The sequence below is a fragment of the Manis pentadactyla genome, chromosome Y, assembly GCF_030020395.1.
Source record: "Manis pentadactyla isolate mManPen7 chromosome Y, mManPen7.hap1, whole genome shotgun sequence".
Lineage (NCBI taxonomy): Eukaryota > Metazoa > Chordata > Mammalia > Pholidota > Manidae > Manis > Manis pentadactyla.
Window position 1 is genome coordinate 8,270,519 of NC_080039.1, and position 1,153,433 is coordinate 9,423,951.

General features: G+C 39.0%; 6 protein-coding genes, 2 non-coding genes and 4 pseudogenes across 8 annotated transcripts; 6 read left to right on the top strand and 6 right to left on the bottom strand.

Annotated features, from left to right (window-relative positions):
- The first annotated feature begins 8,697 nt into the window (after nt 1-8,697).
- On the top strand, nt 8,698-14,804 carry LOC130682154 (deleted in azoospermia-like). The gene is made up of 9 exons (XM_057496302.1): nt 8,698-8,826; nt 9,098-9,189; nt 9,746-9,797; nt 10,231-10,294; nt 10,384-10,523; nt 11,924-11,992; nt 12,723-12,776; nt 13,542-13,658; nt 14,751-14,804. The coding sequence occupies exons 1-9, from the start codon at nt 8,698-8,700 to the stop codon at nt 14,802-14,804; spliced, it is 771 nt and encodes a 256-aa protein (XP_057352285.1).
- Nucleotides 14,805-118,176: 103,372 nt separating this feature from the next.
- Nucleotides 118,177-118,283, top strand: LOC130682224 (U6 spliceosomal RNA). Its single transcript, XR_008995443.1, has one exon. It is a non-coding gene; the product is annotated as a U6 spliceosomal RNA (small nuclear RNA).
- A 20,228-nt stretch (nt 118,284-138,511) lies between these two features.
- Nucleotides 138,512-164,593, top strand: LOC130682149 (NF-kappa-B-activating protein-like; annotated as a pseudogene).
- A 26,190-nt stretch (nt 164,594-190,783) lies between these two features.
- On the bottom strand, nt 190,784-191,809 carry LOC130682151 (E3 ubiquitin-protein ligase RNF113A-like; annotated as a pseudogene).
- A 41,073-nt stretch (nt 191,810-232,882) lies between these two features.
- LOC130682147 (NF-kappa-B-activating protein-like) lies at nt 232,883-258,964 on the bottom strand (annotated as a pseudogene).
- A 20,233-nt stretch (nt 258,965-279,197) lies between these two features.
- Nucleotides 279,198-279,304, bottom strand: LOC130682225 (U6 spliceosomal RNA). The gene has a single exon (XR_008995444.1). It is a non-coding gene; the product is annotated as a U6 spliceosomal RNA (small nuclear RNA).
- A 103,340-nt stretch (nt 279,305-382,644) lies between these two features.
- LOC130682156 (deleted in azoospermia-like) lies at nt 382,645-388,751 on the bottom strand. Its single transcript, XM_057496304.1, has 9 exons — nt 388,623-388,751; nt 388,260-388,351; nt 387,652-387,703; nt 387,155-387,218; nt 386,926-387,065; nt 385,457-385,525; nt 384,673-384,726; nt 383,791-383,907; nt 382,645-382,698 (listed from the first exon to the last, which is right to left on the bottom strand). The coding sequence occupies exons 1-9, from the start codon at nt 388,749-388,751 to the stop codon at nt 382,645-382,647; spliced, it is 771 nt and encodes a 256-aa protein (XP_057352287.1).
- Nucleotides 388,752-465,321: 76,570 nt separating this feature from the next.
- On the bottom strand, nt 465,322-939,806 carry LOC130682203 (cullin-4B-like). Its single transcript, XM_057496334.1, has 9 exons — nt 939,651-939,806; nt 939,452-939,473; nt 936,856-936,963; nt 936,104-936,219; nt 925,369-925,472; nt 924,361-924,430; nt 921,593-921,666; nt 920,821-920,983; nt 465,322-465,369 (listed from the first exon to the last, which is right to left on the bottom strand). Exons 1-9 carry the CDS (start codon nt 939,804-939,806, stop codon nt 465,337-465,339), a joined length of 846 nt encoding a protein of 281 aa, XP_057352317.1. The 3' UTR covers nt 465,322-465,336.
- LOC130682163 (ATP-dependent RNA helicase DDX3X-like) lies at nt 630,288-642,220 on the bottom strand. Its single transcript, XM_057496312.1, has 14 exons — nt 641,976-642,220; nt 641,164-641,319; nt 640,987-641,086; nt 640,508-640,643; nt 639,355-639,440; nt 639,005-639,103; nt 638,764-638,924; nt 632,339-632,483; nt 632,064-632,208; nt 631,665-631,846; nt 631,476-631,593; nt 631,097-631,250; nt 630,690-630,826; nt 630,288-630,491 (listed from the first exon to the last, which is right to left on the bottom strand). Exons 1-14 carry the CDS (start codon nt 641,981-641,983, stop codon nt 630,412-630,414), a joined length of 1,707 nt encoding a protein of 568 aa, XP_057352295.1. The 5' UTR covers nt 641,984-642,220; the 3' UTR covers nt 630,288-630,411.
- LOC130682143 (regulator of nonsense transcripts 3B-like) lies at nt 655,601-704,520 on the top strand (annotated as a pseudogene).
- Nucleotides 776,464-787,483, top strand: LOC130682162 (ATP-dependent RNA helicase DDX3X-like). The gene is made up of 12 exons (XM_057496311.1): nt 776,464-776,783; nt 777,128-777,263; nt 778,331-778,416; nt 778,668-778,766; nt 778,847-779,007; nt 785,288-785,432; nt 785,563-785,707; nt 785,925-786,106; nt 786,178-786,295; nt 786,521-786,674; nt 786,945-787,081; nt 787,280-787,483. The coding sequence occupies exons 2-12, from the start codon at nt 777,143-777,145 to the stop codon at nt 787,357-787,359; spliced, it is 1,428 nt and encodes a 475-aa protein (XP_057352294.1). The 5' UTR covers nt 776,464-776,783; nt 777,128-777,142; the 3' UTR covers nt 787,360-787,483.
- A 116,986-nt stretch (nt 939,807-1,056,792) lies between the features above and the next one.
- Nucleotides 1,056,793-1,062,899, top strand: LOC130682155 (deleted in azoospermia-like). The gene is made up of 9 exons (XM_057496303.1): nt 1,056,793-1,056,921; nt 1,057,193-1,057,284; nt 1,057,841-1,057,892; nt 1,058,326-1,058,389; nt 1,058,479-1,058,618; nt 1,060,018-1,060,086; nt 1,060,817-1,060,870; nt 1,061,636-1,061,752; nt 1,062,846-1,062,899. The coding sequence occupies exons 1-9, from the start codon at nt 1,056,793-1,056,795 to the stop codon at nt 1,062,897-1,062,899; spliced, it is 771 nt and encodes a 256-aa protein (XP_057352286.1).
- The last annotated feature ends 90,534 nt before the right edge of the window (nt 1,062,900-1,153,433 follow it).

Sequence of the window (1,153,433 nt, forward strand, 5' to 3'; positions counted from 1 at the left end):
ACATACAGTTAGACAAATGAAGGAAATGAAGAAACATTTGTTAAATGCCCAAATATATTTTTGCCTCATTGCCACTTTTGAAATTATTTCTTTTCAGTTTCTGAAAGTGAGTCATGTCCTGTGTGGAAAATTGGAAGATTTAGGTTAGTGTGATGGTGACAGACCCATAGCACTACCTCTCAGAGATAACACAACGATTGTTTTTTATATTGGAGTATCTCTCTCTATTCCTTTCTCAACTGGCAAACCTTTTAAAGATTTTAAGTTCATCAAACCAGCAATCTGGAATTGCATTTTCTTACCTGATGGATAATATATCACTATATCTCTCCTTTTATCTACTTCTGGAACACTGAAAAATATTAAGAGTAAAACCATTCAACAAGTATTAATGGAGCTTGCCATACCTTCAGGTTTAATACCAGTTTAAGAACTTTGGGAAATAAATTACACAGTTCACTTCTGCCTTAAGTCATTAATGAATTTATAGCGTGTGTAAGGTGAGACTAACATGCATGGAGCTATTAAAAAACAAAGGACAGTAAATATCATAATAGTTATTATTTTAGCGATTATTGAGAACACTGAAATGAGTCTGTGGCTTAATCACGGCTCATCTGTTTCAGAAAACAGAAAAACCTGCTAAAAGAAGACTTTATTGGGAAGACGTTGCATAGCAGCAAGGCACTGGAATTAGGAATCACTGTGGACAAGGAAACATTGCTTCAGGGAAGGTAAGCAGCTTGCCCAAGGTCATTCAATGCCAGAGGAAGAGCAAACCCAATGCAAATTCAAAGACTCCCTATACTTCCTCTCCAGATTCTCAGGTGTCCCATCCCAAATTGTACCTTTGGGGACTGAAATGGCTAGCAGAGAGGAAGATAAAGGTGGAACAGACAGAGAATTTCACTGAGAAGGGGAAATTTGACTAGGTAGATCTTCAGGCCAAGGAAAAAAGTCTAGAAGGAACATCTGAGATATGCGAAGAAATGGTAAGCAAGTCAATTTTTACACATATGGGTGGGTCTAAAAAACACCGTGTATAATTTGTAGGAGGAAAACAGGATAAAATTATAGTAGTGAATAATAGCTTATGAATTGGGAGAGGGTGTGCAGTTAAAGCATCCTAATGCCTTAAAATTATGCAAGAGGAGAGTACAGATATTAGTTTTAGATTAAGTTTACAATTTTAAGTAGAATAATCACGTTAAAATAGACATGAAGTGGATTACTCCAAATAAATTGAGAGAAAAAGAAAAGACACACAATCTCCCAAAGAAGCTTCTTCTGTAAGTTTTGACATTTTGAGCTTTGTTGTCTGCCACTCTCACTCATGATAAATAGTACAAGCATTTTATAGTTTTTCACTGTGAGCTTATCTTTAAATCTTTAAAGGGTCCTTTTCTTAAGACAGTCCCTTCCAGCCTTTTATGGAAGCATCCCCCAGATTGGTTTTATATTTGTTTCTGCGAGCATTCAGAGATCTTTTGGGAAGAAGTAGGGAATCAATTTCTTGATCGTGATATTCCAGCAACACTTGTAAGTACTATAAATTTATACTCCAAACTCTTGTGAAATGAAGGTCTAGGGTTTCAAAACGTCATCATTGTTCATTTTCCTTTTCCTTTTCATCCAGAAATGGGACCAACTTCATTGCTTGCCCATTATTGGGTGTTTTATAGTTTCCTAGTCCACCCTTTTCCTGAGGATTATGTCTTTAAGACAATGGCTTTTCATAGTGTACTCAGTTCCAGCTTCCACCTTGAGCTGCTCCAAACCCTTGACCTCCTGCCCTTACACTTCCAGTTCTCAAGTTACAGAGACTAAGGACATCTTGCCCACACCTAGGATAACCAACTACAGTGGTTTGCCGGGAACCTCATTTCTTGGAATTTGTGGAGGGGGAGGGGTTCAGTCTTAAAATCAGTTAAGTCCGAGGCCAACTAGTTGACCTGTCACCCCCAGCGTGTATACCCATAGCCAGAGATGAATCGTTCAGCAAGACTTTGCTCTGGTTTTCAATTTACTTTTCTTTTTCTGGATTTGGGGATTTCTCTTCATTTCCTGTAAGTTTAGTCAAATACTTAAAATAAGGTTAGTTACTGTTTTATCTGTATGCTAGATGTTGGTAGTGAGACAGTTTCCAAGTTACAGAAGTCCACCACTTTGCCAGATCACAAAAGTACGATTTCATCAGTACAAAAGAGAAGTTTGAGAATAAAAGTCATAGCTAGTTATCCCTGTGGGTACAGGGTACTGGAGTGATTCTCGAAGTTGACTGATTTGCTCCACCACTGCCTAGGCCTTGCTTACCTTGCTCTAGGCCTTGTTTCTCTGACCTTGAGATTTTTCTAGAATTCTCCAGGCAGGCTTAGCTTCCTCCTGTAAGGCCTACAAACCAAACTTTCTCACCTTTCAATTCAAACTCCCGGGAGGGAGAAATTTGCCTGTTTGTTCACTCCTGCATCCGCACTACCTGGCACTGAATGAATCTTTCTTGAAATAATGCCCTGAACACCAAGCAGGCCTGCCTTGTCTGCTTCTTCCAATCCAAGTCCATCTACCTCAAACGTGACAGAAAGGCTCCAAGCCTCTGTATTCTCTATGCCGCCTGCCCTATTCGGCACACACCTGCTATTCTGTACTGCTACAGGCATTTGCCCGATTCAGGGGAAGGCGACACGGATGATGACCGTGATCCGGGTAACCCTGTACATTCAGCACGCCATTTTTAAGATAGAACCTAGGCACATTAAATGTTTTCTTTAATTTTAATGCATGTTTAAGGGTGCATACTTATTTCAAGTGTTTTCCAAAGGCACTTTCGGGGTGCTGTGTGTGTCCGTGAGCCTGTCAGTCGGCCTCAGGGCGTCGTTGCCCCAGGGGCATGCCGCCGGCCCACGCGCAGCCCCTGAGTTCCCCCTGCGTGCCCTCAGGCCGGGCGTAGACTTCCCGCCAGCACACACCCGCCCCGCAGGGGGAGGGGGCGCTGCCACCCATTGGCTGCGGCTGCCGTGTCGAGTCCCCACCAGCGCGGCGCCACCTCCGGGAGCCCGTCGCCCGCCTCAGTGTGCCCGCGCCCCTCGGCCTCGCCATCTTGCTCTCGGGGCTCCTCAGCTCACCGGCACCGTCGGGCCTCCTCTCACTTGATCGCTTGCCTTTCCTCCCCGGGCGGCGGGTACAACCAGACCTAACCAACAGCCGCCCCAAGGGTGCTGCCAGAAGCGCGGTCTCTGCTCCTCCAGGCCCGACGGCCAGAACTGCTTGCAGCCGCCATCATGGTGAGTTGAGAAGGCGGCCTGAGGGGTGCAAGCCCGGCGGGGACCTCCAGGATGGCCGAAGCTCCGTTTTGGGGGTGCGGGAGGACGCCATAAGTGGGGTCACCTGGCTTTCGGCCCTGGGTTCCGGCCCGGTGCTCCACTGCCAGAGCCTCACAGGGGCCAGGAGCAGGCCCACAAGGCACGACGGCCGGCCTGGAGGGCCAGGGTGTGGCGGAGGCGCGGCCCTGGGGACCCTTCCTGCAGGCGACTATGTGCAAGGCTGAAGCCTTCGCGCCCCCCTGCTGCCGCGGTTCGGCCTCGGCTGTGGAGGGGCGTTTGCTGACCGGGCGCCGTCGGGCCTGAGGGGCCTGAGGGGAAGGGCGCGCCGTCCCCCTCCCGCCCCTCCCTTCGCGCCTCCTCTCCCGCGCTCACCTGTAGGAGCGCGGCGGGCCTCCGCGAGATGGCGGCGGCCTCCGGCGGGCGAACGCACCCTGGCGCCATCTGCGGGGGGCCCCGTCCTAATGACGGGAGGGGTTGCCGCTGTCCGGGACCGGGCTGAGGCGCCGGGCGGCGGGGCGTTCGGAGCGTGTCCGCGAGCGGCGGGGCGGGGCGCCACGAAACGAGGCGGCCTGAGGGCGCGGCGGCGGGAAGCCGGGAGGCCGGGGCGAAGCCCGGCGGCGGGACGGCCCCCTCGTGTGGCGATCGCAGGCATAGGTCTCACCGGCGCCATCGTTTCTGCTCGAGGTGGGGGCGCGCAGACCTGAGACGGTGGACATTTTTCCTGTGGGAGCGCTTTTTTTCACTCTAGATAAACGGGGGACTTGAAGCAAAAATGTACGCACGCTACTACGTACTCTTTTGGTGTCTGTTTATGTGACTTTTGGTAATTTCGCAGTTGAGTCAAGATACAGCCCTGAACACTTTAGTCACAATTATATACAGTGTGTTTACTGATAGTATAATAATTATTCTCTCTACTTTTAGAAGGGAGCAAATTTACGTGCAACTTAGTACCTACAAAAATTAAAACAAAAATTAATAATAATTTGTAGTAATTTGTGTCTTATCTGTATTAAAATTATCTAATGATCAATATAGTTGCTATAAATTATTTACAATCTTTTTCTCCCCTATTCTGGAGGCAAGGGGAGGAAGTGCATATAGCTTGTTTTTTCTTCTGATTATAAACGAGCATATTAACTCATTTGAAAGTTATGTAAGAAAAGGTCCATCTTAGTGCTAACACCTATAACCAGTGTTCAAATTTTGATACATATATTCCCTTCCAGATTGTTTTTATGCGTGTATTGTGTATAGATAAATTTTATTTTACAGAAGTTGTGCCAAGCTGTGTAACACTGTTTTTTACAACCGGCATCTTTCACTTAATATAGTGGATAGCATTCCAAAGATAAATATATGATATTAGAGTATAAGATTGTACCATTACTTATTTTACTAAACTTCCTTATAATGAGTGATTTCTATATTAAATAAATCCTATAATGAGTGTCTTTTTGCAGATATTTTGGCATGCTTATTCAGTTAATTCCATGAGATAAATTGCCAGGAGTAGAATCACTTGGGTGGAAAGCTTTGCCCATTTTATAATAATTTTAAATTATGATATATCTTTCCAACTTACTCTTGATAAAGCTTGTACCAGTATATATTCCATTACCACTGACGATGTGTATGTAATCTTCTTTTCCACACTCTTTCCAATGAGAGTTTACTACGCTTCTTAAAGTTACTAATCTAATAGCTGGAAAATATTTTGCTGTGTTGATGTGTTTTTTTTTTTAAATCAGTGAAATTGAAGTTTGTTGTTAGCTTTTTATATTTCCTTTTTATGAATTCTTCATCCACCTGTTGCATATTTATCTTAATAACTTATAAAAACTTTATATTAATGTTAATGCTTTGTCATATATAAAGGAAAACCTTCATAGTGGTTATAAGGTGATGCCCTTATTCCTAATTTCAATGGAAATGACTATAATGTTTCTCTTTAAACCTGATGATAGTTTAGAACTAGATCGGTATAAAATAAGATCCTTCTAGTTCTATTTTAAAAGTTAGAATAAATTTTGTGTGTATAGATACTGGGTGGAGGGTGTGGGGTGCACCAAGACAGAAAAACCTTAAATTTTGATTTAAAAGTTAAAGAATGAATGGTGTATTTTATATCAACTACTTTTTCAGTGGTGAATTACAGTAACATTTCCTAAGAGTGAACCATCCTTGCAATTCCAATGTAAACTATACCTTTACTCTATGTTTTTATATACTGATGGAATTTTGCATCTCTGCGGGGGAGCAGGAGTAGACCATCTTAATCAGGTTTTACTACTTACGTGGTGCCAGTTTTGAAAAATAAATTGAGAATTATTTTTTTCTCTTTGAAAAATTGTAAAAAAGCATTTGAATTTTATTTCTCCTTTATTCCCTCTTCTACCTACTGTTGTTTCTGTCTTGGTGCACCCCACCCTCCACCGAATATCTACACACACAAAAATTATCTGTTTCTTTACAGTTTGAAAAACTTCCAGTGGAATTGAGCCCCAGTGGAGCTGAGACAGAAATCCAGTGTTCTGTCTTAAGATTTTTTTTTTAATTTATGTTTCTTTTTTAATTGAAATTGCTTTAAGGTGGCGTTTTCATCAAGATTTCCAAGTTTATTACCATGAAGTTTATCCATAGCATTCTCTTATAATCTGTAGTCATACAATTTTTTCATGGCTAATGTATATTTTTGCCTCCTGGCTTGTTTTTCATCTTTGCCTGTATTGTTTTTTTTTATTGTTTATATTTTTTCTCCCAGGAGTCTACTCTTGGTTTTACCTAAAAGGTTTTATTCTGATTTTCATTTCCTAGTTCTTTAATTCAGCTTTTCTATTTATTAGTGCCTTCCTTTGGTGAATATAAGTGATGACTACAAATTATAGACCTCTGTGCTGATCCTTATACATAGATATTTGTTTGCAAGTAGACATAGTAGTTGAATGAAGTCACATGGAACAGCTGACAACCGATGAGCTTGAGTAACAGTTTTTTTCAGCTTTTAGTTATCTTTGTTATTTGGTTATCCAAATATAACGGAATATATATTACTGCAAATAATGTGCTTAGTGGCCTACAAGTTCACCTCTCCCTAATATTCCAGCAGTACCCATTTCAAAACCCACCAACTTATTTGAAGATATAATTAAGAAAAGTATATCCTTCTTACATTTAATTTACTTGCAGTTTTATTGTCTTTTATACCTTTGATAGTTAAGATTAATACTTAAACACAAACGTTTTGCTTTAGCCTAAGCATTCATTTGTAGAGGATTTTTAGCAATAGTTTAAAAGTAACCTAAAGTTGCCTATTGGTTGTGGATTTTTTAATGTATTAATTGAAAATAATATACACAGAGAAGGAATTTAGTGTCTGCTGCTCAGACGTCTTAAAATGCAGTACTTTGCTTTGTTAGCTTTGAGTGCTACCTGCTGGCTGAGGACGGGGCCATGATGATGCCTTCTTGAGGCTATGAGGACACTGGTAAAATGATTTGGTGAATTATATACTTAACATTCCAATTAAACAGGCAGCCATCCAATTTGTGCAAACCAACCCGAAACCAAACTTCCTATGATATAAAATGGCTTTTTTTTCTGTTTCCCAAATTACTCTTTAGTTGCCTCAAGTATCCATTTCACTTCTGTAGGTACCATATGGACTGTGGACTCCCCTGTGTTATTCTGGTGATGCTATCCTAGGATTTCTCAACCATGACCCTCTTCAGATTTGGGGCCAGATGATTATTTGTTGTGGGGAGCTGTCATTTGCATTATAGGATTTTTTTTGTATACCTGGCCTCTACCCATTAGATACTAGGAACACTCCTCAGTTGTGACAACCAAAAATGCCCCTGGGCCACAACATCTCCCCTGGTTGAGAATCAATATATTATCATAAATCCTTATAATCTGGCAGTTTCTGACCTGATGTTAACAGCCCTAAATTAAAATGCCATCCACTGTGGTCACAGACAGATAATACTATAAACAGTTTATCAAATAAAAAGGTACCCAAAGTTCATCTACAAATTAAGGGAATATTGGGGAGAAAATAAGGTACAAAAATTTCAGAACTACTGTGCTGTTTTATTTGTGTTTTGTTTTCCTCAATAAGCAGAGGTATTATAGCTTTATCTCTTGCAGTCTTTTGTAATTAACCTCTTATAGTCAATAAGGTATAACATAATGAATTTCAGATGAGAGGATCACCATAGTTTATTAAAGTTCCAACTCTGGTTGTTCATTAATAAGGTTTCTACAAAATAAGTATCTAGTAAAAAGCAGGAAAGAAACTTTTTTAACCTATTGAAAATAAATTTAAGTGACAGCACACTAACTTACATTGACATACCACTTTATACTTTACAAGATGGAATTACACTTCAATGTAGTTTTTCAAGATAAAAGGCTGCCAAGTAAGTTGCTTATATATAACCTAGTTATGGACATGAAGCTAGATCTCCTGACTAAAACTAATTTTTTTTTCACTGTGCTATAGTGCTTTTACAACATACATTTGTCAGTAAATTCTGCTTCAGAAAAATTTACATTAACCTTAGTGTGGGAAGACTAAAGACGGTTCTGAACAGAATCCAGAAAAATAATGAGTTTCATGTGTGGGCCTCTTTATCTGAAAAAAAAGATTGTTTCATTTATATCTATTGACCTAGTGTGAAAATTAAACATCAGTAGGATTGATTTTGTGTTAATCAAGAAAAAAATGTTACTTTTAGCAGGAACTATGATATGTGAGCAAATGAGGTTTTCATCGTCCATTTCCAAAGTAAAATGGGCATACTAACAATATTATGATTATAAAATCCATGTTATTTTTGGTGAATAGAAAATGAGGCAAGATAAACTGGTTTAAAATGTTGATGTTTGTTTTCTTTTTAATGTAGCTTTAAATTTTCTTTTTATCTTTTAAAAATATATACCATGTTTTTTTAATAAGGTTTTTTAAAAAGTAAAATAAAAATTTGCTTACTGGCATAGAACAGGATGACTTTATTAACTTGATATTTTACAAATCTGAACTTTCCAGTCATTTTTTACCAGTTCCCATTAATTTTCACAGTTAATATAAAGTGAGTATTCTACCATGGAATTTTACAAGAGATGGTGATGGGTAACATTGGGCTTAAGAAAGTATGATACACTTTTGTTAAAATTTCATCATGATTACTCTAATTAATTTAAATCCTGAATTTGAACTAAGTTGTTTGATTATTAATTTATAATGAAGGTGATTCATATGAAAATGTTTTATACTTTAAATACAAAATTGATAGCACATCATGTATGGCTTAGCCTGTATATCTAGTGATGATATCTGCTTTCAAAATTGCAGTCTGCTGAAAATTCTGAAACTATGAACTCAACCACCATCTCCAAAGAGGCCAGCACCCAGTTCTCATCATCTACAACCAGCCAAGGCTATGTTTTACCAGAAGGCAAAATCATGCCAAACACCATTTTTGTTGGTGGAATTGATGTTAGGGTATTGTATCCGTATTTCATTTGTTTTAAAAAATACTTTGTGAATAATGAGATTTTGGACCTGTTGGAAACATAGGTATTTTTGTACTCATGCAAGTTTGGAATTGGTTTTATATTAACCAATAGGGACTAAAACTGTCTTTGACAAAGAGCTACAGGTAGTTAGGGGATACTTGAGGGAGATACTTCCACAACATTAAGTCTTCTTTATAGTATAAGAAAAGTTTTTGAATGCTAAGTTTTTACTCTTGAAGTCAAATTCTTCTTTATAGATGGATGAAACCAAAATTAGAAGTTTCTTTGCTAGATATGGTTCAATAAAAGAAGTGAAGATAATCACGGATCGAACTGGTGTGCCCAAAGGGTAAGTAAAACATGCTGAGTATAAATTATAAAAAGTGTGCTATGGCATCTATAGAGTATCAGAGTAGAGTTCAAAACTGATATTCTTACATTTGTATAAATGAAGTCTGGTGCTTTGTCAGGTTCCTTTATGTAGAGGATAAAAGTTTGTTGCCAGCTCTTCTATTTAATAATTTCTCTGATGTTTGTATTTAAATGTTCCCTGTCTTCATTTATTGCACATAAGTGGGTTAGTCAGTTTTATCAATTGTTTTCTTCACACATTTCACAGTATTTTAAATTTTAACCATCTTGATGTAGATAATAAATTCAGGGTCTTAGATACGAATTTTCTGTTAATGAATGAGGTTTCCATGCTACCTTACTTCTGACATAGATCAGGGTAAGAAAACAAAAAAATGTGGTAAGATTTATGCAGGATCCATTATGTACATTTTAAAAATACTTATCTCAGTATATTCTTCATCCTTTATCATGATTCTGTCAGTTATCTCATTGACTACTAGAAGTTTTAGGTCATACTTACAGCAGTGATTTTATACTTATCTGCCCTTTAGCTATGGATTTGTTTCATTTTATAATGACGTGGATGTCCAGAAGATAGTAGAAGTAAGTAATCTTATGGGAAAATCTCTTAATTACCTTATGTTTAATTAAGTTTAGGTTAGTTTTGTTTAGTATTGTTTCAGTCCTGAATTCTTGTATGGAATACTATAAATATATATACTTCATGTTTGAAATCCCAAACTTAATCTTACATAGCTTGTCAGAAATGATTTTTTATTGGGCATATCTGGCTTCATGAACTAGAGACAGGACTGGATGGATAGCATGTAAAAGTTTTTTATCAAGTTCATGACACCTCTGAACACTTTGACTAGAGTAGTGAGGGTAGATAAGATAGCTTCATGCAGATAGATTTTTATTTGGTGTGGTTGCAGTCTGATCTCTGACTGTGGGGATCTTAGAGAACTAGGTTACCAAAGTTTTAGAAGTAAAGGCTTCAAAACTGATCTGGTTTCGCTGCTGTTTTTATTTTCAGTCACAGATAAGTTTCCATGGTAAAAAGCTGAAACTGGGCCCTGCAATCAGGAAACAAAATTTCTGTGAGTAGAGAAAGGAATTGATGTTGACAGATGCATAGCTTTTCAGAGAAGTGAAAATAGGTTTTGTTTTCTTTTTATCCTTTGAAAAGGTGCTTATCATGTGCATCCACGTCCTTTGGTTTTTAATACACCACCACCACCACACTTTCAGTGTCTCTGGAGCAGTCACAACCCTGTAGGTTACATGCAGCCTCCAACCATGATGCATCCTATAAGTCTGTATGTGCAGGTGAGAATTCTCTACAGTCCTGGCTTTTTATTATAGTTTTGGAGATCTTATAGATGGGGCCTTTTAAAAGTAAGCCTATCTTATTTCTGATTTCTGTGAGATTATATCCATGATTTCCATAATAATTGATATATATATGTCCCTGTTTGAATACTTGGAGTGATGGAAACTTAACTGCATTTTTCAGCAACCTGTCATTCTTAGTGTTACTCCTTATACTAAGCTAAAATCTGCTTCCATATACTTGGTAAACTTTTATCTTAGAACAGACCCCTATGGCCACATAGCAAATATTTCTTCTTTTTTGCCTGTTGTGACAACTCCTTAAATATTTAAAAGCAGCTTTCCTTATGCGTGGTTTATTCTTTGTTAAGGTTAGCAGTTCTTCTCATTATTCTTTATATTTGCAATGATTTTTAGATGCCTCCTCGTACTGAGTGCTGGCATCCAGATGTATTCTGGTTCTAGAATGGATAGGTTCCTGATGACTTAGCTGTATTTGTAAGTCCTATGAGTTTCTGGCATATAATTTATCTGGTCCTGGTTAGTTTAATATTTGAAGTGGGATTTGGAGTATTTAATATCTCCTACTGATGATAACACTTGGTTCATTTTACTTTCTTCAGTTTAAAAGATGTTTGGAAGAAAAGAAAGACAAGATAATGTTAAATAGGTCTACATTGCCTTTCATTTGTTTACATTTTCCATCAACCAGAAGTATAGGATGGTATATATTTTATTTTTCCTGTTCTAAGCATGGCTAGAAGAAAACTCCTGTTTGCTCCTAGTACTTACTGTGAGCTATTACCTCTTCTGGCTGTACTCATGTATGCTACTATGGTCGATGTTTTGATTAAGTAAATATTTATTGAAAGATACAATACATAGTGCAGTCTCATTTCCAATTTTGGGTTATACACTACCCTTAACATTTAGAAGTAAAATACAGAAGGAGCCATAAAATCTATAGAAGGACTACAGATGGATTACACCTGACCCCAATAATATTGTCAAAAGAATAACAAACTGCCTGAAAGTGTTTATAGAAAGAAATAGCAGGTGTGTCAATATAACTTTAACATGGAAATCTGAACTAATAGAGCCTTATTACCAGTGTAAGAGAGAACTTTTAATTGGAGGTAAACAAGATAAACTTAGGTTGGCAAAATCAGTCACTTCCTCATTTATCTCTTTCTCCTCCCTACCCAAAAAGCTAACATTCAACAGAGAATGCTTTTTTCTTCACGAAGCCAGTCACTCAAATAGAATCCTGCATGGTATATAGAAAAATAATGAAGATTTATTTTCATATTTTTGTTATATTAGGAATAATATTTCTTCTTCCTTGTTTTTAAAAATTTACCTTGATATTACATTCTTTATGTAAATTTTATTTTCAGGCATATCCTTATCCAAGTTCACCAGTTCAGGTCATCACTGGTTATCAGCTGCCTGTATATACTTACCAGGTAATTTAAGAAGGAACAAAATGATTTACTTTGGAATATTAGTGAAGCCTTTATCTATGTAAATTTCCCCAGTAGATTGTTATTTAAACTAGTTGAGTAGGCTTACATACAAGAAAAAATAAGAATTTGTCTAGAATTATGGGCTGTATTACTTAAGAATAAGGGAATGATATTTTGACAGGAATATACTTAGCAGGTTTTCTTCTGTACTGTCAAGATTTGGTGTCCTCTCCTATAGTTCCACATGTCTTCCTCCATCCTTGTTGTCAAATAGCTGAAATAATGCAAGCGGAATATAAATTTGTATCAAATACAACTGGTATTTGATACCAATGCTCTGATCCAAATGCTCTGAGATTGGATTGAGCATTGAATTCCAGTTGTATTTGATAATACCAAGATAATAGTTCTCTGAATTTCTTCCCATGGAGAGGACCATATTTATGACCCAGGACCATATCTATGGTAATAGGTTCAAACAACTGCTATCTCTGAGTTTTCCTGAAAGCCAGCTACGGAAAACTGAGGAAAAGGTGGGGTTTATATATGAAAATAACAATAAAACCCTCAGGTACTGTAAACATAAAGTACATCTTACTTCCATTCTTTTTCTTTTATTGTAACAAGTTCAAGGAGCCAGCATGACAAATAAATACCTCAAAACTGTCTCCTCTCTGTGTGAAAATATATAAGAATATGTAAATAATAGTTACTTCCTTTTTTTTTAAAGATGCCACCACAGTGGTCTGATGGGGAACACAATAGTTATGTTATTCCGCCTCTGGTAAGGTGAATTAACCAAACATATACTTCCCTATTCATTATTTTAATATTTTCTTGTTTGACTTATATATCTTGACCTTTAGTCATATGTATGCCTAGAAATATTTTTAAATTCCCTTTTACATTATGTGTTAGGTTTTCTTAATTTCTCGCCAATGCAAATATATACTCCTGTGGTTGGAACTGTGCTGTTTCTCATTATTTTAGTGTGTGTAAATGATGGCTGCTCTCCATACAACATTACTCATGTGCTTGTTGATACATTGCATAATCCAAGAAAGGTAGTATTAATACCTATGCTAATTCTAATCTTAGGAATCTAGAATTGGTATTGAATCTGCCTCTTGGTTTCACACATAAAAAATCTGTTGAAGAGAAATTAAGAAAAACTTTGCTACTAAAAGCTATTGTATAAGAACAGGATAATAACAAAAGAGGGTGCTAACTCTTAAAACACTTGAGCCTTTGTTACCTTCTGTCTTTCATCAAGACTGGATCATTGAAGGATGTAATACGGGTTAAAATTCTTAGGCACTGGGAAATTCCTATTGCCTTGCTATATGTTGGAGTTTACCTTTTCTTTGACTCCTTCTAATTATAATCATGTTGAAGCTTAGAAGACATTTTAAAATAAAAGATTGCTTTACTGCCTTTCAATTAAGTCCACACTGATACTTTCAGTATCAGCTCAACATTTTGAAGAATAGATTGTTTAGAAATGTATCTAATGAATATCTCTTTACTCACACTTTTATTTTAAATGTAGACTTATACAGCTGTTAACTACTACCACTGTAATGAAGTTGACCCAGGAGCTGAAATTTTGACAAGTGAAAGCTCCATTCGTGAAGCAACTGCATCCTCTGGAAATGGCCCACAAAAGGCAAACATCTCATTTTACTTACTAATATTTATAGCCTCATATTTTTTTCAAGTTTTAATAATGGCTCTTTATGAAGCAAGCATGTTTGCCCAAATTTAAATATGGAAGCCATAAATTACAGAGCTTAACAGTTGATATTTCAGCAATTTATGTAAAAGTTGATGAAATCTCAGTACCTTGAAACTTTCATTGTATACATATAGTTTCTGATTCAGTAATCTTACCCTTTTCCATTGTCCTTCCATTCAGTAATCTTTCCATTTTCATTTTTTAACCATACTTTCATAAATACTGCATTAACATGATTTGGTAAGATGCAATAGGCAAGTTTCCTTAGGAATCCTACTCCACAAAAGTATGAATTATATCTGCCTTGTATTTTACCAATTCAAACATTTACAAGCTAAATTATAATACATAATTATGGTATTCTTATAACATTTGGTGGCTCTTAAGAGTGGTGGAGTCCTTAGTAATAACTGAAGTACTGAAATAGGCAGAGTTGTTTCTCTATTATCTTTAGATCAGATTCCTATAATAATGCTGTCACTCTTGAATTCTATTTTGAATGAGTAGGAATGTAGAAGTAGTTGATATGATGGGGAAATCACAACATAATGTTGAAGATTCCCATTGCAGTGTGTGAACTTCATCCATTTGTTTCTCAGGGGGAAAAATGCTGAGAACTATGAACTATAGGATGTTCAGAACTACTGAACAATTCCCTGATTTGATACATGAATTAAAATTTGAAAAAATATTAAAATAGTGTACAGAGGTTTTATCCTGGATATTTTTTTCTTGAAATGCTGAAGTTCATTGTTACTTACCTAAAGAAAAATTAAGGAACTGAAGAGAATATCTTAGGGTTTTACTAAATTGAGCTTTTTCAACCAGTGCTCTATCACTAAGACTAAGATTGCACACTGTTTCTTAAATATCAAAGAGAAGTTACATATGAAGTGACATATGGTAAGAATTACAAATTACATAAGAATTCTTTAGCAAGAAGTGTGTGCATTCCATAATCTATTTAAAAATGTTTAAGAGTAAAAGGAATAATCTTTAGATTACTGAAAACTTCTGTTTCAGAAATCTGTGGACCGAAGCATACAGACGGTGGTATCTTGTCTATGTAATCCATAGAACAGAGTGAGAAACTCACTTGTTACTCAAGATGACTACTTCAAGGTATGAAAGGAAAAGTATACATGATAAAATGCACATTTGTCAGTTATGAATCATCTTTTTTCCTGTAGTATATTTAGTTTGAGTTCATGTAGAGCTTTTAATTGAACTCTTGGCATTTGACTGTAACCCAGAAAACCATTGTGAGAGGGTTTTGCCTGGCAGTGTATTTTATGTTGCTCAAACTTCGATACAGTAGAGTTTGTCCTTGGGAAAGAAACCTTTAGCAGAAGCTGACAATTGAAAAGGTTCCTGAAAGAGGAGAGTTGAAAGAGAATATTGGCTTAACCAAATACAAAAATAAAATTTTAGATGACAGAAAGCAGAACTTAAGAGTACATGGATATTGGACTAAAGAGAATAAAAGAAATTGATCACTCAAATGACATACCTGAACAATGCTAGGAGAGAAGAGATCATGTGAAACAGTAAAAAGAGCTGAGTAGAAAGAAATGGAAGTTGATTCAGAGTTGGTAAAATGGAAGAGAATGTGGGTGTTTGAATTTAAGTTCTTCTTTCTGGTCCTGGTTCTACCACCTCAGACAAATCACTTAAATCTTACTAGGACTCCAGTTTTTAACAAGTCTAAGATAAGGAAACATAGGACTAAAGATTTTTAAGATCCCTTAGTTCTGAGGCTGTAAATATGGAAAGGAACTGACTGGACTCTCTATGGGGAAAACAGGATTTAAAAATATTTTTATACCTGGTTTATTGATACAAAATTCACATACTATACAGTTCACCCATTTAGAATGCACAATTCAATACTTTTAGTATATTCACACAGAGTTGTACACAATGGGTCACAATCAATTTTAGAATATTTAATCACCCCCCAAAACAAATCCCCTTCCCATTTTCAGTCACGCTACATTTTCCCCACAACTTTTCTGTCACACCTACTTTCTTCAGAGGAATCCCCTATTCTGGTTATTTCCTATAAATAGAATAATACAAAATGTGGCCTTTTATGACTGGATTCTTTCACTGGTATTATGTTTTCAAGGTTTATCTATGTTACAGCATGTTTCACTACTTCATTTCCTTTTCCTTATGGATATACCACATTTTGTTTATCCATTCTTCACTTGATAGACTTTTGGGTTGTTTCTTTTTTGCCTCTGATGAGTAATGCTATTAACGTTTTGAGGAACTGACGTAAGTTTTCCAAAATGACAGCACCATTTTCCATTCAAAGGTAAATTTTCAACCATTGCTGGGTGTCTTAAAGGAAAATAGCTTTTTTCCATCAATGAATTTACGTAGGATGAAGCTTACAGCCTTTTTAAAGGGCAGTGTAAGGATTTTATAAATGCAGAAGGGGAGAATTGTTAACAGGATCAAGTCCTCAACCATATTCACAACAGAGAGCATAAACTTACTCACTTAAAGTTGTCATTTGTTCTCTGGCTGTTTCATCCTGTATAGACAGTACAATTTAAAATGAAAGAACTGGGGATATATGACAGCTTACCTTGCCCAAAGTTTTCAAGGTTAAATATATAGTACTTAAATGATACAGTCTTTAAACTTGAGTTTTCACCTGGTATTAGACAAAAGTCTCCCTTTACACCTTCCACAATTTTCTGCTTCTCTGGGCTACGAGTCAGAAGTTCGTAGTTTGCAGATGTCTGGCATCTAGACCTATTTTGATAAGCTAAATATTGTTGTTTTCATTGAAATTGAATGCATTGAGGCAGGATATACATAGTAAATTCTACTCCTTCTAATTGTCCTAATTCCAGCTCCTTCAAAATCTTTGATATCTTTACCTGACCTCCGAAGGTATTTGAGTTTGTGACCAATTTTCTGGGATTTAACTCAAATAGGATATTACCCTGTTGCAGATGACATAATTTCCTGAAACCACCTTTCTTTATATGACAAACTGAATTAAATTCCTAGGAAAATGACTAAACACAGAGAGCTAAAAATGTAGCTGAGTAAGTAGAGAAGATAGTATTAGGTTATTACTAGTTTACTGAGCTCTATTCCTCTTTGTAATGCCTCACCTCCCTCCATCTGCCCATCTGCCAGCAGCGTAAAGTCCAGGCATATCCAGCGTAAATATCCAGGGTAAAACCTGTTAATTATGGATAGGACAGTTATGGATAGGTCGTTTATTTCTCTCTTTATTTCCTAAAGAATGATCGGTCTTCATCACAGGATAAGGATATGCCTTAAAGTATGCCCAAACTTCTATTTTTTAACCTAAAATCCTGGGATTTCAGTTTGAAGTGGAGTGCTATTCTCAAGCCATGGTTTCTACCTATGCACTTCTTTTAGTGAAAACAGTAATTTTAAAAATTAAGTTAAGGAATGCTTCCCAAAAAGGATCACTTTTCTCTCATTATTTATAGTTTTTAAAACTAAAATAAATGCTTTAAGTATTTTTGCAACTCTTAGGTCATAGTGATATTAGGAAATTTTCAATGAAGTATAAAGGACTGTTTCTGTCTTTTCTAGGATAAAAGAGTGCATTACTTTAGAAGAAGTCGGGCAGTGCTTAAATCTGATCGATTCTCTCTGCTAACTTTCTAGTCTCATTGGAAGTTGTTGGTTTTGAATATTAAAAGACTGAAAGTTGTTCACTATTATATAAATTTAATGCTGAATTTGTATAAATTGCACTCAGACTTTCTACATAAGTTATATTAGATGACCTAGTTTTACTTTACACTGAAACTGTTTTTCATTAGATGTTTATTTAGAAATGTTCTGTGTTGAATATATAGTTGAAAGTAAAAAATAATAAAGACCGAAAGGAGTAACTTAAGATAAATTTGTAAGGAATTTTTTAAACAGCAATTAACATTTTAAGAGTTTGAAAGTAAATGCTGATTTTCAAAAAATTGTTTTAAAAAACCGACTATTTTGAAAGGGCAGAATTTTGATAGTTTGAACACAGGCATTTCATTTCTCTAACAAGTAAACAGTTAACATTACGATATTTACAATGCTTAACAATTGTACTTTATTTTTGTCTAGAAATTTACCACAAAAGCAAAAGTTTTTAAAACTACATTTTTAATCAGTGGAACTCAACATATAGTTAACTTTATTGATGTCTTCCTTATCTAAACCCAGTAAGACAGATTCTAAACAAAACAGTCCAATCAGTGGGTCTTATGTTTATTCAAAATATTTATCTTTTATCTGGAATCCACACACAGATATGCTATTTGATTGGGATGGCAATTAGGATAACTAAAATTCTGGGCCTAATTTTTTTAAATCCAAGACAAACTAAATTTTACTAGGAACATAAGGTTCTCAGTGAGTTACCATTCTCCTTTTTTTTCTTTTTTCCTTGAAATGCTAAACTTGATGGCTGTATCTTAAATTGTACTAAATGTTAGTATTGAAGAATGCTGAAATTTTTTATGACACTTGGTAGTTAATCAGAGTATCTGAAAGGAATTTTTTTTAAAAAACATGAAAATATTAGTTACTTGTTAAAGAGCAAATAGATTTTTATTTTATTAGCCTATTATATTCCCTTTATTAAAGTAAAATATGTCCAGGAGAGTCAAAGTAATTTTGACATTTCTAAACAACAAAAGTTGTTTAGTAAGCATATCCCAAGAATGTGCTAGAGTCAACAATCCATTTCTAGATTAGCTAGTCTCCCTGTGGTTAGACATTGTATCTTGACAAGCAGCTAGAGCACCAGAGCCACGTTTGCTGGACCCACTGTCCAGCTTTTCCAGCCAGTACCCTGTTCTAGCAGAGGTGCCTAGAACAGGTGACGTGAAGAGGAGAAGTAGCAGTATGAGCAGTCTGAGGACTCAGCCCTGGAAAGGTGGCAGTAGGGTGGGTAATCCTTTCTAAGGGAAACCCTTGTATCACATCATATGACTTGCCGCAGACATGAGTTTAAAGTGGCTGCCTAGCCTTCTTTACATTGGCCCCTTTGCTACCACGTGGAGACACTATTTACCTTACTTAGCCTATTGCCGTTACTATAGGCCTTCTCATCAGGGCCTCTTGTTGTCTTAGTCTGAACAGTTTTCATTCTAAATATGAAGAGACTTTTAACTTAAGGATCCCCAAGAGGGCTTACTTAGGCCTCAGAATTTGAAAGTGCCCTGAAATTTGTCCTTTTAAGAATTCTCTGTTCTTTTTGTGTGTGTGTCTATCATTCTGTGATTAAATCTCTTGATTACTACAGATGATACCAAGGTCTAAAGAGCCAATTCAAATTATCCCAGTTTGCCCTTAAGGAAAGTAGGGGAATAAACTTTGTATTTGTCTGCTGTTTTGTTGGACTGAAGTATTTAAAAGAGTAAGGTAGAAAGACAACACAAAGTCCTGAACCTTTCAAAATGGAAAATTAATTTTAAAGTTAGAAGTAAGTTCATATTACCTATTACTGAAACTGTCTTTGCAAAAATGAATAAAAAGAAATAAACCTCTTTTTCCCAAAAGTGTTTTGGTCTTACTTATTCACCCATATCATATTACCTTAAGAAATGGCAAGTTGGGTGGGTAGTATGTGAACAGGGGTTTAGACACTTGAAATTCAAAAGTGTAAATATTGTTCAGTTTTTTTATCCTGGTAGATTTTGCTTGTAAATGCAAATTTTGGGACGTATTGCTTATGAAGAGAGATTTTCATAAGAAACCAACCCTTTTTTTGTTGAGTTGGAAATGATTATCTGTGACTTCCAGTGCTGTGCATCAACAGAGCAGTACCTACTAGGTATGCTGCAGCATCATATATGACTGTGGTCTCATGGCCGAGGCCCTCTCGTTTTGAACTCTATAAACTCCATTTTGTTTACTGCACACTTTGGGCCTAATCTCTGTGACCTTTTTACTTGAGGATATTGAAGTTGTCAATAATAGAGCAAAGATTTTTTCGTTTGTTTGCTTCAAATGAGGATGCATCCGGAAGATCATTACACACCACCTCTTCCTGTCCTAGTTGGAATATTTCCAGTTCCAGAAGCTGAAGCCATAGGAAATGCCCCCTTTGGATGCTCTTATACTCTATTTCATGAATGACTCATTACCAACAAATTTTGATTTTCAGGTTCTGCAAGATAAAAAAGAGTGCCTTCTGAATCATTAGAGATACATTTTGATGTTTATAATTGCTGAAGATTAGTAATCCTTGAATTTTGCATGAGTGTGTGTGTGTATATGCTCATACATATCTACTAATCCAGAAATTTTAATCCCTGACCATGCTAAATAAGGTTCTACCTGAGATGCTAAAACAGCCACATATATCTTAAAACAGTTGCTTTAAACCTATTCATATTTCAGGTATATTTTCTTTTGAGAATTACCACAAAATTCTCAACACAGAACCAGGTCTTCAGGATTGAAAAAATTTCAGCACGTTTTTTGTAAAAAATTTCACATTCGGTCAAAATCAAGTAACTCCAAAAAGGCTGGTAACCCTTGTAGGAAGTGTAACCTTCATGCCTTTTTTTTTTTGCCTAAGAACATGTTACCTTTGTCATGGTTAAATAATTATTCAATGTTGTTTAGCACCCTTAAACTGCAAGGAAGTAATTTCAAAAATAAAATATTCCACAGCAGTTCCCTATAGTTGTAAAGCCTGCTACCCTCATTTCTAAAATTCTCTTCATTGTTTTTAAAGGTAAACTCATAAAAATGGGCTGCCGCATTGCTTAATTGTCCTCCCTGCTTTCGTTGCTGCCGTTTGAGGGTAATAAAGAGCAGCAGCGATACAGAAGCATGCCACTCTGCTTCCACAAAGATGACAATAGAGAGGGTGGGGAACTCTAATGGGGAGAAAAGTGGCAGTGTTTTCCATTTGCAAGTCTTACAAATAGGCCCCGCTGTTGAGTATGATCGTTTGGAATCCCTGAAACACTTCTAGATGAGGATTGCTTCTGTACATATGTTGATAAGTGTGTGATCTAGCCTTTCCAATGTGATATGTGATATGTGTCTCTGTGTGTGACTGAATCTTTTTGAGCAGTTCTTCACCACCCATCATCAAAGACTGAGTTTCCCATCTGTAGATAGTACATTTGGTGGTAGAAGACAATAAACATAAGGAGTTCAAACTATTAACATGTAAGTTTGAATACTCATGCAAAATATTCAGTTGCATAGCAAATAAATGATAGGTAATTCCAAATCATATTTAGAGTTGAAAACATCTCTCCAATATAGCTGTAGCTGTGGGCCAATCCAAAGAAAATGAAAAAAAATGTCTTAATGCAGAAATTGAAACCCACTGTACAATTAAGCTGTACAGAAGCTATGTTTTATGATTTTAATTGGTCTGAAATAGAAAGTTTTCCAGTTGAGTCCGTAGTTTGTTTTCCCAATGCACATGAAGACTTTATATTATGTGCATCTACACTGAGGCTGTACCAGGAATATACCTCTTCCCACATTTAAAATTCTTGATGCCAATCAGTTCACTAGGTCGTTAACATTAGAACAAATGAGTGACTAGGATATTCGGGTCATGAAAACTCTCTACAAATTTGAAGCAATAGCAGTATTTCAAGCAGTTCAAGTTGGACGTTTTATAATCCTTATTTGTTTTACTATTTTAACAGAAAAATCTAGCAAAATACATTATGGTTCTATCTACATCTATTGTCTTTTCCCAAAATAAAATGAATAGAGACATATTCTTACCCAGTCGTGGATAAAACTGTTTACCAAAGAAGAAGGTAGGGCTGACAGTCAACTGATCTGCACTTGTACAGCCAGATTAGTGCTTCACAGAGGGCTTTTCCCCTCTGCTCTTGCACACTAGGTAAAAATACTTAACACTATTAATACTGCCAACTCTTCTGAGTGCCTTCCCCCATGTTCACACCACCCCGGCCCACAGCCACTGAATAAATCTTAGTGGACCAGTGGAAATGGAGAGCCAAAATTGAAACACAGAGGCCATTTTATCTTTGCTTTTATCTAAGCTGATCCCCTACTTAGTGCTGGACCTGCTCACAGTGTGAATAAATCTGAAACAGTATTTAACAGTACAATTGCTAAATGAGAAAAATTTATAACGCTGTACATTTTTTTTCTGAACTTGACTTGGTTGCTTCTCTCAATTCTGGATAGTGGTGTGTCCCTTCTTGACCAAATATATATACATATATGCTCACCAACCAAGGTTATATCCAGGATTGGATCAGCCCTGCATTGATAGGGCAAGTTTTAGTAATGGTACCAGCCCACAGAGAAACCTGAGAACAGCAGAACCATCATCTGGGGTGCTTTTAGAGGTGCAAATTCTTGGGCACCATTCTCAGTTTGCTCTTACTCTGTAGCCCTGGTGGACTCAGTAATCTCTGTTTTTAACAAGTCCCTCGGGGGATTCTGACCTGTTCAACACTTGTAAATACTGCACAAGATGGGGATCTCTCAGTTTATCATCTCAGGCTACCTCTTTTTCTGGGATAGCTGGATTTGGAGAAAAAGCCTGTTGGGCTCATTTTGACTCCTTCATAAGGGATTTCGTTGGCTTAACCCATCTTTCTCTGCCACGCTTGTATCCAGGAGTGCCAGATGTCCACAGGCAAGGGTAATGCATGAACAGGCTGAAAAATAGATGGAATGAAATCTGAAGGCCAAGATTTCTGGCCAAAAACAAATGGTACAAGGGAGTGACTGAAGAAGCAAAACTGGATTCTACGGCCAAGTGCAGGCAAGCCAAGGGTGAGGGATGAGGTTTGGCTGTGAGGAGGTTGAGTGAACGTGGTGGAAGTAGAGATACTGTACTTGCCTCCTGGAGGATAGAACTATGCCTCTGGCCCTCTTAGAAACATTTAATAAGAGGTATTACCTTTGGGTTTTAGAAAAGTGTGACCTGCCATCACTCCTTTTCCTGCCTTGGAATTAATTAATATGTCTCATCCTTATTAAGAATAATAATCAATATTGGAAATATGTTGAAAAATCAAATTCCAGAGATAATCTTGAACATACTGAGATCCATGTTGTGTTTGTATGTGTGTTGAGTTTTAAAATTGATGTAATTCACATAAAATATTAAAAGTAGGTATACTTTTAAAGAATAGTATATACCTAATTTAAGAAATTGGACATTCCACTAATTTACAAGTTTCTATGTGCCCTCTCTGATCACATACCCTCTTCCTCCTCAATAACATGTTACCATTAAATTGAATTTTGGTTTTATCATCCACCAAATGATTTGTTATTTCTTTTCACGTGTGTCTGTGTTTATGATTTTGCTTTTTAGAAGCATTTACTTAAAGACTATTTTCTTAGAGCAAATTCAGGTCCATAACAAAATGAGAGGAAAGAATTTTTCCATATGCCCCTGACCACATACATGCATAGCCTCCCCATTATCAATATCCCCCACCTGTATGGTATGTTTGTTACCACCGATGAACCTATCAAAATCATAATCACCCAAAACCCATAGTTTTCTTTAGGGTTCACCCCTGGTGGTGTGCATTGGACAATGGGTTTGGACAAATACATAATAACATGAATCCATCTTTATAGCATCATACAGAGTATTTTCACTGCCCTATAAATCCTGTGGACTCCGTTCAGTCATCATTTCAACTTCACCCCTGCCAGTTGGCAACCACTGATCTTTATACTGTCTCCAAGTTTTTCCTCTTCCAGAATGTCATGTGGTTAGAATTATAGCATGTAGCCTCTTTAGATTGGCTGCTTTTACTTAGTAATATGCATTTAGGTTTCCTCTGTGTTTTTATGGCTTGATCTATCATTTCCTTTTAGCACTGAGTACTATTCTGGTGTACCACAGTTTGTTTATTCATTCACTTATCAAAGGATATATTAGTTGCTTCCAAGTTTTAACAATTACGAATAAAACTGCTGTAAACATCTATGTGATATAAACATAGAGTGGACAGAAGTCTTTGGTTCATCTGTGTAAATGACGCAAAGTGTAATTGCTGGACTGTATGATAAGAGTATGTTTAGTATGTTTAGTTTTAGAAACCTCCAAACTGTCTTCTGAAGCAGCTGTACCATTTTGCAGTCTTACCAGCAATGAATGAGAGTGCCTGCTGCTCCATACCCTTGTCAAAATTAGGTGGTGTTAGTGTTGCAGATTCTGGTCATTCTATTAGTTGTCTAGTGGTATCTTATCATTGCTGTAGTTGGTATTTCCCCAGTGACATATGATGAGGAGCTTCTGTTCATATATGTCATCTGCATATCTTTGGTGAAGTGTCTGTTAAGGTTTTTGTCTTATGTTTTGATCCAGTTGTTTTCTTATTGTTGAGTTTAAAGAGTTCTTTGTGCACTTTGGATAACAGTTATTTATCAGATATGTCTTTTGCAAATATTTACTGTAAGTCTGTGGTTTGTGTTCTCATCTCTTAAAATTTGTCTTTTGTAGAGCAGAAGTTTTTCATTTTTAGCAAAGAAATATTATTTCTTTCATAGTTTGTGCCTTTAGTGTTGTATCTAAAAAAGTCATTGCCATACCCAAAGTCATACATATTTTCTCCCATGTTATCTTATAAGAGTTTATAGTCCTGCATTCTGTGTTGAGGTCTCTTATCCATTTTGAGTTAATTTTTATGGAGGGTGTAAATTATGTGCCAAGATTCAGCTTTTTGTATGTGAATATTCACTTGTTTCAGCACCATTTGTTGAAGATTCTCTTTGCTCCACTGTACTTCCTTAGATCCTTTGTAGAAGATCAGTGGACTGTATTTGTGTGAATCTGTTTCTGGGCTTTCCATTCTGTTCTGTTGATTGTCTGTTCCTTCACCCACACACTGTCCTGACTACTGTAGCTTTATACAGGAAGTCTTAAAGTCTGGTAGTATCAGTCCTCCATCTTTGTTCTTTTTCTTCAATATTACCTTGGCTATTCTGTGTCTTTTGACTTTCCATATAATCAATTTGTCAATATCCACAAAATAACTTGCTGGGATTCTGATTGGAATTGCATTAAATTTACAGATAAACTTGGGGATATCTTGGCAATATTGAGTCTTCCTTACATAAACATGGAATATTTCTCCATTTATTATGTCGTGGGATTTCATTCATCAGAGTTTTGTAGTTTTTCTTCTGTAGATATTAGATATATTTTGTTAGGTTTATACCCAAGTATTTCATTTTTGGAGATTTTGCTGTAAATGGTGTTGTGTTTTTAATTTCAAATTCCACTTGTGGCACATATATTGGAAAGCAGTTAACTTTCACATCTTAACCTTGTATCGTACAACCTTGCTATGTTTGTGTATTAGTTTCAAGAGTTATTTTTTGTTAGTTTCTTAGGATTTTCTATGGGGATGATCATGTCATCTGCAAACACAGTTTTATTTCTTCCTTCTCAATCTGTATGTCTTTTATTTCCTTTTCCTGTCTAGTTGCAAAAGAAAAACTTTCAGTACAGTTTTGAATTTGTACATGGTTTTGGCCCTTAAAAGAACTTGCACAGCAAATTGCTCTTGTGGCTGTACATTATGAGACTCATCCATGTTTACTTGGAGACTATTTATTTCCACTGCTCTTTTGTTATATCAGTTGAGTATCGCATGGTTTACTTACCCCTTTGTCTTGCTAAGAGACAATAGAATTTTATTTTTTATGTTTCAATTCTAAATATTTAAATATTGATTGGTTGACCACTATTCTAAGTCATGTACTGTCAACATTCTTAAACACCTTTATGCTTGTGATTACTTTAGAACCCATCTCAGGATAGGCACTAGGGTCCCATTAAAAGAACGTGATGCTCAGACCCTAGACCCAATACTTACTGAGTAACCTGGACAAGCTTCTCTCAGTCTGTTTCTTCCTCTATAAAATAATAATTCTGATACCTACTTTATAGGGTTGCAATGAGATTAAGTTTGACAAAGTATCGACATGGTTAGCTCCTTTCCACCACTCTATCCACCCACCTTCCACAGTAGTTCCCTCTTCTGAGGCCTTCTCCTGGTCCTTTCATTTAGTGTCAAGAACTTTGCAAGCATTCAATGTACAGAATGGTCATGCCATATAGGTGGGATGCTGTACACTGAGATTTAACATTTGTGCATCTTCTTTGGCAGCAGCAAGTAGCTCATTATTCTGGGGTATCCAGAATATATTCTAGAATGGTTCTTCTCTTTTTCTGAGAGGCCCTTGACTGAACAGAATGTCTAGTAAGTGTATGAATGTGTATGGGCCAACATTGCCTATTACAGTCTGATCCCTCATCTCCCCCTACAATGCTCAGAGAGGCAGGAAGGATTTGTCATCCGGCTTTCATCACAAAAATATTCCCTGGTATTTGTATGTATAGTGCTTCAGGATTTTCAGAGCTACTTCATGCATATGATCTCATTTGATCTTCACCAGCTCCATTGAAGCACTGGACATACCCAGGTTTTAGATATAATTTCCCTAAATGTACACACCTTGGGTTTGGAAAAATAAGAAACTAGGACTTTGCATAGCTGGGCCAGTGCTTTTTCTGCTATCTCATAGACAGTGTTCTCCCCAAATACAAAATATGGAAATATTTTTCCTTGTGCTCCATATTAACTATAACTAGGTCCAGAAAGTAAAACGGAAAGTTAGCATTCAATTGAGAAAAAATAAAGTCGCTTACTGTTAGAATAGACTAGCCAAAACTTACCATATGCCAGGCTCTGTGCTAATCTGCATTAGGTAGCTCCCCTCATTAAATCCTCACAACAACCTAATAAGGTTAGATAGGTACTGCCCCTACTTCTAGTGATGAAGAATCAAATGCTCATAAGTGTGAGTTTGCCTAATGTCACCGAGCTAGTTAGCTGCAGTCAGGAGTCTTAAGCCCTCAGGGTCAACCACTATCCTAAACTCTCTGATTGTCACTTAAACGTCAAGGCCGCCTCACACCACTCTCTTTCCTCACACTACAGTGGCTTACACAGAACAGATCTGGTGTTGAGTGTGGAAGAAGTGTCAAAAATGAATAAATTTTCTTCCTTGTAGAATCTTTTCTTTAGGAAACACTTTATGAGGTGAAATTCACATAAGAACATTATTCAAAAGTGAGTAATTTAATGACATTTAGTCCATTTACAATCTTATACAACCACCACCTATCTACCAAATATTTCCATCCCTCCAAAATAAAAACCATTATGCATTCAGCAGTTTCTCCCCGTCCTCCACCACTTCCAGCTTCCAGCATCCACCAACCTGTGGATTTATCCATTCCGGATATTTCACATAAATGGAATCATACAATATATGGCCTTTTGTCTTTCTGTCACTTTGCATGTTTTGTCTACTTAGCACCATACTGTAGCATTTGTTCCTTTTTATGGCTGAACAATATTACATTGTACGCAGTATACCACATTAATCCATTCACTTGCTAATGGGCACTTGAGCTGCCTTCCCATTTGGGCCACTGTGAATAGTGCTGCTACGAACATGAGTACATGTTTGAGTCCCCGTTTTTTGCTCTTTTGGGTATATACTTAGTGCAATTACAGGCTTCTATGATATTCTGTTCAGTCATTTCAGACCCACCAAACTGTTCTCCACAGTAGCTGAACCACATTACATACCCATCCACAATACACAAAGGTTCCAGTTCCTCCACATCCTGGTCAACACTCGTTTTTGTCTTTTAATTGTAGCTGTCCTCATGAAATAGTACCTCACTATGGTTTTGATTTTCATTTCCCTAGTGACTAATGATGGCGAGCATTTCTTGAGGTGTTTGTTGGCCATTTGTATTTCTTTGTAGAAATGTCTATTCAGTCCTTTTCCCACTTTTTAATTTGGTTATTTTACTATTGAGCTTAAGATGCAGATAGATAGATTCATTCACCTACATATATGTGTATATATATATATATATATATATATATATATATATATATTTTCTGGATACTAGACTCTGATCAAAGACATGATTTGCAGATATTTTCTCCCAGTCTGTAAGCTGGATTTTCACTTTCTTAATGTCCTTTGATGCACAGTTTGATTTTATATGAAGCTTAATTTATCAATAATTTGTTTCCTAGGCTTCAGCTATTATATCTAAGAATATATTGCAAGTCCAAAGACATGCAGACTTACCCCTGTATATTTTCTAAGAATTTTATAGTTTTAGCTTTTACATTTAGGTCATTGATCCATTTCAAATTAATTTTTTATATGGCATGAGGTAGGGGTCCACCTTCATTCTTTTGCATGTGATGTTCGGTTGTTTCAGCATCATTTATTGACAAGACTACTCTTTCCCATTGAAAGTTCTTGGTACTCCTTCCTTTGTATAATCCTACATGATTATACAGTTGTCTTCTAACAACTTGGGGTTAGGGGCACTGATGCCCTTGTAAAGTAAGGAAGTCTGCATATAACTTTGACTCTCTCAAAATTTAACTACTAATAGCCTATTGTTGACTGCAAACCTTACTGATAAACAGTCAATCAAAACATTTTGTATGTTATTTTTATTATATACTGGATTCTTAGAATAAAGTAAGCTAAAGAAAAGAAAATGTTTTTTGAATTGTTTTAAATCTCCAAAACATTTTCCAATATATTTGTTGAAAAAAATCCACATATAAGTAGACCTGGTTAGTTCAAATCCATGTTGTTCAAGGGCCAACTGTAATTGTATACAATAAAATGCACATATTTAAAATGTACAATGGATGAGTTTTGACATATACCCTCACAACAATCAAGGCAAGTAGCATTTCCATCACCTTTGTAATTAATTTCCCCCCAAAGAATCCACTTTTTCTCACTATAGATTAGTCTCTATTCTCTAACTTTTTCTATCAGTGGAATCATAATATATACTCTTGGGCCTGGCTTCTTTCACTCAGAGTAATTATTTTTACATTCGTCCATGTTGATGCATGTTTCAATAGCTGCTTCCTTTTTATTGCTGAGTAGTAAGTACTCCACAATACAGATTCATCGCAGTTTGTGCTCACCCATCCTGGTGAAGACATCTGAGTTGTCTCCAGGTTTTGGCTTTTGTAGGTAAAGCTGCTATGAACATTTGTGTACAAGTCTCTATGTGGATATATGCTTCCATTTCTTTTGAGTAAACACCTAGGAATTGAATGGCTGGGTCCCATGTTAGGTATATTTTAAGTTTTTAAAGAAATTTTTAGACTGTTTCCCAGAAACACACAATAATGAGGTAACATCGTATCTCCTGTCACCTTTGTGCAGCTATAGTACTTGGAAGTCCATATAAAAACTAAATGTGGGCATCTTTTTCACCTATGCCTCTGCTTACCTTCCTTTTGCTCCTTTAGTTCCTAAAATATTTACATAAGGTAGATGTTCAGTTTACTTTGGATTAATGAATATCAAGTAATGATTTATTTTAACAAATATGGTAGTGACTTGAGAACAAAAATGAGTGACAGAACAAAATTTGAGAGTTTGAGAGAAATAAAATAACACTGTATTTTCAAAAATACGCACGTAATTCATAATAGAAAATACAGACTAGTTTAAAGGAGGAAACAGAAGTCATCTGTGATGTTTCCTGAAACTTCTTTTTTAAAAATTGTGTGGTTCTGTTTCTGCCCAAAAATGCTGTTAAATTTAGGGCCAGTGGTCCTCAACTCTGGCTACACATAGGATCATCCAGGGAACTTGCAATGGGCTGAATGTTTGTGCCCCCAGAATTTGTATGTCGAAACCTAATCCCCAGTGTAATGGTCTTAGGAGGTGGGTCCTCTGGAGAGTGGTTAGATCATGACAGTGAAACCTTTATGAATGGGATTTGTGCTCTTATAAAGTGTCCCAGAGAGCCCCCTCTCCTTTCTGCCATTTGGGGACACAGCAAAAAGGTGGCCATGTAGGAAGTGGGATTACACCAGACACCAGAACTCCAGAACTGGGAAAGATATATCCATTGAGCAAAAGCCACCCAGTCTACAATATTTTGTTACAGCAGCCTGAATAGACTAAGATAGGGTGCTTTTTAATAGGTCTAATGTCTGAATTTTAGCCTGGAGGTCCTAATTTAATTGGCCTGAGGTGGGGTCTGTGTCAACACTTTTCCTTTCAATCAACTTTTTGGAGTTGTAACTTACATACAGTGAAATACATCTCTTTTAAGTGTACAGTGTTATGAATTGTTTAACAAGTACACGTGTACTTTCCCTATAAACAAAACCACAATTAAGTATACAACATTCCTGTCATCCCCAAATACCCCCCATTCAGTTCCCGGGTAATGGAGGATCTGATTTGTCATCATGGTTGTGACACTGTAAGCACTAGAATTTCACATAAATGGAATTGAGCACTTTGGCCTCTGTCATTCAGCAGTATGCTTATGAGAGTCACCACATTGCTGCATGTCCCATAGTTTATTATTTTTTACTGCTGGTTAGTATTCTGTTGTATAGGAGGACACATTCTGTTTATCCTTTCACTAGCTGATGGACATCTGGGCTGTTTCCTGCTATAGACAGGAATGATGCTTTTATGAACATTCATGTAAAAGGTTTTGTGGGGATATATGTTTTCATTGCTCTTGGGTGAACACCTAGGAGTAGAATTTCTGGGTCATATGGCACTTGTCTGTTTAACTTTACAAGAAACTTCCAAACTGTTTCCCAAAGTATAGCTGTATTATATTGCATTCCCACTAGCAATGTATGAGTATTAGGCTGCTCTACGTTTTTGCCACAACACTATCATCAGTCTTAAATTTTAATTCTCCTAGGAGGCAGCCATTTTGAAAAGCTCCTCAAGACATATGGACTTTTCTGTATATAATACATCAAGAAAAAGTTATGAAAAAACAACTCTCAGAGGGCGGAGCCAACATGGCGGCGCGAGTAGGACAGTGGGAATCTCCTCTCAAAAACATATATATTTTTGAAAATACAACAATTACAACTAATCCTAAAAGAGAGACCAGAAGACACAGCACAACAGCCTGACTACATCCACACGTGCGAGAGCCCAGCGCCTGGTGAAAGGGGTAAGATATAAGCCCTGGCCTGGTGGGACCCGAAGTCCCTCACCCCAGTTCCCGGCGGGAGGGAGAGGGAGCCCAGGACTGCTAAACACCCAGCCCCATCCACCCACACCAGAGCGCAGACACAGTGCATGTGTGGGGTGCTGGAAACTAGGGAAATAGGGCAGCAAGACCTCTGAGCGGGTGCCGAAGCTGATGCCCCTGTGACAAAGAAAACCGAGTGCTTTTTGAAAGTCTTAAAGGGACAGGGATTTAACAGCTACACGGAAACAACACAGGTCACAGCCCAGTGGCTGGGAATTACAGGGAAAACTGGGTGCACTAACCCCTGGGAAACATCTCTGAGACCCCTCACGGAGGTAAACAGCCAAACAGCCCCCCCGTCCATTACACCTCTGGGTGCTGTGAAAGCAGAGAAACAGCCTAAAGCAAAACACGAATACAGAAAGGAAAATTCCTACACATTGGCCAGGCATGACACAAAGACCCAGCCTACATGCAATTACACAACACAAGCCACTATGGGTCACAGTTGTCCCAGTAAAGAAAGGCCAGTAGCAAGTGAAAAGTATTTCCCTCCCAGCTGACAGTCAATAGCACCTGTCAACATGAAAAGGCAAAAAAATATGATCCAGACAAGACTAACCCAGACAGCTTCGGCATCTGCCACATCTTCCCCTGAGAGGGAACCTGGGGAGATAGATTTAGCCAGTCTTCCTGAAAAAGAATTCAAAACAAAAGTCATAACCATGCTGATGGACTTGCAGAGAAATATGCAAGAACTAAGGAAGGAGAATACAGAAATAAAACAAGCTCTGGAAGGACTTCAAAACAGAATGGATGAGATGCAAGAGACCATTAATGGACTAGAAAACAGAGAACAGGAATGCAGAGAAGCTGACGCAGAGAGAGATAAAAGGATCCCCAGGAATGAAAGAATTCTAAGGGAGCTGAGTGACCAATCTAAATGGAACAATATCCGCATAATAGGGGTACCAGAAGACGAAGAGAGAGAAAAAGGGATAGAAAGTGTATTTGAAGAAATAATTGCTGAAAACTTCCCCAAACTAGGGGAAGAAATGGCCTCTCAGACCACAGAGGTACACAGAACTCTCATGACAAGGGATCCAAGGAGGGCAACACCAAACACATAATAATTAAAATGGCAAAGATCAAAGACAAAGACAAAGTATTAAAGGCAGCCAGAGAGAGAAAAAAAATGGTTACCTACAAAGGAAAACCCATCAGGCTATCATCAGACTTCTCAACAGAAACCCTACAGGCCAGAAGAGAATGGCATAATATACTTAATGCAATGAAACAGAAGGGCCTCGAACCAAGACTACTGTATCCAGCACGAATATCATTTAAATATGAAGGAGGGATTAAACAATTCCCAGACAAGCAAATGTTGAGGGAATTTGCCTCCCACAAACCACCTCTTCAGGGCATCCTACAGGGACTGCTCTAGATGGGAGAACAAATAAAAAGAGCACAGAACAAAACACCCAATATATGAAGAAGGGAGGAGGAGGAATAAGAAGGGAGAGAAATAAAGAATCATCAGACCGCATTTATAATAGCTCAACAAGCGAGTTAAGTTAGACTGTAAGACAGTAAAGAAGCTAACCCTAAACCTTTGGTAACCACAAACTTAAAGCCTGCAATGGCAATAAGTTCATACCTTTCAATAATCATCCTAAATGTAAATGGACTGAATGCACCAATCAAAAGACACAGAGTAATAGAATGGATAAAAAAGCAAGACCCATCCATATGCTGCTTACAAGAGACTCAGCTCAAACCCAAAGACATGCACAGACTTAAAGTCAAGGGAGGGAAAAAGATATTTCAAGCAAACAACAGAGAGAAGAAAGCAGGTGTTGCAATTCTGGTATCAGACAAAACAGACTTCAAAATAAAGAAAGTAACAAAAGACAAAGAAGGACATTATGTAATGATAAATGGCTCAGTCCATCAAGAGGATATAACCGTTATAAATATATATGCACCCAATACAGGAGCACCAACATACCTGAAACAAATATTAACAGAACTAAAGGAGGAAATAGAATGCAATGCATTCATTCTGGGAGACTTCAACACACCACTCACTCCAAAGGACAGATCCACCAGACAGAAAATAAGTAAGGACACAGAGGCACTGAACAACACACTAGAACAGATGGACCTAATAGACATGTACAGAACTCTAAATCCAAAAGCAACAGGATACACATTCTTCTCAAGTGCACATGGAACATTCTCCAGAATAGACCAAATACTAGGCCACAAAAAGAGCCTCAGTACATTCGAAAAAACTGAAATCCTACCAACCAACTTTTCAGACCACAAAGGCATAAAACTAGAAATAAACTGTACAAATAAAGCAAAGAGGCCCACAAACACATGGAGGCTTAACAACACACTCCTAAATAATCAATGGATCAATGAACAAATCAAAATGGAGATCCAGCAATATATGGAAACAAATGACAACAACAACACTAAGCCCCAACTTCTGTGGGACACAGCAAAAGCAGTCTTAAGAGGAAAGTATATAGCAATCCAAGTTCATTTAAAAAAGGAAGAACAATCCCAAATGAATGGTCTAATGTCAGAATTATTGAAATTGGAAAAAGAAGAACAAATGAGGCCTGAGGTCAGCAGAAAGAGGGACATAATAAAGATCAGAGAAGAAATAAATAAAATTGAGAAGAATAAAACAATAGCAAAAATCAATGAAACCAAGAGCTGGTTCTTCGAGAAAATAAACAAAATAGATAAGCCTCTAGCCAGACTTATTAAGAGGATAAGAGAGTCAGCACAAATCAACAGTATCAGAAATAAGAAAGGAAAAATCATGATGGACCCCACAGTAATACAAAGAATTATTAGAGAATACTATGAAAACCTATATGCTAACAAGCTGGGAAACCTAGGAGAAATGGACAACTTCCTAGAAAAATAAAACCTTCCAAAACTGACCCAGAAAGAAACAGAAAATCTAAACAGACCAATTACCAGCAATGAAATTGAAGCAGTAATAAAAAAACTACCAAAGAACAAAACCCCCAGGCCAGATGGATTAACCTCAGAATTTATCAGACATACAGGGAAGACATAATACCCATTCTCCTTAAAGTTTTCCAAAAACTAGAAGAGGAGGGGATACTCCCAAACTCATTTTATGAAGCTAACATCACCCTAATACCAAAACCAGGCAAAGACCACACCAAAAAAGAAAACTACAGACCAATATCCCTGATGAACATAGATGCAAAAATACTGAACAAATATTAGCAAACCGAATTCAAAAATACATGAAAAGGATCAAACACCATGACCAAGTGGGATTCATCCCAGGGATGCAAGGATGGTACAACATTCGAAAGTCCATCAACATCACCCACCACATCAACAAAAAGAAAGACAAAAACCACATGATCATCTCCATAGATGCTGAAAAAGCATTTGACAATGTTCAACATCCATTCATGATAAAAACTCTCAGCAAAATGGGAATAGACGGCAAGGACCTCAACATAATAAAGGCCATCTATGAAAAGCCCACAGCCAACATTATATTGAACAGCGAGAAGCTGAAAGCATTTCCTCTGAGATCGGGAACTAGACAGGGATGCCCACTCTCCCCACTGTTATTTAACACAGTACTGGAGGTCCTAGCCACGGCAATCAGACAAAACAAAAAAATACAAGGAATCCCGATTGATAAAAAAGGAGTTAAATACTCACTATTTGCAGATGACATGATACTGTACATAAAAATCCCTAAAGACTCCACCCCAAAACTACTAGAACTGATATCGGAATACAGCAATGTTGCAGGATACAAAATCAACACACAGAAATCTGTGGCTTTCCTATATACTAACAATGAACCAACAGAAAGAGAAATCAGGAAAACAACTCCATTCACAATTACAACAACAAAAAAATACCTAGGAATAAAGCTAACCAAAGAAGTGAAAGACTTATACTCTGAAAACTACAAGTCACTATTAAGAGAAATTAAAGGGGACACTAACAGATGGAAACTCATCCCATGCTCGTGGCTAGGAAGAATTAATATCGTCAAAATGGCCATTCTGTCCAAAGCAATATACAGATTTGATGCAATCCCTATGAAACTACCAGCAACATTCTTCAATGAACTGAAACAAATAATTCAAAAATTCATATGGAAACACCAAAGACCCCGAATAGCCAAAGCAATCTTGAGAAAGAAGAATAAAGTAGGGGGGATCTCACTCCCCAACTTTAAGCTCTACTATAAAGCCATAGTAATCAAGACAATTTGGAACTGGCATAAGAACAGAGCCACAGACCAATGGAACAGACTAGAGAATCCAGATATTAACCCAGACATATATGGTCAGTTAATATTTGATAAAGGAGCCATGGACACACAATGGCGAAATGACAGTCTCTTCAACAGATGGTGCTGGCAAAACTAGACAGCTACATGTAGGAGAATGAAACAGGACTATTGTCTAACCCCATATACAAAAGTAAACTCAAAATTGATCAAAGACCTGAATGTAAGTCATGAAACCATTAAACTCGTGATAAAAAACATAGTTAAAAACCTCTTAGACATAAACATGAGTGACCTCTTCTTGAACATATCTCCCCGGGCAAGGAAAACAACAGCAAACATAAACAAGTGGGACTATATTAAGCTGAAAAGCTTCTGTACAGCAAAAGACACCATCAATAGAACAAAAAGGAACCCTACAGTATGGGAGGACATATTTGAAAATAACAGATCTGATAAATGCTTGACGTCCAGTATATATAAAGAACTCACACGACTCAACAAACATAAAACAAATAACCCAATTAAAAAATGGACAGAGGATCTGAGCAGACGGTTCCCAAAAAAGAAATACAGATGGCCAACAGACACATGAAAAGATTCTCCACATCGCTAATTATCAGAGAAATGTGAACTAAAACTACAATGAGATATCACCTCACACCAGTAAAGATGGCTGCCACCGAAAAGACAAACAACAACAAATGTTGGCGAGGCTGTGGAGAAAGGGGAACCCTCCTACACTGCTGGTGGGAATGTAAGTTAGTTCAACCATTGTGGAAAGCAGTATGGAGGTACATCAAAATGCTCAAAACAGACTTACCATTTGACCCAGGAATTCCACTCCTAGGAATTTACCCTAAGGATGCAGCAATCAAGTTTGAGAAAGACAGATGCACCCCTATGTTTATCGCAGCACTATTTACAGTAGCCAAGAATTGTAAGCGACCTAAATGTCCATCGATAGATGAATGGATAAAGAAGATGTGGTATATATACACAATGGAATATTACTCAGCCATAAGAAAAGGGCAAATCCTACCATTTGCAGCAACTTGGATGGAGCTGGAGGGTATTATGCCCAGTGAAACAAGCCAAGCGTAGAAAGAGAAATACCAAATGATTTCACTCATCTGTGGAATATAAGAACAAAGGAAAAAGTGAAGGAACCAAACAGCAGCAGAAACACAGAACTCAAGAATGGACTAACAGGTACCAAAGGGAAAGGGACTGGGGAGGATGGGTGGGTAGGTAGGGATAAGGGGTGGGTGAAAAAGGAGGGTATTAAGATTAGCATGCATGGGGGGGGTGGGAGAAATGGGAGGGCTGTACAACACAGAAAAGACAAGTAGTGATTCTACAACATTTTGCTATGCTGATGGACAGTGACTGTAAATAGGTATATAGGGGGGACCTGGTATAGGGGAGACCCTAGTAAACAAAATATTCGTCATGTAAGTGTACATTAATGATAAAAAAATAAAACAGTTCCTGTGTGGTGAACTCCAATGAGTTCTACACAATGGTATAAAGGGCATATAAAAGTGTAGGCAAAGGGTCTGTTTGTGTTTAAACAGAGGATCAAAGCCTAAATTGGCTACCCTGAAAATGAACTAAGATACGATCTGAAAAGACTTCCAACATCAGCACTCTCTGGAAGACTCATGCCAGAAGATGATCATCAAAAATCCCCAACAAAGATCCATGCACTGCTACAGCTGTAGATGCACTCATCCCACCAGCTCCTGGACTTGCCATGGGAATGAAGAAGGAGATATCTAAGCTGGCCTGTGCATACAGTAAAACAACAAATTAGACTGGATCTACCCTGTTGGAACTCAAACAAGAATTAGGAGAAGTGCAAATTGTAGCACTCCAAAATCTTACAACTACAGACTATTTACTGTTAAAAGAACGTATGGCATGTGAACAGTCCCTAGGAATGGGTTGTTTTTATTTGTCTGATTTCTCTTAGTCTGTTCAAGTTCAGTTGGACAATATCCACCATATCATAGATAAGTTTTCACAAATGCTCAAGGAGCCTAACTGGTTTTCTTGGTTTCACTGGAGATGGCTGGTAATTACAGATATGCTTTGGTTACATAACTGTACTCCTATTACGTTAATGTGTGTGCGCAATTTAAGTAGTAGTTTAAAACCTATACATGCTGAAGTTACTCTACAAGAAGATATGTCAAAGAAATAATCAATCTTCCCATGTTTTCTTCCGCCTGCTACTTCTATAGCTTTTCTTCTTCCTTCCAAATTACAACCCTTAAATAGAATTCATGCCTCATATCAAATTTACCTAGTATCATAATTCCTCCAAGTGGTAAAGATACCTCAAGACAAATGCTGGGCATAGAAGCCACAGGGCATATATATGCAAAGAAGTAGAAAGCTAACCTTTTCAAACAATAAGGCTTCTCTCTCACTTACCAACTTTACATTTCCCTGTATGGCCCCGGAAGATGACTGGTTAGCCAGAGACGGGTAAGATTCCTCAAGGGAGGAACAACCTAAGACAGGCACAGTCACAGGGGGGCCATCAGGTGAGAAATTGGGGATCAACAGAGGTGAGGCTTAGAACCTCACTCCCCCGTTCTGAGAGAACTCTTCTGCATACGTGGATGTTTTATTGCCCTTGTCTAGCTTGGATTAACACATAGTCTACAGGCACACACCTGATCATCTACATTTGCTCTCTTACAACACTAAACTATGTTTTCTACCTTTATCTTGTATCTACCTACCACTTCAGCATTTTATTTAAAATAATAATAATAAAGAGAGAAATGTGGTATCCACATATAAATCAAGTATAAAAATCAAATGAGTATTCATATTTGAACTGACTGTTTATAGTTCATAATGTATGAGCAAAACCGAAAGTTTCTGTGATGAGCCTGGCCTCCAGGAGGGCAGGACTGTGTGTCTGCTTGCTGCAGGTCGAGCACTGTGCACACCCCACTCCTGGCCCTTGGTAAGGGCTCATTTGGACAATCTTCCCTCAGTTATTTGAAGTACTTCAGTGTCCTTGAATCCTCCTTCCTGCTCAGCTAGCTTGAGTCAGGGGCTCGCCATTTCCAACTAAGACTTCTGCTTAACATAAGGCAGCCAAGCAACGTTAACACTTTTCCAACCTCTCTCCTGTACCAGAATCTTTTTTTTCCAGATAGATTGTTCTTCTTTTGTTTTATGACATCAAAATTTGTCAAATGTACAAATGAGGTACATAGAACTATTTACTTGCTGTTTCTTTTATTCAGGAAAACGTTTTAAGTTCAATAATGAGTTTCTTATTTCAAAGGCATGGTGTATTTTGGTAAAGAATAAATACGTATTCCCTAAAACTCCTTGTAATCTTCTGTAACTATTGGATGACGCTTTCTCCAGCTTAGCCCTAGGTAAACCACAGTTTAAAAAAAAAGAAATACATATGGCCCAAAGGGAGAGAGATAAAAGTGCCCACAATCTCCAATGGCCAGAGAAAAACATGGTTCATAGATTATTGTGTGGTTGTGAAGATGGTGTGATTTTTACAAAACGGTATTACACATATCATTTTAAAAACAGGTTTTTTTCACTGAATACATCTACATCTTTCCATGCCAGAAACATATTTCTGTAACACTATTTCAGTGGCTACATAATACTCCATTCTGTGGCTTTTAAAAAATTTATACTTGTTAAACATCATAAAAAGCTACAAGCTCTTTTTCCACCTCTGATTTTTTGTTATTTCCTTAAGGGAAATTCCCAAACATAGAATTTTTGGGTCAATACCCAGGCACATCTTGAACACTGTTGATGCACAATGTGAAATTGTCTTCCAGAAAGTTCATACCAAATTAGAGAACTTCAATGCCCATTTGCTTGCATTCTTGCTAAGTTGTTATAACTTTAAAAATATTTCCATTTGGAAAACTCGTTATAATTTGTATTTTTAATTGTTAATAAAATTATTAAACAAAGATTTTTTTCATATTCTGATGATTTTCTGTTCATTTGCTTGTTATATTTTTCTGTTGAGATATTACACTCTTACTGATTTATGAGAGCTCTTTTCATATATTGGAAACATCATTTATTTCACAAATGTTTTCCTCAATTTTTCATATACAGTTTTTTTTTTAAACTCTTACTTAGTCAAATGTATCCAGCAATCTTACACTTTGTAATTTCTGCTCTTGGACTTATGTTTACCTGGACTTTCTTCACCATGATATGACATAAATATTTACTCATATTTTCTCCTAGTTCTATTGTGGTTTCATCTTTCCATTTAAACACTTAATCCTCTTGGAATTAATTTTGGTATATTAATTTTTAGCCAATAGTTTCTAGACTATTTAATTAGTCTTCCCACCTCTTCCATTTGCTCACTTAGCATATGGTAAACTCGGTTTTATGGAGTTCTGGACCAGTGATCTATTTTTTATTCCAAGGATGGCAGCAAACTTCCTAAACTATAGTAGTTTGAAAATATGTTTTAGTATCTAGTAGCCTGTTCCTTTAATTTTCAACATTTATCTTTCTTTCATGAATATATTCTTTCAGTAGAATTTAAAAATCAATTTGTCAGGTTAAAGAAAGTAAAGTTTTATTCGATTTATCAGTTGGTTTGGAAATAACTGGTATCTTGAGAGCCCTGAGCCTTCTCATTCAGATGCATGAAGTTTCCCTGTTTTATTCAACTCTTCATTCTGTCCTTGGGACAACGTTCGTATTTCTGCTCTATTTGATCCAAAGTATTACATTATTTTTATTGCTTCTATGAATGGGATGTTTTCCACATGATATTTTTTTAATGCTTTAGGGCTGGATATAATTCTGGTGTTGTATATACCATCATTTATTTTTCCATTCATCTACTGATGAACTTTTGGGCTGATTTCACCTTTTGGCTACTGTGAATAGTGCTGCCATGAACGTTTGTGTACATGTACTTGTTTGAGTTCCTGTCCTCAGTTCTTTTTTTTTACCTTTTTAAAATTGAATAAAATTGTATTTGCTTCAGTTACATGCTAATTATGCATATTACTGGATTCTTGCCACAGTAAGTATAGTTCCTGTTACCATAGGGACATACCAAGACATTACTGTATTATGGTTATATTCTATACATTATGCTTCCATTCCTGTGACTAACTTATTTTACAATTTGCAGTTTGTACCTCATTATCCACTTCACCTACTTCACCTATCCCCCCACTGCCCTCCCTATGGTAACAACAGTCTGTTGTTCATATTTATGGGTCTATTTCTCTGTTCTTTGTTTATTTTGCTTCTTAGATTACACAGATAAGTAAAACCATATGGTATTTATCTTTCCCTGACTGACTTATTCACTTAGCATAATACCTTCTAGATCCATCCATGTTGTTGCAAATGACAGAGCTCCATCTTTTTCATGGCTGAGTATTATTCCATTGTATATATGTAGCACATCTTTATCCATTCATTTATTTAGATTGCTTTCATATCTTTGTAGTTATAAATAATGGTGCAATGAACACAGGTGTACATGTATCTTTTCTTATTAGTGATTTTGTTCTCTTCAGGTAAATTCTCAGAAGTGTAATGATTGCTGGGTTGTATGGTATTTCTATTTTTAGTTTTTGGAAGAAGCTCCACATTATTTTCACTGTGGCTGGACCAATTTACATTCCCACCAACAGTGTAGGAGGGTTCCCTTTCTCCACATCCTCACCAACACTTGTTACTTCTTTTGGATAGTATCCATTCTGACTGCTGTGAGGTGATACCTCATTGCAATTTTGATTTCTGTTTACCCGATGACTAGTGATGTTGAAAATCTTTGCATGTGTCTGTTGGCCATCTGTATGTCTCCTTCAGAAAAATGTCTATCATGTCCTCTGCCCATTTTTTTTGAAACCTCTTTACACTGATTTTATTGTAACCAATTTTCCTAGATACAAGAAAAAAAAATTTTTAGCTCTTGCTTTTTTTGGTATCATTAATCTAGAATTATATGAAGAACATTATGTTTACTAGGCTCCCCCCTTCACCAAGCCCCCCCCAAATACCCCTTCACAGTCAGTCACTGTCCATTTTAGGCTAGGAATTCTGGTACTTGGAATTCTAGTACTATGTTGAATAAAAACGGCGAGAATGGACATCCTTATCTTGTTCCTGATCTTAGAGGAAAAGCTTTCACTTTTTGCATTTGAGTATGATGTTTTTGTTGCATATGTACATGTGTGTTTGTTGTGTATGGCCTTTATTGTGTTGAGGTATGGTCCCTCTATATCTACTTTGTTGAAAGTTTTTATCACAATTAGATGTTGAATTTTGTCAAATTCTTTTTCAGCATCTATTGAGATGATGATATTGTTTTTATTCTTCCTTTTGTTAATGAGGTGTATCACATTGATTGATTTATGGATATTACACATTCTTGCATTCCTGGAATAAATACCACTTGATCATGATGACTGATTCTTTTCATGTATTTTTGAATGTGGTTTGCTACTATTTTCTTGAGGATTTTTACATCTATGTTCATCAGGGATATTGCTCTGTTTTCTTTTTTTGTAGTACTTTTGTCTGGTTTGGATATAAGAATGATACTGACCTCATAGAATGAGTTCGGAAGTATTCACCCCTCCTTTTTCGTTTGTTTAATACTTTAAGAAATTAGCTTATCTGAATGTTTGGTAGAATTCACACATGAAGGAATCTGATCTGGATCTTTCATTTTCTGGGAGTTTTCTTATTACCAGTTCAATTTTGATACTAGTTATTGGTCTGTTCATATTTTCTCTTTATTCCTGGGTCAGCCTTGAAATATTGTATGTTTCTATGAATTTGTCCATTTCTTCTAGGTTTTCCAATTTATTGGTTTATAATTCATCATATTCTCTTATAATTCCTTGAATTTCAATGATGTTCGTTGTAACTTCTTTTTCATTTCTGATTTTGCTTATTTGTGTCATCTTTCTTTTTTTTCCTAAAATGAGTGCATTGCTTTCTATTTCCTCCTTTATTTCTGTTAGTATTTGTTTCACATATGCTGGTGCTCCTGTGTTGGGTTCATATATATTTATAATGGTTATATCCTCTTGTTGGACTCACCACTTTATTATTATGTAATGTCCTTCTTTATCTCTTGTTACTTTCTTTGTTTTGAAGTCTATTTTGTCTGATACAAGTACTGCAACACCTGTTTCTTTCTACCTGTTGTTTGCATGAAATATCTTTTTCCAACCCTTGACTTTTAGTCTGCACATGTCTTTAGGTTTGAGGTGAGTCTCTTGTAAGCAGCATATTGATGGGTCTTGCTTTTTATCCATTCTATTACTCTGTGTCTTTTGATTGGTGCATTCAATCCATTTACATTTAGGTGATTATTGAAAGATATGTACTTATTGCCATTGCAGGCTTTAGATTCATGGTTACCAAAGATTCAAGGTTAGCCTCTTTCTATCTTACTATTGAACTTTACTTGCTTATTGAGCTATTATGAACACTGTCTGTTGCTTCCTTATTTCTCTCCCTTCTCATTCCTCCCCCTCTGTTCTTTATATGTTAGGTGTTTTATTCTGTGCTCTTTTGTGTTTCCTTTGACTGCTTTCATGAGTAGTTGATTTTAGTTTTTGCCTTTAGTTAGTATTTGGTTTGGTCTGCCTGCTTTGCTGTGATTTTATATTCTCTGCTGATATATATTTAGCCTTAGGAGTGCTCCCATCTAGAGCAGTCCCTCTAAAATACCCTGTAGAGGTGGTTTGTGGGAGGCAAATTCCCTCAACTTTTGCTTGTCTGGGAATTGTTTAATCCCTACTTCATATTTAAATAATAGTCGTGCTGGATACAGAATCCTTGGTTCAAGGCCCTTCTGTTTCATTGCATTAAATATATCATGCCATTCTCTTCTGGCCTGTAAGGTTTCTGTTGAGAAGTCTGATGATAGACTGATGGGTTTTCCTTTGTAGGTGACCTTTATTCTCTCTAGCTGCCTTTAATACTCTGTCCTTGTCCTTGATCTTCGCCATTTTAATTACTATGTGTCTTGGTGTTGTCCTCCTTCGGTCCCTTCTGTTGGGAGTTCTGTGTCCTTCTGTGGTCTTTGCAACCATTTTGTTCAGTACTTTGCAGAAATTGTCAGCAATTATTTCTTCAAATACACTTTCTATCCATTTTCCTCTCTCTTCTTCTTCTGGTACCCCTTTAATGTGGATATTTTCCTTTTGGATTGATCACCCAGTTCTCTTAATATTGTTTCATTCCTGGAGATCCTTTTATCTCTCTCTGTGTCAGCCTCTATGCTTTCCTGTTCTCTGGTTTCTACTCCATCAATGGCCACTTGCATCTCATCCGTTCTGCCTTTGAATCCTTCCAGAGATTATTTAATTTCTGTACTCTCCCTCCCTACTTTGTTGGTTTGGTCTTCCATTTTTCTCTGCAGCTCCATCAGCATAGTTATGACCTTTACTTAGAATTCTTTTTTGGGAAGATTGGTTAGGTCTATCTCCCCATGTTTCCTCTCAGGGGAGGATGTCTGTGTGATTCTGGTCTGGATCAAATTCTTCTGCCTTTTCATGGTGATAGAGGTAGTTGTGGGGAGTTGACACGTGTGTCGGCTGGGAGAACGTCCCTTCTTTCTAGTTTGTGGCCTTCCTCTCCTGGGAGAACAGCGACCCCTAACAGCTTGTGCTGGGCACCTACACACAGATGGGCTTTCTGATACTTGCCCGGCCGCTGTGGAGTAAGCTCCGTGCCATTGCTTTGGGTGTGTTCAGCCTCAGGCTGCTGCTCTGCTATTGCAGGGCCACTGGAGGGGGAATGGGCGGAAAAGGCTGCTTATCGCAATGAGGGGTCTCTGAGCTGTGCTGCCACACAGGAGGTTAGGGTGTCCGGAGTTCCCTGGGATTCCCAGCTGCTGGACAGTGTGCACCGGGACAGTTCTGTCCAGCTGTTAGGCCCCTGTCCCTTCAAGACTTTCAGAAATCACTCACTTTTCTTTTGTCCCAGGGGTGCCAGTTGCGGGGACCCGCTTGCAGGTTTTACTGTTCCATTTCCCTAGTATCTAGCACACCATTCACATGTGCCTGCACTCCTGGTGCAGATGGCTATGGCTAGATATTCAGCAGTCCTGGGATCCCCTCCCTCCCTGCTCTGACTCCTCTCCTCCCTCCAGGGAGCTGGGGTAGGGGTGTTGCTCAGGTCCCGCTGGGCCGAGGCTTGCATCTTACCCCCTTTGTGAGGTGCTGGGTTCTCACAGGTGTGGATGTAGTCTGTCTTCTGTACTGTATCTTCTGGTCTCTCTTTTAGGAATAGTTGTGTTTGTTGTATTTTCAAAAATACATATGGTTTTGGGAGGATATTTCCACTGACCTACTCACGCCACCAACTTGGCTCCTCTCTATTCAATCTTGATCTCTTTAAGTTATTATTAGGCTTAGTGTTAGGGCTTAGGTTTAAGGATAGATTTACTGGTAGGGTATGAGTTAGAGCTAGGATTACAGTGACGTGCGTAAGAGGGTAAGTGTAATGCTTTTGGGTAACTGTTAGGCTTAGCAATAGAATTAAGCATAGCTTTACAGTGAGGGGAATAAAATAATGTGGAAGACTATCTCCAAGCTAACTTATATGGTCCTCTCACTGAGATGAAAGTTCAGCATGAACTTGCCTCAAACATAGAAAACTGAGTGAATTGGGAAATAATACACATTTTGCTCTACAAATATTCAAGGACAAGTTTTTATGTGAGAATTTAATTGCTGGGGAAATGAATTTTAATATTATTGGTTTCAAAAACAGATGTGCTCTTACATTACAATTGGTCCTAAGCCTACAATGAGTGACAAGTGGCTCATTATCAAGAAGTCTGCTAGAAAGGTTCATTCTCAGTCATCCAGGCAGTAATACAGTTGATTATCATTCCCAATTCTAGGACCCAGCCATATTACTTGAATCTAGGAACCCCTACACCTTCACAGCTAGCAGGACGATATGGTGTAATATCTCCCTAACAGAAGATCTATATTGGTCTATTTTGTCCATTGTTTCTATTTGGCTGGAGAATTGTGAGGACACTAGTCCCACCTTGAAAATTATGGCAATTATTAAATAAAATGATGAGCCACTTAATACCACCTGCAATTTTGAACTCCATCTGGATTTTTGAGATGAGTTTGCAGTGGGTTTTCTCACCTCTGATACTGAATTTTTGGGACACAGTAGTTGATTATGTTGCTTGCTGCACTGTGCATTGTAGATATTGCACAGCATGCAGCTGACATTGCCAAATATCACCAGAGGCAAAATCATCCATATTTGTGATCTGCAGCCCCGTAGTTTGAGAACAGGATGCTTCTTGGCATAACTGCAAACAATTCTGGGTTGTTACCCAGAGGAGAACTCTTGATTTACGAGTCCACTGTCCAGACCCATTTTTGACATGGAAAATGGGCTTCCTTAGAGTACCAATATACATAATTCACATTTCTATAAATTCAATCCCATAATCCAGATCACATGAGAAGATGATTTGGTAGTGTGTAAACATTTTAAAGATGTGCCTCTTCAGGAAAAATCATTTGATGAAAGGGGACTAAAGGACAGACCCCAAATGATATAACACTGAAATGGCTATTTAGGCAAAAGGAACATAAAGCCTAAGGAGTGTTATACCCCACCTTTTGAAGAAATCAACAAAGTTTTCCACTTTGTTGACTACAGAAGAAGTAGGTTTCTGGGAGGACTCATGGTTGTGTGTCTACCATAAGTGAGTGTTTGGAGATTGCAAGAAGCCTAATGAACACAGGGTCCTCAGTCTGAGAGAACACTCACTCAGGATGCAGATCAGGTGTTGGCACTGAGACCTAGGCAAGGCAGGAGAAATGAGAGAAAGGAAGAAACAGAAACAAAACCCAAAATGACTCCATTCAACCAGCTTAGGGCCTAGTCTACTAGAAACAGAGATTTGGCAGGAAAAATTACGTTTCCATTTTTACCAGAATCCCACAAGGAAAGCATGTGTACATAAGAGTGAGATAACCGATAGAGTCATTCTCCCGAAGGGCATATCCAAGGAACTAAATAATGGTATTGATACAGCCCCTCAACATATGCTACTGGGCTCTGAAGAGGACAAGGCGGTTTCTTTTGATTCCTAAGTCTCCAGATGAGGAGTCTGGATGAGAGTCAACAGTTAGGCTTCCAGGTAAGGGGTAGAGTTCACAAAAGAGTAAAGGGTGCCCCTTCTATTTGAATGGTTCAGGTTATTATGAGGAACCAAAGTTTGTGATAGGGTTCGATTTCATGAGTTGAGTTTGTGTTTGGGTTCACAGTTTTTTGTTCAGGATCTCATTAATCTCTGGCATTCTGGTTCATAGGTCAGAGTTTGGGTTCATGTGTTTGGGATTTCATGGTCCAGCTTCCAGGTTAGGAAAATGGCTAATGTTGGGCTTAGAGTTAGGTATATGATGAAGATACCGTTATGGGTAGAGTTAGGATAATGGGATAGGTTTATATTAGCAGTTCTGTTTAGCTTTGATCAACAGTGATGTGTGGGTGAGGGTGAGGATGGGTATAGTGTTAAGGCTAGGTCTTAGATTAGATTTGCTTTATGGTGCACTGCAGGCAATGCACAGTTTTGGTTACATTTAAAGTAAGGGGTTAGGTTAATAGACCATTCGAGTTTGTCTTTTGGTTAACAGTTAAATGTCATTGAGAATGATGATAGCATTTAGGACTAGGGTTTAGGTTAAGTTAAAGGTTTTGTGTACAGTGAAGTTATGGCTTCAGTTAGCATAAAGGGTAAGGGTCAGTGTTCATTTCAGCTCCGGCCTAACAGTAAAATGTGGGTGATGCTGAGGTTGTTGGGTGATGGGAGAAGATAAGGTTGAGGGTGAGGGTGAGGTTTTGGCTGCACATAGTGCATTCCAGTCCCAAAATTGTGATGGGGAACACTTGGCTAAAGTGTTCCCATGTGCCCCTGCCTTTCAAATGGACGTGGCTATAGGACAACCCACAAGCAAGACCCACACTCACTCGGATGGGCACAGAACTGAATGCCTTTTTCCTTGAGATATATATATATGCCTTGTGTCTGGGATCTGTTTTCTCCACAGTGGCTAGGGTTAACAACTTCCACCTCACTGAGTACCGCACCTTCTGCTGAGGCCCTAGGCCCTGGAGGTGGAATCTGCTCTCCTTACAAGCCAGCATCTCTTTAAGCTACAGTCGATTCAGTCGCCACTGTGACATCATGGATCTGTGGGAACACTGGTACTCATGCAAGTCCTACACACAGTAAGTGCTTTCCACTGGACACATCTACTGCAGAGCCCAGAAAAACTAAAACATCTGAGACAGCAAACATCAGGGGTTCAGTCACATGTGTGGAGAGCTCTGCCTTGGCACAACAAAATGCATGAGCCAGAAGGACATGTTCCACAGCTACTGCATCCATGCAGCCACTTGGGGATCCATTCAGATGGGTCAAGGTCAGGCATCAAGGAGAGAGTCAAGGGTTAGCTCTCAGTGTTCCGGGTAGCTGGGTGTTCAGCTGTGAAGTTTGTTTCAGGGCTTAGTGTGGGGTTCATGTGTTGGTTACTAGCTTAGGTGTCAGAACTGGAGTTTGGTTAGGTTTTGAGTTTGTGTTCACGGGTTCAGATTTCAGAATCAGTTTTCTTGTTCAGGGCTTAGGGTTTTGGGGTTTGTGCATTCAGTGGTTATTGTCAGGGTGCTGGTAAGAGTTAAGATTGGTTGACATTTAGGGTTAGAGTTAGTATTCAGACTAAGGGTTAGGGTTAGCGTTCAGACTAAGGGTTAGGGTTAACGTTAGGCTTACTGTTAGAACTGAGATTTAGGATAAGATTAGGGTTCATTCTTGGGTTTGGGGTCAGGTTACAACTGCTGTTTGACTTAGGGTTATATTTATGGTTTTGGATAAGTTGTAGGCTTACGGATAGATTTAGAGCAAAGAAAATCAGTTAATGGGGAAGACTATCTCCAATCTAACTTACAGGAGATCTTCTCACCGAGACGAAATTTCAGAGTGAACTTTCTTTAAGCATAGGAAACTAAATGGTTGAATCTGGAAACAGACTTTCCATATCTGAGAAAAATATTCCTGTTTATATCTCTGAGTGAGAATGCAGTGCTTGGGTAACCAATTTTTATCTTCCTGGTTTCAAAACTATGTATGCTCTTACAATTTAGTAGGTCCTAAGCCTACAAAGAGTGACCATGTCCTCACATCAAGATGTCTGCTAGGCTGGGTTCCTTCTCCATCATCCATGGAAGAATTCACTTGCTTTAACATTCCAGCTCTAGAACCAGGCTACATGACTTGAATCATGGACACCTTATAATTACTGGCAGGAAAACATGATGAAATATCTCCCTAACTCCTGATCTGTTTTTGTCTATTTTGTTCATTTTTTTCCAATTAGGTGGGGAAATATGAGGATACTTGTCCTACCTAGAAACTTGTAACAGATCTTTGTAAATCAAACAATGAGCCATTTGACATCATCTGCCACAATGAAGCACACCCGGAAGCTTGAGCTGAGTTTGTCTGCAGGTGTTTTCTGAACTTCTGACACTGATTTTTGAGGCCATGATAGTCTTTTTTGTTTCTTGTTGCTGTTTGCATTGTATGTGCTGAGCAGCTTGTATTTCAACATTGAGAAATATCCTCAGAGGCAAAATAATCTGTGCTTGAGTTCCACCACCCGAGAGTTTTAGAACAGCAAGTATCCTGAAATATCTGCAAGCAATGCTCCATCCCTTACACTGATGAACTCTTGATTGGCAAGTCTACATTCCAGACCCAACTCACAGTAGGCACTTTTCAAAATGTTCTATCCCATATTGCGGATCATATGCAAACATCTGTTGCTAGAATGTAACACATTTCAAAGCTTTCCCTTGTCAGAAACAAAGATTTTATGAAGAGAGACTACAGGATAGCTCCCAACTGATATCCCATTGAAATGGCTGATTTGGTACAAAGGATTATTAATAGTAGGGAGTGTCACGCTCCCACCTTTGGTATAAAGCAACCTGTTTTCCCTTTTGTTGATGATAGGAAAAGTAAGTAGTTTCTAGAGTGACCAGTGTTTGTTTTTGTCTGGCCTAAATCAGTGTTTAAAGATTGCAAGAATACTTATGATATTACCTTTCTCAGTCTGAGAAAAGATTCGTTCATGATGAATATCAGTTGCTGGCAATTGAGACCTATAGAAGGCAGGAAAAGCAAGAGAATAGAAGAAACATGAAAACAAAAGCTAAAATGGTTCCTTTCAACTGTCTTAGAGCCAAGACTACTAGGAACAGAGATTCTCTGGAAACATTTCCTTCCTGCTTTTACTGGTATCCTGCAAAGGAGTCATGTATGCATAAAGACAGGACAACCAAGGGAGTCATTCACCTAAAGTGCAGATATAAATAACTGAACAATGTTATTTTTCATTGCTGCAGGCTTTCAGCATATGCATCTGGGGTCTCAATTAGCACTGCTGTGTATTTCAATTATAATGCTCCACCTGAGGGTTGATGGTGAGGGTCAAAGGTTAGGCATCCAGGGTAAGGTTTAGGAGTTAAAAAAAGTATCCAGGGTTCCAGTTCAGTTTGAGGAGTATGAGTTTACTGTGGGAGTAAGGAGTTACATTGTCGCTTGTGTTCAAGTTTTAGGTTTTGTGCTTGAGTATTTGATATGGGGCTCAGGTTTGGGTTGAACTCAGGCATGTTAGGGGTTAATCTTGGGGTTGGGTTTAGGGTTAAGTTTAAAGTGAGGAGATTGTTTTGTTAGAGTTAGGGTAATGGGTGAGTATTAGCATTAGGGTCCAGTTTAGCTTTTGACCAATTTTGTGGTGTTTATCAGGGTGAGAAAAAGGGTGAGAGTTAAGGTTAGTGCTACATCTAGAATTAAGATTAGGTTAAGCGTTACATTTATAGTGAAGGTATGGTTATGGTTAGAGTAAGAAGAAGGGGTCAAGTTAGGAGAAGAGCTAACTTTGTCTTTCAGTTAACAGTGAAGTTTGCATGAGAGTGAGGTTAGTGTTTATTGGAACAGTTAAGGTAATAATAGGATTAGGAGTAGAGTTAAGGTATGGCTGTATGGCTTCAGTTAGAGTTAGAATATCGGGATAAGGTTAGGGTCATTATTCAGTTTAGCTCCTGTTAACAGTGAGGTGCAGGTGAGGCTGAGGGTGAGGGGTGAGCAGTGAAGTTTAGGGCAAGGGTAAGGTGAGGTTTAGGCTACAGGTTGAACGTTACCATCTACATTTTGCCAAGGGGAATGCTGGCACCAGTTGGATTGCCTGGTGTTCATAGGAACCCTGCATTTTCTAAGAATGAGGCTTCAGGACAGCCCAGGAGTTGGATCCACCCTTGCTAGGGTCAGGGCAAAAAGAGAGTTGCTTTCTCTAGGAAGCATGTGGGTCAGCAGTTTCCAAAGTTCTAACAGGGCCCTTGGCTCTCTTTTCCATTTTTTCTAAAGCCAACAGGGTTTGCAGCCCTACCTTGCTGATGACCACACCTACAGCTGAGGCCCCAGGCCTGGAAGTGCTCTCCTGCTCTCCCCACTGGGCAGCCTCAATCTCTAGGATCCCATCATCATAGTCACCACTGTGATGTCACAGAACTATGGTAATGCTGACACTCATGCAAATCCTCCCTACCAAGATTGCTACCCTGTGGCTGCATCCTCTGCAGATCCCTGTGCAGCTGCATCATTTCCCACATTGAACTTCCGGTGTTCAATCACATGCATGGAGAGCTCTGCCATGGAACATTCCAGTGTGTTAATCCCCAACACAGTTCCACATCTCCTGCATTCATCCAGCCACACAGGCACTGATCTATCCGGTCCAGTAGGGATCAGGGTGAGAGTTAAGGGCTAGCCTCCGGGTTCTGGGTTTGCAGGCTTAGGCTTCAGATTGCGATTCAGTGTTTTACTGATTGGTTCAGGTGTCAGTGTCATGCTTACATTTTGGATTGGGGTTTGGGATCAGTAGCAATATTAGGTGTTGTGTATGTTTACAGGGTTTTGGGGCTCACAACTGACTTTCTGATTCTGAGATTACAGTGGAGCGTTGTGGTTCAGGGTTTCACAATGAGGGTTTCAATATCTACCTGCATTTAAGGGTTAAGGTTTTGCATTGAAGGTTAGAATTATGATTAGTGCTACACTTAGTGTTAGGACAGAGGTTTAAGGTTTGCATTTGATTTAGGTTTATGGGTTAGAGTTTGAGTTACAGTGAGATATGTGTCAGGGTTAGGGTTATAGTTTAGGGTAAATGTTAGACTTAGCCATGGAGTGAGGGATAGCCGTGGAGTGAGAGGAATCATAAATGGCAAAGACTATTTCTAAGCTAATTTTGAGATGATCTGAGATGAAATTTCAAGGTCCAATTCCTTTAACCATAGGAAACTAAATGACTGGATTTGAAACATTATATATATATAAATATATAATTTGAACAAACTATTCCAGGATAAATCTACTTGAGAGAATTCAGTTGCTGTGGTGACCAAATTTCATAGTCCTGGATTTCACACTCTATATATTGTTAGTTTAGTAAACCCTAAGCCTACAGTGAGCGACAATGGGCTCACATCAAGATTTCTTATAGGCTGGTTTCCTTCTCGATCATCCAGAAAAGAATTCAGTTTCTTTAACACTCAGAGATCTAGGACCAAGCTACATGACTTGAATCATGGACCCCTACACCTTCACAGCCAGCAGAAGAACATGATGGAATATCTCACTGATGGAATATCTCACTGACTGCAGATCTGTTTTGGTCTATTTTGACCATTCTTTCCACTTGGCAGGAGAATTTTGAGGACACCAGTACTTCCTTGAACAGCATGGCAAATCTTTAAACAAACAATGCACCAGCTGATACCGCCTGGTGCTTTGAATCCCAATTGGATGTTTGAGCTCAGTTTGCCTACATTAGGTTCTCTCAACTTCTCACAGTGAATTTTGGTGGCAGGATAGTCTTTTCTGTTCCTTGTTGCCCTGTGCTTTGTAGTTGGTGACCAGCATACATTTGGACATTGTCAAATATCAGCACATGCAAAATTATTTGTGCTGGAATTACACCACCCCAAAGTTGGAGAATAGGAGAAATCCTTATGTAACTTCAAGCTATGTCCCATCATTTACACAGATGAGATCTCTTGATGCAAAAGTACCCACTGCACACCCCCTTTTGATATGGAAAATGGATTCCCCCACAACAGCAACTCACAGAACGTACTTTTCTAACAATTCAGTTCTGTACTCAAGATCAGGTATGAAGCTCTGTTACTAGTGTGAAACACATTTTAAAGTTATCGCTTTTCAGGAACAAACATTTGATGAGGTGGGACTAAAGGACAGCTCCAAACTAATATCCCACTGAATTAGCTGTTTTCCCTAAAGGATCATGAAGCCCAGTAGTGTCATTGCCCCACTTTCAATACAAAGCAACAAAATTTTCCCATATATTGACAAGAGGAAATGTAGTTTTCTCTAATGACCAGTTGCTTGTCTGCCCAAGTCAGTGTTTGATTATTGCAAGAAGCCTAATCAACACAAATTTCTCAATCTGAGAAATATTCATTTCGGATGCACATCAGCTGCTGTCAGTTGAGATCTGTGCAAGATAGGAAATTCATTTTGTTTACCAGGATCCTGCAAGGAAATCTTGTGATCATAAAGGTGGTACAACCAAGAGAGACATGAACCAAAAGAGCAGATCCAAGGAAATAAATAATGGTTAGGTTGCAGTACCTCATAATACGAAACCATGCTCTGAAGTGGACATCGTTGTTTCTCATGATTCCTAAGGCCCCAGGTGAGGGGTAAAAGTGGATGGTTAGGATTTAGAGGTCAGGGTTAGGGTTTGGATAAATATCCGGAGTTCCCTGTCAGGTTTGGGGTTTTGGATACAGAGAGAGTGTTCAGGATTCAGTTTGAGGTTTGATTTCAGGGGTTCATCTTCATGTTTGTCTTCTCTGGGGTTCATTTTTTGGTTCCAATCTGGGATTCTGGTTCAGTGGTTAGAGTTTGAATTCTGGGGTTTGGGATTTCAGATCAGGAGTCCAGGTTGGAAGTAGTGATGGGTTAGATTTAGGGCTACTTTTACAATGAAGTTATCATTATGGTTTAATTCAGAGTAAGGCTTTAGTGTGGGAGTAAATGTTTGCTTTAGCTTTCAACCAAGAGCGATTCTTGGTCAGGGGGAGGGAAAGGATGAGTGTTAGCATTTGGGCTATGACTGTGATCAGGGTTAGTTTAAGGGTGAGCTTTAGGGGGAAGTCATGATTATAGTTAGGGTTAGGTTAAGATTCTAGGTTAGGAAAGCTTAAGTTTGCTTTTAGGCTAACACTGAACTGTGGGTGACTGTAAAGTTAAGGTTTTGAGTGTGGGTTACAGTTAAGTTTAAGGGTAGGTGTAAGGTGATGTTATGGCTTCACTTAGAGTTCACATGAGGGGTGAGTCTTAAGCTTAGGGTCAGCGTTCAGTTTAGCTCCAGGCTAACAGTGAGGTGTGGGTGAGGCTGAGGATGAGGGGAGAGGATTAGGTTGAGGGTAACTTAGGGGTTTCAGGCTCAGGATGACAATTATCATTCCAAATTTGCTGATGGGGATGCTGGACTCTGTGTTGGGTCACCTGGCATTCCTCCTGCACCCCTGTGTTTCTAAGAATGTGGATACAGAACAGCCCAGGAGCAAAACCCACACTTGCCAGTGATGAGCAGGAACTGAATGGCTCTCCCTGTGAACCATTTGGATCACCATGGCACAGAGCAAACCCAGGCGCCTTGGATATGGGTTCCATTTTCTCTATAGCCACCAATAGGATCAGCCTGCAGCTCACCAAGGACTGCATCCACACTTGAGGCCCCAGGGCCTAAAGAGGGAATCTTCCCTGTTCAACAAGAAACCTGTTTCTATGAAACCATCGTTACAGTCACCACTCTGATGTCATGGACCTATCATAACACTGCTGCTCATGCAAGTGTTCCATACCAGAAGTCCTTCTCCTTGGAGGCATCCACTGCTGAGCCCTGAGAACTGCATCATCTCAGATAGTGAACACCGGAGGGTCCTGCACATGTATGAAGATATTTTTGAAGGTACATCCAAATGCAAGAACCCCCAGCACATGTTCCTCACCTCCTGAATACATCCAGTCACACAGAGATACATACCCTTCAGTCCTTGTCAGGGATGATGGTGAGAGTCTAGTGGTAGCTGAAAGGGTTTGAGGACATGTAGGGTAAGAGTTTCCGCTTGGTTTCAGGAATATATGTTATATTTCATATGTCCTTTTCATGTTTCATAGTCAGACCTGGTGTTTGGGTTCTGTGGTAGCTGGTAAGTTTTGAGTTTGTGTTCAGGGATTCAGGGTACAGTTTTGTGGTTCTTCTTCAGGCCTTATGGTGGTGTTTGTGGCTTCAAGAGTTTGGAGTCATTTTGAGGGCAAGTTTTAAGGTTTAGGGTTGATGTTAGGGTTAGAGATAGTGTTTAGGATTAAAGTTAGTATTATTATTATGGTTAGGTAGGCGGTACATTGTTAGCTTTAGGGACAGGTTTACTGGCTAGGGTTATAGTTACTGTAATGTCTGTGTGAGGGTTTGTTTTTCGGTTAGTGTAGGTGTTAGGCTTAGGGATAGAATTAAGCATATCTTTAGAGCAAGTGGAATCGTCTACTGTGGAAAATTACCTCCAACTTAAATTATAAATGACCTCACTGAGATGAAATTTCAAAGTGAACTACCCTTAAACATAGAAAAGTAAATTACTGAACTTAGAAATAGAATATCCATGACTTCGGAAAAATTTTCTTGGAGAAATTTTGATGTGAGAATTAATTTTCTAATAAACAATTTACATAGTTCTGGAATTCAGAAGTATGTATGCTCTTAAAGTTTAGTAGGTCCTAAGCCTACAATTACTAACAGGTAACTAGCATCCAGGTTTCTGCTAGACTGTGTTCCTCCTTAATTATCCAGGCAATAATTAAATTGCTTTAACATTTCCATTTCTAAAACCAAGTACATGAATTTAATTATGGACACTTCCACCTCCACAGACAGCAGAAGAACATGGTGGAATATGTCCATCCTTCCAGATCTCATTTGATCTATTTTTCATATTCTTTCCACTTAAATGGAGAATTGTGAGGACACTGGTCTTGCCTGGAAAATAATGGCAAATCTTCTGAAATCAAATGATGAGTCACTTCAGCGATGGTAATGGGGTTCGTTGGGGGACTTGGTGTAGGGGAGAGCCTAGTAAACATAATATTCTTGTAGATTAATGATAACAAGAAAGGGGGGATTACTCCCTGATAGGATAAAATTAACTGCAAATCAATAATTAAGGCATACTTTACATATCCTTAATATGGATCTTTTAAAGGGTATCGGATGATCAGCAATGGAAGTACATTTTACTGATAATATTTCTTTCTCTTAAAAAAAAGCAGTTCATGTGTGATGATTTCTAATAGGTTCTTCACAATGGTATAAAGGTCGTACCAAAGTGTGGGTAAAGGGTTTGTTTCTGTTTATACAGAGGATCAAAGCCTAACATGGCTACCCAGAAAACGAATTAAGATACGATATGAAGAAGAACTTCCAACATCAACATCCTCTGGAAGAGTCATTCCAGAAGATGATCATCAAAAAACTTCAACAAAGATCCTGGTACTGTTGCAGTTGTAGCTGCATTCATCCCACCAGTTCCTGGACTTGCCATGGGAATAAAGAAGGAGATATCTAAGCTGGCCTGTGAATACAGTAAAACAACAAATTTGACTGGATCTATACTGTTGGACCTCAACCAAGAATTAGGAGAAGTGCAAGTCACAGTGTTCCAAAATCATGTGACTATAGACTATCTACTGTTAAAGAACATATGGAATGTGAACAGTTCCCAGGAATGTGTTGTTTTGATTTGTCTGATTTTTTTAAACTATTCAAATTCAGTTAGACAATATCCATCATATCATTGTTAAGTTTTCACAGATGCCTAGGGTACCTAACTGGTTTTCTTGGTTTCACTGGATATGGCTGGTAATTGTAGGTCTGCTTTTGTTATGTGTCTGTATTCCTATTCTGTTAATGTGTGTACACAATTTAATTAGTAGATTGTTAAAACCTATACATGCTGAAGTTACTCTACAAGAAGATATGTCAAAGAAAAAAATCAATCTTCCCATGTTTTCTTCCGTCTGCTACTTCTATAGCTTTTCTTCTTCCTTCCTAATCACAATCCTTTAGTAGAATTCGTGCCTCATATTGAAAATTACCAAGTATCATAATTCTTCAGTGATAAAGATACCTCAAGACAAATGCAGGGTATAGAAGCCACAAGGCATACAACTGAAAAGAAGTAAAAAGCAAACCTTTTCAAACAATAAGGCTTCTCTCTCACTTACCAACTTTACATTTCCCTGTATGGCCCCAGAAGACGACTGGTTAGCCAGAGACGGGTAAGATTCCTCAAGGGAGGAACAACCTAAGACAGGCACAGTCGCAGGGGGGCCATCAGGTGAGAAATTGGGGATCAACAGAGGTGAGGCTTAGAACCTCACCCCCCCTGTTCTGAGAGAAACCTTCTGCATCCGTGGATGTTTTTTTGCCCTTATCAAGGTTGGATTAATACTTAGCTATAGGCACACACCTGATCATCTACATTTGCTCTCTTACAGCACTAAATTATGTTTTCTACCTTTATTTTGCATCTACTTACCACTTCAGCATTTATTAAAAAATAATTATAATAAGGGAGAAATGTGGGATTCACATATAAATCAAGTATCAAAATCAAACAATCATAACTGACTTGATTGCTTATAGTTCATGATGCGTGATCAAAACTGAAAGTTCCTGTGATATGACTGCCTTTGCACTGTTCACCAGGTAAGAACTTATTCACTATGGAAGAACTTGTTCACCATGTAAGAACTTGTTTGTTATGCTTCAGAAGATTGGAGACTGTTGAGAATTAGGCTTGGGGTTGATTAATGATTGTGCATTGTGTCCTCTATACAGAAATTTATTGTTGTTAACAACCATTTGATCAATAAATATGAGAGATGCCCTCTCAAAAAAAATGATGAGTCGCTTGATACTGCCTTGCACAATAAACCCCACCTGTAAATTTCAGCTGTTTGTCTTCAGTTGGGTTTGTAACATTCTGACACTGAATTGTGGCGACTGAATACTCTTTCTGTGGCGTATTGCTCTGTAGTGCATATGGTGAACTACATGCATTCCCTCATTGCAAAATATACCCAGAGGCAAAATTAACCATGGTTGAGTTCCACAGTCCTGGAGTTGGAGATCAGAAGGCTTCCTGGCATAAGTGGAAGCAATGCTCTGTCACTTACTCAGATGACAACTCTTGATGGACAAATCCACCTTCTAGATCCCTTTCTTGCATGGAAATTGAGTATTTTATAGCTGCACTTCAAAGAGTGCACTTCTCTATCAGTTAAATCCATAGTCCAGTTTGGATTTGAATATCTGTTGCTCATGTGTAATACCTTTAAAGCTGTCCCTCATCAGAAACTAATATTTGATGAGTAGTGACTTCAAGAGAGTTCCCAAATGATATCCCACAAAAAAAAGCTGTTTTGGCAAAAGGATCGTGGATACTCAGGAGTGTCATGCCACCACACTGATAACAATGCAGAAAACTTTCTTTGATGACAGGAAAGCAGTTTTCTGAGACAACTGGTTGTTTGTGTCTCCTCCATCAATGTTTGAAGATTACAAGTAGCCTAATCAACACAGGTTTCTCAGTCTGAGAAAAGATTCACTCGAAATACAGATCAGGTCATGGCAATTGAGACCTATGCATGCAGGAGAAGCAGGATAAAAGAATAAATACATAAACAAACTCAAAATACCTCAATTCAGTTATCTGGAGCCCAGTCTAGTAAGAACAGAGATTTGACATAAAGTATTTCCTTTCTGTTTTAACCACTATCATGTTGCATAAAGGTGGGACTACAAAGAAAACCATGTACTTCAAGGGTAGATCCATGGAACCTAATAATCATTCTTCTGCAATCATTCAGTATACAAAACTTGAGTCTGCAGAGGACATGTTTGTTTGTTTCTATTCCTAATGTCCAAGTGAGGGGTGATGGTGAGAGTTGACTGCTATGAGACTGGGGTAAGGTTTCATAATGGGTCCAGGGTTCCACTTTGGTTTGCGGTCTTTGGCTTCACTGGGAGGGATCAGAGATCATGATAAAAGTTAGCCTTAGTGTCGGTGTTCAGGGTTTGGGGGACAGGGTCTGGTGTATATCTAGAGTTCTCATTTAGGAGTTAGAGTTCAGGTTCTGGAGTTCAGTATTTTGGGAATTGGTCGCAGCTTTGAGTTAAGAACTAGGTTTGTGTTTGTTAGGTTTATGGTGAAGATATCATCATGATTAGCATTAGGGTAAGGGTTTAGTGTGATGATAGGGGTCCGCACAGCTTTTGATGAACAGTGATGTGTGGGTGAGGGTGAGGCTGAGGATGTGTGTTAGAGTTTGGGCTGTGTCTAGAATTAGAATTACAGTAAGAGTTAGTTGTAGGATAAGTTATGGTTTTGTTTAGGGTTAGTGTTAGGTAATAGGCTAGTAGAAGTGCTGTCTGTCTTTCTTAGAACAGTGAATTGTGGGTGAGTGAGATTATGGTTTAGGGCCCAAGTAAAGGTTAGGTTTAAGGTTAGTTGTATTGTAAAGGCATGGCTTCTTTTAAACAGCATAAGTGGTTATGGTTACATTCAGCCTACAGGTTAGCTCCAGCCTAACAGTGAGGTGTGGGTGAAGGTGAGGAAGGAGGGTGAGGGCTTGGGGTTAGGATGAGTGTAAGGTACATGTTTAGGTTTCAGGTTGGGCATTCTCATCCTATTATGCAGCAAGGACCACTGGGCTCAGAGATGGGTCATCTGGAGTTCTTCTTGTGCCCCTGTTTTTCTAGCAATATATGTACAAGTCAGTCCAAGAGGAGAACAAACTCAGTATGTTCGGGTAATAACTGAGCTGCATCTCTATGGCCCATATAGGACACTAAGCAGGAGCCGGCTCCTTGGATTAGGGTTCCAGTTGCTCTACACTCAACAGCACTGTCACATACGCATTGCCAAGGACTGCACCCACAGGTGAGGCCCCAGGTCCTGAAGGCAGATCTAGTTATCCTCTCCAGCAACCTCAGTCTCTTAGGGCTCTGCAGTGGATGCTTACTTCTGGTATGGAGGACTTCCATGTGTAACAGTGTTGCCTTAAGTATAGGACATCAAAATGCCAGGTGTGACGACTGTTTCCTAGAGAGAAAGGCTGCCTGGTGAGTAGAGCATATTCCAACTTCCGAGCCTTCTACTTCAGTTGTAGGGAAGTCAGTGGTGAAGTGGGTGCTCCACACACTGGCAGCCATAGAGAAAATGTAAACCAGATCCAAGACATCTGTGTGTGCTTTGGGCTGTGGTGACCAATATGGCTCATAGAGAAAGCCATTCAGATCCTCCCCAGCCAACGTGAGTGCTGGTCTTTCTCCAGAACTGTCCTGCAGCCATGTTTCTGTTCCGACAAAAGGCAAGGTTGTGGGAGGAACAGCAGAAGACCCATCTGTGGGACCAGCATTCCCCCAAGAAAAATGGGGATAGGCATGCTCAATTTGTACCCTAATCCTCACCCTCACACTCACAGTCACAATACACCTCACCCCTCACACTCGCATTCACATCACTGTTAACCTTGTGGAAAACTGAATATTGACCCTAGCCCTAAACACTTATGTTTACTCTAACCAAAGCCATAACATCACCCTACACCTAACCTTAAACTTAATACTAACACAAGCGCAAAACCCTAACATCACGGTCACTCGCCCTTCTTTGTTAACTGGTAGACAATCTTAGCCCTTTTCCTAACTTAACCCCTTACCTTAACTCTTAAGAGAACCGTAAGTTCACTCTCAAAATAACCCTTAAGCTAACCCTAAACCCACGCATAGTGGTAACCAAACACTCATCCTCACCTTCACACAGATCCACACCTCAATGGTGGTTGGTAGCTAAGTGGAAGCCCTGTGTTAACCCTCACCTCTACTATAACTGCATTCATAATTATCTCTTCACTGTAAACCAAACCAAAGTCCAACCATACCCCTTTCCCCTAACATGGACACCAGATGCAATATCCCAAACTCAGAACATGAAATCTAACCCCAGAAACAGACCCCAGAGTTGAGCCTAAACCTCAACCTCAAAGTCTAACCCTTGAACATGAACCACAACCTGAACTGTGGCACCTCCCACTGAACACAAAGCTTTCAAACTGAACTGGAATCCATGACATTTATCAAAACACTAACCATTGCCGATGAAACCTAACCTTTGTCTCTCACCCTGACCCCTCACCTGGAGCCTTAGGAATTGAAAGAAACAACCATGGCCATTAAGGCTGTATCAGAAACATTATTTTGTTGCTTGGGTATGGCCTATAGGTACATGGCTGTCTTAGTAGTCTCACATTTATGCACACATAATTCCTTTCTTAGATGTGGGTAAAAACCAAAAGGCAAGGTTTCCCACGGAATACTTGTTCCTAGTATTTGGGGCTCTAACCAGATTCAAGGAGTCATTTTTGGTTTTGTTTTTGAGTGTCTTTCTTTTCTCTTGCTTCTGCTGCCTTGCACGGGTCACATATGCCAGCACCCGATATGCATCCTGGGTGAACCTTTCCTCAGATTGGGAACCTGTGTTGATTAGGCTTCTTGCCATCACCAACATAGACTTGGGGTAGGAAAAAAAAACCATTATTTCCAGAAAACTGCATTTCCTGTCATCAGTGAGGGGAGAATTTTGTTGCTTTGTACTGAAAGTGGAGCATGACATTTCTTAGACCTCATGATTAGACAAAAGAGCTGTTTTAGTGGGATATCAGTTGGGGTTGTCCTTTAACCTCCTTATCAAAAGCTTTTACCTGACAAGGGAAATCTTTAAAATATGTTACACACTAGCAACAGATCTTCACATCAGGTCTGGATTGTGACATTGAATATTTAGGAAAGGGCATTCTGTTAGATACTTCTTTGGAGAAACCCATTTTTTTGGCAAAAAGGGGGTCTCAAATGCTGGACTTGTCCATCAGTAATTCTCATCTAGGTAAGGGCTGTGGTATTGCTTGAAGTTATGCCAGAATGCCCCCTTTCTCAAAAACCATGGATGACTTTGTCTCTGGGGATATTCGGCAATGTCAGAATGGATTCAGCTCAGCATGAACAATGCAGAGGGCAACAAGCAACATAAAGGCAACCCTGCCTCCAATATTCAGTGTCACAAGGCGAGAAAATCCGTTGCAGACAAATACGACTCAAATCCCACGTGAGGTTCATGTGGCAGAAAGTAACAAGTGGGTCATCATTTGATTTAGAAGATTTGCCATGATTTTCTAGACATGACTAGCATCCTCAAAATTCACCAGCCAAATAGGAAGAATAAGGGAAATAGATTTAAATATATCAGGAGTTAGGTAGATATTCCACCATGTTTTCCTGCTGCTTGTGAAGGTGTAGGGGGGTCTATGGTTTGAGTCATAGAGCTTGGTACTAGAACTGTGAATGTTAAAGCACTATATTTTTGCCTGAATTATTGAGAAGAACCCAAAAATTTAAACATATTGATGTGGGCCCATTGCTACTCACCCTAGGTTCAGGTCTTACTAATCTGTAAGAGCATATATAGGTTTGAAGTCAAACTATGAAAATTGATTACCCCTTCAATTGAATTATCATATAGAGATTTACCCTGGAATGTTTTGTTCAAAGGTATGGGTATCCTGTTTTCCAATTCAGTCACTGATCTTTGTATGGTTAAGGGAAGTTTGAAATTTCACCTCTGTGAGATCACTTTAACTTCAACAGTAACACTAACCCTAACACCCAAAACTATGCCTTAACCCTTACCAGCACCGACATCAAAACCTTGAACACACTACCACTTACCCTAATACTTGAGAAAGATACTTGATCCTGAATCACTAAGCTCCAAACACAAAACAGGAACCTAAGCACTGCAATGAACCCAAAGAGAATATCTTACTCCTAAGGATGAAACCATCACCTGAAAACCACCCTAAACTCCTGAACCCAAATCTTTATCCTAACCCTGAACCCTCCAGAAACATGACAGATAACCCCTGACTTTCATTGTGATCCCTGACATGGGCCATGGGGATTGCATGCCTGTGTGGTTGCACTGTTCTCAAGGTTCACACATTTGGAACTGAAATTTTAGAGATCTCTATATATGATACTGGACCCATGTTGTTTTCTGTATGAGATGATGCAGTTTTCAGGGCTCTTCAGTGGATGCCTCCAGTGGGAAGGTTTTCTGGTATGGAGAACATTCATGAGCACCAGTGCTGCCCTGAATATATGATGTCACAGTGGCAAGTGTAATGACTATTTTCTAGAGAAAAATACTGCCTGGTGAGTACAGCATGATCCCTCTTCAGGGCTCGGAGCCTCAGCTGCAGAGTAGGCTCCTGGTGAGGTGGGGACTGAGCACCCTTGCAGCTGTATAGAAATGGGACCCAGATCCAAGTGCATGTTTGTGCTTTGGACTGTGGTGACCCATATGACTCACAAACAAAGCCATTAGGATTCTGTTCAGCCATAGTGAGTGTTAGTAGTTATCCAGGGCAGTCCTATATCCATGGTCTTACAAAAGACAGAGGCATGTGGAGGAACACCAGGTGACCCATTTCACAGACCAGCATTCCTCTTGATTAAATTGGGATGAGTAGCTCAACCTGCAGCATAAACCAAACCTTCCCCTCACACTCAAAATAAACCTCACCCCACACCTCACCCTCACCCACACATCACTGTTAGCCTGGAGATAAACTGAAAGTAACCCAAACCCATTATGCTAACTTTCAGTGAAGTCATAACTCCACCCTAAATTTACCTCTAAACCTAGAACAAAGCTCTAAACTAAGGTCACCCACACTTTACATTAACTGACAGACACACTTATCCCTGCTGTCTTAATTCCTTAACCTAACTCAAACCAAAGCCATAGCTTCACCTTAAAGTTAAACCTTAACCTACCCTAATCCTAGACATAGCTGAACACTGACATATCCTCACCATCACCTTAGCCCACTCCTCAGTGAATCTGTAATCTTATCCTAACCCAGACTGATTACCCTAAATGTAACAATAACCGTATCTTCACTGTAAACCTAGCCCAACCCTACCCTAAACCTTACCACTAACTTGGACACAGGATCCAAAATCCCAAACCCCAGAACTTGAAATGTAACCCCTGAACCAGAACCCCAGAGTTGAACATGGACCTAAACCACAAACCCTGTACCATAACACAAAGCCTAACAGTTGAACACAAACTTAAATCCAAACACAGACCCCTCCCACTGAACCCAAAGCCCTCACAATGAACTGGAACCATGAACCCTTACCCAAACCCTAACCCTTACCTGTGAAGCCTAACTGTCGACTTTCTCCCTGACATCTCACCGGGAGCCTAGGGAAAGGAAAGGAACAACCATGTCCTCTTCAGACTCCATTTGCATATGCTCAAAAACTGCAGCAGAACCATTGTTTAGGTCATTGGGTCTTCCCTTTAGGTGCATGACTTCCTTGGTAGTCACACCTTTATGTACACAAGATTTCCTTGCAGCATACTGGCAAAAACAGAAAGGAAATGTTTCCTGCTGAATCTCTGTTTCTTGTAGACTGGGCCTAAGCTCATTGAATGGAGTCTTTTGGGTTTTATTGTTTTTTGTCTTTCTTCACTTGCCTTGCATAGGACTCAAATACAAGCACCTGATCTTCATCCTGTGAATCTTTCCTCAGACTGAGACACCTGTGTTGTTTAGGTTTCTTGCAACCTTCTAACACTCACGTGGGGTGGACACACAACCAGTGGTCATTCCAGAATGCTAATTTTCCTATAAGCAATGACGTTGAAAAATTTGTTGCTCTATTTGGAAGCAGAGGTCTAAGACTCCTTAGACTTCATCTTCCTTTTGTCACAAGAGCCATTTCCTTATGATATCAGTTGGTAAATGTCCTTAAGTTCCTCTTCATCAAATATTTGTTTCTGAGAAGGCACAGCTTTTCAGATTGGTGCTGGCAATTGAAAACTATTAAAGGCAGGAGAAGCAAGAGAAAATAAGAAACATGAAAACGAATACCAAAATGCCTCCATTCAGCTGGCTTAGAGCACATTATATGAGTAAGAGAACTGTAGGAAACATTTCCTTTCTGATTTTACTAGAATTGCAGAAGGAAATCATGTGTGCATAAAAGTGGGACGACCAAGAGAGCCATGCACCGAAAGGGAAGATCCAAGGAACTAAACAATGGTTCCGCTGCAGTCCTTCAGCATATGCAACCAAAGTCTGAAGAGAACATGTTTGTTTGTTTCATTGCCTAAGGCTCCAGGTGAGGGGTGAAGGTGAGAGTCAACAGTAATGCTTCAGCAGGAAGTGTTAGGATTTGGATAAGTTTCCAGTGCAGCTTGACAGTTTCAGTCTCAGTTGTAGAGGTCAGGGTTCAAGTTTTAGTTCATCTTCAAGGCTAAGGCTTTGCATTAGGGTTAAGGATTTCAAGTTTAGGTTAGGGTTCACCTGTGGGTTCTGTTCCACTGGTTAGTGTTCAGCTTCATGGGTTTGACATTTCAAGCTCAGGTTAAGGTTAATGGTTAAGCTTGGCTTTAAGATTAGTATTACAAAAAGATACCATTATGTTAGAGTTATGGTACGTAGGTTGTTAGGTTAGGATAAGAGTTCAACTTTGATTTTGAGAACAGTGAGGTGCAATTGAGGGTTGGGGTGAGGATTTGTGATAGCGTTAGGCCTACATCTAAGGTTAGGGTTACATTAAGGGCTAGTTTAAGGGTGAAATTTTGGGTTATGGTTAGTCATAGGGTAAGGGGATATGTTAGGAGAAATGTTTAGTTGTCTTTAGGTTAACAGTGAAGTGTAGGTGTGTTGTCAGGTCAGGGGTCCTGGATACTGAGGATGGCGATGCCCCACAAAAGCAGGCACCAGTGACAAGGCTCGTGGCACAGGTCTAATTTAGTGAGGTGGGGTTACAGCTTATATAGTGGGCTCCTTCCCGGTTCTTGAAACTACACCACCCAGGCAGCCTCCAGTCACAGCAGCACTAGTTAACCACACTATGGGGGATTAAGGTAGGAGAGGGCAGGCCTCCATGCTCAGAGTCTGCTTTCTGGGTACACAGTGTGTTGTGACCTATTCTGGTGAGGTGGGTTTCCCAACCAGTGGCCTGAGGGCTGGAGAGCTCATTAGTCCTGGTCTCTACCCATGCCAGGTCCCACTGGTACCTTCACTGTTTTGGTCCAGGCATTGCTCTGTTCTCAGGCATCACCGAGGAAGGCTTTGAAGGCAGCTACAGCTGTTGTCTGCTCACATGGGTGAGGATGAGGTTAGGGTTTAGTACCACATTAGGGTTAGGGTTAGTATTATGTGAAGGGTGAAGTTATGGCTTCAGTAAGAGTTAGCTTAAGTGATTAGGGTTACTGTAGGGTTTCAGGTGACCTCCAGTCTAACAGTGAGGTGTGGGGGAGTCTGAGCATGAAGGGTGAAGTTTAAGATGAGGGTAAGGGTGAAATTTAGGCTGCAAGTTGAGCATACTCATCCACAATTTGCAGAGAGGAGTGCTGGGCTCACAGTTGGTTCACCTGGTGTTTCTCTTGTGCACCTGCCTTTTCTAGGAACATGGCTACAGAACAGCCCAGGAGCAGGATTCACACTCACTAGCATTAGGCAGGAATCAAGTGGCATTTCTATGATCCATATAGGTCAAAATGGCACCAAATATAAACATGGACCTTGGATTTGAACCCTGTTTCCTCTACAGCCACCTGGCCAATCAGCCCCAAACTTGCCGAGGACTGCTCCCAAATTTGAGGCCACAGGGACGGAAATGGGAATATTCCTAGGACAGAGTCATCACAGTTGCCACTGTCATGTCATATATCTATTGCAACACTGGTGCTCATGCAAGTGCTCCATACCAGTAGTTCTACCCTTAGGTACATTCCCTTTTGAGCCCTGAGAAGCTGCACCATCTCAGACAGTGAGCATCAGGTGTTAATCACATGTATGGAGAGCTCTGCCAAGGCACTTCCTAATGCATGAACTGCCAGCACACGTTCCATAACTCCTGCATCCGTCCGTCTACACTGGCATCCATTCTCCTTGATCTGGGTCAAGCTTCAGGATGAGAATCAAGAGATAGCTGTCAGGGTTCTGAGGAGCACAGGGTTAGTCTTTAGATTTGGATATAAGGATTGAGGCTGGAGATCAGATGTCAGTTTCATGCTTAGGAATCAGACCTGGAGTTTGGGGTTGCTTGCATTGCTTAGGATGTGGGATTGTTGTTCAGTCCTTAGGGTGGCGGTTTGTGTTTTCAGAAGTTTGGTATCAGGATGCAGATAAGGGTTAAGTTTTAGAGTTGATGGTTAGGATTTGAGTCAGTGATGAAATTTAGGGTTAAGGTTTGTGTTAGGCTTAGGTTTAAGGCTGCCACTTAGGATTATGATTAGTAGTTAGGGTTAGGGTTTTACACGGGGGTAGGAGATGGTTAAGGTAAGTGTTCAGTTTAGGCATAGAGTTACTCATAACTTGAGGGCACAGGGAATTGGCTTATTATAAGATTATCTTCAAGCTAACTTAAAGATGATCTCACTGAGATGAAATTTCCTAGTGAAATTCTATTAACCACAGGAATCTAAATGAATGAATTGGAAACAGAATATCCATAGCTTTGAACTAAATATTCCATGGTAAATATCTATTTGAATTAAATTTTTGGGGTAAAGAATTTTCAGTCCTACCTTGAAAACTATATATGCTCTTACAGTTTGTAGGTCAAATTCTCACAATGAGAGACAATGGGCTCACCTCAAGATGTTGGCTAGACTGGGTTCCTTCTTGACCATCCAGGCAAGAATTCAATTATTTAAACATTACAAGATCTAGGACAAAGATACATGACTTAAATCATGGGTCCCCTACACCTTCACAGCCAGCTGGAAAACATGGAACAATATATCCCTACCTCCAGATCTATTCGGTCCATTTTTCTCACTCTTTCCATTTGGAGAATTGTGATTAAACTATTTTTACCTGGAAAATCATGACATATTGCTTTTAATCAAAATATGAGCCATTTGGTACTATCTGCCACAATGAACCCCACGTATAAGACTTAGGTGAGCTTGTCTTCTTGGCTTTCCTCACCTTTGGACACTGAATTTTGGAGGCAGGATAATCTTTTCTCTTGCTTGTTGCCCCAGGCCTTGTTGGTTCTGAGCAGCATGCATTCCCACATTGCCGAATGTCTCCATTGGAATAATCATCCATCCTTGTGGTACACAACCCAGAGTAGGAGAACAGGAGGCATCCTGGCATAAATGCAAGCAATGCCCATCCATTACCCACAAGACCACTTTACACATCCCTTTTTGGCATGGAAAGTGGGTTTCCTCAGAAGAGAAACCCACATAAAGCCCTTTACTGAGAGTTCAATCTCATAATCCAGATCAGACCTGAAGATCTGTTGCTAGTGTTAAACACACTTGAAAGCTGTCCTTTATGATAGACAAACATCTGATAAGTAGTGACTACAAGATAGGTCCAACTGATGTCTAACTGAAATGATCATTTTGGCAGAAAGATTATGAAGCCTAAGTTGTGTCATGCCTCTGCTTTCTGTACAAAGCAATCAAGTTTTCCCCTTCATTGATGACAGTAAAAGTAGTTCCTGGAACTACCATTGGTTTTGTGTTTGATCCCAGTAAATGTTTGAAAATTTCGGAAGCCTAATCCACAGAGGATTTTGAGTCTGAGAAATGACTCACTCAGAATGCAGGTCAGGTCCTGGCAATTGAGACATATGCAAGGCAGGAGAATCAAGAGAAAAGAACAATCATGAAAACAAAAACCAAAATGACTCTGTCCACTGGGTTACAAAGAGCCCAGTCTATGAGGAACAGATTTGGGCAGGAAAATTTCCCCTCTGGTTTTACCAGGATCCCTTAAGGAAATCATCTATGCATAAAGGTGGGAGTACCAAGAGAACCATAAACCTAGAAGGAAGATCCAAGGAACTAAATAATGTTTCTATGGCAGTTTTTCAACATTTGCAACCAGGGTCTGAAGAGGACATTGTTGTCCCTTTCTATTCGTAATGCTCTTGGTGAGGGGTCAGGGTGAGATTGATAGGCTTCCCAGATAAGGATCCAAGGTTCCTGTTTGGTTTGAGGGCTTTAGTCTCTGGGACAGCTCAGTGCACAGACTGAGGTTTGTGTTTAGGATTTGATTTTGTGTTTGTCTTCAGGGTTTGGGGATTAGGTTTTGGTTCAGCTTTGGATTCTGATTCAAGTATTAGAGATAGGGCTCAGGGGTTCAGGTTTGGGGGGCATAGTGCTCAACTTAGGGGTGGGTGATAGGGCTGGGTTTGGGTTAGGTTTCTGGTGATGAAATCATTATGATTAGTGTTAGGGTAAGGGGGTAATGATTGGGTAAAAGTTACATTTAGCATTTGAACAACAGTGAGTTGCTGGTCAGTTTGAGGGTTGGGATGAGTGCTAGAGTTCAGGCTATATCAAGCTTTAAAGAGAGTTTTAAGTTTAGAATTAGGGGGAAGTAATGGATATGGTTAGAGTTAGGGTAAGATGGTAGGTTAGGGGAAGGTTTAAGTTTATCTAGAGCTAACAGTGAAGTGTTGGTGAAAGTGAAGTTAGAATGTAGAGCTAGGTTTAGGGTTAAGTTCACATTAGGTTTAGGGTGGATTATGGCTTTAGTTAGAGTTAGCATTATTGCTTAAGGTTAGGGTCAGTGTTTTTTGTCTCTGGGCTAATGTGAGGTGTATTTGAGACTAAAGTGAGAGGTGAAAAATGAGTAAGGATAGTATTGTCATTATGGAAAATATTATTCTTAAGAAAATCCATGGTGCCCCTAGAAATAAATGGGAATTTCCAAATATCTATTGATTTACACTTGAAAAAAAGTGTGGTGGAAGGAATAAAAGGATAAAGGGAAACTGTCTATGAGAAAGATCTGAAGGTTTAGTAACTTGAATTACTTAAATTGTGTAAACAACTGGAAGTGAAATAAATGGATATTTCAGTAAATAGAAAGAAGTTCTCCTTTCAGAAACTAATTAAGGAATAATCATTTCTGGTCCTGAGGCTTTGAGTCCTGAAATCATGGACACTGCATCCCCATAACATTTTGTGTTTCGACACCTTCCATCCAAAGGACTCTTTTCAGAGCCCCCTTAAGTCTTTGTTTCTCAGACTGTAGATGGTGGTGTTGAGCATGGGTGTGACCAAGGTGTGTAGCTCTGAGGCTGTTGCACTTGAATGTGAGCTGTATGTAGCAGCAGAGCTGAGGTATACTCCTAGGCTTGTACAATAATATAAGGAGGCAACAGAGAGATGAGATGAACAGGTGGAAAGTGCCTTATACTTCCCCGGAGCTGATGAGATTACACATAAGGCTGTAATGACATTCAAGTAAGAGTAAATCGCACCAGCTAGAGGAGCCCCAGAAAGTAGCATTGCTGCTATATACATCTCTGTGTCATTAAGGGAGGTGGTAGAACAGGCAAACTGGATCACCTGTTTGATTTCACAGAAGAAGTGGGGGAACTCCAAGTTTTGCAGAGGACAGTTGTTACACCATTAAGCTTTCTAACAAGGAATGCAGGGCACTTATGACCCAGCAGACCAGAACCAGCTGCCCACAGAGCAGGGGACTCATGATGACCGTGTAGTGAAGAGGGTGGGAGATGGCCACAAAGTGGTCATAGGCCCTCACAGTGAGAAGAAAATCATCTAACACTGCCAAGTGTACGTACAAGTACATATGTCTGATGCAGCCTGCAAAGATTATAACTTTGCATTCTTAATATATAGTGACTAGCATTTTGGGGATGGTTGTGGTGGTGAAACAGATGTCTACAAAGGACAGGTTGTAGAGGGAGAAGTACATAGGGTTTGGAGGTGGGAGTCTGTTATGACAGCGACGATGATGATTAGGTTTCCAAACACAGTGATCAGGTACATGGAGAGGAAAAGGCCAAATATGAGGGGCTGTATTTCTGGTTATTTTGACAATCCCAGAAGAATAAATTTTGAAATTTGTGTGACATTGCCTGCTCCCCTGTGGTGGTGCTTATAACTAGGAATGAAAAAATATTACAATTAATTTTCACACAAGTGCACATTCCTGACATTTGAAGTGCTACAATTTATTATATATTACAGTAAAATAATCAATATGCATTATTTATATGACTCTCAACATATTCAAGGATTCTTCTCTGACATTTCTGTTAGGAATTCCTGTCCCACTCTTAGCCTTTACCACAAGATGTCATGTATAACAGTGTTTTGTATATTTGTTTGTTCTCATTAATCTAAAATTACATGAATATTATGTTTACTAGGCTCCCTCTTTCACCAAGTTCCCCCCACAAACCCCAGTGCAGTCGCTGTCCATCACCGTAGTAAGATGCTGTAGACTCACTACTTATCTTCTCTGTGTTTCACAGCCCTCCCTGTGCCTCCCCTCCACATTATACATGCTAACTGTTATGCCCCCTTTCTTTTTCCCCGCCCTTATGCCTCCCCACCCATCCTCCCCAGTCCCTTTCACTTTGCTAACTTTTAGTCCATTCTTGGGTTCTGTGATGCTGCTGTTGTTCTGTTTATTCAGTTTTTCTTTGTTCTTATCCTCCACATATGAGTGAAATCGTTTGGTACTTGTCTTTCTCCACCTGGCTTATTTCACTGAGCATAATACCCTCTAGCTCCATCCATGTTGTTGCAAATGGTATGATTTGTTTTCTTCTTAAGGCTGAATAATATTCCATTGTGTATATGTGCCTCATCTTCTTTATCCATTCATCTACTAATGGACACTTAGATTGCTTCCATTTCTTGGCTACTGTAAATAGTGCTGCGATAAACATAGGGGTGCATCTGAATTTTTAAAATTTGGCTGCTGCATTCTTAGGGTAAATTCCTAGAAGTGGAAGTCCTGGGTCAATTGGTATTTCTATTTTAAGCTTTCTGAGGAACCTCCAAACTGCTTTCTACAATGGTTGAACTAATTTACAATCCACCAGTAGTATAGGAGGTTTCCCCTTTCCCCACACCCTCACCAACATTTAATGTTGTTTGCCTTTTGGATGGTGGTGATCCTTACTGGTGTGAGGTGACATCCATTGTGGTTTTAATTTGCATTTGTCTGATGACAAGTGATGTGGACCATCTTTTCATGTATCTGTTGGCCATCTGAATTTCTTCTTTGGAGAACTGTCTGTTCAGCTCCTTTGCCCATTTTTTAATGGGATTATTTGATTTTTGTTTGTTGAGATGTTTGAGCTCTTTATATATTTTGGATGTCAACCCTTTATCGGATCTGTCATTTATGAATATATTCTCCCATACCGTAGGGTACCTTTTTGTTCTATTGATGGTGTGCTTTGCTGTACAGAAACATTTCATCTTGATATAGTCCCACTTGTTCATTTTTGTTTTTGTTTCCCTTGCCTGGGGTGATATGTTCATGAAGAACTCACTCATGTTTATGTCCAAGAGATTTTTTCCTATGTTTCTTTTCTAAGAGTTTTATGGTTTCATGACTTACATTCATGTCTTTGATCCATTTTGAATTTACTTTTGTGTTTGGGGTTAGACAGTGATCCAGTTTCTTTCTCTTATATGTAGCTGTCCAGTTTTGCCAGCACCATCTGTTGAAGAGACTGTCATTTCCCCATTGTAAGTCCATGGCTCCTTTATCATATATTAATTAACCATATATGCTTGTTTTAATGTCTGGAGTCTTTTTCTGTTCCACTGGTCTGTGGCTCTCTTCCTGTGCCAGTAACAAATTGTCTTGATTACTGTGGCTTTGTAGGAGAGCTTGAAGTTGGGGAGGGAGATCCCTCCCGCTTTATTCTTCTTTCTCAGGATTGCATGGCTATTCAGAGTTTTGGTCGTTCCATATGAATTTTTGAACTCTTTGGTCCATTTCTTTGAAGAATGCTGTTGGTAACTGATAGTGATTGCATTGAATCTGTATATTGATTTAGGCAGGATGGCCATTTTGATGATATTAAATCTTCCTAGACAAGAGCATGGGATCAGTTTCCATCTGTTAGTGTCTTTTAAAATTTCTCTTAAGAGTGTTATAGCTTTCAGGGTATAGGTCTTTAAGTACCTTGGTTAGGTTTATTGCTAGATATTTAATTCTTTTGATGCAATTGTGAGTGAAAGTGTTTTCCTGATTTCTCTTTCTATTAGTTCATTGTTAGTGTACAGGAAAGTCACAGATTTCTGTGTGTGAATTTTGTATCCTGCAACCTTATTGTATTCTGATATCAGTTCTAGTAGTTTTGGATTGGAGTCTTTAGGGTTTTTTATGTACAATATCATGTCATCTGCAAATAGTGACAGTTTAACTTATTCTTTAACAATTTGGATTCATTGCATTTCTTTGCTTCTCTAAGTGATGGCTAGGACCTCCAGTACTATGTTGAATAACAGTGGGGATAGTGGGCATCCCTGTCTTGTACCCGATGTCAGAGGAAAATCTCTCAGCTTCTCGCTGTTCAGTACGATGCTGTCTGTGGGTTTATAATATATGGCCCTTATTATGTTGAGGTACTTGCTTTCTATGCCCATTTTGTTGAGAGTATTTTTCAAAAATGGATGTTGAATTTTGTCGAATGCTTTTTCAGAATATATGGAGATGAAATATCTTTTTTGTCCTTATTTTTTAATGTGGTGGGTGATGTTGATGGATTTTTTAATGTTGTACCATCCTTGCATCCCTGGGATGAATTCCACTTGGTATTCGTATATGATCTTTTACCTCGGATTTTTTCAGACATACAGAGAAGATATAAAAGCCATTCTCCTTAAAGTTTTCCAAAAAATAGAAGAGAAGGGAATACTCCCAAACTCCCTCTATGATGCCAACATCACCCTAATACCAAAACCAGGCAAAGACCTCAGAAAAAAGAAAATTACGGACCAATATCCCTGATGAACGTAGATGCAAAAATACACAACAAAATAACTAGCGAACCGAATTCAAAAATACATCAGAAAGATCATACACCGTGTATACCAGTTTTAATGAAGAGTGATTTCATGCATTTGAAGATTATATGGTAACTACTGACCATTTTCTAGTTAAAAGGCATAGGATGGTAACTAACAAAATCTCTGGAATAGAATCATGTTGAAAGAATATAAGCAAATAAATACATATCATGTGAGATGGTGAGTGTTGGTAAAGAAAAAGAGTATAAAATGTAGTGGATTGTGTGTTGCTTTTCACTGAGAGTTCAGGAAGACCTGCAAAGAAGGTGACATTTGAATAGAGACCTGAAGATTCATGGGGACACATGCAGTTATCTGGGGAAGTGTGCTCTGCAGAGAAAGAGCCAGTGCAAAGGCATGAGGAAGATATTTTCGATATATATGCAAGACTCAAAATGGACACAGTGTTATGAGAAGAAGGAGCAAGAGGGAGAATGAGAGGCCATAGTGCCAGAAGCTGCTGAGGAATGAGGTGGGTTCCCTGCCACTGAATCTTCAAGACACAAGCAATCCATTGTCTATTTGTTCTTGAACTTCATTAATTTTGCTTTCAAGCAACCTTTGAGTAGAATGGATCCCCTTCTTATTTATGTGTACTGATTAATGTTCTTTCATCTTTCTTTTATGGATCACTTGTAGGAATAAATGAGCTCAGCTACTCCTGCTTGGAGAACTGCTTGTTCCCCACAAAGCAGACACACACTCAGTGCACTACGACTCCCTGGGGCCATTTCCTTACCAAGATCTTCTCACCGCAGACATGTTATTTAGGAAAGGAATATTACTGTTCAAGCTGTTACATCAGGTGACCTATACCTAAAGAATACAGAAATAGCACCCAATTCCAGTGGTGGAGTATCCATGGTATATGAACATGGGGCTCCCTTGTAATATGACTATTCTGCATTTAATGAAACATTGAATATGATGGGGAAAAGGATTAAGTGACTCAGCTGGTCTCTGAGAGTTTGTGAAAAGTAATAGAGCAACTTTGGCCTTGGCAGCATACCAAATACACTTATATCCCTATAATGTCCAGAATAACTAATAACACAGCAAAAGACAATTTATCCTAAAGAAAAATGAGTCATTTATTTATGGTCAAGACAAATTACAGACTGAATATCCCTTTAGAAAAAGTTAAGCACATGGAAGGAACCCAACATTTACACTAGCAAACATACAACATATGATTGTAAGGGATTTTAAAAGATGAAATGGTGAAATACATGGAAATGATAGTAAATAAGAGATTTTGAAATCAGAAAACCAACTATTGCATCTATGATCCTACCACATGTTAGCTGTTTGAATGTGGAGAGCCTTTTAAACTATTTGCCAGGATAATATCCTCACCGAGTAAGTGGGTAGCAGTATCCATCCTCCTAAAGTGGTGGGCAGCTTTATTCAGTATACTTTCAAAGGAAAACATACAGTTCCTTCCTGTTAGTTCAAAGCACATTAGTTCTTACCTACCACTGGTGATGAGATAAGGGTGATTTTTTTCTTCTATCTCCCCAGTGCCTTCATTTATTTACCATCTGTCTGTCCTTTCTTCACAGCCTGATTTGAATTCCATGTTGCTTCTCTCATCTATCTCAGGCTGGTACTCTTCTAGCTAATATTTATATCAACTCAGACAGATATTTCTGTGTTCTGAGGGTAATCACCACCTTCCCTGATTTAAGCTGCCCCATTGAAAGTCTCCCTAGTAGAGAATGAAGCCCAAATTCTGTACCTTACAACATTAGGCTACACATCTGTGAATCTTCTGGGAGCTTCACCCTCACACTGTCCTATGTCTGCACTCATTGACCTCCCAAACACTGAACTTGACTTTCTTTCACCTGATGCTGCAACCTCAATGTTATCTCTGTATGCCTGCTTCCCCCTGCCTGGAGCCTTGCCCACAGGTCTCTTTGGATGTTTCCACAACATCCCCATCTTTGAATCTCCATTGCCTTTTACAGACTGCCTGTATCCTTTCTCCCCTTTACATTCCCGAGAAAAAGGACACTTCCTCACATAATGAGTTTAGATGTAGGGGCTATCATTTTGTGATTTTGCTTAATTCCAAATTTTTTCCTCCTAAACTGTAATTGAATTGAGGCATGGATCACTGTTATATATTCTTACCAACCCCGCCATTAACAGTGTTGACAGAGTTACTTAGGAAAAGTAGCTGAATCAATTATATGAATGAAGGAATGAGGGAACATTTTCGTATAGAATATAGAATATTCCAGTGATGAAAGTAAAGGTGCATAGAAATATGAACATGGGTATGGAGTACATGCAAGGGGAATGTACCCATTGGGGTGTCAGACTATAGGTTGTAAAATTTAAGTAAAATAGAATAAAAAAGGCACAAAATAAAATACCAGGGTGCATCATATATCATAAGGATACCTACCAAGTCATTTAATAATTCTCTGTGTTCATTTGCACACTTGTGTGTGTGTGCATGCATGTATTTGTATTTCTTGGTTTGTGTGAGTGCAAGCAAAGTTTGTTGCAATGGGAAATGTCTGTTTTACTCTGGAAACAGTAAAAAAAAGTCTGGAATCTACTGTAGTAAATGTAAGATTACAACGATTAACTCTTGTCTATTGAGGGAAAAGCGATATGAATGACAAGCCCAATCAGAGCCAGGGTCAGAGAGAACAGCAGTCAGGTTCTCTGTGGGTTCTTCTGTGACCCCTGACTCAAGGGACTATAATCTGACTGCTCCACTCACCTTATTATGATGTTAATGTCAGCCCCTGTTCTAACTGTGATTCCTGTTTATTGACCACACTTTTTTCAATGTGGCCCAACAGCAGATGTATTGGTGCTCCTCTCATTTTCTTTGAGGCATTGTTTCCTATGTTGTTTTGGGTTTGGGAATTTTATGTCATTTATAACATCCAATAGGTACACTCTAGCCATCATTCTGTTCTCCTCTAAAATGCAAAGCCCCTCCCCCCATATTTTATAGAAAATCCTGAACCTACATTCACAATTTATAATCTTTCTTCATATGATTTATCCCTGAGGAAATGATGTCAAACAATTATTTGGCTGTACTAGGACGTCTCCAATATCATAACATCCAGATGTGCAGGACCTCATGTTTCAGGTCATTGTTTATGGATTTCATGATTATGAATATTTGTATAGGGAAAAAGTATGGAAATGAGAATTCAAAAAGAAAAAGAATGGCAGTTAATGTAAACAAGGTTAAGAACAATGAACTTCAATAACTATATTCAATGAAATTGAATAGAAAGTTAGACAAGCTTCTGAAGAAAAAGATATAAAATAACAATAATTTAATCACACCATCATGGGACTCTAGTTATAGGTTAAATTGTCCAAGACTTGGAAATGAAAAATATAAAAAGTGCTCTTTTTAGAAAGCAGTGGAGGAAGCAGCATCTAAACTTCCAACTTCTACCTGTAGAAAAGTAAATGAAATAAAATATGTTTATGTAAAGAAAGATATTATTAGTTGAATATAAAGAATGTCTTCCACAAAGGAGTCATGATTATTGTTCTAAAAATATCTCTTACTACAAAATGCAAAGGGTAGAAATAAGGAAAACAGATGTACAATAACACATTATATATAAAGGTGATTTTTCAAAATGTTCAATAGAAATTTCTGTGTTAAAACACAATTGTAGAGTGGACCCAGTAAGACCCACTAATTGAAATATCACACAAAATTTTCATGCATCTTCCCCAATACATCTATGTAAGTAAAATAATTAAATGCTTAACAACAACATTAATGAAAAAACCTCCAATCTTTTCTCAAAAGTATGCAATCATAATAAAAACAGAATTGAAGAATTTGCAGTCAATCACCATAGACAAAGTGAAAGGCAAACAAACCCCAAAATAAATGTAGTAGCAAAAGTAATTAAATTGTCACAAAATGGAACATTTTGATATTCCTTTTTAGACTTATTACATAAATTTTAAGTGAATATCCAAAGTTAAAAAGTAATACTGTGAAATGTAAGTGTCGAAACTGCTGTTGAAATGTATTATCTATATCCATTAGACTGGATCTTTTTAATGAATTCAACGAATGCTCAGATATGCCATTAATTTTTTTAAATGTCCTCACCTCACTGCACACTCTTCCAGACCTAACACTCCATTTTCCTACTTCTAATTGCCTGGAAAGTTCTTGGATATTTTCTCATTTCACTGAGATCACTTCATGCTTCCTACTCATTCTACATTGTTATACAACTGGAATTCTCTGCACTTTACTTAATTCTCTACAATGACCCTTATGTTGTTGAGCCCAATGGGCCCCTCTCTATTTAACATATTAGATAAATTCATTATAAATTAGCCAGTTAACCAAGCAGAAAAGAAAACCTTGGCGATCTTTAATCTCTGGCTAGTATAGTAATTTTTACAGCAGTAATCGAAATGTAACACAGATATTTATCCTATGTTTTTTAGAGGAAACTGAATTTTAGTCTCTGAATTAATTATTTTAGCTTCTATTAAGTACATTTTGGGCAGTTTCTTAGGAAAACAGAATGGAGGTTCCTCAGAAAATAAAAATTAGGAGTGTCATATGACCCAGTAATTCAACTCATAGGAATTTACCCAAAGAATACAAGACATCTGATTTGTAAAGATACAGGCACTCCTATGTTTACTGTCATATTTTTTTATGATATACATGATATGGAAGCATATAAAAGTATCCATCAGTAGATAATGCATGAAGAATATATGGTATACATATACAGTGAAATATCATTTAGCCATAAAAATTAAATCCTGCTATTTACAACAACATGGATGGACCTAGAGGGTATTATGTTAAGTAAAATATGCCAGGCACAGAAAGACAAATGCCATATGATTTCACTCACTCGTGGAATCTAAAAACAAAACAAAATCAAAATAACGAAACAGCAATATACTCATTGATGCTGAGAAGTGACTGATTGTTACTATGGCAGAGGGTTTGGGGTGAGTGGTGAAATGGGTGAAGGGGATAAAGAGGCACAAAATCACAATCATATGAATTAGTCACCGGGGTAGATGCACAACATTGAGAATATGATCAACAGGTCTGTGACTTCTTTCTATGTTCACAGTAAATAGTACTTTGTGTGGAGATTTAATACTGTATATAACTTTAAAAACTGTGTTCTGTATATTTGAAACCAATATAATATTGCACACCAAGTATACTTCAATAAGAATTTAAAAAACAATGACTGGGTTGGAGGAATTAACATTGTTAAAATGTTCATAATAACCAAAGTGATTGACAGATGCAGTGCACTCCCCATAAAAATGCAAGCATCATTTTTAAAAAGAAAAAGAACATATATTCCTAAAAATTGTACAGAACCGCAAGTATCCAGAATAGCCAAAACAATCTTGAAAAAGAGAAGGCAAGGAGGAGTCATTATGATCCCTGATTGCAAACTGTATTTCAAAACTATGGCAACAAAACAATATGATATTGGCATAAGAAAATACATGAATCAACTGAAGAGAAGAGAGAACCCAGAAATAAAATGACACATATATGGTTAATTAAGTTTGACAAATGTGGCAAGAATATATAGCATGGAAGTGGTAGTCTGTTTAGTCAATGGCATTCGGAAACATGGATCATCATATGCAAAAGCATGAAATTGGACCGTTATACGACACACAAAAATTATCTCAAAATGGGGCAAATCCTACCATTTGCAGCAACATCGATGGAGCTGGAGGGTATTATGCTCAGTGAAATAAGCCAAGCAGAGAAAGAGAAATACCAAATGATTTCACTCATCTATGGAGTATAAGAACAAAGGAAAAACTGATGGAACAAAACAGCAGTGGAATCACAGAACTCAAGACTGGACTGACAGGTACCAAAGGGAAAGGGACTGGGGAGGATGGGTGGGAAGGGAGGGATAAGGGGGGGAGAAGTAGGGGGGTATTAAGATCAACATGCACAGGGGGGTGGGAGAAAGGGGAGGGCTGTACAACACAGAGAAGGCAAGTAGGGATTCTACAGCATTTTGCTATGCTGATGGACAGTGACTGTAAAGGGGTTTATAGCGGGGACCTGGTATAGGGGAGAGCCTAGTAAACATAATATTCTTCATGTAAGTGTAGATTAAAGATAACAAAATAAATAGAAAGAAAGAAAAGGGGGATTACTCCGTGATAGGATAAAACTAATTGTAAATCAATGAATAATGCATGCTTTAAATATCCTTAATTTTGATCATAAAGGGTGTCAGATGATCGGATATGGAGGTACAGTTTTCTGATAATATTCCTTTCTCTTAAAAAAAAAAAGCAGTTCCTGTGTGGTGACTTCCAATGAGTTCTACACAATGGTATAAAAGGCATATCAAAGTGTGGGCAAAGGGTCTGTTTGTGTTTAAACAGAGGATCAAAGCCTAATTGGGCTACCCAGAAAATGAACTAAGATACGATATAAAGAAAAACTTCCAACATCAGCACTACCTGGAAGAGTCATACCAGAAGATGCTCATCAAAAACCTCAACAAAGATCCACGTGCTGCTACAGCTGTAGATGCACTCATCCCACCTGTTCCTGGATTTGCCATGGGAATGAAGAAGGAGATATCTAAGCTGGCCTGTGCATACAGTAAAACAACAAATTTGACTGGATCTATACTGTTGGAACTCAACCAAGAATTAGGAGAAGTTCAAGTTGTAGTGCTCCAGAATCTTACAACTACAGACTATCTACTGTTAAAAGAACATATGGAATGTGAACAGTCCCCAGGAATGGGTTGTTTTAATTTGTCTGATTTCTCTCAGACTGTTCAAGTTCAGTTGGACAATATCCACCATATCATAGACAACTTTTCACAAATGTCTAGGGTGCCTAACTGGTTTTCTTGGCTTCACTGGAGATGGCTGGTAATTACAGATATGCTTTGGTTATGTAACTGTATTCCTATTATGTTAATGTGCACACACAATTTAATTAGTAGTTTAAAACCTATACATGCTCAAGTTACTCTACAAGAAGATATGTCAAAGAAATAATCAATCTTCCCATGTTTTCTTCCATCTTTTACCCTATAGCTTTTCTTCTTCCTTCCTAATTACAACCCTTAAACAGAATTCGTGCCTCATATTGAATTTACCGACTTTTATAATTCCTCCAAGTGGTAAAGATACCTCAAGACAAATGCTGGGCATAGAAGCCACAGGGCATAAATATGCAAAGAAGTAAAAAGCTAACCTTTTCAAACAATAAGGCTTCTCTGTCACTTACCAACTTTACATTTCCCTGTATGGCCCCGGAAGATGACTGGTTAGCCAGAGACGGGTAAGATTCCTCAAGGGAGGAACAACCTAAGACAGGCACAGTCGCAGGGGGGCCATCAGGTGAGAAATTGGGGATCAACAGAGGTGAGGCTTAGAACCTCACCCCCCCTGTTCTGAGAGAAATCTTCTGCATACGTGGATGTTTTATTGCCCTGGTCTAGCTTGGATTAACACATAGTCTACAGGCACACACCTGATCATCTACATGTGCTCTCTTACAACACTAAACTATGTTTTCTACCTTTATCTTGTATCTACCTACCACTTCAGCATTTTATTAAAAATGATAATAATAAAGAGAGAAATGTGGTATCCACATATAAATCAAGTATAAAAACCAAATGAGTATTCATATTTGAACTGACTGTTTATAGTTCATAATGCATGAGCAAAACCGAAAGTTTCTGTGATGACTGCCCTTGTACTGTTCACCATGTAACTTATTCACTATGTAAGAATTTGTTCTCCATGTAAGAATTTGTTCGTTATGCTTCGGAAGATTGGAGACTGACGAGAATTAGGCTTGGGGTGGATTAATGGTTGTGCGTTGAGCATTGACTCCCCTATACAGACTTCTATTGTTGTTAACAACCATTTGATCTATAAATATGAGAGATGCCCTCTCAAAAAAAAATTACCTCAAAATGGATTGAAGAATTGGAAGCAATCCCTAAAACCATTAAATTCCTTGAAGAAAAACAAGAAGTGCTTATCTCTTTGACATTGGTTTTGACAATGATTTTTAGGGTCTGAATACCAAAATAAAAGAAAGAAAAGCAAAAATCCAAAAAGACGTGTCTACATCTGTATAGCTAAGGAAACCATCAATGAATGGAAATGGAACCTACTAAATTGAAGACAACACTTACAAATTATGTATTTGATAATGGAAAACTAGCCTGAATATATAAAACACCTATATAACTCAACAGAAAAAAATCTCCAAGCAATCCAAACTTTAAAAAATGAGCAGAGGACCTGAACAGACATTATTCCAAAGAAATACAAATAGCCAACAGGAACACAAAGAGGTACTCAACATCACTAATCTCCAGGGAAATGAAAATAAAAACCACAATGATATATCACCCCACACCATTCAGAATGGCTGTTACTCAAAATACAAGAAATAACAAGTGTTGGAGAGGATGCAGAGAAAAGTGAAGTCATGCCTTATTGGTGGGAAAGTAAATTAGTATAGTCAGTATGTTCAATGGTATGGAAGTTCCTCAAAGAATTAAAAATAGAATTGCCATTAAATCCAGTAGTTCCACTTCAGAATATTTATATGAGAATGCAAGAACACAAATTTGAATGTGTAAAGACATATGCACACCCATGTTCACTGCAGCATTAGTTGTAATGATGAATAAATTGAAACAAAAAGTCCATTAGTTTCATATGCATTATGAAAATTTTGTATGTATGTATGTATATATGACTGTGTGTATGTATATATATTTGTGCGTGTGTATATATATATATAGAGAGAGAGACGTATGTATGGATATCTATCTATATCTATCTATATCTATCTATCATCTATCTATCTATCTATCTATCTATCTATCTATCTATCTATCTTTCTATCTATCTATCTATCATCTATCTAATGCAATGACATTTAGCCATAAAAGAGAAGGAAATTTTTGTTTCCTTCTCAACTTATCATTGCACACCACTAGAACAGGAGGCTTCCTTAAACCTGGTTGCCGGCACTATCACTGCATCACAAGGCATTTACTACGTTGTCCTCAAGGCAAAGTCTCTCCAGAGTCCCAGGCATAAAGAAGTAGGGCCTGAAAGCTTCCTTGGCTGTGGGGATGGAACTCAGCAGACGCTTTCCCCTCTTTGTCTCTTTTCTCTGGTGTTTAATTCATTCAAGGCATCCTCATCTCAGGCCGAGCAATTATTTCCCTCCTACTTCCAAATGAAGACCCCAATGATGACATGATGACTGCCCTACTTCTTAGACACCTGACATTTGCTGTATGGCTCTTCCTCATTCTGTCCTACTCCAAGTCCTCATTCCCCAAGCCCCATGCTCCTCTCTGCCCTGAAGGAACTTCATGGAGTTAAAATCATTTTCCCTGTACCCCAGGAGCACCATAGGTCATTGTTAGAGGACTAAGGTCAATAAAGTTTCCAATCATGCAGAAACATGTAAACTGTTTCAAGAACACAGTTTGCAGAGAATTAAACAGTTCTCTCCTATAGCTACTGCCTATGCTGGAGAGTGGACTGTGTGCTAGGCCTGCTTCCATGAAGAATGGTGAACTGTTTGACCCAAGGCCCCATATGCTGGAGAACCCAGGCCTTGTCCTCATGGACTTGGTCTTTGGTAGGCAGGACTATGGGAACTTTGAGAATCCCCATCATGCTATTGACTTCTGCTCTCAGTGCCATGAGAATGAGTTCCCTTAATGGCAGAGACATCTCCAACCTCTTTTCCTCTTTCACATATCACATACAATTATCTGCTTTTGCTTAACCACTCTCTCATGACCCCAACTGTGCAGTTTACATCTTCTTGTGCATGCCTATATGCTTCTGGTAAATACTGGGAGGAAAATAACTGAAATGGGAAAAGTTCAACAGTGTTTACTATAATCTCGGGTGCTCTCATCTCCAACACAACCTTAGTGGAATGGGCGGAACCCTGGCTTATAAAGCCCGCATCCTAACTTCTCCTCTGGACTCTTACCAGATACTGTTCTCTGGTGCAGTCCCTGCCTTTCTAGACCGCAGTTTTGCAACTCTATGGAGTTGCTGAACATAGAACTGCAGAAACGTGTGCACAGGGAGACATGTACTCAGGCATCATCAATCTTGGATGGGGTGTTGGCATGAGCAGTGTGGGAAGGCACAGGTGCACAGGCATTCTAACACATACAGATGCGGGCAGACATGGAGCAGGAGTGGCCAAGACTCCTGCTGAGGTGCCAGCATGCAGAAGATCCTGCACGCTGTTCTTAGGTTTTCAGTATTGTAAATTAATCTTACTTGCAGAAAGTAGTTTGGAGGAGAAATCTTAAAATTAAGAATAAAATCCTGAAAATTATCATGACAGTTTATAAATACAGGAAAATCTTAAGCTTCTGTAATAGAACAGCCATATCCAATATGTAATGTTGGGAACCATAACGGAATTAAACCTAAAATATGCTAAAGCACTGTTATCAATAAATTAGCATGATCTGCAATATTATGTGAAAGCTTATCCAAAAAGAGACTGAAATATCTGGAGAAAAAAGTACTGCTATTGGAGTGAGAATCTGAATATAATAAAGATGTTGATTCTTTCAAAATTTAATTATAACTTTTATGGAATATGTAATAAAATCCTTGGTACTTTTTTAGCAGCAAGCATAGATGATTCTAATTTTTAATTGGAAAAGTGAAACGGGCAACAGGAATGAAATTATTCCAGACATAAATAGTACTCAATGAGTTTACTAACTGTTTAGTATACAATGAAGATAAAGCATTTTAAAATATGACTCCAAAGATTTGACAGCATGCTCACTTGAATAACATAAAAATCATGACACTGATGATCATTTATAAGAATATAATGAGTAAATATAAGTACAGAATCAAGGGAAAATGTTAACTTTCAAAGCTGAGTAAAGATCAATTATGAATTGTTCTAAGATAAATTACATTTAATTGAAATAAATCAAAAGAGTATTACCATTAAGAACACACCTAAAGAAAATTAATGTCCAGAAATTGGCAAGTATTTAAAGACCCACTTCCATTTGGTGGAATAATTGGTCTGATAACAATTGGATAATATTTGAAAGTGTGAAGAGTCTGTATTTAGAATTCTATATTTAGAAGTTACAATTTTATTAAATTTACATAAGATAAAACAGAAACATAAAATACATGGTGAGTAATAGGCAGTGATAATATTTTTAGGAGAAGGAGCAACAAATTTCTAGATAAATTATATGTAGAAATGACAAAGACAATGAAAAAAAGTTCCCTTATGATTTTTATGTTTCTGGTTCAAAGCCCAGGCAAGTGGACAGAGGTTCTCCAAACTTTGTTTTAAGTGTATATTAGGTTAAATACACTTAAATATAGAGGGAACCTTCTCCTTCTGTGCTCTCCACAGGCCACATGTAAGGGAAGGAACTTGAAATTGCTTAAAAGACACACTGAGATGCATAACTACCATCAAGGGGCATGTCTTTCCAATCCAAGTCTATTTCCTTTTAGTCCTTACCTTCAAAAAGAGACAATCCTCAGATAATAGGATAACATTATATCAATTTATTTAATGAGGCACAATGAGAATTCAGTCCTGAAAGCCTCAGATATTGAAAGGGCTTTCTTTTATTGTACATCTATGGAAACTTGGTTCTACAAATAGCAGAGGAACCGAACTGCACTTTCCAGAGATCTCATGAGTGATTCTTTCTCCATTCCATTCCTGGGGTCAGAAATCCCAGTTCGGTTCTAACAGTTGTTCACAAGGGAAACAGAGCCAGCCAGCAAATATCATCTCTTTAATGATATCATGGCAAACCAGAGCATCCTTGCAAGTGGAGGAATGATAAGAAATGGAGGAGTGTCCCCTTTTTTTCAGAGGTAGAAAGTCAACATTACCATGTTATTCCAACACTAAGACTGTGGACTTGGGAAATGCAGCAATGTCTGTGGCTTATTGTTTCTTGATATGTTGTATCTTCTTTGGTTTTCAGTTCAACAATAAATACTGCCCCATTTTTGCCCCACTGTCTTCCTGTGTAACTTTCACAGCCATTTTAGACTTTCCTTTAGTTGCACTCTTTCTCCTTTCCTCCCCCAGTGTTTCCAGAAGTGGAAGCATATGAGTGTTTGCATTGTAGAGGGATCTCTCTGTGGCCAATGATGATTTTGCTGGAGGCATGCCAGGCTCCAGTGACTGCACAGAGAAATTATGAGAAACTGTGGGGATGAGACATACACAGTGGGAAATAATGTAAGTGGGAGATTTAATGCACCAGAAAAATCCAGCATTTACCTTAAATACCTTGTCACATTAGGGAAACCGGAATCAAAACCAGAGATGTCAGCATGGTTCCTATGATACACATTCAGCGGTCAGTGATGGACATGGATGAACATTGGCTAAGTAACTAAAGGTGTGTGTGAGTGTGTGTGAGAGTGTGTGTGTGTGTGTGTGTGTGTGTCTGTGTGTGTGCTCCAGCTTAAAGTCCACAAGTGTGATTCTTTACTATTTTCATTTACAAAGTCAGAGTGAATAGAGCATATTTAGTCACAGCATCGCTCCCACAAATCATGGATATTTTCCTAAAGGTTTTCTTTTCATTCTGCCAAGAACAGGTCTCCCTTCTAAAGGAATGCAGCCAGGGTATTTCTGAGTTTGGTTCAACTTTCTGTTCAACGATTTGGTGTATGAGGACAGATTTTATGTTGCATGTTATAAGACCTAACAGATAACCTTATATCTCAGTGTTTATTGTTCAAAATTTATAAAAAGATTTAAATCACAATTCCTCACAATTGTGTTGTTCGCACTTTGGGTGGATCATCCTTTGTTGCAGGGAGATTTCCTGAGCCTCTTACGGTGTTAACCAGCATCCCCGGATTGCCCATTCTAGTGATGACAAACAAAAATCTACACAGCCAAGTATCCTCTAGTAAAAACCATTGCTTGAAATTGCACCCAAAAGAATAAAATTACAGACCAAAACCCCAGATGGACATAGATGCAAAAATCCTCAACATATTTGGATACTGAATTTTAAAATACATCGAAAGAATAATCCATCACAATCAAATGGGATGTATTCCATGGATTCAAGGATGGAAAAATATTCACAAACTGTTCAGTGTGAAAGGCCCTGAAGGATAGGAATTATATGATCATCTAAATAGATGCTAAAAAAAACACCCAACTTGGTAAGGAAGATATAAATTGTCACTATTTTCTGGTGAGATGACACTATATACATATAACTTTTGAAACTCCACCAAAAACCATTAGAATTAATTAAATATTTGGCAAAGTCACAGGATACAAAATTAATACACAGAAATCAGTTACATTCCTACATTCCAACAGCAAACTAGCAGAAGGAGAAAACAAGAAAACAACTCAATTTATAATTGCACTAAAGTAATAAAACATGTAGGACTAAACCTATGAGATGAAAGATCTGTGCTATGAAACATGAGACAATGATGAAAGTGAAGACACAAACAAATGGAATTCTATTTCTTGTTTTTAAGAAAAACTAATATTACAAAATGACCATGCAACCTAAAGCAATTTAAAGATTCGATAAAACCCCCATGAAAAAAACTGATTTTTCAATGACGTACAGCAAAGAATCCTAAAATGAATATGAGTCCACAAAAGACCCTAAAGAGCCAAAGTTATCTTGGAAAGAAAAACAAAGCTGGGAATATCACAGTTCCTGAATTCAAGCTGCAATGATTAAAACAGTATGGCACATCCACAGGAGCAGACACATAACTCAATGGATCAGAATAGGGAGCCCAGAAATAAACTTATGCTTATCTGGTCAGTTATATTTGAAAAAAGAGGCAAGACTATACAATGGGGAAAAGATAGCCTCTTCTATAAGTGGTGTGTGGAAAACTGACAGTTACATGCAAGAAAATGAAATTGGATCACTGGCTTACAGAATACACAAATGCAAACTCAAAGTGGATTAAAGAGGTAAATTAAAGACATGAAGCCATAAAATACTTAGAACAAAAGTTTGGCAGGAATATCTTGAGCACCAAATGAGTAATTTGTTCCTGGGTATGTCTCCTACACATGGGAAAAGAAAAAATAATTGGATTGTATCAAAATGTAAAGCTATACAGCAAAGCAACAAACAAAAGAGAAGAGCATCCTCAGTAGAGGAGAAGTTATTCAGCTATGATATATGCAATAAAGGGCTAAAATTCGAAATATATAAAGAACCCCTATGACAATGCCAAAAAAAGCCAAATAACCCAATTGAAAAATGGGCAGAGATGGCAGAGTAGGAAGGCTATGTGTAAACCTCCTCCCAAAAACATAAAACATGAAAATACAGAAAATACAACTAATCCTGAAATGACCTGAAGATGGCAGACCTGACTACCTACATCTGGGGGGAAGAGAAGACCTCACAGAAAAGGGTAAAGCGGCAAAGCCAAGATCTGGCAGGACCTAAGCCCCACCCCCACCCCAGCCCACAGGCGGGAGGAAGAGGAACAGAGCGTGGAGGCTGTATGAGGCTAGTATCACTGAACACCTGACCTCCGGGAGCGGGAGCGCACATGGCATGGTGCTCTGGTGATTAGCGGGGCTAGACAACAAGGACGGGTGGAACATTCTGGACAGCTGAGATTCCCGCTGCTTGTGGAGAGCAGGCATGCTCTACCCGACCCCTGAGACAAATGCAGAGCAGGCAGTTTGAAAGACTTCCGTACAGTGGGAGCGGTACCAGAGAGGTGAGGGTTAGACAGAGCTCTCTGCTCAGGAGAAAGGGCAGACAAACAATGCCTCCTTATCCCAGCAGTTTGGGAACTACCAGAAGCTCCAGATCTCCCAACCTCCTCACGGACAACACTGCCTCATAACTCCTCCCTCACCTGTGGTCTATAGAAGGCACACTTGTCCCACCAGCGGTGTCAGACTTTGCTGCCAGGTATGCAGAAGGAGACCCTCCCAGATTTCTCAGCCCTGTGTGACACAGCTGAGGAAGTGCCTGTGAGAGCCATCCCCAGAAGCTCGTTCCTCCTGGCAAGCAGTGGCTCCTGCCTGCCTGTGGCCTCTGCCATTGCTGAAGTCCAGGGAGACGGCAAATCCAACCACAGCAACTGAAGTGTCACAGCCTGGAGGCTTCTCCCTGCACACATGACCAGCTGATGGCCCACGTGATCCAGCGTTGGTATCAGACTTTGTGGGAGGCAAATTCCCTCAACTTTTGCTTGTCTGGGAATTGTTTAATCCCTCTTTCATATTTAAATGACAATCGTGCTGGACAAGTATTCTTGGTTCAAGGCCCTTATGTTCCATTGCATTAAATATGTCATGCCATTCTCTTCTGGACTGTAAGGTTTCTGTCAAGAAGTCTGATGATAGCCTGATGGGTTTTCCTTTGTAGGTGACCACTTTCTCTCTAGTTGCCTTTAAAACTCTTTCCGTGTCCTTGATCTTTGCCATTTTAATTATTATGTGTCTTGGTGTTGTCCTCCTTGGGTCCTTTCTGTTGGGAGTTCTGTGTATTTCTGTGCTTTTTAGATTATTTCCTCCCCCAGTTTGGAGAAGTTTTCAGCAATTATTTCTTCAAAGACACTTTCTATCCCTTTTTCTCTCTCTTCTTCTTGTGGTACCCCTATAATACGGATATTTTTCCTTTAGGATTGGTCACCCAGTTCTCTTAATATTGTTTCATTCCTGGAGGTCCTTTTATCCCTCTCTGTGTCAGCTTCTATGCGTTCCTGTTCTCTGGTTTCTATTCCATCAATGGCCTCTTGCATCTTATCCATTCTGCTTATAAATCCTTCCAGAGTTTGTTTTATTTCTGTATTCTTCCTCCTTAGTTCTTGCAAAATTCTCTGCAAGTCCATCAGCATGGTTATGACTTCTGTTTTGAACTCTTTTTCTGGAAAACTAGTTAAATCTATCTCCCCAGGTTCCCTCTCAGGAGAAGATGTCAAAGATGTCTGGGTTAGTCTTGTGTGGATCAAATTTTTTTGCCTTTTCATGTTGATAGGCACAGTGGTTATGCTATTGACTCGACTGTCAGCTGGGAGAGCCAGGAATCTTTCCACTTGCTCCTGTCCTTTCTTTACTGAGACAACTGCGACCCCTAGTGGCTTGTGTTGGGAAATTGCGTGTAGGCTGGGTCTCTGTATCTTGCCCGGCCGGTATGGAGGAAGCTCCCTTGCTGAGGGTGTGACCAGCCTCAGGTGGCTGCTCTGCCATGGCGGGGCCTCGGAGGGGTAATGGACGTGGGTCTGTTTGGCTGTTTACCTCCGTGAGGGGTCTCCGAGCTGTTGCCCAGGGGCTTAGTGCGCCCGGAGTTCCCTCGTTTTTCTTTGTCCCTGGGGTGTCAGCTGCAGGACCCACTCACAGGTCTTACTGTCCTGCTTCCCTAGTTTCCAGCACCCCACGCATGCACTGTATGTCTGCACTGTGGTGTGGATGGCTGGGGCTGGGTGCGTAGCAGTCCTGGGCTCCCTCTCGCTCCCCACTCCAACACCTCTCCTCCCACCGGGAGCTGGGGTGAGGGGCCTCAGGTCCCGCCGGGCTGCGTCTTGCATCTTACCCCTTTCCCCAGGCGCTGGGCTCTCGCAGGTGTGATGTAGTCTGGCTGTTGTCCTGTGTCTTCTGGTCTCTCTTTTATGGATAGTTGTATTTGTTGTATTTTCAAAAATATATATATGTTTTGGGGAGGAGATTCCCACGGTCCTACTCACGCCGCCATCTTGGCTTCGCCTCACAAGTAAAGAATTTATTACAGAATTCTGACTAACTGTAATTTTGACATATCTGCGTGTGCGGAAGTTGGGGTTCCTATGACCAGGATCCTCACTGAATTTATACCACCTGATGATGTAACTGGCCCATTGCTAGGCTACTGCTTCCACACCTTTAGGCAATAAGCTTTTATTGTGCTATACAGAGAGCTTGGATGAGTGCTCTGGGCAGAGGCAGAGACGCTAGTGCTCGACCTAGCACTGGGATAACAAGCTGGGTAATAAACCCTTTCACCCCAAAGTACGTTTTGCTGTCGATTTCTTTAGTCACACTGAATTCATAGCGAACTTGCCCAGGGCTGAAATTCATTGGCAAGACAATTGGTGAAAGTTGGCAGGGTTCACTGCTGTCTAAGGAAAAAGACAAGCTGCCCTTAAGGGAGGGGTGCTTCAGTGGGCTGCCCCTGTGAATGGGGAAACAGTGGGTCATCCCCAATCCATATGTGGTCTGAGGTGGCTTGTCCATGGAGATCTGGGCCCCACCCCAGGACTGGACACAAGTGGAGGTGACACCTGAGACAGTAAGGTTGACCTTGGTATAGTAAATAGGACTTTGAAAGACAAAGTGCCCGGGAGGCATCAGGGACTGTGGGCTGGTTGCTTCTCACGGTCTTAAAAAGGTCTGCGGAAGAGACCCAAGAAATGGCGAAATGAGAGCACGAGCTGCAAACTTGGGTGGATTCCCTGAAGAAGGAAGTGGCTTTAATACTAGAGGAGGCAGCATGAGAGCACCGGCAGTGAGGTGCCATTGAAGGAATAAAAGATTCCTTACAGAAAGAGACGACAGTGCTGCCAGGTGCTCTGAACTAGGAAAAGGCCATCAAGGTAAATGATGAACTCCTGAGGGAAGCACAGGCAGAGGTGGCATGAGAAGGCCAGCTGCAAAGCATTGAGGTGAAGGTAAGAGAGGTGCTGAAAACTGAGCTAGCATTTTTGTAAGACATGGTAGACAAAGTAAGTGTTGAAGCAGATGGGGCACTAGGGGGAGGGAAGGGAAAGGGGCCATCCATCCTGGAAATGGAGAAGTTGGGAAGGATGAAGGAGTAGTGCTGGAGGCACTGACAACTCCTGTATTGAAGGCACACCCAGTGGTTGTAAAGAAAATAAATACCCAGCAGCTGAAAGTTCCCCAAGGAGAAAGGCAGCCCCCTCTCCATGTCGTGAACTACTCTATGCTCAGTCTCTATACTCGGGCTGAGCTGGTGGATTTAGGCTCCTGGCTTAGGCAGAAGGCCTCGGTGTCAATATCAGCTTGGGTGCTGCACAGTGGGACTTAGGGGTGAATGTAATTGTTCTGTCAGGATCAGAATTGGGAAAGCTGGCTTCCCTGAAGGCACAGTCTGCCTTGAGGCAGCAATTACAAAATGCACATCAGACCCCAGGGCATCACTGTCTCCTTGATTGGCTTACGGCTGCACTTTGTGCCATGGGGCCCAACCAGGGTTATCTACCATCCTCTCCTGTTAGATGGCATACATATTCTGAGGTCCACCAGGTGTCTCTAGAGCTAGCTATAAGGAATGCCATCTATAGTCTAGAGAAACATTGCCCAGATGAAGAGATTTTCACTCCTGGGATGAGAAATATTGTGCTTCAGATTGCTCCCACATACCCTTTGTTTCTGTAGTGGCCATTTTTCCCCTCACATAGGGCCACCCATAAGTGAGGTGGGACTTACATTAGCAGATGTAGGAGAGGCTGAAGCAGTAAGAACACGCAAAGAAGTAAGGTCTGCTACTCACAAGAATAATTTAAAGGGCCCTGTGAAGGTAACGAGGACCGGATGTGGGTCGATTTAATAAGGGCAGAAGCAGGTGGAAGGAAATTAAATGGGAAGTCAAATTGGATCTCACTACAGCTATGGCAACAGATGAACCACAGCAGCACTTCCAGCCATTAAGACCAAAGAGGCAGAGGTCAGAGACAGAGCCACAAGTCCAGCCTGTCTTCAGGACTTCCTGCTGGACAGCAAGTGAATCTCACTTGAGCCCTCACAGAAAGATGACTGGGGAACACGGTATGGCTGAGGGGAAGTTTGAGGTATCTGCCCTGAGGGATCAGGAGGTTCAGGAGGCCACCTGAAGTAGCTATTCATTTGTGCCCAGTGAACATGTTTCCTGGCTCTGTTGCACACAGGAGCTGAAACTTCACTGATTCATGGTAAACCTAAGAGGTTCCCTGGTACAGCCACTATCATAGATGGATGCGGGAGTAAGTCCATCAGAGTGAAACAAGCCCCAATTCCTTTTGGAATAGGGCAACTACCCCCAAAAGAGCATACTGTGTATATATCTCCTATTCCTGAGTATATTTTGGGTCTCGATATCCTGCAGGATCTTTCATTGCAGAACATTGCTGGTGAGTTCAGACTGAAAGTACATGCAGTGAAGGCAGTTCTCTGGGCATATGATAGGCACCGGCCCATAGCTTTGCGTGTGCCTCAGAGGGTAACTAATACCAACAACACAAACTACCTTGAAGATATAAAGAGATTGGATAAACTCTCCAGGAGGTGGAAAGTGTGGGTATTATAAAGCCAAACCACAGTCCTTTCAATTCCCCAGTTTGCCCAGTAAAAAACCAGATATCTTCTTGCATATGACTGTGGATTACAGAGAATGGAATAAATTCATACTCCTATGCCTGTCTCTGTGCCCTGTATTGCAGGACTGATCAATACCCTCAGCTATGAACCAAAAACATACCATTTTGTGGTAGATCTTGCTAATGCCTTCTTTTCCATTGACATTGAGCAGGAAAGTCAGGAAAAAGTTGTCTTCACGTGGCAAGGATGTCAATGGACTTTTACCATGCTTCCACAGGGATACCTCCACAGCCTCACCATCTGTCATGTAGCCCAGGACTTGGCTACATGGGAGAAAATAACAACAATGTGTCTGTACTGTTATATGGATGATGTCATGCTCACATCTGATTGTCTTTCAGATCTAGAAGATGCAAAACCTAGACTGTGGCAACATCTACAGGAGAAAGGATGGGCTGTGAACAGTACCAAGGATCAGGACTTGCTTTGTCTGTCCAGTTTTTGGAGATCGTCTGGTTGGTAAGACCAAAGTGATATAAGAAGCAGTTATTGATAAAGTCCAGGCCTTTCCTACCCCTACAACTGTAGCATTGCTACAGGTGTTTTTGGGTCTTCTAGGTTACTTGAGAATGTTTATCCCACACTTGGCACAAATTCTGAAGCCCTTATATACAGGTTGGTATGAAAGGGTGTCAGGTGGGATGGGGAACAGACATGTGCCTCTGCCTTTACTACAGCAAAATGGGCAGTCAAGGATGTACAGGCCTTGAGTGTGATAAACCCATTAAGACCCTGTGAGCCTGATGTTCATGTGACTGAAGATGGTTATGGCTGGGGTCTCTGGCAACAGCCTGAGCAAACTCACTAACCTTTTGTATTCTGCTCACAACTCTGGAAGGGGGCAGAGTGACAATACACTTTGATAGAAGAACTGGGTGCCATGTATCATGCCTTGCTAGCTACAGAATCCATCACCAGAATGGCCCCGAGATTGGTAATAACCACCAACCCGATCTTGGGGTGGGTACGAGACTGGACCCAAAAGCCAAGGTGTGGTATGGCACAAATGCCCACACTGGCCAAGTGGGGTGCTTACATACAGCAGTATAGTGCCCTCTGTAGTAGCCCCATAAGTGAATAACTCCAATGCTTGTTGTGGCCTGTAATATCTACTAGTGGAAAGCTAGAAGAACTTGCTTTTGAACCATTAGTAGCTGAGAGTCCCTATCAGGAGGGAAGAGCCCCTATACCCAAAGATGCATGGTACACAGATGGCTCCAGCCATGGGTAGCCCCCAAAAGGGAGGGCCATAGCTTTCCAACCTAAAAGTGAAACAATATGGATGGAAGATGGTGAGGGGAAGAGCAGCCAATGGGCAGATTTGCAGGTGTTATGGCTTGTGTTCAGCCAGGAGCCTTCCCCTATAGTTGTCTGCACTGACAGCTGAGCTGTCTCTCATGGCTTGTCCCTGTGGCTACCAACCTGGTACCATGCCAACTGGCTGGTTGGTCACTAACCCCTTGGGGGCAAGAATAGTGGCAGACTTATGGGCCTGTGGTCAGACTAAAATAATTACAGTATACCATGTGACAGGTCATTTGCCACTGGCAACCCCAGGAAATGAAGCTGGTAAGTTGGCCCAGATATGTTGGGTAGAAGGAAAGCCTGCCTTTGATGTAGCCCAGTGGTTACATCAGCATTTATTGCACGCAGGGTAGAAGACAATTTGGACTGCATCCCATAGGAGGGGCTTGTAGGGAAAAAGACAATTTGGACTGCAGCCCGTAGAGGGGCTTGTCTTTGACCTTCTGAGAAGTTAGTAGAGCCCAGCAGGAGTGTGTTGTGTGCAACAGAGGAGGCTTACACAGAGTTCCACAGCAACATGGGGTAATGACTAAGGGGCCTATACCCCTTGTAAGGGGCAGTTAGACGATATAGCACTTCTACCTTTGTCAGAAGGATATCGATATTCCATGACTCGTGTGGACACAGCTACTGGACTTCTGGTTGCTTTTACTATACACTGTGCAGACCAGCAGATGAGTAAAAGTGTCCTGGTATGTCTCTTTGTCACCTATGGCTGACCACAGGTATTGAGAGTGATCAGGGCACCAATTTTACTGGATATGTGCTGGAAGCATGGTACAACAGCTTGGAATCAAATGGAAGTTTCATGGGCTATACAATCCTACTAAAGCGGGCGTGCCAACGCACAATGGTTTGTTCAAATTTGGACTTAAGTCAGATACCTATAGTCTGCGGGAATGGTCAGTCCACTTATGAACAATGCTATGGCATTTGAATGAGAGACCCTGAAAGGGAGCCCTGAGGCCCCTAGAGATGTTAACACATATGGCTGCCTCCCCTATGCAACTGCAAATACAAACCAATGAAGAATCACTGAAGCTGAGGTTCAGCCACCAGAATAATATCTTGCTGCCAGCACTAACTGCAGTGAACCACGGAGACTCCATTGACTGGATGTGGCCTTGGACTTCTGGCCACATGGACCAATGATGGTTGGTTCTTCTGGCTCATTGGGGACAAGGCCTGGGAGCTGGCCTCCTGTGTTTTCTTGTAATAACAACAGATTGCCCGCCAAGTAGTATGCTTTTGCCATAAGGTAGGGGCACCTAACTGGGGAGTTTTGTTGTATCATTATGGCCAGTGCATGCACCTCCAGTAGCACTATATATAGACCCTTCAGCAACACCCATGAGAAAAGGAGTAAAAGTGTGGTATACTAGACCTGGAAGGGACCCTGTTCCTGTTACTGTCTTATCACAGGACCACTCTCTTGCATGCATCCTACCTGATGGACACGATTTGACTATGTTGGTGTTATTAAAACCTGTGTTTATGTCCCCTAAGGTCTTTGTGGATTGGGAACTTCCTCTGGCTTGAGGATTACTATAATTTTTGTTACCTGTATCTTAATTTTTGTTTTTATCTCTAAGTTGTTATCCTCTGTTGCAGTTGTGGAATCTGGTTACAGTGCTCCAGCTTTCTCACACACGGACCATTGCGGATGATTGAGAGCATGTAGATTGTAAGGCATGAATCCTAGAGGGATGACATGTGGGGAAGTTGGGATTCCTAGGTTCAGGATCCTCACTGAACTTAAACCACCTGATGATGTAACTGGCCTGTTGCTAGGCTACCACTTCCACACCTTCAGGCAATAAACTATTATTGCACTGTAGAGAGAGATCGGCCCAGAACTTAGGGTGAGGCAGAGAAGCTAGTGCTCGACCTACTGCCGGGATAACAAGCCAGGTAATAAACCCTTTCACCCCAAAGAACGTTTGCTGTTATTTTCTCTGGTCACATTGAATGCATAGCAGACTTGTCTGGTGCTGAAATCCATTGTCAAGACAGTTACTGTTGACACAATACATTAAAACAATTAAATCCCTTTAAAAATACCAACATCTATTGAACATATAATATATACCAAGCACTATTTGGTACTTCACTCATTAATGAAATCATCACAGTAACTTATAAAAGTAGAAATGATTATCTTCAGTGTAATAGTAGTAATGAATGGTAGTTTGGAACTTACTACATATCAGTACTATTCTTAATTTTTCATGCCTAATCAATCCCACTTAACATTCAAAACATACTGAGGTAGATATTATTATTATATCTACTTTAAAACATTGGGTAAAAGAGTATTAGAGTAATTAGAAAGAAGATGAGGAACTGTTAAAACTGAACATGCTGTGAAAGAGATTCATACTGCTGTACTTAAAGTTTACGCCAAAATTCAAATAAGCTTTATTATTATCCAGACTCTATAGTTAATTCTTCGTAGACCACCCGTTCTCAACACTGCTGGCATATCATTAGTAGTGGAGCTACAGCCAGACAGATGACTAGATCCCACCCTAGAATAAATGAATAAAAATCTCCATGGTTATAGTTTTACAGATGTCTTTTTTAAAAGGTCTTTGAGCACTAATCGAATTTTAGATTTTTCCAGATGAGTGTCATGGAAAGAAGAGTCTAGGAAATTAAGACAGATTTGGTTCAAATTATACAGGGCCAGTTTGAGAATTCTTTATCCCTTCTATTTATGATTCTTAATACTGGCTGCATTTTATAATCACCTGTGACATTAAAATACAGCAAACACCTGACTAATCCTAGCTCAGTGAAATAAAATATTAGAGTGGGGTACTAGTATCAATAATTTCTTAAACATTCTCCCAGGTGACTCTAAAGTGCAGTCAGTACAGGGAATCACTGACCTCCCACCTCTCTCAAACTCTCTTGCTCTAAACACTTAATTGCTCTCTACCATTATCTAAATTATCATAAACTACTCAGTACAACATTTTACCCTTCAAATTGAACCAATGTATTTTTGTACATTTCATCCAAACCCTAACCCCCAGCACCCCTTCCACTCTAGGCACTCTGCTTTCAAGTCAAATGACTTGCTTACTCTACCCCAAGTACACCTCGCAAATCTTTGCCTTAGTTAATTTACTTGTGCTGTTCATTCCTCTCCTTAGTGAAACCCTATACATCCTGAAAAGGCTGTTACGAAACCAACCAAACCTGGATCCACTTGCCCCATGAGCAGCAAGCCAAACACTGACACCAGGGCGTAGTGAGAGAAACTAGGCATTTGTTACAAGTCGTCAGGTATGGAGAACAGGGAGCTGCTGCTGTAAATCCCAAACTCCCTATTGGCTTACAAGCAGAGGTTTTTAAAGTGAAATTTATGAGTAAATGTCTCAGGACATATGATCAGCTCTTGAACATCTAACTAGTTGACCAATAGATATTTGGCAAAGCTCAATCATCAGTCTTCTGGATCTAACTAGTCTGGAGTCTGTGTGCTTGTGGTAAGCATGGGGTTCCACTGCTGGGGTCTCAGCTATGGTGGAACCCCTCAAGACCCTGGGACAAGACTTAATCTATAGCTCTTGAGGGGAAACAGAAGTCATGTGACCATGATTTACATCTTAGCTAACTATGATATGTCCTCTTCTGAGCCACCTTGAACTTGGTTTATACTATCTTATGCACTTATCCCACTTTTGTTTTTATCACATATGCTTGTGACCTTGTTTTCTTTTTGCTACAGGACAAAAAGATTCTCTTAGAATCTGTAGCATTCATTCTCTGCAGTTTGAAACTATATGTTCAATATTAGAATTTGGAATTAAAAATTAAGGAAATATAAAATACCTGCTCAAACAGATGAAAAGCTCCATAGAATCTTTTTTGTTGATGAAGATAAATGTGTGTTTAAGAAAAATTAAAACGGTATGGCTGATGTGCTTAATCTTATTGTTTTCTGGGTCTCTCAGTCACTGTCTTGCCAATGGGTTTCATCCCCGGGCAAGTTTGCTATGGATTCAATGTGACCAAAGAAAATGACAGCAAAACATTCTTGGGGTAAAAGGGTAAAACCCAACTTTATTTCCACGGTGGCAGGTTGTCTTGCCAATGGATTTCAATCCCAGGAAAGTTTGCTGTGAATTCAATGCGACCAAAGAAAATGACAACAAAATGTTCTTGGGGTGAAAGGGTTGTACCCAACTTTACTTCCAGGTGGCATATCAGTCACTAAAACCCTGTTCACTCATAGTGAGTCTGCATGCAGCAAGTCAGTCTCTGCCTCTAGTCCCCTCTGTCCTAACAGCTGAACTCTGGGCCCCTCTGACTGCACAACCACTCTGCACAGCTGTCCTCCGGGCCTCTCTGCACAACCACCCTGCACAGCCATCACTAGGTCTCTGTCCTCAGCACTGCCACCACTCCAGCATCTGCTCTGCTCTCCTTCAGCCTTGCAGCTCTGCCACCATGTCATGCCCAGAGCCCTGGGCAGAGCTCTTTATATAGAGCCAACAGCCATGTATTGACCACAGGTGTGCAGTGCGCTAGTCAACCAGGACCAGATGAGAATCCTGGCCACAGGAGCTCTCATTTTTCCCACAGTCACCCTATATCAGTATTAGCTGGTGGCTGGCTTCTTCAAGAGGAGTTCCCCAGTATTACAGCTTTTATATGATATTGAAAGGAATAAAGCAAAGGAAGGACAGCTATAAGGAAGTAGCAAAGCTTGAGAGAAGCATAATTTATCTTTTAAGGTCAGAATGACTAAATCAAACCTTTGACTCTCCCAAGTAAAACTATTCAGATGGTTTAAGACAGAAGGAGAACGTCTTTCCAGAGGCCATTTAAGACACAGAAGCAGAGACTCTGAGTGCTTAACCAAACTCCATGGCAACCTTGATACAAAATCCTATTAAATTTCTAGGGTCCAGTCTTGATTCCCCAGGAGTATATACTTCCAGTGTTCCATTTATGAAGGCAAAGATGTGTTGAGGCTCAATAAATTCAGTTCATCAAAGCACACAAACATCAACTTGTGACTAATTGCATCTCATAGTGTATTTCACAGGGTTATTCCAAGAAAGAGCTCACTCTGCAATAATAATTAAGTTCTGATTTTCCCTCTTATAGGGTCAGGAATACTTTATGTAAAATGGACAGTGAGGAAACAATTCAATTACTATAAGTAATATACAGTGAAATTCTTAAATTATTCCAGAAAGTACCTTTGCTCTTGTTTGAAAGATTTGCTATTCCATAGGAAATAGCTAGTATCAAGTCCATGAAAATGTAGACTATATATTGTTTGATATCTTCAGTACTGTGGAGTGTATCTTCGAATCATGTTGTTCATTATATACCTTAAGAAATTTTCAGTATGAATAAAAATAACAGCATATAGACATTTATTTCAATTTTTCAGTATAACAAATAAAAGATTAATCTGACCTAAAGAAAAATATTTTCCCCAGAGTACTATTTTCCTTGTAAGAAGTGGCTTTATATTTTCTCCCTTGTCTCAATCTAATGAGTTCTATTTTATACATGTCATTTGTGTTATTTTTTTATCATAGATGTGACAACTAATGTTATCAAAACCACCCTGGACTCATTAGAGGTTAGATGAAATGTGCAGCAGATTTTGATATTTGTCAATAGATAACATTGGTCCATCACAATGAGCTATTGACATCGTTTCAAACAGCATCTATGTTGAAACACTATCAAAATTTTAGGCTGAAGGGAATGCAGTATATTAAACCAAAAAGACTTCCTGTCTGTTGCAAGGCCAGAGAAAGAACATGGGGGTAACTAAAAGGAATAATGTGCAATTTCATTAATGGGAGGTATAGCTTTTCATCAATTTAGGCCAGGATTAGTAACTTTGTATTTCTAAAATCTTCTGTAGAATCTAGTTATCCATAAGTTTGAATAGACACTGACTTTGAGGGAATAACACACATGAAATAAGCTATTAAGTTTGCAACACATTTGTAGTTTATAATTATAGTTATCACTGGGCTCCTTTTAGTAGGTCTCATGAAAACATACAGTGAAAAGGCTGGTGTTGAACCCCTTGTGGTTTAAAATAGTTCTATCAGTAAATGATAGGCATTTATGGCTTCAAAGTTGATGACAGTTATATGTTTTAAAAATTGTGTTGTACGAAGCCTATTTGGAAAGTATCAAAGAGGTACTTTTGCACTCTTACAGTATAATTTATCTCTGGAAATAAGTTGCAAAATTGAAGCATGATTACATAGTGTCAAAAGCTTTGTTGTCTCCAGCATTATGGAGGATTTTTCCTGCATTTCAAATTAAAGAACTCATTTTATCATCTGTTTAACAGCTGTCTTCTTTAACTCAAAAAAATTCTAAGAACAAGACAAAAATACAACAGTTTGCTAAATATTCACCATAACATCTGAAGAGACAACCAAAATCCCAAAAGTTTAGAAAAAGCTAACTAAAATTCCGTTAAGAAACAAAGTGACGTCACAAAGATGGCAGAGTAGGAGACCTCCATCCTCTGTCCCTCTTTCCCAAAAATCAACACTTAGACAGCTATCCATGAGCAAAAACAACTCTTAAAGAACTATGAGGCCCACTAATGAAACTTCAGTAATACAGTGGAAGAAAAAGCCTTGAAAATAGCTGTACTAAAAGGAAAGGAAGAACAGGGTTATTTTGCCTCTCCCCAGCCAGCATAACCTTGCACTGAAAGGGAATTCTCAAACCACAAAGTGTTACCTTCACTGGAATAGGGAGAGCAGGGAGAGTGTCCACTTCTCCAGTTTTGGGGGGCACTCCACAAAGGACAAATTTTAATTTCACCTCACCAAGACACTGGCAAAGTAGAGACATAGAGAGACGGCTAGGAACAAGGAAAAAAATCAGGAGCTTTCAGTGCCAGACCCCATCGGAGGTGACCAGTTCCCAGTCATGTATTATGTGGACAACCCCAGAAATTTTCACCACTGAGACCACTGGCCAGCACAGCTGCTGTGGATGCCATGCAGATTTCATCTGTTCTTTTTCCATGGATATTTGTGTTTGCTGAAGCCAGCTTCCTGAGTTCCTGCACACTCCCTCCCTTCCCACCACCCACTGAAGCCCAAATACCCTTTCTGGAGCCTGCCAAGCTCTCTGCAGCTGGAGCAAGTGCAAGATAATAGCCTAGGTCCTCATGGCTAACTCCCCCACTATGCATGCTCTCAGGGCCGGCCCTTTCAGCTGTACACTTGCATGCCACCACCTGATGCCCATCCATGTCCATACCCGTAGCAAGATCATTCATCTAAGGATGTGTACACTGCTTGCTAAGTCTCCCAACCCCCCACCAAAGCTGCTGTGAACATGGGATAGGGCCTGTCTCCCATCACTGGCCTGCACAATTGGACTTATGCTCAACTAATTCCCCACATGTCCATCTGCGTGCCTCCAACTTCACTCCCATCACCCATCTATACTGCTGTATGTATACATAACTGTGGAGACACCTTGTAGCCACAGAAGTACATCGAAAGAGCCAAGGCTCATGGAAACCCTTGTGAGCCTGATTCCAGCCCTGTCTTGGGTTACTGGTCTGCACCAGTGGGCTCACCTGGAGCTTGCACCTCCATTGGTTTACCTCTAAACTCCTGGCTGAGCTTCCAACACTGGCCTCCACTCTTGTGTGCCCACAATGTAAACCAGCAATTCAGAAAGTGAGACCTCCAAAATTTGTTCTGTCTACCTAGGGTCTCTTGAGAATCCATATGAATTTAAGGATGAAATATTTCTTTCCACAAAAAAAATCTGCAGGATTTTGATGGGGATTGCATTGCATCATAGATTGATTTGAGTCATACTAACATTGAAGGGAAGCCTTCCAATACATAGACAGGCAGATCTTTCCATTTATTTCTGTTTTGTTTGATTTCTGTCAACATTCTGCAGTTTTCAATGTATAAATCCTTCATCTCTTTGGTTAAGTTTACACCTAAGTATTTTATTATTTTTGATTCTATTGTTAATGGATTTGTTTCTCAATTTCCTTTTTCAATCATTCATTGTTAATGTATAGACTTTGCATATTGATTTTGTATCCCTCATCTTTGCTGAATCTGTCTTAATTCTACCAGATTTATGGTATCTCTAGAGTTTTCTGCATATAATATTTTTATATCTGTGAACAAATTAATTTTCTTTCTTCCCAATTTGTATGACTTTTATTGATTTTCCTTGAATAATTGCTCTGGATATAATTTCCAGTACTTTGTTGAATAGAAGGGGAACTCTATAATTTTTAAAGTATTTTAAAGATCAAAGTCTTTAAGAGAGTTGAAGAGGAAGAGGATATGATGTTAAGAAGAAGAATAATAGAAGCAGAGCCAAAATGACAGCGTGAGTAGAGCAGTGGAAATATCCTCCCAAAACCACATATTTTTTTTGAAAATACAACAGACAACTCTTCCTAAAAGAAAAACCAGAAGACACAAGACAACATTCAGACCACATCCACACCTGCGGGAACCCAGCGCCTCACGAAGGGGGTAAGATACAAGCTACAGCCCCGTGGGAACAGAGTGCCCCACAACCCAGCTCGAGGTGGGAGGAGAGCAGTTGGAGCAGGGAGGGAGAGGGAGCCCAGGACTGCTGAACACCCAGCCCCAGCCATCCGCACCAGAGCGCAGACACAGTGCGTGCCCAGGGGGCCCTGGATACTAGGGAAACAGGACAGTACGACCTGTGAGTGGGTCCCCGCAGCCGGCGCCCCAGGGACAAAGAAAAGCGAGTGCTTTTTGGAAGTGTTAAAGGGACAGGGACCCCAGAGCCAGAAGGAAGCATCCTGGGACACAATCTATGAGCTGGGAATCTGGGGAACTCTGGGGACTCTAATCGCCTGGGCAGCAGGGAGCATGTAGGACAATCAAGGAGATAGTTTTCCAGCGATTCCCCTAAAACACGGCTACTCCATAGCGGAGCAGCAGCCCAAGGAAGGCCATGCCCACAGCAGCAGGGGACATAAACTCCATAGCAGCCGGGAAAGAATCAGAAGCCCTGTCTGCATGCAGCTTCCCAGCACAAGCCACCAGAGGCCGCTGTTCACCCAGGAGAGGAAGGCCACAAACCAACAAGAAGGGAAGTTCGTCCAGCCATCACTCATCCCAGCTCTGCAAACTATTCCTATCACCATGAAAAGACAAAATTACAGGCAAACCAAGATCACAGAGACACCAGAGAAGGAGACAGACCTAACCAGTCTTCCTGAAAAAGAATTCAAAATAAAAATCATAAACATGCTGACAGAGATGAAGAGAAATATACAAGAGCTAAGGGATGAAGTCTGGAGGGAGATTACAGATGTCCGGAATGAGATTACAGAAGCCTGGAAGGAGATAACAGAAGGGAAACAAACTCTGAAAGGATTTAAAAGCTGAATAGATAAGATGCAAGAGGCCATTGATGGAATAGAAACGAGAGCAGGAACGCATAGAGGTTGGCACAGAGAGAGATAAAAGGATCTACAGGAATGAAACAATATTAAGTGAACTGTTTGACCAAACGAAAAGGAACAATATCCATATTATAGAGGGACCAGAAGAAGAAGAAGAGAGAAAAAGGGATAGAAAGTGACTTTGAAGAAATAATTGCTGAAAACTTCCCCAAACTGGGGGAGGAAATAATAGAACAGACCACGGAAATATACAGAAATCGCAACAGGAGAACAACACCAAGACACATAATAATTAAAAAGACAAAGATCAAGGACAAGGAAAGGGTTTTAAAGGCAGCTAGAGAGAAAAGGTCACTTATAAAGGAAAACCCATCAGGCTTTCATCAAACTTCTCAACAGAAACCTTACAAGCCAGAAGAGAATGGCATGAATATTTAATGCAATGAAACAGAAGGGCCTTGAGCCAAGGATAATGGATCCGGCACGATTATCATTTAAATATGAAGGAGGGATTAAATGATTCCCAGACAAGGAAAAGATGAGGGAATTTGCCTCTCACAAACCACCTCTACGGGTATTTTAGAGGGACTGTTATAGATGGGAGAACTCTTAAGACTAAACAGAAGTCACCAGAGAAAATAAAATCACAGCAAAGAAAGCAGACCAAACAAAAACTAACTAAAGACAAAAAATAAGATAAACTACAAACTAAAAGCAGTTAAATGAAACACAAAAGAACACAGAATAAAACAACCAACATATAAGAATGGAGGAGGAGGAATAAGAAGGGAGAGAAGCAAAGAATCCTCAGACAGTATATAACAGCTCAATAAGCAAGCTAAGTTAGGCAGTAATATACTAAAGAGGGTAACCTTGAACCTTCGGTAACCATGAATCGAAAGCCTGCAATGGCAATAAGTACATATCTTTCAATAGTCACCCTAAGTGTAAATGGGAAGAATGCACAATCAAAAGACACAGAGTTATAGAATGGATTAAAAAGCAAGACCCACCTATATGCTGCTTACAAGAAAGTCACCACAAACCAAAAGGCATGCAGAGATTTAAAGTCAAGGGAAGGAAAAACATATTTCAGGCAAACAACAGAGAGAAGAAAGCAGGGGTTGCAGTACTAGTATAAGACAAAATAGACTTCAAACAAAGAATGTAACCAGATGTAATGAAGGAGATTACATAATGATAAAGGGCTCAGTCCAACAAGAGGATTACCATTCTAAATATATATGCCCAAACACTGGAGCACCAGCATATGTGAAACAAATACTAACAGAACTAAAGAGGGAAATAGAATGCAATGCATTCATTTTAGGAGACTTCAACACACCACTCACCCTGAAGGAGAGATCTACTGGGCAGAAAATAAGTAAGGACACGTAGGCACTGAACAACACACTAGAATAGATGGACCTAATAGACATCTATAGAACTCTACATCCAAAAGGAACAGGATATACATTCTTCTCAAGTGCACATGGAACATTCTGCAGAATAGACCACATACTAGCTCACAAAAAGAGCCTCAGTAAATTCCAGAATTTTGAAATTCTACCAACCAACTTTTCAGACCACAAAGGTATAAAACTAGAAATACATTCTACAAAGGAAACAAAAAGGCTCACAAACACATGGAGGCTTAACAACATGCACCTAAATAACCAATGGATCAATGAACAAATTAAAATAGAGATCAAGGAATATATGGAAACAAAAGACAACAACAACACAAAGCCCCATCTTCTGTGAGATGCAGCGAAAGCAGTATTAAGAGGAAAGAATATAGTGATCCAGGCACACTTAAAGAAGGAAGAACAATCCGAAATGAATAGTCTAACATCACAATTATTGAAACTTGGAAAAGAAGAACAAATGAGTCCTAAAGTCAGCAGAAGGAGGGACATAATAAATATCAGAGAAGAAATAAACAAAATTGAGAAGAATAAAACAATAGGACAACTCAATGAAACCAAGTGCTGGTTCTTTGAGAAAATAAAGAAAATAGATAAGCCTCCAGCCAAACTTATTAAGAGCAAAAGAGAATCAACACGCATCAACAGAATCAGAAACGAGAATGGAAAAATCACGACAGACTCCTCAGAAATACAAATATGATAACAAGCTGAAAAACATAGAAGAAATGAACAACTTCCTAGAAAAATACAACCTTCCAAGATTGACCAAGGAAGAAATCCACAAGTTAAACAAACCAATTATGAGCAAAGAAATTGAAACGGTAATCAAAAAACTACCCAAGAACAAAGACCATGGGCCACATAGATTCACCTCCGAATATTATCAGACATGCAGAGAAGACATAATACCAATTCTCCTTAAAGTTTTTTAAGAAATAGAAAAGGAGGGAATACTCTCAAACTAATTCTATGAAGCCAACATCACTCTAATACCAAAACCAGGCAAAGACCCCTCCGAAAAAGAAAATTACAGACCAATATCCTTGATGAATGAAGATGCAAAAATACTCAATAAAATACAAGCAAACCGAATTCAAAAATATATCAAAAGGATCACCCACCATGACAAAGTGGGATTCATCCCAGGGATGCAAGGATGGTACAACATTTGAAAGTCCATCAACTTCACCCACCACATCAACAAAAAGAAGGACAGAAACCACATGATCATCTCCATAGATGCTGAAAAAGCATTAGCCAAAATTCAACATCCATTCATGATAAAAACTCTCAGCAAAGTGGGTATAGAGGGCAAGTACCTCAACATAATAAAGGCCATATATGGTAAACCCACCGCCGACATCATACTGAACAGCGAAAAGCTGAAAGATTTTACTCTGAGATCGGGAACAAGACAGGGATGTCCACTCTCCCCACTGATATTTAACATAGGACTGGAGACCCTAGCCACGGCAATCAGATAAAACAAAGAAATACAAGGAATCCAGATTGGTAAAGAAGAAGTTAAACAGTCACTATTTGCAGATGACATGATATTGTACATAAAAAACCCAAAAGACTCCACTCCAAAACTACTAGAAATGATATCGCAATACAGCAAAGTTGCAGGATACAAAACTAACACACAGAAATCTGTGGCTTTCCCATACACTAACAATGAACCAATAGAAAGAGAAACTAGGAAAACAATTCCATTCACAATTGCATCAAAAAGAATAAAGTACCTAGGAATAACCCTAACCAAAGAAGTGAAAGACCTGATCCCTGAAAACTACAAGACACTCTTAAGACAAATTAAGAGGATAGAAGGAAATGGAAACCCATCCCATGCTCTTGGCTAGAAAGAATTAATATTGTCAAAATGGCCATCTTGCCCAAAGCAATATAGAGATTCGATGCAATCCCTATCAAATTACCAACAACATTCTTCAAAGAACTGGAACAAATAGCTCAAAAATTCATATGGAAACACCAAAGACCCCGAATAGCTAAAGTAATCCTGAGAAGGAAAAATAAAGTGGGGGGGGGGGATCTTGCTCCTCATCTTCAAGCTCTACTACAGAGTCACAGTAATTAAGATATTTTGTACTGGCATAAGAAAATTGTCACAGAACAGTGGAACAGAATAGAGACTCCAGACATTACACCAAACATATATGGTCAATTAATATAGAATAAAGGAGCCATGGACATACAATGGGGGAAATGACTGTCTCTTCAACAGATGGTGCTGGAAACACTGGACAACTATATGTAAGAGAATGAAACTGGACCATTGTCTAACCCCATACACAGAAGTAAATTTGAAATGGATCAAAGACCTGAATGTAAGTCATGAAACCATACAACTTAGAAAAAAATATAGGCAAAAATCTCTTAGATATAAACGTGAGTGACCTCTTCTTGAACATATCTCCCTGGGCAAGGGAAACAAAAACAAAAATGAACAAATGGACTATATCAAGCTAAAAGCTTCTGTACAACATAGGACACCATCAATAGAACAAAAAGGCACCTTCTGTAAGGGAGAATATATTTGTAAATGACACATCCGATAAAGGCTTGATATCTGAATTATATAAAGACATCACCCACCTCAACAAACAAAAGCAAATAATCCAATAAAAAATGGGCAGAGGAACTGTATAGACAGCTCTCCATAAAAGAAATTCAGATGGCCAACAGACACATAAAAGATGCTCCACATCACTAATTATCAGAGAAATGCAAATTAAAACCACAATGAGATATCATCTCACACCAGTAAGTATGGCTACCATCCAAAAGACAAACAACAACAAATCTTGGCGAGGCTGTGGAGAAAGGGGAACCTTCCTACACTCCTGGTGGGAATGTAAGTTAGTTCAACCACTGTGGAAAGCAGTATGAAGGTTCCTCCAAATGTCCAAAATAGACTTACCATTTGACCCAGGAATTCCACTCCTAGTAATTTACCCTAAGAATGAAGCACTCTAGTTTGAAAAACACAGATGCACCTCTATGTTTATTGCACCACTATTTACAATAGCCAAGAATTGGAAGCAACCTAAGTGTCCATCAGTACATGAGTGGATAAAGAAGATGTGGTACATATACACAATGGTATATTACTCAGCCATAAGAAGAAAACAAATCCTACCATTTACAACAACATGGGTGGATCTAGAGGGTATTATGCTCAGTGAAATAAACCAGGTGGAGAAAGACAAGTACCAAATTATTTAACTCATATGTGGAGGATAAGAACAAAGGAAAAACTGAGGGAACAAAACAGCAGCAGAATCACAGAACCCACGAATGAACTGAAAGTTACCAAAGGGAAAGGGACTGGGAACGATGGGTAGGTAGGGAGCGATAAAGAGGGGGAAGAAGAAAGGGAGTATTATGATGAGCATGAAAAATTTGGGGGTGGTAGAATGGGGATAGCTGTGCAACACAAACTTGACAAGTAGTGATACTACAACATTTTGCTATGCTGATGGACAGTGACTGTAATGGGGTTTGTGTGGGGCACTTGGAATAGGAGAGAGCCTAGTAAACATAATATTCTTCATGTAATTGTAGATTAATGATAACAAAAAAAGAGAAAGAAAAGGGGGATTACTCCCTGATAGGATAAAACTAACTGCAAATCAATGATTAATGCACACTTTACATATCCTTTATTTTTATCTTTTAAGGGGTGTCAGATGATCGGCTATGGAAGCAATTTTTCTAATAATATTCATTCCTCTTAAAAAAAAACAGTTCCTCTGTGGTGATCTCCAATAGGTTCTTCACAGAGGTATAAAGGTCATATCAACGTGTGAGCAAAGGGTTTGTTTGTGTTTATACAGAGGACCAAAGCCTAATTTGGCTACCCAGAAAACGAACTAAGATATGATATGAAGAAGAACTTGCAACATCAACATCCTCTGGAAGAGTCATTCCAGAAGATGATCATCAAAAATCTTCAATAAAGATCCTGGTGCTGTTGAAGTTGCAGCTGCATTTATCGCACCGGTTCCTGGACTTGCCATTGGCATGAAGATGGAGATATCTAAGCTGGCCTGTGCATGCAGTAAAACAACAAATTTGACTGGATCTGTACTGTCGGAACTCAACCAAGAATTAGGAGAAGTGAAAGTTGCAGTTCTCCAAAATTGTGCGACTATAGACTATATACTGTTCAAAGAACATATGAGATGTGAACGGTTCCCAGGAAGGTGCTGTTTTAATTCGTCTGATTTTTCTCAAACTATTCAAATTCAGTTAGACAATATCCATCATATCATTGATAAGTTTTCACAGATGCCTAGGGTACCTAACTGGTTTTCTTGATTTCACTGAATATGGCTGGTAATTGTAGGTCTGCTTTTGTTATGTAGCTGTATTCCTATTATGTTAATGTCTGTACACAATTTAATTAGTAGCTTAAAACCTATACATGCTGATGTTACTCTTCAAGAAGATATGTCAAAGAAATAATCAATCTTCCCATGTTTCCTCCCGTCTGCTACTTCTATAGCTTTTCTTCCTTCCTAATTACAACCCTTTAGAAGAATTCGTGCCTAATATCGAAAACTGCCGACTATCATAATTCTTCCAAGTGGTAAAGATACCTCAAGACAAACGCTGGGCGTAGAAGCCACAGGGCATAAATCTGCAAAGAAGTAAAAAGCTAACCTCTTCAAACAATATTGCTTCTCTCTCACTTACCAACTTTACATTTCCAAGCATGGCCCTGGAAGATGAATGGTTAGCCAGAGACAGGTAAGATTCCTCAAGGGAGGAACAACCTAAGACAGGCACAGTCACAGGGGGGGCCATCAGGTGAGAAATTGGGGACCAACAGAGGTGAGGCTTAGAACCCCAGCCCCCCTGTTTTGAGAGAAATCTTCTGCATCTGTGGATGTTTTGTTGCCCTTGTCTAGCTTGGATTAACACATAGGCTACAGGCACACACCTGATCATCTACATTTGCCTTCTTACAGCACTAAATCATGTTTTCTACCTTTATCTTGCATCTACCTACCACTTCATCACTTTATAAAAAAATAATAATAAAAAGGGTAAAATGTGGGATTCACATATAAATCAAGTATAAAAATCAAACGAATAATTATATCTGACTTGTTTATAGTTCATGATGCGTGATCAAAACTGAAAGTTCCTGTGATATGACTGCCCTTGCACTGTTCACCATGTAAGAACTTATTCACTATGTAAGAACTTGTTTGTTATGCTTCAGAAGATTGGAGACTGTTGAGAATTAGGCTTGGGGTTGATTAATGATTGTGCATTGAGTCCCCTATACAGAATTTTATTGTTAACAACTATTTTGTCAATAAATATGAGAGATGCCATCTCAAAAAATAAAAATAATAATAATAAACAGATTGTCCATATTCCCCCTCAACCATAGTTATATTATTTTGTACAAAGTTAAATATACTTTTTTGACTTTATGGTTTTAGCTGTTTCTTGTAGAATTTAACCAAAGAGTGTGGTTGAAAATGATTAATATCATACAAAAATTCAATGTAAATTTTTAAGTTTCCTTTATCTTGTGTATTAACATTGATTATTTTACAGTATCTCTATAGCACTAAAATACTAAATACTGCATCTTACACTGTACTTTCAAGATACTCTTCAGATCTATGTGAAAACTATGCCTTAGTTTATTGCCTGGCCCTTTAAATTTGTTTTCTGTATTCCTCTTCCTGAAAGTAAAAATTCCCTCTCCTTACTCCATGCATTTAGCTGTTTGTCCTAAATAGGCTCACTATGTTTAATGCCTTCATTTTAAAAGCCTCAAGTATTTGTTGCTAATATACTTATTTTTTAAGTCTTCTATGTTAAAGATTATAGTGTGCTTTATGAAGTAAAGTTAAAAATGAAACATTATCGAGCTGAGGCAGAGCAAAGATGGTGACATGAGTAGAGCTGCAGAAATCTCCTCCCAAATCCATATATATTTTTGGAAACTCAATAAATACAACTATCCCTAAAAGAGAGACCAGAAGATACAGGACAACAGCCAGGCTACATCTACACCTGTGAGAACACAGCACCTCACAAAAGGAGTACGATAAAAGCTGTGTCCTGGCGGGACCCTTGTGCCCCTCACCCCAGCTTCCGGTGGGAGGAGAGGAGTTGGAACAGGGAGGTAGAGGGAGCACAGTACTTCTAAACACCCAGCCCTAGAAATATGCACTGGAGGACAGACATACAATGTGTGGAGTGCTGGATACTAGGGGAATGGGACAGTATAACTTGAGAGTGGGTCCCTGCAGCCAGTGCCCCTGGGAAAAAAAGAAAAGCAAGTGCTTTTTGAAAGACTTAAAGGAACAGGGACCCCACAGGTGGACAGAAACATCATGGGACACTTAGCCTAGCAGCTGGGAATCCAGGGAACTCTGGGTGCCCAGCAGTGCAGCTCAGAGGCCCGAGCAGCCTCCCATCTGTTTCCCCTCTGATTCCACTCCACAATACAGGAGAAGCAGACTGAGGCAGCAGGGAAGAGCTTCTTTCACAACAGCTGGGCAAGAATTAGAAAGACTGTCTGCATGCAGCTGCCCAGCACAAGCCAATAGGGGTCACTGTTCTCCCAGGAAAAGAAGGACACAACTAGCAAGAAGAGATGTTCTCCCAGCCAACACATGCGCCAGTTCCCCACAACTATCTCTATCGCCATGAAAAGGCAGAAGCATTTGATACAGACGAGACTAACCCAGACATCCTCTCCTGAGAAGCAATCTGGGCAGATATACCTAACCAATATCCCTGAAAAAGAATTTGAAATAAAGGTCATAACCATGCTGTTGGAGCTGTAGAGAAATACACAAGAGCTAAGGGATGACGTCTGGAAGGAGATTACAGAAATGAAAAAACCTCTGGAAGGATCTATAAGCAGAATGGAATTAGAAGCAAGATACCATTGATGGAAGAATAGAAGCAAAAGAAAAGGAATGCATACAAGCTGATGCAGATACAGATCAAAGGATATCCAGGAATGAATCACTATTCAGAGAACAGTGTAACCAATCCACGCAGAAAAGTATTCACATTATAGGGGTACCAGAAGAAGAAGATAGAGAAAAAGGGATAGAAAGTGTCTTTGAAGAAATAATTGCTGAAAACTTCCCCAAATTGGGGGAGGAAATGATCATTCAGACCACAGAATTACACAGAACTCCCAACAGAAGGGACCCAAGCAGGACAACACCAAGACACATAATAATTAAATTTGCAAAGATCAAAGACAAGGACAGAGTTTTAAAGGCACCTACAGAGAGGAAAAACGTCACCTACAAAGGAAAACCCATCAGGTTATCAGCAGCTTTCTCAACAGAAACTCTCAGGTCAGAAGAGAATGGCATTATATATTTAATGCAATGAAACAGAAGGGCCTTGAACAAAGAACACTGTGTCCAGCACGATTATCATTTAAATATGAAGGAGGGATTAAACAATTCCCAGACAAGCAAAAGTTGAGGGAATTTGCCTCCCACAAATCACCTCTACAGGGAATTTTAGAGGGACTGCTCTAGATGGGAGCACTCCTAATGCTAAACAGATGCAACCAGAGAAAATAAAACCAAAGCAAAGAGAGCAGACCAACTAGATACTAAATAAAGGCAAAAGGGAGGCAGTGCCAAGAAGGCGGCATGAGTAGGACAGTGGAATCTCCTCCCAAAAACATATATATTCTCAAAAATACAATAAATACAACTATCCCTAAAAGAGAGACCAGAAGACACAGGACAACAGTCAGACTACATCCACACCTGTGAGAACCCCATGTCTGGTGAAAGGGGTAAGATACAATCCAAAGGCCAGCAGGACCCGAGGCCCCTCACCCCAGCTCCTGGTGGGAGGGGAGGAGTCAGGGCGTGAAGGGAGAGGGAGCCCAGGACTGCTAAACACGGCAAATGAAGATAACATTGAACATTTGGTAAACACGAATCTAAAACCTGCAATGGCAATAAGTACATATCTTTTAATAATTTCCCTAAATGAAATGGACTGAACGTACCAATCACAAGACACAGAGTAATAGAATGGATGAAGAGCAAGACCCATCTATATGCCGCTTACAAGAGACCGACCTCAAACTCAAAGACATGTGCAGAATAAAAGTCAAGGGATGGAAAAAGATATTTCATGCAAACAACGAGGAATAAAAGCAGGTGTTGCAGTACTAGTATTTGCAGACAAAACAGACTTCAAAACAATGAAAGCAAAAGTGATAAAGAATGACCATACATAATGATAATGGGTTCAGTCCAACAAGAGGATATAACCATTATAAACATATAAGCACCCAAAAGAGGAGCACCAATATATGTGAAACAAATATTAACATAATTAAAGGAGGAAATAGAATTCAGTGCAATCATTTTGGGAGACTTTAACACACCACTCACTCCAAAGGACAGATCTACCAGACACAAAATAAATAAGGACACAGAGGCACTGAACAACACACTAGAACAGATGGACCTAAAAGACATCTATAGAACTCTACATCCAAAAGCAACAGGATATACATTATTCTCAAGTGCACATGGAACATTCTCCAGAATAGACAACATACTGGGCTACAAAAAGAGCCTCAGTAAATTCAAAAAGATTGAAATTCTACCAACCAACTTTTCAGACCACAAAGGCAAAGAACTAGAAATAAATTGTACAAAGAATGTAAAAAGGCCCGCAAACACATGGAGGCTTAACAACGTGCTCCAATAAAATCAATGGATCAACCACCAGGTCAAAATAGAGATAAATCAATATATGGAAACAAATGACAAAAACAACACAAAGCCCCAATTTGTGTGGGATGCAGCGAAAGCAGTCTTAAGAGAAAAGTATATAGCAATCCAGGCATATTTAAAGAAGGAAAAAAATCCTAAGTGACTAGTCTAATGTAGCAATTATCAAAATTGAAAAAAGAAGAACAAATGAGGCTAAAAGTCAGCAGAAAGAGGGACACAATAAAGATCAGAGAAGAAATAAACAAAATTGAGAAGAATAAAACAATATAAAAAATCAATGAAACCAATAACTGGTTATTTGAGAATATCAACAAAATAGATAAGCCTCTAGCCAAACTTATTAAGAGAAAAAGAGAATCAATACACATAAACAGAATAAAAAATGAGAAAGAAAAATCACAATGAACCCAATAGAAATATAAATAATTATTAGAGAATACTATGAAAACCTATATGCTAAGAAGTTGGAAAACCTGGAAAAAATGGACAACTTCTTAGAAAAACAAAACCTTCCAAGACCTTCCAAGGAAGAAACACTAAATCTAAACAAACAAAATACCAGCAAAGAAATTGAAGCAGTAAACAAAAAACTACCCAGGAAAGAAAAAGCCTGGACCAGACGGATTTACTTCAGAATTTTATCAGACATACAGAGAAGACATAATACCCATTCTCCTTAGAGTTTTCCAAAAAACAGAAGAGGAGGGCCTACTCTCAAATTCATTCTATGAGCCAACATTACCCTAATAACAAAACCAGGCAAAGACCCCACCAGAAAAGAAAATTACAGACCAATATCCCTGATGAATATAGATGCAAAATTACTCAGCAAAATATTAGCAAACTGAGTACAAAAGTACATCAAAAAGATCATACATCATGAACAAGTGGGATTCACCCCAGGGATGCAAGGATGGTACAACATTCGAAAATCCATCAACATCATCCATCACATAAACAAAAAGAAAGACAAAAACTACATGATCATCTCCATAGATGCAGAAAAATCATTCAACTAAATTCAACATCCATTCATTATATAAACTCTAAGCAGAATGTAACAGGGCAAGTTACTCAACATAATAAAGGCCATATATGATTAACCCACAACCAACATCATACTGAACAGTGAGAAGCTGAAATCTTTCCCTCTGTGTTCAGGAAAAAGACAGAGATGCCCAATCTCCCCACTGTTACTCAACATAGTACTGGAGGTCCTAGCCATGTCAATTAGACAAAACAAAGAAATACAAGGAGTCCAGATTGGTAAAGTGGGAGTTAAATTGTCACTATTCACAGATGACATGATACTGTACATAAAAAACCCTAAAGACTCCACTCCAAAACTACTAGAACTGATATCGCAATACAGCAAAGTTGCAGGATACAAAATTAACACACAGAAATCTTTGGCTTTCCTATACACTAAAAATGAACCAATAGATAGAGAAATCAGGAAAACAATTCCATTCTCAATTGCATCAAAAAGAATAAAATACCTAGGAATAAACCTAACCAAGGAAGTGAAAGATCAATACCCTGAAAACTATAAGATGCTCTTAAGGGAAATTAAATAAGACACTAACAAAGGGAAACTCTCCCCATGCTCTTGGCTAGGAAGAATTAATATCGTCAAAATGGCCATCCTGCAAAAGCAATACAGATGTGATGCAGTCCGTATCAAATTACCAGCAACATTCTTCAACAAACTGGAACAAATAGTTCAAAAATTCATATGGAAACACCAAAGAACCCGAATAGGTAAAGCAAGCCTGAGAAGGAAGAATAAAGTGGGGGGGGAGGGATTTTGCTCCTCAATTTCAAGCTCTACTACAAAGTCACAGTAATAAGACAATTTGTACTGGCACAAGAACATTGGCACAGACCAGTGGAACAGAATAGAGACTCCGGACATTACACCAAACATATATGGTCAATTAATATAGAATAAAGGAGCCATGGACATACAATGGGGGAAATGACTGTCTCTTCAACAGATGGTGCTGACAAAACTGGACAGCTACATGTAAGAGAATGAAACTGGATCACTGTATAACCCCATACACAAAAGTAAATTTGAAATGGATCAAAGACCTGAATGTAAGTGATGAAAACATAAAATTCCTAGAAAAAAAACATAGGCAAAAATCTCTTGGACATAAACATTAGCGATTTCTTCACGAACTTATCTCCCCAGGCAAGGGAAACAAAAGCATAAAGTAGCCAAGTGGGGCTAAATCAAGCTGAAATTCTTCTGTACAGCAAAGGACACCATCAAAAGAACAAAACGGTACCCTACAGTATGGGAGAATACATTCCTAAATGACAGATCCGATGAAGGGTTGACATCCAAAAGATATAGAGAGCTCATGCACCTCAACAAACAAAAAGCATATAATCCAATAAAAAATGGGCAGAGGAGCTGAACAGTTTTCCAGCGAAGAAATTCAGATGGCCAGCAGACACATGAAAAGATGCTCCACATTGCTAGTCATCAGAGAAATGCAAATTAAAACCACAGTAATATATCACCTCACACCAGTAAGGATCGCCACCATCCAAAAGACAAACAACAACAAATGTTTGCAAGGATGTGGAGAAAGGGGAACCCTCCTACACTGCTGGTGGGAATGTAAATTAGTTCAACTATTGTGGAAAGCAGTGTGGAGGTTCCTCAGAAAGCTCAAAATAGACATACCATTTGACCCAGGAATTCCACTTCTAGGAACTTACCCTAAGAATGCAGCACTCAAGTTTGAAAAAGATAGATGCACCCCTATGTTTATCGCAGCACTATTTACAATAGCCAGGAAATGGCAGCAACTTAAGTGTCTATCAGTAGATGAATGGATAAAGAATATGTGGTACATATACACAATGGAATATTATTCATCCATAAGATGTAAACAAATCATAACATTTGCAACAGTATGGATGGAACAAGAGGGTATTATGGTCAGTGAAATAAGCCAGGCAGAGAAAGACAAGTATCAAATGATTCACTCATATGTGGAGTATAAGATTAAAGAAAAACTGAAGGAACAAAACAGCAGCCGTCTCACAGAATGCAAGAGTGAACTAACAGTTACCAAAGGGAAAGGGACTAGAGAGGATGGGTGGGAAGGGAGGGAGAAGGATGTGGAAAAAGAAAGGGGGTATTATGATTAGCATGTACAATTAGCATGTAGGGGGAGAATGGGGAGCTGTGCAACACAGTGAAGACAAGTAGTGATTCTATAGCATTTTACTATGCTGAAGGACAGTGACTGTAATGGTGTGTGTGTGGGGGGACCTGATGAAGAGGGAACCTAGTAAACATAATATTCTTCACGTAACTGTAGATTAATGATGACAAAGTAAAAATTTTTTAAAAAGGTAGCTGAAAGATGAAAAAAAGTCACATTATCATAATATCTTATTTCCAAAAGTATAGTTCCATTTTTGATGTGTTCTTTTAAAGTGGGGATCTTTTATAGAGGCCATTTTATTGGAAGTTATGGCAACTGATGGACCAGACCAATACTGACAACTTCACATTTGAAATATATAACAGCTAGCACTTTTCAGCCACAGTGTATAGGATGGTTAACTCTGTGCTATACGTATGCCATATTACTACAGTATGGCCCAGGTGAGGTCTTGTCACAGTCTACAGCTAAGCAGAAAAATCTACTAAGACATCATCTTAAACAAAGTACACCAAAGGGAAAAGCCACACTAGTGAGAGGACCAGCAATATTGAATGAAGACAAGGGGGCTGTTTGCTTTTGTTCACCAACTTAACTGAATATTTGTTCATTTCTTTTCAGTTTATTTCTATGTGAAATATAGCTAACAAAACAGATGAGTCCATTTCCAAAGCATCTCTTTACCCCTAAGAAAAAAGTAAATATTTATGTAATATGGATACAAATATTTCAAAAATAAAAAAAAATAATGTTTATTGTTTAGGCATTCTTTGAGCTGAATTTTTTTTCATCTGCTGGAGCTGCAACAACAAATTAACATAGACTAGGTGGCTTAAAGGACAAATATTTATTTCTCACAATTCTGGAGGCTGGAAAATCAGCAATCAAGGTGTCAATAGATTCACTATCTGTTAAGAAACCTCTTCCTGCTTTAAAGACTGTCTTCTTGCTATATCCTCACATTATGGAGAGACAGTGGATTCTGGTCTTTTTCTCTTCTTGTAAGGCCTCTAATCCCATTGTGGGGGTTCTATCATTATGATATCAGCTAATCTTAAATGTCTAATGAAGTTCCCACTTCTAAATGCCATTACATTGGGCTTCCACAAGAATTTTGAGGGGACACAAACATTCACTCCATAGCAATTAACAGTATTATCAAATCATTAACAGAGATATAAGATACATTTATAATGAATTATTATAATCAGATATATAATAGACTAATAAAATTTAAGCAAGTGAAGTGTTTAAGAAATTGTCCTATAATTAAAACTGGACAGGATAAATTCCCGGTGTCCTATGCACTACCTAGCAATTCATCTGGGCATTATTTTATTTAAAAGTTTTACAGAAATAGTGCTTGCTTCGGCAGCACATATACTAAATTGGAAGGATACAGAGAAGATTATCATGGCCCCTAAAAAAAAATAAAGAATAAAGTTTTACAGAAATAGATTCGTATACACGGAAAACAAGACTGGTGGTTGTCATAGTGAGATGGGTGGGGTGGTGGATGAAATAGGTGAAGGGTACAAAGAGATGCAAACTTCAAATCGTAAAATAAGTTAGTCAAAGGAATGAAAGTACAGAATAGGGAATATAGTCAGTAAAGTGTGATTTCTTTGTATGTTCACAAATGGTAACTACACTTAACATGGTGAGGATTTAATAATGAAGTGTAATTGTTGAAAAGCTATGTTTTATGTATGAAACCATTAAATATAGCATATTACCTATATTTCAACTAAAAAATTGAAAAAAGGATGAATTTAAAATTTGATAATTTTATATTCACTAGGTTATTTCCTATTTTGTAGAGGTAGAATTATGTGCTTTATGAAGTTGAAAACTGGTAGAAATACAGATGACTTTTTATCTAAGCTATGCAAGTGGATTATGTCCAGTAAATGTACATTTGATTGCCACTCAGAAGGAAAAATTAAGCCAACATACTACATTTCATTGTTTTACAAGATATAAACCCATTTTATACATATTGACAAATTTATGTCAGTATTTCTACCAACTGTCTTTCATTTAAGTTCTCCTTTGAACCAGTCTGATTATATTACTTGTCCTATCATTAGCTACTGTATTAAATACAATTTTTGACTAACGTTCATTTTATATTTGTGAGTTATGATTTCAAATTTCTGAAAATATACTTGAGCAGATATATAAAATACAGTGAATTAAAAGGTGTAACATATACTTCACTCACACACTGTTCTGTATTGGGTGCTGCTTTACTGGTCTGACCATTATTTCCATCAGAATCATCAGTGTAATTGTCAGTTGTGTCCTTTCAGTAGTGAAATTTATTTTAAAATGACTGATGTGATTCTTTTGCTTGTTGTATATATAAAATCCCAATATAATTGTAAAATAATGTATGAGCCCCATGCCCCAGGAACAAAAAAATGTATAAAATATACTTAGTAGTTAACTTACATATCTAACTATTACAGAATAAAATTAAAACATATATAATTTTGAGTCTTTTACCTATGGTTAAAGGAAATGGTTGTGCAATGGTCCTCTGTGGATCCTCCTTTCATTTTGAAATTCTTTCTGACTTTGTGGCGTTCACTTATCATCTTCTCTATCCCAATACATTCCAAGTTCCAAAATATTAAAATGAGCATGAACTTGGCAACTGGATTTTGCATTAATCACAGGGTGTTTTCAATATATCTGTGTACAGTTCCTTCAAGTTCAAAATTTATTACAGAGTTGTGACTAACTGTAACTTGGACATGTCTGGGTTAGATTTGGTGGGAGAAAAAACAAAATATCTAGGTAAGGTAATGAGCCGTGAAGGAATTTCAATGTAGGATGTGCTTAGGTAGGTTTGAAACACTCTGACAGGAAGGGGACTAAGGAAGTTTTCTTCAAACTGCCTTTGGAGGGCAAACTATTTCTATTGAGATTATTTATTTGGAACAACAATGGAAGGCCGGTGAGATGAGGAGAATGCCCCAAGCCAGTCTTTGGCAATGCTACTTAGTAACATCTACAGTGAGCCAACTTAGGCACACCTGTTAGTTTTCCAGATAAAAATTCTATACTAAAAAGAGCACCTGGTTTGTTCTTCTGGCTCAGCCCTCATTCTATTAGTGTCATGACCTAGGTTATATCAATTAACCTAAACCTTAGCTTCCTGAATCTGTAAAAGTGACTCAATTGCCTTTGCATCCTCTACAGCTTTAAGATCCACATATATGGGATCACTAGTCTGTCTCTAAAATTTTTCTATATAAAAGCAAATGCAGAAAATAGATGGGTCAGGTTGATAAATTATTTTAAAATATACAAGTGGAATATGTCTCCTCTTTTATAATTAGTAGAATAATGATAAAATTCAAATTTATTTGCCTTTAGTATTTGCTTGACTCTGGGTGAATTTTGTCGTGTAATTTGGCCTTAGGATCCATTCCCCCCAAAATAGAGGGCTTTGTCTTGCATCTCTTTTACTCTCCTTAAGGTCTTTGTTTTCAGAAATGAAAATAAAATCTCTCAGTGTGTTTAAAACAGCTTCAGAGACATTATTTTGCTATTCTCTATATTTAATGAAGGTGATTTCAATACAAGGTTTAGAGCCACTTCACCCTTTATCTCTCTTCTTTTTTATTCTTGATTGTGAACAAAAGTAATTTCCAGGTTGACAAGGAGGTAGAGGGAAAGGTAATTATGATAGCAGGTAAACCCACACTTAAGAGAGCAAGGCCCTTTTTTCTGATTTATATATGCTGCAATTATTTATACTCAGTAGTGAAGCATTAGGAAACTAAAATAAAGAATAGATTTTCATAAAGACAGGCTCTGAGCAAAACAGTATTGCCACATAGAGTGAATAACAATATAAGGTGCTAACTAAATTTGAATCTCAGATAATGCATATTTTTATCTCTTATTTTGAGGGGGCATCTCTCATATTTATTGATCAAATGCTTGTTAATAACAATAAAATTCTGTATAGGGGACTCAATGCACAAACATTAATCAACCCCAAGCCTAATTCTCAACAGTCTCCAAACTTCTGAAGCATAACGAACAAGTTCTTCCATAGTGAACAACCCACTGTTTAAAGTACAAATTTAATCTCCCGTATTTTGTGCAGTCACTTATCTGCAATTAGTGAGATAACGATTTTTCCAGATTGGGAAGATGTTAAACCCAACTTGGCCATAATTGGGTCTATCTTATGCCAATCAAATTTTACCGACCAATGAGAATAGCCTAGGACGAGAAACGAGCTGAAGGGGCATTTCTATCAGGCTCTTAACGGCCAAAAGGCAGTTCTGTCACTGGTAAGAGGGAAAGTAAAAATATTATAATTTATTGGTTTAATACAAAAATCCTTCCTCTCTTGGCAATAGTTGATGATATCGGGAGAAAGAACTGATACTTAATAAAGACTTAGAATGATTTTCACCACCTGCCTGATGTAAGTCCTAGGTAGGTCGGCGAAAACGAAGCTGCTGATCCACACTTAAGTTTCTGAGGAGACCGACGGGTGTAAAGATTTTTTTTTTTTGGAGAGGGCATCTCTTATATTTATTGATAAAATGGTTGTTAACAACAATAACATTCTGTATAGGGGACTCAAAGCACAATCATTAATCAACCCCAAGCCTAATTTTCGTCAGTCTCCAATCTTCTGAAGCATAACGAACAAGTTCTTACATGGTGAACAAATTCTTACACGGTGAATAAGTTCTTACATGGTGAACAGTGCAAGGGGCAGTCATCACAGAAACTTTCGGTTGGTTTGATCACGCATCATGAACTATAAACAATCAGGTCAGATATGATTATTCGTTTGATTTTTATACTTGATTTATATGTGAATCCAGCATTTCTCCACTATTATTATTATTATTTTTATTTTTAATAAAATTCTGAGATGGTAGGTAGCTGCAAGATAAAGGTAGAAAACATAATTTAGTGCTGTAAGAGGGCAAATGTAGATGATCAGGTCTGTGCCTATAGACTAAGTATCATTCCAAGCTAGACAAGGGCAACAAAACATCCACGGATGAAGAAGATTTCTCTCAAAACAGGGGGGGGTGAGGTTCTAAGCCTCACCTCTGTTGATCCCCATTTTCTCACCTGATGGCCCCCCTGCGACTGTGCCTGTCCTGTCTTAGGTTGTTCCTCCCTTGAGGAATCTTACCCGTCTCTGGCTAACGAGTCATCTTCCGGGCCGTACAGGGAAATGTAAAGTTGGTAAGTGAGAGAGAAGCAATATTCTTTGAAAAAGTTAGCTTTTTACTTCTTTGCAGATTTGTGCCCTGTGGCTTTTATGCCCAGCACCTGTCTTGAGGTATCTTTACCACTTGGAAGAATTAATGATACTCGGTAATTTTCTATATGAGGCACGAATTCTACTAAAGGGTTGTAATTAGGAAGGAAGAATAAAAGCTATAGAAGCAGCAGATGGAAGAAAATATGGGAAGATTGATGATTTCTTTGACATATCTTCTTGTAGAGTAACATAAGCATGTATAGGTTTTAAACTACTAATTAAACTGTGTACACACATTAACATAATAGGAATACAGCTACATAACAAAAGAAGACCTACAATTACCAGCCATATTCAGTGAAACCAAGAAAGCCAATTAGGCACCCTAGGCATTTGTGAAAACTTATCAATGATATGATGGATACTGTCTAACTGAATTTGAATAGTTTGAGAAAAATCAGACAAATTAAAACAACACATTCCCGGGAACTGTTCACATCCCATATGTTCTTTGAACAGTAGATTGTCTATAGTTGTGCAATTTTGGAGCGTTGCAACTTGCACATCTCCTAATTCTTGGTTGAGGTCCAACAGTATAGATCCAGTCAAATTTGTTGTTTTACTGTATGCACAGGCCAGCTTAGATATCTCCTTCTTCATTCCAATGGCAAGTAGGAACCAGTGGGATGAATGCAGCTCCAACTGCAACAGCGCCAGGATCTTTGTTGAGGTTTTTGATGATCGTCTTCTGGAATGACTCTTCCAGAGGATGCTGAGGTTGGAAGTTCTTCTTTGTATCGTATCTTAATTTGTTTTCTGGGTAGCCAAATTAGTCTTTGATCCTCTGTATAAACACAAACAAACCTTTTGCCCACACGTTGATATGACCTTTATACCATTGTGAAGAACTTATTGGAGATTGTCACACAGGAACTGCTTTTTTTTTAAGAGAAAGGAATATTATCAGAAAAATGTACTTCCATAGCTGATCATCTGACACCCTTTAAATGATCAAAATTAAGGATTTGTAAAGCATGTATTAGTCGTTGATTTGCAGTTAGTTTTATCCTATCAGGGAGTAATCCCCTTTTTCTTTCTCTTTTTCTTTTCTTTTTCTTTTCTTTTTGCTATCATTAACCTACAATCACATGAAGAATATTATGTTTACTATGTTCTCCACTATACCAGGTCCCCCCCACAAACCCCATTACAGTCACTGTCCATCAGCATAGCAAAATGTTGTAGATTCACTACTAGTCTTCTCTGTGTTGTACAGTCCTCCCCTTTCTCCAACACCCCCCTTTATGCCTGCTAATTATAATAACCCCTTTCTTCTTCCACCCCGCTTATCCATCCCTACCCACCCATCCTCCCCAGTCCCTTTCCCTTTGGTACCTGTTTGACCATTCTTGGGTTCTGTGATTCTGCTGCTGTTTTGTTCCTTCAGATTTCCTTTGTTCTTATACTGCACAGATGAGTAAAATCAAATGGTATTTCTCTTTCTCCACATGACTTATTTCACTGAGCATAATACCCTTTAGCTCCATCCATGTTGTTGCAAATGGTAGGATTTGTTTTCTTGTTATGGCTGAATAATATTCCATTGTGCATATGTACCACATATTCTTTATCCATTCATCTACTGATGGACACTTAGGTTGCTTCCAATTCTTGGCTATTGTAAACAGTGCTGCGATAAACATAGGGGTGCATCTGTCTTTTTCAATCTTGAGTGCTGCATACTTAGGGTAAATTCCTAGGAGTGGAATTCCTGGGTCAAATGGTAAGTCTATTTTGAGCATTTTGAGGAACCTCCATACTGCTTTCCACAACGGTTGAACTAATTTACATTCCCACCAGCAGTAGGAGGGTTCCCCTTTCTCCAAAACCTCGCCAAGATTTGTTGTTGTTTGTCTTTTGGATGGTATGCATTCTTACTCATGTAAGGTGATACCTCATTGTGGTTTAATTTGCATTTCTCTGATAATTAGCGATGTGGAGCATCTTTTCATGTGTCTGTTGGCCTTCTGAATTTCTTTTTTGGAGAACTGTCTGTTCAGTTCCTCTGCCCTTTTTAAAATTGGATTATTTACTTTTTGTTTGTTGAGGTGAGTGAGCTCTTTATATATTTTGGATGTCATACCTTTATCGGATGTGTCATTTACAAATATATTCTCCCATACTGTAGGGTACCTTTTTGTTCTATTGATGGTGTCTTTTGCTGTGCAGAATCTTTTCAGCTTAACATAGGCCAACTTGTTCATTTTTGCTTTTGTTTTCCTTGCCCGGGGAGATATGTTCAAGAAGAGGTCACTCATGTTTATGTCTAAGAGATTTTTGCCTATGTTTTTTTCTAAGAGTTTTATGTTTTCACAACTTACATTCAGGTCCTTGATCCATTTCAAATTTACTTTTGTGTATGGGGTTAGACAATGGTCCAATTTAATTCTCTTACATGTAGCTGTCCAGTTCTGCCAGCACCATCTGATGAAGAGACTGTCATTTCCCCATTGCATGTCCATGGCTCCTTTATCAAATATTAATTGACCATATATATTTGGGATAATGTCTGGAGTCTCTAATCTGTTCCACTGGTCTGTGGCTCTGTTCCTGTGCCAGTACCAAATTGTCTTGTTTTCAATGGCTTTGTAGTAGAGCTTGAAGTTCGGGAGTGAGATCCCTCCCCACTTTATTCTTCTTTCTCAGGATTGCTTTGACTATTCGGGGTCTTTGGTGTTTCCATATGAATTTTTGAACTATTTGTTCCAGTTCATTGAGGAATGTTGCTGATAATTTTGTAGGGATTGCATGAAATGTGTATATTGCTTTGGGTAGGATGGCCATTTTGATGATATTAATTCTTCCTACCCTCGAGCATGGGATGAAATTCCATTTGTTAGTGTCCCCTTTAATTTATTCTTAAGGGTGACTTGTAGTTTTCAGGGTATAGGTCTTTCACTTTTGTGTTTAGGTTTATTCCAAGGTATTTTATTCTTTTTGATGCAATTGTGAATGGAATTGTTTTCCTGTTTTCTCTTTCTATTGGTTCATTGTTAGTGTATAGGAAAGCCACAGATTTCTGTGTGTTAATTTTGTATCCTGCAACTTTGCTGTATTCAGATATCAGTTCTAGTAGTTTTGCAGTGGAGTCTTAAGGGTTTTTTATGTACAATATCATGTCATCTGCAAATAGTGACAGTTTAACTTCTCCTTTACCAATCTGGATTCCTTGTATTTCTTTGTTTTGTCTGATTGCTGTGGTTAGGACCCCCAGTACTATGTTAAATAACAGTGGGGAGAGTGGGCATCCCTGTCTTGTTCCCGATCTCAGAGGAAAATTTTTCACCTTTTCGCTGTTCAGTATGATATTGGCTGTGGGTTTATCATATATGGCCTTTATTATGTTGAGGTACTTGCCCTCTATACCCACTTTGCTGAGAGTTTTTATCATGAATAGATGTTGAATTTTGTTTAATGCTTTTTCAGCACCTATCGAGATGATCATGTGGTTTTTGTCCTTTTTGTTGATGTGGTAGATGATGTTGATGGATTTTCGAATGTTGTACCATTCTTGCTTCCCTGGGATGAATTCCTCTTGGACATGGTGTATGATCCTTTTGATATATTTTTGAATTCTGTTTGCTAGTATTTTGAGTATTTTTGCATCTACATTCATCAGGGATACTGGTCTGTAATTTTCTTTTTTGGTGGGGTCTTTGCCTGGTTTTGGTATTAGGGTGACGTTGGCTTCATAGAATGACTTTGGACGTATTCCCTCCTCTTCTATTTTTTGTAAAACTTTAAAGAGAATGGGTACTATGTCTTTTCTGTATGTCTGATAAAATTCCATCTGGCCTCGGGGTTTTGATCTTGGGTTGTTTTTTGATAACCGTTTCAATTTCTTTGCTCATAATTGGTTTGTTTACCTTTTGGGTTTCTTCCTTGGTTAGTCTTGGAAGGTTGTATTTTTCTAGGAAGTTGTACATTTATTCTAGGTTTTCCAGCTTGTTAGCATATACGTTTTCATAGTAGTCTTTAAAAATTCTTTGCATTTCTGTGGAGTCTGTTGTGATTTTTCCGTTCTCTTTCTGATTCTGTTGATGTGTATTGATTCTATTTTTGTTTTAATAAGTTTAGCTAGAGGCTTAACACATTTTCTTTATTTTCTCAAAGAACCAGCTCTTTGTTTCAGTCATTTTTTCTTTTGTTTTATTCTTCTCAATTTTGTTTATTTTTTCTCTGATCTTTATTATATCCCTCCTGCTGACTTTAGCCCTCATTTGTTCTTCTTATTCCAGTTTCGATAATTGTGATGTTAGACTATTCATTTGGGATTTTTCTTCCTTCTTGACATATGCCTGGATCGCTATATACTTTCCTCTTAATACTGCTTTTGCTGCGCCCCACAGAAGTTGGGGCTTTGTGTTGTTCTTGTCATTTGTTTCCATATATTCCTTGATCTCTATTTTAATTTGTTCGATAATCCATTGATTATTTAGGAGCATGTTGTTAAGCCTCCATGTGTTTGTGAGCCATTTTGTTTTCATTGTAGAATTTATTTCTAGTTTTATACCTTTGTTGTCTGAAAAGTTGGTTGGTAGAAATTTAGTATTTTGGAATTTACTGAGGCTCTTTTTGTGGGCTAGTATGTGGTCTATTCTGGAGAATATTCCTTCTGCACTTGAGGATAATGTATATCCTGTTGCTTTTGGATGTAGAGTTCTATAGCTGTCTATTAGGTCTATCTGTTCTAGTGTGTTACTCAGTGCCTCCTTGTCCTTACTTATTTTCTGCCCAGTGGATCTATCCTTTGGGGTGAGTGGATTGTTGAAGTGTCCTAAGATGAATGCATTGCATTCTATTTCCCCCTTTTGTTCTGTTAGTATTTGTTTCACATATGCTGGTGGTCCTGTGTTGGGTGCATATATATTTAGAATGGTTATATTCTCTTGTTGGACTGAGCCCTTTATTATTATGTAATGTCCTTCTTTATCTCTTGTTACTTTCTTTGTTTTGAAGTCTATTTTGTCTTATACTAGTAGTGCAACCCCTGCTTTCGTCTCTCTGTTGTTTGCCTGAAACATGTTTTTACGTCCCTTGACTTTTACTCTGTGCATGTCTTTGGGTTTGAGGTGAGTTTTTGTAAGCATTATATAGATGGGTCTTGCTTTTTTATCCATTCTATTACTCTGTGATTTAATTGGTGCATTCAGTCCATTTATATTTAGGGTGACTTTTGAAAGATATGTTCTTATTGCCATTGCAGGATTTAGATTCGTCGTTACCAAATTTTCAAGGTTAGCCTCTTTAGTACCTTACTGGTTAACTTAGCTTGCTTATTGAGCTGTTACATACGCTGTCTGCAGATTCTTTTCTTCTCTCTCTTCTTATTCCTCTTTCTCCATTCTTTATATGTTGGTTGTTTTATTCTATGCTCTTTCGTGTTTCCTTTAACTGCTTTTAGTGAGCAGTTGATTTTATTTTTTGCCTTTAGTTGGTATTTGGTTGGTCTGCTTTCTTTGCTGTGATTTTATTTTCTCTGGTGACACCTGTTTAGTCTTAGGAGTGCTCCCGTCTATAACAGTCCCTCTAAAATACCCTGTAGAGGTGGTTTGTGGGTGGCCAATTACCTCAACTTTTGCTTCTCTGGGAATTGTTTAATCCCTCCTTCATATTAAATGATAACCGTGCTGGATACAGTATTGTTGGTTCAAGGCCCTTCTGTTTCATTGCATTAAATATATCATGCCTTTCTCTTCTGGCCTGTAAGGTTTCTGTTGAGAAGTCTGACGATAGCCTGATGGGTTTTCCTTTATAGGTGAACTTTTTCTCTCTAGCTGCCTTTAAATCTCTGTCATTGTCCTTGATCTTTGGCATTTTAATTATTATGTGTCTTGGTATTGTCCCCCTTGGGTCTTTTCTGTTGGGAGTACTGTGTATTTCCATGGTCTGTTTGATTATTTTCTCCCCCAGTTTGGGGAAGTTTTCAGCAATTATTTCTTCAAAGACACTTTCTATCTCTTTTTCTCTCCCTTCTTCTTCTGGTTCCCCTATAATACGGATATTGTTCCTTTTGGATTGGTCACACATTTCTCTTAATGTTGTTTCATTCCTGGAGATCCTTTCGTCTCTCTGTGTGTCAGCTTGTATTCATTCCTGTTCTCTGGTTTCTATTCCATCAATAGCCTCTTGCATCTTATCCATCCTGCTTATAAATCCTTCCAGAGTTTGTTTCACTTCTGCAATCTCCTTCCAGACCTCTGTGATCTCCCTCCAGACTTCATCCCTTAGCTCTTGTATATTTCTCTTCATATCCGTCAGCATGTTTACGATTTTCATTTTGAATTCTTCTTCAGGAAGACTGGTTAGGTCTGTCTTCTTCTCAGGTGTTGACTCTGTTATCTTGGTCTGCCTGAAATTTTGCCTTTTGATGGCGATAATGATATTTTGCAGAGCTGGCATGATTGACGGCTGGAAGAACTTCCCTTCTTGTTGGTTTGTGGCCCTCCTCTACTGGGAGAACAGCGACCTCTAGTGGCTCATGCTGGGCAGCGGCGTGGAGACGGGGTTTCTGATTCCTGCCCAGCTGCTATGGAATTTATCTCCCCTGTTGCTCTGGGCATGGCGTGCTTCAGGCCGCTACTCTGATATGGTGGAGCCGTGTTGGAGGGGGAGCGGCCAGAAGGCTCTTTATCTCCGTGACGTGCCTCAATGCTTCCTGCTGCCCGGAGGGTTAGTGTGCCCAGAGTTACCCAGATTCCCTGCTGCTGGACTAAGTGTCCCAGGATGATTCCTTCCGGCTGTTGGGTCACTGTCCCTATAAGACTTCCAAAAAGCACTCACTTTTCTTTGTCCAAAGAGTGCCATCCTCAGGTACCCACTCACAGGTCGTACTGCCCTGTTTCCCTAGTATCCAGGACCCCACGCATGCACTGTGTCTGTGCTCTGGCCTCAATGGCTGGACCTGGGTGTTCAGCAGTCCTGGGATCCCTCCCCCTCCTTCTCCGTCTCCTCTTCTCCCGCCGGTAGTTGGGGGTTGGGGATCTCGGGTACCACCGGGCTAAGGCTTGTATCTTACCAGCTTCATGAGGCGCTGGGTTCTCTCAGGTGCGGATGTGGTCTGGATGTTGTCCTGTGTCCTCTGGTCTCTATTCTAGGAAGAGTTGTCTTTGTTATATTTTCATAAATCTATGTGGTTTTGGGAGATTTCCGCTGCTCTACTCATGCCGCAATCTTGGCTCCACCCCATAAAGCTTTTTGTAGAGGGTTACAGCAGTACACACAAAACCTGTTTGTGACATTCGTGGTTACGGAGAAATCTTGAGACAAATTTTTTTAAATTCACATAAGGTACACCTGGACAAGACAGACACCAAAGTCTGAGGAGAATTTTCCCAAAACTGAACCTAGAAGATGGGGAATTCATTACAGATAAAACTAAAACTCCTTGAGGCCAAAAAACTGCCTGTCTTGGTAGAAAAAATTAAAAGCACTTGATGATGAAAAACTATATCAAGCAAGAAATATGTAATTAAAGTTTATTACCAGTAATAAATAGTAATACATATCCTTCTGTTTTTGTTTTAGGTTTTTCAAATCAACATTTCGTATTTTTTCTTTGACTGGGTCAGTGGTTTTGATGTCCTTCAGTTACATAAACATATATTTTTCTTGGTTATTTGTGTTTACACTTACCTTTAAAACTAAGTTTCAGTAGGTGGGTAATTCAAATACTTTTCAAAAGTTCATATTCTCTTTAATTTACTAGCTCTGCAGGTATTCCCCAAAGAGAAAAATAAATGTCACAAATGTGTGACTGGGTTTTTGCTTCTTTGTTTTCTTTTACTTACCTTTAGTTTTTGTGTGGTTTCTTAGAAAAATTTCCCCAGAAAAATACTGATCTTAAGAATTTCTCGAAATCTCTAAAGTTAGCTTTTTAATGCCTGTAATAATTCCAGCAGGAATAAATGAGACCAGGAAGCAAATTACTTTGTTCTACCCTGAATCTCTTTATATATAGGATGATTTTGTATACCCAAAACTCCTTGGCCAAGATTATATTCTTAAAAATATATTTACACATATTGCTGTAAGTGGTGTCTGTGGGTGAATGATTGCATTTACTGTTCCCATAAATGTAGAAAATTAAATCTCTATTTGTATAAGATGAAATATATGCATGAGTCAAATTATAATGTTCATAATTGTTTGGTTTGTCTAAAGGTTTCCTTCACTTCAGTTAAAATACTTATAATTAAAATTCTCAACTGCAGATGTAAGTAAGCCTCTACAGCTGCTTGTGAGGTGTTTGCTTCTCTTTTTAACATCTATATAGTTAAGGTATTTGTGTTTCTTTTTAGATCATGAGATATTTTAATAACTTTCATATTTCTCCTGAGGCATTTTACTCTATACCATAATAAACAGAAGTGCAAATAACACGTCTCTGGCATGACCTTCAGAAGAACTGGGAGAAATTTGATTCCTTGACCCTGAAATAATGTCTTATCTTCTGTGCACAAGCTTGGCCTCAATACAAACTCTGTGATTAGAGAGGCTTGGTCCCTGAAACAAGTATGCAATATAATATGGTTATGCAGCTAAATATATTTTGCCACAAAGAAGGAAAACAGTCAAAATTCCCATGAACAACTACAATACAGGCCTAATTTTATAAAAATTTAAGGTTAATTGTGAACTCAATAAGTAGAATAGATTTTTACTAAAAAAATTCTGAATTTTAAACCAGACTCCCTGAGATGAAAGAAATTTATCTTCTGCAATATAGCCTGGCTTTAAATAACTGGTGCTAGAATTGTACCTGCATTTCCTTTCTGCCCCCTGGAAACACACAGTTCTTATCAGTACAGAGCCTTCATCAACCCTGTTCATCTGGGGCTGTCTAAACCTTAACCCAATTATAAAAACTGCTTGCCCTTAGAGGGCACTCTTGAAAACTTTGATACTTTTAACCAAATAAGCTAAAAAGAAGGGAATTAGATACTCGTAACTCAAATATTTATCAGTTTATGTGTCTGTATGTTTTTATGAAAAGTACTGCTAATTGTAGTCATTACATCTCAATCTGTATGTTTGTGTGTCTAATTGTGTAAATGAAAGATTTTTCTACCTCCAGATGGTATTAATAAAAATTGACTTAAAGACAAGCACTTGTGAAAATTGAGCATTCTAAAACTTCCAGAAAACTCCAATAAAAATATAAAGAATTAATGCTAATTTAAGTTGAACTGAAATGGACATGTACTTATGGTTATCAGCTGCCTGGTTACCTAAAGTCATTTAAGTTGATGTTACCTGTTAAATCTTTTAAGAAAAAATGTTTAGGATTGACTTTGTCTAGTGTTTGGTATAAAAGTTTTGTGAGTGATCTAGCATAGTTGTTAAAAATGAGTAAACGAAATAAGTGTAGCAAGTGAACATCTTAATTGTGTGTTACAGTGTGTATACCTACAAACCACCTGAGAATCTTTGTAGTAATCTAAAACCTTAAACTATTGCTAAGTAGACATATTATATGCTTAGAGATTTTGCTATAAAGCACACACTTCCAGAAATTATGAAAGGTGTCCATAAATTTGTTAATCTAAGAATGCTAGTGTAATAGTTTACAATAGCCACTTATCAGTGTTCACTGGAAATTAACGTTCCTAATGGTTTTAAGTTCTAAATAAAACTACTTAAAATAATAAAGAAAACATCTCTGCTTGCTAGAAAAGATGTGTGTTTTAATAAGAGAAGGTGTAAGGAATGGGAATTCATTTTGTTGATGATAAAAGAAGGTAACTGTTCTAAAGTCCAGCTGTTTATTTTAAGGGGGAAAACTCTGAATATGAAAAGAAAGTTGTAGAAAGTTTGTGGAAGAATTGACATAGTCATGCTGTGTGCAACTAAAGCAAATGAGTCTTGATATCAAGTACAAAGCAAAATTAGAATTTTGTTCTCAGTTAAAAAGACAATGTTTTCTTAAACTGTTAGTCTGCTCTTAATGTTGAAAGATTGCAAAGAGCTTTCTAAGTGCTTTATGAAAGCAGTTTCCCATGCTTAAAGTCTCAATGAGTTGTCTGAGTATTTAAGAAAATTAGACCCTACTATTAAAAGGACCAAAAGCTAAGGTTTGCTAACAACTGTGTAGCCTTCTATACTTGCTTTTAAAATATTTTATTGTCATTCTGGTTAAGTAGATAAGTATTATTTCATAGTGCCTTACTATTCTATTTAGACTATTTAGGCAAGTGCCTTAAAAACTTTCTGCCAGCTTCCCAAAATCAAATTCAAAAAAGGTGCTTTTACCTCTAATTAACCAATATTTTCCAGAGGGCCCCTGGAACATGTCAGAGGAATTTTTCCTCTACATCGGTGAAAATATTTGGCTAAATCGACTTACTTATCTGATATATATTTACCTGGAAAGCACTGTCAAAGATAATGATGATAAACTTTGTTACTGAATGTTTTATGTTACAAAAATATCCAAATTTCGTATGTCAATCATCCTATAGTAAGCGTCCATCAGCATTTTAAGCATTTCCATTTGTAAGTCTTGTCACTGTTTGATTACTCCTAAACTAGTAAAGAACGAGACTCTAACAGAGCAAGTATTAGTTACATAAGATTAAGTAAGCTAAGGAAAATAATTTTATGACTTTATTTCAAATGTTGCTGTCAAAGTGTTGTAAGTTTTTTCTCTTTAAGCTGACAACAATTTAGTAAAGGAAAATACCTTTAGAAGCAAAATTGAAACAATTGTATTTCTACATAATCCCTCCAGAATTTAAAAACTCTCGTGAACATTTTTTTATTTTATGGCAGTATGTTTATTTGCATAAGCTGAATAAGAATCTACTTTCCTTGTAACAAGAACAACTAAAAACACTGATTATATTACAAAGGCTTTGACTGGAATGTCACACCTGAGAGACACATGCTCAAACTCAGATATGAACACACAGCTGTAAGGAATTAAGGTTGATGTTCTAAAGCCAACAAAGCTCCTCGGAAGAACTGGCCTGGTACCTTGCTTACAGGGTTCCCAGCAGCCTTACCAGGTGAGTAAGTAAGGCCACTTCCTGGCAGGTGCAGGATCCTCAAAATGTCTTGGGGACCTCAAGAAGAGAGGAATTCATGAAAATCTACAGGTACTGCAGGCAAGACCTGATAGCAAGTGTCTCTGGCCCTGAGAGGCCTTTAAAAGTCCAATCTGAAATTCCTTACCAAAATTTCCAGCAGAGCACATTTAAAAGAGCATTTGTAATCAATTGCTCTTCTTGTACACTTAAGCAAATAATCAAGTCAAGTGTTATGTATTTTCTTAATCTGGTTACTTCTAATAAAATTGAGGGTAATTTTGGAGAAAAGAGTTGTTTCACTAAAGCAGCCTTATTTATACTGAGTCCCAATATGAATCATTGGGACATAGACTAGATCTAGAGTATTTTAGTTTCCCCAAGATAACTGGCTATGATGTTCAATTACAGCTTCCCTATTTCTAATTCTCATATTCAGCCATGCATTCTTAAACTCCTTGTCAAGTCTGTTCTTCCAGAATGGAAAATTCAACTTCAGATGTTGCTACTAAACCTAATAACATGATCTGTTCTGTCTTGCCTAAGAAGCCATAAGACTGCAAATAGTGATGGAAATGGAATGCAGGACGGAAGTGCCCATTTTCCAAAGCCCTCTTGACTGACCACTGGTGGAGACCTAACTGCACCCCTTCTCAGAATGAAGCAGCTATAGTGATCGTTGCCCCCTTTCCTCTAGAAGAAGCTATGGTCTCCAGCTGCTGAGGGGTAATGAGACCGGATTCATGGGCTTACACAGAGTAGGGTGAGGGCCTCTGGAAAGAAACAAAAGCAAGATAATCCATGTGACATTTGCTTTGGCCTCCTAAGGGGGCCCCACTTATTTTACCCAGGTGCTGCTTTTCTTCCTCCAGCCCCAAACAAATAATTTGTTGCAACTTAAGTAATGTAGCTAGCAAGCCCAAAACAACAGAGTAAAAACAGGAAGGTTTCTGTATTAAAACCCAATTAGTTAAAAAAGTTTCTTAGCCAGCATCACTCTAATACCAAAAGCAGGCAAAGACCCCATCAAAAAAGAAAATTACAGGCCAGTAACCCTGATGGACATAGATGCAAAAATAATTAACAAAATATTATCAAACTGAATTCAAAAATACATTAAAAAATCATCCAACATGATCAAGTGGAATTCATCCCAGGGATGCAAGGATGGTGCAACATTCGCAAATCCAGCAACATCATCCACCACATTAACAATAGGACAAAAAACCACACGATCATCTCCATAGATGCTGAAAAAGCATTTGACAAAATTCAATATCCACTCATGATAAAAACTCTCAATAAAATGGGTATACAGGGCAAGTATGTTGTCAACATAATAAAGGGCATAGATGACAAGCCCACAGCCAACATCATGCTTAATGGCAAGAAGCTAAAGCTTTTCAGCTAAGATCAGGAACAATACAGGGATGCCCACTCTCCCCACTGTTATTCAACATAGTACTGGAGGCCCTGGCCGTGGCAATCAGACAACACAAAAAATAAAAGGCATCCACTATGGTAAAGAGGAAGTCAAACTCTCCCTGTTTTCAGATGACATGATATTGTATATAAAAAACCCTAAAGACTCCTCTCCAAAACTACTAGAACTAATATCTGAACTCAGCAAAGTTGCAGGATACAAAATTAATACACACAAATCTGTGGCATTCCTATACACTAACAATGAACTAGCAGAAAGAGAAATCAGGAACACAATTCCATAAACAACTGGATTAAAAAGAATAAAATACCTGAAAACAAACCTGACCAAGGAAGTGAAAGACATCTATATCCTGAAAACTGCAAGACACTTTTAAGAGAAATTAAGGAGGACACTAACAAATGGAAATTCATTCCATGCTCTTGGCTAGGAAGAATTAATATTGTCAAAATGGTCATCCTGCCTAATGCCTTCTACAGATTCAATGCAAACACTATCAAAATACCAACAACATTCTTCAATGAACTGGAATAACTAGTTCTAAAATTCATATGGAACAACAAAGGACCCTGAATAGCCAAATAATCCTGAGAATGAAGAATAAAGCAGGGGGGATCTCGCTTCCCCACTTCAAACTCTACTACAAAGCCACCGTACTCAAGACAATCTGGTACTGCACAAGAATAGACCCGTAGACCAGTGGAACACAATAGGGACTCCAGATATTAAACCAAACATATATGGTCAAATAATATACAATAAAGGAGCCACTGACATACAATGGGGAAATGACAGCCTCTTCAACAGCTGGTGTTGGCAAAACTGGACAGCTACATGTAAGAGAATGAAACTGGATCACTGTCTAACCCCATACACAAAAGGAAATTCAAACTGGATCAAAGGCCTGAATGTAAGTCATGAAACCATAAAACTCCTTGAAAAAAACATAGGCAAAAATCTCTAGGACATAGACAGGAGTGATCCCTTCATGAACATATCTCCCTGGGCAAGGGAAACAAAAGTAAAAATGAACAAGTGGTAATATATCAAACTGAAAAGCTTCTGTACAGCAAAGGACACCATCAATAGGACAAAAAGGCATCCTACAGTATATATTCATATATACATATTCATAAATGACATATCCAATAACGGGTTGACATCCAAAATATATAAAGAGCTAACCCACCTCAACAAACAAAAAGCAAATAATCCAATTAAAAAATGGGTGCAGGATCTGAACAGACGATTTTCCAAAGAAGAAATTCAGATGGCCAACAGACACACAAAAAGATCCTCCACTTAGCTGGTCATCAGAGAAATGCAAATTAATACCACAATCCTGAGATATCACCTCACACCAGTAAGGATGGCTACCATCTAAAAGACAGCCAACAACAAATGTTGGCGAAGATGTGGAAAATGGGGAACACTCCTACCCTTCTTGTGGGAATGTAAATTAATTCAACCATTGTGGAAAGCAGTATGGAGGTTCCTCAAAAAACTCAAAGTGGAAATACCATTTGACCCAGGAATTCCAATCCTAGGAATTTACCCTACGAATGCAGCAGCCCAGCACTATTCATAAGAGCCAAGAAAAGGAAGCAACCTAAGTGTACATTAGTAGATGAATGGGTAAAGAAGATGTGGTACATATACACAATGGAATATTATTTAGCCATAAGAAGAAAACACATCCTACCATTTGCAACAACATGGATGGAGCTAGAGGGTATTATACTCACTGAAATAAGCCAGGTGGAGAAAGACAAGTATCAAATGATTTCACTCATATGTGCAGTATAAGAACAAAGCAAAATCTTAAGGAGCAAAACAGCAGCAGAATCACAGAACTCAAGAATGGACTAACAGTTACCAAAGGGAAAGGGACTCGGGAGGAGGGGTAGGAAGGGAGGTATAATCGGGGGAAGAAAGGGGGCATTATTATTAGCATGTATAATGTTGGGGGTGCTGTACAACACAGAGAAGACTAGTAGTGGCTGTACAACATCTTGATATGCTGATGGACAGTGACTGCAATGGGCTATGTGGTGGGAACTTGGTGATGGGGGGAGTCTAGTAAACATAATGTTTCTCATATGATTGGAGATTAATGATACGAAAACAAAAGTCATTACCATGTCCAATTTCATATACGTTTTATTCTATGTTATCATCTAGGAGTTTTACAGTTTTGCACTTAAAAAAAAAAAAGAAACACAAGTTGCTTCGAGGAAATGGAGCAAGAAGAATATCTTGCCAAACAGAAGTGCAGGGGTAGCGTTTTCCCTTTTTGAACTAAAGTGTGTGAACTTTAGTGCACATTATCCATTGGGCAGGTAGAGTGAACGCTGTTGAAGTATTGGCTTTTATAGGCAATTGGTGTGCATGTGAACCGTGTGGTGTCACAAAAGTTAGGTGTACACTTTCCATCGAAGACTCTCTTAGAAATTTCCTCTAGTCACATTACTTTGCTCATTCATTTCAGTTCTTGGTCCTCACCTCATATTCAATCGTTTTTACATGAAGATATCAAATAGTACCATTTAACATTTTTTCATACATATTTCTGTTAAGCTCCATAAAAGGAGATTTCCAATAGTCAATGGTATTAGTTTTCATGGTCTGGTAAGTTAGCTCTTAGGAGGAAAGGCCCAGAGGCCATCTAGCTATTAGTAGACTGGGTTTGGAATTTCCCAGCAAACTCATTGTGCCTTCAAAAATTAAAGTCACTAGTGTTCAAATGCTCTTTCATTTGAAAGCAATGTGAAATGAATAAAAATAATCACCATTAACTGTTTGCTGCTGAACTAGCCTATGATGGGGCTAATTAAAGAGGCTGGACAAGAAAGGGGTTACAAATTACTTTTGCTGGGGCACTCTGGTGGAGATGAGTGTCTTGGAGGATAAACACTCAGTTTTTCACTGGGCTGTGAATTTAACTGGAGTGTATCAAACTCAATTTATTAACCCAAAATTTGTACCCTGTAAGTTAACTGGGCAATATGGGGCCCGGACATCATAGCTCACTGCCAATTTCCATAAAGTCTATTTAGTTTGGTTGGTATTCTAAAGGAAAAAATTGTGTGTGTGTATACACATACCTCAGAGATAACTGTTAAGTTCAGTTCCAGACCATTCAATAAAGTATCTCAGTAGAGTGAATCAAATGAATGTTTTGGTTTCCCAGTGCACATAAATGTTGTTCACACTACACTCTACTGTTAAGCCTGCAATGAAATTTATGTATAAAAATACAATGTACAGACTTAATTAAAATTACTTTATTGCTAAAAAATGCCAACCATCATCTGAGCTTTCAGAGAGTCATAATCACTGATCACAGATCATCATAACTAATATAATAATAACGAAAAAGATTGAAACGTTACAAGCATTACTAAAACCTGACACAGAGACACACTGTGAGTAAATGCTGTTGAAGAAACTATGTAAGGTTGCCATAAAACTTCAATTTGTAAAAACGCATTATCTTCAAAGTAAAATAAAACGAGGTAAGCCTATATATACACTCCAACACACATACACATGTGACAGATATATGTATTACACTGGCTTTGTTGTTCATACCGATGCTCAGTGAAACGTGTTCTGGAATCAACCGTCCCTCCTCAGGGAGGTCAACCAGAGGCAGAAGAAAGAACGAGGTCTCCTGTGCAGTTTAGACGTGAGCACCTCACTAACCGGAACGATGGACGGATCCGCTGCTCCACCGGCCTCTTTATGCCGATACACACATCCTGTTCCTCTGGGGGACGGCCTAGGTCCGGGGGGGGGGGGGTTTGCGGAAGTACCCGGAACTGTTTGCAAGGTTCCGGCAGCCCGGCAGCTGAGAGCTCCTTCGGTTCCGTAAGCGCCCGTTTCTCCTGCTGTTTCGGAGAACGAGCGGCAGTGATGGCTCCGGTGTCTGGTTCGCGCAGCCCGGAGCGGGAGGCCGCAGGCTTCGGGTGGGGAACGCCGCAGTTCGTTGAAGAGCCCCAAGCCCAATAAAGCCACCCTCTCCCTGCGGCGCCGCCGCTCGCGCTCGCGTTCTTGCTCTCGGTCGGGAGACCGGAATAGCCACAGCCAAGGCTCCCGAAACCAGTCCTGTCGCTCCCGCTCGCGGTCACGCTCTCGAGAGCGGCCCTCTGCGCCACCGGGCACCCCCTTCGCTTCTGCCTCCTCGTCCGCCTATTACGGCGGCTACTCGCGCCCCTCCGGGGGCGACAAGCCGTGGCCTAGCCTTCTGGACAAGGAGAGGGAGGAGAGCCTGCGGCGGAAGTGAGTGACGCGAGCGCACCTTCGCTGTGAGGAGCCCACCTGCCTTCGGAGTCCGCCTCGTCTTTCATCTTTCTAACTGTTGGCATTTCGTGCTCGCTGCCTGCCTGTGTCCATTTTCTTCCCTTCCTTCAGTCTACCCGCGACAACACCTTATTCGCCCTTTTCTTCCCTTAGACTTTCACCCACCCGAGGGCCGCATCATTCAGTGCCCTGGTCTCTCCCTACCCTCTTGTCCGCCCCCCCCCCCTTATTGTAGCAGACATGGCCAAGAGCCAGACCTACGGGAATTGAAGCGTTTGCTTGGTTTTGCCATAATTCGCGATCATGTTTTTATGCCCCACAAGTTCATGGAAAGGAGGAGCACTACTTAACTGATCATAAAATTAGCAGTGCCAGGCAACTTGTTGAATGGTCAGACAGGTTTGAGATACCATGATATGTAAGTGGCAATATTTTTTTAGTGAGATGGGGAAGACTGAGATAAGGGGTTTAAATTGGAGGGTAGAAAAGCCTCTGAGAGAAGATGACTGAATGTAGAAAAACTGATCTTCTAAACTGTAGGTTAGCCTAAATTGAGAAAGGTCTTGTTGAGATCAGCCTTCATTGACAAAGACCTTGTCAGTCTTGACTATGAAAAGTGAGGTCAGGGTGTTCAGGTCTCCTATAAGGAGAGTGAGTACTGGAGTGGAAGAACGGATAAATTAAGAAGCAGAAAGGAAAAGGGTTATAACTTTCGCTGTGTAAGTGTTAATATCTAAAGCTTATATGAGTGTTAAATTATCAGGCACTGTAGTAAGTGCTTTTACATGTACTGTGTTTAAGAAAAAACAAGAAATATAAAAGTATTACAGGCATTGAGGGTCAGGTTAATGTCCAGTAGCTGGGAGATGTCTTCTTGAATCTTTTCCCTCCAGAAGTGGGAAGTAATAAGGCATAGTGATGAAGAGGAAAGGCTTCAGAATTAGATCGCCCAAGTTGATGGGAGAAGCAAAGTACGGTTGATAGCAGAACACATTTCACTGAGCATCAGTGCTTTACTAGGTAATAGTGTTAAGTTACTTAACCCCTGTGGGCTTAATTGCTTAACAACTTAAAAAGGGATAAAATTAGCACAAAGTCTCTCAGAGCTATGTGATGATTTAGGGCCTGGAACATAATAAATAGTCCTTAATTGTTAACTGTTAGGGTTTGGTGCATGGGGGCAGAAAAAGGAAAAAGAGGCCTGAGTTAAGTTTGGAGACATAACTCTCCAAATAACATTTTTCAGGAAGTTACCCCCACACTGTGTCAATCAAAAAGCAACCAGCTTCTTAAGGGACAATCCTCACCAAAGGATGTTTGGAACCTCTCACATGAAATTTGCATTTGTACATTTAATACATATAAGATAAATAATTTATCTAAGAGTACAGATAAAGCCAGGTGGCAGCAGGGATGAGACCTTGACTGCATACTCTTTCCTGCCTGTCAGGCATTCTTTCCCTGGTATGCATGTCCCAGTTTCAGGTTTTTAAGTGTGTCCCCTTATAGACTGTTTCCTCAAGGGGGTAAACTGAGTCTAACTGTGTGATTATACCACGTTTTCCCATGAATAAAGAAGTAAAAACTGGTTTATTCAATCAAACCAAAATAAATTACATTTACTTTGTAAAGGTGTTTTTTTAAAAAGAGTCACAAGCAGCTAAACTTTGTGGAATTGAGCCCTAGTTTTTTGTGTTTGTTTATTATGAGAGAGAGCAAAAATTAAGAGAAGAAATAAAAAATAAATGAGAAAAATTTCCCATGTCCTCCAAGAGCAGATAGAGAATATATTCCTTTTCTAAAAAGGAACTAGGGAAAACAGAGAAAACTAGCCCTGTATGCCACTGAGTACAATTTTTATTTAAAAGTTTGTTTCATTTTCAGTGCTCCTTTGATTTTCTACTTGTAATGCTTTATTTTTTAGCTATCTTCTTTAATTCCTGAGTTTCTTTGAATGGAATGTTTGACCAAATCACAAGAAGAGACTTCTCTTTACTCTCAAGAATGTGTATAAGCAAATGAAGTTACTCCCAAATGTAAAACTGTTTTCTGTCACATATTGCAGAAGATGAAATGGGCAATTAGGAGCTCTGCCGTCTTTCAGCAGAAGGGACACACTTGACAGCCTCCTAGCCTCTTTGTAGTCTATACCATTTGATAATACTATCAAAACATCAAATTCTCTGAGTTTACATTTACACAAAGTTTTCATTAATTTAAAGTTTAAAATGTAAAGGGAAAATAGGACTTAACTGGACTTCTTTGAATTTGATGATATATTTAGTAAACAGAACTTAGGCCATGGAGTTATAATTTACACACCTATATTTCTAGGAGATTAAGTGAGAAAGAGGGGATTGGAGAATTGGGAGCTCCTGAAGTATGGGAACTTTCTCCAAAGAATCCAGAACCAGAGTAAGTGATTGAAAGCTTTTTGTAATAAATTCCACTTAGTGATGATAAATGATCTTTTCAATGTATTTTTAAATTCAGTTTGCTGATATTTCTTGTTGAGGATTTTTGCATCTATGTTCACAAGGGATACTGGTCTGTCACTTTTTTGTAGTGTCTTTGTATGGTTTTGGTATTAAGGTGGTGTTGGCATCATAGGATGAATGTGGAAGCTTTCCTTCCTCAGTTTTTGGAATACTTTGAGGATAGGTATTAACTCTCTAATGTTTGGTAGAATTCTCCTATAAAGCCATCTGGTTCTTGAATTTGTTTCTTGGGAGTGTTTGATTACCAATTCAATTTTGTTACTAGTAATTGGTCTGTTCAGATTTTCTTTTTCAGACTTGGAAGATTGCATGTTTCTAGGATTTATCCATTCCTTCTTGACTGTCCAATTTGTTGGCATATAATTTTATAGTAATCTCTTATAAGCATTTGTACTTTTGTGGTGTCAGTTGTAACTTCTCTTCCTTCATTTCTGAATTTGAGTCCTCCTCTTTTCTTGATGAGCCTAACTAAAAGTTTACCCATTTTGTTTATCTTTTCAAAGAACCAGCTCTTCGTTTCATTAATTTTTTGGTGTTGTTTTCTTGTCTCTATTTCAATTATTTCTACTTTAATCTTTTTTTTTTCTTCCCATTACTCACTTTGGGTCATCTTTTTCTTTCTAATTCAGTTAGGTGTAAAGTTAGATTATTTATTTGAGATTTTTCTTGTTTCTTTAGGTAGGACTATATTGCTATTCCCTCTTAGAACTGTTATTTTTGCATCTCAAAAAATTTTGAACCATTGTGTTTCTATCTTCATTATTCTACAAGTATTTTTAAATTTCCTGTGATTTTTCTTTGACCTACTGGTTGTTTAGTAACATGCTGTTTAACTTCCATCTGTTGGTGTTTTTTCCAATTTTTTCCTTGTAATTTATTTCTAGTTTCATATCATCATGGTCAGAAAATTTTCAGTCTTCCTAAGTTTATTTAAGTGATTTCTATTTTTTAAAATTTATTGAGACTGGTTTTGTGGCCTAACATGTGATTTGTCCTGGAGACTGTTCCATGTGCATTTGAAAAGAATGTGTGTTCTGCTGGTTTTGGATGTAATGTTCTGTATATGTTAAGTCCATTTGGTCTAATGTGTTGTTCAAAGCCAGTGTTTCCGTACTGATTTTCTTTCTGGATGCTCTATCTATTGATGTAAATGGGGGTATTAAAGTCCCCTACTATTACTGTATTACTGTCAAATTCACCCTTTATGCCTGTCAATATTTATATATTTAGCTAGCCCTATGTTGGATTCCTAGGTATTTACAGTTATTATAACCTCTTCTTAGATTATCCCCCTTATCGTTATGTAATGCCCTTCTTTGTCTATTGTTACAGTCTTTGTTTCAAAGTCTATTTTGTCTGATGTAAGTATTGCTACCCCGGCTTTGCACATTCAGATAGAAAGTTCTACCACTTAAGCACCTTCACATTTAGTCTGTTTGTGTCTTTAGGTTTGAAGTGAGTCTCTTGTAAGGAACATATAGAGGGGTCTTGCTTTTTATCCATTCAGTCACCCTGTGTCTTTTGCTTGGAGCATGTAGCCCATTTACATTGGAAGTAATTACTTGTAGATGTGTACTAATTGTCATTTGATTCTTTGTTTTCTGGTTGTTTTTGTAGTTCTTCTTTCTTGTTTTCTTCTCTTGCTCTCTTCCCTTGTGATTTCATGGCTTTCTTTAGTGTTATGTTTGTTTTCCTCCTCTTCATTTTTGTTTATTTATTATAGGTATTTGGTTTGTTTTTACCATGAGGTTCATATATAACATCATATGTATAGAGTTGTCTTTTATAAGGTGATGGTCACTTAAGTTCCAACACATTCTAAATGCACTACATATTTACTTGCCTCACCCCACCCATGTTTTCTGTATTTGGTGTCATATTTTACATCTTATTATTTTGTGTATCTCTTAAGTAATTACTGTAGATATAATTAACTTAACTACTTTTGTCTTTTCACCTTCATACTAGCTTTGTAGGTCGTTGGTCCACTATTTTTACTACATGTTTACCTTTGCCATTGTGATTTTCCTTTCATGATTTTTCTGTTTCTAGGTATGGCCTTTTCTTTTCCATTACATAAGTCCCTTTAACATTTTTTAAAGGGCTGGTTTGGTGTTGATCAGCTCCTTTAGCTTTTGCTTTTCTGGGAAATTCCCTGTTTCTCCTTCAATACTGATTTAGAACCTTGCTGGGTAGAATAGTGTTGGTTGTAAATTTTTTTCAGTGCATCGAATGTATCATGCCACTCCTTTCTGGCCTGTAAAGTTTCTGCTGAAAATTCAGCTCATTCAAGAAATAACAATTATTGTGAGGATGTAGAGAAATGGGAAACCTCCTACACTGCTGGTGGGACTATAAATTGGTGCAGCCATTGTGGAAAGCAGTATGGAGGTTCCTAAAAAGACTAAAAATAGAAATACCATATGACTCAGTAATTGCACTTCTAGGAATTTACCTGAAAAATCACAATCTCTGATTCAAAAAGATATATGCGCCCCATGTTTGTTTCATGTTATTTACAATAGCCAAGATATGGAATTAACCAAAGTGTCTGTCAATAGTTGAATGAATAAAGAAGATATGGTACATATATACAATGAAATATTACTCGAAGCATAAAAAAGAAAGAAATTATTCCATTTGCCACAACAAGGATGGAATTAGAGGGTATTATGCTAAGTGAAATAAGCCAGGCAGAAAAAGATGCCATATGATTTCACTTGTATGTGGACTCTAAAAACCAAACAAACAAAACAATCGACTCTGAGACACTGAGCAGCGACTTGTGGTTACCATGGGGGAAAGTTTGGGGTGGGCGGATGAAATATGTGGTGTGGGATAAAGAGGCCCAAAATCAGGGATGAAAGTGTAGCATAGAGAATACAGTCAATTCTGTAACATTTCTGTGTCGACAGATAGTAATCACACTAGTTGGGGAGAGGATTTAATAATGTGTATAACTGTTGAATCACTGTATTGTATGCTTGAAACCATTGTGATATTGTATATCAACTATACAACAAAGTACTTCAATTTTTTAAAAATTAGTTCATAGTATTTTGGGGTACACTTACATGTAACTAGTTGTTTTTCTCTTACTGCTTTTAAGATTCTCTGTCTTCAAATATTTACATGTTGATTATAGTGTGTGGTGTGTGAATCACTTTTGGTTCATCTTATTTAGGACTCTCTTTGCTTCCTGGACTTGGATATCTCCTTCATCAAGTTTGGAAATCTTTTAGACATTATTTCTTCCAATCGGTTTTCTGTTTCTTTCATTCTTCTCCTGAAACTCTGATAATATGAATGTTAGTATGTTTGACATTCCACAGGTCCCTTAAGCTTAATATCCTCATTTATATTTTTTTGTCTTTTCCTGGTTCACTACTGTACCTTTCAGATCACTTCTGCATCATTTAATCTGCTGTTGATAACCCTATTACCCTCTTAATTAAAAAAAATATTTTTTATTGACATATAGTCAACATATTAGTTTCAGGTGTACAGAATAGTGATTTGACATTTATATACATTACAAAATGCTCACCATGGTAAGTGTTGTTACCTTCTGTCACCATAAAAATATATTACAATATTATTGGCTATATTCCCCATGATTTATTTATTTTTAACTGGAAATTTGTACTTCTTAATCCCCTTCATTTATTTCACTTTCCCCTTTCCCCACCCCTCTGACAGCCACCAGTTTGTTCTCTGTATGAGTCTGTTTCTAGGTTTGTTGTTTGTTTGTTTTTTAGATCCTGCGTGTAAGAGAAATCATATGGTATTTGTGTTTCTGTGTCTGACTTATTCCACCTAGCATAATACCCTCTAGGTCCATCCATCATGTCACAGATAGCAAGATTTCATTCTTTTTTATGGCTGAGTTATATTCCTTTGTGTGCATGTACCACATCTTTATTCATTCATCTATCGATGGACACTTAGGTGGGTTCCATATCTTGTCCATTGTAAATCATGTTGCAATAACCATATAGGCTCATGTACATTTTCAAATTAATATTTTCATTTTCCTCAGGTAAATACAGAAGTGGAATTACTGGATTGTATGATATTGCTGTTTTTAATTTTTTGAGTAATCTCCATATTGTTTTTCACAGTGGCTACACCATTTTGCATTCCCACCAACAGTGCACAAGAGTTCCCTTTCTTCCGCATCCTTGCCAACAGTTGCTGTTTCCTGTCTTTTGGATAGTGGCCATTCTGACAGGTGTGAGGCGATAGCTCAGTGTAGTTTTGATTTGCATTTCCCTGATGACTACTGATGTGGAGCATATTTTCATGTTTTGTTGGCCAACTAAATAGACAGATAAATGTGTATTCAGTTCCACCAATACATTGGATATTCACCCCTTATTGGATATATCAGTTGCAAATGTATTTTCCCATACAGCATTTATATGTGCTCTAATATAAATATCCTCTCTAATGTGTTTTCCATTTTAGTTACTTTTTAGCTCTGAATGTTTTTTTAAAATATTTTTTTATCTCTTCTTTAAAGTTCTCACTGTGTCCATCCATTCTCCTCCTGAGTTTGGTGAGCTTCTTTATGACCACTACTTTGAACTCTTTATCTGGTGGATTGCTTATCCTCTGTTTCATTCAGCTCTTTTTCTGATGTCTTTGGCTTACCTTCCCTTTGGAGTATACTGATTTCCTCATTTTGTCTGATTCTCTGTCTTTGTTTCTATGTATTAGGTAGATTAGGTATATTTCCTGGTCTTAAAGGAGCGGCTTAATGCAGAAGATGTCCTATGGGGCCTCCTAGTGCAGACCTCCCTGATCACTTGAGTCAGGTAACACAGGGGAGTCCTCTGTGTCAGCTGCATACACCCTCCTGTTCTGCCTGGGTCACAACTGGTGTAGACATGCTGATGCACAGGGCTGTACCCTGGTCCACTGTCTGCTAGGCCTGACTGTGAGTGCTACAACATGCTGGGGTGTGGGGCTGGCATCTGGCCCATCTGCAGTTGCTGCAGCCCACTGGTGGGCAGGGTTGGCCTTCAGTGCAACTGGCCATGAGGCCCATCTGCAACAGCTACTGGCACTGGTGTGTGGAGCAGGCCTCTGCTGTGTGGGTGGCTGTGAGGTCCAGCTGTGAATGTTGCAGGTGTTCTAGTGTGTAGGGCTGATAGTCTGGGGTGGGAACACTTAGCCACTTAGCGGCTGTACTGGTGCTGGCCAGGGTCATCCACCAGGTGTGGCAGGGTGAAGAGCTAATTGGGAGGAGTTCCAGGGCAGGCAGGTTAGTGAGACAAGTCTTCAGGGGAACACCAAGGACATGCAAGTGATTCCAGTCGATAGAGAGGTCATAAATGGCAGCACCAGGTCAGCCGGGTAGAACGGAATTGAAATAAAAATGGTGTCCATCGACATTTCCATCCCAAGGGAAAATTGCAATAGATCCCTGCCCTGCCTGCACATACACAAGATTAGTCAATAGGTCATGTTCATGTATAATCCAGGCACTTTTCAAAATGCTCCCTCTGCACTGAGCCTCAGAGCAAGGGATATTGTATGCACACCATTTAAGATTGGACTCAGTTTCTCTCTGCCCTCTGGGTATCACAGACATAAGTCCTATTGGTTTTCAAAGCCAGGTATTATTGGTGCTTATCTTCCCAGTGCAGGTCCACCAGGCTGTTGTGCTTGGACATCTTGTTTCTCAGAGAGGGTTTCTGTGGTCATGATATCCCTCCTCCTTGTGGGTCACAACCCCAGGGGTGTTCATTCTGACTAGACCATGTCTCTATTCCTCTTACCCGTCTCACTGTGGCTTTTTCTTTATGTCCTTAGTTGTGTAAGATCTGTTCTTCTAGTCTTCTGTTTTTTTTCTCAGCTATAATATCTCTATAGGTACTTGAAGATTTTGGTGTGTCCATGGAGGGAAATAAGCTCACAATATTCCTGTTATGCCATGTGGATCCCCTCTCCTATACAACATTTTCTTCATTCATTCATCCACCAGTGGACTCTTATGTTGTTTCCATATCTTAGCTATAATAAATAATGCTGCTGTGAACATGGGGGTGCATATATATTTTCAAGTTTGTGTTTTGTTTTCTTCAGATAAATACCTGGAAGTGGAATTGCTGGACTATATAGCAGTTGTATTTTTAATTTTTAAGGAACCTCCATACTGTTTTCCATAGCGGCTGTACCAATTTACATTCCCACCAACAGTGCATGAGGGTTCCCCTTTCTCCACATTCTCACCAACACTTGTTATTTCTTGGGTGTTTGGTAATAGCTATTCTAACAGGTGTGAGATGTTATCTGCATTTCCCTCATAATTACTGAAAATAAGCATCTTTTCATGTACCTATTTGCCATCTATATACCTTCTTTGGGAAATTTTCTATGCAGGTCCTCTGCTCATTTTTTAATTGGATTGCCTGGGTTTTTCCTTTTGCTATTTTTTCTTATTGAAGTGTAGTTGATATACAATAGTACATTGGTTTCAGGCATAAAACATAGTGATTCAAAAACTAAATTCATTAGTAAATGCTCACTCTGATAAACTGTCACACAAAGATACTACACTATTATTGACTCTATTCCCTATCCTGTACATTTATCCTCATGATTGGTTTATTTTTGTTTTTTATTGCTGAATTGTATGAGTACTTTATATATTTTGGATATTAACCCCTTACCAAATAACATGATTTATAAATAATTTCTCCCAATGTATATTCATTGTTGATGGTTGCCTTTGCTGTGAAGAAGTTTTTAGCTTGATACAGCCCCACTTGCTTATTTTTGCTTTCTTTGCTTATCTTTTGGTGTCAGATTTAAAATCATCTCCAAGACTATGTCAAGGAACTTCCATGGAAGAAAATAAGCTCAAGATATTCCTGTTTTGCCATGTTGATCCCCTCTCCTATACAACATTTTCTTCATTCATTCATCCACCAGTGGACACTTATGTTGTTTCCATATCTTAGCTATTGTAAATAATGCTGCTGTGAACATGGGGGTGCATATATCTTTTCAAGTGGTGTTTTCTTTTCTTCAGATAAATACCTGGAAGTGGACCTATGTTTCCTTCTGGGAGTTTTATGGTTTTAGGTCTTAAATTCAACTCTTTAATCCATTTTAAATAATGTTTGTGTATGGTGTGAGATAGTGTTCCATTTTTATTCTTTTGCACATGGCTGTCCAATTTTCCCAGTACCATTTATTGAAAAGATTGTCTTTCCCGATTATATATTTTTGCCTCCTTTGTTGTAAACTAATTGACCGTATATGAGTAGGTTTATTTCTGAGCTCTCTGTTCTATTCCCAGAGGCATTTTTAAAAATGAATATTCCAATATGGTTTTGTTCAGAAGATTTTCCTATATCAAATTATCTGAAGGCTTAATGCTTTCTTTTTTTCCTAACTTTTTCTCTCTTTGGTGCTATTGATAAGCTTCTTCCTCCCTGTCTTCCATTTCTGTGTCATCTTTAGGTTGAGTTGATACATTGAGTTTACAAGTAAACTTGTCATTTGTGACGGGGTGATAAAGCATTATTATCTAAAGTTATTCTTATAGATGCCTTTGGAAACACTCATAGAATCTGCACTCGAAAAATTAAGAGTTCGAAGGAACCCTAAGAATAATTTCTAGGCAATTCCTGAATTGTTCCGGATGTGATCTTCAGAGGAAAAGATTATATGATATAGAAATTCCCTTTTAAATTATTGTAGAATTTTAATAACGCCCATTTGCAGAATTTTTTGCAACAGAATGACATCTTCTGCTGTAGTTTGTCAGGTGCTTCATGCTCTGGGGAGACAGACAGGTGCTGCTCTGCCGTGTGGCCTTTGCACACAGAGAATAGAGTTAGGAAGTCCTCCCACAGCCTTCTTGACTACAGTTCTTTGAGTTTCCTTATGGTTCATGACCTTCACCCGGTGGTTTCTTTTGAAAATACTAATCTCATGTGCTGCTTTCACTCAGGAAATAGCACTTTGTAAACTCTAAGGCATTATGCAATGTAAACGATTATTATGTGATTATGAAGGTGGTAGATCCTTGAACTGTACAATTGTAAATGCAGTCCAGTGTTTGCTTTTAATGTTTCTCAATCAATTTGTTCCTGAAAATTTTCAAGCCTATACTTTTATACTCCATGGTCTATATTTCATCACTTTTCTGATGCTTATAACTGTTTTCCTTAAATTCACCTCTGATGAACATACACCAGTAGAGGACGAAGGGCCAAAGAAATGTACCACTTCGTCTTCTACCTGAGAAGGTATTCTTTAAATACAGAGCTTTTTTTATTGAGGAGTTACAAAACACATTTATATATAGTTGAATATTGGACGTCGCTTTTATTCAAATTGCCTGTCATATATTCCTTTTCAGTATTTCAAATATAATAAAATTGGTACTCAGAAATTCCTCTTTAGAAGTAAGTTTTTTATTTCTGCTTTATGTAGAAGAAAAGAAGAAGAAGAAATCTAGTCATTCAAAAGAAAGGTCCAAGAAAATGAGAAAGAAAAACTCATCTAAAAGAAAACATAAGAAGTATTCTGATGATAGTAACAGTGACTCTGATTCTGAAACAGACTCCAGTGGTAAGAAAGACAGCATCATTCTGCAAACCTAGCTTCCAACCAAGTTGTGGTTCTTAAAGCTTATTTTAGAGGAAGGTTTTTAAAACAACAATAAGGGACAAGAGTTTATGAACACTCACTCACTGTGCCAGCCACCCTGCTTAGTACTTGATATTCACTATTGCTGTTCAGTACACACAGTGGTAACTGTTGGATACATCTTAGAGATGGGAAATGGAGGCAATAGAGCAGTTTCCAAGTACCGCACTCAGGGACACACAGTTGGGATTCACACCTAAGCAGTATGGCTCCAGATTGGTTGTGTGTAATCGCACAAGGCATGTGGCATGGGAGCAAGTTGGGGTTGGGTTCTGAGACACGTGGTGCTGAACCAAACCATACAGGCTGTGTCTGCTCAGCAGAGCAGCTCTTCTGTGAAATTCTCACACTCAGTGGGCACCTTTGTGCAGTTTTCAAAAAGGCACATCGTAAAAGACCCCTTCCCGGCAGCTGATTGTGAAAGACACCTCCTGTAGGGTGGCACATCACAATAAGCCATCCTTTTGTGCCCTCTCCTGGCTGTTGCTGGACAGAGGGCGCCTCCACTGGGGACACATGACACAAAGGTGCTCCTTCCGCTGATGTCACCAGGGTTTCCTGGCCCCCCTTGTCACTTTCCTTCCTCACTGCCGGAAGACGGAACTTCTGTAAAGCACAAATCCTAGCAGGTCAGTCCCCTACTTAAAGTCCTTCAGTAGCTCTCCATAGCCGTCAGGGTGAAGTTGGGTCCTGACCGATGCCTCAGTAATCACATAGACCTGGGTCTCTCTCTTGCAGCATCCTGTAGCCTGAGAACTACTTTCTGTCTCCTCAGTATTCCATGGCCTTTCTCTTGATTCTGTTACTTGGCACAGAGAGTCTTATCTGCCCACGACACCAGACCCTCCCTCCATGTGGCTTGGCTTACTCATCTCAGCAATGGGTGTGCATTGCTTTTTTAAAAACCTGGTTTTTGAAAGAACTAGCTTAAGAATCACCTTCTCCTGGGCAACCATTCCTCAATTACCCTCCCCAAATCAGCCTGCTTTTGAGACTCCTCTATATGCCCAGAGCACCCAAGATTTTAACATTTGTTAGCATTTTGACATATTTGTTTAAAAAATGTGAGTTTTTGTGGAGATACTGAAAGTAAATTACAAATATCACTGTACCATCCTAAATATTTCTGTATACACCTCTAGAACACAAGGACATTTCCTACTTAATCACAATACTATTATCTCATACAGTAAAATTAATAACAACGTCCTGTATCACCTAATACTTTGTGTGACTTTAATTCTGTGTCCCCAATGCCTAGCACATTTTGTGATGAGTAGCAATAAATGTTTGAATTAATTTCTATGTTTCAGCAAATCGGGCAACAGGATATTTATCTACTCAAAAGTTTTGGGGTTTTAGAGTTTAATTTTTTTAACTATAATGTGGTTTAATTTGCAGATGATGATGCAAAAAGGAGAGCAAAGAAAGCCAATAAAACAGAGAAGAAGAAATGCAAATTGTCAGTTTTTTCCTTCAATTTTTATTTTGAAAAGTTCAAATATATATAAAGTTATGTAAGATATTAAGTAAAATAATATGATGATCCCCCATGTAACTATCACCCAGCTTGATAATTATCAACTCACAGGAAGTCTCCAGTGACCCCATTATTTTGAAACCAATCCAAGATATCATTTCATCCGTAAACCAGCATGTTTCTCTAAAAGATAGATGTTAGTTTTGTAAAAAAAACTGTAAGCACAATATTACTATCATGTCTGAAATATTTAACAGTAATTTGTCAGTTCTCAGTTTCTTGTCCAGTTTATTCAAATTGGGACCCAAAGTGCAATTGGTTGATATATCTTGTACATCTCTTTAAATCAATAGGTTCCCCTTTTTGTTCCTGCATTTTATTCATTGAAGAAATCAAATCATTTACCTTAGAATTTCCTGCAGTATGAATTTTGCTGATCATAGTCTTATAGTGTACTTTTAACATGTTCTCTGGCTTCTATGTTTCCTATAGATTGATAGTTAGGTCTAGAGACTTGATGAGGTTCAGATGTAAATTTTTGGCAGGAGTACTTTTTAGCTGGTATTGCATACTTCTATCAGGAGGAAAATAATGTCTGGTTGTCTCTCTTTGTCATACTAACAGCCATTGATGGTCATTGCCTAAGTGGGATTGCAAAATATTGATAGTCTAATTCTGGCCTACATTCTTCATTTATTAGGTAGATAATTCTATAAGAGAAGCCTACCCTCAGCTATTTGGTTACCATGAAATTTAGTTTATATAACAAGGGCACAATAATGGCTTACTTCAATTTTTTTTGTTTTATGACTTTTCAAAATAATGATTTGGTTTCACTTCCTTGATTATGAAAACAAATTTGATACGTATTTAAGCTATTACACTTTAAATTATTGATGCTCAAATTGGTAAAAGCTGTTTTTTAAACACTTTATTTCCATTATCTTTCCGTAACATGAAAATTGTATTTCATTTGTCTCTGAAGGGATCCTTTTTTATCTCACATTTTTTAATTTTGTTATCATTAACCTACAATTACACAAAGAACATTATGTTTACTAAGCTCCCCCTTCACCAAGTCTCCCCCACAAACCCCATTACAGTCACTGTCCATCAGTGCAGCAAGATGCTGTAGAATCATAACTTGTCTTCTCAATGTTGTACAGCATTCCACATTTACCCCCTCCACATTATACATGCTAATAGTAATGCCCCCTTTCTTTTTACCCACCCTTATCCCTCCCTTCTCAACCTTCCTCCCCAGTCCCTTTCCCTTTGGTAACTGTTAGTCCACTCTTGGATCCTGTGATTCTGCTGCTGTTTGGTTCCTTCCGTTTTTCTTTGTTCTTATACTCCACATATGAGTGAAATCATTTCGTACTTGTCTTTCTCCACCTGCCTTATTTCACTGAGCATAATACCCTCTAGCTCCATCCATGTTGTGGCAAATGGTAGGATTTGTTTTCTTCTTATGGCTGAATAATATTCCATTGTGTATATGTACCACATCTTCTTTATCCATTCATCTAATGACGGACACTTAGATTGCTTCCATTTCTTGGCTATTGTAAAGAGTGCTGCGATAAACATATGGGTGCATCTGTCTTTATCAAACTGGGCTGCTGCATTCTTAGGGTAAATTCCTAGAAGTGGAATTCCTGGGTCAAATGGTATTTCTATTTTGAGATTTTTGAGGAACCTCCATACTGCTTTCTACAATGGTTGAAATAATTTATATTCCCACCAGCAGTGTAGGAGGGTTCCCATTTCTGCACAACCTCACCAACATTTGTTGTTTGTCTTTTGGATGGTATCCATCCTTACTGGTGTGAAGTGATATCTCATTGTGGTTTTAATTTGCATTTCCCTGAAGACAAGTGATGTGGAACATCTTTTCATGTGTCTGTTGGCCATCTGAATTTCTCCTTTGGAGAACTGTCTGTTCAGATCCTGTGCCCATTTTTTCATTGGATTATTTACTTTTTGTTTGTTGACGTGTGTGAGCTCTTTATATATTTTGGATGTCAACCCTTTATTGGATCTGTCATTTATGGATGTATTCTCCCATCCTGTAGTGTACCTTTTTGTTGTATTGGTGGTGTCCTCTGCTGTGCAGAAGCTTTTCAGATTGATAATGTTCCACTTGTTTATTTTTGCTTTTGTTTCCCTTGCCCGGGGAGATATGTTTGGGAAGAAGCCACTCATGTTTATGTCCAAGAGATTTTTGCCTATGTTTTTTTCTAAGAGTTTTGTTTTCATTACTTACATTCACGTCTTTGATCCATTTTCAGTTTACATTTGTGTATGGGGTAGGACAGTGATCCAGTTTCATTCTCTTATGTGTAGCTGTCCAGTTTTGCCAGCACGATCTGTTGAAGAGACAGACATTTCCCCATTGTATGTCCATTGCTCCTTTATCGTATATTAGTTGACCATCTGTGTTTGGGTTAATGTTTGGAGTCTCTATTCTGTTCCACTGGTCTGTGGCTCTGTTCTTGTGCCAGTGCAAAATTGTCTTGATTACTATGGGTTTGTAGTAGAGCTTGAACTTGGGGAGTGAAATCTCCTCCCACTTTATTCTTCCTTCTCAGGACTGTTTTGGCTATTTGGTGTCTTTTGTTGTTCCATATGAATTTCGAACTATTTGTTCCTGTTCATTGAAGAATGCTTTTGATAATTTGATAGGCATTGCTTCAAATCCATATATTGCTTTGGGCAGGATGGCCATTTTGACAATATTAATTCTTCCTAGCCAAGAGAATGCAGTGAGTTTCCATTTTTTAGTGTCCTCTTTAATTTCTCTTAAGAATGTCTTACACTTTTCAGGGTATAGGTCTTTCACTTCCTTGATTAGGTTTATTCCCAGGTATTTTGTTCTTTTTGATGCAACTGTGAATGGAATTGTTTTCCTGATTTCTCTTTCTATTAGTTCATTGTTAGTCTGTAGGAAAGCCACAGATTTCTGTGTGTTAATTTTGTGTCCTGCAAATTTGCTGAATTCCAATATTAGTTCTACTAGTTTTGGAGTGGAGTCTTTAGAGTTTTTTGTGTACAATATCATGTCATCTGAAAATAGTGACAGTTTAACTTCTTCAGTACCAATCTGGATGCCTTGTATTTCTTTGCTTTGTTGAATTGCCATGTCTGGGACCTTCAGTACTATGTTGAATTACAGTGAGGAGAGGGGCCATCCCTGTCTTGTACCAGATCTCAGAGGTAAAGCTTTCAGCTTCTCACTGTTTAGTATGATGTTGACTGTGGGTTTATCATATATGGCCTTTTTATGTTGAGATACTTGCCCTCAATGCCCATTTTGTTGAGAGCTTTTTTCATGAATGGATGTTGAATTTTGTCAAATGCTTTTTCAGCATCTATGTATATGATCATGTGCTATTTGTCCTTTTTCTTAATGTGATGGATGATGTTGTTGGATTTTCAAATGTAATGTAACATACTTGCATCCATGGAATTTATCTCACTTGGTCATGGTGTATGATCCTTTTGATATATTTTTGAAATCAGTTTGCTACTTTTTTGTTGAGTATTTTTGCATCTACGTTCATCAGGGATATTGGTCTGTAATTTTCTTTTGTTGTGGGGTCTTTGCCTGGTTTTGGCATTAGGGTGATGTTGGCTTCATAGAAGAGTTTGGGAAATTCCCAAAGGTTCTGTTTTTTGGAAATCTTTAAGGAGAATGGGTATTATGTCTTCTCTGTATGTCTGATACATTTCTGAGGTAAATCCACCTGGCCCGAGGATTTTGTTCTTGGGTAGTTTTTTTGATTACTGATTCAGTTTCTCTGCTGGTAATTGGTTTGTTTAGATTTTCTGTTTCTTCCTTGGTCAGTCTTGGAAGATTGTATTTATCTCGGAAGTTTTCCATTTCTTCTAGGTTTTCCAGCTCTTAACATATAGGTCTTCATAGTAGTCTCTAATAATTCTTTGTATTTCTGTGGACCGCACTGTGATTTTTCCGTTCTCGTTTCTGATTCTGTTGATGTGTGTTGACTCTCTTTTTCTCTTAATAAGTCTGGCTAGAGGCTTGTCTATTTTGTTTATATTCTCAAAGAACCAACTCTTGGTTTCATTGATTTTTTTCTATTGTTTTATTCTTCTCAGCTTTATTTATTTCTTCTCTGATCTTCATTATTTCCCTCCTTCTGCTGACTTTAGGCCTCATTTGTTCATTCCTGGAGATAATTTATCTCTCTCTGCATCAGATTCTATGCATTCCTGTTCCCTGGTTTCTGTTCCATCTATGGCTTCTTGCCTCTCATCCATTCTGCTTTTAAATCCTTACAGAGATTATTTTATTTCTGTAGTCTCCCTCCCTACTTTGTCTGTTAGCTCTTGCATTTTTCTCTGCAGCTCCTTCTGTATGGTTATGACCTTTATTTTGCATTCTTTTTCAGGGACATTGGTTAGGTCTATCTCTCCATGCTCCTTCTCAGCGGTTGTTCTTTTTCCAATTTTGATCATTATGATGTTAGACTATTCATTTTGGATTTTTCTTCCTTCTTTAAATATGCCTGGATTGCTATATACTTTGCTCTTATGACTGCTTTTGCTGCATCCCACACAAGTTGAGGCTTTCTGTTGTTGTTGTCATTTGTTTCCATATATTGCTTGATCTCTATTTTAATTTGTTCATTTATCCATTGATTATTTAGAAGCATGTTGTTAAGCCTCCATGTGTTTGTGAGCCTTTTTGCTCTCTTTGTGCAATTTATTTCTAGTTTTATACCTTTGTAGTCTGTAAAGTTGGTTAGTAGGAGTTCAATCTTTTTGAATTTACTGTGGCTTCTTTTGTGGCTTAGTATGTGGTCTATTCTGAAGAATGTTCCATGTGCACTTGAGAAAAATGTGTATTCTCTTGCTTTTGGATGTAGAATTCTGTAGATGCCTTTTAGGTCCATCTGTTCTAGTGTGTTGTTCAGTGCCTCTGTATCCTTACTCATTTTCGGTCCGGTGGATCTATCCTTTGGAGTGAGTGGTATGTTGAAGACTCCTAAAATGTGTGCATTACATTCTGTTTCCTCCTTTAATTCTGTTAGTATTCGTTTCACATATGTTGGTGCTCCTGTGTTGGGTGTATATATATTTATAATGGTTACATCCTCTTGTTGGATGGAACCCTTTATCATTATGTAAAGTCCTTCTTTATCTCTTTTGCTTTCTTTGTTTTGAAGTCTATTTTATCTGCAAATACTAGTACTGCAACACCTGCTTTTTTCTCCTGGTTGTTTGCATGAAACATCTTTTCCCATCCCTTGACTTTTAGTCTGTGCATGTCTTTGAGTTTGAGGTCAGACTCTGGTAAACAGCATATAGAAGGGTCTTGCTTTTTTATCCATTCTATTACTCTGTGTCTTTTGATTGGTACATTCAGTCCATTTGCATTTAGGGTGATTATTGAAAGATATGTACTTATTGCCATTGCAGGCTTTAGATTCATAGCTACCAAAGTTTCAAGGGTAGCTTCTTTAGTATTTTACTGTCTAACTTAACTCGCTTAATGAGCTCTTATAAACACTGTCTGATGGTTCGTTGTTTCTCTCCCTTCTTATTCCTCCTCCTCCATTCTTTATATGTTGGGTGTTTTATTCTGTTCTCTTTTGTGTTTCCTTTGACTGCTTTTGTGGGTAGTTCATTTTATTTTTTGCCTTTATTTAGTATTTGGTTGTTCTGCTTTCTTTGCTGTGATTTTATTTTCTCTGTTGACATCTGTTTACCCTTCAGAGTGCTCCAATCTAGAGAAGTCCCTCTAAAGTACCCTACAGAGGTGGTTTGTGGGAGGCAAATTCTCTCACCTTTTGCCTGTCTGGGAATTGTTTAATCCCTCCTTCATATTTAAATGATAATCCTGCTGGACATAGTATTCTTGGTTCAAGGCCCTTCTGTTTCATTGCATTAAACATATCATGCCATTCTCCTCTGGCCCATAAGGTTTCTGTTGAGAAGTCTGATGATAGCCTGATGGGTTTCCCTTTGTAGATGACCTTTTCCCTCTCTCTCGCTGCCTTTAATACTCCGTCCTTGTCCTTGATCTTTGCCATTTTAATTATTATGTGTCTTGGTGTTGTCCTCCTTGTTTCCCTTCTGTTGGGAGTTCTCTGTACTTCTGTGGTCTGAGCGACTATTTCTTCCCCCAGTTTGGGGACGTTCTCAGCAATTATTTCTTCAAAGACACTTTCCATCCCTTTCCCTCTCTCTTCTTCTTCTGGTACCCCTATAATGCGGATATTGTTCCTTTAGGATTGGTCACCCAGCTCTCTTAATATTGTTTCATTCCTGGAGATCCTTTTATCTCTCTCTGCGTCAGCTTCTATGCGTTCCTGTTCTCTGGTTTCTATTCCATCAATGGCCTCTTGCATCTTAGCCATTCTGCTTTTAAATCCTTCCAGAGATTGTTTCATTTCTGTAGTTTCCCTTTCTACTTTGTCCGTTAGCTGTTGGATTTTTCTCTGCAGCCCCATCAGCATGGTATGACCTTTATTTTGAATTCTTTTTCAGGGAGATTGGTTAGTTCTATCTCTCCGCGCTCCTTTTCAGGGGTTGTCTCTGTGATTCTAGTCTGGATCAAATTATTCTGCCTTTTCATGGCGATAGAGGTAGTTGTGTGGAGCTGTCGCGTGTGTCGGCTGGGAGAACATCCCTTCTTGCTAGTTTGTGGCCTTCCTCTCCTGGGAGAATGGCGACCCCCAGCGGCCTCTGCTGGGCAGCTGCATGCAGATAGGGTCTCTGATTCCTGCCTGGCCACTGTAGATCTCCACAAGGTTGCTGTGTGTGTGGCCGCTCTCAGGCTGCTGCTCCGCTGCGGCAGAGACCCCCTCTTGGAGGGGGAATAGGCGGGAGGCTGTTTATCGCCATGAGGGACCTCAGAGCTGTGCTGCCGCCCGGGTGGTTAGGGTGCCTGGAGTTCCCTGAGATTCCCAGCTGCTGGGCTAAGTGTCCTGGGATGCTTCCGTCCAGCTGTGGGTACCCTGTTCCTTTAAGACTTTGAAAAACTACTTGCTTTTCTTTTGTCCCAGGGGCACTGGCTGCAGGGAGGCACTCACAGGTTACTGTCCTGTTTCCCTAATATCCAGCACCCCACGCACTGTGTGTCTGTGCTTCTTGTGCGGATGACTAGGGCTGGTTATTTAGCAGTCCTGAGCTTCCTCTCCCTCCCCACACTGATTCCTCTCCTCCCACTGGGAGCTGGGGTGAGGGGCGCTTGTGTACGGACAAGCCATACCTTGTACCTTACCCCCTTCATGAGGCGCTGGGTCCTTGCAGGTGTATATGTATCCTGGCTGTTATCCTGGATCTTCTGGTCTCTCTTTTAGGGATTGTTGTATTTGTTGTATTTTCAAAAATTTATATGGTTTTGGGAGATTTCCACTGCTCTGCTCACGCTGCCATCTTGGCTCTGCTCCCCTGTAGGAATCTTTTTAATAGGGAAACATGATTTAGTTAAATAAGTTAGAAAAAAAATTAATAAAAATCCTTTAACAAGTTTGAATAAGATGAGAATTTAAATCATTTTAATCAGTCTTTTCATTGCCTTGACAAAATGAGATGGCCTTTAACATGGGAATATTAAATCAATTTGTGTCAAATTATAATCATTACAGGAAGAAATTCAAGAAAAAGAAGTCAAAGAAGAGCAGAAAGATTCCAGTGATTCAAGCTCTAAAGCTTCTCAAGAAGAGTTTCTGGGGTACCCCTGGAATGATTGATTAAGTAGGTTGCTTCTGATAGACCCAGATTCAAAACCCAGGAAGCATACTAACCGAGTAGTCAAAGTGTGAGTATGTTTCTGAACGTCCTTCAAGCAGAGCCTGAAGGACTCTCAGATTTAGTCGGCCCAGAGGCTCCAAAAACACTTGTCTCTCAAGATGATAAACTTCTGAAGTAAGTAACAGTATATTTATAATATCTAAAGTACCTTCCCAAAAGTATGGCCCTAACTTACCTTTCTAAGCTTATCTCCTTCTACTCCTTTGTTTATACCCCAGGTTCCAACTGAGAAGAACTGAAACTTCCCTGTATTTACTGTTCACTTTCCGACTTTGTGCCTTGTTCACCTTATTTCTTCTCCCAACATGCCTTACCTTCTATTCCCAGCCCTGGTTTCTTTACTGCCTCCAATCTCGCCCTGTTAAAATCCTTACCTTCCGTCAAAGCCCTTTTCAAAAGGACGGGGCATGTGCAGATTCCCAGTACCTTTCCTCCATAGGTAGGTATGATTCCTATCCCTCTTTAATCCTGTAGTCTTCACAGCATTTTCTATTTCTTTTGTGCAGTGTATTGTATATCCTATTTTGTGTTGCTATTAATATCCTTATTAATATGTAAATTCCACAAGAGCAGATATTACTTTTATATTACAGGCTTTGAGTTTAATAGGTATTCAAGAAGTAGTCAGTGAATTAAATGAAGGGATGGTAGTTTTTAAAGTCCCATTGAATGAACATTATTACTTGTTATTATATAGCATTGTTATTGGTTATAAGTCTAAAAGGTATGCAAATTTGAGATACATTTTTTCTTTTTTTATTGAAGTATAGTTGATGGAGAAATTTATGTTGGTTTCAAGTATACAGCACAGTACTTCAGGAATTACACACATTATTAAATCCTCACCCCCAATGAGTGCAGTTACTATCTGTCAACATAGGAAGATGTTACAGAATCATTGACTATATTCTCCATGCTGCACTTCCATCCCCATGACCTATTTATATTATGATTGAGATTTTTGTACCCCTTTATCTCTCTCACCCTCCACACTCACCCACCCCAACCCTTCCCCCATGGTAACTACCAGTCACTTAGCTCTGTGTCTCTGAGTCTACAGCTGTTTTGTACATTCTGTTTTGTACTGTTTTTAGATACCATGAATAAGTCATATAGTATTTGTCTCTCTGCCTGGCTTATTTGTCAGTGTTGTCACAAATGGTCCGGTTTCTTTATTTTTTTAAGACTGAATAATGTTACATTGTCTATATGTATCACATCTTCTTTATTCATTCATCTGTTGATGGACACTTTGGTTGCTTCCAGAGATATATTATTTCTTTACTTTTTTTAATAGAAAAGGAATTCACTAGAGGCAGAAGCCATAAACTCAAGGTCTATGGGGATAATTTGATGGTTATAAATCTGTACTCAATACCATAGTTCTTTTGTTCTTCCAAAGTATGTCTGTATTTCTGGATAGTTATTTAGGACACAGTGCAATGTTCACTAACTCAAGAAAAGTAATACTGGGTTTCTCAACATGCTGCCACTCAGCAACAGTTATTCCTACTGTTTTGTGAGGGAAGGTGGTTTTTTTGTGCTTTCTTTAGAAGATCACCTTTTTGTAATGGACCTTTTTTGAATTCAGAATTACTTTGTAGCTATGATCATGCGCTGCTACCTGGTGAAGGTACAGCTATGACTGAACATGTAAAAGCTGGAAACATACCCCACAAAGAGGTGAAATTAGCTTGACAAGTGAAGAAATTGCATCATTTGAGCACTCAGGCTATGTAATGAGTGGCAGCAGATATGTTCTTTCCACTGAGGTCTGTTTCCATGATTAGATATTTTCCTCTTTCTTAGTTCCAGAATTATGTTTTGGTGATTGGTTTTCATTAAGTGACTTTTCCAAATGAAAAGTAGAACATAAATATTAGTTTAGTATTGGTTTTATTGTTACAAATGTGGTTGCCTAAAATTCCAAATATGTATGTACCTCTGCCTCAAACTCAGTTGTATCTCCAGCTTCAAAGAATCCATCTTTCCAGTGTCCTTTCCTAGTTTGTCTTTTAGTTTAGGCAGTTTATCCTCTGAGGATATAGTTAAATTCAGGTATTTATCACTGCCCTATGAGGAATGTGGCATTCTGGTAGTTAGGAAAGCATTTTCATAAGTCAGTGTTCCTGTTTTCTGAGTTTTTCTCCAGTTCTCTGTGGAGTCAGAGAATGTGGACCCTGTAGTTCTCTGTGAACACTGAGATTTGAGAGCAGAAAATGGTAATGACAGACATCAGATTCAGCATGGGAAAATGAATATAAAGTTATGGAAGATAAAGAAAAGTACCAGGAGGAAAAGGAATAATGAACTGATAGGGCATCAGGACCAAAACAAAACTGAATTTTGGATTTTTTTAACTTTTATGGGCTTTTAAAGTAGGTGCATATTTTAAAATGATGTTGGAGGCAAAAGTGTGCAGAACCCCTGGAGCACCTCCAGAATCTCGGAATTCTGAGGATCAACATTTGAAAATGTTATATCTGAGTTGTAGCACAGTATGAAAAGAAAAATAAATTAGAGGCATAAGAATTGGAAAGGAGGATGTAACTCATTTTTTGTGAATATGATTTTTTACATAGAAAAATGATTTTACATAAAAAATATGAATTTTTTCATAGACACATACTAAAGAATCTTCAGATGAATTATAAATAATAGAAGGGAGTAACAAATGGTTGGATGTAAGGTTATCCGGCACAAAAATCAGCTGCATTTTTGTGTACCAGGAAACAACTGGAAAACGTATTAAGTAAAAAGGAAACATTTATATTAAGTTCAGAGAATATGAAGGATTTAGGAATAAACCTTAAGAAAACACATCCAATGCCTCTGTAGGGAAAACTATAAAGCACTTTTAAGAGACATTAAAGAAGACCTAAATGAATGGAGAGGTACCTTGTCCCAGGATAGGAAGGCAACATTGTAAGTTTTTTCCAAGTTTATCTGTTCATTCAGTGCAGTTCTAATCAAAATCACAGAGTTTTTCATGAAACTTAATAAGATGGCTCTGAAATTGATGTGTCAGACGAGAGAGCCGAAAAGAATGGCCAGGTCACTTCTGAAGAAGAATAGGAAGATGAGATTTGCCCTACCAGACATGAGGATCTATTATGAAACATGGCACTTTACAAAGCATGGAGGGAACAAACGAGTTGTTCAGTGGGATGAAGTAAAGAGCCCAGAGGCAGAGCCATACATGTATGGACATCGTTTTATGAAAGAGATGGCATGTCAGATCAGTGGGGAAAGAAAGGTATATTCAGTAAATGGAGGAGGAAAAATGGTTATCCATATGGAAAATGAAGTAGAACCCTCACCAAAATCATACAGCTTAAGGACTTAAATGTCAAAACAACTTTAACCCTCCTTGTATAAAATATGAGCAGATATCTATTATATCTTAGGGTGGGAAAGCATTTCTTAAGGAAAACAATAAACATATACTAATCAAAATAAAATGACAAGTTCCAAGCTAGGATAACGTCTTGCAGTACACACAACTGATAAAGAGTTAGTACTGAGAATCTTTAAAGAATACCTGTAAATAACTCAAAAGAAGAATGAGAGAAAGACACAAGCAGGCATTTGATAGAAGAAGAAATATATGTGGCCTACACATATACAAAAATTACTCACTATCATGGGAACTGAAGATCAAAAGTGTACTGATGTACCATTTTACACCCATTTGATAGATAAAAATTCAAACAATGCCAAGCATTTGAGAGGATGTGGGTCTACAGGATCTCTTAAATATTGCTATTAGTGATATAAATTGGTACAGTCATTTTAGAAAACAGTCTGAGATTGTCTTGGGAAGTTGAGCATTCATATGCTTTCTGACCCAGCAACTCTATACCTAGAAACCCAGGAGAAAATCTTTCCCATTTACTAGGAGATGTGAGCATAGATGTTTATTTCAGCATCATTCACGTAGCACTTCTTTCAAATAAACAGCCCTGCTCACTGTACCCTGAGCAACCTAAGTGCATTGTCATCTCTTTGACTGTCCATCCTGCCACTCCCCAAGCTTCACACTAACTTAAAATGATTTTCCCCTCTTGCCCTTTCTTGGTTTTCTCTACTTTCCCAGACATAGGTAAAGCTTAATTTTGAACTGGTTTTGTGGGATTGAGTTACATACACAGTTGACCCTTGAACAATGCAGGAGTTGGGGTACCAATCCCCATGCAGTCCAAATTATATAACTTTTGGCTCCCTACAAACTTTATGAGTAGCCTACTGTTGTCCAGAAGCCTTACAGATAACATAAACACGTATTTTATATGTTATATGTATTATATACTGTTGTATGCTTAGAATAAAATCAGCTAAAGGAACAACAGTGTTTTTTCAAATTGTTACAAATCTACAAAAAACTTCTAAGTATATTTATTGAAAATAATCTGCATATAAGTGGACCCTCAAATCCATGTTGTTCAAGAGTCAACTGTGCATTAAAGAGGCAAGTTTTCATGAAATTTTCCCTCCAAACCAGTAGGCCTTTTGAAAGTAATGTAACGGTTTCCCTCTGCCTCTGCCCTTATACTTCCGTATTTGACCCTTGTGTTAAATCTCTATTTTCTGAGATACTACTGGATTCTAAGGAAGTTAAATTCATCCATAAAACTCACTAGAGACTCAACGATAGATTTAGACTTGGTTCATTTGGTTATATGATAAGTTAGAACCTTGAAGAATTTTGAGTTGATCATCAACTTAAATCTTTTCATCTGTCCTACTATTAATTCCACAAAGGCAAATGCTACATATCATATAGAAAGTTTAATAATTTTCCCGTTTCTGATTGTTCTACAGGAAACAACAGAAATAGACTTATGCCTGTAGTATCTGAAATTTAATACATTCCTGATGTTGACAGAGCCTCAGAAATCATTATTTGAATACTAGAAATGAACCAAAGGATGCATCAGTTGATAAAACAAGTGATCTTTTAAAAATTGAACCCATAAACCGTTCCTATTTGTCAGCTTTCAAAATAGAACACCCTTTGTTAAAAAATGATTAGTGTGGAAGTACCATGAGAAGAATTCCTGAGAAATTAAGCCAAAAATAAAATTATCTCCAGGCATCACCAAATGGAGGCTGTGCAACTGCAGAAAGAAAACCAGATCAATCATGCTGATGAGAAGAGAGCCCTGGCATCCTTTAACCAAGAAGAGAGGTGAAAGAGAGAAAATGAGATCCTGGCCAGTGTTTGAGAGATGGTATACAAAAAAAATTAAAGGGAAAGATGACAAATAAGTATTTCCTAATTGTTCAGCAGACATTTTTAACAACAAGAGAGAAAGTATAGGATACACACACACGCAAATATATACACAAAAAGATTACTATGATTTGAAATATTTCAGTGCTACTGTGCCTTCTATTTAATTCCTTCAGTCCTTCAGTTAGAAGCTGATCATTGGTAGAACTTTAGCATGTTCCTTGGGTTATTTTGGATTGTCCATAATAACTTTCTGGTTTAAATATCGAGATTATGAATGGAATCATACCGGGGGAGGTGAAATTGAGAGAAAGTGTCAGTGAGAGAGAAACTTTACTCTCACACCATGGGACAGTACTACTATTAGCTCCATGTGATTCCCCACCCTCACCCCCACCCCAAATGCACTCATGGGAAATTATTATTCATGTACATTGAATATGTTACAAATGGACTTGTAGAAACTCACAGGGGGCCACTTTTGTTAACAGAATGAAGGCATTGCTGAAAAAAGCAAATCTGGAATTTGGAAATTGACTTGTATAATACCATATATAGTCTGCTCTGGAAATTATGTATATTGGTTTTAGTCCCTACCTCCACCCCCAAACCAATAAACAAACCAAAAAGCAGACTAACCCATAGACTTATTGAGTTGAAAATGTGAACATTAGTTATTAAAATTCTTAATAGGTTACTTAAAAATGGTTTTCAAATATAAACTATTGGGTCTACTGTTGTTCCAATGTAAGTACCTTATTTCCATCTAAGCTGTGCTTAGGTCACTATTTGAATACTGGAAATGATTGACAGTGAACTATGATCACGTTTTGTAAGGATAAAGCTACAGTGATGTTGAACATATTTTAAGTCTGTCTGTTATGTAATAAGCACATTTCATTTTAAACATTATTAAACCTTTCAGTTTATTTTTTGTATCTGACATTTGGTTTAATCTTTTGCTTTCTATAGTACCCCCACACTTTATCACTTTTTTATGGCTGCTATTGACTTAAATTTGGGAGAAAGGAAAAATTCTGAAACTAGGAAGTTGTGGTCTGTTTCCATCCTTTGTTCAACTTCAGTTGGTAGATAACAAGTATGTTAAGGGAAGAGGACAGTGGAAGTTTTGGCTGTTTGTGTTAAGATTGTTTAGAGTTGTCTTATTACTTTGGGCCTAGGATAAATTTAAATAACCTGAGTGATGGGGAAATTTGGACACTGCTGTTACAAAATACCCTCCTTTTGTAATAGTTCAGTGTGGTTTTTTTCAAAGTTTTAAAATACAGCAGTCATATTTCAAAGTATAGGTCAAAAGTTTTACTGTTTGACATATGCTCTAGGAAAATGTCTACCTTTAATCCAGTTGGCATGTAATAACACTTAGGACCCCTGAATTTGAAGTTATTTCTGTTTATCATTGTTGCTGCCTAACCTAATAAATCTCTCATTTCCAAAAGTTAGGAGAAAACTAGGCCCCAAATTTGTGAATCGTAATCTATCTAGTTCCTGTGTAATAAAACCTAAATTTATAAACCCTACTTAAAAATTTTGTTCTCGAAGAACATAGTTTTTGGTAATGATTCCTGGAGACTGTAAGAGTTTGTTCTCTTACTTTAAATCAGCAAGGTAGTTTATATGCAGTAACTTCATGAAATATGAATATTGTGTATTTTCAGTGGATTCTCCTAAGTCTTCCACAGAGGAGATGCTTGTTGAGTGAATGAAAACATATTATTTCAGAACTTTAACCTTTCTTTCATCAGGTTTTGTTCAGCAAAGATCAGTCAAAGAATAACTTTGGGACCACATTCCTTGGGAAAGAGGAAGGAAGAGTAAAAGGGCTAACAGTATTTTCAGTTAGGAGAGTTACTGCTTGAAACTGTTCAGGCATCTGAGCCAGAAGTCAAATTAGGAGGGCTGTTGTATTTGAAATGTTTTTTGTTCTCCAAATAGACTTATCTTGTTTTCTACCCCCTCACCTGTTGCTTTAATAATATTTTCCCTACTTTTATATTTACCGTACAAATTTAATGGTTAGAAAAAACAAAGAATAATTACCCAGTCTTACCACAACAACTGTCTTTAGGATTCTGTGTTCCCTTCCAGTGCTGGTCTACATAAATACATATTCTGAGATGCCTGCAAGTAACTGCTTGTAATATAATCTTGTCTTTGGTGTTTTAAAACTTTGCAGCCAGGCAAGGCAGCCTCAGAGGGATGGTAGGAACAAGTGACGATCTGTGCGAAGATGGAAAGAAGACAAAAATAAGTAAGGGTGGTGATTGAACCTTCCCAGTTTCATTGCCTCCAATCCTCAAGTCACCTTGCTGCCATCACAGTGTGCTGCTATGGGGTGAGGCAGCATGGCCCACTTCAGGTTCAGAATATATTGAACAGTGAGGCTGAGCTTGCAATAAGTGGAAGGGGTCTGTGAGTAGGGAAACCCTTCAGACTGGTTGTATTAAGAGCTATAGAAATGTTGCCATTTTCCTTTCCCCAGCTATTGCTGTAAAGAGATGTGTCTGGGCTGGAGAATTAGGCTCAAATGGGAGAACAAGAAGCCAAGTACCATTTCAGTTTGGTCTGAGACGTAAATTTTAGTAACTGTGTAAACTCAGTTTCTGTTCTCTAAGGCTGAGTGATGATCAGTGATGGCGAAAACCTTTTAGAAGACAGAAAACAACTTACTGGTTACTCTGCTAATGTGATAGACGTTGCCAAATGCACAGTGAATGAATACAAAAAAACAGCTGGTTAATGTGCCACCAGTTGTATTATTCAATAAACATTCTGTGGTTTGATGTATTGTATTGAATTTTTAATACATCTGATTAGAAATGCAATCCTAAAACATTCTCTAAGAATCAGACACAATTGCATTAGAAGTCAATTGACTCCAATAGAATATTTTTGGACTTAGTAATGTTCTTCATCCATATTCCTTGAAAGTGAGTCATTCCTGGTCTCCAGAGGAAGAAAAACAAACACAGCAAAAGTTTTAAAAGTAAAACATAATATTGAGCCAGGCATTAATTCCCTATTTACTCTGTTACATTCTCTGTGAGCAGTAAGTCTTTTAGGGGTCAGAGGTGAAAGTTGTCTCAATATCTTAGGCTCAGTCGTGAAAAGGATTAGTGAGCATTTCTGTAAAGATTTTAAGATAGCTGCTCTGCAAATAAAAGGGATTATTATATAAGCTGATGCCATATGATTGTGAAGTTTCCCATAGAAACAGCATATGTGACTCATTTTTGCCCCACCCTGCTCCAAACAGCCAATCCTCAAGTTTCTAACCGTCAACAAAGGAGACATGAAAAAAATGCAGAATCCTTTCAACCATCCTAACGGGGAAGGTGGTCCAAAGAAGAGAGGTGACCGTGATGGGAGTTATCTCTGGCTGTAGGCCTGCTAGATTCCTGGAGTTTGATGACCATTTTCCAGCCACCTTTTTAAAATAAGTCTCCAAATGTCCATTACCTGTGAACTAATGAATAGTCCTCAAAGATGTAAGAGACTTCAATGGGTATATCCTATGAGAGAAAAGGACAACTGGCAACCTAGATCATACCGACTCGTAACTACCTCCATGCCTATACTTAGCAAACATACGTTTACTCTTACATTTCTGCAATTCGTTTTCCTTATAAATTAGTAGTCTCTAGATGGTAGTTCTTTGTCACTTCAAACTTCTGTTTCTGAAAATATCTTTTTGGCAACAGACACCTTAAAAGTCTTCACAAAATTAGAAACAAGTCAGGAGAGGCTTGTGCTCCTTGTTAATAGGAGTATAAGTTAGTCATTTACCTTCTTCCCGTGTTGCAGTTTGCTCAACTAACAGTGACTTCTTTATCTCTTAGGAATATCATAAGAATGAGATAATATAGATGAACAAGGTTCAAAAACACTTATAAAGAAGCATCAAGTGTAAGTTGTAACATTATCTCGGTGGTCCCCACCCATTCCCCCTTCAAAATTATACCTGCTGTTGTGAGCAAGAGCCCTTCTCCTAAGCCCTGTCTCTGTATGGTCTCTGGTCATGGTCTTGCTTACCTCCACCAACCTTACTTACTGATTTCTAACCCTGCCAGTTAGCAAGACAGCTGATGACAGGATATGTGATCAGGAGAAGTGAGAGCTCCACATATTTTACCTCTTTGTATTCCAGGCTCCAAACTCTGAATAGATAAGTTTCTACTAGGATGGGATGAATAAAGGGTGTAGTTGGCTCACTATGTGATCATATATAAATAAGGCCTTAGATTCAGGCAAAGCCTCAAATAACTTCTGTGAAAGAATATAAAGAACAGAGGGGAAATAAGATTTTTATGTCTGCTGTGTTCAAGGCATTATGCTTGGTACTGGCCCTGCTCCTCTGAGGACCCTGACGCAGGACTCATAGATGTTATTTTGTTTCCTTTCATATCAGCTATCAACGTACTTCATAATTTGGTCTATCTAGTAGCTACATTGGTCATTGCCTCAAGTATTTCTTGAGTGCCTGATTGCCAGGCCTTGTTTTACAGCAAGACAAAAATCCCTGCCTTTGTGGTGCTTAGTTTCTGGTTGAGGGAATGGACAGTAACAAGATAAAAATTATATTGAATACTGGAAGGTGATACAATGTTATGTAGAAAAACATGGGGTGAGAACAGAAAGTGTGATCTACGAGGTGGGGGACCAGGCCATGCACATACCTAGGGAGGTGTTCCAGTCAGCGGGAACAGCAAGTGCAAAGGCTCTGAGGCAGGACTATACCCGGATTATTACAGAGTAGCAAGATCAGAGTGGCTGGAGCAAAGTAAGTGAGGGAAGGGAGGGGGAGTGGGAAAGCGGGAATAACAAAGGCCAAATCACAGAAGGCCTTGTAGTTCTCACTACTCAAAGCTTAGTCAGTGGACCGGCAGCATCAGCATTGCCTCGGAGCTTCTTAGTAATGCAGAGGCTCAAGGCTCAGCCCAGACCTGCTGAAACAGAACCTTCCTTTTAACAAGATCACCAAGTAATGTGCATGCACTCTGAAGTTTGGGAAACATGTTGGAACGTGTTAAACAGAGGAGTGACATAAATTCATTTTATAAGGCTTACTCTGGCTTCCTACTGTATTGAAAAGACACGTGATGAGGGCAAAGAAAGGTGGAGGCAGAAAGATGGGTTAGAAGGCTACTGGAATAATATTGCTGAGAGATGTTGGTGTTTTCGACCAGGGTGGTAGAAGTGGAATGGAAATAAATTGTTAGATTCAGGACCTATTTTTGAAGGTAAGGCCAGCAGGATTTCCTAATGGATTGAATGAGGGATGTGAGAGAGTCAAGGATGTTGCCAAGGACTTTAGCCATCAGCTGAGGTGAGAAAGATGCAGGTAGGCCAGGTTTGGAAGGGAAAATCAGAAGTTCAGTTTTGGATACAGGAAGTGAGATGTTTGTCAAACATCCAAGCTCAGAGAGCTGTGCTGGAGATGCAAACTTGTGGATCATAACCTCAAGGTGGCATTTCAAGTCAGGAGACTAGATAAGATCATCAAGGAAGTAAGAGTCATCCTTGGAGGAGTCATCAAGGAAGGAGGAGGTGGTCCAAGGCCCGAGTGTTGGGACATTCCAACATGAAGAGGTTAATAGGAGGAGGAGGAGAAATGAGTAGAGACTGAAAAGCAATGGTGAGGCAGAAGGAAAACCGGGAGAGTATGTTGCTCTACAAGCAAAATGGAATGTGTCGTGGAGGAGTGAGTAATCAGCTATGGCAAGTGCTGCAGATAAGCCAAGCAAGATGAGGAGAGGAATATGACTGAAGTCTTACAAAGAAGGGGTCATCAGTGGCCTCAGCAGAAGTCTCCATTCTCACTGGAGGCTCACCAAAGGGGAGAGCGCAGGAAAGGAGCACATCCTGGTTTGCTTTCGAAGACCTTGATGGTGAGGAAGGCAGCAGCACCAACTTGTGTCATGGGTCTTGGAGCGGTTGGAATGCTCCAACATACACAGTAGATGTAGTGGAAGCTGTGAATCAAATATTTCCTCTCTATAACTTCTGTGTACTGCACCCAGTTGTCTTGAGGCTGCCAAGTCTGTTTCGTAGAAAAAAGAAAGTATACAGAGAAACCAAGGCAGACTTACATTCATATCCTCAAGATAAAGGCAGTGCACAACAGCAGGAGTTACAGCCTTGCTTCTGGAGTCCATTTCTAACATTTTTTATTGGGATTCAAATGGAGGGACATCCTAATTATTTCCACAAATGAAGGAGATAAAAGGTGGAGCGAAAATGAAATGAGTAATGCAGACATGACTAAATATTGGGCTTTGAATGCAGAGGTGCGCACTCAGGTGCGTATGTGTACATACACACCGCACACACACTGACCTTTTGGACCCTTACTTGGGAGGCAAGGGAGACCTACCGGTGTGACTAGAAAGTCATAAGGCTGATTTCACTAGCTGTTTTTGAAAGTCAGACTCACTTTTTTGCAGCCATAGGTGGCTGATCAAATAAGGTCAGAAAAGCAGTGAGTCAGGCAATGGGATCACCTACCATCGAGGTACAGAAGATGGTGCTGCTTCCAATTTCCTATTAGATACTGATAATGTCCAGTTTCCATTCCTTAGTTTTCCCATCCCCAAATATCACAATGAATATTTTGTTGTCTTAGAAATCTTAATTCAAGTCCTTCCTTTCTAAGGAATGTGACTGAGAGAAAAAGCGTGTCGTGGTGAAGTGGGGTCCTGGATGGATGGCTTGTAAGAGCATAAAGGTGGGTATAATCTGGATTTTTACCTGTGTATAAATGCTCCCTGTGTGTCACAGATACTCTTCAGAACCCTTTGGCGTAAATGCTGTGTATGGGAGACGTTCCGGAAAGGAGCTTCAGTTTATTTGAAAGTAAGCAAAGCTGTGATGAATATAAGAATTGAACTTATTTGTCAGATCACATTTGTGTATCACTTAATTAATGAAAGTACTTTAATGCAGTCTCTCTTTTGGGAATCTGCACTACTTAAAAATACAGCCCAGTGAAAGGTGGGGCAGGGACAGTGGGAGAATAAAGTTGGACTGGTAGCTAGTACCAGAGCAGGGTATGGGCAATGGTCCTTGCTCTCTTTGAAGTACCTACAGGTAACCCCCTCCTTCCATGGGTGATTGAAATAGTGTGTACTGTGCTGTGTAGATAATAGCCACCAGGCTTCGTGTGGCTGTTAAGCACTTTAAATGTGGCTGTATTGGCCACCACTGTAAAAGCCACTGTATTGGCCATCACAGTTCCAAATTGGCAGAATGAATCTGTAAAGGGCAAAAACCTAGTATTTTATAATCCATTGTCTGAAAGTGTCTGTTCTTGCAAACAGCTAAGCACAACCTCTTAATCTATGTACCCATTATTCCAACTTGTTTGAGAATTCCTCAGTGACTAGCCCAGAGCTTGGCATATAATAAGCACTTAATAAATAAGCCCAGAGAAGTATGAAAAGGGAGACTGGGGCTAAAGCCTGGAATCTTGAATCCAAGCTGAGGAGTTTTGACTGTATTCTGTTGGTAATGAGGAGACAGCAAAAGTCTGGGGAGGCGAACACAAACACTTCCTTCTTTATGTTACTGTATGCACTGCAGGGAGATGGAAGACAGGGCGGCCTGTTAAATCAAATGATTAGTTATTTTTTAACAATCTGATGAATTTGGGCTGATCCCAGGAAACAGATGCAATAAATTGTGAGTTAGTGTGAATCAAAAACTCACTTTTGCAACACATTTGATAACAAGGTATAAAGTACATTAGGGATACATGAAACACAGGAGAAGCCTACTGGGAAAAGATCTTAAAATATCATGAGAAGTGGCATTTAAGAGGTAAGACAAAGAAACAGTCAAAGAAGATACAGGACTGAGGGCACTGCAGACGCAGATGGAGAAACAGGAGCATACACAGCCATATATATGCTATATATGTTAAACATATGCAAATGTTTGCAAATGGACATTGTTTGGATCTGGAACATTCAGCAGGTTCTTAGAAGGGGTCATAACTGCACAACAACACATGAATTGATAGTATGCTCAGAATATTTTTTATGTTTCCAAGTTTACGATTAATTAAAGGTGCAACTTAGTATTTTTTACTTGTCACTGATACAATCTTATACTAGTTTCAGGTACACAACACAGTGCTTCAACATTTACGCATATTATATCCCCACCCCCACTAGTACAGCTATTATCTGTTAACATAGGTAGAAGGGTAAATGAGGAAAGTGATCTAAAGGTCATTGAAAGAAATTTGGCAATGAGCAGCAAAATAATCATACAAATGTCATATTTTTACTGTTCCTCAGAATTTATACTTAGAAGTTATTCAAAGTAGAGTAAAGCTTCATGGGAAAAGATACACATTGACTTGTAATCTATTATATAACTAAGCTGAGGGAAAACATCCAGGAGAAAACAAAGAGGAAAGAGAAAGAATGCTGCTGCTGAAGAAGCTCTAGAAGCTAATGCGAGGGGATGGGGTTAAAGGCATAAATCAAGAAGTTAGTCATAAAGAGCTGAGAGAAGAGAACATGACATTTGCCTGCTATTCCACATGTCTCATACCTGCCTGAATTTTAAGAGTGTGCAAATGTTTGCAAATGGGCATCGCTGGGATCTGGAACATTCAGCACATTCTTAGAAGGGATCATAACTGCACAACAACACATGAATTGATAGTGTGCTCAGAATCTTTTTCATGTTTCCAAGTTTATGATTACATTTTTTAAGTCAGAACTATTTTTATCACCTTGAATTAAAGGGTGCAACTTAGTATTTTTTACTTGTCACTGATACAATCTTACACTAGTTTCAGGTACACAACACAGTGCTTCAACAGTTACGCATATTATATCCCCCGCCCCCATAGTACAGCTATTATCTGTTAACATAGGTAGATGTTACAGAATCATTTGCTATATTCTCCAAGCTGTGCTCCTATCCCCGTGACCAACCTACTTTATGATTGTGAATTTTTGTGCCCCTTTATTCTTCTCAACCACACCCACCCACCCCCTCCCCTGTGGTAACCACCCGTCCCTTCTCAGTGTCTGTGAGTCAAGTGCTGTTTTGTTCATTTAGTTTTGATTTGCATTTATACTCCACAAATAAGTGAAATCATATGGTACTTGTCCTTTTCCACCTGGCTTATTTTACTGAAAATAATACCGTCTAGAGCCATCCATGTTGCTGTAAATGACAGGTGCAACTTCATTTCATAGGTAGAAAGTAGTTTTTCTTACAAATCAAAAAATATCTATGAAAAATAGTATGCCAGCAGAAATGAGATTGCAGCTGGATTCTGAAGGAGCCAACCAAATCTGGGAGGTCAGAGGCAGCTCCTGTTAGGAATGACCCTCTAACTGAGACCTGTTAGAAAGGGGACTGGGAGAAAGAGTATCCCAGGCAGAGGTGTAAGTATATACTAAGGCCCTAAGTAGAGTGAGACTGGCTTCAGCTAAGAACTCAAAGCAGTCCAGGATGGCTGGAGGAAAACAAGGTGGCCAGGTCATTAGGGCCAAAGAGAAGACACCTTGCAAGTCATGTTACAGAATTTGCATTTATGTGGAAGGCAAAGGAATTCCATCAAAGGGTTTTCATTTTAAAAATGAACATGAGATGGTGAGATTTGAAATTTAAAAAGATCTTTCTGCAGTCTGGGAAATGAGTTGATGGAACCAACCCTGACACAGGGACATCAGGTAGGAGGTTGTTACCCTAGTCCAGGTGATATGATGGTGGACTGGACTAGACTGGAGGCTCTGGACATTCATTTATAAATAGTTTCTGAGCACCCACTATATGACAGACATTGATTGAAGCACTGGAGATACAGCTCTAACAAAAGTGCCCAAGTCCCTGCTCGCATAGAACTTATGTAAGAGACAGTAACAGATGTATACCTACTTAAACATACTATCAGACTAAGATAAGTACTAGGAAGAACAGTTAAGTAATGTGAGGGGATAAGAGTGCAGTGTTGTGGGGGAACGTTATTTTATATAGGGATGATCAGGGAGGGTGTCTCTTGATAAGGTGACATTTGAGCAGAGACCTGAATGAAGCACATATCTAGGAGAACAGCATTCCAGAGAGAACACCAAGAGCAACAGCCCTACAGCAGGCAAGTGCCTGCCATGTCTGAGGAACAGAGAGGAAGAAATGTAATTGAGTGGACTCAAAGAGGAAGAAAAAACTCGTAAGAATGATTAAGAGAAGTAATAGAGGGAGCAGGCAGATTGTGTACCACTTTTAAGCCATTGTAAGGATTTCAGCCTTTATACTCTGATGGACAGCTGCTGGGAGGTTCTGAGCAGAGGAGTGAGTGACATGATCTGACACTGGCTTTAAAAATGACCCTTCTGAAAGTTGGGGATAATGGAAATGTTATACTTCTTAATTGTTGTGTTTGTCACACAGGTGTCCATCTGTCCAAACTCTTTGGAATATACACTTTTGCCCATTTAATTATATGTGATTGTATCTCATTAAGAAATATCTTCACAACAAATGGAAAAAAAAATGGTTGCTAGGTAAAGAATATACCTGGACAGGAGGGTCAAGGGATGAAGCAGGGAGATCAGTTAGGTCATGACTACCATTGTCCACGTGAGAGATGACAGTGGCTCAAGCCAGGTAGTGGTAAGAAGGAGCCAGACTCTGGATGTATTTTATAGATTAAACTGTCAAGGCTCCCTGGTGGGTTTATATGAGTGTAAGATAAAGAGAACAGTCAAGGTGAGTCCACGATTTTTGACCTGAACAACCAGGTAGAAGATGGTACCACATACTGAGATGGAGGGGTGCACATACAGAAAAATGTATAAAACACAGCTCTGCAGAGTAACAAGTGACCATATAAGAACCCCTGCATAACCGTCACTCAGAGCAAGAAATAACAAAGCTGGCCACACTCAAGCAGTCCTCATCAAATACAGAGCTGACAGCACTCAAGGGGCCTCTCCATATAACTTCCCCCTTCACCCTAACACATGCAGGTGACCTCTATGCTGGGTTTTATGATAATCACACCCTTGCTTTTTGACCCAGTCTTCCTCTTTAGCTATTTATATTTCCCTCCCTCTCACCAAACCAATAATGTATGCTTAATGCCTCTCCTTTCTCATCTCCCATTTACTTTTTTCTAACAGCTTTATTGAGATATAATTCACATATAATTCACCATTTCAAAGTATATACTTGAGTGACTTGTAGTATATTCATATGTGTAGTCATCACCACTATTTAATTCAGGAACATTTTCAACACCTCCCAAAGGAAACCCATACCCTTTAGCAGGCACTCTCCGTCATGTCCCCCATACCCCAACTGCATCCCTCTTCCCCCACCAAGGGCAAGCACTAATTTCCTTTATCTTTATTTCTCTTTTCTGGATAATTGATATCCATGGAATCATATAATATATGGTCTTTTAAGGCTGCTGGCTTTTACTTTGCATGTTTTTAGGTTCATCCATGTTGTACATATATCATTATATTCTTTGATATGGCTGGATAATATTGCATTGAACTACATTTTGTTTATTCATCAGTTGATGCACATTGGGTTGTTTCCACATTTTGGCTATTATGATGATGATGCCATGAACATTTGTGTATACATTTTTGTGTGGACATGTGTTTTCATTTCACTGGGAGAAATACCTAAGAGTGGAAATGCTAAGTCAAATATGGTAACTATTTAACCTTCTTTAAAACACTTTTTTACTGAAGTGAAAATCGATAACATAAAATTAGCCATTTTAAAGTGAACAATTCAGTGGCATTTAATACATTCATGATGTTGTGAAAGTGCCCTCCTCTATACAATTCCAAAACATTTTCATCATCCCAGAGGAAAACCCTGTACCCCTTAAGCAAAATACTCCTCATTCTCTCCTCTCTGCACCTCCTGGTAACCATTAATCTGCATTCTGTTTCTATAAACTTAGCTCTTCTACATATTGCATATAAATAACATTAACTTAACATGTTTTCAGAGTTCTTCCACATTATAAAATGTATCAGATCTTCTGTTTTGAGTTTGAATATTCCATTGTATGTATAGATCACAATTTATTATCCATTCATCTGTTGATGGACATTTGTACATTTTCCACCTTTTGGCTAATGTGTACATATATTTACTATAGTCTCCCCATATACATGGTTTCACTTTCTGGGGTTTCAGTTACCCACTATCAACTGTAGGCAGATGATCCTCAATAGTAGCCTAACACTATGTCACAGTGCCTACATCATTCACCTCATTTCATTTCATCACATAGGCATTTTATTATCTCACATAATCACAACAAGATTGAATACAGTACAATAAGAGATTTTGAGAGACCACATTCCCATATTTATTATAGTCTATTATTACGATTATCCTATGTATTATTAATTATTGCTAATCTCTTATTGTGCCTAATTTGTACATTAAATTTTGTCATAGGTAAGCATATGTAGGAAAAATCATTGTCTATAAAGGGTTCAGTACTGTCTGCAGTTTCAGGCATCCAGTTGGGGAATGTTGGAATGTATCCTCCCCAGATAAGAGGGTACTACTGTATTGGGTGCCTGTTTCCAATTCTTTTGAGTATTCCCATAGGAGTGAAATTTCTGGGTCATATGGTAATGTTTAACTTAGTAATAATGTTATGTTTAACTTGTTGCAGAACTGGCAAACTGTTTTCCACAGCAGCTGTACCATTTTATATTATGAGCAGCAATGTAAAAACATTCCAACTTCTTCACATGCTTACCAGCACATGTTATTTTCCTTTTTTAAAAATAGTCATTCAAGTAGGTGTGAAGTATCTCATTGTGGTTTGGATTTGTACTACCCAAATGACGAGTGACACAGAACATCTTTTTATGTGCTTTTTACCTATTTGTGTATCAACTTTGTAGAAATGTCTATTCACCTCCTTTATTCATTTTCTAATTGGGTTGTTTGTCTTCTGGTTGTTCCGTTGTAGGGGTTCCTCACATATTCTGGATACTAGACCCTTATCAAATATATAATTTGCAAATTTTTTTCTCCCATTCGGTGTGTTGTCTTTTTACGTTCTTGTGGGTTGGTTTTCTTTGAAGCACAAATGTTTTAATTTTGATGAAGTACAATTTATTCATTCTTTGTTATTCATGCCTTTGGTGTCATATCTAAGAATATATTGATAAATCCAAGGTCAGAGAGATTTACATTTCCAAGAATTTTATAGTTTTAGCTCTTACATTTAGGTCTTTGGTCTATTTTGAGTTAATTTTTGTACATAGCACAAGGTAAGGATTCAAATTTTTTATTTTGCCTGTGGCTATACAGTGACCTATCCCCATTTGTTGAAAAGGCTATTTACTGTTCTTGGTACTCTTGTAAAACGTTAGTTGGACTTTCAATTCTTTTCAACTTATCTATATGTCTACCTTACACGAATATCACAAAGTCTTGATTACTGTTGTTTTGTGCTAAGTTTTGAAATCTGGAAGTGTGAGCCCTCCTATTGTTTTGGATATTCTGGATTTCTTGCAATTCTTTATGAAATTTTGAATCTTATCATCAAATTATACAAATAAATCAGTGGGATTCCGACTGAATTGAACTGAATCTGTAGATCAGTTTAGAGAGCATTGCCATCTTAACTATATTAATTCACACTAATCTTCTAATGGATGAACACAGGATGTTTTTCCATTAATTCGAATCTTTAATTTCTTTTAAAAATGTTTTTTAGTTTTCAGATTATAAGTATTGAACTTCTCTGGTTAGCTTTATTCTTATTTTATTACTTTGGATGGCATTGTAAATACTTTTCTTAATTTCATTTTCAGCTTATTCTTTGCAGATGTATAGAAATACAATTGATGTTTTATATTGATATCATACAGCATCACCACGGTGATTTAGGATTTTCTGTATACATGATCATGTGATCCATAAAGATAGATTTACTTCTTCCTTTCCAATCTGGATGCCTTTTATTTCATTGTCTTGACCGATTGCCATGGCCAAACCCTCTGGTACAATGTTGAATAGAAGTGGTGAGAGCAGACATCCTTGGCTTGTTCCTGATCTTAGGAGGAAAGCATCCAGTCTCACACCACAAGGTATGTTGTTAGCAGTGAGTTTTTTGTAGATGATCTTTCTTAGATTAAGGAAAATCCCTTCTATGCTTAGTTTGTTGAATGTTTTTTAAAAGGTATTAGATTTTTTAAATAAGATATTATTGATATAAAATCTTATGAAGGTTTCACATGAGCAACATTGTGGTTACTACATTCACCCATATTATCAAGTCCCCCCCACATTCTATTGCAGTCCATCAGTGTAGGAAGATGCTATAGAGTCATTACTTGTCTTCTCCATGCTATACTCCCTTCCCTTTGACCTACCTATATTGTGAGTGCTTAGTATAATGTCCCTTAATCCCCTTCTCCCTCTCCCCATTTACCCTCCCCTAACCCCCTCCATTTGGTAACCACTAGTCTCAGCGGTATTGGATTTTTATAACATGCTTTTTCTATGTCTACTGAGATGATTATATGAGTTTTGTTTTTATTCTACTAATATGGCATAATATTATTTGATTTTTGGATGTAAAATCAACTTTGAATTGCTGGGATAAATTCCACTTAGTTTTGGTGTACAATTACTTTCATATGTTGTAGATTCAGATTGCTAGTATGTTGTCAAAGATTTTTGCATCCATATTCGTAAGAGAAATTACTCTGTAGTTTTCTTTTATTATGATGTGTTTGATTTTGATATCAGGGCAGTACTGACTTTACAGAAGAATTGGAAAATTTTCCATTACCTTCAATTTTTTGGACAAGTTTGTGATATGTTGGTACCAATTTCTCCTTTAATATTGGTAGAATTTAGCACAGAAGCCATCTGAGTGGGGGCTCTTCTGGTGAAGAATTTTTTATTACTAATTCACTTTCCTTACGTGTTATAGATCTATTCAGATTGTGTATTTCTTCTCATGTTAGCTTCCATAGTTTGCGTGTTCCTATAAATTTGTCATTTCATCTAAGTTATCTGATGTATTAGCATACAGTTGTTCATGGTATTCATTTATAAACCTTTTTATTTATGTAAGATCAGCAGTAATGTTCCCCTTTTCATTTCTGATTCTAGAAATTTGGATCTACTCTTTCACATTTTTGGTCAATCTAGCTAAAGGTTTGCCAATTTTATTGATCTTTTCAAAGAAACAGCTTTTGGTTGCATTGATATTTGGTATAGTTATTCTACTCTCTATTTCATTAAATTCCACTATAATCTTGATTATTTCTGCTTGCTATAAGTTTAGTTGGAAAATATTCTTCCAGTATCTCAAAATGGAAGGTTAGGTTATTAATATGATTCTTTTATTTTTTTTGAGTGCATACACATGCAGCAATAATTTGCCACTTTATTTAGTCTTTTATCAATACAAAGCTACATTATAGTTATGATATAATTATATATGACACTTTATATATATATACATAAAACTTCTTCTCTTAAAGTCTACTTTACTTAATATTATATTTATACAAGCTTTCCCTGTTAGTTATTACATTGAATATCCTTCTCTTATATTTAATTATCAGTGACTTTTAATGAAGAATATAATTTATAAAAAGCATATTTTTGAGGTATCTTTGTTTGCCCATTCTGACAAGCTTTTTCATTTAATTATACTAACACATGATTTATAGGGTATTATTTTCAGTAAAATAAGCCAGGTGGAGAAAGACAAATACCATGATTTCACTTATTTGTGGAGTATAAACACAAATCAAAACTAAATGAACAAAACAGCAGTTGACTCACAGACACTGAGAAGGGACGGATGGTTACCATAGGGGAGAGGGTGGGTGGGTGTGGTTGAGGGGAATAAAGGGGCACAAAAATTCACAATCATAAAGTAGTTGGTCACGGGGATAGGAGCACAGCTTGGAGAATATAGCAAATGATTCTGTAACATCTACCTATGTTAACAGATAATAGCAGTACTAGTGGGGGTGGGGATATAATATGCGTAACTGTTGAAGCACTGTGTTGTGTACCTGAAACTAGTGTAAGATTGTATCAGTGACAAGTAAAAATACTAAGTTGCACCCTTTAATTCAAGGTGATAAAAATAGTTCTGACTTAAAAAATGTAATCATAAACTTGGAAACATGAAAAAGATTCTGAGCACACTATCAATTCATGTGTTGTTGTGCAGTTATGATCCCTTCTAAGAATGTGCTGAATGTTCCAGATCCCAGCGATGCCCATTTGCAAACATTTGCACACTCTTAAAATTCAGGCAGGTATGAGACATGTGGAATAGCAGGCAAATGTCATGTTCTCTTCTCTCAGCTCTTTATGACTAACTTCTTGATTTATGCCTTTAACCCCATCCCCTTGCAGTTGCAGCTGCCTTCTAGAGCTTCTTCAGCAGCAGCATTCTTTCTCTTTCCTCTTTGTTTTCTCCTGGATTTTTTCCCTCAGCTTAGTTACATAATAGATTACAAGTCAATGTGTATCTTTTCCCATGAAGCTTTACTCTACTTTGAATAACTTCTAAGTATAAATTCTGAGGAACAGTAAAAATATGACATTTTTATGATTATTTTGCTGCTCATTGCCATATTTCTTTTTTTTTTTCATAGTTGTCTGCTGCTTTTATTTATATCATAGTGACAGTCCATGACATGCTGAGACTTCCATCGTCAGTCGTTTATATTTTTTTGCAAGGCTAAAAGGACATTTCAACATGATTTAAGAATGAATGAGTAGGTTTAACTTTTTCGGCCATGATTAATTTCAGAAACATTTGAAATTTCCATCCTTCACATTTGAACCTTGCAACTTAATTATGCTTATTTAGTGGTTAAGACTCTAACACATTTTCCACTCTACTTTTATTTTTATTTATTTATTATTTTTGTGTGTGTGAGGGCATCTCTCATATTTATTGATCAAATGGTTGTTAACAAAAATAAAATTCTGTATAGGGGAGTCAATGCTCAATGCACAATCATTAACCCACCCCAAGCTTAATTTTCATCAGTCTCCAATCTTCTGAGGCATAACAAACAAGTTCTTACATGGAGAACAAATTCTTACATAATGAATAAGTTACATAGTGAACAGTACAAGGGCAGTCATCACAGAAACTTTCGGTTTTGCTCATGCATTATGAACTATATACAGTCAGTTCAAATATGAATACTCATTCGGTTTTTATACTTGATTTACATGTGGATACTACATTTCTCTCTTTATTATTATTATTTTTAATAAAATGCTGAAGTGGTAGGTAGATACAAGATAAAGGTAGAAAACATAGTTTAGTGTTGTAAGAGAGCAAATGTAGATGATCAGGTGTGTGCCTGTAGACTATGTGTTAATCCAAGCTAGACCAGGGCAATAAAACATCCATGTATGCAGAAGATTTCTCTCAGAACGGGGGGGTGAGGTTCTAAGCCTCACCTCTGTTGATCCCCAATTTCTCACCTGATGACCCCCCTGCGACTGTGCCTGTCTTAGGTTGTTCCTCCCTTGAGGAATCTTACTCATCTCTGGCTAACCAGTCATCTTCCGGGGCCATACAGGGAAATGTAAAGTTGGTAAGTGAGAGAGAAGCCTTATTGTTTGAAAAGGTTAGCTTTTTACTTCTTTGCATATTTATGCCCTATAGCTTCTATGCCCAGCATTTGTCTTGAGGTATCTTTACCACTAGGAAGAATTATGATACTCGGTAAATTTGATATGAGGCACGAATTCTATTTAAGGATTGTAATTAGGAAGGAAGAAGAAAAGCTATAGAAGTAGCAGGCGGAAGAAAACGTGGTAAGATTGATTATTTCTTTGACATATCTTCTTGTAGAGTAACTTCAGCATGTATAGGTTTTAAGCTACTACTTTAATTGCACACACACATTAACATAATAGGAGTATAGTTACATAACCAAAGCATACCTGTAATTACCAGCCATCTCCAGTGAAACCAAGAAAACCAGTTAGGCTTCCTTGGCATTTGTGAAAAATTATCTATGATATGATGGATATTGTCCAACTGAACTTGAACAGTCTGAGAGAAATCAGACAAGTTAAAACAACCCATTCCTGGGGAATGTTCACATCCCTTATGTTCTTTTAACATTAAATAGTCTCTAGTTGTAAGATTTTGGAGCGCTACAATTTGCACTTCTCCTAATTCTTGGTTGAGTTCCAACAGTATAGATCCAGTCAAATTTGTTGTTCTACTGTATGCACAGGCCAGCTTAGATATCTCCTTCCTCATTCCCATGGCAAGTCCAGGAGCTGGTGGGATGAGTGCATCTACAGCTGTAGCAGTGCGTGGATCTTTGTTGGGGTTTTTTGATGATCATCTTCTGGCATGAGTCTTCCAGAGAGTGCTGATGTTGGAAGTTCTCTTTCATATCATATCTTAGTTCATTTTCGGGGTAGCCCAATTAGGCTTTGATCTTCTGTATAAATGCAAACAGACCCTTTGCCTACACTTTCATATGCCCTTTATACCCTTGTGTAGAACTCATTGGAGGTTACCACACAGGAACAGCCCTTTTTTTGTTTTGTTTTGTTTTGTTTTGTTTTTGGTATCACTAATCTACACTTACATGATGAATATTATGTTTACTAGGCTCTCCCCTATACCAGGTCTCCCCTATAAAACCCTTTACAGTCACTGACGATCAGCATAGCAAAATGTTGTAGAATCACTACTTGCCTTCTCTGTGTTGTACAGCCCTTCCATTTCTCCTACCCCCCATGCATGTTAATCTTAATACCCCCCTACTTCTCCACCCCCTTATCTCTCCCTACCCACCCATCCTCCCCAGTCCCTTTCCCTTTGGTACCTGTTAGTCCATTCTTGAGTTCTGTGATTATGGTGCTGTTTTGTTCCTTCAGTTTTTCCTTTGTTCTTATATTCCACAGGTAAGTGAAATCATTTGGTATTTCTCTTTCTCCGTTGGCTTGTTTTACTGAGCATAATACCCTCCAGCTCCATCCATGTTGCTGCAAATGGTGGGATTTACCCTTTTCTTATGGCTGAGTAGTATTCCATTGTGAATATGTACCACATCTTCTTTATCCATTCATCTATCGATGGACATTTAGGTTGCTTCCAATTCTTGGCTATTGTAAATAGTGCTGTGATAAACATAGGGGTGCACTGATCTTTCTCATACTTGATTGCTGCATTCTTAGGGTAAATTCCTAGGAGTGCAATTCCTGGGTCAAATGGTAGGTCTGTTTTGAGCATTTTGACTATACCTCCATACTGCTTTCCACAATGGGTGAACTAACTTACATTCCCACCAGCAGTGTAGGAGGGTTCCCCTTTCTCCACAGCCTCGCCAACATTTGTTGTTGTTTGTCTTTTGGATGACAGCCATCCTTACTGGTGTGAGGTGATACCTCATTGTAGTTTTAATTTGCATTTCTCTGATAATTAGCGATGTGGAGCATCTTTTCATGTGTCTGTTGGCCTTCTGTATTTCTTTTTTGTAGAACCGTCTGTTCAGTTTGTCTACCCATTTTTTAATTGGGTTATTTTTTTCTTGTTTGTTGAGGTGTGTGAGCCCTTTATATATTCTGGACGTCAAGCCTTTATCGGATGTGTCATTTTCAAATATATTCTCCCATACTGTAGGGATCCTTCTTGTTCTATTGATGGTGTCTTTTGCTGTACAGAAGCTTTTCAGCTTAATATAGTTCCACTTGTTTATTTTTGCTGTTGTTTTCCTTGCCCGGGGAGATATGTTCAAGAAGAGGTCACTCATGTTTATGTCTAAGAGGTTTTTGCCTATGTTTTCTTCCAAGAGTTTAACGGTTTCATGGCTTACATTCAGGTCTTTGATCCATTTTGAGTTTACTTTTGTATATGGGGTTAGACAATGGTCCAGTTTCATTCTCCTACATGTAGCTGTCCAGTTTTGCCAGCACCACCTGTTGAAGAGACTGTCATTTCGCCATTGTATGTCCATGGCTCCTTTATCAAATATTAATTGACCATATATGTCTGGGTTAATGTCTGGATTCTCTAGTCTGTTCCATTGGTCTGTGGCTCTGCTCTTGTGCCAGTACCAAATTGTCTTGATTACTATGGCTTTATAGTAGAGCTTGAAGTTGGGGAGTGAGATCCCCCCTACTTTATTCTTCTTTCTCAGGATTGCTTTGGCTATTCGGGGTCTTTGGTGTTTCCATATGAATTTTTGAATTATTTGTTCCAGTTCATTGAAGAATGTTGCTGGTAGTTTCATAGGGATTGCATCAAATCTGTATATTGCTTTGGGCAGGATGGCCATTTTAACGATATTAATTCTTCCTAGCCACGAGCATGGGATGAGTTTCCATCTGTTAGTGTCCCCTTTTATTTCTCTTAAGAGTGACTTGTAGTTTTCAGAGTATAAGTCTTTCACTTCTTTGGTTAGGTTTATTCCTAGGTATTTTATTTTTTTTGATGCAATTGTGAATGGAGTTGTTTTCCTGATTTCTCTTTCTGTTGGTTCATTGTTAGTGTATAGGAAAGCCAAAGATTTCTGTGTGTTGATTTTGTATCCTGCAACTTTGCTGTATTCCAATATCAGTTCTAGTAGTTTTGGGGTAGAGTCTTTAGGGTTTTTTATGTACAGTATCATGTCATCTGCAAATAGTGACAGTTTAACTTCTTCTTTACCAATCTGGATTCCTTGTATTTCTTTATTTTGTCTGATTGCCGTGGCTAGGACCTCCAGTACTATGTTAAATAACAGTGGAGAGAGTGGGCATCCCTGTCTAGTTTCTGATCTCAGAGGAAATGCTTTCAGCTTCTAGCTGTTCAATATAATGTTGGCTGTGGGTTTATCATAGATGGCCTTTATTATGTTGAGGTACTTGCCCTCTATTCCCATTTTGCTGAGAGTTTTTAACATGAATGGATGTTGAACTTTGTCAAATGCTTTTTCAGCATCTATGGAGATGATCATGTGGTTTTTGTCTTTCTTTTTGTTGATGTGGTGGATGATGTTGATGGACGTTCGAATGTTGTACCATCCTTGCATCCCTGGAATGAATCCCACTTGGTCGTGGTGTATGATCCTTTTGATGTATTTTTGAATTCGGTTTGCTAATATTTTGTTGAGTATTTTTGCATCTACGTTCATCAGGGATATTGGTCTGTAGTTTTCTTTTTTGGTGGGGTCGTTAGCTGTTTTTGGTATTAGGATGATGTTAGCTTCATAGAATGAGTTTGGGAGTATCCCCTCCTCCTCTATTTTTTGGAAAACTTTAAGGAGAATGGGTATTATGTCTTCCCTGTATGTCTGATAAAATTCCGAGGTAAATCCGTCTGGCCCCGGCGTTTTGTTCTTTGGTAGTTTTTTGATTTCCGCTTCAATTTCGTTGATGGTAATTGGTCTGTTTAGATTTTCTGTTTCTTTCTGGATCAATCTTGGAAGGTTGTATTTTTCTAGGAAGTTGTCCATTTCTCCTATGTTTCCCAGCTTGTTAGCATATAGGTTTTCATAGGATTCTCTAATAATTCTTTGTATTTCTGTGGGGTCCGTCGTGATTTTTCCTTTCTCATTTCTGATACTGTTGATTTGTGTTGACTCTCTTTTCTTCTTAATAAGTCTGGCTAGAGGCTTATCTATTTTGTTTATTTTCTCGAAGAACCAGCTCTTGGTTTCATTGATTTTTGCTATTGTTTTATTCTTCTCAATTTTATTTATTTCTTCTCTGATCTTTATTATGTCCCTCCTTCTGCTGACCTTAGGCCTCATCTGTTCTTCTTTTTCCAATTTCGATAATTGTGACATTAGACCATTCATTTGGGATTGCTCTTCCTTTTTTAAATATGCTTAGATTGCTATATACTTTCCTCTTAAGACTGCTTTTGCTGTGTCCCATAGAAGTTGGGGCTTCGTGTTGTTGTTGTCATTTGTTTCCATATATTGCTGGATCTCCATTTCGATTTGGTCATTGATCTATTGATTATTTAGGAGCATGTTGTTAAGCCTCCATGTGTTTGTGAGTCTCTTTGCTTTCTTTGTGCAGTTTATTTCTAGTTTTATGCCTTTGTGGTCTGAAAAGTTGGTTGGTAGGATTTCAATCTTTTGAAATTTTCTGAGGCTCTTTTTGTGGCCTAGTATGTGGTCTATTCTGGAGAATGTTCCATGAGCACTTGTGAAGAATGTGTATCCTGTTGCTTTTGGATGTAGAGTTCTATAGATGTCTATTAGGTCCATTTGCTCTACTGTGTTGTTCAGTGGTTCCGTGTCCTTGCTTATTTTCTGCCCAGTGGACCTATCCTTTGGAGTGAGTGGTGTGTTGAATTCTCCTAGAATGAATGCATTGCAGTCTATATCCCCCTTTAGTTCTGTTTGTATTTGTTTCACATATGCTGGTGCTCCTGTGTTGGGTGCATATATATTTAGAATGGTTATATCCTCTTGTTTGACTGAGCCTTTTATCATTATATAGTGTCCTTCTTTATCTCTTGTTACTTTCTTTGTTTTGAAGTCTATTTCGTCTGATATTAGTACTGCAACCCCTGCTTTCTTCTCACTGTTGTTTGCTTGAAATATGTTTTTCCGTCCCTTGACTTTTAGTCTGTACATGTCTTTGGGTTTGAGGTGAGTTTCTTGTAAGCACCATTAAAATGGGTCTTGCATTTTTATCCACTCTGTTACTCTGTATCTTTTGATTGCTGCATTCAACCCATTAACATTTAGGGTGACTATTGAAAGATATGTACTTATTGCCATTGCAGGCTTTAAATTCGTGGTTACCAAACGTTCAAGGTTAGCCTCTTTAGTATCTTACTGCCTAACTTATCTCGCTTATTGAGCTGTTATATACACTGTCTGGAGATTCTTTTCTTCTCTCCCTTCTTTTTCCTCCTCCTCGATTCTTCATATGTTGGGTGTTTTGTGCTGTGCTCTTTCTAGGAGTGCTCCCATCTAGAGCAGTCCCTGTAAGATGTTCTGTAGAGGTGGTTTGTGGAAAGCAAATTCCCTCAGCTTTTGTTTGTCTGGGAATTGTTTAATCCCACCGTCATATTTGAATGATAGTCGTGCTGGATACAGTATCCTTGGTTCAAGGCCCTTCTGTTTCATTGTATTAAATATATCATGCCATTCTCTTCTGGCCTGTAGGGTTTCTGTTGAGAAATCTGATGTTAGCCTGATGGGTTTCTCTTTATAGGTGACCTTTTTCTCTCTAGATGCCTTTAACACTTTCCTTGTCCTTGATGTTTGCCATTTTAATTATTATGTGTCTTGGTGTTGTCCTTCTTGGATCCTTTCTGTTGGGGGTTCTGTGTATTTCCGTGGTCTCTTCGATTATTTCCTCCCCCAGTTTGGGGAATTTTTCAGTAATTATTTCTTCTAAGATACTTTCCGTCTCTTTTCCTCTCTCTTCTTCTTCTGGGACCCCTATAATACGGATATTGTTCCTTTTGGATTGGTCACACAGTTCTCTCAATATTGTTTCATTCCTGGAGATCCTTTTGTCTCTCTCTATGTCAGCTTCTATGCGTTCCTGTTCTCTTGTTTCAATTCCATCAATGGCCTCTTGCATTCTATCCATTCTGCTTATAAACCCTTCCAGAGTTTGTTTCATTTCTGTGATCTCCTTTCTGGCATCTGTGGTCTCCCTCCGGACTTCATCCCATTTCTCTTGCGTATTTCTCTGCATCTCTGTCAGCATGTTTATGATTCTTATTTTGAATTCTTTGTCAGGAAGACTGGTTAGGTCTGTCTCCTTCTCTGGTGTTGTCTCTGTGATCTTTGTCTGCCTGTAGCTTTGCCTTTTCATGGTGATAGGAATAGTCTGCAGAGCTGGGACGAGTGACGGCTGGAAGGACTTCCTTTCTTGTTGGTTTGTGGCCCTCCTCTCCTGGGAGAACAGCGACCTCTAGTGGCTTGTGCTGGGCAGCTGCGCGCAGACAGGGTTCCTGCTTCCTGCCCGGCTGCTATGGAGTTTATCTCCGCTGTTGCTGTGGGCGTGGCCTGGCTCGGGCAGCTGCTCCAAAATGGTGGAGTCGCGTTGGAGCAGGAGCGGCTGGGAGGCTATTTATCTGTCTAAGGGTCCTCCCTGCTCCCTGCAGCCCAGGGATTAGGGTGCCCAGAGATACCCGGATTCCCTACCTCTGGGTTAAGTGTTCCGCCCTGCCCCTTTAAGACTTCCAAAAAGCACCCGCCAAAACAAAACAACGACCACCAAAAAAAAAGAAAAAAGAAAAAAAATTTTAAATTAAATAAAAAATAATAAAAATTTTAATTAAAAAAAAAGTGGTCGCTCGTCTTTCTTTATTCTCCAGTGCCAGCCTCAGGACTCTGCTCACCGGTCTTGCTGCCCTGTTTCCCTAGTCTTGGGCTCCCTATCCCTTTAAGACTGCCAAAAAGCTCTCGCCAAAACAAAACAGCAAAAAAGCAAAAAAAAAAAAAATGGTCACTTGCTTTTCTTATCTTTTCCGGCGCCCGGCCTCCGGTGCCCGCTCACTGTTCTTGATGCCCTGTTTTCCCAGTATCGAGGGCCCTGCACTCTGGCCCGGATGGCTGGGGCTGGGTGTTTGGCAGCCCTGGGCTCCGTCTCCCTCCCACTCTGCCTGCTCTTCTCCCGCCAGGAGCTGGGGGGAGGGGCGCTCGGCTCCCGCGGGGCCGGGGCTTGTATCTTACCCCCTTCGCGAGGCGCTGGGTTCTCTCAGGTGTGGATGTGGTCTGGATATTGTCCTGTGTCCTCTGGTCTTTATTCTAGGAAGGGTTGTCTTTCTTATATTTTCATAGATATATGTTGTTTTGGGAGGAGATTTCCACTGCTCTACTCACGCTGCCATCTTCTGCCCCTCTTTTTCATATTTCTTTCAATGACCTTTAGATCACTTTCCTCATTTGCCCTTCATGGCTGTGTATGCGCCTGTTTCTCCATCTGCATCTGCAGTGCCCTCAGTCCTGTATCTTCTTTGACTGTTTCTTTGTCTTACCTCTTAAATGCCACTTCTCATGATATTTTAAGCTCTTTTCCCAGTAGGCTTCTCCTGTGTTTCATGTATCCCTAATGTACTTTATACCTTGTTATCAAATGTGTTGCAAAAGTGAGTTTTTGATTCACACTAACTCACAATTTATTGCATCTGTTTCCTGGGATCAGCCCAAATTCATCAGATTGTTAAAAATTAACTAATCATTTGATTTAACAGGCCACGCTGTCTTCCATCTCCCTGCAGTGTATACAGTAACATAAAGAAGGAAGTGTTTGTGTTCGCCTCCCCAGACTTTTGCTGTCTCCTCATTACCAACAGAATACAGTCAAAACTCCTCAGCTTGGATTCAAGATTCCAGGCTTTAGCCCCAGTCTCCCTTTTCATACTTCTCTGGGCTTATTTATTAAGTGCTTATTATATGCCAAGCTCTGGGCTAGTCACTGAGGAATTCTCAAACTAGTTGGAATGATTGCTACATAAATTAGAGGTTGTGATCAGCTGTTTGTAAGAACAGACACTTTCAGACAATGGATTATAAAATACTAGTTTTCTGCCCTTTACAGATTCATTCTGCCAATTTGGAACTGTGATGGCCAATACAGTGGCTTTTACAGTGGTGGCCAATACAGCCACATTTAAAGTGCTTAACAGCCACACGAAGCCTGGTGGCTATTATACTAGACAGCACAGTACACACTATTTCAAACACCCATGGAAGGAGGGGGTTACCTGTAGGACTTCAAAGAGAGCAAGGACCATTGCCCATACCCTGCTCTGGTACTAGCTACCAGTCCAACTTTATTCTCCCACTGTCCCTGCCCCACCTTTCACTGGGCTGTATTTTTAAGTAGTGCAGACTCCCAAAAGAGAGACTGCATTAAAGTACTTTCATAAATTATTAAGTGATACAGAAATGTGATCTGACAGATAAGTTCAATTCTTGCATTCATCACAGCTTTGGTTACTTTCAAATAAATTCTAGCTCCTTTCTGGAACTTCTCCCATACCCAGCATTTATGCCAAAGGGTTCTGAAAAGTATCTTTTACACACAGGAAGCATTTATACAACGGTAAAAATCCTGATTATACCTACCTTTATGCTCTTACAAGCCATCCATCCAGGACCCCACTTCACCACCACACTCCTTTTCCTCTCAGTCACATTCCTTAGAAAGGAAGGACTTGCATTAAGATTTATAAGACAACAAAATATTTATTTTGAGATTTGGGGATGAGAAAACTAAGAAATATTAATTGGACCATTATCAGTATCTAATGGGAAATTGGAAGCAACACCATCTTCTATAGCTCAATGCTTCTCCAGTTTAACAATCAGTTCTTCTGCTGGAAAAAAGATGCCATTGGTCTGCTGGTCACAGACATAGCAGCGCAGAGAGGTGTGGAAATGCTGCAATGCACAGCTCTCACAGAAATAATGCCTGCACTTGGTGACAACCGGGTTTTGGTTGGTGTGGCGACAGATCAAACTCTTCAATGGTATTTTCTCCTCTTCCCTTTCCACTTCATGTTTTCCATCCTCATAGACACCATAGTGACATTCATCAAGCTCACGTTCAATCTGCCACCCATGCTTGTAATCTGAACAATCATGGAGGAATTTGCAGCTGTCTCCAAGGCCGCAAAAACCATTGTCCTTGTAGTCTTTGCAAATGTCAGGCTGGTATTCCCAGCGCATGGTGCACGTAGATGCTCGGGAGCTCCAATGGGGCCCTTCCTCATCATCCCAGAGGAAGCACTGCCCAGTGATGTATCTTTGGGCTTTGTGTATTTCTGATAATTATTGATTCCCCGGTAGATCTTGTCATCTTCCTTGCCTCTCAGCTCCTCCTGGATCTTCTGGCTGCACTCAAAGATGGCTTGTGCATAACGCTCCTTCTCTCTGTCTAGCTCGTAGACAACAGTCGCCCCCATATCTTCTGGCCCCACAGGTTTTGCCAAGCGGGTGGACTTGTAGACCACGCTGACACTCTCTAGATGGCTCTCTTCCTCCTCCTCGCTATTCAAGTCATTGTAAGGCACCTTGTGTTTACCACTGCCACAGGTCTTGTTTATCATTGGAATGTGGGCCGTGTGCTTCTGTTTTGGGTGGATCACAGTGATACCTTCAAACTACTGCCAGTGCTGCAGTCATCGGGCTCTTGGTTGCAGGGGTGCAGCCTGCAGCCCCTTTTTGCCCACCGAACTTTCTGAAGAGAAAGGTGCACACCTGACTTGCCACCCTTGCTGGAGAACGTTCCTCTGCCATTTTAAAGTCCAGAGTTCCGAAACAGGTATGGCGGACTTGGTTGCGCGAGAGCTGTTCACATACCTGCGCGTCGTAGTTGACTTTGAGTCTTGCCCTACCCCGTCGCTTCCTTTGAAGGCGCACGTGGTCCCGCCCCACTGGCGGGCTGTTGCAGAGCTTACGGGAAAGGGGCCAGAGTGGGTCACCTTTAGGAATCCTGGAGGCAAGTGCTTGCCCTGAGTAGCTCCGTAGCACTGTAGTTGGAGATTCTTCCCGGGATCACTATCATGGTCATGTGCTTGGTCATCTCTGGAGAGGCCACTGCGCACATCCACAGGTTCAGTAACAGGGGCAAGGTAGGGTGGCTTTTGCGGCCCCACATCCGCCTTCTCAAACTGGCATTAACAAAATGGACCGTGGCTTGGGCAGGCCTTAAGGAGCTGGTGTCTCTCTGAGATGGGAAGCCCCAAGGTCAGCCCTCCCCTTTCCTCCTTGAGTAACAGTGGAGACTTGCCGAATTTAACCTGGAGGAAACCACATTCTACTCTAGCAAGAAACAGCTCTTTGCTGGGTGAAGAAGAGTGGGCAAGAGGGCAAAGTAGAGATTCTGGGGCAGGGAAGATAGGCGATGGGAAGAGGTAGGTCCCAAATCCTAGGCAGAAGTGAGGTTTCAGTGAGTTTTGGCTTTTAATTTCCTCTTTTGCTGGGTCATAATTTCTCACATACACATCTTGGGAGCCTCTCATCTTTTACGTCTTCCCTACTCCTAGTTTTTTATCTTGACATTTTTTATTCCTCTATCTCTTGCAAACCTTTAGGAATTTACCACAACATCCTGGTTTTCACATGAAGATTGTGATTTTCCTCTCTTCCAGGACCTTCACATCATCTCTTACAGTACAGCATATATAGATGTATTTGCTTTCTGGCTTTGTGATTGTCCTACACGTGTGATGTCTGTAAGATAAATCCTAGCTGAAATAAGCAGGCGAAGAGAGGCAACTAAGGGTCAGGTAGTTTATTTGAATGCAAATTCCTGGGTGATGTTCTGTGGTCTGGCTATCACAGGCTGGGGAAGTCACACTCAGCAGGGCAGCAGCAAGGTTTTAAAGAAGGTAGGGGGAGGCAGAGTTTAGATTTACAGCAGAGTGAGGATTGGGTAGCTTAGGGCACATTTTTCAGGTTGGAAGGGGAAGCATCTGGGGGCTTTGGCACGTCATCAGTGCCTGACATACTCCCCCCTCCCCCCAGTGTCTTCAACCTTACATTCCAGCCTTTTTGTCGTAATGGACAACAATGTGATCTGGATACTTCTGGCTGACAAGGGGCATCATGGGGGGATTTCATAGCATGTAGTTACATTGCTCTGACTGCAAATATCTTGCCTTGCTTTCTCCAGAGGCTCTCACTTTATTCTGTCTAAGCTTATGATCTCTTTCTCATTTTATCCTCTACAGATAGAGACTCTAGATGCTGCCAGACAACCGCTCCAGCTGCTTCATGCTGAGAAGGGGTGCAGTAAAGGGTGCAGCTGGGTTTTGATCACTGGTCAGTTGACAGGGCCTCAGAAGTTTGGCGCTTCTATTCTGGAAGGACAAACTTGATGAGATTAAGAATGCATGGCTGAATATGAGAACTAGAAATATGAGGAGTCTGAGAATCATAGCTAGGTATCATAGGGAAACTAAAATTCTGGATTGAGTTTACATCTCAATGACTAGTATTAGGATTTAGTATAGATAAGACTGCATTATTGAAACAATACTTTTCTCCAAAATCACCCTTATTTTTTAGAAGTAGCCAGATTAATAAAATAATTATCAGTTGACTTGATTATTTGCATAAGTGCAGCAAGAAGAGCAATTGATTACATAGGCTCTTTTAAATGTGCTTTGCTGGACCTTTCTTTAAGGAATTTCAGATTGAACATTGAAAGACCTCTTGAGGCCAGAAAGCTAAGCCAGACTTGCCATCAGGTTTTGCCGGCAGTACCTGTAGATTTGGGTGAATTCCTCTTCTTGAGGTCTCCAAGATATCCTGAGGTTCCTGCACCTGCCAGGAAGTGACCTTCCTTACTCACCTGTAAGGATGCTGGGAACCCTTTAAGCAAGGTACCATGCCAGTTCTTCCAAAGGGCTTTGTTGGCTTTATAAAGTCAATCTTAGTTTTTTAAAGTTGTCTGTTCATATCTGAGTTTACACACAGGTATGATGTTCCAGTTTAAGCTTTGGTAATATAACTAGTGTTTCTAATTGGTTTTCTTACAAAGAAAGCAAATTCTTACTGAACTTGTGCAAATAAACATACTGCCATGAAATATAAAAATAGTCACTGAGAGATTTTTTTAATTCTGGAGGGATCTGGTAGAGAGAAAGATAAAGTTTCAATTCTGCATATAAAGGCAGCCATTTACTAAACTGTTGTCATCTTAACAGAAAAAGCTTAAAACACTGTATCAGCAACATTTGAAACAAAAAGCCACAAAATCATCTTCTTTAGTTTACCTAATCTTATGTAACTAATACTTGTTCTGCTGAAATCTAGTTATTTATTAGCTTAAAAATAATTTAAAAAACAGTGATTGTATATAATAAAATACTTAAAAATGACAATGGTGGAAGATCTGATGAGAGCTTACTGTGAGACAGTTTACATAAGGAAATTCTGGTATTTCTGTAACACAAAACATTCAGTAACAAAGTTTAGCATTATTCTTTTTGACAGTTCTTTCTAAGTAATGTAGCAGGCAATTATATATCAGATAAATAAGCTAAGTTAGCCAAATACTTTCTTCAATGAGAAAAAGTTCTTCTGACATGTTCCTGGGGCCCTCTGGAAAATATAAGAATTAACTAGAGGTAAAAGTACCTTTTTGAATTTGATTTTGGGAAGCTGTTAAAAGTTTTAAGGTACTTGCTTAAATAGGATTATAGGTTGCTATGAACCAATACTTATTTAATGAGAATGACAACAAAATACCTCAAAGGCAAATAAAGGTTACACTGTTGTTAGCAAACTTTAGCTTTTAGTCCTTTTAATATTAAGATCTCACTTTCTTAAATATTCCAACAACTCATTGAGAATTTAAGCATGAGAAACTTCTTTGATAAAACAATTAGAGAACTTTTTGTAATTTTTCAATATTAAGAGCAGACTAACAGTTAATAAAACTTTGTCTTTTTAACTGAAAACAAAATTCTAATTTTCCTGTGTACTTTATACCAAGACTCATTTGCTTTAATTTTATATAGCATGACCATATTAAATTCTTCCACAAACTTTATACAACTTTTTTACATTTAGATTTCTCCCTCTAAATAAAGAGCTGTAGTTTAGAACAAAGTTACTTTCTTTAATCAAAAGACACATTCTTTAGCATGCAGAAATATTTTCTTTATTATTTTAAGTAGTTTTAATTAGAAGTTAAAATTATTAGGTACCTTAACTTTTGGTGAACACTGAGAAGTATGCTATTATAAACTGTTACACTAGCATTCTTTGGATTGACAAATTTATGAACATTTAATAATTTCTGTTAACTATGAGCTTTACAACACAATCTCTCACTAAGCACAAAGTATATCTTTTTAACTCGCAAAATTTTAAGGTTTTAGGTTACTATAAAGATTTCTAGGCTGTAGATAGGTATACACACTGTAACACACAATTAAAAAGGTGTTCACTTGACACACTTATTTAGTTCACTCATTCATAACAACTATGCTAGATTACTTACAAGACCTTTACTGAATATTAGACAAATCTAAGCCTTTAAGCATTTTATTCTTAAAAGATTTAGCAGGGAACATCAACATAAATGACCTTAGGTAAATTTATGCAGCTGGTAACTACAAGGACATGCTCGCCTCAGCCAAACCCAAATTAGCATTAATGCTTAAAATTTTTTATCAGATTATCTGGAAGTTTTGGAATGCTTAATTTTCACAAGCGCTTGTTTTTCAATCAAGTTTTATCAATACCATCCAAAGGTAGGAAAATATTTTTCATCCATACACCTAGACACACAAACATACAAACTGAGATACATTGACTACAGTCAGCAACACTCCCCACACAAAAACATATCCACAGACAGACAAACCAATATAAAGACTTGAGTCACTGATATCCAGTTGCCTTCCCTCTCCTCAGTTTCCTGTCTGTGGCTTCCGGAACCAGAGGGTGGGAGGAGCATGTTCTTGGGGGGAAGAGGGCGGTGAAGGCGGAGGGAGAGGGGGAGGGGGTGATGCAGCCACTGGAAGAGAAGAGCAGGACAATGGCATGGTTGAGAATGTAGGACTTTAAGATGGTGCGACACGTGTGAAGACAAAGGATTTAAAGATGGTGGTGGAGAGAGGAGGGGGGATGGTGAGACAGGAAACCGAGGAGAGGGAAGGCAACTGGATATCAGTGACTCAAGTCTTTATATTGGTTTGTCTGTCTGTGGATATGTTTGTGTGGGGAGTGTTGCTGACTGTAGTCATTGTATCTCAGTTTGTATGTTTGTGTGTCTAGGTGTATGGCTGAAGGAGGCAGGTGACAGGTCTTCTGGCAGATCTGAAAAGGAAGGACTGGGTAGAGTAAGAGGCTGACAATCTTTAACTGGAGATCGGCCCAGGAGAACCTGGGTCATTGAACACTTAACATAAATGTCTGGAGGGGAGCACAAAGTCCAAAAAGCCTGCACATATGGGATTTCACTCTACACTCCAGTGGCAATAATTAATCAGGTCTGTGAGAAGGCCAAAATTGAAAGTTCCCTCAGGGGGCCAGTGAGATTGGTTGTCCAAGGGATACTGAGGCCCGGCCTGAGAGCAAAGGAAGACTAGCTTCCATTTGAGAACGTCCCGGGACAAATATAGAGTAGCCAGATTAGAAATGAGACACTGCAGTGGGGTCTGAGCCTCTGCTTTTGAGGGCTGGTTGCCCATGTCTGTGCCACTTTCCAACTAATCCTGCTGAGAGGAGCGCCCAGCGTCCCAAGCACACCAAGTCAGGGGAGACGTCCTGGGAGCCTGGGTGAGGGACATCTCCCACACTGCAAGGCCAGGGGGTAAGTATCCCGGATACCCACAATGGATGGGCTGGATTTCCAAACCTGGATGTATATACGATTTCAGACAGACCAGGTGAAATGGAGTTAGGAAGGGAAACAGAACATGGGAAACTGAGGGACTCACCAGAAAATAGTCCACACAGCGCAGAGCAGGCTGAGGTCCTGAGTCAAGGAAGGAGGGGGTGGGGCCACTGGTGGCCAATCAGGGCCCCACACTCATGCTCCTTCCTGGGATTTTGGCACCAAATGTAAGATAAATTCTAGCCAAAATAATAAGGCAAAGAGAGGCAACAAAGGGCCAGGTAGTTTGATAGCAAATTCCTGGGTGATGTTCCTCAGTCTTGCTGTCATAGGCTGGGGTAGTCACAGTCAGCAGGGCAGGCAGCAAGTTTTTAAAGAAGGTACTGGAAGGCAGAGCTTAGATTTACAGCGGTGCAAGGATGGGCTAGGTTATGGCACGTTTTTCAGGTTGGAAGGGGCAGCAGCTGTGAACTTTAGCACATCATTAGTGACTGATGTGCTCCCCCCTCCCCCCAGTGCCTTCAACCTTACAATGGCCTGATATTATTTCTTATTAGGGTCCCCAAAGAGAATTATGATATGCCTTTTGAACAACAACAAAAGACAGGTTTAAAAAAGTGTACGAACTCATGCTTACCATCTTACTTCTAAAGTCTAGTGGTCCATTTTTATTTAAGACTCTAGTCTTACGTTCAACTGGCTTAATTTCAATGATGATTATATTTTTCTAGAATATCACGTACTATTCCTCTGTTGTGTCCATAGCTTCATAAGCTGCAATAATAATTTCTTTTAATTGTAAGAAAAAAAGGACTGCCTGTTATCCATATCAGTGGACGTTGATGGAAAGAGATAACTGCATCTCTGGAGTTAATCATTACTATGTTTCACAGGTAAGATGGGTCTGATACTAGCCATCTGTCAGAGTTGAGGTGGGTTCTATTGTTCTTCTGCCAAAGATCTTATTGTTAATGTAATTTGTTGTTGTCTACTAGTGAGACTGGACAGCCTTTTACATATTTAATGATTGTATTTCTGATTCTGGATCATTTGTCTAAATCCTTTGCTTGTTTTCTTTTAAATTTATAGGGGTTCTTTTTATGTTATGACTGTTGATTGTCTATTTTATATGTTAAATATATTTTTCCCAGTCTGCTTGTTGTCTTTTTCAATTTATGATGTCTTTCATCAGACAATAGTTTTTAATTTTGATGTTCAGCTTATTGTATTTATATTTTATCATTCTGGATCTTGCGTTTCTTAAAAATTATTAAGATATCATTGATATACACTCTTAAGAATGTTTCACATGAAAAACAATGTGGATAGTACATTCTCCCATATTATCAAGTCCCCACCCATACCCCATTGCAGTCACTGTATGTCAGTGTAGTAAGATGCCTGAGTCAGTATTTGCCTTCTCTGTGCTGTCTTCCCCATAACCCCCCACACCACGTGTACTAAACATAATACCCCTCAATCCCCTTCTCACTCCCTATGCACCCACCCTCCCTCATCCCTCTGCTTTGGTAACCATTAGTCCCTTCTTCGTGTCTTTGAGTCTGTGGCTATTTTGTTCCTTCAGTTTTGCTTAATTGTTATACTCCACAAATGAGGGAAATCATTTGGCATTTGTCTTTCACTTCCTGTCTTATTCACTGAGCATAATATCCTCCAGCTCCATCCATGTTGTGGCAAATGGTAGGATTTGTTTCTTTCTTAAGGCTGAATAGTATTTCAATGTATAAATATGTACCACATCTTTTTTATCTATTCATCTACTGATGGACACTTAAGTTGCTTCTATATCTTGGATATTGTAAATAGTGCTGCAATAAACATAGGTGTGAATATGTCTTTTTGAATGTGAGAACTTGCATTTGCTTAAATTCCTAGGAGTGAGATACCCAGGTCAAATGGTATTTCTATTTTTAGTTTTCAAGGACCTCCATATTGCTTTCAACAATGGTTGAACTTGCTTACATTCCCACCATCAGTGTAGGAGGGTACCCTTTTCTCCGCATCCTCACCAGCACATGTTGTTCTTAGTTTTTTCAATGCTGGCCATCCTTACTGCTGTTAGGTGATATCTCATTGTGGTTTTAATTTGCATTTCCCTGATGATTAGTGATGTGGATCATTTTTTCATGTGTCTGTTGGCCATCTGAATTTTTTCATTGAAGAACTGTCTCTTCATATCCTCTGCCCATTTGTTAATCAGGTTATTTGCTTTTTGGGTGTTAAGGCGTGTAAATTGTTTATATATTTTGGATGTTAACCCCTTATCTGATATGTCATTTACAAATATTTTCTCCCATACTGTAGGATGCCTTTTTGTTTTGTTGATAATGTCCTTTGCTGTACAGAATTTTTTTAGTTTGATGTAGTCACATGAGTTCATTTTTGCTTTTGTTTCCCTTTCTCAAGAAGATGGGTTAAGGAAGAAGTTGCTCATGCTTAGATTCAGGAGGTCCTAGCCATGGCAATCAGACAAAACAAAGAAATACAAGGAATCCAGATTGGTAAAGAAGAGGCCAAACTGTCACTATTTGCAGATGACATGATATTGTACATAAAAAACTCTAAAGACTCCACTGCAAAACTACTAGAACTAATACGAGAATTAAGCAAAGTTGCAGGATACTAAATTAACACACAGAAATCTGTAGCTTTCCTATACACTAACAATGAACTAATAGAAAGAGAAATCAGGAAAACGATTCCATTCACAATAGCATCAAAAAGAATAAAATACCTAGGAATAATCCTAACCAAGGAAGTGAAAGACCTATACCCTGAAAACTACAAGACACTCTTAAGAGAAATTAAAGAGGTCACTAACAAATGGAAACTCATCCCATGCTCCAGGCTAGGAAGAATTAATATTGTCAAAATGGCCATACTGCCCAAAGCAATATACAGATTCGTTGCAATTCCTATCAAATTACCAACAGCATTTTCAATTAACTGGAACAAATAGTTCAAAAATTCATATGGAACCGTCAAAGACCCCAAATAGTCAAAGCAACCCTGAGAAGGAAGAATAACGTGGGGGGGGATCTCGCTCTCCAACTTCAAGCTCTTCTAAAAAGCCATAGTAATCAAGACAATTTGGTACTGGCACAAGAACAGAGCCACAGAACAGTGGAACAGAATAGAGACTCCAGACATTAACCCAAACATATATGGCCAATTAATATACGATAAAGGAGCCATGGACATACAATGGGGAAATGACAGTCTCTTCAACAGATGGTGCTGGCAAAACTGGACAGCTACACGTAAGAGAATGAAACTGGATCACTGTCTAACCCCATGCACATAAGTAAACTCCAAATGGATCAAAGACCTGAATGTAAGTCATGAAACCATAAAACTCTTAGAAAAAAATCATAGGCAAAAATCTCATGGGCATAAACATGAGTGACTTCTTCATGAACATATCTCCCAGGGCAAGGGAAACAAAGGCTAAAATGAACAAGTGGGACTATATCAAGCTAAAAAGCTTCTGTACAGCAAAGGACACCATCAATAGAACAAAAAGGTATCCTACAGTATGGGTGAACATATTCATAAATGACAGATCTGATAAAGGATTGACATCTTAAACATATATAGAGCTCACATGCCTCAACAAACAAAAAGCAAATAATCCAATTAAAAATGGGCAGAGGAGCTGAATAGACAGTTCTCTAAAGAAGAAATCCAGATGACCAACAGGCATATGAAAAGATGCTCCACATCGCTAACCATCAGAGAAATGTAAATTAAACCACAGTGAGATATCACCTCACACCAGTAAGGATCACCACCATCCGAAAGACAAACAGCAACAAATGTTCGTGAGGGTGTGGAGAAAGGGGAACCCTCCTACACTGCTGGTGGGAATGTAAATTAGTTCAACCATTGTGGAAAGCAGTATGGAGGTTCCTCAGAATGCTCAAAATAGAAAAACCATTTGACCCAGGAATTCCACTTCTACGAATTTACCCTAAGAATGCAGCACTCCACTTTGAAATAGAAAGATGCATCCCTATGTTTATGGCAGCACCATTTAAAATAGCCAAGATATGGAAGCAACCTAAGTGTTTATCAGTAGATGAATGGATAAAGAAGAGGTGGTACATATACACAATGGAATATTACTCAGCCATAAGAAAAAAACAGATCCTATGATTCGCAACAACATGAATGGAGCTAGAGGGTATTATGCTCAGTGAAATAAGCCAGGCAGAGAAAGACAAGTACGAAATGATTTCACTCATATGTGGAGTGTAAGAACAAAGGAAAAACTGAAGGAACAAAATTGCAGCAGAATCACAGAACTCAAGAATGGAATAACAGTTACCAAAGGGAAAGGGACTGGGGAGGATGGGTGGGAAGGGAGGGATGAGGGTGTGGAAAAAGAAAGAGGGCCTTACGATTAGCATGTATAGTGTGGGGGGAGCACGGGGAGGGCTGCGCAACACAGAGAAGACAAGTATTGATTTTACAGCATCTTACTACACTGATGGACAGTGACTGTGAAGGGGTATGTGGGGGGGACTTGGTGAAGTGGGGAGCCTAGTAAACATAATGTTCTTCATGTAATTGTAGATTAATGATACCAAAATAAAATAAAATACATAAATAAATACATAGATAGATAGATTGATAGATTGATTGATAGAATTAAATATGATTGATAGAATAAAATAAAATAAAATAAAAATAAATAAATAAAATAAAATGAAATAAAAAAGAAGGACCTGGAATGTCTCCAGGCTTTTGGACTTTCTCCTGAGGGTAATCAGGAGACTCTGCTGAGCAGGAAGCAGGAGAGGGAGGTGATGACTTCCATACCTCTGCCCAGCTGAAGGATTGAAAGCAGTGGGTCTCAAACAGGGTGAGTTTGCCCCCAACTCTGGGAGCACGTTTGAAAAGTCTGGAGACATTTTTTCATTGTTACATGGAGGGTTGGGAAAGGCACTACTGACATCTAGTGGATAAATGCCAGCAATGCTTTTCAATGTCATAAAATGCACAGCACAGTCCCTTCCAGGACAGTTTATTTTCTGAAGAGTTGATATGCGATGTGGAGACTTGGAGTGTGGGGAGGACCATCATGTCAGGAGGCTCCATCACCTGTCAGCTGTGTGACCTTAGGCAAGTCACTTCACTGCTCTGCGTCTCAGGTCTCCCATCGTTCAAGTAAGGATAGTATGTGGCTCTGCATATGTCCCTGGGTGTCTGAGACTCATGAAGTCACGTATGCAAAGTGGTCTGTAACTGTACCACCCTGTGCGTGTGGAAGGGATCATTGCTAAGCACCCCCTGAACAGCTGTCCAGTCCACCCCCAGGCCCCCCAAAGGCATATACCCAAATGTGATGTCTGGAGGAGCGTCAGGCCCAGTGAAAAACCAAATAGGTGACAGCAGCCATCTTAGGTCCCCTCTTAGAAAATGATCATGCCTAAGGTTATTAACAGAGCACGGCAAACAAAACACAACAGACAATACTAATCTCCATAAAGATGCCAATTGCTCTGAAGGTATTTTCTGAGAGAAGAGAGGATAATCCATCTTAGAGCCACTGTGAGAACCTAGAGCTTGGTTATCTGTCTCAGCAGTTGCCACTTGTCCTCTTCTGAAGGAACACAAGTGGATCAGACTGAAACCAGTTACCTTCAACAGGAGGCTTCTAGATGAGGGTAGATAGTAGGGGGTGAGAACTTACCAAGAGTTCCCTGACACTTTTGTGATACTCGAATTATTCTAGTGTGAGACAAGACACATGGGACAGTTCCAGAATTTTTTCTCTCCCAAGTATGCTGAGGCAGATCTTAGGTATCTAGCGAGACTGGCATTCAGCAAAAAACTGTACTTCCAAAGGGAGGAGAAAATAGGTAGGGAAGACAATAAAACACTGAGCATTACTGCCTTAAGAAACTAAAAGTCCTTCTCATGTGTTCAAATTTCTCTGGTATACCCTGCCACCTACACATGGCTGGCCTTGTCTGTTTCACTCAGCAGGTAGATTTTTTCCTTCTAGGCCAAATACCCTTTGTTTCTAGAAGTCAGAAAACAGCACAGCCCCCAGAAGCCCACTGTCTTAAGAGCCTAGTCGTTGGGGTGGGTGGTTTAGGTCCCTAGGGCAATCCTGAGTTTTCATCCAGGGCCTGCAAGAGCAGCCCACTGTAGTTATGACTGTGGACCCGAATCCTTAAGGCATCACCATCAAACGTCCAGCCATTCCACAACTCTGCCATAGTGCTTTTGTTCTGAGCAAAAAAGACACTGTTCAGTGAGGTACTCACCCTATGGCAGATGCACAGTAAGCAGGGGCCCTGGCCTTTACTGTTGGAGGATGGGCCTCAGCTGGGGAAATGACCTGAGCTCCTACTGCCTCCTCCCCCTTCCTGGGATAGTCTGGTGCCCTTTTAGACTTAAAGCAAGGTTACTCAGCCCCACTTGCTTAGAACCTACCTAAATCCAACATGCCTTGCTGCCTCTGACTTGCTAGTTACCTTTTCACGCGAGCACGCCTTATCTTCCCAACTTGATTGTAAGTGCCTTGAGGGTGGGGCCTTGTCTTACATTCAGCTTCATTTCTGCACAGCGCCTGCCACCTGTACATTGGCAGCTACTTGAATGATAAGTACTAGCTGACTTGGGTTCACTTGACGAAAAGGTCAGAATTTAGCCAGAGCTTCATTGCTGAGAGCTGACAGCCTTGCTAGGCACAGGCAGGGAGGAGGAAAGAGGAGGGAGAAGGAGAAAGAGAAAGAAGAAAAATAAGGAAAGGGGGTGACAGGGTGAGCATGAGGGTACAAGGGGAGAAGGTGGTAGAAACTGAGAGGGAATGGAATGACTTAAGCGACACAGGTAGGAAAGAGTATCATTCAAAGTCCAGAGTGTGGAGTCCTCAAGAGAGGGCCCCTGACCTTAGCCCTGGCCCCTCTTCTTGTGCTCTGATGTCTAACCGAGCTGCCCACAACTTAGGAAGAAGCTAACAGCTAGCTACCTTCCAGGTCACTAAAGCAACTCTCTGGTGAGCACCATATCCTCGTTACAAATTTCCTCCCACTTGCCACATGCAGGGCAAATGAGGCACCGGTCACTCACTCTTCCCTGGCAGCCTCAGGAAGCCCAGGTGGGCAGGCATCCAACCAGTCCTGCCTGTCGGTCTTTCTGGTAGCAGATGCCAGGCATACTCACCATCAAGCGGCCATCAGGAAGGGGCTTCCTCAGTGTGGTTTGGAAGGAACCTAGCAGCATGTCTTTGTGCACACGTTGCATGCTCCCTCAGGTGAGTTCCAGAGCACTGCAGGACCATGTGCCAGCATCTCAGCCAGGAGCAAGGGCTTGGAGCTCCAAGGAGGTAGGGCGCCCAATGTGAGGAGTGGTTCATGGTGAGGTAGGGGTGGGGTTTTGGGGGAGCACAGTAGATACTTGGGCTGAGGGCTTCCCAGATTTCCATTTCCTTCCTGGGGAGGGAGGGGCTGGGCTTGGCAAGCCTGTGGCCAGCCCCTTCCCCTGTGGCACCTACTCCTCTTACCTGCCACTTCCATCTTGGTACTTTCAAGCGCCTTCTGCACACTGACCTGTATGGGAAGAGCACAAGCATCCTACGGCATGCTTTGATGGAAGGAACATGTTCTCAGTGCTGCCTGAGAATTCAAAATTCTCTATCTGTGCAGCAAAGAGGCCAGAACTGTTTCCTTGATGAGGGGTTTGGTTGAGGAAAGGTCATGTTCTGGCTCATGAAATTCAAGCTCCTTTCTAACCCAGTGGGCAATGTCTCCCAGCTCCCTAAGGAAGACATTTTGCCTACAAGGAGTTTCTCCTTCTTGCCACATGTTTCTTCCATCTATGTAATTAATATTCTTCCTGCCCATCCTCACAGGCCAGGTGCTCACCCCAGGCCTCTCACCAGTGGCCCCAGGGCTTCTTAGGAAAGTTTCTGCTGCCCTGTCCACAAAACCTTGACACAAAGAAAGCTGAAGCTCTGCTCTTTTGGATGCAGCTACCGTGGGGTCTTGTGTTTCCACCTTCCCCACTCCCCACAGAGAATCAAGGAGGAGAGCAGGGTGTGGATGGGAGCATGCTCTGGTGCCAGAAGGTTCACAGCAGTTGGTCTGATGGGCTGTGTGGGAGTCAGACCAGTGACTAGGAGGCCAGTCATCATTAACAGCATTGTAGATCTGGAACCTGAAGACTCACCAATGACAGTGACCACAGAAGTCCTGGCTTTGCTGCTGGGCATTGGGCCTAAACAGTGAGAGCTCTAGACACACCTGCTTCCCTGGAATTTGTCCCAGGCAAAGACTCCCAGCTTTGGGGAAGTCATGGCTCTTTCTGACTCCTTTAGTTTTTTTCATTAAAGTATGGTTGATATGCAATCTTATGTTGGTTTCAAATACACAACACAGTGGCTCAACAGTTACCCATATTACTAAAACCTTACCCCCTCTAGTGCAGTCACTATCAACGTAGTAAGATTTACAGAATCACTAACTATATTCTCCATGCTGTGTTACTGTCTCGGTGACTAACTTTTATTGTGATTGTGCCCCTTTATCTCCTTCACCCTCTCCCCGCAACTCACTCCAACCCCTCCTCTTTGGTAACCAAAAGTCCCTTTTTAGTGTCTGAGTCTACAGCTGTTTTGTTCCTTCTGTTTTTCACAAATAAGTGAAATCATCTGGTACTTGTCTTTCTCCACCTGGTTTATTTCACTTACTATAATATCCCTACATCCACTATCACACATAGCAGGACTTCTTTCTTTTCTAAGGCTGAATAATATTCCATTGGGTATATGTACCACATCCTCTTTATCCATTCATCTATTTATGGGCACTTAGGTTGCTTCCATATCTTGGCTATTGCAAATACTCACTCTTCTACTTTTGATTCTGTCTGTTGTGGTTAGTCTCTTCATCCTGACGGTGGTAATTATTGTGTATTGAGCACTTACAAGTGTGCCTGTCCTTGTTTTGAGTGCTCTATATGAATCACTTCATTTCACCTATTATCAACCTTAAGAAGTAACTCCTTTTAAGATTCCCATTCTACACATGGAGCTAGACAGGTACAATCACCTGCCTACAGTCACAGAGCCAGTACATGGCAGAGCTGGGCCTGAAAACCCTCTGCCTGTGGTTGGAGTCTGAGTTTCTCTGACCATGTTGCACTACCTTCCACCCTTTTCCCTCCCAGACACCCTTCCTGGCCCAGGCTCACTGAGTCACCTCAGGAGCAGGCTCTCTATGCATGGGATGTCTTTTAGGCAGGGAGTTCAGCATTTCATTCTGGATAAAGAGGACACTTAGCAAATCACCTTCCTCTCTTGATTGGGACTGAGACCCACTGTCTTTGGGTGAGAAGCCAACCACTCTATATGCAAAGCAAGGTGGGTACAGGCAGGGGTTCTGAGATTAGGGATTTGTGGCTTAATAGAATTATAAATTAAAACTAGATCCTAACATAGGGCCAACAACTTTTGATTTCACCTCTTAAAAACATTTTATAATACTCCTATTAATAACAATATGAGAATGAAAACCTAACCATTATAAAGAGAACTTATGATAGACCAGGCATTGTTATGTCTTTCATGAATTTATTTGATTCTCATAAAAATCCCTATTCTGTAGGCACTATTATCCCCATTTTATACACAAGGAAACTCCTTATGCTAAGTAAATTGTTCCTGGGTCTATACTGATAACTAGTGTAATATAAGCGCATTTTTGAAAACAAGCACACAAGGCAGGTCCTAACCTCAAAATTTGGGAATAAATGAATGAGAAGCCCCATCAGTGAAGCTGGATGGCTCTGATTTTGAGTTTTAGGACACTTATTTAACATTCACTGTGCCTCAGTTTGTTCACCTGTAATGAAAATAAGAATACCCACCCCATGGACTGTTGGGCAGAATGAATTTCACACGTGCTCCTCAGAAAGGGCCCCTTGCACAGCGACTTGACAGTGATAAGGACCTAGTGTGTTCCAGCCACGGGGCTCATCACTGCTATTCCTCTGGCAGGGCCCTGCAAGCTTACCTCTTGCTAGGAAGAAGCTGGGTGTGGATACCACAGCATGGCTCTACTTTGGGGGTCAGGTGGTTGCTGGGACTGACTGTCCACTCCTTCACTAACAAAAGAGGCAAAAACATTTGGGCTTTGCTTCCCATCGGCTGAAATGGGTGTTGCCATGACAGCACTTGTCAACATTCAGTCTGGGAATCCTGGGGAAAAGCTGCAGAGAGGCTCTTTCTGAGGCTTCCCAGGCTACTATGGTTCCAAACAAGGATATGCTCACACAGGTATCGGATATTGATAATGGTTGGAGGGCTTCACAAAAAGGCTCTGCACTGGTTCTCCCCAGGCATCACCCAGAATCCAAACTTGACCACACCCTGACCCTTTTCACCCATTATGCCCATATAACTTCTCATTAGGAACAGAAAGGACAAAAAGAATGAGAGGTCAGTAGGAAGGACACTGAAGAATGATTTGTAGCCACAGATGTGTGAGGTCAAGATATGAGCTGCTTCCAGAGCCCTTCTCTGCACCTTCCCTTTCCTCTTGGAGCACAGGGCTCCCCAGGGAGGCCTTAAGGAGGTCCTTCCATGGGTGAAGGCCCCACTTCATTTCCTTGGTGTTGAAGGTCAAAGATTTGGCTCCCAGGCAATTTACCAAGAGGCAATTTGCTGAATGCCAAGTCACTGACTGACCAAGTCACCAAACACGCCAGTCTTTGAAGTATCAAGTTGCTGTATGGTTAACTCACCAGAGACTAGTGAATTTACCAATTTACCAAAAAGCTCTGCAATTGTCTTTAACAACAGAACTTATAGCAAATCATTTCAGTGAAATTGGCAAAGCCATCAGGCTGGGGAGAGCCAGTGCTGCAGGGCTTAGGGATATCAGACTCCCTCATCCCCCACCTTTCAGTCTTCTCATTCTGGGATGGGCAGCTTGGGAAGATAAGGTTTTCCCCAAGCAAATGACCCTGACCACCCCTGCTTGCAGCAACAGGAAAATGAGGCAGATGCAAACTGAGCTTCATGCTAATATGAGTAATCAGCATTATTACTGAATGTTTAAAGGCTGTTCAAACCATTCCTGGACTGATGGCCACAGGGACCCGTATTGCCTTGTGCAGCACCTGCCACACCTGGTAACCCACAGTGACATCAAGAAAGGAAACAAGGGTGACTGTTTCATTGAAAGAGGCTCACAGAAACAGAGTGAGCACACTCTGGACTACAGAAGGAAACATGAGACAGGGCCCCACAACACTTTGTGAGTCTTAGAGGGAGGAGGGCAGGGTAGTTAAGAGTATGGACTGCGGAGGCAGACAGTTGGTGTGAGCTTGGCTTCCTCATTTCACATAGTAACAAGAGGCCCTCTTTATGTGACTGAGAGTCCCAGCAGGAAACTGCTGGCCCACTGAGGTAGGACAGGTAGGGAAGGGTTAAGTGGAGAGAATGTTTACAAAGGTGTGGGAAGACAATAGGGAAACAGGTGCGGCTCCCTTGGGGTAGTACTGGGCCACAGGGCTGAGGGGAGAGAATGGCTGCCCTTACCAGCCTGAGAAGTTGTGAGAAGCTTCCCTGGGAGAGGTGGGGGCACCCTCCATTCAGCCAGCCACAGGGACCTCAAGCACAGAGCCCCTGGGGAATATATACCTTGCCCTCACTGTCCTCCCTTCAGCTAGATCTTCCCATTGTGTGGAACCTCCTGGAAGCCAGAAGGCACTGAAGAGACCACTGCTGTGGTCTGGTCAGGTCAGTCCTCCAGGGCAGAGAGCAGGGAAGGTGTGGCAGACTGGATCTGGAAGGGCAAGTGAGGTCTCATAGGGTGGTGCGGAGTTCACTAAAATGAGCCCACTGAATAGCCCACAACTGCTACTTAGAGAAAAAGAAGAAGCTCCCTTTGGAGAGAGATCCACTTTCCTGCAACACTCCAATGCAAGGAGTATCTGTGAGCAGTTTTTAACTCTGCCACAAGTGACATAAGGGACTTAAGCAATGAAAATAAGAGAATTCAAGACTCAAGCAAAAAGATGGAAAATATACAAAACTCCTAGCTCTGGGATGTACCTTTGCTTATAGCTCTGATAACTAATTTTCACAATCTCAACAGATGTTAAAGGCATTGGGAAATTTTTAGCTATCACTTGTGATAAACATCTTACTAAACTAGGAGCAAATAATTATTTTCTTGATGAGATCAATCTCAAGCCATCAACCAGCATCATTCTGAATGGTGTTAACACCAGAAAACATGCCCATTGAAGTCAGGCACAAAAGGATGCTCATTATCTCTACTTTTACTTGACATTTTTCTGGAAGTGTTAACCTAAATTAATACTTATGAAATATATATTTCAGGAAAGAAGATGGTAAAAAAAAATGAGTCTCTGGCAGATGATACAATTATATACTAGAAAATCCAAGAGAAAAAAATGAAAACCCAACCCCTCCTATGCTGTATTGCCTCTAAAGATTTTAATTCACTTCACTTTTCAAGAGCTGTGTGCCCTCACCTAAATCAGGGATTGAGGTTCTATTATAAAGACTCAACTAGAAATCAATAATGTTAGAACTCCAAAGAAGTTAGGAATCATTATACTACACCTTTATTTAAGTCTTCATGGTTTAAGAATCTGAAAATCCTAAGAAGTGTGGAAAAGTAGACCTCAGAGGCCAGGCACAATGGTAAAACAGTGAGGCCTCACTCCTACCCCAACACTTAAGCCCGTCCGTAGATGGAACAACCATTTCCTGTGTCTTGTGATTCCTCCATAGATTGTCTGTACTTATACGAGTGCATACACACACATGCACACAAAAGATAACTTCCTGAATTATTTTCCAGGCAGAAGAAAATGGATGTGACTAAAGTGTCAAAACTCAGATGAAAATAGATGTGGATAAAAGTCCTACAAGCCAGATGACAGCCACAGACGACTACAGCAACCTGACGGAAACAGCTCTGGCTTCAGTTAACAGGGCCGTCACTGATGCTGTTAAGTCTGTAGAAGTTAGGAATCCTGTTTGGGCACCTAGAGGATTGCCTAATATAATGAATGCCTCATGACCAGGCAACTAACAAATTCACACCTGTTTGCAGCTGAAAACCCTATCAAAACCATCAACTGGATCACACACAGTGAATTCACAGAAAAAAGAGGCTGTGAACAAATAGAAGAGTTCATTTTGTAATGTTAGTTGACTAACTACAGCTTGGCATACAAGGGGGAAGAACAATTAAAAAGGCTCTTGTTAGGTGAAAAGTTTGAAGTCCAGAAACCCTAGGAGACAATATCAAAGGGGATGAGAATAAGTAACACTGCCCTCACCTGGGTTCCAAAATCAAACTCTAATAGTCTTTGAAGGTGAAAAGAACAGTCATATTTTCCAGTGTTTGTCCATCTCTCTAGGAAAATCTGATATTCCCAGTTAAGCAAATTTTCCATGCTGGTACTCTACACAGGGACCTAGTTGTCTAAGTAGGATGCCGCTCTCCCAAAACAGGAGCTGTCCATCACTGGCATATAAACAGAGGGGATGTGGATGGATCAAAACTCTTTTTTCAGCTTTGGAAGGAACTGCCCACACATGAAGATGTAAATGCCTATGAATTCCTTTTCCTTTTCCTCCTGTGCCTGGCTTTGACACATCTGTCTGGCTTATCCTGGCAACTTTGGTGAAAAGGCTCTGGGTGGCTTTGCAAAACAGGCAAGGTGGGGGAAGAAGTATAATTTGAAATCCCTACTCATTATATTTTCTCAGAAGAGAGACCAGTTGAAATTGGCAGAGGCAAACTCCTGACCCCTGGAGAAGATTCCTGCTGACTGTTTTCCGGCTAGCCCCTCAAAGCCCTAAGGACCCTACACTCTAGGAAGCCCAAGTCATTGGGAAAGAGGAAAAGTCACCGATTTCTGGTTTCACACCCTCTATGAGTACTTTGCACTACTCACACACAAACACACTGCACAACTCACCATTCCCATTACAAGGGGTCTCTAGTGAAGTGAGTAGTGCAAAGTACTCATTACTTCTGGGCTGTCTTGCTCTGGGGCATGTCTACTAGAGCAAACCTCTAGTTTGAGGTTGGGAAAAAGCCCCTGCCCACTGCACACAGGGTTTGTGAATCAGATTGGAATGGGACACAGAATGACAGGAAAAATTTCCCCTGAAAATCTCACTGGTTATTCTGACTAAAAGGCAAAAGTTAAGTCCTGACACTGGCCTACAAGGCTGGACATGGTCTGAGTCCCTTTCTCTCTCCTAACTTACAGCTTAGACTCCATGACCTGCTGCTACTTTCTCCCCTTTCACCTTCCTCACTCCAGCCACACTTGCCTTCTTGCTGTTCAGCTGCCAGGGCAAGGCCTTTGTTCTTGTGATTCTGTCTGCCTGGAACCCTCTCCCATGAGATCTTTTCTCATGGCTCAGGACTTACCTCTCTTCATATCTTTGTTAAGATGCCACCTGCTCATTCACTCTGAGAACGACCTGAAAACTAGCAGAACAGCTGTTCCATTACTAAAGACAAAGATAAAGTCACATTGAGACGGGTAGGAGGGGTAAAGAATAGTTAGGAATAAAACCCCTGGCATGGTGACCCACAAGGAGGCATATTATATGCATGGAGGTCCTCCTTGTGGAGGGAGGGCTTCAAGCCCCACATTGGGCATTCCCCTCTTGGGGATCTGTACCAGGAGATGAGCCCCCATAATGTCTGGCCTTGAAAATCAGCAGGGCTTAACCTAGGGAGCTTTGAAAATCAGTGAGGCTTAACTTTAGGAGAGCTACAGGGTTATAGAAACCATCTCTGCTCTTAAAGAGCCAGCATACAGTATCACTCTCTGAGACCTAGCTCAGAGGCAGCAAGTTGAAAAGAAACTGGGCTATATGTGAAGGAAATACACTGACTCATTTTTGGGTGTGTACCATTTTTCTTTCCCTCCTTCTCCCTATCTGGCTTGAGGCTGGTGGAATGCAAGTTCTGACGCTCTCCAGTACCTTGCTAGTACTGCTCACCTTGGCCCAGGGTTCCCCTGTGCACCTACCCTGCCCCAGAAGGCACCCTTTTAGAGCAGCTCTGTCCTGCCAATGGGTTTCAGCCCCAGGAAAGTTCACTCTTTATTTGGTGAGACAAAAAAATGATACTGGAACATTCTTGGGGTGAAAGGGTTTATACCCAACTTTATTCCCATGGTGGAAGGTCAGTCACTAGAATCCCATCCACCTCAGAGCAAGTCTGCATGCAACAAGCTGGTCTCTGCCTCCAGGCCTCTCTGAGCCCCCAGTCATCTCAGTCTCTGTCCTCAGTGCTGCCACCACTCCAGCCTCTGCTCTCCTGCAGCTGTGCAGCCCAGAGCACTGGGCAGAGCTCTTTAGAGTCAATAATAGAATATATCCCACATGTGTGCAGTGAGCAAGCTGACCAGGTGTGGGTGAGAATACAGGTTGCCCATAGGAACTTTCATTTTCTCTACACTCCACCACTCCAGGATTCTCGCCTCTCAATTTATGCACCCTCAATCTTCTGCAATAGTCCCTGTGTGAGAGAGCTGGAACATTGCAACCAAATTCCACAATAAAAACAGAGGCTATGGCAATATACAAATAAGAAAAATTATGATACAGATAAAAGAAATTGTAAAAACCCTGAAGCCTGAGGAGATCCATTGCCATCAAGTGGTCTTCCAGCTGTATTCAAACCAGTTCTACTCAAAGTTAACCAAAAGGACCATGGGTGACCCTTACAATACCCACCTTCTACAACCCCTAGGGAGCTCACCAAGCTCTCCAGCAGACACAGAAGCCAGTCTTGTTGCTTTGTCTCTGGCTTCCATTTCTTGGCCCTCACTTCAGTCAACTGCTGAAAACTGTGCTCCAGCTTCAGTTGTTGTCACAATTCTAGTAAGAGTTTATTTGACTTCCCTTCTAATTTCTGTCTGCACCTGCCTCTATTAAATCAACGCACATCTGGGTCCTTGTGACCTTCATGGGCTCTTTAAATTCTTTCTCCGAGTGTGGACCGTATTTCTTTCCATGCTCTCACTGCTTTGGCCTCTCCCCAGTCTGCTCTGCTACTACTGTAAGGGAAATCTCACTTATGGGTCTCCATAAGTGAGGGGCAAGAATGGCTACTAGGGACCCAAACAAGGATGTGGGTGCCATCTGAAGCACCACATTTCTCATCCCCACAGTAAAAGTGTACTCATCTGGGCCATAATTCTCTGGACTATAAACGGCATCTTTCATGCCTACCTCCCCAAACACCTGTGGAGCTCAGCATACATCTGCCATTTAGAGGGAAAGGAAGGCAAATCAGCGTAATTGGGCCGTACATTGTGACAAGTGGCCATAATTCAATCAAGGTAGGAGCGATTTTCTAGTGTCTAAAGTACATTTTGCAATTGTTGCCTCAAGGCAGCGTAAGTCATCAGGGAAGCCAGTTTTCCCGTTTCTAAACCCGGCAGACTAATTCCATCAACAACTACATCCTGTAGATGCAGGAGCCAAGCTGATACCGACTCAGAGGACTTCTCCCTAAAGTGGAAGCCCAAATACACCAACTCAGCCTGAGTGGAGTGGAAGAGCATACAGTGCTCCATGACCTGCGGAGGGTGCTGCACCTCTCCTGGAGGAACCCATGGCTGCTGCATCTTTATTTGCTTTTCTACAACCAGTGGAGGGGAGGGTTCTCCACCAGCTCTAACCGGGTTGGCACTTTCAACAGGGGAGGGGCTGATGCCCCCACCTGTTTGTAAAACCTCGGCTCCTCCTTCATTTCTGGTCCTGAAGGCTCCACTATATCCTTCATCTCTCCCACAGCCATTCACACTCTCATGCTGCTACTTCTTGTGCTGCCATGACCTCCTTTACCATTTCCATAGCCCCCTGTAGTGAGGCCATTTCAGTTATCAACAATTTTCTTACCTCCTCTACAGCACCTCACAGCTCATGTTCTTGTGCTGCCTCTTCTCATGCTTCTTGCAGGAGGATATCTTTCTCCCTTATGGCCTTTCCTAACAGTGTGAAAAAAAGGCCAATCCAGTTTCCGCTGCCTCATGGGCACTGTTTAAGGAATTCCCTATTTTGCTGAGGGCCAAAACTCTACTGCCTCAGGTGTCACCTCCAACTCTCCCGAGTCTTGGCGTGGGACCCTGTCCTCTAGGAGGCAAGCTACGTCAGACTGTATGTCCTTTGGGAGACACTCAAATGTCTCCCCATCCAAAGATTCAGCCCGCTAAAGCACTCTTCCCATGAGGGCAGCCTGTTTCATTCTTTGGTCTGCAGTGAATCCTGCCAACATCACCAATTGTCTCACCAGTGGGTTTCAGCCCTGAACAAGTTCACTATGGATTCAGTGGGCTGAAAAAATGACAGTGGAACATTCCTGGGGTGAAAGGGTTTATACCCAACTTTATTCCCATGGTGGCAGGTCAATCACTAGAATCCCATCCACTCAGAGAGTGGGCCTCTCTACCACCCACAGCTGTCTCAGTCTCTGTCCTCAGTGCTGCAACCTCTCCAGCCTCTGCTCTCCTGCAGCCATGCAGCTCAGAGCACTGGGCAGAGCTCTTTATATAGTTATTAATAATGTATTGCCCACACATGTGCACTGAGCAAGGCAACCAGGGTCAGGTGAGAATCTTGGTCATAGGAACCTTCATTTTCTCTACAAGCTCCCACCCTGTAGCCGGGTCTCTCAGCCAGTGGCACCTGGGCCCAATCCTGCCCACCTATGCACCTGCAGCGATTGGGGCTCAGTCACAATAGGATGGCATGGGCAGCCCACACAGGGGACACTTGTGGACTGCTTGATTCTGGTGACCAGGCATGATTGTGTTACGGGGTCCCACAGGATGCCTTCTACAAAAAACCACTACTTTCAAGACCAGGAGATGCAGCTGACTAACCTGATGAATAAAAACAAACACAGAGAGTCAGACAAAATTAAGGGACAGAGGACTGTATTCCAAAATACAGAAGACTAAACCTCAGAAAAAGAACTAAATGGAGATAAAGAATCTACCAGATAAAAAGTTTAAAATAATTGTCATAAAGACTCTTACCAAGTTGGAAGAACTCAGAACTTCCAACAAAAGAAAACATAGGGAAGAATCAGAGCTGAAGAATACAGTAATTAAATTAAAAATACATGAGAGGGAATAAATAACAGATTAGAGGTACAGAAGAACAGATAAGTGATCTAGAAGACAGGATAGAGGAGCTCATTCAAGCTGCAAAGAAAACAATGAGAATAGTTTAATGGACCTTAAGGACGTCACAGGAATTCTTGTGTACTGCTGGTGGGAATGTAAATTGGTGCAGTTACTATGAAAAGTTCCTAAAAAAATTAAAAACAGAAATATCATACAACCCAGCAATTCTGCTTCTGGTTATTTATCCAAGGAAAATAAGAATACTAATTTGAAAATGTATATGAACCCTGTATGTTTACTGCAACATTATTTACAACAGCAAAGATATGGAAGCAACCTGAGTGTCCACTGTTAAACGGATAAGGAAGATATATTTGTACATACACTCACACACAAACACACATACACATGAATATTATTCAGCCATAAAAAGAATGACATTTTGCCATTTGCAACAGCATGTATGTACCTACAGGATATTATGCTAAGTAAAGTAAGTTAGAGAAAGACAATAGCATGTGATTTCATTTTCATGTGGAACCTAAAAAGCAAAAATAACAAACACAGAAACAGACTCATAAATATAGGGAACTGGTAGTTGCCAGAGGGGAAAGGATTGGGGGAATAGGTGAAATAGGTGAAGGGGATTAAGAAGTACAAATATCCTGTTAAAAAATAAATGTCATAGATATGAAAAGTACAGCAGAGGGAGTATAGCCACTAATACTGTAATACCTTTGTATGGTGACAGATGGTAAGTACACTTATTGTAGTAAGCATTTAGCAATGTATATAAACATCAAATCACTGTTGTGTACCTAAAACTAATATATATATTTCAACTACAGTTCAATTAAAAATAAATATACATTTTTAAATGTGCCATCTGTTCATTAAGGCCTTTCCTGGTCACCTCACCTAAAACTGCAACCCTCTCTCCTTCCCTTGATTTTTTTATCCCTTAGCACTTAGCTCTACCTAAGATATTAGATTTTACTTACTGACACTATTGCCTTTCTTCCATGACTAGATCATATGGTCCATGATGCAAAGACTTTTTTTTTCATTTCTCTGTTTCCAGTCCCTAGAAAGGTCAGGTATACACAGAGATTCTCTATAAATGTGTTAAGTACATGAACAGATGTATTCTCTCCATACCACTCTGTCTTCACAGATGAAAAGCTTATCTTCTTTTGGAGGGCTGTTCTTGAGGACAGAGGTGATTAGAAAGTAGGTGACTGATAAGCTAAAAGCTCACTATATAACCATAACTCCTCACATAAAATCACCTCATTCCTAGCCCTACTAATGAAGCAAGCCCTTGAAGTGAAGTCTGCCATCTAGGTGCTAGGCATTTCTGATAAAAAGTTTTTTTGAGCTTATTGCAGATTTCCCAAAGTCCACCATACACCAGGGGATGGCAAATTAGGAGTTACAATTTACAAAGCATTGTGATGTGCCAAGCACTGCTAAGCATTTTACATGCATTATCTCATTTAATCTTTACAAGAAATGTCTGTGTAGGTACATCAGCATACCAGTTTTGTAGATGAGGAATCTTGAGGTTCAGAGGGGTTTGACAATTTGTCCAAAGTCTTTCTGATTAAGCAGCAAAATTAAGTTGTGATCATAGGTTTGTCTTATACACTTTTTCTACCATAGTAGGAAGAAGACTTATGTGTTTCTGGGGAGGAAATGGGCACATTTATACATTTGCCAGGGGGGCAAAATAATTGGTTTATTCTCCTTAGGAATGAAACCTGGTAACAAGAATAAACAATAAGGTCTTTATGAGGAAAAAATCAGAAAACCCCCAATGCCTAACAAAGTTAAAATTATTTTTATAATAAATATAAGAAATCATATTTAAAAAAAAAACCCAGTGAGCAAAAATACACAAACTACAAAATGAAAGTTCCCCTGCCACCACCACAGTACCCAGTTCTACACCCTCAAAGGTCACTTACAATTGACAACAGTTTTGTGCATATAATTCCAGGCACCTGTTGATTTTGAGTGTTCAATAATAGGTAATTGCCTAAGCCATCAATGGTAGAGTAGCACAATGAGATACTGTTTCCTGGAAGTGAGTGTATGAAGCAATGTTACGTAAAAAATTACAAAACACAAGGACTAAGACACATTCACTGAAGCTACATAAGTTGGCTGCCTGCACAGTGGTAAAAATGGGAATATAGGCCTGATGGAGATTGTTGAGTTTAATGTATCTAAGGCTGCCTTAGTTAAATGGGGAAAAAACATTTCACTAAGACACCAAGTTGAGAGGATGAAAATCTTGGAATTGAGAATTCTGTGGGGGTGGTGAGAGAGCCTCTAACTAGGTGCTTGGGAGCCCTGGGTCCCAGTCCCAGCTGTTGTTTTGGACTGTCCCTTCCCATGCTAGGCCCTAATATCCTCATCTGCAAAGTAAGGGCCTTCGTTATATGATCTCTAGGGACCATTCCAATGCTACAAAATCTGTGATTGTGTGACAGATTAAACACTAGAGCTGAAAAAATATGCTGAGTCATATAGAAAGGATGTAAGAAAGACATGCTCCAATGGGCCTCAAGGGTCTGACTATCAGACTCCATCATTAAAAGGAATAATGATTTACATAAGCCGTAGTCCCTGATCTCAAGGAATCTTGAGTCTGGTGCTCTACTCTGGCTGACTGAAACAGCCAACTGGGTGTTGTGTGAAATAGAGTAAGCTGAGGCAGAAGACCAATCTTTGTTTTTAAGAGGGCCAGAAAACTTTTTACCATCTCCTCCCACTCTCCTTCTTCATATCACTGGAATTGTTAAGACAATCCTACTTCCATATGTGAACCTTCATCTTCCAGATATTTCTTTTAATTTTAATTTTGTTACTTTTAATGGACAATTGTATGAAGAACATTATGTTTACTAGACTCTCCTCTTCACCTCATTCCCCCACAAACCTCATTAGAGTCATTGTCCATCAGCGTAGTGAGATATTGTAGAATCACTACTTGTCTTCTCTGTGTTGCACAGCCCTCCCCTGTCCCCCACTCCCCACATTATACATGCTAATCATAGTATCTCCTTTCTTCTTCTCTGCTCTTATCCCTCCCTACCCTCCCATTCTCCCGTGTCCTTTTCCCTCTGGTAACTCTTAGTCCCTTCTTGGGTTCTGTGATTCTGCTGCTGTTTTGTTCCTTCGGTTTTACTTTGTTCTTATTATATTCCACATACGAGTGAAATCATTTGGTATTTGTCTATCTCTGCCTGGCTTATTTCACTGAACATAATACCCTCTAGCTCCATCCATACTGTTGCAAATGGTAGGATTTGTTTTCTTCTTAAGACTGAATAATATTCCATTGTGTATATGTACCACATATTCTTTATCCATTCATCTACTGATGGACACTTAGGTTGCTTCCATTTCTTGGCTATTGTAAATAGTGCTGTGATAAACATAGGGGTGCGTCTGTCTTTTTCAAACTGGGCTCCTGCATTCTTAGGGTAAATTCCTAGAAGTGGAATTCCTGGGTCAAATGGTACTTCTGTTTTCAGCATTTTGAGGAACCTCCATACTGCTTTCCATAATAGTTGAACTAATTTACATTCCCACCAGCAGTGTAGAAGGGTTCCCATTTCTCTACAACCTCGCCAACATTTGTTGTTGTTTGTCTTTTGGATGGTATCAATCCTTACTGGTATGAGGTGATATCTCATTGTGGTTTTAATTTGCATTTCTCTAATAACTAGCAATGTGGAGCATCTTTTCATGTGTCTGTTGGCCATCTCGAATTTCTTCTTTGGAGAACTGTCTGTTCAGATCCTCTGCCCATTTTTTAATTGGATTCTTTGCTTTTTGTTTGTTGAGGTGGGTGAGCTCTTTATATATTTTGGACGTCAAGACTTTATTAGATCTGTCATTTATGAATATATTCTCCCACACTTAGGGTATCTTTTTGTTCTATTGATGGAGTCCTTTGCTGTAGAGAAGCTTTTTGGCTTGATATAGTCCCACTTGTTCATTTTTGCTTTTGTTTTCCTTGCCCAGGGATATATGTTCATGAAGAAGTCACTCATCTTTATTTCCAAGGGATTTCTGCCTATGTTTTTTTCTAAGAGTTTTATGGTTTTATGATTTATATTCAGGTCTTTTATCCATTTTGAATTTACTCTTGTGTATGGGATTAGACAGCCTTATGCAGTTTCATTTTCTTACATGTAGCTGTCCAGTTTTGCCAGCACCATCTTTTGAAGAGACTGTCATTTCCCCATTGTATGTCCATGGCTCCTTTATCATATATTAATTGACCATTGATGTTTAGATTAATGTCTGGAGTCTCTAATATGCTCAACTGGTCTATGGCTCTGTTCTTGTGCCAGTACCAAATTGTCTTGATTACTATGGCTTTGTAGTAGAGCTTGAAGTTGGGGAGTGAGGTCCCCCACCACTTTATTGTTCTTTCTCAGGATTGCTTTGGCTATTCTAGGTCTTTGGTATTTCTATATGAATTTTTGAACTATTTGTTCCAATTCATTGAAGAATGCTGTTGGTAATTTGATAGGGATTGCATCAAATCTGTATATTGCTTTAGGCAGGATGGCCATTTTGACGATATTAATTCTTCCTAGTCAAAAGCATGGGATGAGTTTCCATTTGTTAGTGCCTTCTTTAATTTCTCTTAAGAGTGTCTTATAGTTTTCAGTGTATAGGCCTTTCACTTCTATGGTTAGGTTTATTCCTAGGTATTATATTCTTTTTGGTGCAATTGTGAATGGAATTATTTTCCTGATTTCTCTTTCTATTGGTTCATTATTAATGTATAGGGAAGCCACAGATTTCTGTGTTAATTGTTTTAATTCACTTTATTATCATTGATTTAAATTGCATGAAGAACATATGGTTACTAGACTCCCCCCTTCACCGAGTACCCCCCATTAATCCAAACATAGTCGCTGTCCATCAGTGTAGTAAGATGCTGTAGACTCAATACTTGTCTTCTCTCTGTTGCACATCTCTCCCTATGCCACCCCAACATTGTACATGCTAATCGTAAGGCCCCCTTTCTTTTTCCCTGCCCTTGTCCCTCCCTTCCCACCCATCCTGCCCAGTCTCTTTTCCTTTGTCAACCATTAGTCCCTTCTTGGGTTCTGTGATTCTGCTGCTGTTTTGTTCCTTAGTTTTTCTTTGTTCTTATACTACACAAATGAACGAAATCATTTGGTACTTGTCTTTCTCCACCTGGCTTATTTCACTGAGCATAATACCCTCTAGCTCCATCCACGTTGTTCCAAATGGTAGGACTTGTTTTTTTTTGTTATGGCTGAATAATATTCCATTGTGTATATGTACCACATCTTCTTTATCCATTCATCTACTGATGGACACTTAGGTTGCTTCCATTTCTTGGCTACTGTAAAGAGTGCTGTGATAAACATAGGGGTGCATCTTTTTCAAACTGGGATGCTGCACTCTTAGGATAAATTCCTAGAAGTGGAATTCCTGGGTCAAATGAAGTGGTAATCAAAAAACTACCCAAGAACAAAACCCCCAGGCCAGATGGATTTACCTCGGAAATTTATCAGACATACAGAGAAGACATAATACCCATTCTCCTTAAGGTTTTCCAAAAAATAAGAGGAGGGAATACTCCCAAACTCATTCTATGAAGCCAACATCACCCTAATAACAAAACCAGGCAAAGACCCCACCAAAAAAGAAAATTAAGGACCAATATCCTGAGCTCATAATTTCTATTATGAGCTTTTGAGGAACCTCCATACTTCTTTCCACAATGGTTGAACTAATTTACATTCCCACCAGAAGTGTAGGAGGGTTCCCCTTTCTCCACAACCTCACCAACATTTGTTGTTGTTTGTCTTTTGGATGGTGGTGATCCTTACTGGTGTCAGGTGATATCTCATTGTGGGTATAATTTCCATTATTCTGATAACTAGCAATGTGGAGCATCTTCTCATGTGTCTGTAGGCTATCTGAATTTCTTCTTCAGAGAACTGTCCATTCATATCCTCTACCCATATTTTAATTGGATTATTTGCTTTTTGATTGTTGAGATGGGTGATCTCTTTATATATTTTGGATGTCAAGACTTTATCAGATCTGTCATTTATGAATATATTCTCCCACACTGTAGGGTATCTTTTTGTTCTATTGATGGTGTCTTTTGCTGTAGAGAAGCTTTTCAGCTTGATATAGTCCTACTTGTTCATTTTTGCTTTTGTTTCCCTTGGCCAGGGAGATACGTTCATGAAGAAGTTGCTCATGTTATGTCCAAGAGATGTTTGCTTATGGTTTTTTTTAAGAGTTTTATGGTTTCATGACTTACATCCAGGTCTTTGATCCATTTCGAATTGACTTTCGTGTACGGGGATAGACAGTGATCCAGTTTCATTCTCTTACATGTAGCTGTCCAGTTTTGACAGCACCATCTTTTGAAGAGACTGTCATTTCCCCATTGTATGTCCATGGCTCCTTTATCATATATTAATTGACCATATATGTTTGGGTTAATATCTGGGGTCTCTATTCTGTTCCACTGGTCTGTGGCTCTGTTCTTGTTGCAAGTACCAAACTGTCTTGATTACTGTGGCTTTGTAGTAGTTGGGGAGCAAGATCCCCCCACTTTACTCCTCCTTCTCAGGATTGCTTTGGCTATTCGGGGTCTTTGGTGGTCCCATATGAATTTTTGAACTATTTTTTCCAGTTCATTGAAGAATGTTGTTGGTAATTTGATAGGGATTTCATCAAATCTGTATATTGCTTTGGCAAGATGGCCATTTTGAAGATATTAATTCTTCCTAGTCAAGAGCATGGGATGAGTCTCCATTTGTTAGTGTCCCCTTTTATTTCTCTTAAGGGTGTTTATAGTTTTCAGGGGATAGTACTTTCACTTCCTTCGTAAGGTTTATTCTTAAGTATTTTATTCTTTTTGATGCAATTGTGAATGGAATTGTTTCCCTGATTTCTCTATTAGTTCATTGTTAGTGTATAGGAAAGCCACAGATTACTGTGTGTTAATTTTGTATCCTGCAACTTTGCTGTGTTGTGATATCAGTTCTAGTAGTTTTGGAGTGGAGTCTTTAGTGTTTTTTATGTACAATATCATGTCATCTGCAAATAGTGACAGTTTAACTTCTTCTTTAACAATTTGGATTCCTTGTATTTTTTTGTTTTGTCTAATTGCCCTGGTTAGGACTTCCAGTACTATGTTGAATAACAGTGGGGAAAGTGGGCATCCCTGTCTTTTTCCTGATCTCAGAGGAGAAGCTTTCACCTTTACACTGTTCACTATGATGTTGGCTGTGGGTTTATCATATGTGGCCTTTATTGAGTTACTTGCCCTGTATACCCATTTTGTCGAAAGGTTTTATCATGAATGGATGTTGAATTTTGTCAAATGCTTTCTAAGAATCTATGGAGATTATCATGTGTTTTTTTTCCTTCTTTTTGTTTATGTGGTGGATGATGCTAATGGATTTTCAAATATTGTACCATCCTTGCATAGCTGAGATGAATCCCACTTGGTCGTGGTGTATGATCCTTTTGATATATTTTTGAATTCAGTTTGCTAATATTTTTTGAGTATTTTTGCTTCTACATTCATCAGGGATATTGGTCTGTAATTTTCTTTTTTGGTGGGGTCTTTGCCTGGTTTTGTTATTAGGGTGATGTTGGCTTCATAGAATGAGTTTGGGAGTATTCCCTCCTCTTCTATTTTTTGGAAAACCTTAAGGAGAATGGGTATTATGTCTTCTCTGTATGTCTGATAAATTTCCAAGGTAAATCCATCTGGCCTGGGGGTTTTGTTCTTGGGTCGTTTTTTGATTACTACTACAATTTCTTTGCTCATAATTGGTTTGTTTAACTATTGTGTTTCTTCCTTGGTCAGTCTTGGATTGTTGTATTTTTCTAGGAAGATGTCCATTTCTTCTAGGTTTTCCAGCTTGTTAACATATAGGTTTTCTTAGTAGTATTTAATAATTCTTTGTATTTTTCTGGAGTCTTTATGATTTTTTCATTCTCATTTGTGATTCTTTTGGTGTGTGCTGATTTTACATTTCTCTTAATAAGTTTGGCTATAGGCTTATCTATTTTGTTTATTATCTCAAAGAAAATGTTCTTCGTTTCATTGATTTTTTTCTATCATTTTACTCTTTTCAATTTTGTTGATTTCTTCTCTGAACTTTGTTATGTCCATAGTTCTGCTGACTTGAGGCATCATTTGTTCTTTTTCCAATTTCGATAATTGTGACATTAGACTATTCATTTGGGATTGTTATTCCTTCTTTAACTATGCCTGGATTGCTATATACTTTCCTCTTAAGACTGCTTTCGCTGAGTCTCACAGAAGTTGGGGCTTTGTGTTATTGTTGTCATCTGTTTCCATATATTCTTTTATTTGTATTTAATTTGTTCATTGATCCATTGATTATTAAGGAGCATGTTGTTCAGCCTCCATGTGTTTGTCAGCTTTCTGCTTTCTTTGTACAAGTTATTTCTAGTTTTATACCTTTGTAGTCTGAAAAGTTGGCTGGTAGAATTTCAGTCTTTTGGAATTTACTGAGGCTCTTTTTGTGCCCAGGAATGTGGTATATTCTGGAGAATGTTCCATGCACACTTGAGAAGAATGTGTATCCTGTTGCTTTTGGATGTAGAGTTCTCTAGATGTCTTTTAGGTCCATCTTTTCAAGTATGTTGTTCAGTGCCTCTGTGTCTTTACTTATTTTCTGTCCAGTGAATCTATTATTTGGAGTGAGTGGCATGCTGAAGTTTTCTAAAGTGAATGCATTTTAGTATTTGTTTCACATATGCTGGTGTTCTTGTGTTGGGTGCATATATATTTATAATGGTTATATCCTCTTGATGGACTGAGCCCTTTATCATTATATAATGTCCTTCTTTATCTCTTGTTACTTTCTTTGTTTGAAGTCTAATTTGTCTGATACTAGTACTGCAACACCTGCTTTTTTTTCGCTGTTGTTTCCATGAAATATCTCTTTCCATCCCTTGACTTTTAATCAATGTATGTCTTTGGGTTTGAGGTGAGTGTCTTGTAAGCAGCATATAGTTGAGTCTTGCTTTTTTTTAATCCATTCTATTACTCTGTGTCTTTTGATTGGTGCATTCAGTCCATTTACATTTAGGGTGACTATTGAAATATATGTACTTATTGCAGTTGAGGCTTTAGATTCGTGGTTATCAAAGGCTTAAGGTTACCTTCTTTAGTATCTTACTGTCTAACTTAACTCACTTATTGAGCTTTTCTAAACACTGTCTGGTGATTCTTTCTCACCCTTCTTATTCGCTCCCCCTCCATTCTTTGTACGTTGGGTGTTTTATTCTGTGATCTTGTGTTTCCTTTAACTGCTTTGTGCATAGTTGATTATATTTTTTGCCTTTGGTTAATGTTTGGTTGGTCTGCTTTCTTTGCTGTGATTTTATTTTCTCTGGTGACATCTATTTACCCTTAGGAGTGCTCCCATCTAGAACAGTCCCTCTAAAATACTCTGTAGAGGCAGTTTTTGGGAGGCAAAGTCCCTAAACTTTTGCTTTTCAGGAAATTGTTTAATCCCTCCTTCATATTTAAATGATATTCATGCTGGATACAGCATCCTTGGTTCAAGGCCCTTCTGTTTCATTGCATTAAATATATCATGCCATTCTCCTCTGGCCTGTAGGGTTTCTGTTAAGTCTGATGATAGCCTGATGGGTTTTCCATTGTAGGTGACTATTTTCCTCTCTCTAGCAGTCTTTAAATTTGTCATTGTCCTTGATCTTTGCCATTTTAATCACTATGTGTCTTGGTGTTGTCCTCCTTGGGTCCCTTCTGTTGGGAGTTCTGTGTACTTCCATGAGCTGATTGTAATTTCCACTCCACCCCACCCCAGTTTGGGAAAGTTTTCAGCAATTATTTCTTCAAAGATACTTTCTATCCCTTTTTCTCTCTTCTTCTTCTTCTGGTACCCCTATAATGCGGATATTTTTCCTTTTACATTGGTCACATAGTTCTCTTAATATTGTTTCATTCCTGGAGATCCTTTTATCTCTCTCTGCATCAGCTTGTATGCTTTACTATTCTCTGGTTTCTATTCCGTCAATGACCTCTTGCATCTTATCCATTCTGCTAATAAATCCTTCCAGACATTGTTTCATTTCTGTAACCTCCTTCCACACATCATCCCTTAGCTCTTGTATATTTCTCTGCAGCTCTGTCAGCATGGTTATGGCCTTTATTTTGAATTCTTTTCAGGAAGACTGGTTAGGTCTATCTCCTTTTCAGGGGTTGGCTCTGTGATCTTGGTCTGTATCAAATTCTTCTCCCTTTCATGGCGATAGAGATAGTTTGTGTAGCTGGCGTGTGTGACGGCTGGGAGAACATCCCTTTTGCTGGTTTGTGGCCTTCTTTCCAGGGAGAACAGCGACCTCTAGCGGCTTGTGCTGTGCAGCTGTGTGCATATGGGGCTTCTAATTCTTGTCGGGTAGCTATGGAGTTAAGCTCTGTGGTTGCTATGGGTGTGGCCTGACTCAGGCAGCTGCTCCGATATGGCGGAGCCACATTGGAGGGGAAACGGCTGAGAGGCTGTTTATCTCCATTAGGGGCCTCTGAGCTGCACTGCTACCCAGGGAATTAGAGCACCTGGAGGTTGCCGAGATTCCTACTAGGCTAAGTCTCCCTGGAAAGTTCTGTCCAGCTGTGGGGTCACTGTCCTTTCAAGACTTTATAGGAGCACTCACTTTTTTTTGTCCCAGGGTTTCCAGCTGTGGGGACCCACTCACAGGTCTTACTGTCCTGTTTCCCTAGTTTCCAACACCCCATGCATGCACTCTGTGTCTGCACCCCAGTGTGCATGGCTAGGGCTGGGTGTTTAGCAGTCCTGGGCTCCCTCTCCCTCACAGCTCTGACTCCTCTCCTTCCACCAGGAGATGGGGTGAGGGGCTCTTGGGTCCCGCTGGGCTATGGCTTGTATCATACCCCCTTTGCAAGGTGAGGGGTACTTGCAGGTGTGGATGTAGCTTGGCTGTTGTCCTATGTCTTCTGGTCTCTCTATTGGGAAGAGCTCTATTTATTGTATTTTCAAAAATATATATGGTTTTGGGAGGAGATTTCCACTGCTCTAGTCGTGTTGCCATCATCTCTTCGGATATTATTTGATTTGGATACTTCCTGTGCTCCAATATCCAGCCCAAGGGGGTTCAGTTGAACTGAACTTGTTGAGTACCTACAGTATTCAAGCCGTGTGCTAAAAAGCAGGGCTGCATTATGACTTCTGTGAGACCCAGATGCTAGCAAGATTGTGCCTTACAAGGGTAGGTTTCTCCAGGGTGGAGACACAGGTGTGAGGGATCTAGGTGATGTATTGCCTGACTCACTCCTTTTCTGAACTTATTTGATCAGCCACCTATGGCTTCAATATAGTGAGTCTGATTTTCAAAAACAGCTGGTGAAATCAGCCTTATGACTTTCTAGTCACACCGGTAGGTCTCCCTTGCCTCCCAAGTAAGGGTCCAAAAGGTCAGTGTGTGTGCGGTGTGTATGTACACATATGCACCTGAGTGCGCACCTCTGCATTCAAAGCCCAATATTTAGTCATGTCTGCATTACTAATTTCATTTTCGCTCCACCTTTTATCTCCTTCATTTGTGGAAATAATTAGGATGTCCCTCCATTTGAATCCCAATAAAAAATGTTAGAAATGGACTCCAGAAGCAAGGCTGTAACTCCTGCTGTTGTGCACTGCCTTTATCTTGAGGATATGAATGTAAGTCTGCCTTGGTTTCTCTGTATACTTTCTTTTTTCTACAAAACAGACTTGGCAGCCTCAAGACAACTGGGTGCAGTACACAGAAGTTATAGAGAGGAAATATTTGATTCACAGCTTCCACTACATCTACTGTGTATGTTGGAGCATTCCAACCGCTCCAAGACCCATGACACAAGTTGGTGCTGCTGCCTTCCTCACCATCAAGGTCTTCGAAAGCAAACCAGGATGTGCTCCTTTCCTGCGCTCTCCCCTTTGGTGAGCCTCCAGTGAGAATGGAGACTTCTGCTGAGGCCACTGATGACCCCTTCTTTGTAAGACTTCAGTCATATTCCTCTCCTCATCTTGCTTGGCTTATCTGCAGCACTTGCCATAGCTGATTACTCACTCCTCCACGACACATTCCATTTTGCTTGTAGAGCAACATACTCTCCCGGTTTTCCTTCTGCCTCACCATTGCTTTTCAGTCTCTACTGGTTTCTCCTCCTCCTCCTATTAACCTCTTCATGTTGGAATGTCCCAACACTCGGGCCTTGGACCACCTCCTCCTTCCTTGATGACTCCTCCAAGGATGACTCTTACTTCCTTGATGATCTTATCTAGTCTCCTGACTTGAAATGCCACCTTGAGGTTATGATCCACAAGTTTGCATCTCCAGCACAGTTCTCTGAGCTTGGATGTTTGACAAACATCTCACTTCCTGTATCCAAAACTGAACTTCTGATTTTCCCTTCCAAACCTGGCCTACCTGCATCTTTCTCACCTCAGCTGATGGCTAAAGTCCTTGGCAACATCCTTGACTCTCTCACATCCCTCATTCAATCCATTAGGAAATCCTGCTGGCCTTACCTTCAAAAATAGGTCCTGAATCTAACAATTTATTTCCATTCCACTTCTACCACCCTGGTCGAAAACACCAACATCTCTCACCAATATTATTCCAGTAGCCTTCTAACCCATCTTTCTGCCTCCACCTTTCTTTGCCCTCATCACGTGTCTTTTCAATACAGTAGGAAGCCAGAGTAAGCCTTATAAAATGAATTTATGTCACTCCTTTGTTTAACACGTTCCAACATGTTTCCCAAACTTCAGAGTGCATACACATTACTTGGTGATCTTGTTAAAAGGAAGGTTCTGTTTCAGCAGGTCTGGGCTGAGCCTTGAGCCTCTGCATTACTAAGAAGCTCCGAGGCAATGCTGATGCTGCCGGTCCACTGACTAAGCTTTGAGTAGTGAGAACTACAAGGCCTTCTGTGATTTGGCCTTTGTTATTCCCGCTTTCCCACTCCCCCTCCCTTCCCTCACTTACTTTGCTCCAGCCACTCTGATCTTGCTACTCTGTAATAATCCGGGTATAGTCCTGCCTCAGAGCCTTTGCACTTGCTGTTCCCGCTGACCGGAACACGCCCCTAGGTATGTGCATGGCCTGGTCCCCCACCTCGTAGATCACACTTTCTGTTCTCACCCCATGTTTTTCTACATAACATTGTATCACCTTCCAGTATTCAATATAATTTTTATCTTGTTACTGTCCATTCCCTCAACCAGAAACTAAGCACCACAAAGGCAGGGATTTTTGTCTTGCTGTAAAACAAGGCCTGGCAATCAGGCACTCAAGAAATACTTGAGGCAATGACCAATGTAGCTACTAGATAGACCAAATTATGAAGTACGTTGATAGCTGATATGAAAGGAAACAAAATAACATCTATGAGTCCTGCGTCAGGGTCCTCAGAGGAGCAGGGCCAGTACCAAGCATAATGCCTTGAACACAGCAGACATAAAAATCTTATTTCCCCTCTGTTCTTTATATTCTTTCACAGAAGTTATTTGAGGCTTTGCCTGAATCTAAGGCCTTATTTATATATGATCACATAGTGAGCCAACTACACCCTTTATTCATCCCATCCTAGTAGAAACTTATCTATTCAGAGTTTGGAGCCTGGAATACAAAGAGGTAAAATATGTGGAGCTCTCACTTCTCCTGATCACATATCCTGTCATCAGCTGTCTTGCTAACTGGCAGGGTTAGAAATCAGTAAGTAAGGTTGGTGGAGGTAAGCAAGACCATGACCAGAGACCATACAGAGACAGGGCTTAGGAGAAGGGCTCTTGCTCACAACAGCAAGTATAATTTTGAAGGGGGAATGGGTGGGGACCACCGAGATAATGTTACAACTTACACTTGATGCTTCTTTATAAGTGTTTTTGAACCTTGTTCATCTATATTATCTCATTCTTATGATATTCCTAAGAGATAAAGAAGTCACTGTTAGTTGAGCAAACTGCAACACGGGAAGAAGGTAAATGACTAACTTATACTCCTATTAACAAGGAGCACAAGCCTCTCCTGACTTGTTTCTAATTTTGTGAAGACTTTTAAGGTGTCTGTTGCCAAAAAGATATTTTCAGAAACAGAAGTTTGAAGTGACAAAGAACTACCATCTAGAGACTACTAATTTATAAGGAAAACGAATTGCAGAAATGTAAGAGTAAACGTATGTTTGCTAAGTATAGGCATGGAGGTAGTTACGAGTCGGTATGATCTAGGTTGCCAGTTGTCCTTTTCTCTCATAGGATATACCCATTGAAGTCTCTTACATCTTTGAGGACTATTCATTAGTTCACAGGTAATGGACATTTGGAGACTTATTTTAAAAAGGTGGCTGGAAAATGGTCATCAAACTCCAGGAATCTAGCAGGCCTACAGCCAGAGATAACTCCCATCACGGTCACCTCTCTTCTTTGGACCACCTTCCCCGTTAGGATGGTTGAAAGGATTCTGCATTTTTTTCATGTCTCCTTTGTTGACGGTTAGAAACTTGAGGATTGGCTGTTTGGAGCAGGGTGGGGCAAAAATGAGTCACATATGCTGTTTCTATGGGAAACTTCACAATCATATGGCATCAGCTTATATAATAATCCCTTTTATTTGCAGAGCAGCTATCTTAAAATCTTTACAGAAATGCTCACTAATCCTTTTCACGACTGAGCCTAAGATATTGAGACAACTTTCACCTCTGACCCCTAAAAGACTTACTGCTCACAGAGAATGTAACAGAGTAAATAGGGAATTAATGCCTGGCTCAATATTATGTTTTACTTTTAAAACTTTTGCTGTGTTTGTTTTTCTTCCTCTGGAGACCAGGAATGACTCACTTTCAAGGAATATGGATGAAGAACATTACTAAGTCCAAAAATATTCTATTGGAGTCAATTGACTTCTAATGCAATTGTGTCTGATTCTTAGAGAATGTTTTAGGATTGCATTTCTAATCAGATGTATTAAAAATTCAATACAATACATCAAACCACAGAATGTTTATTGAATAATACAACTGGTGGCACATTAACCAGCTGTTTTTTTGTATTCATTCACTGTGCATTTGGCAACGTCTATCACATTAGCAGAGTAACCAGTAAGTTGTTTTCTGTCTTCTAAAAGGTTTTCGCCATCACTGATCATCACTCAGCCTTAGAGAACAGAAACTGAGTTTACACAGTTACTAAAATTTACGTCTCAGACCAAACTGAAATGGTACTTGGCTTCTTGTTCTCCCATTTGAGCCTAATTCTCCAGCCCAGACACATCTCTTTACAGCAATAGCTGGGGAAAGGAAAATGGCAACATTTCTATAGCTCTTAATACAACCAGTCTGAAGGGTTTCCCTACTCACAGACCCCTTCCACTTATTGCAAGCTCAGCCTCACTGTTCAATATATTCTGAACCTGAAGTGGGCCATGCTGCCTCACCCCATAGCAGCACACTGTGATGGCAGCAAGGTGACTTGAGGATTGGAGGCAATGAAACTGGGAAGGTTCAATCACCACCCTTACTTATTTTTGTCTTCTTTCCATCTTCGCACAGATCGTCACTTGTTCCTACCATCCCTCTGAGGCTGCCTTGCCTGGCTGCAAAGTTTTAAAACACCAAAGACAAGATTATATTACAAGCAGTTACTTGCAGGCATCTCAGAATATGTATTTATGTAGACCAGCACTGGAAGGGAACACAGAATCCTAAAGACAGTTGTTGTGGTAAGACTGGGTAATTATTCTTTGTTTTTTCTAACCATTAAATTTGTACGGTAAATATAAAAGTAGGGAAAATATTATTAAAGCAACAGGTGAGGGGGTAGAAAACAAGATAAGTCTATTTGGAGAACAAAAAACATTTCAAATACAACAGCCCTCCTAATTTGACTTCTGGCTCAGATGCCTGAACAGTTTCAAGCAGTAACTCTCCTAACTGAAAATACTGTTAGCCCTTTTACTCTTCCTTCCTCTTTCCCAAGGAATGTGGTCCCAAAGTTATTCTTTGACTGATCTTTGCTGAACAAAACCTGATGAAAGAAAGGTTAAAGTTCTGAAATAATATGTTTTCATTCACTCAACAAGCATCTCCTCTGTGGAAGACTTAGGAGAATCCACTGAAAATACACAATATTCATATTTCATGAAGTTACTGCATATAAACTACCTTGCTGATTTAAAGTAAGAGAACAAACTCTTACAGTCTCCAGGAATCATTACCAAAAACTATGTTCTTCGAGAACAAAATTTTTAAGTAGGGTTTATAAATTTAGGTTTTATTACACAGGAACTAGATAGATTACGATTCACAAATTTGGGGCCTAGTTTTCTCCTAACTTTTGGAAATGAGAGATTTATTAGGTTAGGCAGCAACAATGATAAACAGAAATAACTTCAAATTCAGGGGTCCTAAGTGTTATTACATGCCAACTGGATTAAAGGTAGACATTTTCCTAGAGCATATGTCAAACAGTAAAACTTTTGACCTATACTTTGAAATATGACTGCTGTATTTTAAAACTTTGAAAAAAACCACACTGAACTATTACAAAAGGAGGGTATTTTGTAACAGCAGTGTCCAAATTTCCCCATCACTCAGGTTATTTAAATTTATCCTAGGCCCAAAGTAATAAGACAACTCTAAACAATCTTAACACAAACAGCCAAAACTTCCACTGTCCTCTTCCCTTAACATACTTGTTATCTACCAACTGAAGTTGAACAAAGGATGGAAACAGACCACAACTTCCTAGTTTCAGAATTTTTCCTTTCTCCCAAATTTAAGTCAATAGCAGCCATAAAAAAGTGATAAAGTGTGGGGGTACTATAGAAAGCAAAAGATTAAACCAAATGTCAGATACAAAAAATAAACTGAAAGGTTTAATAATGTTTAAAATGAAATGTGCTTATTACATAACAGACAGACTTAAAATATGTTCAACATCACTGTAGCTTTATCCTTACAAAACGTGATCATAGTTCACTGTCAATCATTTCCAGTATTCAAATAGTGACCTAAGCACAGCTTAGATGGAAATAAGGTACTTACATTGGAACAACAGTAGACCCAATAGTTTATATTTGAAAACCATTTTTAAGTAACCTATTAAGAATTTTAATAACTAATGTTCACATTTTCAACTCAATAAGTCTATGGGTTAGTCTGCTTTTTGGTTTGTTTATTGGTTTGGGGGTGGAGGTAGGGACTAAAACCAATATACATAATTTCCAGAGCAGACTATATATGGTATTATACAAGTCAATTTCCAAATTCCAGATTTGCTTTTTTCAGCAATGCCTTCATTCTGTTAACAAAAGTGGCCCCCTGTGAGTTTCTACAAGTCCATTTGTAACATATTCAATGTACATGAATAATAATTTCCCATGAGTGCATTTGGGGTGGGGGTGAGGGTGGGGAATCACATGGAGCTAATAGTAGTACTGTCCCATGGTGTGAGAGTAAAGTTTCTCTCTCACTGACACTTTCTCTCAATTTCACCTCCCCCGGTATGATTCCATTCATAATCTCGATATTTAAACCAGAAAGTTATTATGGACAATCCAAAATAACCCAAGGAACATGCTAAAGTTCTACCAATGATCAGCTTCTAACTGAAGGACTGAAGGAATTAAATAGAAGGCACAGTAGCACTGAAATATTTCAAATCATAGTAATCTTTTTGTGTATATATTTGCGTGTGTGTGTATCCTATACTTTCTCTCTTGTTGTTAAAAATGTCTGCTGAACAATTAGGAAATACTTATTTGTCATCTTTCCCTTTAATTTTTTTTGTATACCATCTCTCAAACACTGGCCAGGATCTCATTTTCTCTCTTTCACCTCTCTTCTTGGTTAAAGGATGCCAGGGCTCTCTTCTCATCAGCATGATTGATCTGGTTTTCTTTCTGCAGTTGCACAGCCTCCATTTGGTGATGCCTGGAGATAATTTTATTTTTGGCTTAATTTCTCAGGAATTCTTCTCATGGTACTTCCACACTAATCATTTTTTAACAAAGGGTGTTCTATTTTGAAAGCTGACAAATAGGAACGGTTTATGGGTTCAATTTTTAAAAGATCACTTGTTTTATCAACTGATGCATCCTTTGGTTCATTTCTAGTATTCAAATAATGATTTCTGAGGCTCTGTCAACATCAGGAATGTATTAAATTTCAGATACTACAGGCATAAGTCTATTTCTGTTGTTTCCTGTAGAACAATCAGAAACGGGAAAATTATTAAACTTTCTATATGATATGTAGCATTTGCCTTTGTGGAATTAATAGTAGGACAGATGAAAAGATTTAAGTTGATGATCAACTCAAAATTCTTCAAGGTTCTAACTTATCATATAACCAAATGAACCAAGTCTAAATCTATCGTTGAGTCTCTAGTGAGTTTTATGGATGAATTTAACTTCCTTAGAATCCAGTAGTATCTCAGAAAATAGAGATTTAACACAAGGGTCAAATACGGAAGTATAAGGGCAGAGGCAGAGGGAAACCGTTACATTACTTTCAAAAGGCCTACTGGTTTGGAGGGAAAATTTCATGAAAACTTGCCTCTTTAATGCACAGTTGACTCTTGAACAACATGGATTTGAGGGTCCACTTATATGCAGATTATTTTCAATAAATATACTTAGAAGTTTTTTGTAGATTTGTAACAATTTGAAAAAACACTGTTGTTCCTTTAGCTGATTTTATTCTAAGCATACAACAGTATATAATACATATAACATATAAAATACGTGTTTATGTTATCTGTAAGGCTTCTGGACAACAGTAGGCTACTCATAAAGTTTGTAGGGAGCCAAAAGTTATATAATTTGGACTGCATGGGGATTGGTACCCCAACTCCTGCATTGTTCAAGGGTCAACTGTGTATGTAACTCAATCCCACAAAACCAGTTCAAAATTAAGCTTTACCTATGTCTGGGAAATTAGAGAAAACCAAGAAAGGGCAAGAGGGGAAAATCAGTTTAAGTTAGTGTGAAGCTTGGGGAGTGGCAGGATGGACAGTCAAAGAGATGACAATGCACTTAGGTTGCTCAGGGTACAGTGAGCAGGGCTGTTTATTTGAAAGAAGTGCTACGTGAATGATGCTGAAATAAACATCTATGCTCACATCTCCTAGTAAATGGGAAAGATTTTCTCCTGGGTTTCTAGGTATAGAGTTGCTGGGTCAGAAAGCATATGAATGCTCAACTTCCCAAGACAATCTCAGACTGTTTTCTAAAATGACTGTACCAATTTATATCACTAATAGCAATATTTAAGAGATCCTGTAGACCCACATCCTCTCAAATGCTTGGCATTGTTTGAATTTTTATCTATCAAATGGGTGTAAAATGGTACATCAGTACACTTTTGATCTTCAGTTCCCATGATAGTGAGTAATTTTTGTATATGTGTAGGCCACATATATTTCTTCTTCTATCAAATGCCTGCTTGTGTCTTTCTCTCATTCTTCTTTTGAGTTATTTACAGGTATTCTTTAAAGATTCTCAGTACTAACTCTTTATCAGTTGTGTGTACTGCAAGACGTTATCCTAGCTTGGAACTTGTCATTTTATTTTGATTAGTATATGTTTATTGTTTTCCTTAAGAAATGCTTTCCCACCCTAAGATATAATAGATATCTGCTCATATTTTATACAAGGAGGGTTAAAGTTGTTTTGACATTTAAGTCCTTAAGCTGTATGATTTTGGTGAGGGTTCTACTTCATTTTCCATATGGATAACCATTTTTCCTCCTCCATTTACTGAATATACCTTTCTTTCCCCACTGATCTGACATGCCATCTCTTTCATAAAACGATGTCCATACATGTATGGCTCTGCCTCTGGGCTCTTTACTTCATCCCACTGAACAACTCGTTTGTTCCCTCCATGCTTTGTAAAGTGCCATGTTTCATAATAGATCCTCATGTCTGGTAGGGCAAATCTCATCTTCCTATTCTTCTTCAGAAGTGACCTGGCCATTCTTTCCGGCTCTCTCGTCTGACACATCAATTTCAGAGCCATCTTATTAAGTTTCATGAAAAACTCTGTGATTTTGATTAGAACTGCACTGAATGAACAGATAAACTTGGAAAAAACTTACAATGTTGCCTTCCTATCCTGGGACAAGGTACCTCTCCATTCATTTAGGTCTTCTTTAATGTCTCTTAAAAGTGCTTTATAGTTTTCCCTACAGAGGCATTGGATGTGTTTTCTTAAGGTTTATTCCTAAATCCTTCATATTCTCTGAACTTAATATAAATGTTTCCTTTTTACTTAATACGTTTTCCAGTTGTTTCCTGGTACACAAAAATGCAGCTGATTTTTGTGCCGGATAACCTTACATCCAACCATTTGTTACTCCCTTCTATTATTTATAATTCATCTGAAGATTCTTTAGTATGTGTCTATGAAAAAATTCATATTTTTTATGTAAAATCATTTTTCTATGTAAAAAATCATATTCACAAAAAATGAGTTACATCCTCCTTTCCAATTCTTATGCCTCTAATTTATTTTTCTTTTCATACTGTGCTACAACTCAGATATAACATTTTCAAATGTTGATCCTCAGAATTCCGAGATTCTGGAGGTGCTCCAGGGGTTCTGCACACTTTTGCCTCCAACATCATTTTAAAATATGCACCTACTTTAAAAGCCCATAAAAGTTAAAAAAATCCAAAATTCAGTTTTGTTTTGGTCCTGATGCCCTATCAGTTCATTATTCCTTTTCCTCCTGGTACTTTTCTTTATCTTCCATAACTTTATATTCATTTTCCCATGCTGAATCTGATGTCTGTCATTACCATTTTCTGCTCTCAAATCTCAGTGTTCACAGAGAACTACAGGGTCCACATTCTCTGACTCCACAGAGAACTGGAGAAAAACTCAGAAAACAGGAACACTGACTTATGAAAATGCTTTCCTAACTACCAGAATGCCACATTCCTCATAGGGCAGTGATAAATACCTGAATTTAACTATATCCTCAGAGGATAAACTGCCTAAACTAAAAGACAAACTAGGAAAGGACACTGGAAAGATGGATTCTTTGAAGCTGGAGATACAACTGAGTTTGAGGCAGAGGTACATACATATTTGGAATTTTAGGCAACCACATTTGTAACAATAAAACCAATACTAAACTAATATTTATGTTCTACTTTTCATTTGGAAAAGTCACTTAATGAAAACCAATCACCAAAACATAATTCTGGAACTAAGAAAGAGGAAAATATCTAATCATGGAAACAGACCTCAGTGGAAAGAACATATCTGCTGCCACTCATTACATAGCCTGAGTGCTCAAATGATGCAATTTCTTCACTTGTCAAGCTAATTTCACCTCTTTGTGGGGTATGTTTCCAGCTTTTACATGTTCAGTCATAGCTGTACCTTCACCAGGTAGCAGCGCATGATCATAGCTACAAAGTAATTCTGAATTCAAAAAAGGTCCATTACAAAAAGGTGATCTTCTAAAGAAAGCACAAAAAAACCACCTTCCCTCACAAAACAGTAGGAATAACTGTTGCTGAGTGGCAGCATGTTGAGAAACCCAGTATTACTTTTCTTGAGTTAGTGAACATTGCACTGTGTCCTAAATAACTATCCAGAAATACAGACATACTTTGGAAGAACAAAAGAACTATGGTATTGAGTACAGATTTATAACCATCAACTTATCCCCATAGATCTTGAGTTTATGGCTTCTGCCTCTAGTGAATTCCTTTTCTATTAAAAAAAGTAAAGAAATAATATATCTCTGGAAGCAACCAAAGTGTCCATCAACAGATGAATGAATAAAGAAGATGTGATACATATAGACAATGTAACATTATTCAGTCTTAAAAAAATAAAGAAACCGGACCATTTGTGACAACACTGACAAATAAGCCAGGCAGAGAGACAAATACTATATGACTTATTCATGGTATCTAAAAACAGTACAAAACAGAATGTACAAAACAGCTGTAGACTCAGAGACACAGAGCTAAGTGACTGGTAGTTACCATGGGGGAAGGGTTGGGGTGGGTGAGTGTGGAGGGTGAGAGAGATAAAGGGGTACAAAAATCTCAATCATAATATAAATAGGTCATGGGGATGGAAGTGCAGCATGGAGAATATAGTCAATGATTCTGTAACATCTTCCTATGTTGACAGATAGTAACTGCACTCATTGGGGGTGAGGATTTAATAATGTGTGTAATTCCTGAAGTACTGTGCTGTATACTTGAAACCAACATAAATTTCTCCATCAACTATACTTCAATAAAAAAAGAAAAAATGTATCTCAAATTTGCATACCTTTTAGACTTATAACCAATAACAATGCTATATAATAACAAGTAATAATGTTCATTCAATGGGACTTTAAAAACTACCATCCCTTCATTTAATTCACTGACTACTTCTTGAATACCTATTAAACTCAAAGCCTGTAATATAAAAGTAATATCTGCTCTTGTGGAATTTACATATTAATAAGGATATTAATAGCAACACAAAATAGGATATACAATACACTGCACAAAAGAAATAGAAAATGCTGTGAAGACTACAGGATTAAAGAGGGATAGGAATCATACCTACCTATGGAGGAAAGGTACTGGGAATCTGCACATGCCCCGTCCTTTTGAAAAGGGCTTTGACGGAAGGTAAGGATTTTAACAGGGCGAGATTGGAGGCAGTAAAGAAACCAGGGCTGGGAATAGAAGGTAAGGCATGTTGGGAGAAGAAATAAGGTGAACAAGGCACAAAGTCGGAAAGTGAACAGTAAATACAGGGAAGTTTCAGTTCTTCTCAGTTGGAACCTGGGGTATAAACAAAGGAGTAGAAGGAGATAAGCTTAGAAAGGTAAGTTAGGGCCATACTTTTGGGAAGGTACTTTAGATATTATAAATATACTGTTACTTACTTCAGAAGTTTATCATCTTGAGAGACAAGTGTTTTTGGAGCCTCTGGGCCGACTAAATCTGAGAGTCCTTCAGGCTCTGCTTGAAGGACGTTCAGAAACATACTCACACTTTGACTACTCGGTTAGTATGCTTCCTGGGTTTTGAATCTGGGTCTATCAGAAGCAACCTACTTAATCAATCATTCCAGGGGTACCCCAGAAACTCTTCTTGAGAAGCTTTAGAGCTTGAATCACTGGAATCTTTCTGCTCTTCTTTGACTTCTTTTTCTTGAATTTCTTCCTGTAATGATTATAATTTGACACAAATTGATTTAATATTCCCATGTTAAAGGCCATCTCATTTTGTCAAGGCAATGAAAAGACTGATTAAAATGATTTAAATTCTCATCTTATTCAAACTTGTTAAAGGATTTTTATTAATTTTTTTTCTAACTTATTTAACTAAATCATGTTTCCCTATTAAAAAGATTCCTACAGGGGAGCAGAGCCAAGATGGCAGCGTGAGCAGAGCAGTGGAAATCTCCCAAAACCATATAAATTTTTGAAAATACAACAAATACAACAATCCCTAAAAGAGAGACCAGAAGATCCAGGATAACAGCCAGGATACATATACACCTGCAAGGACCCAGCGCCTCATGAAGGGGGTAAGGTACAAGGTATGGCTTGTCCGTACACAAGCGCCCCTCACCCCAGCTCCCAGTGGGAGGAGAGGAATCAGTGTGGGGAGGGAGAGGAAGCTCAGGACTGCTAAATAACCAGCCCTAGTCATCCGCACAAGAAGCACAGACACACAGTGCGTGGGGTGCTGGATATTAGGGAAACAGGACAGTAACCTGTGAGTGCCTCCCTGCAGCCAGTGCCCCTGGGACAAAAGAAAAGCAAGTAGTTTTTCAAAGTCTTAAAGGAACAGGGTACCCACAGCTGGACGGAAGCATCCCAGGACACTTAGCCCAGCAGCTGGGAATCTCAGGGAACTCCAGGCACCCTAACCACCCGGGCGGCAGCACAGCTCTGAGGTCCCTCATGGCGATAAACAGCCTCCCGCCTATTCCCCCTCCAAGAGGGGGTCTCTGCCGCAGCGGAGCAGCAGCCTGAGAGCGGCCACACACACAGCAACCTTGTGGAGATCTACAGTGGCCAGGCAGGAATCAGAGACCCTATCTGCATGCAGCTGCCCAGCAGAGGCCGCTGGGGGTCGCCATTCTCCCAGGAGAGGAAGGCCACAAACTAGCAAGAAGGGATGTTCTCCCAGCCGACACACGCGACAGCTCCACACAACTACCTCTATCGCCATGAAAAGGCAGAATAATTTGATCCAGACTAGAATCACAGAGACAACCCCTGAAAAGGAGCGCGGAGAGATAGAACTAACCAATCTCCCTGAAAAAGAATTCAAAATAAAGGTCATACCATGCTGATGGGGCTGCAGAGAAAAATCCAACAGCTAACGGACAAAGTAGAAAGGGAAACTACAGAAATGAAACAATCTCTGGAAGGATTTAAAAGCAGAATGGCTAAGATGCAAGAGGCCATTGATGGAATAGAAACCAGAGAACAGGAACGCATAGAAGCTGACGCAGAGAGAGATAAAAGGATCTCCAGGAATGAAACAATATTAAGAGAGCTGGGTGACCAATCCTAAAGGAACAATATCCGCATTATAGGGGTACCAGAAGAAGAAGAGAGAGGGAAAGGGATGGAAAGTGTCTTTGAAGAAATAATTGCTGAGAACGTCCCCAAACTGGGGGAAGAAATAGTCGCTCAGACCACAGAAGTACAGAGAACTCCCAACAGAAGGGAAACAAGGAGGACAACACCAAGACACATAATAATTAAAATGGCAAAGATCAAGGACAAGGACGGAGTATTAAAGGCAGCGAGAGAGAGGGAAAAGGTCATCTACAAAGGGAAACCCATCAGGCTATCATCAGACTTCTCACCAGAAACCTTATGGGCCAGAGGAGAATGGCATGATATGTTTAATGCAATGAAACAGAAGGGCCTTGAACCAAGAATACTATGTCCAGCAGGATTATCATTTAAATATGAAGGAGGGATTAAACAATTCCCAGACAGGCAAAAGGTGAGAGAATTTGCCTCCCACAAACCACCTCTGTAGGGTACTTTAGAGGGACTTCTCTAGATTGGAGCACTCTGAAGGGTAAACAGATGTCAACAGAGAAAATAAAATCACAGCAAAGAAAGCAGAACAACCAAATACTAAATAAAGGCAAAAAATAAAATGAACTACCCACAAAAGCAGTCAAAGGAAACACAAAAGAGAACAGAATAAAACACCCAACATATAAAGAATGGAGGAGGAGGAATAAGAAGGGAGAGAAACAACGAACCATCAGACAGTGTTTATAAGAGCTCATTAAGCGAGTTAAGTTAGACAGTAAAATACTAAAGAAGCTACCCTTGAAACTTTGGTAGCTATGAATCTAAAGCCTGCAATGGCAATAAGTACATATCTTTCAATAATCACCCTAAATGCAAATGGACTGAATGTACCAATCAAAAGACACAGAGTAATAGAATGGATAAAAAAGCAAGACCCTTCTATATGCTGTTTACCAGAGTCTGACCTCAAACTCAAAGACATGCACAGACTAAAAGTCAAGGGATGGGAAAAGATGTTTCATGCAAACAACCAGGAGAAAAAAGCAGGTGTTGCAGTACTAGTATTTGCAGATAAAATAGACTTCAAAACAAAGAAAGCAAAAGAGATAAAGAAGGACTTTACATAATGATAAAGGGTTCCATCCAACAAGAGGATGTAACCATTATAAATATATATACACCCAACACAGGAGCACCAACATATGTGAAACGAATACTAACAGAATTAAAGGAGGAAACAGAATGTAATGCACACATTTTAGGAGTCTTCAACATACCACTCACTCCAAAGGATAGATCCACCGGACCGAAAATGAGTAAGGATACAGAGGCACTGAACAACACACTAGAACAGATGGACCTAAAAGGCATCTACAGAATTCTACATCCAAAAGCAAGAGAATACACATTTTTCTCAAGTGCACATGGAACATTCTTCAGAATAGACCACATACTAAGCCACAAAAGAAGCCACAGTAAATTCAAAAAGATTGAACTCCTACTAACCAACTTTACAGACTACAAAGGTATAAAACTAGAAATAAATTGCACAAAGAGAGCAAAAAGGCTCACAAACACATGGAGGCTTAACAACATGCTTCTAAATAATCAATGGATAAATGAACAAATTAAAATAGAGATCAAGCAATATATGGAAACAAATGACAACAACAACAGAAAGCCTCAACTTGTGTGGGATGCAGCAAAAGCAGTCATAAGAGCAAAGTATATAGCAATCCAGGCATATTTAAAGAAGGAAGAAAAATCCAAAATGAATAGTCTAACATCATAATGATCAAAATTGGAAAAAGAACAACCGCTGAGAAGGAGCATGGAGAGATAGACCTAACCAATGTCCCTGAAAAAGAATGCAAAATAAAGGTCATAACCATACAGAAGGAGCTGCAGAGAAAAATGCAAGAGCTAACAGACAAAGTAGGGAGGGAGACTACAGAAATAAAATAATCTCTGTAAGGATTTAAAAGCAGAATGGATGAGAGGCAAGAAGCCATAGATGGAACAGAAACCAGGGAACAGGAATGCATAGAATCTGATGCAGAGAGAGATAAATTATCTCCAGGAATGAACAAATGAGGCCTAAAGTCAGCAGAAGGAGGGAAATAATGAAGATCAGAGAAGAAATAAATAAAGCTGAGAAGAATAAAACAATAGAAAAAAATCAATGAAACCAAGAGTTGGTTCTTTGAGAATATAAACAAAATAGACAAGCCTCTAGCCAGACTTATTAAGAGAAAAAGAGAGTCAACACACATCAACAGAATCAGAAACGAGAACGGAAAAATCACAGTGCGGTCCACAGAAATACAAAGAATTATTAGAGACTACTATGAAGACCTATATGTTAAGAGCTGGAAAACCTAGAAGAAATGGAAAACTTCCGAGATAAATACAATCTTCCAAGACTGACCAAGGAAGAAACAGAAAATCTAAACAAACCAATTACCAGCAGAGAAACTGAATCAGTAATCAAAAAAACTACCCAAGAACAAAATCCTCGGGCCAGGTGGATTTACCTCAGAAATGTATCAGACATACAGAGAAGACATAATACCCATTCTCCTTAAAGATTTCCAAAAAACAGAACCTTTGGGAATTTCCCAAACTCTTCTATGAAGCCAACATCACCCTAATGCCAAAACCAGGCAAAGACCCCACAACAAAAGAAAATTACAGACCAATATCCCTGATGAACGTAGATGCAAAAATACTCAACAAAAAAGTAGCAAACTGATTTCAAAAATATATCAAAAGGATCATACACCATGACCAAGTGAGATAAATTCCATGGATGCAAGTATGTTACATTACATTTGAAAATCCAACAACATCATCCATCACATTAAGAAAAAGGACAAATAGCACATGATCATATACATAGATGCTGAAAAAGCATTTGACAAAATTCAACATCCATTCATGAAAAAAGCTCTCAACAAAATGGGCATTGAGGGCAAGTATCTCAACATAAAAAGGCCATATATGATAAACCCACAGTCAACATCATACTAAACAGTGAGAAGCTGAAAGCTTTACCTCTGAGATCTGGTACAAGACAGGGATGGCCCCTCTCCTCACTGTAATTCAACATAGTACTGAAGGTCCCAGACATGGCAATTCAACAAAGCAAAGAAATACAAGGCATCCAGATTGGTACTGAAGAAGTTAAACTGTCACTATTTTCAGATGACATGATATTGTACACAAAAAACTCTAAAGACTCCACTCCAAAACTAGTAGAACTAATATTGGAATTCAGCAAATTTGCAGGACACAAAATTAACACACAGAAATCTGTGGCTTTCCTACAGACTAACAATGAACTAATAGAAAGAGAAATCAGGAAAACAATTCCATTCACAGTTGCATCAAAAAGAACAAAATACCTGGGAATAAACCTAATCAAGGAAGTGAAAGACCTATACCCTGAAAAGTGTAAGACATTCTTAAGAGAAATTAAAGAGGACACTAAAAAATGGAAACTCACTGCATTCTCTTGGCTAGGAAGAATTAATATTGTCAAAATGGCCATCCTGCCCAAAGCAATATATGGATTTGAAGCAATGCCTATCAAATTATCAAAAGCATTCTTCAATGAACAGGAACAAATAGTTCGAAATTCATATGGAACAACAAAAGACACCAAATAGCCAAAACAGTCCTGAGAAGGAAGAATAAAGTGGGAGGAGATTTCACTCCCCAAGTTCAAGCTCTACTACAAACCCATAGTAATCAAGACAATTTTGCACTGGCACAAGAACAGAGCCACAGACCAGTGGAACAGAATAGAGACTCCAAACATTAACCCAAACACAGATGGTCAACTAATATACGATAAAGGAGCAATGGACATACAATGGGGAAATGTCTGTCTCTTCAACAGATCGTGCTGGCAAAACTGGACAGCTACACATAAGAGAATGAAACTGGATCACTGTCCTACCCCATACACAAATGTAAACTGAAAATGGATCAAAGACGTGAATGTAAGTAATGAAAACAAAACTCTTAGAAAAAAACATAGGCAAAAATCTCTTGGACATAAACATGAGTGGCTTCTTCCCAAACATATCTCCCCGGGCAAGGGAAACAAAAGCAAAAATAAACAAGTGGAACATTATCAATCTGAAAAGCTTCTGCACAGCAGAGGACACCACCAATACAACAAAAAGGTACACTACAGGATGGGAGAATACATCCATAAATGACAGATCCAATAAAGGGTTGACATCCAAAATATATAAAGAGCTCACACACGTCAACAAACAAAAAGTAAATAATCCAATGAAAAAATGGGCACAGGATCTGAACAGACAGTTCTCCAAAGGAGAAATTCAGATGGCCAACAGACACATGAAAAGATGTTCCACATCACTTGTCTTCAGGGAAATGCAAATTAAAACCACAATGAGATATCACTTCACACCAGTAAGGATGGATACCATCCAAAAGACAAACAACAAATGTTGGTGAGGTTGTGCAGAAATGGGAACCCTCCTACACTGCTGGTGGGAATATAAATTATTTCAACCATTGTAGAAAGCAGTATGGAGGTTCCTCAAAAATCTCAAAATAGAAATACCATTTGACCCAGGAATTCCACTTCTAGGAATTTACCCTAAGAATGCAGCAGCCCAGTTTGATAAAGACAGATGCACCCATATGTTTATCGCAGCACTCTTTACAATAGCCAAGAAATGGAAGCAATCTAAGTGTCCGTCATTAGATGAATGGATAAAGAAGATGTGGTACATATACACAATGGAATATTATTCAGCCATAAGAAGAAAACAAATCCTACCATTTGCCACAACATGGATGGAGCTAGAGGGTATTATGCTCAGTGAAATAAGGCAGGTGGAGAAAGACAAGTACGAAATGATTTCACTCATATGTGGAGTATAAGAACAAAGAAAAACGGAAGGAACCAAACAGCAGCAGAATCACAGGATCCAAGAGTGGACTAACAGTTACCAAAGGGAAAGGGACTGGGGAGGAAGGTTGAGAAGGGAGGGATAAGGGTGGGTAAAAAGAAAGGGGGCATTACTATTAGCATGTATAATGTGGAGGGGGTAAATGTGGAATGCTGTACAACATTGAGAAGACAAGTTATGATTCTACAGCATCTTGCTGCACTGATGGACAGTGACTGTAATGGGGTTTGTGGGGGAGACTTGGTGAAGGGGGAGCTTAGTAAACATAATGTTCTTTGTGTAATTGTAGGTTAATGATAACAAAATTAAAAAATGTGAGATAAAAAAGGATCCCTTCAGAGACAAATGAAATACAATTTTCATGTTACGGAAAGATAATGGAAATAAAGTGTTTAAAAAACAGCTTTTACCAATTTGAGCATCAATAATTTAAAGTGTAATAGCTTAAATACGTATCAAATTTGTTTTCATAATCAAGGAAGTGAAACCAAATCATTATTTTGAAAAGTCATAAAACAAAAAAAATTGAAGTAAGCCATTATTGTGCCCTTGTTATATAAACTAAATTTCATGGTAACCAAATAGCTGAGGGTAGGCTTCTCTTATAGAATTATCTACCTAATAAATGAAGAATGTAGGCCAGAATTAGACTATCAATATTTTGCAATCCCACTTAGGCAATGACCATCAATGGCTGTTAGTATGACAAAGAGAGACAACCAGACATTATTTTCCTCCTGATAGAAGTATGCAATACCAGCTAAAAAGTACTCCTGCCAAAAATTTACATCTGAACCTCATCAAGTCTCTAGACCTAACTATCAATCTATAGGAAACATAGAAGCCAGAGAACATGTTAAAAGTACACTATAAGACTATGATCAGCAAAATTCATACTGCAGGAAATTCTAAGGTAAATGATTTGATTTCTTCAATGAATAAAATGCAGGAACAAAAAGGGGAACCTATTGATTTAAAGAGATGTACAAGATATATCAACCAATTGCACTTTGGGTCCCAATTTGAATAAACTGGACAAGAAACTGAGAACTGACAAATTACTGTTAAATATTTCAGACATGATAGTAATATTGTGCTTACAGTTTTTTTTACAAAACTAACATCTATCTTTTAGAGAAACATGCTGGTTTACGGATGAAATGATATCTTGGATTGGTTTCAAAATAATGGGGTCACTGGAGACTTCCTGTGAGTTGATAATTATCAAGCTGGGTGATAGTTACATGGGGGATCATCATATTATTTTACTTAATATCTTACATAACTTTATATATATTTGAACTTTTCAAAATAAAAATTGAAGGAAAAAACTGACAATTTGCATTTCTTCTTTTCTGTTTTATTGGCTTTCTTTGCTCTCCTTTTTGCATCATCATCTGCAAATTAAACCACATTATAGTTAAAAAAATTAAACTCTAAAACCCCAAAACTTTTGAGTAGATAAATATCCTGTTGCCCGATTTGCTGAAACATAGAAATTAATTCAAACATTTATTGCTACTCATCACAAAATGTGCTAGGCATTGGGGACACAGAATTAAAGTCACACAAAGTATTAGGTGATACAGGACGTTGTTATTAATTTTACTGTATGAGATAATAGTATTGTGATTAAGTAGGAAATGTCCTTGTGTTCTAGAGGTGTATACAGAAATATTTAGGATGGTACAGTGATATTTGTAATTTACTTTCAGTATCTCCACAAAAACTCACATTTTTTAAACAAATATGTCAAAATGCTAACAAATGTTAAAATCTTGGGTGCTCTGGGCATATAGAGGAGTCTCAAAAGCAGGCTGATTTGGGGAGGGTAATTGAGGAATGGTTGCCCAGGAGAAGGTGATTCTTAAGCTAGTTCTTTCAAAAACCAGGTTTTTAAAAAAGCAATGCACACCCATTGCTGAGATGAGTAAGCCAAGCCACATGGAGGGAGGGTCTGGTGTCGTGGGCAGATAAGACTCTCTGTGCCAAGTAACAGAATCAAGAGAAAGGCCATGGAATACTGAGGAGACAGAAAGTAGTTCTCAGGCTACAGGATGCTGCAAGAGAGAGACCCAGGTCTATGTGATTACTGAGGCATCGGTCAGGACCCAACTTCACCCTGACGGCTATGGAGAGCTACTGAAGGACTTTAAGTAGGGGACTGACCTGCTAGGATTTGTGCTTTACAGAAGTTCCATCTTCCGGCAGTGAGGAAGGAAAGTGACAAGGGGGGCCAGGAAACCCTGGTGACATCAGCGGAAGGAGCACCTTTGTGTCATGTGTCCCCAGTGGAGGCGCCCTCTGTCCAGCAACAGCCAGGAGAGGGCACAAAAGGATGGCTTATTGTGATGTGCCACCCTACAGGAGGTGTCTTTCACAATCAGCTGCCGGGAAGGGGTCTTTTACGATGTGCCTTTTTGAAAACTGCACAAAGGTGCCCACTGAGTGTGAGAATTTCACAGAAGAGCTGCTCTGCTGAGCAGACACAGCCTGTATGGTTTGGTTCAGCACCACGTGTCTCAGAACCCAACCCCAACTTGCTCCCATGCCACATGCCTTGTGCGATTACACACAACCAATCTGGAGCCATACTGCTTAGGTGTGAATCCCAACTGTGTGTCCCTGAGTGCGGTACTTGGAAACTGCTCTATTGCCTCCATTTCCCATCTCTAAGATGTATCCAACAGTTACCACTGTGTGTACTGAACAGCAATAGTGAATATCAAGTACTAAGCAGGGTGGCTGGCACAGTGAGTGAGTGTTCATAAACTCTTGTCCCTTATTGTTGTTTTAAAAACCTTCCTCTAAAATAAGCTTTAAGAACCACAACTTGGTTGGAAGCTAGGTTTGCAGAATGATGCTGTCTTTCTTACCACTGGAGTCTGTTTCAGAATCAGAGTCACTGTTACTATCATCAGAATACTTCTTATGTTTTCTTTTAGATGAGTTTTTCTTTCTCATTTTCTTGGACCTTTCTTTTGAATGACTAGATTTCTTCTTCTTCTTTTCTTCTACATAAAGCAGAAATAAAAAACTTACTTCTAAAGAGGAATTTCTGAGTACCAATTTTATTATATTTGAAATACTGAAAAGGAATATATGACAGGCAATTTGAATAAAAGCGACGTCCAATATTCAACTATATATAAATGTGTTTTGTAACTCCTCAATAAAAAAAGCTCTGTATTTAAAGAATACCTTCTCAGGTAGAAGACGAAGTGGTACATTTCTTTGGCCCTTCGTCCTCTACTGGTGTATGTTCATCAGAGGTGAATTTAAGGAAAACAGTTATAAGCATCAGAAAAGTGATGAAATATAGACCATGGAGTATAAAAGTATAGGCTTGAAAATTTTCAGGAACAAATTGATTGAGAAACATTAAAAGCAAACACTGGACTGCATTTACAATTGTACAGTTCAAGGATCTACCACCTTCATAATCACATAATAATCGTTTACATTGCATAATGCCTTAGAGTTTACAAAGTGCTATTTCCTGAGTGAAAGCAGCACATGAGATTAGTATTTTCAAAAGAAACCACCGGGTGAAGGTCATGAACCATAAGGAAACTCAAAGAACTGTAGTCAAGAAGGCTGTGGGAGGACTTCCTAACTCTATTCTCTGTGTGCAAAGGCCACACGGCAGAGCAGCACCTGTCTGTCTCCCCAGAGCATGAAGCACCTGACAAACTACAGCAGAAGATATCATTCTGTTGCAAAAAATTCTGCAAATGGGCGTTATTAAAATTCTACAATAATTTAAAAGGGAATTTCTATATCATATAATCTTTTCCTCTGAAGATCACATCCGGAACAATTCAGGAATTGCCTAGAAATTATTCTTAGGGTTCCTTCGAACTCTTAATTTTTCGAGTGCAGATTCTATGAGTGTTTCCAAAGGCATCTATAAGAATAACTTTAGATAATAATGCTTTATCACCCCGTCACAAATGACAAGTTTACTTGTAAACTCAATGTATCAACTCAACCTAAAGATGACACAGAAATGGAAGACAGGGAGGAAGAAGCTTATCAATAGCACCAAAGAGAGAAAAAGTTAGGAAAAAAAGAAAGCATTAAGCCTTCAGATAATTTGATATAGGAAAATCTTCTGAACAAAACCATATTGGAATATTCATTTTTAAAAATGCCTCTGGGAATAGAACAGAGAGCTCAGAAATAAACCTACTCATATACGGTCAATTAGTTTACAACAAAGGAGGCAAAAATATATAATCGGGAAAGACAATCTTTTCAATAAATGGTACTGGGAAAATTGGACAGCCATGTGCAAAAGAATAAAAATGGAACACTATCTCACACCATACACAAACATTATTTAAAATGGATTAAAGAGTTGAATTTAAGACCTAAAACCATAAAACTCCCAGAAGGAAACATAGGTCCACTTCCAGGTATTTATCTGAAGAAAAGAAAACACCACTTGAAAAGATATATGCACCCCCATGTTCACAGCAGCATTATTTACAATAGCTAAGATATGGAAACAACATAAGTGTCCACTGGTGGATGAATGAATGAAGAAAATGTTGTATAGGAGAGGGGATCAACATGGCAAAACAGGAATATCTTGAGCTTATTTTCTTCCATGGAAGTTCCTTGACATAGTCTTGGAGATGATTTTAAATCTGACACCAAAAGATAAGCAAAGAAAGCAAAAATAAGCAAGTGGGGCTGTATCAAGCTAAAAACTTCTTCACAGCAAAGGCAACCATCAACAATGAATATACATTGGGAGAAATTATTTATAAATCATGTTATTTGGTAAGGGGTTAATATCCAAAATATATAAAGTACTCATACAATTCAGCAATAAAAAACAAAAATAAACCAATCATGAGGATAAATGTACAGGATAGGGAATAGAGTCAATAATAGTGTAGTATCTTTGTGTGACAGTTTATCAGAGTGAGCATTTACTAATGAATTTAGTTTTTGAATCACTATGTTTTATGCCTGAAACCAATGTACTATTGTATATCAACTACACTTCAATAAGAAAAAATAGCAAAAGGAAAAACCCAGGCAATCCAATTAAAAAATGAGCAGAGGACCTGCATAGAAAATTTCCCAAAGAAGGTATATAGATGGCAAATAGGTACATGAAAAGATGCTTATTTTCAGTAATTATGAGGGAAATGCAGATAACATCTCACACCTGTTAGAATAGCTATTACCAAACACCCAAGAAATAACAAGTGTTGGTGAGAATGTGGAGAAAGGGGAACCCTCATGCACTGTTGGTGGGAATGTAAATTGGTACAGCCGCTATGGAAAACAGTATGGAGGTTCCTTAAAAATTAAAAATACAACTGCTATATAGTCCAGCAATTCCACTTCCAGGTATTTATCTGAAGAAAACAAAACACAAACTTGAAAATATATATGCACCCCCATGTTCACAGCAGCATTATTTATTATAGCTAAGATATGGAAACAACATAAGAGTCCACTGGTGGATGAATGAATGAAGAAAATGTTGTATAGGAGAGGGGATCCACATGGCATAACAGGAATATTGTGAGCTTATTTCCCTCCATGGACACACCAAAATCTTCAAGTACCTATAGAGATATTATAGCTGAGAAAAAAAACAGAAGACTAGAAGAACAGATCTTACACAACTAAGGACATAAAGAAAAAGCCACAGTGAGACGGGTAAGAGGAATAGAGACATGGTCTAGTCAGAATGAACACCCCTGGGGTTGTGACCCACAAGGAGGAGGGATATCATGACCACAGAAACCCTCTCTGAGAAACAAGATGTCCAAGCACAACAGCCTGGTGGACCTGCACTGGGAAGATAAGCACCAATAATACCTGGCTTTGAAAACCAATAGGACTTATGTCTGTGATACCCAGAGGGCAGAGAGAAACTGAGTCCAATCTTAAATGGTGTGCATACAATATCCCTTGCTCTGAGGCTCAGTGCAGAGGGAGCATTTTGAAAAGTGCCTGGATTATACATGAACATGACCTATTGACTAATCTTGTGTATGTGCAGGCAGGGCAGGGATCTATTGCAATTTTCCCTTGGGATGGAAATGTCGATGGACACCATTTTTATTTCAATTCCGTTCTACCCGGCTGACCTGGTGCTGCCATTTATGACCTCTCTATCGACTGGAATCACTTGCATGTCCTTGGTGTTCCCCTGAAGACTTGTCTCACTAACCTGCCTGCCCTGGAACTCCTCCCAATTAGCTCTTCACCCTGCCACACCTGGTGGATGACCCTGGCCAGCACCAGTACAGCCGCTAAGTGGCTAAGTGTTCCCACCCCAGACTATCAGCCCTACACACTAGAACACCTGCAACATTCACAGCTGGACCTCACAGCCACCCACACAGCAGAGGCCTGCTCCACACACCAGTGCCAGTAGCTGTTGCAGATGGGCCTCATGGCCAGTTGCACTGAAGGCCAACCCTGCCCACCAGTGGGCTGCAGCAACTGCAGATGGGCCAGATGCCAGCCCCACACCCCAGCATGTTGTAGCACTCACAGTCAGGCCTAGCAGACAGTGGACCAGGGTACAGCCCTGTGCATCAGCATGTCTACACCAGTTGTGACCCAGGCAGAACAGGAGGGTGTATGCAGCTGACACAGAGGACTCCCCTGTGTTACCTGACTCAAGTGATCAGGGAGGTCTGCACTAGGAGGCCCCATAGGACATCTTCTGCATTAAGCCGCTCCTTTAAGACCAGGAAATATACCTAATCTACCTAATACATAGAAACAAAGACAGAGAATCAGACAAAATGAGGAAATCAGTATACTCCAAAGGGAAGGTAAGCCAAAGACATCAGAAAAAGAGCTGAATGAAACAGAGGATAAGCAATCCACCAGATAAAGAGTTCAAAGTAGTGGTCATAAAGAAGCTCACCAAACTCAGGAGGAGAATGGATGGACACAGTGAGAACTTTAAAGAAGAGATAAAAAAATATTTTAAAAAAACATTCAGAGCTAAAAAGTAACTAAAATGGAAAACACATTAGAGAGGATATTTATATTAGAGCACATATAAATGCTGTATGGGAAAATACATTTGCAACTGATATATCCAATAAGGGGTGAATATCCAATGTATTGGTGGAACTGAATACACATTTATCTGTCTATTTAGTTGGCCAACAAAACATGAAAATATGCTCCACATCAGTAGTCATCAGGGAAATGCAAATCAAAACTACACTGAGCTATCGCCTCACACCTGTCAGAATGGCCACTATCCAAAAGACAGGAAACAGCAACTGTTGGCAAGGATGCGGAAGAAAGGGAACTCTTGTGCACTGTTGGTGGGAATGCAAAATGGTGTAGCCACTGTGAAAAACAATATGGAGATTACTCAAAAAATTAAAAACAGCAATATCATACAATCCAGTAATTCCACTTCTGTATTTACCTGAGGAAAATGAAAATATTAATTTGAAAATGTACATGAGCCTATATGGTTATTGCAACATGATTTACAATGGACAAGATATGGAACCCACCTAAGTGTCCATCGATAGATGAATGAATAAAGATGTGGTACATGCACACAAAGGAATATAACTCAGCCATAAAAAAGAATGAAATCTTGCTATCTGTGACATGATGGATGGACCTAGAGGGTATTATGCTAGGTGGAATAAGTCAGACACAGAAACACAAATACCATATGATTTCTCTTACACGCAGGATCTAAAAAACAAACAAACAACAAACCTAGAAACAGACTCATACAGAGAACAAACTGGTGGCTGTCAGAGGGGTGGGGAAAGGGGAAAGTGAAATAAATGAAGGGGATTAAGAAGTACAAATTTCCAGTTAAAAATAAATAAATCATGGGGAATATAGCCAATAATATTGTAATATATTTTTATGGTGACAGAAGGTAACAACACTTACCATGGTGAGCATTTTGTAATGTATATAAATGTCAAATCACTATTCTGTACACCTGAAACTAATATGTTGACTATATGTCAATAAAAAATATTTTTTTTAATTAAGAGGGTAATAGGGTTATCAACAGCAGATTAAATGATGCAGAAGTGATCTGAAAGGTACAGTAGTGAACCAGGAAAAGACAAAAAAATATAAATGAGGATATTAAGCTTAAGGGACCTGTGGAATGTCAAACATACTAACATTCATATTATCAGAGTTTCAGGAGAAGAATGAAAGAAACAGAAAACCGATTGGAAGAAATAATGTCTAAAAGATTTCCAAACTTGATGAAGGAGATATCCAAGTCCAGGAAGCAAAGAGAGTCCTAAATAAGATGAACCAAAAGTGATTCACACACCACACACTATAATCAACATGTAAATATTTGAAGACAGAGAATCTTAAAAGCAGTAAGAGAAAAACAACTAGTTACATGTAAGTGTACCCCAAAATACTATGAACTAATTTTTAAAAAATTGAAGTACTTTGTTGTATAGTTGATATACAATATCACAATGGTTTCAAGCATACAATACAGTGATTCAACAGTTATACACATTATTAAATCCTCTCCCCAACTAGTGTGATTACTATCTGTCGACACAGAAATGTTACAGAATTGACTGTATTCTCTATGCTACACTTTCATCCCTGATTTTGGGCCTCTTTATCCCACACCACATATTTCATCCGCCCACCCCAAACTTTCCCCCATGGTAACCACAAGTCGCTGCTCAGTGTCTCAGAGTCGATTGTTTTGTTTGTTTGGTTTTTAGAGTCCACATACAAGTGAAATCATATGGCATCTTTTTCTGCCTGGCTTATTTCACTTAGCATAATACCCTCTAATTCCATCCTTGTTGTGGCAAATGGAATAATTTCTTTCTTTTTTATGCTTCGAGTAATATTTCATTGTATATATGTACCATATCTTCTTTATTCATTCAACTATTGACAGACACTTTGGTTAATTCCATATCTTGGCTATTGTAAATAACATGAAACAAACATGGGGCGCATATATCTTTTTGAATCAGAGATTGTGATTTTTCAGGTAAATTCCTAGAAGTGCAATTACTGAGTCATATGGTATTTCTATTTTTAGTCTTTTTAGGAACCTCCATACTGCTTTCCACAATGGCTGCACCAATTTATAGTCCCACCAGCAGTGTAGGAGGTTTCCCATTTCTCTACATCCTCACAATAATTGTTATTTCTTGAATGAGCTGAATTTTCAGCAGAAACTTTACAGGCCAGAAAGGAGTGGCATGATACATTCGATGCACTGAAAAAAATTTACAACCAACACTATTCTACCCAGCAAGGTTCTAAATCAGTATTGAAGGAGAAACAGGGAATTTCCCAGAAAAGCAAAAGCTAAAGGAGCTGATCAACACCAAACCAGCCCTTTAAAAAATGTTAAAGGGACTTATGTAATGGAAAAGAAAAGGCCATACCTAGAAACAGAAAAATCATGAAAGGAAAATCACAATGGCAAAGGTAAACATGTAGTAAAAATAGTGGACCAACGACCTACAAAGCTAGTATGAAGGTGAAAAGACAAAAGTAGTTAAGTTAATTATATCTACAGTAATTACTTAAGAGATACACAAAATAATAAGATGTAAAATATGACACCAAATACAGAAAACATGGGTGGGGTGAGGCAAGTAAATATGTAGTGCATTTAGAATGTGTTGGAACTTAAGTGACCATCACCTTATAAAAGACAACTCTATACATATGATGTTATATATGAACCTCATGGTAAAAACAAACCAAATACCTATAATAAATAAACAAAAATGAAGAGGAGGAAAACAAACATAACACTAAAGAAAGCCATGAAATCACAAGGGAAGAGAGCAAGAGAAGAAAACAAGAAAGAAGAACTACAAAAACAACCAGAAAACAAAGAATCAAATGACAATTAGTACACATCTACAAGTAATTACTTCCAATGTAAATGGGCTACATGCTCCAAGCAAAAGACACAGGGTGACTGAATGGATAAAAAGCAAGACCCCTCTATATGTTCCTTACAAGAGACTCACTTCAAACCTAAAGACACAAACAGACTAAATGTGAAGGTGCTTAAGTGGTAGAACTTTCTATCTGAATGTGCAAAGCCGGGGTAGCAATACTTACATCAGACAAAATAGACTTTGAAACAAAGACTGTAACAATAGACAAAGAAGGGCATTACATAACGATAAGGGGGATAATCTAAGAAGAGGTTATAATAACTGTAAATACCTAGGAATCCAACATAGGGCTAGCTAAATATATAAATATTGACAGGCATAAAGGGTGAATTTGACAGTAATACAGTAATAGTAGGGGACTTTAATACCCCCATTTACATCAATAGATAGAGCATCCAGAAAGAAAATCAGTACGGAAACACTGGCTTTGAACAACACATTAGACCAAATGGACTTAACATATACAGAACATTACATCCAAAACCAGCAGAACACACATTCTTTTCAAATGCACATGGAACAGTCTCCAGGACAAATCACATGTTAGGCCACAAAACCAGTCTCAATAAATTTTAAAAAATAGAAATCACTTAAATAAACTTAGGAAGACTGAAAATTTTCTGACCATGATGATATGAAACTAGAAATAAATTACAAGGAAAAAATTGGAAAAAACACCAACAGATGGAAGTTAAACAGCATGTTACTAAACAACCAGTAGGTCAAAGAAAAATCACAGGAAATTTAAAAATACTTGTAGAATAATGAAGATAGAAACACAATGGTTCAAAATTTTTTGAGATGCAAAAATAACAGTTCTAAGAGGGAATAGCAATATAGTCCTACCTAAAGAAACAAGAAAAATCTCAAATAAATAATCTAACTTTACACCTAACTGAATTAGAAAGAAAAAGATGACCCAAAGTGAGTAATGGGAAGAAAAAAAAAAGATTAAAGTAGAAATAATTGAAATAGAGACAAGAAAACAACACCAAAAAATTAATGAAACGAAGAGCTGGTTCTTTGAAAAGATAAACAAAATGGGTAAACTTTTAGTTAGGCTCATCAAGAAAAGAGGAGGACTCAAATTCAGAAATGAAGGAAGAGAAGTTACAACTGACACCACAAAAGTACAAATGCTTATAAGAGATTACTATAAAATTATATGCCAACAAATTGGACAGTCAAGAAGGAATGGATAAATCCTAGAAACATGCAATCTTCCAAGTCTGAAAAAGAAAATCTGAACAGACCAATTACTAGTAACAAAATTGAATTGGTAATCAAACACTCCCAAGAAACAAATTCAAGAACCAGATGGCTTTATAGGAGAATTCTACCAAACATTAGAGAGTTAATACCTATCCTCAAAGTATTCCAAAAACTGAGGAAGGAAAGCTTCCACATTCATCCTATGATGCCAACACCACCTTAATACCAAAACCATACAAAGACACTACAAAAAAGTGACAGACCAGTATCCCTTGTGAACATAGATGCAAAAATCCTCAACAAGAAATATCAGCAAACTGAATTTAAAAATACATTGAAAAGATCATTTATCATCACTAAGTGGAATTTATTACAAAAAGCTTTCAATCACTTACTCTGGTTCTGGATTCTTTGGAGAAAGTTCCCATACTTCAGGAGCTCCCAATTCTCCAATCCCCTCTTTCTCACTTAATCTCCTAGAAATATAGGTGTGTAAATTATAACTCCATGGCCTAAGTTCTGTTTACTAAATATATCATCAAATTCAAAGAAGTCCAGTTAAGTCCTATTTTCCCTTTACATTTTAAACTTTAAATTAATGAAAACTTTGTGTAAATGTAAACTCAGAGAATTTGATGTTTTGATAGTATTATCAAATGGTATAGACTACAAAGAGGCTAGGAGGCTGTCAAGTGTGTCCCTTCTGCTGAAAGACGGCAGAGCTCCTAATTGCCCATTTCATCTTCTGCAATATGTGACAGAAAACAGTTTTACATTTGGGAGTAACTTCATTTGCTTATACACATTCTTGAGAGTAAAGAGAAGTCTCTTCTTGTGATTTGGTCAAACATTCCATTCAAAGAAACTCAGGAATTAAAGAAGATAGCTAAAAAATAAAGCATTACAAGTAGAAAATCAAAGGAGCACTGAAAATGAAACAAACTTTTAAATAAAAATTGTACTCAGTGGCATACAGGGCTAGTTTTCTCTGTTTTCCCTAGTTCCTTTTTAGAAAAGGAATATATTCTCTATCTGCTCTTGGAGGACATGGGAAATTTTTCTCATTTATTTTTTATTTCTTCTCTTAATTTTTGCTCTCTCTCATAATAAACAAACACAAAAAACTAGGGCTCAATTCCACAAAGTTTAGCTGCTTGTGACTCTTTTTAAAAAAACACCTTTACAAAGTAAATGTAATTTATTTTGGTTTGATTGAATAAACCAGTTTTTACTTCTTTATTCATGGGAAAACGTGGTATAATCACACAGTTAGACTCAGTTTACCCCCTTGAGGAAACAGTCTATAAGGGGACACACTTAAAAACCTGAAACTGGGACATGCATACCGGGGAAAGAATGCCTGACAGGCAGGAAAGAGTATGCAGTCAAGGTCTCATCCCTGCTGCCACCTGGCTTTATCTGTACTCTTAGATAAATTATTTATCTTATATGTATTAAATGTACAAATGCAAATTTCATGTGAGAGGTTCCAAACATCCTTTGGTGAGGATTGTCCCTTAAGAAGCTGGTTGCTTTTTGATTGACACAGTGTGGGGGTAACTTCCTGAAAAATGTTATTTGGAGAGTTATGTCTCCAAACTTAACTCAGGCCTCTTTTTCCTTTTTCTGCCCCCATGCACCAAACCCTAACAGTTAACAATTAAGGACTATTTATTATGTTCCAGGCCCTAAATCATCACATAGCTCTGAGAGACTTTGTGCTAATTTTATCCCTTTTTAAGTTGTTAAGCAATTAAGCCCACAGGGGTTAAGTAACTTAACACTATTACCTAGTAAAGCACTGATGCTCAGTGAAATGTGTTCTGCTATCAACCGTACTTTGCTTCTCCCATCAACTTGGGCGATCTAATTCTGAAGCCTTTCCTCTTCATCACTATGCCTTATTACTTCCCACTTCTGGAGGGAAAAGATTCAAGAAGACATCTCCCAGCTACTGGACATTAACCTGACCCTCAATGCCTGTAATACTTTTATATTTCTTGTTTTTTCTTAAACACAGTACATGTAAAAGCACTTACTACAGTGCCTGATAATTTAACACTCATATAAGCTTCAGATATTAACACTTACACAGCGAAAGTTATAACCCTTTTCCTTTCTGCTTCTTAATTTATCCGTTCTTCCACTCCAGTACTCACTCTCCTTATAGGAGACCTGAACACCCTGACCTCACTTTTCATAGTCAAGACTGACAAGGTCTTTGTCAATGAAGGCTGATCTCAACAAGACCTTTCTCAATTTAGGCTAACCTACAGTTTAGAAGATCAGTTTTTCTACATTCAGTCATCTTCTCTCAGAGGCTTTTCTACCCTCCAATTTAAACCCCTTATCTCAGTCTTCCCCATCTCACTAAAAAAATATTGCCACTTACATATCATGGTATCTCAAACCTGTCTGACCATTCAACAAGTTGCCTGGCACTGCTAATTTTATGATCAGTTAAGTAGTGCTCCTCCTTTCCATGAACTTGTGGGGCATAAAAACATGATCGCGAATTATGGCAAAACCAAGCAAACGCTTCAATTCCCGTAGGTCTGGCTCTTGGCCATGTCTGCTACAATAAGGGGGGGGGGGCGGACAAGAGGGTAGGGAGAGACCAGGGCACTGAATGATGCGGCCCTCGGGTGGGTGAAAGTCTAAGGGAAGAAAAGGGCGAATAAGGTGTTGTCGCGGGTAGACTGAAGGAAGGGAAGAAAATGGACACAGGCAGGCAGCGAGCACGAAATGCCAACAGTTAGAAAGATGAAAGACGAGGCGGACTCCGAAGGCAGGTGGGCTCCTCACAGCGAAGGTGCGCTCGCGTCACTCACTTCCGCCGCAGGCTCTCCTCCCTCTCCTTGTCCAGAAGGCTAGGCCACGGCTTGTCGCCCCCGGAGGGGCGCGAGTAGCCGCCGTAATAGGCGGACGAGGAGGCAGAAGCGAAGGGGGTGCCCGGTGGCGCAGAGGGCCGCTCTCGAGAGCGTGACCGCGAGCGGGAGCGACAGGACTGGTTTCGGGAGCCTTGGCTGTGGCTATTCCGGTCTCCCGACCGAGAGCAAGAACGCGAGCGCGAGCGGCGGCGCCGCAGGGAGAGGGTGGCTTTATTGGGCTTGGGGCTCTTCAACGAACTGCGGCGTTCCCCACCCGAAGCCTGCGGCCTCCCGCTCCGGGCTGCGCGAACCAGACACCGGAGCCATCACTGCCGCTCGTTCTCCGAAACAGCAGGAGAAACGGGCGCTTACGGAACCGAAGGAGCTCTCAGCTGCCGGGCTGCCGGAACCTTGCAAACAGTTCCGGGTACTTCCGCAAACCACCCCCCCCCCCCCCCGGACCTAGGCCGTCCCCCAGAGGAACAGGATGTGTGTATCGGCATAAAGAGGCCGGTGGAGCAGCGGATCCGTCCATCGTTCCGGTTAGTGAGGTGCTCACGTCTAAACTGCACAGGAGACCTCGTTCTTTCTTCTGCCTCTGGTTGACCTCCCTGAGGAGGGACGGTTGATTCCAGAACACGTTTCACTGAGCATCGGTATGAACAACAAAGCCAGTGTAATACATATATCTGTCACATGTGTATGTGTGTTGGAGTGTATATATAGGCTTACCTCGTTTTATTTTACTTTGAAGATAATGCGTTTTTACAAATTGAAGTTTTATGGCAACCTTACATAGTTTCTTCAACAGCATTTACTCACAGTGTGTCTCTGTGTCAGGTTTTAGTAATGCTTGTAACGTTTCAATCTTTTTCGTTATTATTATATTAGTTATGATGATCTGTGATCAGTGATTATGACTCTCTGAAAGCTCAGATGATGGTTGGCATTTTTTAGCAATAAAGTAATTTTAATTAAGTCTGTACATTGTATTTTTATACATAAATTTCATTGCAGGCTTAACAGTAGAGTGTAGTGTGAACAACATTTATGTGCACTGGGAAACCAAAACATTCATTTGATTCACTCTACTGAGATACTTTATTGAATGGTCTGGAACTGAACTTAACAGTTATCTCTGAGGTATGTGTATACACACACACAATTTTTTCCTTTAGAATACCAACCAAACTAAATAGACTTTATGGAAATTGGCAGTGAGCTATGATGTCCGGGCCCCATATTGCCCAGTTAACTTACAGGGTACAAATTTTGGGTTAATAAATTGAGCTTGATACACTCCAGTTAAATTCACAGCCCAGTGAAAAACTGAGTGTTTATCCTCCAAGACACTCATCTCCACCAGAGTGCCCCAGCAAAAGTAATTTGTAACCCCTTTCTTGTCCAGCCTCTTTAATTAGCCCCATCATAGGCTAGTTCAGCAGCAAACAGTTAATGGTGATTATTTTTATTCATTTCACATTGCTTTCAAATGAAAGAGCATTTGAACACTAGTGACTTTAATTTTTGAAGGCACAATGAGTTTGCTGGGAAATTCCAAACCCAGTCTACTAATAGCTAGATGGCCTCTGGGCCTTTCCTCCTAAGAGCTAACTTACCAGACCATGAAAACTAATACCATTGACTATTGGAAATCTCCTTTTATGGAGCTTAACAGAAATATGTATGAAAAAATGTTAAATGGTACTATTTGATATCTTCATGTAAAAACGATTGAATATGAGGTGAGGACCAAGAACTGAAATGAATGAGCAAAGTAATGTGACTAGAGGAAATTTCTAAGAGAGTCTTCGATGGAAAGTGTACACCTAACTTTTGTGACACCACACGGTTCACATGCACACCAATTGCCTATAAAAGCCAATACTTCAACAGCGTTCACTCTACCTGCCCAATGGATAATGTGCACTAAAGTTCACACACTTTAGTTCAAAAAGGGAAAACGCTACCCCTGCACTTCTGTTTGGCAAGATATTCTTCTTGCTCCATTTCCTCGAAGCAACTTGTGTTTCTTTTTTTTTTTTTAAGTGCAAAACTGTAAAACTCCTAGATGATAACATAGAATAAAACGTATATGAAATTGGACATGGTAATGACTTTTGTTTTCGTATCATTAATCTCCAATCATATGAGAAACATTATGTTTACTAGACTCCCCCCATCACCAAGTTCCCACCACATAGCCCATTGCAGTCACTGTCCATCAGCATAGCAAGATGTTGTACAGCCACTACTAGTCTTCTCTGTGTTGTACAGCACCCCCAACATTATACATGCTAATAATAATGCCCCCTTTCTTCCCCCGATTATACCTCCCTTCCTACCCCTCCTCCCGAGTCCCTTTCCCTTTGGTAACTGTTAGTCCATTCTTGAGTTCTGTGATTCTGCTGCTGTTTTGCTCCTTAAGATTTTGCTTTGTTCTTATACTGCACATATGAGTGAAATCATTTGATACTTGTCTTTCTCCACCTGGCTTATTTCAGTGAGTATAATACCCTCTAGCTCCATCCATGTTGTTGCAAATGGTAGGATGTGTTTTCTTCTTATGGCTAAATAATATTCCATTGTGTATATGTACCACATCTTCTTTACCCATTCATCTACTAATGTACACTTAGGTTGCTTCCTTTTCTTGGCTCTTATGAATAGTGCTGGGCTGCTGCATTCGTAGGGTAAATTCCTAGGATTGGAATTCCTGGGTCAAATGGTATTTCCACTTTGAGTTTTTTGAGGAACCTCCATACTGCTTTCCACAATGGTTGAATTAATTTACATTCCCACAAGAAGGGTAGGAGTGTTCCCCATTTTCCACATCTTCGCCAACATTTGTTGTTGGCTGTCTTTTAGATGGTAGCCATCCTTACTGGTGTGAGGTGATATCTCAGGATTGTGGTATTAATTTGCATTTCTCTGATGACCAGCTAAGTGGAGGATCTTTTTGTGTGTCTGTTGGCCATCTGAATTTCTTCTTTGGAAAATCGTCTGTTCAGATCCTGCACCCATTTTTTAATTGGATTATTTGCTTTTTGTTTGTTGAGGTGGGTTAGCTCTTTATATATTTTGGATGTCAACCCGTTATTGGATATGTCATTTATGAATATGTATATATGAATATATACTGTAGGATGCCTTTTTGTCCTATTGATGGTGTCCTTTGCTGTACAGAAGCTTTTCAGTTTGATATATTACCACTTGTTCATTTTTACTTTTGTTTCCCTTGCCCAGGGAGATATGTTCATGAAGGGATCACTCCTGTCTATGTCCTAGAGATTTTTGCCTATGTTTTTTTCAAGGAGTTTTATGGTTTCATGACTTACATTCAGGCCTTTGATCCAGTTTGAATTTCCTTTTGTGTATGGGGTTAGACAGTGATCCAGTTTCATTCTCTTACATGTAGCTGTCCAGTTTTGCCAACACCAGCTGTTGAAGAGGCTGTCATTTCCCCATTGTATGTCAGTGGCTCCTTTATTGTATATTATTTGACCATATATGTTTGGGTTAATATCTGGAGTCCCTATTGTGTTCCACTGGTCTACGGGTCTATTCTTGTGCAGTACCAGATTGTCTTGAGTACGGTGGCTTTGTAGTAGAGTTTGAAGTGGGGAAGCGAGATCCCCCCTGCTTTATTCTTCATTCTCAGGATTATTTGGCTATTCAGGGTCCTTTGTTGTTCCATATGAATTTTAGAACTAGTTATTCCAGTTCATTGAAGAATGTTGTTGGTATTTTGATAGTGTTTGCATTGAATCTGTAGAAGGCATTAGGCAGGATGACCATTTTGACAATATTAATTCTTCCTAGCCAAGAGCATGGAATGAATTTCCATTTGTTAGTGTCCTCCTTAATTTCTCTTAAAAGTGTCTTGCAGTTTTCAGGATATAGATGTCTTTCACTTCCTTGGTCAGGTTTGTTTTCAGGTATTTTATTCTTTTTAATCCAGTTGTTTATGGAATTGTGTTCCTGATTTCTCTTTCTGCTAGTTCATTGTTAGTGTATAGGAATGCCACAGATTTGTGTGTATTAATTTTGTATCCTGCAACTTTGCTGAGTTCAGATATTAGTTCTAGTAGTTTTGGAGAGGAGTCTTTAGGGTTTTTTATATACAATATCATGTCATCTGAAAACAGGGAGAGTTTGACTTCCTCTTTACCATAGTGGATGCCTTTTATTTTTTGTGTTGTCTGATTGCCACGGCCAGGGCCTCCAGTACTATGTTGAATAACAGTGGGGAGAGTGGGCATCCCTGTATTGTTCCTGATCTTAGCTGAAAAGCTTTAGCTTCTTGCCATTAAGCATGATGTTGGCTGTGGGCTTGTCATCTATGCCCTTTATTATGTTGACAACATACTTGCCCTGTATACCCATTTTATTGAGAGTTTTTATCATGAGTGGATATTGAATTTTGTCAAATGCTTTTTCAGCATCTATGGAGATGATCGTGTGGTTTTTTGTCCTATTGTTAATGTGGTGGATGATGTTGCTGGATTTGCGAATGTTGCACCATCCTTGCATCCCTGGGATGAATTCCACTTGATCATGTTGGATGATTTTTTAATGTATTTTTGAATTCAGTTTGATAATATTTTGTTAATTATTTTTGCATCTATGTCCATCAGGGTTACTGGCCTGTAATTTTCTTTTTTGATGGGGTCTTTGCCTGCTTTTGGTATTAGAGTGATGCTGGCTAAGAAACTTTTTTAACTAATTGGGTTTTAATACAGAAACCTTCCTGTTTTTACTCTGTTGTTTTGGGCTTGCTAGCTACATTACTTAAGTTGCAACAAATTATTTGTTTGGGGCTGGAGGAAGAAAAGCAGCACCTGGGTAAAATAAGTGGGGCCCCCTTAGGAGGCCAAAGCAAATGTCACATGGATTATCTTGCTTTTGTTTCTTTCCAGAGGCCCTCACCCTACTCTGTGTAAGCCCATGAATCCGGTCTCATTACCCCTCAGCAGCTGGAGACCATAGCTTCTTCTAGAGGAAAGGGGGCAACGATCACTATAGCTGCTTCATTCTGAGAAGGGGTGCAGTTAGGTCTCCACCAGTGGTCAGTCAAGAGGGCTTTGGAAAATGGGCACTTCCGTCCTGCATTCCATTTCCATCACTATTTGCAGTCTTATGGCTTCTTAGGCAAGACAGAACAGATCATGTTATTAGGTTTAGTAGCAACATCTGAAGTTGAATTTTCCATTCTGGAAGAACAGACTTGACAAGGAGTTTAAGAATGCATGGCTGAATATGAGAATTAGAAATAGGGAAGCTGTAATTGAACATCATAGCCAGTTATCTTGGGGAAACTAAAATACTCTAGATCTAGTCTATGTCCCAATGATTCATATTGGGACTCAGTATAAATAAGGCTGCTTTAGTGAAACAACTCTTTTCTCCAAAATTACCCTCAATTTTATTAGAAGTAACCAGATTAAGAAAATACTTAACACTTGACTTGATTATTTGCTTAAGTGTACAAGAAGAGCAATTGATTACAAATGCTCTTTTAAATGTGCTCTGCTGGAAATTTTGGTAAGGAATTTCAGATTGGACTTTTAAAGGCCTCTCAGGGCCAGAGACACTTGCTATCAGGTCTTGCCTGCAGTACCTGTAGATTTTCATGAATTCCTCTCTTCTTGAGGTCCCCAAGACATTTTGAGGATCCTGCACCTGCCAGGAAGTGGCCTTACTTACTCACCTGGTAAGGCTGCTGGGAACCCTGTAAGCAAGGTACCAGGCCAGTTCTTCCGAGGAGCTTTGTTGGCTTTAGAACATCAACCTTAATTCCTTACAGCTGTGTGTTCATATCTGAGTTTGAGCATGTGTCTCTCAGGTGTGACATTCCAGTCAAAGCCTTTGTAATATAACCAGTGTTTTTAGTTGTTCTTGTTACAAGGAAAGTAGATTCTTATTCAGCTTATGCAAATAAACATACTGCCATAAAATAAAAAAATGTTCACGAGAGTTTTTAAATTCTGGAGGGATTATGTAGAAATACAATTGTTTCAATTTTGCTTCTAAAGGTATTTTCCTTTACTAAATTGTTGTCAGCTTAAAGAGAAAAAACTTACAACACTTTGACAGCAACATTTGAAATAAAGTCATAAAATTATTTTCCTTAGCTTACTTAATCTTATGTAACTAATACTTGCTCTGTTAGAGTCTCGTTCTTTACTAGTTTAGGAGTAATCAAACAGTGACAAGACTTACAAATGGAAATGCTTAAAATGCTGATGGACGCTTACTATAGGATGATTGACATACGAAATTTGGATATTTTTGTAACATAAAACATTCAGTAACAAAGTTTATCATCATTATCTTTGACAGTGCTTTCCAGGTAAATATATATCAGATAAGTAAGTCGATTTAGCCAAATATTTTCACCGATGTAGAGGAAAAATTCCTCTGACATGTTCCAGGGGCCCTCTGGAAAATATTGGTTAATTAGAGGTAAAAGCACCTTTTTTGAATTTGATTTTGGGAAGCTGGCAGAAAGTTTTTAAGGCACTTGCCTAAATAGTCTAAATAGAATAGTAAGTCACTATGAAATAATACTTATCTACTTAACCAGAATGACAATAAAATATTTTAAAAGCAAGTATAGAAGGCTACACAGTTGTTAGCAAACCTTAGCTTTTGGTCCTTTTAATAGTAGGGTCTAATTTTCTTAAATACTCAGACAACTCATTGAGACTTTAAGCATGGGAAACTGCTTTCATAAAGCACTTAGAAAGCTCTTTGCAATCTTTCAACATTAAGAGCAGACTAACAGTTTAAGAAAACTTTGTCTTTTTAACTGAGAACAAAATTCTAATTTTGCTTTGTACTTGATATCAAGACTCATTTGCTTTAGTTGCACACAGCATGACTATGTCAATTCTTCCACAAACTTTCTACAACTTTCTTTTCATATTCAGAGTTTTCCCCCTTAAAATAAACAGCTGGACTTTAGAACAGTTACCTTCTTTTATCATCAACAAAATGAATTCCCATTCCTTACACCTTCTCTTATTAAAACACACATCTTTTCTAGCAAGCAGAGATGTTTTCTTTATTATTTTAAGTAGTTTTATTTAGAACTTAAAACCATTAGGAACGTTAATTTCCAGTGAACACTGATAAGTGGCTATTGTAAACTATTACACTAGCATTCTTAGATTAACAAATTTATGGACACCTTTCATAATTTCTGGAAGTGTGTGCTTTATAGCAAAATCTCTAAGCATATAATATGTCTACTTAGCAATAGTTTAAGGTTTTAGATTACTACAAAGATTCTCAGGTGGTTTGTAGGTATACACACTGTAACACACAATTAAGATGTTCACTTGCTACACTTATTTCGTTTACTCATTTTTAACAACTATGCTAGATCACTCACAAAACTTTTATACCAAACACTAGACAAAGTCAATCCTAAACATTTTTTCTTAAAAGATTTAACAGGTAACATCAACTTAAATGACTTTAGGTAACCAGGCAGCTGATAACCATAAGTACATGTCCATTTCAGTTCAACTTAAATTAGCATTAATTCTTTATATTTTTATTGGAGTTTTCTGGAAGTTTTAGAATGCTCAATTTTCACAAGTGCTTGTCTTTAAGTCAATTTTTATTAATACCATCTGGAGGTAGAAAAATCTTTCATTTACACAATTAGACACACAAACATACAGATTGAGATGTAATGACTACAATTAGCAGTACTTTTCATAAAAACATACAGACACATAAACTGATAAATATTTGAGTTACGAGTATCTAATTCCCTTCTTTTTAGCTTATTTGGTTAAAAGTATCAAAGTTTTCAAGAGTGCCCTCTAAGGGCAAGCAGTTTTTATAATTGGGTTAAGGTTTAGACAGCCCCAGATGAACAGGGTTGATGAAGGCTCTGTACTGATAAGAACTGTGTGTTTCCAGGGGGCAGAAAGGAAATGCAGGTACAATTCTAGCACCAGTTATTTAAAGCCAGGCTATATTGCAGAAGATAAATTTCTTTCATCTCAGGGAGTCTGGTTTAAAATTCAGAATTTTTTTAGTAAAAATCTATTCTACTTATTGAGTTCACAATTAACCTTAAATTTTTATAAAATTAGGCCTGTATTGTAGTTGTTCATGGGAATTTTGACTGTTTTCCTTCTTTGTGGCAAAATATATTTAGCTGCATAACCATATTATATTGCATACTTGTTTCAGGGACCAAGCCTCTCTAATCACAGAGTTTGTATTGAGGCCAAGCTTGTGCACAGAAGATAAGACATTATTTCAGGGTCAAGGAATCAAATTTCTCCCAGTTCTTCTGAAGGTCATGCCAGAGACGTGTTATTTGCACTTCTGTTTATTATGGTATAGAGTAAAATGCCTCAGGAGAAATATGAAAGTTATTAAAATATCTCATGATCTAAAAAGAAACACAAATACCTTAACTATATAGATGTTAAAAAGAGAAGCAAACACCTCACAAGCAGCTGTAGAGGCTTACTTACATCTGCAGTTGAGAATTTTAATTATAAGTATTTTAACTGAAGTGAAGGAAACCTTTAGACAAACCAAACAATTATGAACATTATAATTTGACTCATGCATATATTTCATCTTATACAAATAGAGATTTAATTTTCTACATTTATGGGAACAGTAAATGCAATCATTCACCCACAGACACCACTTACAGCAATATGTGTAAAAATATTTTTAAGAATATAATCTTGGCCAAGGAGTTTTGGGTATACAAAATCATCCTATATATAAAGAGATTCAGGGTAGAACAAAGTAATTTGCTTCCTGGTCTCATTTATTCCTGCTGGAATTATTACAGGCATTAAAAAGCTAACTTTAGAGATTTCGAGAAATTCTTAAGATCAGTATTTTTCTGGGGAAATTTTTCTAAGAAACCACACAAAAACTAAAGGTAAGTAAAAGAAAACAAAGAAGCAAAAACCCAGTCACACATTTGTGACATTTATTTTTCTCTTTGGGGAATACCTGCAGATCTAGTAAATTAAAGAGAATATGAACTTTTGAAAAGTATTTGAATTACCCACCTACTGAAACTTAGTTTTAAAGGTAAGTGTAAACACAAATAACCAAGAAAAATATATGTTTATGTAACTGAAGGACATCAAAACCACTGACCCAGTCAAAGAAAAAATACGAAATGTTGATTTGAAAAACCTAAAACAAAAACAGAAGGATATGTATTACTATTTATTACTGGTAATAAACTTTAATTACATATTTCTTGCTTGATATAGTTTTTCATCATCAAGTGCTTTTAATTTTTTCTACCAAGACAGGCAGTTTTTTGGCCTCAAGGAGTTTTAGTTTTATCTGTAATGAATTCCCCATCTTCTAGGTTCAGTTTTGGGAAAATTCTCCTCAGACTTTGGTGTCTGTCTTGTCCAGGTGTACCTTATGTGAATTTAAAAAAATTTGTCTCAAGATTTCTCCGTAACCACGAATGTCACAAACAGGTTTTGTGTGTACTGCTGTAACCCTCTACAAAAAGCTTTATGGGGTGGAGCCAAGATTGCGGCATGAGTAGAGCAGCGGAAATATCCCAAAACCACATAGATTTATGAAAATATAACAAAGACAACTCTTCCTAGAATAGAGACCAGAGGACACAGGACAACATCCAGACCACATCCACACCTGCGAGAACCCAGCACCTCATGAAGGGGGTAAGATACAAGCCTTAGCCCGGTGGTACCCGAGATCCCCAACCCCCAACTACCGGTGGGAGAAGAGGAGACGGAGAAGGAGGGGGAGGGATCCCAGGACTGCTGAACACCCAGGTCCAGCCATTGAGGCCAGAGCACAGACACAGTGCATGCGTGGGGTCCTGGATACTAGGGAAACAGGGCAGTACGACCTGTGAGTGGGTACCTGAGGATGGCACTCTTTGGACAAAGAAAAGTGAGTGCTTTTTGGAAGTCTTATAGGGACAGTGACCCAACAGCCGGAAGGAATCATCCTGGGACACTTAGTCCAGCAGCAGGGAATCTGGGTAACTCTGGGCACACTAACCCTCCGGGCAGCAGGAAGCATTGAGGCACGTCACGGAGATAAAGAGCCTTCTGGCCGCTCCCCCTCCAACACGGCTCCACCATATCAGAGTAGCGGCCTGAAGCACGCCATGCCCAGAGCAACAGGGGAGATAAATTCCATAGCAGCTGGGCAGGAATCAGAAACCCCGTCTCCACGCCGCTGCCCAGCATGAGCCACTAGAGGTCGCTGTTCTCCCAGTAGAGGAGGGCCACAAACCAACAAGAAGGGAAGTTCTTCCAGCCGTCAATCATGCCAGCTCTGCAAAATATCATTATCGCCATCAAAAGGCAAAATTTCAGGCAGACCAAGATAACAGAGTCAACACCTGAGAAGAAGACAGACCTAACCAGTCTTCCTGAAGAAGAATTCAAAATGAAAATCGTAAACATGCTGACGGATATGAAGAGAAATATACAAGAGCTAAGGGATGAAGTCTGGAGGGAGATCACAGAGGTCTGGAAGGAGATTGCAGAAGTGAAACAAACTCTGGAAGGATTTATAAGCAGGATGGATAAGATGCAAGAGGCTATTGATGGAATAGAAACCAGAGAACAGGAATGAATACAAGCTGACACACAGAGAGACAAAAGGATCTCCAGGAATGAAACAACATTAAGAGAAATGTGTGACCAATCCAAAAGGAACAATATCCGTATTATAGGGGAACCAGAAGAAGAAGGGAGAGAAAAAGAGATAGAAAGTGTCTTTGAAGAAATAATTGCTGAAAACTTCCCCAAACTGGGGGAGAAAATAATCAAACAGACCATGGAAATACACAGTACTCCCAACAGAAAAGACCCAAGGGGGACAATACCAAGACACATAATAATTAAAATGCCAAAGATCAAGGACAATGACAGAGATTTAAAGGCAGCTAGAGAGAAAAAGTTCACCTATAAAGGAAAACCCATCAGGCTATCGTCAGACTTCTCAACAGAAACCCTACAGGCCAGAAGAGAAAGGCATGATATATTTAATGCAATGAAACAGAAGGGCCTTGAACCAACAATACTGTATCCAGCACGGTTATCATTTAATATGAAGGAGGGATTAAACAATTCCCAGAGAAGCAAAAGTTGAGGTAATTGGCCACCCACAAACCACCTCTACAGGGTATTTTAGAGGGACTGTTATAGACGGGAGCACTCCTAAGACTAAACAGGTGTCACCAGAGAAAATAAAATCACAGCAAAGAAAGCAGACCAACCAAATACCAACTAAAGGCAAAAAATAAAATCAACTGCTCACTAAAAGCAGTTAAAGGAAACACGAAAGAGCATAGAATAAAACAACCAACATATAAAGAATGGAGAAAGAGGAATAAGAAGAGAGAGAAGAAAAGAATCTGCAGACAGCGTATGTAACAGCTCAATAAGCAAGCTAAGTTAACCAGTAAGGTACTAAAGAGGCTAACCTTGAAAATTTGGTAACGACGAATCTAAATCCTGCAATGGCAATAAGAACATATCTTTCAAAAGTCACCCTAAATATAAATGGACTGAATGCACCAATTAAATCACAGAGTAATAGAATGGATAAAAAAGCAAGACCCATCTATATAATGCTTACAAAAACTCACCTCAAACCCAAAGACATGCACAGAGTAAAAGTCAAGGGATGTAAAAACATGTTTCAGGCAAACAACAGAGAGACGAAAGCAGGGGTTGCACTACTAGTATAAGACAAAATAGACTTCAAAACAAAGAAAGTAACAAGAGATAAAGAAGGACATTACATAATAATAAAGGGCTCAGTCCAACAAGAGAATATAACCATTCTAAATATATATGCACCCAACACAGGACCACCAGCATATGTGAAACAAATACTAACAGAACAAAAGGGGGAAATAGAATGCAATGCATTCATCTTAGGACACTTCAACAATCCACTCACCCCAAAGGATAGATCCACTGGGCAGAAAATAAGTAAGGACAAGGAGGCACTGAGTAACACACTAGAACAGATAGACCTAATAGACAGCTATAGAACTCTACATCCAAAAGCAACAGGATATACATTATCCTCAAGTGCAGAAGGAATATTCTCCAGAATAGACCACATACTAGCCCACAAAAAGAGCCTCAGTAAATTCCAAAATACTAAATTTCTACCAACCAACTTTTCAGACAACAAAGGTATAAAACTAGAAATAAATTCTACAATGAAAACAAAATGGCTCACAAACACATGGAGGCTTAACAACATGCTCCTAAATAATCAATGGATTATCGAACAAATTAAAATAGAGATCAAGGAATATATGGAAACAAATGACAAGAACAACACAAAGCCCCAACTTCTGTGGGGCGCAGCAAAAGCAGTATTAAGAGGAAAGTATATAGCGATCCAGGCATATGTCAAGAAGGAAGAAAAATCCCAAATGAATAGTCTAACATCACAATTATCGAAACTGGAATAAGAAGAACAAATGAGGGCTAAAGTCAGCAGGAGGGATATAATAAAGATCAGAGAAAAAATAAACAAAATTGAGAAGAATAAAACAAAAGAAAAAATGACTGAAACAAAGAGCTGGTTCTTTGAGAAAATAAAGAAAATGTGTTAAGCCTCTAGCTAAACTTATTAAAACAAAAATAGAATCAATACACATCAACAGAATCAGAAAGAGAACGGAAAAATCACAACAGACTCCACAGAAATGCAAAGAATTTTTAAAGACTACTATGAAAACGTATATGCTAACAAGCTGGAAAACCTAGAATAAATGTACAACTTCCTAGAAAAATACAACCTTCCAAGACTAACCAAGGAAGAAACCCAAAAGGTAAACAAACCAATTATGAGCAAAGAAATTGAAACGGTTATCAAAAAACAACCCAAGATCAAAACCCCGAGGCCAGATGGAATTTTATCAGACATACAGAAAAGACATAATACCCATTCTCTTTAAAGTTTTACAAAAAATAGAAGAGGAGGGAATACGTCCAAACTCATTCTATGAAGCCAACGTCACCCTAATACCAAAACCATGCAAAGACCCCACCAAAAAAGAAAATTACAGACCAGTATCCCTGATGAATGTAGATGCAAAAATACTCAAAATACTAGCAAACAGAATTCAAAAATATATCAAAAGGATCATACACCATGTCCAAGAGGAATTCATCCCAGGGAAGCAAGAATGGTACAACATTCGAAAATCCATCAACATCATCTACCACATCAACAAAAAGGACAAAAACCACATGATCATCTCGATAGGTGCTGAAAAAGCATTAAACAAAATTCAACATCTATTCATGATAAAAACTCTCAGCAAAGTGGGTATAGAGGGCAAGTACCTCAACATAATAAAGGCCATATATGATAAACCCACAGCCAATATCATACTGAACAGCGAAAAGGTGAAAAATTTTCCTCTGAGATCGGGAACAAGACAGGGATGCCCACTCTCCCCACTGTTATTTAACATAGTACTGGGGGTCCTAACCACAGCAATCAGACAAAACAAAGAAATACAAGGAATCCAGATTGGTAAAGGAGAAGTTAAACTGTCACAATTTGCAGATGACATGATATTGTACATAAAAAACCCTTAAGACTCCACTGCAAAACTACTAGAACTGATATCTGAATACAGCAAAGTTGCAGGATACAAAATTAACACACAGAAATCTGTGGCTTTCCTATACACTAACAATGAACCAATAGAAAGAGAAAACAGGAAAACAATTCCATTCACAATTGCATCAAAAAGAGTAAAATACCTTGGAATAAACCTAAACACAAAAGTGAAAGACCTATACCCTGAAAACTACAAGTCACCCTTAAGAATAAATTAAAGGGGACACTAACAAATGGAATTTCATCCCATGCTCGAGGGTAGGAAGAATTAATATCATCAAAATGGCCATCCTACCCAAAGCAATATACACATTTCATGCAATCCCTACAAAATTATCAGCAACATTCCTCAATGAACTGGAACAAATAGTTCAAAAATTCATATGGAAACACCAAAGACCCCGAATAGTCAAAGCAATCCTGAGAAAGAAGAATAAAGTGGGGAGGGATCTCACTCCCGAACTTCAAGCTCTACTACAAAGCCATTGAAAACAAGACAATTTGGTACTGGCACAGGAACAGAGCCACAGACCAGTGGAACAGATTAGAGACTCCAGACATTATCCCAAATATATATGGTCAATTAATATTTGATAAAGGAGCCATGGACATGCAATGGGGAAATGACAGTCTCTTCATCAGATGGTGCTGGCAGAACTGGACAGCTACATGTAAGAGAATTAAATTGGACCATTGTCTAACCCCATACACAAAAGTAAATTTGAAATGGATCAAGGACCTGAATGTAAGTTGTGAAAACATAAAACTCTTAGAGAAAAACATAGGCAAAAATCTCTTAGACATAAACATGAGTGACCTCTTCTTGAACATATCTCCCCGGGCAAGGAAAACAAAAGCAAAAATGAACAAGTTGGCCTATGTTAAGCTGAAAAGATTCTGCACAGCAAAAGACACCATCAATAGAACAAAAAGGTACCCTACAGTATGGGAGAATATATTTGTAAATGACACATCCGATAAAGGTATGACATCCAAAATATATAAAGAGCTCACTCACCTCAACAAACAAAAAGTAAATAATCCAATTTTAAAAAGGGCAGAGGAACTGAACAGACAGTTCTCCAAAAAAGAAATTCAGAAGGCCAACAGACACATGAAAAGATGCTCCACATCGCTAATTATCAGAGAAATGCAAATTAAACCACAATGAGGTATCACCTTACATGAGTAAGAATGCATACCATCCAAAAGACAAACAACAACAAATCTTGGCGAGGTTTTGGAGAAAGGGGAACCCTCCTACTGCTGGTGGGAATGTAAATTAGTTCAACCGTTGTGGAAAGCAGTATGGAGGTTCCTCAAAATGCTCAAAATAGACTTACCATTTGACCCAGGAATTCCACTCCTAGGAATTTACCCTAAGTATGCAGCACTCAAGATTGAAAAAGACAGATGCACCCCTATGTTTATCGCAGCACTGTTTACAATAGCCAAGAATTGGAAGCAACCTAAGTGTCCATCAGTAGATGAATGGATAAAGAATATGTGGTACATATGCACAATGGAATATTATTCAGCCATAACAAGAAAACAAATCCTACCATTTGCAACAACATGGATGGAGCTAAAGGGTATTATGCTCAGTGAAATAAGTCATGTGGAGAAAGAGAAATACCATTTGATTTTACTCATCTGTGCAGTATAAGAACAAAGGAAATCTGAAGGAACAAAACAGCAGCAGAATCACAGAACCCAAGAATGGTCAAACAGGTACCAAAGGGAAAGGGACTGGGGAGGATGGGTGGGTAGGGATGGATAAGCGGGGTGGAAGAAGAAAGGGGTTATTATAATTAGCAGGCATAAAGGGGGGTGTTGGAGAAAGGGGAGGACTGTACAACACAGAGAAGACAAGTAGTGAATCTACAACATTTTGCTATGCTGATGGACAGTGACTGTAATGGGGTTTGTGGGGGGGACCTGGTATAGTGGAGAACATAGTAAACATAATATTCTTCATGTGATTGTAGGTTAATGATAGCAAAAAGAAAAGAAAAAGAAAAGAAAAAGAGAAAGAAAAAGGGGATTACTCCCTGATAGGATAAAACTAACTGCAAATCAATGACTAATACATGCTTTACAAATCCTTAATTTTGATCATTTAAAGGGTGTCAGATGATCAGCTATGGAAGTACATTTTTCTGATAATATTCCTTTCTCTTAAAAAAAAAGCAGTTCCTGTGTGACAATCTCCAATAAGTTCTTCACAATGGTATAAAGGTCATATCAACGTGTGGGCAAAAGGTTTGTTTGTGTTTATACAGAGGATCAAAGACTAATTTGGCTACCCAGAAAACAAATTAAGATACGATACAAAGAAGAACTTCCAACCTCAGCATCCTCTGGAAGAGTCATTCCAGAAGACGATCATCAAAAACCTCAACAAAGATCCTGGCGCTGTTGCAGTTGGAGCTGCATTCATCCCACTGGTTCCTACTTGCCATTGGAATGAAGAAGGAGATATCTAAGCTGGCCTGTGCATACAGTAAAACAACAAATTTGACTGGATCTATACTGTTGGACCTCAACCAAGAATTAGGAGATGTGCAAGTTGCAACGCTCCAAAATTGCACAACTATAGACAATCTACTGTTCAAAGAACATATGGGATGTGAACAGTTCCCGGGAATGTGTTGTTTTAATTTGTCTGATTTTTCTCAAACTATTCAAATTCAGTTAGACAGTATCCATCATATCATTGATAAGTTTTCACAAATGCCTAGGGTGCCTAATTGGTTTTCTTGGTTTCACTGAATATGGCTGGTAATTGTAGGTCTTCTTTTGTTATGTAGCTGTATTCCTATTATGTTAATGTGTGTACACAGTTTAATTAGTAGTTTAAAACCTATACATGCTTATGTTACTCTACAAGAAGATATGTCAAAGAAATCATCAATCTTCCCATATTTTCTTCCATCTGCTGCTTCTATAGCTTTTATTCTTCCTTCCTAATTACAACCCTTTAGTAGAATTCGTGCCTCATATAGAAAATTACCGAGTATCATTAATTCTTCCAAGTGGTAAAGATACCTCAAGACAGGTGCTGGGCATAAAAGCCACAGGGCACAAATCTGCAAAGAAGTAAAAAGCTAACTTTTTCAAAGAATATTGCTTCTCTCTCACTTACCAACTTTACATTTCCCTGTACGGCCCGGAAGATGACTGGTTAGCCAGAGACAGGTAAGATTCCTCAAGGGAGGAACAACCTAAGACAGGACAGGCACAGTCGCAGGGGGGCCATCAGGTGAGAAAATGGGGATCAACAGAGGTGAGGCTTAGAACCTCACCCCCCCCTGTTTTGAGAGAAATCTTCTTCATCCGTGGATGTTTTGTTGCCCTTGTCTAGCTTGGAATGATACTTAGTCTATAGGCACAGACCTGATCATCTACATTTGCCCTCTTACAGCACTAAATTATGTTTTCTACCTTTATCTTGCAGCTACCTACCATCTCAGAATTTTATTAAAAATAAAAATAATAATAATAATAGTGGAGAAATGCTGGATTCACATATAAATCAAGTATAAAAATCAAACGAATAATCATATCTGACCTGATTGTTTATAGTTCATGATGCGTGATCAAACCAACCGAAAGTTTCTGTGATGACTGCCCCTTGCACTGTTCACCATGTAAGAACTTATTCACCGTGTAAGAATTTGTTCACCATGTAAGAACTTGTTCGTTATGCTTCAGAAGATTGGAGACTGACGAAAATTAGGCTTGGGGTTGATTAATGATTGTGCTTTGAGTCCCCTATACAGAATGTTATTGTTGTTAACAACCATTTTATCAATAAATATAAGAGATGCCCTCTCCAAAAAAAAAAAATCTTTACACCCGTCGGTCTCCTCAGAAACTTAAGTGTGGATCAGCAGCTTCGTTTTCGCCGACCTACCTAGGACTTACATCAGGCAGGTGGTGAAAATCATTCTAAGTCTTTATTAAGTATCAGTTCTTTCTCCCGATATCATCAACTATTGCCAAGAGAGGAAGGATTTTTGTATTAAACCAATAAATTATAATATTTTTACTTTCCCTCTTACCAGTGACAGAACTGCCTTTTGGCCGTTAAGAGCCTGATAGAAATGCCCCTTCAGCTCGTTTCTCGTCCTAGGCTATTCTCATTGGTCGGTAAAATTTGATTGGCATAAGATAGACCCAATTATGGCCAAGTTGGGTTTAACATCTTCCCAATCTGGAAAAATCGTTATCTCACTAATTGCAGATAAGTGACTGCACAAAATACGGGAGATTAAATTTGTACTTTAAACAGTGGGTTGTTCACTATGGAAGAACTTGTTCGTTATGCTTCAGAAGTTTGGAGACTGTTGAGAATTAGGCTTGGGGTTGATTAATGATTGTGCATTGAGTCCCCTATACAGAATTTTATTGTTATTAACAAGCATTTGATCAATAAATATGAGAGATGCCCCCTCAAAATAAGAGATAAAAATATGCATTATCTGAGATTCAAATTTAGTTAGCACCTTATATTGTTATTCACTCTATGTGGCAATACTGTTTTGCTCAGAGCCTGTCTTTATGAAAATCTATTCTTTATTTTAGTTTCCTAATGCTTCACTACTGAGTATAAATAATTGCAGCATATATAAATCAGAAAAAAGGGCCTTGCTCTCTTAAGTGTGGGTTTACCTGCTATCATAATTACCTTTCCCTCTACCTCCTTGTCAACCTGGAAATTACTTTTGTTCACAATCAAGAATAAAAAAGAAGAGAGATAAAGGGTGAAGTGGCTCTAAACCTTGTATTGAAATCACCTTCATTAAATATAGAGAATAGCAAAATAATGTCTCTGAAGCTGTTTTAAACACACTGAGAGATTTTATTTTCATTTCTGAAAACAAAGACCTTAAGGAGAGTAAAAGAGATGCAAGACAAAGCCCTCTATTTTGGGGGGAATGGATCCTAAGGCCAAATTACACGACAAAATTCACCCAGAGTCAAGCAAATACTAAAGGCAAATAAATTTGAATTTTATCATTATTCTACTAATTATAAAAGAGGAGACATATTCCACTTGTATATTTTAAAATAATTTATCAACCTGACCCATCTATTTTCTGCATTTGCTTTTATATAGAAAAATTTTAGAGACAGACTAGTGATCCCATATATGTGGATCTTAAAGCTGTAGAGGATGCAAAGGCAATTGAGTCACTTTTACAGATTCAGGAAGCTAAGGTTTAGGTTAATTGATATAACCTAGGTCATGACACTAATAGAATGAGGGCTGAGCCAGAAGAACAAACCAGGTGCTCTTTTTAGTATAGAATTTTTATCTTGAAAACTAACAGGTGTGCCTAAGTTGGCTCACTGTAGATGTTACTAAGTAGCATTGCCAAAGACTGGCTTGGGGCATTCTACTCATCTCACCGGCCTTCCATTGTTGTTCCAAATAAATAATCTCAATAGAAATAGTTTGCCCTCCAAAGGCAGTTTGAAGAAAACTTCCTTAGTCCCCTTCCTGTCAGAGTGTTTCAAACCTACCTAAGCACATCCTACATTGAAATTCCTTCACGGCTCATTACCTTACCTAGATATTTTGTTTTTTCTCCCACCAAATCTAACCCAGACATGTCCAAGTTACAGTTAGTCACAACTCTGTAATAAATTTTGAACTTGAAGGAACTGTACACAGATATATTGAAAACACCCTGTGATTAATGCAAAATCCAGTTGCCAAGTTCATGCTCATTTTAATATTTTGGAACTTGGAATGTATTGGGATAGAGAAGATGATAAGTGAACACCACAAAGTCAGAAAGAATTTCAAAATGAAAGGAGGATCCACAGAGGACCATTGCACAACCATTTCCTTTAACCATAGGTAAAAGACTCAAAATTATATATGTTTTAATTTTATTCTGTAATAGTTAGATATGTAAGTTAACTACTAAGTATATTTTATACATTTTTTTGTCCTGGGGCATGGGGCTCATACATTATTTTACAATTATATTGGGATTTTATATATACAACAAGCAAAAGAATCACATCAGTCATTTTAAAATAAATTTCACTACTGAAAGGACACAACTGACAATTACACTGATGATTCTGATGGAAATAATGGTCAGACCAGTAAAGCAGCACCCAATACAGAACAGTGTGTGAGTGAAGTATATGTTACACCTTTTAATTCACTGTATTTTATATATCTGCTCAAGTATATTTTCAGAAATTTGAAATCATAACTCACAAATATAAAATGAACGTTAGTCAAAAATTGTATTTAATACAGTAGCTAATGATAGGACAAGTAATATAATCAGACTGGTTCAAAGGAGAACTTAAATGAAAGACAGTTGGTAGAAATACTGACATAAATTTGTCAATATGTATAAAATGGGTTTATATCTTGTAAAACAATGAAATGTAGTATGTTGGCTTAATTTTTCCTTCTGAGTGGCAATCAAATGTACATTTACTGGACATAATCCACTTGCATAGCTTAGATAAAAAGTCATCTGTATTTCTACCAGTTTTCAACTTCATAAAGCACATAATTCTACCTCTACAAAATAGGAAATAACCTAGTGAATATAAAATTATCAAATTTTAAATTCATCCTTTTTTCAATTTTTTAGTTGAAATATAGGTAATATGCTATATTTAATGGTTTCATACATAAAACATAGCTTTTCAACAATTACACTTCATTATTAAATCCTCACCATGTTAAGTGTAGTTACCATTTGTGAACATACAAAGAAATCACACTTTACTGACTATATTCCCTATTCTGTACTTTCATTCCTGTGACTAACTTATTTTACGATTTGAAGTTTGCATCTCTTTGTACCCTTCACCTATTTCATCCACCACCCCACCCATCTCACTATGACAACCACCAGTCTTGTTTTCCGTGTATACGAATCTATTTCTGTAAAACTTTATTCTTTATTTTTTTTTAGGGGCCATGATAATCTTCTCTGTATCCTTCCAATTTAGTATATGTGCTGCCGAAGCAAGCACTATTTCTGTAAAACTTTTAAATAAAATAATGCCCAGATGAATTGCTAGGTAGTGCATAGGACACCGGGAATTTATCCTGTCCAGTTTTAATTATAGGACAATTTCTTAAACACTTCACTTGCTTAAATTTTATTAGTCTATTATATATCTGATTATAATAATTCATTATAAATGTATCTTATATCTCTGTTAATGATTTGATAATACTGTTAATTGCTATGGAGTGAATGTTTGTGTCCCCTCAAAATTCTTGTGGAAGCCCAATGTAATGGCATTTAGAAGTGGGAACTTCATTAGACATTTAAGATTAGCTGATATCATAATGATAGAACCCCCACAATGGGATTAGAGGCCTTACAAGAAGAGAAAAAGACCAGAATCCACTGTCTCTCCATAATGTGAGGATATAGCAAGAAGACAGTCTTTAAAGCAGGAAGAGGTTTCTTAACAGATAGTGAATCTATTGACACCTTGATTGCTGATTTTCCAGCCTCCAGAATTGTGAGAAATAAATATTTGTCCTTTAAGCCACCTAGTCTATGTTAATTTGTTGTTGCAGCTCCAGCAGATGAAAAAAAATTCAGCTCAAAGAATGCCTAAACAATAAACATTATTTTTTTTTATTTTTGAAATATTTGTATCCATATTACATAAATATTTACTTTTTTCTTAGGGGTAAAGAGATGCTTTGGAAATGGACTCATCTGTTTTGTTAGCTATATTTCACATAGAAATAAACTGAAAAGAAATGAACAAATATTCAGTTAAGTTGGTGAACAAAAGCAAACAGCCCCCTTGTCTTCATTCAATATTGCTGGTCCTCTCACTAGTGTGGCTTTTCCCTTTGGTGTACTTTGTTTAAGATGATGTCTTAGTAGATTTTTCTGCTTAGCTGTAGACTGTGACAAGACCTCACCTGGGCCATACTGTAGTAATATGGCATACGTATAGCACAGAGTTAACCATCCTATACACTGTGGCTGAAAAGTGCTAGCTGTTATATATTTCAAATGTGAAGTTGTCAGTATTGGTCTGGTCCATCAGTTGCCATAACTTCCAATAAAATGGCCTCTATAAAAGATCCCCACTTTAAAAGAACACATCAAAAATGGAACTATACTTTTGGAAATAAGATATTATGATAATGTGACTTTTTTTCATCTTTCAGCTACCTTTTTAAAAAATTTTTACTTTGTCATCATTAATCTACAGTTACGTGAAGAATATTATGTTTACTAGGTTCCCTCTTCATCAGGTCCCCCCCCACACACACCATTACTGTCACTGTCCTTCAGCATAGTAAAATGCTATAGAATCACTACTTGTCTTCACTGTGTTGCACAGCTCCCCATTCTCCCCCTACATGCTAATTGTACATGCTAATCATAATACCCCCTTTCTTTTTCCACATCCTTCTCCCTCCCTTCCCACCCATCCTCTCTAGTCCCTTTCCCTTTGGTAACTGTTAGTTCACTCTTGCATTCTGTGAGACGGCTGCTGTTTTGTTCCTTCAGTTTTTCTTTAATCTTATACTCCACATATGAGTGAATCATTTGATACTTGTCTTTCTCTGCCTGGCTTATTTCACTGACCATAATACCCTCTTGTTCCATCCATACTGTTGCAAATGTTATGGTTTGTTTACATCTTATGGATGAATAATATTCCATTGTGTATATGTACCACATATTCTTTATCCATTCATCTACTGATAGACACTTAAGTTGCTGCCATTTCCTGGCTATTGTAAATAGTGCTGCGATAAACATAGGGGTGCATCTATCTTTTTCAAACTTGAGTGCTGCATTCTTAGGGTAAGTTCCTAGAAGTGGAATTCCTGGGTCAAATGGTATGTCTATTTTGAGCTTTCTGAGGAACCTCCACACTGCTTTCCACAATAGTTGAACTAATTTACATTCCCACCAGCAGTGTAGGAGGGTTCCCCTTTCTCCACATCCTTGCAAACATTTGTTGTTGTTTGTCTTTTGGATGGTGGCGATCCTTACTGGTGTGAGGTGATATATTACTGTGGTTTTAATTTGCATTTCTCTGATGACTAGCAATGTGGAGCATCTTTTCATGTGTCTGCTGGCCATCTGAATTTCTTCGCTGGAAAACTGTTCAGCTCCTCTGCCCATTTTTTATTGGATTATATGCTTTTTGTTTGTTGAGGTGCATGAGCTCTCTATATCTTTTGGATGTCAACCCTTCATCGGATCTGTCATTTAGGAATGTATTCTCCCATACTGTAGGGTACCATTTTGTTCTTTTGATGGTGTCCTTTGCTGTACAGAAGAATTTCAGCTTGATTTAGCCCCACTTGGCTACTTTATGCTTTTGTTTCCCTTGCCTGGGGAGATAAGTTCGTGAAGAAATCGCTAATGTTTATGTCCAAGAGATTTTTGCCTATGTTTTTTTTCTAGGAATTTTATGTTTTCATCACTTACATTCAGGTCTTTGATCCATTTCAAATTTACTTTTGTGTATGGGGTTATACAGTGATCCAGTTTCATTCTCTTACATGTAGCTGTCCAGTTTTGTCAGCACCATCTGTTGAAGAGACAGTCATTTCCCCCATTGTATGTCCATGGCTCCTTTATTCTATATTAATTGACCATATATGTTTGGTGTAATGTCCGGAGTCTCTATTCTGTTCCACTGGTCTGTGCCAATGTTCTTGTGCCAGTACAAATTGTCTTATTACTGTGACTTTGTAGTAGAGCTTGAAATTGAGGAGCAAAATCCCTCCCCCCCCACTTTATTCTTCCTTCTCAGGCTTGCTTTACCTATTCGGGTTCTTTGGTGTTTCCATATGAATTTTTGAACTATTTGTTCCAGTTTGTTGAAGAATGTTGCTGGTAATTTGATACGGACTGCATCACATCTGTATTGCTTTTGCAGGATGGCCATTTTGACGATATTAATTCTTCCTAGCCAAGAGCATGGGGAGAGTTTCCCTTTGTTAGTGTCTTATTTAATTTCCCTTAAGAGCATCTTATAGTTTTCAGGGTATTGATCTTTCACTTCCTTGGTTAGGTTTATTCCTAGGTATTTTATTCTTTTTGATGCAATTGAGAATGGAATTGTTTTCCTGATTTCTCTATCTATTGGTTCATTTTTAGTGTATAGGAAAGCCAAAGATTTCTGTGTGTTAATTTTGTATCCTGCAACTTTGCTGTATTGCGATATCAGTTCTAGTAGTTTTGGAGTGGAGTCTTTAGGGTTTTTTATGTACAGTATCATGTCATCTGTGAATAGTGACAATTTAACTCCCACTTTACCAATCTGGACTCCTTGTATTTCTTTGTTTTGTCTAATTGACATGGCTAGGACCTCCAGTACTATGTTGAGTAACAGTGGGGAGATTGGGCATCTCTGTCTTTTTCCTGAACACAGAGGGAAAGATTTCAGCTGCTCACTGTTCAGTATGATGTTGGTTGTGGGTTAATCATATATGGCCTTTATTATGTTGAGTAACTTGCCCTGTTACATTCTGCTTAGAGTTTATATAATGAATGGATGTTGAATTTAGTTGAATGATTTTTCTGCATCTATGGAGATGATCATGTAGTTTTTGTCTTTCTTTTTGTTTATGTGATGGATGATGTTGATGGATTTTCGAATGTTGTACCATCCTTGCATCCCTGGGGTGAATCCCACTTGGTCATGATGTATGATCTTTTTGATGTACTTTTGTACTCAGTTTGCTAATATTTTGCTGAGTAATTTTGCATCTATATTCATCAGGGATATTGGTCTGTAATTTTCTTTTCTGGTGGGGTCTTTGCCTGGTTTTGTTATTAGGGTAATGTTGGCTCATAGAATGAATTTGAGAGTAGGCCCTCCTCTTCTGTTTTTTGGAAAACTCTAAGGAGAATGGGTATTATGTCTTCTCTGTATGTCTGATAAAATTCTGAAGTAAATCCGTCTGGTCCAGGCTTTTTCTTTCCTGGGTAGTTTTTTGTTTACTGCTTCAATTTCTTTGCTGGTATTTTGTTTGTTTAGATTTAGTGTTTCTTCCTTGGAAGGTCTTGGAAGGTTTTGTTTTTCTAAGAAGTTGTCCATTTTTTCCAGGTTTTCCAACTTCTTAGCATATAGGTTTTCATAGTATTCTCTAATAATTATTTATATTTCTATTGGGTTCATTGTGATTTTTCTTTCTCATTTTTTATTCTGTTTATGTGTATTGATTCTCTTTTTCTCTTAATAAGTTTGGCTAGAGGCTTATCTATTTTGTTGATATTCTCAAATAACCAGTTATTGGTTTCATTGATTTTTTATATTGTTTTATTCTTCTCAATTTTGTTTATTTCTTCTCTGATCTTTATTGTGTCCCTCTTTCTGCTGACTTTTAGCCTCATTTGTTCTTCTTTTTTCAATTTTGATAATTGCTACATTAGACTAGTCACTTAGGATTTTTTTCCTTCTTTAAATATGCCTGGATTGCTATATACTTTTCTCTTAAGACTGCTTTCGCTGCATCCCACACAAATTGGGGCTTTGTGTTGTTTTTGTCATTTGTTTCCATATATTGATTTATCTCTATTTTGACCTGGTGGTTGATCCATTGATTTTATTGGAGCACGTTGTTAAGCCTCCATGTGTTTGCGGGCCTTTTTACATTCTTTGTACAATTTATTTCTAGTTCTTTGCCTTTGTGGTCTGAAAAGTTGGTTGGTAGAATTTCAATCTTTTTGAATTTACTGAGGCTCTTTTTGTAGCCCAGTATGTTGTCTATTCTGGAGAATGTTCCATGTGCACTTGAGAATAATGTATATCCTGTTGCTTTTGGATGTAGAGTTCTATAGATGTCTTTTAGGTCCATCTGTTCTAGTGTGTTGTTCAGTGCCTCTGTGTCCTTATTTATTTTGTGTCTGGTAGATCTGTCCTTTGGAGTGAGTGGTGTGTTAAAGTCTCCCAAAATGATTGCACTGAATTCTATTTCCTCCTTTAATTATGTTAATATTTGTTTCACATATATTGGTGCTCCTCTTTTGGGTGCTTATATGTTTATAATGGTTATATCCTCTTGTTGGACTGAACCCATTATCATTATGTATGGTCATTCTTTATCACTTTTGCTTTCATTGTTTTGAAGTCTGTTTTGTCTGCAAATACTAGTACTGCAACACCTGCTTTTATTCCTCGTTGTTTGCATGAAATATCTTTTTCCATCCCTTGACTTTTATTCTGCACATGTCTTTGAGTTTGAGGTCGGTCTCTTGTAAGCGGCATATAGATGGGTCTTGCTTTTCATCCATTCTATTACTCTGTGTCTTGTGATTGGTACGTTCAGTCCATTTCATTTAGGGAAATTATTAAAAGATATGTACTTATTGCCATTGCAGGTTTTAGATTCGTGTTTACCAAATGTTCAATGTTATCTTCATTTGCCGTGTTTAGCAGTCCTGGGCTCCCTCTCCCTTCACGCCCTGACTCCTCCCCTCCCACCAGGAGCTGGGGTGAGGGGCCTCGGGTCCTGCTGGCCTTTGGATTGTATCTTACCCCTTTCACCAGACATGGGGTTCTCACAGGTGTGGATGTAGTCTGACTGTTGTCCTGTGTCTTCTGGTCTCTCTTTTAGGGATAGTTGTATTTATTGTATTTTTGAGAATATATATGTTTTTGGGAGGAGATTCCACTGTCCTACTCATGCCGCCTTCTTGGCACTGCCTCCCTTTTGCCTTTATTTAGTATCTAGTTGGTCTGCTCTCTTTGCTTTGGTTTTATTTTCTCTGGTTGCATCTGTTTAGCATTAGGAGTGCTCCCATCTAGAGCAGTCCCTCTAAAATTCCCTGTAGAGGTGATTTGTGGGAGGCAAATTCCCTCAACTTTTGCTTGTCTGGGAATTGTTTAATCCCTCCTTCATATTTAAATGATAATCGTGCTGGACACAGTGTTCTTTGTTCAAGGCCCTTCTGTTTCATTGCATTAAATATATAATGCCATTCTCTTCTGACCTGAGAGTTTCTGTTGAGAAAGCTGCTGATAACCTGATGGGTTTTCCTTTGTAGGTGACGTTTTTCCTCTCTGTAGGTGCCTTTAAAACTCTGTCCTTGTCTTTGATCTTTGCAAATTTAATTATTATGTGTCTTGGTGTTGTCCTGCTTGGGTCCCTTCTGTTGGGAGTTCTGTGTAATTCTGTGGTCTGAATGATCATTTCCTCCCCCAATTTGGGGAAGTTTTCAGCAATTATTTCTTCAAAGACACTTTCTATCCCTTTTTCTCTATCTTCTTCTTCTGGTACCCCTATAATGTGAATACTTTTCTGCGTGGATTGGTTACACTGTTCTCTGAATAGTGATTCATTCCTGGATATCCTTTGATCTGTATCTGCATCAGCTTGTATGCATTCCTTTTCTTTTGCTTCTATTCTTCCATCAATGGTATCTTGCTTCTAATTCCATTCTGCTTATAGATCCTTCCAGAGGTTTTTTCATTTCTGTAATCTCCTTCCAGACGTCATCCCTTAGCTCTTGTGTATTTCTCTACAGCTCCAACAGCATGGTTATGACCTTTATTTCAAATTCTTTTTCAGGGATATTGGTTAGGTATATCTGCCCAGATTGCTTCTCAGGAGAGGATGTCTGGGTTAGTCTCGTCTGTATCAAATGCTTCTGCCTTTTCATGGCGATAGAGATAGTTGTGGGGAACTGGCGCATGTGTTGGCTGGGAGAACATCTCTTCTTGCTAGTTGTGTCCTTCTTTTCCTGGGAGAACAGTGACCCCTATTGGCTTGTGCTGGGCAGCTGCATGCAGACAGTCTTTCTAATTCTTGCCCAGCTGTTGTGAAAGAAGCTCTTCCCTGCTGCCTCAGTCTGCTTCTCCTGTATTGTGGAGTGGAATCAGAGGGGAAACAGATGGGAGGCTGCTCGGGCCTCTGAGCTGCACTGCTGGGCACCCAGAGTTCCCTGGATTCCCAGCTGCTAGGCTAAGTGTCCCATGATGTTTCTGTCCACCTGTGGGGTCCCTGTTCCTTTAAGTCTTTCAAAAAGCACTTGCTTTTCTTTTTTTCCCAGGGGCACTGGCTGCAGGGACCCACTCTCAAGTTCTACTGTCCCATTCCCCTAGTATCCAGCACTCCACACATTGTATGTCTGTCCTCCAGTGCATATTTCTAGGGCTGGGTGTTTAGAAGTACTGTGCTCCCTCTACCTCCCTGTTCCAACTCCTCTCCTCCCACCGGAAGCTGGGGTGAGGGGCACAAGGGTCCCGCCAGGACACAGCTTTTATCGTACTCCTTTTGTGAGGTGCTGTGTTCTCACAGGTGTAGATGTAGCCTGGCTGTTGTCCTGTATCTTCTGGTCTCTCTTTTAGGGATAGTTGTATTTATTGAGTTTCCAAAAATATATATGGATTTGGGAGGAGATTTCTGCAGCTCTACTCATGTCACCATCTTTGCTCTGCCTCAGCTCGATAATGTTTCATTTTTAACTTTACTTCATAAAGCACACTATAATCTTTAACATAGAAGACTTAAAAAATAAGTATATTAGCAACAAATACTTGAGGCTTTTAAAATGAAGGCATTAAACATAGTGAGCCTATTTAGGACAAACAGCTAAATGCATGGAGTAAGGAGAGGGAATTTTTACTTTCAGGAAGAGGAATACAGAAAACAAATTTAAAGGGCCAGGCAATAAACTAAGGCATAGTTTTCACATAGATCTGAAGAGTATCTTGAAAGTACAGTGTAAGATGCAGTATTTAGTATTTTAGTGCTATAGAGATACTGTAAAATAATCAATGTTAATACACAAGATAAAGGAAACTTAAAAATTTACATTGAATTTTTGTATGATATTAATCATTTTCAACCACACTCTTTGGTTAAATTCTACAAGAAACAGCTAAAACCATAAAGTCAAAAAAGTATATTTAACTTTGTACAAAATAATATAACTATGGTTGAGGGGGAATATGGACAATCTGTTTATTATTATTATTTTTATTTTTTGAGATGGCATCTCTCATATTTATTGACAAAATAGTTGTTAACAATAAAATTCTGTATAGGGGACTCAATGCACAATCATTAATCAACCCCAAGCCTAATTCTCAACAGTCTCCAATCTTCTGAAGCATAACAAACAAGTTCTTACATAGTGAATAAGTTCTTACATGGTGAACAGTGCAAGGGCAGTCATATCACAGGAACTTTCAGTTTTGATCACGCATCATGAACTATAAACAAGTCAGATATAATTATTCGTTTGATTTTTATACTTGATTTATATGTGAATCCCACATTTTACCCTTTTTATTATTATTTTTTTATAAAGTGATGAAGTGGTAGGTAGATGCAAGATAAAGGTAGAAAACATGATTTAGTGCTGTAAGAAGGCAAATGTAGATGATCAGGTGTGTGCCTGTAGCCTATGTGTTAATCCAAGCTAGACAAGGGCAACAAAACATCCACAGATGCAGAAGATTTCTCTCAAAACAGGGGGGCTGGGGTTCTAAGCCTCACCTCTGTTGGTCCCCAATTTCTCACCTGATGGCCCCCCCTGTGACTGTGCCTGTCTTAGGTTGTTCCTCCCTTGAGGAATCTTACCTGTCTCTGGCTAACCATTCATCTTCCAGGGCCATGCTTGGAAATGTAAAGTTGGTAAGTGAGAGAGAAGCAATATTGTTTGAAGAGGTTGGCTTTTTACTTCTTTGCAGATTTATGCCCTGTGGCTTCTATGCCCAGCGTTTGTCTTGAGGTATCTTTACCACTTGGAAGAATTATGATAGTCGGCAGTTTTCGATATTAGGCACGAATTCTTCTAAAGGGTTGTAATTAGGAAGGAAGAAAAGCTATAGAAGTAGCAGACGGGAGAAAACATGGGAAGATTGATTATTTCTTTGACATATCTTCTTGAAGAGTAACATCAGCATGTATAGGTTTTAAGCTACTAATTAAATTGTGTACAGACATTAACATAATAGGAATACAGCTACATAACAAAAGCAGACCTACAATTACCAGCCATATTCAGTGAAATCAAGAAAACCAGTTAGGTACCCTAGGCATCTGTGAAAACTTATCAATGATATGATGGATATTGTCTAACTGAATTTGAATAGTTTGAGAAAAATCAGACGAATTAAAACAGCACCTTCCTGGGAACCGTTCACATCTCATATGTTCTTTGAACAGTATATAGTCTATAGTCGCACAATTTTGGAGAACTGCAACTTTCACTTCTCCTAATTCTTGGTTGAGTTCCGACAGTACAGATCCAGTCAAATTTGTTGTTTTACTGCATGCACAGGCCAGCTTAGATATCTCCATCTTCATGCCAATGGCAAGTCCAGGAACCGGTGCGATAAATGCAGCTGCAACTTCAACAGCACCAGGATCTTTATTGAAGATTTTTGATGATCATCTTCTGGAATGACTCTTCCAGAGGATGTTGATGTTGCAAGTTCTTCTTCATATCATATCTTAGTTCGTTTTCTGGGTAGCCAAATTAGGCTTTGGTCCTCTGTATAAACACAAACAAACCCTTTGCTCACACGTTGATATGACCTTTATACCTCTGTGAAGAACCTATTGGAGATCACCACAGAGGAACTGTTTTTTTTTTAAGAGGAATGAATATTATTAGAAAAATTGCTTCCATAGCCGATCATCTGACACCCCTTAAAAGATAAAAATAAAGGATATGTAAAGTGTGCATTAATCATTGATTTGCAGTTAGTTTTATCCTATCAGGGAGTAATCCCCCTTTTCTTTCTCTTTTTTTGTTATCATTAATCTACAATTACATGAAGAATATTATGTTTACTAGGCTCTCTCCTATTCCAAGTGCCCCACACAAACCCCATTACAGTCACTGTCCATCAGCATAGCAAAATGTTGTAGTATCACTACTTGTCAAGTTTGTGTTGCACAGCTATCCCCATTCTACCACCCCCAAATTTTTCATAATACTCCCTTTCTTCTTCCCCCTCTTTATCGCTCCCTACCTACCCATCGTTCCCAGTCCCTTTCCCTTTGGTAACTTTCAGTTCATTCGTGGGTTCTGTGATTCTGCTGCTGTTTTGTTCCCTCAGTTTTTCCTTTGTTCTTATCCTCCACATATGAGTTAAATAATTTGGTACTTATCTTTCTCCACCTGGTTTATTTCACTGAGCATAATACCCTCTAGCTCCACCCATGTTGTTGTAAATGGTAGGATTTGTTTTCTTCTTATGGCTGAGTAATATACCATTGTGTATATGTACCACATCTTCTTTATCCACTCATGTACTGATGGACACTTAGGTTGCTTCCAATTCTTGGCTATTGTAAATAGTGGTGCAATAAACATAGAGGTGCATCTGTGTTTTTCAAACTAGAGTGCTTCATTCTTAGGGTAAATTACTAGGAGTGGAATTCCTGGGTCAAATGGTAAGTCTATTTTGGACATTTGGAGGAACCTTCATACTGCTTTCCACAGTGGTTGAACTAACTTACATTCCCACCAGGAGTGTAGGAAGGTTCCCCTTTCTCCACAGCCTCGCCAAGATTTGTTGTTGTTTGTCTTTTGGATGGTAGCCATACTTACTGGTGTGAGATGATATCTCATTGTGGTTTTAATTTGCATTTCTCTGATAATTAGTGATGTGGAGCATCTTTTATGTGTCTGTTGGCCATCTGAATTTCTTTTATGGAGAGCTGTCTATACAGTTCCTCTGCCCATTTTTTATTGGATTATTTGCTTTTGTTTGTTGAGGTGGGTGATGTCTTTATATAATTCAGATATCAAGCCTTTATCGGATGTGTCATTTACAAATATATTCTCCCTTACAGAAGGTGCCTTTTTGTTCTATTGATGGTGTCCTATGTTGTACAGAAGCTTTTAGCTTGATATAGTCCATTTGTTCATTTTTGTTTTTGTTTCCCTTGCCCAGGGAGATATGTTCAAGAAGAGGTCACTCACGTTTATATCTAAGAGATTTTTGCCTATATTTTTTTCTAAGTTGTATGGTTTCATGACTTACATTCAGGTCTTTGATCCATTTCAAATTTACTTCTGTGTATGGGGTTAGACAATGGTCCAGTTTCATTCTCTTACATATAGTTGTCCAGTGTTTCCAGCACCATCTGTTGAAGAGACAGTCATTTCCCCCATTGTATGTCCATGGCTCCTTTATTCTATATTAATTGACCATATATGTTTGGTGTAATGTCTGGAGTCTCTATTCTGTTCCACTGTTCTGTGACAATTTTCTTATGCCAGTACAAAATATCTTAATTACTGTGACTCTGTAGTAGAGCTTGAAGATGAGGAGCAAGATCCCCCCCCCACTTTATTTTTCCTTCTCAGGATTACTTTAGCTATTCGGGGTCTTTGGTGTTTCCATATGAATTTTTGAGCTATTTGTTCCAGTTCTTTGAAGAATGTTGTTGGTAATTTGATAGGGATTGCATCGAATCTCTATATTGCTTTGGGCAAGATGGCCATTTTGACAATATTAATTCTTTCTAGCCAAGAGCATGGGATGGGTTTCCATTTCCTTCTATCCTCTTAATTTGTCTTAAGAGTGTCTTGTAGTTTTCAGGGATCAGGTCTTTCACTTCTTTGGTTAGGGTTATTCCTAGGTACTTTATTCTTTTTGATGCAATTGTGAATGGAATTGTTTTCCTAGTTTCTCTTTCTATTGGTTCATTGTTAGTGTATGGGAAAGCCACAGATTTCTGTGTGTTAGTTTTGTATCCTGCAACTTTGCTGTATTGCGATATCATTTCTAGTAGTTTTGGAGTGGAGTCTTTTGGGTTTTTTATGTACAATATCATGTCATCTGCAAATAGTGACTGTTTAACTTCTTCTTTACCAATCTGGATTCCTTGTATTTCTTTGTTTTATCTGATTGCCGTGGCTAGGGTCTCCAGTCCTATGTTAAATATCAGTGGGGAGAGTGGACATCCCTGTCTTGTTCCCGATCTCAGAGTAAAATCTTTCAGCTTTTCGCTGTTCAGTATGATGTCGGCGGTGGGTTTACCATATATGGCCTTTATTATGTTGAGGTACTTGCCCTCTATACCCATTTTGCTCAGAGTTTTTATCATGAATGGATGTTGAATTTTGGCTAATGCTTTTTCAGCATCTATGGAGATGATCATGTGGTTTCTGTCCTTCTTTTTGTTGATGTGGTGGGTGAAGTTGATGGACTTTCAAATGTTGTACCATCCTTGCATCCCTGGGATGAATCCCACTTTGTCATGGTGGGTGATCCTTTTGATATATTTTTGAATTCGGTTTGCTTGTATTTTATTGAGTATTTTTGCATCTTCATTCATCAAGGATATTGGTCTGTAATTTTCTTTTTCGGAGGGGTCTTTGCCTGGTTTTGGTATTAGAGTGATGTTGGCTTCATAGAATTAGTTTGAGAGTATTCCCTCCTTTTCTATTTCTTAAAAAACTTTAAGGAGAATTGGTATTATGTCTTCTCTGCATGTCTGATAATATTCGGAGGTGAATCTATGTGGCCCATGGTCTTTGTTCTTGGGTAGTTTTTTGATTACCATTTCAATTTCTTTGCTCATAATTGGTTTGTTTAACTTGTGGATTTCTTCCTTGGTCAGTCTTGGAAGGTTGTATTTTTCTAGGAAGTTGTTCATTTCTTCTATGTTTTTCAGCTTGTTATCATATTTGTATTTCTGAGGAGTCTGTCGTGATTTTTCCATTCTCGTTTCTGATTCTGTTGATGCGTGTTGATTCTCTTTTGCTCTTAATAAGTTTGGCTGGAGGCTTATCTATTTTCTTTATTTTCTCAAAGAACCAGCACTTGGTTTCATTGAGTTGTCCTATTGTTTTATTCTTCTCAATTTTGTTTATTTCTTCTCTGATATTTATTATGTCCCTCCTTCTGCTGACTTTAGGACTCATTTGTTCTTCTTTTCCAAGTTTCAATAATTGTGATGTTAGACTATTCATTTCGGATTGTTCTTCCTTCTTTAAGTGTGCCTGGATCGCTATATTCTTTCCTCTTAATACTGCTTTCGCTGCATCTCACAGAAGATGGGGCTTTGTGTTGTTGTTGTCTTTTGTTTCCATATATTCCTTGATCTCTATTTTAATTTGTTCATTGATCCATTGGTTATTTAGGTGCATGTTGTTAAGCCTCCATGTGTTTGTGAGCCTTTTTGTTTCCTTTGTAGAATGTATTTCTAGTTTTATACCTTTGTGGTCTGAAAAGTTGGTTGGTAGAATTTCAAAATTCTGGAATTTACTGAGGCTCTTTTTGTGAGCTAGTATGTGGTCTATTCTGCAGAATGTTCCATGTGCACTTGAGAAGAATGTATATCCTGTTCCTTTTGGATGTAGAGTTCTATAGATGTCTATTAGGTCCATCTATTCTAGTGTGTTGTTCAGTGCCTACGTGTCCTTACTTATTTTCTGCCCAGTAGATCTCTCCTTCAGGGTGAGTGGTGTGTTGAAGTCTCCTAAAATGAATGCATTGCATTCTATTTCCCTCTTTAGTTCTGTTAGTATTTGTTTCACATATGCTGGTGCTCCAGTGTTTGGGCATATATATTTAGAATGGTAATCCTCTTGTTGGACTGAGCCCTTTATCATTATGTAATCTCCTTCATTACATCTGGTTACATTCTTTGTTTGAAGTCTATTTTGTCTTATACTAGTACTGCAACCCCTGCTTTCTTCTCTCTGTTGTTTGCCTGAAATATGTTTTTCCTTCCCTTGACTTTAAATCTCTGCATGCCTTTTGGTTTGTGGTGACTTTCTTGTAAGCAGCATATAGGTGGGTCTTGCTTTTTAATCCATTCTATAACTCTGTGTCTTTTGATTGTGCATTCTGCCCATTTACACTTAGGGTGACTATTGAAAGATATGTACTTATTGCCATTGCAGGCTTTCGATTCATGGTTACCGAAGGTTCAAGGTTACCCTCTTTAGTATATTACTGCCTAACTTAGCTTGCTTATTGAGCTGTTATATACTGTCTGAGGATTCTTTGCTTCTCTCCCTTCTTATTCCTCCTCCTCCATTCTTATATGTTGGTTGTTTTATTCTGTGTTCTTTTGTGTTTCATTTAACTGCTTTTAGTTTGTAGTTTATCTTATTTTTTGTCTTTAGTTAGTTTTTGTTTGGTCTGCTTTCTTTGCTGTGATTTTATTTTCTCTGGTGACTTCTGTTTAGTCTTAAGAGTTCTCCCGTCTATAACAGTCCCTCTAAAATACCCGTAGAGGTGGTTTGTGAGAGGCAAATTCCCTCATCTTTTCCTTGTCTGGGAATCATTTAATCCCTCCTTCATATTTAAATGATAATCGTGCCGGATCCATTATCCTTGGCTCAAGGCCCTTCTGTTTCATTGCATTAAATATTCATGCCATTCTCTTCTGGCTTGTAAGGTTTCTGTTGAGAAGTTTGATGAAAGCCTGATGGGTTTTCCTTTATAAGTGACCTTTTCTCTCTAGCTGCCTTTAAAACCCTTTCCTTGTCCTTGATCTTTGTCTTTTTAATTATTATGTGTCTTGGTGTTGTTCTCCTGTTGCGATTTCTGTATATTTCCGTGGTCTGTTCTATTATTTCCTCCCCCAGTTTGGGGAAGTTTTCAGCAATTATTTCTTCAAAGTCACTTTCTATCCCTTTTTCTCTCTTCTTCTTCTTCTGGTCCCTCTATAATATGGATATTGTTCCTTTTCGTTTGGTCAAACAGTTCACTTAATATTGTTTCATTCCTGTAGATCCTTTTATCTCTCTCTGTGCCAACCTCTATGCGTTCCTGCTCTCGTTTCTATTCCATCAATGGCCTCTTGCATCTTATCCATTCAGCTTTTAAATCCTTTCAGAGTTTGTTTCCCTTCTGTTATCTCCTTCCAGGCTTCTGTAATCTCATTCCGGACATCTGTAATCTCCCTCCAGACTTCATCCCTTAGCTCTTGTATATTTCTCTTCATCTCTGTCAGCATGTTTATGATTTTTATTTTGAATTCTTTTTCAGGAAGACTGGTTAGGTCTGTCTCCTTCTCTGGTGTCTCTGTGATCTTGGTTTGCCTGTAATTTTGTCTTTTCATGGTGATAGGAATAGTTTGCAGAGCTGGGATGAGTGATGGCTGGACGAACTTCCCTTCTTGTTGGTTTGTGGCCTTCCTCTCCTGGGTGAACAGCGGCCTCTGGTGGCTTGTGCTGGGAAGCTGCATGCAGACAGGGCTTCTGATTCTTTCCCGGCTGCTATGGAGTTTATGTCCCCTGCTGCTGTGGGCATGGCCTTCCTTGGGCTGCTGCTCCGCTATGGAGTAGCCGTGTTTTAGGGGAATCGCTGGAAAACTATCTCCTTGATTGTCCTACATGCTCCCTGCTGCCCAGGCGATTAGAGTCCCCAGAGTTCCCCAGATTCCCAGCTCATAGATTGTGTCCCAGGATGCTTCCTTCTGGCTCTGGGGTCCCTGTCCCTTTAACACTTCCAAAAAGCACTCGCTTTTCTTTGTCCCTGGGGCGCCGGCTGCGGGGACCCACTCACAGGTCGTACTGTCCTGTTTCCCTAGTATCCAGGGCCCCCTGGGCACGCACTGTGTCTGCGCTCTGGTGCGGATGGCTGGGGCTGGGTGTTCAGCAGTCCTGGGCTCCCTCTCCCTCCCTGCTCCAACTGCTCTCCTCCCACCTCGAGCTGGGTTGTGGGGCACTCTGTTCCCACGGGGCTGTAGCTTGTATCTTACCCCCTTCGTGAGGCGCTGGGTTCCCGCAGGTGTGGATGTGGTCTGAATGTTGTCTTGTGTCTTCTGGTTTTTCTTTTAGGAAGAGTTGTCTGTTGTATTTTCAAAAAAAATATGTGGTTTTGGGAGGATATTTCCACTGCTCTACTCACGCTGTCATTTTGGCTCTGCTTCTATTATTCTTCTTCTTAACATCATATCCTCTTCCTCTTCAACTCTCTTAAAGACTTTGATCTTTAAAATACTTTAAAAATTATAGAGTTCCCCTTCTATTCAACAAAGTACTGGAAATTATATCCAGAGCAATTATTCAAGGAAAATCAATAAAAGTCATACAAATTGGGAAGAAAGAAAATTAATTTGTTCACAGATATAAAAATATTATATGCAGAAAACTCTAGAGATACCATAAATCTGGTAGAATTAAGACAGATTCAGCAAAGATGAGGGATACAAAATCAATATGCAAAGTCTATACATTAACAATGAATGATTGAAAAAGGAAATTGAGAAACAAATCCATTAACAATAGAATCAAAAATAATAAAATACTTAGGTGTAAACTTAACCAAAGAGATGAAGGATTTATACATTGAAAACTGCAGAATGTTGACAGAAATCAAACAAAACAGAAATAAATGGAAAGATCTGCCTGTCTATGTATTGGAAGGCTTCCCTTCAATGTTAGTATGACTCAAATCAATCTATGATGCAATGCAATCCCCATCAAAATCCTGCAGATTTTTTTTGTGGAAAGAAATATTTCATCCTTAAATTCATATGGATTCTCAAGAGACCCTAGGTAGACAGAACAAATTTTGGAGGTCTCACTTTCTGAATTGCTGGTTTACATTGTGGGCACACAAGAGTGGAGGCCAGTGTTGGAAGCTCGGCCAGGAGTTTAGAGCTAAACCACTGGAGGCACCAGCTCCAGGTGAGCCCACTGGTGCAGACCAGTAACCCAAGACAGGGCTGGAATCAGGCTCACAAGGGTTTCCATGAGCCTTGGCTCTTTCGATGTACTTCTGTGGCTACAAGGTGTCTCCACAGTTATGTATACATACAGCAGTATAGATGGGTGATGGGAGTGAAGTTGGAGGCACGCAGATGGACATGTGGGGAATTTGTTAAGCATAAGTCCAATTGTTCAGGCCAGTGATGGGAGACAGGCCCTATCCCATGTTCACAGCAGCTTTGGGGGGGTGTTGGGAGACTTAGCAAGCAGTGTACACATCCTTAGATGAATGATCTTGCTACGGGTATGGACATGGATGGGCATCAGGTGGTGGCATGCAAGTGTACAGCTGGAAGGGCCGGCCCTGAGAGCATGCATAGTGGGGGAGTTAGCCGTGAGGACCTAGGCTATTATCTTGCACTTGCTCCAGCTGCAGAGAGCTTGGCAGGCTCCAGAAAGGGTATTTGGGCTTCAGTGGGTGGTGGGAAGGGAGGGAGTGTGCAGGAACTCAGGAAGCTGGCTTCAGCAAACACAAATATCCATGGAAAAAGAACAGATGAAATCTGCATGGCATCCACAGCAGCTGTGCTGGCCAGTGGTCTCAGTGGTGAAAATTTCTGGGGTTGTCCACATAATACATGACTGGGAACTGGTCACCTCCGATGGGGTCTGGCACTGAAAGCTCCTGATTTTTTTCCTTGTTCCTAGCCGTCTCTCTATGTCTCTACTTTGCCAGTGTCTTGGTGAGGTGAAATTAAAATTTGTCCTTTGTGGAGTGCCCCCCAAAACTGGAGAAGTGGACACTCTCCCTGCTCTCCCTATTCCAGTGAAGGTAACACTTTGTGGTTTGAGAATTCCCTTTCAGTGCAAGGTTATGCTGGCTGGGGAGAGGCAAAATAACCCTGTTCTTCCTTTCCTTTTAGTACAGCTATTTTCAAGGCTTTTTCTTCCACTGTATTACTGAAGTTTCATTAGTGGGCCTCATAGTTCTTTAAGAGTTGTTTTTGCTCATGGATAGCTGTCTAAGTGTTGATTTTTGGGAAAGAGGGACAGAGGATGGAGGTCTCCTACTCTGCCATCTTTGTGACGTCACTTTGTTTCTTAACGGAATTTTAGTTAGCTTTTTCTAAACTTTTGGGATTTTGGTTGTCTCTTCAGATGTTATGGTGAATATTTAGCAAACTGTTGTATTTTTGTCTTGTTCTTAGAATTTTTTTGAGTTAAAGAAGACAGCTGTTAAACAGATGATAAAATGAGTTCTTTAATTTGAAATGCAGGAAAAATCCTCCATAATGCTGGAGACAACAAAGCTTTTGACACTATGTAATCATGCTTCAATTTTGCAACTTATTTCCAGAGATAAATTATACTGTAAGAGTGCAAAAGTACCTCTTTGATACTTTCCAAATAGGCTTCGTACAACACAATTTTTAAAACATATAACTGTCATCAACTTTGAAGCCATAAATGCCTATCATTTACTGATAGAACTATTTTAAACCACAAGGGGTTCAACACCAGCCTTTTCACTGTATGTTTTCATGAGACCTACTAAAAGGAGCCCAGTGATAACTATAATTATAAACTACAAATGTGTTGCAAACTTAATAGCTTATTTCATGTGTGTTATTCCCTCAAAGTCAGTGTCTATTCAAACTTATGGATAACTAGATTCTACAGAAGATTTTAGAAATACAAAGTTACTAATCCTGGCCTAAATTGATGAAAAGCTATACCTCCCATTAATGAAATTGCACATTATTCCTTTTAGTTACCCCCATGTTCTTTCTCTGGCCTTGCAACAGACAGGAAGTCTTTTTGGTTTAATATACTGCATTCCCTTCAGCCTAAAATTTTGATAGTGTTTCAACATAGATGCTGTTTGAAACGATGTCAATAGCTCATTGTGATGGACCAATGTTATCTATTGACAAATATCAAAATCTGCTGCACATTTCATCTAACCTCTAATGAGTCCAGGGTGGTTTTGATAACATTAGTTGTCACATCTATGATAAAAAAATAACACAAATGACATGTATAAAATAGAACTCATTAGATTGAGACAAGGGAGAAAATATAAAGCCACTTCTTACAAGGAAAATAGTACTCTGGGGAAAATATTTTTCTTTAGGTCAGATTAATCTTTTATTTGTTATACTGAAAAATTGAAATAAATGTCTATATGCTGTTATTTTTATTCATACTGAAAATTTCTTAAGGTATATAATGAACAACATGATTCGAAGATACACTCCACAGTACTGAAGATATCAAACAATATATAGTCTACATTTTCATGGACTTGATACTAGCTATTTCCTATGGAATAGCAAATCTTTCAAACAAGAGCAAAGGTACTTTCTGGAATAATTTAAGAATTTCACTGTATATTACTTATAGTAATTGAATTGTTTCCTCACTGTCCATTTTACATAAAGTATTCCTGACCCTATAAGAGGGAAAATCAGAACTTAATTATTATTGCAGAGTGAGCTCTTTCTTGGAATAACCCTGTGAAATACACTATGAGATGCAATTAGTCACAAGTTGATGTTTGTGTGCTTTGATGAACTGAATTTATTGAGCCTCAACACATCTTTGCCTTCATAAATGGAACACTGGAAGTATATACTCCTGGGGAATCAAGACTGGACCCTAGAAATTTAATAGGATTTTGTATCAAGGTTGCCATGGAGTTTGGTTAAGCACTCAGAGTCTCTGCTTCTGTGTCTTAAATGGCCTCTGGAAAGACGTTCTCCTTCTGTCTTAAACCATCTGAATAGTTTTACTTGGGAGAGTCAAAGGTTTGATTTAGTCATTCTGACCTTAAAAGATAAATTATGCTTCTCTCAAGCTTTGCTACTTCCTTATAGCTGTCCTTCCTTTGCTTTATTCCTTTCAATATCATATAAAAGCTGTAATACTGGGGAACTCCTCTTGAAGAAGCCAGCCACCAGCTAATACTGATATAGGGTGACTGTGGGAAAAATGAGAGCTCCTGTGGCCAGGATTCTCATCTGGTCCTGGTTGACTAGCGCACTGCACACCTGTGGTCAATACATGGCTGTTGGCTCTATATAAAGAGCTCTGCCCAGGGCTCTGGGCATGACATGGTGGCAGAGCTGCAAGGCTGAAGGAGAGCAGAGCAGATGCTGGAGTGGTGGCAGTGCTGAGGACAGAGACCTAGTGATGGCTGTGCAGGGTGGTTGTGCAGAGAGGCCCGGAGGACAGCTGTGCAGAGTGGTTGTGCAGTCAGAGGGGCCCAGAGTTCAGCTGTTAGGACAGAGGGGACTAGAGGCAGAGACTGACTTGCTGCATGCAGACTCACTATGAGTGAACAGGGTTTTAGTGACTGATATGCCACCTGGAAGTAAAGTTGGGTACAACCCTTTCACCCCAAGAACATTTTGTTGTCATTTTCTTTGGTCGCATTGAATTCACAGCAAACTTTCCTGGGATTGAAATCCATTGGCAAGACAACCTGCCACCGTGGAAATAAAGTTGGGTTTTACCCTTTTACCCCAAGAATGTTTTGCTGTCATTTTCTTTGGTCACATTGAATCCATAGCAAACTTGCCCGGGGATGAAACCCATTGGCAAGACAGTGACTGAGAGACCCAGAAAACAATAAGATTAAGCACATCAGCCATACCGTTTTAATTTTTCTTAAACACACATTTATCTTCATCAACAAAAAAGATTCTATGGAGCTTTTCATCTGTTTGAGCAGGTATTTTATATTTCCTTAATTTTTAATTCCAAATTCTAATATTGAACATATAGTTTCAAACTGCAGAGAATGAATGCTACAGATTCTAAGAGAATCTTTTTGTCCTGTAGCAAAAAGAAAACAAGGTCACAAGCATATGTGATAAAAACAAAAGTGGGATAAGTGCATAAGATAGTATAAACCAAGTTCAAGGTGGCTCAGAAGAGGACATATCATAGTTAGCTAAGATGTAAATCATGGTCACATGACTTCTGTTTCCCCTCAAGAGCTATAGATTAAGTCTTGTCCCAGGGTCTTGAGGGGTTCCACCATAGCTGAGACCCCAGCAGTGGAACCCCATGCTTACCACAAGCACACAGACTCCAGACTAGTTAGATCCAGAAGACTGATGATTGAGCTTTGCCAAATATCTATTGGTCAACTAGTTAGATGTTCAAGAGCTGATCATATGTCCTGAGACATTTACTCATAAATTTCACTTTAAAAACCTCTGCTTGTAAGCCAATAGGGAGTTTGGGATTTACAGCAGCAGCTCCCTGTTCTCCATACCTGACGACTTGTAACAAATGCCTAGTTTCTCTCACTACGCCCTGGTGTCAGTGTTTGGCTTGCTGCTCATGGGGCAAGTGGATCCAGGTTTGGTTGGTTTCGTAACAGCCTTTTCAGGATGTATAGGGTTTCACTAAGGAGAGGAATGAACAGCACAAGTAAATTAACTAAGGCAAAGATTTGCGAGGTGTACTTGGGGTAGAGTAAGCAAGTCATTTGACTTGAAAGCAGAGTGCCTAGAGTGGAAGGGGTGCTGGGGGTTAGGGTTTGGATGAAATGTACAAAAATACATTGGTTCAATTTGAAGGGTAAAATGTTGTACTGAGTAGTTTATGATAATTTAGATAATGGTAGAGAGCAATTAAGTGTTTAGAGCAAGAGAGTTTGAGAGAGGTGGGAGGTCAGTGATTCCCTGTACTGACTGCACTTTAGAGTCACCTGGGAGAATGTTTAAGAAATTATTGATACTAGTACCCCACTCTAATATTTTATTTCACTGAGCTAGGATTAGTCAGGTGTTTGCTGTATTTTAATGTCACAGGTGATTATAAAATGCAGCCAGTATTAAGAATCATAAATAGAAGGGATAAAGAATTCTCAAACTGGCCCTGTATAATTTGAACCAAATCTGTCTTAATTTCCTAGACTCTTCTTTCCATGACACTCATCTGGAAAAATCTAAAATTCGATTAGTGCTCAAAGACCTTTTAAAAAAGACATCTGTAAAACTATAACCATGGAGATTTTTATTCATTTATTCTAGGGTGGGATCTAGTCATCTGTCTGGCTGTAGCTCCACTACTAATGATATGCCAGCAGTGTTGAGAACGGGTGGTCTACGAAGAATTAACTATAGAGTCTGGATAATAATAAAGCTTATTTGAATTTTGGCGTAAACTTTAAGTACAGCAGTATGAATCTCTTTCACAGCATGTTCAGTTTTAACAGTTCCTCATCTTCTTTCTAATTACTCTAATACTCTTTTACCCAATGTTTTAAAGTAGATATAATAATAATATCTACCTCAGTATGTTTTGAATGTTAAGTGGGATTGATTAGGCATGAAAAATTAAGAATAGTACTGATATGTAGTAAGTTCCAAACTACCATTCATTACTACTATTACACTGAAGATAATCATTTCTACTTTTATAAGTTACTGTGATGATTTCATTAATGAGTGAAGTACCAAATAGTGCTTGGTATATATTATATGTTCAATAGATGTTGGTATTTTTAAAGGGATTTAATTGTTTTAATGTATTGTGTCAACAGTAACTGTCTTGACAATGGATTTCAGCACCAGACAAGTCTGCTATGCATTCAATGTGACCAGAGAAAATAACAGCAAACGTTCTTTGGGGTGAAAGGGTTTATTACCTGGCTTGTTATCCCGGCAGTAGGTCGAGCACTAGCTTCTCTGCCTCACCCTAAGTTCTGGGCCGATCTCTCTCTACAGTGCAATAATAGTTTATTGCCTGAAGGTGTGGAAGTGGTAGCCTAGCAACAGGCCAGTTACATCATCAGGTGGTTTAAGTTCAGTGAGGATCCTGAACCTAGGAATCCCAACTTCCCCACATGTCATCCCTCTAGGATTCATGCCTTACAATCTACATGCTCTCAATCATCCGCAATGGTCCGTGTGTGAGAAAGCTGGAGCACTGTAACCAGATTCCACAACTGCAACAGAGGATAACAACTTAGAGATAAAAACAAAAATTAAGATACAGGTAACAAAAATTATAGTAATCCTCAAGCCAGAGGAAGTTCCCAATCCACAAAGACCTTAGGGGACATAAACACAGGTTTTAATAACACCAACATAGTCAAATCGTGTCCATCAGGTAGGATGCATGCAAGAGAGTGGTCCTGTGATAAGACAGTAACAGGAACAGGGTCCCTTCCAGGTCTAGTATACCACACTTTTACTCCTTTTCTCATGGGTGTTGCTGAAGGGTCTATATATAGTGCTACTGGAGGTGCATGCACTGGCCATAATGATACAACAAAACTCCCCAGTTAGGTGCCCCTACCTTATGGCAAAAGCATACTACTTGGCGGGCAATCTGTTGTTATTACAAGAAAACACAGGAGGCCAGCTCCCAGGCCTTGTCCCCAATGAGCCAGAAGAACCAACCATCATTGGTCCATGTGGCCAGAAGTCCAAGGCCACATCCAGTCAATGGAGTCTCCGTGGTTCACTGCAGTTAGTGCTGGCAGCAAGATATTATTCTGGTGGCTGAACCTCAGCTTCAGTGATTCTTCATTGGTTTGTATTTGCAGTTGCATAGGGGAGGCAGCCATATGTGTTAACATCTCTAGGGGCCTCAGGGCTCCCTTTCAGGGTCTCTCATTCAAATGCCATAGCATTGTTCATAAGTGGACTGACCATTCCCGCAGACTATAGGTATCTGACTTAAGTCCAAATTTGAACAAACCATTGTGCGTTGGCACGCCCGCTTTAGTAGGATTGTATAGCCCATGAAACTTCCATTTGATTCCAAGCTGTTGTACCATGCTTCCAGCACATATCCAGTAAAATTGGTGCCCTGATCACTCTCAATACCTGTGGTCAGCCATAGGTGACAAAGAGACATACCAGGACACTTTTACTCATCTGCTGGTCTGCACAGTGTATAGTAAAAGCAACCAGAAGTCCAGTAGCTGTGTCCACACGAGTCATGGAATATCGATATCCTTCTGACAAAGGTAGAAGTGCTATATCGTCTAACTGCCCCTTACAAGGGGTATAGGCCCCTTAGTCATTACCCCATGTTGCTGTGGAACTCTGTGTAAGCCTCCTCTGTTGCACACAACACACTCCTGCTGGGCTCTACTAACTTCTCAGAAGGTCAAAGACAAGCCCCTCTACGGGCTGCAGTCCAAATTGTCTTTTTCCCTACAAGCCCCTCCTATGGGATGCAGTCCAAATTGTCTTCTACCCTGCGTGCAATAAATGCTGATGTAACCACTGGGCTACATCAAAGGCAGGCTTTCCTTCTACTCAACATATCTGGGCCAACTTACCAGCTTCATTTCCTGGGGTTGCCAGTGGCAAATGACCTGTCACATGGTATACTGTAATTATTTTAGTCTGACCACAGGCCCATAAGTCTGCCACTATTCTTGCCCCCAAGGGGTTAGTGACCAACCAGCCAGTTGGCATGGTACCAGGTTGGTAGCCACAGGGACAAGCCATGAGAGACAGCTCAGCTGTCAGTGCAGACAACTATAGGGGAAGGCTCCTGGCTGAACACAAGCCATAACACCTGCAAATCTGCCCATTGGCTGCTCTTCCCCTCACCATCTTCCATCCATATTGTTTCACTTTTAGGTTGGAAAGCTATGGCCCTCCCTTTTGGGGGCTACCCATGGCTGGAGCCATCTGTGTACCATGCATCTTTGGGTATAGGGGCTCTTCCCTCCTGATAGGGACTCTCAGCTACTAATGGTTCAAAAGCAAGTTCTTCTAGCTTTCCACTAGTAGATATTACAGGCCACAACAAGCATTGGAGTTATTCACTTATGGGGCTACTACAGAGGGCACTATACTGCTGTATGTAAGCACCCCACTTGGCCAGTGTGGGCATTTGTGCCATACCACACCTTGGCTTTTGGGTCCAGTCTCGTACCCACCCCAAGATCGGGTTGGTGGTTATTACCAATCTCGGGGCCATTCTGGTGATGGATTCTGTAGCTAGCAAGGCATGATACATGGCACCCAGTTCTTCTATCAAAGTGTATTGTCACTCTGCCCCCTTCCAGAGTTGTGAGCAGAATACAAAAGGTTAGTGAGTTTGCTCAGGCTGTTGCCAGAGACCCCAGCCATAACCATCTTCAGTCACATGAACATCAGGCTCACAGGGTCTTAATGGGTTTATCACACTCAAGGCCTGTACATCCTTGACTGCCCATTTTGCTGTAGTAAATGCAGAGGCACATGTCTGTTCCCCATCCCACCTGACACCCTTTCATACCAACCTGTATATAAGGGCTTCAGAATTTGTGCCAAGTGTGGGATAAACATTCTCAAGTAACCTAGAAGACCCAAAAACACCTGTAGCAATGCTACAGTTGTAGGGGTAGGAAAGGCCTGGACTTTATCAATAACTGCTTCTTATATCACTTTGGTCTTACCAACCAGACGATCTCCAAAAACTGGACAGACAAAGCAAGTCCTGATCCTTGGTACTGTTCACAGCCCATCCTTTCTCCTGTAGATGTTGCCACAGTCTAGGTTTTGCATCTTCTAGATCTGAAAGACAATCAGATGTGAGCATGACATCATCCATATAACAGTACAGACACATTGTTGTTATTTTCTCCCATGTAGCCAAGTCCTGGGCTACATGACAGATGGTGAGGCTGTGGAGGTATCCCTGTGGAAGCATGGTAAAAGTCCATTGACATCCTTGCCACGTGAAGACAACTTTTTCCTGACTTTCCTGCTCAATGTCAATGGAAAAGAAGGCATTAGCAAGATCTACCACAAAATGGTATGTTTTTGGTTCATAGCTGAGGGTATTGATCAGTCCTGCAATACAGGGCATAGAGACAGGCATAGGAGTATGAATTTATTCCATTCTCTGTAATCCACAGTCATATGCAAGAAGATATCTGGTTTTTTACTGGGCAAACTGGGGAATTGAAAGGACTGTGGTTTGGCTTTATAATACCCACACTTTCCACCTCCTGGAGAGTTTATCCAATCTCTTTATATCTTCAAGGTAGTTTGTGTTGTTGGTATTAGTTACCCTCTGAGGCACACGCAAAGCTATGGGCCGGTGCCTATCATATGCCCAGAGAACTGCCTTCACTGCATGTACTTTCAGTCTGAACTCACCAGCAATGTTCTGCAATGAAAGATCCTGCAGGATATCGAGACCCAAAATATACTCAGGAATAGGAGATATATACACAGTATGCTCTTTTGGGGGTAGTTGCCCTATTCCAAAAGGAATTGGGGCTTGTTTCACTCTGATGGACTTACTCCCGCATCCATCTATGATAGTGGCTGTACCAGGGAACCTCTTAGGTTTACCATGAATCAGTGAAGTTTCAGCTCCTGTGTGCAACAGAGCCAGGAAACATGTTCACTGGGCACAAATGAATAGCTACTTCAGGTGGCCTCCTGAACCTCCTGATCCCTCAGGGCAGATACCTCAAACTTCCCCTCAGCCATACCGTGTTCCCCAGTCATCTTTCTGTGAGGGCTCAAGTGAGATTCACTTGCTGTCCAGCAGGAAGTCCTGAAGACAGGCTGGACTTGTGGCTCTGTCTCTGACCTCTGCCTCTTTGGTCTTAATGGCTGGAAGTGCTGCTGTGGTTCATCTGTTGCCATAGCTGTAGTGAGATCCAATTTGACTTCCCATTTAATTTCCTTCCACCTGCTTCTGCCCTTATTAAATCGACCCACATCCGGTCCTCGTTACCTTCACAGGGCCCTTTAAATTATTCTTGTGAGTAGCAGACCTTACTTCTTTGCGTGTTCTTACTGCTTCAGCCTCTCCTACATCTGCTAATGTAAGTCCCACCTCACTTATGGGTGGCCCTATGTGAGGGGAAAAATGGCCACTACAGAAACAAAGGGTATGTGGGAGCAATCTGAAGCACAATATTTCTCATCCCAGGAGTGAAAATCTCTTCATCTGGGCAATGTTTCTCTAGACTATAGATGGCATTCCTTATAGCTAGCTCTAGAGACACCTGGTGGACCTCAGAATATGTATGCCATCTAACAGGAGAGGATGGTAGATAACCCTGGTTGGGCCCCATGGCACAAAGTGCAGCCGTAAGCCAATCAAGGAGACAGTGATGCCCTGGGGTCTGATGTGCATTTTGTAATTGCTGCCTCAAGGCAGACTGTGCCTTCAGGGAAGCCAGCTTTCCCAATTCTGATCCTGACAGAACAATTACATTCACCCCTAAGTCCCACTGTGCAGCACCCAAGCTGATATTGACACCGAGGCCTTCTGCCTAAGCCAGGAGCCTAAATCCACCAGCTCAGCCCGAGTATAGAGACTGAGCATAGAGTAGTTCACGACATGGAGAGGGGGCTGCCTTTCTCCTTGGGGAACTTTCAGCTGCTGGGTATTTATTTTCTTTACAACCACTGGGTGTGCCTTCAATACAGGAGTTGTCAGTGCCTCCAGCACTACTCCTTCATCCTTCCCAACTTCTCCATTTCCAGGATGGATGGCCCCTTTCCCTTCCCTCCCCCTAGTGCCCCATCTGCTTCAACACTTACTTTGTCTACCATGTCTTACAAAAATGCTAGCTCAGTTTTCAGCACCTCTCTTACCTTCACCTCAATGCTTTGCAGCTGGCCTTCTCATGCCACCTCTGCCTGTGCTTCCCTCAGGAGTTCATCATTTACCTTGATGGCCTTTTCCTAGTTCAGAGCACCTGGCAGCACTGTCGTCTCTTTCTGTAAGGAATCTTTTATTCCTTCAATGGCACCTCACTGCCGGTGCTCTCATGCTGCCTCCTCTAGTATTAAAGCCACTTCCTTCTTCAGGGAATCCACCCAAGTTTGCAGCTCGTGCTCTCATTTCGCCATTTCTTGGGTCTCTTCCGCAGACCTTTTTAAGACCGTGAGAAGCAACCAGCCCACAGTCCCTGATGCCTCCCGGGCACTTTGTCTTTCAAAGTCCTATTTACTATACCAAGGTCAACCTTACTGTCTCAGGTGTCACCTCCACTTGTGTCCAGTCCTGGGGTGGGGCCCAGATCTCCATGGACAAGCCACCTCAGACCACATATGGATTGGGGATGACCCACTGTTTCCCCATTCACAGGGGCAGCCCACTGAAGCACCCCTCCCTTAAGGGCAGCTTGTCTTTTTCCTTAGACAGCAGTGAACCCTGCCAACTTTCACCAATTGTCTTGCCAATGAATTTCAGCCCTGGGCAAGTTCGCTATGAATTCAGTGTGACTAAAGAAATCGACAGCAAAACGTACTTTGGGGTGAAAGGGTTTATTACCCAGCTTGTTATCCCAGTGCTAGGTCGAGCACTAGCGTCTCTGCCTCTGCCCAGAGCACTCATCCAAGCTCTCTGTATAGCACAATAAAAGCTTATTGCCTAAAGGTGTGGAAGCAGTAGCCTAGCAATGGGCCAGTTACATCATCAGGTGGTATAAATTCAGTGAGGATCCTGGTCATAGGAACCCCAACTTCCGCACACGCAGATATGTCAAAATTACAGTTAGTCAGAATTCTGTAATAAATTCTTTACTTGTGAGGCGAAGCCAAGATGGCGGCGTGAGTAGGACCGTGGGAATCTCCTCCCCAAAACATATATATATTTTTGAAAATACAACAAATACAACTATCCATAAAAGAGAGACCAGAAGACACAGGACAACAGCCAGACTACATCACACCTGCGAGAGCCCAGCGCCTGGGGAAAGGGGTAAGATGCAAGACGCAGCCCGGCGGGACCTGAGGCCCCTCACCCCAGCTCCCGGTGGGAGGAGAGGTGTTGGAGTGGGGAGCGAGAGGGAGCCCAGGACTGCTACGCACCCAGCCCCAGCCATCCACACCACAGTGCAGACATACAGTGCATGCGTGGGGTGCTGGAAACTAGGGAAGCAGGACAGTAAGACCTGTGAGTGGGTCCTGCAGCTGACACCCCAGGGACAAAGAAAAACGAGGGAACTCCGGGCGCACTAAGCCCCTGGGCAACAGCTCGGAGACCCCTCACGGAGGTAAACAGCCAAACAGACCCACGTCCATTACCCCTCCGAGGCCCCGCCATGGCAGAGCAGCCACCTGAGGCTGGTCACACCCTCAGCAAGGGAGCTTCCTCCATACCGGCCGGGCAAGATACAGAGACACAGCCTACACGCAATTGCCCAACACAAGCCACTAGGGGTCGCAGTTGTCTCAGTAAAGAAAGGACAGGAGCAAGTGGAAAGATTCCTGGCTCTCCCAGCTGACAGTCGAGTCAATAGCATAACCACTGCGCCTATCAACATGAAAAGGCAAAAAAATTTGATCCACACAAGACTAACCCAGACATCTTCGACATCTTCTCCTGAGAGGGAACCTGAGGAGATAGATTTAACTAGTTTTCCAGAAAAAGAGTTCAAAACAGAAGTCATAACCATGCTGATGGACTTGCAGAGAATTTTGCAAGAACTAAGGAGGAAGAATACAGAAATAAAACAAACTCTGGAAGGATTTATAAGCAGAATGGATAAGATGCAAGAGGCCATTGATGGAATAGAAACCAGAGAACAGGAACGCATAGAAGCTGACACAGAGAGGGATAAAAGGACCTCCAGGAATGAAACAATATTAAGAGAACTGGGTGACCAATCCTAAAGGAAAAATATCCGTATTATAGGGGTACCACAAGAAGAAGAGAGAGAAAAAGGGATAGAAAGTGTCTTTGAAGAAATAATTGCTGAAAACTTCTCCAAACTGGGGGAGGAAATAATCTAAAAAGCACAGAAATACACAGAACTCCCAACAGAAAGGACCCAAGGAGGACAACACCAAGACACATAATAATTAAAATGGCAAAGATCAAGGACACGGAAAGAGTTTTAAAGGCAACTAGAGAGAAAGTGGTCACCTACAAAGGAAAACCCATCAGGCTATCATCAGACTTCTTGACAGAAACCTTACAGTCCAGAAGAGAATGGCATGACATATTTAATGCAATGGAACATAAGGGCCTTGAACCAAGAATACTTGTCCAGCACGATTGTCATTTAAATATGAAAGAGGGATTAAACAATTCCCAGACAAGCAAAAGTTGAGGGAATTTGCCTCCCACAAAGTCTGATACCAACGCTGGATCACGTGGGCCATCAGCTGGTCATGTGTGCAGGGAGAAGCCTCCAGGCTGTGACACTTCAGTTGCTGTGGTTGGATTTGCCGTCTCCCTGGACTTCAGCAATGGCAGAGGCCACAGGCAGGCAGGAGCCACTGCTTGCCAGGAGGAACGAGCTTCTGGGGATGGCTTTCACAGGCACTTCCTCAGCTGTGTCACACAGGGCTGAGAAATCTGGGAGGGTCTCCTTCTGCATACCTGGCAGCAAAGTCTGACACCGCTGGTGGGACAAGTGTGCCTTCTATAGACCACAGGTGAGGGAGGAGTTATGAGGCAGTGTTGTCCGTGAGGAGGTTGGGAGATCTGGAGCTTCTGGTAGTTCCCAAACTGCTGGGATAAGGAGGCATTGTTTGTCTGCCCTTTCTCCTGAGCAGAGAGCTCTGTCTAACCCTCACCTCTCTGGTACTGCTCCCACTGTACGGAAGTCTTTCAAACTGCCTGCTCTGCATTTGTCTCAGGGGTCGGGTAGAGCATGCCTGCTCTCCACAAGCAGCGGGAATCTCAGCTGTCCAGAATGTTCCACCCGTCCTTGTTGTCTAGCCCCGCTAATCACCAGAGCACCATGCCATGTGCGCTCCCGCTCCCGGAGGTCAGGTGTTCAGTGATACTAGCCTCATACAGCCTCCACGCTCTGTTCCTCTTCCTCCCGCCTGTGGGCTGGGGTGGGGGTGGGGCTTAGGTCCTGCCAGATCTTGGCTTTGCCGCTTTACCCTTTTCTGTGAGGTCTTCTCTTCCCCCCAGATGTAGGTAGTCAGGTCTGCCATCTTCAGGTCATTTCAGGATTAGTTGTATTTTCTGTATTTTCATGTTTTATGTTTTTGGGAGGAGGTTTACACATAGCCTTCCTACTCTGCCATCTCTGCCCATTTTTCAATTGGGTTATTTGGCTTTTTTTGGCATTGTCATAGGGGTTCTTTATATATTTCGAATTTTAGCCCTTTATTGCATATATCATAGCTGAATAACTTCTCCTCTACTGAGGATGCTCTTCTCTTTTGTTTGTTGCTTTGCTGTATAGCTTTACATTTTGATACAATCCAATTATTTTTTTCTTTTCCCATGTGTAGGAGACATACCCAGGAACAAATTACTCATTTGGTGCTCAAGATATTCCTGCCAAACTTTTGTTCTAAGTATTTTATGGCTTCATGTCTTTAATTTACCTCTTTAATCCACTTTGAGTTTGCATTTGTGTATTCTGTAAGCCAGTGATCCAATTTCATTTTCTTGCATGTAACTGTCAGTTTTCCACACACCACTTATAGAAGAGGCTATCTTTTCCCCATTGTATAGTCTTGCCTCTTTTTTCAAATATAACTGACCAGATAAGCATAAGTTTATTTCTGGGCTCCCTATTCTGATCCATTGAGTTATGTGTCTGCTCCTGTGGATGTGCCATACTGTTTTAATCATTGCAGCTTGAATTCAGGAACTGTGATATTCCCAGCTTTGTTTTTCTTTCCAAGATAACTTTGGCTCTTTAGGGTCTTTTGTGGACTCATATTCATTTTAGGATTCTTTGCTGTACGTCATTGAAAAATCAGTTTTTTCATGGGGGTTTTATCGAATCTTTAAATTGCTTTAGGTTGCATGGTCATTTTGTAATATTAGTTTTTCTTAAAAACAAGAAATAGAATTCCATTTGTTTGTGTCTTCACTTTCATCATTGTCTCATGTTTCATAGCACAGATCTTTCATCTCATAGGTTTAGTCCTACATGTTTTATTACTTTAGTGCAATTATAAATTGAGTTGTTTTCTTGTTTTCTCCTTCTGCTAGTTTGCTGTTGGAATGTAGGAATGTAACTGATTTCTGTGTATTAATTTTGTATCCTGTGACTTTGCCAAATATTTAATTAATTCTAATGGTTTTTGGTGGAGTTTCAAAAGTTATATGTATATAGTGTCATCTCACCAGAAAATAGTGACAATTTATATCTTCCTTACCAAGTTGGGTGTTTTTTTTAGCATCTATTTAGATGATCATATAATTCCTATCCTTCAGGGCCTTTCACACTGAACAGTTTGTGAATATTTTTCCATCCTTGAATCCATGGAATACATCCCATTTGATTGTGATGGATTATTCTTTCGATGTATTTTAAAATTCAGTATCCAAATATGTTGAGGATTTTTGCAACTATGTCCATCTGGGGTTTTGGTCTGTAATTTTATTCTTTTGGGTGCAATTTCAAGCAATGGTTTTTACTAGAGGATACTTGGCTGTGTAGATTTTTGTTTGTCATCACTAGAATGGGCAATCCGGGGATGCTGGTTAACACCGTAAGAGGCTCAGGAAATCTCCCTGCAACAAACGATGATCCACCCAAAGTGCCAACAACACAATTGTGAGGAATTGTGATTTAAATCTTTTTATAAATTTTGAACAATAAACACTGAGATATAAGGTTATCTGTTAGGTCTTATAACATGCAACATAAAATCTGTCCTCATACACCAAATCGTTGAACAGAAAGTTGAACCAAACTCAGAAATACCCTGGCTGCATTCCTTTAGAAGGGAGACCTGTTCTTGGCAGAATGAAAAGAAAACCTTTAGGAAAATATCCATGATTTGTGGGAGCGATGCTGTGACTAAATATGCTCTATTCACTCTGACTTTGTAAATGAAAATAGTAAAGAATCACACTTGTGGACTTTAAGCTGGGGCACACACACAGACACACACACACACACACACTCACACACACTCACACACACCTTTAGTTACTTAGCCAATGTTCATCCATGTCCATCACTGACCGCTGAATGTGTATCATAGGAACCATGCTGACATCTCTGGTTTTGATTCCGGTTTCCCTAATGTGACAAGGTATTTAGGGTAAGTGCTGGATTTTTCTGGTGCATTAAATCTCCCACTTACATTATTTCCCACTGTGTATGTCTCATCCCCACAGTTTCTCATAATTTCTCTGTGCAGTCACTGGAGCCTGGCATGCCTCCAGCAAAATCATCATTGGCCACAGAGAGATCCCTCTACAATGCAAACACTCATATGCTTCCACTTCTGGAAACACTGGGGGAGGAAAGGAGAAAGAGTGCAACTAAAGGAAAGTCTAAAATGGCTGTGAAAGTTACACAGGAGGACAGTGGGGCAAAAATGGGGCAGTCTTTATTGTTGAACTGAAAACCAAAGAAGATACAACATATCAAGAAACAATAAGCCACAGTCATTGCTGCATTTCCCAAGTCCACAGTCTTAGTGTTGGAATAACATGGTAATGTTGACTTTCTACCTCTGAAAAAAAGGGGACACTCCTCCATTTCTTATCATTCCTCCACTTGCAAGGATGCTCTGGTTTGCCATGATATCATTAAAGAGATGATATTTGCTGGCTGGCTCTGTTTCCCTTGTGAACAACTGTTAGAACCGAGCTGGGATTTCTGACCCCAGGAATGGAAGGGAGAAAGAATCACTCATGAGATCTCTGGAAAGTGCAGTTCGGTTCCTCTGCTATTTGTAGAACCAAGTTTCCATAGATGTACAATAAAAGAAAGCCCTTTCAATATCTGAGGCTTTCAGGACTGAATTCTCATTGTGCCTCATTAAATAAATTGATATAGTGTTATCCTATTATCTGAGGATTGTCTCTTTTTGAAGGTAAGGACTAAAAGGAAATAGACTTGGATTGGAAAGACATGCCCCTTGATGGTAGTTATGCATCTCAGTGTGTCTTTTAAGCAATTTCAAGTTCCTTCCCTTACATGTGGCCTGTGGAGAGCACAGAAGGAGAAGGTTCCCTCTATATTTAAGTGTATTTAACCTAATATACACTTAAAACAAAGTTTGGAGAACCTCTGTCCACTTGCCTGGGCTTTGAACCAGAAACATAAAAATCATAAGGGAACTTTTTTTCATTGTCTTTGTCATTTCTACATATAATTTATCTAGAAATTTGTTGCTCCTTCTCCTAAAAATATTATCACTGCCTATTACTCACCATGTATTTTATGTTTCTGTTTTATCTTATGTAAATTTAATAAAATTGTAACTTCTAAATATAGAATTCTAAATACAGACTCTTCACACTTTCCAATATTATCCAATTGTTATCAGACCAATTATTCCACCAAATGGAAGTGGGTCTTTAAATACTTGCCAATTTCTGGACATTAATTTTCTTTAGGTGTGTTCTTAATGGTAATACTCTTTTGATTTATTTCAATTAAATGTAATTTATCTTAGAACAATTCATAATTGATCTTTACTCAGCTTTGAAAGTTAACATTTTCCCTTGATTCTGTACTTATATTTACTCATTATATTCTTATAAATGATCATCAGTGTCATGATTTTTATGTTATTCAAGTGAGCATGCTGTCAAATCTTTGGAGTCATATTTTAAAATGCTTTATCTTCATTGTATACTAAACAGTTAGTAAACTCATTGAGTACTATTTATGTCTGGAATAATTTCATTCCTGTTGCCCGTTTCACTTTTCCAATTAAAAATTAGAATCATCTATGCTTGCTGCTAAAAAAGTACCAAGGATTTTATTACATATTCCATAAAAGTTATAATTAAATTTTGAAAGAATCAACATCTTTATTATATTCAGATTCTCACTCCAATAGCAGTACTTTTTTCTCCAGATATTTCAGTCTCTTTTTGGATAAGCTTTCACATAATATTGCAGATCATGCTAATTTATTGATAACAGTGCTTTAGCATATTTTAGGTTTAATTCCGTTATGGTTCCCAACATTACATATTGGATATGGCTGTTCTATTACAGAAGCTTAAGATTTTCCTGTATTTATAAACTGTCATGATAATTTTCAGGATTTTATTCTTAATTTTAAGATTTCTCCTCCAAACTACTTTCTCCAAGTAAGATTAATTTACAATACTGAAAACCTAAGAACAGCGTGCAGGATCTTCTGCATGCTGGCACCTCAGCAGGAGTCTTGGCCACTCCTGCTCCATGTCTGCCCGCATCTGTATGTGTTAGAATGCCTGTGCACCTGTGCCTTCCCACACTGCTCATGCCAACACCCCATCCAAGATTGATGATGCCTGAGTACATGTCTCCCTGTGCACACGTTTCTGCAGTTCTATGTTCAGCAACTCCATAGAGTTGCAAAACTGCGGTCTAGAAAGGCAGGGACTGCACCAGAGAACAGTATCTGGTAAGAGTCCAGAGGAGAAGTTAGGATGCGGGCTTTATAAGCCAGGGTTCCGCCCATTCCACTAAGGTTCTGTTGGAGATGAGAGCACCTGAGATTATAGTAAACACTGTTGAACTTCTCCCATTTCAGTTATTTTCCTCCCAGTATTTACCAGGAGCATATAGGCATGCACAAGAAGATGTAAACTGCACAGTTGGGGTCATGAGAGAGTGGTTAAGCAAAAGCAGATAATTGTATGTGATATGTGAAAGAGGAAAAGAGGTTGGAGATGTCTCTGCCATTAAGGGAACTCATTCTCATGGCACTGAGAGCAGAAGTCAATAGCATGATGGGGATTCTCAAAGTTCCCATAGTCCTGCCTACCAAAGACCAAGTCCATGAGGACAAGGCCTGGGTTCTCCAGCATATGGGGCCTTGGGTCAAACAGTTCACCATTCTTCATGGAAGCAGGCCTAGCACACAGTCCACTCTCCAGCATAGGCAGTAGCTATAGGAGAGAACTGTTTAATTCTCTGCAAACTGTGTTCTTGAAACAGTTTACATGTTTCTGCATGATTGGAAACTTTATTGACCTTAGTCCTCTAACAATGACCTATGGTGCTCCTGGGGTACAGGGAAAATGATTTTAACTCCATGAAGTTCCTTCAGGGCAGAGAGGAGCATGGGGCTTGGGGAATGAGGACTTGGAGTAGGACAGAATGAGGAAGAGCCATACAGCAAATGTCAGGTGTCTAAGAAGTAGGGCAGTCATCATGTCATCATTGGGGTCTTCATTTGGAAGTAGGAGGGAAATAATTGCTCGGCCTGAGATGAGGATGCCTTGAATGAATTAAACACCAGAGAAAAGAGACAAAGAGGGGAAAGCGTCTGCTGAGTTCCATCCCCACAGCCAAGGAAGCTTTCAGGCCCTACTTCTTTATGCCTGGGACTCTGGAGAGACTTTGCCTTGAGGACAACGTAGTAAATGCCTTGTGATGCAGTGATAGTGCCGGCAACCAGGTTTAAGGAAGCCTCCTGTTCTAGTGGTGTGCAATGATAAGTTGAGAAGGAAACAAAAATTTCCTTCTCTTTTATGGCTAAATGTCATTGCATTAGATAGATGATAGATAGATAGATAGATAGATAGATAGATAGATAGATAGATAGATAGATAGATAGATAGATAGATAGATAGATTGATAGATAGATGATAGATAGATATAGATAGATATAGATAGATATCCATACATACGTCTCTCTCTCTATATATATATATACACACGCACAAATATATATACATACACACAGTCATATATACATACATACATACAAAATTTTCATAATGCATATGAAACTGATGGACTTTTTGTTTCAATTTATTCATCATTACAACTAATGCTGCAGTGAACATGGGTGTGCATATGTCTTTACACATTCAAATTTGTGTTCTTGCATTCTCATATAAATATTCTGAAGTGGAACTACTGGATTTAATGGCAATTCTATTTTTAATTCTTTGAGGAACTTCCATACCATTGAACATACTGACTATACTAATTTACTTTCCCACCAATAAGGCATGACTTCACTTTTCTCTGCATCCTCTCCAACACTTGTTATTTCTTGTATTTTGAGTAACAGCCATTCTGAATGGTGTGGGGTGATATATCATTGTGGTTTTTATTTTCATTTCCCTGGAGATTAGTGATGTTGAGTACCTCTTTGTGTTCCTGTTGGCTATTTGTATTTCTTTGGAATAATGTCTGTTCAGGTCCTCTGCTCATTTTTTAAAGTTTGGATTGCTTGGAGATTTTTTTCTGTTGAGTTATATAGGTGCTTTATATATTCAGGCTAGTTTTCCATTATCAAATACATAATTTGTAAGTGTTGTCTTCAATTTAGTAGGTTCCATTTCCATTCATTGATGGTTTCCTTAGCTATACAGATGTAGACACGTCTTTTTGGATTTTTGCTTTTCTTTCTTTTATTTTGGTATTCAGACCCTAAAAATCATTGTCAAAACCAATGTCAAAGAGATAAGCACTTCTTGTTTTTCTTCAAGGAATTTAATGGTTTTAGGGATTGCTTCCAATTCTTCAATCCATTTTGAGGTAATTTTTTTTTGAGAGGGCATCTCTCATATTTATTGATCAAATGGTTGTTAACAACAATAGAAGTCTGTATAGGGGAGTCAATGCTCAACGCACAACCATTAATCCACCCCAAGCCTAATTCTCGTCAGTCTCCAATCTTCCGAAGCATAACGAACAAGTTCTTACATGGAGAACAAATTCTTACATAATGAATAAGTTACATGGTGAACAGTACAAGGGCAGTCATCACAGAAACTTTCGGTTTTGCTCATGCATTATGAACTATAAACAGTCAGTTCAAATATGAATACTCATTTGGTTTTTATACTTGATTTATATGTGGATACCACATTTCTCCCTTTATTATTATCATTTTTAATAAAATGCTGAAGTGGTAGGTAGATACAAGATAAAGGTAGAAAACATAGTTTAGTGTTGTAAGAGAGCAAATGTAGATGATCAGGTGTGTGCCTGTAGACTATGTGTTAATCCAAGCTAGACAAGGGCAATAAAACATCCACGTATGCAGAAGATTTCTCTCAGAACAGGGGGGGTGAGGTTCTAAGCCACACCTCTGTTGATCCCCAATTTATCACCTGTTGGCCCCCCTGCGACTGTGCCTGTCTTAGGTTGTTCCTCCCTTGAGGAATCTTACCCGTCTCTGGCTAACCAGTCATCTTCCGGGGCTATACAGGGAAATGTAAAGTTGGTAAGTGACAGAGAAGCCTTATTGTTTGAAAAGGTTAGCTTTTTACTTCTTTGCATATTTATGCCCTGTGGCTTCTATGCCCAGCATTTGTCTTGAGGTATCTTTACCACTTGGAGGAATTATAAAAGTCGGTAAATTCAATATGAGGCACGAATTCTGTTTAAGGGTTGTAATTAGGAAGGAAGAAGAAAAGCTATAGGGTAAAAGATGGAAGAAAACATGGGAAGATTGATTATTTCTTTGACATATCTTCTTGTAGAGTAACTTGAGCATGTATAGGTTTTAAACTACTAATTAAATTGTGTGTGCACATTAACATAATAGGAATACAGTTACATAACCAAAGCATATCTGTAATTACCAGCCATCTCCAGTGAAGCCAAGAAAACCAGTTAGGCACCCTAGACATTTGTGAAAAGTTGTCTATGATATGGTGGATATTGTCCAACTGAACTTGAACAGTCTGAGAGAAATCAGACAAATTAAAACAACCCATTCCTGGGGACTGTTCACATTCCATATGTTCTTTTAACAGTAGATAGTCTGTAGTTGTAAGATTCTGGAGCACTACAACTTGAACTTCTCCTAATTCTTGGTTGAGTTCCAACAGTATAGATCCAGTCAAATTTGTTGTTTTACTGTATGCACAGGCCAGCTTAGATATCTCCTTCTTCATTCCCATGGCAAATCCAGGAACAGGTGGGATGAGTGCATCTACAGCTGTAGCAGCACGTGGATCTTTGTTGAGGTTTTTGATGAGCATCTTCTGGTATGACTCTTCCAGGTAGTGCTGATGTTGGAAGTTTTTCTTTATATCGTATCTTAGTTCATTTTCTGGGTAGCCCAATTAGGCTTTGATCCTCTGTTTAAACACAAACAGACCCTTTGCCCACACTTTGATATGCCTTTTATACCATTGTGTAGAACTCATTGGAAGTCACCACACAGGAACTGCTTTTTTTTTTTAAGAGAAAGGAATATTATCAGAAAACTGTACCTCCATATCCGATCATCTGACACCCTTTATGATCAAAATTAAGGATATTTAAAGCATGCATTATTCATTGATTTACAATTAGTTTTATCCTATCACGGAGTAATCCCCCTTTTCTTTCTTTCTATTTATTTTGTTATCTTTAATCTACACTTACATGAAGAATATTATGTTTACTAGGCTCTCCCCTATACCAGGTCCCCGCTATAAACCCCTTTACAGTCACTGTCCATCAGCATAGCAAAATGCTGTAGAATCCCTACTTGCCTTCTCTGTGTTGTACAGCCCTCCCCTTTCTCCCACCCCCCTGTGCATGTTGATCTTAATACCCCCCTACTTCTCCCCCCCTTATCCCTCCCTTCCCACCCATCCTCCCCAGTCCCTTTCCCTTTGGTACCTGTCAGTCCAGTCTTGAGTTCTGTGATTCCACTGCTGTTTTGTTCCATCAGTTTTTCCTTTGTTCTTATACTCCATAGATGAGTGAAATCATTTGGTATTTCTCTTTCTCTGCTTGGCTTATTTCACTGAGCATAATACCCTCCAGCTCCATCGATGTTGCTGCAAATGGTAGGATTTGCCCCATTTTGAGATAATTTTTGTGTGTCGTATAACGGTCCAATTTCATGCTTTTGCATATGATGATCCATGTTTCCGAATGCCATTGACTAAACAGACTACCACTTCCATGCTATATATTCTTGCCACATTTGTCAAACTTAATTAACCATATATGTGTCATTTTATTTCTGGGTTCTCTCTTCTCTTCAGTTGATTCATGTATTTTCTTATGCCAATATCATATTGTTTTGGTTGCCATAGTTTTGAAATACAGTTTGCAATCAGGGAGCATAATGACTCCTCCTTGCCTTCTCTTTTTCAAGATTGTTTTGGCTATTCTGGATACTTGCGGTTCTGTACAATTTTTAGGAATATATGTTCTTTTTCTTTTTAAAAATGATGCTTGCATTTTTATGGGGAGTGCACTGCATCTGTCAATCACTTTGGTTATTATGAACATTTTAACAATGTTAATTCCTCCAACCCAGTCATTGTTTTTTAAATTCTTATTGAAGTATACTTGGTGTGCAATATTATATTGGTTTCAAATATACAGAACACAGTTTTTAAAGTTATATACAGTATTAAATCTCCACACAAAGTACTATTTACTGTGAACATAGAAAGAAGTCACAGACCTGTTGATCATATTCTCAATGTTGTGCATCTACCCCGGTGACTAATTCATATGATTGTGATTTTGTGCCTCTTTATCCCCTTCACCCATTTCACCACTCACCCCAAACCCTCTGCCATAGTAACAATCAGTCACTTCTCAGCATCAATGAGTATATTGCTGTTTCGTTATTTTGATTTTGTTTTGTTTTTAGATTCCACGAGTGAGTGAAATCATATGGCATTTGTCTTTCTGTGCCTGGCATATTTTACTTAACATAATACCCTCTAGGTCCATCCATGTTGTTGTAAATAGCAGGATTTAATTTTTATGGCTAAATGATATTTCACTGTATATGTATACCATATATTCTTCATGCATTATCTACTGATGGATACTTTTATATGCTTCCATATCATGTATATCATAAAAAAATATGACAGTAAACATAGGAGTGCCTGTATCTTTACAAATCAGATGTCTTGTATTCTTTGGGTAAATTCCTATGAGTTGAATTACTGGGTCATATGACACTCCTAATTTTTATTTTCTGAGGAACCTCCATTCTGTTTTCCTAAGAAACTGCCCAAAATGTACTTAATAGAAGCTAAAATAATTAATTCAGAGACTAAAATTCAGTTTCCTCTAAAAAACATAGGATAAATATCTGTGTTACATTTCGATTACTGCTGTAAAAATTACTATACTAGCCAGAGATTAAAGATCGCCAAGGTTTTCTTTTCTGCTTGGTTAACTGGCTAATTTATAATGAATTTATCTAATATGTTAAATAGAGAGGGGCCCATTGGGCTCAACAACATAAGGGTCATTGTAGAGAATTAAGTAAAGTGCAGAGAATTCCAGTTGTATAACAATGTAGAATGAGTAGGAAGCATGAAGTGATCTCAGTGAAATGAGAAAATATCCAAGAACTTTCCAGGCAATTAGAAGTAGGAAAATGGAGTGTTAGGTCTGGAAGAGTGTGCAGTGAGGTGAGGACATTTAAAAAAATTAATGGCATATCTGAGCATTCGTTGAATTCATTAAAAAGATCCAGTCTAATGGATATAGATAATACTTTTCAACAGCAGTTTCGACACTTACATTTCACAGTATTACTTTTTAACTTTGGATATTCACTTAAAATTTATGTAATAAGTCTAAAAAGGAATATCAAAATGTTCCATTTTGTGACAATTTAATTACTTTTGCTACTACATTTATTTTGGGGTTTGTTTGCCTTTCACTTTGTCTATGGTGATTGACTGCAAATTCTTCAATTCTGTTTTTATTATGATTGCATACTTTTGAGAAAAGATTGGAGGTTTTTTCATTAATGTTGTTGTTAAGCATTTAATTATTTTACTTACATAGATGTATTGGGGAAGATGCATGAAAATTTTGTGTGATATTTCAATTAGTGGGTCTTACTGGGTCCACTCTACAATTGTGTTTTAACACAGAAATTTCTATTGAACATTTTGAAAAATCACCTTTATATATAATGTGTTATTGTACATCTGTTTTCCTTATTTCTACCCTTTGCATTTTGTAGTAAGAGATATTTTTAGAACAATAATCATGACTCCTTTGTGGAAGACATTCTTTATATTCAACTAATAATATCTTTCTTTACATAAACATATTTTATTTCATTTACTTTTCTACAGGTAGAAGTTGGAAGTTTAGATGCTGCTTCCTCCACTGCTTTCTAAAAAGAGCACTTTTTATATTTTTCATTTCCAAGTCTTGGCCAATTTAACCTATAACTAGAGTCCCATGATGGTGTGATTAAATTATTGTTATTTTATATCTTTTTCTTCAGAAGCTTGTCTAACTTTCTATTCAATTTCATTGAATATAGTTATTGAAGTTCATTGTTCTTAACCTTGTTTACATTAACTGCCATTCTTTTTCTTTTTGAATTCTCATTTCCATACTTTTTCCCTATACAAATATTCATAATCATGAAATCCATAAACAATGACCTGAAACATGAGGTCCTGCACATCTGGATGTTATGATATTGGAGACGTCCTAGTACAGCCAAATAATTGTTTGACATCATTTCCTCAGGGATAAATCATATGAAGAAAGATTATAAATTGTGAATGTAGGTTCAGGATTTTCTATAAAATATGGGGGGAGGGGCTTTGCATTTTAGAGGAGAACAGAATGATGGCTAGAGTGTACCTATTGGATGTTATAAATGACATAAAATTCCCAAACCCAAAACAACATAGGAAACAATGCCTCAAAGAAAATGAGAGGAGCACCAATACATCTGCTGTTGGGCCACATTGAAAAAAGTGTGGTCAATAAACAGGAATCACAGTTAGAACAGGGGCTGACATTAACATCATAATAAGGTGAGTGGAGCAGTCAGATTATAGTCCCTTGAGTCAGGGGTCACAGAAGAACCCACAGAGAACCTGACTGCTGTTCTCTCTGACCCTGGCTCTGATTGGGCTTGTCATTCATATCGCTTTTCCCTCAATAGACAAGAGTTAATCGTTGTAATCTTACATTTACTACAGTAGATTCCAGACTTTTTTTTACTGTTTCCAGAGTAAAACAGACATTTCCCATTGCAACAAACTTTGCTTGCACTCACACAAACCAAGAAATACAAATACATGCATGCACACACACACAAGTGTGCAAATGAACACAGAGAATTATTAAATGACTTGGTAGGTATCCTTATGATATATGATGCACCCTGGTATTTTATTTTGTGCCTTTTTTATTCTATTTTACTTAAATTTTACAACCTATAGTCTGACACCCCAATGGGTACATTCCCCTTGCATGTACTCCATACCCATGTTCATATTTCTATGCACCTTTACTTTCATCACTGGAATATTCTATATTCTATACGAAAATGTTCCCTCATTCCTTCATTCATATAATTGATTCAGCTACTTTTCCTAAGTAACTCTGTCAACACTGTTAATGGCGGGGTTGGTAAGAATATATAACAGTGATCCATGCCTCAATTCAATTACAGTTTAGGAGGAAAAAATTTGGAATTAAGCAAAATCACAAAATGATAGCCCCTACATCTAAACTCATTATGTGAGGAAGTGTCCTTTTTCTCGGGAATGTAAAGGGGAGAAAGGATACAGGCAGTCTGTAAAAGGCAATGGAGATTCAAAGATGGGGATGTTGTGGAAACATCCAAAGAGACCTGTGGGCAAGGCTCCAGGCAGGGGGAAGCAGGCATACAGAGATAACATTGAGGTTGCAGCATCAGGTGAAAGAAAGTCAAGTTCAGTGTTTGGGAGGTCAATGAGTGCAGACATAGGACAGTGTGAGGGTGAAGCTCCCAGAAGATTCACAGATGTGTAGCCTAATGTTGTAAGGTACAGAATTTGGGCTTCATTCTCTACTAGGGAGACTTTCAATGGGGCAGCTTAAATCAGGGAAGGTGGTGATTACCCTCAGAACACAGAAATATCTGTCTGAGTTGATATAAATATTAGCTAGAAGAGTACCAGCCTGAGATAGATGAGAGAAGCAACATGGAATTCAAATCAGGCTGTGAAGAAAGGACAGACAGATGGTAAATAAATGAAGGCACTGGGGAGATAGAAGAAAAAAATCACCCTTATCTCATCACCAGTGGTAGGTAAGAACTAATGTGCTTTGAACTAACAGGAAGGAACTGTATGTTTTCCTTTGAAAGTATACTGAATAAAGCTGCCCACCACTTTAGGAGGATGGATACTGCTACCCACTTACTCGGTGAGGATATTATCCTGGCAAATAGTTTAAAAGGCTCTCCACATTCAAACAGCTAACATGTGGTAGGATCATAGATGCAATAGTTGGTTTTCTGATTTCAAAATCTCTTATTTACTATCATTTCAGTGTATTTCACCATTTCATCTTTTAAAATCCCTTACAATCATATGTTGTATGTTTGCTAGTGTAAATGTTGGGTTCCTTCCATGTGCTTAACTTTTTCTAAAGGGATATTCAGTCTGTAATTTGTCTTGACCATAAATAAATGACTCATTTTTCTTTAGGATAAATTGTCTTTTGCTGTGTTATTAGTTATTCTGGACATTATAGGGATATAAGTGTATTTGGTATGCTGCCAAGGCCAAAGTTGCTCTATTACTTTTCACAAACTCTCAGGGACCAGCTGAGTCACTTAATCCTTTTCCCCATCATATTCAATGTTTCATTAAATGCAGAATAGTCATATTACAAGGGAGCCCCATGTTCATATACCATGGATACTCCACCACTGGAATTGGGTGCTATTTCTGTATTCTTTAGGTATAGGTCACCTGATGTAACAGCTTGAACAGTAATATTCCTTTCCTAAATAACATGTCTGCGGTGAGAAGATCTTGGTAAGGAAATGGCCCCAGGGAGTCGTAGTGCACTGAGTGTGTGTCTGCTTTGTGGGGAACGAGCAGTTCTCCAAGCAGGAGTAGCTGAGCTCATTTATTCCTACAAGTGATCCATAAAAGAAAGATGAAAGAACATTAATCAGTACACATAAATAAGAAGGGGATCCATTCTACTCAAAGGTTGCTTGAAAGCAAAATTAATGAAGTTCAAGAACAAATAGAAAATGGATTGCTTGTGTCTTGAAGATTCAGTGGCAGGGAACCCACCTCATTCCTCAGCAGCTTCTGGCACTATGGCCTCTCATTCTCCCTCTTGCTCCTTCTTCTCATAACACTGTGTCCATTTTGAGTCTTGCATATATATCGAAAATATCTTCCTCATGCCTTTGCACTGGCTCTTTCTCTGCAGAGCACACTTCCCCAGATAACTGCATGTGTCCCCATGAATCTTCAGGTCTCTATTCAAATGTCACCTTCTTTGCAGGTCTTCCTGAACTCTCAGTGAAAAGCAACACACAATCCACTACATTTTATACTCTTTTTCTTTACCAACACTCACCATCTCACATGATATGTATTTATTTGCTTATATTCTTTCAACATGATTCTATTCCAGAGATTTTGTTAGTTACCATCCTATGCCTTTTAACTAGAAAATGGTCAGTAGTTACCATATAATCTTCAAATGCATGAAATCACTCTTCATTAAAACTGGTATACACGGTGTATGATCTTTCTGATGTATTTTTGAATTCGGTTCGCTAGTTATTTTGTTGTGTATTTTTGCATCTACGTTCATCAGGGATATTGGTCCGTAATTTTCTTTTTTGTTGAGGTCTTTGCCTGGTTTTGGTATTAGGGTGATGTTGGCATCATAGAGGGAGTTTGGGAGTATTCCCTTCTCTTCTATTTTTTGGAAAACTTTAAGGAGAATGGCTTTTATATCTTCTCTGTATGTCTGAAAAAATCCGAGGTAAAAGATCATATACGAATACCAAGTGGAATTCATCCCAGGGATGCAAGGATGGTACAACATTAAAAAATCCATCAACATCACCCACCACATTAAAAAATAAGGACAAAAAAGATATTTCATCTCCATATATTCTGAAAAAGCATTCGACAAAATTCAACATCCATTTTTGAAAAATACTCTCAACAAAATGGGCATAGAAGGCAAGTACCTCAACATAATAAGGGCCATATATTATAAACCCACAGACAGCATCGTACTGAACAGCGAGAAGCTGAGAGATTTTCCTCTGACATCGGGTACAAGACAGGGATGCCCACTCTCCCCACTGTTATTCAACATAGTACTGGAGGTCCTAGCCATCACTTAGAGAAGCAAAGAAATGCAATGAATCCAAATTGTTAAAGAATAAGTTAAACTGTCACTATTTGCAGATGACATGATATTGTACATAAAAAACCCTAAAGACTCCAATCCAAAACTACTAGAACTGATATCAGAATACAATAAGGTTGCAGGATACAAAATTCACACACAGAAATCTGTGACTTTCCTGTACACTAACAATGAACTAATAGAAAGAGAAATCAGGAAAACACTTTCACTCACAATTGCATCAAAAGAATTAAATATCTAGCAATAAACCTAACCAAGGTACTTAAAGACCTATACCCTGAAAGCTATAACACTCTTAAGAGAAATTTTAAAAGACACTAACAGATGGAAACTCATCCCATGCTCTTGTCTAGGAAGATTTAATATCATCAAAATGGCCATCCTGCCTAAATCAATATACAGATTCAATGCAATCACTATCAGTTACCAACAGCATTCTTCAAAGAAATGGACCAAAGAGTTCAAAAATTCATATGGAACGACCAAAACTCTGAATAGCCATGCAATCCTGAGAAAGAAGAATAAAGCGGGAGGGATCTCCCTCCCCAACTTCAAGCTCTCCTACAAAGCCACAGTAATCAAGACAATTTGTTACTGGCACAGGAAGAGAGCCACAGACCAGTGGAACAGAAAAAGACTCCAGACATTAAAACAAGCATATATGGTTAATTAATATATGATAAAGGAGCCATGGACTTACAATGGGGAAATGACAGTCTCTTCAACAGATGGTGCTGGCAAAACTGGACAGCTACATGTAAGAGAATGAAACTGGATGTCTAACCCCAAACACAAAAGTAAATTCAAAATGGATCAAAGACATGAATGTAAGTCATGAAACCATAAAACTCTTAGAAAAGAAACATAGGAAAAAATCTCTTGGACATAAACATGAGTGAGTTCTTCATGAACATATCACCCCAGGCAAGGGAAACAAAAACAAAAATGAACAAGTGGGACTATATCAAGATGAAATGTTTCTGTACAGCAAAGCACACCATCAATAGAACAAAAAGGTACCCTACGGTATGGGAGAATATATTCATAAATGACAGATCCGATAAAGGGTTGACATCCAAAATATATAAAGAGCTCAAACATCTCAACAAACAAAAATCAAATAATCCCATTAAAAAATGGGCAAAGGAGCTGAACAGACAGTTCTCCAAAGAAGAAATTCAGATGGCCAACAGATACATGAAAAGATGGTCCACATCACTTGTCATCAGACAAATGCAAATTAAAACCACAATGGATGTCACCTCACACCAGTAAGGATCACCACCATCCAAAAGGCAAACAACATTAAATGTTGGTGAGGGTGTGGGGAAAGGGGAAACCTCCTATACTACTGGTGGATTGTAAATTAGTTCAACCATTGTAGAAAGCAGTTTGGAGGTTCCTCAAAAAGCTTAAAATAGAAATACCAATTGACCCAGGACTTCCACTTCTAGGAATTTACCCTAAGAATGCAGCAGCCAAATTTTAAAAATTCAGATGCACCCCTATGTTTATCGCAGCACTATTTACAGTAGCCAAGAAATGGAAGCAATCTAAGTGTCCATTAGTAGATGAATGGATAAAGAAGATGAGGCACATATACACAATGGAATATTATTCAGCCTTAAGAAGAAAACAAATCATACCATTTGCAACAACATGGATGGAGCTAGAGGGTATTATGCTCAGTGAAATAAGCCAGGTGGAGAAAGACAAGTACCAAACGATTTCACTCATATGTGGAGGATAAGAACAAAGAAAAACTGAATAAACAGAACAACAGCAGCATCACAGAACCCAAGAATGGACTAAAAGTTAGCAAAGTGAAAGGGACTGGGGAGGATGGGTGGGGAGGCATAAGGGCGGGGAAAAAGAAAGGGGGCATAACAGTTAGCATGTATAATGTGGAGGGGAGGCTCAGGGAGGGCTGTGCAACACAGAGAAGATAAGTAGTGAGTCTACAGCATCTTACTACGGTGATGGACAGCGACTGCACTGGGGTTTGTGGGGGGAACTTGGTGAAAGAGGGAGCCTAGTAAACATAATATTCATGTAATTTTAGATTAATGAGAACAAACAAATATACAAAACACTGTTATACATGACATCTTGTGGTAAAGGCTAAGAGTGGGACAGGAATTCCTAACAGAAATGTCAGAGAAGAATCCTTGAATATGTTGAGAGTCATATAAATAATGCATATTGATTATTTTACTGTAATATATAATAAATTGTAGCACTTCAAATGTCAGGAATGTGCACTTGTGTGAAAATTAATTGTAATATTTTTTCATTCCTAGTTATAAGCACCACCACAGGGGAGCAGGCAATGTCACACAAATTTCAAAATTTATTCTTCTGGGATTGTCAAAATAACCAGAAATACAGCCCCTCATATTTGGCCTTTTCCTCTCCATGTACCTGATCACTGTGTTTGGAAACCTAATCATCATCGTCGCTGTCATAACAGACTCCCACCTCCAAACCCTATGTACTTCTCCCTCTGCAACCTGTCCTTTGTAGACATCTGTTTCACCACCACCACCATCCCCAAAATGCTAGTCACTATATATTAAGAATGCAAAGTTATAATCTTTGCAGGCTGCATCAGACAGATGTACTTGTACGTACACTTGGCAGTGTTAGATGACTTTCTTCTCACTGTGAGGGCCTATGACCACTTTGTGGCCATCTCCCACCCTCTTCACTACACGGTCATCATGAGTCCCCTGCTCTGTGGGCAGCTGGTTCTGGTCTGCTGGGTCATAAGTGCCCTGCATTCCTTGTTAGAAAGCTTAATGGTGTCACAACTGTCCTCTGCAAAACTTGGAGTTCCCCCACTTCTTCTGTGAAATCAAACAGGTGATCCAGTTTGCCTGTTCTACCACCTCCCTTAATGACACAGAGATGTATATAGCAGCAATGCTACTTTCTGGGGCTCCTCTAGCTGGTGCGATTTACTCTTACTTGAATGTCATTACAGCCTTATGTGTAATCTCATCAGCTCCGGGGAAGTATAAGGCACTTTCCACCTGTATATCTCATCTCTCTGTTGCCTCCTTATATTATTGTACAAGCCTAGGAGTATACCTCAGCTCTGCTGCTACATACAGCTCACATTCAAGTGCAACAGCCTCAGAGCTATACACCTTGGTCACACCCATGCTCAACACCACCATCTACAGTCTGAGAAACAAAGACTTAAGGGGGGCTCTGAAAAGAGTCCTTTGGATGGAAGGTGTCGAAACACAAAATGTTATGGGGATGCAGTGTCCATGATTTCAGGACTCAAAGCCTCAGGACCAGAAATGACTATTCCTTAATTAGTTTCTGAAAGGAGAACTTCTTTCTATTTACTGAAATATCCATTTATTTCACTTCCAGTTGTTTACACAATTTAAGTAATTCAAGTTACTAAACCTTCAGATCTTTCTCATAGACAGTTTCCCTTTATCCTTTTATTCCTTCCACCACACTTTTTTTCAAGTGTAAATCAATAGATATTTGGAAATTCCCATTTATTTCTAGGGGCACCATGGATTTTCTTAAGAATAATATTTTCCATAATGACAATACTATCCTTACTCATTTTTCACCTCTCACTTTAGTCTCAAATACACCTCACATTAGCCCAGAGACAAAAAACACTGACCCTAACCTTAAGCAATAATGCTAACTCTAACTAAAGCCATAATCCACCCTAAACCTAATGTGAACTTAACCCTAAACCTAGTTCTACATTCTAACTTCACTTTCACCAACACTTCACTGTTAGCTGTAGATAAACTTAAACCTTCCCCTAACCTACCATCTTACCCTAACTCTAACCATATCCATTACTTCCCCCTAATTCTAAACTTAAAACTCTCTTTAAAGCTTGATATAGCCTGAACTCTAGCACTCATCCCAACCCTCAAACTGACCAGCAACTCACTGTTGTTCAAATGCTAAATGTAACTTTTACCCAATCATTACCCCCTTACCCTAACACTAATCATAATGATTTCATCACCAGAAACCTAACCCAAACCCAGCCCTATCACCCACCCCTAAGTTGAGCACTATGCCCCCCAAACCTGAACCCCTGAGCCCTATCTCTAATACTTGAATCAGAATCCAAAGCTGAACCAAAACCTAATCCCCAAACCCTGAAGACAAACGCAAAATCAAATCCTAAACACAAACCTCAGTCTGTGCACTGAGCTGTCCCAGAGACTAAAGCCCTCAAACCAAACAGGAACCTTGGATCCTTATCTGGGAAGCCTATCAATCTCACCCTGACCCCTCACCAAGAGCATTACGAATAGAAAGGGACAACAATGTCCTCTTCAGACCCTGGTTGCAAATGTTGAAAAACTGCCATAGAAACATTATTTAGTTCCTTGGATCTTCCTTCTAGGTTTATGGTTCTCTTGGTACTCCCACCTTTATGCATAGATGATTTCCTTAAGGGATCCTGGTAAAACCAGAGGGGAAATTTTCCTGCCCAAATCTGTTCCTCATAGACTGGGCTCTTTGTAACCCAGTGGACAGAGTCATTTTGGTTTTTGTTTTCATGATTGTTCTTTTCTCTTGATTCTCCTGCCTTGCATATGTCTCAATTGCCAGGACCTGACCTGCATTCTGAGTGAGTCATTTCTCAGACTCAAAATCCTCTGTGGATTAGGCTTCCGAAATTTTCAAACATTTACTGGGATCAAACACAAAACCAATGGTAGTTCCAGGAACTACTTTTACTGTCATCAATGAAGGGGAAAACTTGATTGCTTTGTACAGAAAGCAGAGGCATGACACAACTTAGGCTTCATAATCTTTCTGCCAAAATGATCATTTCAGTTAGACATCAGTTGGACCTATCTTGTAGTCACTACTTATCAGATGTTTGTCTATCATAAAGGACAGCTTTCAAGTGTGTTTAACACTAGCAACAGATCTTCAGGTCTGATCTGGATTATGAGATTGAACTCTCAGTAAAGGGCTTTATGTGGGTTTCTCTTCTGAGGAAACCCACTTTCCATGCCAAAAAGGGATGTGTAAAGTGGTCTTGTGGGTAATGGATGGGCATTGCTTGCATTTATGCCAGGATGCCTCCTGTTCTCCTACTCTGGGTTGTGTACCACAAGGATGGATGATTATTCCAATGGAGACATTCGGCAATGTGGGAATGCATGCTGCTCAGAACCAACAAGGCCTGGGGCAACAAGCAAGAGAAAAGATTATCCTGCCTCCAAAATTCAGTGTCCAAAGGTGAGGAAAGCCAAGAAGACAAGCTCACCTAAGTCTTATACGTGGGGTTCATTGTGGCAGATAGTACCAAATGGCTCATATTTTGATTAAAAGCAATATGTCATGATTTTCCAGGTAAAAATAGTTTAATCACAATTCTCCAAATGGAAAGAGTGAGAAAAATGGACCGAATAGATCTGGAGGTAGGGATATATTGTTCCATGTTTTCCAGCTGGCTGTGAAGGTGTAGGGGACCCATGATTTAAGTCATGTATCTTTGTCCTAGATCTTGTAATGTTTAAATAATTGAATTCTTGCCTGGATGGTCAAGAAGGAACCCAGTCTAGCCAACATCTTGAGGTGAGCCCATTGTCTCTCATTGTGAGAATTTGACCTACAAACTGTAAGAGCATATATAGTTTTCAAGGTAGGACTGAAAATTCTTTACCCCAAAAATTTAATTCAAATAGATATTTACCATGGAATATTTAGTTCAAAGCTATGGATATTCTGTTTCCAATTCATTCATTTAGATTCCTGTGGTTAATAGAATTTCACTAGGAAATTTCATCTCAGTGAGATCATCTTTAAGTTAGCTTGAAGATAATCTTATAATAAGCCAATTCCCTGTGCCCTCAAGTTATGAGTAACTCTATGCCTAAACTGAACACTTACCTTAACCATCTCCTACCCCCGTGTAAAACCCTAACCCTAACTACTAATCATAATCCTAAGTGGCAGCCTTAAACCTAAGCCTAACACAAACCTTAACCCTAAATTTCATCACTGACTCAAATCCTAACCATCAACTCTAAAACTTAACCCTTATCTGCATCCTGATACCAAACTTCTGAAAACACAAACCGCCACCCTAAGGACTGAACAACAATCCCACATCCTAAGCAATGCAAGCAACCCCAAACTCCAGGTCTGATTCCTAAGCATGAAACTGACATCTGATCTCCAGCCTCAATCCTTATATCCAAATCTAAAGACTAACCCTGTGCTCCTCAGAACCCTGACAGCTATCTCTTGATTCTCATCCTGAAGCTTGACCCAGATCAAGGAGAATGGATGCCAGTGTAGACGGACGGATGCAGGAGTTATGGAACGTGTGCTGGCAGTTCATGCATTAGGAAGTGCCTTGGCAGAGCTCTCCATACATGTGATTAACACCTGATGCTCACTGTCTGAGATGGTGCAGCTTCTCAGGGCTCAAAAGGGAATGTACCTAAGGGTAGAACTACTGGTATGGAGCACTTGCATGAGCACCAGTGTTGCAATAGATATATGACATGACAGTGGCAACTGTGATGACTCTGTCCTAGGAATATTCCCATTTCCGTCCCTGTGGCCTCAAATTTGGGAGCAGTCCTCGGCAAGTTTGGGGCTGATTGGCCAGGTGGCTGTAGAGGAAACAGGGTTCAAATCCAAGGTCCATGTTTATATTTGGTGCCATTTTGACCTATATGGATCATAGAAATGCCACTTGATTCCTGCCTAATGCTAGTGAGTGTGAATCCTGCTCCTGGGCTGTTCTGTAGCCATGTTCCTAGAAAAGGCAGGTGCACAAGAGAAACACCAGGTGAACCAACTGTGAGCCCAGCACTCCTCTCTGCAAATTGTGGATGAGTATGCTCAACTTGCAGCCTAAATTTCACCCTTACCCTCATCTTAAACTTCACCCTTCATGCTCAGACTCCCCCACACCTCACTGTTAGACTGGAGGTCACCTGAAACCCTACAGTAACCCTAATCACTTAAGCTAACTCTTACTGAAGCCATAACTTCACCCTTCACATAATACTAACCCTAACCCTAATGTGGTACTAAACCCTAACCTCATCCTCACCCATGTGAGCAGACAACAGCTGTAGCTGCCTTCAAAGCCTTCCTCGGTGATGCCTGAGAACAGAGCAATGCCTGGACCAAAACAGTGAAGGTACCAGTGGGACCTGGCATGGGTAGAGACCAGGACTAATGAGCTCTCCAGCCCTCAGGCCACTGGTTGGGAAACCCACCTCACCAGAATAGGTCACAACACACTGTGTACCCAGAAAGCAGACTCTGAGCATGGAGGCCTGCCCTCTCCTACCTTAATCCCCCATAGTGTGGTTAACTAGTGCTGCTGTGACTGGAGGCTGCCTGGGTGGTGTAGTTTCAAGAACCGGGAAGGAGCCCACTATATAAGCTGTAACCCCACCTCACTAAATTAGACCTGTGCCACGAGCCTTGTCACTGGTGCCTGCTTTTGTGGGGCATCGCCATCCTCAGTATCCAGGACCCCTGACCTGACAACACACCTACACTTCACTGTTAACCTAAAGACAACTAAACATTTCTCCTAACATATCCCCTTACCCTATGACTAACCATAACCCAAAATTTCACCCTTAAACTAGCCCTTAATGTAACCCTAACCTTAGATGTAGGCCTAACGCTATCACAAATCCTCACCCCAACCCTCAATTGCACCTCACTGTTCTCAAAATCAAAGTTGAACTCTTATCCTAACCTAACAACCTACGTACCATAACTCTAACATAATGGTATCTTTTTGTAATACTAATCTTAAAGCCAAGCTTAACCATTAACCTTAACCTGAGCTTGAAATGTCAAACCCATGAAGCTGAACACTAACCAGTGGAACAGAACCCACAGGTGAACCCTAACCTAAACTTGAAATCCTTAACCCTAATGCAAAGCCTTAGCCTTGAAGATGAACTAAAACTTGAACCCTGACCTCTACAACTGAGACTGAAACTGTCAAGCTGCACTGGAAACTTATCCAAATCCTAACACTTCCTGCTGAAGCATTACTGTTGACTCTCACCTTCACCCCTCACCTGGAGCCTTAGGCAATGAAACAAACAAACATGTTCTCTTCAGACTTTGGTTGCATATGCTGAAGGACTGCAGCGGAACCATTGTTTAGTTCCTTGGATCTTCCCTTTCGGTGCATGGCTCTCTTGGTCGTCCCACTTTTATGCACACATGATTTCCTTCTGCAATTCTAGTAAAATCAGAAAGGAAATGTTTCCTACAGTTCTCTTACTCATATAATGTGCTCTAAGCCAGCTGAATGGAGGCATTTTGGTATTCGTTTTCATGTTTCTTATTTTCTCTTGCTTCTCCTGCCTTTAATAGTTTTCAATTGCCAGCACCAATCTGAAAAGCTGTGCCTTCTCAGAAACAAATATTTGATGAAGAGGAACTTAAGGACATTTACCAACTGATATCATAAGGAAATGGCTCTTGTGACAAAAGGAAGATGAAGTCTAAGGAGTCTTAGACCTCTGCTTCCAAATAGAGCAACAAATTTTTCAACGTCATTGCTTATAGGAAAATTAGCATTCTGGAATGACCACTGGTTGTGTGTCCACCCCAAGTGAGTGTTAGAAGGTTGCAAGAAACCTAAACAACACAGGTGTCTCAGTCTGAGGAAAGATTCACAGGATGAAGATCAGGTGCTTGTATTTGAGTCCTATGCAAGGCAAGTGAAGAAAGACAAAAAACAATAAAACCCAAAAGACTCCATTCAATGAGCTTAGGCCCAGTCTACAAGAAACAGAGATTCAGCAGGAAACATTTCCTTTCTGTTTTTGCCAGTATGCTGCAAGGAAATCTTGTGTACATAAACGTGTGACTACCAAGGAAGTCATGCACCTAAAGGGAAGACCCAATGACCTAAACAATGGTTCTGCTGCAGTTTTTGAGCATATGCAAATGGAGTCTGAAGAGGACATGGTTGTTCCTTTCCTTTCCCTAGGCTCCCGGTGAGATGTCAGGGAGAAAGTCGACAGTTAGGCTTCACAGGTAAGGGTTAGGGTTTGGGTAAGGGTTCATGGTTCCAGTTCATTGTGAGGGCTTTGGGTTCAGTGGGAGGGGTCTGTGTTTGGATTTAGGTTTGTGTTCAACTGTTAGGCTTTGTGTTATGGTACAGGGTTTGTGGTTTAGGTCCATGTTCAACTCTGGAGTTCTGGTTCAGGGGTTACATTTCAAGTTCTGGGGTTTGGGATTTTGGATCCTGTGTCCAAGTTAGTGGTAAGGTTTAGGGTAGGGTTGGGCTAGGTTTACAGTGAAGATACGGTTATTGTTACATTTAGGGTAATCAGTCTGGGTTAGGATAAGATTACAGATTCACTGAGGAGTGGGCTAAGGTGATGGTGAGGATATGTCAGTGTTCAGCTATGTCTAGGATTAGGGTAGGTTAAGGTTTAACTTTAAGGTGAAGCTATGGCTTTGGTTTGAGTTAGGTTAAGGAATTAAGACAGCAGGGATAAGTGTGTCTGTCAGTTAACATAAAGTGTGGGTGACCTTAGTTTAGAGCTTTGTTCTAGGTTTAGAGGTAAATTTAGGGTGGAGTTATGACTTCACTGAAAGTTAGCATAATGGGTTTGGGTTACTTTCAGTTTATCTCCAGGCTAACAGTGATGTGTGGGTGAGGGTGAGGTGTGGGGTGAGGTTTATTTTGAGTGTGAGGGGAAGGTTTGGTTTATGCTGCAGGTTGAGCTACTCATCCCAATTTAATCAAGAGGAATGCTGGTCTGTGAAATGGGTCACCTGGTGTTCCTCCACATGCCTCTGTCTTTTGTAAGACCATGGATATAGGACTGCCCTGGATAACTACTAACACTCACTATGGCTGAACAGAATCCTAATGGCTTTGTTTGTGAGTCATATGGGTCACCACAGTCCAAAGCACAAACATGCACTTGGATCTGGGTCCCATTTCTATACAGCTGCAAGGGTGCTCAGTCCCCACCTCACCAGGAGCCTACTCTGCAGCTGAGGCTCCGAGCCCTGAAGAGGGATCATGCTGTACTCACCAGGCAGTATTTTTCTCTAGAAAATAGTCATTACACTTGCCACTGTGACATCATATATTCAGGGCAGCACTGGTGCTCATGAATGTTCTCCATACCAGAAAACCTTCCCATTGGAGGCATCCACTGAAGAGCCCTGAAAACTGCATCATCTCATACAGAAAACAACATGGGTCCAGTATCATATATAGAGATCTCTAAAATTTCAGTTCCAAATGTGTGAACCTTGAGAACAGTGCAACCACACAGGCATGCAATCCCCATGGCCCATGTCAGGGATCACAATGAAAGTCAGGGGTTATCTGTCATGTTTCTGGAGGGTTCAGGGTTAGGATATAGATTTGGGTTCAGGAGTTTAGGGTGGTTTTCAGGTGATGGTTTCATCCTTAGGAGTAAGATATTCTCTTTGGGTTCATTGCAGTGCTTAGGTTCCTGTTTTGTGTTTGGAGCTTAGTGATTCAGGATCAAGTATCTTTCTCAAGTATTAGGGTAAGTGGTAGTGTGTTCAAGGTTTTGATGTCGGTGCTGGTAAGGGTTAAGGCATAGTTTTGGGTGTTAGGGTTAGTGTTACTGTTGAAGTTAAAGAGATCTTCTCACAGAGGTGAAATTTCAAACTTCCCTTAACCATACAAAGATCAGTGACTGAATTGGAAAACAGGATACCCATACCTTTGAACAAAACATTCCAGGGTAAATCTCTATATGATAATTCAATTGAAGGGGTAATCAATTTTCATAGTTTGACTTCAAACCTATATATGCTCTTACAGATTAGTAAGACCTGAACCTAGGGTGAGTAGCAATGGGCCCACATCAATATGTTTAAATTTTTGGGTTCTTCTCAATAATTCAGGCAAAAATATAGTGCTTTAACATTCACAGTTCTAGTACCAAGCTCTATGACTCAAACCATAGACCCCCCTACACCTTCACAAGCAGCAGGAAAACATGGTGGAATATCTACCTAACTCCTGATATATTTAAATCTATTTCCCTTATTCTTCCTATTTGGCTGGTGAATTTTGAGGATGCTAGTCATGCCTAGAAAATCATGGCAAATCTTCTAAATCAAATGATGACCCACTTGTTACTTTCTGCCACATGAACCTCACGTGGGATTTGAGTCGTATTTGTCTGCAACGGATTTTCTCGCCTTGTGACACTGAATATTGGAGGCAGGGTTGCCTTTATGTTGCTTGTTGCCCTCTGCATTGTTCATGCTGAGCTGAATCCATTCTGACATTGCCGAATATCCCCAGAGACAAAGTCATCCATGGTTTTTGAGAAAGGGGGCATTCTGGCATAACTTCAAGCAGTACCACAGCCCTTACCTAGATGAGAATTACTGATGGACAAGTCCAGCATTTGAGACCCCCTTTTTGCCAAAAAAATGGGTTTCTCCAAAGAAGTATCTAACAGAATGCCCTTTCCTAAATATTCAATGTCACAATCCAGACCTGATGTGAAGATCTGTTGCTAGTGTGTAACATATTTTAAAGATTTCCCTTGTCAGGTAAAAGCTTTTGATAAGGAGGTTAAAGGACAACCCCAACTGATATCCCACTAAAACAGCTCTTTTGTCTGAACATGAGGTCTAAGAAGTGTCATGCTCCACTTTCAGTACAAAGCAACAAAATTCTCCCCTCACTGATGACAGGAAATGCAGTTTTCTGGAAATAATGGTTTTTTTTTCCTACCCCAAGTCTATGTTGGTGATGGCAAGAAGCCTAATCAACACAGGTTCCCAATCTGAGGAAAGGTTCACCCAGGATGCATATCGGGTGCTGGCATATGTGACCTGTGCAAGGCAGCAGAAGCAAGAGAAAAGAAAGACACTCAAAAACAAAACCAAAAATGACTCCTTGAATCTGGTTAGAGCCCCAAATACTAGGAACAAGTATTCCGTGGGAAACCTTGCCTTTTGGTTTTTACCCATATCTAAGAAAGGAATTATGTGTGCATAAATGTGAGACTACTAAGACAGCCATGTACCTATAGGCCATACCCAAGCAACAAAATAATGTTTCTGATACAGCCTTAATGGCCATGGTTGTTTCTTTCAATTCCTAAGGCTCCAGGTGAGGGGTCAGGGTGAGAGACAAAGGTTAGGTTTCATCGGCAATGGTTAGTGTTTTGATAAATGTCATGGATTCCAGTTCAGTTTGAAAGCTTTGTGTTCAGTGGGAGGTGCCACAGTTCAGGTTGTGGTTCATGTTCAAGGGTTAGACTTTGAGGTTGAGGTTTAGGCTCAACTCTGGGGTCTGTTTCTGGGGTTAGATTTCATGTTCTGAGTTTGGGATATTGCATCTGGTGTCCATGTTAGGGGAAAGGGGTATGGTTGGACTTTGGTTTGGTTTACAGTGAAGAGATAATTATGAATGCAGTTATAGTAGAGGTGAGGGTTAACACAGGGCTTCCACTTAGCTACCAACCACCATTGAGGTGTGGATCTGTGTGAAGGTGAGGATGAGTGTTTGGTTACCACTATGCGTGGGTTTAGGGTTAGCTTAAGGGTTATTTTGAGAGTGACCTTACGGTTCTCTTAAGAGTTAAGGTAAGGGGTTAAGTTAGGAAAAGGGCTAAGATTGTCTACCAGTTAACAAAGAAGGGCGAGTGACCGTGATGTTAGGGTTTTGCGCTTGTGTTAGTATTAAGTTTAAGGTTAGGTGTAGGGTGATGTTATGGCTTTGGTTAGAGTAAACATAAGTGTTTAGGGCTAGGGTCAATATTCAGTTTTCCACAAGGTTAACAGTGATGTGAATGCGAGTGTGAGGGGTGAGGTGTATTGTGACTGTGAGTGTGAGGGTGAGGATTAGGGTACAAATTGAGCATGCCTACCCCATTTTTCTTGGGGGAATGCTGGTCCCACAGATGGGTCTTCTGCTGTTCCTCCCACAACCTTGCCTTTTGTCGGAACAGAAACATGGCTGCAGGACAGTTCTGGAGAAAGACCAGCACTCACGTTGGCTGGGGAGGATCTGAATGGCTTTCTCTATGAGCCATATTGGTCACCACAGCCCAAAGCACACACAGATGTCTTGGATCTGGTTTACATTTTCTCTATGGCTGCCAGTGTGTGGAGCACCCACTTCACCACTGACTTCCCTACAACTGAAGTAGAAGGCTCGGAAGTTGGAATATGCTCTACTCACCAGGCAGCCTTTCTCTCTAGGAAACAGTCGTCACACCTGGCATTTTGATGTCCTATACTTAAGGCAACACTGTTACACATGGAAGTCCTCCATACCAGAAGTAAGCATCCACTGCAGAGCCCTAAGAGACTGAGGTTGCTGGAGAGGATAACTAGATCTGCCTTCAGGACCTGGGGCCTCACCTGTGGGTGCAGTCCTTGGCAATGCGTATGTGACAGTGCTGTTGAGTGTAGAGCAACTGGAACCCTAATCCAAGGAGCCGGCTCCTGCTTAGTGTCCTATATGGGCCATAGAGATGCAGCTCAGTTATTACCCGAACATACTGAGTTTGTTCTCCTCTTGGACTGACTTGTACATATATTGCTAGAAAAACAGGGGCACAAGAAGAACTCCAGATGACCCATCTCTGAGCCCAGTGGTCCTTGCTGCATAATAGGATGAGAATGCCCAACCTGAAACCTAAACATGTACCTTACACTCATCCTAACCCCAAGCCCTCACCCTCCTTCCTCACCTTCACCCACACCTCACTGTTAGGCTGGAGCTAACCTGTAGGCTGAATGTAACCATAACCACTTATGCTGTTTAAAAGAAGCCATGCCTTTACAATACAACTAACCTTAAACCTAACCTTTACTTGGGCCCTAAACCATAATCTCACTCACCCACAATTCACTGTTCTAAGAAAGACAGACAGCACTTCTACTAGCCTATTACCTAACACTAACCCTAAACAAAACCATAACTTATCCTACAACTAACTCTTACTGTAATTCTAATTCTAGACACAGCCCAAACTCTAACACACATCCTCAGCCTCACCCTCACCCACACATCACTGTTCATCAAAAGCTGTGCGGACCCCTATCATCACACTAAACCCTTACCCTAATGCTAATCATGATGATATCTTCACCATAAACCTAACAAACACAAACCTAGTTCTTAACTCAAAGCTGCGACCAATTCCCAAAATACTGAACTCCAGAACCTGAACTCTAACTCCTAAATGAGAACTCTAGATATACACCAGACCCTGTCCCCCAAACCCTGAACACCGACACTAAGGCTAACTTTTATCATGATCTCTGATCCCTCCCAGTGAAGCCAAAGACCGCAAACCAAAGTGGAACCCTGGACCCATTATGAAACCTTACCCCAGTCTCATAGCAGTCAACTCTCACCATCACCCCTCACTTGGACATTAGGAATAGAAACAAACAAACATGTCCTCTGCAGACTCAAGTTTTGTATACTGAATGATTGCAGAAGAATGATTATTAGGTTCCATGGATCTACCCTTGAAGTACATGGTTTTCTTTGTAGTCCCACCTTTATGCAACATGATAGTGGTTAAAACAGAAAGGAAATACTTTATGTCAAATCTCTGTTCTTACTAGACTGGGCTCCAGATAACTGAATTGAGGTATTTTGAGTTTGTTTATGTATTTATTCTTTTATCCTGCTTCTCCTGCATGCATAGGTCTCAATTGCCATGACCTGATCTGTATTTCGAGTGAATCTTTTCTCAGACTGAGAAACCTGTGTTGATTAGGCTACTTGTAATCTTCAAACATTGATGGAGGAGACACAAACAACCAGTTGTCTCAGAAAACTGCTTTCCTGTCATCAAAGAAAGTTTTCTGCATTGTTATCAGTGTGGTGGCATGACACTCCTGAGTATCCACGATCCTTTTGCCAAAACAGCTTTTTTTTGTGGGATATCATTTGGGAACTCTCTTGAAGTCACTACTCATCAAATATTAGTTTCTGATGAGGGACAGCTTTAAAGGTATTACACATGAGCAACAGATATTCAAATCCAAACTGGACTATGGATTTAACTGATAGAGAAGTGCACTCTTTGAAGTGCAGCTATAAAATACTCAATTTCCATGCAAGAAAGGGATCTAGAAGGTGGATTTGTCCATCAAGAGTTGTCATCTGAGTAAGTGACAGAGCATTGCTTCCACTTATGCCAGGAAGCCTTCTGATCTCCAACTCCAGGACTGTGGAACTCAACCATGGTTAATTTTGCCTCTGGGTATATTTTGCAATGAGGGAATGCATGTAGTTCACCATATGCACTACAGAGCAATACGCCACAGAAAGAGTATTCAGTTGCCACAATTCAGTGTCAGAATGTTACAAACCCAACTGAAGACAAACAGCTGAAATTTACAGGTGGGGTTTATTGTGCAAGGCAGTATCAAGCGACTCATCATTTTTTTTGAGAGGGCATCTCTCATATTTATTGATCAAATGGTTGTTAACAACAATAAATTTCTGTATAGAGGACTCAATGCACAATCATTAATCAACCCCAAGCCTAATTCTCAACAGTCTCCAATCTTCTGAAGCATAACAAACAAGTTCTTACCTGGTGAACAGTGCAAGGGCAGTCATATCACAGAAACTTTCAGTTTTGATCACGCATCATGAACTATAAGCAATCAAGTCAGTTATGATTGTTTGATTTTGATACTTGATTTATATGTGAATCCCACATTTCTCCCTTATTATTATTATTTTTTAATAAATGCTGAAGTGGTAAGTAGGTGCAAGATAAAGGTAGAAAACATAATTTAGTGCTGTAAGAGAGCAAATGTAGATGATCAGGCCTGTGCCTATAGCTAAGTATTAATCCAAGCTTGATAATGGCAAAAAAACATCCACGGATGCAGAAGATTTCTCTCAGAACAGGGGGGTGAGGTTCTAAGCCTCACCTCTGTTGATCCCCAATTTCTCACCTGATGGCCCCCCTGCGACTGTGCCTGTCTTAGGTTGTTCCTCCCTTGAGGAATCTTACCTGTCTCTGGCTAACCAGTCATCTTCCGGGGCCATACAGGGAAATGTAAAGTTGGTAAGTGAGAGAGAAGCCTTATTGTTTGAAAAGGTTAGCTTTTTACTTCTTTTCAGTTGTATGCCTTGTGGCTTCTATACCCTGCATTTGTCGTGAGGTATCTTTATCACTGAAGAATTATGATACTTGGTAATTTTCAATATGAGGCACGAATTCTACTAAAGGATTGTGATTAGGAAGGAAGAAGAAAAACTATAGAAGTAGCAGACGGAAGAAAACATGGGAAGATTGAATTTTTCTTTGACATATCTTCTTGTAGAATAACATAAGGATATATAGGTTTTAACAAACTACTAATTAAATTGTGTACACACATTAACAGAATAGGAATACAGACACATAACAAAAGCAGACGTACAATTACCAGCCATCTCCAGTGAAACCAAGAAAACCAGTTAGGTACCCTAGGCATCTGTGAAAACTTAACAATGATATGATGGATATTGTCTAACTGAATTTGAATAGTTTGAGAAAAATCAGACAAATTAAAACAACACATTCCTGGGAACTGTTCACATTCCATATGTTCTTTAACAGTAGATAGTCTATAGTCACATGATTTTGGAACACTGTGACTTGCACTTCTCCTAATTCTTGGTTGAGTTCCGACAGTATAGATCCAGTCAAATTTGTTGTTTTACTGTATGCACAGGCCAGCTTAGATATCTCCTTCTTCATTCCCATGGCAAGTCCAGGAACTGGTGGGATGAATGCAGCTACAACTGCAACAGCGCCAGGATCTTTGTTGAAGATTTTTGATGATCATCTTCTGGAATGACTCTTCCAGAAGATGTTGATGTTGGAAGTTCTTCTTCATATCGTATCTTAATTCGTTTTCTGGGTAGCCATGTTAGGCTTTGATCCTCTGTATAAACAGAAACAAACCCTTTACCCACACTTTGGTACGACCTTTATACCATTGTGAAGAACTTATTAGAGATCATCACACATGAACTGCTTTTTTTTAAGAGAAAGAAATATTATCAGTAAAATGTACTTCCATTGCTGATCATCCGATACCCTTTAAAAGATCCATATTAATTATATGTAAAGTATGCCTTAATTATTGATTTGCAGTTAATTTTATCCTATCAGGTAGTAATCCCCCATTTCTTGTTATCATTAATCTACAATTACATGAAGAATATTATGTTTACTAGGCTCTCCCCTACACCAAGTCCCCCCACGAACCCCATTACCATCGCTGAAGTGACTCATCATTTGATTTCAGAAGATTTGCCATTATTTTCCAGGCAAGACCAGTGTCCTCACAATTCTCCATTTAAGTGGAAAGAATATGAAAAATAGATCAAATGAGATCTGGAAGGATGGACATATTCCACCATGTTCTTCTGCTGTCTGTGGAGGTGGAAGTGTCCATAATTAAATTCATGTACTTGGTTCTAGAAATGGAAATGTTAAAGCAATTTAATTATTGCCTGGATAATTAAGGAGAAACACAGTCTAGCAGAAACCTTGATTCTAGTTACCTGTTAGTAATTGTAGGCTTAGGACCTACTAAACTTTAAGAGCATACATACTTCTGAATTCCAGAACTATGTAAATTGTTTATTAGAAAATTAATTCGCACATCAAAATTTCTCCAAGAAAATTTTTCCAAAGTCATGGATATTCTATTTCTAAGTTCAGTAATTTACTTTTCTATGTTTAAGGGTAGTTCACTTTGAAATTTCATCTCAGTGAGGTCATTTATAATTTAAGTTGGAGATAATTTTCCACAGTAGACGATTCCACTTGCTCTAAAGATATGCTTAATTCTATCCCTAAGCCTAACACCTACACTAACCGAAAAACAAACCCTCACACAGACATTACAGTAACTATAACCCTAGCCAGTAAACCTGTCCCTAAAGCTAACAATGTACCGCCTACCTAACCATAATAATAATACTAACTTTAATCCTAAACACTATCTCTAACCCTAACATCAACCCTAAACCTTAAAACTTGCCCTCAAAATGACTCCAAACTCTTGAAGCCACAAACACCACCATAAGGCCTGAAGAAGAACCACAAACCTGTACCCTGAATCCCTGAACACAAACTCAAAACTTACCAGCTACAACAGAACCGAAACACCAGGTCTGACTATGAAACATGAAAAGGACATATGAAATATAACATATATTCCTGAAACCAAGCGGAAACTCTTACCCTACATGTCCTCAAACCCTTTCAGCTACCACTAGACTCTCACCATCATCCCTGACAAGGACTGAAGGGTATGTATCTCTGTGTGACTGGATGTATTCAGGAGGTGAGGAACATGTGCTGGGGGTTCTTGCATTTGGATGTACCTTCAAAAATATCTTCATACATGTGCAGGACCCTCCGGTGTTCACTATCTGAGATGATGCAGTTCTCAGGGCTCAGCAGTGGATGCCTCCAAGGAGAAGGACTTCTGGTATGGAACACTTGCATGAGCAGCAGTGTTATGATAGGTCCATGACATCAGAGTGGTGACTGTAACGATGGTTTCATAGAAACAGGTTTCTTGTTGAACAGGGAATTCCCTCTTTAGGCCCTGGGGCCTCAAGTGTGGATGCAGTCCTTGGTGAGCTGCAGGCTGATCCTATTGGTGGCTATAGAGAAAATGGAACCCATATCCAAGGCGCCTGGGTTTGCTCTGTGCCATGGTGATCCAAATGGTTCACAGGGAGAGCCATTCAGTTCCTGCTCATCACTGGCAAGTGTGGGTTTTGCTCCTGGGCTGTTCTGTATCCACATTCTTAGAAACACAGGGGTGCAGGAGGAATGCCAGGTGACCCAACACAGAGTCCAGCATCCCCATCAGCAAATTTGGAATGATAATTGTCATCCTGAGCCTGAAACCCCTAAGTTACCCTCAACCTAATCCTCTCCCCTCATCCTCAGCCTCACCCACACCTCACTGTTAGCCTGGAGCTAAACTGAACGCTGACCCTAAGCTTAAGACTCACCCCTCATGTGAACTCTAAGTGAAGCCATAACATCACCTTACACCTACCCTTAAACTTAACTGTAACCCACACTCAAAACCTTAACTTTACAGTCACCCACAGTTCAGTGTTAGCCTAAAAGCAAACTTAAGCTTTCCTAACCTAGAATCTTAACCTAACCCTAACTATAATCATGACTTCCCCCTAAAGCTCACCCTTAAACTAACCCTGATCACAGTCATAGCCCAAATGCTAACACTCATCCTTTCCCTCCCCCTGACCAAGAATCGCTCTTGGTTGAAAGCTAAAGCAAACATTTACTCCCACACTAAAGCCTTACTCTGAATTAAACCATAATGATAACTTCATTGTAAAAGTAGCCCTAAATCTAACCCATCACTACTTCCAACCTGGACTCCTGATCTGAAATCCCAAACCCCAGAATTCAAACTCTAACCACTGAACCAGAATCCCAGATTGGAACCAAAAAATGAACCCCAGAGAAGACAAACATGAAGATGAACCCCTGAAATCAAACCTCAAACTGAATCCTGAACACTCTCTCTGTATCCAAAACCCCAAACCTGACAGGGAACTCCGGATATTTATCCAAACCCTAACCCTGACCTCTAAATCCTAACCATCCACTTTTACCCCTCACCTGGGGCCTTAGGAATCATGAGAAACAACGATGTCCACTTCAGAGCATGGTTTCGTATTATGAGGTACTGCAACCTAACCATTATTTATTTCCTTGGATCTGCTCTTTTGGTTCATGTCTCTCTTGGTTGTACCACCTTTATGATCACAAGATTTCCTTGCAGGATCCTGGTAAACAAAATGAATTTCCTATCTTGCACAGATCTCAACTGACAGCAGCTGATGTGCATCCGAAATGAATATTTCTCAGATTGAGAAATTTGTGTTGATTAGGCTTCTTGCAATAATCAAACACTGACTTGGGCAGACAAGCAACTGGTCATTAGAGAAAACTACATTTCCTCTTGTCAATATATGGGAAAATTTTGTTGCTTTGTATTGAAAGTGGGGCAATGACACTACTGGGCTTCATGATCCTTTAGGGAAAACAGCTAATTCAGTGGGATATTAGTTTGGAGCTGTCCTTTAGTCCCACCTCATCAAATGTTTGTTCCTGAAAAGCGATAACTTTAAAATGTGTTTCACACTAGTAACAGAGCTTCATACCTGATCTTGAGTACAGAACTGAATTGTTAGAAAAGTACGTTCTGTGAGTTGCTGTTGTGGGGGAATCCATTTTCCATATCAAAAGGGGGTGTGCAGTGGGTACTTTTGCATCAAGAGATCTCATCTGTGTAAATGATGGGACATAGCTTGAAGTTACATAAGGATTTCTCCTATTCTCCAACTTTGGGGTGGTGTAATTCCAGCACAAATAATTTTGCATGTGCTGATATTTGACAATGTCCAAATGTATGCTGGTCACCAACTACAAAGCACAGGGCAACAAGGAACAGAAAAGACTATCCTGCCACCAAAATTCACTGTGAGAAGTTGAGAGAACCTAATGTAGGCAAACTGAGCTCAAACATCCAATTGGGATTCAAAGCACCAGGCGGTATCAGCTGGTGCATTGTTTGTTTAAAGATTTGCCATGCTGTTCAAGGAAGTACTGGTGTCCTCAAAATTCTCCTGCCAAGTGGAAAGAATGGTCAAAATAGACCAAAACAGATCTGCAGTCAGTGAGATATTCCATCAGTGAGATATTCCATCATGTTCTTCTGCTGGCTGTGAAGGTGTAGGGGTCCATGATTCAAGTCATGTAGCTTGGTCCTAGATCTCTGAGTGTTAAAGAAACTGAATTCTTTTCTGGATGATCGAGAAGGAAACCAGCCTATAAGAAATCTTGATGTGAGCCCATTGTCGCTCACTGTAGGCTTAGGGTTTACTAAACTAACAATATATAGAGTGTGAAATCCAGGACTATGAAATTTGGTCACCACAGCAACTGAATTCTCTCAAGTAGATTTATCCTGGAATAGTTTGTTCAAATTATATATTTATATATATATAATGTTTCAAATCCAGTCATTTAGTTTCCTATGGTTAAAGGAATTGGACCTTGAAATTTCATCTCAGATCATCTCAAAATTAGCTTAGAAATAGTCTTTGCCATTTATGATTCCTCTCACTCCACGGCTATCCCTCACTCCATGGCTAAGTCTAACATTTACCCTAAACTATAACCCTAACCCTGACACATATCTCACTGTAACTCAAACTCTAACCCATAAACCTAAATCAAATGCAAACCTTAAACCTCTGTCCTAACACTAAGTGTAGCACTAATCATAATTCTAACCTTCAATGCAAAACCTTAACCCTTAAATGCAGGTAGATATTGAAACCCTCATTGTGAAACCCTGAACCACAACGCTCCACTGTAATCTCAGAATCAGAAAGTCAGTTGTGAGCCCCAAAACCCTGTAAACATACACAACACCTAATATTGCTACTGATCCCAAACCCCAATCCAAAATGTAAGCATGACACTGACACCTGAACCAATCAGTAAAACACTGAATCGCAATCTGAAGCCTAAGCCTGCAAACCCAGAACCCGGAGGCTAGCCCTTAACTCTCACCCTGATCCCTACTGGACCGGATAGATCAGTGCCTGTGTGGCTGGATGAATGCAGGAGATGTGGAACTGTGTTGGGGATTAACACACTGGAATGTTCCATGGCAGAGCTCTCCATGCATGTGATTGAACACCGGAAGTTCAATGTGGGAAATGATGCAGCTGCACAGGGATCTGCAGAGGATGCAGCCACAGGGTAGCAATCTTGGTAGGGAGGATTTGCATGAGTGTCAGCATTACCATAGTTCTGTGACATCACAGTGGTGACTATGATGATGGGATCCTAGAGATTGAGGCTGCCCAGTGGGGAGAGCAGGAGAGCACTTCCAGGCCTGGGGCCTCAGCTGTAGGTGTGGTCATCAGCAAGGTAGGGCTGCAAACCCTGTTGGCTTTAGAAAAAATGGAAAAGAGAGCCAAGGGCCCTGTTAGTACTTTGGAAACCGGTGACCCACATGCTTCCTAGAGAAAGCAACTCTCTTTTTGCCCTGACCCTAGCAAGGGTGGATCCAACTCCTGGGCTGTCCTGAAGCCTCATTCTTAGAAAATGCAGGGTTCCTATGAACACCAGGCAATCCAACTGGTGCCAGCATTCCCCTTGGCAAAATGTAGATGGTAACGTTCAACCTGTAGCCTAAACCTCACCTTACCCTTGCCCTAAACTTCACTGCTCACCCCTCACCCTCAGCCTCACCTGCACCTCACTGTTAACAGGAGCTAAACTGAATAATGACCCTAACCTTATCCCGATATTCTAACTCTAACTGAAGCCATACAGCCATACCTTAACTCTACTCCTAATCCTATTATTACCTTAACTGTTCCAATAAACACTAACCTCACTCTCATGCAAACTTCACTGTTAACTGAAAGACAAAGTTAGCTCTTCTCCTAACTTGACCCCTTCTTCTTACTCTAACCATAACCATACCTTCACTATAAATGTAACGCTTAACCTAATCTTAATTCTAGATGTAGCACTAACCTTAACTCTCACCCTTTTTCTCACCCTGATAAACACCACAAAATTGGTCAAAAGCTAAACTGGACCCTAATGCTAATACTCACCCATTACCCTAACTCTAACAAAACAATCTCCTCACTTTAAACTTAACCCTAAACCCAACCCCAAGATTAACCCCTAACATGCCTGAGTTCAACCCAAACCTGAGCCCCATATCAAATACTCAAGCACAAAACCTAAAACTTGAACACAAGCGACAATGTAACTCCTTACTCCCACAGTAAACTCATACTCCTCAAACTGAACTGGAACCCTGGATACTTTTTTTAACTCCTAAACCTTACCCTGGATGCCTAACCTTTGACCCTCACCATCAACCCTCAGGTGGAGCATTATAATTGAAATACACAGCAGTGCTAATTGAGACCCCAGATGCATATGCTGAAAGCCTGCAGCAATGAAAAATAACATTGTTCAGTTATTTATATCTGCACTTTAGGTGAATGACTCCCTTGGTTGTCCTGTCTTTATGCATACATGACTCCTTTGCAGGATACCAGTAAAAGCAGGAAGGAAATGTTTCCAGAGAATCTCTGTTCCTAGTAGTCTTGGCTCTAAGACAGTTGAAAGGAACCATTTTAGCTTTTGTTTTCATGTTTCTTCTATTCTCTTGCTTTTCCTGCCTTCTATAGGTCTCAATTGCCAGCAACTGATATTCATCATGAACGAATCTTTTCTCAGACTGAGAAAGGTAATATCATAAGTATTCTTGCAATCTTTAAACACTGATTTAGGCCAGACAAAAACAAACACTGGTCACTCTAGAAACTACTTACTTTTCCTATCATCAACAAAAGGGAAAACAGGTTGCTTTATACCAAAGGTGGGAGCGTGACACTCCCTACTATTAATAATCCTTTGTACCAAATCAGCCATTTCAATGGGATATCAGTTGGGAGCTATCCTGTAGTCTCTCTTCATAAAATCTTTGTTTCTGACAAGGGAAAGCTTTGAAATGTGTTACATTCTAGCAACAGATGTTTGCATATGATCCGCAATATGGGATAGAACATTTTGAAAAGTGCCTACTGTGAGTTGGGTCTGGAATGTAGACTTGCCAATCAAGAGTTCATCAGTGTAAGGGATGGAGCATTGCTTGCAGATATTTCAGGATACTTGCTGTTCTAAAACTCTCGGGTGGTGGAACTCAAGCACAGATTATTTTGCCTCTGAGGATATTTCTCAATGTTGAAATACAAGCTGCTCAGCACATACAATGCAAACAGCAACAAGAAACAAAAAAGACTATCATGGCCTCAAAAATCAGTGTCAGAAGTTCAGAAAACACCTGCAGACAAACTCAGCTCAAGCTTCCGGGTGTGCTTCATTGTGGCAGATGATGTCAAATGGCTCATTGTTTGATTTACAAAGATCTGTTACAAGTTTCTAGGTAGGACAAGTATCCTCATATTTCCCCACCTAATTGGAAAAAAATGAACAAAATAGACAAAAACAGATCAGGAGTTAGGGAGATATTTCATCATGTTTTCCTGCCAGTAATTATAAGGTGTCCATGATTCAAGTCATGTAGCCTGGTTCTAGAGCTGGAATGTTAAAGCAAGTGAATTCTTCCATGGATGATGGAGAAGGAACCCAGCCTAGCAGACATCTTGATGTGAGGACATGGTCACTCTTTGTAGGCTTAGGACCTACTAAATTGTAAGAGCATACATAGTTTTGAAACCAGGAAGATAAAAATTGGTTACCCAAGCACTGCATTCTCACTCAGAGATATAAACAGGAATATTTTTCTCAGATATGGAAAGTCTGTTTCCAGATTCAACCATTTAGTTTCCTATGCTTAAAGAAAGTTCACTCTGAAATTTCGTCTCGGTGAGAAGATCTCCTGTAAGTTAGATTGGAGATAGTCTTCCCCATTAACTGATTTTCTTTGCTCTAAATCTATCCGTAAGCCTACAACTTATCCAAAACCATAAATATAACCCTAAGTCAAACAGCAGTTGTAACCTGACCCCAAACCCAAGAATGAACCCTAATCTTATCCTAAATCTCAGTTCTAACAGTAAGCCTAACGTTAACCCTAACCCTTAGTCTGAACGCTAACCCTAACCCTTAGTCTGAATACTAACTCTAACCCTAAATGTCAACCAATCTTAACTCTTACCAGCACCCTGACAATAACCACTGAATGCACAAACCCCAAAACCCTAAGCCCTGAACAAGAAAACTGATTCTGAAATCTGAACCCGTGAACACAAACTCAAAACCTAACCAAACTCCAGTTCTGACACCTAAGCTAGTAACCAACACATGAACCCCACACTAAGCCCTGAAACAAACTTCACAGCTGAACACCCAGCTACCCGGAACACTGAGAGCTAACCCTTGACTCTCTCCTTGATGCCTGACCTTGACCCATCTGAATGGATCCCCAAGTGGCTGCATGGATGCAGTAGCTGTGGAACATGTCCTTCTGGCTCATGCATTTTGTTGTGCCAAGGCAGAGCTCTCCACACATGTGACTGAACCCCTGATGTTTGCTGTCTCAGATGTTTTAGTTTTTCTGGGCTCTGCAGTAGATGTGTCCAGTGGAAAGCACTTACTGTGTGTAGGACTTGCATGAGTACCAGTGTTCCCACAGATCCATGATGTCACAGTGGCGACTGAATCGACTGTAGCTTAAAGAGATGCTGGCTTGTAAGGAGAGCAGATTCCACCTCCAGGGCCTAGGGCCTCAGCAGAAGGTGCGGTACTCAGTGAGGTGGAAGTTGTTAACCCTAGCCACTGTGGAGAAAACAGATCCCAGACACAAGGCATATATATATATCTCAAGGAAAAAGGCATTCAGTTCTGTGCCCATCCGAGTGAGTGTGGGTCTTGCTTGTGGGTTGTCCTATAGCCACGTCCATTTGAAAGGCAGGGGCACATGGGAACACTTTAGCCAAGTGTTCCCCTTCACAATTTTGGGACTGGAATGCACTATGTGCAGCCAAAACCTCACCCTCACCCTCAACCTTATCTTCTCCCATCACCCAACAACCTCAGCATCACCCACATTTTACTGTTAGGCCGGAGCTGAAATGAACACTGACCCTTACCCTTTATGCTAACTGAAGCCATAACTTCACTGTACACAAAACCTTTAACTTAACCTAAACCCTAGTCCTAAATGCTATCATCATTCTCAATGACATTTAACTGTTAACCAAAAGACAAACTCGAATGGTCTATTAACCTAACCCCTTACTTTAAATGTAACCAAAACTGTGCATTGCCTGCAGTGCACCATAAAGCAAATCTAATCTAAGACCTAGCCTTAACACTATACCCATCCTCACCCTCACCCACACATCACTGTTGATCAAAGCTAAACAGAACTGCTAATATAAACCTATCCCATTATCCTAACTCTACCCATAACGGTATCTTCATCATATACCTAACTCTAAGCCCAACATTAGCCATTTTCCTAACCTGGAAGCTGGACCATGAAATCCCAATCACATGAACCCAAACTCTGACCTATGAACCAGAATGCCAGAGATTAATGAGATCCTGAACAAAAAACTGTGAACCCAAACACAAACTCAACTCATGAAATCGAACCCTATCACAAACTTTGGTTCCTCATAATAACCTGAACCATTCAAATAGAAGGGGCACCCTTTACTCTTTTGTGAACTCTACCCCTTACCTGGAAGCCTAACTGTTGACTCTCATCCAGACTCCTCATCTGGAGACTTAGGAATCAAAAGAAACCGCCTTGTCCTCTTCAGAGCCCAGTAGCATATGTTGAGGGGCTGTATCAATACCATTATTTAGTTCCTTGGATATGCCCTTCGGGAGAATGACTCTATCGGTTATCTCACTCTTATGTACACATGCTTTCCTTGTGGGATTCTGGTAAAAATGGAAACGTAATTTTTCCTGCCAAATCTCTGTTTCTAGTAGACTAGGCCCTAAGCTGGTTGAATGGAGTCATTTTGGGTTTTGTTTCTGTTTCTTCCTTTCTCTCATTTCTCCTGCCTTGCCTAGGTCTCAGTGCCAACACCTGATCTGCATCCTGAGTGAGTGTTCTCTCAGACTGAGGACCCTGTGTTCATTAGGCTTCTTGCAATCTCCAAACACTCACTTATGGTAGACACACAACCATGAGTCCTCCCAGAAACCTACTTCTTCTGTAGTCAACAAAGTGGAAAACTTTGTTGATTTCTTCAAAAGGTGGGGTATAACACTCCTTAGGCTTTATGTTCCTTTTGCCTAAATAGCCATTTCAGTGTTATATCATTTGGGGTCTGTCCTTTAGTCCCCTTTCATCAAATGATTTTTCCTGAAGAGGCACATCTTTAAAATGTTTACACACTACCAAATCATCTTCTCATGTGATCTGGATTATGGGATTGAATTTATAGAAATGTGAATTATGTATATTGGTACTCTAAGGAAGCCCATTTTCCATGTCAAAAATGGGTCTGGACAGTGGACTCGTAAATCAAGAGTTCTCCTCTGGGTAACAACCCAGAATTGTTTGCAGTTATGCCAAGAAGCATCCTGTTCTCAAACTACGGGGCTGCAGATCACAAATATGGATGATTTTGCCTCTGGTGATATTTGGCAATGTCAGCTGCATGCTGTGCAATATCTACAATGCACAGTGCAGCAAGCAACATAATCAACTACTGTGTCCCAAAAATTCAGTATCAGAGGTGAGAAAACCCACTGCAAACTCATCTCAAAAATCCAGATGGAGTTCAAAATTGCAGGTGGTATTAAGTGGCTCATCATTTTATTTAATAATTGCCATAATTTTCAAGGTGGGACTAGTGTCCTCACAATTCTCCAGCCAAATAGAAACAATGGACAAAATAGACCAATATAGATCTTCTGTTAGGGAGATATTACACCATATCGTCCTGCTAGCTGTGAAGGTGTAGGGGTTCCTAGATTCAAGTAATATGGCTGGGTCCTAGAATTGGGAATGATAATCAACTGTATTACTGCCTGGATGACTGAGAATGAACCTTTCTAGCAGACTTCTTGATAATGAGCCACTTGTCACTCATTGTAGGCTTAGGACCAATTGTAATGTAAGAGCACATCTGTTTTTGAAACCAATAATATTAAAATTCATTTCCCCAGCAATTAAATTCTCACATAAAAACTTGTCCTTGAATATTTGTAGAGCAAAATGTGTATTATTTCCCAATTCACTCAGTTTTCTATGTTTGAGGCAAGTTCATGCTGAACTTTCATCTCAGTGAGAGGACCATATAAGTTAGCTTGGAGATAGTCTTCCACATTATTTTATTCCCCTCACTGTAAAGCTATGCTTAATTCTATTGCTAAGCCTAACAGTTACCCAAAAGCATTACACTTACCCTCTTACGCACGTCACTGTAATCCTAGCTCTAACTCATACCCTACCAGTAAATCTATCCTTAAACCTAAGCCCTAACACTAAGCCTAATAATAACTTAAAGAGATCAAGATTGAATAGAGAGGAGCCAAGTTGGTGGCGTGAGTAGGGCAGTGGAAATATCCTCCCAAAACCATATGTATTTTTGAAAATACAACAAACACAACTATTCCTAAAAGAGAGACCAGAAGATACAGTACAGAAGACAGACTACATCCACACCTGTGAGAACCCAGCACCTCACAAAGGGGGTAAGATGCAAGCCTCGGCCCAGCGGGACCTGAGCAACACCCCTACCCCAGCTCCCTGGAGGGAGGAGAGGAGTCAGAGCAGGGAGGGAGGGGATCCCAGGACTGCTGAATATCTAGCCATAGCCATCTGCACCAGGAGTGCAGGCACATGTGAATGGTGTGCTAGATACTAGGGAAATGGAACAGTAAAACCTGCAAGCGGGTCCCCGCAACTGGCACCCCTGGGACAAAAGAAAAGTGAGTGATTTCTGAAAGTCTTGAAGGGACAGGGGCCTAACAGCTGGACAGAACTGTCCCGGTGCACACTGTCCAGCAGCTGGGAATCCCAGGGAACTCCGGACACCCTAACCTCCTGTGTGGCAGCACAGCTCAGAGACCCCTCATTGCGATAAGCAGCCTTTTCCGCCCATTCCCCCTCCAGTGGCCCTGCAATAGCAGAGCAGCAGCCTGAGGCTGAACACACCCAAAGCAATGGCACGGAGCTTACTCCACAGCGGCCGGGCAAGTATCAGAAAGCCCATCTGTGTGTAGGTGCCCAGCACAAGCTGTTAGGGGTCGCTGTTCTCCCAGGAGAGGAAGGCCACAAACTAGAAAGAAGGGACGTTCTCCCAGCCGACACACGTGTCAACTCCCCACAACTACCTCTATCACCATGAAAAGGCAGAAGAATTTGATCCAGACCAGAATCACACAGACATCCTCCCCTGAGAGGAAACATGGGGAGATAGACCTAACCAATCTTCCCAAAAAAGAATTCTAAGTAAAGGTCATAACTATGCTGATGGAGCTGCAGAGAAAAATGGAAGACCAAACCAACAAAGTAGGGAGGGAGAGTACAGAAATTAAATAATCTCTGGAAGGATTCAAAGGCAGAACGGATGAGATGCAAGTGGCCATTGATGGAGTAGAAACCAGAGAACAGGAAAGCATAGAGGCTGACACAGAGAGAGATAAAAGGATCTCCAGGAATGAAACAATATTAAGAGAACTGGGTGATCAATCCAAAAGGAAAATATCCACATTAAAGGGGTACCAGAAGAAGAAGAGAGAGGAAAATGGATAGAAAGTGTATTTGAAGAAATAATTGCTGACAATTTCTGCAAAGTACTGAACAAAATGGTTGCAAAGACCACAGAAGGACACAGAACTCCCAACAGAAGGGACCGAAGGAGGACAACACCAAGACACATAGTAATTAAAATGGCGAAGATCAAGGACAAGGACAGAGTATTAAAGGCAGCTAGAGAGAATAAAGGTCACCTACAAAGGAAAACCCATCAGTCTATCATCAGACTTCTCAACAGAAACCTTACAGGCCAGAAGAGAATGGCATGATATATTTAATGCAATGAAACAGAAGGGCCTTGAACCAAGGATTCTGTATCCAGCACGACTATTATTTAAATATGAAGTAGGGATTAAACAATTCCCAGACAAGCAAAAGTTGAGGGAATTTGCCTCCCACAAACCACCTCTACAGGGTATTTTAGAGGGACTGCTCTAGATGGGAGCACTCCTAAGGCTAAATATATATCAGCAGAGAATATAAAATCACAGCAAAGCAGGCAGACCAAACCAAATACTAACTAAAGGCAAAAACTAAAATCAACTACTCATGAAAGCAGTCAAAGGAAACACAAAAGAGCACAGAATAAAACACCTAACATATAAAGAACAGAGGGGGAGGAATGAGAAGGGAGAGAAATAAGGAAGCAACAGACAGTGTTCATAATAGCTCAATAAGCAAGTAAAGTTCAATAGTAAGATAGAAAGAGGCTAACCTTGAATCTTTGGTAACCATGAATCTAAAGCCTGCAATGGCAATAAGTACATATCTTTCAATAATCACCTAAATGTAAATGGATTGAATGCACCAATCAAAAGACACAGAGTAATAGAATGGATAAAAAGCAAGACCCATCAATATGCTGCTTACAAGAGACTCACCTCAAACCTAAAGACATGTGCAGACTAAAAGTCAAGGGTTGGAAAAAGATATTTCATGCAAACAACAGGTAGAAAGAAACAGGTGTTGCAGTACTTGTATCAGACAAAATAGACTTCAAAACAAAGAAAGTAACAAGAGATAAAGAAGGACATTACATAATAATAAAGTGGTGAGTCCAACAAGAGGATATAACCATTATAAATATATATGAACCCAACACAGGAGCACCAGCATATGTGAAACAAATACTAACAGAAATAAAGGAGGAAATAGAAAGCAATGCACTCATTTTAGGAAAAAAAAGAAAGATGACACAAATAAGCAAAATCAGAAATGAAAAAGAAGTTACAACGAACATCATTGAAATTCAAGGAATTATAAGAGAATATGATGAATTATAAACCAATAAATTGGAAAACCTAGAAGAAATGGACAAATTCATAGAAACATACAATATTTCAAGGCTGACCCAGGAATAAAGAGAAAATATGAACAGACCAATAACTAGTATCAAAATTGAACTGGTAATAAGAAAACTCCCAGAAAATGAAAGATCCAGATCAGATTCCTTCATGTGTGAATTCTACCAAACATTCAGATAAGCTAATTTCTTAAAGTATTAAACAAACGAAAAAGGAGGGGTGAATACTTCCGAACTCATTCTATGAGGTCAGTATCATTCTTATATCCAAACCAGACAAAAGTACTACAAAAAAAGAAAACAGAGCAATATCCCTGATGAACATAGATGTAAAAATCCTCAAGAAAATAGTAGCAAACCACATTCAAAAATACATGAAAAGAATCAGTCATCATGATCAAGTGGTATTTATTCCAGGAATGCAAGAATGTGTAATATCCATAAATCAATCAATGTGATACACCTCATTAACAAAAGGAAGAATAAAAACAATATCATCATCTCAATAGATGCTGAAAAAGAATTTGACAAAATTCAACATCTAATTGTGATAAAAACTTTCAACAAAGTAGATATAGAGGGACCATACCTCAACACAATAAAGGCCATACACAACAAACACACATGTACATATGCAACAAAAACATCATACTCAAATGCAAAAAGTGAAAGCTTTTCCTCTAAGATCAGGAACAAGATAAGGATGTCCATTCTCGCCGTTTTTATTCAACATAGTACTAGAATTCCAAGTACCAGAATTCCTAGCCTAAAATGGACAGTGACTGACTGTGAAGGGGTATTTGGGGGGGGCTTGGTGAAGGGGGGAGCCTAGTAAACATAATGTTCTTCATATAATTCTAGATTAATGATACCAAAAAAAGCAAGAGCTAAAAATTTTTTTTTCTTGTATCTAGGAAAATTGGTTACAATAAAATCAGTGTAAAGAGGTTTCAAAAAAAATGGGCAGAGGACATGATAGACATTTTTCTGAAGGAGACATACAGATGGCCAACAGACACATGCAAAGATTTTCAACATCACTAGTCATCGGGTAAACAGAAATCAAAATTGCAATGAGGTATCACCTCACAGCAGTCAGAATGGATACTATCCAAAAGAAGTAACAAGTGTTGGTGAGGATGTGGAGAAAGGGAACCCTCCTACACTGTTGGTGGGAATGTAAATTGGTCCAGCCACAGTGAAAATAATGTGGAGCTTCTTCCAAAAACTAAAAATAGAAATACCATACAACCCAGCAATCATTACACTTCTGAGAATTTACCTGAAGAGAACAAAATCACTAATAAGAAAAGATACATGTACACCTGTGTTCATTGCACCATTATTTATAACTACAAAGATATGAAAGCAATCTAAATAAATGAATGGATAAAGATGTGCTACATATATACAATGGAATAATACTCAGCCATGAAAAAGATGGAGCTCTGTCATTTGCAACAACATGGATGGATCTAGAAGGTATTATGCTAAGTGAATAAGTCAGTCAGGGAAAGATAAATACCATATGGTTTTACTTATCTGTGTAATCTAAGAAGCAAAATAAACAAAGAACAGAGAAATAGACCCATAAATATGAACAACAGACTGTTGTTACCATAGGGAGGGCAGTGGGGGGATAGGTGAAGTAGGTGAAGTGGATAATGAGGTACAAACTGCAAATTGTAAAATAAGTTAGTCACAGGAATGGAAGCATAATGTATAGAATATAACCATAATACAGTAATGTCTTGGTATGTCCCTATGGTAACAGGAACTATACTTACTGTGGCAAGAATCCAGTAATATGCATAATTAGCATGTAACTGAAGCAAATACAATTTTATTCAATTTTAAAAAGGTAAAAAAAAAGAACTGAGGACAGGAACTCAAACAAGTACATGTACACAAACGTTCATGGCAGCACTATTCACAGTAGCCAAAAGGTGAAATCAGCCCAAAAGTTCATCAGTAGATGAATGGAAAAATAAATGATGGTATATACAACACCAGAATTATATCCAGCCCTAAAGCATTAAAAAAATATCATGTGGAAAACATCCCATTCATAGAAGCAATAAAAATAATGTAATACTTTGGATCAAATAGAGCAGAAATACGAACGTTGTCCCAAGGACAGAATGAAGAGTTGAATAAAACAGGGAAACTTCATGCATCTGAATGAGAAGGCTCAGGGCTCTCAAGATACCAGTTATTTCCAAACCAACTGATAAATCGAATAAAACTTTACTTTCTTTAACCTGACAAATTGATTTTTAAATTCTACTGAAAGAATATATTCATGAAAGAAAGATAAATGTTGAAAATTAAAGGAACAGGCTACTAGATACTAAAACATATTTTCAAACTACTATAGTTTAGGAAGTTTGCTGCCATCCTTGGAATAAAAAATAGATCACTGGTCCAGAACTCCATAAAACCGAGTTTACCATATGCTAAGTGAGCAAATGGAAGAGGTGGGAAGACTAATTAAATAGTCTAGAAACTATTGGCTAAAAATTAATATACCAAAATTAATTCCAAGAGGATTAAGTGTTTAAATGGAAAGATGAAACCACAATAGAACTAGGAGAAAATATGAGTAAATATTTATGTCATATCATGGTGAAGAAAGTCCAGGTAAACATAAGTCCAAGAGCAGAAATTACAAAGTGTAAGATTGCTGGATACATTTGACTAAGTAAGAGTTTAAAAAAAAAACTGTATATGAAAAATTGAGGAAAACATTTGTGAAATAAATGATGTTTCCAATATATGAAAAGAGCTCTCATAAATCAGTAAGAGTGTAATATCTCAACAGAAAAATATAACAAGCAAATGAACAGAAAATCATCAGAATATGAAAAAAATCTTTGTTTAATAATTTTATTAACAATTAAAAATACAAATTATAACGAGTTTTCCAAATGGAAATATTTTTAAAGTTATAACAACTTAGCAAGAATGCAAGCAAATGGGCATTGAAGTTCTCTAATTTGGTATGAACTTTCTGGAAGACAATTTCACATTGTGCATCAACAGTGTTCAAGATGTGCCTGGGTATTGACCCAAAAATTCTATGTTTGGGAATTTCCCTTAAGGAAATAACAAAAAATCAGAGGTGGAAAAAGAGCTTGTAGCTTTTTATGATGTTTAACAAGTATAAATTTTTTAAAAGCCACAGAATGGAGTATTATGTAGCCACTGAAATAGTGTTACAGAAATATGTTTCTGGCATGGAAAGATGTAGATGTATTCAGTGAAAAAAACCTGTTTTTAAAATGATATGTGTAATACCGTTTTGTAAAAATCACACCATCTTCACAACCACACAATAATCTATGAACCATGTTTTTCTCTGGCCATTGGAGATTGTGGGCACTTTTATCTCTCTCCCTTTGGGCCATATGTATTTCTTTTTTTTTAAACTGTGGTTTACCTAGGGCTAAGCTGGAGAAAGCGTCATCCAATAGTTACAGAAGATTACAAGGAGTTTTAGGGAATACGTATTTATTCTTTACCAAAATACACCATGCCTTTGAAATAAGAAACTCATTATTGAACTTAAAACGTTTTCCTGAATAAAAGAAACAGCAAGTAAATAGTTCTATGTACCTCATTTGTACATTTGACAAATTTTGATGTCATAAAACAAAAGAAGAACAATCTATCTGGAAAAAAAAGATTCTGGTACAGGAGAGAGGTTGGAAAAGTGTTAACGTTGCTTGGCTGCCTTATGTTAAGCAGAAGTCTTAGTTGGAAATGGCGAGCCCCTGACTCAAGCTAGCTGAGCAGGAAGGAGGATTCAAGGACACTGAAGTACTTCAAATAACTGAGGGAAGATTGTCCAAATGAGCCCTTACCAAGGGCCAGGAGTGGGGTGTGCACAGTGCTCGACCTGCAGCAAGCAGACACACAGTCCTGCCCTCCTGGAGGCCAGGCTCATCACAGAAACTTTCGGTTTTGCTCATACATTATGAACTATAAACAGTCAGTTCAAATATGAATACTCATTTGATTTTTATACTTGATTTATATGTGGATACCACATTTCTCTCTTTATTATTATTATTTTAAATAAAATGCTGAAGTGGTAGGTAGATACAAGATAAAGGTAGAAAACATAGTTTAGTGTTGTAAGAGAGCAAATGTAGATGATCAGGTGTGTGCCTGTAGACTATGTGTTAATCCAAGCTAGACAAGGGCAATAAAACATCCACGTATGCAGAAGAGTTCTCTCAGAACGGGGGAGTGAGGTTCTAAGCCTCACCTCTGTTGATCCCCAATTTCTCACCTGATGGCCCCCCTGTGACTGTGCCTGTCTTAGGTTGTTCCTCCCTTGAGGAATCTTACCCGTCTCTGGCTAACCAGTCATCTTCCGGGGCCATACAGGGAAATGTAAAGTTGGTAAGTGAGAGAGAAGCCTTATTGTTTGAAAAGGTTAGCTTTCTACTTCTTTGCATATATATGCCCTGTGGCTTCTATGCCCAGCTTTTGTCTTGAGGTATCTTTACCACTTGGAGGAATTATGATACTAGGTAAATTTGATATGAGGCATGAATTCTATTTAAGGGTTGTAATTTGGAAGGAAGAAGAAAAGCTATAGAAGTAGCAGGCGGAAGAAAACATGGGAAGATTGATTATTTCTTTGACATATCTTCTTGTAGAGTAACTTCAGCATGTATAGGTTTTAAACTACTACTTAAATTGCGCACACACATTAACGTAATAGGAGTACAGTTATGTAACCAAAGCATATCTGTAATTACCAGCCATCTCCAGTGAAACCAAGAAAACCAGTTAGGCTCCTTGAGCATTTGTGAAAACTTATCTATGATATGGTGGATATTGTCCAACTGAACTTGAACAGACTAAGAGAAATCAGACAAATAAAAACAACCCATTCCTAGGGACTGTTCACATGCCATACGTTCTTTTAACAGTAAATAGTCTGTAGTTGTAAGATTTTGGAGTGCTACAATTTGCACTTCTCCTAATTCTTGTTTGAGTTCCAACAGGGTAGATCCAGTCTAATTTGTTGTTTTACTGTATGCACAGGCCAGCTTAGATATCTCCTTCTTCATTCCCATGGCAAGTCCAGGAGCTGGTGGGATGAGTGCATCTACAGCTGTAGCAGTGCATGGATCTTTGTTGGGGATTTTTGATGATCATCTTCTGGCATGAGTCTTCCAGAGAGTGCTGATGTTGGAAGTCTTTTCAGATCGTATCTTAGTTCATTTTCAGGGTAGCCAATTTAGGCTTTGATCCTCTGTTTAAACACAAACAGACCCTTTGCCTACACTTTTATATGACCTTTATACCATTGTGTAGAACTCATTGGAGTTCACCACACAGGAACTGTTTTATTTTTTTATCATTAATGTACACTTACATGACGAATATTTTGTTTACTAGGGTCTCCCCTATACCAGGTCCCCCCTATATACCTATTTACAGTCACTGTCCATCAGCATAGCAAAATGTTGTAGAATCACTACTTGTCTTTTCTGTGTTGTACAGCCCTCCCATTTCTCCCACCCCCCCCATGCATGCTAATCTTAATACCCTCCTTTTTCACCCACCCCTTATCCCTACCTACCCACCCATCCTCCCCAGTCCCTTTCCCTTTGGTACCTGTTAGTCCATTCTTGAGTTCTGTGTTTCTGCTGCTGTTTGGTTCCTTCACTTTTTCCTTTGTTCTTATATTCCACAGATGAGTGAAATCATTTGGTATTTCTCTTTCTACGCTTGGCTTGTTTCACTGGGCATAATACCCTCCAGCTCCATCCAAGTTGCTGCAAATGGTAGGATTTGCCCTTTTCTTATGGCTGAGTAATATTCCATTGTGTATATGTACCACATCTTCTTTATCCATTCATCTATCGATGGACATTTAGGTCGCTTACAATTCTTGGCTACTGTAAATAGTGCTGCGATAAACATAGGGGTGCATCTGTCTTTCTCAAACTTGATTGCTGCATCCTTAGGGTAAATTCCTAGGAGTGGAATTCCTGGGTCAAATGGTAAGTCTGTTTTGAGCATTTTGATGTACCTCCATACTGCTTTCCACAATGGTTGAACTAACTTACATTCCCACCAGCAGTGTAGGAGGGTTCCCCTTTCTCCACAGCCTCGCCAACATTTGTTGTTGTTTGTCTTTTCGGTGGCAGCCATCTTTACTGGTGTGAGGTGATATCTCATTGTAGTTTTAGTTCACATTTCTCTGATAATTAGCGATGTGGAGAATCTTTTCATGTGTCTGTTGGCCATCTGTATTTCTTTTTTGGGAACCGTCTGCTCAGATCCTCTGTCCATTTTTTAATTGGGTTATTTGTTTTATGTTTGTTGAGTCGTGTGAGTTCTTTATATATACTGGACGTCAAGCATTTATCAGATCTGTTATTTTCAAATATGTCCTCCCATACTGTAGGGTTCCTTTTTGTTCTATTGATGGTGTCTTTTGCTGTACAGAAGCTTTTCAGCTTAATATAGTCCCACTTGTTTATGTTTGCTGTTGTTTTCCTTGCCCGGGGAGATATGTTCAAGAAGAGGTCACTCATGTTTATGTCTAAGAGGTTTTTAACTATGTTTTTTATCACGAGTTTAATGGTTTCATGACTTACATTCAGGTCTTTGATCAATTTTGAGTTTACTTTTGTATATGGGGTTAGACAATAGTCCTGTTTCATTCTCCTACATGTAGCTGTCTAGTTTTGCCAGCACCATCTGTTGAAGAGACTGTCATTTCGCCATTGTGTGTCCATGGCTCCTTTATCAAATATTAACTGACCATATATGTCTGGGTTAATATCTGGATTCTCTAGTCTGTTCCATTGGTCTGTGGCTCTGTTCTTATGCCAGTTCCAAATTGTCTTGATTACTATGGCTTTATAGTAGAGCTTGAAGTTGGGGAGTGAGATCCCCCCTACTTTATTCTTCTTTCTCAAGATTGCTTTGGCTATTCGGGGTCTTTGGTGTTTCCATATGAATTTTTGAATTATTTGTTTCAGTTCATTGAAGAATGTTGCTGGTAGTTTCATAGGGATTGCATCAAATCTGTATATTGCTTTGGACAGAATGGCCATTTTGACGATATTAATTCTTCCTAGCCACGAGCATGGGATGAGTTTCCATCTGTTAGTGTCCCCTTTAATTTCTCTTAATAGTGACTTGTAGTTTTCAGAGTATAAGTCTTTCACTTCTTTGGTTAGCTTTATTCCTAGGTATTTTTTTGTTGTTGTAATTGTGAATGGAGTTGTTTTCCTGATTTCTCTTTCTGTTGGTTCATTGTTAGTATATAGGAAAGCCACAGATTTCTGTGTGTTGATTTTGTATCCTGCAACATTGCTGTATTCCGATATCAGTTCTAGTAGTTTTGGGGTGGAGTCTTTAGGGATTTTTATGTACAGTATCATGTCATCTGCAAATAGTGAGTATTTAACTCCTTTTTTATCAATCGGGATTCCTTGTATTTTTTTGTTTTGTCTGATTGCCGTGGCTAGGACCTCCAGTACTGTGTTAAATAACAGTGGGGAGAGTGGGCATCCCTGTCTAGTTCCCGATCTCAGAGGAAATGCTTTCAGCTTCTCGCTGTTCAATATAATGTTGGCTGTGGGCTTTTCATAGATGGCCTTTATTATGTTGAGGTCCTTGCCGTCTATTCCCATTTTGCTGAGAGTTTTTATCATGAATGGATGTTGAACATTGTCAAATGCTTTTTCAGCATCTATGGAGATGATCATGTGGTTTTTGTCTTTCTTTTTGTTGATGTGGTGGGTGATGTTGATGGACTTTCGAATGTTGTACCATCCTTGCATCCCTGGGATGAATCCCACTTGGTCATGGTGTATGATCCTTTTCATGTATTTTTGAATTCGGTTTGCTAATATTTGTTCAGTATTTTTGCATCTATGTTCATCAGGGATATTGGTCTGTAGTTTTCTTTTTTGGTGTGGTCTTTGCCTGGTTTTGGTATTAGGGTGATGTTAGCTTCATAAAATGAGTTTGGGAGTATCCCCTCCTCTTCTAGTTTTTGGAAAACTTTAAGGAGAATGGGTATTATGTCTTCCCTGTATGTCTGATAAATTCTGAGGTTAATCCATCTGGCCTGGGGGTTTTGTTCTTTGGTAGTTTTTTTATTACTGCTTCAATTTCATTGCTGGTAATTGGTCTGTTTAGATTTTCTGTTTCTTTCTGGGTCAGTTTTGGAAGGTTTTATTTTTCTAGGAAGTTGTCCATTTCTCCTAGGTTTCCCAGCTTGTTAGCATATAGGTTTTCATAGTATTCTCTAATAATTCTTTGTATTACTGTGGGGTCCATCATGATTTTTCCTTTCTTATTTCTGATACTGTTGATTTGTGCTGACTCTCTTATCCTCTTAATAAGTCTGGCTAGAGGCTTATCTATTTTGTTTATTTTCTCGAAGAACCAGCTCTTGGTTTCATTGATTTTTGCTATTGTTTTATTCTTCTCAATTTTATTTATTTCTTCTCTGATCTTTATTATGTCCCTCTTTCTGCTGACCTCAGGCCTCATTTGTTCTTCTTTTTCCAATTTCAATAATTCTGACATTAGACCATTCATTTGGGATTGTTCTTCCTTTTTTAAATGAACTTGGATTGCTATATACTTTCCTCTTAAGACTGCTTTTGCTGTGTCCCACAGAAGTTGGGGCTTAGTGTTGTTGTTGTCATTTGTTTCCATATATTGCTGGATCTCCATTTTGATTTGTTCATTGATCCATTGATTATTTAGGAGTGTGTTGTTAAGCCTCCATGTGTTTGTGGGCCTCTTTGCTTTATTTGTACAGTTTATTTCTAGTTTTATGCCTTTGTGGTCTGAAAAGTTGGTTGGTAGGATTTCAGTTTTTTCGAATGTACTGAGGCTCTTTTTGTGGCCTAGTATGTGGTCTATTCTGGAGAATGTTCCATGTGCACTTGAGAAGAATGTGTATCCTGTTGCTTTTGGATTTAGAGTTCTGTACATGTCTATTAGGTCCATCTGTTCTAGTGTGTTGTTCAGTGCCTCTGTGTCCTTACTTATTTTCTGTCTGGTGGATCTGTCCTTTGGAGTGAGTGGTGTGTTGAAGTCTCCCAGAATGAATGCATTGCATTCTATTTCCTCCTTTAGTTCTGTTAATATTTGTTTCAGGTATGTTGGTGCTCCTGTATTGGGTGCATATATATTTATAACGGTTATATCCTCTTGATGGACTGAGCCATTTATCATTACATAATGTCCTTCTTTGTCTTTTGTTACTTTCTTTATTTTGAAGTCTGTTTTGTCTGATACCAGAATTGCAACACCTGCTTTCTTCTCTCTGTTGTTTGCTTGAAATATCTTTTTCCCTCCCTTGACTTTAAGTCTGTGCATGTCTTTGGGTTTGAGCTGAGTCTCTTGTAAGCAGCATATGGATGGGTCTTGCTTTTTTATCCATTCTATTACTCTGTGTCTTTTGATTGGTGCATTCAGTCCATTTACATTTAGGATGATTATTGAAAGGTATGAACTTATTGCCATTGCAGGCTTTAAGTTTGTGGTTACCAAAGGTTTAGGGTTAGCTTCTTTACTGTCTTACAGTCTAACTTAACTCGCTTGTTGAGCTATTATAAATGCGGTCTGATGATTCTTTATTTCTCTCCCTTCTTATTCCTCCTCCTCCCTTCTTCATATATTGGGTGTTTTGTTCTGTGCTCTTTTTATTTGTTCTCCCATCTAGAGCAGTCCCTGTAGGATGCCCTGAAGAGGTGGTTTGTGGGAGGCAAATTCCCTCAACATTTGCTTGTCTGGGAATTGTTTAATCCCTCCTTCATATTTAAATGATATTCGTGCTGGATACAGTAGTCTTGGTTCGAGGCCCTCTGTTTCATTGCATTAAGTATATTATGCCATTCTCTTCTTGCCTGTAGGGTTTCTGTTGAGAAGTCTGATGATAGCCTGATGGGTTTTCCTTTGTAGGTAACCATTTTTTTTCTCTCTCTGGCTGCCTTTAATACTTTGTCTTTGTCTTTGATCTTTGCCATTTTAATTATTATGTGTTTGGTGTTGCCCTCCTTGGATCCCTTGTCATGAGAGTTCTGTGTACCTCTGTGGTCTGAGAGGCCATTTCTTCCCCTAGTTTGGGGAAGTTTTCAGCAATTATTTCTTCAAATACACTTTCTATCCCTTTTCCTCTCTCTTCGTCTTCTGGTACCCCTATTATGCGGATATTGTTCCATTTAGATTGGTCACTCAGCTCCCTTAGAATTCTTTCATTCCTGGGGATCCTTTTATCTCTCTCTGCGTCAGCTTCTCTGCATTCCTGTTCTCTGTTTTCTAGTCCATTAATGGTCTCTTGCATCTCATCCATTCTGTTTTGAAGTCCTTCCAGAGCTTGTTTTATTTCTGTATTCTCCTTCCTTAGTTCTTGCATATTTCTCTGCAAGTCCATCAGCATGGTTATGACTTTTGTTTTGAATTCTTTTTCAGGAAGACTGGCTAAATCTATCTCCCCAGGTTCCCTCTCAGGGGAAGATGTGGCAGATGCCGAAGCTGTCTGGGTTAGTCTTGTCTGGATCATATTTTTTTGCCTTTTCATGTTGACAGGTGCTATTGACTGTCAGCTGGGAGGGAAATACTTTTCACTTGCTACTGGCCTTTCTTTACTGGGACAACTGTGACCCATAGTGGCTTGTGTTGTGTAATTGCATGTAGGCTGGGTCTTTGTGTCATGCCTGGCCAATGTGTAGGAATTTTCCTTTCTGTATTCGTGTTTTGCTTTAGGCTGTTTCTCTGCTTTCACAGCACCCAGAGGTGTAATGGACGGGGGGGCTGTTTGGCTGTTTACCTCCGTGAGGGGTCTCAGAGATGTTTCCCAGGGGTTAGTGCACCCAGTTTTCCCTGTAATTCCCAGCCACTGGGCTGTGACCTGTGTTGTTTCCGTGTAGCTGTTAAATCCCTGTCCCTTTAAGACTTTCAAAAAGCACTCGGTTTTCTTTGTCACAGGGGCATCAGCTTCGGCACCCGCTCAGAGGTCTTGCTGCCCTATTTCCCTAGTTTCCAGCACCCCACACATGCACTGTGTCTGCGCTCTGGTGTGGGTGGATGGGGCTGGGTGTTTAGCAGTCCTGGGCTCCCTCTCCCTCCCGCCGGGAACTGGGGTGAGGGACTTCGGGTCCCACCAGGCCAGGGCTTATATCTTACCCCTTTCACCAGGCGCTGGGCTCTCGCACGTGTGGATGTAGTCAGGCTGTTGTGCTGTGTCTTCTGGTCTCTCTTTTAGGATTAGTTGTAATTGTTGTATTTTCAAAAATATATATGTTTTTGAGAGGAGATTCCCACTGTCCTACTCGCGCCGCCATGTTGGCTCCGCCCTCTGAGAGTTGTTTTTTCATAACTTTTTCTTGATGTATTATATACAGAAAAGTCCATATGTCTTGAGGAGCTTTTCAAAATGGCTGCCTCCTAGGAGAATTAAAATTTAAGACTGATGATAGTGTTGTGGCAAAAACGTAGAGCAGCCTAATACTCATACATTGCTAGTGGGAATGCAATATAATACAGCTATACTTTGGGAAACAGTTTGGAAGTTTCTTGTAAAGTTAAACAGACAAGTGCCATATGACCCAGAAATTCTACTCCTAGGTGTTCACCCAAGAGCAATGAAAACATATATCCCCACAAAACCTTTTACATGAATGTTCATAAAAGCATCATTCCTGTCTATAGCAGGAAACAGCCCAGATGTCCATCAGCTAGTGAAAGGATAAACAGAATGTGTCCTCCTATACAACAGAATACTAACCAGCAGTAAAAAATAATAAACTATGGGACATGCAGCAATGTGGTGACTCTCATAAGCATACTGCTGAATGACAGAGGCCAAAGTGCTCAATTCCATTTATGTGAAATTCTAGTGCTTACAGTGTCACAACCATGATGACAAATCAGATCCTCCATTACCCGGGAACTGAATGGGGGGTATTTGGGGATGACAGGAATGTTGTATACTTAATTGTGGTTTTGTTTATAGGGAAAGTACACGTGTACTTGTTAAACAATTCATAACACTGTACACTTAAAAGAGATGTATTTCACTGTATGTAAGTTACAACTCCAAAAAGTTGATTGAAAGGAAAAGTGTTGACACAGACCCCACCTCAGGCCAATTAAATTAGGACCTCCAGGCTAAAATTCAGACATTAGACCTATTAAAAAGCACCCTATCTTAGTCTATTCAGGCTGCTGTAACAAAATATTGTAGACTGGGTGGCTTTTGCTCAATGGATATATCTTTCCCAGTTCTGGAGTTCTGGTGTCTGGTGTAATCCCACTTCCTACATGGCCACCTTTTTGCTGTGTCCCCAAATGGCAGAAAGGAGAGGGGGCTCTCTGGGACACTTTATAAGAGCACAAATCCCATTCATAAAGGTTTCACTGTCATGATCTAACCACTCTCCAGAGGACCCACCTCCTAAGACCATTACACTGGGGATTAGGTTTCGACATACAAATTCTGGGGGCACAAACATTCAGCCCATTGCAAGTTCCCTGGATGATCCTATGTGTAGCCAGAGTTGAGGACCACTGGCCCTAAATTTAACAGCATTTTTGGGCAGAAACAGAACCACACAATTTTTAAAAAAGAAGTTTCAGGAAACATCACAGATGACTTCTGTTTCCTCCTTTAAACTAGTCTGTATTTTCTATTATGAATTACGTGCGTATTTTTGAAAATACAGTGTTATTTTATTTCTCTCAAACTCTCAAATTTTGTTCTGTCACTCATTTTTGTTCTCAAGTCACTACCATATTTGTTAAAATAAATCATTACTTGATATTCATTAATCCAAAGTAAACTGAACATCTACCTTATGTAAATATTTTAGGAACTAAAGGAGCAAAAGGAAGGTAAGCAGAGGCATAGGTGAAAAAGATGCCCACATTTAGTTTTTATATGGACTTCCAAGTACTATAGCTGCACAAAGGTGACAGGAGATACGATGTTACCTCATTATTGTGTGTTTCTGGAAAACAGTCTAAAAATTTCTTTAAAAACTTAAAATATACCTAACATGGGACCCAGCCATTCAATTCCTAGGTGTTTACTCAAAAGAAATGGAAGCATATATCCACATAGAGACTTGTACACAAATGTTCATAGCAGCTTTACCTACAAAAGCCAAAACCTGGAGACAACTCAGATGTCTTCACCAGGATGGGTGAGCACAAACTGCGATGAATCTGTATTGTGGAGTACTTACTACTCAGCAATAAAAAGGAAGCAGCTATTGAAACATGCATCAACATGGACGAATGTAAAAATAATTACTCTGAGTGAAAGAAGCCAGGCCCAAGAGTATATATTATGATTCCACTGATAGAAAAAGTTAGAGAATAGAGACTAATCTATAGTGAGAAAAAGTGGATTCTTTGGGGGGAAATTAATTACAAAGGTGATGGAAATGCTACTTGCCTTGATTGTTGTGAGGGTATATGTCAAAACTCATCCATTGTACATTTTAAATATGTGCATTTTATTGTATACAATTACAGTTGGCCCTTGAACAACATGGATTTGAACTAACCAGGTCTACTTATATGTGGATTTTTTTCAACAAATATATTGGAAAATGTTTTGGAGATTTAAAACAATTCAAAAAACATTTTCTTTTCTTTAGCTTACTTTATTCTAAGAATCCAGTATATAATAAAAATAACATACAAAATGTTTTGATTGACTGTTTATCAGTAAGGTTTGCAGTCAACAATAGGCTATTAGTAGTTAAATTTTGAGAGAGTCAAAGTTATATGCAGACTTCCTTACTTTACAAGGGCATCAGTGCCCCTAACCCCAAGTTGTTAGAAGACAACTGTATAATCATGTAGGATTATACAAAGGAAGGAGTACCAAGAACTTTCAATGGGAAAGAGTAGTCTTGTCAATAAATGATGCTGAAACAACCGAACATCACATGCAAAAGAATGAAGGTGGACCCCTACCTCATGCCATATAAAAAATTAATTTGAAATGGATCAATGACCTAAATGTAAAAGCTAAAACTATAAAATTCTTAGAAAATATACAGGGGTAAGTCTGCATGTCTTTGGACTTGCAATATATTCTTAGATATAATAGCTGAAGCCTAGGAAACAAATTATTGATAAATTAAGCTTCATATAAAATCAAACTGTGCATCAAAGGACATTAAGAAAGTGAAAATCCAGCTTACAGACTGGGAGAAAATATCTGCAAATCATGTCTTTGATCAGAGTCTAGTATCCAGAAAATATATATATATATATATATATATATATATATACACATATATGTAGGTGAATGAATCTATCTATCTGCATCTTAAGCTCAATAGTAAAATAACCAAATTAAAAAGTGGGAAAAGGACTGAATAGACATTTCTACAAAGAAATACAAATGGCCAACAAACACCTCAAGAAATGCTCGCCATCATTAGTCACTAGGGAAATGAAAATCAAAACCATAGTGAGGTACTATTTCATGAGGACAGCTACAATTAAAAGACAAAAACGAGTGTTGACCAGGATGTGGAGGAACTGGAACCTTTGTGTATTGTGGATGGGTATGTAATGTGGTTGAGCTACTGTGGAGAACAGTTTGGTGGGTCTGAAATGACTGAACAGAATATCATAGAAGCCTGTAATTGCACTAAGTATATACCCAAAAGAGCAAAAAACGGGGACTCAAACATGTACTCATGTTCGTAGCAGCACTATTCACAGTGGCCCAAATGGGAAGGCAGCTCAAGTGCCCATTAGCAAGTGAATGGATTAATGTGGTATACTGCGTACAATGTAATATTGTTCAGCCATAAAAAGGAACAAATGCTACAGTATGGTGCTAAGTAGACAAAACATGCAAAGTGACAGAAAGACAAAAGGCCATATATTGTATGACTCCATTTATGTGAAATATCCGGAATGGATAAATCCACAGGTTGGTGGATGCTGGAAGCTGGAAGTGGTGGAGGACGGGGAGAAACTGCTGAATGCATAATGGTTTTTATTTTGGAGGGATGGAAATATTTGGTAGATAGGTGGTGGTTGTATAAGATTGTAAATGGACTAAATGTCATTAAATTACTCACTTTTGAATAATGTTCTTATGTGAATTTCACCTCATAAAGTGTTTCCTAAAGAAAAGATTCTACAAGGAAGAAAATTTATTCATTTTTGACACTTCTTCCACACTCAACACCAGATCTGTTCTGTGTAAGCCACTGTAGTGTGAGGAAAGAGAGTGGTGTGAGGCGGCCTTGACGTTTAAGTGACAATCAGAGAGTTTAGGATAGTGGTTGACCCTGAGGGCTTAAGACTCCTGACTGCAGCTAACTAGCTCGGTGACATTAGGCAAACTCACACTTATGAGCATTTGATTCTTCATCACTAGAAGTAGGGGCAGTACCTATCTAACCTTATTAGGTTGTTGTGAGGATTTAATGAGGGGAGCTACCTAATGCAGATTAGCACAGAGCCTGGCATATGGTAAGTTTTGGCTAGTCTATTCTAACAGTAAGCGACTTTATTTTTTCTCAATTGAATGCTAACTTTCCGTTTTACTTTCTGGACCTAGTTATAGTTAATATGGAGCACAAGGAAAAATATTTCCATATTTTGTATTTGGGGAGAACACTGTCTATGAGATAGCAGAAAAAGCACTGGCCCAGCTATGCAAAGTCCTAGTTTCTTATTTTTCCAAACCCAAGGTGTGTACATTTAGGGAAATTATATCTAAAACCTGGGTATGTCCAGTGCTTCAATGGAGCTGGTGAAGATCAAATGAGATCATATGCATGAAGTAGCTCTGAAAATCCTGAAGCACTATACATACAAATACCAGGGAATATTTTTGTGATGAAAGCCGGATGACAAATCCTTCCTGCCTCTCTGAGCATTGTAGGGGGAGATGAGGGATCAGACTGTAATAGGCAATGTTGGCCCATACACATTCATACACTTACTAGACATTCTGTTCAGTCAAGGGCCTCTCAGAAAAAGAGAAGAACCATTCTAGAATATATTCTGGATACCCCAGAATAATGAGCTACTTGCTGCTGCCAAAGAAGATGCACAAATGTTAAATCTCAGTGTACAGCATCCCACCTATATGGCATGACCATTCTGTACATTGAATGCTTGCAAAGTTCTTGACACTAAATGAAAGGACCAGGAGAAGGCCTCAGAAGAGGGAACTACTGTGGAAGGTGGGTGGATAGAGTGGTGGAAAGGAGCTAACCATGTCGATACTTTGTCAAACTTAATCTCATTGCAACCCTATAAAGTAGGTATCAGAATTATTATTTTATAGAGGAAGAAACAGACTGAGAGAAGCTTGTCCAGGTTACTCAGTAAGTATTGGGTCTAGGGTCTGAGCATCACGTTCTTTTAATGGGACCCTAGTGCCTATCCTGAGATGGGTTCTAAAGTAATCACAAGCATAAAGGTGTTTAAGAATGTTGACAGTACATGACTTAGAATAGTGGTCAACCAATCAATATTTAAATATTTAGAATTGAAACATAAAAAATAAAATTCTATTGTCTCTTAGCAAGACAAAGGGGTAAGTAAACCATGCGATACTCAACTGATATAACAAAAGAGCAGTGGAAATAAATAGTCTCCAAGTAAACATGGATGAGTCTCATAATGTACAGCCACAAGAGCAATTTGCTGTGCAAGTTCTTTTAAGGGCCAAAACCATGTACAAATTCAAAACTGTACTGAAAGTTTTTCTTTTGCAACTAGACAGGAAAAGGAAATAAAAGACATACAGATTGAGAAGGAAGAAATAAAACTGTGTTTGCAGATGACATGATCATCCCCATAGAAAATCCTAAGAAACTAACAAAAAATAACTCTTGAAACTAATACACAAACATAGCAAGGTTGTACGATACAAGGTTAAGATGTGAAAGTTAACTGCTTTCCAATATATGTGCCACAAGTGGAATTTGAAATTAAAAACACAACACCATTTACAGCAAAATCTCCAAAAATGAAATACTTGGGTATAAACCTAACAAAATATATCTAATATCTACAGAAGAAAAACTACAAAACTCTGATGAATGAAATCCCACGACATAATAAATGGAGAAATATTCCATGTTTATGTAAGGAAGACTCAATATTGCCAAGATATCCCCAAGTTTATCTGTAAATTTAATGCAATTCCAATCAGAATCCCAGCAAGTTATTTTGTGGATATTGACAAATTGATTATATGGAAAGTCAAAAGACACAGAATAGCCAAGGTAATATTGAAGAAAAAGAACAAAGATGGAGGACTGATACTACCAGACTTTAAGACTTCCTGTATAAAGCTACAGTAGTCAGGACAGTGTGTGGGTGAAGGAACAGACAATCAACAGAACAGAATGGAAAGCCCAGAAACAGATTCACACAAATACAGTCCACTGATCTTCTACAAAGGATCTAAGGAAGTACAGTGGAGCAAAGAGAATCTTCAACAAATGGTGCTGAAACAAGTGAATATTCACATACAAAAAGCTGAATCTTGGCACATAATTTACACCCTCCATAAAAATTAACTCAAAATGGATAAGAGACCTCAACACAGAATGCAGGACTATAAACTCTTATAAGATAACATGGGAGAAAATATGTATGACTTTGGGTATGGCAATGACTTTTTTAGATACAACACTAAAGGCACAAACTATGAAAGAAATAATATTTCTTTGCTAAAAATGAAAAACTTCTGCTCTACAAAAGACAAATTTTAAGAGATGAGAACACAAACCACAGACTTACAGTAAATATTTGCAAAAGACATATCTGATAAATAACTGTTATCCAAAGTGCACAAAGAACTCTTTAAACTCAACAATAAGAAAACAACTGGATCAAAACATAAGACAAAAACCTTAACAGACACTTCACCAAAGATATGCAGATGACATATATGAACAGAAGCTCCTCATCATATGTCACTGGGGAAATACCAACTACAGCAATGATAAGATACCACTAGACAACTAATAGAATGACCAGAATCTGCAACACTAACACCACCTAATTTTGACAAGGGTATGGAGCAGCAGGCACTCTCATTCATTGCTGGTAAGACTGCAAAATGGTACAGCTGCTTCAGAAGACAGTTTGGAGGTTTCTAAAACTAAACATACTAAACATACTCTTATCATACAGTCCAGCAATTACACTTTGCGTCATTTACACAGATGAACCAAAGACTTCTGTCCACTCTATGTTTATATCACATAGATGTTTACAGCAGTTTTATTCGTAATTGTTAAAACTTGGAAGCAACTAATATATCCTTTGATAAGTGAATGAATAAACAAACTGTGGTACACCAGAATAGTACTCAGTGCTAAAAGGAAATGATAGATCAAGCCATAAAAACACAGAGGAAACCTAAATGCATATTACTAAGTAAAAGCAGCCAATCTAAAGAGGCTACATGCTATAATTCTAACCACATGACATTCTGGAAGAGGAAAAACTTGGAGACAGTATAAAGATCAGTGGTTGCCAACTGGCAGGGGTGAAGTTGAAATGATGACTGAACGGAGTCCACAGGATTTATAGGGCAGTGAAAATACTCTGTATGATGCTATAAAGATGGATTCATGTTATTATGTATTTGTCCAAACCCATTGTCCAATGCACACCACCAGGGGTGAACCCTAAAGAAAACTATGGGTTTTGGGTGATTATGATTTTGATAGGTTCATCGGTGGTAACAAACATACCATACAGGTGGGGGATATTGATAATGGGGAGGCTATGCATGTATGTGGTCAGGGGCATATGGAAAAATTCTTTCCTCTCATTTTGTTATGGACCTGAATTTGCTCTAAGAAAATAGTCTTTAAGTAAATGCTTCTAAAAAGCAAAATCATAAACACAGACACACGTGAAAAGAAATAACAAATCATTTGGTGGATGATAAAACCAAAATTCAATTTAATGGTAACATGTTATTGAGGAGGAAGAGGGTATGTGATCAGAGAGGGCACATAGAAACTTGTAAATTAGTGGAATGTCCAATTTCTTAAATTAGGTATATACTATTCTTTAAAAGTATACCTACTTTTAATATTTTATGTGAATTACATCAATTTTAAAACTCAACACACATACAAACACAACATGGATCTCAGTATGTTCAAGATTATCTCTGGAATTTGATTTTTCAACATATTTCCAATATTGATTATTATTCTTAATAAGGATGAGACATATTAATTAATTCCAAGGCAGGAAAAGGAGTGATGGCAGGTCACACTTTTCTAAAACCCAAAGGTAATACCTCTTATTAAATGTTTCTAAGAGGGCCAGAGGCATAGTTCTATCCTCCAGGAGGCAAGTACAGTATCTCTACTTCCACCACGTTCACTCAACCTCCTCACAGCCAAACCTCATCCCTCACCCTTGGCTTGCCTGCACTTGGCCGTAGAATCCAGTTTTGCTTCTTCAGTCACTCCCTTGTACCATTTGTTTTTGGCCAGAAATCTTGGCCTTCAGATTTCATTCCATCTATTTTTCAGCCTGTTCATGCATTACCCTTGCCTGTGGACATCTGGCACTCCTGGATACAAGCGTGGCAGAGAAAGATGGGTTAAGCCAACGAAATCCCTTATGAAGGAGTCAAAATGAGCCCAACAGGCTTTTTCTCCAAATCCAGCTATCCCAGAAAAAGAGGTAGCCTGAGATGATAAACTGAGAGATCCCCATCTTGTGCAGTATTTACAAGTGTTGAACAGGTCAGAATCCCCCGAGGGACTTGTTAAAAACAGAGATTACTGAGTCCACCAGGGCTACAGAGTAAGAGCAAACTGAGAATGGTGCCCAAGAATTTGCACCTCTAAAAGCACCCCAGATGATGGTTCTGCTGTTCTCAGGTTTCTCTGTGGGCTGGTACCATTACTAAAACTTGCCCTATCAATGCAGGGCTGATCCAATCCTGGATATAACCTTGGTTGGTGAGCATATATGTATATATATTTGGTCAAGAAGGGACACACCACTATCCAGAATTGAGAGAAGCAACCAAGTCAAGTTCAGAAAAAAAATGTACAGCGTTATAAATTTTTCTCATTTAGCAATTGTACTGTTAAATACTGTTTCAGATTTATTCACACTGTGAGCAGGTCCAGCACTAAGTAGGGGATCAGCTTAGATAAAAGCAAAGATAAAATGGCCTCTGTGTTTCAATTTTGGCTCTCCATTTCCACTGGTCCACTAAGATTTATTCAGTGGCTGTGGGCCGGGGTGGTGTGAACATGGGGGAAGGCACTCAGAAGAGTTGGCAGTATTAATAGTGTTAAGTATTTTTACCTAGTGTGCAAGAGCAGAGGGGAAAAGCCCTCTGTGAAGCACTAATCTGGCTGTACAAGTGCAGATCAGTTGACTGTCAGCCCTACCTTCTTCTTTGGTAAACAGTTTTATCCACGACTGGGTAAGAATATGTCTCTATTCATTTTATTTTGGGAAAAGACAATAGATGTAGATAGAACCATAATGTATTTTGCTAGATTTTTCTGTTAAAATAGTAAAACAAATAAGGATTATAAAACGTCCAACTTGAACTGCTTGAAATACTGCTATTGCTTCAAATTTGTAGAGAGTTTTCATGACCCGAATATCCTAGTCACTCATTTGTTCTAATGTTAACGACCTAGTGAACTGATTGGCATCAAGAATTTTAAATGTGGGAAGAGGTATATTCCTGGTACAGCCTCAGTGTAGATGCACATAATATAAAGTCTTCATGTGCATTGGGAAAACAAACTACGGACTCAACTGGAAAACTTTCTATTTCAGACCAATTAAAATCATAAAACATAGCTTCTGTACAGCTTAATTGTACAGTGGGTTTCAATTTCTGCATTAAGACATTTTTTTTCATTTTCTTTGGATTGGCCCACAGCTACAGCTATATTGGAGAGATGTTTTCAACTCTAAATATGATTTGGAATTACCTATCATTTATTTGCTATGCAACTGAATATTTTGCATGAGTATTCAAACTTACATGTTAATAGTTTGAACTCCTTATGTTTATTGTCTTCTACCACCAAATGTACTATCTACAGATGGGAAACTCAGTCTTTGATGATGGGTGGTGAAGAACTGCTCAAAAAGATTCAGTCACACACAGAGACACATATCACATATCACATTGGAAAGGCTAGATCACACACTTATCAACATATGTACAGAAGCAATCCTCATCTAGAAGTGTTTCAGGGATTCCAAACGATCATACTCAACAGCGGGGCCTATTTGTAAGACTTGCAAATGGAAAACACTGCCACTTTTCTCCCCATTAGAGTTCCCCACCCTCTCTATTGTCATCTTTGTGGAAGCAGAGTGGCATGCTTCTGTATCGCTGCTGCTCTTTATTACCCTCAAACGGCAGCAACGAAAGCAGGGAGGACAATTAAGCAATGCGGCAGCCCATTTTTATGAGTTTACCTTTAAAAACAATGAAGAGAATTTTAGAAATGAGGGTAGCAGGCTTTACAACTATAGGGAACTGCTGTGGAATATTTTATTTTTGAAATTACTTCCTTGCAGTTTAAGGGTGCTAAACAACATTGAATAATTATTTAACCATGACAAAGGTAACATGTTCTTAGGCAAAAAAAAAAAGGCATGAAGGTTACACTTCCTACAAGGGTTACCAGCCTTTTTGGAGTTACTTGATTTTGACCGAATGTGAAATTTTTTACAAAAAACGTGCTGAAATTTTTTCAATCCTGAAGACCTGGTTCTGTGTTGAGAATTTTGTGGTAATTCTCAAAAGAAAATATACCTGAAATATGAATAGGTTTAAAGCAACTGTTTTAAGATATATGTGGCTGTTTTAGCATCTCAGGTAGAACCTTATTTAGCATGGTCAGGGATTAAAATTTCTGGATTAGTAGATATGTATGAGCATATACACACACACACTCATGCAAAATTCAAGGATTACTAATCTTCAGCAATTATAAACATCAAAATGTATCTCTAATGATTCAGAAGGCACTCTTTTTTATCTTGCAGAACCTGAAAATCAAAATTTGTTGGTAATGAGTCATTCATGAAATAGAGTATAAGAGCATCCAAAGGGGGCATTTCCTATGGCTTCAGCTTCTGGAACTGGAAATATTCCAACTAGGACAGGAAGAGGTGGTGTGTAATGATCTTCCGGATGCATCCTCATTTGAAGCAAACAAACGAAAAAATCTTTGCTCTATTATTGACAACTTCAATATCCTCAAGTAAAAAGGTCACAGAGATTAGGCCCAAAGTGTGCAGTAAACAAAATGGAGTTTATAGAGTTCAAAACGAGAGGGCCTCGGCCATGAGACCACAGTCATATATGATGCTGCAGCATACCTAGTAGGTACTGCTCTGTTGATGCACAGCACTGGAAGTCACAGATAATCATTTCCAACTCAACAAAAAAAGGGTTGGTTTCTTATGAAAATCTCTCTTCATAAGCAATACGTCCCAAAATTTGCATTTACAAGCAAAATCTACCAGGATAAAAAAACTGAACAATATTTACACTTTTGAATTTCAAGTGTCTAAACCCCTGTTCACATACTACCCACCCAACTTGCCATTTCTTAAGGTAATATGATATGGGTGAATAAGTAAGACCAAAACACTTTTGGGAAAAAGAGGTTTATTTCTTTTTATTCATTTTTGCAAAGACAGTTTCAGTAATAGGTAATATGAACTTACTTCTAACTTTAAAATTAATTTTCCATTTTGAAAGGTTCAGGACTTTGTGTTGTCTTTCTACCTTACTCTTTTAAATACTTCAGTCCAACAAAACAGCAGACAAATACAAAGTTTATTCCCCTACTTTCCTTAAGGGCAAACTGGGATAATTTGAATTGGCTCTTTAGACCTTGGTATCATCTGTAGTAATCAAGAGATTTAATCACAGAATGATAGACACACACACAAAAAGAACAGAGAATTCTTAAAAGGACAAATTTCAGGGCACTTTCAAATTCTGAGGCCTAAGTAAGCCCTCTTGGGGATCCTTAAGTTAAAAGTCTCTTCATATTTAGAATGAAAACTGTTCAGACTAAGACAACAAGAGGCCCTGATGAGAAGGCCTATAGTAACGGCAATAGGCTAAGTAAGGTAAATAGTGTCTCCACGTGGTAGCAAAGGGGCCAATGTAAAGAAGGCTAGGCAGCCACTTTAAACTCATGTCTGAGGCAAGTCATATGATGTGATACAAGGGTTTCCCTTAGAAAGGATTACCCACCCTACTGCCACCTTTCCAGGGCTGAGTCCTCAGACTGCTCATACTGCTACTTCTCCTCTTCACGTCACCTGTTCTAGGCACCTCTGCTAGAACAGGGTACTGGCTGGAAAAGCTGGACAGTGGGTCCAGCAAACGTGGCTCTGGTGCTCTAGCTGCTTGTCAAGATACAATGTCTAACCACAGGGAGACTAGCTAATCTAGAAATGGATTGTTGACTCTAGCACATTCTTGGGATATGCTTACTAAACAACTTTTGTTGTTTAGAAATGTCAAAATTACTTTGACTCTCCTGGACATATTTTACTTTAATAAAGGGAATATAATAGGCTAATAAAATAAAAATCTATTTGCTCTTTAACAAGTAACTAATATTTTCATGTTTTTTAAAAAAAATTCCTTTCAGATACTCTGATTAACTACCAAGTGTCATAAAAAATTTCAGCATTCTTCAATACTAACATTTAGTACAATTTAAGATACAGCCATCAAGTTTAGCATTTCAAGGAAAAAAGAAAAAAAAGGAGAATGGTAACTCACTGAGAACCTTATGTTCCTAGTAAAATTTAGTTTGTCTTGGATTTAAAAAAATTAGGCCCAGAATTTTAGTTATCCTAATTGCCATCCCAATCAAATAGCATATCTGTGTGTGGATTCCAGATAAAAGATAAATATTTTGAATAAACATAAGACCCACTGATTGGACTGTTTTGTTTAGAATCTGTCTTACTGGGTTTAGATAAGGAAGACATCAATAAAGTTAACTATATGTTGAGTTCCACTGATTAAAAATGTAGTTTTAAAAACTTTTGCTTTTGTGGTAAATTTCTAGACAAAAATAAAGTACAATTGTTAAGCATTGTAAATATCGTAATGTTAACTGTTTACTTGTTAGAGAAATGAAATGCCTGTGTTCAAACTATCAAAATTCTGCCCTTTCAAAATAGTCGGTTTTTTAAAACAATTTTTTGAAAATCAGCATTTACTTTCAAACTCTTAAAATGTTAATTGCTGTTTAAAAAATTCCTTACAAATTTATCTTAAGTTACTCCTTTCGGTCTTTATTATTTTTTACTTTCAACTATATATTCAACACAGAACATTTCTAAATAAACATCTAATGAAAAACAGTTTCAGTGTAAAGTAAAACTAGGTCATCTAATATAACTTATGTAGAAAGTCTGAGTGCAATTTATACAAATTCAGCATTAAATTTATATAATAGTGAACAACTTTCAGTCTTTTAATATTCAAAACCAACAACTTCCAATGAGACTAGAAAGTTAGCAGAGAGAATCGATCAGATTTAAGCACTGCCCGACTTCTTCTAAAGTAATGCACTCTTTTATCCTAGAAAAGACAGAAACAGTCCTTTATACTTCATTGAAAATTTCCTAATATCACTATGACCTAAGAGTTGCAAAAATACTTAAAGCATTTATTTTAGTTTTAAAAACTATAAATAATGAGAGAAAAGTGATCCTTTTTGGGAAGCATTCCTTAACTTAATTTTTAAAATTACTGTTTTCACTAAAAGAAGTGCATAGGTAGAAACCATGGCTTGAGAATAGCACTCCACTTCAAACTGAAATCCCAGGATTTTAGGTTAAAAAATAGAAGTTTGGGCATACTTTAAGGCATATCCTTATCCTGTGATGAAGACCGATCATTCTTTAGGAAATAAAGAGAGAAATAAACGACCTATCCATAACTGTCCTATCCATAATTAACAGGTTTTACCCTGGATATTTACGCTGGATATGCCTGGACTTTACGCTGCCGGCAGATGGGCAGATGGAGGGAGGTGAGGCATTACAAAGAGGAATAGAGCTCAGTAAACTAGTAATAACCTAATACTATCTTCTCTACTTACTCAGCTACATTTTTAGCTCTCTGTGTTTAGTCATTTTCCTAGGAATTTAATTCAGTTTGTCATATAAAGAAAGGTGGTTTCAGGAAATTATGTCATCTGCAACAGGGTAATATCCTATTTGAGTTAAATCCCAGAAAATTGGTCACAAACTCAAATACCTTCGGAGGTCAGGTAAAGATATCAAAGATTTTGAAGGAGCTGGAATTAGGACAATTAGAAGGAGTAGAATTTACTATGTATATCCTGCCTCAATGCATTCAATTTCAATGAAAACAACAATATTTAGCTTATCAAAATAGGTCTAGATGCCAGACATCTGCAAACTACGAACTTCTGACTCGTAGCCCAGAGAAGCAGAAAATTGTGGAAGGTGTAAAGGGAGACTTTTGTCTAATACCAGGTGAAAACTCAAGTTTAAAGACTGTATCATTTAAGTACTATATATTTAACCTTGAAAACTTTGGGCAAGGTAAGCTGTCATATATCCCCAGTTCTTTCATTTTAAATTGTACTGTCTATACAGGATGAAACAGCCAGAGAACAAATGACAACTTTAAGTGAGTAAGTTTATGCTCTCTGTTGTGAATATGGTTGAGGACTTGATCCTGTTAACAATTCTCCCCTTCTGCATTTATAAAATCCTTACACTGCCCTTTAAAAAGGCTGTAAGCTTCATCCTACGTAAATTCATTGATGGAAAAAAGCTATTTTCCTTTAAGACACCCAGCAATGGTTGAAAATTTACCTTTGAATGGAAAATGGTGCTGTCATTTTGGAAAACTTGCGTCAGTTCCTCAAAACGTTAATAGCATTACTCATCAGAGGCAAAAAAGAAACAACCCAAAAGTCTATCAAGTGAAGAATGGATAAACAAAATGTGGTATATCCATAAGGAAAAGGAAATGAAGTAGTGAAACATGCTGTAACATAGATAAACCTTGAAAACATAATACCAGTGAAAGAATCCAGTCATAAAAGGCCACATTTTGTATTATTCTATTTATAGGAAATAACCAGAATAGGGGATTCCTCTGAAGAAAGTAGGTGTGACAGAAAAGTTGTGGGGAAAATGTAGCGTGACTGAAAATGGGAAGGGGATTTGTTTTGGGGGGTGATTAAATATTCTAAAATTGATTGTGACCCATTGTGTACAACTCTGTGTGAATATACTAAAAGTATTGAATTGTGCATTCTAAATGGGTGAACTGTATAGTATGTGAATTTTGTATCAATAAACCAGGTATAAAAATATTTTTAAATCCTGTTTTCCCCATAGAGAGTCCAGTCAGTTCCTTTCCATATTTACAGCCTCAGAACTAAGGGATCTTAAAAATCTTTAGTCCTATGTTTCCTTATCTTAGACTTGTTAAAAACTGGAGTCCTAGTAAGATTTAAGTGATTTGTCTGAGGTGGTAGAACCAGGACCAGAAAGAAGAACTTAAATTCAAACACCCACATTCTCTTCCATTTTACCAACTCTGAATCAACTTCCATTTCTTTCTACTCAGCTCTTTTTACTGTTTCACATGATCTCTTCTCTCCTAGCATTGTTCAGGTATGTCATTTGAGTGATCAATTTCTTTTATTCTCTTTAGTCCAATATCCATGTACTCTTAAGTTCTGCTTTCTGTCATCTAAAATTTTATTTTTGTATTTGGTTAAGCCAATATTCTCTTTCAACTCTCCTCTTTCAGGAACCTTTTCAATTGTCAGCTTCTGCTAAAGGTTTCTTTCCCAAGGACAAACTCTACTGTATCGAAGTTTGAGCAACATAAAATACACTGCCAGGCAAAACCCTCTCACAATGGTTTTCTGGGTTACAGTCAAATGCCAAGAGTTCAATTAAAAGCTCTACATGAACTCAAACTAAATATACTACAGGAAAAAAGATGATTCATAACTGACAAATGTGCATTTTATCATGTATACTTTTCCTTTCATACCTTGAAGTAGTCATCTTGAGTAACAAGTGAGTTTCTCACTCTGTTCTATGGATTACATAGACAAGATACCACCGTCTGTATGCTTCGGTCCACAGATTTCTGAAACAGAAGTTTTCAGTAATCTAAAGATTATTCCTTTTACTCTTAAACATTTTTAAATAGATTATGGAATGCACACACTTCTTGCTAAAGAATTCTTATGTAATTTGTAATTCTTACCATATGTCACTTCATATGTAACTTCTCTTTGATATTTAAGAAACAGTGTGCAATCTTAGTCTTAGTGATAGAGCACTGGTTGAAAAAGCTCAATTTAGTAAAACCCTAAGATATTCTCTTCAGTTCCTTAATTTTTCTTTAGGTAAGTAACAATGAACTTCAGCATTTCAAGAAAAAAATATCCAGGATAAAACCTCTGTACACTATTTTAATATTTTTTCAAATTTTAATTCATGTATCAAATCAGGGAATTGTTCAGTAGTTCTGAACATCCTATAGTTCATAGTTCTCAGCATTTTTCCCCCTGAGAAACAAATGGATGAAGTTCACACACTGCAATGGGAATCTTCAACATTATGTTGTGATTTCCCCATCATATCAACTACTTCTACATTCCTACTCATTCAAAATAGAATTCAAGAGTGACAGCATTATTATAGGAATCTGATCTAAAGATAATAGAGAAACAACTCTGCCTATTTCAGTACTTCAGTTATTACTAAGGACTCCACCACTCTTAAGAGCCACCAAATGTTATAAGAATACCATAATTATGTATTATAATTTAGCTTGTAAATGTTTGAATTGGTAAAATACAAGGCAGATATAATTCATACTTTTGTGGAGTAGGATTCCTAAGGAAACTTGCCTATTGCATCTTACCAAATCATGTTAATGCAGTATTTATGAAAGTATGGTTAAAAAATGAAAATGGAAAGATTACTGAATGGAAGGACAATGGAAAAGGGTAAGATTACTGAATCAGAAACTATATGTATACAATGAAAGTTTCAAGGTACTGAGATTTCATCAACTTTTACATAAATTGCTGAAATATCAACTGTTAAGCTCTGTAATTTATGGCTTCCATATTTAAATTTGGGCAAACATGCTTGCTTCATAAAGAGCCATTATTAAAACTTGAAAAAAATATGAGGCTATAAATATTAGTAAGTAAAATGAGATGTTTGCCTTTTGTGGGCCATTTCCAGAGGATGCAGTTGCTTCACGAATGGAGCATTCACTTGTCAAAATTTCAGCTCCTGGGTCAACTTCATTACAGTGGTAGTAGTTAACAGCTGTATAAGTCTACATTTAAAATAAAAGTGTGAGTAAAGAGATATTCATTAGATACATTTCTAAACAATCTATTCTTCAAAATGTTGAGCTGATACTGAAAGTATCAGTGTGGACTTAATTGAAAGGCAGTAAAGCAATCTTTTATTTTAAAATGTCTTCTAAGCTTCAACATGATTATAATTAGAAGGAGTCAAAGAAAAGGTAAACTCCAACATATAGCAAGGCAATAGGAATTTCCCAGTGCCTAAGAATTTTAACCCGTATTACATCCTTCAATGATCCAGTCTTGATGAAAGACAGAAGGTAACAAAGGCTCAAGTGTTTTAAGAGTTAGCACCCTCTTTTGTTATTATCCTGTTCTTATACAATAGCTTTTAGTAGCAAAGTTTTTCTTAATTTCTCTTCAACAGATTTTTTATGTGTGAAACCAAGAGGCAGATTCAATACCAATTCTAGATTCCTAAGATTAGAATTAGCATAGGTATTAATACTACCTTTCTTGGATTATGCAATGTATCAACAAGCACATGAGTAATGTTGTATGGAGAGCAGCCATCATTTACACACACTAAAATAATGAGAAACAGCACAGTTCCAACCACAGGAGTATATATTTGCATTGGCGAGAAATTAAGAAAACCTAACACATAATGTAAAAGGGAATTTAAAAATATTTCTAGGCATACATATGACTAAAGGTCAAGATATATAAGTCAAACAAGAAAATATTAAAATAATGAATAGGGAAGTATATGTTTGGTTAATTCACCTTACCAGAGGCGGAATAACATAACTATTGTGTTCCCCATCAGACCACTGTGGTGGCATCTTTAAAAAAAAAGGAAGTAACTATTATTTACATATTCTTATATATTTTCACACAGAGAGGAGACAGTTTTGAGGTATTTATTTGTCATGCTGGCTCCTTGAACTTGTTACAATAAAAGAAAAAGAATGGAAGTAAGATGTACTTTATGTTTACAGTACCTGAGGGTTTTATTGTTATTTTCATATATAAACCCCACCTTTTCCTCAGTTTTCCGTAGCTGGCTTTCAGGAAAACTCAGAGATAGCAGTTGTTTGAACCTATTACCATAGATATGGTCCTGGGTCATAAATATGGTCCTCTCCATGGGAAGAAATTCAGAGAACTATTATCTTGGTATTATCAAATACAACTGGAATTCAATGCTCAATCCAATCTCAGAGCATTTGGATCAGAGCATTGGTATCAAATACCAGTTGTATTTGATACAAATTTATATTCCGCTTGCATTATTTCAGCTATTTGACAACAAGGATGGAGGAAGACATGTGGAACTATAGGAGAGGACACCAAATCTTGACAGTACAGAAGAAAACCTGCTAAGTATATTCCTGTCAAAATATCATTCCCTTATTCTTAAGTAATACAGCCCATAATTCTAGACAAATTCTTATTTTTTCTTGTATGTAAGCCTACTCAACTAGTTTAAATAACAATCTACTGGGGAAATTTACATAGATAAAGGCTTCACTAATATTCCAAAGTAAATCATTTTGTTCCTTCTTAAATTACCTGGTAAGTATATACAGGCAGCTGATAACCAGTGATGACCTGAACTGGTGAACTTGGATAAGGATATGCCTGAAAATAAAATTTACATAAAGAATGTAATATCAAGGTAAATTTTTAAAAACAAGGAAGAAGAAATATTATTCCTAATATAACAAAAATATGAAAATAAATCTTCATTATTTTTCTATATACCATGCAGGATTCTATTTGAGTGACTGGCTTCGTGAAGAAAAAAGCATTCTCTGTTGAATGTTAGCTTTTTGGGTAGGGAGGAGAAAGAGATAAATGAGGAAGTGACTGATTTTGCCAACCTAAGTTTATCTTGTTTACCTCCAATTAAAAGTTCTCTCTTACACTGGTAATAAGGCTCTATTAGTTCAGATTTCCATGTTAAAGTTATATTGACACACCTGCTATTTCTTTCTATAAACACTTTCAGGCAGTTTGTTATTCTTTTGACAATATTATTGGGGTCAGGTGTAATCCATCTGTAGTCCTTCTATAGATTTTATGGCTCCTTCTGTATTTTACTTCTAAATGTTAAGGGTAGTGTATAACCCAAAATTGGAAATGAGACTGCACTTTGTATTGTATCTTTCAATAAATATTTACTTAATCAAAACATCGACCATAGTAGCATACATGAGTACAGCCAGAAGAGGTAATAGCTCACAGTAAGTACTAGGAGCAAACAGGAGTTTTCTTCTAGCCATGCTTAGAACAGGAAAAATAAAATATATACCATCCTATACTTCTGGTTGATGGAAAATGTAAACAAATGAAAGGCAATGTAGACCTATTTAACATTATCTTGTCTTTCTTTTCTTCCAAACATCTTTTAAACTGAAGAAAGTAAAATGAACCAAGTGTTATCATCAGTAGGAGATATTAAATACTCCAAATCCCACTTCAAATATTAAACTAACCAGGACCAGATAAATTATATGCCAGAAACTCATAGGACTTACAAATACAGCTAAGTCATCAGGAACCTATCCATTCTAGAACCAGAATACATCTGGATGCCAGCACTCAGTACGAGGAGGCATCTAAAAATCATTGCAAATATAAAGAATAATGAGAAGAACTGCTAACCTTAACAAAGAATAAACCACGCATAAGGAAAGCTGCTTTTAAATATTTAAGGAGTTGTCACAACAGGCAAAAAAGAAGAAATATTTGCTATGTGGCCATAGGGGTCTGTTCTAAGATAAAAGTTTACCAAGTATATGGAAGCAGATTTTAGCTTAGTATAAGGAGTAACACTAAGAATGACAGGTTGCTGAAAAATGCAGTTAAGTTTCCATCACTCCAAGTATTCAAACAGGGACATATATATATCAATTATTATGGAAATCATGGATATAATCTCACAGAAATCAGAAATAAGATAGGCTTACTTTTAAAAGGCCCCATCTATAAGATCTCCAAAACTATAATAAAAAGCCAGGACTGTAGAGAATTCTCACCTGCACATACAGACTTATAGGATGCATCATGGTTGGAGGCTGCATGTAACCTACAGGGTTGTGACTGCTCCAGAGACACTGAAAGTGTGGTGGTGGTGGTGTATTAAAAACCAAAGGACGTGGATGCACATGATAAGCACCTTTTCAAAGGATAAAAAGAAAACAAAACCTATTTTCACTTCTCTGAAAAGCTATGCATCTGTCAACATCAATTCCTTTCTCTACTCACAGAAATTTTGTTTCCTGATTGCAGGGCCCAGTTTCAGCTTTTTACCATGGAAACTTATCTGTGACTGAAAATAAAAACAGCAGCGAAACCAGATCAGTTTTGAAGCCTTTACTTCTAAAACTTTGGTAACCTAGTTCTCTAAGATCCCCACAGTCAGAGATCAGACTGCAACCACACCAAATAAAAATCTATCTGCATGAAGCTATCTTATCTACCCTCACTACTCTAGTCAAAGTGTTCAGAGGTGTCATGAACTTGATAAAAAACTTTTACATGCTATCCATCCAGTCCTGTCTCTAGTTCATGAAGCCAGATATGCCCAATAAAAAATCATTTCTGACAAGCTATGTAAGATTAAGTTTGGGATTTCAAACATGAAGTATATATATTTATAGTATTCCATACAAGAATTCAGGACTGAAACAATACTAAACAAAACTAACCTAAACTTAATTAAACATAAGGTAATTAAGAGATTTTCCCATAAGATTACTTACTTCTACTATCTTCTGGACATCCACGTCATTATAAAATGAAACAAATCCATAGCTAAAGGGCAGATAAGTATAAAATCACTGCTGTAAGTATGACCTAAAACTTCTAGTAGTCAATGAGATAACTGACAGAATCATGATAAAGGATGAAGAATATACTGAGATAAGTATTTTTAAAATGTACATAATGGATCCTGCATAAATCTTACCACATTTTTTTGTTTTCTTACCCTGATCTATGTCAGAAGTAAGGTAGCATGGAAACCTCATTCATTAACAGAAAATTCGTATCTAAGACCCTGAATTTATTTTCTACATCAAGATGGTTAAAATTTAAAATACTGTGAAATGTGTGAAGAAAACAATTGATAAAACTGACTAACCCACTTATGTGCAATAAATGAAGACAGGGAACATTTAAATACAAACATCAGAGAAATTATTAAATAGAAGAGCTGGCAACAAACTTTTATCCTCTACATAAAGGAACCTGACAAAGCACCAGACTTCATTTATACAAATGTAAGAATATCAGTTTTGAACTCTACTCTGATACTCTATAGATGCCATAGCACACTTTTTATAATTTATACTCAGCATGTTTTACTTACCCTTTGGGCACACCAGTTCGATCCGTGATTATCTTCACTTCTTTTATTGAACCATATCTAGCAAAGAAACTTCTAATTTTGGTTTCATCCATCTATAAAGAAGAATTTGACTTCAAGAGTAAAAACTTAGCATTCAAAAACTTTTCTTATACTATAAAGAAGACTTAATGTTGTGGAAGTATCTCCCTCAAGTATCCCCTAACTACCTGTAGCTCTTTGTCAAAGACAGTTTTAGTCCCTATTGGTTAATATAAAACCAATTCCAAACTTGCATGAGTACAAAAATACCTATGTTTCCAACAGGTCCAAAATCTCATTATTCACAAAGTATTTTTTAAAACAAATGAAATACGGATACAATACCCTAACATCAATTCCACCAACAAAAATGGTGTTTGGCATGATTTTGCCTTCTGGTAAAACATAGCCTTGGCTGGTTGTAGATGATGAGAACTGGGTGCTGGCCTCTTTGGAGATGGTGGTTGAGTTCATAGTTTCAGAATTTTCAGCAGACTGCAATTTTGAAAGCAGATATCATCACTAGATATACAGGCTAAGCCATACATGATGTGCTATCAATTTTGTATTTAAAGTATAAAACATTTTCATATGAATCACCTTCATTATAAATTAATAATCAAACAACTTAGTTCAAATTCAGGATTTAAATTAATTAGAGTAATCATGATGAAATTTTAACAAAAGTGTATCATACTTTCTTAAGCCCAATGTTACCCATCACCATCTCTTGTAAAATTCCATGGTAGAATACTCACTTTATATTAACTGTGAAAATTAATGGGAACTGGTAAAAAATGACTGGAAAGTTCATATTTGTAAAATATCAAGTTAATAAAGTCATCCTGTTCTATGCCAGTAAGCAAATTTTTATTTTACTTTTTAAAAAACCTTATTAAAAAAACATGGTATATATTTTTAAAAGATAAAAAGAAAATTTAAAGCTACATTAAAAAGAAAACAAACATCAATATTTTAAACCAGTTTATCTTGCCTCATTTTCTATTCACCAAAAATAACATGGATTTTATAATCATAATATTGTTAGTATGCCCATTTTACTTTGGAAATGGACGATGAAAACCTCATTTGCTCACATATCATAGCTCCTGCTAAAAGTAACATTTTTTTCTTGATTAACACAAAATCAATCCTACTGATGTTTAATTTTCACACTAGGTCAATAGATATAAATGAAACAATCTTTTTTTTCAGATAAAGAGGCCCACACATGAAACTCATTATTTTTCTGGATTCTGTTCAGAACCGTCTTTAGTCTTCCCACACTAAGGTTAATGTAAATTTTTCTGAAGCAGAATTTACTGACAAATGTATGTTGTAAAAGCACTATAGCACAGTGAAAAAAAAATTAGTTTTAGTCAGGAGATCTAGCTTCATGTCCATAACTAGGTTATATATAAGCAACTTACTTGGCAGCCTTTTATCTTGAAAAACTACATTGAAGTGTAATTCCATCTTGTAAAGTATAAAGTGGTATGTCAATGTAAGTTAGTGTGCTGTCACTTAAATTTATTTTCAATAGGTTAAAAAAGTTTCTTTCCTGCTTTTTACTAGATACTTATTTTGTAGAAACCTTATTAATGAACAACCAGAGTTGGAACTTTAATAAACTATGGTGATCCTCTCATCTGAAATTCATTATGTTATACCTTATTGACTATAAGAGGTTAATTACAAAAGACTGCAAGAGATAAAGCTATAATACCTCTGCTTATTGAGGAAAACAAAACACAAATAAAACAGCACAGTAGTTCTGAAATTTTTGTACCTTATTTTCTCCCCAATATTCCCTTAATTTGTAGATGAACTTTGGGTACCTTTTTATTTGATAAACTGTTTATAGTATTATCTGTCTGTGACCACAGTGGATGGCATTTTAATTTAGGGCTGTTAACATCAGGTCAGAAACTGCCAGATTATAAGGATTTATGATAATATATTGATTCTCAACCAGGGGAGATGTTGTGGCCCAGGGGCATTTTTGGTTGTCACAACTGAGGAGTGTTCCTAGTATCTAATGGGTAGAGGCCAGGTATACAAAAAAAATCCTATAATGCAAATGACAGCTCCCCACAACAAATAATCATCTGGCCCCAAATCTGAAGAGGGTCATGGTTGAGAAATCCTAGGATAGCATCACCAGAATAACACAGGGGAGTCCACAGTCCATATGGTACCTACAGAAGTGAAATGGATACTTGAGGCAACTAAAGAGTAATTTGGGAAACAGAAAAAAAAGCCATTTTATATCATAGGAAGTTTGGTTTCGGGTTGGTTTGCACAAATTGGATGGCTGCCTGTTTAATTGGAATGTTAAGTATATAATTCACCAAATCATTTTACCAGTGTCCTCATAGCCTCAAGAAGGCATCATCATGGCCCCGTCCTCAGCCAGCAGGTAGCACTCAAAGCTAACAAAGCAAAGTACTGCATTTTAAGACGTCTGAGCAGCAGACACTAAATTCCTTCTCTGTGTATATTATTTTCAATTAATACATTAAAAAATCCACAACCAATAGGCAACTTTAGGTTACTTTTAAACTATTGCTAAAAATCCTCTACAAATGAATGCTTAGGCTAAAGCAAAACGTTTGTGTTTAAGTATTAATCTTAACTATCAAAGGTATAAAAGACAATAAAACTGCAAGTAAATTAAATGTAAGAAGGATATACTTTTCTTAATTATATCTTCAAATAAGTTGGTGGGTTTTGAAATGGGTACTGCTGGAATATTAGGGAGAGGTGAACTTGTAGGCCACTAAGCACATTATTTGCAGTAATATATATTCCGTTATATTTGGATAACCAAATAACAAAGATAACTAAAAGCTGAAAAAAACTGTTACTCAAGCTCATCGGTTGTCAGCTGTTCCATGTGACTTCATTCAACTACTATGTCTACTTGCAAACAAATATCTATGTATAAGGATCAGCACAGAGGTCTATAATTTGTAGTCATCACTTATATTCACCAAAGGAAGGCACTAATAAATAGAAAAGCTGAATTAAAGAACTAGGAAATGAAAATCAGAATAAAACCTTTTAGGTAAAACCAAGAGTAGACTCCTGGGAGAAAAAATATAAACAATAAAAAAAAACAATACAGGCAAAGATGAAAAACAAGCCAGGAGGCAAAAATATACATTAGCCATGAAAAAATTGTATGACTACAGATTATAAGAGAATGCTATGGATAAACTTCATGGTAATAAACTTGGAAATCTTGATGAAAACGCCACCTTAAAGCAATTTCAATTAAAAAAGAAACATAAATTAAAAAAAAAATCTTAAGACAGAACACTGGATTTCTGTCTCAGCTCCACTGGGGCTCAATTCCACTGGAAGTTTTTCAAACTGTAAAGAAACAGATAATTTTTGTGTGTGTAGATATTCGGTGGAGGGTGGGGTGCACCAAGACAGAAACAACAGTAGGTAGAAGAGGGAATAAAGGAGAAATAAAATTCAAATGCTTTTTTACAATTTTTCAAAGAGAAAAAAATAATTCTCAATTTATTTTTCAAAACTGGCACCACGTAAGTAGTAAAACCTGATTAAGATGGTCTACTCCTGCTCCCCCGCAGAGATGCAAAATTCCATCAGTATATAAAAACATAGAGTAAAGGTATAGTTTACATTGGAATTGCAAGGATGGTTCACTCTTAGGAAATGTTACTGTAATTCACCACTGAAAAAGTAGTTGATATAAAATACACCATTCATTCTTTAACTTTTAAATCAAAATTTAAGGTTTTTCTGTCTTGGTGCACCCCACACCCTCCACCCAGTATCTATACACACAAAATTTATTCTAACTTTTAAAATAGAACTAGAAGGATCTTATTTTATACCGATCTAGTTCTAAACTATCATCAGGTTTAAAGAGAAACATTATAGTCATTTCCATTGAAATTAGGAATAAGGGCATCACCTTATAACCACTATGAAGGTTTTCCTTTATATATGACAAAGCATTAACATTAATATAAAGTTTTTATAAGTTATTAAGATAAATATGCAACAGGTGGATGAAGAATTCATAAAAAGGAAATATAAAAAGCTAACAACAAACTTCAATTTCACTGATTTAAAAAAAAAAACACATCAACACAGCAAAATATTTTCCAGCTATTAGATTAGTAACTTTAAGAAGCGTAGTAAACTCTCATTGGAAAGAGTGTGGAAAAGAAGATTACATACACATCGTCAGTGGTAATGGAATATATACTGGTACAAGCTTTATCAAGAGTAAGTTGGAAAGATATATCATAATTTAAAATTATTATAAAATGGGCAAAGCTTTCCACCCAAGTGATTCTACTCCTGGCAATTTATCTCATGGAATTAACTGAATAAGCATGCCAAAATATCTGCAAAAAGACACTCATTATAGGATTTATTTAATATAGAAATCACTCATTATAAGGAAGTTTAGTAAAATAAGTAATGGTACAATCTTATACTCTAATATCATATATTTATCTTTGGAATGCTATCCACTATATTAAGTGAAAGATGCCGGTTGTAAAAAACAGTGTTACACAGCTTGGCACAACTTCTGTAAAATAAAATTTATCTATACACAATACACGCATAAAAACAATCTGGAAGGGAATATATGTATCAAAATTTGAACACTGGTTATAGGTGTTAGCACTAAGATGGACCTTTTCTTACATAACTTTCAAATGAGTTAATATGCTCGTTTATAATCAGAAGAAAAAACAAGCTATATGCACTTCCTCCCCTTGCCTCCAGAATAGGGGAGAAAAAGATTGTAAATAATTTATAGCAACTATATTGATCATTAGATAATTTTAATACAGATAAGACACAAATTACTACAAATTATTATTAATTTTTGTTTTAATTTTTGTAGGTACTAAGTTGCACGTAAATTTGCTCCCTTCTAAAAGTAGAGAGAATAATTATTATACTATCAGTAAACACACTGTATATAATTGTGACTAAAGTGTTCAGGGCTGTATCTTGACTCAACTGCGAAATTACCAAAAGTCACATAAACAGACACCAAAAGAGTACGTAGTAGCGTGCGTACATTTTTGCTTCAAGTCCCCCGTTTATCTAGAGTGAAAAAAAGCGCTCCCACAGGAAAAATGTCCACCGTCTCAGGTCTGCGCGCCCCCACCTCGAGCAGAAACGATGGCGCCGGTGAGACCTATGCCTGCGATCGCCACACGAGGGGGCCGTCCCGCCGCCGGGCTTCGCCCCGGCCTCCCGGCTTCCCGCCGCCGCGCCCTCAGGCCGCCTCGTTTCGTGGCGCCCCGCCCCGCCGCTCGCGGACACGCTCCGAACGCCCCGCCGCCCGGCGCCTCAGCCCGGTCCCGGACAGCGGCAACCCCTCCCGTCATTAGGACGGGGCCCCCCGCAGATGGCGCCAGGGTGCGTTCGCCCGCCGGAGGCCGCCGCCATCTCGCGGAGGCCCGCCGCGCTCCTACAGGTGAGCGCGGGAGAGGAGGCGCGAAGGGAGGGGCGGGAGGGGGACGGCGCGCCCTTCCCCTCAGGCCCCTCAGGCCCGACGGCGCCCGGTCAGCAAACGCCCCTCCACAGCCGAGGCCGAACCGCGGCAGCAGGGGGGCGCGAAGGCTTCAGCCTTGCACATAGTCGCCTGCAGGAAGGGTCCCCAGGGCCGCGCCTCCGCCACACCCTGGCCCTCCAGGCCGGCCGTCGTGCCTTGTGGGCCTGCTCCTGGCCCCTGTGAGGCTCTGGCAGTGGAGCACCGGGCCGGAACCCAGGGCCGAAAGCCAGGTGACCCCACTTATGGCGTCCTCCCGCACCCCCAAAACGGAGCTTCGGCCATCCTGGAGGTCCCCGCCGGGCTTGCACCCCTCAGGCCGCCTTCTCAACTCACCATGATGGCGGCTGCAAGCAGTTCTGGCCGTCGGGCCTGGAGGAGCAGAGACCGCGCTTCTGGCAGCACCCTTGGGGCGGCTGTTGGTTAGGTCTGGTTGTACCCGCCGCCCGGGGAGGAAAGGCAAGCGATCAAGTGAGAGGAGGCCCGACGGTGCCGGTGAGCTGAGGAGCCCCGAGAGCAAGATGGCGAGGCCGAGGGGCGCGGGCACACTGTTCATTATTTAAAAGGAACGCTACCGCATCACGGGAAGATGACTGTGTGAGTTGTTCAGTGGAAATCTCCTCCCAAAAACATATATATTTAAGAAAATACAATAATATGACTATTCCTAAAAGAGACACCGGTGGATGCAGTACAACAGCCAGGATACATCTACATCTGCAAGAACTCAACATCACACAAAGGGGGTAAGAAACAAGCGGCGGCCAGGCAGGAACAGAATGCCCCCCACACTAGAACACAGTGGGAAGAAAGGACTTGGAATGGGGAGAGAGTGAAAGCCCAGGACTGCTAGACAACCAGCTCTAGAAATCCTCACCCGGAGCACAGACACAAGGTGCACGGGGTGCTGGATATTAGAGAAATGGAAAAGCAAAACCTGTGGGCAGGTCCCTGTAACTGGCGCCCCTGAGACAAAAGAAAAGCGAGTGCTTTCTGCAAGTCTTAAAGAGACAGGGACCCCATAGCTGGATGAAGTCGTCCCGGCACACATAGCCAGCAGCTGGGAATCCTGGGGAACTTTGCCCTAACCCCATGGGCGGCAGCGCAGCTCTGAAGCCCCTCACAGCACTAAGCAGCCTGCCAGTTGTTCCCCCAACTGGCACAGACCCTGACACACTGGGCCAGTAGTTGGAGAGTAGCAGCGTGCACGGGTGGTGGCAGTGTCAGAGGGGACCGGGGGTGGCCCACATGTGCTGGAGGCACCAGAGGGGACTGGGAGTGTCTTGTGCAAGCCCACTGTGGTGGCGATTGAGCAGCCTTGGAGATGCCCCCATGCGCTGGTGGCAGCGGTGCCAGAGGAGCCCAGGAGAGGTCCGTGTGAGCCCACAGCAGCAGCGAACAAGCGGCCCATGAGTGTCCCTAGTGTGCCAGCGGTGGCAGTGCCAGAGGGGCACAGAAGAGGTATACAAGCACCTGCAGTGGTTCCAGGTGGAGCAGCCCTGCTCCTAGCAGTCGATCAGAATCCCAGCCTGAGGCACAGCCACCCAGGCCAGACCCAAAGGCCGCTGCTGGCACACAGCTGCCCAGCAGGGGCACCGCTGTAGTGGAGGAGCTCACCTGGTGTGCCTGAAACTCCCAGCAGGGCTCTGCACTGCTCTGACACAGACCCTGCCTACAGAAGCTTAGGGGATTAACCCAGTGGCTGCTCCAGGAGAGCCAGTAACTGACACAGGCAGCGGAAGAGGGCAAGGCATCCAGCAAGCAGGAAAGGGCTTTCTTCTCCCAGCCGACACACCTGCAACCTGCCTACAGCCACTGCTATCACCATGAAAAGGCAGAAAATATAGTCCAATCGAAAATAGATCAGACAACCCTGAGAAAGGATCTGAAGAGACAGACCTAACCAGTCTCCCTGAAAAAGAATTCAAAATAAAAATCATAAACACACTGACGAGCAGCAGAGAAATATACAAGAGCTAAGGTATAACATTCAGAGGGAGATTACAGAACTGAAACAATCTCTGGAAGAATTTATAAGCAGAATGGATAAGATGCAAGAGGCCATTGATGGAGAGGAAACCAGAGAACAGGAATGCATAGAAGCTGATGCAGAGAGAGGTAAAAGGATCTCCAGGAATGAAACAATATTAAGAGAACTGTGTGGCCAATCCAAAAGGAACAATATCCGTATTATAGGGGTACCAGAAGAAGAAGATAGAGAAAAAGGGACAGAACGTGTCTTTGAAGAAATAATTGATGTGACCTTCCCCCAACTGGGGGAGGAAATAGTTGCTCAGACCACAGAGGCACACAGAACTCCTGAGAGAAGGGACGCAAAGAGGACAACACCAAGACACATAATAATTAAAATGGCAAAGATCAAGGACAAGGATAGAGTATTAAAGGCAGCCAGAGAGAAAATAAAGGTCACCTACAAAGGAAAACCCATCAGGCTATCATCAGACTTCTCGACAGAAACCTTACAGGCCAGAAGAGAATGGCATGATATATTTAATGCAATGAAACAGAAGGGCCTTGAACCAAAGATACTGTATCCAGCACGATTACCATTTAAATATCAAGGAGGGATTAAACAATTCCCAGACAAGCAAAAATTGAGGGAATTTGCCTCCCACAAATCACCTCTACAGGGTAGTTTAGAGGGACTGCTCTAGATGGGAGCACTTCTAAAAAGAGCACAGAAAGAAGCACCCAACATATGAAGAATGGAGGAGGAGGAATAAGAAGGGAGAGAAATAAAGAATCATCATGCTGTGTTTATACAAGCTCAATAAGTGAGTTAAGTTAAACTGTGTGGTAGTAAAGAAGCTAACCTTGAACCCTTGGTAATCATGAATTTAAAGCCTGCAATGGCAATAAGTACATATCTTTCAGTAATCTCCCTAAGTGTAAATGGACTGAATGCACCAATCAAAAGACACAGAGTAATAGAATGGATAAAAAAGCAAGACCCATCTATATGCTGCTTACAAGAGACTCACCTCAAACCCAAAGACATGCATAGATTAAAAGTCAAGGGATGGAAAAAGATATTTCATGCAAACAACAGGGAGAAAAAAGCAGGTGTTGCAATACTAGTATCAGACAAAATAGACTTCAAAACAAAGAAAGTAACAAGAGATAAAGAAGGATATTACATAATGATAAAGGGCTCAGTCCAACAAGAGGATATAACCATTATAAACATATATGCACCCAAAACAGGAGCACCAATATATGTGAAACCAATAGTAACAGAATTAAAGGAGGAAATAGAATGCAATGCATTCATTTTGGGAGACTTCAACACACCACACACTTCAAAGGACAGATTCACCAGACAGAAAATAAGTAAGGACACAGAGGCACTGAGCAACATGCTAGAACAGATGGGCCTAATAGACATCTATAGAACTCTACATCCAAAAGCAACAGGATACACATTCTTCTCAAGTGCACATGGAGCATTCTAAGATTAGACCACATACTAGGCCACAAAAAGAGCCTCAGTAAATTCCAAAGGATTAAAATCTTAACAGCAAACTTTTCAGACCACAAAGGTGTAAAACTAGAAATAAATTGTACAAAGAAAGCAAAAAGGCTCAGAAACACATAGAGGTTTAACAACATGCTCCTAAATAATCAATGGATCAATGACAAAATTAAAATGGAGATCCAGCAATATATGGAAACAAATGACAATAACAACACAAAGCAAGAACTTCTGTGGGAAGCAGCGAAGGCAGTGTACAGAGGAAAGTATATGGCAATCCATGCATTTTTAAAGAAGGAAGAACTATCCCAAATGAATAGTCTAATGTCACAATTATCGAAATTTGAAAAAGAAGAACAAATGAGACCTAAGTTCAGCAGAAGGAGGGACATAATAACAATGAGAGAAGAAATCAATAAAATTGAGAAGAAGAAAACAATAGAAAAATATCAATGAAACCGAGAGGTGGTTCTTTGAGAAAATTAATAAAATAGATAAGCCTCTAGCCAGACTTATTAAGAGAAAAAGAGAGTCAAAACACATCAACAGAATCAGAAACAAGAAAGGAAAAAACACGATGGACCCCACAGAAATACAAAGAATTATTAGAGAATACTATGAAAACCTCTATGCTAACAAGCTGGAAAAACTAGGAGAAATGGACAACTTCCTAGAAAAATACAACCTTCCAAGACTGACCCAGAAAGAAACAGAAAATCTAAACAGATTAATTACCCTCAACAAAATTGAAGCAGTAATCAAAAACATACCCAAGAACAAACTCCCGGGCCAGATGGATTTACCTTGGAATTTTATCAAACATACAGAGAAGACATAATACCCATGCTCCATAAAGTTTTCCAGAAAATAGAAGAGGTGGAAATACTCCCAAACTCATTCTATGAAGCCAACATCACCCTAATACCAAAACCAGGCAAAGACCCCACCAAAAAAGAAAACTACAAACCAATATCACGGATGAACATAGATGCAAAAATACTCAACAAAATATTAGCAAACCGAATTCAAAAAGACATCAAAACTTCATACACCATGACCAAGTGAGATTCATTCAAGGGATGCAAGGATGGTACAACATTCGAAAATCCATCAACATCATCCACCACATCAACAAAAAGGACAAAAAGCACATGATCATCTCCATAGATGCAGAAAAAGCATTCAACAAAATTCAACATCTATTCATGATAAAAACTCTCAACAAAATGGATATCGAGGGCAAGTACCTCAACATAATAAAGGCCATATATGATAAACCCACAGCTAACATCATGCTGCACATCGAGAGGCTGAAAGCTTATTCTCTGAGATCGGAAACAAGACAGGGATGCCCACTCTCCCCACTGTTATTCAACATAGTACTAGAGGTCCTAGCTACGGCAATTAGACAAAACAAAGAAATACAAGGAATCCAGATTGGTAAAAAAGAAGTCAAACTGTCACTATTTGCAGATGACATGATATTATACATTAAAAACTCTAAAGACTCCACTGCAAAACTACTTGAACTAATATCGGAATTCAGCAAATTTGCATGATACAAAACTAATACACAGAAATCTGTGGCTTTCCTATAGACTAACAATGAACTAATAGAAAGAGAAATCAGGAAAACAATTCCATTCACAATAGCATCAGAAACAATAAAATACCTAGGCATAAACCTCACCAAGGAAGTGAAAGAGCTATACTCTGAAAACTAGAAGACACTCTTAAGAGAATTAAAGAGGACACTAATGAATGGAAACTCATTCCGTCCACCTGGCTAGGAAGAATTAATATCTATCCTGCCCAAACCAATATACAGATTTGATGCCATCCCTATAAAATTACCAACAGCAGTCTCCAGTGAACTGAAACAAATCATTCTAAAATTCATATGGAACCACCAAAGTCCCCGAATAGCCAGAGCAATCCTGAGGAAGAAGAATAAAGTGGGGGGAATCTCACTACTCAACTTCAAGCTCTACTACAAAGCTACAGTAATCAAGGCAATTTGGTACTGGCACAATAACAGAGCCATAGACCAGTGGAACAGATTATAGAGACTCCAGACATTAACCCATTACATATATGGTCAATTAATATATGATAAATGTGCCATGGACATACAATGGGGAAATGAGTCTCTTCAACAGATGGTGCTGGCAAAACTGGACAGCTACATGTAAAAGAATGAAACTGGATCACTGTCTAACCCCATACACAAAAGTAAATTCAAAATGGATCAAAGACTTGCATGTAAGTCACAAAACCATAAAACTCTTAGAAAAAACATAGGCAAAAATCTCTTGGACATAAAAATGATTGACTTCTTCATGAACAAATCTCCCTGGGCAAAAGAAAATAAAAAATGAACAAGTGGGATTATATCAAGCCAAAAAGCTTCTGTACGGCAAAGGACACCATCAATAGAACAAAAAGGTACCCTACAGTATGAGAATATATTCATAAATGACAGATCCGATAAAGGGTTGACATCCAAAATATATAAAGAGCTCACACACCTCAACAAACAAAAAACATATAGTCCAATTAAAAAATGCACAGAGGAGCTGAGTAGACAGTTCTCTAAGGAAGAAATTCAGATGGCCAACAGACACATGAAAAGATGCTCCACATCGCTTGTCATCAGAGAAATGCAAATTAAAACCAAAATGAGATATCATCTCACACCAGTAAGGATGGCTACAATCAAAAAGACAAACAACAAATGTTGTCAAGGTTGTGGAGAAAGGGGAACACTCCTACACTGTTGGTGGGAATGTAAATTAGTTCAACCATTGTGGAAAGCAGTATGGAGGTTCTTCAAAATGCTTAAAATGGAAATACCATTTGACCCGAGAATTCCAATTCTAGGAATTTACCCTAAGAATGAAGCAACCCAGTTTGAAAAAGACATATGCACCCCTATGTTTCTTGCAGCACTATTTACAATAGTCCATCAGTAATGTCCTAAATGTCCATCAGTAAATGGATGGATAAAGAAGATGTGGTATGTATACACAAGGGAATATTATTCAGCCTTAAGAAGAAAAGAAATCCTACCCTTTGCAACAACATGGATGGAACTAGAGGGTATTATGCTCAGTGAAATAAGACAGGCAGAGAAAGACAAGTACCAAATGATTTCAGTCATGTGTGGAGTATAAGCGCAAAGAAAAACTGAAGGAACAAAACAGCAGCAGAATCACAGAACCCACGAATGGAGGTATAAGGGTGGGAAAAAGAAAGGGGGCAATACAATTAACATGTGTAATGTGGAGGGGGTACAGGGCGGGCTCTACAACGCAGAGAAGACACGTAGTGATTTTACAGCATCTTACTACGCTGATGGACAGTGACAGTGAAGGGGTATATGGGGGGGACTTGGTGAAGGGGTGAGCCTAGTAAATATAATGATCTTCTTGTAATTGTAGATTAATTATACCAAAATAAAAAAGGAATGCTCTGTTAATAGCTCATTCAAATCTTTAATGTGCATTTGTGCAAAGTCTGACACGTAAAAGCAAAATGCCCCCTGAATCCACTATCACCAAAGCTTTTCTTTCAAGCCACGAATTAGACAAATCTGTTTTTTTCCTAACATTCTGAACATTTTCTATCAAACTGTCCCAATTTAAGTAAATATCCATCTCTTTAAAAAAGAAACCTAATATTAGAATTCTTTTTGTTAGTATAAACAGCTGGATTCAAGAGGTTCCAGCTGTTGCAAGTTGAGCATAGATGTACCCAAAATAACAATAAGCGGAAGTACATTTTTTGTTTTGACTCCAAGCAGAAAAAATTGCCACTTATGAACTCACATTAAGTCCACAAAAATTGTACTCTTGTACCTAGTGAATAAACACTATTGTTTTAGTGAAGTGCTGTAAGACATGATGTCATATAAGTTCCACAACTTCTCATCCCAGGCTTGGGAGCAATACAGATTTCTCGTCCTTGAAAACCCACTGTTGACACTGTAAGAACCACCAGAGTCCAATAGTCACCCACCCTACATTCAGATGTGCACAGAAAAGGTAGCTTTCTTAAGCTGAACATTCTTCAACAAGCCGCCATGGGGACTCAGGCTGTGGGAGGCAGAGAAGTGTATGATGACAGGGAAACAAGTTCTGATCTGGCCCGTCAGTACTGTTTCAATCTCTTTTGGTGTCAGGACTCCTTCTGGTGTGAATTCATTTGATTGTTCTCAAGATTAGATTGTAGCTTCCTTCCCCTTTAGTGGTGGCCAGTAGATGGAGATTTTTAGAAGACCTTGTGCTGGAGGGATGAGAAGGGCCTTTGATCCTTGCTGGTACTCCCTGGTGGTGGCTGCAGGATGACCCACACCTGCTGGGGCTCTCAGCTGTGTGGTCTGGGGTGTCTGCCTGGCTGTGTCTCTGGGGAAAGGTAATTCCCCACTGGCCTGGCCCCACAGGAGCCCTGGCCGGGCTACTCCTGCCAAGATTCACATAGTGGTGTGTGGATGGTACCCACTCCAACACCCCTCCAAGGGCCCTGCACAGTTCACACTACAAAACAGGCAAAGGTTGGATGGGCTCAGAGAGGGCCCAGTTCTTGCTCCACCCAGCCCAGTCTTGGCCCTGATCAGACTGCTTTCCAACATCATTACTCGACTTGCTCACTGGACTGTCTACCTGTGAGGCCACTCCTTTGTGAAGCCCTCAGCTTTGGCTTTTCCTCCCTTCTCTGACACATCCTGGCCATCTGACGCTTTGACCTGAACTGGGGATGTCAAGACCCACTGGTCTCAGTCTGTGTGCCCCTTTCTTCCACAGTGCAACTGTGCAAAAAGGTGCACCTTCTTCTTTCTTTGGCTTGCCACCTTCCTCCTCCTCCTTCCAGAGGCTCTTCCCCCTTTTTGGGGACTGTAATGGGAATGGGGAAAAGCCAGATCACCCACAAAAGGAACATAACGGTATGGAGGAATTGTTCAAATATTTCAACTGTTCTGTGAAAGTATGAAGGTTAGGTTTGTCTGGAGCACAACTGCAATATGGTAGTGACGTAAATAAGACTGAACATGATTTTGTCCCATACAGAGGTGGGCTGTCCAGGCTCATGGAAGTCCATCACCACTCAGGGCTTCTTGGGTTGGGTAGTCCACCCTGAGTGTCCTGTAGTCCCAAGGGCACTTTCTGGTCCAATATGGAGGCTCCAGTGCCATCTGTTATGTCTACATTCTGGCCAGAAAAAGGAGGAAGAGAAGAGGAATAAGGGAATGCCCAGAAGCTACCACAGAACACTTTTTGTTTTATCTCACTTGGTTACATGTCCAGAATGTGGCCATATGGCTGCAAGGAATGTTGAGAAATGAGGATGAAGTGCCTCCCAAGATGAGGATTCCTTAACTACTTAAGGAAGGGGACATCGTTTTGGGGGAACAGCTAGAAGTCTCAGTCTCTGGCTTGAAAAACTTCCATTATTCCATCCTTAACAAGTTTCAGTAATACATTCTTGAGTTTCTAAATTTATGCTGATGTAGAAAGGGTGTTTGACTAAAAGTAAAAACAAACAAGCAAATAAACCCCTACATTCTAGCTCCAGCTTTTCCACTAGCTGATTGTGTGACTTAGAGGCACTCAGTACCTCTCTGATACCGGTTTCCTTTTCTGTAAAATAAGAAAATGTGCTAGGCGGTTCAGAAGGCTCCCTGAGGCTCTGATTGTACTGGTAACCACAAACCTGACCATAATTTTAAGATCTATGTTCTATTATCCTTACTTTGACTTGGTGTAAATACCAGAATAGACCATGAAAAGGCAAAGATGGGAACGTAAATTCTTCAATCTTATCACATTGTAAAACTGTTAATGTAATGAAATTGCCCATTATTGCCTATAGCTCTTACCCTAATCACTTGACTGTAATTGTCTTTGACCTGCTTTTCAAAATCTTACTGATCTGCAGGCAGATACAAAACATATTAACTTAAGTGGTCATAACAAGATGGATATGTATACTGATAACTGCAGAACGTATTAACAATTGGTATTGGCTCAAGGAATATGTATGAAATTATTACGAATAAAACTTTCATAATAGGTAGTACATGTTACATAATAAGTAGAATATGTTTCATATTTTAGAATTATGTTTATATTTTATAATTGTGTATAATATTTTTATTCATACTCCATAATATATAATATTATTTTATACTCACAATAACTAATGTATATTATGGGTGTTAAGTTTATAATAAATAGATAAATAAAGAAAAGATGGAGATACTAGTTGCATATTCATAGTCTCTGAGACTGTGGTCATGTAGCGTAACTATAGAGACCCCCAGAAAAAAGTCTCTGTGTCATCAGGGAGAAAATAATTGTGTAGTTAAACCACTGATTTAGTCCTTAATGCCATTTTGAACGTTCTTATGGATTAGACCTACAAACAAACCTTGGGCATGGTCTACTTAGGTAGTATTTCTGAGGATATAAATTTCAAAATCTGTTTTTCTTTTCTGTTTATTTTTGATGGGGAGGTACCAGTGGCAGAAAAGATAACAGGAATAAAACCTCTGTTTATGTTTGCAATCTCCCCTAGCAATCATGTTTAGTTATCAATGTTGATCATCTTCTGGAGTTTCTCAACTCAGAATTAAGTGGCTGCTTCTGTCTCCTATTTCTGGGATTTCTTTTCTCCTTTGAGCATTAGATAGAGGGTTTAAGGCCAGCCACTACTAAACCATACCCTTCTGTGAAGACCAACAGATGGGAGAGAGAGAGGCATCTTGAGATGCTCCCTCTTTGGAGTCCTCCACATACCATGAATGTGTGTGTCAGCCACCCAGAAGTTGGAAGGGGTTTGATGCCACTGCAAAAACCAGGAGAGGACATACCCTGCAAGTAACTGTTACATGGAACAGATGGAACATACACACTTGAATATGAAGATTTTTGTTTCAGACTGCACTGTGAATCCACTTCTTTCTCCATATTTTCACACATTTCACTAAATACAAAGTGATAATACTGATCATATGTGCTTGGACAGTAATTATATTTATCTTTTCTTTATTATTGGTTTCAGCACACAGACTCTTTGAATCTACAGGTTCTCATTTGTCTACCCCTTTTGCAAGTATAGTAGTGTTTTTACAACGAAATTGTTATATACTTGTTAGTGGAAGACTCCATGAAGACACAGCAGATTATTTTGAAAGCAATTTTTTGTTTAGGGAAGAATCACATAAAATAGTCTTCCTTGTAATTGTAGATTAAGGATACCAAAAAAAAAAGAGTATTCCTTGCCTAACTAAGACACTCACTTCTCTGGAGAAAGGATGCAATGGAAATTTTTTATGCCTGTTAATATCAGTTCTTTCACATGGGCTAGGTGGGTACATGTTAGAGGCCAAATAGTGAAGAGTAAAACTGAAGGTAAAATAATTGAATTTGTTTTAGAAATTACTTGTTTCAGTGTGAGGAAAAATGGACTTGAACCAAGAACACAATTAAAAATACAAGGATGGTGAAAAATCAGGTTGGATTAATACCAACTGGTGTCACCAAGGTATAACAGGAAGGAAACAACTAGTTCTTTTCATAATTTTGATCACCCAAGACTAATGTGGCTTATGCACACTTGAGTGAAAACCAGTTGGCATTAGGGTGCTCACCATGGAAGAACTGCAGGGGTATTGGACAAGGAAACGTGGGCACCAACCACTCCCAAGAGCAAAACTGTGGTTTCACAGGAGGTGAATGTAAATGCTTAATTCGGGCACAGAAGTAGGTGGCATTGTTTGGATTGTATAGACCAGACAAAAGGATACTGGCTGAAAATGTCACGAAAGAGGGACCATGGCAGATGTAGGCTGACTGACCCAAACTCAACCTCCAACCTCTCCCTTGCCTGATTCAACTACAGAGGCTTTAAAAGTTGAAATTTTTCTTTTGCATCATCTGTTACAGCTAGGGACCAAATGGCACACTTCAGGTCAATGAGGTACAGGCAGAAGCCCTCAGGGGCAGCCCTTAGTGTGTTGCCTCCTGCATGAATATAAAAAAGCAAAGCCTCCTGAGGAGAAAGCGCCTTACCCATCGTCCCTTGCTCTTTTCCTTTTTTGGGCAGGATCATGAGTCTTGCAGGGTCGAGCACTCCTTGCAGAACCATGGACATGAAAGTCATCACATTAAGAATGGAGTAATTAAAAGAAAGAGAAAGTAAAAGCATCACTGAGCTTCAGTACCAGCTCTGCTTTACTTGGGGCCGCATGTTTCGTGAAAAAACATTCCCATAAATAGCTGCTTATTTAAGTCAGAATTTGGAGGGTTCTGTTATTTACAGGTGAGTGCCACCTTGACTCAGCAAAGGAAGGAAGGGTTTTGGATTCAAAGCTAACACAGATACCCAGGTTTTTATGTTTGAGAGAACTTCTTGAGTGCTCTTACCACTTACTACTTCTGTTGACACTAATTAATTGATCATATGATTTTTATATCTAAGCAGTGGCATTTATTCTGAACTAGTCTATATTGCTGTAGGGAAGAAAACCATGCACAGGGAAAAGAATAGTAGCTTGACCTTCTGGAGGCCCCCGTGACTTGGTCTAGGATGGAGCTAGACGTGTAGCGTGTTGCCGAGCGGACTCTGCCTCCTGGACATTGCCTCTGAGCAGGGAGTAGAGCCGGCAGCAGAACGCAGTGCTGTACCCACTGCTGAGGAGGAAGGAAGCCAGTTGGAGTCTGAGAGCCCACTTCCTACTTTCTGAGATTTAAAGTTAGAGAAAGTTGGTGGAGTAGAACGAGATGGCTGTGACCGATTAGTGCCAGTAAAAAAGGACTCAAATGATCTCAGAGAAGAGCACACTGAGGGGAAGAGAAAGTATGGGTTGGTGGTGCCGGTCCCACGCAAGGGTCCGAAGATTTGTGGCCCTTGCTGTTTCTTGTCCTACAGTAGACTTCTTTATGGTTCTCTCACTGTAGTGCCCTCCCCATGAGAGGATTATGCATCTCACCGTGAACTTGGACATGGCTGTGTAGATCACTTTGGCTAATGAAACGGAGGAGGAAGTACCTGTGGGCAAGGCACACTGCCAGTGACTCAGCCTGCTCTGTCTTTCCCCTGGCCGGCAGCACTCCACATAGTGGCCGCTCTGCCTGCTGGGACCCTGGAGCAGAGGTGACACATGAAGAGCCACCACAGACAGATGTGGGCACATAGCTATGTGAGAAATAAACCATTGTTATTAAAAGTCAATTCAGGTTTAGGGTTATTTGTTCCTTCACCTTAGGATAGCCTAGATATCCTGACTCCTCAGTGGGATGACTCAAGGACATTTAATGACATTCAGCTTAAAGTAGATACTTCATATGTGCTCTGGGGTGCCTCATTTCTAAAGTTGGGTCCCACAGAGGTCAAGGTTGTGCCAGGTACCAATATATTTCAGTTTGGGAACAAAATTGGTACTAGTGAATTTCTTCTTAAATATCTAAGAAAACTATCTAACCTATAGTTAGTCTTGTGTAATAATATATCCTTAAAAAAATGGTTTGGCACAATTTGACCCTGTAATTCCACTTCTAGGAATTTACCCAAAGAAAATAAGATCCCTGATTCAACAAGACATATACACCCCTATCAGAGCACTATTTATAATAGGCAAGAAATGGAAGCAACCCAATTGTCCATCAATAGATGAATGGATAAATAAATATGGTACACATAGACAATGGAATATTATTCAGCCATGAAAAGAAAAGAAATCCTACCATTTGCAACAACACTGATGGAGCTAGAGGGTATTATGCTCAGTGAAAGAAGTCAGGAGGAGAAAGACAAGTACCAAAATACTTCACTCATTTATAGAGTATAAAACAAAGCAAAACTGGAGGAACAAAACAGCAGCAGACTCACAGACTCCAAGAAGGAACTAGTGGTTAGCAAAGGGGAAGGGCTGGAGAGGGTGGGTAGGGAAAGAGGGAGAAGGGGATTAAGGAGCATTATAATTCATAATCATGATATAGATAGGTCATGGAGAAGGCAGTGTAGCACAGAGAAGACAAGTAATGACTATAGCATCTTACTACACTGATGGATGGTAACTGCAATGGGGAGTGAGGACTTCATAATATGCGTAAATGTTGAAACCACAGGGTTGTTTATGTGAAACCATCATAAGATTGTATATCAATGATACTTTAATTTTAAAAAAGAGAAAGAAATGGCATGTCATTACTGAGAATACTGCTATTGCTGGATACTATTAGAATGATTAATTGGTATTCTCCTTAGCTCCCTCTTTTCACTCCAAAGCTATATATTAAAATCAAATTCCTTTACTTGAGCATTTCACTTCTTCCTTCCCCTAACCCAGGCAGCCAGACATTGAGTCACCCTCTCCTCTAGGTGGACAGAGGCACTGAAAATAAGAAAACTAGGGTGGCATATTTGAGTCTTGAATTTTGAATACACTGGTGAAAAGGAAGATGGTTGCAGAGGTGTGAAAAGCAGGATAGACATAAAGAACCCATGGGTTGGGGAGAGAGGTACTGGAAGGACTGGAGGACTCTTTTGAAAGGGGTGTAGCCTACAAAGGAGAGACCATAAGTCCCCCTACAGTTGGCACTATGTGTTTCCAGCTCTTGGAGGCCCTCTAAAAGCTGAGGACTAGGACGTGCCTCCTGTTGCAGTCCAGAGAGGACCACTGACAGATGGCTGCCAGCACAGTGCCCATCAATCATCTAGCATGAGCGATGGCATCTGTGTTCTGAGATTTTGTACAGATCCCTCTCTCACTCACCATAAGTGACTAAGAGCCAGGAGGCTCAGGAATATAAGGTGGGATGTGGATACCTAGTATAGGGTGATGGTAGTGAGGGGGACCTCAGGAGAAATGGCCTGCCTGGACCATGGTGGACCACCAACAGATGCCAGCAGGAAATCTCCCAGTATGCCCTTGCTCCCCAGGAAGTCACCACATGCCTGATGAACAGATGCAGGGTATTTAATTCACATTTTGCTAGAAGGACAGAATTTATCCAAATCTGTGCCATGCATTTTGTCCTAAAAATTATTTTATGGCTAAATTTTAATTTGACCTAATTAAACTGAAAACATATTATCAAGAAAAGTTTGTGCATGAATGCTCATAGCACTATCATTCACAATAGCAAAAAGTGGAAATAACTAACCAAAATGTCCATTAACTAATGAGTGGGTAAAGAAACTGGTATATCCTCAATGAGAAAGAGTATTATTCAGTCATGGAAAGGAATGAAGTACTGATTAGTGCTGTAATATGGATGAACCTTGGAAGTATTATGCTAAGGGAAGGAGCCAGACACAAAGGACGACATATTGTATATATTCTATTTATAGGAGCTGTCCAGGAAAGGCAAACCCATGGAGACAAAAAGTAGATTAGTATTTGATAGGGGGGGAAAGAAAGTAGGGAATGATTGCTAGTAAGAATGAGGGTTCTTTTTGGGGTGATAAAAACATCCTGAAATTAGTGGTAATGATTGCTAGACTTGTGTATCTTTGTTAAAAAACAAAATTCAACTAAGTAAATTTAAATATCTAATTGGCATTAGCAAGCAATTCAAGAATTGGGCAGCATCTCTTCTAGCGAGTAGACAGTTACTCTGAGGAATTGTACAAAATGAAAAGATTTTATAGGAAAGAGGGTGGAGCAAGGAAATTAATTGCAAAAGATAAGGAAGGATTGTCTCTGTCAAGGCCAACTTCCTTTAAGGGGAAATATGGGAGTCTTATCATGCAGATTACCTCATATCCTTTTTAGAGGACAGAGAGGACTCATGTGACAAAGTACCTATTGGTGCTGAGCAGAAAATTCCTGATTGACAGGTCTGACTATTTCTGGGGGAGTTTGAAACTGCATTAGGCTAAGCATTAAGCTAGCCCAGGACATGTCACTCCCTCTTGGCCTGTGGCTTTATTTTTATAATACTAAAAACCACTAAAAAAAAAAACACTTTGAAAGTTGTGATATATCTCAATAAAAATTAATTTGTAATATTTAGTTTTGATCACATGTAAAAATATTCATACTACATAATTTGTTCTCTGTGGATTTGAGATTGAAATAAGAAAGTTTTAAACAAAAAACTTGTTTAGCTCTCAAACTGTCAATTTTAAACAAGTAAAAAGTGAATGCTTCAAAGTGAAAATGAAAAATCACAGACTTTGTTTTCTAAAATAAGGAGTGAGTTATTTGAGATGAAACAATATAATTTTGTAGAAGTGTGCATCAGTAGGCCCCAACCAGCAAATTTGATTTTTTTCTGATTATAATGTAGCAAAGATGAAAGTTAGGAACAGACTATATGCTGTCTTTGATCAGCTACATTGTTTCTGATATTAAATGGGCTCGTGATTTTTAAAAAGTCATAAAAATTACTCTCATAGATTTTTGTTGAAAGATAATTTGTTGTAAAACGAAAAATAAATGATCTTGATTTCATTGTTAACTTAAAAATGATTTATTTATTTTATTCTAAGAATAATAAGACATGCAAATTAATTTTGATCATTGGCTCAGTTAATAAATCTGAGACCTATTTTTGATGTCTTCACTAATATGATCTAAATATGCATTGTATCTCATGAGCTCTAATTAATATCCTATCAATAAATTACACATTCAAAAGTGTTCTGTGGATAAACAAGTTTGGGGAATGCTGCAGTGGCATAGTTCTCTGCACACCTTTCACCAGACAGAATATGTTAGGCTATGCTACAGGAATGAAAAATCCTAAAATTTCAATTGCTTACCTATTAAAGTTGATTTTGAGCTCACATTCCATATCTAAGCTAAGTCAGCCGGAGCCTCCAGCTCAGTCAGTGTGACACGGTTTAGTCTCCACTTTCACTTCCACAGTTTTCTGGAGGGCACTGCAGTGTCCTGCATGGGCAGTTAAATGCCCTTCCCAGAGCACGTGTCTCCTCCACTCATATTTCACTGGTCAAAGCAAAGTACATGACCACACCTCATTTCAAAGGGGCAGAACCTGCAATTGGACCTCGTGCCTGGAAGGAAGAAAACCTAATTACTGAAAAGCCCTAACCCTCTAGTCCAGCCACTGTCTGATAGAAGTATAATACAAGCCCCAAATGTGATTTAAAGTTTACTAGAAGCAACATTAAATGTAAAATAGAAGCAGGCAATATTAATTTTAATATTATATTTTACTTAAACCATTTTATGTAAAATACTGCCATTTCCACATGTAACCATAAGAAATTATTGAGGAATTTTATTACTTTTTGAACTAAATCTTTGAATTCAGGTGTGTATTCATGCTTACAGTGCATCTCATCTTGCAGTACCCATATTTACATACTCAGTAGACACATGTGGTTAGTGGCCACCATATTGATAGCACAGCTGTAGTGTTTATGGCTCGGGAACATAGTGCCAAACTCTACCTCAAGCAGGGCATATCCTTGAGGAGCCTTTTTTAAATCTTTTAAAAACTCACATGTGTATTTTAGTATAAAAATAATGTCTTATAGACTGTTACTGTGTCATGCTGGCTCTGGGGAAATGGGCTGTGCTAACCTCAGAGCTATGCTTCTTGCTAGAATATTACCTTGACCTCCAGGAATGGACCAGGACCTGGAGATTTATGTCCCAGTCCCAGGGGATACTAGTTAGCTGCAGAGCCTTTAGTAAATCATGTGGCCCCCTGAGCCCCACTTTTCTCATCTGTAAAGTGGCTTGCTTAGATGAGATAATCTTGAAAGTGCCTTGTAATATCTTAAACTTTAAGATTCTAATTAGGATGATCTGGACTATCATACCAAGGACTGGATTTTTTTTTTCAAGAAAACCTGGCCTTTTGTATAGTAGCCTGTGGATAACTTGTTTGGGGGCACTTTTCCCAAGGAGAACAGTGGCAGTGCCCCACCCCCAGTGGCTATCCATCTTAACTCCATCAATCCTGAGATCTGTTGGCATCTGGGGGTCCCACAGTCTCCCACGTTGAGTGGCACAGGTGGCTCCTGGGAACTTGGAAAGATTCTCCTTAGGTTTAGGGATTTGAAGCACCGTCTGGCAGCGGGTGCCTGTAAAGGGCAGTGTGATGAAACTTCCGCTGCTGGCATTGCTGGTGGGATCCCGCCGGGCGTTTCACCTCGAAGCGGAGAAAGCCCATAAAAGACCTCTGCACTCAGTTAGTGATGCACGTGTCATTGCGGAGGCCAGAGTCACTATTTGAACAGTAAAGGGGGAGAAGGATGGGAACTTCCTTCCTTCTCCCCAGGACCATGAGTGACAGTGGAGATGCCCGAGGGTGGGGCTCTCCCGGCACCGCTGAGGGCTTGCTGACTGGTGGTCCTGCTTAAGCTTTGGATGGATTTCAGCACAGGAAAAACACCTGGAAGGCCTGGGGCACAGGCATGGCACATTCCCGGGTTGCTGCCTGAGGTGCTTTCCAAACAGGACGCCTCAGCCGCTTGCCTTCCCTGCTGTGGGCTTAGAGCCGCAGCAGTGGAAACAGAAGTGTCTTCCTGGGGTCTGCTGGGAATTCACTCACAAGGCAAACTTCAGTTCCTCTAATTATTTTAAATATCTTCTCAGACAAGATGCCAGGACTAATTAGCAGAGTTCATTTACTGTCGCTTGTGTGCTTGGGAATAAAGAATTTAGAACCAGGTCACTAGGTGAGTGTAATTCATTATGAGTGTGCAGGGCAAAATGCATTAGCTGGAAATACTAATAATGGCTCTTTATCTTCTACATAGATTGAATACATGCAGTATTTTCTAATCTTTTTTTCAAACCCGTGTTAAAAATACACACTGATTGGGAGTCTATGAGGACCTCTGATTTAAACTGTTGGGTTCCCACTTGCTCAAGGAAGTGAGAAATTAGGAGCTGAGAACTTCCTGCTGAAATAATATTTATGCCCCAGAATCCATGCTAGGACATTCATTTTTAAAGCTTTTTGCAGTAACTCTAACCCTGAATATTTTTCTTACCCCTTTGGGCATGAATTCACACCTAGGTTGCATTTCCCCTTAGGAAATGGCCCTGGTGTTTTTAAAAAATAAGACAAAAGAGGACAACAGAGTGTGCATTTCAGCTTTCCTTCCAACTGAGACATCTTATCACTAAATTCCTGTGTTTCTAAATCAATTTCTAAATCAAGACAGAATGAAATAGGTAATATGAATTCAGGAGAGGTGAATTGAAGCTGTTTATTGGAAAAAATACCTATGTTTTGTTCTGTTACAGCTGGTATTTATCTCTGGCTTTCTGTGCCAAACGGCACTCAGAGTGGCTGGTGCTGGGTGAGCATTTGAGACATGCTGACTAGTTCTCGTTCTCACTCCATCATCTTGGATGACCTTACGTGGGGGATATTCCAGGACCTTCTTGGACAGAAGGCAGGCTGAAACCATTGAGAGTTACTTTGGATCTCCTTCTACAGGCCTCAGACCCAGGCCTCCACGCCTCGGCCATTTTGTTTAGAGACCATCATGGTTCCTAACTCCCACCCACTGGTCCTGTATGGTTTTAGCTGCTCCCCACCTCTCACATCTGTGGCTGCCCACAGCACTTTCCACACCCACACCAATCTTAATGTTCTATTAGACTGAAATCATCTTCTACTCAATTTCTGTGAACCTTTACCCATTCCTCAAGACCCAGCCTGAATTTCTCTCCCTGTGTGAAGTCCTAAAACACCCTGCTCCCACCCCTACACCCTCATCAAAAGTGACTGCTACCTCCCCTGGGATCTCAAAGCACACTGATTATTTCTGTCTCAAACAGAGCACTTACAAGAGGTTTTGACAGAGTTTGGGATATACTACCTCAAAATGTGGTACCTTGGCATATCGAATACTTGAGCTGAAGGAATAGAAGAAATGGTAAATGCAAAAACTCTTTGACCTTCCCCTGAAACAGATCCTAAGACCCTCTTGTGAGTGGTGCCATCCCTATACCTGGAAGAAAGGAGCACCTTTATCTCCAGGACTGAGGGTCTCCCAGAGAAGTGAACGAACAGGTCTTGCTGCGTCTCCCCCAGATTACCAAGCCTACCTCATACACTGTCCTATCCCACAACTTTCCACTGTCCATCAAAAATAGCATGAAAGCATTCAGGCTCAACAGCTTATTCTAGTCCTCATTTCCTTATGAAGGGTCCTGGGTTACATATGGCTTACATAAATCTGTATGCTTTCCTCATGGTAACATATCTTTTGTTACAGAGACCCCCTCAGCATCATCTAGGGCTCTTGTAAAGGTATGAAAGTTGCAAAGCCCTTGTTACATGGCCTGGTACGCAGTACAAATTCAGAGGCAGCTACCGCTACTATTGTAATTATCCCCATCATTATTCACAACATGAAACAATGTGGAATAGGGTTTAAATACCACTCGACTAGCAAGGTTTAATGGGGAGAACCAAAGCTGCAGTCTGTTGTTGCTCTACGCTATTCATTTAAAAAATTCTTAGGAAGGGACAGCTACATGTAAGAGAATGAAACTGGATCACTGTCTCACGTCATACACGAAAGTAAATTCGAAATGGATCAAAGACCTGAATGGGAGTCATGAAAACCATTAAACTCCTAGAAAAAAAACATGCAAAAACCCTTTGGAAATAAACATGAGCTACATCTTCATGAACATATCTCCCTGGGCAAGAGAAACAAAAGCAAAAATGAACAGGTGAGACTATATCAATCTGAAAAGCTTCTGTACAGCAAAGGACACCATCAATAGAACAAAAATGGTACCCAACAGTATGGGAGAATATATTCATAAATGACAGATCTGATAAAGGATTGACATCCAAAACACATGAAGTGCTCATGCACCTCAACACAAAAAAGCAAATAATTCAATTAGAAAATGGTCAGAGGAGCTGAAAAGACAGTTCTCTGAAGAAGAAATTCATATGGCCAACAGACACATGAAAAGATGCTCCACATCGCTAGCCATCAGGGAAATGTGATTTAAAACCACAATGATATATCACCTCACACCAGTAAGGATTGCCACCATCCAAAAGACAAACAACAATACATGTTGGCAAGGTTGTGGAGAAAGGGGAACCCTCCTACACTGCTGGTGGGAATGTAAATTAGTTCAACCATTGTGGAAATCAGGATGGAGGTTCCTCAGAAAGCTCAAAATAGACATACCATTTGACCCAGGAATTCCACTTCTAGGAATTTACCCTAAGAATGCAGCAGCCAGTTTGAAAAAGACAGATGCACCCCTATGTTTATCGCAGCACTATTTACAATACCCAAGAAATGGAAGCAACATAAATGTCCATCAGTAGATGAATAGATAAAGAAGATGTGGTACATATACTCAATGGAATATTATTCAGCCATAAGAAGAAAACAAATCCTAAAATTTGAAACAACATGGATGGAGCTAGAGAGTATTATGCTCAGTGAAATAAGCCAGGTGGAGAAAGGCAAGTATCAAATGATTTCACTCACATGTGGAGTATAAGAATAAAGGAAACTGAAGGAACAAAACATCAGTGGAATCTCATAACCCAAGAATGAACTAACAATTACCAAAGGGAAAGGGACTAAGGAGGATGGGTGGGAAGGGAGGCATAAAGGGGTATTACTATTAGCATGTATAATTAGCAGGTAGGGGCAAAAATGGGTAGGGCTGTGCAACACTGTGAAGACAAGTAGTGATTCTATAGCATCTTACTACACTGATGGACAGTAACTGTAATGGGGTTTGTGAGGGGGGACTTGGTGAAGAGGGGAGCCTAGTAAACAATGTTCTTCATGTAATTGTAGATTAATGATAAAATAAAAATTTCTTAGTAAGAGAAATTTCTAACTACATTCTATTTTTACTAATTTCTTTTGCATGACTACAAAAGTAGTCATGCAGTATAACAAACCCCAATACCCATCACCCAGTTTCAACAATGATCAATATACCGTCAAACTTACTGCATCTGTATCTTGCTTACTGATCATTATTTTTCTATAGCTTTATTGCAGTAAAATTTACCTAGTATAAAATTCACACTCTGATATATGACATATCTGACAATTGTTTAACATCCAAAATATATAAAGACCTTACATACCTCAACATATAGAAAACAAATAACCCTATTAAAAACTGGGCACAGGATATGAACAGACACTTCTCCAAAGAAGAAATTCACATGGCCAACAGGAAAATGAAAAGATGCTCCACATCACTAATTATCAGGGAAATGCAAATTAAAACCACAATGAAATATCACGACACGCCAATTAGGATGGCCAATATAGAAAAGACAAGGAACAACAAATGCTGGCGAGGATGTGGAGAAAGGGGAATCCTCCTAGACAGCTGGTGGAAGTGTAAACTAGTTCAACCATTGTGGAACGCAGTACAGAGGTTCCTCAAGAAAATTAAAATAAAAGTACTATTTGAGGGGGCAGAGCCAAAATGGCAGCATGAGTAGAAAAGTGGGAATCTCCTCCCAAAAACATATATATTTTTGAAAATACAACTAATACAACTATCCCTAAAAGAGAGACCAGAACACACAGACTACAGAAGAACCAGACTATATCCACACCTGCGAGAACCCAGCGCCCGGTGAAAGGGGTAAGATACAAACCCGGGCCCCGCAGGACCCGAGCACCGCTCCCGCCAGCTCCTGGTGGGAGGAGAGGAGTCAGAGCAGGGAGGGAGTGGGAGCCCAGAACTGCTGAGCACCCAGCAATAGCCATCCACACCAGAGCGCAGACACACAGTGCTTGCGTGGGGTGCTGGAAACTAGGGAAACAGGACAGTAAGACCCGTGAATGGGTCCCGTAGCCAGCACCTCTAGGACAAAGAAAACCGAGTGCTTTTTGAAAGTCTTAATGGGACAGGGACCTCACAACTGGACGGAAGCATCCCGGTCACAGTCCAGCAGCTTGAAATTCCAGGGAACTCCAGGTGCACTAACCCCCTGGGAAACACCTCTGAGACCCCTCACGGAGGTAAACAGCCAAACAGCTCCCCATTCTTTATCCCTCCGGGGCCCCTCCATAGTAGAGCGACAGCGTGAGGCTGGCCACGCCCACAGCAAGGGAGCTTCCTCCATACCGGCCGGGCAAGATACAGAGACCCAGCCTACACGCAATTGCCCAACACAAGCCACTAGGGGTCGCAGTTGTCTCAGTAAAGAAAGGACAGGAGCAAGTGGAAAAAGTCTTGGCTCTCCCAGCTGACAGACGAGTCAATAGCATAACCACTGCACCTATCAACATGAAAAGGCAAAAATATTTGATCCAGATAAGACTAACCCAGACATCTTCGACATCTGCTACATCTTCCCCTGAGAAGGAAACTGGGGAGATAGATTTAACCAATCTTCCTGAAAAAGAATTCTAAACAAAAGTCATAACCATGCTGATGGACTTGCAGAGAAATATGCTAGAACTAAAGAGGGAGAATACAGAAGTAAAACAATCTCTGGAAGGACATCAAAACAGAATGTACGAGATGCAAGAGACCATTAACGGACTAGAAAACAGAGAACAGGAATGCAGAGAAGCTGATGCAGAGAGAGATAAAAGGATCTCCAAGAATGAAAGAATATTAAGAGAACAGTGTGACCAATTGAAATGGAACAATATCCGCATTATAGGGGTACCAGAAGAAGAAGAGAGAGAAAAAGGGATAGAAAGTGTCTGAAGAAATAATTGCTGAAAACTTCCCAAAACTAGGAGAGGAAATGGCCTCTCAGACCACAGAGGTACACAGAACTCCCATTACAGGGGATCCAAGGAGGGCAACACCGAGACACAATAATTAAAATAGCAAAGATCAAAGATAAGGACAGAGTATTAAATGCAGCCAGAGAGAAAAAAGTTCACCTACAAAGGAAAACACATCAGGCTATCATCAGACTTCTCAACAGAAACCTTACAGGACAGAAGAGAATGGCATGATATACTTAATGCAATGAAACAGAAGGGCCTCAAACCAAGACTACTGTATCCAGCACGATTATCATTTAAATATGAAAGAGGGATTAAACAATTCCCAGTTAAGCAAAAGTTGAGGGAATTTGCCTCCCATAAACCACCTCTACAGGGCATGTTACAGGGACTGCTCTAGATAGGATTACTCCTAAAAAGAGCACAGATCAAAACACCCAACATATGAAGAAGGGAGGAGGAGGAATAAGAAGGGAGAGAAACAAAGAATCATCAGACCGTGTTTATAATAGCTAAATAAGCGAGTTAAGTTAGACAGTAAGATAGAAAAAAAGCTAACCTTGAATCTTTGGTAACCACAGACGTAAAGCCTGCAATGGCAATAAGTACATACCTTTCCATACTCACCCTAAATGTTAATGGACTGAATGCACTAATCAAAAGACACAGAGTAATAGAATGGATGAAAAAGCAAGACCCATCTATATGCTGCTTACAAGAGACTCACCACAAACCCAAAGACATGCACAGACTTAAAGTCACGGGATGAAAAAAGATATTTCATGCAAACAACAGAGAGAAAAAAGCAGGTGTTGCAATATTAGTATCAGACAAAATAGACTTCAAAATAAAGAAAGTAACAAAAGATAAAAAAGGACATTACATAATGATAAACGGCTCAGTCTAACAAGAGGATATAACCATTATAAATATATATACACTCAATACAGGAACAAAAACATATGTGAAACAAATACTAGAACTAAAAGAGGAAATAGAATGCAATTCATTCGTTTTGGGAGACTTCAACACACCACTCACACCAAAGGAGAGATCCACCAGATAGAAAATAAGTAAGGACACAGAGGCACTGAACAACACACTAGAACAGACAGACCTAATAGACATCTATAGAACTATACTCGCAAAAGCAACAGGATACGCATTCTTCTCAAGTGCACATGGAACATTCTCCAGAATACACCACATACTAGGCCACAAAAATAGCCTCAGTAAATTCCAAAAGATTGAAATCCTACCAACCAACTTTTCATACCACAAAGGCATAAAACTAGAAATAAATTGTACAAAGAAAGCAAAAAGGCTCACAAACACATGGACACTCAACAACATGCTCCTTAATAATCAATGGATCAACGACCAAATTAAAATGGAGATCCAGCAATATATGGAAACAAATCACAACAACAACACAAAGCCCCAACTTCTGTGGGACACAGCAAAAGCAGTCTTAAGAGGAAAGTATATAGCAGTCGAGGCATAATTAAAGAAGGAAGAACAATCCAAGTGAATGGTGTAATGTCACAAATATCAAAATTGGAAAAAGAAGAACAAATGAGTCCTAAGGTCAGCAGAAAGAGGGACACAATAAAGATCAGAGAAGAAATAAATAAAAATGAGAAGAAAAAACCAATAGCAAAAATCAATGAAACCAAGAGCTGCTTCTTCGAGAAAATAAACAAAATAGATAAGCCTCTAGCCAGACTTATTAAGAGAAAAAGAGAGTCAACACACATCAACAGAATAAGAAACGAGAAAGGAAAAATCACGACGGACCCCACAGAAATACAAAGAATTATTAGAAAATAATATGAAAACCTATATGCTAACAAGCTGGGAAACCTAGGAGAAATGGACAACTTCTTAGAAAAATACAACCTTCCAAGACTGACCCAGAAAGAAACAGAAAATCTAAACAGACCAATTACCAGCAACAAAAACGTAGTGGTAATCAAAAAGCCACTAAAGAACAAAACCCCTGGGTCAGATGGATTTACATCCGAATTTTATCAGACATACAGAGAAGACATAATATCCACTCTCCTTCAAGTTTTCCAAAAAATAGAAGAGGGGGGAATACTCCCAAACTCATTCTATGAAGCCAACATCACTGTAATACCGAAACTAGGCAAAGACACCACCAAAAAAGAAAACTACAGACCAATATCCCTGATGAACATAGATGCAAAAATACTCAGCAAAATATTAGCAAACCGAATTCAAAAATACATCAAAAGGATGATACACCATGACCAAGAGGGATTCATCCCAGGGATGCAAGGATGGTACAACATTCGAAAGTCCATCAACATCATCCACCACATCAACAAAAAGAAGGACAAAAACCACATGATCATCCCCATAGATGCTGAAAAAGCATTCGACAATATTCAACAGCCATACATGATAAAAACTCTCAATAAAATGGGTATAGAGGGCAAGTACCTCAACGTAATAAAGATCATATATGATAAACCCAAGGCTAACATCATACTGAACAGCGAGAAGCTGAAAGATTTTCCTCTGTGATCATGAACATGACAGGGATGCCCCCTCTCCCCACTGTTATTCAACATAGTACTGCAGGTCCTAGCCATAGCAATTAGATAATACAAAGAAATACAAGGAATCCAGATTGGTAAAGAAGGAGTCAAACTGTCACTATTTGCAGATGACATGATATTGTACATAAAATACCCTAAAGACTCCACTCCAAAACTACTAGAGCTAATATCGGAATTCAGCAAAGTTGCAGGATACAAAATTAACACACAGAAATCTGTGGCTTTCCTATACACTAACAATAAACTAATAGAGAAATCAGGAAGACAATTCCATTCACAATAGCATCAAAAGGAATAAAATACCTAGGAATAAACCTAACCAAAGAAGTGAAAGACCTATACCCTGAAAACTACAAGACACTCTTAAGAGAAATTAAAGAGGACACTAACAAATGGAAACTCTATCCTTGCTCCTGGCTAGGAAGAATTAATAATCAAAATGGCCATCCTGCCCAAATCAATATACAGATTCGATGCAATCCCTATCAAATTACCCACAGCATTCTTCAATGAACTGGAACAAATAGTTCAAAAATTCATATGGAAACACTAAAGACCCCGAATAGCTAAAGGAATCCTGAGAGGTTAGAATAAAGTGGGGGGGATCTCACTCCCCAACTTCAAGCTCTACTACAATGCCACAGTAATCAAGACAATTTGGTACTGGCACAAGAACAGAGCCACAGACCAGTGGAACATAATGGAGACTCCAAACATTAACCCAAACATATATGGTCAACTAATATTCGATAAAGGGGCCATGGACATACAATGGGGAAATGACAGTCTCTTCAACAGATGGTGCTGGCAAAACTGGACAGCTACATATAAGAGAAAGAAACTGGATCACTGTCTAACCCCATACATACACAAAAGTAAATTCGAAATGGATCAAACACTTGAATGTAAGTCATGAAACCATAAAACTTACAAAAAACATAGGCAAAAATCTCTTAGACATAAACATGAGTGACCTCTTCTTGAACATATCTCCCTGGGCAAGGGAAACAAAAGCAAAAATGAACAAGTGGGACTATATTAAGCTGAAAATCTTCGGTACAGCATAGGACACTCTCAATAGAACAAAAAGGTATCCTACAGTATGGGAGAATATATTCATAAATGACAGATCCTACAAAGGGTTGACATCCAAAATATCTAAAGAGCTCACACTCCTCAACAAACAGAAAGCAAATAATCCAATGAAAAAATGGGCAGAGGAGCTGAATAGACAGTTCTCTAAAGAAGAAATTCAGATGGCCAACAGACACATGAAAAGATGCTCCACATCGCTTGTCATCAGAGAAAGGCAAATTAAAACCAAAATTAGATATCATCTCACACCAGTAAGAATGGCTACCATCCAAAAGACAAAGAACAGCAAATGTTGGCGAGGTTGTGGAGAAAAGGGAACCCTCCTACACTGCTGGTAGGAATGTAAATTAGTTCAACCATTGTGGAAAGCAGTATTGAGGTTCCTCAAAATGCTCAAAATAGAAATACCATTTGACCCAGGAATTCCACTTCAAGGAATTTACCCTAATACTGCAGCTCTCCAGTTTGAAAAAGACAGATGCACCCCTATGTTTATCGCTGCACTATTTACAGTAGCCAAGATACGGAAGGAACCCAAATGTCTATCAGTAGATGAATGGATAAAGAAGTGGTACATATACACAATGGAATATTATTCAGCTATAAGAAAAAAACAGATCCTACAATTTGCAACAACATGGATGGAGCTAGAGGGTATTATGCTCAGTTAAATAAGCAAGGCGGAGAAAGACAAGTACCGAATGATTTCACTCATATGTCGCATATAAGAACAAAAGGAAACCGAATGGACAAAACCTCAGCAGGAGCACAGAACCCGAGAATGGACTAACAGTTTCCAAAGGGAAAGGGACTGGGGAGGACGGGTGGGAAGGGAGGGATAAGGGTGGGAAAAAAGAAAGGGGTCATTACGATTAACATGTATAGTGTGGTGGGGGGGGCACTGGGAGGGCTGTGCAACACAGAGATGACAAGTAGTGATTTTACAGCATCTTAGTATGTTGATGGACAGTGACTGTGAATGGGTACGTGGGGGGAAATTGGTGAGGGGGGAGCCTAGCAAACATAATGTTCTTCATGTAGTTGTAGATTAATGATACCAAAATAAAATTTAGAGAAAAAAAACCTTTATTGAACCACTGGGAGGCAAATCAAATTAAAAACATGAGAAAATGGTTCATGGAATATATTTCACTTTGTAGTAAGAAATACACCTGATTTGTCTTTTATAAAATGTCCATTTATATGGTAATCTCTAACACTACTACATCTGGAATTAAAATTTGTTCAGCTTTACAGTATGACAGACTAATAACCAACTGAAAATTGTAATTGGTAGTGAAAGTTAGAATATTTTCACTTTTAAATATATTAGCAAGATATTTCAAGATGAACTTTACTGTTTTAACCTAGTATACTCAAAGCAAAACAAGATAGTCTGATCATTTCTTATGCATTTATTATCTTGGGAAGACATTTAAAATTTCATTCTTTCTGATCCTAGAACCATGTTTTGTTTTGTTTTGATGTTTTACACTGAAATATAAGATTTATGACTTAAAAGTGCTCTAAGACTAAGGTAACATCTGATTTACTTAACAGGAAGTTTAAAAGCCTTTTGTTTTATGGACTTTGTGAGAATACAATTTAAACCCTGTTACTGACCTTGTATTGAAGGAATGAATACAGAGAAAACAGACCTTGGCTAAAAGACAAAAGTATTTATTTTTCTGGATGTACTGTGGCCATAATTAATTTTCTCCAATATTATCTCAAGTTTTTAGTGATAGTTTTTAAAGCTGAAAGTTGTTGCATAATTTAAGAAGGAGAAGACAGTTGTAACATTATTTTTCCTCACAGAATATATGATGACCATGGGCTTTGCAGTCAGACAGCCCAGGATTTGAGTTGATATACCTAATTTCTACTTGTCCTTAGTAAGTTATGTTATAACCTCTCTGAGCCTAGGTTCTATATCTGTAAAATGGGCATGACCTCTCTCTCTCTCTTAAAATTATTGAGAGGATCAAATGTGGTGATGTAAAAAATCCTAGAAATGTCCCTGGCACATATTAGGCAATCATGTTTTACTTCTCTTCTTTTCTTTCAAGTGCTGTTTTAATCATTTTTAAAGAGAACTTTTCAGAAAGTACTATGTAGGAAATCTTAGGGAATTATAGAAAAATAATTACTAGTAAAAAAATGTAACACACTGAAATACCTGACCTGGCTACCTTTTAAAGTACAATTTTAATGTCAGAATTTACTGTATATCAGAAGAATAATGTGATATTACATTTATTTAGACAGTGTTTGCTAAGTGGTAATTTCTGTGAGCCTTATAGCAGACCTGCGAGGGTGTCAGTACATAGACTGACTTGTCCGAGGTCACGTGACTGGGAAGCAGGTGGAGCCAGAACATGAACTCTTACTGCAATTTTTTTGAACTTGGAGCAAGAGCTTCCCATTGGAGTTTGAAGATAGTACTGGCTTGTGGCACCAACATGGAACAAGCCTTAATATAAAAAGAGACTTTGGGTATATTTCAGTAAGTAAATACACTTGGAATGGGTTCAAGGTGGATCTCATCTTCACCACAGTTACACTGTAGGGAATGGTGTTATGATGAGGTATAAAAGTGGCAGTATTATCCCCTGAAATACACTTTATGTTATATATACACACACATACGCACACACACACACACATTCACTTGTGCCTTCTAAGTATTCTATTAAACTTTCAAATAAGGGAAAAATCTTTCCCTAATATACTTCTAGGTCAATTTAGAGCTAATTGAACAGATGTCATATAATACTAATGTTAAGTTACCCTGTGTAATAAGAAAATTACACTACCTAAGTGAAGACAGTAAAGGGAAACTATCCAATGAATTATTCTAGAATTTCAAAATGAAATTATTTCTTCAAAATTAACAGTGGCAACATATGACTTTAGAAAACTGAGTCTGAAGCCTTTCTGTTTGTATATGCCAGTTTTGGGTTATGATAATAGAAGATCTAATGTAATAGTATAGATTTCAATTGTGCAGGAAGTTGTTAAATGATGTGGCAAGACATTATTAAAATCTAACTTCTCATTCAGTTGTTTAATATAAAATCACAGTTTTTCTAGTCTTCACATACTTCCTTTTGCTATTAGGCACACTTTAAAAGCCTAATTACCTTGAGAACATAATATGACAAAGAATAAAACTGTTCAGATTTTGACAACTTTAAATAGGTACTAGCATTTCTTAAAGAGCAAACCTCACTTACAGTTAGGAAACAATATTTATATTTAAGGTTGAAAAGCCAGGATGTAGGAAAATTTTGCTAATTTGGAAGATGACCTTTAAGTGCACCAAAACCAAATAATTTGTAGGCTATGACATAGGACACATTCCTACAAAATTGTGTGAATACTGCTTTAGAGGTTCTTGAAAGACAAAGAAAGTGGGAATGAAATCTTTATCCCCTCCCAAATAAGACAGAGACTAACAAAAGAGTACAGCAGCACTCTTTCAAAGCTTGCCTTTCAAATGAGGTCTCTGTAGCACAGTTAATGATATGGTTCATAGTGGAAAACAATCTGTTTTCAAGAATGTTAATTCAAGAGTAATTTCTAATATATGAAATAAAGTTTCTTCAATACCCTTCATTCACCAGTAAAGCTTTTATGTTTGTATTATTTACTTCAATCAGATGTTTTCAATTTTACCTTTTCTCCTTGCACAAATACTTGACATGGTTCATCAATACTGACCAACAGTTTTATTCTTTTTCTTCAGAAAAGAGAGATTTTTGAGAGAGGGGGAATGAAAAAGAGAGAAACATCTCTGCCTAAACGATTTGCAAGCATCTGTGCTTTAAGCTACTTTTTATGAACACTCCTTAGTAAATGACTCAAGGTAAAAAAAGCAGAAAAGCATCCAATGTTAGAAATTGCAATCCAAAACCATGTAATTTAAACCTGCACTTGCTTCTCTTGTACTAAATGACATACAAATGGGTGGCTTAATTCTCTCAACTTTGGGAACACAATTGGTCTTTTTGTATGAACGAACATATAACAGTAAAAATATTTTGGGCAGAGTTGTTTAATTTTAATTGTACAGAAAAAAAAGAAATACTATTTGACCCAGGAATTTCATTCCTAGGAATTTACCCTAAGAATGTAAAATCCCAGTTTGAAAAAGACATATGTACCCCATGTTTATTGCAGCACTATTTACAAAAGCCAAGAAATGGAAGCAACATAAGTGTCCATCAGTAGATGGATGGATAAAGAAGATGTGGTACATATACACAACGGAATATTATTCAGCCATAAGAAAGAAACAAATCCTACCATTTGCAACAACATGGATGGAGCTAGAGGGTATTATGCTCAGTGAAATAATCCAGGTGGAGGAAAACAAATACCAAATGATTTCACTCATCTGTGGTGCATAAGAACCAAGTAAAAACTGAAGGAACAAAACAGCAACAGAATCACAGAACCCAAGAATGGACTAACAGTTACCAAAGGAAAGGAACCAGGGAGGATGGGTGGAAAGGGAGGGATAAAAGGTGAGAAAGAGACGGAGGCATTATGATTAGCATGCATAATAAGGGGGTTGGGGGCCCCGGGAAGGCTGTACAGCACGGAGAGTTCAGGTTGTGATTCTGCAGCGTCTTACTATGCTGAGGACAGTGACTGTAATGGGGTATGTGGTGGGGATTTGATAATGGAGGGAGTCTAGTAACCACAATGTTGCCCATGTGATTTTTATATTAATGATACCAGAAAATTCCACACTATGTAAATATACAATTTAAGGACTTTTACTAATTTATAGAGACATGCAAATAGAATCCAGTTTTAGAATCCCTTCCTCTTTTTTTAAAGAGAGTAAAAACAACTCTTCTTTATGTCATTGCTATATAGTTTACTTTATTATTAATAAGAGTTATAATTAGAAGAGGCAATCCTTCATAAGAAGGACTGGCATGTATGGGCTATTTTGTATTTTGTAATTTTCATGCCTCTTATGATAGAAAGTTGTGTTTTCTCCACACTGCAAGGTCTGTCTGTTTGGAAAACTAGACGGTCCTTGGGCTTGCCTGTCTCCTTTTGATCTTTTCCTCCTGCTGCAGTGAAAACCATCTGGCATTTTGAAAAGGTAGATGTCCAAAAAATCAACAAACTATAAAATGTTGTTAGAGGTTGAAGATATATTTTTAATAAACGTTCAAAAGTGGATGGGATCACTTACAATAGATGATAATGGCTTAGTGTGGGCTAACGCAATTTCTTTCTGACTTCAATTTATCATGTTGCTTTGGTCTACTTAACGCAGTGTGTTTGCCAGTGAGAGAGTAATCATTTCCAGGAACCACAATACTGGCTTTCATTTCTTTTCATAAATCTGACAAAGGAACAACCAACTTTAAGCTATATAGAGAGGGTTGAGAAAGCATCACTGTAGCTCATTCATTTGCTCAGAGAAACAGGTATTGATTTCTTCCAATTGTTGAGGTTATACCAGTGAGGCATCTGGGTGTGGTAGAGAGAACAGATGTGGGTTCAAATCATGACTCTGCTATTTAACTCAGCCTCAGTTACCCTTCCTGCAAAACAGGGATAATAATAGTTCCTGTTGCACAGGCTTGTTGAGAAGATTGACATAATGCATGTAAAATACCTCTCTTATCCCCGAAATGCATCAGACACAAAACTGTTAGTGTCCATTTTTTTCCAGATGTTGGTTGGTCCACAGATGTTTTAGGTCAGGTTCCCGAGGAGAGCCTGAAATGGGAATTTCTGTTGAAGTGGTTTAATGAGGGAATGATCTTCAGGGTGGGCATACAGCAAGATAAGGTGGGCAAGGAGCCGAGCCACGATGTGGACTCAGGGCAAGTCTAGCCTTGCGCTGACTCACAAGGAGTCTGGTGCATCAGAATCTCCACAGTTACTCTCCACTGAGCCAGGAGGATGTTCTTTGCACCTCCTATCAGTAGGTCATTGGCCATGGGCAGCCCTTGAGGGACTGGGGTTGTCACTTCCAGAGTCAAGGGGGATCCTGCCAGCTGACGCCTACTCTCAGGACAAGAGAGCCTGCTGTGAGTCATTTGAAGGCCACCCTCAGAGAAGCTGGCATCTGGGTACATGAACCAGAAAAGGGCCTTGAAGTGGGTACCACGGCATCTCGTACAACACAGGCAAAACAGACGTGCCCCTGTCCTGCAATGGTTGGTGTATGGGGGAGAGGAGATGTGTGAAACATTAGAGGAGGCAGACATTCTGCCATTCTTCCAGCCAGAGAGATTTTATTAAAACAGACTTTGTGGAGAAGGCAGAATTTGAGCTAGGCCTTCTAACTGAGGTGGAAGTTTATGAGAGGAGATGTGGGAAAGGCTTCATTAATGTTTTCAGTTGGGGGAATATCATTGCCCAAGACTTAGAAGGAAAACCGGGTTTCTTTCATTCAGTGTCCAGACACTAAGTGAGGTGCTGGAACACCACTGTATGTGGGTGAGTATAATGTTTGGCTTGAATTTGGATAATGTGAAAGGGAAATGAGATAAAGTTGGAAAGGTAAATAAAAAGATTGGGGAGGGGATGTTTGAATGCTCCACTAAGGATTTTAGTGTTTATTGTGTAGTATATCATGTAGAGGCCATGGAAGGTTTTTGAGTAAGTGAATGACCTGAATGGAGCTGACCCAGCCTTTTTATCCTTTCAGTGCCTGTTCCAAGGCTAAGCACCAAATTTCTTGTCTGGACTTGCAACAGCCCACATAATGTGGACCCAGCATGCCCCCATCTCATCCCACCCAGAGCGTCCTGGGACATTCACGACGCAAGCTACTTAGGATTACCCACAACACACATGCTATCTTGGGTGAGTCACGTAGCCTCTCTAGGCCTTCATATTCCTAATTCATAAACTCCTCACTACAAACTAGAAGGTGCCTTATGATGTTTAGGCCTGAAGAGACCCTGGGTGGTCATGGGCATCAGAGGTTCCCTGACAGGTTATCTGGGGTCACAGCATGCAAGCAAGCGACCATGACAAAGGCATGCAAAGGAGAACTGTTCATCCAAGCGCCAGGCCTTAAGAGAGGGAGGAATCATCAGTCCCAGAAGGGCAAATTCTGAAGGTCTTCAGGTGAGCTTTGAGCCACGTTCAAGATTGACAAGGACGATGCCTTTGGCAGAAACATTAGAGGGAAGACATTGGCCACCGGTGGATGCTAAGATAAGGAGAGGGATGTTGAGATCTATGCTGATGACCCTGGAGCCTGCTCCCGGGGTGGGAAGGGGCTGTTGCCACAGGCAGTCAGGCAGGAAGGGGCCTTGACAAACAGTCTGAAGATGATGGGCTTAATCACTCAGCACTGAAGGGTCAGCTCAAGGTGCTCAGCAAGAGAAAATACTGTAAATGTGGTGTTTAAGGTAGCTGTTTGCAGAATATTTGTTTTTAGTCTTTTAACAACTGGAGAAAATATTTCTTTTACCTTTTTACTCTGAAATAAGTTTTGAACGAAGTTGCAAAATAGTTTCCACTTAACCTTCACCCAGTTTCCCCTAAAGTTAACATGTTTATAATCACCGTGCTATTACTAATGACAGACCTTTAGCACTGGTAAGCTATTTTAAAATAACATACAGACATTATTCATATTTTATCAGTTTTCCTACTCGTGTCCCTGCTTATGTTCCAGAATCCAGTCCATGGCCCCACATTGCAGAGTGGTTATGCCTCCATGGCCTCCTCTAATCTGTGACAGTTGCTTGGTCCTCCTCTGAATTCATGCCCTTGATACTTTGAAGGAGTCCAGGCCAGTATGTGGGAGAAAGGCCCTCAGTCCTGGCTTGTCTGACGTTTCCTCACCATTAGATTGAGGTGACAGCTCTTTGGCAAGGATGCCACTGATGTGAAGTGATGTGCTTTCTCAGGGCATCCTACCAGCTGGAATCAATGCCGATGTGTCTTATTCTGGTGATGTTAACTTTGATCACATGCCAAGGCAGGTATACCAAGTTTCTCCACCATAAAATTACCATCAGGAAAATACAACTGCTTAAATCAGATCTTGTGGGATCTTATTGGGTTCTTCCCAAACTGAGTCTCGTTATGCGTTCCCGTTTAGAATGAGCTGTTCGTTCATTTGTTCATTCATTCATTCAATTATTATTTACTGAGGACTGGCTATGAGCCACGCACTGTGCTGGATACAACCATGCACAGAAGGGACACGGTGCCTGACCTTGTGAGACCTGGTGGGAAGAGGCATTAAACAGAATGTCACCAGGCTGGAGTGGAAGCACACAGCAAGTGGCTGTGAGGAGTATGGGAGGAGGAAGTAGTGCAGTGGATGGCTCATAGAAGATAGCAGGTCAGGGCAGGATGAGTAAGTGAGACCTGAGTGGTGGTAAGGATTTTCTAGGAGGAGGGGGATGGACTCTTTGGATGGAGTCCCTTCCTTTTCTTTTGCGCTCCCAGTTTTAATTGGATAAATTCATATTCATTTTTAATAAAAGCAGTGAAATTGGGATGGCAGTATTTTGCAGTATCTATAGTGATCAATAACAGATTGTTTGACAGTTTTATAATATCTTTTATTGAACAAAGATATTCTGAATGGAGACAAGAAGAAAACACATGTAAAAATATTTGGGCTAAAATATTAAATTTTAAACTAAAATTCAGAATTGAGGCCATTTTGTATGTAGCAGAATTTACTGAGTTGACCAGGCACTTCGGCATCTATAGAGAGAATATTTCCCCAAATTAAAAGTAGTGTGATATACAGAGAAGAGTCACTGAAGGTGTCAACAGTTTCAAAATCCATAACCATACCATGTACTTTTGAAGATTTCAGGTAATTTTATGAAAACAATAAGATGACATAAAACAGTTATTGTATTAGAGACAAATGCCTAAGAAACTGTATGTAGTACATGAATATTTATCAAGAATTATTATTCCACTGGAGTTATACAATCAATATAAAAAAGTTTTAAATTTTGCTTTAATATATATAGGAAATCATATGTTTATATTTTGGAAAGAATTATCTTTTTGTAGATAGTGTTTATTGGAACTGTTTTTGAGGTCCATTAATATAATAAAATCAAATTGTCACTTTAAAATATTCACAAAGTTAGCTATGATGAATTCCTTTTAGCGCCCCTTTTGTACTCAGAAGCTATGAATTATGGGATCCCTTCCCGTATGTCCCCTGACACACTAAGGGACACAGGCTTCTGTCTCCCTAAGGCAAGAATGGGTTGTGAATCCCCATTTCTGTCCTTGTCATCCATCTTTATTTGGCAGTGTCATCTTCTTCATGAGGCCACATAAAGGGAACAAGTACTGTATGCCAGGAACTGACTTACACTTTGACATGGACAAAGTCAGCAAGTTCTTGTAACAGCTCTGCAACATTGGTACTGTTATTACCTCCATTTTACAGATGGGCTCAGCTTAAGTTAACTTGCACAAAGGTGCATAGCTCATAAATTACAAACCTGAGATTAGCTTCAAGAACTGGTTCATTAATTGCCCTCCGTATTTAACTTTGATCATTCTGTTCCACCTGCCAAATTTCCAGACTCCCTGTAACTGCGGTGGCCATTCACGGGTCTACTCTTACACTTCCTTATTCTAAATTCCCGTACTTGTTCCTTGTGCCAGAAAAGAATCAATACCACCCCACCACGGGAATGCTGAATGGAAAGAGATGGTGTAGTACCCGGACCTGTGGAACAGTGCTGCTGACTGGATCCACATCACCCCTTTTTGGTGTCTTGTTGAGGCTGAACACAACTCTTTTTTTTAATTTATTTATTTTTAATTGAAGGGTAATTGACAACAGTATTACATTACATTAGTTTCAGGTGTACAACACAGTGATTCAACATTTATATACATGATAATTCTAGGTACCAGCTATCACCATACCAAGTTGTTACAATATTTTGACTATATTCCTTATGCTATACATTACATCCCGGTTACTTATTTATTTTACAATTGGAAGTGTGTTTATATATATATATTTTGTGAGGGCATCTCTCATATTTATTGATCAAATAGTTGTTAACCACAATAAATTTCTATATAGGGGGGTCAATACTCAATGCACAATCATTAATCCACCCCAAGCCTAATTTTCGTCAGTCTCCAATCTTCTGATGCATAACGAACAAATTCTTACATGGAGCACAAATTCTTACATAGTGAATATGTTACATGGTGAACAGTGCAAGGGCAGTCATCACAGAAGCTTTCGGTTTTGTTCATGCATTATGAACTATACACAGTTCAAATATGAATATTCATTTGATTTTTAAACTTGATTTATATGTGGATACCACATTTCTCTATCATTATTATTTTTAATAAAATGCTGAAGTGGTAGGTAGATACGAGATAAAGGTAGAAAACAGAGTTTAGTGTTGTAAGAGAGCAAATGTAGATGATCAGGTGTGTGCCTGTAGACTATGTGTTAATCCGAGCTAGACGAGGGCAATAAACATCCATGTATGCAGAAGATTTCTCTCAGAACATAAGGGGGGAGGTTCTAAGCCTCACCTCTGCTGCTCCCCATTTTCACACCAGATGGCCCCCTGCGACTGTGCCTGTCTTAGGTTGTTCCTCCCTTGAGGAATCTTACCCGTCTCTGGCTAACCAGTCATCTTCTGGGGCCATACAGGGAAATGTTAAGTTGGTAAGTGAGAGAGAAGCCTTATTGTTTGAAAAGGTAAGCTTTTTACTTCTTTGCATATTTATGCCCTGTGGCTTCTATGCCCAGCATTTGTCTTGAGGTGTCTTTACCACTTGGAAGAATTATGATACTCGGTAAATTCGACATGTGGCACGAGTTCTATTTAAAGGTTGTGATTAGGTAGGAAGAAGAAAAGCTATAGAAGTAGCAGGCGGAAGAAAACATGGGAAGATTGATTATTTCTTTGACATATCTTCTTGTAGAGTAACTTCAACATGGATAGGTTTTAAACTACTAATTAAATTGTGCACACACATTAACATATTAGGAATATAGTTACCTAACCAAAGCATACCTGTAATTACCAGCCATCTCCAGTGAAACCAAGAAAACCAGTTAGGCACCTTAGGCATTTGTGAAAACTTATCTATGACATGTTGGATATTGTCCAACTGAACTTGAACAGTCTGAGAGAAATCAGACAAATTAAAACAACCCATTCCTGGGGACTGTTCACATGCAATATGTTCTTTTAACAGTAAATAGTCTGTAGTTGTAAGAGTTTGGAGCGCTACAATTTGCACTTCTCCTAATTCTTGGTTGAGTTCCAACAGTATAGATCCAGTCAAATTTGTTGTTTTACTGTATGCACAGGCCAGCTTAGATATCTCCTTCATCATTCCCATGGCAAGTCCAGGAACTGGTGGGATGAGTGCATCTACACCTTTGACAGTGCGTGGATCTTTGTTGGAGATTTTTTTTTTTGCTGATCATCTTCTGGCATGAGTCTTCCAGAGAGTGCAGATTTTGGAAGTTCTTTTTCATATCGTATCTTAGTTCATTTTTGGGGTAGCCAAATTAGGCTTTGATCCTCTGTATAAACACAAACAGACCCTTTGCCTACACTTTTATATGCCCTTTATATCATTGTGTAGAACTCATTAGAGGTCACCACATAGGAACTGCTTTTTTTTTTAATCATTAATCTACACTTACATGACGAATACTTTGTTTACTAGGCTCTCCCCTATACCAGGTCCCCCCTATATACTCCTTTACAGTCACTGTCCATCAGCATAGCAAAATGTTGTAGAATCACTACTTGTCTTCTCTGTGTTGTACAGCCCTCCCCTTTCTCCCACCCCGCTATGGATGCTAATCTTAATACCCTCTTTTTCTCCCCACCCCTTATCCCTGCCTACCCACCCATCCTCCCCAGTCCCTTTCCCTTTGGTGCCTGTTAGTCCATTCTTGAGTTCTGTGATTCTGCTGCTGTTTTGTTCCTTCAGTTTTTCCTTTGTTCTTATATTCCACAGATGAGTGAGATCATTTGATATTTCTCTTTCTCTGCTTGGCTTGTTTCACTGAGCATAATACCCTCCAGCTCCATCCATGTTGCTGCAAATGGTAGGATTTTCCCTTTTCTTATGGCTGAGTAGTATTCCATTGTGTATATGTACCACAACTTCTTTATCCATTCATCTATCGATGGACATTTAGGTTGCTTCCAATTCTTGGCTATTGTAAATAGTGCTGCGATAAACATAGGGGTGCATTGGTCTTTCTCATACTTGATTGCGGCATTCTTAGGGTAAATTCCTAGGAGTGCAATTCCTGGCTCAAATTGTATGTCTGTTTTGAGCATTTTGATGTACCTCCATAATGCTTTCCACAATGGTTGAACAAGTTTTCATTCCCACCAGCAGTGTAGGAGGGTTCCCCTTTCTCCATAGCCTCGCCAACATTTGTTGTTGTTTGTCTTTTGGATGGCAGCCGTCCTTACTGGTGTGAGGTGATACCTCATTGTAGTTTTAATTTGCATTTCTCTGATAATCAGCAATGTGGAGCATCTTTTCATGTGTCTGTTGGCCATCTGTATTTCTTTTTTGGAGAACCGTCTGTTCAGTTCCTTTGCCCATTTTTTAATTGGGTTATTTGTTTTTTGTTTGTTGAGGCATGTGAGCTCTTTATATATTCTGGACATCAAGCCTTTATCGGATGTGTCATTTTCAAATATATTCTCCCATACTGTAGGGTTCCTTTTTGTTCTATTGATGGTGTCTTTTGCTGTACAGAAGCTTTTCAGCTTAATATAATCCCACTTGTTCATTTTTGCTGTTGTTTTCCTTGCCCGGGGAGATATGTTCAAGAAGAGGTCACTCATGTTTATGTCTAAGAGTTTTGTGCCTATGTTTTCTTCCAAGAGTTTAATGGTTTCGTGACTTACATTCAGGTCTTTGATCCATTTTGAGTTTACTTTTGTATATGGGGTTAGACAATGGTCCAGTTTCATTCTCCTACATGTAGCTGTCCAGTTTTGCCAGCACCATCTGTTGAAGAGACTGTCATTTCCCCATTGTATGTCCATGGCTCCTTTATCAAATATTAATTGACCATAAATGTCTGGGTTAATGTCTGGATTGTCTCGTCTGTTCCATTGATCTGTGGCTCTGTTCTTGTGCCAGTACCAAATTGTCTTGTTTACTATGGCTTTATAATAGAGCTTGAAGTTGGGGAGTGAGATCCCCCCTACTTTATTCTTCTTTCTCAGGATTGCTTTGGCTATTCTGGGTCTTTGGTGGATCCATATGAATTTTTGAATTATTTGTTCCAGTTCATTGAAGAATGTTGCTGGTAGTTTCATAGGGATTGCATCAAATCTGTATATTGCTTTGGGCAGGATGGCCATTTTGACGATATTAATTCTTCCTAGCCAAGAGCATGGGATGAGTTTCCATCTGTTAGTGTCCCCTTTAATTTCTTTTAAGAGTGACTTGTAGTTTTCAGAATATAAATTTTCACTTCTTTGGTTGGGTTTATTCCTAGGTATTTTATTTTTTTGGATGCAATTGTGAATGGAGTTGTATTCCTGATTTCTCTTTCTGTTGGTTCATTGTTGGTATATAGGAAAGCCACAGATTTCTGTGTGTTGATTTTGTATCCTGCAACTTTGCTGTATTCCGATATCAGTTCTAGTAGTTCTGGGGTGGAGTCTTTAGGGTTTTTTATGTACAGTATCATGTCATCTGCAAATAGTGACAGTTTGACTTCTTCTTTGCCAATCTGGATTCCTTGTATTTTTTTGTTTTGTCTGATTGCCGTGGCTAGGACCTCCAGTACTATGTTAAATAACAGTGGAGACAGTGGGCATCCCTGTCTAGTTCCCGATCTCAGAGGAAATGCTTTCAGCTTCTCGCTGTTCAATATAATGTTGGCTGTGGGCTTTTCATAGATGGCCTTTATTATGTTGAGGTACTTGCCCTCTATTCCCATTTTGCTGAGAGTTTTTATCATGAATGGATGTTGAACTTTGTCAAATGCTTTTTCAGCATCTATGGAGATGATCATGTGGTTTTTGTCTTTCTTTTTGTTATTGTGGTGGATGATGTTGATGGACTTTCGAATGTTGTACCATCCTTGCATCCCTGGGATGAATCCCACTTGGTCATGGTGTATGATCCTTTTGATGTATTTTTGAATCCAGTTTGCTAATATTTTGTTGAGTATTTTTGCATCTACGTTCATCAGGGATATTGGTCTGTAGTTTTCTTTTTTGGTGGGGTCTTTGCCTGGTTTTGGTATTAGGGTGATGTTAGCTTCATAGAATGAGTTTGGGAGTATCCCCTCCTCCTCTATTTCTTTAAAAAATTTAAGGAGAATGGGTATTATGTCTTCCCTGTATGTCTGATACAATTCCGAGGTAAATCCATCTGTCCCGGGGGTTTTGTTCTTTGGTAGTTTTTTGATTACCGCTTCAATTTTGTTGCTGGTAATTGGTCTGTTTAGATTTTCTGTTTCTTTTTGTGTCAGTCTTGGAAGGTTGTGTTTTTCTCGGGAGTTGTCCATTTCTCCTAGGTTTCCCAGCTTGTTAGCATATAGGTTTTCATAGTAGTCCCTAATAATTCTTTGTATTTCTGCGGGGTCCGTCGTGATTTTTCCTTTCTCGTTTCTTATTCTGTTGATTTGTGTTGACTCTCTTTTCCTCTTAATAAGTCTGGCTAGAGGCTTATCTATTTTGTTTATTTTCTCGAAGAACCAGCTCTTGGTTTCATTGATTTTTGCTATTGTTTTATTCTTCTCAATTTTATTTATTTCTTCTCTGATCTTTGTTATGTCCCTCCTTCTGCTGACCTTAGGCCTCATCTGTTCTTCTCTTTCCAATTTCGATAGTCGTTACATTAGACCGTTCATTTGGGATTGCTCTTCCTTTTTTCAATATGCTTGGATTGCTATATACTTTCCTCTTAAGACTGCTTTTGCTGTGTCCCACAGAAGTTGGGGCTTAGTGTTGTTGTTGTCATTTGTTTCCATATATTGCTGGATCTCCATTTTGATTTGGTCATTGATCCATTGATTATTTAGGAGCGTGTTGTTTAGCCTCCATGTGTTTGTGAGCCGTTTTGCTTTCATTGAACAGTTTATTTCTAGTTTTATGCCTTTGTGGTCTGAAAAGTTGGTTGGTAGGGTTTCAATCTTTTGGAATTTACTGTGTCTCTTTTTGTGTCCTAGTATGTGGTCTATTCTGGAGAATGTTCCATGTGCACTTGAGAAGAATGTGTATCCTGTTGCTTCTGGATGTAGAGTTCTGTAGATGTCTATTAGGTCCATCTGTTCTAGTGTGTTGTTCAGTGCCTCTGTGTCCTTACTTATTTTCTGTCTGGTGGATCTGTCCTTTGGAGTGAGTGGTGTGTTGAAGTCTCCTAGAATGAATGCATTGCATTCTATTTCCTCCTTTAGTTCTATTAATATTTGTTTCAGGTATGTTGGTGCTCCTGTATTGGGTGCATATATATTTATAATGGTTATATCCTCTTGATAGACTGAGCCCTTTATCATTATGTAATGTCCTTCTTTGTCTTTTGTTACTTTCTTTATTTTGAAGTCTGTTTTGTCTGATACCAGAATTGCAACACCTGCTTTCTTCTCTCTGTTGTTTGCTTGAAATATCTTTTTCCATCCCTTGACTTTAAGTCTGTGCGCGTCTTTGGGTTTGAGGTGAGTCTCTTGTAAGCAGCATATGGATGGGTCTTGCTTTTTTATCTATTCTATTACTCTGTGACTTTTGATTGGTGCATTCAGTCCATTTACATTCAGGGTGATTATTGAAAGGTATGAATTTATTGCCATTTCAGGCTTTAAGTGTGTGGTTACCAAAGGTTTAGGGTTAGCTTCTTTACTATCTTACTGTCTAACTTAACTCGCTTGTTGAGCTATTATAAACACAGTCTGATGATTCTTTATTTCTCTCCCTTCTTATTCCTCCTCCTCCCTTCTTCATATGTTGGGTGTTTTGATCTGTGCTCTTTTTAGGAGTGCTCCCATCTAGAGCAGTCACTGTAGGATGCCCTGTAGAGGTGGTTTGTGGGAGGCAAATTCCGTCAACTTTTGCTTGTCTGGGAATTGTTTAATCCCTCCTTCATATTTAAATGATATTCGTGCTGGATACAGTAGTCTTGGTTCGAGGCCCTTCTGTTTCATTGCATTAAGTGTATCATGCCATTCTCTTCTGGTCTGTAGGGTTTCTGTTGAGACGTCTTATGATATAGCCTGATGGGTTTTCCTTTGTAGGTAACTTTTTTTTCTCCCTGGCTGCCTGTAATACTTTGTCCTTGTCTTTGATCTTTGCCATTTTAATTATTATGTGTCTTGGTGTTGCCCTCCTTGGACCCCTTGTCATGGGAGTTCTGTGTACCTCTGTGGTCTGAGAGGCCATTTCTTCCCCTAGTTTGGGGAAATTTTCAGCAATTATTTCTTCAAAGACATTTTCTATCCCCTTTTCTCTCTTTACTTCTTCTGGAATACCTATAATTCTTATACTGTTCCTTTTCGATTGGTCCCTCAGCTCTCTTAAAATTCTTTCATTCCTGGAGATCCTTTTATCTCTCTCTGCATCAGCTTCTCTGCGTTCCTGTTCTCTCTTTTCTAGTCCATTAATGGTCTCTTGCATCTCGTCCATTCTGTTTTGAAGTCCTTCCAGAGCTTCTTTTATTTCTGAATTCTCCTTCCTTAGTTCTTGCATATTTCTCTGCAAGTCCATCAGCATGGTTATGACTTTTGTTTTGAATTCTTTTTCAGGAAGACTGGCTAAATCTATCTCCCCAGATTCTTTCTCAGGGGAAGATGTAGCAGATGCCGAAGCTGTCTGGGTTAGTCTTGTCTGGATCATATTTTTTTGCCTTTTCATGTTGACAGGTGCTATTGACTGTCAGCTGGGAGGGCCAAAATTTTCACTTGCTACTGGCCTTTCTTTACTGGGACAACTGCGACCCCTAGTGGCTTGTGTTGGGTAATTGCGTGTAGACTGGGTCTTTGTGTCTTGCCTGGCCGGAAGTGAGAAATTTCCCTTTCTGTGGGCGGAATTTGTCTCAGGCTGCTTCTCTGCTTTTGCAGCGCCCGGTGGGGTAATGGATGGGGGTGCTGCTTGACTGTTTACCTCCGTGAGGGGTCTCAGAGCTGTTGCCCAGGGGGTAAGTGCACCCGGTTTTCCCTGTAATTTCCAGCTGCTGTACTGTGTGTGACCTGGGTTGTTTCCATCAAGCTGTTAAGTCCCTGTCCCTTTAACACTTTCAAAAAGCCCCCGCTTTTCTTTGTCACAGGGGCATCAGTTTCGGCACCCGCTCAGAGGTCTTACTCCCTGTTCCCCCAGTATCCAGGGCCCCCTGTGCACCTACTGTGTCTGCGCTCTGGCCCGGATGGCGGGGGCTGGGTGTTCAGCAGTCCTGGGCTCCGTCTCCCTCCCCCTCTGCCTATTCTCCTGCTGGGAGCTGGGGGGAGGGGCGCTCGTTTCCCGCCGGGCCGGGGCTTGTATCTTACCCCTTTCACCATCGCTGGGCTCTCGCTGGTGTAGCTGCAGTCTGGCCACTGTCCTGCGTCTTCTGGTCTCTCTTTTAGGGCTAGTTGTGTTTGATGTATTTTCAAAAGTATATATGTTTTTGGGAGGACATTCCCACTGTCCTACTCACGCAGCCATGTTGGCTCCACCATCAAACACAACTCTTTTTAAAAGCAAAGTTGGAATACTGCTGGATTTATCAGGAAACCTGGTTTCTAGCTGTGGTTTCCAATTTCTCATCAGCAAGATAAGCGTGCTGTTTTGTATACCTAATACAGTTGTTTTAACCATCAAATTAAGTTGTTTTAAAGTATATTCTATATTGTACTCTACAGATGTTAGTCATTATTATGTAAGTAATCATGGAACAAGACCATGTATTTGTACTATTCTTTGCAGTTTATGATAAACTCTCAGAGTATTTTATTAAATCCCTCAGTAACTGTTGGCTTAGGTATAAACATCTCCATTTTATAAATGAAGAACTGAAGTTCAGAAAAGTTTAATGTCTCCCTCTTAAGTCAACTTGAGCTGTAATTATCTAATACCTCGGTTAGGTGGCTTAAACAATAGAAACTTATTTTCTCATGGATCTGGAGGCTGCGCATCTGAGATCAGGGCACCAGTGTGGTAGGGATTTTCTTCCAAACTTGCAGACAGCTGCTTTCTTGCTGTGTTCTCATGTGGCAGAGGGAGAAAGGAGGGAACGGCAAAGCAAGGGACAGAGGGAATGAGATAGAGCAAACCGTGGTCTTCCCTCATCAGGACACTGGTCCCATCCTGAAGACCACTCCTTCAGGACCTTGTCTAAATTGAATCATCTTCCAAAGACCCCATCCCAAACACCATCACACTGGGGTCCATGCTTCATGAGTCCCTCAGGGGCCGCGTGGGAGGCAATTCAGCTCTGGCACCCCTCCTTCCGCTCTCTAGGAGTTGGAGCTCCTGTGTGGCCCAGCCAGAAATTAATCCAGGTTTCCCACCTCCACTTTTTGAACTCTTTCCCTCAAAGCAGAGTAACTCTCTGAAACTAATTCTGTCATGACTTTCACCTGCTCAATTGGGTGCTACTTGCAACAGACACCCTTTAAATGCAGATTATAATGTTTTCCTACCCATTTACCTGGCTCCTGGGGAAGCTGAATTTCAGAACAATTCTCCCCTGGTAGTAACTCCTTTATAAAAGGTACTAGCTAAAAGATTCTGGGCTGAGCCCAGTTGGAAGCTCAGAATTGCCAAAGGACCTCTGATTTTAATATGTGCATTAACTTGAAAATTATCAATACCATGGTTAAATGTATCATTTACAGAAATTGAAATTTTGGTCCTTTATTTAACCTATTTAATGCAGTGTGATTTTTAAAAACCTCTTTGATTTGCTATGGTTTTCTTGGTGGCCAGTTAAGTTCAGAAGAATTTCATTTTCCTCCTTCATAAAAGCAGTAAAGCAATGATTTTGTTTTCCTGGGGATTCTTACCCCCACACGCGTTTTAACCAACAGTTGAATAAACTGATGTCTTGTGTGGTTTGGAGTAAAAACAGTGGTTGCCCTGTGTTTTTTTTCCTCCTAATATTCTTATGTCTTCACATTTTCAGATTTATTATTTTGGTGCTTAATTATTACATTTTGAAGGTAACAAATGATCTTGAAAAATTCATTATCCTTAAAATACTAGCTCTTAAATTTTTTCTTTCTATCTTGCTATATTCCTAAGTAGAGGAAATGCCAATGTGTTTTTCACTTTAACACAACATTATAGCAGGTCATTTCTGGAATTACCTGTGAAGGTTTAAGATGTTGTCATAGGAGAACCAGAATCTTCTTTAGAAATCTGGTGAACAACACAACTAATAGTAGAACAAACCCAAAATTTCTAGAGAGGTCTGAAGAGAGAGACCCACTATTCCAGCTCCCTTTATTGACTGATTTAGCAAATGCTTTAAGCAATTTGAGATGGTTAATTTTATATGTCAACTTGAGTGGACCACAGGGTACACAGATATTTGGTCAAATATTATTCTGGGTATGTCTGTGAGGTTGTTTCTGGATGAGATTAATATTTGAATTGAGTAAAGCAGGATTGAGTATAGCAGGATTGCCTGCCCTAATGTGGGTAGGCTTCATCTAATTAGTTAAAGGCCTAAATAGAATAAAAAGTTTGAGTAAGAGAGAATTTACTGCCTGAATCAGAAACCTGACTTCCTTTTAGCTGAAAAATTGGCCTATTCCTGTCTTTAGCCTTGACTTAAACATCAGTTCTTCTTAGCTCTCGAGTCTGATGGCTTTCAGAATGAAACTTACACCAGCTTTTCTGGGTCTCCCACTTACTGACTGCAGATCTTGGGACTCGTCACCCTCTATAATTGCATGAACCAATTCCTTGTAAGATAGCAGTCCATCTATCTATCCATCTATCCTCCTATCCACACCTCCTACTGGCTGTTTCTCTGAAGAACCTTAACTAATAAACAATTCTATGTATATCCTGTGGTGGCTTTATAAAGTGACAACCTGATAAGTCCCAACTGCATTTTCCAGAATTTTCCTCCCGGTATATTTAAGGTGGCTATAGGACACATTTTCACCAAGATTTGGTGGCAGCAGTCATGTTGCTTTTATGTGCAGAGGTTGGCTTGGGGGATGGGAGGGGCTGTGGGCATGGGGGCCCATGTGCACTGCTGCAGCTCGCACACCTTGGAGCTCTCTGCTGGCCCAATTTGCTGGTGTGGAGCTGCAGCTGGGCCTGCAGTTCTCCACCTTCCCTGCATCCTTCTTTGACTCCCCCAACACATGAGCCAAGTGCATGACTGGCTCTGTGACAAAAGGCGGCAGCTACTACTTATGGCAGGACACTGTATCACTGAAGCTGGAAGTGGCAAGACGAGCTCATCCCACTCCATCTTCATGGGATCCAGATCATACATGCAGGTTACGGTTTATGCCGCAAGTTACCTCAGACTTCCTAAACCTTAGCACTACTGACATTAGGGTCAGATAATTCTTTATTGTGGGGAACTGTCCCATGCACTGCAGGATTTTAGCAGCATCTGTGGTCTCTACCCACTGGATGCCAGTACCCTATCCTCTAGGTGTCACAACCCAAAATGTCTCCAGACATTGTCAAATGTCCCTGGGACAAGGGTGTTAGGCAAAATCAGCCTTAATTGAAACCTGCTGCTTTATATCCATGATTCCTTCACAGCTACCAGCTGAAGGCTTAGGCTCTGACACCAGGCAGAGCCTTACAGAGCCTGTATAATTAAATCCCATAATTGCGAAAAGTCAAATCCCCAAATATATTCCTTATTGTGTATCTCTCTCCTATTGGTTCTGCTTCTCTGAACAAATCCTGAATGACAGCCCCTTAGAGTTGGTTGAGTCCTCCCCAATCTCCTGGAGGATTTACTCTTTTTCCTCATTCCTTGATTATCAGCAACCTGCACCAACCACACCCCATTACCAACCCCGCAGTGACATAATGCTGCCTTGGATGAGGGACAATCATGACCTAACAAGTGTGCTTGGTGTAGAATCTGCACATAATCCTGCCATGTGGTAATGTAAACTCTGACCTGTGCACTGCTGGGGCCTCCAAGGAGCTGACTGAGCAAAGCTGTGAGAGTCTTGGGGGGTGATTTTATTGTTTCGTTGAGAATCTAAGCCTAGTGGGAATAGTTACAAGCTATGTTTTTAAGACCTCCTAACATATTCTTATTATACATATTTTTCAAAGTGATATAAATGGAGGTGTTTTGTGTCTTTGAACCAGCGAAGGTACTTTGTCATTTACCTTGTCTCTAGTTCTAGGAAGTCTAGTAGAGTGCAGTGTTTTGTATAGCTAAATAGAAATGGTCAGCATCTAAGACCCAAGCCTTTATATCTGGTAGAGGGGTAAGAAATTCCCCTTGAAAAATCGGTAAGAGTAAGGTTGAGCTATGATTACATCAAGTCTATTTATTTTTACTAGGTGTTATGGCATTGTGTCATCTGGTGTTAGGGATCTGGTGGACAGACAAGATCTCTGCTCTTGTGGAATTTATAGTGGACTAGGGGAAACACTGCACAAATAATCACATGGTCAAGTTTTACAAAGGTGATGGAGCAGAATGGGAGTCCTTGGAGAGGCTGAAGAGAGACAGGGTGGTGTGGCTTCCCTGGGGAAGGGGTGGCTCCGTGAGAAGTAAATGGAGAGAGTCCCAAGCAGAGACAGGAAAGAACACGGCCCATTCAAAGAGCTGCAGCAATGCCAGAGTGACTGGAGTAAGGTGAACACAGAGAGGAGAGGAAGAAGGGGAGGCTGCAGAGAGGGGAGGGGATCAGACTGCTCAGGGCTTGGAGCTCAGGGAAAGAACTTGTCATTCACACTCAGGGCACAGCCACTGAAAGGCTTAAAGTCAAGAAGTGCACAATCTGATTGATAATTTTCAGAGATCCTCTGGCTGCATGTGGGCAACAGATTAGAAGGAAGCATGTGAGGATGTGGGACAGTCCATGCAGTCCAGAGGAGAGATGACAGAGGCCCCCCCAGGAATCTCCGCAGTAGAGGGGGTGCAGAGTGGACCGACTAGAGACACCATTAGAAAGTACAATGGATACAAGTTAGCCTTGACTTCAAGGTGTCAATGCATCAAAGGGAGCCGTCAGGAAGTCTGGCTTTAGCAACTCAGTGTACGGTGCAGGCAGAACGGAACGTGTGCCTCAGATATCAGTGCTGTTTTGCGTGGCATTTACACCTTGAGAACTGGAAGAATTAACACTCATTCATACAAACCAAGCACTGAATCACTTTACAAAATTGCATTCTACAACACAAATATTGAGAATATCAGTGGGGTCACTTGGATTTTTTGTTTTCGGTAAGTTCTATTCAAGTAAACATTTAAAAAAATCTCCCTTGGGCTGTACCATGAGTTGCAGTTGTCAGTACTAATCCAAAAGTGGACTTTGGTAGAACTCAGTTTTTAAAGGTAGATACCTGAAATGTAGCTTCAGGTAAGGCTGGCTCCAGGCAATATGGTAAAGCAGCATTGCCCCATTTGGGGTTTCTCTTTGTGCTGGGCCTTTGCCACATGTTTGCTCCTACTGAGTATGACTCCCCCACTATCCAGTCCCCATTATCCAAGAGATTGAAAGAAGAACATTCAGAAGAAAATAGCAACTGAGTGAATCAAAGCCCCAATGGGCCTTCAGGCTTCAGAAGTGAGAACCAAGGCATTACAATGTGCTCCATACAGGTGCCACTGCACCCCAACAAGGTGAGCTTGCACACATCAAAATTTGTGCTGTTTGTACCATTTCTGTGCAGTGATTCAACAGTAAATACCTGTACCACACACATAATATGGCTGGAGCCATTTACCAAATGATTCTGCAAGATGTGCTGGTAGGAAAAAGGTGACATAATGAGACAGGGACCATGGGTGTAGTCAGAGTAGGGTGAGGGCCTCCCAGAAAAAGCAAGGCAGGATAATTACAGTCAGAGCAGTGCAACAACATGCCAAGAAATCCTCTACCAAAACTCCATGTTAAACATTGAACTTTAGAGTCATTCTTCAGTGAGATCAGTTAATATTCCCCAGATGAAGGAAAGTAGTCTATGTTTTTATTATATCAATTGTTTGTAATCATGAGTAAGATTCACTTTAGCATGTTAATAGGCCCAGACCTGTGTGCTATCTTTCTTCCTTTAAACCTGATGAGGTGATCTGAAATCTAGGCAAATTATGGCAAACCCAGCCATAAAGAACATAGTAAAAGACAGGAAGGATTCCATCTTAAAATTATGATTGCATTTAAATACCCGGGAAGTTAAGAAGTAAGATCTTAACTTACTCTTTAGCAGACAATAGCTCAGCTCACCTTGGGGGCTGGGAAGGTGGTCTTGTTTGATATGCTCCCAGACCAAAGTGCTGGTATCCCAGGGAGAAATCAGAGCAGTAAATCTATTGTGTTAAGTTAATTTTAAATATTCAGGGACCACTTAACAAATCCACAACTTTAAGCCTTTTATCATCCTTTCCAAAAATCCTCAACTACCTATAAAACCCCAAGACAATGCACAACTACATGCTCTCTTGTCCCCTCCTTGTTTGAGCCGGGAGCTCTGTCCTCTCACTTTAATCTCTAAATAAAAGCTTCTCCCTGGCTCTTCTACCTTGAGCGTTTGCTAAGTTCATTCTTTGACTCTGCAAACAAGAACACCAGCATCAATATCACCCAAGAAGAGTACAAGATGTTCTTTAGTAGCAACACCTGTGAAAGAGGGACCAGTATTACTATCAGGCACAGAAGGCTTCACCACAGCACTCCTCAGAGCACCTGTGAAAGGAAGGACAGAGGGAGAGCGCAGGTGGGTGGCAGCATCCAGACAGTGGGACACACCAGAGAAAGTCTCAGCCAACCCATGGGGAGTTTCAGAGCAGAGTCCCCCCAACCCCGGAGCCCCCGCTGGGCAGAAGTGGCCACACCCTGGTCCCTCACCATACTTCCTCACTGGCTGGGGGGCACAAGAGTGAGTCTGGCTCAAAAACTAAGGGAGAGCCTGTGGGTACTAACAAGCAGAGGCTGTCAGCTGACCGTGCTCTTCAGAGCTGAAAGGCAAGCTCTTTCATGGAGGGGGTCTCAGTGATTCTCCTCTGTGGCTGTTGCAGTTCACCCAAGCACTCACTCAGGCCTATATCCTTTAGAAGTGCTTTTGGCTGAAATAACAGAGCATCTGGACAAGCAGAAGCTTAGATAAAAAGGATATTTAAGTTTTTCACATAACAGGAAGTCTGAAAGTTCCAGGATTTGGTCCAGAGGCTCAATACCATCAAAGACTCAGACTCTTGGTCTCTTCCTGCTCTGCCATCCTTGAAGTGAAGGCTTTCTTTCTTTAGTTTGCCCACTCATGGTCATGCATTGCTGCTGCAGTGCTGACATTATTCCCCCAAACGTCTGGGAATTCAAAGAAGGAAATATAGGGAAGAAAAGAGCCCTCACTTTTTGAGACAGGAGAGTATCTCCCAGATGTGCCCCAAATGACATCCTCACGTTTAGCAAGAGCACATGGCCATCTGCAGGTGTAAAATGCTGGAAAAAAATGAGTTTCCAGAATTATCATGACTTGCTTGGTACCACTGTGATTCAACATTGGAACTGTCACCACAAACCAAACCAGGGTTGTGTTAGCAGAAATAAATGGGTAGGGGAGAGAGGAGAATGAGTTTTGTAGACAATGAGAAATATTTACTTAATTACTTAAGTGTGGTAATTACTTAAAATTTTTTTTAAATAGAGGAATGTATGTGTAGGTGGTGTGAAATAGGTTAAAATTCCCCCCAAAATTGTTTAACAGCACAGTTTCTGACAGAGAATAGTCTTTTAAAAAAGAAGCACTAATTCATTTACATCCAGTGGATATTTTTGAGCACCTATTATGCACCAGACACTGGTCATACAGCAGTGAGCAAAACAGACAAAATCCCTGTCCTCACGGTGTTTCTATTCCAGTGAATGAAAATAGCAAAAAATAAAATAAATATGTTTTATTCTTTCAAAGAATGTCCTATGAAGAAAAATTAGGCAGGGAAGTAGGACAGGAAGTGATGAGGCACATGACTTTGAAATGAATGACCAGGAAGATTTCTGGGGAAATGACTTTAACAAGGCAACAAATCGCATGGTCATACGAGGCGGAGCAAGTGGGAAGGGTAGTTCTGGCAGAGAGAAAAGCCAGCCAGAGGCCCCGGGGTGGGTGCCTGCTGGCTAGGTTAATCAAGTCCAGCGGGGCCAGTGCAGCTGGAGCAGAGAGAGCAAGGGGAGGACAGTGGGAAGTAAGTGGGAGCCAGAGCTTCTCGGGCCATGTTTGCCATTAAGGACTTCAGCTTCCATTCTGAGTACAATGGGGACCCACTGAGTGAACAAGATCCACGAGGGACTTCTTCCGAGGGCTCCTGTGGCTGCTGTGTTATAATAGACTGTAGGGGAGGGGCAAGGGCGGGGGCAGGAAGAGCAGCTGGAAGTTACTGTAACTGAGATCGGACCATGGCGTTCTGGGCTGCGCTGGCAGAAGAGCTGCTGAGAAGTGCACACAGTCTGGAGACCTTCTGAAAGCCAAGTCAAGGACTGGAGGTAGATTGGATACCAGTAAGAAAAAGAGGGGAGTCAAGAATGCCTCTAAGGTTTTCAGTATAGGCAACAAGAAGAGGGACCTGCCATAAACTACAATGTGGAAGATTTGGGTAGATGAGGCTTGGAGAAGATCATTAGCAGGATTTGAACATGTTGAGTTTTGAGATGCCTATCAGAATTTAAGTGCACACGTCAGGTAAGTCTCTGGATATGAGTCTGGGTCCAAGTAAATTTTAGCTTTTGGTATATTTGCATATATACGTATATTTGCATATCATGATCATATAGATTTTAAAGTCATGAGACCACAGGAGGACCAGGGAGTGACCAGGTACCATAGTCCAGGGTGAACTAGCAAAGGAGACTGAACAGTGGACAATGGCGAAGGTGGAAAGTCCTGGAAGTCAAGCGGGGCAGGTGTTTCAAGGCTGATGCAGCCAGCAATCAGTGTGAGCAGTGAGATTAAGACTGAAAAATGATGGCTGGATTCACCAGCAGGGAAGCAGCATGGTGACCTTGACAAGGACAGTTTGGGCTGTAGGGTGGGGTCAGAAGCCTGACTGCAGAAGGCTAGGAGAGAACCGAACGAGGATGAGGAGACAGCAGACACAGGTAACTCTTCTGAATTCTGCTCTAACAGGTGACAGGGAAAAGGGATATAGCCGGAAAGGTCAGTGGGGTTCAAGAGAGGGTTTGATTGTCCTTTGTCTTTGGGATAAGAGAGTAACACATACTCTTGTGCTAATAGAATATAGACACCAGAGGAGGGCCTGGCCTTGGATGAGCTCACAGAGTACTGGGGGTGGGCAGAGGATGTGGGGCCAGGAGCTTGTGGGTTGGTAGACATGATGGAGGGAACGTGCAGAAGGTCCTGCCTGGTTACTTCTGTTTTCCCAATGGGTCACTGGCTGAAAGTGTGAATGGGGGAAAGTAGGGGCAGAAGTTGAAGGACAAGGTGTGAAGTAGTAGTGTACGAGTGTGGGAGGGTGAATAGGCCAGGGGAATGTCAGTGGGTACCACTGTGGCCCTAGCTGGAGGTGTGTCTGCTCCGGCTATTTGTTTTTCAGCGGTGTGGATGAGGTGCTCAGCAGGCAGGGAGTGGGATTTATCCCAGCTCCTTGAAATTTTGCCAAGTGAGAACAGTGAAGTGATAGGGACACAAGGTACATGAGGTGTATGAAAGGCTTGATTATAATAACTGATTTTGGAAGTCTGGCTGGGGCAGGAGCAAAGCGAAGCTGTGAAACAGGGTGACAATGTTCTATGTTGTAGGATTTGAGGTCCTGGCAGGTAGAAAGATTAGTGGGCTTGGGATGTGTGGTAGGCTAGAAGAGTCCTCTCACCCCAAGATGTCTGCATCCTATTCCCTGGAACTAGTGAATATGTCAGGTTACATGGCAAAGGGGACTTAAGGTTGCTAATTAGATAACCTTAAAAAGAGGAAGATTATCTGGGTGGACCCAACACAGTCGTAGGGTCCTTACAAATGGAAGAGGGTAGCAGAAGAAGAGTAAGCACAGATGTGACTACAGAAGGTCAGGGCAACCTAATTTAAGGACATAACTTATTTTTGCTGGCTTTGGAGGTGGCAGAAGGGGGACATGGGCCAAGGTGTGCAGCAGGTGGTCTCTAGAAGCTGGAAAAGGGAATGGATCTCACCCAGAGCCGGCAGAATGGAAGGGAACTTTGTCCTGCTAACATCTTGATTTTATTCATGTCTGATATCTGGCCCACAGAGCTGTGAAATAGTAAATCTGTGTTGCTTAAGCCACTTAGTTTGTGGTGACTTGCTACAGCAGCAATAGGACAATAATACAGGGTACTAGAGGGAAGAATAGAAATTCTGATGGTGAACCTGAGATTTTGGAGGGTTTATAGGTTCAGTTTTGACAAGGTCAAGGGCAGGACCATAGGTGGAGTCTTGCTAAGGTAGTCACCAGATTGTTGGAAAAGCACACCTCATCAAACTAGATAGTTAAAACCCAGATTTCATCATGGCTTCTATATATAGGTCAAAATTATGTGGCAAACTGTGACTGTATTAGAGTTTTTGTTTGTCTCTTTCCTTAGCACGCACCCCCAGAGGATCTTTTGGCCCTGCCTTCTCAATCTTCATTAGGTTTAGAGCTCACTGGTATAAACTGATGTTCAGAATTGGATTGGGAGAGATCTGCTCTAAATTAACACTGTAATAAATGAGCACTGTTCACATTTCCTCACAACCGCCCTCCTCCACATACACATCAAATTACTCTGGAAATGAAATGCAAAATAAAATGGGGAAGGATTCTGTTCTTCATTAGTGGATGAGTATGAAATGCTGAGGCCTCCCTGCCAGGGGAGAAGGAGAGTGCATAGTAGGGTGCAGCACTTGAGAGTGGGACAGTTTTCCAAGTTCTTAGCTGTCATATTGCAGGCTGAGGGCCTAATGGTCTGCAGTCTGCTAGCCTGTGAACGGAACCCTGCCTGTTGTTAGCATGCTGAGGAATTTAGCAAGGAGCTTCTAACTCAGCTTTACTCAGTCTTAAAGCATTCAGGCTTTTGGATTTATTTCAATTTATCTTAGAGATATTTGGGATCTGAGCCCTGGGAGAGGCTGCACCCTACAGGCTCCATACCACACTGAGCATCTTGGGCAGGAAGCCCTCTCTTGGGCCTGTTTCTCTACCATGTCACACGGGCAATAATAATTTCTCCAGCCTCACAGGGTTATTGTGAGGATATTAAGGGATTATGGATAACAACAGTGCATGTTCAGTGTTGGCCTCAGTGCTTAGGGAAGGGATCTTATTATTATTGTCAGCTCTGATCTTGGCAGTGAAATATGGAAAAAAGACAAGAGGAAACCTGTGTCCAGACTCCCTTGATCCCAGACAGGGCCATGCTGGAGTTAATTTAAAACATTGCATTTGACCCAAAATTTGACTCTCAGTAAGTCACTTATTTCTCCAATACTTTCTGAATTCTAAATAAAGAGAGACTACTGACTGGTTTTCTTATTCATTCGTATAATGACAAATGAGATATTTGTAAAGGCACATTGTAAAAAGACGTATTTTTCCTTAAAGAGACTCTAAGTGTTAAGTATGAAGCTGCACTTTAAAATATGGTAGCCACTCACCACCCCTGGCTGTTTAAATTAATTCAAATTAAAAATTCAGTTCCTCAATTGTACTAGCCACATTTCAAGTACTCAGTGACCACATGTGGCTAGTGGCTGCCACACTGGACAGTGAAGGAACAGAACATTTCCATTTACTGTTCTACTGTCTTCATTCTAATTGGCTTACACCAGTGTTCAGTAAACACAAGATCATGTGTAAAAGAGAAGGTGCACAATGTTGAAACACAAGTTGGGAAGGCAAGGAAGATAAATCCTCTCAATTTCATAAATTTGTGAAGAACTGGCCCTGCGTTATTTTGTAAAAATCCAAAGGAAAGCTAATAAATATTTTCAAGCTCTTGAAAGTTTCACTGGTATACTTCATTTTGGGTAACAGAAATTCATTCATTCATCAAATATTTATTGCCTCCCATGCCATACATCAGGTGAGGGAGTGAGCCAGCGGGTATCTGGTGGAAGAGTGTGCCAGGGCTATGGGGAAAAAGGTAGATACGCATAATAATAAGGATCTATAATGTGGAGGTGGGAAGCAGATTGGAGAGAGAGGGTGAGATAGATGGCTGAGATTGCTTCCTAGAAGGGGAGATTTGGGCAGGCTTTGAAGGAGGGGAGGAGTGAGCCAGCTGGCCCGCAGAGGAAGGACGTTCACCAGGGCACAGGTCTTAGAGCAAGGGCATGCCTGGCATGTCAAGGAACAGCAAGGAGGCCAAAGTGGCTGCAGCAGAGAAAGCAAGGAGGTGGGGAACGGGGTGTCTGAGAGGAGTGGGGGAGGGGTGGCAAAGCCTAGTCAGTTTTATAGAGCACTGGGAATACTTTGGCTTTTGCTCTGTGTGAACTAGGGTGTCATCAGGGCAGGATCATAGGTTTAAAATCCTCAAGATTTTTAAAGCGAGACAGACACATCTGATAGGTTTTAAAGTCTTCTGGATCCTGAGTTGAGAGGGTGGTGGCTTGGACCAGGCACAGTAGTAAGGTTGGTGAGAAGTGGCAGATCCTGGATAAACTTTAAGGTAGAGCCTATAAGATGTGCTGACAGATAGGATGTACGGTGTGAGAGAATGTAAGAATCCAGATGACTAAAATTTTTGGCCGGAACAATCCCAAGGGTGCAGTGGCCCTCAGCTGAGGTGCAGAAGACTGTAGATAGGGTCAGATTTTGTTTTCTTTTTTGGTGGGGAGGAGTCTACAAATCAAAAATTCAGTCGTGGACAGGCTGAGTTTGAGGTGGCTTTCAGTGGAGGTGATGGATAGGTGGTTGGCCGTAAGAATGTGGCAAGCCCTCCAAACACCAAATGTTTGCAAAGAGAATAATAAAACATTTGACAAACAGACTAAAAGTGGTATTTAAAGAAACTGAACCAACAGATAAATCTAAACAGGCACTAAGTATCATCGACATTCATAAACATGGAAATACTACACGCCTGGTTGCGAGTTGGGTCCTTCCCTCCAAGGTGTGTGCAATTTGCTTGAGAGCAATGGGAAGTAATTAGAGGGTCACAGGCTCTGAAACTCCTCAGTGGACCACCTGACATGTGACTTGTCCAAGCTGAGATGCACTGTGCTTGTAAAATACTCACCTGAGTTCAGAGAAAAAGAACACAGAATAGCTCATTAGTAAATTTTTAAAAAATTGATTACATGTTGAGATGATGTTTGGGTTATATTGGGCTAAATAGAATGTATGTACGTCTCTTAAACTTAACATTTTTAAAAACAAATGGCTTTTCATAGGAAGGAAATAGTTTGCAATGTTTCTTGCCTGGTGAAGAAGAGGATCCAGAAGTCATTACAGATTTGTGGGGGTGGGGTGCGGTGCTGGACCCCCAAGATGCTTCCCCACTGTAGCAGGAGGCCCTGTATCTTATCCTAATACAGAAGCCACGTTGTAGGGCTTTTGTTTCATTGTTTTCCCTCCACTACCTACCAGATTAAACCTGGTAATTATGTCCATATTGTCTGACTAAATGCTGCTGGTGTGTGACACAGAACTGGTTTCAGGCGGCACTTAGAGGGGCATACTGTCTTCCCTGCATAGACAATAAAGCCGGGGGTGGGGGCTGAGCCCCCAAGGCTCTCCTGTGTGGCTTGCTACTTCTGTGCCAGCTCTGGCTTGCAAGATAAGAGGGAAGAATGGTTTTGAGCACCCCTGGGAAGTGTTGGGTAGACCCCTGCTGTTCTCTAAAAGGCATTCTAAGGAAAGGCTTCACAGAAAATGAGCTGCTATCATCCTAAAACTTTTCCTTTAACTCACTATATGCCACTGTGGGCTTATTTTTTTTCTTATAAGGAGACAAAACAATGTGAGAAAAACTTGTACACTGCTCCTGTGGTGTCTCTGAAAGCAAGTTTATAAATTCCTAATATGCATTACTATTAGGTGGCTCACAGAGAAGAGGCGACAATCACAGTGGTACCTGTGGGAGGATGGAGGAGGGGATGGGAAGCAGGGAGAAAGGTCACTGTTGGAGCAGACTGACACAGTGCAGGAAGGAGGGAGTGAGTCTGAAGAAAGGCAAAGTGCTGAGGTGAGACATAGAGCTCCCTGACCCCAGCCTGGGAAGCCTCTGAGCAAGGGAAGATTGCTGCTGGAAAGACTAGATCCCCTTGGTTCATGGGTTTCCCCCCTTTTCTCCCTCTGCCTCTAATACTCTTTACTTTTAAATTAAAACTGTAAGTATGTCGACTACTGTTACCCCAGCATGATGGGAGGCTAAGAGAATGGATTCTAGAGGCAGACAAAGCCTGGGGTCTATCCTGTCTGTTACTTCCTGGCTGAGTGACCTCAGTGAACTTCCTAATCTCTCTGAGCCTTCCCCATGTTCTAGAACCGAGAGGGGACTGGTGGTCTCTGCCTGGTGGGGTGGCTATGGTAGTGAATGAGGTAGTATGGATGTGTTGGGCTGAGGGTCCGACACATTGGACATACTCAGAAATATTAGCTCTTGTAAAAATTATTTTAATAAAAATTAGGTACAATTTTAGGGGACAGAGGTAAAATGAGCATGTCTGTGGTTCATAGATGTCTGAATTTCATAGTACTCAGTGTGTCTCCTTTTGGCATAAGGCATTAAAGAGTCGATATCAAGTACTTGGCTTATAGGCACAGGTCCAAGCCACTGGTCATTTCTTAGGTGTGGATAATTAAGAAAAGGGACAGTATGCTCCCTAATACACACACCGCACACACACACACATTCCCTTCCTTAATGTTCACATAGTAAATTGGTAATCGCCAGCATTTGTATACAGTGTGAGCTGTAGCTGGATGCTGCCAGCTGGGTCCAAACAGCAAGGCCTCCCAGAGCTGGGGTTGAGGGCGCCAACGCCATGCGTCCATGTGGAATAAGGGCCTTTCTGAGTCCTCTGCTGTCAGAGCACTTTCTAGGATTGTTATGAGGATGAACAGGTTAATGCTATAAACCTTAGTGCTTTGCTGGCACAGGTTATCCACTATTCACAATATCCCTGCTGCTGGAAACCCATGGCTAATTATAACTGGTGCTTTCCAGAGTCATGGGCTGCACAGATTCAACAGACTGTGGAAAGAGCATCTTTGGTTCTTGGTCATAGTCCTGACTTGTCCCCAAATCACCCGTAGGATGTTGGGTCTGAAGATTTCATCAAATCTGTGCTTTCCTCTAGATTCCCAGGATGTTTGCACTGGGGGAACCTGAGCACATTTCCTGCTGGTCTAACCATCCAAGTTCCAGAGGTAAAGCTATTAAGGTCCCACAGGCTGTGCCTGCCAAACTCAGGATTACAACACAGTGGAGCTGCTCACAATTTGCCCATTAAAATCTTTTGTCTGACTTTCCAGGGATCTTCTGTGCTGCCATGCAGTATTTTAGCAAAGAACTGCAATAAGTTAACCCTGGATCAAAGTCGGGAAAAGTTCTTCAGGCTTTGGCTGGACCCCTACAGCAACGGAGACAACATTTCATTGCTGCCAGCTCCTGCGGAAAGTGAGCATGCCTGAACAGGAGTGAGCCCAGGGCAGGGAACTCTGAGGGCTGCTCATTGGTGGCTAGCATCAGGGCAGGCAGACATGATGACTGGTTCAGGTGTGACCCAGGGGAGCCCAAGGGAGTGCCCTGTGGATCTGGAGTGAAAGCCTTACCTTCTTCAGGTAAGAGAAGCTGCAAATTGAAATGTTTGAGTTTGAAATCAGGCTGCCCCTGGGGCGTGGGTATTTCACTCTAGCACCTGCTCCCTGCCTTCCTCAGGAGGGCACAGTGGGGCCAAGAGGATGAGGGGAGGTAATGGGCAAGAGAGGAAGAGATGGAGTCGTGGCAGTAATGGATACTGGCTGACCATTCCAGGGGACAGAAAGGCTGGGGGTTGGAAGACAAAGCATGGGGGAGTAACAGATGGGAATAACAACCAATTATTCGTTGGAGGAATGCATTTTCCTGCTTTGTCTGGGGGCAGGGGCACAACAGTCCCCTTATGCAAGCAGAAGTCACCAGCCCAGTCCCAGGTTCACTGGGCTGGAGAGCTAGGACTCAAACCACAGCCAGGCAGTCTACAAAGCCACAGTGAGATCCTTATCCACCAAACCCTGTAGAGAACTGGAAATGCATCTAGTTAAAGCTGGCCAACAGTGCGTGGCCTGGGCTAGGGAGACGGAGCACGCATTTTTCTAGACAGCAAAAGCTTACTGAGAGGTTGAAGAAAGTTCCAGAGAGAGTAGAGACAACAGAATGAACTTCAAGGATTTCCCTCTAAGAAATAAGGAGGTCCCTCAAACCATCCTGAGAGGCACCTGCTATAAGGTGAAAAGGAGAAATGGGGACAAAGGGTAGCAAATTGCCTAGTTCCTGAGTCCAGACTCTGGGGGCAGCTACAGCCCCCACAGCCACACGGCTGCAGCTTGTTCTGTGCAGATCCTGTGACAGGCCCCAGGAGCAACAGAAACCTGGCACACAGCCAGACCACATTTGAGGAAGTGATGGTCTCAGGGATGGATAAGGCATGCACATAAACACTAGTCACTAAAGATACCACAGAAAAAGTCAGATCAAGGATCATTGACATTAAACAGAGAGAAGTTACTTATCATAAACTTGCAGGATAAAATGTCATGGATGAGGTGGTATCTGAGGAATGGGTGGGGTCCTGACCCCAGGAGTTTGGAGGCAATGCAGGCAGAGAAAAGGCTAGAAGGGGGGAGGTGTGGGGATGTAAGGAGACCTGTGAGCAGTTTGGGTTGACCTGGCCATCAAGGGCCACAGGCCCTTGAAAGACACTTTACTTTGAGGCAATAGAGACTCACTGAAAATGTTTGTGCAAGCGGACACAGTGGTAAACCCTTTGCTTCCCAAGATAGTCTCTGCTTCTAATCTTTTGCAGCACTGGGCAGTCAGAAGCTGAAGTGGGGAGACTACGGGAGAGGCTCCCGCAGTAGTTTGTAAGGAGTGAGGCTCTAGACCAGAGGCCTGGCCCACGGGGTCTCCTCTGTCCGGGATGCGGTCCCTTTCCTCACCCGCTTCGCACCAATCATCCACAGGACCTCTGCTTAGATGGGACTTTCTCAGGACGTCTTCCTCCATTGCCTCAGGCTAGGTCAGGCCCCCTGTAGAGGGCTTCATGTCCTCCTTTTCTGTCCATCACAGCACATACCACGACTAAAGTAATGTCATAAATAGTCATTTGTGAGCGTTTTTACAAGACTGTCAGCTGCATGAGGCCAGCGCTGAGACTCAGCTCCCTACTGCTGTATCTCAGAGCCCACCGTTGTGCCTGGCACACAGTGGGTGCTCTTACTTGTGGAATCAATGAACAGGAGAGGAATAGGTTAGTGTATAAGACAGGGTTCATACTGAGATATAAGCAGCATATCCCTGGCTGGATATGGCAACTGACTGGCTGGCTGTGCAAGGGATCAGAGAAGGCAGAGATAATGCCAAGGGTCAAAGCTCATTGATTCTTCTGTGGCTAAATCTGGTAACATGGAGAAAGGAAGAAAAGGGGCCTTGACGGAGGCATGATGTTTTGAAAACAAAACATTAGAGGGTCAACCGTGTGTTCATGTCTAATAGGAATGTGGAAATGCAAGTCTGGAAACCAGGAGAGAAACCTGGGAGAGGGTTGGGGGGTAGACAGGAGACTGCTCTCCTGAGGTCCTGGTTCCCCTCCCCTGCTTGTGATGGCACTGCCGGGTATGTGGAAAGCCACACCAGTGTGACTAGATTTGGCCATTGAAATATGAGTCAAATACATGTGTATTTCTAGGTAACAGCACTGAAGAGTTAGTGTGAGCTTCTCCATTTGTTCTCTGGCTTCTGCTGTCATATCAACAGCCTTCCAAATGGTATAGGTTTCTCAGACAGGGTCTTGAAGTAAGAATGTGGAGATCACCCCAGCAGTGCGCAATGGACACAGTGAAAATGAAATAAACCTTGGGTGTTTGAGGCCGCTGAGATCTGGGAGTTATTTGTAAAGGCATGACTTCGTCTATCCTGACTGATAACACAACCATGTACACAAGGAAGTTATTCTAGTTCAATACTGAGGATAACCTGCCCTGCCAGACACTGTGTTAGGTGCTAGCATCCTACAGTGAGCAAGGCAGACATGGTCCCAGGGGAGAGAATGTAGAGTATGAAGAAAGGGAACAGGGGTTGAGGGTAAGGGGAACTACCCTCAGGGAACCCCACGAGGCCCCAGGGATGACCATCAGCTCAGGAGAGCACAGCAGGCCCTCGAGAGGCTGAACGGGGGGCATTGCTCATCTGTGAGCTGTGCCACTGCTTCCAGTACACAGATGATATGGAGAATGACGTGGACTCGGTGCTGCAGGAGTTCGAGGGAGGCAAGGCCAGTCCTTCCTGCAGACCGTCTGCTTCTGCTGAAGGTCTGGCCTGCCTGGCAGCCCACAGCCCTGCCGGCTACCCTTCCGAAGTCAGCGTCTTGAGTTTCCTCCTGTATTATTTCTCTGCTCCTCTTCGGTTTTACTTTCAGGTGTTCTGCCGGTGGATGAAAGCAGTAACCAATCAATTGTACGAGTGAAATGAGGAGATACACCAAGCTGCCGGATCAAGGACCATCAGGTGTTTTCTATCACACTTTTACTTTTTGTGCTTTGTTTTACAAAGTTTTTCTACTTTGCCCAATAAAAAAATAAACAAATAAAATAAGTTCATAGTGCGTCTTTCCCTGAATGGTTGGACCAACCACTGTGCCTCCCTTCCCCTTCTCCCCTAGCTGGTTAGAATTTTCAAATGCCTGAATAAAGTAACAGGCTGTATCTTACCTGGGAAAGAACCTGCAATTGTCTGATAAATAGAAGCTGCTGAAAATAAAGTAGGTATCTTTTAATGCCCTGGAGTGTTCAGTGTGCTGTGGACATTAGTTAAGTGCTTTCCACTTATTTTATGTTTAGTTGAAATGGGGATCATCAGTTCATAACTCCTTCAGTTAAGAAAATTTCTGCCATATTTAAATTCATCTGTGTTTTGCCACAGTATCACAAATGGTATACTAATTGCTTTTCAGGCTTTTGGCTAAGATTGAGTGCAGTCCAAGTGACATAGTGGTACTGCATAATGAAAACTTCATATGATTCCACAGGAATGTGTTGGATTCTCTGTATTTACTAAAAGTCTAACATGTCAGATATTTGACCTCACATATATTTATGTGTGTGTATATATATGTGTGTGTGTGTGAGTGTATGATTATCCTTTTATATGTGAATATATACCAAAAGGTTCTCTGAACATATAGCCTTTATAGATGTATATATATGAATACGGGTAAAACTCTAGAGATACTGCAATTTCTAGAGGTAATGCAAGTATGGTTTTAGACTACCACAATAGAGTGAGGCAAACGACTCACTTTACTTTGGCTTCCCAGCTCACAGAAGTCATGTTTACACTATACCATAGTCTAATCAGTATGCAATAGCTTTCTATCTTAAACAATGTACATACATTAAATTTGAAAATACTTCATTGCTAAACAATGCTAATCATCATCTGAGCTTTCAGTGAGTCATAGTCACTGATTACCATAGTAATGAGAAAGTTTGAAATACTGCGAGCATTACCAAAATGTGACAGTGACACAAAGTGAGCAAATAGTTTTGGAAAAATGGTGTTGACAGACTTGCTTGAGGCAAGATTGCATTTGTATTAGTTTCTTATTGTTGCTCTAACGAATTAACCAAAACTTATTGTTGTAAAATAACAAATATTGTTTTAAGTTCTGCAGGTCAGAACTACCTAAAGTCTAAAAAAGCCTAAAATCAGGGTGTCGCCAGGGTTATGTTCTTTCTGGAGACTTAAGGGGAGAATTTATTCTCTTGCCTTTTCCTGCTTTTGAATGTCACATGTACTGTGCTAACTGTCCTTTTCATCCCCTTCCTCTTACTACTCCAAACTCTCACTTATTTCCTGTCTCCTGCTGCCACTGTAACCTCTTCTGTCGCCAAAGCATGACACTTATGATTGCATTTATGGCCCACTTTAATAATGCAGGTAAATCCCTCATCTGAAGATCTTAACTTAATCACATCTGCTGATGCTTTTACCATGTTAGATAATATAGTCGCACGTGCCACAGAGGGATGAGGATATGGTTATGTTTGTCAGGGGTGTTAGTATTCAGCTCCCCACACTTAGCTTAATTAGAGACTAAAGAACTAATTTCCAAAGGTAAACTGGAAAATGTGTCAAGCCAGAGTTTCAAAGAGGGATGTCTAGAATGCCTAAACTGAAAAATTAAGCAGTTTTGCTATTAGGATTGCCTGAGTAGCTCTATTAGATCCAACCATGCTGTAGGAAACAATTACAAACTCAGTGAAAAAATACCAAAAAATAATACAAAATAGTAACTTGGAGGCATAGGAGAATAAACAAAAATGGGATTTGAAACTTGGAACAAGGGGCAGGGTGGAATGCCCGTTTTTGCATCTTTTAGTCTGAGGACAGAACAAATATATCTCTGCACAGAGTGTTTAATGCCCTTATTAAAAATCTGCAGTGTTTCTGGCCAAAAGATTTGGAGGTCAGAGTCCATGGTACCACACCCACCAGAAAGCAAGGGGTTGACACTGGAGAGGAGGTGTGTGTGTGAGAGTGTGTGCGTGTGTGAGAGAGAGTGTGTGTGTGTGATAGAGAGAGTGTGTGTGTGTGTGTGTGTGAGAGAGAGAGAGAGAGAGAGAGACAGAGACAGAGACTGTGTGTGTGTGTGTGTGTGTGTGTGTGTGTGTGTGTGTGTGTGTGTGTGTGTGTACTGATTTCTCTCTGTAAACTTTGTTCAGGTCTGTGGTTGGCTCCTGACCTGCACAACATAACACAAAGAACTGAAACTGGAGTCGTTGCCAACTCAGGAGTTTCAGACAATGTAGTCTGAAACCAAGAAAATGATGTACCTCACTTAAAAGAAAACACATAAAATATCAATATCATCTCTTCAGGAGACTAAAACAGAATCTAGTCTCCACACATAACATTCACAATATCCTGGGTAAACACCAAATTACACAACACAATGGGAAAATGTGGCTCAATTTTTAAGAGAAAGGCCTATCAACCAAGATCAATCTTAAGATGATTTGTTGTCAGAATTATTAGGCAAGAATATTAAAGGAGGTGTTGTATGTGCACATAAAATACTACCTGAAGTACATAAAAATACTCCCACAATGAATATAAAGACTTGTAATCTCAACAAAGAACTGAAACTATAAAAAAGAACCCAGTGGACTATGCTGATGGACAGTGTCTGTAATGGGGTATGTTATGGGGACTTAATAATAGGGGGAATCTAGTTAACACAATGTTGCTTATGTGATTGCATATTAAGGATACCAAAACAAACAAATAAATAAAAATAATAACAAGAACCCAGTGGAAATTCTAGAACAGAAATTATACAGAGTTACAATCCACCTCTCCGTTATGAGTTACATAGTAAAATTAATATTTTATAACAGCAACAAAAGAAGGAAGGTTCCCCCCCATCACCTCCTACCCTTTTCTCCTAATTCCTGTCATGGAGTAAGCATTGAGGAGAGTCTGAGGGTGCGAGGAGAAAAATCTAAGTAAGGAGTGACTGAGTCACTTTCCTTCCATAAAGGAGTTTAAAGTCTTAGAATTTTGTGAACCCAAATAGACTCACCTAAGAGGAACGTAACAAAAAAAATCTCTGTTATAAATGGTTTATATATTCTTACTAGACTGAGAATACTGGAAAATAATCCTTTTTATGACAATATAGAAATTCTTTGATGGCCATAATTATTGGCTCCATCACCTCCCATTTAAGGACAGATCATTTCAATAGGTTTATGCATTGCACTTAGAGCAACTCTCCTAGTGATAAGAATCTCTAGTCTTCAAACCACTCTTCATTCTTAATCCTAAACTCTTGCAGCTCTCTCAAAACCTATTTCCCTTTAAGCCCAATCTTCTAACCTCCTTTCCATTAAGAAATCATTTAGTTTGTAGGAAAATTATAAGGCTATAAAGTAGTAAGTGGCTGGCAGAGGAAATATGGGGTCTAGGGGGGCAGATGCAGAAGATGAGTAAATGCCACAGGCATCTTAAAGGAAAGGAAAAGAGTTTCCCGCGGTATTCTCACTAGATGAAAATTCTTTCTTAAATTATCACCGACTTCCTGGGACCACCCTAGCAAACCATATGGAATGTGTTAAAATACTGTCTGAACATTGCATTTTATACATCCTGAAAACTACATTGTGTTAAAGGATGAGAAAAAACACAGAGTGATGCTGAGATATGCATTGCGTTGTTGTCCTCCACCATTTTCTATTCTGTTACAAGATCTCTTCATGACTTTTCATTTTCATTGTGCATGGCACTTTAATTTTATGTGATATCAGGCATCTTTCCTTAATGCTCTGATCTCAATGAACACTGTTTTTGTTTCTTTGTTTTCAACTGAATTTCAATATATACCGCGTGACTGTTTTTCCTTCCTTTGTTCACAAATATTAACAGCCCTTCAGGACCTAGAAAGAAGAGCAGACAAAACACATACCGATGTTGCAGTGAAAACGATGTTATTATACTTGTAAAGATGACATTCATTAATAACAGGAGCCCCGTCTGGTTCTGTCCACATTCTCCCTCAGCTGATACTTGCAGAAGCCCACAACACAACGGATCTTCATATGGCTTCTTAGATTTTTTCCCCGCAGTTCTCACACCAAAGAATAACTGTGCCTCGAGGCTAAAGGAATAATGACAGTTCTGTCTTACTGTTCTTTAAGAAGTGCACTCTTGTTTCTGCTGTGTACATTCACTGCCTTCCTGGTTCCCTCCCGGAGTTTCCTACTGGGTAAAGTGTTTGCTGCACTTTGTATGTATTGAAGTCGCAGGCTGAAAATACCTTTGGCATTCTGTTTATCTTGTCAGAACAGGGGGTAAACACCCAGTCTTTCGACAGCTTTCTGATGAAACGCATTAAGTCTGCGCTGCTTTTCAAATTAAAGCCTGCGGAGGTGAAAGGCCTGTGGCACGTGGTTTTGCTGAGGGTCTCCAAGACCACCTCACAGTGAGAGAGTCACCAGAAGGAGTTCTGGGACTCAGCGTATAGCTGTTCACCTGGCGAAGATTCATCGTGGTGGCGGAGTTGGGACATACGGGGGAAGAAGACCGAGGGAGACTCTGGAAGAATCCATGGGCAGGTTTCCCTTCACTCTCTTCCACCTGAGGGGTCACCGAGAGCACGCTCGTCAACCAGAAGCAAAAGTGGGCAACGTGTGCGCGATGTTTCTGCCCAGGGAAGCCCATTAGAGACAGGATCTGCGGTTCCTACTGGGGGCTAGCCACGGAGGTGCCCTCTTCCAATCCTACACCAAAATCCCAGACTCCCAGAAGGAAAGCAGGAGTTAAGGGCAAAATCATACAATTTGCACAAACAGTTTAGACACACTGAGCCACCCCTATCAGTTACGGGAAAGGTGTGCACCCTCCTGAAAACCAAGGTCCCAGATGCCAGCCACGGTCCAGTCTTACAAGTAGACCATTTTTCAGAGAGCAGTACCTGGCATGCACTTTTATCTCTTTTCTGCCCAGGGGCCAACCAGAATAGCCTTGTAAATAGGAAATTCTTGAAAACCAGCAAGGTCCTAAAAGTAAACACTCCTCATACTGCAGGTTGCTGACCTCAGCAAAGATTTTCTGACAACAATTTATTTTCTGGCTACAAATATAGATTTTTCGATATGATTCTTTCAATATGATTTCCTTTATGAAGGGAATATTAACTGAAAAGCCATGATTCAATTGATCTTACATTCATTCCTCTGTCAATGCACTCATTAACCAGCTGGTCAAGGTATTCAATTCACAGGATGTTAGAATTAATCTGACTAAAAATATATTTCCTCTTTGAACTTACTGAGAACTAAAAGCCTAATATGACATTTGGCTATGGTAACTCTGGGCATGCTCAGAGGTTCGTTGAATAGCTGAGCTGAGGCTATTGCACGCTCCTTGGGGCCATTCTCTGCATTTAATAAGGAGGACTTGGGCATACCTGGTAGTTTAGCTCAATTATTTTGTATACTCACTTTTTCTTAAACATTAAGAACTCCGCTGCATATCTTTAAGTACAAGTACCTTTTTTCATTCTTTTAACGGATAAAGGCTTGTTCATCACTATGTACATACTTCATATGTTGATAACATTTCTCTGGACTCATTCTGCTATAGGGTAGAAGAAAAATGACCCTTTTTGGGAAAAACTATACCTACACTTATGTCAGTAGGATGTATTTTGTCTGCCCCTATATAACACTTCTTGATTTGTTCAGGTATATTCTGTATGGCCAAGTAAGTTCAGTTGGATAATCAAAACTGTCCCATTGCTCTTTGTGGGGCTGGCGCAGAGACTTTGCATAGGGAGATATTTAGGAGCACGGATTCTGATGCCAGGGATAATGGCATTTGAGTGCTTTCTTTGCCACTTACCATGACCTTGAACCTCACCTCAAACCCCAAATGTGTTAAACGGGGGAATCAGTGCTCCTCCTTCTGAGCATTAAAAGGATTACATAAGTACATATAACAATAAACGAAGATATTTTAATGAGGAGGAAGAGGAGACCATGACTATGGACAAATCAGAGTTGACTTTAAATGCAAACAATGAATTGTACAGCTGGTATTAAACACAAACTTAAAAAGAATATAGTCCACACCTTCAGCCTAGCAAACTTGATTGTCTCTCTACAAAATGTGCTTCTTAGTCAAAGTAAATTTTTCTTGGTATCATTACAATTACATGAGGAACATTATCTTTACTAGGCTCCCTCCATCATGAATTTCCTCCCCCACTCCCCATTGCAGTCATTGTCCATCAGTGCAGTAAAGATGTTGTAGAATCACTACTTGTCATCTCTGTGTTGTACAGCCTGACCTGTGCCCTCTCCCACATTATACGTGCTAATCGTAATGCCCCCTTTTTCCCTCCCTTATCCCTCCCTTCCCACGCATCCGCCCCAGTCTCTTTCCCTTTGGTAACTGTTAGTCCATTCTTGGGTTCTGTGATCCTGCTGCTGTTTTGTTCTGTCCGTTTTTCTTTGTTCTTATACTCTACAGATGAATGAAATCTTTTGATACTTGTCTTTCTCCACCTGGCTTATTCCACTGAACATAATAACCTCCAGCTCCATCCATGTTGTTGCAAATGGTACGATTTGTTTTCTTGTTATGGCTGAATAATATTCCATTGTGTATATGTACCACATCTTCTTTATCCATTCATCTACTGATGGGCACTTAGGTTGCTTCCATTTCTTGGCTATTGTGAATAGTGCTGCGATAAACTTAGGGGTGCATCTGTCTTTTTCAAACCGGGCTGCTGCATTCTTAGGGTAAATTAATAGGAGTGCAAATGCTGGGTCAAATGGTCTTCCTATTTTGAGCTTTTTGAGGAACCTCCATACTGCTTTCCACAATGGTTGAACTAGTTTACATTCCCACCAGCAGTGTAGGAGGGTTCCCCATTCTCCACAACCTCACCAACATTTGTTGTTGTCTTTTGGATGGTGGTGATCCTTATTGGTCTGCTGCTCCCAAGTCACGGTCCCAAGAGTGGGCCCTAAAGCCCAACTCTGCCACAGCACCCACCCAGATTTCAGGGAAGCTGGGAAAAGCTGCTCTCTGCTTCCTCATCCCGACTGCTATGTCTGTCTTTCTCTCTTCCAGGGAACGGGCAACACCCCAGGAATGGCAAGGCACACGGGGCCTCAGCAGCACATGTGTGCTCCCCATGGTTCTCACTCATGGGGTACCGCAACGTTCCTAGAGTATTAGCAGTCTTTTCATAAAGAACCTGGCAGTCTTGAGAGTCTAATGATATATCAGAATACTGAAAAGACAATGCTGACAACTAAGAATATTGTATCTAGAAAAAAATTTCTTAGAATGAGACTTTAATATATTCCCACATAAACAAAAGTTGAGAAAATTACTCTAGAAATGATCCACAAGGTGATGACAGGAATCCTTCAAATTGTAGTGAAAAGAGAATAAATATCGAGAAAAAACATTTGAAAAATATATTTCCAAGGTAAAGTAAATATGTAACAAACATAAGAAACTGCACTACTGTAATATATGTGTAAACCATTTACTCTAGTAAATAATTTTAAAAAGAAGCATAAATTACAAACTGATATTGCTAATCCCTACATAAAAATAATGTCTTCCATAATATAGAGGTCAGAGATGTGAGGAAGACTTTCTATATCATTTGAAATTAAGTTGGTATCAGTTGAAATTGAGTATTATAACTCTCAGATATTTCCTTTAATTGTATTGGTAAACACAGGGAAATATTTAAAGTATATAATAAAAAATGAGAAGGGAGTCAATATTGACCAATAGAAAAAAATCAGTGAATCACAGAAGAATAGAGAAAGGATGAGAAAGACTAAGAAAGCTCCAAGACAGAAATGAAGAAAAAAGCAACACAAATTATTATATATCTGTTAATTAAATATGTATCTGGAGTACATGACCTAATTGAAAGACCCACTAAGATGTTTAAATATTTCAACTATCTGCTCTCTAAAAGAGAATTTCTTTAACCTAAAGAAAAACCTAGGCTAAAATTAAAAGAAGAAGAGATCCCACCCAGATTTCATGCAAATAGGAACCCATGAGAGTAGTGCTAGCCATATCTATATCATACAAAATAGATTGTACACCAAAACCTGTCATAAGGAACGAATGGTTAAAATAATACATTACAAATTTATCATTAACGTGTATAATGAATATTTATACTATATAAAAGTAAATTGATTATAAACATAAAAATTGTATTCAAGAAGTCTGAATTTTTTTTCAATTGCAGATAATTTATGACTGGTGCCATACTGTAGTAGTAAATGTTTTCTATTATTACTTGATAAATTTCAAAGAGAAATGCCAATATAAGGACAAATAGATATCTTAATTCTCATATGCAAATAAGGCTTAAATCATACAGATACCTAAATCATTTTGCCATTTTCCTTTAAATGTTCAGATATATTTTTTCTGTTTCTGAAAGTAAATTGTTGTACACATAGACAACATTACACATATCATAACAGAGGATAGATAGCAAAGAGTATGAAATAACCTAGTGATTTTTAGATGATTACATCTAGATAGTAGCATTTAAAGAAATATTCACTCATAGAGTTGTATGTTTTTAGTCATAACATTGATGGAAATTTTAATTTTGCATTTATGTTTATAATATATTGCTTTTATTAGGACACAAGTATTTATTTAATGGACAGGACCATGAGGTACTCACTGAAAGTGCAAAGAGTATCAAATGTTCAGTTTCAGGCCAGAGTTTTATTCAATCTACATCAACTGGTTTGGGTTTTCCTTTTATCTTTCAATGCAGTGTCTGTCAATTAAGAATTCTTTTGCTTCTTCAGATCAGTAGGCTATAAAATAAAATATTAACGTTAATAAAAATGAAATCATGCTATTTATTTACAAACCTCCCCTCAAATACAGCAAACAGCTTAACACAGTTTTCTTAGACTTTTACAGGAAACAATGAATTTCTAAAATCTGATTACTATCAATAAAATCTAGAAATACAGAAGAAAATTGGTAAAATAAAACCTTAAAACATAATGATCAGAGTACAAATGCATTTTTTCTGTATTTTAGGAAACATTAACACTTCAAAATTCTTTTAAATTGCAGAGAAAAATCAATTTAGTTATTAACCAATCAACTGTTGAAGCACAGGGAACTAATACTTAGGCATTAGGAACTTGAGATAGAAACCAGATACTAACCTTATTTGGAAGGAAAATTGAGGAAATTAATCCATAATTTACAAAAATAAAATGAGACATCTAGTCAATCTATGGGAAAGGAACTGGAGGGAGGCAAAGAATAAATCTGTTAACTTTAAGAATAAAGCAAACAGCTTTTAAAGTTAAAAAAATACAACAGATAATAACATTCACAAGATTAATACAGCACTTCAGCACTTGAGCAATCTTTTACCATGGTTACATTAGGGCAATTTACTATGTAATCGGCACAATAGTTTTGCATGAGGAAACTGAGATTTAAAAGAAAGGAAACCCTGCCAAGTGTACTTCATTATGTAATTGCCATTATAGTTTTCCATGAGGAAACTGAGACTTGAAAAGTAAAGAAACCCTGCCAAGTGTAACAAAAAGACATGAGATTAATGGGATTGGAATCACAGTTGACTCCCTACAGATTGTATAAATGAGCCACAAACTTTACTCTGGAAATCCATGTGTTCTTTAACAATTATATTTTACTTATTTAGAATATACGAAAGCATAAATTACTTTTCAGTTTATTAAAGACAAAGACAAACCAGATGGAAATTCTAATTACAACAGGAAAAAAGCATTAAGAACCTAAACTACAGTAATCAAACAAAATAACACTCTTTATTTTTAAAGAGTTTGTACTGTTGTAAGTAAAATTAAGAAAGAACATGCAAGAGAATAGTTACATTATCTGACAGACACTACATATAATGACTAAAGAATACATTAGACTGAAAAGGGGATGTGAAAATGAGATCAAAGGGAAAGTGACAGGTAATTGTGTATTATCAAATTACAAGCTTTACACATAAAGGCAACTAACTATAGCCACTAGATAAGTAAAATATAAAAGTACAACAAATTATGAAGGCACACAATAATATTTAAAATTGCATAAAAAATTTGTTTTCTTTCCTTTTTTATTTCAAAGTTAGAATACTCATTGCCTTCATTTATAAAACTGACAAACTAGCAATGTAAGTATAGTAAAGACTAAGATGAAAAGATACTGATGCTGAAAATTGGAGGGACACAGTGGCTAGGAATCCAATGTGATAACCTCTCCAGATACACACAAAAAAGCTAAAATGTTTTGAATACAGAATCACCAAGACCCATTGAAGAAGAGAAGAAGGGGTAGAGCTGTGACAGATCAGATTCGAAGCCTTTCCCCTACCATAGCCCACAAAAGGGATGAAAAAGAATGGAGTGAGGAGCTGATAAGAGCTCAAGATACAGCAAAGTAGGCTCTGCTGATCTGTTCTGAGAAGACCAGACCCCACCACACTGAGCTTTGAAAATTAACAGGGCTGGAGACCAGAGTTGAGTCACCCATGGATGCTAAGACTCCTGTCTCCTGTCACCGATGAGGCCTGCTGCATTGGTCCCACTGAGACACAACATAGAGGCAGGAGTTTGAAAAATCTACTGGTGGTGAAAAGTGTTCTGGAGGCACAGGAGTACTGATGGTGTAAGCACAGGCTTTTCCAGCCCTAATGCAGCCCAAGTAGGCCAATGCCTGCAGCAGCCAGTTTGGAAACGCTCCCTGCTGGCTCAGCCCATGCATTCTGTGGAAAACATGCTCACCCAACATACTCAGTCCAGCAGTAGTTATATTTTGCAGGAATCCAAGTAAAGGGCACCCCCACACAAAGTGCACTGCAAAAGAAATGTCAGCTATCTCACAACAGAGGAGCAGTGGAGAATCACCACTGCTGGCAGGCAGAGAAAAGGTGGGCCCTGACCACAGCCCACCAACAGTAATCGTGGCACAGCTACAACTGGAAAAGGGGCTCTTGTGTGCAGGGAGTTTGCACTTCTGGGTGCTGCATGACACACATGACATAAAGCCACTACTGGGAAGATATGGAGGCATAGTGGATCTATCTAATACAAAGGAGGAAACACAGACAGCCAAGTAAAATTAAAAGAGTGAGGGATATGTTCCCAACAGAAGAACAAGACCAACAAGTAAAAAATGAAACTGAAATAAGCAATCCTCCTGATTAAGGACCCAGAGCAATAATCAATAAATGTGTTCACTGACTTGAAGGCAACAACTCAGTATCTCAGCAAGAACTTCAACGAGAGGGAAAATATTAAAAGGAGACATAACAGAATACAATAACCAGAAAAAAATACAATATAGGGAATTAACAGAAGGCTAGAAGAGGCAGGGAAACATAACAGTCAGCTAGAAGAGAGGGTACTGGGAAGCAACCGAGTTGAGGCACAGAGAGAATAAATAATTCAAAAAGTGTTATCATAGTATCAGAACAGTGCAATATCTCCAAATGAAATAATATTCACATAATAGGGATCCCAGAAGAAGACAGAGGCAAAGGGATAGAAGGTTTATTTGCTGAAAAAACTGGCAAATTATTTCCTATTTCCCAACCTGGGGAAGGAAACAGACATTCAGGTCCTGGAGCCCAGAGAGCCCCTAAAAAGTAAGACACAAGGAGGTCCACACCAAGACACAAAGGAATTAAAATGGCAAAGATCAAAGACAGAATCTTCAAACTAGCAAGAGAGGAGCAGACAGTTACCTGCAAGGCAAACAGTCAGCAAAGGCCATCAGTTTTTCCAGCGAAACATTACAAAGAACAAATGAGTGGCATGAAATAGTCACAGTTCTGAAAGGAAAGATTCTACCACCAAGAACTCTCCACCCAGCAAGGTTATCATTCAGCATCGGACGAGACACTGCAAGCCTTCCTGATGAACAGAGGTTACAGGAATTCACCACCCCCAAACCAGCCTCACAATATGTTTCAGGACTTGTTCAGATGGAAATGTTTTTAGGTTTAAATGGTTTTCATTGGTGAAAGCAAACCTACAGTAAAAGTAGTGCAGCAATCACTTATAAAGCAATTATGGTGTTCAGAAGGGAATAGTAGTAAAATCACCCATACACAAAATCAGCCAGGGATACACAAAAGGTGTAGATTATGACATCATACATACAGTGTGGAGGAGGATAGAGAGAAAGTGTCTACACACAGAAACATGCAGAATAAGGAGAAATGAATCCAAGCATAACACTAAAGGCAATCATCAAATTACAAGAACCATGAGACAACTAGCAAAACAGAAAGAACAACATAGTTATTAGTAATTACTTTAAATGTAAATGTAATAAATGCACCAAAAAAAGATACAGAGTGGTAGAATGGATAAGAAAGCAAGATCTATATGTTTCATATAAAAGACTCACTTCAATCCCAGAAATACACAGACTAAAGGTGAAGGGATAGAAAAATATATCCCACTCAAGTGGAAGAGAGAAGAAGGCAGGAGTAGCAGTACTTATATCAGGCAAAACAGACTTCGCCACAAAACAGTCACCAGACAAAGTAGGTCATTACATAACAGAGGAAGAGATCAGTGCAAAAGGAGCATATAACAATTATAAATATCTGTGTGCCCAACATAGGAAAATCTAAGTATATAAAGCATATATTTAACGGGACTACAGGGAGAAACTGCCAGCAACACAATGAAGTGTTGAAATTTTAGCACCGACTAACACCACTGCATAGAACATCCAGACATAAAGTCAGTAAGGGAACAGTGGCAGTGAACAACACATCAGACCTGTAGGACTTGACAGTTATATATACATCATTCCACCCAAAAGTACCAGAATGCACATTCTTCTCAAGGGAACAGGGAATAGTTTCCAGAATAGATCACATATAGGGATGAAAAACAAGTCTTAACAAATATATGATTGACATTCTATCGAGCAACATTTCAGACCACAATGCTATGAAACAAAAAGTCCACTACATGAAAAAGAATTGGTGAATAACACTCAAACAAATGGAGGATAAATAACATGCATCTGAACATTCAGTGGATCAGTGGGGGGATCAAAGAGGAAAACACAGTACACAAGGAAACCTATTAAAACAGAAACACAACAGTTCAAAATACTTCAGATGCCAGCAAAAGTTGAAGAGAAAATACAGGGCTGCCTCAAGAAATGAGAAAAATTTCAAACAGGCAATCTCATAGAAGAATAAACAAAGACCAAAGCTGGTATAAAGAGGGACATAATAAAGACCATAGGAGAAATAGAAAATATACAGAATGAAGCAATAGAAAAATAATCAAAGAGCTGGTTGTCTGCGAAAATAAGAGACTGAGCCTTAGCCAGATTTCTTCAGGAAAAAAAAAGATAGTACATAAATAAACAAAAACAGAAAAAGAAATAGTCACAATGGACACCACAGAAACACAAAGATTAGAGAATTCTATTAAAAATACATGCCAAGAAATTGGAGAATCTAGAAGAAATGGGACAATTCCCAGAATAACACTCCCATCCCATGTGGATGCATGAGGAAACAAAATCTCAATGGACTATTTAGCAGTAATAAAACTGAAGGTAATCAAAAAACACCCAAGAAACAGAGGGACAGGACCAGATGTCTTCACAGCTGAAAGTTACCAAACATTTAAGAGAGAGCTAAGACCATCCCTAAAGAATTGCAAAATGAAGAATAGGAGGGAACACTTCCAATTCATTTTATGGAGACAGCATCACTCTTTAACACCAAAACCAGAGAAATACACTACAAGAAAGAAACGTGTAGACCAATATCACTAATGAATGTAGATGCAAGGTCCTCAACAAAACACTGGCAAAACAGGTTAAAAAGTACAGCAAAAAGATCATCCATCCAACCAAATGGGATTACTTCAGAATTACACGGATGGTACAATATCTGTAAATCAACATCACCGAACACATTAACAAAAAAAGATAAAAACCATACGATTGTCTAAAGCAGATGCCAAAAAGCATTCGACAAAATGCAGCATCTGTTCTTGGACAAAAATTCTCAACAAAATGGGTACAGAGGGTACACACCTCACCATTATGAAGGCCATATAGGACATACCTATGGTTACTGTTCTATTCAATGGCAATAGTTGGAAGCTTTCCAATATATGGAAAGAGACAAGGATGTCCACTCTCACAAGGTTATCACTATTCTACATAATACTGGAAGTTCCAGTCATGGCAGTCAGACACAACTATGAGATAAAAACATCCAAGTTGGTGAGGAGGAAATTAAGCTTCAGAAAGTCAGTTGGTGCAGCCAGTGTGGAAAGCAGTATGGAGGTTACTCAAAAATCTAAAAAGAATTCCATATGGCCCATTAAATCCACTGCTAGGAATTTATCCAAACAAAAGTATATCCATGATTCAAAAAGACATGTGCACTCCTTTATTTATCACTGCATTACTTAAAGTAGCCATCTATGGAAGGAACCATAGATGAATAGATGAACAAGATGTAGTACATATACATGATGGAATATTATTAAGCAGGAGAGAGAGAGAGAGAGAGGAGAGAAATATTGCCTTTTGCAACAAAAGGGTATTATGAGAAGTGAAATAAGCCAGGTTGAGAAAGACAAATACGATATGACTTCACTTACTTTGGAATATAAAAACAAACTAAAATAAAATGAAAGCGTTGTGTGGGTGTTTAAGGTGGAGGGTGAGCAGGATAAAAGGGCTTAAAAATCCCAATTGTAATTTAAATTGGTCACAGCGATGGTAGAACAGCAGGGGGAATATAGTCAGTGATTCTGTAATATCTTCCTATGTTGAGAAACCATAACTGCACCTTAGGTGGTGAGGTCTTAATAACATGAGGAACTACTGACCCACTCACTGTGTTGCATATTCGAAAAAAATATGAGACTGTATGTCAACAATTGTTCAATAACAATACACTCTGTGGACTGACACAGAACAGACCAAAGACCAATGAACAGACTAGAGAGCCCAGATACAAATACAAACACATGCATGTATGGTCAATTAATATATGATAAAGTAGCCATGGATCTACAATGGGGAAATGGCCTCTTCACCAACTCGTGTTGACAAAACTGGACAGCTACATGGAAGAGAATGAAACTCGATTATTATCCAACGGAAACTCAAAATGGATCAAACACCTGAAACCACAAAATGCTTAGAAGATAGGCAAAAGTCTCTTGAATATAAACATGAGCAACATTTTACTGAATGCATCTCTTCAGAAAAGGAAACAAAAAAAAATGAAGAAATGGGATTACATCATGCTTAAAAGCTTCTGTAGAGCAAAGGACAAAACCAGAAGAACAAAATTGCATCTTACAGTATGGGAGAATATATTTGTAAATGACATATCTTTTTGGGGTTAACATACAAAATACATAGGGCCCTGCAGGGAGAAGCTACTAGTCTATGTCGGTACTTCCATGCACCCAGCTACCCTCTGATATTTACCTGGGAGCTCCTTGTTGATGCAAAGTCCACCCAGTACACAGAGCTGACCGTGTTATCTCCATCCATGTTCTGGCATGTAGAAGGTCAGAATCCATCAATCCACAATAGGGCTGTGGGAATCAAGAGAACAGGGGAAGAGATAGAGGCTTCTTACCATCCAGGACTACCTGCTGTTGGCTGCCCCACAGCCTTTGAGGTGTATTCCAAGAGTCCCAGTCATTACCATCTTGCTCCTGAGTTCCTTTGAAAACGTTTAAAAAATTTTTTTTACATTTTGGCTGCACTATTGGTGGTAGAATATACTATAATATGGATCATCTCTACTTCTGTATTTATTTATTCATTACTAGACCTCAACCACAGTCTTCTTTTTCCCCTTCCACCTCTCTCTGCCTCTAGGATGTACTGTATGCAGTCATGCACTTTGTATTAATATATTAGAAGTCTACAAATATGTTTTCTACTTTCATACTGTTGGACACTTATAATCAAAACTTTTACTAGGGTATTGAATAAATTTAGTCTTATTAGAAAATTAAAAAAAAGAAAATGTTCTGCTCATTGTCATCCCTGGCCCAGTTTACATATCTAAAATTTCAGCAGGCAAAAGGGAAGAAACCACAGCATAAAATTCCTCTTCATCTCCTGTGATATTACCCTCACAGGGGCCAAAGTGCAGACCCAATGGCAGATCAGATGTTTCCTTACACACTCCAAGCCCAGACTCAGGAATGCTCAATGGTCTGATTTTCAGCCAAGTGGGAAGAGTGATTGCTGAGCAGTTGAGGTTTCCCTTGTTAACTGCAGTGTCCTTTGCAAATATAGCAGACCCATGAGGAGCACAACTGTCAGTGATGTTCTGACACCTCTCACAATCTGGAGATGAGAGCAACATTTGTTAAGAAAAGCATAGTGCACGTTCTTGGATGTAGAGTTCAGAAAGAGTGCCAGCACTCACACCATTTAGCTTCAGTCCTATACTCCAAGTCAGCAGAAGAAGGGAATAATGTGCGGACTAAAAGATGAGATGAAATTACTGTACCAAGACACAACAGCCTTCTCTGAGTGGGCCAAAAGGGTCACTTAAAGAGGTTGTTGTCATCCTGGGGCTTGCTGACCTCTTGGGATGCACAGACCTTTCTTTCTCGCAGGCTACATATCTTTCCTTCAGTCGCCTTACTCCCAAGTTCTAAGTTGGAGAAGAGTAGGTACGTGAGGTTGGTGAGGTCTGGAATGTTAATTCCTTTTGTTCAGAAAATGAATTCTTTTGCCATAAAATGATCCCCTCTCCTTCTACACACTCTGGTTTTCATGCCATTAACTACTGGTTCAGCAAGACTAGGATTCAACACTGACTAAGGATGTTTAATTGAATTTCAGTTATTCTCATTATCAGGTTAAACTTCCCAAAGTTGGTACTTACAAAATGGTTCGTTTAAACATTTATTCATTCAGAGAATATTTGTTGAGGGCATGTAACATGGTGAGGCATTAAACAAAGGTCTGGGCATACAATACCAAGAAAGTATGGTCTGTTATCACAGACAGATGGATTGGACAACTTGCACAGGCCAATTCTTTTATTTTTAAATTATTGTTTTCAAAAAATACATGAGCTATGTATCCTTCTCTTCACTGTACAAATTAACATTCAGGAACTCAGAGAACGTATAAGATTTTCCCAAGTCCCTGGTGCTAATTTCAGGCCTCAGGTTAGTCCAGCTTAAACCCAGGCCTATCCAAGTTCAAGCCACATGCCTTCACCATATTCATCACTTTCTATAGGATTGAGAGGGACTAAAATTTTTCTTCTCATCAATTTTTTGTCCTGAGTGATGTCCAGAGGTACTTGCTTTCCCAGAGGGGACACTTGCTTCTGAGCCTCCTCTGAGCCACTTATGTTCAGAAAGTTTGCTGTTTCTGACAATTCCTTAAAACTATATTCATTACTTAGTGACACCTTGGGTGTCCCCTTCAATGGGAGAGTCACGTGTTAAAAGATGATATGCATTCATTTACTTCTTTAAGGCTTATGATTTGTTTTCACATGCATGACTTTAGTTAATACTTCAATAACCCTTGCAAATACAGCAGGAATCTGAATACTAGAGGGAAAAGAAAGGGCCTAAGTGGGCAGTGAAAACAAGAGTAGAACCCCTGTAATTTTTTAAATTCAAAGTATCATTGATCTTATGTTCATTTCAAGTATAGAGGCTTGGCCTTCCCTTTGCCTCTTGGTTTCCAGGTGGAGAATCGGTACACCTAAACTCCACTCCCAGGCCATTTCAATCACCAACTAAATACACTCGGGATATCAATGATCAAGCCCATTTCTTCTCGTTTATCTAAAGCATAAGTCTTTTGATGTGGCTCTAGTTCCATCTTTCTGCCTTCCAGTTGAAGAACTATGCGTACAAATGCGGTTGCCAAGTTAAGGTCATAACGGTAATTGTTGATGCAGTCATCTCCAGGGGAAACAGAGGAGGTCTCGCATCGTGAGACTACCACTCGCGAGACCACCGCTCGCCTGCCCAACATTCGCGAGACCACCGCTCGCGAGACCAACATTCGCGAGATCACCGTTCGCGAGAAAACATTCCCGAAACCATATGTGAGACCACACTTCTCGAGCCCAGGCTCGTGAGAACACCGTGAGCGAGACCAACAATCGCGAGACCAACTTCGCGAGACTACCGATCACAATCCTGAGGTGTAGTCAACGTGGTCTTCGAGGGTGCGGAGGTAAGTCCTTCGTTGCCCAAGAGCTAAAACTGCAGCTTACTGCTAGTCTCTCAGCCGTCATCTCAAGGGTGAAGTGTTCTCACGGTGAGCTCCCCTAGGGCACAGGATTCTCGTGTTGGTTTTGTGGCTGGTGATAATGCGTGAATAGTCAGGTTCCTCCCTGCTTGTCGCTGTTTCGGCCGTCCTTGGTTGGGACTCACCAGAGATGTTTTCCTCCATCCTTTACAAGCTTATGGTTTAGTCAGGCTCTCTCATTACTGTGGCTTTCCGTCTGTTTCTTGCTTCATTTTATCTGAGATGACTCTGTGACTTGTCGCCCTTGTATTTCTACTTTACTGCTCAAACGGACTTTTCTTTCACAGATGTTTCTCTGAATATTTTTCCTTCCCATCTCTGCATCACAGTTTCTCTTGTTTATCACCTTTTCGTTTTCAGTGTCTTCCTCTCTGCTCATCTGCTTTAAATCTCTGAATTTTTTAGAATCTATTTTTTGCACTTCCTGTGTGCTTATTTTTCTATCTCCTCTCCTCTCTTATTGGTGTTTCTATGACCCACTGTCTGTCTTTCTCTTAAATTTGGTTTAAAAAATGTGTATGAACTGTTCCTCCCCAGTTGCGGAATTTTGTTCACACTTGCTCCCTTGTCATTCGAGTTCTCAAAGGATAGAAGTACTTTGGCGCTGTTTTTCTGTAACTGTCAGACTTTGTGTACTAGCCCTATTCTCTTTTTCTCCCCCATATCTCCTTGCTATGTAGTCTGTCCCTTTTTATCCTCCTTTGGAATCCCTGTGACTTGCTTTTGGTTGTGGAGCTTCATTTTGTGCCATTTTTCTCTCTTTCCTGTGCTGCCATTATTTCCATTTTTATTCCTTCTGAGCCTTTTCTCTTCTCATTATCTTTGTCTCTGGTATTTTCTGTTTCTTCATAGAGGCCTTTAAGTCTCTTTTGGTTTCCGTGTGATCCTGTACATTTGATTCTCTCTAGTGTTGCCTCCTCCGTCCTTGAACCAGACATTTTTTATCCTTATATTCTTTTATGATGGCTAAATTGTGCTATTTCACTCCATGAGTATTATTTTGCTTTACTTCCTCTTGTTTTCTCTGTTGTTTAATGTTTACTTACCGTCTCCTCTCTCGTCACATTATGATTAAAAACACTTTTGAAATCATTTTTGTGTTTTTCACCCTGCTATTACTGAGATTCACTTCTTGTTTCACTTTTCTTAGGCTTTTTCCCTAGCTCTTGATTATCTTCCTTTTTATGTTTTTAATTTTAAAACGTCACGTATGTCTTCTCGTTTTTAGAATATTTTACCCTCCTTATCTAGCCACTAGGGCTGTGTTCTCCATTAATCTGAATAATAGAGATAGTTGCTGATGTTTTTATTATTTTTCTCCCATCCCCTTCCACGATTAAAGGAATAAGACATAAAACATAGGATCAAGGGAAGGGAGCAACATTGGATGCTTTTCTTGCTCATCTTTTGGCTTCTTACCATCCTCTTATTTTAATTAATTAATGTGTTTGTTTATTTTTATTTTGGTGTTGTTAATGTACAGTTACTTAAACATTATGTTTAGTAGACTCCCCATATTATCACGTCCCCACCACACACCCCATTATAGTCACTGTCGATTAGCATAGTAAGATGCTACAGAATCATTGTTTGTCTTCTTTGTTTATACTGCCTTTCCCATGACTCTCCACTACATTGTTTGTGCTAATTTTAATGCCCCTTGTACCCCCACATCCTTCCTTTCCCACCCATCCACCACAGTTCCTTTCCCTTTGGTAACTGTTAGTCTATTCTTGGGTTCTGTGAGTCTACTGCTGTTTTGTTCCTTCAGTTTCTTCTTTGTTCTTGTACTCCACAGATGAGTGAAATAAATCATCGTATCCTTGTCTTTATCCCCTGGCTTATTTCACTGAGCAAAATACTCTCTAGCTACATCTATGTTGTTGCAAATGGTAGGATTTTTTTCTTCTTATGGCTGAATGATATTCCATTGTGTATATGTACCGCATCTCCTCATCCAGTCATCTACTGAGGGACACTTACCTTGCTATTGTAAATGTTGCTGCAATAAACATAGGGGTGCCTATGGATTTTTCAAACTGGGCCCCTGAATTCTTAGGGTAAATTCCTAAGAGTGGAATTCCTGGGTCAAATGGTATTTCTATTTCGACTTTTTTGAGGAACTGCTGTACTGCTTTCCACAGAGATTGAACGAGTTTACATTCCCACCAGCAGTGTAGGAGGGTTCCCCTTTCTCCACATCCTCACCAACATTTGGTGGTGTTTGTCTTTTCGATGTTGGCCATCCTAACTGGTATGAGGTGATATCTCATTGTGGCTTTAATTTGCATTTCATCTTCCTCCTTTTTATCTGAACTTAAGTCTTTTAGTTGACAAAGTTAGGAATGGGATTTTCTTGGATTTCATAGGGTTTAATGAAAATGGCAGAAGAACACTCACCGTTATCTTCATGTGCTCCTACCTCTGTGGAAGAAGAGCAATTCAAAAACAGAAATTTGATAATTTTCTCTGTGGCTGCAGACCCCCACAAAGATGCCTTGACTGAAACCCCCAAGACTCTGTCCACTTTTTCCAGGACCAAGTCTGGCACTGGCTCTGTCAAGAAGTTGGTAATCAAAAACTGTAAAGGTAATGTAATCATATTTAATGATTTCAGTTTGGCTCCCTATTGCTTCTTTTATATTTTAAAGTGTAAATATTTTTATTTTTTGAGGTGCCATCATTTTTAGAAGGTTTGGAAACATTGACTTTGGACTCTAACTATCTGAATCCTAGTCGGAATATAAACATAGTGTAAACTGTGACCTTTTGGGAATGGCTTTATTCTTCAGATATATCTTTCCTTGTAAAAAATAAAACAAATGTCCTTGGTTTTGACAGAACCATTCTAGATGGGCACATCTTTACAGATTCTGTCTTCTTAGTGAACAGATCTGTATTATTAACTGAGAAATGGTTTTCCCATGGTAATAAAAAGAGAAAATTTTAATTTTTTAGAAGTCTATAGAAAACAGGGCAAAACATGCATGTAGCCAGTGAATTAAGGTAAAGAGGCTTTAATAAGAGTACTATGAAGTAGTGGTTCATCTTCACTCTTTTGTATGTGAATATTTGTCCTAGCGTCATTTGTTGAAGAGACTATTTTTCCCTCAGAATGGTCTGGAGACCTAGTTTTCAATAATTTCATCATAGCTGTATAATAATTATGCATTTTATAGACCTTGACATTGTCTTCAAGTCATTTGTTTCATAAATTTTTTGCTAGATAAACTTCTGGTGCTGGAAAAGTACACTGAAGAAACATGGCAAAAATTAAAGGAGGCTATACAGGCTATCCAGAACAACGTCTCCATTAAATACCACCTGGAAGAACTCTACCAGGTGGGTGTTACTTTCAATACAACTATTTAGTAATTGTAATGGAGGCAGGATTTTTGTATCTAATTGAAAATTTGTTTTGGATCTCTCTGATCTGTTTTATAATCATGCATAAAATACACGAAATCTGGCACTGCGCAGGGGCGGGGTGGCCGGGCCTCCAGGTGTCTTCCGGGTGGGGCCCGGTGGGATGGCAAAGGGCAATGTCCACCCTGGCTCGGGTAGTCAGTCTGCACTTAAATATCAACCATTTTCCGTTTTTGCTTCTTCCCTTAAAATTTATATTTATCCAGTACATTTAATTGAAAAATGTATGTTTTTTTATTCTTTATTTTGTTTTTATTTTTTAATTGTTTATATTTTCAATTACTAAAAAATGTACAAAATAAAGTTTCATTGCTGGTCTTGTAAGAGCTATACAATTTTCATAAATGTATCCTATAACTTCAGCAGTTCACCTATTTCAAAAATTTGGAATTCTGTTCATTTGTTATTCTTAAGACCACCTCAAATTTAAAGGCTACCTTATTGTACATTTAAAGTGTATCATAACAGTGTGGTAGTTAATAAAACACTATTTTTTTTCTTTTGATAAAAAAATACACGAAATCTGTCTTTGACTATAGTCATGCAATCCATTAAAACTTTTTTCTCTGTGCTTTTTTAAATTTTGGCATCATTAATCTACAATTACTTGAGGAACATTATGTTTACTAGACGCCCCCTTCACCAAGTCCCCCGCACATACCCCATTAGTCACTGTCCATCAGTGTAGTAAGATGCTGTAAAATCAGTACTTACCTTCTCTGTGTTGCACTGTCCTCCACATGCACCCCCTACATTATACATAGTAATCATAAGGACCCCTTTCTTCTTCCCCCTCGTTTCTCCCTCTCTTCCCACCCACCATCCCCAGTCCCTTTCCCTTTGCTAACTATTAGTCCTTACTTAGGTTCTTTGATTTTGCTGCTGTTTTGTTCCTTCAGCTTTTCCTTTGTTCTTATAGTCCACATATGAGTGAAATCATTTGGTACTTGTCTTTCTCCACCTGGCTTATTTCTCTGAGCATAATACCCTCCAGCTCAATCCATGTTGTTGCAAATGATAGGATTTGTTTTCTTCTTATGACTGAATATATACCATTGTGTATATGTACCACGTCATCTTTATCTATTCATTTACTGCTGGATACTTAGGTTGCTTCCATTTCTTGGCTATTGTAAATAGTGCTGTGATAAACATAGGGGTGCATCTGTCTTTTTCAAACTGGCTGCTGCATTCTTAGGGTAAATTCCTAGAAGTGGAATTCCTGGGTCAAATGGTATTTCTATTTTGAACTTTTTGAGGAACCTCCATACTGCTTTCCACAGTGGTTGAACTAATTTACATTCCCACCAGCAGTGTAGGAAGGTTCCCATTTCTCCACCACCTTGCCAACATTTGTTGTTTTTTGTCTTTTGGATGGTGGCAATCCTTACTGGTGTGAGGTGATACCTCATTGTGGTTTTTATTTGCATTTCTCTGATGACTGACAATGTGGAGCATCTTTTCATGTGTCTGTTGAACATATGAATTTCTTCTCTGAAGAAGAGTCTGTTCAGCTCCTCTGCCCATTTTTTTAATTGGACTGTTTGCTTTTTTTTTTTTGGTGTGTGAGCTCTTTATATATTTTAGTTGTCAACCATTTTTTGGATCTGTCATTTATGAATATATTCTCCCATACTGTAGGATACCTTTTTGTTCTATTGATGGTGCCCTTTGCTGTACAGAAGCTTTTAGCTTGATATAGTCCCACTTGTTCATTTTTGCTTGTGTTTCCCTTGCCCGGGGAGATATGTTCATGAAGAAGTCACTCATGTTTATGTCCAAGAGAGTTTTGCCTGTGTTTTTTTCTAAGAGTTTTATGGTTTCATGATTTACATTCAGGGCTTTGATCCATTCTGAATTTACTTTTGTGTATGGGGTTACACAATGACCCAGTTTCATTGTCTTTCATGTAGCCCACCAGTTTTGCCAACACCAGCTGTTGAAGATGCTGTCATTTCCCTATTGTATATCCATGGCCCTTCTATCATGTATTAATTGACCACATATGCTTGGGTTTATATCTGGGCTCTCTATTCTGTTTCAGTGGTCTCTGGGTCTGTTCTTGTGCCAGTATCAAATTGTCTTGATTACTGTGACTTTGTAGTAGACCTTGCGTCCATTTAGCATAATTCCCCCTGCTTTGTTCTTCCTTCTCAGGGTTGCTTTGGCTGTTTGGCATCTTATGTAGTTCCATATGAATTTTCAGACTATTTGCTCTAGTTCATTGAAGAATGCTGTAGGTATTTTGATTGGGATTGCATTGAATCTGTAGATGGCTTTAGGCAGGATTGCCATTTTGACAATATTAATTCTTCCTAGCCAAGAGCATGGGATGAGTTTCCATTTGGTTGTGTCCTCTTTAATTTCTCCTAAGAATGTCTTGTAGTTTTAGGGTTACAGATCTCCCACTTCCTTGGTTAGGTTAATTCCTATGTATTTTTTTTTATGTGATTGTGAATGAAATTGTTTTCCTAGTTTCTCTTTCTACAGTTCATTGTTAGCATTTAGGAAAGCTTCAGATTTCTGTGTGTTAATTTTGTATTCTGATATCAGTTCTAGTAGTTTTTGAGTAGAGTCTTTAGGGTTTATTATGTACAATATCATGTCATCTGCAAATAGTGACAGTTTGACTTGTTCTTTACCGATCTGGATTCCTTGTATTTCTTTGTTTTGTCTGATTGCCGTGACTACGACCTCCAGTACTATGTTGAATAACAGTGGGGAGAGTGGGCATCCCTGTCTTGTTCCCAATCTTAGAGGAAATGCTTTCAGCTTCTTGCTGTTTAGTATGATGTTGGCTGTGGACTTATCATATATGGCCTTTGTTATGTTCAGGTACTTTCCCTCTATGCCCATTTTGCTGAGAGTTTTCATCATGATTGGATGTTGAATTTTGTCGAATGCTTTTTCAGTGTCTGTGGAGATGATTATGTGATTTTTGTCCTTCTTTTTGTTGAGGAAGCATATGATAATGGATTTTTTAATGTTGTACCATTCTTGCATCCCTGAGATGAATTCCACTTGATCATGGTCTTTGATCCTTTTGATGTACTTTTGAATTCGCTTTGCTAATATTTTGTTGAGTATTTCTGCATCTATGTGCATCAGCGATATTGGTATGTAATTTTCTTTTTTTCATGGGGTCTTTGCCTGGTTTTGTATTAGGGTGATGCTGGCTTTATAGAATGCGTCTGGAAGTACTCCCTTTTCTTCTATTTTTTGGTACACTTTAAGGAGAATGGGTATTATATCTTCTCTATATGTCTGATAAAATTCAGCAGTGAATCCCTCTGGCCCGGGGGTTTTGTTCTTGGGTAGTTTTTTAATTACCATGTTAATTTCTTTGCTGGTAATCGGTCTGTTTAGATTTTCTGTCTCTTCCTTGGTCAGTATTGGAAGGTTGTATTTTTATAGGAAATTGTCCATTTCTTCTAGGTTTTCCAGCTTGTTAGCATATAGTTTTTGTAGTGTTTTCTAATAATTCTTTGTATATATGTGGGGTCTGTCATGATTTTTCCTTTCTCAGTTCTGATTCTGTTTATGTGTGTAGATTCTCTTTTTCTTTTTATAAGCCTGGCTAGGGGCTTATCTATTTTCTTTATCTTTTCAAAGAACCAGCTTTTGGTTTCATTGATTTTTTTCTATTGTTTTATTCTTCTCAATTTTATTTTTATCTTCTCTGATCTTTATTATGTCCCTCCTTCTGTTGACTATAGGCCTCATTTGTTCTTATTTTTCTAATTTTGATAATTGTGCTTTAGACTATTCATTTGGGATTGTTCTTTCTTCTTTAAGTATGCCTGGATTGCTATATACTTTCCTCTTAAAACTGCTTTCGCTGCGTCCCATGGAAGATGGGGCTTTGTGTTGTTTTTGTCATTTGTTTCCATATATTGCTTGATCGATCTCTATTTTGATTTGGTCATTGATGTATTGATTATTTAGGAGCATGTTGTTAAGCCTCCATGTGTTTTGCTTTCTTTGTATAATTTATTTCTAGTTTTATAGCTTTGTTGTCTGAGAAGTTGGTTGGTAGAATTTCCATCTTTTTGAATTTACTGATGCTCTTTTTGTGGCTTATTATGTGGTCTATTCTGGAGAATGCTCCATGTGCACTTGAGAAGAATGTGTATCCTGGTATCCTGTTGCTTTTGGGTGTAGAGTTCTATAGATGTCTATTTGGTCTATCTGTTCTAGTGTGTTTTTCAGTGCCTCTGTGTCCTTAATTATTTTCTGTCTGGTGAATCTGTCCTTTGGAGTGAGTGGTGTGTTGAAGTCTCCTAATATAAATGCATTGCATTCTATTTCCTCCTTTAATTATGTTAGTATTTCCTTCACATATGTTGGTCCTCCTGTATTGGGTGCATATATATTTATAATGTTTATATTCTTCTGTTGGATTGACTTCTCTGTGTTTTTATATGATTTATTTAGTTATATCTATGCTTTGTATGCAGTTGTACTCTTCAGTGTATATTCTTCAAGTATTTCCACACAGTTTAGCAAGTTCTTGTGCATATATTTCTGGCTCTGCAGAGAGAGTTCTAGCCTATTTTTTAAAACCCGAGAGGAATATACTGAATCACAAATGGACTTCAAGGCCATTTTGGGCCTTGTATTTAATTTAATAAGTAGGTAACTAATGGAGGATAAGATCACAAGATAATTAAATCATCAAATTGCCTGCTTGTTTTGTAATTTCTTTATACTGTATTCATCTTTTTCCTCCATTCTGACTATGTAATGACCTCAAGTAAATGCTCCCTAATACAGTAAAATCTGAGAGAAACTATTCAGGAGTAATTTTATTCATTGGATTTACTCATTTATAATAATGCAGTTACTATTGCATTTGCTTCTTTTTGTTATTATCCTTCACTCTTACTGTATAATACATGAACTCTACAAATCAGAAGCCATTGACATTGTTTTCTGAATTTCTTTTCATTTCCTTTTATTTAGGTTCAGTGTAATGCTTTCACATACTTGCTACCTCGATCACTTTTACTTTTTTCTCATTCTTGTAAAATTTGTAACCCTGACCATCAATTCTTTTGGATAAATACTTAGATTCTGTAGTACATTCCTTGATTGTTACTGATATATTGATATATTGATATGTATTGCTTTTACAAGTCTCCCATTTATCAGCCATCTTATGAAATCACTTGATAGGCTTATTGAAATCATTAGGCAAGTAATACCAACTTACTGATTCTGAGATGTTTTGTCTCTAACGTGCTAATAATAAAAGTATATTATTATGATATGGTGTAATTTTAGGAGGATAAAATGATATGTGATTTACATAAGGATTTGGAATAGTGTCTGATAGTAAGCACTAAACTGAAGCAATCATTCTTTCTCTTCTAGTTCTTCCTTCTTCGGAAGTGGAATAGTTTCAGTTATATGCCTTAAGTTTACAGATAAAATCAGAATATTATTCCCTTAGATACATGTGTCTATTCATTTCTAAGAAGAAGGTGGCATATTTACCTTGTATACTAAAGCATTTTTACATATTCCTTTGAATATACAGTTCTTGAAGCATTTATCTTGCCTAATCCTTTTCTATTGTAGGGAAATACACATAAAATAGTATCATTTTAGTTTTACATTCTGTGACATCCAGTACGTTCATAATATGTTACCACTAGCATTATATAGCCTAAAATCTTTTCACGACCTCAGTAGGAAACCTCACACCCAAAGATTTCTATCCATTCATTTTTGAATCTAGCCCCCGATTTTTGTTAATCAGCTTCCTGTATCTATTGATTTACCTAATCTGAATTTTCCATATAAATGGAATCATATAGTCTGTCACTTTTTGTGTCTGGAATAATATTTTCAAGATTCATTCATGTCATAAAATGTTTCAGTACTTCATTCTATTTCATGAAAAATAATACTCCATTGATGATTACCACATTTTATTTACACATTCATTAGTTAACAAATATTTGGGTTGTTCCTTATCACATAATTGTGATATGAATATTTGTATATGTTTCTGTTCGAACACATTCTTCCTTTTATTTTGATTTTATGCCAGAAGTGGAGGTACTGTGTCATGTTGTAATTGTATATTTAAGTTTTTGGAGAACTGCCTAATAGTTTCTTTGTAGTGGCTGCATCATATTATTTTCCTGTACAAGGCAGTTTATGGGGATCCAGTTTTTCTATATCCACAACACCTTTTATTTTCTATGTTTTTAATAAGAGAATTTGTAGTGGTTCTGCTCAGGTTTACATTTTCTGAATGACTGTTGATGTGAAGCATCTGTTCATGATACTTTTGGCTTATTGTTTATCTCCATGAAAAATGTTTATTCCTATCCTTTGTCCATTTTAATTGAGTTGTTTATCTTGTGTTAAATTGAATAAACTTTTTTTATACTATGGACACTGGACTTTTACATATGTGATTTGCAAATATTTTCTCCCATAATATAAAATACAAAAGTTTATATTAAGAATTAATTTGATAAAAAGTTATCTGACCGTAACCAATTCAGTAACAATTAGTACATTTACAGTGCTGTGCTCTGTAAAGTGTGCACCATCTCTATCAAGTTCTGTTTTTATCACTTAAAGGGAAATCCTTTCCCACACTGAACAGTTACTTCTCATTTACTACTCCTTAAGTCCCTGACCAACACTAATTTGCTTCTCATCTTTTAAGGATTAACTTGTTCTGTATATTTCACATGAATAATATTAAATAATATGTTATTTCTAGTGTCAATTTTTTTTTGGTTAGCATAATGTATTTAAGATTTGTCTATCTTGGAATATGTTTTTGAACTTGTGCTTTTTCATGGCTGAATGATTTTTTATTATATGGCTGTACCACAGTCTGATTTCCATACATCCCTTGGTAGGCATTAGCTTAATGATTATTTAATTATTTGTGTTGTTTTTGTCTTTTGTTTCCATATATTGCTTGATCTGTATTTTGATTTGGTCATTGATGTACTGATTATTTAGGAGCATGTTGTTAAACCTCCATGTGTTTTGCTTTCTTTGTATAATTTATTTCTAGTTTTATAGCTTTGTTGTCTGAGAAGTTGGTTGGTAGAATTTCAATCTTTTTTAATTTACTGATGCTCTTTTTGTTTTATTCCACGTTGTTTTCCTCCACATTGTTTTCCTCACTGTCACACCATTTTGCATCGCTGTAGTAAAGGTATTAGGGTTCTCTTTTCTGTACACCTTTGCTAACACTTGCTATTTTTAGTTTTTTGGTTATAACTGTCGTTATGAAAGTGAAGTGATACCTCTACAAGTTTTTTATTTTAGTTTTGCAAAGGGCTGATGATGATGAAAATGTTTATATGTGCCTGTTGGAATATCTGTAATTTTTTAAAGAAACTTCTCAAGTCCTATTTCTATGTAATTATTTAAAGTGATGTTATTCACGGAACACAACTGATGCAACAAAAATTCTAAAACGTACAATTTATGATTCTGTGCAACCATCATTTCGATTAAGTTCCAAACGTTTTCCTCACCCTAATTGAAATCCTGTCCCTACCAAGCAACCACTCCTCTTCCACCATACCCCAGCATTTGGCCAACATTCACCTGCCTTTTCTCCTTATGGATTTACCTGTTGTGAATGTTTCATAAAACAGAATTGTAAATCTTTTGTCTCTTGTTCTGAATATTCAATGAAACAGAGTTATATGATATATTGTCTCTTGTGGTAGTTTTCTTTGACTTACCATAATGTTTTCATGATTCATCCAGATGATAGCATGCATTAAAACTTCATTGTGAAATTATATTCTACTCTGTTATGTGCCACATTTTATGTATTCACTTGTTAGTTTATGGACACATTTTTCCCACTTACTGACTACTGTTAACTAATACTGTTGGGAACATTATCGTAGAAGTATCCCTGTCTGTTTTCAGTTAATTTGAATATTAAACTTGGAGTAGAATTTCAGGTTGTGTGGTGGTGCTTAACTTTGAGGAGCTGCCAAACTATGTCCCATATAAAATTATAAATATTTAATATTTCCTTAGGTGTAGTACATGAAGGCTCTAGTTTTTTCATTTTTGATCAACACTTGGTATTCTCCATTTGAAAAAATTATTTCCACCCTACTAGAAGTGAAGTGACGTTCACTGAGGTTTACATTTCTCTAGTGGCTTATCTCATTAATGCTATTTGTAAGTGCTTATTGGTCATTAGTTTATCTTGGAAAATGTTTAAATCCTTTGTTGATTTTTAAATGGATTGTCTTTCTGTTTTGAAGTACATAAATTTCATATATATGTTGGTTATTATAACCATACCAATGTGATTTTCACCTGGTTGTTTTCCATTCTGTGGGTTGCCATTTCACTTTTTGATTGTGTCAGTTAATGGGCACAAAAGTTTTCAGTTTTACTGAAGTACGGTTTCTCTCTTTTTCCTCTTTTGCTTCTGCTTTCAGTGTTACACTTAAGAAACTACTGCCAAACCCAAGGCCATGGAGATTTTATCCTATCTTTCCTTCTGAGGGTTTTACTATTTTGGATCTTACAGCTTACCCCTTTGGTGTGTTTTAATTCTTGTACATGCTATAAGGAAAGGTTCACCTTTGTATGTATGTGGGTATGAATTTATTTAAGAGATTGCTCTTCGCCCTTAAAAGTTATTGGCAGACTTGTTAAATATCCGTGGAGCCATTGATATAAATTGTATTTCTAGGCTCTAAATTTGATTTCTTTAATTTATATTTCTATTCTTATTCCCAAACCACGCTGTCTTGAGTGCTGTATCCTAGGCTCTATTACTGTTTCCACACATCCTTTTTCCTCTTCACTTCTTAGACTAAATAATCTCTAATAAACTATCTGCATGTTTGCTGATCCTGCCTTCTGTAAGTTCATTTCTGTTGATTCCCTTTGTTGAATTTTTATTTCAGCCTTGCATATTTTTCAGAATTTTGGTTTCTTTTTAAAGGTGTACATTTCTTTCTTTAAGTTTTCCTTTGGCATGGCATTCACCCCTGTTTTCTTTTGTTTCCAAGCTTATTTTAGCCACTTGAGTGTATTTGCAACAGTTGATTTAATTTATTGTAACAAGCCAGTATCGATAGTTTTTATTCATTTCTTTATTCCTGGAATAGACCATCCTTATAATTTTTTTGCAAATAGAAGATCTGAGTATTGTAATGTGGCCTCTCTGAAGGTCATATTTTGTCTTTACCCCAAGGCAGAAAAAAGATGCTGCTTTGTTTGTGTGCTAAGTATTTGCCTTCTAATCACCTTTCTGAAGCATTTTTTAAAGACAGAATTTCTTTATTTTGCGTGGGCTTTTGACATTCCTTTTCATTAATTTATACTCAACCAGTCATTTTACTGAAATTTGCTTCAATCCTACAGCCAGACAAAACAAAAATTGTGTTGGGGCATTCACTCATTTTTAGCCATGCTCTCTACTGTTCTGCTCTAGTCTTCTGTCGTTTCAGCTGGACATATCCTGAAGGTAAACTTGATGTGAAATTAGGGGTTACTCAGGTCTTTTCTGAAAATGTATACAGCCTTGGGCATGTGTGTGGCCTCCTACATGTTCTAAGAATACACACGAAGCAGTTCAAAACACTTACTTCTTCATACTTAACTTTCCAACCTCTGATCCTTTCTAGGATATTCTACATGTTCCTTGTCCCATTAGTTATCTCTTGCCTCAGATGGCTAAGCCTAGTAGTATATTTGCCTGTAATTTTAGAGAAAGTTCCCTTCATAGCTCCCTCTCTTGAGTAGATTCCAAAGGAGACACAAAGACAAGCCCAAGAGCGGAAACACGCATTTACAATTCCTTGAGAACAAGGTCTGTATTCCCTCGACTGTCCCCAGCAAGCAGTGGATTTGCTATCACTAAGTTAAGTGGGTGCTTTAACACAAGGATCTATTACTGAAACGTAGCAGCATCTTTCTTCAGTAAATGCTCCTCTGATTTAAGTTTTGGTTAGATTCCAGAGCTCTGCAATCGCTGATTCAGAGCCCCTTTTTTGGCCAGCCTAATTGTCATTTAGTGTAGAGAGGGGGTTTTGAAGTTTTCTGTAACCTGTTTTGGTGACATCACTCCATTAGTAAGGTATATTTTAATATAAACTAAATGGTCATTGCATTATCCATCAGCATTTAATAAAATTGTTTATGGTTATGATTATTGTACAACCTGTCTTTAATTCTGTTTCCTTTTTGAAGTCTTATACAACAAATTATGAACTAACAAGACAAGCCATGGGTTTAATATCTGTAATTTCAGATTACATTTTTATTTAAAATTTTAATATCTTGATATTACTTTCTTTAAGATAGTTTTGTGACCATTAATTTGGATGGAAAATCTTAAGTATATTTTCTTAGGTTTTTGTCATATATTGCAAATTTGGAAATAGAAATTTACAATTTTGTGGTTATATTAATGTATTGACATTTGTATTAGTTCCTTAATCTGTATGAAGAACTCTGTTTTCAGTATTCAATACCTTTAATGAATATAGAAAAGTATTTCATTTTTTCAAGTGTTGTTTAAGCAAATATGTTTACAATTTTTCAGATTGTTGAAAATATTTGCTCCTTCAATTTATCTGCAAACTTGTATAAACAACTGACGTGGCTTTGTGAACTCCATATGAAGGCACAAGTTCATCAGTTCAGGGAGTATCCTTTTTTGAAACCAGATGCTGCAAGTTCTTTTCCTTTCCTTAGATCATCTTTTCACTTAATGATTTTATCTTAGCTTTTATAATAATCTTTTTGAAATACACATTTGTGCACAATATTATATTGGTTGTGGATGAACAATCTACTGATTCATCATCTGTATAAATTATGTAATGCTCACCATAATAGGTTTTAGTCCATTTTTGACAATATATATTTTGTAGTTTCAACATATGGCAGACAAAGTTTGCTTCATTTTCATTTTGAATAACAAATGGTGTTTTATGAGATCAATTTAATAAACGTTTTCTGTATTTATTTTATTATCATTAATATACATGAGCAATATTGTGGTTACTAGATAACTCCCATTATCAAGTCCCATTATATCTCATTATAGTCAACGTCCATCAGCCTAGTAAGAGGCTATTGAGTCACTACTTGTCTTCTCTGTACTATACTACCTTCCATGTGCTCCCCCCACAGGTTATGTGTGCTAATTGTAATGCCCTTTGTTCCCCTTATCCCTCCCTTCCCACCCACACACCCAGTCCCTATCTCTTTGGCAAGTGTTAGTACATTTTGGGTTTCTGTGGTTCCACTGCTGTTTTGTTCCTTCAGTTTTTGCTTTGTTAGTATGCTGCAAAAATGAGTGAAGTCATTTGGTACTTGTCTTTCTCCTGACTTTTATTTCACTGATCATACCACCCTCTAGCTCCAGCCATGTTGTTGAAAATGGCAGAATTTGAGTAGAGTAATTGTTAGACATGTAAAATGAATTTTATTTTTTAATACTTTACGTGCTAAGACTTAGAGATGTTTGGACTTCTGATAAGCATTAACCTATTCTACCAAATACTTTGTTTTAGAAGCCATGTCTTCCATTTTCATAGTGTTAATTTTAGAATGTAAACTTTTCTTAACATTACCTCATGAATTCTTTGGATAGTGACTCTTTCATAAAGAACATTGATCAATGCTGGCAAAATCATTGCAGGCAAATGGTAGAGTATAATAATTATGTTTTTAGTTGCAAGTATGTTGTCAAATTTGTGAGAATGTTCCAGCTAAGAAAAATAAAACATGCAGTTAACTCATGCTTTGTTTAAAAACATATTTGGAAGTGCTTTTATGATAGAAGTTTTTTCTGAATTATATAAATTGAAATTGTAGTTGATTTGTCCACCTACAATTTGGAAAATGTTTTTTTTAAAAACATAATTTTAGACATAAAGTTGAGTTTATATTATTAGAGCCAAACAAAGAGGCATAAAATGTAAGGTTATTTATAACCACATCACTTTGAAATTACAAAACTGAATCTCATTAAATAGTTTCTGAAATTAGTGATTTATAATCAGGTTTTATTGTGCCAGGGAGTGTGCAGAAAAGGAGTTGGAACCACATCAAAGGCAATATACTGAGTTGGGGAAATATTTTAGATTTTCCATAGGAGGCATTACTCTTTTTTTGCTACTGATAATATGATGTGAAATATGTGTGCTTCTCAGTTTTGGTGTAATATAGCATTAGAATAATATGGACTAATACAATTAATATACTTCTAAAATTTGTAATGCATTTTATGTATTTTTTATTTATTTAAAAATATGTAAATACAAAATGATGCGACTTCAGTGTTTGGCATTAATTGAAAACAGTTCTTTTTCTCAGTTTCCTACATAAAGCCTGAAGTTTGATTAGGGTTTAAACTATTTATTGTTTGGAATAGTTAGTGGGAGCTTATAATTTGAAAATACAAAAAGGAGAGCACCAAATCAATTAAAATGTGAAAGTGTTTATTTTACTATTGTTTGTTTTAATGAGGTGCCTTTCATATTTGGTTGCACTAGGTGTTTGTTTCTGGAATTGCTAAGCCCAGTGCTCACTTATTTCCAGTTAGGTGTGTCCTTTCTGGTAATTGATGGCTGCCATATCACAGCTTTCTGGTTTTCATACCCATGTAAAAATGTGATAGTCTTAGCTCAACATAAAGACTGTGAACCCTGTCAGCATCACATCTTTGATCTCCCACAACTCTGCTCCCTGCCAGAGTTCCCTGGACAGCATACCTACCCTTTCCCATAACACTTCCAAAGGCACCGGGCAAAGTTCTTCAAGGGAGTTATCCCAGGTGCCATGAATGTTTTAAGTTACAAGCAAAAAAATAAAAATACATAGATTTTTTTCTAAAAACAATATTAATGAATGCAATGATCACCTAATGTTGATCGCACAAACACATTTTATAATCTTTTACGTTTATTTACAACATTTCCAGCTAATGTGAACATGCCATAAAATTAAGTCTGTGACAACATAGTTTACCTTTGTGGGTGTTTTTTTTTTGTGCAGTTGAAAGATACTATGTTAAGGGGAAATAAGCATATCACCTATAATCATTTCTCCATGCAGCATTTAATCTGCCAGCCTGGAAAGTTCTTAATTCATTCTCTAAGACACAATTGAAGAGTTATCAATTCTCTGTTGCTTTCTAGGATCTTACAAGCCCCCCATCCAATTCTGGTTTCCTCTTGTATCTCTTTTAGTTTCCCCCAGATGTTTAGGCATATTCTATAACTTAATAGGTGTGTTTAAAGTATTAGTACTCTGTCTCTTTTCACAGTGTGAATTCTTTAAATACTTTTTGAGATACAACATGAGTCTCACATGTAGAATGTGATGATTTGATAACAGTTATATATGGCTGAAAGATTACGATGGTGGCATTAGCTAGCTAACACATTCATCACCTCATATAATTACTTTTTAATTTTAATGGTGAAAACATGAAGGATCTCCTCTCAGCAACTTTCAAGTATTTAATGTAGTAGTATCAAATGTAATCACCATGCTTTATATTGGATCTCTAGAGGTTGATTTTCACTTAAGATTTGTATCTTTTGTTACTATTTTATATTTAATATATTAAACAATTCTTTTTATTAAATTATCTTTTATTAAATAAGATTACTTCAATGTAGTACTTACAGAATACTCAGTTTAATTTTCTAGTAAAGTAAATACCCGTAGAGATAACCCAATTAGTGCAAGTTCCTGGGTTTTGCCAGTGCTTTTTAATAGTAAAAGGGGACTTGAGATAGGAACACTTGAAGACTACCATTCTAGTGTTTGTTTAAATTACAATTAACTTACATATATCAATATCTTCATAATAAATCCTAATAAGTGTCTTTTTAAATGTTTTGTCTTCAAATATAAGCCATAGGAGCTTAAGTTTGTAGAGTCTTGGCATTAGTAGTGAATTTATGTTTCTTCTTGATATTCTACCTGCAATTCTATACTGTAGATTTTTCCTTACATTTTTCGATCTTCTAATCTTGTACTCATAGATTTTCCAAGATTTATTTGTTAGGCAAACTATATTAGCCCTATTGAATATCAGTATTTTATGTAAAACATAATCTTTATATGAATAAACGTTCATAAATCTCTGCTAATATTTATTATTAAAGGAGGAATTTAGAACAAATAGTGTGGAAAGTGAGGGAAAAATGTAAAGTTACTTTTCCAAGACAAAGAGATGTATTATTGCCCATATTTGATCTTGCAACTGGTAATAATATATACAAATGCCAGAAGTAAGGTGCTTTTCTTAAGAATAAGGTTTTGACAGGTAGTCAATAATTTAATAAAAATATATTTTCTTTGTAAATGCTTTATCTTTGTTTTCTTTTTGACAGATCATGATCAGGAACATTTTTCTGTTCCTAGATAGAACTTATGTTTTTCGGAATCCAGAGTTACATTCTATTTGGTAAGGATGACAGTGATTGCTTTAAAAGAATTGTTACAGGCAACTCAATGATCATCTGTTTGATATGTGCTAACTGAAAGAAGATACACAAGAGAAATACAAGTTTCAAAATCTGTACTTATTCATATCATAACATTTTAAATATCTTTAAAATTATATTAGACCACATGGTATCCTAGATTGAAATGTTAATTTATCCCTTCATCTTAGTGTTAATAAAATATCTTGTTGATGAAGCATACTACTTCTAGGACCCATTCTATGAAAATCACTTTTCATGTGTTTTATACTAAATTGACAGTACTTTGGAACTTGAAATGGGAATATTTGAAAGCCTTAAAGCTATCCTAAATACTGCTTTATTTATTGGAATTATATATGTCTTTCAGTGAACTTTACTTAACTCTTAGATATTATTTAGATCTATTTTAGACAATCAAGAAACAAACAAAAATTTAGCCAACTGTGGACAGATGAGTTTAATATAAAATTGTATGTTGTTTTGACTGTGGTTTATGCATTTACTTAAAATCACAACCGATAGCAAAACACAAGCTGAAATTTACGGGGTTGTAATTACCACTTATTTAGACAGTTCCTTTTTTATAGGGACATGGGGATCCAATTATTTAAATCACACATAATGTGTGATCAGAACATTCAGAGCAAGACTATACACGGGACTCTTCTGTTGATTGAAAAAGAAAGAAATGGCGAGGCGGTTGATCGATGTTTGATTCAAAGACTTTTAAATATGCTTTCTGATTTGGAAGTGAGTAATTTCTTAACTTTTATAAAATGGAAGTGAATTGTCAACTAATAATCTAAAGCTAGATTTTACCTGAGTTTCTTTGATTGTATCTTATATTTACATAGAAATCTTTTGAGAATAAATTACCCAAAGAAACAAGGAAGTTCTGTGCAACAGAGGGAAGGAACCTCGTGCAAAAACAAGAGGTATTTGGAATGAAGATTACGATTATTAGTTCCGTGATTCATAAAGCAGATTATTCAATGCCTTACTATGAGACATTCCCTAATAGTAAGGTCTAACAGTTTTGGCCTGATATGGTTATGTGCAATAACCTATACTGTCCTGCATTTTATGTATGTGAAGACATGGATTTTGTGGTGACACTTATATTAATGAGAGATTCATTTTTATTCTTGGTCACTTTTGCTAAAGCTTTGTTGATTTTGTTTTGGCCAGTTGAGTTTTCACATTTGTTTTTCTTATTTCTCCTTGCCTTAAATTCCATGCTAAATGTTGCTTTCATCACTTGGTTAAGGTTCATATTGACCTTTTCCGTGTGTCTTCAGGAGCAGAGTTGGGTTTTTGTTTTTAGACCTTTCTTTTAACTATATTCACAACTATCAGCTCTCCTGTAAATAGCATGCTAGCTGCATTACTTAAATTTTAGTGTGTTGTATCTTCATTTTCATTCACATTAAAGTGCTTTTGAGTTTCCCTTGTGACTTTTCTTTAACACAGTTACTTAGAATTTTGTTTAATTTCAACACATTTGTGAATTTCCCTTATTGCCCTTTTTCCATTTTACCACCATTGAATTGAGATAAAATGTATCATAAAAATCATACACTTTGTTTGATTTCAGTACTTTAAAATTTGCTGACTAACAAGGCTGATGGAGTCTATCCTGTGAAATGTTCTTTGTGTGCTTGAGAAGTATGCATACTCTGCTGTTGGCTGTGGAATGTTCTTTTAGAGATTGTTAATTTTAGCGTTGCTCAGATGTTTTATTTATTTGCAGGTTTTTTGTCTGAGTGTTCTATTTCTTTTATATCTTGCATATGTCCTCCATATATATACACACACATCCTTCCATAGGGTATTAACATCTATAGCTGTAATTGTTGAATTACTAATTTTTCTCTTCATTTTTCAGAACTTTGATCAGTTATTTTATAGATTTGTGGTAGTTACACTAAAAACTGAACCACAGATTTTATTTACTTTGTATTTTTTTATTTTTTATTTTGGTATCATTAATACACAATCACATGATCAACAGTTTAGTTACTAGATTCCCCCCATTATCAAGTCCCCAGTACTTTCCCCATTACAGTCACTGTCCATCAGCATAGTAAGATGCTATAGAGTCACTACTTGTCTTCTCTGTGCTGTGCTGCCTTACTGTGCCCCACCTTACATTATGTGTGCTAATTGTAATGCCCCTTATTCCCATAACCCCTCCTTTCCCACGCTCCCTTCCAGTCCCTCTCCCTTTGGAAACTGTTAGACCTTTCTGGGGTTCTGTGAGCCTGCTGCTGTTTTGTTGCTTCAGTTTTTGGTTTGTTCTTGTGCTCCACAGATGAGTGAAATCATTTGGTACTTGTCTTTCTCCTCCTGGCTTATTTCACTGAGCATAATACCCTCTTGTTGCAAAGGGCAGGATTTCTCTCCCTCTCTTATGGCTGAATAATATTCCATCATGTATATGTACCATATCTTGTTCATCCGTTCATCTATGGTTCCTTCCGTAGATGGCTATTTTAAGTAATGCAGTGATAAATAAAAGGGTGCACATGTCTTTTTGAATCAGAGATATTCTTTTGTGTGGGTAAATTCCTAGGAGTGGAATGAATGGGCCCTATAGAATTCCTATTAGTTTTTTGAGGAACCTCCATACTGCTTTCCACAGTGGTTGCACCAACTGACTTTCCCACCGATAGTGTGGGAGGGTTTCTGATTCTCCACATCCTCCTCAACTTGTCATTTCTTCTCTTAGATATTGGCCATTCTGGCTGGAAAGTAATATCTCATTGTGCTTTTAATTTCCATTTCCCTGATGATAGAGATGTGGAGCATTTTTCATGTACCGGGTTATCATCTATATGACTACTTGGGAAAAGGATCTGTTCCTTTCCTCTTTTTTAAGGTTGGTTACTAGTTATTCTGGTGTTCTTTATGTATATTTTGGATATTAACCCCATTCCAGATAAGTCATTCATGAATATAGTCTCTCATGCTGTAGGTTTCCTGTTTCTACTGAAGGTGTCATATGCTATACGAAACTTTTGAGTTTGATGTGGTCCCACTGTTCATTTTTATTTTGTTTTTTATGGCCAGGAGATGTGTCCAGGAAAACATTGCTCATGCTTGTGTTCAAGAGAATTTTGCCTGTGTTTTCTTCTAATGGTTTTATGTTTTCATGTCTTACATTTAGGTCTTTGCTCCATTTTGAGCTTACTTTTAGCTATGTAGTCAGTAATCCACTCTCATTCTCTTGCATGTAGCTTCTGAGATTTCCCAACATCAGTTCCAGAAGAGGTTGTCTTTTCCCATTGTATATTTGAGGCTCCTTGTCACACATATGCTTGAGATTATATGTGAGCTCTCTATTCTATTCCATTGATCTGTGGTTGTCTTTCTTGTGCCAGTAGTATATTGTTTTGATTATTGTTGGTTTGTAGTAGATCTTGAAGTTAGGGAGCATAATTCCCACAGCTTTGTTCTTTTTTCTCAGGATTGGTTTGGCTATTTGGGATTTTTTGTGGTTCCTTATGAATTTTAGGATTATTTGCTCTAGTTGATTGAGGAATGCCATTGGTATTTTCATAGGGATTGCTCTGAATCGGTCAATAGCTTTGGGCAGGATGATCATTTTGACAATATTAATTTTTCCTATCCAGGAGCATAGGATATATTTCATTTATTTGTGTCTTTTTAATTGCTCTCATGAGTGTCTTAACAGTTTTGGCCCCCAGGTCTTTCACCTCCTTCGTTAGGTTTACTCCTAGGGATTTTTTTTTTGGAAGCCATTCTAAGTACAGATCTTTTCCTGATTTCATTTTCTCTTGATTACTTGTCAGAATAAAGGAATGCAGGAGATTTCCATATATTAATTTTGAATCCTGCCACCTTGCTGAATCCAGTTACTAGTATGTGTATGTGTATATATATATATATACCATGTAATGTGATCATACTGAAGGCTTAACTTCCTCCTCACCAGCTTGGATGCCTTTTATCTCTTAGTTGTGTCTGACTGCCATAACTGGGACCTCCGGTACTACGTGAAATGGTGAGAAAGTGGTGAGTGTGGACATCTTTGTCTCGGTCCATATCTTGGAAATTTTCAATTTTTTTGTCTTTGAATATGATGATAGTAAGCATGGGTATGTTATATATGGCCTTTATTATGGTGAGGTGTGTACCCTCTGTACCCAATTTGTTGAGAATTTTTAACCAAGAATGGATGTTGCATTTTGTCAAATGCTTTTCGGCATCTGTTGAGATGATCATGTGGTTTTTATTCTTTTTGTTAATGTGTTGGGTAATGGTGATTGACGGATATTGTACCATCCTTGTAATTTTGCAGTAATCCCACCTGGTTGGATGGATGATCCTTTTGCTGTATTTTTAAATCTGTTTCACCAATGTTTTGTTGCATCTGTGTTCCTCAAGCGATATCAGTCTACAAGTTTCTTTCTTGTAGTGTGTTTATCTGGTTTTGGTGTTAAAGAGTGATGCTGGTCTCATAGAATGAATTTGGAAGTGTTCCCTCCTCTACTATTTGCAGTTCTTTAAGAAGGATGGTATTATCTCTATTTTAAATGTTTGGTAACTTTCAGCTGTGAATCCAGCTTACCTGGTCCTTTGTTTCTAGGGAGTTTTTTGATTACCATTCAGTTTCATTACTGCTAAATGGTCCGTTGAGATTTTCTGTTTCGTCATGGGTTCGTCTTGCAAGGATGTGTTCTTCTTGGAATTTGCCCATTTCTTCTATATTCTCCAATATATTAGCACATATTCTCAAATAGAATTCTCTAATATTTGCATTTCTGTGGTGTCCATTATGACTATTTCTTTTACTGTTTATGTTTATTTATGTACTCTCTTTTTCTCCTCTGGAGAAATCTGGCTAAGGATTGGTCTCTTTTATTTTCTCAACCAGCTCTTTGATTCTTTTTCTATTGCTTCATTCTGTATATTTTTATTTTTGCCCTGATCTTTATTATGACCCTCTTTCTACCAACTTTGGTTGTCATTTGTTGTTCCTTTCCTAGTTGCTTTAGTGTTCAGTTTAGATTCTTCATGTGGGATTGTTGTTCTTTCTCGAGGTAAGCCTGTATTGCTATGTGCTTTCCTCTTAGAACTGCCTCACCACATCCTACAGGTTTGGAGCTGCTGAGTTCTTTTCTTTTGTCTCCATGTATTGAATTATCTCTGTTTTAATTCAGTCACTGATCCTTGATCACATAGAACTATGTTATTTAGCCTCTGTGTGCTTTTAGGCATTTTTGTTCACTGTGTGTAATTTATTTCCTGTTTCATGTCATTGTGGCCTGGAAATTGCTTGATAAAATTTTAAACTCTTCTAGTTTATTGAGGCTTTTTGTGGCCTAGTATGTGATCTGTTCAGGGGAACATTGTGTATTCCCTTCAGAAAAATTGTGAATTCTGCAGCTATTTTGTGGAATGCTCTGCAGATATGTGTTTAGTCCATCTTATCAAATGTCTGTTTCAGATCCTTTTCCTTATTTATTTTCCATCTGGTGGATCTGTCTATTAATGTCAGTGGTGTGTTAAAGTGAGTGAGTTGCAGTGTATTTCCCCCTTTAATTCTGTTTGTATTTATTTGTCATATATTTAGGTGCTCCTGCGTTGTGTGCATAGATTTTATAATCATTATACCTTCTTGTTGGACTCACCCATGGTCATTATGTAATGTCCTCTTTGTTGTTAACTTTCCTTGTTTTGAAATCAATTATGTCTGATGTAAGTATGGCTATTTCTGCTTTTTTCCCTATTATTTACATGGAATTCCTTTTTACATCCCATCACTTTCATTCTGTATATATCTTGGGGCTGAATTGAGTCTCCCTAGGCTTCATATAGATGTGTCTCAGTACTTTGTACTTATCCTTCTGCCACGTTGTGTCTTTTGATTGGAGCATTCAGTCCATTTACACTTCAGGGAAATTTTATTAGGTATGTACATATTGCCATTTTACTGATTGTTTTCTGGTTGTTTTTTGTAGCTGCTGTCTGTTCCTTTCTTTGTGTCTTACACTCTTCGCTTGTTACTTGATGGGTTTCTTTACTGTTGTGATTGGAAGTCACAATTCCAGATTTTCCTGTACCTCTCATAAACTTTAGGTTTGTGTTTATTGTAAGAGTCATAGTTTCCTAATTATACAGGAATCCATATTAAGGTGGTAATTGCTCTTTTTCAAACACAGTATAAAAGTACTTTCTTATTCTTCTTTCTCTTCCACCTGTGGAGCATGCCTGTCCTCCATAAGCATACAGGTGTTACAACCTCCCTCAGTTCTCGACCTGTCCCTTGTGTCCATCCCTATTACAGCCCTATTCCATGTCCACTCATGCTCCCACAGCAGATCTCCTGGGCCATGTGTGCAGAGTTCCTGAGTGCATATCCCCTCCTGGTTCCATTCCTCTTCCTCCAGCTGCAGTGGGGGAATGGCTGGAGACCCGATTGATTGTGGCTCTGCCAGTTTACGCTTCTCAGTGTGGTATTCCCCTCATCACCCTGTGAAGTTGGTCAGTTCTGTATTTTTCAGGTCTTTTTCATTGTTGTAGTTGCTCTACTTGCTTCCTTTGTGTGTTGGGAGCAAGACAAACTTGCCATCCTTCTCTGCCATCTTCCCACACCACGGGTTCTTTCTCAGGGTTGCTTTTGCTCTTTAGGATCTTTTGGTTTTTTGTGTGTTTCCCTATAAATTTTAGGATTGTTTTCTAGTTCATTGAAAAATACCATTGGCATTTTGATAGGGACTGCACTGAATCTGTCAACTGCTTTCACTAGGATGTACATTTGAACAATATTAATTCTTCCTATCCATGAACACAGGAGAGATATCCATTTATTTGTGCCCTTGGTTTCTTTCATCAGTGTCTTAGAGCTTCCAAAGTCCAGGTCTTTCACTGTCTTGGATAGGTATTTTCATGAGCATCATTTTCCTGATTGATCTTTCTGCTACTGTGTAGTTAGTACATAAGAATGCAACAGATTTCTGTGTATTCATTATGTACCCTGAAACTTTGCTGAATCCAATTATTCTCATGATTTTATGTTGAAGTCTTGTGGAGTTTTTTCTTTATATGGTGTCATGTAATCTTCAAACAGTGATGGTTCAGCTCCTTCTTCACCAATTTTAAGACTTACCTCTGTCTCATTTGATTGCTGTGACTGGGATCTCCAGTACTATGTTGAATAAAAGTGGTGAGAGTGGGCATTCTTGACTTGTTCCTGATCTTACAGGAAAAGCCTCCAGCTATTCGCCATTGAATAGGATGGAGGCTGTGGGTTTGTCGTATACACAGCCTTTGTGTTGTTTAGGTATATTCTCTCTTACCATTAGGCTGAGGATGTTTATCATGAAGATGCAGAATTTTTGTCTGATGCTTTTTGTGCACCTCTGAAGTGATCGTATGTATTTTGATCCTCTTGTTAATGTGGTGTATCATATTGATTGATTAACAAATATTTTGCCATGCTTGCATACCTGGAATAAACCCCACTTGGCTGTGATCAGTGATTCTTCTGATTATATATTTGAATTCACATTGCTAATATTTTGTTGATATATTTCCTTCTGTGTTCATCAGGAATTAGAGGTCTGACATTTGCCTTTTTTAAGAATCTTTTGTTTTAGCATTAGGCTAATGTTGACCTGGTAGAATGAGTTTGGAAGTACTCCTTTCTTTTCTGTATTTTGTGACACTTAAGAAAGGAAGGAACAACAAAACAGTTGTTTGAATTGTTTGGTAGGGTTCACCTGGAAGGCTCTCTCGTCCAGGATTTTGGTTCTTGGGGCTTTTGGATTACACATTCAATTTCATTCTTGGTAACCAGTCTGTTCAGATTTTCTTTTTCTTTTCAGGTCAGTCTTTGAAAAGTGTACGTTTCTGAGAATTTATCCCATTCTTGTAGGGGATCCAGTTTATTGGCATAAAATTGCCTTTGAGTATTCCTGTATTTTTTAACCATCTGTGGTGTCTGTTGTGACTTCTCTTCCCATTTCTCATCTTATATATTTGTGATCCATATGTCAACTTGTTTATGCACTCTTTTTTCTTGAAATGTCTGGTGAGGGTTTTTTCTGTTATGTTCATCTTTTCAAAGATCCAACTCTTGGCGTCATTGCTTTTTTTTTGTATTAGTTTCATAATCTCTATACCTTTTTTTATGTTCTGATCTTTATTGTGTTCCTCCTACTAGTGTTGGCCTTTGTTTGTTCTTCTGTGAGTTGCTTATCTGAGATTTTTCTCATTTCTTGAGGCAGCACTGTATTTGCTCTTGGGACATTTGCCAGAGTCCCAAGTTGTGTTTCCATTTTCATTGGTTTCCTTTGTTCTTTGATTTCCTCTTTGATCTGTTCATCGATCAATTGAATGTTCATAAAGATGTTGTTTCTCCTCCATATGTTTGAGTTTTATTCACAGTTTATTTTTCATGTAATGGACTTTTTGTTTCATAACATTGTGGTCTGAAATTATGCTTGATAGAATGTCAATCTTAGATTTTTTTGAGACATGTTTTTCATCCCTATATGTGATCTGTTCTGGAGAACCTTCTGTGTGCAATTTAGAAGATTGTGTGTTCTGCTAATTTTGGGTGGAACGATCCGTATATTACTGTCAAGTCGTCCAGGTCTGATGTGTTGTACAGCGGCACTGTTCCCTTACTGATTTTATGTCTGGATGTTCTATGCAGTGGTGTTAGTTGGTGTTAAAAGTCCCCTACCTCATTGTGTTGCTGGCAGTTTCTCCCTGTAGGCCTGTATTTGCTTTATATACTTAGATGCTTTTATGTTGGGCACATAGACATTTATAATTGCTAAATCCCCTTGTTGCACTGATGCCTTCCACCGTTATGTAATGACCTACTTTGTCTGGTTACTTTCTTTGTTTAACAGTCTATTTTGTCTGATACAAGTACTGCTACTTCTGGTTTTTTCCCTATATGGGTTGCATGAAATACCTTTTCCCGTCCCTTCACTTTTAGTCTATGTTTTTATGGGTCAGAAGTGAGTATTTTGTAGGCAAAATATAGATAGGTCTTGTTTTTTTTAATCCATTCTGCCACACTGTGTCTTTTGTTTGATGTGCTTAGTCCTTTTACTTTTTAAGTAATTACTGATAACTACTTTGTTACTGCCATTTTGCTAGTTGTTTTCCAGCTCTTGTGATTTGGTGATTTCCTTTAGTGTTATGCTTGGATTGGTTCCTCCTCATTCTTCGTGTGTCTACACATAGGAATTTTTCCTTCATCCTCCTCCATGCTGTAGGAATGATGTCATAATCTACATCTTTTGTGTATCCCTGGCTGATTTTGTGTATGGGTGATTTTACTACTATTCCCTTCTGAACACCATAATTGCTTTACAAGTGATTGCTGCCCTACCTTTATGGGCTATGCCCTACCTGTGTGTTTACTTTCACCAATGAAAACCATTTAAACCTAAAAACATTTCCATCTGAACAAGTCCTGAAACATATTGTGAGGCTGGTTTGGGGGTGGTGAATTCCTGTAACCTCTGTTCATCAGGAAGGCTTGCAGTGTCTCCTCTGATCCTGAATGATAACCTTGCTGGGTGGAGAGTTCTTGGTAGTAGAATCTTTCCTTTCAGGACTGTGAGTATTTCATGCTGCTCCTTTGTGCTCCGTAATGTTTCTCTGGAAAAGCTGAGGGCCTTTCGTGACTGTTTGCCTTGCAGGTAACTGTCTGCCCCTCTCTTGCTGGTTTGAAGATTCTCTTTGTCTTTTATCTTTGCCAATTTAATTCCTTTGTGTCTTGGTGTGGACCTCCTTGTGTCCTTCTTGTTAGGGGCTCTCTGGGCTTCCAGGACCTGAATGTCTGTTTCCTTCCCCAGGTAGGGAAATAAGGAAATAATTTGCCAGTTTTTTTGGCAAATAAACTTTATATCCCTTTGCCTCTCTCCTCATCTGGGATCCCTATTATGTGAATATTATTTCATTTTGATATGTAGCACTCTTCTGATACCATGTTCACATGTTTAGAATTATTTACTCTCTCTGTGCCTCAGCTCAGTTCCTTCCCAGTACCCTGTCTTCTAGCTCACTGTTACGTTCCTCTGTCTCCTCTAGCCTCCTGTTCATTCCCTATATTGTGTTTTTCGTGTGGTTATTGTATCTTCTGCTCTGAGTGTCTCCTTTTTATATTTTCTCTCTCTTGTTGAAGTTCTTGCTGAGATACTGAGTTCTAGCCTTCAAGTCAGTGAACACCTTTAGTGACCATTGCTCTGAGTCATTTATCAGGAGGATTGCTTATCTCTATTTCATTTTGCACTTGTTGGTATTGTTCTGTTGGGAACATATCTCTCACTCTTCTCATTTTATCTGGCTCTCTCTGTGTTTCCTCCTTTGTATTAGATAGATCCACTATGCAGCCATGTCTTCCCAGTAGAGGCTTTATGTAGTGTGTGTCATGCAGCACCCAAAAATGCAAAACTCCGTGCTCACCAGTGCCCCATTCCCAGTTGTAGCTGAGCCACAACTACTGTTCATGGGCTGTGGGCAAGGCCCACAGGTTTCCTGCTGCCAGCAGTGGTGGTTCTCCTCTGCTGCACTGTTGTGAGACAGCTGGCATTTCTTTTGAGATGCACTGTGTGTGTGGGGTTGCCCTTTGCCTGGCTTCCTGCAAAATCTGACTACTGCTGGACTGAGTATGCGGAGTGGGTATGTTTTCAGCAAAATGCATAGGCAGAGCCAGCAGGCAGGGTTTCAGAACTGGCTGCTGCAAGCATCTGGCCAGTTGGGCTGAAGGAGGGCTGGAAATGCCTGCCCTTCCTCCATAAGACCTGCTGTGCTCCTGCACCCTTTCCAACACCAGCAGATTTTTTGAACTGTCGCCTGCCTCTGTGTTGTGTCTCAGTAGGACCGATGCAGCATGCCTCATCGGTGACAGCTGACAGGAGTCTTAGCATCCTAGAGTGCTTCAACTCTCTCTGGTCTCCATCCCTGTTAATTTACAAAGTTCAGTGCAGTGGGGTCTGGTCTTCTCAGAACAGATCAGCAGAGCCTACTTTGCTGGTATCTTCAGCTCTTATCCGCCCCTAAATCCATTCTTTTTATCCATTTTGTGGGCTGGGCAGGGGTGAAGCCTTGAAGTCTGATCTATCACAGCTCTGCCCCTTCATCCTTCTCAGTGTTATCTTTTCATCACCAGGTCTTGATGATTCTGTATTCAAAATATTGTGGCTTTTTCTGTGTATTTTGAGGAGGTTATCACATTGAATTCCTAGCCACTATTTCTCTCAATTTTTAATATCAGTGTCTTTTCATCTTACTTTTTACTATAGTTACATTGTTAGTTTGTCAGTTTTATAAATGTAGGCAACGACTATCCTAACTGTGGAAGTAAAAAGGAAAGAAAACAAATGATCTTCTATAAAAATTTTAATATTATAGTATACCTCCATAATTTGTTTTTCTTCTACTCCATACTTCCTTAGTGCAGTATAGTTAATTGCCTTTATTTGCAATGCTTCTAATTTAATAATTCACAATTACCTGTCAATTTGCCTTTTACCCAATTTTCATATCCCCCTTTCAGTCTAACTTTTCTCTTAGATTTAGTCATTATATGTAGTGTCTCACAGGTAGTATAACAATTCTCTGGCATATTCTCCATTAATTTTACTTACAGTAATATAAAATATTTTTAAAACTTTGTTATTTTGTTTGATTATTGTAGTTTAGACACTTGTTGTTTTTTTCCTATGGTAATTATAATTTCCAGCTGGTTTGGCTTTGTGTTGAATAAACTGAAAATCAGTTCCCACTTTTGTGTATTCTCAATAATTACTGTATAATTGTTAAAGAACACATGGCTTTTTAGTGTAAAATTTATGACTCATTTTATAGAATCTGGAGGTAGTCAACTGTGATTCCAATCCCGTTAATCTCATCTCTTTTTGTTACTCTTGTCCAGCTTTCTTTACTTTTAAATATCAGTTTGCTCCTGCAAAATGATAAAGCCAATTACATAATGAATTACCTTAATGCTACCATGTTAAAAGAGTTGCTCGAGTGCTTAAGTGCTGTATAAATCTTGTGAATGGTATCATTATCATTGTATTTTTTTATTTTAATGTTATAAGCTGTTTGCTTTATGCTTTAAGTAAATACGTTTATTCTTTGCCTCTCTCCAGTTCCTTGCTCATAGATTCAGTAGATGTCTCATTTTATTTTTGTAAATTATGGATTTGTTTTCCCAGTATTCCTTCCAAATAAGGTCACTCTCTCGTTTCAAACTCCACATGTTCCTAATACCTAAGTATTAAAGCCTATGGTTTAACAGTTGATTGGGTAATAACTAAATTAATTTTTCTCTGCAATTTTTTAAAGAATTTGAAAGTGTCAATGTTACCTAGAATACATCCCAAATGTATTTGTATTCTGTTCATTATGCTTTAAGGTTTTATTCTTAGCAATTTTTCTGTTGGATTTCTAGATTTTACTGATAGCCTACAGATTTTAAAAATTTATTGTTTCCTGAAAAATCAAGGCAAACTGTGTTAAGTTGTTTTGTGTATTTGAGGAGAGGTTTGTAAATCAATATCGTGATTTCATTTTTACTAACCCTGATACTTTATTTTATAGCGACCTGATCTGAAGAAGCAAAAACATCCTTAACTGACAGAGACTACATTGAAAAATACAAGGAGAACCCAAACCAGCTGAAGTATATTGCATAAAATACTGGCCTTAACCTGAACAGAAGGTCCTCATGGTTCTGTCCTTGGAATAAGCATTGGTGTCTGAATAAATGCAATATATTAAAAATATAAATGCAGAATTAAAATTTGCATCAACATTATCAGTTAAAGCATACTCCTCTGTGAGTAAAATTGTCTTTAACTGCCGCTATCTACAATGTACTTAATCATCTAAAAGTCACTGTGTTATTTCATACACTCTGCTATCTATCCTCTGTTACGATACGTTTCATGTTGTCTATGTGTGGAACAAATTATTTTCAGAAAGAGCAGGAATATATCCAAACCTTTAAAGGAAAATAGCAAAACAATTTATGTATCTGTATGGTTTAAGGCTTATTTATTTACATATAAGAATTAAAGGTATCTATTTGCTGTTAAAATGGCTTTTCTGTTTATACGTTACCAGGAAATAATAGAAAATATTCACTATTACAGTATGGGTCCAATCTTATGATGTATCTGCAATAGAAAAAAATTATTTCAGACTTCTTGAAAACAATTTTCTTTATGTATATAATGTACTTGTAGTACCTAATACAAATATCTATTATATACATGTTAATGATAATTTTAATGTGATATTATTTTAACCATTTGTTCCTTGTGACAAGGTTTTGGTGTATAATCTATTTTGTCTGATGTAGATATGGTTAGCCCTACTCTCACGGGTTCCTATTTACATGGGATCTCATTTTCATTTTATGTTTATCCTAAGTGTTTATTTAAGTAAAAACGATTCGCTTTTAGGTAGAATATAGTTGGAAAATATTAAACATCTTTGTGTGTCTTTCAATTAGGTCATTTACTCCACATACATATTTAATTAACATATGTAAGAAGTAGTATTGCTTTTTTATTACTTTCTGTCTTGTAGCTTTCCTAGTCTTTCTCTCCCTTCCTCCATTGATCTGGATATAATATTCTTGGTTGTCAGCATTGTCTTTTCAGAATTCTGATATATAATCAGACTCTCAAGACTACCTACCAGGTTTTTCGTGAAAAGGCTGTTAATATTCTAGGAACAGGCCAGTGTCTGTGAGTGAGGCCTGCAGGGAGTACACGTGTGCTGCCAAGGCCCCATGTGCCTTGCCCTTCCTGGGGAGTTGCCCTGTTCCCTGGCAGACAGAAGGAAAGAGAGAACTAGGGGTAGGTCTGAGGAAGCATAGGGAGGCGCTTCCCGCCTACCCTGACGTCTGGGGGGTGCTGTGGCAGTGGTGGGCTGCCGGGCCTGCTCTGGGAACCGTGACTCGGCAGCTTTAGCACTCCCTGGAAGCCGCAAGGACGTGGGCAGAAAGACAGGAGACGGGGTTCACAGAGGGGCAGTGTGGCAGGGAGAGAAGGGAAAAGGGTGTCAGGGAGGAAAGGCATGGGACCGTTCTCCACAGGACCCTGGGGATGGAGCTGTTAATGATCACATGGAAGGGATTTCAGCGTCACTGCCCATATTTCACAATCATTTCCATGCCGATGACCCCATTCTGAACACAGAAGTGCTGCACCAGCGCCCCTCTGCAAGCAAGGGTGTGGGAAAATGCGTGGGATTGTGGGGCGGCCTGGGGCTTGGCTCGGGGTTATGTTCTGCTTCTGCCCAGACGCATACTGGCACCACCCGTGGCGCCCAAGGAGTTGGAGGGGGCGGGGCTGCTGGGAGTGACGGACGCTCTAGCTGACTGGAGCAAATACATATGGGTGGCCATTTCCCAGCATGTCCTTTATTTTTTACTTTTGGTTCTAACCTGTCCCTTTTCCCTTCCTGCTTTACTGCGAATAAACTGGGTCTGTTCTGACTCTTACTTACATCAGAACATCTGAAGCTGGAATTTCAAGCACAGGTTCCTTAGGAAAGAATACCCATCAGAGAAAAACAGAACTCAGTAGTCGTGGGATGCTCATTATTGAGGAAAGCACAGCCCTCCTTGTGCATCCACCTTGTTCCCGTCATGACAACTGACAAAGTAACAGGATGATGCTCACAAGCTGCTCAGGTTTGATCCCTTGCTCTGCCACTTCCTACCTGTGTGACCTAAAACAATAACTTAATCACTCTCTGTACTTTGGTTTTCTTGCCTAAAAATGGTAGTGATAATAATAGTACTTACCTCACAGGGTTATTATAATGACGATTAAAATTAGATAACCCAGTACCAGGCACAGAGTGTTCAATAAATGTCTAAATGTCAGCTATACTTGTCATGATTGCTGGCTTGGAACACCCCTGACACTTAAGATACTGTTATCCACAGATGAGGAAACTAAAGCTTGGAGCAGTCAAGACCCCTGCCCAGGGACACAAAGCTAAAATAAACAGCCGAGCCAGGATTTGGTCATGGCTTGAACTGACTCTAGAGCCCGGACTCTTATTTACGGCTTCCCCTAAGATGGGTAGAATTCTCTGAAGAGCCTCTGAGGCACAAAGGCCCAGTGCCGCATGGACAGTTATCAGAGATAAAAGACACGTCCTCCCCCTTCTTCCTCAAGTGGGTTCCATGAGCAAGGAAGAAGCTGACCTCGTAAAGTGGCCCTGTGAGTTAGAGGTATGGAATGCAGCTCTTGGATACCAAACTAGGACCTCTGTAGGCTGCCTTCCACACATATCCCAACCTCTATATCCAGCCCCTTCCCAGAGTTCTGGATATTCTGCCCTGTAAGTCATATCCCCCTTTTCAACGAGAATGGACCCATTCGTTTGCTAAGAGCTGAACTTACTTGACTTTTGAGCCCAAGGTCTTTGGAAGACAATTTTCTGAGGCTTTAATCTTCCTGCTGAAGTTGGTCCCCTTTAGCTCCCAGGCTTTCTGAAGATGCAGAAGTTTTAGAGAGCTTAAGTCTTGTACAGGGTATAAATTGATCTGAAATTCCTTAATTCTGTCCACAAGAAAAGGGTCTGTTAGGAAAACACACTAGTGGGTCTTTGCATATATGAAGGTTGTGGTGGTGGTAGTTGGAGGTATAAACACACGCACACACAGTCACTCACATGGCTAGTCTGGTGCATGAGACAATTAAAACAGAATAGAAAAACACTTGATTTCTGCACATTCTCCCTTTGTGCCAGGCCTGCACTAGAACCTTTACATTCATTACATCCTGATGAGTATCACTGGCTTCATTTAAGATATGCAGATATAACCGATAAATGAACAGCAGAGCTTGTATTTGAACTCAGGTCTATGTGATTCCTAGCTCATGTATTTCCATTAACAGATCACACTTGTCTGGGCTTTCAGACCAGGACTGGGGACAGGGCAGCAATAAAAAGATAAATGGATGACCAGACATAGAACCATGGATGAGTCATATAAGCTCTTGGAGCCCTAGTAGGTTTATTGTAAGAATTACAGATAAAGTATGTGCTCTACTTAGCAGAATACCAGGCATGTAATGGGCCCTCTATGATAGTTACTAACAAGATCTCCAAGAGAATACTAATCAGAAATAAAAAATGAGTAAACCTACTACTTGGGAGCACTATGCTGAGTGAAAGAAGGCAGACACAAAAGAATCCATACTGTATGATTCCATTATATGAAACCCTAGGAAAGACAAATATACCTTTAGTGATTGATGGCTGCTGAGGGCCGGGGGGGAAGGGGAGAGACTGAGTGGGAAGGAGCACAGGGAACTTTCTTGGGTGGTGGAAATGTTCTGTAACTTGACTATGGTGGTTACAGTATGTTCGTCAAAATTCATTGAACTACACACTAACGGTGTGCCTTTTACTGGATGAAAATTAAACCTCTAAAGCATTGATTTAAAATACAGATATCTGGTGTTAGAATCAAGCATCACAAGTAATGATGAAGAAAAAAAAATAGCAGCAGAATCACACACTCCAACAAGGGACTAGTGGTTACCGAAGGGAAGGGGTTGGGAAGGATGGGTGGGGAGGGAGAAGGGGATTAAGGCGCAGTGTAATTCACAATCACGATATAGGTAGGTCACAGGGAAGGCAGTACAGCACAGAGAAGACAAGTCGTGACTCTATAGCATCTTACTGCCCTCAGAGACAGTGACTGCAATGAGAGGCGAGGACCTGATAAAATGGGTGAATGTCAAAACCACAATGTTCATGAGAAACCTGCAAAAGATTGTATATCAGTGGAGCTTTAAATAAAACGCAATCAAAACTTTTTAAAAAGTAATGTTGACAGAAATAAATCCAAACTGTGTAAGTAGGCCTGGATTATGAAATAAACCTGAATAAACCTTTCTGAGAGGGTTTTTGGCAGGATGTATCAATATTTTGAATGCCTAGTCAGTCACAATGGATCGATTATTTGACCCAGTAATTCTAAGAGTGTATCCATTATGTGTGCTAGGTTCAAATATCACTTCCTTCAATATTCTTTCATTTCCTTACTTCATTCAGTAAGTTAAACAAATATCAACCGTGTCTACCAGGCACAATAGTAAAGGTCACAGATTTTGTCCTTGAAATGGTAGTCAAGTATATGAAGTACCTAAGGTTTAAAAATGCTTTAAGAGATGTAAGCACAGGCTACTTCCGCAGCACAGAGAAAGGGCATTCAACTCAGCGTGCGAAGGCCAGAGAAGCCTCTAGGTTGGCTTGTGGAGTGAGCCAGGTGCAGAGGTGGGGGAGTGCCCCAGGCACGGGGACCACCACGTCCAAAGGCACAGAGGTGGCTGGAATGCCACGTTCAAGGGAGTAACAGTAAGCTCCATTAGAGGGGAAGACGGGGATGGGGAGGTGGTCGGGGTAGCAGTGAGGAAGACACTTGGCCAGGCCAAATCATAAAAGACCTCGAAAGCTGGGCTAACTGCAGCTGTTACCCAGGAGGCAGTGGGGAGCATAAAAGTCCGTGTGTCGTCTCCAGCAGGCCTCCACTTCTGTCTCCACTGACAAGCCAGTGGCCTTTGTAGGTGAAATGTTTTCCAAACTACTGCCGTTTCCCTCACCTCCAAGCTCAGCAGGACCTCCCCTTCCTCCTTCCCCGCCTCACTGATAGCTTCCATTTCTTCCTGATTCACCAGATCCGCCAACCCTCTGCTCAGGGCAAACAGCCTTCCTTTGTTCCATCAATGTATCCACACTGCTTGCCCTACCTGGAACAGCTTGCTTTCTACACCTGCTCAGATTTTTCAGCAGCTCAAGGTTCAGCTCAGATCCTGCTTCCTCCAGGAAGCCCTCCCTGACCCAGCCCACAGCAACATCTCCTCTTCTGAGCTCCAGAGCACTGCCTGGCCTCCCCAGCCTGCGGGTAGGGATCCGAGGATAGATGCTGTGAGGACAGCATTAGGCAACAGTCAGTAGTAGCCTCAAAGTCCCCGCAGCCTGTGGTCTTGTTTGGGTACAAACCTCTAGAGGCTTTCTCAACACGAGAAGGAGGAGATGGCCCAGATGGCAGTGACTAGATAGGAGGAGCCAGGCATACTCAGCCAGGTAATGAAACTTCGTGCATGAAAGATCATGGCAGGCATCCTTCAAGGCTAGACTCTAGTTCTGGAGCCAGAAACGAACACAGAGACCATCTAGCTCAACCTACACCTCCGGGATGAGGAAAACGAGCCCAAGGCTTGCTGAAGGGCACACAGCAAGTCACCCTTGAGTGAGCACTAGAACTGAGATCTCCAGTAGCAGAAATCTGTGGTTTTAGGTGCCAGACACCGGGCCACCTTTTCCCACTATCTTCTCCCTCGTTTACTTTGTGGGAAAACAACATTTCTTATTCTCAGACCCTCAGAACACCACACTGATGACTCCAGCAAAGCCAACTTGGTTCAGAAACAACTAGTCCCAAGGCTCTAATTCAAAGGACTGGGAAGAAGTACTCTTTTCCAATGGACTGCAACTGGAGAGATGGGAATTCAGAGGTGAAGCAGACCTCTCACCGTGAGAAGAGAGCCTTGCTGAGAAGGCGGCTTATGTGAATGAAGTACCAAGAGATGGAAAGAGACAGACAGTCAGATGCTAAGCCCTGGTGACATGGAGCTCCTGAATCCAGCTGATCTTGAAGCTAGAGAGTGATGCCAGGACTCCTCAGACACAGGAGCCACCAACTTCTGTTAGAAGTTAGTGAGAATGCAGACAAACGCTTTTCTCATCCAGGTTCACAGACCATTGTCCTGGTTCCTACCTGTATGTAGTGTAACTGCCTCCTAGGGCTTTTTAGGGCTTGGATTCACATCTGAATTCTGCTGCCGATGATCTGGGTGACACAGGATGAGTCGGTTTTCCCCTCTGAGACTGAGTTTACTCATTTGCAAATTGAGAGAATTGGTCCACAGCCTCCCCAGATTCAGGGGTTCCATAGTCCTGGGCAGACTCAATAAATGAAGGGGCTAATCTGCTACAATGGCAGGAATGAGCACTAAGGGAAAGGACACATGGCCATTCACAGCTGATGCTCCATAGAGGGACCAGCAGACCTGGCACGGCCTTCTCAGCCAGCCTCTTCCCAGCACACCCTGCCCCAGCCCCAGGGTCAACCGTTCAAAGCACATGATTTTGGCCAGCAGCAGCTGCAGGAGCTCTGACTGATGGCGGTAGAAATTCAGAGCCTGCTACCGGTTACAGAGGGCCAGGATCTCTTCCTATGTCCTCCAGGAAGGCTTCTTCTCTGTAATCTGAATGGCCTTTGGAGGTAAGTGACTCTGGGGAGAGAGGGTGAGAGTGACCCAGAGGACCCAACAGTTTCTTCCAGGGCCCAGCTGGGCAACTCCCTACACACCTGCTTTTATGCTTTTCCACTCCCCATACAGCAGTGGCGGACATGTAAGGAGGGCTTACTTTGTGCCCATCATTAGCATACACATCGTAAACACATCATCTCCCTGCATCTCCCTTGCCCCAGCCCAAGAAGCAAGGCACTATTACTATTCCCATTTGACAGAACTATAACCTGGATCTGCCTGCCACAGGCCAAGGCCTGTATCCCCAACTACTGACCATGCTGCCTCTGCCATTCACAGATATACAAACCCCAGTCAACGTGGGACCCTCATATGCAGTGTGGAGACCTCCCCTGCCTCAGCCTATTCTCTGGCATGCTACAAGAGACTAAGGTATGAAGAGAACCAACAGAGACTGCTAGATAACCCTCACGAACCAGGACTCCTGGACCAGTGGGCAGGCTAATGTGCCCAATCACCCTCTGTTCCCACATGCTAGGGAACTAGGACTGGAGTGGTTAACACCACCACTGGGTGCCCACTCCACTTAGGATAAAGTATTAAGTCCATGTCACAGCCAAGGGGCCCTGTGTGGTCTGATACCCTACCCTCCTACCACTGTGCAACCTTAGTTTTCTGTCACAATCCCAGTGCTGTTCTGAGAGGCATGTTGTCTGTGTGTGTGTGTGTGTTTATCAGTTTGATTGAGATACAACTCGCATACCATGTGATTCCTCTTTTAAAGTACACAATTCAATGATTTTTTTTTGTATTCTCAGAGTTGTACAAACATCCTCATGACTGATTTTAGAACCATTGCAGCATGACAATGAGAAACCAAAGAGAAACCTGGCACCCATTAGCAGTCACTCAAAGGTCAGGTTTTTTAACTTGGGTCTCCACCCTTCACCTCTGGGTTGTAGCCAGGATCAGACACAACTCATACAAGAGGCTGAGAGGTTTGCCTGTATGATGGATTTTCCTTCATGACTGATGCCGGACCTGTCTCTAGAGTTCTATGGTTCTAGTTCATCCTGTCTGAAGGCAAAACTTGCGTAACCATCAATGTCCAGTGTCAGACAACAGCCAGTCTTGAAAGATGAAAAAACCAAGAATTTGAACAACTTCACTCTGTGTTATACACAATGGGGCACAAGGAGTTACATCATGCCCAGGAGAGGTGGACAACAGGCCACACCTTCATGGTCCAGGGTGGCATAGACAGTCCTGGTACCACTTACAAAGCTCTGTTCTCCCTCCTTTCCTGGGAAGAAAAACGAATATGGCTACTCCGGGCTATAGTTAAGTCAGGTCTACACTGGTAAGAACTTCAGATCTTCCCCATAAATAGGTAAGTACCTAGAAAATGAAATTAAATTTCAAATATTAATTTAAAACCCACGATTTGGTATCCAGGAGAAGATAGGAAGATAACAATGATTATTGAAATTCAAAGAGGAAGTTACACAGGCCAAAGTCTCACACAAATATAGGGAATTCCTCAGCCAAACATCAGACTGGCCATCCAACACCCAGGTAGGGGACAGGTATACAGAGTTTCTCAGAGAGTTTGGGGCACAGCCAGATACTGGTGCAGGCCAGGGATTTCCACATCACCCTGCTTAATTACTCCTGTGTGGAGCTCTCATATCCTTTGCTTTGCCTTCTGCTGTTGGCACAAGGATCTAGTGTAACAGCTCTCCCCTGCCACTTCTGCTCAGCTATAAAGCAACAATAGGTTCAGGGGGCTACAGGCTTGTAATGCCAGGACAGGAAGTGATCACTGAGATCAGCGATTTTATAGATGAGGAAACTAAGTAGCTAGCTCAGGGTGACACACTGGGTTGGTGGCAGGACCCATACTGATGAACCCAGCTGTTCGAGGCCCCAAATGGAACTTCTTCTAGGCCATGATACAGAAAGAAAATTCCAAGTAGCAAGGTCATAGCTATGCATACCTCTTCTGCAACAAAGTCCATGGAATCACATGTGATTCGGCCTTGCTTTCTATCCTGAAAACCCAAGAAATGGGGGAGAGGAAGGAGAATCAGCAAGACTGCTCCTGCGATTCTGTATTTGAAGCCTCCTGCATACCTGGACCACTGGGAGAGGCAAGAAGATATAGAAGCCTCCTGCCAGCGGGCCCCTCATGTCCACCTCTGCTCTAAAGCTCAAACCCAGCATGATACTTGGGAACAGCATTGACAATGGCCGAGAGAGCTGGGGGTGGGGAGGGGAAGGAGAGGAAGAAGAGTGGAGAGAGAAAAGAGAGAGGGAAAGGAAGACAACAAATGGGCAAGTATAGAGCAAAAAAAAAGATGGATAAAGGGAATGAATAGCTGAAGCCAGGCTTTATTACGTGCCTCTAAGACGACACACATGGTGAATCTTCCTTATCTTACTGCATTTCAACATCAAGACAAAGGAGGCATTATTAGGCCTCATTGGAACTTGAGGGGTTAAGAACTTGCTCAAGATCCTTGCCTAAAGTCTGGAAGGAGGAGATGTTAAGAGGTCTTAGAAGTGAACTAATCTTCCCTGTCTTTAACAGATGCAGGAGGGATGTGAAGAAAGCGGACATAAAGGGACAGGGAGAAGGGAAATATATGTAGGGGCAAAGGAAAGGGACAAACAAGGTCCTGCCACCGTGCCACCATCCTGGGTCACACCAGGATCCCTCTATTTATCTCTCCAGGTGTACGTCATATCCTTCCCTAGCGCCAACTCAGATCCCCATCCTCTCTTCCAATGTACAGTTTGTGCATTGTGTGTGCTTCTCAGGAAGGCCAATGAAGGAAAGCAGTGGTGCTCAGAAAGATCCAGATTCGCATACTCTGATGACAACTGGTGTGTGGCTCTCCCCCGCAACCCTACACAACAGACACCCAGCTCTCTGCCTGGTGGCCATCTGACCTGTGCAGGCTGCCTCTAGGGGCTCTGGTGTCCTGAAGTCCACCCTGACTGGGCAATATCATTAGGCCTAGCCTCACATGCCACAGCTGGTAAGCCTCACTCTGGTCTTCAGCTTCCAGCTGCCTGCGCACCAAACCCAAGTCTGGTAACCAAAGATTCCTGGCCACCAGGGTCCATCGCTTCTTCATCACATGACACCATGAGTCAGAATATCCTTCCTGAGAGTTAACCCTAGGTTACAACTCTACTCCATCGCTTCCCACCTCATGGCCCAACCAAGGGCAGAATCTGCTGCAGGCATGTTTGCTTTGGCCAGCACAGTGTCTTTCAAACATATTAATTTCAATGTCTTTAGATACGGCATAACCTTCCTTTCCTTGGGCCCTCAGGCAGAATCTACTCCTTGCTGTATCTTAAACTCAGCCATACATAGTTAAATTACCTGCTGGTCCGTCAGAAACCAATCTAAGACCAATTTCCCTTCCTCCATCCCCACCCCCATTCCCCTCTACTTCAGAAACAACTTAGGGAAATTTCATGGAGAGAATCACTGGATGCAGGGGGAGTGGGAGGCAGGGGTTGTATCTAGGCCCTCTTGGTACAATAGAAAAATGAGCAGAGACTGTCCAGGTATTGGCTGGGCAACCTATGGAGCCCTGAACAGCAATGAAGACACTTTTGATGATCTAGAATAAGTTAACATAATGGTGATCAACTTTTCTGAGCTACAAGGGCTTTGTGATCTACCGTTGGAATAAAATATTTGAAACTGGCATCTTCTAAAAAATCTATAAAGCATGGTCACCAGAGTAGGTAGGACCCTGAAAATATTCTTTTCTGCTTAAGTTTTTTAGGGGACAGGAAATAAGGTGGAGAAGATGAAAGTGCTACGTATTCAGAACCCCCTGTATGTTGTGATGCCTGGATTTGTCTGTTTTGATCACCGTTGGAAGGGAAATGGCTTTTTCCCCACTCCTGCCATTGCTTTTCACATGGAGGTAATTTGCTAGAAGAACACTGCCTAGCTCCTCTCCTTCCACACTGAGGAGTGACTGAAACACCTTCATGAATTTGGAAGGAGAAATTGGCCATGAACATCTCTTCTTCTTCACTCTGAGCCCACCTTCTGCTCTGCCCTCCTCTGCCATGGGTTTAGGGCAGAAAGGCCTGATACTGCAGTGGAGACCTGCCCTGGTCTGCCACTGTCTGCAACTGTGTGTGTAAAGATGTCTAATTCTGGGCTTCAGTATTAGTTAACCCTCTTGTTGGATGACACTCGTCACCTCCAGTATATTCTCATCATTAATAAAAGTGGCATTTGGGTCTCCCATCTGCTTTATCTTTGGTCTTCTCAGTTAGTTCAGAACTCGGAATGGGAAGTAGGTTGTATATTTGGGCCCCCTTAAACCCTCAAAGTCCTGCTAAACCCTGCTGCTTACATCCCAGATGGAGAAGTTGGGTGCTTTCTGTGAGCAGTCTCAATGATCTGGTATTTCCAGAATCCCCTGAGGCCTTGGTGGAACATTTTACACACTCGGATCATCACAGTGATATCCACTGTGAGCTTGTGAAGTCCCAGGGGAAAGAGAGCAAACAAGGTAAGTGGAAACTCTGTTTTCAACAGTCAACAGCAAGCTGGGTGGAGCTGAACAAGGTGATACATAACAGGACTAAATGCAGTGGTATGCTGGAACAGTGGTAACATGTTCAGGAAGTTTGTATTTTCAAGCCTGTTAAAATCATGGCGGCAGCTTGATCTTGCCATTGTGGGAGTGCTTGTGCCATGGAAACTGGCAGCTACTACAAACGGGACACCTCCCCAGGAGGCAGTTAAAACATTCACCGGAGCAGGTCTAGTTAAAAGTCAAGGCCTTCACTTCAGTTCACAAAGTAAGGTGCCCAAAGAATGGCAGGCAGTGAGGGGCGATGTAGAGGGCCTGAATTTTAGAGTCGGATGGACCTGAGGGAAAAATGGTCAGAGAGATCATCGTTGCTGGCTTTGAAATGAGAGGAAGGCGGCTGTTAGCCAAGCAACGTGGGTGGTCTCTAGAAGCTAGAAAAGCCAAAGCAATGGACTATTCTCAGGACCCTAAAGAAAGAAATGCAGTCCTGCTGATGCCCGGTTTTAGCCCACAGAGACCCTTGCCAGATTTCTCCCTTCCCTAAGATTAATAAATTTGTTTTGTTTTGAACCACTGAATCGCAGCAATATGTTAAAGTAGCACTAGCATACTAAAAGAATACCTAATCCAAGATGGGCCATCCAATCTTTTCCCTCGGAATTTGGAATTAGGCCTGAGAGCAAATCAGCCTCTCCCAGGGCTCCTGACACTCGTCAGCAGTTCCTTCTTCAGGACCTGCCAAGAATAAGACACCTTATATCTGTTCATGGTTCTTGATTTGGCAAATGGCACAACTTGCCCCTTTGTCTTCCGAGGGTCCTAACCATAAATCCTTTCCCAATCATTCAGTTATATTAACAATGAATAGCTTCCTCAGAGGCAAGGTAAGAGCTCCTCTCCACTTCTCATAGCCTACACAGCCACTGCTGGAAACCTGGTTCTGATAAAAACTCATCCTCAGAATCTCCCGTGTCACAATGGATGATTCTACATGGAAGGGTCTCTGCTCACAAGCAGTTCATAATATGGCAGAGAAGGAAAGTATTTTCACAGCTATAGGAGAAAGTCTTACTATAAAAAAGCTATAAAGATGTACAAAGAAAGGGCAGGACCAGTTCAGAGAGCCCAAGATGTGGCTGAAACGTGAAATGCACAGGAGATGTGGTTGGAAATGAGGATGGGCTGGCAGAGGTAATAAACACTTCCCCCATGAGCCAAACTGAGCTTGAAGACTGCTTTATTTTACCCACATGGTATCTGGTTTAAAATATTGTTAAAACTTAATTGTCTTCTCTTTACATGGGGAATGGACTCTCCAACTCACTAAATTCCTGACCTCACAGAATTCTGTTACCTGTCTGCCATGTTACCTATTTGCAACACCCAGTACTGAATCTATATGGCCTCTTCTAGGTATAAAATACTTTAACTATCATCACTGGTTACAAAATGGTGGCCCACCGGCCATATCTAGCAAGGAGAACTGAGAGAAATTATAATAATCTGCTTTTTCCACTTGTAAGCATTTTACTGATATTCAGAGACACCACTCATAACTAACTACTCTGCTATAGAACTTTATTTTAGAAATCTATGTTAAAAAGTGACTCACATATGACCCAGCAATTCCATTTCTGGGAATTGACCTGGAGAAAACAAAATCACTAATTTGCAAGACGAGTGCACTCTTCTGCTTATCATAGCACTATTTACAATAATAGCCAGGTTATGGAAGCACCTAAGTGTACATCCATAGCTGAGTGGATAAAGAAGATGCGGGACATATACAATGGAACATTACTCAGCCATAGAAAAGAGTGAAATCTTGCCATTTGTGACAACATGGACAGACCTAGGGGATATTATGTTAAGTGAAGTAAGGCAGACAGAGAAAAGCAAATACTGCAAGCTCAGTTATATATGGAATCTGAAAAACAAGAGAGATGAGCAAACAAAACAGAAATAGACTCAGACACGGAGAACATACTGCTGGTTGCCACAGGGGAGAGACTTGAGGGGGCGGAGCATGAAATAAGTGAAGGGGGAAAGTATCAGTGAGCATGTTTGATATCTTGATCTGCATTCTGTGTAGACTTCACTTGGAGAAATGTATTTGCTAATCGTTTTCCAATCACTTTGGTGGGCTCTGTGGTGGATGGTTACATGAATATATACACATGTCAAATTTCAGCATGCTGTACACTAAGATTTGTGAATTTTATTCTATGAACCTCAGTGAAAAATGAACTTCAGTAAAAAAATGTATTTAAGAAGTGACTCTATTGAAGCTCCCTTCCCGATAACCAGGAAAGGTTTTTGGGACTTGCTGGGCCTCACCACAAAAGCAGTGACCTGAGTCACATGAGTGGACAAGAATTAAAGGTCTCAAGTGAGTCATCCTCTGATCATGAGGACGATACTGATATTGTTTATTGACTGCCCATATTTGTGTTTATGACAAGATCTGGTAAATAGAGATATTTCATTTAGGTCAGTACAATCATATTCATAGGCATCACTGGGAATTTTGAAGCATAAACAGGAAGATCATTCAATTAAAAGAAAAAAAATCATGTCAACCAATGTTTTACTGTAATGAGCACATGAACAGCATGGTAGTGAAATATTCTTCTTAGTATAATTAAAATTTATCTTCATCATATTTAACCTTACTTGCTCCGAGTTGATATTAAGTAATTCTGTTTATTCAAGTGCATGTTTCTGTGTAGACTCCACTTGGAGAAATATATTTTCTAATCATTTTCCAATCACTTTGGCAGGCACTGTGGACCGTAAGATAACATGATCTTAATGAGAACAAACTTGAAATACCACCTATAAAACAAACTTGGAAGCCCAAGTGTACAGAAACAGGAACAGTAGTGAAGACATAGATACACAAGAGAATGAGGTACACAAGAGTGAAAAACCATGGTCTCATATTTGCTGTTGTCATGAAATTATATACATAGCTTGCTTGTCAAAACCAGGTTTTTCCATATGAATAATACAATTGCATGACTGTTGTTCCAGCAAAAAATGATGAAAGAAAATAAATGGAGGGGAGGGAGAGAGGGAGGGGTGTGATAGAAGGAAGGAGAAAAGAAAAATCACTTGGGAAGATCTGTTTCATTGAGAGGAAATCCATTTCACCCCATGAAATAAATGGGAACTTCCAAATAACTTGGAATTTGGGCCCAGCTTTCACCAAGTAAGAAATGGATAAAGGGAATATGGTCTATATGTATAAGACAGAGAAGAAAGCTTTTACAATTGAGTAACTTAAATTGCACAGAGAAGTTGAAGTCAGAGAAATGAAAATTCAGGAATTATATAGATCCTAGGCATTTTTGGCAGAACGGGGAGGGAAGATGGAGGAAGTTGATGTATCCATACATGCGTGAAATCCTGTGAGCTGTGGCAATGTTATGCTCTAAGGTGTATCCATAAATTTCACATGGAGAATGTACAGAGCATCATGTACAGTGGATTCCCACTCATGAAAATAGAGAAAGAAACAAGCATTACAATTGTGTTATACTCTGTTATTCATGAAGAAGAACAGAGGAAAACTGATGAGAAATGGAATCTGCCTCCCTTGCTTGCAGAACTTTGCAGATCCTCTTCCTGTGTTCTCAATTTCTTGCATATTCTAATCAGATATTCAAATGCAATTTTTTAAATTTTGGTATCATTAATCTACAATTACATGAATAACATTATGTTTACTAGACTCCCCCCATCACCAAGTCCCCCCGACAAACCCCACTACAGTCAGTGTCCATCTGCATACTAAGATGCTGTAAAATCACTGCTTGTCTTCTCTGTGTTGCACAGCCCTCCCCGTACCTCCCACATTATACATGCTAATTGTAATGCCCTCTTTCTTTTTCCCCACTCTTATCCCTCCCTTTCCACCCATAGTCCCTTTCCCTTTGGTAACTGTTAGTCCATTCTTGGGTTCTGTGATTCTGCTGCTGTTTTGTTCCTTCAGTTTTCCCTTGTTCTTATACTCCACATATGAGTGAAATCATTTTGTACTTGTCTTTCTCTGCATGGCTTATTTCACTGAGCATAATACCTTCTAGCTCCATCCATGTTGTTGCAAATGGTAGGATCTGCTTTTCTTTCTTATGACTGAGTTCACACACCTCAACAAACAAAAAGCAAATAATCCAATTAAAAAATGGGCAGAGGAGCTGAATAGACAGTTCTCTAAAGAAGAAATTCAGATGGTCAACAGACACATGAAAAGATGCTCCACATCGCTTGTCATCAGAGAAAGGCAAATTAAAACCACAATGAGATATCACCTCACACCAGTAGGGCTCGCCATCATCAAAAAGACAAACAACAACAAATGTTGGTGAGATTGTGGAGAAAGGGGAACCCTCCTATACTGCTGGTGGGAATGCAAATTAGTTCAACCATTGTGGAAAGCAGTATGGAGGTTCCTCAAAAAGCTCAAAATAGAAATACCATTTGACCCAGGAATTCCACTTCTAGGAATTTACCCCAAGAATGCAGCACTCCAGTTTGAAAAAGACAGATGCACCCCTATGTTTAGCACTGCAGTACTTACAATAGCCAAGATATGGAAGCAACTTAGTGTCCATCAGTAGATGAATGGATAAAGAATGCAATTTTTGTACCAATTCTGCTATTCTTTATTTACTTTCCCCTTAGCAACAGTCCTGGGAATGATGATCAAGGGATGGGTTTAAAATGTAAATCATCAGCTAGAACATATTCCATTGTTTGAAAATATCATCAAAGCCACATCAGAACATATATGTTCTTTTAAACCCACGTGGTTTTATTTATTGTTTCTGTTTTGTTTTCAGAAATCAAGATTGGATCACATTTGCATTCCCATTTCACTCTGACTCACACTGAATCACATTTCACGTTGGCAAGTGAAAATGGAATGGGGGATATTGTTGACTCAGGACCAAACACATCCTCACTCCAAAACAACTTAAACTTTACACTCTGCTAACGCACGATCTCTCCAGCAGCTGTGTAACTGAACTCTGATGACTGCAGCATTGCAGGTTCTCAAAAACCCAGCAGCATTTGTGACTGTGATTTCCCTTTAGCAATCCCCATGAACAAGCACCGTTACTCCTTGACAGCACCAATCACAATTTTTGACAAATAAGTTGGCTGTCCTTAGCCTTGCGGGTTTGTCTTCACAGGCCCCCTGCACTGTGGAGCCCTGTGGAACAGAAGTTCAGTGTATCCTGAACCTGCACCTCTCCTAACACATCTTGAACAAAAGCTTGTTTAACCTGACCAGGACCTTTGCTTCATTTCTTTGTGAAGCAAGGCTTCTCCTGGGGCTCACGACTGGGTCATGTCTCCGCAGGGGTGCCCTGAAGTCTGTCCAGGCTGGAGCGCTGCTGGACAGCAGCGGAGGTCAGGGAGCGTCATCGCCGATAAGGGAGCCACGCTGCCCTTGGCAGCCCATCCACTGGATTAGGGCCCGTGCGCGGCCCTCGCGAGCCCATGGCAAAGCACGGGAGGCTCTGGCTCAGAGAAGGGGGCCTTGGGAGCGGCTGCACACAAAGGGAAAGTCAGCTGGCGACTAGGCCAACTGGGTTCATGAGTCAGACTGGGCTGCACGACCAGGCCTAACCTGTCCCTTACACCCCAGTGGGGGAGCCCAGGGATGGCCCATCACAGGCCCCACGCAGGGGATGCGCCGGGGTGGCCCCTGGGCCCAAGGCCTTCTGCATGGTTTCCTCTCATTTTTCCCCAGAGACAATACATATGCTCTTAAGATCTTTGCAGGCACCGAAAGCGCCAAACAGGTCCATCAGAAAATTTCCCTCCCGTTTACAAAAAGTACTAAAACCGTTATTGTTTTTAGGCAGACTACGCCTCCCAGAAGACCTTGTATGGTAGAAGAGTGGCAGGAGGATAAGGTGGAGTTGCCATTCCAGCTAGGAGGAAGTCAGGTAGTTGCACGGGTCAAACCTGCTCTGGGAGATCCTCACTGGCTTGGAACCAGTAGATCTCAGCTGGTCTGGCCATACGCCAGGCACGGTCGCAGAGGTAGATTAGGAAAGTACAGAGCCAAGTGACTGACGGTAAGGCCTCAGACTAGACTACCAAGAAAGACCACATGAGGATCCATGCTAGCAGGGGAAACAGCAGGCCTTGCTGAGTTACAGCCTAAAAAATTGCCCCCTTAACATTTCTGGTGTAGACAGTCACTGAAGTAGGGGATTTGGCTTCCTGGACAGGAAGCCTGGCCCTCTCTTCTCCCCTTTGTAGGCGCCCCCCACCTCGACCCATGTGCTGAGTGAGTGTGGCTGACCAGATCTGACCCCAGGGCCTGACCTAACCTCCCTCCGATCAGGTAAGCTCATGTTTCCTCCCCCTGGCACTATAAAGGAAGCAGGAGCTGGGGTAGCTGGGGATGAGGAATTCCCAACAAACGCTTAAAATCAAATACTGAAAATTCCTTCTCCACTGGCAGATGCAAAACCAGAGAGCCCAGTATCCGATGGAGCCAGAATGTCTTCAAACATAAGTCTCACAACTCCAGATTTCAGAACATATTGCAAGGTTACAGAAATCAAAAAGCAAGTTGCTGTTATCGTAAATACAGACAATGGAACACGAGAACATAATAGCAAGTTCAAATAAACCCTCACAAATATGGCCAGATTATGTTCCTCCAAGGTGATAAGACCATTCAATGGTGGAAAGAAATTAACAGTCTACTCAGCAAATAGTCTAAAAGAATGGTGCTGGGCCTACTCTTACACCACATGCAAAAATCATGGATCAATGACCTACATGGAAGAGTTGAAACTGTAAAACTCCTGGAAAAAGGCAGGGGAAAAATTCTTGGTGATACTGGATTTGGCAACAGTTTTCTGCATATGAGATAAAAGGTATTGGCAAGAAATGCAAAAATATACAAAACGGCACTATTATCATGCTCAAAAACTTGAGTACATCAAAAATCATAATAAACAGTGAAATGACAACCTGAAGAATGGGAGAAAATACTCGCAAATCATAAATCTGGTAAGGTGTTAATATCCAGATTATATAAATAATTCTGACAGCTCAACAAGAACAAATAAAACAACTTAAAAAACAGGCAAAGACCCAAACAGAAATACCTTCAAAGATGACATTTTAAAAAATCAAAACACAGAAAGTGGTTCCTTCTCAACAATCATTAGGGAAATATAAACCAGAACTATGTGGAGATATCGACTCATGTTAGGATGCCTATCACTTAATAAAGAGGAAGAATATAGTTGGCAAGGATATGGCAAAATTGGAACCCTCCTACACTGCTGGTGGGAATGTCATATGGTGCAGCTGCTGGGGAAAACAGTATGACAGCTGAAAATAGAATAATCATATAATACAGCAATTTCACTTCCTGTCCAAAAGGACTGAAGGCAGGTTTTGAGGTGATATTTGTTCAGCCATGTTCATTGCAGTATTACTCACGGTGTGTGTGTGTGTGTTTGTATTGTGGAAAGGAAATTCTGAAATATGGTGCAATATGAATGAACCTTAGCACATTATACTAAATGAAATAAAACACACACACACACACAGTATGATTCCCCTTGCATGTGGTACTTAGAGTAATCAAAATCATAGAGACAGAGAGCAAAAGAGTGGTTACCAGGGAATGCAGGGAAAGGGAATGGAGAGTTATTCTGTAATGGGTATAGAGTTTCTTTGTAAACAAGGTGAAAAGAGTTCTAGAAATCCATAGTGGTAGTGACAGCTCATTATCAACATATTTAACAACTATGAATGTACATTTGAATTTTCTGTGAATTAAAAAAAAATTAAAGTATTTTGAATAATAAGTCTTATTTTGTATTTTTAAAATGTTGGGTGTTGTTTTACCACAATAGGAAGTTGGAAAAATAGATAAATGTTTATGAAAACTATGCAAATATGTACACAGACCTATGAGTTGAGATTTTGGAAGAGACCTCCTGATGATATTTTGAGTCTAATTCCTCTGAAGCCTTCAATTTGCTTTAAGGAGACTTTTATGAAGTTTTGGAGATTAGTTATGACACACACACACACACACGCGCGCGCGCAGAAAAATGAGTTTGCAAAAGGAGAAAAGGTTAGGTGTTTGTTTTTAAAAATTGAGATCACACAGTGCCACAAATGGGGTGGTGACTGACACAAACTCCAGACTCGTTTTCCAGGCCCAGATCACCTGCTGAAAAACCAGGACTTCTAGGGGAAGAACAGAGAGAGAAGTGCAGGCAGAATGTGTGGAAGGCGTATGTCTCTATACATGACAGGCAAAAAAGCCACGAGTTTCCACCAATTTCTGCTCTCAGTGAAGCTCTTCGCATGTGCTCTCTTACCCCTAAATTCAGGATAGGCACCAGGTATCTAGCAACAGGTATCTAGTCACCAGGAGCTAGCAACAAAGGCGAGGAATCAGGGTGTAGCCGATGCTGAAGAAATGAATCTCAAGACCACAGACTGGTTGCCTCACAGACCACTGTGCCAAGGAAAAGGCTACATAGTATTAATATCTCTGACTCCAGAAATCTCTACCTGGAGGGTCTTGGCAAACATAACAGGTGAACTTCTCAGGGACATTTTCTTCCAGAAATCCCATGCAGACCCCATGCTGCCAGCACTGACATTCTTCACACAGGTAGAATTAAAGAAGCAATAAAAATTAAATTCAGAACGTATCCTCCATCCAAATATAAGTCCTACCTGTGAGGAGAGGGAACAGTGGAGAATTACCACTCCCAGCTGACTTACCATGAGCTGAGAAGCGAATCCTCGCCTACAACTGTGATGGCCAGTGACAGCCACTAGGCACGTGTGACTCTACATTCAAATTAGTGAATTAAATTAGAAAGACTTTAGAAGAAGATTAACAGACCTGAGTTTGAATTCTGGCTCACAATATTAGCTGTGGGGGTTTGCACAGATCATTTCTCAACCTGGGATTAGGTGTTGCTTTCTGCATAATGGAATACTAGTCCAAGGATCATGTGGGATGCCTGAGAAGAACAATGGGTCATGTATAAAAGCTCCTACCTCAGAGCCTGGCACATAGCTTTCACATATTAAGAGGCTACCACACTACGAACAGGCAAGCTAATTCCCTCTGATGTTGTTGTCCTGCAGTAACCATGTGCTAGCACTTTGCATTTATTCTCCCTAAACCTTAACACTGGTCACGCAGCTGAAGAGAGGCAAAGGTAGTTCAGAACACAAGCCTGGCTACGTGCAAAGCTAGTTCTTTAACCCCTAGGCTCCACTGCCTTCCCTGGTTAAGGGGATGGGGAGAAGAGGGGCAGGTGCCAGAGAGAAAAAGAAAGGAGCGGACACGAGGGGGCACTGGGAGACATGTATGGATGGCCTGAGGATAGTAAGCCTCAGGGCAAAGAGTGCAAAGCACCCTTGCTTTAACCCACATGCAGTAGAGAATGGAGAGGAAAAGCAGATAAAGGAGATACTGGGTTACTTCAAGCAATTCCAAACTAGGGCCCTAAAATGGGTGTCTCTGGAAGGTGCACAGTGAGCTTCCCAACATGGCCCTGAGGGTAGACCAGCAGTGTCACCAAAAAGGATTAAAAGTCCAAAGCTCACACAGTCCTTAGCCACTTGGAGTCAGGCCCTGCTGGCACCAAGAGGGTTTGTGTGGCAGGTATTAACCCTCAAGGAGGCTAATCACATCAGACCCAGTAAGGACAGAGCTGCTGGAGAGACTTCTGATAAAATCTGATCCAAATTCCTTAATACACAGATGAGGAAAATAAGACTCAGAAGGAGAGTAAAAGGTGCATACCAACAAAGGCAGCTGGCAGCAAAACAATGCCCTGAGAATTAAGAATGAAAGTCTGTCTCATGAATGAATCTGTGTCCGGAGAACTGGGATTCACCAAAATTGAACCAAATACAGGTAAATTGAAAATTTTAAAGTAATTAATTTTCATGCGGGTCTGGCTAAAATGCACAGATCATTTTTAAAGAGTTTAAATTCAGAAAAGTCCAGAAATGATAAAATATCTAAGGGCAAATCTAAGACTATCTAAGCATAAAATATCTAATACAAAAGAACGAAGAGTAAGAATGAAACATACAAGACCTCTATGAAGAAAATATTAAAATACTATTTGAAGGAAATAGAAACTTGAGTCTTTTGGTAAATGTACCTTATTCCTGGACAGCTAAGAGACATTATAAGGATGTTGTTTTTCCTTAGGTTAACATATAAAAATAGCACAGTTCCAATAAAATAAAAAATAGCTTTAGAACTAAACAGAAGTTGATTCTTTAATAGCCAGGAAAGAGGTCTAAGTACATGTGAGTATAAAGTAAATAATGGTGGAAATAAGTTAATAAAGGTGACATGTCAATAGGGGGGTAGAGTATTGGGACAGCTGGGTAGCCATAGTGCTCACCTTGTTCCAGGATAAATTTCAAATGGATCAGATATTTGTCTACTTTACAAAACATAAAGAAACTGCAAAAGTACAGAAGTAGCCATAAGAGAATTTTAAAGTAAATATTTATGAATTCCAAAGAGGAAACATCTGTTATTCAAGTCCAAGAATCTATTAAAGTATTTGAAACTTTGATAAATTTGATATCATAAAAAGCAGTAAAACAATTCAAAATACAGATGACAAAGTGGGTCAAATATTTGTAACTGCTCTCACAAGCAATATGAAACATATCTCCAAAAAGCCTTTATAAATGAAGAGGAATGACAAACTATCCCACATAAAAATTAATAAAAGTCATGAACAGGCAGGTTGAAGGAAATACACTAATTCTTAAAAGATCTTCACATCAACCACCAAAAGAATCAATTGATGTAAAGTTACCTGAATTAAGATAAATTAATGTGAAATGAAACCAGGTTAATAATCTGTATACACATTCTCTAGGTTTTAGAATTCCATGTAAGTACCAATGCTTTATACTTACACGGATTCTCTGGTTTTATAATAAAAGTGTAATTATATTTTTTACCATGAGAGTATTATTGCCATAAAAATCTGTTAACAGAACGTAATTCATTTATATATGCATGTACATATATTAATCCCAAAGTATTAGTAGAGGTTATACCCAGGTGAAATAATCTGGCTAACTCTTGTTTTGTTCTTTGTGATTTTCTGCATTTCCCAAGTACTACAATAATTAAAACTTTTTCGTTGATTAAAGAGCAAATTAGAAAATAGCAATATTAATAGGCTATTTTTTCATTTATCTGAAGAGAAAAGGTAAAAGTGGTTGCTGGTACCCCCTTCATGCTGACAAGGGTGCCCGTAAGGGTATTCCTTAGTGCAGCCTGCACTGAGGGATTCCAGAATGTCTACGAAAAACAGCTATTCTTGTCAAATATAAATGCACATATCCTGTGACCCAGAAATTTCACTTCCAAAGGTCGGTCCTGCAGGTATTCTTACATAAAATTATTCAATACATTACTGTTAAGATTAGAAAAGATCTGCATGTCCACCTGCAGGGGAAAGGTTAAATAAATGATGATCCACCTATTATTCAGCCAGAAAGAAAAGAACAGGGAAGAGTGTTTGAAAATGAGATGGGTTTCAAGTTATATATTTTTAAATGAAGAAAACTCATTGAAAATAGTACATATAAAAGAACATTTTTTTAAGATGGTTGCACAGCACTGTGAATGTACTCCATGTCAATAGACTTAAAAAATGGTTATTAAAGTGGTGAATTTTACATTATGTACATTTTACCAAAACACCAGGAAAACAATGGAGAGAATATATATATATTTTTTTTTTTCCCTATGACACTAACCTGAGTCCTTTTCTTCCCAACATACTGAAGACCGTCAGTGGGCTTCTCTCATCTAAGAATGACTGCAAACCCTAAACATCAGGAGAACCTTAATAATCACAACTCACAGGAATATGAAGAAAAGCAGGCAAATCCATGCTGAATATACTAAAAACATCTCATGCAGGAATAATTTAAAATCTAAACTAAGCAAGCCTACGAGTTATACACATCAACAAAATACTGAGTCCCAATTTTTAAAAAAATTCAAAACTTATTGAGGACAAAACATTGCCATGATGAGAGGCTGGCAAACCAACTTCTTAGTCTCAAAAATCCAACTTTAGAACTTTGTGACTCCAGAACTTTAATGCAACCCAAATTTAAAAGACACATATGAAATGTCATATATAAAATGAGCATTTGCTGATAGTCAATTTTTATTTTGGGTGAGGACACGGTGAATATAAATGTGGAAAGAAAAGAAAATGGAACATCAAGTTAGACATGAACCTGTAATTTCCAAACTTTAAAATAAATTAACTTGCTGCAACAATTTTAAACAGTATAATATGATGGACTGGAACATCACATATTTTAATCATAATATTGGATCACCTTCCAAGCAAGACAAAAAGGCAGAGGATATGAGCTGAAGTTTGCTGTTTCATTACAGAAATAAAAGTAAAAGACTAACATGCAATAATACTGATCTCTCTGTGTGTGTGTGTGTGTTTGTGCACACATGTGTGTGATTAAACTTCAGAATTGGAAATACTGTGTAGCACACTGGCAGGGCTGCCTGTTTCCAGGGTAACAGTGAGTGTGGGATCAGCCACAGGGAGGACCCCACCTGCCTCTGGCATGAGTCCTGGGCTGTACACCAGGTCACCACTGAGGATGGTGAGGCAGCAACAGGAAGCCTTGTTCAGGAGCTGCTTGGCCCTGGGGAAGCAAATTTCAGAACCCAGAAGAGGAACCAGTGAGGCTGGCGACCCTCCAGCTGCCCGGAATCCATGCCCGATCACCACAGCCTGCAGCTGAGAACCATTCCTGTGGCAGCAGAGGTATGTGAAAATTCAAAGAAGTACCTAAAAGCAGCCATAATAGTTAGCTAAATGGGACATGTCATTTTACAAATGCAGGTGTATAAAGTAAGGCTGTTTATTAAGTCTGACAATAGTAAGTGAAATGAAAATAACAAAGTCTCATCATTTTTTCCATCTCTGAAACTAAACAGCACCAAATCCCAGTTAAAGCAGGGAGAAAGCTCCAGCGTTGGTGGTAGATAAGAATTTCTTTGCAGCTGGAAGGGGGCATCATGCTAGAATTTTAAACAGTAGAATATGATGGACTGGAACATCATGTATTTTAATCATAATATTGGGACACCTTCCAAGCAAGACAGAAAGGCAGAGGATATTAGTTGAACTTTGATGTTTTATTACAGAAATAAAAGTAATAGCAAAATAACTGTTTCAAGGCCATATAAGTACTTAATAAGCTCATTAAACTTTAAGTACATTACAAAACTGTATAAAATATTTTACTTTATCAGTCTTCTTTTCTTGGACTTCCTACTTATCCTGAAAATTAATTCTCCATTTATATGTGCAGTTCCTTTATTCCTGGCCTACAGTGAGCTGACAGCACACTCAGGCAGTCATCACCTCTTGCTGCCTCATGTACACCCTGAGGCCTGCTCCCTGTCTCTCATCTGTCCGACTGCAGCCTGACAAGCCAAAAACTCTAGAGACCAAGACATCTCTGAAATGAAAGGGCTTCTGGAGACTTTACAGATGCAGTCAGATAAGGACAGTCCCAGGCTGAATGTTCAGCTTCACCAGCAGGAACACAAGGTAACAGAATCATACATACCACATTGGGAACTGCTCCCACCTCCCCATTAAATGAGGAAACCATACAAGGAAGAAAGGGAACAGTTAACTATTAGACAAGTGAATGAAGCAGATGTGACTGTTCTTATAAAAATTATTCAACATCTTAAGTGCTCATTGAAACAAGCTAAATTTATTTCCTAAGAAACCATATGATAAGGAAAATTCTGACATGTTGTAACTGCAGGGGAAAATCCCAGGGAAAAATGCCATTGAAACTGAAATCAGTCAAAAGGAGAAATAAAATGGGAGAAACTCATTTATTTCTTACAAGGTGTTCACTTCGGCTCCCCTGTGTCTCTCATGATGGGTCTGCAGGAGAAGACCCCACCCAACCTCTTTAGTGCAGATGAGCCCTCTCTTGCCCTTGTAAATTACCTATTCATAAGGAAGTGGACTTCTTCTCTCCACCCCTTGGAAACCCCTATTGTATGGATATGCATTAAAGCCAGGAAGAGATTCTGGAAATATTGCAATTGTGCCCTCAGCCCACCCTTCCAGAAATCTCTCCTTTCAATCTACTCATTCCCCATCTTCTGCAATGTCCTCTGTGTGAGAAACTGTAGCAGTGTAACCAGACCAATAACATACAATAGCAACAGAAAAAAATCATAATTCTCAAGTCAGAGCACTCAGCTAGGTTCCAAGTCCATAAGGGCATAGCTCACCCACTCCATAGGCAGTCAGCAGATTAACAGCTAGGGAGTTCAGAGCAATCATCATGCAGCAGGTGCACTGAGGGGGTGTATCCAGGCCTCAGGGACTATAGAATAAAATAACCTTTGGGGCACTAAGATACATAGTTTAATGACACCAGCATACCCAAGTCTTTCCCATCAGGTAGGGTGCATGCAAGAGAGTTGTCCCATGAGAGGACAGTGGCAGGAATGGATCTCGTCCTGGTCCAGTATATTTGACATTCGCTCACCTACCGTGGGAGTTACAGATGGATCAATATGTAGTGCTACAGGAGTTGCATGCACTGGCCATAAAGATAAAACATAATTTCCCTGTAGGATGTTCTTACCTCCTGTACAGTGTGGTTAGACTGCTGTGATCTTTGGGGGCCTCTCTGCTGTTACTCCAGGAACACACGTGAGGCCAGCTTCCAGGTCATTTCTCCAAGGTGACAGAAGGGCCAGCCACTGCTGGTCTATGTGGCAAAATGTTCACAGCCACATCCACTTAACAGTGACTCCGGGGTTTACTTCATGTTGTGATGGCAACAGGAAGTTGCTCTGCTGGCCATATCGTGGGCTCAGTAACTCTTCTTTAGTTTGCACATACAGCTGTACAGGAGATTCCTAACAACCATGCTCACAAAACAGTAGGCAAAGTCAAGACTTCTTTAAGCATTTTTTCTTGAAATATTTAACAGATAACATTAACTTCAATGACTTTAGGTAATCTTAGGCAGCTGATAACCATAAGAACATGTCCATTTCACATTAATTTCAATTAGCATTAATGCTTAATATCTTTTATTAAAATTTTCTAGAAGTTTTAGAATGCCCAATTTTTACAAGCACTTGTCTTTAAATCCATTTTTATTAATACCATCCGGAGGTAAAAAAATATTTCTCATTCACACACTTAGACCCACAAACATACAGATTGAGACACAATGCCTACAGTTAGCAACACTTACACAGAAGAACACATACACAGATAGACAAACTGACACAAAGTTTTGAGTTGTTAATATTCAACTGCCTTCTTTCCTTTTAGCTTACTTGTTTAGAGATACCTTAAAATCTGGAGGCTTTTAAACTAGTTGAGCAGCACCTATTCTAAAAGGATTATATTGGGCTGCATTTTCTCCAAGTCCTCTTCTCTGCCTGGAGTTAATCTTTCATCATAATGGGAGGCAGAGGCCAGCGTCACTCGAGATTTTGTTACAGAGATTAGCAGTGTCATCTGTCTATTAGATATGGCATCTAACAATGTCAAAGTGTAAGGTGTCAAGCGACCATAGTCTTTGCAAACAGTCTTTAATTCTTTTAATACTTTATATGGGATGGGCTCCCATGATACACTTTCATCATCAAATTCTCTTCCAAAAATAAATGGGTAACATAAATTCTATGTCTTCTTCTTGTTCTGCTTCCTTTTAAGGCAGCCCTTACTCCAGTAGGAGTCTTCTGATCAAATCTGTGCTGTTTAACTTCTAAAACCTCTTTGATTAAATTCCACAATACAATGGCTTCTGTAGGGACCTTCTCACATCCGTGGCTTGCGTAATGTTCCCTTATATCTTCCCCAACCGTCTGCCAGGTTGTGAGACTCACTGTGCCTTGGTCAGGAAACCAAGGACAACATTCTTGGACAAAATCTAAGAATGTTGCTAATTGTCCATTGCTGACTTTTATTCCTCTACCTACAAGCATGTGCATTAAAACTTCAATAAAGAGTCCTCTTTCTTTAGGCTCTGTATGGCCCATATCTTGTGGATTTCTTTCCTGTTGCACTGAAACTTCAACAAAGAGTCCTCTTTCTTTAAACTCAGTATGGCCCGTAGCTTCTGGGTTCCTTGCCCTTTCTCACTTTGTCTCATTGTACAAAGGGGTGTGCAGCACCCTTGCACAAGATCCTATCCATCACCGTAATGAATCTCGCTTCTCGAGCCCCACGTTGGGCACCAATTGCCGGAGGCCAGCTCCAGTGAAGGGGTGTGAAGCCCAAAAGAATGAGACAGGTTCGGCGCCTGGAAAGACAGGACACAGAGTCAGATGGACGTTTTCTCTCAACAAAGTGCCTATGACAACTTTATTTATACCATTTTGCACAATGATATGTTAACTTTTTATTATTCTGTTGGTTAATTAGTATAGGTAGTTGGTTAATAAGTATAGGCAAGCTATTTTCTTTCTTCTAATTCTAATCTGGTCATGGCTGGACAAGCGTTAGACAGGTAATTGTTTTACTGTTCCTTGAATGAAACTTTTCCTATCAACATGCACTCTATCGTGTTTTACGTTTCTATGCAGCGCAGTTTCTAAATAGTGCATGTGACTTTAGGGGAGTGAAGTATGTAGCAGCGACTATGGAGTCTATCAGCTCGGGGTGAAATACAGGTCACCTAGTGCCACAGTTAGCTAGGATTCTTTCTCACAAAAATATTCTTAGAGGTTTTAATCAATTTATAGCCAATCTAAATTCATAAACTCATATTTTCACCTTATACCCCTTTATAGGGCACAGTAGGCAGCAAACTAAATTTCCCCTTCTACATTGCTATTCTGTGTGGATACCGAAATCTCCCTGACATATGCTACCCAGGTCTCCCTGACTCCACTCCTGCGTGGTGAACAATGCAAGGGCGTTCATATCATAGAGACTGTTTCTGTTTTAACTACAGATCTTAAAACTATGGATGATTATTCATTTCATTTTTATACTTTATATGTGTATCTAATAAAATGTGATTGTATTAGGCAAATGCAAGGTATAGATAGAAAGCATGATTTAGAACTGTAAGAAGGCACGTGTAGATGAACAAGGTTTGTGCCTGCAGACCAGGTCTTAATCCAAGCTAGACAAGGGCAATAAAACATCCACGTATGCAGAAGATTTCTCTCAGAACAGGGGGGGTGAGGTTCTAAGCCTCACCTCTGTTGGTCCCCAATTTCTCACCTGATGGCACCCCTGTGACTGTGCCTGTCTTAGGTTGTTCCTCCCTTGAGGAATCTTACCCGTCTCTGGCTAACTAGCCCTCTTACGTGGCCATACAGGGAAATGTTAAGCTGGTAAGTGACAGAGAAGTAATATTCTTTGAAAATGTTAGTTTTTCATTCTTTGCAAATTCATGTTCTCTGGCTTCTATGCCCAGCAGTTGTTCTGAAGTATCTTTACTTCCTGGAAAATTACAGTATTTGAGTATCTCACATATAAGGCACAAAGCTTAGTAAATGGCTGTAATTAAGAAAGGAGAAAAACAAGCTGTAGGAGTGGCAGAGGGAAGAAAACATGAGAGGATTAATTAAGTGTCAACAGGGTTATTCCATTCAACATTATCTCGTAACTCTATTTCTAGGAAACTTTGCATCACTAGTTTCACTAGCATTGTAAATAAGGGGGGCATTCTCAGTGGAAATGGGGTGGACAATGTTTGACTAACTGACAGCAGGTTTCGGTACTTTATGCTAAGATCGCCATTTGGCCCCTGCGCATTCCATTCTTCAGGAGCTCGGTCCTGAAAAGCTCCTGGGAAACTTATGTTCTCATCCTTTCCACACTGCTCAGCAAAGGTTAGTTAACCCTTTGCAACAATGCAAGCAACACACAAAGCCAATAGTATAATGGAGAAAAACAAAATCAAGGTGGGTAATAGGGGGAGATAGCTGCGAAGGCCCCTGCCTTATGGGGGTCTTCTTCCAGCCTGAGTTTTGCTATGCAGCTTGAGTAGCATGGCTCCCGGCAGTCTCTGCGTCATTTTTGCCAATTATTATAAACACCTCAGTATGAATTCCCGGAGTTGGATGTGCTGGACCATGCTAGGCCCATTTCAACTCTTTAAAGTCATTGTCAAATTATGTTCCATTAATGATTTGCAAATTAATATGCTCAAAATAATCAGGGATTCTAGGCATCTTATTCTTACATAAAATTTTTAGAACACCAGTTAGCACCCAATGCATTCACAGAACGCTTAAATGTACCTTTTAGACCAGGACAGTGTCTAAATACTAGCCCTTCATAAACCGCGTCTCTTCCCATCTGTTTATTTTTTACTCTCTGGTGTTCCTGGGGTGTCTTCATGATGCCTCTATGCCGTTCTCAGTAAAGCTGAGCGTAAGCACTTCTTCGTCAAAATGACGGGCCTCCTTATTAGTATTTGGGTATGGTCTCTGGGCATATTCCTAGCCAGAAGCAGATTCTGGCGCGTGTGGGAATTTGACAGCACCATTGCTCCCGTTGTGTTCATTGGATTCGGGATGCTATTTTCAAAATGCAAACATCGTTTAGCTGTGCATGGAGAGCAGTCTCAATGGGAGCTGCATCCTTTCGGGTGAAATTCGGTATGGGTGGGACCCGATACTGGGTGGCGAATAGCATGGTGTCACTCGCCCTTACTTTGTTCTCTGAGGCATTTTGGGTGCACCGATCAGTGACACACACCCAGAATTCAGCCAATTTTATTACAAAATCACCACCTCCTTTCTTTTCTTCAGCGGCAGTGGTGGATATCACTGCAGTGACCTGGAATTTCTATGTGGATTTTTATGGTCAAACCACCCTTGACTTTCCACCTAGTTTTCCAGTTAAAAAAGAAATGCTAGTAAATAAACTCTTCACCTATGTGCTCCTACTAAGAATCACAATGGTCATCCTCTCACTAAAAGTGCCACCTATTCTTGTGTAACAAATGTTCAGCAAAATGGTCAAATCGAGTGAACCCATGACTAACCCGAATGTTCAGAGGAAGTCTGAATGGGCTGCTCTTCGCAGTTGCTGGCATTTGTTTTTGTGAAGGAACTCCTTATGTACACATCACACTGTATCATCTGCTCATTGAAAATAAAATGTATTTGGGTTTCCACGGTATATCTGAAGCTTATTGTCTCCTCTGCTGTTCTATTCAGAAACCAATTCCTTTCCTTGAAGCTTTTCAGTTCCTGAAATCTAGGCAGATATGTCATGTACATACACTGTCAAAAATCAAAGGCAGAAAAAAAACACTGCTATGGCACAAGCACACATGTACAGCATCAGTGAGCGTGGCCAACTCTAAGCTGAGCCAGTGGCTATCAGAGAGCTCAGATGTGTGCACAGGAAGCCAATATGCTTAGAGCTTAGAGATCTTGAAGATAATAATTGGTTGGTTACAGCAGGGTTTCCTCACTCAGCAGTATTGATGTTTTGTTCTGGGTTCTGTGGGGAGGGGGGCTGCGCTGGGCACCATAGAATGGTAAGTGGCATCTGCGGGCTCTTATCCTCAGATGCCAGTGGGGGTTCTCTACCCCAGTTGGGACTGAAAAATGTCTCCAGAAATTTTCCAGTGTCCATGGGTACAAGTGCAACCAGTAGGTCAGAGGTAGGTACCAACGCTCGCTGACAGATGCCATGGCATGTTGAGACAATTTTAAGGCAGAAGATTTATAAAATAAAACTGCACACTCAACAGACCCTAGCATCCATCTGCCTGCGACTTTGGATTCTTTGAACTCAAATGTCTATTGGGGTGATTTGCCTGCCTTTCCCTGGGCACCTTTGGCAAGATCAGTAAAAATGAAATTGCTGAGATCTAAAATGCCATGACAGTACTGGATATCTAGACAAGACTGTGCTGTTGAGAGACTTAGGAAAGTTGGAGGATAAATCTGCAAAAATTGCCTGAAAAACAGCACAAAGGCAAACGGCATGAAGGAAACAGTGGTATAGCCCTGAGGAGGCAAGGAGATGAATGTGATAAGGCCCCATATGAGTCTCAAGGCATTTCAGTGGCATAAAAATAGATTGTGAAGAAGGCAGTACCGAAAGGAGGTTGAAAAATTTCAATAATTAGGGAAAGTCTTAGATGGAAATAGTACATTGAGTCTTGAGCAGGATAAATAAAAATAGAATCACACCTAGACATATGATACTGAAAAGGCAGAAATTTCAGACACAAATTCCTAAAAGAGTCCAGGGAGAAAACTGAAATTAATGATGAAGGATGTACATTCAACCAGTGAGCCCCAGCCTTTTAAACAAAGAGCAAAAACAGTTAAATAGGATCCTCAACATACTGACCAAAAGTAGTGGTCATCCAGTAGTTTTCTATCCACAAAACCATCAGTCAAGAACGATGACAAAATGAACATAAAGAGCTTATGAAAGGAGAGTCTTTAGGAACAAAGTAATTGGACCCAGAAAGGAGGACTTGGATTGAGAATCAGTAATAAACAAAGAAATTGGTAGACACATGGGTCATCTACCTTTGCATTGATTAGAGCTCTGAACTCTGTCTATACCCTGGAGTTCACAGACATGTAAGGTAAGGGATGAAAATTTTGGGCTAGAACTTTTTAATGTCCTTGTGTATTCTGAGTCATTGATTAACTTTGGATTATAAGCGTGTTCTGTATGTTAGAATGTTAAGGGTAGCCACTAAAAAAAAAAGGCCAGAAGGTGAAAAATGAGAGGAAGGACTGCATACAAAGAAACAAAAGTGAAAATTTTCAGAGGTAACATGATTATGTAGAATATTCAAGAAAAGACTACATGGTCATGATTCCATGTATAGGGATTTTTCTAGGGAGGGCAACAGTATGGAGAAAGAAATAAAGCAGTGGTTTTCTTGTGCTGAGGCAGGAGTGGAAATGCTGGCAAGTGGGCAATGGGGAACACTGTGGGCAGACAGGTATGTTCCAAAACTGCGTTGTGGTCATGGTACTACAATTACATACATTTACTAAAAGTGCTTCAAACTCTATACCTTAAATGAGTGAATATTATGGTATACAAAGTGTATCTCAGCAGAGATGTTTAAAAATAAATCCAACTGCATTCCTATATACCAGGGACAACTTTTTAAAAATGTGATTTAAAATAAATGCTATTTACAAGACTTATAAACAAACTCCAAGAAGGAACAAGTGGTTACCAAAGGGGAGAGGTGGGAAGGATGGGTGGGGAGGAAGGGAGAAGGGGATTGAGGGGCATTATGATTGGCACACATGGTGTGGGGGGGAAACCATGGGGAAGACAGTGTAGCACAGAGAGACAAGTAGTGACTCAGTGGTGTCTTACTACACTGATGGATGGTGACAGCAATGGGGTATGGGGAGACTTGATATGTGTGAATGTAGTAACGACATTGTTTTTTCATGTGGAAACTTTATAATAGTGCATATCGGTGATACCTTAATTTAAAAAATTCATTACAACAAAAAATATGCTATTTACAATGGTAAGAAAACCAACAGTGGTCAAAGGAATAAATCTGAGTGGAAGATGTGCGAGACTCTCAAGGGGAAAGAAAAGAATCTCATTTAAGACTTTTAAAATGAGATTAACTTTGTGAAAGACAAGTAAGTTAATAAAGACATAGACACTGTTCATGGATGAGATGACTCAATATTATTAAGTCGGCAATTCTCCATTTAATGTACTGCCATCCAGAAATGCTCAGGAGTTTTCTGTTCTTTGGGGAGCATGAGTTGCTGTAACAAAAGATGAAACGACAGTGACTTCCCACGGTGTAGTTGTATTTCTGCCTCAGGTTGTGTCCTGCAAGCTATGACTCGGAGACTCCAGTCCCTTCCATTTTGTAGCCACTTTTCCTCAACAGGTAGATGGTGAGTTGTCAGGGCCTGTTTGCCTCAATCTGAAGTGAAAGGCATGTGGAACATCACTCAGGGGGCACTTCAGAGGCTGGCCAGGCAGTGGGGTGCAGTACGTCTGCTCTCTTAACAGTGACTAGTCCCAGCCACATGGCTGGGAAATTTGGCTCTGGGACATGCGTAGGAGAGAAGAAAACCAGATCGTGGGGGACACACAGCCGTGTCCGCTGCACTTTCTCATGAAGCTTGATGAGCTGCTATTCCCAGGCTCCTCCTGAGCTGTGCAGTATGGACTTCTTCTGGACAGTCATTCCATGAGAACTTCAGAGCTCAGGGAATATAGACTTCCACTCCAGAAGTCACAAAAATCAGCCAGGGCTCATATGTATAGTTTGTGGTAGAAAATGGAAGTCACACCTTAATGTTACCAATGAGGTGTATCGATCAGAGCCATCATTATATACACTCTGTAGGCCTTTGTGTGACTTACAAACTCCTCAACCTGCCTGCACGGCCACCGCACCCCAGGCCAGAATCTAACGTGTTGCCTGCTGGCAGGTGCCTGAAATGGGAAAGGTAGCAGAGCCAACAGTGTGACACTCAGCATCTTCAACAGCCCCTTACAGTTTGACCTCGGCTTGGTATTTACCTCAGTCCCCCAGGCACTCCACCTGTAAACGTGGAGCAGTACCTGAGGAGGAGTAGTTGTCCTCAGCACGTCGACACTAAGAGGCATAAACCGGGCTAGGTTCTTCAACATGCCCAGTAAACACTCCGTGCATGGTAGTCATGTGGCCGCCTATTCCTTCAGCTCTGTTACTGGAACTTACACACGGGCCCCACTTGATAGATGCCTGGCAGTTCTCACTGATTCTCTCTTAAGAACAATGGTACCCAAACATGCTTTTCTTTCACTTTGTGGCCCACTCATAGGTGCCTTGCTGGGTCACAGGACTCTATTCTACAAGTCTAAATGGGTTCCAGCCCAGGGCGTGGGCCACAATACCTTTTTTGTCACTTCTAAGAAAATGTTGACAGGCCATCAGCTGAAGGCAGAGAAGTGTCAAGTTGGTTTTCAGAAAGATAAAGAAGCAAATCCTTAAATCTGAGAACCGGTAAGCTTAATGTCAATAACTATAAAATTCCAGGAAATGACAAAGGTATAATTTGTGAATTCATACGATGATGGCAAACTTCAGTGGCCAGCACGAATTTCCTAGGAACAATCTAGCTAATCCAGTGTCCCCTTTCCCTCAGGTTAAGGGCTGCTCAGGTTGTCATGACAGACAGAATGGGCTGCAAGGCCTTCTGACATGTGTGACTGAACCTTTGGGGAGAAGGAGGGAGGTCCGGCTCTCACAGAGCAAAGGCTAAGAACTTCGGGTGGGGTCACAAAGTGTACCCCAGGTGGACCAATGCAGGTCAGGGAGGTCGTTCTTCACCCTACAAACCAGGCTGCCAGCTGGGCCCAAAGAAAGCCCCCACGGTCAGAGCTGAGGGAGGCATGATGAAGGCTGTGAAGTGGGTGTCCATGGCTGTGAGGCTGATTCTAGAGCCTCCTTGCTTCAGACAGAACCTTCCCATTTGGGGGCATGTTTCCCTGGTTTCTCCTTGAGAGCCCTTTGGATCCTTGACAGGAATGGGTCTGACTGAAGCCACTGAAATAAAGCTGGGGTTGTACAGGTGCTAAAGTCACTGCTCTTCCAACTTTGGATCCTGCGAGCAGGAGGGTGGGATCATCCCAAAATGGTGAGGTATGGGAGAGATGTCTAGACTCTCCTTGCAGAGAAGAGAAAGCAGCTTGAGTTTGTCTGAGTGGGCAGTTTTCAACTAAGATCATTCTGTCCCCCAGGGGACATCTGGAAATGTCTGGGCACATTTTAGGTTGTCACAACTTAGGGAGTACAGTCCTGCTGCCATTAGTGAGTAGCAGCCAGCGATGTTGCTAAACAGCCTACTGTGTGCATGTTGGCCTGAGCACAAAGAATCATGCAGCCCCAAATGTGCACAGTGCCCATCTGACAAACACCTCTCACCTCTGTAAGCATAGCATGGGAACACTGTCTCACACTTACATTTTCAAGTTAAAAACAAAAACTATTTTACTTGGTTTTGAAATGGGAAAAGGGTGGAGGGATGAATTTTTTTCAGCTGCTCTTTAATAGTGAGCATCAACAATTTAACTGGTGAGGCCAGTCTGTGGTGGGAAAACAAAGGGGACAGGAGAGACAGAAGTGCAGTTTTGCAAAGAAGAGGAAAACCACTCCTGCGCTGCAAACATTCTTAAGAAAGCTAGAGGTTCACGGTCATTTCAAAACAAGTCTACTTTACCCACAGGCTCTTTTCTGGAAAGTCCGGCTTTGAAGGAAGGGAGGCTGGTTTTCTAGCCAGTCTGTTCGCATAAGGTTGCCACACGATCACAAGAGACCTCTGGGCAAGAGGAAATACCGCCCACCCACCCCTGAAGGTGGCACCGCCCTATTCCCAGCTGCGGATATGGGCTGGGGGCCGGTTTCCCATTGCAGAGTTGAGGACTCGGGCCGCAGCCCTCTGCACGGGGGCAAGGGCCACGTGGGCACGGGCACCAAGGTGCTGAGCCCACGAGGCATTTGCGCTTGTCTCCTCCGGGGCTTCCCTGGCCGAGGCTTGGTCCACAGGGCTGGCTGCGAGCCCCAGAGAGCCGGCCACACGGCCATGTGCGGGGAGGCGGGCCGCCAGATCCGCGGACCACACGGGGCCAGGCACATGCGGCCACCCGTGTCTATGATAAGGAAAACATTTAACAGTTACAGGGTCAGCGATCCAGTCCGGTGGTCCCCTCTGCTTCTCAAAAGAAACACTCAAACAACTCCCACTCCCTTCTACTTCATCCTGAAACTCCTTTTTCACCCTGCTTGCTGCCTGCGTCATAGAAATGTTACAGATACGGAAGCAGAAAAGTATCAGTTGCTCCCCTTGTCTTTGTTTGGGGCTCAGACCTTGGAGATTACTCCCCTCTGAGCCTGCTGGTGTGAAATAAAACTCAGCTCTGAAAGACTTCTGAGTGCCGCTAAGTTCTTCCCTCAGGGATCCAGTCCAGGTTTTCAGGTTTTCCTTCATATTTGGCTCCCTAACCAGGAATCCCAACCATGCTGGCCCATTGTTGCCACCGGCTTGGGGCAACCGTGGGCCGGTGATGGAACAGGGGACTGCAATGGAGAAGGCGCACCCTACCTGATCTTTTCTCAGTCCCCCACCCGGTCGCCATGGGCCAGCCCCACTCTGCTGTTCCTGCTGGACCCAAGCAGGCTTGGCATGTGGGGACCTGGTTCTGACATCAAATCCGGGAAGGCCCCAGGGCCCTTGACCCAGCCAGTCCCACCCACTGGGGTGGAAGGGGAGCCTGATCACCTCCCTGGAGACTTCTCCGAAGTCTAACAGGTAGACTTTCCAAGGGGGTCAATGTTTAAACTAGTGTGTGTGTGCGTGTGTGCATGTGTGTGTGTGTGTGTGTGTGTGTGTGTTTGCAGACCCCTGAAGTCATTCAGTGTGCACTGAATCTGTGATTCCATGGTCTGCACTACAGCCTCTGAGTGGGCCCTCATCCACATTCATGGTCGGCCATCACAGCATTTTGGTGACTCAGCTTCAGCTGACCTGGCCTGGGACTTATACTGTTCAAGGCTGACCAAAGTTTCCAAAAAGAAACTTTCTGATTGGTCTCCTCCCTAGAGGAGGCACCTGTCCTCTGTCTGCTGTTGTGGTACCATTACGCTGACGTGTCTTGGGGTCAGAGTACAGCCAACCCACAGTTCTTGACACCATGATCAAAATTTCAGGAAGGGATTTTCAGGAGACTTCGCAGTAAAATTAACTCCTGGAACGTTAAAAACCCTGTGTGAATCCAAATGGCCCACTTTTAGTGTGGGGTCTCCTCCAGAAGGAACCCTAGATGTCCTAATAATCTGCTGAGTGAGGTGGGTCATCACTGGAGACCCAGGTCATCCTGACCAGTTCCCACATACCGACTCCTGGTTAGGAGTTGCCCAGACTCTTCCCCCTTGGTTGCAATTCTCTTGCAAAAGGCAGAGACAAGGTACGGTCTTAGTCACCTCAACAAAGCAGCACACAAAGGATCAAAAAAAGCCTGAGCCTCTGCAAATTCCTGCTGGTGATCCAGAGGAAGAGCTAATGTTGCTCCCACCTTATACACCACCAACTCTGGCAGCACTCAGTACCCAGTTCTGGATATTCCACCCCTTCTGTCTCCATGCCAACTCCAGAATCAGTGGACCCACTCACCCTGGAGCTGCAGCCAGCTGAACCCTTGGCTGGGAGCAGGCACCCTACAGATGCCAGTGAAAGAGATGAGGGAGCCTGAGAGGTGAGATAAGAATGGGACCACTGAGCCAGGCCAGTCCATGCTTTACTATCAACCCTTTTCCATGACTGACCTCCTCAGCTGGGAACACAACATCCTGTCATCCTTGGAGAAGCCATAAGCCCTGGTTGATCTCATGGCATCCCTCTTCCAAACTCATCAGCTGATCTGGGAAGACTGCCAGCATCTTTCCCACACCCTGTTCAACATGGAAGAGAGGAGACAGATTACAAAAGGGGCTCACCAAAACCTGAATTAGCACGCACCAGCCAGGGGCCTAGATCAAGCTGCATGGGCTGAAATTGCTGTCCCTGAGGAGCGCCCTGAGTGGGACTTCACCACCCATGACAGGCAGCACCAGATCTACTGATATTGGGACGCCCTCCTCCAGGGAATCAAAGCCAGGCCCAAAAAGCCTATGAATATGACCAAAGTATTTTCAAGTCAGTCAAGAACCAGGAGAGATTCCTGGGGACTATTTTTAAGACTGTGTGAAGCTTATCGCATCTACACCCCTTTTGGCTGTGAGGCACAAGAGAGCTAGCAGATGGTCAACACCTCATTTGTGGCCCAAGATGCCCAGAGATCAAACGAAAGCTTCAGAAACTTGAGGGCTTTGCCAGGATGAATATCACTCAGCTGACTGAAATTGTCCACAAACTATATCAAAAAAGAGAAGTTGAGGCTGACAGAGAGGCTGAAAGAAGAATGAAGAAAAATGCAGCCTCCTAGTAGCTACCCTAAAAGGAAGAGATGACCAAAAGTCAGAGAAAAGCTGGCTTCCAAGAGTGGGGAAGCCTAGGACATTCCTAGCCAGGGGCCAGTGTGCTTACTGTAAAGAGAAGGGGCATTGGAAGAACGAATGCCCCAACTGTGGCAAAGCCCCGAAGCCCGGTCGCTACCGAAATGAGCCTCAAGGAGAAAGGATCACTTGCCTGGCAGGAGCAGTCGCAGACTGACAAGCACCGGGCTCTCTCGCACTCAGCCCCCATGAGCCCACGGTCAAAAAGAAGGTTGGGGGGCAAAACATGACTTTAATACTTAACACAGGAACAGAACACTCTGTGGTCACCCTCCCTGTAACTACCTACAGTGAAAAAGACTGCAACTATTCTATTAGCCACCAGGACAAAAGAAGTCCAGCAACACTTTTGCCAAGCCTACCAATGTGAACTTGGAGGCCACAAGGGCTGACATGAGTTTCTCTACCTGCCTGAGAGCTCCATACCCCTCCTCAGCTGAGATATACTCTCAAAGCTCACAGCCCAAATAACTTTTGAACCCTCTGGGTGCACCAGCCTCAAACAAAACCCATGCCAAGAAGAGCCAGGGTCCCTTGTACTGGCATTAACCGCACCTAGGGAAGAGGATTGCAGGCTATTCTGTCCCCAGGACCCTTCAAGTGTCCCACCTGAATTCAGAGCTAAGTATGGTCTGAAGACAACTCACCTGGCCTTGCTCATAACTGAGCCCTCCTTGTCATTGTGGAATTAACTCCGGGGCCCCAGCAACAAAGACAGTGGCAGTACCCCCTCTCACAAGAGGCAAGAGCAGGCATCCAGAAACACCTGCTCAGACTCCAAAAGGCAGGCACACTAATTGAGGGTCAGTCACTCTGGAACACCCCACTTCTACCAATAAAAAGGCCAGAAGGAGGGTACTCGCTGGTTTAAGACCTGCAAACCATCAGTAAAGTGACTGTTTCTTTACACCCAGTGGTCCCAAATCCATACACACTCCTCAGCCAGATCCCAGGGTATGCCAAATTGTTCACTTGCCTAGACATAAAGGATGCCTTCTTCTGCCTCTGGCTGGTCCCCCAAAGCCAGCCCTTCTTTGCCTTCAAATTGACTGAACTGGATACCAGGCAGCATATGAAGTTAACATGGATGCGGCTTCCACAAGGGCTCGAGAACTCACCCGCTCTCTTTGGAGAGGGGTTGGCTTCATATCGTGCCAGCTTTCTGAGAGAAGCCATGCACTTCACTCTCCTCCAGTATGTAGATGACCTCCTCCTTGACAACGACACCCAGGAAAATTATGCAAAAGGCACAAAGGCCCTCTTGCAACTCCTGTCAGACTCAGAATACCAAGTCTAATGGGAAAAGGCACAAATATGCCAGCTGCAAATCCTGTACTTGGGCTTTATTCTCACCTAGGGATAAACGGCACTAAGGCCAGAAAGGAAAAGACCATTACCTCCTTATCCCAGCCCCATAAGAAAAAGGGCATATAAGAATTCCTGGGGGCTGTTGGGTTCTGTCAAATCTGGATTCCTGGATTCTCAGCAATGGCGAGACTCCTCTATGGCCTCTTGGGGAGCCAGACCAAGAGCTCCCTGTCTGGACAGAAGAGGCAAAACTCACCTTCCTGGAAATACAGGCTGCTTTAGGACAGACACCAGCCCTAGGCCCATTAGACATGGAAAAGCCCTTCAGTCTCTTCATAAATGAAAAGGAAAATGTGGCCCTCAGGGTTATAACACAGATTGCTAGGCCCTGGCAGTGACCAGTTGCATATCTGTCAAAAAGCCTGACCCATCTCTTGGACATAAACATGAATGACTTATCCATGAATATTTCTCCCCAGGCAAGGGAAACAAAAGCAAAAATGAAAAAGTGGGACTACTTCAAATTGGAAAGTTTCTGTACAGCAAAGGATGCCACCAAAAGAACAAAGAGGCATCCTACAGTATGGGAGAAATATTCATAAATGACAGATCTGATAAAGGCTTGACATCCAAATTATATAAAGAGTTCATGCACCTCAACAAACAAAAAGCAAATAATCCAATTAAAAAATGGTTACAGGAGCTAAACAGACAACTCTCCAAGAAATTCAGATGGCCAACAGACACATGAAAAGATGCTCACATCACTGGTCATCAGAGAAATGCAAACTAAAACCACAAAGAGAAATCACCTCATAACAGTAAGGATCACCACCATCCAAAAGACAAACAACAAATGTTGGTGAGGATGTGGAGAAAGGGGAGACCTCCTCCATTGCTGGTGGGAATGTAAATTAGTTCAGCCATTGTGGAAAGCAATATGGAGGTTCCTCAAAAAGCTCAAAATAGAAATACCATTTGACCCAGGAATTCTACTCTTAGAAATTTACCCTAAGAATACAGCAGCCCAGTTTAAAAAAGATAGATGCAACCTATGTTTATCATAGCAGCATTTACAATAGCCAAGAAATGGAAGCAACCTAAGTTTCCATCAGTAGATTAATGGATAAAGAAGATGTGGTACATATACACAATGGAATATTATTCAGCCATAAGGAGAAAACAAATCCTACCATTTGCAACAACAAGGATGGAGCTAGAGGGTATTATGCTCAGTGAAATACACCATGCAGAGACAGACAAGTACCAAATGATTTCATTCTTCTGTGGAGTATAAGAACAAAGGAAAAACTGAAAGAGCAAAACAGCAGCCAACTCACAGAACCCAAGAATGGACTAACAGTTACCAAAGGGTAAGGGACTGGGGAGGATGGGTGGGAAGGGAGGGATAAGATGTGGGATTAAGAAAGGGGGCATTATGATTAGCATGTCCAATGTGGGAGGGATACAGGGAGGGCTGTACAACACAGAGAAGACAAGTAGTGATTCTACAACATTGTACTACACTGATGGACAATGACTGCAATGGGGAATGTGGGGGAACTTGGTGATGGGGGGAGTCTAGTAAACAAAATGTTCCTCATGTAATTGTAGAGTAATGATTCCAAAATAAAAATTAAAAATGAAAGAACAACAACACAATAACAAAAAAGACTGGATCCAGTTGAGGCAGGGTAGTCACCCTGCCACAGGGTGCTGGCAGCCACAGTTCTACTCATTAAAGAAGCAGATAAACTCACCCTGGGACAACTAAATGTCAAGGTCCCCCATGCTGTTGTGTTCCTCATGAACACAAATGGACACTACTTCCTCTCCAACTCCCGGTTGGCACAAATACCAGTGGCTCCCCTCTGAAAACCAATGGGTCACTCTTAAAACAGTACAGACACTGAATTCATTCTACCCACCAAAAAGGAGAAACCAGATCATGACTTCTCTGAAGTAACTGACGAATGTCTATGGAAGTCATCCAGATTTGCAAGACCAAGCAGTAAAAAATACAGAACTCATACTGTTCAGATATGGCAGCAGTTACCTACAAGAGGGTATGTGGGGAGTAGGTTATGCAGTAACTACTGCCACTGAGGTCTTATAAGTAAAAGCCCTGCCAGCTAGACGGTTAGCACAATGAGCTGAACTGCATGCCTTGATTCATGAATCACCATCAGTGAGAGCAAGTGAACCAACATCTACACTGACTCCCAATATGCCTTTGCCACTGTACACATACATGGGGCAACCTACAAGGAAAGATATCTTCTCACAGCAGCAGGAAAAACAGTCAAGATAAAGGAACAAATACTAAAACTCCTTGAGGTTCTCTGGCTCCTCAAAGAACTAGAAATTCTCTATTACCAAGGACACCAAAAGGGAAACAACCCTCTAACACAGGGGAATCAGGGAATCAGCTGGCAGGTGAAGCAGCTAGAGCAGCAGGTAGTAAGGACGCAGGTGAAGCTCCTTCCTTCACTATGGCCCTAACATCCTGCATGGAGGCACCTACACCCAAGTGCACTGAGAAGGAGAAGGACTGGGCCATGGCTGAAGGAGCCACTCTAACTGAAAAAGGATGGTGGATGCTGCCTAGCAGGTACATCTTTGTCCCAACTGCAACCAGAAGACATTTAGGCAGCAAGTACCATCAGCTCACCCACCTAGGAAAAACTGCACTGGGAGCCCTCCTCAAAAAGCAATACTACATCAGCCAGCTGCCAGCATTTATGCCATGCAATAAGTGGGCAGTGCATGACTTGCACCAGAAATAATGCTTGATCTGCACCGTAACCCCTGCCAAGTGTCCAAAGGGCAGGCGTTGTCCCCTTTGAAGACTGAGATAGATTTCACAGATGTCCAGCCAAGTAGAGGACTCAGATACCTTCTAGTGATAGTGTGTAAATACTCTGGGTGGGTCAAAATCTTCCTGAGCAGGAAAGAATGAAGCCAAGAGGTAGACAAAGTCCTCCTGAGAGAAATTGTGCCCTGGTTTGGCCTACCATCTACAAGTCACAGTGACAATGCACCTGGATTTGTAGCAGACATAGTAAAAATTTTAGCTAAACCTCTCAACATTAACTAGAAACTCCATACTGCATACAGGCCACAAAGTTCAGGGAAAGTAGAGCAAATGAATCGCACCCTCAGGGGAACCCTAGCTAAGTTTTGCCAAGAAAGTGGATTCCTGTGGCCGGACCTACTGCCCACTGGCCCTCCAGCATGCACGATGCACACCTGGGACTCAAGGCTTTATTCACCTCTGAATTAGTGTATGGATGCCTCCCACCCCGTGCCTAGGAAGCGTCGCAGAAAACCTACACCAGTTGGGATATAAGGGAGCAGGAGAACAGCTCCAAGCCTTGAGAGCCACCCTAAATAATCTGCAACAATACACCATAGAAGGAGCCCAGATCTCCTTAGGGACCCCAGTACATTCCTTCCAGGCTGGAGAGTCTGTCTGGGCCAAAGGTTGGAAAAGGGACCCCCTCAAATCTCAGTGGGCTGAGCCCCACATTGTTGATCAGACCACTCCTACTGCCCTCTAAATGGCTGGTATCGCTCCGTGGGTCCATCATTCTAGAGTGAGAAAGGCCCATGATTCAGACAAAGATATACATCAGTGGAGGCCCAGCTAGGCCTCCAGAATCCTCTCCACCTCCGAATCTGATGATTATCCTCTGACTAATGAACACCTGCATGCTGTGGATCCAGGCCCTCGCTGGAGTGGTATCTCTCATCCTGGGCATTGGACTCTCTGCTGTTGCCCCTCGGACTGGACTGTTCCTCAAAAAGTTGCCCTTTCTATTGTCCATTGGGTAATCGTAGCTTGTTTTGCTGTGTTTACCTGTCTTTCCTAACTATACTCAAGCCTCAGTCGGCATATCCCTAGGACCTCTCTATGATGTTATTTATATGCCTTCTTTCTCTTCCCTTCCTCCCCAGGACTTCTGGGGAACCTCAGTGTGGTTTCATAAAGTCAGACAAATGAGGGACCAGGTTCAGTGCCTGATCAGTTGATTAGAGCAGGGTCACCCTTTGCCTTAAGGATGGGAAAAAGTACTGGACTGGAACAATAAGTAAACAGGACTCAGACTGTGCAATTAGGTGAAGAAAGGGATCCACTGTCTGCTGGGCCCAGCTCACACACATTGGAATGTCTGATGGTGGGGAGTCCAGGTTCAGGTATGAAGTGACAGGGATGAAAAGGTCAAGCAGACCCTAAGGCCACTGACTAAAGGGCCACCAGCTTACTGCAATATTGATTTCTCAGAAATCTGACAACTAACTAAGACTCTAGTGGGTCAACCAGGTCATTACAGCAGCCTATGAGCTGATTTGAAACATCAGCAACTAGATACAAACCTGCTGGCTTTGATTGCCCTTAACCCACAGGGCATATATTGGAACCCCAGTGCCCTCATACTGGAGCTCCACTCAGGCAGCCAAAAATAATACATCGCAGAAAAAGAGAGAACTAATTGGTCTGGTAGCCTACAACATCCAGCTGTAACCCACCTCAGACAGCATCATGTGCCTGACCAACTCGAAGGCAGGCAACATTAGCTGTGGCTCCACCCCAACCCGGTTGTGTTCCAAAACCTACGCTGTCAATCAATCAAACACTACTGTCTTCCCTGGGAATTTTTGTCCTGTGTGGAAGTACTGTCTTCTGATGCCTCCAGATGAGCTGGTCCAGTTTATGTACGCTGGTCCTCCTCACCTCTGACATGTCTGTCAGGTCTGACCAAGAGGTTGCACCACTATTGGTCCCTTTCCGAGGATACAAAAATGGACAGTTCTAAGCATGACTTTGTTGGGTGTGGGAACACTTGCAGGAAGTGGACCAGGAGCAGCTAGCTTAGGCTTTTTGCTGCACTTTGATCACAAACTTTCTCAAGAACTAAATGAGGACGTGGAAAAGGTTGCAGACTCCCTCTTTTCCCTGCAAGGTCAGATTAATTCACTTGCAGCAGTCCCGCTCCAAAACCAATGAGCCCTAGACCTGCTCATGGCGGAAAAGGGAGGAACCTGTGTATTCTTAGGCTAGGAGTGCTGTTATTATGTGAACCAGTCATAAATAGCAACCACAAAAATCAAAGAACTGAAAGAAAGAATATGAGAAAGGAGAAAGGAATTAGAGACAGGGGTGATGTGGGGACTCAGCCAGTGGTCCTCCTGGTTACTTCCACTGGCTGGGCTCCTCATCTCTAGCCTCCTCCTCATCACTATCGGCCCCTGTGTACTAAATACCCTCACAAAGTTCATAGAAAACACTATTACAAATTGAGTCACCATGACCACTCATATACTGGCTGTGCAAGGCTATTGGTCAGTCATAGATCAGGATGATGCTCCGTAAAATGAAATGTTTGAGGGGACATCAGAGGGGCTAGTGACAAGGGGAACATTTAAGATTTACAAGGTCAGCAATTGTGTCCAGGTGCCCCTCCACTCCTCAAAAGAAACACTCAAACACTCCTGGCCCCTTCTCCTTCATCCTCACTCCCCCAAACTCCTTTTTCACCTGCTTGCTGCCTGCTTGCTATGCATGTAGAAATGTTACAGATACAGAAGCAGAAAGATACAAATTTCTCTCCTTGTCTTTGTTCAAGGCCCAGACCTTGGGAGATTACTCCCCTCTGAGCCTGTAGTGTAAAACAAAACTCAACTCTCCAAAACCTTCAATTGCCACTTGACTGTCAGTGATCCAGTCCAGATTTTCTGGTTTTTCCATAACATCTTGAGTCACACCCATTCCCACAGGCCCCAGAACTTACATCTCACTCTCCAGTAAACCCAGGGAGACAGGCAACCACTGAGGAAGCTAACTTGGCCTGCTACCGAGCCCAGGATTCCCAGGGTCTGTGGAGCGCCCCACTCATCTTGCTCTCCAGCCAAGTAAGTGCTGGTGCACCTGTGCGTCCTGGTTGAAGAGGCTTCCTGGTTGGGCAGAAATCTTGAAGAATTTGCAGTAACTTGTGTCAGCAAAATTGAAAACATGAAGTCACTCTGGTAACCAAGAATGTGACTGCACATTAAATCTAGTTACTTTGTAAATGGGATTCAGTTGTTCACCCTGAATTAATGCAGATGAGTACCTACCATTAAAATCAGTCCACATGATCAATATTGTAGTTGCTTATTATTGTGCCATTTTATCCCTTACTCGCTTACCTCCTGCACCCATGCCAAGCCCCTCAACCCCTGCCACACTTTGTAACCACCTGTCATTTCTCAATGACTTTGCACCTATTGTTGTTGTGTTCCGTCTATTTTTCTCTGTTTTTAGATTCTACAAAGAAGTGAGATTATATGCTGTTTGTCATTATTCTCCTGGCTTGATTCACTGAGAACAATACCATCTAGATCCATTTGTACTGCTGCAAATGGCAGGATTTGTTTTCTTCTTATAGTGTTCAATAATGTTCCATTTGTGTTTATGTACTCTTTATCCATTCATTTCTGGATGGACACTTTGTTTCTGTATCTTGGCTATTGTAAACACTTTGGTGATAAACATAGGGGTGCATATATCTTTCAAACCAGGGACTTTGTTTTCTTTGGGTAGTTTCTCAGGAATATAATTCATGGAAATATGGCATTTCTATTTTTAGCTTTTTGAGGAAGTTCTGTACTGCTTTCCACAGTGGTTGTCCAGATTTGAAGATCCACCAATAGTGTTTGAGTGTTCCTATTTCTCCTCATCCTGGCCAGTACTTGTTATTTCTTACTTTCTGGGCAGTGGCCATTATAATCCAAGGGAGGTGCTATCTCCTTGTCAATTTTTTTTGCATTTACCTGATGATTAATGTTGTTGTCCATCTTCAAATTTCCTGTTGGCAATCTGTATTTCTTCTTTAGAGAAATGTCTGTTCAAGTCCTCCATCCATTATGTTGTTTGTTTTTTTTGGATGTTGAGGCATGAGTTCTTATAATTCGGTGTTAACCCCTTATCAAATCAGTCATGTACCAATATGTTCTCCCATAATGTGACAGGACCTTTTTTTTCTGCTTATGGTGTTCTTAGCTGTACAGAATGTTTTTAGTTTAATGTAGTCCCATTGTTCATTTTTACTTTTGTTTCCCTTGCCCAAGGAGATGTGTTCAGAAAAAAGTTGTTCATGTTATATTCAACAGATATTTGTTTGTTTTCTTCTAAGAGTTTTATGGCATCATTGTATTCCATACATTCCATGTATGGACTTGTATTCAGGTCTTTGATTCATTTCAAGTTTACTTTTCTGTATGGAGTTTGTCAACAATCCAGTTTCATTCTTTTACATGTAGCTGTCCAGTTATTCCAATTGTTGAAGAGGCTGTCATTTCCCCATTGTATGTCCATGGCTCCTTTATCATATATTAATTGACTATGTATGTGTGGGTTTGTTTATATCTGGGCTCTCTATTCTGTTCCATTGGTCTATGGGTCTGTTCTTTTGCCAATACCAAATTGTTCTGATTACTGTGGCTTTATAGTAGAGCTTGAAGTTGGGAAGCATAATACACTCAGATTTGTTTTTCCTTCTCAGGATTGCTTTGGATATTTAGGGTCTTCCGTGGTTCCATATGAATTTTAGTACTTGTTCTAGTTCATTGAAAAATGCTATTGGTATTTTGGTAGGGATTGCATTGAAGCTGTATATTGCTTTGAGCTTAATTTCCATTTTGACAATTCTTTCTATCCATAAGCACAGGATAGGTGTCCTCTTTAAATTGCTGGTGTCCTCTTTAATTTCTCTCATGAGTGTCTTGTGGGTTTCAGAGTAGAGGTGTGGGGTAAAATTTCAAAATTTCCAGAATCTTCCACCTAGCCCTAGTTCATTTACATATCAATGGGTGTTTCACAATGCAGAGCCTCCTCTCTGTCTGGGAAAGGGCTGGAGAGATAATAGCCATTTGCTTTTCCGCTCTGTTCCTGGTATGTATTTGGCTGGGCATCTGCCAGTCACCAAAGACCTGCTAATGGAGTTCCTCCTAGAAGTGATGGGTGGGAAGTGGAGAGCAAGGTGAGGGGGAAAAGTGTGAGTGGTGGCTGGGGAAGTTGGACAGGGCTTGGCCTAGTTAGTGAATTTGAACAAGCTGTGAGCAATAAAAAATGATTTTTCCCAAAGTACCCTTCCCCTTATTTCAGTTTCCCTGGTCTCATATGGGATTCACCAGGTCTGGTAACACCCTTCCATCTGGCTATACTAGGTCTTTCATCTCCTTGGATAGGTTTATTCCTAGGTATTTTCTTTTGGGTGCAATTGTAAATGGAGTTGTTTTCCTGATTTCTCTTTCTACTAGTTGTTAGTATATGAGAATGTGATGGATTTGTGTTTTGATTTTGTATCTTGAAACTTTGCTGGATTCAGTTATTAGTTCTAGTATTTTGGTGAATTCTTAAGGGTTTTCTGTGTATAATAGCATGTCATCTGTAAAGAGTGACAGTTTAATTTCTTTCTTTCTTACCAATTTGGACGCTTTTTATCTATCTGTGTTACCTGACTAATGTGGCTGGGACCTCCAGTAACTATATTGAATAAGAGTGGTGAGAGTGGACATCCTTGTCTTGTTCTTGATCTTAGATGAAAAGCTTTCAGTTCTTGCTATTAAGTATTGGGCTTTTATTATGCTGAAGTAATGCCCAGTTAGTTGTGACTTTTTATCATGAATGGATGGTGAATTCTGTCAAATGCTTTTTTTTTTGTTTCTAATGAGATGATTGTGTAGTTTTCATTATTATTTTTGTGAATGTGATGTATGATATTGATTGGTTGATCGACGAATATTGTACCATCCTTGCATCCTTGGACTAAATCTCACTTGATCATGATCATGAAGGATGATATTTTTTATGTATTTTTGAATTCAGTTTGCTAATATTTTGTTGAGGATTTTTGTGCCTATGTTCATCAGGAATATTGTTCTGTAATGTTCTTTTCATTGGTCTATTATCTGATTTTGGTATTAGAGTGATGCTGGCCTCACAGAATGAGTTTGGAAGTATTCTTTCCTCTTCTGCTTTTTTGGATTTCTTTAAGAATTGTGGATATTAGCTGTACTTTAAATGTTTGAAAGAATTTGTGATGCCCTCTGGTTCTGGGATTTAGATTCTTGGGGGATTTTTTATCACCAATTCAATTTCATTGCTGGTAATTAGATTCTTCAGATTTTTGTTTCTTCCTAAGGCTTGAAAGGTTGCACTTTTCCAGTAAGTTCTGCATTTCCTTATAGGTTGTCCAATTTGCATATAATTTTTTATAGTATTCTTTAATAATTCTTTGTAATAATTCTTGGTGATACATGTAGTAATTATTCCTTCTTCATTTCTGATTTTTTTATGTGTGTACATTCTTTTTTCCTGTTAAGTCTGCCTAGGGTTTTATCTAATCTATTTTCTTGAAGAACCAGCTCTGGTTTCATTGAATTTTATTCTTATCAATTTCATTTATTTCTGTTCTCATCTTTATTATGTCCTTCTTTCTACTGACTTCAGATCATTTATCCTCTTTTCCTACTTCATAATTTTAGACTGTTTATTTGGGATTTTTTTTTCTGTTTCTTGAGGTAAACCTATATTGCTTTCTATTTTCCTCTAAGAACTGTCTTTACTGCCTCACACAGATTTGGGCTGGTGTTTTTTTATGTATCTGCTTGTATTGCTTGACCTCTGTTTTAACTTATTCACAGATCCACTTATTATTAAACAATCTTATTGTTTCAAATACACAAAACAGTGATTTAACATTTCACACATACCTCTTACCTCCTACATTGCAGTCTCTATCAATGTAGCAAGATGTTACCATCATTATTTGTATTCTCTGTGCTATACTACCATCCCTGTGCTCCATGCATATTGTGTTTGTGAAATGTGCCCCCAATCCCCTTCAGCAGCCCCCACACCTTCCCCAGCACCTCTATTTGGTAACCATTAGTCCCTTCTCAGAATCTATGACTCTATATCTTTTTTTGTTCCTGAGTTTTGAATTGTTATTTTACTCCACAACGGAGTGAATTTATTTGGCATTTGTCTTTCTCTACCTGGATTATTTCACTGAACATAATACTCTCTAGATCCATCAATGTTATTGCAAATAGCAGGATTTTTCTTTTAATGGTTGAATGATATCCCATTGTACACATGTACTCCCTCTTCTTTATCCATTCATCTGTGATGTACACTTAAGTTTCTTCCATATCTTGGCTAATGTAAATACTGCAGTGATAAACATAAGGGTGCATATGTCTTTTTGAATCAGAGATCTTGTTTGGTTCAGGTAAATTCATAGGAATGGAATTCCTGGGTCAAATGGTATTTCTATTTTTGGCTTTTTGAGAAACCTCCTTATCACTTTCCACATTCGTTACACCAACCTACATTCGCTCCAACAGTATAGAAGTGTTCCCCTAACTCCACATCCATACCAGCATTTGTTACTTCTCTTTCGTATAGGTAGTTTCCTAACTGGTGTGTGGTGATATATCCTTGAGGTTCTAATTTGCATTTCCCTAGTGATTAGTCATGTGAAACATCCTTTTGTGTCCCTCTTGGTCATCTGTATTTGTTCTTTGCAGAAGTGTGTGTTCATGTCATTTGCCCATTTCTTAGTTGGGTTGTTTTTTGGGTGTTGAGGCATATTAGATTTTTATATATATTTTGGGTATAAACCCCTTACTGAATGAATCATTTAAGAATATATTCTCCTGTTCTGTAGATTGCATTTTGTTCTGCTAATGGAGTCCTTTGATGAACAGAAGCTTTTTGATGTACTCCCAATTGTTCATTTTTTGTATCCCTTGTCCAAGGAGATGTTTTCAGGAAAAAATTGCACTTGTTTATGTTTAAGACATTTTTGTCTGTTTTTGTCCAAGAATTTTAAGATTTCATGACTTACATTCAGATTTTTTATTCATTTCAAGTTTACTTTTGTGTATGGAGTTAGAAAATAACCCAGTTTCATTCTCTTACATGTAGCTCTCCAGTTTTCCCTACATCAGCAGTTGAAGAGGCTAGTTTCCCCACTGTATCTTAATAGCTCCTTTGTTGTATATTAATAGACCATGTACGTGTAGGTTTATATCTGGACTCTCTATTCTGTTCCACTGATCTATGGCTCTGTTCATGTGCCAGTACCAAATTGTTTTGATTACAGTGTCTTTGCAGTTGTGCTTGAAGTTATGGAGCTTAGTAATCCGTCATCTTTGCTCTTTCTCAGGATTGCTTTGACTATTTGGAATCTTTTGTAGTTCCATATGTATTTTAGAACTGTTTGTTCTATTTCATTAAAGAATGTCGCTGTTATTTTGATGGGGATTTCACTGAACGTGTAGATTGTTTTAGGAAGGATTGCCACTTTGACAATAATAATGCTTCCTATCCATGAGAGCCAGATAGATTTCCATTTATTGGTGTCCTCTAATTTCTCTTGAGTCTTTTGTTTTCAGAATAAAGTTCTTTCACCTCCTTGGTTAGTTTTATTCCTGCGTATTTTATTCTCTTAGGTAGGTTGTTTTCTGAGAGTACTTGTAAATGGGGTTTTCCTGATTTCTCTTTCTGCTACTTTGTTTTTAGTATATAAGAATGGAGCCATTATTGTGTATTACTTTTGTATCCTTCAAACTTAACTGAATTCAGTTCTTAGTTCCAAAGTTTTTTGGTGCAGTCATTAGGGCTTTCTATGTACAGTGTCATGTCATCTGCAAATAGTGACAGTTTGAATTCTTCCTTACCAATCTGGATGCCTTTAATTTCTTTGTGTTGTCTGATTGCTGTGGCTAACAGCTCCATAACTCCTGAAAAAGTGGGGAGAGTGAGCATCCTTGTCTTTTCCCTATCTAAAAGGAAAAGTGTTCAGATCCTCACTGTTAAGTATGATGTTGGCTGTGTGTTTGTCATACATGGCCTTTATTACATTGAGGTACTGGTCCTTTATACCCATTTTTCTTTACTTTTTATCACAAATGGATGCTGAATTTTGTTGAATGCTTTCTCAGAACCTATGAAGACAATCATATCCTTGTTTTCCTTTTGGTTGATGTGGTGTATGATGTTAATGGACTTTAGAATATGGTTCCATCCTTGCATCCCAGGAATAAATCCTACTTCGTCATGACAGACGATGTTTCTGACATATTTTTGAATTCAGTTTGCTAGTATTTTGTTGAGTATTTTTGTATGTATATTTTTGTATTTTGTATAAGGGATAGTGGCATGTAATTTTCTTTTTCTGTGGTGTCATTGCCTGGTTTTGGTATTAGAGTGTTGATGCCTCATAGAATGAGTTTGGAAGTATTCCCTCTACTTCTAATTTATGGAAAACTTTAAGGAGGATGGTTTTAGGTCTTCACTAAATGTTTTATAAAATTTAGCAGTGAAGTCAACTGGTCCTGGAATTCTGTTCTTAGGTAGTTTTTGATTATGAATTCAATTTTGTTGCTTGTTAATTGGTCTGTTCAGATTTTCTGTTTCTTCCTGGGTCAGCGTAGGAAGATTGTATTTTTCTAGAAAGTTGTCCATTTCTTCTGGTTATCCAGTTTGTCAGCACGTAATTTTTTAATAGTACTTCCTAATAATTCTTTACATTAAAGGAGTATCTGTAGAGATGTTTCCTCTCATTTCTATTCTATTTATGTGTGTAGACTCTTTTTTTATTGATAAGTCAGTGCATGTCCTAAGCCTATCACAAGCAGGTGGGAAACAAGCACATACAAAAATGGAATCTTCATCCCAAACAAATATACAACAATAACTGTGTATATATCATAGAAATGGGGTGAATGAGGTGGGGCAGAGATATGGGGCAAGCATCATGATTAACTTTTCCCAACTATGATGAAAACTGCTGAGACATAAACAGTATAGCAAGAACAGGAGGAACTCCATCTTAATGCTTAGATTCCATTTTGAAAAGTAGAGTGGAAATACCTAGGAATAAACCTAACCAAGGACATAAAAGACCTATACCCTGAAAACTACAAGACACTCTTAAGAGAAATTAAAGAGAACACTAACAAACAGAAACTCATCCCATGCTCTTGGCTAGGAATAATTAATTTTGACAAAATGGACATCCTGCCTAAAGAAATCTACAAATTCAATGCAATTTCTATCACAATACCAACAGCATTCTTCAACGAAATGGAACAGATAGTTTTAAAATCATATGGAAGCACAAAAGACCCCAAATATCCAAAGCAATCCTGAGAAGGAAGAATAAAGCAGGGGCATCTCACTTCCCAACTGCAAGATATACTACAAAGCCACAGTAATTAAGACTATTTGGTACTGGCACAAGAACAGACCCACACACCAGTGGAACACAATAGAGTACAGATATTAACCCAAACGTATATAGTCAATTAATATATGATAAAGGAGCCATAGACGTACAATGGGGAAATGACAGCCTCTTCAACAGCTGATTTTGGCAAAACTGGACAGCTACATGTAAGAAAATGAAACTGGTTCATTGTCCAACACCATACACAAACATAAATTCGAACTGTATTAAAGACCTGAATTTAAGTCATGAAACCATAAAACTCTTAGAAAAAAAAGAGGCAAAAATGTCTTGGACATAAACATGAGTAAAGTCTTCATGAACATATGTCCCCGAGAAAGGGAAACAGAGGCAAAAATAAACAAGTGGGGCTATATCAAGCTGAAAACCTTCTTTACAGCAAAGGACACCATCAATAAAACAAAAAGGTATCCTACGGCATGGGAGAATATATTCATAAATGACAGATCTGATAAAGGGTTGATATCCAAAATATATAAAGAGCTCACGCACCTCAACAAAGAAAAAGCAAATAATCCAATTAAAAATAGGCACAGTTTAATTATTTAATATGGTCTTAGCCTTCATGACATAGTATTGGTCATGTAGTTCAACGTTTTGATACTTTTCTTCCTGTAGTCTACTGATTGAGAATAGGAGGCACAGAAGGCTTACTCATTTCCTTCATCAAAGGAAGTAATAATAAATCACATTACACCCCATTTAATGGTGCAAAACTACATAATGGCATCATGTTTTCTGCATTATGTGAAATCTAACATAACTGCAAATATGTAGCTCTCTAGCAAAAGCACAATTTTCTTAAATTATTTGCTCATCTTGTGGAAGCTCTTCAATATTTTGCAGTATAAATCATCACAAAAAATGAGAGAAGCACAGTATTGCTGAGTAGTGTTTTTACTACAACATAAGCATTAAACACAAATGATAACTCAAATAAATATATGTGGCCATTACCCATGGCTGAAAGAAAAAATTATGCCAACAGCTCTACTTTGCATCATAAAGCCAAATTATTTCTAAAATCTTATGAAGCTGAAAACAAGTACAATCTTGAATAGTGACTTTTCACTTAAAAGAATAATCACAAACTTGTGACATAAACATTATATATATTTTCAAGGATACTGTAGCTTCTCCCATAACACATTTCTCTGACAAACTATTTCTTGCACTGTAGAGAAATACCACAGACAATATTCAGTGATAATTTATATAATACAAGGTAGGATTTCTGTCATAACTACATCTGATTCATTTTGCTTTTCTCATTTTTCTCCTCCAGCATGACTCAGAAACTTTATTGCATTAAAATCCCACATATATTCAAGTCCTAAGATGTAGAATTCCCCCTTATGGTATTCTTTGGCTAACTTCTCATATAAGAAATTCATGATTTTTCTCCTAAACCATATATTTTCCTTTGCAAATCCTGCTCTCCATGTCCCCTTTAAATCCTAAAATATAGTGACAGTAACAGACTTGCTGGAAAAATACCCCATTCTAGGTTGTGTGTAACATTAATGTGATGTCAGTTGAACAGCCTTGTAAAAATATGTGAAATAAAATATGAGTTTAATGGACAAATTTGAGGTCCCAGGTCAGAGAACTCTAGCATTCTTTACCTCCAGTAGAGTATAAGAAGAAAAAGCTGACACAAAGTTGGAAATAAATGTTCAAGATGGATTAAGTCAACTTTTCCTAATAAACTGGAAAAGCTGTTTACCATGAAGCACATAAATGATCTGAATTTGATACTCTCTTGGGAGTTCAGGCATTTTTGTTTACATTAGGAATATTATAGTAAAAGGTTATCCTGGACGTACTATGTCCAGGCCCTCAAACCATTTCTATTGCTTCCCTGTAGAAGTACAGACCGTAGCCATCCTCACATCATCCTTCAACAAAACTAGTCTTTTTTTCTATTTGTAGGGTGAGCCTCAAGAAAAATGAAGTGTGTCTTCATTATACACAATAATTTTTACTATTTCCTGAAAATTAAATTTTTAACAAGTTTGAAATACCATTTCTAGACAGTGCAAAAAGGACAGGAAAATATACACATTCACGCAGACATCTAATCTCTTTCCCTATCCCTATACGTATCTGTACTCTTTCATGTAAAGAACTGAGAGCAGGAGTGGATTAGGATAAGTATTGAATCTGAGCTGTGCTAACTTTCCTCCCTATAACCAGACAGAACCTCAGATTCAGAATTGGATGAAATCATTTTTTAGATAATAAGCTTTGCAATGCAGAACTTTACTATTAACAAATTATACAAATAAGGGTAAAATTTATGCAGTTTTAACACACATAACCAAATAACATAATTTGAATTCATTCTTGTAATAAAAGCTCTGAATTTTCTAACTCTGTTCAATTGAATTTGCAAACTTGATGTTGCATTAACTTTACTTAAGCTAATTCTTACCTCATTTTTCCACTTGTATTTTTTTATTTTGTTACCATTAATCTACAATTACATGAACATTATGTTTACTAGGCTCTACCCTTCATCAAGTCCTCCCCACAAACCCCATTACAGTCACTGTCCATCAGCGTAGTAAGATGCTGTAGAATCACTACTTGTCTTCTCTGTGTTGTACAGCCACCCCATGCCCCCTACCCACATTATAAATGCTAATTGTAATGCCTCCTTTCTTCTTCCCCACCCTTATCTCTCCCTTACCACCCACCCCGCCTAAGTCCCTTTCCCTTTGGTAACTATTGTCCATTCTTGGGTTCTGTGATTCTGATGCTGGTTTGTTCCTTCAGTTTTTCTTTTTTCTTATACTCCACATATGAGTGAAATCATTTGGTACTTATCCTCTCTGCCTGGCTTACTTCAATTTGCATAATACCCTCTATCTCCATCCATGTTGTTGCAAATGGTAGGATTTGTTTTCTTCTTATGGCTGAATAATATGCCATTGTGTATATGTACCACGTCTTCTTTATCCATTCATCTACTGATATACACTTTTAAAAAGCTCTTATTGATGAAATTCTATCTCTATTTAAGAAAATCTGTCCCAATATTTGGAATTGGATTGTTTCCTGAATTGGAAATATGAATAAATACATATAAATATAAAATGGGCACAGGATCTGAACAGACACTTCTCCAAAGAAGAAATTCAGATGGCGAAGAGACAAGTGAAAAGATGGTCCACATCACTAATCAACAGAGAGATGCAAATTAAAACCACAATGATATATCACCTCACATCAATAAGGATGGCCACCATCCACAACACAAACAGCAATAAATGTTGGTAAGGTTGTAGAGAAAGGGGAACCCTTCTTCACTTCATTGAGGGGCTTCAGAGCTGCACTGCTGCCCAGGGGTCTGGAGCACCTATAGCTCCTAAGAATACCCAGCATCCTGGGCTGACTGTGCCAGGATGCTTCCATCTAGCTGCAAGGCCACTGTCCCTTTAAGACTTTCAAAAAGCACTTGCGTTTCTTTTGTCCCAGGGTGCTGTCTGCGGGGATCTGCTTGCAGATTTTACTGTTCCTTTTCCTTAATATCCAGCACACCATGCAATGTATGTCTGTGCTCCCAGTGCGGATGACTAGGGCTGGGTATTTAGCAGTCCTAGGTTCCCACTCCCTCCCTGCTCTGACTCTTCTCCTCCCACTGGGGAGCTGGGGTGGGGGCACTCTAGGGACCTGCTAGGCTATGGCTTGTATCTTACCTACTTCGTGTGATGCTGAGTTCTCACAGGTGTAAATGTAGCCTGGCTGTTGTACTGTATTCACTGGTCTCTATTTTGGGAATAGTTGTATTTGTTGTATTTTCAAAAATATATATATGGTTTTAGGAGGAAATTTCCACTGCTTGTTCATGCCGTGATCTGGGCTCCTCTTTTCTCAAGTATCTTTGATGAGCCAAATTTATTTTTTACCTTTACCTATATGCTGTTTTTATTCTCCTCCACTTCCTAATCAAGTAATATACAACCTGGGCAATTAATAAGGAAAGGAACCCCAGCCATTAACAACAGTAAAACTAAGAAGGATTCCATCTAGAAGATAAGATTGCATTTTCAAAGCCAATTAAGTAAGTTTCTTAACATACTCATTAGCAAACAGACAATAGCTCAGCCCAAATCAGGGGCTTTGAGGGAGGAGTCTGGGCAGATAGTCTTGTTTGCAAGCTCCCAGACCAAGCCTATTGTATCTCAGAGTGGAATCAACATATTACATTTCTTCTGTTAAGTTAGTTTTAAACATTCAGGGACCACTTACTCCCACAAGCCCTTTGTCATAATACACAAAAATTCTTAAAAATGGGGAACCCCCAACCTTTCATGGCGCTCCTCTTTCTGAGGTCACCTACACTTTCTAAGTGCATAGACTTTCTCTCTTTCAATAAAATTTGGGTCAAGGTGACTCTCTGCCCTAAGGTCGACTGCTGCATCTATTCTCTCTTTAAGTAACTTTAAATAAAACTTTTACTCTGATTCACTACTCTTTCTCTGCCCTTTAATTCTTTGTCGCAGTGGGACGAGAACCAAGGAAAATAGTCAATGCTCCCTGCAACATCCCCACGTCTTTGACCAAGCACTACCAAACAAAAAATAGAAATAACTTTTGATTCGGGAATTCCACTTCTGGGAATTTACCCTAAGAATGCATCAGACCAGTTTGAAAGAGACATATGCACCCGTATGTTTATCACAGCACTATTTACAGTAACCAAGAAATGGAAATAACCTAAGTGTCTTTCAGTAGATGAATGGATAAAGAAGATATGTACATATACACAATGGAATATTATTCAGCCATAAGAAGAAAACAAATTCTACCATTTCCAACAACATGGATGGAGCTAGAGGGTACTATGATCAGTGAAATAAGCTGGAGGAGAAAGACAAGTATCAAATGACTTATCTCATCTATGGAGTATAGGGACAAAGCAAAAACTGAAGGAACAAGAAAACAGCAGCAGAGTCACAGAACCCAAAAATGGACTAACAGTTACTAAAGGGAAAGGGACTGGGGAGGATGGATGGAAAGGGAGCGATAAGGGGGGGAAAGGAGGGCCATTAAGATTAGTACATATAATGTATGTGGGGGGACATGGGGAAGGCAGTATAACAGAGAGAAGGAGTGATTCTATGGCATCTTACTACACTGATGGACAGTGACTTTAATGGGGTATGTGGTGGGGACTTCATAATAGGGGAGTCTAGTAACCATAACGTTGTTCATTTAATTGTACATTAATGATAGTAAAATAAAATAAATAATTACATAATTTTTTAAAAAGCTAAGTTGATGGTCATTTAATAATAACACATTCCTCTCCTTAATCCCTAATTTCAACGACAAGTGTAAATGCTTGCTGCCCAAGTAAAGCAATTGCAAATCCAGTGACCCCAGTTCCTCCCCTCACCTCAACCATCCAATTGTCCAATATCTACCCTATTTTATCTTCTGTATTTCGGCTCTACCTCTCCTGTAGCAATTACCTTTCAAATCATATGTATATTCTTCCTATCTCCTTTCAATACAATTCAACTGATCTAATTTGAACATTTGGTATTATCACATCTAACATTAAAATTCTGTCTCATTAGCAACTGTTTGCTAATGTGACAACTGAAAATTTTAGCAAAGAAGTTTATATGGACTTCCATTTTAAACAAGGACAGCATAAATGGAAGACATAATCGTTTTTCCCACGATTTTAAGCATTTAAAAAATGAAGATATGATTGATAACCACTCTTATGAAGTTTTCACAAGGAAAACAATATGGTTATTGCATTCACCCTTATTATTGAGTAGCCACCATGCCCCATTGCAGTCTCTGCCCATCAGTGTAGTAAGATGCCACAGAATCCCTATTTGTCTTCCCTAAGCTATACTGTCTTCCCCATGACCCCACACACACCATGTGTAACAATCAAGACACCTCACAATCCCTTTCTGCCTCCCTCTCCACCTGGCCTCCCACACCCCTCCCCTTTGGTAACCACAAGTCCCTTCTTGGAGTCTGTTAGTATGCTGCTATTTTGTTCATTTAGTTTTGCTTCGTTGTTATACTCCACAAATGAGGGAAATCATTTGGTATTTGTCTTTCAATGCCTGACTTATTTCACTGAGAATAATACCCTCTAGTTCCATCCATGTTGTTGCAAATGGAAGGACTTGTTTCTTTCTTATAGCTGAACAGTATTCCATTGTGTAAATATACCACCTCTCCTTTATCCATTCATCTACTGAAGGACACTTAGGTTGCTTCCATATCTCGGCTAGTGTAAACAGTGCTGTGATAAACATAATGGTGCATATATCTTTTTGAATCTGAGAGGTTGTTTTTTTTGGGTAAATTCTTAGCAGTAGAATTCCTGCATCAAACCATATTTCTATTTTTAGTTTTTAGAGGTACGTACATATGGCTTTCCAGAATGGTTGAGTTAATTTACATTCCCACCAGCAGTGCAGGAGAGTGCCCCTTTCTCTGCAACCCTGCCAGCATTTGTTGTTCCTAGTCTTTACTATGTTGACCATCCTTACAGGTGGGAAGTGATATCTCATTGTGGGTTTTAATCTGCATTTCCCTAATAATTAGCCATGTGGAACATCTTTTTGTGTGCATCTTGGCCATCTTGATTTCTTCTTTGGAGAAATGTCTGTTCAGCTCCTCCACTCATTTTTTAAAAGAGTTATGTGCTCTTTGCTTGTTGAGGTGTGTGAATTCTTTATATATTTTGAATGTTAACCCCTTGTCAGATATGTCATTTACAAATACATTCTCCCATACTGTAAGATGCCATTTGGTTCTGCAGATGGTGTCCATTGCTGTACAGAAGATGCAGTCCCATTTGTTCATTTTTTATTTAGTTTCCCTTGCCTGAGGAGATGTGTTCAGGAAAAAGTTGCTCATGTTTATATTCAAGAGATTTTTGCCTATGTTTTCTTCTAAGTTTCATGGTTTCAAGACTTACATTCAGGTCTTTGATCCATTTTGAATTTACTTTTGTGTATGGGGTTAGACAATAATCCAGACTCCTTCTCTAGCATGTAGCTGTCCATTTTGCCAACACCAGCTGCTGAAGAGGCTGTAATTTCTCCATTTTTTATCCATGGCTCCTTTATCATGTATTAATTGACCATATATGCTTGGGTTTATATCTGGGCTCTGTAGTATGTTCCACTGGTCTGTGGGTCAGTTCTTGTGCCAGCACCAAATTGTCTGGATTACTGTAGCTTTGTAATAGAGCTTGAAGTTGGGGACTGTAATCCCTCATGCTTTATTCTTCCTTCTCAGGATTCCTTTGGCCATTTGGGATATTTTGTGGTACCATATGAATTATAGAACTATTTGCTCTAGTTCACTGAAGAATCCTTCTGGTGTTTTGATAAGGGGTGCATTGGATCTGTAGAGTCCTTTAAGCAGAATAGCCATTTTGATAATATTAATTCTTCCTATCTATGAACTCAGGATCTTTCCATTTGTCAGTATCTTCTTTAATTTCTATCTCGAGTTTCTTCTAGTTTTTAGAGTATAAGTCTTTCGCTTTCTTAGTTACATTTATTCCTAGGTATTTTATTCTTTTTGATGCAATCGTGCATCGAATTGTTTACCTGATTTCTCTTTCTGCTAGTTCATCTATAGCAGTGCAACATATTTTTGTGTATTAATATTGAATCCTGCATCTTTGCTGAATTCATATATCAGATCGAGTAGTTTTGGAGTGGATTCTTTACAGTTTTTATGTACAATATCATGTCATCTGCAAACAGGGACAGTTTAATTTCTTCCTTGCCTATCTGGATGCCTTTTACTTCTTTGTGTTTTCTGATTGCCATGTCTAGGCCTTCAGAACTATGTTGGACAAAAGTGTGCAGAGTGAGCAACCTTGTCCTGTTCCCCATCTTAAAGGAAAAGCTTTCAGCTTCTTGCTCTTAAGTATGATGTTGGCTGTGGGCTTGTCATTTATGGCCTTTATTATGTTGAGGTATACTTGCCGTCTATGCCCATTTTGTTGAGAATTTTTTTTATCATAAATGGATGTTGAATTTTGTAGAATGCTTTTTCAGCATCTATGGAGATGATCTTGTGGTTTTGTCCTTCTTTTGGTTGATGTGGGGGATGATGTTGAAGGATTTTTTAATGTTTTATCATCCTTGCTTCCTTGGAATAAATCCTACTTGATATGATGGATGAGCTTTTTGATGTATTTTTAATTCAGTTTGCTAATGTTTTGCTGAGTATTTTTGCTTCTATGTTCATCAGGGGTATTGGTCTGTAGTTTTCTTTTTTTTGTTTTGTCATTGACTGCTTTTGGTATTAGAGTGATGTTGGTCTCATAGAATGAGTTTGGGAGTATCCCTCCTCTTCTACTTTTGGAAAATTTAAAGGAGGATGGGTACTAGGTCTACATTAAGTGTTTGATGAACGCAGCAGTGAAACCATCTGGTCCAGGAATTTCGTTCTTAGGTAGGTTTTTGATTACCAATTGAATTTCCTTGATGGTAATTGGTCTATTCAGATTTTCTGTTTCTTCCTGGGTCAGCCTTGGAAGGTTGTATTTTTCTAGAAAGTTGTCCATTTTTTCTAGTTTACCCAATTAGTATATAAATTTTCATATTATCCTCTAATAATTCTTTGTATTTCTGTGGTATCCACCATGATTTTTACTATCTCATTTCTGATTCTGTTTATGTGTGTAGACTCCCATTTTTTCTTGGTAAATCTGCCTAGCGGTTTATCTATTTTGTTTATTTTCTCAAAGAACCAGGTCATCCTTTCATTATTTCTATTGTTTCATTCCTCTCAATTTTATGCATGTCTGCTCTAATCTTTATTATGTTCCTCCTTCTACTGACTTTGTGCCTTATTTGTTCTGAAGACATAAGCTTTCACTTTTAGTTTGATATCAGAAGAAATGAACTTCATTTATAACATAAGGAGTGTGTGGTGAAAAGTTCTACAACTAGGTCAAAAAATAAACTTAAATACTGAGATGAATTATTACAAAAAGTGATTTTTTCAGGACTCAGAATGAAAATATTTTATATGAAGTCCATTGCCTTCTAAAATGGCAGACAAAAATCAACATATTTAAGTATGCTTTTCACTCTAGAATTTGCAAATTGTTACTTTAAGGGATATTTGAACTACAGCATTAATGAAGATCAGTATATATTTGTAAAACTGCTCATTGTAGAAAGTAAAAATTGTACTTAATGACTAATTGGGACAAATAGCTTATATAGAATTAGCCCTGATACCATACTTGAAACACTACAGAGAAAAACAAAACAGGTGTAGTAAATAGACTAGTTGAGGAAGGAAAGAAAGTCAGTCTTAAAGCCATAATGAATCTATAAATTCACAAGAGGAAATATCATTTGCCATTATTAAATCACCCAGTGCAAATATAAAGTGCCAATCACTTATTTATACCTACAAATTTTCCTGTTTGTAAAATTTTTTGGTGTTAAAATCAGGCTATTTGTAGTTAGAATGTGTGTATATGATTGCTTCCCTAGACACTGTGAGTAGGGGAAAAAATATCATAAAAATCTCTAAAACCAAGAAAAATCTGAATTTGAAAATACATCTGACCCAAAGATTTAAGAAAAAGAACTACATAACTTTAAGTCCTTTCTTGGAAGGATCTTAGTCTGTGCCCCTTTATTGTTCTATATCAAGTTTTTAAATAATGCAAAGGTCATATAATTTAATGGTCTGTTTCTGATTAAATGTTAACACCTTAGAACTGATCATTCTTTTTAAGAACCCTGCAGAGTGCCTAGGCACCAAGTTGGTTTATAATAAACACCCACTGAATTAAAGAATTAAAAGGTTCTCATTATACCTCAGTAGATAAGTGGAAGATCAAAAGATATCTTTTCATTTACTTTTTGTTGGTGTAATTTCTGTACTTTAAGTATAAACGAACTATGAAGATATAAAAAGCACTATACACATGGTCAACACACTCCGTAGATTCAGAATAATTAAGAACTAGGGAGAAAGGTAAGAAAGAATACCACCTGTGCATATCTTTTTCATTACACTTCTTACAACTAGCTGATTTCCAATTGTTTTAAAATTATATATAATTTATATACTTAAAAATACATAACTTTTACTTATGATATGTTTTAATGTAATTCAAATGAAATTTTAAATGGTAAATAATAGCAATAAAAATAATAAAAAATCAAGTGCACATATCAAGAGAGAAATGGATATTAAGATCAATGAAGGATGTGAGTTTCAGGCTTTTAAATAATTAGTATGCTTCACTTAGAAATGCAGATTCTAAGAAAGTCCACAATTGGGTTATTTTATGTTTGAAACAGTGTGGATGGAGGCGTGAAGATTAACATCAAATGAATCAAAGCAGAGGAAAAATAATTCAAGGAAAAGACTGTTTTTAAAGGATCAAAAGAGGTCACAAAATATGTTAAATTAATACCACTTCCTTTTTGACAAAGTACTGGATTTGAGGACTGTGGGATTCACATATAAATCCAGTATAAAAATCAAATGAATAAGCATATATTACTTGATTGTTTATAGTTCATGATGTGTGATCAAAACCGAAAGAGTTCCTTGCATTTTTCACCATGTAAGAACTTGTTTGTTATGCTTCCGATGATTGGAGACTGTTGAGTTAGGCTTGGGGATGATCAATGATTGTCTATTAAGTCCCCTATACAGAATTTTATTGTTGTTAACAACCATTAGATCAACAAATGAGAGGTGCCCTCTAAGCACCAGTCTTGCACGGTTAAGCCTCGAGACCCCTGGCTGTCCCTTTCAGATCTTCAATATTTCATCGCATCTCCTCCCTTGACTGTGGGTCAGAGGCAGGGAGGGACCAACAAGTGGTGCCTGAACAGGGACCCTGAAACTCAGAGTGGGGAAGCTCCAAAGATCGTCGATTCAGCAAGACTCCCAGGAAAGCTTATGTAGGGATAGGGTTGAGACATCAGGGACACCACAATGGGCCAAAATGAAACTAAACACCTAAACCAGATTATTTAAAATTACCCAATACCCTCCTAAAAACATCAGGAGTGAAAACTTCTAAAAACGGGTTGCTCAATTTCACAAAGATATTAAAAATTATTGTGACTTGTTGCCACCACAGGGAACCCTTAAACAAGTTGATTGGGATAATGTATTAGGAGACTTTAAAAGGCTCTAGACAGGGAAATGTCATCCCTGTGCCTGTTTGGTCTTTATGTAATTTGATCACTCTCTCCTTGCAGCTTTTGCAAACCCCCCACTTTCTGAAACCAAGTCAGATACACAGGAGTGTAAGAGAGAGCTCTTGGATGATGTGGTGAAATCAAGTAAGCGATCTTCATCCCCACATCTGTCTGACTCCTCATCGTCCTCCTCTTCCTCTATTTCAGAGACTGATGGTGAGAGTCCCATTCTTTCCTCTCATCGTAAGGAACACTCAGCTCCTGTTCCTGCTGCGTCTGCCCTCACGGCATGAATACATAAAGCCCAGAGGGAGGGTGATATAGATGCTTACCTGACACCCTTAGTGGCACCAGTTTATTGGACTCCTTTTGAGCCAAATGAGGATCGTGATTTTCCACAAGGAGGGGTCAAAGCACTTTATACACCTTACCTTACAAGACATTAAAAGACTTTAAACAGGCGATTTCCTCTTATGGTACTAATTCTCCATATGTTGTTCGTCTCTTGAAGGTGTTGGCAGAACAGGAAAGGACAATTCTTCATGATTGGGGTTTATTGGCTTGTACTTGTCTAGACTCTTCTGATTTTTAACAGTTTAAAATGTGGTGGTATGAGGAAGCAAAATCACAAGCTTTGAGAAATCAGCATGCCAATCCTCCAATTCTTATAACTGCTGAACAACTAGCAGGACAAGAAGATTGGATGCAATTACAATCTTTGTACAAGCTGGGTACAAAGACACGGCAGTAACACAAGTACGTCTGTGCTGCCTAAAAGCTTGGAAAAATATACAAGCAGCTGGAAAGCCTGCCTTCCCATTTAGTAAACTGAACAGGGCTCTTCAGCCTATATGTAAAAAATGGCCCTCAATTCATAACATTCATTATATGGATGATATTCTCATAGCTCTACCTAAACATCTACCTCTTACTACTATTCTCAGTGAGACTGGAGTTGAATTAAAACAACAGGGCTTAGCAATAGCCCCTGATAAAATACAAATACAAAAATACAAATACAAATACAATTAATTGTTTTGGGAATAAAATTCAATAAAATTCAATAATCCCTCAGAAAATTCAGATAAGGAAAGATCATCTAAAAACTTTAAATGATTTTCAAAAGCCCTTAGTAGATAACAATTGGATCCAACCGTTATTAGGTATTCCTGCTTATAAATGACATCTTTTCAATACCTCGAAGGGACCCCTAGATATTAACAGTCCTAGAGACTTAATCTCAAAGGCTGAAGGAGAACACAAGCAGATAGAACAACACATTAAAATGCTCAATTATCAAAAATTGACTTACACAAACCCTTACTTTTATTAATTTACTTTACTCCCCATTCTCCCACAGGATTGCTCTGTCAATGTGATGGATCGTTAGAATGGATATTTTTACAGTATCAAACTAAACCCTCATTACAACCTCACATTGACAAAGTAACCTCCATTATCCTTAAAGGATGACAGAGATTAACACACATGATTGGTCAAGATCCTCACCCCATTATTCTTCCATTATCTAAACAAAATATTATGCAGGTATTTCAAGAAAATATTCATTGGCAAGTTGCACTTTCTGATTATTTGGGAAATATTAACTGTCATTACCCTAAGAATAAATAATTTTCCTTTTCTCAGTGCCATCAATGGATCCTTCCTCAAAAAAAAACCTCCCTTAATTCATTATCAAGTACTGTTACTGTTTTAAATGTGGTACAAAATCTTTTAAAGCAGCCTATACAACTTGTTCTGGTTTGTCAAAAACTTTTCAAATGTCTTTTACTTCTGCACAACAATGAAAAAAAACGTATCAAGCCCTCTCTTCATATTATCGAGGTGTTTGTGGTGTAGGACGCATTCTTCCTGCCCTAATACATCATCCTGGATATAAGCACAGAAGACTTCTCCGAGCTGTGCCACCTGATTGTGATGACAACTTGAAGTTGTAAGGTCCTGTTGCTGTGACTGTTGCTGCTGCATCAATCTTGCCAGTTCCTGGACTTGTCTTAGGAATGCAGAAAGAAATATTCAAGCTGCCTTGTGTGTACAGTAAAACAACGAATTTGACTGCATCTATATTGTTGGAACTTAACCAAGAATTTGTAGAAGTACCAGTCGCAGTACTTCAAAATCGCACTGCTATAGATTATCTGCTGTTAAAACAACATATGAGATGTGAAGTGTCCTGGATGTGTTGTTTTAATTTATCTGATTTTTCTCAAACAATTCAAAACCAATTAGACAATATCCATCATATTATTGATGTTTTCACAAATGCCTGGGTTACCTAACTGGTTTTCTTGGTTTCATTGGATATAATCAGTAATTGTAGGTCTGCTTTTGTTATGTGTCTGCATTCCTATTCTGTTAATGTGTGTCCACAATTTAATTAGTAGTTTGTTAAAACGTATTCATGCTTACATTACTCTACAAGAAGCATGTCAAAGAAATAATACATTTTCTCATGTTTTCTTCCATCTGCTACTTCTATAGCTTTTCTTCTTCCTTCCTAATTAAAGACCTTTATCAGAATTCATGCCTCATACTTGAAATTACCGAGTATCATAATTCTTCCAAGTGGTAAAGATACCTCAAGACAAGTGCTGGGCATAGAAGCCACAGGGCATAAATCTGCAAAGAAGTAAAAGGCTAACCTTTTCAAAGAATATTGATTCTCTCTCACTTACCTACTTTACATCTGCCTGTCTGGCCCAGAAGATGGCTGGTTAGCATGAGACAGGTAAGATTCCTCAAGGGAGGAACAACCTAAAACAGGCACAGTCACAGGGGGGCCATCAGGTGAGAAATTCTAGGTCAACATAGGTGTGGTTTAGAACCCCCTCCCAGTTTTCAGAGAAATCTTCTGCACCCATTGATATTTTGTTGCCCTTGTCTAGCTTAGATTAATACCTAGTCTATAGGCACAGACCTGATCATCTACACTTGCCTCCTTAAAGCACTAAGTTATGCTTTCTATCTTTATCTTACATCTACCTACTACTTCAGCAGTTTATTAAAAATAATAAGGGAGAAATGTGGGATTCACATATAAATCAAGTATAAAAATCAAATGAGTAATCATATCTGACTTTATTGTTTATGGTTCATGATGCGTGATCACAACCAAAATAGCTTTTGTGATATGACTACCCTTGCATTGTTCACCATGTAAGAACTTCTTCACTATGTAAGAACTTGTTCATTATGCTTCAGAATATTTGAGACTGTTGAGAGTTAGGCTTGAGGTTGATTAATGATTGTGTATTGAGTCCCCTACACAGAATTTTATTGTCGTTAACAACCATTTGTTGAATAAATATGAGAGGGGCTCTCTCAGCATCACTCTTGCTCTGTTAAATCTTGAATACCCTGGCTGGTCCTTTCAGACCTTCAATATCTCATCACGTCTCCTCTTATCTGTGGGTCAGAGGCTGGCAGGGACCAACAGAGGACCAAAGCAATGATGTGGATAGAATAATTACACAGCTGATCTGTGCTTATGGGAAAACAACAATAAATCCTATGAGTCTGCAACAGTACTTTCTTCTGTACCTTTGGTTCATTTACTTTCCTTATTTTCCCTGTTCTTAAAACAGAAGTATTCTCTGAGGTTCTATTTGTCACTGCTTTCATTCTCTGATGGAAATGACAATTACTAGGTGGAATATTCCCCAGTTAGTTACTTTTCCGATGGCTCTCTGAAGTCTTGCATTTTCAGCAGCTTTTAATAAAATCTGCATCCATCTTCTCGATCCTGCTACTCTGTCAAACTGATGGTGTATCATAATTATAATCTAATGCTTTCCTCTTGAACAGATAGGTGTTTTAAAATGCTGACTCTAACTAGATGGGTGACCTACAACTGTTATAACTGTAGTTAATCACTTATTACAGAACTCACTAAGCTTACTAAGTACTGGACAATGAGAACCTATGTGACATAAAAACCCAAAGGGTTAATGTACTCACTCTTTTCCCAAGTCAGGTTCTCTCTATTCTGTGCTTTCCTCCTCTATACTTTTGTCCTTCATACATACTACTTTCTTGAGAAAAAAAGAGCTCCTCCCAAAGATTCCTGATTTCTGTAGAATCCAAAGGATATATATTAACTTTTTTGATTGAACATTAATGTTAAAATTGAGATATAATGGTTACATGTAAAAATACACAGATTTCAATCCATGCATTTACATGCAGTGTCTTGCCCATGTACACCACCACTGTCTCTCTCTATTTTCCCTACTGGCACAATACAAAACAGGAATATGTACAAAATATTTCTAAATCTACAGGCCTTAGCCAAGAGCCCTTCTATTCAATCAGTACTAAAATATTCATTAATAAAGACACTATAAATAAGCATTCTTAGCTGGTGAAAGTACATTGACAAAGGTTGCTGAATTTAGTTAATAATTTGAATCAGAGTGATGAGAAAAAGCAGTACTAATTAAACATTAGACAACTAAAGTTTGGAGTAGAATTCTGAAATTACAATTAGGATATCAATATTTAAAATGATTTTATATTTTGTAATCAAGTATTCAAAAACCAACCGTCCCACACACCAAAACAGAAATTCCAGGTAAAACAGATTCCAGTTAAATAAGTAAGATTCATCTAGGTTTTTAAAAAATGCATAAGGAAACTATGGATAAAACTGTTTTCAATAATTCAAGGGGAATATAACCCCTAAATTTTTATATTGAAGGTTAATGGTACCATTGCCACAACAAAAACAATACATTTCAGCTTTCACCATAGAGCATGGGAACATCCCACATAATGGAAAGTCAGGTCTTAATGTGCCACCTGTCAAATACTGAGAAAGACCCTGCCAAACTGGAAGGGTCTAGAGGAACATTAAGCAGAGAGAATGAAAATACAGAAGGGAGACATATTTTATGTTAATCAATAAGTTAAGAGTAACACAAGTTGATAATCCCCTTTTCTTGATTCCTTTTTCATCCTTATCTCACACTCTCTTATCAATGCATAAACCCTTGAGCTCTAGTTTCATAATACTCTGTAGTGTGATCCCTCTATTCACTTCTACAGTCTCAACTGAAGTAGTGTGGATTGCTGTAATTATTTTGTTGCATTGCTAATCTTACACCCTTCAATCCACTTTCCGAAAATTAAAGATTCTTATTTCAAAAGTATAGAACAGAATTAATCCTTTTACTTGTTTGAATCCTCTAGTAGTAACCTACACCATTCAGAATTACCCCTACCTACAAGGCCATCTATTATTTGGCACCTGGTCACATGCATGAACTCATCACCAAAGCTATTATTCCCTTCATTCTGAAATAGTCATATTGACTTTTCTGTCCCACAAATACGCCAAAGTTGTTCTCATTTAAATTTTTCACTTATTTTCAAGCCTGAAATGTTCTATTTCTAGCTTTTCTTACAGTTGTCTTCTTTCATTATATAGGTCCAAGCACAGAAATCATGCTTTCAGAACTTTGGCAAAATCAGCATTCTCTGATCCTTTAACAAAAATTCAAATAGTTGTCTGTTTTATTTTACTCATGTTACTCTAACAGTAATTTATTGATTTTATTGGGAATTTGTTTCTAGTTCCACTAGCATTTAAACTACACAAAGGCATAGATTTTGTGTTATATGTTACAGAATATACCCCCATTGTCAAGAACAGTGTTTCACATACTCAACGGTTGTTGAGTATGATTCACTTTGCATAAATCCTTAAAAAATTTATGCATTAGGAACAAACAGTACATTTTCTGTGATCATAATGTTATTTTCAAGAATTTGAGTTTATAATTAGTATCATGAACAAGTTCCCAAATGACCACAAACTGTGGATTTTAAATAGAAATTGCTACATTATGTATGGGTTTTCACTAAATGCTCTTTCAAATCTTACTAATTTTATATTTCAAACATGTATCAAAAATAGACGAAGCCACTCAATCAAATAGTGCCCAGAACCGTTACCTAGGTCTCACAATCGTTATTTGGATGTATCTGTTAAAACAAAATTTTGAATATAGAATTTGAAACTGTTTATCATAAGCCAGTATTAAAAAAAAGACTGGTCTAGTAAGTTTGGGACACTAAATCTTCCTCTCCCATTCAAAATGTACATGAAATTACACAGGCCCTTAAAAAACTTATCAAGAACAATAACTCACACCCATTCTGAAACAATCACATTGTTTCAATAACAAAAAAAGCACAGTAGCTTAAATGTTTAGTGTATAATTTCCCAATATTTGACCAGAATTACTTTTCAGTGGTAAGAGAAGAGGGTAAGGAGCAAGAAAAGCATGTAAATCACAATCTGCAGAAACACTGTTAGGTGGCACGGTCTAAAAAAATGTACTCTAACTGCACTTACTAAAAAAAATTAACAGAAACAAGGCTACTAAATGAGAAGTTACCAAAATAGATATTCAAATTATTAATAAAATTTGTAGTGAATCAAGAACCTAAAGGATTTAATTACAAAGAACATTTTACTTTATGTTAAATCACTATTTTAGATGCGAGTTCTTTATGGGAAATTTACATCTTTCTTCCTTCCTATTGGTGCAGGTAGGCTTGTTATATTAAAACTAAAGATATCCTGGGAAAGCGCTTGGTCGCAGGGCAAGAGAAAGCACAAATACATGAATTTACCCATTCAGAATCATATATATCTTTATCACTCTCTGTATCATAATAGCCATAGTCTGATTGTTTGGAAAGGAAGAAAATACTTTTAACATGTGAATTTAAAAGTGAAGTAAAGAACTTCAGACTATTTTGTAATGATGTGAACTAATATAGTTCTCTGGGGAAAAAAAAAATTCAGTGAAACAATACCTGTTTATCTTTTCTGCCCTCCTCTCCAAAGATGCACCACTACAACAATTTTGGAAAGCACTCCACTTACTTAATCATTTCAAAAAGCTTGGGATCTGAGACTTTGATATTTCATGCCATATTCCAGGTAAGATGAACCATGGGTATTACCGACTTCACACTTTGAAATTTGTTCCACTCTTACCGTTTCACTGCTAATTTATATTGCCAGGCTAAAGGGAGAAAAAGAATTTTTTTGTTTATAAAATAGCAACCTGATGTAACAAAAGCATTATCACCTTTCAGATGATAAATTTAACATGAATTCTGAAAACCTAAAAACATTATGTCTTAGGAAAATTCAGGTTTAAAAATACTTCTCATTTAAAGAGAAGTTAACAAAAGGCTAGGTGTTATTCTGGACTCTTCTTATACCTTATCTCCTTTCATCCTTTCAAACCTTTACTGATACCATAATTTTCATGATCTGGAGAGAATCAAAACCTTTCCCCCAAAGTCACTAATTTAGCAAAAGTAGAGCCAAGGACTCGCTCATGTATTTTTTTTTCTTCAAAGAGCAGATTATTCAGCATATATATTAAGAAGATTTTGTCATACTTAAGGCTTCTCATATGACATACCAGATCAATAAAAATTTGAAAGAAAAACTATTCTGCTTAGCATTCCTCATTCCTCCATAAAATCTCCTTTTATATAAACACATAATACCTGAAAATATCAGAAGTATATACTCTCTGTCTACAAACGGACTCATTTGGTATTTGACAAAGTATCTGTTTTTGGATATCTATTTCTTAACTTGAATTTACTCTCGGTATTAACAATTAAGATTTTTTGAGAAAGCTTCTTTTAAAATGTAAAATCTGTTAATGTAATATTTAAGAAGATTATTAGTAAGGTGGAACTAAAATACTGCTAGTGCAGGTCCACTCAGATTCATGCAGCCCATTCTTCTTCTGTCCCTATTACCACTACTATATAGCACCACTATGTGGACTCTGTTCACCTGGGGAAACCCTGCCAGCAGAGCTCCTGGCCATTTCCCTGTAGCCCCATCACAATAGAACCCTGGTCCACACTCTAAGAGCCCTAGATGGCTAGCCAAAACCACCAAACTTAAGACTACTCAGAGTACACTCCCACACTCGGCCACACCTTCAAGAGTGAGTGAGAGAGCACTTTCATTTCATCCATACAAACACAGAAAACTCAAACAAAATAAAGAGAGGAATATGCTTGAAGCAAAGAAGAAAAATTTCAGAAAAAGGACAAGATGAGAGTTAAGCTGTTTACCCAACAGAATTCAAAGTAATGGTTATAAATATGCTCATTGGGCTTAAGAGAACAGTGGAGGAACTTTGAGAGGACTTGAAAACGAGATGGAAAATGCAAAAAAGCACCAATCAGAAGTGCAAAGTACAATAAAGGAAATGAAAAATGCAATAGAAGATTAGAGGATTCAGAAGAAGAGATCAGTGATTTGGAAGAGACAGTAAGAAAGTATTTAAGCTGAACACTAGAAACAAAAAGAAGAAAGAAATGAGACTAGAGTAAGGGACCACTGGGACCACAAAAAACATGTGAACATTCCATTCAAGAGTCCCAGAAGGAGAAGAAGGCACACATAAAATTTTCAGTCATAGTATCAGTTGGTCACAGTGATGGTACTACAGAATGGAGAAAATAGCCAATGATTCTGTAATGTCTTTTATGTTGACACACAGTCACTACACAGTGGAGGTGAGGATGTAATAATATGGGTAACTGTTGAGTGGATAAGTTGTAAAATTGAAACAATATAAGAGTGTATACCAATGATACTTCAATTAAAAATAAATTTGAAAATCAATACCTGTTGAAAATAAACAAATATATAAGAAGACGTGGTACATAAAATGGAATACTACTAAACAATAAAAAAGAATGAAATCTTCCCATTTATTACAATATTGATGGACCTCAAGAGTATTATACTAAGTGGAAAGACAAATATCAATTGAATTCACTTTTATATAGGATCTAAAAAATGAAATAATCAAACCAGAAATAAACTCACAGACACAGAGAACAGACTGGTGGAGTAGATTTTGGGAAATGGATGAAACATGTTAGAAGGGAAAAAAATTAGTAAGAATGTTTGCTATCTTGATGGGTGTGATGGTTATATGGGTATATTCACATGTGAAAATTCAACGAACTACACAGTAAAATTTTTGCTTTTTACTCAATGTGCCTTAATTTAAAAAAACTACGAGTTAGGTAGGGGACTAACATTCCAAGCCATATTGTTGCACCAGCCAACAGCCTGAACCTAATGCACAGTGCCTGCATTTATCCAGACCAAATCTCCCAGTCTTCAAATAAACCTATGTATGGGAACACTTGCTTCATAAAGATTTTCAAGGTTGGACCACCAAGAAATCATTAGAAAATTTAAATTATTTATGGAAAAATTATGTAATGTATAAGACTTTTAATATCTCAGGAAAGATGGGGAAATAATTTCAAATATTAAAAGATACTCTGTATACTTCATTAAAACATATGGAATAAGAACTGCACCTTTCAAAAGTTGCAGCTTTAAAATGAAAGGGGCAACTCTGCAAAAATCAAGAGCAGGTGAGAATAGGTAGATTTATTCAGGATGTGTACTAAGTGTTTGAACTTAGTTTTCAAAAGTCCAAATGTTACAATTTTAAATTACACTTAAACAGAATTTAAATTTTCCTTCAAAAGGAGTATTTTGATTTATTCACTCAAAATAATCATTGCTGGAGAACATCTTAATGTCTCAGAATTCTTATAAAAAGAAACGTTAGAAAACAATTTGGAGAGGGGGACTGTACCAAACCACTTAACTTCTGGAAGATGGACAATGAAAGATGTTCTCTTGATTCAGCAATGGGGGAAATTTCTTTTATTTTCTTCCAGAAACTGAGAGAAGGTTCCTATTCTTGCAAACACCCATTCACAGCCCAAAGGCAAAAAAATAAATTATTACACTTTAATTTTAAATTCTGTTATTTTATCACTCACCTCTACAATATTATGTATCTTAATGTAGTTACATTAATAACATTTTTATAAAGAATTTAGTAAGGGTCCTTCAGCGTTTCAATTATTTAATTTTCTGAGGAAAAATATTCTGGTGGAATTACTCATTTATGAAGATCTAAGAAAAGCTTTTGCTTTATTTCTATTTATTATCTTAACATATAGAATAATGGATTGTTCTGAGTTGTCTAATATTTACTTCCATCTTAGGAGGAAAAAGGAGGAGCAGAAGTTTCCATACAGACAACTCAAAGACATCTTTTATCATATTTTTTAGTTGCTACTCAGAATAATAAATAAGTCAAGGCACAGTATAGATTTCACAAATGACAATTCTCTCTTCCCTGCATGAACTGCCATTTCACTGGTATATACAAGCTCAAATAAAAGTGGATTACTCATTTTTTCTGATACATTTAAAACTTTTAAATAGGTCACCTTTCTTACCCTGAGAAAATCTTATACATGAAGCTGATAAAAAGTGATTCCTAGCCAGTAAATAAAACTTTATAGTTGTGGTTTTATTAACCGTGACACTTTTTCTTAACAAGACATATTCACTGAAGACTCTCCAAAATGATAAATAAGAAACAGTATATGAAATATGTGTGCTGACTTTAAAATAATCTCATATGTGAATTATAAGTGAGAATTTCATCCATTTTTAAGCACACATTGTAGTAAGTGATGCATAATTTACATTACACCACACCACTATCATTACTACCTCTGAAAATGGGTGTTTGCTTGCCAGAGACATTGACAATTTTAGACTGATTTACAAAGATACACAGCTTAAGTAATTAACAAGGTATAAACTTGCTTAATTTTGTCCTACTTGCCATTTATAAAATTAGTGATAATAAGTCTAATTTTCTTTTAAAGTACATTTATCAAATAAATGTGGCTTCATGAATCAATTAAAAAATCTAAGAGAAACAATACACATCCTTCCATACAATATGAATCCTCTGAATTATACCTGTTAGTAGTGCATTAACTAGTTTAATGTACCATCATTCAGTATTCCAGATAATATATAAAAGATTTCAAATAAAATCACTCAAACGAAAATTTCTGCTAAATGATAGCTAGAAGCCTAGAATCATATTATGTCATTTAAAAATTTGTCTTCTCACAATTCCTTTAAACCAAAACCTAGAAATAAAATATAGTTAATTAATACAACAAACCCTAAAAGAGCAACAGGAAAGTCTGATCAGACTGCATACAGACCTCAGGAATAGAGCATACCTCATGAAACAGGGTAACATATGAAAGACCTAATCCAGTGTGACCAGGCCCTTTCACCACCCAGCTCACTGGCATGAAGAAGAAAAACGAAACAGGGAAAAGGGGATTAAAGATGGCAGCATGAGAGGAGAGACAGAGGCTTCCTCCTAAAACTGAATACAATTAGAAAATAGAGTTGGTGCAACTAATCCTGACAGAGAATCAGGAAAGAGGATGGATGGTGTCAGACTGCACACATCTGGAGAAAAGAGCAGACCTCACCAAATGGGGTAACATACCAGAGCTATGGCTCCACAGGACCTGAGCCCCTCCCCAACCCCAGCTCACTGGTGTGAAGAAGAGAAACGGAGCAGGGAGGGAGTGGAAGGCTTGGGACTGCTGAATACCTAGCTCTAGAGATCTGCTCTGGGAGCACAAACCTACATTTCATGGTGCTTTCATGAGACTCGCATGACTACTGGGTTGGAAAGTTAATACAGGCAGAGTTCCTGGGGAGACTGGGACTCCGGCCACTTGTGGAAAGCAGGGATCCATATCCAGCTTCTCTGGGACAAAAGCTTATACCTGTGTGCCCGGCCCACTGGTTCAGGTGGTGGAGACAGGCACAGCAGCTGGGAGGTGGGGAACAGCTCTTTCCTCCCCCCAGGAACCAGTACCGATCCCCCGCGACCCCCGACATTGCTTCAGGGGCTGGGCAGGTGCAGAATAGAGCTTCTGGACACTAGAGGGCGCCATATACAAACATGAAACGCCAAGGGAACCTTGTCCAGAGTAAAATTGTTAATACAGTGCCCGAGAAAGATTCAAATGATGTGGACCTCATGACTCTTCCTGAAAGGGAGTTAAAATAAAACTCATTAACATGCTAATGGAGGTACGGAAAGACATCCAAGAATGCAGGAATGAATTCAGGTCAGAGATCCAATTGTTGAAGAACACGATGGAGGGTATTAAAAGCAGGTTGGATGCAGTGGAGGAGACAATAAATGAAATAGAAACTAGAGAAGAGGAATGCAAAGAAGCTGAGGCACAGAGAGAGAAACGGATCTCTAAGAATGAAAGAATATTGTGAGGACTGTGTGACCAATCCAAGCGGAACAATATTTGCATTATAGGGATACCAGAAGAAGAAGAGAGAGAAAAGGGGATAGAAAGTGTCTTTGAGGAGGTAGTTGCTGAAAACTTCAGGGAAGGAGATAGTCTGTCAGGCCATGGAGAGCCACAGATCCCCCAACACAGGGGACCCAAGGAAGACAACAGCAAGACACATAGTAATTAAAATGGGAAAGATCAAGGCTAAGGACAGACTGTTAAAAGCACCAAGAGGCAGAAATAAGATCACATACAAAGGAAAGCCCATCAGACTAACATCAGACTTCTCAGCAGAAACCTTACAGGCCAGAAGGGAGTGGCATGATGTATTAAATGCCATGAAGCAGAAGGGCCTGGAACCAACCTTACTTTATCCAGCAAGGTTATCATTTAAATTTGAAGGAGGGATTAAACAATTTCCAGATAAGCAAAAGCTGAGAGAGTTTACCTCCCACAAACCATCTCTGCAGCCTATTTTGGAGGGCCTGCTATAGATGGAAGTGTTCCTAGGGTTGGATAGCTGTCACCAGAGGTAGTAAAACCACAGTAAAGAAAGTAGAACAGCTAATTACAGAGAAAATGCAAAATTAAATCAACTATCCCAAAGTCAATCAAGGGATAGACAAAAAGTACAGAATTTGATACCTAATATATAAAGAATGAAGGAGGAATAAAAAGAAGGAGAAATAGAAAAGAACCTTTAAATTGTGTTTGTAACAGCATACTAAGTGAGTTAAGTAAGACTCTTAGATAGTAAGGAAAGTAACCTGGAACTTTTGGTAACCACAAATCTAAAGCCTGAAATGGCAATAAGTACATACCTGTCGATAATCACCCTAAATGTAAATGGACTGTATGCATCATTCAAGAGTCACTGAATGGATAAACAAATAAAACCCATTTATATGCTGCTTACAAGAGACTCACCTCAAACCCAGAGACATGCAGAGACTAAAAGTTAAGGGATGGAAAAAGATATTTCATGTAAACTATAGATAGAAAAATGCTGGTGTTACAGTACTAGTATGAGATAAAATGGACTTCAAAACAAAGAAAATAATAAGAGATAAGGAAAGACATTACGTAATGATAAGTGGCTCAGTCCAACAAGAGGATATAACCATTATAAATATATATGCACCCAACACAGGAGCACCAGCATATGTAAAACAAATACTAACAGAACTAAAGGAGGAAACAGAATGCAATGCATTCATTTTAGGTGTCTTTAACACACCATTCCCTCCAAAGGACAGATCCACCAGACAGAAAATGAGTAAGGACACGGAGGCACTAAACAGCACACTAGAACAGATGGACCTATTAGACATCTAGAGAACTCTACACCAAAAGCAACAGGATACACATTCTTCTCAAGTGCACATGGAACATTCTCCAGAATAGACCACATACTAGGCCACAAAAAGAGCCTCAGTAAATTAAAAATGATTGAAATTCTAACAAACAACTTTTCAGACCACAAAGTTATAAAACTAGAAATAAATTGTACAAAGAAAGCAAAAAGGCTCACAAACACATGGAGGCTTTACAACATGCTCCTAAATAGTCAATGTATCAATGACTAAATTAAAATGGAGATCCAGCAATATATGGAAATAAATGACAACAACAACACAAAATGCCAACTTCTGTGGGACTCAGTGAAAGCACTCTTAAGAGGAAAGTATATAGCAATCCAGGCATACTTAAAGAAGGCAGAACAAACCCAAATGTATAGTCTAAAGTCACAATTATCAAAATTGGAGAAGGAAGAACAAATGAGACCTAAAGTCAAAAGAAGAAAGGATATAATAAAGATCAGAGAAGAAATAAATAAAATTGAGAAAAATAAAACAACAGAAAAAAATCAATGAAACCAAGAGCTGGTTCTTTGAGAAAATTAACAAAAGAGATAAGCCTCTAACCAGATTTATTGTCGTGCGCCCCGTCCTCGCCGGCAAGAACAGCACGCAACAACAGCAGGATTCTTCTGCAGAAAGCTTTAATCTTCAGCTCTTTCGTGATACAAACATCAGGGGAAGGACCCAAAGGGAAAGACTGGGCTAGCTATATAGTTCTCATGCTCCAAGCTGATTGCGCGCTGTCTGTGATGCTTCATTAGCATAGCTGTTACGATACACCAATTGGCTAGTAGGTGAAGGTCTAATTAGCATGTGGTATGCGGCCAGGAAGTGGCGGGATTATCCAGAAGTAGTCTTTGTTTTGCCTACAACTTTTTCTCAAGCTGGGCGCCATTTTTAGGTGCGGCAGGTATGGCTACCAACATCTCCCCCTTTTTTGTTTTGTTGAAACTCAGGGCGGAACTTGTCAGCTGAGGTGGAGATAGAGACCTGATCTCCAGAAACATTTGATGTCCTATTTTTGGAGAGGGGTTTGTAGACATCCACCCCTATGCAATCAGGCATGTCTCTCAGAGGGGCCCATGACCTCTTGCAGTGCAGTGCCTCGCACCCTCTAGCTGACGATGGGACCGCCCGGTACAAAGGGCTTGGGCCTGTGCAGTGACCCTCTTGTACCGAGTTTCGTATGAGAAGCTTCGGGTAAGCGAACAGGTACCTTAACCTGGTGCAATGCCACAAGGGCTCAGGGTGCAAGGGCTACCTCAAGCTAAAGCTGAGCTTCTTTATTGAGCATGTTGAGCCATACTTGGGGAGAGGCGCCAATATCTACCGCCATCAAGGCTTGAGCAAGGATCACTTTATCTTGCCTGTGTTGGGCACGGAGCCTGCATAACAACCAGAGTAGGAGCATGAGACCTCCAAGCAAGAATACACCCATCCCAGCCATGCCCGCCCACTCTTTAACGTGGGAGAGAGCTCTGTGGAACCAGGAAGAGAGTCCTTCTGCTACGGAAATATCTAGCCGGGTGGAGTTGATGTGGGTTATTTCTTGCCGTAGCTCTTCTAACGTTCCATCAAAGTCTTGGGACCAGTTTCCTGAAAGATACTGGGACAGGCTTCGTGACAGATTAGCTGCTCGCGTAAAGTTTTCATATTGTATGCTAGTAATGCAGAGAGCGCGAAACTTTCGCTCACATCCCAATTGGGCTAACTGCCAGAGCACATCTAGTTGCTCTTCCACTAGATCTACTCGCTGATTGAGGACCATAATTCCTCCTTTCATCTTTCCATCAAGTGAGGATTGGCGGTCCAGAGCAGTGGCTACTGAATCCGCAAGATTATTCAATTCTGCAGCCACTTTAACAGAGGTGTCCAAGGCTATGGCAGCTGCAGTGGCAGCCACTGCAGCCAGAGATATTAAAGCCACTATGGCGGCAGTGACACCAAAGTCACGTTTCTCACGAAACAAGGTCATGGAATCAGGTGAATCCACTGGGACAGGGACCCAGCGAGGAATGCGGGCCACTAAAGCATTGGAATGGACAGTTATATTCCAGCACTGAGACAAGAAACAGGTGTCATTGGAGCAAGAGTCAAAACTGTTATTGGATAAGATAAATAGAAATGGGGGATACACGCATACCGGAGTAGGTGGATATTGGGCAGGGGCTGGTGCAACTCTTTGACATGAAATATTATAAGTAGTCTTATTCACCTGGTATACAGTTTTGCCATCTAAGGTTGGGCTTGTAGCTTCATAGGTACAGGAACTATCAGACATCCCAATCCCTCCCCCTTGTAGGACAATAAAGGGAGAAAGGTCTGAACATGAACCATTAAATCCACACAGCAGCCATTTATCGAAGGGGTTCCTGCCTACATCTTGTTGGAACTCCCCTCCTTCTGCCACCCTTCTATAAACGCTGCTGGAAATTTCCTCCATAACTGGGGACAAGGAAAATTTGTGTCCCTCATCTGCCCAGGTTGTTGCATGTGACTGGCAATCAGTCCAGGGCCATTGCTCTCCCTCATAATCTCCCACACAATGGGGAGCATATTTGGGTTGACGGGGACGGTAAGGGAAGAATATGTTGCTATAATTAATCTGCTTAATAGGAGGTTTCACAAATGTACCATTGATCCAAAGGACCATTAGGCTTACTACTGCATTAGTGTAGGTCTTATTCTCACGAAAGGACTGACTAAATTCACCCGATTTTCTATCACGCCTAAACCACCCGTACATATGCTGTTTAAGGGACAGGCAATTTGAGTGGTTACGAGTGGTGAAGCACAAAGATCCATCGGTTTCAAAGGTTCGGTTTTCCCCTAAAGAAACTGCTAGAGAATCTAATGGTAAGTAAGGCAGGTTCATGCTAGAGTTAGTAGTAAAAAAGCGTGGAAAAACTGCTGCATTATAGCGAACAGGCATGGGCTTAGGGAAGACTGACAATATTCCCCATCTCAGTACTCCCTGAGTCAGGATTCCCATCGACAAGATCAGGATCCACAGGCACAGAGACGCCATCTCCTTTGTTCAGGACTTTCCTGGTCAGGCGTTCCGGGATCCAGAAGGGGTTTTCTTCACCCTGGGGAAAAACACATACAGCCCCCCTGGATCTAATTATAATTGGATCCGGGCCTTTCCATTGGTTAGATAGTACATCCTTCCATTTTACTAGTTCTTGTGGGTCTTTTGGCCATTGATGATGGCGGTCCGCCGCTGTATGGCCTTGAGCATCTAGGTTCAAAAAATTGTGAGTGAAAAGTGCTAGGGCTATAGCTGTTTTGGGCGTGGGGGGTATGTCCTCAATTCCCCCTTTTTGTTTAATTAGATAGGATTTGAGAGTGCGGTTCGCGCGCTCCACAATCCCTTGACCCTGTGGGTTGTAAGGAAGACCAGTGATATGTTTAATTCCCATGTGATGACAAAATTGAGCAAATTTGGCAGAAGTATAGGCGGGACCATTGTCTGTTTTGAGGATTTGGGGTAACCCCCATGCGCTCCAAGCCTCAAGACAGTGGTGAATGACATGGGAAACTTTCTCTCCAGACAATGGGGAGGCAAAGATGACTCCCGAACATGTATCCACGGATACATGTACATATTTCAGCTTCCCAAAGGAAGAAATATGTGTTACATCCATTTGCCAAACCTGTAAAGGCTTAATACCTCTAGGATTGATCCCAACATGAGGTGTGGGAAGAAAACTGCAGCAGTGTTGGCAGCTAAGAACAATGTTCCTAGCTTCGGCTCTGGTTATGCTAAACCGCTTGCGCAGTGTATCAGCAGTGACATGAAATTGTGAGTGGAATTTTGAAGCAGTGGCGACAGGGTCTAGCAGAGGGAAAGCTATACTTCTAGTTGCAAGGTCTGCTAAGTGGTTGCCTTGGGTCATAGGCCCGGGAAGGCCTGAATGTGCTCTAATGTGGGTCATATATAAAGGAGAGCGTCTAAGGAGTAATTGTGATTGTATTTGTTTGAACAGGGTAGCTACCGAACTTGATGCTTTGATCAGCCCAGCTACTTCTAGGGAATTAACTGCATTAACAACATAACTAGAGTCTGACACAATATTTAAAGGCCCATGAAAGGTTTGTAGTACTTCCAAAACTATATGGCACTCTACTATTTGAGGAGTATTGGGTGTATACCTTTTTGTCACTATTTTGCCGTTATGGACATAGGCACCTGTACCTGTCTTGGATCCATCTGTATAGACTGTGTCTCCGTGCGGTAACGGGGTGTGGCTAATGATTCGAGGGAATACTAAAGGATGAGCTTTAGCAAAATTAAGGAGAGGATGCTTAGGGAAATGATTATCAAATGTTCCTGAAAAGCTGTAAGCAAGTATTGCCCAATCGTCATTCATGGCGCATAATGTTTGTATTTGCTCTTTGTTGTAGGGTGTTATGATTGTATTTGGAGCTTTTCCAAAATGTGTGACTGAGGTTTTTATTCCCTTTAGAGCGAGACTGGCTATGGTAGCAGGGTAATATTCTATAGTTCTAGCCTGAGAGGCCTGGGGATGGATCCAGATCAGTGGTCCTTGCTGCCACAAGACTGCAGTTGGCAGTCCCGGAGTAGGAAGAATGCATAATTCAAAAGGTTCATTTGATTGTATCCTACTCAATTGTGCTGTCATTAAGGCCTGTTCTACCTTATGGATAGCTTGCACTGCCTCAGGTGTAAGGGAACGCGGAGATGTTAGTTGTGAGTCTCCTTCTAGGGTTTTAAACAGTGGTTTCAAGTCAGTGGTAGGTATCTTTAAAAATGGCCGCAACCAATTAATGTCTCCTAGGAGTTTCTGGAAATCATTCAAAGTTCGCAGCTGATCATGTCTTATCTCAAGCTTTTGGGGGCAAATTACATCTGTATAAATGGTGGCTCCTAGGAATTTGCTAACACTAGATTTTTGGACCTTCTCACTGGCTATATTCAGTCCCCAAGTCTCTAGGGATTTAGTGAGCTTTACATAGGCCTCTTCTACTTCTGCTGATTGTGGGGAGCAGAGAAGGATATCATCCATGTAGTGAATGATTTTCAGTTTGGGGTAGTTTTCGTGAATTGGTGCTAGCGCTTGCTGAACATACAGTTGACATATGGTGGGGCTATTTGCCATCCCTTGAGGGAGGACTTTCCACTGAAATCTGGCGTCTGGTTGCTCATGATTAATAGCTGGCAGGGTGAAAGCAAACCTTTCTCTATCTTTGGTGTTTAGGTGTATGGAGAAGAAACAATCTTTGATGTCTATTATGATTACTTTCCATTCTTTGGGTAGAGCAGAGAGAAGTGGCAGTCCTCGCTGGACAGGTCCAAATAGCCTCATTTGAGCATTTACTGCTCTCAAGTCATGAAGCAATCTCCATGATCCTGACCTTTTTCTGATTATAAATATGGGCGTATTCCATGGAGATACAGAGGGTTCTAAATGTCCTAATTGGAGCTGTTCTTGTACTAAATGGTGAGCTGCTTCTAATTTCTCAGAGGATAGGGGCCACTGAGGAACCCATATGGCCTCCTCTGTAAGCCAAGGTATGGGCATGGCGTCTTCAATGGCCCCTACGAAAAACCCAGGCCATGACGGTCATTTTTTACTTTGGGAAGGATAGGCCCTGTGCGTCCCTGTTGGTGTTTCCCTAGTCCTTTACCAGGAATATATCCCATATCCATCATCATGCCTTGGGCAGGGGTGGAGTATTCATTAATAAGTTTAAGGCCTAGGCCCTGCATAACATCTCTCCCCCACAAATTGACTGGCAGTGGGAGCACATAAGGGGTAACTGTACCTTTTTGCCCTTCAGGCGCCTGCCATCTCAATGGTTTGGCACTAATGGTAGGACTAGACTCATACCCTAAACCTTGTAAAGAGTGTGAGGACTGTGTTATAGGCCATTTGGAGGGCCACCAGGTTGCAGAGATAATACTTCTATCTGCTCCAGTGTCTAGGATTCCTTCAAAACCTTTTCCCTCTATTTTAAGGGTCAATTTTGGTCTGTCTGCTAAATCTAATACTATAAAGGCTGAGTTATAATTAGAGGAACCAAAGCCCTTTTCTCCTCTCTCCGTGGTGGCAGCTGAATAATTGGCATGGAGACTAGGCAACACTAAGAGTTGGGCTATGCGGTCTCCTGGGGATATAGGGTAGATTCCTCTGGGGGCTGAACACATGATTTTTACCTGTCCCTCATAGTCTTGATCAATAACTCCGGGGTGGACTACAAGGCCCTTCAAGGTAGCAGAAGAGCGCCCCAAGAGCAACCCTACTGTTTCTGGTGGTAAGGGGCCTTTAAAGTCTGAGGGGATGGGCTGAACTCCCATCTGTGGAGTTAACACTATTCTGGTGGTGGCACGGATGTCCAATCCTGCTGAACCTGGAGTAGCTCTCCTTGGGGGGCTGTGCTGCTCCTGAAGGACACTGGTGTGCTGGCTGCCCCATATATTTGCGGGCCCTGGCGGCGGGGGCCCCTCTGGGAGTTTTTTGGCGACTCTAAGGGTTTCCCTTCTATGTCTTTAACAGATCGGCATTCCTTAGCCCAATGTCTGCCTTTCTTACATCTCGGGCACACTCCAGGGGTTTTCTGGGCCGTCTGTTCGAAGTTTGGGCCTCTACAGTCTCTCTTCATATGACCTAGTTGTCCACATTGAAAACACTTAACATTCCTATTAAGGATTTTTACTTGTTTATGGCTTTGCAATATAGCGGCGGCTAGGCCTGCATTGGTGAGGGGCCCTCCAATCTCCCTGCAAGCTTTCAGCCAAGCAGTCAATCCTTTCTGTTTCCAGGGGGTAATTGCCTGTCTGCATTCTCTGGTGCATTGTTCAAACACAAGTTGTTGGACAAGGGGCATGGCCTGTTCTTGATCTCCAAACACTCGGCCTGCAGCTTCCATCATGCGAGCGACGAAGTCTGAGAATGGCTCGCTTGGTCCCTGAATTATTTTTGTTAAATTACCTGACACTTGTCCTTTATTAGTGAGGGCCTTCCATGCCTTAGTAGCACACGCATTTATCTGTGTGTACAATGGTACAGGAAAAGCGATCTGGTTGGCTACCCACTGTCCCTGGCCTGTCAACATATCATAGGACCAATGACACGCGGGTTCCCCCGCAGCAGCGTTATCACGCACCTGGGTCATGCTTATATCATGCCATAGTGCCTTCCACTCTATATACTGTCCCATGCTAGAAAGACAAGCTTTTGCTACATATTGCCAGTCTGAGGGTGTCATAGCTGATTCCGCCAGCCTTTCAATCTGCGCTAGGGTGTAATTAGCACTGACTCCATAGGTCCGAACAGCCTCTGCGAGGTCTTTAACCTCTTTATGGGTAAGGGGTTGATGGGCACGTGCTCCATTGTCTTCGATTACGGGGAACATCTGTCTAATTGCCCTTAAATCCTCTGGAGCACAGAAGGAATGTGCGCCGTTCGCATAGGGCGGCGGGGCTAAGGGCGATGAGGAGCGTCTCACTTTCATTTTCCCTTTGGTTTGCGTCTCCGTTTTGCTGGCATCTGTACTTTTGCACTTAGCAGTTCTAGAGACTCTGGTCTCTTCCTCCTCTTCCGAGGACATTAATTCATCTTCTGATTCCCTATTGGAAAGTTGGAGTTCCCTCAACTCTTTCCAGGGGTATTTGCTATTTTCTCCGAGGCGGTCGTCACCTGCTTCTCGGGGCTCTTTCGCTTTTGCCCTGGACGGGCTCTCTCCCTCACTCTGGGGCTTTTTAACTTTCGTTTTAGCGGCCCCTTTTCGGCCGCGAGCTAGCTCTGTCTCCCGTTCCGTTTCTGACATACTTTCTTGGATGTCTGACAAGGCTCTCTGACCTGCTTTTATCACCTTTTCACACTTTTCATCCTGCAGGCAAGCTCTAATCAGTTTCCATAGTGGTCTAGTGCCTCCTCTCAAGTGTCCCTCTTCTTCTTCTCTATCAAGATCTTTCCCTAACTTGTCCCAGCTCGGGATGGAGAGGGACCCTGAACAGATAAACCAGGGGGCAACACGGTCTACTTCTTTTACAAATGATCCTAAAACTTTGGTGGAGACCTTCAAATTTCGCTCTTTGAGAACTGCCTGTAATGCTGAGACTAACGATGGTGCGTTTCCCATGGTGCCTCTTTATTTACAGAGAACCATCAGCCACCACCCTTAAAAGCGCGTCTCTCGGAACTTACCTCTCCGGGCTATCTCTGCAGTTCTGAATCTTCTCCAGATGTCTGAAGGGTCCTCCCGGTGCCGGTGATGTTCTGGTTCCCGGGTTTCGGCACCACTTGTCGCACGCCCCGTCCTCGCCGGCAAGAACAGCACGCAACAACAGCAGGATTCTTCTGCAGAAAGCTTTAATCTTCAGCTCTTTCGTGATACAAACATCAGGGGAAGGACCCAAAGGGAAAGACTGGGCTAGCTATATAGTTCTCATGCTCCAAGCTGATTGCGCGCTGTCTGTGATGCTTCATTAGCATAGCTGTTACGATACGCCAATTGGCTAGTAGGTGAAGGTCTAATTAGCATGTGGTATGCGGCCAGGAAGTGGCGGGATTATCCAGAAGTAGTCTTTGTTTTGCCTACAACTTTTTCTCAAGCTGGGCGCCATTTTTAGGTGCGGCAGGTATGGCTACCAACAATTTATTAAGAGAAGAAGAGAACCAACAAACATCAACAGATTCAGAAATTAGAAAGGAAATATCACGAGCGACCCAACAGAAATACAAAGAATTATTAGAGAGTGCTATGGAAACCTATATGCTAGGAAGCTGGAAAACCTAGAAGAAATGGACAAATTCCAAGAAAAGCACAACCTACAGGGAGTGACCAAGGAAGAAAAACAAAATCAGAACAAACCAATTAGCAGCAAGGCAATTGAAGCAGTAATCAAAAAACTACCCAAGAACAAAACACCTGGGCCAGATGGATTTACCTCAGAATTTTATCAGACATACAGAGAAGATATAATACCCATTCTCCTTAAAGTTTTCCAAAAAGTAGAAGAGGAGGGAATACTGCCAAACTCATTCTATGAAGCCAACATCACCCTAATACCAAAACCAGGCAAAGACCACACCAAAAAAGAAAATTACAGACCAATATCCCTGATGAATGCAGATGCAAAAATACTCAACAAAATATTAGCAAACCAAATTCAAAAACACAACAAAAGGGCCATACACCATGACTAAGTAGGATTCACCCCAGGGATGCAAGGATGGTACAACATTTGACAATCCATCAACATCATCCACCATATAAAGAAAAAGAAGGACAAAAACCACAAGATCATCTCCATAGACGCTAAAAAAGCATTTGAAAAAATTCAACATCCATTCATGGTAAAAACTCTAAACAAAATGGGTAATGAGGGGAGGTAACTCAAAATAATAAAGGCCATGTATCATAAACCCACAGCCAACATCATACTGAACAGTGAAAAGCAGAAAGCTTTTCCTCAGAGATCGGGAACAAGACAGGGATGCCCACTCTCCCAACTGTTATTCTACATAGTACTGGAGGTCCTAGCCATGGCAATCAGACAAAACAAAGAAATACAAGGAATCCAGATTGGTAAAGAAGAAGTCAAGCTGTCACTATTTGCAGATGACAAGATATTGTACATAGAAGACCTTAAAGACTCCATTCCAAAACTACTAGAACTAATATCGGAATTCAGCAAATTTGCATGATACAAAATTAATACACAGAAATCTGTGGCTTTCCTATGCACTAACAATGAACTAATAGAAAGGAAATCAGGAAAACAATTCCATTCACAATGGCCTCAAAAAGAATAAAATACTTAGGTATAAACCTTACCAAGGAAGTGAAAGACCTATACACTGAAAACTATAAGACAGTCAAGAGAAATCAAAGAGGACACTAACAAATGGAAACTCATCCATGATCTTGGCTAGGAAGAATTAATATTGGCAAAATGGCCATCCTGCCTAAAGCAATTTACAGATTTGATGCAATCCCTCTCAAATTACCAACATCATTCTTCAACAAACTAGAACAAATAGTTCAAAAATTCATATGGAAACTCCAAAGATCCTGAATATCCAAAGAAATCCTGACAAGGAAGAATAAAGTGGGGGCTGAACTCGCTCCCCAACTTCAAGCTCTACTACAAAGCCACAGTAATCAAGACAGTTTTGTACTGGCAGAAGAACAGAGCCACAGACCAGTGGAACAGAATGGGGACCTCAGATATTAACCCAAACATATATGGTCAAGTAATATATGATAAAGGAGACATGGACATGCAGCGGGGAAAAGACTGTCTCTTCAAAGATGATGCTGGCAAAACTGGACAGCTAAATGTAAGAGAATGAAACTGGATCACTGTCTAAAAAAATACACAAAAGTAAATTCGAAATGGATCAATGAACTGAATGTAAGTCATTTAAACATAAAACTCATAGAAGAAAACAAGGGTAAAACTCTCTTGGACATAAACGTGAGCGACTTCTTCATGAACATGTCTCCCTGGACAAGGGAAACAAAAGCTAAAATGAACAAATGGGACTATATCAAGCTGAAAAGCTTCTGTACAGCAATGGACCCCATCAATAGAACCAAAAGTTACCATACAGTATATGAGAATATATGTATAAATGACAGATCTGATAAAGGGTTGATATCCAAAATATATAAAGAGCTCACACACCTCCAAAAACAAAAAACAAATAACCCAATTAAAAAATGGACAGAGGAGTCGAACAGACAGTTCTCCAAAGAAGAAATTCAGATGGCCAACAGACACATGAAAATATGCTCCACATCACCTGTCATCAAACAAATGCAAATTAAAACCACAATGAGATATTACCTCACACCAGTAAGAAACACCACATTCCAAAAGACAAACAACAACAAATGTTGGTGAAGTTGCGGAGAAAGGGGAACCCTCCTAAACTGCTGGTGAGAATGTAAATTAGTTCAACCATTGTGGAAAGCAGTATGGAGGTTCCTCAAAAAGCTCAAAATAGAAATACCATTTGACCCAGGAATTCCATTTTTAGGAATTTACCCTAAGAATGCAGTAGCCCAATTTGAAAAAGACATCTGCACCCCTATGCTTATTGCTGAACTATTTACAATACCCAAGAAATGGAAGGAACCTCAGTGTCCATCAATAGATGAATGGATAAAGAAGATGTGGTACATATACACAATGGAGTATTATTCAGCCATAAGAAAAAAAACGAGTCCTACCATTTGGAACAACATGGGTGGAGCTAGAGGGCATTATTCTCAGTGAAATAAGCCAGGTGGAGAAAGACAAGTACCAAATGATTTCACTCATATGTGGAGTATAAGAACAAAGAAAAACTGAAGGTACTAAACAGTAGCAGAATCACAGAACCCAAGAAAGGACTAACGGTTACCAAAGGGAAAGGGATTGGGGAGGATGGGTGGGAAGGGAGGCATAAGGGCAGGGAAAAAGAAAGGCGGCCTTACGATTAGCATGTATAATGTGGGATTGCATAGGCAGGGCTCTGCAACACAGAGAAGACAAGTAGTGAGTCTACAGCATCTTACTACGCTGATGGACAGTGACTGTAATGGGGTTTGTGGGAGGGTACTTGGTGAAGGGGGGAGCCTAGTAACCATAATGTTCTTCATGTAATTGCAGATTAATGGTAATAAAATGAATATAAATAAATAAATAAACAAAATGGTGGAGACTGTTATAGTTAAATTTTTTTTTAAAGATTCACTACGCTTTCAAAATATGAAAATAAATAAGTCCCCTGATACAACAGGAAAATTTCTTACCAAAAAGTTGGGGAAAAGCTAGGACAAGATCTTTCAAATGAGCACAATTGAGCGACCTGTATTTCTGGCTCCTACTTTTCTTAATGCCTCATCTCAGTGTTCACATCACTAATTTTTAATTGAGGTTTATGCCCAGAAATTAGATCATGGCTAGTTTCATTCAGCCTGTTGCTACTTTAATCAATACTTGCCACAAAAGATTTTGAACCTATAGATTGTGTTTGGAGGACAACATTAATTAAGTTTCCTAAAATAAATGTGTATCTGTTTTTTGTTTGTTCTTTAGTGCTAGGCCTACAGTGGCCTTTGGATTTGTAGAATTAAAAATTAAACATATAGGATCTCCTTCAGAGTAAGTTTCCCGATACTCAATGTCTACATAGTGAAAGTTGATTTTATTTATTTTCAAACAAATTTTAATTGTTGATATATATACAGCATGAAACATTAATAAATAAAATACAAGTAAGCATACAATAGAAGTGTACAATTCATTGGCATTTACAATATTGTGTACCCACTACCATCAATTGTTTCCAAAACGTGTTCATAATCCCAAATGGAAACCATGTAAATACTAAGCAATAACACTTTATTTCCTTTACCACCAACTTCTGGTAACTTCTAATCTGCTTTCAGAATCTATGAGTTTACCTAGCTTAGGTATTTCTTTATGTGGAATCGTACATTATTTGTCCTGTTGTGTATGGCCTCTTTTTTCATTTAGCATGTTTTCAGGGTTCACACATGTGGTAGGATGTGACTTTATAGATGTATAAACATATGAGGTACATGTTTACATCTTTTCTATATACACATACCTATGCATATGTATGTATGTATGTAGACACACACACACTTTAATTCCCAGTTCATCTGGCAATGGACACTTGAATTGTTTCCACATTTTGGCTATTATGAATAACAGTGATATGAAATTTGGTACACAAGTATCTGCAAAATTTCCTGTTTTCTTATTTTACGTATGTATCTAGAAGTGGAATTGCTGGGTCATATGTTAGTTCTATGCCCAGAATTTTGAGGAACTGTCAAATTGTTTTCCACAGTACGTGCAACATTTTCTATTCCCACCAGCAATGTAGAAGGGCTGTAGACTTTAATTTTAAGAAGGTGAAAGCTATATCATCTTCATTATATATGAAGTAAATGCCCAGACCAGAGGTTTATTCTCAAGATCTTTGTTTTAAGAGATTGTTAATCCTCCATCTAAAACTTTTGTTAAAGGCATGTTTTACTGGTTTGGCAGTTTTCTTGATTTTAGTTTTTAGTTTTTAAGTTAAAAAAGAGCAACAACAGCAAAACTCCCTCCATTCCAATAAATATTAATTTCCTTTGGTTGATTTTTACAGATGTATTTAATTGAATGGTAATATTACTAATAATGCTTTAAATAAAATAATTTAATGTTAGGTCAATTCTGAACCATAGGACCACTGCATTAGGACTTCGATTTTTTTAATTAAACTATCATTAATATACAATCTGATGAAGGTTTCGCATGAACAACATTCTGGTTTCAATATTCATCCACATTATCAGGTCCTCACCCTTCATTGCAGTCACTGTCCATCAGCATAGTAAGATGCTAGAGAGGCATTACCTGTCATCTTAATACTCAACGGACTCCCCGTGACCCCCCTACATTAAGGGTGTTAATTATAATTCTCCTTAATTCCCTTCTTAATCCCGCCCACCCTCCCGAACCCCTATCCTTTGGTAACCGCTCATCCCTTACTGCCTCTGTGACTCTGCTACTTTTTGTTCCTTCAGTTTTGCTTTGTTGTTTTACTCCACAAATGAGTGGAATCATTTGGCTGATTTCACTAAACATACTACCCTCAATTCATGGAATACTCCATTCATGTCGTTGAAAATGTTAGTATTTGTTTTCTCCTTTTGGCTGAATAATACTCTATTAAGTATGTATACCACATCTTCTTTATTCATTCATCTGCTGATGGACACTTAGGTTGATTCCATATGTTGCCTATTGTAAATAGTGCTGCAATAAAATAGGAGTGCATTTGTCTTTTTGAATCAGGGATCTCATTTCTTTGGATAAATTCCTAGGAGTAGAATTACCATAGGGTCAAATGGTATTTCTATTTTTAATTTTTTGGAGGAATTTCCTCATTGCTTTCCACAATGTTTGAACTAATTTATATTCCCACCGTTGGTGTAAGAGGATTCCCCTATCTCTTCATCCTCATCAGAATTCGTTGTTCCTTGTCTTTTGGATGTTGGCCATCCTAACTGGTGGGAGGTGATTATCTCACTGTGGTTTTAATCTGCATTTGCCTGATAATTAAGGATGTCAAGCATCTTTTCATGTGCCTGTTGACCTTCTGACATTCTTCTTTGGAGAACTGTCAGTTCATATTCTCTGCCTATTTTTTTAAAGGGATTTTATTAGTTTAGTGACTGTTCATGCATGTGTGTCTTTTCTTATTTTGGGTGTTAACCCCTTCTCAAATAAGTCATTTATGAATATATTTTAACATATTGCAGGATACATTTTTGTTCTGCTGATGGTGTCTTTTGCTCTATAGAAGCTTATTAGTTTCATACAGTCCCATTTCCTCTTTCCTGATTTTGTTTCCCTTGCTTAAAGAGATGTGTTCAGGAAAATGTTGCTCGTTTACATTCACGAGAGTTTCACCTATGTTTTCTTCTAAGGGTTTTATGGTTTCATGACTTGCATTCAGGTGTTTGATTCATTTTGAGTTTCTTTTGTGTATGGGGTCATATAATAATCCAGTCTCCTTCTCTTGAGCATACCTGTCCAGTTTTGCCAACACCAGAGGAGGCTGTCGTTTCCCCATTGTATGCCCATGGATCCTTTATCATATATTAATTGTTCATATATATGTAGGTTTATGTGTTGGCTCTCTATTCTGTTCCATTGATCCGTGGGTCTGTTTTTTGAGCCAGTACCAAGGTGTTATGAATACTGTGGGTTTGTAGTAGAGATTGAAGTTAGGGAACATGATCCCCCAGCTTTGTTCTTCCTTCTCTGGATTGCTTTGACTATTTGGGGTATTCTGTGGTTCCATATAAATTTTAGAACTAATTTCTCTTGTTTTTTGAAGAGTGTTATTGGTATTTTATTTTTAATTATGGTATCATTGATATACACTCTTATGAAGGTTTCACAAGAAAACAATGTAGTTATTATATTCACCTTATTATCGAGTCACCCCCATACCCCATTGCAGTCACTGTCCATCGGTGTGGTAAGATGCCAGACAGCCTCGTTTGTCCTCTCTGAGTGAGTGATGCTGTCTTCCCCATGACCCCACACACACTATGTGCACTAATCATGATATCCCACCATGCCCTTCTACCTCCCTCCACACCCACCGTCTCCCTCCCACCCCTCTCTTGTTACCATGAGTCTCTTCTTGGAGTCTGTTAGTCTGCTGCTATTTTGTTCCTTGAGTTTTGCTTTGTTGTTATTCTCCACAAATGAGGGAAATCTTTTGTAACTTGTCTTTCCCTGCCGGGCTTATTAAACTGAGCATAATTCCCTCTAGCTCCATCCATGTTGTTGCAAATGATAGGATTTCTTTCTTTCTTCTGGTTGAATAATATTCCTTTGTGTATATGTACCACATCTTCTTTATCCACTCATCTACTGATGGGCACTTAGGTTGCTTGCCTTCATTTCTTGGCTATTGTAAATAGTGCTTCAATAAACATGGGGATGCATATGTCCTTTTGAATCTGGTAACTTACATTCTTTGGGTAAAAACCAGGAGTGGGTTTCCTGGATCAAATGATATTTCTCTTTTTAGTAGAGGAAACTGCATACTGCTTTCCACACTGGTTGAACTAGTTCACATTCCCACCAGCAGTGTAGGAGGGTTCACCTCTCTCCACCTCTTTGCCAGCATTTGTTATTCCTAGTCTTTTCTATGTTGGCAAACCTAACTGGTGTGAAGTGATATCTAATTGGGGGTTTTAATTTGCATTTCCATGATAATTAGCGATGTGGAGCATCTTTTCATGTGCCCGTTGGCCATCTGGATTTCTTCTTTGGAGAACTCTCTGCTCAGATCCTCAGCCCATTTGCTTTTTGGGTGTTCAGGCATGTGAGTTCTTTACATATTTTGGTTGTTAACCCCTTGCTATTGGTATTTTGATAGGGATTTCATTGAATCTTGGTTTAGATATGATGGCCATTTTAATAATATTCATTCTTCCTATCAATGACCATGGGATGTATTTCCATTTATTAGTGTCTTAATTTTATTTTCTAAGCGTCTTGTTTTCAGGGTATAGGTCTTTCACCCATTGGATAGTTTTATTCCTAGGTATCTCATCCTTTTTGTGCAATTGTAAATGGACTTGTTTTTCTGTTTTGTCTTCCTGCTAATAAATGGAGAGCATATAAGAATATAACAGACTGTTTATAAATTTTATATCCTGCAATTTTGCTGAGTTCAGGTATTAGTTCAAGTAGTTGGTGGTAGATTCTTGATGCATTTTTTGTTGTTGTCTGATTGCCATGGCTGTGACCTCCAGTACTATACTGAATAGAAGTGGAAAGAGTTAGCATCCTAATCTTGTTCCCAATCTTAGAGGAAAAGCTTTCAGCTTTTCGCTGTAAAGAATGGTTTTGGCTGAGTGTTTTCAGTATATGGTCTTATGTTGAGGTACTTACCCTTTACATTTTGTTGAGAGTTTTTATCATGAATGGATATTGAATTTTGTTAAGTGATTTTTCAGCATCTATTGAGATGACCATGTGTTTTTGTCTTTCTTTTTGTTGATGTCATGTACAACTAATTTTCAAATATTTTACCATCCTTACATCCATGGAATAAATCCCACTTGATCATGATGTATGGTCTTCTGGATACACTTTTTAATTGTTTGTTAATAATTTCTTGAGTATTTTTGCATCTATATTCATCAGAGATATTTGTTTGTAATGTTTTGTTGTGTTTTTGGTGTTTTTGCCTGGTTTTGTTATTAGAGTGATGGTGGCTTCTTAGAATGAGTTTGTAAGTATTTCCTCCCCTTCTACTTTCTGGAAAATTTTAAGGGAAAAAGATATTAGGTCTTCACAAATGGTAAAATACATCTGTGATGCCATCTGGACCAGGTGTTCTGTTTGTTTGTTTGTTTTAGGTATCATTAATCTACAATTACATAGGGAATATTATGTTTACTAGGCTCCCCCCTTCACCAAGTCCCCCCAACACACCCCTTCACAGTCACTGTCCATCAGCATAGTAAGGTTCTGTAAAATCACTACTTGTCTTCTCAGTGTTGCACAGAGCTCCCCATTCCCCACCCCACTACACATGCTAGTCGTAATGCCCCATTTCTTTTTCCCCACCCTTGTCCCTCCCTTCCCAACCATCTTCCCCAGTCCCTTTCCCTTTGGTAACTATTAGTCCATTCTTGGGTTCTGTGATTCAGCTGCTGTTTTGTTCCTTCGGTTTTTCTTTGTTTTTAAACTCCACATATTAGTAAAATCATTTGGTACTTGTCTTTCTCCACCTGGCTTATTTCACTGAGCATAATACCCTCTAATTCCATCTATGTTGTTGCAAATGGTAGGTTCTCTTTTTTTGTTATGGCTGAGTAATAAACCATTGTGTATATGTACCATATCTTCTTTATCGATTCATCTACTGATGGACATTTAGGTTGCATCCATTTCTTGGCTATTGTAAATAGTGCAGCGACAAACATAGGGGTGCACCTGTCTTTGTCAAACTGGAGTGCTGCATTCTTAGGGTAAATTTCTAGTAGTGGAATTTCTGGGTCAAATGGCATTTCTACTTTTAGCCTTTTGAGGAACCTCCATAATGCTTTCTACAATGGTTGAACTAATTTACATTCCCACCAGCAGTATAGGAAGGTTATCCTTTCTCCACAACCTAGCCATCATTTGTTGTTTGTCTTTTGGATTGTGGTGATTCTTACTGGTGTGATGTGATATCTCATTGTGGTTTTAATTTGCATTTCTCTGATGACAAGCGAAGTGGAGCATTTTTTTCCCTGTGTCTGTTGGCCATCTGAGTTTCCTCTTTGTATAACTGTCTGTTCAGTTCCGCTGCCCATTTTTTAAGTTAATTATTTGCTCTTTGTTTCTTGAGTTGTGTGAACTCTTTATATACTGTCTAACCCCACGCACAAAAGTAAATTTGAATTTTCCAGAGAGTGCTGATGTTGGAAGTTCTTTTTCATATCGTATCTTAGTTCATTTTCGGGGTAGCCCAATTAGGCTTTGATCCTCTGTATAAACACAAACAGACCCTTTGCCTACACTTTTATATGCCCTTTACACCCTTGTGTAGAACTCGTTGGAGGTTACCACACAGGAACTGCCCTTTTTTTTTTTTTTTGCTTTGTTTTTGGTATCACTAATCTACACTTATATGACGAATATTATGTTTACTAGGCTCTCCCCTATACCAGGTCTCCCCTATAAACCCCTTTACAGTCACTGTCCATCAGCATAGCAAAATGTTGTAGAATCACTACTTGCCTTCTCTGTGCTGTACAGCCCTCCCTTTTCTCCTACCCCCATGCATGTTAATCTTAATACCCCCCTACTTCTCCCCCCCTTATCCCTCCCTACCCACCCATCCTCCCCAGTCCCTTTCCCTTTGGTACCTGTTAGTCCATTCTTGAGTTCTGTGATTCTGCTGCTGTTTTGTTCCTTCAGTTTTTCCTTTGTTCTTATATTCCACAGATAAGTGAAATCATTTGGTATTTCTCTTTCTCTGCTTGGCTTGTTTCACTGAGCATAATACCCTCCAGCTCCATCCATGTTGCTGCAAATGATTGGATTTGCCATTTTCTTATGGCTGAGTAGTATTCCATTGTGTATATGTACCACATCTTCTTTATCCATACATCTATTGATGGACATTTAGGTTGCTTCCAATTCTTGGCTATTGTAAATAGTGCTGCAATAAACATAGGGGTGCATCTGTCTTTCTCAAACTTGATTGCTGCGTTCTTAGGGTAAATTCCTAGGAGTGCAATTCCTGGGTCAAATGGTAAGTCTGATTTGAGCATTTTGATGTACCTCCATACTGCTTTCCACAATGTTTGAACTAACTTACATTCCCACCAGCAGTGTAGGAGGGTTCCCCTTTCTCCACAGCCTCGCCAACATTTGTTGTTGTTTGTCTTTTGTATGGCAGCCATCCTTACTGGTGTGAGGTGATACCTCATCTCATGCCAGAAGATGATCATCAAAAAACCCCAACAAATATCCATGCACTGCTACAGCTGTAGATGCACTCATCCCACCAGTTCCTGGACATGCCATGGGAATGAGGAAGGAGATATCTAAGCTGGCCTGTGCATACAGTAAAACAACAATTTGGACTGGATCTATACTGTTGTAACTCAACCAAGAATTTGGAGAAGTGCAAATTGTAGCGCTCCAAAGTCTTACAACTACGGACTATTTACTGTTAAAAGAACAACCCAGGAATGGGTTGTTTTAATTTGTCTGATTTCTCTCAGACTGTTCAAGTTCAGTTGGACAATATCCACCATATCATAGATAAGTTTTCACAAATGCTTAAGGTGCCTAACTGGTTTTCTTGGTTTCACTGGAGATGGCTGGTAATTACAGATATGCTTTGGTTAGGTAACTATACTCCTATTATGTTAATGTGTGTGTGCAATTTAAGTAGTAGCTTAAAACCTATACATGCTGAAGTTACTCTACAAGAAGATATGTCAAAGAAATAATCAATCTTCCCACGTTTTCTTCCGCCTGCTACTTCTATAGCTTTTCTTCTTCCTTCCAAATTACAACCCTTAAATAGAATTCATGCCTCATATCAAATTTACCGAGTATCATAATTCCTCCAAGTGGTAAAGATACCTCAAGACAAATGCTGGGCATAGAAGCCACAGGGCATAAATATGCAAAGAAGTAGAAAGCTAACCTTTTCAAACAATAAGGCTTATCTCTCACTTACCAACTTCACATTTCCCTGTATGGCCCCGGAAGATGACTGGTTAGCCAGAGACAGGTAAGATTCCTCAAGGGAGGAACAACCTAAGACAGGCACAGTCGCAAGGGGGCCATCAGGTGAGAAATTGGGGATCAACAGAGGTGAGGCTTAGAACCTCACCCCCCCGTTCTGAGAGAAATGTTCTGCATACGTGGATGTTTTATTGCCCTGGTCTAGCTTGGATTAACACATAGTCTACAGGCACACACCTGATCATCTACATGTGCTCTCTTACAACACTAAACTATGTTTTCTACCTTTATCTTGTATCTACCTACCACCTCAGCATTTTATTAAAAATAATAATAATAAAGAGAGAAATGTGGTATCCACATATAAATCAAGTATAAAAACCAAATGAGTATTCATAATTGAACTGACTGTTTATAGTTCATAATGCATGAGCAAAACCGAAAGTTTCTGTGATGACTGCCCTTGTACTGTTCACTATGTAACTTATTCATTATGTAAGAATTTGTTCTACATGTAAAAACTTGTTTGTTATGCCTCAGAAGATTGGAGACTGACGAAAATTAGGCTTGGGGTGGAATAATGATTGTGCATTGAGCATTGACTCCCCTATACAGAATTTTATTGTCGTTAACAACCATTTGATCAATAAATATGAGAGATGCCCTCACAAAAAAAAAAAAGGACAGACTTCCAATGGTAAAATTAATAAGTAACCGGGATGTAATGTATAGCATAAGGAATATAGTCAAGATATTGTAAAAGCTTGGTAGGGTGATAGCTGGAACCTAGAATTATGTATATAAATGTTCTACCACTGTGTTGTACACTTGAAACTAATGTAATGTAATACTGTGCGTCAACTACCCTTCTTAAAAAATAATTATTTATAAAAAAAATAGTAAATTTGAAACGGATCAAAGACCTGGATGTAAGTCATGAAACCATAAAACTCTTAGGAAAATCATAGGCAAAAATCTCATGGACATAAACATGAGTGACTTCTTCATGAACATATCTCCCAGGGCAAGGGAAACAAAAGCAAAAATGAACAAGTGGGGCTTTATCAAGCTAAAATTATTCTGTAGAGCAAAGGACACCATTAATAGAACAGGAAGGTATCCTACAATATTGAAGAATATATTCATAAATGGCAGATCCGATAAGGGTTGACATCCAAAATATATAAAGAGCCGAGGTGTTCTGTTTTTAAGTAATTTTTTGATTATCAGTTTCATTTCATTGCTTGTAGTTGGTCTGTTCATATTTTCTGGTCCTTCCTGGGTCGTGCTTGGAAGGTTATAGTTTTGTTGATAGTTGTCCATTTTTCTAGTTTATCCAGTTTGTTGTCATATACTTTTTCATACTATTCTCTAATAGTTGTTTGTTTTTTGTGTGGTCTCTACAGTGGTTTTTCCTTTTTCATATCTGATTCTGTGTATGTGTTTACACTCTCTTTTTTACTTAATAATTCTGGCTAGGGTTTCAATATTTTGTCTGTGTTCTCAAGGAATGAGCTCCTAATTTCACTGATTCTTTCTATTGCTTTATTCTTCTCAGTTTTTATTTCTGCTCTGATCTTTATTATGTCCATCCTTCTTCTGACTTTGGGCCTCATTTGTTCTTCCTTTTGTAGTTTCATTAATTTTGAGTTTAGATTTTTCAGATGGGATTGTTCTTCTTTATTAAGGTATGCCTGTATTGCAATAGTTTCCTCTTAGATAGCTTTTTGCTACATCTCACAGATTTTGGGGTGTTGACTTACTGTATACATTTGTCTCCATATTGCTTGAACTCTATTATTATTTGATCTTTTGATCCATTGATTATTTATTAGCATGTTTTTAAGCCTCCATGTGTTTGTGGGCTTTTTGTTTTCTTTGCATAATTTATTTCTAGTTTCATACCTTTGTGATCTGAGAAGCTGGCTGGCAAAATTTCAATCATTTTTGGTTTACTGAGTCTTCTTGGTGGCCTAGTATATGATCTATTCTGGAACTAGTTCCAGGTACACTTGAGAAGTATATGTATGCTGATGCTTTTATGAAGACTGTTCTGTAGATGTCTATTAGGTCCATCTGTTCTAATGCATTGTTCTGTGCTGCTGTCTCCTTACTTATTTTATGGCTGGTTATTCTGTCTTGTGGTGTGAGTGGTATGTTGAAATCAAATAAGATGAGTCATTGCATTCCATTTCTTCTTTTAATTCTGTTAGTATTTGTTTCACATATTTAGGTGCTTCTATATTAGATGCATAGGTACTTATAATGGTTATATCCTCTGTTGGACTGACCACTTTACCATTACATAATGTCCTTCTTTATCTTTTGTTAATTTCTTTGTTTTGAAGTCTGTTTTGTCTGATACAAATACTTCAACTTCTGCTTTTTTCCCCCAATTATTTGCACGAAATATCTTTTTCCATCCCTTCACTTTTAGTTTGTGTTTGTGTTTGAAATGAGTCTCTTTATATTCAGCATATAGATGGGTCTTTTCTTTAATCCATTCAGTGATTCTATGTCTTTTGGTTCATGTATTCAGTCCATTTACATTTGGAGTGATCAATAGATATGTACTTACTGCCATTTTTGGCTTTAGATTTGTGGTTACCTAAGGGTCAAGGTTAGCTTTTACAGTATCTGAAGTCTATTTTAAATTGCTTGTTTGCCAATTCAAACACAATCTAAAGGTTTTTTTTTCCCTGTCTTCTTCTTCTTCCTCCCCCACTCTTTATATATTAGGTGTCATGTTTTGTACTTTTTGTGTATGTCTAACTTTGTGAGTATTTGATTTAATTTATTATTTCCTTAGTAATTAATTGGTCTACTTCCTTTGCTGTGGTTTTATTTTCTCTGGTGACACCTTTTTAGTCTTAGCCACACTTCCACCTATAGCAGTCCATCCAAAAGACACTGTAGAGTTGGTTTGTCAGAGGTAAATTAGCTCAAGTTTTGCTTCCCTGTAAATTAATTAATCTGTCTTTCAAATTCAAATGATAATCCTCCTGGGTAGAGTGTTCTTGGATGGAGGCCTGTCTGCTTCATTGCATTAAGTATGCAATGAAACTCCCTTCTGGCCTGTAAGGTTTCTGCTGAGAAGACTAGTGATAGACTGATGGGTTTTCCTGTATATGTGATTTTTCCCCTCTCTGGCTGCTACTAGTACTCTGTCTTTGTCCTGATCTTCGCCATTTTAATTATTGTATATCTTGATGTTGTCTTCCTAGGGTTCCTTGTGTTGGGAGATCTCTGCACTTCCATGATGTGAGTGGACCTTTCCTTCTGCAGAATGGGGAAGTTTTCAGGAATTATTTCTTTAAAGACACTTTTTATCCCTCTTTCTATCTCTTTTTCTTCTGGTACTCCTTTAATACTAATATTATTAAATTTGGATTGGTTACACAGCTCTCTTATTATTCTTTCACTCCTAGAGATCCTTTTTTCCTCTTTGAACCTGTTTTTTCCCCTGTTCCCTAATTTCTATTTAATTTATTGTCTCCTGTACCTAATCTTCTTTTAAATGCCTCCACTGTATGTTTCATCTCAGGTAGTGTACATTTCAAAGATTGTATGTCCTGTCACCCTAGCCCCCAGATGAGAGGAAGAGAAACAGAGCAAGAAGGGAGTCATATGTTTCATTTCAGAGAGTGCATTTTTCAAAGATTCTCTTTCTTGTGTCATCTCTGCGATCTCGAATATTTTTCTGCAGCTTTGTGAACATATTTATGATTTTTATTTTGAAATCTTCATCAAGAAGTTTGGTTATTTCTGTTTCACTGACCCCACTTTCTGGTGTGTTTTTTTCTTGTAATTTGTTTGGACCATATTCCTTTAGCTCTTAATCTGTTTAGCCATCCCTGTTGAATAAAAAGATGGTTTTGGTAGCACCCTCTTGCACCCAGAAGCTCAGTTTCCTGCTTGGGACCCCCAGTGGGTGTGGTTCATTTCTGCTTTGCTTGTATTGATCTGACTTCAGATGAGCTCTGTAGGCCATCAGCTGTTTGTGTGCACTTGGAGAATACTCTCTGGAGCTGCTCAGCACCTGCAGCAATGGCCCAGGTTACAGCGAGTAGACTGGCTCCTTCCAGGATAAAAAAGGTGGCTGGGAGTGTTCCTTGCTTTCCTGGCTGTAAGTGCTACCTCCACTGCTGGCTCAAGTGGGCCATGAGTGCAGAGGGAGCATCTGTGCTATGCTCCCATAGCTTTATGGGCAGGGCCACCCTCTGGCAGGCCTGGCATGAAGGCAGTGAAGCAGGTGAGCCAGTCAGGTGCCTGCCAGGAGGAAGGAGTAGCAAGCACTGTACAGCAGTGGGTGTCCTCAGTGCTGCACTGCCAGCCAGGGGGTTGGAGTGTCTGAAGCTCCTGAGAGTTCCCAACCTGCTGGTCTGAGCATTCCAGGAAGGTTTTTTCCACCTGCCCTTTCTCCTGAGAAGCAAGGTCTGACTAAGCTTTGTCCCTCTAGCACACCTCTCACTGCTGGGGAGTTCTTTACACTGCTCATCTTTCTTTTTTCCCAGGGAGGCCAGTTGTGCATACCTGTTCTCCACAAACATTTGTAATCTCAGTCTCTCTGAGTATTCTGCCTGTCTTTGCTTTCCAACCCCACTAATCCTCAGAACACGATGTGTTGTGGGTTTATTTTCCCACAGCACATCTGGTTATTCAGTAGTCCTGGGTCTCTACTCCCTTCCTGCTCTGTTTCTCTTCCTCCCATCTGGGGGCTAGGGTTCGCGGAGGGCTTGGATCCACTGGGTGTTGCTCTACCACTTGATGCTTTTCTGTGAGGTCTTCTTTTCTTCCCCAGATGTAGGCAAACTCAAGCATTGAGTAGTTTATATGTGTGGATATATATATATATACATATGTGTATATATATATATATATATATATAAAACATTATGTTTTCCCCCCTTGAGATTACAATGAGACTCACCTCAAATACTTTAAAATTATTATACCGTATTTTAAGCTGCTAAAAATTTTTTTTAATATTCCTTGAATTTATCCTTTTTCTTCTTACATCCTTTCACATTTTAGGTTACTTTTATTATATTTTCCTACATTTTATGTTTTTTGTGTACCCAATAACAAATTATTGTGGGTATGGCTATTTTTAACAGTTTGCTCTTTAATTTTACGGAGTGTTTATGCACACTTTCACCATATTACAGAAACTAACTTTGACTTAATATTTATAAAAAACAGTGCTTTTTTAACTTATGTTTTTTATGTTAACTGGCCTTATTTTACTTCCACTAAAATAAACCTCTTGTTTTGGTTTTCTTATGAGGCATACATAGTGAAGAAATCTCTTCACTTTCTTTGGGAAATTTTTGTCTCTCCATTTCTGAAGGACAATTCTGATATAGTATTATTTATATTCATGTAGGTGGAATAATTCTTGCCAGACTTTTTGTTCTTTCAATAGTTTAAATTCATGATCCAGTTTCCTTCCTGGCTTTAAAAAGTTCTGTTGACTCATCCACAGTAACATAGAGATTAATGCACATATGGGGCATACTGTTTTTCTCTTGGTACCTTCAGAATTCTCTTTTGTTTCTGATTTAATTTTCTTTAATAAGGACATTTAAATTACCTTAGTTACTCCAATTAGAGTTCAGTCTAATTTGTTCCACTTGACATGGATCTTCATGTCCACAATTCCCTTCCTGATTAGTCTACAGCCACTATAGCTTTCATGATAGTCTTTCCTTTGCATTCTCTCCTGTTTCATATGTTTTCATAATACAAATATTTTTCCTGTTTTGCTCCTATAATTTATAAAACCTTCCTTAACTTTTTTTCAATTTTCCATTTGTGCTCCTTCTCTGTGTTATGTCAAATATCCTATGACTTTTAGCAACGATTATTTCCTCTGTATGGCTGTGTGGTTTTGAGGCTCTCTATTCAATTATGCAATTTCAACTTTTCCACTTTTTACCTCAAGGATTCATTTTCTTTTTATGGTTTCTGTTTCTTTGTTGAACATTTTTGGTTCATGTGTTGTTCCGTTAATTTTATTTAGTGGTGTGTTCTTGTTTCACTCAATTTTCTTAAGGGAATTATTCAGAAATACTTGCCTGACAGTTCATAGATCTCCATTATTCAGGGCTAGTTCTTAGACTTTCATGTATTTCTTCTGGTGGTGTATAATTTCTCTGATTTTTCTTATTCCAAAATTCCTCATGTTGCATATATGCATTTGAGGAAATGGTCTGTTCCAGTTATTACAGGTTTGCTTGGGCACACAGTTCTTCACTATTTACCTCAGTTTGGGATTTTCGATATCTTGCTGGAAACGTCCTTGTGCGTGTGGGGTAGCTACTGGCACTAAATTTCAGAGGCCACTGTCTTTTGGTTGGGGGCAGAGATCCTTGCTGAGAAAAGCTGGGCTGTTCTTCTGGTTTCATTTTCAGGCTAGGAGTTTTCATGGGCTCTATGATTGCCTGGATTCTATGTTCAGATTTCCTAAGTGATCAGGAATGTGTTCTACATTAAACAGTAGGTCGACTTATGAATTACCTTCCTTGCACTGATAGGGCATCAAGATGCGCCCCAGGTCATGAGCCTGGCAATGCTGTGCATTTATTCCCTCCTGAGTAGGGTTTCCAGTTTTCCCAGAAGCTTGGAGAAACCAGAGTGTGTCCTGTCATTTCAAGTGCTACTGTATACAGCGTATTTGAATGGAGCTTCCCATGTGTTCAGATTACATATCTTGATTGGTGGTGTCTGGATACAATTAACTCATTTTTGTGTCTATAAATCAGTTTGTCTTCTAATTGGTGTGGAAGATAAGTGTCAATGCACATTGCCACTCAAATCATGTGACCAGAGGGACCCTGAATTCACCTAGGCATCACATTTAGGTGTCCGGACAAGGCTTTCAGGTTAGGCAGTTCCAAGAGCTACACCCAGCTATTTGCGGGGCTTTGATTTGGCCCTGTAGTCGTGGTGGAGTAGCAGGGGGGCCAAACTTGTCAAGACACTTATTTTTGTCTTGACTCAAAATTTTCTGCTCTTCATGTCCCTGGCCAATCTGCACCACTGATTTCACTCTGGATAACCAGCTTCTGTGCTCTCTCAATGAGAATTGCTGGGTCTTGTAGCTTCTATATTTTCTATTAGGGTGGGACCAGAAACTATAAGCAGCAAGTCCTTGTCTATCACTTAGCTCATGTGGTTGGGTAGTCAGTCCAGTCTTGAGTGTGGGGGAGATCCTCCCTCTGAGGAAACACATAAGGTAGAGTTTCACTGGTCCAAGTTTCCTGGTGAAGCTGCATTACAGGCTTTTCTCTGTATTGAGCAAAACCTTTTTTTCAGACTCACCTGGGACATTTCAAGGATATAAAATGTTCTGCCAAGATCCACGTATTGTTGCATGCCTCTTCCCCCCTTCTCTTTCACAATCATATTTCACATTATCAACTTCTAGATAATCTGCAATACCCATGTGGCTTCCCATGGTGCTTCATCAACAGTAGGACATCTAGATGTCCAATGTGTGCTTTCTTTTTCCCACAGGGGAAATAGTAATATAGAGGACACTTAGTGTAATGCTGGAAGGGCTGGGGGAAAGGCAATGTGGTCAACATTCAGCCATTCGCCTTACACAGTGTGGGCTGCCTTGGTCTTTGTGAAACAAGGGCACATAAACCTGACTTAGGAACTCTAGCATTTGGTCCTTTTTACTTTTCCATGAAAAGTTTTTAGTTCTTTCTAGTTGAAGCAGTGAGGAAAAACTTATATCACCTTCTCATTTATATCACTCTCTCCTGACTGTTAAATTTAAGAGGATTATTCTGAATGTTTTGATAGATCATAGCTCTCAGTTCTCTAGTGTCCCTGATTGGAGATACTGTCTTCATTTAGTGGTGCAAATCTTCTTGTTAATTCATGACACTTTTGGCCTTTCATGGTCCTTCCAGTCCACACTCCTTCCAGTATTTACACACTGTCACCATAGGCAAAGGCATCTTTCATTCAGCCAAACTAGAGGATGGATTAAGATTGTTGTATCTGGTGGCATCTCTGTGTGTGCTGGCTTTGGAGTAAGTGGGTGACCTGGTGTGCGGCTGGATTGAAATACTGAATATTCAATTTGGCACAGGTCCTTGTTGATAGAATGGGTTAATGTGTACACCCCTGGAGTCTGGGTTTTCAGGTATTTATCAGGAGTCTGTGGTCATTAGAGATACCCAGGGCTGCAGGGATCAAGTGGTACCATCCTGTGCTGGGTGTCTTAGTTCTCTGGAGTCCGAAGGGAGCCTGATGTTGCAGGAGACAATGGTCTTTCCAAAAACCAGGGTGAACTGGGTGTTCCTGTTTCAATAGAGTCGATCTAGTGTTTGGTTCCTAGTTTGCTCCTGGCCTAGCCAAACCAGCTGTGGCCTTTTGGAATCTTCAAGTGCAATATTGAATGTGTAGGTTTGTGGGGGTCCTCCTGGAACCTGATGCCACATGAGCTGTCTGTTCCTGCTGAAGCTGGAAGGTGTGGGGATGAGCTGGGAGCTCAGAACTTGATGCCATGGGAACTGACTGAGAAAGGTAGTACCAGCATTATATGGGGCAAGTTGGGAGCCTCTGTCCTTATCAGCCACAGAGCCAACATGGGAACATGATTCAACCTGGATTATGGAGTGGGCTGTTTGTGTTGTCTATGGTGAATTGAGACTTTCTCTTTTTTCTCTGAGAACATGGAGTTGAAATCTGCACTATGTTGCCTGGGTTTGTTGGATGAGTAACAAGGCTAGAATGAACCTAGTTTTTCTGGTATCTCAAAATATTGTATTCTTATGTATCTACAGGTCCCAACTTCTATAAACCCTCTTCGTTCTTGGCTCCTTAAAGGTATTTTCATGTGCACAGAATACTTCAAGCTCATGTTTCTGGAAGAAGTACAAGTGGTTAATCTTCCTATGCTACCATTTAACTCATTACCATGCTTCAGTTGTTTGTTTCACATCTTGTTAACTATAGAAGTAAGTTATTTATGTATCACTTTAAAATATTAGAGAAATTGTGGGGGGATTATGGGGAAGAAAGTGTAGCACAGAGAAGGCAAATGGGGACTCTGTGGCATCTTACTACACTGATTGGACAGGGACTGCAATGGGGTATGGGTGGGTACTTGATAATATAGTTGAATTTGGTAACCACAATGTTTTTCACGTGAAAACTTCATAAGAGTGTGTGTGTATCAATAATACCTTAAGAAAATTGTAAAAATGACAGACAAAAAAATTAAAGAAATTGGCAATGACTATAATTTTATTTATCAGTAGTTTTTAAATTGCTTGTTTTTTTACATATATTGGTATCCTTTTATTTCAGCTTGTATAGTACATTTTAACATTTTTCACATAAACTGGTAATGATTAATTCTGTTTCTTTCTTTGTAAACCTTTTTACTCTCTGTTCTGAAGGACAGTTTAGTCCTTCAGAGTCCTTGTCTGAGTGTAGTATTCTTGTTTGAGTATTTTAACCCTTTGGGTACATTATTCCATTTCTCTCAGCCTGCAAGTTTCTGCTTGTATATCCACTCATTGTATTCACCCTCTTTATGTGGGCAATCAATTGTCCCTTGATATTTTCAAAATTGTCTCTTTATGATTTTTGAAAATGTAATTTTAATGTGTCTGAGTTTAGCCATTGTTGAGTTCAACCTATTTTTGGTATTTAGTGTCCTGAACCTGGTTTCATATTTTCCTCCAATAGCCTGGGAAATTTTCATCCTTTGTTTATATTCAATTTTAAAATATATTAATGGAAATATAATCTATATACCATAATATAATGGCTTCAGACATAAAGTGTTGTGATTTGACACATGTATACTGATGCTAACTACTCTAAATGTAGTAACACTGTCACCATACAAAATATTACAATTTTATTGACTATAGTCCATCTGCTGTTCTTCTATTCCTGTGACAAACTGGTTGTATAACTATAAATATGTACTTCTTTAATCCCTTCCTCTAGTACATCAAAATCAGACCACCTCACTTCCTAAGAAAATAACCACCCTGTTGTCAGTATTTAAGTTTTCATTTTGTCTGTTCATTTCTTTTGCATATTAGATTCCACCTGTAAGGGCAATCATATATTTAATCTTTTTATTCTTCAGGTCCATCCATGTTGCTGCAAATGGCATGACTGTATTTTTCATGGTTTATTAATATACCATGATAAATCACACCTTCTCTGTATCCATTCATTTACCAATGGACTTTCCAGTTGCCTCCATAGGTTGGCTAGTAAATTATGCAGCAATAAACGCAGGAATGAGTAGATCTCTTTGAATTACTAATTTTATAGTCTCTGGGTAAATTCCCAATGGTGGATTTGCAGGAACTGTGGTATACAGTATTTTTTTTACTTAAAGACAAATATCCACACTGCACTCCATTGCAACTACACGACCCTTTCCATTCCCAGAAGTGTATGCCTGTAGTTCCCCTTTTCCCCACATTCCACCTACCCTTCTTTTATCTTTATCCTTTCTTTTAAAAAATAGCCATTCTTACTATTATGAAGTATTACCACATTTTGGCTTTGATTTGAATTTCCCTGATGATTAGTGATGTTGAGAATTTTTCCATATATCCTTCAGCCATCTGTATGATTTTTAAGATGTCTTATCCAATTATTTATTTATTTTTATTCAGAATACATGTAATTTTTACTGCACTGACTTGTATGAGTTATTTTTATGTATTTCAGAAATTGATCCCTTACATATAATTTGGCAATGTATTATCACACTTAGCCTTGTTGTACAGAAGTTTTCAGTTTGTTGTGTAGTCATTTTTAGTCTGATGCCCTCCACATACTTACTTTTCTTTGTTCCCCATTGCTGTGGAGAGATGACAAGAAAAATATTAGTAATGTAAATGCTCAACACTTCACTTGTACATTCCTCCTTTTAAGGATTTTATGGTTTCTGTTCTTTATTATGTATTTAATTAATCTCATGTTTCTTTCTTTGAATGGTGAAAGAAGGTCTATGTCCATGCCTTTGAATGTTGCAGGCCAGTTTTCCAAACAGAATTTATTGAAGACACGGTATTTTCTGCACTATATATTCTTTCCTCTGCGGGATGTATTTAATGCAGTGAAGTGGAATGACCTCTGAAGAAGAATCCTCCACCTGGCAAGAGTCTGATCCAAATCTGAAGCAGGGATTAAACAGTATTCAGACAAAATGAAGCTGAAGGATTTCATCATTAAGCAAGCCTTACAAGGGACTGCAGTAGATAGAACAGTTCTAGCTTCCATCAGTGAAGATCAACCCACAGTAAAGGTGGTAAGCCAATTAATTAACAAGCAACTATGAAATTAAAACTCAGAAGCAAGATCAACTAATCACAAAATCAGCCAAGGGATATAGAAAAAGTGCAGATTATGACATCTAATACACAAAGTAAGTGTGGAGGAAGAGGTAGAAAAAGAAAAAAGACAGTACCTACATACTGTGTTTGAAATGAGACACCAGTCATTTAAGATACATTGTTAGATAGTAAGGAAGGCATCCTTGAAACTTTGGTAACCACAAAACGAACATCTGCGACAGATCCCCGAGAGAGAAGCATCTAATCACAACACTAAGAAATCCATCAAATAAAAGAGAATAAGAGAAGAAGGAGGAATAGAGATATAAAAGCACGCAGAAAGTAAAATGGCAGTCAGGACATATCTATCATTACCTTAAATGTACATAGACTGAAATGCAGCAGTTAAAAGATGCAGGGTGCCCGAATGGAGAAACAAGACCCATCTACACGCTGCCTACAAGAGACTCATTTCAGAACCAAATATATGCAGACCCAAAAGGAAGGAAAATCATGGTGACTAGCAAGGTGGCAACAAAAACAGATATTCAACACACAAGAGATTTCCACTAAAAATTTTAAAAATGACAACCTGAAACTACAGATAATTTTTTTTGAGAGGGCATATCTCATATTTCTCATCAAATGGATGTTAAAAACAATAAAATTCTGTATAGAGGACTCAATGCACAATCATTAATCAACACCAAGCCTAATTCTCAACAGTCTCCAGTCTTCTGAAGCATAACGAACAAGTTCTTACATGGTGAACAAGTTCTTACATGGTGAACAAGTTCTTACATAGTGAGCAGTGCACAGGCAGTCATATCACATAAAAGTCCATTTCGACCACGCATCATGAACTATAAACAATCAAGTCAGATATGATTATTCACTTGATTTCTATACTTGATATATATGTGAATCCCACATTTCTCCTTTATTATCATTATTTTTTTAATAAAATGCTGAAGTGGTAGGTAGATACAAGATACAGGTAGAAAACATAAGTAAGTGTTGTAAGAGGGCAAATGTAGATAATCAGGTGTGTGCCTACAGACTAATTATTAATCCAAGCTAGACAAGGGCAATAAAACATCCACGGATGCAGAAGATTTCTCTCAAAACAGGGTAGCTGAGGTTCTAAGCCTCACCTCTGTTGATCCCCAATTTCTCTCCTGATGGCCCCCCTGTGACTGTGCTTGTCTTAGGTTGTTCCTCCCTTGAGGAATCTTACCCGTCTCTGGCTAACCAGTCATCTTCCGGGGCCATACAGGGAAATGTAAAGTTGGTAAGTGAGAGGGAAGCCTTATTGTTTGAAAAGGTTAGCTTTTTAGATCTTTGCAGAGTCATGCACTGTGGCTTCTTTGCCCAGCATTTGTCTTAAGGTATCTTCACCACTTGGAAGAATTATGATACTCAGTAATTTTCTATATGAGGCACGAATTCTACTAAAGAGTTGTAATTAGGAAGGAAGAGGAAAAGCTATATGTCACAGGTGGAAGAAACTATGGGAAGATTGATGATTTCTTTGACATACCTTCTTGTAGAGTAACATAAGCATGTATAGGTTTTAAACTACTAATTAAATTGCGTACACACATCAACATAATAGGAATAAAGCTACATAACAAAAGCAGATGTACAATTACCAGCCATCTCCAGTGAAACCAAGAAAACCAGTTAGGTACCCTAGGCGTTTGTGAAAACTTATCAATGATATGATGGATATTCTCTAACTGAATTTGAATAGTTTGAGAAAAATCACACAAATTAAAACAACACATTCCTGGGAACTGTTCACATCATATATGTTCTTTGAACAGTAGATGGTCTATAGTCGCACGATTTTGGAGCACTGCAACTTGCACTTCTCCTAATTCTTGGTTGAGATCTGACAGTATAGATACAGTCCAACTTTTGTTTTACTGTATGCACAGGCCAGCTTAGATATCTCCTTCTTCATTCCCATGGCAAGTCCAGGAACCGGTGGGATGGATGCAGCTACAACTGCAGCATCGCCTGGATCTTTGTTGAAGTATTTGATGAACATCTTCTGGAATGACTCTTCCAGAGGATGTTGATGTTGGAAGTTCTTCTTCATATTGTATCTTAATTCATTTTCTGGGTAGCCAAATTAGGCTTTGATCCACTGTATAAACACAAACAACCCCCTTGCCCACACTTTGATATGACCTTTATACCATTGTGAGGAACCTATTGGAGATCACCACACAGGAACTGCTTTTTATTTTTTTAACTGAAAGGAATATTATCAGAAAAATGTACTTCCATATCTGACCATCTGATACCCTTAAAAAGATGAAAATTAATAATATGTAAAGCATGCATTAATCATTGATTTGAAGTTAGTTTTATCCTATCAGGGGGTAATCCCCTTTTTCTTTCTCTTTTATTTTGTAATCATTAATCTACAATTACATGAAGAATGTTATGTTTACAAGGCTCTCCCCTATACCAAGGCCCCCTCACAAACATCAGCAGAGCAAAATGTTGTAGAACCACTACTTGTCGTTTCTGTGTTACACAGCCCTCCCCTTTCTCCCAACCCCACACTATGCATGCTAATCATAATACCCTCTTTATTCTTCCCCCCACTTATCCTCCCTACACACCCATCCTCCGCAGTCCCTTTCCCTTTGGTAACCGTTAGTCCATTCTTGGGTTCTGTGATTCGGCTGCTGTTTCGTTCCTTCAGTTTTTCCTTTGTTCTTATCCTCCACAGATGAGTGAAATCATTTGGTATTTCTTTTTCTCCACTTGGCTTATTTCACGGAGCATAATACCCTCTACATCCATCCATGTTGTTGCAAATGGTAGTATTTGTTTTCTTCTTCTGGCTGAATAATATTCCATTATGTATATGTACATATACATTGTGTATATGTGTGTATTCTTTATCCATTCATCTACTGATGGAAACTTAGGTTGCTTCCAATTCTTGGCTATTGTAAATAGTGCTGCGATAAACATAGGGGTGCATCTGTCTTTCTCAAACTTGATTGCTGCGCTCTTAGGGTAAATTCCTAGGAGTGGAATTCCTGGGTCAAATGGTAAGTCTGTTTTGAGCATTTTGATGTACCTCCATACTGCTTTCCACAATGGTTGAACTAACTTACATTCCCACCAGCAGTGTAGGAGGGTTCCCCTTTCTCCACAGCCTCGCCAACATTTGTTGTTGTTTGTCTTTTGGATGGTAGCCATCCTTACTGGTGTTAGGTGATATCTCATTGTGGTCTTAATTTGCATTACTCGGATAATTAGCGATGTGGAGCATCTTTTCATGTGTCTGCTGGCCATCTGGATTTCTGTTTGGAGAACTGTCTGTTCAGTTCCTCTGCCCATTTTTTAATTGGGTTATTTGTTTCTTGTTTGTTGAGGTGGGAGGACTCTTTAAGTATTTTGGATGTCACGCCTTTATAGGATCTTTCGTTTAGAAATATATTCTCAAATGCTGTAGGGTACATTTTTGTTCTATTGATGGTGACTTTTACTGTACAGATTCTTTAAAGCTTGATATAGTCCCACTTGTTAATTTTTGCAGTTGTTTTCCTTGCCCGGGGAGATGTTCAAGAAGAGGTCACTCATGTTTATGACTAAGAGACTTTAGCCTATGTTTTTTTCTAGGAGTTTTATGCTTTCATGACTTACATTTAGGTCTTTGAATCATTTTGGATTTACTTTTGTGTATGGGGTTAGAAAATGGTCCAGTTTCATTCTCTTACCTGTAGCTGTCCAGTTTTGACATCATCATCTGTTGAAGAGACTGTCATTTCTCCATTGTATGTCCATGGCTCCTTTATCAAATATTAATTGACCATATATGTTTGGGTTAATGTCTGGAACCTCTAATCTGTTCCACTGGACTGTGGCTTTGTTCTTGTGCCAGTACCAAATTGTCTTGATTACTATGGCTTTGTACTAGAGCTTGAAGTTGGGGAGTGAGATCCCAATGACTTTACTCTTCTCTCTCAGGATTGCTATGGCTATTCGGGGTCTTTGGTGTTTCCATATGAATTTTTGAACTATTTGTTCCAGTTTGTTGAAGAATGTTGCTGGTATTATGATAGGGATTGCATCAAATCTTTATATTGCTTTGGGCAGGATGGCCATTTTGATTATATTAATTCTTCCTAACCAAGAGCATGGGATGAGGTTCCATTTGTTAGTGACCCCTTTAATTTCTCTTCAGAGTGTCTTGTAATTTTCAGGGTATAGGTCTTTCACTTCTTTGGTTAGGTTTATTCCTAGGTATTTTATTCTTTTTGATGCAATTGTAAATGGAGGTTTTTTCCAGATTTCTCTTTCTATTGGTCATTCTTAGTGTATAGGAGAGCCACAGATTTCTATATGTTAATTTTGTATCCTGCAACATTTCTGTATTCTGACAACAGTTCTAGTAGTTCTGCTGTGGAGTCTTTAGGGTTTTTTATGTACAATATCATGTCATCTGCAATTAGTGACAGTTTAACTTCTTCTTTACCAATCTGAATTTCTTGTATTTCTTTGTTTTGTCTGATTGCCATGGCTAGGACCTCCAGTACTATGTTAAATAACAGTGGGGAGAGTGGGCATCCCTGTCTAGTTCCCGATCTCAGAGGAAAAGCTTTCAGCTTCTCGCTGTTCAGTATGATGTTGGCTGTGGTTTTACCATATATGGCCTTTATTGTGTTGAGGTACTTGCCCTCTATTCCCATTTTGCTGATAGTTTTTATCATGAATGGATGTTGAATTTTGTCGAATGCTTTTACTGCATCTATGGAGATGATTATGTGGTTTCTGTCCTTCTTTTTGTTGTGGTGGTGGATGATGTTGATGGATTTTCTAATATTGTACCAGCTTTGCAACCCTTGGATGAATACCACTTGGTCATGTTGTATGATCCTTTTGATATACTTTGAATTCGGTTTGCTACTCTTTTATTGAGTATTTTTGCATCTACATTCATCAGGTATATTGGTCTGTATTTTTCTCTTTTGGAGGGGTCTTTGCCGGGTTTTGGTATTAGTTTGATGTTGGCTTCATAGAATGAGTTTGGGAGTATTCCCTCGTCTTCTAATTTTTGGAAATCTTTAAGGAGAATAGGTATTATGTCTTATCTGTATGTCTGATAAAATTCCGAGGTAAATCCATCTAGCCCGGGGGGGGTTTTCTGGGGTAGTTTTCTGATTACTGTTTCAATTTCTTTGCTCTTAATTGGTTTGTTTAACTTCTGTTTTTCTTTCTTGGTCAGTCTTGGAAGGTTGTATTTTTCTAGGAAGTTGTCCATTTCTTCTAGGTTTTCCAGCTTGTTAGAATATAGGTTTTCATAGTAGTTCTTTAATAATTCTTTGTATTTCTGTGGAGTCTGTCGTGATATTTCCATTCTCGCTTCAGATTCCTTTGATGTGTGTTGATTATCTTTTTCTCTTTATAAGTTTGGCTAGAGGCTCATCTATATTTTTGTTTATTTTCTCGAAGTACCAGCTCTTGGTTTCATTGATTTTTTCTATTGTTTTATTCTTCTCAATTTTCTTTATTTCTTTTCTGTCCTTTATTATGTTCCGCCTTCTGCTGACATAAAGCCTCATTTGTTCTTCTTTTTCCAGTTTCTATAATTGTGATGTTACACTATTCACTTGGGTTTGCTCTTCCTTCCTTAAGTGTGCCTGGATGTACTTTCCTCTTAAGACTGCTTTCGCTGCGTCCCACAGAAGTTGGGCTTTGTGTTGTTGGTGTCATTTGTTTCCATATATTCCTTGATCTCTATTTTAACTTGCTCGTTGATCCATTGATTATTTAGGAGCATGTTGTTAAGCCTCCATGTGTTTGTGAGCCTTTTTGTTTTCATTGTAGAATTTATTTCTGGTTTCATGCCTTTGTGGTCTGAAATGTTGGTTGGTAGAATTTCAATCTTTTGGAAATTACTGAGGTTCTTTTTGTGAGCTAGTATGTGGTCTATTCTGGAGAATGTTCCATGTGCACTTGAGAAGAATTTATATCCTGTTGCTTTTGGATGTAGAATTCTATAGATGTCTATTAGCTCCATCTCTTCTAGTGGGTTGTTCAGTGCCTCCATGTCCTTACTTATTTTCTGCCCAGTAGATCTATCCTTTGGAGTGAGTGGCCTGTGAAAGTCTCCTAAAATGAATGCATTGCATTCTATTTCCCCTGTAATTCTGTTAGTATTTGTTTCACATATGCTGGTGCTCCTGTGTTGGGTGCATATATATTTAGAATGGTTATATCCTCTTTTGGACTGAGCCCATTATTATTATGTAATTTCCTTCTTTATCTCTTGTTACTTTCTTTGTTTTGAAGTCTATTTTGTCTGATACTAGTATTGTAACCCCTGCTTTCTTCTCTCTGTTGTTTGCCTGAACTATGTTTTTCCATTCCTTAACTTTTAGTCTGTGCATGTCTTTGGGTTTGAGGTGAGTTTCTTGTAAGCAGCATATAGATTGCTCTTGCTTTTTTATCCATTCTATTACTCTGTCTTTTGAGTGGTGCATTCAGTCCATTTACATTTAGGGTGACTATTGAAAGATATGTACTTGTTGCCATTGCAGGATTTAGATTCATGGTTACCAAGTGTTCAAGGTTAGCCTCTTTAGTATCTTACTGCCTACCTTAGCTCGCTTATTGAGCTGTTATGTACACTGTCTGGAGATTCTTTTATTCTCTCCCTTCTTATTCCTCCTCCTCCATTCTTTATATGTTGGTTGTTTTATTCTCTGCTCTTTCATGTTTCCTTTAACTGCCTTTAGTGGGTAGTTGATTTTATTTTTTTGCCTTTAGTTAGTACTTGGTCTGCTTTCTTTGCTGTGATTTTACTTTCTCTGGTGACATCTGTTTAGTCCTAGGAGTGCTCCCATCTAGAACAGTCCCTCTAAAATGTGCTGTAGAGGTGGTTTATGTGAGGCAAATTCCCTCAACTTTTGCTTGTCTGGGAATTGTTTAATCCCTCCTTCATATTTAAATGATAATCTTGCTGGATACAGTATCTTTGGTTCAAGGCCCTTCTGTTTCATTGCATTAAGTATATCATGCCATTCTCTTCTGGCCTGTAAGGTTTCTGTTGAGAAGTCTGATGAAAGCCTGATGGGTTTTCCTTTATAAGTTACCTTTTCCTCTATAACTGCCTTTAAAACTCTTTCCTTGTCCTTGATCTTTGCCATTTTAATTATTATGTGTCTTGGTGTTGTCCTCCTTGGGTCCTTTCTGTTGGAAGTTCTGTGTATTTATGTGGTCTGTTTGACTACTTCCTCCTCCCGTTTGGGGAAGTTTTCAGCAATTATTTCTTCAAAGACACTTTCTATTCCTTTTTCTCTCTCTTCTTCTTTTTGTACGTGTATAATACGGATATTGTTCCTTTTGGATTGGTCACACGGTTCTCTTAATATTGTTTCATTCCTGGAGATCCTTTTGTCTCTCTCTATGTCAGCTTCTATGCGTTCCTGTTCTCTGGTTTCTATTCCATCAATGGCCTCTTACACCTTATGCATTCTGCTTATAAATCCTTCCAGAGACTGTTTCACTTCTGTAATCTTCCGGGTGTCTGTAATCTCCTTTTGGACGTTTGTAATCTCCCCCTGGACTTCATCCCTTAGTTCTTGTATACTTCTCTGCATCTCTGTCAGTATGTTTACAATTATTTTAAAATTATTTTTCAGGAAGATTGGTTAGGTCTGTGTCCTTTTCAGGTGTTGTCTCTGTGATCTTTGTCTGCCTGTAGCTTTGCCTTTTCATGGTGATAGGAATAGTCTGCAGAGCTGGCATGAGTGACGGCTGGAAGAACTTCCCTTCTTGTTGGTTTGTGGCTTTCCTCTCCTGGAGAACAGTGACATCTAGTAGTTTGTGTGGGGCAGCTGCATGCAGACCGGGCTTCTGATTCATGCCCAGCTGCTATGGAGTTTATCTCTGCTGTTCCTTTGGGTGTAGCCTGCCTCAGACTGCTGCTCCGAAATGGTGGAGCTGCATTGGAGAGGGAACGGCCGGGAGGCTATTTATCTCCGTGAGGGGCCTCCATGCTCCCTGCTGCCCAGGGTGTGAGAGTGCCCAGGGTTCCCCAGATTCCCTACTGCTAGATTAAGTGTCCCAGGATGCTTCCATCCAGCTTTGGGGTCCCTGCCCCTTTAAGACTTCCAAAAACCCCTCGCTTTTCTTTGTCCCCAGGGCGCTGGTTGCAGGGACCCGCTCACAGGTCTTACTGACCTGTTTCCCTATTATCCAGGACCCCATGCATGCACTGTGTCTGCGCTCTGGTGAGGATTGCTAGGGCTGGCTATTTAGCAGTACTGGGCTCCCTCCCCCTCCCCGCTCCAACTCCTCTCCTCCCACCGGGAGCTGGGGTGTGGGGCACTCGGGTCCCACCAGGCCACGACTTATATCTTACCCCCTCGGTGAGGCGCTGGTTTCTTGCAGGTGTGGATGTGTTCTGGCTGTTGTCCTGTGTCTTCTGGTCTCTTCTTTAGGAAGAGTAGTCTTTGTTGTATTTTCAAAAATATATGTGGTTTTGGGAGGAGGTTTCCACTGCTCTACTCACGCCGCCATCTTGGCTCCTCTACAGACAATGTTTTATCTCACAGAAGTAACATCAAGTAAGAGAAACCATGGAAGAAACAGAATAGAGAGTCCAGATATATACGGTCAATCAATATGCAATAAAGGAACCACAGACATACAATTGGGTAATGACAGCCTCTTCAACAGCTGCTTTGGGAACAACTGGACAGCTATATGTGAGGGAATGAAATCAGATCACTCTGAAAGCCCATATACAAAAGTAAATTCGAAATGGATCAAAGACCTAAATGTAAGTCATGATACAAAAAACTCTTAGAGAAAATCATATGCAAAAAATTCCTGTACATAAACATGAGCGACATCTTCATGAACATATCTCCCTGGGCAAGAGAAAGGAAAGCAAAAATGAACAAGCAGGTCTATATCAGGACACAAACTTCTGTACAGCAAAGGACAGCACAAGTAGAAATGGCATCCTACATTATGGGAAGATATATTCATAAATGACAGATCCAATAGAGGATTGACATCCAAAATATATAAAGAGCCCATGCACCAAAACAACCCAAAAGCAAATAAAACAATTAAAAAATGGACAGAGGTGCTGAACAGACAGTTCTCCAAGAAATTCAGAAGGCCAACAGAAACATGAAAATATGCTGCACATCGCTAGGCACCACAGAAATGCCAACTAAAGCCACAATAAGATAGCGGCTAACACCAGTTAAGGATCGCAGCCATCCAAAAGACAAACGGCGAGGTAGTGGAGAAAGGGGAACCCTCCTACACTGCTGGTGGTGGGACTGTAAATTAGTTCAACCATTGTGGAAAGCAGTATGGAGGTTCCTCAAAAACTCAAACTAGAAATAGCATTTGACCCAGGAATTCCACTCCTTGGAATATACACCAAGAATGCAGCAGCTCTGTTTGAAAAAGACACATGCACCCCAATGTTTGTCACAGCACTATTTACAATAGCCAAGAAATGGAAGCAACCCAGTGCCCATGAATGGATAAAGAAGATGCAGTACACATACACAATGGAATATTATTCAGCCATAAGAAGAAATCAAATCCTACCATGTCGAACAACATGGATGGAGCTAGAGGGTATTATGCAAAGTGGAATAAGCCAGGCGGAGAAAGAGAAGTACTCAATGATTTCACTCATATGTGGAGTATATGAACAAAGAAGATACTGAAGGAACAAAACAGCAGCGGAATCACAGAACCCTAGAATGGACTAACAGTTATGAAAGTGAGAGGGACTGGGGAGAATGGTTGGGAAGGGATGGATGAGGGGGAAACAAAAAGAAAGGGGACATTACGATTAGCATGTGTTATTTGGGTACAGAGGTACGTGGAGGGCTGTGCAAAACAGAGAAGACAAGTAGTGATTCTACAGCATCTTCCTACGCTGAGGGACACTGAATGTAGTGGGGTTTGTGGGGGGGACTTGGTGATGGGGGGAGTCTAGTAACCATAATGTTGCTCATGTAATTGCAGATGAACGATACCAACAACAAAAAATTATCAACGTTGTGCTCATCAAATTTCTCTTACCGTATCTTTTTTCTGGAAAGACAATTCACAAGTTATCATGTCACTTTAGCTTTAAGTAACAGTACTTCCCTGATGAGATCAACTACTTTCTGACTACATGAACTGAGCAAAATAGTTCAAGTGCTCTCATTAGTAAGAAAACACATTTAAAAATACTTCAATACACACCTTTGCGTATCTGAGATACTAAAAATGATACAACTAATGTTAATACATCACATCCCTCAGACAGCTGCGGGAGAATTCTAAAACAGTAGGTGTAGAAACTAACAGTATCTACTGAGAACAAGGAAATACAATCCAGCAATGTCACTTTAGAATGCAAGCAGCAGAAATATACACATCCAGCATAAATCATAATAGCTGACAAAATTCTATGCTCGACCAAACCCTCCTCGTTTCCCACTAGACGTAAAGTGTTAGGCTCATCTGTTTGTGGGCTGTTCAGTTTTACCAAGAATCCTAAATCAATTTATCCAGAATCCAATCCTTGCTATCTCATCACCTGGTGCCAATGGAGTTCATTTCTTACACTCCCCACGTCCAAGGTGTCTGGTACTTATGTCAGCCAGAATCATACCCCTCCCCTTTCTTTTCTCAGTTCTTTATCATCTACTGTCCCCCTTCTGTAAATTAATTCCTACTACTGTGCTGCACAGTTCTATGCCATCTCCCCTCACCCCAACTCTGAGACCCCAATGCTCAGTCCCTTCTGAAGTGTCTTCTTTATCCTCTAACAGTATAATGACTCTAGTGAAGGAAAAAGATGGCAGAAAATTTAAGACAAAGTGTAATCCCCCTCCCCCAAAAACATAAACCGTGAAAAACCACCAGACTGAAAATGACCTAGAGTGCAGAACTACCTATATCTGGGGAAGAGAAGACATTACAGAAAGGGTAAAGTGGCAAAGCTGAGACCCAGCAGAACCTAAGACCTCCTCCCACACCAGCATACATGTGGGAGGAACAAGAACAGAGCAGGGAGAGGAAAGGAGCCCAAATCACTGAATATCTGCTTCAAGAGCACAAGCCCACATGACACGATACTCTGGTGATTAGTGGGGCTGGACAACAAAAATGCAGAGTGCTCCGGGTAGCTGAGATTCCAGCCAGTTGTGGAAAGCAGTCAGGACCTGCCAGCGCCTGACAAAACATCAAGGTGGGTAGTTTGAAAAGACTTTCCAGCAGTGAAGGCGTGCCAGGGGGGCAAGGGTAACGATGAGAAAGAGAGGTGACAGACACCTCCCCAATCTAAAGTAGGTCCCACAGGTCAGGAACTCTCGGTAGGCCCAGATGTTCCATCCGCCTTGCTTGCAACACAGCCCGGAATCTGTAGGTGGCCAGAAGACAACCCACTTGGCCCAGCACTAGTGTCAAGAGTTTTGGGCAAGGTAGGCAGTGAGGACGTCCACGTTTTCTCAGCTGTTTCAGCCCAACTGGGGAGATGCCTGTAGGAACCAGCCCTAGGAGCTCCTTCCTTCCCAGGGGATCCAGGTTCTGCATGCCTCTGCGCAGCAGTCCCTGCCATTGCTGCAGGCCAACTGGAGGTCAGCCCCACCCACAGTAACCCCAGCAGTGACTTGTGTGATCACAGAGGCATGGATGAAGCAAACTGCTCACACAATCAGACCACCACAAGCCATACAAAAAAGTGACCCCTGTCCACTGCACACCAAGAGCTGGGACTCCAGACAATGTTTTATCTCACAGAAGTAACAACAAGTAAGAGAAACCATGGAAGAAACAGAAGAGAGTCCAGATATTTATGGTCAATTAATACACGAGAAAGGAACCACGGACATACAATGGGGAAATGACAGCCTCTTCAACAGCTGCTGTTGGCAAAACTGGACAGATACATGTGCCACAATGAAACCGGACCACTGTGTAACCCCATACACAAAAGTAAATTCGAAATGGATCAAAGACCTGAATGTAAAGCATGATACCATAGAACTCTTGGAGAAAATCATATGCAAAAATCTCCTGGACATAAGCACAAATGACTTCTTCATGACCATATCTCCCTGGGCAAGGGAAACAAAAGCAAAAATGAACAAGCAGGACTACATCAGGCCGAAAACCTTCTGTACAGCAAAGGACAGCACCAATAGAAAAGGCATCCTACCTTATGGGAGGATATATTCATAAATGACAGATACGATAAAGGGTTGACATCCAAAATATATAAAGAGTTCATGCACCTCAACAAACAAGCAAACAATCCAATTAAAACATAGGCAGAGGAGCTGAACAGACAGTTCTCCACAGAAATTCAGATGGCCAAGAGACACATGAAAAGATGCTGTACATTGCTAGTCACGAGAAATGCAAATTAAAGCCACAATGAGATATAGGCTCACACCTGTTAAGGATCACAGCCATCCAAAAGACAAACGGAGACATAGTGGAGAAAGGAGAACTCTCCTACACTGCTGGTGGTGGGACTGTATATTAGTTCAACCGTTGTCAAAAGCAGTATTGAGGTTCCTCAAAAAAACTCAAGATAGTAGTAACATTTGACCCAGGAATTCCACTCCTATGAATTTACCCTAAGAATGCAGAAGCCCAGTTTTAATGTCATACACACCGCTATGTTTATTACAGTACTATATGCAATAGCCAAGAAATGGAAGCAACCTAGAGTCCATCAGTAGATGAATGGATGAAGATGATGTGGTACATATACACAATGGAATATTATTCAGCCGTAAGAAGAAATCAAATCCTATCTTTGCCAACAACCTGGACGGTGCTAGAGGGTATATGCAAAGTGAAATAAACCAGGCATGGAAAGACAAGTACCAAATGATTTCACTCATATGTGGAGTATATGTACAAGCAAAGAACCGAAGGCACAAAATTCAGCAGACTCATATAACCCAAGAATGGACTAACACTTATGAAAAGGAAAGTGAGTGGGGTGATGGGTTGAAGGGAAGGATATGTTGAAAAGAAAGAAAGTGGTCGTTATTATTAGCACGTATTATGTTGGCAGGGGTGCACTGGGAGGGCTGCGCAACACAGAGAAGACAAGTAGTAATTCTACAGCATCTTACTATGCTGGACACTGACTGTAATGGGGTTCATTGGGGGGACTTGGTGATAGAGGGAGTCTATTAAACATCAAGTCCCTCATAGTTGTAGATTAACGATACTAAAATTTAGAAAAAACATAGAATATAAATGTTTCACTTACAAAAAGGTACTAACAAAAAAACCAACCATACACTGTCATTTATCCGTAATGCGCTCACCCTGCCCTCTATAGAGATGGGATGTTCGTTCCATCAGGACAGAAAGGACACTGAGATTCTCTACCTTAAAAAAAAAGATTTGTAGCCTTTTATGATTTATGTTTAACTGATTTGCTCTTTCATCTGTTAATTGTTAGTGACTGCCTGCATTAGTGTGTTGTAATAATAGATGATCATAGAACAGAAATAAATGATATTGTGTAGTCTGGACACCTATGCCATTTCTGCTGTCACTTAACAGGGTCCATCTATTTCTTGATCCTTAACTAGATCCATGGAATACACACTACACATATGGGCTTTTCATATTTCTGTGACTTACAATGAAGATCCTCTTCTCTATATTCCAACCTAAATTCCACCATCATTTACCCAAACATTAAGGAGCACAAATGCTTCTGGCTTCATGAGCTAGCACTATTTCACAAATAGCTTTGGCATAACACCAAGAAATCTGACTTTCAATTCTTCACGTTTAGAGTACAATTTCATTTCTACCTCATTAAATCACCATTGAAAACAAAAAGGCTGAGTTCAACTTTTCACTTTAATAAAAACAGAATAAATCCAGCACATGCAGTGGTAGCACCTAAAACAAATACAATTAGCACTAATAATCTTACAGTGACATGAAGTCCAATGTCTCCATTTAGAAAGTTTAAATGTTTTACCAACAACATTTGTTTTTAGTTTGCTAAAAGTTTCACATTTGTTAAAAGTGAAAATATTCCTGGTGGACAGAACATTGGAAAATTCACTCATTATGGGACTACCAAAGATAACCATGTTTGAGGATTGCAAATATGCTAGTTACTAGAAACCAAACCAAACATATACCTTAACAAAACTAAGAGAACCTTTTGATAATGTGGATACTTCACACCAGTGTTCACAAATGTTTCATGACTATTTTAAGTATATCAAAACCTTGGCATATTTTAATTTCAAGTTGCCCATTTGTCCTTAAATATTGTCAAGAAATCATTGGCTAGCTACACTGCCAATGATTAATCTGAGTCAAGCTTAATAAAACTTAACATTAAAAGCTCATACTACCCTGAAACACATTTTCACATACAGTGATGTTCAACATTTAAGTGCCAGTGTTTTTTCATACTGTCCTCTGGTCAAGTTTCTCTAAACTTTCTAAGAACACATTTAGGCTTACAAAAATAAATTGTGTCAAAAATATTCAATGAATATTACACAAACTAGCAACAAAAAGTATCTAAAATCTATTGTGTGCAAATAGATTTCAACGACGACTCTGGTTCCAAATAACATTTTAGAATGTATAGTTAATAAGCTGCCTTCAACCATGTCCAAGAGACAGAATAAGATTGGAATTTTAAAACACGCACACAAGACGCATATATAAAATTCTCTGACTGCAGTAAGAACTTTGTAGAAAGTTATGGTGAAAATGTACAAGAGTCTAAACCTTTACACTAAGTGTAATAGCACCATAACAAATGCCTATACTACTTATGTTTTACAAGGCACAATATGCTTGAAATCTCCTGCACTTTATGATGTTTTTGCATTATGCCATCATCAAGATTAACTGGTAAAGATTACTGCATTCCAGACACAAAATTAGCAGAGAGTTCAAAGTGGCAGAGGTATTTTTAGGGATGGACAATCGTCTTTGGCCAAGTTAGGAAAGAGGCTATAAATATAATGGAATCCTATGCAACTAAGAGAGAATACAACTGCAGTATAGAGAAATGACACCTTGTGCAGTAGAGTACATATTTTCATCCTCTTTGATCTCAAGGATTTGTTTATTACTCTAATCTACAAAGTCTACAAAAGTAAGCCATTTTAACATTTCAGTGCAGTTTTAACAGACTAATGTGAGTCTGTATTAAAGCCTGCTGTATAATCCTGCTTATATCCTCTTGACCAAGAAACATCAACACTAGCATGCGTTAAAGACTAAATTCTAACCCATAAAGAGGACTGGTAAATTGCCATGGGTCAGTCATCTACTATTTAAATTTCATGCATGGCCAGCATCAAAAACATCTAATTAAGATGAAATCCCCTCCAAGCACTTGTTATCAAACCTCTTCACTTTTCCTAATAGTATGCCCACATTTGCCTGACTTTACCCTAAACGTTACAAGAGGAGTTGTATTACTTGCAAAATGCTTGAAGAATGTTTTGAAATATATATGGATACATTTGTACTTGCCACCTCAACATAGCTGCAATGGCTCAAAAGTTCTAAATGCCAAACCAGAATAGAGTGAGCAAATCACTTAGTACAATTTGCCACATTTTGAACTAATTCAGCATTAAGATGTTTTTCTTCCCAGTCTTCCTTTATGAAAATGTCTCAACACAAGCTACTGCCCAAGTTTTTTCCTTTACATTTATATCAAATTGATGATTCCTGCTAAGTGACATCATTAGACCTGTGTGCCAAGGTTTGATTTTAGCCCAACTTCAGTATCTTTATTTGAACGATTGACATTTTGGGCATTAGTGAGCCAAAAGGACATCAAAACAGTAAGTTGTCCTAAGTTTAAGTCACAATTAACAAACGATCCTTAGTCAAAAAAGTATAAATGCAGTTTGGGGTGGGAATAAGCAGGAGGGGGGGTTAATCCAAGCTACATCAATTAAATCTTTAAATCAACTTTATTAATAGACTGTTGACTACTGTTTTCTTCTTGTGTCTTTGAGCTCCGTTGAATTTTCAGGACAATCACAGTTGGTAACTGGACAGCAGTTCTTAAAGCTACACGATATGTTCTGGCTAAGATACATGTGGTTTCCAGATGAGGTTGTTTACAAGGATGACTTTGTTGTAAAGCAGATTCAATTGCCCCAGCAGCTGACACCCTGGAAGCTGTAATTTCCTCCATGTCCATCACTAGTGTAGAAGCCTCCATAACCAGCTGTCAAGAGATATTAAAAAAAAATTCAGCCAGCACTTTTAAGTAAGTTTTCTTCTCAAGTACTTTAAATATAAACGTTGTAAAAGATAGCTACAGAATTGGATTTTGTGTTCTTTAGAAATTAAATTTCTCCACTAATTTATTCTTTGAAAAAAAGAAGTCTTTGCCAAAAATATGAAATGGAAAAAATTATGTTACCTCCACCAAATCCTCTGCTGCTGCTGTCACCACCTCCACCACTGTGGCTGCTGCTTGCATGACTACTACTAAAGGCAGAACTGGTGGAAACTCTACTTTGTTGATAGTCTCTGGCACCAAATCCTCCACTGAATCTACTATTAAAAGGAAGAATTCTTTTAATGAACAAGAAATTCAATAAAATGACAATTCCTGTCCATAGACCCACTATTTCTGATTTTTCAAACCAGTTTCCAATGTGGTCAATTCCTCAAATAGTGTTCCTGAAGACCTGAGCAGTTAACATCAACATTTTTGACTCCACTTCAGCCTTCCTAAGGCCATCCCTTATCCAAGTATGCGAATTGTGCACAGTATTTTACTTAACCCCCATAGAGAAAAATAAGAAGGCTGGAAACAATCCGTACCTCTTAGAATGTCCATGACTGCTGCCCTTACAGTGGTGTTCATGAGCCATGTTTCCCAACCAAGATGGCACTTCTTGTTTAGCTTCAACAAGTAGATCCAACAAATCCTTTGTGATATTTCTATTTCTTTCATTAAAGAATGAGGTGGCAAGGCCTACAAGAGTCCAAATATGTATATAATGCCTGGATTCCTGTGAAGTTGCTCAGTGTTTTTACTTATATGCAGAATAACCACAACTCAAAAATGTGACGTTATAATTCAAGTTAAACTGGAATACAAATAACTGTTATCTGACACCTGATTGATGTCATGTCCAACCTTCCCTTAAAAATAAAGGTTCTAGTATTTCAGATTCTGTGTCAAACTAAAACACTTTACCAAGGTTTCCTACACGTCCTGTACGACCAATCCGATGTACATATTCTTCAATATCACTTGGCAAGTCAAAATTGATTACATGTTTCACATTTGAAATGTCTAATCCTCTTGCTGCCACCTGAAAAATAACTTTTGTTAAAAGAAAGCAATAGTCAAACATGCATAACCCAAAAACAAAAATGTACTCACGGATGTAGCCACTAGAATCGGGCTTTTTCCTGAACGGAACTGGTGAAGGGCCTCCTCTCTATCCCTCTGTGATCGATCTCCATGAATACTGGTACAAGCATATCCTTCACAGGATAAGAAATCCTCGAGAGAACTGGCACGCTTCTTGGTCTGCACGAACACTAACGTCAGTGAATCCTTCCCTGAAAAATTGTATGTAAGATTTTGTTTACTAACAGCAACAGGTGTAATTACCTTTTCTAAATATTAACTGGCTTTCATTTTGTGCTAGGTAAACAAGCACATGGAGCTAATAAAAACTTAACACTTAAGAAGGTAAGTGAAAGACAAGGTAGAGGCTAAGGAGAGCCAAACTGGTCTTTCTTACACCTAGCTGACACTACTTATAATTCACCTTACCTGCTGCATTTAAGAGGTCAAGCAAAAATGACCGTTTGTCTGACTCTTCCACCCAAACTACCTTCTGCGTGATGCTTTCAGACGTAGAGCCAACTCTGCCTACCGTCAGGAAGATATAATCATCCAAGAAATCATGAGCAAGCCACTGAAAAAAGGGAAAAATAAAAGCCTGAAGTATTATTACTCTAACTTTTTAAGTGTCTGAAGACACTCAAGTACTTATTAACAAATACGTTCTAAAAAAGGAAGTTGTATTTTTTCTAAAAAAACAACACCTGTATTCCCTTAGGAAAGGTAGCACTGAACATCATGGTGTGGCGAATACCCTTCCGTGGCATACTGCCTTGTTCAACTATACGACGTATCTGAGGTTCAAATCCCATATCCAGCATTCTATCAGCTTCGTCCAACACTACGTATCTGTTACAAAAAAACACCCAATTTAGGATCTGATGAGAAACTTACAGTTGAATATAGTTGTGTCTTTAATTAAGCTTGATACATTTATCCAACACTCTTACTACACAAAGTAACACATGAAATACACTTAAGTCACACAAGCAAAGGAGATTATTACTTGACTCTGTACCAATACAGGCTAACTGTTATTTTTCAAAGACTATGTAGAAAGTTAAAATCATTCATGTTTTAATCTAAATACTAATAAATCACTACAAAATGACCACTAATATTAAAAAAGCTTCATCTCAGAGGAGGGGCCAAGATGGTGGCGACAGAAGGGCAGCAGAAATCTCCTCCCAAAACCATATATATTTTTGAAAATACAACAAATACAACTATTCCTAAAAGAGAGGCCAGAAGATACAGTACAACAAACAGTAAGGCTACATCTACAGCTGCGAGAACCGAGCGCCTCATGAAGGGGGTAAGATACAAGCTGAGGACCGGCAGGAGCTGAGCACTCCACCAACCCCCGCCCACCAGCGGGAGGAGAGGAGTTGGAGTGAGGAGGGTGAGGGAGCCCAGGTATGCTAAATACCAAGCCCTAGTCATCCTCACCGGGAGCACAGACACACAGTACATGGTGTGCTGGATATTAGGGAAACGCAACAGTAAAACATGTGAGCAGGTTGCCACTGCTGGTGCCCTAGGGACAAAAGAAAAGCGAGTGCTTTTTGAAAGACGTAAAGAGAAAGAGGCCTCACAGCATCCAGCCACACTCAGACCAGCAGCTGGGTATCCTGGGGAACTTCAGGCACCATAAACACTAACACTCTGAGCAGAAGTGCAGTTCTGAAGCCCCTCATGGTGGTTAAACAGCCTCCTGTCAATTACCCTTCCCGAGTGGTCCTGCCACAGCAGGGGAGCAGCCTGAGAGTAGCTGCGCCCACAGCAGCTGCCCAGGGCCTCCTCCACAGCCACCGGGGACAGACTCAGAGGCTCCACGGCATGTGGCAGCCCGGCACAGACAGAGGAAGCTGGGACAGGGTGTGAAGGGTAGCCGTTATCGCAGGAGAGCACACCCAGTGTGCCTGCCTCTCCCCGCAGGGCCCGGGGATGCCCCGATGGCTGCACCGCCTGCAGCAGCTCAGGAAATAAAACCAGAAGCTGCTCCTGGTGTGTGGGTAACCGGCACAGGCAGCGGAGAAGGGCAAGGTGACCAACAAGCAGGAGAGGACTTTGTGACACAAGCGCTACCTGCCTACAGCTTCCTCTACTGCCATGAAAAGGCGGAGGAATTTGGTGCAGTCCAGAATTACTCTTGGTGCCCGAGAGAGGGCCTGGAGAGATAGATTTAACCTAACTCCCTGAAAAAGAATTCAATATTAACGTCATAACCATGCTGATGGACCTGCAGAGAAATATGCAAGAGCTAAAGGATCAAGTTAGGAGGAAGAATACAGAAATAAAACAATCTCTGGAAGGACTTGAGAGCAGACTGGCTGGGGTGCCAGAGACCGTTAATGGAACAGAGAGCAGACAACAGAAACACAGAGAAGCTGAGGCAGAGAGAGATAAAAGGATCTCTAGGAATGAAAGACCATTCAGAGAACTGTGTGACCAAGCCAAATGGGACAATATCCACATTAAAGGGGTACCAAAAGAAGAAGAGAGGAAAAGGGACAGAAGGTGCCTTTGAAGAAATAACTGCTGAAAACATCCCAAAACTGGGGGAGGAAATAGTCTCTCAGACCTTGGAAGACCACAAGGGACCCAGGGAGGAGGACACCAAGACGCATAATTAAAATGGCATTGACCAAGGACAAGGCGAGAGTTTTAAAGGCAGCCAGAGAGAGAAAAAAGGTCACCTACAAAGGAAAACCATCAGGATATCATCAGACTTCTCAACAGAAACCTTACAGGCCAGAAGATAACAACATGATATATTTAATGCAATGATACAGAAGGGCCTAGAACAAGGAATACTGTATCAAGCACAATTATCATTTAAATATGAAGGACGCATTAAACAATTTCCGGAAAAGCAAAAGTTGAGGGAATTTGCCTCCCACAAACCACCTCTACAGGGTATTTTAGAGGGACTGCTCTAGATGGGAGCACTCATAAGGCTAAATAGATGTCACCACAGAAAATAAAATCACAGCAAAGAAAGCACACCAACCAAACACTAACTAAACACAAAAAATAAAATCAACTACGCACAAAAGCAGTCAAAGGAAACACAAGGAGTACAGAATAAAACACCTAACATATAAAGAATGGAGGAGGAGGAATAAGAAGGGAGAGAAATCATCATCAGACTGTGTGTATAATAGCTTAATAAGGAAGTTTGTAAGACAGGTAGTAAAGACGCTACCCTTGAACATTTGGTAAACACAAATCTAAAGCCTGCAATGCCAATAAATACATATCTTTCAATATTCACCATAAATGTAAGCAGATTGAATAAACCAATCAAAGGACACAGAGTAACAGAATGGATAAAAAAGGAAGACCCATCTATATTCTGCTTAACAGACACACACCTCAAACCCAAAGACATACACAGACTAAAAGTCAAGAGATGGAAAAACATATTTTATGCAAACAACTGGGAGAAAAAAGCAGGTGTTGCAGTACTAGTATCAGACAAAATGGACTTCAAAACAGAGAAAGTAAAAAGCAATAAAGAAGGACATTATGTAATGAGAATGAGGTCATTCCAGCAAGAGGATATAACCATTATAAATATACATGCACCCAACACAGGCGTATCAGCATATGGGAAACAAATACTAACAGAACTAAAGGAGGAAAGAGAATGCAATGCATTCATTTTAGGAGACTTCAACAGACCACTTACTCCAAAGGACAGATCACCACCAGACAGAAACTAAGGACACAGAGGTACTGAACAACACACTAGAACAGAAGGACCTAACAGACTTCTATAGAACTCTACACCCATACACACTCTCCTCAAGTGCATATGCAGCATTGTCCAGAGTAGACCACGTATGAGGCCACAAAAAGAACCTCAGTAAATTCAAAAAGGTAGAGATTTTACCAACCAAATTCTCAGGCCGCAAAAGTGTAAAACTAGAAATAAATTGTACAAAGAAAGCAAAAAGGCTCACAAACACATGGAGGCTTAACAACGTGCTCCTAAATAATCAATGGATAATGACCAATTTAAAAGAGATCAGGCAATATTTGGAGACAAATGACAACACCACCACAAAGCCCCAACTTTTGCGGGACACAGCGAAGGCTGTTCTAAGAGGAAAGTATAGAAATACAGGCCTATTTAAAGTAGGAAGAAAAATCCCAAATGAATAGTCTAAAGTCACAATTATTGAAACTGGAAAAAGAACAAATGAGTTCAAAGTCAGCAAAACAAAGGACATAATAAAAATCAGAGTAGAAATAAATAAAATTGAGAAGAATAAAACAATAGAAAAAATCAATGAAATGAAGAGGTGGATCTTTCAGAAAATAAACGAAATAAGCCCCTAGTCCGACTTAGTAAGAGAAAAAGAAGATTCTACACACATCAACAGAATTAGAAATAGGAAAGGAAAAATCACGACGGACCCCACCGAAATACAAAGAATTATTAGAGAATACTATGAGAATCTGGATGCTAACAAGCTGGAAACCTCAAAGAAATGGACAACTTCCTAGAAAAATACAACCTTCCAAGACTGACCAAGAAAGAAAGAGAAAATCTAAAGACACCAATTACTAGCAACGAAGTTGCATCAGTAATCAAAAAACTACTCAAGAGAAAAACCCCCGGGCTAGGTGGATTTACCACAGAATTTTATCAGACATACACAGAAGACAGAATATCAATTTTCCTTAAAGTTTTCCAAAAAATAGAAGAGGCGGGCAAACTTCCAAACTCATTCTATGAAGCCAGCATCACTCTAATACCAAAACCAGGCAAAGACTCCACAGAAAATGAAAACTACAGACCAACATCCCTGACGAACATAGATGCAAAAATACTCAACAAAATATTAGCAAACAGAATTCAAAAAACATCAAGAGGATCATAAACCATGACCAAGTAGGATTCATCCCAGGGACGGAAGGATGGTACAACATTCGAAAATCCATCAACATCATCCACCACATCAACAAACAGAAAGACAAAAACCAGATGACCATCTCCACAGACACTGTGAAAGTGTTCAACAAAATTAAACATCCATTCTCGATAAAAACTCTCAACAATATGGCTAGAGAGGGCAAGTTCCTCAACATAATAAAGGCCATATATGACAAACCCACAGCCAACATCATACTTAACGGTGAGAAGCTGAAAGCTTTACTACTAAGATTGGGAACAAGACAGGGATGCCCACTCTCCCCATTGTTATTCGACATAGTACTGGAGGACCTAGCCACAGCAATTAGACAGAACAAAGAAATACAAGGAATCCAGATTGGTAAAGAAGAGGTCAGATCAAATTGTCCTGTTTGCAGATGACATGATATTGTACATAAAAACACTTAAATACTCCACCCCAAACCTACTAGAACCAATATCTGAATTCAGCAAAGTTACAGGATACAAAATTAATACACAGAAAATCTACTGCTTTCCTATACACTTACAATGAACTTGGAGACAGAGAAATCGGAAAAAAATTCTATTCACAATTGCATCAAAAAGAATAAAATACCTAGGTATAAAACCTAACCAAGGAAGTGAAAGACCTCTATTCTGAAAACTACAAGACACTCTTAAGAGAAACTGAGGTCACTAACAAATGGAAACTCATCCCATGCTCTTGCCCAGGTAGAATGAATATTGTCAAAATGGCCAAACTCATTAAAGCAGTCTACAAATTTAATGCACTCCATATCAAAATACTACAGCGTTCTTTAACAAACTGGAACAACTCTAAAATTCACATGGAACCCCCATTTCAGCAGTCCTGAAAAGGAAGAATAAAGTGGGGGGCATTTTGCTTCCCAACTTCAAGCTCTACTTCAAAGCCACAGTAATCAAGACAATTTGGTACTGTCACCACAACAGACCCACAGACCAGCGGAACCGGATAGAGACCTCTTCATGCACGTATCTCCCCAGGCAAGGGAAACAAAAGCAAAGATGAATAAGCGGGACTATACCAGGCTGAAAAGCTTCTGTACAGCAAAGGACACCATCAATAGAACAAAAAGGAATCCTACAGTATGGGAGAATATATTCATAAATGACAGATCCGATTAAAGGGTTGACATCCAAAATATATAAAGAGCTCGTGCACCTCAACAAACAAAAAGCAAATAATCTAATCCAAAAATGGTCAGAGGAGCTAAACTAGAGGGTTCTCCAAAGAAACGCAGATGGCCAACAGAGATATGAAAAGATGCTCCACATCACTAGTCATGAAAGAAATGCAAATGAAAACCGCAATGAGATATCACCTCACAGCGGTATGGATCGCCAGCATCGAAAAAACAAATGACAACAAATGTTGGCGGGGTTGTGGAGAAAGGGGAACCCTCCTACACAGCTGGTGGGAATGTAAATTAGGTTCAACCATGTGGAAAGCAGTACAGAGGTTCCTCAAAAAACTCAAAATAGAAATACCGTTTGACCCAATAATTCCACTCCTAGGAATTTACCCTAAGAATGCAGCAGCCCAGTTTGAAAAAGACATATGCACCCCTAAGTTTATCGCAGCACTATTCACAATAGCCAAGAAATGGAAGCAACCTAAGTGTCCATCAGGAGATGAATGGATAAAGAAGATAGTGGTACATATACACAATGGAATATTATCCAGCTGCAAAAAGAAAACAAATCCTATCATTTCCAACAGCATGGATGGAGCTAGAGTTTATTATGTTCAGAGGAATAAGCCAGGAGGAGAAAGACTAGTACAAAATCATCTCACTCGTATGTGGAGTAGAAGAGCTAAGAAGAAACTGAAGGAACAAAACAGCAGCAGACCCCAAGAACCCAAGAATGGACTAACAGTTACCAAAGGGAAAGGGACTGGGGAGGATGGGTGGGAAGGGAGGGATAAGGGGGTTAAAAAAGACAGGGGCATTATGATTTGCATGTATGATATGGGGAGTGGTGGCACGAGGAGGGCTTTGCAACAGAGAAGAGAAGTAGTGATTCTACAGCATCTTAACATGCTGATGGAAACTGACTGTAATGAGGTTTGCGGCGGAGGCTTGGTGATGGGGGAAGTATAGGCAATATAATATTCCTCATGTAATTGTAGATTAACGATACCAAAAGAAAGCTACACCTCAGATACAGAAATTAACTTACTTGCAGAAGTCTAATCCAATTTTTCCTCTTTCCATCATATCCAGTAGACGCCCTGGAGTGGCAACTAACAAGTGACACCCACGTTCTAAATCTCGAATCTGCTGACCAATATCAGCACCACCATAAACCACACAAGGTCGAACTCTAGACCGGTATGAAAACTGTAAGCAAAGGATTCATTGGGTAGTCAGAAATGTATCACTAATTAAAAATAGCAACAATAAGTAAAATGCATATTTACTTTTCTGGCTTCCTCATAGATCTGTACAGCCAGTTCTCTTGTAGGAGCTAAAACTAAGGAAACTGGGTATTGTTTACGGCGTCCATACCTTCCATTTTCCTAAAAAGAAATTTTATGAATTAAACTTAAAGACCCAAAATTTGTTCATTCTTTAAAAAATTCTTGACATCAAAATTCCCTTTGTTACTTAAAAATTACATGCAAAACTGGCTTTCTGTTGGATTATCAGTCTGAAAACAAAATTTAAAAAATGAAAATAAAGTACACTTGGCATCACTTAGAAAGAAGGGTCCCAACAAATATTTTGGTAAGTCTTCCAATGAAAAAACTTCTTACAAGGATTTCTTTACCTTCACAGCCCTCAAAGCCTCGCCTGGACCATCTGCATAAATCTGACTTAAGATGGGTAAGAGAAATGCTGCTGTTTTTCCAGAGCCTGTAAGAAAAACATTTTATGAAGTATTCCAAACACCCTCTTGTGTTAAGAAAATTTTACTCTACGAAAATTTTACTCTATGCCTAATTTTCTGGAAAACATGGTATATTTACACAGCTAAGCAAAAAGTGCCAGCTGAGGAACTTCTGTGAACATTTTATACAATGCACTATTCAATTCTCTGCATTTTAATTTACACAGAAACAACCATTTTGCTTAATCCTGCATCCACTTCCACTTCAATACTTTTTTGGTATATACACTGTTGGAATGTGAAGCAGGAGTCAGCAATTCCGAAGAGTCCAAAAGAGGGTTCTCAGGGCCAGTATGTCTCTGCCATTGGAAAACTGTAGTTGTTTCAGGAAAACTCATTGAGAAAGCAGGCAGTGGCGTCAACCTAAAGGCCACAATTAGGTATAAAAGATGGGCAAGCATGGTGATATGATTGGGTTAGCCAAATATGAACACAGTGGACACAATCAGTGTGACAAATCAGACGAGGACGGTTGGTTAAAACCTCTCCACCAAGTGGACACCTGAAGCAGTTAGTTTGTGAAATGTGCATTAACTGTTATAAAACTTACTATACACATCGTATAATACATATATGACAGAGATTGAGAAAACTTACATCAACTTTAAATTCAAATGACTCAAAATTTGTAATACATCCAAACAGAAGTTTTAATACTGTTCTGCCATCTTTAACCCAACCTAAATTAAGAATAAATTACTATTCCTGCCCTCCTCCATTCCCCAATTCCCAAAATACTCTCTTCCTTTTCCCCAACCTAATTTTTATGGATCACAGGATCTTCCCTTCTTCTGTTGCAGCAGTATCAAACTGAAAATTTGTTACAGACTTCCCCAAGATACCCTGATGAGACACACTGATTTCATCCAAAGGATCCAAAGACACAAGGTAAAAAGAGACATCACCAACTAGCCTTTACCTAGCTCAAAATCAAGCTAATAAACACAGTACTCAGGTACCCCTACACAATGTACTACTTTTAGCGCTAGTCTAGGTAAGATACTGACTTTTAAACTTCATCAAGTGAGCTTACCTGTTTGGGCACAAGCCATCAAGTCTCTTTTTTCTTTTATAATGGGAATGGCATGCTTTTGCACTGGAGTTGGACGAGTGTAACAAGTAAGCTCAATGTTCCCCATGATAATTTCTCCCATCTCAACATCACTGAACTGTAAAGAAATTTAACCAGATCAAATGTACATAAGATGAGAAATACACTATCCATTGTAATTTGTTTGATAATACAAGAATGGAAGAAGCCAACTGAATGCCTACCTATTCATGACTAGATTACACCTGCTTTCATTTCAGGTAAAATCATCATGTTATTTTTTAAGAAAGCGGACTAATGTACAAATAGTGTTGGTTCTTCATTAGACACATTTTTTATTTCAAGATTACTGATAATGGTAACATTAAAAAATATCAGTCTCTCCTTTTTCATAATCCAATGAAGTTTGCAGTAGTAACTTTAATAAAGAATTGTTAAAAAAGTAACACAAAGCAACTTACACTTTCAATATGTGGAGGACAGTTATTTCCAGTTGCCTCTACTGGTATATCATCATACTTCTCAAAGTTAATCCCAGCGTTTCTTCCAGAAAACAGTTCCCTGAAACCAAATTATTATAATGCATATTATACTAGCTAGTACGTTGTCATAACAATCAACACCTTTCATAAACTTACTGCTCCAAGCGTTCACTTGGTGGAAGTGGTTTTGACCAATCATCCTCATCTGATCTGTCACCCCAACGACTGTGTCCACTGCATTCAAATTTGCTAAAGCCAGTCCTTTCACGACTGCCAAAACCATCATAGCCACTTCGTCCACGATCATCAAACCTAACCACAAGCAATTTGCCAAAATATGTCATTTATCCAAAGCCATGTTATCATCTTTCTAGAAGTATATATTAGTTAAACATTTTGGTCACAAGGACATTTAAGATGCCAAAATTCAATATTAACATCTCAATTTGTGAAATAAGGTCTTCTACTTAACCAATGGTTATACATAATGGATACATTTTCAGCTTTAGAAAACCAGCATTGTTCTTTCCTTTTTCTACAATTGTGCAGCTTAGAACAAGTCTCACATGCTAAGAATTAAGTTCTACAATACATTTAACTACTATGAACTTTACATCTGAATTTTGAAACTGATAAACCCAAAAATGGAAGATCAGGAAGAAAAGAAGGAATCTTAGTCTTGTTTGTAAAAAATAATACAGGGGCAACCAGATATTAAATTCGTAAGATCAGTTTATCAAAATTGTGCAATCATAAAAAATGTTTAAACCAACACAAAAAGCCATAAATGATTAAACAAATAAAAATAACACTATCAAATTGCATATTTCTAGTGCATGTAAATTAAAATATTAAATCAGTAAAGATCTTTGAGCTAACAATAGTAAACCAACATTTGCTTAAATTTGCAATAGAAGAATGGTCCATTAAGGATGACTAAAGATCAACAAAATAACACAATAATTTACCTTCCCATTGATCTACATCCATGATCACTGAAGAAAATGGGCTTTTCTCTTGAATCTCGAGACCCAAAATTGCAGTAGGCATCCTTATCTTTACAACTCCAACCTGACCGGTGTCTATCATCTAATCCCCCCAAACAAACAAACAGAAAAAGAAAAAAAATATGACATAATTCTGATCTTTCCAAATAAGGAGGTTTTCACAGTCTTCTTTTTAAATTTCATCCCTGTAGGACACCAAGGGTCAATGGATTGTTCATGAAAATCACTGGAAAAGAGAACTGAAAGATATAGGTAGTAGGTTTTCACCAGCAAATAGTCATTTTCTTGCCTTAAATCCTCTTTTCTAGGAGAAATTACTGAAGGGAAAAAGGAAACCTTATGGTCTTAACATCAATGTACTAAATGAACACCCCCTTTAAAATTAAGTTTACATGTAACGAAAGTATATTACTTTTACATTGACATAAAACACACAGTTTATATTCCATTCAAGTGTCATGGTTTGCTATACTCCTAAAACCTAGGCTTATTCCAATAAGATTATTTTGAAAAGACCACAGATAATTCTTCTTAAAAGCTGAGACTGCTCTCTCAGAGAAATTTCAAGTGCCTCTCCCAAATCTTTACCTTCAGAAGTAAGCAAGTAGCTAGGGTAGCTCTACGGAAGCATTTTAGTTATGCCCACCCCTAAATACCTCACAAACCATAATACAAAAGTTGGTAAAATAAAAATACGTATTATTGCCAGACAATATACCCTTTCTGGAATTCCCAGTGTAACAAAAGGTTAATTAGCCTCAGGTCCTGTTAGTAGCCTAGGGAAACAAAAAAAACGAATAGATACACTACGTGATTAGTAAGAAACAGGTCAGATATACTAGGACAAAAAATTTCAAATTTTATAATGGCTGAAGCACTAAATTCCAGGCACTGAATTATGCTTTGTCTACTTCTTATGGGCTCTCTGTAGAAAATAAGTGGCACTGTGAAAACAGGACTTAGTCAATTAGAAGACTTGGAGAAGGCAACTTGGTAGGAACTTTATCAGCAGCGATATAAATATGAGAAGTCAGTTGAACATCTTCAATACATAAGCACTGTTCTAGTTACTCTTACAAGAAATAAATTAAGTGAATGGAAATAGTGTAAAAGGAGTTTTAATATTTCTATTTGACTCGTAAAAGCAGTTTTGATATTTCTATTTGACTCCAGTGCACTTTTAAATGTCTTCAGACGTACCTATATATAAAATGAAGCTATCTGTATTCAAAAACTACCACTGGATTTTTTCAAATGATCCTCAAGGAATAAACCACAAAACATTTGCAGCAGGTAGAGTTTTCAGTAAGAACCCTAAATTTAGTAAACATGTCCATCTGTTAAAACTTTTAACACCCTCGGATCTTCCAGAAAGGTTCCTCAATCCATTCTCATGAAGATCTCTCTATTTTTCAATTTACCTTGCATGCGGTATTGGTAAGCATCTCCCCAGTTCAGTATTAGAAAACCAAAGTAACAATTGGTGTGCACGTTATTTGTATAGGTATACTTACATAAACTACTGTCAAATACTAGAGTACAACAATGCTGGATCAAGCTTGGTGAGAACACAAGTATATCAAGGAAAAAAGAAAACTTCAATACCTCCCTTGCCTAATTTCCTAATTGGACATGTCTCTAAGGCTCATCTACAGACATTGAAAAGTTAAGAGTAAACTTACACCACAAGCTGATAAAGACGAGAATCAGACACTTTATTAAATTTGTAGCTCCACCATTTGCCAGATGGATGAGACACAGCCATTAGCAGGGTGATTGTTGAATTTTTAAGATCTGTTCCAAAAACTCCTGGAGGTACTGACAACTCCCTTTCAAAACACTCAATATACTCTGGATGCTATGCCAGCAAGATACACTGAGGAGAACTCATTAACCCTTTTCATAACTCTGCAGTTACTTTGAAAAAAAAAACCCAGCATTAGCTGAGTTACCTTCTGGTAGACCTACACACACTTAAAAGTTTCATTCAGGAAAACCACAGACCTCAAGCTATAGTTTATCTTCTCCCTTCCTAAAACACTCCCCTACCCTTACTTATTTACCAGTCTTTATTCTTCCCTTTAAGCTTTAAATACTTTTCCTGACCTTTCCCTTCTTTCAAATATTTCAGTCACCCAAATCATTCCAATAATATATTTAATAAGCTTTCACCACTCTACATTAAAAATAAACAGTAAAATATATTCAGGATTTTCATAACATTTTAGGCAAACCTTTCAAATGAAGCAGTTCAGGCAAAAAGCTACGATCAGACAATCTATCCAACTTACTAAGCATGCACAAGCTTATATATGCCTGCAATTAACTGTACTACAATAAACCTCTAATAAGGTGGCTTAATACATGTGCAGTTTTAATATACATATTTAATAGAGACACACACATTTTCAAAGTGAAATCAATCATGTTGTCAATGTTTACAGGTACAACCCAAGACTAGTGGGAACTGTTAACAGTAAAATTATACTAGTGAAAGTGGGTCAAAAGAAGTAACTCTGTATTACTTAAAATTAGATGAACCTTTTCAAAGTTAGGAAACGCTTGTTCTTGAATAAGAGAAAATGTGTACAGACTTCCCAGGTACCTCATTTTCCCTAGGCTAACTCATCTCTAAACATACAAAAAGTTGGATACAAACTTGCTGTCAATCACCTACCTTTAGATGCTTCTCTGTTCCTTAAGTGAGGAGGTATATAACGCCCTTCTAAGAGAAAAACAAAAATTAAAAGCCCACTTTAGCATCCAACACACAGCTTCTTACAACAGCAAGCTTTAAAGCCTCCTTGAAAAGTTGTTTTGCAGTAGGGAATAAATACCGAGAAATAAATTATTGCTTAATTAATATAATTCTTACCCTAAAATTGACGGGTGGGAGACAAGCCTGGCAAACTTGGGAACATGGATTAAGAAAAAGTTCCTCATATAAAATTCAGTTCAGTTACTAATAGTTACTTAACAAACATTTCAAAAGGGCCATCTCTTAGTTAACTTGCATGAGTACTTTTACATTGACCATAAAACACACAGTTTATATTCCATTCAAGTGTCATGGTTTGCTATACTCCTAAAACCTAGGCTTATTCCAATAAGATTATTTTGAAAAGACCACAGATAATTCTTCTTAAAAGCTGAGACTGCTCTCTCAGAGAAATTTCAAGTGCCTCTCCCAAATCTTTACCTTCAGAAGTAAGCAAGTAGCTAGGGTAGCTCTACGGAAGCATTTTAGTTATGCCCACCCCTAAATACCTCACAAACCATAATACAAAAGTTGGTAAAATAAAAATACGTATTATTGCCAGACAATATACCCTTTCTGGAATTCCCAGTGTAACAAAAGGTTAATTAGCCTCAGGTCCTGTTAGTAGCCTAGGGAAACAAAAAAAAACGAATAGATACACTACGTGATTAGTAAGAAACAGGTCAGATATACTAGGACAAAAAATTTCAAATTTTATAATGGCTGAAGCACTAAATTCCAGGCACTGAATTATGCTTTGTCTACTTCTTATGGGCTCTCTGTAGAAAATAAGTGGCACTGTGAAAACAGGACTTAGTCAATTAGAAGACTTGGAGAAGGCAACTTGGTAGGAACTTTATCAGCAGCGATATAAATATGAGAAGTCAGTTGAACATCTTCAATACATAAGCACTGTTCTAGTTACTCTTACAAGAAATAAATTAAGTGAATGGAAATAGTGTAAAAGGAGTTTTAATATTTCTATTTGACTCGTAAAAGCAGTTTTGATATTTCTATTTGACTCCAGTGCACTTTTAAATGTCTTCAGACGTACCTATATATAAAATGAAGCTATCTGTATTCAAAAACTACCACTGGATTTTTTCAAATGATCCTCAAGGAATAAACCACAAAACATTTGCAGCAGGTAGAGTTTTCAGTAAGAACCCTAAATTTAGTAAACATGTCCATCTGTTAAAACTTTTAACACCCTCGGATCTTCCAGAAAGGTTCCTCAATCCATTCTCATGAAGATCTCCCTATTTTTGAATTTACCTTACATGCGGTATTGGTAAGCACCTCCCCAGTTCAGTATTAAAAAAACCAAAGTAACAATTGGTGTGAACGTTATTTGTATAGGTACACTTACATAAACTATTGTCAAATACTAAAATACAACAATGTTGGATCTAGCTTGGGGAGAACACAAATATGTCAAGGAAAAAAGGAGACTCCAGTTCCTCCCTTGCCTAATTTCCTAATTGGACATGTCTCTAAGGCTCATCTACAGACATTGAAAAGTTAAGAGTAAACTTACACCACAAGCTGATAAAGACGAGAATCAGACACTTTATTAAATTTGTAGCTCCACCATTTGCCAGATGGATGAGACACAGCCATTAGCAGGGTGATTGTTGAATTTTTAAGATCTGTTCCAAAAACTCCTGGAGGTACTGACAACTCCCTTTCAAAACACTCAATATACTCTGGATGCTATGCCAGCAAGATACACTGAGGAGAACTCATTAACCCTTTTCATAACTCTGCAGTTACTTTGAAAAAAAACCCAGCATTAGCTGAGTTACCTTCTGGTAGACCTATACACACTTAAAAGTTTCATTCAGGAAAACCACAGACCTCAAGCTATAGTTTATCTTCTCCCTTCCTAAAACACCCCCCTACCCTTACTTATTTACCAGTGTTTATTCTTCCCTTTCAGCTTTAAATATTTTTCCTGACCTTTCCCTTCTTTCAAAAATTTCAGTCATACAAATCATTCTAACAATATATTTAATAAGCTTTCACCACTGTACATTAAAAAACAAACAGTAAAATATATTCAGGATTTTCATAACATTTTAAGCAAACCTTTCAAATGAAGCAGTTCAGGCAAAAAGCTACGATCAGACAATCTATCCAACTTACTAAGTGTGCACAAGCTTGTACTCCTGCATTTAACTGTTCTACAGTAAACCTGTATAAGGTGGCTTAATACATGTGCAGTTTTAATATACATATTTAATAGAGACATACCCATTTTCAAATTAAAATCAATCATGTTATCAATGTTTACAGATACAACCACAGACTAGTGGGAACTGTTAACAGTAAAATTATACTAGTGAAAGTGGGTGAAAAGAAGTAACTCTGAATTACATAAAATTAGATGAACCTTTTCAAAGTTAGGAAATGCTTGTTCTTGAACAAGAGAAAATGTGTACAGACTTCCCAGGTACCTCATTTTCCCTAAGTTGTATGTTCCCTAACATACAAAAAGTTGGATACAAACTTGCTGTTAATCACCTACCTTTAGATGCTTCTCTGTTCCTTAAGTGAGGTGGTATATAACTCCGTTCTAAGAGAAAAAAAAATTAAAAGCACATTATAACATCCAACACACAGCTTTTTACAAAAGCAAGCTTTAAAGCCTCCTCTAAACGTTGTTTTGCAGTAGGGAATAAATACCGAAAAATCAATTATTGCTTAAATAATATAATTTTTACCCTAAAATTGAAGAGTGGGAGACAAGCCTGGCAATCTTGGGAACATGGATTAAGAAAAAATTCCTCATATCAAATTCAGTTCAGTTACTCATAGTTACTTAACAAACATTTAAAAAGGGCCATCTCTTAGTTAACTTGCATGAATTATAACATATAGCATGTATGGCCATCACTGTAAAAGCCTAAGAAAATATCCTCAAAAAATACACCATCCAAAAAAGATATTTCATGCAAACAATAGGGAGAAAAAAGCAGGTGTAGCTGTAATAGTATTAGACACAATAGAATTCAAAACAAAGAAAGTAAAAAGAGATAAACAAGGACATTACATAATGATAAAGGGCTCAGTCCACCATGAGGATATAACCTTTATAAATAGATATACACCCAACATAGGAGCACCAGCATTTGTGCAAAAAACACTAACAGAATTAAAAAGGAAATAGAATGCAATGTATTCATCTTAGGAGAATTCAACACACCACTCACTCCAAAGGACAGATCCACCAGACAGAAAATAAGTAAGGACACAGAGGCACTGAACAACACACTAGAACAGATGGACCTAATAGACATCTATAGAACTCTACACCCAAAAGCAGCAGGATACATATTCTTCTCAAGTGCACATGGAACATTCTCCAGAATAGACCACATACTAGGCCACAAAAAGAGCTTCAGAAAATTAAAAAAGATTGAAATTCTACCAACCAACTTTTCAGACCACAAAGGTATAAAACTAGAAATTGTAAAAAGAAGGCAAAAAGGCTCACAAACACATGGAGGCTTAACAACATGCTTCTAAATAGTCAATGGATCAACGACCAGATTAAAATGGAGATCCAGCAATATATGGAAATAAATGACAACAACACAAAAGCCCTATTTCTGTGGGACACGGCTAAAGCAGTCTTCAGATGAACGTACATAGCAATCCAGGCATACTTAAAGAAGGAAGAATAAACCAGAATAAATAGTCTAATGTCAAAATTATCAAAATTGGAAAAAGAAGAACAAAAGAGGCCTAAGTCAGCAGAAGGAGGGACATAATAAAGATCAGAGAAGAAATAAACAAAATTGAGAAGAATAAAACAATAGAAAAAAAATCAATGAAACTAAGCTAGTTCTTTGAGAAAATACACAAAATAGATAAGCCTCTAGCCAAATTTATTAAGAAAAAGAGAAACAACACACATCAACAGAATCAGAAACAAGAAAGGAAACATCATGATGGAACGAACAGAAATACAAAGAATTATTAGAGACTACTATAAAAACCTATATGCTGAGAAGCTGGAAAACCTAGAAGAAATGGCCAACTTCCTAGAAAAATACAACCTTCCAAGACTGACCAAGTAAGAAACACAAAATCTAAAGAAATCCTTTACCAGCAACGAAATTGAAGCAGTAATCAAAAACCTACCCAAGAAAAAAAAAACCCAGGCCAGACGGATTGATTTACTTCAGAATTTTATCACACATAAAGAAAAGATATGATGCCCATTCTCCTTAAAGTTTTCCAAAAAGTAAAACAGGAGGAAATACTCCCAAACTCATTCTATGAAGCCAATATCACCATAATACCAAAACCAGGCAAAGACTACACCAGAAAAGAAAATTACAGACCAATATCCCTGAAGAACGTAGATGAAAAAATACTCAATAAAATATTAACAAACTGAATTCAAAAATATATCAAGAGGATCATACACCACAACCAAGTGGGATTCATCCCGGGGATGCAAGGCTTGTACAACATTCGAAAATCCATCAACATCATTCACCACATCAAAAAAAAAGAAAGGCAAAAACCACAAGAGCGTCTCCATAGATGCTGAAAAAGCTTTTGACAAAATTCAACATCCATTCATGATAAAAACTCTCAGCTAAATGAGTATAGAGGGCATGTACCTCACATTAATAAAGGCCATATATGATAAACCCACAGCCAACATCATATTGAACAGCGAGAAGCTGAAAGCTTTTCCTCTGAGATCGGGAACAAGACAGGGACGCCCACTGTCCCCACTGTTATTTACCATAGTACTGGAGGTCCTAGACACGGCAATCAGACAAAACAAAGAAATACAAGGAATCCGGATTGGTAAAGAAGTTAAACTGTCACTATTTGCAGATAACAGGATATTGTACATAAAAAAACCAAAAGACTCCACTCCAAAACTACTAGAACTGATACCAGAATACAGCAAAGTTGCAGGATAAAAAATTAACACACAGAAATCTGTGGCTTTCCTATACACTAACAATGACCCAATAGAAAGAGAAATCAGGAAAACAATTCCATTCATAATTGCATTAAAAAGAATAAAATACCTAGGAATAAACCTAACCAAAGAAGTGAAAGCCTTATACCCTGAAAACTATAAGACACTCTTAAGAGAAATTAAAGAGGACACTAAAAATTGGAAACACATCCCATGCTCTTGGCTAGGAAGAATTAATATCGTCAAAATGGCCATCCTGCCCAAAGCAATACACAGATTTGATACAATCCCTATCAAATTACCAACAATATTCTTCAACAAACTGGAACAAATAGTTCAAAAGTTCATCTGGAAACACCAAAGACCCCGAATAGCGAAAGCAATCCTGAGAAAGAAGAATAAAGTGGGGGAGGGGTAACTCACTCCACAACTTCAAGCTCTCCTACAAAGCCATAGTAATCAAGACAATTTGGTACTGGCACAAGAACAGAGCCAAAGACCAGTGGAACAGACTAGAGACTCTAGACATTAACCCAAACATATATGGTCATTAATATTCGATAAAGGAGCCATGGGCATACAATCGGGAAATGACAATCTCTTCAACAGATGGTTCTGGCAAAACTGGACAGCTACATGTAAGAGAATGAAAGTGGATCACTATTTAACCCCATACACAAAAGTGAATTCAAAATGGATCAGAGACCTGAATGTAAGTCATGAAACCATAAAACTCTTGGAAAAAAACATAGGCAAAAATCTCTTAGATATAAAAATGAGTGACCTCTTCTTGAACATATCTCCCCAGGCAAGGAAAACAAAAGCAAAAATGAACAGGACTATATTAGGCTGAAAAGTTTGTGTACAGAAAAAGACACCATCAATAGAAAAAAAAGGTACCCTAGAGAATGGGATAATATATTTGTAAATTACAGATCAGATAAAGGATTTAGATTCAAAATATATAAAGAGCTCACCCACCTAAACAAACAAAAAACAAATAATCCCATCAAAAAATGGGCAGAGGAATTGAACAGACAGTTCTCCAAAAAAGAAATTCAGATTGCCAAGACACACATGAAAAGATGGTCCACATCGCTAATTATCATAGAAATGGAAATTAAAACCACAATGAGATATCACCGCAGACCAGTAAGGATGGCTACCATCCAAAAGACAAACAACAAATGTTGGCGAGGTTGTGGAGAAAGGGGAACTCTCCTACACTGCTGGTGGGAATGTAACTTAGTTCAACCATTGTGGAAAGCAGCATGGAGGTTCCTCAAAATGCTCAAAATAGACTTATCATTTGACCCAGGAATTCCACTTCTAGGAATTTACCCTAAAAATGCAGCACTCCACTTTGAAAAACACAGACGCACCCCTATGTTTATCGCAGCATTATTTACAATAGCCAAGAAATGGAAGCAACCTAAGTGTCCATCAGTAGATGAATGGATAAAGAAGATGTGGTACATATACACAATGGAGTATTATTCAGCCATAAGGAGAAAACAAATCCTAAAATTTGCAACAACATGGATGGAGTTAGAGGGTATGATGCTCAGTGAAATAAGCCAAGAGGAGAAAGACAAGTACCAAATGATTTCACTCATATGTGGAGTATAAGAACAAAGGAAAAACTGAAGGAACAAAACAGCAGCAGAACCACAGAACCCAGGAATGGACTAACAGTTACCAAAGGGAGAGAGACTGGGGAGAACAGGAGGGTAGGGAGGGATAAGGGCGGGGAAGAAGATAGGGGGTATTATGATTAGCATGTATAATGTCCTGGGTGTGGGAAAGGGGAGGGCTGTGCAACACAGAGAAGACAAGCAATGATTCTACAACATCTTACCATGCTGATGGACAGTAACTGTAATGGGGTTTGTGGGGTGTACTTGGGGTAGGGGAGAGCCTAGTAAACATAATGCTCTTCATGTAACTGTAGATTCATGATAACAAAATTAAAATTAAAAAAATAAAAAAACATGCACCATCCTACTATGCTGATGGACAGTGATTGTAATATTGTATGTGGGGGGAACTTAGTGATTGGGGGAGTCTAGTATACATAATGATCCTCATGTAATTGTACATTAATGATACCAAACAAACAGACAAACAAAAAACACAGATCTGAGGGGAAAAAATGCACTAAATCAACTCCAATTACCCAAAATAAGGCTTTGTTTCTATTCTGGTAAATGAAGTCCAAGTTTAAATTAAAGAGCAGGGAAAGGAAAATGACAATAAGAACAGTGTGTGTTACCTCGATTGTTTGTAAGTGAACAGCCTGGTCTATCACCAAGGAATAAAAACACTTAAATCTACATAGTAGAAGAAGAAAGTCAGTTTTATACCTTAAAACTCAAATTTTAATCTCTAACTTTCCGACTGAATTAAGTATCCCAAACCGTTAGAATTAAATTATCCATATAATGGCAAATAACATTACCTGAACTAACCATATACTTAAAGAAGTTTTTTGAAGGGTATCCACTGCTTTCCTGCAAGCCTGAGCCCAAGGTGAGATCAGCTGCCAAATGATAAACCACCACCAATTCCTCTCCCTACCCAAACAGTAATGTCTATGAAGTCCTCAAAACAGGAAATCAAGCCAACTCTGCTCCCCCAAAGAACAAAATATTTCAAGAGCTAAAAAAAGATGTAGAAACATTTTAAAGAATTTAATACAGCTGACATTTTATTTGTTTTATTTTGGTGTCATATAATTACATGAGCAACATGGTGGTTACTAGATTCCCAGCACCAAGTCCCCACCATACAGCTGACATTTTAAATTCTCACTACCACCTAACAACCCATACAGCCTAGTTCTATTTGTCTCAGATTCTTCATGGGAAATAAATGGCAGTAACTTTAACACATAAACAAATACAGGTTCTGAACAATATGGTAACAGTTCAGGTAATTTCACAGATAGAACATGTCTTCCACCTCCTTCCTGCTTGCCCAGGAAACAACAATAAAAATGTATTGGTACTACATTAATTTTCTTCTAAACCAAGTTACCACTCAAAAAGAACCACAAGTCTCTTACTGTCCAGGCCTGTCAAAGTAATTCATGTGGAAAACAGAAGGGAAAAAAGCTTCAATTAAAATTAGCAAAAACAATGACATGTGAACATTAAGCTAATGAAGATTTTAGAGAGAAAAAAATTACTTACTGCTTGTTGTAATTCCTCCTTCACTTTGATTATCAGAGGATTTCAGGTCTAGACCAGCAAACTGAAAGATAAGATATTAAAACTTCACATGCTGACACACGCATTACTACACTACTAAGGTAAAAATCAAGTATAGATAGCATTACAAACAAAATACAAATCTCAAGACTTACATTCCCTTTAACCCTATATATAGGCTAGCTGCCCTGTCTGCAGCTGTTAAAAATCTTAAGTGTAGTTGATACACAATATACTACTGGTTTCAACTGTACAACATAGTGATTCAATACTTATACCCATTATGAACTACTCACCAAGAAAAATGTAGTTACTGTCACCAAAGATACTAAAAATTACTTATAAACCCTACAAAGGACAAATGCAAGAGGCAGGACGCCAGCACCCCACTACAGATAGTTCAAACACCTTCTTTTAAAGCAATTTTCCCTGCAAAAATTTTCCTTACTAAAAGATCTTTAATTATCAAACTAAATCGTTAATCATTTCTCAAAGCCACTGGTTTTCTGCTTGGTATTCTTTTAAGCCTAAAAACATCTACCCAAAAAACGTTTAGCACAATTTGAAATCTCCTTAAATAACCCTATCTCAAGACTGATCAACTATTCAATTCGGTTAATCCCTAAGCAGAAACCCACCCCTCATCACCAGCTGGCAGTTAAGCATTGTGGCACTTTACTAACACTGGATCATTCAACTGAAAAGCAGTTATTTCTCGCATTGCAGGGATTATAGTGTGGCACAACTGACATTTCATTCTTGTAAAAGTCTGTCTTCAATCTCAGTTCCTACCTGCCAACACACTGGTGAGATTTCAACACCATAGAAAATGGTTATTCCGCTTTGTTGCACTGTAACTAACCAAAGAAGCTTAATTAAGTTCTATTTAGAAGCAGAACAGTTATATACACCAAAAAAAAAAAACCCACGAAGAGCAAACAGCATTGTCACCAAATGTTACTAAGACAATAACGTTTATAAACACTGGAGTAAAAGTTTAAGATAACGTTACCAAATTACACCAAGGGTCAACATTAAGGCATTAAATCTTAATTATCACAACTTTTCCTGGACGAATTTGTTTACTACTTAATTCTAATGAGCCGCGGGGTGCAGTTTTTCGAGTTAAACAGATTCCATTTGCACAGGTAATTTTACAAGTCTGAATGCCTTTGCTCTAGATTTATTTTCAACTTTTGTGCTCTTTTAAACACGTCAAATCTCATAAAATTGCAGGCTTTTAACATAACACATCATTAGCAGGAAAACATCCTCATAAAAGCAAGCGGTGAGATCTATCAAATCCCTTAAATATACATGTAACTAAAATTTAGGAACAATTAGTGTCATTAAGCTTCTTGCACAATTTAGTAGGAGTTCGTCAGTTTGTGTAAAAAGTTATGCTCTATAAATTCCTTCTACTAAATGTGGAAGACATAAGGTGTGCCTTGAAAGTGCAAAACGACTCATTTACTGTTTCTCTGGAGAAAATACAGAAAAATGAAATAGAGTAGCTCTCCTGGCTACTCAGACTACGTATCCTTTCCCCCATTCCCAGTAGTTTGGCGAAAAATGTATTCTACTTAATTAGGGAAATCCTTAGCTTTGACTATTTCAAGGTTTCTCTCCTTAGGCACAATAAAGTCAGTAACAAAAACCTTATCTACTCAGCTGATCTACTGTCCAAGTACTTTTCGTCTCATTAACCCCAAAGTTGAACGATTAACAGAAGAACATGAACACCACATTGTACCACTCCCCAAATACGCACGGCCCACGGCTAAACAGTCATCCCGCGACTTCACTGATTTAGGAGAGGGAGCAGGGCAGTACTAGCTTCCTAACTTCCCAAGAGTCTTCCAGCCTGCGTCCAGCTTCCATTACCTCCAGTCACCGGTTAAGGGAGGCACACAGAAGCCATTGTTCCCTCCTCTAGTGACTCTTCCGGCTCTCTTGCATCACAAAACTTTCCACTACCGAAACGTGGCCTCGTTATCGGCAGCACCCGGCTATTACAAGGAGGCAGAAGGCCCGCGAGACAAAACTAAATAACCGTTTCATAGTTTATTTTGTAGTCAGTCATTCGGCGGCCCCGCTCCCACCGACCCAGATCGGGTGGGCCTGAGGCTTGTTACCCGACAACAGCGAGGCACAGCCAAACAGCCTAAACAAAGCGGCCGCCGCCATTACCGCTAAGAGACGGCCTCACTCCTTCCCGACGCTCTCACATTCCGCGGCCGCCAACTACTCTCATGCGCACACCAACGACACTTCCAAGCTTTATTCAAGGCTGACCAATGACAACCAAGCCTCTCGTACCCTTTCACGTACTTCCATCCATTTACTAATTAGTTATCGCAGCACACGTGCACCTCTGGGAGACTGCACGCGCACACATACAGAAGCCGCCACTGTGGGCAGCCGGGTAAGATACCTGAGTCGAGCCTGTCCCTAGTAACAGTGAAAGCCGGCAATACTGCCGCCGCCTCTGCACAAGCTTAATAGGGTTTTCTCACCGCCTAGACTCCCACTCACCTCAAGCCACAGTTTCCTTCAAGGCGTCTAGTTTCCATTACGCCATAGGCTACCTTAAGCAGGGAAGGGGGAGCACGCAAACAACCCAGAAGGCACATTTCTCCTTACCTGCTGGTGGACCCGCTCAAGCTCACTCATGCCGGAAGCGAACCAAGAAACCGGAGCTTTCCACCTTCGGTCCAGCGTTGTCCGTTCTGTGTATTCCTCTTACGTTCTCCCGGCACCACCCCTCTTACGTATAAATGACTAAATCGCGTTAGGGTCTTCTGGTTAATCGCGTTTCCCTAAAGCTCTCAGAACTCGCGAGAGCTTTATTTCTTCCGTCCTTCGGCAACGTCTTGGACTTCTTGGGAGCTGAGAATAAGCGGTCATTCTTCGAACTATCGCGAGAGCTTAAACGTAGTGCCAAATCCCCTTTAACTCCTCTTCTCCTCCGTGTTTTCGTAGGTTTCCTTCTTTACTGAGCTAGCGCTCTTTTCCTTTTCCCTTCCAGTAGTCAGATTTCACACAAAATGTTTACGTTTTTACTAGCCCTCGCCTGCCTTTGGGAAGTTTTTCCTATGCAAGACTATTAAAATACCCATAGTACGCATTGTGTGAGGGGATCACCGGGAGAACAGCGTAGGACAGAGAAGGCACACAGTGAATCTGTGGCATCTTGCTGTGCTGATGGACAGTGACTGCACTGGGGTATGGGTGGTGACTTGATAATAGAGGTAAATGTAGTAACCACACTGTTTTTCATGTGAATGTGAAACCTAAGTAAGAGTGTCTATCAATAATACCTTAATAAAAAAATACAGAAAAAACACCCAAATAACGTTTGATTCATGTGGCCTCAGGTGTCGTCGGGTGCGTGGCCAGTTTGTGCAGAAGTCAACAGTGGCTTGAGTAGAATACTCTGGGAGGGGAAAGAAAAGACGTTGTGGGTAGAGTCTGCAGAGGATGTTCAGGTTGAGGAACATCGGAGGGGGTATTCCAGCTGGCTGTGGGAAGCTGCCCGTCTGAATGGTTTAGGATGCTGGAGTCTTGGGCAGGAACCCAAGGCCTCTCTGCTTTCGCAGCGGCCGAGATGTAACCCATGCTCTGGGGGCCACCCGTTATTTGGTGAGGGGACAATGAAACTACTTTAAGATGAATGACGATTAGGTAAAGTGCCATCCCATCTTCTCCTCTCCTTCCTCTTGGCAGGAGGCAATTCGTTTTTCTCCGGTGGTGTAGGCTCTGTAGCTTCTACTGCTGCACTGCTGTCCAAAGCCACTGGGTCCTGGAGGTTGTGGATGATACTCTTGGGGCCCAACGGCTTTAGTGCTGTTTGGATGGGCATAATCCACCTGCTGAAAGAACTGTGCTTGTCCACATAGGCTTGGAATGGAAGGAAGTGAGCTACTGTTGTCAGAAGAATCACTTCTCTCTTAGGTTCCTTAGTTCAGATTTAGCGCCATAGGCCCCTCAAATGAAAGAGAACATTCAAGTGAGCAGCAGCTTCTGTGTAAGAAATGCACTAACATTCCTCTTAGGGAAACAATTAAATATGCAAGGTTCTGCACCATCCTCCATGGGTGTCCTGCTGCTGGGATTCATATTACATTCTCAAAACATTTGTCACATAAAAGATATTTCTGCTTTTTCAGTTTTAAAACACTCAAATGTGACTGGATCAAGTTTCTTTACTGCTTTTTCAACTTCTAGCTGGAAAGCTAGCTTACATAAACGTTTTTTCAGCAAGTAAAAAACCAGGACACTTACCATTGTGAACTTAATGCATAAATATGATTAAAAGGTATGATATAAACTAAATTCCCTAATGCATTTCCTCCCCAAAATGATCTAACACAACAAAATAAAAGGAATATACATAAAAATTATTTAATATGTAAATGTCCACATATACAAATACAATGTGTTCATAATTGCTTATGTAAACAGAGCTAATGTTTTCCAAAATGGTGGAAATATGTATTTACAATTATATGGCATTCCTATTCCTAAAAATATCCTAATATGTTGAGACTAGTCAAAATACTTTGTATTTATATGAAAAGCAGAGTTCTGACAGAAAGGGTTTTTGCATTTTCACCCATGTGAAAGATTGTAAAGAACTAACTGTTCACTGCATTTCAGGACATAGGACATGCCTGACCCTTTGCTAACCGTGGCCAGTGGCACTTGTCAGTCATCGTGAAAACCAGATTACACAAATTTGCAAAATGCTTTCCTGAGAAACTAATCTTCCTAATATTAAGGACCTTTTTGAACTCTGAGATTGGTGAGTTCATGCTATGGAGCACTAGGGAGGTGTATTCGCATCATTTCCTTTTCATTTAGAGTAGCACAAAATGTGAGTCTGAGACTTAGAAGATGATGCAGGGGTTCTTGATGACGAAGCCGAAGAATGAGCTTCACAAACACTCAAGGAAGTAGAGCAAGGTACAGGCTTTTATTTAGAGATAAAGTGAAAGGACAGAGCTCTCGGCTCACACCAGGAGAGGACAAGAGAGTCCATAGTGGTGCATTGTCTAGGGGGTTTTATAGGCAGTTGAGGATTTTTCGAGAACATGAAAGAAACTTAGGGATGTGGGATTGCATCACCTGCCCTGTCCTAAAGGTGGGCTGGGACATAGTCTGATTGCTAGGGCTGATAGCAGAGTCCTGGGTTATGCTGATACCCTTGCAGAACACTCAAACATTCAAGGCCAAGTTGCTCCTGGCCATTTGACCTTTCACTGATCTCACTGAAGATGTCTGTATCTTTACCCTAGAGAATTAGTGTGATCTTGAATTTGCAAAGTGCTTAGCACAAACTTTCAGTAGGAACTTCTTTGCCCATTGTTACATGGCTCTGACTGTAAATATTCCACCCTGCTTTTCCCGGAGGCCCTCACCCTACTCTGACTACACCCACCATTCCTGTCTCAAAGCTATGTTTCTGACAGGTCTTATGTATGTATGTGAAAATTAGCCCTAACAACAGACATAAATGTGGGTCAAATTGCAGTATTTCCAGAATCTCTTGCCTGGCCTTTGTACATCTCCATATCAGTAGTGTTTCCAAGGGTGGAGAAAAGTAGTACATTTCCATATCAATAGCTGATTACAAGGTGGGGCGAGCAAGGGTATATACCTGGATTGGGAGGTTTGGTGGAGACCCTTTTTGCAGTTGAGTTCCCAGAGACATGGGTGAGCCAAAATGGATGATTGCTTATACGTGTTAGGAAAATAGATATGAGTGGGGTGGAAAGAGGAAAAAGTCCAGGAAAGCCCACTAAAAAAGACTCAGAGTTAATGAGTTGCTCACTTAAAGCTCAACAAGCCAGGAGTAACTTGGCCTGCAATGTTTGAATGTTACCGAGATAAAGGAACGTATGTCAGCCATAGCCCATGTCTTTATTCTGTTAAACATGCAGGCCCAGATCTTATTAACCTATCTATAAGCTGTTTTTTCTCCTTTAGCCCTTATCAAGTAATTTGAAACCTTCGCATCGAATTTAGCATGCAGGCCCAGCTGTAAACACCATAGTGAAATACAAGAAGGATTCCTTCTTAAAGATAAAATTGCATTTTACCATTCAGGAAAATAAGAAGTAAGATTCTTTATGTACTCTTTAGCAGACAATAACTTAGCCCAACTTGTGGAGCTGGGCAGGTAGTTTTAATTGATATGTTCTCAAACCAAGCTGCTCTCCTGGGAGGTGACCAGAGCAGTAAATTTCTTGTTTTAATTTTATTTATTTATTATTATTTTTTATTAAGGTATCATTGATATACATTCTTATGAAGCTTTCACATGAAAAACGTGGTTATTACATTCACTCTTATTGAGTCGACCCCCCTTATCCAATTGCAGTCACTGTGCCTCAATGTAGTAAGATGCCACAGACTCCCTATTTGTCTTCTTGAGCTACACTGTCTTCCCTGTGACTCCACACAGACACCATGTGCACCAATCATGATACAACACAATCAGCTTCTCTCTCCTTCCCCACCAACCCTTCCACACCCCTACCCTTTGGTAACTACTAGTCCCTTCTTGGAGTCTACAAGTATCCTGGTATTTTGTTCCTTCAGTTTTGCTTCATTGCTCTACTCCACAATTGAGGGAAATCATTTGGCACTTGTCTTTCTCTGTCTGACTTATTTCACTGAGCATTATACCTTCTAGCTCCATCCATGTTGTTGCAAATGGTAGGATTTGTTTGTTTCCTATAGCTGAATAATATTCCATTGTGTATATGTACCACCTCTTCTTTATCCATTCATCTACTGATGGACACTTAGTTTGCTTCCCTATCTTGACTACTGTAAATAGTGCTGCAATAAACATACGGGTGCATATCTTTTTGAATCTGAGATCCTCCATTCCTAGTGTAAATTTCTAGGAGTGGAATTCCTGGGTCAGATGGTATTTCTATTTTATGATTTTTGAGGAACCTCCATATTGCTTTCTACAATGGTTGAACTAGTTTACCTTCCTACCAGCACTCTAGGAGGGTTCCCTTTCTCCACATCCTCATCAGCATTTGTTGTTCCTAGTCTTTTTCCGCCCCTTTTGAAGATTCTGCTCTCCTATAAGAGAAGTGCATGATTCAATTAGCAGATGAAAGAAAAGGCCCAAATCGAGCCAGAAAGGAGTCCACAGCATTACCACCCACCTTCAGATGCACAGTGAGATAAATGCAGCACCTGATAGGGAGGGAAGGACCAGTGATGACAGAAGAGGGACAGGCTTTGCCATGGGTATAGTCCAGAGTTGGGAAGCTTGGTCTCCAGTGACCAGCTCAGTCACTGACTGAGTGTGACTTTGAAGCTCAGTTTCTATGGGATTCATTTTTTTTGCATCCTTTTAATATGGAGATGAGAATATAGATCTTTCTAGTTCTTTAATGAGTAGGATGTGTTGAGAGCAGAAAGAGGAAGGGGGGAAGTTCACTGTGAAGTGGAAAGTGCCCTACGTGCAATCTTTTATGATCACTAATAATGTATTACTTGGAATGGAACTACAAATCCAAATTAAGGGAGGAAAGATGGGAAGATGCAGATCCTTGTTCTTACGTCTTTAAAGATGACATTTCGATAAAGAGTAGTAGTTTGACTTCCCTTATAATCATAACAATAGTTATGGAAGTGATTGTTCGTCTAGAGGGACATTTCCAAAAGTGCGAGATACTCATTAAAGCAAGCCTTCCTTGGCCATATAAGTAATGCACATTGTAATGATCTTTGAAGACTGAATGAACATATTAAAGGTTCTGCAAAGCTCTGCAACAAAGAAATCCATCTGACATTGTTCAGTCCAGTAAATCCTCAGTTTATTAAGCATGGACCCTCCTCCTACCCCACCTAATCTTCTCTGTGTTGGCCATCTTAACTGGTGTGAGGTGATATCTCCTTGTGGTTTTAATTTGTATTTCCCTGATGATTAGTGACGTGGAGCACCTTTTCATGTGCCTTTTGACCATCTGAATGTCTTCTTTGGAGAAGTGTCTGTTCATGTCCTATGCCTATTTTTTAATAGAGTTATTTGCTCTATTGGGTGTTTGAGGTGTGTGAGTTCTTCAATATTTTGGATATTAACCCATTGTCAGATATCTTTTACAAATATATTCTCTCATACGGTAGGATGTCTTTTTGTTCTATGGACAGTGTCCATTACTGTACAGAAGGTTTTTAGCTTGATGTAGTCCCAATTGTTCATTTTTGCTTTTGTTTTCCTTGCCTGAGGAAATGCTTTCAGGAAAAAGTTGTTTATATTTAAGAGATGTTTGCATATGTTTTCTTCTAAGAGTTTTATGGTTTCATGTCTTATATTCAGGTATTTGATCCATTTTGAGTTTTGTTTTGTGTATAGGGTTAGACAATAATCCAGTTTCATTCTCTTTCATGTAGCTGCCCACTTTTGTCAACACTAGCTGTTGAAGAGGCAGCCATTTCTTCTTTGTATATCCATGGTTCCTTTATCGTATATTAATTGACCATATTTGCTTGGTTTTGTATCTGGACTTTCTAGCCTGTTCCATTGGTCTATGTGTCTGTTCTTATGCCAGGACCAAATTCTCTTGGTTACCATGGCTTTGTAATAGAGCTGGAAGTTGGGGAGCATAATTCCCCCAGCTTTATTCTTCCTTCTCAGGATTGCTTTGGGTATTCGGGGTCTTTTGTATTCCATATGAACTTTAGAACTATTTGCTCTAGCTCATTGTGGAATGCTTTTGCTATTTTGGTAGGGATGGCATTTAATCTGCAGATTGTTATAGGCCGGATGGCCATTTTGACTATTTTAATTCTATCCTTGAACACAGCATGTGCTTCCATTTATTGGTATCTTCTTTCATTTCTCTCAGGGGTGTCTTGTAGTTTTCATTGTGTATGTCTGTAAGTCCACGGGGAGGAAATCCCAGGGCAAAGTATCTCTAAAAACTGAGATCAAAGGGATAAATAAAGTTTAAAATCTGTTTATTGCTTACAAACTACAGTCCAGCACCATCTCTTTCCCTTGCTCTGGAAGAAGCAACCAAGCAAACTCTTTCCCCTAACCTCTCAGGTTCATACACTCATGGTTGCCCAGGTAATTACCCACTGACAAGGAGATGAATTTCTCTCCAGCCCTGAGGGTATTCGAATGCACCAAAGCCAGGTGAGACATTCTGGAAATATTACAATTTTACCCACAAGGTCTTCTCTTCCATGGATAGGTTTATTCCTAGGTATTTTTTCTTTTTGATACAGTTGTGAATGGAATTGTTTTCCTGATTTCTCTTTATGCCTGTTCATCACTAGTGTATAGGAATGCAACAGATTTCTGTATATTACTTTTGTATCCTTAAACTTTGAATTCAGGTATTACATTTAGTAATTATGGAGTGGATTCTTTAGGGTTTTTTATGTACAACATCATGTCATCTGCAAACAGTGACAGTTAAACTTCTTCCATACCAATATGGATGCCTTTTAATTCTGATTAAAAGGCATGTGGTCTGATTGCTGTTGCAATTTTTAAAAATTATGGAGATAAAAAGCTTACCTGTTAGCATGATGTGTAAGATAGTTGAAAAAATTTGCAATTGTTACCTTTAATGTAGGCTGGACTTATGATTTCCTTTTATTTAGAGTTCTTCAGAGAAACAGAAACAATATACATGAATGTATATATGTGTTTATGCAAAGAGAATTACTATAAGGAATTACTTTTCCCAAAATTATGGAGTTTGACAAGCCCTATTATCTGCATACAGCAAGGTGTAGACCCAGTGGCTCAATTCCCAGTATGAAAGCCAGCAGCCTTGATCTTGAGACCCAGGAAGACCTGATTTTCACTGTGATTCCAAAAGCCAAAAGGACTAGTGTCCTAGCTCAAACAGGTAGGAGGAATTCCATATTATCCTTTGTGCTCTATTCAGGTCTTCAGTTGATTGGAAAACGTTATCTATCCTAGACAGAAAAATCTGCTTTACTCATTTTACCATTCAAATGTTGATCTTACCTAGAAATACCAGATAGTTGACCAAATATCTCAGTACACTGTGGCCCAGTCAGGTTTTACATGAAAACATTTTTCTACCAAATAGAATATGGCCAAAGTAGCAAGGTGTGACTTACAAGGATTGCTCTTTCAAGGAAGTTACTATGTTTTGAGGACACTTAGAAAAACCTTAGGACAGCTCCATGTGGGTTGCAAGCAAGATCTTCTGTCAACAAATGTTGAACATCAACTTGACATCCATGTGATTGAACCTCCAAGAAGTGGCTCCTCCAACTCAGTGAAGGGTTTACATGACTGCATCCCTGGCCAACAACCTAAAACTTCAAAGCCAGAAACTCCCAAGTAAACTACTCCCATATTCCTGTTTCAGAAACTCTGAGGATAATGTGGTATAATAAAACACTATTTATGAAGTACGAGCTTTAGATCATGGTTCTCAAACATGCCTTGGGAGCTTAAAAAAATTGAGTTGACAGATAATCTGGCAATCACATTTTCTCATATTTTAAGAATAGGCCCTGGCATCTGAAAATTTTTTACATTTAGAGCTTTGAAAGCAAACTGCACCCAAACTCAGCCCTAAGTAACTTGAGGTTTAGTTTGTTTCAGGATGGGACTTTGTTATTTATTTTTTAAACTCAGAATTCTGATCTGCAGTCAGTGTTGGAAATCAGTTGAGCTAGATGGTCTCTATATAAAGTATTAGCTATTAAAGAGTTGGTGCTTAACATACCTGCTTGCACATAACAGGATTTTCTTGTTGGTGCTTATGAGAACCAAGAGTGAATTTGCTCTTCATTTTTGGGCACTTTAAAAAATGAAACTAGAAAAATAAATGTTTATGGACCAAATTTTCCACATACAGATTATAATTATTTTGACTGAAAAGAGTAAGTCCACCCTGGGTGAGAAAAACCATGATACAAAACTTACCTCTGAGATTTGTTATTATCGTAGGATGGTGAAATTTGTACTATGCAATGAACTTACTATGCAATGAATTCAAATCACTGCTGTATCACATATTACTGAGACCTTTATTCTCTTCAAGTCTAACTCTTACCTACAACTTGGAATAATTAAGCACCCACCCCCAAAATAAGGCTGCTTTGAGAACTGAGGTAATATACGTAAAGTGTTTACAGCAAATTGACATTTCAGAAATGCTCAAAGGCTCTTACCTATTCTTTTAATCTGGATTAGTGATAGTAATATACAGGATTAAAAAATTCCTTAAGTGTTGTCAATACCTGAGTCTTCCCTAACTATGCTTTCATTTCTGATTAATGTTCAATGGTTCACATTAACTAAGGGGCTTGCCTCTATTTAAACTCACTGGTTAACAAATTATTTCCTTTCACAAATAACCACTGATGGATGGGAAAGTTACCAGAAAAGACACATGGAAGACCTAGCTATTGGCATCCTAGAAGCTGCTTCCAGGATGGCTAGTGATTATTTGAAAGGCTAAATGCAATCAATTAAATATTCAGGTATGAAAAAAATTAGGGGAGACTAACAGGGTATTTCAAACTTTCTCTAAAAACAGTAGTAGTATTAAGACCCTTAGGGAAAAGGAAATGTTAGCTATTTGGCACTGTATTCCCCCGTGGTTATGATCTTGCAGGAGTAAATAAAATGATTGTCATAATGATGGAAAACAATACAAGGGATGAAATTTATTGTTTGCGGCTTCTGTAGAAATAAAACAGAAGTGTCTGTGTCTTCAAGCTAATTTTGTAGTAAAAATTTCGATAATGAAAAGATGTAGGAATTCATCTTAAGTACTGTGTAGGCTCTTAGAATATACTACTTCTTAACTCTCACACATTTGTTCATTTTACACATGATGAAAACAAAATATATAGGAGTCATATTACTTACCAGAGGTTAATAATGAGGTTACTAGTAGAGCTCCTATGGCTGTGTTCTTATCAAATCACTATAAACTGACATTAAAATAAAGCTGTAAATTGTTGGTTTTTCTAGTTGTTTCCTGCCCCGGCTGGCAGGGAGTTCAACAAGGGCTCGAGGGGAAGTTAACCTGGATGAGGGACAAACCAGACACAAAGAAGGAGACCAAGTCGAAAGTCTGATCAAGGTCTCAAAGTTTATTCTTACAAGGTAGATTATATAGGAGCTAGGAGGGGGAAACAGCCCCAGCTGAAGTGGCAAGGATTATCTAGGTTGCTAGGATACCTAACTGAAGAATGTTCTCTGGAAAAGATCATGGGTGGGGGATTACTGAGGAAAGACAGAATGTTTTACTAAGGAGGAGATGTTATCACGGCAGCTGCTTAATCTCTATCCCAGCGGTCTAATCGGTCTAATCGCAAGCTGGGTCAACTGATCTTTCGTAAACACGGCAGGCTTGAGAAAATAGAGACCTAGGCGAAAAGGGCGAGACCATTGTTTCTATGGCCTGTGGCTCCCGACAGTTTCCTGCTCATAATGACTCTACATGAGAGCAAGAACGCAAGCTAAGGACATTCTGAACGATATCCTGCATTTACTGAGAAAGCACTGTTAAATCATTTATTTTTATGTTCTTACAGAAGAATCAAAACATAGGACCAGTAAAGTTTAAGTGGATTAGCATGATGCTGTAGGGTATGGGAAAATTTCTTCTACCCTTTTAGACTTTTGGGCTAGGTTTGGGAAAGTGATATCCAGAGAAAACTGAAATCACAGTGAACTGTAATAATGCCTATCCATAATGATATGGGATATAAGAGCAAGCACTGATTCTGTCACATAGCCATAGCAAGTAATGCCTTTGCAATCCTTACTGATAAGTTCTATAATTAAACTGAATTGTATATTTACTTAATGTGATACCAGCATAGTTGATAAGATTTAACTACTTTATGTATATAGTACTAGAATTGATGAGATGTATTGGGAAACTGATTTGAAGTCCCTTTAGCATGTTAATATTACAGAAAATGACTGGCTGAGGAAGAAATGGTGTTAACTAGTCATCTATACTAAATAGTTTTACAAAAGTTCATCTGAAGATATACTTAGCAGGTCAAAGGAAAAATTAGTAATCAAATTAGTACAGAAATGTGAAAACCTATGTAATAGGATTTAAAGGAAGCATTTATTTTTTAAAATCTACGTCCACCCATACTGGTTCCTTCAAATGTTAGGGATATCTATATTGATAATGTATTGCTGTATATGCTATACAAAAGCAAGACTAAATGTAGATGCTCAGCAAAATATAAATAGTTTTTATGTAGAACAGCTGGAGGGTGGGCTGTGTAGAAAAGGGTCTACCTCCTGCACAGTGGTAAGCCTCTAAGCCTCAGAATGTCTTCCCTGATAAAACCTGTCTTTGTTTTCCTGTTGTTTTGGGGTTTCAGCTGATACTTACCACAGTGAGATTTATTGAGGAGCCTACATTGCAGTATCAAGATTCATATCTAAAAGATTGATCCAATAAAAACTCAGCATTAAAGTTTATGTGCACTTTCCTGTTAATACTCTATGCATACTGTTACACATCATTGCTAGTGGAACTACTTAGCATTATCCATAACTTCATGGAGGGAGGGAAACTAGGAGCTTTGACCTAATTTTAACTCCCACAACTCTGCCTCATGTGTCTTTTCAGCTGGCTGATTTTATTCTAATCTGTAGCCTTTTATGTAAGTAGGTTACAAACAAGAACCAATTTCATAGCTCTTATTGAGTTAACACGACTCTTTCAAGTGAATTATCAAACCTTGGGGTCGTCTTGGGGGAAACCTGGGTCATTACAGGTACTTAAAATTCAATTTGAAATTCATAGAACTTCCAAATAAAGTAAAAGTAACTCATGGGTGAGCAGAAAGAGGAAAAATACTAATAAATACTGGGGAAAAACATATTCTGATATTCTAATTTAGTTATTTGAATATGTAGTTATGTTCCCTAATCACTGAAATTCAAATTGAAGTGCCTCCTGCTCTGTGTTTTTTTAACCAATATTAGGTTTAGATATTGTTATGATTCACTTTTAAAAATTAACCATGAAGAAATATTATTTGTGCAGTTCTAATTTTTGTATATAAGTAACTAAGGGAGAAGACTGAGAAATTAAATTTCGATTGACAAGTAAGCCAGTAAAAAACAGAAACTTTTTTACTTTCTTTTATTTTGGCATGATTAATCTAAAATTACATGAGGAACATTACGCTGACTAGACTCTCCCCATCACCAAGTCCGCCCACCCACATACCCTATTAAGACACTGTCCATCAGCATAGTAAGATGCTATAGAATCACTACTTGTCTTATCTGTGCACTATTTACAATAGCCAAGAAATGGAAGCAACCTAAGTGTCCATAAGTAGATGAATGGATAAAGAAGAGGTGGTACATATACACAATGGAATATTATTCAGCCATAAGAAGGAAACGAATCCTACCATTTGCAACAACATGGATGGAGCTAGAGGGTATAAGCTCAGTGAACTAAGCCAGGCGGAGAAAGACAAGTACCAAATGATTTCACTCATATGTGGAGTATAAGAACAAAGCAAAAACTGAAGGAACAAAACAACAGCAGAATCACAGAACCCAGGAATGAACTAACAGTTACCAAAGGGAAAGGGACTAGGGAGGATGGGTGGGAAGGGAGGGGTAAGGGGGAGTGGAGGGAAAGAAAGGGGGCCTTACGAATAGCATGTATAATGTGATGGTCAGGGCACGGGGAGGGCTGTTGAAACACAGAGAAGACAAGTAGTGAGTCTACAGCATCTTACTACGGTGAAGGACACTGACTGTAATGGGATTTGTGGGGACTTGGTGATGGGGGGAGTCTAGTAACCATAATGTTCCTCATGTAACTGTAGATTAATGATACCAAGGAAAAACAGTGGGAGGTTACTGTGGGCGGTGATGGATATAATCTATGTCCTTGATGGTGATGTTTTCACAGGTGTATACTTGTTCCGAAAGTCACTGTCTTGTACACCATTAAGTAAATACAGCTTTTGACATATTATATCCCAATAAAATACTTTTTTAATCACATGTATAAAAAAAGAATCTCTCTGGCTTTATATTTCTGTAGTACCAAAGAAACCCTAAAATAAGAGATTGGTTATGTACAGTAGTGATTATATATAGTGGAAATAATACCTTCCATTTATATTTGTATTTCTACTTTTTCAGTTCCAAACGCTTTATGTCAAAAAACCGCCAAACCTCCTTGTCCATTAAAATACCATCAAATTCACAGAAATATAGTTAACATTTGTAGATTCTGTATTTACTAATATGTCTGGTTAGTAAAATTCACTTTTAACCTCACACTCAATACTGTGTTGCCATTCACTGAAGTGCACAAAACAGTCAAAAATTTTAGTAGCCTGGTATGAATGTCCCCAGACAAAGCTAAGGGAGGTGAAAATGACCTTCATATATATGTATTTTTCTTGGTGAGTGCCACTTCTACTCCTTTTCTTCCTGCTTCTTGTTGGGCTTTTGCTATTAATGGTCCCCAAGCAAAACACTAAGTGCTGCCTAATATTCTGAAGCATAGGAAGGCTCTGTCATGCCTTATGGAGAAATTACATTTTAGATAAGCATTGACTAAGGATGAGTCATAAGCCTGGTAGACTTGAGTTCAATGTGGATTAACAACGGATATGAAGTAAGGTGTCTTCATGCATATATGAATATAAGACCAGTTAATATATCAATAGGCTGATGAAAATATGATCAGAGGTTTATAGGATCTAACCCTGTATTTCCCCTATGAGCACTGGTTCAATGTTTGCTAACTCAGTGTGCACAATGACTTTATAGAATATAACTAATGTAAATAACAAGAACTGCCTGTAAAAATGTGCCAAAAGTATGATTCTGTTTAATGTGGGAAATTTTTGAAGTATCAGTGCTTAGTTTTCTTTCCTCTTAATCCTTATACACGTGGGCAAAGGATGAATCCGTTTTTAGCATAACAGCACAATGTATTTGAAATACTGAACTCATTGTTATTCCAATGCATATTTTGCAAATAATTAATTTTAATGTGTAGTCCTTAAGAACAAAAGAATAACCAGAACCAAAGCCAAGCACAGGACAAAATTATTCTCAAGCCAAATTCTATTTGTGAATTAAGCAAAATAATTTCTATAAAACAAAACAGAAAAATATTAAATAGTACAGAATGGGATGTATCTTTTTTTGCAGGGATATTTGTTTTATAAACTGGTTCCAAAATATTACACACATTCACGAGTTACCAATTCTTTTTAAAATAGAGCATTAACTTGAGTTTCTTGGAATTCTGAGGCAAATGTTTATTCTAAAACAGTACTTCAGAATTACACTTGAGAAGTTTATATTTCAAACTCCACAACAATCGAGTTTTGGAATGGAAAAGGATCTGGGATATTTCTTGCCTCAAGTAAATTGTGACTGACTAGAAAATCAGCCAGACATCTTGGTGCAATGTTGCTTCAAAACACTGTGGAATTCTGATGACATCCACTTCACTGGTCTCCTGTGGAGACAAAATTTTAGAACCTTCACCTAATAATCACTATCAGAAATAAAACACATCAAATACAGTTTCCTATTATGTTCCATACATTCTGACAGAGCAAAGTTTTGCATATTTATTTTAATATCTTAAAATTCCAATTTTTAAAACTTCCATGTTTTTTAATCCCATCAAAAGAATGTACTGTCAAACATTGAAAATAAAGAATATCTATAACTAAAAACTGCTTGTTTGTCACATATCTCCCCTTATTGTATTTTTTCTTCCATAAGACATAAAAACTCTTGGTGAAAAGATCTTTTGGGAGTAAATTTCTGTCATTCAGGTAATTTTGTCCTCAGTGGCTACACAAACTCACAGTGTGACATGCTAAATGTTACCATTAGCATAACTACCCATATTTGAATTATTGAAGTAGTAACAGAATAATGGGACAATGAAAAATACCCAGAAACAATGTTATATACCAGTTTTTCCAGTATTATCCATATTAATTCAAGGGCTACTTCTCAGCCTTAGCAAAGCTGCAATAACTAAAAATCAACAAGATACTACTGGCATGATTGATATGGATGAGCTCTTTTGATCCAATTGCTTTGAAGAAGATATACTGGTTGCAGAATGCAGCAGACGTAAGAAAAATTATTTTTTGTAGTTGACTCCTAATCCAAAACTTTTTCTTGCCTAAGAATTAACAAATATTAATATACCATATACCCCTTTGCCATTTACATATTAGTACCAGCTATTTATTACAAAAGACTGTACACTTTCCCTTAAATTGGCTTATATATTCATAGCAAATTTCTGAAAATGAAACAGTGAATATACCCTCTGTGGTAAACAATTTTTCTAGTTTTAAATACAAGCCAGACACAGTAAAAGTTTGGACTGTAAATAGAAGCCAGACACAGAAAAAGTTGGACTGTAAAGCCTGAGTGTGTGGTTAAAGGAACCAGTTAAATACGGGTGTTTCACTGATCCTTCACTTGAGATAAGGATACTTTTTCATTGCCTTCATAATTTTCTTGTGCTTGTTGACCAGTTTGCTAGTAGTTGTTCAAGGTTTGTGCTGCAGGCCCTGTATATGGCTGTCCATGCACATGATTACTCTGAGGGTGAAAGAGACCTGTAGGTTAAACATCTCACATATCACAATCAATTAAAATGCATGAGCTGAAGGTTGTCTAAAAGCAGATATGTCTCCTATTTCTAGGAATTTATCTTTAAAAAATGCAGTAATTAAGAAATAACTTAGAAGTCAATTCCTGAATTGCTACAAGTACTGCTATGATAAACAGTGTTTTGAGAAAAAGCTACACGTAAATCTGTGAGGCTATGATATAATATGATTTTCCCCTCATCAAGGAAGTGTTTTGACACTGTTTTTCACCAATGCCTCTGCTAAGAGCATTGGTTCCTCCAAGTGTGGTCCTTGATTAACACTATCAACATCAGTGGGAAACTTGTTAGAAATGAAAAGTGTTGCAAATACACTCACTCTGACTGAGTGAAAAATATTGAAGGTGGGACGAAGCAACCTCTATTTCTAACAAATGCCTGTAGGTGATTCTGAGGCATTCTAAATTTAAGAACTACAGTCTTGAAAGATTTGAATTAGTCATGTTTGTGGTTTAAACTCAGAACCATCCTCATAAAACTTGTCCCCAAAATTGTTATTTTTAAATGAACATTTGATCATCTGTGTTTCTCAGTGAACCATCTATTGAAAAATCAAAAACTTAATTTAAAAAAAATTTATGAAATTCAATACTGCAGCCAAACCAATCAAGACATCCCTTTCTTAACATTTATTTGATAGCTATCAATTTTATGTTAATGTAAAACATCACACAATTTTATTAATTAAGGCCTGTGTAGTTGGCAGAGAGAATACCGTGCGGGCAGATAGAAACATGCTATTTCAATCCAATACCTCCTTATCAACCTGGCAAGCTATTCTAGATAATCCCTTATTATGTTACATCACAACTAGTAAGTTACAAAACAGTTAAGAAAAATAAATGCTGTTTAAGTAAAGCACAAAGAATTGGTTTGGGTGATAAAAATTAAAAACAAAAATACTCCAACTCCTATTTACCTGCTGATAGTGAGATCCAGATGACTTAGTATGTAATGGGCATCTTCTGGTGCAGGGGACTGATGCTCATCTGGGGCATCTTGGTCTTGTGGATCCTAATTTTAAATATTTAAAAGAGATTAAAAGGTTGATTATAAAAGCAACTTAAATTTATTTTCAATCTACCAGTGAGATATTTTTTTTAAATCCTAAATGCTGCCATGTTTATTTAATGTTTTTTCATTTACTGTGATAAAATAAACTGCAATTAGAGGAAAACATTTAGAGTATCCTAAATATGTTTTTAGATAGTTTTGCAGAAAGTACTTCAAAATAATGAGAACAGAGGAGGTTAGGCTCTGTTGATTTCTTAAAAAAATCAATCATCACAAAACACTAAAACCAACAAACTGCCACACATATTCTTTACACATTAACATGCCCTATAAAAAATTACTTTATTTTCTTCCATTTCGATTTGCTGTCCATTGGTGGCTTTTTTTTTTTTACTTCCTCTGGACAGAATTCACAAGCCTTTTCAAGTGTCATCCTAGCACTATGTGACCTCCCTAATAAATAACCACATGATGATATTTTATTGCTTTGCACTGGATAAGACCAATTTCTATAAGTGTATTGAGGGTTGCAAGGGTACAGTCTTCTTTCAAGTTCATCTGCAAGCCATTCTACAGCCCAGATTCACTTTCTTGTAAGATCTCCACTACCCTTCAAAAGAAATAAAACTATTTATGAAAAAGAATTTAGAATAATTTCAATGTTAATTTAAAATGCAAATTCCAAATTTTCATGATTCCAGTTACTACAAATCTTGAGGAAAGACTTCCACCTTTAACATTTGGTGAGCAACAGGACAGCGGCTAAACAGAGCTACCACACATTTTATACACTGATACGCTCATTTTTAATAGTGATTTTTAGAACAATTGATTATTATATCAATTAATCCATCTTGATCATCTGGGATTCCTTTAAGAGCATTACAAATTCTAAAAAAGGGGAAGATATAAAAATTTGTGACAGGTAGTAAACATTTGAAGCCTACTATGCACTGTTCAGCATACGTTTTTGGATGTGATGATCTAATCTATTTAACACTCTTAAGCTTTAGTAAACTCATTTACTTGTTGAGAAAACAAGTACAGAAATAAAAAAGCAGCCAATATGCCAGAGTTACAATCAATTTGGTTAGTTGGCTACCAGTCCGACCTGAGAATTTGAAGTCTTAACAAACTGTTATCAATCCAAAATGCTTTTGCTATAAGAATACCAATGCTGCATTATTTTTATTGAAGGTATCTACCAGTATGTCCTACCTTTGTGGCTTGAGAATTGTTTGCTTTGAATCAGATCATTTTGAAAGATTGCTTCTTGGAATGCAAAGTGAGTTTCTAGTGATTATTAAAGTGAATACAAAATTAACTTGAATTATCTTCCTTAGAATACACATATGGTGGGTAAAGCAATTTTCACTGGCAAGAGTAAAATATGGTTTATTTGCCATTGACAATTATTGCACCTCAGTTCTAGCCAAATCTCAACATAACATTTTACATTGCCAATTTAAAAATCATTTGTTGGCAAAAAAAAAAAAAACTTTTTGCTTTGCGACTACCTGGACAAAGTTATCTAAACAAAAAAAATCCTTTAATTTTACTGAATAGAGCATAATTATATTCCCAATCAAAACAAATATGTGTGTATATGTATGGGTAGGCTTGATTCACCACAAGCACGTTGATAATTTCAGTGATTTTTCAGCCTAATCATTTCAGACAAAAAAATGTAACATGTATAGGCAGTTTACTTTGAAACACATGTAGTATATAGTTTTCTTCATTCTTCAGTTTTAGTTGATAACAAAGTTGACAACTCACTATTTCTGACATAGTATCATCAGTGCAACTGCTTTCATGTAAATTGCAATCAAATTCTGCCTTGCCCTTCTTGTTTTGTTGCCTGTAACAGTGTCTGGCACATAGTAGATAGTTTGTAAATGTCTCTTAAATAGGGTTTACTGAATAAAATAAACATTCGTTATACAAAACATTTCAAGCTTGTGCTCATAATTCCCTGTCAATTTGTACCCAAAAGCCCACTGTTTCCCACATTAACCCAGTATTTATACTTTTACTATCACTTCCTTAGTAGAAAAAGGAAAGCCAGGTGTGACTGATGAGTTTTAAAACATATATAAGTTACAGTAAACAATGTAAGATTAGAAGTTCTTTTAAAAAAAAAGAGCTCATTAAAATATATCCCTTAAGACTTATCAAACTGTCTCATAACACTGAAATAGGTACTGAGTAATACATAATGGTAGCTTAGAAATTTTAAATTTTAGTTTCATGGCCCTGGTTTTGGTTAATGCTATTTTTTTAAGGTCCAGACAATACTTGGTGCATCTTTATTTTCTTCCCTGGTTATCGTTCCAAAAATAGGTTTCTCATACATATGGTGGAATTTAAATTCTTTATCACAATGTAGTATTACAGTTAATCTCATCACATGTTATTTTAAATACGTATATATATCAAGCAGTTGACATCATTTTAAGTAACATTTAAATTATGTCTTGAGAGCAGCATATTTCATCTTTGGAAAATTATTTCCAACCATGAAAATCAAAGCAAGATTGGTTTAGTCTATAGACATTCCATCCATGAGGAACCTACCAGAAATAAGTGAAGCAGATGTATCAATATTACATATAGCAAAAACTAAAAAGATAAAGCATATGCAACAAATTAAAACTCAAGGGAATTTTCAGAAAACAAAGTACTGATAACTTTTAGGCAATTTTAACAGAGGTAAAAATATCTTATTTATCGGATTTTATTAAAAACTGGTATACAAGTGCCATCCACTCACACACAACTACTCCTCTCAGGAGGGTGTGCACCTAGGAGTCTGCATATAACCTGGGGCTGAACTTAATGCCTTCACACAGGTTCCCACTGCCTCCACATCTTCCTTAGTTCACTAAAATCCTAGTTTCTAAAACTCCTTTGAAGATGCTCCTAAAGAAGGAAATATTTGAAGTTTTTAATACAGTCCAACTGGACAGTTAATTGAGAAAAGAGTTTCCCATGCTGTAAGGAGAGTCAAGAAGGGGTAAGACTGGGCTTCTGACCTCTTAAGAGTTTGACATTTAGCAGAGGAAGCCACATGGTGGACACAGATAGCAGTGATAGAGGACCCAGGTGAGAAGTGCTGTGGGAGCCCTCCAAGGGGCACTGAGAGCCCCGGGAAGAGCACTGGGGCTTGGGGCTGACTCCAAGGGAGCTGTGTTTTAAAGTGCGTTTACAGGTCTTTTTCCATCATAAAAGTAAATTATCATTATCAGGTATTTGGAAAACATAGGAAATAATTTAGAAAGAAAATTAGAGAGTATGCAACCCCAGGTCACCGTTATGGTTAATGTTATGTGTCAACTTGGCTAGGTCACAGTAACCAGGTATTTGGCCAAACATTATTCTAGATGTTTCTGTGAAGGTAATTTTTAGATGAGATTAACATTTAAATCAGAAGACTTTGAATAAAAGAGGTTACCCCCACCCCCAGTAATGTGGAAGAGTCTCATTCAATCCTTTGAAGGCCTTAATAGAAAAGATTGACGTCCCCCAAGATGCAGGGAATTCTTCCTCCACTCTCTCTTTGGACTTGAATTGCTGTGTGCACTCCTTCCTGCATCTCCAGCCTACACTGCACATTTTGACCTTGTCAGCCTTTACAATTGTGTGAGCCAATTCTTTAACCTTCAATCTCTCTCCCCTACCTCCTCTCTTTCTCTTTTTCTTATGCATCTCCATCTTACTGGTCCTGTTTTCTCTGGAGTAATCTAATACATTCATGGTTCATTAAAAATTTTTTTCTATACTTTATGGCTAGGTTTTTGTTTTATTCTTTGAGGGGAATTATACATTATTGTCACCAATTTTATGTTTAATTGTGTATTTCCTTATTTAAAAAATTTTATTATGTCTCTATTATTTTCCTTGTTAATATAGTTTTAATAAATGTCACTTAAGCAGTCCCACAATGTGTATGAAGTATATAGTCCATAATTTTTACTTTGGTTAATGCTATTTTGACAATACTAATTTGCTTGAAATCTATGATGGTGAATTAGTTAACAATTTGAAAACAAATTAATTCAAGAATCTTGTATTTCCAGTCCCCCTGAAATTTAGTGATCTATCTTTTAAGCATTGTGTTCTTATAAAAACTTGTTTTAGTTTTTCCTAATAACTAAGGTAACAGTATGTACACATATTTGTTTCCTATATTAAACTATTTATTTCCCATATTAAACTAGTTTCACCAGTGAAACTTGCAGGCTGAATTTTAGTACAATGAACACACATAGGAGGAATTCTAGGAGGAAGTCTGAGGCCTTTTAGGAAGCTAACCGTTCTAAAAACTTATATTAACTCCTCATATACTAATTAGACTACTAAAATGCTGGGGATTATTTTTAGAAAACAAGTATTACCTAGTATAACTAACTAAGAAAATGAGTGCAATGTAATCCTACAATATTAATAGAACTTAAGTATTTAACAAAAAAAACTATTTGTTTTCTTTAAATAAATTAAAGAGAAAAACTAGTATTAAGTATGAAACAACTAAGAGAAAAGAATTTAAAATGTGCTTATATTGGGATGGGTGCAACTCCTCGTTCATTTTTATGATGTCATCATATTTTTTTAAAGGTAACACATTTAATAGAGCTTCAAGAATTAAGAATATATTTTGCTACTGGCAATTTCATTCATTTCTAGAATCATAAAAAGTGTATTTACTCTGGTAGCAAAGAGTGTGTACCTGAGAGTCTGCCAGGAATCGTCAATCGGTAAAATCTGCAAAAGCATATCCAAATATGGCCGAAGTTCACAGGTGTATGAGGAGGTAACCTAAACATGGGTATAACTGAATTACTTATTTAAAGGAAGTGAATCAAATCATAGACATTTGAATGTTTATTTTCCTTGAATCTGTCGGAGAAGTTCACTGAGGACAGTAGATGAGAACTGAGGATTCTCCCAGCAGCAAAAATGAAGCAAGCTGATGGTTTCCTCTGAGTCACTACAATCTTCAATAATTTTCTTCAGGTAACTTGTTCTCACAAATAAAATGTCCGCAACATTCTGCTGAGTTGGCATTATAGGCTGTGATAAATTAGGGTCACCAAAAGGATTTGGAAGAGGAGGATTACCTAGAACAGATTTGTCATCAATGAAAAGCCAACTGACTTCTTTGCAAACTTACAATACTGAATTTTATTTCTAAACTGGCAAGTTAAATTAAATTTCTAAGCACAATAAAATGATCAGGCAGAGTTAAGATGATAAAGACACATAACTAAATGCTGACATTGAAGGAAAAAACCTAGTTAAGATTCTTAATGCAACCATTTCACAAATAAGGAATTTTTATCCTAGTAAATTATAAAAGGTTCTCTTTTAAACATGTGAGAAAGTTAATGGTTTAAGATATAATATACCCAAAGCATGGATCTTCACTGTTTTTCGTTTTTGTAAATGTTCAGAATTTTAACTAAGTGCTATATAGGAAAGTAGCATTATTTTTGAACTACTGAAGAATGGATGGAACATTCCACTTTACCATTGATTGAAGACTGCATCCTTGATGAGACATTGCAACAGCAGATCAGCTGAGCTACTACTGAGTATAACTCGCCTAATTCAGCATATTCATACTAGATTGGAGAACCTGGCCCTTCATCTAAAGACACAAGCATAAAGGTAGCAGGTACATCCAATTTCAGGATCTGTGTCTTTTCTGTCACACCTGTAAAAAAAGGAGAAAAATAATGTATAGGAAAAACAGAGAAACAAAAACAATTAAAATGGAAAGTGCTGCATTACTGAAAAAAGTAATTAATATAGCCACATACTATTGTTATGATTAAAGCTCATCCCATTTATTTAGATTACAGAGCTGCAGATGGAATGCAGAAAAAAACAGAAAATACATTGACTTAGTCTAACTATGGAGTAGTGATCATGACTTTGGAATTCCAATTACAGAGCCCTAAGGGAAAAGTACCTTTTTTTAGAACTGAGAGTTGGGGGCTATGATAGCAATTCTCAACAGAGAAAGATAAGGTGATAAAAATAAACTAAATACAATGAGAAAAATCTTTAGTAAACCTGCCTCTTCCTCCACCTTCCTTTATATCAAAGAAACTTTTTGAGGAAAAAAAGCACCTAGATTTGCTATTTGTACTTTCCTTATTTTCCCCTTCCTCATGCCAATTTAATTTGCGTCCCAACCTTGTTGGTTTGAAGTGCAAGAACAGCTCTCACACTTAACTACCTTACTGTTCTTGAAACGCTTTAGCTTTGTATTCCCTTGCCCTCATTTTAATTCTACCTCTCTTTTTTGAAAATTTCTTACTCCCAATCTACAGTAATGAGTGTCTGTATGCAGATTTCAAATTTTGGATATCACACTGTTTTGTGGTCTTCTTAGATGTCCAACACTGACAAAATTTAACCTGCTATTCTTCAAGTCACACCTTGGACTTGGTAAACCTCATTAGTAAAGTAGCCCTTTCATCCTTGGTGGTTAAATTTTAAGACACTCAGTGGGTGCTTGAAACTGTGGATAGTACTGAAATAAAAACCAAAAATGTGCGTGTGTGTGGATATAATGTATACATGCATATCTATGATGAAGCTTAATTTGTAAATATGACATAGTAAAAGATTAACAGTAAAAGGACATAACAATTGTACTGTAATAAAAGCTGTATAATATGGTCTCTCAAAGTATTTTACTGTACTCTTCATTCTTATTTTGATATGAGATAATGAAATGCCTGTGTGATATGAAATGAAGGTGAATGATGTAGGCACATGACATAGTGTTATGCTTCCCATTGACCTTCTGATGCTACGTCAGAAGGAGGATCAAATCACTGGCTTACCTGGCTGAGGTCGGCTTCCAGTAATTAAAATTGCAGAAACTTTCAAAACCACAGATACAGGGGAACCAGTGTATGCTAAAATGGTTCTCAACACCCTCATGGTTAAGCACAGACTGTCTAACAAGGCTTGCTGAGAGGGCATGATTATAGGATTTTGCGAGTCCCTTCTGCGATTTTCAGTCACAAAATGGTTTTCAAAATCCAATGAGCCAGGTCTTTCCATCTACCATTCACTCTGTTTACCAACCAATTCCCACACCACTTTCTCTAGCAAGTCTTTTCTTACTCTCTAAGAGTAGTTCAGATATTCCCCGCTTGTATTTCATAGCACTTTGCATTTTCTGTTGCATCATGTAATACTCGTAATCCATTAAAATTCTTCATATGTTGCTGTATTCCAAGGACCACAAAAAGAATTCACAAAGATTTATTTGACATTCAAAAAGTTCTATGAAGTTTTTTCATAAAGTTGTAGTTATGGCATTTTTGGCAAAAACCTACTTGAGTAGACATGGGCTATCTTTTCACTTATCCATTAACCACTGATTGCCCAGGAATGAAAATTCATTATACATCACAGAAATATTTATATGATTGACTGTAGGGTGCTGATGCATACTGTTTTGGGGATGTCACATGTATGGCAAATGCAGTTTTACCTTCCTAAAATCTAAAAAATTCTGAAACCCAAACCTGTATCTGGCCATAAGGATTTAAGATTAAGATGTTCAATCTATACTCACTTATGGAAGTGAAAATTGGTATTAGATTATATCAGGGGCCAGTTGTGAGCAGCTTATGAAGCAGTATTAAAAATGGAAACTGTATAAAATAGGATTTCTTAATCTTTAAATTTGTAGTTTTGCATTAAAAAAGGATTAAAACAAGGATTTTACTTATATTTGGCATGTATCAGTATGCTAATTCTTCAAAATGTCAACAAATTTCAAATATGCTAATTCTTTGAATCATTTCCTCATAACAACCTAAAATATTAATTGCAAACCTCATATCTAGACTACACCTCAAGAAATTTGGAACTCTGAGTTGCTGGGACACCAACACCTGAATCCCTGACAGTTAAATTTATAACTCAATTATAACACATTTATTCTTTCCTTTTTTAATAAATTAACAATGACTTAAAACAACACTGAAAATACTGTAGAATTTCTTATGTACACTTTTGGCTATCCATTCATTCATTCAGCTGTGAATGAGTACTACTATGCCAACTCCTGATCACAGAATTTTGCAGTCTAGTTGGAGAGGAAGACAAAAGTACTTAAAACTACCAAAATACAATGGTATAACAGCATAACGCAGGGTAATTTTTTAGGTAAGCATCTGAAACCACAGAGAAGAAATGCACAGATGCTGTGAGAAAAAGCAGGTTCCTGTAAAAAGGTATTTTTGAAAATTATAATTTTTAACTGACACTGGTTTCAACAGAAGAATTTAAGAGAATAATGTATGTAACATTATCTGTGATTTTAATTTATCTTAATTTTAGCAAAACATATGTAAAGGCCAACTTCATGCCTGACAAGCACAAAAAAGTAGGATCTTTTTAAAAAATACACATATCTTTCCTTAGCTCTAGGAATTTTTATTTATATGTGTGGGATGTGGCCTGGAAATCAGTAGATTTTAAAATGGCATTAAGAGATAAAAATAAGAGGAAGACAGTTTCTGAACTAAGGTTAGAACAATTATCAAGGGAAAAAGTATACCAAAATACTTTACTGTACAAGATGCGAAGTGCCATTAAAGAGTTATATAGAAAGTATGAAATGGGTTAAAAAATTTTAAGTATGGAATACCACTTCTGTCTAGAATATATTAGATCTCATCACTTCAATTAAATGCTTTCATCAAATATGAAATAATACAGTAAACCGAGTGAGAAGTTCTTACCTAAATTGGCATGCACTACAATAGAATGAAATACTGCTGTAAATGATGGCCATGCTCTGAAACTTCCCTTCTCAGGAGATTTAAGACTGCTCTTAGTAAGTGGTCACTCAGGCTTACGTTTTCACATGCCTGTAAAAGACAAAATATTTTATTGGCAACAAGCTCATATATATATATATATATATAAAGCTGCATTACTTAGAAATGTCAAGAGAAAAATTATTAAATATAATCTCAGAAGGGAATGAAGAACTGAGGATTTCACTATAGAAGCTTTATGATGTTGAAACTGCAAAAAGTACCCCATGTGAATAAAAGCTGACTTGAAGATTTAAAATTAGCCATTATAAAAGTAAACCTTAACTGAACATACAGTCGGAAACCTGACTATATAACAGCAAATAACTGAATAAACAGAAGAAACTTTCCTTATGTTTTAAGTTGCCCAATAATCATTATTCATTAACATGAAATACTTTTAATCAACTCAGTAATACAGGCATGTATTATGTTAAATAAATGAATATGTTTACTTCTTTGATCTTGATAAAAAGAGACTTTATTCTTATTGCATTATTAGTGAAAAGCTTTCAATTACCTGACTGGAAGGCCCCAGAGTTGTAAAAGATGAAGGGCAAGGCCCATCTTGCAATGAAAAATGTGCAATAAATACTACAGGTTTTGCAAACGCACCCCTCACTTCGGTACTAGGGCACTCCAGAAGATATTCAGAGAAGGGATTCAGAATATTAACAAGAACATATTGAGCCCAAAAATGTACATTCTTGCAGTGATGGAGTAAAATGCACAGTGCATCATACCTAAGACAGAAAAATATACGAGTATCACTTTTATTGACATGCTTCTATTTTGATGGCTCAAGTAAATCAACAGGTTTCTGTGAACCAAAAAGATGTTCTTTAGGATTAATTAGGCCTGAGACTTAGTCTAGTCCCACGATTACAGAAATGAATTAAATGAAAACATGTGTAGGTAGATGCAAATCTATCATCAGCCTCTTCCTGATTCAGTGATATTTCCTTAACAAGTATTCTGAAAGATGCTGAAAATAGTTGTGAAATCAAGATATCTTAATGTCCCCATTATTTTTGCAATCAGAATCTTAACCTGAAGAGTATAACAATTTTAAGATCTTGTATCTTCATTAAACACAGAATTCCATCAACAAAGATTAAAGCTTAATGCTTTCATGATAAAATACACAAAAGATGAAATAGAAACAGGAGCCAATTTCTGAATATTAAAAGCACATCAAGCAATTTTATTCTGATTTTCTCTCAATATTCCTACTAAGATTTTTATTCTATATTGGAAATTTGAAAAAGGATTCCAATAATAGGGAAAAACAAAGCACTACAGTAATGAAACAAACCAACTCTTAAGTCTAATATGAATAAAATGAATAGCTATATACCAATCACTGGCAGGGCCATGGACTATTTTCTTTGTGTGAAACCTATTGGGGACGAGGAATTTAGCTGCAAGTTGAATACTAGTCATAGTTATTTCTTGTGCTTCAGGCAACAAGCAATCTTGTCCTTAAACGTAACACACATATATAAACAAATTTTTGTTTAAATAAATGCTCTATGTTTAAAACGTCTTACATAAAATTTTGTAATCTTTATTGCTTATCTTAGCACTTCAAAAAATCATATTTCAAAGCAATCCTTTTGTAACAAAAAGAACTATTCAAAATAAAAGCTGTTTTGTATTTGTAGATACTGATAGACACAATTCAAATGTATGACCACTTAAATATTTGACTCTGAAGTAACTGGAACTGAATATGCTCACATATTTAAGATGAAATGAGATTAATGATTTTATGGGAAAAAAAGGTAAAATGAAACAAAAATATTAAACACATATCGATACCTGATAAGAAATCCTAAAAGTGAAATAAAAAGTATTCTTTACTAGTAAGAAGCTAAATGCCTGACTTACCTGGAGCACAGCTTAATTAAGTAAATACCATTACATGTAAGTAGTTTTTTATAAACTAAAAATACTCTACACTGTACTGCATTTGGTTATGCATGAATTGCACATTTTGCTTCCATACACTTCTCTCAATGGCTGGTGACATAATCTGATGTGATCATGTGAGCTCTGATATGTATCTTATCATTTCATCATCTTGGTCTATTGTGTCCATTCGTTTATAAACAAGTACATAAGCATTCCACCACCTTTTCTGCTGCCTGAATGACACGCATTTCGTCATATGATCAAATACTTGTCTGACGTATTCTCCACCAAAGCACTCATTTTTCATTTCTTCATCATCATCCATTTTACACTGTTACATTTCCTTCATCAAATTTATACCAGCAATTTGTCTCATCTTTATCATTCCTCTGTTTGGTTACCGCCTGGCCACGGCTTGTATCTTGCCCCCTTCTTGTGATGTTGAGTTCTCACAGATGTAGATGAATCTTGGCTGTTGTACTGCATCCACTGGTGTCTCTTTTAGGAATAGTTGTATTTATTGTATTTTCATAAATATATATGTTTTTGGGAGGAGATTTCCTCTCAACTACTCCAGCCGCCATCTTCCCGTGATTCCTACTGTATAATTTTTAAAAATAAATATGATTGTATTTAAAAGAAGTAAAAAGAAGAAAAAAAAAGAAAAAAAAATTAAAAGAAGTAAAAAAGAATAATTCCAACACTTGTTTGACCACTGTGTACAAGCACACCCACATGTCTGTATTTTGCGCTTACTGTGTCTCACTTTCAGACTGCACATACTGTTTTATCAGTTGACTCTCTGGGTATTATCTCTTTCCAGCTTTGCAACACCGGTACTGTGTAAGGTTCCATATCCAGTTCTTGTGGAAATTCAAAGTAATTATTGAATTTAACTGTACAGTCTCTTTCCCAGTCAGAGCCAAATCGTTTAAATTGGATAGCAAGAACAGGAGGTTATTTTTACATTAGCAAGCACTTTACTGTATCAATCTACAAGAAACAGAGAATATAAATGCATGTTTTTATAATCCAAATAAAATATTAAGCAATAGAATTTTAAACTTCATGATCTATCTACATTTACAAATAGATGACTAAATAATAATGAACACAAAGCCACCTTTCACAGTGACTTATTCAAAACATTTATACTCAACCTAAAAATACCTAGTCTCTCATTTGCTGAGAACTGCAAAAATTATGTGATACAGAAACTAATTAGCATCTTGTTCCATAATGTTACTATCTGTCTGATACATACTGCTATTGGATCATGTTACATTTTGATGTTTTACCTTTATGACAATGAATAGGATATGCTATGAGAAACTGAAGAAATACTGTGAAATACATTTATCATTTATCATATGTATCTTCAAAGACATGTTATGAATTGATCCTAAAAACCAGTCAAGTTGCTGGATAAAATTAGTTGACTGGGTTTAAAAATCAGACCTGAGTTTAAAGCTTAAGTGGGTGTGAAAATTTTATGTAACCAAATAAAATTATGACAGCTTTTTTAAACTTCAAGAGTAATCTGAAGTATGAAAGGGGAAACTAATAATACCAACTCTTCAGGTTTGAGTTCACTGGCAATTTTGACTTCTAAAATTAATGGCTCAATTGAAATGGTTTTTCTTGACAACTGGCAGCATTTCTAATATTGTTTCTCTGATAAATCTTTGAATCAGTTATCATCTTCAGTACCTCCCTGCTACCACCATTAACAAAGCAGACATAGAGCAGAAATAAATTTTGAGGTTGAAAACAACTTCACATTTTTTACTTCTTTTAAATACAATCATATTTATTTTTAAAAATTATACAGTAGGAATCACAGGAAGATGGCGGCTGGAGTAGTTGAGAGGAAATCTCCCAAAAACATATATATTTATGAAAATACAATAAATACAACTATTCCTAAAAGAGACACCAGTGGATGCAGTACAACAGCCAGGATACATGTACATCTGTGAGAACTCAACATCACAAGAAAGGGGTAAGATACAAGCCGCGGCCAGGTGGGACCCAAACGCTCCCCCACCCCAGAAACCAGTAGGATGAAAGGAGTTGGGACCAGGAAGGAGTGAAAGCTCAGAACTGCTAAACAACCAGCTCTAGAAATCCGAACCCAGAGTGCAGACACAAGGTGCACAGTGTGCTAGATATTAGAGAAAAGGAAAAGCAAAACCTGTGGGCAGGTCCCCGCAACCAGTGCCCCTGAGACAAAAGAAAAGTGAGTGCTTTCTGCAAGTCTTAAAGAGACAGGGACCCCACAGCTGGGCAAAGTCATCCCAGCACACTTAGCCAGCAGCTGGGAATCCTGGGAAACTTTAGGCAGCATAAACCCCAGGGAGGCAGCACAGTTATGAAGCCCCTCATGGCACTATAAGCAGCCTGCCCGTCATTCCTCCAACCAGCACGGACCCCAAAACACTGAGCCAGTAGCAGGAGAGTGGCAGCATGTTCCGGAGGCAGCAGCACTGGAAGGGACTGGGAGCAGATGTGTGCACCAAAGGCACCAGAGGGGACAGGTAGAGAGTTGCGTGAGCCCATAGCAGTGGCGACAGAACAGCCCGGGTGTGACATGTGTGCACCAGCAGCAGCAGAGACAGACGAGCCTGGGAGAGGTTCATGCAGGAGAGCCCTGTGCACACCTGCAGTGGTGCCAGAGGGAGCAGGCATGCTCCCAGCAGCCGACCGGAATCCCAGCCCAATGCATAGCCACCTGGGCCAGACCCAAAGGCCGCTGCTGGCACAGAGCTGCTAGACAGGGGTGCTGCTTTCACAGAGGAGCGCACCTGGCATGCCTGCCACTCCCGGCAGGGCTCCGTGCTGCTCTGACAGAGACCCCGCCCACAGCAGCTTAGGGGATTAACCCGGTGGCTGCTCCAGGAGTGCGGGTAACCAACACAGGCAATGGAGAAGGGCAAGGCATCCAGCAAGCAGGAAAGGACTTTTTTCTCCCAGCTAACACACCACAACCTGCCTACAGCCACCGCTATCATCATGAAAAGGCAAAAAAATACACTCCAGTCTGAGATAGTTCAGACAACACTGGAGAGAGGAGCTGCAGAGACAGACCTAACCAGTCTCCCTGAAAAAGAATTCAAAATAATCATCATAAACATGCTGACAGAGCTGCAGAGAAATATGAAAGAGCTAAGTGATGACGTCCAGAGGGAGATTTCAGACATCTGGAGGGAGATTACAGAAGTGAAACAAACTCTGGAAGGATTTACAAGCAGAATGGATAAGATGCAAGAGGCCATTAATGGAATAGAAACCAGAGAACAGGAACAAATAGAAGCTGATCCACAGAGAGATAAAAGGATCTCCAGGAATGAAACAATATTAAGAGAACGGTGTGACCAATCCTAAAGGAACAATATCCGCATTATAGGGGTACCAGAAGAAGAATAGAGAGAGAAAAATGGATAGAAAATGTCTTTGAATAAATAATTGCTGAGAACTTCCCCCTACTGGGGGCAGAAATAGTTTCTCAGACTACAGAAACACAGAGAACTCCCAAGGGATGGGACTCAAAGTGAACAACACTGAGACACATCATAATTAAAACGGCAAAGATTAAGGACAAGGACAGAGTATTAAAGGCAGCTAGAGAGAGAGAAAAGGTCACTTATAAAGGAAAACCCATCAGGCTAACATCAGACTTCTCAAAAGAAACCTTACAGGCCAGAAGAGAATGGCATGATATATTTAATCTAATGATTTGAATTCTTTTTCAGGAAGTTTGGTTACATTGATCTCCCCAGATTCTCTCTCAGAAGTTGTCTGGGTAATTTTGGACTGGACAAAATTCTTCTACCTTTTCAAGACATTGGAGATAGTCACAGGCAGGTGGCATGTTTATCAGCTGGGAGAACAAAGTCACTACCTAATAGTTGGTTGCCTTGCCCTTCTCTGCTTCCTGTGATTACCCACACACTGGGAATAGCAATCAGGTAAATCCTTTTAGCCACCTCATGTGGGACAGCCTTTGGGGCAGCTCAGGGCACTGCAGGGAGTTTCAGGTGCATCAGGGGTGCTCTCCTTCATGCCTTGCAACAGCCTCATCTATGTGGAGCATCTGCACACTGGCAGCAACCTCTGGGTCTTTCCCCGGCAGCTGCATGCAGACAGGAGACTCTGGGCAGCTGCTGTGGACTCGGCCACACTCCTGATCCTCGGCTGCTGTGGTGGAGCCACTCCTGTGGGGAACAAATGGTAGGCTGCTTATCACTGTGAGGGGCTTCAAGGTTGCATTGCCACCCAGGTGATTGGGGGTCCTGAAGTTCCTCAACATTCCCAGCCTGCTCAGTTGAGTGTGTCAGGATGACTCCATCCAGCTGTGAGGTCACTGTCCCTTTAAGACTTTCAAAAATCATTTAATTTTCTTTTGTCCTGGGGGAGGCAGATGCAGGGATGCACTCACATATTTTACTTTTCCATTTTTCTAATCCAGTACACCATGCAATGTGTGTCTGTGCTCCCAGTGCAAATTACTGGGGCAGGTTATGTAGCAGTTCTGCACTTCCAATCCCTCCCCCTCTGACTCCTTTCCTCCTGCTGGTGAGCTGGGGTGGGGAAAGTGCACATGTCTCGCTGGTCTGTGGCTTGTATCTTACCCTCTTCATAAGATGCTGAGTTCTCACAGATGTAGATGTTGTCTGGCTGTTGTACTGTATCCTCTGGTCTCTCTTTTAGGAGGAGTTGTGTTTGTTGTATTTTCAAAATATATATGGTCTTGCGCGGAGATTTCCACTGCCCTACTCTCATCACCATCTTGATTCCACCCATCTATGGTTCTTTTTTTTTATGTAATATTTTGTGGCTCTACATTTCCCTCTAAGCATGGCTTTTGCAGTGACTCCTCAGTTTTGGTATGTTCTGTCTTCATTTTCATTCATCTCTGAGTATTTTCTAATTTTCCATTTGATTTCCTCTTTGTTGATTGTTCTGGAGCATATTGATTTCCATATATTGGTAAGTTTTCCAATTTTCTTCTATTTATTGATTTCTAATTCCATTCCTCAGTGGGCAGAGAACATACTTTGTATTCTCTCAATCCTTTTACATTTATTGAGGTTCATTCTAGGGCCCACAGCAGCTTGGGGGACTAAGCCAGAGGCTACTCCAGGAGTGTGGGTAACCAACTCAGGCATTGGAGAAGGCAAGGTGCCCAGAAAACAGGAAAGGACGTTGTTCCACAGCTGACACATGTGCTACCTGCCTACAGCTACCTAAATTGCTATGAAGGGCAGAAGAATTTGGGCCAGTCCAGAATTACACAGAAAACACCCAAGAGAGGGCCTGGGGATATAGAATTAACCAATCCCCACAAAAATATAATTCAAAATAAAGGTCATGACCATGCTGATGGATCTTCAGAAAAATATGCAAGAGTTAAAGGAGCAAGTAAGGGGGGAGAATACAAATATAAAACAATTGCTAGAAGGACTTAAGCACAGACTGGATGAGGTGTAAGAAGTCTTTAATGGAATGGAAATCAGAAAACAGATACACAGAGTAGCTGAGGCGGAGAGAGATAAAAGAATCTCCAAGAATGAAATAATATTAAGATATCTGTGTGACAAAACCAAATGGAATAATATTCACATTATACAGGTCCCAGAAAAGGGAGAGAGAATAAAAGGTATAGAAACTGTCTTTGAAGAAATAACTGCTGAAAACTTCCCCAAACTGGGGGAGGAAATAGTCTCTCAGATCATGGAGGCCCACAGAACTCCCAACAGAAGGGACCCTAGGAGGACAACACCAAGACATATAATAATTAAAATGGCAAAGATCAAAGACAAGGACAGAGTATTAAAGGCAGCCAGAGAGAGAAAAAAGATCACTTATAAAGGAAAACCCATTAGGCTATCATCAGACTTCTCAACTGAACCCTAACAGGCCAGATGAGAATGGCATGATATATTTAATTCAATGAAACAGAAGGGCCTTGAACCAAGAATACTGTATCCAACATGATTATCATTTAAATATGAAGGAGGGATTAAACAATTCCCAGAGAAGCAAAAGTTGAGGGAATTTGCCTCCCACAAACCACCTCTACAGGGTATTTTAGAGGGAGCTCTAGATGGGAGCACTCCTCAGGCTAAATAGGTATCACCAGAGAGAACAACATCACAGCAAAGAAAGCAGACCAGCCAAATACTAACTAAAGGCAAAAATAAAATCAACTACTAACAAGACCAGTTAAAGGAAACACAGAAGAACACATAAAAAACACCTAACATATAAAGAATGGAGGAGGTGGAATAAGAAGGGAGAGAAATAAGAATATTCAGACTGTGCTTACAATAGCTTAATAGTGAGTTATGTTAGACAGTTACATGGTAAAGAAGCGAATCTTGAACATTTGGTGACTACAAATCTAAATCCTGAAATGGCAATAAGTACCAATCTTTTAATAATCACACTAAATGTGACGAGACTAAATGCACCAATCAAAAGACACAGAGTAAGAGAATAGATAAAAAAGTAAGACCCATCTTTATGCTGTTTACAAGAGACTCACCTCAAACCCAAAGACATATACAGGTTAAAAGTCGACGGATGGAAAAAGATATTTCATGTAAAAAATAGAGAGAAATAAGCAGGTGTAGCAGTACTGGTAACAGACAAAATAGACTTCAAAACAAAGAAAGTAACAAGAGATAAAGGACATTACATAATAATAAAGAGGTCAGCCCAACAAGATAATATAACCATTATAAATAAATATGTACCCAATGCAGGAGCACTAATATATGTGAATGAAATACTAAAAGAATTAAAGGAGGAAATAGAATACAATGTATTCATTCAGGAGACTTCAACACACCACTCACTCCAAAGGACAGATGTAGCAGGCAGAAAATAAATAAGGACACAGAGGCACTGAACAACACACTGGAATAGATGGACTTAACAGACATCTACAGAACTCTACACCCAAAAGCAGCAGGATACACATTATCCTCAAGGGCACATGGAACATTCTCCAGAATATATCACATACTGGGCCACAAAAAGAGCCTCACTAATTCAAAAAGATTGGAATTCTACCAACGAACTTCTCAGACCACAAAGGCATAAAACTAGAAATTAATTGTACAAAGAAAACAAAAAGACTCAAACACATCGAGGCTAAACAACATGCTCCCTGATAATCAATTGATCAATGTCCAAATTAAACCAGAGATCAAACATATAGAATGTCATAGTATTCTATAATAATTATTTGTATTTGTGTGGGATCTGTCATGATTTTTCCTTTCACGGTGACAAATGACACTGACAGCATAAAGCCGCAAATTCTGTGGGGTGCAGCAAAGGCAGTTCTAAGAGGAAAGTATACAGCAATACAGGCCTATCTAAAGAAGGAAGAAAAATCCCAAATGAATAGTCTAAAGTCACAATTATTGAAACTGGAAAAAGAAGAACAAATGAGGCCTCAAGTCAGCAAAAGGAGGGACATAATAAAGATCAGAGAAGAAATAAAGAAACTGAGCAGAATAAAACAATAGAAAAAAACAATGAAACCAAGGGCTGGTTCTTTGAGAAGATAAACAAAATAGATAAGCCCCTAGCCAGAATTATTAAGAGAAAAAAAGAAGCTACACACATCAACAGAATAACAAATGGGAAGGAAAAATCATGATGGATCCCACAGAAATACAAATAATTATTATAGAATACTATGAGATTCTCTATGCTAAAAAGCAGGAAAACCTAGAAAAAATGGACGACTTCCTAGAAAAATACAACCTCCCAAGACTGACCAAGGATGAAACAGAAAGTCTAAACACACCAATTAGAAGCAAAGAAATTGAAGCGATAATCAAAAACCTACCCAAGAATAAAATCCCTGGGCCAAATGGATTCATGGCTGAATTTTTTTCAGACTTATAGAGAAAACATAATACCCATTATCCTTAAAGTTTTCCAAAAAATAGAAGGGGAGGGAATACTTCCAAACTCATTCCATGAACCCAGAATCACCCTAATAAATAAAGCAGGCAAAGACCCCACCAAAAAAGAAAATTACAGACTAATATCCCTGCTGAACATAGATGTAAAAACACTCAACAAAATATTAGCAAACCGAATTAAAAAATACATCAAGTGGATCATACACCATGATCAAGTGGGATTCATCTCAGGGATGCAAGGATGTAACATACCCCAACATTGGACGATCTATCAACATCATCCACCACATCAACAAAAAGAAGGACAGAAATCACATGATCATCTCCATAAATGCTGAATAAGCATTCGACAAGATTCAACATCCATTCATGATAAAAACTCTCAACATAATGGGTATAGAGGCCTAGTACCTCAACATAATAAAAGTAATATATGAAAAACCCACAGTCAACATTGAACTTAACAGTGAGAAGCTGAAAGGTTTTCCTCTAAGATTGGGAACAAGACAGAGCTGCCCACTCTCTGTACTGTTATTCAATATAGTACTGGAGGACCTAGACACAGATCTCAGAGAAAAGAAAGAAATAAAATGCATCCAGATTCATAGAAGAGAAGAAGTCAAACTGTCACTATTTGCAGATGACATGATATTTTACCTAGAAAACTGTAAAGACTCCGTTCCAATACTACTAGACCTAATATCAGAATTCAGTGAATTTGCAGGACACCAAATTAATACATAGAAATCTGTTACTTTCCTATACACTAGTGATGAATTAACAGAAAGATAAATCAGGAAAACAATTCCATCCACAATTGCATGAAGAAGAAAAAATGCATAGGAATAAATCTAGCCAAGGAAGTGAGAGACCTATACCCTGAAAACTACAAGAAACTCTGAAGATAAATTAGAGAGGACACTAACAAATGGAAACTCATTCCATGCTCCTGGATAGGAAGAATTAATATTGTCAAAAAGGCCATTCTGCCTAAAGCAATCTACGGATTAAATGCCATGTCTATTAAATTACCAACAACTTTCTTTAACAAACTGGAAAAAAACAGTTTTAAAATTCATATAAAACCACAAAAGACCCCAGATAGCAAAGCAACCCTGAGAAGGAAGAATAAAACAGGCGGTATCTCACTCCCCAACTTCAAACTCTACTACAAAGCCACAGTAATCAAGACAATCTGGTACTGGAAAAAGAACAGAGCCACAGATCAGTGAAACAGAATAGAGAGTTCAGATATTAACCCAAACATACACCGTCAATTAATATATGATATAGGAGCCATGGACATACAATGCGGAAATGACAGCCTCTTCAACACCTGACGTTGGCAAAACTGGGCAGCTACATGTAACAGAATGAAACCAGATCACTGTCTAACCCCATACACAAAAGTAAATCCTAAATGGATCAAAGCCCTGAATGTAAGTCATGAAACGATAAAACTCTTGGAGGAAAATACAGGAAAAAATGTGTTAGACATAAACATGAGTGACTTCTTTATGAACATATCTCCCTGGGAAAGGGAATCAAAAGCAAAAATGAACCAGTGGGAGGATATCAAGTTGAATATCTTTTGTACAGCAAAGGACACCACCAACAGAAGAAAAAGGCATCCTACAGTCTGGGAGAACATACCCATAAAGGAAAGATCTGATAAAGGGTTGACATCCAAAATATATAAAGAGCTCACTCATCTCAACAAACTAAAAGCAAATCATCCTATTAAAAAATGGGCAGAAGTGATAAACAGACATTTCTCCAAGGAAGAAATTCAGATGGCCAACAGACACATGAAAATATGCTCCACATCGCTAGTCATCAGAGAAATGCAAATTAAAACCACAATGAGATATCACATCACACCATAAGGATGGCCACCATCCAAAAGAGAAACAAAAACAAATGTTGGCGAAGTTGTAGAGAAATAGAAACCTTCCTGCACTGCTGGTGGGAATGTAAACTAGTTCAACCATTGTGGAAAACAGTATGAATATTCCTCCAAATGCTCAAAATAGAAATACCATTTGACCCAGAAATTCCACTTCTAGGAATTTACCGTAAGAATGAAGCATCCCAGTTTGAAAAAAGAGATGCACCCCTATCTTTATTGCAACACTATTTACAATACCCAAGGAATGGAAGCAACCTAAGTGTCCATCAGTAGATGAATGGATAAAGAAGATGTGGTACATACATACAATGGAATATTATTCAGCCATAAGAAGAAAAAAATCCTACCATTTGAAACAACATTGATGGAACTAGAGGGCATTATCCTCAGTGAAATAAGCCAGGCAGAGAAGGCAAACACAAAATGATTTCACTCATATGTGGAGTATAACAACAAAGAAAAAACCGAAGTTACAAAACAGCAGCAGAAACACAGAAACCAAGAATGGACTAACAGTTACCAAAGGGAACGGGACTGGGGAGGATGGGTGGTGAGGGAGTGATAATGGGGGGTGTAAGAAAGGGGGCATTACAAATAGCATGTATAAGGTGCGGGGAACAGGAGGGCTGCGTGACACAGAGAAGAAAACTAGTAGTGATTCTATGGCATGTTACTACACTGATGGACAGTGACTTTAATGGGGTTTGTGTGGGGGACTTGGTGATGTGGGCAGTCTAGTAAATGTAATGTTCCTCATTTAATTGAAGATTAATTATACCAAAAAAAAATCCCTGCCATCCACCCCCATCCCATAATAGAAGATGTCCTGGCCTCAAACAATCCTTTATTTTCTTTTGCTAATCATTTCCTTGCCCCATACTCCTGTCAATAAAATCCTTCCATTTTTTTATAGCTCATTGGAACATCTGATTGCTGAATGGCATGCTGCCCACTTAATAAAGCCAATTAGATCTTCAAATTTACCCATTTCAAATTTTGTTTTATGACATAAATTTTATGTCAAAGGGAATTAAGGTTGTTAATCACCTCACATAAACAAAGGGAGAGTATTCTGGATTATCCAGTTCAGCACAGTATAATCACAGGGGTCTTCAGAAGTAAAAAGTTGAGTCAGAAGAGAGAGTGAAATAGAGACACAGATGAAGCATGGAAAGAATTAGGTGCTACATTGCTCACTTTGAAGATGTAGGAAGCGACCACCAGCCAAGGAATACAAGCAGCCTCAAAGTCTAAAAAAGACAAGGAACTTGATTCTTTCCTGGAGTCTCCAGGAAGGAAGTCAGTCCTTTGATTTTAGACCAGTGAGACACGTTGTTGGACTTTAAACCTTCAGAACCTTAAGATAATAAACTTGTTATTTTAACCCATAAAATTTGGGTAATTTCTTAATGCAGCAGTAGGAAACTAGTACAGTTGGTGTGGGGAATGGTGAAATGTTCAGTTTTCGATGTGTTCAAGGAATCTGAATGTGTTAGATATCTAAGTGGAGATGTCAAATAGGCAGGTGGAAATATGAGCCTGAAATTTTGGGAAGAGCTATGGGCTGGAAGTATAAATATTGAAATTTTTGCAAAGAGAGAATAGTGAAAAGAATGAGTAAGATTAAAAAAGAAGTAATTGTAGATAGAAAAGAGCTTGTCTAAGGACTGAGCCTTGGACCTTACTTTGGGTAGTATTTCATTCCATGCATGTACCACATTTGTTTATCCATTTGCCCACTGACAAATATTTGGATTGTTTCCAGTTTGGGACTATTTTAAATAATATATAATTGCTCCTTTCTAAAGCAAGAAGAAGAGTGATCCCATCTAATGAAAGTTGAGTTTTATTTTGTCCTCCCAGTAGGGCATCAGTACCAAGACAGAATCCTTTTACTTTTCCACCACGCAACTCTGATGACCGACATATTGTCAGTGGTTAAAAGCTAACAAGCACTCCAAAAATGAGGCATACACCAAGATGTAAATACAGAGCCAAATGGCAGGTCAGAGGCAGATACTTAAGCTAGTCTTGTAAGAACAGGCAGGTATTGGAGGCAACAGTGAGTGATAGACCCAAATACAGCGGACTGTTCTTGGGAACAGGAATTAGGAACTAACCCAAGCATATGCTTGGCATTAAAGGTGAGAAAAGTACAAAGTCTGGATAATGCATTCTAGCTGTCAACCAAATGAGACTGGGGACCTGAGCCAGCCTTCTTCCTTGGGATTCTATTGCATCCTTAACTTGGTACTAACCTCTGTGGTTGTATCTATAGTTCTCTACTTATCACTTGCCCTCTTTTCCCATTTCTCTTCCTTTTTTCTTAATTGCATGTGATACAAAAGCAAAGAAATAATATGTTCAATTAATTCAAATAGATTTTTTTTCACATATTAAGACCTCTGAAATCAGGATACATCTTGAAATTGATGGTGTATCAAAGAGTAATTGGCATCATTTCTTTCTTTATTGTATATAAAATAACTGTGACATTAGATTCAATTGTATCTTAGAGCTGATGAAATACAAATGCTCTATAATCTAAGGCAATATTTTTCAAATTTTGCATTTTATAAATTGGGGGGCTGGCTTTTACTGAAGTATAAATTTACACAAAATTCTACTCACCAATTTTAAGTGTACAACTCAATGAGTTTACATGAATGTGTGCAGTCATGCAACCACCATCATAATCATGGTAAGAACATTTTCATGGCTGCAAGTTCCCTGGAGCTTCTCTGAAGTCACTTGCTTCTCCTCATCCCTAGCAATCATTTATTCTGCTTTCCATCAAATAGTTTTACCTTTTGTAGAATTTTATACAGTGATATTGCACAGTGTATATTCTCCTTGTGTCTGAATTCTTTCACTCAGCATAATCATTCTGAGATTAAATCTCATTGATGGACATATCAGTTCATTTTTATTGCTGAGTAGTATTTAATTCTATGGATGTATCACATTTTGTTTATTCATTTGCCCATTGACAGATTTGGATTGTTAAATTTGGGACTATTTTAAATAATGTATAATTGGCCCTTTTAAAGCAGGAAGGAGAGTGATCCCATCTAAACCCAAGTTAGGTTTTATTGTCTCCTCCCTGTGGGGTATCACTACCATGATAGAATGCTTTTACTTAAAAAAGGGGTGATGAAAACAAATCTCATATATTTTGGTTATTATCACCCCTTTAAGTATCTGTGAAAGTTGTTAACTAAAAAATCTGTGAATTCTAATCCATGGAAGGAAAATAAATTCTAAAGCTTCTGAAAGCACACTTTCACAAACAATAAAAAATATTAGTTGTTTCCCTGGTGAGGCAAAACTTTGGATAAACATCGGGTTTATCTGAGGAAAATGAAGCCTGCAAAACGTATCTTTTGATCGGAAAAATACTAAACTTCCAAGATTCAGAATTCCATTTGCTTACAAATGGAGGTATCTACAACTCCAGAAGGCCCGGCCCGAAATGGGTTACTGCTTTGTATTCCGGGATTTGGGGTTCGCGAAAGCGTCACCCTAATCCAGATGGCTGAGTGACTAAGGACGTCCGAAGAGCGGGCCCTGAGACTCCGGGCCGCGAGCGGATTGGGCAGTGCGATACGGGAGGCGGGAGGTTAAGACCAGAAATTAGAACCTTTCCACAGAGGGAAGCCTGGGCGCCTAGAAGTCTCGCGAGGTCCTGGCTGGGCCCAATGGAACACTGGCCCCAGCTTAGAACTAGGGGCGCTGCTTGGGGGCGCACGAGTGGGCCGCGAGCTACATTTAGGCGCGTCTGCCGGCGTTGAGAGCAGAGAGCCGTAGCAGTGAAGGCGGAGAAGGACCACGGGCCTAAGGAGAAGCGAGTAACCCTCTTGAATCCCCCGCGGGCCACACGCAGGCGGAAGGGCTTCGGGGGAGAGCACAAAAGGGGAAGACAAGCAGGATCGAAACAAGGAGAAGAGGCGCTGAGCAAGGTTCTGGACTGGCTGTTGGCCCAGGAAAGGGCGGGACAGGTCCCACACCCGTGGAGGAAGGTTGGGAGTGGGGCTGTCCTCTTTCCCACCCAGCTTCCCCCTCTTGTTCCTTCACCTGAGTGAGAACCGCATCACCCTGTCCCATCCACTTGCCCGAAATGGGGGAAGCCCCTGCGTGGGTGTGAGGAAAACGGGGGAATCCCAGACGAGAAGGTTTAGGTCACAGCTCTGAGATGGCCAATGGGCCGGGGAAGCACTGGGTGAAGAGGACGAGAAATTGAAAGGTTAGCTGGGGAGAATTACTAAGCAGTGAAGGGGCCATCAGGTGGGACTGGTTTGTGTGCATATTAATGGCGGCGGGCCGAGGGAGTGTGGTGGGATTAATGGTCTGGGGCCAGATAGGGTGCATCCTGTTTCGGGAGCAATAAGGGAATTTGGTATTCCTTAGAGTTTTGAGTTCTTTATGCTTAATGAGAGGAAGGATTTTGTTTTCGGATGTGTTGGAGGTGGAGGGGAAATAATCAAGAACTCGTGGCATCCTCAAAAGACCAGGGTTGGTCTACTAATTTCTTAACACTACTAGTATTTATTGAAAGATGAGCGACAGAAAATGCGAAAACCTAGTTAACTGCGGGGCTTCGGGTTAACTGAACCTGAAATTTTCCTTTCTCCTTGCAGTTCTCGTTTCTAAGAGTTTTTAAAAACCACGTTACTGTTATGTTTGACTAGTTTTGAGCATTAAAAGAATATTTTGTCCTAGGTTTGTATAAATGATCTCATAATCTTTTAAAGCCCAGACTTCTTCAGGGGTGGTGATTTCTTTCTTTCAGGTATGACAGAAAATTGCTTTGTACTAATTTTATTTTCCTGACACAGTTTTAAGGTGGTAATTCGGAGATTACCTCCCAGTTTGACCAAGGAGCACCTTCAGGAACATCTTCAGCCTCTGCCCGAGCATGATTACTTTGAGTTTTTTTCCTAATGATACTATGTAAAATAAATAAATAAAAGAGGGAAGAGGGTAAATGAAAAATAGTTTCTCCCATTCTTTTTTATCCCGTTTTACATTTGATTTTTGAGCCTGTCTCTTTAATGTATGTATACTTGTAATTCAGCCAGGTACCTGCGAGCACATTTACAGAATTGCTTTCCTCTCTGCTGTCTTTATCCTCATATGTACACCAGAGCATACATGAACTTTAAAAACCAGGAGGACATTATTTTGTTCAGGGATCGCTTTGACGGTTATGTATTCCTTGACAATAAAGGTGTGTCTTTGAAACTGAAGGGGAGTTTATCATTTGTATGTTTTAACATTGCATTACAGTGTTTCACAGTTTTTTCTTAATGCCTTCATATCTTTTCTAAGATATGAAGCCGTCCAGTACTTTTATTAACCTGCTATTTCTGTAGTTTGATCAACTGAATGAAATTGCTGCTCTTTTCTCTTCTATGACAATTTTTTTGCCCTGGATTAGGTGATCTGTTTACTAGTTTCAGCAATAATACTGATAAATGACTCTCTAAACTTGTATGACAAATTTTAAATGTATAATTCTCATCTTGGTTCAACGATCAACATTTGTTAACTCAATTCAAATCCTTTAAGCCAATAGTTCCCAGGTGGAATACTGTTTAACATTTTGTTGTACCTCATTAAAACACTGAACCTGGTGATCTCCCACTTTGTGTCCAGGAGTCTGAAGGGTATGGCCCAACTCCTTTTATTTATTATCTGCTGCTTACAACATTTAGCCAGAGAATGTCTAAACTGCATTTTTCCACTTTTCTTTTGGCTTTGCAATCATAGGTGAATGATGTGTCTTTTTGTTGTTTTTTTCAGTATCAATTCAGAGTTTGTAAAAATGAAATCTTTGTCAGGAAACATGTCAATAAAAGTTGAAGGATTGCCACTGTGTTTATCCAGCTTTTATTAATCCTCCCCCCCCGCCAGTTTCCCCAAACTACCAACTTCTCCACTCAGACTTTATTCCAGTAGACAGTGATTTCCTGGTATTCTGAGCTGTGTTTAACTTTTTCCTCTTCACATTAAACAAATAATGAATCTTTTCATTTTATTGTTTTTTAATATCTTGTTCACCTAGGCTTACCAAAACTTTCACTTAATATTGTCATCACCTAATGATTAATAACCACTGTATCTAAGCTTACGGGATTTTCAATTTTTCCATTTCAACGTAATTCAGTCCATTAAATTGCCATGAAATTAGTCTTTTTGAAATACTCATTAAATATAACAGTTGTGGGAAAAATATTCAAACTCCTTCCTAGCTTGCTAGGCAGAAGTCTCCACAGTTTGGCCTCACTTTTGTTTTCTCAGCTTATCTTCCACTGTTTTCTTCTGATTCAGTTTGGTTTATCTATTTCTTCTCACGTATATCAGTTATTAAGCTAATCTGATTCTGCATTCACTAGAATTTCCAAAATCATGTTTCTTCCATGACTGCCTTCTGACACCTTCTGGTCAATTCTACTTATTTTATTGTGACTTATTCTGTATGCCAATGATCTGACCATAGCGTTTCATATCTTGTATGACATTACTCTATAGCAGCGATCTGGTGTATTTTTTCCAGTAGTCACTTTTTAAAATTGAGATACAACTCACATATCATACAACTCAGTGGTTTTTAGTGCTTTCACAAAGTTGTGCCACCATCATCACTATATAATTCCAGAGTGTTTTCATCACTCAAAAAAGAATTCTACATCCATTAGCAGTCATCTCCCCTTCTTTCCTCCACTTACAGCTTCAGTAGATCCTAATCTAGCTGTGGATTCTGGACATTTCATATAAGCTGAATCATACAACGTGTGGCCTTTTGTGACTGCCCCATTTACTTGGCATGTTTTCAGGTTTCATCCATTTTATATAGCATGTGTCATTACCTCATTCCCTTATATTTGCATTTTTAAAAATTGTGGTGAAATACACAAATTACCATCTTAACTATTTTTAAGTGTACAGTTTAGTAGTGGTGAGTACATTTCACATTGTTGTATAACCAATCTCTAGAACCTTTTCATCTTGCAAGACTGAAACTATACCCATTCAACAACTTCCCATTTCCTCTTCCTCCCATCCCCTGACAACTACCATTCTACCTGTGAACTACCATTCTCTCTCTATGAAGTTGACCATTCTAGGTACTTCATGTAAGTGGACTCATATAGTATTTGGCTTTATGGGACTGGCTTATTTCACTTAGCGTAATGTCTTCAAGGTTGATCCATCCTGTAGCATGTGTTAGGATTTACATTTTAAGGCTAAGTAATATTCCACTGTATGTATATACTACATTTTGTATATTCAACCATCAGTGGACACTTGGGTTGCTTCTACCTCTTGGCTGTTGTGAATAATGGTGCTATGCGTGTGGGTGTACAAACATCTGTTCATCTTTTGAACATTGCCCAAAAGTGGAATTGCTAGGTCATATGGTAAATTGTTTTAATTTTGTATGGAAGCAGCATTCTATTTTCTAGAGCAGCTGCACCATTTTGCATTCCCACACAGTGTAATGCATGAGGGTTCTAATTTACCCTAATTTCTCCAAGTCCTCACCAGCACTTGTTGCTTTTTTCCTTCAATAGTAAACATTCTGATGGGTGTGAGGGGATAGCTCATTGTGGTTTTGATTTGCACTTCCCTAATGATTAGTCAAGTAATATTTTAATCTTAGCGTATGCTTGAGCATATGACCATCTTTTCTTATGCTTTTTGGCTACTTGTATACTATATTTGGAAACATATCTATTCAAGTCCTTTGAACATTTTTTAAGTAGGTATTTTGTTGTTCTAGTTCTTTATATATTCTGTATATTGACCTTTATCAGATATGTGATTCACAAATATTTTCTCCTGTTTTGTAGGTTTTCTTTTCACTCAGTTGATTGTGTCTTTACATGCACAGAAGTTTTTATTTTTGATATAGTCCAATTTATCTATTTTTATTGCCCATGCTTTTAGTGGCTCCTGGTGCATGTTTTAATAACAGTTTTATTGAGATACAATTCATATGCCACAAAATTCACCCTTTTAAAGTGTACAGTGCAGTATTTTTTAGTATATTCGCCGTGTTGTGCAACTCTCACCACTCTAATTTAAGAACATGTGTCACTCCAAAGAGAAACCCTATACCTATTAGCTGTCACTCCTCATTCTCACCAACACTACCCCCAGCTCTAACTAATCCACATTCTATCTACATAGATTTGCCTATTCTAGAGATTTCTGATATATTTTTAAATTAAAATTAATTTGTAGTTTTTCCCCTATGTATCAAAATATCATGCTTTCAAAGTTCAACTTAAATGAATATTTTACTTCCCTGCCGTATCTTTTCATTATGTTATCAGTATGAACTTGGGCTTCCTTTGGTAATATGCTTATTTTAATTATGTGAGTGTTATTTATGTCTGTGGAGAAGTCCTATTAAGATGACCACCACCAAAGAGGCCTGAAAAACAGTGGGTTGACTCTTGTATCCACCTTTGATATTTTCTTTGTTGTAGCAAGTGTGGTATTTTTTCTAAACAGGTCAGGAATATCCTGCTATAGTAGAATTTGCACCTTTCCAAAAAGCTGCAAAAAAAGAAGACTAAGAAAAGAGTTACCAAAGTTGGGACTATCGATGATGGTACAGTATAGTTCTAGTTATGTAAAGCTATTGCATTGGGTTTTGAAAATACATTACCTTTGTGGGAATTAATTGGACTCCAGTCTTTTAAATAGTGAAACATGGAATAAAGTTCATGAGAAATGTAATTCACTGATGAAAACTTTGCTTAATTGTTAGAATGTAGGTGGGGTTCCTCTATAATTTCCACTCTCTTTGGCTGGTAGCATTTCATTCCTCCACAATTAAGCAATCTATTGCTGTCTTTTGAGCAGTAAATCAGCTTAGGTATTTTGATTAGAACACAGTGGAAAAATTCAGATGTTTCAAAGTATAGCAACTCCTTAACGCCTTTTATTACCATTTTTATGATAATATTTTTGACTTCTGGTTTCCATTATTCTTATAAAGAGGAGGAATTACCATTGAGAGCTGTGATAGAAAATGTTCTGTACTCAAGTAAGTTAACATAAAGTAGATGAAGTGGCCAGTCCTATTTTCTCTGTTTTAAATATGCAGTTAACTGCATGCCTAGGAATTACATTTAACTGAAATACAGGAACTGAGAAACTAATAATTGCCATTTAAGGTAAACTGGATCCAGATTCTGAGCTCTCCATAATTTGTTATGTTGGATAAGGACTTAGCTGCAGTATTTTTTGTATCACACTGCTATTTTAGAATCATCTAATTTTATTTTTGTTATTTACTACTATAATGGTTATTTTGTAGAAAAAACAAAAGACTCAAGACACCATTGCTTATTGGTTGTATCACAGATTCAGGCCTGGAAGACCAGATCAAGTAACATGCTCCAGAGTGCATAGAAACTCCCAAGTATAAGCAATAGGGTGACTCGGGTTTGTTACCCTTTCTGATGTCAGACATATCTAGGAAAGAACTCCAGGAATTAACATCACCTCCAGTGCCACAGCTAGGACATACACCCAATTTATCTTTTTGCTGAACAACTGAGTTGCATTTGTTGAGTTCACTTAAACTGAGATATACCCATACAGGAATTGCTACATGCTTATACATAGTACCCTCTGAAGTTCCCATAACTGACTTTCAGTTCTCCCATAAGTGTGACTGATTAGTAGGAATAGTGCATTTTAAAAGCCAACTAACAACCCTGGAAGTTCTGTTTTAATGTGCTGTGTCTCATTTTCCCTGACCCCATGTTAGTCCCACACTCCCTTAGTGGATATCAGGAGTTCTGAGAGTTAAGTGACCAGTAAAGCTCTAAAAGGTTTATCTTGTGGGTATGGTTAGGTTGGTTTTCAATCTTCAGTGAAGTAGAAAATTACCACCTTTGATAAACATCCTAGGTAATATTTCCTATTTTGTTTACTTAAAACAATTATTTAGATCCAGAATATAGAACATTTTTGGAATGTTATGTTGCAGATAATGAGAAAATAACATCTACTCCAGAGACACTGCTAGAGGAAATGGAAGCAAAAAATAGAGAATTAATAGGTAAGTGGGCAGGAGGAGTTAAAGCATTCTTTTTCCTCAGAAGACCTGTGTGACTCCCACTTCCATCCTAGCTTAGCTGTGTGGCCACTGGGAAGGCACTAAGTTCCTTGAAACTGTGTTTCTTCTACTGTAAAATGAGAATGATAATACCAGCCTCACAGGATGAGAATGCATTGGTAAGAGGGGAGAAATTCTCTGTGACCTTTATTTAGTGCCACACAAATGAACATAAGTATAAAAAGTTAAGAGACTCACGGGACCTTTAGATTTTGGTAAGCCTTTGAACATCAATTGGTGTTTTCTTCTAATAAACTCACATTCCTAAAAATTTTTTCTTGACCTGAAAATATCAAAAAATGAAATGAGGTACTGCAAAATTGAAAACCACTTAAGAAATTCTAGTTTGGATGTTGGTTTCTAATACACTGTTGCTAATGTATCAGCTCTAAACATAAGCATAGCCTCTGACACAGGATTTGTAGTCCTAGGAATTCATCCAAAGGAAGTGTGTTTTCAAAACGCTAGCTCTGAGACTAAATAGCATTGTTCAGAATATTGAAAAATGAAATAAATATTATTCTAAAACTTGGTTTTTATTAATGGATGCATAGTATAAGCTTATCTCTAATGTTACAATGAATTTACAGAAATGGAAATAGGTGTCAAAAGGATATTTTAGTCCCTTCTTCCAATTTCTTCCCAGTTGAACAAATTTATAGTGACATATGAAAAAAATAGAATATCTTTTGTGCTTAACTCTCACTGACACTGGGAATTTCTCTTTTGAAATAATTGTACTGTTTTCATTTGAATTTCTTCACTTTTTCAGAAGTATTTTAAACCTTCACAATTGAAATAGAATACTGTAAGACATCTGTTTGACAGTATAGCTGTGAACTTTCTGTTAAGGGGTCTTATTTTCCCACCTTGGTGGTTGTCAGGGAATGTCAGAAAATGGAATCCTTTCTAGGGGTTGATAAGTATTATTAATAATATGTTTACATTTATGTAGCTAAAAAGACAACCCCACTTTTGAGTTTCCTGAAAAGACAAGTAGGTAAACCTTTTGTTTTTATATTTTTCTCAATACTTTTATATATTGTTTGCATTCTGTAAATGTAAGAGCATTGGGATACTATAGGATAAATAGTTTCTTTTTCTACCATTATTCTGTAAAGATTTAGCTCATTGGCTTCACTCTCTGGCCTTTTCCTTCACTCTGGTTGTTGGACCAGGGATTCACTCTGCAAACCCAGAGAGTCCACTCTCTTGATTTTCTGAAAATTTCTGGAAATAGCACAAGGCAGCAGTAGGAGACTCTGCCACTAGCAGGCCTTGGTCTTAATTCTCTCTCATGTTCTGAATGGGGTGGGGAGGGGGTAAAGGAGATAGAATGCCACTTGTAGAACATAGGAAGGAAAGATGATCCATTTTAGTGGGTGCACATCATACCTTTGGGATTGAGTTTTTGGTGATGATTATCTTGTTTGAAGGCTTGTGTTGATATTTCTTTCTAGAGAATGAGAGAAAAAAAGAAGAAAGGAGGAGACAAGAAATAGAAAGAGAAAGACAAAGAGAAGAAGAGAGGATAAACTGGAAAGAAGAAGAGAAACAAAAAAGGAAAGATAGAGAAAAGTTAAGGAAGATAGTGTTCCAGAAAGGGACAATTTAAATGATGAACCAAAGATTAAGTTATGAAAATAACTTAAAGTGAATGCATGTTGCTGAAAATTGCATGTATTTACTTCTTTATATACGCATGCACCTTGTGTTGGTGTAAATAGTGTTTTGGTTTTGGTTTTGTCTTTTTGGGAGGGGGAGGTAAACCAATAGAAATCTTTCCTATAACATTCTTTTTTTTTAGTTTAAGATAATTTTAAAGGATTTTGTAGTTTACATATTCGGTGCAGATCTGTATTATTTTTACCATTGAAGATACTCACTTTTTGGATTATTGTTCTCTATTCTTCATAAATAAAGGCTTAGGGCTGGCCGGCATGAATTACAGGTTTTTATTCAGCTTTTCCTTCATATTTGATACATGAAGTTGCCTCATCTGTTTGTTTTCCACTGTCTTCAGGTTCACAGGTTCCTGTTACAAGCTGTGAATCAGAAAAATGTAAGGACCAAGTACATGATACAGAGCACCTACTATCATGCCTCACACCCAGGTCTTCGTTAAACCCTTTTGGTGTTGATGGTAGTCTTACCTGTAGAAAACCCATTCAGACTGACTTGAGGCTTCTTAAAGCTTAACTGCTATAAATTTTTAATTTAGAGAAAGCCCAGATGACTTCCTGATGTGCTGTGTACCCAGAAGCTTCACCAATAGACAGTTAGAGGACAACCATGCATACATAGCTCTTTGTCTTCTGTTTATGTGCCTATCATAACTAGCCTCCCTGTGGGAATACTAGGGATAAATATCCTGCATTCCCTGCTTTCCCTTCTCACGATTCCCCCCATTATCTTCTTGCATCTACCTGGGAATCTGTGAGCAGCAGACTGTGATTAATGCATTGCACTTAGGAAGGGAAAAACTTGTAGAAAGCTCCCAGCCTTACTGCTTCCCTTCTGAGGGCATGGCTTAGGCAGCTCTTGCTCCAAAAAATTTCCTGGTGAAGTACTAAGACCTACTATGTCAGAGAAAGAAAATGTGCCACAGAGATGGTAACAGGGTCTCCTACCATCTCAGAATATAGTTTATGTGGCTAGGGTTCCCCAAGGCTCTCCAGGACTCATTGGTGGCAGGGTGTGGAGGTTCCCATTTAATTCTTTCTAGCAGTCGCTCTGTCTGCCGTGCCACAAGTGACCTGACTTGCTATTCTTAACCATAGCAAGACAGGAGGTAGAGACAGCTGTGCTACAGATGTTCATTAAAGTTTTTATTAGCGTAATGAGCACCTTGGCTTCTAACAAAGATGTCCATTAGAGAAATAAGAACACTTCCAGTAAAACCTGAACATGGTAGCCTCACTTTACAATGGTGCTTTCTTAGTGTTGGACTTGTCATTTGCAGCGGCTGTGCTGAAACACCTCGTGCTTAAGTCTTGTGTGATTTGCCTTTTGCTTGGTGACTCGTGTGAAACCTTCACCCTGAGATGAGCCTATGTATGTATGAAGCCTTCACTCTGAGACATGAAATTCTTTGATTTTGCCTAAGAATCTCTCTGAATATCCAACACTTGGGGGTGTTCTAGAGAGATTTATAGCAGTAGTGTGAGAAAATGTTTCTTAGCAATTTGGACTTTGTAAACCATATTTACTTTGGAATTGCGTTCTGTCATATCTTTATGACACTGAATAGAGTTCCTGCTCAGTACAGATGGGACTTCACTGTTCCATTGTATGAGGTATTTTAATTTTTAAACCAAATGCCAAGTAATTCTTGCTGTTCACCTCTAATAGTACAATTGTGCCATCATAAGTATGTTACTCTCAGGCTCAAGGCAGAATTATTCTTGCAATGGATCACTCCTTTGATGACCAAGGTATTTGTCATTTCAAGTACAACATAAAAACAATCTCACAGTAGTGACCTGCCTACCCTTTTAAATTTGTGGCATATTTTTGCATCAAGTTATAGAAACATGTTGCCTTGGTACAGAAGGCATACATGGAAGTGTGCACTGGTTCACTTGAAGGTTAGTGCATTTCAAGCCAAAGGAGCCTTGATCCTATTGCCACAAAGTGATTAAACCTCTTCATTTGAGTGGGTAACACTTTCACATTAGCAGCATCCTTTTAGTGCTCTTGTGCACTAGTTGTTCACCTGAAAGTTTGAGTACCTGCAGAGATAAAGGCCTTCAATAGCCTAAATTTAGAATATTTAGTATACTGTTCTTTTTGATGGAGTCAGACGAGAGTGTTCCACCCTTCAAAATAAAAATAAATTTGTTTTTCTTTAAAGCTGCTTAAGTCACCAGAAAAGGAGATGAAAAAGAACTGGACAAAGAGAAAAAGCCAAGAAACTGGACAATGAGAATCTGTGTGTTTCTGTATTTCAGTTAACTTACATTTTACATTTTGATAGCATTGAGATTAGTATTTAGGATGTGTACTGTTTTTAAAAACTTCTGTACTCTAATGAATAGTCACTACATTTCATATATTGGCAAGAAAAAATAACTAGCTGATATATTTATAGGGTCCTATCTACTGTTGATAGTTTTAATCATTATTGCTTTCAAAAGCATTTCTAAAAGCCTGGACTTGAAATTTTTTATAAGAAAAATAACATCCTGTTGAGGTATTGAAATATAAAAAGAGCACCTTCATTTTAATTAATTGCTTTCTGATAAAAGCAACAAAACAGTTTTACATCTAGATAACCTGATTGAGGTTGCACTTCTAATATTCATTGGAGACAGTGGAATTGCATGTGTAAACTTATGTTACATATATGACAACAAAGAACCCTATGTTCATATTGCCTTGTGGGTGAGACTCCAATGGTTTGACTAACTCAAGTGGTATTAAGTGGCCCAGACAACAAAGAACCCTATAGTTCTAAAGCCATGTTTAGAACTATAAACATGAACCAAATTCAGTCTTCAAAGAATTCTGCATTTATACATCCAAACAAATTGTTTTATACAGCTTAAGAGTACCTCATCAGTATATAAAAATGCAGGTTAGAAATGAAGTCTGTAATGTGTATGGCCATCACATTAGACCTAATAACAACTGTGTGATAACCTACTGAACAGGGGTAGCTTTTCCAACATTAGCAGAAAAGTATCCCCAATTTACACTCTAACATTTGACCTGAAACAGCCCTAAGTCTGCGTTCTGGAGATTAAATTAATAGTGTAAAGCTGAGAATAGTAGGAAAGCTAGTGTCACTCTGTTCTTGTAAATGTCAACAGCTATAGAAATCCATCTAAATTCATGTTTACTTTCTAGTAAGAGAGTGAAATGAATCATTTTAAAACAATGTAAATATGCCTCCAAAACATATTTTTTGACAGTGTAGTTTCTTTTATTTGAATTGATTCTCATTTCCAGCCTAGCTTCATCGACTGATGGTCAAAATAGTCCACATGAAAAAGAGACAAATTGGGCAGGGGTCGGAGAAGAGAGGGAGTTGAAAAATAAAGCTCAGATCTATCCAGGGAAAAGTTATTAAGAGAACAAGCTGAATCAAGACCCATTTGGCAAGACATGGTCCCAATATAATTTCTTGCTCATATCTGAATGATCATTTATTCAAAAATACAACTTTTCTCTTGCTTTGCTAAGTACTGCTATCATAAATTTCCCTGACATAAAAAACAGATTGCTTTCCAGAAGGAAGTTTTCTAAAGTAACAGATCCAACTTTTCCAATGGGCAAATTCACTCTGAATAATAAATAGAATCTGGATTATATTTCTAATATTGATGGCACCAAAACCTAATACATGGCCCTATTTCATCACAAGAGAAAGATGAGTCTTTCTCCTGAATGCAATATACTTATGATAACCTAAGTATAATTGTTCTGGCAGCTTATCAACCTGTCAGAAAAGGGTAGCTAGGTATAGTCATGCTCCCAGTTATGTTCTAAAGAGAGAATGTATACAAATCACAGCAGCCAATCTCTACTACTGAAAGAAAGCAGTTCCATATTTCATGGGCAGTACATTCCTTTTCAGATCTTCTCAGGGTTATCTTTGTAACTTGGGCTTAAAACTTCACTAGCTGTGTGGAGGTCTAGCTATGTTGGGGACTGGGCCAGTTAGTTGTTAAAGCTGAACAGCTACTGTCCTAACTTCTATAATAAGAATTGTAAAGTCCTTATTGAAAAAGTATTTGATTATTAAGTGATTCAAAAGGCAGAGGGTCTAGACAGTCACCTCCCAGTTATGTTCTAAAGAGAGAATGTGTATGAATCACAGCAGCCAGTCTCTACTACTCAAAGAAATAAGTGCCCTATTTCATGGGCAGTACATTCCTTTTCAGATCTTCTCAGGGTTATCTTTGTACCTTGGGCTTAAAACGTCACTAGCTGTGTGGAGGTCTAGCTATGTTGGGGACTGGGCCAGTTATTTGTTAAAGCTGAACAGCTATTGCCCTAACTTCTATGTTGGTGACACCAACATTTTTATTAACTCTAACTCAGTAAAACATAGGAAGGGAAAGAGATTTCTGTTCCACTCTCCACCCTCTGGATCAGCTACTATCAAGAAAGGTATTTCAAATCCAATGCTTAAGTATGTCCTCTGACCCCAGAAAGAGTATGAGCCATCTTGAGAGTAAATTTATATAAACAAAAAATTAGAGCTAAAAGAGAACCTTAAGAGGATCTACTCTATTTAACCTCTTCTTTTACAAATAGGAAAAACAACACACCCAGAAAAGCATAATGACTTGCTCAAGTCACACAGCTGCCAATAAATCCAAATCTTCTATACCATAAACTTATACATTAGTAAGCATATATATGTTGTACATAGCAGATGTGGAAATGGGATGACCAACACATATATTTTTGTTCATTTTCCCAAATGCTGTGAAATGCACAAATTTCAAAATGACATATGCATTTAAATGCAAAATTAAAAATGTACTCCACCAAATATAATGGTAAGTGGCACAAAAATTATTTACTCTTTGTCTAAATGAATATAACATGGTTCACCTCCATTACTGTTGGCTTTATCACTCCTAGACACCTGTATTCATTTGCTTCATCAAAGTCTCCCTGATAATTAGTAAAGGTAAAAATGCTACAAAGAAAATGTCTTAATTATATTAGAAAATGGCCATTGTTAAAATATCTCCTCTACTTTTAAGTCCTGTGGAACACAAGGGAAAGACTGCAAACTCAAAATCATTTTTGGAAGATGCCAAACTTTACAGGGAGATAAACACTCCAGGTTATACTTCTGTCCGGTTATATGGGAATCTTGGAAATTTTCTGCTTCCCATATTCATTTTTCATTCCACTCTGACCTAATTTACTCTATTTCAATGAAGTCCTAAACATCTAAGTATCTCCACAATTTGATTAAACAACTTACAAAAAACTAGACCCTCTGCCTTTTGAATGACTTAAATAATAATCAAATACTTTTTCAATAAGGACTTTATAATTCTTATTACAGTGCAAAACCTCTGCTGCAAAGCTGAGAATTTTGGTGAAAATTAAGTTGATACATTAGCAAGAAAATAAAATCATTTGATGTTCATATTGCCTTGTGGGTGAGACTCAAATGGTTTGACTAACTCAAGTGGTATTAAGTGGCCCAGACCTTAGATTGTTAGCTCATCTGGTAAAAAGTAATTAAGAGCAGATGTATTTTTCCTGTTAAAAAGGACATAAGAAAAATTGATATTATTTTGGTGACAGAGTTTTCAGAACAGTGCTAATAAACATTGCTTGTATAGACATAGCCAATAGAAGCTGATGTGATTGTTCACATCATTTAAATAACCTCATTATACCTACTTGTCAGCTCCCTCCAATCCACGCCCTGTGTCTGGGCCTCAAATTTATAGGCATTTTAGATGGTTTCCTTGGCTTGCTTTATCTAGAAATTTGTTCCAAAAAATCAATTTTGTTGGTATAGAACCAGCCATTGGGAACCAAATACCCAATACCCCAATTCAATGTGGACATACTTTAGTACAGATAAATGCTATCTTCACTGTATTTCTGGTGATCTTTTCCATCAACTTTTCCAACAGTTGTGGGATTTGGTTTGCATAGATTTTTGGAGGATATTTGTAGAAGTGAGAACTCATCCAATGAAACTTGATAGAATTTGGTTGCTCTGGCCATGGCCCTTCATAACTTTTGGTAACTACAAAATCATTTTGAAGGGAGCAGGAGCAGGAATAACTTCAATGGAAAGAAACTTCACAAGATGTGAGGATTTGCTAAAATGAATTGTCATTACAGCGTCCCCTGTGGCACAATTGCAATGCTAATATTGAGAGTTCACAGGACTTGGGGTACCTGGTTTGAAGATAAAATGACCATTTAGGTCAGAAGAACCTACCTGTAAAAATATAAATATTTTTGGAGAATTAAGTCTGCATAGTTTAGGCTTACTGCATACTTGAGATATTACGGTATGTATGCTGATATGTGGCCTAGGATTTCTATCTGTATGCTGCATGGTGGTCCAGAGAAAAAGGAGCTGGTAGGGGGTTTTGAAAATGGAATGTTCAAGAAGAAAAAGAGTTATTGCTGCAATGATTTTTAAAAATGGAATGTTCAAGAAGTAAAGGAGTTAATTGATGGAATGATTCAGGCAGCACACCAGGATGTTCTCGTACTTTTTCTTGATACTATGAATCTACAATTACATGAGGAACATTTTACTAGACTCTCCCATCACCAACGCCCCTTCACATACCCCATTACAGTCACTGTCCATCAGTGTAGTAAGATGCTGTAGAATCACTGCTTGTCTTCTCTGTATTGTACAGCCTTCCCCGTGTCCCCTGCCACATTACACATGATAATCATGCTGCTCCTTCCTTCCCCACCTCCTTATCCCTTCCTTCCCACCCATTACCCCCTAGTCCCTTTCCCTTTGGTAACTTGTTAGTCCATTCTTGGGTTCTGTGATTTTGCTGCTGTTTTGCTCCTTCAGTTTTTTTCTTTGTTCTTATACTCCACAGAAGAATGAAATAATTTGATACTTGTCTTTGTCCTCCTGGCTTATTTCACTGAGCATAATACCCTCTAGCTCTATCCATGTTGTTGCAAATGGTAGGATTTGTTTCTTCTTATGGCTGAATAATATTCCATTGTGTATATGAACCACATCTTCTTTATTCATTCATCTACTGATGGACACTTGGGTTGCTTCCATTTCTTGGCTATTGTAAATAGTGCTGTAATAAACATAGGGGTGCATATGTCTTTTTCAAACTGGGCTGCTGCATTAATAGGGTAAATTCTGAGCAGTGGAATTCCTGGGGCAAATGGTATTTCTATTTTGAGTTGTTTGAGGAACCTCCATACTGCTTTCCACAATGGTTGAACAAATTTACATTCCCACCAGCAGTGTAGGATGGTTCCCCTTTCTCCACAACCTCACCATTTGTTGTTGTTTGTCTTTTGGATGGTGGCCATCCTTACTGGTGTGAGGTGATATCTCATTGCGGTTTTAATTTGCAATTCTCTGATGACTAGCGATGTGCAGCACCATTTCATGTGTCTTTTGGCCATCTGAATTTCTTCTTTGGAGAAGTGTCTGTTCAGATCCTCTGACCATCTTTAAATTGGATTAATTTCTTTTATTTTTGTTGATTTGTGTGAGCTCTTTATATATTTTGTATGTCAACCCTTTATCGGATTGTCGTTTATGAATATATTCTCCCATACTTTAGGATGCCTTTTTGTTCTATTGGTGGTGTCCATTGCTGTATAGAAGCTTTTCAGCTTGATATAGTCCCACTTTTTCATTTATACTTTTGTTCTCCTTGCCCAGGGAGATATGTTCATGAAGAAGTTGCTCATGTTTATGTCCAAGAGATTTTTGCCTATGTTTTTTTCTAAGAGTTTTATGGTTTCATGACTTGCATTCAGGTCTTTAATCCATTTTGAATTTACTTTTGTGTATGGGGTCATACAGTGATCAAGTTTCATTCTCTTACATGTAGCTGTCTAGTTTTGCCAGCACCATCTGTTGAACAGACTGTCATTTCCCCGTTGTATGCCCATGGCTCCTTTATCATATATTAACTGACCATATGTTGGGTTTAATTTTGGTACTTTCTATTCTGTTCCACTGATCTGTGTGTCTGTTCTGGTGACAGTACCAGATTTTCTTAATTACTGTGGCTTTATAGTAGAGTTTGAATTTGGGAAGCAAGATCACCCCTGCTTTATTCTTCCTTCTCAGGATCACTTTGGTGATTTGGGGTCTTTTTTGGGTCCATATGAATTTTAAAACTATTCCAGTTTGTTGAAGAATACAGCTCATTGAAGAATGCTGTCAGTATTTTGATAGGCATTGCATTGAATCTGTAGATTGCCTTAGGCAGGATGGCCATTTTGACAATATTAATTCTTCCTAGCCAAGAGCATAGCATGAGTTTCCATTTGTTAGTGTCCTCTTTAATTTCTCTTAAGACTGTCGTGTAGTTTTCAGGGTATAGGGCTTTTACTTCCTTGGTTAGACTTATTCCTAAGTATTTTATTCTTTTTGATGCAATTGTGAATGGAATTGTTTTCCTGGTTTCTCTTTCTGCTAGTTCATTAGTGTATAGGAACCCACAGATTTCTGTGTATTAATTTTATATCCTGCAACTTTGCCGAATTCAGATATTCTAGTAGTTTTGGACTGAAGTCTTTAGGGTTTTTCTTATGTACAATATCATGTCTTCTGCAAATTATGTCAGTTTGATGTCTTCTTTACCAATTTAGATGCCTTGTATTTCTTTGTTTTGTCTAATTTCCATGGCTAGGACCTCCAGTACTATGTTGAGTAACAGTGGGGAGAGTGGGCATCCCTGTCTTGTTCCTGATCTCACAGGAAAAGCTTTCAGCTTCTCGCTGTTAAGTATGGTGATGGCTGTGGGTTTATCATATATGGCCTTTATTATCTTGAGGTACTTGCCCTCTATACCCATTTTGTTGAGTTTTTTATTACAAATGGATGTTGAATTTTGTTGAGTTCTTTTTCAGCAGCTATAGAGATGATCATGGGTGGTCATGTGGTTTTTGCCCTACTTTTTGTTAATGTGGTGGATGACATTGATGGATTTTCGAATGTTCTACCATCCTTACATCTGTGAGATGAATCCCATTTGATCATGGTGTATCAATGTATACATTGATGTATTTTTGAATTTGGTTCAAGGGTGGTTTCTTTACTATCTAACCATCTAATTTAACTCTCTTACTAAGATATTAGAAACACAGTCTGATGATTCTTTATTTTCTCCTTTACTAATCCTCCTCCTGCATTCTTTATGTTATGTGTTTTATTCTGTTCTCTTCGTGTTCCCTTTGATTGCTTTTGTGAATAGTTGATTTTATTTTTTTGCCTTTAGTTAGTATTTGGTTGATCCTCTCTTTGCTGTGAGTTTATTTTCTCTGGTGAAATCTATTTAGCCTTAGGAGTGCTTCCATCTAGACCAGTCCCTTTAAAATATCCTGTAGACGTGGTTAGTGGGAGGCAAATCCCTCCAACTTTTGCCTGTCTGGGAACTATTTCATCCCTTCTTAATATTTAAATGATAATCATGCTGGATACAGTATCCTTGTTTCAAGGCCCTTCTGTTTCATTGCATTAAATACATCATGCCATTCTCTTCTGGCCTGTAAGGTTTCTGCTGAGAAGTCTGATGATAGCCTGATGGGTTTTCCTTTGTAGGTGAACTTTTCTCTGTCTGTGGCTGCCTTTAATACCCTTTTCTTGTCTTGGATCTTTGCCATTTTAATTATTATGTCTTGGTGTTGTCCTCCTTGGGTCCCTTGGTTGGGAGATCTGAGAGCTTCCATGGTCTGAGAGACTATTTCCTCCCCCAGTTTGGGGAAGTTTTCAGCAATTATTTTTTCAAAGATACTTTCTATTCCTTTTTCTCTCTCTTATTCTTCTGGTACCCCTATTATGTGAATATTGTTCCGTTTGGATTGGTCACACAGTTCTCTTAATATTCTTTCATTCCTCGAAATCCTAGTATCTCTCTCTGCCTCAGCTTCTCTGTATTCCTGTTGTCTGATTTCTATTCCATTAATGGTCTCTTGCACCTCATCCAGTCTGCTCTTAAAAGTCCTTCCAGAGAGTCTTTTATTTCTGTATTCTTCCTCCTAACTTGTTCCTTTAGCTCTTGCATATTTCTATGCAGGTCCATCAGCATGGTTATGACCTTCATTTTGCATTCTTTTTCAGGAAGATTGGTTATATGTCTCCCCAGGCCCTCCTCTCTCAGGGGTTGTCTGGGTGATTCTGGACTCACCAAATTCTTCTGCCTTTTCATGGCGATAGAGGTAGTCGTAGGCAGGTTGTGCATGTGTTAGCTGGGAGAACAAAGTCCCTTCCTGCTTGCTGGCCGCCCTGCCCCTCTCTGCTGCCTGTGTTGGTTCCCCGCACACTCGGAGCAGCCCTCTGGGTAGCCCAGAGCCCTGCAGGGAGAGGAGGCACGCCAAGTGTGCTCTCCTGCAAGAATGGCACCCCTTCGTGCCTCTGTGCCAAGAAGCTGCTCGCCACTGGCAGCCCTGGGACTGGCCTGGGCGGCTGCTGTGGGCACAGCTGCTCTCAGGCTGCTCAGCCGCTGTGGTGGGGCCAGCCGGAGGGGGAATGAACAGCAGGCTGCTTTTGCCGTGAGGGGCTTCGGGGCTGCGTTGCCTCCCAGGGGGCTGGGGTGCCTGGAGTTCCTCAGGATTCCCAGCCTGCTGGGCCAAGTGTGCCGTGACATTTCCATCCAGCTGTGAGGCCCCTGTCCCTTTAAGACTTTCAAAAATCACTTGCTTTTCTTTTGTCCCAGGGGAGCCGGCTGCAGGGACCCGCTCGCAGATTTTACTATCCCGTTTCCCCAGTATCCAGCGCACCATGCAATGTGTGTCTGTGCTCCCGGTGTGGATTACTAGGCCTGGTTATTGAGCAGTCCTGGGCTTCCACTCCCTTCCTGCTCTGACTCCTCCCCTCCCGCCAGGGAGCTGGGGTTGGGGAAGCGCTTGGGTCCCGCCAGCCGCAGCTTGTATCTTACCCGCTTCCTGAGATGCCAAGTCCTCACAGATGTAGATGTAGCCTGGCTGTTGTACTGTATTCTCTGGCGCCTCTTTTAGGAATAGTTGTATTTGTTGTATTTTCAAAAATACATATGGTTTTGGGAGGAGATTTCCACTGCCCTACTCATGTCGCCATCTTGGCTCCTCCATGTTCTAGGATTTTCAAGCTCATTATATTTGTTTTATTCCCACTCTAGAGTGGATTTGTATATGTTTTCATTTATTGTCTGTAAGTTGCGGTCTTTTTCTGAAGCTATACCATCAGTGCTTATGGTACTTGAGACATGAACATATTAATAATTGTTTAAATATAAAGTTAAGTGAAATGCCCTTATACCAAAAGGTAGTTTTCTTACCTGTGAAAAGTTGTGAAAGCTCTGTAGAAGCTTCCTGTTATTACACAAATGAAAGGCAAACAATTTATGTAATAACAGAATGTGCCTGCAACTTTTGACCATTATAATCAACCTTCATAAATCCATGATTGTTGCACATCTGCCTTAGCCTCATCACTTACTGTCAAAAAGACTTTACAATTCCAAACAACCTTGCAGTGCCAAAAAAGATGAAGAGGTAACAATGGCCTGCAGTGTGAAGGTCATTTTCACTAATTAGCAGCATATTTTCCCCTTTGACTTTATCTATGAGCAGTTTTCAAGGCAACCTAACATCCCAGGAGCTGTACCTCAGCACATGCACACACACACATACAAAGGCATCGCCCCTAGTGGCACTTCAATGACTGTATGGCAGTGTGACTTTTATTTTAGCATGAAGTGGCCAACCACTTGCACATACATTTAAGAAAGGCTGGGCCATTTTATGTCTTTTCCCACAAAGTTCATTATATTCCCAAAATACTCACTCCCGCTGGTTGCCTTCCAACCTAGAAACCCTCTTGGCAGTTCTCTGGTCTTATTCAACCTTTAAAACTAACCTTTGGAAGACAAGGTAAAAAAGAGCCTTTGGATGTTTGTGGGATAAACTTGAGGTACTTACATGGTGGTAGCAAGGAAACAGAAAAGCTTTCAAAGTAAGGACAAGCACGGATAGGCACTTTAAAACATAAGGCCACCAAACTGTCAAACATTTTAGCTGACCAAAATGACATGGAGCTTCCCACGGGGAAAAAATGTTTCTGGATTAAAACACTATCAACATCATTTTCCCCCTCAACAAAACTCAGAAGTGTAACAGTATATGAAAACTAGCTATGAATTGTTAATATTTAGGTTGAATTTCATATCATAGCAAGTTCTCCCCTAGTGATCACATATTCCTTAGTTGAACACATTAGACACATAATACGATTACATTTTAAACTATGAAATATTGACTGGCTTTTCTAAATATGCACATTTGAGCAATTACTGGAAGGATTGTTTTCTCCAAGTTTTATCTAATAAATGAATTTTCCCAAACTTTATGAGAGGAAACAAAAGGGAAAATTGGTTGGTATGAGAGAAATCTAGATTCTACATCTGGTGTCATATTTTAGCCTCACATATTTGAAACAAACACATGAAGTGAGGGTATAAATGGGACTGATACTTTCATAAACATGCCAGAATTTACACACCCAGATGAACGTTGTTATTTAGAGCAGTTTACCTGAAGCTGTACCCATATTCAAATTCTGGCGTTAGTCAAATCACCATGGACTTCTGCTTTTGGGAGGACTTTCAAAATCCACAGTATAACCTCTGAATATCCTCCATGGTAGAAAATCATCATCTTATATGATTAACTTTCTAGAAATGTTCAAAAGTAATTTTAGATCCATATTAGGTAAAAAATTGGGTGATCAAAATGAGTTCTACTTTTTCTGGCTCAAGTGATAATACACAAAAGGCATTTTGATAGGCACCACTATAAAACAGTGAGACATTCAGTCCTTTTTTTCTCAACTTAATATTGAGAAATCAACTTATTTAACTTTACTGGTTACAATTACTATTACCCATTTAAAAGGGTATAATTCACTGAATTTTCAGTTATATATATCCCTGGGATCACCACAAAAATCACAATACAAAAATTTCCAACACCCTTAAGAGTCCTTGTTCCTCTTTTCAGTCTGGAATCTAGCTAGTATCAAACATGCTTGAAATGTGGGAGCCTTACCAGAGTAAGTTTATAGCCTCCCAAGGAGGAGACATGAGATAACATGGTATTTAGGTATAGAACCTCCACTGATTTGTGAAAGACCCTGAGTGAACCCTTGAAACATCTGTGTTTAACAGTAAAACACATTCCCAGTTTCAAAGGCTAATGTAAACAAACCCAGAATTGGCAACCCAAAGCTTATTTGATCCATAAGGAATGACACTGTGTGACTAGACTCCAGCAGGAAGAAAAGCCCAGCTGTCAAAGAAAAATGGAAGGGAGAGTTTTGGACTCAGGAATCTTTGGTAGCAGAAGTAGGCTGCTACTCTAGTAGGAGGACGGCAGCAGCTGAATTTTCAGGTCATTTGAAAATCACATGTTTGGACGAGGTATTTCCTGTATACGATCTAGTCACATGAAAGTACAGCTTGATCACTCTGTGGTCACACCTTGTAGGACTTCCTTTTACAACATGTATTAAGTGATCAATTTAAATAGCTAAAGCAATGTAGCCTGTAGTCCCAACAAGGAGAGTGGTAACTGTATTTAGTATACTTGGTCAAGAGAGGCAGAATTCTCAAGTGTCCGATAGGACCAATGGAACCAATGGCACTTAAAATGAATGCTGTGTCAGTTCATGAGGAAACCTCGAAACCCAAAGGGTTAACACATTAATTAGTCTGTGGTTTTAATGTTAAAGGCAATCCAATTTGACAAGTCATTCATTTAAAAATTTTTAACTGTTCGAATTACTCTTTTAGGATAGTAAAAGTAAAGCTGTATGTTCTCTTATTTCAACCTAAACACAAAGACTTTTTCAAGGAAATTTTAATTCAGACAAGGATAAACAGACACACCCTTCTCAAGTGAAAGAATTTTGTCCTTCTTATAAGAGTGTGCACCAGCGGCAGTATTCAAGAAAATATCAGTATTTAAACTTTTCACAGGATTGTTTCAAATATTTCTCCACAGGGATGAAATTGAGGATGAAGAGTTTCTTCCTATTTGAAACAAACAATGTAGTTTGGAGGTAACATTTGATAGACGATAAAGAAGAGTAGAAAATCAGTGGTGTTTCATTCACTTTCTTAGCCTAGCTGGAGACCTCAATCACAAATCACCATACAGAAAATGTTTGCATCAAACTTAAGGCTAAAATTGTATCTCCTGAGCTTAACCATGAACATGGAAAATTTCAAATGTAGTTGTGTAAATCACACTTTGGCTTTGCAGAATACCATTTTGAAAACTAAAACCTCCTTGAGTAACTATAACTTTAAATACTTTCTGTAAAAAGTGCAAATTCAGTGTCATCCTTAAATTTGTTCAAAAATATCTTGTTCAATAAAATGATTTTGTGTATTTTTAGCTTCAGTATAAACAGAAATAGAGCATTTCATTTTTTCCCCTGAAATGTACGGCTGCTCAGATTAAGCTGTTTTGTTCCTTTTCCAATGTAATCATTTATAGCCACCTATTATTAATAAACACTTATAAACAATGCATTTTACACTATCATTGAAACAGCAGAAACACTTAAAGGAGACCTCCCCATTCCAATATATTTGAAAAAATACATGATTGAAAATAAGTATCATTCTAACTTGTGTTTCCCATTAAACCAAGCTGTGACTATTGAACATTTAAGCATTGAATAGCATTTATAAAGAACTTGGAGATGATGATACGACAGGACCAATACAGCTATAAAGCTATAGCTTACAACACGGAGAAAACTTACAGGCCTTCTCCTGGAAATTTCTTAAAAGAGTACCCCAAATATGACACATGTTATACAGAACAGTTTGAATCTGTGGGTGAGAACACATGTAAACTGGATCAAGCGGATCATTATTAAACAAGTATAATCTGGGTACATTTGGGCAATATTTCCTCAAGTATCAGTTGACATTTCCTTTTAAGATTTTGTAGTAATAGACTTTTCAGCAATTAGCTTTCCCCTCGTTAATTTAGACTCCTTACGTTATACTGTCTTATATTTTACTAATCAATATTAACTTTTAGCCCACCAGAGCACTGGTAGGCATACCAGAATAGCTTATTTCCCTTTCAGTCAAATAACTCACTTCCAAGTCCTTGCCTAATTTCTTTTAAGCATGATTGGGTATGCAACATTTATATATTGGTTAGATAATTCAGGACGATTCAAAATTAATATCTGAAAAAGCTCTGTAACCAACATACACAAAGAACTCCTATAACTCAATAATAGAACACAATTTGAATATACTTCAAAAGGGAATATATACAACTAGCAAATAAACAAGTGAAGAAATGCTAAACACAATCAGGGAAATGCAAATTAAAACCATAACAAGATATCACTTATACACACCCACCAGAATGGCTAAAACCAAAAAAAATGACACCACCAAATCTTGACCAGGATGAAAAGTGGAACTGTCATACATTGCTGGTGGGAGTGTAAACTGGCACAACCACTTTAGAAGAATGTTCTGCAGTTCCTTAAAAAACTAAATATACACCTAACTTAAAGACCAAGCAGTTCCATTCCAAGAGGAATGAAAACAAATGCTAATAAAGACTTGTACAAAAAGGTTCAGTTTTATTCATATCTAAAAACTGGAAATGTCCCCGGTGTCCATCAACAAAATGGACAAACAATGGCATATCTTTACAATGAATGCTGTTCAGTAATAAAAGGGAAATACTGACACAACATTGATGGGATTCCAAATACATTATGCTGAAAGAAGCCTTATGCAAATGTACACATAGTCTGATTCATTTACATACACTGTGAAAAATAGAAACTAATCTATGATGGGGGATATATCAGAAGAACAGTGGTTGAATAGGGGTGGGGATCAGGGAAGCAGGAATTGGGAAGGAGCATGGGGGAATTTTCTTGAGTTATGGAAATGTTACCTTGATAAGAGCTTGAGTTTCACAGATGTGTCATTTGTCAAAATTCACTGCATCAAACACCTATTCATGCATTGCAGTGCGTGGAAACTTTACAACAGCAAAAAAAAAAACCTTTTAACACTGACTTCTAGTTAACAAGACGCATGCTGAAATATTTAAGGGTGAACTGTACTTAAGTTTGCAATTTTCTTTGTAATGCATCAAAAATAAGGATTTATAAGGCAGGTATAGTAAATGTTAATTGTAGAATCTAGGTGGTGGATATACAGATGCTCATTGCACAATTATTTCAACTTCCTATTATGTTTAAATTTTTTCAAAATTAAACACTGGAAAATAAGCAGTGAGCAAAGGAAAAGAACTAGGTTAACAAAAGCCAAATCTACATTATGCTTCAAAACAACCAGGAGGAAAACTTTTTGGGTAGCTGAAACTATTTCAGCAGAGCTAAAAGAATGAAAGAAAATTGAAACAAAGTTCAACTGCAGAAGTAAGCAAAACAATTGACTATAAAATGGTGGAGTTCTTTTTGGTAGGGCTATACATGTGATAGAACATTTTATTTCTATTGTGCTAAGAACACTTACCATGAGAGCTACCCTCTTAACATATTTTGAAGTGTAATACTGTATTGTTATCTATAGACACAAAGTTGTACAGCAAATCTCTAGAACTTATTCATCTTACATAAATGAAATTTATCAGGATAAAAATCGTCACTTTGATCAGGCTAATATACCAACAAGGAAGCAAAACATTAGTTTTTTTGTTTACTAAAGTATCACTGACATACAATCTTATGTTAGTTTCAAATACACAACACAGTGGTTCGACATTTACCCATGTTATCAAGTCCTCATCCCCTCTAGTGCAGTCGCTATTCGTCAACACTGAAAAACATTACAGAATCATTCATTGTATTCTCCATGCTGTACTACTGTTCCTGTGACCAACCTATATTATGATTGTGGACTATAGTGCCCCTTAGACCCCTCCCTTCAACCACACCCCCATGATCCCCAACCCCTCCCATTTGGTAACCATTAGTCCCTTCTTGGTGTCTATTAGCCTACTGGTATTTTTTTTCTTCTGTTTTGCTCTGTTGGGAGTTATACTCCACAAGTAAGTGAAATCCTGTGGTATTTGTCTTCCTCTACCTGGCTTATTTAACTGAGCATAATACCCTCCATATTCATCCATGGTGTTGCAAAACACATTAGTTTTTTTTTTAAGTCTAAAACTTTACTGCCCCATTACTAGGACAGAAACTTTTCTATAATTCTGTAAACAATGTGAAAAGCCTGTATTACATAGTTTGAAAAAGTCAAAAGGTCTCCAAGAAAAGATATGCCTGTTGATTAGGTACAAGGACTGACCACTCACTTAACCCCAATAAAACAATATTGTTAATCAGTAATATCTGGCTAAAATAGATCTTAACATTTTTATTGACTGGCCTGAATTCATAAGAATTTATTCAGTTTAACTTTAATATTGTTGAAATCACTCAATTTTCACAAAAGGTTTAGCCAGTGGTAAGAGCCACCTACCAGGAAAGAGTTAAAATTAAAAAAAAAAGCAGTTCAACAGTAAAAGATTTCTTGGTTTCCAAGCTCTAGTCTGGCAACATTAGGAGAAAAGTGAACTCAGAGTGGTGGCGATTAGAAAACACAATGAAGCAGTAAAACCTAAAATGGTTTGCTCACTTCAATTAGTTTTAACTACAAATAAATGTCATGGATTAAAAAAAATTAATTTTTACCTGTATGTAGTGAATATTCTTGAGAATTACAGAATTTACCAATAGCTGCCTACAGCATAGGGTTGCCTTAACCCCCAGATATATTAAGAAGGTACCTACCTATAGACATTTCATGTCACCCTCTCTAAAATCTTATGTTTAATTTTTAGTATTCAAAACAACTGATGATGTAACTGGCCTGTTGCTGGGCTGCTGCTTCCATACCTTTAGACAGTAAGCTATCATTGCGTTACATAGAGAACTTGGCCCAGTGCTCTGGGTGGAGGCAGAGACGCTAGTGCTCGACCTACCACCAGAGAACAAGCCGGGTAATAAACCCTTTCACCCCAGAGAACGTTTTGCTGTCAGTTTCTTTGGTCACACTGAATCCACAGCAAACTTGCCCAGGGATGAAACCCACTGGCAAGACAACAGGTTAACTCCATCTTCCCTACCCCCAAGACAATAAAAGGATCAGTGTATACTCCTTGATTATTTCTCTGAGAAGACTGTAATACATAAACAAGTGTAGACTATACTTGTATGATTTAACTGGTGACTTCAACACAGGTGACAGTAACAATTAAGCTGATCTAGTAAACACCACTGATCCCTGGTTTTTAATTTAACAAGGATTTCATCAAATTGCAATAATTAGTAACAGACCACAGCAACCTACAAGTTTAAAATTAAAAACAAACCAAGTGGAAGCCAAAGACAAGTGTGCCTGTCTTAAAACCAGTTTCCAGGCCCACGTTCTCAAGACAAGACTACAACCATCTAAAACACCCCTTAGAAGCTAATTTAGTGAATCACTGACAGTTGAAGCTACAGGACAATTCACTTGTTGAGAATAATGTGTATTTCAGAAACATTAGCATACAAAAATGTTAGACAGAGACTGCTCCATGTTTTAAGCTTGACGAAAGTAAATCTTCCCTTAAAACATAAAACAATTTGTACCTGTATAAAACAGGAGATTAGCAGAGAAGCTAAAACACTAATAGACAAATTGTTATGAAGCCAGTACACTCACTGCCTTCCATCTTTCTTTACTAAAGTTGTCACATACTTGTACCACAAGGATTTAAGATCAAGGATGCAAAAACAAAACACAACCAGTTCCGTGTCTTATGAAGCACAAGCCTTAACTAGGTCACTGATTTGGAACTCATTAATATCATTCGTCTCGAGAACAGCACATTGAAGATATGATACCTTTTTTGAAATGGATTCCAGTCCAGTTATTTCAGCTGTTACAGCAGCTCAAGTCCCAAAGTCTCCATATTTTTTGCCTGGGGTGTAACTCAAGGTTGGAAAGGACAAGCATTAATGATCTTAACATAAAGACTTTATAAATGTTAAGACAATATAAATAACTTTTGTGGCAACCAAAGAATACACTTTAAATAGATGTTTGTCAGGTGAGAAACTGCAAAGCATTCATGATCAATTAGTCCTCAGAGAACTGACTCAGAAGAATCTTCTGGTCTTTAGGTAGATGAAAGGGAGAAGGCAGAAAGGCTGATGAAATACATCTCACAAAGTCAGAGACAAGGCAGGCCTGGAGAGATACAAGTCTAAAGACAAAAACTGAAAGATAATAACAACAACTGGAAGTACAGGACAATGAAAAAGTAAGTCTGGATCAAAGTTCCAGAAGGAAGTAAACAGACTTAAATAAATGCAACCTAAAAAGAAACATTCTCAAGGGAAAACAACCAGATATGGTAGTACAAGCATTGCAGTATCTTACGATCAAATAACATTTCAACTGGTCCCATCAATTCTTGCCATAAATTTGTTGTTTTGCAACCAAAGTAGAGTGGAAGAAAATATACTGGAACAATCAAATGTCTGTTACTCTTTGCTGCCAGGAAAAAGTGAAATGAAAATCACACTAATTTTAGCAATTTTAAATGCAAATTTTATTCACTGCTAACTGCAAAGAACACCAATTCAGTAGTGTGCAGTAAAACACTTACATAAATCCAGTATTAAACAGAGCATATGGGATAAATCTAAAGCACAGCACTATGTGCCTTTGATATGGTTATCACAGAACACAACTCAGTTCAGACAATTAAGAAAGAATTCAATACTGCTAGTTACCCAGAAGCAAATGCTCTTGGTTTCATAAAAAAGCAGTTGTTGCACTTTTCATGGTTTAATATGGTATGTAATATCTGAACCAAGGATATAGTTCATGTGATTTATTCTTTTTGTCAGTTGGTACCATCAGTTAATACGAAGTTGACAAGCCTGCTGAAAGGAAAACAGTTGAGTACAATGAAGTATGCTCAGTATGTGGCTAGCTGCACATCCACCTCAATTTCCCTAACCACAACCCAGAGCAATACTCCTTTATTTTAAAGTACTATTTAAACCAGAAGATAAAATAATTTTAGAGACAAATATAACAGTAACCACTCTAACAACCTAACTCAAACACTAACATAAAACAATTTTTAAAAACCAGAACAGCAAGAAAAATGGCAGTGTTAAGAATGCTTCATACTGCTGAATCTTACATATTCTGAGGTACATGATGAGAAGCTAATGGAGGTGAAGCGATATAGCCAACTGGCCCAGGTCTCATAGTACCATGAATATGACAAGAACCACCACATGCTGCACCAACTGGATGCCAAGGGAAACCATAAGGATAATAAGGCACAACAGGAAGGCAGGATTCAAAACCAAGCAAAGATGGCTGCCCAAAGGGATCTGACATCACTGGATATTAGACTTCTCCATGAGGCACAGGTGCAGGGTCAGCATTTGGAAAAGTATCTGAAATAAAGAATGTAAACAGTATGCTTTATATACAAAGATACACAAAGCATCAACATAAATGGATGATCTTACAGGTAAAAATAAATTTATCACTAACTATAGGAAAGATCACAACAATTATGGTGGGAGCACTTTAGATAATCAGCGTTGGTAATTTAAGACAGGTTATCAGACGATTGTATGAAAATTTCCTAAAAAAAGTGTGTGTTGCATGTATATGTGTCAAATATATTCTACTTAGAGACAACTATCTCTCTGGGATCATGTAAGTACCAAAACAGACTAGATGCTACTTTCTCTAGAGTCCTTCTAGTCAGTTAAATTCTTTTAACAGTCAGTTGCAATTAAGTTATTCAATAGCTTTCAGTGTAACATATATCATCCAAATAACTATTCTGTATTTCTTAAGCAATTAAAAATTCAGGTGTCTAAAGCAGTGACTCTGTGGCATCTTACTTCACTAATGGACAGTGACTGCAATGGGGTATAGGGGGGACTTGATAAAATGGGTGAATGTAGTAACGACATTGTTTTTCACATTAAACCTTCATAAGAGTATATATTAATGATACCAGAATAAAAAAAACTTGGGTGTCTATACCATCCAGCCTATACTTTAAGGTAAAGGTCTAAAGAGCATCCTGAAAGACAAACAATTTAAGTGTCATGTCTTTAATGTCATAAAGATATTAGCGTAATTTTAGTTTTACAGCACTTTAGCTACATAGACACTGTTCTGACCCTGCTATAGTGACTATATAAGTAGTAAACAAAAAGGAGTCCTTCATTACTTGGGATAACATAGATTAGCTCATTCTGTGAAATTAAGACTGCCAAGGTCTCATGGTTTACTACAATTGAAAATTTATAAATGGTACCTGGTACAAAAATACATTAAAGGTTGAAACTTTTTAATTTTTATTACCACAGGCCACATCACACCACCAGACTAGGAATAAGATTCCATAAGGCTAACGTTCCAAAACCATTAGTATGTTTTAAAATAAAAAGGGAAGGAAGGATATTCATATTCCTCACATGACCCTGACACAGTATACTTATGCGTTTAGTATATAAATACAGGGTATCTCTCTCATTTAGTTCTTAGAACAATCCTGGCAAATCAAGTATTTCCCATTTTACAGATAGTTAGGGAGGTTAAGTAACTCAGCCAAGATCGCCACCATCAAGCGAGCAGTGCTGGATGGGGAACAGATTTGGTTAGGTTATTCTACATCCTTTCTTCCACCTCCTGCTGACTCTTTCCAAGGGCAGTCCAAAGATCCTATTCTCAATCCTTCAAATTGCCTCCTCACGTTATACTGTGAACTCATAGACAGAGCAACCATCTTTATGGTGTGGTACAACAGTCTGAGGATTCCTTTACATACTTAAAAATTTAGGATCTGAAATAGCTTTTGCTTGTATGGGTTATAACTATCAATATTTACTGTATTAGGAAATTAACTAAGAAAGTTAAAAATATTTAATTCATGTAAAAATAAGCCCACTACTGGTAATAAAAAATTTTTACAGAAAATGATTTTCCAAAACAAAAATTGAGACAAGTGGCATTGTTTTACACTTGTGCAAATCTCTAATGTATGGCTGAATATAGACAGCTGGATTCTCTTATCTGCTTCTGCATTTAATTGATCATGATAATGTTGTTTTGGTTGGAGTATATGAAGAAAATCTGGCCTCATACAGATTTGTAGTTGGAAGGAAGGGAAGTCTTCAAATAACTAGCCTTTCCAGGTAATTGTAGATAACTTCTGACACTACACCCAAACTAGGTAAGTCGTAGTTTTTTAAAGGTCGGTAGCAATGTGGACTTTTTGTACTCTGTTAGTATTAAAATACAGTTTTATCTTGTACTTTTGAGAGATGTTACAAAATCATGCACAGGTGACATTATACATTGGTAAAAGAGAAAATATTATTTCACTGAGATATACCGATATCCCAAATGTTGACACACTTCATTATACAGTGTAAAAACATGACATTCATTAATAGACCCATCTATCTTTTTACGAGAGTTAAGTACTAGGAAGCTGTCAAACTCATAGTGGAAGGCAAGTTTTCAAAAATTTTAATTTTTATTCAAAAACTGTAATTGTTACCTTGGACCACAAATACTACCAGAAGTTTTATTTGAAATGACAGGCTCACATTGTTCATTTGAGAAAATATCTGCGAGATCCCCAAGTCTGAATAACCATAGTCAGTCCATCATTTTTTCAAGTAAAAATAGTGTTCTATAAAAAAAGCTAGTTCAGATCAGAACTCAACCTCACAAATCCTTTTAAGGTAGTCATCAATATGCAGAGTGCTTATTACTACTTACCATTTTGTTACACAGAATAGGTATAATTATTCAATGATAAACATTTAATAGAAATAAGAGTATCTTTGATGAAACAAAAAATAAAACTGGCATTTTTTTGTATTGTGGGTGTGGGAATGAACAAGATGCTGATCACTATCACACAGTTTCATTGCTCCTGCCTTAATTTGGGGCTTAGGCACCAGCAGTTTTACCCACCACTGATTTTTGCACCCTCGGTGCAAATACAAGACAGTGAAAGAGACCATTAAAATCTGTGGATGATGATGAATACTTTGGGCCTCATGGATCCCTTAAAAGGGTCTCACAGACCCTAAAGGACACGCATAGCATTCTTTGAGAAACACTGCTCTGGTATATAGACCTAATGAAATATCTGAAGACTATTATTTACAATAAAATCTAATTGTCTTTCTTGCAGGCAATCTTACTATATACTCACCACTTGCTGATGCTTCTGCCTGTGTGCCATCTTGACTCTCCACCTCACTGTACACCTGAGAACTGGTTTGGTCTGCCAGAGAAGGTGTCTCAGTATAGCCTGGATAATTCTGCACATGAAGCTGCCGCTGCTGGTGCATATATGGCACATAGACCAAGGAGTGCCAGTAGTTGTGGTGATAGCACTTAGATAAGAGAGGGAAAACACACATTCTTTACGGTTACCTTTTCTTAAAATAGTATGGTTACTCACTTAAAAAAAAGTTGGGCCATGATTTTTAGGTGGGGTTGCAATGACTTTTTGACCTAAAAGATATGACATTTACTAAATCTATTCTCTATCATAACTTTTAGGATATTTTCCAGCGTCCCAATCTCATAGTTGGACCTATAAAATCTTTTAAGAAAGCATCTTAATTAGAGATACACACAATGACCTGTATACAAACATGTCTTTCATAGCATTATTTATAAAAGCAAAAAAACAATGAACAACACAACTATTTGACAACAGGCAACGGAATGATGAATTCAAATAGAGGCAATATGAAAATGCTGTAATAGAAAAAAAGTGCTCACATTGTTAACTTAAAAATTTATAAAATTATATAGCAGCGCATATTTTGTAAGAAAGTATATAAGCTGTAAGGAAACACAGTGTACAGTGGTTATAATTTGGCTGTTTTAGCATTTCTGAGATTAATGACAATGACTGCTATTACTTTTAATATGAAAAATCATTAAAATGTCTATTCTGCATTTATTTGCATTCCCATGATGTAAAATGCAGAATATTTTAAAATGCTATACCTTATGGAATGAGTTACCTTTCCATATGTGACTATAATAAACTAACATAACTGAAGGGGAAAATAGTTTATTTTTCAGTTCTTGAAACTACATTTAAGAAATGTAGTCTTGAAGAACAAAACACACTCTACTACTCAATTTAAAAATGTGTGACAGTCGGAGAATACAGTTTTCTGGAAATGGTATGTCCAAGGTTTTAGAGAAATCCATGTTTGGGAATATGAACTATTCTGAACATTATCCAGGAGACTGGATCATTCACCAGACATTAAGATGTATTATTCCTTTTCAGGAAAAATGCCATCTTGTTGTATCAGAAGTCAAGTGTATTTCAGGGAGAAAATGATGGCTGAAATGATAAAACAGGTCTTTCCTGAAATCAGAAACACCTGTCAGTGACATAAACATATCTGTCAGTAAATGCCTTCAACAATTCAGGGTGGTGAAATCAGTGTTTGGCAATTACCTATGTATATGAACACTTTAAAATAATAGAGCTCTTTAAATATCTCTGAATTAGTCTGATTACTTTTCCAATGAAATGCATAATTAGTCATAAAAATGTTTTAAGTATGGATAAATAATCCTTTTATTATTTTGAAACAGAACAACATACTGAAGGATTGGCATATATTAAATGTGAAGGCCAATATATGCCAAAGCTAGGGTGCTTAGAGCCCCTACTCACCATAATTTAACAACTATTTTTAAGAGAAACTGAAGCACTATGAGGCTAAAGTAGAAAACTGACCTGTATCACCTTCAGACATACATTATTAAAGACAGGAATTAAACTTTTAGGCCCCTGTCAGTATTCTTGGCTATTAAAGTTCAAGAGTCTGCTTATCAAAACAGCTTCATTTTTAATACAGACTTTATCAAAGCAATTTAAACATGACTCTTACTTGCAATCCCAGATTGAAATAGTACTGCAGAACTTTCATATCTAAAATTAAAAATTTTGATTTTAGTGATTACAAGACATAAGCATTTGGAACACTTAGAAGCTTTTCTTTGAGTACTAAGGTAGATACCTTATCGACACATTAACATCACCCTCAAGTCTCCCTTAGTAAATGTAAATGACTACTTACCTATCACTATAGAGACCATTTTCTGATCCAAAGTTTAATTTACCAAATACATATTTTATTTCTATTCTTAATATTAGGCAGACATTACAGGAATGTCACGTTGGCTAATATTTAGAAAAAATCCAGTAGAGGTATTTTATTGCTTGCCTCAAGACTAAAATTTTACTTTAATACAAATCTACTACATAAGCAATCATATTGGTCCTCTATTAATGGAGCTCCACACTGTACAAATGAATGCTCTCCCAATGCTAAGATTAGTGATGCCTTTTGAGATAAGTGTATGAAACAATTCATCTTGCTTTTATTCAACACGACCAATTTACAACCCCTAGAACTCCAAAAAGAGGAGGCAATTAAGAAGGTAACTCAAAAGAAGTTATACCCTAAGGTGATAAAATTTTTCCAGACACAGAACTTAAAATATCTCACAAGTGAACAAAAACTAGATGGTATGGTAGGAGGGGAAACAGTCATAGCATTCCCGTTCTCTCTCTATATTTATCTTCACTGACTGACCTGGAATACATATACATTCTCATAAATAAGGTAACGTGTTCCACTAACAAATGAACTCTCAGAAAACAGCTTTCTTAAGTTGGAAACTCTTAAGTAAAAACATACATAACACCACTTTGAAGAATCAGCTTGTATTTTGACTATTTTGTGGGAGTATAGTATAAAGCCTAATGCTCTAGCTAAAAAATATGAAAAGATAATAGCAGGAAATTCACAAATGGCATGAGATTCTACTCCTCAGCATATATATATATATATATACAGTCACACAGAACTTGTATACAAATATCCTCAGCAGAAACAAAATAGAAAATGAACAAGCGGGACTACATCAAACTAAAAAGCTTCTGTATGGCAAAGGACACCATCAGCAGAACAAAAAGGCATCCTACAGTGTGGGAGAATATATTTGTAAATGATTTATTCAACAAGGGGTTAACATAAAAATATATGAAGAGGTAGCATGCCTCAACACCCAAATAATAAATAACCCGATTAAAAAATGGGCCGAGGATCTGAACAGATGCTTCTCCAGAGATGAAATTCAGATGACCAACAGGCACACGAAAAGGTGCCCCACATCGCTAATTATCAGGGAAATGCAACTTAAAACCACAATGAGGTATCACCTCACACCAGTTAGGAAAGGCAACATCCAAAAGACAAGAAACAACAAATGCTGGTGAGGATGAGGGGAAAGGGGAGCCCTCCTACACTGCTGGTGGGAATATAAACTAGTTCAACCATTGTGGAAAGCAATACGGAGGTTCCTCAAAACACTAAAAATAGAAATACCACTGAACCCAGTAATTCCACCCCAGGAATTTACCCAAAGAAAACAAGATCCCTGAATCAAAAAGACATATGCATCCCTATGTTTATCACAGCACTATTTACAATAGCCAAGATATGTAAACAACCTAAGTGTCCATCAGTAGAAGAATGGATAAAGAAGATGTGACATATACACAATGGAGTATCTTTCAGCCATAAGAAGAAAAGGAATCCTACCTTTTGCAACAACATGGATGGAGCAGAAGATTATTATGCTCAGTGAAATAAGCCAAGCAGAGAAAGACAAGTATCAGATGATTTCCCTCATTTGTGGAATCTAACAACATAGCAAAACTGAAGGAACAAAACAGCAGCAGACTCACAGACTCTGATAAAGGACTAGGGGTTACCAAAAGGGAGGGGTTGTGGAGAGTGGGTGGAGAGGGAGAAGGGAATTAAGGGGCACTATAATTCACAGTCACAGTATAGGTAGGTCATGGGGAAGGCAATACAGCATGGAAAAGACAAGCAATGACTCTATAGCATCTTACTACACTGATAGACAGTGACTGCAATGGTGGGCGGTGGTGTGGACTTGATAATACAGGTGAATGTTGTGTTCATGTGGAACCTTCATAAGATGGTGTATCTATGATTCTTCAAAAAAATATCATGAGCAGTATTATTCACAATAGCAAAAAAGTGGAAACCCAAATGTCAATAAACCAACAGATAAAAATGCAGCATATCCATACAATGGATTATTCAGCCACAGAAAAGAATGAAGAATAGATACATGCTACAATCATGGATGACTTTTGAAAACACTATACTAAGTCAAAAGAACCAACTTCAAGAGACCCCATATTGTATGATTCTACTTATATGAGATGTCCAAAACAGGCAAATCTATGGAGGCAGGAAGTAGAATAGTGGCTGCCAGGGACGAGAATGAGGAGCGACTAATAATGCAGATAGGGTTTCTTTCTGGGGTGATAAAAACATTCCGGAATTAGTGATAGTTGCACATATTTGCGAATGTGTTAAAGACCACTGAGTTGTAAACTTTAACTGGGAGACTTATATGGTATGTGAATTATAGCTCAAGCTGTTAAAAACAAGTGGCACAGTAAGAACCATAAAAATTCAAAAAAATCATTTTGAAATGCAATGGGGGATTATCATGAAAATGTCTAAGTGGATGGAGAGAATTTCAGTGGAATCACCATCTCAGAAGCAGAAAACCAGGTGAATAGAGTTCTTGTAAAGTAGGTGCTAAGGTTCAAGTTTGGGGAAAAAAAAGTAGGAGGAGATAAGGTTCAACTATTTTACACAAAACTAACAAACACCAATCTATGACCCATCAATTCCACTCCTAGGAATTTACCCAAAGGAAATGAAAACATGCTCGCAAAGACTTTTATGAGAATGTTCATGGAAGGTTTATTCATAGGAGCCCCAAACTGGAAATAGCCCGGATGTCCATTAATAGAATGGACAACCTGTGGAATATCCATACAATTAAATTATACTGGTAAGCAATGGACAACCATTGGTACATATGCAGCAACATGGAAAAACCTCAGAAGCATAATGCTGAGTTTAAGAAGCCTTCCACAAAGGGCACATACTGTATGATTATATTTACATGAAGTTCTAAAACAGATAAAACTGGCAGAAAAAAGAGAACAGTGATTGCCTCTTAAAGGAAGTGGAGCTAGGGGTGGGGAATGACTAGAAAGGGGCACAAGGGAACTTTGTGGGATAATGGTAGTATTTTCTATCTTGACCAGGATTTAGGTTACAGAGGTGCAAGTATCTATTTGTCAAAACTCAGCAAGTGTACATTTAAGATTTGTGCATTTCATTATATGTAAACTTTACATCAGAAGAAAAAATAAATATCAAACTCTAGTTAAAGATATGTATGCTGAAGTTTTTATGCAATAGATCGTTGAAGTCTACAATTTACTTTGAAATGCACCAAAAATAAGATGGATTGAAGGGAAAGATGGATACATGAAGTACAGTTAAATGTTAATGATAAAATCCAGGTAGTGGATATATCAATATTTATTTTAAAATTCAACTTTCATGTATGTTTGAACATTTTCATAAAATGCTGGAATATGTATAATTAGCATTATGTGCCAACTGAGTAGATCCTGGGCAGGGGTACGTAAGTGAAGGGAAGGGGTAAGGGTTTAGATACTGGGTAAATTAGGTAGAAATGACACATTATTAACAAAACAGGAAACCAAGAAGAGTCCATGTTTTACATGCCTGGGAGAAGAAAAAGGGAGATAACAATGAATTTCATTATAGACAGACTGAGTTTGAAAGTAAGAAAGCCAAATGTAGCAAGTGGCTAGACACAAGTACCTGAAAATTCAGAGGCCAGGGCTAGACAGATTTAGGAACCATCTATATAAAGGTGATAATGAAGCTTTAAGGTAAAGAAAAAGGAAAGAATGGAGGTGAAGATGATCTTGGTAACTACCATATGGGCTAGGAAGAAAAAAAAACAGAACAGAGAAGCAGCTAAAAAATCAAGATAACATTAAAGTAAAGAAAGTATAAATAAGCTACAATTTTCAACTACAAATCTCTTTTGAAAAACACTGCCAAACAGAGGTGTAAAACAAAGAATTTCCTATTTGAAACTGCTCTTTACTTTGATGGAGGAAACAACACATGGCTGAAATCCACAACAAATCAGACCCCCAATTCCTCCAAACAAAAACATTCTCCAAATCTTTGAAATTAGGTTGGAATTACATTTAGGTATTTAATCCTAAATACCAAAGATTACAACAGTTTCATACACTTATGGTAGGAATTTATGAAATGAAGAAAAATTTGTTATTGACTCCTGCTTTTCAAGAAAAACAGTTGAGAAAGCAAAGATATCCAGTTGAGAATGTTCTTCAGGGAGAAACATCTCAGACCTAAATAACCCTCACCCAAGTCTCAAAATCTACTTACCTTGAGGCAGATCATTGCCACTTGGATCACAGGAATAAGGTGGAGGTGGAGGTGGAAGAGGTGGAGGTGGTAAGTTTGAAGCCTCCCCCACCTCAAGAGGATAAAGAGAATAGGAAGGATAGGAAGGATAGGAAGGATAGGAAGGATAGGAAGGATAGGAAGGATAGGAAGGATAGGAAGGATAGGAAGGATAGGAAGGATGAGGAGGAAAAGGAGGAGGAAGAGGAGAAACAGGTGGTGGTGGTAGATAGGCAGCAGGAATAGGAGCAGAGAGGTATGGACAGGATGGTGAGGTGATCACTAAAAAAGAAACAAAAAGTAGCAATGCACAACCTTAATACCTTACAAGCAATAGCTCATTGTCTACTCCTCCTCCACCCCCAATATGTCGAACAACTCTAATTCTTATGTTTTGACTTAAAATAAAAAACTTGGAAGGTAAGTTGCCCATATTCTCTTAGACAAGCCAGTCAAAAACTAGGATTTATTACAGGTTACTTTTAGTTTTGTAAATTACTTGAAATTAAGATGAAAAAAAACTGAAAGTGAAGAACTTTGACTACCAAAGACTTTAAACATTAGCTAACAGGTACATAAATAAAATACCATTAAAGCAAAATTTTTACTTAGCTTAATACAAAATTAAGGATGTTTTCAGACATCTGCCACTATTGGATCATTAAGAAGCTAGTAAGAGAGACTAAACTGCACAGATTACAGATGAAGTAATCCTTGAAGGTTTCTACTTGTAGCATTGGAGTAACATAAGGAACTCTAAATCATATTTCCATTTCTAAGCATGTACAGAATCTAAAACAGGCTAGCTGAAATACCTTATTCCTTTAACGTTCTACGCCTGTTACTATGTTTTAAAAACAGTATTCATATAGGAGTCAGTTTTTGACAATTAAAATATAAATATGTTCAAATATGAATACATTTCTCTATGATGATAAAGGAAACAATGCAGTTCCAACCTAGTAAAAAATATCCCTATATATACATAGTATGCCAGAAAACATGTTACATTTTTGACAAAAGGTGAGTGATAGAACCTTTCAAGTTTAACTGAATCATTTTAGCTGACTTAGAAAGTCAAGTACTAAATTTTATCATTGTTACCCGCACTTTAATTTTAATCCTGAGAAGTATAGAAAACTTAGTCTTGTTCTTCAATAAAGGTTTAAATTCAGTTTTAGAACACTTAGTTCAACTAACAGTCCACACAAGCTGAATTTGTTATCCTAGTAATTTAATGAGGAATAAGGCCAAGTATTAGAAGGAACCCACACTGTTTTCATTCACTGACATAAATGTTAATAACACACTTATCTATACTCTTTATACAGTTACAGGCTAATAGTAATAGGAAATCTGTGTCTTAGGGTAATATAAAACTTGATAAACAGCTCTTTAGGGGTGATGAAACTTCTTTTTTGGTTGTGGTGTTATACAACTCTATGCATTGTGAAAACTTAAACAACTGGGCACCAAAAGACAAATTTTATTGTATCTAAGTTAAACTTTAAAAACGTGCTCAACTGTTTTGGAGTTTTGTTTTGCATATAGAAATATTCACCTGTACAGTTTTAGAAGAGGAATCTAATTTTTAGAACATCTCCAAATGCTTTGAAGACCTCATGGATTTGTTTACTCTTATTCCTCTTAAACTAGCACTCAAATCACACCATTTTAAAAAAGCAAATGGAGTAAATTCACTCAGCTGAAGACAGAATGTGGACATGATCACTAAATAAAAACCAAGTATTAGACACAGACGTAGCTAAGTAAGTTCTCATGGGCCTGAGAGGATCAAGGGCAGAAGAGATATGGAGGTTAACTTTATCTGAACTCACTGTACTTCTAAGTACATAATGTAATAAACCCCCTAAGAAAAAGCTTTCATAATTTCTAGCTACTCTCTAGAGATACATGAGTATTCTCATGCACAGTTTTAATAGGGCTCTATAGGCTTGAAGGGTATATAATTCAAGAGGTAACTCCAGGACAATGGAACTTTCGTAAAGTATTAGTGGAAACCAATGTAATGTACTAAAAATGCTTATTCTCCCTTGTCTTTGTAGGTGCAGTCTGCTTCAGGACATTTTAGGGGAGAATATGAATATGCATAGTAAGATTCGGCCTCTTACAGATCAGGCCTGGACCTAGGTGTAGTGAGGTGCAAAACTGAAGGGGCCATCAAGTTAACACTCAAAATAACCCATGGCAAGTAAAATATAAAAATTCTAAATTAAGACAGGATCCAAGCCTGCACCTGCATGACCCCCAACAATGAATGTCTCATTCAACTCACCCTAAGCCTGGCACACAGATTTTATATTTAAAGTTTCAATACTTTATCATGGATATTTTCTGCATTAACCTTTATTTTTTAAATAGTGCATTAAAGTACTATCTTGATTATTGTGGGTTTTTGGCACTTCCTTAAATCTTGCATCCAAGGCAAATGAGTCCCTAGTCGCAGCTCTGACAAGCACCTTCGAAGTTACCAAAACTCAGTTGACAGGATTTAATGCTTATGAGGAGACTCATGTTAAAGGCAATCATAGCATCTAGTAGGTAAGAAGTGGCTTAAAACAGGATGAAATGGTGTGCCAGAGAAACACATGAATAACATAATGCAAATATGATTTGTTTCATCTAGAGGACTGACGGGAATGATAAAGAATAACTAAAAAGCAGCCATGAACTAGTAGACTTACAGCTGAAGTTCCTAAGTGACTCAAAAAACAAAAAGTAGAATAAATGAAGGCAGTATACATTTTTAGAAATATCTACATAGAACACAATTTGGCATTTAAAGAGTAAGCGTTCAATGACTGTAAGTGAGGTATTACAATGTTTAATTCAGCTTGTTACTTCATTTTTTTAAGCTCATGCATCTTCTAGAAACAGAGTGGTATTTCCTTACAATTAGCACAAAGTAGTAAAACAGGGTCTACATTAACATTTGCAGTGAAAATTTTCTACGGTAATTAACATATACTGCATGGTTTTGTTCTAGGCACTGTGCTAAACAGTTAATTTTTAAGTTCTACATCAAAGAAAACACATCAAATGAATTATTTTAAAGTGGACACTATGAAGGTCAAGTAAAACTTTGCCAGCCATTCAAGAAAAATTCCATGTGCCCCATCCCTATCATAACCCTCCCTTTCCCACCATAATTAACTGTTATCCTTTCATAATATCATTTCCTTATGGTCTTAAGGGTTTTGTTACCCAAATATGTGTCCCTAGATAGTTTTCTTAAGTTTATGTCTTGAATCTCATTTAAGTCTGTTGGTCCTTTCTCCACTTCTGTCATTTCCTTTCAGTTTTTTTTTTTTTGAAGAATCTGGGCCCTTGGACCTGTTAAATTTCCCAGTCTGGATTTTGCTGATCACATACACTTGGTGCATTTCAACATGTTCTTCCACATTTCCTGAAACTGGGCAGTTGGATCCAGGAGGCTGGATCAGACTCAGGATTAATTCCCTTGGCGCTTCTGTAAGTAACATGTGACTGCCTCTGCAATCTCAGCAGCTATTTCTGCTTAATACCCATCCATTCAGTAAGGACTGCAAAATGATTATGTTCTGCCCCTTTTATTCACTGATCATATATATATATATATATATATATATATATATATATATATATATATATGCATGTATATTAGTATTCTAACTACACACACACACACACACACACACACACACACAGAAACATTTGCCCTCAACTACTATTTGGTTACACATTGGTTCAGTTCATATAAGGCAAGCAGGATAAATGCTTCTTTCACTTGATTTTGCAGTGTTCAAGAAAATGAACTGGTTTCCTATCATCCTCTTAAGGTAACAAATTTAAAAACATTAAGAAATGTAAAATTTAACACATTTTATGTGTTCTAACCTACTGTAATTATCATTGCTGAGGCTTAAATTATTCCATTTTTGGCCAGTGGGAACCTGTTCAAGACAGGTCCTAAGTCCTTTTGACGTGAGTCTAGTAACTCTTCCTAGCTATCTGCCATGACAAAATGATCCAGGCTAATCTTGAACATTTCTTGCAGCCATTTTTCCACAAAGGCCCCACCTTTTTTTAAGTGAGGAATAGTATTTCAAGACTACAAATTGAGTGCTAAGGTTATTCATCATTTCTAGGCCTTTTCTGTGGACAAAGCTACGAAAAATACACATTTATTTAAAGATAAAATACCTTAAGTTTATATCGATACTTTCAAATTTAGGACCACAGAAGCTTTTACTCAGCCTCTTTATCACATCTGTATTACCTTTCTTCCATATTGAGACTCCTGGTTTGCTAGGACACGAGGGGATAAAATTAGAATATCCCATACTCATTCTTGTTTTAGCCAAGATTCATTTCAGAACAATCTGAGTGAACTTGATATGATTCATGAAAGCATTAAAAAATGCTTACCACATGGTCTCTCAACTCTCCCATTTTTAAAAATAGCTATGCTGTATCTATAATGTCTAAGTATAAGGCTGTTGCTATTACACAGTAAATTCTCAACCTCTAGCCTGTTTGTATTAATTCTTCCAGTAATTATGTATTTAATACCATCAGATCTTATGCTGATGTTTCTAATTGTTTTAGTAGTCTTAAAGTCAAAGCTCATTCTCTAGTACACTGATGTCCATTCAGTACAACTTTCTGTGATGGCAGAAATAACACTTCTGGGATGTCCAATATAGTTGCCTCTATCTCCATGTGACTTTGAGCAGTTGACATGTGGCTGGTGACTGAGCAACTGAAAGCTTATTCAACTATTATTAACTGAAATTTAAATTGTCACATGTGGCTAGTGATTACCCTGCTTGATGGCATGGCTTTAGTAGATTCTTCAGGAAGGGCTCATGCAACTAAGATTCTCTCAATTCTTACATCTGCCTTTAGGCTTGATAATCAGTTTAATTAGATATAAAATCTTTGGTTTACATTCTTATTTATTATCTCAAATGTTACTCCATTTTCTTCTGGCAGAGGCTATTAAGTTTGATGAATTGCATTTCATTTTTTTATGTCCCATAGGCTCTTTCATCTAGATTACAAAAGGACTTTTTCTTTAAAGTCCAGACATTTTACTAGAATGTTCTGCTGTTGCTTGCTCTGGGTCAATATTCTCAGGTAAGCAGAGTGCTATTTCAGTACAGTTTTAAAGCTTTTTCAATTTCATAAAAGTTTTCTGAATTACAGGTGTTACCATTTGTTCTTTCTCCTTACTTTGGTTTTCTTCTTCAGGGAGGACTTCTACAGTGTTTAGTCTCCTCTGCCTATGTTTAATACATCACTTTTGATTTTTTTAATCTTCCTTTTCTTCATTTTAGATTCCCCTTCTTTCTTACATCTTTCTCTTAAAGCATTATCTGTTGTATATTTTTGGTCATGTTTGTTATAGTTTTGCCTTCATTACTGAAATTACTTTCTTCCATTTCTAATGCTTTCCTGAAGTCTGTCACATATGAGTTTTTCTAACTCATTTGCCATTTTTCTACCATTTTATTAATGTCTTTAGCTCATTCTGAAAGTTAATTAAGTAGGCATATTTCTGACCTACCTCATGCCTTTAGGGATATTATCTTTTTTCCCCTCAAAATATCTTTGTACAGAATTTTATTTTGCACTTTTCTTCCATTCATTTTTAAGTGAAATTATTTTTCATGAACTTTAGAATGAGTACAGGTAAGGTTTTCTAACTTCATAGGACTTTATTTTCTTGTGCAGTATTAAAAACCACGAATGCTTTCTAGGATGCCTTGACTCTGTTCTCAACTTCAATCAGGACCTGCTCTTTTTACTATACTGATCAATTTTGATTGCACTCTCAGCAGTTTCTCCTTGGAATGTCAGTTTTGAGTGTTCTTAGGGGCTAAATTGTTCCAAGCCCTTCAATTCCTTTACCATGTACCCAAAGCACTCACCCAGTATTGGAGAGGTCAAATCCCTTCCCAGTCTTAGCTGCTCCTTCCAAATTGGCTGCCTCACTTTCCCATGAATTATTAGCTCTTTTGTAGTTCTCCTGTTCTCAGGTCCATCAGACAACAGCCCCAGTGCTTCTGTTTTCTTGCACCCACACAGACCTGATAGCATGCAAGTCTTGTGACTGGTGGTTTGTCCCAACCTGTTTAAATCTGGGGGGTTCAGGGTGATGCTTTGGTCTCCTAGTTTTGTTGTAAGTATTGTCCATGGTTTGGATTTGCTATTTCCATTTTTATTTGAAGACTCAGCTTGAAAACTTATGCTGCTGACATTACCTTTCCAGAATTCTGAGAACTTTAAATTACTATCAGATCAGAAAGGTTCAAAAACTTACCCAAAGTTACACAGCTACTGAGTTGTTAAACCAAGATTCAAGCCTAGATTTCTTAAATTCTGGAACCCATAATTCTTTATTACAACATTCATGGGAAAATGATTCATTATATGGGAAGTATTTTATAGCAAACTTTTTACAAATTATCTGTGAAGGGAGAAACATCTCTAATTCCTGTACAATAAAACTTGACTCAAAGTTTAAGAAACTTGTGAAGTCCTCTAAACTCTCAGTGGAGTAGCAAAATAGCTACAAAATCATATCAAAGCAAAATTTGCAAGAAAAAAACTGAAACTCTGGCTCTTAAATATCACGGATTCCTCAACTATAGAACATACTTTATTAACTAGCTTAAATTTAATACTGGTTATTAAAGTAATCCTATCTAATTACTAGAATTGTTGTATGTGCATGTTCGTGAACAGCAAAAGAGGTTTCCAAAGTAGCAACCACTGATAACCTACCTGGCCTGCCTTGTGTAGGTGGAGATACAAATAGAGGCTGCATAACATTCTCTGAGGGAACTGAAGTGGTATTACCAGCTTGATTAGCTGCTGCACAGTTTGATAAGACTGAAGCTGGAACATTACTGGCACAGGAAGCTGCAACTCCTGCAGAATTTACCAGCACCTGTAAGTGTGGAAGAAAGTTTAAAACTCTAAGTTCAATTTTTCAAATAATATTGGTCTCTTACCTCATCCTAAATTTCATGAATTAGTATTCTGACTACTAAAACATCGAGAAGTCAATCTTTACGTAAACCCTGTATGGGAAGGAAGTTTTGGGAAGTTTTAGTAAATGACATAGACTTGACAGGTAATTTGTATTAGCTTACTCATTATACAAGAGATCCAGAGTAGAATATGAGTAGTCTAATGCCAGCACACAGAACCGTGTCGTGATCACAATAGATGCTCAGTTTGTTGAATGAATTTACTACTCATTGTGCCAGGCACCACAAAGTACAATAATACTTAATATAGAAATATAAGCAGCTTCTTGAAAGTATGATGAAGGGCAAAGTGAACAAGAGGAAAAAAATCATTTTCCTCTTTTCAGACCATTGCAACTGCTTGATAACACAATGAAGATTACCTTCTGGGGGTAGTTGTATGAGGTAACTGTGTCCTGAGGAGACATAGAACATGGTCCTCTGTCCTGAAGAGACTTTAATGAATACAGAAATATAGTTAAATAAAGGGAAATCAAGAAACCAAACAACATATTAATAAAAAAATCTGCTCTGTTTCAACATCTCCTAAAATTAAGCGAATATGGTATATCCTCAAAGTATTCAAATTTGGAAGTGACTACTAAGGTAATATTCCAGAAGGTATCAATCTGCTGCCTGACTGAGGTGACTGCTCTATTTCTGATCTACAGAGATCCTGATCATATGCAACTCTAGTCCCAACATAGATACTAAAATAAAATGGAGGACTGTAATGTAAACACTTTCTTCGTGGCCTTCCTTGCCTTAGAAACTTCAACATCAGTAGGACCAGCAGCTATTTTTTTTTAATAAAATGCTGAAGTGGTAGGTAGATGCAAGATAAAGGTAGAAAACATTGTTTAGTGCTGTAAGAAAGCAAATGTAGATGATCAGGTGTGTGCCTGTAGACTATGTGTTAATCCAAGCTTGACAAGGGCAACAAAACCTCCATGGATGCAAAGGATTTCTCTCAAAACAGGGGGTGTGAGGTTCTAAGCCTCACCTCTGTTGATCCCCAATTTCTCACCTGATGGCCCCCTTGCGACTGTGCCTGTCTTAGGTTGTTCCTCCCTTGAGGAATCTTACCCGTCTCTGGCTAACCAGTCATCTTCCGGGGCCATACAGGGAAATGTAAAGTTGGTTAGAGAGAAGCAATATTGTTTGAAAAGGTTAGCTTTTTACTTCTTTGCAGATTTATGCCCTGTGGGTTTTATGCTCAGCATTTGTCTTGAGGTATCTTTACCACTTGTAAGAATTATGACACTCAGTAAATTCGATATGAGGCACAAATACTATTTAAGGGTTATAATTAGGAAGGAAGAAGAAAAACTATAGAAGTAGCAGACGGAAGAAAACATGGGAAGATTGGTTATTTCTTTGACATATCTTCTTGTAGAGTAACTTAAGCATGTATGGGTTTTAAACTACTAATTAAATTGGGCACACACATTAACATAATAATACAGTTACATAACAAAAGCAGACCTACAATTACCAGCCATCTCCATTGAAACCAAGAAAACCAGTTAGGCACCCTAAGCATTTGTGAAAACTTATCTATGATATGAAGGATATTGTCAAACTGAATTTGAATAGTTTGAGAAAATCAGACAATTTAAAACAACACATTCTTGGGAACTGTTCACTTCCCATATGTTCTTTTAACAGTAGATAGTCTGTAGTCTCAAGATTTTGTAGAACTGCAACTTGCACTTCTCCTAATTCTTGGTTGAGTTCCAACAGTATAGATCCAGTCAAATTTGTTATTTTACTATATGCAAAGGCCAGCTTAGATATCTACCCCTTCATTCCAATGGCAATTCCAGGAACCAGTGGGATGAATGCAGCTACAACTGCGACAGCGCCAGGATCTTTGTTGACATTTTTTGATGATCATCTTCTGGAATGACTCTTCCAGAGTATGTTGATGTTGGAACTTCTTCATATCGTATCTTAGTTCATTTCCTGGGTAGCCAAATTGGGCTTTGATCCTCTGTATAAACACAAACTGACCCTTTGCCCACACGTTGATATGCCCGTCATACCATTGTGAAGAACTTATTGGAGGTCACCACACAGGAACTGCTTTTTTTTTTCAGAGAAAGGAATATTATCAGAAAAATGTACTTCCATAGCTGATCATCTGATACCCTTTAAATGATCAAAATTAAGGGTATTTAAAGCATGCAATAATCATTGATTTACAGTTAGTTTTATCCTATCAGGGAGTGATCCCCCTTTCTTTTTTTTTCTTTTTGTTATCATTAATATACAATTACATGACAAATATTATGTTTACTAGGCTCTCCCCTATACCAGGTACCCCCTATAAACCCCTTTACAGTCACTGTCCATCGGCATAGCAAAATGCTGTAGAATCACTACTTGTCTTCTCTGTGTTGTACAGCCCTCCCCTTTCTCCCACCCCCCATTTATGCATGCTAATCTTAATACCCCCCTTTGCCTTCCCCCCCTTATCCCTCCTTACCCACCCATCCTCCCCAGTCCCTTTCCCTTTGGTACCTGTTAGTGCATTCTTGGGTTCTGTGATTCTGCTGCTATCTTCTTCTTTCAGTTTTTCCTTTGTTCTTATACTCCACAGATGAGTGAAATCATTAGGTATTTCTCTTTCTCATCTTGGTTATTTCACTGAGCATAATACCCTCTAGCTCCATCCATGTTGCTGAAAATGTTAGGATTTGTTTTCTTCTTATGGCTGAGTAATATTCCATTGTGTATATGTACCACATTTTCTTTATCCAATAATCTACTGATGGACACTTAGGTTGCTTCCAATTCTTGGCTATTGTAAATAGTGCTGCGATAAACATAGGGGTGCATCTGTCTTTTTCAAACTTGAGTGCTGCTTTCTTATGGTAAATTCCTAGGAGTGGAATTCCTGGGTCAAATGGTAAGTCTGTTTTGAGCTTTTTGAGGAACCTCCATACCTCTTTCCACAATGGTTGAACTAACTTACATTCAAACCAGCAGTGTAGGAGGGTTCCCCTTTCTCCACAACCTTGCCAACATTTGTTGTTGTTTGTCTTTTGGATGGCAGCCATCCTTACTGGTGTGAGGTGATACCTCATTGTAGTTTTAATTTGCATTTCTCTGATAATTAGCAATGTGGAACATCTTTTCATATGTCTGTTGGCCATCTGTATTTCTTTTATGGAGAACTGTCTGTTCAGTTCCTCTGACCATTTTTTAAGTGGATTGTTTGTTTTTTGTTTGTTGAGATGGATGAGCTCTTTATATATTTTGGTTGTCAAGCCTTTATCGGATGTGTCATTTTCAAATATATTCTCCCATACTGTAGGGTTCCTTTTTGTTCTATTGATGGTGTCCTTTGCTGTACAAAAGCTTTTCAGCTAAATATAGTCCCACTTCTTCATTTTTGCTATTGTTTTCTTGCCCAGGGAGATATGTTCAAGAAGAGGTCACACACGTTTATGTCTAAAAGGTTTTGCCTAATTTTTTTTCTAAGAGTTTTATGTTTTCATGACTTACATTCAGGTCTTTGATCAATTTTGAATTTACTTTGGTGTATGGGGTTAGAATATGGTCCAGTTTCATTCTCCTACATGTATCTGTCCAGTTTTGCAAGCACCATCTGTTGAAGAGACTGTCATTTCACCTTTGTATGTGCATGGCTCCTTTATCAAATATTAATTGACCATATATGTTTGGGTTAATACCTGGAGTCTCTAGTCTGTTCCACTGGTCTGTGGCTTTGTTCTTGTGCCAGTACCAAATTGTCTTGATTGCTATGGCTTTGTAGTAGAGATTGAAATTGGGGAGTGAGATCTCCCCTAGTTTATTCTTCTTTCTCAGGATTGCTTTGGCTATTCGCCGTCTTTGGTGTTTCCATATGAATTTTTTAATTATTTGTTCCAGCTCATTGAAGAATGTTGCTGGTAATTTGATAGGGATTGCATCAAATCTGTATATTGCTTTGGGCAGGATGGCTATTTTGACGATATTAATTCTTCCTAGCCATGAGCATGGGATGAGTTTCCATCTGTTAGTGTCCCCTTTAATTTCTCTTAAGAGTGACTTGTAGTTTTCAGTGTATAGGTCTTTCACTTCTTTGGTTAGGTTTATTCCTAGGTATTTTATTCTTTTTGATGCAATTGTGAATGGAGTTGTTTTCCTGATTTCTCTTTCTTTTGGTTCATTGTTAGTGTATAGGAAAGCCACAGATTTCTGGGTGTTAGTTTTGTATCCTGCAACTTTGCTGTATTCCAGTATTAGTTCTAGTAGTTTTGGAGTGGAGTCTTTTGGGTTTTTTATGTACAATATCATGTCATCTGCAAAGAGTGACAGTTTAACTTCTTCTTTCCCAATCTGGATTCCTTGTATTTCTTTGTTTTGTCTGATTGCCATGGCTAGGACCTACAGTGCTATGTTAAATAACAGTGGAGAGAGTGGGCATCCCTGTCTAGTTCCCGATCTCAGAGGAAAAGCTTTCAGCTTCTCGCTGTTCAGTATGATGTTGGCTGTGGGTTTATCATAGATGGCCTTTATTATGTTGAGGTACTTGCCCTCTATTCCCATTTGCCGAGAGTTTTTATCATGAATGGATTTTGAATTTTGTCATATGCTTTTTCAGCATCTATGGAGATGGTCATGTGGTTTTTGTCTTTCTTTTTGTTGATGTGGTGGATCATGTTGATGGAATTTCGAATGTTGTACCATCCTTGCATTCCTGGGGTGAATTCCACTTGGTCATGGTGTATGATCCTTTTGATATACTGTTGAATTCGGTTTGCTGATATTTTATTGAGTATTTTTGCATCTACGTTCATCAGGGATATTGGTCTGTAATTTTCTTTTTTGGTGGGTTCTTTGCCTGGTTTTGGTATTAGGGTGATGTTGGCTTCATAGAATGAGTTTTGGAGTATTCCCTCCTCTTCTATTTTTTGGAAATCTTTAATGAGAATGGGTATTATGTCTTCTCTGTGGGTCTGATAAAATTCCGAGGTAAATCCCTCCGGCCCAGTGTTTTTGTTCTTGGGTAGTTTTTTGATTACCATTTCAATTTCTTTGCTCGTAATAGGTTTTTTTAACTTTTGTGTTTCTTCCTTGGTCAGTCTTGGAAGGTTGTATTTTTCTAGGAAGCTGTCCATTTCTTCTAGGTTTTCCAATTTGTTGGCATATAGGTTTTCATAGTAGTCTTTAATAATTCTTTGTATTTCTGTGGAGTCTGTCATGATTTTTCTGTTCTCTTTTCTGATTCTGTTGATTCTTGTTGATGCTTTTTTTCTCTTAATAAGTTTGGCTAGAGGCTTATCTATTTTGTTTATTTTCTCAAAGAACCAGCTCTTGTTTGGTTGATTTTTGCTATTGTTTTATTCTTCTCAATTTTGTTTATTTCTTCTCTGGTCTTTATTATGTCCCTCCTTCTGCTGAATTTAGTCCTCATTTGTTCTTCTTTTTCCAGTTTCGATAATTGTGATGTTAGACTATTCATTTGGGATTGTTCTTCCTTCTTCAAGTGTGTCTGGATCGCTATATACTTTCCTCTAACGACTGCTTTCGCTGCATCCCACAGAAGTTGGAGCTTTGTGTTGTTGTTGTTATTTGTTTCTGTATATTCCTTGATCTCTATTTTGATTTGTTCATTGATCCATTGATTATTTAGAAGCATGTTGTTAAGCCTCCATGTGTTTGTGAGCCTTTTTGTTTTCTTTGTAGAATTTATTTCTAGTTTTATACCTTTGTGGTATGAAAAATTGGTTGGTATAATTTCAATATTTTTGAATTTACTGAGGCTCTTTTTGTGGGCTAGTATGTGGTCTATTCTGGAGAATGTTCCATGTGCACTTGAGAAGAATGTCCTCAAAACATAGTAACTTCCTTGAAAGAACAATCCTTGTTAGTCACACCTTGCTACTTTGGCCATATTCTATTTGATAGAAAAATGTTTTCATGTGCAAACCTGACTGGGCCACAGTGTACTGAGATATTTGGTCAACTATCTGGTATTTCTAGGTAAGATCAATCATTTGAATGGTAAAATGAGTAAAGCAGATTTTTCTGTCTAGGATAGATAACGTTTTCCAATCAACTGAAGACCTGAATAGAGCACAAAGGATAATATGGAATTCCTCCTACCTATTTGAGCTAGGACATTAGTCCTTCTGGCTTTTGGAATCACAGTGAAAATCAGGTCTCCCTGGGTCTCTAGATCAAGGCTGCTGGCTTTCATACTGGGAATTGAGCCACTGGGTCTCCACCTTGCTGTATGCAGATAATAGGGCATGTCAAACTCCATAATTTTGGGTAAAGTAATTCCTTATAGTAATTCTCTTTGCATAAATGAAGATTTACATTTATACATATTGTTTCTGTTTCTGTGAAGAACTCTAAATAAAAGGAAATCATAAGTACAGCCTACATTAAAGGCAACAATTGCAAATTTTTCAACTACCTTACACATCATGCTAACAGGTAAGCTTTTTATCTCCATAATTTTAAAAAATTGCAACAGCAATCAGACCACATGCCTTTTAATCAGAATTAAAAGGCATCCAGATTGGTGTGAAAGAAGTTTAACTGTCGCTGTTTGCAGATGACATTATATTGTACATAAAAAACCCTAAAGAATCCACTTCATAATTACTAAATGTAATATCCGAATTCAAAGTTAAAGGATACAAAAATAATACACAGAAATCTGTTGCATTCCTATACACTAGTGATGAACAAGCATAAGGAGAAATCAGGAAAACAATTCAATTCACAACTGTATCAAAAAGAAAAAAATACCTAGGAATAAACCTATCCATGGAAGAGAAGACCTTGTGAGTAAAATTGTAATATTTCCAGAATGTCTCACCTGGCTTCGGTGCATTCAAATACCCTCAGTGCTGGAGAGAAATTCATCTCCTTGTCAGTGGGTAATTACCTGTGCAACCATGAGTGTATGAACCTGAGAGGTTAGGGGAAAGGGTTTGCTTGGTTGCTTCTTCAGAGCAAGGAAAAGAGACGGTGCTGGACTGTATTATGTAAGCAATAAACAGGTTTTAAACTTTATTTATCCCTTTGATCTTGGTTTTTAGCGATATTTTACCCTGGGATTACCTCCCTGTGGACTTAGAGACATACACAATGAAAACTACAAGACACCCCTGAGAGAAATGAAAGAAGATACCAATAAATGGAAGCACATGCTGTGTTCATGGATAGAATTAGAATAGTCAAAATGGCCATCCTGCCTATAGCAATCTACAGATTAAATGCCATCCCTACCAAAATAGCAAAAGCATTCCACAACAAGCTAGAGCAAACACTTCTAAAATTCATATGGAATACAAAAGACCCTGAATACCCAAAGAAATCCTGAGAAGGAAGAATAAAGCTGGGGGAATTATGCTCCCTGACTTCCAGCTCTATTACAAAGCCATGATAATCGAGAGAATTTGGTCCTGGCATAAGAACAGACACATAGACCAATGGAACAGGCTAGGCAGTCCAGATACAAAACCAAGCAAATATGGTCAAATAATATACGATAAAGGAACCATGGATATACAATGAGGAAATGGCTGGTTCTTCAACAGCTGGTGTTAACAAAAGTGGGCAGCTACATGAAAGAGAATGAAACTGGATTATTGTCTAACCCTATACACAAAACAAAACTCAGAATGGAGCACAGACCTGAATGTAAGACATGAAACCATAAAACTGTTAGAACAAAAACATATGCAAAAATCTCTTACATATAAACAACTTTTTCCTGAACGCATCTCCTCAGGCAAGGAAAGCAAAAGCAAAAATGAACAATTGGGACTATATCAAGATACAATCTTCTGTACAGCAAAGGACACCATCTGTAGAACAAAAAGACATCTTACCGTATGAGAGAATATATTTGTAAAAGATATCTGACAATGGGTTAATATCCAAAATATTGAAGAACTCACACACCTCAACACCCAATAAAGCAAATAACTCTATTAAAAAATAGGCATAGGGCATGAACAGACACTTCTCCAAAGAAGACATTCAGATGGCCAACCAGCACATGAAAAGGTGCTCCACATAACTAATCATGAGGGAAATGCAAATTAAAACCACAATGAGATATCACCTCACACCAGTTAGGATGGCCAACACAGAGAAGATTAGGTGGGGTTGGAGGAGGGTCCATGGTTAATAAACTGAGGATTTACTGGACTGAACAATGTCAGACGAATTTCTTTGTTGCAGAGCTTTGCAGAACCTTTAATATGTTCATTCAGTCTTCAAAGATCATTACAATGTGCATTACTTATATGGCCAAGGAAGCCTTGCTTTAATGAGTATCTTGCACTTTTGGAAATGTCCCTCTAGATGAACAATCACTTCTATAACTATTGTTATGATTATAAGGCAAGTCAAACTACTACTCTTTATCAAAAGATCATCTTTAAAGACATAAGAACAAGGATCTGCATCTTCCCATCTTTCCTCCCTTAATTTGGCTTTGTAGTTCCATTCCAAGTAATACATTATTAGTGATCATAAAAGATTGCATGTAGGGCACTTTCCACTTCACAGTGAACTTCCCCCCTTCCTCTTTCTGCTATCTACACATCCTACTCAATAAGAACTAGAAAGATCTGTATTCTCATCTCCATATTAAAAGGATGCAAAAAAAATGAATCCCATAGAAACTGAGCTTCAAAGTCACACTCAGTCAGTGACTGAGCTGGTCACTGGAGACCAAGCTTCCCAACTCTGGACTATAACCATGGCAAAGCCTGTCCCTCTTCTGGCCCCACTGGTCCTTCCCTCCCTATCAGGTGCTGCATTTATCTCACTGTGCATCTGAAGGTGGGTGGTAATGCTGTGGACTCCTTTCTGGCTCGATTTGGGCCTTTTCTTTCATCTGCTAATTGAATCATGCACTTCTCTTATAGGAGAGCAGAATCTTCAAAAGGGGTGGAAAAAGACTAGGAACAACAAATGCTGATGAGGATGTGGAGAAAGGGAACCCTCCTAGAGTGCTGGTAGGAAGGTAAACTAGTTCAACCATTGTAGAAAGCAATATGGAGGTTCCTCAAAAATCATAAAATAGAAATACCATCTGACCCAGGAATTCCACTCCTAGAAATTTACACTAGGAATGGAGGATTTCAGATTCAAAAAGATATGCACCCGTGTGTTTACTGCAGCACTATTTACAGTAGTCAAGATAGGGAAGCAAACTAAGTTTCCATCAGTAGATGAATGGATAAAGAAGAGGTGGTACATATACACAATGGAATATTATTCAGCTGTAAGAAACAAACAAATCCTACCATTTGCAACAACATGGATGGAGCTAGAAGGTATAATGCTCAGTGAAATAAGTCAGACAGAGAAAGACAAGTGCCAAATGATTTCCCTCAATTGTGGAGTAGAGCAATGAAGCAAAACTGAAGGAACAAAATACCAGGATACTTGTAGACTCCAACAAGGGACTAGTAGTTACCAAAGGGTAGGGGTGTGGAAGGGTTGGTGGGGAAGGAGAGAGAAGCTGATTGTGTTGTATCATGATTGGTGCACATGGTGTCTGTGTGGAGTCACAGGGAAGACAGTGTAGCTCAAGAAGACAAATAGGGAGTCTGTGGCATCTTACTACATTGATGCACAGTGACTGCAATTGGATAAGGGGGGTCGACTCAATAAGAGTGAATGTAATAACCACGTTTTCCATGTGAAAGATTCATAAGAATGTATATCAATGATACCTTAATAAAAAATAATAATAAATAAATAAAATTAAAACAAGAAATTTACTGCTCTGGTCACCTCCCAGGAGAGCAGCTTGGTTTGAGAACATATCAATTAAAACTACCTGCCCAGCTCCGCAAGTTGGGCTAAGTTATTGTCTGCTAAAGAGTACATAAAGAATCTTACTTCTTATTTTCCTGAATGGTAAAATGCAATTTTATCTTTAAGAAGGAATCCTTCTTGTATTTCACTATGGTGTTTACAGCTGGGCCTGCATGCTAAATTCGTTGCGAAGGTTACTAATTACTTGATAAGGGCTAAAGGAGAAAAAACAGCTTATAGATAGGTTAATAAGATCTGGGCCTGCATGTTTAACAGAATAAAGACATGGGCTATGCTTGACATACGTTCCTTTATCTCAGTAACATTCAAACATTGCAGGCCAAGTTACTCCTGGCTTGCTGAGCATTAAGTGAGTAACTCATTAACTCTGAGTCTTTTTTAGTGGGCTTTCCTGCCGGGGACCAAAAGGACCCCCCACCCACAAAATGGCGAACTCCCCGCTTCTCGTCCGGGTCCTCTGCTCCCGCCAGTGCCAGCCAAGGCCCAATCACCCCTCTACACCTTCCCGCCGGCGCCACCTAAGGTCCAATTATCTTCTGACCCACTACTTCCTTGCTAACCTGTATATTTTGAGCCTGCAAACAATAAACTGTGCCAGCTTGATCAGACATCCTGTCTTGCTGGTCGTGCTTTGTGTCCCTTGCTTGTTTCATTTCTGCAGGTTTCTCCTTTTGGCCCTCGTTGATAGTCCCGTGGGACGGGACACTTTACTGGACTTTTTCCTCTTTCCACCCCACTCATATCTATTTTCCTAACACGTATAAGCAATCATCCATTTTGGCTCACCCATGTCTCTGGGAACTCAACTGCAAAAAGGGTCTCCACCAAACCTCCCAATCCAGGTATATACCCTTGCTCGCCCCACCTTGTAATCAGCTATTGATATGGAAATGTACTACTTTTCTCCACCCTTGGAAACACTACTGATATGGAGATGTACAAAGGCCAGGCAAGAGATTCTGGAAATACTGCAATTTGACCCACATTTATGTCTGTTGTTAGGGCTAATTTTCACATACATACATAAGACCTGTCAGAAACATAGCTTTGAGACAGGAATGGTGGGTGTAGTCAGAGTAGGGTGAGGGCCTCCGGGAAAAGCAGGGTGGAATATTTACAGTCAGAGCCATGTAACAATGGGCAAAGAAGTTCCTACTGAAAGTTTGTGCTAAGCACTTTGCAAATTCAAGATCACACTAATTCTCTAGGGTAAAGATACAGACATCTTCAGTGAGATCAGTGAAAGGTCAAATGGCCAGGAGCAACTTGGCCTTGAATGTTTGAGTGTTCTGCAAGGGTATCTGCATAACCCAGGACTCTGCTGTCAGACCTAGCAATCAGACTATGTCCCAGCCCACCTTTAGGACAGGGCAGGTGATGCAATCCCACATCCCTAAGTTTCTTTCATGTTCTCGAAAAATCCTCAACTGCCTATAAAACCCCCTAGACAATGCACCACTATGGACTCTCTTGTCCTCTCCTGGTGTGAGCCGAGAGCTCTGTCCTTTCACTTTATCTCTAAATAAAAGCCTGTACCTTGCTCTACTTCCTTGAGTGTTTGTGAAGCTCATTCTTCGGCTTCGTCATCAAGAACCCCTGCATCATCTTCTAAGTCTCAGACTCACATTTTGTTCTACTCTAAATGAAAAGGAAATGATGCGAATACACCTCCCTAGTGCTCCATAGCATGAACTCACCAATCTCAGAGTTCAAAAAGGTCCTTAATATTAGGAAGATTAGTTTCTCAGGAAAGCATTTTGCAAATTTGTGTAATCTGGTTTTCACGATGACTGACAAGTGCCACTGGCCACGGTTAGCAAAGGGTCAGGCATGTCCTATGTCCTGAAATGCAGTGAACAGTTAGTTCTTTACAATCTTTCACATGGGTGAAAATGCAAAAACCCTTTCTGTCAGAACTCTGCTTTTCATATAAATACAAAGTATTTTGACTAGTCTCAACATATTAGGATATTTTTGGAATAGGAATTCCATATAATTGTAAATACATATTTCCACCATTTTGGAAAACATTAGCTCTGTTTACATAAGCAATTATGAACACATTGTATTTGTATATGTGGACATTTACATATTAAATAATTTTTATGTATATTCCTTTTATTTTGTTGTGTTAGATCATTTTGGGGTGGAAATGCATTAGGGAATTTAGTTTATATCATACCTTTTAATCATATTTATGCATTAAGTTCACAATGGTAAGTGTCCTGGTTTTTTACTTGCTGAAAAAACGTTTATGTAAGCTAGCTTTCCAGCTAGAAGTTGAAAAAGCAGTAAAGAAACTTGATCCAGTCACATTTGAGTGTTTTAAAACTGAAAAAGCAGAAATATCTTTTATGTGACAAATTTTTTGAGAATGTAATATGAATCCCAGCAGCAGGACACCCATGGAGGATGGTGCAGAACCTTGCATATTTAATTGTTTCCCTAAGAGGAATGTTAGTGCATTTCTTACACAGAAGCTGCTGCTCACTTGAATGTTCTCTTTCATTTGAGGGGCCTATGGCGCTAAATCTGAACTAAGGAACATAAAAAGAGAGAAGTGATTCTTCTGACAACAGTTGCTCACTTCCTTCCATTCCAAGCCTATGTGGACAAACACAGTTCTTTCAGCAGGTGGATTATGCCCATCCAAACAGCACTAAAGCCGTTGGGCCCCAAGAGTATCATCCACAACCTCCAGGACCCAGTGGCTTTGGACAGCAGTGCAGCAGTAGAAGCTACAGAGCCTACACCACCGGAGAAAAACGAAATGCCTCCTGCCAAGAGGAAGGAGAGGAGGAGATGGGATGGCACTTTACCTAATCGTCATTCACCTTAAAGTAGTTTCATTGTCCACTCACGAAATAACGGGTGGCCCCCAGTGCATGGGTTACATCTCGGGCGCTGCGAAAGCAGAGAGGCCTTGGGTTCCTGCCCAAGACCCCAGCATCCTAAACCATTCAGACGGGCAGCTTCCCACAGCCAGCTGGAATAACCCCTCCGATGTTCCTCAACCTGAACATCCTCTGCAGACTCTACCCACAACGTCTTTTCTTTCCCCTCCCAGAGTATTCTACTCAAGCCACTGTTGACTTCTGCACAAACTGGCCACGCACCCGATGACACCTGAGGTCACATGAATCAAACGTTATTTGGGTGTTTTTTCTGTATTTTTTTATTAAGGTATTATTGATAGACACTCTTACTTAGGTTTCACATTCACATGAAAAACAGTGTGGTTACTACATTTACCTCTATTATCAAGTCACCACCCATACCCCAGTGCTGTCCAGTCACTGTCCATCAGCACAGCAAGATGCCACAGATTCACTGTGTGCCTTCTCTGTCCTACGCTGTTCTCCCGGTGATCCCCTCACACAATGCGTACTATGGATATTTTAATAGTCTTGCATAGGAAAAACTTCCCAAAGGCAGGCGAGGGCTAGTAAAAACGTAAACATTTTGTGTGAAATCTGACTACTGGAAGGGAAAAGGAAAAGAGCGCTAGCTCAGTAAAGAAGGAAACCTACGAAAACACGGAGGAGAAGAGGAGTTAAAGGGGATTTGGCACTACGTTTAAGCTCTCGCGATAGTTCGAAGAATGACCGCTTATTCTCAGCTCCCAAGAAGTCCAAGACGTTGCGGAAGGACGGAAGAAATAAAGCTCTCGCGAGTTCTGAGAGCTTTAGGGAAACGCGATTAACCAGAAGACCCTAACGCGATTTAGTCATTTATACGTAAGAGGGGTGGTGCCGGGAGAACGTAAGAGGAATACACAGAACGGACAACGCTGGACCGAAGGTGGAAAGCTCCGGTTTCTTGGTTCGCTTCTGGCATGAGTGAGCTTGAGCGGGTCCACCAGCAGGTAAGGAGAAATGTGCCTTCTGGGCTGTTTGCGTGCTCCCCCTTCCCTGCTTAAGGTAGCCTATGGCGTAATGGAAACTAGACGCCTTGAAGGAAACTGTGGCTTGAGGTGAGTGGGAGTCTAGGCGGTGAGAAAACCCTATTAAGCTTGTGCAGAGGCGGCGGCAGTATTTCCGGCTTTCACTGTTACTAGGGTCAGGCTCGACTCAGGTATCTTACCCGGCTGCCCACAGTGGCGGCTTCTGTATGTGTGCGCGTGCAGTCTCCCAGAGGTGCACGTGTGCTGCGATAACTAATTAGTAAATGGATGGAAGTACGCGAAAGGGTACGAGAGGCTTGGTTGTCATTGGTCGGCCTTGATTAAAGCTTGGAAGTGTCGTTGGTGTGCGCATGAGAGTAGTTGGCGGCCGCGGAATGTGAGAGCGTCGGGAAGGAGTGAGGCCGTCTCTTAGCGGTAATGGCGGCGGCCGCTTTGTTTAGGCTGTTTGGCTGTGCCTCGCTGTTGTCGGGTAACAAGCCTCAGGCCCACCCGATCTGGGTCGGTGGGAGCGGGGTCGCCGAATGACTGACTACAAAATAAACTATGAAACGGTTATTTAGTTTTGTCTCGCGGGCCTTCTGCCTCCTTGTAATAGCCGGGTGCTGCCGATAACGAGGCCGCGTTTCGGTAGTGGAAAGTTTTGTGATGCAGGAGAGCCGGAAGAGTCACTAGAGGAGGGAACAATGGCCTCTGTGTGCCTCCCTTAACCGGTGACTGGGGGTAATGGAAGCTGGACGCAGGCTGGAAGACTCTTGGGAAGTTAGGAAGCTAGTACTGCCCTGCTCCCTCTCCTAAATCAGTGAAGTCGCGGGATGACTGTTTAGCCGTGGGCCGTGCGTATTTGGGGAGTGGTACAATGTGGTGTTCATGTTCTTCTGTTAATCGTTCAACTTTGGGGTTAATGAGACCAAAAGTACTCGGACAGTAGATCAGCTGAGTAGATAAGGTTTTTGTTACTGACTTTATTGTGCCTAAGGAGAGAAACCTTGAAATAGTCAAAGCTAAGGATTTCCCTAATTAAGCAGAATAAATTTTTCGCCAAACTACTGGGAATGGGGGAAAGGATACGTAGTCTGAGTAGCCAGGAGAGCTACTCTATTTCATTTTTCTCTATTTTCTCCAGAGAAACAGTAAATGAGTCGTTTTGCACTTTCAAGGCACACCTTATGTCTTCCATATTTAGTAGAAGGAATTTATAGAGCATAACTTTTTACACAAACTGACGAACTCCTACTAAATTGTGCAAGAATCTTAATGACACTAATTGTTCCTAAATTTTAGTTACATGTATATTTAAGGGATTTGATAGATCTCACCGCTTGCTTTTATGAGGATGTTTTCCTGCTAATGATGCGTTATGTTAAAAGCCTGCAATTTTATGAGATTTGACGTGTTTAAAAGAGCACAAAAGTTGAAAATAAATCTAGAGCAAAGGCATTCACACTTGTAAAATTACCTGTGCAAATGGAATCTGTTTAACTCGAAAAACTGCACCCCGCGGCTCATTAGAATTAAGTAGTAAACAAATTCGTCCAGGAAAAGTTGTGATAATTAAGATTTAATGCCTTAATGTTGACCCTTGGTGTAATTTGGTAACGTTATCTTAAACTTTTACTCCAGTGTTTATAAACGTTATTGTGTTAGTAACATTTGGTGACAATGCTGTTTGCTCTTCGTGGGTTGTTTTTTCTTTTGGTGTATATAACTGTTCTGCTTCTAAATAGAACTTAATTAAGCTTCTTTGGTTAGTTACAGTGCAACAAAGCGGAATAACCATTTTCTATGGTGTTGAAATCTCACCAGTGTGTTGGCAGGTAGGAACTGAGATTGAAGACAGACTTTTACAAGAATGAAATGTCAGTTGTGCCACACTATAATCCCTGCAATGCGAGAAATAACTGCTTTTCAGTTGAATGATCCAGTGTTAGTAAAGTGCCACAATGCTTAACTGCCAGTTGGTGATGAGGGGTGGGTTTCTGCTTAGGGATTAACCGAATTGAATAGTTGATCAGTCTTGAGATAGGGTTATTTAAGGAGATTTCAAATTGTGCTAAACGTTTTTTGGGTAGATGTTTTTAGGCTTAAAAGAATACCAAGCAGAAAACCAGTGGCTTTGAGAAATGATTAACGATTTAGTTTGATAATTAAAGATCTTTTAGTAAGGAAAATTTTTGCAGGGAAAATTGCTTTAAATGAAGGTGTTTGAACTATCTGTAGTGGGGTGCTGGCGTCCTGCCTCTTGCATTTGTCCTTTGTAGGGTTTATAAGTAATTTTTAGTATCTTTGGTGACAGTAACTACATTTTTCTTGGTGAGTAGTTCATAATGGGTATAAGTATTGAATCACTATGTTGTACAGTTGCAACCAGTAGTATATTGTGTATCAACTATACTTAAGATTTTTAACAGCTGCAGACAGGGCAGCTAGCCTATATATAGGGTTAAAGGGAATGTAAGTCTTGAGATTTGTATTTTGTTTGTAATGTTATCTATACTTGATTTTTACCTTAGTAGTGTAGTAATGCGTGTGTCAGCATGTGAAGTTTTAATATCTTATCTTTCAGTTTGCTGGTCTAGACCTGAAATCCTCTGATAATCAAAGTGAAGGAGGAATTACAACAAGCAGTAAGTAATTTTTTTCTCTCTAAAATCTTCATTAGCTTAATGTTCACATGTCATTGTTTTTGCTAATTTTAATTGAAGCTTTTTTCCCTTCTGTTTTCCACATGAATTACTTTGACAGGCCTGGACAGTAAGAGACTTGTGGTTCTTTTTGAGTGGTAACTTGGTTTAGAAGAAAATTAATGTAGTACCAATACATTTTTATTGTTGTTTCCTGGGCAAGCAGGAAGGAGGTGGAAGACATGTTCTATCTGTGAAATTACCTGAACTGTTACCATATTGTACAGAACCTGTATTTGTTTATGTGTTAAAGTTACTGCCATTTATTTCCCATGAAGAATCTGAGACAAATAGAACTAGGCTGTATGGGTTGTTAGGTGGTAGTGAGAATTTAAAATGTCAGCTGTATGGTGGGGACTTGGTGCTGGGAAACTAGTAACCACCATGTTGCTCATGTAATTATCTGACACCAAAATAAAACAAATAAAATGTCAGCTGTATTAAATTCTTTAAAATGTTTCTACATCTTTTTGTTAGCTCTTGAAATATTTTGTTCTTTGGGGGAGCAGAGTTGGCTTGATTTCCTGTTTTGAGGACTTCATAGACATTACTGTTTGGGTAGGGAGAGGAATTGGTGGTGGTTTATCATTTGGCAGCTGATCTCACCTTGGGCTCAGGCTTGCAGGAAAGCAGTGGATACCCTTCAAAAAACTTCTTTAACTATATGGTTAGTTCAGGTAATGTTATTTGCCATTATATGGATAATTTAATTCTAACGGTTTGGGATACTTAATTCAGTCGGAAAGTTAGAGATTAAAATTTGAGTTTTAAGGTATAAAACTGACTTTCTTCTTCTACTATGTAGATTTAAGTGTTTTTATTCCTTGGTGATAGACCAGGCTGTTCATTTACAAACAATCGAGGTAACACACACTGTTCTTATTGTCATTTTCCTTTCCCTGCTCTTTAATTTAAACTTGGACTTCATTTACCAGAATAGAAACAAAGCCTTATTTTGGGTAATTGGAGTTGATTTAGTGCATTTTTTCCCCTCAGATCTGTGTTTTTTGTTTGTTTGTTTGGTATCATTAGTGTACAATTACATGAGGAACATTATGTATACTAGACTCCCCCAATCACTAAGTTCCCCCCACATACAATATTACAATCACTGTCCATCAGCATAGTAGGATGGTGCATGTTTTTTTATTTTTTTAATTTTAATTTTGTTATCATGAATCTACAGTTACATGAAGAGCATTATGTTTACTAGGCTCTCCCCTACCCCAAGTACGCCCCACAAACCCCATTACAGTTACTGTCCATCAGCATGGTAAGATGTTGTAGAATCATTGCTTGTCTTCTCTGTGTTGCACAGCCCTCCCCTTTCCCACACCCAGGACATTATACATGCTAATCATAATGCCCCCTATCTTCTTCCCCGCCCTTATCCCTCCCTACCCTCCTGTTCTCCCCAGTCTCTCTCCCTTTGGTAACTGTTAGTCCATTCCTGGGTTCTGTGGTTCTGCTGCTGTTTTGTTCCTTCAGTTTTTCCTTTGTTCTTATACTCCACATATGAGTGAAATCATTTGGTACTTGTCTTTCTCCTCTTGGCTTATTTCACTGAGCATCATACCCTCTAGCTCCATCCATGTTGTTGCAAATTTTAGGATTTGTTTTCTCCTTATGGCTGAATAATACTCCATTGTGTATATGTACCACATCTTCTTTATCCATTCATCTACTGATGGACACTTAGGTTGCTTCCATTTCTTGGCTATTGTAAATAATGCTGCGATAAACATAGGGGTGCGTCTGTGTTTTTCAAAGTGGAGTGCTGCATTTTTAGGGTAAATTCCTAGAAGTGGAATTCCTGGGTCAAATGATAAGTCTATTTTGAGCATTTTGAGGAACCTCCATGCTGCTTTCCACAATGGTTGAACTAAGTTACATTCCCACCAGCAGTGTAGGAGAGTTCACCTTTCTCCACAACCTCGCCAACATTTGTTGTTTGTCTTTTGGATGGTAGCCATCCTTACTGGTCTGAGGTGATATCTCATTGTGGTTTTAATTTCCATTTCTATGATAATTAGCGATGTGGACCATCTTTTCATGTGTGTCTTGGCAATCTGAATTTCTTTTTTGGAGAACTGTCTGTTCAATTCCTCTGCCCATTTTTTGATGGGATTATTTGTTTTTTGTTTGTTTAGGTGGGTGAGCTCTTTATATATTTTGAATCTAAATCCTTTATCTGATCTGTAATTTACAAATATATTATCCCATTCTCTAGGGTACCTTTTTTTTCTATTGATGGTGTCTTTTTCTGTACACAAACTTTTCAGCCTAATATAGTCCTGTTCATTTTTGCTTTTGTTTTCCTTGCCTGGGGAGATATGTTCAAGAAGAGGTCACTCATTTTTATGTCTAAGAGATTTTTGCCTATGTTTTTTTCCAAGAGTTTTATGGTTTCATGACTTACATTCAGGTCTCTGATCCATTTTGAATTCACTTTTGTGTATGGGGTTAAATAGTGATCCACTTTCATTCTCTTACATGTAGCTGTCCAGTTTTGCCAGCACCATCTGTTGAAGAGATTGTCATTTCCCGATTGTATGCCCATGGCTCCTTTATCGAATATTAATGACCATATATGTTTGGGTTAATGTCTAGAGTCTCTAGTCTGTTCCACTGGTCTTTGGCTCTGTTCTTGTGCCAGTACCAAATTGTCTTGATTACTATGGCTTTGTAGGAGAGCTTGAAGTTGTGGAGTGAGTTACCCCTCCCCCACTTTATTCTTCTTTCTCAGGATTGCTTTCGCTATTCGGGGTCTTTGGTGTTTCCAGATGAACTTTTGAACTATTTGTTCCAGTTTGTTGAAGAATATTGTTGGTAATTTGATAGGGATTGTATCAAATCTGTGTATTGCTTTGGGCAGGATGGCCATTTTGACGATATTAATTCTTCCTAGCCAAGAGCATGGGATGTGTTTCCAATTTTTAGTGTCCTCTTTAATTTCTCTTAAGAGTGTCTTATAGTTTTCAGGGTATAAGGCTTTCACTTCTTTGGTTAGGTTTATTCCTAGGTATTTTATTCTTTTTGATGCAATTGTGAATGGAATTGTTTTCCTGATTTCTCTTTCTATTGGGTCATTGTTAGTGTATAGGAAAGCCACAGATTTCTGTGTGTTAATTTTTTATCCTGCAACTTTGCTGTATTCTGGTATCAGTTCTAGTAGTTTTGGAGTGGAGTCTTTTGGGTTTTTTATGTACAATATCCTGTTATCTGCAAATAGTGACAGTTTAACTTCTTCTTTACCAATCCGGATTCCTTGTATTTCTTTGTTTTGTCTGATTGCCGTGTCTAGGACCTCCAGTACTATGTTAAATAACAGTGGGGACAGTGGGCGTCCCTGTCTTGTTCCCGATCTCAGAGGAAAAGCTTTCAGCTTCTCGCTGTTCAATATGATGTTGGCTGTGGGTTTATCATATATGGCCTTTATTAATGTGAGGTACATGCCCTCTATACTCATTTAGCTGAGAGTTTTTATCATGAATGGATGTTGAATTTTGTCAAAAGCTTTTTCAGCATCTATGGAGACGCTCTTGTGGTTTTTGCCTTTCTTTTTTTTTGATGTGGTGAATGATGTTGATGGATTTTCGAATGTTGTACAAGCCTTGCATCCCCGGGATGAATCCCACTTGGTTGTGGTGTATGATCCTCTTGATATATTTTTGAATTCAGTTTGTTAATATTTTATTGAGTATTTTTTCATCTACGTTCTTCAGGGATATTGGTCTGTAATTTTCTTTTCTGGTGTAGTCTTTGCCTGGTTTTGGTATTATGGTGATATTGGCTTCATAGAATGAGTTTGGGAGTATTTCCTCCTGTTTTACTTTTTGGAAAACTTTAAGGAGAATGGGCATTATATCTTTTCTTTATGTCCGATAAAATTCTGAAGTAAATCAATCCATCTGGCCTGGGTTTTTTTTTCTTGGGTAGGTTTTTGATTACTGCTTCAATTTCGTTGCTGGTAAAGGATTTCTTTAGATTTTGTGTTTCTTACTTGGTCAGTCTTGGAAGGTTGTATTTTTCTAGGAAGTTGGCCATTTCTTCTAGGTTTTCCAGCTTCTCAGCATATAGGTTTTTATAGTAGTCTCTAATAATTCTTTGTATTTCTGTTCGTTCCATCGTGATGTTTCCTTTCTTGTTTCTGATTCTGTTGATGTGTGTTGTTTCTCTTTTTCTTAATAAATTTGGCTAGAGGCTTATCTATTTTGTGTATTTTCTCAAAGAACTAGCTTAGTTTCATTGATTTTTTTTCTATTGTTTTATTCTTCTCAATTTTGTTTATTTCTTCTCTGATCTTTATTATGTCCCTCCTTCTGCTGACTTAGGCCTCTTTTGTTCTTCTTTTTCCAATTTTGATAATTTTGACATTAGACTATTTATTCTGGTTTATTCTTCCTTCTTTAAGTATGCCTGGGTTGCTATGTACGTTCATCTGAAGACTGCTTTAGCCGTGTCCCACAGAAATAGGGCTTTTGTGTTGTTGTCATTTATTTCCATATATTGCTGGATCTCCATTTTAATCTGGTCGTTGATCCATTGACTATTTAGAAGCATGTTGTTAAGCCTCCATGTGTTTGTGAGCCTTTTTGCCTTCTTTTTACAATTTCTAGTTTTATACCTTTGTCGTCTGAAAAGTTGGTTGGTAGAATTTCAATCTTTTTTAATTTTCTGAAGCTCTTTTTGTGGCCTAGTATGTGGTCTATTCTGGAGAATGTTCCATGTGCACTTGAGAAGAATATGTATCCTGCTGCTTTTGGGTGTAGAGTTCTATAGATGTCTATTAGGTCCATCTGTTCTAGTGTGTTGTTCAGTGCCTCTGTGTCCTTACTTATTTTCTGTCTGGTGGATTTGTCCTTTGGAGGGAATGGTGTGTTGAATTCTCCTAAGATGAATACATTGCATTCTATTTCCTCTTTAATTCTGTTAGTATTTGTTGCACATATGCTGGTGCTCCTGTGTTGGGTGTATATCTATTTATAAAGGTTATATCCTCATGGTGGACTGAGCCCTTTATCATTATGTAATGTCCTTGTTTATCTCTTTTTACTTTCTTTGTTTTGAATTCTATTGTGTCTAATACTATTACAGCTACACCTGCTTTTTACTCCCTATTGTTTGCATGAAATATCTTTTTTGGATGGTGTATTTTTTGAGGATATTTTCTTAGGCTTTTACAGTGATGGCCATACATGCTATATGTTATAATTCATGCAAGTTAACTAAGAGATGGCCCTTTTTAAATGTTTGTTAAGTAACTATGAGTAACTGAACTGAATTTGATATGAGGAATTTTTTCTTAATCCATGTTCCCAAGATTGCCAGGCTTGTCTCCCACCCTTCAATTTTAGGGTAAAAATTATATTATTTAAGCAATAATTGATTTTTCGGTATTTATTCCCTACTGCAAAACAACGTTTAGAGGAGGCTTTAAAGCTTGCTTTTGTAAAAAGCTGTGTGTTGGATGTTATAATGTGCTTTTAATTTTTTTTTCTCTTAGAACGGAGTTATATACCACCTCACTTAAGGAACAGAGAAGCATCTAAAGGTAGGTGATTAACAGCAACTTTGTAACCAACTTTTTGTACGTTTAGAGATGAGTTAGCTTAGGGAAAATGAGGTACCTGGGAAGTCTGTACACATTTTCTCTTGTTCAAGAACAAGCATTTCCTAACTTTGAAAAGGTTCATCTAATTTTATGTAATTCAGAGTTACTTCTTTTCACCCACTTTCACTAGTATAATTTTACTGTTAACAGTTCCCACTAGTCTGCGGTTGTATCTGTAAACATTGATAACATGATTGATTTTAATTTGAAAATGGGTATGTCTCTATTAAATATGTATATTAAAACTGCACATGTATTAAGCCACCTTATACAGGTTTACTGTAGAACAGTTAAATGCAGGAGTACAAGCTTGTGCACACTTAGTAAGTTGGATAGATTCTCTGATGTTAGCTTTTTGCCTGAACTGCTTCATTTGAAAGGTTTGCTTAAAATGTTATGAAAATCCTGAATATATTTTACTGTTTGTTTTTTAATGTACAGTGGTGAAAGCTTATTAAATATATTGTTAGAATGATTTGTATGACTGAAATTTTTGAAAGAAGGGAAAGGTCAGGAAAAATATTTAAAGCTGAAAGGGAAGAATAAAGACTGGTAAATAAGTAAGGGTAGGGGGGTGTTTTAGGAAGGGAGAAGATAAACTATAGCTTGAGGTCTGTGGTTTTCCTGAATGAAACTTTTAAGTGTGTATAGGTCTACCAGAATGTAACTCAGCTAATGCTGGGTTTTTTTTCAAAGTAACTGCAGAGTTATGAAAAGGGTTAATGAGTTCTCCTCAGTGTATCTTGCTGGCATAGCATCCAGAGTATATTGAGTGTTTTGAAAGGGAGTTGTCAGTACCTTCAGGAGTTTTTGGAACAGATCTTAAAAATTCAACAATCACCCTGCTAATGGCTGTGTCTCATCCATCTCGCAAATGGTGGAGCTACAAATTTAATAAAATGTCTGATTCTCGTCTTTATCAGCTTGTGGTGTAAGTTTACTCTTAACTTTTCAATGTCTGTAGATGAGCCTTAGAGACATGTCCAATTAGGAAATTAGGCAAGGGAGTAACTGGAGTCTCCTTTTTTCCTTGACATATTTGTGTTCTCCCCAAGCTAGATCCAACATTGTTGTATTCTAGTATTTGACAATAGTTTATGTAAGTGTACCTATACAAATAACGTTCACACCAATTGTTAGTTTTGTTTTTTTAATACTGAACTGGGGAGGTGCTTACCAATACCGCATGTAAGGTAAATTCAAAAATAGGGAGATCTTCATGAGAATGGATTGAGGAACCTTTCTGGGAGATCCGAGGGTGTTAAAAGTTTTAACAAATGGACATGTTTACTAAATTTAGGGTTCTTACTGAAAACTCTACCTGCTGCAAATGTTTTGTGGTTTATTCCTTGAGGATCATGTGAAAAAATCCAGTGGTATTTTTTGAATACAGATAGCTTCATTTTATAGATAGGTACGTCTGAAGACATTTAAAAGTGCACTGGAGTCAAATAGAAATATCAAAACTGCTTTTACGAGTCAAATAGAAATAGTAAAACTCCTTTTACACTGTTTCCATTCACTTAATTTATTTCTTGTAAGAGTAACTAGAACAGTGCTTATGTATTGAAGATGTTCAACTGACTTCTCATATTTATATCGCTGCTGATAAAGTTCCTACCAAGTTGCCTTCTCCAAGTCTTCTAATTGACTAAATCCTGTTTTCACAGTGCCACTTATTTTCTACAGGGAGCCCATAAGAAGTAGACAAAGCATAATTCAGTGCCTGGAATTTAGTGCTTCAGCCATTATAAAATTTGAAATTTTTTGTCCTAGTATATCTGACCTGTTTCTTACTAATCACGTAGTGTATCTATTCGTTTTTTTTTTGTTTCCCTAGGCTACTAACAGGACCTGAGGTTAATTAACCTTTTGTTACACTGGGAATTCCAGAAAGGGTATATTGTCTGGCAATAATACGTATTTTTATTTTACCAACTTTTGTATTATGGTTTGTGAGGTATTTAGGGGTGGGCATAACTAAAATGCTTCCGTAGAGCTACCCTAGCTACTTGCTTACTTCTGAAGGTAAAGATTTGGGAGAGGCACTTGAAATTTCTCTGAGAGAGCAGTCTCAGCTTTTAAGAAGAATTATCTGTGGTCTTTTCAAAATAATCTTATTGGAATAAGCCTAGGTTTTAGGAGTATAGCAAACCATGACACTTGAATGGAATATAAACTGTGTGTTTTATGGTCAATGTAAAAGTACTCATGCAAGTTAACTAAGAGATGGCCCTTTTGAAATGTTTGTTAAGTAACTATTAGTAACTGAACTGAATTTTATATGAGGAACTTTTTCTTAATCCATGTTCCCAAGTTTGCGAGGCTTGTCTCCCACCCGTCAATTTTAGGGTAAGAATTATATTAATTAAGCAATAATTTATTTCTCGGTATTTATTCCCTACTGCAAAACAACTTTTCAAGGAGGCTTTAAAGCTTGCTGTTGTAAGAAGCTGTGTGTTGGATGCTAAAGTGGGCTTTTAATTTTTGTTTTTCTCTTAGAAGGGTGTTATATACCTCCTCACTTAAGGAACAGAGAAGCATCTAAAGGTAGGTGATTGACAGCAAGTTTGTATCCAACTTTTTGTATGTTTAGAGATGAGTTAGCCTAGGGAAAATGAGGTACCTGGGAAGTCTGTACACATTTTCTCTTATTCAAGAACAAGCGTTTCCTAACTTTGAAAAGGTTCATGTAATTTTAAGTAATACAGAGTTACTTCTTTTGACCCACTTTCACTAGTATAATTTTACTGTTAACAGTTCCCACTAGTCTTGGGTTGTACCTGTAAACATTGACAACATGATTGATTTCACTTTGAAAATGTGTGTGTCTCTATTAAATATGTATATTAAAACTGCACATGTATTAAGCCACCTTATTAGAGGTTTATTGTAGTACAGTTAATTGCAGGCATATATAAGCTTGGGCATGCTTAGTAAGTTGGATAGATTGTCTGATCGTAGCTTTTTGCCTGAACTGCTTCATTTGAAAGGTTTGCCTAAAATGTTATGAAAATCCTGAATATATTTTACTGTTTATTTTTAATGTAGAGTGGTGAAAGCTTATTAAATATATTATTGGAATGATTTGGGTGACTGAAATATTTGAAAGAAGGGAAAGGTCAGGAAAAGTATTTAAAGCTGAAAGGGAAGAATAAAGACTGGTAAATAAGTAAGGGTAGGGGGGTGTTTTAGGAAGGGAGAAGATAAACTATAGCTTGAGGTCTGTGGTTTTCCTGAATGAAACTTTTAAGTGTGTATAGGTCTACCAGAAGGTAACTCAGCTAATGCTGGGTTTTTTTTTCAAAGTAACTGCAGAGTTATGAAAAGGGTTAATGAGTTCTCCTCAGTGTATCTTGCTGGCATAGCATCCAGAGTATATTAAGTGTTTTGAAAGGGAGTTGTCAGTACCTTCAGGAGATTTTGGAATAGATCTTAAAAATTCAACAATCGCCCTGCTAATGGCCATGGCTCATCCATCTGGCAAATGGTGGAGCTACAAATTTAATCAAGTGTCTGATTCTGGTTTTTGTCAGCTTGTGGAGTGAGTTTACTCTTAACTTTTCTTTTTTTTTTTTTTTTTTTAGATAATTATTTTTTATTGAAGGGTAGTTGACACACAGTATTACATTACATTAGTTTCAGGTGTACAACACAGTGATTCAACATTTATATACATGATAATTCTAAGTACCAGCTATCACCATACCAAGTTGTTACAATATTTTGACTATATTCCTTATGCTATACATTACATCCCGGTTGCTTATTTATTTTACAATTGGAAGTGTGTACATTTTCTTGGTTGTTGTTGTTAGGGCATCTCTCATATTTATTGATCAAATGGTTGTTAACAAAAATAAAATTCTGTATAGGGGAGTCAATGCTCAATGCACAATCATTAATCCACCCCAAGCCTAATTTTCGTCAGTCTCCAATCTTCTGATGCATAACGAACAAGTTCTTACATGGAGAACAAATTCTTACATAGTGAATAAGTTACATGGTGAACAGTACAAGGGCAGTCATCACAGAAACTTTTGGTTTTGCTCATGCATTATGAACTATAAACAGTCAGTTCAAATATGAATACACATTTGATTTTTATACTTGATTTATATGTGGATACCACATTTCTCTCATTATTATTTTTAATAAGATGCTGAAGTGGTAGGTAGATACAACATAAAGGTAGAAAACATAGTTTAGTGTTGTAAGAGAGCAAATGTAGATGATCAGGTGTGTGCCTGTAGACTATGTGTTAATCCAAGCTAGACAAGGGCAATAAAACATCCACATATGCAGAAGATTTCTCTCAGAACAGGGGGGGTGAGGTTCTAAGCCTCACCTCTGTTGATCCCCAATTTCTCACCTGATGACCCCCCTGCGACTGTGCCTGTCTTAGGTTGTTCCTCCCTTGAGGAATCTTACCCGTCTCTGGCTAACCAGTCATCTTCCGGGGCCATACAGGGAAATGTTAAGTTGGTAAGTGAGAGAGAAGCCTTATTGTTTGAAATGGTTAGCTTTTTATTTCTTTGCATATTTATGCCCTGTGGCTTCTATGCCCAGCTTTTGTCTTGAGGTATCTTTACCACTTGGAGGAGTTATGATACTGGGTAAATTTGATATGAGGCACGAATTCTATTTAAGAATTCGTTGTAATTAGGAAGGAAGAAGAAAAGCTATAGAAGTAGCAGGCGGGAGAAAACATGGGAAGATTGATTATTTCTTTGACATATCTTCTTGTAGAGTAACTTCAGCATGAATAGGTTTTAAGCTACTACTTAAATTGCGCACACACATTAACATAATAGGAGTATAGTTACATAACCAAAGCATATCTGTAATTACCAGCCATCTCCAGTGAAACCAAGAAAACCAGTTAGGCACCCTAGGCATTTGTGAAAACTTATCAATGATATGATGGTTATTATCTAACTGAATTTGAATAGTTTGAGAAAAATCAGACAAATTAAAACAACCCATTCCTGGGCACTGTTCACATCCCATATGTTCTTTTAACAGTAAATAGTCTGTAGTTGTAAGATTTTGGAGCGCTACAATTTGCACTTCTCCTAATTCTTGGTTGAGTTCCAACAGTATAGATCCAGTCAAATTTGTTGTTTTACTGTATGCACAGGCCAGCTTAGATATCTCCTTCATTCCCATGGCAAGTCCAGGAGCTGGTGGGATGAGTGCATCTACACCTGTAGCAGTGCGTGGATCTTTGTTGGGGTTTTTTGATGATCATCTTCTGGCACGAGTCTTCCCGAGAGTGCTGATGTTGGAAGTTCTCTTTCATATCGTTTCTTAGTTCATTTTTGGGGTAGCCAAATTAGGCTTTGATCCTCTGTATAAACACAAACAGACCCTTTGCCTACACTTTTATATGTCCTTTATATCATTGTGTAGAACTCATTAGAGGTCACCACATAGGAACTGCATTTTTTTTTTAATCATTAATCTACACTTACATGACGAATACTTTGTTTACTAGGCTCTCCCCTATACCAGGTCCCCCCTATATACTCCTTTACAGTCACTGTCCATCAGCGTAGCAACCTGTTGTAGAATCACTACTTGTCTTCTCTGTGTTGTACAGCCCTCCCCTTTCTCCCACCCCGCTATGGATGCTAATCTTAATACCCCCCAACTTCTCCCCCCCTTATCCCTCCCTACCCACCCATCCTCCCCAGTCCCTTTCCCTTTGGTACCTGTTAGTCCATTCTTGAGTTCTGTGATTCTGCTGCTGTTTTGTTCCTTCAGTTTTTCCTTTGTTCTTATATTCCACAGATGAGTGAAATCATTTGGTATTTCTCTTTCTCTGCTTGGCTTGTTTCACTGAGCAAAATACCCTCCAGCTCCATCCATGTTGCTGCAAATGGTTGGATTTGCCCTTTTCTTATGGCTGAGTAGTATTCCATTGTGTATATGTACCACATCTTCTTTATCCATTCATCTGTCGATGGACATTTAGGTTGCTTCCAATTGTAAATAGTGCTGCGATAAACATAGGGGTGCACTGATCTTTCTCATACTTGATTGCTGCATTCTTAGGGTAAATTCCTAGGAGTGCAATTCCTGGGTCAAATGGTAAGTCTGTTTTGAGCATTTTGATGTACCTCCATACTGCTTTCCACAATGGTTGAACAAGTTTACATTCCCACCAGCAGTGTAGGAGGGTTCCCCTTTCTCCACAGCCTCGCCAACATTTGTTGTTGTTTGTCTTTTGGATGGCAGCCATCCTTACTGGTATGAGGTGATATCTCATTGTAGTTTTAATTTGCATTTCTCTGATAATTAGCGATGTGGAGCATCTTTTCATGTGTCTGTTGGCCATCTGTATTTCTTTTTTGGAGAACCGTCTGTTCAGTTCCTTTGCCCATTTTTTAATTGGGTTATTTGTTTTTTGTTTGTTGAGGCGTGTGAGCTCTTTATATATTCTGGACGTCAATCCTTTATCAGATGTGTCATTTTCAAAGATATTCTCCCATACTGTAGGGTTTCTTTTTGTTCTATTGATGGTGTCTTTTGCTGTACAGAAGCTTTTCAGCTTAATATAGTCCCACTTGTTCATTTTTGCTGCTGTTTTCCTTGCCCGGGGAGATATGTTCAAGAAGAGGTCACTCATGTTTATGTCTAAGAGGTTTGTGCCTATGTTTTCTTCCAAGAGTTTAATGGTTTCATGACTTACATTCAGGTCTTTGATCCATTTTGAGTTTACTTTTGTATATGGGGTTAGACGATGGTCCAGTTTCATTCTCCTACATGTAGCTGTCCAGTTTTGCCAGCACCATCTGTTGAAGAGACTGTCATTTCGCCATTGAATGTCCATGGCTCCTTTATCAAATATTAATTGACCATATATGTCTGAGTTAATGTCTGGATTCTCTAGTCTGTTCCATTGGTCTGTGGCTCTGTTCTTGTGCCAGTACCAAATTGTCTTGATTACTATGGCTTTATAATAGAGCTTGAAGTTGGGGAGTGAGATCCCCCCTACTTTATTCCTCTATCTCAGGATTGCTTTGGCTATTCGGGGTCTTTGGTGGTTCTATATGAATTTTTGAATTATTTGATCCAGTTCATTGAAGAATGTTGCTGGTAGTTTCATAGGGATTGCATCAAATCTGTATATTGCTTTGGGCAGGATGGCCATTTTGACTGTATTAATTCTTCCTAGCCATGAGCATGGGATGCATTTCCATCTGTTAGTGTCCCCTTTAATTTCTTTTAAGAGTGACTTGTAGTTTTCAGAATATAAGTCTTTCACTTCTTTGGTTAGGTTTATTCCTAGGTATTTTATTTTTTTGGATGCAATTGTGAATGGAGTTGTTTTCCTGATTTCTCTTTCTGTTGGTTCATTGTTGGTATATAGGAAAGCCACAGATTTCTGTGTGTTGATTTTGTATCCTGCAACTTTGCTGTATTCCGATATCAGTTCTAGTAGTTCTGGGGTGGAGTCTTTAGGGTTTTTTATGTACAGTATCATGTCATCTGCAAATAGTGACAGTTTGACTTCTTCTTTGCCAATCTGGATTCCTTGTATTTTTTTGTTTTGTCTGATTGCCGTGGCTAGGACCTCTAGTACAATGTTAAATAACAGTGGGGAGAGTGGGCATCCCTGTCTAGTTCCCGATCTCAGCGGAAATGCTTTCAGCTTCTCGCTATTCAATATAATGTTGGCTGTGGGTTTTTCATAGATGGCCTTTATTATGTTGAGGTACTTGCCCTCTATTCCCATTTTGCTGAGAGTTTTTATCATGAATGGATGTTGAACTTTGTCAAATGCTTTTTCAGCATCTATGGAGGTGATCATGTGGTTTTTGTCTTTCTTTTTGTTGATGTGGTGGATGATATTAATGGACTTTCGAATGTTGTGCCATCCTTGCATCCCTGGGATGAATCTCACTTGGTCATGGTGTACGATGGTTTTGATGTATTTTTGAATTCGGTTTGCTAAAATTTTGTTGAGTATTTTTGCGTCTACGTTCATCAGGGATATTGGTCTATAGTTTTCTTTTTTGGTGGTGTCTTTGCCTGGTTTTGGTATTAGGGTGATGTTAGCTTCATAGAATGAGTTTGGGAGTATCCCCTCCTCTTCTATTTCTTGGAAAACTTTAAGGAGAATGGGTATTATGTCTTCCCTGTATGTCTGATAAAATTCCGAGGTAAATCCATCTGGCCCGGGGGTTTTGTTCTTTGGTAGTTTTTTGATTACCGCTACGTTTTTGTTGCTGGTAATTGGTCTGTTTAGATTTTCTGTTTCTTTCTGGGTCAGTCTTGGAAGGTTGTATTTTTCTAAGAAGTTGTCCATTTCTCCTAGGTTTCCCAGCTTGTTAGCATATAGGTTTTCATAGTAGTCTCTAATAATTCTTTGTATTTCTGCAGGATCTGTTGTGATTTTTCCTTTCTCATTTCTGATACTGTTGATTTGTGTTGACTCTCTTTTCCTCTTAATAAGTCTGGCTAGAGGCTTATCTATTTTGTTTATTTTCTCGAAGAAGCAGCTCTTGGTTTCATTGATTTTTGCTATTGTTTTATTCTTCTCAATTTTATTTATTTCTTCTCTGTTCTTTATTATGTCCCTCCTTCTGCTGACCTTAGGCCTCATTTGTTCTTCTTTTTCCAATTTTGATAGTTGTGACATTAGACCGTTCATTTGGGATTGCTCTTCCTTTTTTAAATATGCTTGGAGTGCTATATACTTTCCTCTTAAGACTGCTTTTGCTGCATCCCACAGAAGTTGGGGCTTAGTGTTGTTGTTGTCATTTGTTTCCATATATTGCTGGATCTCCATTTTGATTTGGTCATTGATCCATTGATTATTTAGGAGCGTGTTGTTTAGCCTCCATGTGTTTGTGAGCCTTTTTGCTTTCTTTGAACAGTTTATTTCTAGTTTAATGCCTTTGTGGTCTGAAAAGTTGGTTGGTAGGATTTCAATCTTTTGGAATTTACTGAGGCTCTTTTTGTGTCCTAGTATGTGGTCTATTCTGGAGAATGTTCCATGTGCACTTGAGAAGAATGTGTATCCTGTTGCTTCTGGATGTAGAGTTCTGTAGATGTCTATTAGGTCCATCTGTTCTAGTGTGTTGTTCAGTGCCTCTGTGTCCTCACTTATTTTCTGTCTGGTGGATCTGTCCTTTGGAGTGAGTGGTGTGTTGAAGTCTCCTAGAATGAATGCATTGCATTCTATTTCCTCCTTTAGTTCTGTTAATATTTGTTTCAGGTATGTTGGTGCTCCTGTATTGGGTGCATATATATTTATAATGGTTATATCCTCTTGATGGACTGAGCCCTTTATCATTATGTAATGTCCTTCTTTGTCTTTTGTTACTTTCTTTATTTTGAAGTCTGTTTTGTCTGATACCAGAATTGCAACACCTGCTTTCTTCTCTCTGTTGTTTGCTTGAAATATCTTTTTCCATCCCTTGACTTTAAGTCTGTGCGCGTCTTTGGGTTTGAGGTGAGTCTCTTGTAAGCAGCATATGGATGGGTCTTGCTTTTTTATCCATTCTATTACTCTGTGTCTTTTGATTGGTGCATTCAGTCCATTTACATTTAGGGTGATTATTGAAAGGTATGAATTTATTGCCATTGCAGGCTTTAAGTTTGTGGTTACCAAAGGTTTAGGGTTAGCTTCTTTACTGTCTTACTGTCTAACTTAACTCGCTTGTTGAGCTATTATAAACACAATCTGATGATTCTTTATTTCTCTCCCTTCTTATTCCTCCTCCTCCCTTCTTCATATGTTGGGTGTTTTGTTGTGTGCTCTTTTTAGGAGTGCTCCCATCTAGAGCAGTCCCTGTAGGATGCCCTGTAGAGGTGGTTTGTGGGAGGCAAATTCCCTCAACTTTTGCTTGTCTGGGAATTGTTTAATCCCTCCTTCATATTTAAATGATATTCGTGCTGGATACAGTAGTCTTGGTTCGAGGCCCTTCTGTTTCATTGCATTAAGTATATCATGCCATTCTCTTCTGGCCTGTAGGGTTTCTGTTGAGAAGTCTGATGATAGCCTGATGGGTTTTCCTTTGTAGGTAACCTTTTTTTTCTCTCTGGCTGCTTGCAATACTTTGTCCTTGTCTTTGATCTTTGCCATTTTAATTATTATGTGTCTTGGTGTTGCCCTCCTTGGATCCCTTGTCATGGGAGTTCTGTGTACCTCTGTGGTCTGAGAGGCCATTTATTCCCCTAGTTTGGGGAAATTTTCAGCAATTATTTCTTCAAAGACATATTCTATCCCCTTTTCTCTCTCTACTTCTTCTGGAATGCCTATGATTCTTATATTATTTCTTTTATATTGATCACTCAGCTCTCTTAAAATTCTTTCATTCCTGGAGATCCTTTTATCTCTCTCTGCATCAGCTTCTCTGCGTTCCTGTTCTCTGTTTTCTAGTCCATTAATGGTCTCTTGCATCTCGTCCATTCTGTTTTGAAGTCCTTCCAGAGCTTGTTTTATTTCTGAATTCTCCTTCCTTAGTTCTTGCATATTTCTCTGCAAGTCCATCAGCATGGTTATGACTTTTGTTTTGAATTCTTTTTCAGGTAGACTGGCTAAATCTATCTCCCCAGATTCCTTCTCAGGGGAAGATGTAGCAGATGCCGAAGCTGTCTGGGTTAGTCTTGTCTGAATCATATTTTTTTGCCTTTTCATGTTGACCGGTGCTATTGACTGTCAGCTGGGAGGGCCAAAATTTTCACTTACTACTGGCCTTTCTTTACTGGGGCAACTGCGACCCCTAGTGGCTTGTGTTGGGTAATTGCGTGTAGACTGGGTCTTTGTGTCTTGCCTGGCCGGGAGGGAGAAATTTCCCTTTCTGTGGGCGGAATTTGTCTCAGGCTGCTTCTCTGCTTTCGCAGCGCCCGGTGGGGTGATGGATGGGGGGGCTGCTTGACTGTTTGCCTCCGTGAGGGGTCTCAGAGCTGTTGCCCAGGGGGTTAGTTTACCCGGTTTTCCCTGTAATTTCCAGCTGCTGTACTGTGACCTGGGTTGTTTCCGTCAAGCTGTTAAGTCCCTGTCCCTTTAAGACTTTCAAAAAGCCCCCGCTTTTCTTTGTCACAGGGGCATCAGCTTTGGCACCCGCTCAGAGGTCTTACCCCCTGTTCTCCCAGTATCCAGGGCCCCCTGGGCACGTACTGTGTCTGCGCTCTGGCCCGGATGGCTGGGGCTGGGTGTTCAGCAGTCCTGGGCTCCGTCTCCCTCCCGCTCTGCCTATTCTTCTCCCGCCGGGAGCTGGGGGGAGGGGCGCTCGGGTCCCGCAGGGCCGGGGCTTGTATCTTACCCCTTTCACCAGGCGCTGGGTTCTCGCTGGTGTAGCTGCAGTCTGGCCACTGTCCTGCGTCTTCTGATCTCTCTTTTAGGGCTAGTTGTGTTTGTTGTATTTTCAAAAGTATATATGTTTTTGGGAGGAGATTCCCACTGTCCTACTCACGCCGCCATGTTGGCTCCGCCCTCTACTCTTAACTTTTCAATGTCTGTAGATGAGCCTTAGAAACATGACCAATTAGGAAATTAGGCAAGGTAGGAATTGAAGTTTTCTTTTTTCCTTGATATACTTGTGTTCTCACCAAGCTTGATCCAGCATTGTTGTACTCTAGTATTTGACAATAGTTTATGTAAGTATACCTATACAAATAACGTTCACACCAATTGTTACTTTGGTTTTCTAATACTGAAATGGGGAGATGCTAACCTATACCTCATGCAAGGTAAATTCAAAAATAGAGACATCTTCATGAGAATGGATTGAGGAACCTTTCTGGAAGATCCGAGGGTGTTAAAAGTTTTGACAAATGGACATGTTTACTAAATTTAGAGTTCTTACTGAAAACTCTACCTGCTGCAAATGTTTTGTGGTTTATTCCTTAAGTTGAGGATCATTTGAAAAAATCCAGTGGTAGTTTTTGAATACAGATAGCTTCATTTTATATATAGGTACGTCTGAAGACATTTAAAAGTGCACTGGAGTCAAATAGAAATATCAAAACTGCTTTTACGAGTCAAATAGAAATAGTAAAACTCCTTTTACACTGTTTCCATTCACTTAATTTATTTCTTGTAAGAGTAACTAGAACAGTGCTTATGTATTGAAGATGTTCAACTGACTTCTCATATTTATATCGCTGCTGATAAAGTTCCTACCAAGTTGCCTTCTCCAAGTCTTCTAATTGACTAAGTCCTGTTTTCACAATGCCACTTATTTTCTACAGAGAGCCCATAAGAAGTAGACAAAGCATAATTCAGTGCCTGGAATTTAGTGCTTCAGCCATTATAAAATTTGAAATTTTTTGTCCTAGTATATCTGACCTGTTTCTTACTAATCACGTAGTGTATCTATTCGTTTTTTTTTTTGTTTCCCTAGGCTACTAACAGGACCTGAGGCTAATTAACCTTTTGTTACACTGGGAATTCCAGAAAGGGTATATTGTCTGGCAATAATACGTATTTTTATTTTACCAACTTTTGTATTATGGTTTGTGAGGTATTTAGGGGTGGGCATAACTAAAATGCTTCCGTAGAGCTACCCTAGCTACTTGCTTACTTCTGAAGGTAAAGATTTGGGAGAGGCACTTGAAATTTCTCTGAGAGAGCAGTCTCAGCTTTTAAGAAGAATTATCTGTGGTCTTTTCAAAATAATCTTATTGGAATAAGCCTAGGTTTTAGGAGTATAGCAAACCATGACACTTGAATGGAATATAAACTGTGTGTTTTATGGTCAATGTAAAAGTAATATACTTTCGTTACATGTAAACTTAATTTTAAAGGGGGTGTTCATTTAGTACATTGATGTTAAGACCATAAGGTTTCCTTTTTCCCTTCAGTAATTTCTCCTAGAAAAGAGGATTTAAGGCAAGAAAATGACTATTTGCTGGTGAAAACCTACTACCTATATCTTTCAGTTCTCTTTTCCAGTGATTTTCATGAACAATCCATTGACCCTTGGTGTCCTACAGGGATGAAATTTAAAAAGAAGACTGTGAAAACCTCCTTATTTGGAAAGATCAGAATTATGTCATATTTTTTTTCTTTTTCTGTTTGTTTGTTTGGGGGGATTAGATGATAGACACTGGTCAGGTTGGAGTTGTAAAGATAAGGATGCCTACTGCAATTTTGGGTCTCGAGATTCAAGAGAAAAGCCCATTTTCTTCAGTGATCATGGATGTAGATCAACGGGAAGGTAAATTATTGTGTTATTTTGTTGATCTTTAGTCATCCTTAATGGACCATTCTTCTATTGCAAATTTAAGCAAATGTTGGTTTACTATTGTTAGCTCAAAGATCTTTACTGATTTAATATTTTAATTTACATGCACTAGAAATATGCAATTTGATAGTGTTATTTTTATTTGTTTAATCATTTACGGCTTTTTGTGTTGGTTTAAACATTTTTTTATGATTGCACAATTTTGATAAACTAATCTTACGAATTTAATATCTGGTTGCCCCTGTATTATTTTTTACAAACAAGACTAAGATTCCTTCTTTTCTTCCTGATCTTACATTTTTGGGTTTATCAGTTTCAAAATTCAGATGTAAAGTTTATAGTAGTTAAATGTATTGTAGAACTTAATTCTTAGCATGTGAGACTTGTTCTAAGCCGCACAATTGTAGAAAAAGGAAAGAACAATGCTGGTTTTCTAAAGCTGAAAATGTATCCATTATGTATAACCATTGGTTAAGTAGAAGACCTTATTTCACAAATTGAGATGTTAATATTGAATTTTGGCATCTTAAATGTCCTTGTGACCAAAATGTTTAACTAATATATACTTCTAGAAAGATGATAGCATGGCTTTGGATAAATGACATATTTTGGCAAATTGCTTGTGGTTAGGTTTGATGATCGTGGACGAAGTGGCTATGATGGTTTTGGCAGTCGTGAAAGGACTGGCTTTAGCAAATTTGAATGCAGTGGACACAGTCGTTGGGGTGACAGATCAGATGAGGATGATTGGTCAAAACCACTTCCACCAAGTGAACGCTTGGAGCAGTAAGTTTATGAAAGGTGTTGATTGTTATGACAACATACTAGCTAGTATAATATGCATTATAATAATTTGGTTTCAGGGAACTGTTTTCTGGAAGAAACGCTGGGATTAACTTTGAGAAGTATGATGATATACCAGTAGAGGCAACTGGAAATAACTGTCCTCCACATATTGAAAGTGTAAGTTGCTTTGTGTTACTTTTTTAACAATTCTTTATTAAAGTTACTACTGAAAACTTCATTGGATTATGAAAAAGGAGAGACTGATATTTTTTAATGTTACCATTATCAGTAATCCTGAAATAAAAAATGTGTCTAATGAAGAACCAACACTATTTGTACATTAGTCCGCTTTCTTAAAAAATAACATGACGATTTTACCTGAAATGAAAGCAGGTGTAATCTAGTCATGAATAGGTAGGCATTCAGTTGGCTTCTTCCATTCTTGTATTATCAAACAAATTACAATGGATAGTGTTATTTCTCATCTTATGTACATTTGATCTGGTTAAATTTCTTTACAGTTCAGTGATGTTGAGATGGGAGAAATTATCATGGGGAACATTGAGCTTACTTGTTACACTCGTCCAACTCCAGTGCAAAAGCATGCCATTCCCATTATAAAAGAAAAAAGAGACTTGATGGCTTGTGCCCAAACAGGTAAGCTCACTTGATGAAGTTTAAAAGTCAGTATCTTACCTAGACTAGCGCTAAAAGTAGTACATTGTGTAGGGGTACCTGAGTACTGTGTTTATTAGCTTGATTTTGAGCTAGGTAAAGGCTAGTTGGTGATGTCTCTTTTTACCTTGTGTCTTTGGATCCTTTGGATGAAATCAGTGTGTCTCATCAGGGTATCTTGGGGAAGTCTGTAACAAATTGTCAGTTTGATACTGCTGCAACAGAAGAAGGGAAGATCCTGTGATCCATAAAAATTAGGTTGGGGAAAAGGAAGAGAGTATTTTGGGAATTGGGGAATGGAGGAGGGCAGGAATAGTAATTTATTCTTAATTTAGGTTGGGTTAAAGATGGCAGAACAGTATTAAAACTTCTGTTTGGATGTATTACAAATTTTGAGTCATTTGAATTTAAAGTTGATGTAAGTTTTCCCCATCTCTGTCATATATGTATTATACGATGTGTATAGTAAGTTTTATAACAGTTAATGCACATTTCACAAACTAACTGCTTCAGGTGTCCACTTGGTGGAGAGGTTTTAACCAACCGTCCTCGTCTGATTTGTCACACTGATTGTGTCCACTGTGTTCATATTTGGCTAACCCAATCATATCACCATGCTTGCCCATCTTTTATACCTAATTGTGGCCTTTAGGTTAACGCCACTGCCTGCTTTCTCAATGAGTTTTCCTGAAACAACTACAGTTTTCCAATGGCAGAGACATACTGGCCCTGAGAACCCTCTTTTGGACTCTTCGGAATTGCTGACTCCTGCTTCACATTCCAACAGTGTATATACCAAAAAAGTATTGAAGTGGAAGTGGATGCAGGATTAAGCAAAATGGTTGTTTCTGTGTAAATTAAAATGCAGATAATTGAATAGTGCATTGTATAAAATGTTCACAGAAGTTCCTCGGCTGGCACTTTTTGCTTAGCTGTGTAAATATACCATGTTTTCCAGAAAATTAGGCATAGAGTAAAATTTTCGTAGAGTAAAATTTTCTTAACACAAGAGGGTGTTTGGAATACTTCATAAAATGTTTTTCTTACAGGCTCTGGAAAAACAGCAGCATTTCTCTTACCCATCTTAAGTCAGATTTATGCAGATGGTCCAGGCGAGGCTTTGAGGGCTGTGAAGGTAAAGAAATCCTTGTAAGAAGTTTTTTCATTGGAAGACTTACCAAAATATTTGTTGGGACCCTTCTTTCTAAGTGATGCCAAGTGTACTTTATTTTCATTTTTTAAATTTTGTTTTCAGACTGATTATCCAACAGAAAGCCAGTTTTGCATGTAATTTTTAAGTAACAAAGGGAATTTTGATGTCAAGAATTTTTTAAAGAATGAACAAATTTTGGGTCTTTAAGTTTAATTCATAAAATTTCTTTTTAGGAAAATGGAAGGTATGGACGCCGTAAACAATACCCAGTTTCCTTAGTTTTAGCTCCTACAAGAGAACTGGCTGTACAGATCTATGAGGAAGCCAGAAAAGTAAATATGCATTTTACTTATTGTTGCTATTTTTAATTAGTGATACATTTCTGACTACCCAATGAATCCTTTGCTTACAGTTTTCATACCGGTCTAGAGTTCGACCTTGTGTGGTTTATGGTGGTGCTGATATTGGTCAGCAGATTCGAGATTTAGAACGTGGGTGTCACTTGTTAGTTGCCACTCCAGGGCGTCTACTGGATATGATGGAAAGAGGAAAAATTGGATTAGACTTCTGCAAGTAAGTTAATTTCTGTATCTGAGGTGTAGCTTTCTTTTGGTATCGTTAATCTACAATTACATGAGGAATATTATATTGCCTATACTTCCCCCATCACCAGGCCTCCGCCGAAAACCTCATTACAGTCAGTTTCCATCAGCATGTTAAGATGCTGTAGACTCACTACTTCTCTTCTCTGTTGCAAAGCCCTCCTCGTGCCACCACTCCCCATATCATACATGCAAATCATAATGCCCCTGTCTTTTTTAACCCCCTTATCCCTCCCTTCCCACCCATCCTCCCCAGTCCCTTTCCCTTTGGTAACTGTTAGTCCATTCTTGGGTTCTTGGGGTCTGCTGCTGTTTTGTTCCTTCAGTTTCTTCTTAGCTCTTCTACTCCACATACGAGTGAGATGATTTTGTACTAGTCTTTCTCCTCCTGGCTTATTCCTCTGAACATAATAAACTCTAGCTCCATCCATGCTGTTGGAAATGATAGGATTTGTTTTCTTTTTGCAGCTGGATAATATTCCATTGTTTATATGTACCACTATCTTCTTTATCCATTCATCTCCTGATGGACACTTAGGTTGCTTCCATTTCTTGGCTATTGTGAATAGTGCTGCGATAAACTTAGGGGTGCATATGTCTTTTTCAAACTGGGCTGCTGCATTCTTAGGGTAAATTCCTAGGAGTGGAATTATTGGGTCAAACGGTATTTCTATTTTGAGTTTTTTGAGGAACCTCTGTACTGCTTTCCACATGGTTGAACCTAATTTACATTCCCACCAGCTGTGTAGGAGGGTTCCCCTTTCTCCACAACCTCGCCAACATTTGTTGTCATTTGTTTTTTCGATGCTGGCGATCCATACCGCTGTGAGGTGATATCTCATTGCGGTTTTCATTTGCATTTCTTTCATGACTAGTGATGTGGAGCATCTTTTCATATCTCTGTTGGCCATCTGCGTTTCTTTGGAGAACTCTCTAGTTTAGCTCCTCTGACCATTTTTGGATTAGATTATTTGCTTTTTGTTTGTTGAGGTGCACGAGCTCTTTATATATTTTGGATGTCAACCCTTTAATCGGATCTGTCATTTATGAATATATTCTCCCATACTGTAGGATTCCTTTTTGTTCTATTGATGGTGTCCTTTGCTGTACAGAAGCTTTTCAGCCTGGTATAGTCCCGCTTATTCATCTTTGCTTTTGTTTCCCTTGCCTGGGGAGATACGTGCATGAAGAGGTCTCTATCCGGTTCTGCTGGTCTGTGGGTCTGTTGTGGTGACAGTACCAAATTGTCTTGATTACTGTGGCTTTGAAGTAGAGCTTGAAGTTGGGAAGCAAAATGCCCCCCACTTTATTCTTCCTTTTCAGGACTGCTGAAATGGGGGTTCCATGTGAATTTTAGAGTTGTTCCAGTTTGTTAAAGAACGCTGTAGTATTTTGATATGGAGTGCATTAAATTTGTAGACTGCTTTAATGAGTTTGGCCATTTTGACAATATTCATTCTACCTGGGCAAGAGCATGGGATGAGTTTCCATTTGTTAGTGACCTCAGTTTCTCTTAAGAGTGTCTTGTAGTTTTCAGAATAGAGGTCTTTCACTTCCTTGGTTAGGTTTTATACCTAGGTATTTTATTCTTTTTGATGCAATTGTGAATAGAATTTTTTTCCAATTTCTCTGTCTCCAAGTTCATTGTAAGTGTATAGGAAAGCAGTAGATTTTCTGTGTATTAATTTTGTATCCTGTAACTTTGCTGAATTCAGATATTGGTTCTAGTAGGTTTGGGGTGGAGTATTTAAGTGTTTTTATGTACAATATCATGTCATCTGCAAACAGGACAATTTGATCTGACCTCTTCTTTACCAATCTGGATTCCTTGTATTTCTTTGTTCTGTCTAATTGCTGTGGCTAGGTCCTCCAGTACTATGTCGAATAACAATGGGGAGAGTGGGCATCCCTGTCTTGTTCCCAATCTTAGTAGTAAAGCTTTCAGCTTCTCACCGTTAAGTATGATGTTGGCTGTGGGTTTGTCATATATGGCCTTTGTTATGTTGAGGAACTTGCCCTCTCTAGCCATATTGTTGAGAGTTTTTATCGAGAATGGATGTTTAATTTTGTTGAACACTTTCACAGTGTCTGTGGAGATGGTCATCTGGTTTTTGTCTTTCTGTTTGTTGATGTGGTGGATGATGTTGATGGATTTTCGAATGTTGTACCATCCTTCCGTCCCTGGGATGAATCCTACTTGGTCATGGTTTATGATCCTCTTGATGTTTTTTGAATTCTGTTTGCTAATATTTTGTTGAGTATTTTTGCATCTATGTTCGTCAGGGATGTTGGTCTGTAGTTTTCATTTTCTGTGGAGTCTTTGCCTGGTTTTGGTATTAGAGTGATGCTGGCTTCATAGAATGAGTTTGGAAGTTTGCCCGCCTCTTCTATTTTTTGGAAAACTTTAAGGAAAATTGATATTCTGTCTTCTGTGTATGTCTGATAAAATTCTGTGGTAAATCCACCTAGCCCGGGGGTTTTTCTCTTGAGTAGTTTTTTGATTACTGATGCAACTTCGTTGCTAGTAATTGGTGTCTTTAGATTTTCTCTTTCTTTCTTGGTCAGTCTTGGAAGGTTGTATTTTTCTAGGAAGTTGTCCATTTCTTTGAGGTTTCCAGCTTGTTAGCATCCAGATTCTCATAGTATTCTCTAATAATTCTTTGTATTTCGGTGGGGTCCGTCGTGATTTTTCCTTTCCTATTTCTAATTCTGTTGATGTGTGTAGAATCTTCTTTTTCTCTTACTAAGTCGGACTAGGGGCTTATTTCGTTTATTTTCTGAAAGATCCACCTCTTCATTTCATTGATTTTTTCTATTGTTTTATTCTTCTCAATTTTATTTATTTCTACTCTGATTTTTATTATGTCCTTTGTTTTGCTGACTTTGGACTCATTTGTTCTTTTTCCAGTTTCAATAATTGTGAATTTAGACTATTCATTTGGGATTTTTCTTCCTACTTTAAATAGGCCTGTATTTCTATATACTTTCCTCTTAGAACAGCCTTTGCTGTGTCCCGCAAAAGTTGGGGCTTTGTGGTGGTGTTGTCATTTGTCTCCAAATATTGCCTGATCTCTTTTAAATTGGTCATTATCCATTGATTATTTAGGAGCACGTTGTTAAGCCTCCATGTGTTTGTGAGCCTTTTTGCTTTCTTTGTACAATTTATTTCTAGTTTTACACTTTTGCGGCCTGAGAATTTGGTTGGTAAAATCTCTACCTTTTTGAATTTACTGAGGTTCTTTTTGTGGCCTCATACGTGGTCTACTCTGGACAATGCTGCATATGCACTTGAGGAGAGTGTGTATGGGTGTAGAGTTCTATAGAAGTCTGTTAGGTCCTTCTGTTCTAGTGTGTTGTTCAGTACCTCTGTGTCCTTAGTTTCTGTCTGGTGGTGATCTGTCCTTTGGAGTAAGTGGTCTGTTGAAGTCTCCTAAAATGAATGCATTGCATTCTCTTTCCTCCTTTAGTTCTGTTAGTATTTGTTTCCCATATGCTGATACGCCTGTGTTGGGTGCATGTATATTTGTAATGGTTATATCCTCTTGCTGGAATGACCTCATTCTCATTACATAATGTCCTTCTTTATTGCTTTTTACTTTCTCTGTTTTGAAGTCCATTTTGTCTGATACTAGTACTGCAACACCTGCTTTTTTCTCCCAGTTGTTTGCATAAAATATGTTTTTCCATCTCTTGACTTTTAGTCTGTGTATGTCTTTGGGTTTGAGGTGTGTGTCTGTTAAGCAGAATATAGATGGGTCTTGCTTTTTTATCCATTCTGTTACTCTGTGTCCTTTGATTGGTTTATTCAATCTGCTTACATTTATGGTGAATATTGAAAGATATGTATTTATTGGCATTGCAGGCTTTAGATTTGTGTTTACCAAATGTTCAAGGGTAGCGTCTTTACTACCTGTCTTACAAACTTCCTTATTAAGCTATTATACACACAGTCTGATGATGATTTCTCTCCCTTCTTATTCCTCCTCCTCCATTCTTTATATGTTAGGTGTTTTATTCTGTACTCCTTGTGTTTCCTTTGACTGCTTTTGTGCGTAGTTGATTTTATTTTTTGTGTTTAGTTAGTGTTTGGTTGGTGTGCTTTCTTTGCTGTGATTTTATTTTCTGTGGTGACATCTATTTAGCCTTAGGAGTGCTCCCATCTAGAGCAGTCCCTCTAAAATACCCTGTAGAGGTGGTTTGTGGGAGGCAAATTCCCTCAACTTTTGCTTTTCCAGAAATTGTTTAATGCGTCCTTCATATTTAAATGATAATTGTGCTTGATACAGTATTCCTTGTTCTAGGCCCTTCTGTATCATTGCATTAAATATATCATGTTGTTATCTTCTGGCCTGTAAGGTTTCTGTTGAGAAGTCTGATGATATCCTGATGGTTTTCCTTTGTAGGTGACCTTTTTTCTCTCTCTGGCTGCCTTTAAAACTCTCGCCTTGTCCTTGGTCAATGCCATTTTAATTATGCGTCTTGGTGTCCTCCTCCCTGGGTCCCTTGTGGTCTTCCAAGGTCTGAGAGACTATTTCCTCCCCCAGTTTTGGGATGTTTTCAGCAGTTATTTCTTCAAAGGCACCTTCTGTCCCTTTTCCTCTCTTCTTCTTTTGGTACCCCTTTAATGTGGATATTGTCCCATTTGGCTTGGTCACACAGTTCTCTGAATGGTCTTTCATTCCTGGAGATCCTTTTATCTCTCTCTGCCTCAGCTTCTCTGTGTTTCTGTTGTCTGCTCTCTGTTCCATTAACGGTCTCTGGCACCCCAGCCAGTCTGCTCTCAAGTCCTTCCAGAGATTGTTTTATTTCTGTATTCTTCCTCCTAACTTGATCCTTTAGCTCTTGCATATTTCTCTGCAGGTCCATCAGCATGGTTATGACGTTAATATTGAATTCTTTTTCAGGGAGTTAGGTTAAATCTATCTCTCCAGGCCCTCTCTCGGGCACCAAGAGTAATTCTGGACTGCACCAAATTCCTCCGCCTTTTCATGGCGGTAGAGGAAGCTGTAGGCAGGTAGCGCTTGTGTCACAAAGTCCTCTCCTGCTTGTTGGTCACCTTGCCCTTCTCCGCTGCCTGTGCCGGTTACCCACACACCAGGAGCAGCTTCTGGTTTTATTTCCTGAGCTGCTGCAGGCGGTGCAGCCATCGGGGCATCCCCGGGCCCTGCGGGGAGAGGCAGGCACACTGGGTGTGCTCTCCTGCGATAACGGCTACCCTTCACACCCTGTCCCAGCTTCCTCTGTCTGTGCCGGGCTGCCACATGCCGTGGAGCCTCTGAGTCTGTCCCCGGTGGCTGTGGAGGAGGCCCTGGGCAGCTGCTGTGGGCGCAGCTACTCTCAGGCTGCTCCCCTGCTGTGGCAGGACCACTCGGGAAGGGTAATTGACAGGAGGCTGTTTAACCACCATGAGGGGCTTCAGAACTGCACTTCTGCTCAGAGTGTGTGTTTATGGTGCCTGAAGTTCCCCAGGATACCCAGCTGCTGGTCTGAGTGTGGCTGGATGCTGTGAGGCCTCTTTCTCTTTACGTCTTTCAAAAAGCACTCGCTTTTCTTTTGTCCCTAGGGCACCAGCAGTGGCAACCTGCTCACATGTTTTACTGTTGCGTTTCCCTAATATCCAGCACACCATGTACTGTGTGTCTGTGCTCCCGGTGAGGATGACTAGGGCTTGGTATTTAGCATACCTGGGCTCCCTCACCCTCCTCACTCCAACTCCTCTCCTCCCGCTGGTGGGCGGGGGTTGGTGGAGTGCTCAGCTCCTGCCGGTCCTCAGCTTGTATCTTACCCCCTTCATGAGGCGCTCGGTTCTCGCAGCTGTAGATGTAGCCTTACTGTTTGTTGTACTGTATCTTCTGGCCTCTCTTTTAGGAATAGTTGTATTTGTTGTATTTTCAAAAATATATATGGTTTTGGGAGGAGATTTCTGCTGCCCTTCTGTCGCCACCATCTTGGCCCCTCCTCTGAGATGAAGCTTTTTTAATATTAGTGGTCATTTTGTAGTGATTTATTAGTATTTAGATTAAAACATGAATGATTTTAACTTTCTACATAGTCTTTGAAAAATAACAGTTAGCCTGTATTGGTACAGAGTCAAGTAATAATCTCCTTTGCTTGTGTGACTTAAGTGTATTTCATGTGTTACTTTGTGTAGTAAGAGTGTTGGATAAATGTATCAAGCTTAATTAAAGACACAACTATATTCAACTGTAAGTTTCTCATCAGATCCTAAATTGGGTGTTTTTTTGTAACAGATACGTAGTGTTGGACGAAGCTGATAGAATGCTGGATATGGGATTTGAACCTCAGATACGTCGTATAGTTGAACAAGGCAGTATGCCACGGAAGGGTATTCGCCACACCATGATGTTCAGTGCTACCTTTCCTAAGGGAATACAGGTGTTGTTTTTTTAGAAAAAATACAACTTCCTTTTTTAGAACGTATTTGTTAATAAGTACTTGAGTGTCTTCAGACACTTAAAAAGTTAGAGTAATAATACTTCAGGCTTTTATTTTTCCCTTTTTTCAGTGGCTTGCTCATGATTTCTTGGATGATTATATCTTCCTGACGGTAGGCAGAGTTGGCTCTACGTCTGAAAGCATCACGCAGAAGGTAGTTTGGGTGGAAGAGTCAGACAAACGGTCATTTTTGCTTGACCTCTTAAATGCAGCAGGTAAGGTGAATTATAAGTAGTGTCAGCTAGGTGTAAGAAAGACCAGTTTGGCTCTCCTTAGCCTCTACCTTGTCTTTCACTTACCTTCTTAAGTGTTAAGTTTTTATTAGCTCCATGTGCTTGTTTACCTAGCACAAAATGAAAGCCAGTTAATATTTAGAAAAGGTAATTACACCTGTTGCTGTTAGTAAACAAAATCTTACATACAATTTTTCAGGGAAGGATTCACTGACGTTAGTGTTCGTGCAGACCAAGAAGCGTGCCAGTTCTCTCGAGGATTTCTTATCCTGTGAAGGATATGCTTGTACCAGTATTCATGGAGATCGATCACAGAGGGATAGAGAGGAGGCCCTTCACCAGTTCCGTTCAGGAAAAAGCCCGATTCTAGTGGCTACATCCGTGAGTACATTTTTGTTTTTGGGTTATGCATGTTTGACTATTGCTTTCTTTTAACAAAAGTTATTTTTCAGGTGGCAGCAAGAGGATTAGACATTTCAAATGTGAAACATGTAATCAATTTTGACTTGCCAAGTGATATTGAAGAATATGTACATCGGATTGGTCGTACAGGACGTGTAGGAAACCTTGGTAAAGTGTTTTAGTTTGACACAGAATCTGAAATACTAGAACCTTTATTTTTAAGGGAAGGTTGGACATGACATCAATCAGGTGTCAGATAACAGTTATTTGTATTCCAGTTTAACTTGAATTATAACGTCACATTTTTGAGTTGTGGTTATTCTGCATATAAGTAAAAACACTGAGCAACTTCACAGGAATCCAGGCATTATATACATATTTGGACTCTTGTAGGCCTTGCCACCTCATTCTTTAATGAAAGAAATAGAAATATCACAAAGGATTTGTTGGATCTACTTGTTGAAGCTAAACAAGAAGTGCCATCTTGGTTGGGAAACATGGCTCATGAACACCACTGTAAGGGCAGCAGTCATGGACATTCTAAGAGGTACGGATTGTTTCCAGCCTTCTTATTTTTCTCTATGGGGGTTAAGTAAAATACTGTGCACAATTCGCATACTTGGATAAGGGATGGCCTTAGGAAGGCTGAAGTGGAGTCAAAAATGTTGATGTTAACTGCTCAGGTCTTCAGGAACACTATTTGAGGAATTGACCACATTGGAAACTGGTTTGAAAAATCAGAAATAGTGGGTCTATGGACAGGAATTGTCATTTTATTGAATTTCTTGTTCATTAAAAGAATTCTTCCTTTTAATAGTAGATTCAGTGGAGGATTTGGTGCCAGAGACTATCAACAAAGTAGAGTTTCCACCAGTTCTGCCTTTAGTAGTAGTCATGCAAGCAGCAGCCACAGTGGTGGAGGTGGTGACAGCAGCAGCAGAGGATTTGGTGGAGGTAACATAATTTTTTCCATTTCATATTTTTGGCAAAGACTTCTTTTTTTCAAAGAATAAATTAGTGGAGAAATTTAATTTCTAAAGAACACAAAATCCAATTCTGTAGCTATCTTTTACAACGTTTATATTTAAAGTACTTGAGAAGAAAACTTACTTAAAAGTGCTGGCTGAATTTTTTTTTAATATCTCTTGACAGCTGGTTATGGAGGCTTCTACACTAGTGATGGACATGGAGGAAATTACAGCTTCCAGGGTGTCAGCTGCTGGGGCAATTGAATCTGCTTTACAACAAAGTCATCCTTGTAAACAACCTCATCTGGAAACCACATGTATCTTAGCCAGAACATATCGTGTAGCTTTAAGAACTGCTGTCCAGTTACCAACTGTGATTGTCCTGAAAATTCAACGGAGCTCAAAGACACAAGAAGAAAACAGTAGTCAACAGTCTATTAATAAAGTTGATTTAAAGATTTAATTGATGTAGCTTGGATTAACCCCCCCTCCTGCTTATTCCCACCCCAAACTGCATTTATACTTTTTTGACTAAGGATCGTTTGTTAATTGTGACTTAAACTTAGGACAACTTACTGTTTTGATGTCCTTTTGGCTCACTAATGCCCAAAATGTCAATCGTTCAAATAAAGATACTGAAGTTGGGCTAAAATCAAACCTTGGCACACAGGTCTAATGATGTCACTTAGCAGGAATCATCAATTTGATATAAATGTAAAGGAAAAAACTTGGGCAGTAGCTTGTGTTGAGACATTTTCATAAAGGAAGACTGGGAAGAAAAACATCTTAATGCTGAATTAGTTCAAAATGTGGCAAATTGTACTAAGTGATTTGCTCACTCTATTCTGGTTTGGCATTTAGAACTTTTGAGCCATTGCAGCTATGTTGAGGTGGCAAGTACAAATGTATCCATATATATTTCAAAACATTCTTCAAGCATTTTGCAAGTAATACAACTCCTCTTGTAACGTTTAGGGTAAAGTCAGGCAAATGTGGGCATACTATTAGGAAAAGTGAAGAGGTTTGATAACAAGTGCTTGGAGGGGATTTCATCTTAATTAGATGTTTTTGATGCTGGCCATGCATGAAATTTAAATAGTAGATGACTGACCCATGGCAATTTACCAGTCCTCTTTATGGGTTAGAATTTAGTCTTTAACGCATGCTAGTGTTGATGTTTCTTGGTCAAGAGGATATAAGCAGGATTATACAGCAGGCTTTAATACAGACTCACATTAGTCTGTTAAAACTGCACTGAAATGTTAAAATGGCTTACTTTTGTAGACTTTGTAGATTAGAGTAATAAACAAATCCTTGAGATCAAAGAGGATGAAAATATGTACTCTACTGCACAAGGTGTCATTTCTCTATACTGCAGTTGTATTCTCTCTTAGTTGCATAGGATTCCATTATATTTATAGCCTCTTTCCTAACTTGGCCAAAGACGATTGTCCATCCCTAAAAATACCTCTGCCACTTTGAACTCTCTGCTAATTTTGTGTCTGGAATGCAGTAATCTTTACCAGTTAATCTTGATGATGGCATAATGCAAAAACATCATAAAGTGCAGGAGATTTCAAGCATATTGTGCCTTGTAAAACATAAGTAGTATAGGCATTTGTTATGGTGCTATTACACTTAGTGTAAAGGTTTAGACTCTTGTACATTTTCACCATAACTTTCTACAAAGTTCTTACTGCAGTCAGAGAATTTTATATATGCGTCTTGTGTGCGTGTTTTAAAATTCCAATCTTATTCTGTCTCTTGGACATGGTTGAAGGCAGCTTATTAACTATACATTCTAAAATGTTATTTGGAACCAGAGTCGTCGTTGAAATCTATTTGCACACAATAGATTTTAGATACTTTTTGTTGCTAGTTTGTGTAATATTCATTGAATATTTTTGACACAATTTATTTTTGTAAGCCTAAATGTGTTCTTAGAAAGTTTAGAGAAACTTGACCAGAGGACAGTATGAAAAAACACTGGCACTTAAATGTTGAACATCACTGTATGTGAAAATGTGTTTCAGGGTAGTATGAGCTTTTAATGTTAAGTTTTATTAAGCTTGACTCAGATTAATCATTGGCAGTGTAGCTAGCCAATGATTTCTTGACAATATTTAAGGACAAATGGGCAACTTGAAATTAAAATATGCCAAGGTTTTGATATACTTAAAATAGTCATGAAACATTTGTGAACACTGGTGTGAAGTATCCACATTATCAAAAGGTTCTCTTAGTTTTGTTAAGGTATATGTTTGGTTTGGTTTCTAGTAACTAGCATATTTGCAATCCTCAAACATGGTTATCTTTGGTAGTCCCATAATGAGTGAATTTTCCAATGTTCTGTCCACCAGGAATATTTTCACTTTTAACAAATGTGAAACTTTTAGCAAACTAAAAACAAATGTTGTTGGTAAAACATTTAAACTTTCTAAATGGAGACATTGGACTTCATGTCACTGTAAGATTATTAGTGCTAATTGTATTTGTTTTAGGTGCTACCACTGCATGTGCTGGATTTATTCTGTTTTTATTAAAGTGAAAAGTTGAACTCAGCCTTTTTGTTTTCAATGGTGATTTAATGAGGTAGAAATGAAATTGTACTCTAAACGTGAAGAATTGAAAGTCAGATTTCTTGGTGTTATGCCAAAGCTATTTGTGAAATAGTGCTAGCTCATGAAGCCAGAAGCATTTGTGCTCCTTAATGTTTGGGTAAATGATGGTGGAATTTAGGTTGGAATATAGAGAAGAGGATCTTCATTGTAAGTCACAGAAATATGAAAAGCCCATATGTGTAGTGTGTATTCCATGGATCTAGTTAAGGATCAAGAAATAGATGGACCCTGTTAAGTGACAGCAGAAATGGCATAGGTGTCCAGACTACACAATATCATTTATTTCTGTTCTATGATCATCTATTATTACAACACACTAATGCAGGCAGTCACTAACAATTAACAGATGAAAGAGCAAATCAGTTAAACATAAATCATAAAAGGCTACAAATCTTTTTTTTTAAGGTAGAGAATCTCAGTGTCCTTTCTGTCCTGATGGAACGAACATCCCATCTCTATAGAGGGCAGGGTGAGCGCATTACGGATAAATGACAGTGTATGGTTGGTTTTTTTGTTAGTACCTTTTTGTAAGTGAAACATTTATATTCTATGTTTTTTCTAAATTTTAGTATCGTTAATCTACAACTATGAGGGACTTGATGTTTAATAGACTCCCTCTATCACCAAGTCCCCCCAATGAACCCCATTACAGTCAGTGTCCAGCATAGTAAGATGCTGTAGAATTACTACTTGTCTTCTCTGTGTTGCGCAGCCCTCCCAGTGCACCCCTGCCAACATAATACGTGCTAATAATAACGACCACTTTCTTTCTTTTCAACATATCCTTCCCTTCAACCCATCACCCCACTCACTTTCCTTTTCATAAGTGTTAGTCCATTCTTGGGTTATATGAGTCTGCTGAATTTTGTGCCTTCGGTTCTTTGCTTGTACATATACTCCACATATGAGTGAAATCATTTGGTACTTGTCTTTCCATGCCTGGTTTATTTCACTTTGCATATACCCTCTAGCACCGTCCAGGTTGTTGGCAAAGATAGGATTTGATTTCTTCTTACGGCTGAATAATATTCCATTGTGTATATGTACCACATCATCTTCATCCATTCATCTACTGATGGACTCTAGGTTGCTTCCATTTCTTGGCTATTGCATATAGTACTGTAATAAACATAGCGGTGTGTATGACATTAAAACTGGGCTTCTGCATTCTTAGGGTAAATTCATAGGAGTGGAATTCCTGGGTCAAATGTTACTACTATCTTGAGTTTTTTTGAGGAACCTCAATACTGCTTTTGACAACGGTTGAACTAATATACAGTCCCACCACCAGCAGTGTAGGAGAGTTCTCCTTTCTCCACTATGTCTCCGTTTGTCTTTTGGATGGCTGTGATCCTTAACAGGTGTGAGCCTATATCTCATTGTGGCTTTAATTTGCATTTCTCGTGACTAGCAATGTACAGCATCTTTTCATGTGTCTCTTGGCCATCTGAATTTCTGTGGAGAACTGTCTGTTCAGCTCCTCTGCCTATGTTTTAATTGGATTGTTTGCTTGTTTGTTGAGGTGCATGAACTCTTTATATATTTTGGATGTCAACCCTTTATCGTATCTGTCATTTATGAATATATCCTCCCATAAGGTAGGATGCCTTTTCTATTGGTGCTGTCCTTTGCTGTACAGAAGGTTTTCGGCCTGATGTAGTCCTGCTTGTTCATTTTTGCTTTTGTTTCCCTTGCCCAGGGAGATATGGTCATGAAGAAGTCATTTGTGCTTATGTCCAGGAGATTTTTGCATATGATTTTCTCCAAGAGTTCTATGGTATCATGCTTTACATTCAGGTCTTTGATCCATTTCGAATTTACTTTTGTGTATGGGGTTACACAGTGGTCCGGTTTCATTGTGGCACATGTATCTGTCCAGTTTTGCCAACAGCAGCTGTTGAAGAGGCTGTCATTTCCCCATTGTATGTCCGTGGTTCCTTTCTCGTGTATTAATTGACCATAAATATCTGGACTCTCTTCTGTTTCTTCCATGGTTTCTCTTACTTGTTGTTACTTCTGTGAGATAAAACATTGTCTGGAGTCCCAGCTCTTGGTGTGCAGTGGACAGGGGTCACTTTTTTGTATGGCTTGTGGTGGTCTGATTGTGTGAGCAGTTTGCTTCATCCATGCCTCTGTGATCACACAAGTCACTGCTGGGGTTACTGTGGGTGGGGCTGACCTCCAGTTGGCCTGCAGCAATGGCAGGGACTGCTGCGCAGAGGCATGCAGAACCTGGATCCCCTGGGAAGGAAGGAGCTCCTAGGGCTGGTTCCTACAGGCATCTCCCCAGTTGGGCTGAAACAGCTGAGAAAACGTGGACGTCCTCACTGCCTACCTTGCCCAAAACTCTTGACACTAGTGCTGGGCCAAGTGGGTTGTCTTCTGGCCACCTACAGATTCCGGGCTGTGTTGCAAGCAAGGCGGATGGAACATCTGGGCCTACCGAGAGTTCCTGACCTGTGGGACCTACTTTAGATTGGGGAGGTGTCTGTCACCTCTCTTTCTCATCGTTACCCTTGCCCCCCTGGCACGCCTTCACTGCTGGAAAGTCTTTTCAAACTACCCACCTTGATGTTTTGTCAGGCGCTGGCAGGTCCTGACTGCTTTCCACAACTGGCTGGAATCTCAGCTACCCGGAGCACTCTGCATTTTTGTTGTCCAGCCCCACTAATCACCAGAGTATCGTGTCATGTGGGCTTGTGCTCTTGAAGCAGATATTCAGTGATTTGGGCTCCTTTCCTCTCCCTGCTCTGTTCTTGTTCCTCCCACATGTATGCTGGTGTGGGAGGAGGTCTTAGGTTCTGCTGGGTCTCAGCTTTGCCACTTTACCCTTTCTGTAATGTCTTCTCTTCCCCAGATATAGGTAGTTCTGCACTCTAGGTCATTTTCAGTCTGGTGGTTTTTCACGGTTTATGTTTTTGGGGGAGGGGGATTACACTTTGTCTTAAATTTTCTGCCATCTTTTTCCTTCACTAGAGTCATTATACTGTTAGAGGATAAAGAAGACACTTCAGAAGGGACTGAGCATTGGGGTCTCAGAGTTGGGGTGAGGGGAGATGGCATAGAACTGTGCAGCACAGTAGTAGGAATTAATTTACAGAAGGGGGACAGTAGATGATAAAGAACTGAGAAAAGAAAGGGGAGGGGTATGATTCTGGCTGACATAAGTACCAGACACCTTGGACGTGGGGAGTGTAAGAAATGAACTCCATTGGCACCAGGTGATGAGATAGCAAGGATTGGATTCTGGATAAATTGATTTAGGATTCTTGGTAAAACTGAACAGCCCACAAACAGATGAGCCTAACACTTTACGTCTAGTGGGAAAAGAGGGTTTGGTCGAGCATAGAATTTTGTCAGCTATTATGATTTATGCTGGATGTGTATATTTCTGCTGCTTGCATTCTAAAGTGACATTGCTGGATTGTATTTCCTTGTTCTCAGTAGATACTGTTAGTTTCTACACCTACTGTTTTAGAATTCTCCCGCAGCTGTCTGAGGGATGTGATGTATTAACATTAGTTGTATCATTTTTAGTATCTCAGATACGCAAAGGTGTGTATTGAAGTATTTTTAAATGTGTTTTCTTACTAATGATAGCACTTGAACTATTTTGCTCAGTTCATGTAGTCAGAAAGTAGTTGATCTCATCAGGGAAGTACTGTTACTTAAAGCTAAAGTGACATGATAACTTGTGAATTGTCTTTCCAGAAAAAAGATACGGTAAGAGAAATTTGATGAGCACAACGTTGATAATTTTTTGTTGTTGGTATCGTTCATCTGCAATTACATGAGCAACATTATGGTTACTAGACTCCCCCCATCACCAAGTCCCCCCCACAAACCCCACTACATTCAGTGTCCCTCAGCGTAGGAAGATGCTGTAGAATCACTACTTGTCTTCTCTGTTTTGCACAGCCCTCCACGTACCTCTGTACCCAAATAACACATGCTAATCGTAATGTCCCCTTTCTTTTTGTTTCCCCCTCATCCATCCCTTCCCAACCATTCTCCCCAGTCCCTCTCACTTTCATAACTGTTAGTCCATTCTAGGGTTCTGTGATTCCGCTGCTGTTTTGTTCCTTCAGTATCTTCTTTGTTCATATACTCCACATATGAGTGAAATCATTGAGTACTTCTCTTTCTCTGCCTGGCTTATTCCACTTTGCATAATACCCTCTAGCTCCATCCATGTTGTTCGATATGGTAGGATTTGATTTCTTCTTATGGCTGAATAATATTCCATTGTGTATGTGTACCGCATCTTCTTTATCCATTCATCTACTGATGGGCACTGGGTTGCTTCCATTTCTTGGCTATTGTAAATAGTGCTGTGACAAACATTGGGGTGCATGTGTCTTTTTCAAACAGAGCTGCTGCATTCTTGGTGTATATTCCAAGGAGTGGAATTCCTGGGTCAAATGCTATTTCTAGTTTGAGTTTTTGAGGAACCTCCATACTGCTTTCCACAATGGTTGAACTAATTTACAGTCCCACCACCAGCAGTGTAGGAGGGTTCTCCTTTCTCCACTACCTCGCCGTTTGTCTTTTGGATGGCTGCGATCCTTAACTGGTGTTAGCCGCTATCTTATTGTGGCTTTAGTTGGCATTTCTGTGGTGCCTAGCGATGTGCAGCATATTTTCATGTTTCTGTTGGCCTTCTGAATTTCTTGGAGAACTGTCTGTTCAGCACCTCTGTCCATTTTTTAATTGTTTTATTTGCTTTTGGGTTGTTTTGGTGCATGGGCTCTTTATATATTTTGGATGTCAATCCTCTATTGGATCTGTCATTTATGAATATATCTTCCCATAATGTAGGATGCCATTTCTACTTGTGCTGTCCTTTGCTGTACAGAAGTTTGTGTCCTGATATAGACCTGCTTGTTCATTTTTGCTTTCCTTTCTCTTGCCCAGGGAGATATGTTCATGAAGATGTCGCTCATGTTTATGTACAGGAATTTTTTGCATATGATTTTCTCTAAGAGTTTTTTGTATCATGACTTACATTTAGGTCTTTGATCCATTTCGAATTTACTTTTGTATATGGGCTTTCAGAGTGATCTGATTTCATTCCCTCACATATAGCTGTCCAGTTGTTCCCAAAGCAGCTGTTGAAGAGGCTGTCATTACCCAATTGTATGTCTGTGGTTCCTTTATTGCATATTGATTGACCGTATATATCTGGACTCTCTATTCTGTTTCTTCCATGGTTTCTCTTACTTGATGTTACTTCTGTGAGATAAAACATTGTAGAGGAGCCAAGATGGCGGCGTGAGTAGAGCAGTGGAAACCTCCTCCCAAAACCACATATATTTTTGAAAATACAACAAAGACTACTCTTCCTAAAGAAGAGACCAGAAGACACAGGACAACAGCCAGAACACATCCACACCTGCAAGAAACCAGCGCCTCACCGAGGGGGTAAGATATAAGTCGTGGCCTGGTGGGACCCGAGTGCCCCACACCCCAGCTCCCGGTGGGAGGAGAGGAGTTGGAGCGGGGAGGGGGAGGGAGCCCAGTACTGCTAAATAGCCAGCCCTAGCAATCCTCACCAGAGCGCAGACACAGTGCATGCATGGGGTCCTGGATAATAGGGAAACAGGTCAGTAAGACCTGTGAGCGGGTCCCTGCAACCAGCGCCCTGGGGACAAAGAAAAGCGAGGGGTTTTTGGAAGTCTTAAAGGGGCAGGGACCCCAAAGCTGGATGGAAGCATCCTGGGACACTTAATCTAGCAGTAGGGAATCTGGGGAACCCTGGGCACTCTCACACCATGGGCAGCAGGGAGCAGGGAGGCCCCTCACGGAGATAAATAGCCTCCCAGCCGTTCCCTCTCCAATGCAGCTCCACCATTTCGGAGCAGCAGTCTGAGGCAGGCTACACCCAAAGGAACAGCAGAGATAAACTCCATAGCAGCTGGGCATGAATCAGAAGCCCGGTCTGCATGCAGCTGCCCCACACAAACTACTAGATGTCACTGTTCTCCCAGGAGAGCAAAGCCACAAACCAACAAGAAGGGAAGTTCTTCCAGCCGTCACTCATGCCAGCTCTGCAGACTATTCCTATCACCATGAAAAGGCAAAATTACAGGCAGACAAAGATAACAGAGACAACACCTGAAAAGGACACAGACCTAACCAATCTTCCTGAAAAATAATTTTAAAATAATTGTAAACATAATGACAGAGATGCAGAGAAGTATACAAGAACTAAGGGATGAAGTCCAGGGGGAGATTACAAATGTCCAAAAGGAGATTACAGACACCCGGAAGGAGATTACAGAAGTGAAACAGTCTCTGGAAGGATTTATAAGCAGAATGCATAAGGTGTAAGAGGCCATTGATGGAATAGAAACCAGAGAACAGGAACGCATAGAAGCTGACATAGAGAGAGACAAAAGGATCTCCAGGAGTGAAACAATATTAAGGGAACCGTGTGACCAATCCAAAAGGAACAATATCCGTATTATACACGTACAAAAAGAAGAAGAAGAGAGAAAAAGGGATAGAAAGTGTCTTTGAAGAAATAATTGCTGAAAACTTCCCCAAACGGGAGGAGGAAGTAGTCAAACAGACCACAGAAATACACAGAACTTCCAACAGAAAGGACCCAAGGAGGACAACACCAAGACACATAATAATTAAAATGGCAAAGATCAAGGACAAGGAAAGAGTTTTAAAGGCAGTTAGAGAGGAAAAGGTAACTTATAAAGGAAAACCCATCAGGCTATCATCAGACTTCTCAACAGAAACCTTACAGGCCAGAAGAGAATGGCATGATATGCTTAATGCAATGAAACAGAAGGGCCTTGAACCAAAGATACTGTATCCAGCAAGATTATCATTTAAATATGAAGGAGGGATTAAACAATTCCCAGACAAGCAAAAGTTGAGGGAATTTGCCTCACATAAACCACCTCTACAGCACATTTTAGAGGGACTGTTCTAGATGGGAGCACTCCTAGGACTAAACAGATGTCACCAGAGAAAGTAAAATCACAGCAAAGAAAGCAGACCAAGTAATAACTAAAGGCAAAAAAATAAAATCAACTACCCACTAAAGGCAGTTAAAGGAAACATGAAAGAGCAGAGAATAAAACAACCAACATATAAAGAATGGAGGAGGAGGAATAAGAAGGGAGAGAATAAAAGAATCTCCAGACAGTGTACATAACAGCTCAATAAGCGAGCTAAGTTAGGCAGTAAGATACTAAAGAGGCTAACCTTGAACACTTGGTAACCATGACTCTAAATCCTGCAATGGCAACAAGTACATATCTTTCAATAGTCACCCTAAATGTAAATGGACTGAATGCACCACTCAAAAGACAGAGTAATAGAATGGATAAAAAGCAAGAGCAATCTATATGCTGCTTACAAGAAACTCACCTCAAACCCAAAGACATGCACAGACTAAAAGTTAAGGGATGGAAAAACATAGTTCAGGCAAACAACAGAGAGAAGAAAGCAGGGGTTACAATACTAGTATCAGACAAAATAGACTTCAAAACATAAAAGTAACAAGAGATAAAGAAGGAAATTACATAATAATAATGGGCTCAGTCCAAAAGAGGATATAACCATTCTAAATATATATGCACCCAACACAGGAGCACCAGCATATGTGAAACAAATACTAACAGAATTACAGGGAAATTGAATGCAATGCATTCATTTTAGGAGACTTTCACAGGCCACTCACCCCAAAGGATAGATCCACTGGGCAGAAAATAAGTAAGGACATGGAGGCACTGAACAACCCACTAGAAGAGATGGAGCTAATAGACATCTATAGAATTCTACATCCAAAAGCAACAGGATATAAATTCTTCTCAAGTGCACATGCACATGGAACATTCTCCAGAATAGACCACATACTAGCTCACAAAAAGAACCTCAGTAATTTCCAAAAGATTGAAATTCTACCAACCAACATTTCAGACCACAAAGGCATGAAACCAGAAATAAATTCTACAATGAAAACAAAAAGGCTCACAAACACATGGAGGCTTAACAACATGCTCCTAAAGAATCAATGGATCAACGAGCAAGTTAAAATAGAGATCAAGGAATATATGGAAACAAATGACACCAACAACACAAAGCCCCAACTTCTGTGGGACGCAGCGAAAGCAGTCTTAAGAGGAAAGTACATCCAGGCACACTTAAGGAAGGAAGAGCAAACCCAAGTGAATAGTGTAACATCACAATTATAGAAACTGGAAGAAAAAGAACAAATGAGGCTTTATGTCAGCAGAAGGCGGAACATAATAAAGGACAGAAAAGAAATAAAGAAAATTGAGAAGAATTAAACAATAGAAAAAATCAATGAAACCAAGAGCTGGTACTTCGAGAAAATAAACAAAAATATAGATGAGCCTCTAGCCAAACTTATAAAGAGAAAAAGATAATCAACACACATCAAAGGAATCTGAAGCGAGAATGGAAATATCACGACAGACTCCACAGAAATACAAAGAATTATTAAAGAACTACTATGAAAACCTATATTCTAACAAGCTGGAAAACCTAGAAGAAATGGACAACTTCCTAGAAAAATACAACCTTCCAAGACTGACCAAGAAAGAAAAACAGAAGTTAAACAAACCAATTAAGAGCAAAGAAATTGAAACAGTAATCAGAAAACTACCCCAGAAAAAAAACCCCGGGCTAGATGGATTTACCTCGGAATTTTATCAGACATACAGATAAGACATAATACCTATTCTCCTTAAAGATTTCCAAAAATTAGAAGACGAGGGAATACTCCCAAACTCATTCTATGAAGCCAACATCAAACTAATACCAAAACCCGGCAAAGACCCCTCCAAAAGAGAAAAATACAGACCAATATACCTGATGAATGTAGATGCAAAAATACTCAATAAAAGAGTAGCAAACCGAATTCAAAGTATATCAAAAGGATCATACAACATGACCAAGTGGTATTCATCCAAGGGTGGCAAAGCTGGTACAATATTAGAAAATCCATCAACATCATCCACCACCACAACAAAAAGAAGGACAGAAACCACATAATCATCTCCATAGATGCAGTAAAAGCATTCGACAAAATTCAACATCCATTCATGATAAAAACTATCAGCAAAATGGGAATAGAGGGCAAGTACCTCAACACAATAAAGGCCATATATGGTAAAACCACAGCCAACATCATACTGAACAGCGAGAAGCTGAAAGCTTTTCCTCTGAGATCGGGAACAAGATATGGATGCCCACTCTCCCCACTGTTATTCAACAGAGTACTGGAGGTCCTAGCCATGGCAATTAGACAAAACAAAGAAATACAAACAATACAAATTGGTTAAGAAGAAGTTAAACTGTCACTACTTGCAGATGACATGATATTGTACATAAAAAACCCTAAAGACTCCATGGCAGAACTACTAGAACTGTTGTCAGAATACAGAAATGTTGCAGGATACAAAATTAACATATAGAAATCTGTGGCTCTCCTATACACTAACAATGACCAATAGAAAGAGAAATCTGGAAAAAACCTCCATTTACAATTGCATCAAAAAGAATAAAATACCTAGGAATAAACCTAACCAAAGAAGTGAAAGACCTATACCCTGAAAATTACAAGACACTCTGAAGAGAAATTAAAGGGGTCACTAACAAATGGAACCTCATCCCATGCTCTTGGTTAGGAAGAATTAATATAATCAAAATGGCCATCCTGCCCAAAGCAATATACAGATTTGATGCAATCCCTATCATAATACCAGCAACATTCTTCAACAAACTGGAACAAATAGTTCAAAAATTCATATGGAAACACCAAAGACCCCGAATAGCCATAGCAATCCTGAGAGAGAAGAGTAAAGTCTTTGGGATCTCACTCCCCAACTTCAAGCTCTACTATAAAGCCATAGTAATCAAGACAATTTGGTACTGGCACAAGAACAAAGCCACAGTCCAGTGGAACAGATTAGAGGTTCCAGACATTAACCCAGACATATATGGTCAATTAATATTTGATAAAGGAGCCATGGACATACAATGGGGAAATGACAGTCTCTTCAACAGATGATGATGTCAAAACTGGACAGCTACAGGTAAGAGAATGAAACTGGACCATTTTCTAACCCCATACACAAAAGTAAATCCAAAATGATTCAAAGACCTAAATGTAAGTCATGAAAGCATAAAACTCCTAGAAAAAAACATAGGCTAAAGTCTCTTAGTCATAAACATGAGTGACCTCTTCTTGAACATCTCCCCGGGCAAGGAAAACAACTGCAAAAATTAACAAGTGGGACTATATCAAGCTTTAAAGAATCTGTAGAGTAAAAGTCACCATCAATAGAACAAAAATGTACCCTACAGCATTTGAGAATATATTTCTAAACGAAAGATCCTATAAAGGCGTGACATCCAAAATACTTAAAGAGTCCTCCCACCTCAACAAACAAGAAACAAATAACCCAATTAAAAAATGGGCAGAGGAACTGAACAGACGGTTCTCCAAAAAAGAAATACAGATGGCCAACAGACACATGAAAAGATGCTCCACATCGCTAATTATCCGAGTAATGCAAATTAAGACCACAATGAGTATCACCTAACACCAGTAAGGATGGCTACCATCCAAAAGACAAACAACAACAAATGTTGGCGAGGCTGTGGAGAAAGGGGAACCCTCCTACACTGACGGTGGGAGTGTAAATTAGTTCAACTATTGTGAAAAGCAGTATGGAGGTTCCTCAAAATGCTCAAAACAGACTTACCGCTTGACCCAGGAATTCCACTCCTAGGAATTTACCCTAAGAATGCAGCACTCAAGTTTGAAAAAGACAGATGCACCCCTATGTTTATCACAGCACTATTTACAATAGCCAAGAATTGGAAGCAACCTAAGTTTCCATCAGTAGATGAATGGATAAAGAATACACACATATACACAATGTATATGTACATATACACAATGGAATATTATTCAGCCAGAAGAAGAAAACAAATACTACCATTTGCAACAACATGGATGGATGTAGAGGGTATTATGCTCCGTGAAATAAGCCAGGCAGAGAAAGACAAGTACCAAATGATTTCACTCATCTGTGGAGTATAAGAACAAAGGAAAAACTGAAGGAACGAAACAGCAGCCGAATCACAGAACCCAAGAATGGACTAACGGTTACCAAAGGGAAAGGGACTGCGGAGGATGGGTGTGTAGGGAGGATAAGTGGGGGGAAGAATAAAGAGGGTATTATGATTAGCATGCATAGTGTGGGGTTGGGAGAAAGGGGAGGGCTGTGTAACACAGAAACGACAAGTAGTGGTTCTACAACATTTTGCTCTGCTGATGTTTGTGAGGGGGCCTTGGTATAGGGGAGAGCCTTGTAAACATAACATTCTTCATGTAATTGTAGATTAATGATTACAAAATAAAAGAGAAAGAAAAAGGGGATTACCCCCTGATAGGATAAAACTAACTTCAAATCAATGATTAATGCATGCTTTACATATTCTTAATTTTCATCTTTTTAAGGGTATCAGATGGTCAGATATGGAAGTACATTTTTCTGATAATATTCCTTTCAGTTAAAAAAATAAAAAGCAGTTCCTGTGTGGTGATCTCCAATAGGTTCTTCACAATGGTATAAAGGTCATATCAAAGTGTGGGCAAGGGGGTTGTTTGTGTTTATACAGTGGATCAAAGCCTAATTTGGCTACCCAGAAAATGAATTAAGATACAATATGAAGAAGAACTTCCAACATCAACATCCTCTGGAAGAGTCATTCCAGAAGATGTTCATCAAATACTTCAACAAAGATCCAGGCGATGCTGCAGTTGTAGCTGCATCCATCCCACCGGTTCCTGGACTTGCCATGGGAATGAAGAAGGAGATATCTAAGCTGGCCTGTGCATACAGTAAAACAAATTTGGACTGTATCTATACTGTCAGATCTCAACCAAGAATTAGGAGAAGTGCAAGTTGCAGTGCTCCAAAATCGTGCAACTATAGACCATCTACTGTTCAAAGAACATATATGATGTGAACAGTTCCCAGGAATGTGTTGTTTTAATTTGTGTGATTTTTCTCAAACTATTCAAATTCAGTTAGAGAATATCCATCATATCATTGGTAAGTTTTCACAAACGCCTAGGGTACCTAACTGGTTTTCTTGGTTTCACTGGAGATGGCTGGTAATTGTACATCTGCTTTTGTTATGTAGCTTTATTCCTATTATGTTGATGTGTGTACGCAATTTAATTAGTAGTTTAAAACCTATACATGCTTATGTTACTCTACAAGAAGGTATGTCAAAGAAATCAGCAATCTTCCCATAGTTTCTTCCATCTGTGACATATAGCTTTTCCTCTTCCTTCCTAATTACAACTCTTTAGTAGAATTCGTGCCTCATATAGAAAATTACTGAGTATCATAATTCTTCCAAGTGGTGAAGATACCTTAAGACAAATGCTGGGCAAAGAAGCCACAGGGCATGACTCTGCAAAGATCTAAAAAGCTAACCTTTTCAAACAATAAGGCTTCCCTCTCACTTACCAACTTAACATTTCCCTGTATGGCCCCGGAAGATGACTGGTTAGCCAGAGACGGGTACGATTCCTCAAGGGAGGAACAACCTAAGACAGGCACAGTCGCAGGGGGGCCATCAGGTGAGAAATTGGGGATCAACAGAGGTGAGGCTTAGAACCTCACCCCCCCTGTTCTGAGAGAAATCTTCTGCATCCGTGGATGTTTTATTGCCCTTGTCTAGCTTGGATTAATAATTAGTCTGTAGGCACACACCTGATTATCTACATTTGCCCTCTTACAACACTTACTTATGTTTTCTACCTGTATCTTGTATCTACCTACCACTTCAGCATTTTATTAAAAAAATAATAATAATAAGGGAGAAATGTGGGATTCAAATATAAATCAAGTATAGAAATCAAGTGAATAATCATATCTGACTTGATTGTTTATAGTTCATGATGCGTGGTCGAAATGGACTTTTATGTGATATGACTGCCTGTGCACTGCTCCCCATGTAAGAACTTGTTCACCATGTAAGAACTTGTTCGTTATGCTTCAGAAGACTGGAGACTGTTGAGAATTAGGCTTGGGGTTGATTAATGATTGTGCATTGAGTCCTCTATACAGAATTTTATTGTTTTTAACATCCATTTGATGAGAAATATGAGATATGCCCTCTCAAAAAAAATTATCTGTAGTTTCAGGTTGTCATTTTTAAAATTTTTAGTGGAAATCTCTTGTGTGTTGAATATCTGTTTTTGTTGCCACCTTGCTAGTCACCATGATTTTCCTTCCTTTTGGGTCTGCATATATTTGGTTCTGAAATGAGTCTCTTGTAGGCAGCGTGTAGATGGGTCTTGTTTCTCCATTCGGGCACCCTGCATCTTTTAACTGCTGCATTTCAGTCTATGTACATTTAAGGTAATGATAGATATGTCCTGACTGCCATTTTACTTTCTGCGTGCTTTTATATCTCTATTCCTCCTTCTTCTCTTATTCTCTTTTATTTGATGGATTTCTTAGTGTTGTGATTAGATGCTTCTCTCTCGGGGATCTGTCGCAGATGTTCGTTTTGTGGTTACCAAAGTTTCAAGGATGCCTTCCTTACTATCTAACAATGTATCTTAAATGACTGGTGTCTCATTTCAAACACAGTATGTAGGTACTGTCTTTTTTCTTTTTCTACCTCTTCCTCCACACTTACTTTGTGTATTAGATGTCATAATCTGCACTTTTTCTATATCCCTTGGCTGATTTTGTGATTAGTTGATCTTGCTTCTGAGTTTTAATTTCATAGTTGCTTGTTAATTAATTGGCTTACCACCTTTACTGTGGGTTGATCTTCACTGATGGAAGCTAGAACTGTTCTATCTACTGCAGTCCCTTGTAAGGCTTGCTTAATGATGAAATCCTTCAGCTTCATTTTGTCTGAATACTGTTTAATCCCTGCTTCAGATTTGGATCAGACTCTTGCCAGGTGGAGGATTCTTCTTCAGAGGTCATTCCACTTCACTGCATTAAATACATCCCGCAGAGGAAAGAATATATAGTGCAGAAAATACCGTGTCTTCAATAAATTCTGTTTGGAAAACTGGCCTGCAACATTCAAAGGCATGGACATAGACCTTCTTTCACCATTCAAAGAAAGAAACATGAGATTAATTAAGGACATAATAAAGAACAGAAACCATAAAATCCTTAAAAGGAGGAATGTACAAGTGAAGTGTTGAGCATTTACATTACTAATATTTTTCTTGTCATCTCTCCACAGCAATGGGGAACAAAGAAAAGTAAGTATGTGGAGGGCATCAGACTAAAAATGACTACACAACAAACTGAAAACTTCTGTACAACAAGGCTAAGTGTGATAATACATTGCCAAATTATATGTAAGGGATCAATTTCTGAAATACATAAAAATAACTCATACAAGTCAGTGCAGTAAAAATTACATGTATTCTGAATAAAAATAAATAAATAATTGGATAAGACATCTTAAAAATCATACAGATGGCTGAAGGATATATGGAAAAATTCTCAACATCACTAATCATCAGGGAAATTCAAATCAAAGCCAAAATGTGGTAATACTTCATAATAGTAAGAATGGCTATTTTTTTAAAAGAAAGGATAAAGATAAAAGAAGGGTAGGTGGAATGTGGGGAAAAGGGGAACTACAGGCATACACTTCTGGGAATGGAAAGGGTCGTGTAGTTGCAATGGAGTGCAGTGTGGATATTTGTCTTTAAGTAAAAAAAATACTGTATACCACAGTTCCTGCAAATCCACCATTGGGAATTTATCCAGACTATAAAATTAGTAATTCAAAGAGATCTACTCATTCCTGCGTTTATTGCTGCATAATTTACTAGCCAACCTATGGAGGCAACTGGAAAGTCCATTGGTAAATGAATGGATACAGAGAAGGTGTGATTTATCATGGTATATTAATAAACCATGAAAAATACAGTCATGCCATTTGCAGCAACATGGATGGACCTGAAGAATAAAAAGATTAAATATATGATTGCCCTTACAGGTGGAATCTAATATGCAAAAGAAATGAACAGACAAAATGAAAACTTAAATACTGACAACAGGGTGGTTATTTTCTTAGGAAGTGAGGTGGTCTGATTTTGATGTACTAGAGGAAGGGATTAAAGAAGTACATATTTATAGTTATACAACCAGTTTGTCACAGGAATAGAAGAACAGCAGATGGACTATAGTCAATAAAATTGTAATATTTTGTATGGTGACAGTGTTACTACATTTAGAGTAGTTAGCATCAGTATACATGTGTCAAATCACAACACTTTATGTATGAAGCCATTATATTATGGTATATAGATTATATTTCCATTAATATATTTTAAAATTGAATATAAACAAAGGATGAAAATTTCCCAGGCTATTGGAGGAAAATATGAAACCAGGTTCAGGACACTAAATACCAAAAATAGGTTGAACTCAACAATGGCTAAACTCAGACACATTAAAATTACATTTTCAAAAATCATAAAGAGACAATTTTGAAAATATCAAGGGACAATTGATTGCCCACATAAAGAGGGTGAATACAATGAGTGGATATACAAGCAGAAACTTGCAGGCTGAGAGAAATGGAATAATGTACCCAGAGGGTTAAAATACTCAAACAAGAATACTACACTCAGACAAGGACTCTGAAGGACTAAACTGTCCTTCAGAACAGAGAGTAAAAAGGTTTACAAAGAAAGAAACAGAATTAATCATTACCAGTTTATGTGAAAAATGTTAAAATGTAATATACAAGCTGAAATAAAAGGATACCAATATATGTAAAAAAAACAAGCAATTTAAAAACTGGTAAATAAAATTATAGTCATTGCCAATTTCTTTAATTTTTTTGTCTGTCACTTTTACAATTTTCTTAAGGTATTATTGATACACACACACACACACTCTTATGAAGTTTTCACGTGAAAAACATTGTGGTTACCAAATTCAACTATATTATCAAGTACCCACCCATACCCCATTGCAGTCCCTGTCCAATCAGTGTAGTAAGATGCCACAGAGTCCCCATTTGCCTTCTCTGAGCTACACTGTCTTCCCCATAATCCCCCCACAATTTCTCTAATATTTTAAAGTGGTACATAAATAACTTACTTCTATAGTTAACAAGATGTGAAACAAACAACTGAAGCATGGTAATGAGTTAAATGGTAGCATAGGAATTTTTACCACTTGTACTTCTTCCAGAAACATGAGCTTGAAGTATTCTGCGCACATGAAAATACCTTTAAGGAGCCAAGAACGAAGAGGGTTTATAGAAGTTGGGTCCTGTAGATACATAAGAATACAATATTTTGAGATACCAGAAAAACTAGGTTCATTCTAGCCTTGTTACTCATCCAACAAACCCAGGCAACATAGTGCATATTTCAACTCCATGTTCTCAGAGAAAAAAGAGAAAGTCTCAATTCACCATAGACAACCCAAACAGCCCACTCCATAGTCCAGGTTGAATCATGTTCCCATGTTGGCTCTGTGGCTGATAAGGACAGAGGCTCCCAACTTGCCCCATATAATGCTGGTACTACCTTTCTCAGTCAGTTCCCATGGCATCAAGTTCTGAGCTCCCAGCTCATCCCCACACCTTCCAGCTTCAGCAGGAACAGACAGCTCATGTGGCATCAGGTTCCAGGAGGACAAACCTACACATTCAATATTGCACTTGAAGATTCCAAAAGGCCACAGCTGGTTTTGCTAGGCCAGGAGCAAACTAGGAACCAAACACTAGATCGACTCTATTGAAACAGGAACACCCAGTTCACCCTGGTTTTTGGAAAGACCATTGTCTCCTGCAACATCAGGCTCCCTTCGGACTCCAGAGAACTAAGACACCCAGCACAGGATGGTACCACTTGATCCCTGCAGCCCTGGATATCTCTAATGACCACAGACTCCTGATAAATACCTGAAAACCCAGACTCCAGGGGTGAACCCATTAACCCATTCTATCAACAAGGACCTGTGCCAAATTGAATATTCAGTATTTCAATCCAGCCGCACACCAGGTCACCCACTTACTCCAAAGCCAGCACACACAGAGATGCCACCAGATACAACAATCTTAATCCATCCTCTAGTTTGGCTGAATGAAAGATGCCTTTGCCTATGGTGACAGTGTGTAAATACTGGAAGGAGTGTGGACTGGAAGGACCATGAAAGGCCAAAAGAGTCATGAATTAACAAGAAGATTTGCACCACTAAATGAAGACAGTATCTCCAATCAGGGACACTAGAGAACTGAGAGCTATGATCTATCAAAACATTCGGAATAATCCTCTTAAATTTAACAGTCAGGAGAGAGTGATATAAATGAGAAGGTGATATAAGTTTTTCCTCACTGCTTCAACCAGAAAGAACTAAAAACTTTTCATGGAAAAGTAAAAAGGACCAAATGCTAGAGTTCCTAAGTCAGGTTTATGTGCCCTTGTTTCACAAAGACCAAGGCAGCCCACACTGTGTAAGGCGAATGGCTGAATGTTGACCACATTGCCTTTCCCCCAGCCCTTCCAGCATTACACTAAGTGTCCTCTATATTACTATTTCCCCTGTGGAAAAAGAAAGCACACATTGGACATCTAGATGTCCTACTGTTGATGAAGCACCATGGGAAGCCACATGGGTATTGCAGATTATCTAGAAGTTGATAATGTGAAATATGATTGTGAAAGAGAAGGGGGGAAGAGGCATGCAACAATACGTGGATCTTGGCAGAACAATTTATATCCTTGAAATGTCCTAGGTGAGTCTGAAAAAAAGGTTTTGCTCAATACAGAGAAAAGCCTGTAATGCAGCTTCACCAGGAAATGTGGACCAGTGAAACTCTACCTTATGTGTTTCCTCAGAGGGAGGATCTCCCCCACACTCAAGACTGGACTGACTACCCAACCACATGAGCTAAGTGATAGACAAGGACTTGCTGCTTATAGTTTCTGGTCCCACCCTAATAGAAAATATAGAAGCTACAAGACCCAGCAATTCTCATTGAGAGAGCACAGAAGCTGGTTATCCTGAGTGAAACCAGTGGTGCGGATTGGCCAGTGACATGAAGAGCAGAAAATTTTGAGTCAAGACAAAAATAAGTGTCTTGACAAGTTTGCCCCCCTGCTACTCCACCAAGACTACAGGGCCAAATCAAAGCCCCGCAGATAGCTGGGTGTAGCTCTTGGAACTGCCTAACCTGAAAGCCTTGTCCGGACACCTAAATGTGATGCCTAGGTGAATTCAGGGTCCCTCTGGTCACATGATTTGAGTGGCAATGTGCATTGACACTTATCTTCCACACCAATTAGAAGACAAACTGATTTATAGACACAAAAATGAGTTAATTGTATCCAGACACCACCAATCAAGATATGTAATCTGAACACATGGGAAGCTCCATTCAAATACGCTGTATACAGTAGCACTTGAAATGACAGGACACACTCTGGTTTCTCCAAGCTTCTGGGAAAACTGGAAACCCTATTCAGGAGGGAATAAATGCACAGCATTGCCAGGCTCATGACCTGGGGCGCATCTTGATGCCCTAACAGTGCAAGGAAGGTAATTCATAAGTCGACCTACTGTTTAATGTAGAACACATTCCTGATCACTTAGGAAATCTGAACATAGAATCCAGGCAATCATAGAGCCCATGGAAACTCCTAGCCTGAAAATGAAACCAGAAGAACAGCCCAGCTTTTCTCAGCAAGGATCTCTGCCCCCAACCAAAAGACAGTGGCCTCTGAAATTTAGTGTCAGTAGCTACCCCACACGCACAAGGACGTTTCCAGCAAGATATCGAAAATCCCAAACTGAGGTAAATAGTGAAGAACTGTGTGCCCAAGCAAACCTGTAATAACTGGAACAGACCATTTCCTCAAATGCATATATGCAACATGAGGAATTGTGGAATAAGAAAAATCAGAGAAATTACACACCACCAGAAGAAATACATGAAAGTCTAAGAACTAGCCCTGAATAATGGAGATCTATGAACTGTCAGGCAAGTATTTCTGAATAATTCCCTTAAGAAAATTGAGTGAAACAAGAACACACCACTAAATAAAATTAACGGAACAAGACATGAACCAAAAATGTTCAACAAAGAAACAGAAACCATAAAAAGCAAATGAATCCTTGAGATAAAAGGTGGAAAAGTTGAAATTGCATAATTGAATAGAGAGCCTCAAAACCACACAGCCATACAGAGGAAATAATCGTTGCTAAAAGTCATAGGATATTTGACATAACACAGAGAAGGAGCACAAATGGAAAATTGAAAAAAAGTTAAGGAAGATTTTATAAATTATAGGAGCAAAACAGGAAAAATATTTGTATTATGAAGACATATGAAACAGGAGAGAATGCAAAGGAAAGACTATCATGAAAGCTATAGTGGCTGTAGACTAATCAGGAAGGGAATTGTGGACATGAAGATCCATGTCAAGTGGAACAAATTAGACTGAACTCTAATTGGAGTAACTAAGGTAATTTAAATGTCCTTATTAAAGAAAATTAAATCAGAAACAAAAGAGAATTCTGAAGGTACCAAGAGAAAAACAGTATGCCCCATATGTGCATTAATCTCTATGTTACTGTGGATGAGTCAACAGAACTTTTTAAAGCCAGGAAGGAAACTGGATCATGAATTTAAACTATTGAAAGAACAAAAAGTCTGGCAAGAATTATTCCACCCACATGAATATAAATAATACTGTATCAGAATTGTCCTTCAGAAATGGAGAGACAAAAATTTCCCAAAGAAAGTGAAGAGATTTCTTCACTATATATGCCTCATAAGGAAACCAAAACAAGAGGTTTATTTTAGTGGAAGTAAAATAAGGGCAGTTAACATAAAAAACATAAGTTAAAAAAGCACTGTTTTTTGTAAATATTAAGTCAAAATTAGTTTCTGTAATATGGTGAAAGTGTGCATAAACACTCCATAAAATTAAAGAGCAAACTGTTAAAAATAGCCATACCCACAATAATTTGTTATTGGGTACACAAAAAACATAAAATGTAGGAAAATATAATAAAAGTAACCTAAAATGTGAAAGGATGTAAGAAGAAAAAGGATAAATTCAATGTATATTAAAAAAAATTTTTAGCAGCTTAAAATACGGTATAATAATTTTAAAGTATTTGAGGTGAGTCTCATTGTAATCTCAAGGGTGGAAAACATAATGTTTTATATATATATACACACATATAAACTATTCAATGCTTGAGTTTGCCTACATCTGGGGAAGAAAAGAAGACCTCACAGAAAAGCATCAAGTGGTAGAGCAACACCCAGTGGATCCAAGCCCTCTGCGAACCCTAGCCCCCAGATGGGAGGAAGAGAAACAGAGCAGGAAGGGAGTAGAGACCCAGGACTACTGAATAACCAGATGTGCTGTGGGAAATTAAACCCACAACACATCGTGTTCTGAGGATTAGTGGGGTTGGAAAGCAAAGACAGGCAGAATACTCAGAGAGACTGAGATTGCAAATGTTTGTGAAGAACAGGTATGCACAACTGGCCTTTCTGGGAAAAAAGAAAGATGAGCAGTGTAAAGAACTCCCCAGCAGTTAGAGGTGTGCCAGAGGGACAAAGCTTAGTCAGACCTTGCTTCTCAGGAGAAAGGGCAGGTGGAAAAAACCTTCCTGGAATGCTCAGACCAGCAGGTTGGGAACTCTCAGGAGCTTCAGACACTCCATCCCCCTGGCTGGCAGTGCAGCACTGAGGACACCCACTGCTGTACAGTGCTTGCTACTCCTTCCTCCTGGCAGGCACCTGACTGGCTCACCTGCTTCACTGCCTTCATGCCAGGCCTGCCAGAGGGTGGCCCTGCCCATAAAGCTACGGGAGCATAGCACAGACGCTCCCTCTGCACTCATGGCCCACTTGAGCCAGCAGTGGAGGTAGCAGTTACAGCCAGGAAAGCAAGGAACACTCCCAGCCACCTTTTTTATCCTGGAAGGAGCCAGTCTACTCGCTGTAACCTGGGCCATTGCTGCAGGTGCTGAGCAGCTCCAGAGAGTATTCTCCCAGTGCACACAATCAGCTGATGGCCCACAGAGCTCATCTGAAGTCAGATCAATACAAGCAAAGCAGAAATGAACCACACCCACTGGGGGTCCCAAGCAGGAAACTGAGCTTCTGGGTGCAAGAGGGTGCTACCAAAACCATCTTTTTATTCAACAGGGAACGCTAAACTGATTAAGAGCTAAAGGAATATGGTCCAAACAAATTACAAGAAAAAAAAACACCAGAAAGTGGGGTCAATGAAACAGAAATAACCAATCTTCTTGATGAAGATTTCAAAATAAAAATCATAAATATGTTCACAAAGCTGCAGAAAAATATTCGAGATCTCAGAGATGACACAAGAAAGAGAATCTTTGAAAAATGCACTCTCTGAAATGAAACATATGACTCCCTTCTTGCTCTGTTTCTCTTCCTCCCATCTGGGGGCTAGGGTGACAGGACATACAATCTTTGAAATGTACACTACCTGAGATGAAACATACAGTAGAGGCATTTAAAAGAAGATTAGGTACAGGAGACAATAAATTAAGTAGAAATTAGGGAACAGGGGAAAAAACAGGCTCAAAGAGGAAAAAAGGATCTCTAGGAGTGAAAGAACAATAAGAGAGCTGTGTAACCAATCCAAATGGAACAATATTAGTATTAAAGGAGTACCAGAAGAAAAAGAGATAGAAAAAGGGATAAAAAGTGTCTTTAAAGAAATAATTCCTGAAAACTTCCCCATTCTGCAGAAGGAAAGGTCCACTCACATCATGGAAGTGCAGAGATCTCCCAACACAAGGAACCCTAGGAAGACAACATCAAGATATACAATAATTAAAATGGCGAAGATCAGGACAAAGACAGAGTACTAGTAGCAGGCAGAGAGGGGAAAAATAACATATACAGGAAAACCCATCAGTCTATCACTAGTCTTCTCAGCAGAAACCTTACAGGCCAGAAGGGAGTTTCATTGCATACTTAATGCAATGAAGCAGACAGGCCTCCATCCAAGAACACTCTACCCAGGAGGATTATCATTTGAATTTGAAAGACAGATTAATTAATTTACAGGGAAGCAAAATTTGAGCTAATTTACCTCTGACAAACCAACTCTACAGTGTCTTTTGGATGGACTGCTATAGGTGGAAGTGTGGCTAAGACTAAAAAGGTGTCACCAGAGAAAATAAAACCACAGCAAAGGAAGTAGACCAATTAATTACCAAGGAAATAATAAATTAAATCAAATACTCACAAAGTTAGACATACACAAAAAGTACAAAACATGACACCTAATATATAAAGAGTGGGGGAGGAAGAAGAAGAAGACAGGGAAAAAAAAAACCTTTAGATTGTGTTTGAATTGGCAAACAAGCAATTTAAAATAGACTTCAGATACTGTAAAAGCTAACCTTGACCCTTAGGTAACCACAAAGCTAAAGCCAAAAATGGCAGTAAGTACATATCTATTGATCACTCCAAATGTAAATGGACTGAATACATGAACCAAAAGACATAGAATCACTGAATGGATTAAAGAAAAGACCCATCTATATGCTGAATATAAAGAGACTCATTTCAAACACAAACACAAACTAAAAGTGAAGGGATGGAAAAAGATATTTCGTGCAAATAATTGGGGGAAAAAAGCAGAAGTTGAAGTATTTGTATCAGACAAAACAGACTTCAAAACAAAGAAATTAACAAAAGATAAAGAAGGACATTATGTAATGATAAAGTGGTCAGTCCAACAGAGGATATAACCATTATAAGTACCTATGCATCTAATATAGAAGCACCTAAATATGTGAAACAAATACTAACAGAATTAAAAGAAGAAATGGAATGCAATGACTCATCTTAGGTGATTTCAACATACCACTCACACCACAAGACAGAATAACCAGGCATAAAATAAGTAAGGAGACAGCAGCACAGAACAATGCATTAGAACAGATGGACCTAATAGACATCTACAGAACAGTCTTCATAAAAGCATCAGCATACATATACTTCTCAAGTGTACCTGGAACTAGTTCCAGAATAGATCATATCCTAGGCCACCAGGAAGACTCAGTAAACCAAAAATGATTGAAATTTTGCCAGCCAGCTTCTCAGATCACAAAGGTATGAAAGTAGAAATAAATTATGCAAAGAAAACAAAAAGCCCACAAACACATGGAGGCTTAAAAACATGCTAATAAATAATCAGTGGATCAAAAGATCAAATAATAATAGAGTTCAAGCAATATGGAGACAAATGTATACAGTAAGTCAACACCCCAAAATCTGTGAGATGTAGCAAAAAGCTATCTAAGAGGAAACTATTGCAATACAGGCATACCTTAATAAAGAAGAACAATCCCATCTGAAAAATCTAAACTCAAAATTAATGAAACTACAAAAGGAAGAACAAATGAGGCCCAAAGTCAGAAGAAGGATGGACATAATAAAGATCAGAGCAGAAATAAAAACTGAGAAGAATAAAGCAATAGAAAGAATCAGTGAAATCAGGAGCTCATTCCTTGAGAACACAGACAAAATATTGAAACCCTAGCCAGAATTATTAAGTAAAAAAGAGAGTGTAAACACATACACAGAATCAGATATGAAAAAGGAAAAACCACTGTAGAGACCACACAAAAACAAACAACTATTAGAGAATAGTATGAAAAAGTATATGACAACAAACTGGATAAACTAGAAAAATGGACAACTATCAACAAAACTATAACCTTCCAAGCATGACCCAGGAAGGACCAGAAAATATGAACAGACCAACTACAAGCAATGAAATGAAACTGATAATCAAAAAATTACTTAAAAACAGAACACCTCGGCTCTTTATATATTTTGGATGTCAACCCTTATCGGATCTGCCATTTATGAATATATTCTTCAATATTGTAGGATACCTTCCTGTTCTATTGATGGTGTCCTTTGCTGTACAGAATAATTTTAGCTTGATAAAGCCCCACTTGTTCATTTTTGCTTTTTTTTCCCTTGCCCAGGGAGATATGTTCATGAAGAAGTCACTCATGTTTATGTCCATGAGATTTTTGCCTATGATTTTCCTAAAAGTTTTATGGTTTCATGACTTACATCCAGGTCTTTGATCCGTTTCAAATTTACTTTTGTGCGTGGGGTTAGACAGTATATAAAGAGTTCACACACCTCAACAAAGAGCAAACAATTAATTTAAAAAATGGGCAGAGGAGCTGAACAGACAGTTATACAAAGAGGAAACTCAGATGGCCAACAGACACAGGGAAAAAAATGCTCCACTTCGCTTGTCATCAGAGAAATGCAAATTAAAACCACAATGAGATATCACATCACACCAGTAAGAATCACCACAATCCAAAAGACAAACAACAAATGATGGCTAGGTTGTGGAGAAAGGATAACCTTCCTATACTGCTGGTGGGAATGTAAATTAGTTCAACCATTGTAGAAAGCATTATGGAGGTTCCTCAAAAGGCTAAAAGTAGAAATGCCATTTGACCCAGGAATTCCACTACTAGAAATTTACCCTAAGAATGCAGCACTCCAGTTTGACAAAGACAGGTGCACCCCTATGTTTGTCACTGCACTATTTACAATAGCCAAGAAATGGAAGCAACCTAAATGTCCATCAGTAGATGAATCGATAAAGAAGATATGGTACATATACACAATGGTTTATTACTCAGCCATAACAAAAAAAGAGAACCTACCATTTGCAACAACATAGATGGAATTAGAAGGTATTATGCTCAGTGAAATAAGCCAGGTGGAGAAAGACAAGTACCAAATGATTTTACTAATATGTGGAGTTTAAAAACAAAGAAAAACCGAAGGAACAAAACAGCAGCTGAATCACAGAACCCAAGAATGGACTAATAGTTACCAAAGGGAAAGGGACTGGGGAAGATGGTTGGGAAGGGAGGGACAAGGGTGGGGAAAAAGAAATGGGGCATTACGACTAGCATGTGTAGTGGGGTGGGGAACGGGGAGCTCTGTGCAACACTGAGAAGACAAGTAGTGATTTTACAGAACCTTACAATGCTGATGGACAGTGACTGTGAAGGGGTGTGTTGGGGGGACTTGGTGAAGGGGGGAGCCTAGTAAACATAATATTCCCTATGTAATTGTAGATTAATGATACCTAAAACAAACAAACAAACAAACAAAAAACAGAACACCTGGTCCAGATGGCGTCACAGATGTATTTTACCATTTGTGAAGACCTAATATCTGTTTCCCTTAAAATTTTCCAGAAAGTAGAAGGGGAGGAAATACTTTCAAACTCATTCTAAGAGGCCACCATCACTCTAATAACAAAACCAGGCAAAAACACCAAAAACACAACAAAACATTACAAACAAATATCTCTGATGAATATAGATGCAAAAATACTCAAGAAACTATTAACAAACAATTAAAAAGTGTATCCAGAAGACCATACATCATGATCAAGTGGGATTTATTCCATGGATGTAAGGATGGTAAAATATTTGAAAATTAGTTGTACATGACATTAACAAAAAGAAAGACAAAAACACATGGTCATCTCAATAGATGCTGAAAAATCACTTAACAAAATTCAATATCCATTCATGATAAAAACTCTCAACAAAATGTAAAGGGTAAGTACCTCAACATAAGACCATATACTGAAAACACTCAGCCAAAACCATTCTTTACAGCGAAAAGCTGAAAGCTTTTCCTCTAAGATTGGGAACAAGATTAGGATGCTAACTCTTTCCACTTCTATTCAGTATAGTACTGGAGGTCACAGCCATGGCAATCAGACAACAACAAAAAATGCATCAAGAATCTACCACCAACTACTTGAACTAATACCTGAACTCAGCAAAATTGCAGGATATAAAATTTATAAACAGTCTGTTACATTCTTATATGCTCTCCATTTTTTAGCAGGAAGACAAAACAGAAAAACAAGTCCATTTACAATTGCACAAAAAGGATGAGATACCTAGGAATAAAACTAACCAATGGGTGAAAGACCTATACCCTGAAAACAAGACACTTAGAAATTAAAATTAAGACACTAATAAATGGAAATACATCCCATGGTCATTGATAGGAAGAATGAATATTATTAAAATGGCCATCATATCTAAACCAAGATTCAATGAAATCCCTATCAAAATACCAATAGCAAGGGGTTAACAACCAAAATATGTAAAGAACTCACATGCCTGAACACCCAAAAAGCAAATGGGCTGAGGATCTGAGCAGACAGTTCTCCAAAGAAGAAATCCAGATGGCCAACGGGCACATGAAAAGATGCTCCACATCGCTCATTATCAGGGAAATGCAAATTAAAACCCACAATTAGATATCACTTCACACCAGTTAGGTTTGCCAACATAGAAAAGACTAGGAATAACAAATGCTGGCAAAGAGGTGGAGAGAGGGGAACCCTCCTACACTGCTGGTGGGAATGTGAACTAGTTCAACCAGTTTGGAAAGCAGTATGCAGTTTCCTCTACTAAAAAGAGAAATATCATTTGATCCAGGAAACCCACTCCTGGTTTTTACCCAAAGAATGTAAGTTACCAGATTCAAAAGGACATATGCATCCCTATGTTTATTGAAGCACTATTTACAATAGCCAAGAAATGAAGGCAAGCAACCTAAGTGCCCATCAGTAGATGAGTGGATAAAGAAGATGTGGTACATATACACAAAGGAATATTATTCAGCCAGAAGAAAGAAAGAAATCCTATCATTTGCAACAACATGGATGGAGCTAGAGGGTGTTATGCTCAGTTTAATAAGCCCGGCAGGGAAAGACAAGTTACAAAAGATTTCCCTCATTTGTGGAGTATAACAACAAAGCAAAACTCAAGGAAAAAAATAGCAGCAGACTAACAGACTCCAAGAAGAGACTCATGGTAACAAGAGAGGGGTGGGAGGGAGACGGCGGGTGTGGAGGGAGGTAGAAGGGCATGGTGGGATATCATGATTAGTGCACATAGTGTGTGTGGGGTCATGGGGAAGACAGCATCGCTCACTCAGAGAGGACAAACGAGGCTGTCTGGCATCTTACCACACCGATGGACAGTGACTGCAATGGGGTATGGGGGTGACTCGATAATAAGGTGAATATAATAACTACATTGTTTTCTTGTGAAACCTTCATAAGAGTGTATATCAATGATACCATAATTAAAAATAAAATACCAATAACACTCTTCAAAAAACTAGAGAAATTAGTTCTAAAATTTATATGGAACCACAGAATACCCCAAATAGTCAAAGCAATCCAGAGAAGGAAGAACAAAGCTGGGGGATCATGTTCCCTAACTTCAATCTCTACTACAAACCCACAGTATTCAGAACACCTTGGTACTGGCTCAAAAAACAGACCCATGGATCAATGGAACAGAATAGAGAGCCAACACATAATCCTACATATATATGACCAATTAATATATGATAAAGGATCCATGGGCATACAATGGGGAAACGACAGCCTCCTCTGGTGTTGGCAAAACTGGACAGGTATGCTCAAGAGAAGGAGACTGGATTATTATATTACCCCATATACAAAAGAAACTCAAAATGGATCAAACACCTGAATGCAAGTCATGAAACCATAAAACCCTTAGAAGAAAACATAGGTGAAACTCTCTTGAATGTAAACGAGCAACATTGTCCTGAACACATCTCTTTAAGCAAGGAATCAAAATCAGGAAAGAGGAAATGGGACTATATGAAACTAATAAGCTTCTATAGAGCAAAAGACACCATCAGCAGAACAAAAATGTATCCTGCAATATGTTAAAATATATTCATAAATGACTTATTTGAGAAGGGGTTAACACCCAAAGTAAGAAAAGACACACATGCATGAACAGTCACTAAACTAATAAAATCCCTTTAAAAAAATAGGCAGAGAATATGAACTGACAGTTCTCCAAAGAAGAATGTCAGAAGGTCAACAGGCACATGAAAAGATGCTTGACATCCTTAATTATCAGGCAAATGCAGATTAAAACCACAGTGAGATAATCACCTCCCACCAGTTAGGATGGCCAACATCCAAAAGACAAGGAACAACGAATTCTGATGAGGATGAAGAGATAGGGGAATCCTCTTACACCAACGGTGGGAATATAAATTAGTTCAAACATTGTGGAAAGCAATGAGGAAATTCCTCCAAAAAATTAAAAATAGAAATACCATTTGACCCTATGGTAATTCTACTCCTAGGAATTTATCCAAAGAAGTGAGATCCCTGATTCAAAAAGACAAATGCACCCCTATTTTGTTGCAGCACTATTTACAATAGGCAAGATATGGAATCAACCTAAGTGTCCATCAGCAGATGAATGAATAAAGAAGATGTGGTATACATACTTAATAGAGTATTATTCAGCCAAAAGGAGAAAACAAATACTAACATTTTCAACGACATGAATGGAGTATTCCATGAATTGAGGGTAGTATGTTTAGTGAAATCAGCCAAATGATTCCACTCATTTGTGCAGTAAAACAACAAAGCAAAACTGAAGGAACAAAAAGTAGCAGAGTCACAGAGGCAGTAAGGGATGAGCGGTTACCAAAGGATAGGGGTTCGGGAGGGTGGGCGGGATTAAGAAGGGAATTAAGGAGAATTATAATTAGCAACCTTAAGGTAGGGGGGTCACGGGGAGTCCGTTGAGTATTAAGATGACAGGTAATGCCTCTCTAGCATCTTACTATGCTGATGGACAGTGACTGCAATGAAGGGTGAGGACCTGATAATGTGGATGAATATTGAAACCAGAATGTTGTTCATGCGAAACCTTCATCAGATTGTATATTAATGATAGTTTAATTAAAAAAATCAAAGTCCTAATGCAGTGGTCCTATGGTTCAGAATTGACCTAACATTAAATTATTTTATTTAAAGCATTATTATTAATATTACCATTCAATTAAATACATCTGTAAAAATCAACCAAAGGAAATTAATATTTTTTGGAATGGAGGGATTTTTGCTGTTGTTGCTCTTTTTTAACTTAAAAACTAAAAACTAAAATCAAGAAAACTGCCAAACCAGTAAAACATGCCTTTAACAAAAGTTTTAAATGGAGGATTAACAATCACTTTTAACAAAGATCTTGAGAATAAACCTCTGGTCTGGGCATTTACTTCATATATAATGAAGATGATATAGCTTTCACCTTCTTAAAATTAAAGTCTACAGCCCTTCTACATTGCTGGTGGGAATAGAAAATGTTGCACGTACTGTGGAAAACAATTTGACAGTTCCTCAAAATTCTGGGCATAGAACTAACATATGACCCAGCAATTCCACTTCTAGATACATACGTAAAATAAGAAAACAGGAAATTTTGCAAATACTTGTGTACCAAATTTCATATCACTGTTATTCATAATAGCCAAAATGTGGAAACAATTCAAGTGTCCATTGCCAGATGAACTGGCAATTAAAGTGTGTGTGTGTCTACATACATACATATATATGCATAAGTATGTGTACATAGAAAAGATGTAAACATGTACCTCATATGTTTATACATCTATAAAGTCACATCCTACCACATGTGTGAACCCTGAAAACATGCTAAATGAAAAAAGAGGCCATACACAACAGGACAAAAAATGTACGATTCCACATAAAGAAATACCTAAGCTAGGTAAACTCACAGATTCTGAAAGCAGATTAGAAGTTACCAGAAGTTGGTGGTAAAGGAAATAAAGTGTTATTGCTTAGTATTTACATGGTTTCCATTTGGGATTATGAACACGTTTTGGAAACAATTGATGGTAGTGGGTACACAGTATTGTAAATGCCAATGAATTGTACACTTCTATTGTATGCTTACTTGTATTTTATTTATTAATGTTTCATGCTGTATATATATCAACAATTAAAATTTGTTTGAAAATAAATAAAATCAACTTTCACTATGTAGGCATTGAGTATCGGGAAACTTACTCTGAAGGAGATCCTATATGTTTAATTTTTAATTCTACAAATCCAAAGGCCACTGTAGGCCTAGCACTAAAGAACAAACAAAAAACAGATACACATTTATTTTAGGAAACTTAATTAATGTTGTCCTCCAAACACAATCTATAGATTCAAAATCTTTTGTGGCAAGTATTGATTAAAGTAGCAACAGGCTGAATGAAACTAGCCATGATCTAATTTCTGGGCATAAACCTCAATTAAAAATTAGTGATGTGAACACTGAGATGAGGCATTAAGAAAAGTAGGAGCCAGAAATACAGGTCGCTCAATTCTGCTCATTTGAAAGATCTTGTCCTAGCTTTTCCCTAACTTTTCGGTAAGAAATTTTCCTGTTGTATCAGGGGACTTATTTATTTTCATATTTTGAAAGCGTAGTGAAACTTTAAAAAAAATTAACTCTAACAGTCTCCACCATTTTGTTTATTTATTTATTTATATTCATTTTATTACCATTAATCTGCAATTACATGAAGAACATTATGGTTACTAGGCTCCCCCCTTCACCAAGTACCCTCCCACAAACCCCATTACAGTCACTGTCCATCAGCGTAGTAAGATGCTGTAGACTCACTACTTGTCTTCTCTGTGTTGCACAGCCCTGCCTATGCAATCCCACATTATACATGCTAATCGTAAGGCCGCCTTTCTTTTTCCCTGCCCTTATGCCTCCCTTCCCACCCATCCTCCCCAATCCCTTTCCCTTTGGTAACCGTTAGTCCTTCCTTGGGTTCTGTGATTCTGCTACTGTTTAGTACCTTCAGTTTTTCTTTGTTCTTATACTCCACATATGAGTGAAATCATTTGGTACTTGTCTTTCTCCGGCTGGCTTATTTCACTGAGAATAATGCCCTCTAGATCCACCCATGTTGTTCCAAATGGTAGGACTCGTTTTTTTTCTTATGGCTGAATAATACTCCATTGTGTATATGTACCACATCTTCTTTATCCATTCATCTATTGATGGACACTGAGGTTCCTTCCATTTCTTGGGTATTGTAAATAGTTCAGCAATAAGCATAGGGGTGCAGATGTCTTTTTCAAATTGGGCTACTGCATTCTTAGGGTAAATTCCTAAAAATGGAATTCCTGAGTCAAATGGTATTTCTATTTTGAGCTTTTTGAGGAACCTCCATACTGCTTTCCACAATGGTTGAACTAATTTACATTCTCACCAGCAGTTTAGGAGGGTTCCCCTTTCTCCGCAACTTCACCAACATTTGTTGTTGTTTGTCTTTTGGAATGTGGTGTTTCTTACTGGTGTGAGGTAATATCTCATGTGGTTTTAATTTGCATTTGTTTGATGACAGGTGATGTGGAGCATATTTTCATGTGTCTGTTGGCCATCTGAATTTCTTCTTTGGAGAACTGTCTGTTCGACTCCTATGTCCATTTTTTAATTGGGTTATTTGTTTTTTGTTTTTTGAGGTGTGTGAGCTCTTTATACATTTTGGATATCAACCCTTTATCAGATCTGTCATTTATAAATATATTCTCATATACTGTATGGTAACTTTTGGTTCTATTGATGGGGTCCATTGCTGTACAGAAGCTTTTCAGCTTGATATAGTCCCATTTGTTCATTTTAGCTTTTGTTTCCCTTGTCCAGGGAGACATGTTCATGAAGAAGTCGCTCACGTTTATGTCCAAGAGAGTTTTACCCTTGTTTTCTTCTATGAGTTTTATGTTTAAATGACTTACATTCAGTTCATTGATCCATTTCGAATTTACTTTTGTGTATTTTTTTAGACAGTGATCCAGTTTCATTCTCTTACATTTAGCTGTCCAGTTTTGCCAGCATCATCTTTGAAGAGACTGTCATTTCCCCGCTGCATGTCCATGTCTCCTTTATCATATATTACTTGACCATATATGTTTGGGTTAATATCTGAGGTCCCCATTCTGTTCCACTGGTCTGTGGCTCTGTTCTTCTGCCAGTACAAAACTGTCTTGATTACTGTGGCTTTGTAGTAGAGCTTGAAGTTGGGGAGCGAGTTCAGCCCCCACTTTATTCTTCCTTGTCAGGATTTCTTTGGATATTCAGGGTCTTTGGAGTTTCCATATGAATTTTTGAACTATTTGTTCTAGTTTGTTGAAGAATGATGTTGGTAATTTGAGAGGGATTGCATCAAATCTGTAAATTGTTTTAGGCAGGATGGCCATTTTGCCAATATTAATTCTTCCTAGCCAAGATCATGGATGAGTTTCCATTTGCTAGTGTCCTCTTTGATTTCTCTTGACTGTCTTATAGTTTTCAGTGTATAGGTCTTTCACTTCCTTGGTAAGGTTTATACCTAAGTATTTTATTCTTTTTGAGGCCATTGTGAATGGAATTGTTTTCCTGATTTCCTTTCTATTAGTTCATTGTTAGTGCATAGGAAAGCCACAGATTTCTGTGTATTAATTTTGTATCATGCAAATTTGCTGAATTCCGATATTAGTTCTAGTAGTTTTGGAATGGAGTCTTTAAGGTTTTCTATGTACAATATCTTGTCATCTGCAAATAGTGACAGCTTGACTTCTTCTTTACCAATCTGGATTCCTTGTATTTCTTTGTTTTGTCTAATTTCCATGGCTAGGACCTCCAGTACTATGTAGAATAACAGTGGGGAGAGTGGATATCCCTGTCTTGTTCCCGATCTCTGAGGAAAAGCTTTCTGCTTTTCACTGTTCAGTATGATGTTGGCTGTGGGTTTATGATACATGGCCTTTATTATTTTGAGTTACCTCCCCTCATTACCCATTTTGTTTAGAGTTTTTACCATGAATGGATGTTGAATTTTTTCAAATGCTTTTTTAGCATCTATGGAGATGATCTTGTGGTTTTTGTCCTTCTTTTTCTTTATATGGTGGATGATGTTGATGGATTGTCAAATGTTGTACCATCCTTGCATCCCTGGGGTGAATCCTACTTAGTCATGGTGTATGGCCCTTTTGATGTGTTTTTGAATTCAGTTTGCTAATATTTTGTTGAGTATTTTTGCATCTGCATTCATCAGGGATATTGGTCTGTAATTTTCTTTTTTGGTGGGGTCTCTGCCTGGTTTTGGTATTAGGGTGATGTTGGCTTCATAGAATGAGTTTGGCAGTATTCCCTCCTCTTCTACTTTTTGGAAAACTTTAAGGAGAATGGGTATTATATCTTCTCTGTATGTCTGATAAAATTCTGAGGTAAATCCATCTGGCCCAGGTGTTTTGTTCATGGGTAGTTTTTTGATTACTGCTTCAATTGCCTTGCTGCTAATTTGTTTGTTCAGATTCTGTTTTTCTTCCTTGGTCACTCCCGGTAGGTTGTGCTTTTCTTGGAATTTGTCCATTTCTTCTAGGTTTTCCAGCTTCCTAGCATATAGGTTTCCATAGCACTCTCTAATAATTCTTTGTATTTCTGTTAGGTCGCTCGTGATATTTCCTTTCTAATTTCTGAATCTGTTGATGTTTGTTGGTTCTCTTCTTCTCTTAATAAATCTGGTTAGAGACTTATCTCTTTTGTTAATTTTCTCAAAGAACCAGATCTTGGTTTCATTGATTTTTTTCTGTTGTTTTATTTTTCTCAATTTTATTTATTTCTTCTCTGATCTTTATTATATCCTTTCTTCTTTTGACTTTAGGCCTCATTTGTTCTTCCTTCTCCAATTTTGATAATTGTGACTTTAGACTATACATTTGGGTTTGTTCTGCCTTCTTTAAGTGTGCCTGGATTGCTATATACTTTCCTCTTAAGAGTGCTTTCACTGAGTCCCACAGAAGTTGGCATTTTGTGTTGTTGATGTCATTTATTTCCATATATTGCTGGATCTCCATTTTAATTTAGTCATTGATACATTGACTATTTAGGAGCATGTTGTAAAGCCTCCATGTGTTTGTGAGCCTTTTTGCTTTCTTTGTACAATTTATTTCTAGTTTTATAACTTTGTGGTCTGAAAAGTTGTTTGTTAGAATTTCAATCATTTTTAATTTACTGAGGCTCTTTTTGTGGCCTAGTATGTGGTCTATTCTGGAGAATGTTCCATGTGCACTTGAGAAGAATGTGTATCCTGTTGCTTTTGGTGTAGAGTTCTATAGATGTCTAATAGGTCCATCTGTTCTAGTGTGCTGTTTAGTGCCTCCGTGTCCTTACTCATTTTCTGTCTGGTGGATCTGTCCTTTGGAATCAATGGTGTGTTAAAGTCACCTAAAATGAATGCATTGCATTCTGTTTCCTCCTTTAGTTCTGTTAGTATTTGTTTCACATATGCTGGTGCTCCTGTGTTAGGTGCATATATATTTATAATGGTTATATCCTCTTGTTGGACTGAGCCACTTATCATTACGTAATGTCTTTCCTTATCTCTTATTACTTTCTTTGTTTTGAAGTCCATTTTATCTCATACTAGTACTGTAACACCAGCATTTTTCTATCTATAGTTTACATGAAATATCTTTTTCCATCCCTTAACTTTTAGTCTCTGCATGTCTCTGGGTTTGAGGTGAGTCTCTTGTAAGCAGCATATAAATGGGTCTTATTTGTTTATCCATTCAGTGACTCTTTGTCTCTTGAATGATGCATACAGTCCATTTACATTTAGGGTGATTATCGACAGGTATGTACTTATTGCCATTTCAGGCTTTAGATTTGTGGTTACCAAAAGTTCCAGGTTACTTTCCTTACTATCTAAGAGTCTTACTTAACTCACTTAGTATGCTGTTACAAACACAATTTAAAGGTTCTTTTCTATTTCTCCTTCTTTTTATTCCTCCTTCATTCTTTATATATTAGGTATCAAATTCTGTACTTTTTGTCTATCCCTTGATTGACTTTGGGATAGTTGATTTAATTTTGCATTTTCTCTGTAATTAGCTGTTCTACTTTCTTTACTGTGGTTTTACTACCTCTGGTGACAGCTATCCAACCCTAGGAACACTTCCATCTATAGCAGGCCCTCCAAAGTAGGCTGCAGAGATGGTTTGTGGGAGCTAAACTCTCTCAGCTTTTGCTTATCTGGAAATTGTTTAATCCCTCCTTCAAATTTAAATGATAACCTTGCTGGATAAAGTAAGGTTGGTTCCAGGCCCTTCTGCTTCATGGCATTTAATACATCATGCCACTCCCTTCTGGCCTGTAAGGTTTCTGCTGAGAAGTCTGATGTTAGTCTGATGGGCTTTCCTTTGTATGTGATCTTATTTCTGCCTCTTGGTGCTTTTAACAGTCTGTCCTTAGCCTTGATCTTTCCCATTTTAATTACTATGTGTCTTGCTGTTGTCTTCCTTGGGTCCCCTGTGTTGGGGGATCTGTGGCTCTCCATGGCCTGACAGACTATCTCCTTCCCTGAAGTTTTCAGCAACTACCTCCTCAAAGACACTTTCTATCCCCTTTTCTCTCTCTTCTTCTTCTGGTATCCCTATAATGCAAATAGTGTTCCGCTTGGATTGGTCACACAGTTCTCACAATATTCTTTCATTCTTAGAGATCCGTTTCTCTCTCTGTGCCTCAGCTTCTTTGCATTCCTCTTCTCTAGTTTCTATTTCATTTATTGTCTCCTCCACTGCATCCAACCTGCTTTTAATACCCTCCATCGTGCTCTTCAACAATTGGATCTCTGACCTGAATTCATTCCTGCATTCTTGGATGTCTTTCTGTACCTCCACTAGCATGTTAATGAGTTTTATTTTAACTCCCTTTCAGGAAGAGTCATGAGGTCCACATCATTTGAATCTTTCTCGGGCACTGTATTAACAATTTTACTCTGGACAAGGTTCCCTTGGCGTTTCTTGTTTGTATATGGCGCCCTCTAGTGTCCAGAAGCTCTATTCTGCACCTGCCCAGCCCCTGAAGCAATGTCGGGGGTCGCGGGGGATCGGTACTGGTTCCTGGGGGGAGGAAAGAGCTGTTCCCCACCTCCCGGCTGCTGTGCCTGTCTCCACCACCTGAACCAGTGGGCCGGGCACACAGGTATAAGCTTTTGTCCCAGAGAAGCTGGATATGGATCCCTGCTTTCCACAAGTGGCCGGAGTCCCAGTCTCCCCAGGAACTCTGCCTGTATTAACTTTCCAACCCAGTAGTCATGCGAGTCTCATGAAAGCACCATGAAATGTAGGTTTGTGCTCCCAGAGCAGATCTCTAGAGCTAGGTATTCAGCAGTCCCAAGCCTTCCACTCCCTCCCTGCTCCGTTTCTCTTCTTCACACCAGTGAGCTGGGGTTGGGGAGGGGCTCAGGTCCTGTGGAGCCACAGCTCTGGTATGTTACCCCATTTGGTGAGGTCTGCTCTTTTCTCCAGATGTGTGCAGTCTGACACCATCCATCCTCTTTCCTGATTCTCTGTCAGGATTAGTTGCACCAACTCTATTTTCTAATTGTATTCAGTTTTAGGAGGAAGCCTCTGTCTCTCCTCTCATGCTGCCATCTTTAATCCCCTTTTCCCTGTTTCATTTTTCTTCTTCATGCCAGTGAGCTGGGTGGTGAAAGGGCCTGGTCACACTGGATTAGGTCTTTCATATGTTACCCTGTTTCATGAGGTATGCTCTATTCCTGAGGTCTGTATGCAGTCTGATCAGACTTCTTTCCTGTTGCTCTTTTAGGGTTTGTTGTATTAATTAACTGTATTTTGTTTCTAGGTTTTGGTTTAAAGGAATTGTGAGAAGACAAATTTTTAAATGACATAATATGATTCTAGGCTTCTAGCTATCATTTAGCAGAAATTTTCGTTTGAGTGATTTTATTTGAAATCTTTTATATATTATCTGGAATACTGAATGATGGTACATTAAACTAGTTAATGCACTACTAACAGGTATAATTCAGAGGATTCATATTGTATGGAAGGATGTGTATTGTTTCTCTTAGATTTTTTAATTGATTCATGAGCCACATTTATTTGATAAATGTACTTTAAAAGAAAATTAGACTTATTATCACTAAATTTATAAATGGCAAGTAGGACAAAATTAAGCAAGTTTATACCTTGTTAACTACTTAAGCTGTGTATCTTTGTAAATCAGTCTAAAATTGTCAATGTCTCTGGCAAGCAAACACCCATTTTCAGAGGTAGTAATGATAGTGGTGTGGTGTAATGTAAATTATGCATCACTTACTACAATGTGTGCTTAAAAATGGATGAAATTCTCACTTATAATTCACATATGAGATTATTTTAAAGTCAGCACACATATTTCATATACAGTTTCTTATTTATCATTTTGGAGAGTCTTCAGTGAATATGTCTTGTTAAGAAAAAGTGTCACGGTTAATAAAACCACAACTATAAAGTTTTATTTACTGGCTAGGAATCACTTTTTATCAGCTTCATGTATAAGATTTTCTCAGGGTAAGAAAGGTGACCTATTTAAAAGTTTTAAATGTATCAGAAAAAATGAGTAATCCACTTTTATTTGAGCTTGTATGTACCAGTGAAATGGCAGTTCATGCAGGGAAGAGAGAATTGTCATTTGTGAAATCTATACTGTGCCTTGACTTATTTATTATTCTGAGTAGCAACTAAAAAATATGATAAAAGATGTCTTTGAGTTGTCTGTATGGAAACTTCTGCTCCTCCTTTTTCCTCCTAAGATGGAAGTAAATATTAGACAACTCAGAACAATCCATTATTCTATATGTTAAGATAATAAATAGAAATAAAGCAAAAGCTTTTCTTAGATCTTCATAAATGAGTAATTCCACCAGAATATTTTTCCTCAGAAAATTAAATAATTGAAACGCTGAAGGACCCTTACTAAATTCTTTATAAAAATGTTATTAATGTAACTACATTAAGATACATAATATTGTAGAGGCGAGTGATAAAATAACAGAATTTAAAATTAAAGTGTAATAATTTATTTTTTTGCCTTTGGGCTGTGAATGGGTGTTTGCAAGAATAGGAACCTTCTCTCAGTTTCTGGAAGAAAATAAAAGAAATTTCCCCCATTGCTGAATCAAGAGAACATCTTTCATTGTCCATCTTCCAGAAGTTAAGTGGTTTGGTACAGTCCCCCTCTCCAAATTGTTTTCTAACGTTTCTTTTTATAAGAATTCTGAGACATTAAGATGTTCTCCAGCAATGATTATTTTGAGTGAATAAATCAAAATACTCCTTTTGAAGGAAAATTTAAATTCTGTTTAAGTGTAATTTAAAATTATAACATTTGGACTTTTGAAAACTAAGTTCAAACACTTAGTACACATCCTGAATAAATCTACCTATTCTCACCTGCTCTTGATTTTTGCAGAGTTGCCCCTTTCATTTTAAAGCTGCAACTTTTGAAAGGTGCAGTTCTTATTCCATATGTTTTAATGAAGTATACAGAGTATCTTTTAATATTTGAAATTATTTCCCCATCTTTCCTGAGATATTAAAAGTCTTATACATTACATAATTTTTCCATAAATAATTTAAATTTTCTAATGATTTCTTGGTGGTCCAACCTTGAAAATCTTTATGAAGCAAGTGTTCCCATACATAGGTTTATTTGAAGACTGGGAGATTTGGTCTGGATAAATGCAGGCACTGTGCATTAGGTTCAGGCTGTTGGCTGGTGCAACAATATGGCTTGGAATGTTAGTCCCCTACCTAACTCGTAGTTTTTTTTAATTAAGGTACATTGAGTAAAAAGCAAAAATTTTACTGTGTAGTTCGTTGAATTTTCACATGTGAATATACCCATATAACCATCACACCCATCAAGATAGCAAACATTCTTACTAATTTTTTTCCCTTCTAACATGTTTCATCCATTTCCCAAAATCTACTCCACCAGTCTGTTCTCTGTGTCTGTGAGTTTATTTCTGGTTTGATTATTTCATTTTTTAGATCCTATATAAAAGTGAATTCAATTGATATTTGTCTTTCCACTTAGTATAATACTCTTGAGGTCCATCAATGTTGTAATAAATGGGAAGATTTCATTCTTTTTTATTGTTTAGTAGTATTCCATTTTATGTACCACGTCTTCTTATATATTTGTTTATTTTCAACAGGTATTGATTTTTAAATTTATTTTTAATTGAAGTATCATTGGTATACACTCTTATATTGTTTCAATTTTACAACTTATCCACTCAACAGTTACCCATATTATTACATCCTCACCTCCACTGTGTAGTGACTGTGTGTCAACATAAAAGACATTACAGAATCATTGGCTATTTTCTCCATTCTGTAGTACCATCACTGTCACCAACTGATACTATGACTGAAAATTTTATGTGTGCCTTCTTCTCCTTCTGGGACTCTTGAATGGAATGTTCACATGTTTTTTGTGGTCCCAGTGGTCCCTTACTCTAGTCTCATTTCTTTCTTCTTTTTGTTTCTAGTGTTCAGCTTAAATACTTTCTTACTGTCTCTTCCAAATCACTGATCTCTTCTTCTGAATCCTCTAATCTTCTATTGCATTTTTCATTTCCTTTATTGTACTTTGCACTTCTGATTGGTGCTTTTTTGCATTTTCCATCTCGTTTTCAAGTCCTCTCAAAGTTCCTCCACTGTTCTCTTAAGCCCAATGAGCATATTTATAACCATTACTTTGAATTCTGTTGGGTAAACAGCTTAACTCTCATCTTGTCCTTTTTCTGAAATTTTCTTCTTTGCTTCAAGCATATTCCTCTCTTTATTTTGTTTGAGTTTTCTGTGTTTGTATGGATGAAATGAAAGTGCTCTCTCACTCACTCTTGTAGGTGTGGCCGAGTGTGGGAGTGTACTCTGAGTAGTCTTAAGTTTGGTGGTTTTGGCTAGCCATCTAGGGCTCTTAGAGTGTGGACCAGGGTTCTATTGTGATGGGGCTACAGGGAAATGGCCAGGAGCTCTGCTGGCAGGGTTTCCCCAGGTGAACAGAGTCCACATAGTGGTGCTATATAGTAGTGGTACTAGGGACAGAAGAAGAATGGGCTGCATGAATCTGAGTGGACCTGCACTAGCAGTATTTTAGTTCCACCTTACTAATAATCTTCTTAAATATTACATTAACAGATTTTACATTTTAAAAGAAGCTTTCTCAAAAAATCTTAATTGTTAATACCGAGAGTAAATTCAAGTTAAGAAATAGATATCCAAAAACAGATACTTTGTCAAATACCAAATGAGTCCTTTTGTAGACAGAGAGTATATACTTCTGATATTTTCAGGTATTATGTGTTTATATAAAAGGAGATTTTATGGAGGAATGCTAAGCAGAATAGTTTTTCTTTCAAATTTTTATTCATCTGGTATGTCATATGAGAAGCCTTAAGTATGACAAAATCTTCTTAATATATATGCTGAATAATCTGCTCTTTGAAGAAAAAAAAATACATGAGCGAGTCCTTGGCTCTACTTTTGCTAAATTAGTGACTTTGGAGGAAAGGTTTTGATTCTCTCCAGATCATGAAAATTATGGTATCAGTAAAGGTTTGAAAGGATGAAAGGAGATAAGGTATAAGAAGAGTCCAGAATAACACCTAGCCTTTTGCTAACTTCTCTTTAAATGAGAAGTATTTTTAAACCTGAATTTTCCTAAGACATAATGTTTTTAGGTTTTCAGAATTCATGTTAAATTTATCATCTGAAAGGTGATAGTGCTTTTGTTACATCAGGTTGCTATTTTATAAACAAAAAATTATTTTTCTCCCTTTAGCCTGGCAATATAAATTAGCAGTGAAACGGTAAGAGTGGAACAAATTTCAAAGTGTGAAGTCGGTAATACCCATGGTTCATCTTACCTGGAATATGGCATGAAATATCAAAGTCTCAGATCCCAAGCTTTTTGAAATGATTAAGTAAGTGGAGTGCTTTCCAAAATTGTTGTAGTGGTGCATCTTTGGAGAGGAGGGCAGAAAAGATAAACAGGTATTGTTTCACTGATTTTTTTTTTCCCCAGAGAACTATATTAGTTCACATCATTACAAAATAGTCTGAAGTTCTCTACTTCACTTTTAAATTCACATGTTAAAAGTATTTTCTTCCTTTCCAAACAATCAGACTATGGCTATTATGATACAGAGAGTGATAAAGATATATATGATTCTGAATGGGTAAATTCATGTATTTGTGCTTTCTCTTGCCCTGCGACCAAGCGATTTCCCAGGATATCTTTAGTTTTAATATAACAAGTCTACCTGCACCAATAGGAAGGAAGAATGATGTAAATTTCCCATAAAGAACTCGCATCTAAAATAGTGATTTAACTAAAAGTAAAATGTTCTTTGTAATTAAATCCTTTAGGTTCTTGATTCACTGCAAATTTTATTAATAATTTGAATATCTATTTTGGTAACTTCTCATTAGTAGCCTTGTTTCTGTTAATTTTTTTTAGTAAGTGCAGTTAGAGTACATTTTTTTAGACCTTGTCACCTAGCAGTGTTTCTGCAGATTGTGATTTACATGCTTTTCTTGCTCCTTACCCTCTTCTCTTACCACTGAAAAGTAATTCTGGTCAAATATTGGGAAATTATACACTAAACATTTAAGCTACTGTGCTTTTTTTGTTATTGAAACAATGTGATTGTTTCAGAGTGGGTGGGAGTTATTGTTCTTGATAAGTCTTTTAAGGGCCTGTGTAATTTCATGTACATTTTGAATGGGAGAGGAAGATTTAGTGTCCCAAACTTACTAGACCAGTATTTTTTTTAATACTGGCTTATGATAAACAGTTTCAAATTCTATATTCAAAATTTTGTTTTAACAGATACATCCAAATAACGATTGTGAGACCTAGGTAACGGTTCTGGGCACTATTTGATTGAGTGGCTTCGTCTATTTTTGATACATGTTTGAAATATAAAATTAGTAAGATTTGAAAGAGCATTTAGTGAAAACCCATACATAATGTAGCAATTTCTATTTAAAATCCACAGTTTGTGGTCATTTGGGAACTTGTTCATGATACTAATTATAAACTCAAATTCTTGAAAATAACATTATGATCAGAGAAAATGTACTGTTTGTTCCTAATGCATAAATTTTTTAAGGATTTATGCAAAGTGAATCATACTCAACAACCGTTGAGTATGTGAAACACTGTTCTTGACAATGGGGGTATATTCTGTAACATATAACACAAAATCTATGCCTTTGTGTAGTTTAAATGCTAGTGGAACTAGAAACAAATTCCCAATAAAATCAATAAATTACTGTTAGAGTAACATGAGTAAAATAAAACAGACAACTATTTGAATTTTTGTTAAAGGATCAGAGAATGCTGATTTTGCCAAAGTTCTGAAAGCATGATTTCTGTGCTTGGACCTATATAATGAAAGAAGACAACTGTAAGAAAAGCTAGAAATAGAACATTTCAGGCTTGAAAATAAGTGAAAAATTTAAATGAGAACAACTTTGGTGTATTTGTGGGACAGAAAAGTCAATATGACTATTTCAGAATGAAGGGAATAATAGCTTTGGTGATGAGTTCATGCATGTGACCAGGTACCAAATAATAGATGGCCTTGTAGGTAGGGGTAATTCTGAATGGTGTAGGTTACTACTAGAGGATTCAAACAAGTAAAGGGATTAATTCTGTTCTATACTTTTGAAATAAGAATCTTTAATTTTCGGAAAGTGGATTGAAGGGTGTAAGATTAGCAATGCAACAAAATAATTACAGCAATCCACACTACTTCAGTTGAGACTGTAGAAGTGAATAGAGGGATCACACTACAGAGTATTATGAAACTAGAGCTCAAGGGTTTATGCATTGATAAGAGAGTGTGAGATAAGGATGAAAAAGGAATCAAGAAAAGGGGATTATCAACTTGTGTTATTCTTAACTTATTGATTAACATAAAATATGTCTCCCTTCTGTATTTTCATTCTCTCTGCTTAATGTTCCTCTAGACCCTTCCAGTTTGGCAGGGTCTTTCTCAGTATTTGACAGGTGGCACATTAAGACCTGACTTTCCATTACGTGGGATGTTCCCATGCTCTATGGTGAAAGCTTAAATGTATTGTTTTTGTTGTGGCAATGGTACCATTAACCTTCAATATAAAAATTTAGGGGTTATATTCCCCTTGAATTATTGAAAACAGTTTTATCCATAGTTTCCTTATGCATTTTTTAAAAACCTAGATGAATCTTACTTATTTAACTGGAATCTGTTTCACCTGGAATTTCTGTTTTGGTGTGTGGGACGGTTGGTTTTTGAATACTTGATTACAAAATATAAAATCATTTTAAATATTGATATCCTAATTGTAATTTCAGAATTCTACTCCGAACTTTAGTTGTCTAATGTTTAATTAGTACTTCTTTTTCTCATCACTCTGATTCAAATTATTAACTAAATTCAGCAACCTTTGTCAATGTACTTTCACCAGCTAAGAATGCTTATTTATAGTGTCTTTATTAATGAATATTTGAGTACTGATTGAATAGAAGGGCTCCTGCCTAAGGCCTGTAGATTTAGAAATATTTTGTACATATTCCTGTTTTGTATTGTGCCAGTAGGGAAAATAGAGAGAGACAGTGGTGGTGTACATGGGCAAGACACTGCATGTAAATGCATAGATTGAAATCTGTGTATTTTTACATGTAACCATTATATCTCAATTTTAACATTAATGTTCAATCAAAAAAGTTAATATATATCCTTTGGATTCTACAGAAATCAGGAATCTTTGGGAGGAGCTCTTTTTTTCTCAAGAAAGTAGTATGTATGAAGGACAAAAGTATAGAGGAGGAAAGCACAGAATAGAGAGAAATTGACTTGGGAAAAGAGTGAGTACATTAACCCTTTGGGTTTTTATGTCACATAGGTTCTCATTGTCCAGTACTTAGTAAGCTTAGTGAGTTCTGTAATAAGTGATTAACTACAGTTATAACAGTTGTAGGTCACCCATCTAGTTAGAGTCAGCAATTTAAAACACCTATCTGTTCAAGAGGAAAGCATTGGGTTATAATTATGATACACCATCAGTTTGACAGAGTAGCAGGATCGAGAAGATGGATGCAGATTTTATTAAAAGCTGCTGAAAATGCAAGACTTCAGAGAGCCATCGGAAAAGTAACTAACTGGGGAATATTCCACCTAGTAATTGTCATTTCCATCAGAGAATGAAAGCAGTGACAAATAGAACCTCAGAGAATACTTCTGTTTTAAGAACAGGGAAAATTAGGAAAGTAAATGAACCAAAGGTACAGAAGAAAGTACTGTTGCAGACTCATAGGATTTATTGTTGTTTTCCCATAAGCACAGATCAGCTGTGTAATTATTGTATCCACATCATTGCTTTGGTCCTCTGTTGGTCCCTGCCAGCCTCTGACCCACAGATAAGAGGAGACGTGATGAGATATTGAAGGTCTGAAAGGACCAGCCAGGGGATTCAAGATTTAACAGAGCAAGAGTGATGGTGAGAGGGCCCCTCTCATATTTATTCAACAAATGGTTGTTAACGACAATAAAATTCTGTGTAGGGGACTCAATACACAATCATTAATCAACCTCAAGCCTAACTCTCAACAGTCTCAAATATTCTGAAGCATAATGAACAAGTTCTTACATAGTGAAGAAGTTCTTACATGGTGAACAATGCAAGGGTAGTCATATCACAAAAGCTATTTTGGTTGTGATCACGCATCATGAACCATAAACAATAAAATCAGGTATGATTACTCATTTGATTTTTATACTTGATTTATAAGTGAATCCCACATTTCTCCCTTATTATTTTTAATAAACTGCTGAAGTAGTAGGTAGATGTAAGATAAAGATAGAAAGCATAACTTAGTGCTTTAAGGAGGCAAGTGTAGATGATCAGGTCTGTGCCTATAGACTAGGTATTAATCTAAGCTAGGCAAGGGCAACAAAATATCAATGGGTGCAGAAGATTTCTCTGAAAACTGGGAGGGGGTTCTAAACCACACCTATGTTGACCTAGAATTTCTCACCTGATGGCTCCCCTGTGACTGTGCCTGTTTTAGGTTGTTCCTCCCTTGAGGAATCTTACCTGTCTCACGCTAACCAGCCATCTTCTGGGCCAGACAGGCAGATGTAAAGTAGGTAAGTGAGAGAGAATCAATATTCTTTGAAAAGGTTAGCCTTTTACTTCTTTGCAGATTTATGCCCTGTGGCTTCTATGCCCAGCACTTGTCTTGAGGTATCTTTACCACTTGGAAGAATTATGATACTCGGTAATTTCAAGTATGAGGCATGAATTCTGATAAAGGTCTTTAATTAGGAAGGAAGAAGAAAAGCTATAGAAGCAGCAGATGGAAGAAAACATGAGAAAATGTATTATTTCTTTGACATGCTTCTTGTAGAGTAATGTAAGCATGAATACGTTTTAACAAACTACTAATTAAATTGTGGACACACATTAACAGAATAGGAATGCAGACACATAACAAAAGCAGACCTACAATTACTGATTATATCCAATGAAACCAAGAAAACCAGTTAGGTAACCCAGGCATTTGTGAAAACATCAATAATATGATGGATATTGTCTAATTGGTTTTGAATTGTTTGAGAAAAATCAGATAAATTAAAACAACACATCCAGGACACTTCACATCTCATATGTTGTTTTAACAGCAGATAATCTATAGCAGTGCGATTTTGAAGTACTGCGACTGGTACTTCTACAAATTCTTGGTTAAGTTCCAACAATATAGATGCAGTCAAATTCGTTGTTTTACTGTACACACAAGGCAGCTTGAATATTTCTTTCTGCATTCCTAAGACAAGTCCAGGAACTGGCAAGATTGATGCAGCAGCAACAGTCACAGCAACAGGACCTTACAACTTCAAGTTGTCATCACAATCAGGTGGCACAGCTCGGAGAAGTCTTCTGTGCTTATATCCAGGATGATGTATTAGGGCAGGAAGAATGCGTCCTACACCACAAACACCTCGATAATATGAAGAGAGGGCTTGATACGTTTTTTTTCATTGTTGTGCAGAAGTAAAAGACATTTGAAAAGTTTTTGACAAACCAGAACAAGTTGTATAGGCTGCTTTAAAAGATTTTGTACCACATTTAAAACAGTAACAGTACTTGATAATGAATTAAGGGAGGTTTTTTTTTGAGGAAGGATCCATTGATGGCACTGAGAAAAGGAAAATTATTTATTCTTAGGGTAATGACAGTTAATATTTCCCAAATAATCAGAAAGTGCAACTTGCCAATGAATATTTTCTTGAAATACCTGCATAATATTTTGTTTAGATAATGGAAGAATAATGGGGTGAGGATCTTGACCAATCATGTGTGTTAATCTCTGTCATCCTTTAAGGATAATGGAGGTTACTTTGTCAATGTGAGGTTGTAATGAGGGTTTAGTTTGATACTGCAAAAATATCCATTCTAACGATCCATCACATTGACAGAGCAATCCTGTGGGAGAATGGGGAGTAAAGTAAATTAATAAAAGTAAGGGTTTGTGTAAGTCAATTTTTGATAATTGAGCATTGTAATGTGTTGTTCTATCTGCTTGTGTTCTCCTTCAGCCTTTGAGATTAAGTCTCTAGGACTGTTAATATCTAGGGGTCCCTTCGAGGTATTGAAAAGATGTCGTTTATAAGCAGGAATACCTAATAACGGTTGGATCCAATTGTTATCTACTAAGGGCTTTTGAAAATCATTTAAAGTTTTTAGATGATCTTTCCTTATCTGAATTTTCTGAGGGATTATTGAATTTTATTGAATTTTATTCCCAAAACAATTAATTGTATTTGTATTTGTATTTTTGTATTTGTATTTTATCAGGGGCTATTGCTAAGCCCTGTTGTTTTAATTCAACTCCAGTCTCACTGAGAATAGTAGTAAGAGGTAGATGTTTAGGTAGAGCTATGAGAATATCATCCATATAATGAATGTTATGAATTGAGGGCCATTTTTTACATATAGGCTGAAGAGCCCTGTTCAGTTTACTAAATGGGAAGGCAGGCTTTCCAGCTGCTTGTATATTTTTCCAAGCTTTTAGGCAGCACAGACGTACTTGTGTTACTGCCGTGTCTTTGTACCCAGCTTGTACAAAGATTGTAATTGCATCCAATCTTCTTGTCCTGCTAGTTGTTCAGCAGTTATAAGAATTGGAGGATTGGCATGCTGATTTCTCAAAGCTTGTGATTTTGCTTCCTCATACCACCACATTTTAAACTGTTAAAAATCAGAAGAGTCTAGACAAGTACAAGCCAATAAACCCCAATCATGAAGAATTGTCCTTTCCTGTTCTGCCAACACCTTCAAGAGACGAACAACATATGGAGAATTAGTACCATAAGAGGAAATCGCCTGCTTAAAGTCTTTTAATGTCTTGTAAGGTAAGGTGTATAAAGTGCTTTGACCCCTCCTTGTGGAAAATCACGATCCTCATTTGGCTCAAAAGGAGTCCAATAAACTGGTGCCACTAAGGGTGTCAGGTAAGCATCTATATCACCCTCCCTCTGGGCTTTATGTATTCATGCCGTGAGGGCAGACGCAGCAGGAACAGGAGCTGAGTGTTCCTTACGATGAGAGGAAAGAATGGGACTCTCACCATCAGTCTCTGAAATAGAGGAAGAGGAGGACGACGAGGAGTCAGACAGATGTGGGGATGAAGATCGCTTACTTGATTTCACCACATCATCCAAGAGCTCTCTCTTACACTCCTGTGTATCTGACTTGGTTTCAGAAAGTGGGGGGTTTGCAAAAGCTGCAAGGAGAGAGTGATCAAATTACATAAAGACCAAACAGGCACAGGGATGACATTTCCCTGTCTAGAGCCTTTTAAAGTCTCCTAATACATTATCCCAATCAACTTGTTTAAGGGTTCCCTGTGGTGGCAACAAGTCACAATAATTTTTAATATCTTTGTGAAATTGAGCAACCCGTTTTTAGAAGTTTTCACTCCTGATGTTTTTAGGAGGGTATTGGGTAATTTTAAATAATCTGGTTTAGGTGCTTTAGTTTCATTTTGGCCCATTGTGGTGTCCCTGATGTCTCAACCCTATCCCTACATAAGCTTTCCTGGGAGTCTTGCTGAATCGACGATCTTTGGAGCTTCCCCACTCTGAGTTTCAGGGTCCCTGTTCAGGCACCACTTGTTGGTCCCTCCCTGCCTCTGACCCACAGTCAAGGGAGGAGATGCGATGAAATATTGAAGATCTGAAAGGGACAGCCAGGGGTCTCGAGGCTTAACCGTGCAAGACTGGTGCTTAGAGGGCACCTCTCATTTGTTGATCTAATGGTTGTTAACAACAATAAAATTCTGTATAGGGGACTTAATAGACAATCATTGATCATCCCCAAGCCTAACTCAACAGTCTCCAATCATCGGAAGCATAACAAACAAGTTCTTACATGGTGAAAAATGCAAGGAACTCTTTCGGTTTGATCACACATCATGAACTATAAACAATCAAGTAATATATGCTTATTCATTTGATTTTTATACTGGATTTATATGTGAATCCCACAGTCCTCAAATCCAGTACTTTGTCAAAAAGGAAGTGGTATTAATTTAACATATTTTGTGACCTCTTTTGATCCTTTAAAAACAGTCTTTTCCTTGAATTATTTTTCCTCTGCTTTGATTCATTTGATGTTAATCTTCACGCCTCCATCCACACTGTTTCAAACATAAAATAACCCAATTGTGGACTTTCTTAGAATCTGCATTTCTAAGTGAAGCATGCTAATTATTTAAAAGCCTGAAACTCACATCCTTCATTGATCTTAATATCCATTTCTCTCTTGATATGTGCACTTGATTTTTTATTATTTTTATTTCTATTATTTACCATTTAAAATTTCATTTGAATTACATTAAAACATATCATAAGTAAAAGTTATGTATTTTTAAGTATATAAATTATATATAATTTTAAAACAATTGGAAATCAGCTAGTTGTAAGAAGTGTAATGAAAAAGATATGCACAGGTGGTATTCTTTCTTACCTTTCTCCCTAGTTCTTAATTATTCTGAATCTACGGAGTGTGTTGACCATATGTATAGTGCTTTTTACATCTTCATAGTTCGTTTATACTTAAAGTACAGAAATTACACCAACAAAAAGTAAATGAAAAGATATCTTTTGATCTTCCACTTATCTACTGAGGTATAATGAGAACCTTTTAATTCTTTAATTCAGTGGGTGTTTATTATAAACCAACTTGGTGCCTAGGCACTCTGCAGGGTTCTTAAAAAGAATGATCAGTTCTAAGGTGTTAACATTTAATCAGAAACAGACCATTAAATTATATGACCTTTGCATTATTTAAAAACTTGATATAGAACAATAAAGGGGCACAGACTAAGATCCTTCCAAGAAAGGACTTAAAGTTATGTAGTTCTTTTTCTTAAATCTTTGGGTCAGATGTATTTTCAAATTCAGATTTTTCTTGGTTTTAGAGATTTTTATGATATTTTTTCCCCTACTCACAGTGTCTAGGGAAGCAATTATGGCTTTAAGACTGACTTTCTTTCCTTCCTCAACTAGTCTATTTACTACACCTGTTTTGTTTTTCTCTGTAGTGTTTCAAGTATGGTATCAGGGATAATTCTATATAAGCTATTTGTCCCAATTAGTCATTAAGTACAATTTTTACTTTCTACAATGAGCAGTTTTACAAATATATACTGATCTTCATTAATGCTGTAGTTCAAATATCCCTTAAAGTAACAATTTGCAAATTCTAGAGTGAAAAGCATACTTAAATATGTTGATTTTTGTCTGCCATTTTAGAAGGCAATGGACTTCATATAAAATATTTTCATTCTGAGTCCTGAAAAAATCACTTTTTGTAATAATTCATCTCAGTTTTTAAGTTTATTTTTTGACCTAGTTGTAGAACTTTTCACCACACACTCCTTATGTTATAAATGAAGTTCATTTCTTCTGATATCAAACTAAAAGTGAAAGCTTATGTCTTCAGAACAAATAAGGCACAAAGTCAGTAGAAGGAGGAACATAATAAAGATTAGAGCAGACATGCATAAAATTGAGAGGAATGAAACAATAGAAATAATGAAAGGATGACCTGGTTCTTTGAGAAAATAAACAAAATAGATAAACCGCTAGGCAGATTTACCAAGAAAAAATGGGAGTCTACACACATAAACAGAATCAGAAATGAGATAGTAAAAATCATGGTGGATACCACAGAAATACAAAGAATTATTAGAGGATAATATGAAAATTTATATACTAATTGGGTAAACTAGAAAAAATGGACAACTTTCTAGAAAAATACAACCTTCCAAGGCTGACCCAGGAAGAAACAGAAAATCTGAATAGACCAATTACCATCAAGGAAATTCAATTGGTAATCAAAAACCTACCTAAGAATGAAATTCCTGGACCAGATGGTTTCACTGCTGCGTTCATCAAACACTTAATGTAGACCTAGTACCCATCCTCCTTTAAATTTTCCAAAAGTAGAAGAGGAGGGATACTCCCAAACTCATTCTATGAGACCAACATCACTCTAATACCAAAAGCAGTCAATGACAAAACAAAAAAAAGAAAACTACAGACCAATACCCCTGATGAACATAGATGCAAAAATACTCACCAAAACATTAGCAAACTGAATTAAAAATACATCAAAAAGCTCATCCATCATATCAAGTAGGATTTATTCCAAGGAAGCAAGGCTGATAAAACATTAAAAAATCCTTCAACATCATCCTCCACATAAACCAAAAGAAGGACAAAACCACAAGATCATCTCCATAGATGCTGAAAAAGCATTCTACAAAATTCAACATCCATTTATGATAAAAAAAATTCTCAACAAAATGGGCATAGACGGCAAGTATACCTCAACATAATAAAGGCCATAAATGACAAGTCCACAGCCAACATCATACTTAAGAGCAAGAAGCTGAAAGCTTTTCCTTTAAGATGGGGAACAGGACAAGGTTGCTCACTCTGCACACTTTTGTCCAACATAGTTCTGAAGGCCTAGACATGGCAATCAGAAAACACAAAGAAGTAAAAGGCATCCAGATAGGCAAGGAAGAAATTAAACTGTCCCTGTTTGCAGATGACATGATATTGTACATAAAAACTGTAAAGAATCCACTCCAAAACTACTCGATCTGATATATGAATTCAGCAAAGATGCAGGATTCAATATTAATACACAAAAATATGTTGCACTGCTATAGATGAACTAGCAGAAAGAGAAATCAGGTAAACAATTCGATGCACGATTGCATCAAAAAGAATAAAATACCTAGGAATAAATGTAACTAAGAAAGCGAAAGACTTATACTATAAAAACTACAAGAAACTCGAGATAGAAATTAAAGAAGATACTGACAAATGGAAAGATCCTGAGTTCATAGATAGGAAGAATTAATATTATCAAAATGGCTATTCTGCTTAAAGGACTCTACAGATCCAATGCACCCCTTATCAAAACACCAGAAGGATTCTTCAGTGAACTAGAGCAAATAGTTCTATAATTCATATGGTACCACAAAAGATCCCAAATGGACAAAGGAATCCTGAGAAGGAAGAATAAAGCATGAGGGATTACAGTCCCCAACTTCAAGCTCTATTACAAAGCTACAGTAATCCAGACAATTTGGTGCTGGCACAAGAACTGACCCACAGACCAGTGGAACATACTACAGAGCCCAGATATAAACCCAAGCATATATGGTCAATTAATACATGATAAAGGAGCCATGGATAAAAAATGGAGAAATTACAGCCTCTTCAGCAGCTGGTGTTGGCAAAATGGACAGCTACATGCTAGAGAAGGAGTCGGGATTATTGTCTAACCCCATACACAAAAGTAAATTCAAAATGGATCAAAGACCTGAATGTAAGTCTTGAAACCATGAAACTTAGAAGAAAACATAGGCAAAAATCTCTTGAATATAAACATGAGCAACTTTTTCCTGAACACATCTCCTCAGGCAAGGGAAACTAAATAAAAAATGAACAAATGGGACTGCATCTTCTGTACAGCAATGGACACCATCTGCAGAACCAAATGGCATCTTACAGTATGGGAGAATGTATTTGTAAATGACATATCTGACAAGGGGTTAACATTCAAAATATATAAAGAATTCACACACCTCAACAAGCAAAGAGCACATAACTCTTTTAAAAAATGAGTGGAGGAGCTGAACAGACATTTCTCCAAAGAAGAAATCAAGATGGCCAAGATGCACACAAAAAGATGTTCCACATGGCTAATTATTAGGGAAATGCAGATTAAAACCCACAATGAGATATCACTTCCCACCTGTAAGGATGGTCAACATAGTAAAGACTAGGAACAACAAATGCTGGCAGGGTTGCAGAGAAAGGGGCACTCTCCTGCACTGCTGGTGGGAATGTAAATTAACTCAACCATTCTGGAAAGCCATATGTACGTACCTCTAAAAACTAAAAATAGAAATATGGTTTGATGCAGGAATTCTACTGCTAAGAATTTACCCAAAAAAAACAACCTCTCAGATTCAAAAAGATATATGCACCATTATGTTTATCACAGCACTGTTTACACTAGCCGAGATATGGAAGCAACCTAAGTGTCCTTCAGTAGATGAATGGATAAAGGAGAGGTGGTATATTTACACAATGGAATACTGTTCAGCCATAAGAAAGAAACAAGTCCTTCCATTTGCAACAACATGGATGGAACTAGAGGGTATTATTCTCAGTGAAATAAGTCAGGCATTGAAAGACAAATACCAAATGATATCCCTCATTTGTGGAGTATAACAACGAAGCAAAACTAAATGAACAAAATAGCAGCATACTAACAGACTCCAAGAAGGGACTTGTGGTTACCAAAGGGGAGGGGTGTGGGAGGCCAGGTGGAGAGGGAGGCAGAAAGGGATTGTGAGGTGTCTTGATTGTTACACATGGTGTGTGGGGGGTCATGGGGAAGACAGTATAGCTTAGGGAAGACAAATAGGGATTCTGTGGCATCTTACTACACTGATGGGCAGAGACTGCAATGGGGCATGGTGGCTACTCAATAATAAGGGTGAATGCAATAACCATATTGTTTTCCTTGTGAAAACTTCATAAGAGTGGTTATCAATCATATCTTCATTTTTTAAATGCTTAAAATCGTGGGAAAAACGATTATGTCTTCCATTTATGCTGTCCTTGTTTAAAATGGAAGTCCATATAAACTTCTTTGCTAAAATTTTCAGTTGTCACATTAGCAAACAGTTGCTAATGAGACAGATTTTTAATGTTAGATGTGATAATACCAAATGTTCAAATTAGATCAGTTGAATTGTATTGAAAGGAGATAGGAAGAATATACATATGATTTGAAAGGTAATTGCTACAGGAGAGGTAGAGCCGAAATACAGAAGATAAAATAGGGTAGATATTGGACAATTGGATGGTTGAGGTGAGGGGAGGAACCGGGGTCACTGGATTTGCAATTGCTTTACTTGGGCAGCAAGCATTTACACTTGTCGTTGAAATTAGGGATTAAGGAGAGGAATGTGTTATTATTAAATGACCATCAACTTAGCTTTTTAAAAAATTATGTAATTATTTATTTTATTTTACTATCATTAATGTACAATTAAATGAACAACGTTATGGTTACTAGACTCCCCTATTATGAAGTCCCCACCACATACCCCATTAAAGTCACTGTCCATCAGTGTAGTAAGATGCCATAGAATCACTCCTTCTCTCTGTTATACTGCCTTCCCCATGTCCCCCCACATACATTATATGTACTAATCTTAATGGCCCTCCTTTTCCCCCCTTATCGCTCCCTTTCCATCCATCCTCCCCAGTCCCTTTCCCTTTAGTAACTGTTAGTCCATTTTTGGGTTCTGTGACTCTGCTGCTGTTTTCTTGTTCCTTCAGTTTTTGCTTTGTCCCTATACTCCATAGATGAGATAAGTCATTTGATACTTGTCTTTCTCCTCCAGCTTATTTCACTGATCATAGTACCCTCTAGCTCCATCCATGTTGTTGGAAATGGTAGAATTTGTTTTCTTCTTATGGCTGAATAATATTCCATTGTGTATATGTACATATCTTCTTTATCCATTCATCTACTGAAAGACACTTAGGTTATTTCCATTTCTTGGTTACTGTAAATAGTGCTGTGATAAACATACGGGTGCATATGTCTCTTTCAAACTGGTCTGCTGCATTCTTAGGGTAAATTCCCAGAAGTGGAATTCCCGAGTCAAAAGTTATTTCTATTTTTAGTTTGGTAGTGCTTGGTCAAAGACGTGGGGATGTTGCAGGGAGCATTGACTATTTTCCTTGGTTCTCGTCCCACTGCGACAAAGAATTAAAGGGCAGAGAAAGAGTAGTGAATCAGAGTAAAAGTTTTATTTAAAGTTACTTAAAGAGAGAATAGATGCAGCAGTCGACCTTAGGGCAGAGAGTCACCTTGACCCAAATTTTATTGAAAGAGAGAAAGTCTATGCACTTAGAAAGTGTAGGTGACCTCAGAAAGAGGAGCGCCATGAAAGGTTGGGGGTTCCCCCATTTTTAAGAATTTTTGTGTATTATGACAAAGGGCTTGTGGGAGTAAGTGGTCCCTGAATGTTTAAAACTAACTTAACAGAAGAAATGTAATATGTTGATTCCACTCTGAGATACAATAGGCTTGGTCTGGGAGCTTTCAAACAAGACTATCTGCCCAGACTCCTCCCTCAAAGCCCCTGATTTTGGCTGAGCTATTGTCTGTTTGCTAATGAGTATGTTAAGAAACTTACTTAATTGGCTTTGAAAATGCAATCTTATCTTCTAGATGGAATCCTTCTTAGTTTTACTGTTGTTAATGGCTGGGGTTCCTTTCCTTATTAATTGCCCAGGTTGTATATTACTTGATTAGGAAGTGGAGGAGAATAAAAACAGCATATAGGTAAAGGTAAAAAATAAATTTGGCTCATCAAAGATACTTGAGAAAAGAGGAGCCCAGATCACGGCATGAATAAGCAGTGGAAATTTCCTCCTAAAACCATATATATGTTTTTGAAAATACAACAAATACAACTATTCCCAAAATAGAGACCAGTGAATACAGTACAACAGCCAGGCTACATTTACACCTGTGAGAACTCAGCATCACACGAAGTGGGTAAGATACAAGCCATAGCCTAGCAGGTCCCTAGAGTGCCCCCACCCCAGCTCCCCAGTGGGAGGAGAAGAGTCAGAGCAGGGAGGGAGTGGGAACCTAGGACTGCTAAATACCCAGCCCTAGTCATCCGCACTGGGAGCACAGACATACATTGCATGGTGTGCTGGATATTAAGGAAAAGGAACAGTAAAATCTGCAAGCAGATCCCCGCAGACAGCACCCTGGGACAAAAGAAACACAAGTGCTTTTTGAAAGTCTTAAAGGGACAGTGGCCTTGCAGCTAGATGGAAGCATCCTGGCACAGTCAGCCCAGGATGCTGGGTATTCTTAGGAGCTATAGGTGCTCCAGACCCCTGGGCAGCAGTGCAGCTCTGAAGCCCCTCAATGAAGTGAAGAAGGGTTCCCCTTTCTCTAAAACCTTACCAACATTTATTGCTGTTTGTGTTGTGGATGGTGGCCATCCTTATTGATGTGAGGTGATATATCATTGTGGTTTTAATTTGCATCTCTCTGTTGATTAGTGATGTGGACCATCTTTTCACTTGTCTCTTCGCCATCTGAATTTCTTCTTTGGAGAAGTGTCTGTTCAGATCCTGTGCCCATTTTATATTTATATGTATTTATTCATATTTCCAATTCAGGAAACAATCCAATTCCAAATATTGGGACAGATTTTCTTAAATAGAGATAGAATTTCATCAATAAGAGCTTTTTAAAAGTGTATATCAGTAGATGAATGGATAAAGAAGACGTGGTACATATACACAATGGCATATTATTCAGCCATAAGAAGAAAACAAATCCTACCATTTGCAACAACATGGATGGAGATAGAGGGTATTATGCAAATTGAAGTAAGCCAGGCAGAGAGGATAAGTACCAAATGATTTCACTCATATGTGGAGTATAAGAAAAAAGAAAAACTGAAGGAACAAACCAGCATCAGAATCACAGAACCCAAGAATGGACAATAGTTACCAAAGGGAAAGGGACTTAGGCGGGGTGGGTGGTAAGGGAGAGATAAGGGTGGGGAAGAAGAAAGGAGGCATTACAATTAGCATTTATAATGTGGGTAGGGGGCATGGGGTGGCTGTACAACACAGAGAAGACAAGTAGTGATTCTACAGCATCTTACTACGCTGATGGACAGTGACTGTAATGGGGTTTGTGGGGAGGACTTGATGAAGGGTAGAGCCTAGTAAACATAATGTTCATGTAATTGTAGATTAATGGTAACAAAATAAAAAAATACAAGTGGAAAAATGAGGTAAGAATTAGCTTAAGTAAAGTTAATGCAACATCAAGTTTGCAAATTCAATTGAACAGAGTTAGAAAATTCAGAGCTTTTATTACAAGAATGAATTCAAATTATGTTATTTGGTTATGTGTGTTAAAACTGCATAAATTTTACCCTTATTTGTATAATTTGTTAATAGTAAAGTTCTGCATTGCAAAGCTTATTATCTAAAAAATGATTTCATCCAATTCTGAATCTGAGGTTCTGTCTGGTTATAGGGAGGAAAGTTAGCACAGCTCAGATTCAATACTTATCCTAATCCACTCCTGCTCTCAGTTCTTTACGTGAAAGAGTACAGATACAGGTAGGGATAGGGAAAGAGATTAGATGTCTGCGTGAATGTGTATATTTTCCTGTCCTTTTTGCACTGTCTAGAAATGGTATTTCAAACTTGTTAAAAATTTAATTTTCAGGAAATAGTAAAAATTATTGTGTATAATGAAGGCACACTTCATTTTTCTTGAGGCTCACCCTACAAACAGAAGAAAAGACTAGTTTTGTTGAAAGATGATGTGAGGATGGCTACGGTCTGTACTTCTACAGGGAAGCAATAGAAATGGTTTGAGGGCCTTTACATAGTACGTCCAGGATAAACTTTTACTATAATATTCCTAATGTAAACAAAAATGCCTGAACTCCCAAGAGAGTATCAAATTCAGATCATTTATGTGCTTCATGGTAAACAGCTTTTCCAGTTTATTAGGAAAACTTGACTTAATCCATCTTGAACATTTATTTCCAACTTTGTGTCAGCTTTTTCTTCTTATACTCTACTGGAGGTAAAGAATGCTAGAGTTCTCTGACCTGGGACCTCAAATTTGTCCATTAAACTCATATTTTATTTCACATATTTTTACAAGGCTGTCCAACCGACATCACATTAATGTTACACACAACCTAGAATGGGGTATTTTTCCAGCAAGTCTGTTACTGTCACTATATTTTAGGATTTAAAGGGACATGGAGAGCAGGATTTGCAAAGGAAAATATATGGTTTAGGAGAAAAATCATGAATTTCTTATATGAGAAGTTAGCCAAAGAATACCATAAGGGGGAATTCTACATCTTAGGACTTGAATATATGTGGGATTTTAATGCAATAAAGTTTCTGAGTCTTGCTGGGGGAGAAAAATGAGAAAAGCAAAATGATTCAGATGTAGTTATGACAGAAATCCTACCTTATATTATATAAATGATCACTGAATATTGTCTGTGGTATTGCTCTACAGTGCAAGAAATAGTTTGTCAGAGAAATGTGTTATGGGAGAAGCTACAGTATCCTTGAAAATATATATAATGTTTATGTCACAAGTTTGTGATTATTGTTTTAAGTGAAAAGTCACTATTCAAGATTGTAGTTGTTTTCAGCATCATAAGATTTTAGAAATAATTTGGCTTTATGATGCAAAGTAGAGCTGTTGGCATAATATTTTCTTTCAGCCATGGGTAATGGCCACATATATTTATTTGAGTTATCATTTGTGTTTAATGCTTATGTTGTAGTAAAAACACTACTCATCAATACTGTGCTTCTCTCATTTTTTATGATGATTTATACTGCAAAATATTGAAGAGCTTCCACAAGATGAGCAAATAATTTAAGAAAATTGTGCTTTTGCTAGAGAGCTACATATTTGCAGTTATGTTAGATTTCACATAATGCAGAAAACATGATGCCATTATGTAGTTTTGCACCATTAAATGGGGTGTAATGTGATTTATTATTACTTCCTTTGATGAAGGAAATGAGTAAGCCTTCTGTGCCTCCTATTCTCAATCAGTAGACTACAGGAAGAAAAGTATCAAAACGTTGAACTACATGACCAATACTATGTCATGAAGGCTAAGACCATATTAAATAATTAAACTGTGCCTATTTTTAACTGGATTATTTGCTTTTTCTTTGTTGAGGTGCGTGAACTCTTTATATATTTTGGATATCAACCCTTTATCAGATCTGTCATTTATGAATATATTCTCCCATGCTGTAGGATACCTTTTTGTTTTATTGGTGGTGTCCTTTGCTGTAAAGAAGGTTTTCAGCTTGATATAGCCCCACTTGTTTATTCTTGCCTCTGTTTCCCTTTCTCGGGGACATATGTTCATGAAGACTTTACTCATGTTTATGTCCAAGACATTTTTGCCTTTTTTTTTCTAAGAGTTTTATGGTTTCATGACTTAAATTCAGGTCTTTAATACAGTTCGAATTTATGTTTGTGTATGGTGTTGGACAATGAACCAGTTTCATTTTCTTACATGTAGCTGTCCAGTTTTGCCAAAATCAGCTGTTGAAGATTCTGTCATTTCCCCATTGTACGTGTATGGCTCCTTTATCATATATTAATTGACTATATACGTTTGGGTTAATATCTGTACTCTATTGTGTTCCACTGGTGTGTGGGTCTGTTCTTGTGCCAGTACCAAATAGTCTTAATTACTGTGGCTTTGCAGTACATCTTGCAGTTGGGAAGCGAGATGCCCCTGCTTTATTCTTCCTTCTCAGGATTGCTTTGGATATTTGGGGTCTTTTGTGCTTCCATATGATTTTAAAACTATCTGTTCCAGTTCGTTGAAGAATGCTGTTGGTATTGTGATAGAAATTGCATTGAATTTGTAGATTTCTTTAGGCAGGATGTCCATTTTGTCAAAATTAATTATTCCTAGCCAAGAGCATGGGATGAGTTTCTGTTTGTTAGTGTTCTCTTTAATTTCTCTTAAGAGTGTCTTGTAGTTTTCAGGGTATAGGTCTTTTATGTTCTTGGTTAGGTTTATTCCTAGGTATTTCCACTCTACTTTTCAAAATGGAATCTAAGCATTAAGATGGAGTTCCTCCTGTTCTTCCTATACTGTTTATGTCTCAGCAGTTTTTATCATAGTTGGGAAAAGTTAATCATGATGCTTGCCCCATATCTCTGCCCCACCTCATTCACCCCATTTCTATGATATATACACAGTTATTGTTTTAGATTTGTTTGGGATGAAGATTTCATTTTTGTATGTGCTTGTTTCCCACCTGCTTGTGCTAGGCTCAGGACATGCACTGACTTATCAATAAAAAAAGAGTCTACACACATAAGCAGAATAGAATTGAGAGGAAACATCTCTACAGACACTCGTGTAATGTAAAGAATTATTAGGAAGTACTATTAAAAAATTATGTGCTGACAAACTGGATAACCAGAAGAAATGGACAACTTTCTAGAAAAATACAATCTTCCATCACTGACCCAGGAAGAAACAGAAAATCTGAACAGACTATTTAACAAGCAACAAAATTGAATTTGTAATCAAAAACTACCTAAGAATAGAATTCCAGGACCATTTGACTTCACTGCTAAATTTTATAAAACAGTGAAGACCTAAAACCATCCTCCTTAAAGTTTTCCATAAATTAGAAGTAGAGGGAATACTTCCAAACTCATTCTATGAGGCATCAACACTCTAATACCAAAACCAGGCAATGACACCACAGAAAAAGAAAATTACATGCCACTATCCCTTATGAACATACATACAAAAATACTCAACAAAATACTAGCAAACTGAATTCAAAAATATGTCAGAAACATCGTCTGTCATGACGAAGTAGGATTTATTCCTGGGATGCAAGGATGGAACCATATTCTAAAGTCCATCAACATCATAAACCACATCAACCAAAAGGAAAACAAGGATATGATTGTCTTCATAGGTTCTGAGAAAGCATTCAACAAAATTCAGCATCCATTTGTGATAAAAAGTAAAGAAAAATGGGTATCAAGGACCAGTACCTCAATGTAATAAAGGCCATGTATGACAAACACACAGCCAACATCATACTTAACAGTGAGGATCTGAACACTTTTCCTTTTAGATAGGGAAAAGACAAGGATGCTCACTCTCCCCACTTTTTCAGGAGTTATGGAGCTGTTAGCCACAGCAATCAGACAACACAAAGAAATTAAAGGCATCCAGATTGGTAAGGAAGAATTCAAACTGTCACTATTTGCAGATGACATGACACTGTACATAGAAAGCCCTAATGACTGCACCAAAAAACTTTGGAACTAAGAACTGAATTCAGTTAAGTTTGAAGGATCCAAAAGTAATACACAATAATGGCTCCATTCTTATATACTAAAAACAAAGTAGCAGAAAGAGAAATCAGGAAAACCCCATTTACAAGTACTCTCAGAAAACAACCTACCTAAGAGAATAAAATACGCAGGAATAAAACTAACCAAGGAGGTGAAAGAACTTTATTCTGAAAACAAAAGACTCAAGAGAAATTAGAGGACACCAATAAATGGAAATCTATCTGGCTCTCATGGATAGGAAGCATTATTATTGTCAAAGTGGCAATCCTTCCTAAAACAATCTACACGTTCAGTGAAATCCCCATCAAAATAACAGCGACATTCTTTAATGAAATAGAACAAACAGTTCTAAAATACATATGGAATTACAAAAGATTCCAAATAGTCAAAGCACTCCTGAGAAAGAGCAAAGATGACGGATTACTAAGCTCCATAACTTCAAGTACAACTGCAAAGACACTGTAATCAAAACAATTTGGTACTGGCACATGAACAGAGCCATAGATCAGTGGAACAGAATAGAGAGTCCAGATATAAACCTACACGTACATGGTCTATTAATATACAACAAAGGAGCTATTAAGATACAGTGGGGAAACTAGCCTCTTCAACTGCTGATGTAGGGAAAACTGGAGAGCTACATGTAAGAGAATGAAACTGGGTTATTTTCTAACTCCATACACAAAAGTAAACTTGAAATGAATAAAAAATCTGAATGTAAGTCATGAAATCTTAAAATTCTTGGACAAAAACAGACAAAAATGTCTTAAACATAAACAAGTGCAATTTTTTCCTGAAAACATCTCCTTGGACAAGGGATACAAAAAATGAACAATTGGGAGTACATCAAAAAGCTTCTGTTCATCAAAGGACTCCATTAGCAGAACAAAATGCAATCTACAGAACAGGAGAATATATTCTTAAATGATTCATTCAGTAAGGGGTTTATACCCAAAATATATATAAAAATCTAATATGCCTCAACACCCAAAAAACAACCCAACTAAGAAATGGGCAAATGACATGAACACACACTTCTGCAAAGAACAAATACAGATGACCAAGAGGGACACAAAAGGATGTTTCACATGACTAATCACTAGGGAAATGCAAATTAGAACCTCAAGGATATATCACCACACACCAGTTAGGAAACTACCTATATGAAAGAGAAGTAACAAATGCTGGTATGGATGTGGAGTTAGGGGAACACTTCTGTACTGTTGGAGCGAATGTAGGTTGGTGTAACGAATGTGGAAAGTGATAAGGAGGTTTCTCAAAAAGCCAAAAATAGAAATACCATTTGACCCAGGAATTCCATTCCTATGAATTTACCTGAACCAAACAAGATCTCTGATTCAAAAAGACATATGCACCCTTATGTTTATCACTGCAGTATTTACATTAGCCAAGATATGGAAGAAACTTAAGTGTACATCACAGATGAATGGATAAAGAAGAGGGAGTACATGTGTACAATGGGATATCATTCAACCATTAAAAGAAAAATCCTGCTATTTGCAATAACATTGATGGATCTAGAGAGTATTATGTTCAGTGAAATAATCCAGGTAGAGAAAGACAAATGCCAAATAATTTCACTCTGTTGTGGAGTAAAATAACAATTCAAAACTCAGGAACAAAAAAGATATAGAGTCATAGTTTCTGAGAAGGGACTAATGGTTACCAAATAGAGGTGCTGGGGAAGGTGTGGGGGCTGCTGAAGGGGATTGGGGGCACATTTCACAAACACAATATGCATGGAGCACAGGGATGGTAGTATAGCACAGAGAATACAAATAATGATGGCAACATCTTGCTACATTGATAGAGACTGCAATGTAGGAGGTAAGAGGTATGTGTGAAATGTTAAATCACTGTTTTGTGTATTTGAAACAATAAGATTGTTTAATAATAAGTGGATCTGTGAATAAGTTAAAACAGAGATCAAGCAATACAAGCAGATACAAAAAAAAACACCAGCCCAAATCTGTGTGAGGCAGTAAAGACAGTTCTTAGAGGAAAATAGAAAGCAATATAGGTTTACCTCAAGAAACAGAAAAAAAAAATCCCAAATAAACAGTCTAAAATTACAAAGTAGGAAAAGAGGATAAATGATCTGAAGTCAGTAGAAAGAAGGACATAATAAAGATGAGAACAGAAATAAATGAAATTGATAAGAATAAAATTCAATGAAACCAGAGCTGGTTCTTCAAGAAAATAGATTAGATAAAACCCTAGGCAGACTTAACAGGAAAAAAGAATGTACACACATAAAAAAATCAGAAATGAAGAAGGAATAATTACTACATGTATCACCAAGAATTATTACAAAGAATTATTAAAGAATACTATAAAAAATTATATGCAAATTGGACAACCTATAAGGAAATGCAGAACTTACTGGAAAAGTGCAACCTTTCAAGCCTTAGGAAGAAACAAAAAGTCTGAAGAATCTAATCACCAGCAATGAAATTGAATTGGTGATCAAAAATCCCCCAAGAATCTAAATCCCAGAACCAGAGGGCATCACAAATTCTTTCAAACATTTAAAGTACAGCTAATATCCACAATTCTTAAAGAAATCCAAAAAAGCAGAAGAGGAAAGAATACTTCCAAACTCATTCTGTGAGGCCAGCATCACTCTAATACCAAAATCAGATAATAGACCAATGAAAAGAACATTACAGAACAATATTCCTGATGAACATAGGCACAAAAATCCTCAACAAAATATTAGCAAACTGAATTCAAAAATACATAAAAAATATCATCCTTCATGATCATGATCAAGTGGGATTTAGTCCAAGGATGCAAGGATGGTACAATATTCGTCGATCAACCAATCAGTAACATACATCACATTGACAAAAAGAATAATGAAAACTACACAATCATCTCATTAGAAACAAAAAAAAAAAGCATTTGACAGAATTCACCATCCATTCATGTTAAAAAGTCACAACTAACTGGGCATTACTTCAGCATAATAAAAGCCCAATACTTAATAGCAAGAACTGAAAGCTTTTCATCTAAGATCAAGAACAAGACAAGGATGTCCACTCTCACCACTCTTATTCAATATAGTTACTGGAGGTCCCAGCCACATTAGTCAGGCAACACAGATAGATAAAAAGCGTCCAAATTAGTAAGAAAGAAAGAAATTAAACTGTCACTCTTTACAGATGACATGCTATTATACACAGAAAACCCTAAAGAATTCACCAAAATACTAGAACTAATAACTGAATCCAGCAAAGTTTCAAGATACAAAATCAAAACATAAATCCATCACATTCTCATATACTAACAACTAGTAGAAAGAGAAATCAGGAAAACAACTCCATTTACAATTGCACCCAAAAGAAAATACCTAGGAATAAACCTATCCAAGGAGATGAAAGACCTAGTATAGCCAGATGGAAGGGTGTTACCAGACCTGGTGAATCCCATATGAGACCAGGGAAACTGAAATAAGGGGAAGGGTAGTTTGGGAAAAATCATTTTTTATTGCTCACAGCTTGTTCAAATTCACTAACTAGGCCAAGCCCTGTCCAACTTCCCCAGCCATCACTCACACTTTTCCCCCTCACCTTGCTCTCCACTTCCCACCCATCACTTCTAGGAGGAACTCCATTAGCAGGTCTTTGGTGACTGGCAGATGCCCAGCCAAATACATACCAGGAACAGAGCGGAAAAGCAAATGGCTATTATCTCTCCAGCCCTTTCCCAGACAGAGAGGAGGCTCTGCATTGTGAAACACCCATTGATATGTAAATGAACTAGGGCTAGGTGGAAGATTCTGGAAATTTTGAAATTTTACCCCACACCTCTACTCTGAAACCCACAAGACACTCATGAGAGAAATTAAAGAGGACACCAGCAATTTAAAGAGGACACCTATCCTGTGCTTATGGATAGAAAGAATTGTCAAAATGGAAATTAAGCTCAAAGCAATATACAGCTTCAATGCAATCCCTACCAAAATACCAATAGCATTTTTCAATGAACTAGAACAAGTACTAAAATTCATATGGAACCACGAAAGACCCTAAATATCCAAAGCAATCCTGAGAAGGAAAAACAAATCTGAGTGTATTATGCTTCCCAACTTCAAGCTCTACTATAAAGCCACAGTAATCAGAACAATTTGGTACTGGCAAAAGAACAGACCCATAGACCAATGGAACAGAATAGAGAGCCCAGATATAAACAAACCCACACATACATAGTCAATTAATATATGATAAAGGAGCCATGGACATACAATGGGGAAATGAGAGCCGCTTCAACAATTGGAATAACTGGACAGCTACACGTAAAAGAATGAAACTGGATTGTTGACAAACTCCATACAGAAAAGTAAACTTGAAATGAATCAAAGACCTGAATGCAAGTCATGATGCCATAAAACTCTTAGAAGAAAACAAACAAATATCTGTTGAATATAACATGAACAACTTTTTTCTGAACACATCTCCTTGGACAAGGGAAACAAAAGTAAAAATGAACAATGGGACTACATTAACTAAAAACATTCTGTACAGCTAAGAACACCATAAGCAGAAAAAAAAGGTCCTGTCACATTATGGGAGAACATATTGGTACATGACTGATTTGATAAGGGGTTAACACCGAATTATAAGAACTCATGCCTCGACATCCAAAAAAAAACAAATAACATAATGGATGGAGGACTTGAACAGACATTTCTCTAAAGAAGAAATACAGATTGCCAACAGGAAATTTGAAGATGGACAACAACATTAATCATCAGGTAAATGCAAAAAAAATTGACAAGGAGATAGCACCTCCCTTGGATTATAATGGCCACTGCCCAAAAAGTAAGAAATAACAAGTACTGGCCAGGATGAGGAGAAATAGGAACACTCAAACACTATTGGTGGATCTTCAAATCTGGACAACCACTGTGGAAAGCAGTACAGAACTTCCTCAAAAAGCTAAAAATAGAAATGCCATTTATCCATGAATTATATTCCTGAGAAACTACCCAAAGAAAACAAAGTCCCTGGTTTGAAAGATATATGCACCCCTATGTTTATCACCAAAGTGTTTACAATAGCCAAGATACAGAAACAAAGTGTCCATCCAGAAATGAATGGATAAAGAGTACATAAACACAAATGGAACATTATTGAACACTATAAGAAGAAAACAAATCCTGCCATTTGCAGCAGTACAAATGGATCTAGATGGTGTTGTTCTCAGTGAATCAAGCCAGGAGAAGAATGACAAACAGCATATAATCTCACTTCTTTGTAGAATCTAAAAACATAGAAAAATAGACGGAACACAACAACAATAGGTGCAAAGTCATTGAGAAATGACAGGTGGTTACAAAGTGTGGCAGGGGTTGAGGGGCTTGGCATGGGTGCAGGAGGTAAGCGAGTAAGGGATAAAATGGCACAATAATAAGCAACTACAATATTGATCATGTGGACTGATTTTAATGGTAGGTACTCATCTGCATTAATTCAGGGTGAACAACTGAATCCCATTTACAAAGTAACTAGATTTAATGTGCAGTCACATTCTTGGTTACCAGAGTGACTTCATGTTTTCAATTTTGCTGACACAAGTTACTGCAAATTCTTCAAGATTTCTGCCCAACCAGGAAGCCTCTTCTACCAGGACGCACAGGTGCACCAGCACTTACTTGGCTGGAGAGCAAGATGAGTGGGGTGCTCCACAGACCCTGGGAATCCTGGGCTCGGTAGCAAGCCAAGTTAGCTTCCTCAGTGGTTGCCTGTCTCCCTGGGTTTACTGGAGAGTGAGATGTAAGTTCTGGGGCCTGTGGGAATGGGTGTGACTCAAGATGTTATGGAAAAACCAGAAAATCTGGACTGGATCACTGACAGTCAAGTGGCAATTGAAGGTTTTGGAGAGTTGAGTTTTGTTTTACACTACAGGCTCAGAGGGGAGTAATCTCCCAAGGTCTGGGCCTTGAACAAAGACAAGGAGAGAAATTTGTATCTTTCTACTTCTGTATCTGTAACATTTCTACGTGCATAGCAAGCAGGCAGCAAGCAGGTGAAAAAGGAGTTTGGGGGAGTGAGGATGAAGGAGAAGGGGCCAGGAGTGTTTGAGTGTTTCTTTTGAGGAGTGGAGGGGCACCTGGACACAATTGCTGACCTTGTAAATCTTAAATGTTCCCCTTGTCACTACCCCCTCTGATGTCCCCTCAAACATTTCATTTTACGGAGCAGCATCCTGATCTATGACTGACCAATAGCCTTGCACAGCCAGTATATGAGTGGTCATGGTAACTCAATTTGTAATAGTGTTTTCTATGAACTTTGTGAGGGTATTTAGTACACAGGGGCCGATAGTGATGAGGAGGAGGCTAGAGATGAGGAGCCCAGCCAGTGGAAGTAACCAGGAGGACCACTGACTGAGTCCCCACATCACCCCTGTCTCTAATTCCTTTCTCCTTTCTCATATTCTTTCTTTCAGTTCTTTGATTTTTGTGGTTGCTATTTCTGACTGGTTCACATAATAACAGCACTCCTAGCCTAAGAATACACAGGTTCCTCCCTTGTCCGCCATGAGCAGGTCTAGGGCTCATTGGTTTTGGAGCGGGACTGCTGCAAGTGAATTAATCTGACCTTGCAGGGAAAAGAGGGAGTCTGCAACCTTTTCCACGTCCTCATTTAGTTCTTGAGAAAGTTTGTGATCAAAGTGCAGCAAAGAGCCTAAGCTAGCTGCTCCTGGTCCACTTCCTGCAAGTGTTCCCACACCCAACAAAGTCATGCTTAGAACTGTCCATTTTGTATCCTCGGAAAGGGACCAATAGTGGTGCAACCTCTTGGTCAGACCTGACAGACATGTCAGAGGTGAGGAGGACCAGCGTACATAAACTGGACCAGCTCATCTGGAGGCATCAGAAGGCAGTACTTCCACACAGGACAAAAATTCCCAGGGAAGACAGTAGTGTTTGATTGATTGACAGTGTAGGTTTTGGAACACAACCGGGTTGGGGTGGAGCCACAGCTAATGTTGCCTGCCTTCGAGTTGGTCAGGCACATGATGCTGTCTGAGGTGGGTTACAGCTGGATGTTGTAGGCTACCAGACCAATTAGTTCTCTCTTTTTCTGTGATGTATTATTTTTGGCTGCCTGAGTGGAGCTCCAGTATAAGGGCACTGGGGTTCCAATATATGCCCTGTGGGTTAAGGGCAATCAAAGCCAGCAGGTTTGTATCTAGTTGCTGATGTTTCAAATCAGCTCATAGGCTGCTGTAATGACCTGGTTGACCCACTAGAGTCTTAGTTAGTTGTCAGAGTTCTGAGAAATCAATATTGCAGTAAGCTGGTGGCCCTTTAGTCAGTGGCCTTAGGGTCTGCTTGACCTTTTCATCCCTGTCACTTCGTACCTGAACCTGGACTCCCCACCATCAGACATTCCAATGTGTGTGAGCTGGGCCCAGCAGACAGTGGATCCCTTTCTTCACCTAATTGCACAGTCTGAGTCCTGTTTACTTATTGTTCCAGTCCAGTACTTTTTCCCATCCTTAAGGCAAAGGGTGACCCTGCTCTAATCAACTGATCAGGCACTGAACCTGGTCCCTCATTTGTCTGACTTTATGAAACCACACTGAGGTTCCCCAGAAGTCCTGGGGAGGAAGGGAAGAGAAAGAAGGCATATAAATAACATCATAGAGAGGTCCTAGGGATATGCCGACTGAGGCTTGAGTATAGTTAGGAAAGACAGGTAAACACAGCAAAACAAGCTACGATTACCCAATGGACAATAGAAAGGGCAACTTTTTGAGGAACAGTCCAGTCCGAGGGGCAACAGCAGAGAGACCAATGCCCAGGATGAGAGATACCACTCCAGCGAGGGCCTGGATCCACAGCATGCAGGTGTTCATTAGTCAGAGGATAATCATCAGATTCGGAGGTGGAGAGGATTCTGGAGGCCTAGCTGGGCCTCCACTGATGTATATCTTTGTCTGAATCATGGGCCTTTCTCACTCTAGAATGATGGACCCACGGAGCGATACCAGCCATTTAGAGGGCAGTAGGAGTGGTCTGATCAACAATGTGGGGCTCAGTCCACTGAGATTTGAGGGGGTCCCTTTTCCAACCTTTGGCCCAGACAGACTCTCCAGCCTGGAAGGAATGTACTGGGGTCCCTAAGGAGATCTGGGCTCCTTCTATGGTGTATTGTTGCAGATTATTTAGGGTGGCTCTCAAGGCTTGGAGCTGTTCTCCTGCTCCCTTATATCCCAACTGGTGTAGGTTTTCTGAGACGCTTCCTAGGCACGGGGTGGGAGGCATCCATACACTAATTCAGAGGGGAATAAAGCCTTGAGTCCCAGGTGTGCATCGTGCATGCTGGAGGGCCAGAGGGCAGTAGGTCCGGCCACAGGAATCCACTTTCTTGGCAAAACTTAGCTAGGGTTCCCCTGAGGGTGCGATTCATTTGCTCTACTTTCCCTGAACTTTGTGGCCTGTATGCAGTATGGAGTTTCTAGTTAATGTTGAGAGGTTTAGCTAAAATTTTTACTATGTCTGCTACAAATTCAGGTGCACTGTCACTGTGACTTGTAGATGGTAGGCCAAACCAGGGCACAATTTCTCTCAGGAGGACTTTGTCTACCTCTTGGCTTCATTCTGTCCTGCTCAGGAAGAATTTGACCCACCCAGAGTATTTACACACTATCACTAGAAGGTATCTGAGTCCTCTACTTGGCTGGACATCTGTGAAATCTATCTCAGTCTTCAAAGGGGACAACTCCTGCCATTTGGACACCTGGCAGGGGTTACGGTGCAGATCAAGCATTATTTCTGGTGCAAGTCATGCACTGCCCACTTATTGCATGGCATAAATGCTGGCAGCTGGCTGATGTAGTATTGCTTTTTGAGGAGGGCTCCCAGTGCAGTTTTTCCTAGGTGGGTGAGCTGATGGTACTTGCTGCCTAAATGTCTTCTGGTTGCAGTTGGGACAAAGATGTACCTGCTAGGCAGCATCCACCATCCTTTTTCAGTTAGAGTGGCTCCTTCAGCCGTGGCCCAGTCCTTCTCTTTCTCAGTGCACTTGGGTGTAGGTGCCTCCATGCAGGATGTTAGGGCCATAGTGAAGGAAGGAGCTTCACCTGCGTCCTTACTACCTCTGCTCTAGCTGCTTCACCTGCCAGCTGATTCCCCTGTGTTAGAGGGTTGTTTCCCTTTTGGTGTCCTTGGTAATAGAGAATTTCTAGTTCTTTGAGGAGCCAGAGAACCTCAAGGAGTTTTAGTATTTGTTCCTTTATCTTGACTGTTTTTCCTGCTGCTGTGAGAAGATATCTTTCCTTGTAGGTTGCCCCATGTATGTGTACAGTGGCAAAGGCATATTGGGAGTCAGTGTAGATGTTGGTTCACTTGCTCTCACTGATGGTGATTCATGAATCAAGGCATGCAGTTCAGCTCATTGTGCTAACCGTCTAGCTGGCAGGGCTTTTACTTATAAGACCTCAGTGGCCGTAGTTACTGCATAACCTACTCCCCACATACCCTCTTGTAGGTAACTGCTGCCATAACTGAACAGTATGAGTTCTGTATTTTTTACTGCTTGGTCTTGCAAATCTGGATGACTTCCATAGACATTCATCAGTTACTTCAGAGAAGTCATGATCTGGTTTCTCCTTTTTGGTGGGTAGAATGAATTCAGTGTCTGTACTGTTTTAAGAGTGACCCATTGGTTTTCAGAGGGGAGCCACTGGTATTTGTGCCAACCGGGAGTTGGAGAGGAAGTAGTGTCCATTTGTGTTCATGAGGAACACAACAGCATGGGGGACCTTGACATTTAGTTGTCCCAGGGTGAGTTTATCTGCTTCTTTAATGAGTAGGACTGTGGCTGTCAGCACCCTGTGGCAGGGTGACTACCCTGCCTCAACTGGATCCAGTCTTATTAGTTATTGTGTTGTTGTTCTTTCATTTTTAATTTTTATTTTGGAATCATTACTCTACAATTACATGAGGAATATTTTGTTTACTAGACTCCCCCCATCACCAAGTTCCCCCACATTCCCCATTGCAGTCATTGTCCATCAGTGTAGTACAATGTTGTAGAATCACTACTTGTCTTCTCTGTGTTGTACAGCCCTCCCTGTATCCCTCCCACATTGGACATGCTAATCATAATGCCCCCTTTCTTAATCCCACATCTTATCCCTCCCTTCCCACCCATCCTCCCCAGTCCCTTACCCTTTGGTAACTGTTAGTCCATTCTTGGGTTCTGTGAGTTGGCTGCTGTTTTGCTCTTTCAGTTTTTCCTTTGTTCTTATACTCCACAGAAGAATGAAATCATTTGGTACTTGTCTGTCTCTGCATGGTGTATTTCACTGAGCATAATACCCTGTAGCTCCATCCTTGTTGTTGCAAATGGGAGGATTTGTTTTCTCCTTATGGCTGAATAATATTCCATTGTGTATATGTACTACATCTTCTTTATCCATTAATCTACTGATGGAAACTTAGGTTGCTTCCATTTCTTGGCTATTGTAAATGCTGCTATGATAAACATAGGGTGCATCTATCTTTTTAAAACTGGGCTGCTGTATTCTTAGGGTAAATTTCTAAGAGTAGAATTCCTGGGTCAAATGGTATTTCTATTTTGAGCTTTTTGAGGAACCTCCATATTGCTTTCCACAATGGCTGAACTAATTTACATTCCCACCAGCAATGGAGGAGGTCTCCCCTTTCTCCACATCCTCACCAACATTTGTTGTTTGTCTTTTGGATGGTGGTGATCCTTACTGTTATGAGGTGATTTCTCTTTGTGGTTTTAATTTGCATTTCTCTGATGACCAGTGATGTGAGCATCTTTTCATGTGTCTCTTGGTCATCTGAATATCTTGGAGAATTGTCTGTTTAGCTCCTGTAACCATTTTTTAATTGGATTATTTGCTTTTTGTTTGTTGAGGTGCGTGAACTTTTTATATAATTTGGATGTCAAGCCTTTATCAGATCTGTCATTTATGAATATTTCTCCCATACTGTAGGAAGCCTCTTTGTTCTTTTGGTGGCATCCTTTGCTGTACAGAAACTTTCCAATTTGAAGTAGTCCCACTTTTTCATTTTTGCTTTTGTTTTTGTTTCCGAAAGTTAAGTCATTCATGTTTATGTCCAAGAGATGGGTCAGGCTTTTTGACAGATATGCAACTGGTCACTGCCAGTGCCTAGCAATCTGTGTTATAACCCTGAGGGCCACATTTTCCTTTTCATTTATGAAGAGACTGAAGGGCTTTTCCATGTCTAATGGGCCTAGGGCTGGTGTCTGTCCTAAAGCAGCCTGTATTTCCAGGAAGGTGAGTTTTGCCTCTTCTGTCCAGACAGGGAGCTCTTGGTCTGGCTCCCCAAGAGGCCATAGAGGAGTCTCGCCATTGCCGAGAATCCAGGAATCCAGATTTGACAGAACCCAACAGCCCCCAGGAATTCTTATATGCCCTTTTTCGTATGGGGCTGGGATAAGGAGGTAATGGTCTTTTCCTTCTGACCCTCAATTAGTGTGCCTGCCTTTTGGAGTCTGAGCAGGTGTTTCTGGATGCCTGCTCTTGCCTCTTGTGATAGGGGGTACTGCCACTGTCTTTGTTGCTGGGGCCCCGGAGTTAATTCCACAATGACAAGGAGGGCTCAGTTATGAGCAAGGCCAGGTGGGTTGTCTTCAGACCATACTTAGCTCTGATTTCAGGTGGGATACTTGAAGGGTCCTGAGCACAGAATAGCCTGCAATCCTCTTCCCTAGGTGCGGTTAATGCCAGTACAAGGGACCCTGGCTCTTCTTGGCATGGGTTTTGTTTGACGCTGGTGCAACCAGAGGGTTCAAAAGTTATTTGGGCTGTGAGCTTTGAGAGTATATCTCAGCTGAGGAGGGGTATGGAGCTCTCAGGCAGGTAGAGAAACTCATGTCATCCCTTGTGGCCTCCAAGTTCACATTGGTAGGCTTAGCAAAAGTGTTGCTGGACTGCTTTTGTCCTGGTGGCTCCTAGAATAGTTGCAGTCTTTTTCACTGTAGGTAGTTACAGGGAGGGTGACCACAGAGTGTTCTGCTGCTGTGTTAAGCATAAAAGTCATGTTTTGTCCCCCAACCTTCTTTTCGACCGTGGGCTCATGGGGGCTGAGTGCGCGAGAGCCCAGTGCTTGTCAGTCTGCGACTGCTCCTGCCAGGCAAGTGATCCTTTCTCCTTGAGGCTCATTTCGGTAGCGACCGGGCTTCGGGGCTTTGCCACAGTTGGGGCATTCGTTCTTCCAATGCCCCTTCTCTTTACAGTAAGCACACTGGCCCCTGGCTAGGAATGTCCTAGGCTTCCCCACTCTTGGAAGCCAGCTTTTCTCTGACTTTTGGTCATCTCTTCCTTTTAGGGTAGCTACTAGGAGGCTGCATTTTTCTTCATTCTTCTTTCAGCCTCTCTGTCAGCCTCAACTTCTCTTTTTTGATATAGTTTGTGGGCAATTTCAATCAGCTGAGTGATATTCATCCTGGCAAAGCCCTCAAGTTTCTGAGGCTTTCATTTGATCTCTGGGCATCTTGGGCCACGAATGAGGTGTTGACCATCTGCTGGCTCTCTTGTGCCTCACAGCCAAAAGGGGTGTAGATGCGATAAGCTTCACACAGTCTTAAAAATAGTCCCCAGGAATCTCTCCTGGTTCTTGACTGACTTGAAAATACTTTGGTCATATTCATAGGCTTTTTGGGCCTGGCTTTGATCCTCTGGAGGAGGGCATCCCAATAACAGTAGATCTGGTGCTGCCTGTCATGGGTGGTGAAGTCCCACTCAGGGCGCTCCTCAGGGACAGCAATTTCAGCCCATGCAGCTTGATCTAGGCCCCTGGCTGGTGTGTGCTAATTCAGGTTTTGGTGAGCCCCTTTTGTAATCTGTCTCCTCCCTTCCATGTTGTACAGGGTGCGGGAAAGCTGCTGGCAGTCTTCCCAGATCAGCTGATGAGTTTGGAAGAGGGATTCCATGAGATCAACCAGGAGTTATGGCTTCTCCAAGGATGACAGGTTGTTGTGTTCCCAGCTGAGGAGGTCAGTCATGGAAAAGGGTTGATAGTAAAGCATGGACTGGCCTGGCTCAGTGGTCCCATTCTTATCTCACCTCTCAGGCTCCCTCATCTCTTGCACTGGCATCTGTAGGGTGCCTGCTCCCAGCCGAGGGTTCAGCTAGCTGCAGCTCCAGGGTGAGTGGGTCCACTGATTCTGGAGTTGGCATGGAGACAGAAGGGGTGGAATATAAAGAACTGGGTACTGAGTGCTGCCAGAGTTGGTGGTGTATAAGGTGGGAGCAACATTAGCTCTTCCTCTGGATCACCAGCAGGAATTTGCAGAGGCTCAGGCTTTTGTTGATCCTTTGTGTGCTGCTTTGTTGAGGTGACTAAGACCGTACCTTGTCTCTGCCTTTTGCAAGAGAATTGCAACCAAGGGGGAAGAGTCTGGGCAACTCCTAACCAGGAGTCGTTATGTGGGAACTGGTCAGGATGACATGGGTCTCCAGTGATGACCCACCTCACTCAGCAGATTATTGGGACATCTAGGGTTCCTTCTGGAGGAGACCCCACACTAAAAGTGGGCCATTTAGATTCACACAGGGTTTTTAACGTTCCAGGAGTTAATTTTACTGCGAAGTCTCCTGAAAATCCCTTCCTGAAATTTTGATCATGGTGTCAAGAACTGTGGGTTGGCTGTACTCTGACCCCAAGACACGTCAGTGTAATGGTACCACAACAGCAGACAGAGGACAGGTGCCTCCTCTAGGGAGGAGACCAATCAGAAAGTTTCTTTTTGGAAACTTTGGTCAGCCTTGAACAGTATAAGTCCCAGGCCAGGTCAGCTGAAGCTGAGTCACCAAAATGCTGTGATGGCCAACCATGAATGTGGATGAGGGCCCACTCAGAGGCTGTAGTGCAGACCATGGAATCACAGATTCAGTGCACACTGAATGACTTCAGGGGTCTGCAAACACACACACACACACACACACACACATGCACACACGCACACACACACTAGTTTAAACATTGACCCCCTTGGAAAGTCTACCTGTTAGACTTCGGAGAAGTCTCCAGGGAGGTGATCAGGCTCCCCTTCCACCCCAGTGGGTGGGACTGGCTGGGTCAAGGGCCCTGGGGCCTTCCCGGATTTGATGTCAGAACCAGGTCCCCACATGCCAAGCCTGCTTGAGTCCAGCAGGAACAGCGGAGTGGGGCTGGCCCATGGCGACCGGGTGGGGGACTGAGAAAAGATCAGGTAGGGTGCGCCTTCTCCATTGCAGTCCCCTGTTCCATCACTGGCCCACGGTTGCCCGAAGCCGGTGGCAACAATGGGCCAGCATGGTTGGGATTCCTGGTTAGGGAGCCAAATATGAAGGAAAACCTGAAAACCTGGACTGGATCCCTGAGGGAAGAACTTAGCGGCACTCAGAAGTCTTTCAGAGCTGAGTTTTATTTCACACCAGCAGGCTCAGAGGGGAGTAATCTCCAAGGTCTGAGCCCCAAACAAAGACAAGGGGAGCAACTGATACTTTTCTGCTTCCGTATCTGTAACATTTCTATGACGCAGGCAGCAAGCAGGGTGAAAAAGGAGTTTCAGGATGAAGGAGAAGGGACTGGGAGTTGTTTGAGTGTTTCTTTTGAGAAGCAGAGGGGACCACCGGACTGGATCGCTGACCCTGTAACTGTTAAATGTTTTCCTTATCATAGACACGGGTGGCCGCATGTGCCTGGCCCCGTGTGGTCCGCCGATCTGGCGGCCCGCCTCCCCGCACATGGCCGTGTGGCCGGCTCTCTGGGGCTCGCAGCCAGCCCTGTGGACCAAGCCTCGGCCAGGGAAGCCCCGGAGGAGACAAGCGCAAATGCCTCGTGGGCTCAGCACCTTGGTGCCCGTGCCCACGTGGCCCTTGCCCCCGTGCAGAGGGCTGCGGCCCGAGTCCTCAACTCTGCAATGGGAAACCGGCCCCCAGCCCATATCCGCAGCTGGGAATAGGGCGGTGCCACCTTCAGGGGTGGGTGGGCGGTATTTCCTCTTGCCCAGAGGTCTCTTGTGATCGTGTGGCAACCTTATGCGAACAGACTGGCTAGAAAACCAGCCTCCCTTCCTTCAAAGCCGGACTTTCCAGAAAAGAGCCTGTGGGTAAAGTAGACGTGTTTCGAAATGACCGTGAACCTCCAGCTTTCTTAAGAATGTTTGCAGCACAGGAGTAGTTTTCCTCTTCTTTGCAAAACTGCACTTCTGTCTCTCCTGTCCCCTTTGTTTTCCCACCACAAACTGGCCTCACCAGTTAAATTGTTGATGCTCACTATTAAAGAGCAGCTGAAAAAAATTCATCCCTCCACCCTTTTCCCATTTCAAAACCAAGTAAAATAGTTTTTGTTTTTAACTTGAAAATGTAAGTGTGAGACAGTGTTCCCATGCTATGCTTACAGAGGTGAGAGGTGTTTGTCAGATGGGCACTGTGCACATTTGGGGCTGCATGATTCTTTGTGCTCAGGCCAACATGCACACAGTAGGCTGTTTAGCAACATCGCTGGCTGCTACTCACTAATGGCAGCAGGACTGTACTCCCTAAGTTGTGACAACCTAAAATGTGCCCAGACATTTCCAGATGTCCCCTGGGGGACAGAATGATCCTAGTTGAAAACTGCCCACTCAGACAAACTCAAGCTGCTTTCTCTTCTCTGCAAGGAGAGTCTAGACATCTCTCCCATACCTCACCATTTTGGGATGATCCCACCCTCCTGCTCGCAGGATCCAAAGTTGGAAGAGCAGTGACTTTAGCATCTGTACAACCCCAGCTTTATTTCAGTGGCTTCAGTCAGACCCATTCCTGTCAAGGATCCAAAGGGCTCTCAAGGAGAAACCAGGGAAACATGCCCCCAAATGGGAAGGTTCTGTCTGAAGCAAGGAGGCTCTAGAATCAGCCTCACAGCCATGGACACCCACTTCACAGCCTTCATCATGCCTCCCTCAGCTCTGACCGTGGGGGCTTTCTTTGGGCCCAGCTGGCAGCCTGGTTTGTAGGGTGAAGAACGACCTCCCTGACCTGCATTGGTCCACCTGGGGTACACTTTGTGACCCCACCCGAAGTTCTTAGCCTTTGCTCTGTGAGAGCCGGACCTCCCTCCTTCTCCCCAAAGGTTCAGTCACACATGTCAGAAGGCCTTGCAGCCCATTCTGTCTGTCATGACAACCTGAGCAGCCCTTAACCTGAGGGAAAGGGGACACTGGATTAGCTAGATTGTTCCTAGGAAATTCGTGCTGGCCACTGAAGATTGCCATCATCCTATGAATTCACAAATTATACCTTTGTCATTTCCTGGAATTTTATAGTTATTGACATTAAGCTTACCGGTTCTCAGATTTAAGGATTTGCTTCTTTATCTTTCTGAAAACCAACTTGACACTTCTCTGCCTTCAGCTGATGGCCTGTCAACATTTTCTTGGAAGTGACACAAAAGGTATTGTGGCCCACGCCCTGGGCTGGAACCCATTTAGACTTGTAGAATAGAGTCCTGTGACCCAGCAAGGCACCAATGAGTGGGCCACAAAGTGAAAGAAAAGCATGTTTGGGTACCATTGTTCTTAAGAGAGAATCAGTGAGAACTGCCAGGCATCTATCAAGTGGGGCCCGTGTGTAAGTTCCAGTAACAGAGCTGAAGGAATAGGCGGCCACATGACTACCATGCACGGAGTGTTTACTGGGCATGTTGAAGAACCTAGCCCGGTTTATGCCTCTTAGTGTCGACGTGCTGAGGACAACTCCTCCTCCTCAGGTACTGCTCCACGTTTACAGGTGGAGTGCCTGGGGGACTGAGGTAAATACCAAGCCGAGGTCAAACTGTAAGGGGCTGTTGAAGATGCTGAGTGTCACACTGTTGGCTCTGCTACCTTTCCCATTTCAGGCACCTGCCAGCAGGCAACACGTTAGATTCTGGCCTGGGGTGCGGTGGCCGTGCAGGCAGGTTGAGGAGTTTGTAAGTCACACAAAGGCCTACAGAGTGTATATAATGATGGCTCTGATCGATACACCTCATTGGTAACATTAAGGTGTGACTTCCATTTTCTACCACAAACTATACATATGAGCCCTGGCTGATTTTTGTGACTTCTGGAGTGGAAGTCTATATTCCCTGAGCTCTGAAGTTCTCATGGAATGACTGTCCAGAAGAAGTCCATACTGCACAGCTCAGGAGGAGCCTGGGAATAGCAGCTCATCAAGGTTCATGAGAAAGTGCAGCGGACACGGCTGTGTGTCCCCCACGATCTGGTTTTCTTCTCTCCTACGCATGTCCCAGAGCCAAATTTCCCAGCCATGTGGCTGGGACTAGTCACTGTTAAGAGAGCAGACGTACTGCACCCCACTGCCTGGCCAGCCTCTGAAGTGCCCCCTGAGTGATGTTCCACATGCCTTTCACTTCAGATTGAGGCAAACAGGCCCAGAGAACTCACCATCTACCTGTTGAGGAAAAGTGGCTACAAAATGGAAGGGACTGGAGTCTCCGAGTCATAGCTTGCAGGACACAACCTGAGGCAGAAATACAACTACACCGTGGGAAGTCACTGTTGTTTCATCTTTTGTTACAGCAACTCATGCTCCCCAAAGAACAGAAAACTCCTGAGCATTTCTGGATGGCAGTACATTAAATGGAGAATTGCCGACTTAATAATATTGAGTCATCTCATCCATGAACAGTGTCTATGTCTTTATTAACTTACTTGTCTTTCACAAAGTTAATCTCATTTTAAAAGTCTTAAATGAGATTCTTTTCTTTCCCCTTGAGAATCTCGCACATCTTCCACTCAGATTTATTCCTTTGACCACTGTTGGTTTTCTTACCATTGTAAATAGCATATTTTTTGTTGTAATGAATTTTTTAAATTAAGGTATCACCGATATGCACTATTATAAAGTTTCCACATGAAAAAATAATGTCGTTACTACATTCACACATATCAAGTCTCCCCATACCCCATTGCTGTCACCATCCATCAGTGTAGTAAGACACCACTGAGTCACTACTTGTCTCTCTGTGCTACACTGTCTTCCCCATGGTTTCCCCCCCACACCATGTGTGCCAATCATAATGCCCCTCAATCCCCTTCTCCCTTCCTCCCGACCCATCCTTCCCACCTCTCCCCTTTGGTAACCACTTGTTCCTTCTTGGAGTTTGTTTATAAGTCTTGTAAATAGCATTTATTTTAAATCACATTTTTAAAAAGTTGTCCCTGGTATATAGGAATGCAGTTGGATTTATTTTTAAACATCTCTGCTGAGATACACTTTGTATACCATAATATTCACTCATTTAAGGTATAGAGTTTGAAGCATTTTTAGTAAATGTATGTAATTGTAGGACCATGACCACAACGCAGTTTTTGAACATACCTGTCTGCCCACAATGTTCCCCATTGCCCACTTGCCAGCATTTCCACTCCTGCCTCAGCACAAGAAAACCACTGCTTTATTTCTTTCTCCATACTGTTGCCCTCCCTAGAAAAATCCCTATACATGGAATCATGACCATGTAGTCTTTTCTTGGATATTCTACATAATCATGTTACCTCTGAAAATTTTCACTTTTGTTTCTTTGTGTGCAGTATTTCCTCTCATTTTTCACCTTCTGGCTTTTTTTTTAGTGGCTACCCTTAACATTCTAACATACAGAACACGCTTATAATCCAAAGTTAATCAATGACTCAGAATACACAAGGACATTAAAAAGTTCTAGCCCTAAATTTTCATCCCTTACCTTACATGTCTGTGAACTCCAGGTTATAGACAGAGTTCAGAGCTCTAATCAATGCAAAGGTAGATGACCCATGTGTCTACCAATTTCTTTGTTTATTACTGATTCTCAATCCAAGTCCTCCTTTCTGGGTCCAATTATTTTGTTCCTAAAGACTCTCCTTTCATAAGCTCTTTATGTTCATTTTGTCATCGTTCTTGACTGATGGTTTTGTGGATAGAAAACTACTGGATGACCACTACTTTCGGTCAGTATGTTGAGGATCCTATTTAACTGTTTTTGCTCTTTGTTTAAAAGGCTGGCGCTCACTGGTTGAATGTACATCCTTCATCATTAATTTCAGTTTTCTCCCTGGACTCTTTTAGGAATTTGTGTCTGAAATTTCTGCCTTTTCAGTATCATATGTCTAGGTGTGATTCTATTTTTATTTATCCTGCTCAAGACTCAATGTACTATTTCCATCTAAGACTTTCCCTAATTATTGAAATTTTTCAACCTCCTTTCAGTACTGCCTTCTTCACAATCTATTTTTATGCCACTGAAATGCCTTGAGACTCATATGGGGACTTCTCACATTCATCTCCTTGCCTCCTAAGGGCTATACCAATGTTTCCTTCATGCCGTTTGCCTTTGTGCTGTTTTTCAGGCAACTTTTGCAGATTTATCCTCCAACTGTCTCTCACCAGCACAGTCTTGTCTAGATATCCAGTACTGTCATGGCATTTTAGATCTCAGCAATTTCATTTTTACTGATCTTGCCAAAGGTGCCCAGGGAAAGGCAGGCAAATCACCCCAATAGACATTTGAGTTCAAAGAATCCAAAGTCGCAGGCAGATGGATGCTAGGGTCTGTTGAGTGTGCAGTTTTATTTTATAAATCTTCTGCCTTAAAATTGTCTCAACATGCCATGGCATCTGTCAGCGAGCGTTGGTACCTACCTCTGACCTACTGGTTGCACTTGTACCCATGGACACTGGAAAATTTCTGGAGACATTTTTCAGTCTCAACTGGGGTAGAGAACCCCCACTGGCATCTGAGGATAAGAGCCCGCAGATGCCACTTACCATTCTATGGTGCCCAGCGCAGCCCCCCTCCCCACAGAACCCAGCCCAAAACATCAATACTGCTGAGTGAGGAAACCCTGCTGTAACCAACCAATTATTATCTTCAAGATCTCTAAGCTCTAAGCATATTGGCTTCCTGTGCACACATCTGAGCACTCTGATAGCCACTGGCTCAGCTTAGAGTTGGCCACGCTCACTGATGCTGTACATGTGTGCTTGTGCCATAGCAGTGTTTTTTTTTCTGCCTTTGATTTTTGACAGTGTATGTACATGACATATCTGCCTAGATTTCAGGAACTGAAAAGCTTCAAGGAAAGGAATTGGTTTCTGAATAGAACAGCAGAGGAGGCAATAAGCTTCAGATGTACCGTGGAAACCCAAATACGTTTTATTTTCAATGAGCAGATGATACAGTGTGATGTGTACATAAGGAGTTCCTTCACAAAAACAAATGCCAGCAACTGCGAAGAGCAGCCCATTCAGACTTCCTCTGAACATTCGGGTTAGTCATGGGTTCACTCGATTTGACCATTTTGCTGAACATTTGTTACACAAGAATAGGTGGCACTTTTAGTGAGAGGATGACCATTGTGATTCTTAGTAGGAGCACATAGGTGAAGAGTTTATTTACTAGCATTTCTTTTTTAACTGGAAAACTAGGTGGAAAGTCAAGGGTGGTTTGACCATAAAAATCCACATAGAAATTCCAGGTCACTGCAGTGATATCCACCACTGCCGCTGAAGAAAAGAAAGGAGGTGGTGATTTTGTAATAAAATTGGCTGAATTCTGGGTGTGTGTCACTGATCGGTGCACCCAAAATGCCTCAGAGAACAAAGTAAGGGCGAGTGACACCATGCTATTCGCCACAAGTATCGGGTCCCACCCATACCGAATTTCACCCGAAAGGATGCAGCTCCCATTGAGACTGCTCTCCATGCACAGCTAAACGATGTTTGCATTTTGAAAATAGCATCCCGAATCCAATGAACACAACGGGAGCAATGGTGCTGTCAAATTCCCACACGCGCCAGAATCTGCTTCTGGCTAGGAATATGCCCAGAGACCATACCCAAATACTAATAAGGAGGCCCGTCATTTTGACGAAGAAGTGCTTACTCTCAGCTTTACTGAGAACGGCATAGAGGCATCATGAAGACACCCCAGGAACACCAGAGAGTAAAAAATAAACAGATGGGAAGAGACGCGGTTTATGAAGGGCTAGTATTTAGACACTGTCCTGGTCTAAAAGGTACATTTAAGCGTTCTGTGAATGCATTGGGTGCTAACTGGTGTTCTAAAAATTTTATGTAAGAATAAGATGCCTAGAATCCCTGATTATTTTGAGCATATTAATTTGCAAATCATTAAGGGAACATAATTTGACAATGACTTTAAAGAGTTGAAATGAGCCTAGCATAGTCCAGCACATCCAACTCTGGGAATTCATACTGAGGTGTTTATAATAATTGGCAAAAATGACGCAGAGACTGCCGGGAGCCATGCTACTCAAGCTGCATAGCAAAACTCAGGCTGGAAGAAGACCCCCATAAGGCAGGGGCCTTCGCAGCTATCTCCCCCTATTACCCACCTTGATTTTGTTTTTCTCCATTATACTATTGGCTTTGTGTGTTGCTTGCATTGTTGCAAAGGGTTAACTAACCTTTGCTGAGCAGTGTGGAAAGGATGAGAACATAAGTTTCCCAGGAGCTTTTCAGTACCGAGCTCCTGAAGAATGGAATGCGCAGTGGCCAAATGGTGATCTTAGCATAAAGTACCGAAACCTGCTGTCAGTTAGTCAAACATTGACCACCCCATTTCCACTGAGAATGCCCCCCTTGTTTACAATGCTAGTGAAACTAGTGATGGAAAGTTTCCTAGAAATAGAGTTACGAGAGAATGTTGAATGGAATAACCCTTTTGACACTTAATTAATCCTCTCATGTTTTCTTCCCTCTGCCACTCCTACAGCTTGTTTTTCTCCTTTCTTAATTACAGCCATTTACTAAACTTTGTGCCTTATATGTGAGATACTCAAATACTGTAATTTTCCAGGAAGTAAAGATACTTCAGAACAACTGCTGGGCATAGAAGCCAGAGAACATGAATTTGCAAAGAATGAAAAACTAACATTTTCAAAGAATATTACTTCTCTGTCACTTACCAGCTTAACATTTCCCTGTATGGCCCCGTAAGAGGGCTAGTTAGCCAGAGACGGGTAAGATTCCTCAAGGGAGGAACAACTGAAGACAGGCACAGTCGCAGGGGCGCCATCAGGTGAGAAATTGGGGACCAACAGAGGTGAGGCTTAGAACCCCACCACCACCCCCAAGTTTTGAGAGAAATCTTCTACACCTGTGGATGTTTTGTTGCCTTGTTCAGCTTGGATTAAGACCTGGTCTGCAGGCACAAACCTTGTTCATCTACACGTGCCTTCTTACAGTTCTAAATCATGCTTTCTATCTATACCTTGCATTTGCCTAATACAATCACATTTTATTAGATACACATATAAAGTATAAAAATGAAATGAATAATCATCCATAGTTTTAAGATCTGTAGTTAAAACAGAAACAGTCTCTATGATATGAACGCCCTTGCATTGTTCACCACGCAGGAGTGGAGTCATGGAGACCTGGGTAGCATATGTCAGGGAGATTTCGGTATCCACACAGAATAGCAATGTAGAAGGGGAAATTTAGTTTGCTGCCTACTGTGCCCTATAAAGGGGTATAAGATGAAAGTATGAGTTTATGAATTTAGATTGGCTATAAATTTATTAAAACCTCTAAGAATATTTTTGTGAGAAAGAATCCTAGCTAACTGTGGCACTAGGTGACCTGTATTTCACCCCGAGCTGATAGACTCCATAGTCGCTGCTACATACTTCACTCTCCTAAAGTCACATGCACTACTTAGAAACTGCGCTGCATAGAAACGTAAAACACGATAGAGTGCATGTTGATAGGAAAAGTTTCATTCAAGGAACAGTAAAACAATTACCTGTCTAACGCTTGTCCAGCCATGACCAGATTAGAATTAGAAGAAAGAAAATAGCTTGCCTATACTTATTAACCAACTGCCTATACTAATTAATCAACAGAATAATAAAAAGTTAACATATCATTGTGCAAAATGGTATAAATAAAGTTGTCATAGGCACTTTGTTGAGAGAAAACGTCCATCTGACTCTGTGTCCTGTCTTTCCAGGCGCCGAACCTGTCTCATTCTTTTGGGCTTCACACCCCTTCACTGGAGCTGGCCTCCGGCAATTGGTGCCCAACGTGGGGCTCGAGAAGCGAGATTCATTACGGTGATGGATAGGATCTTGTGCAAGGGTGCTGCACACCCCTTTGTACAATGAGACAAAGTGAGAAAGGGCAAGGAACCCAGAAGCTACGGGCCATACTGAGTTTAAAGAAAGAGGACTCTTTGTTGAAGTTTCAGTGCAACAGGAAAGAAATCCACAAGATATGGGCCATACAGAGCCTAAAGAAAGAGGACTCTTTATTGAAGTTTTAATGCACATGCTTGTAGGTAGAGGAATAAAAGTCAGCAATGGACAATTAGCAACATTCTTAGATTTTGTCCAAGAATGTTGTCCTTGGTTTCCTGACCAAGGCACAGTGAGTCTCACAACCTGGCAGACGGTTGGGGAAGATATAAGGGAACATTACGCAAGCCACGGATGTGAGAAGGTCCCTACAGAAGCCATTGTATTGTGGAATTTAATCAAAGAGGTTTTAGAAGTTAAACAGCACAGATTTGCTCAGAAGACTCCTACTGGAGTAAGGGCTGCCTTAAAAGGAAGCAGAACAAGAAGAAGACATAGAATTTATGTTACCCATTTATTTTTGGAAGAGAATTTGATGATGAAAGTGTATCATGGGAGCCCATCCCATATAAAGTATTAAAAGAATTAAAGACTGTTTGCAAAGACTATGGTCGCTTGACACCTTACACTTTGACATTGTTAGATGCCATATCTAATAGACAGATGACACTGCTAATCTCTGTAACAAAATCTCGAGTGACGCTGGCCTCTGCCTCCCATTATGATGAAAGATTAACTCCAGGCAGAGAAGAGGACTTGGAGAAAATGCAGCCCAATATAATCCTTTAAGAATAGGTGCTGCTCAACTAGTTTAAAAGCCTCCAGATTTTAAGGTATCTGTAACAAGTAAGCTAAAAGGAAAGAAGGCAGTTGAATATTAACAACTCAAAACTTTGTGTCAGTTTGTCTATCTGTGTATGTGTTCTTTTGTGTAAGTGTTGCTAACTGTAGGCATTGTGTCTCAATCTGTATGTTTGTGGGTCTAAGTGTGTGAATGAGAAATATTTTTTTACCTCCGGATGGTATTAATAAAAATGGATTTAAAGACAAGTGCTTGTAAAAATTGGGCATTCTAAAACTTCTAGAAAATTTTAATAAAAGATATTAAGCATTAATGCTAATTGAAATTAATGTGAAATGGACATGTTCTTATGGTTATCAGCTGCCTAAGATTACCTAAAGTCATTGAAGTTAATGTTATCTGTTAAATATTTCAAGAAAAAATGCTTAAAGAAGTCTTGACTTTGCCTACTGTTTTGTGAGCATGGTTGTTAGGAATCTCCTGTACAGCTGTATGTGCAAACTAAAGAAGAGTTACTGAGCCCACGATATGGCCAGCAGAGCAACTTCCTGTTGCCATCACAACATGAAGTAAACCCCGGAGTCACTGTTAAGTGGATGTGGCCGTGAACATTTTGCCACATAGACCAGCAGTGGCTGGCCCTTCTGTCACCTTGGAGAAATGACCTGGAAGCTGGCCTCACGTGTGTTCCTGGAGTAACAGCAGAGAGGCCCCCAAAGATCACAGCAGTCTAACCACACTGTACAGGAGGTAAGAACATCCTACAGGGAAATTATGTTTTATCTTTATGGCCAGTGCATGCAACTCCTGTAGCACTACATATTGATCCATCTGTAACTCCCACGGTAGGTGAGCGAATGTCAAATATACTGGACCAGGACGAGATCCATTCCTGCCACTGTCCTCTCATGGGACAACTCTCTTGCATGCACCCTACCTGATGGGAAAGACTTGGGTATGCTGGTGTCATTAAACTATGTATCTTAGTGCCCCAAAGGTTATTTTATTCTATAGTCCATGAGGCCTGAATACACCCCCTCAGTGCACCTGCTGCATGATGATTGCTCTGAACTCCCTAGCTGTTAATCTGCTGACTGCCTATGGAGTGGGTGAGCTATGCCCTTATGGACTTGGAACCTAGCTGAGTGCTCTGACTTGAGAATTATGATTTTTTTCTGTTGCTATTGTATGTTATTGGTCTGGTTACACTGCTACAGTTTCTCACACAGAGGACATTGCAGAAGATGGGGAATGAGTAGATTGAAAGGAGAGATTTCTGGAAGGGTGGGCTGAGGGCACAATTGCAATATTTCCAGAATCTCTTCCTGGCTTTAATGCATATCCATACAATAGGGGTTTCCAAGGGGTGGAGAGAAGAAGTCCACTTCCTTATGAATAGGTAATTTACAAGGGCAAGAGAGGGCTTATCTGCACTAAAGAGGTTGGGTGGGGTCTTCTCCTGCAGACCCATCATGAGAGACACAGGGGAGCTGAAGTGAACACCTTGTAAGAAATAAATGAGTTTCTCCCATTTTATTTCTCCTTTTGACTGATTTCAGTTTCAATGGCATTTTTCCCTGGGATTTTCCCCTGCAGTTACAACATGTCAGAATTTTCCTTATCATATGGTTTCTTAGGAAATAAATTTAGCTTGTTTCAATGAGCACTTAAGATGTTGAATAATTTTTATAAGAACAGTCACATCTGCTTCATTCACTTGTCTAATAGTTAACTGTTCCCTTTCTTCCTTGTATGGTTTCCTCATTTAATGGGGAGGTGGGAGCAGTTCCCAATGTGGTATGTATGATTCTGTTACCTTGTGTTCCTGCTGGTGAAGCTGAACATTCAGCCTGGGACTGTCCTTATCTGACTGCATCTGTAAAGTCTCCAGAAGCCCTTTCATTTCAGAGATGTCTTGGTCTCTAGAGTTTTTGGCTTGTCAGGCTGCAGGCGGACAGATGAGAGACAGGGAGCAGGCCTCAGGGTGTACATGAGGCAGCAAGAGGTGATGACTGCCTGAGTGTGCTGTCAGCTCACTGTAGGCCAGGAATAAAGGAACTGCACATATAAATGGAGAATTAATTTTCAGGATAAGTAGGAAGTCCAAGTAAAGAAGACTGATAAAGTAAAATATTTTATACAGTTTTGTAATGTACTTAAAGTTTAATGAGCTTATTAAGTACTTATATGGCTTTGAAACAGTAATTTTGATATTACTTTTATTTCTGTAATAAAACATCAAAGTTCAACTAATATCCTCTGCCTTTTTGTCTTGCTTGGAAGGTGTCCCAATATTATGATTAAAATACATGATGTTCCAGTCCATCATATTCTACTGTTTAAAATTCTAGCATGATGCCCCCTTCCAGCTGCAAAGAAATTCTTATCTACCACCAACACTGGAGCTTTCTCCCTGCTTTAACTGGGATTTGGTGCTGTTTAGTTTCAGAGATGGAAAAAATGATGAGACTTTGTTATTTTCATTTCACTGACTATTGTCAGACTTAATAAACAGCCTTACTTTATACACCTGCATTTGTAAAATGACATGTCCCATTTAGCTAACTATTATGGCTGCTTTTAGGTACTTCTTTGAATTTTCACATACCTCTGCTGCCACAGGAATGGTTCTCAGCTGCAGGCTGTGGTGATCGGGCATGGATTCCGGGCAGCTGGAGGGTCGCCAGCCTCACTGGTTCCTCTTCTGGGTTCTGAAATTTGCTTCCCCAGGGCCAAGCAGCTCCTGAACAAGGCTTCCTGTTGCTGCCTCACCATCCTCAGTGGTGACCTGGTGTACAGCCCAGGACTCATGCCAGAGGCAGGTGGGGTCCTCCCTGTGGCTGATCCCACACTCACTGTTACCCTGGAAACAGGCAGCCCTGTCAGTGTGCTACACAGTATTTCCAATTCTGAAGTTTATTCACACACATGTGTGCACAAACACACACACACACACACAGAGAGATCAGTATTATTGCATGTTAGTCTTTTACTTTTATTTCTGTAATGAAACAGCAAACTTCAGCTCATATCCTCTGCCTTTTTGTCTTGCTTGGAAGGTGATCCAATATTATGATTAAAATATGTGATGTTCCAGTCCATCATATTATACTGTTTAAAATTGTTGCAGCAAGTTAATTTATTTTAAAGTTTGGAAATTACAGGTTCATGTCTAACTTGATGTTCCATTTTCTTTTCTTTCCACATTTATATTCACCGTGTCCTCACCCAAAATAAAAATTGACTATCAGCAAATGCTCATTTTATATATGACATTTCATATGTGTCTTTTAAATTTGGGTTGCATTAAAGTTCTGGAGTCACAAAGTTCTAAAGTTGGATTTTTGAGACTAAGAAGTTGGTTTGCCAGCCTCTCATCATGGCAATGTTTTGTCCTCAATAAGTTTTGAATTTTTTTAAAAATTGGGACTCAGTATTTTGTTGATGTGTATAACTCGTAGGCTTGCTTAGCTTCGATTTTAAATTATTGCTGCATGAGATGTTTTTAGTATATTCAGCATGGATTTGCCTGCTTTACTTCATATTCCTGTGAGTTGTGATTATTAAGGTTCTCCTGATGTTTAGGGTTTGCAGTCATTCTTAGATGAGAGAAGCCCACTGATGGTATTCAGTATGTTGTGAAGAAAAGGACTCAGGTTAGTGTCATAGGGAGAAAAAAAATAAATATATATATTCTCTCCATTGTTTTCCTGGTGTTTTGGTAAAATATACATAATGTAAAATTCACCACTTTAATAACCATTTTTTAAGTCTATTGACATGGAGTACATTCACAGTGCTGTGCAACCATCTTAAAAAAATGTTCTTTTATATGTAGTATTTTCAATGTGTTTTCTTCATTTAAAAATGTATAACTTGAAACCCATCTCATTTTCAAACACTCTTCCCTGTTCTTTTCTTTCTGGCTGAATAATAGGTGGATCATCATTTATTTAACCTTTCCCCTGCAGGTGGATATGCAGATCTTTTCTAATCTTAACAGTAATGTATTGAATAATTTTATGTAAGAATACCTGCAGGACCGACCTTTGGAAGTGAAATTTCTGGGTCGCAGGATATGTGCATTTATATTTGACAAGAATAGCTGTTTTTCGTAGACATTCTGGAATCCCTCAGTGCAGGCTGCACTAAGGAATACCCTTACGGGCACCCTTGTCAGCATGAAGGGGGTAACAGCAACCACTTTTACCTTTTCTCTTCAGATAAATGAAAAAATAGCCTATTAATATTGCTATTTTCTAATTTGCTCTTTAATCGACGAAAAAGTTTTAATTATTGTAGTACTTGGGAAATGCAGAAAATCACAAAGAACAAAACAAGAGTTAGCCAGATTATTTCACCTGGGGATAACCTCTACTAATACTTTGGGATACATACATGTACATGCATATATAAATGAATTACGTTCTGTTAACAGATTTTTATGGCAATAATACTCTCATGGTAAAAAATATAATTACACGTTTATTATAAAACCAGAGAATCCGTGTAAGTATAAAGCATTGGTACTTACATGGAATTCTAAAACCTAGAGAATGTGTATACAGATTATTAACCTGGTTTCATTTCACATTAATTTATCTTAATTCAGGTAACTTTACATCAATTGATTCTTTTAGTGGTTGATGTGAAGATCTTTTAAGAATTAGTGTATTTCCTTCAACCTGCCTGTTCATGACTTTTATTAATTTTTATGTAGGATAGTTTGTCATTCCTCTTCATTTATAAAGGCTTTTTGGAGATATGTTTCATATTGCTTGTGAGAGCAGTTACAAATATTTGACCCACTTTGTCATCTGTATTTTGAATTGTTTTACTGCTTTTTATGATATCAAATTTATCAAAGTTTCAAATACTTTAATAGATTCTTGGACTTGAATAACAGATGTTTCCTCTTTGGAATTCATAAATATTTACTTTAAAATTCTCTTATGGCTACTTCTGTACTTTTGCAGTTTCTTTATGTTTTGTAAAGTAGACAAATATCTGATCCATTTGAAATTTATCCTGGAACAAGGTGAGCACTATGGCTACCCAGCTGTCCCAATACTCTACCCCCCTATTGACATGTCACCTTTATTAACTTATTTCCACCATTATTTACTTTATACTCACATGTACTTAGACCTCTTTCCTGGCTATTAAAGAATCAACTTCTGTTTAGTTCTAAAGCTATTTTTTATTTTATTGGAACTTTGCTATTTTTATATGTTAACCTAAGGAAAAACAACATCCTTATAATGTCTCTTAGCTGTCCAGGAATAAGGTACATTTACCAAAAGACTCAAGTTTCTATTTCCTTCAAATAGTATTTTAATATTTTCTTCATAGAGGTCTTGTATGTTTCATTCTTACTCTTCGTTCTTTTGTATTAGATATTTTATGCTTAGATAGTCTTAGATTTGCCCTTAGATATTTTATCATTTCTGGACTTTTCTGAATTTAAACTCTTTAAAAATGATCTGTGCATTTTAGCCAGACCCGCATGAAAATTAATTACTTTAAAATTTTCAACTTACCTGTATTTGGTTCAATTTTGGTGAATCCCAGTTCTCCGGACACAGATTCATTCATGAGACAGACTTTCATTCTTAATTCTCAGGGCATTGTTTTGCTGCCAGCTGCCTTTTTTGGTATGCACCTTTTACTCTCCTTCTGAGTCTTATTTTCCTCATCTGTGTATTAAGGAATTTGGATCAGATTTTATCAGAAGTCTCTCCAGCAGCTCTGTCCTTACTGGGTCTGATGTGATTAGCCTCCTTGAGGGTTAATACCTGCCACACAAACCCTCTTGGTGCCAGCAGGGCCTGACTCCAAGTGGCTAAGGACTGTGTGAGCTTTGGACTTTTAATCCTTTTTGGTGACACTGCTGGTCTACCCTCAGGGCCATGTTGGGAAGCTCACTGTGCACCTTCCAGAGACACCCATTTTAGGGCCCTAGTTTGGAATTGCTTGAAGTAACCCAGTATCTCCTTTATCTGCTTTTCCTCTCCATTCTCTACTGCATGTGGGTTAAAGCAAGGGTGCTTTGCACTCTTTGCCCTGAGGCTTACTATCCTCAGGCCATCCATACATGACTCCCAGTGCCCCCTCGTGTCCGCTCCTTTCTTTTTCTCTCTGGCACCTGCCCCTCTTCTCCCCATCCCCTTAACCAGGGAAGGCAGTGGAGCCTAGGGGTTAAAGAACTAGCTTTGCAGGTAGCCAGGCTTGTGTTCTGAACTACCTTTGCCTCTCTTCAGCTGCGTGACCAGTGTTAAGGTTTAGGGAGAATAAATGCAAAGTGCTAGCACATGGTTACTGCAGGACAACAACATCAGAGGGAATTAGCTTGCCTGTTCGTAGTGTGGTAGCCTCTTAATATGTAAAAGCTATGTGCCAGGCTCTGAGGTAGGAGCTTTTATACATGACCCATTGTTCTTCTCAGGCATCCCACGTGATCCTTGGACTAGTATTCCATTATGCAGAAAGCAACACCTAATCCCAGGTTGAGAAATGATCTGTGCAAACCCCCACAGCTAATATTGTGAGCCAGAATTCAAACTCAGGTCTGTTAATCTTCTTCTAAAGTCTTTCTAATTTAATTCACTAATTTGAATGTAGAGTCACACGTGCCTAGTGGCTGTCACTGGCCATCACAGTTGTAGGCGAGGATTCGCTTCTCAGCTCATGGTAAGTCAGCTGGGAGTGGTAATTCTCCACTGTTCCCTCTCCTCACAGGTAGGACTTATATTTGGATGGAGGATACGTTCTGAATTTAATTTTTATTGCTTCTTTAATTCTACCTGTGTGAAGAATGCCAGTGCTGGCAGCATGGGGTCTGCATGGGATTTCTGGAAGAAAATGTCCCTGAGAAGTTCACCTGTTATGTTTGCCACGACCCTCCAGGTAGAGATTTCTGGAGTCAGAGATATTAATACTATGTAGCCTTTTCCTTGGCACAGTGGTCTGTGAGGCAACCAGTCTGTGGTCTTGAGATTCATTTCTTCAGCATAGGCTACACCCTGATTCCTCACCTTTGTTGCTAGCTCCTGGTGACTAGATACCTGTTGGTAGATACCTGGTGCCTATCCTGAATTTAGGGGTAAGAGAGCACATGTGAAGAGCTTCACTGAGAGCAGAAATTGGTGGAAACTCGTAGCTTTTTTGCCTGTCATGTATAGAGACATACGCCTTCCACACAGTCTGCCCGCACTTCTCTCTCTGTTCTTCCCCTAGAAGTCCTGGTTTTTCAGCAGGTGATCTGGGCCTGGAAAACGAGTCTGGAGTTTGTGTCAGTCACCACCCCATTTGTGGCACTGTGTGATCTCAATTTTTAAAAACAAACACCTAACCTTTTCTCCTTTTGCAAACTCATTTTTCTGCGCACGTGTGTGTGTGTGTGTGTGTGTGTGTCATAACTAATCTCCAAAACTTCATAAAAGTCTCCTTAAAGCAAATTGAAGGCTTCAGAGGAATTAGACTCAAAATATCATCAGGAGGTCTCTTCCAAAATCTCAACTCATAGGTCTGTGTACATATTTGTATAGTTTTCATAAACATTTATCTATTTTTCCAATTTCCTATTGTGGTAAAACAACACCCAACATTTTAAAAATACAAAATAAGACTTATTATTCAAAATAATTTAATTTTTTTAATGCACAGAAAATTCAAATGTACATTCATAGTTATTAAATATGTTGATAATGAGCTGTCACTACCACTATGGATTTCTAGAACTCTTTTCACCTTGTTTACAAAGAAACTCTATACCCATTACAGAATAACTCTCCATTCCCTTTCCCTGCATTCCCTGGTGACCACTCTTTTACTCTCTGTCTCTATGATTTTGATTACTCTAAGTACCACATGCAAGGGGAATCATACTGTGTGTGTGTGTGTTTTATTTCATTTAGTATAATGTGCTAAGGTTCATTCATATTGCACCATATTTCAGAATTTCCTTTCCACAATACAAACACACACACACACACACCGTGAGTAATACTGCAATGAACATGGCTGAACAAATATCACCTCAAAACCTGCCTTCAGTCCTTTTGGACAGGAAGTGAAATTGCTGTATTATATGATTATTCTATTTTCAGCTGTCATACTGTTTTCCCCAGCAGCTGCACCATATGACATTCCCACCAGCAGTGTAGGAGGGTTCCAATTTTGCCATATCCTTGCCAACTATATTCTTCCTCTTTATTAAGTGATAGGCATCCTAACATGAGTCGATATCTCCACATAGTTCTGGTTTATATTTCCCTAATGATTGTTGAGAAGGAACCACTTTCTGTGTTTTGATTTTTTTAAATGTCATCTTTGAAGGTATTTCTGTTTGGGTCTTTGCCTGTTTTTTAAGTTGTTTTATTTGTTCTTGTTGAGCTGTCAGAATTATTTATATAATCTGGATATTAACACCTTACCAGATTTATGATTTGCGAGTATTTTCTCCCATTCTTCAGGTTGTCATTTCACTGTTTATTATGATTTTTGATGTACTCAAGTTTTTGAGCATGATAATAGTGCCGTTTTGTATATTTTTGCATTTCTTGCCAATACCTTTTATCTCATATGCAGAAAACTGTTGCCAAATCCAGTATCACCAAGAATTTTTCCCCTGCCTTTTTCCAGGAGTTTTACAGTTTCAACTCTTCCATGTAGGTCATTGATCCATGATTTTTGCATGTGGTGTAAGAGTAGGCCCAGCACCATTCTTTTAGACTATTTGCTGAGTAGACTGTTAATTTCTTTCCACCATTGAATGGTCTTATCACCTTGGAGGAACATAATCTGGCCATATTTGTGAGGGTTTATTTGAACTTGCTATTATGTTCTCGTGTTCCATTGTCTGTATTTACGATAACAGCAACTTGCTTTTTGATTTCTGTAACCTTGCAATATGTTCTGAAATCTGGAGTTGTGAGACTTATGTTTGAAGACATTCTGGCTCCATCGGGTACTGGGCTCTCTGGTTTTGCATCTGCCAGTGGAGAAGGAATTTTCAGTATTTGATTTTAAGCGTTTGTTGGGAATTCCTCATCCCCAGCTACCCCAGCTCCTGCTTCCTTTATAGTGCCAGGGGGAGGAAACATGAGCTTACCTGATCGGAGGGAGGTTAGGTCAGGCCCTGGGGTCAGATCTGGTCAGCCACACTCACTCAGCACATGGGTCGAGGTGGGGGGCGCCTACAAAGGGGAGAAGAGAGGGCCAGGCTTCCTGTCCAGGAAGCCAAATCCCCTACTTCAGTGACTGTCTACACCAGAAATGTTAAGGGGGCAATTTTTTAGGCTGTAACTCAGCAAGGCCTGCTGTTTCCCCTGCTAGCATGGATCCTCATGTGGTCTTTCTTGGTAGTCTAGTCTGAGGCCTTACCGTCAGTCACTTGGCTCTGTACTTTCCTAATCTACCTCTGCGACCGTGCCTGGCGTATGGCCAGACCAGCTGAGATCTACTGGTTCCAAGCCAGTGAGGATCTCCCAGAGCAGGTTTGACCCGTGCAACTACCTGACTTCCTCCTAGCTGGAATGGCAACTCCACCTTATCCTCCTGCCACTCTTCTACCATACAAGGTCTTCTGGGAGGCGTAGTCTGCCTAAAAACAATAACGGTTTTAGTACTTTTTGTAAACGGGAGGGAAATTTTCTGATGGACCTGTTTGGCGCTTTCGGTGCCTGCAAAGATCTTAAGAGCATATGTATTGTCTCTGGGGAAAAATGAGAGGAAACCATGCAGAAGGCCTTGGGCCCAGGGGCCACCCCGGCGCATCCCCTGCGTGGGGCCTGTGATGGGCCATCCCTGGGCTCCCCCACTGGGGTGTAAGGGACAGGTTAGGCCTGGTCGTGCAGCCCAGTCTGACTCATGAACCCAGTTGGCCTAGTCGCCAGCTGACTTTCCCTTTGTGTGCAGCCGCTCCCAAGGCCCCCTTCTCTGAGCCAGAGCCTCCCGTGCTTTGCCATGGGCTCGCGAGGGCCGCGCACGGGCCCTAATCCAGTGGATGGGCTGCCAAGGGCAGCGTGGCTCCCTTATCGGCGATGACGCTCCCTGACCTCTGCTGCTGTCCAGCAGCGCTCCAGCCTGGACAGACTTCAGGGCACCCCTGCGGAGACATGACCCAGTCGTGAGCCCCAGGAGAAGCCTTGCTTCACAAAGAAATGAAGCAAAGGTCCTGGTCAGGTTAAACAAGCTTTTGTTCAAGATGTGTTAGGAGAGGTGCAGGTTCACGATACACTGAACTTCTGTTCCACAGGGCTCCACAGTGCAGGGGGCCTGTGAAGACAAACCCGCAAGGCTAAGGACAGCCAACTTATTTGTCAAAAATTGTGATTGGTGCTGTCAAGGAGTAACGGTGCTTGTTCATGGGGATTGCTAAAGGGAAATCACAGTCACAAATGCTGCTGGGTTTTTGAGAACCTGCAATGCTGCAGTCATCAGAATTCAGTTACACAGCTGCTGGAGAGATCGTGCGTTAGCAGAGTGTAAAGTTTAAGTTGTTTTGGAGTGAGGATGTGTTTGGTCCTGAGTCAACAATATCCCCCATTCCATTTTCACTTGCCAACGTGAAATGTGATTCAGTGTGAGTCAGAGCGAAATGGGAATGCAAATGTGATCCAATCTTGATTTCTGAAAACAAAACAGAAACAATAAATAAAACCACGTGGGTTTAAAAGAACATATATGTTCTGATGTGGCTTTGATGATATTTTCAAACAATGGAATATGTTCTAGCTGATGATTTACATTTTAAACCCATCCCTTGATCATCATTCCCAGGACTGTTGCTAAGGGGAAAGTAAATAAAGAATAGCAGAATTGGTACAAAAATTGCATTCTTTATCCATTCATCTACTGATGGACACTATCCATATCTTGGCTATTGTAAGTACTGCAGTGCTAAACATAGGGGTGCATCTGTCTTTTTCAAACTGGAGTGCTGCATTCTTGGGGTAAATTCCTAGAAGTGGAATTCCTGGGTCAAATGGTATTTCTATTTTGAGCTTTTTGAGGAACCTCCATACTGCTTTCCACAATGGTTGAACTAATTTGCATTCCCACCAGCAGTATAGGAGGGTTCCCCTTTCTCCACAATCTCACCAACATTTGTTGTTGTTTGTCTTTTTGATGATGGCGAGCCCTACTGGTGTGAGGTGATATCTCATTGTGGTTTTAATTTGCCTTTCTCTGATGACAAGCGATGTGGAGCATCTTTTCATGTGTCTGTTGACCATCTGAATTTCTTCTTTAGAGAACTGTCTATTCAGCTCCTCTGCCCATTTTTTAATTGGATTATTTGCTTTTTGTTTGTTGAGGTGTGTGAACTCAGTCATAAGAAAGAAAAGCAGATCCTACCATTTGCAACAACATGGATGGAGCTAGAGGGTATTATGCTCAGTGAAATAAGCCATGCAGAGAAAGACAAGTACAAAATGATTTCACTCATATGTGGAGTATAAGAACAAAGGAGAACTGAAGGAACAAAACAGCAGCAGAATCACAGAACCCAAGAATGGACTAACAGTTACCAAAGGGAAAGGGACTATGGGTGGAAAGGGAGGGATAAGAGTGGGGAAAAAGAAAGAGGGCATTACAATTAGCATGTATAATGTGGGAGGTACGGGGAGGGCTGTGCAACACAGAGAAGACAAGCAGTGATTTTACAGCATCTTAGTATGCAGATGGACACTGACTGTAGTGGGGTTTGTCGGGGGGACTTGGTGATGGGGGGAGTCTAGTAAACATAATGTTATTCATGTAATTGTAGATTAATGATACCAAAATTTAAAAAATTGCATTTGAATATCTGATTAGAATATGCAAGAAATTGAGAACACAGGAAGAGGATCTGCAAAGTTCTGCAAGCAAGGGAGGCAGATTCCATTTCTCATCAGTTTTCCTCTGTTCTTCTTCATGAATAACAGAGTATAACACAATTGTAATGCTTGTTTCTTTCTCTATTTTCATGAGTGGGAATCCACTGTACATGATGCTCTGTACATTCTCCATGTGAAATTTATGGATACACCTTAGAGCATAACATTGCCACAGCTCACAGGATTTCACGCATGTATGGATACATCAACTTCCTCCATCTTCCCTCCCCGTTCTGCCAAAAATGCCTAGGATCTATATAATTCCTGAATTTTCATTTCTCTGACTTCAACTTCTCTGTGCAATTTAAGTTACTCAATTGTAAAAGCTTTCTTCTCTGTCTTATACATATAGACCATATTCCCTTTATCCATTTCTTACTTGGTGAAAGCTGGGCCCAAATTCCAAGTTATTTGGAAGTTCCCATTTATTTCATGGGGTGAAATGGATTTCCTCTCAATGAAACAGATCTTCCCAAGTGATTTTTCTTTTCTCCTTCCTTCTATCACACCCCTCCCTCTCTCCCTCCCCTCCATTTATTTTCTTTCATCATTTTTTGCTGGAACAACAGTCATGCAATTGTATTATTCATATGGAAAAACCTGGTTTTGACAAGCAAGCTATGTATATAATTTCATGACAACAGCAAATATGAGACCATGGTTTTTCACTCTTGTGTACCTCATTCTCTTGTGTATGTATGTCTTCACTACTGTTCCTGTTTCTGTACACTTGGGCTTCCAAGTTTGTTTTATAGGTGGTATTTCAAGTTTGTTCTCATTAAGATCATGTTATCTTACGGTCCACAGTGCCTGCCAAAGTGATTGGAAAATGATTAGAAAATATATTTCTCCAAGTGGAGTCTACACAGAAACATGCACTTGAATAAACAGAATTACTTAATATCAACTCGGAGCAAGTAAGGTTAAATATGATGAAGATAAATTTTAATTATACTAAGAAGAATATTTCACTACCATGCTGTTCATGTGCTCATTACAGTAAAACATTGGTTGACATGATTTTTTTTCTTTTAATTGAATGATCTTCCTGTTTATGCTTCAAAATTCCCAGTGATGCCTATGAATATGATTGTACTGACCTAAATGAAATATCTCTATTTACCAGATCTTGTCATAAACACAAATATGGGCAGTCAATAAACAATATCAGTATCGTCCTCATGATCAGAGGATGACTCACTTGAGACCTTTAATTCTTGTCCACTCATGTGACTCAGGTCACTGCTTTTGTGGTGAGGCCCAGCAAGTCCCAAAAACCTTTCCTGGTTATCGGGAAGGGAGCTTCAATAGAGTCACTTCTTAAATACATTTTTTTACTGAAGTTCATTTTTCACTGAGGTTCATAGAATAAAATTCACAAATCTTAGTGTACAGCATGCTGAAATTTGACATGTGTATATATTCATGTAACCATCCACCACAGAGCCCACCAAAGTGATTGGAAAACGATTAGCAAATACATTTCTCCAAGTGAAGTCTACACAGAATGCAGATCAAGATATCAAACATGCTCACTGATACTTTCCCCCTTCACTTATTTCATCCTCCACCCCCTCAAGTCTCTCCCCTGTGGCAACCAGCAGTATGTTCTCCGTGTCTGAGTCTATTTCTGTTTTGTTTGCTCATCTCTCTTGTTTTTCAGATTCCATATATAACTGAGCTTGCAGTATTTGCTTTTCTCTGTCTGCCTTACTTCACTTAACATAATATCCCCTAGGTCTGTCCATGTTGTCACAAATGGCAAGATTTCACTCTTTTCTATGGCTGAGTAATGTTCCATTGTATATGTCCTGCGTCTTCTTTATCCACTCAGATATGGATGTACACTTAGGTGCTTCCATAACCTGGCTATTATTGTAAATAGTGCTATGATAAGCAGAAGAGTGCACTCGTCTTGCAAATTAGTGATTTTGTTTTCTGCAGGTCAATTCCCAGAAATGGAATTGCTGGGTCATATGTGAGTCACTTTTTAACATAGATTTCTAAAATAAAGTTCTATAGCAGAGTAGTTAGTTATGAGTGGTGTCTCTGAATATCAGTAAAATGCTTACAAGTGGAAAAAGCAGATTATTATAATTTCTCTCAGTTCTGCTTGCTAGATATGGCCGGTGGGCCACCATTTTGTAACCAGTGATGATAGTTAAAGTATTTTATACCTAGAAGAGGCCATATAGATTCAGTACTGGGTGTTGCAAATAGGTAACATGGCAGACAGGTAACAGAATTCTGTGAGGTCAGGACTTTAGTGAGTTGGAGAGTCCATTCCCCATGTAAAGAGAAGACAATTAAGTTTTAACAATATTTTAAACCAGATACCATGTGGGTAAAATAAAGCAGTCTTCAAGCTCAGTTTGGCTCATGGGGGAAGTGTTTATTACCTCTGCCAGCCCATCCTCATTTCCAACCACATCTCCTGTGCATTTCACATTTCAGCCACATCTTGGGCTCTCTGAACTGGTCCTGCCCTTTCTTTGTACATCTTTATAGCTTTTTTATAGTAAGACTTTCTCCTATAGCTGTGAAAATACTTTCCTTCTCCGCCATATTATGAACTGCTTGTGAGCAGAGACCCTTCCATGTAGAATCATCCATTGTGACACGGGAGATTCTGAGGATGAGTTTTTATCAGAACCAGGTTTCCAGCAGTGGCTGTGTAGGCTATGAGAAGTGGAGAGGAGCTCTTACCTTGCCTCTGAGGAAGCTATTCATTGTTAATATAACTGAATGATTGGGAAAGGATTTATGGTCCTACCCTTGAAAGACAAAGGGGCAAGTTGTGCCATTTGCCAAATCGAGAACCATGAACAGATATAAGGTGTCTTATTCTTGGCAGGTCCTGAAGAAGGAACTGCTGACGAGTGTCAGGAGCCCTGGGAGAGGCTGATTTGCTCTCAGGCCTAATTCCAAATTCTGAGGGAAAAGATTGGATGGCCCATCTTGGATTAGGTATTCTTTTAGTATGCTAGTGCTACTTTAACATATTGCTGCGATTCAGTGGTTCAAAACAAAACAAATTTATTAATCTTAGGGAAGGGAGAAATCTGGCAAGGGTCTCTGTGGGCTAAAACCGGGCATCAGCAGGACTGCATTTCTTTCTTTAGGGTCCTGAGAATAATCCATTTCTTTGGCTTTTCTAGCTTCTAGAGACCACCCACGTTGCTTGGCTAACAGCCGCCTTCCTCTCATTTCAAAGCCAGCAACGATGATCTCTCTGACCATTTTTCCCTCAGGTCCATCCGACTCTAAAATTCAGGCCCTCTACATCGCCCCTCACTGCCTGCCATTCTTTGGGCACCTTACTTTGTGAACTGAAGTGAAGGCCTTGACTTTTAACTAGACCTGCTCCGGTGAATGTTTTAACTGCCTCCTGGGGAGGTGTCCCGTTTGTAGTAGCTGCCAGTTTCCATGGCACAAGCACTCCCACAATGGCAAGATCAAGCTGCCACCATGATTTTAACAGGCTTGAAAATACAAACATCCTGAACATGTTACCACTGTTCCAGCATACCACTGCATTTAGTCCTGTTGTGTATCACCTTGTTCAGCTCCACCCAGCTTGCTGTTGACTGTTGAAAACAGAGTTTCCACTTACCTTGTTTGCTCTCTTTCCCCTGGGACTTCACAAGCTCACAGTGGATATCACTGTGATGATCCGAGTGTGTAAAATGTTCCACCAAGGCCTCAGGGGATTCTGGAAATACCAGATCATTGAGACTGCTCACAGAAAGCACCCAACTTCTCCATCTGGGATGTAAGCAGCAGGGTTTAGCAGGACTTTGAGGGTTTAAGGGGGCCCCAATATACAACCTACTTCCCATTCCGAGTTCTGAACTAACTGAGAAGACCAAAGATAAAGCAGATGGGAGACCCAAATGCCACTTTTATTAATGATGAGAATATACTGGAGGTGACGAGTGTCATCAAACAAGAGGGTTAACTAATACTGAAGCCCAGAATTAGACATCTTTACACACACAGTTGCAGACAGTGGCAGACCAGGGCAGGTCTCCACTGCAGTATCAGGCCTTTCTGCCCTAAACCCATGGCAGAGGAGGGCAGAGCAGAAGGTGGGCTCAGAGTGAAGAAGAAGAGATGTTCATGGCCAATTTCTCCTTCCAAATTCATGAAGGTGTTTCAGTCACTCCTCAGTGTGGAAGGAGAGGAGCTAGGCAGTGTTCTTCTAGCAAATTACCTCCATGTGAAAAGCAATGGCAGGAGTGGGGAAAAAGCCATTTCCCTTCCAATGGTGATCAAAACAGACAAATCCAGGCATCACAACATACAGGGGGTTCTGAATACGTAGCACTTTCATCTTCTCCACCTTATTTCCTGTCCCCTAAAAAACTTAAGCAGAAAAGAATATTTTCAGGGTCCTACCTACTCTGGTGACCATGCTTTATAGATTTTTTAGAAGATGTCAGTTTCAAATATTTTATTCCAACGGTAGATCACAAAGCCCTTGTAGCTCAGAAAAGTTGATCACCATTATGTTAACTTATTCTAGATCATCAAAAGTGTCTTCATTGCTGTTCAGGGCTCCATAGGTTGCCCAGCCAATACCTGGACAGTCTCTGCTCATTTTTCTATTGTACCAAGAGGGCCTAGATACAACCCCTGCCTCCCACTCCCCCTGCATCCAGTGATTCTCTCCATGAAATTTCCCTAAGTTGTTTCTGAAGTAGAGGGGAATGGGGGTGGGGATGGAGGAAGGGAAATTGGTCTTAGATTGGTTTCTGACGGACCAGCAGGTAATTTAACTATGTATGGCTGAGTTTAAGATACAGCAAGGAGTAGATTCTGCCTGAGGGCCCAAGGAAAGGAAGGTTATGCCGTATCTAAAGACATTGAAATTAATATGTTTGAAAGACACTGTGCTGGCCAAAGCAAACATGCCTGCAGCAGATTCTGCCCTTGGTTGGGCCATGAGGTGGGAAGCGATGGAGTAGAGTTGTAACCTAGGGTTAACTCTCAGGAAGGATATTCTGACTCATGGTGTCATGTGATGAAGAAGCGATGGACCCTGGTGGCCAGGAATCTTTGGTTACCAGACTTGGGTTTGGTGCGCAGGCAGCTGGAAGCTGAAGACCAGAGTGAGGCTTACCAGCTGTGGCATGTGAGGCTAGGCCTAATGATATTGCCCAGTCAGGGTGGACTTCAGGACACCAGAGCCCCTAGAGGCAGCCTGCACAGGTCAGATGGCCACCAGGCAGAGAGCTGGGTGTCTGTTGTGTAGGGTTGCGGGGGAGAGCCACACACCAGTTGTCATCAGAGTATGTGAATCTGGATCTTTCTGAGCACCACTGCTTTCCTTCATTGGCCTTCCTGAGAAGCACACACAATGCACAAACTGTACATTGGAAGAGAGGATGGGGATCTGAGTTGGCGCTAGGGAAGGATATGATGTACACCTGGAGAGATAAATAGAGGGATCCTGGTGTGACCCAGGATGGTGGCATGGTGGCAGGACCTTGTTTGTCCCTTTCCTTTGCCCCTACATATATTTCCCTTCTCCCTGTCCCTTTATGTCCGCTTTCTTCACATCCCTCCTGCATCTGTTAAAGACAGGGAAGATTAGTTCACTTCTAAGACCTCTTAACATCTCCTCCTTCCAGACTTTAGGCAAGGATCTTGAGCAAGTTCTTAACCCCTCAAGTTCCAATGAGGCCTAATAATGCCTCCTTTGTCTTGATGTTGAAATGCAGTAAGATAAGGAAGATTCACCATGTGTGTCGTCTTAGAGGCACGTAATAAAGCCTGGCTTCAGCTATTCATTCCCTTTATCCATCTTTTTTTTTGCTCTATACTTGCCCATTTGTTGTCTTCCTTTCCCTCTCTCTTTTCTCTCTCCACTCTTCTTCCTCTCCTTCCCCTCCCCACCCCCAGCTCTCTCGGCCATTGTCAATGCTGTTCCCAAGTATCATGCTGGGTTTGAGCTTTAGAGCAGAGGTGGACATGAGGGGCCCGCTGGCAGGAGGCTTCTATATCTTCTTGCCTCTCCCAGTGGTCCAGGTACGCAGGAGGCTTCAAATACAGAATTGCAGGAGCAGTCTTGCTGATTCTCCTTCCTCTCCCCCATTTCTTGGGTTTTCAGGATAGAAAGCAAGGCCGAATCACATGTGATTCCATGGACTTTGTTGCAGAAGAGGTATGCATAGCTATGACCTTGCTACTTGGAATTTTCTTTCTGCATCATGGCCTAGAAGAAGTTCCATTTGGGGCCTCGAACAGCTGGGTTCATCAGTATGGGTCCTGCCACCAACCCAGTGTGTCACCCTGAGCTAGCTACTTAGTTTCCTCATCTATAAAATCGCTGATCTCAGTGATCACTTCCTGTCCTGGCATTACAAGCCTGTATCCCCCTGAACCTATTGTTGCTTTATAGCTGAGCAGAAGTGGCAGGGGAGAGCTGTTACACTAGATCCTTGTGCCAACAGCAGAAGGCAAAGCAAAGGATATGAGAGCTCCACACAGGAGTAATTAAGCAGGGTGATGTGGAAATCCCTGGCCTGCACCAGTATCTGGCTGTGCCCCAAACTCTCTGAGAAACTCTGTATACCTGTCCCCTACCTGGGTGTTGGATGGCCAGTCTGATGTTTGGCTGAGGAATTCCCTATATTTGTGTGAGACTTTGGCCTGTGTAACTTCCTCTTTGAATTTCAATAATCATTGTTATCTTCCTATCTTCTCCTGGATACCAAATCGTGGGTTTTAAATTAATATTTGAAATTTAATTTCATTTTCTAGGTACTTACCTATTTATGGGGAAGATCTGAAGTTCTTACCAGTGTAGACCTGACTTAACTATAGACCAGAGTAGCCATATTCGTTTTTCTTCCCAGGAAAGGAGGGAGAACAGAGCTTTGTAAGTGGTACCAGGACTGTCTATGCCACCCTGGACCATGAAGGTGTGGCCTGTTGTCCACCTCTCCTGGGCATGATGTAACTACTTGTGCCCCATTGTGTATAACACAGAGTGAAGTTGTTCAAATTCTTGGTTTTTTCATCTTTCAAGACTGGCTGTTGTCTGACACTGGACATTGATGGTTACGCAAGTTTTGCCTTCAGACAGGATGAACTAGAACCATAGAACTCTAGAGACAGGTCCGGCATCAGGCATAAAGGAAAGTCCATCATACAGGCAAACCTCTCAGCCTCTTGTATGAGTTGTGTCTGATCCTGGCTACAACCCAGAGGTGAAGGGTGGAGACCCAAGTTAAAAAACCTGACCTTTGAGTGACTGCTAATGGGTACCAGGTTTCTCTTTGGTTTCTCATTGTCATGCTGCAATGGTTCTAAAATCAGTCATGAGGATGTTTGTACAACTCTGAGAATACAAAAAAAAATCATTGAATTGTGTACTTTAAAAGAGGAATCACATGGTATGCGAGTTGTATCTCAATCAAACTGATAAACACACACACACACAGACAACATGCCTCTCAGAACAGCACTGGGATTGTGACAGAAAACTAAGGTTGCACAGTGGTAGGAGGGTAGGGTATCAGACGACACGGGGCCCCTTGGCTGTGACATGGACTTAATACTTTATCCTAAGTGGAGTGGGCACCCAGTGGTGGTGTTAACCACTCCAGTCCTAGTTCCCTAGCATGTGGGAACAGAGGGTGATTGGGCACATTAGCCTGCCCACTGGTCCAGGAGTCCTGGTTCGTGAGGGTTATCTAGCAGTCTCTGTTGGTTCTCTTCATACCTTAGTCTCATGTAGCATGCCAGAGAATAGGCTGAGGCAGGGGAGGTCTCCACACTGCATACGAGGGTCCCACGTTGACTGGGGTTTGTATATCTGTGAATGGCAGAGGCAGCATGGTCAGTAGTTGGGGATACAGGCCTTGGCCTGTGGCAGGCAGATCCAGGTTATAGTTCTGTCAAATGGGAATAGTAATAGTGCCTTGCTTCTTGGGCTGGGGCAAGGGAGATGCAGGGAGATGATGTGTTTACGATGTGTATGCTAATGATGGGCACAAAGTAAGCCCTCCTTACATGTCCGCCACTGCTGTATGGGGAGTGGAAAAGCATAAAAGCAGGTGTGTAGGGAGTTGCCCAGCTGGGCCCTGGAAGAAACTGTTGGGTCCTCTGGGTCACTCTCACCCTCTCTCCCCAGAGTCACTTACCTCCAAAGGCCATTCAGATTACAGAGAAGAAGCCTTCCTGGAGGACAGAGGAAGAGATCCTGGCCCTCTGTAACCGGTAGCAGGCTCTGAATTTCTACCGCCATCAGTCAGAGCTCCTGCAGCTGCTGCTGGCCAAAATCATGTGCTTTGAATGGTTGACCCTGGGGCTGGGGCAGGGTGTGCTGGGAAGAGGCTGGGTGAGAAGGCCGTGCCAGGTCTGCTGGTCCCTCTATGGAGCATCAGCTGTGAATGGCCATGTGTCCTTTCCCTTAGTGCTCATTCCTGCCATTGTAGCAGATTAGCCCCTTCATTTATTGAGTCTGCCCAGGACTATGGAACCCCTGAATCTGGGGAGGCTGTGGACCAATTCTCTCAATTTGCAAATGAGTAAACTCAGTCTCAGAGGGGAAAACCGACTCACCCTGTGTCACCCAGATCATCGGCAGCAGAATTCAGATGTGAATCCAAGCCCTAAAAAGCCCTAGGAGGCAGTTACACTACATACAGGTAGGAACCAGGACAATGGTCTGTGAACCTGGATGAGAAAAGCGTTTGTCTGCATTCTCACTAACTTCTAACAGAAGTTGGTGGCTCCTGTGTCTGAGGAGTCCTGGCATCACTCTCTAGCTTCAAGATCAGCTGGATTCAGGAGCTCCATGTCACCAGGGCTTAGCATCTGACTGTCTGTCTGTTTCCATCTCTTGGTACTTCATTCACATAAGCCGCCTTCTCAGCAAGGCTCTCTTCTCACGGTGAGAGGTCTGCTTCACCTCTGAATTCCCATCTCTCCAGTTGCAGTCCATTGGAAAAGAGTACTTCTTCCCAGTCCTTTGAATTAGAGCCTTGGGACTAGTTGTTTCTGAACCAAGTTGGCTTTGCTGGAGTCATCAGTGTGGTGTTCTGAGGGTCTGAGAATAAGAAATGTTGTTTTCCCACAAAGTAAACGAGGGAGAAGATAGTGGGAAAAGGTGGCCCGGTGTCTGGCACCTAAAACCACAGATTTCTGCTACTGGAGATCTCAGTTCTAGTGCTCACTCAAGGGTGACTTGCTGTGTGCCCTTCAGCAAGCCTTGGGCTCGTTTTCCTCATCCCGGAGGTGTAGGTTGAGCTAGATGGTCTCTGTGTTTGTTTCTGGCTCCAGAACTAGAGTCTAGCCTTGAAGGATGCCTGCCATGATCTTTCATGCACGAAGTTTCATTACCTGGCTGAGTATGCCTGGCTCATCCTATCTAGTCACTGCCATCTGGGCCATCTCCTCCTTCTTGTGTTGAGAAAGCCTCTAGAGGTTTGTACCCAAACAAGACCACAGGCTGCGGGGACTTTGAGGCTACTACTGACTGTTGCCTAATGCTGTCCTCACAGCATCTATCCTCGGATCCCTACCCGCAGGCGTGGGGAGGCCAGGCAGTGCTCTGGAGCTCAGAAGAGGAGATGTTGCTGTGGGCTGGGTCAGGGAGGGCTTCCTGGAGGAAGCAGGATCTGAGCTGAACCTTGAGCTGCTGAAAAATCTGAGCAGGTGTAGAAAGCAAGCTGTTCCAGGTAGGGCAAGCAGTGTGGATACATTGATGGAACAAAGGAAGGCTGTTTGCCCTGAGCAGAGGGTTGGCGGATCTGGTGAATCAGGAAGAAATGGAAGCTATCAGTGAGGCGGGGAAGGAGGAAGGGGAGGTCCTGCTGAGCTTGGAGGTGAGGGAAACGGCAGTAGTTTGGAAAACATTTCACCTACAAAGGCCACTGGCTTGTCAGTGGAGACAGAAGTGGAGGCCTGCTGGAGACGACACACGGACTTTTATGCTCCCCACTGCCTCCTGGGTAACAGCTGCAGTTAGCCCAGCTTTCGAGGTCTTTTATGATTTGGCCTGGCCAAGTGTCTTCCTCACTGCTACCCCGACCACCTCCCCATCCCCGTCTTCCCCTCTAATGGAGCTTACTGTTACTCCCTTGAACGTGGCATTCCAGCCACCTCTGTGCCTTTGGACGTGGTGGTCCCCGTGCCTGGGGCACTCCCCCACCTCTGCACCTGGCTCACTCCACAAGCCAACCTAGAGGCTTCTCTGGCCTTCGCACGCTGAGTTGAATGCCCTTTCTCTGTGCTGCGGAAGTAGCCTGTGCTTACATCTCTTAAAGCATTTTTAAACCTTAGGTACTTCATATACTTGACTACCATTTCAAGGACAAAATCTGTGACCTTTACTATTGTGCCTGGTAGACACGGTTGATATTTGTTTAACTTACTGAATGAAGTAAGGAAATGAAAGAATATTGAAGGAAGTGATATTTGAACCTAGCACACATAATGGATACACTCTTAGAATTACTGGGTCAAATAATCGATCCATTGTGACTGACTAGGCATTCAAAATATTGATACATCCTGCCAAAAAACCTCTCAGAAAGGTTTATTCAGGTTTATTTCATAATCCAGGCCTACTTACACAGTTTGGATTTATTTCTGTCAACATTACTTTTTAAAAAGTTTTGATTGCGTTTTATTTAAAGCTCCACTGATATACAATCTTTTGCAGGTTTCTCATGAACATTGTGGTTTTGACATTCACCCATTTTATCAGGTCCTCGCCTCTCATTGCAGTCACTGTCTCTGAGGGCAGTAAGATGCTATAGAGTCACGACTTGTCTTCTCTGTGCTGTACTGCCTTCCCTGTGACCTACCTATATCGTGATTGTGAATTACACTGCGCCTTAATCCCCTTCTCCCTCCTCACCCATCCTTCCCAACCCCTTCCCTTCGGTAACCACTAGTCCCTTGTTGGAGTGTGTGATTCTGCTGCTATTTTTTTTTCTTCATCATTACTTGTGATGCTTGATTCTAACACCAGATATCTGTATTTTAAATCAATGCTTTAGAGGTTTAATTTTCATCCAGTAAAAGGCACACCGTTAGTGTGTAGTTCAATGAATTTTGACGAACATACTGTAACCACCATAGTCAAGTTACAGAACATTTCCACCACCCCAGAAAGTTCCCTGTGCTCCTTCCCACTCAGTCTCTCCCCTTCCCCCCCGGCCCTCAGCAGCCATCAATCACTAAAGGTATATTTGTCTTTCCTAGGGTTTCATATAATGGAATCATACAGTATGGATTCTTTTGTGTCTGCCTTCTTTCACTCAGCATAGTGCTCCCAAGTAGTAGGTTTACTCATTTTTTATTTCTGATTAGTATTCTCTTGGAGATCTTGTTAGTAACTATCATAGAGGGCCCATTACATGCCTGGTATTCTGCTAAGTAGAGCACATACTTTATCTGTAATTCTTACAATAAACCTACTAGGGCTCCAAGAGCTTATATGACTCATCCATGGTTCTATGTCTGGTCATCCATTTATCTTTTTATTGCTGCCCTGTCCCCAGTCCTGGTCTGAAAGCCCAGACAAGTGTGATCTGTTAATGGAAATACATGAGCTAGGAATCACATAGACCTGAGTTCAAATACAAGCTCTGCTGTTCATTTATCGGTTATATCTGCATATCTTAAATGAAGCCAGTGATACTCATCAGGATGTAATGAATGTAAAGGTTCTAGTGCAGGCCTGGCACAAAGGGAGAATGTGCAGAAATCAAGTGTTTTTCTATTCTGTTTTCTTGTCTCATGCATCAGACTAGCCATGTGAGTGACTGTGTGTGTGTGTGTTTATACCTCCAACTACCACCACCATAACCCTCATATATGCAAAGACCCACTAGTGTGTTTTCCTAACAGACCCTTTTCTTGTGGACAGAATTAAGGAATTTCAGATCAATTTATACCCTGTACAAGACTTAAGCTCTCTAAAACTTCTGCATCTTCAGAAAGCCTGGGAGCTAAAGGGGACCAACTTCAGCAGGAAGATTAAAGCCTCAGAAAATTGTCTTCCAAAGACCTTGGGCTCAAAAGTCAAGTAAGTTCAGCTCTTAGCAAACAAATGGGTCCATTCTCGTTGAAAAGGGGGATATGACTTACAGGGCAGAATATCCAGAACTCTGGGAAGGGGCTGGATATAGAGGTTGGGATATGTGTGGAAGGCAGCCTACAGAGGTCCTAGTTTGGTATCCAAGAGCTGCATTCCATACCTCTAACTCACAGGGCCACTTTACGAGGTCAGCTTCTTCCTTGCTCATGGAACCCACTTGAGGAAGAAGGGGGAGGACGTGTCTTTTGTCTCTGATAACTGTCCATGCGGCACTGGGCCTTTGTGCCTCAGAGGCTCTTCAGAGAATTCTACCCATCTTAGGGGAAGCCGTAAATAAGAGTCCAGGCTCTAGAGTCAGTTCAAGCCATGACCAAATCCTGGCTCAGCTGTTTATTTTAGCTTTGTGTCCCTGGGCAGGGGTCTTGACTGCTCCAAGCTTTAGTTTCCTCATCTGTGGATAACAGTATCTTAAGTGTCAGGGGTGTTCCAAGCCAGCAATCATGACAAGTATAGCTGACATTTAGACATTTATTGAACACTCTGTGCCTGGTACTGGGTTATCTAATTTTAATCGTCATTATAATAACCCTGTGAGGTAAGTACTATTATTATCACTACCATTTTTAGGCAAGAAAACCAAAGTACAGAGAGTGATTAAGTTACTTGTTTTAGGTCACACAGGTAGGAAGTGGCAGAGCAAGGGATCAAACCTGAGCAGCTTGTGAGCATCATCCTGTTACTTTGTCAGTTGTCATGACGGGAACAAGGTGGATGCACAAGGAGGGCTGTGCTTTCCTCAATAATGAGCATCCCACGACTACTGAGTTCTGTTTTTCTCTGATGGGTATTCTTTCCTAAGGAACCTGTGCTTGAAATTCCAGTTTCAGATGTTCTGATGTAAGTAAGAGTCAGAACAGACCCAGTTTATTCGCAGTAAAGCAGGAAGGGAAAAGGGACAGGTTAGAACCAAAAGTAAAAAATAAAGGACATGCTGGGAAATGGCCACCCATATGTATTTGCTCCAGTCAGCTAGAGCGTCCGTCACTCCGAGCAGCCCCGCCCCCTCCAACTCCTTGGGCGCCACGGGTGGTGCCAGTATGCGTCTGGGCAGAAGCAGAACATAACCCCGAGCCAAGCCCCAGGCCGCCCCACAATCCCACGCAATTTCCCACACCCTTGCTTGCAGAGGGGCGCTGGTGCAGCACTTCTGTGTTCAGAATGGGGTCATCGGCATGGAAATGATTGTGAAATATGGGCAGTGACGCTGAAATCCCTTCCATGTGATCATTAACAGCTCCATCCCCAGGGTCCTGTGGAGAACGGTCCCATGCCTTTCCTCCCTGACACCCTTTTCCCTTCTCTCCCTGCCACACTGCCCCTCTGTGAACCCCGTCTCCTGTCTTTCTGCCCACGTCCTTGCGGCTTCCAGGGAGTGCTAAAGCTGCCGAGTCACGGTTCCCAGAGCAGGCCCGGCAGCCCACCACTGCCACAGCACCCCCCAGACGTCAGGGTAGGCGGGAAGCGCCTCCCTATGCTTCCTCAGACCTACCCCTAGTTCTCTCTTTCCTTCTGTCTGCCAGGGAACAGGGCAACTCCCCAGGAAGGGCAAGGCACATGGGGCCTTGGCAGCACACGTGTACTCCCTGCAGGCCTCACTCACAGACACTGGCCTGTTCCTAGAATATTAACAGCCTTTTCACGAAAAACCTGGTAGGTAGTCTTGAGAGTCTGATTATATATCAGAATTCTGAAAAGACAATGCTGACAACCAAGAATATTATATCCAGATCAATGGAGGAAGGGAGAGAAAGACTAGGAAAGCTACAAGACAGAAAGTAATAAAAAAGCAATACTACTTCTTACATATGTTAATTAAATATGTATGTGGAGTAAATGACCTAATTGAAAGACACACAAAGATGTTTAATATTTTCCAACTATATTCTACCTAAAAGCGAATCGTTTTTACTTAAATAAACACTTAGGATAAACATAAAATGAAAATGAGATCCCATGTAAATAGGAACCCGTGAGAGTAGGGCTAACCATATCTACATCAGACAAAATAGATTATACACCAAAACCTTGTCACAAGGAACAAATGGTTAAAATAATATCACATTAAAATTATCATTAACATGTATATAATAGATATTTGTATTAGGTACTACAAGTACATTATAGAAAATTGTTTTCAAGAAGTCTGAAATAATTTTTTCTATTGCAGATACATCATAAGATTGGACCCATACTGTAATAGTGAATATTTTCTATTATTTCCTGGTAACGTATAAACAGAAAAGCCATTTTAACAGCAAATAGATACCTTTAATTCTTATATGTAAATAAATAAGCCTTAAACCATACAGATACATAAATTGTTTTGCTATTTTCCTTTAAAGGTTTGGATATATTCCTGCTCTTTCTGAAAATAATTTGTTCCACACATAGACAACATGAAACGTATCGTAACAGAGGATAGATTGCAGAGTGTATGAAATAACACAGTGACTTTTAGATGATTAAGTACATTGTAGATAGCGGCAGTTAAAGACAATTTTACTCACAGAGGAGTATGCTTTAACTGATAATGTTGATGCAAATTTTAATTCTGCATTTATATTTTTAATATATTGCATTTATTCAGACACCAATGCTTATTCCAAGGACAGAACCATGAGGACCTTCTGTTCAGGTTAAGGCCAGTATTTTATGCAATATACTTCAGCTGGTTTGGGTTCTCCTTGTATTTTTCAATGTAGTCTCTGTCAGTTAAGGATGTTTTTGCTTCTTCAGATCAGGTCGCTATAAAATAAAGTATCAGGGTTAGTAAAAATGAAATCACGATATTGATTTACAAACCTCTCCTCAAATACACAAAACAACTTAACACAGTTTGCCTTGATTTTTCAGGAAACAATAAATTTTAAAAATCTGTAGGCTATCAGTAAAATCTAGAAATCCAACAGAAAAATTGCTAAGAATAAAACCTTAAAGCATAATGAACAGAATACAAATACATTTGGGATGTATTCTAGGTAACATTGACACTTTCAAATTCTTTAAAAAATTGCAGAGAAAAATTAATTTAGTTATTACCCAATCAACTGTTAAACCACAGGCTTTAATACTTAGGTATTAGGAACATGTGGAGTTTGAAACGAGAGAGTGACCTTATTTGGAAGGAATACTGGGAAAACAAATCCATAATTTACAAAAATAAAATGAGACATCTACTGAATCTATGAGCAAGGAACTGAAGAGAGGCAAAGAATAAACATATTTACTTAAAGCATAAAGCAAACAGCTTATAACATTAAAATAAAAAAATACAATGATAATGATACCATTCACAAGATTTATACAGCACTTAAGCACTCGAGCAACTCTTTTAACATGGTAGCATTAAGGTAATTCATTATGTAATTGGCTTTATCATTTTGCAGGAGCAAACTGATATTTAAAAGTAAAGAAAGCTGGACAAGAGTAACAAAAAGAGATGAGATTAACGGGATTGGAATCACAGTTGACTACCTCCAGATTCTATAAAATGAGTCATAAATTTTACACTAAAAAGCCATGTGTTCTTTAACAATTATACAGTAATTATTGAGAATACACAAAAGTGGGAACTGATTTTCAGTTTATTCAACACAAAGCCAAACCAGCTGGAAATTATAATTACCATAGGAAAAAAACAACAAGTGTCTAAACTACAATAATCAAACAAAATAACAAAGTTTTAAAAATATTTTATATTACTGTAAGTAAAATTAATGGAGAATATGCCAGAGAATTGTTATACTACCTGTGAGACACTACATATAATGACTAAATCTAAGAGAAAAGTTAGACTGAAAGGGGGATATGAAAATTGGGTAAAAGGCAAATTGACAGGTAATTGTGAATTATTAAATTAGAAGCATTGCAAATAAAGGCAATTAACTATACTGCACTAAGGAAGTATGGAGTAGAAGAAAAACAAATTATGGAGGTATACTATAATATTAAAATTTTTATAGAAGATCATTTGTTTTCTTTCCTTTTTACTTCCACAGTTAGGATAGTCGTTGCCTACATTTATAAAACTGACAAACTAACAATGTAACTATAGTAAAAAGTAAGATGAAAAGACACTGATATTAAAAATTGAGAGAAATAGTGGCTAGGAATTCAATGTGATAACCTCCTCAAAATACACAGAAAAAGCCACAATATTTTGAATACAGAATCATCAAGACCTGGTGATGAAAAGATAACACTGAGAAGGATGAAGGGGCAGAGCTGTGATAGATCAGACTTCAAGGCTTCACCCCTGCCCAGCCCACAAAATGGATAAAAAGAATGGATTTAGGGGCGGATAAGAGCTGAAGATACCAGCAAAGTAGGCTCTGCTGATCTGTTCTGAGAAGACCAGACCCCACTGCACTGAACTTTGTAAATTAACAGGGATGGAGACCAGAGAGAGTTGAAGCACTCTAGGATGCTAAGACTCCTGTCAGCTGTCACCGATGAGGCATGCTGCATCGGTCCTACTGAGACACAACACAGAGGCAGGCGACAGTTCAAAAAATCTGCTGGTGTTGGAAAGGGTGCAGGAGCACAGCAGGTCTTATGGAGGAAGGGCAGGCATTTCCAGCCCTCCTTCAGCCCAACTGGCCAGATGCTTGCAGCAGCCAGTTCTGAAACCCTGCCTGCTGGCTCTGCCTATGCATTTTGCTGAAAACATACCCACTCCGCATACTCAGTCCAGCAGTAGTCAGATTTTGCAGGAAGCCAGGCAAAGGGCAACCCCACACACACAGTGCATCTCAAAAGAAATGCCAGCTGTCTCACAACAGTGCAGCAGAGGAGAACCACCACTGCTGGCAGGCAGGAAACCTGTGGGCCTTGCCCACAGCCCACGAACAGTAGTTGTGGCTCAGCTACAACTGGGAATGGGGCACTGGTGAGCACGGAGTTTTGCATTTTTGGGTGCTGCATGACACACACTACATAAAGCCTCTACTGGGAAGACATGGCTGCATAGTGGATCTATCTAATACAAAGGAGGAAACACAGAGAGAGCCAGATAAAATGAGAAGAGTGAGAGATATGTTCCCAACAGAACAATACCAACAAGTGCAAAATGAAATAGAGATAAGCAATCCTCCTGATAAATGACTCAGAGCAATGGTCACTAAAGGTGTTCACTGACTTGAAGGCTAGAACTCAGTATCTCAGCAAGAACTTCAACAAGAGAGAGAAAATATAAAAAGGAGACACTCAGAGCAGAAGAATACAATAACCACACGAAAAACACAATATAGGGAATGAACAGGAGGCTAGAGGAGACAGAGGAACGTAACAGTGAGCTAGAAGACAGGGTACTGGGAAGGAACTGAGCTGAGGCACAGAGAGAGTAAATAATTCTAAACATGTGAACATGGTATCAGAAGAGTGCTACATATCAAAATGAAATAATATTCACATAATAGGGATCCCAGATGAGGAGAGAGGCAAAGGGATATAAAGTTTATTTGCCAAAAAAACTGGCAAATTATTTCCTTATTTCCCTACCTGGGGAAGGAAACAGACATTCAGGTCCTGGAAGCCCAGAGAGCCCCTAACAAGAAGGACACAAGGAGGTCCACACCAAGACACAAAGGAATTAAATTGGCAAAGATAAAAGACAAAGAGAATCTTCAAACCAGCAAGAGAGGGGCAGACAGTTACCTGCAAGGCAAACAGTCACGAAAGGCCCTCAGCTTTTCCAGAGAAACATTACGGAGCACAAAGGAACAGCATGAAATACTCACAGTCCTGAAAGGAAAGATTCTACTACCAAGAACTCTCCACCCAGCAAGGTTATCATTCAGGATCAGAGGAGACACTGCAAGCCTTCCTGATGAACAGAGGTTACAGGAATTCACCACCCCCAAACCAGCCTCACAATATGTTTCAGGACTTGTTCAGATGGAAATGTTTTTAGGTTTAAATGGTTTTCATTGGTGAAAGTAAACACACAGGTAGGGCATAGCCCATAAAGGTAGGGCAGCAATCACTTGTAAAGCAATTATGGTGTTCAGAAGGGAATAGTAGTAAAATCACCCATACACAAAATCAGCCAGGGATACACAAAAGATGTAGATTATGACATCATTCCTACAGCATGGAGGAGGATGAAGGAAAAATTCCTATGTGTAGACACACGAAGAATGAGGAGGAACCAATCCAAGCATAACACTAAAGGAAATCACCAAATCACAAGAGCTGGAAAACAACTAGCAAAATGGCAGTAACAAAGTAGTTATCAGTAATTACTTAAAAAGTAAAAGGACTAAGCACATCAAACAAAAGACACAGTGTGGCAGAATGGATTAAAAAAAACAAGACCTATCTATATTTTGCCTACAAAATACTCACTTCTGACCCATAAAAACATAGACTAAAAGTGAAGGGACGGGAAAAGGTATTTCATGCAACCCATATAGGGAAAAAACCAGAAGTAGCAGTACTTGTATCAGACAAAATAGACTGTTAAACAAAGAAAGTAACCAGACAAAGTAGGTCATTACATAACGGTGGAAGGCATCAGTGCAACAAGGGGATTTAGCAATTATAAATGTCTATGTGCCCAACATAAAAGCATCTAAGTATATAAAGCAAATACAGGCCTACAGGGAGAAACTGCCAGCAACACAATGAGGTAGGGGACTTTTAACACCAACTAACACCACTGCATAGAACATCCAGACATAAAATCAGTAAGGGAACAGTGCCGCTGTACAACACATCAGACCTGGACGACTTGACAGTAATATACGCATCGTTCCACCCAAAATTAGCAGAACACACAATCTTCTAAATTGCACACAGAAGGTTCTCCAGAACAGATCACATATAGGGATGAAAAACATGTCTCAAAAAAATCTAAGATTGACATTCTATCAAGCATAATTTCAGACCACAATGTTATGAAACAAAAAGTCCATTACATGAAAAATAAACTGTGAATAAAACTCAAACATATGGAGGAGAAACAACATCTTTATGAACATTCAATTGATCGATGAACAGATCAAAGAGGAAATCAAAGAACAAAGGAAACCAATGAAAATGGAAACACAACTTGGGACTCTGGCAAATGTCCCAAGAGCAAATACAGTGCTGCCTCAAGAAATGAGAAAAATCTCAGATAAGCAACTCACAGAAGAACAAACAAAGGCCAACACTAGTAGGAGGAACACAATAAAGATCAGAACATAAAAAAAGGTATAGAGATTATGAAACTAATACAAAAAAAAAGCAATGACGCCAAGAGTTGGATCTTTGAAAAGATGAACATAACAGAAAAAACCCTCGCCAGACATTTCAAGAAAAAAGAGTGCATAAACAAGTTGACATATGGATCACAAATATATAAGATGAGAAATGGGAAGAGAAGTCACAACAGACACCACAGATGGTTAAAAAATACAGGAATACTCAAAGGCAATTTTATGCCAATAAACTGGATCCCCTACAAGAATGGGATAAATTCTCAGAAACGTACAATTTTCAAAGACTGACCTGAAAAGAAGAAGAAAATCTGAACAGACTGGTTACCAAGAATGAAATTGAATGTGTAATCCAAAAGCTCCAAGAACCAAAATCCTGGACGAGAGAGCCTTCCAGGTGAACCCTACCAAACAATTCAAACAACTGTTTTGTTGTTCCTTCCTTTCTTAAGTGTCACAAAATACAGAAAAGAAAGGAGTACTTCCAAACTCATTCTACCAGGTCAACATTAGCCTAATGCTAAAACAAAAGATTCTTAAAAAAGGCAAATGTCAGACCTCTAATTCCTGATGAACACAGAAGGAAATATATCAACAAAATATTAGCAATGTGAATTCAAATATATAATCAGAAGAATCACTGATCACAGCCAAGTGGGGTTTATTCCAGGTATGCAAGCATGGCAAAATATTTGTTAATCAATCAATATGATACACCACATTAACAAGAGGATCAAAATACATACGATCACTTCAGAGGTGCACAAAAAGCATCAGACAAAAATTCTGCATCTTCATGATAAACATCCTCAGCCTAATGGTAAGAGAGAATATACCTAAACAACACAAAGGCTGTGTATACGACAAACCCACAGCCTCCATCCTATTCTATGGCGAATAGCTGGAGGCTTTTCCTGTAAGATCAGGAACAAGTCAAGAATGCCCACTCTCACCACTTTTATTCAACATAGTACTGGAGATCCCAGTCACAGCAATCAAATGAGACAGAGGTAAGTCTTAAAATTGGTGAAGAAGGAGCTGAACCATCACTGTTTGAAGATTACATGACACCATATAAAGAAAAAACTCCACAAGACTTCAACATAAAGTCATGAGAATAATTGGATTCAGCAAAGTTTCAGGGTACATAATGAATACACAGAAATCTGTTGCATTCTTATGTACTAACTACACAGTAGCAGAAAGATCAATCAGGAAAACGATGCTCATGAAAATACCTATCCAAGACAGTGAAAGACCTGGACTTTGGAAGCTCTAAGACACTGATGAAAGAAACCAAGGGCACAAATAAATGGATATCTCTCCTGTGTTCATGGATAGGAAGAATTAATATTGTTCAAATGTACATCCTAGTGAAAGCAGTTGACAGATTCAGTGCAGTCCCTATCAAAATGCCAATGGTATTTTTCAATGAACTAGAAAACAATCCTAAAATTTATAGGGAAACACACAAAAAACCAAAAGATCCTAAAGAGCAAAAGCAGCCCTGAGAAAGAACCCGTGGTGTGGGAAGATGGCAGAGAAGGATGGCAAGTTTGTCTTGCTCCCAACACACAAAGGAAGCAAGTAGAGCAACTACAACAATGAAAAAGACCTGAAAAATACAGAACTGACCAACTTCACAGGGTGATGAGGGGAATACCACACTGAGAAGCGTAAACTGGCAGAGCCACAATCAATCGGGTCTCCAGCCATTCCCCCACTGCAGCTGGAGGAAGAGGAATGGAACCAGGAGGGGATATGCACTCAGGAACTCTGCACACATGGCCCAGGAGATCTGCTGTGGGAGCATGAGTGGACATGGAATAGGGCTGTAATAGGGATGGACACAAGGGACAGGTCGAGAACTGAGGGAGGTTGTAACACCTGTATGCTTATGGAGGACAGGCATGCTCCACAGGTGGAAGAGAAAGAAGAATAAGAAAGTACTTTTATACTGTGTTTGAAAAAGAGCAATTACCACCTTAATATGGATTCCTGTATAATTAGGAAACTATGACTCTTACAATAAACACAAACCTAAAGTTTATGAGAGGTACAGGAAAATCTGGAATTGTGACTTCCAATCACAACAGTAAAGAAACCCATCAAGTAACAAGCGAAGAGTGTAAGACACAAAGAAAGGAACAGACAGCAGCTACAAAAAACAACCAGAAAACAATCAGTAAAATGGCAATATGTACATACCTAATAAAATTTCCCTGAAGTGTAAATGGACTGAATGCTCCAATCAAAAGACACAACGTGGCAGAAGGATAAGTACAAAGTACTGAGACACATCTATATGAAGCCTAGGGAGACTCAATTCAGCCCCAAGATATATACAGAATGAAAGTGATGGGATGTAAAAAGGAATTCCATGTAAATAATAGGGAAAAAAGCAGAAATAGCCATACTTACATCAGACATAATTTATTTCAAAACAAGGAAAGTTAACAACAAAGAGGACATTACATAATGACCATGGGTGAGTCCAACAAGAAGGTATAATGATTATAAAATCTATGCACACAACGCAGGAGCACCTAAATATATGACAAATAAATACAAACAGAATTAAAGGGGGAAATACACTGCAACTCACTCACTTTAACACACCACTGACATTAATAGACAGATTCACCAGATGGAAAATAAATAAGGAAAAGGATCTGAAACAGACATTTGATAAGATGGACTAAACACATATCTGCAGAGCATTCCACAAAATAGCTGCAGAATTCACAATTTTTCTGAAGGGAATACACAATGTTCCCCTGAACAGATCACATACTAGGCCACAAAAAGCCTCAATAAACTAGAAGAGTTTAAAATTTTATCAAGCAATTTCCAGGCCACAATGACATGAAACAGGAAATAAATTACACACAGTGAGCAAAAATGCCTAAAAGCACACAGAGGCTAAATAACATAGTTCTATGTGATCAAGGATCAATGACTGAATTAAAACAGAGATAATTCAATACATGGAGACAAAAGAAAAGAACTCAGCAGCTCCAAACCTGTAGGATGTGGTGAGGCAGTTCTAAGAGGAAAGCACATAGCAATACAGGCTTACCTCGAGAAAGAACAACAATCCCACATGAAGAATCTAAACTGAACACTAAAGCAACTAGGAAAGGAACAACAAATGACAAGCAAAGTTGGTAGAAAGAGGGTCATAATAAAGATCAGGAGAAAAATAAAAATATAGAGGGGCAGAAGATGGCGGCGTCAGTAGAGCAGCGGAAATCTCCTCCCAAAACAACATATATCTATGAAAATATAACAAAGACAACCCTTCCTAGAATAAAGACCAGAGGACACAGGACAATATCCAGACCACATCCGCACCTGAGAGAACCCAGCGACTCGCGAAGGGGGTGAGATACAAGCCCCGGCCCCGCGGGAGCCGAGCGCCCCTCCCCCCAGCTCCCGGCGGGAGAAGAGCAGGCAGAGCAGGAGGGAGACGGAGCCCAGGGCTGCCGAACACCCAGCCCCAGCCATCCGGGCCAGAGTGCAGGGCCCTCAATACTGGGAAAACAGGGCAGCAAGAACAGTGAGCAGGCACTGGAGGCTGGGCGACAGAGGACATAAGCAAAGAGCACGACCATTTTTTTTTTTTTTTGCTTTTTTGCTGCTTTGTTTTGGCGAGCGCTTTTTGGAAGTCTTAAAGGGACAGGGACCCCAATACTAGGGAAACAGGGCAGAAAGACCGGTGAGCAGAGGCCTGAGGCTGGCACCGGAGAATAAAGAAAAACGAACGACCACCTTTTTTTTTTTAATTAAAATTTTTTTTTTTTTTTTAATTAAAAAAATTTTTTTTCTTGTTTTTTTGTTGTGGTCGTTGTTTTGTTTTGGCAGGTGCTTTTTGGAAGTCTTAAAGGGGCAGGGCGGGTCACTTAATCCAGAGGTAGGGAATCCGGGATCTCTGGGCACCCTAACCCCTGGGCTGCAGGGAGCAGGGAGGCCCCTTACGGAGATAAATAGCCTCCCAGCAGCTCCTGCTCCAACGCGACTCCACCACTTTGGAGTAGCTGCCCGAGCCAGGCCACGCCCACAGCAACAGCGGAGATTAACTCCATAGCAGCCGGGCAGGAAGCAGAAACCCTGTCTGTGCGCAGCTGCGCAGCACAAGCCACTAGAGGTCGCTGTTCTCCCAGGAGAGGAGGGACACAAACCAACAAGAAGGGAAGTCCTTCCAGCCGTCACTCGTCCCAGTTCTGCAGACTATTCCTATCACCATGAAAAGGCAAAACTACAGGCAGACAAAGATCACAGAGACAACACCAGAGAAGGAGACAGACCTAACCAGTCTTCCTGACAAAGAATTCAAAATAAGAATCATAAACATGCTGACAGAGATGCAGAGAAATACGCAAGAAAAATGGGATGAAGTCCGGAAAGAGATCACAGATGCCAGAAAGGAGATCGCAGAAATGAAACAAACTCTGGAAGGGTTTATAAGCAGAATGGATAGAATTCAAGAGGCCATTGATGGAATTGAAATCAGAGAACAGGAACGCATAGAAGCTGACATAGAGAGAGACAAAAGGATCTCCAGGAATGAAACAATATTAAGAGAACTGTGTGACCAATCTAAAAGGAACAATATCCGTATTATAGGGGTCCCAGAAGAAGAAGAGAGAGGCAAAGAGATGGAAAGTATCTTAGAAGAAATAATTGCTGAAAACTTCCCCACACTGGGGGAGGAAGTAATCAAACAGACCACGGAAATACACAGAACCCCCAACAGAAAGGATCCAAGAAGGGCAACACCAAGACACATAATAATTAAAATGGCAAAGATCAAGGACAAGGAAAGAGTGTTAAAGGCAGCTAGAGAGAAAAAGGTCACCTATAAAGGGAAACCCATCAGGCTAACGTCAGATTTCTCAACAGAAACCCTACAGGCCAGAAGAGAATGGCATGATATATTTAATACAATGAAACAGAAGGGCCTTGAACCAAGGATACTGTATCCAGCACGACTATCATTCAAATATGACGGTGGGATTAAACAATTCCCAGACAAACAAAAGCTGAGGGAATTTGCTTTCCACAAACCACCTCTACAGAACATCTTACAGGGACTGCTCTAGATGGGAGCACTCCTAGAAGGAGCACAGCACAAAACACCCAACATATGAAGAATCGAGGAGGAGGAACAAGAAGGGAGAGAAGAAAAGAATCTCCAGACAGTGTATATAACAGCTCAATAAGCGAGCTAAGTTAGGCAGTAAGATACTAAAGAGGCTAACCTTGAACCTTTGGTAACCACGAATTTAAAGCCTGCAATGGCAATAAGTACATATCTTTCAATAGTCACCCTAAATGTTTATGGGTTGAATGCACCAATCAAAAGACACAGAGTAACAGAATGGATAAAAAAGCAAGACCCATCTATATGCTGCTTACAAGAAACTCACCTCAAACCCAAAGACATGTACAGACTAAAAGTCAAGGGATGGAAAAACATATTTCAAGCAAACAACAGCGAGAAGAAAGCAGGGGTTGCAGTACTAATATCAGACAAAATAGACTTCAAAACAAAGAAAGTAACAAGAGATAAAGAAGGACACTACATAATGATAAAGGGCTCAGTCAAACAAGAGGATATAACCATTCTAAATATATATGCACCCAACACAGGAGCACCAGCATATGTGAAACAAATACTAACAGAACTAAAGGGGGATATAGACTGCAATGCATTCATTCTAGGAGACTTCAACACACCACTCACCCCAAAGGATAGATCCACTGGGCAGAAAATAAGTAAGGACACGGAAGCACTGAACAACACAGTAGAGCAGATGGACCTAATAGACATCTATAGAACTCTACATCCAAAAGCAGCGGGATATACATTCTTCTCAAGTGCACATGGAACATTCTCCAGAATAGACCACATACTAGGCCACAAAAAGAGCCTCAGAAAATTCCAAAAGATTGAAATCCTACCAACCAACTTTTCAGACCACAAAGGCATAAAACTAGAAATAAACTGTACAAAGAAAGCAAAGAGGCTCACAAACACATGGAGGCTTAACAACACGCTCCTAAATAATCAATGGATCAATGATCAAATCAAAATGGAGATCCAGCAATATATGGAAACAAATGACAACAACAACACTAAGCCCTAACTTCTGTGGGACACAGCAAAAGCAGTCCTAAGAGGAAAGCATATAGCAATCCAAGCATATTTAAAAAAGGAAGAGCAATCCCAAATGAATGGTCTAATGTCACAATTATCGAAATTGGAAAAAGAAGAACAGATGAGGCCTAAGGTCAGCAGAAGGAGGGACATAATAAAGATCAGAGAAGAAATAAATAAAATTGAGAAGAATAAAACAATAGCAAAAATCAATGAAACCAAGAGCTGGTTCTTCGAGAAAATAAACAAAATAGATAAGCCTCTAGCCAGACTTATTAAGAAGAAAAGAGAGTCAACACAAATCAACAGTATCAGAAATGAGAAAGGAAAAATCACGACGGACCCCACGGAAATGCAAAGAATTATTGGAGAATACTATGAAAACCTACATGCTAACAAGCTGGGAAACCTAGGAGAAATGGACAACTTCCTAGAAAAATATAACCTTCCAAGATTGACCCAGGAAGAAACAGAAAATCTAAACAAACCAATTACCAGCAACAAAATTGAAGAGGTAATCAAAAAACTACCAAAGAACAACCCCCCGGGCCAGATGGATTTACCTCGGAATTTTATCAGACATACAGGGAAGACATAATACCCATTCTCCTTAAAGTTTTCCAAAAAATAGAGGAGGAGGGGATACTCCCAAACTCATTCTATGAAGCTAACATCACCCTAATACCAAAACCAGGCAAAGACCCCACCAAAAAAGAAAACTACAGACCAATATCCCTGATGAACGTAGATGCAAAAATACTCAACAAAATATTAGCAAACCGAATTCAAAAATACATCAAAAGGATCATACACTATGACCAAGTGGGATTCATTCCAGGGATGCAAGGATGGTACAACATTCGAAAGTCCATCAACATCATCCAGCACATCAACAAAAAGAAAGACAAAAACCACATGATCATCTCCATAGATGCTGAAAAAGCATTTGACAAAGTTCAACATCCATTCATGTTAAAAACTCTCAGCAAAATGGGAATAGAGGGCAAGTACCTCAACATAATAAAGGCCATCTATGATAAACCCACAGCCAACATTATATTGAACAGCGAGAAGCTGAAAGCATTTCCTCTGAGATCGGGAACTAGACAGGGATGCCCACTCTCTCCACTGTTATTTAACATAGTACTGGAGGTCCTAGCCATGGCAATCAGACAAAATAAAGAAATACAAGGAATCCAGATTGGTAAAGAAGAAGTTAAACTGTCACTATTTGCAGATGACATGATACTGTACATAAAAAACCCTAAAGACTCCACCCCAAAACTACTAGAACTGATATCGGAATACAGCAAAGTTGCAGGATACAAAATCAACACACAGAAATCTGTGGCTTTCCTATATACTAACAATGAATCAACAGAAAGAGAAATCAGGAAAACAACTCCATTCACAATTGCATCCAAAAAAATAAAATACCTAGGAATAAACCTAACCAAAGAAGTGAAAGACTTATACTCTGAAAATTACAAGTCACTCTTAAGAGAAATTAAAGGGGACACTAACAGATGGAAACTCATCCCATGCTCGTGGCTAGGAAGAATTAATATCGTCAAAATGGCCATCCTGCCCAAAGCAATATACAGATTTGATGCAATCCCTATGAAACTACCAGCAACATTCTTCAATGAACTGGAACAAATAATTCAAAAATTCATATGGAAACACCAAAGACCCCGAATAGCCAAAGCAATCCTGAGAAAGAAGAATAAAGTAGGGGGGATCTCACTCCCCAACTTCAAGCTCTACTATAAAGCCATAGTAATCAAGACAATTTGGTACTGGCACAAGAGCAGAGCCACAGACCAATGGAACAGACTAGAGAATCCAGACATTAACCCAGACATATATGGTCAATTAATATTTGATTAAGGAGCCATGGACATACAATGGCGAAATGACAGTCTCTTCAACAGGTGGTGCTGGCAAAACTGGACAGCTACATGTAGGAGAATGAAACTGGACCATTGTCTAACCCCATATACAAAAGTAAACTCAAAATGGACCAAAGACCTGAATGTAAGCCATGAAACCATTAAACTCTTGGAAGAAAACATAGGCAAAAACCTCTTAGACATAAACATGAGTGACCTCTTCTTGAACATATCTCCCCGGGCAAGGAAAACAACAGCAAAAATGAGTAAGTGGGACTATATTAAGCTGAAAAGCTTCTGTACAGCAAAAGACAGCATCAATTGAACAAGAAGGATCCCTACAGTATGGGAGAATATATTTGAAAATGACACATCCGATAAAGGCTTGACGTCCAGAATATATATGGAGCTCTCACGCCTCAACAAACAAAAAACAAATAACCCAATTAAAAAATGGGCAGAGGAACTGAACAGACAGTTCTCCAAAAAAGAAATACAGATGGCCAACAGACACATGAAAAGATGCTCCACATCGCTAATTATCAGAGAAATGCAAATTAAAACTACAATGAGGTATCACCTCACACCAGTAAGGATGGCTGCCATCCAAAAGACAAACAACAACAAATGTTGGCGAGGCTGTGGAGAAAGGGGAACTCTCCTACACTGCTGGTGGGAATGTAAGTTAGTTCAACCATTGTGGAAAGCAGTATGGAGGTACATCAAAATGCTCAAAACAGACTTACCATTTGACCCAGGAATTCCACTCCTAGGAATTTACCCTAAGAACGCAGCAATCAAGTTTGAGAAAGACAGATGCACCCCTATGTTTATTGCAGCACTATTTACAATAGCCAAGAATTGGAAGCAACCTAAATGTCCATCAATAGATGAATGGATAAAGAAGATGTGGTACATATACACAATGGAATACTACTCAGCTATAAGAAAAGGGCAAATCCAATCATTTGCAGCAACATGGATGGAGCTGGAGGGTATTATGCTCAGTGAAACAAGCCAAGCGGAGAAAGAGAAATACCAAATGATTTCACTTATCTGTGGAGTATAAGAACAAAGGAAAAACTGAAGGAACAAAACAGCAGCAGAATCACAGAACTCAAGAATGGACTAACAGGTACCAAAGGGAAAGGGAATGGGGAGGATGGGTGGGTAGGGAGGGATAAGGGGGGGAGAAGTAGGGGGGTATTAAGATTAACATGCATGGGGGGGTAGGAGAAAAGGGAGGGCTGTACAACACAGAGAAGGCAAGTAGTGATTCTACAACATTTTGCTATGCTGATGGACAGTGACTGTAATGGGGTTTATAGGGGAGACCTGGTATAGGCGAGAGCCTAGTAAACATAATATTCGTCATTTAAGTGTAGATTAGTGATAGCAAAAAAAAAAAAAAAAAAAAAAAGGGCAGTTCCTGTGTGGTAACCTCCAACGAGTTCTACACAAGGGTATAAAGGGCATATAAAAGTGTAGGCAAAGGGTCTGTTTGTGTTTATACAGAGGATCAAAGCCTAATTGGGCTACCCCGAAAATGAACTAAGATACGATATGAAAAAGAACTTCCAAAATCTGCACTCTCTGGAAGACTCATGCCAGAAGATGATCATCAAAAAACCCCAACAAAGATCCACGCACTGCTACAGCTGTAGATGCACTCATCCCACCAGTTCCTGTACTTGCCATGGGAATGAGGAAGGAGATACCTAAGCTGGCCTGTGCATACAGTAAAACAACAAAATTGGACTGGATCTATACTGTTGGAACTCAACCAAGAATTTGGAGAAGTGCAAATTGTAGCGCTCCAAAGTCTTACAACTACAAACTATTTACTGTTAAAAGAACATATGGCATGTGAACAGTCCCCAGGAATGGGTTGTTTTAATTTGTCTGATTTCTCTCAGACTGTTCAAGTTCAGTTGGACAATATCCACCATATCATAGATAAGTTTTCACAAATGCCTAAGGTGCCTAACTGGTTTTCTTGGTTTCACTGCAGATGGCTGGTAATTACAGATATGCTTTGGTTATGTAACTATACTCCTATTATGTTAATGTGAGTGTGTGCAATTTAAGTAGTAGCTTAAAACCTATACATGCTGAAGTTACTCTACAAGCAGATATATCAAAGAAATAATCAATCTCCCCATGTTTTCTTCCGCCTGCTACTTCTATAGCTTTTCTACTTCCTTCCTATTTACAACCCTTAAATAGAATTCGTGCCTCATATCAAATTTACCGAGTATCATAATTCTTCCAAGTGGTAAAGATACCTCAAGACAAATGCTGGGCATAGAAGCCACAGGGCACAAATATGCAAAGAAGTAAAAAGCTAACTTTTTCAAACAATAAGGCTTCTCTCTCACTTACCAACTTCACATTTCCCTGTATGGCCCCGGAAGATGACTGGTTAGCCAGAGACGGGTAAGATTCCTCAAGGGAGGAACAACCTAAGACAGGCACAGTCGCAGGGGGGCCATCAGGTGAGAAATTGGGGATCAACAGAGGTGAGGCTTAGAACCTCACCCCCCCGTTCTGAGAGAAATCTTCTGCATACGTGGATGTTTTATTGCCCTTGTCTAGCTTGGATTAACACATAGTCTACAGGCACACACCTGATCATCTACATGTGCTCTCTTACAACACTAAACTATGTTTTCTACCTTTATCTTGTATCTACCTACCACTTCAGCATTTTATTAAAAATAATAATAATAAAGAGAGAAATGTGGTATCCACATATAAATCAAGTATAAAAACCAAATGAGTATTCATATTTGAACTGACTGTTTATAGTTCATAATGCATGAGCAAAACCGAAAGTTTCTGTGATGACTGCCCTTGTACTTTTCACTATGTAACTTATTCATTATGTAAGAATTTGTTCTACATGTAAAAACTTGTTTGTTATGCCTCAGAAGATTGGAGACTGACAAAAATTAGGCTTGGGGTGCAATAATGATTGTGTATTGAGCATTGACTCCCCTATACAGAATTTTATTGTCGTTAACAACCATTTGATCAATAAATATGAGAGATGCCCTCACAAAAAAAAAAAAAAATAGAAGGACAGACTTCCAATGGTAAAATAAATTAGTAACCGGGATGTAATGTATAGCATAAGGAATATAGTCAAGATATTGTAACAGCCTGGTAGGGTGATAGCTGGAACCTAGAATTATGTATATAAATGTTCTACCACTGTGTTGTACACTTGAAACTCATGTAATGTAATACTGTGTGTCAAATACCCTTCAATAAAAAATAATTATTAAAAAAAAATAAAAATAAAAATAAAAATATACAGAATGAAGCAATAGAAAAAGAATCAAAGAGCTAGTTGAGAAAATAAAAGAGACCAATCCTTAGCCAGATTTCTCCAGAGGAGAAAAAGAGAGTACATAAATAAACAAAAACAGTAAAAGAAATAGTCATAATGGACACCACAGAAATGCAAATATTAGAGAATTCTATTTGAGAATATGTGCTAATATATTGGAGAATATAGAAGAAATGGGCAAATTCCAAGAAGAACACATCTTTGCAAGACGAACCCATGACGAAACAGAAAATCTCAACGGACCATTTAGCAGTAATGAAACTGAATGGTAATCAAAAAACTCCCTAGAAACAAAGGACCAGGTAAGCTGGATTCACAGCTGAAAGTTACCAAACATTTAAAATAGAGATAATACCATCCTTCTTAAAGAACTGCAAATAGTAGAGGAGGGAACACTTCCAAATTCATTCTATGAGACCAGCATCACTCTTTAACACCAAAACCAGATAAACACACTACAAGAAAGAAACTTGTAGACTGATATCGCTTGAGGAACACAGATGCAACAAAACATTGGTGAAACAGATTAAAAAATACAGCAAAAGGATCATCCATCCAACCAGGTGGGATTACTGCAAAATTACAAGGATGGTACAATATCTGTCAATCACCATTACCCAACACAAAAAGAACAAAAGAATAAAAACCACATGATCATCTCAACAGATGCCGAAAAGCATTTGACAAAATGCAACATCCATTCTTGGTTAAAAATTCTCAACAAATTGGGTACAGAGGGTACACACCTCACCATAATAAAGGCCATATATAACATACCCATGCTTACTATCATCATATTCAAAGACAAAAAAATTGAAAATTTCCAAGATATGGACCGAGACAAAGATGTCCACACTCACCACTTTCTCACCATTTCACGTAGTACCGGAGGTCCCAGTTATGGCAGTCAGACACAACTAAGAGATAAAAGGCATCCAAGCTGGTGAGGAGGAAGTTAAGCCTTCAGTATGATCACATTACATGGTATATATATATATATATATACACATACACATACTAGTAAGTGGATTCAGCAAGGTGGCAGGATTCAAAATTAATATATGGAAATCTCCTGCATTCCTTTATTCTGACAAGTAATCAAGAGAAAATGAAATCAGGAAAAGATTTGTACTTAGAATGGCTTCCAAAAAAAAAAATCCCTAGGAGTAAACCTAACGAAGGAGGTGAAAGACCTGGGGGCCAAAACTATTAAGACACTCATGAGAGCAATTAAAAAGACACAAATAAATGAAATATATCCTATGCTCCTGGATAGGAAAAATTAATATTGTCAAAATGATCATCCTGCCCAAAGCTATTGACCGATTCAGAGCAATCCCTATGAAAATACCAATGGCATTCCTCAATCAACTAGAGCAAATAATCCTAAAATTCATAAGGAACCACAAAAAATCCCAAATAGCCAAACCAATCCTGAGAAAAAAGAACAAAGCTGTGGGAATTATGCTCCCTAACTTCAAGATCTACTACAAACCAACAATAATCAAAACAATATACTACTGGCACAAGAAAGACAACCACAGATCAATGGAATAGAATAGAGAGCTCACATATAATCTCAAGCATATGTGTGACAAGGAGCCTCAAATATACAATGGGAAAAGACAGCCTCTTCTGGAACTGATGTTGGGAAATCTCAGAAGCTACATGCAAGAGAATGAGAGTGGATTACTGACTACATAGCTAAAAGTAAGCTCAAAATGGAGCAAAGACCTAAATGTAAGACATGAAAACATAAAACCATTAGAAGAAAACACAGGCAAAATTCTCTTGAACACAAGCATGAGCAATGTTTTCCTGGACACATCTCCTGGCCATAAAAAACAAAATAAAAATGAACAGTGGGACCACATCAAACTCAAAAGTTTCGTATAGCATATGACACCTTCAGTAGAAACAGGAAACCTACAGCATGAGAGACTATATTCATGAATGACTTATGTGGAATGGGGTTAATATCCAAAATATACATAAAGAACACCAGAATAACTAGTAACCAACCTTAAAAAAGAGGAAAGGAACAGATCCTTTTCCCAAGTAGTCATATAGATGATAACCTGGTACATGAAAAATGCTCCACATCTCTATCATCAGGGAAATGGAAATTAAAAGCACAATGAGATATTACTTTCCAGCCAGAATGGCCAATATCTAAGAGAAGAAATGACAAGTGTTGAGGAGGATGTGGAGAATTAGAAACCCTCCCACACTATTGGTGGGAAAGTCAGTTGGTGCAACCACTGTGGAAAGCAGTATGGAGGTTCCTTAAAAAACTAATAATAGGAATTCTATAGGGCCCATTCATTCCACTCCTAGGAATTTACCCACACAAAAGAATATCTCTGATTCAAAAAGACATGTGCACCCTTTTATTTATCACTGCATTACTTAAAATAGCCATCTACGGAAGGAACCATAGATGAACGGATGAACAAGATATGGTACATATACATGATGGAATATTATTCAGCCATAAGAGAGGGAGAGAAATCCTGCCCTTTGCAACAAGAGGGTATTATGCTCAGTGAAATAAGCCAGGAGGAGAAAGACAAGTACCAAATGATTTCACTCATCTGTGGAGCACAAGAACAAACCAAAAATTGAAGCAACAAAACAGCAGCAGGCTCACAGAACCCCAGAAAGGTCTAACAGTTTCCAAAGGGAGAGGGACTGGAAGGGAGCGTGGGAAAGGAGGGGTTATGGGAATAAGGGGCATTACAATTAGCACACATAATGTAAGGTGGGGCACAGTAAGGCAGCATAGCACAAAGAAGACAAGTAGTGACTCTATAGCATCTTACTATGCTGATGGACAGTGACTGTAATGGGGAATGTACTGGGGACTTGATAATGGGGGGAATCTAGTAACTAAACTGTTGCTCATGTGATTGTGTATTAATGATACCAAAATAAAAAATAAAAAAATACAAAGTAAATAAAATCTGTGGTTCAGTTTTTAGTGTAACTACCACAAATCTATAAAATAACTGATCAAAGTTCTGAAAAATGAAGAGAAAAATTAGTAATTCAACAATTACAGCTATAGATGTTAATACCCTATGGAAGGATGTGTGTGTATATATATGGAGGACATATGCAAGATATAAAAGAAATAGAACACTCAGACAAAAAAACCTGCAAATAAATAAAACATCTGAGCAATGCTAAAATTAACAATCTCTAAAAGAACATTCCACAGCCAACAGCAGAGTATGCATACTTCTCAAGCACACAAAGAACATTTCACAGGATAGACTCCATCAGACTTGTTAGTCAGCTAATTTTAAAGTACTGAAATCAAACAAAGTGTATGATTTTTATGATACATTTTATCTCAATTCAGTGGTGTTAAAATGGAAAAAGGGCAATAAGGGAAATTCACAAATGTGTTGAAATTAAACAAAATTCTAAGTAACTGTGTTAAAGAAAAGTCACAAGGGAAACTCAAAAGCACTTTAATGTGAATGAAAATGAAGATACAACACACTAAAATTTAAGTAATGCAGCTAGCATGCTATTTACAGGAGAGCTGATAGTTGTGAATATAGTTAAAAGAAAGGTCTAAAAACAAAAACCCAACTCTGCTCCTGAAGACACACGGAAAAGGTCAATATGAACCTTAACCAAGTGATGAAAGCAACATTTAGCATGGAATTTAAGGCAAAGAGAAATAAGAAAAACAAATGTGAAAACTCAACTGGCCAAAACGTGGATCTTTGGAAAGAGTAACAAAATCAACAAAGCTTTAGCAAAAGTGACCAAGAATAAAAGTGAATCTCTCATTAATATAAGTGTACCACAAAATCCATGTCTTCACATACATAAAATGCAGGACAGTATAGGTTATTGCACATAACCATATCAGGCCAAAACTGTTAGACCTTACTATCAGGGAATGTCTCATAGTAAGGCATTGAATAATCTGCTTTATGAATCACGGAACTAATAATCATAATCTTCATTCCAAATACCTCTTGTTTTTGCACGAGGTTCCTTCCCTCTGTTGCACAGAACTTCCTTGTTTCTTTGGGTAATTTATTCTCAAAAGATTCTATGTAAATATAAGATACAATCAAAGAAACTCAGGTAAAATCTAGCTTTAGATTATTAGTTGACAATTCACTTCCATTTTATAAAAGTTAAGAAATTACTCACTTCCAAATCAGAAAGCATATTTAAAAGTCTTTGAATCAAACATCGATCAACCGCCTCGCCATTTCTTTCTTTTTCAATCAACAGAAGAGTCCCGTGTATAGTCTTGCTCTGAATGTTCTGATCACACATTATGTGTGATTTAAATAATTGGATCCCCATGTCCCTATAAAAAAGGAACTGTCTAAATAAGTGGTAATTACAACCCCGTAAATTTCAGCTTGTGTTTTGCTATCGGTTGTGATTTTAAGTAAATGCATAATCCACAGTCAAAACAACATACAATTTTATATTAAACTCATCTGTCCACAGTTGGCTAAATTTTTGTTTGTTTCTTGATTGTCTAAAATAGATCTAAATAATATCTAAGAGTTAAGTAAAGTTCACTGAAAGACATATATAATTCCAATAAATAAAGCAGTATTTAGGATAGCTTTAAGGCTTTCAAATATTCCCATTTTAAGTTCCAAAGTACTGTCAATTTAGTATAAAACACATGAAAAGTGATTTTCATAGAATGGGTCCTAGAAGTAGTATGCTTCATCAACAAGATATTTTATTAACACTAAGATGAAGGGATAAATTAACATTTCAATCTAGGATACCATGTGGTCTAATATAATTTTAAAGATATTTAAAATTTTATGATATGAATAAGTACAGATTTTGAAACTTGTATTTCTCTTGTGTATCTTCTTTCAGTTAGCACATATCAAACAGATGATCATTAAGTTGCCTGTAACAATTCTTTTAAAGCAATCACTGTCATCCTTACCAAATAGAATGTAACTCTGGATTCCGAAAAACATAAGTTCTATCTAGGAACAGAAAAATGTTCCTGATCATGATCTGTCAAAAAGAAAACAAAGATAAAGCATTTACAAAGAAAATATATTTTTATTAAATTATTGACCACCTGTCAAAACCTTATTCTTAAGAAAAGCACCTTACTTCTGGCATTTGTATATATTATTACCAGTTGCAAGATCAAATATGGGCAATAATACATCTCTTTGTCTTGGAAAAGTAACTTTACATTTTTCCCTCACTTTCCACACTATTTGTTCTAAATTCCTCCTTTAATAATAAATATTAGCAGAGATTTATGAACGTTTATTCATATAAAGATTATGTTTTACATAAAATACTGATATTCAACAGGGCTAATATAGTTTGCCTAACAAATAAATCTTGGAAAATCTATGAGTACAAGATTAGAAGACCGAAAAATGTAAGGAAAAATCTACAGTATAGAATTGCAGGTAGAATATCAAGAAGAAACATAAATTCACTACTAATGCCAAGACTCTACAAACGTTAGCTCCTATGGCTTGTATTTGAAGACAAAACATCTAAAAAGACACTTATTAGGATTTATTATGAAGATATTGATATATGTAAGTTAATTGTAATTTAAACAAACACTAGAATGGTAGTCCTCAAGTGTTCCTATCTCAAGTCCCCTTTTACTATTAAAAAGCACTGGCAAAACCCAGGAACTTGCACTAATTGGGTTATCTCTACGGTTATTTACTTTACTAGAAAATTAAACTGAGTATTCTGTAAGTACTACATTGAAGTAATCTTATTTAATAAAAGATAATTTAATAAAAAGAATTGTTTAATATATTAAATATAAAATAGTAACAAAAGATACAAATCTTAAGTGAAAATCAACCTCTAGAGTTCCAATATAAAGCATGGTGATTACATTTGATACTACTACATTAAATACTTGAAAGTTGCTGAGAGGAGATCCTTCATGTTTTCACCATTAAAATTAAAAAGTAATTATATGAGGTGATGAATGTGTTAGCTAGCTAATGCCACCGTCGTAATCTTTCAGCCATATATAATTGTTATCAAATCATCACATTCTACATGTGAGACTCACGTTGTATCTCAAAAAGTATTTAAAGAATTCACACTGTGAAAAGAGACAGAGTACTAATACTTTAAACACACCTATTAAGTTCTAGAATATGCCTAAACATCTCGGGGAAACTAAAAGAGATACAAGAGGAAACCAGAATTGGATGGGGGGCTTGTAAGATCCTAGAAAGCAACAGAGAATTGATAACTCTTCAATTGTGTCTTAGAGAATGAATTAAGAACTTTCCAGGCTGGCAGATTAAATGCTGCATGGAGAAATGATTATAGGTGATATGCTTATTTCCCCTTAACATAGTATCTTTCAACTGCACAAAAAAAAAACACCCACAAAGGTAAACTATGTTGTCACAGACTTAATTTTATGGCATGTTCACATTAGCTGGAAATGTTGTAAATAAACGTAAAAGATTATAAAATGTGTTTGTGCAATCAACATTAGGTGATCATTGTATTCATTAATATTGTTTTTAGAAAAAAATCTATGTATTTTTATTTTTTTGCTTGTAACTTAAAACATTCATGGCACCTGGGATAACTCCCTTGAGGAACTTTGCCCGGTGCCTTTGGAAGTGTTATGGGAAAGGGTAGGTATGCTGTCCAGGGAACTCTGGCAGGGAGCAGAGTTGTGGGAGATCAAAGATGTGATGCTGACAGGGTTCACAGTCTTTATGTTGAGCTAAGACTATCACATTTTTACATGAGTATGAAAACCAGAAAGCTGTGATATGGCAGCCATCAATTACCAGAAAGGACACACCTAACTGGAAATAAGTGAGCACTGGGCTTAACAATTCCAGAAACAAACACCTAGTGCAACCAAATATGAAAGGCACCTCATTAAAATAAACAATAGTAAAATAAACACTTTCACATTTTAATTGATTTGGTGCTCTCCTTTTTGTATTTTCAAATTATAAGCTCCCACTAACTATTCCAAACAATAAATAGTTTAAACCCTAATCAAACTTCAGGCTTTATGTAGGAAACTGAGAAAAAGAACTGTTTTCAATTAATGCCAAACACTGAAGTCGCATCATTTTGTATTGACATATTTTTAAATAAATAAAAAATACATAAAATGCATTACAAATTTTAGAAGTATATTAATTGTATTAGTCCATATTATTCTAATGCTATATTACACCAAAACTGAGAAGCACACATATTTCACATCATATTATCAGTAGCAAAAAAAGAGTAATGCCTCCTATGGAATATCTAAAACATTTCCCCAACTCAGCATATTGCCTTTGATGTGGTTCCAACTCCTTTTCTGCACACTCCCTGGCACAATAAAACCTGATTGTAAATCACTAATTTCAGAAACTATTTAATGAGATTCAGTTTTGTAATTTCAAAGTGATGTGGTTATAAATAACCTTACATTTTATGCCTCTTTGGCTCTAATAATATAAACTCAACTATGTCTAAAATTATGTTTTTAAAAAAAACATTTTCCAAATTGTAGGTGGACAAATCAACTACAATTTCAATTTATATAATTCAGAAAAAACTTCTATCATAAAAGCACTTCCAAATATGTTTTTAAACAAAGCATGAGTTAACTGCATGTTTTATTTTTCTTAGCTGGAACATTCTCACAAATTTGACAACATACTTGCAACTAAAAACATAATTATTATACTCTACCATTTGCCTGCAATGATTTTGCCAGCATTGATTAATGTTCTTTATGAAAGAGTCACTATCCAAAGAATTCATGAGGTAATGTTAAGAAAAAGTTTACATTCTAAAATTAACACTATGAAAATGGAAGACATGGCTTCTAAAACAAAGTATTTGGTAGAATAGGTTAATGCTTATCAGAAGTCCAAACATCTCTAAGTCTTAGCACGTAAAGTATTAAAAAATAAAATTCATTTTACATGTCTAACAATTACTCTACTCAAATCCTGCCATTTTCAACAACATGGCTGGAGCTAGAGGGTGGTATGATCAGTGAAATAAAAGTCAGGAGAAAGACAAGTACCAAATGACTTCACTCATTTTTGCAGCATACTAACAAAGCAAAAACTGAAGGAACAAAACAGCAGTGGAATCACAGAAACCCAAAATGTACTAACACTTGCCAAAGAGATAGGGACTGGGTGTGTGGGTGGGAAGGGAGGGATAAGGGGAACAAAGGGCATTACAATTAGCACACATAACCTGTGGGGGGAGCACATGGAAGGTAGTATAGTACAGAGAAGACAAGTAGTGACTCAATAGCCTCTTACTAGGCTGATGGACGTTGACTATAATGAGATATAATGGGACTTGATAATGGGAGTTATCTAGTAACCACAATATTGCTCATGTATATTAATGATAATAAAATAAATACAGAAAACGTTTATTAAATTGATCTCATAAAACACCATTTGTTATTCAAAATGAAAATGAAGCAAACTTTGTCTGCCATATGTTGAAACTACAAAATATATATTGTCAAAAATGGACTAAAACCTATTATGGTGAGCATTACATAATTTATACAGATGATGAATCAGTAGATTGTTCATCCACAACCAATATAATATTGTGCACAAATGTGTATTTCAAAAAGATTATTATAAAAGCTAAGATAAAATCATTAAGTGAAAAGATGATCTAAGGAAAGGAAAAGAACTTGCAGCATCTGGTTTCAAAAAAGGATACTCCCTGAACTGATGAACTTGTGCCTTCATATGGAGTTCACAAAGCCACGTCAGTTGTTTATACAAGTTTGAAGATAAATTGAAGGAGCAAATATTTTCAACAATCTGAAAAATTGTAAACATATTTGCTTAAACAACACTTGAAAAAATGAAATACTTTTCTATATTCATTAAAGGTATTGAATACTGAAAACAGAGTTCTTCATACAGATTAAGGAACTAATACAAATGTCAATACATTAATATAACCACAAAATTGTAAATTTCTATTTCCAAATTTGCAATATATGACAAAAACCTAAGAAAATATACTTAAGATTTTCCATCCAAATTAATGGTCACAAAACTATCTTAAAGAAAGTAATATCAAGATATTAAAATTTTTAATAAAAATGTAATCTGAAATTACAGATATTAAACCCATGGCTTGTCTTGTTAGTTCATAATTTGTTGTATAAGACTTCAAAAAGGAAAGAGAATTAAAGACAGGTTGTACAATAATCATAACCATAAACAATTTTATTAAATGCTGATGGATAATGCAATGACCATTTAGTTTATATTAAAATATACCTGACTAATGGAGTGATGTCACCAAAACAGGTGACAGAAAACTTCAAAACCCCCTCTCTACACTAAATGACAATTAGGCTGGCCAAAAAAGGGGCTCTGAATCAGCGATTGCAGAGCTCTGGAATCTAACCAAAACTTAAATCAGAGGAACATTTACTGAAGAAAGATGCTGCTACGTTTCAGTAATAGATCCTTGTGTTAAAGCACCCACTTAACTTAGTGATAGCAAATCCACTGCTTGCTGGGGACAGTCGAGGGAATACAGACCTTGTTCTCAAGGAATTGTAAATGCGTGTTTCCACTCTTGGGCTTGTCTTTGTGTCTCCTTTGGAATCTACTCAAGAGAGGGAGCTATGAAGGGAACTTTCTCTAAAATTACAGGCAAATATACTACTAGGCTTAGCCATCTGAGGCAAGAGATAACTAATGGGACAAGGAACATGTAGAATATCCTAGAAAGGATCAGAGGTTGGAAAGTTAAGTATGAAGAAGTAAGTGTTTTGAACTGCTTCGTGTGTATTCTTAGAACATGTAGGAGGCCACACACATGCCCAAGGCTGTATACATTTTCAGAAAAGACCTGAGTAACCCCTAATTTCACATCAAGTTCATCTTCAGGATATGTCCAGCTGAAACGACAGAAGACTAGAGCAGAACAGTAGAGAGCATGGCTAAAAATGAGTGAATGCCCCAACACAATTTTTGTTTTGTCTGGCTGTAGGATTGAAGCAAATTTCAGTAAAATGACTGGTTGAGTATAAATTAATGAAAAGGAATGTCAAAAGCCCACACAAAATAAAGAAATTCTGTCTTTAAAAAATGCTTCAGAAAGGTGATTAGAAGGCAAATACTTAGCACACAAACAAAGCAGCATCTTTTTTCTGCCTTGGGGTAAAGACAAAATATGACCTTCAGAGAGGCCACATTACAATACTCAGATCTTCTATTTGCAAAAAAATTATAAGGATGGTCTATTCCAGGAATAAAGAAATGAATAAAAACTATCGATACTGGCTTGTTACAATAAATTAAATCAACTGTTGCAAATACACTCAAGTGGCTAAAATAAGCTTGGAAACAAAAGAAAACAGGGGTGAATGCCATGCCAAAGGAAAACTTAAAGAAAGAAATGTACACCTTTAAAAAGAAACCAAAATTCTGAAAAATATGCAAGGCTGAAATAAAAATTCAACAAAGGGAATCAACAGAAATGAACTTACATAAGGCAGGATCAGCAAACATGCAGATAGTTTATTAGAGATTATTTAGTCTAAGAAGTGGAGAGGAAAAAGGATGTGTGGAAACAGTAATAGAGCCTAGGATACAGCACTCAAGACAGCGTGGTTTGGGAATAAGAATAGAAATATAAATTAAAGAAATCAAATTTAGAGCCTAGAAATACAATTTATATCAATGGCTCCACGGATATTTAACAAGTCTGCCAATAACTTTTAAGGGGGAAGAACAATCTCTTAAATAAATTCATACCCACATACATACAAAGGTGAACCTTTCCTTATAGCATGTACAAGAATTAAAACACACCAAAGGGGTAAGCTGTAAGATCCAAAATAGTAAAACCCTCAGAAGGAAAGATAGGATAAAATCTCCATGGCCTTGGGTTTGGCAGTAGTTTCTTAAGTGTAACACTGAAAGCAGAAGCAAAAGAGGAAAAAGAGAGAAACCGTACTTCAGTAAAACTGAAAACTTTTGTGCCCATTAACTGACACAATCAAAAAGTGAAATGGCAACCCACAGAATGGAAAACAACGAGGTGAAAATCACATTGGTATGGTTATAATAACCAACATATATATGAAATTTATGTACTTCAAAACAGAAAGACAATCCATTTAAAAATCAACAAAGGATTTAAACATTTTCCAAGATATACTAATGACCAATAAGCACTTACAAATAGCATTAATGAGATAAGCCACTAGAGAAATGTGAACCTCAGTGAACGTCACTTCACTTCTAGTAGGGTGGAAATAATTTTTTCAAATGGAGAATACCAAGTGTTGATCAAAAATGAAAAAACTAGAGCCTTCATGTACTACACCTAAGGAAATATTAAATATTTATAATTTTATATGGGACATAGTTTGGAAGCTCCTCAAAGTTAAGCACCACCACACAACCTGAAATTCTACTCCAAGTTTAATATTCAAATTAACTGAAAACAGACAGGGATACTTCTACGATAATGTTCCCAACAGTATTAGTTAACAGTAGTCAGTAAGTGGGAAAAATGTGTCCATAAACTAACAAGTGAATACATAAAATGTGGCACATAACAGAGTAGAATATAATTTCACAATGAAGTTTTAATGCATGCTATCATCTGGATGAATCATGAAAACATTATGGTAAGTCAAAGGAAACTACCACAAGAGACAATATATCATATAACTCTGTTTCATTGAATATTCAGAACAAGAGACAAAAGATTTACAATTCTGTTTTATGAAACATTCACAACAGGTAAATCCGTAAGGAGAAAAGGCAGGTGAATGTTGGCCAAATGCTGGGGTATGGTGGAAGGGGACAGGATTTCAATTAGGGTGAGGAAAACGTTTGGAACTTAATCAAAATGATGGTTGCACAGAATCATAAATTGTACGTTTTAGAATTTTTGTTGCATCAGTTGTGTTCCGTGAATAACATCACTTTAAATAATTACATAGAAATAGGACTTGAGAAGTTTCTTAAAAAAATTACAGATATTCCAACAGGCACATATAAACATTTTCATCATCATCAGCCCTTTGCAAAACTAAAATCAAAAACTTGTAGAGGTATCACTTCACTTTCATAACAACAGTTATAACCAAAAAACTAAAAATAGCAAGTGTTAGCAAAGGTGTACAGAAAAGAGAACCCTAATACCTTTACTACAGCGATGCAAAATGGTGCGACAGTGAGGAAAACAATGTGGAGGAAAACAACGTGGAATTAAACAAAAAGAGCATCAGTAAATTAAAAAAGATTGAAATTCTACCAACCAACTTCTCAGACAACAAAGCTATAAAACTAGAAATAAATTATACAAAGAAAGCAAAACACATGGAGGTTTAACAACATGCTCCTAAATAATCAGTACATCAATGACCAAATCAAAATACAGATCAAGCAATATATGGAAACAAAAGACAAAAACAACACAAATAATTAAACAATCATTAAGCTAATGCCTACCAAGGGATGTATGGAAATCAGACTGTGGTACAGCCATATAATAAAAAATCATTCAGCCATGAAAATGCACAAGTTCAAAAACATATTCCAAGATAGACAAATCTGAAATACATTATGCTAACCAAAAAAAAAATTGACACTAGAAATAACATATTATTTAATATTATTCATGTGAAATATACAGAACAAGTTAATCCTTAAAAGATGAGAAGCAAATTAGTGTTGGTCAGGGACTTAAGGAGTAGTAAATGAGAAGTAACTGTTCAGTGTGGGAAAGGATTTCCCTTTAAGTGATAAAAACAGAACTTGATAGAGATGGTGCACACTTTACAGAGCACAGCACTGTAAATGTACTAATTGTTACTGAATTGGTTACGGTCAGATAACTTTTTATCAAATTAATTCTTAATATAAACTTTTGTATTTTATATTATGGGAGAAAATATTTGCAAATCACATATGTAAAAGTCCAGTGTCCATAGTATAAAAAAAGTTTATTCAATTTAACACAAGATAAACAACTCAATTAAAATGGACAAAGGATAGGAATAAACATTTTTCATGGAGATAAACAATAAGCCAAAAGTATCATGAACAGATGCTTCACATCAACAGTCATTCAGAAAATGTAAACCTGAGCAGAACCACTACAAATTTTCTTATTAAAAACATAGAAAATAAAAGGTGTTGTGGATATAGAAAAACTGGATCCCCATAAACTGCCTTGTACAGGAAAATAATATGATGCAGCCACTACAAAGAAACTATTAGGCAGTTCTCCAAAAACTTAAATATACAATTACAACATGACACAGTACCTCCACTTCTGGCATAAAATCAAAATAAAAGGAAGAATGTGTTCGAACAGAAACATATACAAATATTCATATCACAATTATGCATAAGGAACAACCCAAATATTTGTTAACTAATGAATGTGTAAATAAAATGTGGTAATCATCAATGGAGTATTATTTTTCATGAAATAGAATGAAGTACTGAAACATTTTATGACATGAATGAATCTTGAAAATATTATTCCAGACACAAAAAGTGACAGACTATATGATTCCATTTATATGGAAAATTCAGATTAGGTAAATCAATAGATACAGGAAGCTGATTAACAAAAATCGGGGGCTAGATTCAAAAATGAATGGATAGAAATCTTTGGGTGTGAGGTTTCCTACTGAGGTCATGAAAAGATTTTAGGCTATATAATGCTAGTGGTAACATATTATGAATGTACTGGATGTCACAGAATGTAAAACTAAAATGATACTATTTTATGTGTATTTCCTTACAATAGAAAAGGATTAGGCAAGATAAATGCTTCAAGAACTGTATATTCAAAGGAATATGTAAAAATGCTTTAGTATACAAGGTAAATATGCCACCTTCTTCTTAGAAATGAATAGACACATGTATCTAAGGGAATAATATTCTGATTTTATCTGTAAACTTAAGGCATATAACTGAAACTATTCCACTTACGAAGAAGGAAGAACTAGAAGAGAAAGAATGATTGCTTCAGTTTAGTGCTTACTATCAGACACTATTCCAAATCCTTATGTAAATCACATATCATTTTATCCTCCTAAAATTACACCATATCATAATAATATACTTTTATTATTAGCACGTTAGAGACAAAACATCTCAGAATCAGTAAGTTGGTATTACTTGCCTAATGATTTCAATAAGCCTATCAAGTAATTTCATAAGATGGCTGATAAATGGGAGACTTGTAAAAGCAATACATATCAATATATCAATATATCAGTAACAATCAAGGAATGTACTATAGAATCTAAGTATTTATCCAAAAGAATTGATGGTCAGGGTTACAAATTTTACAAGAATGAGAAAAAAGTAAAAGTGATCGAGGTAGCAAGTATGTGAAAGCATTACACTGAACCTAAATAAAAGGAAATGAAAAGAAATTCAGAAAACAATGTCAATGGCTTCTGATTTGTAGAGTTCATGTATTATACAGTAAGAGTGAAGGATAATAACAAAAAGAAGCAAATGCAATAGTAACTGCATTATTATAAATGAGTAAATCCAATGAATAAAATTACTCCTGAATAGTTTCTCTCAGATTTTACTGTATTAGGGAGCATTTACTTGAGGTCATTACATAGTCAGAATGGAGGAAAAAGATGAATACAGTATAAAGAAATTACAAAACAAGCAGGCAATTTGATGATTTAATTATCTTGTGATCTTATCCTCCATTAGTTACCTACTTATTAAATTAAATACAAGGCCCAAAATGGCCTTGAAGTCCATTTGTGATTCAGTATATTCCTCTCGGGTTTTAAAAAATAGGCTAGAACTCTCTCTGCAGAGCCAGAAATATATGCACAAGAACTTGCTAAACTGTGTGGAAATACTTGAAGAATATACACTGAAGAGTACAACTGCATACAAAGCATAGATATAACTAAATAAATCATATAAAAACACAGAGAAGTCAATCCAACAGAAGAATATAAACATTATAAATATATATGCACCCAATACAGGAGGACCAACATATGTGAAGGAAATACTAACATAATTAAAGGAGGAAATAGAATGCAATGCATTTATATTAGGAGACTTCAACACACCACTCACTCCAAAGGACAGATTCACCAGACAGAAAATAATTAAGGACACAGAGGCACTGAAAAACACACTAGAACAGATAGACCAAATAGACATCTATAGAACTCTACACCCAAAAGCAACAGGATACCAGGATACACATTCTTCTCAAGTGCACATGGAGCATTCTCCAGAATAGACCACATAATAAGCCACAAAAAGAGCATCAGTAAATTCAAAAAGATGGAAATTCTACCAACCAACTTCTCAGACAACAAAGCTATAAAACTAGAAATAAATTATACAAAGAAAGCAAAACACATGGAGGCTTAACAACATGCTCCTAAATAATCAATACATCAATGACCAAATCAAAATAGAGATCGATCAAGCAATATATGGAAACAAATGACAAAAACAACACAAAGCCCCATCTTCCATGGGACGCAGCGAAAGCAGTTTTAAGAGGAAAGTATATAGCAATCCAGGCATACTTAAAGAAGAAAGAACAATCCCAAATGAATAGTCTAAAGCACAATTATCAAAATTAGAAAAATAAGAACAAATGAGGCCTATAGTCAACAGAAGGAGGGACATAATAAAGATCAGAGAAGATAAAAATAAAATTGAGAAGAATAAAACAATAGAAAAAAATCAATGAAACCAAAAGCTGGTTCTTTGAAAAGATAAAGAAAATAGATAAGCCCCTAGCCAGGCTTATAAAAAGAAAAAGAGAATCTACACACATAAACAGAATCAGAACTGAGAAAGGAAAAATCATGACAGACCCCACATATATACAAAGAATTATTAGAAAACACTACAAAAACTATATGCTAACAAGCTGGAAAACCTAGAAGAAATGGACAATTTCCTATAAAAATACAACCTTCCAATACTGACCAAGGAAGAGACAGAAAATCTAAACAGACCGATTACCAGCAAAGAAATTAACATGGTAATTAAAAAACTACCCAAGAACAAAACCCCCGGGCCAAAGGGATTCACTGCTGAATTTTATCAGACATATAGAGAAGATATAATACTCATTCTCCTTAAAGTGTACCAAAAAATAGAAGAAAAGGGAGTACTTCCAGACGCATTCTATAAAGCCAGCATCACCCTAATACAAAACCAGGCAAAGACCCCATTAAAAAAAGAAAATTACATACCAATATCGCTGATGCACATAGATGCAGAAATACTCAACAAAATATTAGCAAAGCGAATTCAAAAGTACATCAAAAGGATCAAAGACCATGATCAAGTGGAATTCATCTCAGGGATGCAAGAATGGTACAACATTAAAAAATCCATTATCATATGCTTCCTCAACAAAAAGAAGGACAAAAATCACATAATCATCTCCACAGACACTGAAAAAGCATTCGACAAAATTCAACATCCAATCATGATGAAAACTCTCAGCAAAATGGGCATAGAGGGAAAGTACCTGAACATAACAAAGGCCATATATGATAAGTCCACAGCCAACATCATACTAAACAGCAAGAAGCTGAAAGCATTTCCTCTAAGATTGGGAACAAGACAGGGATGCCCACTCTCCCCACTGTTATTCAACATAGTACTGGAGGTCGTAGTCACGGCAATCAGACAAAACAAAGAAATACAAGGAATCCAGATCGGTAAAGAACAAGTCAAACTGTCACTATTTGCAGATGACATGATATTGTACATAATAAACCCTAAAGACTCTACTCAAAAACTACTAGAACTGATATCAGAATACAAAATTAACACACAGAAATCTGAAGCTTTCCTAAATGCTAACAATGAACTGTAGAAAGAGAAACTAGGAAAACAATTTCATTCACAATCACATAAAAAAAAATACATAGGAATTAACCTAACCAAGGAAGTGGGAGATCTGTAACCCTAAAACTACAAGACATTCTTAGGAGAAATTAAAGAGGACACAACCAAATGGAAACTCATCCCATGCTCTTGGCTAGGAAGAATTAATATTGTCAAAATGGCAATCCTGCCTAAAGCCATCTACAGATTCAATGCAATCCCAATCAAAATACCTACAGCATTCTTCAATGAACTAGAGCAAATAGTCTGAAAATTCATATGGAACTACATAAGATGCCAAACAGCCAAAGCAACCCTGAGAAGGAAGAACAAAGCAGGGGGAATTATGCTAAATGGACGCAAGGTCTACTACAAAGTCACAGTAATCAAGACAATTTGGTACTGGCACAAGAACAGACCCAGAGACCACTGAAACAGAATAGAGAGCCCAGATATAAACCCAAGCATATGTGGTCAATTAATACATGATAGAAGGGCCATGGATATACAATAGGGAAATGACAGCATCTTCAACAGCTGGTGTTGGCAAAACTGGTGGGCTACATGAAAGACAATGAAACTGGGTCATTGTGTAACCCCATACACAAAAGTAAATTCAGAATGGATCAAAGCCCTGAATGTAAATCATGAAACCATAAAACTCTTAGAAAAAAACACAGGCAAAACTCTCTTGGACATAAACATGAGTGACTTCTTCATGAACATATCTCCCCGGGCAAGGGAAACACAAGCAAAAATGAACAAGTGGGACTATATCAAGCTAAAAGCTTCTGTACAGCAAAGGGCACCATCAATAGAACAAAAAGGTATCCTACAGTATGGGAGAATATATTCATAAATGACAGATCCAAAAAATGGTTGACAACTAAAATATATAAAGAGCTCACACACCAAAAAAAAAAAAAGCAAACAGTCCAATTAAAAATATGGGCAGAGGAGCTGAACAGACTCTTCTTCAGAGAAGAAATTCATATGTTCAACAGACACATGAAAAGATGCTCCACATTGTCAGTCATCAGAGAAATGCAAATAAAAACCACAATGAGGTATCACCTCACACCAGTAAGGATTGCCACCATCCAAAAGACAAAAAACAACAAATGTTGGCAAGGTGGTGGAGAAATGGGAACCCTCCTACACTGCTGGTGGGAATGTAAATTAGTTCAACCACTGTGGAAAGCAGTATGGAGGTTCCTCAAAAAGTTCAAAATAGAAATACCATTTGACCCAGGAATTCCACTTCTAGGAATTTACCCTAAGAATGCAGCAGCCAGTTTGAAAAAGACAGATGCACCCCTATGTTTATCACAGCACTATTTACAATAGCCAAGAAATGGAAGCAACCTAAGTATCCAGCAGTAAATGAATAGATAAAGATGACGTGGTACATATACACAATGGTATATATTCAGTCATAAGAAGAAAACAAATCCTATCATTTGCAACAACATGGATTGAGCTGGAGGGTATTATGCTCAGAGAAATAAGCCAGGTGGAGAAAGACAAGTACCAAATGATTTCACTCATATGTGGACTATAAGAACAAAGGAAAAGCTGAAGGAACAAAACAGCAGCAAAATCAAAGAACCTAAGTAAGGACTAATAGTTAGCAAAGGGAAAGGGACTGGGGATGGTGGGTGGGAAGAGAGGGAGAAACGAGGGGGAAGAAGAAAGGGGTCCTTATGATTACTATGTATAATGTAGGGGGTGCATGTGGAGGACAGTGCAACACAGAGAAGGTAAGTACTGATTTTACAGCATCTTACTACACTGATGGACAGTGACTAATGGGGTATGTGCGGGGGACTTGGTGAAGGGGGCGTCTAGTAAACATAATGTTCCTCAAGTAATTGTAGATTAATGATGCCAAAATTTAAAAAAGCACAGAGAAAAAAGTTTTAATGGATTGCATGACTATAGTCAAAGACAGATTTCGTGTATTTTTTTATCAAAAGAAAAAAAATAGTGTTTTATTAACTACCACACTGTTATGATACACTTTAAATGTACAATAAGGTAGCCTTTAAATTTGAGGTGGTCTTAAGAATAACAAATGAACAGAATTCCAAATTTTTGAAATAGGTGAACTGCTGAAGTTATAGGATACATTTATGAAAATTGTATAGCTCTTACAAGACCAGCAATGAAACTTTATTTTGTACATTTTTTAGTAATTGAAAATATAAACAATTAAAAAATAAAAACAAAATAAAGAATAAAAAAACATACATTTTTCAATTAAATGTACTGGATAAATATAAATTTTAAGGGAAGAAGCAAAAACGGAAAATGGTTGATATTTAAGTGCAGACTGACTACCCGAGCCAGGGTGGACATTGCCCTTTGCCATCCCACCGGGCCCCACCCGGAAGACACCTGGAGGCCCGGCCACCCCGCCCCTGCGCAGTGCCAGATTTCGTGTATTTTATGCATGATTATAAAACAGATCAGAGAGATCCAAAACAAATTTTCAATTAGATACAAAAATCCTGCCTCCATTACAATTACTAAATAGTTGTATTGAAAGTAACACCCACCTGGTAGAGTTCTTCCAGGTGGTATTTAATGGAGACGTTGTTCTGGATAGCCTGTATAGCCTCCTTTAATTTTTGCCATGTTTCTTCAGTGTACTTTTCCAGCACCAGAAGTTTATCTAGCAAAAAATTTATGAAACAAATGACTTGAAGACAATGTCAAGGTCTATAAAATGCATAATTATTATACAGCTATGATGAAATTATTGAAAACTAGGTCTCCAGACCATTCTGAGGGAAAAATAGTCTCTTCAACAAATGACGCTAGGACAAATATTCACATACAAAAGAGTGAAGATGAACCACTACTTCATAGTACTCTTATTAAAGCCTCTTTACCTTAATTCACTGGCTACATGCATGTTTTGCCCTGTTTTCTATAGACTTCTAAAAATTAAAATTTTCTCTTTTTATTACCATGGGAAAACCATTTCTCAGTTAATAATACAGATCTGTTCACTAAGAAGACAGAATCTGTAAAGATGTGCCCATCTAGAATGGTTCTGTCAAAACCAAGGACATTTGTTTTATTTTTTACAAGGAAAGATATATCTGAAGAATAAAGCCATTCCCAAAAGGTCACAGTTTACACTATGTTTATATTCCGACTAGGATTCAGATAGTTAGAGTCCAAAGTCAATGTTTCCAAACCTTCTAAAAATGATGGCACCTCAAAAAATAAAAATATTTACACTTTAAAATATAAAAGAAGCAATAGGGAGCCAAACTGAAATCATTAAATATGATTACATTACCTTTACAGTTTTTGATTACCAACTTCTTGACAGAGCCAGTGCCAGACTTGGTCCTGGAAAAAGTGGACAGAGTCTTGGGGGTTTCAGTCAAGGCATCTTTGTGGGGGTCTGCAGCCACAGAGAAAATTATCAAATTTCTGTTTTTGAATTGCTCTTCTTCCACAGAGGTAGGAGCACATGAAGATAACGGTGAGTGTTCTTCTGCCATTTTCATTAAACCCTATGAAATCCAAGAAAATCCCATTCCTAACTTTGTCAACTAAAAGACTTAAGTTCAGATAAAAAGGAGGAAGATGAAATGCAAATTAAAGCCACAATGAGATATCACCTCATACCAGTTAGGATGGCCAACATCGAAAAGACAAACACCACCAAATGTTGGTGAGGATGTGGAGAAAGGGGAACCCTCCTACACTGCTGGTGGGAATGTAAACTCGTTCAATCTCTGTGGAAAGCAGTACAGCAGTTCCTCAAAAAAGTCGAAATAGAAATACCATTTGACCCAGGAATTCCACTCTTAGGAATTTACCCTAAGAATTCAGGGGCCCAGTTTGAAAAATCCATAGGCACCCCTATGTTTATTGCAGCAACATTTACAATAGCAAGGTAAGTGTCCCTCAGTAGATGACTGGATGAGGAGATGCGGTACATATACACAATGGAATATCATTCAGCCATAAGAAGAAAAAAATCCTACCATTTGCAACAACATAGATGTAGCTAGAGAGTATTTTGCTCAGTGAAATAAGCCAGGGGATAAAGACAAGGATACGATGATTTATTTCACTCATCTGTGGAGTACAAGAACAAAGAAGAAACTGAAGGAACAAAACAGCAGTAGACTCACAGAACCCAAGAATAGACTAACAGTTACCAAAGGGAAAGGAACTGTGGTGGATGGGTGGGAAAGGAAGGATGAGGGGGTACAAGGGGCATTAAAATTAGCACAAACAATGTAGTGGAGAGTCATGGGAAAGGCAGTATAAACAAAGAAGACAAACAATGATTCTGTAGCATCTTACTATGCTAATCGACAGTGACTATAATGGGGTGTGTGGTGGGGACGTGATAATATGGGGAGTCTACTAAACATAATGTTTAAGTAACTGTACATTAACAACACCAAAATAAAAATAAACAAACACATTAATTAATTAAAATAAGAGGATGGTAAGAAGCCAAAAGATGAGCAAGAAAAGCATCCAATGTTGCTCCCTTCCCTTGATCCTATGTTTTATGTCTTATTCCTTTAATCGTGGAAGGGGATGGGAGAAAAATAATAAAAACATCAGCAACTATCTCTATTATTCAGATTAATGGAGAACACAGCCCTAGTGGCTAGATAAGGAGGGTAAAATATTCTAAAAACGAGAAGACATACGTGACGTTTTAAAATTAAAAACATAAAAAGGAAGATAATCAAGAGCTAGGGAAAAAGCCTAAGAAAAGTGAAACAAGAAGTGAATCTCAGTAATAGCAGGGTGAAAAACACAAAAATGATTTCAAAAGTGTTTTTAATCATAATGTGACGAGAGAGGAGACGGTAAGTAAACATTAAACAACAGAGAAAACAAGAGGAAGTAAAGCAAAATAATACTCATGGAGTGAAATAGCACAATTTAGCCATCATAAAAGAATATAAGGATAAAAAATGTCTGGTTCAAGGACGGAGGAGGCAACACTAGAGAGAATCAAATGTACAGGATCACACGGAAAACAAAAGAGACTTAAAGGCCTCTATGAAGAAACAGAAAATACCAGAGACAAAGATAATGAGAAGAGAAAAGGCTCAGAAGGAATAAAAATGGAAATAATGGCAGCACAGGAAAGAGAGAAAAATGGCACAAAATGAAGCTCCACAACCAAAAGCAAGTCACAGGGATTCCAAAGGAGGATAAAAAGGGACAGACTACATAGCAAGGAGATATGGGGGAGAAAAAGAGAATGGGGCTAGTACACAAAGTCTGACAGTTACAGAAAAACAGCGCCAAAGTACTTCTATCCTTTGAGAACTCGAATGACAAGGGAGCAAGTGTGAACAAAATTCCGCAACTGGGGAGGAACAGTTCATACACATTTTTTAAACCAATTTTAAGAGAAAGACAGACAGTGGGTCATAGAAACACCAATAAGAGAGGAGAGGAGATAGAAAAATAAGCACACAGGAAGTGCAAAAAATAGATTCTAAAAAATTCAGAGATTTAAAGCAGATGAGCAGAGAGGAAGACACTGAAAACGAAAAGGTGATAAACAAGAGAAACTGTGATGCAGAGATGGGAAGGAAAAATATTCAGAGAAACATCTGTGAAAGAAAAGTCCGTTTGAGCAGTAAAGTAGAAATACAAGGGCGACAAGTCACAGAGTCATCTCAGATAAAATGAAGCAAGAAACAGACGGAAAGCCACAGTAACGAGAGAGCCTGACTAAACCATAAGCTTGTAAAGGATGGAGGAAAACATCTCTGGTGAGTCCCAACCAAGGACGGCCGAAACAGCGACAAGCAGGGAGGAACCTGACTATTCACGCATTATCACCAGCCACAAAACCAACACGAGAATCCTGTGCCCTAGGGGAGCTCACCGTGAGAACACTTCACCCTTGAGATGACGGCTGAGAGACTAGCAGTAAGCTGCAGTTTTAGCTCTTGGGCAACGAAGGACTTACCTCCGCACCCTCGAAGACCACGTTGACTACACCTCAGGATTGTGATCGGTAGTCTCGCGAAGTTGGTCTCGCGATTGTTGGTCTCGCTCACGGTGTTTTCACGAGCCTGGGCTCGAGAAGTGTGGTCTCACATATGGTTTCGGGAATGTTTTCTCGCGAACGGTGATCTCGCGAATGTTGGTCTCGCGAGCGGTGGTCTCGCGAATGTTGGGCAGGCGAGCGGTGGTCTCGCGACTGGTAGTCTCACGATGCGAGACCTCCTCTGTTTCCCCTGGAGATGACTGCATCAACAATTACCGTTATGACCTTAACTTGGCAACCGCATTTGTACGCATAGTTCTTCAACTGGAAGGCAGAAAGATGGAACTAGAGCCACATCAAAAGACTTATGCTTTAGATAAACGAGAAGAAATGGGCTTGATCATTGATATCCCGAGTGTATTTAGTTGGTGATTGAAATGGCCTGGGAGTGGAGTTTAGGTGTACCGATTCTCCACCTGGAAACCAAGAGGCAAAGGGAAGGCCAAGCCTCTATACTTGAAATGAACATAAGATCAATGATACTTTGAATTTAAAAAATTACAGGGGTTCTACTCTTGTTTTCACTGCCCACTTAGGCCCTTTCTTTTCCCTCTAGTATTCAGATTCCTGCTGTATTTGCAAGGGTTATTGAAGTATTAACTAAAGTCATGCATGTGAAAACAAATAATAAGCCTTAAAGAAGTAAATGAATGCATATCATCTTTTAACACGTGACTCTCCCATTGAAGGGGACACCCAAGGTGTCACTAAGTAATGAATATAGTTTGAAGGAATTGTCAGAAACAGCAAACTTTCTGAACATAAGTGGCTCAGAGGAGGCTCAGAAGCAAGTGTCCCCTCAGGGAAAGCAAGTACCTCTGGACATCACTCAGGAAAAAAAATTGTTAAGAAGAAAAATTTTAGTCTCTCTCAATCCTATAGAAAGTGATGAATATGGCGAAGACATGTGGCTTGAACTTGGATAGGCCTGGGTTTAAGCTGGACTAACCTGAGGCCTGAAATTAGCACCAGGGACTTGGGAAAATCTTATACGTTCTCTGAGTTCCTGAATGTTAATTTGTACAGTGAAGAGAAGGATACATAGCTCATGTATTTTTTGAAAACAATAATTTAAAAATAAAAGAATTGGCCTGTGCAAGTTGTCCAATCCATCTGTCTGTGATAACAGACCATACTTTCTTGGTATTGTATGCCCAGACCTTTGTTTAATGCCTCACCATGTTACATGCCCTCAACAAATATTCTCTGAATGAATAAATGTTTAAACGAACCATTTTGTAAGTACGAACTTTGGGAAGTTTAACCTGATAATGAGAATAACTGAAATTCAATTAAACATCCTTAGTCAGTGTTGAATCCTAGTCTTGCTGAACCAGTAGTTAATGGCATGAAAACCAGAGTGTGTAGAAGGACAGGGGATCATTTTATGGCAAGAGAATTCATTTTCTGAACAAAAGGAATTAACATTCCAGACCTCACCAACCTCACGTACCTACTCTTCTCCAACTTAGAACTTGGGAGTAAGGCGACTGAAGGAAAGATATGTAGCCTGCGAGAAAGAAAGGTCTGTGCATCCCAAGAGGTCAGCGAGCCCCAGGATGACAACAACCTCTTTAAGTGACCCTTTTGGCCCACTCAGAGAAGGCTGTTGTGTCTTGGTACAGTAATTTCATCTCATCTTTTAGTCCGCACATTATTCCCTTCTTCTGCTGACTTGGAGTATAGGACTGAAGCTAAATGGTGTGAGTGCTGGCACTCTTTCTGAACTCTACATCCAAGAACGTGCACTATGCTTTTCTTAACAAATGTTGCTCTCATCTCCAGATTGTGAGAGGTGTCAGAACGTCATTGACAGTTGTGCTCCTCATGGGTCTGCTATATTTGCAAAGGACACTGCAGTTAACAAGGGAAACCTCAACTGCTCAGCAATCACTCTTCCCACTTGGCTGAAAATCAGACCATTGAGCATTCCTGAGTCTGGGCTTGGAGTGTGTAAGGAAACATCTGATCTGCCATTGGGTCTGCACTTTGGCCCCTGTGAGGGTAATATCACAGGAGATGAAGAGGAATTTTATGCTGTGGTTTCTTCCCTTTTGCCTACTGAAATTTTAGATATGTAAACTGGGCCAGGGATGACGATGAGCAGAACATTTCCTTTTTTTTAATTTTCTAATAAGACTAAATTTATTCAATACCCTAGTAAAAGTTTTGATTATAAGTGTCCAACAGTATAAAAGTACAAAACATATTTGTAGATTTCTAATATATTAATACAAAGTGCATGACTGCATACAGCACATCCTAGAGGCAGAGAGAGGTGGAAGGGGAAAAAGAAGACTGTGGTTGAGGTCTAGTAATGAATAAATAAATACAGAAGTAGAGATGATCCATATTATAGTATATTCTACCACCAATAGTGCAGCCAAAATATAAAAAAAAATTTTTAAACGTTTTCAAAGGAACTCAGGAGCAAGATGGTAATGACTGGGACTCTTGGAATACACCTCAAAGGCTGTGGGGCAGCCAACAGCAGGTAGTCCTGAATGGTAAGAAGCCTCTATCTCTTCCCCTGTTCTCTTGATTCCCACAGCCCTATTGTGGATTGATGGATTCTGACCTTCTACATGCCAGAACATGGATGGAGATAACACGGTCAGCTCTGTGTACTGGGTGGACTTTGCATCAACAAGGAGCTCCCAGGTAAATATCAGAGGGTAGCTGGGTGCATGGAAGTACCGACATAGACTAGTGGCTTCTCCCTGCAGGGCCCTTGCTCTGAGTGGGCAAATTGATTCAGATATGTAGACGATGGCTGAGGAACATGTCACATGCAGTTGGTGACTGAGTCCATGCAGGATGAAAGCACATTGATAACGGTATAGTATAACACTTCTTCTGTTACATTCCCCAGCAAAAAGTCCTTTAACTTGTCTTTCCGTAATTCAGATCACCACAGGAAAAACTCCTGGGTATTTGGATGGAAAGGATGAATATTGGGCCAACTGGATGAGGTAAGAAAAGATTTATGAGTATCAGAGAGGACATCTGACTCCCACAATGTCCTACTCCTTTCCTTCTCATCATGCCTCCCTCAGTTGTCTCCCTCAAGCCTCTGTTTCACCTTTCTCTCCATACAGTGTTTTGTTTTGTTTTTTTTCAAGAGATATTTAGAAAAAAAACAAGAAATTAAAAGATAGTATGTCTTCTCAAATATAAATCTCTGGCTAGACAGAATTTCATCTCTGGAAGAATCCCCGAGGAACCTGGATTCACATACTTTAACTTATCTAATCAATATTTGTTAGGCATTTACTATGTTCCAGTTCTGACAAGGGAATTCTTTAACTAAACACATTATAATCCATGTTCTTATAGAGAATATATTGCAGACAAGCACACTCAAACCTTGATTTCATGATAATTTAACTATAATTTTCCTATTTTTTTCAAGAAGTGCACAATTCCAAGATAAATTAGAACAAGGGAGGGCAACAAATCTTCTTAGATTCACGTCTAATTAGAACTGGGTTCTTAAGCCTGCATACAAATAAGCTGCCGTATATCCGTGAACCTCTGGGCTTGATGACCCAGCCCTTTCCCTTAACAGGGGGATACAGAATGTGAATGAACCATTGTTGTCCTGTGCTATTATGCTAAGGAAAAAGGTCTTCCATTTTCTGTAGAAACCCGGGGGAAGCAAGTAAATGGTACCTTAAATAAAGGGCGGAGAGATTGGACAAAGGCATCTCAAAACAGGCTATAAGTTAGGCTGACATGTGCTAATCTAGAAGCAGAGCCCATAATGAAGCACAAATTTCTGTGTTATAAAACAGACTTAACTTATAGAAGCTAAACATCAGTGAATTTTATGGCAAACTGAGATGGAGATTATGTCCGAAATTAGGATTTAGAAAATAATTAGGCAAGGGAGGAAAGCATTCTAGGCAGGATGAGCACCGTAAGAAAGACATGGCAATAATAATTCACATGATACTGTGAAGGAGACAGAGGTATGTACAGAAGATTCCCCAGGAACAGTAAGGGGTGGTGGCAGCATCAAAGCCAGCCATAAACATCAGGCATGGACCTGGATGTGGGTATGATAAGTAGCTGGAATTTTATGCCTGTGGTTTCTTCCCTTTGGACTGCTTAATTTTAGGTATGTAAACTACCAGGGACAATGAAGAGCAGAACCCTGTGGACTTTCAGTATCACAGGCAAATCTTCTACGGAACCTGCCAGGTCATCAGGCCAGGCTATGAACTGCTGGGATGGTATGGAGATGAGTACGGACAGTAGCTGGGCATCAAGTGGGGAAGCAAGTGGAAGGGAGGGCTCACATTAGGGAGAGGTGAGCACCACTGTTCCTTAAACTGGAAATAAATGAAAGGATTCTTGGGAATTTCATAGTCCAACTCTTACAAAGAGTAAAATCCAGGATAAAGTCAGTAAAATTGCAATTCAACACTAGAACAGATGGACCTAATAGACATCTACAGAACTCTATTAACAAAAGCAGCAGGATACACATTCTTCTCAAGTGCACAATCGAACATTTTCCAGAATAGACCACATACGAGGTCACAAAAAGAGTCTCACTAAATTCAAAAAGATTTAAATTCTACAAACCAAATTCTCAGGCCACAAAGGTATAAAACCAGAAATAAATTGTACAAAGAAAACAAAAAGGCTCACAAACAACACATGGAGGCGTAACAACATGCTCCTAAATAATCAATGGATCAATGACCAAATTAAAAAAGAGATCCAGCAATATGTGGCAACAAATGACAACAACAGCACAATACCCCGACTTTTGTGGGACACAGCGAAGGCAGTTCTAAGAGGAATGTTTCTAGCAATCCAGGCCAATTAAAAGAAGGAAGAGCAATCCCAAATAAATAGTCTAAAGTCACAATTGTTGAAATTGCAAAAAGAAGAACAAATGGGGCCAAAGTCAGCAGAAGCAGTGATGTAATAAAGCTCAGAGAAGAAATAAATAAAATTGAGAAGAATAAAACAACAGAAAAAAGTCAGTGAAACCAAGAGCTGGTTCTTTGAGAAAATAAACAAAATTGATAAGCCCCTAGCCAGACTGATTAAGAGAAAAAGAGAATCTACACACATCAACAGAATCAGAAACTAGAAAGGAAAAAATCACGATGGACCCCACAGTAATACAAAGAATCATTAGAGAATACTGTGAGAATATACATGCTAACAAGCTGGAAAACCTAGAAGAAATGGACAACTTCCTAGAAAAATACAACCTTCCAAGTCTGAACAAGGAAGAAACAGAAAATCTAAATCTAGACAGACCAATTATTTGTTATTTATAGAGATTAGAAAGTGTTTTAAAAAAATGTAAAGAACAATGAAGGAAATTCCTTCTGACCTTTTCATGAAAGTCAAGATAACTTAGAAAAAAGCCCTGCATTAATTCCATATCCCTCAGTTTGGAGTTCCAAAAATTGTGGTGTAAATTTTCTTTCTGTCAGAGATCAAACCATACCCAACTTGATAAATGGTCATAGATTCTTTTCCAAGTACTGTAGGTATTGCTGAAATACAAATACATGAGCTGGTTTAAACAGGGAAATCTATTCATTGCAACTACTTTCTTGAGGTTACATATATTCTGGGGAAATTCCAAGATTTTGACTGGGTCTGGGAATGGATCAGAAATGAAATTACTATAGCGGGACTCTTCATTGCCTTGTCTGAGGTAGAGTTACCCATTTTGAGTCAGAAAATCTGGATTTGAACCTGGTTCTACCACTTGCTGATGGTTAGATGTGAGAAAAGACATTTCAAGCTCCCTGAGCCTGAGATTCCTCATTAATAGAATGGAGACAAGTTCTTCTTTGCAGATACTTGAGAAAGGTAAAATGACCTAAACTACATTAATATGCTCTGAATATGGGAAAATGATACATAAATGAAGGTTATTGGTAATCTTCACCAACTCTCTCTGGTCTATTTGCCATGGCATGGAGAGAGAGTGTTCTAAAAATAAACAGTACAGAACTCTGGACAAAAGAGCTAAAAAATACATTACAGAATGATAGAATTAACTTTTAACACTCATATACTACAAAATATTTTTATACCTGGCTAATGTCAAATTCTATTTAAAATGTCAATCTTGACTTTTTTTATTTGACTTTGAGTGCTCTGATATTTAGCATAGAAATAATGACTATCTTCAATAAAGTGGTAAGAAAAGTTTTATCTACCATAGTTTCCATTGCTGAAGAGTCTTAGAAATAATACCAGAGATAAATTTATGGTTAAAACTGACAAAATGTTCAGTATTACCTTCTGGATCTCACTAGCTTGATATTCTTGCTGTAATCTTACCTTAAATTTTTCTAGTAAATATCCAAAATTTATAAAGAACTCTTAAGCCTCAACACAAAAAAAACAAATAACCCTATTAAAAATGGGTAGACATTTCTCCCAAGCATAAATACAAATGGCTAATAGGCACATGAAAAGATGCTCCACATTGCGAATCATCAGGGAAATGCAAATTAAAACCACAATTAGCTATAGCCTGACACCAGTCAGAATGGCCACTATCCAAAGACAAGGAACAACAAAAAATACTGGCAAGCATTCGGAGAAATGGGAACCCACCTACACTGTTGGTGGGAGTGTAAATTGGAGCAACTGCTTTGGAAAGCCATACAAAGGTCCCTCAACAAACTAAAAATAAAAATACCATTTGATCCAGTAATTTCACTTCTAGAAATTTATCTGAAGAAAACAAAACCCCTGCTTTGAAAAGACATATGCATCCCTATGTTTATCACAAAACTACTTGTAATAGCCAAGATATCGAGGAAACCTGAGTGTCCATCAGTAGATTAATGGATGAAGAATATGTGGAACATATTCACAATGGAATATTATTATTCAGCTATAAAAAGAAAATAAATCCTGACATTTGCAACAACATGGAAGGAGCTAGAGGGTATTCTGCTCAGTGAAATAAGCCATGTGGAGAAAGAAAAATACTATATGATTTCACTCATAAAAGCAAAGGAAAACAGAAGAGCCAAGTCAGCAGTAGACTCATAGACACTGAGAAGTGACTAGGGGTTACCAAGGAAGAGGGGACGGAGAGGGCAGGGCAGAAGAGTGAGGGGGAGTAAAGGGGCACAAACATTTGCAATCGCAATATAAGTTGTTCAGGGGATGGAAGTACAGCATAGAGACTACAGAGTCAGTGATTTTGTAGCATGTTTCTATGTTGATTGATAGTACCCACACCAGGTGTTGGGGATTTAATAATATGAGTAATTGTTGAAGTACTATGTTGTACATTTAAAATAGAGGAAAATTTAGGAAAGAATTCTCAGTCACTTACCATCACATACCAGCTTTTGGTGGTTTTAATTCAACCCTGTTTTGACTTTGAGCATATTCTTGTTAGTGTTAGTCTATATACCACTAGTGGTAATGCTTTGTGTGGAATTTCTTCTTTGATATTTAAACATGAAACATATTTGTTTTTTAGATGAAAGAGAGATTTTGTGGGATGTTAGGCTGTGCATTTTATATATTCCGTTAATCTGCACCTTGATTGGAGAGTTTTTCATGACAAAAATGTCTTTGTTATTTGAATTCTCTGTTCCTGAAACAGTAATAGATTTTCTTCTACTTACACTTTATTTGCTTTATCAAAGTACTTTGTATTTTTAGTGGCCTCATAAAGCTATGTGGTGTCATTCTCTGTCTTGAAGCACATCCTTTAGCATTTCTTTCTTTTTCCATTAGCATTTCTTGCATGACAAATTGCATTGATGGTCTCCTTTCGCTTTTTTTATTTTACGTTGCTTAGAATGCATTAAATACTCCTTTATATTTGAAGGACCTTTTGCTGGTTACTATTTTCTTGGTTGGCATTTTTTCCCCTCATCTTTAATATGCTATCTCATTATGGCCTGTACTGATTTTTGCAATCCGCTGACTGGCTTATGCATTGCCCCAATTTATGAGATGACTAACTGTTCTCCTACCGCTTTCTGGTTCCTTTTGTATTTAACTTCGGGTGGGTGAATGGCTGTTTGCCTTTGTCTGGTGCTCTGTGTGCATTCTGTTTGGAGTTCCTTGATAGTCTGGAGTCTGTACATCCGCATACCGAGTCAGATTGGCAAAGCTTTCAGCCATTCTTTCTTGACACAAAGTTTATGGACATTTATCTCTCCTTTGGAATTTCTGTCATGCACGAGTTCGGTTGCACAGTGTAGCACCCCATAAGTCCCTTTCACTATTTGACCTTTACTCTTTTTCCTTGTTTTCTGCCACCCAGTGATGTGAAATAAGCTGTTTTCAAGTTGGCTGATTGTTTCTTCTGCCCAGTCAACTTTTACGGTAAGCGCTCTGAATGAAAGCTCGCTAACAGTTTTGAACTCCAGAATCTATTTGGTCACTTTTCCTCTCCCTCCACCACTCACCCTCCTTGACGTCTTCCCCTCCCCTCCCCTCCTTCACTCCCCCTCCTCGTCGCCCCTCCCCCTGCCCCTCCCCGAGCTCCTCCTCCTCCCCTTCCCCTACCTCTTCTGCTCCTCTTCTGCCCCCTACCCTCCTCCTTCCGCTCCTCTTCCTCCCCTTCCCTTCCCTCTTCTCCCCGCACCCTTCTCCTCCCCCTCCCTGTCATCCTCCTTCCCATCGCCCTACCCCTTCCCTTCCCCCTCCCCTGACCTCTTCCACCCCGCCATCGCCCTCCGTCTCCCCTACCGCTTCCCCTGCCCCTGCTCCTCCTCCCCCTCCTCTTCCCCCTTCCTTGTCCTTCTTCTTTCTTCTTCCTTTCTTTCTGCTGATATCCTACTTTCTTTCATGCATTTTCCCCTAATGTCATTTAGTTTCAGAATTCCTTTTCAGTGCTTTCATTATGTCCATGACATCTACTTAAAATACTATTTTAGGCCATTAAAACTTTTGTATTTCTAGGGTCAGTTTCTGGAAATTGATCGCGGTATGTGTTATTGTTTCTTGCTGTTTCTTCTTCTTCTTTTTTTTTTACAGTGTACAGACATTCAGAAACCATCTTTTCTCTGTCTTCATGATCCCAAGAAAGATCCAAGCCTTATAGAAACAAGAGAACTCTCGTGGAGTGAACTTAAAGTTATTATGCGACAATACCAAATGCATTCTGATATTTTCTAATGGCAAAGATGTATGACAGTACCTGGTTCGTAGTAGGACATTTTACGCTGAAAAGCCACTCTGCATGTAGAGACAGGATGTTTTGCTTCCTCAGAAGAAAATTATTCTGGTTTACAAAAGATAAAGTTTAAGTGCCTCCACTTTCTCTAAGTCACTTTCTGAAATGGTAATACAAAATGAATAAGTTAACACACTGAAATTTGGGTTTCATGTTGCTGTTTAATTGTAAAAGTGGCACATTTAAAAGGATGACCACCTATCAAAAATATGCATGAGAAAACCTGATATTGCTGTGTGGTACCTATCAGAAATGTGATAATCACGCGATATCATTGGAAATGAATGACCAAATATTTGCTGAAAAAGATGTCAGTGATAAGGTTCTAGAGCCTCCCACTCAACAGCAATTCAGATCATGACGTGTGAATATGGATAGCTTTCGTCACACAAGCCAGCCCAGCTGAAATGTTCCAGTTCACTACGACACAAAATTTCTGAGAATAAGTGCATTGAAGAGGGGCATAAAAACATTGCCCATGTCGCTCATTTCCCACAGTAGTCTGGGGAAGTATGGAACTAGTCTTCCTCAGTGCATGATTTCTCCCATGGGGAAAGGTTAGAATGAAGTGAAGCTTTTATTCTCCACTATTGTAGGAGGCTTCCCAACACACCCTATTCTGTGTTGAATCCCATAAAATATCAAGGGGATTTTCATACTGTATTGTGTGGGGATAACAAGATGGAATACAGGCTTGTCGCAGTAACCACATGTAAATCAACATCTCTGGGCAGATCCAAGCTTATTGACTCCGGCTTAAAGCCACACCCAAGCCCCTTTAAAAGTCAGTACCTGGTGGCCCTTTCTACCTCTAGAGGACACATGCCTCCCAATCTCATTGTGTTCCCCTTGTTGGTACCCTGACCTCCTCCACCACCGGTGCACTCATAGCCCAGGGGACACACATGATTGCACAAAGATGGCAATGTGTCACTCAAAGGGAGCAGCAGGTCGTCAGCAGCTGACTTTAATGCATTGATACAAGGCACACCATTTTGAGTACCTTAGATATTTGCCTGAAAGAAAGCAAAAAGGAAGTTCTCAGCAACTAACAAGCCTGGCTTTCAGGTCTAAGAGCTGCACAGAATCCTAACATTTCTTCCAGGATCCCCAAATTAGTAATGTGAGACCATAGGCTCCATCGTTCCAAGGAATTAAGAATTAGAACAAAAATTCTGAAAGCAAAAATTTGATTAAATGGCAAAACATTAGCGTTTACATGGCAAAACATTAGCAGTGCATTGTAACGGAAAGTGATTGCCTATATAATCACTGTTATTAAACTTAATGTATTATTGCCGTTTGCTGCTACCAAGGAGGTAACTATTATGTATTGTGGAAAAATACTGTGGAGAGAGGCCTGGCCTTCCCTTCGCCTCTTGGTTTCCAGGTGGAGACTCGATACACCTAAAGCTCCACTCCCAGGCCATTTAAATCACTAACTACTTACACTCGGGATGTCAGCGATCAAAACCATTTATTTCTTCTCATTTATCTACAGCATAAGCGTCTTTCAACGTGGCTCTAGTTCTGTCTCTCCGCCCTCCGGTTGCAGAACTACGCTTACAATCGCGGTTGCCACGTGACGGTCATAATGGTAATTGCGGAGGCCGACATCTCTTGGGGAGACAGAGGAGTTCTCGTGCTGCGAGACCGCGACACCGCAGGGTAGTCACCATGGTCTCCGAGGTACTTCTTCGCTTTGCGCAGAGCTAAGTCCGTCGTGGCCCAAGAGCTAAGACCCCGGCTTACGCTAGTCCCTCAGCCGTCATCTCAAGGGTGAAGTGTTCTCACGGTGAGCTCCCCTAGGGCACGGGATTCTCCTGTGGTTTTGTGGCTGGTGATGATGCGTGAATAGTCAGGTTCCTCCCTGCTTGTCGCTGTTTCGGCCGTCCTTGGTTTGGGCTCACCAGTGACGTTTCCCTCCGTCCCTTACGTGCTTATGGTCTCGGCAGGCTCTCTAGTTACTGTGGCTTTCCGTCTGTTTCTTGCTTCATTTGATCTGAGATGACTCTCTGTGACTCGTCACCCTTGTATTTCTATTTTCCTGCTAAAATGGACTTCTCTTTCACAGATGTTTCTCTCAAAACTTTTCCTTCCGATCTCTGCATTGCAGTTTCTATCTTGTTTATCACCTTTTCGTTTTCAATGTCTTCTTCCTTGCTCATCTGCTTTGAATCTCTGAATTTTTGGATCTATTTTTTGCACTTCCTGTGTGCTTATTTTTCTATCTCCCCTCTTCTTGGTGTTTCTATGTCCCACTATCTGTCTTTTTCTTTCTTTTAAATTTGGTTAAAAAAAATCTGTATGAACTGTTCCTCTCCAATTGCAGGGTTCTGTTCACACTTGCTCCCTTGTCATTCGAGTTCTCAAAGGATAGAAGTACTTTGGCGCTGTGTTTCTGTACCTGTCAGACTTTGTGTACTGGTCCTGTCCTCTTTTTCTACCCCATCTCTCTGTCTTATGCAGTCTGTCCCTTGTTTTCCTCCTTTGGAATCCCTGTGACTTGCTTTGTACCGTAGATCTTCATTTTGTGCCTGTTTCTCTTTCCTATGCTGCCATTATTTCCTTTTTTTTTTTTCTTCTGAGCCGTTTCTCTTCTCATTATCTTTGCCTCTGGTATTTTCTGTTTCTTAATGGATGCCTTTAAGTGTCTTTTTGGGTTTCCACTTTACCCTGTATGTTTGATTCTCTCTAGTGCTGCCTCCTTCTCTGTCCTTGAACCTGATTTTTTAACCTTTTATGGTTTCATGATGGTTTAATTCTGCTGTCTCTGTGCATGAGGAATATTTTGCTTTACTTCCTCTTGTTTTCTCTGCTGTTTAGCGTTTGCTTACCATCTCCTCCCTCTTCACGTTACAATTAAAAACACTTTCAAACTCATTTTTTTATTTTTCACCCTGCTATCACTGAGACTTACTTCTTATTTCAGTTTTCTTATGCTTTTTCCCTTGCTTTGGATTATCTTCCTTCTTTTGTTTTTAATTTTAAAACTTCACAGATGTTTTCCTATTTTAAGAATACTTCACCTCCTGATCTTGCCCCCAGGGCTGCTTTGTCCATTACTCTGAATCTTAGATCTACTTGCTGATGTTTTTTTCCCCATCCACTCACACATTTAAAGGAATAAGAGATAATACATGGCAGTAAGGGTTGGGAGCAGCATTGGATACCTTTCCTGCTCATCGTTTGACTCCTTATCCTCCTCCTTTCTTATATTATAGAATTTTGTTTTATTTTATTTTATTTGGTATCTTTAATGTACAATTACTTAAAGAACATTATGCTTAATAGACTCCCTGTATTATAAATTGCCCTCCACTTCCCCCATTTCGATCACTGTCCATGAGCTTAGTAAGATGCTGTAGAATCATTACTTGTCTTGTCTGTATATACTGCCTTTCCCGTGTCCCCCCATCCTCTACATTATGTGTGCTAATCGTTTTGCATCTTTCCCCCCTTTATCCTGCTGTTCCCACCCATCCTCCACAGTCCCTTTCCCTTTAGTAACTCTCAGTCCATTCTTGGGTTCTTTGAGTCTTCTGCTGTTTCGTTCCTTCAGTTTTTTCTTTGTTTTTGGACTCCACAGATGTGTGAAATCATTGGATGCTTGTCTTTCTCTTCTTGACTCATCTCATTGACCATAATACCCTTTAGCTCCATCCATGTTGTTGCCAATGGTAGGATTTGTTTTCTTCTTATGGCTGAATAATACTCCATAGTGTATATGTACCACATCTTCTTTATCCATTCATCTACTGATGGACACTGACGTTGCTTCCATTTCTTGGCTATTGTAAATAGTGCTGCGATAAACATAGGGGTGCTTATGTCTTTTTTAACCGGTCTTCTTCATTCTTAGGGTAAATTCCTAGGAGTGGAATTCCTGGGTCAAATGATATTTCTATTTTGAGTTTTTGAGGAACCTCCATACTGCTTTCCACAATGGTTGAACTAGTTTACTTTCCACCAGCAGTGTAGGAGGGTTCCCCTTTCTCCACATCCTCTCCAGCACTTATTGCTCTTAGTCTTTTCAATGTTGGCCATCCTAAGTGGTGTGAGGTGATATCTCCTTGTGGTTTTAATTTGCATTTCATCTTCCTCCTTTTAATGTAAATTTAAGTCTTCTTCTTGACAAATTAGGAATGGGATTTTCTTGGATTTCATATGGCCTTATATGAAAATGCCTGAAGAAGACTCAACATCATCTTCATGTGCTCCTACCTCTGTGGAAGAAGCACAATTAAAAGAAAGAAATTTGACGATTTTCTCAGTGTATGCAGACCCCCACACAGATGCCTTGACTGCAACCACTAGGACTCTGTCTGGCTTGTCCAGGACCAAGTCTGGCACTGGCTCTGACAAGATGTTGTTCAAAAAAAAAACTTTAAAGGTAATGTGATCATATTTAATGATTTTAGTTTGTCTCCCTATTGCTGCTTTAAAATTTTTAAGTGTAAACATAATTATTATTTCTGAGGTGCCATCAATTTTAGAAGATTTAGAAACATTGACTTTAGACTCTGAGCATCTGAATCCTAGTCAGGATACAAACATAGGGTAAACTGTGACCTTTGGAAATAACTTAATTCTTCAGACCTTTGTTTCCTTGTAAAAAATAAAACAAATTTCTTAGGTTTTGACATAGCCATTGTAGATTGGCACACTTTTAAAGATTCTTTCTTCTTAGTGAATATATCTGTATTACTACTCTTTATATGGTCTTCCCCTGGCCATATAAAGAGAAAATTTAAAATTTTTATCAGTTTATAGAAAACAAGGAAAATCATGCATTTAGCACAGTGAAGTAAAATAAAAGATCCATTAATAAGAGTACTATGATGTAGTGGTTCATCTTCATTCTTATAAGTTCATCATAGCTGCATGACAATGTTACATTTTATAGTCTTTGGCATTGTCTTCCAAATCATTTGTTTCATTAATTTTTTGCTAGATAAACTTGTGATGCTGGAAAAGTACAGTGAAGAAACATGGAAAAATTAAAGGAGGCTATACAAGCTATCTAGAACATCTCTATTAAATACCACATGGAAGAATTCTTCTAGGTGTGTGTTACTTTGGATACAACTATTTATTAATTATAATGGAGACAGGATTTATGAAGTTAATTGAAAATTTTTATTGGATCTCTTTGATCTGTTTTATAATCACACACAGTGTTCACAGAATCCATCAGGGATTATAGTCATGGGATCTCTTAAATTTTTTTCTCCAAATTTTTATATTATTTATTTAGTTACATTTAAGCTTTGTACATAATTGTACTCTTAAGTGTATATTCTCCTACTGTTTTCACTCCATTTATCAAGTTCTTGTGCATTTGTTTCTGGTACTGAAGAGAGTGCTCTAGCCTATTTATTAAAACCAGAGAGGAATATACTGAATCACAAATGGGCTTCAAGTATAATTTAATCATTGAATTGCCTGATGGTTTTGTAATTTCTTTATACTGCATTTATCTTTTCCTCCATTCTAACTATGTAATGACCTGAAGTACATGTTCCTTAAAACAGTAAAATCTGAGAGATACTCTTCAGGAGTGATGTTATACATTGAATTACCCTTTCATAATAATGCAGTTACTATTGCATTTGCTTCTTTTTGTTATTTTCCTTTATTCATTCTGTAGAGTACATGAACTCTACAAATCATAAGACATTAACATAGTTTTCTGGTTTTCTTTTCATTTCCACTCTCTTTGTTCAATCTAATGCTTTACACATACTTGCCACCTTGATCACTTTTACTTTGTTCTCATTACTGTAAAATTTGTAACACTGACCCTGAATTCTTTTGGATAAATACCTTCATTCCATACTACTTTCCTTGACTGATACTGATATATTGATATATTGATATGTGTTTCTTTTACAAGTCTCCCATTTTTCAGCCATCTTATTAAATCACTTGATTGGCTTCTTGAAACCATTTGGCAAGTAATTCCAACTTACTGAGTCTGAGGTTTTTCATCTCTAAAGTGCTAATAATAAAAGTATACTATTATGCTATGGTGTAATTTTAGAAGAATAAAATGATATGTGATTTACATAAGGATTTGGAATAGTGTCTGATAGTAAGCACTAAAATGAGGCAATCATTCCTTCTCTTCTAGTACTTTCTTCTTATATATGTGGGATAGTTTCAGTTATATGCCTTAAGTTTACAGAGAAAATCAGAATATTATTCTCTTAGCTACATGTGTCTGTTCATTTCTAAGCAAAAGGTTGCATGTTTACCTTGTGTACTGAAGCATTTTTACATACTCCCTTGAATATACAGTTTTTAAAGCATGTTATCTTGCCTGATCCTTTCTCTTGTAGGGAAATACACATAAAATAGTGTCATTGTGGGTTTACATTCAGTGACAACCAGTGCATTCCTAATATACAACCACTATTACTATTTAGTTTGAGGGTTCTTTTCATGACATCACTAGGAAACCTCACACCCACTAGGGATTTCTCTCCATTCATTTTAGAATCTAGCCCCCGACTTTTGTTAATCAGCTTTCTGTGTCTATTGATTTACACAATCTGAATTTTCCGTGTAATTGGAATCGACAGTATGTCACTTTTTGTGTCTGGAATAATATTTTCAAGATTCATTCATGTTGAACACGTTTCAGCACTTCATTCGTTTTCATGAATAAATAATATTCCACTGATGATAAACACATTTTATTTACACATTCATTAGTTAACTGATATTTGGGGTGTTCATTATGAATAATGGTGGAGTGAGTATTTGTATACCTTTCTGTTGGACATCTGCTTTCGTTTATTTGGATTTTGTGCCAGAAGTGGAGGTACTGAGTTATGTGATAATTCTATATTTAAGTTTTTGGAGAACTGCCTAATTGTTTTCTGTAATGGCTACATCACACTATTTTCCTTTGCAAGGCAATTTATGAAGATCCAGTTTTTCCACATCCAACACATTTTATTTTCCATTTTTAATTTGAGACTTTGTAGTGTTTCTGTTTAGATTTACATTGCCTGAATGACTATGATGCAAAGCATCTTTTCATCTACTTTTTGACCTTTTGTGCATCTCCATGAAAAGTGTTTATTTCTATCCTTTGTCCATTTTAATTGAGTTGTTTGTCTTGTTTTAAATTGGATAAGTTCTTTTCTATACTATGGACACTGGACTTTTACTTATGTGATTTGCAAATAGTTTCTCCCACATGCAAAAGTTTATATTAAAAATTAATATGACAAAAGTTATCTGAAAGTAACCAATTTAGTAAGAATTAATACATTTACAGTGCTGTGCTCTGTGAAGTGTGCACTGTCTCTATCAAGTTCTGTTTTTACCACTTAAAGGGAAACCCTTTCCCACACTGAACAGTTACTTCCCATTTACTACTCCTTAAATCCCTGACCAACACTAATTTGCTTTTCATCTTTTAAGGATTAATTGTTCTGGATATTTCACATGAATGGAATTAAATAATATGTTATTTTTTTAATCCATTTTGTTTCTGTTAGCATAATGTCTTGAAGATTTGCATGATGGAATATGTCTTTGAACTTGTGCCTTTTTATGGCTTTTTTATTATATCGCTATACCACAGTATGATTTCTGTACATCCCTTGATAGGCATTAGCTTAATAAATTCATTGTTTAATTTACCGAGAAACTCCACATGTTTTCCTCAGTGTGGCACCATTTTGTATTGCTGTAATAAGGTGTAAGGGTTGTCTTTTCTGTATACGCTTACTAACACATGCTAATATTAGGGTTCTGGTTATAACTATCATAGTGAATCCATAAGGAGAAGCGGCAGGTGAATGTGGACTAAAAGGTTAGTCCCTATTGGAATATCTGTAATTTCTCCTAAGAACCATCTCAAGTCCTTTTTCTATTTAACTGTTTAAAGTGATGTTATTCATGTAACACAACTGATGCAAGAAAAATTCTAAAAGGTACAATTTATGATTCTGTGCAACCATCATTTCGATTAAGTTCCAAACGTTTTCCTCACCCTAATTGAAATCCTGTCCCTACCAAGCAACCACTCCTCTTCCACCATACCCCAGCATTTGGCCAACATTCACCTGCCTTTTCTCCTTACGGATTTACCTGTTGTGAATGTTTCATAAAACAGAATTGTAAATCTTTTGTCTCTTGTTCTGAATATTCAATGAAACAGTTATACGATATATTGTCTCTTGTGGTAGTTTTCTTTGACTTACCATATTGTTTTCATGATTCATCCAGGTGATAGCATGCATTAAAACTTCATTGTGAAATTATATTCTACTCTATTATGTGCCACATTTTATGTATTCACTTGTTAGTTAATGGACGCAGGTTTTCCACTTACAGCCTACTGTATCTAATATTGTTGTGAGTATAATTGTACAAGCATCTCTGTTTTTAGTTATTTTTCATATAACCCTAGGTGTAGAATGGTGGGTTGTGTGGTGCTGCTTAACTTTTGAGGAGCTGCCAGGCTATGTCCCACAAAGGCTGCACTATTTTATATTTCATTAGGTATATAGTATATGAAGGTTCTGTTTTTTCTTTTTGTTCAACACATGCTATTCTCCACTTGAAAAAATTATTTCCACCCTTCTAGATGTGAAGTGATGTTCACTGAGGTTGATTTTTAAACGGATCTTCTTTCTGTTCTGAAGTACACTAATTTCACATGTATGTTGGATATAATAATCTTACTAATGTGATTTTCACCTAATTGTTTTCCACTCTGTGGGTTGCCATTTCACTTTTTGATAGTGTCAGTTGATCGGCACAAAAGTTTTCAGTTCTACTCGAGTACAGTTTCTCTGTTTTTCCTTTTTTAGCGTCTGCTTTCGGTGTTGTACTTAAGAGATGAATATGAAAACAAAGGGCATGGATATTTTGCCCGATCTTTTCTTCTAAGAGTTTTACAACTTTAGGTCTTACACCTTACATCTTTGATGTGTTTTAATTTCTGCACATGCTTTAAAGAATGGTTCAACTTTGTATGTGGGTATCAATTTGTTTAAGAGATTATTCTTCCCCCTTAAGTGGTATTGGATGATTTCTAAAAATGTCCGTGGTGCCATACATGTAAATTGTTTTTATAGCCTCTCGATTTGATTTTATTAGTTGATATTTGTATTCTTGTTCCCAAACCATGCTGTCTTTAGTGCTGTAGCCTAGGCTTTATTATTGTTTCCATACATCCATTTTCCTCTCCATTTCTCAGACTGGATAATCTCCATTAAACAATCTGCATGTTTGCTGATCCTGCCTTCTGCCAGTTCATTTCTGTTGAAACCCTGTGTTGAATTTATAATTCTGCTTTGCATATTTTTCAGATTATGTTCGTTTTAAAGTTGTGCATTTCATTCTTTAAGTTTTCCTTCGGCAAAGCATTCACCCCATTTTCTTTTGTTCCCAAGCTTATTTTAGCCATTTGAGCATATTTTCAGCAATTGACTTAATTTATGATAACAAGTCCAGTATCTTTGCTTCCTTATTTATAGCTTTTGTTCTTTTTTTTATTCCTGGAATAGACCATCCTTATAATTTTTGTTGCGACTGAACGTTCGGGGTATTGTAATGTGGCCACACTGAAGATCAAATTCTGCCTTTACCCCAAGGTAGAAAAAAGATGCTGCTTCGTGTATGTGCTAAGTATTTGCCTTGTAATCACCTTTCTAAAGCGTTCTTTAAAGACAGAATTTCTTTGTTTTGTGTATGTTTTAGACATTCCTGTTTCATTAACTTATAGTCAACAAGTCATTTTACTGCAATTTGCTTCAATCTTACAGCCAAATAAAACAAAAATTTCCCTGATTTTTAAGATTAGATTTGTTTAGGGGGCATTCATTCATGTATAGCCATGCTCTTTACTGTTCTGATTTAGTCTTCAGTCATTCCACTTGGGAATGTCCTGAAGGTAAGCTTGATGTGAAATTAGGGATTCTTCAGGTCTTTTCTGAGAATATCTTCAGCCTTGGGCATGTGTGTGGCCTCCTTGATGTTCTAGGGATACACAAGAAGCAGTTCAAAACACTTAACTTCTTCATGTTTATAACTTTCCCAACCTCTGATCCTTTCTAGGCTGTTCTACATGCTGCTTGTCCCATTAGTCATCTCTTGCCTCAGATGGCTAAGCCTTGTAGTTTATTTGCCTGTAATTTTTGAGAAAGTTCCCTACGTCTCTCCCTCTCTTGAGGAGACTCCAAAGCAGGAGGCACAAAGACAAGCCCCAGAGTGGAAACACGCATCTACAATTCCTTGAGAACAAGGTCTGTATTCCCCCGACTGTCTCCAGCAAGCAGTGGATTTGCTGCCACTATGGTAAATGTATGCTTTAACACAACAAGGATCTATTGCTTAAATGTAACAGCATCTTTCTTCAGGAAATGTTCCTCTGATTTAAGTTTGGGTTAGATTCCAGAACTCTGAAATAGCTGGTTCTGAAACCCTCTTGTTTTGGTCAGTCTAATTGTCATTTTGTGGAGGGATGGGTTTTTGAAGTTTTCTGTGACCATTTTTGTGGCATCACTCCAATAGTGAGGTATATTTTAATATAAACTAAATTATTATTGCATTATTCGTTAGCATTTTATAAAATTGTGTATGGTTATTATTATTGTAAACATTGTGTTTTATTCTCTTTCATTTTTGAAGTTTTAAAGCAAAAATCATGAACTAAAAAGGCAATGTGTGGGTTTAGTATCAGTGATTTCAGTTTACACTTTTATTAAAAATTTTAAGATCTTGGCATTACTTTTTTAAAGATAGGTTTGTGAATATTAATTTGTATGGAAAATCTCAAGTATATTTTCTTAGGTTGTTTAATATACTGCAATTTCAGAAATAGAATTTTATAATTTTGTGGTTATATTAATATTGTATTGATATTTGTACTAATTCCTTAATCTGTATAAAGAACTCCGTTTTCAGTATTCAATACTTTTAATAAATGTAGTAAAGTATTTAATTTTTTCAACTTTCCTTTTGAGTAAGCAAATTTTTTTCTAATTTTTCAGGTTGTTGAAAACTTGCTCCTTCAATTTATCTACAAACTTGTAAAAACAACTGAAGTGGCTTTGTGAACTCCATATCAAGGCACAAGTTCAGGGAGTATCCTTTTATGAAACCGGATGCTGTGAGTTCTTTTCCTTTCCTTAGAACATCTTTTCATTTACTGATTTTGACTTAGATTTTATAATAATTATTTTGAAATATACATTTTTGCACAACATTATATTGGCTCTGGATGAATAATCTACTGATTCATCATCCATATACATTATTACATGCTCTCCATGATAAGTTTTAGCCCATTTTTTACAATATATATTTTGTAGTTTCACCATATGGCAAAGTTTGCTTTATTTTCATTTGGAATTGCTTATGCTGCTCTATGAGATTGATTTGATAAACATTTTCTATTTTTATTTTAGTACCATTAATATACAACTACATGAGGAACAGTGTGGTTACTAGATTACCCCGCTATAAGTCCCCCCCACATACCCCATTACAGTCACTGTCCATCAGCATAGTAAGAGGAATAGAGTCACGACTGGTCTCCCCTGTTCTATACTGCCTTCCACGTGCCTGCCTCCAAGTTATGTGTGCCAATCGTAATGCCTCTTATTCCCCTCCTTCCTCCCTTCCGGCCCACACCTCCTAGTCCCTATCCCTTTGGCAAGTGTTAGTACATTGTGGGCTCTGTGAGTCTGCTGCTGTTCTGCTCCTTCAGTTTTTGCTTTGTTGTCATGCTGCACACATGAGCAAAATCATTTGGTACTTGGCTTTCTCCTCCTGACTTATTGCACTGATCATAATACCCTCTAGCTCCAACCAAGTTGTTGCAATTGGTAGGATCTGTTTTCTTCTTATAAGTGAAATAAATTCCAGTATGCATCTGGGCCATATCTTCTCGATCCACTCATCTACTGATGGCACTTAGGTTGCTTCCCTATCTTGGCTATTGTAAATAGTGCGGCGATAAACATAGGGGTGCATCTGTCTTTTTGGAAGTGTGAGCCTGCATTCTTAGGGTAATGCCAGGAGTGGAATTCTGGGTCAAATGGCATTTCTATTTTGAGTTTTTTGAATAACCTCCATGCTGCTTTCCACAATGATTGAACTAGTTTACATTCCCACCAGCAGTGTAGGAGGGTTTCCCTTTTTCTGAATTCTGGCCAGCATTTGTTGTTCCTAGTCTTTGCTATGTTTTCCACCCTAACTGGTGTGAGGTGGTATCTCACTGTGGTTTTAATTTTCATTACCTTCTTATGTGTCTGTTGGCCATCTGAATTTGTTCTTTGGAGAAGTGCCTGTTTATATCTTCCACACATTTTTAATAGGATTATTTGCTTTTTGGTTGTTGAGGCATGTGAGTTCCTTATGTATTTATTTACAACATTTACAGCTAATGTTAACTTGTCTTAAAATTAAGTCTGTGACAACACAGTTTGCCCTTTTGTATTTGCCCTTGTGTATTTGCAAGTATAATGTCGCATACTGTAGGAGGCCTTTTTGTTCTGTTGATGGTGTCCTTTGCTGTACAGGAGCATTTTGGTATGATGTAGTCCCTTTTGTTCGTTTTGTATTTTGTTTTCCTTGCCTGAGGAGATGCATTCAGGAACTTACTTTTCCTTTAAGTTGTTTATTCTTTTTGGTCAAAATTTCAACCTCAGCTTCTATTGAGTAGAGTAATTGTTAGATACAGAATGAATTTTATTTTTTAATACTTTGACATGCTAAGACTTAGAGATGTTTGAACTGCTGGTAAGCATTAACCTTTTGTACCAAACATTTTCTTTCAGTGTACTTTACCTCATGAATTCTTTTGATAGTGATTCTTTTGTAAAGATTATTGATCAATGCTGGCAAAATCATTGCAGGCAAATGGTAGAGTATAATAATTATGTGTTTAGTTGCAAGTATGTTGTCGAATTTGTTAAATTTTTCTGGCTAAGAAAAATCCAAATTGCAGTTGGCTCATGCTTTATTTAAAAACATAGTTGGGAGTGATTTATGATAGAAATGTGTTCTAAATTATTTAAAACTGAGATTGTAGTTAATTTTTCATCTACAATTTAGAAAATGGATGGCTTTTTAAAACATAATTTTATAAATAGTTGAGCTTAACATTATTAGAGCCAAACAAGGAGGCATAATATGTAAGATTATTTATAACCATGTCACTTTCAAATTACAAAACTGAATCTCATTAGTTTCTGAAATTAGTCATTTATGATCAGGTTTTAATGTGCCAGGGAGTGTGCAGAAAAGAAGTTGTAACCACATCAAAGGCAATGCTGAGTTAGGGAAATGTTTTAGATATTCCTTATGAGACATTTCTGTTTCTGTAATACTTATAATATAATGTAAAATATGTGTGTTTCTCAGTTTTGGTGTAATACGTATTTAGAATAAATTGGAGTAAAACAAAATACTTCTAAAAATTTGTAATGCATTTTATGTATTTTTTTATTTATTTAAAAAATATAAAAACAAAATGATGTGAATTCAGAGTTTTGCCATTAGTTGAAAACATTCCTATTCTCAGTTTCCTACATAAACACTGAAGTTGTATTAGAATTTAAACAATTTATTCTTTGATATAGTTAGTGGGAACTTATAATTTTAAAATACAGAAAGGAGAGCACCAAATCAATTAAAATGTGAAAGAACTTACCTTACCATTATTTTATTTTAATGAGGTGCCTTTCATATTTGGTTGCTTTAGGTGTTTGTTTTTGGAATTGTTAAGCCCAGTGCTCACTTATTTCCAGTTAGGTGTGTCCTTCCTGGTAATCTGTGGCTACAATATCACAGCTTTCTGGTTTTCAAACTCATGTAAAAATGTGATCGTCTTAGCTCAGCTTAGGGACTGTGAACCCTGTCAGCATCACATCTTTCAGCTCCCACAACTCTGCACCCTGCCAAGATTCCCTGGATGGCAATACCTACACTTTCCCTAAAACTTCCAAATGCACCGTGCAAAGTTCTTCAAGGGAATGATCCCAGGTGCTATAAGTGTTTTACGTTACAAGCAAAAAAATAAAAATACACATCGTCTGAATATAATATTAATGAATACAATGATTACCCAATGTTGATTGCACAAACACATTTAAAAATATTCTCAATTTATTTACAACATTTACAGCTAATGTTACTTGTCTTAAAATTAAGTCTGTGACAACACAGTTTGCCCTTTTGGGTATTTTTGTGCAGTTTAAAGATGCTGTGTCAGGGGAAAATAACTATGCCACATATAATCGTTTCTCTATGCAGTATTTAACCTGCCAGCCTGGAAAATTCTAAATTCATTCTATAAGACACAATTGAAGGGATGTCAATCCTCTGTTGCTTTATAGCATCTTACAAGCTCCCCTTTCACTTCTGGTTTCCTCTTGTTTCTCTTTTGGTTTTCCTTGGATGTGTAGGCATATTCTAGCACTTAATAGGTGTGTTTAAATTATAATTACTCTATTTCCTTTCTTACAGAATGAATTCTTTAAAAACCTTTTGAGATACAACAGTAAGTCTCACATGAAGGATGTGATGATTGGATAACATTTATGTATGCTGAAAGATTACGAAATTGGCATTAGCTATCTAACACCTTCAGCACCTCCTATAATTTCCATTTGTTTTTTATGGTGAAAACATTAAGGATCTCCTCTCAGTAACTTTCAAGTATTTAATGTAGTAGTATCAGCTGTAATGACCATTCTTTATATTGGATCTCTGGAACGTGATTTTAACTGAACATGTTTATCATTTCTTACTCTTTTATTTTTAATATATTAAACAATTTTTAATTAAATTATATTTTATTAAATAATATAACTTGAATGTAGTATTTACAGCATTCTTGTAGTAGACTTGAAGTAGAAACACTTGAGGACTATCATTCTAGTGTATGTTCAAGTTACAATTAACTTATATATAACCAATATATTCATTATAAGGATTCATAATAGGTCTTAATAAGATTGTCATTTTAAATGTTTTGTCTCCAAATACAAGCCACAGGAGCTTGTGTTTGTACAGTCTTTGCATTAGTAGTGAATTTGTATTTCTTCTTGTTTTTACTGTCTACAATTCTAATCTTACGGTCTTCTAATCTTGTACTCAGTTTTTCCAAGATTTATTTGTCAGGCAAAGTATATTAGCACTGTTGAACATCAGTAGTTTTTATGTAAAACAATCTTTATGTGAATGCACTTTCTTCATAAATCTGTGATAATATTTATGATTTAAGGAGGAATTTAGAACAAATAGTGTTGAAATTGAATGAAAAGTGTGAAGTTATCTTTCCAAGACAAAGAAATGTATTATTGCCCATGTTTGATTTGTCAACTGAGAAGAATATATAAAAACTCCAAAAGTAATGTGCTGTTCTTCAGAATAAGGTTTCATAAGGTGGTCAATATTTTAATCAAAAGATATTTTGTTTGTAAATGCTTTTTCTTTGTTTTATTTTTGACAGATCATGACTAGGAACATTTTTCTGTTCCAAGATATAACTTAACACTTTTTGGAACCCAGAGTTACTTTCTGTTTGGTAAGGATGACAGTGATTTCTCTAAAAGAATTGTTACAAGCAACTTATGATCACCTGTTTTATCTGTCATAACTAAAAGAAGATAAACAAGATCTGTACTTCTTCATATCATAAAATTTTAAAATAGTTAAAATTATATTTTACCACATGGTATCCTAGCTTGAAATTTTATTTTATCCCTTCATCTTAGTGTTAATAAACTACCTTTTTGATGAATCATACTACTTCTAGGAGCATTGCGAATAAATCACATTTTATACATTTATGCTAAATTGAAAAAATCTTTGGAACCTAAAATAAGGCAGGTTTAAAAGCCTTAAAGCTATTCTAAATACTGCTTTATTTTTTGGAACTATATATGCATTCAGTGAACTTTATATAACTCTGAGATATTGTTTAGATTTATTTTAGACAATCCAGAAACCAAGAACAATTTAGCCAATTTTGGACAGATGAGTTTAATATCAAACTGTATGTTGTTTTGACTGGGGATTATGAATTTATTTAAAAGCACAACCGATAACTAAACACAATCTGAAATTTACAGTTATAAATTACCTCTTATATAGACAGTTTCTTTTGTTATCAGGACATGGGGCTTGAATTATTTAAATCACACATACTTTGTGATCAGAACATTCAGAGCAAGGCTATACATGGGACTCTTCTGTTGATTGAGAAAGAAAGAAATGGCGAGGTGGTTGATCAATGTTTGATTCAAAGACTTTTTAATATGCTTTCTGATTTGAAAGTGGGTAATTTATTAACTTTTATTAAATCAAAGTGAATTGTCAATCTAATAATCTGAAGCTACATTTTAACTGAGTTTCTTTGCATCTTAGATTTACATAGAATCTTTTGAGAATAAATTACCCAAAGAAACAAGGAAAATTTATCTATGCAATAGAGGAAAGGAACTTCACACAAAACAAGAGGTATTTGGAATGAAGATAAAGATTAGGAGTTTGTGATTCATAGAGCCTGTTATTCAATGTCCTGGGTGGACATTGCCTGATAGTAAGGTCTGACAGTTGTTGCCTGATGTGTTTATGTGTAATAAGCTGTACTTGTTTGCATTTTATGTATGTGTAGACATGCTTTTCGGGGTGACACTTAGAAAGCTTCACTTATATTCTTGGTCACTTTTGCTGAAGGTTTGTTGATTTTCTTAATCTTTTCAAAGAACCAAATTTTGGCCAGTTGATGTTTTTGCATTTGTTTTTCTCATTTCTCTTTGCCTTGAATTCCATGCTAAATATTACATTCATCACTTGGTTTAGGTTCATATTGATCTATTCAGTGTGTCTTCAGAAGCAGGGTTGGGTTTCTGTTTTTAGATCTTACTTTTTTAAACTATATTCACAACTATCAACTTTCCTGTAAATAGCATGTTAGCTGCATTCCTTAAATTTTGGTATGTTGTATCTTCATTTTCATTCACTTTCAAGTATTTTTGAGTTTCCCTTGTGACTTTTTCTTTAACGCAGTTACTTTGAATTGTGTTATTTAATTTCCATACATTTGTGAATTTCCCTTATTTCCCTTTTTCCATTTTAACACCATTGAAATCGGAGAAAATGAATCAGAAAAATCATACACTTTGTTTGATTTCAATACTTTAGTACTTGCTGACTAACAAGTCTGATACAGTCTATCCTGTGAAATGTTCCTTGTGTGCTTGACAAGAATGTGTTTTATACTGTTGGTGGTGGAATGTTCTTTATGATCTTGTTAATTTTAGAGTTGCTCAAGTGTTTTATTTATTTACTGATTTTTTTGTCTGGGTGTTCTATTTCTTTTATATCTTGCATATGTCCTCCTATGTATCATACATACATGTTTTCCTTGTGTTCTATATATAATATGTCATATACACACACACACACATACTTATATATTTATATATATACAGGTCCATAGGGTATTAAAGTCAGTGGTTGTGATTGTTGAATTACCAATTTCTGAACTGATTTCAGAACTATAATCAGTTATTTTACAGTTTTGTTGTAGCTATACTAAAAAGTCAGCCATAGATTTCATTTACTTTGTATTTTTTTTTATTTTGGTATCATTAATACACAATCACATGAGCATGAGTGTGGTTACTAGATCGCCCTGTTGTGAAGTCCCCACCACGTACCCCATCACAGCCAATGTCCATCATTGTAATAAGATGCTAATAGAATCTCCACTTGTCTTCTCTGTGCTATGCTGCCTTCTCTGTGCCCCCCTTGTGTTATGTGTGCTGATTGTAATGCCCCCTATTTCCTGTACTCCCTCCCTTCCCAAGAACCCTTCCAGTCCCATTCCCTTGGGTAACTGATAGACCATTCTGAGGTTCTGTGAGCATGCTGCTCTTCTGTTCCTGCAGGTTTTGGTTTGTTCTTATGCTCCACAGATGAGTGAAATTATTGGTACTTTTCTTTGTCCACCTGAATTTTTTCACTAAGCATAATACCTCTAGTTCTATGCATGTTACTGCAAATGGTAGGATCTGTTTTCTTCTTATGTCTGAATAATACTCCACTGTGTGTGTGTGTGTGTGTGTGTGTGTGTATACATCTTCTTTATCCATTTAACTACTGATGGACACTTAGGTTGCTTCCATTTCTTGGTTATTTTATATAGTGCTGTGGTAAATGTAGGGTTGAACATGCCTTTTTGAAACTGGTATCCTGCATTATGAGGGTAAATTCCCAAAAATGGAATTTATGTGTCAAATGGTATTCCTATTTTTAGTTTTTTGAGGAATCTCCATACTACTCTCCACAGTGGTTGAACTAGTTTATATCACTAACAGCAGTGTAGGAGGCTTCCCCTTTCTCTGCATCTCACTACCACTTGTTCGTAGTCTTTTCAATGCTGGCCAACCTAACTGGTGTGAGGTGATATCTCATTGTGATTTTAATTTGCATTTCATGATAATTAGCGATGTGGAGCATCTTTCCATGTGCCTGTTGGCCACCTGAGTTTCTTCTATGGAGAAGTGCCTGTTCATATTATCTGCTGATGTTTTAATTGGGTTATTTTCTTTTTAGATGTTGAGACTAGTGAGTTCCTATGTATTTTGTATGTTAACCCCAATAAGATATGTCATTTACAAATATATTCTCCCATACTGTAAGATGCAATTTTGTTCTTCTGGTGTTGTCCTTTGCTCTACAGAAGCTTTTAAGCATGATGTAATCCCATTTCTTCATTTTTTATTTTGTTTCCTTTTCTGAAGAGATGCATTCAGGAAAATGTTGCTCATGTTTATATTCAAGAGACTTTTGCCTATCTTCTAAGCATTTTATGGTTTCAGGTGTTTGATCCATTTTCAGTTTCCGTTGGATAATAATCGAGTTTCATTCTCTTCCATGTAGCTGTCCAGTTTTGTCAACACGAGTTGGTGAAGAGGCCATTTCCCCATTGTAAATCCATGGCTACTTTATCATATATTAATTGACCATACATGCATGTGTTTGTATTTGTATCTGGGCTCTCTAGTCTGTTCATTGGTCTTTGGTCTGTTCTGTGTCAGTCCACAGAGTGTATTGTTATTGAACAATTGTTGACATACAGTCTCATATTTTTTTCAAATATGCAACACAGTGAGTGGGTCAGTAGTTCCTCATGTTATTAAGACCTCACCACCTAAGGTGCAGTTATGGTTTCTCAACATAGGAAGATATTACAGAATCACTGACTATATTCTCCCTGCTATTCCAACATCGCTGTGACCAATTTAAATTACAATTGGGATTTTTAAGCCCTTTTATCCTGCTCACCCTCCACCTTAAACACCCACACAACGCTTTCATTTTATTTTAGTTTGTTTTTATATTCCAAAGTAAGTGAAGTCATATCGTATTTGTCTTTCTCAACCTGGCTTATTTCACTTCTCATAATACCCTTTTGTTGCAAAAGGCAATATTTCTCTCCTCTCTCTCTCTCTCTCTCTCTCTCTCTCTCTCTCTCTCTCTCTCTCTCTCTCTCTCTCTCTCTCTCTCTCTCTCTCTCTCTCTCTCTCTCCTGCTTAATAATATTCCATCATGTATATGTACTACATCTTGTTCATCTATTCATCTATGGTTCCTTCCATAGATGGCTACTTTAAGTAATGCAGTGATAAATAAAGGAGTGCACATGTCTTTTTGAATCATGGATATACTTTTGTTTGGATAAATTCCTAGCAGTGGATTTAATGGGCCATATGGAATTCTTTTTAGATTTTTGAGTAACCTCCATACTGCTTTCCACACTGGCTGCACCAACTGACTTTCTGAAGCTTAATTTCCTCCTCACCAACTTGGATGTTTTTATCTCATAGTTGTGTCTGACTGCCATGACTGGAACTTCCAGTATTATGTAGAATAGTGATAACCTTGTGAGAGTGGACATCCTTGTCTCTTTCCATATATTGGAAAGCTTCCAACTATTGCCATTGAATAGGACAGTAACCAAAGGTATGTCCTATATGGCCTTCATAATGGTGAGGTGTGTACCCTCTGTACCCATTTTGTTGAGAATTTTTGTCCAAGAACAGATGCTGCATTTTGTCGAATGCTTTTTGGCATCTGCTTTAGACAATCGTGTGGTTTTTATCTTTTATTGTTAATGTGTTCGGTGATGTTGATGTACAGATATTGTACCATCCGTGTAATTCTGAAGTAATCCCATTTGGTTGGATGGATGATCTTTTTGCTGTACTTTTTAACCTGTTTTGCCAGTGTTTTGTTGAGGACCTTGCATCTACATTCATTAGTGATATTGGTCTACACGTTTCTTTCTTGTAGTGTATTTCTCTGGTTTTGGTGTTAAAGAGTGATGCTGTCTCCATAAAATGAATTTGGAAGTGTTCCCTCCTATTCTTCATTTTGCAATTCTTTAGGGATGGTCTTAGCTCTCTCTTAAATGTTTGGTAACTTTCAGCTGTGAAGACATCTGGTCCTGTCCCTCTGTTTCTTGGGTGTTTTTTGATTACCTTCAGTTTTATTACTGCTAAATAGTCCATTGAGATTTTGTTTCCTCATGCATCCACATGGGATGGGAGTGTTATTCTGGGAATTGTCCCATTTCTTCTAGATTCTCCAATTTCTTGGCATGTATTTTTAATAGAATTCTCTAATCTTTGTGTTTCTGTGGTGTCCATTGTGACTATTTCTTTTTCTGTTTTTGTTTATTTATGTACTATCTTTTTTTTTCCTGAAGAAATCTGGCTAAGGCTCAGTCTCTTATTTTCGCAGACAACCAGCTCTTTGATTATTTTTCTATTGCTTCATTCTGTATATTTTCTATTTCTCCTATGGTCTTTATTATGTCCCTCTTTCTACCAGCTTTGGTCTTTGTTTATTCTTCTATGAGATTGCCTGTTTGAAATTTTTCTCATTTCTTGAAGCAGCCCTGTATTTTCTCTTCAACTTTTGCTGGCATCTGAAGTATTTTGAACTGTTGTGTTTCTGTTTTAATAGGTTTCCTTGTGTACTGTGTTTTCCTCTTTGATCCCCACACTGATCCACTGAATGTTCAGATGCATGTTATTTATCCTCCATTTGTTTGAGTGTTATTCACCAATTCTTTTTCATGTAATGGACTTTGTGTTTCATAGCATTGTGGTCTGAAATGTTGCTCGATAGAATGTCAATCATATATTTGTTAAGACTTGTTTTTCATCCCTATATGTGATCTATTCTGGAAACGATTCCCTGTTCCCTTGAGAAGAATGTGCATTCTGGTACTTTTGAGTGGAATGATGTATATATAACTGTCAAGTCCTACAGGTCTGATGTGTTGTTCACTGCCACTGTTCCCTTACTGACTTTATGTCTGGATGTTCTATGCAGTGGTGTTAGTCGGTGCTAAAAGTTCCCCACTTCATTGTGTTGCTGGCAGTTTCTCCCTGTAGTCCCATTAAATATATGCTTTATATACTTAGATTTTCCTATGTTGGGCACACAGATATTTATAATTGTTATATGCTCCTTTTGCACTGATCTCTTCCTCTGTTATGTAATGACCTACTTTGTCTGGTGACTGTTTTGTGGCGAAGTCTGTTTTGCCTGTTGTAAGTACTGCTACTCCTGCCTTTTCTCTCTTCCACATGAGTGGGATATATTTTTCTATCCCTTCACCTTTAGTCTGTGTATTTCTGGGATTGAAGTGAGTCTTTTATATGAAACATATAGATCTTGCTTTCTTATCCATTCTACCACTCTGTATCTTTTTTTTGGTGCATTTATTATATTTACATTTAAAGTAATTACTAATAACTATGTTGTTCTTTCTGTTTTGCTAGTTATCTCATGGTTCTTGTAATTTGATGATTGCCTTTAGTGTTATGCTTGGATTCATTCCTCCTTATTCTGCATGTTTCTGTGTGTAGAAATTTTCTCTCTATCCTCCTCCACACTGTATGTATGATGTCATAATCTACACCTTTTGTGTATCCCTGGCTGATTTTGTGTATGGGTGATTATACTACTATTCCCTTCTGAACACCATAATTGCTTTATAAGTGATTGCTGCACTACTTTTACTGTAGGTTTGCTTTCACCAATGAAAACCATTTAAACCTAAAAACATTTCCATCTGAACAAGTCCTGAAACATATTGTGAGGCTGGTTTGGGGGTGGTGAATTCCTGTAACCTCTGTTCATCAGGAAGGCTTGCAGTGTCTCGTCCGATGCTGAATGATAACCTTGCTGGGTGGAGAGTTCTTGGTGGTAGAATCTTTCCTTTCAGAACTGTGACTATTTCATGCCACTCATTTGTTCTTTGTAATGTTTCGCTGGAAAAACTGATGGCCTTTGCTGACTGTTTGCCTTGCAGGTAACTGTCTGCTCCTCTCTTGCTAGTTTGAAGATTCTGTCTTTGATCTTTGCCATTTTAATTCCTTTGTGTCTTGGTGTGGACCTCCTTGTGTCTTTCTTTTTAGGGGCTCTCTGGGCTCCAGGACCTGAATGTCTGTTTCCTTCCCCAGGTTGGGAAATAGGAAATAATTTGCCAGTTTTTTCAGCAAATAAACCTTCTATCCCTTTGCCTCTGTCTTCTTCTGGGATCCCTATTATGTGAATATTATTTCATTTGGAGATATTGCACTGTTCTGATACTATGATAACACTTTTTGAATTATTTATTCTCTCTGTGCCTCAACTCGGTTGCTTCCCAGTACCCTCTCTTCTAGCTGACTGTTATGTTTCCCTGCCTCCTCTAGCCTTCTGTTAATTCCCTATATTGTATTTTTTTCTGGTTATTGTATTCTGCTATGTCTCCTTTTAATATTTTCCCTCTCGTTGAAGTTCTTGCTGAGATACTGAGTTGTTGCCTTCAAGTCAGTGAACACATTTATTGATTATTGCTCTGGGTCCTTTATCAGGAGGATTGCTTATTTCAGTTTCATTTTTTACTTGTTGGTCTTGTTCTTCTGTTGGGAACATATCCCTCACTCTTTTAATTTTACTTGGCTGTCTGTGTTTCCTCCTTTGTATTAGATAGATCCACTATGCCTCCATATCTTCCCAATAGTGGCTTTATGTCATGTGTGTCATGCAGCACCCAGAAGTGCAAACTCCCTGCACACAAGAGCCCCTTTTCCAGTTGTAGCTGTGCCACGATTACTGTTGGTGGGCTGTGGGCAGGGCCCACCTTTTCTCTGCCTGCCAGCAGTGGTGATTCTCCACTGCTCCTCTGTTGTGAAATAGCTGACATTTCTTTTGCAGTGCACTTTGTGTGGGGCTGCCCTTTACTTGGATTCCTGCAAAATATAACTACTGCTGGACTGAGTATGTTGGGTGAGCATGTTTTCCACAGAATGCATGGGCTGAGCCAGCAGGGAGCGTTTCCAAACTGGCTGCTGCAGGCATTGACCTACTTGGGCTGCATTAGGGCTGGAAAAGCCTGCGCTTACACCATCAGTACTCCTGTGCCTCCAGAACACTTTTCACCACCAGTAGATTTTTCAAACTGCTGCCTCTGTGTTGTGTCTCAGTGGGACCAATGCAGCAGGCCTCATCGGTGACAGGAGACAGGAGTCTTAGCATCCATGGGTGACTCAACTCTGGTCTCCAGCCCTGTTAATTTTCAAAGCTCAGTGTGGTGGGGTCTGGTCTTCTCAGAACAGATCAGCAGAGCCTACTTTGCTGTATCTTGAGCTCTTATCAGCTCCTCACTCCATTCTTTTTCATCCCTTTTGTGGGCTATGGTAGGGGAAAGGCTTCGAATCTGATCTGTCACAGCTCTACCCCTTCTTCTCTTCTTCAATGGGTCTTGGTGATTCTGTATTCAAAACATTTTAGCTTTTTTGTGTGTATCTGGAGAGGTTATCACATTGGATTCCTAGCCACTGTGTCCCTCCAATTTTCAGCATCAGTATCTTTTCATCTTAGTCTTTACTATACTTACATTGCTAGTTTGTCAGTTTTATAAATGAAGGCAATGAGTATTCTAACTTTGAAACAAAAAAGGAAAGAAAACAAATTTTTAATGCAATTTTAAATATTATTGTGTGCCTTCATAATTTGTTGTACTTTTATATTTTACTTATCTAGTGGCTATAGTTAGTTGCCTTTATGTGTAAAGCTTGTAATTTGATAATACACAATTACCTGTCACTTTCCCTTTGATCTCATTTTCACATCCCCTTTTCAGTCTAATGTATTCTTTAGTCATTATATGTAATGTCTGTCAGATAATGTAACTATTCTCTTGCATGTTCTTTCTTAATTTTACTTACAACAGTACAAACTCTTTAAAAATAAAGAGTGTTATTTTGTTTGATTACTGTAGTTTAGGTTCTTAATGCTTTTTTCCTGTTGTAATTAGAATTTCCATCTGGTTTGTCTTTGTCTTTAATAAACTGAAAAGTAATTTATGCTTTCGTATATTCTAAATAAGTAAAATATAATTGTTAAAGAACACATGGATTTCTAGAGTAAAGTTTGTGGCTCATTTATACAATCTGTAGGGAGTCAACTGTGATTCCAATCCCATTAATCTCATGTCTTTTTGTTACACTTGGCAGGGTTCCTTTACTTTTCAAGTCTCAGTTTCCTCATGGAAAACTATAATGGCAATTACATAATGAATTACACTTGGCAGGGTTTCCTTTCTTTTAAATCTCAGTTTCCTCATGCAAAACTATTGTGCCAATTACATAGTAAATTGCCCTAATGTAACCATGGTAAAAGATTGCTCAAGTGCTGAAGTGCTGTATTAATCTTGTGAATGTTATTATCTGTTTTATTTTTTTAACTTTAAAAGCTGTTTGCTTTATTCTTAAAGTTAACAGATTTATTCTTTGCCTCCCTCCAGTTACTTTCCCATAGATTGACTAGATGTCTCATTTTATTTTTGTAAATTATGGATTAATTTCCTCAATTTTCCTTCCAAATAAGGTTAGTATCTGGTTTCTATCTCAAGTTCCTAATGCCTAAGTATTAGTTCCCTGTGCTTCAACAGTTGATTGGTTAATAACTAAATTGATTTTTCTCTGCAATTTAAAAGAATTTTGAAGTGTTAGTGTTTCCTAAAATACAGAAAAAATGCATTTGTACTCTGATCATTATGTTTTAAGGTTTTATTTTACCAATTTTCTTCTGTATTTCTAGATTTTATTGATAGTAATCAGATTTTACAAATTCATTGTTTCCTGTAAAAGTCTAAGAAAACTGTGTTAAGCTGTTTGCTGTATTTGAGGGGAGGTTTGTAAATAAATAGCATGATTTCATTTTTATTAATGTTAATACTTTATTTTATAGCCTACTGATCTGAAGAAGCAAAAGAATTCTTAATTGACAGACACTGCATTGAAAGATAAAAGGAAAACCCAAACCAGTTGATGTAGATTGAATAAAACTCTGGCCTGAAACTGAACATTTGATACTCTTTGCACTTTCAGTGAGTACCTCATGGTCCTGTCCATTGAATAAATACTTGTGTCCTAATAAAAGCAATATATTAAAAACATAAATGCAAAATTAAAATTTCCATCAATGTTATGACTAAAAACATACAACTCTATGAGTTAATATTTCTTTAAATGCTACTATCTAGATGTAATCATCTAAAAATCACTAGGTTATTTCATACTCTTTGCTATCTATCCTCTGTTATGATATGTGTAATGTTGTCTATGTGTACAACAATTTACTTTCAGAAACAGAAAAAATATATCTAACATTTAAAGGAAAATGGCAAAATGATTTAGGTATCTGTATGATTTAAGCCTTATTTGCATATGAGAATTAAGATATCTATTTGTCCTTATATTGGCATTTCTCTTTGAAATTTATCAAGTAATAATAGAAAACATTTACTATTACAGTATGGCACCAGTCATAAATTATCTGCAATTGAAAAAAAATTCAGACTTCTTGAATACAATTTTTATGTATATAATCAATTTACTTTTATGTAGTATAAATATTCATTATACACGTTAATGATAAATTTGTAATGTATTATTTTAACCATTCGTTCCTTATGACAGGTTTTGGTGTACAATCTATTTTGTCTGATATAGATATGGCTAGCACTACTCTCATGGGTTCCTATTTGCATGAAATCTGGGTGGGATCTCTTCTTCTTTTAAGTTTAGCCCAGGTTTTTCTTTAGGTTAAAGAAATTCTCTTTTAGAGAGCAGATAGTTGAAATATTTAAACATCTTAGTGGGTCTTTCAATTAGGTCATGTACTCCAGATACATATTTAATTAACAGATATATAATAATTTGTGTTGCTTTTTTCTTCATTTCTGTCTTGGAGCTTTCTTAGTCTTTCTCTTCCTTTCTCTATTCTTCTGTGTTTCACTGATTTTTTTCTATTGGTCAATATTGACTCCCTTCTCATTTTTTATTATATACTTTAAATATTTCCCTGTGTTTACCAATACAATTAAAGGAAATATCTGAGAGTTATAATACTCAATTTCAACTGATACCAACTTAATTTCAAATGATATAGAAAGTCTTCCTCACATCTCTGACCTCTATATTATGGAAGACATTATTTTTATGTAGGGATTAGCAATATCAGTTTGTAATTTATGCTTCTTTTTAAAATTATTTACTAGAGTAAATGGTTTACACATATATTACAGTAGTGCAGTTTCTTATGTTTGTTACATATTTACTTTACCTTGGAAATATATTTTTCAAATGTTTTTTCTCGATATTTATTCTCTTTTCACTACAATTTGAAGGATTCCTGTCATCACCTTGTGGATCATTTCTAGAGTAATTTTCTCAACTTTTGTTTATGTGGGAATATATTAAAGTCTCATTCTAAGAAATTTTTTTCTAGATACAATATTCTTAGTTGTCAGCATTGTCTTTTCAGTATTCTGATATATCATTAGACTCTCAAGACTGCCAGGTTCTTTATGAAAAGACTGCTAATACTCTAGGAACGTTGCGGTACCCCATGAGTGAGAACCATGGGGAGCACACATGTGCTGCTGAGGCCCCGTGTGCCTTGCCATTCCTGGGGTGTTGCCCGTTCCCTGGAAGAGAGAAAGACAGACATAGCAGTCGGGCAGAGGAAGCAGAGAGCAGCTTTTCCCAGCTTCCCTGAAATCTGGGTGGGTGCTGTGGCAGAGTTGGGCTTTAGGGCCCACTCTTGGGACCGTGACTTGGGAGCAGCTGCAAGGACGTGGGCAGAAAGACACGAGATGGGGTGAAGCACAGAAGGCCAGTATGGCAGGGAGAGAAGAAATGGAAAAGGGTGGCAGGGAGGAGAGGCACAGCACCCTTCAGCACAGGACCCTGGGGATGGAGCTGTTCATGGTCACGTGGAAGGGATTTCAGCATCACTGCCCAGATTTCATGATCATTTCCATGGTGAGAACCCTATTCTGAATACAGCTTGCTGCAACAGCTCCCCTCTGGTTTTTCAGTACTGTTAAGGTATTTGATCAATGACCAGATTAAGAGATCAAGCATATGGAGACAACTGACAACAACAGCACAAAGCCCCAACTTCTGTGGGATGCAGCAAAGGCAGTTCGAAAAGGAAAGTATATAGCAAGCCAGGCCTATTTAAAGAAGGAATAAAAATCTCAAATGAATAGTTTAAAGTCACAATTACTGAAAATGGAAAAAGAAGAACAAATGAGGCCTAAAGTCAGCAGAAGGAGGGACATAATTTAAATCAGAGAAGAAATAAATAAAATAAAGAAGAATTACATAATAGAAAAAATCAATGAAACCAAGAGCTGGTTTTTTCAGAAAATAACCAAAATAGATAAGCCCCTAACTAGACTTCTTAAGAGTAAAAGAGAATCTACACACATCAACAGAATCAGACATGAGAAAGGAAAAATCATGACGGACCCCACAGAAATACAAACATTTATTAGGAATACTTTAAAAATCTATATACTAACAAGCTGGAAAACCTAGAAGAAATGGACAACTTCCTAGAAAAATTAAACTTTCCAAGACTGATCAAAGAAGAAACAGAAATCTAAACAGACAAATTAACAGCAGTGAAATTGAAACAGTAATCAAAAAACTACCCGGGGACATAATACCCATTCTCCTAAAAGTTTTTCAAAAATAGGAGAGGACGGAAATCTTCAAAACTCATTCTATAAAGCTAGCATCACCCTAATACCAAAACCAGGCAAACACCCGACCAAAAAAGAAAATTACTGACCAACATGCCTGATGAACATAGATGCAAAACTACTCAACAAAATATTAGCAAACCAAATTCAAAAATACATCAAGAGGATCATACACCATGAGCAAGTGGGATTCATCTCAGGGATGCAAGGATGGTACCACATTCGAAATCCGTTAACATCATCCACCACATCAACAAAGAGAAGGACAAAAACTACATGATCATCTCCATAGAAGCCAAAAAAGCATTCGACAAAATTCAACATCCATTCATGATAAAAACCCTCAACAAAATGGGCATAGAGGGCAAGTACGTCAACAGAATAAAAGCCATATATGATAAACCCACAGTCAACGTCACACTTAACAGTGAGAAGCCAAACGCTTTTCCTCTAAGATCAGGAACAAAAAAGGAATGCCCCCTCTCCCCACTGCTCTTCAGCACAATACTGGTGGTCCTAGCCACTGCAATCAGACAAAACAAATAAATACAAGGTATCCAGATTGGTAAATAGGAAGTCAAACTGTCCCTATTTGCAGATGAAATGATATTGTACATAATAAATCCTAAAGTCTCCACTCCAAAACTATTAGAACTAATATATGAGTTCTATATATTCAGCAAAGTTGTAGGATACAAAATTAATACACAGAAATCTGAGGCTTTACTATACACTAATAATGAACTAGCAGAAAGAGAAATCAGGAAAACAATTCCATTCACAATTGTATCAAAAAAATAAAATACCTAGGAGTAAACCTAACCAAAGAAATGAAAGACCTATACCATGAAAACTACAAGACACTCTTAAGAGAAATGAAAGAGGACACTCACAAATGGAAACATCTCATACTTGTGGGTAGGAAGAATTAATATTGTCAAAATGGCCATCCTGCCTAAAACAATCTATAGGTTCAGTGCAATCCCTATCAAAATACCAGCAGCATTCTTCAACCAACTGGAACAAATAGTTTTAAAATTCATATGGAACCACAAAAGACCCTGAATAGCCAAACCAAAGTAGGCCTGAGAAAGAAGAATGAAGCAGGGGTATCTTGCTTCCCAACTTTAATCTCTACTACAAAGCAACGGTAATCAAGTCAGTTTTGTACTGGCAGAAGAACAGAACCACGAACCAGTGCAACAGAATGAAAAGTCCAGATATTAACCCAGACATATATGGTCAATTAATATATGATGAAGGAGCCATGGACATACAATGGGAAAATGAAGGCCTCTTTAAAAGCTGGTGTTGGCAAAACTGAATAGCTGCTTGTAAGAGAATGAAACTGAATCATTGTCTAACCCCATACACAAAAGTAAATTCGAAATGGATCAAAGACCTGAATGTAAGTCATGAACCCGTAAAACATTTAGAAAAAAACAGGCAGAAGTTTACTAGACATAAACATGAGGGACTTCTTTATGAGCATATCTCCCCAGGCAAGGGAAACAAAAGCAAAAGTTAACAACTGTTATTATATCTGTAAACTGCGACAGAAACTGTAAAACTTCTGTACAACAAAGAACGCCACCAATAGAACAAAAAGGCATCTTAACTATGGGAGAATATATTCCTAAATGACAGATCCGAGAAAGGGTTGACATCAAAAATATATAAAGAGCTCATGCAGCTCAACAAACAAAAAGTGAATAATCCAATTAAAAAATGGGCAGAGGAGCTGAACAGATAGTTCTCCAATGAAGAAATTCAGATGGCCAACAGGCACATGAAAAGATGCTCCACATAGCTAGTCATCAGAGAAATGCAAATTAAAACCAAAATGAGATATCATCTCAGACCAATAAGGATCACCACCATCCAAAAGACAACAACAAATGTTGGTGAGGTTGTGGAGAACGGGGAACCCTCCTACACTGCTGGTGGGAATGTAAACTAGTTCAACCATTGTGGAAAGCAGTATGGAGGTTCCTCAAAAAGCTCAAAATAGGAAGACCATTTGACCCAGCATTTGCACTCCTATTAATTTACCCTAAGAATGCAGCAGCCCGGTTTGAAAAAGACAGATGCACCCCTAAGTTTATCGCAGCACTATTCACAATAGCCAAGAAATGGAAGCAACCTAAGTGCCCGTCAGTAGATGAATGGATAAAGAAGATGTGGTACATATACACAATGGAATATTATTCAGCCATAACAAGAAAACAAATCGTACCATTTGCAACAACATGGATGGAGCTGGAGGGTATTATGTTCAGTGGAATAAGCCAGGTGGAGAAAGACAAGTATCAAAAGATTTCATTCATCTGTAGAGTATAAGAACAAAGAAAAACGGACGGAACAAAACAGCAGCAGAATCACAGAACCCAAGAATGGACTAACAGTTACCAAAGGGAAAGTGACTGGGGCGGATGGGTGGGAAGGGAGGGATAAGGGAGGGAAAAAGAAAGGGGGCATTACGATTAGCACGTATAATGTGGGAGAGGACACAGGTCAGGCTGTACAACACAGAGATGACAAGTAGTGATTCTACAACATCTTTACTGCACTGATGGACAATGACTGCAATGGGGAGTGGGGGAGGAAATTCATGATGGAGGGAGCCTAGTAAAGATAATGTTCCTCATGTAATTGTAATGATACCAAGAAAAATTTACTTTGACTAAGAAGCACATTTTGTAGAGAGACAATCAAGTTTGCTAGGCTGAAGGTGTGGACTATATTCTTTTTAAGTTTGTGTTTAATACCAGCTGTACAATTCATTGTAGCATTTAAAGTCAACTCTGATTTGTCCATAGTCATGGTCTCCTCTTCCTCCTCATTAAAATATCTTCGTTTATTGTTATATATACTTATGTAATCCTTTTAATGCTCAGAAGGAGGAGCACTGATTCCCCCGTTTAACACATTTGGGGTTTGAGGAGAGGTGCAAGGTCATGGTAAGTGGCAAAGAAAGCACTCAAATGCCATTAACCCTGGCATCAGAATCCGTGCTCCTAAATATCTCCCTATGCAAAGTCTCTGCGCCAGCCCCACAAAGAGCAATGGGACAGTTTTTATTATCCAACTGAACTTACTTGGCCATACAGAATATACCTGAACAAATCAAGAAGTGTTATATAGGGGCAGACAAAATACATCCTACTGACATAAGTGTAGGTATAGTTTTTCCCAAAAGGGTCATTTTTCTTCTACCCTATAGCAGAATGAGTCCAGAGAAATGTTATCGACATATGAAGTATGTACATAGTGATGAACAAGCCTTTATCCGTTAAAAGAATGAAAAAAGGTAGTTGTACTTAAAGATATGCAGCGGAGTTCTTAATGTTTAAGAAAAAGTGAGTATACAAAATAATTGAGCTAAACTACCAGGTATGCCCAAGTCCTCCTTATTAAATGCAGAGAATGGCCCCAAGGAGCATGCAATAGCCTCAGCTCAGCTATTCAACGAACCTCTGAGCATGCCCAGAGTTACCATAGCCAAATGTCATATTAGGCTTTTAGTTCTCAGTAAGTTCAAAGAGGAAATATATTTTTAGTCAGATTAATTCTAACATCCTGTGAATTGAATACCTTGACCAGCTGGTTAATGAGTGCATTGACAGAGGAATGAATGTAAGATCAATTGAATCATGGCTTTTCAGTTAATATTCCCTTCATAAAGGAAATCATATTGAAAGAATCATATCGAAAAATCTATATTTGTAGCCAGAAAATAAATTGTTGTCAGAAAATCTTTGCTGAGGTCAGCAACCTGCAGTATGAGGAGTGTTTACTTTTAGGACCTTGCTGGTTTTCAAGAATTTCCTATTTACAAGGCTATTCTGGTTGGCCCCTGGGCAGAAAAGAGATAAAAGTGCATGCCAGGTACTGCTCTCTGAAAAATGGTCTACTTGTAAGACTGGACCGTGGCTGGCATCTGGGACCTTGGTTTTCAGGAGGGTGCACACCTTTCCCGTAACTGATAGGGGTGGCTCAGTGTGTCTAAACTGTTTGTGCAAATTGTATGATTTTGCCCTTAACTCCTGCTTTCCTTCTGGGAGTCTGGGATTTTGGTGTAGGATTGGAAGAGGGCACCTCCGTGGCTAGCCCCCAGTAGGAACCGCAGATCCTGTCTCTAATGGGCTTCCCTGGGCAGAAACATCGCGCACACGTTGCCCACTTTTGCTTCTGGTTGACGAGCGTGCTCTCGGTGACCCCTCAGGTGGAAGAGAGTGAAGGGAAACCTGCCCATGGATTCTTCCAGAGTCTCCCTCGGTCTTCTTCCCCCGTATGTCCCAACTCTGCCACCACGATGAATCTTCGCCAGGTGAACAGCTATACGCTGAGTCCCAGAACTCCTTCTGGTGACTCTCTCACTGTGAGGTGGTCTTAGAGACCCTCAGCAAAACCACGTGCCACAGGCCTTTCACCTCCGCAGGCTTTAATTTGAAAAGCAGCGCAGACTTAATGCGTTTCATCAGAAAGCTGTCGAAAGACTGGGTGTTTACCCCCTGTTCTGACAAGATAAACAGAATGCCAAAGGTATTTTCAGCCTGCGACTTCAATACATACAAAGTGCAGCAAACACTTTACCCAGTAGGAAACTCCGGGAGGGAACCAGGAAGGCAGTGAATGTACACAGCAGAAAGAAGAGTGCACTTCTTAAAGAACAGTAAGACAGAACTGTCATTATTCCTTTAGCCTCGAGGCACAGTTATTCTTTGGTGTGAGAACTGCGGGGAAAAAATCTAAGAAGCCATATGAAGATCCGTTGTGTTGTGGGCTTCTGCAAGTATCAGCTGAGGGAGAATGTGGACAGAACCAGACGGGGCTCCTGTTATTAATGAATGTCATCTTTACAAGTATAATAACATCGTTTTCACTGCAACATCGGTATGTGTTTTGTCTGCTCTTCTTTCTAGGTCCTGAAGGGCTGTTAATATTTGTGAACAAAGGAAGGAAAAACAGTCACGCGGTATATATTGAAATTCAGTTGAAAACAAAGAAACAAAAACAGTGTTCATTGAGATCAGAGCATTAAGGAAAGATGCCTGATATCACATAAAATTAAAGTGCCATGCACAATGAAAATGTAAAGTCATGAAGAGATCTTGTAACAGAATAGAAAATGGTGGAGGACAACAACGCAATGCATATCTCAGCGTCACTGTGTTTTTTTTCTCATCCTTTAACACAATGTAGTTTTCAGGATGTATAAAATGCAATGTTCAGACAGTATTTTAACACATTCCATATGGTTTGCTAGGGTGGTCCCAGGAAGTCGGTGATAATTTAAGAAAGAATTTTCATCTAGTGAGAATACCGCGGGAAACTCTTTTCCTTTCCTTTAAGATGCCTGTGGCATTTACTCATCTTCTGCATCTGCCCCCCTAGACCCCATATTTCCTCTGCCAGCCACTTACTACTTTATAGCCTTATAATTTTCCTACAAACTAAATGATTTCTTAATGGAAAGGAGGTTAGAAGATTGGGCTTAAAGGGACATAGGTTTTGAGAGAGCTGCAAGAGTTTAGGATTAAGAATGAAGAGTGGTTTGAAGACTAGAGATTCTTATCACTAGGAGAGTTGCTCTAAGTGCAATGCATAAACCTATTGAAATGATCTGTCCTTAAATGGGAGGTGATGTAGCCAATAATTATGGCCATCAAAGAATTTCTATATTGTCATAAAAAGGATTATTTTCCAGTATTCTCAGTCTAGTAAGAATATATAAACCATTTATAACGGAGACTTTTTTTTGTTACGTTCCTCTTAGGTGAGTCTATTTGGGTTCACAAAATTCTAAGACTTTAAACTCCTTTATGGAAGGAAAGTGACTCAGTCACTCCTTACTTAGATTTTTCTCCTCGCACCCTCAGACTCTCCTCAATGCTTACTCCATGACAGGAATTAGGAGAAAAGGGTAGGAGGTGATGGGGGGGTACCTTCCTTCTTTTGTTGCTGTTATAAAATATTAATTTTACTATGTAACTCATAACAGAGAGGTGGATTGTAACTCTGTATAATTTCTGTTCTAGAATTTCCACTGGGTTCTTGTTATTATTTTTATTTATTTGTTTGTTTTGGTATCCTTAATATGCAATCACATAAGCAACATTGTGTTAACTAGATTCCCCCTATTATTAAGTCCCCATAACATACCCCATTACAGACACTGTCCATCAGCATAGTCCACTGGGTTCTTTTTTATAGTTTCAGTTTTTTGTTGAGATTACAAGTCTTTATATTCATTGTGGGAGTATTTTTATGTACTTCAGGTAGTATTTTATGTGCACATAAAACAGCTCCTTTAATATTCTTGCCTAATAATTCCGACAACAAATCATCTTAAGATTGATCTTGGTTGATAGGCCTTTCTCTTAAAAATTGAGCCACATTTTCCCATTGTGTTGTGTAATTTGGTGTTTACCCAGGATATTGTGAATGTTATGTGTGGAGACTAGATTCTGTTTTAGTCTCCTGAAGAGATGATATTGATATTTTATGTATTTTCTTTTAAATGAGGTACATCATTTTCTTGGTTTCAGACTTCATTGTCTGAAACTCCTGAGTTGGCAACGACTCCAGTTTCAGTTCTTTGTGTTATGTTGTGCAGGTCAGGAGCCAACCACAGACCTGAACAAAGTTTACAGAGAGAAATCGGTACACACACACACACACACACACACACACACACAGTCTCTGTCTCTCTCTCTGTCTCTGTCTCTCTCTCTCTCTCACACACACACACACACACTCTCTCTCACACGCACACACTCTCACACACACACCTCCTCTCCAGTGCCAACCCCTTGCTTTCTGGGGGGTGTGGTTCCATGGACTCTGACCTCTAAATCTTTTGGCCAGAAACACTGCAGATTTTTAATAAGGGCATTAGACACTCTGTGCAGAGATATATTTGTTCTGTCCTCAGACTAAAAGATGCAAAAACGGGCATTCCACCCTGCCCCTTGTTCCAAGTTTCAAATCCCATTTTTCTTTATTCTCCTATGCCTCCAAGTTACTATTTTGTATTAATTTTTGGTATTTTTTTCACTGAGTTTGTAATTGTTTCCTACAGCATGGTTGGATCTAATAGAGCTACTCAGCAATCCTAATAGCAAAACTGTTTAATTTTTCAGTTTAGGCATTCTAGACATCCCTCTTTGAAACTCTGGCTTGACACATTTTCCAGTTTACCTTTGGAAATTAGTTCTTTAGTCTCTAATTAAGCTAAGTGTGGGGAGCTGAATACTAACACCCCTGACAAACATAACCATATCCTCATCCCTCTGTGGCACTTGCGACTATATTATCTAACATGGTAAAAGCATCAGCAGATGTGATTAAGTTAAGATCTTCAGATGAGGGATTTACCTGCATTATTAAAGTGGGCCGTAAATGCAATCATAAGTGTCATGCTTTGGCGACAGAAGAGGTTACAGTGGCAGCAGGAGACAGGAAATAAGTGAGAGTTTGGAGTAGTAAGAGGAAGGGGATGAAAAGGACAGTTAGCACAGTACATGTGACATTCAAAAGCAGGAAAAGGCAAGAGAATAAATTCTCCCTTTAAGTCTCCAGAAAGAACATAACCCTGGCGACACCCTGATTTTAGGCTTTTTTAGACTTTAGGTAGTTCTGACCTGCAGAACTTAAAACAATATTTGTTATTTTACAACAATAAGTTTTGGTTAATTCGTTAGAGCAACAATAAGAAACTAATACAAATGCAATCTTGCCTCAAGCAAGTCTGTCAACACCATTTTTCCAAAACTATTTCCTCACTTTGTGTCACTGTCACATTTTGGTAATGCTCGTAGTATTTCAAACTTTCTCATTACTATGGTAATCAGTGACTATGACTCACTGAAAGCTCAGATGATGATTAGCATTGTTTAGCAATGAAGTATTTTCAAATTTAATGTATGTACATTGTTTAAGATAGAAAGCTATTGCATACTGATTAGACTATGGTATAGTGTAAACATGACTTCTGTGAGCTGAGAAGCCAAAGTAAAGTGAGTCGTTTGCCTCACTCTATTGTGGTAGTCTAAAACCATACTTGCATTACCTCTAGAAATTGCAGTATCTCTAGAGGTATACCCGTATTCATATATATACATCTATAAAGGCTATATGTTCAGAGAACCTTTTGGTATATATTCACATATAAAAGGATAATCATACACTCACACACACACACATATATATACACACACATAAACATATGTGAGGTCAAATATCTGACATGTTAGACTTTTAGTAAATACAGGGAATCCCAACACATTCCTGTGGAATCATATGAAGTTTTCATTATGCAGTACCACTATGTCACTTGGACTGCACTCAATCTTAGCCAAAAGCCTGAAAAGCAATTAGTATACCATTTGTGATACTGTGGCAAAACACAGATGAATTTAAATATGGCAGAAATTTTCTTAACTGAAGGAGTTATGAACTGATGATCCCCATTTCAACTAAACATAAAATAAGTGGAAAGCACTTAACTAATGTCCACAGCACACTGAACACTCCAGGGCATTAAAAGATACCTACTTTATTTTCAGCAGCTTCTATTTATCAGACAATTGCAGGTTCTTTCCCAGGTAAGATACAGCCTGTTACTTTATTCAGGCATTTGAAAATTCTAACCAGCTAGGGGAGAAGGGGAAGGGAGGCACAGTGGTTGGTCCAACCATTCAGGGAAAGACGCACTATGAACTTATTTTATTTGTTTATTTTTTTATTGGGCAAAGTAGAAAAACTTTGTAAAACAAAGCACAAAAAGTAAAAGTGTGATAGAAAACACCTGATGGTCCTTGATCCGGCAGCTTGGTGTATCTCCTCATTTCACTCGTACAATTGATTGGTTACTGCTTTCATCCACCGGCAGAACACCTGAAAGTAAAACCGAAGAGGAGCAGAGAAATAATACAGGAGGAAACTCAAGACGCTGACTTCGGAAGGGTAGCCGGCAGGGCTGTGGGCTGCCAGGCAGGCCAGACCTTCAGCAGAAGCAGACGGTCTGCAGGAAGGACTGGCCTTGCCTCCCTCGAACTCCTGCAGCACCGAGTCCACGTCATTCTCCATATCATCTGTGTACTGGAAGCAGTGGCACAGCTCACAGATGAGCAATGCCCCCCGTTCAGCCTCTCGAGGGCCTGCTGTGCTCTCCTGAGCTGATGGTCATCCCTGGGGCCTCGTGGGGTTCCCTGAGGGTAGCTCCCCTTACCCTCAACCCCTGTTCCCTTTCTTCATACTCTACATTCTCTCCCCTGGGACCATGTCTGCCTTGCTCACTGTAGGATGCTAGCACCTAACACAGTGTCTGGCAGGGCAGGTTATCCTCAGTATTGAACTAGAATAACTTCCTTGTGTACCTGGTTGTGTTATCAGTCAGGATAGACGAAGTCATGCCTTTACAAATAACTCCCAGATCTCAGCGGCCTCAAACACCCAAGGTTTATTTCATTTTCACTGTGTCCATTGCGCACTGCTGGGGTGATCTCCACATTCTTACTTCAAGACCCTGTCTGAGAAACCTATACCATTTGGAAGGCTGTTGATATGACAGCAGAAGCCAGAGAACAAATGGAGAAGCTCACACTAACTCTTCAGTGCTGTTACCTAGAAATACACATGTATTTGACTCATATTTCAATGGCCAAATCTAGTCACACTGGTGTGGCTTTCCACATACCCGGCAGTGCCATCACAAGCAGGGGAGGGGAACCAGGACCTCAGGAGAGCAGTCTCCTGTCTACCCCCCAACCCTCTCCCAGGTTTCTCTCCTGGTTTCCAGACTTGCATTTCCACATTCCTATTAGACATGAACACACGGTTGACCCTCTAGTGTTTTGTTTTCAAAACATCATGCCTCCGTCAAGGCTCCTTTTCTTCCTTTCTCCATGTTACCAGATTTAGCCACAGAAGAATCAATGACCTCTGACCCTTGGCATTATCTCTGCCTTCTCTGATCCCTTGCACAGCCAGCCAGTCAGTTGCCATATCCAGCCAGGGATATGCTGCTTATATCTCAGTATGAACCCTGTCTTATACACTAACCTATTCCTCTCCTGTTCATTGATTCCACAAGTAAGAGCACCCACTGTGTGCCAGGCACAACGGTGGGCTCTGAGATACAGCAGTAGGGAGCTGAGTCTCAGCGCTGCCCTCATGCAGCTAACAGTCTTGTAAAAACGCTCACAAATGCCTATTTATGACATTACTTTAGTCGTGGTATGTGCTGTGATGGACAGAAAAGGAGGACATGAAGCCCTCTACAGGGGGCCTGACCTAGCCTGAGGCAATGGAGGAAGACGTCCTGAGAAAGTCCCATCTAAGCAGAGGTCCTGTGGATGATTGGTGCGAAGCGGGTGAGGAAAGGGACCGCATCCCGGACAGAGGAGACCCCGTGGGCCAGGCCTCTGGTCTAGAGCCTCACTCCTTACAAACTACTGCGGGAGCCTCTCCCGTAGTCTCCCCACTTCAGCTTCTGACTGCCCAGTGCTGCAAAAGATTAGAAGCAGAGACTATCTTGGAAAGCAAAGGGTTTACCACTGTGTACGCTTGCACAAACATTTTCAGTGAGTCTCTATTGCCTCAAAGTAAAGTATCTTTCAAGGGCCTGTGGTCCTTGATGGCCAGGTCAACCCAAACTGCTCACAGCTCTCCTTACATCCCCACACCTCCCCCCTTCTAGCCTTTTCTCTGCCTGCATTGCCTCCAAACTCCTGGGGTCAGGACCCCACCCATTCCTCAGATACCACCTCATCCATGACATTTTTTCCTGCAAGTTTATGATAAGTAACTTCTCTCTGTTTAATGTCAATGATCCTTGATCTGACTTTTTCTGTGGTATCTTTAGTGACTAGTGTTTATGTGCATGCCTTATCCATCCCTGAGACCATCACTTCCTCAAATGTGGTCTGGCTGTGTGCCAGGTTTCTGTTGCTCCTGGGGCCTGTCACAGGTTCTGCACAGAACAAGCTGCAGCCGTGTGGCTGTGGGGGCTGTAGCTGCCCCCAGAGTCTGGACTCAGGAACTAGGCAATTTGCTACCCTTTGTCCCCATTTCTCCTTTTCACCTTATAGCAGGTGCCTCTCAGGATGGTTTGAGGGACCTCCTTATTTCTTAGAGGGATATCCTTGAAGTTCATTCTGTTGTCTCTACTCTCTCTGGAACTTTCTTCAACCTCTCAGTAAGCTTTTGCTGTCTAGAAAAATGCGTGCTCCATCTCCCTAGCCCAGGCCACCCACTGTTGGCCAGCTTTAACTCGATACATTTCCAGTTCTCTACAGGGTTTGGTGGATAAGGATCTCACTGTGGCTTTGTAGACTGCCTGGCTGTGGTTTGAGTCCTAGCTCTCCAGCCCAGTGAACCTGGGACTGGGCTGGTGACTTCTGCTTGCATAAGGGGACTGTTGTGCCCCTGCCCCCAGACAAAGCAGGAAAATGCATTCCTCCAATGAATAATTGGTTGTTATTCCCATCTGTTACTCCCCCATGCTTTGTCTTCCAACCCCCAGCCTTTCTGTCCCCTGGAATGGTCAGCCAGTATCCATTACTGCCACGAATCCATCTCTTCCTCTCTTGCCCATTACCTCCCCTCATCCTCTTGGCCCCACTGTGCCCTCCTGAGGAAGGCAGGGAGCAGGTGCTAGAGTGAAATACCCACGCCCCAGGGGCAGCCTGATTTCAAACTCAAACATTTCAATTTGCAGCTTCTCTTACCTGAAGAAGGTAAGGCTTTCACTCCAGATCCACAGGGCACTCCCTTGGGCTCCCCTGGGTCACACCTGAACCAGTCATCATGTCTGCCTGCCCTGATGCCAGCCACCAATGAGCAGCCCTCAGAGTTCCCTGCCCTGGGCTCACTCCTGTTCAGGCATGCTCACTTTCCGCAGGAGCTGGCAGCAATGAAATGTTGTCTCCGTTGCTGTAGGGGGTCCAGCCAAAGCCTGAAGAACTTTTCCCGACTTTGATCCAGGGTTAACTTATTGCAGTTCTTTGCTGAAATACTGCATGGCAGCACAGAAGATCCCTGGAAAGTCAGACAAAAGATTTTAATGGGCAAATTGTGAGCAGCTCCACTGTGTTGTAATCCTGAGTTTGGCAGGCACAGCCTGTGGGACCTTAATAGCTTTACCTCTGGAGCTTGGATGGTTAGACCAGCAGGAAATGTGCTCAGGTTCCCCCAGTGCAAACTTCCTGGGAATCTAGAGGAAAGCACAGATTTGATGAAATCTTCAGACCCAACATCCTACGGGTGATTTGGGGACAAGTCAGGACTATGTCCCAGTACCAAAGATGCTCTTTCCACAGTCTGTTGAATCTGTGCAGCCCATGACTCTGGAAAGCACCAGTTATAATTAGCCATGGGTTTCCAGCAGCAGGGATATTGTGAATAGTGGATAACCTGTGCCAGCATAGCACTAAGGTTTATAGCATTAACCTGTTCATCCTCATAACAATCCTAGAAAGTGCTCTGACAGCAGAGGACTCAGAAAGGCCCTTATTCCACATGGATGCATGGCGTTGGCGCCCTCAACCCCAGCTCTGGGAGGCCTTGCTGTTTGGACCCAGCTGGCAGCATCCAGCTACAGCTCACACTGTATACAAATGCTGGCGATTACTGATTTACTATGTTAACATTAAGGGAAGGGAATGTGTGTGTGTGCGGTGTGTGTATTAGGGAGCATACTGCATACTGTCCCTTTTCTTAATTATCCACACCAAAGAAATGACCAGTGGCTTGGACCTGTGCCTATAAGCCAAGTACTTGATATCGACTCTTTAATGCCTTATGCCAAAAGGAGACACACTGAGTACTATGAAATTCAGACATCTATGAACCACAGACATGCTCATTTTACCTCTGTACCCTAAAATTGTACCTAATTTTTATTAAAATAATTTTTACAAGAGCTAATATTTCCGAGTATGTCCAATGTGTCGGACCCTCAGCCCAACACATCCATACTACCTCATTCACTACCATAGCCACCCCACCAGGCAGAGACCACCAGTCCCCTCTCGGTTCTAGAACATGGGGAAGGCTCAGAGAGATTAGGAAGTTCACTGAGGTCACTCAGCCAGGAAGTAACATACAGGATAGACCCCAGGCTTTGTCTGCCTCTAGAATCCATTCTCTTAGCCTCCCATCATGCTGGGGTAACAGTAGTCGACATACTTACAGTTTTAATTTAAAAGTAAAGAGTATTAGAGGCAGAGGGAGAAAAGGGGGGAAACCCATGAACCAAGGGGATCTAGTCTTTCCAGCAGCAATCTTCCCTTGCTCAGAGGCTTCCCAGGCTGGGGTCAGGGAGCTCTATGTCTCACCTCAGCACTTTGCCTTTCTTCAGACTCACTCCCTCCTTCCTGCACTGTGTCAGTCTGCTCCAACAGTGACCTTTCTCCCTGCTTCCCATCCCCTCCTCCATCCTCCCACAGGTACCACTGTGATTGTCGCCTCTTCTCTGTGAGCCACCTAATAGTAATGCATATTAGGAATTTATAAACTTGCTTTCAGAGACACCACAGGAGCAGTGTACAAGTTTTTCTCACATTGTTTTGTCTCCTTATAAGAAAAAAAATAAGCCCACAGTGGCATATAGTGAGTTAAAGGAAAAGTTTTAGGATGATAGCAGCTCATTTTCTGTGAAGCCTTTCCTTAGAATGCCTTTTAGAGAACAGCAGGGGTCTACCCAACACTTACCAGGGGTGCTCAAAACCATTCTTCCCTCTTATCTTGCAAGCCAGAGCTGGCACAGAAGTAGCAAGCCACACAGGAGAGCCTTGGGGGCTCATCCCCCACCCCCGGCTTTATTGTCTATGCAGGGAAGACAGTATGCCCCTCTAAGTGCCGCCTGAAACCAGTTCTGTGTCACACACCAGCAGCATTTAGTCAGACAATATGGACATAATTACCAGGTTTAATATGGTAGGTAGTGGAGGGAAAACAATGAAACAAAAGCCCTACAACGTGGCTTCTGTATTAGGATAAGATACAGGGCCTCCTGCTACAGTGGGGAAGCATCTTGGGGGTCCAGCACCGCACCCCACCCCCACAAATCTGTAATGACTTCTGGATCCTCTTCTTCACCAGGCAAGAAACATTGCAAACTATTTCCTTCCTATGAAAAGCCATTTGTTTTTAAAAATGTTAAGTTTAAGAGACGTACATACATTCTATTTAGCCCAATATAACCCAAACATCATCTCAACATGTAGTCAATTTTTTAAAAATTTACCAATGAGCTACTCTGTGTTCTTTTTTTCTGAACTCAGGTGAGTATTTTACAAGCACAGCACATCTCAGCTTGGACAAGTCACATGTCAGGTGGTCCACTGAGGAGTTTCAGAGCCTGAGACCCTCTAATTACTTCCCATTGCTCTCAAGCAAATTGCACACACCTTGGAGGGAAGGACCCAACTCGCAACCAGGCGTGTAGTATTTCCATGTTTATGAATGTCGATGATACTTAGTGCCTGTTTAGATTTATCTGTTTGTTCAGTTTCTTTAAATACCACTTTTAGTCTGTTTGTCAAATGTTTTATTATTCTCTTTGCAAACATTTGGTGTTTGGAGGGCTTGCCACATTCTTACGGCCAACCACCTATCTATCACCTCCACTGAAAGCCACCTCAAACTCAGCCTGTCCACGACTGAATTTTTGATTTGTAGACTCCTCCCCACCAAAAAAGAAAACAAAATCTGACCCTATCTACAGTCCTCTGCACCTCAGCTGAGGGCCACTGCACCCTTGGGATTGTTCTGGCCAAAAATTTTAGTCATCTGGATTCTTACATTCTCTCACACCGTACATCCTATCTGTCAGCACATCTTATAGGCTCTACCTTAAAGTTTATCCAGGATCTGCCACTTCTCACCAACCTTACTACTGTGCCTGGTCCAAGCCACTACCCTCTCAACTCAGGATCCAGAAGACTTTAAAACCTATCAGATGTGTCTGTCTCGCTTTAAAAATCTTGAGGATTTTAAACCTATGATCCTGCCCTGATGACACCCTAGTTCACACAGAGCAAAAGCCAAAGTATTCCCAGTGCTCTATAAAACTGACTAGGCTTTGCCACCCCTCCCCCACTCCTCTCAGACACCCCGTCCCCCACCTCCTTGCTTTCTCTGCTGCAGCCACTTTGGCCTCCTTGCTGTTCCTTGACATGCCAGGCATGCCCTTGCTCTAAGACCTGTGCCCTGGTGAACGTCCTTCCTCTGCGGGCCAGCTGGCTCACTCCTCCCCTCCTTCAAAGCCTGCCCAAATCTCCCCTTCTAGGAAGCAATCTCAGCCATCTATCCCACCCTCTCTCTCCAATCTGCTTCCCACCTCCACATTATAGATCCTTATTATTATGCATATCTACCTTTTTCCCCATAGCCCTGGCACACTCTTCCACCAGATACCCGCTGGCTCACTCCCTCACCTGATGTATGGCATGGGAGGCAATAAATATTTGATGAATGAATGAATTTCTGTTACCCAAAATGAAGTATACCAGTGAAACTTTCAAGAGCTTGAAAATATTTATTAGCTTTCCTTTGGGTTTTTACAAAAAAACGCAGGGCCAGTTCTTCACAAATTTATGAAACTGAGAGGATTTATCTTCCTTGCCTTCCCAACTTGTGTTTCAACATTGTGCACCTTCTCTTTTACACATGATCTTGTGTTTACTGAACACTGGTGTAAGCCAATTAGAATGAAGACAGTAGAACAGTACATGGAAATGTTCTGTTCCTTCACTGTCCAGTGTGGCAGCCACTAGCCACATGTGGTCACTGAGTACTTGAAATGTGGCTAGTACAATTGAGGAACTGAATTTTTAATTTGAATTAATTTAAACAGCCATGGGTGGTGAGTGGCTACCATATTTTAAAGTGCAGCTTCATACTTAACACTTAGAGTCTCTTTAAGGAAAAATACGTCTTTTTACAATGTGCCTTTACAAATATCTCATTTGTCATTATACGAATGAATAAGAAAACCAGTCAGTAGTCTCTCTTTATTTAGAATTCAGAAAAGTATTGGAGAAATAAGTGACTTACTGAGAGTCAAATTTTGGGTCAAATGCAATGTTTTAAATTAACTCCAGCATGGCCCTGTCTGGGATCAAGGGAGTCTGGACACAGGTTTCCTCTTGTCTTTTTTCCATATTTCACTGCCAAGATCAGAGCTGACAATAATAATAAGATCCCTTCCCTAAGCACTGAGGCCAACACTGAACATGCACTGTTGTTATCCATAATCCCTTAATGTCCTCACAATAACCCTGTGAGGCTGGAGGAATTATTATTGCCCGTGTGACATGGTAGAGAAACAGGCCCAAGAGAGGGCTTCCTGCCCAAGATGCTCAGTGTGGTATGGAGCCTGTAGGGTGCAGCCTCTCCCAGGGCTCAGATCCCAAATATCTCTAAGATAAATTGAAATAAATCCAAAAGCCTGAATGCTTTAAGACTGAGTAAAGCTGAGTTAGAAGCTCCTTGCTAAATTCCTCAGCATGCTAACAACAGGCAGGGCTCCGTTCACAGGCTAGCAGACTGCAGACCATTAGGCCCTCAGCCTGCAATACGACAGCTAAGAACTTGGAAAACTGTCCCACTCTCAAGTGCTGCACCCTACTATGCACTCTCCTTCTCCCCTGGCAGGGAGGCCTCAGCATTTCATACTCATCCACTAATGAAGAACAGAATCCTTCCCCATTTTATTTTGCATTTCATTTCCAGAGTAATTTGATGTGTGTGTGGAGGAGGGCGGTTGTGAGGAAATGTGAACAGTGCTCATTTATTACAGTGTTAATTTAGAGCAGATCTCTCCCAATCCAATTCTGAACATCAGTTTATACCAGTGAGCCCTAAACCTAATTAAGATTGAGAAGGCAGGGCCAAAAGATCCTCTGGGGTTGCCTGCTAAGGAAAGAGACAAACAAAAACTCTAATACAGTCACAGTTTGCCACATAATTTTGACCTATATATAGAAGCCATGATGAAATCTGGGTTTGAACTATCTGGTTTTGATGAGGTGTGCTTTTCCAACAATCTGGTGACTACCTTAGCAAGACTCCACCTATGGTCCTGCCCTTGACCTTGTCACAACTGAACCTATAAACCCTCCAAAATCTCAGGTTCACCATCAGAATTTCTGTTCTTCCCTCTAGTATCCTGTATTATTGTCCTATTGCTGCTGTAGCAAGTCACCACAAACTAAGTGGCTTAAGCAACACAGATTTACTATTTCACAGCTCTGTGGGCCAGATATCAGACATGAATAAAATCAAGATGTTAGCAGGGCAAAGTTCCCTTCCATTCTGCCGGCTCTGGATGAGATCCATTCCCTTTTCCAGCTTCTAGAGACCACCTGCTGCACACCTTGGCCCATGTCCCCCTTCTGCCACCTCCAAAGCCAGCAAAAATAAGTTCTGTCCTTAAATTAGGTTGCCCTGACCTTCTGTAGTCACATCTGTGCTTACTCTTCTTCTGCTACCCTCTTCCATTTGTAAGGACCCTACGACTGTGTTGGGTCCACCCAGATAATCTTCCTCTTTTTAAGGTTATCTAATTAGCAACCTTAAGTCCCCTTTGCCATGTAACCTGACATATTCACTAGTTCCAGGGAATAGGATGCAGACATCTTGGGGTGAGAGGACTCTTCTAGCCTACCACACATCCCAAGCCCACTAATCTTTCTACCTGCCAGGACCTCAAATCCTACAACTTAGAACTTTGTCAACCTGTTTCACAGCTTCGCTTTGCTCCTGCCCCAGCCAAACTTCCAAAATCAGTTATTATAATCAAGCCTTTCATACACCTCATGTACCTTGTGTCCCTATCACTTCACTGTTCTCACTTGGCAAAATTTCAAGGAGCTGGGATAAATCCCACTCCCTGCCTGCTGAGCACCTCATCCACACCGCTGAAAAACAAATAGCCAGAGCAGACACACCTCCAGCTAGGGCCACAGTGGTACCCACTGACATTCCCCTGGCCTATTCACCCTCCCACACTCGTACACTACTACTTCACACCTTGTCCTTCAACTTATGCCCCTACTTTCCCCCATTCACACTTTCAGCCAGTGACCCATTGGGAAAACAGAAGTAACCAGGCAGGACCTTCTGCACGTTCCCTCCATCATGTCTACCAACCCACAAGCTCCTGGCCCCACATCCTCTGCCCACCCCCAGTACTCTGTGAGCTCATCCAAGGCCAGGCCCTCCTCTGGTGTCTATATTCTATTAGCACATGAGTATGTGTTACTCTCTTATCCCAAAGACAAAGGACAATCAAACCCTCTCTTGAACCCCACTGACCTTTCCGGCTATATCCCTTTTCCCTGTCACCTGTTAGAGCAGAATTCAGAAGAGTTACCTGTGTCTGCTGTCTCCTCATCCTCGTTCGGTTCTCTCCTAGCCTTCTGCAGTCAGGCTTCTGACCCCACCCTACAGCCCAAACTGTCCTTGTCAAGGTCACCATGCTGCTTCCCTGCTGGTGAATCCAGCCATCATTTTTCAGTCTTAATCTCACTGCTCACACTGATTGCTGGCTGCATCAGCCTTGAAACACCTGCCCCGCTTGACTTCCAGGACTTTCCCCCTTCGCCATTGTCCACTGTTCGGTCTCCTTTGCTAGTTCACCCTGGACTATGGTACCTGGTCACTCCCTGGTCCTCCTGTGGTCTCATGACTTTAAAATCTATATGATCATGATATGCAAATATACGTATATATGCAAATATACCAAAAGCTAAAATTTACTTGGACCCAGACTCATATCCAGAGACTTACCTGACGTGCGCACTTAAATTCTGATAGGCATCTCAAAACTCAACATGTTCAAATCCTGCTAATGATCTTCTCCAAGCCTCATCTACCCAAATCTTCCACATTGTAGTTTATGGCAGGTCCCTCTTCTTGTTGCCTATACTGAAAACCTTAGAGGCATTCTTGACTCCCCTCTTTTTCTTACTGGTATCCAATCTACCTCCAGTCCTTGACTTGGCTTTCAGAAGGTCTCCAGACTGTGTGCACTTCTCAGCAGCTCTTCTGCCAGCGCAGCCCAGAACGCCATGGTCCGATCTCAGTTACAGTAACTTCCAGCTGCTCTTCCTGCCCCCGCCCTTGCCCCTCCCCTACAGTCTATTATAACACAGCAGCCACAGGAGCCCTCGGAAGAAGTCCCTCGTGGATCTTGTTCACTCAGTGGGTCCCCATTGTACTCAGAATGGAAGCCGAAGTCCTTAATGGCAAACATGGCCCGAGAAGCTCTGGCTCCCACTTACTTCCCACTGTCCTCCCCTTGCTCTCCTGCTCCAGCTGCACTGGCCCCACTGGACTTGATTAACCTAGCCAGCAGGCACCCACCCCGGGGCCTCTGGCTGGCTTTTCTCTCTGCCATAACTACCCTTCCCACTTGCTCCGCCTCGTATGACCATGCGATTTGTTGCCTTGTTAAAGTCATTTCCCCAGAAATCTTCCTGGTCATTCATTTCAAAGTCATGTGCCTCATCACTTCCTGTCCTACTTCCCTGCCTAATTTTTCTTCATAGGACATTCTTTGAAAGAATAAAACATATTTATTTTATTTTTTGCTATTTTCATTCACTGGAATAGAAACACCGTGAGGACAGGGATTTTGTCTGTTTTGCTCACTGCTGTATGACCAGTGTCTGGTGCATAATAGGTGCTCAAAAATATTCACTGGATGTGAATGAATTAGTGCTTCTTTTTTAAAAGACTATTCTCTGTCAGAAACTGTGCTGTTAAACAATTTTGGGGGGAATTTTAACCTATTTCACACCACCTACACATACATTCCTCTATTTAAAAAAAATTTTAAGTAATTACCACATTTAAGTAATTAAGTATATATTTCTCATTGTCTACAAAACTCATTCTCCTCTCTCCCCTACCCATTTATTTCTGCTAACACAACCCTGGTTTGGTTTGTGGTGACAGTTCCAATGTTGAATCACAGTGGTACCAAGCAAGTCATGATAATTCTGGAAACTCATTTTTTTCCAGCATTTTACACCTACAGGTGGCCATGTGCTCTTGCTAAATGTGAGGATGTCATTTGGGGCACATCTGGGAGATACTCTACTGTCTCAAAAAGTGAGGGCTCTTTTCTTCCCTATATTTCCTTCTTTGAATTCCCAGACGTTTGGGGGAATAATGTCAGCAATGCAGCAGCAATGCATGACCATGAGTGGGCAAACTAAAGAAAGAAAGCCTTCACTTCAAGGATGGCAGAGCAGGAAGAGACCAAGAGTCTGAGTCTTTGATGGTATTGAGCCTCTGGACCAAATCCTGGAACTTTCACACTTCCTGTTATGTGAAAAACTTAAATATCCTTTTTATCTAAGCCTCTGCTTTTCCAGATGCTCTGTTATTTCAGCCAAAAGCACTTCTAAAGGATATAGGCCTGAGTGAGTGCTTGGGTGAACTGCAACAGCCACAGAGGAGAATCACTGAGACCCCCTCCATGAAAGAGCTTGCCTTTCAGCTCTGAAGAGCACGGTCAGCTGACAGCCTCTGCTTGTTAGTACCCACAGGCTCTCCCTTAGTTTTTGAGCCAGACTCACTCTTGTGCCCCCCAGACAGTGAGGAAGTATGGTGAGGGACCATGGTGTGGCCACTTCTGCCCAGCGGGGGCTCCGGGGTTGGGGGGACTCTGCTCTGAAACTCCCCATGGGTTGGCTGAAACTTTCTCTGGTGTGTCCCACTGTCTGGGTGCTCCCACCCACCTGCACTCTCCCTCTGTCCTTCCTTTCACAGGTGCTCTGAGGAGTGCTGTGGTGAAGCCTTCTGTGCCTGATAGTAATACTGGTCCCTCTTTCACAGGTGTTGCTACTAAAGAACATCTTGTACTCTTCTTGGGTGATATTGATGCTGGTGTTCTTGTTTGCAGAGTCAAAGAATGAACTTAGCAAACGCTCAAGGTAGAAGAGCCAGGGAGAAGCTTTTATTTAGAGATTAAAGTGAGAGGACAGAGCTCCCGGCTCACACAAGGAGGGGACAAGAGAGCATGTAGTTGTGCATTGTCTTGGGGTTTTATAGGTAGTTGAGGATTTTTGGAAAGGATGATAAAAGGATTAAACTTGTGGATTTGTTAAGTGGTCCCTGAATATTTAAAATTAACTTAACACAATAGATTTACTGCTCTGATTTCTCCCTGGGATACCAGCACTTTGGTCTGGGAGCATATCAAACAAAACCACCTTCCCAGCCCACAAGGTGAGCTGAGCTATTGTCTGCTAAAGAGTAAGTTAAGATCTTACTTCTTAACTTCCCGGGTATTTAAATGCAATCATAATTTTAAGATGGAATCCTTCCTGTCTTTTACTATGTTCTTTATGGCTGGGCTTGCCATAATTTGCCCAGATTGCAGATCACCTCATCAGGTTTAAAGGAAGAAAGACATCACATAGGTCTGGGCCTATTAACATGCTAAAGTGAATCTTACTCATGATTACAAACAATTGGTATAATAAAAACATAGACTACTTTCCTTCATCTGGGGAATATTAACTGGTCTCACTGAAAAATGACTCTAAATTTCAATGTTTAACATGGAGTTTTGTAGAGGATTTCTTGGCATGTTGTTGCACTGCTCTGACTGTAAGTATCCTGCCTTGCTTTTTCTGGGAGGCCCTCACCCTACTCTGACTACACCCATGGTCCCTGTCTCATTATGTCACCTTTTTCCTACCAGCACATCTTGCAGAATCATTTGGTAAATGGCTCCAGCCATATTATGTGTGTGGTACAGGTATTTACTGTTGAATCACTGCACAGAAATGGTACAAACAGCACAAATTTTGATGTGTGCAAGCTCACCTTGTTGGGGTGCAGTGGCACCTGTATGGAGCACATTGTAATGCCTTGGTTCTCACTTCTGAAGCCTGAAGGCCCATTGGGGCTTTGATTCACTCAGTTGCTATTTTCTTCTGAATGTTCTTCTTTCAATCTCTTGGATAATGGGGACTGGATAGTGGGGGAGTCATACCCAGTAGGAGCAAGCATGTGGCAAAGGCCCAGCACAAATAGAAGCCCCAAATGGGGCAATGCTGATTTACCATATTGCCTGGAGCCAGCCTTACCTGAAGCTACATTTCAGGTATCTACCTTTAAAAACTGAGTTCTACCAAAGTCCACTTTTGGATTAGTACTGAAAACTGCAACTCATGGTACAGCCCAAAGTAGATTTTTTTAAATGTTTACTTGAATAGAACTTACCGAAAAAAAAAAATCCAAGTGGCCCCACTGATATTCTCAATATTTGTATTGTAGAATGCAATTTTGTAAAGTGATTCAGTGCTTGGTTTGTATGAATGAGTGTTAATTCTTCCAGTTCTCAAGGTGTAAATGCCACGCAAAACAGCACTGATATCTGAGGCACACATTCCCTTCTGCCTGCACCGTACACTGAGTTGCTAAAGCCAGACTTCCTGATGGCTCCCTTTGATGCATTGACACCTTGAAGTCAAGGCTAACTTGTATCCACTGTACTTTCTAATGGTGTCTCTAGTCGGTCCACTCTGCACCCCCTCTACTGCGGAGATTCCTGGGGGGGCCTCTGTCATCTCTCCTCTGGACTGCATGGACTGTCCCACATCCTCACATGCTTCCTTCTAATCTGTTGCCCACATGCAGCCAGAGGATCTCTGAAAATTATCAATCAGATTGTGCACTTCTTGACTTTAAGCCTTTCAGTGGCTGTGCCCTGAGTGTGAATGACAAGTTCTTTCCCTGAGCTCCAAGCCCTGAGCAGTCTGATCCCCTCCCCTCTCTGCAGCCTCCCCTTCTTCCTCTCCTCTCTGTGTTCACCTTACTCCAGTCACTCTGGCATTGCTGCAGCTCTTTGAATGGGCCGTGTTCTTTCCTGTCTCTGCCTGGGACTCTCTCCATTTACTTTTCACTGAGCCACCCCTTCCCCAGGGAAGCCACACCACCCTGTCTCTCTTCAGCCTCTCCAAGGACTCCCATTCTGCTCCATCACCTTTGTAAAACTTGACCATGTGATTATTTGTGCAGTGTTTCCCCTAGTCCACTATAAATTCCACAAGAGCAGAGATCTTGTCTGTCCACCAGATCCCTAACACCAGATGACACAATGCCATAACACCTAGTAAAAATAAATAGACTTGATGTTATCATAGCTCAACCTTACTCTTACCGATTTTTCAAGGGGAATTTCTTACCCCTCTACCAGATATAAAGGCTAGGGTCTTAGATGCTGACCATTTCTATTTAGCTATACAAAACACTGCACTCTACTAGACTTCCTGGAACTAGAGACAAGGTAAATGACAAATTACCTTCGCTGGTTCAAAGACACAAAACACCTCCATTTATATCACTTTGAAAAATATGTATAATAAGAATATGTTAGGAGGTCTTAAAAACATAGCTTGTAACTATTCCCACTAGGCTTAGATTCTCAACGAAAGAATAAAATCACCCCCCAAGACTCTCACAGCTTTGCTCAGTCAGCTCCTTGGAGGACCCAGCAGTGCACAGGTCAGAGTTTACATTACCACATGGCAGGATTATGTGCAGATTCTACACCAAGCACACTTGTTAGTTCATGATTGTCCCTCATCCAAGGCAGCATTATGTCACTGCGGGGTTGGTAATGGGGTGTGGTTGGTGCAGGTTGCTGATAATCAAGGAATGAGGAAAAAGAGTAAATCCTCCAGGAGATTGGGGAGGACTCAACCAACTCTAAGGGGCTGTCATTCAGGATTTGTTCAGAGAAGCAGAACCAATAGGAGAGAGATACACAATAAGGAATATATTTGGGGATTTGACTTTTCGCAATTATGGGATTTAATTATACAGGCTCTGTAAGGCTCTGCCTGGTGTCAGAGCCTAAGCCTTCAGCTGGTAGCTGGGAAGAAATCATGGATATAAAGCAGCAGGTTTCAATTAAGGCTGATTTTGCCTAACACCCTTGTCCCAGGGACATTTGACAATGTCTGGAGACATTTTGGGTTGTGACACCTAGAGGATAGGGTACTGGCATCCAGTGGGTAGAGACCACGGATGCTGCTAAAATCCTGCAGTGCATGGGACAGTTCCCCACAATAAAGAATTATCTGACCCTAATGTCAGTAGTGCTAAGGTTTAGGAAGTCTGAGGTAACTTGCGGCATAAACCGTAACCTGCGTGTATGATCTGGATCCCATGAAGATGGAGTGGGATGAGCTCGTCTTGCCACTTCCAGCTTCAGTGATACAGCGTCCTGCCATAAGTAGTAGCTGCCGCCTTTTGTCACAGAGCCAGTCATGCACTTGGCTCATGTGTTGGGGGAGTCAAAGAAGGATGCAGGGAAGGTGGAGAACTGCAGGCCCAGCTGCAGCTCCACACCAGCAAATTGGGCCAGCAGAGAGCACCAAGGTGTGCGAGCTGCAGCAGTGCACATGGGCCCCCATGCCCACAGCCCCTCCCATCCCCCAAGCCAGCCTCTGCACATAAAAGCAACATGACTGCTGCCACCAAATCTTGGTGAAAATGTGTCCTATAGCCACCTTAAATATACCGGGAGGAAAATTCTGGAAAATGCAGTTGGGCCTTATCAGGTTGTCACTTTATAAAGCCACCACAGGATATACATAGAATTGTTTATTAGTTAAGGTTTTTCAGAGAAACAGCCAGTAGGAGGTGTGGATAGGAGGATAGATGGATAGATAGATGGACTGCTATCTTACAAGGAATTGGTTCATGCAATTATAGAGGGTGATGAGTCCCAAGATCTGCAGTCAGTAAGTGGGAGACACAGAAAAGCTGGTGTAAGTTTCATTCTGAAAGCCATCAGACTCGAGAGCTAAGAAGAACTGATGTTTAAGTCAAGGCTAAAGACAGGAATAGGCCAATTTTTCAGCTAAAAGGAAGTCAGGTTTCTGATTCAGGCAGTAAATTCTCTCTTACTCAAACTTTTTATTCTTTTTAGGCCTTTAACTGATTAGATGAAGCCTACCCACATTAGGGCAGGCAATCCTGCTATACTCAATCCTGCTTTACTCAATTCAAATATTAATCTCATCCAGAAACAACCTCACAGACATACCCAGAATAATATTTGACCAAATATCTGTGTACCCTGTGGTCCACTCAAGTTGACATATAAAATTAACCATCTCAAATTGCTTAAAGCATTTGCTAAATCAGTCAATAAAGGGAGCTGGAATAGTTGGTCTCTCTCTTCAGACCTCTCTAGAAATTTTGGGTTTGTTCTACTATTAGTTGTGTTGTTCACCAGATTTCTAAAGAAGATTCTGGTTCTCCTATGACAACATCTTAAACCTTCCCAGGTAATTCCAGAAATGACCTGCTATAATGTTGTGTTAAAGTGAAAAACACATTGGCATTTCCTCTCCTTAGGAATATAGCAAGATAGAAAGAAAAAATTTAAGAGCTAGTATTTTAAGGATAATGAATTTTTCAAGATCATTTGTTACCTTCAAAATGTAATAATTAAGCACCAAAATAATAAATCTGAAAATGTGAAGACATAAGAATATTAGGAGGAAAAAAAACACAGGGCAACCACTGTTTTTACTCCAAACCACACAACACATCAGTATATTCAACTGTTGGTTAAAAAGCGTGTGGGGGTAAGAATCCCCAGGAAAACAAAATCATTGCTTTACTGCTTTTATGAAGGAGGAAAATGAAATTCTTCTGAACTTAACTGGCCACCAAGAAAACCATAGCAAATCAAAGAGGTTTTTAAAAATCACACTGCATTAAATAGGTTAAATAAAGGACCAAATTTCAATTTCTGTAAATGATACATTTAACCATGGTATTGATAACTTTCAAGTTAATGCACATATTAAAATCAGAGGTCCTTTGGCAATTCTGAGTTTCCAACTGTGCTCAGCCCAGAATCTTTTAGCTAGTACCTTTTATAAAGGAGTTACTACCAGGGGAGAATTGTTCTGAAATTCAGCTTCCCCAGGAGCCAGGTAAATGGGTAGGAAAACGTTATAATCTGCATTTAAAGGGTGTCTGTTGCAAGTAGCACCCAATTGAGCAGGTGAAAGTCATGACAGAATTAGTTTCAGAGAGTTACTCTGCTTTGAGGGAAAGAGTTCAAAAAGTGGAGGTGGGAAACCTGGATTAATTTCTGGCTGGGCCACACAGGAGCTCCAACTCCTAGAGAGCGGAAGGAGGGGTGCCAGAGCTGAATTGCCTCCCACGCGGCCCCTGAGGGACTCATGAAGCATGGACCCCAGTGTGATGGTGTTTGGGATGGGGTCTTTGGAAGATGATTCAATTTAGACAAGGTCCTGAAGGAGTGGTCTTCAGGATGGGACCAGTGTCCTGATGAGGGAAGACCACGGTTTGCTCTATCTCATTCCCTCTGTCCCTTGCTTTGCCGTTCCCTCCTTTCTCCCTCTGCCACATGAGAACACAGCAAGAAAGCAGCTGTCTGCAAGTTTGGAAGAAAATCCCTACCACACTGGTGCCCTGATCTCAGATGCGCAGCCTCCAGATCCATGAGAAAATAAGTTTCTATTGTTTAAGCCACCTAACCGAGGTATTAGATAATTACAGCTCAAGTTGACTTAAGAGGGAGACATTAAACTTTTCTGAACTTCAGTTCTTCATTTATAAAATGGAGATGTTTATACCTAAGCCAACAGTTACTGAGGGATTTAATAAAATACTCTGAGAGTTTATCATAAACTGCAAAGAATAGTACAAATACATGGTCTTGTTCCATGATTACTTACATAATAATGACTAACATCTGTAGAGTACAATATAGAATATACTTTAAAACAACTTAATTTGATGGTTAAAACAACTGTATTAGGTATACAAAACAGCACGCTTATCTTGCTGATGAGAAATTGGAAACCACAGCTAGAAACCAGGTTTCCTGATAAATCCAGCAGTATTCCAACTTTGCTCTTAAAAAGAGTTGTGTTTGATGGTGGAGCAAACATGGCTGCATGAGTAGGACAGTGGGAATGTCCTCCCAAAAACATATATACTTTTGAAAATACATCAAACACAACTAGCCCTAAAAGAGAGACCAGAAGACGCAGGACAGTGGCCAGACTGCAGCTATACCAGCGAGAGCCCAGCGACTGGTGAAAGGGGTAAGATACAAGCCCCGGCCCGGCGGGACCCGAGCGCCCCTCCCCCCAGCTCCCAGCGGGAGAAGAATAGGCAGAGCGGGAGGGAGAGGGAGCCCAGGACTGCTGAACACCCAGCCCCCGCCATCCGGGCCAGAGCGCAGACACAGTGCGTGCCCAGGGGGCCCTGGATACTGGGGGAACAGGGAGTAAGACCTCTGAGCGGGTGCCGAAGCTGATGCCCCTGTGACAAAGAAAAGCGGGGGATTTTTGAAAGTGTTAAAGGGACAGGGACTTAATAGCTTGATGGAAACAACCCAGGTCACACACAGTACAGCAGCTGGAAATTACAGGGAAAACCGGTGAACTAACCCCCTGGGCAACAGCTCTGAGACACCTCACGGAGGTAAACAGTCAAGGAGCACCCCCATCCATTACCCCACCGGGCGCTGCGAAAGCAGAGAAGCAGCCGGAGACAAATTCCGCCCACAGAAAGGGAAATTTCTCCCTTCCGGCCAGGCAAGACACAAAGACCCAGTCTACACGCAATTACCCAACACAAGCCACTAGGGGTCGCAGTTGTCCCAGTAAAGAAAGGCCAGTAGCAAGTGAAAATTTTGGCCCTCCCAGCTGACAGTCAATAGCACCTGTCAACATGAAAAGGCAAAAAAATATGATCCAGACAAGACTAACCCAGACAGCTTCGGCATCTGCTACATCTTCCCCTGAGAAGGAATCTGGGGAGATAGATTTAGCCAGTCTTCCTGAAAAAGAATTCAAAACAAAAGTCATAACCATGCTGATGGACTTGCAGAGAAATATGCAAGAACTAAGGAAGGAGAATACAGAAATAAAACAAGCTCTGGAAGGACTTCAAAACAGAATGGACGAGATGCAAGAGACCATTAATGGACTAGAAAAGAGAGAACAGGAACGCAGAGAAGCTGATGCAGAGAGAGATAAAAGGATCTCCAGGAATGAAAGAATTTTAAGAGAGCTGAGGGACCAATCGAAAAGGAACAGTATAAGAATTATAGGTATTCCAGAAGAAGTAAAGAGAGAAAAGGGGATAGAAAATGTCTTTGAAGAAATAATTGCTGAAAATTTCCCCAAACTAGGGGAAGAAATGGCCTCTCAGACCACAGAGGTACACAGAACTCCCATGACAAGGGGTCCAAGGAGGGCAACACCAAGACACATAATAATTAAAATGGCAAAGATCAAAGACAAGGACAAAGTATTACAGGCAGCCAGGGAGAAAAAAAAGGTTACCTACAAAGGAAAACCCATCAGGCTATCATCAGACGTCTCAACAGAAACCCTACAGACCAGAAGAGAATGGCATGATATACTTAATGCAATGAAACAGAAGGGCCTCGAACCAAGACTACTGTATCCAGCACGAATATCATTTAAATATGAAGGAGGGATTAAACAATTCCCAGACAAGCAAAAGTTGAGGGAATTTGCCTCCCACAAACCACCTGTACAGGGCATCCTACAGTGACTGCTCTAGATGGGAGCACTCCTAAAAAGAGCACAGATCAAAACACCCAACATATGAAGAAGGGAGGAGGAGGAATAAGAAGGGAGAGAACTAAAGAATCATCAGACTGTGTTTATAATAGCTCAACAAGCGATTTAAGTTAGACAGTAAGATAGTAAAGAAGCTAACCCTAAACCTTTGGTAACCACAAACTTAAAGCCTGCAATAGCAATAAATTCATACCTTTCAATAATCACCCTGAATGTAAATGGACTGAATGCACCAATCAAAAGTCACAGAGTAATAGAATAGATAAAAAAGCAAGACCCATCCATATGCTGCTTACAAGAGACTCACCTCAAACCCAAAGACGCGCACAGACTTAAAGTCAAGGGATGGAAAAAGATATTTCAAGCAAACAACAGAGAGAAGAAAGCAGGTGTTGCAATTCTGGTATCAGACAAAACAGACTTCAAAATAAAGAAAGTAACAAAAGACAAAGAAGGACATTACATAATGATAAAGGGCTCAGTCTATCAAGAGGATATAACCATTATAAATATATATGCAACCAATACAGGAGCACCAACATACCTGAAACAAATATTAATAGAACTAAAGGAGGAAATAGAATGCAATGCATTCATTCTAGGAGACTTCAACACACCACTCACTCCAAAGGACAGATCCACCAGACAGAAAATAAGTAAGGACACAGAGGCACTGAACAACAAACTAGAACAGATGGACCTAATAGACATCTACAGAACTCTACATCCAGAAGCAACAGGATACACATTCTTCTCAAGTGCACATGGAACATTCTCCAGAATAGACCACATACTAGGACACCAAAAGAGCCTCAGAAAATTCCAAAAGATTGAAATCCTACCAACCAACTTTTCAGACCACAAAGGCATAAAACTAGAAATAAACTGTTCAAAGAAAGCAAAACGGCTCACAAACACATGGAGGCTAAACAACACGCTCCTAAATAATCAATGGATCAATGACCAAATCAAAATGGAGATCCAGCAATATATGGAAACAAATGACAACAACAACACTAAGCCCCAACTTCTGGGGGACACAGCAAAAGCAGTCTTAAGAGGAAAGTATATAGCAATCCAAGCATATTGAAAAAAGGAAGAGCAATCCCAAATGAACGGTCTAATGTCACGACTATCGAAATTGGAAAGAGAAGAACAGATGAGGCCTAAGGTCAGCAGAAGGAGGGACATAACAAAGATCAGAGAAGAAACAAATAAAATTGAGAAGAATAAAACAATAGCAAAAATCAATGAAACCAAGAGCTGGTTCTTCGAGAAAATAAACAAAATAGATAAGCCTCTAGCCAGACTTATTAAGAGGAAAAGAGAGTCAACACAAATCAACAGAATAAGAAACGAGAAAGGAAAAATCACGACGGACCCCGCAGAAATACAAAGAATTATTAGGGACTACTATGAAAACCTATATGCTAACAAGCTGGGAAACCTAGGAGAAATGGACAACTCCCGAGAAAAACACAACCTTCCAAGACTGACACAAAAAGAAACAGAAAATCTAAACAGACCAATTACCAGCAACGAAATTGAAGCGGTAATCAAAAAACTACCAAAGAACAAAACCCCCGGGCCAGATGGATTTACCTCGGAATTTTATCAGACATAGAGGGAAGACATAATAACCATTCTCCTTAAATTTTTCCAAGAAATAGAGGAGGAGGGGATACTCCCAAACTCATTCTATGAAGCTAACATCACCCTAATACCAAAACCAGGCAAAGACCCCACCAAAAAAGAAAAGTACAGACCAATATCCCTGATGAACGTAGATGCAAAAATACTCAACAAAATATTAGCAAACTGAATTCAAAAATACATCAAAAGGATCATACACCATGACCAAGTGGGATTCATCCCAGGGATGCAAGGATGGTACAACATTCGAAAGTCCATCAACATCATCCAGCACATCAACAAAAAGAAAGACAAAAACCACATGATCATCTCCATAGATGCTGAAAAAGCATTTGACAAAGTTCAACATACATTCATGATAAAAACTCTCAGCAAAATGGGAATAGAGGGCAAGTACCTCAACATAATAAAGGCCATCTATGAAAAGCCCACAGCCAAAATTATATTGAACAGCGAGAAGCTGAAAGCATTTCCTCTGAGATCGGGAACTAGACAGGGATGCCCACTGTCTCCACTGTTATTTAACGTAGTACTGGAGGTCCTAGCCACGGCAATCAGACAAAACAAAAAAATACAAGGAATCCAGATTGGCAAAGAAGAAGTTAAACTGTCACTATTTGCAGATGACATGATACTGTACATAAAAAAACCCTAAAGACTCCACCCCAGAACTAGTAGAACTGATATCGGAATACAGCAAAGTTGCAGGATACAAAATCAACACACAGAAATCTGTGGCTTTCCTATATACTAACAATGAATCAACAGAAAGAGAAATCAGGAAAACAACTCCATTCACAATTGCATCCAAAAAAATAAAATACCTAGGAATAAACCTAACCAAAGAAGTGAAAACTTATATTCTGAAAACTACAAGTCACTCTTAAAAGAAATTAAAGGGGACACTAACAGATGGAAACTCATCCCATGCTCTTGGCTAGGAAGAATTAATATCGTCAAAATGGCCATTATGCCCAAAGCAATATATAGATTTGATGCAATCCCTATGAAACTACCAGCAACATTCTTCAATGAACTGGAACAAATAATTCAAAAATTCATATGGATCCACCAAAGACCCCGAATAGCCAAAGCAATCCTGAGAAAGAAGAATAAAGTAGGGGGGATCTCACTCCCCAACTTCAAGCTCTATTATAAAGCCATAGTAAACAAGACAATTTGGTACTGGCACAAGAACAGAGCCACAGACCAATGGAACAGACTAGACAATCCAGACATTAACCCAGACATTTATGGTCAATTAATATTTGATAAAGGAGCCATGGACATACAATGGGGAAATGACAGTCTCTTCAACAGATGGTGCTGGCAAAACTGGACAGCTACATGTAGGAGAATGAAACTGGACCATTGTCTAACCCCATATACAAAAGTAAACTCAAAATGGATCAAAGACCTGAATGTAAGTCATGAAACCATTAAACTCTTGGAAGAAAACATAGGCACAAAACTCTTAGACATAAACATGAGTGACCTCTTCTTGAACATATCTCCCCGGGCAAGGAAAACAACAGCAAAAATGAACAAGTGGGATTATATTAAGCTGAAAAGCTTCTGTACAGCAAAAGACACCATCAATAGAACAAAAAGGAACCCTACAGTAAGGGAGAATATATTTGAAAATGACACATCCAATAAAGGCTTGACGTCCAGAATATATAAAGAGCACACATGCCTCAACAAACAAAAAACAAATAACCCAATTAAAAAATGGGCAAAGGAACTGAACAGACGGTTCTACAAAAAAGAAATACAGATGGCCAACAGACACATGAAAAGATGCTCCACATTGCTAATTATCAGAGAAATGCAAATTAAAACTACAATGAGGTATCACCTCACACCAGTAAGGATGGCTGCCATCCAAAAGACAAACAACAACAAATGTTGGCGAGGCGATGGAGAAAGGGGAACCCTCCTACACTGCTGGTGGGAATGTAAACTTGTTCAACCATTGTGGAAAGCAGTATGGAGGTACATCAAAATGCTCAAAACAGACATACCATTTGACCCAGGAATTGCACTCCTAGGAATTTACCCTAAGAATGCCGCAATCAAGTATGAGAAAGATCAATGCACCCCTATGTTTATCGCAGCACTATTTACAATAGCCAAGAATTGGAAGCAACCTAAATGTCCATCGATAGATGAATGGATAAAGAAGTTGTGGTACATATACACAATGGAATACTACTCAGCCATAAGAAAAGGACAAATCCAACCATTTGCAGCAACATGGATGGAGCTGGAGGGTATTATGCTCAGTGAAACAAGCCAAGCAGAGAAAGAGAAATACCAAATGATTTCACTCATCTGTGGAATATAAGAACAAAGGAAAAGTGAAGGAACAAAACAGTACCAGAATCACAGAACTCAAGAATGGACTAACAGGTACCAAAGGGAAAGGGACTGGGGAGGATGGGTGGGAAGGGAGGGATAAGGGGGGGAAGAAGAAAGGGAGGTATTAAGATCAACATGCACAGGGGGGTGGGAGAAAGGGGAGGGATGTACAACACAGAGAAGACAAATAGTGATTCTACAACAGTTTGCTACGCTGATGGACAGTGACCGTAAAGGAGTATATAGGGGGGACCTGGTATAGGGGAGAGCCTAGTAAACAAAGTATTCGTTATGTAAGTGTAGATTAATGATTAAAAAAAAAAAGCAGTTCCTATGTGGTGACCTCTAATGAGTTCTACACAATGATATAAAGGGCATATAAAAGTGTAGGCAAAGGGTCTGTTTGTGTTTATACAGAGGATCAAAGCCTAATTTGGCTACCCCAAAAATGAACTAAGATACGATATGAAAAAGAACTTCCAACATCAGCATTCTTGGGAAGACTCATGACAGAAGATGATCAGCAAAAAAAAAAATCTCCAACAGAGATCCACGCACTGTCAAAGGTGTAGATGCACTCATCCCACCAGTTCCTGGACTTGCCATGGGAATGATGAAGGAGATATCTAAGCTGGCCTGTGCATACAGTAAAACAACAAATTTGACTGGATCTATACTGTTGGAACTCAACCAAGAATTAGGAGAAGTGCATATTGTAGCGTTCCAAAGTCTTACAACTACAGACTATTTACTGTTAAAAGAACATATGGCATGTGAACAGTCCCCAGGAATGGGTTGTTTTAATTTGTCTGATTTCTCTCAGACTGTTCAAGTTCAGTTGGACAATATCCAACATGTCATAGATAAGTTTTCACAAATGCCTAAGGTGCCTAACTGGTTTTCTTGGTTTCACTGGAGATGGCTGGTAATTACAGGTATGCTTTGGTTAGGTAACTATATTCCTAATATGTTAATGTGTGTGTGCAATTTAATTAGTAGTTTAAAACCTATCCATGTTGAAGTTACTCTACAAGAAGATATGTCAAAGAAATAATCAATCTTCCCATATTTTCTTCCGCCTGCTACTTCTATAGCTTTTCTTCTTCCTACCTAATCACAACCTTTAAATAGAACTCGTGCCACATGTCGAATTTACCGAGTATCATAATTCTTCCAAGTGGTAAAGACACCTCAAGACAAATGCTGGGCATAGAAGCCACAGGGCATAAATATGCAAAGAAGTAAAAAGCTAACCTTTTCAAACAATAAGGCTTCTCTCTCACTTACCAACTTAACATTTCCCTGTATGGCCCCGGAAGATGACTGGTTAGCCAGAGACGGGTAAGATTCCTCAAGGGAGGAACAACCTAAGACAGGCACAGTCGCAGGGGGGCCATCAGGTGAGAAATTGGGGATCAACAGAGGTGAGGCTTAGAACCTCACCCCCCCATTCTGAGAGAAATCTTCTGTATGTGTGGATGTTTTATTGCCCTGGTCTAGCTTGGATTAACACATAGTCTACAGGCACACTCCTGATCATCTACATTTGCTCTCTTACAACACTAAACTCTGTTTTCTACCTTTATCTCGTATCTACCTACCATTTCAGCATTTTATTAAAAATAATAATAATAGAGAAATGTGGTATCCACATATAAATCAAGTTTAAAAATCAAATGAATATTCATATTTGAACTGTGCATAGTTCATAATGCATGAACAAAACCGAAAGCTTCTGTGATGACTGCCCTTGCACTGTTCACCATGTAACATATTCACTATGTAAGAATTTGTGCTCCATGTAAGAATTTGTTCGTTATGCATCAGAAGATTGGAGACTGACGAAAATTAGGCTTGGGGTGGATTAATGATTGTGCATTGAGTATTGACCCCCCTATATAGAAATTTATTGTGGTTAACAACTATTTGATCAATAAATATGAGAGATGCCCTCACAAAATATATATATATAAACACACTTCCAATTGTAAAATAAATAAGTAACCGGGATGTAATGTATAGCATAAGGAATATAGTCAAAATATTGTAACAACTTGGTATGGTGATAGCTGGTACCTAGAATTATCATGTATATAAATGTTGAATCACTGTGTTGTACACCTGAAACTAATGTAATGTAATACTGTTGTCAATTACCCTTCAATTAAAAATAAATAAATAAAAAAAAGAGTTGTGTTCAGCCTCAACAAGACACCAAAAAGGGGTGATGTGGATCCAGTCAGCAGCACTGTTCCACAGGTCCGGGTACTACACCATCTCTTTCCATTCAGCATTCCCATGGTGGGGTGGTATTGATTCTTTTCTGGCACAAGGAACAAGTATGGGAATTTAGAATAAGGAAGTGTAAGAGTAGACCCGTGAATGGCCACCGCAGTTACAGGGAGTCTGGAAATTTGGCAGGTGGAACAGAATGATCAAAGTTAAATACGGAGGGCAATTAATGAACCAGTTATTGAAGCTAATCTCAGGTTTGTAATTTATGAGCTATGCACCTTTGGGCAAGTTAACTTAAGCTGAGCCCATCTGTAAAATGGAGGTAATAACAGTACCAATGTTGCAGAGCTGTTACAAGAACTTGCTGACTTTGTCCATGTCAAAGTGTAAGTCAGTTCCTGGCATACAGTACTTGTTCCCTTTATGTGGCCTCATGAAGAAGATGACACTGCCAAATAAAGATGGATGACAAGGACAGAAATGGGGATTCACAACCCATTCTTGCCTTAGGGAGAAAGAAGCCTGTGTCCCTTAGTGTGTCAAGGGACATACGGGAAGGGATCCCATAATTCATAGCTTCTGAGTACAAAAGGGGCGCTAAAAGGAATTCATCATAGCTAACTTTGTGAATATTTTAAAGTGACAATTTGATTTTATTATATTAATGGACCTCAAAAACAGTTCCAATAAACACTATCTACAAAAAGATAATTCTTTCCAAAATATAAACATATGATTTCCTATATATATTAAAGCAAAATTTAAAACTTTTTTATATTGATTGTATAACTCCAGTGGAATAATAATTCTTGATAAATATTCATGTACTACATACAGTTTCTTAGGCATTTGTCTCTAATACAATAACTGTTTTATGTCATCTTATTGTTTTCATAAAATTACCTGAAATCTTCAAAAGTACATGGTATGGTTATGGATTTTGAAACTGTTGACACCTTCAGTGACTCTTCTCTGTATATCACACTACTTTTAATTTGGGGAAATATTCTCTCTATAGATGCCGAAGTGCCTGGTCAACTCAGTAAATTCTGCTACATACAAAATGGCCTCAATTCTGAATTTTAGTTTAAAATTTAATATTTTAGCCCAAATATTTTTACATGTGTTTTCTTCTTGTCTCCATTCAGAATACCTTTGTTCAATAAAAGATATTATAAAACTGTCAAACAATCTGTTATTGATCACTATAGATACTGCAAAATACTGCCATCCCAATTTCACTGCTTTTATTAAAAATGAATATGAATTTATCCAATTAAAACTGGGAGCGCAAAAGAAAAGGGACTCCATCCAAAGAGTCCATCCCCCTCCTCCTAGAAAATCCTTACCACCACTCAGGTCTCACTTACTCATCCTGCCCTGACCTGCTATCTTCTATGAGCCGTCCACTGCACTACTTCCTCCTCCCATACTCCTCACAGCCACTTGCTGTGTGCTTCCACTCCAGCCTGGTGACATTCTGTTTAATGCCTCTTCCCACCAGGTCTCACAAGGTCAGGCACCGTGTCCCTTCTGTGCATGGTTGTATCCAGCACAGTGCGTGGCTCATAGCCAGTCCTCAGTAAATAATAATTGAATGAATGAATGAACAAATGAACGAACAGCTCATTCTAAACGGGAACGCATAACGAGACTCAGTTTGGGAAGAACCCAATAAGATCCCACAAGATCTGATTTAAGCAGTTGTATTTTCCTGATGGAAATTTTATGGTGGAGAAACTTGGTATACCTGCCTTGGCCATGTGATCAAAGTTAACATCACCAGAATAAGACACATCGGCATTGATTCCAGCTGGTAGGATGCCCTGAGAAAGCACATCACTTCACATCAGTGGCATCCTTGCCAAAGAGCTGTCACCTCAATCTAATCGTGAGGAAACGTCAGACAAGCCAGGACTGAGGGCCTTTCTCCCACATACTGGCCTGGACTCCTTCAAAGTATCAAGGGCATGAATTCAGAGGAGGACCAAGCAACTGTCACAGATTAGAGGAGGCCATGGAGGCATAACCACTCTGCAATGTGGGGCCATGGACTGGATTCTGGAACATAAGCAGGGACACTAGTAGGAAAACTGATAAAATATGAATAATGTCTGTATGTTATTTTAAAATAGCTTACCAGTGCTAAAGGTCTGTCATTAGTAATAGCACGGTGATTATAAACATGTTAACTTTAGGGGAAACTAGGTGAAGGTTAAGTGGAAACTATTTTGCAACTTCGTTCAAAACTTATTTCAGAGTAAAAAGGTAAAAGAAATATTTTCTCCAGTTGTTAAAAGACTAAAAACAAATATTCTGCAAACAGCTACCTTAAACACCACATTTACAGTATTTTCTCTTGCTGAGCACCTTGAGCTGACCCTTCAGTGCTGAGTGATTAAGCCCATCGTCTTCAGACTGTTTGTCAAGGCCCCTTCCTGCCTGACTGCCTGTGGCAACAGCCCCTTCCCACCCCGGGAGCAGGCTCCAGGGTCATCAGCATAGATCTCAACATCCCTCTCCTTATCTTAGCATCCACCGGTGGCCAATGTCTTCCCTCTAATGTTTCTGCCAAAGGCATCGTCCTTGTCAATCTTGAACGTGGCTCAAAGCTCACCTGAAGACCTTCAGAATTTGCCCTTCTGGGACTGATGATTCCTCCCTCTCTTAAGGCCTGGCGCTTGGATGAACAGTTCTCCTTTGCATGCCTTTGTCATGGTCGCTTGCTTGCATGCTGTGACCCCAGATAACCTGTCAGGGAACCTCTGATGCCCATGACCACCCAGGGTCTCTTCAGGCCTAAACATCATAAGGCACCTTCTAGTTTGTAGTGAGGAGTTTATGAATTAGGAATATGAAGGCCTAGAGAGGCTACGTGACTCACCCAAGATAGCATGTGTGTTGTGGGTAATCCTAAGTAGCTTGCGTCGTGAATGTCCCAGGACGCTCTGGGTGGGATGAGATGGGGGCATGCTGGGTCCACATTATGTGGGCTGTTGCAAGTCCAGACAAGAAATTTGGTGCTTAGCCTTGGAACAGGCACTGAAAGGATAAAAAGGCTGGGTCAGCTCCATTCAGGTCATTCACTTACTCAAAAACCTCCCATGGCCTCTACATGATATACTACACAATAAACACTAAAATCCTTAGTGGAGCATTCAAACATCCCCTCCCCAATCTTTTTATTTACCTTTCCAACTTTATCTCATTTCCCTTTCACATTATCCAAATTCAAGCCAAACATTATACTCACCCACATACAGTGGTGTTCCAGCACCTCACTTAGTGTCTGGACACTGAATGAAAGAAACCCGGTTTTCCTTCTAAGTCTTGGGCAGTGATATTCCCCCAACTGAAAACATTAATGAAGCCTTTCCCACATCTCCTCTCATAAACTTCCACCTCAGTTAGAAGGCCTAGCTCAAATTCTGCCTTCTCCACAAAGTCTGTTTTAATAAAATCTCTCTGGCTGGAAGAATGGCAGAATGTCTGCCTCCTCTAATGTTTCACACATCTCCTCTATCCAATACACCAACCATTGCAGGACAGGGGCACGTCTGTTTTGCCTGTGTTGTACGAGATGCCGTGGTACCCACTTCAAGGCCCTTTTCTGGTTCAGTACCCAGATGCCAGCTTCTCTGAGGGTGGCCTTCAAATGACTCACAGCAGGCTCTCTTGTCCTGAGAGTAGGTGTCAGCTGGCAGGATCCCCCTTGACTCTGGAAGTGACACCCCCAGTCCCTCAAGGGCTGCCCATGGCCAATGACCTACTGATAGGAGGTGCAAAGAACATCCTCCTGGCTCAGTGGAGAGTAACTGTGGAGATTCTGATGCACCAGACTCCTTGTGGGTCAGCGCAAGGCTAGACTTGCCCTGAGTCCACATCGTGGCTCGGCTCCTTGCCCACCTTATCTTGCTGTATGCCCACCCTGAAGATCATTCCCTCATTAAACCACTTCAACAGAAATTCCCATTTCAGGCTCTCCTCGGGAACCTGACCTAAAATATCTGTGGACCAACCAACATCTGGAAAAAAATGGACACTAACAGTTTTGTGTCTGATGCATTTCGGGGATAAGAGAGGTATTTTACATGCATTATGTCAATCTTCTCAACAAGCCTGTGCAACAGGAACTATTATTATCCCTGTTTTGCAGGAAGGGTAACTGAGGCTGAGTTAAATAGCAGAGTCATGATTTGAACCCACATCTGTTCTCTCTACCACACCCAGATGCCTCACTGGTATAACCTCAACAATTGGAAGAAATCAATACCTGTTTCTCTGAGCAAATGAATGAGCTACAGTGATGCTTTCTCAACCCTCTCTATATAGCTTAAAGTTGGTTGTTCCTTTGTCAGATTTATGAAAAGAAATGAAAGCCAGTATTGTGGTTCCTGGAAATGATTACTCTCTCACTGGCAAACACACTGCGTTAAGTAGACCAAAGCAACATGATAAATTGAAGTCAGAAAGAAATTGCGTTAGCCCACACTAAGCCATTATCATCTCTTGTAAGTGATCCCATCCACTTTTGAACGTTTATTAAAAATATATCTTCAACCTCTAACAACATTTTATAGTTTGTTGATTTTTTGGACATCTACCTTTTCAAAATGCCAGATGGTTTTCACTGCAGCAGGAGGAAAAGATCAAAAGGAGACAGGCAAGCCCAAGGACCGTCTAGTTTTCCAAACAGACAGACCTTGCAGTGTGGAGAAAACACAACTTTCTATCATAAGAGGCATGAAAATTACAAAATAGAAAATAGCCCATACATGCCAGTCCTTCTTATGAAGGATTGCCTCTTCTAATTATAACTCTTATTAATAATAAAGTAAACTATATAGCAATGACATAAAGAAGAGTTGTTTTTACTCTCTTTAAAAAAAGAGGAAGGGATTCTAAAACTGGATTCTATTTGCATGTCTCTATAAATTAGTAAAAGTCCTTAAATTGTATATTTACATAGTGTGGAATTTTTTGGTATCATTAATATAAAAATCACATGGGCAACATTGTGGTTACTAGACTCCCTCCATTATCAAATCCCCACCACATACCCCATTACAGTCACTGTCCATCAGCATAGTAAGACGCTGCAGAATCACTACCTGAACTCTCCGTGCTGTACAGCCTTCCCGGGGCCCCAAACCCCCTTATTATGCATGCTAATCATAATGCCTCCGTCTCTTTCTCACCTTTTATCCCTCCCTTTCCACCCATCCTCCCTGGTTCCTTTCCTTTGGTAACTGTTAGTCCATTCTTGGGTTCTGTGATTCTGTTGCTGTTTTGTTCCTTCAGTTTTTACTTGGTTCTTATGCACCACAGATGAGTGAAATCATTTGGTATTTGTTTTCCTCCACCTGGATTATTTCACTGAGCATAATACCCTCTAGCTCCATCCATGTTGTTGCAAATGGTAGGATTTGTTTCTTTCTTATGGCTGAATAATATTCCGTTGTGTATATGTACCACATCTTCTTTATCCATCCATCTACTGATGGACACTTATGTTGCTTCCATTTCTTGGCTTTTGTAAATAGTGCTGCAATAAACATGGGGTACATATGTCTTTTTCAAACTGGGATTTTACATTCTTAGGGTAAATTCCTAGGAATGAAATTCCTGGGTCAAATAGTATTTCTTTTTTTTCTGTACAATTAAAATTAAACAACTCTGCCCAAAATATTTTTACTGTTATATGTTCGTTCATACAAAAAGACCAATTGTGTTCCCAAAGTTGAGAGAATTAAGCCACCCATTTGTATGTCATTTAGTACAAGAGAAGCAAGTGCAGGTTTAAATTACATGGTTTTGGATTGCAATTTCTAACATTGGATGCTTTTCTGATTTTTTTACCTTGAGTCATTTACTAAGGAGTGTTCATAAAAAGTAGCTTAAAGCACAGATGCTTGCAAATCGTTTAGGCAGAGATGTTTCTCTCTTTTTCATTCCCCCTCTCTCAAAAATCTCTCTTTTCTGAAGAAAAAGAATAAAACTGTTGGTCAGTATTGATGAACCATGTCAAGCATTTGTGCGAGGAGAAAAGGTAAAATTAAAAACATCTGATTGAAGTAAATAATACAAACATAAAAGCTTTACTGGTGAATGAAGGGTATTGAAGAAACTTTATTTCATATATTAGAAATTACTCTTGAATTAACATTCTTGAAAACAGATTGTTTTCCACTATGAACCATATCATTAACTGTGCTACAGAGACCTCATTTGAAAGGCAAGCTTTGAAAGAGTGCTGCTGTACTCTTTTGTTAGTCTCTGTCTTATTTGGGAGGGGATAAAGATTTCATTCCCACTTTCTTTGTCTTTCAAGAACCTCTAAAGCAGTATTCACACAATTTTGTAGGAATGTGTCCTATGTCATAGCCTACAAATTATTTGGTTTTGGTGCACTTAAAGGTCATCTTCCAAATTAGCAAAATTTTCCTACATCCTGGCTTTTCAACCTTAAATATAAATATTGTTTCCTAACTGTAAGTGAGGTTTGCTCTTTAAGAAATGCTAGTACCTATTTAAAGTTGTCAAAATCTGAACAGTTTTATTCTTTGTCATATTATGTTCTCAAGGTAATTAGGCTTTTAAAGTGTGCCTAATAGCAAAAGGAAGTACGTGAAGACTAGAAACAACTGTGATTTTATATTAAACAACTGAATGAGAAGTTAGATTTTAATAATGTCTTGCCACATCATTTAACAACTTCCTGCACAATTGAAATCTATACTATTACATTAGATCTTCTATTATCATAACCCAAAACTGGCATATACAAACAGAAAGGCTTCAGACTCACTTTTCTAAAGTCATATGTTGCCACTGTTAATTTTGAAGAAATAATTTCATTTTGAAATTCTAGAATAATTCATTGGATAGTTTCCCTTTACTGTCTTCACTTAGGTAGTGTAATTTTCTTATTACACAGGGTAACTTAACATTAGTATTACATGACATCTGTTCAATTAGCTCTAAATTGACCTAGAAGTATATTAGGGGAAGATTTTTCCCTTATTTGAAAGTTTAATAGAATACTTAGAAGGCACAAGTGAATGTGTGTGTGTGTGTGCGTATGTGTGTGTATATACAACATAAAGTGTATTTCAGGGGATAATACTGCCACTTTTATACCTCATCATAACACCATTCCCTACAGTGTAACTGTGGTGAAGATGAGATCCACCTTGAACCCATTCCAAGTGTATTTACTTACTGAAATATACCCAAAGTCTCTTTTTATATTAAGGCTTGTTCCATGTTGGTGCCACAAGCCAGTACTGTCTTCAAACTCCAATGGGAAGCTCTTGCTCCAAGTTCAAAAAAATTGCAGTAAGAGTTCATGTTCTGGCTCCACCTGCTTCCCAGTCACGTGACCTCGGACAAGTCAGTCTATGTGCTGACACCCTCGCAGGTCTGCTATAAGGCTCACAGAAATTACCACTTAGCAAACACTGTCTAAATAAATGTAATATCACATTATTCTTCTGATATACAGTAAATTCTGACATTAAAATTGTACTTTAAAAGGTAGCCAGGTCAGGTATTTCAGTGTGTTACATTTTTTTACTAGTAATTATTTTTCTATAATTCCCTAAGATTTCCTACATAGTACTTTCTCACAAGTTCTCTTTAAAAATGATTAAAACAGCACTTGAAAGAAAAGAAGAGAAGTAAAACATGATTGCCTAATATGTGCCAGGGACATTTCTAGGATTTTTTACATCACCACATTTGATCCTCTCAATAATTTTAAGAGAGAGAGAGAGGTCATGCCCATTTTACAGATATAGAACCTAGGCTCAGAGAGGTTATAACATAACTTACTAAGGACAAGTAGAAATTAGGTATATCAACTCAAATCCTGGGCTGTCTGACTGCAAAGCCCATGGTCATCATATATTCTGTGAGGAAAAATAATGTTACAACTGTCTTCTTCCTTCTTAAATTATGCAACAACTTTCAGCTTTAAAAACTATCACTAAAAACTTGAGATAATATTGGAGAAAATTAATTATGGCCACAGTACATCCAGAAAAATAAATACTTTTGTCTTTTAGCCAAGGTCTGTTTTCTCTGTATTCATTCCTTCAATACAAGGTCAGTAACAGGGTTTAAATTGTATTCTCACAAAGTCCATAAAACAAAAGGCTTTTAAACTTCCTGTTAAGTAAATCAGATGTTACCTTAGTCTTAGAGCACTTTTAAGTCATAAATCTTATATTTCAGTGTAAAACATCAAAACAAAACAAAACATGGTTCTAGGATCAGAAAGAATGAAATTTTAAATGTCTTCCCAAGATAATAAATGCATAAGAAATGATCAGACTATCTTGTTTTGCTTTGAGTATACTAGGTTAAAACAGTAAAGTTCATCTTGAAATATCTTGCTAATATATTTAAAAGTGAAAATATTCTAACTTTCACTACCAATTACAATTTTCAGTTGGTTATTAGTCTGTCATACTGTAAAGCTGAACAAATTTTAATTCCAGATGTAGTAGTGTTAGAGATTACCACGTAAATGGACATTTTATAAAAGACAAATCAGGTGTATTTCTTACTACAAAGTGAAATATATTCCATGAACCATTTTCTCATGTTTTTTATTTGTTTTGCCTCCCAGTGGTTCAATAAAGGTTTTTTTTCTCTAAATTTTATTTTGGTATCATTAATCTACAACTACATGAAGAACATTATGTTTGCTAGGCTCCCCCCTCACCAATTTCCCCCCACGTACCCATTCACAGTCACTGTCCATCAACATACTAAGATGCTGTAAAATCACTACTTGTCATCTCTGTGTTGCACAGCCCTCCCAGTGCCCCCACCACCACACTATACATGTTAATCGTAATGACCCCTTTCTTTTTTCCCACCCTTATCCCTCCCTTCCCACCCGTCCTCCCCAGTCCCTTTCTCTTTGGAAACTGTTAGTCCATTCTCGGGTTCTGTGCTCCTGCTGAGGTTTTGTCCATTCGGTTTCCTTTTGTTCTTATATGCGACATATGAGTGAAATCATTCGGTACTTGTCTTTCTCCGCCTTGCTTATTTAACTGAGCATAATACCCTCTAGCTCCATCCATGTTGTTGCAAATTGTAGGATCTGTTTTTTTCTTATAGCTGAATAATATTCCATTGTGTATATGTACCACTTCTTTATCCATTCATCTACTGATGGACATTTGGGTTCCTTCCGTATCTTGGCTACTGTAAATAGTGCAGCAATAAACATAGGGGTGCATCTGTCTTTTTCAAACTGGAGAGCTGCAGTCTTAGGGTAAATTCCTTGAAGTGGAATTCCTGGGTCAAATGGTATTTTTATTTTGAGCATTTTGAGGAACCTCAATACTGCTTTCCACAATGGTTGAACTAATTTACATTCCTACCAGCAGTGTAGGAGGGTTCCCTTTTCTCCACAACCTCGCCAACATTTGCTGTTGTTTGTCTTTTGGATGGTAGCCATTCTTACTGGTGTGAGATGATATCTAATTTTGGTTTTAATTTGCCTTTCTCTGATGACAAGCGATGTGGAGCATCTTTTCATGTGTCTGTTGGCCATCTGAATTTCTTCTTTAGAGAACTGTCTATTCAGCTCCTCTGCCCATTTTTTCATTGGATTATTTGCTTTCTGTTTGTTGAGGAGTGTGAGCTCTTTAGATATTTTGGATGTCAACCCTTTGTAGGATCTGTCATTTATGAATATATTCTCCCATACTGTAGGATACCTTTTTGTTCTATTGAGAGTGTCCTATGCTGTACCGAAGATTTTCAGCTTAATATAGTCCCACTTGTTCATTTTTGCTTTTGTTTCCCTTGCCCAGGGAGATATGTTCAAGAAGAGGTCACTCATGTTTATGTCTAAGAGATTTTTGCCTATGTTTTTTGTAAGTTTTATCGTTTCATGACTTACATTCAAGTGTTTGATCCATTTCGAATTTACTTTTGTGTATGTATGGGGTTAGACAGTGATCCAGTTTCTTTCTCTTATATGTAGCTGTCCAGTTTTGCCAGCACCATCTGTTGAAGAGACTGTCATTTCCCCATTGTATGTCCATGGCCTCTTTATCGAATATTAGTTGACCATATATGTTTGGGTTAATGTTTGGAGTCTCCATTATGTTCCACTGGTCTGTGGCTCTGTTCTTGTGCCAGTACCAAATTGTCTTGATTACTGTGGCATTGTAGTAGAGCTTGAAGTTAGGGAGTGAGATCCCCCCCACTTTATTCTAACCTCTCAGGATTCCTTTAGCTATTCGGGGTCTTTAGTGTTTCCATATGAATTTTTGAACTATTTGTTCCAGTTCATTGAAGAATGCTGTGGGTAATTTGATAGGGATTGCATCGAATCTGTATATTGATTTGGGCAGGATGGCCATTTTGATTATTAATTCTTCCTAGCCAGGAGCAAGGATAGAGTTTCCATTTGTTAGTGTCCTCTTTAATTTCTCTTAAGAGTGTCTTGTAGTTTTCAGGGTATAGGTCTTTCACTTCTTTGGTTAGGTTTATTCCTAGGTATTTTATTCCTTTTGATGCTATTGTGAATGGAATTGTCTTCCTGATTTCTCTATTAGTTTATTGTTAGTGTATAGGAAAGCCACAGATTTCTGTGTGTTAATTTTGTATCCTGCAACTTTGCTGAATTCCGATATTAGCTCTAGTAGTTTTGGAGTGGAGTCTTTAGGGTATTTTATGTACAATATCATGTCATCTGCAAATAGTGACAGTTTGACTCCTTCTTTACCAATCTGGATTCCTTGTATTTCTTTGTATTATCTAATTGCTATGGCTAGGACCTGCAGTACTATGTTGAATAACAGTGGGGAGAGGGGGCATCCCTGTCATGTTCATGATCACAGAGGAAAAGCTTTCAGCTTCTCGCTGTTCAGTATGATGTTAGCCTTGGGTTTATCATATATGATCTTTATTACGTTGAGGTACTTGCCCTCTATACCCATTTTATTGAGAGTTTTTATCATGTATGGCTGTTGAATATTGTCGAATGCTTTTTCAGCATCTATGGGGATGATCATGTGGTTTTTGTCCTTCTTTTTGTTGATGTGGTGGATGATGTTGATGGACTTTCGAATGTTGTACCATCCTTGCATCCCTGGGATGAATCCCTCTTGGTCATGGTGTATCATCCTTTTGATGTATTTTTGAATTCGGTTTGCTAATATTTTGCTGAGTATTTTTGCATCTATGTTCATCAGGGATATTGGTCTGTAGTTTTCTTTTTTGGTGGTGTCTTTGCCTAGTTTCGGTATTACAGTGATGTTGGCTTCATAGAATGAGTTTGGGAGTATTCCCCCCTCTTCTATTTTTTGGAAAACTTGAAGGAGAGTGGATATTATGTCTTCTCTGTATGTCTGATAAAATTCGGATGTAAATCCATCTGACCCAGGGGTTTTGTTCTTTAGTGTCTTTTTGATTACCGCTACGTTTTTGTTGCTGGTAATTGGTCTGTTTAGATTTTCTGTTTCTTTCTGGGTCAGTCTTGGAAGGTTGTATTTTTCTAAGAAGTTGTCCATTTCTCCTAGGTTTCCCAGCTTGTTAGCATATAGGTTTTCATATTATTTTCTAATAATTCTTTGTATTTCTGCGGGGTCCGTCGTGATTTTTCCTTTCTCGTTTCTTATTCTGTTGATGTGTGTTGACTCTCTTTTTCTCTTAATAAGTCTGGCTAGAGGCTTATCTATTTTGTTTATTTTCTCGAAGAAGCAGCTCTTGGTTTCATTGATTTTTGCTATTGGTTTTTTCTTCTCATTTTTATTTATTTCTTCTCTGATCTTTATTGTGTCCCTCTTTCTGCTGACCTTAGGCCTCATTTGTTCTTCTTTTTCCAATTTTGATATTTGTGACATTACACCATTCACTTGGATTGTTCTTCCTTCTTTAATTATGCCTCGACTGCTATATACTTTCCTCTTAAGACTGCTTTTGCTGTGTCCCACAGAAGTTGGGGCTTTGTGTTGTTGTTGTGATTTGTTTCCATATATTGCTGGATCTTCATTTTAATTTGGTCGTTGATCCATTGATTATTAAGGAGCATGTTGTTGAGTGTCCATGTGTTTGTGAGCCTTTTTGCTTTCTTTGTACAATTTATTTCTAGTTTTATGCCTTTGTGGTATGAAAAGTTGGTTGGTAGGATTTCAATCTTTTGGAATTTACAGAGGCTATTTTTGTGGCCTAGTATGTGGTGTATTCTGGAGAATGTTCCATGTGCACTTGAGAAGAATGCGTATCCTGTTGCTTTTGCGTGTATAGTTCTATAGATGTCTATTAGGTCTGTCTGTTCTAGTGTGTTGTTCAGTGCCTCTGTGTCCTTACTTATTTTCTATCTGGTGGATCTGTCCTTTGGTGTGAGTGGTGTGTTGAAGTCTCCCAAAACGAATGAATTGCATTCTATTTCCTCTTTTAGTTCTAGTATTTGTTTCACATATGTTTTTGTTCCTGTATTGAGTTTATATATATTTATAATGGTTATATCCTCTTGTTAGACTGAGCCTTTTATCATTATGTAATGTCCTTTTATATCTTTTGTTACTTTCTTTATTTTGAAGTCTATTTTGTCTAATACTAATATTGCAACACCTGCTTTTTTCTCTCTGTTGTTTGCATGAAATATCTTTTTTCATCCCTTGACTTTAAGTCTGTGCATGTCTTTGGGTTTGTGGTGAGTCTCTTGTAAGCAGCATATAGATGGGTCTTGCTTTTTCATCCATTCTATTACTCTGTGTCTTTTGATTAGTGCATTCAGTCCATTAACATTTAGGGTGATGATGGAAAGATATGTACTTATTGCCATTGCAGGCTTTATGTTTGTGGTTACGAAAGGTTCAAGGTTAGCTTTTTTTCTATCTTACTGTCTAACTTAACTCGCTTGTTGAGCTATTATAAACACAGTCTGATGATTCTTTATTTCTCTCCCTTCTTATTCCTCCTCCTCCCTTCTTCATATGTTGGGTGTTTTGATCTGTGCTCTTTTTAGGAGTAATCCCATCCAGAGCAGTCCCTGTAGGATGCCCTGTAGGGGTGGTTTGTGGGAGGCAAATTCCCTCAACTTTTGCTTAACTGGGAATTGTTTAATCCCTCCTTCATATTTAAATGATAATCGTGCTGGATACAGTAGTCTTGGTTTGAGGCCCTTCTGTTTCATTGCATTAAGTATATCATGCCATTCTCTTCTGTCCTGTAAGGTTTCTGTTGAGAAGTCTGATGATAGCCTGATGGGTTTTCCTTTGTAGGTGAACTTTTTTCTCTCTGGCTGCATTTAATACTCTGTCCTTATCTTTGATCTTTGCCATTTTAATTATTGTGTCTCGGTGTTGCCCTCCTTGGATCCCCTGTAATGGGAGTTCTGTGTACCTCTGTGGTCTGAGAGGCCATTTCCTCTCCTAGTTTTGGGAAGTTTTCAGCAATTATTTCTTCAGACACTTTCTATCCCTTTTTCTCTCTCTTCTTCTTCTGTTACCCCTATAATGCGGATATTGTTCCATTTCAATTGGTCACACTGTTCTCTTAATATTCTTTCATTCTTGGAGATCCTTTTATCTCTCTCTGCATCAGCTTCTCTGCATTCCTGTTCTCTGTTTTCTAGTCCGTTAATGGTCTCTTGCATCTCGTACATTCTGTTTTGATGTCCTTCCAGAGATTGTTTTATTTCTGTATTCTCCTTCCTTAGTTCTAGCATATTTCTCGGCAAGTCCATCAGCATGGTTATGACTTTTGTTTAGAATTCTTTTTCAGGAAGATTGGTTAAATCTATCTCCCCAGTTTCCTTCTCAGGGTAAGACATAGAAGATGTCGAAGATGTCTGGGTTAGTCTTATCTGGATCAAATATTTTTGCCTTTTCATGTTGATAGGTGCAGTGGTTATGCTATTGACTCGTCTGTCAGCTGGGAGAGCCAAGACTTTTTCCACTTGCTCCTGTCCTTTCTTTACTGAGACAACTGCGACCCCTAGTGGCTTGTGTTGGGCAATTGCGTGTAGACTGGGTCTCTGTATCTTGCCCGGCCGGTATGGAGGAAGCTCCCTTGCTGTGGGCGTGGCCAGCCTCACGCTGTCGCTCTACTATGGAGGGGCCCTGGAGGGATAAAGAATGGGGAGCTGTTTGGCTGTTTACCTCCGTGAGGGGTCTCAGAGGTGTTTCCCAGGGGGTTAGTGCACCTGGAGTTCCCTGGAATTTCCAGCTGCTGGACTGTGACCGGGATGCTTCCGTCCAGTTGTGAGGTCCCTGTCCCATTAAGACTTTCAAAAAGCACTCGGTTTTCTTTGTCCTAGAGGTGCTGGCTATGGGACCCATTCACGGGTCTTACTGTCCTGTTTCCCTAGTTTCCAGCACCCCATGCAAGCACTGTGTGTCTGCGCTCTGGTGTGGATGGCTATTGCTGGGTGCTCAGCAGTTCTGGGCTCCCACTCCCTCCCTGCTCTGACTCCTCTCCTCCCACCAGGAGCTGGCGGGAGCGGTGCTCGGGTCCTGCGGGGCCTGGGTTTGTATCTTACCCCTTTCACCGGGCGCTGGGTTCTCGCAGGTGTGGATATAGTCTGGTTCTTCTGTAGTCTGTGTCTTCTGGTCTCTCTTTTAGGGATAGTTGTATTAGTTGTATTTTCAAAAATATATATGTTTTTGGGAGGAGATTCCCACTTTTCTACTCATGCTGCCATTTTGGCTCTGCCCCCTCAAATAGTATTTTTATTTTAATTTTCTTGAGGAACCTCTGTACTGCGTTCCACAATGGTTGAACTAGTTTACACTTCCACCAGCAGTCTAGGAGGATTCCCCTTTCTCCACATCCTCGCCAGCATTTGTTGTTCCTTGTCTTTTCTATATTGGCCATCCTAATTGGCATGTCGTGATATTTCATTGTGGTTTTAATTTGCATTTCCCTGATAATTAGTGATGTGGAGCATCTTTTCATGTTCCTGTTGGCCATGTGAATTTCTTCTTTGGAGAAGTGTCTGTTCATATCCTGTGCCCAGTTTTTAATAGGGTTATTTGTTTTCTATATGTTGAGGTATGTAAGGTCTTTATATATTTTGGATGTTAAACAATTGTCAGATATGTCATTTATCAGAGTGTGAATTTTATACTAGGTAAATTTTACTGCAATAAAGCTATAGAAAAATAATGATCAGTAAGCAAGATACAGATGCAGTAAGTTTGACAGTATATTGATCATTGTTGAAACTGGGTGATGGGTATTGGGGTTTGTTATACTGCATGACTACTTTTGTAGTCATGCAAAAGAAATTAGTAAAAATAGAATGTAGTTAGAAATTTCTCTAAGAAATTTTTATTTTATCATTAATCTACAATTACATGAAGAACATTGTTTACTAGGCTCCCCTCTTCACCAAGTCCCCCCTCACAAACCCCATTACAGTTACTGTCCATCAGTGTAGTAAGATGCTATAGAATCACTACTTGTCTTCACAGTGTTGCACAGCCCTACCCATTTTTGCCCCTACCTGCTAATTATACATGCTAATTGTAATACCCCTTTATGCCTCCCTTCACACCCATCCTCCTTAGTCCCTTTCCCTTTGGTAATTGTTAGTTCATTCTTGGGTTATGAGATTCCACTGATGTTTTGTTCCTTCAGTTTCCTTTATTCTTATACTCCACATGTGAGTGAAATCATTTGATACTTGCCTTTCTCCACCTGGCTTATTTCACTGAGCAAAATACTCTCTAGCTCCATCCATGTTGTTTCAAATTTTAGGATTTGTTTTCTTCTTATGGCTGAATAATATTCCATTGTGTATATGTACCACATCTTCTTTATCTATTCATCTACTGATGGACATTTATGTTGCTTCCATTTCTTGGGTATTGTAAATAGTGCTGCGATAAACATAGGGGTGCATCTGTCTTTTTAAAACTGGCTGCTGCATTCTTAGGGTAAATTCCTAGAAGTGGAATTCCTGGGTCAAATGGTATGTCTATTTTGAGCTTTCTGAGGAACCTCCATACTGATTTCCACAATGGTTGAACTAATTTACATTCCCACCAGCAGTGTAGGAGGGTTCCCCTTTCTCTACAACCTCGCCAACATGTATTGTTGTTTGTCTTTTGGATGGTGGCAATCCTTACTGGTGTGAGGTGATATATCATTGTGGTTTTAAATCACATTTCCCTGATGGCTAGCGATGTGGAGCATCTTTTCATGTGTCTGTTGGCCATATGAATTTCTTCTTTGGAGAACTGTCTTTTCAGCTCCTCTGACCATTTTCTAAATGAATTATTTGCTTTTTTGTGTTGAGGTGCATGAGCACTTCATGTGTTTTGGATGTCAATCCTTTATCAGATCTGTCATTTATGAATATATTCTCCCATACTGTAGGGTACCATTTTTGTTCTATTGATGGTGTCCTTTGCTGTACAGAAGCTTTTCAGCTTGATATAGTCTCACCTGTTCATTTTTGCTTTTGTTTCCCTTGCCCAGGGAGATATGTTCATGAAGATGTAGCTCATGTTTATTTCCAAAGGGTTTTTGCATGTTTTTTTTCTAGGAGTTTAATGGTTTTCATGACTCCCATTCAGGTCTTTGATCCATTTCGAATTTACTTTCGTGTATGAGGTGAGACAGTGATCCAGTTTCATTCTCTTACATGTAGCTGTCCCTTCCTAAGAATTTTTTAAATGAATAGCGTAGAGCAACAACAGACTGCAGCTTTGGTTCTCCCCATTAAATCTTGCTATTCGAGTGGTATTTAAACCCTATTCCACATTGTTTCATGTTGTGAATAATGATGGGGATAATTACAATAGTAGCGGTAGCTCCCTCTGAATTTGTACTGCATACCAGGCCATGTAACAAGGGCTTTGCAACTTTCATACCTTTACAAGAGCCCTAGGTGATGCTGAGGGGGTCTCTGTAACAAAAGATATGTTACCATGAGGAAAGCATACAGATTTATGTAAGCCATATGTAACCCAGGACCCTTCATAAGGAAATGAGGACTGGAATAAGCTGTTGAGCCTGAATGCTTTCATGCTATTTTTGATGGACAGTGGAAAGTTGTGGGATAGGACAGTGTATGAGGTAGGCTTGGTAATCTGGGGGAGACGCAGCAAGACCTGTTCGTTCACTTCTCTGGGAGACCCTCAGTCCTGGAGATAAAGGTGCTCCTTTCTTCCAGGTATAGGGATGGCACCACTCACAAGAGGGTCTTAGGATCTGTTTCAGGGGAAGGTCAAAGAGTTTTTGCATTTACCATTTCTTCTATTCCTTCAGCTCAAGTATTCGATATGCCAAGGTACCACATTTTGAGGTAGTATATCCCAAACTCTGTCAAAACCTCTTGTAAGTGCTCTGTTTGAGACAGAAATAATCAGTGTGCTTTGAGATCCCAGGGGAGGTAGCAGTCACTTTTGATGAGGGTGTAGGGGTGGGAGCAGGGTGTTTTAGGACTTCACACAGGGAGAGAAATTCAGGCTGGGTCTTGAGGAATGGGTAAAGGTTCACAGAAATTGAGTAGAAGATGATTTCAGTCTAATAGAACATTAAGAGTGGTGTGGGTGTGGAAAGTGCTGTGGGCAGCCACAGATGTGAGAGGTGGGGAGCAGCTAAAACCATACAGGACCAGTGGGTGGGAGTTAGGAACCATGATGGTCTCTAAACAAGATGGCCGAGGCGTGGAGGCCTGGGTCTGAGGCCTGTAGAAGGAGATCCAAAGTAACTCTCAATGGTTTCAGCCTGCCTTCTGTCCAAGAAGGTCCTGGAATATCCCCCACGTAAGGTCATCCAAGATGATGGAGTGAGAACGAGAACTAGTCAGCATGTCTCAAATGCTCACCCAGCACCAGCCACTCTGAGTGCCGTTTGGCACAGAAAGGCAGAGATAAATACCAGCTGTAACAGAACAAAACATAGGTATTTTTTCCAATAAACAGCTTCAATTCACCTCTCCTGAATTCATATTACCTATTTCATTCTGTCTTGATTTAGAAATTGGTTTAGAAACACAGGAATTTAGTGATAAGATGTCTCAGTTGGAAGGAAAGCTGAAATGCACACTCTGTTGTCCTCTTTTGTCTTATTTTTTAAAAACACCAGGGCCATTTCCTAAGGGGAAATGCAACCTAGGTGTGAATTCATGCCCAAAGGGGTAAGAAAAATATTCAGGGTTAGAGTTACTGCAAAAAGCTTTAAAAATGAATGTCCTAGCATGGATTCTGGGGCATAAATATTATTTCAGCAGGAAGTTCTCAGCTCCTAATTTCTCACTTCCTTGAGCAAGTGGGAACCCAACAGTTTAAATCAGAGGTCCTCATAGACTCCCAATCAGTGTGTATTTTTAACACGGGTTTGAAAAAAAGATTAGAAAATACTGCATGTATTCAATCTATGTAGAAGATAAAGAGCCATTATTAGTATTTCCAGCTAATGCATTTTGCCCTGCACACTCATAATGAATTACACTCACCTAGTGACCTGGTTCTAAATTCTTTATACCCAAGCACACAAGCGACAGTAAATGAACTCTGCTAATTAGTCCTGGCATCTTGTCTGAGAAGATATTTAAAATAATTAGAGGAACTGAAGTTTGCCTTGTGAGTGAATTCCCAGCAGACCCCAGGAAGACACTTCTGTTTCCACTGCTGCGGCTCTAAGCCCACAGCAGGGAAGGCAAGCGGCTGAGGCGTCCTGTTTGGAAAGCACCTCAGGCAGCAACCCGGGAATGTGCCATGCCTGTGCCCCAGGCCTTCCAGGTGTTTTTCCTGTGCTGAAATCCACCCAAAGCTTAAGCAGGACCACCAGTCAGCAAGCCCTCAGCGGTGCCGGGAGAGCCCCACCCTCGGGCATCTCCACTGTCACTCATGGTCCTGGGGAGAAGGAAGGAAGTTCCCATCCTTCTCCCCCTTTACTGTTCAAATAGTGACTCTGGCCTCCGCAATGACACGTGCATCACTAACTGAGTGCAGAGGTCTTTTATGGGCTTTCTCCGCTTCGAGGTGAAACGCCCGGCGGGATCCCACCAGCAATGCCAGCAGCGGAAGTTTCATCACACTGCCCTTTACAGGCACCCGCTGCCAGACGGTGCTTCAAATCCCTAAACCTAAGGAGAATCTTTCCAAGTTCCCAGGAGCCACCTGTGCCACTCAACGTGGGAGACTGTGGGACCCCCAGATGCCAACAGATCTCAGGATTGATGGAGTTAAGATGGATAGCCACTGGGGGTGGGGCACTGCCACTGTTCTCCTTGGGAAAAGTGCCCCCAAACAAGTTATCCACAGGCTACTATACAAAAGGCCAGGTTTTCTTGAAAAAAAAAATCCAGTCCTTGGTATGATAGTCCAGATCATCCTAATTAGAATCTTAAAGTTTAAGATATTACAAGGCACTTTCAAGATTATCTCATCTAAGCAAGCCACTTTACAGATGAGAAAAGTGGGGCTCAGGGGGCCATATGATTTACTAAAGGCTCTGCAGCTAACTAGTATCCCCTGGGACTGGGACATAAATCTCCAGGTCCTGGTCCATTCCTGGAGGTCAAGGTAATATTCTAGCAAGAAGCATAGCTCTGAGGTTAGCACAGCCCATTTCCCCAGAGCCAGCATGACACAGTAACAGTCTATAAGACATTATTTTTATACTAAAATACACATGTGAGTTTTTAAAAGATTTAAAAAAGGCTCCTCAAGGATATGCCCTGCTTGAGGTAGAGTTTGGCACTATGTTCCCGAGCCATAAACACTACAGCTGTGCTATCAATATGGTGGCCACTAACCACATGTGTCTACTGAGTATGTAAATATGGGTACTGCAAGATGAGATGCACTGTAAGCATGAATACACACCTGAATTCAAAGATTTAGTTCAAAAAGTAATAAAATTCCTCAATAATTTCTTATGGTTACATGTGGAAATGGCAGTATTTTACATAAAATGGTTTAAGTAAAATATAATATTAAAATTAATATTGTCTGCTTCTATTTTACATTTAATGTTGCTTCTAGTAAACTTTAAATCACATTTGGGGCTTGTATTATGCTTCTATCAGACAGTGGCTGGACTAGAGGGTTAGGGCTTTTCAGTAATTAGGTTTTCTTCCTTCCAGGCACGAGGTCCAATTGCAGGTTCTGCCCCTTTGAAATGAGGTGTGGTCATGTACTTTGCTTTGACCAGTGAAATATGAGTGGAGGAGACACGTGCTCTGGGAAGGGCATTTAACTGCCCATGCAGGACACTGCAGTGCCCTCCAGAAAACTGTGGAAGTGAAAGTGGAGACTAAACCGTGTCACACTGACTGAGCTGGAGGCTCCGGCTGACTTAGCTTAGATATGGAATGTGAGCTCAAAATCAACTTTAATAGGTAAGCAATTGAAATTTTAGGATTTTTCATTCCTGTAGCATAGCCTAACATATTCTGTCTGGTGAAAGGTGTGCAGAGAACTATGCCACTGCAGCATTCCCCAAACTTGTTTATCCACAGAACACTTTTGAATGTGTAATTTATTGATAGGATATTAATTAGAGCTCATGAGATACAATGCATATTTAGATCATATTAGTGAAGACATCAAAAATAGGTCTCAGATTTATTAACTGAGCCAATGATCAAAATTAATTTGCATGTCTTATTATTCTTAGAATAAAATAAATAAATCATTTTTAAGTTAACAATGAAATCAAGATCATTTATTTTTCGTTTTACAACAAATTATCTTTCAACAAAAATCTATGAGAGTAATTTTTATGACTTTTTAAAAATCACGAGCCCATTTAATATCAGAAACAATGTAGCTGATCAAAGACAGCATATAGTCTGTTCCTAACTTTCATCTTTGCTACATTATAATCAGAAAAAAATCAAATTTGCTGGTTGGGGCCTACTGATGCACACTTCTACAAAATTATATTGTTTCATCTCAAATAACTCACTCCTTATTTTAGAAAACAAAGTCTGTGATTTTTCATTTTCACTTTGAAGCATTCACTTTTTACTTGTTTAAAATTGACAGTTTGAGAGCTAAACAAGTTTTTTGTTTAAAACTTTCTTATTTCAATCTCAAATCCACAGAGAACAAATTATGTAGTATGAATATTTTTACTTGTGATCAAAACTAAATATTACAAATTAATTTTTATTGAGATATATCACAACTTTCAAATTGTTTTTTTTTTAGTGGTTTTTAGTATTATAAAAATAAAGCCACAGGCCAAGAGGGAGTGACTTGTCCTGGGCTAGCTTAATGCTTAGCCTAATGCAGTTTCAAACTCCCCCAGAAATAGTCAGACCTGTCAATCAGGAATTTTCTGCTCAGCACCAATAGGTACTTTGTCACATGAGTCCTCTCTGTCCTCTAAAAAGGATATGAGGTAATCTGCATGATAAGACTCCCATATTTCCCCTTAAAGGAAGTTGGCCTTGACAGAGACAATCCTTCCTTATCTTTTGCAATTAATTTCCTTGCTCCACCCTCTTTCCTATAAAATCTTTTCATTTTGTACAATTCCTCAGAGTAACTGTCTACTCGCTAGAAGAGATGCTGCCCAATTCTTGAATTGCTTGCTAATGCCAATTAGATATTTAAATTTACTTAGTTGAATTTTGTTTTTTAACAATAGATACACAAGTCTAGCAATCATTACCACTAATTTCAGGATGTTTTTATCACCCCAAAAAGAACCCTCATTCTCACTAGCAATCATTCCCTACTTTCTTTCCCCCCCTATCAAATACTAATCTACTTTTTGTCTCCATGGGTTTGCCTTTCCTGGACAGCTCCTATAAATAGAATATATACAATATGTCGTCCTTTGTGTCTGGCTCCTTCCCTTAGCATAATACTTCCAAGGTTCATCCATATTACAGCACTAATCAGTACTTCATTCCTTTCCATGACTGAATAATACTCTTTCTCATTGAGGATATACCAGTTTCTTTACCCACTCATTAGTTAATGGACATTTTGGTTAGTTATTTCCACTTTTTGCTATTGTGAATGATAGTGCTATGAGCATTCATGCACAAACTTTTCTTGATAATATGTTTTCAGTTTAATTAGGTCAAATTAAAATTTAGCCATAAAATAATTTTTAGGACAAAATGCATGGCACAGATTTGGATAAATTCTGTCCTTCTAGCAAAATGTGAATTAAATACCCTGCATCTGTTCATCAGGCATGTGGTTACTTCCTGGGGAGCAAGGGCATACTGGGAGATTTCCTGCTGGCATCTGTTGGTGGTCCACCATGGTCCAGGCAGGCCATTTCTCCTGAGGTCCCCCTCACTACCATCACCCTATACTAGGTATCCACATCCCACCTTATATTCCAGAGGGTCCCTGAGCCTCCTGGCTCTTAGTCACTTATGGTGAGTGAGAGAGGGATCTGTACAAAATCTGAGAACACAGATGCCATCGCTCATGCTAGATGATTGATGGGCACTGTGCTGGCAGCCATCTGTCAGTGGTCCTCTCTGGACTGCAACAGGAGGCACGTCCTAGTCCTCAGCTTTTAGAGGGCCTCCAAGAGCTGGAAACACATAGTGCCAACTGTAGGGGGACTTATGGTCTCTCCTTTGTAGGCTACACCCCTTTCAAAAGAGTCCTCCAGTCCTTCCAGTACCTCTCTCCCCAACCCATGGGTTCTTTATGTCTATCCTGCTTTTCACACCTCTGCAACCATCTTCCTTTTCACCAGTGTATTCAAAATTCAAGACTCAAATATGCCACCCTAGTTTTCTTATTTTCAGTGCCTCTGTCCACCTAGAGGAGAGGGTGACTCAATGTCTGGCTGCCTGGGTTAGGGGAAGGAAGAAGTGAAATGCTCAAGTAAAGGAATTTGATTTTAATATATAGCTTTGGAGTGAAAAGAGGGAGCTAAGGAGAATACCAATTAATCATTCTAATAGTATCCAGCAATAGCAGTATTCTCAGTAATGACATGCCATTTCTTTCTCTTTTTTAAAATTAAAGTATCATTGATATACAATCTTATGATGGTTTCACATAAACAACCCTGTGGTTTCAACATTTACGCATATTATGAAGTCCTCACTCCCCATTGCAGTTACCATCCATCAGTGTAGTAAGATGCTATAGTCATTACTTGTCTTCTCTGTGCTACACTGCCTTCTCCATGACCTATCTATATCATGATTATGAATTATAATGCTCCTTAATCCCCTTCTCCCTCTTTCCCTACCCACCCTCTCCAGCCCTTCCCCTTTGCTAACCACTAGTTCCTTCTTGGAGTCTGTGAGTCTGCTGCTGTTTTGTTCCTCCAGTTTTGCTTTGTTTTATACTCTATAAATGAGTGAAGTATTTTGGTACTTGTCTTTCTCCTCCTGACTTCTTTCACTGAGCATAATACCCTCTAGCTCCATCAGTGTTGTTGCAAATGGTAGGATTTCTTTTCTTTTCATGGCTGAATAATATTCCATTGTCTATGTGTACCATATTTATTTATCCATTCATCTATTGATGGACAATTGGGTTGCTTCCATTTCTTGCCTATTATAAATAGTGCTCTGATAGGAGTGTATATGTCTTGTTGAATCAGGGATCTTATTTTCTTTGGGTAAATTCCTAGAAGTGGAATTACAGGGTCAAATTGTGCCAAACCATTTTTTTAAGGATATATTATTACACAAGACTAACTATAGGTTAGATAGTTTTCTTAGATATTTAAGAAGAAATTCACTAGTACCAATTTTGTTCCCAAACTGAAATATATTGGTACCTGGCACAACCTTGACCTCTGTGGGACCCAACTTTAGAAATGAGGCACCCCAGAGCACATATGAAGTATCTACTTTAAGCTGAATGTCATTAAATGTCCTTGAGTCATCCCACTGAGGAGTCAGGATATCTAGGCTATCCTAAGGTGAAGGAACAAATAACCCTAAACCTGAATTGACTTTTAATAACAATGGTTTATTTCTCACATAGCTATGTGCCCACATCTGTCTGTGGTGGCTCTTCATGTGTCACCTCTGCTCCAGGGTCCCAGCAGGCAGAGCGGCCACTATGTGGAGTGCTGCCGGCCAGGGGAAAGACAGAGCAGGCTGAGTCACTGGCAGTGTGCTTGCCCACAGGTACTTCCTCCTCCGTTTCATTAGCCAAAGTGATCTACACAGCCATGCCCAAGTTCACGGTGAGATGCATAATCCTCTCATGGGGAGGGCACTACAGTGAGGGACTTTGAATTTGAGAGAACCATAAAGAAGTCTACTGTAGGACAAGAAACAGCAAGGGCCACAAATCTTCGGACCCTTGCGTGGGACCAGCACCACCAATCCATACTTTCTCTTCCCCTCAGTGTGCTCTTCTCTGAGATCATTTGAGTCCTTTTGTACTGGCACTAATCGGTCACAGCCATCTCGTTCTACTCCACCAACTTTCTCTAACTTTAAATCTCAGAAAGTAGGAAGTGGGCTCTCAGACTCCAACTGGCCTCCTTCCTCCTCAGCAGTGGGTACAGCACTGCGTTCTGCTGCTGGCTCTACTCCCTGCTCAGAGGCAATGTCCAGGAGGCAGAGTCCGCTCGGCAACACGCTACACGTCTAGCTCCATCCTAGACCAAGTCACGGGGGCCTCCAGAAGGTCAAGCTACTATTCTTTTCCCTGTGCATGGTTTTCTTCCCTACAGCAATATAGACTAGTTCAGAATAAATGCCACTGCTTAGATATAAAAATCATATGATCAATTAATTAGTGTCAACAGAAGTAGTAAGTGGTAAGAGCACTCAAGAAGTTCTCTCAAACATAAAAGCCTGGGTATCTGTGTTAGCTCTGAATCTAAAACCCTTCCTTCCTTTGCTGAGTCAAGGTGGCACTCACCTGTAAATAACAGAACCCTCCAAATTCTGACTTAAATAAGCAGCTATTTATGGGAATGTTTTTTCACGAAACATGCGGCCCCAAGTAAAGCAGAGCTGGTACTGAAGCTCAGTGATGCTTTTACTTTCTCTTTCTTTTAATTACTCCATTCTTAATGTGATGACTTTCATGTCCATGGTTCTGCAAGGAGTGCTCGACCCTGCAAGACTCATGATCCTGCCCAAAAAAGGAAAAGAGCAAGGGACGATGGGTAAGGCGCTTTCTCCTCAGGAGGCTTTGCTTTTTTATATTCATGCAGGAGGCAACACATTAAGGGCTTCCCCTGAGGGCTTCTGCCTGTACCTCATTGACCTGAAGTGTGCCATTTGGTCCCTAGCTGTAACAGATGATGCAAAAGAAAAATTTCAACTTTTAAAGCCTCTGTAGTTGAATCAGGCAAGGGAGAGGTTGGAGGTTGAGTTTGGGTCAGTCAGCCTACATCTGCCATGGTCCCTCTTTCGTGACATTTTCAGCCAGTATCCTTTTGTCTGGTCTATACAATCCAAACAATGCCACCTACTTCTGTGCCCGAATTAAGCATTTACATTCACCTCCTGTGAAACCACAGTTTTGCTCTTGGGAGTGGTTGGTGCCCACGTTTCCTTGTCCAATACCCCTGCAGTTCTTCCATGGTGAGCACCCTAATGCCAACTGGTTTTCACTCAAGTGTGCATAAGCCACATTAGTCTTGGGTGATCAAAATTATGAAAAGAACTAGTTGTTTCCTTCCTGTTATACCTTGGTGACACCAGTTGGTATTAATCCAACCTGATTTTTCACCATCCTTGTATTTTTAATTGTGTTCTTGGTTCAAGTCCATTTTTCCTCACACTGAAACAAGTAATTTCTAAAACAAATTCAATTATTTTACCTTCAGTTTTACTCTTCACTATTTGGCCTCTAACATGTACCCACCTAGCCCATGTGAAAGAACTGATATTAACAGGCATAAAAAATTTCCATTGCATCATTTCTCCAGAGAAGTGAGTGTCTTAGTTAGGCAAGGAATACTCTTTTTTTTTGGTATCCTTAATCTACAATTACAAGGAAGACTATTTTATGTGATTCTTCCCTAAACAAAAAATTGCTTTCAAAATAATCTGCTGTGTCTTCATGGAGTCTTCCACTAACAAGTATATAACAATTTCGTTGTAAAAACACTACTATACTTGCAAAAGGGGTAGACAAATGAGAACCTGTAGATTCAAAGAGTCTGTGTGCTGAAACCAATAATAAAGAAAAGATAAATATAATTACTGTCCAAGCACATATGATCAGTATTATCACTTTGTATTTAGTGAAATGTGTGAAAATACGGAGAAAGAAGTGGATTCACAGTGCAGTCTGAAACAAAAATCTTCATATTCAAGTGTGTATGTTCCATCTGTTCCATGTAATAGTTACTTGCAGGGTATGTCCTCTCCTGGTTTTTGCAGTGGCATCAAACCCCTTCCAACTTCTGGGTGGCTGACACACACATTCATGGTATGTGGAGGACTCCAAAGAGGGAGCATCTCAAGATGCCTCTCTCTCCCATCTGTTGGTCTTCACAGAAGGGTATGGTTTAGTAGTGGCTGGCCTTAAACCCTCTATCTAATGCTCAAAGGAGAAAAGAAATCCCAGAAATAGGAGACAGAAGCAGCCACTTAATTCTGAGTTGAGAAACTCCAGAAGATGATCAACATTGATAACTAAACATGATTGCTAGGGGAGATTGCAAACATAAACAGAGGTTTTATTCCTGTTATCTTTTCTGCCACTGGTACCTCCCCATCAAAAATAAACAGAAAAGAAAAACAGATTTTGAAATTTATATGCTCAGAAATACTACCTAAGTAGACCATGCCCAAGGTTTGTTTGTAGGTCTAATCCATAAGAACGTTCAAAATGGCATTAAGGACTAAATCAGTGGTTTAACTACACAATTATTTTCTCCCTGATGACACAGAGACTTTTTTCTGGGGGTCTCTATAGTTACGCTACATGACCACAGTCTCAGAGACTATGAATATGCAACTAGTATCTCCATATTTTCTTTATTTATCTATTTATTATAAACTTAACACCCATAATATACATTAGTTATTGTGAGTATAAAATAATATTATATATTATGGAGTATGAATAAAAATATTATACACAATTATAAAATATAAACATAATTCTAAAATATGAAACATATTCTACTTATTATGTAACATGTACTACCTATTATGAAAGTTTTATTCGTAATAATTTCATACATATTCCTTGAGCCAATACCAATTGTTAATACGTTCTGCAGTTATCAGTATACATATCCATCTTGTTATGACCACTTAAGTTAATATGTTTTGTATCTGCCTGCAGATCAGTAAGATTTTGAAAAGCAGGTCAAAGACAATTACAGTCAAGTGATTAGGGTAAGAGCTATAGGCAATAATGGGCAATTTCATTACATTAACAGTTTTACAATGTGATAAGATTGAAGAATTTACGTTCCCATCTTTGCCTTTTCATGGTCTATTCTGGTATTTACACCAAGTCAAAGTAAGGATAATAGAACATAGATCTTAAAATTATGGTCAGGTTTGTGGTTACCAGTACAATCAGAGACTCAGGGAGCCTTCTGAACCGCCTAGCACATTTTCTTATTTTACAGAAAAGGAAACCGGTATCAGAGAGGTACTGAGTGCCTCTAAGTCACACAATCAGCTAGTGGAAAAGCTGGAGCTAGAATGTAGGGGTTTATTTGCTTGTTTGTTTTTACTTTTAGTCAAACACCCTTTCTACATCAGCATAAATTTAGAAACTCAAGAATGTATTACTGAAACTTGTTAAGGATGGAATAATGGAAGTTTTTCAAGCCAGAGACTGAGACTTCTAGCTGTTCCCCCGAAACGATGTCCCCTTCCTTAAGTAGTTAAGGAATCCTCATCTTGGGAGGCACTTCATCCTCATTTCTCAACATTCCTTGCAGCCATATGGCCACATTCTGGACATGTAACCAAGTGAGATAAAACAAAAAGTGTTCTGTGGTAGCTTCTGGGCATTCCCTTATTCCTCTTCTCTTCCTCCTTTTTCTGGCCAGAATGTAGACATAACAGATGGCACTGGAGCCTCCATATTGGACCAGAAAGTGCCCTTGGGACTACAGGACACTCAGGGTGGACTACCCAACCCAAGAAGCCCTGAGTGGTGATGGACTTCCATGAGCCTGGACAGCCCACCTCTGTATGGGACAAAATCATGTTCAGTCTTATTTACGTCACTACCATATTGCAGTTGTGCTCCAGACAAACCTAACCTTCATACTTTCACAGAACAGTTGAAATATTTGAACAATTCCTCCATACCGTTATGTTCCTTTTGTGGGTGATCTGGCTTTTCCCCATTCCCATTACAGTCCCCAAAAAGGGGGAAGAGCCTCTGGAAGGAGGAGGAGGAAGGTGGCAAGCCAAAGAAAGAAGAAGGTGCCCCTTTTTGCACAGTTGCACTGTGGAAGAAAGGGGCACACAGACTGAGACCAGTGGGTCTTGACATCCCCAGTTCAGGTCAAAGCGTCAGATGGCCAGGATGTGTCAGAGAAGGGAAGAAAAGCCAAAGCTGAGGGCTTCACAAAGGAGTGGCCTCACAGGTAGACAGTCCAGTGAGCAAGTCGAGTAATGATGTTGGAAAGCAGTCTGATCAGGGCCAAGACTGGGCTGGGTGGAGCAAGAACTGGGCCCTCTCTGAGCCCATCCAACCTTTGCCTGTTTTGTAGTGTGAACTGTGCAGGGCCCTTGGAGGGGTGTTGGAGTGGGTACCATCCACACGCCACTATGTGAATCTTGGCAGGAGTAGCCCGGCCAGGGCTCCTGTGGGGCCAGGCCAGTGGGGAATTACCTTTCCCCAGAGACACAGCCAGGCAGACACCCCAGACCACACAGCTGAGAGCCCCAGCAGGTGTGGGTCATCCTGCAGCCACCACCAGGGAGTACCAGCAAGGATCAAAGGCCCTTCTCATCCCTCCAGCACAAGGTCTTCTAAAAATCTCCATCTACTGGCCACCACTAAAGGGGAAGGAAGCTACAATCTAATCTTGAGAACAATCAAATGAATTCACACCAGAAGGAGTCCTGACACCAAAAGAGATTGAAACAGTACTGACGGGCCAGATCAGAACTTGTTTCCCTGTCATCATACACTTCTCTGCCTCCCACAGCCTGAGTCCCCATGGCGGCTTGTTGAAGAATGTTCAGCTTAAGAAAGCTACCTTTTCTGTGCACATCTGAATGTAGGGTGGGTGACTATTGGACTCTGGTGGTTCTTACAGTGTCAACAGTGGGTTTTCAAGGACGAGAAATCTGTATTGCTCCCAAGCCTGGGATGAGAAGTTGTGGAACTTATATGACATCATGTCTTACAGCACTTCACTAAAACAATAGTGTTTATTCACTAGGTACAAGAGTACAATTTTTGTGGACTTAATGTGAGTTCATAAGTGGCAATTTTTTCTGCTTGGAGTCAAAACAAAAAATGTACTTCCGCTTATTGTTATTTTGGGTACATCTATGCTCAACTTGCAACAGCTGGAACCTCTTGAATCCAGCTGTTTATACTAACAAAAAGAATTCTAATATTAGGTTTCTTTTTTAAAGAGATGGATATTTACTTAAATTGGGACAGTTTGATAGAAAATGTACAGAATGTTAGGAAAAAAACAGATTTGTCTAATTCGTGGCTTGAAAGAAAAGCTTTGGTGATAGTGGATTCAGGGGGCATTTTGCTTTTACGTGTCAGACTTTGCACAAATGCACATTAAAGATTTGAATGAGCTATTAACAGAGCATTCCTTTTTTATTTTGGTATAATTAATCTACACTTACAAGAAGATCATTATATTTACTAGGCTCACCCCTTCACCAAGTCCCCCCCATATACCCCTTCACTGTCACTGTCCATCAGCGTAGTAAGATGCTGTAAAATCACTACGTGTCTTCTCTGCGTTGTAGAGCCCGCCCTGTACCCCCTCCACATTACACATGTTAATTGTATTGCCCCCTTTCTTTTTCCCACCCTTATACCTCCATTCGTGGGTTCTGTGATTCTGCTGCTGTTTTGTTCCTTCAGTTTTTCTTTGCGCTTATACTCCACACATGACTGAAATCATTTGGTACTTGTCTTTCTCTGCCTGTCTTATTTCACTGAGCATAATACCCTCTAGTTCCATCCATGTTGTTGCAAAGGGTAGGATTTCTTTTCTTCTTAAGGCTGAATAATATTCCCTTGTGTATACATACCACATCTTCTTTATCCATCCATTTACTGATGGACATTTAGGACATTACTGATGGACTATTGTAAATAGTGCTGCAAGAAACATAGGGGTGCATATGTCTTTTTCAAACTGGGTTGCTTCATTCTTAGGGTAAATTCCTAGAATTGGAATTCTCGGGTCAAATGGTATTTCCATTTTAAGCATTTTGAAGAACCTCCATACTGCTTTCCACAATGGTTGAACTAATTTACATTCCCACCAACAGTGTAGGAGTGTTCCCCTTTCTCCACAACCTTGACAACATTTGTTGTTTGTCTTTTTGATTGTAGCCATCCTTACTGGTGTGAGATGATATCTCATTTTGGTTTTAATTTCCATTTCTCTGATGACAAGCGATGTGGAGCATCTTTTCATGTGTCTGTTGGCCATCTGAATTTCTTCCTTAGAGAACTGTCTACTCAGCTCCTCTGTGCATTTTTTAATTGGACTATATGTTTTTTGTTTGTTGAGGTGTGTGAGCTCTTTATATATTTTGGATGTCAACCCTTTATCGGATCTGTCATTTATGAATATATTCTCATACTGTAGGGTACCTTTTTGTTCTATTGATGGTGTCCTTTGCCGTACAGAAGCTTTTTGGCTTGATATAATCCCACTTGTTCATTTTTTATTTTCTTTTGCCCAGGGAGATTTGTTCATGAAGAAGTCAACCATTTTTATGTCCAAGAGATTTTTGCCTATGTTTTTTCTAAGAGTTTTATGGTTTTGTGACTTACATGCAAGTCTTTGATCCATTTTGAATTTACTTTTGTGTATGGGGTTAGACAGTGATCCAGTTTCATTCTTTTACATGTAGCTGTCCAGTTTTGCCAGCACCATCTGTTGAAGAGACTCATTTCCCCATTGTATGTCCATGGCACATTTATCATATATTAATTGACCATATATGTAATGGGTTAATGTCTGGAGTCTCTATAATCTGTTCCACTGGTCTATGGCTCTGTTATTGTGCCAGTACCAAATTGTCTTGATTACTGTAGCTTTGTAGTAGAGCTTGAAGTTGAGTAGTGAGATTCCCCCCACTTTATTCTTCTTCCTCAGGATTGCTCTGGCTATTCGGGGACTTTGGTGGTTCCATATGAATTTTAGAATGATTTGTTTCAGTTCACTGGAGACTGCTGTTGGTAATTTTATAGGGATGGCATCAAATCTGTATATTGGTTTGGGCAGGATAGATATTAATTCTTCCTAGCCAGGTGGACGGAATGAGTTTCCATTCATTAGTGTCCTCTTTAATTCTCTTAAGAGTGTCTTCTAGTTTTCAGAGTATAGCTCTTTCACTTCCTTGGTGAGGTTTATGCCTAGGTATTTTATTGTTTCTGATGCTATTGTGAATGGAATTGTTTTCCTGATTTCTCTTTCTATTAGTTCATTGTTAGTCTATAGGAAAGCCACAGATTTCTGTGTATTAGTTTTGTATCATGCAAATTTGCTGAATTCCGATATTAGTTCAAGTAGTTTTGCAGTGGAGTCTTTAGAGTTTTTAATGTATAATATCATGTCATCTGCAAATAGTGACAGTTTGACTTCTTTTTTACCAATCTGGATTCCTTGTATTTCTTTGTTTTGTCTAATTGCCGTAGCTAGGACCTCTAGTACTATGTTGAATAACAGTGGAGAGAGTGGGCATCCCTGTCTTGTTTCCGATCTCAGAGAATAAGCTTTCAGCCTCTCGATGTGCAGCATGATGTTAGCTGTGGGTTTATCATATATGGCCTTTATTATGTTGAGGTACTTGCCCTCGATATCCATTTTGTTGAGAGTTTTTATCATGAATAGATGTTGAATTTTGTTGAATGCTTTTTCTGCATCTATGGAGATGATCATGTGCTTTTTGTCCTTTTTGTTGATGTGGTGGATGATGTTGATGGATTTTCGAATGTTGTACCATCCTTGCATCCCTTGAATGAATCTCACTTGGTCATGGTGTATGAAGTTTTGATGTCTTTTTGAATTCGGTTTGCTAATATTTTGTTGAGTATTTTTGCATCTATGTTCATCTGTGATATTGGTTTGTAGTTTTCTTTTTTGCTGGGGTCTTTGCCTGGTTTTGGTATTAGGGTGATGTTGGCTTCATAGAATGAGTTTGGGAGTATTTCCACCTCTTCTATTTTCTGGAAAACTTTATGGAGCATGGGTATTATGTCTTCTCTGTATGTTTGATAAAATTCCAAGGTAAATCCATCTGGCCCGGGAGTTTGTTCTTGGGTATGTTTTTGATTACTGCTTCAATTTTGTTGAGGGTAATTAATCTGTTTAGATTTTCTGTTTCTTTCTGGGTCAGTCTTGGAAGGTTGTATTTTTCTAGGAAGTTGTCCATTTCTCCTAGTTTTTCCAGCTTGTTAGCATAGAGGTTTTCATAGTATTCTCTAATAATTCTTTGTATTTCTGTGGGGTCCATCGTGTTTTTTCCTTTCTTGTTTCTGATTCTGTTGATGTGTTTTGACTCTCTTTTTCTCTTAATAAGTCTGGCTAGAGGCTTATCTATTTTATTAATTTTCTCAAAGAACCACCTCTCGGTTTCATTGATATTTTTCTATTGTTTTCTTCTTCTCAATTTTATTGATTTCTTCTCTCATTGTTATTATGTCCCTCCTTCTGCTGAACTTAGGTCTCATTTGTTCTTCTTTTTCAAATTTCGATAATTGTGACATTAGACTATTCATTTGGGTTAGTTCTTCCTTCTTTAAAAATGCATGGATTGCCATATACTTTCCTCTGTACACTGCCTTCGCTGCTTCCCACAGAAGTTCTTGCTTTGTGTTGTTATTGTCATTTGTTTCCATATATTGCTGGATCTCCATTTTAATTTTGTCATTGATCCATTGATTATTTAGGAGCATGTTGTTAAACCTCTATGTGTTTCTGAGCCTTTTTGCTTTCTTTGTACAATTTATTTCTAGTTTTACACCTTTGTGGTCTGAAAAGTTTGCTGTTAAGATTTTAATCCTTTGGAATTTACTGAGGCTCTTTTTGTGGCCTAGTATGTGGTCTAATCTTAGAATGCTCCATGTACACTTGAGAAGAATGTGTATCCTGTTGCTTTTGGATGTAGAGTTCTATAGATGTCTATTAGGCCCATCTGTTCTAGCATGTTGCTCAGTGCCTCTGTGTCCTTACTTATTTTCTGTCTGGTGAATCTGTCCTTTGAAGTGTGTGGTGTGTTGAAGTCTCCCAAAATGAATGCATTGCATTCTATTTCCTCCTTTAATTCTGTTACTATTGGTTTCACATATATTGGTGCTCCTGTTTTGGGTGCATATATGTTTATAATGGTTATATCCTCTTGTTGGACTGAGCCCTTTATCATTATGTAATATCCTTCTTTATCTCTTGTTACTTTCTTTGTTTTGAAGTCTATTTTGTCTGATACTAGTATTGCAACACCTGCTTTTTTCTCCCTGTTGTTTGCATGAAATATCTTTTTCCATCCCTTGACTTTTAATCTATGCATGTCTTTGGGTTTGAGGTGAGTCTCTTGTAAGCAGCATATAGATGGGTCTTGCTTTTTTATCCATTCTATTACTCTGTGTCTTTTGATTGGTGCATTCAGTCCATTTACACTTAGGGAGATTACTGAAAGATATGTACTTATTGCCATTGCAGGCTTTAAATTCGTGATTACCAAGGGTTCAAGGTTAGGTTCTTTACTACCACACAGTTTAACTTAACTCACTTATTGAGCTTGTATAAACACAGCATGATGATTCTTTATTTCTCTCCCTTCTTATTCCTCCTCCTCCATTCTTCATATGTTGGGTGCTTCTTTCTGTGCTCTTTTTAGAAGTGCTCCCATCTAGAGCAGTCCCTCTAAACTACCCTGTAGAGGTGATTTGTGGGAGGCAAATTCCCTCAATTTTTGCTTGTCTGGGAATTGTTTAATCCCTCCTTGATATTTAAATGGTAATCGTGCTGGATACAGTATCTTTGGTTCAAGGCCCTTCTGTTTCATTGCATTAAATATATCATGCCATTCTCTTCTGGCCTGTAAGGTTTCTGTCGAGAAGTCTGATGATAGCCTGATGGGTTTTCCTTTGTAGGTGACCTTTATTTTCTCTCTGGCTGCCTTTAATACTCTATCCTTGTCCTTGATCTTTGCCATTTTAATTATTATGTGTCTTGGTGTTGTCCTCTTTGCGTCCCTTCTCTCAGGAGTTCTGTGTGCCTCTGTGGTCTGAGCAACTATTTCCTCCCCCAGTTGGGGGAAGGTCACATCAATTATTTCTTCAAAGACACGTTCTGTCCCTTTTTCTCTATCTTCTTCTTCTGGTACCCCTATAATATGGATATTGTTCCTTTTGGATTGGCCACACAGTTCTCTTAATATTGTTTCATTCCTGGAGATCCTTTTACCTCTCTCTGCATCAGCTTCTATGCATTCCTGTTCTCTGGTTTCCTCTCCATCAATGGCCTCTTGCATCTTATCCATTCTGCTTATAAATTCTTCCAGAGATTGTTTCAGTTCTGTAATCTCCCTCTGAATGTTATACCTTAGCTCTTGTATATTTCTCTGCTGCTCGTCAGTGTGTTTATGATTTTTATTTTGAATTCTTTTTCAGGGAGACTGGTTAGGTCTGTCTCTTCAGATCCTTTCTCAGGGTTGTCTGATCTATTTTCGATTGGACTATATTTTCTGCCTTTTCATGGTGATAGCAGTGGCTGTAGGCAGGTTGCAGGTGTGTCGGCTGGGAGAAGAAAGCCCTTTCCTGCTTGCTGGATGCCTTGCCCTCTTCCGCTGCCTGTGTCAGTTACTGGCTCTCCTGGAGCAGCCACTGGGTTAATCCCCTAAGCTTCTGTAGGCAGGGTCTGTGTCAGAGCAGTGCAGAGCCCTGCTGGGAGTTTCAGGCACACCAGGTGAGCTCCTCCACTACAGCGGTGCCCCTGCTGGGCAGCTGTGTGCCAGCAGCGGCCTTTGGGTCTGGCCTGGGTGGCTGTGCCTCAGGCTGGGATTCTGATCGACTGCTAGGAGCAGGGCTGCTCCACCTGGAACCACTGCAGGTGCTTGTATACCTCTTCTGTGCCCCTCTGGCACTGCCACCGCTGGCACACTAGGGACACTCATGGGCCGCTTGTTCGCTGCTGCTGTGGGCTCACACGGACCTCTCCTGGGCTCCTCTGGCACCGCTGCCACCAGAGCATGGGGGCATCTCCCAGGCTGCTCAATCACCACCACAGTGGGCTTGCACAAGACACTCCCAGTCCCCTCTGGTGCCTCCAGCACACGTGGGCCACCCCCGGTCCCCTCTGACACTGCCACCACCCGTGCACGCTGCTACTCTCCAACTACTGGCCCAGTGTGTCAGGGTCTGTGCCAGTTGGGGGAACAACTGGCAGGCTGCTTAGTGCTGTGAGGGGCTTCAGAGCTGCGCTGCCGCCCATGGGGTTAGGGCAAAGTTCCCCAGGATTCCCAGCTGCTGGCTATGTGTGCCGGGACGACTTCATCCAGCTATGGGGTCCCTGTCTCTTTAAGACTTGCAGAAAGCACTCGCTTTTCTTTTGTCTCAGGGGCGCCAGTTACAGGGACCTGCCCACAGGTTTTGCTTTTCCATTTCTCTAATATCCAGCACCCCGTGCACCTTGTGTCTGTGCTCCGGGTGAGGATTTCTAGAGCTGGTTGTCTAGCAGTCCTGGGCTTTCACTCTCTCCCCATTCCAAGTCCTTTCTTCCCACTGTGTTCTAGTGTGGGGGGCATTCTGTTCCTGCCTGGCCGCCGCTTGTTTCTTACCCCCTTTGTGTGATGTTGAGTTCTTGCAGATGTAGATGTATCCTGGCTGTTGTACTGCATCCACCGGTGTCTCTTTTAGGAATAGTCATATTATTGTATTTTCTTAAATATATATGTTTTTGGGAGGAGATTTCCACTGAACAACTCACACAGTCATCTTCCCGTGATGCGGTAGCGTTCCTTTTAAATAATGAACAGAAATGTCAAGAAAACTCAAATGATTTTATGCTTAAAACATAGCCAAGTAGTCTTCTGTTCACTTTTAAGTCATGTTTTGAATTAAATAGGAATTTTTTAAATTCTTTAAGGGAAAAGTCTTAATTTAGTATCACATGTGCTTAAAAGTGTGTTAAAGTTTCCTGTGAGATTAATATTATTCTTAAGTTAAAAGGAAATCAAAACCCAAGTTTTACCTATACAATTAAGGCCAAAGTTGTTGAGTCTAATATTAAAGTTTATTTATAACATACAGTTAGACAAATGAAGGAAATGAAGAAACATTTGTTAAATGCCCAAATATATTTTTGCCTCATTGCCACTTTTGAAATTATTTCTTTTCAGTTTCTGAAAGTGAGTCATGTCCTGTGTGGAAAATTGGAAGATTTAGGTTAGTGTGATGGTGACAGACCCATAGCACTACCTCTCAGAGATAACACAACGATTGTTTTTTATATTGGAGTATCTCTCTCTATTCCTTTCTCAACTGGCAAACCTTTTAAAGATTTTAAGTTCATCAAACCAGCAATCTGGAATTGCATTTTCTTACCTGATGGATAATATATCACTATATCTCTCCTTTTATCTACTTCTGGAACACTGAAAAATATTAAGAGTAAAACCATTCAACAAGTATTAATGGAGCTTGCCATACCTTCAGGTTTAATACCAGTTTAAGAACTTTGGGAAATAAATTACACAGTTCACTTCTGCCTTAAGTCATTAATGAATTTATAGCGTGTGTAAGGTGAGACTAACATGCATGGAGCTATTAAAAAACAAAGTAGGACAGTAAATATCATAATAGTTATTATTTTAGCGATTATTGAGAACACTGAAATGAGTCTGTGGCTTAATCACGGCTCATCTGTTTCAGAAAACAGAAAAACCTGCTAAAAGAAGACTTTATTGGGAAGACGTTGCATAGCAGCAAGGCACTGGAATTAGGAATCACTGTGGACAAGGAAACATTGCTTCAGGGAAGGTAAGCAGCTTGCCCAAGGTCATTCAATGCCAGAGGAAGAGCAAACCCAATGCAAATTCAAAGACTCCCTATACTTCCTCTCCAGATTCTCAGGTGTCCCATCCCAAATTGTACCTTTGGGGACTGAAATGGCTAGCAGAGAGGAAGATAAAGGTGGAACAGACAGAGAATTTCACTGAGAAGGGGAAATTTGACTAGGTAGATCTTCAGGCCAAGGAAAAAAGTCTAGAAGGAACATCTGAGATATGCGAAGAAATGGTAAGCAAGTCAATTTTTACACATATGGGTGGGTCTAAAAAACACCGTGTATAATTTGTAGGAGGAAAACAGGATAAAATTATAGTAGTGAATAATAGCTTATGAATTGGGAGAGGGTGTGCAGTTAAAGCATCCTAATGCCTTAAAATTATGCAAGAGGAGAGTACAGATATTAGTTTTAGATTAAGTTTACAATTTTAAGTAGAATAATCACGTTAAAATAGACATGAAGTGGATTACTCCAAATAAATTGAGAGAAAAAGAAAAGACACACAATCTCCCAAAGAAGCTTCTTCTGTAAGTTTTGACATTTTGAGCTTTGTTGTCTGCCACTCTCACTCATGATAAATAGTACAAGCATTTTATAGTTTTTCACTGTGAGCTTATCTTTAAATCTTTAAAGGGTCCTTTTCTTAAGACAGTCCCTTCCAGCCTTTTATGGAAGCATCCCCCAGATTGGTTTTATATTTGTTTCTGCGAGCATTCAGAGATCTTTTGGGAAGAAGTAGGGAATCAATTTCTTGATCGTGATATTCCAGCAACACTTGTAAGTACTATAAATTTATACTCCAAACTCTTGTGAAATGAAGGTCTAGGGTTTCAAAACGTCATCATTGTTCATTTTCCTTTTCCTTTTCATCCAGAAATGGGACCAACTTCATTGCTTGCCCATTATTGGGTGTTTTATAGTTTCCTAGTCCACCCTTTTCCTGAGGATTATGTCTTTAAGACAATGGCTTTTCATAGTGTACTCAGTTCCAGCTTCCACCTTGAGCTGCTCCAAACCCTTGACCTCCTGCCCTTACACTTCCAGTTCTCAAGTTACAGAGACTAAGGACATCTTGCCCACACCTAGGATAACCAACTACAGTGGTTTGCCGGGAACCTCATTTCTTGGAATTTGTGGAGGGGGAGGGGTTCAGTCTTAAAATCAGTTAAGTCCGAGGCCAACTAGTTGACCTGTCACCCCCAGCGTGTATACCCATAGCCAGAGATGAATCGTTCAGCAAGACTTTGCTCTGGTTTTCAATTTACTTTTCTTTTTCTGGATTTGGGGATTTCTCTTCATTTCCTGTAAGTTTAGTCAAATACTTAAAATAAGGTTAGTTACTGTTTTATCTGTATGCTAGATGTTGGTAGTGAGACAGTTTCCAAGTTACAGAAGTCCACCACTTTGCCAGATCACAAAAGTACGATTTCATCAGTACAAAAGAGAAGTTTGAGAATAAAAGTCATAGCTAGTTATCCCTGTGGGTACAGGGTACTGGAGTGATTCTCGAAGTTGACTGATTTGCTCCACCACTGCCTAGGCCTTGCTTACCTTGCTCTAGGCCTTGTTTCTCTGACCTTGAGATTTTTCTAGAATTCTCCAGGCAGGCTTAGCTTCCTCCTGTAAGGCCTACAAACCAAACTTTCTCACCTTTCAATTCAAACTCCCGGGAGGGAGAAATTTGCCTGTTTGTTCACTCCTGCATCCGCACTACCTGGCACTGAATGAATCTTTCTTGAAATAATGCCCTGAACACCAAGCAGGCCTGCCTTGTCTGCTTCTTCCAATCCAAGTCCATCTACCTCAAACGTGACAGAAAGGCTCCAAGCCTCTGTATTCTCTATGCCGCCTGCCCTATTCGGCACACACCTGCTATTCTGTACTGCTACAGGCATTTGCCCGATTCAGGGGAAGGCGACACGGATGATGACCGTGATCCGGGTAACCCTGTACATTCAGCACGCCATTTTTAAGATAGAACCTAGGCACATTAAATGTTTTCTTTAATTTTAATGCATGTTTAAGGGTGCATACTTATTTCAAGTGTTTTCCAAAGGCACTTTCGGGGTGCTGTGTGTGTCCGTGAGCCTGTCAGTCAGCCTCAGGGCGTCGTTGCCCCAGGGGCATGCCGCCGGCCCACGCGCAGCCCCTGAGTTCCCCCTGCGTGCCCTCAGGCCGGGCGTAGACTTCCCGCCAGCACACACCCGCCCCGCAGGGGGAGGGGGCGCTGCCACCCATTGGCTGCGGCTGCCGTGTCGAGTCCCCACCAGCGCGGCGCCACCTCCGGGAGCCTGTCGCCCGCCTCAGTGTGCCCGCGCCCCTCGGCCTCGCCATCTTGCTCTCGGGGCTCCTCAGCTCACCGGCACCGTCGGGCCTCCTCTCACTTGATCGCTTGCCTTTCCTCCCCGGGCGGCGGGTACAACCAGACCTAACCAACAGCCGCCCCAAGGGTGCTGCCAGAAGCGCGGTCTCTGCTCCTCCAGGCCCGACGGCCAGAACTGCTTGCAGCCGCCATCATGGTGAGTTGAGAAGGCGGCCTGAGGGGTGCAAGCCCGGCGGGGACCTCCAGGATGGCCGAAGCTCCGTTTTGGGGGTGTGGGAGGACGCCATAAGTGGGGTCACCCACTGCCAGAGCCTCACAGGGGCCACGAGCAGGCCCACAAGGCACGACCGCCGGCCTGGAGGGCCAGGGTGTGGCGGAGGCGCGGCCCTGGGGACCCTTCCTGCAGGCGACTATGTGCAAGGCTGAAGCCTTCGCGCCCCCCTGCTGCCGCGGTTCGGCCTCGGCTGTGGAGGGGCGTTTGGTGACCGGGCGCCGTCGGGCCTGAGGGGCCTGAGGGGAAGGGCGCGCCGTCCCCCTCCCGCCCCTCCCTTCGCGCCTCCTCTCCCGCGCTCACCTGTAGGAGCGCGGCGGGCCTCCGCGAGATGGCGGCGGCCTCCGGCGGGCGAACGCACCCTGGCGCCATCTGCGGGGGGCCCCGTCCTAATGACGGGAGGGGTTGCCGCTGTCCGGGACCGGGCTGAGGCGCCGGGCGGCGGGGCGTTCGGAGCGTGTCCGCGAGCGGCGGGGCGGGGCGCCACGAAACGAGGCGGCCTGAGGGCGCGGCGGCGGGAAGCCGGGAGGCCGGGGCGAAGCCCGGCGGCGGGACGGCCCCCTCGTGTGGCGATCGCAGGCATAGGTCTCACCGGCGCCATCGTTTCTGCTCGAGGTGGGGGCGCGCAGACCTGAGACGGTGGACATTTTTCCTGTGGGAGCGCTTTTTTTCACTCTAGATAAACGGGGGACTTGAAGCAAAAATGTACGCACGCTACTACGTACTCTTTTGGTGTCTGTTTATGTGACTTTTGGTAATTTCGCAGTTGAGTCAAGATACAGCCCTGAACACTTTAGTCACTATTATATACAGTGTGTTTACTGATAGTATAATAATTATTCTCTCTACTTTTAGAAGGGAGCAAATTTACGTGCAACTTAGTACCTACAAAAATTAAAACAAAAATTAATAATAATTTGTAGTAATTTGTGTCTTATCTGTATTAAAATTATCTAATGATCAATATAGTTGCTATAAATTATTTACAATCTTTTTCTCCCCTATTCTGGAGGCAAGGGGAGGAAGTGCATATAGCTTGTTTTTTCTTCTGATTATAAAGGAGCATATTAACTCATTTGAAAGTTATGTAAGAAAAGGTCCATCTTAGTGCTAACACCTATAACCAGTGTTCAAATTTTGATACATATATTCCCTTCCAGATTGTTTTTATGCGTGTATTGTGTATAGATAAATTTTATTTTACAGAAGTTGTGCCAAGCTGTGTAACACTGTTTTTTACAACCGGCATCTTTCACTTAATATAGTGGATAGCATTCCAAAGATAAATATATGATATTAGAGTATAAGATTGTACCATTACTTATTTTACTAAACTTCCTTATAATGAGTGATTTCTATATTAAATAAATCCTATAATGAGTGTCTTTTTGCAGATATTTTGGCATGCTTATTCAATTAATTCCATGAGATAAATTGCCAGGAGTAGAATCACTTGGGTGGAAAGCTTTGCCCATTTTATAATAATTTTAAATTATGATATATCTTTCCAACTTACTCTTGATAAAGCTTGTACCAGTATATATTCCATTACCACTGACGATGTGTATGTAATCTTCTTTTCCACACTCTTTCCAATGAGAGTTTACTACGCTTCTTAAAGTTACTAATCTAATAGCTGGAAAATATTTTGCTGTGTTGATGTGTTTTTTTTTTTAAATCAGTGAAATTGAAGTTTGTTGTTAGCTTTTTATATTTCCTTTTTATGAATTCTTCATCCACCTGTTGCATATTTATCTTAATAACTTATAAAAACTTTATATTAATGTTAATGCTTTGTCATATATAAAGGAAAAACTTCATAGTGGTTATAAGGTGATGCCCTTATTCCTAATTTCAATGGAAATGACTATAATGTTTCTCTTTAAATCTAATGATAGTTTAGAACTAGATCGGTATAAAATAAGATCCTTCTAGTTCTATTTTAAAAGTTAGAATAAATTTTGTGTGTATAGATACTGGGTGGAGGGTGTGGGGTGCACCAAGACAGAAAAACCTTTTTAATTAAAAAAATTTTGATTTAAAAGTTAAAGAATGAATGGTGTATTTTATATCAACTACTTTTTCAGTGGTGAATTACAGTAACATTTCCTAAGAGTGAACCATCCTTGCAATTCCAATGTAAACTATACCTTTACTCTATGTTTTTATATACTGATGGAATTTTGCATCTCTGCGGGGGAGCAGGAGTAGACCATCTTAATCAGGTTTTACTACTTACGTGGTGCCAGTTTTGAAAAATAAATTGAGAATTATTTTTTTCTCTTTGAAAAATTGTAAAAAAGCATTTGAATTTTATTTCTCCTTTATTCCCTCTTCTACCTACTGTTGTTTCTGTCTTGGTGCACCCCACCCTCCACCGAATATCTACACACACAAAAATTATCTGTTTCTTTACAGTTTGAAAAACTTCCAGTGGAATTGAGCCCCAGTGGAGCTGAGACAGAAATCCAGTGTTCTGTCTTAAGATTTTTTTTTAATTTATGTTTCTTTTTTAATTGAAATTGCTTTAAGGTGGCGTTTTCATCAAGATTTCCAAGTTTATTACCATGAAGTTTATCCATAGCATTCTCTTATAATCTGTAGTCATACAATTTTTTCATGGCTAATGTATATTTTTGCCTCCTGGCTTGTTTTTCATCTTTGCCTGTATTGTTTTTTTTTATTGTTTATATTTTTTCTCCCAGGAGTCTACTCTTGGTTTTACCTAAAAGGTTTTATTCTGATTTTCATTTCCTAGTTCTTTAATTCAGCTTTTCTATTTATTAGTGCCTTCCTTTGGTGAATATAAGTGATGACTACAAATTATAGACCTCTGTGCTGATCCTTATACATAGATATTTGTTTGCAAGTAGACATAGTAGTTGAATGAAGTCACATGGAACAGCTGACAACCGATGAGCTTGAGTAACAGTTTTTTTCAGCTTTTAGTTATCTTTGTTATTTGGTTATCCAAATATAACGGAATATATATTACTGCAAATAATGTGCTTAGTGGCCTACAAGTTCACCTCTCCCTAATATTCCAGCAGTACCCATTTCAAAACCCACCAACTTATTTGAAGATATAATTAAGAAAAGTATATCCTTCTTACATTTAATTTACTTGCAGTTTTATTGTCTTTTATACCTTTGATAGTTAAGATTAATACTTAAACACAAACGTTTTGCTTTAGCCTAAGCATTCATTTGTAGAGGATTTTTAGCAATAGTTTAAAAGTAACCTAAAGTTGCCTATTGGTTGTGGATTTTTTAATGTATTAATTGAAAATAATATACACAGAGAAGGAATTTAGTGTCTGCTGCTCAGACGTCTTAAAATGCAGTACTTTGCTTTGTTAGCTTTGAGTGCTACCTGCTGGCTGAGGACGGGGCCATGATGATGCCTTCTTGAGGCTATGAGGACACTGGTAAAATGATTTGGTGAATTATATACTTAACATTCCAATTAAACAGGCAGCCATCCAATTTGTGCAAACCAACCCGAAACCAAACTTCCTATGATATAAAATGGCTTTTTTTTCTGTTTCCCAAATTACTCTTTAGTTGCCTCAAGTATCCATTTCACTTCTGTAGGTACCATATGGACTGTGGACTCCCCTGTGTTATTCTGGTGATGCTATCCTAGGATTTCTCAACCATGACCCTTTTCAGATTTGGGGCCAGATGATTATTTGTTGTGGGGAGCTGTCATTTGCATTATAGGATTTTTTTTGTATACCTGGCCTCTACCCATTAGATACTAGGAACACTCCTCAGTTGTGACAACCAAAAATGCCCCTGGGCCACAACATCTCCCCTGGTTGAGAATCAATATATTATCATAAATCCTTATAATCTGGCAGTTTCTGACCTGATGTTAACAGCTCTAAATTAAAATGCCATCCACTGTGGTCACAGACAGATAATACTATAAACAGTTTATCAAATAAAAAGGTACCCAAAGTTCATCTACAAATTAAGGGAATATTGGGGAGAAAATAAGGTACAAAAATTTCAGAACTACTGTGCTGTTTTATTTGTGTTTTGTTTTCCTCAATAAGCAGAGGTATTATAGCTTTATCTCTTGCAGTCTTTTGTAATTAACCTCTTATAGTCAATAAGGTATAACATAATGAATTTCAGATGAGAGGATCACCATAGTTTATTAAAGTTCCAACTCTGGTTGTTCATTAATAAGGTTTCTACAAAATAAGTATCTAGTAAAAAGCAGGAAAGAAACTTTTTTAACCTATTGAAAATGAATTTAAGTGACAGCACACTAACTTACATTGACATACCACTTTATACTTTACAAGATGGAATTACACTTCAATGTAGTTTTTCAAGATAAAAGGCTGCCAAGTAAGTTGCTTATATATAACCTAGTTATGGACATGAAGCTAGATCTCCTGACTAAAACTAATTTTTTTTTCACTGTGCTATAGTGCTTTTACAACATACATTTGTCAGTAAATTCTGCTTCAGAAAAATTTACATTAACCTTAGTGTGGGAAGACTAAAGACGGTTCTGAACAGAATCCAGAAAAATAATGAGTTTCATGTGTGGGCCTCTTTATCTGAAAAAAAAGATTGTATCATTTATATCTATTGACCTAGTGTGAAAATTAAACATCAGTAGGATTGATTTTGTGTTAATCAAGAAAAAAAATGTTACTTTTAGCAGGAGCTATGATATGTGAGCAAATGAGGTTTTCATCGTCCATTTCCAAAGTAAAATGGGCATACTAACAATATTATGATTATAAAATCCATGTTAATTTTGGTGAATGGAAAATGAGGCAAGATAAACTGGTTTAAAATGTTGATGTTTGTTTTCTTTTTAATGTAGCTTTAAATTTTCTTTTTATCTTTTAAAAATATATACCATGTTTTTTTAATAAGGTTTTTTAAAAAGTAAAATAAAAATTTGCTTACTGGCATAGAACAGGATGACTTTATTAACTTGATATTTTACAAATCTGAACTTTCCAGTCATTTTTTACCAGTTCCCATTAATTTTCACAGTTAATATAAAGTGAGTATTCTACCATGGAATTTTACAAGAGATGGTGATGGGTAACATTGGGCTTAAGAAAGTATGATACACTTTTGTTAAAATTTCATCATGATTACTCTAATTAATTTAAATCCTGAATTTGAACTAAGTTGTTTGATTATTAATTTATAATGAAGGTGATTCATATGAAAATGTTTTATACTTTAAATACAAAATTGATAGCACATCATGTATGGCTTAGCCTGTATATCTAGTGATGATATCTGCTTTCAAAATTGCAGTCTGCTGAAAATTCTGAAACTATGAACTCAACCACCATCTCCAAAGAGGCCAGCACCCAGTTCTCATCATCTACAACCAGCCAAGGCTATGTTTTACCAGAAGGCAAAATCATGCCAAACACCATTTTTGTTGGTGGAATTGATGTTAGGGTATTGTATCCGTATTTCATTTGTTTTAAAAAATACTTTGTGAATAATGAGATTTTGGACCTGTTGGAAACATAGGTATTTTTGTACTCATGCAAGTTTGGAATTGGTTTTATATTAACCAATAGGGACTAAAACTGTCTTTGACAAAGAGCTACAGGTAGTTAGGGGATACTTGAGGGAGATACTTCCACAACATTAAGTCTTCTTTATAGTATAAGAAAAGTTTTTGAATGCTAAGTTTTTACTCTTGAAGTCAAATTCTTCTTTATAGATGGATGAAACCAAAATTAGAAGTTTCTTTGCTAGATATGGTTCAATAAAAGAAGTGAAGATAATCACGGATCGAACTGGTGTGCCCAAAGGGTAAGTAAAACATGCTGAGTATAAATTATAAAAAGTGTGCTATGGCATCTATAGAGTATCAGAGTAGAGTTCAAAACTGATATTCTTACATTTGTATAAATGAAGTCTGGTGCTTTGTCAGGTTCCTTTATGTAGAGGATAAAAGTTTGTTGCCAGCTCTTCTATTTAATAATTTCTCTGATGTTTGTATTTAAATGTTCCCTGTCTTCATTTATTGCACATAAGTGGGTTAGTCAGTTTTATCAATTGTTTTCTTCACACATTTCACAGTATTTTAAATTTTAACCATCTTGATGTAGATAATAAATTCAGGGTCTTAGATACGAATTTTCTGTTAATGAATGAGGTTTCCATGCTACCTTACTTCTGACATAGATCAGGGTAAGAAAACAAAAAAATGTGGTAAGATTTATGCAGGATCCATTATGTACATTTTAAAAATACTTATCTCAGTATATTCTTCATCCTTTATCATGATTCTGTCAGTTATCTCATTGACTACTAGAAGTTTTAGGTCATACTTACAGCAGTGATTTTATACTTATCTGCCCTTTAGCTATGGATTTGTTTCATTTTATAATGACGTGGATGTCCAGAAGATAGTAGAAGTAAGTAATCTTATGGGAAAATCTCTTAATTACCTTATGTTTAATTAAGTTTAGGTTAGTTTTGTTTAGTATTGTTTCAGTCCTGAATTCTTGTATGGAATACTATAAATATATATACTTCATGTTTGAAATCCCAAACTTAATCTTACATAGCTTGTCAGAAATGATTTTTTATTGGGCATATCTGGCTTCATGAACTAGAGACAGGACTGGATGGATAGCATGTAAAAGTTTTTTATCAAGTTCATGACACCTCTGAACACTTTGACTAGAGTAGTGAGGGTAGATAAGATAGCTTCATGCAGATAGATTTTTATTTGGTGTGGTTGCAGTCTGATCTCTGACTGTGGGGATCTTAGAGAACTAGGTTAACAAAGTTTTAGAAGTAAAGGCTTCAAAACTGATCTGGTTTCGCTGCTGTTTTTATTTTCAGTCACAGATAAGTTTCCATGGTAAAAAGCTGAAACTGGGCCCTGCAATCAGGAAACAAAATTTCTGTGAGTAGAGAAAGGAATTGATGTTGACAGATGCATAGCTTTTCAGAGAAGTGAAAATAGGTTTTGTTTTCTTTTTATCCTTTGAAAAGGTGCTTATCATGTGCATCCACGTCCTTTGGTTTTTAATACACCACCACCACCACACTTTCAGTGTCTCTGGAGCAGTCACAACCCTGTAGGTTACATGCAGCCTCCAACCATGATGCATCCTATAAGTCTGTATGTGCAGGTGAGAATTCTCTACAGTCCTGGCTTTTTATTATAGTTTTGGAGATCTTATAGATGGGGCCTTTTAAAAGTAAGCCTATCTTATTTCTGATTTCTGTGAGATTATATCCATGATTTCCATAATAATTGATATATATATGTCCCTGTTTGAATACTTGGAGTGATGGAAACTTAACTGCATTTTTCAGCAACCTGTCATTCTTAGTGTTACTCCTTATACTAAGCTAAAATCTGCTTCCATATACTTGGTAAACTTTTATCTTAGAACAGACCCCTATGGCCACATAGCAAATATTTCTTCTTTTTTGCCTGTTGTGACAACTCCTTAAATATTTAAAAGCAGCTTTCCTTATGCGTGGTTTATTCTTTGTTAAGGTTAGCAGTTCTTCTCATTATTCTTTATATTTGCAATGATTTTTAGATGCCTCCTCGTACTGAGTGCTGGCATCCAGATGTATTCTGGTTCTAGAATGGATAGGTTCCTGATGACTTAGCTGTATTTGTAAGTCCTATGAGTTTCTGGCATATAATTTATCTGGTCCTGGTTAGTTTAATATTTGAAGTGGGATTTGGAGTATTTAATATCTCCTACTGATGATAACACTTGGTTCATTTTACTTTCTTCAGTTTAAAAGATGTTTGGAAGAAAAGAAAGACAAGATAATGTTAAATAGGTCTACATTGCCTTTCATTTGTTTACATTTTCCATCAACCAGAAGTATAGGATGGTATATATTTTATTTTTCCTGTTCTAAGCATGGCTAGAAGAAAACTCCTGTTTGCTCCTAGTACTTACTGTGAGCTATTACCTCTTCTGGCTGTACTCATGTATGCTACTATGGTCGATGTTTTGATTAAGTAAATATTTATTGAAAGATACAATACATAGTGCAGTCTCATTTCCAATTTTGGGTTATACACTACCCTTAACATTTAGAAGTAAAATACAGAAGGAGCCATAAAATCTATAGAAGGACTACAGATGGATTACACCTGACCCCAATAATATTGTCAAAAGAATAACAAACTGCCTGAAAGTGTTTATAGAAAGAAATAGCAGGTGTGTCAATATAACTTTAACATGGAAATCTGAACTAATAGAGCCTTATTACCAGTGTAAGAGAGAACTTTTAATTGGAGGTAAACAAGATAAACTTAGGTTGGCAAAATCAGTCACTTCCTCATTTATCTCTTTCTCCTCCCTACCCAAAAAGCTAACATTCAACAGAGAATGCTTTTTTCTTCACGAAGCCAGTCACTCAAAAAAATCCTGCATGGTATATAGAAAAATAATGAAGATTTATTTTCATATTTTTGTTATATTAGGAATAATATTTCTTCTTCCTTGTTTTTAAAAATTTACCTTGATATTACATTCTTTATGTAAATTTTATTTTCAGGCATATCCTTATCCAAGTTCACCAGTTCAGGTCATCACTGGTTATCAGCTGCCTGTATATAATTACCAGGTAATTTAAGAAGGAACAAAATGATTTACTTTGGAATATTAGTGAAGCCTTTATCTATGTAAATTTCCCCAGTAGATTGTTATTTAAACTAGTTGAGTAGGCTTACATACAAGAAAAAATAAGAATTTGTCTAGAATTATGGGCTGTATTACTTAAGAATAAGGGAATGATATTTTGACAGGAATATACTTAGCAGGTTTTCTTCTGTACTGTCAAGATTTGGTGTCCTCTCCTATAGTTCCACATGTCTTCCTCCATCCTTGTTGTCAAATAGCTGAAATAATGCAAGCGGAATATAAATTTGTATCAAATACAACTGGTATTTGATACCAATGCTCTGATCCAAATGCTCTGAGATTGGATTGAGCATTGAATTCCAGTTGTATTTGATAATACCAAGATAATAGTTCTCTGAATTTCTTCCCATGGAGAGGACCATATTTATGACCCAGGACCATATCTATGGTAATAGGTTCAAACAACTGCTATCTCTGAGTTTTCCTGAAAGCCAGCTACGGAAAACTGAGGAAAAGGTGGGGTTTATATATGAAAATAACAATAAAACCCTCAGGTACTGTAAACATAAAGTACATCTTACTTCCATTCTTTTTCTTTTATTGTAACAAGTTCAAGGAGCCAGCATGACAAATAAATACCTCAAAACTGTCTCCTCTCTGTGTGAAAATATATAAGAATATGTAAATAATAGTTACTTCCTTTTTTTTTAAAGATGCCACCACAGTGGTCTGATGGGGAACACAATAGTTATGTTATTCCGCCTCTGGTAAGGTGAATTAACCAAACATATACTTCCCTATTCATTATTTTAATATTTTCTTGTTTGACTTATATATCTTGACCTTTAGTCATATGTATGCCTAGAAATATTTTTAAATTCCCTTTTACATTATGTGTTAGGTTTTCTTAATTTCTCGTCAATGCAAGTATATACTCCTGTGGTTGGAACTGTGCTGTTTCTCATTATTTTAGTGTGTGTAAATGATGGCTGCTCTCCATACAACATTACTCATGTGCTTGTTGATACATTGCATAATCCAAGAAAGGTAGTATTAATACCTATGCTAATTCTAATCTTAGGAATCTAGAATTGGTATTGAATCTGCCTCTTGGTTTCACACATAAAAAATCTGTTGAAGAGAAATTAAGAAAAACTTTGCTACTAAAAGCTATTGTATAAGAACAGGATAATAACAAAAGAGGGTGCTAACTCTTAAAACACTTGAGCCTTTGTTACCTTCTGTCTTTCATCAAGACTGGATCATTGAAGGATGTAATACGGGTTAAAATTCTTAGGCACTGGGAAATTCCTATTGCCTTGCTATATGTTGGAGTTTACCTTTTCTTTGACTCCTTCTAATTATAATCATGTTGAAGCTTAGAAGACATTTTAAAATAAAAGATTGCTTTACTGCCTTTCAATTAAGTCCACACTGATACTTTCAGTATCAGCTCAACATTTTGAAGAATAGATTGTTTAGAAATGTATCTAATGAATATCTCTTTACTCACACTTTTATTTTAAATGTAGACTTATACAGCTGTTAACTACTACCACTGTAATGAAGTTGACCCAGGAGCTGAAATTTTGACAAGTGAATGCTCCATTCGTGAAGCAACTGCATCCTCTGGAAATGGCCCACAAAAGGCAAACATCTCATTTTACTTACTAATATTTATAGCCTCATATTTTTTTCAAGTTTTAATAATGGCTCTTTATGAAGCAAGCATGTTTGCCCAAATTTAAATATGGAAGCCATAAATTACAGAGCTTAACAGTTGATATTTCAGCAATTTATGTAAAAGTTGATGAAATCTCAGTACCTTGAAACTTTCATTGTATACATAGAGTTTCTGATTCAGTAATCTTACCCTTTTCCATTGTCCTTCCATTCAGTAATCTTTCCATTTTCATTTTTTAACCATACTTTCATAAATACTGCATTAACATGATTTGGTAAGATGCAATAGGCAAGTTTCCTTAGGAATCCTACTCCACAAAAGTATGAATTATATCTGCCTTGTATTTTACCAATTCAAACATTTACAAGCTAAATTATAATACATAATTATGGTATTCTTATAACATTTGGTGGCTCTTAAGAGTGGTGGAGTCCTTAGTAATAACTGAAGTACTGAAATAGGCAGAGTTGTTTCTCTATTATCTTTAGATCAGATTCCTATAATAATGCTGTCACTCTTGAATTCTATTTTGAATGAGTAGGAATGTAGAAGTAGTTGATATGATGGGGAAATCACAACATAATGTTGAAGATTCCCATTGCAGTGTGTGAACTTCATCCATTTGTTTCTCAGGGGGAAAAATGCTGAGAACTATGAACTATAGGATGTTCAGAACTACTGAACAATTCCCTGATTTGATACAAGAATTAAAATTTGAAAAAATATTAAAATAGTGTACAGAGGTTTTATCCTGGATATTTTTTTCTTGAAATGCTGAAGTTCATTGTTACTTACCTAAAGAAAAATTAAGGAACTGAAGAGAATATCTTAGGGTTTTACTAAATTAAGCTTTTTCAACCAGTGCTCTATCACTTAAGACTAAGATTGCACACTGTTTCTTAAATATCAAAGAGAAGTTACATATGAAGTGACATATGGTAAGAATTACAAATTACATAAGAATTCTTTAGCAAGAAGTGTGTGCATTCAATAATCTATTTAAAAATGTTTAAGAGTAAAAGGAATAATCTTTAGATTACTGAAAACTTCTGTTTCAGAAATCTGTGGACCGAAGCATACAGACGGTGGTATCTTGTCTATGTAATCCATAGAACAGAGTGAGAAACTCACTTGTTACTCAAGATGACTACTTCAAGGTATGAAAGGAAAAGTATACATGATAAAATGCACATTTGTCAGTTATGAATCATCTTTTTTCCTCTAGTATATTTAGTTTGAGTTCATGTAGAGCTTTTAATTGAACTCTTGGCATTTGACTGTAACCCAGAAAACCATTGTGAGAGGGTTTTGCCTGGCAGTGTATTTTATGTTGCTCAAACTTCGATACAGTAGAGTTTGTCCTTGGGAAAGAAACCTTTAGCAGAAGCTGACAATTGAAAAGGTTCCTGAAAGAGGAGAGTTGAAAGAGAATATTGGCTTAACCAAATACAAAAATAAAATTTTAGATGACAGAAAGCAGAACTTAAGAGTACATGGATATTGGACTAAAGAGAATAAAAGAAATTGATCACTCAAATGACATACCTGAACAATGCTAGGAGAGAAGAGATCATGTGAAACAGTAAAAAGAGCTGAGTAGAAAGAAATGGAAGTTGATTCAGAGTTGGTAAAATGGAAGAGAATGTGGGTGTTTGAATTTAAGTTCTGCTTTCTGGTCCTGGTTCTACCACCTCAGACAAATCACTTAAATCTTACTAGGACTCCAGTTTTTAACAAGTCTAAGATAAGGAAACATAGGACTAAAGATTTTTAAGATCCCTTAGTTCTGAGGCTGTAAATATGGAAAGGAACTGACTGGACTCTCTATGGGGAAAACAGGATTTAAAAATATTTTTATACCTGGTTTATTGATACAAAATTCACATACTATACAGTTCACCCATTTAGAATGCACAATTCAATACTTTTAGTATATTCACACAGAGTTGTACACAATGGGTCACAATCAATTTTAGAATATTTAATCACCCCCCAAAACAAATCCCCTTCCCATTTTCAGTCACGCTACATTTTCCCCACAACTTATCTATCACACCTACTTTCTTCAGAGGAATCCCCTATTCTGGTTATTTCCTATAAATAGAATAATACAAAATGTGGCCTTTTATGACTGGATTCTTTCACTGGTATTATATTTTCAAGGTTTATCTATGTTACAGCATGTTTCACTACTTCATTTCCTTTTCCTTATGGATATACCACATTTTGTTTATCCATTCTTCACTTGATAGACTTTTGGGTTGTTTCTTTTTTGCCTCTGATGAGTAATGCTATTAACGTTTTGAGGAACTGACTGAAGTTTTCCAAAATGACAGCACCATTTTCCATTCAAAGGTAAATTTTCAACCATTGCTGGGTGTCTTAAAGGAAAATAGCTTTTTTCCATCAATGAATTTACGTAGGATGAAGCTTACAGCCTTTTTAAAGGGCAGTGTAAGGATTTTATAAATGCAGAAGGGGAGAATTGTTAACAGGATCAAGTCCTCAACCATATTCACAACAGAGAGCATAAACTTACTCACTTAAAGTTGTCATTTGTTCTCTGGCTGTTTCATCCTGTATAGACAGTACAATTTAAAATGAAAGAACTGGGGATATATGACAGCTTACCTTGCCCAAAGTTTTCAAGGTTAAATATATAGTACTTAAATGATACAGTCTTTAAACTTGAGTTTTCACCTGGTATTAGACAAAAGTCTCCCTTTACACCTTCCACAATTTTCTGCTTCTCTGGGCTACGAGTCAGAAGTTCGTAGTTTGCAGATGTCTGGCATCTAGACCTATTTTGATAAGCTAAATATTGTTGTTTTCATTGAAATTGAATGCATTGAGGCAGGATATACATAGTAAATTCTACTCCTTCTAATTGTCCTAATTCCAGCTCCTTCAAAATCTTTGATATCTTTACCTGACCTCCGAAGGTATTTGAGTTTGTGACCAATTTTCTGGGATTTAACTCAAATAGGATATTACCCTGTTGCAGATGACATAATTTCCTGAAACCACCTTTCTTTATATGACAAACTGAATTAAATTCCTAGGAAAATGACTAAACACAGAGAGCTAAAAATGTAGCTGAGTAAGTAGAGAAGATAGTATTAGGTTATTACTAGTTTACTGAGCTCTATTCCTCTTTGTAATGCCTCACCTCCCTCCATCTGCCCATCTGCCAGCAGCGTAAAGTCCAGGCATATCCAGCGTAAATATCCAGGGTAAAACCTGTTAATTATGGATAGGACAGTTATGGATAGGTCGTTTATTTCTCTCTTTATTTCCTAAAGAATGATCGGTCTTCATCACAGGATAAGGATATGCCTTAAAGTATGCCCAAACTTCTATTTTTTAACCTAAAATCCTGGGATTTCAGTTTGAAGTGGAGTGCTATTCTCAAGCCATGGTTTCTACCTATGCACTTCTTTTAGTGAAAACAGTAATTTTAAAAATTAAGTTAAGGAATGCTTCCCAAAAAGGATCACTTTTCTCTCATTATTTATAGTTTTTAAAACTAAAATAAATGCTTTAAGTATTTTTGCAACTCTTAGGTCATAGTGATATTAGGAAATTTTCAATGAAGTATAAAGGACTGTTTCTGTCTTTTCTAGGATAAAAGAGTGCATTACTTTAGAAGAAGTCGGGCAGTGCTTAAATCTGATCGATTCTCTCTGCTAACTTTCTAGTCTCATTGGAAGTTGTTGGTTTTGAATATTAAAAGACTGAAAGTTGTTCACTATTATATAAATTTAATGCTGAATTTGTATAAATTGCACTCAGACTTTCTACATAAGTTATATTAGATGACCTAGTTTTACTTTACACTGAAACTGTTTTTCATTAGATGTTTATTTAGAAATGTTCTGTGTTGAATATATAGTTGAAAGTAAAAAATAATAAAGACCGAAAGGAGTAACTTAAGATAAATTTGTAAGGAATTTTTTAAACAGCAATTAACATTTTAAGAGTTTGAAAGTAAGTGCTGATTTTCAAAAAATTGTTTTAAAAAACCGACTATTTTGAAAGGGCAGAATTTTGATAGTTTGAACACAGGCATTTCATTTCTCTAACAAGTAAACAGTTAACATTACGATATTTACAATGCTTAACAATTGTACTTTATTTTTGTCTAGAAATTTACCACAAAAGCAAAAGTTTTTAAAACTACATTTTTAATCAGTGGAACTCAACATATAGTTAACTTTATTGATGTCTTCCTTATCTAAACCCAGTAAGACATATTCTAAACAAAACAGTCCAATCAGTGGGTCTTATGTTTATTCAAAATATTTATCTTTTATCTGGAATCCACACACAGATATGCTATTTGATTGGGATGGCAATTAGGATAACTAAAATTCTGGGCCTAATTTTTTTAAATCCAAGACAAACTAAATTTTACTAGGAACATAAGGTTCTCAGTGAGTTACCATTCTCCTTTTTTTTCTTTTTTCCTTGAAATGCTAAACTTGATGGCTGTATCTTAAATTGTACTAAATGTTAGTATTGAAGAATGCTGAAATTTTTTATGACACTTGGTAGTTAATCAGAGTATCTGAAAGGAATTTTTTTTAAAAAACATGAAAATATTAGTTACTTGTTAAAGAGCAAATAGATTTTTATTTTATTAGCCTATTATATTCCCTTTATTAAAGTAAAATATGTCCAGGAGAGTCAAAGTAATTTTGACATTTCTAAACAACAAAAGTTGTTTAGTAAGCATATCCCAAGAATGTGCTAGAGTCAACAATCCATTTCTAGATTAGCTAGTCTCCCTGTGGTTAGACATTGTATCTTGACAAGCAGCTAGAGCACCAGAGCCACGTTTGCTGGACCCACTGTCCAGCTTTTCCAGCCAGTACCCTGTTCTAGCAGAGGTGCCTAGAACAGGTGACGTGAAGAGGAGAAGTAGCAGTATGAGCAGTCTGAGGACTCAGCCCTGGAAAGGTGGCAGTAGGGTGGGTAATCCTTTCTAAGGGAAACCCTTGTATCACATCATATGACTTGCCGCAGACATGAGTTTAAAGTGGCTGCCTAGCCTTCTTTACATTGGCCCCTTTGCTACCACGTGGAGACACTATTTACCTTACTTAGCCTATTGCCGTTACTATAGGCCTTCTCATCAGGGCCTCTTGTTGTCTTAGTCTGAACAGTTTTCATTCTAAATATGAAGAGACTTTTAACTTAAGGATCCCCAAGAGGGCTTACTTAGGCCTCAGAATTTGAAAGTGCCCTGAAATTTGTCCTTTTAAGAATTCTCTGTTCTTTTTGTGTGTGTGTCTATCATTCTGTGATTAAATCTCTTGATTACTACAGATGATACCAAGGTCTAAAGAGCCAATTCAAATTATCCCAGTTTGCCCTTAAGGAAAGTAGGGGAATAAACTTTGTATTTGTCTGCTGTTTTGTTGGACTGAAGTATTTAAAAGAGTAAGGTAGAAAGACAACACAAAGTCCTGAACCTTTCAAAATGGAAAATTAATTTTAAAGTTAGAAGTAAGTTCATATTACCTATTACTGAAACTGTCTTTGCAAAAATGAATAAAAAGAAATAAACCTCTTTTTCCCAAAAGTGTTTTGGTCTTACTTATTCACCCATATCATATTACCTTAAGAAATGGCAAGTTGGGTGGGTAGTATGTGAACAGGGGTTTAGACACTTGAAATTCAAAAGTGTAAATATTGTTCAGTTTTTTTATCCTGGTAGATTTTGCTTGTAAACGCAAATTTTGGGACGTATTGCTTATGAAGAGAGATTTTCATAAGAAACCAACCCTTTTTTTGTTGAGTTGGAAATGATTATCTGTGACTTCCAGTGCTGTGCATCAACAGAGCAGTACCTACTAGGTATGCTGCAGCATCATATATGACTGTGGTCTCATGGCCGAGGCCCTCTCGTTTTGAACTCTATAAACTCCATTTTGTTTACTGCACACTTTGGGACTAATCTCTGTGACCTTTTTACTTGAGGATATTGAAGTTGTCAATAATAGAGCAAAGATTTTTTCGTTTGTTTGCTTCAAATGAGGATGCATCCGGAAGATCATTACACACCACCTCTTCCTGTCCTAGTTGGAATATTTCCAGTTCCAGAAGCTGAAGCCATAGGAAATGCCCCCTTTGGATGCTCTTATACTCTATTTCATGAATGACTCATTACCAACAAATTTTGATTTTCAGGTTCTGCAAGATAAAAAAGAGTGCCTTCTGAATCATTAGAGATACATTTTGATGTTTATAATTGCTGAAGATTAGTAATCCTTGAATTTTGCATGAGTGTGTGTGTGTATATGCTCATACATATCTACTAATCCAGAAATTTTAATCCCTGACCATGCTAAATAAGGTTCTACCTGAGATGCTAAAACAGCCACATATATCTTAAAACAGTTGCTTTAAACCTATTCATATTTCAGGTATATTTTCTTTTGAGAATTACCACAAAATTCTCAACACAGAACCAGGTCTTCAGGATTGAAAAAATTTCAGCACGTTTTTTGTAAAAAATTTCACATTCGGTCAAAATCAAGTAACTCCAAAAAGGCTGGTAACCCTTGTAGGAAGTGTAACCTTCATGCCTTTTTTTTTTTTGCCTAAGAACATGTTACCTTTGTCATGGTTAAATAATTATTCAATGTTGTTTAGCACCCTTAAACTGCAAGGAAGTAATTTCAAAAATAAAATATTCCACAGCAGTTCCCTATAGTTGTAAAGCCTGCTACCCTCATTTCTAAAATTCTCTTCATTGTTTTTAAAGGTAAACTCATAAAAATGGGCTGCCGCATTGCTTAATTGTCCTCCCTGCTTTCGTTGCTGCCGTTTGAGGGTAATAAAGAGCAGCAGCGATACAGAAGCATGCCTCTCTGCTTCCACAAAGATGACAATAGAGAGGGTGGGGAACTCTAATGGGGAGAAAAGTGGCAGTGTTTTCCATTTGCAAGTCTTACAAATAGGCCCCGCTGTTGAGTATGATCGTTTGGAATCCCTGAAACACTTCTAGATGAGGATTGCTTCTGTACATATGTTGATAAGTGTGTGATCTAGCCTTTCCAATGTGATATGTGATATGTGTCTCTGTGTGTGACTGAATCTTTTTGAGCAGTTCTTCACCACCCATCATCAAAGACTGAGTTTCCCATCTGTAGATAGTACATTTGGTGGTAGAAGACAATAAACATAAGGAGTTCAAACTATTAACATGTAAGTTTGAATACTCATGCAAAATATTCAGTTGCATAGCAAATAAATTATAGGTAATTCCAAATCATATTTAGAGTTGAAAACATCTCTCCAATATAGCTGTAGCTGTGGGCCAATCCAAAGAAAATGAAAAAAAATGTCTTAATGCAGAAATTGAAACCCACTGTACAATTAAGCTGTACAGAAGCTATGTTTTATGATTTTAATTGGTCTGAAATAGAAAGTTTTCCAGTTGAGTCCGTAGTTTGTTTTCCCAATGCACGTGAAGACTTTATATTATGTGCATCTACACTGAGGCTGTACCAGGAATATACCTCTTCCCACATTTAAAATTCTTGATGCCAATCAGTTCACTAGGTCGTTAACATTAGAACAAATGAGTGACTAGGATATTCGGGTCATGAAAACTCTCTACAAATTTGAAGCAATAGCAGTATTTCAAGCAGTTCAAGTTGGACGTTTTATAATCCTTATTTGTTTTACTATTTTAACAGAAAAATCTAGCAAAATACATTATGGTTCTATCTACATCTATTGTCTTTTCCCAAAATAAAATGAATAGAGACATATTCTTACCCAGTCGTGGATAAAACTGTTTACCAAAGAAGAAGGTAGGGCTGACAGTCAACTGATCTGCACTTGTACAGCCAGATTAGTGCTTCACAGAGGGCTGTTCCCCTCTGCTCTTGCACACTAGGTAAAAATGCTTAATACTATTAATACTGCCAACTCTTCTGAGTGCCTTCCCCCATGTTCACACCACCCCGGCCCACAGCCACTGAATAAATCTTAGTGGACCAGTGGAAATGGAGAGCCAAAATTGAAACACAGAGGCCATTTTATCTTTGCTTTTATCTAAGCTGATCCCCTACTTAGTGCTGGACCTGCTCACAGTGTGAATAAATCTGAAACAGTATTTAACAGTACAATTGCTAAATGAGAAAAATTTATAACGCTGTACATTTTTTTTCTGAACTTGACTTGGTTGCTTCTCTCAATTCTGGATAGTGGTGTGTCCCTTCTTGACCAAATATATATACATATATGCTCACCAACCAAGGTTATATCCAGGATTGGATCAGCCCTGCATTGATAGGGCAAGTTTTATTAATGGTACCAGCCCACAGAGAAACCTGAGAACAGCAGAACCATCATCTGGGGTGCTTTTAGAGGTGCAAATTCTTGGGCACCATTCTCAGTTTGCTCTTACTCTGTAGCCCTGGTGGACTCAGTAATCTCTGTTTTTAACAAGTCCCTCGGGGGATTCTGACCTGTTCAACACTTGTAAATACTGCACAAGATGGGGATCTCTCAGTTTATCATCTCAGGCTACCTCTTTTTCTGGGATAGCTGGATTTGGAGAAAAAGCCTGTTGGGCTCATTTTGACTCCTTCATAAGGGATTTCGTTGGCTTAACCCATCTTTCTCTGCCACGCTTGTATCCAGGAGTGCCAGATGTCCACAGGCAAGGGTAATGCATGAACAGGCTGAAAAATAGATGGAATGAAATCTGAAGGCCAAGATTTCTGGCCAAAAACAAATGGTACAAGGGAGTGACTGAAGAAGCAAAACTGGATTCTACGGCCAAGTGCAGGCAAGCCAAGGGTGAGGGATGAGGTTTGGCTGTGAGGAGGTTGAGTGAACGTGGTGGAAGTAGAGATACTGTACTTGCCTCCTGGAGGATAGAACTATGCCTCTGGCCCTCTTAGAAACATTTAATAAGAGGTATTACCTTTGGGTTTTAGAAAAGTGTGACCTGCCATCACTCCTTTTCCTGCCTTGGAATTAATTAATATGTCTCATCCTTATTAAGAATAATAATCAATATTGGAAATATGTTGAAAAATCAAATTCCAGAGATAATCTTGAACATACTGAGATCCATGTTGTGTTTGTATGTGTGTTGAGTTTTAAAATTGATGTAATTCACATAAAATATTAAAAGTAGGTATACTTTTAAAGAATAGTATATACCTAATTTAAGAAATTGGACATTCCACTAATTTACAAGTTTCTATGTGCCCTCTCTGATCACATACCCTCTTCCTCCTCAATAACATGTTACCATTAAATTGAATTTTGGTTTTATCATCCACCAAATGATTTGTTATTTCTTTTCACGTGTGTCTGTGTTTATGATTTTGCTTTTTAGAAGCATTTACTTAAAGACTATTTTCTTAGAGCAAATTCAGGTCCATAACAAAATGAGAGGAAAGAACTTTTCCATATGCCCCTGACCACATACATGCATAGCCTCCCCATTATCAATATCCCCCACCTGTATGGTATGTTTGTTACCACCGATGAACCTATCAAAATCATAATCACCCAAAACCCATAGTTTTCTTTAGGGTTCACCCCTGGTGGTGTGCATTGGACAATGGGTTTGGACAAATACATAATAACATGAATCCATCTTTATAGCATCATACAGAGTATTTTCACTGCCCTATAAATCCTGTGGACTCCATTCAGTCATCATTTCAACTTCACCCCTGCCAGTTGGCAACCACTGATCTTTATACTGTCTCCAAGTTTTTCCTCTTCCAGAATGTCATGTGGTTAGAATTATAGCATGTAGCCTCTTTAGATTGGCTGCTTTTACTTAGTAATATGCATTTAGGTTTCCTCTGTGTTTTTATGGCTTGATCTATCATTTCCTTTTAGCGCTGAGTACTATTCTGGTGTACCACAGTTTGTTTATTCATTCACTTATCAAAGGATATATTAGTTGCTTCCAAGTTTTAACAATTACGAATAAAACTGCTGTAAACATCTATGTGATATAAACATAGAGTGGACAGAAGTCTTTGGTTCATCTGTGTAAATGACGCAGAGTGTAATTGCTGGACTGTATGATAAGAGTATGTTTAGTATGTTTAGTTTTAGAAACCTCCAAACTGTCTTCTGAAGCGGCTGTACCATTTTGCAGTCTTACCAGCAATGAATGAGAGTGCCTGCTGCTCCATACCCTTGTCAAAATTAGGTGGTGTTAGTGTTGCAGATTCTGGTCATTCTATTAGTTGTCTAGTGGTATCTTATCATTGCTGTAGTTGGTATTTCCCCAGTGACATATGATGAGGAGCTTCTGTTCATATATGTCATCTGCATATCTTTGGTGAAGTGTCTGTTAAGGTTTTTGTCTTATGTTTTGATCCAGTTGTTTTCTTATTGTTGAGTTTAAAGAGTTCTTTGTGCACTTTGGATAACAGTTATTTATCAGATATGTCTTTTGCAAATATTTACTGTAAGTCTGTGGTTTGTGTTCTCATCTCTTAAAATTTGTCTTTTGTAGAGCAGAAGTTTTTCATTTTAGCAAAGAAATATTATTTCTTTCATAGTTTGTGCCTTTAGTGTTGTATCTAAAAAAGTCATTGCCATACCCAAAGTCATACATATTTTCTCCCATGTTATCTTATAAGAGTTTATAGTCCTGCATTCTGTGTTGAGGTCTCTTATCCATTTTGAGTTAATTTTTATGGAGGGTGTAAATTATGTGCCAAGATTCAGCTTTTTGTATGTGAATATTCACTTGTTTCAGCACCATTTGTTGAAGATTCTCTTTGCTCCACTGTACTTCCTTAGATCCTTTGTAGAAGATCAGTGGACTGTATTTGTGTGAATCTGTTTCTGGGCTTTCCATTCTGTTCTGTTGATTGTCTGTTCCTTCACCCACACACTGTCCTGACTACTGTAGCTTTATACAGGAAGTCTTAAAGTCTGGTAGTATCAGTCCTCCATCTTTGTTCTTTTTCTTCAATATTACCTTGGCTATTCTGTGTCTTTTGACTTTCCATATAATCAATTTGTCAATATCCACAAAATAACTTGCTGGGATTCTGATTGGAATTGCATTAAATTTACAGATAAACTTGGGGATATCTTGGCAATATTGAGTCTTCCTTACATAAACATGGAATATTTCTCCATTTATTATGTTGTGGGATTTCATTCATCAGAGTTTTGTAGTTTTTCTTCTGTAGATATTAGATATATTTTGTTAGGTTTATACCCAAGTATTTCATTTTTGGAGATTTTGCTGTAAATGGTGTTGTGTTTTTAATTTCAAATTCCACTTGTGGCACATATATTGGAAAGCAGTTAACTTTCACATCTTAACCTTGTATCGTACAACCTTGCTATGTTTGTGTATTAGTTTCAAGAGTTATTTTTTGTTAGTTTCTTAGGATTTTCTATGGAGATTATCATGTCATCTGCAAACACAGTTTTATTTCTTCCTTCTCAATCTGTATGTCTTTTATTTCCTTTTCCTGTCTAGTTGCAAAAGAAAAGCTTTCAGTACAGTTTTGAATTTGTACATGGTTTTGGCCCTTAAAAGAACTTGCACAGCAAATTGCTCTTGTGGCTGTACATTATGAGACTCATCCATGTTTACTTGGAGACTATTTATTTCCACTGCTCTTTTGTTATATCAGTTGAGTATCGCATGGTTTACTTACCCCTTTGTCTTGCTAAGAGACAATAGAATTTTATTTTTTATGTTTCAATTCTAAATATTTAAATATTGATTGGTTGACCACTATTCTAAGTCATGTACTGTCAACATTCTTAAACACCTTTATGCTTGTGATTACTTTAGAACCCATCTCAGGATAGGCACTAGGGTCCCATTAAAAGAACGTGATGCTCAGACCCTAGACCCAATACTTACTGAGTAACCTGGACAAGCTTCTCTCAGTCTGTTTCTTCCTCTATAAAATAATAATTCTGATACCTACTTTATAGGGTTGCAATGAGATTAAGTTTGACAAAGTATCGACATGGTTAGCTCCTTTCCACCACTCTATCCACCCACCTTCCACAGTAGTTCCCTCTTCTGAGGCCTTCTCCTGGTCCTTTCATTTAGTGTCAAGAACTTTGCAAGCATTCAATGTACAGAATGGTCATGCCATATAGGTGGGATGCTGTACACTGAGATTTAACATTTGTGCATCTTCTTTGGCAGCAGCAAGTAGCTCATTATTCTGGGGTATCCAGAATATATTCTAGAATGGTTCTTCTCTTTTTCTGAGAGGCCCATGACTGAACAGAATGTCTAATAAGTGTATGAATGTGTATGGGCCAACATTGCCTATTACAGTCTGATCCCTCATCTCCCCCTACAATGCTCAGAGAGGCAGGAAGGATTTGTCATCCGGCTTTCATCACAAAAATATTCCCTGGTATTTGTATGTATAGTGCTTCAGGATTTTCAGAGCTACTTCATGCATATGATCTCATTTGATCTTCACCAGCTCCATTGAAGCACTGGACATACCCAGGTTTTAGATATAATTTCCCTAAATGTACACACCTTGGGTTTGGAAAAATAAGAAACTAGGACTTTGCATAGCTGGGCCAGTGCTTTTTCTGCTATCTCATAGACAGTGTTCTCCCCAAATACAAAATATGGAAATATTTTTCCTTGTGCTCCATATTAACTATAACTAGGTCCAGAAAGTAAAACGGAAAGTTAGCATTCAATTGAGAAAAAATAAAGTCGCTTACTGTTAGAATAGACTAGCCAAAACTTACCGTATGCCAGGCTCTGTGCTAATCTGCATTAGGTAGCTCCCCTCATTAAATCCTCACAACAACCTAATAAGGTTAGATAGGTACTGTCCCTATTTCTAGTGATGAAGACTCAAATGCTCATAAGTGTGAGTTTGCCTAATGTCACCGAGCTAGTTAGCTGCAGTCAGGAGTCTTAAGCCCTCAGGGTCAACCACTATCCTAAACTCTCTGATTGTCACTTAAACGTCAAGGACGCCTCACACCACTCTCTTTCCTCACACTTCAGTGGCTTACACAGAACAGATCTGGTGTTGAGTGTGGAAGAAGTGTCAAAAATGAATAAATTTTCTTCCTTGTAGAATCTTTTCTTTAGGAAACACTTTATGAGGTGAAATTCACATAAGAACATTATTCAAAAGTGAGTAATTTAATGACATTTAGTCCATTTACAATCTTATACAACCACCACCTATCTACCAAATATTTCCATCCCTCCAAAATAAAAACCATTATGCATTCAGCCGTTTCTCCCCATCCTCCACCACTTCCAGCTTCCAGCATCCACCAACCTGTGGATTTATCCATTCCGGATATTTCACATAAATGGAATCATACAATATATGGCCTTTTGTCTTTCTGTCACTTTGCATGTTTTGTCTACTTAGCACCATACTGTAGCATTTGTTCCTTTTTATGGCTGAAAAATATTACATTGTACGCAGTATACCACATTAATCCATTCACTTGCTAATGGGCATTTGAGCTGCCTTCCCATTTGGGTCACTGTGAATAGTGCTGCTACGAACATGAGTACATGTTTGAGTCCCCGTTTTTTGCTCTTTTGGGTATATACTTAGTGCAATTGCAGGCTTCTATGATATTCTGTTCAGTCATTTCAGACCCACCAAACTGTTCTCCACAGTAGCTGAACCACATTACATACCCATCCACAATACACAAAGGTTCCAGTTCCTCCACATCCTGGTCAACACTCGTTTTTGTCTTTTAATTGTAGCTGTCCTCATGAAATAGTACCTCACTATGGTTTTGATTTTCATTTCCCTAGTGACTAATGATGGCGAGCATTTCTTGAGGTGCTTGTTGGCCGTTTGTATTTCTTTGTAGAAATGTCTATTCAGTCCTTTTCCCACTTTTTAATTTGGTTATTTTACTATTGAGCTTAAGATGTAGATAGATAGATTCATTCACCTACATATATGTGTGTATATATATATATATATATATATTTTTTTTTTTTTTTCTGGATACTAGACTCTGATCAAAGACATGATTTGCAGATATTTTCTCCCAGTCTGTAAGCTGGATTTTCACTTTCTTAATGTCCTTTGATGCACAGTTTGATTTTATATGAAGCTTAATTTATCAATAATTTGTTTCCTAGGCTTCAGCTATTATATCTAAGAATATATTGCAAGTCCAAAGACATGCAGACTTACCCCTGTATATTTTCTAAGAATTTTATAGTTTTAGCTTTTACATTTAGGTCATTGATCCATTTCAAATTAATTTTTTATATGGCATGAGGTAGGGGTCCACCTTCATTCTTTTGCATGTGATGTTCGGTTGTTTCAGCATCATTTATTGACAAGACTACTCTTTCCCATTGAAAGTTCTTGGTACTCCTTCCTTTGTATAATCCTACATGATTATACAGTTGTCTTCTAACAACTTGGGGTTAGGGGCACTGATGCCCTTGTAAAGTAAGGAAGTCTGCATATAACTTTGACTCTCTCAAATTTTAACTACTAATAGCCTATTGTTGACTGCAAACCTTACTGATAAACAGTCAATCAAAACATTTTGTATGTTATTTTTATTATATACTGGATTCTTAGAATAAAGTAAGCTAAAGAAAAGAAAATGTTTTTTGAATTGTTTTAAATCTCCAAAACATTTTCCAATATATTTGTTGAAAAAAATCCACATATAAGTAGACCTGGTTAGTTCAAATCCATGTTGTTCAAGGGCCAACTGTAATTGTATACAATAAAATGCACATATTTAAAATGTACAATGGATGAGTTTTGACATATACCCTCACAACAATCAAGGCAAGTAGCATTTCCATCACCTTTGTAATTAATTTCCCCCCAAAGAATCCACTTTTTCTCACTATAGATTAGTCTCTATTCTCTAACTTTTTCTATCAGTGGAATCATAATATATACTCTTGGGCCTGGCTTCTTTCACTCAGAGTAATTATTTTTACATTCGTCCATGTTGATGCATGTTTCAATAGCTGCTTCCTTTTTATTGCTGAGTAGTAAGTACTCCACAATACAGATTCATCGCAGTTTGTGCTCACCCATCCTGGTGAAGACATCTGAGTTGTCTCCAGGTTTTGGCTTTTGTAGGTAAAGCTGCTATGAACATTTGTGTACAAGTCTCTATGTGGATATATGCTTCCATTTCTTTTGAGTAAACACCTAGGAATTGAATGGCTCGGTCCCATGTTAGGTATATTTTAAGTTTTTAAAGAAATTTTTAGACTGTTTTCCAGAAACACACAATAATGAGGTAACATCGTATCTCCTGTCACCTTTGTGCAGCTATCGTACTTGGAAGTCCATATAAAAACTAAATGTGGGCATCTTTTTCACCTATGCCTCTGCTTACCTTCCTTTTGCTCCTTTAGTTCCTAAAATATTTACATAAGGTAGATGTTCAGTTTACTTTGGATTAATGAATATCAAGTAATGATTTATTTTAACAAATATGATAGTGACTTGAGAACAAAAATGAGTGATAGAACAAAATTTGAGAGTTTGAGAGAAATAAAATAACACTGTATTTTCAAAAATACGCACATAATTCATAATAGAAAATACAGACTAGTTTAAAGGAGGAAACAGAAGTCATCTGTGATGTTTCCTGAAACTTCTTTTTTAAAAATTGTGTGGTTCTGTTTCTGCCCAAAAATGCTCTTAAATTTAGGGCCAGTGGTCCTCAACTCTGGCTACACATAGGATCATCCAGGGAACTTGCAATGGGCTGAATGTTTGTGCCCCCAGAATTTGTATGTCGAAACCTAATCCCCAGTGTAATGGTCTTAGGAGGTGGGTCCTCTGGAGAGTGGTTAGATCATGACAGTGAAACCTTTATGAATGGGATTTGTGCTCTTATAAAGTGTCCCAGAGAGCCCCCTCTCCTTTCTGCCATTTGGGGACACAGCAAAAAGGTGGCCATGTAGGAAGTGGGATTACACCAGACACCAGAACTCCAGAACTGGGAAAGATATATCCATTGAGCAAAAGCCACCCAGTCTACAATATTTTGTTACAGCAGCCTGAATAGACTAAGATAGGGTGCTTTTTAATAGGTCTAATGTCTGAATTTTAGCCTGGAGGTCCTAATTTAATTGGCCTGAGGTGGGGTCTGTGTCAACACTTTTCCTTTCAATCAACTTTTTGGAGTTGTAACTTACATACAGTGAAAAACATCTCTTTTAAGTGTACAGTGTTATGAATTGTTTAACAAGTACATGTGTACTTTCCCTATAAACAAAACCACAATTAAGTATACAACATTCCCGTCATCCCCAAATACCCCCCATTCAGTTCCCGGGTAATGGAGGATCTGATTTGTCACCATAGTTGTGACACTGTAAGCACTAGAATTTCACATAAATAGAATTGAGCACTTTGGCCTCTGTCATTCAGCAGTATGCTTATGAGAGTCACCACATTGCTGCATGTTCCATAGTTTATTATTTTTTACTGCTGGTTAGTATTCTGTTGTATAGGAGGACACATTCTGTTTATCCTTTCACTAGCTGATGGACATCTGGGCTGTTTCCTGCTATAGACAGGAATGATGCTTTTATGAACATTCATGTAAAAGGTTTTGTGGGGATATATGTTTTCATTGCTCTTGGGTGAACACCTAGGAGTAGAATTTCTGGGTCATATGGCACTTGTCTGTTTAACTTTACAATAAACTTCCAAACTGTTTCCCAAAGTATAGCTGTATTATATTGCATTCCCACTAGCAATGTATGAGTATTAGGCTGCTCTACGTTTTTGCCACAACACTATCATCAGTCTTAAATTTTAATTCTCCTAGGAGGCAGCCATTTTGAAAAGCTCCTCAAGACATATGGACTTTTCTGTATATAATACATCAAGAAAAAGTTATGAAAAAACAACTCTCAGAGGGCGGAGCCAACATGGCGGCGTGAGTAGGACAGTGGGAATCTCCTCTCAAAAACATATATATTTTTGAAAATACAACAATTACAACTAATCCTAAAAGAGAGACCAGAAGACACAGCACAACAGCCTGACTACATCCACACGTGCAAGAGCCCAGCGCCTGGTGAAAGGGGTAAGATATAAGCCCTGGCCTGGTGGGACCCGAAGTCCCTCACCCCAGTTCCCGGCGGGAGGGAGAGGGAGCCCAGGACTGCTAAACACCCAGCCCCATCCACCCACACCAGAGCGCAGACACAGTGCATGTGTGGAGGGCTGGAAACTAGGGAAATAGGGCAGCAAGACCTCTGAGCGGGTGCCGAAGCTGATGCCCCTGTGACAAAGAAAACCTAGTGCTTTTTGAAAGTCTTAAAGGGACAGGGATTTAACAGCTACACGGAAACAACACAGGTCACAGCCCAGTGGCTGGGAATTACAGGGAAAACTGGGTGCACTAACCCCTGGGAAACATCTCTGAGACCCCTCACGGAGGTAAACAGCCAAACAGCCCCCCCGTCCATTACACCTCTGGGTGCTGTGAAAGCAGAGAAACAGCCTAAAGCAAAACACGAATACAGAAAGGAAAATTCCTACACATTGGCCAGGCATGACACAAAGACCCAGCCTACATGCAATTACACAACACAAGCCACTATGGGTCACAGTTGTCCCAGTAAAGAAAGGCCAGTAGCAAGTGAAAAGTATTTCCCTCCCAGCTGACAGTCAATAGCACCTGTCAACATGAAAAGGCAAAAAAATATGATCCAGACAAGACTAACCCAGACAGCTTCGGCATCTGCCACATCTTCCCCTGAGAGGGAACCTGGGGAGATAGATTTAGCCAGTCTTCCTGAAAAAGAATTCAAAACAAAAGTCATAACCATGCTGATGGACTTGCAGAGAAATATGCAAGAACTAAGGAAGGAGAATACAGAAATAAAACAAGCTCTGGAAGGACTTCAAAACAGAATGGATGAGATGCAAGAGACCATTAATGGACTAGAAAACAGAGAACAGGAATGCAGAGAAGCTGACGCAGAGAGAGATAAAAGGATCCCCAGGAATGAAAGAATTCTAAGGGAGCTGAGTGACCAATCGAAATGCAACAATATCCGCATAATAGGGGTACCAGAAGACGAAGAGAGAGAAAAAGGGATAGAAAGTGTATTTGAAGAAATAATTGCTGAAAACTTCCCCAAACTAGGGGAAGAAATGGCCTCTCAGACCACAGAGGTACACAGAACTCCCATGACAAGGGATCCAAGGGGGGCAACACCAAACACATAATAATTAAAATGGCAAAGATCAAAGAAAAAGACAAAGTATTACAGGCAGCCAGAGAGAGAAAAAAGGTTACCTACAAAGGAAAACCCATCAGGCTATCATCAGACTTCTCAACAGAAACCCTACCAGCCAGAAGAGAATGGCATGATATACTTAATGCAATGAAACAGAAGGGCCTTGAACCAAGACTACTGTATCCAGCACGAATATCATTTAAATATGAAGGAGGGATTAAACAATTCCCAGACAAGCAAATGTTGAGGGAATTTGCCTCCCACAAACCACCTCTTCAGGGCATCCTACAGGGACTGCTCTAGATGGGAGAACAAATAAAAAGAGCACAGAACAAAACACCCAATATATGAAGAAGGGAGGAGGAGGAATAAGAAGGGAGAGAAATAAAGAATCATCAGACCGCATTTATAATAGCTCAACAAGCGAGTTAAGTTAGACTGTAAGACAGTAAAGAAGCTAACCCTAAACCTTTGGTAACCACAAACTTAAAGCCTGCAATGGCAATAAGTTCATACCTTTCAATAATCATCCTAAATGTAAATGGACTGAATGCACCAATCAAAAGACACAGAGTAATAGAATGGATAAAAAAGCAAGACCCATCCATATGCTGCTTACAAGAGACTCACCTCAAATCCAAAGACATGCACAGACTTAAAGTCAAGGGAGGGAAAAAGATATTTCAAGCAAACAACAGAGAGAAGAAAGCAGGTGTTGCAATTCTGGTATCAGACAAAACAGACTTCAAAATAAAGAAAGTAACAAAAGACAAAGAAGGACATTATGTAATGATAAATGGCTCAGTCCATCAAGAGGATATAACCATTATAAATATATATGCACCCAATACAGGAGCACCAACATACCTGAAACAAATATTAACAGAACTAAAGGAGGAAATAGAATGCAATGCATTCATTCTGGGAGACTTCAACACACCACTCACTCCAAAGGACAGATCCACCAGACAGAAAATAAGTAAGGACACAGAGGCACTGAACAACACACTAGAACAGATGGACCTAATAGACATGTACAGAACTCTAAATCCAAAAGCAACAGGATACACATTCTTCTCAAGTGCACATGGAACATTCTCCAGAATAGACCACATACTAGGCCACAAAAAGAGCCTCAGTACATTCGAAAAAACTGAAATCCTACCAACCAACTTTTCAGACCACAAAGGCATAAAACTAGAAATAAAGTGTACAAATAAAGCGAAGAGGCCCACAAACACATGGAGGCTTAACAACACACTTCTAAATAATCAATGGATCAATGAACAAATCAAAATGGAGATCCAGCAATATATGGAAACAAATGACAACAACAACACTAAGCCCCAACTTCTGTGGGACACAGCAAAAGCAGTCTTAAGAGGAAAGTATATAGCAATCCAAGCGTATTTAAAAAAGGAAGAGCAATCCCAAATGAATGGTCTAATGTCAGAATTATTGAAATTGGAAAAAGAAGAACAAATGAGGCCTGAGGTCAGCAGAAAGAGGGACATAATAAAGATCAGAGAAGAAATAAATAAAATTGAGAAGAATAAAACAATAGCAAAAATCAATGAAACCAAGAGCTGGTTCTTCGAGAAAATAAACAAAATAGATAAGCCTCTAGCCAGACTTATTAAGAGGAAAAGAGAGTCAACACAAATCAACAGTATCAGAAATAAGAAAGGAAAAATCATGATGGACCCCACAGTAATACAAAGAATTATTAGAGAATACTATGAAAACCTATATGCTAACAAGCTGGGAAACCTAGGAGAAATGAACAACTTCCTAGAAAAATAAAACCTTCCAAAACTGACCCAGAAAGAAACAGAAAATCTAAACAGACCAATTACCAGCAATGAAATTGAAGCAGTAATCAAAAAACTACCAAAGAACAAAATCCCCAGGCCAGATGGATTAACCTCAGAATTTATCAGACATACAGGGAAGACATAATACCCATTCTCCTTAAAGTTTTCCAAAAACTAGAAGAGGAGGGGATACTCCCAAACTCATTTTATGAAGCTAACATCACCCTAATACCAAAACCAGGCAAAGACCACACCAAAAAAGAAAACTACAGACCAATATCCCTGATGAACATAGATGCAAAAATACTGAACAAATATTAGCAAAGCGAATTCAAAAATACATGAAAAGGATCATACACCATGACCAAGTGGGATTCATCCCAGGGATGCAAGGATGGTACAACATTCGAAAGTCCATCAACATCACCCACCACATCAACAAAAAGAAAGACAAAAACCACATGATCATCTCCATAGATGCTGAAAAAGCATTTGACAATGTTCAACATCCATTCATGATAAAAACTCTCAGCAAAATGGGAATAGAGGGCAAGTACCTCAACATAATAAAGGCCATCTATGAAAAGCCCACAGCCAACATTATATTGAACAGCGAGAAGCTGAAAGCATTTCCTCTGAGATCGGGAACTAGACAGGGATGCCCACTCTCCCCACTGTTATTTAACACAGTACTGGAGGTCCTAGCCACGGCAATCAGACAAAACAAAAAAATACAAGGAATCCCGATTGATAAAAAAGGAGTTAAATACTCACTATTTGCAGATGACATGATACTGTACATAAAAATCCCTAAAGACTCCACCCCAAAACTACTAGAACTGATATCGGAATACAGCAATGTTGCAGGATACAAAATCAACACACAGAAATCTGTGGCTTTCCTATATACTAACAATGAACCAACAGAAAGAGAAATCAGGAAAACAACTCCATTCACAATTACAACAACAAAAAAATACCTAGGAATAAAGCTAACCAAAGAAGTGAAAGACTTATACTCTGAAAACTACAAGTCACTATTAAGAGAAATTAAAGGGGACACTAACAGATGGAAACTCATCCCATGCTCGTGGCTAGGAAGAATTAATATCGTCAAAATGGCCATTCTGTCCAAAGCAATATACAGATTTGATGCAATCCCTATGAAACTACCAGCAACATTCTTCAATGAACTGAAACAAATAATTCAAAAATTCATATGGAAACACCAAAGACCCCGAATAGCCAAAGCAATCTTGAGAAAGAAGAATAAAGTAGGGGGGATCTCACTCCCCAACTTTAAGCTCTACTATAAAGCCATAGTAATCAAGACAATTTGGAACTGGCATAAGAACAGAGCCACAGACCAATGGAACAGACTAGAGAATCCAGATATTAACCAAGACATATATGGTCAGTTAATATTTGATAAAGGAGCCATGGACACACAATGGCGAAATGACAGTCTCTTCAACAGATGGTGCTGGCAAAACTAGACAGCTACATGTAGGAGAATGAAACAGGACTATTGTCTAACCCCATATACAAAAGTAAACTCAAAATTGATCAAAGACCTGAATGTAAGTCATGAAACCATTAAACTCGTGATAAAAAACATAGTTAAAAACCTCTTAGACATAAACATGAGTGACCTCTTCTTGAACATATCTCCCCGGGCAAGGAAAACAACAGCAAACATAAACAAGTGGGACTATATTAAGCTGAAAAGCTTCTGTACAGCAAAAGACACCATCAATAGAACAAAAAGCAACCCTACAGTATGGGAGGACATATTTGAAAATAACAGATCTGATAAATGCTTGACGTCCAGTATATATAAAGAACTCACACGACTCAACAAACATAAAACAAATAACCCAATTAAAAAATGGACAGAGGATCTGAGCAGACGGTTCCCAAAAAAGAAATACAGATGGCCAACAGACACATGAAAAGATTCTCCACATCGCTAATTATCAGAGAAATGTGAACTAAAACTACAATGAGATATCATCTCACACCAGTAAAGATGGCTGCCACCGAAAAGACAAACAACAACAAATGTTGGCGAGGCTGTGGAGAAAGGGGAACCCTCCTACACTGCTGGTGGGAATGTAAGTTAGTTCAACCATTGTGGAAAGCAGTATGGAGGTACATCAAAATGCTCAAAACAGACTTACCATTTGACCCAGGAATTCCACTCCTAGGAATTTACCCTAAGGATGCAGCAATCAAGTTTGAGAAAGACAGATGCACCCCTATGTTTATCGCAGCACTATTTACAGTAGCCAAGAATTGTAAGCGACCTAAATGTCCATCGATAGATGAATGGATAAAGAAGATGTGGTACATATACACAATGGAATATTACTCAGCCATAAGAAAAGGGCAAATCCTACCATTTGCAGCAACTTGGATGGAGCTGGAGGGTATTATGCCCAGTGAAACAAGCCAAGCGTAGAAAGAGAAATACCAAATGATTTCACTCATCTGTGGAATATAAGAACAAAGGAAAAAGTGAAGGAACCAAACAGCAGCAGAAACACAGAACTCAAGAATGGACTAACAGGTACCAAAGGGAAAGGGACTGGGGAGGATGGGTGGGTAGGTAGGGATAAGGGGTGGGTGGAAAAGGAGGGTATTAAGATTAGCATGCATGGGGGGGTGGGAGAAATGGGAGGGCTGTACAACACAGAAAAGACAAGTAGTGATTCTACAACATTTTGCTATGCTGATGGACAGTGACTGTAAATAGGTATATAGGGGGGACCTGGTAGAGGGGAGACCCTAGTAAACAAAATATTCGTCACGTAAGTGTACATTAATGATAAAAAAATAAAACAGTTCCTGTGTGGTGAACTCCAATGAGTTCTACACAATGGTATAAAGGGCATATAAAAGTGTAGGCAAAGGGTCTGTTTGTGTTTAAACAGAGGATCAAAGCCTAAATTGGCTACCCTGAAAATGAACTAAGATACGATCTGAAAAGACTTCCAACATCAGCACTCTCTGGAAGACTCATGCCAGAAGATGATCATCAAAAATCCTCAACAAAGATCCACGCACTGCTACAGCTGTAGATGCACTCATCCCACCAGCTCCTGGACTTGCCATGGGAATGAAGAAGGAGATATCTAAGCTGGCCTGTGCATACAGTAAAACAACAAATTAGACTGGATCTACCCTGTTGGAACTCAAACAAGAATTAGGAGAAGTGCAAATTGTAGCACTCCAAAATCTTACAACTACAGACTATTTACTGTTAAAAGAACGTATGGTATGTGAACAGTCCCTAGGAATGGGTTGTTTTTATTTGTCTGATTTCTCTTAGTCTGTTCAAGTTCAGTTGGACAATATCCACCATATCATAGATAAGTTTTCACAAATGCTCAAGGAGCCTAACTGGTTTTCTTGGTTTCACTGGAGATGGCTGGTAATTACAGATATGCTTTGGTTACATAACTGTACTCCTATTACGTTAATGTGTGTGCGCAATTTAAGTAGTAGTTTAAAACCTATACATGCTGAAGTTACTCTACAAGAAGATATGTCAAAGAAATAATCAATCTTCCCATGTTTTCTTCCGCCTGCTACTTCTATAGCTTTTCTTCTTCCTTCCAAATTACAACCCTTAAATAGAATTCATGCCTCATATCAAATTTACCTAGTATCATAATTCCTCCAAGTGGTAAAGATACCTCAAGACAAATGCTGGCATAGAAGCCACAGGGCATATATATGCAAAGAAGTAGAAAGCTAACCTTTTCAAACAATAAGGCTTCTCTCTCACTTACCAACTTTACATTTCCCTGTATGGCCCCGGAAGATGACTGGTTAGCCAGAGACGGGTAAGATTCCTCAAGGGAGGAACAACCTAAGACAGGCACAGTCGCAGGGGGGCCATCAGGTGAGAAATTGGGGATCAACAGAGGTGAGGCTTAGAACCTCACCCCTCCCGTTCTGAGAGAAATCTTCTGCATACGTGGATGTTTTATTGCCCTTGTCTAGCTTGGATTAACACATAGTCTACAGGCACACACCTGATCATCTACATTTGCTCTCTTACAACACTAAACTATGTTTTCTACCTTTATCTTGTATCTACCTACCACTTCAGCATTTTATTAAAAATAATAGTAATAAAGAGAGAAATGTGGTATCCACATATAAATCAAGTATAAAAACCAAATGAGTATTCATATTTGAACTGACTGTTTATAGTTCATAATGTATGAGCAAAACCGAAAGTTTCTGTGATGAGCCTGGCCTCCAGGAGGGCAGGACTGTGTGTCTGCTTGCTGCAGGTCGAGCACTGTGCACACCCCACTCCTGGCCCTTGGTAAGGGCTCATTTGGACAATCTTCCCTCAGTTATTTGAAGTACTTCAGTGTCCTTGAATCCTCCTTCCTGCTCAGCTAGCTTGAGTCAGGGGCTCGCCATTTCCAACTAAGACTTCTGCTTAACATAAGGCAGCCAAGCAACGTTAACACTTTTCCAACCTCTCTCCTGTACCAGAATCTTTTTTTTCCAGATAGATTGTTCTTCTTTTGTTTTATGACATCAAAATTTGTCAAATGTACAAATGAGGTACATAGAACTATTTATTTGCTGTTTCTTTTATTCAGGAATACGTTTTAAGTTCAATAATGAGTTTCTTATTTCAAAGGCATGGTGTATTTTGGTAAAGAATAAATACGTATTCCCTAAAACTCCTTGTAATCTTCTGTAACTATTGGATGACGCTTTCTCCAGCTTAGCCCTAGGTAAACCACAGTTTAAAAAAAAAGAAATACATATGGCCCAAAGGGAGAGAGAGAAAAGTGCCCACAATCTCCAATGGCCAGAGAAAAACATGGTTCATAGATTATTGTGTGGTTGTGAAGATGGTGTGATTTTTACAAAACGGTATTACACATATCATTTTAAAAACAGGTTTTTTTCACTGAATACATCTACATCTTTCCAGATGCCAGAAACATATTTCTGTAACACTATTTCAGTGGCTACATAATACTCCATTCTGTGGCTTTTAAAAAATTTATACTTGTTAAACATCATAAAAAGCTACAAGCTCTTTTTCCACCTCTGATTTTTTGTTATTTCCTTAAGGGAAATTCCCAAACATAGAATTTTTGGGTCAATACCCAGGCACATCTTGAACACTGTTGATGCACAATGTGAAATTGTCTTCCAGAAAGTTCATACCAAATTAGAGAACTTCAATGCCCATTTGCTTGCATTCTTGCTAAGTTGTTATAACTTTAAAAATATTTCCATTTGGAAAACTCGTTATAATTTGTATTTTTAATTGTTAATAAAATTATTAAACAAAGATTTTTTTCATATTCTGATGATTTTCTGTTCATTTGCTTGTTATATTTTTCTGTTGAGATATTACACTCTTACTGATTTATGAGAGCTCTTTTCATATATTGGAAACATCATTTATTTCACAAATGTTTTCCTCAATTTTTCATATACAGTTTTTTTTTTAAACTCTTACTTAGTCAAATGTATCCAGCAATCTTACACTTTGTAATTTCTGCTCTTGGACTTATGTTTACCTGGACTTTCTTCACCATGATATGACATAAATATTTACTCATATTTTCTCCTAGTTCTATTGTGGTTTCATCTTTCCATTTAAACACTTAATCCTCTTGGAATTAATTTTGGTATATTAATTTTTAGCCAATAGTTTCTAGACTATTTAATTAGTCTTCCCACCTCTTCCATTTGCTCACTTAGCATATGGTAAACTCGGTTTTATGGAGTTCTGGACCAGTGATCTATTTTTTATTCCAAGGATGGCAGCAAACTTCCTAAACTATAGTAGTTTGAAAATATGTTTTAGTATCTAGTAGCCTGTTCCTTTAATTTTCAACATTTATCTTTCTTTCATGAATATATTCTTTCAGTAGAATTTAAAAATCAATTTGTCAGGTTAAAGAAAGTAAAGTTTTATTCGATTTATCAGTTGGTTTGGAAATAACTGGTATCTTGAGAGCCCTGAGCCTTCTCATTCAGATGCATGAAGTTTCCCTGTTTTATTCAACTCTTCATTCTGTCCTTGGGACAACGTTCGTATTTCTGCTCTATTTGATCCAAAGTATTACATTATTTTTATTGCTTCTATGAATGGGATGTTTTCCACATGATATTTTTTTAATGCTTTAGGGCTGGATATAATTCTGGTGTTGTATATACCATCATTTATTTTTCCATTCATCTACTGATGAACTTTTGGGCTGATTTCACCTTTTGGCTACTGTGAATAGTGCTGCCATGAACGTTTGTGTACATGTACTTGTTTGAGTTCCTGTCCTCAGTTCTTTTTTTTTACCTTTTTAAAATTGAATAAAATTGTATTTGCTTCAGTTACATGCTAATTATGCATATTACTGGATTCTTGCCACAGTAAGTATAGTTCCTGTTACCATACCAAGACATTACTGTATTATGGTTATATTCTATACATTATGCTTCCATTCCTGTGACTAACTTATTTTACAATTTGCAGTTTGTACCTCATTATCCACTTCACCTACTTCACCTATCCCCCCACTGCCCTCCCTATGGTAACAACAGTCTGTTGTTCATATTTATGGGTCTATTTCTCTGTTCTTTGTTTATTTTGCTTCTTAGATTACACAGATAAGTAAAACCATATGGTATTTATCTTTCCCTGACTGACTTATTCACTTAGCATAATACCTTCTAGATCCATCCATGTTGTTGCAAATGACAGAGCTCCATCTTTTTCATGGCTGAGTATTATTCCATTGTATATATGTAGCACATCTTTATCCATTCATTTATTTAGATTGCTTTCATATCTTTGTAGTTATAAATAATGGTGCAATGAACACAGGTGTACATGTATCTTTTCTTATTAGTGATTTTGTTCTCTTCAGGTAAATTCTCAGAAGTGTAATGATTGCTGGGTTGTATGGTATTTCTATTTTTAGTTTTTGGAAGAAGCTCCACATTATTTTCACTGTGGCTGGACCAAGTTACATTCCCACCAACAGTGTAGGAGGGTTCCCTTTCTCCACATCCTCACCAACACTTGTTACTTCTTTTGGATAGTATCCATTCTGACTGCTGTGAGGTGATACCTCATTGCAATTTTGATTTCTGTTTACCCGATGACTAGTGATGTTGAAAATCTTTGCATGTGTCTGTTGGCCATCTGTATGTCTCCTTCAGAAAAATGTCTATCATGTCCTCTGCCCATTTTTTTTGAAACCTCTTTACACTGATTTTATTGTAACCAATTTTCCTAGATACAAGAAAAAAAAATTTTTAGCTCTTGCTTTTTTTGGTATCATTAATCTAGAATTATATGAAGAACATTATGTTTACTAGGCTCCCCCCTTCACCAAGCCCCCCCCAAATACCCCTTCACAGTCAGTCACTGTCCATTTTAGGCTAGGAATTCTGGTACTTGGAATTCTAGTACTATGTTGAATAAAAACGGCGAGAATGGACATCCTTATCTTGTTCCTGATCTTAGAGGAAAAGCTTTCACTTTTTGCATTTGAGTATGATGTTTTTGTTGCATATGTACATGTGTGTTTGTTGTGTATGGCCTTTATTGTGTTGAGGTATGGTCCCTCTATATCTACTTTGTTGAAAGTTTTTATCACAATTAGATGTTGAATTTTGTCAAATTCTTTTTCAGCATCTATTGAGATGATGATATTGTTTTTATTCTTCCTTTTGTTAATGAGGTGTATCACATTGATTGATTTATGGATATTACACATTCTTGCATTCCTGGAATAAATACCACTTGATCATGATGACTGATTCTTTTCATGTATTTTTGAATGTGGTTTGCTACTATTTTCTTGAGGATTTTTACATCTATGTTCATCAGGGATATTGCTCTGTTTTCTTTTTTTGTAGTACTTTTGTCTGGTTTGGATATAAGAATGATACTGACCTCATAGAATGAGTTCGGAAGTATTCACCCCTCCTTTTTCGTTTGTTTAATACTTTAAGAAATTAGCTTATCTGAATGTTTGGTAGAATTCACACATGAAGGAATCTGATCTGGATCTTTCATTTTCTGGGAGTTTTCTTATTACCAGTTCAATTTTGATACTAGTTATTGGTCTGTTCATATTTTCTCTTTATTCCTGGGTCAGCCTTGAAATATTGTATGTTTCTATGAATTTGTCCATTTCTTCTAGGTTTTCCAATTTATTGGTTTATAATTCATCATATTCTCTTATAATTCCTTGAATTTCAATGATGTTCGTTGTAACTTCTTTTTCATTTCTGATTTTGCTTATTTGTGTCATCTTTCTTTTTTTTCCTAAAATGAGTGCATTGCTTTCTATTTCCTCCTTTATTTCTGTTAGTATTTGTTTCACATATGCTGGTGCTCCTGTGTTGGGTTCATATATATTTATAATGGTTATATCCTCTTGTTGGACTGACCACTTTATTATTATGTAATGTCCTTCTTTATCTCTTGTTACTTTCTTTGTTTTGAAGTCTATTTTGTCTGATACAAGTACTGCAACACCTGTTTCTTTCTACCTGTTGTTTGCATGAAATATCTTTTTCCAACCCTTGACTTTTAGTCTGCACATGTCTTTAGGTTTGAGGTGAGTCTCTTGTAAGCAGCATATTGATGGGTCTTGCTTTTTATCCATTCTATTACTCTGTGTCTTTTGATTGGTGCATTCAATCCATTTACATTTACGGTGATTATTGAAAGATATGTACTTATTGCCATTGCAGGCTTTAGATTCATGGTTACCAAAGATTCAAGGTTAGCCTCTTTCTATCTTACTATTGAACTTTACTTGCTTATTGAGCTATTATGAACACTGTCTGTTGCTTCCTTATTTCTCTCCCTTCTCATTCCTCCCCCTCTGTTCTTTATATGTTAGGTGTTTTATTCTGTGCTCTTTTGTGTTTCCTTTGACTGCTTTCATGAGTAGTTGATTTTAGTTTTTGCCTTTAGTTAGTATTTGGTTTGGTCTGCCTGCTTTGCTGTGATTTTATATTCTCTGCTGATATATATTTAGCCTTAGGAGTGCTCCCATCTAGAGCAGTCCCTCTAAAATACCCTGTAGAGGTGGTTTGTGGGAGGCAAATTCCCTCAACTTTTGCTTGTCTGGGAATTGTTTAATCCCTACTTCATATTTAAATAATAGTCGTGCTGGATACAGAATCCTTGGTTCAAGGCCCTTCTGTTTCATTGCATTAAATATATCATGCCATTCTCTTCTGGCCTGTAAGGTTTCTGTTGAGAAGTCTGATGATAGACTGATGGGTTTTCCTTTGTAGGTGACCTTTATTCTCTCTAGCTGCCTTTAATACTCTGTCCTTGTCCTTGATCTTCGCCATTTTAATTACTATGTGTCTTGGTGTTGTCCTCCTTCGGTCCCTTCTGTTGGGAGTTCTGTGTCCTTCTGTGGTCTTTGCAACCATTTTGTTCAGTACTTTGCAGAAATTGTCAGCAATTATTTCTTCAAATACACTTTCTATCCATTTTCCTCTCTCTTCTTCTTCTGGTACCCCTTTAATGTGGATATTTTCCTTTTGGATTGATCACCCAGTTCTCTTAATATTGTTTCATTCCTGGAGATCCTTTTATCTCTCTCTGTGTCAGCTTCTATGCGTTCCTGTTCTCTGGTTTCTACTCCATCAATGGCCACTTGCATCTCATCCGTTCTGCCTTTGAATCCTTCCAGAGATTATTTAATTTCTGTACTCTCCCTCCCTACTTTGTTGGTTTGGTCTTCCATTTTTCTCTGCAGCTCCATCAGCATAGTTATGACCTTTACTTAGAATTCTTTTTTGGGAAGATTGGTTAGGTCTATCTCCCCATGTTTCCTCTCAGGGGAGGATGTCTGTGTGATTCTGGTCTGGATCAAATTCTTCTGCCTTTTCATGGTGATAGAGGTAGTTGTGGGGAGTTGACACGTGTGTCGGCTGGGAGAACGTCCCTTCTTTCTAGTTTGTGGCCTTCCTCTCCTGGGAGAACAGCGACCCCTAACAGCTTGTGCTGGGCACCTACACACAGATGGGCTTTCTGATACTTGCCCGGCCGCTGTGGAGTAAGCTCCGTGCCATTGCTTTGGGTGTGTTCAGCCTCAGGCTGCTGCTCTGCTATTGCAGGGCCACTGGAGGGGGAATGGGCGGAAAAGGCTGCTTATCGCAATGAGGGGTCTCTGAGCTGTGCTGCCACACAGGAGGTTAGGGTGTCCGGAGTTCCCTGGGATTCCCAGCTGCTGGACAGTGTGCACCGGGACAGTTCTGTCCAGCTGTTAGGCCCCTGTCCCTTCAAGACTTTCAGAAATCACTCACTTTTCTTTTGTCCCAGGGGTGCCAGTTGCGGGGACCCGCTTGCAGGTTTTACTGTTCCATTTCCCTAGTATCTAGCACACCATTCACATGTGCCTGCACTCCTGGTGCAGATGGCTATGGCTAGATATTCAGCAGTCCTGGGATCCCCTCCCTCCCTGCTCTGACTCCTCTCCTCCCTCCAGGGAGCTGGGGTAGGGGTGTTGCTCAGGTCCCGCTGGGCCGAGGCTTGCATCTTACCCCCTTTGTGAGGTGCTGGGTTCTCACAGGTGTGGATGTAGTCTGTCTTCTGTACTGTATCTTCTGGTCTCTCTTTTAGGAATAGTTGTGTTTGTTGTATTTTCAAAAATACATATGGTTTTGGGAGGATATTTCCACTGCCCTACTCACGCCACCATCTTGGCTCCTCTCTATTCAATCTTGATCTCTTTAAGTTATTATTAGGCTTAGTGTTAGGGCTTAGGTTTAAGGATAGATTTACTGGTAGGGTATGAGTTAGAGCTAGGATTACAGTGACGTGCATAAGAGGGTAAGTGTAATGCTTTTGGGTAACTGTTAGGCTTAGCAATAGAATTAAGCATAGCTTTACAGTGAGGGGAATAAAATAATGTGGAAGACTATCTCCAAGCTAACTTATATGGTCCTCTCACTGAGATGAAAGTTCAGCATGAACTTGCCTCAAACATAGAAAACTGAGTGAATTGGGAAATAATACACATTTTGCTCTACAAATATTCAAGGACAAGTTTTTATGTGAGAATTTAATTGCTGGGGAAATGAATTTTAATATTATTGGTTTCAAAAACAGATGTGCTCTTACATTACAATTGGTCCTAAGCCTACAATGAGTGACAAGTGGCTCATTATCAAGAAGTCTGCTAGAAAGGTTCATTCTCAGTCATCCAGGCAGTAATACAGTTGATTATCATTCCCAATTCTAGGACCCAGCCATATTACTTGAATCTAGGAACCCCTACACCTTCACAGCTAGCAGGACGATATGGTGTAATATCTCCCTAACAGAAGATCTATATTGGTCTATTTTGTCCATTGTTTCTATTTGGCTGGAGAATTGTGAGGACACTAGTCCCACCTTGAAAATTATGGCAATTATTAAATAAAATGATGAGCCACTTAATACCACCTGCAATTTTGAACTCCATCTGGATTTTTGAGATGAGTTTGCAGTGGGTTTTCTCACCTCTGATACTGAATTTTTGGGACACAGTAGTTGATTATGTTGCTTGCTGCACTGTGCATTGTAGATATTGCACAGCATGCAGCTGACATTGCCAAATATCACCAGAGGCAAAATCATCCATATTTGTGATCTGCAGCCCCGTAGTTTGAGAACAGGATGCTTCTTGGCATAACTGCAAACAATTCTGGGTTGTTACCCAGAGGAGAACTCTTGATTTACGAGTCCACTGTCCAGACCCATTTTTGACATGGAAAATGGGCTTCCTTAGAGTACCAATATACATAATTCACATTTCTATAAATTCAATCCCATAATCCAGATCACATGAGAAGATGATTTGGTAGTGTGTAAACATTTTAAAGTTGTGCCTCTTCAGGAAAAATCATTTGATGAAAGGGGACTAAAGGACAGACCCCAAATGATATAACACTGAAATGGCTATTTAGGCAAAAGGAACATAAAGCCTAAGGAGTGTTATACCCCACCTTTTGAAGAAATCAACAAAGTTTTCCACTTTGTTGACTACAGAAGAAGTAGGTTTCTGGGAGGACTCATGGTTGTGTGTCTACCATAAGTGAGTGTTTGGATATTGCAAGAAGCCTAATGAACACAGGGTCCTCAGTCTGAGAGAACACTCACTCAGGATGCAGATCAGGTGTTGGCACTGAGACCTATGCAAGGCAGGAGAAATGAGAGAAAGGAAGAAACAGAAACAAAACCCAAAATGACTCCATTCAACCAGCTTAGGGCCTAGTCTACTAGAAACAGAGATTTGGCAGGAAAAATTACGTTTCCATTTTTACCAGAATCCCACAAGGAAAGCATGTGTACATAAGAGTGAGATAACCGATAGAGTCATTCTCCCGAAGGGCATATCCAAGGAACTAAATAATGGTATTGATACAGCCCCTCAACATATGCTACTGGGCTCTGAAGAGGACAAGGCGGTTTCTTTTGATTCCTAAGTCTCCAGATGAGGAGTCTGGATGAGAGTCAACAGTTAGGCTTCCAGGTAAGGGGTAGAGTTCACAAAAGAGTAAAGGGTGCCCCTTCTATTTGAATGGTTCAGGTTCATTATGAGGAACCAAAGTTTGTGATAGGGTTCGATTTCATGAGTTGAGTTTGTGTTTGGGTTCACAGTTTTTTGTTCAGGATCTCATTAATCTCTGGCATTCTGGTTCATAGGTCAGAGTTTGGGTTCATGTGTTTGGGATTTCATGGTCCAGCTTCCAGGTTAGGAAAATGGCTAATGTTGGGCTTAGAGTTAGGTATATGATGAAGATACCGTTATGGGTAGAGTTAGGATAATGGGATAGGTTTATATTAGCAGTTCTGTTTAGCTTTGATCAACAGTGATGTGTGGGTGAGGGTGAGGATGGGTATAGTGTTAAGGCTAGGTCTTAGATTAGATTTGCTTTATGGTGCACTGCAGGCAATGCACAGTTTTGGTTACATTTAAAGTAAGGGGTTAGGTTAATAGACCATTCGAGTTTGTCTTTTGGTTAACAGTTAAATGTCATTGAGAATGATGATAGCATTTAGGACTAGGGTTTAGGTTAAGTTAAAGGTTTTGTGTACAGTGAAGTTATGGCTTCAGTTAGCATAAAGGGTAAGGGTCAGTGTTCATTTCAGCTCCGGCCTAACAGTAAAATGTGGGTGATGCTGAGGTTGTTGGGTGATGGGAGAAGATAAGGTTGAGGGTGAGGGTGAGGTTTTGGCTGCACATAGTGCATTCCAGTCCAAAAATTGTGAAGGGGAACACTTGGCTAAAGTGTTCCCATGTGCCCCTGCCTTTCAAATGGACGTGGCTATAGGACAACCCACAAGCAAGACCCACACTCACTCGGATGGGCACAGAACTGAATGCCTTTTTCCTTGAGATATATATATATGCCTTGTGTCTGGGATCTGTTTTCTCCACAGTGGCTAGGGTTAACAACTTCCACCTCACTGAGTACCGCACCTTCTGCTGAGGCCCTAGGCCCTGGAGGTGGAATCTGCTCTCCTTACAAGCCAGCATCTCTTTAAGCTACAGTCGATTCAGTCGCCACTGTGACATCATGGATCTGTGGGAACACTGATACTCATGCAAGTCCTACACACAGTAAGTGCTTTCCACTGGACACATCTACTGCAGAGCCCAGAAAAACTAAAACATCTGAGACAGCAAACATCAGGGGTTCAGTCACATGTGTGGAGAGCTCTGCCTTGGCACAACAAAATGCATGAGCCAGAAGGACATGTTCCACAGCTACTGCATCCATGCAGCCACTTGGGGATCCATTCAGATGGGTCAAGGTCAGGCATCAAGGAGAGAGTCAAGGGTTAGCTCTCAGTGTTCCAGGTAGCTGGGTGTTCAGCTGTGAAGTTTGTTTCAGGGCTTAGTGTGGGGTTCATGTGTTGGTTACTAGCTTAGGTGTCAGAACTGGAGTTTGGTTAGGTTTTGAGTTTGTGTTCACGGGTTCAGATTTCAGAATCAGTTTTCTTGTTCAGGGCTTAGGGTTGGGGTTTGTGCATTCAGTGGTTATTGTCAGGGTGCTGGTAAGAGTTAAGATTGGTTGACATTTAGGGTTAGAGTTAGTATTCAGACTAAGGGTTAGGGTTAGCGTTCAGACTAAGGGTTAGGGTTAACGTTAGGCTTACTGTTAGAACTGAGATTTAGGATAAGATTAGGGTTCATTCTTGGGTTTGGGGTCAGGTTACAACTACTGTTTGACTTAGGGTTATATTTATGGTTTTGGATAAGTTGTAGGCTTACGGATAGATTTAGAGCAAAGAAAATCAGTTAATGGGGAAGACTATCTCCAATCTAACTTACAGGAGATCTTCTCACCGAGACGAAATTTCAGAGTGAACTTTCTTTAAGCATAGGAAACTAAATGGTTGAATCTGGAAACAGACTTTCCATATCTGAGAAAAATATTCCTGTTTATATCTCTGAGTGAGAATGCAGTGCTTGGGTAACCAATTTTTATCTTCCTGGTTTCAAAACTATGTATGCTCTTACAATTTAGTAGGTCCTAAGCCTACAAAGAGTGACCATGTCCTCACATCAAGATGTCTGCTAGGCTGGGTTCCTTCTCCATCATCCATGGAAGAATTCACTTGCTTTAACATTCCAGCTCTAGAACCAGGCTACATGACTTGAATTATGGACACCTTATAATTACTGGCAGGAAAACATGATGAAATATCTCCCTAACTCCTGATCTGTTTTTGTCTATTTTGTTCATTTTTTTCCAATTAGGTGGGGAAATATGAGGATACTTGTCCTACCTAGAAACTTGTAACAGATCTTTGTAAATCAAACAATGAGCCATTTGACATCATCTGCCACAATGAAGCACACCCGGAAGCTTGAGCTGAGTTTGTCTGCAGGTGTTTTCTGAACTTCTGACACTGATTTTTGAGGCCATGATAGTCTTTTTTGTTTCTTGTTGCTGTTTGCATTGTATGTGCTGAGCAGCTTGTATTTCAACATTGAGAAATATCCTCAGAGGCAAAATAATCTGTGCTTGAGTTCCACCACCCGAGAGTTTTAGAACAGCAAGTATCCTGAAATATCTGCAAGCAATGCTCCATCCCTTACACTGATGAACTCTTGATTGGCAAGTCTACATTCCAGACCCAACTCACAGTAGGCACTTTTCAAAATGTTCTATCCCATATTGCGGATCATATGCAAACATCTGTTGCTAGAATGTAACACATTTCAAAGCTTTCCCTTGTCAGAAACAAAGATTTTATGAAGAGAGACTACAGGATAGCTCCCAACTGATATCCCATTGAAATGGCTGATTTGGTACAAAGGATTATTAATAGTAGGGAGTGTCACGCTCCCACCTTTGGTATAAAGCAACCTGTTTTCCCTTTTGTTGATGATAGGAAAAGTAAGTAGTTTCTAGAGTGACCAGTGTTTGTTTTTGTCTGGCCTAAATCAGTGTTTAAAGATTGCAAGAATACTTATGATATTACCTTTCTCAGTCTGAGAAAAGATTCGTTCATGATGAATATCAGTTGCTGGCAATTGAGACCTATAGAAGGCAGGAAAAGCAAGAGAATAGAAGAAACATGAAAACAAAAGCTAAAATGGTTCCTTTCAACTGTCTTAGAGCCAAGACTACTAGGAACAGAGATTCTCTGGAAACATTTCCTTCCTGCTTTTACTGGTATCCTGCAAAGGAGTCATGTATGCATAAAGACAGGACAACCAAGGGAGTCATTCACCTAAAGTGCAGATATAAATAACTGAACAATGTTATTTTTCATTGCTGCAGGCTTTCAGCATATGCATCTGGGGTCTCAATTAGCACTGCTGTGTATTTCAATTATAATGCTCCACCTGAGGGTTGATGGTGAGGGTCAAAGGTTAGGCATCCAGGGTAAGGTTTAGGAGTTAAAAAAAGTATCCAGGGTTCCAGTTCAGTTTGAGGAGTATGAGTTTACTGTGGGAGTAAGGAGTTACATTGTCGCTTGTGTTCAAGTTTTAGGTTTTGTGCTTGAGTATTTGATATGGGGCTCAGGTTTGGGTTGAACTCAGGCATGTTAGGGGTTAATCTTGGGGTTGGGTTTAGGGTTAAGTTTAAAGTGAGGAGATTGTTTTGTTAGAGTTAGGGTAATGGGTGAGTATTAGCATTAGGGTCCAGTTTAGCTTTTGACCAATTTTGTGGTGTTTATCAGGGTGAGAAAAAGGGTGAGAGTTAAGGTTAGTGCTACATCTAGAATTAAGATTAGGTTAAGCGTTACATTTATAGTGAAGGTATGGTTATGGTTAGAGTAAGAAGAAGGGGTCAAGTTAGGAGAAGAGCTAACTTTGTCTTTCAGTTAACAGTGAAGTTTGCATGAGAGTGAGGTTAGTGTTTATTGGAACAGTTAAGGTAATAATAGGATTAGGAGTAGAGTTAAGGTATGGCTGTATGGCTTCAGTTAGAGTTAGAATATCGGGATAAGGTTAGGGTCATTATTCAGTTTAGCTCCTGTTAACAGTGAGGTGCAGGTGAGGCTGAGGGTGAGGGGTGAGCAGTGAAGTTTAGGGCAAGGGTAAGGTGAGGTTTAGGCTACAGGTTGAACGTTATCATCTACATTTTGCCAAGGGGAATGCTGGCACCAGTTGGATTGCCTGGTGTTCATAGGAACCCTGCATTTTCTAAGAATGAGGCTTCAGGACAGCCCAGGAGTTGGATCCACCCTTGCTAGGGTCAGGGCAAAAAGAGAGTTGCTTTCTCTAGGAAGCATGTGGGTCACCGGTTTCCAAAGTACTAACAGGGCCCTTGGCTCTCTTTTCCATTTTTTCTAAAGCCAACAGGGTTTGAAGCCCTACCTTGCTGATGACCACACCTACAGCTGAGGCCCCAGGCCTGGAAGTGCTCTCCTGCTCTCCCCACTGGGCAGCCTCAATCTCTAGGATCCCATCATCATAGTCACCACTGTGATGTCACAGAACTATGGTAATGCTGACACTCATGCAAATCCTCCCTACCAAGATTGCTACCCTGTGGCTGCATCCTCTGCAGATCCCTGTGCAGCTGCATCATTTCCCACATTGAACTTCCGGTGTTCAATCACATGCATGGAGAGCTCTGCCATGGAACATTCCAGTGTGTTAATCCCCAACACAGTTCCACATCTCCTGCATTCATCCAGCCACACAGGCACTGATCTATCCGGTCCAGTAGGGATCAGGGTGAGAGTTAAGGGCTAGCCTCCGGGTTCTGGGTTTGCAGGCTTAGGCTTCAGATTGCGATTCAGTGTTTTACTGATTGGTTCAGGTGTCAGTGTCATGCTTACATTTTGGATTGGGGTTTGGGATCAGTAGCAATATTAGGTGTTGTGTATGTTTACAGGGTTTTGGGGCTCACAACTGACTTTCTGATTCTGAGATTACAGTGGAGCGTTGTGGTTCAGGGTTTCACAATGAGGGTTTCAATATCTACCTGCATTTAAGGGTTAAGGTTTTGCATTGAAGGTTAGAATTATGATTAGTGCTACACTTAGTGTTAGGACAGAGGTTTAAGGTTTGCATTTGATTTAGGTTTATGGGTTAGAGTTTGAGTTACAGTGAGATATGTGTCAGGGTTAGGGTTATAGTTTAGGGTAAATGTTAGACTTAGCCATGGAGTGAGGGATAGCCGTGGAGTGAGAGGAATCATAAATGGCAAAGACTATTTCTAAGCTAATTTTGAGATGATCTGAGATGAAATTTCAAGGTCCAATTCCTTTAACCATAGGAAACTAAATGACTGGATTTGAAACATTATATATATATAAATATATAATTTGAACAAACTATTCCAGGATAAATCTACTTGAGAGAATTCAGTTGCTGTGGTGACCAAATTTCATAGTCCTGGATTTCACACTCTATATATTGTTAGTTTAGTAAACCCTAAGCCTACAGTGAGCGACAATGGGCTCACATCAAGATTTCTTATAGGCTGGTTTCCTTCTCGATCATCCAGAAAAGAATTCAGTTTCTTTAACACTCAGAGATCTAGGACCAAGCTACATGACTTGAATCATGGACCCCTACACCTTCACAGCCAGCAGAAGAACATGATGGAATATCTCACTGATGGAATATCTCACTGACTGCAGATCTGTTTTGGTCTATTTTGACCATTCTTTCCACTTGGCAGGAGAATTTTGAGGACACCAGTACTTCCTTGAACAGCATGGCAAATCTTTAAACAAACAATGCACCAGCTGATACCGCCTGGTGCTTTGAATCCCAATTGGATGTTTGAGCTCAGTTTGCCTACATTAGGTTCTCTCAACTTCTCACAGTGAATTTTGGTGGCAGGATAGTCTTTTCTGTTCCTTGTTGCCCTGTGCTTTGTAGTTGGTGACCAGCATACATTTGGACATTGTCAAATACCAGCACATGCAAAATTATTTGTGCTGGAATTACACCACCCCAAAGTTGGAGAATAGGAGAAATCCTTATGTAACTTCAAGCTATGTCCCATCATTTACACAGATGAGATCTCTTGATGCAAAAGTACCCACTGCACACCCCCTTTTGATATGGAAAATGGATTCCCCCACAACAGCAACTCACAGAACGTACTTTTCTAACAATTCAGTTCTGTACTCAAGATCAGGTATGAAGCTCTGTTACTAGTGTGAAACACATTTTAAAGTTATCGCTTTTCAGGAACAAACATTTGATGAGGTGGGACTAAAGGACAGCTCCAAACTAATATCCCACTGAATTAGCTGTTTTCCCTAAAGGATCATGAAGCCCATTAGTGTCATTGCCCCACTTTCAATACAAAGCAACAAAATTTTCCCATATATTGACAAGAGGAAATGTAGTTTTCTCTAATGACCAGTTGCTTGTCTGCCCAAGTCAGTGTTTGATTATTGCAAGAAGCCTAATCAACACAAATTTCTCAATCTGAGAAATATTCATTTCGGATGCACATCAGCTGCTGTCAGTTGAGATCTGTGCAAGATAGGAAATTCATTTTGTTTACCAGGATCCTGCAAGGAAATCTTGTGATCATAAAGGTGGTACAACCAAGAGAGACATGAACCAAAAGAGCAGATCCAAGGAAATAAATAATGGTTAGGTTGCAGTACCTCATAATACGAAACCATGCTCTGAAGTGGACATCGTTGTTTCTCATGATTCCTAAGGCCCCAGGTGAGGGGTAAAAGTGGATGGTTAGGATTTAGAGGTCAGGGTTAGGGTTTGGATAAATATCCGGAGTTCCCTGTCAGGTTTGGGGTTTTGGATACAGAGAGAGTGTTCAGGATTCAGTTTGAGGTTTGATTTCAGGGGTTCATCTTCATGTTTGTCTTCTCTGGGGTTCATTTTTTGGTTCCAATCTGGGGTTCTGGTTCAGTGGTTAGAGTTTGAATTCTGGGGTTTGGGATTTCAGATCAGGAGTCCAGGTTGGAAGTAGTGATGGGTTAGATTTAGGGCTACTTTTACAATGAAGTTATCATTATGGTTTAATTCAGAGTAAGGCTTTAGTGTGGGAGTAAATGTTTGCTTTAGCTTTCAACCAAGAGCGATTCTTGGTCAGGGGGAGGGAAAGGATGAGTGTTAGCATTTGGGCTATGACTGTGATCAGGGTTAGTTTAAGGGTGAGCTTTAGGGGGAAGTCATGATTATAGTTAGGGTTAGGTTAAGATTCTAGGTTAGGAAAGCTTAAGTTTGCTTTTAGGCTAACACTGAACTGTGGGTGACTGTAAAGTTAAGGTTTTGAGTGTGGGTTACAGTTAAGTTTAAGGGTAGGTGTAAGGTGATGTTATGGCTTCACTTAGAGTTCACATGAGGGGTGAGTCTTAAGCTTAGGGTCAGCGTTCAGTTTAGCTCCAGGCTAACAGTGAGGTGTGGGTGAGGCTGAGGATGAGGGGAGAGGATTAGGTTGAGGGTAACTTAGGGGTTTCAGGCTCAGGATGACAATTATCATTCCAAATTTGCTGATGGGGATTCTGGACTCTGTGTTGGGTCACCTGGCATTCCTCCTGCACCCCTGTGTTTCTAAGAATGTGGATACAGAACAGCCCAGGAGCAAAACCCACACTTGCCAGTGATGAGCAGGAACTGAATGGCTCTCCCTGTGAACCATTTGGATCACCATGGCACAGAGCAAACCCAGGCGCCTTGGATATGGGTTCCATTTTCTCTATAGCCACCAATAGGATCAGCCTGCAGCTCACCAAGGACTGCATCCACACTTGAGGCCCCAGGGCCTAAAGAGGGAATTCCCTGTTCAACAAGAAACCTGTTTCTATGAAACCATCGTTACAGTCACCACTCTGATGTCATGGACCTATCATAACACTGCTGCTCATGCAAGTGTTCCATACCAGAAGTCCTTCTCCTTGGAGGCATCCACTGCTGAGCCCTGAGAACTGCATCATCTCAGATAGTGAACACCGGAGGGTCCTGCACATGTATGAAGATATTTTTGAAGGTACATCCAAATGCAAGAACCCCCAGCACATGTTCCTCACCTCCTGAATACATCCAGTCACACAGAGATACATACCCTTCAGTCCTTGTCAGGGATGATGGTGAGAGTCTAGTGGTAGCTGAAAGGGTTTGAGGACATGTAGGGTAAGAGTTTCCGCTTGGTTTCAGGAATATATGTTATATTTCATATGTCCTTTTCATGTTTCATAGTCAGACCTGGTGTTTCGGTTCTGTTGTAGCTGGTAAGTTTTGAGTTTGTGTTCAGGGATTCAGGGTACAGGTTTGTGGTTCTTCTTCAGGCCTTATGGTGGTGTTTGTGGCTTCAAGAGTTTGGAGTCATTTTGAGGGCAAGTTTTAAGGTTTAGGGTTGATGTTAGGGTTAGAGATAGTGTTTAGGATTAAAGTTAGTATTATTATTATGGTTAGGTAGGCGGTACATTGTTAGCTTTAGGGACAGGTTTACTGGCTAGGGTTATAGTTACTGTAATGTCTGTGTGAGGGTTTGTTTTTCGGTTAGTGTAGGTGTTAGGCTTAGGGATAGAATTAAGCATATCTTTAGAGCAAGTGGAATCGTCTACTGTGGAAAATTACCTCCAACTTAAATTATAAATGACCTCACTGAGATGAATTTCAAAGTGAACTACCCTTAAACATAGAAAAGTAAATTACTGAACTTAGAAATAGAATATCCATGACTTTGGAAAAATTTTCTTGGAGAAATTTTGATGTGCGAATTAATTTTCTAATAAACAATTTACATAGTTCTGGAATTCAGAAGTATGTATGCTCTTAAAGTTTAGTAGGTCCTAAGCCTACAATTACTAACAGGTAACTAGCATCCAGGTGTCTGCTAGACTGTGTTCCTCCTTAATTATCCAGGCAATAATTAAATTGCTTTAACATTTCCATTTCTAGAACCAAGTACATGAATTTAATTATGGACACTTCCACCTCCACAGACAGCAGAAGAACATGGTGGAATATGTCCATCCTTCCAGATCTCATTTGATCTATTTTTCATATTCTTTCCACTTAAATGGAGAATTGTGAGGACACTGGTCTTGCCTGGAAAATAATGGCAAATCTTCTGAAATCAAATGATGAGTCACTTCAGCGATGGTAATGGGGTTCGTGGGGGGACTTGGTGTAGGGGAGAGCCTAGTAAACATAATATTCTTCATGTAATTGTAGATTAATGATAACAAGAAAGGGGGGATTACTACCTGATAGGATAAAATTAACTGCAAATCAATAATTAAGGCATACTTTACATATCCTTAATATGGATCTTTTAAAGGGTATCAGATGATCAGCAATGGAAGTACATTTTACTGATAATATTTCTTTCTCTTAAAAAAAAGCAGTTCATGTGTGATGATCTCTAATAAGTTCTTCACAATGGTATAAAGGTCGTACCAAAGTGTGGGTAAAGGGTTTGTTTCTGTTTATACAGAGGATCAAAGCCTAACATGGCTACCCAGAAAACGAATTAAGATACGATATGAAGAAGAACTTCCAACATCAACATCTTCTGGAAGAGTCATTCCAGAAGATGATCATCAAAAATCTTCAACAAAGATCCTGGCGCTGTTGCAGTTGTAGCTGCATTCATCCCACCGGTTCCTGGACTTGCCATTGGAATGAAGAAGGAGATATCTAAGCTGGCCTGTGCATACAGTAAAACAACAAATTTGACTGGATCTATACTGTTGGACCTCAACCAAGAATTAGGAGAAGTGCAAGTCACAGTGTTCCAAAATCATGTGACTATAGACTATCTACTGTTAAAGAACATATGGAATGTGAACAGTTCCCAGGAATGTGTTGTTTTAATTTGTCTGATTTTTCTCAAACTATTCAAATTCAGTTAGACAATATCCATCATATCATTGTTAAGTTTTCACAGATGCCTAGGGTACCTAACTGGTTTTCTTGGTTTCACTGGAGATGGCTGGTAATTGTACGTCTGCTTTTGTTATGTGTCTGTATTCCTATTCTGTTAATGTGTGTACACAATTTAATTAGTAGTTTGTTAAAACCTATATATCCTTATGTTATTCTACAAGAAGATATGTCGAAGAAAAATTCAATCTTCCCATGTTTTCTTCCGTCTGCTACTTCTATAGTTTTTCTTCTTCCTTCCTAATCACAATCCTTTAGTAGAATTCGTGCCTCATATTGAAAATTACCAAGTATCATAATTCTTCAGTGATAAAGATAACTCAAGACAAATGCAGGGTATAGAAGCCACAAGGCATACAACTGAAAAGAAGTAAAAAGCTAACCTTTTCAAACAATAAGGCTTCTCTCTCACTTACCAACTTTACATTTCCCTGTATGGCCCCGGAAGATGACTGGTTAGCCAGAGACGGGTAAGATTCCTCAAGGGAGGAACAACCTAAGACAGGCACAGTCGCAGGGGGGCCATCAGGTGAGAAATTGGGGATCAACAGAGGTGAGGCTTAGAACCTCACTCCCCCTGTTCTGAGAGAACTCGTCTGCATACGTGGATGTTTTATTGCCATTATCAAGCTTGGATTAATACTTAGCTATAGGCACAGGCCTGATCATCTACATTTGCTCTCTTACAGCACTAAATTATGTTTTCTACCTTTATCTTGCACCTACTTACCACTTCAGCATTTATTAAAAAATAATAATAATAAGGGAGAAATGTGGGATTCACATATAAATCAAGTATCAAAATCAAACAATCATAACTGACTTGATTGCTTATAGTTCATGATGCGTGATCAAAACTGAAAGTTTCTGTGATATGACTGCCCTTGCACTGTTCACCAGGTAAGAACTTGTTTGTTATGCTTCAGAAGATTGGAGACTGTTGAGAATTAGGCTTGGGGTTGATTAATGATTGTGCATTGAGTCCTCTATACAGAAATTTATTGTTGTTAACAACCATTTGATCAATAAATATGAGAGATGCCCTCTCAAAAAAAATGATGAGTCGCTTGATACTGCCTTGCACAATAAACCCCACCTGTAAATTTCAGCTGTTTGTCTTCAGTTGGGTTTGTAACATTCTGACACTGAATTGTGGCGACTGAATACTCTTTCTGTGGCGTATTGCTCTGTAGTGCATATGGTGAACTACATGCATTCCCTCATTGCAAAATATACCCAGAGGCAAAATTAACCATGGTTGAGTTCCACAGTCCTGGAGTTGGAGATCAGAAGGCTTCCTGGCATAAGTGGAAGCAATGCTCTGTCACTTACTCAGATGACAACTCTTGATGGACAAATCCGCCTTCTAGATCCCTTTCTTGCATGGAAATTGAGTATTTTATAGCTGCACTTCAAAGAGTGCACTTCTCTATCAGTTAAATCCATAGTCCAGTTTGGATTTGAATATCTGTTGCTCATGTGTAATACCTTTAAAGCTGTCCCGCATCAGAAACTAATATTTGATGAGTAGTGACTTCAAGAGAGTTCCCAAATGATATCCCACAAAAAAAAGCTGTTTTGGCAAAAGGATCGTGGATACTCAGGAGTGTCATGCCACCACACTGATAACAATGCAGAAAACTTTCTTTGATGACAGGAAAGCAGTTTTCTGAGACAACTGGTTGTTTGTGTCTCCTCCATCAATGTTTGAAGATTACAAGTAGCCTAATCAACACAGGTTTCTCAGTCTGAGAAAAGATTCACTCGAAATACAGATCAGGTCATGGCAATTGAGACCTATGCATGCAGGAGAAGCAGGATAAAAGAATAAATACATAAACAAACTCAAAATACCTCAATTCAGTTATCTGGAGCCCAGTCTAGTAAGAACAGAGATTTGACATAAAGTATTTCCTTTCTGTTTTAACCACTATCATGTTGCATAAAGGTGGGACTACAAAGAAAACCATGTACTTCAAGGGTAGATCCATGGAACCTAATAATCATTCTTCTGCAATCATTCAGTATACAAAACTTGAGTCTGCAGAGGACATGTTTGTTTGTTTCTATTCCTAATGTCCAAGTGAGGGGTGATGGTGAGAGTTGACTGCTATGAGACTGGGGTAAGGTTTCATAATGGGTCCAGGGTTCCACTTTGGTTTGCGGTCTTTGGCTTCACTGGGAGGGATCAGAGATCATGATAAAAGTTAGCCTTAGTGTCGGTGTTCAGGGTTTGGGGGACAGGGTCTGGTGTATATCTAGAGTTCTCATTTAGGAGTTAGAGTTCAGGTTCTGGAGTTCAGTATTTTGGGAATTGGTCGCAGCTTTGAGTTAAGAACTAGGTTTGTGTTTGTTAGGTTTATGGTGAAGATATCATCATGATTAGCATTAGGGTAAGGGTTTAGTGTGATGATAGGGGTCCGCACAGCTTTTGATGAACAGTGATGTGTGGGTGAGGGTGAGGCTGAGGATGTGTGTTAGAGTTTGGGCTGTGTCTAGAATTAGAATTACAGTAAGAGTTAGTTGTAGGATAAGTTATGGTTTTGTTTAGGGTTAGTGTTAGGTAATAGGCTAGTAGAAGTGCTGTCTGTCTTTCTTAGAACAGTGAATTGTGGGTGAGTGAGATTATGGTTTAGGGCCCAAGTAAAGGTTAGGTTTAAGGTTAGTTGTATTGTAAAGGCATGGCTTCTTTTAAACAGCATAAGTGGTTATGGTTACATTCAGCCTACAGGTTAGCTCCAGCCTAACAGTGAGGTGTGGGTGAAGGTGAGGAAGGAGGGTGAGGGCTTGGGGTTAGGATGAGTGTAAGGTACATGTTTAGGTTTCAGGTTGGGCATTCTCATCCTATTATGCAGCAAGGACCACTGGGCTCAGAGATGGGTCATCTGGAGTTCTTCTTGTGCCCCTGTTTTTCTAGCAATATATGTACAAGTCAGTCCAAGAGGAGAACAAACTCAGTATGTTCGGGTAATAACTGAGCTGCATCTCTATGGCCCATATAGGACACTAAGCAGGAGCCGGCTCCTTGGATTAGGGTTCCAGTTGCTCTACACTCAACAGCACTGTCACATACGCATTGCCAAGGACTGCACCCACAGGTGAGGCCCCAGGTCCTGAAGGCAGATCTAGTTATCCTCTCCAGCAACCTCAGTCTCTTAGGGCTCTGCAGTGGATGCTTACTTCTGGTATGGAGGACTTCCATGTGTAACAGTGTTGCCTTAAGTATAGGACATCAAAATGCCAGGTGTGACGACTGTTTCCTAGAGAGAAAGGCTGCCTGGTGAGTAGAGCATATTCCAACTTCCGAGCCTTCTACTTCAGTTGTAGGGAAGTCAGTGGTGAAGTGGGTGCTCCACACACTGGCAGCCATAGAGAAAATGTAAACCAGATCCAAGACATCTGTGTGTGCTTTGGGCTGTGGTGACCAATATGGCTCATAGAGAAAGCCATTCAGATCCTCCCCAGCCAACGTGAGTGCTGGTCTTTCTCCAGAACTGTCCTGCAGCCATGTTTCTGTTCCGACAAAAGGCAAGGTTGTGGGAGGAACAGCAGAAGACCCATCTGTGGGACCAGCATTCCCCCAAGAAAAATGGGGTAGGCATGCTCAATTTGTACCCTAATCCTCACCCTCACACTCACAGTCACAATACACCTCACCCCTCACACTCGCATTCACATCACTGTTAACCTTGTGGAAAACTGAATATTGACCCTAGCCCTAAACACTTATGTTTACTCTAACCAAAGCCATAACATCACCCTACACCTAACCTTAAACTTAATACTAACACAAGCGCAAAACCCTAACATCACGGTCACTCGCCCTTCTTTGTTAACTGGTAGACAATCTTAGCCCTTTTCCTAACTTAACCCCTTACCTTAACTCTTAAGAGAACCGTAAGTTCACTCTCAAAATAACCCTTAAGCTAACCCTAAACCCACGCATAGTGGTAACCAAACACTCATCCTCACCTTCACACAGATCCACACCTCAATGGTGGTTGGTAGCTAAGTGGAAGCCCTGTGTTAACCCTCACCTCTACTATAACTGCATTCATAATTATCTCTTCACTGTAAACCAAACCAAAGTCCAACCATACCCCTTTCCCCTAACATGGACACCAGATGCAATATCCCAAACTCAGAACATGAAATCTAACCCCAGAAACAGACCCCAGAGTTGAGCCTAAACCTCAACCTCAAAGTCTAACCCTTGAACATGAACCACAACCTGAACTGTGGCACCTCCCACTGAACACAAAGCTTTCAAACTGAACTGGAATCCATGACATTTATCAAAACACTAACCATTGCCGATGAAACCTAACCTTTGTCTCTCACCCTGACCCCTCACCTGGAGCCTTAGGAATTGAAAGAAACAACCATGGCCATTAAGGCTGTATCAGAAACATTATTTTGTTGCTTGGGTATGGCCTATAGGTACATGGCTGTCTTAGTAGTCTCACATTTATGCACACATAATTCCTTTCTTAGATATGGGTAAAAACCAAAAGGCAAGGTTTCCCACGGAATACTTGTTCCTAGTATTTGGGGCTCTAACCAGATTCAAGGAGTCATTTTTGGTTTTGTTTTTGAGTGTCTTTCTTTTCTCTTGCTTCTGCTGCCTTGCACGGGTCACATATGCCAGCACCCGATATGCATCCTGGGTGAACCTTTCCTCAGATTGGGAACCTGTGTTGATTAGGCTTCTTGCCATCACCAACATAGACTTGGGGTAGGAAAAAAAAACCATTATTTCCAGAAAACTGCATTTCCTGTCATCAGTGAGGGGAGAATTTTGTTGCTTTGTACTGAAAGTGGAGCATGACACTTCTTAGACCTCATGATCAGACAAAAGAGCTGTTTTAGTGGGATATCAGTTGGGGTTGTCCTTTAACCTCCTTATCAAAAGCTTTTACCTGACAAGGGAAATCTTTAAAATATATTACACACTAGCAACAGATCTTCACATCAGGTCTGGATTGTGACATTGAATATTTAGGAAAGGGCATTCTGTTAGATACTTCTTTGGAGAAACCCATTTTTTTGGCAAAAAGGGGGTCTCAAATGCTGGACTTGTCCATCAGTAATTCTCATCTAGGTAAGGGCTGTGGTATTGCTTGAAGTTATGCCAGAATGCCCCCTTTCTCAAAAACCATGGATGACTTTGTCTCTGGGGATATTCGGCAATGTCAGAATGGATTCAGCTCAGCATGAACAATGCAGAGGGCAACAAGCAACATAAAGGCAACCCTGCCTCCAAAATTCAGTGTCACAAGGCGAGAAAACCCGTTGCAGACAAATACGACTCAAATCCCACGTGAGGTTCATGTGGCAGAAAGTAACAAGTGGGTCATCATTTGATTTAGAAGATTTGCCATGATTTTCTAGGCATGACTAGCATCCTCAAAATTCACCAGCCAAATAGGAAGAATAAGGGAAATAGATTTAAATATATCAGGAGTTAGGTAGATATTCCACCATGTTTTCCTGCTGCTTGTGAAGGTGTAGGGGGGTCTATGGTTTGAGTCATAGAGCTTGGTACTAGAACTGTGAATGTTAAAGCACTATATTTTTGCCTGAATTATTGAGAAGAACCCAAAAATTTAAACATATTGATGTGGGCCCATTGCTACTCACCCTAGGTTCAGGTCTTACTAATCTGTAAGAGCATATATAGGTTTGAAGTCAAACTATGAAAATTGATTACCCCTTCAATTGAATTATCATATAGAGATTTACCCTGGAATGTTTTGTTCAAAGGTATGGGTATCCTGTTTTCCAATTCAGTCACTGATCTTTGTATGGTTAAGGGAAGTTTGAAATTTCACCTCTGTGAGAAGATCACTTTAACTTCAACAGTAACACTAACCCTAACACCCAAAACTATGCCTTAACCCTTACCAGCACCGACATCAAAACCTTGAACACACTACCACTTACCCTAATACTTGAGAAAGATACTTGATCCTGAATCACTAAGCTCCAAACACAAAACAGGAACCTAAGCACTGCAATGAACCCAAAGAGAATATCTTACTCCTAAGGATGAAACCATCACCTGAAAACCACCCTAAACTCCTGAACCCAAATCTATATCCTAACCCTGAACCCTCCAGAAACATGACAGATAACCCCTGACTTTCATTGTGATCCCTGACATGGGCCATGGGGATTGCATGCCTGTGTGGTTGCACTGTTCTCAAGGTTCACACATTTGGAACTGAAATTTTAGAGATCTCTATATATGATACTGGACCCATGTTGTTTTCTGTATGAGATGATGCAGTTTTCAGGGCTCTTCAGTGGATGCCTCCAATGGGAAGGTTTTCTGGTATGGAGAACATTCATGAGCACCAGTGCTGCCCTGAATATATGATGTCACAGTGGCAAGTGTAATGACTATTTTCTAGAGAAAAATACTGCCTGGTGAGTACAGCATGATCCCTCTTCAGGGCTCGGAGCCTCAGTTGCAGAGTAGGCTCCTGGTGAGGTGGGGACTGAGCACCCTTGCAGCTGTATAGAAATGGGACCCAGATCCAAGTGCATGTTTGTGCTTTGGACTGTGGTGACCCATATGACTCACAAACAAAGCCATTAGGATTCTGTTCAGCCATAGTGAGTGTTAGTAGTTATCCAGGGCAGTCCTATATCCATGGTCTTACAAAAGACAGAGGCATGTGGAGGAACACCAGGTGACCCATTTCACAGACCAGCATTCCTCTTGATTAAATTGGGATGAGTAGCTCAACCTGCAGCATAAACCAAACCTTCCCCTCACACTCAAAATAAACCTCACCCCACACCTCACCCTCACCCACACATCACTGTTAGCCTGGAGATAAACTGAAAGTAACCCAAACCCATTATTCTAACTTTCAGTGAAGTCATAACTCCACCCTAAATTTACCTCTAAACCTAGAACAAAGCTCTAAACTAAGGTCACCCACACTTTATGTTAACTGACAGACACACTTATCCCTGCTGTCTTAATTCCTTAACCTAACTCAAACCAAAGCCATAGCTTCACCTTAAAGTTAAACCTTAACCTACCCTAATCCTAGACATAGCTGAACACTGACATATCCTCACCATCACCTTAGCCCACTCCTCAGTGAATCTGTAATCTTATCCTAACCCAGACTGATTACCCTAAATGTAACAATAACCGTATCTTCACTGTAAACCTAGCCCAACCCTACCCTAAACCTTACCACTAACTTGGACACAGGATCCAAAATCCCAAACCCCAGAACTTGAAATGTAACCCCTGAACCAGAACTCCAGAGTTGAACATGGACCTAAACCACAAACCCTGTACCATAACACAAAGCCTAACAGTTGAACACAAACCTAAATCCAAACACAGACCCCTCCCACTGAACCCAAAGCCCTCACAATGAACTGGAACCATGAACCCTTACCCAAACCCTAACCCTTACCTGTGAAGCCTAACTGTCGACTTTCTCCCTGACATCTCACCGGGAGCCTAGGGAAAGGAAAGGAACAACCATGTCCTCTTCAGACTCCATTTGCATATGCTCAAAAACTGCAGCAGAACCATTGTTTAGGTCATTGGGTCTTCCCTTTAGGTGCATGACTTCCTTGGTAGTCACACGTTTATGTACACAAGATTTCCTTGCATCATACTGGCAAAAACAGAAAGGAAATGTTTCCTGCTGAATCTCTGTTTCTTGTAGACTGGGCCTAAGCTCATTGAATGGAGTCTTTTGGGTTTTATTGTTTTTTGTCTTTCTTCACTTGCCTTGCATAGGTCTCAAATACAAGCACCTGATCTTCATCCTGTGAATCTTTCCTCAGACTGAGACACCTGTGTTGTTTAGGTTTCTTGCAACCTTCTAACACTCACTTGGGGTGGACACACAACCAGTGGTCATTCCAGAATGCTAATTTTCCTATAAGCAATGACGTTGAAAAATTTGTTGCTCTATTTGGAAGCAGAGGTCTAAGACTCCTTAGACTTCATCTTCCTTTTGTCACAAGAGCCATTTCCTTATGATATCAGTTGGTAAATGTCCTTAAGTTCCTCTTCATCAAATATTTGTTTCTGAGAAGGCACAGCTTTTCAGATTGGTGCTGGCAATTGAAAACTATTAAAGGCAGGAGAAGCAAGAGAAAATAAGAAACATGAAAACGAATACCAAAATGCCTCCATTCAGCTGGCTTAGAGCACATTATATGAGTAAGAGAACTGTAGGAAACATTTCCTTTCTGATTTTACTAGAATTGCAGAAGGAAATCATGTGTGCATAAAAGTGGGACGACCAAGAGAGCCATGCACCGAAAGGGAAGATCCAAGGAACTAAACAATGGTTCCGCTGCAGTCCTTCAGCATATGCAACCAAAGTCTGAAGAGAACATGTTTGTTTGTTTCATTGCCTAAGGCTCCAGGTGAGGGGTGAAGGTGAGAGTCAACAGTAATGCTTCAGCAGGAAGTGTTAGGATTTGGATAAGTTTCCAGTGCATCTTGACAGTTTCTGTCTCAGTTGTAGAGGTCAGGGTTCAAGTTTTAGTTCATCTTCAAGGCTAAGGCTTTGCATTAGGGTTAAGGATTTCAAGTTTAGGTTAGGGTTCACCTGTGGGTTCTGTTCCACTGGTTAGTGTTCAGCTTCATGGGTTTGACATTTCAAGCTCAGGTTAAGGTTAATGGTTAAGCTTGGCTTTAAGATTAGTATTACAAAAAGATACCATTATGTTAGAGTTATGGTACGTAGGTTGTTAGGTTAGGATAAGAGTTCAACTTTGATTTTGAGAACAGTGAGGTGCAATTGAGGGTTGGGGTGAGGATTTGTGATAGCGTTAGGCCTACATCTAAGGTTAGGGTTACATTAAGGGCTAGTTTAAGGGTGAAATTTTGGGTTATGGTTAGTCATAGGGTAAGGGGATATGTTAGGAGAAATGTTTAGTTGTCTTTAGGTTAACAGTGAAGTGTAGGTGTGTTGTCAGGTCAGGGGTCCTGGATACTGAGGATGGCGATGCCCCACAAAAGCAGGCACCAGTGACAAGGCTCGTGGCACAGGTCTAATTTAGTGAGGTGGGGTTACAGCTTATATAGTGGGCTCCTTCCTGGTTCTTGAAACTACACCACCCAGGCAGCCTCCAGTCACAGCAGCACTAGTTAACCACACTATGGGGGATTAAGGTAGGAGAGGGCAGGCCTCCATGCTCAGAGTCTGCTTTCTGGGTACACAGTGTGTTGTGACCTATTCTGGTGAGGTGGGTTTCCCAACCAGTGGCCTGAGGGCTGGAGAGCTCATTAGTCCTGGTCTCTACCCATGCCAGGTCCCACTGGTACCTTCACTGTTTTGGTCCAGGCATTGCTCTGTTCTCAGGCATCACCGAGGAAGGCTTTGAAGGCAGCTACAGCTGTTGTCTGCTCACATGGGTGAGGATGAGGTTAGGGTTTAGTACCACATTAGGGTTAGGGTTAGTATTATGTGAAGGGTGAAGTTATGGCTTCAGTAAGAGTTAGCTTAAGTGATTAGGGTTACTGTAGGGTTTCAGGTGACCTCCAGTCTAACAGTGAGGTGTGGGGGAGTCTGAGCATGAAGGGTGAAGTTTAAGATGAGGGTAAGGGTGAAATTTAGGCTGCAAGTTGAGCATACTCATCCAAAATTTGCAGAGAGGAGTGCTGGGCTCACAGTTGGTTCACCTGGTGTTTCTCTTGTGCACCTGCCTTTTCTAGGAACATGGCTACAGAACAGCCCAGGAGCAGGATTCACACTCACTAGCATTAGGCAGGAATCAAGTGGCATTTCTATGATCCATATAGGTCAAAATGGCACCAAATATAAACATGGACCTTGGATTTGAACCCTGTTTCCTCTACAGCCACCTGGCCAATCAGCCCCAAACTTGCCGAGGACTGCTCCCAAATTTGAGGCCACAGGGACGGAAATGGGAATATTCCTAGGACAGAGTCATCACAGTTGCCACTGTCATGTCATATATCTATTGCAACACTGGTGCTCATGCAAGTGCTCCATACCAGTAGTTCTACCCTTAGGTACATTCCCTTTTGAGCCCTGAGAAGCTGCACCATCTCAGACAGTGAGCATCAGGTGTTAATCACATGTATGGAGAGCTCTGCCAAGGCACTTCCTAATGCATGAACTGCCAGCACACGTTCCATAACTCCTGCATCCGTCCGTCTACACTGGCATCCATTCTCCTTGATCTGGGTCAAGCTTCAGGATGAGAATCAAGAGATAGCTGTCAGGGTTCTGAGGAGCACAGGGTTAGTCTTTAGATTTGGATATAAGGATTGAGGCTGGAGATCAGATGTCAGTTTCATACTTAGGAATCAGACCTGGAGTTTGGGGTTGCTTGCATTGCTTAGGATGTGGGATTGTTGTTCAGTCCTTAGGGTGGCGGTTTGTGTTTTCAGAAGTTTGGTATCAGGATGCAGATAAGGGTTAAGTTTTAGAGTTGATGGTTAGGATTTGAGTCAGTGATGAAATTTAGGGTTAAGGTTTGTGTTAGGCTTAGGTTTAAGGCTGCCACTTAGGATTATGATTAGTAGTTAGGGTTAGGGTTTTACACGGGGGTAGGAGATGGTTAAGGTAAGTGTTCAGTTTAGGCATAGAGTTACTCATAACTTGAGGGCACAGAGAATTGGCTTATTATAAGATTATCTTCAAGCTAACTTAAAGATGATCTCACTGAGATGAAATTTCCTAGTGAAATTCTATTAACCACAGGAATCTAAATGAATGAATTGGAAACAGAATATCCATAGCTTTGAACTAAATATTCCATGGTAAATATCTATTTGAATTAAATTTTTGGGGTAAAGAATTTTCAGTCCTACCTTTAAAACTATATATGCTCTTACAGTTTGTAGGTCAAATTCTCACAATGAGAGACAATGGGCTCACCTCAAGATGTTGGCTAGACTGGGTTCCTTCTTGACCATCCAGGCAAGAATTCAATTATTTAAACATTACAAGATCTAGGACAAAGATACATGACTTAAATCATGGGTCCCCTACACCTTCACAGCCAGCTGGAAAACATGGAACAATATATCCCTACCTCCAGATCTATTCGGTCCATTTTTCTCACTCTTTCCATTTGGAGAATTGTGATTAAACTGTTTTTACCTGGAAAATCATGACATATTGCTTTTAATCAAAATATGAGCCATTTGGTACTATCTGCCACAATGAACCCCACGTATAAGACTTAGGTGAGCTTGTCTTCTTGGCTTTCCTCACCTTTGGACACTGAATTTTGGAGGCAGGATAATCTTTTCTCTTGCTTGTTGCCCCAGGCCTTGTTGGTTCTGAGCAGCATGCATTCCCACATTGCCGAATGTCTCCATTGGAATAATCATTCATCCTTGTGGTACACAACCCAGAGTAGGAGAACAGGAGGCATCCTGGCATAAATGAAAGCAATGCCCATCCATTACCCACAAGACCACTTTACACATCCCTTTTTGGCATGGAAAGTGGGTTTCCTCAGAAGAGAAACCCACATAAAGCCCTTTACTGAGAGTTCAATCTCATAATCCAGATCAGACCTGAAGATCTGTTGCTAGTGTTAAACACACTTGAAAGCTGTCCTTTATGATAGACAAACATCTGATAAGTAGTGACTACAAGATAGGTCCAACTGATGTCTAACTGAAATGATCATTTTGGCAGAAAGATTATGAAGCCTAAGTTGTGTCATGCCTCTGCTTTCTGTACAAAGCAATCAAGTTTTCCCCTTCATTGATGACAGTAAAAGTAGTTCCTGGAACTACCATTGGTTTTGTGTTTGATCCCAGTAAATGTTTGAAAATTTCAGAAGCCTAATCCACAGAGGATTTTGAGTCTGAGAAATGACTCACTCAGAATGCAGGTCAGGTCCTGGCAATTGAGACATATGCAAGGCAGGAGAATCAAGAGAAAAGAACAATCATGAAAACAAAAACCAAAATGACTCTGTCCACTGGGTTACAAAGAGCCCAGTCTATGAGGAACAGATTTGGGCAGGAAAATTTCCCCTCTGGTTTTACCAGGATCCCTTAAGGAAATCATCTATGCATAAAGGTGGGAGTACCAAGAGAACCATAAACCTAGAAGGAAGATCCAAGGAACTAAATAATGTTTCTATGGCAGTTTTTCAACATTTGCAACCAGGGTCTGAAGAGGACATTGTTGTCCCTTTCTATTCGTAATGCTCTTGGTGAGGGGTCAGGGTGAGATTGATAGGCTTCCCAGATAAGGATCCAAGGTTCCTGTTTGGTTTGAGGGCTTTAGTCTCTGGGACAGCTCAGTGCACAGACTGAGGTTTGTGTTTAGGATTTGATTTTGTGTTTGTCTTCAGGGTTTGGGGATTAGGTTTTGGTTCAGCTTTGGATTCTGATTCAAGTATTAGAGATAGGGCTCAGGGGTTCAGGTTTGGGGGGCATAGTGCTCAACTTAGGGGTGGGTGATAGGGCTGGGTTTGGGTTAGGTTTCTGGTGATGAAATCATTATGATTAGTGTTAGGGTAAGGGGGTAATGATTGGGTAAAAGTTACATTTAGCATTTGAACAACAGTGAGTTGCTGGTCAGTTTGAGGGTTGGGATGAGTGCTAGAGTTCAGGCTATATCAAGCTTTAAAGAGAGTTTTAAGTTTAGAATTAGGGGGAAGTAATGGATATGGTTAGAGTTAGGGTAAGATGGTAGGTTAGGGGAAGGTTTAAGTTTATCTACAGCTAACAGTGAAGTGTTGGTGAAAGTGAAGTTAGAATGTAGAACTAGGTTTAGGGTTAAGTTCACATTAGGTTTAGGGTGGATTATGGCTTTAGTTAGAGTTAGCATTATTGCTTAAGGTTAGGGTCAGTGTTTTTTGTCTCTGGGCTAATGTGAGGTGTATTTGAGACTAAAGTGAGAGGTGAAAAATGAGTAAGGATAGTATTGTCATTATGGAAAATATTATTCTTAAGAAAATCCATGGTGCCCCTAGAAATAAATGGGAATTTCCAAATATCTATTGATTTACACTTGAAAAAAAGTGTGGTGGAAGGAATAAAAGGATAAAGGGAAACTGTCTATGAGAAAGATCTGAAGGTTTAATAACTTGAATTACTTAAATTGTGTAAACAACTGGAAGTGAAATAAATGGATATTTCAGTAAATAGAAAGAAGTTCTCCTTTCAGAAACTAATTAAGGAATAGTCATTTCTGGTCCTGAGGCTTTGAGTCCTGAAATCATGGACACTGCATCCCCATAACATTTTGTGTTTCGACACCTTCCATCCAAAGGACTCTTTTCAGAGCCCCCTTAAGTCTTTGTTTCTCAGACTGTAGATGGTGGTGTTGAGCATGGGTGTGACCAAGGTGTGTAGCTCTGAGGCTGTTGCACTTGAATGTGAGCTGTATGTAGCAGCAGAGCTGAGGTATACTCCTAGGCTTGTACAATAATATAAGGAGGCAACAGAGAGATGAGATGAACAGGTGGAAAGTGCCTTATACTTCCCCGGAGCTGATGAGATTACACATAAGGCTGTAATGACATTCAAGTAAGAGTAAATCACACCAGCTAGAGGAGCCCCAGAAAGTAGCATTGCTGCTATATACATCTCTGTGTCATTAAGGGAGGTGGTAGAACAGGCAAACTGGATCACCTGTTTGATTTCACAGAAGAAGTGGGGGAACTCCAAGTCTTTGCAGAGGACAGTTGTGACACCATTAAGCTTTCTAACAAGGAATGCAGGGCACTTATGACCCAGCAGACCAGAACCAGCTGCCCACAGAGCAGGGGACTCATGATGACCGTGTAGTGAAGAGGGTGGGAGATGGCCACAAAGTGGTCATAGGCCCTCACAGTGAGAAGAAAGTCATCTAACACTGCCAAGTGTACGTACAAGTACATCTGTCTGATGCAGCCTGCAAAGATTACAACTTTGCATTCTTAATATATAGTGACTAGCATTTTGGGGATGGTTGTGGTGGTGAAACAGATGTCTACAAAGGACAGGTTGTAGAGGGAGAAGTACATAGGGTTTGGAGGTGGGAGTCTGTTATGACAGCGACGATGATGATTAGGTTTCCAAACACAGTGATCAGGTACATGGAGAGGAAAAGGCCAAATATGAGGGGCTGTATTTCTGGTTATTTTGACAATCCCAGAAGAATAAATTTTGAAATTTGTGTGACATTGCTTGCTCCCCTGTGGTGGTGCTTATAACTAGGAATGAAAAAATATTACAATTAATTTTCACACAAATGCACATTCCTGACATTTGAAGTGCTACAATTTATTATATATTACAGTAAAATAATCAATATGCATTATTTATATGACTCTCAACATATTCAAGGATTCTTCTCTGACATTTCTGTTAGGAATTCCTGTCCCACTCTTAGCCTTTACCACAAGATGTCATGTATAACAGTGTTTTGTATATTTGTTTGTTCTCATTAATCTAAAATTACATGAATATTATGTTTACTAGGCTCCCTCTTTCACCAAGTTCCCCCCACAAACCCCAGTGCAGTCACTGTCCATCACCGTAGTAAGATGCTGTAGACTCACTACTTATCTTCTCTGTGTTGCACAGCCCTCCCTGAGCCTCCCCTCCACATTATACATGCTAACTGTTATGCCCCCTTTCTTTTTCCCCGCCCTTATGCCTCCCCACCCATCCTCCCCAGTCCCTTTCACTTTGCTAACTTTTAGTCCATTCTTGGGTTCTGTGATGCTGCTGTTGTTCTGTTTATTCAGTTTTTCTTTGTTCTTATCCTCCACATATGAGTGAAATCGTTTGGTACTTGTCTTTCTCCACCTGGCTTATTTCACTGAGCGTAATACCCTCTAGCTCCATCCATGTTGTTGCAAATGGTATGATTTGTTTTCTTCTTAAGGCTGAATAATATTCCATTGTGTATATGTGCCTCATCTTCTTTATCCATTCATCTACTAATGGACACTTAGATTGCTTCCATTTCTTGGCTACTGTAAATAGTGCTGCGATAAACATAGGGGTGCATCTGAATTTTTAAAATTTGGCTGCTGCATTCTTAGGGTAAATTCCTAGAAGTGGAAGTCCTGGGTCAATTGGTATTTCTATTTTAAGCTTTTTGAGGAACCTCCAAACTGCTTTCTACAATGGTTGAACTAATTTACAATCCACCAGTAGTATAGGAGGTTTCCCCTTTCCCCACACCCTCACCAACATTTAATGTTGTTTGCCTTTTGGATGGTGGTGATCCTTACTGGTGTGAGGTGACATCCATTGTGGTTTTAATTTGCATTTGTCTGATGACAAGTGATGTGGACCATCTTTTCATGTATCTGTTGGCCATCTGAATTTCTTCTTTGGAGAACTGTCTGTTCAGCTCCTTTGCCCATTTTTTAATGGGATTATTTGATTTTTGTTTGTTGAGATGTTTGAGCTCTTTATATATTTTGGATGTCAACCCTTTATCGGATCTGTCATTTATGAATATATTCTCCCATACCGTAGGGTACCTTTTTGTTCTATTGATGGTGTGCTTTGCTGTACAGAAACATTTCATCTTGATATAGTCCCACTTGTTCATTTTTGTTTTTGTTTCCCTTGCCTGGGGTGATAAGTTCATGAAGAACTCACTCATGTTTATGTCCAAGAGATTTTTTCCTATGTTTCTTTTCTAAGAGTTTTATGGTTTCATGACTTACATTCATGTCTTTGATCCATTTTGAATTTACTTTTGTGTTTGGGGTTAGACATCCAGTTTCATTCTCTTACATGTAGCTGTCCAGTTTTGCCAGCACCATCTGTTGAAGAGACTGTCATTTCCCCATTGTAAGTCCATGGCTCCTTTATCATATATTAATTAACCATATATGCTTGTTTTAATGTCTGGAGTCTTTTTCTGTTCCACTGGTCTGTGGCTCTCTTCCTGTGCCAGTAACAAATTGTCTTGATTACTGTGGCTTTGTAGGAGAGCTTGAAGTTGGGGAGGGAGATCCCTCCCGCTTTATTCTTCTTTCTCAGGATTGCATGGCTATTCAGAGTTTTGGTCGTTCCATATGAATTTTTGAACTCTTTGGTCCATTTCTTTGAAGAATGCTGTTGGTAACTGATAGTGATTGCATTGAATCTGTATATTGATTTAGGCAGGATGGCCATTTTGATGATATTAAATCTTCCTAGACAAGAGCATGGGATGAGTTTCCATTTGTTAGTGTCTTTTAAAATTTCTCTTAAGAGTGTTATAGCTTTCAGGGTATAGGTCTTTAAGTACCTTGGTTAGGTTTATTGCTAGATATTTAATTCTTTTTGATGCAATTGTGAGTGAAAGTGTTTTCCTGATTTCTCTTTCTATTAGTTCATTGTTAGTGTACAGGAAAGTCACAGATTTCTGTGTGTGAATTTTGTATCCTGCAACCTTATTGTATTCTGATATCAGTTCTAGTAGTTTTGGATTGGAGTCTTTAGGGTTTTTTATGTACAATATCATGTCATCTGCAAATAGTGACAGTTTAACTTATTCTTTAACAATTTGGATTCATTGCATTTCTTTGCTTCTCTAAGTGATGGCTAGGACCTCCAGTACTATGTTGAATAACAGTGGGGAGAGTGGGCATCCCTGTCTTGTACCCGATGTCAGAGGAAAATCTCTCAGCTTCTCGCTGTTCAGTACGATGCTGTCTGTGGGTTTATAATATATGGCCCTTATTATGTTGAGGTACTTGCCTTCTATGCCCATTTTGTTGAGAGTATTTTTCAAAAATGGATGTTGAATTTTGTCGAATGCTTTTTCAGAATATATGGAGATGAAATATCTTTTTTGTCCTTATTTTTTAATGTGGTGGGTGATGTTGATGGATTTTTTAATGTTGTACCATCCTTGCATCCCTGGGATGAATTCCACTTGGTATTCGTATATGATCTTTTACCTCGGATTTTTTCAGACATACAGAGAATATATAAAAGCCATTCTCCTTAAAGTTTTCCAAAAAATAGAAGAGAAGGGAATACTCCCAAACTCCCTCTATGATGCCAACATCACCCTAATACCAAAACCAGGCAAAGACCTCAGCAAAAAAGAAAATTACGGACCAATATCCCTGATGAACGTAGATGCAAAAATACACAACAAAATAACTAGCGAACCGAATTCAAAAATACATCAGAAAGATCATACACCGTGTATACCAGTTTTAATGAAGAGTGATTTCATGCATTTGAAGATTATATGGTAACTACTGACCATTTTCTAGTTAAAAGGCATAGGATGGTAACTAACAAAATCTCTGGAATAGAATCATGTTGAAAGAATATAAGCAAATAAATACATATCATGTGAGATGGTGAGTGTTGGTAAAGAAAAAGAGTATAAAATGTAGTGGATTGTGTGTTGCTTTTCACTGAGAGTTCAGGAAGACCTGCAAAGAAGGTGACATTTGAATAGAGACCTGAAGATTCATGGGGACACATGCAGTTATCTGGGGAAGTGTGCCCTGCAGAGAAAGAGCCAGTGCAAAGGCATGAGGAAGATATTTTCGATATATATGCAAGACTCAAAATGGACACAGTGTTAGGAGAAGAAGGAGCAAGAGGGAGAATGAGAGGCCATAGTGCCAGAAGCTGCTGAGGAATGAGGTGGGTTCCCTGCCACTGAATCTTCAAGACACAAGCAATCCATTGTCTATTTGTTCTTGAACTTCATTAATTTTGCTTTCAAGCAACCTTTGAGTAGAATGGATCCCCTTCTTATTTATGTGTACTGATTAATGTTCTTTCATCTTTCTTTTATGGATCACTTGTAGGAATAAATGAGCTCAGCTACTCCTGCTTGGAGAACTGCTTGTTCCCCACAAAGCAGACACACACTCAGTGCACTACGACTCCCTGGGGCCATTTCCTTACCAAGATCTTCTCACCGCAGACATGTTATTTAGGAAAGGAATATTACTGTTCAAGCTGTTACATCAGGTGACCTATACCTAAAGAATACAGAAATAGCACCCAATTCCAGTGGTGGAGTATCCATGGTATATGAACATGGGGCTCCCTTGTAATATGACTATTCTGCATTTAATGAAACATTGAATATGATGGGGAAAAGGATTAAGTGACTCAGCTGGTCCCTGAGAGTTTGTGAAAAGTAATAGAGCAACTTTGGCCTTGGCAGCATACCAAATACACTTATATCCCTATAATGTCCAGAATAACTAATAACACAGCAAAAGACAATTTATCCTAAAGAAAAATGAGTCATTTATTTATGGTCAAGACAAATTACAGACTGAATATCCCTTTAGAAAAAGTTAAGCACATGGAAGGAACCCAACATTTACACTAGCAAACATACAACATATGATTGTAAGGGATTTTAAAAGATGAAATGGTGAAATACACTGAAATGATAGTAAATAAGAGATTTTGAAATCAGAAAACCAACTATTGCATCTATGATCCTACCACATGTTAGCTGTTTGAATGTGGAGAGCCTTTTAAACTATTTGCCAGGATAATATCCTCACCGAGTAAGTGGGTAGCAGTATCCATCCTCCTAAAGTGGTGGACAGCTTTATTCAGTATACTTTCAAAGGAAAACATACAGTTCCTTCCTGTTAGTTCAAAGCACATTAGTTCTTACCTACCACTGGTGATGAGAAAAGGGTGATTTTTTTCTTCTATCTCCCCAGTGCCTTCATTTATTTACCATCTGTCTGTCCTTTCTTCACAGCCTGATTTGAATTCCATGTTGCTTCTCTCATCTATCTCAGGCTGGTACTCTTCTAGCTAATATTTATATCAACTCAGACAGATATTTCTGTGTTCTGAGGGTAATCACCACCTTCCCTGATTTAAGCTGCCCCATCGAAAGTCTCCCTAGTAGAGAATGAAGCCCAAATTCTGTACCTTACAACATTAGGCTACACATCTGTGAAACTTCTGGGAGCTTCACCCTCACACTGTCCTGTGTCTGCACTCATTGACCTCCCAAACACTGAACTTGACTTTCTTTCACCTGATGCTGCAACCTCAATGTTATCTCTGTATGCCTGCTTCCCCCTGCCTGGAGCCTTGCCCACAGGTCTCTTTGGATGTTTCCACAACTTCCCCATCTTTGAATCTCCATTGCCTTTTACAGACTGCCTGTATCCTTTCTCCCCTTTACATTCCCGAGAAAAAGGACACTTCCTCACATAATGAGTTTAGATGTAGGGGCTATCATTTTGTGATTTTGTTTAATTCCAAATTTTTTCCTCCTAAACTGTAATTGAATTGAGGCATGTATCACTGTTATATATTCTTACCAACCCCGCCATTAACAGTGTTGATAGAGTTACTTAGGAAAAGTAGCTGAATCAATTATATGAATGAAGGAATGAGGGAATATTTTCTTATAGAATATAGAATATGCCAGTGATGAAAGTAAAGGTGCATAGAAATATGAACATGGGTATGGAGTACATGCAAGAGGAATGTACCCATTGGGGTGTCAGACTATAGGTTGTAAAAATTAAGTAAAATAGAATAAAAAAGGCACAAAATAAAATACCAGGGTGCATCATATATCATAAGGATACCTACCAGGTCATTTAATACTTCTCTGTGTTCATTTGCACACTTGTGTGTGTGTGCATGCATGTATTTGTATTTCTTGGTTTGTGTGAGTGCAAGCAAAGTTTGTTGCAATGGGAAATGTCTGTTTTACTCTGGAAACAGTAAAAAAAGTCTGGAATCTACTGTAGTAAATGTAAGATTACAACGATTAACTCTTGCCTATTGAGGGAAAAGCGATATGAATGACAAGCCCAATCAGAGCCAGGGTCAGAGAGAACAGCAGTCAGGTTCTCTGTGGGTTCTTCTGTGACCCCTGACTCAAGGGACTATAATCTGACTGCTCCACTCACCTTATTATGATGTTAATGTCAGCCCCTGTTCTAACTGTGATTCCTGTTTATTGACCACACTTTTTTCAATGTGGCCCAACAGCAGATGTATTGGTGCTCCTCTCATTTTCTTTGAGGCATTGTTTCCTATGTTGTTTTGGGTTTGGGAATTTTATGTCATTTATAACATCCAATAGGTACACTCTAGCCATCATTCTGTTCTCCTCTAAAATGCAAAGCCCCTCCCCCCATATTTTATAGAAAATCCTGAACCTACATTCACAATTTATAATCTTTCTTCATATGATTTATCCCTGAGGAAATGATGTCAAACAATTATTTGGCTGTACTAGGATGTCTCCAATATCATAACATCCAGATGTGCAGGACCTCATGTTTCAGGTCATTGTTTATGGATTTCATGATTATGAATATTTGTATAGGGGAAAAGTATGGAAATGAGAATTCAAAAAGAAAAAGAATGGCAGTTAATGTAAACAAGGTTAAGAACAATGAACTTCAATAACTATATTCAATGAAATTGAATAGAAAGTTAGACAAGCTTCTGAAGAAAAAGATATAAAATAACAATAATTTAATCACACCATCATGGGACTCTCGTTATAGGTTAAATTGGCCAAGACTTGGAAATGAAAAATATAAAAAGTGCTCTTTTTAGAAAGCAGTGGAGGAAGCAGCATCTAAACTTCCAACTTCTACCTGTAGAAAAGTAAATGAAATAAAATATGTTTATGTAAAGAAAGATATTATTAGTTGAATATAAAGAATGTCTTCCACAAAGGAGTCATGATTATTGTTCTAAAAATATCTCTTACTACAAAATGCAAAGGGTAGAAATAAGGAAAACAGATGTACAATAACACATTATATATAAAGGTGATTTTTCAAAATGTTCAATAGAAATTTCTGTGTTAAAACACAATTGTAGAGTGGACCCAGTAAGACCCACTAATTGAAATATCACACAAAATTTTCATGCATCTTCCCCAATACATCTATGTAAGTAAAATAATTAAATGCTTAACAACAACATTAATGAAAAAACCTCCAATCTTTGCTCAAAAGTATGCAATCATAATAAAAACAGAATTGAAGAATTTGCAGTCAATCACCATAGACAAAGTGAAAGGCAAACAAACCCCAAAATAAATGTAGTAGCAAAAGTAATTAAATTGTCACAAAATGGAACATTTTGATATTCCTTTTTAGACTTATTACATAAATTTTAAGTGAATATCCAAAGTTAAAAAGTAATACTGTGAAATGTAAGTGTCGAAACTGCTGTTGAAAAGTATTATCTATATCCATTAGACTGGATCTTTTTAATGAATTCAACGAATGCTCAGATATGCCATTAATTTTTTTAAATGTCCTCACCTCACTGCACACTCTTCCAGACCTAACACTCCATTTTCCTACTTATAATTGCCTGGAAAGTTCTTGGATATTTTCTCATTTCACTGAGATCACTTCATGCTTCCTACTCATTCTACATTGTTATACAACTGGAATTCTCTGCACTTTACTTAATTCTCTACAATGACCCTTATGTTGTTGAGCCCAATGGGCCCCTCTCTATTTAACATATTAGATAAATTCATTATAAATTAGCCAGTTAACCAAGCAGAAAAGAAAACCTTGGCGATCTTTAATCTCTGGCTAGTATAGTAATTTTTACAGCAGTAATCGAAATGTAACACAGATATTTATCCTATGTTTTTTAGAGGAAACTGAATTTTAGTCTCTGAATTAATTATTTTAGCTTCTATTAAGTACATTTTGGGCAGTTTCTTAGGAAAACAGAATGGAGGTTCCTCAGAAAATAAAAATTAGGAGTGTCATATGACCCAGTAATTCAACTCATAGGAATTTACCCAAAGAATACAAGACATCTGATTTGTAAAGATACAGGCACTCCTATGTTTACTGTCATATTTTTTTATGATATACATGATATGGAAGCATATAAAAGTATCCATCAGTAGATAATGCATAAAGAATATATGGTATACATATACAGTGAAATATGATTTAGCCATAAAAATTAAATCCTGCTATTTACAACAACATGGATGGACCTAGAGGGTATTATGTTAAGTAAAATATGCCAGGCACAGAAAGACAAATGCCATATGATTTCACTCACTCGTGGAATCTAAAAACAAAACAAAATCAAAATAACGAAATAGCAATATACTCATTGATGCTGAGAAGTGACTGATTGTTACTATGGCAGAGGGTTTGGGGTGAGTGGTGAAATGGGTGAAGGGGATAAAGAGGCACAAAATCACAATCATATGAATTAGTCACCGGGGTAGATGCACAACATTGAGAATATGATCAACAGGTCTGTGACTTCTTTCTATGTTCACAGTAAATAGTACTTTGTGTGGAGATTTAATACTGTATATAACTTTAAAAACTGTGTTCTGTATATTTGAAACCAATATAATATTGCACACCAAGTATACTTCAATAAGAATTTAAAAAACAATGACTGGGTTGGAGGAATTAACATTGTTAAAATGTTCATAATAACCAAAGTGATTGACAGATGCAGTGCACTCCCCATAAAAATGCAAGCATCATTTTTAAAAAGAAAAAGAACATATATTCCTAAAAATTGTACAGAACCGCAAGTATCCAGAATAGCCAAAACAATCTTGAAAAAGAGAAGGCAAGGAGGAGTCATTATGCTCCCTGATTGCAAACTGTATTTCAAAACTATGGCAACCAAAACAATATGATATTGGCATAAGAAAATACATGAATCAACTGAAGAGAAGAGAGAACCCAGAAATAAAATGACACATATATGGTTAATTAAGTTTGACAAATGTGGCAAGAATATATAGCATGGAAGTGGTAATCTGTTTAGTCAATGGCATTCGGAAACATGGATCATCATATGCAAAAGCATGAAATTGGACCGTTATATGACACACAAAAATTATCTCAAAATGGGGCAAATCCTACCATTTGCAGCAACATCGATGGAGCTGGAGGGTATTATGCTCAGTGAAATAAGCCAAGCAGAGAAAGAGAAATACCAAATGATTTCACTCATCTATGGAGTATAAGAACAAAGGAAAAACTGATGGAACAAAACAGCAGTGGAATCACAGAACTCAAGACTGGACTGACAGGTACCAAAGGGAAAGGGACTGGGGAGGATGGGTGGGAAGGGAGGGATAAGGGGGGGAGAAGTAGGGGGGTATTAAGATCAACATGCACAGGGGGGTGGGAGAAAGGGGAGGGCTGTACAACACAGAGAAGGCAAGTAGGGATTCTACAGCATTTTGCTATGCTGATGGACAGTGACTGTAAAGGGGTTTATAGCGGGGACCTGGTATAGGGGAGAGCCTAGTAAACATAATATTCTTCATGTAAGTGTAGATTAAAGATAACAAAATAAATAGAAAGAAAGAAAAGGGGGATTACTCCGTGATAGGATAAAACTAATTGTAAATCAATGAATAATGCATGCTTTAAATATCCTTAATTTTGATCATAAAGGTTGTCAGATGATCGGATATGGAGGTACAGTTTTCTGATAATATTCCTTTCTCTTAAAAAAAAAAAGCAGTTCCTGTGTGGTGACTTCCAATGAGTTCTACACAATGGTATAAAAGGCATATCAAAGTGTGGGCAAAGGGTCTGTTTGTGTTTAAACAGAGGATCAAAGCCTAATTGGGCTACCCAGAAAATGAACTAAGATACGATATAAAGAAAAACTTCCAACATCAGCACTACCTGGAAGAGTCATACCAGAAGATGCTCATCAAAAACCTCAACAAAGATCCACGTGCTGCTACAGCTGTAGATGCACTCATCCCACCTGTTCCTGGAATTGCCATGGGAATGGAGAAGGAGATATCAAAGCTGGCCTGTGCATACAGTAAAACAACAAATTTGACTGGATCTATACTGTTGGAACTCAACCAAGAATTAGGAGAAGTTCAAGTTATAGTGCTCCAGAATCTTACAACTACAGACTATCTACTGTTAAAAGAACATATGGAATGTGAACAGTCCCCAGGAATGGGTTGTTTTAATTTGTCTGATTTCTCTCAGACTGTTCAAGTTCAGTTGGACAATATCCATCATATCATAGACAACTTTTCACAAATGTCTAGGGTGCCTAACTGGTTTTCTTGGCTTCACTGGAGATGGGTGGTAATTACAGATATGCTTTGGTTATGTAACTGTATTCCTATTATGTTAATGTGCACACACAATTTAATTAGTAGTTTAAAACCTATACATGCTCAAGTTACTCTACAAGAAGATATGTCAAAGAAATAATCAATCTTCCCATGTTTTCTTCCATCTTTTACCCTATAGCTTTTCTTCTTCCTTCCTAATTACAACCCTTAAACAGAATTCATGCCTCATATTGAATTTACCGACTTTTATAATTCCTCCAAGTGGTAAAGATACCTCAAGACAAATGCTGGGCATAGAAGCCACAGGGCATAAATATGCAAAGAAGTAAAAAGCTAACCTTTTCAAACAATAAGGCTTCTCTCTCACTTACCAACTTTACATTTCCCTGTATAGCCCCGGAAGATGACTGGTTAGCCAGAGACGGGTAAGATTCCTCAAGGGAGGAACAACCTAAGACAGGCACAGTCGCAGGGGGGCCAACAGGTGATAAATTGGGGATCAACAGAGGTGTGGCTTAGAACCTCACCCCCCCTGTTCTGAGAGAAATCTTCTGCATACGTGGATGTTTTATTGCCCTTGTCTAGCTTGGATTAACACATAGTCTACAGGCACACACCTGATCATCTACATTTGCTCTCTTACAACACTAAACTATGTTTTCTACCTTTATCTTGTATCTACCTACCACTTCAGCATTTTATTAAAAATGATAATAATAAAGAGAGAAATGTGGTATCCACATATAAATCAAGTATAAAAACCAAATGAGTATTCATATTTGAACTGTTTATAGTTCATAATGCATGAGCAAAACCGAAAGTTTCTGTGATGACTGCCCTTGTACTGTTCACCATGTAACTTATTCACTATGTAAGAATTTGTTCACCATGTAAGAACTTGTTCGTTATGCCTCAGAAGATTGGAGACTGACGAGAATTAGGCTTGGGGTGGATTAATGGTTGTACATTGAGCATTGACTCCCCTATACAGACTTCTATTGTTGTTAACAACCATTTGATCAATAAACATGAGAGATGCCCTCTTAAAAAAAAGATTACCTCAAAATGGATTGAAGAATTGGAAGTAATCCCTAAAACCATTAAATTCCTTGAAGAAAAACAAGAAGTGCTGAGCTCTTTGACATTGGTTTTGACAATGATTTTTAGGGTCTGAATACCAAAATAAAAGAAAGAAAAGCAAAAATCCAAAAAGACGTGTCTACATCTGTATAGCTAAGGAAACCATCAATGAATGGAAATGGAACCTACTAAATTGAAGACAACACTTACAAATTATGTATTTGATAATGGAAAACTAGCCTGAATATATAAAGCACCTATATAACTCAACAGAAAAAATCTCCAAGCAATCCAAACTTTAAAAAATGAGCAGAGGACCTGAACAGACATTATTCCAAAGAAATACAAATAGCCAACAGGAACACAAAGAGGTACTCAACATCACTAATCTCCAGGGAAATGAAAATAAAAACCACAGTGATATATCACCCCACACCATTCAGAATGGCTATTACTCAAAATACAAGAAATAACAAGTGTTGGAGAGGATGCAGAGAAAAGTGAAGTCATGCCTTATTGGTGGGAAAGTAAATTAGTATAGTCAGTATGTTCAATGGTATGGAAGTTCCTCAAAGAATTAAAAATAGAATTGCCATTAAATCCAGTAGTTCCACTTCAGAATATTTATATGAGAATGCAAGAACACAAATTTGAATGTGTAAAGACATATGCACACCCATGTTCACTGCAGCATTAGTTGTAATGATGAATAAATTGAAACAAAAAGTCCATCAGTTTCATATGCATTATGAAAATTTTGTATGTATGTATGTATATATGACTGTGTGTATGTATATATGTGCGTGTGTATATATATATATATAGAGAGAGAGACGTATGTATGGATATCTATCTATATCTATCTATATCTATCTATCATCTATCTATCAATCTATCTATCTATCTATCTATCTATCTATCTATCTATCTATCTATCTATCTATCTATCTATCTATCTATCTATCATCTATCTAATGCAATGACATTTAGACATAAAAGAGAAGGAAATTTTTGTTTCCTTCTCAACTTATCATTGCACACCACTAGAACAGGAGGCTTCCTTAAACCTGGTTGCCGGCACTATCACTGCATCACAAGGCATTTAATACGTTGTCCTCAAGGCAAAGTCTCTCCAGAGTCCCAGGCATAAAGAAGTAGGGCCTGAAAGCTTCCTTGGCTGTGGGGATGGAACTCAGCAGACGCTTTCCCCTCTTTGTCTCTTTTCTCTTTTGTTTAATTCATTCAAGGCATCCTCATCTCAGGCCGAGCAATTATTTCCCTCCTACTTCCAAATGAAGACCCCAATGATGACATGATGACTGCCCTACTTCTTAGACACCTGACATTTGCTGTATGGCTCTTCCTCATTCTGTCCTACTCCAAGTCCTCATTCCCCAAGCCCCATGCTCCTCTCTGCCCTGAAGGAACTTCATGGAGTTAAAATCATTTTCCCTGTACCCCAGGAGCACCATAGGTCATTGTTAGAGGACTAAGGTCAATAAAGTTTCCAATCATGCAGAAACATGTAAACTGTTTCAAGAACACAGTTTGCAGAGAATTAAACAGTTCTCTCCTATAGTTACTGCCTATACTGGAGAGTGGACTGTGTGCTAGGCCTGCTTCCATGAAGAATGGTGAACTGTTTGACCCAAGGCCCCATATGCTGGAGAACCCAGGCCTTGTCCTCATGGACTTGGTCTTTGGTAGGCAGGACTATGGGAACTTTGAGAATCCCCATCATGCTATTGACTTCTGCTCTCAGTGCCATGAGAATGAGTTCCCTTAATGGCAGAGACATCTCCAACCTCTTTTCCTCTTTCACATATCACATACAATTATCTGCTTTTGCTTAACCACTCTCTCATGACCCCAACTGTGCAGTTTACATCTTCTTGTGCATGCCTATATGCTTCTGGTAAATACTGGGAGGAAAATAACTGAAATGGGAAAAGTTCAACAGTGTTTACTATAATCTCGGGTGCTCTCATCTCCAACACAACCTTAGTGGAATGGGCGGAACCCTGGCTTATAAAGCCCGCATCCTAACTTCTCCTCTGGACTCTTACCAGATACTGTTCTCTGGTGCAGTCCCTGCCTTTCTAGACCGCAGTTTTGCAACTCTATGGAGTTGCTGAACATAGAACTGCAGAAACGTGTGCACAGGGAGACATGTACTCAGGCATCATCAATCTTGGATGGGGTGTTGGCATGAGCAGTGTGGGAAGGCACAGGTGCACAGGCATTCTAACACATACAGATGCGGGCAGACATGGAGCAGGAGTGGCCAAGACTCCTGCTGAGGTGCCAGCATGCAGAAGATCCTGCACGCTGTTCTTAGGTTTTCAGTATTGTAAATTAATCTTACTTGGAGAAAGTAGTTTGGAGGAGAAATCTTAAAATTAAGAATAAAATCCTGAAAATTATCATGACAGTTTATAAATACAGGAAAATCTTAAGCTTCTGTAATAGAACAGCCATATCCAATATGTAATGTTGGGAACCATAACGGAATTAAACCTAAAATATGCTAAAGCACTGTTATCAATAAATTAGCATGATCTGCAATATTATGTGAAAGCTTATCCAAAAAGAGACTGAAATATCTGGAGAAAAAAGTACTGCTATTGGAGTGAGAATCTGAATATAATAAAGATGTTGATTCTTTCAAAATTTAATTATAACTTTTATGGAATATGTAATAAAATCCTTGGTACTTTTTTAGCAGCAAGCACAGATGATTCTAATTTTTAATTGGAAAAATGAAACGGGCAACAGGAATGAAATTATTCCAGACATAAATAGTACTCAATGAGTTTACTAACTGTTTAGTATACAATGAAGATAAAGCATTTTAAAATATGACTCCAAAGATTTGACAGCATGCTCACTTGAATAACATAAAAATCATGACACTGATGATCATTTATAAGAATATAATGAGTAAATATAAGTACAGAATCAAGGGAAAATGTTAACTTTCAAAGCTGAGTAAAGATCAATTATGAATTGTTCTAAGATAAATTACATTTAATTGAAATAAATCAAAAGAGTATTACCATTAAGAACACACCTAAAGAAAATTAATGTCCAGAAATTGGCAAGTATTTAAAGACCCACTTCCATTTGGTGGAATAATTGGTCTGATAACAATTGGATAATATTGGAAAGTGTGAAGAGTCTGTATTTAGAATTCTATATTTAGAAGTTAAAATTTTATTAAATTTACATAAGATAAAACAGAAACATAAAATACATGGTGAGTAATAGGCAGTGATGATATTTTTAGGAGAAGGAGCAACAAATTTCTAGATAAATTTTATGTAGAAATGACAAAGACAATGAAAAAAAGTTCCCTTATGATTTTTATGTTTCTGGTTCAAAGCCCAGGCAAGTGGACAGAGGTTCTCCAAACTTTGTTTTAAGTGTATATTAGGTTAAATACACTTAAATATAGAGGGAACCTTCTCATTCTGTGCTCTCCACAGGCCACATGTAAGGGAAGGAACTTGAAATTGTTTAAAAGACACACTGAGGTGCATAACTACCATCAAGGGGCATGTCTTTCCAATCCAAGTCTATTTCCTTTTAGTCCTTACCTTCAAAAAGAGACAATCCTCAGATAATAGGATAACATTATATCAATTTATTTAATGAGGCACAATGAGAATTCAGTCCTGAAAGCCTCAGATATTGAAAGGGCTTTCTTTTATTGTACATCTATGGAAACTTGGTTCTACAAATAGCAGAGGAACCGAACTGCACTTTCCAGAGATCTCATGAGTGATTCTTTCTCCATTCCATTCCTGGGGTCAGAAATCCCAGTTCGGTTCTAACAGTTGTTCACAAGGGAAACAGAGCCAGCCAGCAAATATCATCTCTTTAATGATATCATGGCAAACCAGAGCATCCTTGCAAGTGGAGGAATGATAAGAAATGGAGGAGTGTCCCCTTTTTTTCAGAGGTAGAAAGTCAACATTACCATGTTATTCCAACACTAAGACTGTGGACTTGGGAAATGCAGCAATGTCTGTGGCTTATTGTTTCTTGATATGTTGTATCTTCTTTGGTTTTCAGTTCAACAATAAATACTGCCCCATTTTTGCCCCACTGTCTTCCTGTGTAACTTTCACAGCCATTTTAGACTTTCCTTTAGTTGCACTCTTTCTCCTTTCCTCCCCCAGTGTTTCCAGAAGTGGAAGCATATGAGTGTTTGCATTGTAGAGGGATCTCTCTGTGGCCAATGATGATTTTGCTGGAGGCATGCCAGGCTCCAGTGACTGCACAGAGAAATTATGAGAAACTGTGGGGATGAGACATACACAGTGGGAAATAATGTAAGTGGGAGATTTAATGCACCAGAAAAATCCAGCACTTACCCTAAATACCTTGTCACATTAGGGAAACCGGAATCAAAACCAGAGATGTCAGCATGGTTCCTATGATACACATTCAGCGGTCAGTGATGGACATGGATGAACATTGGCTAAGTAACTAAAGGTGTGTGTGAGTGTGTGTGAGTGTGTGTGTGTGTGTGTGTGTGTGTGTCTGTGTGTGTGCTCCAGCTTAAAGTCCACAAGTGTGATTCTTTACTATTTTCATTTACAAAGTCAGAGTGAATAGAGCATATTTAGTCACAGCATCGCTCCCACAAATCATGGATATTTTCCTAAAGGTTTTCTTTTCATTCTGCCAAGAACAGGTCTCCCTTCTAAAGGAATGCAGCCAGGGTATTTCTGAGTTTGGTTCAACTTTCTGTTCAACGATTTGGTGTATGAGGACAGATTTTATGTTGCATGTTATAAGACCTAACAGATAACCTTATATCTCAGTGTTTATTGTTCAAAATTTATAAAAAGATTTAAATCACAATTCCTCACAATTGTGTTGTTGGCACTTTGGGTGGATCATCCTTTGTTGCAGGGAGATTTCCTGAGCCTCTTACGGTGTTAACCAGCATCCCCGGATTGCCCATTCTAGTGATGACAAACAAAAATCTACACAGCCAAGTATCCTCTAGTAAAAACCATTGCTTGAAATTGCACCCAAAAGAATAAAATTACAGACCAAAACCCCAGATGGACATAGATGCAAAAATCCTCAACATATTTGGATACTGAATTTTAAAATACATCGAAAGAATAATCCATCACAATCAAATGGGATGTATTCCATGGATTCAAGGATGGAAAAATATTCACAAACTGTTCAGTGTGAAAGGCCCTGAAGGATAGGAATTATATGATCATCTAAATAGATGCTAAAAAAAACACCCAACTTGGTAAGGAAGATATAAATTGTCACTATTTTCTGGTGAGATGACACTATATACATATAACTTTTGAAACTCCACCAAAAACCATTAGAATTAATTAAATATTTGGCAAAGTCACAGGATACAAAATTAATACACAGAAATCAGTTACATTCCTATATTCCAACAGCAAACTAGCAGAAGGAGAAAACAAGAAAACAACTCAATTTATAATTGCACTAAAGTAATAAAACATGTAGGACTAAACCTATGAGATGAAAGATCTGTGCTATGAAACATGAGACAATGATGAAAGTGAAGACACAAACAAATGGAATTCTATTTCTTGTTTTTAAGAAAAACTAATATTACAAAATGACCATGCAACCTAAAGCAATTTAAAGATTCGATAAAACCCCCATGAAAAAACTGATTTTTCAATGACGTACAGCAAAGAATCCTAAAATGAATATGAGTCCACAAAAGACCCTAAAGAGCCAAAGTTATCTTGGAAAGAAAAACAAAGCTGGGAATATCACAGTTCCTGAATTCAAGCTGCAATGATTAAAACAGTATGGCACATCCACAGGAGCAGACACATAACTCAATGGATCAGAATAGGGAGCCCAGAAATAAACTTATGCTTATCTGGTCAGTTATATTTGAAAAAAGAGGCAAGACTATACAATGGGGAAAAGATAGCCTCTTCTATAAGTGGTGTGTGGAAAACTGACAGTTACATGCAAGAGAATGAAATTGGATCACTGGCTTACAGAATACACAAATGGAAACTCAAAGTGGATTAAAGAGGTAAATTAAAGACATGAAGCCATAAAATACTTAGAACAAAAGTTTGGCAGGAATATCTTGAGCACCAAATGAGTAATTTGTTCCTGGGTATGTCTCCTACACATGGGAAAAGAAAAAATAATTGGATTGTATCAAAATGTAAAGCTATACAGCAAAGCAACAAACAAAAGAGAAGAGCATCCTCAGTAGAGGAGAAGTTATTCAGCTATGATATATGCAATAAAGGGCTAAAATTCGAAATATATAAAGAACCCCTATGACAATGCCAAAAAAAGCCAAATAACCCAATTGAAAAATGGGCAGAGATGGCAGAGTAGGAAGGCTATGTGTAAACCTCCTCCCAAAAACATAAAACATGAAAATACAGAAAATACAACTAATCCTGAAAATGACCTGAAGATGGCAGAACTGACTACCTACATCTGGGGGGAAGAGAAGACCTCACAGAAAAGGGGAAAGCGGCAAAGCCAAGATCTGGCAGGACCTAAGCCCCACCCCCACCCCAGCCCACAGGCGGGAGGAAGAGGAACAGAGCGTGGAGGCTGTATGAGGCTAGTATCACTGAACACCTGACCTCCGGGAGCGGGAGCGCACATGGCATGGTGCTCTGGTGATTAGTGGGGCTAGACAACAAGGACGGGTGGAACATTCTGGACAGCTGAGATTCCCGCTGCTTGTGGAGAGCAGGCATGCTCTACCCGACCCCTGAGACAAATGCAGAGCAGGCAGTTTGAAAGACTTCCGTAGAGTGGGAGCGGTACCAGAGAGGTGAGGGTTAGACAGAGCTCTCTGCTCAGGAGAAAGGGCAGACAAACAATGCCTCCTTATCCCAGCAGTTTGGGAACTACCAGCAGCTCCAGATCTCCCAACCTCCTCACGGACAACACTGCCTCATAACTCCTCCCTCACCTGTGGTCTATAGAAGGCACACTTGTCCCACCAGCGGTGTCAGACTTTGCTGCCAGGTATGCAGAAGGAGACCCTCCCAGATTTCTCAGCCCTGTGTGACACAGCTGAGGAAGTGCCTGTGAAAGCCATCCCCAGAAGCTCGTTCCTCCTGGCAAGCAGTGGCTCCTGCCTGCCTGTGGCCTCTGCCATTGCTGAAGTCCAGGGAGACGGCAAATCCAACCACAGCAACTGAAGTGTCACAGCCTGGAGGCTTCTCCCTGCACACATGACCAGCTGATGGCCCACGTGATCCAGCGTTGGTATCAGACTTTGTGGGAGGCAAATTCCCTCAACTTTTGCTTGTCTGGGAATTGTTTAATCCCTCTTTCATATTTAAATGACAATCGTGCTGGACAAGTATTCTTGGTTCAAGGCCCTTATGTTCCATTGCATTAAATATGTCATGCCATTCTCTTCTGGACTGTAAGGTTTCTGTCAAGAAGTCTGATGATAGCCTGATGGGTTTTCCTTTGTAGGTGACCACTTTCTCTCTAGTTGCCTTTAAAACTCTTTCCGTGTCCTTGATCTTTGCAATTTTAATTATTATGTGTCTTGGTGTTGTCCTCCTTGGGTCCTTTCTGTTGGGAGTTCTGTGTATTTCTGTGCTTTTTAGATTATTTCCTCCCCCAGTTTGGAGAAGTTTTCAGCAATTATTTCTTCAAAGACACTTTCTATCCCTTTTTCTCTCTCTTCTTCTTCTGGTACCCCTATAATACGGATATTTTTCCTTTAGGATTGGTCACCCAGTTCTCTTAATATTGTTTCATTCCTGGAGGTCCTTTTATCCCTCTCTGTGTCAGCTTCTATGCGTTCCTGTTCTCTGGTTTCTATTCCATCAATGGCCTCTTGCATCTTATGCATTCTGCTTATAAATCCTTCCAGAGTTTGTTTTATTTCTGTATTCTTCCTCCTTAGTTCTTGCAAAATTCTCTGCAAGTCCATCAGCATGGTTATGACTTCTGTTTTGAACTCTTTTTCTGGAAAACTAGTTAAATCTATCTCCCCAGGTTCCCTCTCAGGAGAAGATGTCGAAGATGTCTGGGTTAGTCTTGTGTGGATCAAATTTTTTTGCCTTTTCATGTTGATAGGCGCAGTGGTTATGCTATTGACTCGACTGTCAGCTGGGAGAGCCAGGAATCTTTCCACTTGCTCCTGGCCTTTCTTTACTGAGACAACTGCGACCCCTAGTGGCTTGTGTTGGGCAATTGCGTGTAGGCTGGGTCTCTGTATCTTGCCCGGCCGGTATGGAGGAAGCTCCCTTGCTGAGGGTGTGACCAGCCTCAGGTGGCTGCTCTGCCATGGCGGGGCCTCGGAGGGGTAATGGACGTGGGTCTGTTTGGCTGTTTACCTCCGTGAGGGGTCTCCGAGCTGTTGCCCAGGGGCTTAGTGCGCCCGGAGTTCCCTCGTTTTTCTTTGTCCCTGGGGTGTCAGCTGCAGGACCCACTCACAGGTCTTACTGTCCTGCTTCCCTAGTTTCCAGCACCCCACGCATGCACTGTATGTCTGCACTGTGGTGTGGATGGCTGGGGCTGGGTGCGTAGCAGTCCTGGGCTCCCTCTCGCTCCCCACTCCAACTCCTCTCCTCCCAACGGGAGCTGGGGTGAGGGGCCTCAGGTCCCGCCGGGCTGCGTCTTGCATCTTACCCCTTTCCCCAGGTGCTGGGCTCTCGCAGGTGTGATGTAGTCTGGCTGTTGTCCTGTGTCTTCTGGTCTCTCTTTTATGGATAGTTGTATTTGTTGTATTTTCAAAAATATATATATGTTTTGGGGAGGAGATTCCCACGGTCCTACTCACGCCGCCATCTTGGCTTCGCCTCACAAGTAAAGAATTTATTACAGAATTCTGACTAACTGTAATTTTGACATATCTGCGTGTGCGGAAGTTGGGGTTCCTATGACCAGGATCCTCACTGAATTTATACCACCTGATGATGTAACTGGCCCATTGCTAGGCTACTGCTTCCACACCTTTAGGCAATAAGCTTTTATTGTGCTATACAGAGAGCTTGGATGAGTGCTCTGGGCAGAGGCAGAGACGCTAGTGCTCGACCTAGCACTGGGATAACAAGCTGGGTAATAAACCCTTTCACCCCAAAGTATGTTTTGCTGTCGATTTCTTTAGTCACACTGAATTCATAGCGAACTTGCCCAGGGCTGAAATTCATTGGCAAGACAATTGGTGAAAGTTGGCAGGGTTCACTGCTGTCTAAGGAAAAAGACAAGCTGCCCTTAAGGGAGGGGTGCTTCAGTGGGCTGCCCCTGTGAATGGGGAAACAGTGGGTCATCCCCCAATCCATATGTGGTCTGAGGTGGCTTGTCCATGGAGATCTGGGCCCCACCCCAGGACTGGACACAAGTGGAGGTGACACCTGAGACAGTAAGGTTGACCTTGGTATAGTAAATAGGACTTTGAAAGACAAAGTGCCCGGGAGGCATCAGGGACTGTGGGCTGGTTGCTTCTCACGGTCTTAAAAAGGTCTGCAGAAGAGACCCAAGAAATGGCGAAATGAGAACACGAGCTGCAAACTTGGGTGGATTCCCTGAAGAAGGAAGTGGCTTTAATACTAGAGGAGGCAGCATGAGAGCACCGGCAGTGAGGTGCCATTGAAGGAATAAAAGATTCCTTACAGAAAGAGACGACAGTGCTGCCAGGTGCTCTGAACTAGGAAAAGGCCATCAAGGTAAATGATGAACTCCTGAGGGAAGCACAGGCAGAGGTGGCATGAGAAGGCCAGCTGCAAAGCATTGAGGTGAAGGTAAGAGAGGTGCTGAAAACTGAGCTAGCATTTTTGTAAGACATGGTAGACAAAGTAAGTGTTGAAGCAGATGGGGCACTAGGGGGAGGGAAGGGAAAGGGGCCATCCATCCTGGAAATGGAGAAGTTGGGAAGGATGAAGTAGTAGTGCTGGAGGCACTGACAACTCCTGTATTGAAGGCACACCCAGTGGTTGTAAAGAAAATAAATACCCAGCAGCTGAAAGTTCCCCAAGGAGAAAGGCAGCCCCCTCTCCATGTCGTGAACTACTCTATGCTCAGTCTCTATACTCGGGCTGAGCTGGTGGATTTAGGCTCCTGGCTTAGGCAGAAGGCCTCGGTGTCAATATCAGCTTGGGTGCTGCACAGTGGGACTTAGGGGTGAATGGAATTGTTCTGTCGGGATCAGAATTGGGAAAGCTGGCTTCCCTGAAGGCACAGTCTGCCTTGAGGCAGCAATTACAAAATGCACATCAGACCCCAGGGCATCACTGTCTCCTTGATTGGCTTACGGCTGCACTTTGTGCCATGGGGCCCAACCAGGGTTATCTACCATCCTCTCCTGTTAGATGGCATACATATTCTGAGGTCCACCAGGTGTCTCTAGAGCTAGCTATAAGGAATGCCATCTATAGTCTAGAGAAACATTGCCCAGATGAAGAGATTTTCACTCCTGGGATGAGAAATATTGTGCTTCAGATTGCTCCCACATACCCTTTGTTTCTGTAGTGGCCATTTTTCCCCTCACATAGGGCCACCCATAAGTGAGGTGGGACTTACATTAGCAGATGTAGGAGAGGCTGAAGCAGTAAGAACACGCAAAGAAGTAAGGTCTGCTACTCACAAGAATAATTTAAAGGGCCCTGTGAAGGTAACGAGGACCGGATGTGGGTCGATTTAATAAGGGCAGAAGCAGGTGGAAGGAAATTAAATGGGAAGTCAAATTGGATCTCACTACAGCTATGGCAACAGATGAACCACAGCAGCACTTCCAGCCATTAAGACCAAAGAGGCAGAGGTCAGAGACAGAGCCACAAGTCCAGCCTGTCTTCAGGACTTCCTGCTGGACAGCAAGTGAATCTCACTTGAGCCCTCACAGAAAGATGACTGGGGAACACGGTATGGCTGAGGGGAAGTTTGAGGTATCTGCCCTGAGGGATCAGGAGGTTCAGGAGGCCACCTGAAGTAGCTATTCATTTGTGCCCAGTGAACATGTTTCCTGGCTCTGTTGCACACAGGAGCTGAAACTTCACTGATTCATGGTAAACCTAAGAGGTTCCCTGGTACAGCCACTATCATAGATGGATGCGGGAGTAAGTCCATCAGAGTGAAACAAGCCCCAATTCCTTTTGGAATAGGGCAACTACCCCCAAAAGAGCATACTGTGTATATATCTCCTATTCCTGAGTATATTTTGGGTCTCGATATCCTGCAGGATCTTTCATTGCAGAACATTGCTGGTGAGTTCAGACTGAAAGTACATGCAGTGAAGGCAGTTCTCTGGGCATATGATAGGCACCGGCCCATAGCTTTGCGTGTGCCTCAGAGGGTAACTAATACCAACAACACAAACTACCTTGAAGATATAAAGAGATTGGATAAACTCTCCAGGAGGTGGAAAGTGTGGGTATTATAAAGCCAAACCACAGTCCTTTCAATTCCCCAGTTTGCCCAGTAAAAAACCAGATATCTTCTTGCATATGACTGTGGATTACAGAGAATGGAATAAATTCATACTCCTATGCCTGTCTCTGTGCCCTGTATTGCAGGACTGATCAATACCCTCAGCTATGAACCAAAAACATACCATTTTGTGGTAGATCTTGCTAATGCCTTCTTTTCCATTGACATTGAGCAGGAAAGTCAGGAAAAAGTTGTCTTCACGTGGCAAGGATGTCAATGGACTTTTACCATGCTTCCACAGGGATACCTCCACAGCCTCACCATCTGTCATGTAGCCCAGGACTTGGCTACATGGGAGAAAATAACAACAATGTGTCTGTACTGTTATATGGATGATGTCATGCTCACATCTGATTGTCTTTCAGATCTAGAAGATGCAAAACCTAGACTGTGGCAACATCTACAGGAGAAAGGATTGGCTGTGAACAGTACCAAGGATCAGGACTTGCTTTGTCTGTCCAGTTTTTGGAGATCGTCTGGTTGGTAAGACCAAAGTGATATAAGAAGCAGTTATTGATAAAGTCCAGGCCTTTCCTACCCCTACAACTGTAGCATTGCTACAGGTGTTTTTGGGTATTCTAGGTTACTTGAGAATGTTTATCCCACACTTGGCACAAATTCTGAAGCCCTTATATACAGGTTGGTATGAAAGGGTGTCAGGTGGGATGGGGAACAGACATGTGCCTCTGCCTTTACTACAGCAAAATGGGCAGTCAAGGATGTACAGGCCTTGAGTGTGATAAACCCATTAAGACCCTGTGAGCCTGACGTTCATGTGACTGAAGATGGTTATGGCTGGGGTCTCTGGCAACAGCCTGAGCAAACTCACTAACCTTTTGTATTCTGCTCACAACTCTGGAAGGGGGCAGAGTGACAATACACTTTGATAGAAGAACTGGGTGCCATGTATCATGCCTTGCTATCTACAGAATCCATCACCAGAATGGCCCCGAGATTGGTAATAACCACCAACCCGATCTTGGGGTGGGTACGAGACTGGACCCAAAAGCCAAAGTGTGGTATGGCACAAATGCCCACACTGGCCAAGTGGGGTGCTTACATACAGCAGTATAGTGCCCTCTGTAGTAGCCCCATAAGTGAATAACTCCAATGCTTGTTGTGGCCTGTAATATCTACTAGTGGAAAGCTAGAAGAACTTGCTTTTGAACCATTAGTAGCTGAGAGTCCCTATCAGGAGGGAAGAGCCCCTATACCCAAAGATGCATGGTACACAGATGGCTCCAGCCATGGGTAGCCCCCAAAAGGGAGGGCCATAGCTTTCCAACCTAAAAGTGAAACAATATGGATGGAAGATGGTGAGGGGAAGAGCAGCCAATGGGCAGATTTGCAGGTGTTATGGCTTGTGTTCAGCCAGGAGCCTTCCCCTATAGTTGTCTGCACTGACAGCTGAGCTGTCTCTCATGGCTTGTCCCTGTGGCTACCAACCTGGTACCATGCCAACTGGCTGGTTTGTCACTAACCCCTTGGGGGCAAGAATAGTGGCAGACTTACGGGCCTGTGGTCAGACTAAAATAATTACAGTATACCATGTGACAGGTCATTTGCCACTGGCAACCCCAGGAAATGAAGCCGGTAAGTTGGCCCAGATATGTTGGGTAGAAGGAAAGCCTGCCTTTGATGTAGCCCAGTGGTTACATCAGCATTTATTGCACGCAGGGTAGAAGACAATTTGGACTGCATCCCATAGGAGGGGCTTGTAGGGAAAAAGACAATTTGGACTGCAGCCCGTAGAGGGGCTTGTCTTTGACCTTCTGAGAAGTTAGTAGAGCCCAGCAGGAGTGTGTTGTGTGCAACAGAGGAGGCTTACACAGAGTTCCACAGCAACATGGGGTAATGACTAAGGGGCCTATAACCCTTGTAAGGGGCAGTTAGACGATATAGCACTTCTACCTTTGTCAGAAGGATATCGATATTCCATGACTCGTGTGGACACAGCTACTGGACTTCTGGTTGTTTTTACTATACACTGTGCAGACCAGCAGATGAGTAAAAGTGTCCTGGTATGTCTCTTTGTCACCTATGGCTGACCACAGGTATTGAGAGTGATCAGGACACCAATTTTACTGGATATGTGCTGGAAGCATGGTACAACAGCTTGGAATCAAATGGAAGTTTCATGGGCTATACAATCCTACTAAAGCGGGCGTGCCAACGCACAATGGTTTGTTCAAATTTGGACTTAAGTCAGATACCTATAGTCTGCGGGAATGGTCAGTCCACTTATGAACAATGCTATGGCATTTGAACGAGAGACCCTGAAAGGGAGCCCTGAGGCCCCTAGAGATGTTAACACATATGGCTGCCTCCCCTATGCAACTGCAAATACAAACCAATGAAGAATCACTGAAGCTGAGGTTCAGCCACCAGAATAATATCTTGCTGCCAGCACTAACTGCAGTGAACACCAGAGACTCCATTGACTGGATGTGGCTTGGACTTCTGGCCACATGGACCAATGATGGTTGGTTCTTCTGGCTCATTGGGGACAAGGCCTGGGAGCTGGCCTCCTGTGTTTTCTTGTAATAACAACAGATTGCCCGCCAAGTAGTATGCTTTTGCCATAAGGTAGGGGCACCTAACTGGGGAGTTTTGTTGTATCATTATGGCCAGTGCATGCACCTCCAGTAGCACTATATATAGACCCTTCAGCAACACCCATGGGAAAAGGAGTAAAACTGTGGTATACTAGACCTGGAAGGGACCCTGTTCCTGTTACTGTCTTATCACAGGACCACTCTCTTGCATGCATCCTACCTGATGGACACGATTTGACTATGTTGGTGTTATTAAAACCTGTGTTTATGTCCCCTAAGGTCTTTGTGGATTGGGAACTTCCTCTGGCTTGAGGATTACTATAATTTTTGTTACCTGTATCTTAATTTTTGTTTTTATCTCTAAGTTGTTATCCTCTGTTGCAGTTGTGGAATCTGGTTACAGTGCTCCAGCTTTCTCACACACGGACCATTGCGGATGATTGAGAGCATGTAGATTGTAAGGCATGAATCCTAGAGGGATGACATGTGGGGAAGTTGGGATTCCTAGGTTCAGGATCCTCACTGAACTTAAACCACCTGATGATGTAACTGGCCTGTTGCTAGGCTACCACTTCCACACCTTCAGGCAATAAACTATTATTGCACTATAGAGAGAGATCGGCCCAGAACTTAGGGTGAGGCAGAGAAGCTAGTGCTCGACCTACTGCCGGGATAACAAGCCAGGTAATAAACCCTTTCACCCCAAAGAACGTTTGCTGTTATTTTCTCTGGTCACATTGAATGCATAGCAGACTTGTCCGGTGCTGAAATCCATTGTCAAGACAGTTACTGTTGACACAACACATTAAAACAATTATATCCCTTTAAAAATACCAACATCTATTGAACATATAATATATACCAAGCACTATTTGGTACTTCACTCATTAATGAAATCATCACAGTAACTTATAAAAGTAGAAATGATTATCTTCAGTGTAATAGTAGTAATGAATGGTAGTTTGGAACTTACTACATATCAGTACTATTCTTAATTTTTCATGCCTAATCAATCCCACTTAACATTCAAAACATACTGAGGTAGATATTATTATTATATCTACTTTAAAACATTGGGTAAAAGAGTATTAGAGTAATTAGAAAGAAGATGAGGAACTGTTAAAACTGAACATGCTGTGAAAGAGATTCATACTGCTGTACTTAAAATTTATGCCAAAATTCAAATAAGCTTTATTATTATCCAGACTCTATAGTTAATTCTTCTTAGACCACCCGTTCTCAACACTGCTGGCATATCATTAGTAGTGGAGCTACAGCCAGACAGATGACTAGATCCAACCCTAGAATAAATGAATAAAAATCTCCATGGTTATAGTTTTACAGATGTCTTTTTTAAAAGGTCTTTGAGCACTAATCGAATTTTAGATTTTTCCAGATGAGTGTCATGGAAAGAAGAGTCTAGGAAATTAAGACAGATTTGGTTCAAATTATACAGGGCCAGTTTGAGAATTCTTTATCCCTTCTATTTATGATTCTTAATACTGGCTGCATTTTATAATCACCTGTGACATTAAAATACAGCAAACACCTGACTAATCCTAGCTCAGTGAAATAAAATATTAGAGTGGGGTACTAGTATCAATAATTTCTTAAACATTCCCCCAGGTGACTCTAAAGTGCAGTCAGTACTGGGAATCACTGACCTCCCACCTCTCTCAAACTCTCTTGCTCTAAACACTTAATTGCTCTCTACCATTATCTAAATTATCATAAACTACTCAGTACAACATTTTACCCTTCAAATTGAACCAATGTATTTTTGTACATTTCATCCAATCCCTAACCCCCAGCACCCCTTCCACTCTAGGCACTCTGCTTTCAAGTCAAATGACTTGCTTACTCTACCCCAAGTACACCTCGCAAATCTTTGCCTTAGTTAATTTACTTGTGCTGTTCATTCCTCTCGTTAGTGAAACCCTGTACATCCTGAAAAGGCTGTTACGAAACCAACCAAACCTGGATCCACTTGCCCCATGAGCAGCAAGCCAAACACTGACACCAGGGCGTAGTGAGAGAAACTAGGCATTTGTTACAAGTCGTCAGGTATGGAGAACAGGGAGCTGCTGCTGTAAATCCCAAACTCCCTATTGGCTTACAAGCAGAGGTTTTTAAAGTGAAATTTATGAGTAAATGTCTCAGGACATATGATCAGCTCTTGAACATCTAACTAGTTGACCAATAGATATTTGGCAAAGCTCAATCATCAGTCTTCTGGATCTAACTAGTCTGGAGTCTGTGTGCTTGTGGTAAGCATGGGGTTCCACTGCTGGGGTCTCAGCTATGGTGGAACCCCTCAAGACCCTGGGACAAGACTTAATCTATAGCTCTTGAGGGGAAACAGAAGTCATGTGACCATGATTTACAACTTAGCTAACTATGATATGTCCTCTTCTGAGCCACCTTGAACTTGGTTTATACTATCTTATGCACTTATCCCACTTTTGTTTTTATCACATATGCTTGTGACCTTGTTTTCTTTTTGCTACAGGACAAAAAGATTCTATTAGAATCTGTAGCATTCATTCTCTGCAGTTTGAAACTATATGTTCAATATTAGAATTTGGAATTAAAAATTAAGGAAATATAAAATACCTGCTCAAACAGATGAAAAGCTCCATAGAATCTTTTTTGTTGATGAAGATAAATGTGTGTTTAAGAAAAATTAAAACGGTATGGCTGATGTGCTTAATCTTATTGTTTTCTGGGTCTCTCAGTCACTGTCTTGCCAATGGGTTTCATCCCCGGGCAAGTTTGCTATGGATTCAATGTGACCAAAGAAAATGACAGCAAAACATTCTTGGGGTAAAAGGGTAAAACCCAACTTTATTTCCACGGTGGCAGGTTGTCTTGCCAATGGATTTCAATCCCAGGAAAGTTTGCTGTGAATTCAATGCGACCAAAGAAAATGACAACAAAATGTTCTTGGGGTGAAAGGGTTGTACCCAACTTTACTTCCAGGTGGCATATCAGTCACTAAAACCCTGTTCACTCATAGTGAGTCTGCATGCAGCAAGTCAGTCTCTGCCTCTAGTCCCCTCTGTCCTAACAGCTGAAATCTGGGCCCCTCTGACTGCACAACCACTCTGCACAGCTGTCCTCCGGGCCTCTCTGCACAACCACCCTGCACAGCCATCACTAGGTCTCTGTCCTCGGCACTGCCACCACTCCAGCATCTGCTCTGCTCTCCTTCAGCCTTGCAGCTCTGCCACCGTGTCATGCCCAGAGCCCTGGGCAGAGCTCTTTATATAGAGCCAACAGCCATGTATTGACCACAGGTGTGCAGTGCGCTAGTCAACCACAGCCAGGTGAGAATCCTGTCCACAGGAACTCTCATTTTATTCACACAGGTCAATCATGAAAATCCTGTTCACTCACAGTGAGCCTCCATGAAAGCATTCCAGTCTCTGTCTATGGGCCCCTCTGCCCACACAACCATCCTCTGGGCCTCCCTCCCTGCACAGTCATCCTGCACAGCCATTCTCTGGGCCTCTGTCCTCAGTGCTGCCTCCACTCCAGCATCTGATCTGCTCTTCTGCATCCTTGCAGCCATGCCACCTTGTAACCCAGAGCACTGGGCCGAGCTCTTTATATATAGTCAATAGAAATGTATTGCCCACACGTGTGCAGTGAGCTAGTCATCCATGGCCAGGTGAGAATCCTGGCCACAGGCGCTCTCATTTTTACCCACAGTCACCCTATATCAGTATTAGCTGGTGGCTGGCTTCTTCAAGAGGAGTTCCCCAGTATTACAGCTTTTATATGATATTGAAAGGAATAAAGCAAAGGAAGGACAGCTATAAGGAAGTAGCAAAGCTTGAGAGAAGCATAATTTATCTTTTAAGGTCAGAATGACTAAATCAAACCTTTGACTCTCCCAAGTAAAACTATTCAGATGGTTTAAGACAGAAGGAGAACGTCTTTCCAGAGGCCATTTAAGACACAGAAGCAGAGACTCTGAGTGCTTAACCAAACTCCATGGCAACCTTGATACAAAATCCTATTAAATTTCTAGGGTCCAGTCTTGATTCCCCAGGAGTATATACTTCCAGTGTTCCATTTATGAAGGCAAAGATGTGTAGAGGCTCAATAAATTCAGTTCATCAAAGCACACAAACATCAACTTGTGACTAATTGCATCTCATAGTGTATTTCACAGGGTTATTCCAAGAAAGAGCTCACTCTGCAATAATAATTAAGTTCTGATTTTCCCTCTTATAGGGTCAGGAATACTTTATGTAAAATGGACAGTGAGGAAACAATTCAATTACTATAAGTAATATACAGTGAAATTCTTAAATTATTCCAGAAAGTACCTTTGCTCTTGTTTGAAAGATTTGCTATTCCATAGGAAATAGCTAGTATCAAGTCCATGAAAATGTAGACTATATATTGTTTGATATCTTCAGTACTGTGGAGTGTATCTTCGAATCATGTTGTTCATTATATACCTTAAGAAATTTTCAGTATGAATAAAAATAACAGCATATAGACATTTATTTCAATTTTTCAGTATAACAAATAAAAGATTAATCTGACCTAAAGAAAAATATTTTCCCCAGAGTACTATTTTCCTTGTAAGAAGTGGCTTTATATTTTCTCCCTTGTCTCAATCTAATGAGTTCTATTTTATACATGTCATTTGTGTTATTTTTTTATCATAGATGTGACAACTAATGTTATCAAAACCACCATGGACTCATTAGAGGTTAGATGAAATGTGCAGCAGATTTTGATATTTGTCAATAGATAACATTGGTCCATCACAATGAGCTATTGACATCGTTTGAAACAGCATCTATGTTGAAACACTATCAAAATTTTAGGCTGAAGGGAATGCAGTATATTAAACCAAATAGACTTCCTGTCTGTTGCAAGGCCAGAGAAAGAACATGGGGGTAACTAAAAGGAATAATGTGCAATTTCATTAATGGGAGGTATAGCTTTTCATCAATTTAGGCCAGGATTAGTAACTTTGTATTTCTAAAATCTTCTGTAGAATCTAGTTATCCATAAGTTTGAATAGACACTGACTTTGAGGGAATAACACACATGAAATAAGCTATTAAGTTTGCAACACATTTGTAGTTTATAATTATAGTTATCACTGGGCTCCTTTTAGTAGGTCTCATGAAAACATACAGTGAAAAGGCTGGTGTTGAACCCCTTGTGGTTTAAAATAGTTCTATCAGTAAATGATAGGCATTTATGGCTTCAAAGTTGATGACAGTTATATGTTTTAAAAATTGTGTTGTACGAAGCCTATTTGGAAAGTATCAAAGAGGTACTTTTGCACTCTTACAGTATAATTTATCTCTGGAAATAAGTTGCAAAATTGAAACATGATTACATAGTGTCAAAAGCTTTGTTGTCTCCAGCATTATGGAGGATTTTTCCTGCATTTCAAATTAAAGAACTCATTTTATCATCTGTTTAACAGCTGTCTTCTTTAACTCAAAAAAATTCTAAGAAAAAGACAAAAATACAACAGTTTGCTAAATATTCACCATAACATCTGAAGAGAAAAAACAAAATCCCAAAAGTTTAGAAAAAGCTAACTAAAATTCCGTTAAGAAACAAAGTGACGTCACAAAGATGGCAGAGTAGGAGACCTCCATCCTCTGTCCCTCTTTCCCAAAAATCAACACTTAGACAGCTATCCATGAGCAAAAACAACTCTTAAAGAACTATGAAGCCCACTAATGAAACTTCAGTAATACAGTGGAAGAAAAAGCCTTGAAAATAGCTGTACTAAAAGGGAAGGAAGAACAGGGTTATTTTGCCTCTCCCCAGCCAGCATAACCTTGCACTGAAAGGGAATTCTCAAACCACAAAGTGTTACCTTCACTGGAATAGGGAGAGCAGGGAGAGTGTCCACTTCTCCAGTTTTGGGGGGCACTCCACAAAGGACAAATTTTAATTTCACCTCACCAAGACACTGGCAAAGTAGAGACATAGAGAGACGGCTAGGAACAAGGAAAAAAATCAGGAGCTTTCAGTGCCAGACCCCATCGGAGGTGACCAGTTCCCAGTCATGTATTATGTGGACAACCCCAGAAATTTTCACCACTGAGACCACTGGCCAGCACAGCTGCTGTGGATGCCATGCAGATTTCATCTGTTCTTTTTCCATGGATATTTGTGTTTGCTGAAGCCAGCTTCCTGAGTTCCTGCACACTCCCTCCCTTCCCACCACCCACTGAAGCCCAAATACCCTTTCTGGAGCCTGCCAAGCTCTCTGCAGCTGGAGCAAGTGCAAGATAATAGCCTAGGTCCTCATGGCTAACTCCCCCACCATGCATGCTCTCAGGGCCGGCCCTTCCAGCTGTACACTTGCATGCCACCACCTGATGCCCATCCATGTCCATACCCATAGCAAGATCATTCATCTAAGGATGTGTACACTGCTTGCTAAGTCTCCCAACCCCCCACCAAAGCTGCTGTGAACATGGGATAGGGCCTGTCTCCCATCACTGGCCTGCACAATTGGACTTATGCTCAACTAATTCCCCACATGTCCATCTGCGTGCCTCCAACTTCACTCCCATCACCCATCTATACTGCTGTATGTATACATAACTGTGGAGACACCTTGTAGCCACAGAAGTACATCGAAAGAGCCAAGGCTCATGGAAACCCTTGTGAGCCTGATTCCAGCCCTGTCTTGGGTTACTGGTCTGCACCAGTGGGCTCACCTGGAGCTTGCACCTCCATTGGTTTACCTCTAAACTCCTGGCTGAGCTTCCAACACTGGCCTCCACTCTTGTGTGCCCACAATGTAAACCAGCAATTCAGAAAGTGAGACCTCCAAAATTTGTTCTGTCTACCTAGGGTCTCTTGAGAATCCATATGAATTTAAGGATGAAATATTTCTTTCCACAAAAAAAATCTGCAGGATTTTGATGGGGATTGCATTGCATCATAGATTGATTTGAGTCATACTAACATTGAAGGGAAGCCTTCCAATACATAGACAGGCAGATCTTTCCATTTATTTCTGTTTTGTTTGATTTCTGTCAACATTCTGCAGTTTTCAATGTATAAATCCTTCATCTCTTTGGTTAAGTTTACACCTAAGTATTTTATTATTTTTGATTCTATTGTTAATGGATTTGTTTCTCAATTTCCTTTTTCAATCATTCATTGTTAATGTATAGACTTTGCATATTGATTTTGTATCCCTCATCTTTGCTGAATCTGTCTTAATTCTACCAGATTTATGGTATCTCTAGAGTTTTCTGCATATAATATTTTTATATCTGTGAACAAATTAATTTTCTTTCTTCCCAATTTGTATGACTTTTATTGATTTTCCTTGAATAATTGCTCTGGATATAATTTCCAGTACTTTGTTGAATAGAAGGGGAACTCTATAATTTTTAAAGTATTTTAAAGATCAAAGTCTTTAAGAGAGTTGAAGAGGAAGAGGATATGATGTTAAGAAGAAGAATAATAGAAGCAGAGCCAAAATGACAGCGTGAGTAGAGCAGTGGAAATATCCTCCCAAAACCACATATTTTTTTTGAAAATACAACAGACAACTCTTCCTAAAAGAAAAACCAGAAGACACAAGACAACATTCAGACCACATCCACACCTGCGGGAACCCAGCGCCTCACGAAGGGGGTAAGATACAAGCTACAGCCCCGTGGGAACAGAGTGCCCCACAACCCAGCTCGAGGTGGGAGGAGAGCAGTTGGAGCAGGGAGGGAGAGGGAGCCCAGGACTGCTGAACACCCAGCCCCAGCCATCCGCACCAGAGCGCAGACACAGTGCTTGCATGGGGTGCTGGAAACTAGGGAAACAGGACAGTACGACCTGTGAGTGGGTCCCCGCAGCCGGCGCCCCAGGGACAAAGAAAAGCGAGTGCTTTTTGGAAGTGTTAAAGGGACAGGGACCCCAGAGCCAGAAGGAAGCATCCTGGGACACAATCTATGAGCTGGGAATCTGGGGAACTCTGGGGACTCTAATCGCCTGGGCAGCAGGGAGCATGTAGGACAATCAAGGAGATAGTTTTCCAGCGATTCCCCTAAAACACGGCTACTCCATAGCGGAGCAGCAGCCCAAGGAAGGCCATGCCCACAGCAGCAGGGGACATAAACTCCATAGCAGCCGGGAAAGAATCAGAAGCCCTGTCTGCATGCAGCTTCCCAGCACAAGCCACCAGAGGCCGCTGTTCACCTAGGAGAGGAAGGCCACAAACCAACAAGAAGGGAAGTTCGTCCAGCCATCACTCATCCCAGCTCTGCAAACTATTCCTATCACCATGAAAAGACAAAATTACAGGCAAACCAAGATCACAGAGACACCAGAGAAGGAGACAGACCTAACCAGTCTTCCTGAAAAAGAATTCAAAATAAAAATCATAAACATGCTGACAGAGATGAAGAGAAATATACAAGAGCTAAGGGATGAAGTCTGGAGGGAGATTACAGATGTCCGGAATGAGATTACAGAAGCCTGGAAGGAGATAACAGAATGGAAACAAACTCTGAAAGGATTTAAAAGCTGAATGGATAAGATGCAAGAGGCCATTGATGGAATAGAAACGAGAGCAGGAACGCATAGAGGTTGGCACAGAGAGAGATAAAAGGATCTACAGGAATGAAACAATATTAAGTGAACTGTTTGACCAAACGAAAAGGAACAATATCCATATTATAGAGGGACCAGAAGAAGAAGAAGAGAGAAAAAGGGATAGAAAGTGTCTTTGAAGAAATAATTGCTGAAAACTTCCCCAAACTGGGGGAGGAAATAATAGAACAGACCACGGAAATATACAGAAATCGCAACAGGAGAACAACACCAAGACACATAATAATTAAAAAGACAAAGATCAAGGACAAGGAAAGGGTTTTAAAGGCAGCTAGAGAGAAAAGGTCACTTATAAAGGAAAACCCATCAGGCTTTCATCAAACTTCTCAACAGAAACCTTACAGGCCAGAAGAGAATGGCATGAATATTTAATGCAATGAAACAGAAGGGCCTTGAGCCAAGGATAATGGATCTGGCACGATTATCATTTAAATATGAAGGAAGGATTAAATGATTCCCAGACAAGGAAAAGATGAGGGAATTTGCCTCTCACAAACCACCTCTACGGGTATTTTAGAGGGACTGTTATAGACGGGAGAACTCTTAAGACTAAACAGAAGTCACCAGAGAAAATAAAATCACAGCAAAGAAAGCAGACCAAACAAAAACTAACTAAAGACAAAAAATAAGATAAACTACAAACTAAAAGCAGTTAAATGAAACACAAAAGAACACAGAATAAAATAACCAACATATAAGAATGGAGGAGGAGGAATAAGAAGGGAGAGAAGCAAAGAATCCTCAGACAGTATATAACAGCTCAATAAGCAAGCTAAGTTAGGCAGTAATATACTAAAGAGGGTAACCTTGAACCTTCGGTAACCATGAATCAAAGCCTGCAATGGCAATAAGTACATATCTTTCAATAGTCACCCTAAGTGTAAATGGGCAGAATGCACAATCAAAAGACACAGAGTTATAGAATGGATTAAAAAGCAAGACCCATCTATATGCTGCTTACAAGAAAGTCACCTCAAACCAAAAGGCATGCAGAGATTTAAAGTCAAGGGAAGGAAAAACATATTTCAGGCAAACAACAGAGAGAAGAAAGCAGGGGTTGCAGTACTAGTATAAGACAAAATAGACTTCAAACAAAGAATGTAACCAGATGTAATGAAGGAAATTACATAATGATAAAGGGCTCAGTCCAACAAGAGGATTACCATTCTAAATATATATGCCCAAACACTGGAGCACCAGCATATGTGAAACAAATACTAACAGAACTAAAGAGGGAAATAGAATGCAATGCATTCATTTTAGGAGACTTCAACACACCACTCACCCTGAAGGAGAGATCTACTGGGCAGAAAATAAGTAAGGACACGTAGGCAATGAACAACACACTAGAATAGATGGACCTAATAGACATCTATAGAACTCTACATCCAAAAGGAACAGGATATACATTCTTCTCAAGTGCACATGGAACGTTCTGCTAGACCACATACTAGCTCACAAAAAGAGCCTCAGTAAATTCCAGAATTTTGAAATTCTACCAACCAACTTTTCAGACCACAAAGGTATAAAACTAG

Coding starts and splice junctions, on each gene's coding strand:
- LOC130682154 (XM_057496302.1), top strand. CDS start 8,698: ATGAACTCAACCACCATCTCCAAAGAGGCCAGCACCCAGTTCTCATCA. Junction 8,827..9,097: donor TTGGTGGAATTGATGTTAGG/GTATTGTATCCG, acceptor TCTTCTTTATAG/ATGGATGAAACCAAAATTAG. Junction 11,993..12,722: donor TGCCTGTATATACTTACCAG/GTAATTTAAGAA, acceptor TTTTTTTTAAAG/ATGCCACCACAGTGGTCTGA.
- LOC130682156 (XM_057496304.1), bottom strand. CDS start 388,751: ATGAACTCAACCACCATCTCCAAAGAGGCCAGCACCCAGTTCTCATCA. Junction 387,704..388,259: donor CGAACTGGTGTGCCCAAAGG/GTAAGTAAAACA, acceptor TCTGCCCTTTAG/CTATGGATTTGTTTCATTTT. Junction 382,699..383,790: donor CTGGAAATGGCCCACAAAAG/GCAAACATCTCA, acceptor CTTCTGTTTCAG/AAATCTGTGGACCGAAGCAT.
- LOC130682163 (XM_057496312.1), bottom strand. Junction 640,644..640,986: donor GTCCTCCACATATTGAAAGT/GTAAGTTGCTTT, acceptor ATTTCTTTACAG/TTCAGTGATGTTGAGATGGG. Junction 638,925..639,004: donor TCTATGAGGAAGCCAGAAAA/GTAAATATGCAT, acceptor CTTTGCTTACAG/TTTTCATACCGGTCTAGAGT.
- LOC130682162 (XM_057496311.1), top strand. CDS start 777,143: ATGGGAGAAATTATCATGGGGAACATTGAGCTTACTTGTTACACTCGT. Junction 778,417..778,667: donor AGGCTTTGAGGGCTGTGAAG/GTAAAGAAATCC, acceptor ATTTCTTTTTAG/GAAAATGGAAGGTATGGACG. Junction 779,008..785,287: donor ATTGGATTAGACTTCTGCAA/GTAAGTTAATTT, acceptor TTTTTGTAACAG/ATACGTAGTGTTGGACGAAG.
- LOC130682203 (XM_057496334.1), bottom strand. CDS start 939,806: ATGCAGTCATCTCCAGGGGAAACAGAGGAGGTCTCGCATCGTGAGACT. Junction 936,220..936,855: donor GGTAATCAAAAACTGTAAAG/GTAATGTAATCA, acceptor ATTTTTTGCTAG/ATAAACTTCTGGTGCTGGAA. Junction 924,431..925,368: donor CAAGTTCATCAGTTCAGGGA/GTATCCTTTTTT, acceptor ACATTACCTCAT/GAATTCTTTGGATAGTGACT.
- LOC130682155 (XM_057496303.1), top strand. CDS start 1,056,793: ATGAACTCAACCACCATCTCCAAAGAGGCCAGCACCCAGTTCTCATCA. Junction 1,058,390..1,058,478: donor AATCAGGAAACAAAATTTCT/GTGAGTAGAGAA, acceptor TCCTTTGAAAAG/GTGCTTATCATGTGCATCCA. Junction 1,058,619..1,060,017: donor CTATAAGTCTGTATGTGCAG/GTGAGAATTCTC, acceptor TTTTATTTTCAG/GCATATCCTTATCCAAGTTC.